The sequence below is a fragment of the Melospiza melodia genome, chromosome 14 (assembly GCF_035770615.1).
Source record: "Melospiza melodia melodia isolate bMelMel2 chromosome 14, bMelMel2.pri, whole genome shotgun sequence".
NCBI lineage: Eukaryota > Metazoa > Chordata > Aves > Passeriformes > Passerellidae > Melospiza > Melospiza melodia.
The window spans coordinates 5,922,329-6,994,043 of record NC_086207.1 but is presented as its reverse complement, the minus strand read 5'-3'; the positions used below and the strand labels follow the sequence as shown (position 1 = coordinate 6,994,043).

Below are 1,071,715 nucleotides of genomic sequence, written 5' to 3'. Positions count from 1 at the left end.
ACGTTCAAGCCACTGTGGACACACCTCTGTCAGATTTGGTTCTGCTTACGAGTCCAGCTGGGTAGCAGTCATCTGGAGTTTGTTCTACACCTGGAATTTGTCCCTGTGGCAACACCATCAGAAACAGGGCAAAGGTCTTGTGTGGATTCCCCTGGCAGGGGTGAACTGAATGAGCTCCCTTGGCAGCAGGAGCTCACACTGCCTTTGCTGGAGGCAAAACCCTCAAGTAAGCTTGGGATGAGCTGTTCAGGGCCTTTATCCTGTGCCCTCAAACTAAGCCACTGCTTACACCCTTTGCTAGATTGCTTGATAAACCAAGAGTTAATTTTGTAAGCTCATTTGAATTATAAGAAAATACAGCATTTTTTTGTATCATTGCAGACATTATAGAATAACTGTAATGGGTTATGCTAGAACAAATCCCCTGGAAAAGTAATAAGCAAAACAAATCAGTGACTTTGATTCTCTTTACAGATGAATTTCAGCTGCAGCCCAAAAATTGACAGCAGAAAAATGTCCAGACCCTTTTAGGGGACCCTTGCAACTTGTGCTAAGGGAAACTTTTAAAAGACAAAAGTGCCTTGAGTTCCTTTAAGTTGTGAGGTTTTTTAAATGTTCTTCTAGGACTTCAACTGAGAACTTAAACTTTTTTTTTTTTTTAATTAAATTATTTTTTAGAAATAAAAATTTGGAAGTCTGGTGTGTTTTTTTTTTTTTTTTTTCCTTGGAGGATTTCCCCCCCCTTGGATATCTTCATCTTCACACCCTTCCCTTTTTCCAAACTGCCACAACTTCACCTGGCCTGAGACTGCACCCTCCAAGCTTTAGCAACTTCTCTTGAGTGTGAAAAATACAGAATGAAAAAAACCTATTCCCAAATGCTCTAACTTACCCCCAATATACAATACAAAGATCATAAGTTTCCAGATGTAAAGGTGACACAAATATTTTTATTTAGAACTTATGTAAATCCTGTGATTTTAGGATGACATATCTTTAAATAGCTTCATCCTAACTATTTTCTGTGAGGTAGGGGATGTTGATTTTTCTTTTTATTGGGAAGTTTGAAAGGGTAGGCAAGCCTACAGGATCACACAAAGAAGATCAGCAGGGGTGAGGAGAGGACAAACTTTGCTTTAGGAGGTGCTAAGTTGCAAGGCACAAATTTGGATCTCCTACAGGTCTGTAAGACCAGGTCTGGTGTCCATTTCACAGTCTGGGAATGGGAAATTAGCCTTGACCTGGAGCTGTGGGACATGGAAGCCTGTTGGACCCCTGGAGTGTTTCAGTTGGCACAAACTCCAGCATTGTTAAGTTTGAGGTTGGACTCAATGATCCTAAAAGGCCTTTTCCAACCTGAATGGATGAATGCAGTTGGGACAAACCAAACATGGTTTTATTTATACATTTATTTATACATTTATTTATACAACCCTGGAGTTGTGCAGGGTGAACATGCAAAGGTCTGGGGCAGTTACCCCAGGTCTGTGCCACTCACAGGCACCACAGGATTCAGGGGCATGCAGAGAAGCCTATCAGCTGTGCTGACACCTGCACACTAACAGTGCCTTTTAAAAACTTCCACTTGTGTGGGGTGTCAGAGGCCTCACTATTTAAATGAGAATTCCAACTAAAAGGTTAAAGAGAAGAGAAACAAACTCATGACAGATTTCTTGTGCCAGCTCTAATCCAATTCATGACAGAGCAGAACACATCCATTTACCTTAACCTAATCAAGCAGCTCAGCTTTGTGGTTCATGTTGAAGTATCCTCTGGAGAGTGTCCAAAACCTTCTTCCTCTCCAAGGTCTCTGGCAGATTCCCTGGCAGGAAGGAACTGCTCAGGGTGGGAAGGGGATGGAGCCATGTTGGGTCTTGCTCATACTGCACAAGTATTTGAGGCTCATTATCAAAAATGAGCCCAAGAATTGACTGAAATCGAAAGGCAAGAGCCATTAAAAGAAGCAAGATGGAGAACAATTGTAACCACCTCTCTGAGGGAAAATAAATACAGTTAAATTGAATTGAGTACCCAGAATATTCCTAATAAAGTATTAATGCAGAGCCTTGAGTGTGCCTCTCTGGGAGAACTTTGGAGTGTGATTTGCTCAAAGAAATGATGCTGATGCAGGCATTGTAAACCTGCATTCCTCCAACATGAAGCAAGCAGATTTATTTATGACAAGCTCAACATTAAATTAGGAATTCAGAAGACAACAAATGATGTAATAGCCTGCATTTCTATAGTTCTTTCATCTCACTTCTGAATGTATTATGCATTTCTCAGTAGCTGGGCTCAGTGAGAGCCCTTGGCCAACATTTTTGTTGATTGGTTTTACATGTTTGAAAATCAGAGCTCAGGGCTGCAATCAAGGGGTTGCTGTTAGTGCTTTGATTACTGCAAAGGTTGAGGTGAATATTTAGAATAAATCTGGACACAAAGCATTTCAATACCTCAGTGTGTTGTCCATCCTCTGTGTGAGCTGTCTGCTGAGCATTCCCTGGGTCAGACTGTGGGCTTGGAGCACTGGCAGTGCTTCACCACCTCACAGAGGTGTTCGGGATTGGAGGCTTTTGCAGTCTTCCTCTTCACTGCTTATAATAGAGGAATTTTCCTGCAGCAGCTTCTGCCTCCCTTCTTGGGATTCTAGGAAGAATGGGCTGCTAGTCTAAGGAAATCCTGGAAATAACCAGGCTTGAAGACTTATATTGAGGTAGACTTACAATCCAGGGTCCTGCATCTGATTCAAGAGCCACAGGCACTTTGCCAACATACTTTTGATGCTGGAAATTAGAGAGCCCTAAGTCTCAGTTGCTGTTGACTGTCCAGGGAAACTGCATGTCTGGGAATATGGAGTAGCTCCCTGGGTAACACCAGACTTTCCCCTTGTGGTTCAGCTGTGGAGAAAGGGGTTACTTCATCTGGGTGTGGGTAATGGCTATCTGGAGAATGGGATTTGGGGGCAGGAATCGAGGCAGGAGCATGGGGACATCAGAGTCTTGCAGGTTCTGTGCCCTCCTGATCTTCCTATTGCTCCCTCCTGACCACAGTGCTGTCCATGAGGGCCCCTACACCTGGTACAAGCAGCTGCTTTTCCCTCATATTATTTTGGGGCAGTTTTTCAGGCCCAGCTTAGCTTTAATATTATATCAGCTGAAATATTTCTTCTTCTTGCAGGAGCTGTAAAGGTCCATTTAAATGCTTCTACAGACTATACGAGGTTTTTTGATGCATTTCGTGCCTTCTCCAAGTTTTGCCATGTAATTTGAAGTGCCATGTGCTCTTTTGGGTCTTGAGATATTGTTAGAAACAACTTACTGCTGGAGTAGCCAATTAATTTTCTCCTCAGCATGATCATGGACAGCTTGTGAGAAGGATTGAGTGTCCATCCCTTGGGTGAACCCTTTATTTCTAGTCTGCTGCTAAGAATATTGTCTAACTTCTCTTCCCCACATCCTGTGTACTGCTGTGTTAGTCTTATGCCTGACTCACTTAAGAGCTGCTCATACCTTCCACTCTGGCAGCTTTTACTAAATATTTAAAGAGGCTCTTAAGATATGCAGATTAGATTCCCACTGATAGTTTCAAGCAAGTCCTTTCTATTAATTATTCATTATGTGGTAACTAGGCATCCTTATTCAAGCATGTTAGTTTAGACAGTTCAGAGTACTTGGTCAACTAAGTATTGGAACCTGCTCCAAACAAGAACATGTAATAGCCTTGAAATAGAAATGAAAAATGTTTTGGGCACTTCTTCACAAAATAGAGACAAACACTGACAATAAATTTACCTCGTTAGTATTAGGACTAGCTGCATGTCTATGACCTTACCCCTTTTTCATGATTGGAAACCTGGACTGGATTGGTTGTGTTGGGGTAATGGAGATGGAAGTGCTGTAACTGCTGCATTCCCTTGTTACCCTAAACTCCACCTCCCATATTCTTCAGTCATTTACTGCTGTGCCTGCTTTCCCTAAAGGAAATGTTTTCTCCTCTCTGAGACTCTGTTAATATAATGTCATTTAAGATGCTTCCCCAAATCTGTGATTTAATCAGGCTTTATTTTTGCTTGCCTCTGGAATCTGAGTGAGCAGGTTTTCTTTCCCCCCTGCAATAAAAGCCATTTGGCAGCCAAAGAGGATGGGCAGAGTTGTAATTGCTTTCATGTTGTCAGGTGCAGTATAATGCAGTTATGTGGCAATGATATTTTCTATAAGTTTTATCGGTGAAATAGTAGAGCTATTTTATTAGTAATGTTATAAAGCAGTTGCAATAAAGATAAGTATAACAGTCAATGTCAGTATCTTACAACTGTATATGCATATTCTTGGGTGGATGTTTTTAAGAGCCAGAACCAGGGCAGCTTCAGCAGCAGAGGAGATGAAAAGTTATATGACAGTTTTGTTGCGAATTATTCGATTTGTTGTGAATTGTTCTATTCAGCATGGCAGAACTCATTGGAATTCATTATGGATTAACAGTCACCTCCTTAGAAAAAAAGGAAAATGTTTTCATTCAACTTTTTTATCACAGGGATGGGGCAAGAGACTGTTTTAAAATGTCATAAACAGTGGAGCTTTTCCAAGAAGCAGAACAAACCTGCATTCTGTTGATCCTGCTTTCTTCTGTTTTCTCTCCAAGAAACGACTCAGATCGAGGACCCTCGGGTGCAATGGAGGCGGGAGCAGGAGCACATGCTGAAGGATTACCTTGTCCTGGCCCAGGAGGCCATTGCTGCCCAGAAGGAGATCTACCAAGTGAAACAGCAGCGGCTTGAGCTGGCCCAGCAGGAGTATCAGCAGCTGCACGATGTTTGGGAGCACAAACTGGGCTCCCAGACCAGCTGTGAGTACTTTGTGAGCTCTGAACCTGCTCTTTGCTCAGCTGTGCACCCTGTAGGGCAGTAACAGGCACGAAGCTGGTCCTTGGATGGAGCACTGGCATGGTGTGCCACGGCACTCTTTGTTTCAGACACGGTGTCTGCCCAGCTCCTGTTGGGTAGAGGCTGATGGTTGTGAGACACTCCTGTGCGTGGCTCAGTCACTGCAGTCAGTGGGCAGATTTTCTGCATGGGCTTCAATAAATGCTAAAACTGTGGTGGTTGGCTCAGTGTGAAAAAGTTAACTTACATCAAGGTATTTTCCTTGATTTCCCTCTTTAAAGTACAGAAACACGGCAAGAAGGTCCATCTTGGATAGTATTTCCAAGCCCTTTTGTAGTTTTATATCCCAGGTAGTTGAGTGATGGTCTAGGGGAGCTGAGGGTCTGTATTTTATGCCATGTTCCAAGTCACCACTGCTGGATTGCCTCTCTGTGTGTGCAGAACAGCAGTTTGTGCTCCATATTCTGTGTCACAGCACATCAATACCAATGTCACTTCAAGATTTGGTACAGAAATCTTCATAGAATGCTGTATTTCCTCCTTACTGGTACTAATTAGGAGCTAGAAAATATCCAGAACAGGATTTATTTCCTGCATGTATTCCAGAATTTTTGTTATAATCCTCAGTATTGCAGATTTTCTGTGTTCTTGCCAGCCAAGAACCTCCCCCTGTTTCACTCTTGTGAGTTATGTTTGATGGTGGAGAATTCCACTGGCTAATCCTGTGCCTGGTGTTAACATTTTTTAAGTAGTTTTCTGTCAACTGAAGGATTCTTGTTTGACAAGGAGGCTGTCCCTCATCTCTAAAGAACTGGGTTTGCTCTTTTCTTAGGAGTTCTCTACCCAGAGCAATGCACTGACAACATGAGTTACATGGGCGAGATGGGATCTGCCTCGAAAAACACAACCAAACAGAAATAACTAGAAATGCTTTCCCATGTTTTATAGGGCATAAACTGATGGCTGCAAGGGGCAAAATATCTCCCTTGCCTACAGCTACCTCTAACAGCATTGCACATTGGGGAGCTTCTGTACCTTCTGAGGCAGAAGGGTTTAACTGCTGCTGAGAAGAGAGTTCTGCTCTTAATGGGACATTGATTTAATCTGGTGTGACACATTGTATGGTTGGTCATGTCCTCAAGGCTCTGAAAAGGCTTGCATCACATTTTTCAGTTTCTTCTGATTCTTTTCTTTCCTTTGTTTCTAAACATTCAGTGGATTGTTTGCTCAATGAGGAAGTCTGAAAAAAAAATTAAGTAAACCTTCCTGCAATGCCTGTCCCTTCAGTTCTGTTAAATACCTTTGGAAATGCAGGAAGCCACACCACTGAATGGAGTGAATGTGTTTGGGAGTTTGAGTTAAGTGTGTTAACCTGGAACAAATCCAGACTTTGGAGATGCAGGACATGCTTTGGCCCCTTCAGTCTGCACTTTTTGTGCAGTACTTGACTGCACTATTGCCTTGCCCTGCCTTTGAGCAGTGGAAATTGGGTAACAGACCCAATGTGTGGAGGTTTGGGTGTGCAGATGGGAGATCTCTGTCTGTGGTGGGGCTGGTAGAAGTGTAGGGAGGAAGGCAGAGCTGCTGAACTGGCTCTGTGTTTGTTCCAGTGCTCTCTGGCTCCTCGTCAAGTTCCAAGTATGACCCCGAGATCCTCAAAGCAGAGATTGCTACTACAAAATCCAGGGTGAGTAGTACAAATGGACCTTTGCCTGCCATGAGTAATGTTCAGGTATTTCCAGATCTCATGGCAAATACTGAAAGGAGATGCCAAAGCAGTTGGGAGAGTTAATGTTGTAATTTAGGAGGTCGTTTATCACAATTTTCTAACGTTGCAGTCTTAGGAATTTAAAACAGCTTTTTTTTTTTTTTCCTCCTTAGAGTTGAGCCTGGCTTGGCAGCTGGCAGTGCAGGATGGCTGTGGGATGTGGAGCTGCCTGCTGGAGAGCTGGGGTGCTCCCCAGGGCCTGGCAGCTGGTGTGTGCAGGGCTTAGTGCAGGCTGGCAGCAGGGGAGGGCGTGCTCTCATGCAGAGCTCACTTTGGGAGGAAGAAAGGACTAAAGCAAAGTAGGTCAGTGTGGCCTCTGTGGAGGAATGTAAAACAGCAAGCTGTAGGGTCAGTGCATTTACAGTATGGATTATCATCCTGCTGTGCCACTCCTGCAGCGGGGCCTTTTCTCTGGGGAGCTTGGACATGGCTTCAGGTGCTGCAGGGTAACTCCTGTCCTGATGCTGGGAATAACGACTGGAAAGGTTTTAAACATTTCTGAGCAAAGTTGTCATGTGTTTCATTGCTCTCTTTTTTGAATTTTTGTCAATTTTTCCACTTACATGGCTGGAACTTCCCTTGAGCCCCTTGTTAAGAGGTGTGATAGCAGCTACTGGATAAAGCTCTGGCCAGTGATAAAGTTCTGATGAGGAGGCAGTCAGGGCTGTTCCTGCTCCTGACATGAGCTGATTGCCTGGAAACTTTTTTTAGAGTACTGTCTACACTGAATAAGTTTTAAACTGAATAGGTAGCACTGTGCCTAAATACTCATATAAAATAGCATTCTAAAAATGTGACACCTTGCTGCAGGTTAATAAACTCAAGAGAGAAGTAGCTCACATGAAGCAGGAGCTCCAGTACAAAGAGCATGGATTTCAAACCCTGAAGAAGTAAGTGTGTTCTCAAGATCTTTTTTTTTTTTTTCACAACATCTCTGGCTTGCAATGCATCCCCCACTACATTTATAAATAGCTGCCTAATAACAAGCTGAAATATGCTGCTGATGATATCTTTAGGCTGAAGGCAGTACACAGCCATGGGGGAGTTCTCTCAAATCAGTGCCTGTGTGGGATTGACCACATTAGAACTGACTTCATGGCAAGAAGGTTTTGAACAGGATCTCATCAGTTAACTGATACTCTGTTTTACTCAGTACTGCTCAATATGGATGACACTACAGCTCATTGTGTTAATTATAAGAGCCACTGATTTAGGGCAATGAAGAAAAACTGGGGGTGGAGTGGAGGGGGAGGAAAAGTTTCAGGTATTTGCCTTTATGTCACTAGACATCTGGCATCTTTCAAATAAATATTTATTATAAGGGTCGACCCTGGTAGAATTCCTTTGAGGAGAGGGAAGGATGAAGTGGCTTGTAATTAAATTGTGCAAGCAAATACATCAGTGCATGTGAGTCTGTGCCTGGTTTTTGAAATCATGACTGAAAATAAGGTAATTCTCATAGATGGCTAAGCTGATTTTCTCTAGGTTAGAACCAAGGCAGCTAGCAGCAGTCTGCCCTAACACACTGTTTTGGGGATTTGTATGCACCTTTGTCCTCCCTAAGGAGTCAAAGAGATGATGATATTGCTGAAAGCAGAGTCCTGAAGCTTAATGTACTGCTGAGTAACTTAGGGAGTGGGGCCTTTAGTTCCTTCTGTTGTCCTTGTTACAGTTTGGAGTGTTTTTTGTTAAAAATCCATGACAAGACACATGCATCTAGGATCATTCAATTAACAGGATGTTATTAAGTGTTAGCTTACTGTTTTTTTAAATTTCTATACAGAATTGACATGAAAATGTCGGATACTCAAGGTGGCTACAAACTTGATGAGGCACAAGCCATTTTAAGTGAAATGAAAGCTCTCAAGAAGGCCATTACATCAGGGGAGAAGGAAAAACAAGACCTTATTCAGGTATTGAAACAAGATGACTTTATAGTATTTTGTGTCACCATTGCTAGAAGATTGAATTTCTGAGAAGTAATTTAAGTATTTTGTATTTCAGATACGTAATTGGGTTTTTTATTAAACTAGTTTTGTGTTGTGGTTGAACCACAGCCTCTGCAGTTCTTTCAGATGGTGGAAATGAGAAGTATAAAGTGCAGTCCAGCCATGCCTGACCTCGAGTTTGCAGAGTCTGAGTGGGCACAGCAGACATGGTCAGATCTGAGTCATGGGGTTGTTAGGCTGGAGTTACGTAGCTGCTGAGGTGCTTTGGGCAGAAATGAGCTCACCTCATGATTTTTTTTTTTTTTTGTGGTTTTAGAGCTTAGCCAGGTTAAAAGACAGCTTTGTGAATGACAGAGGATCCCAGTCAGACCTGTGGGCCAGCAGCGTGTCTGTGGAAAGCTCCAGCCCTCTGCTGCCCCGGCAGTACCTGGATGTCAGCTCCCAGACAGATGTGTCAGGAAATGTGAGTAATGTGTGAGAATGGAGACGTTCCTCTGAACTGTGTGTAGAGCTACCTCACCATGAGTTTCCAAGCATGGACAAGTTTCTGTGAAATCATAACTTCTGGTTTGAACTGCAGTGTGGCTTTGTTTCTGTGTGCAGTGTTAATGTGTCACTGAGGGCAGCCTGGTATTTCCCCACACTGTGTCTATCAGAGCAACCCAGGTAGCAATAAAAGGGAAGGAAGTTTGATTTTACCTGTAGGTGTAGCTTCTTGTGATACAAACACCCCTTCAGCTGTTTATAGCAATAATTTATGAGACAAGAAACATTGAGCAGCTCTGTATGGGCTAAGCTCCAATGAGGACACTTCCCCTAAGAGTGTTTGGCTTTCACTGGGTTACAAGTGAGTGACAGCAACAGCTTATTTTCAGCTATTTTGATGCCACCACCAAAGTTGTAGTGCTCATAAACCTTTAGTCCCACACGTGCCAGGAGATCAGAAGTGTCAGGTTGGTCCCAGCCTTGGTAAGGACTCAGTCAGTGCTGGGGATACATCTTATTTCTCACAGGACAGCACAGAGCCTCTCCTGTGAGCCTTTACTTAAAGGTTCACAGCCACTTGCAGTCAGGGCCACACATGTTGGTAAAGATCTGCAGATTTGGGCATGATGAAATGTCCCTTGTCTATAAGATTTTACAGCCAAAGCAAGATGTCATCCAATTCAAACTGCAGTGCAGCACTTAAGGATGAAAAGAGCATTTAAGATGAAGGATTGCAAAGGTATTTGTGTGTTCATAAAAATAGAAGCCAAAGACAGATGTGGTGGATTTTCTCTTTTTCTAGGCCAGAAAGGGCCTTTGAATCTTGTTGGAGTTTAAGTATTTGAAGAAATAATGCAAAATGTATTTAAGTGCGTCATGTTCCTGTGCTGTGATTGTTTTAACTAGGAAATTGCTAAGATCAAGTGTCACTTGTAAGAGTGTCGAGGAAATATCAAAGGAGGGGCGGTTGCTGAGTTGCTGATGTGGTGTTTTTGTCTCAGTTTGTGGGCAGCAGCAGTAACCAGCTGGCCGAGAAGGTGCGACTGCGGCTGCAGTATGAAGAGGCAAAGAGAAGGTAATCCTTTGGCCCATTGCCCTCCTTGGTTGTCACACAGCTCATTCTGAGGACAAGGTTCACTAGAGGAGGTACCACCAGACTGAAACCCAGCATTGCTGCTTAGCAAATGTGGTCATTTTTGAGCCAGTGACACAGTAGGCTTTTTGGGCCGGTGTTATCTTTCAAGAAATAAATAACCATCCTAGAAATTACTAAGGCCTGACTAATGCATGAAGAATTCAGTCTGGCCACACCTATGGGGACATAAGTGGTTCTGCTACCTGTTGCCAGTGCTTCCCCATTCCTAATAAGGAGACTGTACTGCAAGGATCTCCTTGCCTTGTTTGAAATGAATGAATGCTTGCGTGCCTAAGTGTGATAAGGAGAAATGTATATTGTGTTAACACCTTACATCAAAATATGGCCAATGCTGCAATTCCAGAGCTTATCTGTAAGAATAAGTTTGCACCTTTGCCCTCTGATCTCAAATGAATAAAGAATAAATAAAAAAAATACTCTATCTACTTAACAGGCCAATTTAAGCAAAAGCTTTCCAGGATTTACTTTTTAATAGATAATAGCTAACACAACTGCATAGTTAAATGAAAAACCACCAAGAATTATTACTTAGACTTTGGCTGGCCTAGTCTTTGTTCAGTGATGTAACCATTGCTGGTGGTGATCTTCTTCACTTTTAACTGCTCTAGAGGGACTTTGCAACTCCAGAATACCAAAGTTCAGATGCATGGTACAATCTGTGCTTGGGATATATGCAAAGAGAAGGCTTCTTCTCCAGCCTCTGGTTAGAAGTAAGAGCCTTCAGGCTGAGGTTACTCATACTGCTCTCATTTTGGTGTTTTGGAGTGGCCAGTAGACCATGCTTCTCAGTGGCATAAAATTTGGTCTGTGTCTGTGGCAGTTGTCAAAAACTGTGTGCCCAACTGCTTCTGACACAAATTTATATTTCTTTTCTTAGGTGGAGCAATTTTATCAGAACTGTTTATTTTGCCAGTCCAAGATCTGCCAAACCACCTTGACATTTAAATGATTCAGTGACTTTTAAAAGCAACATTAAAAATACCATTCCAGATGCAGTGGTTAATTTGGCATGCTAAAATTGCCTTTTACTTTTAAGCTTTGCTGAAAGCTTCAGTTTAATTCACACTGACTTTACACATTCAGATTGAAGAGGAATACTCTTTCTTTATCCTGTATCTTTTCCAAGGAGGGGCAAGTGAATAATGACAAGCCTGCTCTTTTAATATGCTCTTTATAAAGAAAGAGAACTTTATAAAGGCAGCACTCTGGTTCATTTGAGGTGGTGATGAGGAGCATACAACACACCTTGCAGTTAAAGAATACTTGCTGCTCATACCCCATATTTTTCTTAGTTTATCTATAGGTTTTCCTCAAAGTTTAAAAAACCTTTTCATGAGGAAAGATGGCTCTAAATGGACACGAATAGTTGATGCTAAAATGGAAAGATCTCCAGCTATCAACGTACCATGGCTTTGGCACAGTGTTACCAAGTATTGTACTTGTACAAGTACTAGTATTTAGTAGGAGCTGCAGAAACAAATACCTTGACTGGTTTAAAGCTGGAACAATACTATGGATATAGTGACTCACAAGGAACCTTCTGTTCCTGTGAAAATTCTTCCTTGTGATGTTTGAAGTGTTTCCTGTCCCCACAGCAGCATTAAAATGTTCCAAACACACAATAGAAGATTAAGTACTTTGCCCACGCACGAACTGTGAAGGAGCCAAGTGATGGAAATACATGGGTTTTATTAGCTCTGTGGTATCTGGAAAGCTAAAACTTAAGGTTTGAAATCAAGTTGGTCCTCATATTAATTAGTTTAGAAGTACTAGATCTGTAAGGGGCTGGTGCTTTAGAAAGGCTCTGGCAGACACTGTTTGCACCACTTCTGTGGACCAGACTAAAGGCTCAGCTGTGGGTGAATATCTGACTGAAGTTCACCACCAGAACTGCCAGGACCCAGTCCCCTTCCCCACCACTAATTCCTTTCCTGTCACAGCTCAGGCGGACAACAGACCCCTAGAGCAGGTAATATAAAACAAAAAAAAAAAGACACAGGGCAGCTACAGTGACAAACCTTTGGCTTAATCATATTCAAAACTGAGAATGGCATCATGTCAAAAAGCTTGTCATTGCTACATCTCAGCAAGGAGATGGCTGCTGCAGCACAAATGTAATCAGAGATGCAATTAAATTATGTTGTACAGCTTCAGACACGTAGCAGTAACTCAGTTGTGTAACACTTACACCCTGCACTGTTCTGATTTCTGCAGCAGTTAAACTTTCAGCTTGGGTTCTGTGTGACTGGTGGTAACTCGGGGATTTTAGAAGTACATTTTTTTTAATCTCCTAAAATGAAATACTTTAATGTCACATTAAGCAACATTACAACAATGGTGGGTATTTGACTGGTCAGTTTTTAAACCACACCTCCTACTTAGATTGTGGTTTTTTTCTCAAGAGCAGAAGCTTATCTGGTACAGGATTGTTAATTACTAGTTGTGGATACACATCTTGTGCTCCTGTGGAGATGCATGTGCTCTGAACAATCTCTGGAGACACTAAAAATGTTATGTGCTATGGCTGTGTTGTATAATAATAGAAAGTACTAACTTTCCCTAATTAACAAAAAAAGAGCCTTGTTATGACAATGAATAAATCATCTCACTGCCTTTACTTTGTAGAAAGAGAGCAATTAAATAAAACTTGAGCTTCCTGTTGTGTATATTCGGTCTGGTGGCCATTCAGAGAGGTGGTGTGACCTGAGGCCAGCACTGCAAGCCCAGCCAGGCTCAGCGCTGGTTCAGACTCAGGCTGGAGTGTTCAGCCAAGTGCAGACCTTCTGCAACGTGTTTCTTTTGTGATGGTGCTGTTTCATTGGAAAAATAAAATAATAAACCTCATTTTAGCTGAGAAGGGGGAAAATAATGATCATGTACCAAAGGTAGAACTGGAGGTTAGTTCAACAAAGCTTTTAGACTCGGAAATGCATAGAGAACAAATTCCAGTGGAAAAGCCATATGCATGCAAATGTATGCCAAAAGTGATCAGATTTATGCCAGCCAATCCTCTTAGACTCATATCCCTTCAAAATGCACTGAGGAATTCTTGGATTATTAATTAATGCCACTTAATTCTTCGTTGGAGCACAGTATTGCACTTAATCAGGCACTCAAAAACAAAGCAGCTCTTAAGACGACCTAAAAATAGTTGAGCTGAATATCTATCAATTATGGAACTTTATTAGAGTAAGCAACCTGCTGTGGGAAATGGGTTTACAGAAAGTGATGCTTCTCTTCAGAAGGGTGATCTCATGTCTGTCTCCTGTGGTGGTGCAGGCAGGTCAGTGTCTGTGAGCCTGATCCTTCACAGGCTCTCTTGGGCTCAGGTTCCTCTTGGCTTCTGGAGCTTGGAAGACAAAGCTTTATTCTTCAGGGCCATTCAGGAGCCTTGTAGCTGCTGCTGCCCAGATCTGCATCTTATTGCTTACTCCACACACTTTGTTTTTTGCTTTGTGGCTGCCTGTGCGCTGCTTGGCTGGAAGCACACACCAACCTCTGCACTTCTGCAGCATAAAGCAAATTCTACAGAGATGAATCCACAGCAGTACCTGCAACTATTTGCTGTGCCTGATTTAAGTCCAGTAAGTCTGTCACCAGATCACAAAGCCCTTTTCAAGGAGAGAAGCACGTTGGACATTCATGTTACACGTCACTTCCATTTCTTATGTATTTACTAAACCCAAGTGAGGGATTAACCTGACTTCCTTACATGAAGAGGCACATATGCCTTGCCTCTCTGATGTTCAGTCAGGTGATTTTTTTTTGCAAATATCTTGCAAAGTACTTTTTTCTCCTTGTTTGCCTTCTAAGTTTTTTCAAATTTTTTTCATCTCAGCCCATTCTGTCCTTCCAATTCCCTGCTTCCCATTTGATTTTTTGGATTGGGTGGGTTCAGAAACACAGATCCTTGGTAATTCTAATTCAGATTTATCTGTACTATTGTTTCTCAGCAAACTACCATGTTCAGCCTGTCAGGTCTTGAGCAGTTGCAGTTTAGTGAATACAAAGGAGGGAGCTTCCTTTGGGAGGACTGCCTTTGGTTCTGTATCCTGGCCTGCTGCTGGTTTTCTGCTTCTCTCTGTGTGTTGCATTGCAAAGCTGATCATTTGTGGACCTAACTGAGCAGGTCAGATATTTGGGAAGTTGAGAACAGGCAGATATTTGGAGTGAGCAGCCTCCTTACCTGCCACAAGCTGTGCTCTCCTCCTCTGTCAATCAAAGCTCTTGCTCAATTCTGCATCTGTATTGTTGCTGCTTTTAGTCATTATCTTCCTCCCTGAGCTGATGTGGTGCTGAAGGACTGATGATACAGGCTTTCACCTGAAATCTGGAATGATACCTGTAATGAAAATAGGCTTTGATTCTGATGCAGACAAGCAGCTCTGGATTTTGGTAGGATCACATTGCCTCTCCAGCTCCTCACAATATCAAGTGCAGATTGCACCAGAAGTAGCTCCTTAAAGTGTCCAGAGTGTTGAATCAACAGGTGGATTCTTGCAGTAGCAGCATGGAGATATGATTCACTTCCTCATTGCAAAGACAAAAAAGAGTTTCTAAGCTTTTGACTAAGCACTGATCTTTATCTGAATCGTACATGAGGAGAACACAGTTATTTCCATAAAAGTGATTAAAGACTAGGTAACTATCACATCACACCCTCCACACAAACTACTCTCAGGTCACAGCTGTAATGCATATAAAACACTTACAGTATATCTGATCACCTTTTCTGACATTCAGAACTTTTGTTGTATTATTCTCTGACTGGTGGACACTGCATATTTAGCCAGAAAGTTCATTTTCCATTGTGAACAAATGTGAGTTAAAATCCCATTCTCCATGTGCAATGATGCTATCACTTGGCACCATTCTGGGCAGGGGGACATGAGGGTGTTTGTCCTGGACTGAGAGCCTTCCTCAGGGCTCTGGAAGATGTGGTTGGTCATGGTGCCCCTCTGTGTGTCTGGAGCAGGAGGTCAGGCACTCCTCAGGGAATAACTCCCTTGCATTTTTTTCCCCCCTGCAGAATAGCAAACCTGAAAATCCAGCTGGCCAAGCTTGACAGCGAGGCCTGGCCTGGCGTGCTGGACTCTGAGCGGGACCGACTGATCCTGATTAACGAGAAGGAGGAGCTCTTGAAAGAAATGAGATTTATCAGCCCCAGGAAATGGACTCGAGGAGAGGTGGAGAGACTGGAGACGGAGAGGAGGCGCCTGGAGGAAGACCTTCAGGCTGCTAGAGACACTCAGAGCAAAGCTCTCACTGAGAGGTGGGTTAGTGGGCACAGGGCAGGGCCTTTTTGGACAAGAGGTGACTGGGAGCAAGCACGAGCATCCCCTGGCTGAGTGCCTGTCGCTGTCTCGGCTGTTTTAATGACCTGGAAAGGCCCGGGGTGGCCTTGGGCAGCCCGCGCTCCAAAGGACGAAAAGAGGCTTCAGGTGTTTTCTCGATCTTCAGTGTTTATTAGTTTTTTATCTAAAAGATTTTCTCTCGGCCCGACAGAGGTCTGCACAGCAGCCAGCCATGAGCACACTGAGAGCCCCCGGGGCGGTCACTTATCTTTATACTCAAAACTACATATACAATATTTACCTATTTCCCCCAATGCCTTTTACCCTTATTGACCAGTGCACTTTTAGTAATAACCAATCCCAAAGTGCCACCATCACCACAGAAGATGGAGGCCAAGAAGAAGAAGAAGAAGGAGAAGGACAGGACACGCCCCAATTCTTCCATCTTACTTCTTTAGACCCCCCTGTACAGAAATCCTAAACCCTGTGTCTCACACTCTAATTAACTTATCCCTTCACCATTTACCCCAGTGAAACCCTCCCATCCTCATACAGGTGTCGTCTCCTGTGTAGGATCAAAGTCCAGCCACCAGACACTTCTGGCAACATTCCAGGACTCCCGAGCCCCCCAAGGGTGGTCTCGCTGCACATCAGTCCTGAGGTGCTGAGATCCCACAAGTGCCCACAGCAGTGCCCTCACATTCCCAGCACACTCTACTCAGAGAGCTTCTCAGCTCATCTCCCAAATAACCCATCTGCAAGGCTTCCTGTGCCACTGGGGAAAGGTTGCTGTTCCTACAATGGATCCTTTATGGGAATGTAAAGAGTGCTGAAAATAGCCCAGTGTAGTGTTGGTGTAGTGTAACATTTCTGTATGCAGCCAGCACCTCACATCAGCTTCTACACTTGCTGTGCAGTCTGGGCCTTGGTAAATGTCAGCAGATGGAATTTTAAATTCCTTAAATTTGCTGTTTGTTCTGAGCATCCTTGTATGTGATTCCTGTAGGATCTGGTATTTGACAGGGCTGTGGGGCTTGCAGGGAATATCCTGTGAATCTAAACTAGCTGAAAAAAATGCCAACTTTCTTCCTTAATTTTACGTGTGTTGCAGGGGGAGATCTCAGGGGAACGTGCAGTGGGGATGAATACTGCATGAGGCATTGCTTACAGGTGTTTTACAGTCTGGATGCATTAATGAGGGTGCCTCAGCAGTGTTTCTGGTAGCTGCAGTCCCTTGAACATATATGGAATAGGCACACTGCATTCACTCTCTCTTTGGCTCCATCTTTTCATTTCTTCTACATGGTCATTGTCCAGCTGACACCAATTTTCTGCATAGGCTTTTCATAGTTTTATCATGCTGGAAAAAATGTAAATGTCTTGACCATGAGACTTTTACCTGCCTGAAATATCTGTGGTTTGACAATTGGTTCTTGTCTTGCCCTAAGTGAACCCCTTCATTTGGGATTTTTGGGATTATTACCACATTCTAGAGTGCCAAAGACATTACACCTGTATGGGGAAGGATTTTGTGTCCAAAGGACTGTTCACTTAGAGTGTGAGCACCCACATGCACGTGTGTTTGTCTCAAACAAGTTCAGGGGGAAAATAAAGCTGGGATACTGCTAAAGCCAATAATGTAAAGCTGTAATGAGATGGTTAATAACTAAATCAGGTAACCCTTAATCATCCATAGACTTTAGTGGAAGGAAATGAAGACATTTACACTTTTATTAGCACAGGAACTATAGGAATGCAATAGTGTATAGTGAGTAAAATCTGCCCAGCTCTTTTGAGGCCTGATCCTAGAAGCATTTGCTTCTATGGTACCAGCTGTAATTATTTTGTCTTGCTGTGAATGTTTTCAGGACCGAGTTCTGCATTTGAAAAGTTTCTTAAGTTGGTAAACACTTACACATCTTGACCAAATTCTGTCCTGGGAATTCCTATCAAATTTGTAGGATTTCACAGCAAAAAAAAAAAAGTAGATTTTTTCCTTTACTCCTTATTTAAAATAGTAAATGCTGCTTTAGCTTGTCTCTTTGTTTGACCTTCTCTTAGACTGAAGTTGAACAGCAAAAGAAATCAGCTTGTCCGAGAGCTGGAGGAAACCACGCGCCTGGTGGCCGTGCTGCACACCCAGCTCAAGAGGTAGGTGACCCTTGCCAGCAGCTGGGGCTGCTTTTGCTGCACATGGGGCCACTGCCTTCCTCTGCTGACAGCCCCAGCTCCCAGCTGAGGGCTGAAAGGCCTTTCAGGAGTGGCCTCAGGCCCCTGTGTAGTCAGGGGAAGGAGAAGCCTTGGGATCTTAGGTTAGTTTAGATGGGCGCTTTTCAACCTCCTGGTGGTGCCTCTGTCTCACAGCAGGACTTTGCTTCTATTTCAGTAATATTCAGGTGACCAGGGAGAGCTGAGATTTATTCACTAAAGTTTGAATTACTGAAGTATTTCATGAATAAAGTATATTAATGACAGCTTGACAGCAAGTGGAGTGAATCTCACTAATGCAATTACACATTAATGGATGAATGATCATATTTCTCTAATTCCAAGTGTGCTGTGGCTTGCAATGTGGACAATATATATGGAGATATTCCCAAATCTGTTGTGGTTCATATGGTGTAAAGAATGGCTTCTAGTTCAGGCTGTAGTTTTGGGAGAAAACAGGATTGTTATTTGCAGACTAATGCATGACTGCAGGCACTAAGGCCAAATCATTTTGCTAAAAGTATGTTTTTATCATTCTGACAGCAAGAAAGTTTGGTGGGGTTTTTGTTTGGTTGAGGTTTTTTCCTACCAGTGTGTACTGAATTTACTCTGTTTGTAGCTTCTGCTCCACTTGGATTCTGTTTCATTTTGTGAAGATGACACCGAAAAGACTGGAAAGAAATCATAGTGCAAGACTGACATGTAAATAAGCCAGCATGGAGAATAGCTATCTGTGAGGCTTTTATGCAGTGGAAATGCATCATATTTTCATTTCACCTAGCTGATTAGGGATCTTTTGAGGTGACCAAGAAGCATGTGAAACTAATTTCTTCCTAACCGTGTGCCCAGTGTTCTTGGCATGCTCCTTCATAAGAATAAGTGTTTGTTATTAACCCCTAATGCAAAATGTCTGGCATTCAAGGGCATGTACAAAAGGAAATTGAGCCCAGTTTTTTTGACAGGGAAAAGATTAATTTAAAACTCCTCCTTTTTCATAGTAAAGTACACTGAAAAGCTGTAAATTCATTAGGCTTCAACAGATGTGTATATACTGCCAATATGGAAAAACATCTATCAGAAGCTTTTTTGAGCAAATGTGCTGCAGTGCACATCTGTTAGACGACATTTTCTGCCAAAATTATACTAAATACAGCATACTTGCCTTTTCCTCATAAGGTCATGGATGTAATTATACAACTGTAGCTTCCAGCTTTTACCCTATAAATAATAAATAAGGGATTATTAGGCTTATTAATATCTCACTGTTTTTCAATGGGGCAACATAAGGCACTTATACATATTCAGAATTTTTTCAATAGCTAATCCCCATCTGAAGTGAGGGTCAATAATAACCAAGGTCTTCAATATGCGGAGCAGTAGTTTTGGTTTAAATGGAATTTCTGGAGATGGTACATGTTGTAGTCACTACTGGAATATTTGCTGGGTCTCCTGAGCAGAAAACTGTGCTGTGGTGTCTGGACTTTCTCATCTGGACAGACTTCTATTCAGCACCTGCTTAAAATTAATTTTGTTGTCAGTTATGTTCTGAACCTAGAACTCCAGGGATAAATAAGGCGTGTGAATTGATTTCACAGCCCAGCCCCAGCTTTTTCCCTTGCTCTCTTGGCCCTGGGTTCCATGCAGCAGCCTTTCACATGGAGAAATGCTGCCAGCTTCCTGGGAACTGCTGGCTGCTGTGATCTCTGAGGGCCAGCTCCAGGCAGCTGTGATATTGCCTTTTGGCTGCAGCTCCAAGATTGAGGCAAATGGAAGGAAATTTCCACATGGTCAGACAGTTCATTGCAATAACTTCATCTTCTTGCATGGGCCTTGCTGGTTTTTGCAGTCTGCTTTGGAGATTAACAGGAGCCATAGATACTTTCCAGAGAGATGTGGGAGGAGGGGGATGGCACTAATTTTAATTGGTTTGAAACTGTTCATTAGAGTTGTTTTGGCTAAACAAGGACTCTCAGGAGTCTGAGATGGTGAGTAGAGAAATGTGAATGATGGATACTGTGTCACTGAGCAGTGCCCCAGTGTTCCTGCTGTGCAGACTGTGGTTCTGGGTTGCTCTGGGGACTAATGCGTGTGGCCTGAGCTAACAAAGCAGCACCTGTGGGCTGAGACATGTGCTGACACTGCAGTGCTTTCATGAGAAATCACAAGTGTCATGGTTTTCTGACTTGTTTCCTTCAGTCTCTCCACCAGCATGCTTTCCCTCTCCTCGAGCAGCAGCCCTGGCTCTCTTGCATCCAGCAGAGGATCTCTTGCCACCTCCAGCCAGGACTCGTCCACCTCGGCCAGTTTCACTGATCTCTACTACGAGCACCTGGAGCAGCTGGAGCAGTTGGACTCAGAATATCAAAACAAGCTTGACTTGCTCTTGGAAGGAGCCACTGGGTTTAGGCCATCAGGCTGTATCACCACTATTCACGAGAATGAAGTGGCAAAAACTCAAAAAGCAGATAGCACGAGTCGCATGCAGGCTCTGAGGTCCTTGTCTGGTACTCCCAAATCCATGACATCACTGTCCCCAAGGTCATCTCTCTCTTCTCCATCCCCACCTTGCTCTCCACTGGTGATAGACCCACTCCTAACAGGTGATGCCTTTTCAAGCCATATGGATTTTGATGATGCAGAGATAAGTGCAAATCTGTCAGAACTCACCCTAAACTCTGGGAGTGGCAACTGCAGACTGGAAGAGCCTCGAGCAGGAGATAAACATCTAGGTCAAGGTATGGTAAGAAAAGATTTGCATGCACTGCATGCATTTATATTTAATGTAGTTCATAAAGCACTGAGAAGCAAGTGTTTCGGAAGCTGTCTGTCATCTTGTTATCTTTATGTTGAAAAATGTTTTCAGCTCTGTGTTCCGTCTTGTTTGGGAGGGAGGGCTGGTATTTTAATTTGTACACAAAAATACTGATCTAATGAGTCTTGCAGGAGGCTGATTTAGGTGTGTGTACACAAATCACTGGGATTTCATGTATGGTCATGGTGGGATTCCTGCTTTGATCTGGCACTGAGCTATTCAGAATGTCAAGTATTATTTTGGGTCTGGGAGACACACAGTGCCATACTGATATGCAAAGTTTTTGACCAAGCTTTTGAGGAGGGCTGGAAAAGCCATTTAGCCTAATAGTTAACAAATTTTAGTGATAATAATCCCTCCCCACCATCTTGGTATGCATAAAATCCTGCTCTGGTTCCCAGTAAATCAGTGGCAATGAATTTATTAATTTCAGCTGAGCAGACATGTCAAGGCTGCGCTCGAATTCTGCTGTTTTGGTCTCTTAGCAACAAAAACGTGTTTAGATTGTAAGCATGATAAAATAAGACATTTAGAGGTAGTGGATGTTCTCATATATGCATATGGCTTGTTGGTGGGTGGGAAGGGTTCATCCTTTTTTGGAATGGATGGGCTGAAGCAGTTGGCACAGGCAGGGCACAGTGCTAGGGCCTGTCTGAAGCCCTTGTGACTGTAGTTGGGTTAAATCCAACAAGGATTGAGTGAAAGGACAGGATTTGTAGCTGCAGTGAGGAAGAGCTTTAAAGGCAATATAAACTTGCAAGCTACAGTCCTGTGAAGCAGCAGAACAGTTTGTTTCTGCTTTTCGTGGGATTATTGAACAGCCTGTGTGAATAAAGGGAACCAGTACCATGTTATCACCACCTTCTGCATTAAGAAGCCCGACATTATTTAAAACACAATAAAAAACACAAGTGCAAATCTTTCCTTTGAGCTGCCATTTTCCTACAAGCAAGAGGTATTATGCATTTGAGTAGGAAACACTAATTATTCTTATTAGAACTGGATGCTGATTAGTTTTAACCTTTTTAGCTCTTCAAGATTTGCCAAGGCTGTTAAAGTGAAAGCTCAGGTGTTAAGCAGATTAAGTGATTACTGCTGTTAGCCAGTCAGCAGACAAAATAATCACCATAAGTAGTTTATTTCAGGGCAATAATGAGATGAGATTCCACTCCTGAGGCATTTTGGGGGTGGGGGCTCAGTGCAGCCCAAAATGCAGGGGCTGGCTCTGGGGTGGTCAGCCCTGGGCAAAGCACGCTCACGTGTTATGGAAGCAGAGCAGAGCACTGTGTCTGAGGGCTTTGCTGCTGCCTTCTGCTAGATCAGAACCTCCTCTGCTTTGAAACTGAAATAAGGTTGCCTTTCTCACCTGAAGAACACCTGAGTGATTTAAGGGAAGCTAATAGCAAAACCTGGGATCTGGCAGGTCCAGCGTTCTCTGATTAAATTATCTGGATGTGAGGACAGTGCATGGCCTGGGTCTTCAAGGCCCATTGCAGGAAAAGAGCAAACTTTAAATTCTTGATGTGATTGAAAAAATCCATGAAACACCACAGGTAGTGTTATCCACCTGCTTGGAAAAATGGAGGAGAGTTGGGTCAGTTCTGAACTCTTCCATAAACTTTCTTATTAGTGTGATATCTCTTCAGAGACTTAAAACTAAAAGCTGAAAGTCCAAATCTTTTGTTAATTAGCTGCACGAAAAGGCTGAGCTTTCCAAGTCTTTTGCAAAACCAGTAAGGAAAGGGGTGGCTGGAATTGTTGTCAGGGAACCATTCATCTTTATTCAGCTTTACACTGTAGCACCCTGCTGTACAGAGCTCACTGCACTGTTGTGCACTCTGTGTATTCACCCCTTGGCCTGAGGTGCTGGGGGAGGTGGTCAGGAATGAGGCTTTCTGTGCTGGAATGACTCCATGGCAGTGGGAACTGAGGGAGAAAGAACAGTTTGGTGTGTGGAGGCCAACCTGCAGTGCCTTTCCCAGGGAGCCAGTCCCATGGAAAGGGATTCCCAGAGCAGCATTGGGGTGTAAAACTCAAAGAATCAGATTTAGGAGCCAGCCAGTGGGGAAGAAGTGATTTTCCTATTAAAACCATGGGCTAGGAGGTATGAAGGAGAATTGAGGAAAGAAGTTTTGACCCTGCCCACGTACCTCTAGCACAGCCTGTGATGCACAGCACTGCAGGAGCCTGGCCCTGGCAGATGGCAGGATGGATTAAACTGGGAATGCCAGTGTCAAATGGATCCCTTGGTTTCAGTTAAGGACTGAAACATTGTGTTACAGGTGCTAACTTCTATTCATGTGGATTGGCCTATGGGGAAAAGCTCTGGACATTCCATTTCTGTCCAGTGGCTCCATGGGAGTACCAAATGAGAAATGCCATTTTTTGGTGTCAAAAAATCCATGGATAAATGGGCCCAAAATGGCACAGGTGTCTCAGAGGATTGGAGTTACCTGTAGCACCCTCTGCTGTTGGCTTCCAAGTCCTTATGTCCTTATGGTATACCATAAGCCTTGCACACTTTTCCACCAGTTTATTCAAAGCTGGATTTAATTCTTTAAGTGGCTTTGTGAGACTGTGAAGAAAACAACACAAAAAAAAAAAAAAAAAAAAAAAGAAAAAAGAAAAATACAAACTCAAACCCCAGAAAACCAACCAGAACCCAAACTTCCTTTGTAATAAAGAAAATAAGCATTGGAACCATATACTGGCTTGGGGGCATGTGCTTGTCTGAGTCTGTGGGAAAGAAGGATCACTTGTGAAAAACAAAAGCCCATTGGAGGGGAGTATGCTGCCCTGCTGCTGTGGGGCTCCAGCTGCTCCCATGCTCCACATGGCACTCCTCACTCTTGGAGCAGGTCTCCCACATCCCTGAGGATGAGCCAAGAGCTGGGTACAGCCCAGCACTCGTTAGCCACACTGGCAGATGGAGCTCTCCAGACTCTTGGCTGCAGCTCCACTCCACTGAAATGTTGAAAGATGCAGAGTCTGCAGGTTTCCAGGGAGAACCTTTCTGTGTTTTGAAGCACAAGAAATCTATGTGAGATAACACCTCTGTGCAAAACTTGCTTCACCTTCTTTGGTTTCTCTTCCCTATCTCCTTTTCCCTGTATTCCTACATATAACGATTCTTTTGAATCCCATAAATCTCTTTCTCTCCATGTTCAGCTAGTTAACCTGGTCTTTCTGGACCTGCCTTTTGTCCTGTGTACACAAACATTTGGATTTAGGTGGTGTTTTTTTGCTGTTCCCCTCTTGGTATGAGCTCTCCAGGTGGGAAATGCAGCTCCACATGATGCATGCCTAGCCAGAGCCAGCTCAGCAGTGCTTGCCCAGCCCCTGCTCTCTGGAGTCATTGCTGCCTGCCTAAGGGTGCCTTGCAGTAGGAGCTGCTTTGTTGGTCCATATTTATAAGTTCACTAGAATTTAGAAGTCCTGATGTTTCTGAAGGTTGCTCATCATGTCATGGGTACCTCCCTGCCTTTCCAGGGCTTTGGAAGCCTCTCCTGCCTCTCCCTCCTCTCCTGTGCCCAGAGAGGTGCCAGGGCAAGCAGCTGTAACACAGCCGTGTAATCTCAGCCCTCACACTGCTGCAGGGCCCAGGGAGTAACTGGGGACTCACTGTGCCATGAATCCCTCCCTCACCTCCACCACACAATCTATTCCTCCTGTTTTCCTGGCACTTTGTGTTCTTCAGGGCAGTTTGAAACATTCCCTCACTTCAAGGCCACCTTTGAGCCCAACCTGTGTCCCCTGAGTCTCCAGAAATGTGCTGTTGCTTAACAATACCTGGCAGGGGGGAAAAAATGCAATTCACGGGGAGGATAAGAAGAAAAGCTGCTGCTTATCCAGACAGTTTGTTTTCATTAACACCTGCTTTTGGTTTTCCTCTGTGCTTTCCTAGGTATTAACACAGCTGGAGGGACAGCTCTGAAGGTGGCAGGTGTGTCAGCTGCAGTGTCTGATGAATCTGTTGCTGGAGACAGCGGGGTGTACGAGGCATCTGTACAAAGGTAGACATCACATCTCTCTCCAGGACCAAGCCAATGACTCAGCCAAAAGTCACCTGCAATACTGCTGGTTATGACCTTTGTTTGTAATTTGATGGCTAAAGTTCTCAATCTCAGGTTTCTTAATACTTCTGAAAAAAACTGCAAGCAGGTTGAATTTGATTATCAAAATGACCTGTGCTTCCCATAAGAGAAGCAGCTGAAAGGAAGCTCACAGAGAGCTGGTTGAAGAGCTGGCCTGTTTGTGGAGGTGCTGCTCAGCCCTGGGTGCTGCCTTGGCAGGGGGAAGTGGAGCCATCTGGGGTAGGAGCAAAGCTCCTCTCCTCCCAGTCAGTGACACCCCTCAGCCAACTTTGGGATGTTTAAGGAAGCACCTTGAACTGCCTGATGATGTGATGCAGTTCCCAAGTGCATGGAGCCAGAGCAGGCTGTGATGCCCACTCCCACTAAGGGCACAGCAGGGAGTCACTGCTCTTGCTGGTTTTCTGGATTGTCTGTGGGGGCTTTGTCAAAATGTTCCCTGGAAGGGACTGATCTTACTGGTACCTGCATCTCATGTAGGTTTTCTTACTGCTTTTATTAGCATTCAGGTGAATTATAGGGTTGTTAGTTGCAAAACACAGCTGTAGAGGTGATATATCACTCATCTCAGATGCCCCCTGTTGATTAGTGATCTTCGTTAATTCTCTAGATAAATTAGTAATTTTTATGTTTCCAGCACAATTCACTTTGACAATGGAGTGCAGTGCTTCAGTAAATTGAGCTCCTGGGCCCAAGCAGTCAGGGTTGGGTGTCCCAGGGCCCTGTGTCCCTTCTGTGGGAGTGGAGAGGGGATTGGGACAGTCACAGGAGGCATCCCATGCACACTCACATCTCTGATGCTAGTTTTGTTTGGGTTATCAGCTTGCCAGCCCCTGTGGTGCCTGCAGTGTCATTTTGGTGCCTGTCCAAGTGGTGAGGGTGGGATGAGCCACCCTCTGCAGCTGAAATGTAACAAAATGCAAGAGGGTGCTGAGCAGTAATATGGAAAGCACTTAGAAGAGAAGAATGCTAATCCTGTTTTCATGTGCTACAGCATAGCCTCTCGAGGCAATTAGACAATGAATGTAGTTTTGGGGACTTTCAGTGCATAAAACTTGGGAGGAGGAATACATTGAGAGGGGAATGATGCAGAATAGCTGTTCCTGCAAGGCCAGTCAGTGTACTCTGTCACTTTTAATGTGCTTAAGAAAGTTTGATTTCTTAAAGAAACAAAGGAATTACTTAAATCTAATAAAAGTTGAGAATTTTTGCTGTCATGATGCAGGACAGGATTGCAGTTGTTAAGTCACATTTCTCTTGCTGGGCAGTCAGCCGTTTTTGCTAAAAACCAGTCAACGGAACCCTTTAAAAATCCCCCACTGCCTTAGTTTTGCAGTCTTTTGTGTGGCTTTTTTTTCTTTTGGCAGTGAAGAGGGAAGACATATGACTTTCTGCTGATAAGCACTGTAACACATACCTCTAAGGCTGATTGCACTTACTTCTTAAATGGGCTTTCTTTTAGCTGCTAATTTTACAAAATCCATATACCAAACCCCTGAATGGAAGGGAAGAGATCTTGTATCACCTAAATGCAAACACTTCAATAAGAGGCAAATCAAATCCTTAATTGTTGTTGGTTCCTTTCAGACCGTGTGTGTCAGAAGTGATGGTGTTTGACAGTGATGATGCAGAAGCAGCTGGAACAGCCAAAGTGCAAATTGCAATGAGGTATGTGCCACATATTTTATGGATTTGCCTTCCAGTGGGAAGGATGATAAATGGGATAGTGCTTTCTGTGCTGTTTTCTTCTTGTGTCCTATTGGTATTAACTAAGTGATGCCCTTTTTTAGTGAAATTAAGAATTACCCCACAGTAGTGGGTAAGGTGTAGGAGGGCAGGCACTGAGACATCCTCCTTAAATGACTTCTTGGTAGTTAAGTGGGATTTGAGAAAAAGAAGTAGTACAAAAGTCATTTGTCACAGCCATCCAAAGCAAAAGGTTACTCATTACATCCTCACTGTTGTACTGCAAGTATTTTTACTTATAACTTTTCCATATTGCAGCCATTAAGGCCTCTCAAAAAATTACAGCTACAATGCAGCAACTTAACTAGACCCCAAGAAAAGCAATGTGTGTTAGGTCAAATATACAGTCCATTGTATCTGAACCCTTAAGTTCTGGACTGTTCTATATTCTGGATGTTCTGATAGCAAAACTTGATGTCATAGGAAACTGGTTTTGTTCTAAACTGTGGGTGAGTCATAGTTACATTATATTGTTATTTGTAAATTTTTTGTATTGCTTGTGTGAAATACTCAGCCACAGAGTCCAAGGCAGAATTCTCTAATAATAATGCTTTTCTGTCTGTTTCTGATTCAGATATGATGACAAAAATAAACAATTTGCCATATTGGTCATCCAGCTGAGTAATGTTCCAGCACTGCTGTTACAACAAGATCAAAAAGTGTAAGTAGGTGAAACAAACACACTTGATATATTTGAGTTGGATCCCAATGAGAATGAAAGGAAGATTGGCTTATGAGTTTTCACACTCATAAAAATTTACCTTTCCTGAAATGTTTCCATACATCATGTGGTGACACTTACAAACTAATAAACCCGTAGGCTGAAATAAGGGGCAGTTTCTTCCTCAAAGGGTGAGGTTCTTAATTGTAGCAGTGCCTTGAGCACCTGGATTGAGTGAAGAGGGAGAGTTTGTCCTGCTGCAGAACTCCCTGGATACCTGTACAGGATTGGGAAAATGTGCAGCTACTGTTAGACTCATTCTAAACACAAGGTCTTTAAACTCAGCTGTGTGCTGAATAAGCTGACAAAAATTGGATTCGTTTTTGCTGTTCCTACCGACAGAAGGGTGTGAGCAGTGTGACAGGTTGCACAGATGTAAACAACCATGTAAAACAGGATCCATGATGTCTGAGGATGAGGTCCAGAAGGGTGAAGTCTGTGGCAGCTCCTGCCACTTCACATCTCTGACACTGTGACAAGATGTTCCTTTCTTCTCAGTTGACTGCAGCTCCAGAGAATAGGAAAGGACAGCTTTGGGTGTACCAGTTGTGGGTTTCTCTGGGCCTGGATTGAAGGCACTTGAGACAGTAGTTCATGTTTGGACTCAGGTGTTTATGATTTCTTATCAGTAAAACAGTCTCACTGCTGTGAGTTCGGCAGCTTTTCATTAGAAGGCACAAAATGGCCAACAATCTCTTGTTACAAGGTCTTTTAAGACTAAACTATCCAATTAAGAACTGACACCTGGATTATTTTCCCTTTTAACCCAATAACTGATCCCAGAGAGCTGCAATGTGAACTTTTCTGCCCAATTACAAAATGCCCCCCAAACCCATGAAGAAGCAGCATGAAGAAGAAACCCAGGACGACACCCTGTGCCCTCCATCTTGCTTCCATCCACAGCATCCTAAAATCCCAAAACCTAAATTTCTCACCAAGTGATACACCCACACTGCTCTCTATAATGTATTTTGTGGATTCTAGTTTATCTTGAAGTCTGGGAAACTTTCTCCATGAGTGAGGGGCAGAGTCAGTGCTCCCCTGGGGGTCAGGGCACCCCAGAGCAGACGCAGAAATATTGCCTGTGGTGCTCTGGGTTTGCACAGACAGCAGGCTGACTGTCAGTGAGGGTTGTGGGAGCCGCACAGGGGCAGGGAGGGCAGAGCTGAGCGCAGTGTGTCCCGCAGGAACATCCGCGTGGCCGTGCTGCCCTGCTCGGAGAGCACGAGCTGCCTGTTCCGCACGCGGCCCGCGGACGCTGCCGACAGCCTGCTGTACAACGAGCTCTTCTGCGTCTCCATCTCCTACCCAGCGCTGCGCCACAAGACACTGAGAGTTGATGTTTGCACTGTAGATAAGTCTCACCTTGAAGAATGTTTGGTGGGTATCCAGCTCTGTTTCAGTAAGTCTGTGTTTGTTTCCTCTTTTTAATTAGGCACGATGTTGCACTCCTGAGGTATGGCAATTTCTGTGAAAGCCTTCCTGATAATCTTTAGCTATGTGGTCTCTCCCCCACAGCGTTCTTTGCAATGACAATTTCCATCAGGAAAAACAATTATGAGATAAGTGTTATGTTACAGAACTACCTTGTCAGACCACTAGATATATCTCCTTCATGATCTAATGTCAAACTCTTAATTAGTTTTCTTCTGTCAAACTCTTTAACTAGTTTTCTTCCTTTTAAAAACATTTTTGGTATTGCAATTGAGAACCAATTACTTTGGTTTTGGATACATTAGTTTGTGTACTAAATGTAATTTAAAAAAAATGACAAGACAGATGAAGAGAAATGGGATATACAAAGCTAAAACATCCTGGGTTTGGGCAGTGATTTTTGTCAGCCTTGCAAATTTCTTGAAAGGGTGTCATACTCTCCTGTTCCTTTCTCTTTGAAACTCTGGCTGTAATTTCTCCTCCTGCAGTAGCACTGTTTTTACTTCTGGATTCCTGTTACAGTGAAGCTCTAGTGAAACACTTGCTACTTATATTGGAAGCCCTTGGCAATGCTAAAAATAACTGAACATAAAGCATTACTAGTGGTGTTGAAATGGGATAAACAGGCAGTTTTTCTTTTTGTTGAATTTGCCAAAATTAAGCAGTCCTAGATTTTCACCCTGATTTTTTTTCTGACTGGTGTGGTAGCTGTTCATTTTAGTATTACACTGAAACTGTGGTTTTGCTCTCAATAGGGTGGAGCACAAATTAGCCTTGCTGAAATCTGCAGATCCGGAGAGAAATCAACCCGTTGGTACAACCTCCTTAGTTATAAATATCAGCAGAAGCAAAACAGGAAAAGTAAACAAGGAAACAGCCACTCTGAAGTAGCCTGCACTGAAAAAACAGTAAGAACAGCTGCTTCAATTGAACAAATCTCTTCTAAACAGGACTAGCAAGAGGGTTTGTGTGGCTGTTACTATGGAGAAGTGAAGGCTGCTGTGTTTATGTTTACAACCTGAATGTGTTGTTAAGTGCAGCAAAATAATTAACTTGTTGATTCCAGAAATGCCCTTGTCCTGGGCTAAACACTTACTGAAATCTCTGCTCAGGAAGCTGAGGGATGAGTGAGTGATGTGTGGGCTCCAGCCTTCCTGCAGTGCTGCCATGAAGCTGCTGGGCAGGTCAGGGCAGAGTTGGCACATGCAGGGCACAGAGGGTGCTCAGCCTGGAGCTGCACGGGCTGGGGGAGCTGGGCCAGCTGTGCCCACGGGGCTGCTCTGGGGCTCTTCTCACCACACAGGCTGGGCACTCTGCACTCTCTGGTAGTCATTTCCTCACCAAATGCCTCCTTCTCTCCTCAGGACTCTGTCTCAGCACTCTTAGAGCAGACAGCTGTTGAACTGGAAGCTGTGGAGAAGAAACTGGAGGAAAGCAGAAGCACTTTAACTAGTGGAGAGAGCTGGTAGGTGCCATCCTACCATCTTCATGTTGTGGGGTTACCAGAGCATTTGGGTGCAGAAGAAAAAGCAGATTATACTGAGCTGTGGGAGGCTTCTTCTTTTGCTGTTTGGTGAAAAATCCTGTTTCTTCTGGAGGCCGTGCTTAGAAAATGAGAACAAAACTGATAAATGTTGAAAATTGTCAGTAGCACTATGCTAATTTTGTTATTTGTACAGTCTTCTATGGATGCCCTGAAAACTCCCCTCTGTGGTGCAAGGCTTTGGTTGAATTTTAATGTGGCTGTTCTTTATATGGTTCAGATTCAGATTTCCTTAGAGAAGTCCAACATTTGAAATAGAAAGCAAGCCTGACCAATGGGATTGATGGAGCAGCCTGCTGTGAGTTCAGTGCAGCTGAAAAGGGTGTTAAAATACTGCTTCAATTTTGTCCAGTAACACTTTTTCACTAAGATTAATGGCATCCTGAGAGCTCCCCTCGAGATGCACTTGCCTTAAACTCAGACCACATGGCTGAACCCTCATCTTGCTTCTGTTGAAGCCAGGTCAGGATGAAGTTTTTGGCAGTAATGTGGTCTCCTGGTGCAGCTTCTCTCCTTTCTGAGCCTGTGTTTGTGTAATCTCAGTGGCTGCAGGGCCTGTCAGGTACACCTGGCTGCCTTGGGGACGTGTTTCTGTCCAGCAGCTTACAGGAGGTACCTCCTGCTCCAGCACCAGAGTATTGTCCACAGCAGGCCAGTTCAATAACAGAGCTGGTCTTTTCAGGCAAGATGAAGAGGTTCCTGACCTGGAAGAACAGGATGAGATCAGTGAAAATGAAGCAGAGGAGGAGGAAGAATTCTGTGCTGGAAAATCGCTGTGGGATACAGAAGAAAGTCTGAATTCCCAGCTGCACACAGAGACAGCAGTGAAGGTACAGTCAAGGGCCTTTTGAGCAGAAAGATGATTTAAGCTTCCCATTACTCAGCTGACTGGGTTGTTGCTGAGCTGAGCAAGGCTACAGCAGTTATTTGGAAGTTCACCATTGATGATTAAATGTTTATCTACCTGAAATCTTTGTAAATAACTCTGTGTGACCATTTTGTCCCACAGTTAGTACAGCACCTTTTCATGCCTTGTCTTTGCTGCTCATGAAATCTGTTTTCATTAATGTGACAGTGGTTTGGAGTTTGTTTAATTCTGAGTGTAACTGTGTTCAAACAGGGGTGTGCTGTACACAGCTCTCTCTGTGCATTAGTTTGGGTCTTTGCTGCAGGTGCACAACAAGTAAGATAATGATCTTTAAAATCCTACCTGCTCTCTGTGGGATTGCCAGGTCACAGTGGTGTGTGGATGCACAGGCAAAGCCCATTGGAATCAGCTGTGTTGTACAGCAGTCAGTGGATGCAGAGCCCTTAGGGAGCAATCCAGTTAATGCAGCAGAGCTCCAGGAATGAAGTGTCAGGGAATGCTGCATGAGAGGGGCTGAAGAATGCAGCAAGCACAGATGTGGCACAGGTGGCTGTCACACAGCCCTGGGCGTGTCCTGGGCACATGGAAAGCTGGCATTGACACTGCTCTGTGTGTCTTTCAGGTGGATAAAGAGACCAACACAGAGAGCCCTGCACAGTCCTCGACTGTAGTTCGTCCAAAAGACAAAAGAGCAGCAAATCCACCCCAAAGTCAGTTTGTCAGGGGCAGCACCATCATCCGCTCCAAAACATTTTCCCCAGGACCACAGAGTCAGTACGTGTGTCGGGTAAGGAGAGTGCTTGCCTTCACTCACTCTGTATTCCTCACAGAAACCCAACAGGGCTTTCTTCTCTCCCCCTCTGACTTCAAAGTTGCTCTGTCCTCACCTCCTGGTCAGTATCTTGCCTTGGAACTAACAGCATTAAGCACAAATTTATCAGATATATATGTGCACATATATTTGTGGCACGTGCAGCTTGTTGAGATGCCCAGACCTACCTGGAAGGGCTGCTGTAAGACAGTGATGAATAAGCTGCATATTAAACAATTCCCTGCTGCTTGAAGTGTTCTGTGCTAACTCAGTTAGCTCTGTCCACCTGACTTCAGATGAGGTGAACATAAAACCTTGATAGAAATGGAAAGGTAAGTACCTGATATCATCAGCAAAAAAACTGTAAAGCCTGAAAGTCAGCAGTGTGCCTTGTGTGAAGGTAACTGAACAGGCCATGTGTTGGGTCGGATGTCACTTCCCCTGCTTTGAAATGTTTGTTCACAATTATTTCCTGAAATGAGGGTCAGAATAGACTATAAATATCTCATCTTGTCAGAATAGACTATAAATATCTCATCTTTTAAGTGGAATTGGCAAACAACCAAGCACTGTCTTTTGCCATGCATGATCTGTCCCAAGTGGGCAAGCTTTTAATACAGCTGGGCCAGATTTGCTGTGTGGGTTCTCCCTGGTTCAGCAGCAGGTGCTTCCAGAGGAACAAACCCTGCTCATTCTGCAGAAGTGGCCTGTGCTGGAGTGGTACAGTATGTGTAGATCTTGAGAAGGGACATGAGAATGGAATTAAAATCAAATCCTGCTTGAGCTGAGCTCTTTGTAAGGGTCTACAGACAACCAAAAAACAAGGCAGGCTGTGTGTAACATGGCAACTCTTCAGCTGATAATCTCAGGGGAAGAGCTTTCAGGTAAACTTGCCTCTTCCACCACTAGCTTAAAATACAGGTTATAGAAAGATACAGATTAGAGAAAGCAGAAATGTCTAATAAAATAGTCCCATGATTTACATATGCTAGGAAAGAGTATTATTATTGTTGTTATTACTACTTATAGTTTATTTTTCTGGGCTGTTTTGCCCAGCCTAGTTACTTGCACAGGTGGAGAGCAGTGTGGCAGTCCCATATCATAGCTTAACTTGATGTCTCTCTTTGCACACAGCCTATTCCCAAAAAGGGACAGAGTTCAAGGCGTGTGGCAGGGTCTGGCTGTGCCAGTGCATGTTGTGTATTGAGACAGGGGTGACAGCTCTCTGCTTTTCACAAAACTTCATAGTTCTGCTTACAGCAACCTCTGGTCTTGCTGGCAGTGTGTGTATGCACTGCTTGTGTTCCTTTCATGAAAGATTTGTGGTTTTCACCTTCCTTTTCAGCTGAATCGCAGTGATAGTGACAGTTCCACACTCTCCAAAAAGCCTCCCTTCGTGCGGAACGCGATGGAGAGACGAAGTGTCAGAGTGAAACGGGTAAGAACATCACCACTTTTATTTTCCTCTAACACAGGCACAAAAATAATAAAACTGTTTTGAAAGAAAAATTTGCAAACATAAATCAGTTGCCGCATGCTTTCATTCACAACCTTTTCTTTGTGTGTGAGAAGTTTCTCAAGGATTCTTTGAAATATCAGATTATGACAGGAACATTTAAGTTAGAACTCAATTAAAACATTTAATGTAGGAAAATGGTTCCTGGTATTTCCCATCTTGTCAGAGAAGTAGCACAAACAGTTTTGCTGTGTTTATTGTTGTGAGATTCTTAAGTATTGATAATAAATTTGAGGAGCTGGAAAAGCTGAGAATGATGTGACCCTGTTGTAGTGATGCCATGGCATGCAATAAACCCCTGTGCCCATCGTGATGGCAATCACTAAAATCCCCCCAGGATACTGACACTGAACTCCTAAGGAGATGGTTTTCTTGGGACAGCTTGTGTTTGAAACTAGCAGAAGGCAATATGTTACTGGAAAAAGGAATCACAGGTTTTTCTGCAGCACTGTGGATTCATCTGGAGATGAGACATTAAACTTAGGAGGAAGGTGTGCAAGCAAGACTTGTTCAATTTGGAAATGCTGCCAAGGGAGAACTTGAGTGGAAGCACAGAAATGAAAACACTTATCTATAAGAATTCCTTGAGTTTGTGGTATCTGTCTCAAGACAGACTGGAAAGCAGGATCAATAGAGATGGTTTGTGTGAAAAGAAGCTTTAGAAAGATGGGTCTCACAATGTGTTTGGCACTTTGTGTGTGGAGTGGTTGGGACAGTTCTCCTCAGTGTGCTCACACACCCCTTCTCTCCCAGCCTTCAATCAAGGCCTTCGGTACCGAGCGCCTGATCCGCACCTCGCTGGACCTGGAGCTGGACCTGCAGGCTTCCAAAACCTGGCACGACCAGCTGGTTCAGGAGATCTCAGTGCTGAGGGAACTGAAGGAACAGCTGGAACAAGCTCAAAGCCAGGGTGAAAAAGAGTTGCCACAGTGGGTGAAGGATGATGAGAGGTTTCGACTGCTGCTGAGGCTTGTGGAGAAACGAGTGAGTCATACCTGCCTTGGGGTTTCATTCCACTTGGTGGGGAAATTTTGGGAACAGGAGACTTTGGACAGTCTGTAAATGAAGCCTGAGCACTGTTAGTCACTCCTGTCTGCCACGTATGGCTCTATCAAGCTGTTAGTCCTGAGCCCTTTCATTCACCAGCAGAGAGATTTGCTGCCCTAGCAGAGGTGTGAATACAAGTCACAGATGCCATCTGTTGTGCCAAGTGTGTGCCCCCAGTCTGCAGGAGGTGTGCTGTGTGGTGGTTGGCACTTACCTTCCTCTGCATCACACCCTCCCCCATGCACAGGGCTCCTTCTCAGCTTCTGGGATTTCTCAGCACCTCTGCTGGCACCAGGCAGAGACCAGGCTATGCTGGCAGCAGGTGTAGGAGGCAGGTGGTGTGAGGTGCTCTGTGGGGTGCTGTGTGTGCTGATCTTCTGCCTTAAAAGATCTGTCAAGGTACAAAGAGAGAACTGACAGAAGCCATTATTCTTACCACAAGCAGGAAGGGCACCTTACAAAAAGCTCTCTCCCTTAGAATGGTTAGTTGTCAAGCTGCAGTTTAGCTTCTGTGGCTTCTGACTTCCAAAGTTTCCAGACCCCTCAGCCCTGCAGCTGAAATGGAGGTCAGTCAGGATAAGAAATTCCTCCTGGAAACACAAACAATTCTTCTCCATTATTCACTTAGGTGCAAAATCCAGAGCACAAGTGTGAGCTCAAGGCTGATAAAATGATGAGAGCTGCTGCCAAGGATGTGCACAGGCTGCGAGGGCAGAGTCGAAAGGAGCCTCTGGAAGTGCAGTCATTCAGGTAATCCTAGGTAAAGGGGAGGAAAAATTGACTACTACCATGATTTCTCTGTGGGTGACTGAGATGCTGATGAGGAAGACTGATCTCTGCAGAAGCAGTTAACTGTTGTGCTTAAATAAGAGCTTCTGTATTTTCATATCCAAGTATAAGGTCTGACTCGGGGGAATTAGTTGCAGCACTGCACATGATCAAAGCAAGCAGCATCCTCCAAGTCATTCCCTACCTGGCAACAAATTCTGTAACACACAAGCAGCCTTTTGCTTCCCTAAGTAACAGACCCAGAAAAGAAAAAGCCCTGAGCCTTTCTGAAATGGCTTTTGGTAAGGTCAGCATTGTGGCTTTAACTCATCCGATAAGTAAATAAAAGGTGTAGGTTGTGAGAGGATGTACATCTGCTCCCTGTGGGGACAGCTGGTGGGGTAAATTCTCCTGTGGACATTTCTGGCAGAATTTCTGTTGCATTAACAACTGATCATCTTCTTTCAGAGAGAAAATGGCATTTTTCACACGGCCAAGAATAAACATCCCAACGCTCTCTGCAGATGATGTGTGATCACCATAAAGTATTTGCTTTCTGGACAATTCTACAAATGCAGATTGGGTTTTGAAGTTATTTATGTGGTATTATGAAGGTACCAAGGCATTTGTATATTAGAGCTTTTGTCAGTATGTGGATGTTTTGAAGATTTTTAGGTTAAAGTTATATCATCACAGAAACCAGCATTAAAGTGACAAGATTGTATAGTTTGTATATTTAGGAATGTATTTTTGGGAAATAGAATTTTAAATAAGAACAAAATGCAGCGTAAGGTGCTGTTATTCTTAAATAATGCTGTTTAGACTTTTTGTACAGCTCTACCTTTTAGAGGTTTTACTGCAATAAAATAAATTTGAAGGAACCTCACCCCTACCTTCTATGATGTTCTGCATCGGACTCTCCTCTGAGTGATGTATTTTGTACCCTGTGGGGAATGCTGGGGGCCAGCTGGGACTCCCAAGTGCTGTGAACGAATTCTCTGTGAGCTGTGAAGCATTTTGTGTTTCCTGCCAGGTCATAAAAGTAGGTGTGAAGTTCAGAATACTTGCACTTTTAACGTTTGTACTACAGCTCATGTCTGTAATGGGTCTGTTAAGGTAACGTGGGGAGCCCATTGAAACCACTGCTGTGGGAGGAGGGCTGCAGGTTTAAAGTCCATTTTAGGTTTTTCCAATAAAGTGACCTTTCTGGACAAACCTGCCTTCTTGTTTTTTGTCTTGAGTGAATCTTCTCATCCCCCGGCACCTAAACTGGGGTTCTCTTGTGTTGCCAGCTGGAAGCATATAGCTTTTCACATCTTGTCACAGGAGATGCTATAATGGACACATTTCATATAATCATGGAATGTCCTGAGCTGGAAGGGACACACAGGGATCATCCAGCCCTGTCCCTGCACAGACACCCCAACAATCCCCCCTGGGCCATTCCCTGGGAGCCTGGGCAGTGCCAGCACCCTTTGGGGAACCAGAACCTTCCCTGATCTCTGGCCTCAAGCTCCCTGACATAGTCCAGCCGTTCCCTTGGGAAATCGCTGGTTTTCCTCCCTGCTGGACATTCCCTGTGCCCATTCTGTACCCACCTGCTGGGGAGGGGACACTCAAAGTGCTGGGTGGTGACACGGAATGGGGAGGGTGTGGGGGTGCTCTTCCCTCTTTCCTTCTGCCTTCTTTTCTCTTTCCCTTTCCCGTTCCCTTTCCATTCCCCCTTTCCCTTTCCCGTTCCCTTTCCTGTTTGTGAAAAACGCCAATCACTTGTTTTTAAAATTTTAAAAGTTTAATAGTAATAAAATGGTTATAAAAATAGTAATACAATTAGAGTAACAATAATTTGGACAATTTGAATTAGGACAATATGAGGCAATAGAGACAAAGAGTTATGGACGTCCAGGTACCTTCTTCTGGGCAGCACAAGCCCGAAAAAGACACCTGTGAACAAAAGACACCTTAAAAACAACAGCACAGTCATACACCTCGTACATGATGCATAAATTCCATTCAAATACAGGATTCTGTCTGGGCATCGCCAGCTTCTTCCTCTGAATACTAACAGCGCCTTCGAGGCGGGAAAAAGTTAGTTTCTTCTGATAAGAGGGCAATAAATTCTCTTTCTCTGAAAGATTCAGGTGTCCTGTGGCTGCTATCTCACTGCGAGTCCTTTCTTTAAAAAAAGTATCCTACATAGAATCGTTTCTATTTTAACAATTTTTATAACCTAAAACTATATTTAACACAGTACTTAAGAGAATTAATCCAGCATTACTTAAAACACAACACATATAATATTCATTTTAATATTTGCGAAAAGCCAATCATAAAATACATGCGTTTTTCACACCGTTCCCGTTCCCCTCACGCCGCAGGTGTCCAGGCCGCCCCTGTTCCCAGGGCAGCCGGGCCGTGCCGTGCCGTGCCGCGCCGTGCCGTGCCGCGCCGTGCCGTGCCGCGCCGTGCCGGGCCGGGCCGTGCCGGGCCGGGCCGTGCCGGGCCGGGCCGTGCCGGGCCGGGCCGTGCCGGGCCGGGCCGTGCCGGGCCGGGCCGTGCCGGGCCGGGCCGTGCCGTGCTGCCCCTCCGGGTTCCTCCCCGCCGCCCGGGGGCGCTGCAGGCGCGGCCGCGCCGCTCCGGCCGCTTTCCGGTTCCCGCGTTGCCGGTCCCGGTTCCGGCCGCCCGAGGATGGAGGCGCGCGTGGCGCAGTCCGCGGCGAGGCTGGCGCGGCAGGTGCGGGGCCGGACGGGACAGGACGGGACAGCCGGGCACGGCACCGCACGGACCGGGACAGCCCCGACCGGCACAGCCGCGGGGCGCAGGTGGCGGGCGAGCCCCGGGAGCGCTCCCCGGTACCGAAGCCCGCGCAGTGCCGGCAGCCCCGGCGGGTGGCTGGGCACCGCGGGAGCGGGAGCTCTGTCTGGGAAGGGAACGCGGAGAGCGGGCAGGGCTGAGGGGCTTCCTGGGCTGCTCCCGTCGGTGCCGGGCTGAGGGCTGGGCTCCATTGCTGCCCTGTCTCACACCCAGGGCGGGATCGCGGCAGCGTTCCGAAAATGCTTCCAGAGCCGTCGGCAGAACCGGGTGTCACCGCCCCGGTGCCGTGTGTGCCGTGCTCTGGCCGGGCAGGGATCGCCCGGCGGGTCCCGGGGCCCTGGGCAGCCGGGGAGGGATGCGCCTCCTGTGTGCTGGCACGCTGGTGAACAGCTTTGCTGCAGCCACAAGGTGCTTAGGGTTGGGAAAATGTGGTGACACCTCTGCCTTTTCAGTGACCATAGTAATAGAAAATAGAACTGCCAGGTCTGTCCTGGTCAATGACAGTGGGTGCAGAGGCAGCTTCAGGAAAGCTGTGACTCCTCCAGGGTCACTTCTCATGCCTTGCCCATTGCCTCAGGAGCATCCAGCTGAGAGCTCCTGGACTTTGGCCTTTGGGTTCTTGCCTGCCATACTTGTGTGCTCTTGAGCAACTTTGGAGTGTGCTTCCTGCTCACAAATATATGACAGGCAATGAGATCTTAAATCTGGCAGTTGAATCTGTGCAGCTCCTTGCCTTTGATTTTCCCTTTGTCCTTTGTTGCTGCTAGGAGAGGAAGGACATCTCAGGTATTCTGGCGAGGTGGTTCTCCCTTTGTTGTTGTCGCTGCTGCTTGATCAGCAGTCCCTAAGCAGGTTCCAGGCACTGGAAGCAGAGCAGGAGGGAGCAGGAGTGTTCGACTCCGGGAGGCCATGCAGAATTACTGAGCCTCACTCTGCCTGTCACTCCAAGCCACATGCTCCCTGTTTCCAGCTGCAGCATGCCCTGGAGCCTGTGGGGAGCCAGCCTGCAGGAAAATAACCCAACAAAGAGCAAGCAGTGTGTGCTTAGCCAGCTCAGCAGGGCTTGGCAGAGTAGGAGTAGAGATAAAATTGAGCAGGAGGCAAGGAGGGGAAGGAAGAGAGGTGTTCTGCTCCCTTTGCCATGCTCTCTCAGGCCATTTTCTCTCCTTTATGATTTTTTCTTTTGATGAGAAAAGTTCTATCATGTTAAAGCCCAGAGACAGAAGCCTGTGCAAGTTTCATGTTACCCACCTGCTCAAGTCGGGTTCTTGGAAGACAGTCTTATGTGCTAAGGAAAAATGTAAGGATGATTTTGGTCCTTTGAAAAAGCTGTAGTTTTTTTGTATTCACAGGTGAGGGGAAGATTTCTAGTACTGAGCTGAGCAAAGAGCCCTTGGAGATGTCAGCATGGCCTCATGTAATTCCCACAGCTCCTCATGAGGTGGTCATCAGGTATGACCCTTTACTGACAAGTTGTGCTAGAGAGTGCAGGTAGAATAAACCAGGAGGTGGCACCTCCTGACCTGAACAGCAGCTTTTCCCTTCCTTTTCTCAGTCACACATCTTCTAGATCAGAGGTGCATTGGCATTGTCTCTCTTCCTCACTTGGATGGTATCATGAGAGAGGAGTTGTTACAAGGCTTAGCTGAAGTTTTGTAGAGTGGTTTGTTTTTTAGGAAGAATGTAGGATTCATATCCTTTCAATAACATGTAGCATTCACAGATCTTTGGTAGAGAATTAACTTTATCACAGGGTGCTGTGGTGAGAGGCATTTCTGATGTAAACATCTGAAGACCTTTTTTCCAGGCAAGCTCAACAACATGGTTATGGGTGTAGGAGTCACAGACCCATGGCATACCTCAAGTTGGAAGAGACCCATGGATCATCAAGTCCACTTCCCCACTCCTCACAGGACTATCTAAAACTAAACCATATTGTTAAGAGCATATTCTAGATGCTCCTTGAACCTTGACAGGTTTGGTGCCACAACCACCTCCCAGGAGAGGCTGTTTCAGTGCACCAGCACCCTCCCAGCGAGGAACCCTTCTGAACCAGTCTGAACTTCCCTTGATACAGCTGCATTCCATTTTCCTGTCTCCTGTCACTGCTCACTGGAGAGAGGAGAGTGCTGAGTGGTGTTCCCAGAGCAGGGGTGCCCCCATTGCCGGTCTGGAAATGAAAGCTGTGCTCAGCTGTGTGGCTGTCCCAGCCCAGCTGCTGAGACCTCAGCCCGGTCAGTTCTGGAAGCATTGCTGAGTTCAGGCTTTTCTGCTGGGTCCTTTTGAATGAAGACTTCATTTCATCATCTTTATAAGCTGTTGATGAGCACAATATAAGGGAGACTGAAATGGCAGCAGCAGCACTGGGGTAGGCAGCTTGGCCACCATGGTGAAACCTTTTGCTCTCAGTTCACACTCAAGTAACAGCATAAGGACTCCTGATGGAAATTTCTGAAGAAGGGGAGCACTAAACAGGAGAGAAAAATGTGACAGTCTGGGCTTGGCCAATCTGAAATGGGGCCATCCTGAATGCCTCCAGGTGCCAGTGCTGGGAATTTGCTGGTTTGATGCAGTCATGGGAAAAAAGTACATGAGACTTGCTGAACTGTGGCAGTATTTTAGAGTTTTTCATCTCCTGGCCAAATCCAAGTGATGACAGTCACCCTGTAAAGGAGCTCTTTGGGCCACATGTCTGCCCAGGGGTGGGTGATTCCTGGGCACTGTGGTTCTGGCTTCTGACCCTGCACATGGATAAACCTCTTTCCTTGTCCTCACCTCTGGTGTAACAGGATGGAAAGAACATCTGGTGGGTTACTGGTCATGTCACCTCCTGTGAGTCCTCCCTTGGGTGGCCAGAGGTGTTTGTGATTATGTAGGAAAATCCAACTCAGATTCCTCTTTGGTAAAGCTTGTCAGTGGTACTGAAAAAACCCAGTTATAACTTGGGTGGAATCTTCTAATGCAGGAGGAGCATTGTGAGCTGCTGGTTGGCTTGGACCTGCAGAGATTTTAGTTTCAAAAGCAGAATGTGATTTTCTGGTTCTGGAGAATGTTTGCCTTCAATGCAGAACTGTCCTTGGGGACCTGGAGCCCTGTCCTGATGCTGGTGACTTCACTAGAGGGATGATAATATGTGTGGACACAGAATTTACAGATTATGTGATACTAGGGGCTGAAGATACCTTTGCACTTATGTTTAAAGCACATTCTAGGCTTGGGGGATGATTTATGTATGTCACTGTAATGGCACTGAAACTTAGAGTGACACAGCTGTAAAAACACAGTGAAATCTCCTGTGCTGTTTTTTAACTTGAAGTATAGAAGATTTTACAAATGGGTCTTTGTGAAATGCTACCAAATCAGGCCAGGAAGAAAAGTTGAAAATGAACAAATCTATTTGCTGTTGCTTATGGGGGAAAGTTTGTGTATGTATGTAAATGACAGAAAAATTGATTTTTGGGACACCTGCCTCGAGTTTTGTAAAGAAAAACTGAAATGGGACTATTTGAAGTGAGTTGCTTATAAGGTACAGCTGTGCTGTTCAGTGATTTTAGTTGTGTAAATGCCAAACCAGAGGATTTGTTATAGGTTTGTGGTTTTTTTCTCAAAGTCCTGTTTCTTCACATCCAAACTGCAGGAAGCAGCATTGTGTTCTCCTCTGTAGCAGAGGAGACCTTGAGGTTGTAACAGAAGTGTGCCATAAACTGAAGCACAACTGAAGACTGACCTCAAAGGTACTGATTTTCAGCTTGGCCCACAAATAGGCCAATCTTTAGATTGTGTTGCCTCAGCCTGGGTTTTTGAGCATGTGCAGTTACAGCAGCATTCCTGGGAGCTGTTGTTCAGGTGGATGTACAAGACCAAGAGATTCAATGGCCCATTTTTTTTCCTAATTAAATAGTCTGATTGTTTGGAGAGCAGCAAAGTAAATGAGTCCTTTTTGATAAGGTTTGGTGGCCTGCAATAATAGCCTGAGCTGCTTCCTGCTGTGGAAATGCTGGCAGAGGAGAGCCTGGCTGAGGGAGCCAAGGGGGTGACAAGCCAGGGTGGGCAGTGCTCACTGCCCCTCCATAGCAGCACCAAGGCCCTCAAACCTTGAGGAGCCTCCAGCATTGTGTCAGAGCCAGCCCTGTGTCTCAGGGCACAAAGCCTGTTATGGGGAGGACAAGAGATGGACAACAGAGATGAAACTTCAGCTGTTTGGTTTCTCTAGGGTGTGGGGTGAGGAAGATTCCTGCTCCTTGCAGCAGCTGCTGACAGATTGTTCTGAGTTGGAGCTGTGAAGTCTGGTGGGACACAGGGAAGTGTGTTTGGAACATAGAGGCCCTCCTGAAATTCCCAAGTGCTCCTGAATGCCTTGTGTCAGTTTTAAGGGAGAAGACATACATTTCCTTCCTGGACAGGGCAGGAAAGGTTGTGTAGCCAGGTGGAAGTGGGTGCACCCTGCAGAAATGCCCCTGTGGAGCAGCACACTACTTTGGCATTCCTGTCTCTGGGTGGGGTTTGAGCTTGTCTTTCCTCCTTTGAAGCTGTGGCCTGTGAGATGGTGAAACAGGCTAAAGGGAATTTTGAGTCAAATAATTTGATATCTTTGTTAAAGCTGGAGAAAGTGTTTATTTGGGGACTATCTCATTAGCCTATCTTGTTGTCATTCTTGTACTTCTTTCTTGATATTTTCTCACTGCCTTTTTAAAGAGTATTTCAGAATCCTTGGTTTTTCACACAACTAGAAACAAATCTTCAAATATTATTTGGAATTAATCACCTTACATATCATTGCTGTTACCTTTCCAAGGCAAACTAGCACTGTGCCTGAGATCTTGCAGCTCCTCACCTCCTGTCCCCTCTCCAGGAATTACTGTGTGACAACTCAAATTTCTTTTCAGGAAAACGAGATCAAGTTGTTAAGTGCAGAAATTGAGCGTCTGAAGAACTTTGGGTGCTTGGGAGTCTCCCCGAGTTTGGAAGGGCTGCGAGACGAAAACGCAAAACTCAAGTACCGGCTAAACTTCCTAAAGAAGGTAAGGGAATCAAAAATCATTGCTGGACCTTGTGGGTTTTTTTGTTGTCATTAGGACAAGCTAAATAAGTGGTGATGTGTGACAGCATGCTGGCTCTGCATTCTGACACGTTAATTGGTGACACGTCAGATATTTCTTGATTCTTTGAACAGGAATCTGTTTTATGGAAGATGTCAGTAGATCAGTAAGCCCACATGGTTATATCTTGGGCAGTTTTTGACCAGCTGGCCCAGCTGAGATCTGTCCCAGGCTCACTAGCACAGGTGTGAGAAGTAATGCAGCCCTGCAGTCAGGGGAAGGTTTGTGCTGGGAGGTTCAGCAGGAGAATCATGTGATTTTTATGTTGTATACATTGCTCCTGTGCCTAGAGGTGTCAGCCAAATCTGTCAGCTGTGCTTTGCCAGGCAGCCAAGGAGAAAAGTGGGATGTAACTTTTCTCAGATGTTGGGAAATTAGCCTTCTGGATTTTGGTGGTTTTCTTTTTCAGAGCCTTCAAGAGGAAAGAAGTAAATCAACCAAAAGCATGATTAATATCAACAGCTGTCTCCAGGAGATCTTTGGAGCTGCCATTCAGGCTGCCTACCCAGACTTAGAAAACCCTCCTCTGGTGGTGACACCCAGTCAGCAGCCCAAATTTGGGGATTACCAGTGTAACAGTGCCATGGGCATATCACAGGTAAATGATGTAAACATTTTCAACAAAGAAGCCAAAATGGGGATGTTGTCTGTTGGAAGCTAAGGGATAGTACAGTGAGAGTTGCAATATGAGACTTGTTCTGGGCTGAGAATTGAGTGAGTGTTGAATGGCATTTTAAAGGAAGCATTGGCCTTTACAGAGCTGGCCTTTAAATCTCTGTTCAGCTGCCTGGTATGAGGGAGTTAATGTGTGTGGCACAGAAAATCTGCTTGGTTCGTGGGATCTAAATCAAATCAGGATTTAAGTGCTGCATCGATTTACTAATGATGTGCAATTAACTACCAATTAGTGAGTTGTATGTTTGGAACTGAAAACAGCAAAACAATAAATCATGATTCTAGAGAATTGCAAAATCTTGAGAAACACCTGCATACCTCTAACTGCTCTTCTCTAGTGCCAGAAAAGTGTAATATATCCACATTTTTGTGTGCACATACCCCCTTCTCACAGGGCAGGTGACAAAGGGGCATCTCCAGCTGCCCCTCCGGGCTCACACCTCCCATTGCTGTGGGTGCTGTGGTTTCCTCCTGCCCACAGACACACACAGCAGAGCAAAGGGGCCCAGGTGCTGCCCTGTGTGCTCTGTTGAGTTTGGATCCATGTGTCTTACATCCCATAGTGCCCTCCCTGAGCTCCAGCCAGAAGGCTCTGGGCATTGTCAGGCCTGGGTGTGCTCAGGAAGTGCTTTCTCAGAGCCCAGCCAAGGTGTGGATTGCTGTTCAGGCACTACCCTTCACACTCCTCTGGCTCAGTCCTTTATTTAGCATCTCTTGCTAATTCCCTGGGTACAGGCAGCTTGACCAAAGAGAACCTAAATAGAATCAGAGACACTTCAGCAGTTGCTCAGCCAGCTCAGTGGGCCGGGACTGTGCTGAAGTAAATCCAGGAGGTGTGGGAGAAAGAAGGTGTAGTGTGTTCTAACTTGGGTGCTGAAACACCCAAACTTTCAGTGCACTGATGCCTTTGGGTGACTAAGTAGACACTTTGTAATTACAGATCTTTTATTTGGCAATCTAAACAGAAGCAACTCCTCTTTTTACACCTCCTGTTGTCAGTTAACCTTTATTAACCCATTAGACTGGCAGCTGTGACACTGAACTTGTCCTGCCACCGGTGGAGCTCTGCTGTCCCAAGCTGTCCCCGTGCAGTGAGCGTGGCTGGGGCAGCAGGGGCACCATACGTGCCAGGCAGCAGGCTCTGGGCTGCGGTGCCAGGCAGAACTGCCCTCCCAGGGCCCGTGTCTCCCCTCAGTCTCATTAGCATGTTGGCAGTGTGGTGCCACCCTGGGTGACTGCACTGCCGCTCCCTGACCGCTGCGTTACCCCAATTAACTCGCGGTCGGGATGCTCGGGCAGCCCAGGCTTCCCAGCACGGCGTGGCTCACATAACTGGGTGTCTGATCAGTCCCCTTCCAGCCAGGGCTCGAGTTCCAGGCTGTCAGCTGTGCTGGTGGAAAGAGTTCCTAGTGCTGGCCTTGGCTGAGGAGTTTGTTCCTGGGCAGGCAGGGAGTGCACGGGGCTGGGGCTGTGCTCACACAGGCAGTGTGTCAGCATGGCAGAGCCAGGGATGAGAGCAGCAGCTTGGGACTTTCTGTCAGCCTGTTTTAGGGGCTTGGCTGTGGTGCAGGTCTTCACAGGGTGTCCCCCAGGCAGAGCTGGAACACGGGTCAGGGTCACTGGGACTGCCAGCAGAGTGGGAAGTGCCCTGACTGGGGCAGCGCTGGTACGTGCCAAGCAGCAGCCTCTCCCTGCAGGCTGCTGATGTGGAAAGGACCCTCACAAATGCCTGTTGTTTTCCTGGCAGCTCATTAGCATATTAATGCTTGGGACTTCAGCCAGGAGCTCCAACAGGAGTGTGGTAGCCATTTCTGGAATGGTTCACATGACGTGCCTGTAATCTGGTGTAACATGCCCATAATCTGGGTTTGCATTTATTTTTCCTGTAGTTTACACTTTGAGTAACACTAAAGCTACTGAGGTTTGTTTTTCTTGCCCTTTTTTAAGCCTTTACCATCTTGTAAGGATCCTGTGTATGACAGGTTAAACAGAAAACTGAAACTTTAGTAGAAATACATTTTAAAGCAGACTGTAAATTAGCAAATACAAGCGGTGAGTGTAAATTCTGAGTTGACAAAGAGCTCCATCATCTTTGTGGCCTCAGTGGGATTGTTTTCAAACACATCACAGTAATACCAGAAAATCATGTGCTCAGAAACAAATACTTGTGTTAATTTTATACAAGTGTGAATGTAGTGTTTGGCATGGGATGGGTTGGGCTAGCTTACAGAATCCTCCTAAAGGGTGTTTATGTAAGATTTACAAAAAGCTATGTGAGAAGATGCTTTGGGAATGGACAGGGAAGTTGTGTAGTTGGACTAGGTGATCTTCAAAGGTCTGTTCCAACTCAAACCACTCTGATACTATCATTGTATGTAAACTTGTGTCCTGTTCTTTGAGTTCCTCACAGTGGGCTGCTCATGTCTCCAAGGGAAAAGGAAAACTACTTTAACAGCAGTTTTTCTGATGCTCTTTGAAGAAAATTGGGTAGTGCTGGGATTATCTTTGTTTGCTTGGGTTGTTGGATTTTGTTTATTTATTCACTTATTAATCTATTCACTTATTTATTTATTAAGCTTGAGACTAAGACAGGACTGAAGGCAGTTTGCTTTGGTTGTGTTTAATCATAAATAAACAGACCTGCTCTGAAACCACACTCAGCATCTGCTGGAGGCACAGTTCAGAACTTCAAATGTGAATGCTGGCAGAGCTGAGGACACCCATGAGACTGATCAACAGGATTGTGAAGCATTGAAGGACTGTGCCAGCTATGTTGCTTTTTAAAGGGTTTGTCCCTTTTTACTAGCTTAGAAAAACATAAATTTACCAAAGCACTTAGCAGGTTTTAGAAAAAAGGCTTGGAGATTTTCTTCTGACATAGAAAGAAGGAGGAGGTCTGAGCAGGAGGAGGTGAATGTTGGGTCCAGTCAGGTTTGTGCTGTGGAGAACTGATCTAATCTGTAAAACTGGCCAGAGATGTTTCTCTTTGTGTGCATCTCTGTATTATGAAGGACCATGAGGATGTTTCAGTGCTTCAGTATCTGTGATGTTTTGCTCAGAGGACTGAATTTTCCTTGATCTTTGTTGTGTTCCAGATACTGCTCAAAACCAGGGAACAGAAGGTTAGCCCACGAGAAATTGCAGAGAAAATAGTAAAAAACATTCCTGCCAATGAATGCATTGACAAGGTTGAAATTGCTGGTCCTGGTAAGATACTTTCATTTTACACACTTTGTATGTCTTAAAGCAAAAAGGGCAGTTGTATTGTGAGAGGGAAGCTGAGTTGAATTCCAGTGTTTTGTGCTTTAAAACTGCAGTTTCACAGTGGATTAGCTTCTTCTGTCTTGGTGAGCTTTGTAGCACTCAGACTTGTGCAGCAGCAGAGAATCTACTTCTGTATTAAAATTGGCAGGTATGATGATGAGCCCTTTAATTAGCAATTTGTCCACTGATCCTTAAGGGAGCAGCTTTTCCTCTTTCAGTATTGGTGATGGGAAGAAAGCCACAGTCAGGAAATCACAGCAAAAATGGACAGCCCTTCTTGCTGTTGCTTGCATGGTGAGGAGACCTTGTCCTCTCAGAACTGAGAAGCTGGAGTAGCATGGAGGTTATTAATTGCTGCATGTTTTGTCCCTGATATCCAGGGCTGTCCCTGATATTCCTTAGGGCTTCAGCACAAACACAAAAATCCCCTGGCACAGCCCTTTTAGAGCTAGAGCTTGTTCATTGGCTCTGTGAAGCAGGAGAAGTAAGACAGTGCCATACCATGAACATGAATTATCCCAGATGAAACTATATGTTTTAGGATATTAATTTTTAATAAAATATAAAGCAGGATTTGGTTTTGCATTCTGGAAACCAAATGACTTATTTTCTCACAAAAAATAGTTTCTGTAAATTGATTGTTGAGTGACAGTGTACAAAAGGAGTTATGTCAATGGTGTAGCTTGCAGCATCTGACTCCTGCAGTAAAGGCTGTAGTGATGTGAACAGACTCTTCTAATCTGGGAACAGAAATTGTCTTCAAGTGACAGCTTTGTTGTCCTGTGACTGAAAAATGTTTTGTCAAGCTGACTTGATGTGCTCTTGTGCTTGATGCATGAAAACAGAAATCCAGGGGGGGGAAAGAAACAAAAAACAATCTGAGGCACTTCTGCAGCCCCAGCACTCACTGCTGGTTTTTTTCTGCAAAGGTTTTATCAACGTCCACTTGAGAAAGGATTTTGTGTCGAAGCAGCTGAGCAGTTTATTGATCAATGGAGTTCAACCACCAGCTATTGGCAAAAGGAAAAAGGTACAGCAGTAAGCACATAGCCACCTTGCTACAGGGGAGATGTTCTGGACTGCAGTGTCTTTTAAATTCCCCCCTGAAGGGATGTGCTGGGCAGATGTCCATGTCAGCAGGGTGTTAGAGCAGAGTATGTGGGATGTGGCAGAGGAACTGGGGGCCATGGGGTGGATCACTTGTAGTTGCTGTGGTCTCTGGTGGCTGAGGGATGGGGCTCCCTCGGGGTGGTGCCCAGGTCACTCTGGGAGTGATCCCTGACCCTCAGCTGTGCTGCACAACGCTCACTCTGATGTTCCTGCTGAGGGTCAGCAGGGGTGATTCTCCTTCCCACTGCTCCCCCTAACAAAACCCAGATCAGACACATGAAGGTGTGGGAATGGCCTTTCATTCCTGTGTCCCTTTGGTTCTGTGCCCAAGGTGGTGGTGGATTTCTCCTCCCCCAACATTGCAAAGGAGATGCACGTTGGGCACCTGCGCTCCACCATCATCGGGGAGAGCATGTGCCGCCTCTTCGAGTTCGTGGGCTATGATGTTCTCAGGTGAGGCTCTGCCTGCTGTGCTGGGCTTGCTGGGCTCTTTGTGCCGTCCTGTCTCTCTCTTCTGCTCTGTATTTGTCTTAGTTCATAAGCACATAGCAAATAACCCTTTATGGGTAGTTGATACTAAGCAGAGCAAGTGTAGCAGGGTGAGGAATCAAGGTGAGCAGCAGCTTCAGTGCAGTGGAACTGGGGAGCGTGCCCGGGCTGGGTTTCTGGTATTATGTTTGTTTGGGTTTCTGGTATTATGTTTGGCATTATGCGTGTTTCCTTTAGAATATATATTTTTAAAATGTGTGTATTTTAAAGCATATATTTAAGAGATTATTATTACTATCTTCTTCAATTGTTCCAAGGTTGAACCATTTAGGAGATTGGGGCACCCAGTTTGGAATGCTCATTGCTCACCTCCAGGACAAATTTCCAGATTACTTAAGTGTTTCTCCTCCCATTGGGGATCTCCAAGCTTTTTACAAGGTATGTGTAGCAAAGCAGATTTAGGAGCTTTACAAATTGCAGCATAGTTTTGGAGAAATGAAAGAATTAAGTCACTGTTAGTAGATTATTGTGCTAACCAGCCATGGGGTGATGAATTGTGGTATCTGGTATTGAACTGTCTGTGTGGGGCATGATCAAAGGCCTTTCTAAGCACACACACAGCCTTTCTGTCAGAGATGAGCATATTGGAGAGCCTGTTCTGTGTGGTGGTTTGTTTCAGGGCAGAAAGCAGTGCTTTTCCATGTGTTTCCCTGCAGGAATCCAAGCAGAGGTTTGACACAGAGGAGGAGTTTAAGAAGAGAGCTTACCAATGTGTGGTGCTGCTGCAGAGCAAAAACCCTGACTTCATTAAAGCCTGGAATCTCATCTGTGATGTGTCACGCAGAGGTGACTTCACACATCTGGAATCATGTCTCAGCTGTACAGCAGTGTGGCTTTCCTCACTTTATGTCTGAGCACACCCTTCTGTTTTCCCTTGAAAATCACTGCCACACTGCTAAGAGCAGCTGAAAGCAAAAAGCCAGTACAACCAAAGTACTGGGCTGTCTTAAGTGGAGACTTGCAGCTAAATCTTTTTCTCTCCTGAGTCCTAGTCTGATGCCTTGACCAAGAAATGGATAATGCTTTTTGGGTCTTGCTGTACCCACTGCTTCTGGTGGAACATGCCACTGGTTCTCACTATGTGCCTTTAATGTAAGTATTATGTTCTGTTTCCCTCAAGAATTCCAGAAAATCTACAACTGTTTGGACATCACAATCATTGAGAGAGGGGAATCCTTCTACCATGACATGATGAAAGACATTGTGAAAGAATTTGAAGATAAAGGTGAGGCTTTTGGTCTTGGATCAGAAGTTCTGCAGCTGTGAGGATGGGCATGGTGACGTTAATCCTATTCAGCAGGGCTTAGGGCTGATGCTTTTCAAGTTGCATCTTCCCCATCTTTGCTTTTTTCCTCAGCCACATATCCTAAGAGGACATTTTGTGGCTTTTCCTCATTTCAGGAGGCCTAAATCTTTCTTGCTGATATCAAAAGCAGTTTGCCTGTGATATTTGTAGGCAGTAGCACAGGGTACTACTGGAATTTATTGTATTCTGAGTAAACAGTCAAGGAGCAATATATGACAGACTACCCAGTCTTAGTGTTGTGACTGTGGGGACTTTGTCTGAGAAGTCTCTGTGAAGACAGTGGGATTTTGGGATCATGTTGACTTTGAAACTGGCAAGAAGCCAAGTGCAGCATAAAAAGTCTCTGGTTTTATGTGTTCCTGTCTGTATTTGCAGTTCTTGAGTCTCACCATCTCAAGTGTTCTGACTGTCTCGCCTCAGAAAGACTCTGTGCAGAGTCCTCATCATACCTCTGTAGAGTTTCTGTTGCCTTTAATGCCATATTTTGTGATGGGTTTGTGGCTGTACAGGCAGATCTGGATGCAAATGATGGGAGTTTTTGAATTAGGTCCTTCCTGGTAAGGCCACATTTATGCAGATCTGGTCACTTGTGCATAGTTCTGGAAGTGCTGGACAAGTTGACAAGGGAGTTCTCATTTAGGTATTTTCATATCTTTGATTATGTGAGTGTGTGGCCTTTTCTTCCTGGGGAAGAGCAGCAGGGAGGGGAGGTGTTGCTGCTGGCCCAGAGGCTCCCTGCTGTGGTTCACCACAGAATGTTTTCCATGCTTTGGCAGGATTTGTGCAGGTTGATGATGGCAGGAAGGTCGTGTTCGTGCCGGGTTTCTCAGTCCCGCTGACAATCATGAAATCAGACGGGGGTTACACCTATGACACGTCAGACCTGGCTGCTCTGAAGCACAGGCTGTGTGAAGAGAAGGGTGACATCCTCATCTACGTTGTTGATAGTGGCCAGGTGAGTTCAGCACCCTCTGCTGTAACTGCTGGTGCTGGGCAGCACAAAGTGTGTGAAATGATGGATGCATCAGTAACACGGGTAGAACACCACGGGGTCTTCAGTGTGATTGGTGTATTTACTCCTTATCTGAGCAGTGATGGGAATCTGCCAGTTGCTGCTTCTGTAGAGCTGGAAAACTCTTGAAAAGGTCAAACTTTTCAAAGCAGAATTTGTCTGTGGAACTGGAAACACTTTAAGTCTTATTGTGAGAGCATCATTGTGGCTAGGATAAAGCTATGAAGAAACTGCACCCAGAGGAGTGGATTGAAAACCAGTTGTTGGTGTTTTATTTTCCTGCAGTCTGTGCATCTCCAAACAGTGTTTGCAGCTGGACAGATGATTGGCTGGTATGATCCCAAAGTCACCAGAGTGGCCCATGCTGCCTTTGGAGTGGTGTTGGGAGAAGACAAGTAAGTGTCTGGGTGTACTTTTTCCTCTGTCTGTACCTTGGAGAGAAAGTTTGAGTGAATGCAGGAGATTTGCTCTCATTCACTGACAAATATGTATGTGGCACACCAAAAGAAAGCACTGGTTCCTGTGCTGTTACCTGTAACTGTGTCATGGTGTTGTGTGTCATTGTCCTTGAGCCACACAGTCACTGCTGTGGTCACATTCCCTCTCAAGCTTGGCTCTTGCTGCCTGGCACTTGGATTGGGTGGTGGAAGCTCATGTGGCACTGGGAGATGATGGCAGTGGTAAAGGCCATGATTTTCATTACTCTCTACCTCCATGGTAGATAAAACAAAAAGTTGGGAGAAGTCTGGTACTGCTGTTGTGTGCTGCTTAATGCCTGGAACTGGACAGTTCTCACTGTTGAGTCCCTCGTGGCCATTCCTGCTGACCATGCTGTGGGTGCTCTCTCATTTTTGGAGCTGTCCATGTGATGGCAATTCCTTCAATACAAAAAGATTTGCCATGTGCTGTTTCCCTAAGCTTGCTGGGCACCAGGCAGAGGGTGGAAGTGTTTTGCCTGTTATGCAGGTGCTCATTTTGGCTGTGTGTTTTCAGGAAGAAGTTCAAGACTCGTTCAGGGGACACGGTGCGTCTCATAGACCTGCTGGAGGAGGGACTGAAACGAGCCATGGACAAGCTGAAGGACAAGGAACGGGACAAGGTACTTGTGACAGATTGCTTCTGTCCTGAGAACTTCCCAGATGTGTTCACAGACTTATGGTCTCTGCATTGCTTAGTGAGATTCCTGTCTTGCTGCCTGCAGAGAACTGGGTAGTGTGGGACATGGAATGTAACAGAAAGACCAAGCACAGTGTGGGGCAGTGGAATTGGGAAGGGTAGTGTAGGGGGAAGGGAAAAGTCCCTTTTTAAACAGGAACATGAGGAAGCAAGGAAAAAAAACAAAACCTTGAGAATCTCTAAAGGGCTCATAGGAGTCAGGCACAAAGTGCTTTGCCCTGCTGTCACTGTTCCAGCAGAGAGGTGTTTGTAAGTGTTTGGACTGACCAAAATGCTCCATAAGGGTAGGGCAACCAACATTTGTTCCATGTACATGTAAGAAGCAGGAGCAGAGCACATCACAACTGGCAGGCTGTGGGGCACAGAGGTCCTTGGGCTGTCAGGAGAGGGAGTCAGCCCTAACCTGGCAGGGCTGTGGTGCCAGTGGATTGCTGAAGAAGTGAGGGGTGTGTGTGGGGTTGTCTGGTGCCCTGAGGCAGAGAAGTGTGTGTGAACTGAGCACCAGGTGGGTGAATGCCCTCAGCAGCCTGGGCTCTCCTCCTGAGCCCTGCTGAGAGGCCAGGGCTGTGCACTGTGCTTCATTCTTCCTCTTGACTCTTGTCTGTTTGCAAATTGCACCAGGTCCTGACGCCAGAAGAGCTGAAAGCTGCCCAGACATCAGTGGCTTTTGGATGCATCAAATATGCAGATCTGTCCCACAACAGGCTCAATGATTACGTGTTCTCCTTTGACAAGATGCTGGATGACCGAGGGAACACAGCTGCCTATCTGCTCTATGCCTTCACACGCATCAGGTGAGAGGGGTGCTGGAGCTGCAGGAGCTGGTGCTCTCTGCAGCTGTGTCACAAAGGGACATGTGGGCCAAGGGGTGACAGTCACACCAGTGCTGTTGGGGGTGTTTGTAAGAGAAGCCAGCTACACTGGTATGCACCACGGACAAGGTTTTATTTGTCATTGCACACGATGTGTCCAGTGCCACCCAAACTGGCTCCTCTGTGTGACACACAGCCCAGGGAGGGAACTGTGGGAGTTCCTGGGAAGCAGAGGATTTAGGTGGTTGGAAAAGGATGTGTTCCAGCAGCTGCTTAGCTCAGGTATTGCCACACCCCAGTTTTTTGGCAGCCTGAGCCCTGGTTTGCTTGGCAGTATCAGCTGTCCTGGCTGATGCAGGTGCCTTGAGCCCATCCCTCCCTGTTCCTCTGCAGTGCCCTCCTGGATCCAGGGCTGACTGTCCTCTTTGGTCACCCAGGACTGGGCAGGGGAGGCCATCAGCCCTGAGGCAGGCTGGGCAGGCTGGGCAGTGGGACCCTCACAAGCAGCCTCTGCTCTGGACCCTTCCAGGGCCATTGCTCGCCTGGCCAACATCGATGAGCAGATGCTGCGGAAGGCAGCCAGGGAGGAGGTGCTTGTCCTCGACCATGAGAAGGAGTGGAAGCTGGGCAAGTGCATCCTGAGGTTTCCTGAGATCCTGCAGAAGATCCTGGAGGACTTGTTATTGCACACACTCTGTGACTATCTGTATGAGCTGGCCACCACCTTCACTGAGTTCTATGACAGCTGCTACTGCGTGGAGAAGGACAGGCAGACTGGTGAGTGCTGGCCAGGGGGTGCTGTGTGTGCCTGTGTCACATCCTGTGGTTACATCCAGCTCCAGGGTGTTACCCTGTGTTGGAAAGGCTGTTGTCACACTGCTGTGTCCATGTGGGAGGATTGACAGAGACTGTGTTATGACTGAGCAGGAAGGCTGAGCAGAGCTGGGAGCAGCCAGGCACCTGCAAACAGGAGGGGTGGTCAGTCTGCCTGGCTTGGGGAGAGCAGGAAGGGTTCCATGTGCCATCCAGGGCCTGGTTTTGGGCGCAGGGGCTTCCCCTGTGGAAGTGTACTGTTGTTCTGAGCAGCTTCTCCAGCTCCTGTGTCTGTGTTTTCCAGGCCAGATCGTGAAGGTGAACATGTGGAGGCTGCTGCTGTGCGAAGCCACTGCCACCGTCATGGCCAAAGGATTCGACATCCTGGGCATTAAGCCTGTGCAGAGGATGTAGCAGTTCCCTGTGGAATGACAATAAAGGGACTAAACAACTGCAGTTCTCTCTATCTGTTGGAGTGGGGTTGTGCTAAGGGAAAAAAAAAGCAGAGAGGGGAGGGAAAAGGAAAGAAAAGGAATGTGGCTTAAGTAGCTGCAGATACAGAGGCAGACAAGTGGCTGTGAGCACAGCTCAGAGCAATTCTCAGTGCAGGAGCCAAAGCCCTTGAACTCAGAACACCCAAAGGTACCTCCAGGGAACCCTCCACCCACCCACACTCCCAGAGCCAGCAATACTCTGATCCATACTCCCTCCATCCACTTTACCTTAGGTGCAGGTCACCCAGCCTTTGATGTCATCTGTGATGGTGCAGGGAGGCAGGCAGCAGCTTTACCTGGAGGAGCAGATCAGTTAAACTACATTCCCTCTGAGGAAAACACAAGGGAAATGCCTTTCCCCTCAGCAGCAATGTTTTGAATCCCTACAGAGTTGCAAACTCTTTGTGCAGTGCATATCAATGGTGGGCAGCTACAAGGAGCCACAGCTCCTGCCTTTGCCTTGGGGTTTGTTAGAGGCTCTGCTGTGAGCCTCCTGAGAAAACTTCCAGAGTCCTAAAGCAGCACAAAAATGCAGCTGTGGTACCACTGGAGAGAAGGTGCTGCATTGATGCAGGTGCTCACTGACATGCATGTGTACATATGTGTATGTATATATATATATATATATATATGTATATCTGTATATACAGAGAGCTGTATCAGGTTCTGCCATGTGCAGAGCGCTGGGGAGGGCTCAGCTTTCACAGCTGCTCAGTACCTGATGTGGTGGGCACCAGCTGGCACTTCACCAAGTGCAGACCCATGCAAACACACTCTCCCCGTGGCTGAGCACTGCCCGCAAACCCACCAGGCCCGGCGCTGCTGCCAGCAGGGTGACAGCCATGCATGTCACCAGCTGCCCAGCCGTGTGCTGTGCCCCCTGTGCCCTTCCCGTGCCATGGAGCTCTCCCTGCCCCCGGGGCTCAGAGCCAGGCCCTGTCCCACCCTACCTGTGCCAGCTGGCAGGCTGGGTGGCAGCGGTGCCAGCCGGGTCCTGCTCGCGGGGCCCCCTCAGGGGCAGAAGTCCAGCGGTGGCCACAGTGACCAGTCCAGCTCTGGGGCCAGAGCAGCAGACCCAGGTGTTCCTCCAGGCACGGGCATGGCAGGGGCTGCCACGCTGAGCTGTGGCCTCCAGCAGGAGGGGACAGCCCTCTGCAGGCAATCCCTGCGTCTCAGCACCCCGGGGCGAGGGGCAGCAGTGGTCACAGCAGGGCTGTGGGGTGTCCGTGTGTGCAGGGGTAGCCCAGAGCTCCCATGGGCTGTTCCATGGGGCCATGCAGCCAGGAACAGGGCTGTGCTGCCAGGGCTGACCTGAGCGTGCAGGGCAGGGCTGTCAGGGCACCCTGACACCTCAGAGCTCGGCACAGGGTTCAGGCCCCTGCTGGGCAAACAGGGGCAGTGGTTGGGCTGGGGGTGGAGGGGGCACTTAGGAGCCCTGTCTGGGCTGCAGACTGAGGCATGCAGGGATCAGAGCCCTGGGACCCTCAGCTGTGTCACTCAGAGGCCAGGCACTGGCTGTGGAGTCAGTGCTGGGGGAGCCCTGGGGCAGGGCCATGTGTCAGTGCAGGGGGCCGTGGGGCAGTGTCCCCTGCCCAGGCAAACAGCTGGAGCAGAGCATCAGAAGGTCTGAGCTGGCTGTTGGAGTGTGGACAGCACCCCTGAGGGAAAGGGGCCAGGGTCAGGTGGGATAACAGAGCTGGCAGGGCAGCTGCCCTGTCCCACACTGCTGGGGCTGAGCCAGAGGTGGCAGCCAGGGTCAGCCAAGAGTAAAAGATCATCAGACACATCCATCAGACACAGCCATCAGACACAGCCACGGCGATGAGGTCCCAGGTGGAGCCAGGAAGGTGAGCCAGCCAGGAAGGGAGGTCAGGATCAGGTCCAGGGACAGCAACCAGGGTCAGCCACAGTGTAAGGATCACCAGGCAAGTCCATAATGACAGCAAAGGCACGGTCAGGCTGGGAAGTCAGTCTGTGGGCCAAGGTCCAGGGTCAGATCACTGGGGTCAATGGCCAGGCACAGGCATGGCTGTTGCTCTGGCCAGGCCCCAGCAGCAGAACTTCAACCCACTCTCCAGCAGGGATGGCCAGGGCCTCCCTGCCAGGGCACGTGGCAGCCACTGCCCCACAGGTGCTCTCTAAGCTGTCCCCAAGCCCATGGAGTGAAGTCCCATCACGCTGAGGATGGAGGAGTGCAATCATGACACTCATTTTCCCTTTGGTGGCAGCAGCAGGGTGCCCATCTGTCACAGGCAGAGCTGGCAGGGACATTGCCCAGCTGCTGCTCCAAGCCAGCCTCCCCCCAGGATGGCCAGAGCTTTGCTGGGTGACAGTGAGGGATGTACCTGGAAGAGCCTGTTGCACTCCATGATCATGTGGGCCAAGCCCTGCGTTGCTGCCAGGTTCTCGTTCAGCTCCTTCTGGTCTGGCTTCCCCAGGCTGCACTTCCTCTGGCTGGACCTAGAGAGGGGAAGGTGAGAGGGAGGCTGAGTGAGCAAAGTGCTGGGAACCACACAAAACACTCTGCACTGAAGGATCTGCACTGTGCCATGCAGGGCTAATGGCTAATGCAGTGTGACCACTGAAGGTCAATTCCCTCCCAGCACATCCCAAAGGTGTCCAGGGCACTACTGGCCAGTAGTAATGGACACCCAAGAAGGGCAAGTCAAGGAATTTATTCCCCAAACACACCATCACACACTTGGCCAAGAACAACAATGACCCCAAGCTTATTTACAGCAATATCAAGCTCCTTTGATACCTGCAAAACCCATGCAGAACCTTTTAAATCCTTTAGCCCAAACCACACCCAACACATTTCAAAAACAGTCCCCTCTTTTAATTCATGCTAGTGGTATTACATCATTAGTCCTGGCTTCTGAAACTTTTATCTATGTACATTCCTGCCAAAGGGCTTGAAAATTGGGTGGAAGATAATAGTCCTGAGTGCTGCTCCTCAGAGTCAGACCTGTCAGCTGGAACCCTTTGAAGTGGGAACCCTGCACCAAGGCATTAATGCACAGTTACAGCAGAGCCACAGCTTCAAAGCATCCTGCCTTCTAAACACTGACAACAAAGAGAAAACCCCACTGCTATCTTTGGTGCCAACATTTCAGAGCAGCTCTGATGCAAAGCAAAGAGGAGCAAGCCCCAGAGTGTGGCTCCCAGGAGCTCAGACAGCCCAGCAATGCAGCAGGACCTGCTGCCCCCCCTGCACCCCCTCCCCAGGCGCCCTGGTGGTGGCCCCTGGCTCCCCTGTGTGCCAGCTCAGCACAGCAATGCCTGAGGTGTTTTCTGATGCTTTGTGACATTGAAAAGAAAATCCTCAGTGCTTTCTTTCCCTTCCCCTGTGCTATGCAGAGCCTGACAGCACATCTGACAGCTTTGCTTTGGGACTGTCCTCCCCTGCAGATCCCCAAGTGAGCGCTCAGCTCGCTGTGCTGTCGGGGGCACGATGCTCCCTGCTCAGCCAGCTGAGCTCTCCTGCCCTGTCTGTCTGTCCACAGCCCAGCAGCACCAGCACAGCACACAGCCCTGCCCCAGGAGCCAGATAAGGCACGAATGCTCTCAGAGATTATTTGTCTGCTTTGGCCCAAGGGCACCTTCCTCCCTGCACGTACAGACAGGGGGTGTTATGCAACCCAGATACTTTTACTTATTAAGATAAATTTACAGAATCCCCTGGCTCAATTTGGCAGGAATGATGCCCTTATCACCCAGCAGAACCAGCTGCCTCACCTGGACTCAGGTGGGCAGTGCAGTAGCACATTTCCAATGGCCAGCAGCACTTTAAGGCTAGCAATGAGCCACATGCTGGGGTCCTGGGCAGCCAGGGGTGAGGGAAACACACACAGAGAATGGTCAGGAGCACACAATGGGGCCTTAGCACAGCCTCTGCACTGGGCAGAGTGACCACACTGCTCCATGCACTGCAGGCAGCTCCTGCTGCACCTCAGCAACCAGACTGAAGGCAAACCCATGTCACACACAGCCCATTTCCCCCTCAAAATCAGACACTGAGCCCAGGCCAGCCACAGAAAGCACTGCTCCAGCAAGAGCACTGTGGACAGCAGCAGTGCCAATACCTGGTAGAGGAGGAGGAGCTGTCCCGCCTCAGGGTGTTGAGGTGAAACAAAGAAGGAGCCAGACAGACAGCAATGTTGGTTGGGGTCATCTGGTTCTCCTCAACAAAAGCCACCACGTCTCGCAGGAAGAACAGGAGGATTTTCAAAGCTTCTCTGTTTTCCTTTGGGAGGAGGAGAATAGCAGCCTGGACAGCCTGAAACTGCTCGTCCTTCGGCACGTCTGGAAACACAAAACATGACAAGAATCCTGAAAACACAAACCATGACAAAAACCCCTCGTGACCTGCAGAAGGAGCACCCATCACAGGGTCCCCAGCAGGGCCCTGAGCCTGTAGGTTCATCCATTTCCTTGTCCCGAGCTCACAGCAGACAAGGCAAGGCCATTATCCCACCAACCATGAACCATTTCTCCTGCTGCCTGTCAGGTGCATGTTCACACCCAGGGAGGCTGCTGCCTGACTTGCCATTTATCTTGAACACCATGCTAATGAACACATCCTGAACTGAGTTACAATCCAAATAAGGAGCTGTCTCCCCATAAAACATGACTCTGCAGTGATACTCTGGAGCTGCTCTACTGTCTTTTCCTTTCAGCTTCAAGCACGAAGAGAACAGATGCTCTCAGATAACTCAATTCAGAGACCAGTGTTTTGCCAACAGATTTTAATTCACACTAACCCCCATTGAGACTGTCTGGCCACACAGCTCTGGCAGGAGTGTGGGTCTGGTTCATCCTGCTGTACATCCCCAGCACAAGGATTTCTCCAATTAACAAACACCACTGCAAAGGGCACAAGATCACTTGTCCTTCCCTTCAGGTACATACATAGAACACACAAAACACACTACTTGGTGAAAACAGCATAATTCTTATCTCCAAAAGAGTAATTTGACCTGTGCACTTGCTCCAGAAGATGGGTGAGAGGGGTGAATAGAACTTGGGCATTTGCTGTTTCTCTCCCAAAACAAGAGACAGGAGGTAGACAGTGGCCAGATTACAATAATTGGAAGAAATCCTTTGGACATGGGAATTATAGATCTCCTTACAAAGGAGGATTTGTGAATGCAAGAAGAAAACTTATTTCAAACAGATAAATAATTTTCTGATAAAATTTTAAAACCCTGGCAGGTGATGAAATAAAACCCAACAGAAGTTCCATGAACCTACACTGTACACAGAACAGCAGCTGCTCACTGACTTAGGTCAATAAAAGCCACGTGGGTTAGGCTGCAAATCCAGTCCTCTCAGAAAGCTCACAATTTGTCTTTCAAAACCCTTTCTCAGAAGCAGAAGAAACTTGTCTGTCCCAACAACATTATCAGCCCTACTTCAAGCTCCTTCCCCAATCCATCTGCTTTTAGAAAGTGAATTCCTTGAGGGCAAAGTGCTGGAAATAGAACCTGTTCAAACTGTATTAAATGCAGTATTTCAGCTTTGAGTTTTCTCAGTCTTTTGGTTTGAGTCTCAAGGACAGTAACTGTGAGCACAGACAGAAAGCTGCTGGCATTTCCCAGCTGTTTCACAGCAGCTGTTCTTGGGCACCTTAATAAAGAAATAAATCAATATATCAGGTCTTCTTGCTCAAGCAGCTATGCCATGCCATGAACAAGGAGACCAGGTTATTTCTTAATTTTGCACAAGGCAATAACTGTTTAAAAGCACAGTTTAAAGAGGCTGCTGCAGCATTTCCTTACACTCATCCTTGAGAGAAGAGAACCAGCTGGTTCAGAGGATGCAGAAGGGAAGCTCCCGGGTCCAGAGCCACAGGAACTCATCTTGTCAGAAATGTCCTGCCTGCCTTGTCCCCTATGGCTGCAGGGAACTTGGCACAAGTCCTGTCTGGCCACTGCCTTATGGATATTAAGATATCCAAGGCACTGGAAAATGTCAGTGTTAGGTACAGGGGATAGCAAAGAAGATGACATATGGACTCTATCATTCAGAAGGCTAATTCCTTTTTATTAAGAAACCCATTGCTTTTTTTATACCCTAGATCACTACAGGTGGACTTTATTGGTCCTTTAATTAAAACACCATCACCATTGGCCAATTAAGAAACCACCCTTAGGTACACAAATCTCCATAACACATTCCACATGTTCACAACACCAGGTGCAGCAAGTTGGGCTAAGAATTGTTTATCATTCTTTCCTCTGATCTCCTCACAGCCTTTCCCAGGACAGTGCTGGGAAAGCTGTGTGTTATTCCCTGTGGCCAGAGAGCAGGGAAATGCCAGCCCTGGGTACCTACACTGGTAGATGTGCAGGAAGGATTCACAGAGCCTGCTGGTGAAGATGGGCTCGGGGAGGTCTCGGAAATACTGCTTCACCATGTCTGCCACGTCAAAGGCTGACTGCCCCTCGTAGCACACATTGTTTGGGCTGGTTTCATTCATTTCTCTTAAGGACAGGATCCTGGATTTAACGCCCGATTTTCGGAACAGGCCAACCTGTGGGTAAAAGGAATTATTAGAGGCAAAGAGAGGAGTCATTGGGAATCAAAATTTTGATAAATAAGTGATCCTTCACCTTCCTTCTAACAGCAAATATCCTGTGGCAGTGGGATTTAACACCAAAATACTTCGGTATCATTGACTGAACACCAAAATACTTTTGTATCAGAAGCCACATGGACATTTCTCTGAGGCAAGCCATGCCTGGTACCCACAGAATCAGCTGTGACATACCAATTTTCATCTTTGTTTGGCTTTTATTTCATACAAAAGTACTTATTTTGCCTTTTAGAATCACTACCATTGACACATATCCATTCTCTTGGGCAGGCTGTGTTTACACATGGGAACTCTAAGTTTCAAATTCACCACTGTGTGTCCACCAAACACAAACATATATCAGCTGCTGGCTTACACAAACTGACTCTGAGATCCACAAAGCTCCCTGTAACACCTGATACATCTAATTTTTCCACAGGCTGGCAAAGGACAGATGCCATTAGGAGGGAAAATTTGATGTTCTATTTAATGTGATTGTCAACTCAGCGAGATTTAGGAGTTTCCCATGAGCTCAACCCACCAAAATGTCTGGTGACAGTTTTACTCTGTGCCACTGTGGCAGTGTTTACACTCTCTGGTTTATTTATATGAACTGAATGGATACCATAACCTCAACATGAAAAACACTTGCACTGTCACTTTTGCACTTTGGCATCATATAACACTTCTAGACAATGGCAAAGCACAGGAAGAAAAGTCCTCTCTTTAACTAATATGCCTCATGTCACAAGGTCTTCATTTCTGCAGCTATGCTATGGAAATACCATATAGAGCACATACTTCCTCTGCCATCTCCGCTCAGGGGATAAATACTCAGCTGAGCTCCAGGAAAAGTTGTAACAGGCAGTGCTGTAATGTTTTCTCTCTGCTGAGTGGCGCATTTCAGCTGAAACAAGACTAATTCTCACATCAGCTCTGGCACTACCAGCAGCAGCCACAGAACAGAGGAACAGTGACATTGGCAGATTTGCCTCCCTGGGGAGCAGAGCCATGACACCTCCCCAGGCAAAGGCAGCCTGGAAACTGCCTGCACCAGGAGGGTTTCACTGGGGGAAGGCACAGAAACACAGCACAGGGCTAAAGGCATTCCCAGAGGGGATCAGCACTGGCATTTCCTCACAGGCCACCTGCTCAGAGCTACACCCTTCTGCCTATTCAGAGCCTCAGGGGTAAAAAACTCCTCCAAAAAAAGCATGAAAGAGAGTCTGCTCCCCTGGAGCTCCTCTGGGCTGCCTTGAGCTCATACCTGGTCGAGAAAGTGGCTTCTCAGGTACTCCAGGGCTTGCAGGATGCCATTGGGCAGGGGATGGCTTGTCCGCTGCATGTTCAGCAGTAAAGGAACCCCAAACACATTTTTGTCCTTGTAGTCTGAGGCTTTGGGCTTTTTTATGAACTTTGGTATGGTCCTGGAAATGAAAACCAAGTAGATGCAGCTTACCAGGTGTGCAGCACATTGCAGCTGCTGCTGTACACTCATCAGAAAGGGCTGGGCTGCACCTTGTCACAGCCCCAAATACACACAGCACCAGGAGGGACAGAAAATCAGCAATTACAGGGATGACTTCCTCATTTCATTGCTGAAATTAACTTTAATAAAGCATCCTCGTGGGAAATACATTCCATAGGACTGCAGGGTTTTTTCATTCTTTCTATATTGAAATGCAAGCTCCCTATCACAAAATGTATGTAAGTCCTCTGAGTGTCTGAATTTGTCACTGGTTTAGTTCAAACAGACAGTGCTGAAGGGCTGGATTCTCAGTCCCACAGTCCCTGGGATGGTCCTCTGAAAAAGCCCTGCAATTGGGCAAATTTAAAGAGACACTATGATGTGCCTTAAAATCAGTAAGAGCAGCAAGGGGCCAAAGTGCAGCCCACAGCAGAGGAAGTCCTGGAGCCATGGAAATAACCACAGAGCTGCTGGCAATTTAATAGGATGAAATTCTTCATCCTGAACACATGCAATGCAGGCAGACAAGGAAATTCACATGCTTACATCAACCCCTTTCTTTCCAGCTCAGGTTGTTTTAATATCACACAACTTACCAGTTCCAGCCCTGCTTACTGGACGGGGAATATCTGTCCATTAGAGCTGTGAGTTTCAGCAATGCCAGCTTTTGTGTGCGGGCCAGCTGGGCAGCTGACTGGCCATCAGTCTGCAGGGAAAGGCCTTCCAGGTTCTCTTCCACACACCAGTGCTGCTTCCCGTGCCTATGGGACAAATATTGCTTAACCTTAGGACCATTTCCCCATCCCTGTTTCCTAACTGCGTCTGTGAAGCACCCAAGACTCTAAATGACCGGCAGTTATTTGCACTTAAACAAGGTGCTTCCCACCCAGGAGGGGCTCTGGCAATACAAACTGTTTCCCGGGCTCCAATGCCTGAGTGCTCATGCAGATTATGAGTGTCCCTGTTCAGCAGAGGTCAGAATTGGCGCCTGTGGAGCAGTACCTGCCACCTGCAGGGCAGACCCTGCTACTTAGGACAGACTTTGTTCTGGTAAATCAATTCTATTTTGAGAGGACAGAATCAAAGGCAAACCCAAGGATGGCTGACCTGTTGGTGTTTTTAGAGTCTGTGATGTATGCCAGCTCTGCAGAACCAATCTCCTTGCCCAGGCCACTGCTGCTCTCTCCCCCAGCCTCCCCTGCTGCCTTATCTTCTGAGCCCTCTGCTTCAACAGAGCTTTCCTTAGGGGAGGGTGGACACAAAGAGGCCAAGTCACTGGCAAAGTCAGAATCCCCATCATCTGAGAACTTCTCAGTCCACTGATCCACCAGCTTTTTGAGGCCATTGACATCCGCAATGACACTGTTCAGCTCTGAGAAAACGTCGTCGTCGCCGAGCTGCTCCAGGCCCTGCAGCTCGGGGCTGGGCATGTTGTCATACACACTGAGCCTCTGATCCCTGCCCAGCACGGGGCTCCTGGCGCCCCTGGAGCTGCTCCTGCTCCTCCTGCACCCGTGGAAGCTCCCAGTCCTCCAGTTGACAGAGGAGCTGTCTGCAGACAGGGAGCTGTCTGTAAGCACTGTGGGGAAAGTGCCAGGCTTGTGGCCTTGTGGTATTTGAAACATCTGGCTCTTTGGTAATGTCATGTCATTTTTTAGGTTTTGCTGGGATAGATCGTTCCCCAGCAGCAGCTTGCTGGTGTCCATGTGTTCTGCATGCATCCTCCTTCCTTCACAGGGGCTGCCTGGTTTTGTAAGAGGCCTTGCAGTGCTCCCTGTGCTGCTGTTCACAGACTGATTGCTGCTATTGCTGCTCTGGGGAGAAAAGGGAGAATTGTTCTTTGTTCGGATGCCAGAGAGGTCAGAAATATTTACACAGTTCAGCATCTTCATCTTTTCTTCATTAAGTCCTTCCAGAAGAACAGGTTCACTTATTATGGGTTTGGCCTTTGACTGACCACTCCTTAAATTGCAGCTCCTTAAGTGCAGCTTCTCCATTTTCTTTAGAAGGCTCTTCCTCTTTTTAGATGGTGACTTGTCCAAAAGCTTCTCCTCACTGGTGATATTTAAAAATTCGCTGGGGGGAGGAGAACAACTAAAAGCAGAGTCCAGTGAAGGTACTTTAACTGAGGAACACCTTGAGGAGCTCGTGCTGGTTTCCACATCTTCAAAAGGTTTCTGGGAGTTAACAATGTCACTGTCAGCACTGCTGGTGCTGTGAACCGAGGACACATCGTGCTTGTCACCACGATCCAGACAGACACTGTCCTCATTGCTGGTGATTTTCAGCACTGGGGTGGGAGCTCCAGCCCCCTGCTCTGCTGGGAGAGCTGCCAGGCTCCCGACGCGAGACCAGCGCTGGCTGCACCTCTCGTAGGCCCACCTGTCACTGATGGCACAGGGCTCGTCATCCTCAGAGTCATCACTCTGGGAAGGAGGAAAAAAAAAACAACACAAATTCAAGGGCAACGTTTGGCAAATTTTAAATTACAAAAAGCGGTTTAATATAAAATGTAGACTTAAATTTTCTGCCGACTTCTGAAACCTCCACAACTAACACAGGGAAATGTGACCACTCAGACATTGAAGATCTGCCCTAAGTTAGTTGAAAAATAGGCTGACAAATGATGCCCAAGCATGCTGACATTCTGGGAAGTGACCACAGGAAAAAGTGACAGATTTGATCTAAGGGTGAAAAATCCTGTTTTGTGGCAAATCCAAGCATTTTGAAAGATAGTTGTATTGGGTTTACACTGCCTTTCCTAAAGTCAAACAAATCAAGCACTCTCACACTTCTATGACCAAAACCCATCCATTTTCAGGTAAAGAAGTGTTTAGCTGTGGGGCTGTGCAGCATCAGTACCTGTGCACCCTTCTGGAGCTCCCACCTGCACCAGGTGCCCTTTGCTGGATTGTCCCCACTCTGAGGGAACACTGGGACAGTGAAACATTGCAGAGATGGGAGCCACCTGCCTCTTCTCCTGCCCCATTCTGCCCCAAGAGAGAGCAGAACTCTCCAAAACCCAGACATTTCCCCAGAATTTGGCATTATTTTCTCTCTAGTCCTGTAGGTAATCCCCGGTGGCTCAGAGGTTTGGCAGAGCTGGGGCTGCCCAGCCAAGCTGTGGGCACCACTCTGATTTAGCTGCAGTGGCAGAGCACAAAGACAGCACAGCTAAAACCCACTCAGCTTGTATTGGCTGAACATTTGGATTCCCCTTTGGATTTCTTTAAGTCAACAGGAGTGAAATTTCCCTTTCAGCACTTACATAAGGTGGGAAACTACATAGGAAAGCAATGATAGCCATGATGGGGCTTTGGGGCAACTTCTCCCACCACAGTGAATTTTTGGACAGTAACCTGTGTCAAATCAAATTTTTTAAGTGTTTCAGAAGCCACACCTTCAGAAACCTGCCTTGCAAAGTTTCAAACATTACATAGCAGCAATCTCCATCCCTATGGTTTCTCAACATAACATGCAAACAGCAGAACTTTGTGGCATGGAAGAGAAAGGAAAGTTCAGGAATTGCTAATCCTTCATGCACTTTTGAACCCAGGTGTTTGAAACGACAGCTCAACACATGTTTAATCAGAACAGGAACTGTATGTTACAGACATACCCGATTCCTGTCACGGCTTATTTCCACTTTCATTGATGCATACTTGTTCAATGTGTTCAACCTTCTAGGGTTTGAGAAAAAACACAGGAGTTTTACATTTCAGCTATTTTATTGCTTGAAAACAAACATGCACCAAACTAGTTGTGATCTTCTACCAGGGAGTCTTCACTATTGTCAAAGATTGACATTCTGCTAGAGGCTCCCATACACTGGCCCCAAAACCAGCACAAATAACAACACCATGATGTTCACACTTCCAGTTCTGCCATCTTTAAACTAGAGAAGACAATAATCAATCTAATTAAAAAAAAAAATCATATTATTAGTGCTAATGATTGTGAAAAACTTCATATTGATTTAAGATTTTGAAAAGAAATTAAATTCTGTGTGGGCTCCTCAACAAAAAAATTTAAAATGAAGATGTTAACCTGTATCTCTGGAAGGACTCATTATCTATAATTTTAATTAAAGCTTGTGGAATCAGTAAGGTCCCCACATTAGTCAATCACTTAGATGTCAAACAATAGGTGGCATCAACACGAGGCACACGGTCTCTCCAAGGAGCAATCAGGACAGAAGTGACATCAAGAAACAAAATATACCCAAAGTTCTCTAACATCTGCTGTGCTTTAGAGATGTGAGTGTGAACAACTCCTCTTGGTCCCCAGGTAGAGCAGGAGCTCAGAAAAGGACCAGAACACCTCGCCAGCAGAGGAACTTTGCAGTGCCCTAAGTGTTAGAAATCATCATTTCTGCTGTAGAAACTCTGCTGACCAATCTCCTCATGAGGAGCTGCAGTAACTGCAGCACCAGCTGAAGCAGGAGCCTCACACTGTCCTGGCTCTGATCCTGGGGAAATTCCACAGGGCCCTGAGTCTGACTGGGCACTGCCAGTGCAGGTTCATTTGTTCCTTTGCTTCTCACCCAAAAAATATTCAGGAAAACAGAGCAGATCTCATGCAGGTAATTTTTTTCTGTCTATCTGCTGGAACAGGAGTTGGAGGAAATTCCTACACTCCATTGCACATGATCCTAGAGAGCAGCCTGCCATGCTTGCAGGGAGCTGGTTATTTTTAATCAGCTTGCAGCCATTTCTCATCACAAAAAAGATATTTAATGCTCAGTGTAACATCCCTGAGAGCTTGGCTAAAGAGGGAGTGCAGACATGTGCTTACTTTACCTTTTAATTCCTAAAATAACCAACTATATTGGCACTAAACTGTGGTGAAGTGATTTCCTCAGTCACAGATTTGGTGACTTTGTTCCTCTCTGACAAAAGCAGAGGCATGAAAAGATGAGTAACAAGTCACTGGGGGGCTGGGGGTATCAAAGATGATCCATGATTAATGTTTACCTGAACAGTGATTCAATTGCATCTCCATCTAAAAACTCATGATCTCTCCTCACAGTTTTTACATCAATGGGAAACTGCATATCTGTGAACAGAGAAGTTGAATCTGAAATCTGAGCTGCAATTGCAAAGACTTTCAGTTTTGCAGCTTATTTATCACAGGATGAAATGAAACTACTTCTATTTCTATAGCTGTGCACTCATGCAAACATCCTTCCAGCAAGTGAGGATCAGTTCCTTAGGGCACGGGGGGGAACAAACACAAGGATCTGCTTGCTGCTGTTGGTACAGGTGGACAAGCCCTTCTGCATTTCCAGGAGCTTGCAGTCACTGATGAGAAACACAAAATAACCTTTAGATTTGCTTTGGTTCTCTGCACCTTCTACAGGATAAAGCAGGGATTTATTATTTTTTTTTTTTTTTTGCCATGGTGAGGTGCAATGCAGCTCATGAGAAACACTCTCTGAGCTCCAGGGAGCCTGACACATCATGCTGGGCTGGGAGATGAAGAGTTCAGTGTTTCAGCTCCTGAGATTTAGCCTGGCACATGAGGGAACCACTGGGGTCCATATGTATTTTCTTAGCTTATTTTATAAGCTTTATTTTGCTAGCCAGGTCAGGAAAGAGCATAAGCAGCAAGGTAAGGCAGGGGATTCATTTTCCAGAAGGATGGCAATGCACATTTCCAACAAACAGCTTATGGAACACAATCTGCTGTGGGCAGACAGGAAGCATTTCCAGGTTTCATGATATACAGCTTTCAAACCCAGCTCTACTGGCTTTACTGCAAATTTTCAATTTTGCAGTGACTAGGAGAGGTGGGAATGAGAGCAGTTCATGTTGTGCTTTAACTGTGGGTCTTTGATAAAATCTTTCTTAAATTAGGTTAGATTTTGTTACTTTCAATGTTTGTAACAAAAACCATATTTTAAAGTACTACAAAAACCATATTTTAAAGAAGAACAGTTTTAAGGTATATGCACAAGTGTGGCCTGAAAAATTATACAAGCTCTCAACAAACCCATACCTCCTCCCAAGAAATAAGCACACTTAGTAGTTTTAACAACATAGAAACATGCTGAAATTGCATTTTTGACTGGCTGGCTGCTGCTGAATATTCCTCCTGAGCACTTATGATTGCAAGATGATTTTTTGCAACATTCTTTTTCAAAACACCAATAAAGCAATCTCACTCAGATCACAGGCTGCAGAGCCTCAGAGGAGTTTTGGATGCAATCAGTGGTTGGAAACATCACTTCCAGCACCCCAAGGAAAAGAGCCTGAAAAAATTATAAGCAACTAAAAATAACAAAAGCAGAAATTTGACTGAGTTACAGTCTAACAATAGGAAAAGAAAACCAGGGAAGATTTGGTCCTTTAAAGAATTGTACTGAGTCCCTGCTGAGATGTCCCTTCTGCAAGAAATCACACCAGGTCACTCCTTTCCTCCAGGTTGGCATGAAGATATAACAGAATTTGGAAGTGCTTCCATCAGAAGTGTCAGGTTCTAAAATATATTATTTATGTGAACAATTCCACTCAAATTCAGCATCAGCTGCTTGGCAAGTCTTTGTGATCATACCTTCAAACAGCTGAGCATACTGGGGAAATCCAGCAGCTCTCAGCCAGTCGCAGGCTTCTCTGGCTTCAATTTCTGCAAGGAGAACACACAGTTGTTCATGGACAGTGCTCAGCAGAGGCAGTGAGAAGCTAATTTCACCTGGCATACTCTCTGAAATCTTGTGTGTTAATGTTCTGCTAGGATATTGCTAAAAAGGAATAAATCCTTGTTCCGATGCACATACAAAGTTCTGCAATAGTCATTCATGCTATTGAGATAAGCAAATATAGGAGTGATAGATTTGAACACACACTTGGGATGTCACACAGCAGGGTAAATCAGCAGTGATAAGCTAATTTCACCTGGCACACTCTCTGAAATTTTGTGCATTAATGTTTTGCTAGGATATTGCTAAAAAGGAATAAATCTTTGTCTCCAATGCATGTAGCTCTGCAATAGTCACTCACACTATTGAGATAAGCAAATAAAGGATTGATAGATTGGAACACACACTTGGGATGTCACACAGGGTGGGTAAATCAGCTGTCCCTGAGCTGGGGGCAATGGAGCATCTACTGCCAGTAGAAACGAGTGACCAGAGCAGGGTGTGGGGCTCACATCTGTGCCCTCACATGGCAAAGCCTGCTCGTGCATTCCAGCGCTGAGAGATGGTGATAAGACTCAAACAAACCCTATAAATAAACTTAAAATGCTCTCACAACTTTAATAACACTGGCCACGGCCTAAGCATTCCCAGAACAAGAGTTCTCAGGAGTACCTGTTGCTAGGCTCTATCAATATTTATTTCCTTGCCAACTACCTCCAGCCCTTGGCAATGAGCACAGCAGATGTCAGGAACTCACTGCTCGCTCTGTGACAGCTGGGCAAGGCTGTGGCCAGCAATGCTGGAACACCCCACAGGGGCACAGCAGAGCCCAGCTCACAGAATCACACACATTCTGTGAGCCCAACCCCACAGAATCACACACATTCTGTGAGCACAGAATCACACACATTCTGTGAGCCCAGCCCCAGAGGATCACACACATTCTGTGAGCACAGAATCACACACATTCTGTGGCCCAGCCCCACAGGATCACACACATTCTGTGAGCACAGAATCACACACAATCTGTGAGCCCAGCCCCACAGGATCACACACAATCTGTGAGCCCAGCCCCACAGGATCACACACATTCTGTGAGCCCTGCCCCACAGAATCACACACATTCTGTGAGCCCTGCCCCACAGAATCACACACATTCTATAAACCCAGACCCACAGAATCACACACATTCTCTGAGCCCAGCCACACAGGATCACACACATTCTGTGAGCCCAGCCCCACAGAATCACACACATTCTGTGAGCACAGAATCACACACATTCTGTGACCACAGCCCCACAGAATCACACACATTCTGTGAGCACAGAATCACACACATTCTGTGAGCACAGCCCCACAGAATCACACACATTCTGTGAGCACAGCCCCACAGGATCACACACATTCTATAAACCCAGACCCACAGAATCACACACACTCTGTGAGCCCAGCCCCACAGGATCACACACATTCTGTGAGCCCATATTTAGTGCCATAATTTATCATAATCTTTACCACAACACAGCATTTACTGGAGACAAGAAAAGACAAGCATTGTATTCACAGGGAAGAAGGAAAGGAAAAGGGAAAGGGAAAGGGAAAGGGAAAGGGAAAGGGAAAGGAAAAGGAAAAGGAAAAGGAAAAGGAAAAGGAAAAGGAAAGCTATCTGTAGGAAAGAGCTAGGAGGATGACCAGCCTAACATTAAAAGTTTTCACAAAGTGATTTTCATATAAAACTCCAGTAGATCCACTCAGCCATCTCAGCTGTGGAGGAACTGTAGCTGTCCTCATTCAGACCTCAGCCTGAGCACAGCAATCCTGAGCTCAGACAGGGACTCTCGAGGGGCTGAAGCTTCCCCAGTTCCCAACACATTAAAAGCACAACTCCATTTTTAGACCAAACCAAACCATGAAAAGTGATGCAAAATAGAACAGAAAAAATAAGGCAGAAAAATATTTTGCACCTACTGAGCCTATTTTCAATGAATGTGACTGAAAATACACACTTACAGTTGGCTTCTTCCATAGAACAAGGACAGAGGAGCTGGGGGAATTTTCTTTGCTGATGGAAATCTCCAGGCCTTTTAACATACCTTTGCACAATCACAGGGCATGTTTGGATTAGATATTGGGAAGAAATTCCTCCCTGTGAGGGTGGTGAGGCCCTGGCACAGGGTGCCCAGAGCAGCTGTGGCTGCCCCACCCCTGGAAGTGTTCAAAATGTTCAAGGCCAGGCTGGACAGGGCTTGGAGTAACCTGGCCTAGACCAGAGGATGACAATTTTTAACATCTTTTGGGTGTTTTCTGCAAAACTGAAATAGCAGAGCGACCTAAATGTGTCACCTGCCTCTCCTGAACTGATTTCATAATTAAGCAGATGGGGAAAAAAAATCCTGCAAAACTTAATATTCCTAGTTTAGAGGCTGCCAGCAGCTCCTCCCTGCCAAGGCAGCTATTTCCCCAAGGCTAGGGGTGGTAGGTTACTACCAGATGTTTATGAGAAACAACACAGAGCACATGGGCTGTGCCACCCTTTGGCTGTGCTGTGTCCCACAGGTACATTCTGTGCCCAGGCCCCTGCACAGAGCATTCAGAGTGCTGCCTGTGCCCCAGCCCTGCCCCTTCCCCATGCACCCTCCTCCCTGCAGCCCCAGAGCCTCCACCAGGGCTGGGACACTGTCACAGACACATTTTATGGAAAATCCTTTCCTTAGGATTTTTTCCTCCTGAGAAGCTGTGAGGCCTCAGGAACAAAATGTGAACAATGGTTATCTGCTGCTGTGGAATGCAACAGGTGCATCTGGGATTGGTCTCATGTGGTTGTTTCTAATTAATGGCCAATCACAGTCAGCTGGCTCGGACTCTCAGCCCGAGCCACAAACCTTTGTTATTCATTCCTTTCTATTCTTAGCTTAGCTAGCCTTCTGAGATGAAACCTTTTCTTCTATTCTTTTAGTGTAGTTTTAATATAATATATATCATAAAATAATAAATCAAGCCTTCTGTAACACGGAGTCAGATCCTCGTCTCTTCCCTCATCTAAGACCCCTGTGAACACGGTCACGGGACACCTCTCCTGCCCCTGTCCTGGGTTTGGAAGCTGTGTGTCCCATCCTGAGAGCAGACTGCACTCTCCTGGGCTGAGCTGTGTCCCCATCTGAGCACTGTCCTGAGAGCAGCCTGCAGGACCCACACTCCTCACCAGGCACCTGCAAACCAGGTGCTGCAGTGTGAATTAAATCCCTGTCAGAATGAACAGCACTGCTAACCAGATTGTTTGCAGCAAAGGAAAGACATCTGTGCTGAGATTTGGGTATTTGGGCATTGTCTCTGAGATGTTTTCCTGACAAGAAGCACTTTCCTTAAAACGAGGCAGAGGCAGCAACCCAAACCAGTGACAGCAGTGTATCCAACAGGCCAGGCAGCCTTACTGTGAGGTGAGCAAACTTCAGCTAAAAAAGAATCAAACTGTACTTCAAATTTTAAAGTACTCTACATAAAATGGGACAATGTAAGTTTCATTTTGAAAGCACAGCACAGTGAACCTTGCTGCCAGGATGCAGTGTGACTTTGAGCCGCTGCCAAAGCAGGAGACCTCTTCCTTTGCCCAGCTGTGAGCTCCTACTCCTCACTGCCACCCCGAGCTGATGCCAGCAGGTCCTGTCAGCCAAACTGGCAGGAAATGAGTCACTCTTGTTTGCCAAGATGAGATTTAAGAAGTTTTAGCTTTCTGAATTGGCTACTACATGTTCTGATAGGTTCCAGTGGCAGGACAAGGGCAGTGGTGGGTCCAGGCCAGGGAGCTCAGCCTACTGTGAAACCTTTACATAAATGTATTGCTTTTCACAGAGGTGTCTCATTGGAGGTCTTTTTCAAAGCAGTTTTTAAACAGGTTTTAAAAACCAATGGTAGATGCATTGCTTCTATCTCCATCCAAAATAGTTTTCCAGTTTCAACAGGTAGGAATCACATGGTGATCAGGACTTCATGAATTAAAGGGATTTAAATCTGAACACCTTCCAAAACCATGGCAGAAATAAGAACAATTGGAGGGGTTTTCTTGCTGTTTGCAGCACTCCTGCATTAGCTACTGCAGGACCCTCCTTGTCCCCTTTCCTGTGGGATGCAAATGTGATGGCTGTGGCAAAGAAAAGATTTCTCAACATGCCCAGCAGTCAGGAGAACAGAGCAGAGGGTAGGACTGACTCCTCACTGACTGACATTGCACCACTCTGTAACGAAACAGAAACAATCCCAAAGGATATTGCTCTTTCCCAACCTCCCTCATTACACAGAGGACCTTTCTTTCCTCTCTAAATGGCAGCAATCCTCCTCAGCAGCCAGAGCCAAGCAGGTGCCCAGGGTGCCCAGCTCCCAGCCTGCCTGCTGTGCCAGCAGGGCAATGCTGCTGCCTCTCTCCTCATTTCTGACACCCCTCACTGCCATCCCCAGCCCCCAGCCTGCCTGCTGTGCCTCTCAGGGCAATGCTGCTGCCTCTCTCCTCTCTGACAGCCCTCACTGCCATCCTCAGCCCCCAGAACTGCCTGCTGTGCCAGCAGGGCAATGCTGCTGCCTCTCTCCTCATTTCTGACACCCCTCACTGCCATCCCCAGCCCCCAGAACTGCCTGCTGTGCCAGCAGGGCAATGCTGCTGCCTCTCTCCTCATTTCTGACACCCCTCACTGCCATCCTCAGCCCCCAGCCTGCCTGCTGTGCCTCTCAGGGCAATGCTGCTGCCTCTCTCCTCCCTGACAGCCCTCACTGCCATCCCCAGCCCCCAGAACTGCAGCCAGCACTGCAGGCTTGGCAGCCTCATGTCAAACTCTGCCCCACATCTTCCTGCAGCTCAGGAGCCCTGGGCTGGGGACTGGCAGGTCCTTCACACCCTGACTCAGATCCTGTCCTGGCTGCTGGTGCTGCTGGAAGTGACAAGGGGTTTTCAGTTCCCTTTGAACATCACAGGATGAGTTTCCCATCACATCTTTCTGTTTTGTGCATCTTCCTAGTGCTGTAAGAATTGATGTGACTTCCCTGTGACTTACAGCTGCTAATGAGGCATTTCATGTTACACTTTACACACACCCTGTGAAAAATGCATTTGCTGTGCTGGAACTCTGATTTCTGGACGTCAGAACTGCATTTTACCTGTGACAGGATTTTTAATAACTGTTTTTATTTACATTACATCCTTTTACTTGAAAAGAGAGTGGGAACATGATGTCTGCTCCATGCTGGAGGCTCAAAAGCAATGCTTTCAAAGGAGGGTGTTTGCACTGACCAAGATAAGCAGCCAGGGACTTGTAAAACTGTCCAACTCTCCAAGAGCTAAGATGGATCATAAATAAGTGGAAATGTTTATTCTGTTTTCTCTTGTGCAATGCAAAATATCAAAGCTTAATTGTACTTTACTAGCCCACTTGAGGAAGAAGGGGAAAAAAAAAACAGATTATAGCTTGGAATTTAGCCAGGATAATTTAGGCTCCATGCAGATAGTGAACATAAATGTCTGGAAAATGAAAAGGCCAAGATATTTGTCCTTTCATTCCTACTTTACTATCATGCTGGTGTTTTGGAACTGCAGCCAACTCTTCAGTTATCACAGCTGGGAACTGCAATGTATCCCAGAACTTTGTGGCAACCTTAATTGCATCTTTATCCAGCTCCTTGGCATCAGCTCCCAGGCTGATTACCAGGACTCCCAAGCTGATAGTAAAGCCTTTACTCAGGTCCTTGTCATTTTCCTCCCCTGGTTCCTGGGACCCAGACAAGTTTAAAGGCATTTTCTTTGTAAACCACATTAACTGGTTTGTCAGTGCTGCCTGATCTTTTAATTGCTTCTGAGTGTGTTAGAGAAGGCAGTGTTTGCTCTATGGCAATTTTGAAGGGCTCAAGGAAAGTTGGTACCTAATTCCCATCAGCTTCAGGAGAAATGAGACTGTAACTCTCTAATTTCCAATCCACACTGGAAAATCCTTATCCAAGTAAGTAAGGGATGTATCTCCCTGCAATCTCATCCCAGATATGTTGCTTCACTGTGCTCCAGCCCTGCTGGCTGTGAAGCAGGAACAGATCCCACATTTCTCTGAGGCAGAAGCTCCTTATGGATGTTTGTGCACAGGACCCTTGTACATGATTGAGAAAAATTTGATGCAAGATTTCTGGGAGGAACTGTAGCAGGGAGGGTACTGCTGGTTGCACTAGAGCCAATACCAATAAACATATATATATGTTTATAATAATATAATATAGCACAGAAGTAACAAACCCCAAAACAAGTGAACTGTCTGTGCTCTTTCACTGCATAGCACTAAGTTTTCCTTAATTATACAAAATGCCAATAACACCACAGGTCCAACCTACATGTAAGGAACTATTTAACCAACAGAGACTGCCCAGTAAGTGGTTGTAACTAAAAGCAAGCTGGATTATTGCCCCTGCTAAGTCGGTGCTGAGCCTGCTGAGGCCAGGGCAGTGGACAAACTTTTACTGGGTCACTCTGCCCTGATGGAGCTTGTTGATATTCGAAGATACGCAACAAAATCAGACAACCCACCTGGAACTTTCCACATGCATCCAAACAGTCAGTAAAGGCAGCAGCTACTGGAAGAGCATGATCCAAAGTGTTGACAGCCAGAGAGCTGCTGTCACACTAACAAGGCAGCGATGGAAACAGCAGCACACACTGGAGCCTCACCTGGGGATGTCACTGACCTGAATCTTCACCTGGGGATGTCATCTGCCCACTGCACCCACTGGATTCTCACCCAGGGAAGTCATCTGGCCACAGCACCCACGGCATCCTCACCTGGGGCTCTCATCTGCCATAGCACGCATAGGATCCTCACCTGGGGATGTCATCAGCACCCATGGGATCGTCACCCAGGGCTGTCACTGACCTGGATCTTCACCTGGGGATGTCATCTGCCCATAGCACCCACTGGATGCTCCCCCGGGGATGTCATCTGCCACAGCACCCACAAGATCCTCACCTGGGGATGTCATCTGCACCCACGGGATCCTCCCCCGGGGCTGTCACTGACGTGGATCCTCCCCGGGGCTGTCGCCTACCCACAGCCCCGTGTCCCGCCGGCGCTGCTCCGCTCTCTCCGCTCTCTCCGCTGTCTCCGCCCTTCCCGGCCGAGCCCCGCCCGGCCCCGCTCCCGACCCGTGCCCAGGGGGGCTGGCCCGGCTCCCTGCCGGTGTCCCGGCTCCCTGCCGGTGTCCCGGCTCCCTGCCGGTGTCCCGGCTCCCTGCCGGGTGTCCCTGCCCGTCCCTGCCCGTCCAGAGCCGCTGTCCCGCACCCGCGCCCCGCACTCGTTCACACCAAGGCAAATCGACATCCCCTGCTTCCCTCGCTGGCTTACCCCCATGTTTTCAAGTTTTGCCAATTCCTCAAAGTTTTACAAAATCATCTCCTTTTTTCCCTTCAGAACTGTGCTGCCTCTGCCCTGCCCAAGCGCACCGGCCCGACGCTGCATGCCGAAGGAGATGCGGTGCCCAGCGGTACAGGAGGAACAGAGCAGGGCTGGGGTTGGGATCCATCCCGAAACCCGACCCCTCATCCCCGGTACCCAGTGTGCCCCAGCTCACGGTGCTCTGCAGGGCAGGTCCCTCGCCACAGTGCTTTTCATGGATCAGACACAACCTGGGCTTTATTTGGCTTATATGGAATTAGTCTGGATTGTGATCTGAAAAGCTCCCGTGCAGTTGAGCAAGGAACCTGGGTGCTGAAATCATATTAGCATGGTTTTCAACCTCTGCAACAGACTCGACTTTTTTGCATTTGCTGTAGTTCATTGCTGCTGTGATTTGACTTTTTGCTTTTAATGATGCAGCACAAAATCAAATAAAAAACCCTGATCAGTCTTTGCAGGCTGAACAACCATCAACAGGTAGAGTGGAATGTAGGCAGGTCTCAGAAGAACATAGCAAAAGTTTAAAATTATTTCAGTAGAAGTTAACTTTAAATCCCTAATAATTTTATATCTGCTGGACTGTCAGGCATTACCTTTCAATAGGACAGTTGGAAGGGTGGGATGCTGTTAATTTACACAGGTTGAAAGGTAATTCAGACTGTGAACAACTCCAGGAAGCCAGACCAGACTCTAAATTTATGTAGAAAAACTTCATGCAGTGTTTAGGTTCTTAAGAGTTTGGAGTCCAAAACACAGCAGGGAAAATAAGAATTTGAATGAAATGGATAAACAAAAGTTTTTAATTAAAATAAGTATTCTTATAGATGAAGAAGTCCTCTTTTTCCCAATCTTATTTAGGAATATTATACCCTAATGAGGTTATAATTTATGGGTGTGTTTCATTATCACTAGTGTTCTGTATAACAACCAAATGCAAAATTTGCACAGACCTATGATTTATTTCTGTGCAATTGCTTCCTAAATGGCAATTTGTTCGGCACAATGAAGAAGATGTTTGATATTGGCCCTGGGTGACACAATACTAAAGAAATTAGGGTACTGTGATATATGGCATTAGACATGATTACCTAAGAAAATGCTTTTTGCCAGACCCACCCAAAGCCATATAAAAAGAACACACCCTGCTCTGATTAAATTTGCAGCTATGTGCTTGGATTAGGAAGACAGAATGTATCATTTAAATCTGGGGATAACATCAGCAGACTGCTCCCATCCATAGAAATGAAATGCTCCAACCAGAGCCTGCAGTTTCTCTTTCCCACCCATTTTCCTTTGGGCATTTCCCATGAGATGACAGTGCACAACCCTAAAATGCTCATTTGCTTCCTCTTTAACAGCAAACTACCATCAAGCTTCCTAGTTTTTTGTGGGTTACCAGCCATGGAAAGACCCACATAAAACCTTAGGGGTGAACTCCTTCAGTCCAACCCAGCACTGAGTGAGGAGTTCCTGAAGGCTGTGCAGGAAGGAAGCACATTCCTCCATTTTGATCATTTTATATATCCTAGAGGACAACAAACCCAGGGAATCCTGGCATCTGCCTCTCACTAGAGGAGGTCCAGCCCACACACAGAGGTTCCATGCTGGAGTGAAGGGTGTCTGCAATAAGGATGTCTCAGCTTCAGAAGGGGATTTGGGTATTTCACAGCCTCTCAAACCCTCCACATGCAGCTGCCTGGATGATGACTTGTGGGGCTGCTGCTGGAGGTTCCCAATCTGGAGGGAGAGACAAGAAAAAGTTTCCTGCTCACCTGGGTTCCCAGGTTTCTGCTCACCTTCTCAGTTCCCAGATCTGCAGCTCTCCAAGGACCACAATAACATCACTAGAGCCTCAAAGCTTTGTTTGTTTGGGACTGACACCTGGAAAATGGGATCATTTTCCCCACATGGTCCTTGTTGCTTGATTTCCTGTTTTCTGGACCCACCTACCCTCACTGAAGGCTCTCCAGAACCTTTCTGACCTTGGGCTTCCTTCCAAGCCTTGGCCAAACCCGACTGTAGTCAGCTCCTGCAGGGATTCTGCCCACAGCAGCTCCAAACCACTCACATTCCACCTCCATCAAATGTGGTGAAAACAATCCTAGAGAGGGTCCTTTTAAACAACTTCACAAAGTACTGCATGACCAAAATTAACTGTTTTTAGAAATGAGCCTGCTGTGCTGAATCCCTCACTCATGCTTTACCAAAACTCTGCAGAACCCCAAGTCACCAAAGGTGTTTCAGACACTCACTGTGCCAAGCACTGGGGTCGCCTCCCATTAAAGCCAAGCTCCCTGCATATTTCAATTCCTGCCACTGTAATATTTCCTTACATTTACAAGAGATCACCTCACTTCTTCCTTCCCCTCTCCCTCAACACTTTCCATGAATCCAAGATGAGTGACATTTCATTTCTAACTTTCTCCTGGTAAGATCCCAGAGTAATTGTTTTCTATGTCTTCTCTGATCATCTTGAGTTAACACAGGAGATCAAGGAACCTAACTTCAGCTGTGACTATACTAGGAGGCATCAAGAAAGATATTTCTATGGAAACAAGTTGTTCAGAGAGAAGCCAAATGATTAATTAACAAGTTAGACCAATTGGGAGGAAAAATGCAGAAAAAGATACAGGCAATACACTGAGACAGTTCAAAGAGGGGGATGTTAAAGGTGGTAGGGAATAACTGTCAGTTAGAAAGAAGAAAATTAATAAGCTCACTAGAAAAGGATTTAAAATTGAAAATAATTAGATGAAATTGAGGGGAAAAAAGGTTAACAAAACCAAAAATTCCTGAGAAGGAACTCCATTGGTTGAAAAGTATTTCTCCAGGGGCAAAGACTGAAACTTTATCATCTGTGATGCAAGAGAGGTTAGACAAACTGCACATACTTGTATTGCAGGGTGAAAGATCTATGGGCAGAAACACTGTGTCACTATTTTTCCTCTCTTGTGACAGGAGTAAGCTGAATAAAGTCTTAAACATTTATTAAAACGAGGAAAATAATATTGTTAAATGCAGACTCTTGGATATGCTGAAATGCTGTTGAGGTGAAGTCAAAACCTAAACCCATCACATTATAGCAGTGGCATTTGTTACCACTCTGGACTTCCTGTCAGAAGGCAGCTGTGTGAGAACATAAGTAGGAGAAAATAAGCACATTCAGTCGCCCTCTGAAATTAACAATGTTTTATTTTGCTGAAAGTCAAGATAAAATGGTTTGGGTCCAAATAATTCGAAAAGCTCTTGGAATCAAAACCATTTAGATGTGATTTTCCAGACTTCACCATCAAAATCTTAAAACATGATTAAAAACTTCCAAATGGTTTTCATGTTATTATCTCCACCTCCCAATGAACTTTGCTTGGCTGCTTGCACTGGGACATTCCAGTGAAACCTGCAGCATATAAAGCATTATCCCATTTCCAAGCTTATTTTCACAGAACCGAACTCTAGAAAATGCTGTTATGTATCCTAACAGGATCAGGTCATCATTAATTCTAATTTTTATATCTTCCTTTCTAAACCCAGCTTTCCATTATAAGGTCACAACAACACCAAATGGTTTTAGGAATTACCCATACCCTACCCACCCTTACCTCTTCTGGAAATTCCAACCCAGGGAGAATTCCCCTTCTAATACAAGAAAACAACTGAGATTCAAAGATAAGCCCTTTTTAAAATGGAAATGTAAAATTTCCTGGTTATTCCTATATCCCTAAGAAGTCAATGCCTTCATATGGCTGTTTACCTGCTCCTATGATAACCACAACTACTCCTGTTGTTATGAAAGGAAATATTGTGGAATTGTTGCTCCTGGAAAACAACACAATCTTGCCTCAGCCAGCAGGTGTCAATTGATTTGATCTTTCCTCCTTTAAGTTCTGATGCCCCAATTTCCATTAAAATTGTGTAATCTGTTTCTCATTAGAGCAGGTCAAATCTCAAGCTGGAATTAAGCTTTTGCCTTCTGTTGTTAAAAGTTAAGCATTTTTTAGAGAGGAAAACACTATGCTATCAGGATGAATTCCAGGGATTTTCTCAGGAACTTTTAGGGTTTGACTAAACAAATTGAAGAATATTTCAGAACTATTGAAATTCCTAAAATGTGGGTGAGAGAATGCTGGCAACAAAAACCATAACTTCTTGTTTCTTAGATGCACAGAGACCATTTAACATGAAAAATCTCAGGATAAATGGGTGCATGGAGCTGTAAATCCATGTCCAGCATCCATATCTAGGAACAGAGCATGGAGGAGTTTATTTAGTGCAGGGAATGGGGTACCCAGAGCAGAATCACAGCTCTGAGCCCCTGCCAGCCACAAAAACAAGCAGAGTAAGCACTTTGATTTTCTCATCACTGAACTACTTCTATCTCAAGAGCCACTTTAAGCAAAGGTGATATTGAAGGCAGAGCCACGGACACTTCTGAAGTCTCCAGATGAAAGTTTAAGCTGCAGAGCCTTGGCCAGGGCTCGGAAGGAGCAGAGCAGAATCTGTGCTCCAACCAGACCTGCACAAGGAGGGAAAGCCCTGATCAATAACACAGCCTTGGAGGCTTCTTTCAGCTCTTTCTTCCAAAATCTAGTCCACGATTTGCATAAATATAACTGGATTGAAAGCACACTGCAGAAAAAGTTTGAGTTAAAGTCAACATCTGACTGCCAAAGCTGAAAAAACCAGTTCTGCCTAGGTTGCAGAAAAAAAGAAAATGTTGCTTGTAATCTCTTACATTTCCTACTCCCAGTATTTTCACTAAAGGGTTTTGTCATCTCTGTTGTTTAAATGCATTTCTAGGATCATAACAGAACTTGGTCTTGGTTTATTTATGCTCCAGCAAGAGCAGACTCTTCATAGAGGAATGAATAAGCTGCTGAAATGGTCCTGAGGAAGCTTTTAGAGTGCACCTGCTTGTATTTGGCCCAGAGATATTTGGGAATAGATGCCTCTCACCGCTGTGCACCACACAGAAGCACTGTCAGCAATGCTTGTTTTTTAATCAAAGAAACATAATTTCAGACATGACAAAATGTTTTTTCAAGCAAAGCAGTCCAGCTAGAATCTGCTACTCTCCAGAGTAAATTTTTGAGACTAATGTTCCTTAGAAGGAAACTCTTGAGAGTTTTCATGTGAGGAACAAATCCAAAAGAGTGAGTCCCCACACAACCAGCACGTGTCCCAGGCATCAGTGAACACAGTGTCCTGCCTTGGACACTGGTGGTCATTGCCAAAAACATTACATGATGTGGGAGAGCCAGACAAACACATGGGAGCAGGCAGATCATCACAAAATGTGTGAAGTTCCTCTACATAATATGTGTGGAACTGTAGGGAAAAGAAAAGTATCTTCTTTCAACTGCTCCCACACACAGATTTGGATTCACAAAGCCTTGTTCCACAGCCAGCTGCTGGTGCCCTGGATGGGAGTTCCACCAGCCCTCACTGCTGCTGTCCAACAGGGATATTTACATGGAGGGAGAAGCTGGGGACAGAAGCAGCTCACCTGTGTCTCAGCCCTGAGACACAACCTGCAGTCAGTGATGTTCTCGGTCTCCTGGAAGGGTTCTGCAGGCTGGGCACACCTGAGAACCTCATTCCTGCTCAGAGGGACTGTCAGTTCAGCAGCTCATAGAGAACAAACTCACCAGGACATTTTCAGATGTTTAAATAAAGCCAGACTGCCCATTATATGTCTTACCAGGCATGAATGGGTGATCCATTCTAGAACAACACTTGAGAAATAAAACTCTTTTCATACAATAACCAACAGGAACCCCTTCTGTGCTGCTCTGTCCCTCTGAGCAGGTGTGGAGTTGTTCACCAACCCAGCCTGAGCTGTTCCCTTCTCCAGCAAGGGCAGTGTGAGCCAAATGCCTTGGCATAAACAGGAGCCCTCCCTGGTGCAGCTCCACCATCTCACCAGGGTTTGAGTTTGGTTTGCAGGGAAACAGTGTCACAGAGGGAAATTCCTCAAGAGACTGCAGTGTGCAGCATCCCTGGCTGAGGGGGTGATGTGGCACAGAGAGGGACAGCTCAGCCCTTCCCCTGGAGATCAGACACTGCTGTGACACTGCTGGGGACCAAGACTGAGCGAGATGGGATCTGTGTCCAAACCTGCATCCTCTTTCAGTCATGGCTCTTGAAAAACAGTGGTTTCTTCCTGACCAGAACAGCAGAACACTACTTTGTGCTTATCTCTCTTCCTATCTTCATTATATCTCAGCAAAGTGGTTGGACAGGGCATTCTTCAAAGGCCCAGTGGATGCTCATTCCAGCAACAAATCAAAACAGCTGGGCAGGTCCATTTTTTGCCCATCAGCCAAAGCCAGTACCTCCTAATTTTATCAGATTGATTTTGCACATGAAAATATAGTTTCTGTTTCTAACAACCTGTGTTAACAGCTCAGGAAGCAGCAACAGGCAAGTGCCATCTCAAAGATTGTCCTGAGTTTCTCTATCTGTGCCTGCAGTCAGACTTGGAAATCCCCTGAGAACAGGTTTGCTTGTGAGTGTTTCCAAGAACTCCTTGCTTTTGAGCTGAATAGGTGCCAGAGAAATAAAGAAATCTGAATGTCAGAGCTTGGGTCCTGAGTTATTACCAGTGGTGTGGCATTTCCATCAGTGTGAGCAATGGGAGGCAAAAGAACGTGGAGGCTTTTATTATCAAAGAGCAAAGAGCAATGTATGGTGACTTGTGTGTCTAAGAAGCACTAGAATGTATAAACTTTGGAAATTTTGGCAATTTATTGGTGAAATTGAAATTATAGAATAGTAAAAGCTGAAAGGTAATCAGGATTTTAATAAAATAATGATTAAAAAGATATAACTAATACTGACTTGAGTGCTCCACAGTTTGGCCATGGTCACATCCTTGCTTCATTATTTGCAAAGCCACAATTTTGTCCAGATGAATAATTGGAGACCAAAAGATCTTACCTGCAGTTTTGCTCTTTGTTATGAGCAGCAAACACCACAATGACCCTGTCCAGTTTGCATCCCCCCATAAGCTGAAACTGTTTTCAGAGGTACTTGTCAAGCATTAACCAATCTGTTTCCAGGAGTGTGACAATAACAGAGAAAGAAAAAGTAATGGTGGTCAATTTGAGCCAAATAAATGATTTTATGATACACTTGATCTCCTGGCTCAAATTTATCATCAGCAAATAATTCCTTGGAATCTTTGAGAAAATATCTCTTTTCTATTCCTGTGGGGTTTTATATGTGCTCATTTCTATGACAGATGCTTAAAATTTTCATTTGAATCACTAACGTTAGCCAATGGTAAACTTCTCAAAATGCAATGGTTGTTTGGGAGAAATAACAACAAAAAGATTTTGATAAATAGCCTCAACAGATTCCATAAATATATGTAGCATTTTCATCTGAAAAGCAGCACATATTTGGCTTTTTACTCCAGCACTTTCAATGAGAAGATGATGTCAAAGGGAGCAAGAATAAAGCAACCAATGAGGAGGGGAAAAAATAAAAAGAAAAGGAAACTGCAGATCAGTATCTGTAAGGCAAAGTATAAAATTGCAGTAGCAACTTTCAAATCCATTTTCTGAGTGTACAAGATGTGCTGTCTAGTCAGGGAGCTACAGAGGAGCTCCCCTTGCAGCCCCTCCATGGATCGTGACCAGAGCCAAGGAACAGGTCAATATTCTGAGTGCTTTAAAAATAATTTCCTTTGCAGCAGCTCTGAAAAGTGGAAATACCTTAGAAAGATGACAGTGCTGCTTTAATCATGTATCTCATTTTTACAATAGGCCTGGAATTGATGTCAAATCAATTTAAAGGCAACATAAAAGCAGATTCATAAGCTATAGTAGGCTTAGCCTCCTTAATAGACCACAGTGTATCTCAGCAATGCCTGGGAGCTTGTTTTATTCTCTGCATGGTAATTGTTTACTGAAAGATGAGAATAAAGTTGACATATAAAACCAGCTTTTAAAATATTTTAGGAGTATATTAGAGCTCTGGAGATAAATATTTAACATAATAAATAGACAATGTCCAGCTCTCTTGTCTATCACAGGAATTGATTTCCCCTCTTTCCAGCACCCACCTGTACTGACCTAAAATGCTCTGTCTACTGAAGTCTTTCAGTATATTCTCAGTATTATACTGAGAAGAAAATACTGAAAGACTTCATTCATGGCTGGATGGAAAATGCACTCCCCCTTCCTAAAATTTAGCTCTCTAAATACACAAAAGGGCACCAAGCAGGGGAGACAATACTGTCTCTACTATCAAGAGAACCTAACCAGCTCAGAGCGGGATGAGATGCTGGCACATTTTTCCTGTCCTCCAGGTCCCAGAAAGCATTTCTGCTTCCACACCCAGCTGTGCCAGCTGCTGGGAACCAGGGCAAGGCCAAAGCCCAGGTGGGGCAGCCCCTCCTGCCCCAGCCAAGGGGACCAGGGCTCCAGATTGACTGCAGGCCCTGAGCACACTGCCCTCCCTGTCAGGGCTTCAGGGGGGCTTCAGCAGGGTAAATATGATGAAATGTGTGCCATGGGTGCAGAGTGTCTCTCGTCAGAGCCTGACTTGTGTACATAACTGGTGCTGACCTCCCCTTCCCCAGCGAGGCACTCCTCGAGCCAGAGATCTGTCGGGCGTCACCAGGCCGCTCATTTGACGCACTATTTTTAAATAACTCACAAATATTTAAACTACATTTCTATCAGCATTACATGTTTAGAAGACATCCAGGAATGTCAAGAGTACCCGAGCTGGCTGGCCCACTTTGAGCAGAGCCCTGTAGCAGTGCTGAGCTGTGGAGTGGCCTGCAGCTCACACTGTGCACAGCCCTGGCAAGCGGCGCAGAGCTTTCAGCACCCAGCGAGAGGGCTGGTGAGACACGCTGGGAATGCGCTCTGGGACTGCCTCAGACACCCAGCCCTGGGGCTGGTTTACTTGTGATTTCATTTGGGGGATAACAAAGAGCTCAAAGGCACTGCTGAAGACATCAATATCCAATTTTTGGTCCTTTCATATCTGTGGCGTCCCTCGGCTGCTCGCAGATCCTCTCCTGGAGGAGCTGGCAGCACCATTCTGGCTAACAAAGCTTTGCTGGTCCTGACAAAGGCTGGCAGCACCCATTCTGGCTAACAAAGCTTTGCTGGTTCTGAGAAAGGCTGGCAGCACCCATTCTTGCTAACAAAGCTTTGCTGGTTCTGAGAGAGACCAACTTCACTTCAGATTTCAGCAGCACTCAGTCCTTGCCTAAGACTGGAGCAAAGCTGGATGCAGCCTCCCATCACAGGTGGACTGGCATCAATTCTCATGTGTGTCCAGGCACAACACAACCCTTTATGGAGCCTAACATTTTTTCCTTGGATGGCTTGGCTGTGTAGGTGGACATGGAGCTGACAGTCTGGAGACTAACTGAGCCAGTGCTCCTGTCACACAGCAGTGTGAAGACAAAAGCCAGGTGGATTTTAGTCCTAATTTAATGCACATTTAGGATACATGGCTGTATTTTCCATAACATCTCCACTATCAGGTGATGGGTGTAAAGGCATCCACTACCCAGGCAATACTGCAAACCAATTTAATAATCAATTTCTGCTTTGAAAAAAGAGCAAGGCCAGTAAAGCTTGGTTTTAAGACCTGAAAGCCTTTGTGTTGGTTATTTTACCGCTGTTATATCTGGCTACAACAGACTTTCAGAACTCACCAGAAGAGTATTTCACACATTCTAAATTTGAAGAAGATTGCTGCTAAGATGGTCAAAATAGAAACACTGACACTGAAGCACCCAAACCAATAAAACCTGTTCATAAAAGCACTCCACATCAAAAGACATTGATGTGCTTTGGCTCACTTCAGATTTCAGCAGCATTCAGTTCTTGCCTGAGACTGGAGAAAGCTTGGTGCCAGTAGGTTATCAGAGGACACGGAGCTGACAAATTTGTTGTCATCTTATTGCAGGGGTTCCATACTGTTGTCTCCTTATGACAAAAGTTCCACACCTTCTTGGTGTTCCTCACGGACAGCCCCTCAGAGCATTGCCTCTTTCTTCTTCACAAAGCAGCCACTGACTCCAGCTCCCATCTCAACACCATCCCACTCTTTTATAGCATCTTCTTCTCATTGCTCACAGCTGTGGCCTGTTAAAGTCAGGCCTGTTCCTAATCTTTGATAATTGGCCCAGCTGCAACTCCTTAGGGGTAAGATTACTTTCTGCACTATCTTTATTTTTCTTATAGTCTATCCCCTGCAACAAATTTGCATTCCCTATGTAAAAGGCTTTAGAAGGACCAAGAAAAAACCAAATTTTCCTGTCAATATTAGGATGCCAGCACATGTAAACACCTGTGAGTTGTGCCCTGCAGAAAAGCAATTTCTCACTTTCTGTTAAACATCTTCATCTAATATTTTGCATACTACATACCCGTCTCAGTAAGATCTAAATCTCTTTTGCAGAGAAGACACCGTCCCTGTGTCTGTCACTGGCAGAGAAGTGAAAGGATTCCAAACACCCTTCCCAACACGTTGCCAATACATACAAAGCAGGGACCCAGATCTCAGGCAGGCCAGAGGCTGGATGTGCCCTTTTCTGTGGGTGCAAACCCTCCAGAAATGCATGGGTAGGTGTGTGCTGCAGTTCATGTGTGCTAAGTTTAGGGACATTTACCTTTGCCCACAAAGCACTGGCACATATTTCTGTGACAGGAGGCTTTGCCTTGTCTCCCCACATTCAAGAATAACTATGGCTGTCAGGTTCCAGCTGGACACAGGAATGCTGTGCAGTTTGTGCTGTGGCATTCACACAGTCCTTACCTCTGATAATGGAGAGTGAGGGAGTGCCTGGGCTGACAGGACCTGATGGGTTGGTTTACATCAACACCACTCACTCAACTGCTCTATAACTTTTTGCAGTTCTTCTAAAGGAGGCAGTATAGAAAAAGAAAATATTCATACACAGCATCTTTGCTCCTCTCCACAGATGCCCCACTTCATCTTTAAGAAATAAAAAGAGCAAAAGGGAAAGAAAACAAAAAGGGAAGGACACTGCTCTGTTGCAACATCAAGCCAGCGTAAGCAGTGACAGCACCCACATGAAATATTTTACCATTAATGGCTCCAATAGAAATCTTTCTGGATGATCTATGGAAGCCCTGCAATCAGAAATAGTCCAAGCTTTGCTCAGCTCCATTTCAAAATCTCTGATGAGAGGGGAGTTGCCCTCACATGTACCATCAAATTTAGAAATCCATTTAAGTCCTTTTGATGTTATTTGAATGATCACTTCTGAAAGGTTATAAAACAAAATGCAGCTAAGCCATATTTGTTTTTTCTGCAAGGTTTGGAAAGTGTAAACACTTAAATCATCAACAAAGTGCATATCATTCATATTCACCATACCTTTTAAAAGCATACTTAGCATACCGCTGAGAAAGATTACTCTGCTGACAAAAATCAAGTGTCTGGATTAATTTAAAGGAGTGCATTTCACAATCCATCATTTCAGAATAAGAGAACAAGGAACTGCTCAGTTAAATTAAATTGTGAGTTACTCTGGAACAAATTAAAGGAAATTAATCTCTGCTCTGTGTCTAGTCCAGACGTGTAATTCGGGGCTGATGCCATTAAAAGCCAAATGGTCTAGCTGCGTTTCATAAAGACTGAATAATTTTACAACTTATATTTGTTTGCACTCTTGCACAACATGAGAAGCAGCAGGATTTGTGGCTTGTAAGATGAGCTGGCAGTTTCAGGCCAGTGCTCTTCAAGGACTTTTTGAAGGGGAGCAGGTGTGGGAAAGCAGCTTGGGAATGGTGGGGCAGAATAAAGAGGTCAGCAAAGAGAGAGGATGCTCCTGGCTCCCACCATGGCATGTTTGAACAGCAGGGCCCTCCCCAGGACACTCTGGTGGCCACCAGCGCTGGATTTGGTCCATGTGGGTCAGCTCAAGGGCTCTGTGCCACACCCTGCCAGCCCCAGCTGCTTCAGGGGGCCCTTCTGGGCTGCAAGGGGTTTGCTCTCTGAGAAAAGGATTTTATTTGATAACCCCAGAGCCCACATACAAAGTTCAGCTCAGCAGAACAGAGGATCTCCTGAGGAGACTCTAAAAACAACAGAGTGAATGAAGAAACTTAATAGAAGAGTGTAATAAATGGTGACAATCAGTTTTAGCTTTGCATGTGTTACCCAAAGCCCACTTCTTTAGCATACTTTTACTCTTTTCCTTTTCTCCTTCCCCCCTCCCCCAATCTTTAAATAACCATTTACTATAAACTGTCTCCTTAGTTTTCACTTAACATTTTCAGTTTCAGTTTCTTTTTTTTTTCTTTCCCCCACCCCCATCTTTAAATAACCATTTACTATCGACTGCCTCCTTAATTTTCACTTTAAATTTTCCATTTCTTTTCTCCTTGGCTTTATATACATATATTTAATCTGAACTTTTCATAGCAGAAGAAAGAGTAGTTTGAAAAACAATGTTCCAGTGGGATGAAAACCCAGTTACCCTTAAAAAGTAAATCAGAATATTATCCTTATATACCTGACAGTATTCCAGCAAAAGCATGGGCATATTTAATTTACATTATATTTATACATGGGCACATTTAATTTATTTTATATTTAATTGCCCCAACTAGGTTGTTTAGGCAGTGGTGGCTGTGGCCAGGTGAGCACTGAGAACCTGAAATGTTTAGTGACCTGGAAGGTTTAATGGCAGAGAGGACTTCACTCAGTGTGAAGCATTTCAGAAATCTCATTTTTCCAGGTGGGGCAGACTGGAGGGAGAGTGAAGCTGAGTCTTTGGGCTGGGGCTGCAAGGAAACCTGCAGAGAGGCAGCAGCGCTGCTCAGGCTCCTCACCTGCAGCCTGAGGTTGTGTAACTCTCCGAAATGCATTGCCTGCAGGCTGCTGTGCTGGGCCAGGCTCCTGTGAGCTGAGCAGTCAGCTTTGAGTCAGCCCCACAGCCCCACAGCCATGCAGGGACAGCCACAAGCTGGGACCTGAAGCTGGTTCAGCAAACAGGACAAGAGGATTTCACTTCTGGCAGCAGCAGCTCGTTCCTCTCTTGTGCCCAGCCTGATGTGGTTATCCCTGGTTGGTAAATCCACACACTAATCAGCTTGGGAGTTTATATCTCCATAAATTCTGATTTCCAACGTGCTGTACCTCTCCATTGCAGAAGAGGCATTTTGGTGCCCCAGGTTCTACCTACACACTCCAGAAAGGACCTCAGTACAGGGGAAGGTGTTCCTCTGAAGAGCTCTGCTGTCCCCAGCATGACTTGGGAGGAATCTTCACCTTCTCAAAGCAGTGAGTATGAAGCACACTGCAAATCTTCACCTTCTTCTCAAAGCAGTGGTGGCTAAAGGTGCTAAGTCAGACTGGTAGCAAACACACACGCATTTCCTCTGCTTGGCAAGTATCCCCAGCATTACTTGGGAGGAATGTCATGGGCTGGAGCAGAGTTAGGTTAGGAAGGAACAATGTGCATATCAGCTACATGGGCAAGGTGACAAGTCAAGTTTGCATTCCCTGTGTAAAAGGCTTTAGAAGGACCAAGAAAAAACCAAATTTTCCTGTCAATGTTAGGATGCCAGCACACATAAACACCTGTGAGTTGTGCCCTGCAGAAAAGCAATTTCTCACTTTCTGCAAAACATCTTGACCTGCTATTTTGCATACTACAAGCCCATCTCAGTAAGATCTAAATATCTTTTGCAGAGAAGACACCATCCTTGTGTCTGTCACCAGGAGAGGAGTGAAAGGACTCCAAACACCCTTCCCAACATGCTGCCTCTACAAAGTGGGAACCCAGATCTCAGCCAGGCCAGAGGCTGGATGTGCCCTTTTTTGTGGGTCTGAACCTACAGCAGGCAAAGTGAGAGAGGAGATATGCACAAGGTCATACATCAGGGGAATTAATGGGCTAATCCAAATTACAAAAGCCCTTCCAGGACCTCACCCTTCAGGCCAGCCCCACACTGTCTCTGCTGAAATGAGGAAAAATGAGTATGGGAGAAAATTTCCATCATCTCAGTGTGATTAATCCCACTGTGCTGTAACCGCTGAAATACCAACCATTTGTTTTTATACATTTGGCAAAACACCTTTTCCTTTCATTGCCTCGGCCAAATCAGCCCAATTTTTCAGGCTGATCGGGCATTTGGCAGTAATGCACCTCAATGTCTGCGCTGCTGCAGGATGGCCAAAGCCTGGCACGGGGAGATTGATAGCCCTGAGCCCCAGGTAAGGCTGCTCCATTTTCCTGCAGACTGATTAGCACTGTCTATTCCAGCCATTTGAGTGTTTTTTCAAAGAACACATTTGAAGAGCTGAAATGGATCCACACTGTCAGCTCCTGGCAGTTTAAGTGCAAACAGCTGCCCTGAAAGCTCTGTGCAGCACCACAAAGAGATGAGCCTCTATGAAAGCTAGTCAATCAAAGGAGATAAATCTTTGTGTCAGTTCCAATTATTGAGATACTCCAGTTAACTCAGGGAATCACAGACATTAGACTGGCTTTAAATGCCCACGTGGTTGAGACTGTACCATTGCTCCTGGGAGGCAATTTCACTGTCTGACAGATCAAGAGGCTTTTCTCAGCTAGTTAATTCCAATTAAGTTTTTTCCTCTCAATTTCATCCTACTATCCATCATCCTCAGTCAGCTCCCCTTCACAATTCCTCTCCTGCCGTGCTGCTCGTGCCAAGACTTCTGGAAATAGTGACATTATTACAAGTACCTGGTGATGACACCCATGAGGCCTCCCACTGCCTCCCAGGCCTTGGAAAAAAGATGGTTTCTGTCTTAAAGAGCTTTTTTCCAGCTTCCACAGCCTTTAAATAAAGCTCTACACTTTAATTTAGGCATGTCAGTAACCTCCCCTCCTTGTGCTTTGCCTCCTGCCCTCTGATAAACTTTGTTTCTCCTGGCTGCCCTGACTTCAGGTGGCAATCAGAGTGTAAAGGAGATGTGTTTAGATGGTGTAAATATCTAAACACTAAGAAAGAGCTGCTGCTGCAGAATTACCTCCCGGTATTTTTCTAGAAGTCCACAAGCACCGGTTAAAGGTGTTGTGAGAACAGATAAAACATAAAAGATTACACTGCTGCCTCATGAACTTTATATAAAACAAAATTACAGGGGATTCCGGTAAATAATTCCTTCCTTCCAAAAAGTAATGGGAATGGCTGTGCCCTTCAAAATGATGGGATTCATCAGTGGCTTGTCTCTGCTATCAAAAGAGGCTGCTCACACAGCACAGCTCCCCTTCCTCAGCCACACTCAGGAAGACAAATGGAATTAAACAATCTGTAAACATATTCTTCCAGCTCAGGAAGGTCAAGGGGTTTGCAAGTTTATTTCAAGAGACAAGAGGAATTTAGCCCTTTATTGAACACAGCATCAAAGGCTGGTGAGCTCCTCTGAGGAGCAGGTCCCTCACCCCAGGGCAGGGCTGCCAGGGGTGAAGAGTGTGCATGGCCAGGGCAGGCTGGAGCTCCAGCCCAGATTTACACCAGTGTAAAGAAAAGCACTCCCCATCCCAGTATTTACATTATTCAGACCAAGGAAAAAATGTAGTGGCAGCTGTGAACAGCCCTGGTAGGAGGACCTTCATGCAGGCGTTTCATTTGTTGTTGCAGCTGACTCTCTGCATCTCCTTTATCTTTTTTTTACCCCCCCTCCTTTCAGAGATAGTTGACCTTAAATGCAAAAGGATAACGTGGGTCAGGAGGAGTGTTTATTATCTATGAGTTATTTTCTTTCATGTTAGCAAAATCCTTTTGTAGAAGTTGGCAGAAGTCCCTGTTACAGCTAAATTTTGGACCCATGGGTGATCTGGAATTTAAGATTATTTATGTCTCAGTATAAAAAAAGCAGTGGAAAGGAAGCAAATTCAAAGAAAATAATCAGAGCACAGCTGAAGTCTGTAGCTTTACTTGTTTCAAGCATTCAGGTCCATCACTGATGTTGGGAGACTGTTTCAGTGGTTTCAGGCTTGTGTGTGGAAGCTGGAGCATGCGTAGAAATTACACACCACATTATTTCAGTGTTGGTGCACAAGACAAGGAGCACAAAGCACTTTACAGATTCCAAGAACTGACTTGCACAGCTCTGGGTACAGGTGTGCTGACAGTACCTGCAGCTCCTTTAACCTCCTTGCACTGCAGGAACAGAGAGGAACAGCAGCAGGGGAGCAGGTCCTGCTCTTGCTGCTGTCACTGCTGTCCCTGTCCCCAGGCCATGGGGGTGGCAGACAGCCAGACCCTGCTATGTTGGCCCTCAGCAAACCTCCCCTGGCTCCAGGGAGCTGTTTGCCCTGTAAAAAGGAGCTGCTCGGTGTGAACCAGAGCTGAAGCTCATCCCTGCTCTGCCAGTGCTCTCCAGGCTGGGGTCATTGCAGGCAAGATCATTCCTGAAGGGTGGGGCTGGAAAGAACATTTTTAGGAAAGGGTTATTTTTGTGTGCTCATTCCCAGAATGGTCCCAGGGTAAATCCACACTGGCTGTTTTTCCAAGCCTCATTTACTCCTAATCAACATTCACAGAAAACTGAGGCAAAAGTTCTTAAAATACTCAGAATGCAGCTTTGCTCCTTGACCATGCTGTTTCACAGCCATCTTCCAGCAAAGGCAAAGAGAAAACCACAGTTGCTCCTCATACAAACATGCACAAGAGAAAACTCTCCAAACCTTGAACTGTCAGAGTCAGGGGCAGGATAAGCTCTGCCCACACTTCTCTGCTCTCTGCAGACAGACAGACACCATTCCTTGATCCCACAGCCCACCCCTCCTGTGCTCTTCACGTCCAGGAGCATCCACAGAGCTCAGGGAAGGAGAGAAGTGGTGCCAAAGCCTCTCTCAAGCCCTGTGGCTGTGGGACAGGGAGGGAACCCCCCTGCAGCCCCTAGAGAGTGAAAATTCCCAACAAGTGAAAGCAAACTTGGGCCCCTGCATGTGTCTGTGCCCACAGATTGCTCCTGCAGGATGAAAGCAGCACCCCCAGCCCCTCCAAGCTGTGCCCAGCAGCCAGGGGTGGAACAGAGCTGTCTGAGCTTTGGAGAGCACATTGGAATGCACAGCAGCTTTCACTTTGAGGTGCTCTCCACCCACAGCACAGCAGCCATTCAATATGTGCATATTCAATGCTCTGCTTCATGGGCTGGAGCAGCAAGGGGAGCTCAGTGAGTGATTCAGGTGTCTGTGGATGTCAGAGCCTGCAGGTACAGCTGGGGTGACATTTTCAGAGCTCTCTACATTTCTTAGGCTCTTCAAGGTCCATTGAAACTTGCTTGAGGTGAATTTGAATGGAACATAAGCCCCCAGATCTCTTTTGTGTTTTAGGTTAGCTCCTGTCCTTAAATTTTGCAATAAATAACAGACAGACTCTGCTTGGAAAGTTGGGAGCAGAGTAGGAATTTGGAGAGCATGATCATGGGCAAAAATGAGCAAAATTCCTTTGAATATTGAAAGTATATTTAATGTGGTGCTCAAGGTGACACAGCAAATCACTGGGCAGAACTGAAGCACAGCCCTGAGGGAATATAACTTGCAATCAGATACAGGAGTAGCTGAGTAATTGCACAGACTCAGAAGCAGCATCACATCAACTCAACATCTGGCTGGAAAGGGGCTTGGGGAGCCTCAGTGATCTGCTGAAGGAGAGGGGCTGGCATTAGGTTCGAGCAGCTAGTTGCACACAGGTAACCTGGCACAGGGAAATCTGCTGCTATTTAAACTCCGTAAAATTCTCATTTTAGTGCCTTAGCTTTCAGTATATCCACTGCTGGAAACATGAGGAGTTCTCCACTTGAAGGACACATCTTGCTGGCTGCTGGCACTGTGTTGGGAGAGCCTGAGGTGTGAGACAGCCAATGGCTCTGGCTATGGCACCTGGCATGGCACTGCTGGGTACGAGTGTCCCATCGAGAACCTGTCCCTGGGCTGCTGAGCCTCCCCACCAGCCCTCCCTGGCAACCACTTGCCTCTCCTTTCAGCTGTCAAAATTCTATTTATTCCAGTGCAGCATTTCCTGTTTCCTAATTTGGATGGTTCCCTCAGTCATTTTTCCACTCAAATGCTTCAGCATTTTTTTGCAAACATCTAAACAGGAAGAGACCTGACCTCTCCTCCCTGGACATGGTGTGCTCCCTGCTCCTGGCAGCAGCACATCCCTCCTGTGCCAGCTGCTGTGGGGACTCCAGGGCAGGCTGAGGGTGGATCCCAGACCTTGGGGTGCACTCAGGGCTTGCCTCGAAGGGCTCAGCAGTTTTGGGATCCCACACTTGGGTCCTGTTCACACCCTGCTGGCCCCCAGTGCATCTCCCTGTCTGTGCAGAGGGGTCCCAGGCTCTGTCATCCCCCAAAAGAAACAATGTCCATTGACTCACAGGGGTGGATGGTGAGCCTGACACCTCAGACAGGCACTGGGCAGCTCCTCCCCTGTGCACTTTCCTTGGGGCAGGATGGCTGGGGGGGTTTTCCTCCTTGGGGCTTTGTAGGAGTGTCGGGGGGCAGGACAGTCGGGATGGAGATGAGAGATCTCTGCAGCCAGGTCAGGAACTTGGGGTTTATTGCAAAGGGCCTGGGGGCAGGGCCCTGCTGGGAGCTGCCAAACACAGCTCAGAGCAGCCTGAGAGAAGAGAGGGGGAGAGAGGGTGAGAGGGTAAGAGAATAAGAAGGGTAAGAGAGTAAAAGGGGTAAGAGAGTAAAATGCAAGAGAGTGAGGTTCCCGTTACAATACAATTAATCTTTTTCTGTGTTGAACATTCGGATTCTCACTAACCAATCTAGTACAAGTTACAAATCCCACAGCATTTACATATTGCCTGTAAGAATCATTACATTCCCATACTGTGTTACATTTTAAACCCTAAAAACTCCTCTTTGGGCCCCTTCTGGCAAGCTGGCAGGGTCTGCTCTGACCCTTGGGCCTGTCTGCAGGCAGAGGGTGTTGTTTCATCAAAAGGGGATTACCTTCAGCTGGCGATGCCGTTGTTTTCCCATTGTTGAGTAACTGAGGTATCTCAAAGCTTGCTTTCATTTCAATCTCGCTTACAGTTTCTATATTCTCAAAATCTTTTGCCAGGCAATCATATTTATAAGGCTTTCGTGTTTCATCTTCCCTAACAGGGCGTCCATCATCACAGCCCCTCAAATGGAAAATGCAGCCCTGGGGCAGAGCCATCCCAATCCTCACCTCCAGCTGCTTCCAGCAAAGGCCCCAGGGAGGAATTTCTCTTTCCCTGAGCTGGACAAGCTCTGCACCCCAGGATTTGGGTCTGTGCTTGCCCTCCCAGACAGAACAAGAGGACACAGTCTCAAGCTGCACCAAGGGAGATACAGGCTGTTGTGGTGTGCTGTAATGTCCCATTTTGGCCTTCCAGGTCATTCCCCCAGGTGTGCCTATGCTTCTCTCCTTTCCCCCTTGCCCCCATGCTGAGTGAGTCCTGTCAATCAGGCTTAACATTCCAGCAAGGCGTCGTGTGGTTGGTCAAGTTCAAAGGATGCCCCTATGCCCAGAGGTCATTGGCCTGTCTGGGTGTCATCTTCCCCTGAGACCCTGCCCCTCTCACCTGGTTGGTGCTCACCTGTACCTCCCCTCCCCCTGTCCCTGAGCTTAAAAAGGTGATCAGACCATGCGGCAGATGTTGTGTTGGAGCAGTTGCTAACGTTCAGACCTCTGTAACCATGGAATGAACCTCTGGACATTAAACCCTCCAGCAGAATCCTCTCCTTTTTCTCTTCACCATCGCCTGAAGCTATTCCTCCTGAGGTAAATGGGGTTCCTAACAGGCCTGGACTTGTTCAGTGCCCAGCTGCAATCTCCAGCAAGCCAAGGTATCTCTGGGGTGACACACCGCAGTTGCTGCCTTTGGCCCAGCAGCGAGGGTCAGACTGGCCCAGGCACAACCTAACTGGTAATATTGGGAGCCTTTTTTCCAATAACAGGCTAGAATTAAGGAGGAAGTTTTTCACAGAAAGAGTGGTCAAATACTGGAATCATCTACCCAGGGAGGTGGTGGAGTCACCATCCCTCGATGTGTTTAAAAAAAGACTGGATGTGGCACTTGGTGCCATGATCTAGTTGAGGTGTTAGAACATGGGTTGGACTCTATGATCTTAAAGATCTCTTCAACCTAGAAATTCTGTGATTCCCTTGGCATTGGGATGCTGGAGAATGCAGGTGCACCCAGCCCAGCCCCACTGCAGGACCCAGGGACATTTGGGGTGCTGGGATGGGCACCCAGGGCACTGCCAGGCTCCAGCTCCTCTCCTTGGGAGAGCAGCGCTGCCCTCAGCAGGGATCTCACCCCAGGGTGTGGACAGACAGACTCCCTGCAGATGGCTGATCTGAGTGGGGCAGCTGTGCAGCAGCCATCAAACCCTGGGGGTGTGGACAGACAGACTCCCTGATGCTGATGGGGCAGCTCTGCAGCAGGGCCCAGAGCAGTGGGGAGGTTCTTTCCTCACTGCTGGCAGTGCAGAGCTCCCTGGCACTGGCACATCCCAGCCCTGGGAGCCTGTGCTGCATTCCCAGCCAACAGGGGACTGGGATAAATGGGAAAAAGTTACTTCTGCCTTCAGGAGGTGGAGAAGCCAATGCACTTCATTTGCAGGAGTACCCACAGAGCTCAGGGAAGGAGAGAAGCGGTGCCAAAGCCTGTCAAGCCCTGTGGCTGTGGGACAGGAGGGAACCCCCCTGCAGCCCCTGCAGAGCCCCCCTGTCCTGGGCTCTGCCTCCAGGGCTCTCATGGCCAGGCTCCAGATCCAGCTCCTTGCTGGTGCAGATCAAAAGCTGACACACCTGAGGGTGAGAGGACAGAAAAGAGTGAAAAGACTCAACAAGTGAAAGCAAACTTGGGGCCCTGCATGTGTCTGTGCCCACAGATTGCTCTTTGGGCAGCTGCCTGCCTGCACACCCTTATCTGCACCCTCCTCCAGAAGCCCTCAGTGTCTGGAAATCACATTCAGTGCATGCACTGGGACATATTTAACATACTAGTGTGGGGCCTTGCAGCAGTTTGGTCATGCTGCAGAATTAATCTGAGATTGGTGATAACTGCAGAAAATTAGATTTATGTTAATTTTTTTTTAATGTTGGAGGTTTCTCTCAAAAAAGTTGCTGTTCCAAGTCCTAGCTCTGTCCTCCAGCAGTGAATCTGTAATGCCACCCTCCTGTGCCACAGGAAGGAGCACTCTGTGTGTCTCTGGGGCTTGGGCAGTGGCCTCATTGGCTGCTTGGAGCAAGAGTGTCACAGACATCTTTTATGAAAACTCTTTTCTTTAGGATTTTTCCTCCTGAGAAGCCGAGAGGCCTCAGGAACAAAATGTAAACAATGGTTATCTGCTGCTGTGGAATGCAACAGGTGCAGCTGTGATTGGTCTGTGTTGGTTGTTTCTAATTAATGGCCAATCACAGTCAGCTAGCTCAGACAGAGAGTCTGAGGCCACAAGCCTTTGTTATCATTCTTTCTTTTTCTATTCTTAGCCAGCCTTCTGATGAAATCTTTTCTTCTATTCTTTTAGTATAGTTTTAATGTAATATATATCATAAAATAATAAATCAAGCCCTCTGAAACATGGAGTCACAGCCTCGTCTATTCCCTCATCCTCAGATGTCTCTTCCCTCATCCTCAGACTCCTGTGAACACTGTCACACAGGAGCCAGGCTGTGGCTGTATTTTTGTGGAATTCTGTGAGGCTGCACCCCTTCCCCAGAGCTGGAATTGGGCTCCAGCCCCCCAGCACAGCAAATCCTTCTTCTCCCAGCTCTGCTCGGGGTCATGGGAATGGCTGTGCTCAGATCTTGTTCTCTGAGGACAGAGCAGCACATGGAGCATTTTAGGAGGCTCCTGGTACTGAGCCACAGTCACTGGCAGGACCCAGGACATCCCTCTGGCTGTCCTGGATTTCAGGACCCCTGCCAGGGGGCTCAGAGACCCTGGCACAGAGCCCAAGACATCTGTGGTTTTGATTATGACCCATGGAGCAAATTACCAACCTTAGATGAAGATCTACAAGCCATGACCGTTTAAGTAGGATGATGGTGAATTTACCACGGGGTGAAAAATGGATTTTTGGGCTTTTTAGAATGGGGGTTCAGGGGGCAAGATGGAGGAATCTAGGATGTCCAGCCTTTCTTCTTCTTCTTCTTGGCCTCCATCTTCTGCTGTGATGTTGGCAGTTTTAGATTGGTTCAGAGTACAAGCTCACTGTCTAACATAGGTGATAGGCATTGGGAAGTAATTGTAAATATTGTACATGCAGGTTTTAGTATAAAAAGATAACACTGCCCTGGGGACAGGCAGAGTGCCTTAGACTGTCTTGCTGAACAGGACAGGAGAAAGAATTTTATAGATAAGGAACAATAAACAACCTTGAGACTCAGAAATTAAGAGCTCTGACTCCTTCTTCAACCGCTGGGCTGGGAAAAGACACTTAAGGGTATCTTGGGGTCACTCTGAGCAGCAGAAGTCCTGAGAAGTCACTCACTGTGACTAAGCAAGATTGGGAGATATTCTGGACTGATGCCAAGGCAGGGGCAAAGGCATTCCCAGAGAAAGGAAAGCAAAGCTGTGTTAGTGCTCAGGAAGATTCATGTGCTGAGCATTAACAGCAGCAGCCCTGGCCCATCCATCCTGTCTGTGGCAGGGAGCTCACCCTGCTGGGTGCTGGGCAGCAGAGGGGCTGACAGCAGGGCACCAGCTCTATTTACAGCTCTCCAGTGCAGGGATGAAGGCACAGCCCTGCTCCCCTCCCTCAGTGTCCCCCCAGCCTCCCCGGGCACAGGGATGTAGGGGCCTGAGTAAATATATGTATTGTAAATATGTGTATGGCAGTAAAAGATCTCTGTATTGTATTAGTGACCCTGCCCTGGTTCTAGTTATTGTAAATGGGCTGCAGCTGTGATGTCCTTGATTGGGCAGCAGCTGTAGCCCATGGAGGTAGCTGGGATAAAAGGGGGTGGGGTGGTCAGGGAGAGCCTTGGAGAGGAGCCCTGACTGAGAAGCAACAACACCACTGCTGTGAAGATCTGCCGTGAGAAAACCACCCAGAAAGTATGAGACTCTGGAAATATGATATACAACAACATGAATACAACATCTGGTGATCCCGACGTGATAAAGAACACACAGCCAAACATTGAATGAAGGTATGGAATCCCCCGGACAGCCGAGAGCTGTGGCAGCCTGAGAGCTGGGACTATAGAATATAGTATGGCCTTTGAATCAAGGAGCTGTAACAGCAGAAAGCTATAAGACTATGGCTTTTCAGAGAGCTGTAAGACTATGGCCTTTGAGGAAAAGAGCCTGGGAACATCTAGGGATTTGTATGTATTCAAGACAGCCGAGAGCTGTGGCAGCCTGGGAGCTGGGACAGATATGTATATTGTAACTGTGTAATTGAAAAATTGTTAAAAGAAAAGGGGGAAATGTAGGGGCCTGAGTGAATGTGTGTCTGGGGGCCTGAGTAAATATATGTATTGTAAATATATGTATGGCAGTAAAAGATCTCTGTATTGTATTAGTGACCCTGCCCTGATTCTAGTTATTGTAAATGGGCTGCAGCTGTGATGTCCTTAATTGGGTGGCAGCTGTAGCCCGTGGAGAGCTAGGATAAAAGGGGGTGGGCAGGGAGAGCCTTGGAGAGGAGCCCTGACTGAGAAGCAACAACACTGCTGTGAAGATCTGCTGTGAGAAAACCACCCAGAAAGTATGAGACTCTGGAAATATGATATACAACAACATGAATACAACATCTGGTGACCCCGACGTGATAAAGAACACACAGCCAAACATCGAATGAAGGTATGGAACCCCTTGACAGGGAGAGCCTTGGAGAGGAGCCCTGACTGAGAAGCAACAACACCACTGCTGTGAAGATCTGCTGTGAGAAAACCACCCAGAAAGTATGAGACTCTGGAAATATGATATACAACAACATGAATACAACACAGGGAGCTGCAGGGCAGCTGCTCCCAGGCTGCACCAGCAGCAGAGCACAACATCCCTGCCCTGATCTCTCTGATCTCAGCAGCACAGAGAGCACAAGGAAAGCATCCCACTGGACATCCCTGGTGTGTTTGTTAATCTTAGATTGGGAAAGCTGTGCTTGATTTTTGTGGCAAATGAAAGCCACAGTGATGCCATCATTAATCCAACAGCTACACTTCACCCAAGAGCTGCAGTGGGTGGGGTGGCCTCACCAGTCTGGGTCAGTCCATAAAGCACTTCAAGCAGGAGCCTTTAAATGCTATCATTGCTTTAGTTACTCAGCAAATGCTTCTCACTCTTATACACTCCCAGTCTTTTAATAATATACCAAGTTTTTTACAGAGCTGTACTAAGTTCAGAAGGTGACTTGCCTGTGCCATCACCAGCCTGCCCAAAGCTGACCACACTCACATTCTACCCCTGCTCAGCACAATGCTCAGTGGAAAAACACCCACAATTAATGCTGCCTATTAAAGGGAGCCCATTAAAGATTCATCTTGGATGGGAGAGGAAGTGCAGGGTCCAGCACGGTTTCCTGTGTGCTATAAATAGCCATGGGATGCTTTAGGCAGAGGTCAGCCCCAGGCAGCTGCACAGGGCTGGCCTGCTTTGCCTTGTGCTGCTGGAGTGGCAAAACTTGTCCCCCTTAGAGCAAGAGAGAGCTGTGGGACACAGAGAGAGCTCCTGCTGCAGCCCCTGGTGTTAATCACAGTCTGGCATTGGCTGCAGGGGGAGCAGAGCCACTGATCCTGCCAGGGCAGGGTCCCACCAGGGTCACCCCCTGAGCTGGCACCTGGTAACCCCTCCAGTCACCTGCTGGTCTGTCAGGCTTTGCTGAGTGGCACATGAATGCTAGAAATGTTTCCAAAATACTCTAGAGGACAAGAACAGACAAAAAGATGCTGTTTGTGTGCTTTGCTCCAGCAAAGGGACTTCAGGGAGCAGTTTTTGGTGGGGGTCCCCAGCACAAGTGGCACTCCTGGTCCCTGCAAACCCAAGCCCACTGTGACATCTAGTGGCAGGTTACCCCAGAGCCCGGGAAAGCTGTGTGTGACAGGCCCTACCCAGAGCTCCAGGACAGCCAGCCCACACAGGTTTGCTTTGTCACAGGCTCCTGAGGTGCCTCTGTACCCCTAAACCTGTATTTCTGTATTTCTGTGTGACACTGAGAGCTGCATGCCTGTGTGAGAGTGTGACAACTCCTTGCTCAGGCTGAGTGTGCAGCTGACAGGGACCTGTTTGGTGAGCTTGGGCCATTTGTGACATGAATTTCAACCTGTGTCCCCCGGCAGTGACCAGTGCTGGTATTTGACAAGCTCAGGGGGCCTTAGAAGCCAGGGACACACAGATCAGGAGTGGAGCAGCAGACAGGGCACCCTGCTCCCTTCCTGCACACTCACCTCCACTCCTCCCCGTCCTTTGCAAGGTTTATTTAATATATCATTTAATATTTCACCCTTTTTTGCAGACTCTGTTCGATTTCCTGCACCACCATCAGTGACATATTCCATATTAGCTGAATAATGATACAGAAATTAAATCAATAGGCTTTTCCTAACAAGTAGAGAGGCCCCATGGTGCACGTCTGGGCAGCATGAGTCAGGGATGTCATCTGATTACTGGGCTGCTTTGTGAGAGAAGGGACAAACAGATTCCAAATATGGGGAGTAAAACTGAGAAAAAAGGTCACATTTCAAGAAGATCCTCATTCCTTGTGAGAGCTCAGAGCTGGGCAGCAAAGTGGGAAGCTGCTGTGCAGCACATGAGCAGCAGCAACACAAGCCCACAGCACAGACCTGTGTAGGGGGATAGAATATAGGTAAATAAAGGTAGTATAGAAAGTAATTTTACCCCCTAAAGAGTTGCAGCTGGGTTAATTATTAAAGATTAGGAGGACGCGTGATATTAAGAGGCCACATAAGAAGAGTGTTATAAAAGAGTGGATTGGTGGGAACTGGAGTTCAGTTGGTTACTGCAAGGACAAGGAAGAGTCAGTGCCCAGAGGAGCTGCCTACGAGAAACATCAAGGAGGTGTGAAACTCTGGCAACATGGAACCCTTGCAATGTAATGACCATAGAACTCTTGCACTATAATGACAACAGACCTGCCCCCCACAAACTCCCTGCCCTGGAGGATGATGGAAACAACATTAAAGTGTGCAGGGTCAGAGCACTGGGAGGTGACACCAGGCTGGGCAGCACCAGCCCTGCCTCAGGGGCTTCAGGTGTGTCTGAGCAGGTTGGGACCCACGAGTGGTGCCAGGCTGCAGTGCCAGAGCATGCCAGGCACCACAGCAAAACCTCCCCAGCCACCAGCCCCTCTGTTTTGTGTCTGCCTTTCATAAAGCTTTGTTTAATACACAGAACGGATCCTATATGATTTATTCACCAGAGCAGCCAAGTTCCCTTCCCACACAAGCATTCCTTCCAGCAGCTCCAGCTCCTGCCTTTTCCCAGGAGCACTGAGGGAAGCAGGATGGGGTGGAGGAGGGATGGGAACAGCAGGCAGTGTGTGTGCTCAGCCCCCTGCTGCACAAGGCTTGCTGGACCAGATTTTGGCAGGTGTCAGATTTTTCGGAGATCCAGATTTTTGGCAGATGTCAGATAATGTTAACCCTGGAAGTGTGAACCCTGGAAATGGTGAACTTCAGAAGCTGAAACAGCAAATTTATACCAAAAAGAACAGCAACCCATACAAAAACACTCCCAGAAACAGCTCCCCATTTCTTAATGGGGACAGGGGGGACCTTGCTGCCAGCCAGAAGTGCTGACCCCAGCACTGCACAGCCCCCCTGGGCACTGCTGGGCCTGGCTGCTCCCACCCTGCTGCCCACCCCAGGCTGGGCTCCATGCCTGCTGCTCCTGCTGGCTCTGTCCCCAGGGGATGAGCCCACAGATGGATGCTGGATGGTGGCTGCTCCCTGCCCAGCACCCCCATGGCACAGCAGCCATGACTAAAGGAGGGTTCCTGCCTGTGGCACAGCCCTCCCTGACCTCCAGTGACCCTCTGGTCACTTCCCACAGTGGTCACTGCAGCAGCACTCCAGGGCAGAATGCTCCTATGGGGGAATACCTGGCCACACAACCCATTCCTGTCTCATGGCTCTCAGCTTATATCAACAATTTATTCATTTCCAAAACACAAGTAATTTCCTACCTTAAAAAATTACACCTCTACTGCTGCCTGGGACCTGTGTGAAGCAGCAGATGGATGCTGAGGCCTGGCCTGAAAATGCAGCAGACTGATTTGTGTTTGTCCCCAGCTCTTGTGCTCGGCACATTGCCAGGGTGACGCAGAGCAACGAGGAATAAATTGACTCAAAACTTGGCCAGAGAGCATCAGCAAACAGAGGGTTGAAAACTCAGCTTGATTTATTTTATAGAGAAGCAAAGGACAAGAAATGCAGCGCTATTCCCAGTTGTGGTCCTGGCAGACAGATGCATGTAAGAGCAGAGCTGCTGGTGAGGCTGGGCAGCCCCAGCGGGGTCTGTCTGACAGGGGAGCATTGCTGGGAAGGGACATGACACTAATTCCCTTTCTGCAAACATTCACTGCCACCCTTGCCTCCCCTGCCCAGGGAATACAAAGTGTTTTACATGAAGCAATAAAGCAAAGGCCACGTTCTGACACGCAGATGCTTAATACCCTCCTACAGAGCTGTCGGAGCTGCTGTAGGATTTTTTGGGCATTACAAAGCAAGCCTTTGGCAAAGGCAGGAGCTGGGGCTGGCCCAGCTGATGGCCAGAGAAATGCCAGGGCTGCCCCAGCACAGGGCACCAGCTCCTGCTGTCAGGGAGCCCCAGCCCTGGCAAAGGGACCTGGGCACAGCAGGAATGGGGCAGGAGAGGATCTGAGGGTTGGGCCAGCTGAGACAGAAACCACCCTGGGGACACGGGAGGGACGTGGGAGCACAGCTGGGCATGGGGGCCTGGAGCAGCAGCACTGTCCCTCTGCAGCCCCAGGGTGACAGCTCACACTGCTGCAGGCTCAGGCACCCGCCCCAAAGCTCCCCTCTCACATTCCTTCCTCCAGAAAACAGAACAGAAAAAAACCCAAACAGATCCCTTCTGCTTTTCAGGAAAAATCCATGATTGCTCAGGGTGAGCTCCTCTGACGCTGGAGGCCTGACATGCTGTCCCCACAGAGTGTCCCTGCTGCTGCTGTGTCCCTAGCCCTGCCACCCCATTCAGTCCCTATGGGAAAGCCATTCCCATGCTCACACCTCAGAGATGAGCCTCCTGTGGGAGCACTGAGGGTCCTGGTGCTCCCTGGGGAGCAGCAGGATGGGTGGCTGGTCCCCTCCAGAGGACAAACCTTTGCCAGGCAGGGTCCTTGTGCCACTCTGCCTCTCTGCAGGGACAGCTGTGCTGTGCCACCAAATGCCCACTGCATTTAGGACTTGCAGATGCTGAAGTGTTAGGTCTCAAAATTCCTAGGAACTAAATCTTTTTTAAATGCTAAACAAAATATATAATGGAAAAAAACTTTCTGTTTTCTGTTAAGTGAGCCCAAATAAAAGCAGCACATCCCAGCAGGGAGCAGCCAGACCCACACCTTTGCCATTCCCTCCCGAGTTTGTGCCTTGTTTTCTGGTTTGATTGCTGGTTTAAAAACCTTACAGAAATAGAGTAACCAAGGAAAGAAAACAAACCTCTCCTACCTTCCATGGGGAGAGGCAGCTGCAGCGGGTCCCTGTCCTGTGCAGAGTAAATCCCGAGTCCCTGCAAGCTCTGCCTGGGGCAGCTGAGCTCCGAGCCCATCTGCTCGGCTTTAAGCAGGACAGACGAGATCCCACCCAGGACGGGGTGGAGAATCCTCCCTGGGAAAGAGCAGCTCGGTCACAGCTCCCAGAGCCGCTCCCGCATCCCGCCGGGGCTCTGGCACGGCCCTGCCTCCCTCTGCCCCTGGGATCCCGCACAGCCTCTCCCTCTGCCATCCCCCCGCAGCCTGGCCTGACACAGGGACCGTGCTGGGCACTGCCCGGGGTGTGGTGCCAGTGCCAGGGTGTGGGTGGCGTGGGTGACACCAAGGAATGCTGGCAGGATGAGTACAGGATGCACAGGGTTGGAATCTGTGCAGGATGGAAGGGATGAAGCACACACAGGTACTTGATGGAGGGGATGGAGCTCACAGAGGTGCTCCATGGAGGGGATGGAGCACACAGAGGTGCTCCATGGAGGGGATGGAGCACACAGAGGTGCTCCATGGAGGGGATGGAGCTCACAGAGGTGCTCCATGGAGGGGATGGAGCTCACAGAGGTGCTCCATGGAGGGGATGGAGCACACAGAGATGTTCGATGGAGGGGATGGAGCTCACAGAGGTGCTCGATGGAGGGGATGGAGCTCACAGAGGTGCTCCATGGAGGGGATGGAGCTCACACAGAGGTGCTCCATGGAGGGGATGGAGCACACACAGAGGTGCTCCATGGAGGGGATGGAGCTCACAGAGGTACTCGATGGAGGGGATGGAGCTCACAGAGATGTTCTATGGAGGGGATGGAGCTCACAGAGGTGCTCGAGGCACTGCAGTTATGTCAGTGAGGAACCCTCGAGGAACTGGAGCAGGGCCCAGCAGGGTGAGCTCCATGCAGAGCCCACTGCTGAGTGCTCCACTGCAGGCACCACCCTGACACTGCGATGGGAAAAACATGTTACAAATCCACTGCTTTTGCACCAGAAGTCCTCTAGGCTGAATCTCTTTGGCATAGAAAAGGTAATTTTCCTTAACACAAAGTCTCTGTGCAGTTCATTCTGCCTGGAGCAGAGGCAGCTGGGCATGGTTTGAGTTTCCCTTGCAGTGAGCAGTCCCTGGGTGCAGGGAAGGCAGCACCCACCTTCATGGCAGGTCTGTGCCTTGGGGCTCCCTTGGCTGGGGGCAGGCTGGTGCTGGGGCTGGGCTTTAAGGTGTTATTGCCCATCAGAGGCATTTAATCAGCCCTGCATGAATTCCCTCTTTGTGGCTGAACTGCCCAGCAGCAGCAGCTCCCACTGCCACAGCTCACACAGGGGACACAACTCACACAGGGGACACAGCTCACACAGGGGACACCTGCATTTACATTTCAGGACAGAGATGGAGAGAGCAGATAGGGTACAACAGCAGAGACACAGCTGTCATTGCTACCAGAGCAGTGCTGGGCCCTGCCATTGCTGCCAGAGCAGTGCTGGGCCCTGCCATTGCCACCAGGCCAGTGCTGGGCCCTGCCATTGCCACCAGGCCAATGCTGGGCTCTGCCATTGCTGCCAGAGCAGTGCTGGGCTCTGCCATTGCCACCAGGCCAATGCTGGGCCCTGCCATTGCCGCCAGAGCAGTGCTGGGCCCTGCCATTGCTGCCAGAGCAGTGCTGGGCCCTGCCATTGCCACCAGGCCAGTGCTGGGCCCTGCCATTGCCACCAGGCCAGTGCTGGACCCTGCTCTGTGTTTTCAGCACTCCCAGCACACAGAGGATGTCTGAGAGGTGCTCATTGCTGATTCCCCCTGTGAGGCCACACAGCCTCATACCATCTAACAGGGTTAAGCACTAATGAAGCAAAATATAAGAATATTCCAGGTGTTAATGCCTATAACACATATGATTCAAACTGAAATTTGCTACCACTGATGAGGTTTCTGGTTGGAACTGGCTTCTGTGTCACTGGAGGGGACATTCAGACTCAGGTCCTGGTCACTCTGACCAGGGTGTGGTTAGGATAGTCACATCCCTTGAGGAGGTACATGGGTGTGGTGAGAACAGAAATTAGCTTTTGATGCCTTCTGGAATGGGATGTCTGGAGGAATATGCTGTCCTGACTTCCTTTCCCAGAGGATGTGGAGACACAAGGCTCACACAGGGCACCCTCAGCAAAGGGGCCCAGCAGACTGGGTGGCAGAGCCTGGGGAAGCCATGACTCTGCAGGACACTGCATCACAACACCTAGCACAGAAACTGAGTAGAAAAGACAAAAAATTCCTCTTCAAAAGAGGAGCACGAAGCCCTGGAGCATTCCAAGTCACACCTTGCACACCATGAACTCTAATCTGAGGAGACTCACAGAGAGCACTGCTGGCTCACCCGGGCAGGACAGGAGAACAGGAGGACAGCAGGACAGGGGGACAGCAGGACAGGGGGACAGCAGTGCAGCAGGACAGCAGTGCAGCAGGGCAGCAGTGCAGCAGGGCAGCAGTGCAGCAGGGCAGCAGCAGTGCTGGCTGATGAGCTGTCTGTCTGTCTGTCCCTGCAGCCAGCCCCTCGTGGCTCTGTGCCTCGTGTGACGCCGCTCCCTGGGGCCGCCTGACCCCGGCTTCCTTCCCAGCCTCTCTGAACTCCCCGGCCCTCCGAGCAGCAGCACCAGGGTATTTTTAGCCTGTTTACAAAGACACAGCAGCACATTTGTGTGCAGCCTGCAGGGAGGGAGCACAGGCCATGCAGGCAGCTGGCAGCAGCGTGGAGGGGGCAAAGGATGGCTTCAGATATGGGGAGAGAACCAGAAGGAGCACCAGGAAAACATCACCCTTCTGCCTTGCCTTAGATTAGCATTTGATACATTTCCTTTAATAAAAATCTAGTAAATTTTAAAGCCTTTTTTCTGGGGTTCATTCAAGTGCTGAGAGTTTCTGCACCCACCTCAGTGGCAGCCCAGCGCAGAAGCACCACAGGCTCTGCTGCTCCCCTCTGTCACTGTTGGTCACCACGTGGCCAGAAGGAATCCCAGGGGTCCACCAGCTGATCTATTATGCAGCCTGCAGTGGAAGCATTATCCACTGTAGCAATTTCTTTCCTGAACTGTGGTGTTTGAGCTGAGGACAGCAGTCCAGCAGCAATGGCATCAATTGTTGTCATAAAAGCAGCCAACCTTTGCCAGCTCCTCCATGAAGCCACCTAGAGCTGGTGCACACAACTCACACCAGCATTGGGGTGTCCTGGCACCTCACAGAATGTGTGTTAAACCAAGAAGCAACTGTGTTACAGCTCCTGCACCTGGGGCAGGGTGGCAAATACCACCCACAGCTCTGCCCCTTCTATTTATAAAAATATGTCCACTCTGCTTTCTCACAGCTCAAAGGGCTCCCTGATGCTGCTGAACCTTCTCCACACCATCTAGAGAGAAGAGTTTTGGCTGCTGTTTTGCAGGAGAAAGAGAGCATCCCCCTGGCAGAACTTGTGAGACTCAGCTCCTCAGCTGTGGCCAGGCCTGACACTCCTCCTGACCAGCACATCCCCTACCAGCCTGTGATGAAACCCCCTCTGCTTGCAGGGGATCGTAGTGCTGCTCTGCTGGGATGGGCTCCAGCAGTGACTGGGTCTGTGCTGCTCTTCAGCCCAGCTCAAAAGCCCAGGGGCATGACCAGCACGCTCAGATTAAATTGAGGATTTTCAAAGTGGTTTGAGGACCTTGGAGGCACAAAAATCGTAGATCTTGTACACAAAAGCAATTCCCAACATCCTGTTCTCCCACGGAAAGTCCCCAGTTAATCTGACAGCCTCTTTGCTCCATCCTGGTTGTGAACTGAAAGAGCCTCAGCCCAAAGGGTAACTTGGCTCTTGCTTTGACAGAGGAACAGGGATGTTTACAATAACAATCCAGCCCCTTGGCACCTCTGAAAGGTCTGCTTATAACAAGTGAAGAGCTTGTGGGCTCAGGGAAAAGAGAAATACCTTTACTCATTTTGAGCTCTCTCTCAGGGATGAGGAGAGGGACACCCACCTGGCCAGAATCAAAATGCTACAACAATCCTCCTGTCTCTGTGAGATGAACACAAGCCCCAGGAGGAAAGATTTATACACAGCCCACCGAGCTGCTTGATAGAAAAAGAGCCTAGAAAGCCATTTTCAGTGACTGGAGCAGTTATTACTCCTGCCCTGGTGGGGATCTGCCAGATCCCTGCTGGGCATCCAGAGCAGGAACAGCCCTGTGTGCAGTGCTCAGATCCCTGCACAGCCCCTCACCTGCCCCCCAGCCCATCCCCATCCCCACACAGCCCCAGGGTATGCTCTGCCCTCCTCTGCATGTGCTAATAATGCACAGCTGGGGATGCAAGGCTTGGGGAAAGGTGGCTGGACACAGATATGGATTATTTCTGACACCCTGGAAAGGCTTCCTGAAAAACCACACAGGTTCAAGCTCACAAGTTGCTGTAGGCACCAACAATGAAATTTTAAAAGTGGCTCAGGTCAGTTTTGGGCACTGCAGCCCATCTCCATTCCCACACAGCCCCAGGCTCTGCTCTGTCCTCCTCTGCATGTGCTAATAATTCACAGCTGGACAACTCAGGGTGCAAGGCTTGGGGAAAGGTGGCTGGACACAGACACCCTGTGAAAGCCCTCCTGAAAAACCACACAGGTTCAAGCTCACAAGTTTCTGTAGGCACCAAAAATGAAGGTTTAAAAGTGGCTCAGGTCACTTTTGGGCACTGCACGGCTGACTGATCCTGTCATGTTTTAAAGAGTCTACAGAACTCCAGCCAAACAAAAAATATGAAATGTAATTCTATATAAATCTCAGTATTTCCAGCTCTGAGTACAAATCATCAGCTCACAATACCCACATGAACCCACCAGTGGAAGAGCAGCCTGGGCAAAGGCAGCTCTGTGGTGCGACAGAAAATGCAGCAGCGTTAAAGGAGCGCCAAACAAGTAAAGGTATTTTCCTTCCTTGATCAATGCCTGAATGACAGCAGTGTTGGACCACTGCTGCCCTTGGACTGACCTGCAAGGCGTTTTTCCCTGGCTGTTCTCCAGAAGCCATCCCAGGCCCAGCTGCTGGAGCCCCCGGGGTGCTCGCTGAGGCATCTCCTGAGCTGGGGCCTCGCTGCTGCCATCCTCATCCTCAGCACAGCCCTGGCACTGCTTCACAGCTCAGGACCAAGGCAAATCCATCGTCCCAGCTCCTGCCTCTGCAGGAGAAGGCTGCAGGTGGCTGCTGCCCATGGCTGTGGCAGGAGCAGGCAGGGCAGCAGCCCCAGCACAGCCCTGCCGAGGCTCAGCTCCCACCTCCTGTAAACACAGCTGTTCCTCCCACTGGGAGGATAAATAAGGAGCTAAGGAGAGAGGCCACGCACATCCTGGGAGCTCTGCACCTCTGCATTCCCAACCCCTGTGTCAGCTGTCTGCACACAGCTCTAATCACACAGGGTGGCAATGCTTGGGGTTCTTATTTTGGTTCATTTTGAACGGAGCAGCTTGGCCTAGAAGCAGAATAGGATGTTCCTCCTGTGTTAGGGGGTTTACCTGAGTGGTTGTTTTGTGCAGAGACCATTCTGTTTGCAAAGGACTTGGATTAAACATTCTCCAAAAACAAACTGCACTCCAAAGGTGCTTTTTTCCTGTGCTGTCCACTCTCTAAGCAACAATGGGAATATAAAAAATCCTCTGCCTCTTACCTGTCCACTTACATGCCTGGAAATAGGGCCCACACAAGTGTGTTCTTCCCAGCACATGCAACCATTAATTTAGGTTTCCTTCCCATTTGGGATGTGAGAATCTTTACATCTTTACAGTGCAAGAGTGTATGTATAAAAAGCAAATCCCTGGCTCCTAGCTCAGCACTGGTGAAGCCTCTTGGCAAAACCAGTCCTGGAGAAGAACAGCAATCAGTGGGGAGTTGACTTGGATGGCAGGTGGCTGCAGGTGGCACCTACTGGTACATGTCACACATCATGTCACACATCATCACTCCTAGTGCTGCAGCAGGTTTGGGTCAGTATCTCACAGGAATGGTTCCAGTGGGGTTCACTGAGGGGGTTCAGCACACAGGAGAGGGGACAGGCTGCTTCAGCACACACATCACTGACACACACACATCCCTGACACATACACACGTCATTGACACACACATCAGTGCCACACACATGTCCCTGCCACACACACATCCCTGACACACAGACATCACTGTCACCCACATATCCCTGACACACACATCACTGACACACAGCTGTCCCTGGCACACACACACACATTGCTGAAACACACATCACTGACACACACACATCCCTGACACACACATCCCTGACACACACATCAGTGCCACACACATCCCTGACACACACACATCCCTGACACACAGACATCACTGTCACCCACATATCCCTGACACACACATCATTGACACACAGCTGTCCCTGGCATACACACACACATTGCTGAAACACACATCACTGATACACACACATCCCTGACACACACATCAGTGCCACACACACGTCCCTGACACACACACATCCCTGACACACACATCAGTGCCACACTCCCCACTGCCCCAGCTGGTTGATCAGCAGCCCCCAGAGCTGCATGGATGCTCCTCACCGAGCACACCCTGCCCCCAGGAGAGCTCTGAGAGCACCCTGGGACTCCCTACAGCTGATTCCTTGATGCTGCAAGCCTGCATCCTGATTAAGATAACTCAATTAATCTCTCCCAGAGGAGGGAAACCCAGGGCTGCCAGGCACAGTGGCTGCTCTGAGCTGGGAGCTGCAGCACTGAGCATCCCCTCCTCAGAGCCCTGGGGGACAGGAGCCCTCCTCAGAGACCTGCAGAGCACACCTGGTGGCTCTCAGCCACACAGGATGCATTTCAGACAACAAACTGGCATGCAGGACTGTTTTTTTCCTGTAACGCCTGGAGTTAGTATCAGGATGAGGAGAAAGCATTAAGGATATGTTCCATTACAGAAAGTTCTCTGGGTTTGGACAAATGCAATGCCCAGCCATCCCTGCAGGAGTCCCCAGGCCATGCAAGCAGCCATTCCCACTCCTCCTTGGCTTGTCCCTTGGGATTGCTCAGGGCAGGAATTGCCCTGCACAGAGTGACACATCCATGGCCACGTCCAGGATGCATCACACAGAACTACACCTCCACAAGGATGAGACTTAACATGACCAAGGCATTTAGGGTTGAAAAATTACATAAATGTCCTCCTGAGCTCCAATGGCAGACACACATATGGAGGAGGCTGTTTTCCACCCCAGTGAGCCACATAGGGACAAGCTGAACCCCAAAAGGGCAAAGCAGAGCTCCTTGGCAGGGCCATGGCAGCTGGGGACATCTCACAGCCTTTGGACATGGCTGCTGCTCACGGGGAGGGAAAAGCACCAGGAGAAGCTGGGATTGAGACAGCAAAGTAACAATATTATGCTCATTTTTGCTCATTTTGGGACACATAATGCTAAATCCCTTTAGTGCCACCTCCCACTGTAGTTATGCTGACAGAACCCAGGGCATTTTGTTTCTAAGAGCAGTGAAATTAATTCTGTGCCTCCTGCAGGGCTGTGCTGTGAGCCTGGCCCCAGGGCAGTGCAGGTGCCCTTGTGCTGGTGAGGAAAGGGCAGGAAGGAGCCACCAAGGCACAGGGCTGACCTGGCTCCTCCCTGGCAGCTTTTCCCCAGCCTCTGCTCTCCCCTGGGCACTGGGCACTGCCTGTCCCAGCGGGCACCTTCCACGTGGGGACAGCGAGGGTGAGCTCCAGGTCTGGTGCCTCTCAGCACCAATTCTTCATTTCACTTTTTACCTGGTGACCCCAGTGAGTCTGTGGCCGTCACCTACAATTTCACCAAGCTGTAAAGAAGCAAATCTGTTTCATAAAGCCAAAAAAAACCAATGTACAGTCAGGCTGCTCATAGAAAGGAGTTAAAGTACCTCCTGTTGTTTCCCAGCCACGGCCCTTAAACATGAGGAGTGCTAAAAATAAAGCTGTGCTAGGAAAAAGCAGCAAAGAGCTCTACATTCCTAGAGGCTTCTCACACTCACATCTCTGCCCTGGGACTCCTGAGAGGCCCCAGACATTTCCCCAAACATCAGGCCATTGCAAGATGAAGCAAACATCCTCCCTCAGCAGATGTGCTTCAGTAATGTTGGCATTTTTAATTCTCCAGAATAGTAAAACAACATACTTAAAAAAAAAAAAAAAAAGAAAAAAAAGCTAGCAAATGGTCATTAGGGTTTCTGCAAAAATCATCTGAATGTGTCCATAGCATTAAAGGCCATAAAACAACTGGTTTTATGCACAACTTAGTTTTTCCCTTGTGGAGAACTCAAGTGTTTGAGCATCTGGATTTCATCTGCACCTGAAGAGACCATGGGTGTGATGCTTTCAGTGCTGGCTGCAGCTGGTGACCATGTGTTGGGACACTGCCACTCTCTCAGGAAGATTTAAAAGAGTGTGTGATCATGTGCATACTGTTAAAAAAAGATAAAGAACAACCTTAACAGCTGAGGTTGAACTCGAGTCATTCTTTTGCCCAAAAAGACATCTTTATTAGCTAGCACAGAGGAGTATTTATTCAGAGTAAAATAAAAATGGATGGGTTGAAGATAAGCAGCTTATCAGTGAGCCAAAGGCCTCTGGCAGCACTCATGGCTGTTTGAGCCAGCTCAGGGGTGCCCTGTGCCTCAGCCATGGCAGAATGTGCTGAAAGTCTGGGGGAAAAGGCAAATCTGATTTTTCTGTACATGCAGAATTTGGCCATTTCAGCTGCTAGAAACCAACACGAGAGATTTCCTTCCCCTCTAGTCATCATTTCCCAGGAGAGGCCATGCCAAGGGAGAGGTTCCCTGGCAGAGGGAGGCTGTCACTGGTCAGATATCCCCAGTTAATGCCCACTCAGAGCAAACCTGCTGTCTGCTGTCCAAACCCCAGTACAGCCCCACAGGGGTAAAGGCAGCCCAGGTCTCAGCCCCAGCCACATCCCTCTGTTACAAACAACACAGAGATCACTTCTTCCCTGCTCCAAAGGAGTTTTCAACCAAGATTTTAAGGTTATTTATACAAGGCAGGACGAGCAGCACTGTGGGACTGCAGACAGGTAAGGTACATTGGCAGTCATTCTCTTGGGCAAGTCCTCTGTCCCTTGTGAGGGACCAGCTCACACTGTCTCACTGGGACTGGCACTTCCACCCCCTGGGCAGGCTCTGGGTGCTGGGACAGGGCTGGGGAACTGCTCCCCATGGCACAGAATTCACAGAATCACAGCATCACTGGGTTGGAAGAGACCTTAAAGATTACTGAGTCTAACCCAGCCCCAGCAGCTCAACCAAACCCTGGCAGCCAGTGCCACATCCAGGCTTTGTTAAACACACCCAGGGATGGTGACTCCACCGCCTCCCTGGGCAGCCATTCCAGAACTTTATCACCCTTTCTGTGAAGAACTTTTCCCTGATATCCAACCTGATTTTCCCTTGGTGCAGCTTGAGGCTGTGTGCTCTGGTTCTGTCAGTGCTGCTGGAGACAGAGCCCAGCCTCACCTGGCTACAAACACCTGTCAGGAGCTGTAGAGGGTGCTAAGGTCAACCCTGAGTCTCCTTTTCTCCAGGCTAATCCTGTTTTGGATGCTTTGCTGCCCAGAACCCCCAGAGCAGAGGGTGGCAGCAGCAGCAGAGGGGCTGTGGGAGCTTTGGTAGCTCACAGGGTCCTGACAGGGCAGAGTAGGGCAGTGCTCACATATGTAGGGGGATGCAATATAAGAAAATGGAGGTAGTCTAGAAAGTTATCTTACCTAAAGAGTTGCAGCTGGGGTAATTATTAAAGATTAGGGGCAGGCCTGATGTTAACAGGCCACAGCTGTAGCCAATAAGAAGAGTGTTATAACAGAGTGGATTGGGTGGTTGAGGGGAACTGGAGTCAGTTGGCTGCAGTGAGGACAAGGAAGAGTCAGTGCCCAGAGGAGCTGCCTATGAGAAACATCAAGGGGGTACAAAACTCTGGCAATATGGAACCCTTGCAATGTAATGGCAACAGAACTCTTGCACTATAATGACAACACACACACAACCACTGCTTCCCTTGCTACCAAGCAGACACAGGCTCCTTCCTGGCAAGGATGAGACCTGCAGGGCTCAGGGAGTCCCAAGGGGTACCCAGGGATGCAAGCACAGCCTCCAGTTTGGTGCCTGAGCAGGGAGCAGCTCCTAGCAAGGACCTGCTGCAGCTTTACCCCAAGGAACACAGCCTGGAGCCCTGAACAAACCCAAGCCAGGGCTGATGAAATGAAGGGTGGGCTCAGCCTGACTGGGTGAGAAGCCTTTGCCAAAGCTCATCTCCCTGGCCCAGGATGAGCTGCCAGAGCTGAGCTGCAGGCAGCAGACACTCAGCTGCTCCTGTAACCCTGCTTCCCCCTTCCTTCACTCAGGAAAGTTTACATTGCACGTTACATTCCAGGAACATGCAGAACCTGGAAATAGTGCAGCTATTTGTAGTTTATACAAAAAGAGTGTCATTTAATACCTTTAAAAATTCTGGAAATCGATGGTGATCCTATCATGGAACACTCTGCAGCCAAGGTTCTCATTTATGGACACCTGCTTGGTCATCAATTCTGATTTTTAAATCAGCTTTTTGTTCTGACGCCCTTAAGCTATGGATTTCCTTTTAAATGATAACTGCCACATAGCCTTGCTCATTTAAAACTCTGGCCTTCCATAATTGTTCCCTGGAACATATGAAACTTCCACACCAGGAGAACAGCAGACAGCCTTCCAATGAGGCTGGGAGCCCGTGCCAGCACAGGGATTTTCATGCTATTTTAAGCATTTACAAGTTGTCTCAAGCCTTAAACGATAAAAACATCGAGTAGTGAGAGTGCACTGAACTCAGTATTTTGCTGTTGAGGCAGCCTAGTGGGAACGTGCTAGAGCAAACATTTGAATGCAAGCACCAGCTGGAGGCTCTCCCTGCAGCTCTGCCACCAGGAGCTGGTGAGAGAACAGGAGCCCTGGCCCTGAGCAGGAGCTGCTGCCCTAGAAGGGAAGGTATGAGCTCTGGGAGGTGCTGAGGGAGCACAGCCCCACCAGTGACAGCAACGGGCTGAAGGTGGCAATAGACGACTTAAAAGGAGCTGGTGGGAACAGCTTAGAGCCTTCAGGGAGATTCTGTTCAGGCTCAGTCATTCATGAAAACTGGTTGGAGCAGGTTGACTTCATCACCCTGCCAAGGGGGAGGTGCCCAGGGTTACCAAAGCCCAGCACATCTCCTCTGCTCTCTTCACACACATCCTGCAGGCTCACAATGGTTTTAATGAGTTACCAAAGCCCAGCATATCTCTATTCCCTCTACACACCTTCTGCAGGCTCACAAGAGCTTTGGTGACACAAAGAATTCCCTGTGTGTGACAGAAGCCCTGCCACACCAGGCACAGGGGGCACCCAGGGGTGTTTGGTGCCAGCTGGCCCAGGTACACACCACACCTGTGTATCACAGACACATTCTATGAAAAATCCTTTCATTCTCCTGAGAAGCTGGGAGGCCTCAGAAATGACATGTAACCAATAATTATCTGCTGCTGTGGAATGCAACAGGTGCATCTGTGATTGGTCTCATGTTGGTTGTTTCTAATTAATGGCCAATCACAGTCTGGCTGTCTTGCATTCTCTGGTCAGTCACAAGATTTTATTATGATTTATCTTTATTAAATATTTTATTGTATATATTATCTTTATGATATCTCTTCGTTATGACTCCATTCCTTTGTATTCTTAGCCAGCCTTTCTTCTATTCTTTTAGTATAGTTTTAATCTAGCACTTTCTTTTAATATATCATAAAATAATAAATCAGCCTTCTGAAACACAGAGCCAAGATTCTCATCTCTTCCCTCGTCCTGGGACCCCTGTGAACCCCACCACCACACCTGTGTGCCCAGCCTGGCTCTGGGGGCACCCTGGGGGCTGCTGAGAGGGGCTCTGGGCTCCAGCAGGGCCAGATCCGAGCTCAAAGCCCTGGTGAGCCCTGGCAAGCCAGAAATGCAGTGCTGCAGGCACTCAGGCTTTGCTGGCTTCCAGGAGCAGCTCCAGCTCTCGGAGTTTGGTTGTTAATTGCAGCCCCAAGATATGCAGGGTGTCTCTGTTTTGGCCCACGCGTCTGAAGAACGAGTCGGAACTCAGTTTTTCAATCTTGAAGTTGTTTGTTAATTCTTATCTATAAAATTTCTTTCTGTGCAGCTGAGGTCTGCTCAGCAGGGCAGCCACAGGCACTCTGTGTTGTCTTTTTATACTACAAACTACCTACAACATATTTACACTTAATTCCCAATACCTATCACCTGTGTTAGACAGTGCACTTCTACTCTAGACCAATCCCAAAGTGCCAACATCACTGCAGAAAATGGAGACCAAGAAGAAGAAAAGCTGGACATGCCCAAGTTCCTCCATCTTGTCCCCAAAACCCCCATTCCAAAAATCCTAAAATCTACATTTTCACCCTGTGATCATTTTATTATTATACTATTTAAACTTCTGTGACTTTCATGTCCTCATACAAAGCTGGTAACTTGCTCCAGGGGTCATAATCAAACCCACAGGTGCTCTGGGCTGTGTGCCAGGGTCTCTGAGCCCCCCAGCGGGGTCCTCAGCAACTCTGGACACCCAGAGGGATGCACTGAGCTCTGACATCCAGCCAGCAATGCTGAACTGGTGCAGTGCTCAGCAGCCCCAGAGCAGCAGCTCTGCCCTTCAGGAAGGGCTGGTGACACTGGGCAGAGCCTGTGCCCGGCAGAGCTGCTCCACCAAGCCATGAGGGAATCACCTGACAAACAAACACCAGCACCTGTTTAAAGAAAAGGGATTGGAAAACAATACTTTAAGAATGAAGGCATGTTTTCCAGTAATCTACACAAATACTATCCGTAGTCAAATAGCAGGGAAGAGTCCAGAGCTGAAGGAGTGATTTTATTTTTAAAATAAGATGCACTCAGTTTCCCATGAAATCCTCTGAAAGGAAAATATTGTGCAAAAAACCCCAACACACTTCAGTGTTCAGAGTCTCAGAACAATAAACTTACAAGCATATAGCAAGCTAAAAATTGGCAGCCCAAGAGGATCACGTCTCTGAGGACAGAGAACCAAGAGCCAAGCACACATTGTTAGAGACTGAAAGAGATCCTCCCTCTGAATGAAATTCTGTTCTTGTAGGCGTGGGAGCTGGAGGGGACAGGACTGCAGCCTCCTGTTTCTTCAGGGAACACAGGCATCTGAGTGAAATCATGAATGATACTCTGAATGAGAATCATATTTCAAACAAACATGTAAGTGACAAGTGTTACTTCAACATGTCTGGTTTCGTATCTGCTGAAAGGGCTGTTAGGAAATCTCTAAAAATGCTGAATTTTTTTTTACTCCACCAACACTTGCCATCAGCGTGAGCTGCAGCAACTGGGAAGGAGGCTCCAAGTGTGATGTTTATCTGAGAATTTTGTTGAAACACTCTGATTCAAAAAAATATGTTCCAATAATTACAGTGACTAGAGATTAGAGATGTGTTAGTTAAATATTGTGAGGAGTGACCCAAAGCTTTGCTGTGTCATTAAATCACATTGTAAGCTGTTTTTGAGGTTAAACAGCACATCCTAGGCCCAAGAGCCCACAACCTTAGAATGGCCCTGAGATAGGTTCAGTTCTTCAGTGGCTTCTGCCTTTCAGCAAAGCCCACCTGGAACAAACCAGAGGTGCAGAATTCAACATTAACTTACAGGTGAGCTCTGAGGTGGGGGTCAAGGCAAATTGGGGTTCCTTTGCTCCAGAAGAGCCTCAACAACCCCTGCAAGCCCAGCCAAGGGATGTGCCAGTTTTCAGGCACAACTCTAGAGCTGGGGCTGGAGCTGTGACTCCTTTTGTAAACACATTTGGATCAACACAATCCTGCTTATCAAGAAAGTTTGAGTATTTTTTCTGCACAAGGTATTTAAGAATTCTCCCTGAAAATTACAGGGGCATTTGTGGAGGAGCTGATGGCTCAAAGGGACCCCCTCAAGCAGGACCTGCAGCTGATCCAGCCTGGGTTCAATTTCAGTTGTCATCACACATTTGCAGGCCCATGTCCCCAGTATTGGTCACTACCTGCAAAGGTGATGAAAACTCTCAAAGCAAAAGCAAGAAAACTCCAGGAGAGCTAGGGGGATTATTAAGAGTCATGCATGTTTGCTGGGCTGGTTAAACCACCTTCCAGTTTTGATGTGAGAGTTTGCTTTCAAAAATGTGTTTTGGTCAAAGCTTAAATGCCTCTGATGGCTAGCACATGAAATTAATAATGGAGATGATGGTAAAGAGATGCAGACTTGGAAAAGGGCACCAAAGTGTAACAGGAAGGGGCATTTAGGTCTCACACAAAGCATCCTGGGTTGCAGGGGATCACTGTATATTTTTAACACCTATGGTGAGATTTCTTCTAGCAGATGTACTAGAGCTAAATTAGAAATACACAGCTGTTATCATCTTATTACAAAGTTCCATTCCCTCTCAGTGATGTCTCATGGGCAGCTCCCTATAGAACTGACTCCTCCTTCTTCACATCACAGCCAACAAACTCCAACTCTCTTCATAACACAGCCAACAAACTCCAACTCTCTTCATAACACAACCAACTAACTCCAACTCTCTCCTCACCAGGCTAACCCACTCTTTTGTAGCACTCTTCTTCTTATTGAACACAGCTGTGGCCTGTTGAGGCCAGGCCTGTTCCTAATCTTTGATAATTAGTACAGCTGCACCTCCTCAGGTGTGAGATTACCTCCTGCACTATCTTTTTCTCACATTCTATCCCCCCACACACAGCAGGTGTGCTAGAGCTAAATTAGAAATAAATGTGCCTCTGGATTAACAAGTCCAGCCACTGACCCAGCTCTGCCAAGCCCATCACTGGACCATGTCCCCAAGTGCCACCTCTGTGTGACACAAAACCATATGGGGGAGTGCCCAGTGTCACTGGCCTGGGCTACAGGGAGGAGGGGACTCCCACCCACCCAAACAGATCCCAGATAAAATATGGGGGAAATCATGGCACTGGGGCAGAGCCTATAGAGCCCTGGGGGGAAATGAGCAGTTATTTTCATATCAAGATTAATCTTGGGCTTGTTAGTTGTTACAGAGGAAATGGACACAGAGCTGAAGTGCAGCCACAGCCAGTGAACTGTCACCAGTCAGCCTAAAATAAATACCCCATTAATGTCTGAGGCTGGAACATGCTGTGGAGTGTTTTGTAACCATATCTGAGCTCAGGGAGCCTCCTGCACACTGCAATGTTTGCCTAAAGCTCCTCTCTTGGTCTGGCAGCAGAGCTGTTTGCATTGGCATCTCTGCCCCTCTTCAAGATCCCAGTGTGAGGGAGAAAAGCAGCTGAAAATGGAGAAGTTGAAATCACACCCCTCTTATGAGATCCCCAGAGGTCCCATTCTCACCCTTCAGAGCAAAGAGCAGCAGCACTTGGTGTGAAAGATGCTTATAACATCTCTAACACGTTCCTGCTAGGAGCTGGAACACATTTTTTGCAACTGCCCTGTAGCAGGACTGAGTATCTGTTTGTCTGAAGGCTTTTTCTCACTCTGTCCTTCACTATGTTGTCTCTTTTGCTGTGGTAGCAGAATCAAACCCTAATCCTCAAAGGATATGAGAACCAAAGTGTTGTCCTGTCTCATGCAGGTCTGTTTGAGCTGACAAACACCCCAAAATTACCAGAAACAGCTGGGGTGTTTACCCAGAGATAAAGAGATGAATTGGGAAAAGCTGAGAGCAGCCCCCAGTGTCAGCAACACCTCATGCAGAGGCTGGAAGGGATCAGCTGGTCCCTTCTATAAGCAAAAGGTCTCAGGCTCTTGGAATTTTCACCTTTCCTGATGCTGCCTCAGCCTCAAGCTGCACCTGTGGGTCACAGTGGGCTTGGGAAAGGCAGTGGTGGAAAGTGCTGGTTTCCAGAGGATGGAGAATGTCCTCAGAAGTGGCTGCCATTAAATACTCAGAAATGGCCAGAAAAGAGATCAGTTTATCAGGTGCTGCACACTTGCAATTACCCTGGTATCAATTTACAGAGCATGTGGGGGTGTCAGTGTTGGTCTGGGTTGTACCTTTCCCCCTTATCCTTCTGTGCTCTGCTCCCAGGTGTTTGTGCAGCTCAGCAATGTGCATTTCCTGGAGGGCAAATCCTCCCCTGAAGTCTCTGCTTGACCAGGGGACAGAGGAGAAACAGAAACTGGGGGGAAAGCAGGGAGGGTCCAAAGCATCAGCTCAGCACTGCCCACAGCCTGTGCAGCTCTCCACAGGGACCTGAAAGGAGATGCCCTTTCCTCAAATTACTGCTCGAAACCCTTGGGCACCCTACCAGGGAATTTTCCCTGGAAGTTTTGTTGTCTGCTATCAAATGGTATCAGTAACTCCCCACAAACCACCCCAAAGCCTGGGATATGGAAAGTGCATGAACAGATTTCATTAGAGGCAGTTCAGTGATTTACATATCTGGACTCATCTGGGTTATGAAAGACTCCACCTTTGATCCATTTACACAGCCCCTGCAGGAAAGTGAGAACACACATCAGTCAGGGATTGCACAGGCTCTCCAGGCTGACAGGCACCCACGAATCTGTGGATTTTGGTTGACATCTGCCTGCTCCCTCCAGCACAGCACAGCCAACCCTGGCACTCCTGTACCCCAAAATTGCACAAAGTGGATATATTTCTAGAACACCTCTAGATAGACAGACAGGCCTTTAGGGCAGGGGGTTCCACTCCAGGATTTAAGGGCAAACTTAATTTTTAATGTGCATTTCTAAAAATAGGGAAGTTACAAGTATAATTAAATTAGAGGTTTGCATTTTTTGAGTCCAGCAAAAATTCAAATACAGCTGGTTTGAGTAGTCATAGAGTAAGAGGAAGTCACTTGTTTCATACAAACTTCTTAAAAATAATAAAAATCAGATCACCAGCTAAGAAGGAATGAAGCTTAATCCTAGACCCTCAGCTTGCACATGGGCTGCACCAGAAGCAGTTAAGGACCCCAGCTGAAATTCAGACCAGCTTCCACAAAAGGCTACTGCAATTCCCTCCATGAGCTATTTCTGCATGTAGAAAAAGCACACTGAACAAATCAGAACTCCCTAAACGTGTGAAGAATTTTGCTTCCCCTAAAAATCATCACTGTGGTGCAGACCTCATTGGAAATGCAACACAGGAAGGAGCTTTCATTTCTGGTAGTTTACAGCAAATCTTTGTGGTTTGGATGGCTGAAATATTTGCAGAGAAGCCTGAAGGACCATCTGTGGCACAGCAAGCTTGTCCCAAGCTGCAGTGCCAGGATGCTGCTGTGGCTCACACTCCCCTGCTCTCAACTTCCTGCCCACTGGGACCCCGTTAGGACAACCTCAGGATGACAAAATTTGGCATTTCAAAACATAAGCAAAGGGCAATTGCAAGAGAGGAGCAGTTTATAGATACAGCCTGCACTTGGCACATGAAGGGTTTTATTCAGTAAAACGTGACACTGGGCTCCCCATGCCTGTGCAGGGAGCAGCAGGTGCTCCCAGGTGGATTTGGAAGGGGAAAAGCTTAGAATGCTTCCAGAGCACATTTCACTCTTCAACACTGCAAACCATCCAGTGTTTCTGAAAACGGCACCCGAATCCAAGAGCTGTGAATTATCAGCTGATGAAAGATAAGAGCATGAAACCACAGCAGTCACAGATATTCTGCCACAACCCCCAGTATCAAATGTTGCAGAAATTTACAATGCCAAAAGAAAAGAACACACCCAAAAATCCCTCCCACAAAACCCACAAATGCAGGCCAGCCATGAACAATCTCAAATTATTTATTAGGAAAAGACAAAGTACTGTTTCAACATTCGTACAGAACAAATGGCAATAAAACCAGGAAAATAAACTGTAAAAAGTAGGCCCATGACAGAGGAGTTGGTTTATGACAAAGCAAATGAAATCCAAACTTCACTCATGCAAACAAGCAGTAAAGAATTATTTACAGTTTTGATGGGATGAATTACAGCATTGTCCATATTTGGGCCCAAATCAAATTACTCAGTGACATATTAAAGGGATCTAATCTGTACATTCAATAATGAGAATCTCTAAAAAGAAAAATAATTTAAACAATTTACAAGAGCTGTATTACAGATGGCATAAAGGCATCATTTACAAGAGCTGTTTAACAGGTGACACAAAGGTATTCATGAGTAATTTATGATGAAAAATTTGTAGCACATATTTTTACAACACATCTTCAGTGTCTGAACAGTAAACAGGAAAGCAGAGACAAACCATGAGTGCAATGTAATAGAATAAGGCAACTTAACCAAATGGCTCTTCAGAGAACTTCCATCTTACCAGGGCTTACAAGTTACACATTTGCCTCTCTGCTTTGCTAACTAAAACAAATATTTGAAGACAGCATCTGCTGATTACAAGGCCTGCATATGATGAGACAGTAAATGGAAAATTAAATGTTTGTTTGGTAAAATGCCAAAACTCAAGAATGTAAAAGTGCAGGTTATCTAAAGCCCTCCATACCCTAACACAAACACATTAATTTTCATGTTCTAGCTGTTGTAATTTCATGTCTCAAAATACTAATTACTAGTCTTTCATAATGCACAATCTGAAACTAATACACCTCCTCCCAAAGCTTGTATGTACAATTTCTTAAACTGATGCCAGAAATATGAATTGTGAAATGTCAGCAATTTATAGCAAAGATTAGCAACCAGCACTCAATATTCCAGTTCATTTTATAGGTGACACTAATTAGCACGTACACATTTAAAAATACTTTAAATGAGTATTTCTGACTTTTCAACAGCTTTCCTAAACACTTTCAGTAGTGGCTGACATTCTTGGAAGTTTTAGCAGAGAAAAATGCCAATCGTGTTCTACTTGACACAAATTTGTGCAAAAAGCTACAGTAACAAAACAAGATGAAGATGAACATGGAAATGCAGCTATGAAAACCCATCTGTCTCCTGATGTGCCACGGGCCTCACATAAAGCAGCACAGGAAGCCACACCTGCCAATGACTTGCCACATTAACACACACAGTCAAAAAAACCAAACCCAAAAGGGAAACTCAAAATAAGGCCAAAAAGTATTGGCAAATGATAAAATTTAAGTCTGTCAAAAGGACCAGGCCATAAATATTTTATTTACAATTTCTATTGAGAATCTTTATTTTCAACAAATGATTTAGCACCAGCAGGAATATGCAAAGTAGCATTACTCTGTTCCCCAGGCAGAAGACCTTGAGGCCAAATCTTGCTCATTAGTTTAAAAGAATGATTTACTGAAGTAACTACAGAGTGAGCAGGATTTGACACTCAGTTATGCAAACTGAGATTGCTCAAACATATTCCATTAGCACATTAATAATTACAGACATATTACAGCATCATCTGAGATGTTTTCAAAAGTGTGTTTTTAAGAATACTTAATATGCTTTCCATGTGTGATGCAAATGAAACTAATAAAACAATCTTCTTTGCAGACTTTTGTTAACTTAGAGATTTACTGATTTTACCACAGTTGACAAAATACTGGTGATGTATTTTGGGATACATTGGTAAAACTTAAAAGAACTTTGAGCAGGAATTATTCTTCTACACTGTATTTTTTTTATCTCCCATGGTCATATCTGAGCACTAAATTCTCCCATTTTATTCACAGTGATTGTGAAACCCACCAGCTGTGACTGTGCATTAATGGGAAGTGAAAGAATTACCACACCCAAACAGAAACTGTGTGTCCCCAGCTCTGCACTGGGACCCACAGGCCTTGCTCAAACACTTCCAACCTGACCCACAGATGTTTGCTAACTTTTTAACCTCAGCAAAGCTCTGTCACATATTGTATGGTTTTTAAGCCCACATAAAGAGATGTAGATAAGAAAAAAAAGAAGTGACAAGGGAAAGAATTAGTCTTGTTCTAACCAGAACTGACCAGAAGTAGCTCAACAGAACCACACTGACCTTCACCTCTGCTCTGAAGTCACTTCCTCAGGATTGCAGTGGTATCCAGAATGCCCACAATGAAAGTGATATTTAAAAACAGGTTGACTGCAAATTTATTAATTAATGAAAATTATTGACTTGATGTGAAAGACACCATCTAATCTTTATCTAGCAGAGATCTATTCTAGATAAAAGACCCTTTAATTAGTTCCAAACATTAAAACCCCATTGCTATTTTGAAATACTTAGAAATAAGAAGTTATTTCAATGGATCTGGAAGCAGGTGTTTCCTGAAAACCTGTATTGGGTAGAGACAAAGAGTATTCCAGCCCCTACAGGCACCTGGCATCTATACTAACCCAAGTGCAAGCAGGAATGTCACAGTAGCACTGAAGGAGCAGATGATCCATCAGGAGAAGGCAGAGCTTTTGCAAATACAGCTGAGGCCAAGTGGGACAATGTGGGTGGTTTCTCTTCTTTCCACCCTGGAACTCTCAATTATGAGCACCTGTTGGCAGAATCACACAAGTGCTTGAGGGAGTTAAACACCTTCAAAAGGCAGGGCAGACACCTGAACACACTTTGGAACTCTTGAGCAAACTAAGACATAGGGTGCATCACTGCAGCTTCTCTCTTAACTCCTAAATGTATCAAGACTTTACTAAAAAGAATGAAAAACTGTTTGTATTTAAACCTCTGCTCAGTTCAGTAAAGAACACTAAGGATGTTTTAATTCCAGCCTGTTAAATATTCAAGATGTATTGTCAGAGTTCCTCTTTCATTCAAACTGCAATTACCCAAGTAGACTTAGAAAGGTCAAAGTGGTTATGTGTAATAGCTTGGAATAACTTCACCTAAGGTTGAACTTCTCTACCCAGAAATCAACAGTACTTATCTCATTATAAACTTGCATGATTTTTAGGGAGATAATGATACAATAAAACTGTGCATAATACTTGAAAGGACCAAGCTGGAGGGATAAGACCAAGAAATGCAAAATCCTTACCCCAAGACTAAGGGCTACAGGGATAGGAAGCCAGAAACCTGATGATTTTTTTCCTGGTATCTCCTGCTACACTGGATTAAAGGGATCATTTCCACAGTCAATAAAATTACCTTCCATTTCTCTGTTAAGTAGTATGGGTTAGGAAACCTCATGGATAAAGTCCCAGTACCATAAAATTGGCATTATATGAAAAACTCAAAAGGCACTCACATGGCTGACTGAGCTGCAGATGATTACATATTCAAAATGGATCTTACTTTTACTTCCAAGAACTATCACAGAACTTTCCTCTAGAAAGTGTTTCCACTTGAGAAGATCACAGTGGTCCTGAGAAAACCCCAAATTTTCTCTACTGCAATACATCACACTGAAACAATTCACCCTAAAGCTGCTTCAGCCAATTAGCTCTGAGGAAAAGAAATGGCAAGGGTGCAAGTAAAAACAGACTAGCAGGAAAAAGCAACTTACTTCAGTGACTTAAACAAAAGAAACAAGCATTTTCAACCTGTTTACAAGAGAATTTAGAAGAAAAGACATTAAGGCTTATGTTGCAATTATTTGTGATGCCTATCATTTCTCCTGGTGGTAGAGTCAATCTTTGGAGACTCTAGTAACAAGTTCTGAGCTGACAGAAAATGAGATGAAACCCAAAGATGTGGCTTAAACACAGGAGCCCTGGGCTTTACAGTAGGGCTTGACAACTGCTGTGGTTGCTCTTGTAATGAAGTAACAATTGTGCTGATAAAATTAGCAACAGAAAGCCAATTTTTTTTAGAAGCTCAAGGGAAATAAAACAGAGGTAGGGCATACTTTTTGATTCTCACAGTAGTTTCTATACAGTACAGCTATTCAAGAATTACTCCATTTGCTTATTTTATTTGTAACTCTGTACAGTTTACTTAAAAAAAATGTATGCTAGGTCACATCAACTTCAATTGGTTTAATGAACTATGGGTATTAGGTAATCATCTTCTATATGTGCTTTTGGTTAAATATACAAGTAGCTTCTAACTACTGCTTCAAGAGGACTGAGTATCACAACTGAAGTAGCAATAAACATGGGCTAAAGGAACTGTTTCTAATGGAGTGTAGTATGTCTCCTAAAGCACCCTTTGTGAGTAAAATATGCAGTTAGTTTGCAAAATTTTCAGCAGGCTGCCAGAACATTCAGAAAATTAAGTTCATACACAGTTTTATAACCAAAGAAAGGTTACTTTTGATAGTCAATCCTAACTCAAAAGGAACAGCTTACAGCATTTATAAAGACATTCTAGAAAACCTGTATTCACTTATTTTCTGAAGTGCTCTGATTTAGCATTAGATCAGCTGAACTGTGAGTGTAATTTTTAGTTGTTTATGTCTATAGTGGAACATCAAAGCAAGCACAATGCAAATGGAGTACAGGTACCAGGAAAAGCAACAATAAATGGAACTGCATTTGTGATTAGCATTGCACTTAATGAGTTGCCTACTCTAAGGTACTGTACTCTGAAAGGACCACAGAAAATTTTAAAAGCAAAACCCTATGATGTTAGTTTGGGGCTTTGAATTTTGAGAAAGAGTGAAAATAGCACAGGGGTTTCTAACACAAGGGGGATGTATCTGTAAATACAACACAGCCATGCTGTGGAATACTCGAGCAATCAGTTTTAAAAACCTTAAACCCCAAGATATGAACATGTCTGGGTCTGGTTGCTCCTCATGCACTTACAGGAAATAAATTTAACAGGAAAATATCACAAAATTGGGTAGCTTTAGTCCACAAAAAGTCATACAGCTACTGACTGTATGATAGTCCTGTAAGTTCAAGATCTCATGCCCTGGCTTCAGGACTGAAGTTATTATAATAACCATAACTGTAAATTTTAAAAGTCTACAGAAAACCCCAAAAATCAGTTCCAGAGCATGGATTTTATCCCAAGGCCACAATTTGATGAATGGTTCCATATTGCAAGTGCATTAAATATTGGTCCATTTGCTGCTGCAATACAAACTCTGATGTTGTCCTCAACTTCCAAAAACAAACTTCCAAATCCAAAAGTAACCTTTCAACTTCAACATCTGCTTGAATTCTGATCAACTCTTACAAAATTACAGGGAAATCACAACTTCAAATCAGTAGGATGGGGCAAAAATTTTCCCAAACCTCTACAGAAATAAGCCAAAGCATCAGAGTTATGAGATCCCATAATTAGTCTATTTTATAAGGATTTCCTCAATTCTCCCAGGCTTTAGGGTACCTTTACAAATGATGATTCATGATGGAAGAACTTATGAGACCAAAAAAAAAAAAAAAACAATCCAGAAGGCATTTTGGAATTCATGTCCTCAAAAAAAAAATTTAAAAAATCTTCCCCTAAAACCTGACTTCATTAATCACTGAACTCATTTCCAAATCCAAACAAAGAGAGAGGAATCTTCCCAAAATACCAGCTGAATCTTCCAATAAATTAAGGTATCTTCAGAAAACCTTCAAAATATCAACTGCTTAATCTGCTGCTTTGGCTGATTCTCTGTGTTTCTATTCTTCCCACTGGAAATTAAAGCATGAATATTACACATAAAAATAAAATAATTACTATGTTTACTGTGGGAAGCAATTGTCTACAGTTTCCTCATCTTGTAAATAGTACCTGGCTGTCTTTTGTTTTCTGTAAGAACACATAAATCTTGTGCTCACAATAACAGTATAACTAATGAAAATAATTTTTTAGTCATCAATTCTATATATAACTTTATGGGCCTAAAGCCTTGGGGTTAAACCTGCAATATTTGCATCCTGAGCACTTAAGGGTTTGGCATTCCTTCTTCTGGAATTTCTGGAAAGTTGTTTTCAGAGGATGTATTGCATATCAGAAGTTCACTACTGGCTATACGTACCAAAGAACATAAATTACAGCCACAAACAGTTCACTTGCCAATGCCCAGCAGAGTGAAACCCCGTTCCTTACAACAGCAATACTCAGTAGCTTCATCACTTCTTAAAAAGAGTTACAGAAAATCAGCTTTTTTCTCCTCCCCTCCCCAGATCTGATTCCCATCAACATAAACAAGTGTCATTCAGGTGGAAAAGAGTTCAGTGTAGTGACATCTGGGATCTCAACTGAAATTTGGCAGCCCAAGCAGAGCACCAACAGCTCCAAAGTATCCCTGTAAAAAAAAAAAATCAACTTTAAGTAGGGTAATAAATTCTGCAGTAATCACATTTTACTGACAACAATCATCGGCTACAGAAAGAACACGATACACTTTTAATGTATAATATTTCACAGTAATTATTCAAGGCTTTGTGAAACAAACATTCTATCCTTCTTATCTAGCTTGACTTTAGGAGGTTTCCTGCCTCACTATACACTGCAGGATCACTAGGACAGGTATCAGTGACTCCTCAAGCATGGAAAGCAGGTTTGGTTTTTTCTTCCTAGAGAAGCTGCATCTTTTGCTTGCTAAAACATCTTCAATACCCATAGCAACATTATTTCTAAAGTAAAAGTGAAAAATTCCTCAAATTATATCCACACATCACACTTTTGGACTGTCTATCTACCTGCATGCAAAGAACCACATTCTCATGTGGAATTATTTTTCCACTGTGGACTGAAATCTTCCCCCGCCCTATAACTAAGAAGTATTCAAGTGTTTAGAATATACACTTGACCAAATGTGAGTTTAAAATTTACCCAAGAAAAATCTGAAGAGGGCAGAGCTAACAAGGAACCATTCCAAGGAACCATTACTGTGGCCATCAGAACAGACTGTCAGTCTTGGGATAAGCAATAAAGGAAAAGAGTTGTGAAAATCAACTGAAGGGAATAGATGAATGCTGTAATATTTTCAGACCAAGAAACTGAGGACAAAAATTCACAACCCACTGCCCAGGAGCTGTAAGTCAGCAACTGTTGCACCTGTAATTAATACACACATTTTAACCAAACCAGGTCAAAGCTCTCAGTACTGCATACTGAGACAGCAGAAGCTGCCCAAAAGCAGGTTATTTTCAAAGCATAAAATCACTACAACAGCTCTGAGGGGCCTGTTGTGGAATGAAAACAGGCCTTGTCAAAGCAGTCTTGACTTTCAAGACATTGCTCAAGCTCAGCTGAGAACAATGCAAGTGTTTCAGAGGGCCAAGCTTTACATTTCTGCACTCTTTGAAACACAATGCTTACTGTTGTTTCCACCCAAACCCAAGGAAGACTGCTGACCCTTAGCACAGAGTTTAACATTTTGCTGTCCCTCTCCAGAAATCCACAGCATGAACTGAGAAACCCCAAAGTGACTGAAGTACTTCCCTGGCAGAAATCTGTTTCCAGAGAACCAATTCAGCAAGACAAACCTCCTGTTATTTCTAATATTTACTGAGCATTTGGTGCCTCAGGATATCACACATGAGAGCTACTCAATAGAGGCATTTCTGATTTATGGTGAAACAGTACACACAGATAAATGAGCCACAGCATACCTCATGTTCTAGGAACAAGGCCTTCAGCTGACCTTTTGACCAGTAATCCAGTGCATATGCAAGAAGCTTCATTGACAAAGTATTCACACGCAAAAAGTTGCCAACAAACACAACTCTGTTTATTTTCTAAAAAAAAAAGGAAAAAAAAAAAAGAAAAACAGCAAAGGATTAAGTCTTTTCACTGTTTAACACAGCTTTGAAAGAGAAGACTGTCTCAAGCAAGGAAAAAACCACAGAAAAACCAAACAACCCACAATTAAAACATGGTTCCAAAATTTAAAACATGGCACACTTGGGGAGAAAGAAAAATGGTGCAACCCTCAAGAATTAAAGGACTTAATTTACAGACAAGTAGCAATTTTGTTTCAAATTAAGTGAGCATTTTCAGCAATTACACCAAAGAAAGAAGCCAGCTAAGAAAGAAATGAAATGAAAGATACTTGTGTTTGGTGGAGAAGACTCAATGCCTTCATAGCCCTGTACAATGCTGCTTGATCCATATGCAACAAGGCAGCACTGTAAAGAAGCCGAAGGCAGTAAGACATGACAGATGCTCCTTTATCTCCAGCCCTCACTGTACCTCAGCCTGCCATCACACTAAGAGCACTTGAATACTACCAGTGAGCTGTGAATTTAATCCAGTCAAATGTAAAAAAGTGAAAATCACTTAATATTCCCCATTAACTGAAGTAAATCCAGCACTAAGTGAAAATATTAAACACTGGTTTAATGACCCGAGAGGAAGAGCCAAAGAAAATGTAATTGTGTTAGTCCTTAGCACAGTGCTTTAAAAAGCACTTAATTGCATTAAATAAATGGTCATTTCCAAGTTATTACAATAACTAATATGACAATTCAACCTGCAGTCAAATGTCTCATGTGCAACTGTTTTTTAACCATCCTGATTAGCTCCCAGTGAAGAAAAGTAGACACATAGTTAAGACACAAAAATGTAATTCTGCAAGAAATCAAAATAATTACATTTATTTCATCTTTAGGCATCAGTTCAAGATACTACTTTGTGTATCCCCATTAGCTATTTCTTATGGTTTGTAGTTCTGTGACATAGCTAGAGTTAAACCAAAACCCACTCGGAATAAAGGTAGTTTGTGCAGTTTACAAGTTCTGATTTGTCCTCATTTACTCCCACCCTTAAATATAAATTGCATAATTTGCCTAAGACATGTAGAATGTACATTCAATTTCATCTTCATTTTAACTCTTTTGTTATTAAGCTTTGCCATAAAGCAAAAAGCCAAAATTAACACTCACAAAAATACCTTCCTTTTCCAAGACAGACATGAGAAAGATAATGAAACTGAGGGAGAAGTTACAATATTAAAACCGGAAAATATAATTAATCTGGCTCCTAAACAAAAGGAGGATTACTGCAGCTAACAGGGCTGTTGGTACTTCTGAGACAATCACATGCAAAGATTTGAAGTAGAACTCGAAATTCAGTTACCCACAGTCTTCTCCAAGAATGCTATTGCTAAACCTCATTTTATCCCAAGTTTGTTGATAATGAAGGAAGAAATCCCTGCTGCTCAGACTGTCATGTCTTCTATGCTTAAATTCAGTATTCTTTCACAGCTTCTTGGCTGTCCACACTAATACTGAACACATACTGGTTCTTTTTTGAACTTTGAGAAACAGAAGATGGCAGGAAACCTTCTCTGTATCAACCAGCAAGATGAGAGGTGTCAAAGCAATTTTAAAGTCTCAAGAGCTAGAAAAAATTAAAAATAATGTTTATCTAGAAACAAGGCTTTGATCAGAGGATAATTTCAGCTTGGAGAAAGTGCTGGAGGCCATCATTATGCACTGCTTAAAGCAGGACTTTCAGCAGCTTAAATGCTGCAGTTGCTCAAGTCATGTATTTTGAAACCTCCAAGCACAGAGTTTGTCTCAGTCCATGTCTCAGGGCTGGATGCATTCTCTAGGTGACCCTGCCTTGGCAAGGAGCTGGACTACATCATCTGCAGGAGTACTTTGCACCCCTAGCTGTTCTGTGGTTAAAGCATTAGGAATTGCTTCAGAATATTTTGACTGTCTCTGGAGAAGTGGGACAAGGATATCTTTGCCAAAGGGGAGGGAACCTGATGAGGAGCTTTGGTAAAGAATGGAGCCCAAAGCCTGCAGGTAAGCACAGGATGTTCTGATAAAGGACTTGAAGTCCCCTTGCTCAAGCAGAGTGATTGTAGGCCCAGCTCAAAGCTACCACATGCATTTCTCATTTCATTTGAGAATGTATTAAAAGGTTTAAAATGATACACCATTTTAGCAGTCATTTCATGTGAAGACATGTAACAGAGCTGTAGACAGATCATTTCCTGGTCAGGTTTTACCTCATTCACTGCACACATCCGGGCAATAGAGCCAATGTTATTGGTGATGGTGACCAGTATGGCTCTGGCAAGATCTTCTTTACTGACAGACTCCCTCTTCTCTTTGTAGATCATATTCCCAAAACTAGAATAGGAGAAATGGCCATGAGTTACAAAGTGATTCATGTGCATTTGAAGTAATTTCAAAATGGATTTTTTTATGCTGTAACAAAACCTATGTCTCATGTTTCCACTTTGAGGAACTTGCTTTTAGTGTCTGTATTAAATACAGCAATTTGACACTACACATCTATTTATTCCTTCACAGGAATCAGTCAATTGTGTTACAGCAAATAATTTTTGTTCAGATTGTTGACTTCCATGAAGAACCACCTACAGTAAAACAATTTTATTCTTCACAGAAGACTACTCTGCAAATTTAGTCACTGTAAATTAAGTCACTGCTTGATTGGCAAATCTTCCACTTCTCATGCTTGCTTCCTCACAAACACCTATCTATTGTCACTGTTAATTTTATTTCAGAGGTCTTCTTCCAATAATTAAACCATTTTATGATGGAACACAACCCTCTGAAACAAAATGAACAGTTACAGAATGCAATTTAGGTTGCAGAAACGAAGAGTTCTGGATCAGGCCACTTCCCTTGCCATGCACAGCACAAAAGACAAGAATCCATAGCTACGTGTGACATTTAACCACCAAGGACTCTGAGCCAGTTTGGAGAGCAAGAATCCTGATTATTGTAGAGCTCAAAAAGCCATTAAAGCTCTTAAGGATCTTAAAAAGCAAATGAGAACAGAAAGTACCAACATAAAGCAAGGTAAAACATTATTGACTGAAGTGTAAAGTTCACACATATTAAAACCTCTCAGCACATGGGCTCTCAAGAGGCTTGGACTCAGGTGGCTGGAGAGGGAGAACAATTAAGTTGCCATGAATTATGATTCCCTATGGAGTAACAGCAAAGATTTAATGAACATTCTTATGTACATATTGCTTTCACTTGCAGAGTTTATTTTTCTTATCTTTTGTAAGCTGTATTATCATTGATGATATTCCCCAATGGAAATAATGTGTGCAGCTGTGACAGAAGTCCTCTGTTGATGACAATGACATTCTCATGGTGCAAACTGTTTGTGTTCAACAGCCCTCTTCAGTGAGAAAAGTACTTAAAACATTACATCAGGTGTCTGTAGTGACAACCACATTTCCCAAAAAAAAATTAGGAATTGCTCCACTGTAAGAGCAACATAAAAACCATCTCCCACTCACCTTCCCTCTAGACAATGGCTCTACTAAAAGACTCCTGGTAATATAAAAAGAAATTGGCACTATTTTCCCCCCTCTCTTGTACTGATTTTGACTGGGACAAAATTAATTTTCTTCCTAGTAGCTGTGTTTTAGCTGGGATAGTTAATTCTCTCATTGTAGCTACCATGGAGCTGTGTTTTGGATTTGTGCTGGAAACTGTTGATAACAGAGGGATGTTTTTGTTATTGCTGAGTAGTCAAGGCCTTTTCTGCTCCTCACTGCACCCCACCAGTGAGCATAATGGGGGTGCACAAAGAACGGGGAGGAGACCATTCTGTTCTGTTCCATTTCTGTCCTGTTCAACACTCTTTATCTAACACACCAGTTTTTTTTTTTCCCTCCCAGTTCTCTCCCCCATCTCACTGGGGGAGAGTGGCTGCGAGGTGTTTAAATGCCTGCTGGGTTACAGCACACCACCTCTGCACTCTGTTCCTGCAATCACCTCGTGTTCCCTCTGACTCACACAAAGCTGTGCATGAAATACCTCAGGAGGTTTCTTCAATATTGACCTAGCAGGCAACTGCACTTGCACATGGCTTTAAACCAGCAGGAAAGCTGAGGATACCCACTTTTAGGATAAAAATGTAACTGGACTACAATAAAACCATGCAGAAAAGCAGTTCTTTCTGCATGAATAGTTGAAGCCTTGTTTTTGAAGCTCCATAAACCAAGAGAAGAATCCACAAAGAGACTCCTGCTTACCTGGATGCTACAGCCCATCCTGGTAAACCAAATCTTTCATAGTCTCCTCCATAAATATCCCGAACCAACTTGTCAGCATGTGTGCTGTCTCCTTTGGATGCCATCTCCAGAGCTTCCTCAAAACTTTCACAGCCTGTCAGCAAACTGCATAACCCAAGGAAGGTCCCTCCACCTAGACTAAGGACAGAGAAAACCATTGCTTTCAAACAGCATTTCCTCACAAGAAATATCCTTGTTTCATTGCCCCAGAGAGTAAGAACCCCACTGCAGATTTTTAAAATTACCTTGTTCCAGTTACTCTTTTATAGTTGTCTTTGGAATGGACTGATAAAATACTGACTCCTGAACCAATGTTAACAACCAGCAATGGGTATGGATCATCCAGGTTAAAAGGCATCTTTTGGCATCTCTCGGGATCTGAGGCATTTTCAAAATAATAGCACTCTGCCTGGCCATTGAAGCTGACAGAGTCTATGTACAATAAGCCTTTGACAAGGCAGTCAAGCTCATCCAGTTTGTGCAGCTGGAGGTTTCCAATCTGTGTTAAGAAAGAAAAAAAGACTGTGGCAACATGTTCTAACATTGCACAAATGAGCTACAAATTTATGACAATATTTGTACTGCCCAACTTTAAGAAGCTATCTCATGTGACTAATTCAGGAATTCCAATGCCACTATAAAGCCAACAAAGAATTCAGACCTAAATTCTGAATACAAAAACTTAAACTAGCAAGTTAATCTGAGTGTAAATCCAGATCTCAGACCTGATTCAAGAAGAGAGATGCAGTATAAGTATTTGCTTCAGTAAGCTCAAAGAACACTATTGAATACTAAGACATGACTCCATTGAAAAATTAACATTTCTCATCAATTTAAATCAATACAAAGGTCATCAAATACCCTAAAGGCCCCACTAAGTGTCATCTTGGTGGAACTCATATCTGAAAATCTGTTCAAGGTTTGTTGGGCTCCTCCTCCATCTTGAAAGTCAAAACAGTAATTTCTAAGCTATCAGCATATAAAAAGCTCAATGACATTGTACTAACTATCCTTGCAATTTCATAAACACTCCAAGGATCCCAGGAAAACCACAGGTCAGAAATTCTGCAGGGCTTAAGGCTCTCTCCAGTTCAGCATGTGATATTTAAGCTGCCATTCTCTCATAAAGCACAAAGACAACTAACTGGTGCTGTGGATTCCAGGAAGGCTGTAACTCCTCACCACACTAAAATTAGTACTAAAATATATTAGAGTTCTCCAGTTTTTCAAACTACAGGTTGTTTTAACAGGTTATTTTCAAACTACAGGTTGTTTGAACCCATCAGCTTCAGGCAGAGGCAGGGCAGGCTACCTACTGTGCGAAAATCTTCCTCGAACTTGTAGGCGCCACCGCCGGTGGCACAGAGCACCGTGTGTAGTGTTGAGAAGTTTTTGTTTCTTCCCATTTGGATGAAGGTAGGCAAATCATGAGTTGGGAACCGAATAAAGTGCAAGTTTCCTCTTCGAGCAAAAATGGTTAAGTCCTTCAGCTCCAGGTGGACATCCCGAATGCCGGTGGATCCGTAGGCCACGTTGGAAGTCAGGTACTTGCGGATGCTCTTCAGGCTTTCCACCTCCTCCTGCTCCTCCTCTGCAGTGATGTCAATAGGTTCAAAATAGGCCAGTTTGACCAATGTTCCCCCAATGTCCATGCCAAACCATGGGAAAGCTGTGAAGATACAAGAATGAGCCATTAGGTCTGTGGAAGAGCAAAAGCCACGCATGGAGTTTAACACTAACCCGGGCTGTACTTCTCAACAAGGCAGACATTAACAACAAAGGAAAAAGGAACAGGAAAAAGAACTTTTTTCCTCACAGGAAAAAAGAACTAGTGCTCATTTCAATTACCTGACCTTAAATATCTCTCTGGCCTCACATAAAAATGGGAAAATGAGCAACTCTACACATTTAAATGCTCTAAGGTGCTCAGAAAGCTCAACTAAAAACTCCCCAACTATCCCCTATCTTTCAGACCAACTCATAAACAAAATTCAACCACTTTTTCTTATTGAGAACAAAGTATTAAAATAACCATCACTTCTAAAATAACAGCTCTGACATAGTTCAGCTCAAAGACTGCAATGCACACTTGAAGAAAGCGGGTTCCACATCACAGCTGACAACAGGGGCAGCCCAGGTACTCCTCTAACAGTCCCTCACATCATGTGGCTGTTGAGAGGAAATTTATTTGCATGCACTTTAAGACAAAGTGCACACTTTGACAAAGTTAAGATACCCAATTTCTATCTCTTGAAGTCAAAGGGATGACAAAATGTCCTATTAAAAAGTGCAAGCAAAGAGAAAATGAATATTACTGAATTTAGGTTCCATTTTCTGGTTTCTTTTCTTTTTTTATTTTGGTATCTTGGCTAGGAAGGGGGAATTTCTGTACTACAAATTAACAGCACTAAACCACAAGTACTTTGCCTTTGTCCCTTATGTGAGATGACTGCAGCTCCTAAAAGGGATTTTGTCTATGACATGCATGACCAAAGTTTGAACATGGATGTATCAATAAATATTCCTAACTAAGAGCAGTGAAAAAGATAGTTAAAAACCCTACAGCAAAGCCAACATGTTCAATTGAGAGCTTTCCCACTGTCACTTCCCAGAAACAGTTCAAAAAAGATCCCGGATATCCAGCTGGGAAGCTCATATTCTATTTCCTAATTGGCACAGTAACTTGCTTGGTTTTGCCTCCTCTTACTTTTTTAGAGTTCCAACTTATCTCTTCAGATGTAATTTATATCTTACAGAAGCATGAAACCCAAGAACAAAACCAGAAAGATATTAATATGCTTATCATGAGCAAGATGCAATTACACTGTATTTACATTACCAGTGGGATCTATGCTTGAGAAGAATGACCTACCAAAATATTGTAATGTATTTAGGCAAGGCTGGCTGTGTGTCAGTTTATTTATTGAGTGCTAAAGTTAGGAAGAAAAGAAACTCCAAGGATGCCTGAACTTTGAGAAATGGGCATCAAGAGAATATTGTCAGACATTAATGAAAAAAAATAATTTGTTGGTTATCTTACCTTGATAAACTAAATTTAAATACAAAGTTAAATACTGTGAAAAAAATGTAGTTTGAAGTGGAAATTAAGTTCTACAAATTTGGTATCTTTTCCATAAAACTGAGGGCTAAGCATAAGACTAAGCATAGAAATACACATGAATTGAGTTTGTGACTGCATGCCAGCCTTCTTCAACCTGAGACTCTGGACATAAGAAAATCTGACATCTTACTGTTTGACCACAATTAGCTGAGGATTTATTAATGACCTCACCAAGTTTCATCCCCTTGCCATGAATGGTGTCACAAGAACAAAAGTGAAGAAGGGCAGACCAGAAAGTGCCTGTAGGAGTCAATCCAAGCCATGCAGAATTTAACTAGAACACCTCAACCCAAGCACTACCTGGGGTTGGAGATCTTGTCCTAACTAAGACAAGATCTAACTGAGATCTTGTCCTCCAAAACAGGAAAGAGGGGGGGAACAGCTGGAAGTTCATGTGATGAGTTTAAGGATGATTTGGTGCAAGTCGTGCCTGTTTGTCAGAAGATCCACTCCATCCCATGTTAAATGATCCAAAAAGCTTTTGCAAATTCAGCATTAGTCTCGCCTCTGTAAGTCTCAAGGTTTAAGGATCTTGTACACCAAGTAAAAACAAGAACAGCTGAACTGTACATTTATTCCATAATTTAAATGAGAACACATTTTATGCTGAAAAATGGGATCATGCTGTATAAGATCAGTTTTCTGGGTTAACTGAATGATCTTAACAGCCATTTACAGACTTTGAAACTGAAGAAATAGGTCAGCTTTCACCTGTGACAAACCCTAGGAAGCTTTACATTTTTCTGCTGCATATTTGTGAATATTTGGCTGGCAATACATTGCTCAAGTTTCATTTGCAAGGTGGAGGAGTTCTGACAAGCAACTGGGCCCACGTACTGTTAACTTAGTATTTACAGCAGCAAGAAGGTGTTACACAAGGGTTCCTGTGCATGCAAGCCACTCTTGATTGATTTCTATGGATTTTATTACAGGTGCAGCCAGGAGAATGAAAGCCATTTTGTTTTCCAAACACAGAAGGGGATCTACATACACACAAATGGCAAGGGCACAAGCAATTGGGACTGCAAGGATGCAAGATTGATCTATGCCTGAGCTGTCTTTAAATAGAAATACACTGATTCTACTGAATTTGAATGTAACTGTACATGGACACAACATGGAAACCTTGTGAACCTTCCTCTCACTGCTGCAAGTTTGCTTAGGGTAGATCTTGGCTCAGGATCCATCACATCTGGATGCAGGAAAACATAAATGACTCTACAAAAGGTATTTTTATACTTATATTTGTGGGTCTGGCTTCTCTGAAAGATTTAAGAACAGAATGGCAGCAGCAAAACCTTTAGAAAAAAACATTCCCAGACATCAGCTAGATCCTTTCAGCAGTCACAGTTACAGAAGCATGTCTGGATGAGGCCAATGCCAATTACACAACCTTTTTATTCAAGCTTACACGTCTGCAGATAGCAGGTCTGAAGACCTGCACAACTGTAACCATCATTCCACAGCTTCAATCCATAAGGAGAGTCAATTCCCCTGCACTAAAGCTGGACTTTTCTCCACAGCTCTGTGGGGATTAGATAATTAAAAGATTTTTTTTAGCTCTTCCTCTTGACTGTTACTCCCAGGAATATTCTACAAAAAGTGATGCACAGCTCAGAGAAATTCCTTGCTGAGAATTTAACTGCTATCCACACAACAAATCCAGGGCCCAACTTTTCAAAGTTCACCTCCTCTGCAGTGGTCAGTAACCATTTGAAAAAAGGAAAAGTAAGAATCCAGCTTTTTATTTAACAAGCCCAACAGCCTAGCATAAACTACATAAAATTCTTTCATTTTGCTTTTAGGAAGTCAGGCCAGGCTCCACTTAAGAATACACAAAATACAGATCTATACTATCCAAGAAGAGACAGATACATGAAGCACAACACTAACTGGGAAGTCAAAACCCATATGGTGTTTAACGTGATACTTCACACCAAACTTAACTATCTTCAGGACACCAAGTGGAATACCATAACATACAACCTCCTTAATTACAAATCCAGATTTGCTTTCACTCCCCAGCTCTGCCAGGAGCCACTGTGGTCCCTACCTAGACACAGCAACCAGAAGCCCTTGCAATAAAGCAACAGATTGCTCAGTACATGCTGTGAAGACAGCTCTGAGGGGCAACCTGCTCAGAATTAAAAAAAAACCACGATCTTTAAAAGGATTCCCTAGAGCTGCTTCCTGCAATTAGAAAAGTACTTCCCGCAAGGGAAGAGTGCTGTGGTCATGTAATGATGGAGCAGTTGTGCTGAGTAAGAAAACCCATGCTGGGGTGGCTGCTGCTTGTTATTTAAACCTTAATCATCTTCAGAGATAGCACAGGGAAGCCTCATTCTCTTGTGTCTGCACTTCTCAAGTTCATGCTGTGCACAGTCACTGGCAGCAGTCTTAAGGTTACTTATATCTTATCATATAAGGTCTTTATATGCCAAATGAAATAATTACAGTACATGCCATGTTTGTGCCCACGCAAGCACAAAGGCTGAAGTGTCTTCCTTCTCCATGGGTTCTTCAGGGGACCTCTAAAGCTTTCCACCCAGGCCATACACTTGTATTCTGATTTGTACACCCATTGTGGATTCAAAGTTGTAGGAAGTACACACTCAAAGACTTAACTACACCTCCCTTATTCAGTCACGCTGAAGATTCCTCAGTTTAATGTTCTAGCTGTATTTTGCTTTTAAAAACTGAGAAACTGATTCCTGTCAACCTCTCTCCTATGAACGTAATGACATATTTGAAATGCAAACACCTTTGAAATATTTCATTTTCCCAGTAAGTTAAAGTAACACTCTGGGTCAATCCTGTATGAATTTAACAAGAACCAACCTTCAAAGAAGAGTAGCTAACTCCTAATTCAAGCTGGGAGCTTGGCACCACAGGGAAAAAAAATTCACAGCTGTCAGTGACAGCAAAGAACAGCCTACCACATTTTGTGTCATCTCTGTAAGAAAGCTTATGCATTATTAAGAAATAAGACTGTTGTACTCCAAGTACAAACACGGCTTGGGGAAGAGCTGCCAAAGGGTGCCAAGGTTCATGATGTTATACAGCCTTAAAATACAGCAAAGGAAAATGATCATGAAATCCACAAAAACTTGAACTTACTTCTGCCAGCACTGCAACAGTTCTTTATGCAACTAAGCAGTATCATCAGTTCTGATGCTCAAAACTTATCTAATTCAGCCTAGTACACAGCCTTTGGTACCAAAACTAACCTTGATCCCGTTCTTATCTGAATACTGACAAGGCAAACAACTATTTAAAAGTTCTACTGAACTATTACACAGTTAGCGTTTATAAACACTAACTAAATGCGTTTTGCAGTTTCTCCAAATACATTTTCTTATGTGCATCCATTCTTATACTTCCAGTATTTCCCTAAATCAGCATGCAGCAAAGTACAACCTGATGGCAAATTTAAACAGCTAAATCAGCTGGGGGGCTAAGGCAGCTAATGTGAGCTATGGGACAAGTTAAGAGAAAACACACCAAAGCTTGCTGAACTGTTAAATTAAATTAAATTAACCTGAGGGCTGGACAGCAAAACGCCTTTGCTGTGCCCATGGACACCAATCTACATGGCCTATGAGCCTCTACAGAGCAAAACTGCACTTAAGTGTCCTTAGTCCTTGGGACACTGGAGACTTTCTCTCCTTAACAAGCTGTGTAACAGGTTTTTGGTTCAAATATCCCAAGTCCAGCTCAAAATGCATTTGGGCTGGACAGAATTAACATGTAAATTAAATGTATTTGACACACCCTGGCACATCCTCCCATTTTCCTTGTGGGAAAACTCCATCACGCTCTGCAAACTCCCACTCAGGCAGCTCTGATCACGCTGCACAACAGCCCCGTTCGCGGTGGGAGGACAGGTGCTAATGGGCAATTACTGTAACTGCTCTTCATGGGCTCTGTCTTCTACAAGTGGGTACCACAGAAAGCTTAATACAAGGCAAAATATCGCTGCTTTCAGCCTCTCCCTCCTTGCTCATTCTGGTAATTTTGTTGACATTTCAGCAGCCATCTCTTTGGGGATAGGTGTTATTATGGTGAGATACAGAATGCAGAGGCATAATTTAACACTTAAAGATGCACTGTGTATAACACTTTTAGTATGTACTGTTCCTGGCAGTATTAATCCATTATTAGAAATACATTTTTCAACTGCAATCAAGTGAGAGCCTCTAACATCTGCTATGGGCTAATAATCAGCTTTCAAGGACCAGTAAGAAAATGCTAGGATACCAAAAACCTATGTAGTAAATTTCATGGGGGAAAAAAAATCCTTCTATTTATACAGTATTCTCCATCAATCCAAATGGATTTTTCATCAATTTTACTACACTAATCCTCCACGTGTCCACAATGATTACATGTGTCCATAGAAGCACAATGGAGAAAACAAACTTGCAATTTTCATCTTTCCTTTATATTGATGCAGAATTTTGCAAATCTCAGCAATGTACATTCCTATATTAGTGTGTCTCAATTCACCTCAAGGGAAATACAGGCATTTGTTCCCAAACTCTTTTCAATAAACAATCCAAAGGAACAGACTACAAAAAGTAACACACACCGAGCGTATCAAGTACTGGGAGTCTGTCTGTGCCTTTCTGCAGCACCGGGTCACACTCGGAGCCAGGGGAAGGCAGGGCTGCAGCTGCCCTGGAGAGCACAGCAGCTGGCACCGCGCTCTGCCTGCCCCGCCAACACGCACAGCTCCGAACGAGCTCCCGCTCCCTTCCCTTCGGGCAGAGCCCACACAGCAGCAGCTCCGCAACACTTGCTGCTCTCACATTTATCATCCCAACCCACAAATAACCTTTGGAAATCTCCTTGAAAACTGCCAGCCCTTCTTCCCCATGGGCATTTCCTCAGAAGAGCTATCACGCAATTGCTGCTTGGAAGGTTCCTCTGGAGGTCATCTGCTCTGACCTCTCTTACACCAGCAGGAAAACTGCCAACAACCAGATGAGGTCAGCTACAGCTCTGTCCAGTCAACACTTTGAGGCCTCAGAAGTTTTTCAAGAACCCTCCAAGAATGGAGACTCCACAACCTCTCCAGCTCCCACTGCTACATTGACTTTAGTAAAAGGTTTTCCTGATTTGAATTTTTCCTATCTTCCTTTAAAATGCTTGACTCCTCTCATCATCAGCAGATGAGATTTAAATGGCCCTTTACTAGCCTCTTTCAAGACAGCCCATCTCAGAAGCTGTGTTCCATAAATACTGCTGTGTTTCTCACAGCTTTTACTCCATCAAATTAGTGACAGCATTAGTCAGGTGAAGATCTGGAAGGGAGGACCACACAAGCATGTGCAGGCAGGGTACCCACATCAGGAACTCTGAACTGGTTTGATGTTTCCATTTTACCCTCACCTCTCTCATGCCAACCACTGCAATCAGCCCTTCCTTCCTGATGTTAAACATCACAGACAAAAGCACAGGTAGATTAAAGCAATCTGCTCAATTCTACTCTGCAGGTTCTTAAGTTAAGTTAACAATTATCTATTTTTCCCCAGAACCACATCAGGCTCCATCACAGATGATTAGGTACTCACTTGGTCTAAGGAACGAACACTCAACAATTGTGTTGAAAAGTGTCTACAAGTGTCTTAGCCAAATTATTTGTAAACAGTCTATACGTGGTATTGTGAGCCCAACTCAGCTTTCATGTCCATGTGAGAATTTAAGCCAAACTGACAGCAGTATTTGGGCACCAGAGACCCCTGAACATCAATTTCCACCTTCAGGGCTTCTGTGGACCTGGTCCTCTTCAAACATTCAGCTGCTCTCTCAGTGTGACTAACCATGGGCAGAAATCTGTAGACTGAGTCTAAAGTTCACTGCCTAAGAAACTCTGTGCTATTATCTTTTAAAAAGCCACCAGCTCCTAAGTGTGTTCAAGAGTCAAGAAGAAATAAACAACGTAGATTGACACTGTATCCTGCCCCTCCTGCTTGGGCAGTTCCAACTGTTTCTAATTCCCATATTCCCATCATGAAACCAACATCAAAGTTCAAATTCAAGACCTGGAAGAGTGCAACTACAACTGCAGCATATTTGAGCAGTTAAAACTTCTTGGTAACATTTGCACTGTTATTTAACCACGAGGCTTAAATCCACCACTACAGAAAACAAAAGCTTTGAGGTCCAGCAGAGACAGTCCTGAAATTAGCAGGTTTCTACAGCAGGAGCAGCCACAGTCTCCCCATTCCAATTCTCAAACCCCTGTAACATTTTACAGCCAGCTACTGCTGTCTTGATGAAATTTCTTAATAGTGTACCAGGGGAAAACAATGCTGCCTGAACTTTACTCTTCATAAACATCATTACAGTCAATTCAGCAATTTCCACAGACTGGCACTAAGAAGAGGTGATGGTTACTTGTGTGCTACAAGATATGTACGTATATAGGGTTTCCCCACCAGACCACAGGAAACAACCTACTTTCAAAGCCTTTATAGTTATTTCTAGAGCTATGCTAATACTTCCTGTGTTAAATACGTGTTTGGTGATTTTCTTCTTCTTGGGCTGCTCGAAAAATAAATTTAAGACATCAACTTCCAATATCCTGTCTTGGTTGTATGCTGTTCATTAGCCAGTCACGCTGTATGAACCACACGAGGCCTAGAAATTTGGGACTAGGCATTTTCTATACAGTAACTCATCCTGAAAGTAAGTCCTTAAGTATGATGGCAAAGAAAAAGATGCTAAACTCAGTGGAGCAAAACCTGCATGCCTTTCAGCTAAGGCACACCTGTATGAGCTTGACAGGTGTGGTGCCTGGCACAGCTGTGCATCTGTTACACTGAGAGCACATCAGCTGCATATAGATTAAACATATTCAACCCAAATCTCTCTTTTCAAGAAATAGCTGTAATCTTAAGACGTTTTGTTTATATTCACCTGAGTCTGAATCACGTTTACACCCTCCAAAACAAACATGGCACTCCAGAACAACACATAGCAAGAAATATTATAAGAGCTGTGATTATTAAAGGGGAGAATCCAGAATTTTAGTAAAAAGAGTTATATCCAAATATTAATAAATAGTCTAAAAAGAATTTAAATTGATTAAAAAAACAAAACTGTAGCATCAGCAGCCACCTGCGCAGATGCTCAGCACAGCAGTTAAGTGGTTCATCAAAAAGAGCACCCATCCCCAAGAAACTGATTATATCACTTTCTATTCTAGTCCTTCCGAAGCCAGCAGTGAGGATCACCTGAACCCCGACACCTCGCTCAGAGGGACGCACAGGAGCGATTCGCGTCTCTGCGGGCATCTCCCGGCTCCATGGATGGGCACCGCCCGCCGCGCGGCCCCGCGCCCCCTCCCCCGGCCCGGCCTTACACGGCTTCTTGGCATCCTTGATCTTCATGGCGCTGCGGCGGCGGCCCGGCTCGCTGCCGGCCGGGGCGGGTCTCCTGCCGCTCGCCTGATGGGGCGGGCAGCGGCGGCGGCGGCTCCGCGGGGCCGGGCCTCGCTCTCCTGATGCTCCTCGCCCGCCGGGCGCCCGCCTCCCGGGGAGCGGCGCTGGCCGCGCCCGCCGCTACGCCCGCGGCCCGGGCAGGGGCCGCTCCAGCGGCGGCATCGGCGCTCGGGCTGGGGCGGGGAGACGGGGCGGGGCGGCCGCGCTCCGCTCGCGAGGCGCCGAGCGGAGGGAGCCGAGCGGCAGCCGCGGGACGGGCCCCGGGCGGGGGAGCGCGGCGAGGCTCCGCTCGGCCGCTCCGTGCAGGAGCGCGGCCCCGGCGCTGCCCCGCGGAGCCCCGGCGGACACGGGCCCGGCCGGCACAAGATGGCGGCGGCGCCGGAGCCGCGGCCGCGCACACAAAGGGGCCGGGGCGGCTCCGCGCCCGCCCCGCCGCTGCCGCAGCGCTGCCCCCGCCCGGCGCGGGGCGCGCCGGGAGCCGCAGTCCGGCCGCGCCTACAGCTCCCGGCGGGCCCCGCGCCCTCACAGCAGGGCCGCTGCCAATGGCCGTGCCTGGGCCGCGGGCACCGGGACACGGGCGCGGACAGCGGCACTGCCAGGGCACGGGCAGCGGGCGCAGGCCCCGCGCCCCTGTGATAACCTCAGTTCCAGCCGAGGTTCGCGCTCTGGGAGTTGCCAGAGCCACACGAATGTTGTAAAGTAAAACGGGTAGTTGGCGTTTGCTTCATTTCCCCTCGCTCGGACTGAAGTGCTCTCACAATTAAGCACTGGAGCAGTTCAGGAAGTGGCTTCTTTCCTGTGCCTGGACTCCAATGATGGCACCAGTAACTTCATTGCCCTGGAAACTCTTCCTCACCTGGTGTAACAGGCTGATGTTTAATCACACAATCAGGTGGAAAGCTGCTCTGAGATCACTGAGTCCAGCCTAGCACCGGACACTGCTGTGTTACCTAGAGCAGAGCACCGAGTGCTGTGTCCAGTCTTCCCTTGAACACCGTCAGAGGCGGTGACTCCACCACCTCCTTGGACAGCCCATTCCAATATCTAATCATCCTTTCTGTGGAAAAATTCTTCCTGATACCCAACCTTCCCTGGCCCAGCCTGAGGCCGTTCCCTCTCCTCCTGTCCCTGTTCCTTGGGATCAGAGCATACCCCCATGTGGCTGTCCCCTCCTGTCAGGAGCTGGGCAGAGCCACAAGGTCCCCCTGAGCCTCCTTTTCTCCAGGCTGAGCCCTTTCCCAACTCCCTCAGCTGCTCCAGACCCATCCCCAGCTCCATTCCCTTCTCTAAACTCGCTCCAGCCTCTCCATGTCCTTCCTGAACTGAGGTGCCCCTGCCCAGTGCCCACACAGGGACAGTCACTGCCCTGGCCCTGTTGGTCACACTGATCCTGGCACAGGCCAGGGTGTCACTGGGCACTGCCAGTGGCACAACATGGTGAGGTGTCCCACCGACTGCTCACAACCCTGGATTGCAGCCAGAATTCATAATGGGCTTTTTCCACTTTCTCCCCTCTCCTTTGTGATAAAGTGGTCTGTAATTATAGATCAGTTACTGTGACCTAGGATGAACCTAAAAGCTCTGGTCTGGGAGGAGGATTTGGGCATAATCTCGGTCTTGGAAACTGAAGTTTCTTTGTGTCTGGAGTTTAGCTTTGGCAAAAGTTTCTTTCGAAATAACTGTTCACAAACCAAAGACTGAATGCTCAGCTTCCTGGGCATGAGGTTTACTCACAAACCTGTTGTGCAAGGACAGGAGCTTCGTCTTTTCACCCTCCATTCCCCCACTGCTCCTAAACATGTAAAACCTGTCATATATTTATTGTTCATTTTAATCCAGAATCTTTCATTAAAAAGCCAAAATTCTCTTGTGGATGTCCTTTCCCATGTATTATGTTTCCTTTCTGAAATATCTGTATTTGGAAAACTTACTCTGAAGCCTTCTAAGTGTTCTTTTTTCATCCTTTAAAGGAAGTTCTCAGTGTATTAGCAAGGCTGCAGAACTTCTCTCTTTCTGTAAGTGACGTGTAATTGTGGAAATTCTCGTGTGTTACTCGTAAAGGCAGGAAATTTTGGTGTGGTTTTGTGGTTTCTCACTGCAATGCAGTTTACTATTAAAACATTAAATATAAGCATTTGCATACATGTTAGGCAATACAAGAATATAGCTGCTACCTGGAAGTTAACTTGCTCATAAATATACAGAGTGATTGAAAAAGAGTCTTTAATTTCCTGCCTGTCACCAGACTGTGCAGTGTGGAATGTTTGGTGTAAAATGAGCTATCCGGTGTCTTGCAGACATCTCTGGTGGGGATGGGGAAAACAGATCTGCAGGGAGATTTTTTATTACCTTAATTCTGAGGCACTTTTTCCCCAGCACTGACACTCTGACTGTTTTCTACACACCTTCTAACTCTAGAGGAAATGAAATACCATCCCTGGGAAGTGCTGGTAATAAATATATACATGCAGACAAATAAGAAAAACCATAGTGTACAGCCTGACAGCTGTCTGATTCCTGCTGTCTTGAAACAGGCAGAGAAGTTCCTGACCCAGCTTTCACTGAGGAAATGGTACCTCTCACTTTCCAGCAATGCACATTCACTGACTGCTTTCCCAGTCTTGGACTCTGTCAGGGACAAAAATGCATATTTTGTGTATGGGTTTTAGGAGCAAGTTCTGAATTTTTATACACTGGATGCCCACTTTACTTATTGTGTCAAGCAAACCCTCTTAACTCATCTCTCCACATGAAAAATTGGATAGATAAAGGCTCTGTGATAATGAATGAGCTAAGGGCTGTTCAGTTAAAAACAAGGTCAGCAAATCTGACGTTTCAGTTTCTTCACAATAAGCTGCAGTGTTTTATCTGAATGTTACAGCTAAAACAGAATATGTGAAATAAAACCCCCAAAAATGAAACTGAGATCAATGCTCAGCTATCTTTAGTCCATCTCAGAGCTGAGGTTTAGCTCAAACTGGAAATTTAACAGAGGTCTGTGAGAGGTTCAGAATGTTCATTAATTTTCCGAGCAATTGATTTATTAGTTATGAACAATGTCAGATTGGAGTTATTGGTATGTCAGTCAACACATTGCTTGGAAAAGCCCCTAAGTAAGAATAAATAAATCTGAAGGTGAATATATGATCAGCTACATAAATACAAATGTGTGTGTGTATATATAAATATAAATATAAATATATATATATATATATACACACACACATACACACTTATATAACGACTGTCCTAAAATACTATGCAGCATCTTTGGGTAATGAAACCAGATGAGAGGATAGATGAGAGGATTCTATATAAATGATACACCCGAAGGCAAGGACTTTAAAAAAAATCAGTTATTACTGAGGTGAAATGAAAATTGTTTCATTGCTATATAAGAATTTCATTTATTTATTGATGTGACCAACTTCGTCTGTGTCTCGGTCCCATAAATTGTACTTTGGTGTTTACCTCAACATAGTAAATATATTAAGAAAATGTAAGAAAAATATTAAATCTCCCTCCCCCCCAATAGTTCGAGTGCTTTACTAGGAGAAACTAGGGCAGGTTAAGAGATGCAAAATATGCTGGTGTGTAATTAAGGAAGTGTAAGCTGCTTTGTAAGAACTGCCTGTTGTGCCTGCTCTTATCACATGCTAGGTGAAAGCCTGATCTTATCTCGTGTGCTGCAAAGTCCCCACCTAAATTACCTTGTGGTATTTGGTTCCTGTAACCTTGCCCTGCAAGAAGTGTCAAAGGCAGGGCTGAGGCTTTTGCCTGTCGAGGTTTAACCCCAGTCAGCAGTGAAACCCCTCCCAGCCACTCCCTCACCACCCTGTCAGCAGGATTGGGAAGAGAACTGGAAGGGTAAAAAGGAGAGAATTCTTGGAATGAGTTTAGTCGGGAAAGTAAAAGCTGTGCATGCAAGAAAAGCAAGGCGAGGAATGAATTCACAGCTTCCCATGGGGGGGTGGGTGTTCAGCATCTCCAGGGGACCAGGGCTCCATCACAGGTGACAGTGACTTGGGAAGATGAGCACCATCACTCTGAACATCCCTCCTTCCTCCAGCACAGGAGCTGGTTAAATGCTGCTGGTGAAAAATTAGCTGGACCACTCAAAATAGCCTGATTCCTGTCAGTTTTGAGCTATCCCCTGAACACTCATTTACCTGCTTTCCTCCCTCCCACACCTCAGAGGCAGGATGTGCACTTTTCCTCCCCAGAAAAGACACAGCCTTGTAAAAGGTTATTTTTACAGAAAAGGAGCGTTCCCTGTGCCGTGGGGACAAACCTCATAGACAATTCAGAGAAGGCACTGTCATCCCCAGACTACCTTGAGCATCTCTGTACTTTGAAAGCTCAGGAGCCCTGGGAAAGGAGAAGGTCAAGAGATCACACATGAACAAGATACAAAGCTCTGTCTGAGACTGCAGGGTGCCCCCTGCACCACGGGTAAGTGAAGCTCCTCACACTGGCAGCTACTGCTGCTTGTTCTGCCTCATGCTCTGTTCCATGCCCGAGGAGCCTCTTGCTGCCCGCAGGGCTCTTGGGGGGTGAGGGTGCTTGGAGGAGCAGCTGTGCTTTCTTCACAGACCAGAGGTGTCACAGGCTGTGCCAGCTCGGACACCCTGCTGGGTAATGAGCTCCTGCAGGTACACAGTGCTTTTATCTCGGTGTGTGTGAGCAAACAGCAGCAGAAATCGGGTAGGAACAGCAGAATCAATTGTTATTCCATAAGGTGCTAGCATGGAAATAATCAACACCAACAGCAGCCGTGTGACACTGATGTCAGACCTCTGTCCTGAGGCTGCCACAGTGAATGGGCACAAGCTGTCCCATATGCCAGCACATGGAGCCCTTGTCCTGCTGCCAGGAATGGTGTTGAAGAAGTGTTGGAGACCCCCAGGTCTCGCATGCTCTCCTGCTGCCAGTTCATGCAGTTTCCTGGGATATAGCCACAATGATCCGTGCCATGGCGAAGGGACAGCAGGGACGCCTGTCATCACAGCTGAACAACTCTAAGAGGTTGATGGCTCAGGATCAATAAAACCTGAGAAGTTATTATTTAAATCTTTCTAGAAAATCTGTGTATCACATATACATGTTACTCCTGTGATGAGCAGCTGAGAATTCTGGGCTTGTTCAGTTTGGAGGGAGGGAGACTGAAGGGTGACCTCACTGCACTCTGCACTTCCTGTGAGGAGGAGACATGGAGAGGGAGCTTTTCTCCCCAGGATCCAGACAGCAGGCATGGGAAAGATTCAGTGCTGCACCGTGGAGGTTTATACAGATCATCAGGGAGCGTTTTTTGTGGAAAGCCTTGAACAGGCTTCCTGGAGAGGCAGTGCTTGAGGCATTTGGACAGTGCCTTCAACAAAGGGCGTTGACTCTGTCAGCCTGAGTTGCTCAGATGGCTCTTATGGGTCCCTTTCCACTGAAATATTCCGTTCCATCCCATCCCGTCCCGTCCCGTTCCGTCCCCGTTCCCGTCCCCCACGGGCCGCCCTGTGGCGCCACCTGCTGGCGGACCCCGCTCACCTCCGCTGTCCTCCAAAGCTGCGGGGCCCGCTCTGAAAAACATCTGTAAAACATCTGGAAACATCAGGAAACATCCTCAGCACGCACACAGAATGATACCGGACTGGCACCCTGTGTGACATCTTAAACCAAGGCATCAGGAGTACCCGGGCAGAGCTGAGCCAACTCCGCCTGTCCAGCCTGCTGAACCGCAGGGCTGCCTGCAGTGAGCGGGAGCAGAAACTGGGAGCTGACTCCTAAAAGAGGTCACAGAGACCTGAAGTGACAGAGACCAGAAGTGACAGGACCCCAGCGAACAACCCAAACCCCGCAGCCAACCACCGTGCAGGCAGCAGCTCCATCCAGCCATTCCCTGCCAGCTGGAGGGCACAAAAATAAAGGAAGATGGGACAGACAATTTCCATCACTGTTTGCCTCGTACCACAGCTGGTAAACAGTACCTGGGCAGTGCAAGCAGAAGCACAAACAGGAGCTTTGCATCCTCAGGCTGCAGTTCCTTGAGCTCAGCAACCCCAAGCTGCATAACCATGAGCAATGCAAACAAACTGTTGAGCAGAGCATCCACTACCCAGCCATTTTTGAACACTTCCCTGCTAGCTTTTTTAGTGGGCTCAGCTGGGTTTGCTTTAGGTGAAAATGCTGCCATCTGCTACAATTATGTAATTAACCTTCATAGTTCAGATTTAATGATGCTCATTAAGGTTGAGTGTTTTTATTGGCTAACTGCTGCCACCATTTTTGCGTGGAACTGCAAAGGCAACTCTTAGGAGCCATAGTTTGAAGCATAATTAGCAATATGTGAGTGTTGCACAGGGGCATGGGTGAGGGAAGGCAGAGGACTAGCTGGGAGCTTTATTTTATTCTATGCTAAGGCTGGAATGCAGTGAAAAGCAGAAATCTGTTGCTGCTGGGGTCACTAATATTAAATAATCATCTACAGCAGTGTGGCAGCAGATATGGAGTGCAGGTGTGTCAGGACATCACAAGATCCCTTCCATCCACAGTTGGCTGTGGCTTCCATTTCCTCAGCCCTACCTCCTCCAGCTCCATTCCCAGCACTTCTTCATTTATTCTAACAGTAATTAATGAGTGTGGTTTTGCTGCAGGTCTTTATCAAACAGTCAAAAAATGTAGCAAATAAAGATTTTAATTAAAGAAAATGCCCAGGATCAAAAACTATGTGGCTTACTTTGCCTGTGCATTAAGACTCCTAAAATACTAGGCTGTGATGCCATTAAAATTGGTAACTAGTGTAAATACCACCTTTAACTACTTTAAGCTGTTCTTTCACTTTGTCCAAGAGGAATGTCTGTAGTTCCCCCATCATTTCCTGTGGACACTGAAGGCTGGACTCAATACCTCAAATACACAGAGAAATAAGCTGCATCACAAGGTGTTACAATCTTCCATAACCCAACAATTTATTTAAACTTACATCACAATGCGAATCTAATAATAAAATACATCAGTTCACACGAGTCTGCATTGCCATTTTTAAAGGGTAAGCATCTTTCTTCACTTTATATTAAAATTTTCTGGAGGTAAAAACTACTGCATTGTACCCACAGTTCTTGAAATCGATTGTAACATTAGGCAGGTTACAAAGGAACTTTCAGAGCTAATTACACTTCAGTTAACCACACATTTTTGGCACATCTGAATGCTTTTTTATTTTAAAATAATTCTATAGCAAGTCAGAGAATCATGGACATAAAGCATCACTCTCCAGTGGCAAGTGCTGCCTAAAAGCATACAAAATTTGCATCATTTGGTTACAAAATAGATATTTTCTTAGTTCTTTACCCTGACACTTAACACTGAAGTGCCAGGACAGAAAAAGGCCAGGAACAGGGCTGGCCTTGCTGAGTTGTGGCTGGTCCCTTTGCTGCAAGGCTTGGCTTGAGTAAATCCCAGAGTGATGTGTTAACAAGATGTTGATGGCTTTTGCCTTTGCTTTCAGAGCAGGTGTGAGGCCACCTGTGAATGTCACCCTGTTTGTCAGCGTGCTGCTGCTCAGGTGACAGAGTGAGCACAGCAGCTTTGGACAGGTTCAGGAGGGGCTGTGTTCCTGCAGTCCAGAGTGGCTACAAATCTGAGCCACTGCTAGGCTGGGTTTCTTCTGCCTGACACCCCAGCAGCTGCTTCTGCAGAAATTCAAATGTTTTTAAGCAGGAATGAATCATTAATGGTAGTAGTGTGCCCGCCATGTATTTGTACAAGTGTTTGCAGACACTCACATGAATTTTTAAAACATGTGGGTTGTGGTTTAGGTGATTTTTGTCGTACATCACAAACCCCAGCTGCTATGAGCTGCTGATGTTATATTAAAAATAAAAAGCAGTCCACAGTACTTGCAACCAAGGTTAGTTTTTCCCTGGCTTTTGAGCTGTATCAGAGTCTGGCACATTAAGTAGTGATTGTTTTATGTGTCACTGACTGCCAGCTCCATGTACTGATATTTATTGTGATGATTTCTTTGAGATGCCTGTTAAATTGGTTATGTCCCTCCTGCTCACATTGTTCTGGTCATAACAGAGAGATATGAATGAACTGCTGAGTTAAGGAGAGACTGACATAGCAGAAGGACAACAAGCATGTTACAGCTTTCTGGCTGTATTACAGCTAGATGGTCTCTCTGCTTTAGTGAAACAAACATTTCCACTTGTCATGGCAGGGTTGCATTCTGTGCATCCTTACAAAGCCCAGATCAAAGCTGTCCCATTTTCTTGATTCAGCTTTCCTACTCATCCTTTGCTGAATCTCCTGATCTGAAAGCCTTTTGGTGGGATCAGTAACTTTCCAGAAGGACTTTATGGCTGCTAGGAAGCATCTTTGACTACCTTTCTTGGAGAACTTGAAGAAAGGATCATAATACTTACTCCATTAGAGAAAGAAAGAAATGATACAGTGAATAGAACAGTTGTTGATGGGGAGGTTTGAAACTTACAGTAAGAGAAAATTCAAGGTATCCATGGTGCTCTTTGCATGTATGTCCTGACCCTGAAAGGCAGCCCTGACAAAAACCCTTCAAAAATCAAACTCACTCCCAGAGTTCATTTTCCCCTCACATCCACAGTGAGAATTCATCCCTGCATTGATTTCCAATTCCTGCTCAGCAGTTGCTCTGAACCCAGCTCAGGTGAGTGGGAGGCACGAGGGCAGGTGGAGGAGCTTTGGTGAGCAGCTCAGGCTGCACGGGCAGAGCTGTGACACCTCTCCCTGCAGGGCAGGTGCCAGCTGAACACCTTCACATGGATTTAGTGCAACTTGTGCTCGCCTGGAGAGCCGTGGGGAGGCAGGCAGCTGCTCAGAGCCAGCGAGAGGCTGAGCAGCAGCCACGGCCAGCTCACACCCTGGCTCGAGTGACAGTGGCAGTAACAGCTGATACGTTGCAGGTGCCTTCTGGCACCTGCGGTATTTTCATGCTCTTTACAACCTTTGCAAGTTAAAGTGTCAAGGTGTGATAAACTATGTAGCAGTGCATTCCTTACATTTCATATACAAAAAAGGGCTCAAGACTGGGAGCAAGAAGGCACAAACTTGGGAAATAACATAGCTGAGGAGTTTACACAAAAGTACTATGTCATTTATTAGGCATCACTTAGCACTTATTTCACATTTTTGCCCCCAAATTACCCAAAGCAACATAAATTTCTCCACTTCCTTTCCCTTTGCACCCTTCTTTTGGATAAAGCTGCCTGTGCTCTATAGATACAGTTGCCGCAGAATATAACATGAACACAGATAAATACAACATACACAGCAAAAAATGTATTATTATAGTATTACAATAGTCAAATAATGTAATTAGCCTCAAGCTATGGCAGTGCCTGTGTGCTCCAGGGAACCAGTTCATGGACAGCAAGCGGGGCGACTGTACAGGAGCAATGTTGGCAGTGTTGGGAAGAGAAGGGGCTGAGGAGGCTCTTGGGGTGCCTGGATGCAGTCAGTCACGGGGATCTGCTCACCTGGAACTCCCAGCCAGGGCCTCGGAGCTTTCTTCAGCCCAAATCAGTCTGGCAGTGGGTCCTTGGAACACCTTTACGTCTGTTCATTGTGCATACACATAAAGTCACCCCACATTTCTCCTGTTAGGCTATGTTTTCTTTATATATATAATTTTTTTTTTTAACCTTTTAGCTTTTGAAATTTTTTTTCTTACAACTGTTAAAAAAGTTTCATGGTAAAAATAGCTCACTATATGATACATATACCCAAAGTGGTGCGATACTTTATATAATAAAAGATGAAAATAGTCACTTTCCATAATAAAAATAAGTTCTATTTTTTGCTTATTTTACAATATACTTAATAATTCTTTTCTTCTTCTTCTTCACTCTGCAAGTAAACAGGTCCCGTTCCCATTAACGCTTCTGAGTCGATTAAAGTGGCGAGAAACCCCAGTGGCTTACGAGCACTTTGAGCAGCCGCACTCCACGTGTCTCTCCAGTTCCTCCGTGAAGGTGGAGCCATCCAGGCACTGGAAGAAGTATTTCCTCCTCTTGCTGCGCAGGGGCACGCAGCAGTGCCCGCCGCCGCCGCAGCCCCCGCGGCACTCCAGCCGCGGCACCTTGGAGGCCGTGGCGCACGAGGTGTAGCCCTGCTGCTTGCGCACCACCTCCCGGATGATGTCTCCTTGGCACAGGCTCTCTGCTGGGACAACAGGGGGGAAAAAGGAGTCAGAAAGGTGCTGACTTGTGGCAGCAGCTCAGCTTTCCCAAGGTGTTGTCCTGGGGAAGGCTGTGAGAAGATCAGAGAAAAGAATGATAGACAATTCTTATCCTAACTTGCTGCACCTGTTGTGAATGTGTGGGATGTGTTATGGAGATTTGTTTACCAAAGGGTGATTTGGTAAACAAAACTTTCTTAATTGGCCAATGGTGATGGTGTTTTAATTAAATGAGCAATTGTGTCATGACTGTCTGTAAGGACCACTTGTGCACCACTTCCCGAATGATGTCTCCTTGGCACAGGCTCTCTGCTGGGACAACTGGGGGGGGGATGGAAGGAGTCAGAAAGGTGGTGACTTTTCTGGTTGTGGTAATGTGGAAACTCATCTGGCCACAGAGGGCAATGCACAGCTTTCCCCAGGTATTGTCCTGGGAAAGGCTGTGAGAAGATCAGAGAGAAGAATGATAAGAATGATAATTCTATCCTCACTTGCCTCACCTGTTGTTATGAACATGTAGAATGGGTTATGGAGATTTGTTTACCAAGGGTGGTTTCTTAATTGACTAATGGTGATGGTGGTTTAATTAAATGACCAATTGTGTCATGACTGTCTGTAAGGACCACTTGTGCGCCACTTCCCGAATGATGTCTCGTTGGCACAGGCTCTCTGCTGGGACAACAGGGGTGGGAAGGAGTCAGAAATGTGGTGACTTTTCTGGTTGTGGTAATGTGGTAACTTGTCTGGTCACAGGGAGCCACACACAGCTTTCCCTAGGTATAGTCCTGGAGAAGGCTGTGAGAATATCAGAGAGAAGAATGATAATTCTTATCCTAACTTGCTGCACCTGTTGTTATGAACATGTAGAATGTGTTATGGAGATTTGTTTACCAAAGGGTGATTTGGTAAACAAAACTTTCTTAATTGGCCAATGGTGATGGTGTTTTAATTAAATGACCAATTGTGTCATGACTGTCTGTAAGGACCACTTGTGCACCACTTCCCGGATGATGTCTCCTTGGCACAGGCTCTCTGCTGGGACAACAGGGGTGGGAAGGAGTCAGAAAGGTGCTGACTTGTGGCAGCAGTTCTCTGGTCACAGAGAGCAACGCACAGCTTTCCCCTGGTATTGTCTGGGGAAGGCTGTGAGAAGATCACAGAAGAATGAGAAACAATTCTTATCCTCACTTGCTGCGCCTGGTGTTGTGAACATGTGGAATGGGTTATGGAGATTTGTTTACCAAAAGGTGGTTTCTTAATTGGCCAGTGGTGATGGTGTTATAATTAAAGGACCAATTGGGTCCACCTGTGTCGTGACTGTCTGTAAGGGAGAGAGGTTTCTCAATAAATATACTATAATAAAAAGATACATCAGTCTTCTGAGAATCATGGAGTCAATGCTAATTATTACCCAGCTGGGGACACCCAGCTATGACAGTAACTATTTTGCCAAATGTTATAGATACATATTATAATATTGGCTTTTCGCAAATATTGAAATGGATTTTATATGTGTAGTGTTAAAGTAACTTTGTTGTAAAGATATAGTTTTTATTTCTGTTGTTAATTAAGCTTAGTGAAATAGCTGATATAATTGTGCTTGTGTTAAAATGCCTGCTTGGATGTGATAACACCCAATGAACACAGGATGAGGACACCTGTACAGATCTGCCAAGCATCAGCACTCACTGTCTGAAGACAGTGTGGGCCAGGGCCCAAAAAGGTGATAAGAATGGACTAAAACCACAAACAGGGAATCTGCATGTTCTAAAAAGGAGGATCCAAGGAGGAGCTATGCTAAACAATTCTTGGAACATGTAAACTAGTTTGGGGAAAAGTTTGCTATGCATAAGGGTCTATGAATATGCAACAGGCTGATGTAAGGGAAAAGGTGTTTAAGGGGTATCCCCGAGGTGCTCTTAGCTGAGTGCCAAGATGCACCTGGTTGTAACAACCTTAGCTCTGTGGTCCTTGTCTCCTTTTGTCCTTTATTAAACTTTTTAAATGTTCACAGGACAGTGAACGTGTTTTTCACAGCAGATATTCCCCACACATTGGTGAGTGGCCCTGGGTTCATGATGTGATTCAACACAAACAGATGGCATGAGAAGAACCTTAATCTTTTACTGCTTTGTACCTGCCACCAAAACAGAGCATGTCTACACAAATGTGTAATATCCTGTGCAAGGCCAGGGCCAAGCAGGCCTGCTGGCTTTGATCAGCAGCCTGGAAGTGTTTTAATGAGTGCTGAGTGTTGAGTCCTGCAACACTCCTGCAAAATAAGAATTAGTTTTACCATGTCTGCTTCTCTGGAGCACACGTCAGCCTGCTCTGTGTGACACCAGTGGTCTGGGATACCTGAGTGTGTCTGTGCTGTTCTGCAGTCCCTGTGCAGCAGCCAGATACATTTTGGTGATGGGCATGTGTAAAATTTGGAAAGTCTGTGGTTCATGCACAGGAAAGGGACAATGGAAATAAAAATAATATAATCCAGCTCCTTCCTTCTGGACAAGAACAAAAAGGCAGAAAGGATGCAGTTAAAACTCTGAGTTTCCAGGGAGTCTTTTCAGGTCAGGCAGAAGAGTTGGGCCTCTGCCCTCATAGGAAAGTCCATCATGATCTGTGGGATTCCCCTGGAAACCTGCCCAAGCTGAAGGAGGAGAATCTTTGATGCCACTTCAGGTGAGTGGTTCCTCCTTGTAAATAAAAGCAGTGCAAATAACTGATCCCTGCTTGCTGAGGGGAAACATCACAACAAGCTCTTTAAACATCCCACCCAAATCCTGGGAGCTGCAAACCTTGATGATTCAGGAGATAAAGAATAAAACTCTTCACTCCATGTCCCCGTTTCTCTATGTGATAGCAGCTACCTACTGTTATGTGATTCTGTTCTTGTACTGCACTGTAAAGGCTGGCTTAGCTTTATCTCCTATTTGCCATTCCTCCCTAAGTCAGGGGAGGGACTGGGAAGAGAGGGGTAAAGCAGGTGTAAACGAGGTGTAAAGCAGGACTGCAGCAGCACAAGCCTACCTCTGTCACAGAGCTCTCCGCTGTAGCCAGGGTCACATTCGCAGTAGGGCTCCCCGTGCTCCGACACCTTGCACTGCCCGTGGCTGCATTTCAAAGTCCTGCAGGGGCTTGAGGAGTTGTTCTTCTTGTCACAGTAGGGGCCCGTGTAGCCCTCCATGCACTTACAGGTGTAAGCAGCACCGGCAGCCGCGCACTTGCCATGCAGGCACCTGGAGAAACAGCAGCATTTAGAGCTGGTCTTTGCTGGATGTGAAAGTTCCTTTTCCCAGAAATGTTTGATTTTGGCATTTCTGCCCATTTAATTCCAGGATACTAATCCAAAAACAGCAGCTCACACTCTGGAGAAAACCGTGTGGGTTTTCAGTGAATACTGGATAACGTTCAGAGAATACATTTAGAATTTGTGAACCTAAGTAGAAAACATTCGGCTCTTGGTGAGCACAGACCAAGGCTTGGCACCCACAGGAGACAGCTCACATTTACAGCAGCAGCACGTGCAACTAAGTGCCAACAATCAAACTGCATGCCCAGGCTTCCTGAGCAGAGCTGCTGTACAAATAATATCAGGTGATGAAAACCAGTGTGATAAATGAAGGTGCTGGTGGCAAAGCTATGCACAGACTTATCAGCAGGCAGCTGTACTTGAGGGTTCCCTGGCTCCTGGGGTTTGCAGCGAGCTTTGGCATTTCCAGGGAACACCACAGGGTGGGGTGGTGATCCTGAGCGAGTTCTCTGACACTGTCCCCACTTCTGGCACAGGGGCAGACTTGGTGTGGGCTCAGAACAGCAAGGAAAGCAACTCTCTCCAGCCAAGGAAAAACTTTGGCATAACCTAACTTGACATAAGCCCATTTCTCTCTTAATTCTATTTTCTTTCTAGTACTTCAAAATTATTACTCGTTTATCTTGAATTTTTGTACATTTAATTTTTAAGCTTTGAACTAAAAAAGACAGATTACAAGAGCAGTTTCAGTGAGCTCCAGACATGCAACATACTGTAATGAAGGGGGGTCACAGTCTGTATAGAGCAGCATTTTCTGCCCCACGAACCAGAAGTTACCTGATGGTTACAGGTGCATTTCCTCAGTGAGATTAACCTGTGAGTGTTGGAGCAGACACCTGCCAGCAGGGCTCCACACTCCCCTGGACACACCTGGCAGGGCTTTAGGGAACCAGCTCCAAAAGGCTGAACTGATTTAGGAAAGGTGGGACAGTGTGTGAGCATAAAAATACACACAGCTACTTCCCTTAGCAAGGAACTACGTTCATGATTGCCTCATCCTCCCTGGACTATGAGAGAAACAATCCCTCATCATGTAAACATCTGGAACTCCCTTATTTTTCTCTGCCCAACCACAACAGCTTTGTGTTGACACTGGAAATTCAAGGAAACATTTGGGTCTTCATACCTTTGGTTTGTAAACTGTCAGGTGCTTTTCAACACCTCCAGACTTCAGTACTTTGCAGAATTAGAACCAGAAGCAAGTTGAAAATGGTACCTTTGCCAGGTTAAATCTCTGAGAGTGATTATTCACTGCATCAATTTACCTGTCAAAAGTACGAGCTCGTGAAAAGCGCCTTCCAAGACAGCAACTGAAGGAACTTCTAAAACAAAAGTACTTCCATCTGCTTATGAAACAACACTGAAATATGCAGCCTGCTGCTCTGCACGAGACTGTTTCCTGTGTATTTGCCATAAGAAAGCTATTCATCCTGTGTTTCTGATGGAGATGTGGTTATTGAGCCTTTGAACTGTAAATACTTTACACTCATGCTCCCTTCACATGCAACACCACGCTATCCTTTAAACTTGCACTTTAAAGGGCTGTTTCAAAGTGTAATATTTAAGTCAGCTATTTGGGAAATTTAAAACTGCTCACACTGGAGTGCATAATGGTCTTCAGGGAGTAAGTTTGTAGACTGGGCTCAGTGCTGCAGGGAGAAAACCCCTGAAATGTGTACTTCTCCCTCACAGGCTGCTCTGGATCCGTGCAGGCTCTCAACTCCTGGGGTTAAGCCATGCCCATTAACAGGAGGTTCTGTATTTTAATGTGTAGAGTCACAGCTGAAGGTATGACCTGCAGCATTAACACCTGAGCTCCTGCAGGACCAGGGCTCCTTTGGTGAGTCTGCAACGTCTGAACAAGAAGTGGAAATTGAGAGCTGCCCCAGACACAGACTCACAACTGTCAATAACCTCCAGCACCTCCAAAACCAGTCAGATGTGGTTTTGCAAGATGAAATGTGAAATATGCATGAGCTGTAAAGCTTTTTCTCTCCAGTCAGTGTTGGTTTGAGCTTACTTGTGGTTAAGACAGGGATCTCCAATCTCCTGGTCACACAGAGGGCCCGTCCAGCCAGGGTGGCATTCACAAATCACACTCGTTTTCTCCAGGGACCGGCAGATCCCGTGCTTGCAGATGTTACAGGATTTGCAGCCAGGAAGGACTCCCAGGGACTGCTGGGGTAAATCCTTGAAATCCTGCAGCTCGTTGTTGATCCTGACGTCGTGAATGCAGCCATGAAAACCATTCGGAGTTTTGTCTGCACCCTGGCGCAGGGAGGATAAGCCAGTAGAGGTTGGGATCCCTTCAGATAAAAGGAAAGGGGGAAGGTTAAATTACACTTACAATTATAAATTATAATTGGTACAATTTATATAATTATAAATTATAATTGCTAAAGCTTCTTTTGTCACAGCCCCTTAAAATCTTTGAATAACTAATTTGCATAGGAACTTTGTAAAGTAGCACAATCTCACTGTCCTCATTCTGGAAATGGAAAGGGAAAAAAAATAAACTCACTTGCCCAATCTTCTGTAAGAAGTACATGACCAAAAAAAAAAAGAAAAAGGAAAAACAAACTATTTTGTTTTTGCCTCGTGGCTATGTGTTCCTATCCTTAGGTAATGTTCCTTCTCTACAGTTTAATAGCAATTATTCTTCTGAAAGGTTTGAGAATGCCTTCATTTGTCAGCAGGTAGCATCCACCTCTGGGATGCAACAAGACAGTTTGGCTTTACTGGGTCACAGTGTTAAGAGAGGGAGTGCTAAGAGGGCATTCCATGGAAATTAGTGCAGAAAAGCTCTAAAGACAGGCAAGAGCACTCAAAGGCCAGGCCAAGGCTTTGTGGCCAGCCCCTCCCATCTTGTTCAAGTGCTTGGAAGAGTTCACACAGTTGGATGGCCAGCAGGTTTTTTGGGATGTTGTTTTGTGCCTTCCCCCTGATTCCAGCTTGGATGTACAGCTGCATTAGCACAGGCAAGTGCTTCCATTTTCAGCCATGTGAGGCCTCTGAACTCAGTCTATAGGTAATGTCCTAAAACAAATCCAGCACCTGTTTCACTGTGTGTTAGGAGGAAAGTTGCTACAACAGGTGATGTGGTTGTGACATGGACAAAAACGTGAGCACCTGAAGGTTCGGGTTTGTGTTAAGCTTACTGTAGGAAATTTTTTAGGAAAAATTTCTTTGTCAGCTACTTCAGAGTAGTTTTATAATAATGTTTGTAACCTCTGGAAATTCTGTGCTCATGCTTCTCTGAATGTCTCTTGTTGCCTTCTGTCATTAAAAGGGTATACTATATTTTTGTTTTCATTTGTATTATTGTAGGTCAGGAACAATTGCTCTGGGGTAATTTAGGCAACTACTTGAGCTACACCACCTGCAGAGGAAGGGCAGCTGGCTCCATGCACACAAAGAGGTGGCACATGAAGAACAGGGAGGGTTTAGAAAGAAGCAAGAAGATTTTTAATAGGCAAAAGTCTTTACTGAGGCCATGGATCCTGGTATCCAACAATCCTTCATTCCACATCTCAGGTTTTTCCCGAGAATTTTTTAGGTACCTTTGGAGAATTAGTATTGATCCATAATGCTCATCCATTAACAAAACTTTTCCATGGGATTAGTTCCCAAGTTCCCTGTGTATAAACTGCTGCAGGATTGGTATCTTTTGTGCTGTGCTAAAGGGAGAAATTGAGATGGCCTCTGCACCACCAGATTATCTTTGATGCACAATGCTCTTTAATAGCCTGTGACATTCTTAATAGGAGCCAATTATAAAAGTTCAGCTCTGTACAAAGCAAGATCAGCCAGTTTTCTGTTTTACAAGGGCAATATTCAGGGCTCTTTTAGAAAAGTGTTATTAAAGAAAATTATTTAGAAAAGCCTCGACCAGCACCAACTGAATTCGGTAAGAGTTTCTACTATTGGCTTCAATTATCTCATTAGAAAAGGCTCAAAGACTTCCTATTACCATTCTGCTGACTTTTGTATTTGAAATAGGCTGACTAAAAATTCAAGAACTCCGTGTCACTGAGAGAGAGATTTCAACATTCAGTCCAGAATAGGACCAGGGGGGTTCTGGCAAAAACAATCCATTGGGCAGAGACCAGCCTTTGTTCTGTCTCTTGTAACCAGACACCTAATCAGTGGTATAGTCATTATTCTGGGCATTGTTCCCCATCCCATTTGGCCTCTTCCCTCCAGACTCAGTACTTAATGGGAAAAAATTTCTTAACTGAGGTTTGGGCAATTCTAATATCTGTCTAAAACTGTGCCTTCAGTTTCCAATGAGAAGACTATGAACCAAGGTGTTCTTAGCTTGTGTGTTAATATGTTTTTGAATCACACACCTTTTTCCCCACCATTTTTAGACCTCTATAAAACTTCCAGCAGAAATACTGCTCAGTTATGGTATATTTAAACCTCCTGACTATTGATTTGCTTTTTTGCCATGACAATTTGTGACGCTCCCACTGATACTTCCACTTCAGCCACCACAGCTTGGTGCCAGCCAGTTCTGGGAGTGCTGAAATGCCAAGCAGGCTGTTCCTGTGGTGGCTGTGTGAGAGCCCTCCCCACAGGAGGGAAGATTATTTGCTTCTGAGAAAACAGGTTAAAACTTCAGTTCTAGAGCAATCACAGTACCTCCAATGTAGAGGGGTGTGTTGAGGCTGACAGAAGATTGCTTCTGGAGCTTTCCCAGGCTCTTGGGAGCCCCCTTGTCCACCACCAGGTTCAGAGTTTGGTTCAGCATCACGAGTTCCACACTGTGAAACTGCCCATCATTTATTGTTTCCACGCTAAAAAGTAAGAGAAAAAGAAAATAATTAGAACATGAACAAGGAGCAGCCCCTGTGACATGCTGTGTCCCTGTGGTACACCTTGCCCAGCACAGCCCAGGGCTGCTCAGGGCCATGTGCAATGCTTCAGGGCCAGCTAATCAGGACAGCAGCTACTCCAGTTGCCTTTTCCAGGGCAGAAAAGCAAGAGTGTAGCTACACTGGCTTTGGGGACAAAACTACCAAAAAATCCCATTCTGAGCTCTCAGCCACAGCTGGCTGCCCTCTGCCACACTGCTTGGTGCTCATGCTGCAGGGTGGATCGCTGAAATAATTTCTTCTCCTATGGGTAGTTTAAACTCAAATTATCTCACAGGGGTCAGGAGAGATTGCAGTTTGGGGTGAGACAGCAGAGACCTCTGAAACCAGCACCTCCTCACAGCAGAAGTGTCCTGGACTATGTACTAAGGAATAAGGACAGACTGAGGTTCTCAAAGCCAGAGAAGGAATTCAGGAGGTTTTGGCTTGTAAATGACCAGAGTGCTTTGTTCAATATCAGACAATCCCACCTGAACACAAGGAAAAATGACAAATTGCTACTCCTTTAGGGAAACATTAAGGTGTAGATTGAAGCTTGAGGATAAAACAATAGGACTTGTCGGGTGGTGGGGCAGGGAGCAGGCAGCCATGTGAGCAGACACGATGGTAAAGTAGTGTGCATTTATTGCTTTGTTTTTAGCACTGATTTTTCAGATGCATGAAGCCTGCAGCAACCTCCTAGTCTGCACCTCAAACAATCTTCACCTTCATCTTCTGTTCACTCCCTCAGCCATTAAAAAGTGCAGTGATATCATTCCATTTGCATCACGCTATCATATTTTTATTTTCAGGGCAGCTTCAGCTCTCAAACCCTAATGCTGCATGGTGAAATTCCCCAAAACAACCTGAGGGTTTAATGCTCTCCTACAAGCAGGGAGGGGCAAGGGTTGATTACCTGCTCTTGAGCAAAGAGTTTCAAAGCAGGGTGGGAGTTAGATCTGATGGGGTTTTCCCACTGCTGTGGGTGTAATTACAAGGCACAGTATCTCATGTGCACTCAGATGCACATAGGAACACAGAAATAATGTGATGGCAGTAGTGGTTGTTCTGGAATCAGCCTGTGGGCTCTGTGAATTGCCCGCATGCCCTGATGCCCTTTCCCAGATTCCTCCCTTCAGCCTGGAGCTGCTGTTCTGTGTGGGTAATGACAGAACACACCAGCTTTGGGCATCCTGAGACACTGCTTGGACAGCAGCCTGGGTTTGGGATTGCTGCACACGTGGTGCACACCATAGCACAGTGTCAAAGTTTGGGTTTCTGCTCATTCCAAAGGCCCATAAGCTCAGCATCCTCTCACAGGAGGTTAAAAATTCACAGGCCAGATTCCTTTCAGGGGATTTGTAAACTGGCAAGGTGACTGTCTCTGAGCTATTTACCCACACTTTCTGCACAGGCAGTGGAGAGGAAGAGACACTCTCATCTCTGAGGGTGAATCACCTTTGAGATGTGACCAGCTCTCAGATGACATGCTGCCCATCCTTAGTGCCCAGCCCTGCAGAACTGATGTGTAAGGCTATTGCAGCAAGGAAACGGGGCCTCGACTCCACAAGCAAATTACATGCCTTGGAGATTACTGGAATTCAGCTGTTGCTGGAAGAAGTTTCATTTTTATAGTGTTTTATGGTAGACCTGACACAACCAATTGTACTTGAGCAATGTCAGGCAGCCAGTCAGCACTGCAGGCATTTCTGGGAATGTGCTGGTGGAGAAGAGCACACTGGTGCTCACGTGCCTCTGCAGAGCTGCTCTGCTCTCCCCACAGGTTTTTGGGATGAATCACCAACACATAGACCTTCAAAAGTTCATGTAAGGTTACACAGGCCATAAGGTAACAGAGAGCGGCGAATGAGCACCTTTACAGTGTGGCTTTACATAAATAAGCAAGATAGTTCTGCCATAGAAAGGCTCCTAGGAAAGCTCAGCTGGCTCAATCACTCATTCCTGACCTGCAGGGAAGCCCTGGGCTGTGGCTGCTGCCCCTGTGCAAGATGGTGACAGAGCCCTGGGGACAACTCAAGAACCTGGAGCTGATGGCACAGTTCAAAGTGTTTTAAAGAAAAAACATAAAGGCTTGACAGTGAACAGAAATGCAGGTCCAGCAGACACTGTGGGTCAGAGCTGTTACAGCAGGGCCCTGGCAGGGGCAGGGGGCTGTGTGGGGCAGGAGGAGAGGCAGAGGATGGATGTCTGTGGCCCTGGGAAGGGCGGGCCTGTCCCCGCTGCACCCCAGGGCACTGCAGCAACTCAAGTGAGTTTGGAAACAGCTGCTCTGAACTTTGTGTTTGGATACTCAGGAATTCTGCTAAGTGTCTGCTGCGTTACAAGGAGCAGCTGTGCTACAGCAAGGCCGACTGGGTGATCCCTCTGTGCTCCCTGCTTATCTCAGTGCTCTCTGCAGTGCCTGATTCCCAGGGAGAAGCACTTGGACTTCAGCTGGAAGGTGTGAGATAAATGGAAATGCACATGGGTAATTGTTGGTCTGTGCAGAAGTGCCAGTGAAAGGGAGAAGAGGAGCCAAACCCCACGGGCTGTGAGAGCTGAGCACTGTGGAGGTGGGAGGGATGGCTGCAGGATAGGGAGACCTTCCCCAGCAGGATCAATAGCTGAAGCTAGCACACAAACCCCATGGTTATCAGCAGAAGGCCAAGCTACGGCCATTTGTCAGAGGACAACATTATCACATCTGGCAGGACTGGCTCTTCCCAGAGCCAGGATTTCACAGGCATTCATCACCTACTCTCCACAGGGTGTGCTTTGTCCAGATTATGCCTTAACTAGCAGGCAAACAAAAATCTGTGAGTCCTGGGCATGGAAGCAGCCGTCCCACATGGTGCTCATGCCTTTCAGCATACCCAGTGCTGGTATTTTAGTTGGAAAGGGAGCGAGAGGTCCCAGTCTGCAGGAATACATGGATGGGCATTACTGCATTCTTATTCTTTCACTTTTTAACCCAGAATTAAAACAATCTTTGCCTGAACTTTGAGAAACAAAGTAACTCACAGCCATCACCCAACACTGCAGTTTTGTAAAGCAGATAAAGTTCGAACAAAGCACTCATTTGCTGTTTGAGAAGACACAGAGATATGATGGAGGGGCTGAACGTGGACAGGCAGGATGACAGGAAATCCCCAGGCAGCAGATACTCGTGCGAGAGAGAGCACGCACTCACTGCCGCTGCTGACGGAAAGGCATTCGGACGCCTTGGGCTTCTGAGATGGAGACAACCGCGGGGGAGAGACCCGTGGTGAGAGAAAAGCTGCAGGAACTCTGCTCAGCCGGGCCTTTAGGAGCCCCGGCAATCGTCGGAGACAGCTGGAGACAGTGGCTTGGCCGGGGATGAAGGGCGGCGGCCGCAGCGCCGAGCAGCGCTCGCTCCGCTCCCCGCCAGCCCCCCGCTCCCGTCAAAGGGTCCCGTTAAATCCCCCTGTGAATTCCCCGTTCCCTGAAACGGGGCACCAGGTGCTCCCACAGGGCTCTTCCTTCTGGAGCCGCCCGCGGATGGAGGTGCCCGCCTCCAGTCGGGATTGATGGGGTTCCTCTGGCAAACACCGCACCGAGCGCGGCGGGGGCAGGCCGGGAATGCGGGGTGTGGGAAAGCGGGATGGGAGCGGGGAATGCGGGATACGGGCAGGGAGAGCGGGAGGGGAGCGCGGAATGCGGGATACGGGCAGGGAGTGAGGGGTGAGAGCGGGGAATGCGGGCCGGGAATGCGGGGTGATAGGAGGGAAAACGGGATGAGAGCCGGGAATGTGGGATACGGGCCGAGAATGCGGGATATTGGCCGGGAACAGGACGAGAACCGGGAATGCGGGATACTGGCCGGGAATTCAGGGTGAGAGCCGGGAATGCGGGATACGAGCCCGGAATTCAGGAAGGGAACCGGGAATGCGGGATACTGGCCGGGAATTCAGGGTGAGAGCCGAAATGCGGGATGAGAGCCAGGAATGCGGGACACTAGCCAGGAATTCAGGAAGAGAATTGGGAATGCGGGATACCGGCCGGGAATTCAGGAAGAGAACCGGGAATGCGGGACGAGAGCTGGGAATTCAGGATGAGAGTCGGGAGTGCGGGATGAGAACCGGGAATGCGGGATACTGGCCGGGAATTCAGGGTGAGAGCCGGAATGCGGGATGAGAGCGGGGAATGCGGGCCGGGAGCGCGGTGCAGCGGCGCGGACGGGCAGCAGAGGGCGCCGTGGCACCGCGAGCCGAGCGGGGACGGCGCCGGTCCCGCTCCCGCTCCCGGGCCTGATCCCGTTCCCGGCCCCTGCTCCCTGATCCCGCTCTCGGCCTCGCTCCCTGCTCCCGGGCCTGATCCCGCTTCCTGCTCTCGGGCTTGATCCTCTGCCTGCTCCCGCTCCTGGCCCCTCCTGCCTGATCCCGCTCCAGCTCCCGCTCCCGGCGGGCCCTGCTCCCTGATCCCGCTTCGTGCTCCTGGATCCCGCTCTCGGCCTCGCTCCCTGCTCCCGGGCCTGATCTCGCTGCCCCGCGCCCCGGTGAAACCGAATCAAGCAGAGCGAGCCCAACGAGGGACACCCGAAAGGGGCGGCAGGGAGAGCCCCAGGGCCTTTCCCCAGGTGCTGACAAACCGTGTGCCGCTCCTGACATCTTTCCAAGCCCTCAATGCAGGCAGGGAATTTTAGCTGAGTTCCAGCCGCAGCACTTTGTGCCACTGCCATTGGATATTGTATAGTTTGGATATTGTATAGCTTTGTGCAAATTCTTGTTGAAAAAAACTGAGGAATTATGATTAAAGAGTAAACACTTAAAGTGTAAGCAAGGATTTCCTGGAATTTAATAATAAACTTTCTGAAAGGTAAGCAGCAAAAGGAATCAAAAGTTTCCCATGACACAAAGTGATTCCTGAGGATGCACTGCTGCTGGGGGCTGTGGTTGGCACCTGGTCAGGCATTCCCTCACTGTGCTCAGTCTGCACAGCATCCCTCCACTCTCTCTTCTCCATCACACTCCTCTCTTCACAGCCCACCTTACATGCCTTGCACAGTCCAGCACATTGCTCTCACTGAGGTTAGCCTCAGAGCTGGACATGGCATCTGGTCAAATTTGGCCAAAAAAAGAGGAAAATGCTGGGATGTGAGGAGACCTCAGCTTCCAAAGCTCTGGGTCCAGCACCTTCTGTTCCCTTGGAGCTGCCCTAACAGGGAAGGGAGGCCACTAGAGAGGGTTCTATGGGAGAGAAATTAAAATTTTCTGTGGGAGGGAGCTGGCCTCTTTAGCCAGAGCAGCTCCAGCAACGTGAGCCAGTGGAGCCATGCACAGGGCACTGCATACAGTGCACACGGCAGCTCAGGCTCCAAGACACAAAGAACTGAAGGGAAAGGGATGTGTATTAAACATAACACCTCAGGGAATATAGGAAAGAACTGATTTCCACTCTCGTTTTCCAGCTATTTCTCTTCTCCCTCATATATTTTCTTTCCCCTGTACTCCAGCCCCAAGCACACACAGATGTTTCAAGCACTGACTCCCCTTGCTCTAACACCCATGAGAGATTTAGAGCTGAGCCACTATAAATATGCCAGTGAACAGAAATGCATTAAAGGATTAAAGCATTCAGCTGGAACCTGTAAAATTTGGGCTTTGGGGTCAGATTTTTTTTCACTGTCTAGTAATACACCTTTGTTGTAGACAGCAGAGAACAGCAGGGCAGAGGAGTCAAAACCAAAAATAGCTTTAAGTATCACAGCAAACCATGTCACTGAGGAGATATATAACCATCAATTATGCAAATGAGAACATTAATTCATTAGCTACAGTCTCCAGATTTTCCTGACCTCTGTCTTAATGGGGACACGCCTCATTTGACACACAAAACAAAGGAAACACAAGGATGGGAAGAGACTGGGGGGTGAAGGCCATGGGGAACACTGAAATTAGATAATCTTTGAGAACATTTAAAGTAGAAGGGAATAAACAAAAATACATGTCCAAATGAGCTTAAGGAGCTTACAGAACCAGAAAAAAGGCACCAAAATAAAAAACTCAAGGTGAGAGCTGCAGGCAACTGCGCAGAGATGTCAGCAGTTTGGGAGCTGTGAAACTCACACTGTGCTGGGCTGACTGTGGCTATCAGCAGTGATGGGTTTTCACCTTTCCAAGCTACACTTACCTCCTACCCTTAGTTCCAGCTATAATCAGTCCTTGGCCTAAAATAGATTTAAACTTCTCCATGGCAACAAAGGCAAAATCATAATTGGAGTGGTGTTTGTGCTACCTCCACAATAACACATCACTTCAAGCACTATCATCTTCAGGAGCTGAATAAAAACCACATGTTGAGAAAAAAGCATGAAAAATGCTAATGAAACACAGGACTAGGGAAATAAGAGGTGAAAGGAATATTAAAGCACTCAAGTTCACTTTCAGCTTGAAATACACTCTTTTGTTATGTTCAATCCTGTGTTACATGACTTGAGTGTTAGGTCTGTTAGGCTGAGAGTACTCGACATTAGGAGTTTTTTCCTTGATACCTCCATTTTAATTTGCTTGGTTTTATACCTTTTCTCCTACTTACAACTTTGTAGACCACCCAAATAAACCATCTTTCCCTTCCTGGTGTTTACAGCCCTTGAACACTGGCAGCTGATTACCATATCTCCCCTAATGATCGTTTGGCCAGGCTATGCATATCTAATTTCCAGCCATAATTCAATTCCTGCAGCACCCCTGCCAGCAGTGAAAGTCATTGTGTTACAGACCTTCTAAGGCAAAGGCAAGGACCTTTTTTACACCCCTGCAACATGCAATTAACACAATCCTGACCCCTTTCCCTAGATGATTCATAAAGGGGTCAGACACCCAGCCAGGGCAAACATCGCTTGTTTGCAGTGGGTTCTCACAGAGCTGGGTGAGATCTTTCTCCAACCCCATTGCTGGGAGCAGAAATTGGTGGGAGCAGAAGCTGCTGGAAGCAGAAATTGGGGGGAGCAGAAGCTGCTGGAAGCAGAAATTGGTGGGAGCAGAAGCTGCTGGGAGCAGAAATTGCTGTCTCCTGCACTCGCACCAGCAGAGCTGACACCTCATTCTGCTGAGAATCTTTTAAAACAAGTGCCATGGCAGTTTTAAAAGCAGCTGGAATGCACTCCTCAAGTCCAAGGCCTCTCCTGAGTGACAGATGAGAGCATTGCTCCCTGCCCACCCTCCCCACCAGGATGCCTTGGCTCCTCACGGTGGTGTCACGAGCTGCCGTGTACTGGTGTCCTCTCAGTGACAAGCGTCAGACAAAATAACAAACCCACAAAATACAGATTACAGAAAGAGAATCGGTCAGAGATTCTGCAGTGCTGTTGGGTCGGTGTGAAATCTGGTGACCTTATGAAAATGACACTGCAAAAAGCAGAGGGGAAGGCAGGCCCTGGCACAGCAGCAGGGTGGTGGCAGATTGAGTGCCACATCCTCCCCAGCACTGTGTGGGTACAGCTGAGTGTCACACACCAGGACAGGCTGTGACACAGCCCCTGGCCACACCAGGGCTTGGAACAGAGCAGGATGCATGGGGTCACCTTCTAGAAAAACAGCTCTGCCATTCAGCTGATTATCAAATCACAGGTTCTGATGAGAAAATCCACCAGGTGCCTTCACAGAGTTGGCACATCAGGCAATGCTTTGCACCATCCATCCTCTTTTCAGCTCTGGAAAATATGCAGCTATCTGCCTGTTAGCAGCAGGGAGCAGGGCCACTGCAGAGTACACTTAACAGGCCATCCAGCCAGATTGACAGAGAATGATGGGCTTTACCTGAAATTGGAGGCTAAACCCCAAGAAAAAAGAAGTCATCTCTATTTAGAAATTGTTACAGCAACATACCTATAGCTGGATCCTCTCCTTCCACCAAACCCATTGTGTTTGACAGCCACCAGAGCAGCTGCCATGCCCAGCATCCCCCAGCACTGTGCTGAGCTGTGGTGCCATTCCATACTGGGAGGAAACACTGAAATAACCTGGCACAGACCCCTCCTGCCCCTCAGCTCCAGGCCTGTGTGTGCTGCTCCCAGCAGAGCCTGCCTCCATTGCATCAGAGCCAGCTCAGCACTTGGGATGGATGGGACACGAATCTATCACACATGGCACACATCTAAACTTTGTGTTACTCATCATGTTCACAAGAAATTTACAGGCAGGGAAAAATAAACATATTAGCTTGCTACATGTTGTTGTAAGGCAAAACCCCTCACAATTCAAGACATGAGCCAGTCATGAGTGCACAGGAAGTTTATAAAGTCATTTTGACTATGATTAGGTTTATTCCATCACTGTCTATTATGCAAACACTTCAACCTCCCTCTGATGCAATCAGAATTAACCAACTTTGGCAATGTACTACTGGACCAATGACCTATGGTATAGCAGGAAAATGCCTTTAAAACATATTTGCAACCTTTTTCCAGCCTGGCCTCTGCTGACAGGGGATGCCTGAGTGCAGCTTAGACCCACAGCTCCAGATTCTGGCCCCTGAACAAGGTGCCCTGGGGCTCAGAGAATGTAACCTTTATCATTACTTTTATCAAACTTTTATCATTTTGTCATTACCCAGAACAAGTGGCTTTAGATGACCCATTCCTAACCATACCTGGTACCACAGACAGGCCAGCACTGGCTCACTTCGTGAAAGGTTTTGCTTTCTTCTGGTGAAAAGCTCACCCTGAAACACCCTATAGATGTGTGAGACATGAACTGAGGGTCTGCAGCTTGGACATTGAACTGCAGAGAATGAGCTGGGCTCTCAGAGGGGGAGGAGATCAGAAATTGTCATTCTTGCAAGAGATACTGGACAGATTTGCAAAGAAAAAAAATTAATTCAGCTTAACAAGATTTTGCCTGCTAAGTCCTTCAGCAGCCTGAAGGACAAAACTTTACCTTTCCTAAGCTTCAGCTCAGCATGAAAAAGTTTCCGTATTTCATGAAAGCAAATATTTGATTCTGAACTTAATGATAAATGTTAAATGATACTTTAAGGTCTTGACCTTACATTTTCACTGTCCTACTGCAAAAAAAAAAAAAAAGAATCCAGGAAAACCTAGGGAAATGCAATGTTTGTAGCTTGACAAGTACTCACACACTTGTCATTTTTTTTCCCATTTAAGTACTCCAGAGCCCTTTATAAAAGTAAAAAAATAACTCAGCTATCCTTTGCCTTGGCTCATGCAAGATGTACAAGGACATTCAAATTTTACAATTTTTCTTATGCAGGTCAGAGACTAATGCCAGTTTCTTTCATTATATTTGATACAGAATCCCTAAGGGGTACCTGAAAAAATAAGAGTGCATGCTAGAATAAAATGAACTGCAAATATGCAGAATTGTAAAGAGCTCAGTGATGCCTCACAGAAATGACTGAAAAACATTCCATTTAGAGCCCATCCAGAGTATCAAACAGGCATCCCACCAGGGATGGGCACAGCATGGGCTGCAGACTGTGAAGGTGTTAGGAAGAACAGGAGCAGTCATGCAGTGCACCCTGCAAAGACACTTTTACCAAAAAACTGAGTTTGACAAGCTCTAATAATGATCCTAAGAATAATTAATGTTCTCACTCCTCCAGCACATTCCTCCCCAGAAGGCAGAGAATTAATGGTGAAGCCTCCCAGGCTTTTCTGCAGATAAGCAACTCCAGCAAAAGAGACAATGGCACAAACTCCCTCTCTGTGGAAGGTGTGGATGTTTCACCACCAAAGCACCGGCTCAGGACTAGCAGAAATTTGAGTAGAGGACAAAAGTTCCCTTCAGCAGTGGCCTGGCCAGGGACAGTGCTGGACATGGAATCCCAGCAGCTCCCAGGCTCCAGAGCCTGAAGAAACAGGACACAGAAGTTTCCAGATGCCACCAACATAAAGAACCTTGTGCTGTTCTACAACCAAGAGGGAACAGGAACCTCACCCTGCAGAGACCTGCAGCACATTTCTGAAACACCTTTTCTGTTATTCATGCCTTTCTCGACTTTTTACACAGGGAACCAGATTTAATTTGTCGTCTTGCAGTCATCACATGTGAAACAGATACAGCAGGAATGTGAGCTCCTTTATTTCAGGCCTTTTGCTTTAACCACAAGAACATCCATCTATGCTGTGTAAGAGTCAGCCAGACCATGAGAACTGCATGATACAATCTACAAGGAATATTTTTAATGATAGAGCATTTTTGAAAGCAGATTATGCAGGGATACTTTTAAAAGGAATTAAAATGTGATTTGGGTGTAGTCTCTACAGAAAGACAAATATAATTCATTCTTATCTTTTCCTAACTGCCTCCTTTTTCACTGCTGTCAGGAATCTTGCATGAAAACATATGATTTTACACCAACAACGCCTGCATCTTGCTCTTCACCAGATATGACAGTCTGTATGCAACATGGCAATCTGGGAACTCTGGAGGGAATTACATCAGCACTTTGTGTCAAAGTTCTGTTTTCCATTTGTATTAGGAAGGATTATTTCAGCATCCAAATCAATATGACTGTGTGGCAGCATAAAATCTATTGGAGAAAAGTTTACAAGTAAGGTCTTATCTCTGGCTCAAGGAACAGATGTGGGAAAAAAAGACTGAAAATAGGGAGTTCTCCCTATAGAATACAGTTAAACAGATAACAGTGTCATTGGCTGAATGCTGGAACTATGGAATTAACTGTTCTTTGTTAATTCAAACTTTTAACAATTGGATTGTGGTAGTAAGTAAAAGCAGCATGTTCCTTACCAGTTGGCATCTTTAAATTAAGGTAGAGTATCTATGTAAAAAATTTACTTCATTTCAAGAACTCACTGTTGGAGGGGCACCAAGCACTGTCATGGCATGGAGGAGTAACTCTGAGCAGTGCAGGAACCAGGGGGGCAATAAAGCATTCAGAAAAATATTCCTGTACCCATTTGTCCATTAAATAGAATAAAAGAAACAATAACTTGGAATCCTGTTTCAAATATGGATCTTACTCTGATGTCCAGGAAACCATTTTTCTGCAGCTCACAAGTGACAGGTTCCAGTAAAAGATCAGCCAGATTTTCTTTTAAAGGGTGAGTTCTGTCATTGCATTATATTATATTACTGCATTAACTTGTATTTCTCTCTAACTTGGTGAAAAATGACAGGGAATTGTAGGTAGTCATTTCCACTGGACACGTGCTGACCTTTACCTGACCAGAATGAAAGAGAAGCCCAATGTCAACTTTAACCTTTCTATCCAAACTACCACAGGGACAAACGCATGTTAAGCAAACCTGAATGTGCAGCCAATTATCTTGGGCTTTTCCAGACTGACTTTGTGAAGCAATTCTGGTTCAATCTGCTCAAAGGAGTGACTAAAATACAAGAACAGGTTCACTCTGATAGCCAGGGACACCTCTGCCTTCCCAGAGGAGTTAAACATCTCTTTCCTGGCAGTCCCATCCTGTGGCACATCCCTGCCCTGAAATGCCCACAGCAGCTCTGCAGCACAGCCACTCTCTGGAAAAATGGAAAAGTACCATCAAGTGTGACTGACCCACTGCTGGCTTCCCAGACAACAGCTTTTATCTCATCCCTACAGGATACCACCTGTATTAGCCAAGTACTTTGCTAATTTTACTGTTTGCAAGTACTATTAATAAATCTTATCGTGGAGACTCTGATGAGGAATTACAGATCATGTGGCTGGCCAATGACTTCCCACATCCCATCCTGGGAGTACCTGAAATAGCCAGCAAAACATCTCAGTTACAGCCCAGGACCAGGTCAGGGACAGATTTCCTGCAGCTGTAGCTGGCACAGCTCCCACCAGGCAGCATTTTAAGGCCTCCTCCTCTTCTGGCAGACTCTTCTGGGGAAAAACCAAGAGCCAAAGCCCTGCTCATCCAGTCCAAAAAGTGGACTGCTTTGGAGGGGAGCAGGACATGATATTGACTGTGAAAATTAACCTCACAGTCTTTCAACAGAGCTTTGCAAAGGCAAACAGTCCACTTTAGCTGAGATTGAAAATGAAATGAGGCATCTAAACAAGACAGCAGGGACAAAGCAATAGGGAAGACAAACTATTTTAGCAATGGTGAGGCCAGGATGTTACAGGTTCTCCTGGCAACCTTGTTTTTAATGACAAATGAAAATTGTAGAAGTTAAAGAAAGGAGTTTCCCAAATTCTTCAGGTTGTGATAAAATGCATCACACTGAACCAGCCATTCAATTCATCAAAATGCAGATTTAGGAGAAAACGCAAATAAAAGTCCAGATAAACTCATGGGAATCAGGTCCAGGTATAAGTAGACTTTAATTTCTCTTGAGAAAGCCTCTAAACAATCCAGAAGGTATTAGTGACACAACTTAGAAATGATGGCCAATGCCTGGATAATGGAAATAATTGACCATTGTCCAAGCTAAAAGGAAATGGGGGATTTTCTGTTATTTGGTGTTTTCCTGTCAAAACTCTGTGCCAAGCTGGAAGTCATGTGTTAGGCCAAACAGAGCACATGTCTTAGCTAAAAGTCAAACAGAGAGGTCAAACCTGATCCACTTATGCCTTCTACCCTTAAATCCTATGTTTGCAAGGGGACAAGCAGGTTTTCCTGCTCCTTCTTCAGCTTTTAAAGAAAACAAGACTTTAAATCTATTTAGAGGCCCTTTCTGACATTCTTTAGCTGCAGTTTTTCTCAATCAACCTAATCTTTTCCCATCGAGCTCCATGCTAATCCCATTTTGCTCCACTCCTTAAACTAATAAAAGATTAGAGTGACATTTCAGAAAGGGCACCGTATTAAGCAGCTTCTTTCCCATCTCAGCAGACCAGGGTGCACAAAACGTAGTGAACAGGCCATTAATCTCATGGTAATGAGGTGTCAGAGTGAATGGAGCCCTCCTCCCTGATCCCTGGGAAGGGTGGGGACAAGGAGGACACTGCACCCACCCAGAGGGCAGCAGCTCCATGGAGTGTTGTTTGTGTTGTGTGCTGGTGGCAGCAGCTCCTGTCCCACTCTGCCATGGTGACCTGGCCAGCAAACATCCACATCACCCCTGACACAAAACAACCTTTGCCTCTGTTCTAATGAGCAGCACTAAACTGTTTATCAGCCCCAGCTGATCAATTAGGATCAGCAGCCACACACAGAGATGTTTTTCACACCTATCCATCTAGCTGGTGAAATCCATGGGCAAACTACTCCCTTCATTCCTACAGGGGACAAGCCAGTGCTCTTCCTGGCAAGATGTCTGCATTGGTATTATCCACTTTGCTTTAATACAGAAAGAATGTTTTCATTTTCTTAAAAATGCCACCATTTCCCTAAAGAAAAAACCCTGGGAGGCTCAAATGTCAGCAAGTGCTGAGAAAACTTTCTGAGAGAAGTCTGAGGTGGGTGATGCGTGGTGACATCCATGCTGTCCCCTGCTCTCCCCACAGTGTGAGTGGGCTGGGAATTGCAGCTCTGCTGCACACACAGTGCCAGGAGCCTGTGCCCAGCCCAAAGTGCTCTGTGTGGTCACTGCTGCATCTGTGCTCACAGCAAACTGGAGCAACAGGGCTTGAAAATAACAACCAGGGAGAGGGATGCTGAAGGAACCATGGAGGAAAAGGGCAGCACGTCCCTCCTTCCTGCAGAAGTGTCTCCATGCATGGATTTCACTTGTACATTTGCTTTTCTTTCTTGTGAATAGTGAATTAAACCTGTGGATTTCATATCCTCAAAAGCCAAGTGTATGAAGGTCAAACTATTCTACAATTTACTTTTGTAATTTGTTCTTTTTTGTGGTTGTGTAGGTACTACTGATACAGGCAAGAATTTCCTTAAAATATTCATCCCATAGAAGAGTTCAGCCCTCCTCCTTCTATTTGAGGCAGTCTAACCGTTCAGTTGCACATTCACGGTTCTGTCTTGGTACAGTCACTTAATGCTAGATATCAACAAAGAAACTGATTAATTGGAACTATTTCAAGGACAAAATTCACCAGAAGCTGAAACTTTACAGTAGATTAGAAAATGCATTTTTCTACAATTACAGGAGGACACAGCATCACTGGTATTGCCAATAAATGTCAATTTTTACCTGTGCAGCCTCCAGCTAAGTCTTTATTCTGACTTTCTCATCTAATTACATGCATAAAAGAGATACCTTGAAGTAAAATAAAAGGTTTTTCTGCAAAGCACATTTCTTAGAAAAATCCCACCTCTGCTCACCAGTTTTGGAAGCCAACTGCCTTGGCAGAGCTCAGCCTCTTACCTGTACACTGTGGTGGGTGGGGAGCTCAGGGTGTCATAGATGAGCCTCACGTGTCCCTGGTACAGCTCCAGAGCCAAAGGGTCATTGTCTCCTTTGTACAGTAAGATGCCATTGTCCTTGTCCGTGGCTACCTGTGAAACGTTCATAACCACGTGAGGGTGCTTGGGAATGATTCATAAAAGGAATAAACCCGTATTTAACATCAAACCAAAATAATACATGCAATTCTAATATGCTTTAATACATCATATGTGTGAGCAGCAATGAGAGCAAAAGCCAGGAGGCACAGAAAGATCTTTGGGCTCACACACAAAGGTCAACTTCCCACTTCACATGAGAACCAATTTTCAGTTGTCTTCTGAACCTTGGACCAGTATCAAAACCCCAGGACTTCTGTCTGCTGAACAAGCAAAATATTGTCCAGGGAGGCCATCCTGTTTGAAGAAGCACCATGACATTGAACACCAAGTTGTACAGGATGAAACACTGTGCTGTAGGGAGAATCAGTAGGAAGACACAGAGCACTCCCGAGTCATCCCTGGCTGTGTTGCCAGTCTGGGAATCAGAGTCTGGGGGGATTCTGGAGGCAGCATGTGTGCCCACAAAGGTACACTGGTGCCTCAGTCCCTCCTTCACATTTCGCTGATTTTAGAGCAGACAGCTGGCTCACAATTTTTTCCAGGACTTTGGCCACCAGCCCCGGTTCCATCAGCATGAGATACATGCATGTTACAGGTGAAATGTCTCTATGCATGGATTTCGCTTGTACATTTGCTTTTCTTTCTTGTGAATAGTGAATTAAATCTGTGGATTTTGTATCCTCAAAAACCGAGTGTCTGAAGGTCAAACGACTCCTACAGCTTACCTTTGTCATTTGTGCTTTTTTGTGTGATACAGGCAAGAATTTCCTTAAAAATATTCACCCCATAGAAGAGTTCAGCCCTCCTCCTTCTATTTAAGGCAGTCTAAGCCTGCAGTTGCACATTTAGCACTGTTAAGTCACAAGTGACACAGAGACAGGCAGAAGTGGCATAAGCACTCCATCCTTACTGCAACTGCTTCTTTTCTACACTGCTCTGATACAGGTGGGCCTGATTGGTCATTTAATCAATACATTTCACCTGAATAGCTAATTAACAAGACACCCATTTGTAAACAATCTTATGAGAATAACAAGAAAACAAATATTAGAAAAATACCACCTATAGGTTGTTTTAATAATTTGTTATCATTGCTTATCTCCAGATTCCTAAAGTCTCCTGGGCTGATTCTTATCTACCTTTCTCTCTCTCTGGCCAGGCTGTCACATTCACTGTTCTGTCTTGATACAGTCACATAATGCTAGATATCAACAAAGAAACTGATTATTTGGAACAATTGCAAGGAGAAAATTCACCAGAAACTGACACTTTACAGTTGTGGGTGTACCAGTTGTGGCTTCCTCTGGGTCTGGATTGAAGGCACATGAGGCAGCAGTTCATGTTGGGATTCAAGTGTTTGTTATTTCTTATCAGTAAAACACTCCGAGTACTGAGTTTGGCAGCTTTTCATTAGAAGGCACAAAATGGCCAACAGTCTCTTGTTACAAGGTCTTTTAAGACTGAACTATCCAATTAAGAAAGGACATCTAGATTAAGAAAGAACAACCTTTTAACCCAATAACTGATCCTACAGAGCCCACAATGGGGACTTTTCTGCCCAATTACAAAATGCCACCAAAACCCATGAAGAAGAAGGAAGAAGAAGCATGAAGAAGAACGCCAGGACAACACTCTGTGCCCCTCCATCCTGCTTCCATCCACAAGTGTTTATTACTTCTTATCAGTAAAAGAGTTTGGCAGCTTTTCATTAGAAGGCACAAAATGGCCAACAATCTCTTGTTACAAGGTCTTTTAAGTCTAAGCTGTCCAATTAAGAAAGGACACCTAGATAATTTTCCCTTTTAACCCAATAACTGATCCCACAGAGCCCACAATGCAGACTTTCCTGCCCAATTACAAAATGCCACCATAACCCATGAAGAAGAAGGAAGGAGAAGCCCAGAACAACACCCGGTGCCCTCCATCTTGCTTCCATCCACAACGTCCTAAAAATCCCAAAACCTGAATTTCTCACCAAGTGATGCACCCACACTACTCTCTATAATCTATTTCACACTTTTGTGGATTCCAGGCTATCTTGAAGCCTGGGAAACTTTCTCCATGGATGAGGGTCAAAGTCAGTGCTCCCCTGGGGATCAGGGCACCCCAGAACAAACAGAGAAACATTCCCAGTGCTCTGGGTTTCCACAACAGCAGATTAGAAAACGCATTTTCCTCCAGCTACAGGAGGACACAGCATCACTGTCACCACCACCGAACATCAACTTTCACTCCTGTGACCAACCTGCAGGGAGATGTTGGCCTGGGGGCGGATTTTGGCGGGGGGCAGCTCCACGTAGGAGTCCTTGCCCACGAAGTTGACGGTGATGAGCTTCTCGCAGCGCTGCCCCGCGAAGCCGGCCAGGCAGCGGCACACGGGCTCGTGCTGCGCCACCACGCACTGCGCGCCGTGCTGGCACTCGTAGTTGTCACACGGGCTCGTCTGCAGCAGCACCATGGGCGGCGGCGTCTCGCAGAACAGCCCGCTGCAAAGGGAAGGGAAACTCAGCCTTGGGTCACCAGCACTTTGTTGTATTTGTTTCAGGTGCTGCTGGCGCCTCGGAGCGTCAGCATCACGCCTGAAACAGAGGCTGGGCAGAATTAAGAGAATAAAAGCAGAAGGTCTGAGACAGAGTAGAAATTCTACAGAGTAGAAATTCTCCAGGGTAGAAGTCCATTTTGATTTAGGTGAAATGTACATCTTTGAGTCTATGGTTAGAAAACATAGCTATGTAGCCTGACTGCAAAAGCCCAGGCTCAGAGAAACTGCTTTGGTGAAGGACAGAGATAAGGGGGGGAGACAGAGGGTGATAGAGAGAGGCAGAGACTGCTGTGAGAGCAGGTCAACTTGACCTAGGAATTCTTTCTGATAAAGAAGAACTAGCGGCAAATGTCACGCAGAATTCATAAAAATGAATATGTATGAACCTACTGTGAAATTGTATGCATATGTATTTGAGAGGGGGATAAAAAGGGACCTGAAGTTCTCAGAGGTACACGTCTTCTAAGGACAGTAATCTCCACATGTGTCCAGTGCTGGAATAAACATACCAGCATTACAACTTTCACAAAGTTGTGGAGTTTTGTTTATCTTTGCAAAACAGGTCTTTAATACTCGTGTTGCGTTGTGATTTCGGGGTATAGCTCAGAACCTCGGGTCCCTCCCCTGCTGATCCCTCCCAGGTGTGTCAGTCACTGCTCCTTTCCCCTCCCGGCACTGTCTGTCAGTCCTGGCACTCCAGGAGGGCGTTGAGTGATTGGCGGATTCAAAGGATGCCCTCTACCCCTGGGGGACATTGAGGCACTGAGAGCAGCCTGAACTGCCCTCTGCTCTGGTTCTTCAGCTCTGCAAGGCACTGCAGCCTGGCTGAAACAGCTTCCACCCATCTGTGCCCTGCAGAGCTTCCCAGTGAAGCCTGTGAGCCATTTAAACCCAAACCTGAGACCTCCCCCATCCTACATCTGTGATTTGAGTCTGCTCTGCAAACAGGGAATCCCTTTCCAGAGGTACCACAGAACAGAGCACTGCTAACCCAGCCTGTGAGCTCCCTTCCACCTAATGCCCATTGTTTTGTTTTGTCTTTGGCAGCAAGTAGGAAACAGAAGGAAAATCAGTGCATATAATTTTAATTTTTTGGAGGTTAAAAATAATCATAATAAAAAATCCACGTGACCCACAACAGCCTCCACTAACAGAAAGCAAATGTTGGAAGAAGCCAGATTGTCTGTGCTTAGTGCTGCTCTGAAAGATTCCCCAGGCTCCTGGTATGGCTCCTGCACACCCTTGCTTGCTGTGAAACCCCCCCTGGTGCATGGTTTTAGCAGGGCAGCTCTCCTAATACTGGCACCTAGAACTTACATTAGTGACAGGTCTGTGAAGGCCCTTTCCTTTTTAATTTTAAATATTTTTTATTAGTATATATTTAGAAATAATTAATAAGATTTATTTCCCCCAGCAGTGGAATGTGGAACACAGCCTGCCTTCCTTCCATAGCTTGTCCAAGTCCATTCTGCCTGGTACAATCTCATTTATTTAAATAATCACTGTGAGCTCCTTGCAGCAGTGTGTCCCAGTGGAGAGCCCAGGAGCATCTGCAGCACAGAGGAGCAGTGCTTCCATCAGGCTCTGCAGATAATGTGTGCTTCCCCACCAGAGCAGCATTTACCAGGCAGCACCACTGAGAGGCTGATTGCTGGAGGGAAGCTTGGAGAACTCAGGGTTTATTCAGCGGGGCTCACCAATTCTCTGAAACGTTTTCATCTGCAGGGGGCAAATGAGTGCTATTTTGGGAAGAAAACACTGAAAACTTTTCCAGAGGAAAGCAGATTCTGCAGCTGGGAGGAGTTGGTGAGTGCTAAGGAAAGGTGCTGCAAGGAGCACAGCTACACCTGACCAGTGAATGGGAAGGGGTGAAATGGGAGAGTGAGTGTGTGCATGGTGGCACTATTGATCTTTGGGGCTGTCATGAGAGCCTCACTGTGCATGAGGCCCTGCCTACCCTGCTCAGAATTACCCAATGCTCAGCTGTGTGAGGATGGAAGTTTTAACATCTTTTTAATGTGTGGCTCTGACACACAGCGTAGCGACAACCATAAAATCATTACAGGTCTGTGCTTTTATTACAACAGCATAAGCTCTGGATAATTGGGAGGGCCCTCTGCAAACTCACTGCTGGGAAATGATTCCTGATACTTCGCCAAAAAACTTTATTAATCATCATCTTAGGTCTCCTAGTTACCTTTGTTGGGCCACCCCTCATGTTTTCTCCTTTTCATCAACACTTGCAGCCTTCAAACACGTGCACAGTTATCTCCTTGTCACACATCCCCGTGCCCAAGGCAGCTGTGAGGATAGGGGAGTCTGTAACCCTGAACATCAGAAGGCTGAGCTCTGTCAATCACCATATTTGCATTTGTAATCTTAACAGGAAAAAAGCCCAAACCTCAGAACCCCCTTCAGAGCAGCACAGGCCTTTAAACTACAAAAGGCTTGAGTCATGGGAAGAATAATGAGATCATGTTTTGTTAGCAGAATTTTAATCCTGAAATCAAACAAGATCAGGGACTGTTCTGCATGGAGAACACATGGGACTCCATCTTGCTGTCTGCCTTGGCACAGGGAGTGTAGTAGTGCTCAGTGTGAGGTTTTCCTCCCCACAGACCCTTGTCTTCCTTGCATCTTGCGCAGGAAATTTAGGGAAGTGGCATGGACTAGTGGAAAAAAGAAAGCAAACAGGAGAACTCAAGTCAATCTGGCTGTGCTGTTGACAGGCAGTGGAATTACTTTACTTGCCCATGGTTTCCTTGGGCTGTGAAGTGCTGTCTAAGCTGGTAGTTGAGTTTTGGAGCTCAGTGTAGAAAGATTCCTCTCCTTGGAGGACTGTTAGTGGAATGAGAGCCCTCATTTGATCAAGGGAGAAGACTGGGCTGCTCCAGGTCCTGCTCTTGATGCCCCTGGTGTGAGACCAGACAACCTGGGGCACTGTTTAAATTGCCAGGAGAGCTCTTTGGTACATGGGAAGGGACCAGACCAACCTCCCACCTACCCCTGCTGCTCCACCCAGCTGTGTCAGCTCAGAACATCTCTGACCAACACTGTGACTCTGCTTTCCCAGAAAAACCCCTCACATTCATCACTGCCTAGTGCTTACAGGCCTTAAAAAATCAGGGGACTTGCAGCAAAAGTCAGCCCCATGTGATGACAGGCTGGAGTTGGCCTTGACTCCAGACGTGGCTTTGCAATCCATTTCTCAGCTCTAACAATTGGCTAACACTGAGGATTTACATCCCACAGTCACGTTAGTCTCACCAGTCACCAATCTGCAGCATCCCTCAGGCCACCAAATGGATTGCAGCAGAGAGTGAAACATGGAGAGAAGGGTGTGAATTTGAAATTCAGAGGATATCTGATACCTTGTAAATAACAAGCCTGATTCTGTGAAACCATGGGCTGACATCATGTTTTATATCAATGCCTGTTCAGGGAAGGCTGTCTGCTTTGCAACAGAAATGTGTGTTGGGAGAGAAGGAAAAAAACCCCAAACCAGCAAGGATGAAAGCAAGAAGAATGAAAACAGTTGCAGATACAAAGCAGAGAAGATGATTTATAAGTGTTCATGCAATTTCTGCTTTGTCAAGACTGATCTTTACAGGTACTCCTTCTTTGTCTCATGTGTGTATTTCAAACACAGAAAAGGTTTAGCTGGAAGGAAGCCAGTATCCAGCCCCAGGCAATGATTAGTGAATCCATTTGGAGGAGCACACTTATCTTTGACAGACAGAGATTTCCAGGAGTCAGATATATTGGCAGCTGTCAGAATGAGAGGCTGGAAATTTACAGCCTGCATCATTCTGAGCTCGTCCAAGAGACACAGAGACACTGCCACAAAATCCTCAGACTCACATTTTCCCTGCAGCCAGTTGGTAGGGTTCATAAACACAATTTTATTCTCCTTTGCTCACTCTGTGCATGCAGGTTTTATCTCTGTATAACTTAGGTGAGTGTGCTAGGTGGTGTGCTCTGTGTGTGAGCAGGGATGGCTGGGGCATTCACTCACACGGCACTGCCCCAAAATCACTGCTTTCCAAGCAAAAATATCCAATTAACTTGTTAGAACCTCCTTTTAATCAGGGACAGGCACCTGTTCACAGTGGGGATTTGTCAGATCAGTGCTGGAGAGGATGATGGGGATGGGAGATCAGGGCTGTGTTAGGGGCTGATGGGGATGGGAGATCAGTGCTGGGAGAGGCTGATGAGGATGGGAGAGGCTGATGAGGATGGGAGATCAGGCTGGGTTAGAGGCTGGTGGAGGTGTCAGATCAGGGCTGGGTTAGGGGCTGATGGGGATGGGAGATCAGGCTGGGTTAGGGGCTGATGAAGGTGTCAGATCAGGGCTGGGTTAGGGGCTGATGGGGATGTCAGGGCTGGGTTAGAGGCTGGTGAGGATGGGAGATCAGGCTGGGTTAGAGGATGAATGGGATGGGAGATCAGTGCTGGGTTAGGGGCTGATGGGGATGTTAGGGCTGGGTTCAGGGCTGATGGGGATGAGAGATCAGTGCTGGGTTAGAGGCTGGCGAGGATGGGAGATCAGTGCTAGGTTAGAGGCTGATGGGGATGAGAGATCAGTTGGTGAGGATGTCAGGGCTGGGTTAGGGGCTGATGGGGATGTCAGATCAGTGCTGTTAGAGGCTGGGGGGGCTCGGGGCGAGCCCTGCCGTACCTGAAGCCCTGCGGGCACACGCAGGTGTAGCCATTGACCGCGTCCACGCAGGCGGCGCCGTGCCGGCACTTGTGTCCCACGCAGTCATCATCATCCACTTCGCAGTGCTTGCCGCTGTAGCCCGGCAGGCACTCACACCTGAAAGGCACAACATCCCTGTTAATGGCTCCTTTCACACCGGCAGCCCAGCACCTGTTGGATTTGGGGTGGGGACACGTTTGCAATTATTGCTGGCAGCATCAGGCACAGCTCTTGCCCAGGTCCCTCCTGGCTGGCTGCATTTGAGGCTCTGCAGCCTGCTGAAATCCCACTGGAGCAAAGCACCAGCATCCTCCAGCTTCTCCTCAGCCGAGTCTGTGAGAGGGGTGCTCACCCTGCAGAGTCCCAGTTGTGCTAAAGGTGACAATCCCCTCCCTGACCTTACAAAATAAGGGGCAATATTATGCAAGGGCAGTGCCCCTGATGCCCCACAGTAGGATTTTGCCAGTGCCTGCGCACTGCTGGGTGGCTGAGCTTGCCTCTGTACACAGGAAGGGTCCACCTTCCAAAAGAGTCTGTAAACAAGCTATAAACCTCAGCAAATTCAGAGAGAAAGACCAAGTTTTGAGACCGCCACTGCTTTCCATTCATTGGCAAAATTCATTTCCATTCAAAATGCTGCTGCAGCAGTGCAAAGTTGTCTTTGCAGTGTGTCCTTTGCCATGGTGACACTGCACCTTCTGCTGTGGGGTGGGTGACACCGTGGGATGGAGCACAGTGGGATGCACCCAGACCTGCAGACATTGCCTGTTGGTTTCATTTGATACAACTCTCAAGTGTGCTATACAAAGGCTGCATCAGCATTTCTATTTATAAGTACTGCAGAAGTTTATAACCTGACAATAGAAAATGCATCTCAAAGTCTCTGACTTGGATCAGATCTTTTGGGATTGCTGAGCAGCCTTTTTTTTGAATCTATCCTGTAGGCAATGTTTAGTCATGAACACTCTTTAGTCCATAAAACACGTTTTAGTCCTCCCAGCTGGATGTTGCACATCTGGAAAACAAAAGGCACTTCAAGCAAATCAGGGGAAGAGCTGCAGAGAATTTCAGCACTAAAGGAGAGGCTTGTGCTCTTGCTAGAGCCTGTGGTTGGACACAGTGTGGTAGTCACTGGGAGCTGGAAGAGGAGAGACATTATAAAGCTGAGGATGTGGCATCAGGAGAGAGGCTACTGCTCCATCAGTCTCTTCATCTGGTCTCCTCCTCCCTGCCAGCAGCCTGGGGGGGTAAATGCAGGAGGAAACTTGGGGGAAACCTCTTCAGAGGAACCGGACACACAGGAGTGATGAGGAAACACCACTGCCACTCCCAGGCAGCCTCCTTGTGCTGTCCCCAGTGACAGCTCCTGGCTGCTCCAGGGCTGAGCCGGGTGGCACTGCAGCATCCACAGTGTCACCTGAGAGTGCCAGTGGCCAGAGAGGCTGCACGGTGACAGCAGCCACCCCACCCAGGGTCACTCACACCGAATGTGAGCTCCAGCTCCTTGCAGAGCACGGCCTGGCTGGCTGAAGGAGGAGATGGGGCACAGCCTGGTCTGTCCCTGGGCAGGGGTAGGGGCATGCAGAACCCTCCCTCCAGGACAGCCCCACCATCACCTGGCAGCCACAGCAGGGTCCATCTCCCACCTCTGCATGTGTGCATTGCCATTTTACACCTTGCTGCCTCAGGGAATACTGTGGTTAACATAATGGAGATGGCAGATCAGAGCAAAGAGCAAAAAACAAGAGGTGTTCCTGCCCCAAACCCTAAGAAATGGGCAGTGTTTTCTGGCAGCATTGCAGACACACCTGCAAGGAAACAGTGTCAATCAAAAGGCTTTGTGAGGGGAACTGGCAGCATTTAATCCTGTTGTTTTTTATTGATCCCCGCAGTCCTAATATAAAGTGATGTAATAATGAACAATGTGCAGTTCCTTATTCAGGGCTGCCATGCATCACTTTTATGATGTGTATTGGCTATCTCAGTAATGACAGAACCACCACTTTTCTCTGCGGGGCTGCATTAAATCAGCATTTTAAGCTGTCAGGTAATAATTCCAAGCTTTAGAATAATAAAGTATATTTATATCATGCTCCAACATCAATACAGTGAATGGAAAAACATGCTCCTTTCTTGAAGTTATTTTTTGGAAGTAATTTCATTGTGTTAAAGGCTGTTTTTTTTTGTTTTGTTTTCTGGCATATAGAAAGCTACTCTTCTTCTATACAGTAACAGCATACTAAAGATGTGGAGGCTGGAAGGGAGGAAAGCCACCTGCAAATTTAACTCCAAAAGCAAAGAGCTCTGTGCAGCCACAGACACCCTGAAATAGTCCAGTTTGCTTCCAAGCTTGGCTTTAGAAGCATGGAATTCCTTTTGGGTCAGTCTTCTCTGAGCTCTTGGAGTGTCACATCTAAGCTGAAGCTACCAAAAAATGCCTGCCTGAAGTCCAGGAGAGGAGAAATTCAGCCCCATGAGTTCCTCATCTCCTAGAAACTCAGGGTCTGTGCCCTCAGGGAATGGGGCATGGTAACTCCATCCTTATCCCACAGTCCCAACATACTGAGGGTCCATCAGTAAAATCTGATGTAGTAAAGGAGGTGGCAAAGAAACTTTGATGTTCTGATCCTGGCAAGAGAGTAATTTACATTATTAGATATGTCATTTCCCAATAACTATCTGATACCACTACAGTTGAAATCTTGTTTTCTCCTACAGCCTTGTAGTGATGGCAAGATTCCCAGTATCACAGAGAGCCTAAAACATGTCCAGTGGTATTTAAATTGTTGGCCTATCTGAGGGGATTTGCATCTGCATGCACTCAATGTCTGCTGTATTAAAGCCGTGAATCACAGCTCCTATGGCAGGGCCAGGATGGAATTTCCCTCCCCACATCAATAAATAACTTGGCCTCCTATCTTTTTTTTTCCTGTCTTTGTCATCTTTTCTTCCCTCTGCAGAGCTGCAGACTGACCAGAGCTGAGAGCAGGACAGACAGACTGGTGTGTCCTGCTCACATGCCCAGCGCACTCCTGCCATTGACACTCCCTGCCTCTGAAGCAGACAGACAGATGGACAGGAGCCAGATTCCTCCTTCAGGAGCCTCATCCTGCACCACAGGAGCACAGGCTGCTGTTTTCAGAGCCCCAGCAGCATCCACACATCACTGCACAACTGCCGAGGGCTCATTTCTGAATGGTCTGGTGCCACCAAAGTATGAAAGATATAGCAATGCTTGGACACCTCTACATTCAAGGCTCCTTCACTTCTCAAGTTTGGCTGCTAGAAAGCAAAATGGGACAGGAGAATAAAGAAATAATGGATTTTTCTGTAATGTTCTGTGACCGTGTTCACAGGGGTCTGAGGATGAGGGAAGAGACATAGATCTGACTCCATGTTTCAGAAGGCTGATTTATTATTTTATGATATATATTACATTAAAACTATACTAAAAGAATAGAAGAAAGGATTTAATCAGAAAAATGAATATAAGAATATAAAAGAAAGAGTATAAGAATAGAAAAAGAAAGAATCAATAACAAAGGTTTGTGTCTCAGAGTCTAGGCCTGTGATTGGCCATTAATTAGAAACAGCCACATGAGACCAATCCCAGATGCACCTGTTGCATTCCACAGCAGCAGATAATCATTGTTTACATTGTGTTTCTGAGGCCTCTCAGCTTCTCAGGAGGAAAAATCCTAAGGAAAGGATTTTTCATAAAAGATGTCTGTGACAGTGTTCTATGAATAGTGGGAAGAGTAACACAACAAAGAGTAGCAGAAAAATACTCAAAAGCAGTTATTTAGCTCCCCTCAAGGGCTAGTGGCCCTACTGTGAAGAACACTTTTCTAGCAAGCATGTGAGAAAAAGTATCTTGTTTACTCAAATTGTTTGGGTGGAAGGTATGACAATGCTTCCAGCAATGGGAAAACCATTCACAGCTGCCTGCACCCCTCCATGCTCTAAAAGAAGGCAATTTGAGTTACAAGCCTTCACCTCAAAACATGATGTAGCTACTGAATTACCCAAAAGTGCTGGATTAACCAAGTGATGGATTAATTGGGAACAAAACCTGGAAAGAACATCAGGAACTATTGATGCACTGGCACACACCTCCTTTTCTGGGGCCTACACATCAGTTCAGGAACCGTCCTCACCATTTAATAGCTTCATCTTCTTCAAGATTTGGAAACATTTCTGTCTGGAGGCTTTTCACCCAAAAGAAAGGCTGGTGCTGTACTGCCTGTCTAGCAGAGAGTCAGCTGAGATAGCCACCTTCTCTAAGATTTTGATTCATTTCCTTCTAACCCTCCTGAAATGTCCTGTGTGGCAGTTCGCGCTGTTCTGACATGCTGGTCACTTCACAGGACGCAATCTGACGCCAGCTGGAAGTTGCCAGGAGGAGCAAAGCCTGTCACCTTCCCTGTCCTGGCAGAGGACAGAGCCCCCGAGGGGATCAGTGAGCCCCCAGGGCTGCCCTGTCCAACAGCCTCAGGGAAGGGGCAGAGAGCAGCTCATTCTGCACTGACCTCTCCTGGATTTGTCTCCTGAGGTCTTTTCCTGACAAGGTTTTCACAGAGCTGGACTTTCCTGCTGTCTCTCTTTGCTAAATTGCTCTGCCAGTCCCTCTTGAGACAAGCCATGAACTTGCTGCCACTGCCACCTCTCCAAGTCCCCAGGCCCAAAGCTCCTGGTGCTTTGCTGCCATCCAGAACACGAGGCTTTCTCTCACCCCTGGGACACAGCCAGTGTCATTCCCAAGAGGAAAATGCAAACACAGACATCACCAAAGCCCAGATGAGCCAGGCAAAGCCAATGGAAAAGGCAGGTCCTGAGCTGGAGCCACCAGCTCTGATCTGTTCAGGCTCCTCTTACACAGCTTGAATTTATAAGTGCCCCAAGGATCACATAAGGAAACTCTCCTTGGTTTGTGATGTAGGACAAGGTGCTTTGCAGTGACTGCTCCATAAATTCTCCTATTGCCATGCTCTATTTCAGAATAATTCCTCTGCTCTGAGGGTACATCCATTATTTTCAGTAAACCACAGAAAGCTAGAAAAGTATTTATGTATGGATTAAAGTTAAAATGTGGCACAGAAAACTCAAATGTATATAGCCTTGCATTTTGTGTTAATTATGGAGATTTTTGCTCCCCACTCTTTGCCAGAACAACTCCAGTCAAGCCAATGGATGAATGTGCCCTCTGTGCAGAGACCAACACACACGCTCTCTTACCTGGTGCCTTTGTCCAGGGGAACACATTTGGACTCGTGCTGGCAGGGATTTAGCTCAGGAACACAGTGGTTAATCACCTCATCACACAGCTCACCTGAGGCAAAGGAAAAGCAAAAAAAGCTGTGACACAGCTTGAACAATGCTGAACACCCAAGATGTCCAGGGATGGCCAATCTCCCCACGTGCAGACAGCTCAGTAGTTCAGCAGGAAGTGACTAAATTGCTTGTTGAGGGCACGTGAGACTTCATTAAATCAGCTCCTTTGACCTGCAGTGACCACACTGTTCCTGTCACAGGGGTTTGAAAGCCTGCTGTAAAAGCACTGACTATCAACTCCACTTGCAGACAGACAAGGGATCAAATGGGCAGCTCCTGACCCAGAACCCCTCGTTTCAAAGCAAGAAAGTGACACAAAAGTGAAGTTGCTCATTGGACCCTAACGTTTTCACACGGGCACATATTTCAGCCATGGTTAATACACTGCCAAAGAAGCTGATTGGACATCATTCTGGGAAAGAACAACAAGCCACAAACCCTCCCCCCAGAACCTCTGTGACTCTCCATAATAGGAACCAGCTTTAGGACTGCATGCAATTATAAAACATCCACTATTTATAAGAGAAGTACTAGCTCTATTGTGCTCACAGGAGATGATGTCTTTTTAGAAAAAAAAATCTACCTCATGTAAGCCCAGCTCAGCTGTTTCTAGGTCTGGTGTATAACATGCCATGAACCTCCCTGGATTTGTATAAGTTTTAATAATTAATAGCTGTAGAACATTCAAGCCGTGATAGTTTATTTAAATACAATCCTTCTTTGAGTTCTAAATTATTAGGTCACACTTCAGTACCCCAGGATTTGAGATGCAGCCAAAGACCACAGAGATCTTTGCCTTCCCTAGAATCACACAGAAACCTATCCCACACCTCCCAAAGCCTTGCAGGGAAAGCAAAGGTCAGGCAATCCCAGCATGGAACCCCAAAAAATCTGCAGTCCCAAACCCCCTGTGCAGCTCCACCAGAGGACCACATCTGCAGGGTTTCAAGGTTACACACATTTTCTGTGCCTGTACATAGTACACACCATCACATAACCAACAGGCCATGGGAACGGTGGGGAAAAAGGATAATGTGGGAGGCACTGGTGGGCTGGCATTGTCCTGGAAGGTTTTCATGGAGCTGCAGCTCCACCTGTCCTGGGAGAAATGACATTCTCAAAAACCCTCACATTTCTCTACACTCTAGTGGTTACAGAGAAACACCTGAAAACACAAACCAAGCAAACCACAAAGATCAAAATTCAGATGGAAAATGCAAATCAGAACCATCCATCTTTTATCAGTTCTGTGATCTGGTGATCTGGCTGAGAGCACAGTTTTGAGGATTACTCTGGTGCTGATAGGTGTGGTTTGTTAACTCCCCCAGGTGCTACTGCTCTGTCAGGTTATCCCTCCCACGTGTCCAGCCTCCCTCCAGCACAAGATACACAGCTCTTGGTATGACTCTTCCTCTGAGAATGGAAGTATAATATGTGTTAGTCAATTGTTTTTGTGTGTTTCAAACATGAATGTGTCCTAGATCTGCTTTTGAGAGCTGTCAAGTGTAAATGAGAGCAGGAACACAACCCATGGGAGGGGGCACCTCCAGCACAAAGGCCATCCTTGTGGGCCATACAAACCCTACTGGCTTGGTGCTGGGCTGGCACTGCCAGGGGAGTCTGCCATGGCATCCTGCAGTTTATTGTGCACAGAAGTTACAGGACAAGCAATTCCACCTGGAGCCAAGGGATCCTAGGCAGCCACCACTGGTAAAGGCTACTGTCACAGACATGTTTTATGAAAAATCCTTTCCTTAGGATTTTTCCTCCTGAGAAGCTGAGAGGCCTCAGGAACAAAATGTAAACATTGGTTATCTGCTGCTGTGGAATGCAACAGGTGCATCTGTGATTGGTCTCATGTGGTTGTTTGTAATTAATGGCCAATCACAGTCAGCTGGCTTGAACAGAGAGTCCGAGACACAAGCCTTTGTTCATTCCTTCTTTTTCTATTCTTAGCCAGCCTTCTGATGAAATCCTTTCTTCTATTCTTTTAGTATAGTTTTAATATAATATATATATAATAAAATAATAAATCAAGCCTTCTGAAACATGGAGTCAGATCCTCGTCTCTTCCCTCATCCTCAGACCCCTGTGAACACAGTCACAGGCTACCAAATCTTTTCACAGCCCTGGACAAACCCTGTGCAAATACAATGAAAATATCCAGCTGAGGAAAGGGGATGTGCCAAGGAAACTGAACACTGCAGATCCATGGGAACCAGGGAACAGATCTGGGTTTGGGGCTGGCCACTGCACTTTGCTGCTCCTCAAAAGCAATGAGAGATGTTCAGTTCCTATAGCTGTGAACACTGGGGACAGCTGTTGACACCTGTTAACAGGCCTGTTAACATCAGGCCTGCTCCTAATCTTTCGTAATTGGTTCAGCTGCAACTCTTTAGGGGATAAGATTACATTCTGTACCACCTTCATTTACCCACACTGTATCCCCATACAGGACAGGTCTGTTCACTGCCATCCCCAAGCCCACAGGACACCAACCCTCCCAAAAACTAACAAAGGCACTCCCTCAGACCTGAACATGAGCAGGTCACACCTTGCTACAAAGCTTGGAGAGCTGCCAGTTTGTCATCTTGATATTCCCCGTGTCCCTCGTGTGCTATGGATCTCATGTGAAGATAAACATTAAAAGATTAACTGGCTGGTGACATGAAAAGAGCTCAAATGGGCTAAAGCTGGAAATAATTTTGGAAGGCCTTCTAATAACTGAAGAGAGTGTGGATAGATGCCTTCAACTGTCCTTGCACTATAAATGGTCAATACATACTTTTGAAGTTTCTATTTTTTCCTTTGTTTTGTTTTGAAGCAAAGGAAGCAGGCTTTAAAAAAATATGAACAGTATCAAAACTCTCAAAGGAAATCATAATTCTTCTTAAAGTATTCTTCTGAACAGTCTTGACAAGTGCTTAGAGATCCAGTAAAAATCTCCCCAAATGTCAAATATTATGACTCACTGTGTCATTCTGAAGACACCACTATCAAAATGTAAGAGAATTCTAGGCTAGGTACCAAACACAGCATCCAAAAAAAAAAGATATTTTTCATGCAAAACTTGGAACATTTAAGGATCCTTCCTGTTATTTTTCCCATTTATCACTCATTAGGGAGCTCACTTGGGTGCTCTAGAGCAACTGGAGCAGCCTCATCTCAGGAAGAAAATACCTCTTGGTCATTATTTCAGGCGCCACCAATGTTCAGTAGATGCTGCAGGAAGCATGCCAGGGAAATAAAACACTTTTTGAAAAGCAAAGCCCAAGGCACCAGCCACACAATGTCTTTCTCATATTTTATTCACTCAGAAAATTATCTGGGCCAAAAAATCTGCCCTCAGACCTGAGAGCTCAATATTCATTGGTCGCTTTAATGTCAGTATCAGAGGAAAAATGTGATCCTCTTTTTTTTTTTGGAGTGACACAGGGCTGCTTCTCTGTGCAGCAATTAAAGGTCTAGTCCAAATTTCTCACTGGATAGTTATGTGAACCTAAAAACAGACTGGACATTCATCTTGGGCCAGCTCCTAGCAGCACTGCTTCTCTTTGTGCAGGATATTTGATCATGCTAAAACAAGAGAGAACTTCAGTGCAAAGCTTTCTCAAGTGTAGAAAACCATCTAACCTCCCCATTTTCCTCTCTCCTACATGTTCTCAAATCACAGCTCCAGTTTGCGTTTCTGAAGGGCTTCTATAAAACAGAGAGGAAAACCACATCTACATTTATTTTATAAGAGTTAAGCAACTCTTTTAATCCCAAGTAATCTTTTGTTCCATCAAGGCACACTTATTCTCTTTAATCAAATCTGAAGAGAATAGGTAACATGCAAGCAAACAGAGAGCAGTCTGATAAACCACAAAATATTTCAGTTTTCAGATTACAACCAAGTTATAGTGACAGGTGGAACTTTAACAGGTGGATCTCCCTTTGCTCGTAACTCATGCAAGAAGAAAAAAATAGAAAAAAGGAAAAAAATAGAAAGAGAAAAAAATTCCCTGAACAACAGCCAAGGAATTCTGCTCCTTCAAAACCACCTCCCTTGTCACCTTTGCTGACATTGTCTTAAAGAAACACAGATTTTGTTTTGTTTTGTTTTTTTTTTTTTTTTGCCTCTTGCAACATTTTCCTGGCCTTATTTTTCAACAGAATCATGAATTTCATGGGGCTTTCCACAGGGCTCACTGCCTATGAAGAGCTGCCAAGAAACACGCTCAGGCTTTTCTGAGCCCTCCCCACGTCTCAGAGCGAAGCCAAAACAACAATAGGGCAATAAAGATGACTTTTACACACAGTTTAATAATCATCTATCTTTTTTCCGTTCTGTGCTGTCATGAGAGCTATTTATTTCATGCCCCATTAGACTTTTAAAACCAGGATCCAAGCTCTGCTATTCCTCCCTAATCAGTAAAAGAGAGGCTGGATGCAGTAAAAGTATTTTACTTATTTATCTTTAAGTGAAACTGCAGTTCTGAAAAGACAATGTAGAGCAGCGATTTGCAACCAATGAGTTCAACCATTTTTCTTTTGTTCCATGTGTCAGTTGGGTGATACTTTGTTGTAATATACTGACAAAACAACACAGAAAATATCCCCGTCCTTAATGCAAGAGAAGCTTTAGTAGGGCCTGCAGGACTGGCAGTAAATATGCTGCTGAGGATTTCACAATATTACTTGAGAAAAGGAACGTGCTTATGGCGAGGGAAGGATGGAGAAAGCCTGGCCTGCATCCACAGCATGGAAACTTTTCCAGTGCTCAAAGAGTGTGGTGCAACATTCTGAACTCTGCCAGGTGAGCCTGAGTGGAATTTGTCTCCTTGCTGCTAATAAAAAACACTCTGCTGTTCTTCTCATAGGAGATTACTCATTTTATATCTAATAAATTGCATTGGAAGAAATGTTTGCTGTTGTTTTGTTTCCCCCTTCTCTCTGTTCAGTCATTGAAAAGAAGTCAGTGCCAACTGGAAGTTTCAGAACACTGAACCTAAAAATGGTTGGGTGGAACAGACAGGGTGTTCCTCCAAGGAAGTAATTCAGTAAGGAATGTTGCTGATGTTTGATGAAAATGATTTGAGGCTCATCTAAGAAAATAATTTAAAAAAAAATTTTACTTCCAAACTATTTCAACTTGCAATGAACAAATGAGAAACTCTGTGAAAATCCTTCAGCAGCAAATGCTGTTATGTTAGATACAAAAACATAAAAGAGATCGCCTGAAACGCACTGTAACAGAGTAAATTCTGCATGATCACTGAAGTTTGCTCTTCCTTGACAAACACTGCCCACAATACTTAGCAGGCAAAAAGAGTTATTTATGCTTTTTATCCTGTCTTAATTGCTAAAAACTCCCAGGTTTTCCCTTTGGCCTGCTAAGTGTGAGCCCTTAAGTTTGATTCCATGCTGGGATTCCCACAGTGGCTTGTTTTTCAGATGCAAGGAGAAATTCTCCCTAAGCTTAAGGTTCAGCAAAGGGAGCATGGGTAAAACCAGCTCTGGGCAGGGAAATAATGATCCTTTCAGTGTTTCAGAATCTCAGAGAAGGAATGTGTTCTGTGCACTGCTGGAGTATGAAAAACCATATTCAACATGCCAAATGCCACACAATGCAGTGTGGGAAACATTGACTGAACCAGACAATTTCCAGTGCCCCTGCAAGGTGGTGACCTGCCTGAAGCACTGTTCCTCAGAACCACAGTGTCTGGGAAAGATCTTCTTTTGCTGGACACCATGCATTTTTGAGCTGTATTTATTCATATGGATGTTTTCCAGTTGTTTGGAATAATTTGAGGATCAGTTCAGCTATCCACACAATCTAGTGCAGAAGTGACACCTGAGATGCCACACATCTGAGATGTTCCTCCTGGGCTAACAGAGAGGACACCCTGTGGATTCCTGCTGATCTGAGCAGGGAATGGGGCTGGAGCCTGTTAAAAATGCTTTGTCTCCAGCACTCCTTGCTCCAGAACTCCCATGGGATTCTGTAGGAGCCTTCCCAGTCCTTCATAGACTCCTCCAAGGTGGCTCCATCCCAAGAGCTGCTCCAGCCTGGCTCCCCTGCACAGCACACAACTCTTCAGGAGCTGCCTGATTTCCTTGTTTCCCACTGTGTTTCCTGACAGACTGGATTTAATGACCCTCAGATCCCATTTGAGGATGAATTCACTCTGCTCATCCTACAGGACAGCAGTAGCTGACATTCCCCTTTCTTGCAGGCATGCTGTCCTGCTGAACAAGGAGGAATTCTCTGGTATATAATTCTCTGGTATATCTTATTGCACAAACATGACATTTTACATTTGGGAGAGGGCAGTTTGACCAGAGGAGATGCTGGAGCACTCCAGCACAGCAGGACACCCACACTGAGGCTGAGGACAGGCTGCAGCCCTGCCAGCTGCTGTGCTATTTCCTCCCAGAGGGTCAGATAAGAGTCCAATCTGATAGCAGTGATATGTGGTTCTCTCTTCATAAAACGGGGCTGGGAATGGGCTTAGGCTCTTGAACAAAGCCCAAACCTTCCGGGTCTTCCAGCACTTCTCACTCCCAGTAACACAACTGGGAAATGTGGGTGCCTTTTTGTGTTTCATGCAGAAAGTGAGTACACTTCACATCTGCCAAGTAACTAAAACGGAGAGACTTCCATGTAAGGCAGAACTCCTTCAAACAAAAAGGAAGAAAACACACTAAATTCTGACCACAATTTTCTCTGTCTTGAGGAAATTATGGCTGAAGTTCCAAAATGTAAGAGGAGTTGATAGCTAAGTACTTGTTTAAGCCTTCAGCATTTATTAGTCAGCCCAGGTCCCTGTGGAACCACAAGCTGAACCACACCACCTCAAACATCCTTGCTCCCGTAGCAAAAATTTGGGGGGAAAAAAGCAGCTTCAGTGCCATGATCCCTCTCAGCCTGCCCAGGGGTGGCTTGGGGACAGAGCCACACAGGTGCCACAGCAGCCAGCCATGGGGGGCTCCAGGACAGAGGGACAGCCACGAGCTCCACACAGCTGCAGCTCTCTGGCTGCATTGGTGCTGCTCTCTGGAACCATCTGGCTGCATCTTGCAGCTCTCCCTGCAGCTGTCTGCCTGCACTGGTGCTGCTCCCCCTGCAGCTGTCTGCCTGCATTGGTGCAGCTCTCCCTGCAGCTGTCTGGCTGCATTCTTGCTGCTCCCCCTGCAGCTGTCTGGCTGCATTGCTGCTGTTCCCTGCAGCTGTCTGCCTGCACTGGTGCAGCTCTCCCTGCAGCTGTCTGCCTGCATTGGTGCAGCTCTCCCTGCAGCTGTCTGCCTGCATTGGTGCAGCTCTCCCTGCACTGGTGCTGGGCTTTGGCCAGACAGAGTCACCACAGTGGGACACTCCAGGAAAAGAGCCCCAATCACTAACAGGGACCTGGGCTCTGAAAGAGCTCAGAGCTCTCAGAGACCACAGGATACCACAGGGTCCCCCTAAGGTAAAACAGATCACAGCCTTCTCTTCCAAACACATCAAACCAGAAATAGTTCCTAGCTTTATTTTATTACTATTTATTTTGAGAGGGATTTTTTTTTCAGTGATACAAACTGCTTGCAGCTTTTTCCCAGGCAAGCAAACTATTTTAAACATTTGCTCCTGCCCTCTCTTTGCCATGGGTTACTGGGTATTTTAGTAAAGACCTATTTTCAGTAGTGGAAGCCACTAATTATTTTTTTTTTAGGTTTCAGAACAAAGAAGCGAGGGCATTGTTGAGGCTTTTTAGGATCTTTGGCAAATAGGAATGCCTTTCCTGGGTTTTTGGTTTGGCTTTTTTTTTTTTGTGTGTGTGTAAGTGCTACATATTTTTCTTGTGCTAAAATCAGACAGGAGGAGGAAAAGTCACAGCAAACAACAAAACCAAATAAACCAGCAGGCAAAGCACCAAAGCACTGAAAGCACCCAGGGCATGTTTGGTGCAGCCCATTTGTTCCTCTGTGCATGTTTGGACCCCTCATCTCGTGGAGGCACAGAGGGCAGAGAGGCTGAGGACAGATCTCTTTGGAGGGATGAGACTCTGTGTTTGAGCCCAGGACTGTGAGCAAAGCAGTGACGGGCTGGAGGACAGCTGTAACAGAAGGGAACGGGAAAAAGGAAAGGAAGGGGAAATGTCACAGACGCATTTTATGAACAATCCTTTCCTTAGGATTTTTCCTCCTGAGAAGCTGAGACGCCTCAGGAACAAAATGTAACCAATGGTTATCTGCTGCTGTGGAATGCAACAGGTGCATCTGTGGTTGGTCTCATGTGGTTGTTTGTAATTAATGGCCAATCACAGTCAGCTGGCTCAGACTCTCTGTCCGAGACACAAGCCTTTGTTATCATTCCTTCTTTTCTATTCTTAGCCAGCCTTCTGATGAAATCCTTTCTTCTATTCTTTTAGTACAGTTTTAATGTAACATATATAATAAAATAATAAATCAAGCCTTCTGAAACATGGAGCCAGATCCTCATCTCTTCCTTCATCCTCAGACCCCTGTGAACATGGTCACAGGAAAACTCTGAATTTTGCCCCACATTCCCACACCACAAAGCTGAAGGGAAAACACAATGTTTGTATCAATGGCTGGGGACAGGCCGTGCTACAGCCAAAAAAGCAGAGATTAGGAAAACACAAGAAGGGCAAGAACCAGGTGACTGATCTAATGCCTATCCTGCTCTTTCAATGTTTCTTTCTGAAGGGAAGGAGAGCCTACAAAACTGCAAGGAGGAGCTGTAAACCACCAAAAGTCCCAGCAGGTAGTAAAGCAGCCCCACACTCCTCAGAGCTGGCTGGATTTGGGTATGTGATTGTCCTGGAGGAATTACATGTTTATAATTCAGCTTCAGGATTAAAATAACCAGTGGGGCAGAGGAAAAATAAGACATCGGCTGACAATTAAAGCCATCAGGATCTGCTACACAGCATGAGGATTGGTTTGGTTATTTAAATACAGGCAACAAATATTGAAAATATTGATTTTAAGAATGGTGGGGAAACCTGGTGATGGTGGGTACAGGTTTGAAGCTTTTTTATGGCATTCCGCTCTCTCCCTCCTCTCAGTCTTTTTTAACTTGCATTTAGTACTTCATGGAATCCATTTGTAATTCCACATTGTTTTAAAGTTAATAGATGGAAAAGAACTAGGAAGGAGGTTATTGTGTGAGCGTGGGCTGCTTTTTGGTGTGGTTTTTTTTCTTTTTTTAAATGAAAGTGAAATGGGGCTGGAGTGTGGGAAATTCCTTCCTCAGCAGTCACTTAACAAATTGGCCATTTTTCATCTGCTCTGAGTCGGGGGAAAGACTGTCAAAGAATTTTAAAAGAAAACACTGCAAAATCTTATTAATTGAAGAAAGATTTTTGGCCTTCATTTTTCCAACCAATGAATGCAAAATTCATGCATCATAATTTGGGATATTGTTCCCTAAAAAGGCTATAACCAGTAAAACCAGGCAGACAGCAGATAGAGCAGGAACACACTAAGGTATGGAAAAAAACCAAAGCCTGGATACTGTGACTCTGTCAATAGTCAAAAATTTCAACACATTCATTTTTAATTTGTATTTCATTTAGGAACATAAGATTTACTATCATGATTTAACCATTACTCAACTAAGCCAAGGGGGACCCTAACTGTTTCTTACAGAACAACACGCAGACACACTCTTGGATCTTCTTCCCTGCATTCAGACTGGTGGGGTTTTTTTGCATTACAGCATACATTTGTTCTATAAATGCAGAATTTACTGAAATATCACTGCAGTGTTACCAGCACTGTGGTATCCAAGAGCACAGGGGTGATGGGGGATCCAGGCTCCCTGCTTGGCAGGGGAGGAAAGCAGGAATCTGAATAACTGAGCTGGGCACCTCTGAGCTCAGGTTACTGCAAACATCCCAGGCTCCAGTGCCAGACAGACCCTCTGACTGAACATGGGGGTTAACTACAGCTGAGAAATCCCATTTGTACATAAAACCCACAACTCTTGCATAATCACACTGATAAAATGGATGGTATGGATTTCTCCAGCCACAAAATCCAGCCAGTCAACCTGTCAAAGAAATTTCTGTTTTCCATACAAGCGTTGATGAGCTCACTCTGTCTGTCTACTACTTGTTAACAACAGAACTAAGGAGAATATCTGGGTACAGCATAAAGAGATATCACCTACATTTTCTGTCCTGCTAGATACAGCCTGGCTGTGGATGTTTGTGCCCATTGAGAGCTCATTGTCCCCCCTATTACCTCACAGGAAAACTCCTTCCCTGGACTGTACACCTCTGCCTTTCTCTTCTCAAATAAAGAGATCAAATCCATACACCTGGCAAAGCTGGAGCACACAGAGTTTGGCAACTCAACATCTAGCACCAGAGAGAGGCAGGTACCTCAAAACACAGTTCTGGGCACAGGAATAAGCACTCCTGACCCCTGGAGTGAATGGCTTTGTCTCTGAACTCTTGGCCTTCACACACTGTGCAATACTGAACTCATCTGCACCTAGCTTTTTTTTGGTTGTTTTTAATAGATACTGATATTCCTTCAGTACAAAAAAGGTTCATCTAAAGAGAATATACCTAGAGACACCCTGGATGTCCAGCAGACTTCAGTCAAACTCTTTGGTTGCAGCTCCTTCTCTTTCAGGTCAGACACACAAACCATCCCCAGGTGTGCTGTCAGGGCTTCCCTCTGTGCTTCCATGGCATTTCCTCCACTTTTGTTAAGCCAGTTGAGCATTTCACATGATTCCCCATTTCTTGTTTGGATTCAACTGATAAGGACCCCCAAAACCATTGCTCAGGTTGGCTTGGCTTGTGGGTACTTTTGTTTGGTCGATGGCTTCAACTCTCCCAGCCATTCCATGCTGCTCCTTGTCCTGCTCTGAGGCCAGGGGCAGCTCTGAGGGACATTTCAGCCCAGCCAGCTGCACTGCAGTCAGTCCTGCCAGCGACTGGTCAGGTTTGATGAAATATCCCTCTCCAAAATGGAGGTAAAGCAGGTTAAGACAGTTCCGGTATCACAGTTCACCAAACTCTTCCTATTTTAAGCAACATGAGCTATTCTAATATAAGCAACACCCCTATTTTTGCAACCTTTTTCACCTATGATTCATATTGTATTTTCTGGAAGTATTTCCTTATTCTCTTATTGCCTGCACTATGATAGCACATTTTCTGTGGTTTTATATTACCCACATGGCAACAGTGAGCTCTGGTATTTGACAAACTCCTGCTAATCAGCAGAGGCACAGCACAGCAAACATTCAGATTAAAAAAAACCACACACACACAAAAAAAGAAAAAAAAACCCCAAAAAACCCAAAAAACCAAAAAAACCAAAAAGAAACAAAACAAAAAAAAAGCCAAAAATCAACAAAACAAAACCCACTAGAAGTCGAGTAAAAATTTTCCTAAAGTATCACACAAGTTCCCTAGCCATTATCCAGATGGCCATTTGAGAAGAAATCCCAATCTAGTTCTTTCCTACCTTTATTGTCTGGGAAAAAAAAAAGATTCTGCAATAATCCTGTGGAAAGGAAAGTGCATTTGCATATATGCTGGATTCAGTTCCTTTTCTTGGCTGGTCAAATCCATTTCCTGTTGTAAATGTAAAGACTCTGCCTCCTTGCATTGAGCTCTGTTAGAAACCACCCAAGAGTAGCTGACATAAATAGTGCACAAGTAAGCACAATGGGCTCAACATCCTACAAGCAAAACTCTTTACTCTGCTAAGCAGATTTTTTTTTTTAGGTTTTGGCAGAAATATCATTTTAGAGACCCAATAAATGTACATTTGAGTCATAAGGCTTTTCTCAGCTGAAGATTTACCATGGGCCTCCTTTGTATCAGCCACAAAAGTATTTTAAGAGTTTGGAAATTCTAGAAGCTTTCCTCCTGCCTTACTCAGCCACTCAAGCTTGATCCTCATTAAATCCCCTGACATGTAATATATTCCAGCATACAAGAAGCCCTTCATTGCTTCTCCATGCTCAGGAGGCAATAACCCCGTTTCAAAGGCTGGAGCAGGAACTCCTGCAGGTGTTTCCTCACCCTCCATGCTGAGCCAGGAGGGCTGGGCTGTGTCAATGAGTCCATGGAATGCTCCAGAAGGCCTTGAGCAAAACCATTTTTAGATTCCACTCAGGAGAGTCTCTGCTCTTGGTCTTAGGCTGGAAATGGGGGTGTGTATCCTATTCCTATCTGTGGAGCAGTTATCTCCTGTTCTTGGGGCAGTTTTCTTTATCTCTCCCACAGCCAATCCTCCCTCCAGGAGATCTCTTTGTTAATGGGCCATTAATTATTAATTATCTCCTGTCCATGGCCACTGAGTGTCCCTGCAGGGCTGAGCCAATCCCAGCATCCCATGGGGAGATGCTCCGCCCAGGGGAGGAGCCAAGCATTCCTGCCTGGATCCAATCTGAGCCTGGCCCAGCGCAGCAGCCTTTGCCCCCTGCACTGCCAGAGGAGCAGCTTTCTGCTGCCCTGCATGGCCAGAGGGAGCCCAGGCCCATCTGCAGCAGCCCTGGAGCTGCAGAGGAAAACTCCCCCCTTGTGCAGGATCCCTGCTGCAGCAGAGCCACAGCTGGCACTGCAGGAGGGCTGAGCCCCCATGGGATGGGGCTGGGACACCCCCTGACACACAGGGGACAGGGACTGCTCTCACTCTGGAAGTACTTTTTTTGTTGTTTGTACTATTACATCTGTATTTTTAGCTTTCCTAGTAAAGAACTGTTATTCCTATTCCCATATCTTTGCCTGAGAGCCCCTTAAATTCAAAATTATACCAATTCAGAGGGAGGGGGTTTACATTTTCCATTTCAAGGGAGGCTCCTGCCTTCCTTAACAGACATCTGGCTTTACAAACCCAGACACTCTTGCAGAAGGTTTAGGAGGGAATTTATCTGCAATGCAAGACATTTCTGACTCCATTTGACTCCACATCATCCCATTTCTAATTCCCATCCCCAAGCCCTGTGACCATGGACCCAGCAGCTGCCCGTGCTCCCTGACCTGGCTCACACTGAGGACAACACCAGAGCCTTCAGCTTCTTACAGAGCCTTTCCCCACCCACCTATGAAATGGAGATCAGGAATTCAGCAGGCTCACTGTATTTAACACATGCAGAGCCCTGAGACATCAGGTGAAAGCCAACCCCCCCTAAGCCAAGGTTTTCCAAGGTTCAGGACAGGTGTATGTCAGGCTCAGTACTGAGAATGTGCACACTGAAGTAGACACTTCTCTGATTCCTTCAAATACTATATTTCAATGTATTTTACAATGAGGCATCGGTATTTTGACTCAGAAAAGGGGCCATGTTTGTGAGCACATATATTGCAATATTAGTAAAATTAACATTTTGCCAGGAAGAGATTCAGATTATTTAGAAGGGGACTAGATTTTCAGTTAATCATATGCTCATGCACTAAGTAAACATTATTTAGTTTGGACCCTTCCCTTCAGGCACTCCTCATGGATTCCTTTCTTACCTGTGTAATTGGGAGGGCAGAGACACACATAGTTGTTGATCCCATCCACACATGTAGAGTTATTCTCACAATCATTGTCTTCACAGTCATCTGGGTTTATTTCACACCTCTCCCCCTCATACCCAAGAGGACAAGAGCAGCTTTGGAGAAAGAAAAAAAAAAAAAAAGTTAGCATGGATCTAAAGGGACAGGAGGTTTGAGGTATAGAACTGAAATTAAAACATGTAAAAGTTGGTTGGAGCCAAATTCACTGCTGCTGCGAGGCATAGAGCAATTTAACCCCAAGTGTTTGGTGAAAGATGCAGCCTGATGGTTCCTGGGGTCATGTAATTATTTACAGGAGACAAAACTCATCCTCAGGAGCCAGCCTCTGCCATGCTCCCTTTGCTGCTTTATTGGGACTCTGGCCCTTAGCCGAAGCGAGCAACTCCAGGGCAGGAGAGCAAACATTCATCACAATATTCAAATCCTTGTTGATGTTTTTGTGACAATGTGGACATCTGCCTGCTGAGGGCTGCCCAGTCCCAAGACATCTTGGCAGCTCTCAGATACCTCAGTCTCCTCAAAGAACAGCAGCTTGAGTTGAGTTTACAGACATGAGAATTTTCTACTCACTACTGCTTTGTCACTTGTCCAAACAAGAAATGTTTGGGGATGATTGCTTTTATAAGTGCTGTAAGATTTCAGCTCCCTCCACATCTATTTGGAGAAGAGCTGATGATGCCCAGATAATTCAGCTAAAACACAGAGCATGGCACAGCCAGTAATGGCCCTGTGAGGATATGGACACCAGTGAAGAATAATCGCACTACACATTTTATCTCACAGGAGTGTGATGTATGGTCCCTAGGGGCAAGATAGAAAACTAAATGGCTGAAGAATGGCTTGATTTTTCTTTTTTTCAATCTCCATTTCCTCTCTACATCTAGAAGCTACAGTTACAAATAGAACCTTTATATTTTAAACTGTCTGTAAGTGATGAAGAGGTGGAGGGCAGAGTTTCCTAAAAGAGAGTCCAGAAACAGGAGTTAAGTGCTCCAGTAATATCAGGGGTTTCTGAGAAGCCAGCAATGATATTTGAAATGTCAGTTTTGAAGTGCCAGCATTGCTGTTCAGTAGTCACAGAAAGGGCTGTTTGCAGTCCCAGTCCAAACTACACATTCCCTCTGCTGTTCATTTCCTTTCTTATGCAGGCTCTGGTGGCAGAAAAGAAACTGAGCAAATAAAAAGCACTCCTGATTGATGAGGATGAAAACCAGAAAGCACTGCAGCAGTCACACTAATTGCCATGCACTGCTTTTGGAATCCAGGAGGATTTCCAAGGCAGACATTGCTGCAGGGTGCTGTTTCCAGCTCTGACAGACAAAGAGGACCTGAGGTGGTTACCCTGCTTTATGCAGGAGATGGGGAAAGCCCTGGGGGAAAAGGAGCTCTTCAGAATCCAGGAGGAGCTGCAGGATTTTCCCTTCCCTTCCTGCTGTGTGCCGCACCCTGAGCAGAGTGCAGAGAGTCCCAAGGGAGGGATGGCTCAAAGCTCTGCATCCACCTTAGGAGTCCCAGGCTGGATCAGATTCCTCATAATGTGCAATCTCAGAAAGGAGTCATAAAGAGGAGAAAAAATGGGAAGGAAATGTGTCTTGAGCCACCACAACAGGAAGATCTCTCAGATGGGTCCAGAAGAGGGACACTGGTCTCATTCAGAAGTCATCTTCATTCTGCAGGGACCATCCACAGGTCATGAGGGTTAGAAAACCTTCACCATGAATAACCAAAACCAAGCTGCTCCAATAAATCCAATTTAGGGCACAATAAATCAATAAGGAATTTTCTTTTCCTGTCTCAAGCTCATTATTGCTAATAAAACATGTCCTCTTGCTGACCCAGAGCCAGAGGATCACAGGAGGCAGAAAGAAGAGCTGGCACACCATCTTCTGTGGCAATGCAAGTGTCAGGGAGGGGGTTAAAGATATCTAATTAAATATAGTGATACATTCATCATGTCTTGATTTTTGATTACAAAACCCCATTTTCAGGGGTTTATAACTCGCTCATACAAATCTGCTCCAGGCTGCAATTTGGAAGACAAAGTCTCAGTTTGGGAACAGAATTTTTTGTCTCCATTTAAAGAAAAGCAACAAGAGTGGCTTTGTGCTGGTGATTTTTTATGTGAACATAACACCATTTTCCTTTCACAAAAGGATTGGGACAGCTTGGGTGTGTGCAATTAAAAATGACATTATTAAACACTATCACAGTAATGGTTCACAGTGGAGATACCATTAGTAACAATTCATTTGGGATTGTTAACATAAATTGCTCAGTATTAGGACACATTCCATACTCAGGGAAATGTCAGAATAATTGATGGCATTTGGCTACTGGTCCTTATGTAGTATAGGGAGTCTTTACATTATTGCTTACGTACAATTCTTTATTTTGATTTGCTTTCAAATGTCCCAGATATGAGGCCTGAAATGAAAAGATAAAACATACAGCTTGGGACCTGGATTGAACCACATGTTGAAAGAATTGCAGCTTGGGACTGTTTGTATGTACTATCCCAGAAAAAGCTTAGAAGAAAAATGAAGTCTGCTGAGTGACTGGAAGGTCATCAAACTTGGGTTCCAGCTGACCGAGGGAGAAAATGAATTCCAGAGACAATGATGAGAACTTTGCAGTGACTCAGTAGTGAAGCAGTGTGAGACAGCATTTCTTGTGGATGCTGGAAACAATTGGGCCATGCAGGAAACAACAGTGTTTTAATAAAAGTCCAAATTCCCTATTCCTCCTGTTCAGGGATTTGTGTTGTGTTTTCCTATTAAGAATTACATAACATCCCATTATCCCCATGAAGTTTCAAGGCAACACTTTGGGGTAAACTTTTGGATCCAAAGCATTTTGTAAGTTTTTTTTTCAAGCTGGCAATTTTTAAAGTTTACTGTACTAGATTTTTAAAATAAACTATAATGAAAAAATGTAGCATCTGTTTGTTAAAAATAGATAGCCATACAGTGTGTCAAGTTTCAAAAAAGCTTTTAAATAGATATAGTAAATTCTTTCAGGAATATTACATGGTAAAGATGCCTTTTATGTCTAGATCCCAATGGAGTAGCCTGAAAGTCTGGAAGTGCAATGTTTTTCCTTGAACTAGGCAGAATTAACACTAGGCAGTTAATCAGTTCCAGGATTTTACATTTATGAGGGCACTTACAGTTTGTGGAAAATGCTAAAAAAAGCGATCTGGGAACCGGAGGGGGTTTTTATATGGAGAAAAGTTAAAATAACCCAGAGCCTTTGTGTCCCAGCACCGCAGGTTAGCAGGGATCAGATGCTGCCTGTGACAGCTCTGCTCCTGCCAAAGCCTCCCCTCCACATGTGCTGAACCACCAGGACATGTCTCACTGGCCATTTCTCTCATTAGCCTTTATAAGTGACCTTTTGGACAACCTGACAGGCACAGATTAGATTAGAATCAGCAATTCAAAGGGAGGAAGAATGTCACCATCATATTTTCTGAAAAATCCCCTTGCCCAGGATTCTCCTCTTGGGAAGCTGAGAAGCCTCAGAGAAAAAGGAAAACAATAATTATCTCATTTGCTTCTCCTGTATTTTGCTGCTTTGGAATGGGGTTTGGAGATTGTTTATCCAACAGGTGGCTGTTTGATTGGTTTCATGGGAATTGTTTTAACTTCCAATCACAGTCAGGCTGTGTCGGGAATCTGGAATGAGTCAGGAGTTTTTCATTATTATCTTTTAGCCTTCTGTAAGTATCCATTCTCTATTCTTTAGTATAGTTTTAGTATAGCATTCTAATAGAATAGAATAGAATAGAATAGAATAGAATAGAATAGAATAGAATAGAATAGAATAGAAGCCTTCTAAGAACATGGAGTCAGATTCATCTTTCCTTCCAACAACGGGGACCCCAGAAAATACCACAGAAGAACTTCACATTTCCACTCCTCTGAGCCACCCCGTGTCACTTATCTATTCCTCAACGAAGAGGTCACCCCTACTAGAAGGAGGGGAATATGAAAATGATTCAGGATTGAAAAAGTGCAAGGGTAGAAGAGGAGGGGGTAACTGCAGCTGAACCTTTGCCCTTGCTGTCCCACCAGGATCTGCCATTCCAGCAAACCTGAGTGCTCAGCCCCTGCTGCTGACAGCCCTTGTGGGCACCAGGCACAGCGGGGGCCTTGGGCTGGAATCTCAGTCATAACTAAGAGCTTCCTGTCTTTGGGGGGAACATCACCACCTTAGCATTATTTCAAATGGTAATTTTCTTGTCGAAGGCCACAGAAACTTGAGAGTTAAACGGCTTGGCATTTCACAGGGAGAGAACTTTGGCTTAAGTTTCCTTTTTACAAGAGTAAAGATTTGACAAGTTTGGCAGCGGGGCTTGTGTATGAATATATTTCCCTAGGGAAGAGAATATACAGAAGATATAATTTCTTTTACAGGCCACACAACAAAAAAAAATCCAAGGAGGCCTCTCATGAAAATGTTTCTGACATCCGCTTCCTCACAGCACATAATGCAGGGCAGCATTTTCCCATCCTGGTGAACACAATTTACAAAACTCTAACTGCTGCCATCCACTGGAGAGATTTCCCACCAAAAAACCCAACCCAACTAACCAAGTTCAATCTTAAATGTTTCTGCATCTTCCTTGTCACTCTGTTCCATCTCCACACCACATTTCCCAAAGCCATGCTAAAGCTCCACAGTCCTGCAGAGCCACAGAGGTTATGGACTGACTGAATTAAAAACAAGGAGAAAATGGAGCAGTGCATATGCTGAACATTCAATTTCATGCAGCAGGGTTTTGATGAGATATGGTTTTATGTGTCTTTTATTAGACCAACTGAAACTATATAAATAACTATAAAAAGCAGAATCCTTCCCTATAAAGCCTCGAATGTTGTTCAGCAACAAAACCACCCCTGCAGTTTTATAAAGGATCTCAAAAACAATGCTTATTTGGAACTGAGGCAAAGCCTCTGAAATTGTAAAATTCATTCAATTCATGAGAGAAATGCAGAAGTAGCTCTCAATTCAGGCCATTCAAAACTCTTTATCTGCTACCACAGAACAAAACATAAATGCTAAAGAAAAACCCAATCCAAAATACATGTGGAAGGCTCTCATTCTAGTATTATGGATATTATAAAATGTTTTACTACTGCATTTTTAGTATCAGCTATATTTTCGAAAAATGGGTACTGAGTGACAAACTCCAGATATTCTAATGTGGTGCAGTTTTACATTGGCACAAGCTGGAAAAAGCTGTGTACATCAGTGACCAGAAGCAGTGTCCTCTGTCCTGCCATGTGCTGCATCTGCTTCTGGAATCAGGGAATTATTGAGGGTGGGCACAGAGAGAAGCATTGGGGCACTTGTTCGGTTTACTGCTTCTTCTTTTGCAAGAAACAGCACAAATGTGGAGGAGCAAATCTATGAAAATTGTAGCAGCTCTTTTTTACAAAGAAACTTTCTATCAACTTGAATGACAACCAGTGACCAAAGCCTCAGACTTGTATTTTCTTAGCTGTGAAGTAGTGCCTGCAGCAGTGCAGATCTCCCAGCTATCTTATTAAAATTTCTGGACTTCTCTCAGAGCATCCCCACCTATGCTACATCTTTGTTATATGGGCAAACTGAAATCCACAATATCCAGCTGCAGAGGTTATTCTCTTGCAGCACAATGCTTAAGATGTGACAATCCCCCCGTGCTTTTTAATTGTTTCTTTAAAGCCTGTTTGTCTGCAAGATTCTTCAGTATGAAAACATTTTGGATCTGGCTGTCAAGCAACAGATGCTCACTTTACAAATACAAAAACAGCTTAGATGTGAGCCTGAAATGCCCCAAGGAAAATTAGGATACAGATAACACAATGCAGAACATAGAGACTGCTCAAAAGCTCTTAAATGTATATTGCATTATGAGGAAATCAGGAGGCCTGTTTCACAGGAAATGATATGTCACACCAAGGAAACCAAAGCAATAGTTTAGTATGGCAAATGGAAATGCCACATGCAGCAGTTTCTATAAAGCAGCCATTACAGTTCATTAATGCAAAGCAGAAACACATTAAATTTTATCATCTCGTTTTAAATGAACTTTGTGCTACTACCTGAATCCATCTTTATTTGCCTCTGTGAGGTGGCAGGTCCCTCCATTCTGACATGGATTCTGAATGCAGGAATTAATGGGCACACTGCAGTCTCGACCCTGTTTGGGAAAATTCAAAAGAAACAATGTTAGTAAGACTCAAGTTATCAGTGTCTCTTGTTCCTTCACTCTACTTGTGGCACCACTTACAAGAGGTCTGTGGTCTTCAGACCCACAACATCCCCTAATGTTCTTTATTGATGATCAGATTTATTCATTACTTCAGTGAGAATTTGGCAGGGCAGCTGCTTTATCCAATGGGACTGGTGGGTACCTCAGCATCACTTCAGGTTCAAGACTGTAATGAACTCTTTCACTGGAGTGTTTTAAGGAAACAGCTGAAAACCATCACTCCAACACACTTCAATGTTAGCTACAATGAAGAGAATGACTCAGGACCAGAGGTAAGCAGAAGGCCACACACAGTGAGCACAAGCCCACGTGGAGTCAGCACTCACCAAGTGCACTCACCAGGCTCTCAGTTAAACCCTGCAGCAGCACAGGCTGCTCGTTACCAGGGTCAGAACCACAGGGGAGAGGCCCTTGGTGTGCTCAGAGCTGAGCTTGAATTTCTGCACAAAGCACACCAAGAGTTCATCACTGACTCAGTTCCATTCTTTAAGATTTTGCTAGAACACGCCTCAGTTCTGACTGAATGTCACCAGCCTGAGCCACCTCCACTGCTACTGACCTTTTACTGACCCTTCAAGGCATAAACATATTTCTCTCCTCATTATATTCTGCTGATGAGTACAAGCTATTTGTAAAACTGGCAAATACATTGAAGAGCTTGGTTTTGCTTTTCAGTTGTTGACACAGTAGGGTGGAGTGGAGCCACCCAAAAACCTCAATACTCAAAGGATCTGAGCAATCACAAGAAGTTCAACGGATCACTGTGCTCTTCCTGCTGAAGGTCCTGCTAGCAGTGGACCTCTGCCAGCTGATCTGATGGAAAGTTGGTAGATTACTTTAGTTAAGAGGAGAAAAATATCTTGGGAGATACAATAATTCAGTCCAGGTAGCTGGTTTTTTGTCTTAATTTGTCTCTAGAGTGCTTATCTTGAAATTGGTGCATTTTTAAGCCAAACCAACGCATAAAAAACTCAAATCAGCTTATGAGTGTGAACTTTAGTAAAGGGTTCAATTGATGTGGTCTGTCCACTCCTGGTGCTTGGCTGTTCCTCACATGTCCTATGGGTCAGTCCTCCAAATACCACTGAAAGCTTCAGTACTTCAGCACAGAGCAGGCAGGACATGTGGCCATCATGTGAAGAACAGAGGAGTCTTTGTGAAGAAGTGAGGCACACTGATTATCACAGAATCACTAGGCTGGAAAAGACCTACAGGATCAAACCCAAACTTTGTCTGATCCTCACTGTGACAACCAGACCAGAGAAACCAAGTGCCACACCAGCTGTTTCTGGGATCATCAACCCCTTCTGAGGCAGTTCATTCCAATGCCTAGCAACCATTTCAGTGAAGATTTTCCTGATAATCCAACCTGAACCTTCCCTGGCACAGCTTGAGGCCATTTCCTCTTGTTCCATTGCCTGACCCCCACCTGGCTGCACCCTCCTGTCATCAGGGACTTGTGGAGAGTGAGCAGGTCCCCCCTGAGCCTCCTTTTTTCTAGGCTGGACACCCCAGATCCCTCAGCCACTCTTGGGGACTGTCCAGACCCTTTCCCAGCTCCATTCCCTTCTCTGGACACGCTCCAGCCCCTCAGTGTCTTGCAGTGATGGTGGCCAGAGCTGGACACAGCACTCGAGGTGTGGCCTCACCAGAGCTGAGTACAGGGAGACAATCTGTTTCTGGTACAGGCCCACCTGGGCACATGGGGTCATGTTCAGCCTCTGGAGACCAGCTCCTCCTGGTTCTTTCCTGCCTGGCAGCTTTCCATCCCCTCTGCCCCCAGCCTGGAGCTGCAGGGCGTGCTGTGCCCCAAGGACAGGCCCCAGCACTGGACCTTATTGAGCCTCATACTATTGGCCTCCAGCAATATGTAGATACATACATATATTATGCATTTTATATTATAATTTCATCCAACACCACAGAGGAGCTTTGTTAACAAAGCTGTATTTCCTGAGGCTCTGTCTCCAGCATTCCCCAGAGTGAGGAGATGCAGCTTTGCATTTTAAAATTCCTGCAAATACAGGAGGGACAGACTTCTCCATGGCTGTATCAGGAGAGAAACACTTCCAAAGGCCACCAGAGAGCCCTGGCCACCATGCCTGGCAGTGAGTTCATGTCCCAAAGGCCACCAGAGAGCCCTGGGCACCGTGGCTGGCAGTGAGTCCATCCCCACACAGCAGTGCCAGCAGCACGCACGGCGCTCGCCCAAGGCCTGGCACAGAAACTCAGCTCCATCCGTGCCCTGTGTGCCAAGCAGCCTGTCCTCCTCCATCTGAGATCCCAAATGTCTCAGGCAAGGATTGGGATGGAGCTGAGGGAAGCTCCTGCAGGTTTTATTTTGGCACCATGCGGCCCACGGCGCTTTGCGGATGCGACCGTGGAACGGTGACACTGATCCACCCTGCTCCAGCATTGCCCATCCCTCCTCCATCTGTGCCCTGAGTCCTGGCTGCTCACTGGGGTGTTGTGAGATCCCCAGGATGAAGTGAGAGATGAGAATCTGAATTCCAAGTTCTCAGAAGGCTGATTTAGTATTCTGCTCTGTTCTACTCTACTCTACTCTACTCTATCCTATTCTATTCAAAGAAATTATACACAAAAACTATACTACAGAAAGAGAAAGGATACTTCAGAAAGCTAAACAAGAATGATACTGAAAGCTCCTGACTCCTCAGTCTCACACAGCTGATGGTGATTGGTCATGAATTAAAAACAATTTACATGGAACCAATCAAGGATGCACCTCTTGGTAAACGATTTCCAGACCTCATTCCAAGCAATCACATAATTAATGATTTCATTCTTTTCTGAGGCTTCTCAGCTTCCCAGGAGAAGAAATCCTGGGGAAGGGATATTTCAGAAAATATCATGGTGACAGTTCATCACCTTCTTGTAGTGAAGCTGGAAGCTTCACTTTTATACTTTTCCTGTGTCCCTGGAGAATTGATTGTTATATAGGTACTTCACTAACATCAGCTACTTCTATTTCATGCAAACTCTTCACCCCTGTATCATTAAAATATTAAACCCCTGGCAGCCAAGCAGAGCAAGCAGCAAAGCATCTGTTTTTCTGAAGGTTTTTGTCACAGTTGAACACCATGTAAAACAGGCCCATCACTTCCACTATAATTACTCAGATTAATTTGAATGTTCTTGTAAAAATTTAATAGAGATAAATGTTAAAATGAGAGCAAGGCCCCTTCAGTCTCTTGCACTGGCACATGAAGTTTTGCATGACAAATTCTGCTCTCATTTCTGTACTGAACATGGCTGAATTATTGGCTTTTTGGGCCTCAGGCAGCATGGAAACCTATCAGAATGTGCTGCTGAATAAGGAAATTGCAACAATGAGTTGCTATGTGGCTTTAAGAAAATTAGAGTCTCTCTGACTCAGTTTACTCATTGTAATAAATGGGCAAACAATATTTAATCCTTCTCTGAGGGTCATCTTCTCAGAGCTGACTTTATCAATAGCAAGCCCACAAAACAAGCACAACTTCTCTAACAAGGAAGACTTTGGAAAACAAGGAACTCTGAGAGGAGAGAAACTGCAGAAAATAGTGGTACTAATAAATCTGCACAAAGCAAGGCCATTTCATTTCTGTATGAGGCTGTCACTACCCAGAAGAGCCTAAAGACATTCTAGAAACATCTTTCAAATGAATAACGCAATTCTCCAGTCTCAATTTACTGTAAGACTTCTTACTGGAAAAATGGAATTGCTGTCAAGCATCACTAAAATTAATTTATCTGCGAGTTGGGAAATACTCCTTGAGTTACATTGCCTGGAAATAACTATTGTTACAAAGGAGAATATTGTCTATTGCTTCAAGACTAAAGAGCCTTTTAATGAGGTCTGAAGCAGAAATAGAGGTGCAGACTTGTTTCAAGGACAGGCAAGAAGATAGGACTGTCTCAGCAATGCACAGAAAGAGGATGAAGGTCCCTGTGTGTGCCATATTTTACTTCTAGAGCTTTTTTAGGATACAATAAATTTTTGTCTAGTCTGATAGGAAGGCATCAGATCCAAAACACTTTTATATATTTTCTCTAATTTTCTGTAGGAGTGGAAAGGTTTAGGCATTGAAACAGGAAATTTCTGCAACTTATTACAAGATGTATATCAGAGTCCAGCTGTCCTTTTGAACCTGAAATACCTCAGCTGGTCCAGACTTAATCTGGGCTGCTCCAGCTCCATGTTTCAGTGAATGAGAACAGAACTAGTCACCATACCTAGAAAGAATAATTTTTTTGTTTGAAATTACCCATACTGGGCATTGCTGTATCTACAAGCTGTTCCTCAGCACTGCTGTGCCAAATTCCAGCTTTTACAAGGATCCAATACTGGGAACATTATATCATGATCAATAAAACACCCCGTAACAAGTAGCAAAACCTAATAAGAACTCTCAGCAGGAAGAACAAGGGATAATAGAGTAAAAAAGGCACTCACTTGCCTTGACACTGATTCAGCCACTGAAATAATTTTTTTTCAATTAATTTTCAAGAATCAGCATTGTCTGTGTAGACCAAGAGTTTCATTCACATCCACGTGGCAGAGGTTGGAACTCTGTCCATCCCAATGTGATCCTTCTCCTGTTTTATCAACAGCAGGGCACAGATAAGGGGTGGAAACCCCACCACAGCACAGGCAGAAGGTGGAAACCTCCTGGTGTGCAAAACCATCACTGCAGGAGAAACACGACCCAGGCAGGCAGGGAGGCACCTGCAGACAGGCAGGAATCTGTCCAGCCCCACTGGTTTGTGAAGAGGGAGAGCTCTTTGCAGCTAATTACAGCCCTGTTCAATGACTACACTGTTTCACAGCATGCTGGAAAAATGAGCTCTACAACAGAAATACCAAAGTTTATTCGACTTGTTAACAACATACAATGTGCTCATAATAAATTTTAGTTAGATGGTGTATGTGGAGAACAGATGGTGGCATTCATGTGTTTAGCAAAAATACTAAATGAAGACAAATATAGTTGATAGAGACTTTAAATTAAGAACCAGGAAATTTTCATAAACAACTTAATTATCAAGGTCTAAATACAGCTAAAGCTTTTAGGGAAAACAGACAAAATTACATCTACAAAGACACTGTGTTGCACACTCTGTCCTTTACATTCCTAATTGTGGGAGAAATGCATCCACATCCAAGTCTCAGTCTCACAAATATTTAAACACTTGTCTTATGGGTTTCCTGGTCAGAAGTTAATAAGAAACCATTACATTAAAGGAAAAGGCCTAGTAAATCTTCCAGTTCATGACAGGCTGGAAGGAAAATGCACAGGATGATAACTGAGAAGAACACTGTGTTCCATGAGCATCCCCAGGAATGTTATTCCAGCCTACAAGTATCTGCCAGCTTTAACATTTCAACATCCTCATCCTGGGAAATGGAGAATAAATGGATGCTTGCAGCCACTTTGTTGAGCTGTGCTCTGCTCCCACAGTGTGGCAAGGATTTTATCATTTTCTGAATTATTCTGATCTAGGTTGATACACACACCTGAGTGTTGCTACACCTGGATGTGCCAGTGGGACTTCCCCTTAAATTCAGACCTGCAAGGTCCAACAGCAGAGAGAAGGGATAAAAGTGGTGTGCAACAATAATTTCCTGATGCTTTGTGTGAAAAAAATGAGATGGGATAGGACAAGAGGTAAGGAGAGGGGAAAAATCCAGAAGAAACAAAAGACATAGACACCCAGCACAGAAAGAGAATTCAGTTTGAACTTCTGAATGCAGTTTTTTCCTTTGAGCTTTACTTCTTCCATGCTTAGTAAAGTGAGAATTTTGAATTTTGATCACAGGTTTTCCTGAAGGTGTGCCATGCAGCCATCCAATAAGGTATAGACTCATGCTAATTTTGACCTAAGAGCATTTTTACCAGTCACTTCTTTCACCACTTGAAATCTTTATCCCTCTGCCAAAAATAGTCAAAATGAGAGGGTAAATTGAAATTTTCCAGGGCATGAAGGGAATGTGATGTCTCATGAACAAAGTTTTAGCACATAAACTTCAATTCCACTAGAAAATTAAGCTGGGAAAAAAGAATGAGGCATTCAGCAGTTTTCCCTGTAATAAACACATTCAGCAGCAATAAATACAAAGAAGAAACAAGAAGAATTTTGCATAATTGACCGAGGAAACACGATACCATAAATTCAGCCTCACAGCCAACATGCTAAGTTACAAGTTTGGTAGGAAAAATTCTCTCAAGTTCTATTCATGGTTGTATATTTCAGAGCCTTTCAAGGCTGGGAAACCCAGTATTTGCTATAATGGGATCATAAAAAGAAGTTTTACATGTACTGCAAGGCTGACAGCAGCTATGGAAGCAAGCAGGGCATGTGGGGCTAACTGCAGCATGAAGGACTGGATGGATCCCTGCAAACACAGCTTGGGGAAGGGAATGCTACCAAATAATTGGAGATGTTGTAAGCTGTGTGAGGAATGGAACTGACTTCCAAATGTAAAGTTGACTTAAATTCTTTTAAAGGAAGGGCTAAACAGCACAGCATTGGGAAGGAGTGTTACTTTACCAGTGAGTTTCAAATATCATTTGCTACCAAATAATTAGAGGTGTAAACTGTGTGAAGAATGGAACTGACTTCCAAATGTAAAATTGACTTAAATTCTTTTAAAGGAAGGGCTAAACAGCACGGCATTGGGAAGGAGTGTTACTTTACCAGTGAAACTGATATTCAGACCCAGATATCTGATATTGAGATTCATGCAGACAGCTGACACCCTGCTAGCCACACACACAGGAGTGGGAAGCTCTTCAGCAGATCCAGGTGAAACTATTTTCCTTGTTTCGGCTCTTTCTGGCCATGGACACAGTGGCTAAGCCTCAATCTGGAAAAGTTGCATCTGATGCTCATTGGCAAGGTCAAACAAGCAGCAGAGCTGGCAGGGCCTGTGTTAGATCCATCTGCTCAGGCATATATACAAATTATTTGGCAAGGCACGGGAAATATCACAGCAATTTTGGATCAGACTGCTTTCAGATTGCCAGGTGGAAGTTGAGAGATTTTGATCATGTGCTGTTCACAAAAATCTTGTGACTCCTCCTTCTGAGCACAGACCTTGCTATAGAGACCCACACCTCGGGGATGAATCCTCACTCACACTGGGGATGGATTAATTCTTTCTCTTCAGTCTCCCATCCCAATGGGGTAATAAAAATGTGCCTTCTGAGGACTGCTGTTCAGAAGCCAATTAATTTAACCTGAAAAAACAATTAATTTCATCCACCTCTAGTTTGGAATAGAAGTTTTTTAATAGAAATCCGAGTTTACCTAGAACAATCTGAATTATTTTTTCAGTTCAGCATCTCTGTTTACTCAGGTGTACTTACACTGACACGTCCATACCGCAACAGAGTTGCCTGCTGCTCATAAACATGAGAAATACTATTTGTTAAATGGCACAGAAAGCAGGTTGTGAAAACAAGGGACCCTGATGTTGTTCTTGTGCTGCCCCTCCCAACACTCAGCTGATTTAGCTCCCTCTGCAAACTTTCTCAGTGTTACTATCAGAAGTAAAAATATAGACAATATTTAAAAGCCACTATATAGTTATGTCCTATGTCAGTCTAGCTTCATCTGGCATCTGATTAAACAATAATTGGCCATGGCAGCAGCACTTCTTCGTGACTTCCTTGTCCTTGTTAATAAATCACAATTGTCAATTTATAGCAAATTAGGCAAACTCTGCTCTCTTAAGCCTCATTTTATTTCAATCAGAAAGATTTATGACCCTCCAGGGTATAACACACCTTCCATTACCTCTCCAGCTAGTAATCAAGAATATACCTGTCAAAGTCAAAGTGCAAGGATTCATCATATTATATTTTTTAAAAACTCTGGTTCTTTTCCCTTGGGTGTGGAATTTAATTCTCAGTGGACATTTGAGGTTTATTTTGTAATTATATTAATTACCATGCAAATCCTGATTGCCCTTCCAAACCTCTCCCTACATGAGCACTTTGTGTTTCAATGGTCTTTTAGGCTTTTAATCAATGACAGGAGATATGTCATTAATCCATCAGCAGTCAATTCACACAGCACATGTCTGAAATGAGTCCAGAGGTGCCAAACTGGATGGGACAGGTGCTCTAGAGCTTCCAAGGTTACAACTGACTGATCCAGACCATTGTGTGAACATTTTGGGAGATGCAGAAGAAAATTAGGGATGCTGAAAAGAGTTAATTTTGCTGAGGGTTGTATATATACAATGCAATATATTTGATGCAAATCCAACACTGAATATTTCCTATGCAGTCTCTATTCATGAATGAGAACAGTGTTTTAAGTACCTTCAAAATACTTAAGTGCCTATTTATTTTAAAGTACATTTTGCAGTGACAATAAAACTTTCCCTTTCAGGCTATCCAAAGTCAGGGCCTCTTTTTCAATGTGAACTCTGTAGAGAAAGTTATAAAGACTGGACATTTGTATAGATAGCAAAAATACTGTCAATATGATTTAAGAAATAGAAATAACATATAATTGTTGTATTTTAGATTAACTATGCCTAATGCTTGAGCTACTGAACAGCCTGCCTGGAGAGGAGCACACATTACAAACAGAAACCCAATGAAGCCTAACATGAGGCAGAGATTATGTGATTAAAAAAATCTCTCCAAAAAGCTCGCTGGGTTTCTGAAATAAATAGAGCTGAGGATGCTGGAAGAGTCCCAGTCCCTTGGAAGAACCTTCTGCTGGCACATCCCTGTTTGTTAAGGATGCAGGCATTTGGTTTGCAACAGATAAAAGGTCTCTCACTGAAATACACACAATTTCAGCAGAAATGTCAGTGTAATCTGTTTGGCTTGTGGAAGATCTGCAAAGCTTCCCCTGCAAGGTTTCCCAGCTCAGAGACACCAGCAATCCTTTGTGAAATCCATCTGATAGGGGGCTGGACTGGCAGGTTCAGTGATTTCAGAATCAAACATGCACATGAATTTTACAGACTTCTAAACAAGTGAAGCATGTCCACTGTGTGAGGCAAGAGCACAATATTTATTTCAGAGGCTCTCAGAAGTATGAACCCACAGGGATCAGGGGGGCAGAGAGCTTTGGGACAACCTTACCTGCAGTGTTTATGCATTTACCCTACACACTAATCTAATCCCAATCTAATTCCCAAACGAGTCTGGCATTAGATCATTTCTATTAACAAGAGGGGCTTTACTCTTCTTTTCTTCTTAGCCTGCTTATTGCAACTTCATCAATTCCATCATCTCCCAAGGAAAGGAGAAAATAAGGCAATCAACCTCCCAGGACAATCTCTGCGCATGTTCTTGGACAACAAAAGAAACCCAAAAGCCATTTCATAGAGTGCATTCAGAGCCAAGAAAGCCTCAAGGATAACAGATGACAGAAAATCACAAGGAAATTTACAATAAGGATTTTCAGCTGGGGCCAACTACGTCAACTGCTTCAATCATGCAGAAATGGTGGGATGCAGAAAATTAAGATCTGGTTAAACAGAACTTGATTAAGCAGAGTTATAGGAACCAGCAATCACCTGAAAGGCAGAAAAACCACAGAGGAAGAAAGATTTTTATTTAGTGTAACAGGACCAGGCAAACATAAGAACCAGAGCCTGAAATTCAGAATAAATGCCAATAAAAACTTCTCCTTTACCCTGGGAAAACAAAGATTGGAAGTCTGGTCACTCATTTGGAACTAGAGCAGGAAAACAGTAGTAAAACCACAGTGAGGGGGAATAATCCACACTGACAAGAGAATGAATGTGGCAGTGCCCACCTGTGGGAATAATCCACACTGACAAGAGAATGGAGGTGTCAGTGCCCACCTGTGGGAATAATCCACACTGACAAGAGAATGGAGGTGGCAGTGCCCACCTGTGGGAATAATCCACACTGACAAGAGAATGGAGGTGTCAGTGCCCACCTGTGGGAATAATCCACACTGAGAAGAGAATGGAGGTGGCAGTGCCCACCTGTGGGAATAATCCACACTGACAAGAGAATGGAGGTGGCAGTGCCCACCTGTGGGAATAATCCACACTGACAAGAGAATGGAGGTGGCAGTGCCCACCTGTGGGTGCTGCTCCCCATCCCTGCACTGCTCAAACACAGGGGATGCCTGAAGCTGCTCAACATCTGCTTTCTTGCTGGCCCAACAAAAATCAAAATCCTTCTTCAGAGCTGGCTTTAGTGCTAAGAGCCCTCATTAGGGCCTGCCACAGTACATGAGTGGGTTTTTACAGGGCCTGTGGTGGGTGTGCTCCTGCCTTCAGCCAGCAACTGGGGCAGTAATCCCTCCCTAAGCCTCTCATTTTATGCTCTTCTACATGTAAATCTCTGTTTTCTTTACACCTACTACAACAGAAAGGACAAAAAGCAGGTAACACAAGTCTGACTGCTGCATGGTAGATTTTTACAGAATAAGCACGTTGAAGAAAATATTGTGATTTCTGCATTTTTTTTCCTGCCCTAGGAGCTCTATATGAAATTATAATCAATTACTGCTTACACTGGTGTTTGCCCTAAAAATCCACACATAAATAAAGATCTACTCATTTTATGTGGCCACCCATTACCTCTCATCCCTAAAGGCTTTCTCTTTTATTTTACGACGAGTGGAAAATGCTTCTTTGACACTCATTAATAGGCAATTTCAGTATGGCTAAAACAATCAAACAAAAAAAAAAAAAAAACAACACCCCAGATCACATTAACACACACTCCAGGAGAATTTATTAGAATGAAAGCGCAAGGCAGAACCACCTCACACAAACAGCATTTTGCTGCACTCATTTCTTCTACACCAAATCTTGGCATGGAGCTGACATTGCAGTGCCTGTCCCCTGATCCTGGGAGAGAAGGGACCCAGGGCAGAGAGAGGAGGATGCTTAGAGTCCCTTTAAATTCCTTCTCCCTTTATTTGTCTGCTGAGGGATGCACGTGGGGTATTGCAATGTATTCACGAGGGTGCACCAGCCAGCCTGCTTCTAAGTTTGTTAGCAAAGCCTCAAGAATTCATCAAGACTATTGAAAGATAAATTGTGCTAAATTAAGAAAAAAAGAGAATACCAAGATGGCAAGAACTGGATAACAGAGGACTGTGAAACACCTGGGCTGTAACCAATCATTACTCTGAGAAATGCAGGCAGAGAATGAGTGAGCAAGACAAAGGCACCAATCAAGAAGTGTGTACTTAGCAGTTTGTAGAATCTAGAAATATGGGTGTAACGTAAACAATGAACAGCTTCTGCTTAATCATATTAGCCAGTTCTTCAGGAGTCCTGAATTTCCCACAATAACGGGGACCCATGTGTGTTAACAGAGCCAAAACAAAAGCACAGAGCTACATCTGCACACAGGATCAGCCTGACAACCCAGGCACAGCAAAAGCCAAACCCTGCCCGGGGTTACAGCCACCCAACCCCACCCAAGTCAGCATCACTGAGACATTGCCCTGTTGGAACAGTCTGTGTCAGCCCCAGGGGAGCAAACACCCCACGGCCACGCTGAGCTCTGTGCTGAGTCCTCCCCAGGCTGCCCCTGCTGCAGGGCTCTCACAGATTATTGGTGTAAGGCTGCAAAAGCTCGCTGTGGTGAAGTGCAAATTTATCTAAACAAATAAATTTATTATCATATATCATTAATATATATTATATATTATATATTATATATAGTATATTATATATATACTATATATAATATTAATATATATTATATTATACAATCATATAATAATATAAATTAATATAATATAATAATATAATATATAACTATTATATTATTATATTATATTAATTTATATCAATTTATATTATATTATATTATATTATATTATATTATATTATATTATATTATATTATATTATATTATATTATATTATATTATATTATTAATTTATATCAATTTATATGATATCAATTTATATTAATTTATATCAATTTATATGATATCAATTTATATTATATTGATATATTATAATTATAATATTATATATTATTTATTTATTTATTTATTTAAATAAATAAATAAATAAATAAATAACCCCTGCTCCAAGCACAGGCAGGGCCAGTGCACCCCAGGAGCCAGGGGTACAGCCAGGGCAGCACCTGTGGCACGGGGACAGTGCTGAGAAAAATTCCTGTCAGCAGCCACAGCTCCTCCTCAGCTGCACTGACCCCCTCAAGGGCTGGCACTGAATTTTTTACCAATGCACAAAATGGGATTTGTATGAATCCCCCATTTCCCAGAGACATCCTGCTCTGGGACTTCTAAACTTGTTTCCAGGGACAAAAAGCAGGCGTGGGGGGTGGGGAGGGGGAAAGAGCCAGATTCCTAGCAGAAATTTGGAGCCAGCTTCCTCACTAAATATCATTCTGACTGCACTGTAATGCCTCCCACCTCATGAGTCTGGCTGCAAACAATGCTGTCTCTCCAAAGCCCAAGAGCTTTGCCCGGGATTTTTCCAATTGTGTCTGTCATTCTGGATGATTGGTGAAATTGCCTGAACCCTCAAGTCACTGCAGGTCTGCAGGAAAAGTCAGGACACTGGCTGAACTCAACAGGGAGGTGAAGAGATTTGGGTAAAATTTAGAGCAGCTCTAGCACAGACATGCAGCAGCATCTGGTGCCTGGAGTGAGGGATGTGAGCTGTGCCAAATTTATCCATCTTCACTTTCCATTTCAGACAGCTTTCAGTGCCAGCAGGACCCAGAGGTGACAAACATCTGCATGCCAGCAGCTCTGGCTCCTTTACCTGAGCTATCAGAGCACATTCCTAGGCAGGCACTGCACTTCCTGTTCTGGCTTGGCAATGTTCCTTCATTTCAGGCAAAACAAAAATGCATTTTAGACTATTTCCCCAGTTTCACAAGTAATTCTATTTGAAAGTAAGCAAATTATTCTTTATTTGTTGCTACTCAATTTTAAGAAAAAGAAAGTATAAATGACAAAAATCAGCCAAAAAACCCCCAAAAAGGCATTTTCAGAATAAAGCAATGACAAAATACACAGTGTGTTGGTTTCAAACACACTAGTTTTTGCTACAGTTATTCAAGTGAAGTTTTTTCCAATAGTTTATTGATTGCAAACATGATTAATCTCTTGAATTCCAACACCCATGAACTCAGTTTTGCAATATCAGTGGGAATAGTTACAAGCCACACACTCAACAGAATCAGTGAACTGGTGGGCTCCTGTTATCTATTTCCCAGCCCCAGCTGCACTCACACTCACTGCCTTTTGCAGGTGGCCAGCAGCATTTCCAGCAGGAGAAAGCTCCATCTCTCCACTTACAATCAGACTTTACAATCTAAACCACACATATTATTTAAATCACCATTCAAAGAATGCTGTAGAGAAGAGGAAAAAAAGCAACCCACTGGAAAATGACCCCTATGCCTGTGTTTAATATGAAAACATGATTTTTGTAACATGGAGAGCCAGCTCCTGCCAGCACTGGTGGCACCCTGGAGATCCTGCCAGATGCTGGAGGTGCCATACCCCATTCCTTGGGGCTCTTTCCCCAAAGTACAGCCACAACAGCACTGTGCCAGCCATGGTTTATCTCCAGCAAGCACTTTCATCACCCATTTTAAGGCAAGAGCAGCAGCAAAGATCATTATCAGCTCAGCCTTGCCCCTCGTGGCTCAGGTGTTCCATGACTTATCTCGCTTTGAGCTTACCCAAACCATCAAGGGCAGCACTGGAATTGCTAAAAGCCCCACAAAGTATACATTCATACATTCAACAGCCAAAACATCTCTGTGAGTATGAAAAGTGAGAGATGGAACCATCATCAGTGTGACAGCAAAAACCAGACCACAAGCTTGGAGAATGCAGAGAGTGTCCTGGTCCATCAGGCACCACTCTGGCAGCTGCTCACTGAGGTGACTTTCTGTGTTTTTCTGAAGGCTGGCACGAGCACAGGAGCCCCACAAAGCCTCTTGTAATGCCTGCCCCCTCACAGGGAACATTACAAAGCCGTCAGCTTGAATTTGGAAAAAGGGTGGGTTTTTCACTTTATTGATGCACTCTTCCACAGAGGATTTTTTTAAAATCTACATCAAACAAGGAAAAACAAATGCTGAGAGGGCAGATTTAGGGCAATTTATCAAGGTCTGGGAAATAGCTTCCAGATGGATGGAGCTGTTTGGTGCTGGCTGGTGAGAAGGAAGCAAGGTATTGTTATTGAATTAGCATGAATCTCTGGTGGAGAACTGCGTGGTAGATAGAGTGCTGCTTTCATATGGTTTGCATTTGGACCTTTCATATTTCATTTTTATTCAAAAACCTGTGGTAAAGACACACAGTTCTTTTTTTTTTTTGCTTATTCAATTCTGCCTGAACTGTTGGCCAGTGTTTTTAAACCCTGCTCCATGCCTGCTCTTTGCCACGCTTGGCTGGCAGCTTGGTGCTCACAGGCTCACAGTGGCTTTGGGTTTTGCATTCCCACACTGATGTCACCTGAGACAGTGTGTGAGAGAGGAGGGAGAAGAGCTGGATGCTCTGTGAGATGTTTAAACTGAGTCACATCAAGTGTTTACCAAAACCCCTCCAAGGAAAATGATGCGTCCTGACTACAATGTGCTGATAAACTGGGGGGTTATTCTGGATTTTTCTTTTTAATTAATCTTCCCTTCATAAACATGTCTTTCAGCAATATAAATGCATCTATCCCAGTAACTTTCTATCTAATCTATCCCAGTGAATAAGGAATACTGCAAAAAGCCAAAAGAACAACCAGCAAACAAAAATCTGAGGGCCAAAAGGAGAAGATATGGTCATAACACATTTTTACTTAGAATAACCTGGATACCTGCTCCATGATACATATCTTAGAGAGCAAAGATTTATGTGCTTGCCTTCTAGTTCTGAAATAATTCACTTTTCAAGTTCCCAACTGAAGAAGTCAACATAATTTATGTTAAAAATCAAATTTCAATGACCATTTTTAATTAACCTGAAGAGATAAATAGATTGTTATCAAGTAGTTTCAGGTAAACAGATTTTTAACAGTACATTCTTTTAAATCCTAGAAAAGTTTCTGGTTGATATGCCACTGGGTAGAAAGATTTCTAATGACAGAAAATTTCCAATGCCTCTTTCAATTATTTAGGAGAACTGTTATTATTCTTGAGTAGGGCGGTGAGGTGAAATAGAAGAAACAAGCTTTATATTTTCCCTTTCCCAATATTTCAGGGATCTGTCAATTACTCTGGGATGCATCAGAACAAAAAAACAGAGACAGGAAATGGTGATATCATCAGAACCAATTATTTCCTAAATCCTACCTGAAATGTAACACACAGATACTTGTGCTTTCTTCCCACATGCATGTCTGGTTTTGCCCTCCTTTTTTCCCCTATAATTCTTATTACTCTGTGTTTTATGAGCATCTGTTTCAGCTGACCAGGACTGTGAGAAGTATCCAGAGAGGCCAATAATAAAATCCCAATCTGCAGGATGCAGCCTATGCTGGCCATAGCACCTGAAACGCCCCAGGCTGAGAACAGATCATATGCCTCATTTATTACTTAATCCTTCAGCTACTGACTCCTGCGCTGGATTTCCAGCTACATCAGCTCTGGGACAGTGTCCTGGTGTCCTGAAGCTCTCGCAGTGAACAAGGGGAGTTATCCATCACTGCTGAAGAAACTGCTTTACTCAATGACCCTTTCCCCATTTCCCACTGTGTTATCAGGAAGCCCACAAAGACTGGAATCCACAGGATTCATACTTGCAGATTCCTCTGTGGACATAATAATGAATTCTCTCTGAATTCAGAGAGAGCTGATTTAGGGGTTGTGTCTGATCAGGGATCACCCTTCTGCTCATCAGTCAGTGGAAGGTAAATGTAAACTACCAGGTGTCAACATTCTGTCACCATGGACCAACCTGGCCCTGAATTGTCACCTGAACTGCCTTCCCTGTGGCTGGGAGCCTGTGAAATGGTGGTCTGGTTGCTGGCAGAAAACAAGAAATGAAAAGGAGGATAAAACCCACTTGGCATTTTATATGGATATCTACATCCAGAATCAGAGAATGCCCATGGTTGGAAGGGACCTCTGGAGATTGTACAGCCCAACCACCCTGCTCAAAACAGGAGCAACCAGAGCAAGTTTCTCAGGATGATCTGTGCAGTCACAGCACAAAACAAAGCCATTCCAACTGCACAGGATGAAATTGGTGGCAGGGCACAGTTGAAAAGTCACACACAGCCTGCTTGAGCGAGGAACTTTGGAGCCCAGTGCTTGTAAAATTAACTCCTCACAGCACAACCATTAAAGAACCACAAGTGATGGGGAGCAGCTCCTTGCTCCTCATGTGGTTCATTGGAGCCATACCTTGAAGCCAAAGGGGCAGGTGCACTGGAAGAGCTCCACGGGGTCACTGCTGCACGTCCCATTGTTCTTGCAGGGGCTGGAGAGGCAGGGGTTGCACTTGGACACCACACTGAGATCCACGGGCTCTGCAGAGGCAAACACAGAGTGAGTGACGGGGTCTCTGCTGTGGGGATGAACCTGAGGAGTCAGGAAGTCTCTTTTTCCCAGCCCTGAGACCGGAGAAGAGGCAGAATTCCTCAGCTCTGGTTCTCAAGGTTGTTTATTTGCTCTTATCCCATACATTGTCTTTCTTTCTCTGACCCACTGAGATCTGTCCAGCAGGTTGGGCTGTGGCACTCTGACTGCCCTGAGGGTGGTGTTATCTTTTTATACTAAAAACCACCTGTACTTTATTTACAATAATTTTCCAATACCTATCACCTATGTGAGACATTCTGTCTCTACTCTAAAACAATCCAAAAGTGTCATCGTCACCCATAGACGGAGGACAAGAAGAAAAGACAGAACATGCCCAGATTCCTCCACCTTGCCTCCTGAACCCCCATTCTAAAAACCCCAAAATTCTACTTTTTCACGCTGTGATAAATTCACTATCATTCTATTCACACCCTGGTGGCTTGTAACTCCTCACACAAAGTTGGTAATTGTTTCCATGGGCTAAAATCAAAGGCACAGGCGTTTTTGACTCTGTGCCAAGGTTTCTGAGCCCCCCTGCCAGGGTCTGGAGTCCTCCAGGGCAGACAGAGGGATGTCCTGGGTTCCAACATGTTAGCAGAGGGCTGGATTGCAGAATTAACACCTCCCATGCACACACCAACATCTTCCCCCAAGCACTGGCACAAATGCACAGGCTGCAGGTGCACTGGGGATTCCCAGGGATCAGAGAGGCTTTAAGCACTTAAATCAAGTGCTAGGCAAGTCTCAATGATGCTCATATTCTCCTGAAGATGCAAACATATGCTCTGAAAAAAGCATGTTGGGAACCTCCAGGGAGTGGGTTATATATATTTATATGGCTTTCAGCAATTTTTCCTGTTCTCAGTTCTGGAAATCCTGCAACAGCAACCCCAGGGAACTGTAACCTGACATTTCTATGGCTGATAACAAGAATGAAAGTGCAGATGCAACAACATAAATAAAAACCATGTACAAGGCAGATTTAGTTAGAGGCTTATGGGAATATTTAGGTGCAAAGTGCTCCACCATCCTTAATTTTAATATTAGAGTTTGAAACTTATTTTCTTCCCTTTCTGCCCAGAAGAATGATCAACACTGACCTATCTCAGCAAAGGGCAATAAAGCCAAATATGTAAATAGGTAAATGTATGCAAGTAAATAATATGGCCTTATTTAAACCATCTAAAAAAACCTCATATTTGTAGGTTATATCTTCCTCACATTGAAGATAGGAATCTTCTAGAGAAGTAGTGAAGTTTTAGATGAGCAGGAAAACAAACACAGACTAAAACAACACTAATTACATTTGGGGTCCCAACTCAATCAATATTTTATGGCTGAAATTTTACAGAAAGCTAATTTAGGCAGTTTTATTCACAGTTATGTTCACAGTTAAAACATGGTGATTTTTAAATGGCTACATTTTAAATAATAATAAGTATTAACTCGTTGGCTTTTATATGTAAAAAAATAAAACCTAGCACTTTAAAGTGGCTTGAATTATATCAGGCAGTAAAGATCTTAAAGTAATTTTATTTCATTTTCAAGGAAATATTTTTTAAAATAATTTAAAATTGGTACTGTACTAATCATAAGTGGGCATAGACCTTCTGTTACTGCATGATAAATGGTAAGGAGGACTAAATTGTGAAACATACTGAAAGTGAAGAAAAGAAGCTTAAATTTGATGTTCAAGAGAAGGTGGAGCAAGAGTTACCAAAACTAGGGATGAAAAAATCCCTTCCAGCCAGGGATTTGCTTTGAGTTGTCCTGCATGAGTTATAAATGTTCACTTTGAACACTTGCAGAGCACCAGCAGGGGTAGGAACATGGCACAGGTGGGACTGAAGGGTCTCAGGTGACAGCACTGGGCTGTGTCTGCTCCTGCAGTGATGGTGGTGCCATCAGGGACTGGCTGGGACTGCACAGGCAGCACCGAGGGAGAAATACAGGAAGGAAAAAAGCCAACAATTAAATGAAGGACTGCTGCCATCCTATTCTATCTTTGTCTTTATGTCTAACTGCACACCATACATATTTTTTACCTTGGAAGAGGAAATCACACCTGAATTCCTGGCACTGACAGGGGCTGGAACGTGACATACCTGAGTTACATTTGTCTTCATGGTAAAATAAACAAAGAATAAACAAAGGTGGCTCCTCTGAGAGCTCATGAGACAGGCAGCAGTGTTGCTCTTTTAGATTTAGAGGTCAGTAAGCCAGAATTTGTTCCACTATTTATTTCATAATAGGTGTACATTTTCCATTTATTTCTACGGCATAGATCAAAGCTAATCAATGTGGGAGCTAATAAGAACAGTGTTAGTTCCTAGCAGTTAAGTAGTTCATTACCTTGCCCTTGTGGATTTGATTTATAAATCCATACAGCAAAATGCCCTCAGCCCAGCACATTCCTTTCCTCTACTGCATAGCTGGGAGGGCAAGTTAATAAAAAGCAGAGCTGAGCTTGCATGACTTGCACATAACACACTTTTATTTCCTTGGCTCTGCTGAGACATAACCTCCTGCTCAGGCACAGGCTAAAAACATATTTTTAACAAGAATAAGTTAAACTACTTTTTACATTATTTACTGATGTAAAAGTTCCTGGAGGTCACAGAGGACATCTGAGCAGGACCTTCCCACAGCAGCTCAAGGTGCCCAGCCCAGCACGGGCCAAGCCTTGGTGGGGACCCAGGGTTTGGGGCCAGGGCTCAGCACTCCCTGAAATGGGAACAGGGTGCACTGAGACTGCCAAACCATGCCCTGGTTTGCAAAATATTTGTATTTTCGTGAGCAAAGGTGAATTTGGCAAGGGCCAAGAGCTTCTTGAACTTTACTGCCACTTGTCCAGACCATCAACTGTTTCTGCCTGTGCAAACACCGACTCCAAATCAACACATTATTTTCTCCTTTTCTGGTCAGATAAAGCAAGCTATGGGGACTTTGGGGTATTAGAAAGAACACGAGCTTTCTAGTGGACCAATCTAATATTTACATAGAAAGCATACGACTACATCCAATATCCTGGATCACAGATGTACTAATCTCTTGCCTAAGTGTTGCTTGTTTAGTTCAGAGAGAAAATGGGCACAACTCTTGATATATCACAGGTTCAGAATGAAGAAGACAGCCAGTCTCTTTCTGGTTTAGTTTTCAGATGCTGTGTAATATACAAAATCAATTATTTTCTTTGGTTCACTTCATGGGAGCAAGTGCATTATTTGGTATTTTTAGTACTTCTTATATTTTTACTTCACATTTGAGAGTCTATTGTAAAGTCTCTGCTTTGATAATTATGGTCAGAGTTCTGATAGTTTTGAGACTGACATTTCAAAGTAATTAAATTGTAAGGTTACAGTTATTAAAGATATATTTGAAAGGACATAAAATTCCACTCAGCCTGGGGAACCTGTGTTTTAAACTCACCCCAACACCACCATTTGTTTGTTCAGCAGTTTAATTCCATCACCTATAAAATCACCCTGCCAAGCAGTGCTGTAAATGGGCATGGCACTCTGAGAGACATAAAAACAGGCTTTATGCCCTCATTTCCATTTCTAAGAGAGGCTACTGATCCATCTTTTCCACTATAAATATAGCTCCATCTTCAAGTACTTGCTGGTAAGCAAAGCAAAACTCTGAAACTCCTTTTTTTACGAGAATATGCAGATATGTCTTAATCTCCACCACTCACTAATGAGCTACTTAATGCACAAAAAGTGGATAATTTGTCTGAGTGCTCTCTAAGCAGTACACTCCTGCCACTGAGCACCCCAAATTGTTCAGAGCTGCCCCTCAACTCTCTCCTGAATGAATGCACACTGAATTCAGGCATGACATGTTTTCTGTAATCTGCAGTTTCTGAATCACTGCTGATGGGAACAGTTTGCAGATCTGCAGATGAAAATGTACTTTTTGGTACATATTTGCTTCAAGAATTCTCTGTTTCTTGGTTTTCAAGCAAATGTACATAATAACTACAGTGTTTTTATAATGCCTCTTATTTTCTCAATTTTTTTGGGATAAGTCACAGGCCAAAACTAATTATTTATTCCAATAAGTTCTAACAACACCCTACGTGCTAATGTGTCATTGCATAACCTGGTGTGAGCATCAGGAGCACTCACTGCTCTCAGGCTCCCTGCTTCTCCTGCCTGAGTGGAGAGTGGAGTGCCTCTCCTCTCCTTGGTGGAGCAGCTAACTGCACTTTGGGGAATAACACAAGAAAACACAATTGTCAGAACCCAGGACATTCCTCTGACTGCCCTGGATGGCTCGAGACCCTGGCACGGAGTCAAAGACACCTGTGCCTTGGATTTTAGCCCATGGAAACAATTACCAACTTTGTGTGAAGTGTTACAAGCCACAAGAGTTTGAGTAGAATGATAGTTAATTTGTCACAGGGTGAAAAAGTAGAATTTTGGGGTTTTTAGAATGAGGGTTCAAGAGGCAAGATGGAGGAATCTGGGCGTGTCCTCTTTCTCCTTCTTCTTGTCCTCCATCTTCTGCTGTGATGGTAGCACTTCTGGATTGGTTTAGAATAGAGACAGACTGTCCAACATAGGTGATAGGTATTGGAAAATTATTGTGAATAAAGTACACGTAGTTCTTAGTATAAAAAGATACCACCACCCCAAGGGCAGTCAGTGTGCCTCAACCCAACCTGCTGGACAGATCTCAGCAGGTCAGAGGAAGAATGTAACAGATAAGATAAAATAAACAACCTTGAAAAGCAGAACTGACAAATCTCCACTTCTTCTTTGGTCACGGGGCTGGGAGAAAAAGACTTTCCAACACCTTGGGGCCCATTTCAGCACCAGAAACCCCGGATACAACTTGGCAGGAACGTGACGCTCCGAGAAACAAACCCCAACCCCAACTCCTGCACAAAACCGAGGGTACTGGAGCCCAGCCCAGCGGGCAGAGCCTCGGGCAGGGGTGCCAGCCCGTACCTTTGCACTGGAAGTGGTGCGTGGGCGTGGTGAGCAGCAGCCTGTCCGCCATGGCCTCGGGGCCGCGGCAGCGCGCGATGCCCGGCTCCTTGTAGCCCGCCTTGACCCACTCGGAGAGCCAGCGCAGGTGGCAGTCGCAGTGCAGGGGGTTGGTGCCCAGAGCCCTCGGGGAGCACAACAATTAAATTAGCACAGGGTATTTGGCAGGCAAAGACAGCAAACAGCTCTGATCTCGCCAAGGCACGGTTTATTCTGCATTTCTACGTTATTTTTTCCCAACGAGGCAAGGATCTGTTGAGTATTCAGGAAGGATTTTAGATTCATCTCCTGCTCTTCTCCTTTCTTCCCATCATTAGTTAGGGAAATTATATAAACACCTAAGAAGAAATCCCTTTTTCAAACAATTGTGCTTGAGCAATGTCACCAGACATATTGCTTTCATCAAATTCATCACATTGATTCCCTTTAATTCTGTGTCCTTCCTGAGAGTATTCTAACCCTGAATTGAGTAATTTAGTTTGGCTCTGATGACTCACATTAATGACTCCTCACCAGATGAAACACATATGCAGAAGATACCTCCATTTTCCAAACTGCAACCCAGTGCCTGCTAAGTTTATTTATGACTTTGAAAACACATTTGCTGCTTGACCCATCATTTGAGTTAGGTCAAATAGTTGTAGAAGATGCATTTATAAAGCGAAATTATAATGCTCAGAATTTTTCCTTTATTCATGGACATCTATCCAAAAGAAAACCAATCTTTTAAGCTTAAATTTAGGTGCTACCTTGACTAATTTGTACTTCTCTTTCTCTTAAAGAAAGTGTCTTTTTAGGCAATCAGTCAATTGCACACAATTGAAAAAAAACACACTTCAGAAAAATCAGTTTGAAGCCAACTAATTGTTTAAAATGTGAAGAGATGCATGTTGAAAGTCTGTATTTATTTTGCTTAAAGTCAGTGTAAGCCTTCAGCTGTACAACACCTGAATTGACAAGAAAGGAAAATAAACTAAATAAAGAATAGCACAAGGAAGAGATACTAAAGAAACCAATGATTCAAATCAGTTTTTAGACTTTAAAATTTCTGCATATGCTATAAACTATTTTTAAGATGGTACTGTAAACTCAAGCTTCTTTCAAATAAAAACACATCAGGCAGGATATTAAGATAGAAACCTCAGTAAATTTGTTGATACATTTCTATTGGAGTGACTAATGAACCCACTGTGCCCTAGACAGATTCATAATGAGAGTTCATGGGTTCAAACCCTGTCTGGGGCTCATTCATCAAAATTAAATGTGTACTGCAGCTCAGCATTAAAAAATACCCATCCACTCCTCTTGTAAATCCATTGCTTACAATGGAAAAAAACTACTGGGTTGACTTTTTGACCCTGGAACTGTGATCAACTGGCTCAGTTGTCCAAGGTCAAACAAAATGCAGCAGTGAAAGCTGAGAAATTTTTAGTGTTGAGAAACTTCCATATATAAAATGTGAGTGGGAGGACAACGGAAAGCTTGTTACCCTGTTAATTAATATTTATAAACTACATTAGAAATAAAGCTGCTCTACAGTCACTAAAATGATTACTCATAACATTGTTGACAACTTCAGAAATGTATCCTTCCACACTTCTGTTTGTGGTTTGTGCTTTGTTTAGGGGTTTTTGCCTTTTATTTATTTTTTTCCTTTTGCTTGGTTTGATTTGGTTTGGCTTGGGGTTATTTTTTGGATTTTTAAGAAATTTATTTCTAGGAACCAGAGATAATTCTCGTATTTTCATTCATGAGTTCTAATATACTTTCTCAATTTCTTTGCCTATTATAGCAAAATATTTCCAGAAGTTAAAAATATCTTCTGCTGTAAGGAAATACCACCAGAAGCATTTTCAAAATGTTGGGCAGATATTTCTGTTCAGACACTTATGTTGTTTACGGGCAACTCTGAATAAAGTCAATTAAAATAACTCTATCCATGACAATGATGAAAAAAAAAGGAGGGGACAACTTAATTTGAATTTAATAAAAATTTGAGTAAAGAGAAGATAATTCAACAGGATTAGAAATCTGAGCTGTTTATGGGAAATATGTTGGAAATACCTGCTGTACTCAACATCACCCATTGCTGAGGGTTTGTGGAATCCCTGGAGTGCCCCAGGGTGAGTTTGTGTGGGCAGAGTTTGGGACACTCACCAGTGAATGGTGAGGACAGCAACTGCAGGACCTGACCTAACTGGGAAGGTCCCAGTTCCACCCCAGCAGATTTTGGGCTCTTTTTAATTAATATTATACCCAATCCTACAGCAGTGCTGTAGCATTCTTATCATTGCCCTGGATTGAAACTGTCAGTAGAGTCATGGCTTAAATAGACAATTATGTGATTCAACTAAATAAAGTAATAAAGAGTGAACAAAAGCAGTGTACAGCACATACAAACCTACCTCCAAATTCAGTCAGCTAAAGCTATGTAGTTTGTTTTGATATTTCCATTGCAGTTAGATGATGTTCATGACATAAAGGAAATTTGGTGAAAATATTCCTGTAGGCTTTAAACAGCTATGGAGTGATTGGACCATCTGGATTTCACTTTTGTTCTTCCAATTACAGACCAACTCAAAACTGTAGCAAAAGACTCTGACTAAAATCCATGGCTTTGTCTGTGCCACACAAATATCTCTCTGCAATTCTAAAAGCCAGTTTGGGGTCCCCCTTGTCCTGCCACAGGCTGAGCATCCTTTCCACACCCTGCTACTCAGCTCTGCCCTGCCACAACACCAATCCCACCCTCAGCCACACACCTTGCACAAATAGGGCAAATTTTTGTCCTCCCATGCATTAAGAGTGTGATGGGCAGCAAATCCTTGTATGATTTCAAACTGACCCCAAGTGCCTGCTTTCTCCTTGTAGATCTGTGTATCAGGAGGGACTCAAAATACATTTATTTTCAATTATTATGACTCAATTTTGAGTAAGCACAGCTTTTTCGGGCATGTGAAGAAAAAATTCATTGTGGTTGCTAAAAGTTTCAGGATCCTCTTTAAGAAACTGGAGAGCACAATTGCACTGTAAAATTCAACTGCTCCGCTGTGCAAATTACACCCCAGACAGGTCTTATTTATTTTATGGATCCTATTTATTACTGTTCATTTGGGCTTTGTGTATTTTACATTTCTGGCAGCACATACATCTAAACAGAAAGGAGTGCAGAGATTGTATTGGGCCAAAGGGGATTTTATCACTCCCTAAGGTGAACAGTTTACCCAGGAAAATTGGATCTCCACTTCATTTAAACTAAACCCTGAGGGAAATTCAAACAAATGTAACATGCTGTGTTGATTCCTGGAATTCTGAAAATACCCCCAGCAGTCAGATTCCCAGTGTGGAAGGTGTCAGTGCCCTCCCAAAAGCAGGTACAGGGCTTCAGCTCAGCCAGACTTTCAATCCCAAACACACAAAAAGACTTGACTAAACTGGGAACAGGAAAAACAAATGTGCAAAACCAATGATACCAAGGTGCAAGCTGGAAACAGAGAAGATTATTTCATTATTTCTCTGCTCAAGTTGCCCAAGTTGCTCTCATGATTTCTGTCCCTATCTGAGATATTTTTATTTTTTACTGTCCATAGAGGACCAGAGACTGAAAGCTGCCAGGGATGTATCTGCTACCCAGAAAATATTCAGTACAATCTGAATCTGGTGTTCAGGGAAGTGTTCTGGAGGGCATGTTAAAGGTTAAAAAAAGAAAATAAATAGATAGAAACATATGTTAAATGCACACATATCTACTTGTGTGTACAGAAAACATCTGTATCAGCCTGTGAAAGCACTCACTTCACTGAGGGACCAACACATGCTCAGCCCTCTGATTAACTGAGGACAGTAATCAAGAAACCTGCTGCACAAAATTGCTTTTCCTACATCAATTATCTGATAGTGTGAGGTATCACACACTATCTCAGTGAAAAAGCATTTTCTGGTCACTCAAGTTTAGTTTGGAGCCATTGCAGCTCTTTGTCTGCTCTTTCATCAACTAAAGTGCATTTGAAAGTCTCCTGGCCCTCTACCAGTGTAATAGTGATTTCCTCAAAAAGCTGAAATGCCTAATAATTTTTGCAAACTATGGAATGAAGCATTAATGCTGTGAAATGACCAATTTCCATGTGATTAAATATATATGTCTGTAGTAGTGATTCATCAACAAGTCCATATACTGACAACATTCCAGCATGCAAAACATATGACACTTATTAAGCAAAGAATTCACATTTGCTTAATATTTGCTCTTTGTGGGAGGTTTCCTGCCTCACTCTTAAACCATAATAAGCTCTGCATTTCACATTGACAATGCTGAAAGAAAACCTTAAACACAAAGTCCACAGCAGAGAAAACTGTCACACTTGCTCATTTGGTTTTCTTTAAGAAAATATTTTCATAACTAATAACAACAGGTCCTAGAAATTTTTATTTCCTTTGAACAGATGCACTATGAATATCCAGAGCACATTATGAAAAGTGAGCAGGAAAACCAAAAAAGCCCGACAATCCTAGCAATGTGTGCTGTTTTACAAATCTGAAACCATCAATCCCAGAGATTCAGCCAGGCAGAAGTACTTACAGATGGGACAGGGACACCAGGTCATTGAAAGATCCCTCAGGAACACTGGAAATGTCATTTCCATGGAGTGTCCTACAAGGGGGAGAAGCAGGAATGTATCAAACCACAGCATTTTGTCTGCTCCCAACAACTGAAGGAATGGATGCTTAAAAAGGGTATTTAATTTTGATTCCTTGAGAGTTTCTGTGAGTTTCACAACTCATGAACTTCCATGGTTTGTCACTCCTGCCTCGAGGTGTTGGCATTTAAAATAATGATGCAATCAGGAGTGTTGGTGAGCGCTGCTGTAAATTAAAAAGGTGACATAACCAGTTATGCCATTAAAAGTGTATTGATGACAAGTGGACCCTCACATCCACACCTGAGTTCTCTTACAGAATCCCATTAGCCAGAAGCACAGCAAAAACAGAGCAGGGGAAATCAGAATTGTGAAAGTTAAATTAACTATTGACTTCAGAGAGATCCTGGGAGAGAGAGCAAGGGTCCCTGAGGGTAAATACAGCCACACTTTCCCATTCTTACAGTAAAAACCACCTCTCTGTGCTACCAAGGAAAGCACCTGAAATCAGTTGGTTTAGGACATTATTCACCCTGTGCAAAGAAATTATAATTTTAGCAGCATTTTCAGGACCCCTGAAAGGAGTGAAAGGGTTCTCCACTGTTTCCAGGACAATTTAAGCACCCAGTTTATCTCTTTTCTGAGAAAAGACCCACATTTGTACATGGGTTACATAGAGAAGCATAAATGGGAAATCCTGTCAGTGCTCCAGACATGGCAGAGGAGAGTGGAAAACAGAAACCTGCTGTGAGGTTTGGATCACTCTTGCCCTTAAGTCATTTATTTCCTAACTTACCTGGTGATTTGCTGACACAGCAATCACAATTTTTATTTGTGTGTGTACCAATTGTTGAAACACTGGGTTTAAAACAATCCAAATCTCAAAACAGACAACTGCCCTAAGTGAAAAAATAAAACCCATCTGTTTTATGCAACCTTTCCTCTCTAACAGCACTTTTAGCTGCGCCAGGATGTACCTGATGCCCTTCCAACTGAAATTTTCCTTTAAGCCTTCCTTGGTTCTGACTATTAATAATAACAACTTGCCATGTGTAAGGGTGCATCTCCAAGAAATGAATCTGCACAGGAACAGGAAGGATGTGAGCTCCCACACAGTAACTGCAGATAAAACACACTCACTAATTCTGTGCAGAATGACCCACTGAGTGAGACAAACCCACAGCTATTCAACAAGGAGTACTTTGGTGGTGTGAGGAGAGCTAGTCAACCACTTGTCATCAAAATGGTCAATGAAATGAGCACATTTAAATAAGCTCATGATGAGCTTATTGCTGATCTTTTAAACTGCAAGGCAATTCTCTGTAAACAGACATATTAATCTTCAGGTTGTATCAGTCCCATTTATCCTGTGAAAGAGTATATTTTCTCTTCTAGGTGTATTGGAAACATCCAAGAGAAGCTGAAGAATGACATGGCCATTTATCTGTAAGAAGTTAAACCCATCAAATAAAACCCTTAGAAGGATTTGCTTTACTACATGTCCCAAACACTGAGGTGTTTCATGGATGCAAGTGCCTGCATTTTAATAAAAAAATCATGTCAGCAACATCATCCCTCCTGCAACTAAAATGAAATGAAAAATGCTAAACCCCCCTTAAAACTCACAATAATAAATAGTGGCAAGAGAATTCAACAGTGCAACAAAATCTTTCCTCTTGGATCCACATCAGGAACACATTTTTATACCAAATCTCCTTACAAGCAAATGGTCAAATAAATCCTTTCACATTAGGACAGTAAAAGCACAGACACTGATGTGTGTATTCTCCCTCAAAAGCACAATTTGTAGGGATCCTCTTGTCTGAGCCCCAGCAAACAGCAGGGGTTTGGATTTAAGGTGATGTGGATCCCCTCTGGAGGACACAGTAACAGAACACTTGAGAATCCTTGAAATCAAAACTTCCTTCAACACAGAACCTCACTAACTTATTCCTTTGCCTTCAGGGAAGGAAATTAATTCAACAAATCCTTTTGGGCTGGGGTTTCCTGGTTGTTTTTCTTTCATGGACCCTTCCCACGTCCTGCCTGGCAGCCCACTGTCCCAGCCCTGGGCTCCTGCAGGCACAAGGGGGATGTGTTTTTTGGGAAGAGAGAAATGTGAGCTCTCAGAGCCCCCTCCCACTGGGGGCAAACACCACAGGGAGCCCCCAGGCTGCCAAAGCCCGCAGGAGCCAGCACAGCTCAGATGGCAGGGAAGCCACGGTGCCACTGCCCACAACAGCAGAGCTTTAAAAACATGACTGCATAAATACAAGGAATCATTCTCTGATAAAAGAAATGAAAAAAAAAAAAACCAAAAAACAAAACACCAAAAAAAACCCAACCCAAACATAAAAAAACCCCAGCCAGATGCTTCTGTTAGGTCAAATCAGTGCAGCACCCAACAGTGACAGTGTATTGCAAAAACTTTGTGCCCAAAAATTATGGGTGGCAGCTTTATCATCAGACATACTAGTGTTTTTCTGAGCTTTGAGTTGCAGGAAATATTCATCAGTTTTCAGTAAAACTGGAGTACCTCTTAATAGAATATTCAATTTTACCCCTTTTGCCCCTAACTATAACATGGACAATTATTTAGTGACCTTAGGAATGATTTAGATTTTTGGACTTTGCCTCTTAACTAAGTCACATATAAAAATATGTGATCACACAATGATCTTTAAAATAATCTGTTTGGGTCATTCAGAGAGCTCTAATACTTCTAATTTGTCTCAATCTCAGTTTCCCTAATCTGTTTATATTTAGTTTCTAAGAAGACTAGCTTTGGACAAATTAACTGAAAAACAAATCCACAACTTTTCACTGTAACAGCTTTGGCTCAAAAACCTACTTCTGCTTATTAAAAAAAAATCTCCAGACTTTATGTCCTGTGCTCTCCTGCACCCTTTGGCTGCTATTATGGATAAACCATGGGAATGCTGAGATTAAAGACCTGATTGTGTAAACACTGATAGATATTAAGGATTAAACATAAACATGTTGACTCTGCAGTTTTCTCAGAGCTTGGGTTGAAAAATCTAAGAAAGGGAGTTCAGAACGAAATATCTGTCAAAGACCAAGTGCATCATACAGCTATGATTATTCTGATTTTCAAAGCACTTTTTTACTGTATTTACTATAGAGGCAAAAATACAGAAAACAAAGGAATTTGGAAAACCTTCATGAGAAGGGTCTGCTACTTCCAAAGGCAGGCACAGCCAAAAGTAATGAGATCCCTATATTGTTTTTATTAAAAAAAAAAAAGTGAAAATTGTTTTGCTGATGTTTTCTCTTTTAAGTTCCCCTGAGAGCATGGATAATAAAAAACTGACAGTAACAGATTTCCTATTGTCTCTTGGAAACCATTTTCTCTTTGGAGAATTGATTTTTAGTAGCAACAGTGATGACACGTGGCAAAAGTTGTAGCTGATACCAGAGTTTTGTGGGCCATAATAAATCAAATCAATCTGGAGGCTTCCAAATGCAGGGAGCAGAGGCAGAGATTCCCATTTCCCTGCTCTGTGCAAGGCAATGGGAGGTTTCTCCCTTGAAGGAGGAAGAAACTTTTTGATTAACAGATCATTTAAAAAAGCCAAAAAACAACAGTTGCCATTAAAATACTGCCCTCTGTTCCTGCCCATATGTGGCCTGCAAGAACAGAAGTGAAAAGACAAATTGTGGCTATTGGAAAGAGGGAGGCATGTTTTATCCACACTGTAATTCAGGGTAGAGAGCCCCACAGCAGCTTTAATCAAGCTAGCTTGCATCTCAGGAGCAGGCCAGAAGACAGCTCCATATGGAATAATTTATTTGGCCATGAAAGAGAATATATTAATCTGTGGCTGAATTTCAGGATTCATGTAACAGCTCAAATGCGACCATCCCAGTGTGCTAGAAATCAGGGTCCCAAGCCAAACTTAAAGCAACAAATCCAAATCACGAATCTTTCTTGTTTTTGCTAATGAACAGTGGGAATCCAAAGCTGTCTTGTAATTTGGGAGGCTGAAACTGAGATATCTGTTTTACCACGGAAACCACAGTGAAAGGTCTCAGCCAAGCAGCTCTGCCTTATTGCTCCCACAGTCCCAGTACTGCCCATGCTGACACTTTGATTCCACACTTATAGAACCAACACACAACAACCACTGCTCTTTAAATTAACACAAACTTCTGCAGCTGAATGGCACCTAATTAAAAAAAAAAAAAAAGGAAAATATCAATGTGAAGTTTCAAAGCACTCAGAACAATCTTCAGCTCCTCTGTCCTGAGCTTTGAGTGTTCAGAGCTCTCTCTCCTTCACCACAGACAAGCCATTTAATTTATCCCCTTGGGCTACTGTGCAAGTCTTGGTGACCCACTCGTGTCTCTGGGCCATGGGAAGGTTCCTTCTCCACTTTCCTGACAGGCATGTGGGGCCAGGTGTCCACAGAACCAACCCAGGTTTGTTTCTGATCAGGCAGTGGATATGAGAAAAGCAGGAGCCAGTGCTGCAGATGCCTGACGAAAGCTGGGAGAGGCTCTTGCAGTGAGGAACAGCCCCACAGCCCACACTCTGAGACAATGTAAGGATGAATTTCACAAGAGATTGTAAACAAATGGTTCAATCCACAAAGCTGCTGAAAGCAGCCACACTGGAAAGAAAGGGGGAGTGCAGAAAAGGACCTCCCAAGAAATAAACCACACATGGATATCACCGAGCAGGCCCACAGACAATATGAGGTGTAATTTTATTCACAACTTAAGGAGATTTGAGACAGGCATCTCAGCATTACTGGTGCCCAGCCACTGGCCTGATTTATTCACTGATTTAGTGTGGGGGCTTCTAACTTCCCTTCAGATCCCATTCTAGCTTGCCTGCATAAATCTGCATCAATGGAAAATATTCTGGAAATGCACAGAAGTTTTCCATAAAGCATCCAATGGAAACTCACACTCTATAACCAAATGTATACAGACTAAGAGAAAAGCCTTTTCCTGTGGAGCACCCAAACATTGTTCAGGCAGCAGAAACAGATTCTGTGAGGTTTTTTGGAGATTGTTCCTCTGATGCAGGAGCTATCACCTGTTTTCATGACAGTTCCTGCACCTTTCAGAGAAAAGCTCCATAATGTAAACCCTGAGGGAAATTCAAACAAATGAATTTGCACTCCTCCTGCAAATACGTAATCGTGTCTTTAGCGCTCACCTGCTCTGGCCTCTACGCGACAAATTCCACCAGAGCACAAACACACTGACACCAATGATGTGAAAATTCATTGCCCCTGCCCATTGCCCCCTCCCTGCCCCAGGTGCAGCCTGCAGAGCTGCACTGGGGGGTTCACTTACAGCACTCGCAGCGAGCGGAGCCCGGTGAAGGCGTGGACGGGGATGCACCGGAGCCTGTTGTAACTCAGGATGCTGCAGAGGGGAGAGCACAGTCACTACTCTGGCCTGGCTTTGCTTATTTCACTGCTAATTCAACCACTGACAGGCATGGAGACACACAGGCTTAAGCAACAAGAGGCACACTAATTGCTCCACAGCTTAGATGGTGTTGGAAAGGCAATTAAAGCTGTTATCAGAACTTTGGGCTACTTACAGCGTGGATAACTGAGTCATGTTGCTGAAGGTGTGATTGGCCAAGACACCGATGCTGTTGTTGCTCAAATCACTGGAGAAACACACAGAGAAAATATCATTTACATGTATGAATTAAGGAAAATGCTTCTTTGAAAAGATTACATAATATCTGCACGGCAAAATGCTTGGAAGCAATTGAAAAATTGCGTATTATCAACTGGTGTATTTTCTGACCAACTTTGAATGAGCTCTAAAGGAAAAGCATATCAGACTCTCCTAAAAAGCCTCAGACTGAGAAACATTAAGGCATCTTTCCAGCACACAGCATTCAATGGAAAGAACAAATGAATAAATGATACAAGCACTGCTGAATGTTTACTGTTCCAACTTGCTTTGCAATGCATTCAAGGCACCCCACTTCCAAATACTTATCATATTGACAGCTACTGAAACAAAGTTTCATTTTTCATTTTAAAAAGTCTTTTAGGCTCAACCAGAACATTTTGTTTTGCTATTGATCTCCCTTGAAAAGCAAAATTAGAGATGTTTCTAAATAAAAAACACTCTTAAAGCAAAGCATTCCAGTTTTTCATCCGTGTTGTTTTTGTCTGAGGTTGCCCAGCCCATTGGACTGGAGTATCTGCACAGCTGATTCCAACAGCATTTGAAAATTCCTGATAAATAGTTCAGGCAGGGAATTTCACTCCTGTGTATTTCAGGGAACAATTTACAGAACAAAGTCTAGCTGTGTTTCTATCTGCAAGACCGTTCACTGAAGGAACAGCTATGCAAATTGTCATTGCCTTAGCGTTTTAAATACTGCCTCATCTAGCACAAATGAATGTGTCTCCTCTGCTAATGACCTTTACAGATAAATCTGCCAAGTGAAACTGCAGCAGCCTGTGTGAGAGCTTTGTCCTCTCGGGGTCCTGCAGAGCAAGGGGCTTCCCAGGCACCTCACTCTTTATGAACATTTACTGGCTGCAGTGTCCACTGTGAAATTCTTTCCAAATTCAAATTACAGAAGGTTTGGGGGTTTGGTGTTGGTTTTTTTTCCCCTCCACCCCACTCCAAATACCAATTATTTATGTTCCACCAACAGCACAGTGCAGAGAGAGTCCTGCAATTTCCCTGACATTGAAAGCACGTGTTTCTTACATCAGTGTCAGGTGTCTGAAGGCAGAGAGCCCCTTTGGCACAGCAGGCAGATGGTTTCCTTCCAAATACCTGAAAAAAGTCACATTTGACAATTACACAAACACATTAAGGAGAACTCACGTCACTCAATCTGCACCATGAATGAGGACAACATAAAGTCAGTCACTAATGAAATTACCTTTGATTCATTACTTTGAAACTCTAACAGCTTTTACTTTATAAATGAATTACCCCACATGCAAAGCACAACAGCAGCTTATTGACTTACTTTATTTGTTTTAAAACTTGGAAGTGCATAAAGGATCTCTGGCCTACAGCAAACAGAATTGACCATTTGGTTCTTCTGTGACAGCAGCTGAAGTAGGGGAGAAAAATTGCATGGCCTGTGCCCTGAACTTGGAGTTACCTTTCCCAAGTATCTCAAATTTGACAAATTCAGCAGGACAGTGCTGGCTGCTCCCTGACCCTGCCAATTGTCCTGGGCATGGAAGGTTTTTGTGCAGCCAGAAAGGGAAGAGGAGCTGCACTCCCAGATAGATCCCTGTGCTGCAAAAGGTCCCACTAATTCCAGCATCAGCACAAACATCCACAAGTTTGTGGCACATCCACCACAGCAATGCACCCTCCTCACCTCTCCTTTTCACAGCAGGCTGGTACAGGAGGAAAACTTGGTGTAAATTAAAGAGCAAAGACCAAACTCTCTTGGAACAGAGGTTCCTCCTATGTGCACTAAATATATTTAACAACCTACCTTGTGTTTCCAGTGTGGAAGATTCAGTGTTTGAGACACCACTGAACTTATTTCTTTGCAGACACAGGCATGGAAGAGCTAAAGCCTTTGGGGATAACCCTAAGTCCTCATAAAGGCAAAGAGAACCTCCATTTTGCACTTTTTCTCCACTTAACAAACATGATCACAGCAAAACCCCCTGAAAAAACACAATACTTTTAAAAAGCCTGCCTAAAAGATAGTGTGGGTACTCCAGTCTGCACAGCTGACTGTGGCAGCAGGGGGATGTGGGTGTTTCCCTGTTTATCACAATAAAACAGAGACAGAGCTGGAGGGTTTGTTCCTTAACCTTGGCTATTAGGTACCCCTGGGAGATGCCAAAGTCATAAAGCTCCAATGGAAAGTGACTACTGTGGTACCATGGCACTGCCAAGGTGTTTCTCCAGACATCTTCCAGAATCAACATCTGCCTGGGAAACCAACCCATCCTGCTCAGAGAGCTCCGTGCAGGAGGAATGCACTCCTCCCTCCACAGGTGGGATGAAAGAGAAAATGATATTTCCCTTCCTTACATGGTGCTGCAGGGATATTTCCTGAGGCAGACACGGGGCAAGGAAAGTGATATGGAATGTTTTGAAACACAATCAAGTGTAGCCAGGAAATGCAGCCCACAGACACCAGAACACTTCATGTGCTGCCTCTGCTGCTGAAAACAGAATCTGATAATCATGTTAGGAATTTTTATTCCACACATACAATTTCCTTGTCTTTGGCAACAGGCCTCCTTATTCTGCACTTACTATAGCAAACAGCAATAATAATAGATTATCCTTGTGCCCTGTGTTCCCTTCTACATTAACTGTAACAGCACAGAGATACTTGTGTAAACTAAATCCAAGAATATTTTCCCACAAACGTTATTTTTATATCATTCAAAAAACCAGAATCTATAAAAACCAACAGGATTTCTTACATAATATATTTTATAGCTGGTATTATTTCCCCCACCTCTTTTTTTTCAGCTTAATGACCTCTCAACATTTTCTGCTGCTTCAGATCTCTTTTGTACTGAACTCCAGCTGAACTGCTCCAGCCAGGCTCACAGTTATCCCTTCTGGATGTGCACAGGATCCCATCCTGGCAGAGTTCCCCTGGACATACATTGGAGATCCCCTCAATCCTCTCCAGGGTTAGGCTGCACAATGTGGGAACACCAGCTTATGACTTTTTAACCAAAAGAAATCATTTCCTCAATTAAAAACCCTACTGAACTAATTAATCTCTCCCCTCCAATGAGTGAGAGAGTTGCACAGGCAGCACAGCAGGGACAGAGTCTCACTAGCCACAGGACAGGTTGGCTGTGCCACCCTTACACCTCCCATGGAAATCCACATTTTCCACAAGTGGAAAGCCACTTGCTTCATTTTGGCTGAATCTGTTATAAATTATGGTGAAAATGGAGTTCCTTGCTAATTTCCCACTATAAACTGGAGATTCTCAGTGTTTAGACATGCATGACACATTTCTAACAGGGCAAACCACATCTCTTTCCCCCAGCCATGGTCTGCTGAGCATGCAGAAGGATGCTGGGAGTCTGTGCCTTCCCCTTCATCCCAGAAAATCACAAATCTCAAACCCATGCAAGAGGGCAGGGTAAGGTTCCAGTCTTCATTCCAAATGTAAAATTCTAAGGATTTCTAAAGGAAATCAAAAGCAGGTCATGTATTATGTATTTGGAGGTTATATATGATTTTCCTTTAGGAAAGGAGACTCTTGCAATATGTTGAATTCTTCAGGAACACATTTTCAGGATATTCTCTAGTTGATCTCAATATGAAACAGCCTGCAATTTAAACAAACTCATGGTAGTGAGCCAAAGTTTTTTTCCTCCTCATCTGCTTGCTGGGGCAATCAAAAGTCAAGAGTGCACATTTTAATTCAGTGCTTCATGACTCAGACTAACCCAGACATGCAGACCCCTGGAGTTAAACTCCTACAGAAGATCTGCTCTGAATAGCTATGGATTTGCTCTGCAGCAATTTGATGGTTATATAAATGTGCTAGCAGAAAACTGCAATACTCATACCAGTGCTACAGTTTCTGAATAAACACAATTTGACTCTGAAAAAGCACTGATAACACACTTTTCATGCGTCCATAAGAACAATTCACCACTGCTAAACCTCTCACCCCATTATCCAAAACGTGGCAGCATTTTCCAAGCTGAAGGCATTCATTCTGAAAGCACATTTAAGTGCAGGGAATTTGAAATAAGCAAGGCTTTTAGGGCAGAAGAGCTTGCCAAGAACCAGGAGGATGTGGGATGCAGAATTTGGGGCAAACAACTGCAGCAGGGACCTCGAGGTGCCTCTGTCAGGGCTGGGGGTGCAGGGCACCCCCTCCCCACCTTGCTGGGCTCAGGGGGCTGGAAGCTGGACACAGGGAATAAAGGAATTATTCCCGAGGGCAAATGGGCAGAGACACAAAACTTTGTGTATTTATGAATGCATCTATATAAATAAAAAACCACCAGAGATGAAGCTCCAGATGCTCTGCCAAAAAGCCCCTCAAAATGGCCATAAAAGAGTCAATGTGGAAGGAAGATCAAATTTTTAATTCTTTCCAGTCTTTAGCCAAAGGAATATCATGTCCATGGTGTCTGGTATGCAAAGAAATTCTGGTATGAATGAAGAAAAATACGTGTCTAATTTTAATTCTGGGAATCAAGTTATTAATATACAGAGTCAAGACTGAGTGTCAGCTGCCTTAAAATAGACACTGACTGCTATCCAAAACAACCTCATTTGCTTCCTGAGGTCTCTAGGCTCTGTTTAAATATCAGACTGGAGATTTTTGGTGTTTACCCTGTGAATGCTGCTGAGAATCCTCAAGTCTCACTAATGACTTGTAACCAACAAGCAATTACCAGAGCAAAAACTGAGAAAGAACCAAACCAGAAAATCCCAAAACACATGTTCAGCCCTCAAAGAAAGCCACCACCTTCCTACCTGGCCAGGTTTCTTCTAGAGCATGGCCAGGGGCGCTGGCAGGGTGGGACAGGGCTGCAGCAGACCCAGGGCTCATCCATATCCTTCACACACACCAACATTGCACAAAAAACATTAAAAACTGTGCATGAAAGATGACAGCTGCTCTTTTCCCAACTTGCCTATTTCTGTACTGAAACCACTTGGGTTGGAGGTGATATAACCAGCCCAAGGTGCCAGAGCATCGTGTAACAATCTGAATTACTTGGAATCCTTTTTGAGCTGAGGTGTCTATTCAGCCATGAAGTCAAACTTGCAGTGGTAATCCGTGCTAAGAGGAGAAACTGGAGAGACAAGTCTCTTCTCAGGCAGTAATTGAAATGGCACAAAACCTTTCCTTCAAATATTCCACAAAGAATGTTACATTACTAAATCCAAGATACTTGGCAGTTTTATGCAGCTCTAAAATTAAGTTACACTCCAAAACTATTCATGTCCATACCCACTATCCTAAAATTTTGAGTCAAATTTAATTTCCTAATGGTCTAAAAAAAGAATTGGACTGGGAAAGAGGAAACATCCACAAACAAGAATTTTAAGAGCTTCAATTAGAGTTTTTTGAGAAGAAACAAAAATTAAGTGTGGATCTAGGTTCAAATATGGATCTTGGATCATAAGCTGTGGCAAATTTGGACTCTGGGGTTTCCTGTATTTGCCATCAGAGCACAACCTCCATGTCTGACACACAAACATGGCTGTGTTGGAGAGAAAGTTAAATTTTAGTCTCTGCAAGTGCTAATGTCATCTTTCTGATATGGACCCAAACTTTACCAGTCACTGAACACATTATTTGATAATATTGATATTATTTACTTTTTCCAAACGATCAGGTTTGAAATGCAGTTTAATTCCTCTATTTCATGAGGAAATAGAAGGAAACCAAAGAAAGACTATTCTAGAGGTAATAAATGGACTGAAATTTTACATTTTGTTTCTTTACATTGTCATTGGTAAAGAAAATGTTGTAGGGAGAGAAGTGTCCCGAAGGTTTTGTTTTGATTCTTATTAATTTTTCTTTTAGTTAATAAATTTCTCTTTATACTCTTTTAAAGTTTTGAGCCTGCTCTGCCTTTCTCCTAATCCCATCTCACAGCAGAAAATAAGCAAGTGCACTAGTGAATAACCAACATGAACCCACCACACACCTGTAACTACAATATCCTCTCCAGAACTCTCCCTCCTCTCAATGGCAGAATCCCCCTCTGCAGAAAACGAGCAGGACCAAATAAACCTAATTGTTTTTCTCCTTTATTATCAAAGGCAAACCCCCTGATGCCTGTGCTGGGGGTCATTGTGTAGAGCAGTGTGAATTGCCAGACAAACAAGAGCATTTGCATTCTCAAGCAGATGATTTTCCTCAAATATCTCACTCCACAGTTTCCCTTTGATCAAGCTGAAAAATGGTGCTAAACTGTTACAATAATCCACAGCTATCCAAACTGCTGTGGGCATATTTGAGGCATTGATCAGCACAGCCCAGGTAAAAGCCACTGGTTTTAGTCACAAGGAAATCACAAGTGCCTTGGAAGCTGGAAAAAAAAGGGTTGGGATTGGTGGTAATAATAAATAAATAAATATGACAACTGATGTGTCAAACACACCAACCTACCAGGCAGAACAAGGAGCAGCAATAGGAGAGAGAAGGTTTGTGAGGAGAGAAAGAGAAATGGCAAAAGTAATGCAAATATTGGCCTGCATTGATATAAATGGAAGGGAAAACAATCCCTAACAGTGATGTATGAGTGCAGGTTTTTCTAACAATCCCACCAGTGCTATCCTATAGCTCAGTGTCATGACAACATTTGGAGTCTAGAGATGACATGATTGGTACATATTTATTCTAAAACACACCACACTCATTATGCTACAGCTTGTGCACACTGTCCACATAATTGCCTCCAATGATTTCCCCCAGTGCAAAATGTTATTTGCTGTAGGTCCATAAAAGCAGCTGGATGCTGTCAGATAAGACTTTATTAGAAATAGACTATACTTTTGTGAATAAAAGGCAAAAATCTAGTGTTCACACACTGAGGTAATACATTAAAGGAGAAAGAGCATGGGAAACTAAGTTCAAACAGATTTAGGGGAAAAAAGTAGAATTAAAAAAAAGCCTACAACACTAAGCAGCAGCAAGGCTGAGTTCCAAACTACTTCATTGCATGAACATTTTACTTCTGAACATCTGGAGCAGAAAACTGAATATGTTCAAAAAAACCAAGGTTTCTCTTCAGGGCAAACAAACAGTGGGAAAAAATGTAGGCAGTATGTAAATATACAGTGGAGGAATATACAGTGAAGGAATGTGCAAGAAACAACAGAATATTTTCCTACTCCCAAGAAATTGGAAGAGAGCTCGCCCATGATGACAGGGTTTTCCGAAGGAAAAACTGGGAAATAGAAGTTTCTTGCATCATCATTCCTCTAAGAAGCACTGAGTGATCTTTTCAGCTCTTTTCTAGATGGAAGCCTTCCCTGCCAAGGTAATCCCTGCTCCCAAGGGTGGCACAAACCAAACACAGGGATGTCTCCTATCATTCCCAGCTCTAAATGTGAAGGAGATAATGGTTTTCACATGTCTTGTCTAAATATACATTGAAACAGAAACTCAGAATGAGCACTGAAAGGAGTGAGCCTGTGTCTCCTGTCCACCCTGCAATAAAACTTTGCTGGGGATCCTCTCTGCTGAGTGTACAGTGAAATTTGACCCAGAAAGGGCAACATTTCCCCTGTGTGCCTGTATGCTTACATAAAGGTATGCTTATTTTTGCACAGTGCTATTTAATACCTGTTACAAGGAAAGGATTCCCCCTTTAAGACTATTTTAAGACCTCTAAGAGAATTTGAAGAAATTTATGAGAAGGCAACATTCAGCCACAAGAGAGTGGTTTAAGCAGACACCTGACAGCTCTTTTTCTTAAACCATGCTGCACAAAAGCACTGCAGTTTAATAAAAAGCACTGCAAGCAATGTGCCTGGCAGATGAGTACATCAGCAATGGAAGGTTATAAATGTCAGACTGGTGCATTCATAAAAACTGAATGCACCGAGATGCTCCTGTGCATCCTGTCCCTGCTCTGGGAGGGAGCTGTGGGACACAGGGACAGGAGTCCTGCATGTCCCTGTCACCTCCTTGGCACCTGAGACTCTGGGTTTGGGCAGCTGAACGAGGTAAATCTCATCCACCCTGTGCCCAGGAAGATTTTGGGTTCCCTCTGCCAGGTTCCAGCTGTCCTCAAGATGAGACAAGAGTCTGGGTCCCACTGGAGATGCTGCTTAACACAGCAACAATGGAAATTCTCAAACACAGACCAATAAAAATGTGTAACTTCACACTGGTAACCTGCATGATACAGCAGGTTATGGGCAATATCTCTGTCTCAATCTGGAAGCAGAAGAAAGGCAAGCAAGATTGATTATTTTTTATTTACTTACTTCATTCTTGTCACAGTTTCCACAAACACATGAAATTTCATGCCTCAGTACCTGCAACCCATCTTTTGGTTTAGAAACAAATAAGGAGCTCAGTTTATGTTAGTGGAGAGGAGAATGAGATCAGGATTGAATTTTGAGACAGCTGGGACAGATTCAAAGGTTATATTTGCAGAATATGAAATATTCAGAGCCAGGCAGTCCATGGCTGTCTGTGTTCTGCTGACACATTTCTGGATGGAAAGCAGAAAGCTGAACTAGAGCTTTGCACAGCCAAGAGGCTCCTGCTGAAGAAGACAGTCACGTAAACTCCTCTGAACTCAGACTGCTCACTTCCAGGCTATTGCCTCATTTGCCAAAAAATGGTTAAGAAATTTAGCAGTTTATAAGAATGTGAGATTAATTTTACTCTTTTTGTGAAAGCCATGTCATCAGGGTATCAGATAGTATCAGCAGAACTCAATATGCAAAATTTAAACATAAAAATTCCTCAGTGTGGCAGTGGAAATCAAAGTAACATCTGTGATACCTTACTGCTGGCAAGTTACATTTGAATGCAATGAAACCTGAACAAAAGCAGAGCAGAGATGACCTTGCAGACTTCTTAACACTGATGGCAATATATAAAGGAATCCAGGCCAGGAATTGCCTTTCAATGCAATTCAATTCACCATTAACCATGCCCTGGTCAACAGTGCTGCAAGGATGCATTCATTATTGCAAAGTTTCCATGTTGAGTTACCCCAGGCACTTCCAAGACCCTCATTCACCCACAAAGCCTTGTATTTGTCCACAGCACTGGTAAAAACAGTGTGAACCCCATTCTCCCCCCAGGAAGGGAGTAAAAAATAATAGTTGGTACTAGAAAATAGCAGAACCAGATTTTAGTTCATTATAAAATTCATCAAACATACCAACCAACTCAACCAATTATTTTCACATAGAAATGTTGATGAGATTGTAACAAGTTTCAGTAATGACTCACCTGGGATAGATTTGAATAAGGGCCTAAAGGGGAAAAGCTCAGTATTTCTACTGCCAACTGCTTAAGCCAAGCAGTTCCGCCAGGATATTTTCTTTCCATGGAAAGAAAATCCTCTATAAATTCCTACTGAAGCATGGATGAAAAGACAACTAGAAAGATGGTTCTAAACTAGGATGAATTTACTTTGCAATATAATCTAATTATCTGTTATTTTAGCCATTTCATGAGGTTTGGAGAAAAGAATTCCTTGTTTCCACCACCAGCTTCCTTTTTTCCCTTTTTTTTAATCTCCTCAGAGGATAATTAGCTCACAGCTGCGTAACTCAGGAACATATTTTCATCATCCCTTCAAACTGCCTGTTGTGAGCTTGGGCTCTCACAGAAGCACTACAGGATTATTTGATACTAATAAATGCATTTGTTCCTACACCCAGAATTAATGGCTACAAGGACAGATAAACTCTGTTCCCATTACAAAGCGATTTATTCAGTCAAGGGACAAATAAGAATAAGAATAACGGTCAGAACATACGGGAAGCACCAGAGCACAGATGATAAAGTCAAAGGCAAACCCCCCAGGGACGCACAAAGGCTCTCTAGGATGCAGTTTGATGAACTTGTCGAGAGAGGGGGTAGGTAAAGGGTAACTTACAGCTCAGTCACATCCTTGGGAATCCCCTTGGGCAGCATGCGCAGCCCCTTGTTGCTGCAGCGAACCACCGAGTCCACACAGGTACACTGGGCAGGACAAGGAGGGGACAGCAGGCAGCTGCTCTCATCATTACCTGCACAGGGACAGAGGCAGGGTGTGAGGAAATCAGCACTGCAGCCCAGGGCACCCACTGTGAACATAACTGGTGACAAGGACCAGGGAGGGGCAGCCTGAATCCAGGGTAACCATCACAGCATTTTACACGAGAGCTCTTTGGATCACCCGGCCCTCATGCAAGCTCTGTAGGCAACATGAACAGCTCATAAACTGAATAGAAATATTTTAAAACATTATTTAATATATTTAATTTTTTTTCCTAAGGAGAAGCTACTTCATAATTCTGCAAATTTTATAGTGCAGTCCAATGTACAAATCCCAAATCCTCTCCCCACCAGCTGAAATGGAGAGCTTAAACAGCAGATGGCCTTACATTCATCTAGAGAGATGATATTCACTATCTATTCTCTTTTTGGAAGACTTTTTAAAAATTCAGCTTTTAGATGTTTATTTTTTACTTTTCATCACTACCAAAGATATTTATTTTTTACTTCCCATTTTACACTAGATCCAGTGCTTTGGATCACCCTGCCCTCATGCAAGTTCTCTAGGCAACACTACCAGCTCATAAACTGAATAAAAATGTTTTAAAATATTATTTAATATATTTTAAATATTTCTTTTCCTAAGGAGAATCTACTTTGTAATTCTGCAAATTATAGTGCAATCCAATGTATGAATCCCAAATCTTCCCCCACCAGCTGATATGGAGAGCTTGACCAGCACATTGCCCTTAAGTTCATCTAGAGAGATGATATTCCCTATCTGCTCTCCTTTTGGAAGACTTTTTTAAAATTCAGATTTTAGATGTTTATTTTTACTTTTCAAAGTCAGCCTGGCACTTTGTTTATGATCTGAATTGTAAAGCCTCATTGTTTTCAACAACGATAACCAGGCAAACAACAAACTGAGGCAGCACAATTCCAACTGCTGGCAATCCATCTGCGCACACTTAAAAATATCAACTTTCTTCAAAAATGGTTTCAAAGGTCCATAAACAGCAGATTAAATCTTGTAATTGAAGAACAATAGGGTTTCTGCAGTAGAAAGCAACGCTTTGAAGCTCAGAACATTAAAGCATGGATTTTCCCCAAAAGCAACAGGCTTTGCAAAACATAAGGCACATGGCTGCTGCAGGATCACATGGATGTGAAAGGAAACACTTATGGCACATTCTGGGGATGACAGGGAGGGGAAGCACAAAACTGCGTGTGAGCACGGGCAGCCCGAGCTGAGACCCAGGGCTCCCAGCCTGCTCCTTCCTCCTAACTGATGCAAGGACTAATCGAGACAGATCTGCTTCTTCCTTCTCTCTGCTGGAAGCACCCATGAGCATTGAGATTAAAGAAAAAGACTGGAAGTCCTGGTAGAAGATAACAGAATTACCCCTGAATGTATGGGTAGGAATCATTTGCATTCAGAGGGCTGGGGAGGCACCACCAGACTACAGAAGAATTGGGAAGATTTTTTTTCTTTTCTTCCCTACTGAGTTTAATGACTGGAAACAAAATTCAAAGTCCTTCATAAACCTGCAGAAAGAGCATGTTTTTTCAGCATATTTAATTTTCCCCTGTGTTCTGTGTTTCACACCCTGCCACCACCTACTTTCCATTTGCCTCGACTCCAAGTTACTGCCTGACAGAGAAAGCTCCCAACTGTGGAATGACATTTCGTGCACCAGGATTCTTCTTTTCTCCCAAGTGGGGAATGTCAGTCTGTGGACCAGGATTCTGGTTGGTTTTGGGGCTTTTTTTCTCTCAAATTAAAAGTGAATTATTCTTTTATGACTAAACTTGGGTCTCTTGAGCTCTGAGCTCAAGAACCTGGGCCTGTTGCCAGATTGCTTGACTAGGACAGGAATTAATTTTTACTCTAAGTAGGGAACTTGTATCACTCTCATTGTCTCTTTAGAGGTATGACTAACTGCACCCTCAGCCTCTCTAGTCTCAACAAGCTGCAAGTCAAGTTAGCAGGGCATTCATCAAACAATGTTCTCCTTACTAGTTTCTTGACCAGAAGACAACAACTACCTGGAGAATGAAAGAAATCTCAGAGAATTTTCTTTTAAACTCACATAGACCCATCAAAGCATGAAGCATTTCAAATAATGGCTAAGGTTCTTTTTTATTTCCCTGTATTCACCTTTTACTGGTGACCTTGAACATTATCCAAATCTAAGAGACTTTCCAAGCAAGCCAAGACTCCCACTGGTTTCAGAGTGTTAATTAAGAGTAAGGAAGGCCCAGAATTGCACCAGGATTAGACAAAGCAGGGCACTTATCTACAATAAATTTAATGTATTGTATTAATAAATTAATTCTTATATTTAGGTGTAGATAGCAGAAATTCAGAAACTGGAAATCAAGAATAAAAATATATCATTGATAGAGAACAGTGATTTTCAGCTCTAGGTAGCTGCTTCTTCCACCACCAAACCAAAATGTTTACTGTGCAGCATGGCTTGGTAGGGAGGAGCTTTCTCAACATTACCACAAGTGCCAAATCAAACTGGAATTTCTTACCATCACAGGTGAAGTCCTGGACATCTACATCTTGGATTGGAATATCCTTCAAGAAAAAGGGTTTCAAGCAGCGTGGATTTCCACTGACAATTCTCTTCTTCCTCAGCCACTTCCCCAGCCAGGCCAAATGGCAGTTACAATTAAAGGAATTAGCCAGCAAATTACTGAAAGTGAACAAAACATGATTCCATTACACATGAACATACAGAAATACTGAAATAACCACAGAAAGATGAGGGGCTCCAAGTCCAGGCTCTTTCCTGTGTTCCTGTGAGATCCCTACTCCATCCTGCAGATGCAGGTTTTATGTAGGGCTGGAATTATAATTAAAATATATATAATTATGCATATATAAATATATGTTTATAAACCAAACTGCTTAAAATTATTATTTAAACATACTTACACCACTACCAGGGCTGGATTTATTGTGGAATTCAACCCAAGCTACAGCTTACACCCAAATCTAAACTCAACTCACAAACTGCACCCATGATCTTCACCATGACCATGTACCTGCCCCAGCACTCCCATTCCCTCTGTCCCACACAAACCAGAGCCAGGAGGGAGCCACTGGCAAGCTGAATTTGGGGCTCCTATTGAAACAGCAAGGATAGTGCTGTACAGATAGATAGATAGATAGATAGATAGATAGATAGATAGATAGATAGATAGATAGATAGATAGATAGATATCGCAGCACTGTCATCTTGAGCCACTTATGAAGATTTCTCAGGTCTGGGTACCTTTAGTGAAAAGCATCTGCTCTGCTGCCCTGTGAACTTTGTGGGGTCTGCTTCAAATCTTGCTGCAGCTCCTGAAATATCTTCCATCCAGAGCTGCGGGCCAGGCATGGTGCTGTGGTGTGCAGCCCCCAAAGCAACCATCTGATAATGCCTCCATGAGAGGGATGGAGCCTGAACAGAGCCTGGCTTAGCAGCTCCTTCCTAACTAAAGTGCAGCTGAAGGGAAGAGGCTGAGCTCCCTGGTAAAAAGGGAGAGCTGTCCATGCCATGTACAGAGAGGGAGAATCAACAGTCTCAGTCACAAAGAAGAATGAGCTGTCAGGGCCTCTGCTTTGAAAATGAAGTCTCTAAACTCATATTGATAGAATATTCACATCATGTTGAATGAGCCCAAGAGTTAGTATTTTGGTAGTACAGAAAGAAATATGATCAGAAATATGATCAGAAATATGAAATTTCTTTAAATCATAGCATATCTTTTAAGACAAGAAATCTGAAGGTAAGATAACAGGTACTTCAATTGCAGGTGTAGTAGCTGAAGTAGCTTTTAAGTCTTCACTTGCAAGATGCTTTCACAAACCTAAATACGCAGTCAAAATCACATTAGGACTTCAGCCAAACAATTCCTTCAGAAAACAATAGTACTGAAGACAAAAACATGTGGCACAATTGAGGTGGGGCAGTTAGAAAGCAAACCCAAAGCAACTCCTACATTCTCTAGGTTCTAGGCCAAAATCACAGAGCCACAATATGATTTACAGCTGCTCTGAGCACTGCAGCACAGCCTACTTCAATCACTGCTCTGCCCTGGAGCTCCGGGGTTAATCCCACGTGGATTTAACACAGGCTTATGGACATTGTGGAGAAAGGAGAGCTGGGGAGAGCACAAAACTCAGCATAATGCTATAAAAACACTCCACCTGCTTCACACTTAGACTCAAACGCTGCAGAAAGGTGAGAAACCCAACAGGTTACACAAGAGCTTTCATACAGAAGGTGCAAAAAAGCACTGAAAGCAATACTCTAATTCTAACTGCTTTCCTCCTGAATTGTTTTCCATTCTCTTTAATCCATAATGGGACCACATGCAGGATGCTTTGTATATTTTCCGCCCTGATAGACTCTGGCATGAGCAGAGTGCCTGAACCAAATGTCTGAACCTCTGAGCGAGGCCGTGCTTCAAAGGCCATTTGTTCCACTGGTGGGAGAGAGTGAGATCATGTTCACAGAGCTGCTCCCATCACACAAAGCCTCAGAACTGAGTAATCTACCACTGGGAACAAACAGCAGGTGTGCATAATCAGGTTTCTGGAAAAGCAGCAGCTCTGAGGGTAAAGGACATGTTGTACATCTAGAGAGCATCTTACCAAGACTTACCAAAAACTTTCACAAACATTCCATCTACAAAATGCTCTGTATCAAGAAATAGTAATTATCCCTGTCTAGAGAGGAGAGATTGTTTTGACTTAATGTAACTATCCACAAAGCCTCCTTTTCTTCTTGGCAAACACAGGTTAAGGTATGAGGTAAAATTTTTGGACTCTTTTAGTTTAGAAGTTGGATTATGCTTTTTCTTGGGAATTAAGAAAGAAATAGGTTGTTACAGATAAAATTAACAAATAAACAAGTCTCCCATTTAGAAATTCAAATCACTCCAGGCAAAAAAAGAAGAAATTTATCTTGTCAGTAATTCCATGTGATCTGCTACTTTAGCAACTTATAGATTTTATCCTTTTCCAAAATCAGAGTAGGGATTTTTAGCTTTAATGCAGCCTGAAGTTCATACATGTCCCCACATACACACATGTCCCTCTTTCCATGGCAAGGCTGTGATGCAACCTTTGATAGAAATGCAAGATGAAGTCCCTCCTTAAACTATCACATGGATAAAGAGATTTCCTACTTGACTCGAAATGGAATTGAAAGTCTGGAAAGGCTAATTGTATGTCAAAGCTTTACTGAGGAAACTGACTATTCAAGTGGAGTTCTCCAATCAGAAACAGTAATGTTGGGCAGAAAAACTGATGTGAAAACTCATCAGTAATAATCAGAGTTCCTACACATACAATAGTGATTTACCCACTCAGACAGAAATACAGCAATCAAACTTTTAGCAGAGATTTTGTACTAACATTAAATTCAGAAGTGTTTACTCAAGGACATGGACATATTTTAAAAATCAAGGGGAAATAGAAGTCTTGAGAAATGAAATATGTATATCCTACTACAAGTGCCTCTTCAAAATTACAAAGAAGCCATAGAATATTAACTATTTAAATGGATTCTAGTGACCTGTTAGAAAAACATGCTGGAAAACATCTGGATGGTTTTGAAATTAGATTGAAAATATATTCTGGAATTCAGGTTAAGTTTATACAAGAATAGTTTTATGTCATTCTGGCATTATGCAGTCATGCAGTTATTTTAATATAATTCAAGGAAAAGCAGTTCTGCTTGCAAATATCTCCCTTGACTGTGTAAGGACTAAAAGACATGACTGAATTTTCTCTGTGAAGAACTGCAAGGGCACTTCAAATTAAGATACTACAGTGCCTAGTTTGACCAACAACAAAATAAAAATTGCAACTTTTTCTACCAAATAGATGTTCTTCCTCTGTTGAAAATCATTAGATAGGGTATTACTTTTAGAGTTGACCATGTTTTTTTAGAATATCAATGAGACTGACTCACAAAGAGTAAGAACAAAAGGAACAATGTTCTTTAGTGCTGCAAGTATGCCAATATAAAAATGGAAATGGAACATTGCATGAATTTTTGTCTCCCATTGATAGATGTGAAAGTAAGGCATTACAGTACCCCATTAGCTCCCAAAGTGTGGGCTGAACAGGGAAAACAGTCACACCATCTAACTTCAGTGGTGTTTGTCATCCAATAAATCCACCTACAGCAGAGAGCTGCCATGAAATGAACAAAGCTGAATTCTGCATTTGTATGGCAAAAATCACCATGGCCTCAACTCAGGCTCTAAAGAAGTCAAAACCACACTTTTTCTGCCTGTAGATCAAACACAGAATGCAAATGTGTCAAAGAACAAACTCTTCCACCAAGACACAGCTAAGAACCAACAGGATTATAAATCAGTGCCTAAGCCATGCATTGCAATTAGCAAGAGCTTGAATTGCTCTTGCTAGAAAGTGCAACAATCTTTTCCCACAGAAAAGAAAATGGGCTATTCTCTAACAAAATATGACAAGGAAAATTCCATGAAAGCAAGGTAGGGGCTGCACAGACTGATTCAGAGAGCAGAGGAGCAGCAGGCACTGCCTGCAGCACAGTGACAACAGCTTTCAGCAAGTGTCTCTTGCTTTGACCAGAGACTTGAAAACAGTCAATAAAAATAATCTGCTTGTGTTTCTCTCTTTTTCCATCAATTCTGAGGAGATTCTTGGGACTGCACAATGTAAAAGGAAAGAAAATTCTGTGTTCCTTATGCTGCACAGAGCTAATGCCAAAATGATAACTGATTTGTTGGTGAAAAGTTGCCACAGCAAAGGGAAAGTGTCAGCAACAAAACAGCAGAGATTCAACACATCTTTCTCTGCCCAAACATGATGAAGAATGTTTTCCAGTCCTGAAATGCAATAGGATTGTGAGTTTATTTTGACTGGACAATTAGGCTGTACTTTCAAGACAGACAATTTCCATTAACAGCAACACCAGGGTCCCCTCTCACAGTTGGAAACAAAAGGCAGACTTTCTTTCCATATTTATCAGTCTGTACTTTATTAAAATGGACACACTAAAAAAGCATTTTAAAGTATTTAAGAAGCATGGGAAATATTTCAAAGAATGACTGAAGAGTGTAAGAGAATTAAAATAAAGCTTAGTTTGGTATTTTCACATTCACATTCAGTAAGATTTGACTATTTTATCTTCTTCAGATGCTCTGAAAATCTAAGAATTAGCTAGTAGACTTCTGATGTTTAACTACTTTAACTGAAATCCAAGAAAGCTGTTCTTACAAAATCAGACTCTTCTGACACTAAAGCAGCTTCAGGGAGCTGAGTGTGTGATAAGCTACACTCTTTGAATCTGCAGAAATTGTTTTACATGACCTTCTCCTGCACATTGCACTGGGCTGTGACACAGCAAAACACAGTCATTCTGTCTGAGACTGCGACCTGCAAGTTGCTGAAACTATTCAATTAAAAATAAATAAAATCACACCATGTATCCTCCAAACCTGTGATTTCAGTAGGATGGAGTTTTCTTTCCCTAGATGATGTTTTCCATATGAACTGAAACATGGTCTTTTTTAAAAGGAAAGCATGAAGAACATCACCATGCCATGTTCATCCCATAATAAAATCACTTACATTGTGGACAGAGAGACCAGGGTGCTGAAGGCCCCAGGGGTGATGGTGCTGATGTGGTTGTCATACAGAGACAGGAGCCTCACTGAGCTCAGGCCAGCAAAGGTGTCGTTGTTGATGCAGCTGATGGAGTTGCTCCTCAGCATCCTACAAGGATTAAAACAGGGAATTAGGAACCACTGGCTAATAATTCAGGATGGGAAGTGCTTCACCAAAGAGATGCTTTGGAAATCATTCTGGTTTTACTGATTGCTGAAGTAGAGCACAGCTAGAGGAGGGTTAGATTCATATAAACATGGTCTTGTGAATTTAAAATGCATCTCTTCCACTCAGCATTAGAGGCTGATGGGAGCTGCACATCTGAAAGCAATATGCAATTAAAATTATTACTAGTGACAAACCTGAAATAAAAACCTAAAGGCTCAATTTAATAAATATCTGAGAGTAGGCTGAGATGTATTTCAGACATCATTTGAGACTGCCAGAAGTGTGTGACAATAACAATACTGGCTGCATTACTTCTGCTCATGTCCTGGATGGTTTTTGTATTCCACAATGCAAAAGCATAGAAGAAAACAGAATCCTCATCAAAAATCAAGGAATATCGTAGGAAAGATTTCCAGACCTGGCACAAGCTCTGGAATGTCATTATCATCATCAATTTTAAAGACAAAACCCAGTAATCATTCTATAAAATGGTCTTTGCTTGGTGCTTGTAGCAGATGAATCAGTGCTGTGTTTTGGAAGAGCCATCTCTCTGAGTTGTTATGGTAACAATGAACTCGACAATAAAGCCTAATTAATCTGAAAGACTGGAGTATCTTGTTTCACTCCATTGCAGAAAAGGCTCATGTGTATTTGTTACACTGCATGCCAATCAATATCTGGGTCTGTAAACATCACTGCACTGCTGTGATATTCCTACTTAGGTGAAAAATCATTCAGTAATTAAAGCACACTACCAAAGACCCACAACATGCATGCAGCTCCTGCTGCTGCTGCAGTGAATTGATCCCCAAACTGAGGAGGGTGAACCCCTGGGTATCCAACTCCTGGGTATCCAGTGAACAATGGAAATTCAGACTCCCTCCGAAGTTTGAATTTACATCTCACATTGGTATCTGCTAGCTGGGCACTGAAATGCTACATCAATGCTACCTGAAAATCACCAGAGAGAGTCTAGATGTGGCTGGGAAAACACTGAGTGTCATCACAGACATTGCCTGTTTGAACACTCTGCTGCTTTTGGTCTCTGCGCAGTTACCAGCAGAGGCACCACAGTCTCTGTAATTTTGGGATTGCAGCTGGGGTGAAACTGTGTCAGGAGAGACCCACAGGGCACAGAGAAACACCTTTGCTCAGGTCAAGAGCACCAGCTCTAAAATGGACAAGCAGTAAATGGGAGAATAAGGCCCTTAGCAGCAGCAGGAAACATTTCTCCTGCCCTGCATGGAAGGTATCAGGCAGCAGAACTGCAGGATGGGATAATTTCAATGCCAATATGTCCTGCACAGTGATTTCTTGCATTGCAGGAACATACAGCCTTTTAAAAGCTGGACCATGACCCTGAAAAATGCAGCCCCTTTGCAAAAGATTACTATTTTAATGCTGAAAGAAAGTCAATTAATGGATAGCAATATGTGTCCCTCAAGCCAAAGCCTTTGGTTTCATATCATGGCTCACCATGCACTGTGTGCCCTTCCTGAAAGAACACTTAGACTCACAAATCCTCATATCATGCTGTGTATATTTAGACTGCTTTATCAGCTGGGGGAAATGTAGGTCAGGTCAGCAGGATAGCTTGAATGTTAAGCATCTTTTTATTAAAAAATGCTGAATTTTGTTTAGGAGCACTGCCACAGGCTGCTTTACAGTATAAAAATTAATTTAATATCTATGGGCAGTATTTTCAAATCCCTTAGTAAAGTGCATACATTAAATTTAAGAACAGATGGCTGTAACCACAAAAAATATTAATGGAACAGCAAAAGTTCCATATTTGTCATCACAGAACAAAGTCCTTGAAATGAAACTTGAATTTCTTTTTACAGTTGAGTAAGGTATCATTGTGTCATGATAACTTCCAACATAAGTAATATTTTTTTGCTAATGAAATTGCAGATTTTAATTGTATTTTGATTCCTAGAGTCTAGTTCTTGTCAGCCCCACCTAGTCAAGTGCTTTCTTTCTACAGCACAGCTCCAATTTGGGTGGAGGAACAGTGGGAGGATGGGCAAAGTGATAGCAAACATGTTCTTCAATGTCTTGTTTCCAGAGGAAATAACAAAATAATAAAAGCATTAAATGACTGGAAGTGACAAATTTGACACTTGACATGTTCCCCATCATGCCAGACCTGTGAAAATCTGTCCATTTTATAGAAATAGCCCATAAATCTCAAACCTGCCCAGGAGCAGAGATAGATTGAAACCCTCAAGGCCGAGCAGTAGCACTGTCTGTGTAATTACAGCTATTTTAGCAGCACTGCTGAGCCTGAGCAGTGCCCAGGGAGGAACAGAGGCAGGGCTCTCACTTACAGGGTCTTGAGCCCCGTGAGGCCCCTGAACATCCTGCCATGCACGGACTCCAGCTGGTTCTCTGTCAGGATCAGCTCCTGCACGCCCGCCGCGCCGTCGAACGCGCCCTCCCGGATCTCCTTGATCTTGTTGTTGCTCAGGTTTCTGGAAGGAAACACGCAGTGACAACAAGAAAATCAGCAGTGCTTTATTGTGGAGAGTCTGGTTCTAGCGTGGCTTAAAGAAAGAGGCCATGAAGGTATACAGTTGAGGGAAAAGTAAAAGGTAGTTGTAAAGCATTTCCCAGGCTTGATTCTATAAATAATTAGGCTCTCTCAAGCACCACTTTATAAACAATAAGATTCTCAGACAGTCTTCCCATAACAGGCAAAACACTCTGTCCTTGGGCTCTCTGGGAACAGATAGCTGCTCTGGGAACAGGTAGGAAGGTTTTGAGAACTTTTCATATCACAGTGAGAACGCTGGTCCTGTTTTCAATAAACAAAGCACAGGTATTGTAAAACGAAAGGAGGGGTTAGAGTTTTCTCTGTAACCTATCGTGAGCTTGGATTTTGCAATATGCATGAAGTTAATTAACACTGTTATATAAAGTGGCTGATTTAATCAATAAATTTGAGTCGATGCTCATCAACAACAAAGATGGGTCGTCTCCCTTCGCTTTCAACACTTTATTCCAAACATCACACTGGAGGCAGGGAGATAGGAAGAATTTGTTCCTTTGAGTGGTTATCTAGAGAGACCCATCCATCCATCCATCCAGCCAGCCAGCAAGGAGAGCATCCAGAAATTCCAAGTATTCCTATGTTCTCACAAATAGCTCCCTTGCACTCATCAAAACCACAGTTATTTCAGCTAAATCAAGATAATACCAGATTTTAATACCTCATGTAGTTGTTTCTTATCCATGCCTCTGGAAACAGTAATTGGGAGTTTCCAGCATCTGATTCATGTCCATGAAGTTATGGACAATGCTTGGCTGTGGGTGCTCATCTGGCAAGAGCCAGTTAATGTAACTGCCATTGAAATGGTGTCAAAAATTGAAATACGGGCCACTTTTATTCACTGTACCATGTATCTGATACCAACTTCAGTATGTGCACTTAAATAAAAAAAACACTCAAAATGAAACAAGTATCACTTAATTGTCAATTCACAGCCACCGCAATACACAGCATTATTTTCTAAATGTTTACTCTGCCTATACAGTCACAAGATGTTTGCTTATAGATCCATATAACAAAACTTTGATCTACAAAGTCAAATGAAGTTCTCCTGAAATGCAAAATTAATCTTTTGAATATTTCATATTTGTGAAAACCCCCATGAAAAGACAATTTCTAAATTATAAAAATGCCATCAGAGATGCATAAAAATAAATGGCATTTAATTATTTAGAACATTTATACAGAAGGCCTTAAGCACATTAAAACTTTGAGCCTGAGTCCTTCAAACATCTCCCATGATGTCCTGTATAGATTATGATGAATAATTCTATTTGTTGAGGTCTATGACAGGAAACACTGGTCTTTGTTTTACTATCTACAACAAAAAGGAGAAAGTACAAGATATATTTTTGCTCCCAAGAAGATGCTAAATTCCAACACCATTACTCATGCAGAATAACACATTATTCCAGAAATTATCCCAGCACAGACACAGCATGAGTAATAGTTCCAAAATCCAATTCCAGGTGATATAAAACAAATGACAAGGTATCAGATTAACACCTGGGTTACTCTGCTCAGAAGAGCTGGCAATCTTACTGGGATAAAAGTTGACAGAAGACATGGAAAGAGGACAGCTTGGCCTCAGATAGAAATAATGTGGGTCTTGCTCTTTTCAGAAGTCATCACTTAATAAAATAAAAATAAAAAAAGAGCCTTGGAAATATGTTTCATGTGGGAAACTGGAGTACACTGGTTTATGTCTGCTGAACAACTGTCAGAGAGTGGGCCCTACAGCATGTGGCCCATCACCTCTTGTGCTTTCTTGTGATCAGAAAGAATAGGAGCACGCCAGCAATCAGCCAAAAATAACATAAAAACATCTAGAAATACTTACAGGCAGATTTCTCTTTCCAGAAGTTTAGTGCTTTGTGCTAAGGCTCACATGAAGAGTTTATGTTCAGTGTCAAAGCAAGTCAAGGGAGGATATTCTGACATATGCATTTAATTTTGGGGCTCAGCTATTTCTTCAGTGGAAATGTTTATAGCTCAACATCTCTCCAGAATGCTGGCATAAATAAATGCTCCCAAAGATGCCCCTCCTGGTAAAGATCATGCCACGATGCATATTTGCACAGAATAAGTGAGTAAATGTTTGTGGTGGGAAGGGAGGGTGAGTTGCTATAACAGACAAAGACTTTGCAGATTGCAAACTGACCTACAGTTGTAGTTGTAAAGTTTTATTAGTTACTTTTTGCCATGTAAAAGATATTTAGGTACATGTATTAAAACAGGGGGGCAATTTTAATGGTCTATTAGATACTGAAGGCAGAAAAGAGCAAATATTGGAGACAAAAGCTGGTCACCATCTGCAAAGGAATTGGCACCTTTATACAGTGCTAACATCTGAATTTTAATTGCTGCCAAAGGACTTCAGCAGATAGGCAACTCTGCTCATTTGAGTTAATAATGCCTGATCTTTTCAGCAAGACAGAATTACCCATAAATATGCCAGCAGCCTCAGAAGAAGCCAATTATAAATACCTTTCCCATGCAAAAGATTTGCAAATCCAACATTATGCTGAAATCAAAGTTGCAAGGCAGAGAAAGGAGAAGCGCTGCAGTAATAAATAGGTAAAGATGTTACAGTCCTGCAATCCTGCCTGGAGTATTGACAAAGCAGATGCTCTGCCAACCTGGATTTTGTTATTTGTCTTCCTGAGTTAGAGTTTCCCATATCAGAATACAACAAAAAAAAAGTGGTAGATGACAACATTCAGTCACCAAAAGGAAAAAAAAAAAAAGTTTCCTCCTACAGTCTGAACAGCTAGAATAATAAACATGAAGAGTTACATACTTCTCAGTCTAAGAGTTACCAGGAAAAATAATCAGCTGGTATAAAGCTTAAAAAATGAAAGCACTGTAACCTTTTGCCTGGTCTGCAACTCTGAGACCTCTAACTCCATCCTTCCTAGCTGTAAAAGATTCTTTTATATGTGATCATCACACTTGACAAGGAAATTTTTTACCAGAAAAAAACCTACTGACATTTTATAGCAAACTCCCACTACTGAAAAGCCCCATCCTCTTGCAACACTGAGCTTCTACCAGGAATTCTTCTTGAAATGCTGGCAGACAGTGGAAAAGAAACTGAGTTTTGAGACTCCTCTGCCCTCTGGCAGGACCCAAATGCGAGCCAGCCTGACTCCTGAAGGCATTTTCCATAAGGACTTCCTGATTTACCCTGGTGATAACATTCAATTCTATTTCCAGATTTTATTTTGGGCAAGAGGTCAAAATAAATTTTCAGCAAGCCTGGGTCTGCTTTATGGGGGGCTGTGAATAAGAAATGAAGAGATCAAGAAGCTATCAAGGTGACATTGTTCACACAGCTCACTTTTCAGTCACTTTTTATTCACTTCATGGCTGAAGTTTATAATAATATTATTTCTGTTGATCTCATAACTGCAAGAGCAAGCTGGATTCTATTCAGAATTAACAGAAGCACTCACCCTGCTGTACCTGCTGGGGCAATGTCAGCAATGTAGCTCCCAAGCGCTGAGTTACTGATTCACCTTTTAATCTGGAAAACCCCTGAGAGAGATCTGCAGCCACAAGGGATCTGCTTGGTCTCACCTCCAACTCTGCAGTTTTGTCACAAACCCAGCCTGTTCTGAGTGGGGTTTCCCTAGAATATCTCTGTCTTCTGGAGATGTGCTTGGAATCTTTAAACACATATGAGGAGGAAAAGCCCAGAGCTGCTGCATTCCTCTGGAGGATGCTCAGGGGGTTTTACAATAGTCTGGCTGGGTTTGGTGGTGTGAGCTGTCCTCAGGAGCTGCATTTTGGCTCTTTGCTTGTGTATTTTTTGGGCAAAGTGCTGGATTAAAAACACTGTATTTCACCCCTTTTACATTGCTAAGTCTACGGAGCTAGACCCCTACAATAAATAGTGTATTGAGTATTAGAGTTGGGGGTGTTATGTTTTTGAAATTATCTTGTAGTAGTACCAAGGTAAAATTGCGCTGACAGCCTTAAATACTGCACACAGACAGTGAATTGCACCCAGTGCCACCCCTGCACTCATCCAGCACAGCAGACTGATGGCCCTGCTGTAAAAACCACACTGAGCCCAAATGGCACAAAGCACAACACACTCCTCAACCCCATTTCCAGAAAATAAAGTCTGTTTCTGTGTAACAAATGACTGCAGCCTCATTTGCCATGGCAAAATTCATGCTTAGGGGAAGGAACAACAGGTAACAGCTGTTTCCAAGGGCACAAACTACTTCTGCCTCCCCCAGAAACCTGATAGCCTGGGTTTGAAGCTGACTCCTAGTCCACAGACTTTATCATGATTCAATTTTATTTCTCATGTAAAATGTTCAGATCCTGGTCTGACACTCCATACAGTTCAATCTAGCAGGAATACTTACAGCCAAATTAAGCCTCCAAAGGCAATTACATGCTGGAGGTGGGTTGGCAGTACCAGCTATTGGCAAGCCAGCCTGACATTTCTTATAATAAAAACCATATTATATGTTCACTTTGTAACTTTGGCAAGGCTTAACTGAATGAACTGTTAGATGACCCTTTCAGGTTTTGAGGTAAACATTTTTCATTACTCTTGTTCTCAAGAGAAGAGGTCAGTCCCCTTTCTCCCCAGCAGTGCATGAAGTATGGCAGTTCACCTCTCTATTTTGAACGTGAGCTCATTGCTGAATTTTTTTGCCCTGCAGAAAGAGTGGGAATGATTTCCTGTAGGCACAGGGCAGTGGGCAAGCTCTAGAGATGGCATCTGGGGGCTCCAGCCTCTGCCTGTGGGTCAGCATCCCATTTCAGCAAGTCTTTCAGCGTCTCTCTGTGCTCCCTGAGCCAGATACCCAGGGGCTTTTGGACATTGAACCTGTCATGGCCAGGAGACCCCTCCAGGGGGTTTTGGACACTGAACCTGTCATGGCCAGGAGACCCCTCCAGGGGGTTTTGGACACTGAACCTGTCATGGCCAGGAGACCCCTCCAGGGGGTTTTGGACACTGAACCTGTCATGGCCAGGAGATCCCTCCAGGGGGTTTTGGACATTGAACTGTCATGGCCAGGAGACCCTCCAGGGGGTTTTGGACATTGAACTGTCATGGCCAGGAGACCCTCCAGGGGGTTTTGGACATTGAACTGTCATGGCCAGGAGACCCTCCAGGCTCCCACTGCCATGGGAGTCCCCAGGCACTGGGGATTTTTTGTTAAGTGCTCTGTTCCCTGTGTAAGTAGGCAGTAAACAGGAGTGAAAAATGCATGCTAGGTAAGAGTATACACAAATTGGAAAGCATCTGTCCTCATCAAACCTTCAGGATTTATGTTCTGAAAATTGGAATAATTTGTTTTTATTGAAATCTTACAGTAGGGAAGTACAGTGCACTGGGATTTTCTCTAATTAACAGCTGAGGCATTGCCAGGGAGTGGTGGGGCTCCCAGTGCTTGATTCATGCTGAATTTGCTGGCTGCTGCAAGAAAGGAACTGCTGGCTTCCACAGAAGTCAGAACTTCACTTCTGTGAATGGGGATGTCTCCCTTCTCCCTACCTGACATGAGACCTTGATGTGCTGAGTGGGAAGATCTCCCTGGAAACATTGGAAAGGTAATTCCCTGTTGTTTCTGCATTGGAAGCATAATTCCCTGTCAAAGGCAGCAGCTTCCAGCTCCCACGGCTGGAGGGAGCAGCTCCTGGAGCCCTTTTAGGACACCCCCAAAAATCCAAGTGCTGGAGCTGCTCCCACTCCTAAAGAGCTCAGAGATGCATCCTTGTATTTCTCCCGCACTCCAGGCAGATCCAAAGTGCTCTTTGCCAACACTGCAAAATATCAGCAGCACAGTCCTTGGAGCCTGAAGTTGGTGGGATGGGGATGGGACTTTCAGAGCCTTCAGCTTTCGCACAGGCAAGATCAGGTAAAGCCACACAGTAAAAGCACAATGAAAACAAAACAGAGGTCACTGGAGAACCCAGTGAATTACTTCTGGACTGGATTAGACCTGTCTAGAAGAATATACACCAATCTTGTCATTCTACTGTAAAAAGCATTAAACATAAAGAAAATTTAAATTTAGGTTGTGAAAACCACACTGTGTATATGGGATTTTGCAGCTAATTATTGAAGTTGATTAGTTTTTTCAAGGCACATTCAGATATGTTAACCTTTTAAAAACCAGTAGGGTAATCTTAGGTATTTAATTTCTAAGTAAAATGTGGCATCACATTGCGTTATGTATCTCTGACCTTTACATTTTTATATCAAGAATTCAATTTTGTTTTGCATTAAAATGTATTAAACCCTAGGCTGACACATTATACAATAAGGTTCAGCTTAGGAGGGCTATTTGCAGACAAATTACACAACTGCTAATTACATATTAGAGGTGGGGTTGGTGCTACCACATGTTGCAAAGGTGGTCTGATACTTCCCTTTTTTGCCCCATCATTTTGACTCTGTCTGGAATTCTGCTGGAGCTTCACAGCCACAGTGGAACTGTGGCTCTCTGAAATGAAGTTTATTTTCCAAGTTCCTTGGCATGGATCTGTCACTACTCCTAAACTCAAGTGAAAGACAATCAAAGGACAAGCATTCAAATACCCTTCAGATATCCATATTACAGATATTCAGATTTGTTTCAGAAAAAAATAGTATTTCAGAGAAAAAATAAAGGAAAAAAAAGATATTATTTAGGCTAATGCCCTGCCACTGCAAAGCTCTGAGCTGTTTTCTTAAGCCTAGGAAGCAATTCAATTTCCAGACAGATTCCTCCACCTGCTGTTTGCCTTTAACACTCAAGCAGACAAGGAATATATGATGAGACAGAGTCAGCAATGTCAATCAAATAATAGTTAGGTTTCTTGTCCCTTATACACACTAAAAAATGGGGATTGGACCAATGCTGTTCCTCTCTGACTCAGCACCAATGCCATCTGAGGCACTGCCCACATTTCCCTTCTTGCTGGGTGGAGAGGGGCCTTTCATTAGCAGAGGGCTTTGGCCTGGTAAAGGCCAAATAATAACTTGGGGGTTTGTTTGCTTGTTTCTTCCTCGTAACCCCTTTTTTCACAAAATGGAAGAAACATGAAAAGAAGTCTAATCTGGCTTTTTAGGGATCAGGCCACTGAGTAAAGCTGTGGTTGAAATGTTGCTGTCCTCATATGAAAAACCACTGTTTTCAGAAAATCCCTTTAATTAAAATGGAGAAACTTCTTTAGAGCATCAGGCAGAACAAAAGAAATGAGCTCAGCTACAAAGATTTCCTAAGGAGCCTCTGCTTGGAGGCTGCCAGTAAAACCCAGCAAGAGACCCTTTGTAGGGTGCAGTTTCCTTTTGCCATGAGTTTGACCTGCTCCTGCACACCTCTGATCTCAGCAGCTACCAAGGACAGATAAAAGAATCTTTGGTTTCACAGGAAATAAACTCCTAAAAATACCCTCACATTTCATGCTGGATTTATTCCCAAAATACAGCCCCTGTCGAGGCATCCCTCCCTCTGAGTGATCGATGAGGACAGGAGGGACAGCACTGTACTTCCCTACTGTAAGATTTAAATAAAAACAAATTATTCCAATTTTCTAAACATAAATCCTGAAGGTTTGATGAGGACAGATGCTTTCCAGTTTGTGTATACACTTACATAGCATGCATTTTTCATTCCTGTTTACCATCTACTTACACAGGGAACAGAGCACTTAACAATGTCAACATCATTTTGAGTGCACTGTAGCTACAAATTATTGATCATTCATAAAACATGAGGCAAATGTTTGTGATTAGTTCCCCAAGCCTGATGGGCTGTGCTTACACAAATACAGCCCCACCCCAGGCTGCAGTGCTGCATCTGAAACTCTTGCAGAATTAAAGAGAATCCCACTGCAGGTGCCTCCAAAGCCCCTGAGATCTCACAGGGACTCGAATGGGCAGGAAGCTCCAGATGGCAGAAACCACATGAAACAAATGCACAACAAATTGCCTGGGTTGGTTGGGTTCCCTAAATTAGCTTGATCCAGACAATAAAACCTTACTAAAAGCAAACAGTTAAATGAGACATTAGCAATGGGTCCATAGGGTTAAAACTTTAAATAACTTCGGAAGGATCCATTTTGAAGACTATCAGCAGGTATCTGACATATTATTCTCTTTCCAAAACACTGCTTTAATTAAATATATACAATGCACTGTGCCAGGACTGTCAGCAGAATTATACAGCTACATTTGAATGACTGATCTATATGTTTGCTAATTTATTCTCCTCTCTAAACCAATAATGATCACCAGAAGCTGCCATTGTCCATATCTCGTAATATTATTTTCCTTTGACTATCTGAAACAACCCCACCACAGCTGGAGGCACACAATACATTTGAGAGACAAAACCAAAATGCTAAATGTCATAATCAGCTCCAACAATGAGCATACAGTGGAATAAACTCTAGGACAGAATTCCTGTCAGTCTCTGAGTGAAAGACTAAGACACGTAGCCTGAAAAACCCACTGAAATGTCAGCCTAGGGGTCTTCATCTGTCACTGTGGTTTAACTTTGCCTGTCCATCCAACAGGGAACTCCTTCAGTTTTGTTAAACTCACATTAAAAAAGTGATTTCTACTACTGCAGTACATAAATACAAAAACTCATCCCTCCCTCCTTCCTCCCAATCCAAGGCTTCCAACTCAGACTTACATTTTCCTGAGGTTGGGCAATTTCTTGAAGAGTCCAACAGCTTCCAAAACAGAAATATCATTGTCATTGAGACGCCTGAGAGGAACAAACAGAGAGTTATTTAGTGCTTCCCAGATGTCTGTGGATACATCCCTGTGACATTCAGGGCTGCCACACAGAGATCCATGACCTTTGTGAAGCAAGGCTCTCCCTGCCATCTCCCCCAGACTCCTACAGGTAACAGAGTTTAGCTTTGAAGGAAAAGGGACACAGAGGAGTATCTACAGTGAAAGCTTAGGATGCCCTAAAGAGTGTAATGCCAAAGGACAGTGTCAGAGCCCCTTCATCTCCCAGTGCATGGGAAAAGGAATTATTGAGGTAATCCATTGCACACAAACCCCCTGTGCGTGACTGAACCTCTGTGGTGCACTCTGCTACACCAGGCACGCAACTGGAGATGGGGCCATGCAACCAGAAGGGCTCTGATTTCAGCTGCTTTCCTATAAAACTCTGCTGATCTTCAAAATGAATGTGAAGGCCACTGTCTTGGCAGGCTTGGGATGTAAAATTTGTTCTCTGATTGAACATAGCTCCATTTTGCTATGCAGTCTCTGCCGTGTTTCTGGATGTCTCTCATACTTTTTCTTAACTTCAGATCAATAATTTTTATGAGGTTTTAAAATAGAATAAGAACAATAAATACAACACTAACTCAAAAAAAGAAAATTCTGTTTGAATGGGCTACCAATGCAAGAAAAGAACCAGAATCTTCAGTTGCTAAGCAATAAAAATGTTTTCTCATACTCAAATGTCTTGAAGTTACATTAATTTAGTAAGACCTGCTCCACCCAAGTAGCAGGCCATGCTGAGATGCAATGAGCTCCCAATCACAGATTCACTCAAATGGGTAAAACCATTTCTTAAATGGTGCAAAGGCAGAGGACTCCAGAGTAGACTGGACAGGAAGGACAAAGCTTGGGCTTGGCCAGCATTGGAGGAGGACACAGGGCTGGTGCTAGAAAAATGAGAGTGATGGCGCAACTCTGAAATAAAATTTGCTTTCCCATTTCCACACCGGGATAAAACTAGAAGGTGCCTTTAACAATCTGAGTTGCTTTTACAGCCTTTAAAAATCAGAAAAGCCAACAAGTGCAGCTGCAGGGCCGTGTCGGAGGCACACTCACAGGTCGGTGGTGTACTCAGGGAGGTGCGTGGGCAGCCGGGTGAGCTTCTGGTTGGAGCAGTCCACCACTGTCCCCTCGCAGCGACACTTCTCGGGACACACAAGGTCCATGAAGCACTTCCCAGTGAATTTACTTCTGTAATCCTCTGAGCCTGCAATAAAAAGGAAATATATTCCAGCAAACAGTTGTTGAGAACAGCAGTGACCATGGGATCCACCCTCAGCATTGCCTCCTGTCATCCCCCAGCTCCTGCAAACACTTCTAATACTTGCCAAGGACTTGTGCTCAGCAATTTTTAAAATTACTCCCAAGGCTTGTCCCTGGTTTTTCACTCTCCCCTTAACAGAATAATTCCTTGTCTAACAAGCCTACCTGTTAAGGTATTTTCCAGCAAAGTCAGTTTTTTCCCATCTGGAATTTAGTCCAGCAACAAGGAAAAGGCATCTCATGAAAGAATTCAAATGACAAAAGACTTTTGAAGATATCATTTGAAAATCCCAAATGTAAAGACCTCAGCTATTAGAGCTGTTTTTCAGGGCAATCTTTTATTAGACAACCTTGTCAACTTTCCAACAATTAGATGTCTTTATTAACTATGTTAAACAAACAGCAAAGGAAAGTAATAGCAGTTTAAATAATTTTCATTTTAATTAAGGAATGGGTAGAGCATACTTAGTGAGAAGCACTCCCTGATGTACCATTACACAGTGATTGCCAGACCTCTTTGACTGGGTTTTTGACCCATTCTAATGAAATGCTTTTCCAATTAGGCTCAGAACTAATCTGTCCTTTTCAGGTTTGGTTTTTCTCATTTAATAGCAGCAGGTTGGAAACTCGATCTCAGTGCTTCAAGGAACCAGGAGGATTAATAAATGTGTGTGTGTGAGCAAAGTGCTGCCAAACCCCCACCATGCAATTCCTGCCCATTCACTTCATATTTCATAATGGAAGCACCAGAACCATTGCAGGAGCCCTGTGCAAGGCCCAGGGATTGTAATCACCAAGAAGCATTTCTCAAGGTTTCCAAATTTTTAAAAGTCAATTACAAGACCTTCTCAGAGAGAGGAGCTGAACAAATGTTTTAAGAACCCAAAAACATCAACAAAAACTTAAACCTAACCTGAAATTTGCTTATGGAGCCTTGATGACATTCATCACCTGCTCCCCCTTCCTGACTGATAAATGCACCACTGCCCAGTTTATGTCCATGCACTATTTTCTGAGAGAAAAATGACATTTCCTAAATCCACTATTGTTTTAATTTATGTTATGCATTATCTCCACAGGGTGATGCAGTGAAAAAAAGCAATTCTACAGGCAATCTAACACTCTGATCCCACAGCCACACTTTGGTTTAGTTTTGTAATTCCAGGTTGGATTATGAGAACACTGACATACAGATTTGTACCTTGCTAATTCAGTGGTGCTAAATTCTTTGCTGGTTTTTGTGCTTATTATAAATTATACATCTAAAGTGCAACTTTCCTGACAGCACAGCACTTAAAGCATTAGGACCAGTGGGCATTTTAAAGCATTATAAAAATACAGTCTAAGAGTTTCCCCACACCATTATCATTTACAGACTTATCCTTTAAAAAAAAATCTAACATTTTATTTCCAGTCCTAGACATTCCAAGCTGGGTAGTCAAAATGTTTGGTTGTTTATGATTCCTTGGAAACAATATCAAAGACAAACAGTTATCAGAGCCAGAGTTTATTAAAATTGCTACAATTACAGTACACATTGAATAACCCACCAACAATCAGTGATCAGAAAGCTGGAAATCTCCAACTTTAACATTGTTGAAGCACTACTAAGTTTCCTAGTAAAAGTGTTTGTTGAAAAAATAATCACAAACAACGTAAAGTTTCATAGGGTAGACATTTATTTAGTAAACTTTTTAGTCTACTGATGGATACAAGATTCACCTTCCCATGGGGAAAAGGGGATGGGAGAGTAGAATTCTATATGAAGGAGAAAAAGCAGTGTATAACATTGGAGGGTGAAAAATAAATGTTTGGTCCTCTCTCAAGCTTTCTGGCTGAACAAATAAAGAATTTTATCACACTTTGACTTGGCACCCACCCTCCTGCTGGTGAGGCACACAACCTTCCACACTGCAGCAGCTCTCAGAGGTTGATGCTGCCTGGGCATCTGTACCACAACTGAAACAGGGGGAAGGCTCAGCTCAGCAGGAGAGGAAGGGAGCAAACATCACCTCCACACTTTTTGTTCCTTCTCTCTCTTTCTCTTTTTTTTTTTTTTTTTTTTTTTCATTTTTCTTTTTGAGTTTAAACAAGAGTTACTCGGGTAATCACTCAGTCAAAAGGAATCAACAGCCTGTATGTGCTCAGCAAGTACTCAGCCATCTCTTAGCCTGAGAGACAGCAGGAATCACCTGCCAAAAACAAGATAAAATTTACTGTTTGACCTGAGCCTCGAGATCACTTGGACAGGTGGCTGCTCTATTAAGATATTCCCATCTGGGATAGCAATGTGAAATGCAGCCATCTGCTTGCAGAGCTGTTTAAGCACACATACATATCCATTCCTGCTGACTGCCAGGCTCTGAGAGAACACAACAGGACTCAGGAAGCACAGCTCACCCCACAGGCATGGAATACTCCTTGTGCACTGTAAAATCATCCATGGAAAGCACAGAGAGGAGATGCAGGACAGAACATGACCCAGGAGTCTCTAGCAATTCCCCAAATGAGGAAGAATTAAAGCTTGCTGTAAAACAAGTAGCCAAGGCAACAGCAAGGCCTGTGTGTGACTGAGGGCAGTTGTAGTTTTTTGATTTGTTGCTTACTCTGATAACATTCTTATTATTTCACAACCAATGTGACACTACTATCAGGTACTGTGATTTCTTCTTATCATAAAACAAACACACCATGGCATTCTACAGAACAGCAGCACTGAGATAAAGAAACATCACATTTCCAAGTGCTCAAACATTCTATGTGCCCTTCTGGTACCCACATGGAGAATCAGGCAACAGAGAGAAATATATTTTTGTTCTACACTTCTTAAAAAGCATTGTTTAGAAAACCTGATTTCAGTTTTTAAAACTTAGCCTTGTCCAAAGAACTTAAGAGGAGTTCTGGAGGATCTGTACTGCTACGAATCGGGCTGCCTCAAAAGTGACCTGACACATTCATCCTAGAAAATGATCCAGCTGCCTCAAATTTGGCACCAAAAGTATGACCATTGAGATCAGTTGGTCTAAAACTTGAATGAAAGACACAGGAATCTCAAAAGTTCTTCATACAACCACAAGATCACAATTCTCATAGGGAATAAAAAAGAAGTGCATTTTTTTGGTCATAATTTCACATTGCTAGTGTTAATTTTTATCAGTAACTACAGATAAAATCTAAGAATCCTGCATGTCCTTCTTTTGACAGTTCCACAATAGAGATGTGAGAAATTTGCAAGACAAGGAAATATTTCAATGTAAGAAAACTTCTGTATGAGACTCTCAAAGTCCTTTATGAAAAGGAGCCATTATCTCTGTGTAGGAGGGGAGTTAGGCAGAAGTATTTTGAAGATCTCGTGAAAGCTGTCAAAGCTAAAATGGCCCATTTGGATTTGCTGGCTCAGCTTTGCCCTCTGGAATTATTGGACAGTGGTGTTCCCAAACAGGCCATGTTAGCCATGTCATTTTCAAGAGATGAAAACAATGTTTTGCAGACTCTTCTGCAGACTCTTTTGCAGACTCTTCTGCAGACTCTTCAATTTTTTGCATTATATTTGTTCACAATGCAATGCCAGCACATTAAGAGCAGGTCCAAAGTTACACTGCATGGCAGGTGTCTTGCTGCAGAAATGGCAAGTGTACCTCAAATAGAAGGATTCACTGGACAGCTCAAACAGACAGATGCAGCTTACATTATGCACAGAGTATGGAGACAAAAGTGATTTTTAATCTCTGTAGGTATGGCTGGAATCACCCTTGAACATTATCAACCAACAGAACGCCTGACTCCTCCATTGTGAGAGCAGTTAAACAGATTAATTACTTAGGAATACATAGAAATGCAGTAATTCTAATTACTCAGAAATGGTTATTCTGCATGCAAGCCCTGTGGAAAGTCTGTGCAAACACCTCTGTGGCCCCCTGGGAGCCTGGTTAGCAACACTTCTCCAGTTCCACCGTGCCCAGAGGGAGAAAGGGAAAGGGAATCTCTCACCTTTTGATGCTTCTGCCCCAGCAGAAGTATCCAGGCATGCCATGCTGCAGGGAGTATGCAGCCTTCCATGGTGCTTGACAGAACCATGTTCCATTTGTATTGTTCTACCACATGGTTAGATCAAGCACAAAGGAAAACCCCATGGACAGCCAGAGTCAGAGTTAGGCAGCGCCAAAGAGAGAGGAGCGGTCAGAGGAAGCAGCATGGAGAAGCACAAGCTGAAGGTTCACGGAGAGCTGCTCTCCACTCCACCCATGCAAAAAGGTGCTGGATACAAGAGGTCATCCTTTATGCTACTGCAGGAACACCCTGGAGCACAATTGGGGTTAGTGAACACGAACAGAGCCCGGGCGAGTTCAGAGACACAGCTGGCACGACAGAAACACCACCAGAGGAGAGCTCACTGCTCCTTCAGAGAGCACCTGCAGCTCCCACCACACACTCAGTGCCCAATCCACTTTGCTTTTTATTACTTACTCTCTCCTGGTGTCTCCTTTCAGTAAAAATGCCATTTAGGTTTGCTCCATTTATTTAAATATAACCGTAGAAATACCGCAGCCCATGCTAATAGCAGCAGCTTCTGAGCTGATGGCCGAGCGCTGGCCTCAAATGCTCCCCGAGTGCCCTTTGAGCCTGATTTCAGCTCCCAGAGGCCCCTCATGCTGGTGGCACTTACACTGACAACCTGCAATTGCCACTGCTTTTCTTTTCTTCTTCTTTTGGTTTCCTCTGCGCTTTCCAGCAGAGCAGCACACACGCGCTACTGCAGACACAGACAGCGTTTTGTTATTCTGTTTCTGAGCACATTTGTTGGGTTTTATGCATCACTCTCTGATGGAAGCTGAGCGTTCTCTATTTCCGACATCCTGAATTATTTCAAACAGCTTTGCTCCTGTAACTCATCCCTGGAACTCTGACATATAAAGCAGAACATTCAGTTCAGGCTTGACTGCTCCCACTGGAATAAAGCTCTCCCTGACTCCACTGTCTGCAGAGCTGTGCCAGTGGACAACGATTTTGAAAGTCACATCTCAAATGCTTACAGGATTCCCAGATGAGAGAGAGAGTGTCTGTCCTCTGCAACTGCTCACAGAGTTCTGCTGGACCCCAGGGAAGGTCAGTGCTGGTGCTTTTAAATACAAATCACTTTCCTTAGTAAGGCGTTTGCCCAAAGAACAAAGTCAGCACCAGGCAGATTATTCATTACCTACACGGAGAACAAGGCAAGTGCTTGAGCAGAGATGACAGATAATGCAGCAGGGGTCTGTGCTTCCCACTCTGCCATGACCCAGCTCTGCTGTGCAGAAAAGCCAACTCTGAGTTACTTGGGAACTTCAGGAAATAAATCAGTACAGTGTTAACTTAGCCACCCCACAGTGAGGGTTTGGTTCAGCAATGAAAGTAAGGCAATTTGATTTTTTAGTCTAAGAAATAGACTGAAATAAATTGAAGCAGTTTTTTAGGGGAACCTAACACAAATCTTCAATCTCCACAGGCTGCCAAACTAGCCAGACTCTGAATTGATAAAAACATTAGATTATTAATTTTCTTCTGTGACTCATGCAATGTGGCACAAAACCACATTAATTTTCTCGCCCGATTAATTCAAAGTATGCATAACCCTGGAATCCACACCTCATTTGCTTAGAAATTATATCTATAACTAGCATTCCTGCCAATAATTTTGTATGGCTCCAGTGAAGAAGGATGTAGAATCCTATATCCTTATTCCTGCACTGCTTTAATAAAGCAGAAATTCTGGCCTGGGCTCTTCAAACAAATTAATCCACAGAATTCTGTTAAACAATGACAAGTAACAGTTCATATCTTCCAAAGACTTTTATATTATATACTGATTTACAGTATTAAGTGGGATATCTGTAATAAACTCAGCAATTTCAGTGTCAATGAACTCTTTCAGTCCTACTAGAATCAAATGCAGTCTGAGCTCTGCAAACACCTTCCTGAGAAACCCCAGGAGAATATTCTGAACAAGTCTCTATTCCTTTGCTGCACTAATTAAACACCACTTACAATAACTGCCTCAACTAATCATCAACTGCAATGAATGAGAGGTACCAGCACACAAAGAAATCTGTCAAAATCCTAATTTATGTCCCTAGAATGCAGGAGAGCAGAAATACCAGGAAAGCACACTATTTTATAAATTACATTTAAATAAATTCCATAAGCCTTTTGGATGTACATAAGATCATCCTGCATAAATGTCTGCAAAAAAGAAGTTGAAAAGTGAAATACATCTCCAGCTCTGTACCAGCTTCCATGAAAACCCCTCCCTTCAGATACTTTACACACAAGCAGCATTGTTTGGTTTGCTTTGGTGTTCATTCAATTCTTGTAATTCACATTGTGTTAATCAGTCACTGAACCTGCAGTTTGTAAAGAATTTGTACACAGGGCCCTGTTTTAACTGTCCCATCAGGGTGCAGCACCTCAGGGGAGCAGCAGTCTCAGAACAGTCAGATGAAATATTTGCTGTCCAGCTGCAGCACCAACACCCTTGCACTGGTTTTAGCTGATGATCTCTGTTCATGGCAGCACCCCCTCAGTTATTTTCTGTATCCCACTCAAGTGACACCACACACACAAAAAGTGCTGCCTTGGCACCCCTGGCGTGGCTCAGCTTAACCTCAGCACGTGGAATTGCAATGTCAGAGGAGAGCAAACTTTGTCCCAGTGTAATTTCTGAGGTTAGAAGAGCAGTCAATCACTCAGCTTTCTGACATGGGTAATTGTCACAGACGCATTTTATGAACAATCCTTTCCTTAGGATTTTTTCTTCTGAGAAGCTGGGAGGCCTCAGAAATGAAATGTAACCAATGGTTATCTGCTGCTGTGGAATGCAACAGGTGCATCTGTGATTGGCCTGTGTGGTTGTTTGTAATTAATGGCCAATCACAGTCAGCTGGCTCGGACTCTCTGGTCAGTCACAAGATTTTATTACCATTCCATTTTCCTCTCTATTCCTTGCTAGCCTTCTGATGAAATCCTTTTCTCTATTCTTTTAGCATAGTCTTAGTATAATAATTTTCTTTTAATATAATATATATCATAAAATATTAAATCAGCCTTCTGAAACATGGTCTCTTCCCTCATCCTGAGACCTCTGTGAACTCCACCACAATGAATTAAGAGGACAATTCAGATCTCAAGGGAGGAATCTGCACAGCCCTGCACTCTGCCTACATGGGGAATCCAGGATAACTGTGATATTTGGATGCCTGTGGATGCATCTGTGACTCAAGAGTCATCTTCCCTCTTCCCAGTGCCTTTACTGTAATTGCAAATAAGGATGGTGGGTAACAAAGCTGTTCAGGTATTTTGCTTTTTTGAAGACTACTTCAACTCAAAAATAAAATGAGGCAGAGCCTAAAATAAACTTCCTAACTGAAACACGTCAGTTTAATTTCTTATTAAGAACCATACTCCCTGTCAAACAGACCCACCTGGTTTATGTTAAGCTTTTGCTTCCTTGAGTGAAATGCTTTCCATTCTTTCCCCCACTGCAGAGCCAGAACCCTCCACCATTGTGTTCTGCACAGGCTAAGGGAGGCTCAGAGCAACTGACACAAACTTGAACACAAAGATCTGAACTGCTGTCAAAGATGTGTAGAAAAGAGAGGGATTTAACCAGTATCCAGTACAGTTAAATTAATTTACCAACAGCAACACTCCCACAGCACAAGGGAACCCAGCTCCATTACTGTTAGTCATAGCAGTTGGATTGTGTTCTCTAATGACTTCAGCTTCAGGAAGAATTCATGCAAACCAAAGCCCAAATACACTCAGTTTCAGTGGGCCATGAAAAATTCATATTCCTAATTACAAATTCAGTGCAGCATTTAATCTGCAGGTGATTTATTGGTGTTAAACAACCTTCCATTCAGATAAGAATAATTCTTATGCACCACAAACATATCCTCAGTTTTGACACATTCAGAGGGTTTCTGAAGGTAGTTCTGCAGACTCTTTCTGTCTTTTAGGGAGAAAAAAAGGGGTTCAACACACAGAATTTAACTGAATAAAACCAAAACATACAAAACATACAAAAAACCCCAAACTAAACCAAACCAAACCACAGAGAAATCTGAATGCAGTTTCTCCAATCATAACCAGTGTTTTCTATCCCTTTCCCTCACAGCAGGGCAAACCCATGGTGAGAAAAGTACTGGAGCTCTCATCTGAGCTCATCTCAGATGAGATTTCCCCCAAATATGAGCAATTCTGGAGCATCCAGAGCAAACCCAGAGGCTCTCAGGGCTTGGACCTTGCTCAGGAGCTGCTGGGGGATCATCACAGGGTCATCACATCCCCAAAAAGCATCTCCCTGCAGCACTGCAACAAGGCACTGGAGCAGGTGGAGACCTGTGCTTGCCATCAAACAGAAAATACGGAGGGCAGGAGCATGAGCCCATGGTCTGTAAATGACTATTTGCTTATTAAAAATGAAAGGAATTTGCAAAGTTGTCATCAGAGTGATTGGCAAATTATGGGAACAACTGCAGAGTGTTTCAATCAGATAAATTATGTAAGATCTGGGCTAAATTCACCTGCCTTTCATGACTTTTAAACACTGGTTGAGGAATAGCAAGCCACTGCAGCTTCCAGTTTGAGAGCTCAAAAATCTGAAATAGTGTTTACACACCACTAGGAGCAGAGAAGGGGGTAACCCAAGGAGTCCAAGGGACACAAAATGTGGGAATGGCCACAGACAAAAAGCCCTGACATGCAGCCTGTGCTCCCCTGACTCCATCCAGGGCAGTTCTGTGCTTCTAAATGTGCAACAATGCAGAGAAGAGAGGAGGAAATTTGAGGTGATTACAAGAAACAGCAAGTCTGTTCCAAAGGAGACAGGTAACCTGAGGAAGGTGAGTGTGTGTGAAGACAGAGACTGGAAAAGAACATAAAGAACATAAAGAGCACAAAGAATTAGGAGAAAAGCTGCAATTAGTGAGAAGAGGTTTTATCAAATGCCTTAAAAATTATGAGTGAACAAAAAGCAGCTACGTTTCCATGCAATAATTGTGAATAACACGAGAGAAATAACACTAGCCCTAAATATGCCATTTTTGGACCCAAATGTACCCAAAAAGGCTGCCTTTGCTTTGGGTTGGGTTAACAAGAAGTAGTGTCCAGAAAGGAGAGAATAATGCTGGCAGATGGTTCATTTTCCTCCTCCTGCTCTCCCCTGTCCTTTTGATTGTATGGCACTGTCTGGAACTGAAGGAACTAATTAAAGGCAGTTAGACACAATGTATGCAGGAGGAAGCAATAAGACAGGCTCACTTCAGAGTATTTCCAATAGCAATCTTCTTGATAAAAGTCTTATTTCTAAGAATTAGAAGATAAAGAGCTTTTGTGATGTGATGTTTGTAGAAACACATTGCTTTGATCATTATCAGAGATAGTTTGTGTCAGTACAGCAGGTGGAACTTTCATCGCTTTTGAAATGCACAATATACTGAAAAATGCAAACATATCACAGGGAGAAGTGGATATACAGCTGAATGCAAAGGCAATTCTTTCCAAAAGCTATTTCATACACAGTGTCACACAGCAATCAAGGAACCTGCCAAGTCTTGAAGTGACAATAAGCTACCACAGAGACAACACAATCTGCTCATGGATTCATTTCCCTTACTCCTAAAGCCCAGAACACAAAACTGCTCTGTAGTGAACTGAATCAAATGCTTCTGGGCAGGATATTTGTGTTGATCTTTTCCACCCTTTTTCATATTAAGAATAGGAGCCTCCAGTGACCTCAGGCTGCCAAGCACCATTGGATCCTTAGGTGGTCAGAGTGGGCAGATGCAGCCAAAAAGAAAATGATCATCAGAATTTCACTAAAGCTACTAAAAATGACAGCATTTCCCTTTTCTAAACAGAAGAGAGAGAGAATTAGACACAGCCTGTACTTATGATTTCTCTTTCAAGAAAACATCTCAGATTTTTTAGTCTCAGATTGTACAGCTGTGGGGACAGTTGGGCAAGGGGGAGATTTGTTATTGTTGTGGTGCACTGCATCAAATGGAAAGCTAAAAATCACAGAAAATAGTATCTATTGCAATCTGAAGTTTAAACATATTTGATGGCATATTCAAAAGCTTTGCCTGTCTCACAGCCCTGGGCAAAAATATGTCCTGTTCCCTGCTGTTCCTTCATTTCATGCTATAATGCTTCCAATTCTCCTTTTAGAAAGAATTATGTACATTATCTACCTGTTGCACAGAAGCTCCTTCCTATGGCCACTCATAACCTTTGCAGATGTTGCTCCATTGTCATCAGTAAAAGCTCGAGTCATTGGGTTCTGTGGGGAAATGGCATCTGGGAAAAGTGCCTCAATTGAAAGAACTGGTCAACTGAGAAAAGAAGGTGAGTACTTCAGGCTGGATGCTATTGAACAGGATGGTGGGGACCTGCAATGAAAACTGAAGGAAAGAGTGTGCAGAGGGAAGTTTTGTAGATGTGTCTTCACCGTTTCATTTAATTATCAAATACAGTTCTACTTAGCCCATCTGCTTCTGTGTCCTCTTGACATTTCCTTCTTGATGCTGCTCTGCCACTTCAGACTGATGAAACTTCAAACACCTCAGCTTTTCTCCTGCTAACCACTCCTCTCTTCTGTTCTTAGAGAAAAAGCACTTCCCTTTCTTCCCTTAATTTACTGAACAGACACTTTTTTTTTCTCATAAAAGGTCCTTTCTGACAGTCCCTTTTATGATCACAGAATCATGGAATGGTTTGGGTTGGAAGGGACCTTAAAGCTCATCCAGTCCCACCCCTGCCATGGCAGGGACACCTTCCACCATCCCAGGCTGCTCCAAGCCCCGTCCAGCCTGGCCTGGGACACTTCCAGGGATGGGGCACTGCCACAGCTGCTCTGGGCACCCTGTGCCAGGGCCTGCCCACCCTCACAGGGAAGAATTTCTCCCCAGTATCTAATCCAAACCAACCATCTTATGGTTTAAAGCCATTCCCCTTTTCTTGTCACTACGTGCCCTTGTCAAAAGGAATGTGGAAGACACACAGACCACTTCAGGACAACCTCAGAATTTTATGACTTTCAAACTGTCCTTCCCATGATATCAAAGCATTAAGCTCTCCTAGGCTTAACTACTCCTGGGTGTGATCCTGACACTGCCTGAGCGCTGCCTCTGCCTCCACAGAGCCCAAACTTTGTGTGCATGCTCATCTCTTCTCAAATGTCAAAGACTGTGTGAGGATAAAATCCCTCAAATTTCTTCCTTAACCAGCCCCTCATATTCCCTGTGTTTTCCCTTCGAAAAAAACAACTTTCTGACCATTGACATGTAGTAGATATATTACACAAACTGCATGAAAATATAAGGATCCTGAAAAAAGAACCCTTTGAGAAAGAAATGCACATTTACAAAAGAATTTTAAATGAATTTTTTTTTTTCTCATACACTGAGCAGGAGATGTAAAAACTAGAACAGAGAATTCCAAAGACAGTGAGGACACAGACAAGTTACTAAGCCTTGCCATCCCAGTGGGATTGTGTCATCCCTGGATGACACAAAGCTCTGCCCAATGCTCTAAAAGAAGATTCATACCTCATGGACATTTCTGCAGAGAGACGTGCTGGGTTAGATCCTGGGATGAAACACATTCCTCAAAATGAAAACATGGAAAATTCCTGCTAAATGCCAAGCCTGGAGCAGCCATGATTCAAAGGGACAAGTTGAGCAGAGCAGGTGCCAAGGATGTCTGTTCCCTGGATTGATTTACAAGCTAAGATTTTCTAAACCATTAGATGTTCTCTGTCTCATGTGAGCAGACAGCAAGTCGAGTTCAATGCATCTCATCACCATCTGGAAACTCTACAGGCAAAGATCTCTTCTCTACTGAGCTTTTGAACAGCATTAGTTTTCATCCAGCTGAAATCTTTGTTCTGAAGCTGCTCAATCCCTGCTCTCCTCCTTCATAAGTCAGGTTTACGCTTCTTCCATGTGGTTTTGATATAGATGTAGAGCTGGAGACCCAGGGAAAAACAGCCTAATGCCTCAAGGAAAGGACCCCCACGATAAGAACTCACACAAAATATTATTCTCAGCATCACCAGGCACCGAGTTCTGCACTTCTTAGCTATGACCTCTCCTAAATGGTGTCAGCTGGTGTTTGCCTTCTCCAATCTCCTGTACCTTTGTTCAAAGCATGCATGCACACACATAACATTAATTCCTCCAGCCCATTAATAAAAGCAGAAGAAAATAACAATGGCAAATTGGGTACAGGTTTATACAGATCTGTTTCTGCAGGCTTTCCTGCCTAAGTTATATTTATGCATTTTCATTTCCAGTTTATTTAAATATGAATATTACTGGCTAATTACATTGTTACTATGATGGACACAATCCAAAAACCTGGATAAAATATGTCATAATTTCAGGCCTGATTATAAATGTTGTGGCTTCAGTCACAAGGGATTGAAGACCTTAACAAGCCTGCCCAAGAGAAGCTGACTGCAAATGAAGTTATCTTTATTTTCTCTCCCCCATAAAGGGAAGGTTTAGCTCGGCATGTTGCTCACAGTGATGCACAAAGCACAATGGCTTGTTTTGGGCTGCTGCCACTCAGCTTCATGCTGCATCCCCATCTAGAGCCATTCATCTTGTACCACCAGGAACACAATTAATCATGTTGCTTTTCAGAGGAAAAAAAAGAAAAATCATAGTAATTTTCATAGAAAACACCGCAAGGTACTCCATCAATAACAGTCATTTTTCTCCTCAGTACACACTAATAGATTTGCTTACTGAAACCTGCTTGTCTTTACAGTACACAAAAATGCAGTAATCCAAAATAGATATAACCGATATAACCAGTAGGAAAAACACATGAAGAAGCTGTCATTGCTTAGTTGAGCTGTGTAAGGCAAGAAATATCCTTTTACTGACAGCTGAACCATAAATAAAGAACAGATAGGATTAAGAAAAAGCTGTTTATGTTACTTTGGAGGTTAATTTCATGTGGAAACATTTTTCTATTTCATTTACAACACAAAAACTTTTCCTAAATTTTTATGCACCCTTTGATTCAAAGCTTGCTGAAACCAAAAATCTTACCAAATTTGATGGCAATTTTACTGTAGTTAGTGAGTGTTACTTACGGATGTAAGGAAAATGAATGTATGAAAGCACGTGCATCAATGCCCTTCCCTCACCCCAGATTCACTCCCATCCCAGCTCAGAAATGCTCATTGCTACTTGTACAAAAACCTCTCATACTGTTCTTGTACTGTTCTCAGCCTTTTAGGTGTGGGAACTAAACTTGAGCTCAGCTCTCATTAGGTCAGTAAGAGCTCTGCTTGAATACAACTGACAACCCTGTCAAAATATAGCATTTCCCACATGAATTCATATATATTTTCATTGTTTTGCTTAAATATTTAATAATTTAGTATCTTTTTATGAATATGCGTCACAAGCTTTTATCTTTATTTTTGTTTTTAGGAGAAGACAGCTATAGACTCCTTTTTTTTATTCTTTTCTTTTCTTTTCTTTTCCTTTTTTTTTTTTTTTTCTTTTAATCCATAAGGTAATTGCCTTTCTGTCGAACTAACCGAATTTGCCCAAATTCAATTTCCAAAGCTGCTCCCTGATATCCATTAGAGCAAACGCTGTGGGGCAGATTGGATTAGCGGGCTCTCTGGGCCTGCTCCTCCCCGCGCGGGGAGCGCAGCAGAGCCCCGGATAAATGAATTATTACCTGAGCAGCGGAACTTCTTGCTCTTGATCTGGCTGATGCGTTTGTTGGCAAGGCGACGGGGATTGCTGCAGCGCGCGCCGCTGGTCTCGATGGGATTGTCCTGCAGGTAATCAGCCAGCCACTTCAGATGGCAGTCGCACACAAACGGGTTCTGAGCTAAATGGCTGCGGGAAGGATGGCATGTTTAATCACCACTGACCTGTGACACCCTGCTCCTGCATTGGGGGTTCTCTTTTTTTTTGTTTTTTTTTGGTTTTTTTTGGTTTTTTTTCTCCACCGAAGCTGAAGAGTGGAGTAATTGAATCGGCTCCTGGAAAAAGAAACCACCCCAGGCCTGGCAGAAGCTGCATAGGGCCACACATGAATGGGAGATTTCATCTGCAGCAAGTCCTCCACAGAAGAAACAAAAATTAAGACAGCAAAGCTCCCTTTAAGGGACACAGACCTGTCTCTCAAATGGGAGAATTCCTTGAGCCCTCACACTTTCAGCAAGTCCTCCACAGAGGAAACAAAAATTAAGATAGCAAAGCCCTCTTTAAGGGACACAGACCTGTCTACCAAATGGGAGAAATCTGTGAGTGCTCCCTTCTGCAGCAAATCCTCCTTGCAGAGGAAACAAAAATTAAGATAGCAAAGCCCCCTTTAAAGGACACAGACCTGTCTACCAATTGGAAGAATTCTGTGAGCTCTCACATCTTCATCAAGTCCTCCTTGCAGAGGAAACAAAAATTAAGATAGCAAAGCCCCCTTTGAGGGACACAGACCTACCACTGTCTCCCAAACAGGAGAATTCTGTGAGCGCTCATATCTGCGACAAGTCCTCCACAGAAGAAACAAAAATTAAGACAGTAAAGCTCCCTTTAAAAGACACAGATCTGTCTCCCAAATGGGAGAATTCCTTGAGTGCTCACACCTTAAGCAAGTCCTCCACAGAGGAAAAAAAAATTAAGACAGCAAAACCCCCTTTAAAGGACACAGACCTGCTGCTGTCTCCCAAATGGGAGAATTCCTTGAGCACACACATCTGCAGCAAGTCCTCCACAGAAGAAACAAAAATTAAGACAGCAAAGAACCCTTTAAGGGACACAGACCTGCTGCTGTCTTGCAGGTCCCACCGTTTCTCCTGAGAGCTTGACAAGTGCTGCCTCTTGAAATAAATGCACCTTACCTGAAGATCATTTTGTATACTGGTTTAAAAGATATTTGATCAGCAAGCTCAAAAATATGAATTAGTAAAGCACCTTGGATCTTTGGGCAAAGGCAAAGGCATTTTGTATCCTGGTTTAAAAGATATTTGATCAGCAAGCTCAAAAATATGAATTAGTAAAGCAGCACCTTGGATCTTTGGGCAAAGGCAGGAGTGGGCCAGAATCTTTTCACAAGAGTGAAATTAATATTTGCACACACTCATAATTTCTAACAGTACTTCCTTCATATGTATTTTTTCCTGAAGCAAAAGGTTTTAATTTAAAGACTGAAATGTTTAGGCAAGGTACAACTGCACTCTATCCTTCACCAAAATTTGCTCAACTTGTTCCCTATGAAATTGAAATAGGTATCATAGCACTGATTTTAACTGGGCATTTAGGCTTTGGTAACAGAAATCTGCTGGAGCATCTCAGAGAGAAAGTGTTTTTCTGCTGCTGCTCTGATTTATTTTGCTTGACAAAGCTGAGCACTGCATCAGAAGAGTTTGCCAGGTCTTTCCCAGAGCCAGGCTCTAATCTCAGCTCAGCTAACTTGCATCAGTCCCTCTGACCTCCAAGGGAGCAGGACTCAGCTCTCCAATAACTGCAAAGACAGGTTAAGAAAAGACAGATGTTTCAATTTGGTTTGGACAGAGGTATAAAGTTATAGCCTGACAAGAATTCCCTCCCTCTGTTGCTGTTTTCCACTTGTAGAAACTTCTTTTCTGTTTGCAGTTATATTTATGAACTGCCACTGAACAAAATACGTGTAAAATGCAACAGGGCAGTGGCTGTTCAGGACTGGGAAGGGAGAGCCCACAGAGCAGAAAGGGCCTGAAGAAACTCAAGATTCCTCTTGCAGTAGAGCCATTCCTGCTGTGAAATGTCCAAAGAACCACATGGAGACAGAATTTGGGGCTGGTTTTGCTGCTCTAGAAAAACACAGTAGATGGCAATCACTTGGAGTATTAAAAATGGGAAAATGAATCAAAACCTTGTGACAAAGTCTCAGTGTGAAGCAACAAGGCCATTCTAAGCAAGGGCCACCAGGAAAACCCTATGGAAACCAACAGGGGATGTTCACACCTTAGGGCTATAAACATTACAAAAGCCTGTTGATTAACCTGACAAACCTTACATACCTCTGTGAAAGAACCCTCTCTGTGGCCCCAGCTCGTGTGTGAACACACACAGCAAGCTGCAGCAGCAGAAACCATGGTGGAGCTGCTGGGGCAGAACTGGGGGTGCTGTACATGACTATTCCAATAATGGTTTGCAGCAATACATACTGGCCAAATATCTGTTGGAAATTCAGGTTATGTTTGTGGCTGCCTGAGGACATGACAGAAACTCTGCTGCAAGAAATCATTGCTGTCAGTTCATTTGTACATAATTTAAAACATTTCTACAACGAATTCAGCCAATGCATTCCCAGTATTAAAATATATACATGTGCATTTGCATACAAAAATTGCAGTACTATAGGGTGTGTGTGCACAGATACTGCAATATGTATATATATACACATATATATATATATATACACACACTCATTGATATTTTAATACTGGAATATCAGGCTGCCAACTCCAGCTCTGAAGGAGTACTATTTACCTTATTATCTTATTACTCACAGCTTTAGGATGAGACCTTCTTCTACAAAATATTAAATCATTTCTGAATTTTCGCTTCTGGTGCCTATTCTAATGCCTCCGAATTCAAAACAGTTTAGTGGATTTTCTTAATGGATCAAATAATACAACATATCATTCCCCTTAAGTGGGATGTCAGCTGAAATGTGGTTACAGAAGTCACGAACTGCACAGCAGGACTCAGACCCAGGCAGGAGAGATGCCAAATCATTGGCTCATTAAAAACTGCTAGGCAATGATCCTAATAGAAAGTGCTGTTCATATCTCATCCAGAGTCAAATGCACACATTATCTCCCCAACAAACAGCCTGAGCTTCACAGAGCCCTGACATTTCTGTCACTAAGGGCAGGCTGTGTTGATCCTGCCCTCGCTGAACTGATGCAACACTTCTTCTTCTTGCTCCTTGTCTCTCAGCGAGGAAAGGAGGGGCTGCTGCATGGATGTCTCTTCCAAATTGTCTAAATGTCAGATGAAAAGACAGGCAACATTTTGGTGGGGAAGGAGAGAGCTGTCATTTGTGCTCTGGCGGCATACTCACAGAGTCTGGATCGATCGCAGAGGTGCAAAGAGCCCCTTGCTGATGGTCTGCAGTTTGTTGTCATAAAGAGATAACAGTTTGAGATTATGCAGACCTTGGAACGTGTTCACCCTCAGGCAGTTGATCTTGTTGGCATTGAGAAGCCTGGAAACAGAGAAAAGGTTTAGAATTCATTAATCTTGTAATAATCGAATAAAGATAGACTGGACTTCGGGGTTAAATCTAAAAAAAATAATTAACCTAACCATCAAAGCTAAACCACATGGAAAAGTTTCATTTGCCTGTTACATTTCAAAGGTGAAAAACTCACAGTGGACAAGAGTGCTCTCATAGCTGGAGGATATAGAGACATATAACAGTGCTAGCCATCTTAAAATACTTAAAAGCTGGGGGTCTTGGGGGGTTTTATGCCTAGCCTTGTCCCAATTAACTAAAAATTGGGAAATTTTGAAACTCAAAATTCTACACAAATATTTAAGGAAGCCTTCAGTTTAATATACACAGGAATAAAAATTACTCCCCACCTTGCAACTCCATGCACACACAGCCCACAAGGAGAAGAACCCTTATTTTTCAATTTTCTCTACCAGCAGCTGTCTGAAGTCTAACCGAAATTCTGGGAGTTTAAAATCTTTTGATAAGAAGTGTAGAGTTAATTTGATAAGGGAAGATTAAAATGATGTTTCTGCAGAGAGGCAGAAAGAGGGAAGCGTAAGGTCAGGGCTAAAACTTAAAAAGGAAAACTCAGTTCACACCCAAGGACAGCCAGGCAGGGGCCCAGGCTGCCACAGGAGCTGTGCCCTCAGTCCCTGTCCTTGGAGGTTTTCAAAGTGACACCAAATAAACCCTGAGCAACCTGCCCTGACCTGATAAGGTGGCTCTGCTTTAAGCAAGGGCTCCCCAGACCATTGCCAAGTGATCACTCAAGGTCCCCTCCAGCCTCTACTGTCCCACAATTCTATAAATTCCAGTCACACCAGAGTCTTGTGCAGTTGAGGAAAAGCAGCACAAAGGCAATTTAAATACTATTTAGAAAAAACCCATATATTTTACATATAAAACAATAAATTTTACTTTTTTTTTATATTTTTTTAAAAAAGAACATATATTTTACTACACAGCAACCAGGTGGTGGGACTAATCAGTTCAGCAAGAAAATCTTGGACAGTACTTGTGCAAGTTTTCTTAGCTCATCCATGCAGAGTTCTGCCCCACGCCATAAGTATATAGAAACCCAACAACAAGCTGCATCTCCTGCTGAGACAATCAAACACAAGAACACTTAATTTGTCACTGTCATCTGCATAGCTGGTATCCTGCACTTAGAAGGGAAATAGGCAGGAAATTACCTATTTACTTAGCAAAGCCAAAATCCACATCTTTTCACTACTACCAAGAACTGCTGAGAAAAATGGTAAACTGCAAACAGTATATGTTGTTAACTCAGTTCTCTGAGCTCAAAATTCTTCCCTTGTCAATGAATTTAAAGGAGTAAATATTGCATCAATGTGGTTCTCTGTGAGGCAGCACACTAATGCAAAACCAGAAGACAAATAGGCAAAGAGGAAAATATATCCTCTATTCCTCAGCAAGCAAATGCATCATTTTAAGGACACCTCTAACAGCAGCACAGGGAGTTCCATTCTCAACAAACTGCACACACACCACTAAAGACAAGGGGGCAGCCACTCAGGAAGAAATACAAGCTTGCTAGCTGCATGTGATGCTGTTCTTTTCTCCAAAAAGTAATTCAGAAGATGCTTCCTCTGCCTTTACACTCCTGAAACCTCTGGAGCATCACAAGCTCATTACAGTTCTCTGCTGCCACTGTTGTTTTGGCAGAGCCATTGCTGCAGCCCAAAGTGACAGTGTTTGTGACACTCGGGCAGCCTTGGGCAGCATGGGGAGCTCCAGGAGAGCAGGAACACCTTGGAATGAGAGGGCTCCAAAGGAAAACTCCCCTCCCCAGCCTGCAGGAAAGTCAGTATCAATTTACCCCAATTTCCTCCTTTACATGTTGTGGAGAATGAAGTTTGACATTAGTTAAGAGAAAATCCCATAGAAGGCAACGATGGATAAATGAGGTTACATTTTTGCATGAACTAATAGCTAAAACAATTTTATGAAATCATAAGCAGCACTAGTATGACCCCTCTGGAATCTGTATTTCCATGACACCTAATCCACACTCCTGCTGGCTCCCCCAAAAGTAAGAGGGTAATTTTCCCATTGGGCCACAGGAACAGCTCCTCCTCCTTCACTCCAGCAGCAAATGCCATCTCCTGCTGCTGCTGCTGCTTCTGACAGCCCTTTGTAAACCAGAGCAGAGCAACCTCCTCCTCCCAGATCTCACACATCATGCATTTCTCTTTCCAGCTCACAGAGAATCTTATCCATAAAGAATGGCTTAGCAAGGCAGTGGGATGCAGAACCAGGTACTGAATTTTGAACAATATCTCTGAACATGCTCTTAGGCATTAAAATCCTTTGTTTTCTATCCTGTGTCCTTTTGCACTGGTGCCACCCTGATTTTAGGGAATGCACATCAGCTTGGTTTGGCTGTTCCTGTCTCATGACAAAAGTCATCATCTAACTCACAGTAAGTAGGAGGGAAACGACCCAGGAACAAAACTGAAAACAAGTATGTACTTCCATTTATTTTGCTAGGCGCTATTTTTTTCCCCACTATTACAGTTATGGTTTATGTTGCAAGAAGTACTTGTAACGAGGTATAAGGCAAAAATGAAAGCAATCTCAGCAAGAAGAGAATTTACAACTGAACTACAATTGTATTTCGGCGTGTGGGTAACCAGGATGTCTTCTTGGGGTGCCTCAGAAGGGCACAGCAGAGCTGCTCTGGGCAGATGCTGCTCAATCCTCTGCAAAGATCAGGCACAAAATCTACATTACTGATCCATCCCTCTGAGAAAACCCTCTGAGCAAAACTGACCTGAACTGCAGTGAATACACTAAATCCAGATCCACTCTCCCATTACTTTCAACGAAACATGAATACACCCCATGCTGAAAAACAGAATTTACAAAGTGACGAAGTTCCTGGCATGAGTTTTTGATGACTGACTATGTTCATGGTGATATAATCTGTGATGTTTATTTAGAGCCAAACACTGAAAATGAGAGCAATGATCCTCTACACAGCCACAAGTACAGAGGAACACGCTTTTCTTCAAGCACCAGAGTAATTTGGAGCAGAAAAGTGCATGTGCAGACTGTTTAGAAGTGGGAATTCAGGCCCTAAACAGCTTTTCTGAGGTGCCAACACCTATTCTGTGTATCACAGACAGTCTGCTCAGCAGGAACACAGGTGTGGCCATAGGAGGTGGATGGTGAGATACATCAGTGACTTATTTGTGCTCAGAATCAGTGAGAAACTGAGGATGCAGAATACATCATCCCTAAACATTTTCCCATCTGACTTACTGTGACTTAGATAATGACTTTTGGCCAGAATCATTCAGGTTCATATTCCTTTCAAAATTCCCAGTTATTTTAAAATATCTGCTGTGAATATTCCCCCCTATAAATCTCAGTCCTTTATTTAATCTTTCTTCATTATCCCAGCTCCACTAATGGCATCTAATTTTTAATTAAGTATACCAGGCAGGCCTCACATGGAGTTAAAAGTGGTTTTAAGAGGTTTTTTAAACTAACACAAAGGCAGATGAGAAAAGCATATTCCAGGAAGCAGAATCTTCCTTGAACACTGAACCAGGCCATAAAACATACACTAAGGGCTCCTTTATTGGACTTACACCAAGAGAAGGAACAACATTAAAAGTGGAGCTCTATTTTAGCAGGAATTACCCAGTATTTATTTTTGCAGCAATTCATGGTGAAAGTAAATTCCACTAATTCTCCTATTTTGTTATCAGCTTGATTGGATGAGATTTACACACGGCCTCCAGATGTGGGGCACCATTGAAAAGGAGGTTAAATATTCAAGCAGAAATAAAAAAACCGCCTGCTACCCAGAGGGATGATGGGTTATTAACTCAAGTCTCCATTTTCATCCCTCTGGATATGTAAAAAACATGAAGAAACCTCTCACAAGCCGTGGACCACCACAGATTGAGGGAGAATGGTTAAAAACCTTGTGGTTTGCACACCATTGGAACAACGAGCTGAGCAGAGCACTATTGCAATTCCATGAACCCATTTCCTGAAAAAAGTGGATTTGTCCACACACATTGAAATAATAACGCATTTCAGCGAAGCCCTTGAAATGAATGTGCACTGAATTGGCTCTGTAATTGTATCAGCTGCTCATAAGCACCATCTGCATAATTAAGATGGTCCCATAATTGAATTATATGCCCAAGCACAGCTTCAAGTGATTAACATTTAAATAACATTCTGAACTCCAAACCCAAAATGACTGAAAAAATTGTTTTTTAAGAGCAAATGGGAATGTTTATATGGCTTTTACCCTCAGCCATGTTTGCATTTTTATCTCAGTGAGGTCAAGTAATCAAACTATCAGGAAATAACCACAAAACTGGGAGAATCAGCAGCAGCCTGACAACCTTACACGTGCCAGAGACTGCAGGCTGGCCTCTGGCGCTCCAGGATAGAGCAGGAATCATCCTAAATACTAAAGGAAAGTGTCAGGGAGAAAAGCTGCACCAAGACACTGAAAAAGCTTCTCTTCCTTTTTCACCAGCTTTGTGTTTTGACAGCAACGACAACACGATGAGAATGAAAATGTTTGGCATCCCATGAACTGGCTGGCACATCCCACATGCCAGACTCCACTGGGGAAAATGAGAATTCACCAGAAAAAAACAGATGTAAGAGGCACAGGAGACTTGTAAGGGAGAGGAGAACTGGGTAACAGTTTTGCCTGGCTAACAGCAGAATACAAATTGAACAGGCATGACCTTTATAGAATATCAATAGTTGCAGGCTTCACCTACATTCAGAGGCACTACAAGGCAGCAAAGAAAAAATTTTCAGCAGAAAGCTTTCCTTAGAATATATAATATCTGTTACAAGAATTTAAAAAAAAATAGCATGAATTTTTCAGAATTTTCTCTTGAAATTTACAGGGAATCAAGTGTTATCCTTGGTTTAACACAATTTTTTACAGGAGAACAGCTGAAGTGTCACTACAGCAATATCCAGTCAAGCACTTGGTCATCCCAGCAGCCAATGAAAAGCAACATCTACACACAGAACTGTGTGTGCCCCTGCCTAGTTATTGGCAAAATAATCATATTAAGTTTCAGGAACATTTTAAGATGGCCTGGACTGTCAGGGAGCATTTTGATTGTCTCTCACTGTGTCGAGATATTTAAACATCTACTGAAATTTACATTTGCTAATGTGATGACTGACCACTGAAGAGCCTGTCAGTGCTTCAGTTGATAATAACCAGCATGAAATCATCATCATGCTTGCTTTGCCGGCTTCAAGTGCTTCTCCATGGTCAGGAAACTGGATGATGGTGATGACAAATTTATTCACAGTAAATTAAAATGGAAAAGTCACAAGCTGATAATGAGTCAAGAAGGAAGTGCGGAGCACACTCTGACAGTGTTGTTTTGGTGGGAATTTAGAATGGGATTTCAGAAATTCCTTTTCTGATCCAAAAATCTCCAGCTCTGGTTGAACACCACAAAACAACCCTGTGGTACTTCTGTTACTACCTGGAGGATTATAAACACGTGTTGTCACAGCACCCAGACTTGTGCTGTTTGAAATTCAACAGTGTCCAACTTCTGCCTGCAGAAGGTAAGATCACAGCTGGTTTGAGATAACCACATGATAACTCAGATGCACAATGGAACAAACACATTTTCCCAGCTTTCAGGGCTGGGTTTGTGCGCAATAACAGTGAGGAGAGCTGCTCAGAGCACCAGAGGCTGCTGCTCACACTGGCACAGGGATGGGCAGTGCTTTGGGAGCCTGCATGCAGCCAGGCCACACCAGCGACACAGGAAAGGCAGATGCTGCTGCTGCTGCTGCACTCTGTCATTAGTGCTTGACTGTAATTGCATTTCTGAGTCTGGCAGATGCTGCTCCCTCACTTTTAACAGCGGCTATTGAGTTTAGCAACATTATCACAATAGCAACCTAAATGCAGAAATCTGAAGGAAAAAAAGCTTGAGGCAAATGGCTGGAAAGCAATTCTAAAGCTATTAAACAGGTCTGTGCAGAGAGCATTCTGTGCTGGACTGGAAGGATGAGGGTGGCAGGGTCTCTATGCTGTAGCCAGAAATATTCTGAGTAATCAAGAGAATAATCAAGTAATCAATATGCCATTTTGTTAAGAATTTAGATTCCCAGATCCCAGAAATGACATAGGTTGCATAGAACCTCCAGGTCATCTGGTCTGAAACCCACTCAAAGCATGACTCACTCATGCACAGTTAATGCATTTCACCAGATCACAGGGTAATTCAGAATTCCAGGAAGCTCCAGTGGTTGTTTGTCCTGATAGGCTGCCAAAAGAGGATGAGCTACAAGGTCAGATTGGGTTTCATCCAGTCTGGATAAAGTCTGGTCTTTTAAACCTTGTAGGGACAGAGGATGCACAGGTTTCTGGGCAGCCTACTCCAAATGCCTGACATCATTGTGAGAATGTTTTCCCCTTACATCAGTCACAAGGGCTCTTTTTTTACTGCCTGTTGTCTATTCTCCATGGGAAAAAATTAGGAACTCCACAGAATAAGATTTTATGCATCACTTAAAGCCCAGATCACTATGGGGAAGAGACTAGGGGGCTATTAAAGACTTGTAAATGGAAAACTGCACTTTCTTTATTCTGACATTTCTGTACTGTTTACATAGCTGGTTAATATATTTATGTATACAACAGTGCAATGTATACAATGCTAAATATTGGAATTGATGTACATTCTGTTGTTTTTAAATACTCTGAATGACTTTGTACAAGACAGCATTCTCTTTGAGATTCTACCAAGTCCCAAAAGTGCACAATAAATAATTGGTAGATCCTGCTTTAAGCTCTTCAGTACTGGCATTCAGTTTAGAATTACACAAAACAACACAAGCACTTCAAACTTGGCAAATCCACCATGAAGATACTTTTCAAGCAACCTCACCAGAAAAGAGCTGGGGATACCAAGTATCTGCCTTATTCATCACAGAAAAAAAAAACAGCATAAAAATCAAGTTACAAAAAAATAAGAATCACTCAAACCAAAATTTGACCTGTTGAATTTTGGGAAGACTGATGATAGCAGTTTCTGAAAGTACACACATGACTTGTCACTTCGTACAAGTCTATTTTAGGGTCAGCTGGAGTTGTAAATATTATATCTAGTTCCAATTTTAACCCAGGTTAGATGACTGATAATTTGTCACCACTTTTGACATCACTTTATCTGTCAATATGTCAAACTCCAGGCACCAGTATGATTATTGGTCCTTTCCAACTGCAGCCTTGAGTTTTCCCCAGTGCCCAGATATTAGGTGAGGGAGGAGAAGGCTGTCAGCTTCTGGCTTCGTTTTTTGGGAGAGAAACACAACAAGCCTCTGATTCCAATATATATGTACCACAGGAGCAGATTTCCTGATGTTTAGCAACACCAAAACAGAGCCCACCATGGGGATTTTCCTTGCTCAGTAAAACATGGGGATCATGAGCAGATTTAGGATCAGCCCTCCTGAGCGCTTGTATGATTAGCAACTATGCAAAGTAAATTTCCTCAAGGAAAAGGATTTATTGAAAACTGATACTTGCCAGAAATTTGAAAAATGAGACTTCGTCCCTCATATTATTCTGCTCTGCAGCCTCTTTAAAGAGCAGAGATTTGATGGTAGCCCCTTGTTCCAGGAGCAGAGTGTCACAACGCGCACAGCTGCAACAAAAGGCTCCCAGAATGTTGGTTTTAATCTGGTTGCAGGGAGGGAAGTGTGCTGCTTAGAAATGACAAATATCACAAACTCAGTGCCTGTGGTGGTGCCTTGTGAAGGCTGGCCTAGAGCAGAGACTAGATGGAGCTAAAGAATAAAGCTGGGATTTATTAACAGGCCTCAATGGATCCACCTTGGGCAGCACAACCCAAACTGGCCACAAAAAAAGGGACAACAGGTCCTGGGGTCTCACACTTTTTAAAGTTTTGGTCTATTAGCATATTGGAGCTAATTGTCCAATTACAGCTGTAGCCCATGAAGTCCCATTCTTCTTGTTTTCTCTCTTCAGTTTACCATTTATGCTCTTGGGCCTGAGATTTGGATCATTTGTCCTTGGTCCCCAGCTGGAGCAGGAATTGCTTTGTCTCCCTGCTCTGTGCAGAGAGCTCACCATCCCCTCATATGAAGACTAGATTTACACACAAAAGCAGAATAGAATCCGGAAAATATAAAAGCCAAAACTTGAGTTATCAGGGGCTGCCTCAGGTTCATTTGTCCGTCCCAGGGCTGCCCCAAGGGAAGGAGCTGCAGGGTCTGGCTGAGCAAGCTCAGGGGCTCCTGCAAGAGCCTGCCCACACTCCAAGGGAACTCAAGGACAGCTGAGCAGGGCATTTAAATGCCTTTCAGCTTCTAGAAAGCCCAAGGTCAGCTGAAGTTCTCCTGGACTGACCATCCTCAGCTAATGGTTACTTGAAAACTTCCACCTTAAGCTGAAGCCTTTGCCATTCTTTTGGTATTTAAATGCAAGAAATGCAAACAATTAAATTAATCAAACACTGTTTCACAGCTTGGACACATCCTCCAATAAACCAAATTTTTTAATTCACTGTATTAAAAAAAACCAAAAACACGAAAGCTAAAAAAGCAGATATCCCTTTCTGGAAAACAACATAGATCTCTGAAACCCAAATTGACCTAAAACTCCCAGAAGACACTTGATAGAGCCTGCTGAAAAGAAGAATGTGTGAGGATAGGGTACAGTAGCTACAAAGCTTTCTATCATCCTGTCCTCTGGCACCTTCACACAGGATAAGGAAAACTCCATGGTCCAAGAAAAGCTTCTGCTGCACAGAACAGATGTGCAGCTGCACTTGAAGAATGATTTTGGCTGCTCTGTTGGTTACCATTGCATGCTTAAGAAACACATAAGATTTGTGAAATCAGCAATTTAACAAAAATCCAATTGCAAATATTTTTGTGGGGAATGTTAACTACTTAAGGTGGTTACTTATAATGAAAACTTCAGAAACAACATTTTGAATTAAACCCATAGGGTTTAAAAAAAAAGCCCAGCAAAACCACACCCTAATCCCTCAACAAAAATCCTCCAAACCCTTATTATCTAACCATGCCTAGTTACTTTCTTGCCAAATATAATATAATACTGGCTTACCATCTCTGCCTTATAGGGCAGGAATGTGGAAATACTGATGCCAGCCAGGTGGTGTAAAATATGTTCTGAATTCATTTCCTCTACACCAAAGTCAAACAGGACACTTGAGGATGTGGCTGTGCCTGAGATGAGAACTTCTCTATGGAGCTCCTGACACCACAGAGTGCTACTGTCTGCAGCTGCCAGGCCCTTACAGAGTAATTCAGCCAAAATACAGAATAATCCTGGCCTATAGTGTGACATTATATTTAAACTGAAGAATAATTACATGACTGATAAACTCTGATGAGTTATATCCAAACAATTAATAAAAATATTATCTGTTCTGAAATGTCACAGTAATCATTTTTTCTTTTTAAATAAAACATTTTCTTTCTAAATAATAGTTTTTTCCTTCTAAATAATACAGCACCCGCAAGGACTCCCTTTTTCTCATTGTGCCCTGCTTTATCATAAAGCCAGTACATTTTCTAAACTGCTCCTGCTCCATCTCAGGAAATCAGACAGGCTACCAGGATACCTTAATCAGAGCGCTCTTATCAGAGTGTCTCCAGACTAATAAGAAGAAATCCAATCTAGTGCCCACGGAACACTAAATTAGATCTAATCACAGGGCACTCTTCCAGTTCTTCAACAGCAGGTCTAAGACCAACAAATGCCATTTATTCTTTTTTTTTAGTAGCCATTAAAATACTACAAGCAATCCCAGAGCAGCTGCTTCAAAGCCACAACCCAAAAAGCTGCAGACACTTCTTTGCATTTAAAACATGATCATTCAATGCTCTCCTTGCCAAAAGATACTTTACATACAAACACTCTCAAGAAGAACCTGGAAGGCTCCAGGGTCATGGTATTTTGGGAATCCCAAAACAGGGCAACCTGCTTACATTGTCTCAGCTTGAGAATGTTTAAACAGTTGAAGCAAAACACCTTTCAGCAGTTCCCTGGCACACAGATTTTGTTTCCTTAATAACAAGGCGTCACTTGAGCCAATTCTGACTAAAAACAATTGTATCTTGTGTTAAATATGCACTTCACTAAAGGCCTGCTCTAAATGCACCCTAGGACTGTTCTATAAAGGAGTTAAAAATTGCTTAATGCCTTATGCAGAAGTTCTAGACCCATATTTTTATGGGACATGATGATCCATGTGTTGAGTGATTTTCTTATTTATATTTTCCTCCCGGGAAGGATTCTATCTGTAAAGTGTCCTGGATGAGACAGAACAAGTCTTGAAGAGTATCACTTCAAAGTTGCAACTGTAAAATATTTGGGCTGGGGAGGTTGGTTTTAAATCTCAGATTTTTTTAAAATACAGGTTTTTTTCTCAAAGTAGGATGAGTCCCAGCTCTTCTGCACTTTCATAATTATTGTCCTCACACCTGGCAAACCATCCCCAAAATTTCTCTTACTGCCCAGGCAGGGAAACACTGAAGTAGCAGAAAACTTGAAGTTTGGGGCAGGAGAGAGGAAAGGAGCTGCCAGAAAAAGGGTGAGGATGAAGTGATGGGCAGCTCCCCACTGCCCCAGCCTAGGGACTGTCACAGCCAAACTCAAGGAGCTCCTGCTTGCCCTGCTCTGCTCCATGCCTGCAATCAAGGCCTTACGGATAAATTACACATCTGAGTGGTCCCTCACTCAGCATAGAGAGTCATTTCAGTGACTCTATTTCACTTGTTTGGCTTTGCTCATGAATGCTGGTGTAAATCTAAACTTACTTTGATATCCCATATAAGGGCAGCACAGGCTGCAGTCACAGGGACACATCCAATGGCAAGGACAATCGTGGGGAAAGTCATTGCTGGCTACGTCAGGACTGTCAGAAAGGCTTCAAGTGACATGTCTAAAAGCTACTTCATATTCTATATTAAATATGATTTACTGTTTGGAGTGGAGTTCTGTATGTGACATAAACCAGAATTGACTCACTTTTGATACATCACCTTTATTTTTGGAGTGTACCATCCATGATGGTAATCACAACATTGGGAATACTCTGAACTCACTTCCCTGCTGCTCCCTCTACTGACTGGCTGATGATTCCCTTCCCTTTGAAGGAGTTACTGGTTCCTAATGTGATCATAGAGACCAGTGAGTGAAATTTGCAATTTCACATTTGGCTTAGGAAATCTTTTCTTCTCCATCAATGCACAATTAATATCTTTCTATATATCTTACCCTGATCACGACTGCAAGTTAAATCACACATGGCATAAAATACTTTAAATAACAATATACTGTAAAATCATTTTTCTTGCAGCTAAGCCCCATCTGACATCACAGGAATGTGGAACTGAGCAGGAGTTGCAGCAGTCAGAGCTCTCACATTGCCCTTTCACTTGCCCCAGCAGGTTCTTGCAGCACAGAAGCCCTCAAGGATCCAGACATTGAACCACAAGTGCTAAATGTGCAAAAGCAATCAGATGGCATCCCCACCCACGCATCAGCCAGTGACCAAATTTCCTTTCTTGGACAGAATCTTTCATTTCCTCCCCACACTTAAATCCTCCATGTCTATTATCCATTATACACACTCTGCTATAAAACTGTTGACACCTTCCCTTTTTAGTTTTTTCAGCCCTTGCCTCCCTCTTGCCTGACACAGAAACAACAGACTAGCACATCCCAGAGAGTTTTCAGTGGAAAAGGTGGTTCTATTAATGTCAGGAGCTGAAAAAACAGTAAATCTAGCTAGTCAGTAAAATAAAGAAGAGGAAGGGATCATACTCACAGCAGCTGCAGAGACACAAGATCATCAAAAAGGCCCTGGGGAATCTCCGTGATCTTGTTTCCATAGAGCACTCTGAAAGATTCAGGAAGACAAAATAAATCTTAAATAACAGCCCAGTTTAGTGTCCTCCCACATCTCTGCATTATCATCTTTATTGATCATGGTGCACCATGCCCAGGATCTGTGGGCATTTCATTTAACCACTGATCTCATTTTCCTTTCAGAGAGCACATGGCATTAAATGAGTCGTTATGATTCAGGCTTCGTCTGGTGTTGGAAGGCATTTTTAATGTAGAAACTGGACATCATCCAAAAACTGTATCTGAAATATTTTTCATTCTGTTAAAGGATTTTTTTTTCCCCCATCCTCTTTAGAAATATTTTAGCCACTGAAAGGCACATTGTCTGATGCAAAAACCTAGAATTCTGCTCAGTAATACTGAATGTAAAAGCCAGAGAGCACAAGCTGGTTGTCGATAAAATTTCATACAACTGAGTCTCTTAAGATACAGTAATTGGCATGAAATGTGACACAGGCATCATTGGATAAAATATTATGGCTTCACCAGCTGCTGTTACCATTTCAATGAACTAATATAAAGAAATTTATGCTGAACTGGAAATAGACACATATTTCAGGAACTCAAAAATAATTTAGGTATAGCTTAGTTATAAAAATCAGTAAATCTTTAATAACAAAAATGAGACTCACTGTGTATATTTAATCAACCATAAATATATGACCTGATATCCATGATTCAGTTTTAACATTAAAAATATTTCATTTTTTTTTTTTAATGGAGCAATGCACATATATTATCTTTAGAAATTGAACGAAGGGGGAAGAGAGACAGAGCCACCATTATGCTGAGATGTGTTACCCAGTGATCAGAGCAAAATCATGTATGACAGGAACAGCAGAAATTCAACCATGGCTGAAGCATGAGCTCATGTCATTTCTGCAGGTCAGTATCATTTGTAAAACCAGAGAGTGGCTGAGGAGCTTCTGTGAGTGCTGGTAAAAGGGCAGATGATGAGGCTCCCTCTCACAACATTTTTCCTTATCTAAACATTTTAAACTAGGAAAAAACCAAAATTTATGTAATTTCTATGCTCTACAAAGGACATGGCAAATGGTTATAAACCAGCAAATGCCAAAACTCTGCTGCTTATGTGTCACTAAATTTGTTGATTCCCTCACTTTTTAATGTGGAACAATAGGCTGGCAATGAATCAAAAGACCATGTGAGGCTTGGATGTTGGCTGAAATCCTGGCTTACCCTGCCTGACAACGTTTGAAATATTAGGGAGAGCTGAACATGCTGAAAACCAAACTCTTAGCACGGCAGACCATTTCCAATACCCCCTGGCCTTCCCAGAGCATCACCACTTCAGCTTGCTCTTCATCAGTCACGGGGAGTCCATCACCCCTGTGGGAGCCTTCCCAGAGCAGCTCATTTCTGAGCCCAAACACAGCAACACCATTTAAATACCAAAACCCAAACTGAAACCCAATTTTTCATTGCGTCTGCAGTTTAGCAGGAACTGAAGTGCTACTCAAGAAACTCAGGGTCATCCAGCATTCTATTTTCTCTAAACAAATTTAACAATTTCTCTATCTAGTACAGAGTCAGGAAGTGTTTGTAATGTGCTGCTCCCATTAGTGTTTCTTGTGAGCAATGAATGCTTCCAAATTTTTCTGATTGTTTCTTAACTTTAGCTTCAGAAAACACACACAATTTCTTATTTCAACAAAATGTAATGCAATACATGAAGATTTTTATAATCCATCCAAAGCTGGACAGAAATGGTGGCTGAACTTGGAAAGGTTTACAGGATTATTTAGACAGAACATTCAAGTCCCTGGATTTCCCTGGGCTCTAAACCAACATGTGAAAGGCTGACTCACAAATTTCCTTCTGCACAAAGATGTGTGCACCTGTATGAGGAAGCAGAAGCAAAACCTCTGCAAATAAAATATTTGTAAAAGGTTAAAACATCAATGCCCACAGAAGCCAGCATGCTTCCTCTTCACCTCCCAGTCTTTCTGAAAAACCTTTCTTTATCTTTAGTGTGTCATCTGTACACTGAGTTTAGACTGCAAACTCTGGGATGCCAGAGAAACATCTTCCTCAGTTTTGTGAAGGAGCAGGATCATCAGAGCTCATCAATAATGCACAGCACAACTGCAAAGAGGAATTGAGAGCTAAGTTTTACAAAATGCCCCTGGAAAGTAAAAACATCCCCACTCCACCCTAAGGGTTATTCTGTCTGTAGAGGTAAAACAAAACCTTAAAGAAATATCACCACTCATGTCCTATGGCACTACTGAATGCAAATATCAAAATAAGACCCGGAGCAATTTTTTTTAAATTTGAGAGTCAAAAGGTTATAGTGCAGTGTGCTACTGAACTTTAAACCTTGGATGTGTTTGTACATCTCCTTTATTATTTTGAGCAAAATAGATCAAAGTAACTTATAAAATAAAGCAAAGCTCTGATATTTAGAAGCCACCAAAAGGAAAATAAGCCTTTTCCAAGCTAATTTGGCTCATGTGCATGTGGCACATTAGCATTCAAACAGATTAGCAGCTAAACAAAAGTCAGTATGAGAGCTCAGGCACTTGTCTCTAATTCATATTCACGCTCAGCAGTGCTCGGAGCCAAAGGAGCTGATGCCATGTCTGCTGCCATGCCTGGGCTGCAGCACACAGGGCAGCACGGGGAGGGGGCTCTGCCCTGCCTGCAGCGCCCCAGTGCAGCTCCCACTGCAGGGAAAGCACAGAAACCCCGCTCTGCTCAGAGCTGCGTGTCTGCGGCAGCCAGGAGAGCACAGAGCCACCATGAGCATCACTGGGCTCTGCCCCACCAACACAAACCCCTGAAAAACTAAAATGAAAAAAGAACCCAACCAACCACAAAAAAAAACCCCAAAAACCAACAAACAACAAAAAAAAACAAGCCCAAACACTAAAAAAATCCTCAAAATTAAAAACGAATCCCAACCAACCACAAAAAAACCCCCAAAATAACCAAAACAAAAAAAAAAAAACTCAAGCACCCCAAAAAACCCCCACAAAACAAAAACCAACAAACCAGCAACAAAAATGCCATAAAGCAAACAAACAAAAAACAAATACCCCCGAAAAAACCCACTAAACAAAACTAAACAAAAAAACAGCCAACCACAAAAAAAAAACCCCAAAAACTAAAAAAGAAAGACCAAGAAAATCCCTCAAAAAAAAAAAAAAAAACCAAAACAAACAAAAACAACCGAACAAAAACCAAACAACCAAATGAAATAAAAACAACCAAAAAACTACCAACTTTATAAAGCCATATAACAGGGAACATGACCCATTCAATTCCAGAGCTTCATTTAAATCTCCAGTGCTTTTTCCAGCAGAGGTAAATTTTAGGAGATTTTCCCTTTGGCATAACAAGTTCTAAAAGTGGTGCTCACTTGCTTCCCCACACGTGTTGCAGGACATGCAGGTGTCCTGGCCAATGTGCAAGCTTGGCACAGGGACACAACCCTTCCTCTATCCCAAAGCACCTGAAATTTTAGACACAAAGCATTTTTTTTTTAAATTAAAAACACACTAACAAAGTTAACATGTAATAAGAATAAAAATATTTCAGCAATTGCTGCCAATAGACAGTGAATCAGTGAATTAGAACATTAATTAGAACACCAAAAAATTATTAAGCTTTTTTGTGTGGGGTCCTGATTCTTCATGGGCTCCTCATCTTTAGGAGAATAAGTCAGCCAAGGGTCTGACAAATAGCACATAAAGCACAAACCCCTGGCAGCACTGCAAGCTTTGGAAATCCCTGGGAGCAGCACCCTAAAGAGTCATTATGGATCTGCAACAAGAAGTTTTACAAATATAAAACAGCCACAAATGAGGCATTGTGTTTCTTTAGGCTGATTCTGGCATCATATTTTAATAGTCCCCTAACGACGTATCTATCCCAAGACATGTTAGATATTAAATTTCCAATTAAATAATTAATTGTTACTACTAAGCTTCGAGTTTTGCTGTTTAACCCATGATATTCTAAAATAAAGATTAAACAGTGAGAATAGTCCCTGCATAGATTGATCTGCACTTCTGGGACACACCACACACAAAGCAAGCACAGGAACCACACGGAGCCACAAATGTGCTGGGTGAGAATATAATCAGTGATGGACCAAACCTTCAGCAGAAGGGTCCTAAAACATGAAATTTACACTGATTCTTCACAGTCTCTATCCATTCTGGCCTCTTGCACCATTTCAAACAGAGGGAATTTGCACTGATTTACCAATACACGGCCATTCAGATGCACTGACGTTTAACACGCCACCTTCGAGGGGTGTGAAACAATAATTGCTGTGCTCTTTATTTTATGTCTCTGCTCCTCAGCTTCCTTACTTGCAGATGTAGCTGCAATTGAGCTGCTTCATTAAGTCAGATCACAGAATACAGAGATTTTTCCCTTGAAGGTGACACAGAGCTTTTTGAGGTATGAAAGCTGAGCACAGAATCCCTGACTTTAGACCATATGGTTTCCAGCTAAGTGTTCCTTTATTTTGGCTGGGCTGAAACATTCTTACTGAAGTGTCAAATTGTGACTTTATGCAATGTCTTTTTCAGTCCTCAGAACGCTTTTAACTTTCCTTCAGGCTGTGAAAACAATTCTTGCTAGGAAGAATTATATTTCCCAAGCTATGTACAATGGCACAGGCTCAACACGAATTCAGGTTTTCAGAAGAGGACAAATTGATAGGGATAAAAACAGCAATAAATATCTAATATCTAAAAGAAACTTAGACTTGTAATTTTTTTCCCCCCTGCACTATTTCATATTTCTTCAGAACAAGCTAAGCTAAATAAATCACAGTAAAACTATCCAAAGCAATTTGTTACCTTAAAATAAGTTTGTCAGCTATTGCAATAGACAGTGTTTTATTGCAGATTTCAAATCACCATGAATGACACCCCATACATCATCACCCAGGAGATGATGGTCTAAATGGGACTGCTATGTCAAAACCTAAGCTGTCTCTTGTCTTTGTGCCCAGGCTGATCTAAGCTTTTAAAGTGTTCACTAGCTTAATTCAGTACATGAACAAAACCAAAGGAATTCTCCCTCTGCAATGGTCTAAAACTTATTCATGCAGTTGAACACCCTGAAGGCTTAGACTGTTTTGTCATATCCCATAAAATGACCCCAGACAGTCTGGATATGGCCTTCCAAACCTGCATTGGTGGGACATTTACTGACCCCAGGAATCACATTTATCTCTGATACCATTAACAATAACCAAATGCTGATACAATTCTCTCACTGATACCAGACAGATTCAGAGTTGATTAAATGGAAAATTAATTTACTTTAGAAAGTGTGTGCAGCAATCTTGAAACATGAAGCTATTGCTACTGTCCCCCATGCCAGAGCATTATTAACCACTGCTGTTATTAACCATTAACCACCCAGCTCCTGCAGAGGCCCTGCTAACCACGGAACACAAACACCAGCTACGACAAACAATGTTTATCAAACTTTTCCTTCAAATTCAGGTAACACATTCCTTTGCAAACAACCAATTTTGCCACACTGCTCAATGCAAGGGCACTATTTGCTCTCATAATTATATGAAGGAACTATTGCATAGCAAGACTAATTCTCCTAGCACAAGAAGAAGAAAAGGAAAAGCCAGGAAATTCCAAGAAAAAGTTCTTAAATCATAATGATTCCAGTTCCTTATTCTGTAACATCCAGGAGAAAAAAGAAGTTATGTGCATCCCCAAATGTTTCTAAGTAGAAATTTATTGATCCAAAGAAAAAATATGAATAGGGAACAAAATCCACTGAAAAATGGGCATAGAGAAAATAACATTTCTTCCTGCATGTGAGGAATGGAGAAGTCTTGAGTACCCTACAGGAACAAATTTGTCTTTTTTTTTTTTTGCTAAATGCAGAGAAAACCCAAGGTAGAAATGGTTGCTTTCAAGTATAATCATTTTGTGTCCTGTTTGACCCCCATAGGTGAATTTCTTATTAGAGAAAATATATAGATTTACAATAAAAACTTATGGCCTGCCAGCACATGGATCACTTAGCACTTTTAAAAGATTTAAGTTTTAGACCTTTCAGAGGAAACAGCTTCTGTTATAAACATTCCCATGTTTTGAAAACTGCAATGCACTTTTTTTTCCTACCATCTCAACACAGGTACAAGAGGCAGAGCGCTCTGAGAAGCATTTCTGCCTGGAAACAGCAAGCCAAGCTGAGTCCAGGAGAAAGCAGAGCAGAGCCCACTGAATCCAGGCCTGCATTAGGCAGGCACACTAACAAGGCTGGCTGCCTTCCAGAGCAGCACTCTGGCTCCCCAGACCCATAGGGAGCACTGTGATTGCATGCAAGCAGGGAGCACAGGGAGGAGCACAAAATGGGGGTAAAAACAGACAAAAAAAAAAGCACAGGGATATTAGTTTGTACAGCAGCACTCCATTTTTAATGGAGACCGATTGCTTACTCTCATTTGTCCATTAATACTTTCTCCTCCTTTCTTCTGGGTGGAGCTCAGCTGGCTGCAAATCCTGCTCTGTGCAGAGAGTGAAACTCAGTGATGTGTCATTAAAAGGCAAGCACCAATCCCACCTGAGAGAGGTGCAGGAACAGAAAGAGCTGCTCGTCCTATGCAGGGCAGTGCTCCTCCAGGGCACACAGCTGAGTGAAGTTACTGGGCCTTGGGCACCCAAAAGAATGAGCTGCTAAGGGGGAAAACACTGCTAAGCCACTGTCTGACTTCATTCCTGCTTCCTTCTCTTTTCCCTTTGCAGTGACATTGGGAGGGAGGCACCTCCAAGGTGTCCTCACCTGGGGAAGCTTTCAGAGAAACCCAGGTTCTGCTGACCAGCAAATAATCTTGCTCCATAAACATATCTAGAACTCAGAAACTGAAAGAACTACAGGGAGGAACCTGCCAGGTCATGAAAGATGAGGGAACTAACCATGGCTTGGCAACTGGAGGGAAAACATTTTTAAGACCTACCTGCAACGAACAGCAATGGCAAAACCTTTCAAAAGGAAGTAAAACCCAGCTGATAACTGACCCTAGAGAAGGAGGCTGATAATTCCAAGACCAAAGTTGATACTGTCCTATAAACAAGGCTGCCAAGGAGAGGAGAAACTGCTTTACAGCTTTGTGTGTCTGTAGTGGAGGGAAACTGAGGAAAACAAAGGGAAGACTTGGAGGCAGTTCCCTTGCTACAGCCTTTGCTGTGCTGCATCTCATCTCCCTGCCACAACTCACTGGCATTAACTAAAAGCACTGTTTCACCCACTTGGATATGAACATATTCAAACATCATTTACTTAAAATATTGCCCTGGATGACTGGGCAGAGAATACACACTCATGTCACCGCTTCTGTCTGCAAGTCAAAGCACCATAAACTCCTGCCCAGTTTATATTCTCATTTCCTCCCTGCCCACTCTGATGTGTTTTGTCCCACACTCCTGTGGCCACCTGGGGGTATCTGAATTAACTGTGCTAAAGCTGAATAAATTCTGCCTTGGGAAAACAAGCCCAGTGGAAATGTCTTGCCCATCCTAGCCAGGAGGTTTGGCAGGAGCAGGAAGCTGCAGCACTGCAGCATCAGCAGCAGTTTCACACCAAGCCAGAACTGTAGCCTTCAGTGAATGTCACTCTCCTGCTGAATTGCTTCCAGACAGCAGTGAGGGATTTGACCATTTCCACAGCATGTTGAATAACACCGCCTGAACTATTTAACAAACAGCAGCAACACTTAATATATATTTCTGGCATTCTCCCAGCTGGATTCAGGGCACAAAAAAGGGCCAATCCTTCTGTATTCTGGCTCAGAGGTTTACTGCAACATGGAAGTTTAGTACTTAATAACCTTCTGATATTCTTCTAGCCAAAAAATTATTCAGTTTCTCAGAATTGCCCAGTATTCAGAAAATAAATTTATGTCAGCTTGTAGAAACAAACTACAGTTTTTAAAAACCAAGCTGGGTTATATGAATATTAATGAGATAATTGTTTCCATCCTGTTTTTAAAATTAATACAGGTAAATATCATTCTAGTTGTGCTTCTCTCTTCTCTCAACATTTCTACCACTCTGTTCTAGTTTATCCTCAATATGCAGCTCCTGATTTTTGCTCTTTTTACACATTAAAGCTCAACTGTTTTAATAGTGCTGTGGGTACCTAGGCTGAAATACAGCTGCATGTAAATTCAACTTTGTGCTAAATCAGTTTTCTGTGTTCTATAAAGAGAAACAAATGGCTGTCAAGAGATCCTACCTTCTTTTTATCTTCTGTATGAAATCATATCTTAGTCCCCTTCCAGCTTAATGAAGCAGTAATTATAGCTAAGGCATATAAACATTTTCTTATGATTAAGTCCTTCCCTAACTAGTTTGAAGAAAAAAAGACAAACCAAAACCCACCACCACAAAAAACCCTAAAACTAAAACAAAAACCAATCAGAAAAAATCCACAACACAAAGAAAACTCCAAAGAGAGTGTAATTTCATTACTATAGAAGAAAAATCCAGTATGGAAATATTTCCCCAACTCTTCCCTGATTAAGAGCTCTAGTCATGCCTAAGGTGAGGTTTTGGTGTGCCATGAGCAGTGTGGGGGCATGGAGCAGCCTGCAGGTGCAGGGGTACAGAGGACTGAATAATGTTTGAAGTGATTTGAAGTGCAGAATTCAGCAGCCTCATGAGAGACTTGCAGAGAGTCCTCCTTTCTGAACTTCATTTTTCATTTACAAAATTTTTCATTTACAAAAGATCAGATGCTTCACACAAGCTGGCAGTTGCACACAGAAACATATGTTCCCCCAGACAGCACATTATCATTTTTATTCCTCTTACATGCAAGCTCTCCCCAAATGCCCATTCAGTTCTATTTTCTACTTACAAGGAAATGAGAGATTTCAAGCCTTTGAATGCATCAGGTGCAATGTCAGTTATTTGATTCTTGCTGATGTCTCTGTGAAAAGAAAGATTTGAAAAAGTGTTAGTAAACAGGAATTTAATGAAAATATTTTAACTGTATTGGAAGAACACACTTGATATAAAACAGAAGTAAATGATCATATTATCTCAGAGAAATGATGAACATGTATTTCATGTACATCTTCAATGATATTTCCACTGGGGCACGTGCTATGGATCCAAGTAGACTCCATATAAAATATCACTTGAAAGAGAACTTACTAATGAGAAAATTAGGAGGTTTTCCATTCTCTACATCTTTTGAGTTACAAATAACGTTGGTTAAAACTATAATGAGGTCCTCAAACTCTTTTCAAATCTAGCTGTGTAAAGTGGGATTTTTTTGTTTGGATTTTTGGTAACTTTTCTAAGGTTTGATTCCTTTTTAAATGCATAAAGAATGGCTCTGCAATCTACTGATGTTTTCTGCTACAACATCTTGCCTAGCAGGACAGGATTCATGGAATGTTTCGGTTTTGCAGCTCAACTTACAGCAGCCAAACTTGTCACCTTGAAAGCAGGAACATTTGTTTTTATTTTTATACAGGTTTTTGTGAAACTTGTTTAGACTGAATGCTGCTTTTTGTCTAGTAAGCAGAAGTATGAAGTGGAGCAGTGCTATCTACTTATTGAGGAATGTTAAATATTGAGGAATGTTAAATATTGAGGAATTGAAATCAGACAAAATAACGGGAAAAGGCGAGTTTGCTGAACAACAGCAAGCACCTGAAAAGGGGGATCTGGATTTTGATTGAAGTATTTCAGCAGTGTTTTAGCATGCTGGGAATGCATCCCAGCATTGCCACCCTTGCTGTCTCCCATGGCTGGACCCCAAGGAGTGTGTGACTGATGGTGCTGAGCGACAGCAACGCCACGCTGGGCTCTGCTCTCTCACTTCATGCAGCTGCACTACAATCAGCATTAGAAGATAATTAGACACATTATTTCCCTTCCATTAGAGCCCAAGTTCCACTGCTGTCAGATAAGGAGGTTCCATCTCTTGAAAGAGAAAGGATTCAATTTTGTCCTGGTGTTTCTGTTCCCTGTGTTTGGCCTGCTTTGGTGAGATTGTCCTATTCTGTCTTTCATTTACATGAAAACATGTAAATGAGAGAGGCTTTCCTAAGCTGCACAACTGGGACAGTTTAGGTGACATGAGGCTCATTTTCTTAGTTTAGGCTGTCTCAGAATCACTCAGGGGCAGTGTGCCTCTTCAACTGGAAATGTAATAAAATTATCAGGACTGCGCTCAGGCAGGGATGATATCAGTCACCTCTCCCTCCCTCCCTGCACCTCTGACAGCGTGATGGAAACCTCTGAAAAGGTTGTTGCACACACCGTGGAGGGTGGCTGTGCTCAGTCACCAGCTGGGGACATAAATTGGTTTTGACTTTGCACCAGGGGAGCAAGGGTACCCTGCAAGATGCTGAGTAACACATGACTGTGTGGCTTGAATGTCTTCACTGTAAAAGGTTTTGAAACAAAACAGATTTATTTTTAGATGCAGCCAAATGCAAAACTATTAATAGCATTGGTTGAATACTCTCTTGTTGACTAACATTATTAAAAACAGATTACTTGATTATCTCCAATTTATAAAATGGACTGTTCTCATTTGACAAGAGTACTCAGCAAAATCCATGTCATATACAGTTTAGTTTGTGGAAGCTGCTTAAAAATGTCACAACTCCACAGAGCTACTGGCAAGCCTGTGAAATCTCAATGTGTTTTCTGCTAAAATGTGGTAAAATTAGTCTGACAACATGAAATGCCACTACAAGCATCAGAGCTAGAGAGGTGCAACCACAACCTTCAAAGTTATTCCATGTACTTGGCTCTTACTCGTGCTCTACAAACTTGTTAGGTAAAAACCTCAGAAGAGCAGAGGCAGGAAATGTGGGCAATTCTGATTAAGCCCAAGACAAAATAGGTTTCAGCTGCTTTACTAAACCTAATCACCAAAATAACTCTCCCATCCTGGAAGATGAAGAGATAATTCTAAACAGCAAAATGCAGCTATATGCAAGTGTAACACTTGAATTAATATACATTTTCTGCTATCATCTTGACCTAATAATATCAAGTCATATCTAGATTATGTTGGACAAGTGGATCTAATTTAATAATTAGTCTCAGTTATCCAATTAGCTAAGGAAAGGAAACTTCATTATCTTGCAGGAAATACTCAGTAAAGAATCAAAATACAGAGTGTACAGGGTTGCAAATGAGGACTATTATCACTAACATTCTTGCATATTTTTTCACCAGAAGAAGGAAAATACAATACAATTTACAGGGTTATGCTAATACCCTGAATGATATAAAATATTATTATAGTAGTTAATGGTAACAATAACAACAGTTATATTAATGTTCTGCATTTGTACCCCCAGTAGGGCATCCATTAATTACACTGAAAATCTTCCTGCTATGGCATTGTTCATTGAAATCAAAGTGACAGAAATGAAGAAAGGCTAACAAAACTTCAGTGATACTGAACTTATCCTTCCTCTAAAGGAAAAGGATGGATGATTCTTTTGTTTGAGGATATAATCTTTTCCATTATACTTACTTATACTTACCAAAGTATTTTTTTTTTATTAAAAGGACTGGGAATATTGAAAAGATGGTGTCAATAATCTCTATAAATACTGAAACAAATATCCTCAATAAAACCATGTGTAACAGAACTGTTGCTCAGTCCAGGGCCTCATTGTCCAGCAGGAACCAAACTTTAACAAGGAGACAGGAGGATAAACAAATGGCAAAACATCAGGTTTGTTATGGGACATTGTGCAGCCCAAATACCTGTCCCAGGTTCTCCCACAAGATCCTCTCACAGTAACTAAGCTTTGGCACAGATCATCTGCCACAATAACTTATTATTTCATGATGAGCTCAGATCTCAATGAGTATGCCAATTATACCCCAAAAAGCTGTTAGCACCACTTGCTAATGGAATTCTGCTGCAAAATTCTAACATTAATAATTTCACATAGCAAGTGCTGCGTTGGATAGGGCAGCTATCTACCTTAAAGAGTATTTTTTGGTCAACTTCCATAAAACTACACTTCCCCCATCAAAGAAATATGAAAAGACAGTAAAACATCACAAAAATCTAAAATTAGTCATACCTTAGAAAGAACTATGTAGTGATTTTAATAATAAAAAAGTTACAATTTAGGTCACTGAAAAGAGATCCATCATTATTCACTGAAATTACCATCTTACTATCCAATACAGTACTTCTTTAAAAATAGATACAGCTATATTGGAAGTGAGACAGAAGAATAGAGACCATCTAAGATTGATGACTTGACCTGTTAAATATTCAGATCCATATTTACAGCTCTTCAGCTCTAGGAACTTGCTAAGCTGGGACTGGAAAACAGAGCAATTTTGCCCTTAAATCAACGGTATGGTGCAAGCTGACTTCAGTTTCCCAAAGCTATCTGATAATCCAGTGTGTTCTCTGAAATGAGCTGACAGTGTCTCAATTCCAGCATTGTTCACATCAGAGGAGAGCTGCAGAGGCACTTTCCCAGCAGCATTAGTGCTCATCCACAAAGCCTGGATGTTTTCAGGAAGTTACTGCTCCAGTGCAGCAGCAAAATCTCCATTTCTGTGGGGAAGCAAGGCAGAGCTGCTTTACCATGATCTGTATCACCGTGGAACTGTCACATCATCTCTCACACATCACCCAAAAATGAAAGAAAAACCTGACTGGGGGGATGCCCCGTGTTATCTGCATGACAGCACCGCTACACATCAGGGTTATTATTTTTTTTTAATCCAGAGAGACAACAAAAGGGGCAATAAAAGGAAGAATTATCTGGGTATCTACTGGTGATTAAGTGACATGAAAACAAGCTGCAGCAGGTTTCTTTGTTTTCTTGTAAACAGTCAAAGCATTTCAACATCAGCCCGTCAAAGGCACTGCAAACTCCTCCTGCTCTAACTGGGGTCACCACCCTGACGTGCTGCAAACAGGGAGAAACGGATGAGAGGAGAAACAGGACTCCAAATCTATTCTGGGGAAGCAGGTCTGAAGTCTGAGCAGACTAACAACTAATTAAATCACTTCGTTTATAATAGGAAGTGAAATTAAGCATTATTAAGGATTTCATGCACTGTTAGGCATCCTGAACCAAATTCCATTGTTGCTTACACTCTGAAGAGATGATTTGTGCAATCCCCAGTGATTTCAACACAGAATTGCCAATATGTTTCTGAAATGAAGATACTGAACTTGAAGCTAGAAGATTCATGATTGCTCTTGCATGTTGGTCTTATTAAAACTTACATTCTCTTCAGCTTCTTGTACTGGGTGAAAGCTCCAGGGGGAATGATTTTGATGAGGTTTTGTTCCAAACGTCTGAAAACAAACAGAGCAATATACATGTTAACTGCACAGCTACAGGACAGGAATCACATTAATTATGACAGTACATTTTATAGAAATATAAAGCAATTTTACAGGGCCTTGTGCAAAATATGCTATTATTTTGAAGTCCACTAAATAGAAAAAATACTTAGAAAAATAAAATAATCTCTCTGGTTGCTAAATTGGTCTAGAAGAAATGCCACAAGCTGAGGAAATTGCACTTTTAAGGTTCATGGAATTAATAAATAATAGTAGGCACATTTTAAAGTTAAGGTAGAAAATAGAAAATACAGATGCTTTCCTTGACTAGCAGTTGTAAATAGAATGTAGCTGTTTAAATGGACAGCTAACCTAGGTTGTGACAGCTTAGTAAACAGATTAATTAACACAATCAGACCAATTCAGGGGCAACAACCTGGGAAGATGCTAGAAACAAAAGTGAATTCACTGCAAGATGAATTCATATTTTTAAGAGGGTTGGGAGCATTTTATGTTAAAAGTGTAAAAAAAGAGAACTGCATCTTCCTATTCCAACTACCAAATACTTTAATTTTTCTAAAATATGGTCCAGACTACATAAAAAGTCTGTTTTTATTTCTAGTATTTGACTTGAAAGAAGTATTCTTTATGAAGTACCATAAATGCATGTATCACTAACATAAAATGCAAGCAGCTTTAAGACACCGCCTACAGCAAACACTGAGATTAATTTCTGTTCCTTCCCCACAGTACTTTCAAGTATTTGTCAGCAAGTTCCCTGAATTCCTGCTAAAAGGAATGGCTTCTCCTCAGATGAACTTCAAATATTCATCTCCATTAGAAATGTAAAAGTGGATCCTCAAACAACAAATTCCACTGACCGTGGTAGCTAAATTTCTACTGAGCTGGGACTGAGACCAAAATGTGGTTTCACCTTGCTCTTATTTATTATTGAAATTTTGTGTATTTTTTTTTCCCTGAAGTGCCCTAAAAAGCAACAGTTTAAATAGTAAAAAAAATCTGTGGTTGAAAATGGCTTAGAATTGAAATACAAAAACATACTGGAATGATGGAATGAGGCACTCCAGTCATTTCAAGTTGCTGCAGCAATGCAGATGGGAGAGAAAAAACACTTTAGAACCAGGAATGACAATAAAGTGAAATGGGAGAAGGGAGAAGTAAATCAAGGTTTGCAAAGTACTAGGGAATAGTAGAGAGAAAATGTGTAAGCTCTCTATACCTCTGGTGATCTGTGCTTTCATAAGCAAAAGAAAAGAATCCCCTTGAAAACAAGATAATTTGCCAGCTCATTTGTACTCTAAGAAGCTGTTCAAGTACAAATATTTTGATATTTGCACAGGCAGCTTGTACAGCCAACGTGCTCGCCCTCTTTTATATCTGTAGCCATCTATTTTTTAAAGGTTGTGACCAGAGTTAATTCTATTCCTTGCTTTGTGATCCGAATTAGTGCCTGAGATTTCCCTCCCAGTCGGTGTAAATATAACACATCTCATTTCTGGCAAGTCCACAGTGAAATGCAAATTGCAGCGAGCTCCAGCACGCCACTATTGTTGGGTGTTTGTCACCAGAATTAGCAGCACACACTCTTCCCACAAAGGCTCTTTGTCAGCCTGCCAGCCGGGTGTTCCACTCCTCCCAAGGGTTTCTGTGCAGGCACTTCGAGGAACAAAAGAGGGTCATGCCTGCCCGATTTCCTGGCCCTGGGGATGGAAAATGGGGCTCAGCCACACCACACATGCAGCCCTTACAGAAAAACCCAAATACAGGGATGGGGGGGAAAGTGGAGCTCTTTACAAGCAGAATTCCCGGGTAATTTTAGTGACTCAAGGGTGGAAATATACACAGAGTTTTCTCCCCCCAGAGAGGGTGAAAAAATATCCCAAATTGGAATAGTTAGTCACAGGTCCCAAGTAATAAAAAAAAATGAAATTAAAAAAAAAAAATAAATAAAAAAAATAATAAATTTCTAGGAAAAGCGGAGAGCAAGACAGAAACTGTCACAGACATCTTTTAATGAAAAATCATTTCCTTAGGATTTCTCCTCTTGAGAAGCTGAGAGGCTTCAAGAACAAAATGTAAACAATGGTTATCTACTGCTGTGGAATGCAACAGGGGCATCTGTGATTGGTCTCATGTTGGTTTGTTTGTAATTAATGGCCAATCACAGTCAGCTGGCTCGGACTCTCTGTCTGAGACACAAGCTTTTGTTATTAATTTCATTCCTTTCTATTCTTAGCCAGCCTTCTGATGAAACCTTTTCTCCTATTCTTTTAGTATAGTTTTAATGTAATATATATCATAAAATAATAAATCAGCCTTCTGAATCATCGAGTCAGATCCTCATCTCTTCCCTCATCCCAGAACCCCTGTGAACACCGTCACAAGAAACAGGAGTTATCTGAGAGTTGCATTCTGAAGCTACATAATGAACTCCTCACCCTTTCCTACAACATCTGCAGCAGATGGCCTGTACAGAAATAGATGGACAAGGCTCTTGTCACCTGCTGCTGTATTTCCACCACAGCACCTGACATTGCTTTATTCCACGAAGCCCTCTGCAAATGAAGGACTAAGGAATGCTCCTGACGTGCTCTGCTCAGTGCATTCCACCTTGCAGGTGGCACCAGAGCAGCACCACGGGCCCCATCAGGGTGTGTGGGCAGGTGGGCTCCAACCTGGGCACAAACCAGGGCACCAAGTCCAGGGCTGCATTAAACAAGCCTGTGCTTTAACAGAATAAAGTGCTAACCTGACTTCTATTTAATTTTTACATAAATGCATGTTTTAAAATGGCAAACATAGCCTGAAAAGCACAATGCAGTTTCACAAGTAAAATAACAGAAAACACCTTGTTTGTATTAACACTTTACTCTTTCACCTTGTTTGGCTCATATATGACATGTTGAGTGCAGCAGACAATTAAAAATCTCAACAAATTCTAGGTTCTGCCAGGAGGGGAGCTGGAAATTTCAGGGTGACGAGGGCCTAATTAGAAACCATACAATGGGAAACTGCTGGAGATGCCATCTTTGAAATAAAGCGAAAAGCAGTATTCTTACCTAACATTGGCGTTTTTTCCTCCAAAAAGTGAAAAAGTGTAAATTTTACAGCCACATTTTATTTCAGAGAAGAATGCCTAGATTACCTAGAACATGACCTTTGGAAAAATGTGGTTTTTATGGTGTATCCCTACACTATGGAGTGCTATCATACACTATAAAACCATCTATGCTAGTGCAAAGCAACATCATTTTTTGGGGAGTATTACCAGAGTATACTATAAAATAATTTTACAATACATTTGAAAAAATCTGTACAGGACACACAATCCTTAAAAAACTAAATTTTGATGATTTAAATTACTACTTCCCCTCTCATTAAAGGTTTATTACAACTCAATAAATTTTTCCTTGATTCTCCTGTGATATTTCATACTCAGCTCTATTTAAGAGACTTGCCAAGCAGAATTCCCAAAACTGATAAAGTGAACTGGCCCTGTTCAAGCTCCCAGAGGTTTTTGTTGCCCGTCTGTTCCCCTGGGGCTGTGCCATGTCACCAGGTGAGTGCTGAGATGAGCTGAGGCACATCTCCCCCTCCCCACACACAGCATTGCTCTGTCTGCCTCTCCCAGCTTCATTTTAGAGGCTTTGACAACAACATCAAAGGGCAGGAACAATTTCCTTTCTCTTCTCTCATATATCATATGAGGGCCCACTGGATTCAGATCCATTTTTTCTTTTCATAGCATGATGCTAGACAGGATAAAGCCCTCCTTCTTCCTACTTTTTGTTTTTAAATGACTTTGCAGCAATGAGAGCAAAAAGCAAACATATCAGAGAAAAAACCAGGACAAAACAAACCCAGGGAAACCACGCAGTTAAAGATGAAAAACTATCCCAGGGTAAAGAACAAGCGCTCAAATTCCCATGCTAATCCATCTCAAAGTTCACTGAGGTGCAAATCTTTTCATCACCTCCTCCCGTGGCGCCTGCACTGCTCACGGCCAGGATGGCAAAGCACAAAGGGATAAAGAACTCTGCTAACAGGGACTCAGCAGAGCCAGCTCACACTCAGGAGTGATGGAGCCATTCGTCTTGAAGAGTGATTCCCCCTGCAGAGCTGGGCAGACAGACGTATTAATTTGGGCTTTAACTATCTCCCTTTCATTGAGGGAAAGAAAGAATTTGTTATTTGGGTCTCTAATGGAGCAGTTTGCTAGCAATTTTCCCATTTCAAACACTGTCTCAGCTGCTAATGTGCAATGTTTTGTCAAGCTTACCTACCCATAACATAGACAAATCACTACCTTGGAGAAAAAGAGCGGGAGGGAAGCATCAGTACTGATAATTCTCAGCTGTCAGACGAATAGAGCCTACAAATGAGCCAGCCACGCTCTATTAACAGTGCCAGGAGCTGTGTCACCAGCGTCCCTGGGCATGGGGCAGGCACTGGGGCCCTGCTGGGACACAGGGAGGATGAGACAGGAGGTGGCTCCTGGGCTCTTCGGGGCTGGCATGACCAAACAGCCTCGAGCCAAAGGCACCTCAGAGAGAGGGAAACAAACCTGTGGCACCTGGCAGGACACACACAGCCTGTGTGAAGAGTAAAATCCTCATTTTCCACCTCCCTATAAACAGGGGTTTGCAGGGAACTGGGCGGGGAAGGAAGGAGCATTGACATCCACTGTGGTGACCTGTGGTGGTGTTCACAGGGGTCTGAGGATGAGGGAAGAGATGAGAATGTTGGCTCCATGTTTCAGAAGGCTTGATTTAATATTTTATGATATATATTATATTAAAACTATACTAAAAAGAATAGAAGAAAGGATTTCATCAGAAGGCTGGCTAAGAATAGAAAAGGAACAACAACAAAACCTTGTGACTGACCAGAGAGTCCGAGCCAGCTGACTGTGATTGGCCATTAATTAGAAACAACCACATGAGAGCAATCACAGATGCACCTGTTGCATTCCACAGCAGCAGATAACCAGTGTTTACATTTTGTTCCTGAGGCCTCCAGCTTCTCCGGAGGAAAAATCCTAAGGAAAGGATTTTTCATAAAATGTGTCTGTGACAGTGACAGAAGCCAGGGATGGGGAGAACAGTTTGGGTTAGGAAGGAGGAAATTTCTAGGCAACACAGCAATCAACCCAGGGACTGAAACAACTGGATTATAAAAAGCTACTTGGACCATTATTCTACATTTATCTCATAATTTAGGCTCTCATATATTATCACGCATTTTGATCTCTGATGAAGAAAAGTCCACAGGTGTATTTTCAGTATGCAAGGTGAATAAATCATACTAAATAAATCACCATCATACATGGCCTTCTTATTCCAGGTATGAGCTGGACCTGATCCCTGCTCTCACACCCTTCATTGCCTCTTCCTCTGAAACACAATCTTTACTCCTAGCATGCACAGCAGGTTTGGGTAGCTGCACTGAATATTTACCCAGGATGGGAGAGAAGGGAGGAATCTGCCCTGCATTCACAGTCAGGACTTGCAGCTTATCCAGCAGCAAAACCACAAACAGCCACAGTGCAAGGTCTGCTGGTTCAGAAAGTGCTCATGGACAGATATCCCAGGGAACAGCTTTTTGTGTCTCTCACCCCTCAGTCCCCAGGAATAAAAAAAAAAAAAAGAAAAGCAAGTTTTGTAGAAAACAAAGTGCTTTGGGATGGCAGGACATATAGCATTTTAGATGTGTGTGTTACTGCTTGTTTTAACAGTTAAAGCCTTCACCCTCCACCCCAGCCAGACTCTACCACCACTATAAAACCCTTAAACAAATGGGGTCCTCCAAGAGTTTTACACTGCTGCCTTTCATCCCAGCACCTGAATGACTCCCAAATCAAATTAATATTACAATTATAAATGCCTCTTATGGAGTCTGCCTCTAGGAAATGGAGAGCTGAGAGCCAGGAAAGCATCCACCTGTATTAATAAAGGTGACAACTGGAGTTTCCCTTCATATTCCCTCTGCTGTTGATTTTCAGGTCTAGCTGTTGAGCTCCTGCTGTAGTTTTAGACAGAACTGCTTCCTAACAACTCACCCGAGGACAGATCTTCAAGAGACAAAATCCCATCAACAGTGAAGTGACTTGTCAACATAAATCTACCTGGGAAGTTACACAGGTAATTCTGCTCACCAAAAGACATCTCTGAGAATGAAAACAGATGTTTTGATATGTTCCTGATACCACGGTGTTATTCTAAAAGCAGTGCTGGTGACATTGGATCTTCTGACACACTGCAGTGAGTTTAGTTTCAGCTGTGTGAGACTAAGGTATCAGCTGGTAACCACTGAATTTGTGATGGCAGCCACATTAGAAATCCATTCCCTCTGTTGTAGCATGTTAATTTTGCATTAAATATAGCACAGACAACCAGGAAACACCAGAGAAATCCACAGACTGGTATTTCACAAAACATCTTTTGACAAAACACCAACGTCTCTCTAACCACAGTAACACCAGAATGAAGCATTGTTCTCCCAAACCTCAGAGTTTCTCCATCCACCACTGTGACAACTCCACATTTGTGGTGGGAAATTTTGGCCCTTGTCATCAGAATGTACACAGCTCATCATTGCCATGTCCCTGCCAGTCTAATCCATGTATTTTCCTTTCTTTACCCCTGGCTGAGGGTGCAGGCTCCCCCTGAGCTCCCTCCCACTGCTGCAGATGACCAAGCCCAGGTGAGCTCCCCTGAGCCAGCACCTGTGAGGGTGTTCAGGGTAAATCAGAAGCTGTTTTGGGGGTAGAATACACAATAATGCCTTGCTGCTCTGAGTCTAGACTAGACAGAGAGACCATCTCCAAAGAGACCCTCCCCAGGTGCTGCCCAGTTCTGGTATTCACTTCCAGCATCTGCTCTGAGCACTTTTCACTGATATTTTTAGAATTTTCTTTTGGGGTGGTGTTTTTAAGATTGGTGGTTTTTTTGTTCTGAAGGGAGACAGAGAGTTTCTCCAGCACCTCTGTGAAAGCAATCATCCACCAATGGTTGAACCTGATAAATATAAACCTGTAGGATCATTTTTAACACGCCAGACCCAGAATATTTGCTTCACTGAGAAGCTCTGTGAGGTCTCAGACAGACTAACCCCTAAATCACATTGATTTTAATTATTGCTTGAGGAGGTCAGTCCTGAGCACCCTCTATTGACTTCCAATTATTTCAAGAAACTTCCAGCCCTGATCACTCCCCATGTTTTCTCACAATGCTGACAATTTCAAGCTGATTTGCATTTAATTTGTCAAGTTGTGACACAAAACTATTCTTTTAGTGAAAATGGAAGTCAGCTGACAGAAAAAACCAAAAATTTATTTTTTTGATCTCTAATCTAGCTTATTATTAGGAGCTGTGTACATTCTGTACATCTGTTTTTACTGCACGTTTACAATACTGACAAGGAAAAGGCAGAACACCAGAAATTAGCAGGAAAATTAAGTAGCTGTTTGGTAGTTGAAATTCTGCCACCTGTAATATTTTCTCAACAGATTCTGTTATTTGACAATAGACATTCCTCAAATCCTTTCTTAGTTTCACAGTCTTTTGAAGCAAAATAAACAGAACATGTGTTAGCCAAAAGACAATTAGTATTTCATCCAGTAAAAATCTGATTAGTATATTTTATGTCAAAGTTGTGATTTTAGGCTCTCTATTTTATTTTCTGTAATTGTTTTTCCTCTTCATAATCAGCTTAAGAATGTATATGCTCATTATTTATTGCAATTTCTTTATTTTGCTTGGCAACACAGGAGCTTTGCATTGAAATTTGTATTAGATAAAATATATATGCCTTTTTGGTTATACCATTCATTTTTATTTGTAATTATTAATTTGTGTATATACTGGACTGAAGTGATATCTCTGGGAAAAAAAAGATTAGACTTACACACTTACACACACAAACCCCCAAAATCCTAAACCAAACTAAAAACCAAAACAATCTCAAACCTACAAACCTTTTAAGTTTAATCCTACACAGTTTGCCTGAGTAAATTAACCTGTACATAACTTTTTTTCTAAATCTCCCAATTATCAAAAGCAATGAAGAAGGTAAAAATTGATATGGCTGAAATGAAAATTACCATGTGTATGAGACCTAGAAATTTATCAAAACAAGCCCACCTTCCTGTGCCTGCAGATGACATTAGTTACACAACTTCAGAAATAAAAGTAAAGATGTAAGAAATAAATCTGCCTTGATCTTGCAGCAGAAACTCCCTGCTGTTTCTGCTTGTTTCTAAAACTGTGAAATGCAGCTTTCTGTTTTCTTTAATTTGTCTCAACACGGAAAACACTTTTATTCTTAAAATTTTCCATATATTTATATTTTCTTCACTGACTATCAATCTAAAATATTTATTATTTCTTTATGATTTTTGTATTTTGAACTCCACAAAAAATTTTCTACATATTTTTGGCCCGACAAAATAAACCTCTGTGGAATGCAAGACACAGTTTGCCTGGTGAGATCCAGAACAAAGTAGTCAGGTTAGACATGAGAAGCTGTCCAGAGCCAATTTTCAGCAGTGAATGAAAATCATATTATAGGATTCAGCTACAGGAGCCAACCTGGTTCCCCAGGCAGAGAATTTGCCACCAGAGGCAATTATGCAGCATTTACTGCAGGTTCCAAAATACTCTCCTGGCTTCAGCTGCACTATTTACTGGAAGCCTGGGAAAATTATTATAATTTTCTTTCAGGAGGAAGAGTAATGTTAAATTAAAAATTGTCATTCCTTTTCCCATGAAGTTTATAGTTCCTACACATTTATGTTCTTGATAAAACTCCTTGCCTCTGTGAAACTGAGAACTTCAAAGCCAATTGTTAATAAACATGAAAATGCTGTCGTGTAGTTAATTTATAATTTATATAACAAAAAATTATTCTTATTACAATGAATAGTCACTGATGCTCAATCTTTCTATAATAGCTTTTCTGACTTTATTTTAGTTGGAGGAAAATGAATTTTGAATATACCAGTAACTTAAAAACCCAGAAATTGTTCATCACTCTCTTCAAATCATAAAAGCTTCCTAAAGATTCCCAGCTGGAAATGCACATTCCTGCAGGTACTGAGGAACAGAGAAGGCAATTTCTTCCTGAGACAACTCCTGAAACAACAAACACAGCAAACCTGTCTGCCTCCAGCTCTGCAACACTGCCCAGCACACTGGCACCCTCCTGACATTGAATTTGTCAGGAAATCATTCATTAAAGGTAGAACAAGTAGAACATTACATTACAAACTGATCATCCTGCAGAAAATTAGGTTTGTGCTCATTTTGCCAGAACCAGGAGAAAACCAACATTTCATTTTTCCTTTGCTCCAACTCTAGAATTTTTCCTAAGAGTGGAAATTCTGCACCAAAATCACCTGCTATTTAGATGTACAAAAACATCAGCCAGCAATTCAGCTATCAAAAGTGAAAATGCTGAACTAAACCCATGTGGAACAAGTGACTCAAACCACCCTTAGGCCAAGCCTGGGTGCTGCTGGAAGGGCTGCCATCCGTGTTTGCTGTGCCCAGCTGCCAGAGGAAGCTGTGGCTATTATCTCAGCACACATGGTGCCTGAACTGCACTTCTCCCTCAGGAACTGGCAGCCTCTTTACTGTCTGGAGCAACTGCATCAGCATTCAAACAAATGCTTTGGGATTGTTTCTGAGTCAGGTACATCCCACCCAGCTTTACCTTGGCTCATTCAATTCTATTTCTCTTAATCTCACCAGACAAAGGACATGGTATAGGTAAATGTCAGTGGTGAAGCAAACTTGACATGGACAGATCTTAGATCTGTTTGAAAATTTAAGGATATACTTTACATTCTGGAGTTTGATTTATAAGTCTGCAGATAACTGAGACTTGGCTTTTCAGAGTAATTAACACTGCAGAGCACACAGTGTTCAAAGCACAGTGCCTGTTGACTTTTGCTGCAGCTGGGAGTCCTCAACACTGCTGAATGTCTCAGCTGAGTCAGCCAGAACTGAGATTACATCACCAGTGACCACCCAAGGAAAGCTTGTGCAAGTCACTTGCCCAGAATCAATTAATAAAACCAGTCAAGAAGAGGCACAACCCAATTCTCTGAACAGCATTCATGAGATTCTCTTCCTCACAGCCCCCATTTTGCAGTTTTCCTGTTTCTGCAACACGTGAACAGACCCTGTCTATACACACAGGCTCCCTCCCTACACATCCCTGATGCATCCCTAGGCAACAAGAAATGAATCCAAGCTGTCAACAGCAGCATGAGACTGTGCTGCTGTTGAAGTGAATACCACCACAAATACACACAGAAACTTCAAATGACAACTGCAGCTACAAACATTAACTTTGGCATTTTCTAGCATTTTCTAATTTATTTCTTTTTACTGAAAAAAAAAAAAAAAAAACAAAAACCAAAACCAAACATTTAATTCAGTGACCTCAAACCCCAAAGCTGAAATTACTGATTCCATCACAAGGAAACTCCAGTGTAACAAAGTCTGAATCCCAGACTCCTGTAGCGCTCTCTAACTGGAACAGCAACAGTGCAAACAGGAGCTCCCTGTGTAGTTTAAGAGTTAATCTGTGCCTAGACAGTCCCTAATGCACAGGGACAGACACTCAAATTGCTGTTGGGTTTCCCAAGAACGTGGTGAGGGGGCAGGAAGGCTCTCCAAGGTAAATGTGCTCCACCTTTCCCTGTGTCCCTCTGTCCTGCCCCAGTCTCCCAGCCCTCCTGCCAGCCTACACAGCTGGTGTCCACTGGCACCAATCTCAGGCCTTTTCACCAAATACTCCTCACTTTCTCAGACTCACAGCACTTTGCTCACCCTGTCTCGATTTCCTTTGTTCCCAATTCTTCTCCGCATGTGTTTGGTTGTTTCCTCATTTCAGTTCACCCTTCTTTTTCCATCACTTTCTGTACTGGGCTCAGCTTGTTTACAGTCTCTCAAGCATCCCAACCACAATCCAGCTTCCAGATTTATCAAATAATTAATTTCTTCTTTTAAGCAATCTGAAGATCCTTCAGAGAAGCAGCACCCAGTGCCAATGGTTGGTGCTCCAGCATCTGCCTCCAGGAGAGGGGCTGTGTCCTGCTTTTGGGGGGCTGTGTCCTGCCTTTGGGGGCTGTGCCCTGCTTTCACCCAGGAAAGTCTTGTACCAACTGCTATCAAACACAAAGGCACAAGTGGAAGTCCCTGCACCACTGTTTTAAGGTGTACAACATCCTCAGACAAGACCTGCCCAGAATTCACATCCTAAAACACTGCAAGTAATAAATAAAAAATGAGTGCATCAGTCTGAGGCAGACAAACAGCATGAAAACTTCCTTCTAAAGAAGGGGCAGAGGAAGAGTGTTGTGAGGTGGGAAAAGATCAATAGGGGGTTACTGCTCCTGCCCATGACTGGCAGGCACCAAACAAACGTGGCAGGCAGCTCGTGGAAGCAAATTCTGTTTGAAGCCCTGCAGCCAGGGCTGGCAGTGCCCTCAGCCCCTGAGCCCACATCTGCACAGGCAGGAACGCTGTCCTTTGGCTGATTGATGCCAGGGAATCACTACTGACAGAAAGGATCTGCCCAGCCCATGTCCTGAGCCCAGAGCAGCCCAAGCCATGTGTCACAGGTCTCTGCTATCCCCTGGCTGAGCTGTCACTCTGTTTGACAGGCACTGGCTGCAAGGCTGTGATCAAATCTGAGCAGAACAACAAATTCTTGGAGGCTTTGTCTCCTCTCTGTTGGTCATCTCTCCTTCCCTACACCTCTCCAGCATCAAGCCCCTTCTGCACTCACATAATGTTCTCTATTTACCTTTTATCTCACCCTTTCTAAATAACTGCAACCTCTCCTTTTATTGTAGATGCTGTCCCAACATACGGAATGACTGTTTTGTTCCACCACACCACAAGCATTTTGGTATTTCTTTTCATTAAATGCCTCCAGGTGCTTAATGACTTTTGTTTTCACCCAAGTAGTCATGCAAAACTTTTCTGTGTTTATTCTCATGTGCTTCTCTATGGCACAAACTGTTCATTTCTCCTCTGAAAAGCAGAACAGAACCACTTTGTAAGCAGAGATTCTTTTGTAACACTCAGCACACAGTCTGTATTCCTCAGCTTCAATTTCTCATAACTCATTTTTCCTCAGTCAATTTGGCTGCTGCTGTCAGCTCCCAACTGAACAAGAAGCTTTATAAAAAACCAAATTGCATTCTCTACATTCTTGCTACCTATTTTATGAAATTATGAAAAAGCAAGTCCGGGGTACAGATTTCTAGCTTTCCTAAATTGCTTACTTAGTAGCAAACATCCTTGCAATGAAGTCCTACACCTGGAGGAGTAATAGAGTAACACAACAGGCTTCTAAGTTATATGTGGGAGAAGGAAAATTAGCATCATATGATGCTTGTTTGATGTCCCATGACAAGTGAGTTTCCTGGTTTGTGATGGGTTTTCATCAACAAAAACAGGCTTAGGACTTTTTGGCAGCTTTGTCAGAGAAGGTTCTGCCTACCCATGCTAATGAAGAAAGGCAGGAAGGCTGAATAAAAGATCTTTAATTAATACTGAAACAGAGTGAAATGTAGGTCACCTTTAATAACTGTGTTAGAGCAACAGCTGTGTGTTTCATTTTTGTACAACAGTTTGTAAGTCAAGTGTTCTTACCAGAGCAATTTGGATTACAAGGGAATACTGAGTTGGGGGAAATACAAGAACAAGTTGAATTCAATGTTCCTTGGGGTTCTTATGCCCAGAGCATTGGAAGGACACACAGACAATGAGAGGGCTGGAGCTCTTCTGCTACTGAGAAAGGCTGGGAGAGCTGGGGGAAGAGAAGGCTCTGGGAAAACCTTAAAACCTTGTCCTAAAGGGAAAATACCTAAAGGGGCTCCAGGAGAGCTGGAGAGGGACTTTGGACAAGGGTCTGGAGAGACAGGACAAGGGGGAATGGCTTAAAACTGACAGAGGGCAGGGTTGGATGGGATATTGGGAAGAAATTTTTCCCTGTGAGGGTGGGGAGTCCCTGGTAGAGATTGCCCAGAGAAATTGTGGCTGCCCCATCCCTGGAAATGCCTAAGGCCAGGCTGGATGGAATTTGGAGAAACTTGGGATAGTGGAAAATGTCCCTGTCCAAATCTGGTAGGATTGCTTCCAACCCAGAACACTCCACAATCTTACAAATTTATGCTTTATCATGGTCAATTTTGCTGTGTAGCAGTATTTCTACAGCAACAAGAAGTGGATAAGTCCAGTGACCATGCAAATATTTGAATTTATACTCTGTAGACTCTAAAAGCTGTCTGGATGTCAGAAAACTCAGTATGACAAGAACCTAAAATAGAAAAGAATTGATCTGCATTCCCTGTGGACTAACCACAAGTAAAATGGTTTAATGTAACAGTATTTCAGGACCACGGTAGTATGAAGTCATGGACACAGAAATAGATGGTTCCAATTCCTAGAGGTAGTAAAGGCAAACAAGTCTATAAAACAAGCATCTGATTCCACAACACAAGTCACAAAACTGTTAAAGAACCAGAAATAACAATGTGGAAAACAAGATACAGAAGATACAGAAGGTAAAATCAGCAGAGACAATGAGCTCTGATGTTCTAATTTATTATAAATGCATCTTGCCAAGCTAAAAAGCTGTCCCTCCTTCTCATGGGGAAATCACTGACTACTAATAAGAAAGGACTGTGTATTTTCATCTACTGACTATAGAACTGCAATTCCGGGTTTGTGAAATGTAAACACAATCTGAACTTAAAGCCCTGAGAACTTTATCTTGCTTTCAGGTAGGACAGTACCAAACTATCTTAATTTACATTTTAAAAATGGTTTGAGCCCTTAGATCAAAAGAACAAATCAAAGAGGACAAGTACAATACACCTCACAGCTGCTTAGAAGACTTTTTGAAACGTGCACTTTTCTCACACACAGGAGGCCATGAAATGGATTAAAAATGGAGAGAAATGGAAAAGATTGGCGCATGAGAGTGGCACTTACATCTCCCAGATGTCCTCGGGGAGGTTGGCAGGGATCTCTGTCAGGCCCCTGCCCCTGCAGTCCACCACGTTGTTGCTGCAGGTGCAGGCGGAGGGGCAGGAGACGGAGCTGGCGCTGCACGACGGCGGCTCGGACTGGGGGCCTGCACACAAGGAACACATGCCAGGCTTTAAAAAGTGATTGTGAGGCTCTAACAACAAAATACATCAGGCTGTGGGTTTTGCAGATCATCTCATTATACAAGGTAATCATTTGTTTGCAAGTGAATATAATATTCCACAAATCAGCTGCAGAGAAAATATGCAAAAGTGTGTGTCGCAGACATCTTTTCATGAAAAATCCTTTCCTTAGGATTTTTCCTCCTGAGAAGCTGAGATGCCTCAGGAACAAAATGTAAACAATGGTTATCTGCTGCTGTGGACGGCAACAGTGGATCTGTGATTGGTCTCATGTTGGATGTTTGTAATTAATGGCCAATCACAGTCAGCTGGCTCCAGCTCTCTGTCCAAGCCACAATCATTCTTTTCTTTTGTTATCATTCTTTTCTATTCTTAGCTAGCCGACTGATGAGAACCTTTTCTTCCATTCTTTTAGTATAGTTTTAATGTAATATATATAATAAAATAATAAATCAGCCTTCTGAAACATGGAGTCAGATCCCTGTCTCTTCCCTCATTTTCAGATCCCTGTGAACACGCTCACAAGTGTGTTCTTATTCCTCTCAGCCTCCACCCTATCAATCTCTTCCCCTCATGAACACTTCCTTCATGCTCACCCATATCAATTCATTCAAAGATTTTAAAATTAAGCTTTAGAATCCAGTAGCATTTCCAAATTTCCAAAAGTTATCTTTCTCCAGAAGTTTCCATTACACAAACACGTCTTGAGTACTTTTACGTACTGAGAGAAGACTCGCATCAGAGACAACTTATGTTTTTGAAATAAGGAAACCTGTTATGGTGTGAAGACTGAGAACACAAATCCATTTTTTTTTTTTCAAGATTAGACAATGCAGTTAAAGGAAACATAAAAAGAATTTAGAAAAACATGAGTTCAAACTTTCAAACTCTTGCTTAAGCTAGACACAAAGACACAAAGCTACACACAGAGCAGAGGTGTAGCACGAGGACATTGCTCCATACAAATTCTACTCAATTCATTAGATTCAGGCTTAATTAAGTGTCATTACATTTTTTTGAAACTGTAGCAATTATGTCAATTTTACTCAAATGGTTATGATTCCTACATTTAAAGTTTTGATATATGCATACATTTAGCCATAGATAAAATGGGTTTGCTATGCTAATTGAGGTTATCAAGATGTAGCAGTTATTGGTTTATTTATAGTGAGTCATATTTCCAAAGTACATGGAACACAAGAAGCCTCAAGAATCTTTATGTTGAGATACAGATGGCTAAATGTGAAGGTTTGTAAGGCTGGTAAGAAGTGACAAAATTCGTAAGAGATTGGCCTTTTGGGTGGAAAATTAAACACATCATAGTTGTCAAAACACGAATACATACAAGAATGTGGAAATACTATTCACAAAGCTGTTCATTCTTGGGGTTTTTTGTCTTTGAAAAGACCCATGATGGATACTTTCGTGTTTTCCAACTACAGCTGACAAAAAGTTAAAAAAAAAAAGAAAAAAATATTTGCATCAACTCATAATTCAATGTTCATTAGGACAATTAGAGATTTTATAAAAATGCAACATTCCTATGAATTTCCCCTCTTGATTTATGCTTCCATACTTGCTTGGCTTAGCTCCTAACTGCACAGCAGTGTCAGCTTGTACAGAAATCTACACATGTCCCTGCTTTCACAACCCTGTAACCAGCACAGAAAAGTCAACATCCCAAAGAGATTCCAGTGGCATCTCTAAGGATCATTATTTTCAAAGGCAGACACAGTTTGAAAGGACATCAGCTGAAAACTTCTGCAGGTGACTTTACAAATGCAGAGTGACCCCCCCTGGAAAGCAAAACACAATTTCTGTGGAGTCATTCCTTTCATTGGAAAGGTGTTGAACTCTGAGGGGAATTAATTTCAATTTGTCTGAGTTTCCTTAAGTTCAAGCATGCTGTCATCCTCTTTAAATATTATTTTGTAATCAGGGATGACAGAACTGCCTTATATTAAAATATAATCTTGAGTTTCAGGATAAGATCACCATTTCAATTGTGGGCAAAACATTGCCAAATTTGAATACTGGGTTTGAAATATTTTTATTGGTTGACTACCCGGCTTTCTGTCAGGGCACCAGAAGAAAACTCTGGGTTTGATAGCACTGAGTTTTAAACACAGATAAACAAATTAACACTGATGTTAATCAGAGCCCTGAGTGGCCGCATTTTGGGAGCCCAGACCTCAGAGCTCCAACCAGAAGTTAGATTTTAAGAGGTAGTGACTGTGTAGAAATAAATGGATCTCACAGGAAATTTGTGCTTGGGCAGGGGTCAAATACATTCTTTATGAGAGTGGGCAGCTGCTTCCACCATGAGATGATCCTAATGAACCTTTCTCTCTCTGCTAAAATACCCTCTCATTTACAGTCCACTCTCCAGCCACCTTGACAGCTGCAGGTAAGGAGTTTTCCTTCATATTTCCATCATGAGTCTTTCATCTCATGACAGAGACCATTTTAGTGTCACCCTGAAGAATCATCTGGGCTGAAAACTACTGTAAAAATAATTCAATAATGCAATAAAAATCTAACTCCATATGCATATGGTCCAAAGAAACAAATTCATATTTATCAAGCAACATGAACTTTGATTTTTTCCAGTTTCAAAATCTGATTATTGGCTTAACACAGTCTGTAGACATGACCATGCATTTAACACAGAAGTGGTAGCTGTTTGAATTAAAGAGGAAAAACCAATGTCACTAATTAAACATGTACATGTATAACAGGCAGGACAAGCAGCTCTCCTGGGTTTGTTTTCTGGCCATAGAAATGCAGGGCACACGTAAAACCACTGTCTGTTATTAGAATTGCTGCAAAATTAACAGAAATCTGCACAACAGGACTGCCAGCTTTGCCTTTCGTGGAGTTTTTTTCATGGTTTCTGTAGGACTTTAACTGTGACTATTTCCAAAAGTGGTTTATATGGCCTCAAAATGCACACAGCCCTCTGCTGTGTCTGTGTAAGAACAAGAGGTTTGTTCTTGGCCCTGATTTTACCTACATTTTACACTTTCTCTTTGTCTGCCCACCCTCTGGTACAATGGCCAAAGCAAAATGAAGGATGGGTGAGTGCAAACGAGCTACTGCAAGCTTTCAGGGACAGGGAGAAATTATCAAATTAGGAACAAACTTCAGAGCAATCCTTGCTCTCTGGGAGATAAGGAGCTGGCAACAAGGCCAAATCTTCCACACAACCATCAACATCTCCATCTCTGATGTGCTTTCTGCAGAGGCTTTGTAGCAGGCGAAAAATCCATTTTGCACAGTTATAGGACCACAACATATCACTGTGGGTTGGAGAAGCACTAGCACAGCAAATTTTTGTTATGGCACAGCCTCGCAAAGCTGATGTAGTGCCAGGTGGGGCTCTCTGAGCCTGCTGCTGACACCTGTGCAGCTGAACCAGCAGCAGGAGGGACAGTGGGGCTGAGCCCAGCTCCTCCCCAGCTGGGTGATGCTGCAGAGCGCCAGGAAAGGCAGGGCATGCAAGGAGGGGTTGGATAAATCAGTCTGGAAAAGGGGAAAATATAGAAATAAGTCTTTGTGGAACAAAAAGCAGGTAGCAGCATTAGAATCAGAGAATCATTAAGGCTGGAAAAGCCCTCCAAGAGCACTGAGTCCAGCCATCAGCACAGCACTGCCAGAACCACCTCTAAACCATGTCCCCAAAGCACAAGAAGCACATTTCTATCTTCTTCATGAGCAAAAGCAGATCTAGACTGTAAGTTTATGAGATTTTTAATGATAAAAAGACTTTGTGTATAAATTGCTATTATCCTGGTGAAATGTTTCTTCTTTGCAAAGAACAAAATATTCTATTGCACATGCACACTCAACAGGCACCCAGCACATCAGCTCTCACACAAAAAATCATCTGTTTAGGTCAATGTTTCTTGAATAACATTAGAAACAGAATTTCAAATCTGATTTGGATTTAATGGCCTCACTTCAATGAGGATCCATTTTTTGCAGATCTATAGAATTAAAGCACAAAGAAATCCATGTTTGTATTGTTGTGGAGAACTGTTTAAAAAAAGACTGGTCAAGAAAACAAGTCTAAGTAGGCTATGGAATATAAAGGTATTAAAATTGGCTAGGACTTTCCTAGCTTTGCAGAGTATAAGCATACAGATGATTGAGGATCCTGATGCAACACAGCCTCTAAAGAAGGGTATCTGAAACCGAAAAATTTATTTTCCTTTTGCTGCCAATGCTTTTTCAAAAGCCAAGACACAGGCAAGGCAGAAATTCCAAGATTTCTCTTTGTGTCCTTCACAAGGCAGTAAACTCCTCACAGCATGGCTGCAGCAAAAGGAAATGCCCACAGACAAATCAGCTACATTTACATTATTCCCCTTCTGAAGTTGTTTTCACAATCTGTCATCATGCCATTGCAGATTTTTTTATAATAAACAGCAGCTCTAGTTCTCCACCACGTTAATTATATTTTTCTCTGAGATAAAAATCATCCACTCAATCATACATTTTGCTAAAAGAAAAACACTAACAAAATGTGGAAGCCAGGATAGGAGCATGATTAACAAAAATTACTATGCTTTTTTTTACCTGATGCAGAGGAATGACAGTGTCAATAATTATGGCAGTTAATATCTGGCACCACCTCAATTTACAGCCTCAGACTCTGGGTTAGGGGAAAAGAGAGGGGAGACTTAGGACCCAGATGTTTACAGAGAAATCAAATGCTTTTTTCAAGTAACTCCCTCATTGGCCTCTTTTAAGAGCAGCAAACAGACTAATATTACAATTATAATAGAATTGTTATGGTGTATAAATGAACAGTTTAAATGTCACAGGCATCGAAATAAATTTTGCAATTGCTAAATAAACGAAATAATCTCATTTGCACTGACACCCAATTACAGCACACTAAGCAGTGTGTTTTATTACCTCCTCACCTATCCAATCACCTCTGCAGCAGCTCCTTCCCACCAGTAAAATATTAGTTATTTGTAAAATATGTCAATGGATTTTAAGATAAATCTGACAGGACTTCCTGGTTAAAAACCTGTACTGACTTTGCATCATTTGAAGTAGATCAGACACAAAATTATTGATCAATAAACAAAACACTACAAGTATTGCAGATCCAAGGATATAGTATGACCTTTTTGGGTGTAATTAAATAACGCCTTGGAAGTTCTGACCATGCTGGGATATCTGAAATCAATTCCTACTGCATGAGCCATAGTTTGCACTAGATTGCCAGTGATATGAACTAATTTATTCCACAACACCTAAGGCAGATGTTGCTCCTGATTGATCCCAGTTTAAAGAGACATTTGAGCACAGAGTCCTGCAGAGAGAGATGGGCCAGGGAGCCACAACTGACCATATGCAAAATTAACATTCCTTACTGAGGGCAAATCTTCCTCTCATGGACAGAATTTGTACGAATTTGTTTATCCTACACAAATGTGCAGCAAATGGTTTAAGCAAATATTTCCATCTATGGCTGTTCAACAGTTATTTACTGAGCTTTAAGATTTATGATTAGTGACTAAAGCCCCTAATTGATGTTAATAGCATTGAGTTCATGGCATGCAAAAAGTTGCCAGTCATGAATGTTCATTATTTGATTCAAGTTGTCTGCTTTGCTGAACGTTCCCAAAGAGTAAATTTCTCTGTTAAAAATTCATGGCACGTAAGCACAACAGTTCTGTAAGGCAAGTCAACACTAATCAGTTTACAAATAAATATCAAAGAATAAAACTGGAAATATCCAACTGCACTGAAAGGAAGGTCTGGTTTAATGAATGAAGCCCACTTTATTCTACAAAATCCTGCTTAGTTTCACAATCTGTCAGTAAAGTAACACCACTGAAAATCAGACCTTACTTCACACTGCCTTATCCTAAAGCACTAATATTGCAATTATTTAATTAACAATAATAGCACCACAATTATATGGAATAAGAAAAATAAATTAGGAAAAATGAAAAAAAAAGTAGAACAAAGAAGCAGCCTTAACCATAACAACTGAGGCTGAACAGGTGAATTTGTTCTTCTGAAGAATTAATAAAACAGAACCTGTGAGACAACTGAAGTCTATAAAACTATGACAAAAGTGTTTTTCTCTCAGGGAAATTAATTCCACCTAAGCCTTCCAAAGGAGGGGTTGAAAATATCTCCTATGCCCTGTGCCCACTCTGAGCCTTTTTTTCAAGGTCTTTCTCCAACCCTGTCAGCACAGGCAAGTTCACTTTAAAGCAGGAAGAATTTACTTTCTGTAAAATTTACTTTCTGTACTTACTGCACCACAAGGAAGGCTGCCAGTGTGAATTTGGTTCTCTGGCTTTGGACACTGCCTGCTCTTCCAATGACTAAAAAAATTCTAAAAGAAAGTCTTAAAAGATGCAGTGCTCCTGCAGCTCAAATGGTGCCCATGCACAGTCATCTCATTAATCCCAACTCCACAATTTGTATCAGCACTCCTGAAGGTGCACATGGAGTGACATTTAAAAATAGGTCCAGAAATAATACAGCGAACTTATAAATATATTCAAGCATAAAAATGAAGAGGACCATAAATTATTTAAGTGAAAGGATGCCACCTGCACAAGGTTAAAAGACAGATAATGGCCATGATCAATGGTGAGCCAGTGAAGGGAGTTCAGTTCCAAACAGGTGATCCATCCTGGGCTGCTCCAGGATGAAGTTTGATGAAGTTATGGAAGGAACAGAAATAGTTTAAGACTTCTCAGTCCCTGGGCTTTGATTTAGTGCTGTTTGAAAAGGAGTTTTAAATACTGCATGCCTTTGTTTGCTCGCATGTTTGTCTTTGCTTCTGCATCCTGCTGCAGCAGCACGGGGCTGTCCCTGCCTTGGCACTGGAGCTGCTCTCTGCAGCAGCAGGAGGAGGAGGAGGGTGGGATCCTCCACAGCCAGAGGCATTGCAGATTGACACAGCCATTCAGAGATGGCACACACAGTGGGACTTGTCTCCTGATAATGACATCCAAGGGCTCCAGTCTGGTCATGAGCTTCCCCACGGACAGATCTGGAGGGAGGAAATGCTTTTTTCCAGGTCAGTGGGCAAGAACTGAAGAGTGAGTCACCATCCCCTTCCCTGGGCTGCCTTGGGATTCCACAGAGCAGATTCTTTGGCATTTGGAACATGCTAAGGAAGGCAGGGACAATAAAGACATTTCCTAGGACAGGCTGGGGTTGTTGCCTCTGGTCTTTTGCAAGAGGCCCCTGGTACATTTAATCTCTTTAAGGTGTCTGCAAATTATAGAATAAAATTCTTACAGATCTTCAGAGCTAAATACGTTAGCCTGCCATTCCAAGGGGTAAATTCAACAATCCAGGAGATCCCTTCAGTTTGGGTACAGGTGTTGGTGCCCAGCTCTGCCAGGGCAGTTCTGGCTGCTTCCATTGGGCTCCTGGTGCCCCTGTCACACCTGAGACAGGGCACAGAGGGAAAAGCTGTGAGCTGTGAACAGCCCTGGAGCAGCCAAGCCAGAGAATGAGATACGGAAGGAGGTGCTGGAGCAGATCCTGGTTTCACCTCAGTGCTGTGAGGAGGGGAATATGAGGAGCCAACCCACCACAGGTGTAATGCCTCTATTTAACATCACTAATTTCACTGCCAATAAAGCAGAAATTCACACAAACCCGGCGGTGACTCTGTGCAAATTTGCATCTGCCCACCATTAATTTCTAGAATTATTTTATAAGCAGCTCTATGCTTGCTTTCATTACTCTTATTAATTGTGAATTGATAAATGAGTTGCCAATCATCTACATGAATTAAATAGAAAAAATTACAGATTTCATGCACAGGCTCCTCCACACACTCAAAGCCAACCCTGTTGCTCTGTATTTACCATGACTGCTCTCTGTGAAACAGCTCCAAGCACAGCTGGGGTACTGCCATGAAGCATTTTTTTTTTTCTGTACCAAAATACTACCAACATAACTACTCATAAAATAAACCACCAGCTTTGGACATTAACATAAAAGCTAATCATGTTATTATTTTTACAGCAACAGTTCAAAAGCTCAGTGGCTGAATAATTACACCCCAACCTGCCATCATTAAATAAGCATTAAAGGGCTATACATACTGCTCTGGGGAAAAGAGAGTTCCAGAAAAAAGGGCTAATTATACTGAAAGGTAAGACATCATTTTCGGTAATAAAACTAAATTTACTGTAATTAAAAGCCAATTTTCAGCTTTGGTCTTTAAAGAAGTATTAAGTGCTGTAATAAATACATATTTATCCTTCAGATTCACAAGATGGTCCCCTAAATGAAAAACACCATATGTGGCATCTCACATGCTAAGCAAGTCAAGAAGCAAATTCCTACAGTATGAAACACCATCACTGCTAGTGCTGGAGTAAATTTAGATTTGTAATAAGAAACTTAATGAAAACTGAAAACAAACAAACTGATAAATTGTGATTAGCATCTCTTCAAATTTCCTATACGATTTCATTTGAAGAGCAACTAACAAATGCATAGTACTGAAATGTTTCTTCAGACTAAATGTTAATATAAGTTTGTGGCAGCAAATTGCAACAGGAAGTAAAAATTTTATCAGTGTTCCACAAAAATTTCCCAAGATCAAATTTAAACAGCTATTTCTACCAAAGGGCTTTAAAAGTCTTTAAATCCATCCTAGACTCCATTGTAAGAGCACTGACTGGGCCGGTGGATGATCACAAAAAGCAAGAGCAGTGAGAAAAGAGCTGCCACCATCTAAGGTGACTCAAAGGTCACTCTTTTGGAAGGGATCACGGTTGGATGAAGTGGTTAAGGTCCCTTCTAAAAGCAATAAAACAGCAGCACAACGAGGGAGCCCCACAAGGCAGAGAGTGACCATTCAAACACACAAAGAGCTCCTCCTCATCCTCCCCCGGATTGCTCATCCAGCTCTTTAGAAACAAGGGCCGCTGGCAGCTCACCTGCATCAACAGGGGTGGGCTGCAGGGCGAGGAACCCTCCTGGGGCACTGCCCTGCACCAGCACCAAAACCTGCATCCCAGGGAAACCTGCATCCCAGGGAAACCTGCATCCACAGGGAAACCTGCATCGCAGGGAAACCTGCATCCACAGGGAAACCTGCATCCACAGGGAAACCTGCATCCACAGGGAAATCTGCATCCCAGGGAAACCTGCATCCACAGGGAAACCTGCATCCATGCAAAACCTGCATCGCAGGGAAACCTGCATCCCCAGGGAAACCTGCATCCCCAGGGAAACCTGCATCCACAGGGAAACCTGCATCCACAGGGAAATCTGCATCCCAGGGAAACCTGCATCCACAGGGAAACCTGCATCCATGCAAAACCTGCATCCATGCAAAACCTGCATCCCAGGGAAACCTGCATCCCAGGGAAACCTGCATCCATGCAAAACCTGCATCCATGCAAAACCTGCATCCACAGGGAAACCTGCATCCATGCAAAACCTGCATCCCAGGGAAACCTGCATCCACAGGGAAACCTGCATCCCAGGGAAACCTGCATCCCAGGGAAACCTGCATCCCAGGGAAACCTGCATCCACAGGGAAACCTGCATCCATGCAAAACCTGCATCCCAGGGAAACCTGCATCCACAGGGAAACCTGCATCCACAGGGAAACCTGCATCCACAGGGAAACCTGCATCCACAGGGAAACCTGCATCCCTGCAAAACCTGCATCCCCAGGGAAACCTGCATCCACAGGGAAACCTGCATCCCTGGGAAACCTGCATCCACAGGGAAATCTGCATCCCAGGGAAACCTGCATCCATGAAAAACCTGCATCCCTGCAAAACCTGCATCCCTGGGAAACCTGCATCCACAGGGAAACCTGCATCCCTGGGAAACCTGCATCCATGCAAAACCTGCATCCCCAGAGAAACCTGCATCCCTGGGAAACCTGCATCCACAGGGAAACCTGCATCCATGCAAAACCTGCATCCCAGGGAAACCTGCATCCCCAGGGAAACCTGCATCCCCAGGGAAACCTGCATCCCTGGGAAACCTGCATCCACAAGGAAACCTGCATCCACAGGGAAACCTGCATCCATGCAAAACCTGCATCCACAGGGAAACCTGCATCCACAGGGAAACCTGCATCCATGCAAAACCTGCATCCCAGGGAAACCTGCATCCCAGGGAAACCTGCATCCACAGGGAAACCTGCATCCCAGGGAAACCTGCATCCACAGGGAAACCTGCATCCCAGGGAAACCTGCATCCATGCAAAACCTGCATCCCCAGGGAAACCTGCATCCCCAGGGAAACCTGCATCCATGCAAAACCTGCATCCCAGGGAAACCTGCATCCCAGGGAAACCTGCATCCACAGGGAAACCTGCATCCACAGGGAAACCTGCATCCACAGGGAAACCTGCATCCCTGCACAACCTGCATCCCCAGGGAAACCTGCATCCCCAGGGAAACCTGCATCCCCAGGGAAACCTGCATCCCTGCAAGACCTGCATCCCAGGGAAACCTGCATCCCTGCAAAACCTGCATCCCTGCAAAACCTGCATCCCTACCACAACCTGCATCCCCACCACAACCTGCATCCCAGCAAACAGTCCCTGCCCCAGTTTAGCTTCCAGGAGCACCCTGTGCTGGCAGTGCCCCCCGTGCCACTGCTGCCTGTGCACACACAGACTGCAGGGTGTTTTAACCAGCGGCAGATTGGGGGAGTTCCTATCCCCACACACTTTTCCTTTGGCATCTCCTGAACGCTCTCATTAGGATGCTAAGCCTGAGGAGTGCTATTTTATTTTATTAGCTACTCATTGTTGGTTGTCTCCTCAGCAGCGTGCTATGGAGTTATCAGGAAATGGAGCAAGACAATCTCCTGATTCCGTGGTCTGGCCAGAGTCACAGCTATGTTTGAAGACTGTTTGACCTCACCCAAACAAATAAATCTGCTTCCTTATTAGGGCTTCCAGTCTGCATGAAGCAGCAGGAAGCTAACAAATTTTCCTCTTTATTATACCTCAGCTGCAGTTTCACCACACGAATCAGAAAATCTAGATCTTCAACTGAGATTTGGGTCAATCCAGTGTTTTCTCAAAATCAGTATCAGTTTACTTAGCCAGAAAACACTTGGCTATGGTAATAATTTCTCTCGAGTCAATTTCAGACTGAAATTTAAGTTATTTAGTCCAAATTATACATCTTGATTTTCTTTACATTGTTTGACATTGTCGGAATCAAAGAAAATGGTTTCTAATATAAAAAGATAACACTGTATGGATCCACCTTCCTTCTCCTACAATTCATGTTTCATTATTAAAGAAAACTATCTTAGAAAAGCACTAATAATCACATATTGTGGACTTACAAATTTAATCAACTCTTATAAATATCAGTCTCTAGTCTAGCCTGAGAAATCTTACCCAATCTTCATACTCCAGTATAAATGCTGTCCACTATCAAGCTACTGGCCAGCAGCTGAAGTATGTGACAGATCACAGTACAAGACACAATGCTCCTCTTTAGATGCACAGATATTCTCACATATATACTCAGGAAAACCAGAGCAATTCATCACAGCAAAAAAAAATTCCATATGGGGTCAGTGGCTTCTGCACAGAGAGCCCTGAAAACACCAAGGTGCTGCTGATGGCACAACTTCATGAACGCACTGCTTTGTTTGCAAAGCTTTACAGCTGTTGCAGGTGAGAAAACACATTATAACTTGACATAACTGGTCAATACATAAGCTAATTTCATCTTCAATAAGTAAGGAGCAGGTAGAAGAAAAATCAAAGAGCCATAATAAAACTTATAAGAGAGGAAAATTAAATAAAATTGCTATCATGAGGAGGTCAGAGGAGGACAAGAGACAGACAAATAGGCAGAAAGAGAGAGAGAATGTGTTTGAGAGACACAGACAGAGAAGGAGAAGCCAGTCCAACAGTGAAACATCTGAGCACAGGAAGGAAGCTGGGTTTGATCCAGGCAAATATGAGAAAGCCCTAAGAGGTACTGAGCATAAGCCAGCACCCCCAGATGCTTCTCTGCTACCTGAGGGAATATAAAAATAAACATCTCTCCAAGACCAGAATACAGGTAGCATTTCAAGTGCGACTGTCTTTGCTTACTGCACTGATTTTTCGTCACAGCAGCATGGCAGTGAATGGCAAAGCTATGGTGGAGAGAGGAGAAATACATCATTCTACCTATGTAAAATACACCCTGCCATCCACGTGATTTGTATTTCACATGGATCCCATGATGCATGTGAAATAAACCCTTTATCCATGTGAACTACACTCTATTATCCATGTGAAATACAGCCCCTATCCATGTGAAATATACCCTGGTATCCATGTGAAATACAGCCCTTATCCATGTGAAATACACTCTATTATCCATGTGAAATACACTTTACTATCCAGGTGAAATACACCCCGCTATCCGTGATTTGTATTTCGCATGGATCCCATGATGCGTGTGAAATACACTCCTTATCCATGTGAAATACACCCTTTATCCATGTGAAATACACTCCTTATCCATGTGAAATACACCCTTTATCCATGTGAAATACATCCCTTATCCAGGTGATATACACCCCATGATCCATGTGAAATACACTCTGCTATCCATGTGAAATATATCCCATGATCCAGGTGAAATACAACCCTTACCCATGTGAAATACAACCCTTATCCAGGTGAAATACACCCCTTATCCAGGTGAAATACACCCCTTATCCAGGTGAAATACACCCCTTATCCAGGTGAAATACACTCCTTATCCATGTGAAATACATTCCTTATCCAGGTGAAATACACCCCTTATCCATGTGAAATACACCCTGCTACCTCTGTGCGGCACATCACCAAGGGGCTCATCCTCTGGTGCCGCAGAATTTCCCCTTCCTCACATCCCACCTTGCAGGGGCTGTCACCAAAGGCATCCCAGAGCTGCAGATCCCACTGTGCAGGAGGAAGAGACTGGAATTTTTTGGAGCAGATGGCCCTGAAGGCAGAGGCCCAGCAAGGCTGCTCTGGCCGAGGTGGCTCTGGAGGTGACATTGCCCTGCAGGGAGGGGACAGCTTGCTGGAGGAGCCAGCCTGGTGGGTGACAGCAGTGCCAGCAGCACCTGGCACTCTCCCTGATGGTGAGGAGCCATCTAGTCCCAGCCCCACTCTGCCCCTGACTTTCCCCTTCTCCTCAGTAACACAAACCCAAGCAGACTTATTTCCAAACAGCAACTATGCACTGCTGAATCCTGCACCTTCACCTCCAGCTCTGAGCCAAATGCCCAAACAAGAGAAACCTGGAACAGCTTCTCCACTGCTCTCAGGTGACCTAAATGCACCATCTGAATCAGCTTTTTAGTAATTTTTAATTAATACAAATAATGCTTTATATATTTATAATTTATATTATATATTTTTATAATAATTTATAATTTGTAAAACCCAAGCGGAACAATGTTTTTGAAAGACTGACATCCAGGTTACACGGGTATGACTCAGTTTACCTCAATATATCTGCACATAACTCTGATTTCAGCAATATTTTCTGGAGAGATTTTGTTCCTAATGCAAACACCATGGTGCAGGACACAGCCACAGGGAATCCAGCAACTTGGGTTCTATTTATGTCATTTTTCTATCATTGTTTCAGTTCCTCTTTTCCCACTTGGCACGTAGCATTTAAAATCTATTTCCAAAGAAATATTTCTTATAAAATTATAAAGCATCCATATTTTTGCATAGGGCTCAAAGAATTAAGAGGAGTCAAATTTCAGTGTTGTGTTTCTTCTTTATGCAAATTATGAATCTACTCTTTCCCTCTGAAGCATCTAGCAGCACCAGTTTTGAACTGGAATGCTCTGATGGAGCCCATTTCACAGTGAAGGAAAAGCTGAGGGGTTTTTTTGGCTGCTGTGATATTCCCACTGCCATAAAAACACAAGTGCTTGATGTCCTGAACCTGTACTTCAACAGAGCAGTTCACCAGTTTGAATTTCAGCTTTTCCTAACTAGAAGGGATGCCAAGGTGGCTCTCCCTGCCAGCTTGAGGCTGGTTACAGTAATTCACATAACCCTAATTTCTACAAAATTCTATTGCCCAGGGACAAGTTCAGTTCGCTCCTCACCGCCTGTCCTGGTTTGACTTCATATTCACACATTAACAAATTATGCTGTAAAATCAGATATAAGAGCTGTAATGGGGAGCAGGGAAGATTTATATCCTCTTTAAACTAGCTGTCCATGTAGGTTTTTATCGAACTAGCATGTACTAAGCTGAGTTCTCCGCTAAATCCACCACTAAAATGAGCTCTCCAAATGAATTTCTTTTTCAGTACATTTCATTTCATTTCCCAAATGAGAGTTACAGGGATACAGTTGATGGACTGTCTCACTGAAAATTTCTTTCCTTGAATTTTCATGATTTTGTATTTTTTACAAAAAGCAGCCAGATCATGAGAGAATGCCTATATCCTCTTGGTCCAACAGGGAACTGTTAAAAACCTTGTCACTTTTGGAAGTCTCAGTCTGCACAGACAACCCCATTTAAATGAGTTCTGTTCACATTACATTTCTCATTCAGCAATTATTATCTCTTCTCCTGACTTAAACAACTCATTTTCCTCCACTTCACTGTATCATAAATCCAAATAGCTGAACTCATGCTCCATCTGAAACTTCATTTCACAAGAGGAAAGGGGAAAAAAAAGCTGCGGTTGCCTCTTTGGTAAAATTAGCTTCTGCTAATAGCTTCATTCATTTATCCATTTGTTTTATCCTTCCTCTCCCAAGACTGTTACATTTCTAAACTTTTCCTTTAGTTAAACTTTTGATATAACTTATCAGATATTCTACCCATCCTTTCCACTACAGTGTAGAATTTGCTCAGCACTCCGAAATATCTGAACTATCATGTCTCAATGAGCACTATGCACAACTTCATTTTCCACCTGCCCATAACACTTCAGAACACCTTTGGATTGGACATTAATTAATCATGCTTGAGTTGGGTCAAAACTTTCTTCTTTCTCTAAATGCAACCATTTCTCTTAGTCACATGTAAGTGGAACAACAGAAAAAAGGCATTCCTACAACATTTCTGGCATGATAAGCTCTACTGTATTTCCATCAGCCAATCCGTGTACCCATAGGATAAAGCTTTGGGGCTCTCAGGCTGGGAGAGATAAGGAATAAAACAGCACAAGACTCACAGTCAATGTTCAGATTAATATCATCTCCATAACAAGCCCTCTGTGTCACCACTGGGGCTGCAAAACCACCTCCAAACTCATGTCTGGTATCTTTTTTTCCCACAGCATACACACTACCATGCTGCTCCTCCACCACATCCTTCCTTTCAACCCAACTCAGAGATTTCTTTTTCCACTTTTTGTCGTTTTTTTTCTTTTGTTCTTTTTCTCCTCCTTTTAGGAAAATGTATTTCAATCCTGCAAGAACCAAGTGCAGTTCCAGAGACTTGATGAATAGGCCAAACATACAGACACATGATTTGTGAGTTATCATCAGCCCCATTTATCAGTGTGGAAACTTGTACAACAGCAAAGTGCATTGGCTCCCTAAGAATCCCTGTTTCAGTCCCTGGGATAAAATCTGCTCCTCACGTTCTGAAGTCCAATCATTTGTCAACAGACTCAGATTTGCATTTTCTATTTCCTTTCCTTTGTATTCCAGTCAGCTGTAAAGCAATTCCCTTGAGAAATACCAAATTATCCACACATAATTGATTTCTTATGTTGATATCATTGGCAATGTTAAAGCAGAAGAAGTAATTTGAGAACCAAAATGTTAACTGGAATCCAATAATTCTCACAAAGCTGCAAAAACCCAGCAATTTGATCTCCTCCCATACAGTTTAGCAACAACAAAACCAAACAGGATCGCTGTGTTTGCGTTCGAACGCGACACAGCCATTTTACACGTCGCTTTTTTTTTAATGGGAACATAAAACCAGAGATAAATAAGGAGACATGAGACAGATATGAGACAAAGGAGGACTGGCAGCATTACCAGAGCAGACAAAGTCCTTCTTCTGCACCTCTGCCACGAGGAAGCCGCGCAGGCCGACGGGCGCCAGGCAGAAGGTGAACTGGCCGATGGTGCGGCGCTGGCGCAGCCAGTCCGACAGCCAGGCCAGGTGGCAGTCACAGTGCAGGAAGTTGGAGTGCAGCCGCCTGCAAAACACACCAAACACGCAGTTACTGGGGGGTTCTGGACAAAACACACAGCAGACCCACAGTTAGTGGGGCTTTCTAAACAAAACACACAAAGGGAGCCATCACCGCGAGCCCGCCCCTCTCTCTGCTGCCATCTCAGTGGGATCAGCCCCGGTTCTTGTTTACAGATGAGTCAGGGCTTGGCTGTCCTCATTATACAAAGGTCAGATATAAGTTTGTGCTGTTATTTGTAATGTTTTCAAAAAATTCACTTCAATGGTGATCCACCTACAGCTGGCCATTCTAGAGACAAAAAAATACGCAGAATTTAGGATTGCTCCACGTAATTGCTTTGTCTGTGATTTCACATCAGAAAGAGCTGCATCAGTGTGATATCTCTGAGTGAATTCAAAGAATGGCTTGTCTAAACATGAGGACCAGGCTCAAGAACAGGATGATGAATGATTGTCCCCTCTTCTCCATCCTTTGGGGAGAACCTCTCCACATTAGCTCCGCTGGTTGGAGTATGGTGCTAATAACACCAGGGTTGCATGATCCCTGTATGGGCCATTCACTGAAGACTTGTATTGATGATTCTTATGGATCCCTTCCAACTCAGAATACTCTGGGAAATGACACGTAAATGAAAACTTCAGAGACTATTGATGTCATTTCTGTGTCTGTGTTGCCTGTACAAGTCCATCAATGCTCTTTTTCCTGTAGTAATTTAACACAAGTATAAAGGATCTACAAAGAATTTTCAGCTTATGAAAGATCCAGTCATTGGATCTGCCAGGATTTGCAGACCCATTATCACATCTGCAAAATGATGATGGGTTCAGGGAACAAATCTGGTCATTTAAATAGCCACCAAACTTAAGGTCAAAACAAAAGTCCAGGACATGAATTACTTCATTCCTGTAATGACTCATGCATTTGGAGTGTTGCACCAAATGAAATCATGAACCAGATTAAAAATCCTGTCAGAAATGGTTAGACAAAGCATTATTCACTAATATTACAGGCACACAATTGGTGTGCACCAGATTTAGCCTTGTCCATGCTCCAAAGCAATGCACAGTCTGTCTGTGAGCTGTCCCTGCAGCTCAGCCCTGCAGCGGCGCCCGGGCTGACAGTCCCAGATTTGTATGTCTGGGGTGGACAGCCACAATAAAGGAAAAGGAAAAAGAACCCCACAAATCGGAAGCTGGGAGTTTATCCTGTAGAGATGGAAAGCACTAATCTCCTGGGAGTACTGTAAAATGTAATTGTTCTACAAGGATGGCTAGAAGACCTTGAGTCTAGAGATTGTGAAGCTATTTAATTGGAGCTGCAGCAAGTTAGATTTCTAGTAAAATGTTCAGCTGTTATGAACCATTAATTTGCCTTTTTGTTGCAGAACAAAAAAATACATAAATATGATCTAGCCAGAAATCATCGTAAGTCAGAATTTGTTGTAACCTGAGAGAGTCATTGTTTTATTTAAGCCCTCAGAGTCTCATCCTTCCCACCACAGCAATCAACAATGATACTCAGGATCTGCTTCCTTCTGGAACTGAGCTCATCCCATGCCATTCCCTGCACCCCTGCACACAGGCATCAGTGAGAAAAGCACTATTTCACACAAAGGGTTAGGTTAGGCAGTTCTCCAGTTCTGTGAGCTGGTTTTTCCCCCTCAATAAATTGATTTATCTGGGTTTTGGGGGTTCCTGTTTCAGCAGTGCAAACCAACCAGCTCTCTGCCTCAGCAGAGCCCTCCTTGTCTTTTGGCACAGCTACTCCACTTGGAGAGGAGATCATTTAGAGACCCTATCTAAACAAAGCAGCCTATCAGAATATATTTTTGATAATTATACTAATAAATATAGCCTCAAGAAGACTTTTCACAGTACTTCAAAAATATTATAAACCAATTCCCTGGGAACACATAAAACACTGAAGTGCTTTCACATATTTTCAGTTTACCCTTAAATAAAAAAAAATGAAAATAAATAATGTAATTACCTGTCTCAGCAGTAATTCACAGATGCAGAGACAACAGGACACTTACCATTAAGCAAATAGGTAGAAGGAACATGCTTTATCATAAATAAAGGTGTTTCAAGCAAAGGAAAGCAGATCAATAAAAACTAATTCCTGTCACTTCCAATCTAGGCTAAAAATCAATGAAACTTAAGAACAGAAGAGACAGTTAGCTAAAAAATCTTAGCACAGAAGAGCTGATTTTAGCAAAGAATTCTTCAAATGCTTCAAAACTTCCTGGCATTTTACCCTTTTTCTTCTTTCCCCTGAGTGCTCATGTTGAAGGTTAATATACTTTTTATATTTCCTCTCTGTTCTGCCATAGGCAGATTGTTTTGAGAGCCACAAAGAAGAAAAGCTGTTTATTCACAGAACCACCAGAGCACACTAGCTGCAGCAGGAGCATCCCAAATATCCTGCTAATGGATCTCACCAGAGTGTAAAAGAGGCACAAAGGAAAACACTGTCCACACTGCACTGGGCCTCAGCTGACTGGGAAAAGGGCTCATCCCTACTTAAGGAACATTCAGAGCAGGCATTTCCTACAAAAAACTTCCCAAAAAAAAAGCACATCTAAGGGTTAGGCTGTTTGAGAAGGTGGACACAGTGATGACCATTTTTTAAGGAAACAGCGAACTCACCAAACTGTGAGGAGCATCATTCATTATACATTCCAACAAGAAACTTGAGAAAATATTACCACCTTCCCCCAAAGAGTATCTTTATACAAATTCCTACATTGCCCTGCTAGGTGTGCTGTGTGCCATTTGTCAGTCTGTGGAGACTGGAACCTGTCATTTGATATTGATGAAACTGGCTTAGCAGAACATCAGGTGAATGAATACAAATGCAAGTTTGCCTAAGTTGCCCTTTTATCCATAGTCCCAAAATTAAATTTCCAGCAAATCCTTTTAGAGTGGGGCAGCATTCATGTTCTGTAAAATGTGTCTCTCAGAATTCAATAGAAAAGCTTCCCTTTATAAATCCTATTTATGACTTCTTTCCTTTTTTTTCTTTTCTTTTTTTCCCCTTAATTACAGCAGAGGGGGATTAGTCAGTGTAAGTCTCCAGGGAGCTATATACAAAGCCATCTCTGAAATTAAACTAAAGGGAAAATGGCAGAAGACACTGAAGGCACAGAGCTCTGCTAACAGACAAGAGTGGCTAATCTGGAAAAGCCAGGCAAATTTTCTGAATAAGAAAAGGCAAAATTCCAGGAACCTTAACTCTACACCTTTATCTTCTTTAGCCATTCTCTTCTAAAAGACAAATATCTCATTTCCATTTAATTACTTACATTAAGATCTAATAATGTCATCATTTGATGAAGAATGCAAATTTAAGTCAGAGGTTATCTTAGAGAGATTGACATAAGTAAGAGCCATTTTCCTTCAGTTCTGTTAATTTATTTAATATGGTTTTACACATGCATGCATAGCATCCCTGAAGTATTGTATTTTCTCAGTGGCACATAAAATTTTCAGGCTAGCTACTATTTCCCTTTCTTTGCCCCTAGAATTAAATACATCTTGGATGAGTTTGAGAATCTGGAGGAAAAACAGGGGTGCTTTGTTTAGACGTGACTTTTCCTGAAGCTGTGTATTCCCTAAAGGAATTTAAAGAAATAATTTACTTAAGGAAATGGTTTTGGTAGGCTATGGCTAAATTATACAAATGCTTAGTCTAATTTCACAGTCTTTGTATTTTGAGCTACTAAAGAACAGTGCAATGGCATGCAGCTCAAAAACAAATGGATTTGATATAAGAGAAGCTTTTATAAAAAAAAAATCCATCAGAATAAGTGACATTTTGTTTCAGAAAGTATCTGGAAAGATGCTTTTTCATCTTCTTTAAAAATGCCTTGTTTCAGAAATTAGCATTCTGAATTTGAAAAGAATAAATGGGATTTAAACACAGGATATTAACAAAATTCAATAATTTGATCCATCTGAGCAGATTTTACGATCTTGCTAATGCTCCAGCTTGGAACACATTTCAGATTATGGATTTTCCCATGGGAAAAAAAGTAAAAGCTAGTTTATTTTCTGGGCAAATTCAAAATCTTGATAAAACTGACTTTTAATTAATGCTGGGCAGATCCAGCACAGAGGCTCTCAGGGCTCTGTGGGCACCAGCCCTTTCACAGCCCTACCTGGGCTCCCCAGCCCTGCAGCCACCCAGCTCCTGAGGGACTGAAATGAGATTACCACAAATGACAAATAGCCAAAAAATTGGTTTACAGCATCAGGATTGTATTATAATATAAAATCCTACTCACAGAGTCCTGATCTTTGGCATGTGGTTGAAGCTGGTAACAGGAATGCGGGTGATGTTGTTGTTGTTGAGGGTACTGTTAGGAGAGAAAAAAAAGAGAGAAAAAATAGCCTGGTCAATAATTTGCATCTCTTCACCAACGCACCATTTACAGAAACAACCTGTTAAAATTCTTGGCAAGCAGCAAGGCACACTCCCTGATAGCTGTGACAATTTGTGACATACCATGAAAGATGCTGCTCAGGGAAAGCAACCAACAGCAGCATCAGGATGGCTGCAGTCACTGTTTGCCATGTCTGGGTATCGGGGGGTACAGAAAATGAGATTTTATCAACCACTGGAACAGATCCAGACCTGTCTGTCCAGCTGCCACTTTGAAAACCTGGCGCAGCCTGAGTGTGTGGCATTCACATTCTCTGAAAAAATCCTGGGAAGCTGAGAAGCCTCAGAGAAAAGGAAAACAATTCTTAGCTCATTTGCTTCTCCTGTGTTGTGCTCATGTGGAATGTGCTTGGAGATTGTTTACCCACAGGTGATTGTTCCATTGGATTCTGCTGTGAGTTGTTTTCACTCTTTGGCCAATCAGGGCCAAGCTGTGTTGGGACTCTGCAAAGAGTCACAAGTTTTCATTATTATCTTTTTAGCCTTCTGTAAGTATCCTTTCTGTATTCTTTAGTATAGTCAGTATAGTATTTTTTAATATAATATAGTGCCTTAAAGTAATAAATTTGCCTTCTGAGAACATGGAGTCAGATTCATCATCCCTGCCTTCATTGGGGCATTTCCCAGCAAATACAATGTGAGTGGGGGGACATCACACTTGGGCACAGCATTTAAGGGCAGTTTGAAGGATTTGGAAATACTTTGACCAAAAGAGAGCTGTTGGCTCTGCCAGGCTTGTTAGCACAGCCTGCTGCCATGGGCAGACAGCCCCCATTGCTCCTCAGAAACACAAGGATGGATGGGCTCCCAATCCTCCCCTTCCTCAGGGAAAAATAGATGGGGAGTGGAGCAGCCAGTAATAAAGCATGTCCTGACCCAGGCACAGAAGGATTGCTGCTGCTCTGTCAAAGCTGAGCCTAAAGAGAAAATCTGGGCTGCTGGAGGGACCCCCTTAGAGCTTCTCAGGAAGAATGAACTGAGATTACCATCAGCTGAGTGTGCTGCTCCCATTTGTGTAGCTCCTAATTATATCAATGACTCTCCAGCAAATTAGAAGCTATAAAGTTTATCAGGATAGCACAGGAAATGGAAAGCACTTCAACGGGGCATAATTGCCATGCTGCAAGAGCACCAGATCTGCAAATACAGTTTGTCATGAGAATGGACAGGGCTGGTGTCACTCAGTGTCCCAGCGTGGCCAGTCCTGCCCCTGCCTGTTTGAAACATGCAGCAGGGCAGGAAGCAGCCTCTACTTTCTACACAGGGCACAGAATGCCACAGGGCCACTCTGGCAGCAGACAGTGCTTTTGTGTGCTTATGTATGTACTGAAGAATACCTCAATACATGCCTGCTGAAGCAGGAACAGCACCTCATCCTTCCCTGAACTACTCAGCTATTCCAATGTCATCTATTTGTGTAGGACATTTAATCAAAAGCTCTAGAAAAGTCTTCCAGGAGTTAACTCTCTTTCTTGGTCATCTGCCAACTCAAAAACCATTTTTACAATTCTGCCTAGAAATCCCTTGGCAGAGCCATCATCTAAAACATCAGCAGATTACAGCTAATTAGATTTTACCCTATGAAGGCTGGGTTTTGGGTACACAGGAAGACACACACACACACTTTGGCAAGGCCAGGAGGTTGCAGGGTACCCTGGCCCTGCACAGGCACTCTCAGGAGCAGGGTGGGAGCAGCTCTGACACTGGCAGCTTGTTTTGCTGCTGCTGCTGTGCTGCATGCTGGCAGGACAGCACCCAAGCAGTCTCCAGAGCTGCTATTCCAGCAGAGTGCTGCACCAGATGGATGCACTGGCAATCTGGAGCCAGCTTGGGGGCTGACATTGCCATGACAGCAATCTGCACCAACACAGCAAAGTTACCCTTCCTTTCCAAATCTGTGAGCAGAGTTATGTCAGTAAAAGCAGAGTTTTGGAAATCTGAGGTCCGCTGCCAGAGATCTGTATCAGTCAAGTCACACACGTTCACACACCAGGCTGATAAGAGCTGTCTTAGCACATGATAACTTAGAGTATCACATGTAGCATTCATTCCAGATCCTCTGGAAAACTCAGAGATATTAAAAATTGGACGAGGAACACACAGCCAAGTATTGGGTGTACAAACCACTGGGTTTGTGGATTCAGGTTCTCAATGCCCAAGGACTCAAAGGCAGCCTACTAAAAATGTAAAGGGCAAGATGAAGAGGGAAACACTGTCAGCTCCAGCAGGAGAGCTGGGAGTCAGCATTGGAGCTGCCAGCTGTGCCAGCTGTGCCTGCAGGGCTGTGCTGTGCTGTGGCACCCTGAGCACAGGGCTAGGGCTGCAAGCCCTGCCTCAGTCCCTGCTGAGGTCACAGGGACAACTCACACCCCACTGGGGCAAAATGAACCCCTCTGTCACACAGTGCGAGTGCTCCATTACCTTATTTACCCAGTGATGGAACCAAAGTCTTTTGTGGTCAATGAGCCAAAAACAAGCCTGAACAACAATTTCAGAAAGGGAACAAACCCGCTGAGAGTGCATGAATAAACACATCAACACACCCACCCTTCAGAATCTGTATGTGTTTGCTCTTTACATGTTGGGAAGTTCAAACAGGGCTCAGAAATGGAATTTATAATTGCATCACCATTTTTTTTCTCTGTAAGCATAAAAATATAATTCTGAGACAACCCTGTGCTTTTGCTGCTTGTTACTTTAAAATGAGTAATGCAGTGGGATGGAAGATTTTAGGTATGCAGTGATAAATAAAAGCCACATGTGGAGTCAGCTCACAAAGATTAAATCACAGAGGTAGCTGATGTCTGAATCAGTCTCATATGGCACTACAGGAGTCAATGGGGGCCATAGGAATTCAAGAGGGATTTTTCTGTTGATTTCTAAAGGATGTGGATTGGATTCAGGCAGAGCAGGCTGCGACAGTGAGCTTCCTTCTGCACAGAGAGCACATCCCTGTCCCTCACTGCAATCCATCTGCATGCAGAAAGGTCACCTGTTATGACTTGATGATTCAAAAATATTTTACTGGTTCTTAAAATATTTATATTCAACAGACTAAGCATTATTCCAATCACACAGCATTTCTGCTCACAAGATACCAAATGAGAGTGGCTCAGGTTTTGCAAGGGTTTCAAATACTTGCTTATTTTCAAATAAGCAAAGGTTCCCCATAGTTCATTGACAAATATACAACCCTCCTTCTAAGAATCCTAAATCAGCACTGAATTAATATTCTCTTTACACACAAATTTCAGGGATAACTCTAGCAGACAGCTACTGCACAGATAACTTAGTAGAATACTATTTCATTGATATTTAAATGTTAACCATAATGAAGGCAATAAAACATCTATGATAACAGCAATTATTTCAGAAGAGAGGAGGCCAAACACTGCAAAGGGCACTAATTGCCAGTGAACTGCCTGCACCAGAGCCCAGCTGGAGCTGCAGGGATTGAACCCTCTCAGCTCCCAGGCAGTGGAACCTTGGCATGGCAACGTGTTCAGGTAGAGATGTGCTCTAGAGACATCCTGCAAGGTTTTCCATCAAGCACATCATTCCCAGAAATGATTTTTTAAGAGATGTGCCCTGGCAGGGGTGAACACACAACACAAGCAGGGATTTAACCCTGCTGCTGTGGCTGCACAGCTCTCAGCTCCCAGCAGTGGGAACGTGTTCAGGTACAGATGTGCTCTAGAGACATCCTGCAAGGCTTTCTATCAAGCACATTCCTTCCCAGAAATGATTTTTTAAGAGATGTGCCCTGGCAGGGGTGAACACACAACACAAGCAGCATTTTTAGTATATGAAGGGAAAAAATAAATGATGCTCCAGTTGTTTGCTGGATGTTTCAAGGTCCCAGCCTCAGACTGATCCGCCCAAAATTCAAATCCATAGAAAGAGATCTGTAAATACCAGGAAGCTGTGAGAAATAGGAATTCCAGAATCTTCTGACTCCTCCAGCACCATAAGGGGACACATATCCTGCTGAGTGGTCCTCAGCCCCTTAAACCTTCCACCTCTTCCAGACCCTTGACAAAGCACTGTCCTCTCATTGAGAAGTCCTCTCCCTGTAAACTATTCACACCCAAAGTGCTGACTCAGGAAACTGGGGTTACAGACAATGTTATTTATGCCAGCCAACTTCCCACCTTGGGCTGTGATCCTTGTCACATCCTGCAGGGTAAGCAGAAGCAGACTGCAGCAGCCCTAAGGATCCTCCAAGGACTGCTTGGGAGATGCAGGAGGTGAGCTCAGCACTCTCTGGGGTGGCCCAGCCCCCAGCACTGAGAGCTGGCAGAGCCCCACTGACTCCAATTTACAGCCCCAGAGGAGCTGCTCTCCCAGCCCACCGCCCTGCCACTCGCCCAGACTGGCTGCAGGCGCTCGGGGAGCTGCCTCCCTCCCTCCCTCCCTCTGAAACAGAAAACTGATTTATAGCCCCCACTAATCAGAATTTTCCTAAAGGAAAGAGTGCTCAGTCTGCAATGCTGTCACGATTTGAAAACAATTACTTATCTCCTTCCTCAAACTTCTGGTGCAATTTTAATTCCATGCAGTTGCATTTTTTTCTCTACTGACTTGCTCCAAATTCATGAACACCACTGCAGCTCCCTGACACAGACACAATGTAAATACATTTAAATGTAAATACACTAGCCTGCAGAAATGACTGTGTTGTCTCTGGTTTTTTCAATAATATTTATGCATTATCCTTTACACCTTTCTCCACCCTGCATAGGACTGATTAGAGTCAGAAAAAAACAATACTCCTAGTTCTAGAAGAAATCACACAACTTTTATGGCAGAAGCCTTGAGAAAAAGGAAACTACTTAAATTTTCAACCCTGCTAATAGTACAAATATTTTATTTTAAATACTCAGAAACTCTAAGCACCCTTTCAGGTCCCTTGGATGAATTCAGAGAGCAGAAATCCCAGGCAGTCAGGTCAATATTCAATCTCATTTCTGTATATCACAGATCACACAGAGATTTTGCTTCCATTACTTAGAATTCAATTATTGTAATTAAGAGCATATAATAAACATCAGAATGCCTGTCAGCTTTTTCATCTGAAATCAGATACTTTCATGACAACATGTCCACATGCTCTAATCTGATTTAGTACCAAAAGGATCTCCTCTGACAGAAAAAGGTATACAACTGAACAGAAATATCTACTAAGATATTACTTACATAATATCTTAGTAAAGGTATTACAATATAATATCTTAGTAAAGTAAATATCTTTTTACACTTAGTAAAAAATGACTGTCCTAATGTTTTCCAGTCACACTTAAGCAGGACAATGTATAGGAGGGTTGTTTTTTTTTTTTTGTTTAACACACAACACTGATGACAATACCACCTGCTATTGTCCAGATTAAAAAAAAATTCTGGTATCCTAGTTGATCATTGACAAAAGGAAAAAAAAAAACAACGCAGATTTCCATTTTTCTAAGTTCAAGGCATTTTCAGAATGTGCATCAGTCCAGTGCAATAGCCACAGTGAGGCTTCCTTCTTGTTTCAACCTGAACTGATTCAAGTGAAGGGGCAGGGGAGAACCTGCTGGATGCTGAAGATGCCCTTTGCTACTTGTCAGTAACAGGGACTGGTTTCCTCCCCATTCCACATCTGCAGCTGATTAGCAAGACAGCTAATCAAACGGAGACATTTGAATTCAAACTCAATTCCAGTTGGGAAAACACTTTTCCCCAAGGCTTAATAAGCATCTCCCATGGTTACTAGAGAGTTTTGGTCCACACCAGCCTGCTTCTGTGTCACATTTGGCTGACCATGAGACACCACAGCTTTTGCAAAATTCTCAGTTAGAAAGAAATATTCAGACCCATTTACTGGCTCCTTGGGCAATTCCAGTGGTGTCTTAAAAGGGCTGGGTCCATCTCGTCTGTGAGACATCCCATAAATGAAGGAAGGGATCTGAAAGGGCACCATCTCATGTACTAGATTATTTCTGGGTTCGAGTGGATTTTATGTTTAAGCAGTGCAGACTTTTTACAGGTTTCTAACACAGGATGTGATATCAGGAATCCTACAAACTCCAGCCCTTCCTTGGCAGCACAGGCTTCCATGTGTCTGTGGGCTTCACTCTAAGTTAAACAACGATGTTCAGCTCCTTTTCCTAATCAAAACTCTCTCAACACTTTGTGAAAAGGTGGTGCTGGGTTACTCCCTCTATATAAACCTGGATTTTGAGAGTGAGGCACTGAAAGGGAGCAGCAGAGGCAAGGGGAGCAGGCTGGTGGGGCTGAGCTGTGCCAGGCCCTGCAGCACTGGGAGCACTAACAACCAACATTTCCTTCTGTCTCCTCCAATTACCCCCCTGCTCTGTCACTGGGCGCTCCTGGCTGGGTGTGTAATCCCCCTGTTGTGTGTCCACAACACCATGTAATTGGGCCTAATGCAAGATTATTATCCATGTGCATGCAATGGAGAGCTACAAATGGTGTGTCTGCAGCTGGGAGTGCTCCCAGGAGTGAATTACTGTCATACTCCCAGATTACTGCCATGGCTCCCAGCTCCCATCCCCAGTGCAACTATACATCCACTAAATGAGACCAGGAAATCCATTCAGACTTAACCAAGGCATCTCCAAGCATAATTAAGCCTCTCGTGCTAATAGTTTTTTTTGATAATGTTACATCTACTCAGAAGTGGGTGAAGTGAGGCAAAAAAAGAGGAAAAAAAAAAAAAAGAAAAGGCTGAACAGCTCTGCCTAAGTTGCCAATGGAGCTCAAATACAACACTACTCTGTCCCTGGCAGTGCCAGAAACATGATTTATCCAAGACCCCAAAGATTTGGGGGCTGTCTGTGTGTGTAGTGCTGGTAAATAAAAGTGAAGGAACCTTTTTTCCCAGTGCACATGTGGAGTGAAACAGTTGAGTCTGTGCAAGATTAGACATCACTATCAGTATTTATGCAGATAAAAGGAGAATCTCAGGGTCTGTCTGAAATGCAGAGATGAAACATGAATCTGGGAGCTGACCAGCAGCATAATTTAGCACTAACAGTGCCATTTCCTTAGACCTCTGTGTTAGCAGTTTCACATCACTTTTAAAGCTCCATTCAGCTACACAAAATGTCACTGCAAAGGATAAAGACACCCTCCGTTCCTTGTATGCACACAGGCAGGGGGTAAGCAAAGCAGTAACAGGTTTACATTTCAGAAAGAGGGATTTTCATTAGATATACGGAAAATGTTTCTTACAATAAGAACAGGAAAAATAGAGAAAAGAGCAGTTACAGAGTGTGCAGCCATTGGGAGGGAAGCCTGTAATAAAATAGTAAATGAATCCTTGTCAGGAATGGCATTGGATGGGCCTGGCCCAGGGACGGACAGGGGATGACAACTTCTGACCCTCTCCAGCCCTGATATAAGACCCAATAAAACTAACAGCAACAATTCCAAAAAGTGAATCTAAATCTATATTTAGTAAATCTAAATCTATATTTAGTAATAAACACAAGACTTGAGTTTCAAACACTGCCATAATTAATGTTTGTAATTAACTTACAGATTGCAGGGCAAAAGGAGCTGTATTTCCAATAGTTGTACAGAGCTATTTTTCACACAGGTCAGGAGGAATTTGTATTGAATTCAATATTTACTGTTTCTCATGGCCTCTGATGAAAAAGCAAAGTGGCTTTAGCCCTCCATCCCTCAGCAGTGAGCGCAGCCACCCTCAGTTTTCAAGGTTTGCTTGTCAGGCAATGCCCAAAACTCAACTGCATCTCCTGTGGGCTGTGGTGAGCCCCGAGTGCCTCTTGTACTCAATTCCTTGATCTCACCACAGACTGTTTAAGTTAAAGCCCACATCTACCATGTGGGCAGATAATGAAAGCAACTGATGCCGCACTGATTAATCTGTTCCTCAGCACTGTTAGGAAACATAATGATCTCACAAGGGGCCTCATTCACTGCCACAGAGCAGCAGAGCTCTGAGCTGACACCTCAAATTAGCAGCACAAGCAATAACAGCTGGGGGTTTGTCTCAATATTTGTACCCAACTCTAAAATGAGTTGGCACCAGAAAAGCGCTATTTTTAAACACAACGTTAGCCCAGGCAAATAATGGACTAAATAGCCTCCAGGTGACACCAAGAAGCCACTGAAATAAAAATAACTGGTTGCCAATTTGTGGTTTCTGTTCTGGTATTAGGCTTTTGACAATGTGTTCGCAAATATTCTCGTCACAGCAACGTGAGAGGCTCCAGCACTATTAACTTGGGAAGCTGGCATCAGAAATATGAACATCTCAGGGATACAGAGGGAAGAAAATCTTCATTTTAGAAATGTATGGAAAAAATAAAGTAAATAAGCTTAGCACAGAATTATACACAAAACTGCCGACAGTGTTTACTGCTGCAATTGCCTGGTTCTTCCCATTCTGTGGCTAATTTTAATTTGCATATAACTGTCAGATTTTAGCTATTTAAGTTTATTATAAAGGCCAGATGTTTAAGGAAGATTTTTTTTTTCCTCCTTGAAGGAGTGAGATTACTTTCAAAAACATCAGGCTTTAGGGAATTTGAGTTATTATAATAACAGATTCTACGTTTAACTTGCCTGTTTTGTCACCTGGCAAGAACCAGGATGCTCACAGTGATAACTTTAGGGTATATAAACTGAATTCCTGCAATTACTGCATTAATTCTCCCTGGAGTCTGGCTGTGCCTTGGCTGGAGTCTCTGGGATGGGCAAGCTCAGGAGCTGAGGTTAAGAACAGGGGACAGGGAAAAAAAGAGAACTTGCAGCAAGAAAATGTTGGGCAAGTTACCCAGATAAAGAGATTGGGAGTCAGCGGAAATGGACAAAAGGCCAAAAAAAACCAAGCATGAGCAAAATTAAGGATTTTGGTAACATATTGCCGAACCTTTCTGGTGTTACCTTTAGCCATGAATCTATAGGTAAATTATAGATAATTATAGATCATTTATAGATATTTTTAGATATTCACATACATATAATTATGCCTGAATTTACTTACTTACACCAACACCTAAATAAATAAAATATTCCAGAACAAGATAAAGCAGAGAACAGGATAAGGTAAAATAAAACATAATAAAGTTTATACAGAGAAAGTGGGTACAAATTTAATTGTGTACTTTGTTAGATGTTAAATCAAGAATGTCATTCACGTGGTCTGACATGAAATGTCTTATTGCTTCTCCTAGAGGAAGTTGCTCTTTCTGTGCACTGAAAGACATTGCTATTTTCCCACACAATCAAATCACCTCTATCAGCTGTACAAAATACATATACCAGTTGCATCTCCCAATTCTTTCTAACATCTATGCCTAGTGAGAGTTGAAAAAGCTTTTTAGAGAAGTTTCAATCAGCTTTTCAATCTCTTACATGGCACTTTAATTCTAGGCAGAAAATACAAATTCCATTCAGCCTGAATTAAAATATAAAAGCAGTGGTGCAAAGACAAGAGAATGCAGGCTGAAATTATTCTGCCACTGCTTTATTTTTGAATGAAGGATTCTCCAATGAGTTTTTCTTCTACACTCAAAAACTGCAAATGAAACATTGGCTTTCCTTTTTATTTTTGAATCAAGAAATTTTCTCAGGTCTTTGCCCAAAGGATACACAATTTTCAGTACACTGTATTGGGAATGCCTGCTGTGGCTCTAAGTCCCAATTACACCCACAATTTTGATTTGGACTAAGAGAAATAAAAGTATTTATGTGAACACTGAGTAAATCTTTTGCATCATTAGGGTGGTTTTGATGTTTCTCTATGGTACCAAATTTCAGGGCTGACATTATTGCCTAAAACCACTGGGAACAACTCCAATTGTCATTATACCCAGACCAATGTCTGCTAAGTCAGAGCAAATCCCATTGCTGATTTCAGCAGGGAGTGAATCTAGTCCCTGCAATCCATTTATTTAGGCACAGATTTTTGCAGGAGCCACCAAAATCAAAAATATAATTGCATTCCCTTTAAACTCCCCTAAATTTTGTTTTGTAGATTCATTTGAAAAGCTCTTGTTCAATGAATTAATACAATAATCTTACAATACAATTATTTCACTTTAATATCAATTCATTGTTAAGTAGAGTTGGTTTTGGGGTTTTGGGTTTTTTTTAGGCTATACAGAGATACCAAGCAGGGCTCTTGGTGTCCCCCAACTGCATGCATGTCAAGAACTCTGGTTTATGGATTCTGTGCTGCTCCTGACAAAAATCAATGGAAACAGGATTGAGTTCTCAATGCACACAGAGGTCTGAAAGCCTACCAGAGTGAATTTATGGAAAAGATGAAAAAGAATCAACAACATGAAGTGAAATTATACAAACCTTATATTTGTTGCATCAGCTCCTCAGCAAAATAAAGCAGTTTCTCAGGTCCCTGCCTAAAGAGTTCTTTCAGATTAGTCCTTTCTGAAGCTGAAACAGCTTTATAAACACAATCCAATTCAAACTAACACAGTTCAACTCCAAAATTTGAAAGGAGCAAGCAACTTTGATAATTTGTTCAGGCTGAAGGCTTTTAATGATGGAGATTTCCAAGGTAAAATGTTTCAGCATTCAGTCAGCCGAGCGTTACTATTTCCTTACAGGACTTCACCAAAAGACATTCTAAAGAAATTGATTAACATTGGATCAGAAAGGAACGGTATCATTCTTCAAAGCTGTGTTTTAATTTGTCCTGTCCTGAGTACACTGCAGGCTTATTGCTACAGCTTTATGGTAAAAAAATTCTATAATATTCTCTATTCTTACAGCCTTCCCCTACAATGAACATCACCTCCATGCTCCTCCGAGTAACACACACCAACAGAAAAGCCATTGTGAGCGGCAGGCAGAAACTAGTTGCCTTTTCTGAGGTAGGGAAAATGATAAAAATGCTGTTCTGCACCCACTGTGGGCGCTCTGCGGCCACGCTCAGTCTCCTTGGGATGGTGGCAGCCCATGAACACCTCAGTGCCGCAATGCGGCAGCGCCTGCAGGGCTGCAGGGCTCGTGCTGCCCTCTGGGAACAAAGAGGGACGAGCCACCAGCCCCACAGTGACACGGCACTGAGGCAGCTCAGCCAAACGTAAAAGGTTCTACCAACGCTTTGTAAGAGGAGGCAATGGGAATCCACAGAGCAGGGACTGCCAGAATCCCTGGGTGCAATTTTTCTCCCAACAGCAGAACCAGCGGGTCCTGCAGGCAAAATAATGCCCCTTATTGCTCTGGCCAGAGCCCACTGCGATCTCAGTGCCTCAGCTGCCCCTCAGCTCCCAAGGCCACTGGCATTCCCACTGGGAGAGAGCAGCAGGAAGAGATCTTCCATAGCTCCAGTGAGAGGACAATGGCCATGGTGCGGCAAAGAACCGCAAAGGCACTTCCTGACTTTGGACAGCAGAGGAACGAAAACAAGAAAATCTTTTAAAGAGGGAACAATTCACCTTAACTGCTGAAATTGTCTCCCCAAGGTGCAAGAGACTGAGAAGGTATTTGTGGAATAGTTTTATATTCTAACGGTATGTCATGCACCTATATGCAACTCATCCATGCTGGAAATTAAGGCTAAAATATAGGCTAGCATAAATCCCCATGAATGAAATAGGGAATGGGTGATACACACATTCTGTGAATTTAAACTTGCATATATGGGCAGTTGTTAAGGAAAAGTTACACGTTTTTAGAGGAAAGAAATGCTATGGAAGAACAAAGACTACATGTAGTTTCTAGACAAGGGCAATTACGTTTCTTGGTAAAGCTGGAAAGGGATCTGCTTTCCATCAGGATTTTATTTTAATAAGGCATTAGACAGTGCTTGTGTGTACCACCCAAGAAAAAGGTCAATATGTTTAAAAATGCCTATCTTTCCAATTTTTACGTTTCTCCCAAACTCCACCTACCCATGAGAAGCAGCAATACCTGCTTCTCATATCCATGCAATACAGGTAAGAAATCATAAGAATCTGAATAGCAAATACTCACAGTGTTTCATTTGCCTCCAGTCCACAGAGAAAAAGCACAAAATAAAATATACACAGAAAAAATTCGACGCGCCCATGATCTGCTCAGGAATATTCTACAAGCTCAAGCTGTAGCTAAATAAAAGGAGTCTATTGCTCTCCATACACGACCATTTCTCTGCATGCACCCAAAATAAGATATACCTGCCATCGTGGAGGGTCTGTTTCGGCTGGAGCGGCTCACCTGGCTCCTAACGCCCTTCCCGCGGACGGGAAGACGGGATGTCTCACGGACGGGATGGACCCAACCCTTTTAAGACACCACTGGAATTGCCCAAGGAGCCAGTAGGAAGCGTGGGTGCTGCGGGGTGGGCTCCCCCTCCCCAGAGCCCGCCCAGCCCGCAGCCGCCTCCTGCACTAGCGGGGGCTCCTGGCGGCCTCCAAGGCGGCGTCGCAGCGGTGCTGCATTGCGGCAATCCATCCATCCATCCATCCACGTCCTGCAACGGGGGCCAAAACCAGGCACCTGCCCCACACTCCTTCTCCAGCAAAGCCCTGCTGCTCCCAGACACAACCCAACGGAGACCTTGCCCACTCTGTGCTGCTTCACCCCTCCAGCACAGCCATCAGCCTGGCTTCCAAGTATTCTCATCTCTTTACCCTCAAATAAAGCCCACTCCAAGTGACAGTCTGGTGCTTGCAGACCAAGAAGCCTTAACCCACCCAGCACTGAGAAGACAAGGGGGATTGTCTTCCCCTTGCAAACAATTTTAAAAAGTTAACGGCACAACTGAACGTCGTTTCCATAAATGGCTTTATGTAGCCATTGATGCTTTTTCAGCTGGCCAAGCTATTTTCTCTAGAACACTCCAGCAATATGGTACATCATAACAAAGGTTTCTGGATGGTCTTACAGCATTTTTAGATTTGTTTCTAAGGATGTGCAGATGTCCCAAGCATGGCCATTCATTGCTTGTAAATATTAAATCCAGTGCAGTCAGATTATTCACCTCAAAATAGAAATGTAATGGACGCTTTCTAAACGTAAAGAAACGTAATGCTTCTTCAAAAATATTGAACCAGTTAATAAGAAATGGGTTCATTTATGATAACTTAATAAACGTAAAAATAGTGATTATTTGTCTTCCTATGACTTTGACATTATTTTTTATTTCTGTCCTAGAAGCAGCTCTTAAATTTTCTTCATTCCTAAGCCCAGGACTAGATAAGCTACATAAATAAAATCTAACTATATTTATCTTATTCCTACCTTTTAAGTTTTAAAAATATTTTTCTTGATTTAACCTTAACTTTAACATGCTCTCATCATCACATATACACAGATATGTACCTACATTACATGCATAACTTTTTGAACAGCAAGAAAAAAGATACTATTTGATCTTCAGATCAAAAGCAGGCTTTACCAATGCATTTTTTTCCAGTGCAGATATAGTTATCTACTTCACTTCCAAGAAGTTCCAAACTATCTACATATTACTGATTTAATTTCTAATTTATTAGAGACACAATATTATTGTCCAAGCTAAAAATATTGCATAATGCCAGTAATATGCAATGCATAGTACCCTGGTCCCTGCAGCTACGGTTTAAGGTAAAATCTCTGACATCTTGCTTCAATTGGGAGCTCAACAATCCTTGTATTCAGAGCTACCACAACAGTTTTACTCTCTCTTTCCAGGCTTCTGAGTCCTCCCTTGAACAAAGACTGGCTACAGCTCAGAGCCTTTGTCTCTGTTGTACTTAGCACAGCAGAGGGACAAAAGCAACCTCTGAGAAAGACAAACCATCTACCCCCCTACTGGTCACAAACAATGCCTTTAGCTGCACACAGAAAAGAAGAAGGGAAACAGTTATGTGTTTTGAAATGTTTTTGCATCGATCATTTTTTGCTGTTGCGACTGAGCCCGGAGGAAGCAGGAGTTCCCACACACACCACCAGCTCCGGACCCTGGTGTCGCAGGAGGGCTGAGGACACCCCGGGATATCTGACAGTGATATCACAGGAACCTGTGGTGCACACACATGCAGCCTCTCCCCAGCCACAGAGGCTGCAGCGGTGCCAACAGAACCACATCCAGCTCCTGGAGCATCGTCATCCTGCTGCCTTGGGGAGTCATAGAAACAATGAACTGCAGAGTATGGCATAAAATGACTGCTCATCCACCTTGAGCTCGTCATGTTCCCTCAGAAGTGTGCCATCGCCTCAACTTTATCAGCAAGGAGTTCTATTCCATCCTAGCCTTCAGCTCAGCTCTTGGTTAAGGTGTTGAGCTGCACATCAGCATGAAACACACAGCTGAGTGTCCTCTGGATTAAGTCGTTCACATTCATTTGACTTTCAACAGTCAAAATGCTTGTTCTACATCTTTTGTATTACTGACGAGGAAACTGTATTAGTCAAAGGGGAGGGAGGGCAGGTCACAAGATGAGCAGAGCATGCAAATGAAACAATTAATATCATGGGAGAGAAGGTGTGCCAGAAATCTCAGTATCTCCTGGGGTTTTGACTTTGGAATCTCTCGGAGCAGCGACTGCAGCACCAGGTTTAAATGACACAACCCATAAAACTGGGCTCCCTCAAAAAGCATACTGGTCAGTGATTCATGAAACTAATAATTCTAACCTGCCACTGCTCTTATCTTGGTAAATTCTGCAGCCTGCATGGCTCCAGGCTATTCTTAAAGGGAAAAAACCCTCCAACCTAATGGGGCAGGGAAGGAGAATGAGCACAGCATTCAACTACTACATATGCTACAGGAAGGGAAAAATCCATCTTTCTAAATATGTAACATAATTAGGCATCCGGACCAAGGGCTGATAGTAATGTTCATCAATTTGCAAGGACATGCCTGAAATACGGCAGGATTAGCAAAATCATTGATCAATGAATTTATGCAAATATATTCTCCCCATAAAGAGAGAGTTACATTACATCTGTAACAGGCATCAGTGATTTTCAGAGACCCTCTCTTAGCCACTCTTATTTTGTCTCGGCTGGTCTTTGATATAAAGCCTGTCACCATGGTGCCATCTGGACAGTGTTCCTTTCACCATGCCGTACTTCCAACCTCCCATTTGTAATCTGCTGTACAACAGGGGTTATCTCAGATTTCATTTCCCCATCTTGAGCAGGGACACCAGATCTTCCACGGACATGCATCACCAAATAAAAACATTTCTTATCAAGCAACCATGTATGCAGCCCATCGTCCCTCCATCAACTCATCAGGCTGATTATGCATCTCCTTTCCCTGGGGTGCACTGGGGGGGCACTCCACTTTCTACAAGTTCACCCAAAAAAGGCATTTCTGCAGTTAATCTTATTTCTGACTATTTATGTAACTGAAACCTTGTAGTAACCACAGCCAGGTTCTCTGGGAGCCTCTCTCCTTCCCTTGCAGACAGGGATACAGGAGGCAGGAAGAATGGGAAGAGAAGAAACTAAGGGACAGTCTAACAAATAACGGAGTGAAAAGAAGGGGAAATTCCCATCTGTCTACTGATACCTCTGTACTCTGGGCACACAATTTCTCTATTGCCAAACCAACTGTTGACCTCCTCTGGCATAACTTGATTGTCTGTGAGACAAGCTCAACACAGAAAGCTGTTGATACTCCTAGACATGCCAAACTCCTTGTTTTTCACCTAATTTCACCAAGCAGGTACATACTTCAATTAACAGCCAATGGTTACTCCCTTCCATTACTTTTTATTACAAGTATAATTTTTCCATGTTGGCTGATGAAATAAGTAAAGATTTTAAATTGCTTTTATTTATTTATTAATTTGCATACATTTGAGCTAATACACACCCTCAGGTAAAAACCAACCCCAAAGACACCAACAACAAAAAAACCAAAACTTAAAAACCCCAAAACCCAAACCACAAAAAACATAAATCAAAAACTGCAATAATTTAAATTTCACTGTACTCAAGTATAAGTAAGTTAGTTATGCACATAATTTGACAAAAAAATTCTCATTTTCATTATTGTATTTTGGCATTTTGGTATCAGTTATAGGGACATGATTTACAGAGTTCAAATTTGATCCTGATTGCCTCCACCAATTGCAATTTGCAGCAAAATAGAGGAGGAAATCACATTTGTGTGGCATTTTCAGGCTTTCATTAAGCAGTGACATCTCATATATTTAGAATTATGTCATGACTTTCGCTCCCTGTCTCTCCAGGTTGTGAAAGCAAATAAAAATCTTCTATCTAGTTAAGACATGCCCAGAATAGCATTTTGCAAATAAGTAAAACTGACTATATAACTGAGTGTTCAGCATACAGAGGCAGCCCTAGGAACAATTAAACCCTGGCTGCGGCACAAAATATTGATTAATGTTCAGAAAAGTTCTTAAAAGTTTGCCATGACAAAAGGCAGTGCGCATTATAATCACACTCATACGACATCTCTATTAGGAACTGCACAGACTAAACCTTTTATCAAAGAATTGTTTATAACAGGAATATATTGAATCCCACTCTTTGTGGGTTTGCCATGGAGCAGGAAGAAGAGTGTGGCAGAAATATCTGGAGAGAAAAGATTCTGCATTCACGACAGAAGGATTTAAATTTCTCTCATTACTTTAAGATATTAGGAAAGGAAAGGTGGTGCAGCTTTATTTACCTTCATTACATTTTGCAATCAGAAGAAATGATCTTTTTAATATAATACATTTAGGGCCTATTTGGAACTGAAGTCACAAATATTTGGATGACTATACTTGCACTTTTTCATCATTACTTGTGGATGAATTGGCATGATGTTTCACACTCAGGGACCCAAAGTGGACTGTTGGATCCCTGAGCGCGTGTGGCTGCGGGATCAGCGGCAGCCAGCGCTCATTCATTCCAAAAGCAGGTGAAACTCAGGAGGCAGGATTTTAAACTCAGCCATATGATATGAAAGACCTACAATGAATGTGGCTAACAAGAAACAAACCCCCAAATCTTTCTGTACTAGCTCTGTACAGCAAGAACCCATTTGCCTTCTTTAACAGACCTCCTAGGATTAGCTCTTGCCATGATAAAATCTTATGCAACAAACAGAATGTGTTCAAGCTATGGACCCTCTGGCTATCATTACAAAGCAGGAGAAAAACAGCTTTTACAATATAATAAAAAAAAGGAAACACTCCACCTAAGTTGTCAACAGTGACTTGTAATTCTTTCTGGGCTGTCCACACAGTACAACTCCCATGCCACCGCACAGTTTTCCCATTATTCCAGAGAGACAAAACACTGACAAATAAATTAATGGGCTTTTTGCTAAACTGAGTTCTGTCTCTTACTGAGAAAAATGCTTCAGCCCTCCCAGTTTAATGACAATAGTATGCTCAGGCACTCAATATTACCAGTTTATCCAGTTTGAGCTGGTTGAACCATTTTGAAATCAATTTCTTTTATTCATGTGTCCCAAGAGACTGGAGGTGAAATTCTGAACCCTAGACATGTTTTATTTCATGTCCTTAATAATTTTGGGCATGTGGAAATAAAACGATGGACTAATTTCTAACATACAAAATATATGAACAGCATACTGCCACAGCACAAGGAATAGTGTCTGATTATTTTGAAGACTACACTGGGTTTTTGGTTTGGTCTTGAGGTTTTTTTAATAACCTTGAATCATACTTACAGCTAGAGTAAAAGATATTTCTCAATAATACTGTTATTGCCAGACATTGCCACAGGACGTAAGTAAAAATTAAGCAGAGCAGAGACCTTCCCCTACTAAAAAATCTTTAATTAGCAAAGGTTTCCCACCAATTTTCTTCAACATTTCTGTGCATTTCTATGCTAACAAGTCATAAGACAGTACCTTTTGCCACTCATTTAGGGACACATGCCCATTTTCCATTTTATCGCTGTTTCAGCTGTTGCACACACTTTTCTACATCTTGGAATGCAAGACCAAACCCATTGAAATATGTTTTATAAAAAGGGGGACACAGGAATTATGTCAACAAAGAAATATTTCCTATTTCATCAACAGATAAAAACCAAACCCTTCATGAGGATCTGTTCAGAAAATCTAAGACAAGAAGGAAAAAGCCAGCCCCAACACAGAACTACCAGATGTAGGTAAGATGTTTAAGGACGTTTAACTCCAACAGTTCTGCAGGTCATTTCTCAGACATTATTTTTAAATTGCTGCACAGGCAAAGACAGTCAAGCGAAGGCACCAATACACCCTATACTCAACATTTTTGCATCTTTTAACCCCAAACTCAGCATCAGCAGTAGTGCTCAGCACCTGCTTTGCGGTCTAGGTAGGTGAGGCCATGAAACCAGTGGCACTTTTTGTGCCACGGGGACACAGAGGCGCCCAAGAACAGAGGCGACCGAGAGCGCGAAGTCGTTGGCGGATGGAGATGGAGTTCCCAGCTCCCTGCACCTCGCCAAGTTCTCATCTTGGGCACAAATTTCAGCCTTGTTTTCACCTCTGCCTCTGTGCTGCTAGCTGGTACGGGAAGATATTTATAACGCAAAACAAGAAAATGAGGTTACTAATGAAAACAACTTGTTGGTGAGAAGAAATAAGCCACACGGGTCGCGGCGTGCTCTGCGTTTTGAAGGGCAGCTGCACAAAAATTCCTTTCTTTCTACTGAAGGGCTACTGAATCACCAAGCTCCTTGAAGTCATGTTTTTTTGAGGAGCTCAAGGTGAATGAAACGTGCAATCCAGAAACCACAGTGGTTCTAAAGAAAGTATTCTTAGTTTGCTTTTTGAGCACGGCTCTGCCTTGAGTAATAGACAAAATTTAGAATTCTGTAGACAGGCTGTGTTTGAGGAGAAAAGTACAGGAATGGAAACACTGATTATCAAAAAATCACAAGATTTCACTAAGATAAAGGAGAAACGTTATTTGGTACCCTGGCAAACTGTTCAAACAGATAATTGGATTTATTTTTGCAAGAATCATTGAATATTTTCTACATACCGCATTATATGTTAAAATATATCTGCGTAAAATACACAGTGGGTCTGAAAGATTGAAATTTGGTTTCATTTGGTTAATGTTCTTTGATGGTTCAGATTGTTGTAAATTTTAACATTTATGACTGTTTTACAACTAAAGATATTATATTCTCTGGGGCATTTAGCAAATTTATTTTGACAGAATAAATGCTCAGACTTTCTTTGAAGATAAACATGGGAAAAAATTCAGATAATGTTGGAAGTATAAAACACACATTTTGTGACTGCAAGAAAAATAAGCTTAGAAATAGATATTATCAATGTGTTTTCTCATCTTTTAGAATTAATATTATTTTTCCTGTAGCAGTGTATCTGTGCTGAAAATTAAAAATGCACTAAATAACTGATTATGATCTATTTTATATATTCTCATTGCCTCATCTTTTCTCACCCATAAATAACTGGCATAGAAGCAACCAATTGAAAACAGAGAGGTAAATAAACTAATTCAGCATTTACTACAACGTGGGGAGAAGGAATGCATTCCCAGCAACTTCTGCAGAGCCTGCAGAACTCAGTATATTGCAAAAAAGAGCTCCATTTATTGTCCAGTCTATTTAGTGAAAGTTATAGCACAGTCTGCTGTCAGGGGAGGACTGATTCACTCTCTGCAGATACAGACAACCAGTCCATCAAAAGGAAAAAAAAAAATAAAAAAGCCGATTTTAGAGGAGTTCTTTTTTTTCCTGTCTTCCTTTCTTTCACCACACAGTAGACTTTTCAATCTGACAGACAGGTAGAATTTTGTAGTGGTAACACATTACTTTTCCTGAAAAGTGCTATTACTAGAGAATTCAAAGAATACTGTTGTTAACATAAGTTGCCAGGTAAGAAACTCCGCAGAAACCTTCTGCTAGCTCAACATGAACAACACCTACTACGTGATCCACATCAGGGTCCCAGCCTGGGGGACACAGGGGCTGTGACAGACACGGCCACCACCAGGTGCCTCAGACAGCTGAGCCTGTGCTGACACAGAGGGCAGAGCTCCTTGGAGCATCAGCCTGAGCTGGACCCAGCCCTTGGGGACAGCCCTGTGCATCACCAGAGCGTTCAGACCCCCGTGGAGTGGCACAGGGCTGCCCACCCAGCCCTGCCTCCTCTCGGGACACGTCGCGACTCTGCTGAGTCTCCAGGTGCCAGCAGTGTCTGAGGCAGGCGCTTATTTGATGCACCTGCCATTTGCTGTTTCATCCCATGCAATTTAAGGGTGAGCTCTGCAGCAGCCAGGCAGGCCTCCCCTGCTGTAGGAAGGTGTGCACTGGGTCAGGGCTGCTCTCCCATTAACTCACGGTGGATGGGGAGGGTTTGAATTTTGGAGAGGTCGCGTGTCCTTCCTGCCCCCCTCCATTTCGGCTCAGAATGATGTGCTTTCACGAGTACTGACACTCAGCTTTGCAGGATTAACTTTGGGGTGACAGGGAAAGCTTTACAGCAGTTCATATTGTGAAAACCTATTCTAGAAAAAGTCTTTAAGTGAACAAGTTACAATTAGTAATAAGCAAATTATCTGCACAGATACCAAGTTCAGGATAATATTGGATTTACATTACAATGACAGCGCTCTAAATCTAATGTGCTGCGTCTCTGGTAGAGTCAGCTTTCACTGTCAAAACCTTTTATTCAGTCTGTGCTGCAGCTTTAACAGCCTCTGTGTAAAGTTTGTGGTACATGAAGAGCACAACGTGGTGTTATTTCAGCCCTCAGAGAAGGATCCTCCCCAAAAGCCAATGACTGCACTGAACAAGCCTGCCAAGCGCCCGTCTCTCCTCCCTCTTACACACCAAACACCTTTGAAACAGCTTTTGTCTAGGGCAGCGGTCACCTATCTCGTAATGTTGCTCCCCATGAACCTGCTCCCCGCGCTGTGCTCGCCATCAGGGCAGGATTCTGGCTGCGGATCACGCACCGGGAACGCTGCTGAACCCATCTGCTCCGGGCAGCGGCCAGCGCTGCGATCTCCGCGCTCCTCGGAGCGCACACGGCGCCTATTGTGGTTTAATCAGCAGCCCTGCCGGCCCGGGGGAGGCTGAGGTTGCACCTGCTGAGGTGGGCAGCGGGGCTGCGGAGCCCCCAGCCCCGGCAGCACTGCAGCACACAGCGCTGTGGGCACAGGCACCCCCCCACCGCCCCGGCACCAAGTCAACTCACAGGATCTCCAGGTCGCGCAGCGCTCGGAAGGCTCCATCTTCGATGCAGCTGATCTGGTTGTTGTCCAGTTGCCTGCGGAAAGGAAGGGAGAGGATGAAGGCTGGCTCGGAGCGCCAGGTTGGGGCTTCCCTGTCAGCGAGGTGTCCCTCCACCCCCTCGCAGCGCCTGCTCAGCTGCCACGCTGCTCGGGGCTGCTCAGGCTGTCTGACAGCGCTGCACGCTCCCGCACACTGAAGCCTGTCAGGTCTCAGTAAATATTAATTGCGCCTCTTTTTTTTTTTTTTTTTGCCTTTTTTTTTTTTTTTTTTTTTTTTTTTAAGGCAGAAGGGAGTAATTTCATTACATTAGGGCATCCAATCCATTATGAGCTTTTACCGTCATGTCACTGAAACAATTTCATTAAGCTAAAGGCCTGTAAATCATTGGAGGTCACTGGGCTGCCCTCCGTGACCTCACAGAATGCCGTTTTTTCTTTTACTGGAAGTTGGAGTCCTCTGTCCTGACAGTACTAAATCTTCAGGCTTTATCTACCCAAGAGCTGTGAGAGTGCATAGGGAATATACCAACTCCAAATTAGACTCAACTAATCTAATTTTATAGTCTTTTTATTATTCTAAGCACCAAATGTCTGTGGTGGTTCGATGCCTCTCTGCATTGTTACTGGTCCCATCTGGTAGCCCTTTCTATTGAAAGATTTCTGACTAAATACAGATTCTGTCTAACTGCATCAGGGAGAGCAGTCCAGTGACAAAAAGCATTATACACATGTACACTTAAAACACTATTTTGCTTCAAAACATGTAATTTAATATTTGGGTGGCGGAGTTCTCTCATTTGTCTCCCTCTATGCGCACGATTTAAATGTATTTTGCAATACATGTGGATGCAGCAAGACAGCTACATCTGTCTCCTCTGCTTAAAAGAATTAAAGTTGCAATTTAAAATTCAGTGATTACATTTTCTGACATCTGATCCCTTAAATTTTACACTTAAAGAAATAAAATTACATATCCAGTCACATGGAAGTAAAATATCTGCATTTCATGAAAAAGTAGATGCAAGCTCCTGACTGTCTGTTACTGCCCTTTGCACAGCATAAACTTTGGATTCAATGAGGCGGAGACCTTTTGTACTATGTGGGTAAAGTATCTTGAATAAAGATACAAAGATTACACTGTAGTTTCTGATTTTTATGAAATATATATATATATATATATATATAGGAAATATATTACACCCATGTATAGTATGGTTATATAGCTTCACCAACTACTTTCCAATTATTCGCTCTATCTAATTTTTGGCCTAAATAGACATTTGCTGCTATTTTCTTATTATACAACAATAAAGCAGAAATAGAGCAAATACAGTCCTTATGAGCCCCTCTAAAGACTGAGTTTGATCTGCTAACATTGAGCATCCTGGACATGTACATCTTTGAGAACCATGGGACACTTACCCTTTGTGATGCAGTTTGTATCAATTAACATGGTATTTTTTTATGAGTTAAAGTACAGAAAAACCCACTCACACTCTAAGGTCTACTAAAAACCTTAGGAACCATAAAGCCCCAACTAAGACTTCTCATAGCATTTGCTAACTTTGGAGAACTTTGTGAATTTGGCAAAACTTCAGCAGAGTCTCCAATACTGGCAGACAGTGGGATGTACAATCCTCCAAAAGGGATTTTTCTGTGTGTAGGAGTTCATGCACAGCATATATACATATCTGGAAAAATGTATACATACATATTTATGTTCTCTCTGTTTCTCTGACCATCTGTGAAAGATCCTAAAACCTCTCTATTTCTGACTGCTGAGAAGACTTGTCCTGATATCCCTGTTTAATTGACAAAAATTCGTGGCTCCAACAGAAGGGATGGTGCATTTTGGAGAGGAATAAACTTCAAATGAGTTAAATACAGTGCTGTCTGCATGATTAAGTATTTTACACTTAGCTTTATTAAGCAGGAGTTTGGCAGATATTAACACGATGAGGAGAATGGAACCTCAACTTGAGAATCACCTCTCCCTCTCCTTCTATGGGACGTACTAGATATTGCACAATTTTTATTGGAGTTATACTATGATATTGATTTTTCTGCCAAATGCACTAAAATAAGCAAATAAACCCACAGTGTGCTACTCTCAAAGCCTTCTGATTAAAGGGATTCCTTGGTGGGTATTGTATTTTTTAAAAAACTGCTGCTCTCATAGATTGATTTTTGTTGAAAAAGCGTAATGACCATTTTAATCATATTTCCACAGGTCCAGTCATGCCACTGCCAACAGCCAGGTTTAGTCTGTGTGATCGATGCTCAGGATCACAGCAAGGGAAACCTCTCAATGCTCACAAGACACACACTTAGCAGGGCTATCAGTAAATAGGGAACATATTCATTAGTGATACGCCCTGATTCTCTGGCCCATAACCAATTCTTCACAGTCTCGGGGGTGAAACTCACATGTTTAATGCTCCTTTGTCACAGAGCTCGTGTCTCCTGGCATCTATCACCCCAACGCATTTACATCTGCATTGAAACATGAGAATTTCTTCTCAAAAGGAAAAGAACTGCTGGTTGTGTTAAAATTAGGTTTTAAGAACCTCTGCCTCCCTATTTATTTCTCTGTGTGTAAAGATGGAAATCCTATTTCTGTGCCTCTGTACAGCACCCTGGTGAGCCATTCAGTCAAGACTAGAAATCTGAGAGTTTAGATCTAAATGTCTACCTTGCACAACAAAGTGATAGGTTTAAAGTTTTGGGCAAAGTTTAAGTGAACTCTTACAGAAAGCCAAGGTGTCCAGCACATCTTTTTATGCTTATGGAGATGTGGACAAACCCCTGTGATGTGGACTAGCAGTCAGCTCACATACTCAGTGTGGGCAGGCTGTGCATGCAGCTCCTCCAGGGGCCAAACAGACATCCCTAACATTTGTTGAGAATATCTTACTTGAATAAAATTACATATGCAGAGAAGGTAAAATTTCAACTTAAAAAAAAAAAAAAAGGAAAAGAGGAAAAAAAGCCCAATATTTGAGAACTGGTGGAATCTATATTTCCCTGAGGAACCTTGTGATATTGCTCCCATCTCCCCATTGCTGCACCCTGAGCAGAGCACTCAGGCACACAGAGCACAGGCCAGCTTCCTGAGACACACCTCACCTGCTCCAGGCTTACAGGGGAATTTGTAAAAATGGCCTTGGGCTGCAGAAGCCTTGGTTCAGGTTTAAATGGCACTCACAGCCTTTCTAGAAAATCTTTTCCTTGAGATTGCAAACGGGTTTTTATGCACGTAGTGGTGCAACATGCTGGTGCTAAAAGGTCAGACAACACAAACTCACATTAAAGAGGCAATTTTAAAAACACTTAGTCAAAATCATTTTTCATACCTGTATTCACTCTGCCTTTTGAAGGAATACAGCACTGGGCACAGACTTGATCTAAACCTACCAAGTGATTTGACTTCCTCTGACCAAAAAACATCCTCGTGGAGAAACACTGAGCTGCTGAAGGATGAATGAAACCACAGTTAACTGAGCTGTGTGGCACTTCCAAATTTTGCTGGGTTGCACAGAGAGCTAACTTTGATTTGGGCTGAAATGCTGAATGTCTCACGCATCGGACACAAAGCAGCGAAGCTGAGCAGACCCAGGTCCCAGAGCTGGGCTGGGTGATGCTGCCGGAGCAGGGCAGCTGAGATCCCAGCTGGGACAGCCAGCAGCTCCCCCGGGATTGAATTATCCCCCCCGAGCCACCCTGGGGGCTGCAGGGATCCCTGAGCTCCGTGACAGGCAATTAGCAAGCAGACAATGCCGGCAGAGAACGACGGCAGCACCACAGACCCCCGAGAGCAGAGCAAAGCACTCGAGCAAGGAAAATATTGAATGGGCAAATGGGATTTAGGCGGAGTGTGACACAGACAAATGCTTATAAACAATCCAAGAATTTATAAAAGTCTTTGGAGGAAAAGACATCTTTCATGTGGCAGAGATGTAATACGTGAAGCCATATGTATTACTGCAATTTGGCTCTAATGTGGACTCAATAACTACTCTCAATTCTTATTGAAAAGCAGGAAAATTATGTGAGTACATTATATGCAACTGATGGATAAAACTTAAAATTGATGTTTTAAAGGAAAAAAAAATCCTTACACACAAATCACCTTTCTAAGAAATGAGAAATAACACCGCATCCTAACAGATTTATATCACAGGAGAATCTATGGCTTGGCTAAAATGCCACTTTAAATGTTTAAAACACTTTTTCCCTGACAGTGTAACTCTGGCTTATCCACTTAGACTGGTGCATTACCTATCATAAATAAGAGTAAAATTTCAAATACTATTTAGAAGGAATAGAGTTTTACAAGGTTGATATTCTTTTGCCATTTGAAATAATCCATTACATCCCAAGCCTTGAAGGTTTTGCTCACAACAATAAGGAATATTTAATTTTCAAATGCATTTAAGAGATAAAAATCCCCAGCAAGAAAGCTGACAAAATTTTATCATGTAACTAGTTTTAAGATGTTTTTTTAAAGCCACAGAAATATTCTAAAATATAAAAGAATTAAATTCATGTAGGGTGAAATTTACCAAAACTGAAATAATTTATTTTTTTATTATTAAAAAATTTCTGTGTAAAACCCAACATTGTATTACTAGAAAGATTTCTTCACAGCTCACCAACTATATAATAGATTTCAGCATTTTTTCTGCAATTTGCCACACTCACATTCACAAAGAAGAGGCCCTTCAAGCATCAACATTTAACAATAATGGACTTTATAACCAGTGTTTTGTACTTTATTCAGTAAGGGATTTTTTTTTTCCATTTTCAAACACTACCAAGGCCACTGCAGAGCTCAAGTGCTAATCTATTTTTTAATTATCCTGTGACAGTAGTTAAATTACTATAACCTCTTTCTATATTTTGCCCAAAGTCTAGTTAAATATTTAAATAAAAGCCAGTATTAATGACTACTGCAATATATACTGTTCAAATTTCTTTCTCATCTTTCACATTTAGAATAAAAAAGCAGTGTCATCATAGTTGCATATTTAAGGTTTACTGTTACTGATATAAAATTACTGTTATAGCTTGTATCTACACTTGCAGATAAAAAACAGGCAGGTGCTATTTCCTCATTGAGGAAAGACTTGCATTTTTAACCAGATATATGCATGTTAGGAATTGTAATATATATTTATTTAAAGGAATTTTAAATATATTTAAAGGAACATTTAAAGGAAATTCAATCGTGATTTCACAGGAAGGTAAATGCACCATAAATTATTTTTATGAAACATATATATATATATTACAGAATCATTTTTAGAATGAATTCATTTTGCTAATTATATCTTCAAAAGAATCCCTGTTTGGACAACATTTTCCTTTCCATTTCCTTTTTTATTTTGTTTCTAATACAGACTTGCTGGTTCTACGTCATCACTTTCCTGTAAAGTTTGCACTCTAGTATTGAAGTTCTTCTATAACATGTAAGAATCAGAAAGACACTCTATAACATTTATTTTGCCCTTATGTGACTTAAAGAATATTAAAATATCTGAGGAAAGTGACACCAACACATCTATTTAAAATTTCTCACATAACAAACTAAAGTCCTTATCCTTGTATTAATTGATGAGGAAGCCCCAATAAATGGGGAAAGATGGTGCTTTGAGGTAATGTTAAATTCAATTAAATTGAAATTATGTGAAGTTCTTTCAAAGTAGCTTTTAATGCATTTTTTCTCAATTTTTAATTTTTATTTTTTCTTCACTGAAGTCACTCTATAAGAGATTGCTTATATTAGAAAATATAAAAGATTGATACAGCTGTTGTGATCAAGCTGCAATCTCACTATGAGATTTTTACAAGTATTTGAAAATTCCCATCTTTTTTTTTTTTGATTCCCAAGGATGCAGTTTTGCCAAAAGCTGTGGTTGATGCTTTGTGCAGAAACAGCTGATCTGCCTGAGATAATTGGGCAGACTCATATTCTCTCCCTTCAGTTTTCTTACCCAACCTGTGCTGCCAGGTTGTTAAATGCAAGGAGGGAGGAATATCTGATTTGAAGGGGAAGAATTGCTTATGAATAATTATTCTGCAGACTATTCAAAATTACTAAGTATTTACTCTGAGTGTTTGTACTACATTAACTCACAAATCAAAATGCTGCTGTCACAAAATAACCAAAATATCAGCTTAAAGCAAAACTTGAGTGACAAACAAACATGGAGACTCCTCCTGCTACAAGGACAAACATACACAAACACAAGATTTCCTTTCAATATCAGGTGCTTTAGAACATTTTTTTTCTTTTTTTAACTCTCTCTGGTTGCTGATGTAACAAATAGTGCATACCAAGCACAGAAATGGCTGTCTCCATAGCAATTGGGGCAGGTTTTGCTGTTTCCCTAGTTACTCTTGACTGATAACCATCTGTTGTTCTCCTCTGCCACAGCCCCAAAGGGGAAAAGGGGAAGAAAAGAGAAAGATAAAATGGGTGTTTGAGAAAATGAAAGTTACTTACTGTGGTGTTGTTTACAGTTTTTGAAGGTTTGCACTTGTTTAAATTATTGATTGTTATGTTGACAAGTGTCAAACACCACACAAAAAGGAAAGTTCTAGTTCACAATGTTACCAACAAGTGACCTTATTAACCAGAAATCATACCCAGGAATCAGATTAGGAATATTAATAGGAAATCATATCATTAGGGACAGTATTATGAAACTGGAAAATCTGAAAGCGAGGCGCAGAAAAATACGCAGTTGCTAAAAGGAAATGAAGAGCAGACATTTGTCATGTGCACAGAGCACACGGAGGAGGAGGTGCAGGTGGCTCCATCCCCCCAGCTGCTGCAGGTGGAGCAGGAGCTGTGCATTCCAGCCCTGGGCTCTGCTCATCTGGGGCTGTGGTTCCAGCCCACCTGAGCCCCTGCTCCTCTCGGGTGTTTCTGCCAGGGAAGGGGGCACAGCACGGGGAGGCTGCAGCTGCCCCTGCCCCATCCTGAGCCCAGCACTGAAACTCACCCAGAATCTGTGCCCTGTGCTTACACAGGCTCCTGCAGCATCGTGGCATCCCTTCTGTGCAGCTAACAGCACAGAAATCCCATTCACTCCCAAGGCAAAACAAACAAACCCCACAGGGGAGCTGGTACCGCCCATCAGTGCGGCAGCATCTGTAGCGGTGATATTTTCTGAAAAAGCCTTTCCTTAGGATTTTTCCTCCTGAGAAGCTGAGATGCCTCAGGAACAAAATGTAAACAATGGTTATCTGCTGCTGTGGAATGCAACAGGTGCATCTGTGATTGGTCTCATGTGGTTGTTTCTAATTAATGGCCAATCACAGTCAGCTGGCTCAGACTCTCTGTCCGAGACACAAGCTTTTGTTATCATTCTTTCTTTTTCTATTCTTGGCTAGCCTTCTGATGAAATCCTTTCTTCTATTCTTTTAGTATAGTTTTAATATAATATATATCATAAAATAACAAATCAAGCCTTCTGAAACATGGAGTCAGATCCTCGTCTCTTCCCTCATCCTCAGGCCCCTGTGAACACAGTCACAAGCATCAGCTGGGATCGGGGTTTTCTCCTTAAAGTCATTCTGTACTGCAACAGATTCATTACAGAACGAAAACTTAAAAAAAAAAAAAAAAAAAAGACCCAAAATACTCCATCCCTTCCTATTAAAAAGTGTATCAATTGTCAAAGACAGACAAAATTTGTTTGGAGCCTTTGGCATTTTTAGAATGGGCTCAGCAGGACAGAGGGCTGCAAGAAACTCTCCAGTGTGACACAACAAGGCTGGGCTGGTGCTCTGCTGGCTGCTGGACAGATGTTCTGGGCATGGGTGACATCCCTGCTGCCCTGGGGACACCACGGCAGGTGGAGCTGCCCCTGAGCCCAGCCCGTGCCAGGGGCACTGAGCTCACTGTGAGATGGTTTAACAGGGACACCGAGCAAAAAACCTGGTAATTCTGTAGGTGCTCCTTGCTGACACATTTTTATGTTAAAAAACCTGCAAAACTCAGGTTTGAGAGGAGAATGAAGGCTCTCCTGCCTTTGAGAAGCTTGGACTTGATCAGCAAACATGAAAACATTGTGGGGCACAGAGGCTGTGGCAGAGCAGGCAAGTGCCTGGTGTTTACATGGTTAGGGGGATGACAGAGCAAAAGGAAATCTGGACATTCAATCTCCAGACATCTGTGCCCTCTGAAATCCCATATCACATTAGATTAATGCTATCACCTGCAGTCATACAATCACTTGGGATATGTTCCTGTAGCTCTCAGGATAAAAATTAGGAGGAAGCAATACCACTAAATATTGCAATACCAAACCACTAAATATTGGGAGTGTCTGCCTTGCTGCACAGCTGATAAATTTAGGCAAAACAGTTGATTTTTTGTTTGTTTTGGTAATTTTTTTGCTTTTGTAATTATAAAATTAATACTAAAAACTCATGGATACTATCCAATTAACATCTTGCAGTTGTAAATGGTAGTTTCCTAGTACAACACACACAGTAAGTTTTCAGTCAAAGCCTGTTTTATCAGACTATTTTTAAAAAGGAACAAAAATGGCCAGTTAAAGCTGGAGAAGGAATCACAGTTCTAAATATCTTCACATCCCATTTTGGATTGGGGGACTTTTCTCGACATGGTCCTGCTCAGTTCCTCAACCAACTCCCACAGCCACTGGAGAACAGTTCACAAATCACGTATTTCAAGATGCTGCATTAATTTTAAATCATCCTGATAGGGATTTCCAGCACTGACCGTGCTTAACACAGGCTCAGAAGTTTTCTAAGGGGTTCCAAATCAGGACATTTCATCTTTAACACAACTGTGGGTTCCTATGAACCACACAGATGAATATAAGTGGCGCCTCCAGATGAAAAGCAGGGTTGGAGGATGTGCTTCCAGGATTTTGCTTTGTTCTACCCTTTTTCTTCTATACTGATCGGACAACAGCAGCTTGATTTTGAGACATGGAATTTATCCCCTTCTAGTAATTTCTGTTGTAAAATCAGCCACTGACAAACTCACCAACAAAAATAAAAAGTGTTTTAAATTACTTTAAGACAAAGAGGCATTAGGCTTAGTTACAGTTCTGTGCTGTTCACTGATGACCTGCCTGGGTATTATCAGAGGTTTTGTTTTTAACACAAAAATGCTTCTAATGACGTGCAGCTGCAGATCCTGACTCCCAACCCTTTCTCTGCTTTGCTGGTTGGTTTCTCAGGCCAGCTGAGGAAGAGCAGCACCACAAGTACCCCACATAACTACAGACCTGTTGCCTCTTACTGACACAAAACAGGGCTGGCAATGGCTGTAAAAACCATTGAAATTTGTTTTCCAGTGGTTGCTTCAATGCAAAGCCCTGATCCTGTGATTTCAAGTCTTTATGTTTGTCATTTCTTAGCATCACGTCCCATTTTGCAAGTCAGAGCTGTGGCTGACTTGCAACCAGTTCTAGATAAGATTATGGGTGAGTTTAGATGAATTGGTGCTAAGGGTGAGAGAGACTCTGGAATTCAGCCTGGACCTCACAAGCCTTTACAGCACTTACATCAAATTTCATTCTCACTTCTCAAGGCAATGAATTCAGGTTCCCCATCCAGAGTCTCACAGGAATTACTTCTACAGTCTGACTGTATACCTCATTGCCCCAAATTTGCTTGTTCTGCATGATTTCAAACAAATAAGTTAACTCAATACCTGATTTGGGTCAGTGCATTACCTGCTTATGCTACAAAAACGGTAATTAAAGGGTGAAATCTTGCTGTGTGCTTTTATATGATGATTTATATTTGTACTAAGTTTATAAAAATAGCACTCTGCACTTTTTCTGAGCACTCTGTGTGCTTATATAAGTAACTTAGGTAGTTACATATACATGTACTTATATATGAATAAGCAAATAACACTTCCCTTAGACTAAGTGGCAAAGGGTTCCTATAAGCAGTAAAATCTGCTATTCTGTCACAGACAAGTCGTGAGCAGTCGAGCCTGCAGCTGATTCTTCATTTTCTCCATTCCTGAGGTCCACTCGTAGACATGGGGTGTTTGTTGGGCAGCGGGACATGAACTTGAAGACCTATTCCTCTTCCCTGAGTAGCTGTCCAGATCCAAATTAATAATTTATGACATATTTCTGAAGTTGTCACACCAGCTCTGCCTCTGTGACTTGTTTTCCACTCTGCCACCATACTAATTTGTGCACACCAGGTCTAGAACCCTTCCCAAACTCATCTATGCTGTCAGTGAAACACCTGCACCTAATAAAGGCCTAAAACCCTTAAAAAGAACTAACTAGAACAAGAAGTGTTTGGAAAGATAACCAGTTTCTAGAATAAAAAAATAGGACATCTTTAAGAAAAGTTAAAAAAAAACCCCAAAAAATATTGTAGGAACCAAAATAAGTAAGATACCTGATAGATTAAGTGGGAATCAAAACCAATTTTCTTCTTGGTTATCTAGGCACCTAGTAATTGCATCAGTTTTTAAATGCTTTGGAAATGCTCTGGAATTAACACCAAACTGGATCAGAGCTGACAAAAAAGCCCTTTCCATTTTGCTTTCCTGTTTTCAAGGCAGCCAAATTCACATCATCTGTGAATGTTTGTCACCCGAGGTAAGGACAGCAATCCACCCTGCAGATTGTTGTTTACAAGCACTTTGCAACAAATGTTCCATTTGAACACCCATATGAACCAGAAGCACCCAATATGTTTGGATGACTACATTCAGTTTTTCTTAGCAGATCTGCAGCTTCCCCAACAATGTTTTACCAAATCAATGTGGCACTGCCACTTATCCTTCAGAATCATGGCGTGGAGCATATGTGACAGCTCTTGTGCATGTGCACCAGGGAGTTTCTTTCCACCTACGTGTAACCATAGGTCTGCTTCTTTTGATTCATAAAAACAAATGGTATCCATCTATTTTTGGCATTCATGGGATGGCTGTAGCATTTGGGTCCCTCACCCTTTAACATATTTATTCCTCCTCCCCAGAGCTGTCAGCAGCACCATGAGGTTTTACAGAATTTTAGGAACTGAACTCATCTCTTCCAGTTCCACTAATCTACAAATTTCCAAATGAAAATGTTCTTCTCTAGCCTTGGGACAGGTGTAATACTAATATAAAACATGGAGCAATGACATGATAGAAATTGATACGTTTTGTTGATTGCAATCTGTTTTTATGTGTTTTATCCCATGTCTAATAGATAACCAGTGATAACCATAATGAAATAATACTCTCACAAGAACCAACAGCTTTCACATCAGAATGCATGGGCTTTTCCTTTTTTTAAAATAAACAAAAACCAGGAGATACTGCAGTAAGGTGGAAAAACCATAAAGAAAGGCTTCCTAAAACCAAGCCTGCTCCCCCAAAACAGTGCCTGGGAAAGTTTATCTGAATTTCTCTCTGACCAGACTGTCAGCATCCACATGCAGAAGGGAAATTTTATATCAGTGCAGGAGATCATTATTGATGTTATTACTGCCACAAAGTACCTTTAAAATATACAGGTAAAGGATGTATAACAGCACTGGTGTTTTACTGGGCTTGAAAGGAAAAGTCATCAAATCCCTGCTGGTATATCCTCACATGAGCTTAATTCTTGGGGAGAGCTGAAAAGCAGATTGCAGGTGCTGAGGTCTCCCAGCTCTCCTTGTGAATTGCCAAAATCCTGGAGGGAAAAACTGCTGGGCAAGGAAAAACTCAACCTGGGAGCTGAAACATCACAGAGCTGAGACCCCAGTACCAAGGGACAACCCTAATCTCCAAAACAACACGCAGTGCAAGAGCAGGGGGACAGGTCACCTCCAAAGGGATTTATTGCATCTTGCAGGAGATTTCAGCGACTTAAAACTCTCTACTTTATCTATAAATGCAGGACTTGTAATGAATCTAAGTGTGAAAGAATTATTTCATCAGAAACTGGTAAAAACAGCATCCCGAGATAACTGCATGCCCAATTTGAAAAGAAAAATATGGATAGAAGATGGCTTACTGTTAGACATAAGGTTAGTATTATTAAATATTTTTTGCACTTTGATATCAACAGAAAATACTGTAGAGGTAGGTTTATGTACAGAATTTCCTTGAAGGTACAGACTTCAATATTTTTCTCTGCAACTTTTACTTTTAAATTTTTTTTAAGAAAAGTATTGCCTTTTGAAATCATTAAAACAACTTTCAAGTAATCCTAGACATTGTCATTTCTTAAATATAAATGCTTACATTCTGAAATGTTCATTCACACTTAATCACTAGTCACTGAATAAGGATACAAGCCTTACAAACCTGAAGCCACTATCAAAGAATCTTAAAAATTAATCTATCCAGATGGATTTGAAATTTCCTTGCTAGGTGATGTATATTTATGGGTATTTTGTCCTGACATTAGTCCATAAATACATTCATAAAGAGACACCTGCTTCCTCTGCCAGTGCTGTTGTGACAAAAAGGAGCCACATGCAAGAAAAGTTGGACTCCCAAGCAAGAGCAGGCAGCAGGTTCGGATCACAAGATCACACCAGTTACCTCACCTGACCCTTCAGACAAAACCTCAAAAACCTCATTCATACTGAGACGTGGCAGCACTGAAATAAAACAGCCAGAAAAAAGCCCTGCCCCTTTTTTTTTTTTTTTTTTTTTTTTTTGTAAGTAGGTAAAGAGGATACCTGAACAATTGGCTTCACAGGACATTTCTCCCATCCTTCTCAGTCCCTGTCCTGAGAGCTCTGCTTGCTGCCCAGCTTATTGTGAAGGGCTGGCTGCTCCCCCCCTGCCTGATCATTAACCCTTAATTATGTTTTCAGCTGCTCCTCAGCAAGGGAGAGCTCCACATCTCTGAAAATCAGTGAGAGCTGCAGGCACAGAGCTAAAACCAAACCAAAAATCCACCCCCAACAACAACCCCCTGCTCAAATGGCTCAGATAATTGTGAGTCCCTCTTACTCAGTGAATTATTCCAGGCAAACCACTTGACCTCTTTGCAGCAGTCATCTTCCCTCTAAGACTGGGCTTAAAAGCAGGACCTAATCAATAGCTGTTGCTGCATATGACCCGAGTTTAAGCATATAAATTAAATACTAAATAAAGTAAGTTCAAGGGTGAAACTCACATATAAGGCTACTGAAGGGTCACACAAAAAAAAGGGGGAAAAAGTCAATCTCATTTCTAAAGGTAATTTTCACAGCAGAAAGCTCCATTTCCCACCCCATGCCACAAAATGCCATTTTTGATGTGTATGAGAGAGCCCTGTTCTGCAGGATGCTTTATGCTGGGATCATGGAAATGCAGCAAGAACTGCTTATGGGCATCTTAATGTAAATCATTTGCCTTAAGATTTCTTGTGCACCACACCACAGTTTTATACAGGCCATTACCTCTTTAAATGAGTTAAATTCTAGGGTTGGGAGGTTTGGTTTTGGGTTGGGGCTTTTCTGAGGGTTTTTTTATACACCACTCTATATTCCAGTATTCAGGTATCATGACTGCCTTATAAGCAACTTGTGATTGACAGGATATTGATGCAGAATTTATATAGGGAAATAATATTGATTGTTCATTCGTGAAACTCTGCTGTTCCTTCAAATGAACAATTCCAAACCCCCTTGTTTTCCCTAGTCGAACAAGAGAAAGGAAGAAGAATCCTAAGTGTGAAAATGCACCTTGGACAAGCTGTGTATGCACATTACCACAGTGCTACTGTGCTGCTCAATGGGTTGGAAAAATAACTCCAAAAAGAGCTTTAAAAAAACCCACAAAAGACTGGAGCAGAGGTTACTTCCTCATGAAGATGGAATTCTCTCATTTGTTTCTTTGACATTTATGGGACTACCAAAGGGTAAACAAAAGCAAAATTAGATCCCACAGGCCTTTGGTAGGAAAAAAAAGAGTGGAGGGAAATGATATTCAGCAGCAGAAATCAGCTGTACAAATGAGACCATCATCTCCCAGCCTTTTGCACTGCTGCTGCCTCCGCTCCCCCTGTGTCATCTGGTCTTAAACAAAAGGGGTTTTATTCTTGCCTACCTCAAAGCTATTATACTAAAGCCATTCTCAGATTTGCACCTAGATAATCAACTTTATTTCTGTTAATCTCATAGCAGATATCTGAGTGCCTGAGAATTCCCCCTGTGCTTTGCTCAGATTTAGATCCTTATTTTATACAGGAAGAAAACACTGCAGATGCAAGCAAAAACACTGGTGTTTTTTTTTTAATAAAATGAAGATCCTCCAAAGGATTTTCTTAATGTCCATGCAGGATTTACATGACCTGAGCTTCTTTTGAGGACATTTTCAAGTGATGCAGCAATTGAGCTGTTTAAAAGGACTGTGTAACATCCCTTGCTGTACAAACACAGTGAGCATATGTTCATATAAAAACAATTTGTGTAAAAACTCTACACTACAGTTATACCATGACAGTTTAATATTTTCCTTTCAAGGCATATCAATTTTGTATTGAATTGAATTGCAGGTGGCTTTGTTTTTCTACACTTTATCTCATGGAGCCACCAAACTGCAGGATAGCAAAGTCATGGAGCAGAGTGAATCACTGAATGAGAAATGCAATCATTCCCTTCTGGGCTCTAAATGTGGCAAGAAGCTGCACAGGCTTGTTTGAAATAGAGAGCTCTGCTCTCACTCAGAAAGCTGCAGCTGAGGTGAGAGTTGGGGTCAAAAGCAGGGGGACATCCATCTCATTTTGTGGTCAAGGAAGAGTGGTGCAGGAAATCTGGTCCCCCAATCAATTACTGAAATTAATTTTTGAGCCTAAGGCATTGCCTTCTGGGAAAACAAGGGTCCATTTACTCACCTGTTTTGCATAGTGTTTGTACCACTTTTAAAAATTAAGTTAGATCAAAAAGAATAATTGTGTTATCTGGAGAAAGTGATGCAGTATGAATTACGAAATCAAGAGGTTTTATTCATACAATCACACAATGGCTTGGGTTGGAAAGGACCTTGGAGATCACTGAGATTCATCTCCCCTCCTTTTTTAAGGGACTCCTTAAAAAGCACAGCAAATCAGGCACAGTTACCTCTTCACAAAATCAAATATCAGAATTTAATCCCAGTGAGATGGGAAAACACCTGGAGACCCTGGGGTGTCTCTGCCTTGAAAGGAAACAGCAAGTGGCTCTCGAGAAGAGCTGCTGAGCAGGAGATCAGCTCTGCTGCAAACCATCTCCCTCTCCCTTGGGAATCCCCATGGGCACAGAACTGGAGCTGCCCTGGCATTCCCAGCACAGCTTGGCACCTCCGGGCTCTGCCCAAACCCACCCCAAACTCCTTTTCCTCCCCAGTGACAGGCGTTTGTCACACTGACCAAAGAGCTGAAGCCAAGCACAGGGGGAGAGAAAAGAAGAGTGGAAAAAAAAGACAACTCAAGCTGTGGTTTTAACTTCGTCCAGCTGGGAAGGTCAAGTGGAAAAGGCAAACTTTGTTCTGCTGGTGGACAGTATTTACAACCCCCCTTTGTCCATGGAGTCTGCACTGAAATGATATTGCTGTGCTGTTTTGGCTAGAGACTGCACACGCTGACCTCTCCCTGGCCAGCACAGCACCAGAATAATTTCATACAAAAGGTTTGCATTAAATGTAATGAAGAAAATGACAAAATCAATAAACCTGGAATGGTGTGGCTATCATAAAAATGATGTAAATTCAGAGTTCACTCTGGTTATGAAGCTATTTATATTCATAATTAAAACCAGTACTATCTCTTTTTTTAGAATAAAACTTCCTTTTGACAATCGTAGATGAATGCTACAGGAAATCTTCAACAAATGTATTCAAAATTAAGGCATGGCACAAAGACAGCATAAATTACACAAAGATAAACTGTAGGCATAGGTTAGCCTAAACACGTACGTAATAAAGAAAATTTGATTTCATACTTTTTCAACCGATGTCACATCCCATTTTAATCAAGTTTTATATCAAAAGGACAGTAAGGATACCACATAGCCTGTTTTTAAATCAAGGTATTTTCTGGAGTTTGTTTCTGTCAGAGAGACTCTTGTAAGTCTATTAAAACAGAAAAGAGCCAAATCTGCTATTCATTACTCTTCATACAAAGGCAGTGCTGCAGCAATGGGTGCTGCATCAGAATGTATCTGTGCTTCATTAGGATAAAAGAATAACCAGCCCAGAAAGCAGCAAGCAGAGCTCAGTGAAATAAGTAAGCAGATAAGTAATCTCTGGAAATAGCAGTAGTCACCCTGACTTTTTGTAGCAGATTTCAAACCCCAGATAATGGGGCCCATTCAGGATTTGGGATGAGGTTTTCTTTTATCAAACTCTGGGCCTGGAGCTTGTGATCTTGTTTAAAAAATTCCACCAATGTCCCATTTAGGTAAGTGAGTTATATACAATTTAAACTTCCAGACTCTCATATTTTACCTAATGGAAGAGAAATTGTAAAAGTGACCACCAAGCCTGAGGTTCTGACACACAAAGGCTGGACTTCTTCAGTCTCCTGAAAAATCCTTTGGATTCCCATCCCTGTGCCAGTTGTGTCGTGTTCCTGATGGGACACAGCACATCCAATTCACTCCTCAAACCTCACCAATGACCACTGACAGAGCTCATTGCTGATGGCTGCAGGAGGAGCCCCTCCAAGGCTGGACAAGGCAATAAATTATGCAAGACACAAAGCATAGGGAAGATCAGAACAGAATTTGAAGTAGATGGAAAAGATTACTTAGGCCTGTGTGGGATACTTCATCTTTCCTGTCATCAGCATTAGGACTTTACCATATAAACAATTAAAGTGCAGGCTTTCAATAATGTTTGAAATACATTTCCAGAAAAGGAGAAAACAATTGGTATTGATGTTGTCTTACTTCTACAAGAAATATGAAAAAAATCTGTGGTTTGCCCAAAAATTAATACTAAACCCAATATATACTGCAGTGGATATCCAGGATACAGGAATTGAGTAAATCAGAATTATGAATAACTTTATTATGGAGGCAGTCAGCTCTGATTAGCTCAGAAAAATGAAAAATTTTAAAAATATTAAATGCCACCAAACATACATCCTCCACTACTACATTGGCTTATGTACTTCTATTTTATAAGTGGAACACACTTAAGAGATATTTCAGCTTTTTATTTATCTGACATTTTACTCAAGGGGAAACAACCTTTACAGTGAGGAAATCTGTTCCCCAGGAGTGATGGTTCAGCTTTTAATAAGTTGTCAGTGACAGATCCCTTGTGGCCAGTTGAGCCCACAACTGCAGACATCCATGAAAACAAACACTTCCTGAAATGCAAGTGGACAAGAGAGCAGAGCAGACACCCACCCTACTTACTGCAGATGTTTTCATTTAAAAAATAAAAAAAAAATTAATCAGTGGTGCATTTCCAATCTGCGCAATCAATCTCACATGAAGTCCAAGTCATGGTTTAGCACATTCAACAGATTTAAGATCGTGCTGTGCTGGTTTGTCCACCTGGTGTTTCCTTTATTAGCAAGGGAGAAGAGATAGGGGATTACACAAACCCAAATGTGTTTAAAAATTACTAGTAGGGACTGATCACACTAACAAATATGGCCCACGTTTAAACATTTCATGGGGTGGTTTTGGGGTGAGCAGTGTTTCTCAGGTGTGCTGCAGCCTTTGCTGGGTTTCAGTGTGCACACGTCTCCCTGAGGCCCAGGGGGCCATCCAGGCTGTTGGGAATAATGCAGACAGCAGCGTTCCCATTTACACTCCTGTCCTAAAGCACAGGAACCTCCTGCAGGCTGGGCCAAACCCTCCAGAGGACCACGTGAAGCAAAGGATCACAGAGTTACAGCACAGTTTGGGTGGGAAGGGACATCTCATTCATCTCATTCCACCCCTGCCATGGCAGGGACACCTCCCACCATCCCAGGCTGCTCCAAGCCCTGTCCAGCCTGGCCTTGGGCACTGCCACAGCTGCTCTGGGCACCCTGTGCCAGGGCCTGCCCACCCTCACAGGGAACAATCTCTTCTGTTGGGAAGGGTGAAAGTTTGACAAGAAAGTCTCACAGATACTGGATGCTTAGCAGAAAGATTTTTAAATGTGGAGTTTGATGAAGGAATAGAGATGGAAGCAAGTTTTGATATAGAAGAAAAGAATTGCTGAGCCAGTCTTACTGGATAACCAAGGAGGCAAAGGGTGTGTTAGTTAGAAGGGGGTTTTATGGCTTAGAGTGAAGGATAAACACACCTCAGACAGGAAGATGTCTTTACCAAGCAGAAAGAGAGCACAGGCAAACAAGGCAGCAAAGTTACAAGTAGGAAAAAGGTCTCAGAATTTTCCCCTGCAAGAAAAATGAAAAACAACTTCTAGCTTAAACTGTAATGTACTGACTTTTAGTGATTGGTGAATACTAACAAAAATATAGTAATTATAGTAGTTATGATAGGCTATAGATAATAGTTAAGGTATAGATTGGTTCTACTGTATTAAGATGCTCAGCAAAGAAAAGTTTATAATGCATTGTAACCAAAACCAAAGGGTCTCCAGGCCTGCCTGCAGCTGGAGCTGACAGCTGTGAGCACAGGCTCTGTCACCCACAACCCTGGGCTGATGGAACACCTTGGATGGAATAAACTGCATTTTGGAGAGCTCCTGAAATCCCACATCCCTCATTTCAGCTCTTACACTCTTCCTAATTTCCAACCTAAACCTGCTCTCTGTCATTTAAAGCCTTTCCCCATTGTCCTATCACTTCACACCCTTCTAAAACACCCCCTGAAAACTGACACACCCCTAATGCCAAGCATTTACACAAATACACTATCAAGACTCAAACTGGCTCACTCACTAGCAACATCACTGCTGAGCTGGTATCTCTTAGCATCCATACACGTTGCAAAAATCCTATGAAACTTTCTTCTCAAGATGGTAATTCTGAATAATGACTATTCCTTATGATGTCAAAAAGAGACACACAGAAGTTTCAGGGCTGTAAAAACACTTAAACCCCCCAGTATTTTATGGGAATTCCAATAAACTGCCTGGAAGCACCATTATTCAGCACAGCTCCTCGGAAGACACTGGCTCTGTGCAGCATATCCTAGAAAAATGCAGAATTAGCTTTTTGTTCCAGAGCCCTTGCCCACCCTCAGCCATCCTGCACGAAACTCTTCTGCAAGGGGAGGGACCCAAGGACAGGACACAGGCAGGGCACGGACCCTGTGCTCCCACAGACCATGAGGAAGATGCTGATGATGATGAACACATCATCTCTCCAATGCAGCACAGAGAGAAAAAAGCCTCTGCTGATTCACTGGAGGCAGAGAAAAAAGCTGTGATTAAAATAATGCAGTTTCTGAATTAAACTTCTAGTTTTCATCCTCATCTTCCTAACAGGCTTTCCCTTGGCTGTGGCTGCAGAACCTGTGACATTCCTGATGGAACCAGGGTGAGCAGGAAAGGGACAAAACCCCCACAATTCATTTATTAGCAAGGGACAAGACAAAGGGGATTACACAAACCCAAATGTGTTTAAAAAATACAAGTAGGGACTGATCACACTACCAAATATGGCCCAGGTTTAAACCTTTCATGGGATGGTTTTGGGGTGAGCAGTGGTTATCAGTGTTATCAGTGTTAATCAGTGTTATCCTCCCTCCACCTTCCTGCCTGCACAAAGCCAGCCTGCACACCATTTCAGCTTTCTTGCTTTTTTCTCTTATTGCTACTATAAGACAGAAAAGGGAAGATATTTAGAAAGATCAGGGCAGGTAGATTTTAGAGGTTAGTGAGAAGGGGAGGGGAGGGGAGGGGAGGGGAGGGGAGGGGAGGGGAAGGGAAGGGAAGGGAAGGGAAGGGAAGGGAAGAGAAGAGAGAAGAGAAGAGAAGAGAAGAGAAGAGAAGAGAAGAGAAGAGAAGAGAAGAGAAGAGAAGAGAAGAGAAGAGAAGAGAAGAGAAGAGAAGAGAAGAGAAGAGAAGAGAAGAGAAGAGAAGAGAAGAGAAGAGAAGAGAAGAGAAGAGAAGAGAAGAGAAGAGAAGAGAAGAGAAGAGAAGAGAAGAGAAGAGAAGAGAAGAGAAGAGAAGAGAAGAGAAGAGAAGAGAAGAGAGAAGAGAGACGAGACCAAGGGTTAGTGTACACCTCAGCCTGAGCAGAACCACAAGGGAGCCCCTGTTGGGCTGGGCCACAACTCTCAGGAGAACAATGAAGCAATCAGTGTCACCCCTCTGTGTCACCCCTCTGTGTCACCTGATGTGCTGGCCCTGTGTGTGTGGCTGAGGGTGTCAAGAGAGAAGCTCTTCTGCCTCACAAAATGTCCTCTGCTACGACTCTGAGTGCTTGGTTGGTTCTGCCCATCTCACCTTAACCGTGGTGCGGGGAACATGTGTGTGCATTCCAATCAATCATATCCTTTTAATGAGTTAATTGTGAAATATATGCTCCTTGCATTTCTTATAAGGGCTAGAACAGATGGCAAAAGCTCAAACTAATGTATTCATAAAATTAACTGACGCTGCAGGTGGTGTTTCTCCATAGAAGGTGGTAAGTTGGGAACTTGTTATTTTATTGTTATAATAATGCTGCGTGACAATGACATTTCTAGCAAATGTGATGGCCACAGAGATCTCTCTTGAATTCATTATGGTCACTATCACAATGAAGACCAATTACAGGAAATAGAAAGGAATACACTGTTGGAATACATTGAGTGCAGGGTGAATTTATGGACAAGGAGCAGGAAAATTATTTACAAATTTATACAGTTGAAGTAATGTGATCTATTTGCCCCCTAAAGAGTGCAAAAGGCTTGTCTCCAATGAGTATTCAAAATACCTCTTTCCATGCCTCTGACCTGTTTAGCCAGCTCTTTGTCAAAACAACCTGAAATCTGTTCCATAATAGAAACGTATCCTTTCCTTAAAATTTTCATGTATTCCTATTTAAAATATACTTTTAATGCACACCATCAAATAAAAATACATACTTTTCAAGTTTTCATCTCCATGTTCCTAACAGGCTTTCCCTTGGCTGTGGCTGCAGCAGCTGTGACATTCCTGATGGAAACAGAGCGAGCAGGAAAGGGACAAAAACCCCCAAATTCCTCACAATAGTATTCCTATTTAAAACATACTCAGCTGTTAATGCACACCATCAAATATAGATACATATTGTTCAGCCCATTGGGAGACACAAAAGCAAATACATAACCCAATACAAGATAATCAATTCTCCTCTAGGCAGTTCTTTGCTTTTATTTGAGGCCAACCACTGGCTTCAGAAGGCTCATTCCAGATTTTACACCAAAAGAATGGAAAATCTGGCCAACTGTTTATCTTCCTCCTTTAGTTTTATTTTACTGCAAACAGCAAGAGAAATACTGAATACTGTACACAAATGTCAAGCAACTACAGCCAGGAATTTCAGAGGGCTCTGGATAATAGCTTCCCTGGAGAACCCAGACTAAAGGAGTTATGTTTTGTAGTGTAACATTTCATTAAGATCTACTGCATATTTATGTATGGCAAATAACTCACAATCACTTGCTTTCTTCTAGTGAAATGGCTACACACAAATCAACCATTATTTCCTTTATTCATTAGTTTATTCATTAGTTTAACTTGACAGGTATGTTTAATTTTTCCTATGGCTGAATGGCAGAAGCTACAAATATACTCTGCAGAGCTGGCTGTGACAGTTAAAAAAAATTACATTGGAACATTTTAATATTTTGTGTAGGTGAATGCAAAATACCTCTCAATGTAAAGAGCAAGTTCAGCTTTTTCCAAAACCTGAATGTGCAATCAAGATGTTTAATTTTTGTAAAAGTTCTGTAGATTGATGCTAATAGTAGATGTATGCAGAAAAAGTAACAGAATCTTCCAGGAAAAGCCATTTAACAAATAAGGAACTGAAACTAATGGGTACAACAATATTTTACAGTACTCACAGAGCTCTGATTCTCCCCACTGCAGAGGTAATTTAACCACTAGGAAAATAAATGTGTACTGACTTGCAGAAGTGTTAAACGTTACATATGTGCTGATGTATTTCTGTATTTTTAAAAACATAAATCTAAATGCTTCATTTCTCCCTCCACAAGAACCTTTAGGGCTATCAAGGAGGATATTACCCACAATGTGCTAAGTGACCCCAGGATGCAGGGAAAGCCTCTTGCAGGTCCAGTGATAGGAGCTGTTATCTCAGGTGAGGCTGAGGAGTGTTCAGACAGAAATGCAATGAGCCTGTATTATCACGACACATGAACCTGTTAACTTCTTTTTTATTTTTCCCTAAATCCCAGTGCTACAGAACCTTACAGCCAAAGCCTGTGAGAGATAAAAGGCAGGAGCTGAATATGGGAATATGGATGGAAGCGAATTCCAGTGACTCAAGCACAAGAAACTGCAGGAACCCCGATGGATAAAGCAGTGCCTGTGTTGTTCTGTGTGGCTCCAGCTCTGAGTGATGCTCACACAGGGTGGCTCCCCCTCTGCCCTGCTGCTCTGGCATTCTGCCCTGCATCCACACTGCACATGGATTTCTGTTTTCCATTCCCTGGCTGGGAGATATTCATGGACTCATTGAGTGGTTTGGGGTGGAAAGAACCATAAAGATTCTCTTGTTGCACCCCCTGCCATGGCAGGGACACTGTCCACCATCCCAGGCTGCTCCAAGCCCCGTCCAACCTGGCCTTGGGCACTGCCAGGGATCCAGGAGCAGCCACAGCTGCTCTGGGCACCTGTGCCAGGGCTGCCCACCCTCCCAGGGAGGAATTTCTGCCTAACATCAAGCCCTGTATATCCCTGTGCTGGGATCCTGGCTGCCCTCAGTGAGGTGGGCTGAGCATCTGCAGGAATGCCTCAGCAGAGGAACACTCCATCCCCTGCATGCCAAGATGAGATAGGAGCAGGGGAAACGTGCAGAAACCCAAGAAGCAGCTCTATATATTTTTATGATGGAAGGCCACGGCTGACAGCGCTGAGTTAGCCCAAAGCTCAATGAGACCCAAACCCATAGACTTTAATTCTTGAAATAAATGTGCTTACTTGAGGCTAGATTCCTGCAAGAAACATTTCCTGTTCTCTGAGTAATAAGTAACAGAAATTGAACACAGGTGTGCTCTGCAGGCTGGCCCTCTCTTGCCCTCTCCTGTTCAGCTCTTAGGGCCACTGAGCTGAGTTCATGCACATTCTCCACAATGTGTTCAAAGTGTCAGTTTATGCCAAATTCCCAAATAAATTCACTACTGGTAATGGGCATTATGTGCTCATGAAACTTTCTAAAAGCTGTATAATTATTTCTACATTTCAGTTAGAAATAGACTCACTAATTTATTTGTGTGCAGATTCTTTGATTTTCGTACTCAAACAGCAGAAAACACTTCATATGAAAATAATTCACACAAGGAAACTTCCCCCACTTAGGAGTTTGAGAAACTCCAGCCTCTGCTTTGGCTTTGTCTTGTGCAAAAACACTGGCCTCCTTGACATTTAAAATTCTTCAGCACAGCCCTAATCCAAGCCCATTTTCCTGGGCTCACTGTTCTGCTAAGAGAATGATAAAAGATAGAAAGCTTTTACCGTTTAAAAAGAAAGACAGTGAAAAACATCTTGGAACAATGCTTTTTATAACACTTTTTTCACCCTCTATCATTTAAATTTTTTTTTTTTAAATATTTTTTCCCCTGCATCAAGCCAGCTCTGCAGCCCTGGTGCTTAGGGGACGTCACCAAAGACTCTCCTTGCTTCACACATGCAGCAGCACCTTCCCCTTTGGAAGAATATTTTTAACACCATTTTGCTGCAGCTGGACACAACCTGTGCCTCTGTGTCCCTCCCTGCCATGGCCATGCTGGGACAGGGCAATTCTCACACTGTAATTCCTACTGAGCCCTCAGGCTGCCTGTTTCAGAGCTGGAGTCCAAAAGGAATTCATGCCCTGCCTCAGTCCATTGCATCAACTCTGCATTTTGTCCTGAGGGAAGCTTTCCCAGCTGCTGTTAAACAGCATTAATCTGGAGACTTTCCTCTGGTCTAGCACTTGCTATGTCTCTATTATGGTATCTCCAGAGTTGTTATTTTTGCCATAATATTGGGACACTTTTGGAAGAACCTGGAAGAATCTGAGGCCATGTTAAAGGTCAAGCCATGAAAATAGAGACCATTCCATGCCAGCCTTTCCCTATACAAATTCTAAATATAAAATGGAAAGGGCTGGGGAGTATATGACAGTTTGTAGCTTTATTTCTTGTGCCCCAAAGCCTCCAAGCTCCCTCACAAACACACTTTATAATGTGGAAGAACACTGAGACAGCACAATAAATCTGCAAAGTGATAAGCACAGGAACAGCCCACCCTGCTGCTGTGCCATCAGCACCTTTGTGTCACAGTCACCAGGCAGGTGCTGGCACCCCAAGGCACAGGATCGTTCCCCTGCTCACTGCCATGGTCACTGCTGGGACCCAGAGGGGACAGACCTGGCTGCCAAACACAGGCTGACAATGGGAATCAGCATCTTTGAGCTCACTGCTGAAAGAGCTTTGACTATTGACTTTTTGACTATTGACTTGGTTCAGCTTGCATCACACCTTTACAGCTATTTCTGGAAAAAAATTTAATGTATTTCCAGCCCAAGCTGGCTCAAGACTGTGCCATGTTTTTCCCTGCAAGTCCCAATCCACTTGTCTGTGTCTGGAAGCACCAGTCCCATGGACCACTCTGGGCACGGGATTTGTGCATTTCCTATCAAGAAAGAATGTCTAGATGTGAGTGAACAGTCTGCTTCCCCTGCTATTTATCTAAATAACCAGTACTTGTGGCTCCCAACAGCAATCTGTTAGAGCACCAAGCTTTGTGCTCCTGCTGAGCTGCAGGCTGGACTGGATGACCACTCCAGACCAGAATTATTTTATGACTCTGTGATAACTTCAGTGCTCACAGAAGTCAGAAACTGGAGCTACAGGGAAGTACTTCTGATACTGTGTCTTTTACAGCAAAACAATCAATACTGCCCAAGTTGACAGATACAAGATTTTGTTAAAGCTTGAAATCCCAACATTTACACAGTTCCTGTAAGCACTCCAGCCACTTGGTACCAGCCCATGGAGAGGAGAAACCCTGGATCCTTCTGCACTGAGAGTGGATGCATAAATCAGAACACCTGTTCTGGGTGTGACACCTTCTCAGAGGTGACCCAAACTCTGAATGCAAACTTTGTTATTTGAAATCAAGTCAGAAAACAACAGTGAATTACAGCTGGCAAAGTTTGATTTCCTGAAACAAAACACCATCTATTGTTCCTATAGATCACACAATGCAAGTAAAACCCATGGTAACAGGATTAAAGGGATGGATCCCATCAGGATCATCAAGTCCAACTCCTGGCCCTTTCTCAGGGTGCCCCAGGGATCACATCACATGCCTGACAGCATTTCACTGGGGCAAGATCTGAAAACAGAACTATGCTGCAAGACTGTTTGTAGAAGAGGTTTTCTTTTCAGATCTCCTTTAGCTGTTCCTTCCACTCAATTTTAAGACATCCACAGCATTTATGCTGTGCTTCCAATATTTAACACAGTGGGGATCAGTTTTCAGCTCCTGCTGTGGTAACACAGTGCCAACCCTAATGAAATGCTCTGAGAAGCTTCTGAGGGTGGCTGCAGGCTGTCCCAGGGAATCCTGAGCCTGCTGAGCCCGGGGCTGTTGTTTCCTTGCTCAGCTCACCCCGTGCTGACTCCAACAAAGCCAAGGGTGGGTTACAGTGTGGGTGAGCACAAAAAGGGGTTTCTGTTACATAACCTGTGAGAGCCTCCAGCAGCTCTGGAAATTCACAGCTCAAAGTCTTTACACATATTTGAGGCTACCTTACAGCAAAAGGCTAGGACAGACTGGCTTCATTAGCACAAAAACCACAGGCCTGTCTTCTCTCTTAAAAGGCTTTTATAAATTATTTTAATTTTAAATACAAGCTGTCAAAGCCTGTGCAGTCAACTGCTCCCATTACATTTTTCATTTTCTGATATTTGTGCTCAACCACCATGCCTGAGTGCCACAGTTTGTCATTTATTTCTGACAGAAGTGATGGGACAGAAAACTTAAACTAAGCAAAACATTTCAATTCCATCCCCAAACTCCACCAGCAATTTTCCCTGTGCACACCTTGCTCTAGGGCAGTCCTGCAGGAAGGGGTGAGTCTGTTCTTTTTCCTCAGCTCAACACCTGCCCATGTGTGTTCACAGGCATGAGGACCAAATCAGCCCTGCCAAAAACCTGCAGGGTCCCTTTGGTGCTGCACAGAGCTGGGCACAAGGTACCCAAACTGAGAGCAACAGCCAGATATAATGAGGAGAAAGGTTTTCAGCACAGATATTAATGAAGTTGTCACTTACAAGTTCTTCACATCAATGATTCCTCGAAAGGCCTTTCTAGGGATTCCTTTGATCTGGTTTTCACTCAGGTCTCTGAATAAGAGAACAGAAAAAAAAAAACCATTGTGTTAACGAAGAGAACACATTTCTCAAATCTGCATCAGCCAGTGGAACATCCACGTGCTTGGAAAAGGAGATGTTGCTGGATTTGTTACACCCACACGGTGTTTTCAATTTTCCCTCCTCCAGAGGTCTGTGGAATGAGCTGAAATGACTCTCCAACAAAAACCTCCAGAATTCCTGATACAAATGACAGAACTTCAAGCAAACATCACTCAAATGTGATGGTGATGCTGGCACAATGCCATAGTTCATTGTCAGAGTACCTGCAGCCAAATCTCATGCCTTGGAATCACAACCCTGTAGTGTAAATGTAATTTTCTCTGCATGCTTCTATTTGTTTACAGACTGCAAAAATTCTTGGCTGCCCCTACTCAGATTACAACTTCTTATTTGAAGTTAATATTCAGGCAAAACATGACAATCATTCTCTTGTGAGCCTTTTAAATTTAAACTGAAAAGATCTTAATCTACTGCATTAAAATTCCACTGCATTATGTATCAATGGGAAAAACTGAATTCATAACCTTGTTTAAAAACCACCAACAGAAAACTAAACAACCAACAAGCAATTAAAAAAGTCTTTCTAGTACTGAAAGCACGTTAAAAATGGTTAGATCTGCGTTGTGAGTGCAGGTAACGTTTTCCTGATGCCCAGCCTGCATTTGAGAACTTTTCCCCTTGATGAACTATAAATAGTTCCAGGTTCACAGCCCTCCAGCAGTGCAGTGGAGGTGGGAAGGAGAGCACCAGGAATGGACATGAAAGCAGAAAGCTGGGATGTTTTCATGGTGAGGAAAAGCAGCATTTACCCTGATTTTCCTGTGGGTGCCCCATCAGCACAGAGAAGGGGGAGAGGTTTCAGTCTGGTTTAAAGGACAAAGGGTGGGGCAAGACAAGAAGGGAGGAAGAAAAAAGGAAGGCAGAGAAATGGGAAAGAAAAATATAAGAAAGAAGCAAATGGAGGAAAGGGAAGGCTCAGTGATGACAAAGGGACCAATAAAGGTGATCCTGCAGAACTGCACAGGGCATTGTTTGGGTGAGAGCATCACCAAGGGTCTGCCCCATTTTCAGAGAGAAACTCTGCCTCTGTGATGATGCTTAGGAGGGGCTGGCAGCCCTCTGTACTCACCCCAGCCACCCTCTTCTGTAAGTACATTTACTGCTCAGCGAGCTCCTTTCTAGCCTCCACCAAATTGGTTTTATCAAATGAGAGGCCAGAAATCAGAGCCTGTCACAAAAGCCCACACTGACACTGCGGGTCAAGACGTGTCACACGGGGCTTTCTTCTGCTTTCCATCAGGCAGATAAGGAAAAAAGGGGACTATGTCCTTGTCACGAGACTAATTCAATTTCTACCAGTCATGCAGTCTACACCAAATTCTCAAAGTAGCCACAATTGTCCATTCAGAGGAGCGCAAACAAAAATGTGCTGCTGGGTACAAGTCTCTTTTTCAAGTCAGATTAAAATTCTTTGTGACCTTCACAATTTGTTTAACACTGATCCACACTCTGACCCTGCCTTCACCTTCCCTTTATTTTGCCAGCAACAAAATATTAGTTCTTTAAAGACAGGCCTTCAACCCAGACAAATGATCAGGGAACTGGGACAGAGAGCAGACAAAGCACAGGGTATTTCAGACCCAGAAGGAGGAAGTTTTAAGTTGTCACTTTGGTGTGACACTGAGGCACAGCAGAGCTGTGGCAAAAGTGTGACAAAATGGCTTAGCAAGGCAAAAATTAGTTAAGATCTGAAAGGAAGACACACGCAAAGCAGAACAAAAAGGGCTTGGAAAAGTGGAATTGTGTGGTCAAATAAAACCACACTTAATCCACCATCTCAAGTTGCATTTGTCTGGTATTTTATTGTGCATTTCCAGTCATGTGTAAAAGTAAATCAGGTTTTCAAGTGATATTTCATAGCATTGTTGTGTTGTACAAGGGCTAATTTATATATTTGATCTCTGCTTTGTCTTTATGCTCAAATTTTAACCTGCAGCCAGGCCAAACCAGGGGACTGCAGGAAGTTCATCTGTTTTCTATGAAAACCTTCTTGTAAAGTGTATTGTTTTTATTCTCTATAAGGCTCTCTTTTCCAGCTAACAAACCTGCCTCTTTCAATCTCCTGGATCATGGACTGATTCCATAAATCTTAGCCTGAGTGGCATTAGTGAGACAGCATGGAGGAAAAGTCACCAATGTTTCTTTTTCTGCCTTCTCACAATTATAATCACCCTATTTTGAGATGGTCAAGAGGAGTGTTTCTCTGTGCTTCCTGACATTGTGACAGTTTTGTTAAGCATGTTTAATAAGCAAGCAAACCTCAACCAGGCTCAGCCTGTGCACTTCACAAAATTTGCTCTGAGGTAGCAGAAGGCTTTAACAAGAAACTTCTCTGCTGAGTTTATCCTAAAGTTCCAGCTTTTTATTCCCTGCTTCTCATGGCAGACATGATGGGAAGCTTACAACAATGGTGTGCAAAATAAATATTAGTTATTAATAGTAACTGCTGAAAACAAGATAAATCAATGTGAGGCCAAAACAAAAACCTAAAAAGCAGATGGAAAAATAAGGCAGTAATTAAGAAAAATAAACAGAAAAAAAAAAAAAAAAAGAGTGATGATTACTAATAGATTTCCTACGTAGACAGAAGCTTCAAGTCCCCCATTTCTGTAATGGAAGACAAGCCTAGTGCCTGGGGGGAACATGATGGGAAAGGGGAAATCTGAAAAATTCCAGACTTAGGGAATAATAAACTTCCCAACACCCTTCCCAAAACAGGCAGTGTTAGAGAGCTGAAATCACTTGACCTGAGGACAAACCATGATGTGCCAGTCCATCTGCAGCACCCTCCTTGCGAGAGTCCCTCTGGTGCTGGGGGAAAGCACCAACAGAACCAGAATGTGCTCATCTGCATCCTGGTCAAACAGATGAGCTGAGCTAAGGAAACATTTCCTTAGATTGAACTGTCTTTGTTTTGATATCAATTGTTTTGATAAATGCAGGCAGGTTCTGTGCGGTTTGACCTGGCACAGAGCTCTGCAGCAGGGCACAGAGCACACCCAACCTGGTGCACTGCACTGCTGGGCACAGGCAGCAGAACCCAGAGGAGCTCAGGGGAGAACAGCAGAACAAATTTTAAATTCTAAAATATTGAAATTGATTGAGATTGTGAAATAAGTATATTACTTAGTCCTCTGTGCATTAAAATTAATTTTTCCAACTCATCCAACAGCTTCCACAGTAAAAAATACCCCAGAGGAAACAGCACCCTCATTTCTGAGCTGGGGGAACGGAGCCACAGGGATGTTAAAGAGCTTGGGCTGGCATTTTGCACAGGGGAGAGAGGCAGGAGCTGACAGACCCAGCAGCTGTGGCTCAGCTCGTGTTAGCCCAGCCCAGACTCCTGCAAGAGTTGGCACAAGCCAATACCTTTCTTGGATTTTATTTTAATTTAGCTAAAATGCTTTGGACACAGATGAACTCCCTCTGCAAGTCTAATATTGTTTTCTTGATCTTCCAATGTGAATTGTAAGTGCCTCACTGACAAAAGGATTGGAAAGGGAAAAAAAAACCCATCCAAAAGTGCTGACGTTTCCTAAGTGCCTCTGCAGTCTTTCTGTAGTGCTGGTTTCAGCTTCTGCTCTAAAGCTGCCTATTGCATCCTGAGTGGAAATTCGGCTATCTAACAGAGCAACAGAATACATTAAGACGTTTTTATTATTATTATTTTCCCGGTAAGAGAACATAAATCACTTAATTGGAACACAGACCCTACGAACACCCACAGAATGAATCTTCATTTGGACTACAGATCTAAAACATTAAAACAACAACTTAAATACAACTTGCAAAATTAAAAAGGTACTGGAAATAACATATATTATATGAAAATCAAAAATTCAGCAGTGATGGCATTATGCTTAGCTTTTCTTCCTTTTCAAACAAAGAAAAAACCAAACCCACCCTTTGAGGATTTACCAGTTATTTTCTCAACCTTTTTTAACACACAGATTTGCAAATTTAAAAATACTTTTTTTTTTTTTTTTTTTTTTTTTTTACATCTGCCTGAAAAACAGCTTGATTAAGAAGTATTTAATGTCATTGAACACTAATCTTTAATTATTTCCCCCGCTCAAATTGGCTGGGAGATCACCATGAAGCATTATCCAATAAAGAACTCAGCTTGCCTTTAATGTGTAAAGAGTTTAAGGCAAAGACTTAAAGAACAAGTCACCCAGAGCAAATTCTGCACAGCCAAACCTGTATCTTCCCCAGCATTTTACTCTATGTTTATTCCACAGTAAAACTGCAAACTCACAGAATTAATTATTAACACATGGAACCAATGGTTTACTTAAAATGAAGGGAAAATCCAGCCTAACAAACCTGATTCCTTTCTTCAGGAGCATTTCAGTTTATCCACAACTTAATTGCATCTTGGAGTAAGTCAGGGGAGCTCACACACAGCTCTCTGAAGCAGCTGGTACAAAACCATAAGACAAACATTGGTTCCTTTGACTGGATATGAGACTTGAGTGCAAAATAAAACCGTTTCCTATCCTCTCTTCTTGCCAGAATAATACTGGAAAGTTAATATTGTTCACCTGCTCTGCAAAACAGAACTAATGGAAGATACTACTCCTGATTTTAAGAAAGGGCCAGGTGCCACCAATGCCAAGAAATCAGCACTGTGCCCACCAGCTTTCCTCTGGCTACAGAATGTGCAGCTGAGAGAAATGAGAATTAATTCATCCCTCTTGGTGGCTTGTTTACATTCTTTCACAAATTAAGATTCCTGGATTTAAAACATTTCAGTCCAATGAACTGATTAAAATTAAATAAAATAAAACCTTCCTGAGGTTTTTGTGCACTTTTCAAGTTTAATGACTACTCTTCAATCTAATTTTTCTTTACAACTGGACTAAAACTAAACTGAACTGCTCCACTAAAGGTCACATGCTTAACACAATCTGGTCACTGCAATTTGTCTCATTAGAATTAGTTTTAATTTGTACAACATGTTACACATAAACTCTATCCTGCAATGTTTTACTGAATTAAGTAGAACAATTAAGGAGTTAAAGAATAACAGATGGGGAAAATTAGAGAGTATAATCCAAAGATAATAGGTATCTCTAAGTAATGTGCAATAAAAGATAAGCAAGTCAATAAAGTGAGGAATTATACAATTCAGCTTTGTCATAGAACAAAACTTGAGGGAAGAGAACTCCTACACCCAGAGAAGGGACCAGTGCTATCTACAGGAAGAGTCTGCAAGAGAAAATGAGGGAGAAAGACCAAAAAATCCATGGTGGGGGGGGGGGGGGGGGAAGGAGTTTAATTGTATCTGTAAAAATTCCAGCACACAATATTATGCATTTCATTTACAGCAAGGAACAAAAGGATTTTTCCTGCTCTGCCAAAATTATATGGTAGCTTTTAAATTTTTTTAATCAAAACTAATATTTAGCATTTTCTAATGCAACAACTAAATATTATTTTTACCTAGGAGATAACGTCCTAGTATTTCCAAAGCTGTTAGGTATTAGAGTTTTTCCTATTCTACACTCAGATTAAAAAATAACTGATTTAACAGTTAAGGATGATTCAGAAACTTTGAGTCTCTTAAATATGGAAGTTAAACTCAAGATATTTATCATCTTCCAGGTGGGAAATGCATTGCCCAAATCAGGTTCCTCCTCCAGTAATTAGAACAAGCTGTGGCAAGTCTGACACTCATCAGCACCTGTGCCCTGAGTGCAGGAATGGCTTCTCCCTCTCAGCAGGGCCAGTGTAAAAATGGTATTTACTGTAAGCAGCACTTGTAGCTCTGTGTCTGATGGAAAAATGGAAAAGTGTTGCTGCTGATGGGCTACAAGGCAAGAGCTTAACAACAGCAGTGTTGTAAAGCATTACTCTGTGGAAACTTGGCATCACTGCTGATTTTCTAAAAGGAAAAAAAATCCTCCTCCCAGTGCACGAAAAGTAAAGAGGGTGAGAAGGATCTGAGCTCTGCAAACAGAGCGGGTCCTGCACCCTGAACAAGGTGACTGTGTTTCACTAAACACAATACAGCTGCCTCTCAGCTCCTGCCCTGGGAGGCTGCAGGGGAAACACGGGTTTGGTTTTGTCTTGTTTGTTTTGAGGAGGGAGTTTAGCTCCAAAATTCCAATTAAAGCAGCGCTCGGCGCTTTCACGCAGTCACGCACTGCTGCACGAGCACTGTGCTAAGCCTGCACAAGGTAAACACCACGGTTTCTCTGCTGACCCAGCGGCACTGTGAAGTGAGAGATGTTAATTCTGTACTTCTGGGTCTCGGCACTTGCCCACAGCCCCATTACCCAGGCACGCACACCTGCATTGTGAGAGCAGGACACTGAGCAGAGCCAGAGCCTCAGGATCTGGGAGAGGTGCTCACTAAGGAGTCAGGGGAAAAAGATCTCAGCAGAAAATGATTATTTTATCATCATCTCCCACCTTCTCCAAGGACAATTTAAAAACCATCTGTTAATAAAGGTCCTTCAAAGGATCCAAGCTCTGTGGAGTTGTGCAGTTCCATGACTTCTGTCCTGACACAACCACAGGGATCACACAGCACATGCTGAAGTCTTTTTAAATGTTTAAAAGAACAGAGAATACTCATTTGTGATTACCTGATTCTTCAGTAGAGGTTTTTTAAATTCTTGGTTGCTTAAAAAAAACCCAAAATAACCCAAAACTCAAACCCCACCTTGTTTCACTGAGACAGAGCAACACTTGTCTGTTAATGCACTCAACAAATAGAAAAAAAATCTATCAGAACATCTCTGAGAAGATGAGTAAATATTTTTATATAATTTTAAATAAACTGTAAAACTAATCGATATTTTTATATAATTTAAAATATTTTATATAATTTTCAATAAATTGTTTAAAATATTTTAAATTATATTTTTATATAATTTTAAATAAATGTTTTTTATATCATTTTAAATAAACTGTAAAACTAATCAATGCCAATGTCCAACCAAAATCAACATTTATCTTTATGACTTTTATAGTTCTCCCTCCTCCTGCCATTTCCAAAAAGCTCAGCAAATAGTGATCAGACAGCATTTAGGAGACTCTTATTTTAAAACCACCCATCTTGAGACTGATGGTGAGCTTTCATTTTAGGAAGCAGCATCTGTTTTGTCTTTTGGAACATACACACAAAAGTAAAATCTTTCCTCAAAGTATTTACACTCAGTTTTGGGTATGTCAGGGAGTAGGACCTGGAAAGTAACAGCCAGCGGAACTCAGAGGAAACTCTTGAGGAGAAGCAGCTCACTGGAAATGGGATAGGGTTCTGGCTAATAAATGACAAGAAGATGTCTTTGTTAGCAGGGTTTTAGTGCTTTAGAAAATGTACCAATATAATTAATCCTTCCTTTTGGTCAGGGCGACAAAGGAACACAAAGGGAGGCAGCGCGGGGCTCCAGGGAGTGTGGGCAGAGACACAGAAACCCTTCCCAGGGAGCCCCAGAGATCAGGAATCCACCCTGTGCCATCCATCCACTGTGTGGGGAGGGTGCCCTGCCAGCAGAGACAGCTCTGAACCCCTGGGATCCATCTGGACAGGAAAACCTTCCCTCTGGAGCTCTCCTGCCCCACTGGACCTCTGACAAAACAGAGGCTCCCAGGGCCATGATGCTCCCAAATCCTCCAGCTGCACTGGAAGTGAGATTGGAACACAGAGGCACTCCTGTGAGTTACTGGGGACACCACACACCTCAGACAGGGGGGAATGAAGCCCTGAAATCAGAAGAAAGGAATGATTCTCCCCATCATTTTCTATTTTTGTCAATATTTTCTTGCTGCTAAACCAATGTGAATTCAAAAGCTCTCTCACTGCTTATTAATGTTAATACTTTCTAAAATAGAAAAGCAGCTATATGGAGGTGCCTTTATTTTAAGCTAATTTTAAAAAGCACTGGTTTTATACTGCTGACCTGTTTGGGGGTTATACTTTTGTCTGTTGAACCACACAGGAAAGAAATTCTATGCATTTGCAAATTCTAGACATCAGTAGGCAACATCATCCTCCTCTGATCTCCCCACAGACACAGGAGCCTCCACAGCCCTGCCTGACCATTAAAAAAATATATATTTGCAGTTGATTGGTCATATATTTTTTAATTATGATGATTTTTTATTTTAGAAGATAAACATGTGAAATCATAAAGAATAAAACATGCACTGTCTTTGGATAACTGATCAGCATCTGGAGCAAGACTCTCTTTTGGCTGATCTGTCTTAACCTTGTTAAAGATGAACATTTTTATACTAAAGATTTTTTTCTGCACTTTACTACTTCACTACTTTACTAATATATTAAAGGAAAAAAATTCCCTGCCAGTTAATATTTTTGTGTACCTAATCATCACATTGTACAATGAAAACAATAACCACAACAGTATTTATTTAATTCAGGCTGTGATCCTGTACTTTAGCTAAGAAAATAAGATTTTTCCTAGGATTAAGTAGCAATTACATGTGTAAAGATCTAGGATTTATTTTTTTACCAAGTTCTCCTGAAAAAGGCCAATTATATAATTTGTTTGTATGATCACTGCAGACATTCCTGTGGTTGTATAAAAAGTAATAAAAATTATAGAGAATCTGTGGATAGTAAAACCAACTTGAATTTCCATCCATTCCAGTGAGTTGCAAAGTATTTGAATGCAGTGCAGTGAGAAAAACAACATTGTTTATAGCTCAGGCCCAGTTATCAGAGGGCCTTTATTCTGTTCTGTGCTAAAAAGTGCACCTGTGCAAGAGGGGCACACTGGTACTGGAGCTGTAAACAAAGTTTTAAAAATAAATTATAATATTGTACCAGCAATATCTATCCTGCTGATACTCAGCAGACTGCAGGAACAGGTACTGAAGCTCAAGACAAAGGACAGAGGAGTTCCATGCACCTTTTCTCTTTTGTTTGATATTTTAGCTTCTCTTTTCCTCCCACAGCTTCCCCTTTATGTATCTTCCCTGCTATGGATGGTTTAGCCCTGAGAGTCCCAGTGAAACACTGCAGATGTAAGGAGATCCACTTCAGGCTGGTTTGCAGCCATAACTCGTTTTTCTGTGTGGATGTGACATCCAGATTTATTAGACCAAGATGTAATACCACAAAGTGGTTCTCTGGAATGGGGATATTCATTTATGTGTTGAGGTAACAGCAGCTCTCTGGTTTTTGGGAGGATCCACAAACCCAGCAGCTCTTCAGGTCACCCTGACCATTACAGCTGCATCACACCACACCCTTACAAACCTCATTCTTCTGCTTTATCCACACCAAAAAAGGTTCACTGAAACACAATCAATAATTTCTTCTTTTCCATGATTTTTCAGGTAGGTAAAGCACCTTCAGAATCCACTCCATGCACAGGAAGTTTATCATTTAATAATTCCATGCTTTAGAAAAAGGCATTTAAATGGAATGTAGAGAAAATAAAACTCAAGTATACTAGTAGAACAAACATGCTAATGTGACACAAATCTACACCAAAATTATCTTTCAGCTAAAGTGCACATAAAGTGGTGAATTCTTCCAAAAGAGAAGTTAAACTCACAACGATTCGGCTCAGCTTACTGAGGGTTTTATTTGAGTGTTTACGTAAATCAACTACCAAAGACCTAAACCTTTACTGAAAACAGCTAAAATCAGGACAATTCACGAGAATTACCAGTGTTCCCAGGACTTCATTGCCACTTTCAAACCACTCTGGCCTGAACAAGTTACAAACGGAATTAATTTCCTCGAATCCACCCAAACACTGCAAAACAAAATCCTCCAGATTCTACTTTGAAAACACTCATTTTTAATCCTAAAACACCCAAAAACACTCATAGGGAGACCTGGGTGTGTGGGAATGGTTTACAGCACCTCTCCAAGGTGTTTGTGGTGTTTTTTGAGCTTTATTCCCCAAGCTGAGGAGGGAACAAGGGCACTCCAGATTCATCAGCAGCTGCCTCCTTACAGAGACCACACGAGTTCATCTGCATAAAGCCACTTCCAGAAATGAACTTGGCATTCCCCTGACTCCCTGTCAAGCACTGCTGAATCCCAGATTGACAATGTCAGCACACAAAATTGAATTAAATGTAAAAGAGCTGACCAGGAGAGAGGGAGGAGTGGCTCCTGCACAACAGACCCCAGTGTGTCCACGCTTTGCTGTTTCATTGTTGAGGCACTCTCAAATCAAAGAACATCAAATTCCAGCATGATTTGATTTCATCACTGCTGGGAATGATGATGACTTGCTCCAAAGTCCAACACAGCTATGTGAGGAGAAAATATGCCTGATGGTAAAACTTGACTTATTACCCCAAAAGTTTTTTCAATTTATGACACCTCCTTAGCAAGCTTTTGAAAAAACCAATTAGCTAAAAGGGTGTCATGGGTCATATGAAAAAACAGTCTTATCAGAAAAGGAAATTTAACTTCATTATAAGACTTGGAAAGTTTACATCCTGATATTATTCACATCATTACTTCCAGATGTCATGTGGAAAGCCAACAATCAAGAGACAGAAACTAAGAGTCGGTCAAAAAATACACAAGAATCACAAGAATATCTTCATCCCAGTTCCAAACACAAAGGTTTTTGTTTGGTTCCAGAAAGGAATTCATAATGGAACCTGTTTTTATCCCAGCTCAGATGCAATCACTCTTCCTTTCTTTGAACATTAAATTTGTGGAAAGACAACTTTAAATACCAGGGAACTGTGGCTAACACAGAAAGTGGTTTTCTTGCTAAACTTATCCCACTCTGTTAAGTTTATGCAATTATGATATAGATTATATACAACTATAACACATATGGTTCCAATGCTCTTTCTAGCTTGCACTCTTTGTTCAGTCTTTCTGAATCATAGAATGATGTAAAGGAAAAAAGGAAAAAACAAACACTAAATGTTAGAGCTGGGATGCATTACCAACACTTTACCAAGGACAATAACAGTACAGAAGTAGTTTTACATATATTAAATATTTTCAACTGTCAGCTGTAACCTACATGTGCTTTGATTAGCAATATTAAATAAGAGTCTACATTTATTTCTTCATGGATGAAGAGTATTTGGAAGTATTAGACACACCATACATCTGTCTTCTTCAGAAGGTTCTACATAATTAGAAATATAGGATCTAAACCAAGTATTTTCAGTAAATGCTGAACTGGAAGACAATTCACTCCAAGACAAAGGAGATTATTTCATCAGCTTGTCCCTAGTGCCTGGTAATTAGAAGCATTTTAACCAGGTCAAAATCCCAACCCACAAGACAATGTCAATGTTCTCTTCCTGCAATAGCCCAGAAGTATTACTACTGATTATTTTATTAAATTCTGTACATTATTCCATAAGCTACCTCCCTGTGGGTTTACATTCTGATTTTGTCACTTCCATGGCAGTGTCTGTCTCACAGAAGCCAGGCAATAATCCCCTCACTGAGATTTCTGACCTCTGGCTATGGTCAGGGGATGCTCAGCAAGGACCAGAGCCCAGCCCACACATGGGAGATTTGAAAGAGAAGGCCCAAATGAACACATTCCAATTCCCTCAGCTGTAACTCAGCTCCTTTAAACCCCAAAAAGGAGGGAGCCCCGTGCCCTTGGGTAAAGAAGGAATGCAGGAACTGAGGGCTCTAGCACACAACCACTCCCTCTGGACCAGAAATATCAGTGTTTTCAGCAATGTCATGGTGCCCTGGCTAAGGAGATGGAAGCATATTTACACAGGACAAGTTCTGAACTGACTGAACAAATTATTAATAATGAATTAATATTTCCTTGTCCTTTCAAGCATCTTCTTTGGTTATTGAAGTGAGGCATTCATTAAAGCCACAGGATTAAAAAGCACGTTTTTCACTTTATTGTACTGAAACTTTATAATGTAGATAAAAAGTAGGATGAAGTGGAAGCTGTGGATTGCAACAGTACCTGAGGGAACTTGCTTCCTTCAAAGGCCATCTGCATGTCATAGAAATACACCAGTGCCACAGGGACAGCAGGGTTTGCTTATCAGGGCACGGTGGTGACGTGAATCTGGGACTGGAGACTGCATCTTGAGCAGGGGTAGGATCCCACAGTGGCCAAAGGTCACCCACTCATGTAGAAATCTCTCTCCCAGCTCTGTCTGTGGGGACAGAGTGTTGTATTTGATTCCAATAACAGAGCCTGTGGGGATGGGAAAGGCTGAAGGACAGATGAGCTTTGGGCTGAAACGTGCAATGCACCAGAACCAGACACGCTCATGAATGGCCAACACATTTCAAAGGCAGTTTTTTAAATGTCTTTGTAGGGCTCCTATGACTCTTCACCATCACTGATAAACCCTGACATGCCAAGTGTGTCACACGTGCCCCTTCTCTGGCACCACTGTAACAACTGGGAGAACACCCATTTTATTGTGTTCAGTCCTAATCCAGAACAAAGGATTCCCAATGTGACTGCAGGAATGAAGTCACAGAAGCCAAACTGACCCAGGCTTTTTGTTTGCTGGTTTCTTTTCTACCTTGATAAACAAATGCTGCCCAGGCTGCTTAGCAGATCCCTGCCTGGGGCTTTCTGTGCATCCAAGACTCCAACACTGCAAGCATCTTTGCTAAGGTAGCATAAGATTTCAGAGCACATAGTTAATGTTCAAATGGCAGAGTATATTGATTCGCTGCCCATCCCCTAGTATCTTAAGTTTACCCAGAAGACTATTTTATTTAATTAACTTGGTGCTTTATTAATATAAATATTCCACTATTGATCATAAGAGAAGCTGACGCATGTTTGAGTCAGACATACATCAGATCCATTTAATGGAGCTCCACTTAGAAGAGTAGTTGGCTCTAAATCAAGGTAAATGGCAGCAAGTGCTCCTTTGGGATGACAGGGCTTAGCTGAATCTATAACATTTTTACGGAGCTAGTTTTCTTAAAAGCAGAAAACGTATGGAAATTAGAAATGAAAATGGTCTCTCCTTGCACGTATCAATTAAGCATGTCAATACCTTAATTAAATTGCTCAACTTAATGAGATTTATACCAATGAATATGTTTTATAGTTATAATAGCTTTTTTGGCTACTGTTCAAGATGTCAAATAAATCGTGAAAAGAGGATTAAAAAAAGTAGTAATTGACATTCTGAACTGAAGCCAGTATTTTTTCTCCTAATTTTTTCCCTTCATTCATGTGATTTTGGAGAACATATAAATAAAGTAATGAACCCTGTAATAGCTTTGCTTTTAAAAATGCCTTTCTTTTCCAGTTCTAATCCTTCTTATCAAGTTCTCTAAGTAGCACACCATTTGAATTAAGAAGCACTTCAGCCTAAATGATTATAGGGTTTTTCCCCTTTGAGGCTCACTGCCATGCCTTTCCTCCAAGCAAAAAGAAAGAAAAACTTTTCTCTGCAGACATGCAGTTACTACAAAGACTTCTTGTCAGACTAGGGCAGCATAAATGCCTGGAAGCACAAGGATCTTACACCACAAGCAATGGGGACTTCTACTCCCATCCTGGCCTGCTTCCAATCTTGTATCCACCTTCTCTGGGGTAAAAAATAATTTTTAAAAAAGCACTGGATGCTGCATTTCCTGGCATAATTCCTGCCTCCATCCTAAATGGACTCTGCAACCTTGAGAAAGCCATCAGCTTTGTCAGTACAGTAAATGAGTTGGACTTTGGATTTCCTTGTGGGTCCCGTCCAGCTCAGGATATTCTAAGACAAGGATTTATATGTAAGAAATGCCTGACTTTCATGTAAAAATGAAATACCTTCTCAAGTGGGAAGTGTTGCAAAAGTGCCTTCCCTGCAATTGCTGCAGACATCCCCAGCAGGACTGAAGGTGAGCGAACAAAAATCACCTTTTCTCTGCCAAAAGCAAACTAAGGAGAAAGTTCTGCTCATGTGTGATTCTCTCTCATTGCCTAGTAAAAAATACAGAAAAACTGAAGATAACAAAAACTATCACAGGGAGCTTCAAGCACAAAACACCTAACTGAAGTGAACATTTTTTATTCCTTCACCTTTCCTCTCAGCTGAACAATCTATTGAGTTTTATTTGGAAAGTAATCTGCTCAAGCCTTTTTATAATTTAAATTTCAGGTTCCTATTTAAGTGAAGAGATTCTGACTGTAAATACTTCAAGAAAGTATTTCTTTTAGCTATTCTATGGACTGCACCAGGTTTTGTAAGATCTTTAACTAAACTATAGGTAAAACCAAATACAACTTGACAGTGGTCCTTCAGAACCAAGAAATGGAGCAGCTATGTGCTTTTTCATGTCTTATTTCTGGTCAGTAAGAGACAAACCTTGTGTTTGACTTTATTTCTTATCCTTATTAAATGTTTTCTCTGTAAAGCCAACCTAATTTTTCTCCTTGATCAAAACATTAAATCGATTTCTTTAGCTGAATTCCATGCCAGAATCTGTGACAGTGAAGGATAAACTCCTTGATATAAAGGAGTTTGTTAGGTTAAAAAAAAAACAAAAAAAAACTTAAGAACAAGGGCTGAAATGTCAGGAAAGAAGAAGAAGAATTTTCACCAGCCTCATCCTACCTCTCCCCATTATTTTTACAAATATCTAACACGTGAGCTGATTTTTCAGTTAACACAAGCAGAATTTGCTGTATTTATGGCAATGATTTTTATGTACTGAAGTGCTATTATTTAAATAAAATATAAAGTAACTTCTGATTTGATTCTGATACCCGCTATTTTTTCCACATAGGTGAACAACAACAAAATAATTTTACTTAGAGTGTTTGGTTACATCCTGAATATTCCAGTGGAGCTTTCCATCCCTTTACTGCAGCAGTGGCTAGGTTGTGCTAAAGAAATACCAAACACTTATTCATTACATATTGCTAAATTTATAACTAATAAACTACACTTCAGGAAAAAATTACCCATTCCAGCCAGCTGATGGCCTAAAAAAGGTTATAAACCAAAAAAGTCAAAGCTTTCCCAGTTTGTCTGCTGTGACCTCTCCACAGCAGAGTTTCTTCTTTGCAGAGAGGGTGGATGTGAACTTTTTTCTTCTCTCAACATTCAGAACTGCATTTTTCCCCCTTTTTCTGCACTGACATTAAATTGGTTTGTTACCTCACAGTACATTCTCAGAATATCTCCCCTTTCCCTTTAATGCCTAAATTTTCATTCTCACATTCATTTGTGAAATTGCAGATGAAAAAGCAATATTTTTAATTTAAATAAAAACTATTAAACTTTACTTTTGACATCATTTAACACTAAATATTTTATATAAAAAAATTGCTGACAGGTGTGACATCTCAATACATCACTATTAGAGACAGCCGTATCTACACGATAACTTTAAATCTTAGTTTTCCTAGGGAATGTCAGAATCCATGAAGCAAAGAAACTGTATAACAAATTGCTAGGTTATATGTTATTTCTTAAAAGGCATTTATTTTCCAAGTTTTTCATCTACTAAAAATGAAAAGCAGGACTAGTTTCCGCTCAGGCAATAATGCAAAGCAAAGCTGAAGCCCTTACAACTGCTTGAGTGTTCTACATTTATGAATAATGGGAGGATTTGATTGGTAAAGAGAGAATAAATTTAATTTTTCTTCTTGATACTTGTCCCAAACCAGGTACACAACTTTGTTATAAAATGTGCTGTGGTCTTCCTGGAAAAGGATGAACAGAGATGTTCACAGATTTAAAAAAAATAATTTAATCAGAAGACTTTATGCAGAACCAAACCAAAAGTAATTCTTAACAGGGAAGTGATATTAGGCTATTTAAATGTTTGGCTGATTAGAGCCAATCACTTGAGAAAAAGATTGTTTTTTCCTCAGTGTTAATGAGACTGAAGTTTTTGGTATCTGACTCCAAATCACAGAAACTACAGAGTCAAAGCTGGAACAACCTAATGATCAGATTTTCTCATTACTGAAGAAGTTGCTCAGGATTTTTTTTATTTTTAATTAAAAAAAAAAAAAAAAAAGTTACAGGGTTCTTTTGACAATTTCAATGGAAACATGAAACCCAGCTGCTTGGATGCTCTCATATGTTAAGCAGTATCTCAAAGGAAGAATTTCTAAGAATGACAAGCTCCAGAAAACCCAGTTTTCCTGTAGCACCACTGTTCTGCAGAAGTGTCAGAAAATATTTTCTAGAAAAGTTTCTCCAGATTTTGGTGCTTTACAGTACTCCGACTTGCAATTGAAGGCATCAGCAATATATTTAATTTTAAAAAAACCCCAAATTTAATCCTCTCACAGGAGCCTCCCTGGGTATCCCTGGGCCCTTGGAGCACCATTGCTCACACCACACCCCAACAGCTGCAGTGGCCTTCAAATTAGGACCTCAAATGCAACACTTCCATTTTATAAGCAGAAAACACTGCTCAACTGCTCATTTACTTTAAACCAAGGCTTGCAACACATTCCAAAAGAAATAACTGTCCTTCAAATAAAACAGAACTACTGCTTTAATTAGTTGTTGCTTTAAGTTTTACAAGATGAAGAGGTACTTTTCACTTAAATGTCATATTATTATTAAAAACACACATGTCAAGAGCAAATAATTAGAGAGTATCTATTTTGTGAATATATTTAAAAGAGAAAAGATGTTTCTTCAAATCTAAGTATACAATTATGCAGAAAATACAGTAAAAAACTGATTTTTAGTAGGTCATGCTAGAAGTTTCACTTAAGTACTGTTCTGTAGGCTAAAAGAGAAAATATGTTACAAATATTGTCTAAAAGAAATAAAATATTTTTTATCTGAAACTAATACTAAATATTTTACTTTTAATGAAATCAGCTAAGATGAAGTGAGCGAAGGATGCATACAGCTAATGTCTGTTGGATAAGGGGTTGATTAATCTTTGGTAATACTGAAAAAAAGCAGAGTACCCAGTATGCTCCACCTTCCTGGAAGGTTTGGTGAGACAAAAAACCAGAGTTTCTCTGTGAATAACATGGTAATGGCTCTTCCCTACCTGTGCCAAAGTGAATCCATTCTGCCTCACACCCCAACACCAGCGCAGCACAGCTAAACCTTGGGGGCATTTATTATTTTCCATTTTGAATGGGAACTTTTAGCACTTGATGCAGAGGCAGAAGCGCCAGCCCAGAAGTACCCAGCTTGCATTAGAGCACTGGGGAGCTTGCATTAGATCAGGGGATCTTAAAGTTAAATGTTTTTTTGCAATATGTGTTGAAGAAGTTACGAAGTACTAAACAGATACATCAAGTAGTTTCTAGAGTGTTCTCTACAGAAATTTGTTTATGAGTAGAAAAGGTTTCTTTAGATACCTTCAGCAGGCTCGAATTTGAAAAGGTTCAGCTAAGAGGGAGAGAAGACATTAAAAAACTTGCACCTAATTTAGAGCAAGGCTTTTATAGATGGTTGAGGCGCCATGCTCTGGTGTAGTGAGGAAGAAGAGGTCAATATTTGCCTTTTTTCCTGTCTCCTCACCCTTCCATCCATGGATGTCCTCAGTGACCCCTCACTAGGGCAGCTGAGCTCGTCCTAAGGCAAGGCTGGCTCCACACTGTGCTCAGGGCACCCCAAACCCCACGGAGATGCTGCTCCACAGGATCCCAGCCCTGCCATGGGACAATCCAGCAACAGCTGGCTGGGAGCAAAGCCCATCCACCAGCAGTGCTCCAGAGCCTCCCAAAAAAAGAAGAAATTATCCTTCTGACTCAGGAAAAGGGGTTTTTTGGTGGCAGCCAGTGGATAACAGACCATGGATGAAGTTTGCTGCTTGGGTGGTGGCAGCTTCTCCATTCTCTCCCTCTGTTGTTTTGAAAAGGAAAATGTGAGTCTGTAGGGGTTCCAAATTGCTTTTTCAGCTTGGTACAATGACAAAGGTTGGCAAGCTTCATTTCCAAAGCCAAACTTTCTTTTCCCAAGGAAATGTATGATTTTCAGGTGAGTTTGCATTTAAAAATAAGATTTATCCAATACGACCTTTAAAACCTCCATCCTTCTGCCAACATTGCCACGGCTCGGTGGTCAACTTTATTGTTTTTATTTTCAACCTATTCTAGTAAGAAAACAATGTACTTTCTAAAGCCTGAAGGCCTGCTATCTTTATGGGTTTAATTTGCTGACAATGCCAATTGTTTGGGTCTTCTAGTGATGTATCAAAAATTTGTGATTTCATAAACAACTTGCATAATAAGGATGGAAAGAAAGGCAAGAAAAATCAGTGGTTTAAGATTAACCTGATAGAATTATGCAATTTATTAGTATTTTAGGCTAAACAAAATTTTGCTGAGCTATTTTCTCTAGGCAAATATCCAAGTGTAGACAGGAGAGACAAACAATTAATAAAAGTCACTCAAATGTGAAACTCATAACTTAACTTCATTTGTTCTTCACAATTCAAGAGTAGCTCACAATCTCATACTTAAGCTAGGTACTTCTTTTTGTCCTTCCAAGGAAGATGAGACTAAAGTATTATCTAGAGAATATTCTTTGAAGTATATGCAGTTATACATATTTTTACTAAGCCTATGTTCAATAAGTGAAATTTCATGTTCTGGGACATATTGAAAATATTTGATTCTATGAGAAATCAACAAGAAAAAAAACCACCACACCCATGCCCTAAAAAAATACAAAAACTCTCACATTATTAATAAATAAATTAGAAATAGGGAAGAAAATACAGAGAATAAGAAATTGTCTCAAATCCAAATCTAATGACAAATAAGGAGTGCAATATTCTGTTCTCAGTGACCACTACCAAAAGCTCAGAATATGATTTAGTTTTTTTCTCTTGCACTTTCATCATATATGAACCAGCCTGATTATTGCTAATACTGTGTTTAACTTGGAACTTCTCATTATCAGAAACTAAACAACATCACAGGGATGGGGAAGTCATGGAATTAGGACGTTGATTTCACTTCCTTCTGACGTTCTTTGGGCTCTAACCAGTCTCAAGTCCCACCAAAGAGGAACAGGAACAATGAGAGCCACAAGGATGATTTCCTCAGTCCCATCCCACACACACAGACAATATCTGTGTATTTTTCTCTGGTCTCCTTTCCCTGCTTCCACCTCCTGCACACTTTCTATTTCAGTTGAGTTCCTCCTTGGCACCTTCACTTGAATTCCTGCTCACCGGTGCAGACTGGCTGAGCTTGGAGATGTCCCTGCCTATGGCAGAAGGTTTGAACTACAGGATCTTTAATTCCCTTCCAGCACAAATCATTCTGTGATTGTTGATCCTTCAGCACTTGTGCTTCTGCTACAATGAATGTCACCCAGAGCCAGTTAGAAACTCTACAAATAAATGGAGTTTAAAACATTTTCATGTAAGGGCACTCTGGAAATATTTTGTTGTACTTGGTAATACATCTTTCTGACAGCTCTCAACTGAACTCATGTGTGAGTAGGCAAACAGAGTTTGTCCTCGTTTCTGTAGAGAATTAGAAACTCTGTCTTATGTTTTCCAAAGAGAGGAGGCAGAAAAGGGAGAGAGGGGAAGAAGGGAAACAAAAAAAGCACAACTCCAACACATTGTAAACTAAAAATATTTCCAAAGCAGTGCCACTGTTCTAAGTGTCACCAAGCGCTTCCTTTTATCCTCCTGGAGCCAGGAAAGCAGGGACAGCACCGTGGGACAGCCCAGCCCAGCATGGAGCTCTCATCTGTGCATTATGCATCATTTGCTGTGCTGGGCTCAAGGCATTACTGCTGCCCTTCATTACTGCTAATGGAATCCCAAGGTCAACGACCAGTCATAAATGTCCATTCTAAATAAAATGTATTGAAGACACCCTCCCCAATGTCTTTTACAAAGGTTCCTGGTCAGACCAGGAGTGTCAAATACCCAGTTGACCTTTCAAGATAAAAAACATTATCAGCTGCATGGATTTAGATTTTAATCTGTCTCAGTTAAGCACACCCACCGAGATTAGATATTTCCTGTGGGCTGTTCACAGTTTGTGACATGTTTTATCAATATTCATTTTCTCTCCCCCCTGCTCATATTGCTTCTCCCACGTGGTGGTCTCACATCATGCATATGCATGAGGTCTGTGGTGGGAGTACTGGTATTGTAAGAGTGCTCTAACACTCCTTGGAGTTTTGTTTTAAAAAATATATCTTTTGTATATTTAGTTTGCATGTCTGTCCCTTCTCCCACAGAACAGCTGTAAATCATTAAGGAAAACCCCAAACCCCTCACTGGGCAGGATAATAACGATAGAATTCATAGATAAAAAAGAAAAAAAAAAAAAACAAACAGCAATGTGATAGAGAAAGTAAAAAAACTCCAACCTAATCAACCTAAAAACCACAGACAAAAACATGTAGAATTTTCTATGCTCTGACCGTAGGATAAAGATAGTACTGATATATTTCAGTTGCATAGGGATTTATAACTTCCCCTAAAACATTTGTTATAGTACAGGGATTTACAACTTTCCAAACAAGACTGAAATGCTTTATTTATATTGCAGCTTTGCAGATCTCTTTTTAGTTTGGGTTTTTTTCCCTCTCGTTAAGAGGCACTGCTTTTGACAGCAGATGTAATCTTCTAGATGTACTAGAAGATGTAAATAGTAAATTCTAAAAATGTTTTGGAAATGCTGTTAAATGTTCCATTGGATGGAAACAAGAAGAGAGCACAAAGGTGTTTTACTTTCACTAAATAAGTTTTATAGAGCAAGTATTTTGGTCACACTATACATGCACCTGTCTGCTTAGATCAAAAGGGTTAATTTTATATGGGTTTGGAGCACATTGTTTGTTTCAAAGGAGCTACACTAGCCAGATGCCACGATGATACAATAAACAGCCATGCCAAATCTAATGAATTAAGAAAAAGAGAACCGCATGAAGAAATTTTCACATGAAACTATGTAATGACAGAAAAGAAAGATGAGGATACATTGAAATAAATAAGAAAAAGTCTAATATTCAAATTGTAGAAAGGTTCTGAATGTGAAGACTGATATATAACTGCCTTTACATCACACCTAAGTGTTTTACTTAGTAAGTAAAAATTTATTCATTTTAACACAGAAGCACTGGAACTTCAAATAAATCCATACACTAGTGAATCCTGCAGAGAAAGGATTCATTTTCTGTTGAGGGATCAGAATAAACAACAAGATTAATTAAAATTTTACCATACCATTTCTTAGAACAAAATTTTGCATTTAACTACACTGCTGTGTTGTTAAGGCTCCCATCAAACAGGCCGACAGAGGCTTCTTGAAGACAGGCAAGGAAAAAAAGCTGAAAAGGGATGATGGGCTCATTGCAGATGCTAATGCAGTTTAATGACCAATTAGATTTCTTTTTTAAACAAGGTAAAAGCAGTGTAGGAGTCCAGCTGTGCTGCTAACAGAAGCCAAAGGAACTGCCAGGCGCTGGGAGTGTTGTGATGTGCGTTATTAACCCAGTGCCAGATAAGCCTCTGTGCAGAACAGTATTAATGGCTCAGAAAACTCCCCGCTCTTTCAGCCTGAGCTGTCTGAAGCTATTTGCATTTTCAATCCTTTTTCATACAGATTAGTCAGAAGGTGGTAAAACCCCAATAGCCAGTGGAACAATATATCCTGGCTATATTGCAGGGAGCAGCAATGTGAATTCTTTCAGACATTTTCAGCACTGCCATGCTTCTCTTCACGTGCTGAATGTCACGCCCAGGTGTTCTCCTGGCTTGGGCTGGGGCATTCCACCTTTCTGGAATCAGCAGCCCTGTTGCTACTGCAGGCAGGCTGAAGGGGACCATGGCTGGCACTGCAGGGAGCAGGGCTGAGCAAAGCCCTCAGCAGCAGCACAAATGTCACCACAAACACAGAACCTCCTGCTGATGCACAAAACACCCCCAGAGCACCAAAACTCAGTAACAGGAGCCCTCATGGTGTGGTACAGCATTATTGGGTGGTGACAAGAGTATTAAAATGCAGGTCAGGATTGGATCAGCTTGGTGACACTGGCTCCCACATCTCCCCCTCCACCTGTAACACACCTGCATGTGTGGTTATAAATAAATATCCTATTACCTCCGAGATTGCATTTATAAACTGGATATATTTCAAATGCTATCACACACCCCATTTGATCAATTAGTGGCAGAGGCTCTAAAACACAGCTATGACACCCAAACACAGAACAGCTACATTTCATGAAGATGCAACCATTATTTATGAAAATTAATAATTTTGCAGGTCTAAGCCTACACTTGTTATGAGTATTTAAATTCAGAATCACAGAAGTATTTAGGTTGGAAAAGACTTCAGAGACCACCAAGTCCAAGCTTTGAGTGATCACCAGTCAACCAGGCCACAGCCCTAAGTGCCACATCCAGCCAGTTCTTGAACACTTATCACTGGAGAATATTTTTTAAATCAAGAATATTCATACCACATTATTTTAAGGTTTCAGAATAAATAAAACTCCATCTGTGGAAAAAATTCAGTTCTAATATACCGGAACCCCTGAGTTATCCAGAATTTGGATTCCTGAACCATGCATGCTGTGATCAGGTTTCATGCATATAAAAATTCAGGTTTTTTAATATTTCATATTTTATAATTGTAAGCAACTAAAATAGTGTGGGTTCGAAGGATATCTGTGGCTGTAGTGAAACAGATATGTGTTTCTGTTTGCCTTATACACTATACAGATATACCCAAAATGCTTTTAAAATGCATGTGCATTTTTTTAACTTTCAAGCTTAGAAATAAAATAAAATACATTTTTTTGCCTGAAGGAAGCTTCTTTTCTACAGAGTCATTGATGTCTCAGCCTTCAATATTGTCAAAGAAAGTGTGAAGTTCAGCAATGGTTGCACAGTGCTGTAGTTGGAAGAAAGAATCCCTTCTCTGCATTTAAGTGAATGTAGAAATCTCTCGTGGAAAGCAGAAATCTCAGCATTAATTCCATGGTGTCTATAGCAAAAACTGTTTTAAAAGCCAACACAAGGTCTGTATGAAGTTACTCTGTTAAAGATCACACAACTAACAAGATGCTATCCTTATAAATTCATGTCCCCAATGTCAGCCACTGATCCTGTAAAATGTTACCTGGATTTCTGCAAGGGAGGCAGCCAAGCTACCAACACACCACGCAGAAATCACTGCTCTGAAATACCTTCTGGATCTGCTGTTTTATCACCACTCTGATAAAAAAGTGCATCAGCTGTTGGTTTGATAGCAGATGGAAGAGAATAAAAAGTAAACTGCAGCACACACAAAGGGAAAAAAAGTTATCTTGCCAAGGAGTGGGTGATGTCAAAATTCAATACAGTAATAAAGGGTGCTTGTGTAGTAAGCAGGCAAATCCCTAGTAAGTATAACAAATGAATCCTGACACCAGTCCATTTAATACACTCTCTCACACAGCTCTTTATGAATGTTCCTTCCACTAAAGCTCCATTGAGCCAATCTACTTCAATATTACCTTGTACTGAAACTACTGCACTCAGCTCTGTCTCCCAGATAATTCTTAGGAACTGGGCACTTCGCTCAGCTGCCTCTTTGCTACCAAGGAATAAACCAGAAAACATTGTTAAAAGCTGATCCTGGAAATATTAAGGTTTCAGCATAATCAAAATTGCACCTTTAGTGTTTGAGGAGGCTGGCTGGGGCTGTTATGAAGGAAAATACAGACACAGCTTGCAGACCAAAGGTGTTTGAGAAATGCATTAACCTCCTTTAAAAAATGAAAGGGTAAAAGTCCTAAAATAAATGGCCACTTCTCCCTTGCAAAAGAAGATGTAAGTATTATATAGCAGCTACCTTACAAAGAGCTCTGCTGCTGTAGAAACAGCCCCCTTGCACAAACCATGTTCTTACCCATCCTGTGCCCCACAACCTTTCTGCTCCCAGAACGTGGAGAAACCCCTGAATGCAAATAAGATGAATAGAACAAAATGACCCCAGGTTCAAATCCTATAAAATACCTCTAGCTAGGTTTTTACAAGCTCTTCTTTGAGATCTGTTTAATTAAAATAAAAGCATGATATATGCTGCTGTGCAGAGCCTTTCTGATAACCAGAGTGGCTAAGAAATAACGACATAAAAGTTCCCCTTAAGACAGTTATTTTAGAAAGGCACACAGATTTCTGCATCTGCTGCTCATGGGCCATATATCATATGCCTACTAATTTTTCCAGTGCTTCAAGCATGTTTCAGGAGGAGTTTATGGATAAAAAGAAAGATAGGGCTTTTTTCTTCTAATCTCTGCTTCACTTGGAAACACAAAGAATGTATTTTTCATGATATCTTTTTGTTCTGAGGAAAATTTAAAAGGAGAAGATTTCGAGCCTGCTGGACTTAAGCTGATGTTTAGTGTGCCTTCAGTTAGAAAATGAACATTTCTTATGCGCTTGTTGTGAGTTTGCCAGAACATGACAAATATTTATTTTTTTGCAGAGAATTAGTACATGCCACATCAGACGTACCAGTCCCTCTCTGCTCTGGATAATCTCCAAAGCTGTGACAATACAAAGCACATGAGAAAGCAGAAGGATCCTCAGCCTCCTTGTGGTGATAGCAAACTACTTCACTGCCTGGATCCAAAACAATTTCAAGACAGCTTTTAAAATATTTTTTTTATTGAGAAGAAAATGGATTATGTTACCTATGTAAACCCTTACAGAGATGCCATTTTTGTTGACAAAAAATAAATTAAAAACCAAATAATTTTCATCTAAACCCTTCAACTTACTGAGACTCTGCTGTGGCTCTGGTTGGTGGGATGGGAAGAGAGCAGAGCCATGGTCAATGCAAACCACCAGATTTTCCTCCAGGAGGGTTTGCAGGCTACAAAGTTCTGCTCCATTGTCTCTCCCTGCAGCATATTTTCAAATCCCAACTTGGCCTGAACTTTCCAAATTCTGCATTCTCTGGAGGGGAGAGTTTATTCCTTGCTGCCACCAGATTATTGCAGTCCCATCTGCAGCATGCCTTCAGGAACTCAGGCTGCAAATAGCAGTCCCTGCCAGAAGGATTGCCTTAGGAGACTATTTTGGATTGCCAGCCCTTAGGCACAGCTTTCTAAAGTGGGGTGAGCCCTGACCCTGCCAGCCCTGGCCACTCCAGCACTGTCTCGGGTCTCTGCTGCTCACAGTGACCCCAAGATGTGTCACAAAGTCTCTTTTCCCAGCCCAGTGCTCAAAGAAGGAGTCAGGGCTCTTCAGTTCTGGGTCTCAAGGTGTTTATTGTTTCTTATCTATAAAATTCAATCTCCTGTCCAGCCCAGGTCTGCTCAGCAGGTCAGACAGAGGCACTCTGCCTGCCCCAGGGCAGTGTTATGTCTTTATACTACCAACTACATGTACAATATTTACAATTACTTCCCAATGCCTATCACCTATGTTAGACAGTGAGCTTCTACTCTAAACCAATCTAAAAGTGCCAACATCACAGCAGAAGATGGAGGCCAAGAAGCAGAAGAAGGAGAAAGGCTGGACACACCCAGATCCATCCTTCTTGCCCCCCTGAACCTCCATTGTAAAAACTCCAAAATCTATTTTTCACCCCGTGATCAATTCATTATCATTCTACCTAATTTGTTGTGGCTTGCAGATCTTCATCTAAGGTTGGTAACTTGCTCCATCATCAAACCCACAGGGCCATTTTGGGCTCTGTGCCAGGGTCCCTGAGCCCCTGGCAGGGTCTGGGCTGCTCAGACAGCCAGAGGGATGTCCTGGGTTCTGACACAGCACCTCTCCAGGGCTGTCACCACCTCGGTCAGTAACTCCCTGCAGAGGTGACACCTGGAGGTGTGACAGCCACCACAGCAGTGTCCCACATCAGCACAGGGATGTTTGCCCAGAGCACTGCCTTCTGCCCCTATGAGAGATCACTGCAAGGGCAAAGGTCTGAGCAGCTCACACAAACTTCACAACTGCTTGGTACTAACAAACAGCAAAGCCAGCACTGCCCAGTGTGAAATTCAGCACCAAGAATCCTTCCCCTGGGCTCTGCCAAGGCTTCCACCACACTGTGTGACAGTTCTGACCCTCAGGAATTTGCCAGGAGCGCTGCACCTGGCTGTGGGACAGGGCAGCAGTGATTCCTGCAGTGACCACAGCGTGGTGGAAGGACACAGGGTAAGGTTTGTTCTCCCACCAGCTGCATCACTGCTCACCAGTGCAGTCCCATAGGGATCAGGGCCCACTGGGACAGCCCAGCTGGCTCTGCCCACTGAAATGAGCCAACACTGCCCTCATTTATACAGGGTAAGGTAATGGTGCTGATTGAGGCAACAGACACATTCCAGCTCAGCCACTGGACCTGAGTCCAGGCATCTGGAAACCAACACCGAGGTGAAGAGTAAGTAAGGGTCACAGAAAATTGCTGCAAAATTGGGATTTATTTTTTTTACCGAAATCTTAGGTAATCAGCAGCAGTTATACAGCTGGTGCCTGTCTGAATACAGAAGAGCCATTCTTGAACTGTCAGGCCAAGCTTCCCTCTCTTCATCAAGGCTATAAAGCAATAAAAATGTTTAGAGGAGGGCTCTTAAGAAAAAAGCAACTCATGGAGCAGGAGGCATAAATGACCCCTAATTAACAGCTTGGTTCTACAGTCTTAGGTCAGAACACAACCTTGGTATTTTTCTGTCTAAAATCAGCACTGAAAGGTGGAAAAACAAACAGGTGTAAAGAGACTCAAAATACCACTAAATATCTTTGCGCTGATAGACAATCATCAGATAAAGCCATCTCAGTCACAGGAGAGTTTGGAAGGAACCTTGTGCATCTCCCTTCTCAAAGCACGGCCACCTGGAATGGGTTACTCCATTTCCAAATTGCTTAATTTTCTGTACTCCAGTTTGTGCCCATTGCACTGGGCACCACTGAGAGGAGCCTGAGCCCCTCATCACAGCCCTCACCCATCTGGGCTATTCACAGACAGAGATAAAACCTCCCTCAGGGCCTGCTGTCCCCCAGGATGAACAGCCCCAGACCTCAGCTTCTCTTCTAAAGTCAGAGCTGCCGTTCCTTCTCTCTTTTTCTGGTTTTGTTTGCTTTTTTGTTTTGGTGGTTTTTTGTTTTGGTGGGGTTTTTTTTTGAGTTATATTCTTAGTAATTTGAATTTTTTTTCTTCCACCACTTCTGTTGGAGACAAGTCTTGATCTCCAGCTATGCCAGTGCCCCTACTCTAAAGGTTTTGGAAAATAACTCATCTCCTGCAAAATTATAAAACTTAAATGCTGTAAATATAAATATACATCTATACATCAATAAAAAATACATAAGGGCTTTATGACATCAATTATCTCAAAAAAATTGTCTTCAAAAGGTGCCAAGTATCCTTAGGGAAATAATGGCTCCTAACACAGGTTCTCTAATACTGTTGGTCTTCAAGGCTGGCAGGTTATTGATATAAATTACAAGTAATTAGCCTTATTAAAGCCTAACAGTACAATAACAGTGCTCTATGAAGGAACTCCCTATGTTAATTAGCACTCCAGTTATAACCCATTCTTTTGCAGATTTCCTGGTCTGATGCAGCCACTGGACTCTGTACAGCACACATCTCACAGGAAGACAAGAATCTGCCACAGAGAGTTTTATGTCAGCTCCTTTCTGCTCCCAGGCACAACACGTGGGTTAGACAGGATGCAGACTATTCCAGCATGATTAAGTTGGGTTTTAAGCACCTTCCATGCACAATGAGATCTGAGAGGAGCCAGGAATGTATGGAAGAAAATTTTAGATTTAACGGACAATGCGCATTATCAGAAATTAGGATACAGAAAGATTTTTCCTGAGGAAAGGAATGCTGTCTCTCCCTCCTACATTTTGACAAATGAGGATCATTAGCTAGCAAGAAATCAAGAGAAACCTCTGTTGTTCTAATTATTTTCTTTGCTCCCATGGGTATGACAGCTTCACACAGAACATCTCCAACAGAGCAGTAAGTTTTCCAATCCCCCATAGCTAAACCTTTCACTATTTCCAAGACCACATGTGAGCTTACTTGCAAGTAACCTGTGCCTTTTTATGGTTATTGATTACAAATGTAAAGAGCAAGATGACAAAGGGTTCAAAGACCGGGTGAGCACCACCTTCCCTGTCTTTTCCATTTACCCTCCAATTCCTCCCTCTCAGACAGGAGAAGCAGCCTTTCAGCCAAAGGAGAAGGACTTTCCTTCTGTAAGACAGCCTGGAAAGCAGGCAGTGAGCATCAGAAATTGTCTCCTGTTGGAGTGGGTTCAAAACCTGCCACTCCCTGACAGAACAGGGAGTCCCCAACAGCAACGAGTGGCTCTGCTGGCAGAGCCCTTTGGCCTCCCTGTTGAAGCTGTGCCATTGACAGGAAGAAAATTAAACCTAGAAAGTCAGAAATAGAAAGTAGACAGTAAAAAGAGTTGCCTGGAGGAAGGAAAAGTTGAGTTGTCAATCCTGGCTGTAAAGCTATTTATACACTTTACCCAGTGACATACATGTGAGTGTGATCTCCTGGAGCAGGGAGGAGAGGTGATCTCACAGGCACTGGTTTAGCCCTCATCTTCCAGGATAATGACTGCACACAACTGACCCCAGAGATGAATTGCTTCTGATTCATGCCTGTGGGAAGCCATGGTAAACCACTTAATTAGATTAACAGATCTAATAAGCAGGGAGCTGTGTAAAGATCTTAAAGCTCCAGCTTCCCCCCTGAGGGACATCCTTCACACACCTACCCAAAGAGTTCTGGGGTTTTTTTACCAAACAATAATAGCAATCAAAATCTCCAAAAGATGCACCCAAACTGCCCCAGCAATAACCTTTCTAGAGATCTTAAAATCCTTTAGCCTCTGTATTCAGGGGTAAAAAGTAAAAACATGCAGACAATTACGTGCATTAAAACATCAGATGGGTTTCACTGTAGGTGAAATACACAGTCCATTCCTTTAAATCAAACGAAAAGACATTTCCTTCCCCTCCTTTGCCTGCTCCCTCTCCCTCTCATCTGTAGGATGGGTCATGCTGCTTTTTCCTTAAGAAGCACACCAGATTTCCTGTCTTAAACACGCTCTATAATTAACAACCAGCAAATAATGAGTACCCAGGATATATAAGTCTATTAGAGTGCTGGCAGTGCTAAAGACTCATGCTGTTTCACTGTGAGCTCCACTTGAAGAGGTGATTTATGGAGGACATTTTTTCATTAAGTAATAGCAAATGGTTTCCACCCTCGCAGTACCCAGCAATCTTCAGGGAACAGCACAGCGATATTGAGTCCCTTTCTGGAGAGGAACATTTCAAGGACTTTGGCTGGAACATAAAATGACAATCATTTACTCAAGGTCAGGAAAAAATAAGGGGAAATACAACCAGAGGTTAAGCATAAGGTGCTCGATTGCATAAGATCCGTCAGTTAGAGGAATAATACAGTTGCTGAGAAACTACCAGGAGCTCTAACTACACCCTTGCAGAAATAAAGAGGGCCATATTGTCACCATGTGTTTCAAAATACCATTGCTATTGCTACTTCTGGAGCTGTTACCCCTAAAGAGCTAAGCTCTTATTCCCCTTAATTACTCTAAATACTCCTACCTTGAGTAAATCATATACAAAGCTCCACTATGAAGTGACACAGCCCTGAGCACTGCCTGGGTGCCAGCTAATACCACAACAATATTGGTACCTAATCACTTTAATCACCAACTTCCTTCTCCCCTAGGAGGAACCACACAGAAGAACAAAATATAATTACATTGGCACTCCTGCTACTGCACATCCACTTTCTCTGCAGCCCTCCAGTGCTATTTACTATGAGGCTGAAGAGGGATTTCTTCAGTGTACAGACATGCAAAAATCAAAACATCATAATTATAATACTTTGTCTTCCAGGCAACTAATGTAAGGCATTTAAATATTGTAATAATATTAAAATAAACTTTGCAACATTCATGGGTATTTTTTTTTCCACACATCATGAATGCTGACACTGAATTCCCAGCGGCAGCAAACCAAAGTACTGACAGAGCTAGGAAAAGTCCACGGGAGTCTTCACTCCCCAAGATCCAACATTGATTTTCTGAAATGTTTTCTCCCCCTTGTAATAATTAAAGCCTATTGCCTACTTTGAAATAACTCAGGGGTCCAACTCAGCACACACAGCTACTAACACAGCCTAATCTTCTGCCATGCCAAGAAGAGATTTTGCTCTGACCTGTTCCCACAAGACAGAAATACCAGGCCAAAAAAAACCACCTCCATATACAAAATTTATGCAACACCTCTTTTGCGTTAAAACAAAATGGGATTTTTTTCCTGATGAATCATTGCATTCTTACAGGAAAGAACAACAGGATAGAAAACCTTAAGTCCCAATGTAATTCGAGGAGTGAGCTGAGTACTGGAAAAGCAGTTTATTTCAAACACCCACCTGAGCCTGAAAGAACCTCCCTGCCTGTAATAGCCCTGTGCCCAGGAATGAAGGCAGCATGAGGTAACACCAACACACAGAAATACAATTCCATGGCTGCTCCCTGGCCAAGGCCATGGCACCCCCACAGCTCTCACTGCAAACACAAAGGCACAGATTCACCCCACTCCTGAAAACTCCATCAGCTGGAGCACACAATTTCCTCTCAACACACACAGCAGTTGCTACGTGCTCACTTTTCCATTTAAATTGACTCTGTTATAGCCTGAAGATGAGAGGAAAGCAAGAACAGAGCCCAACAATTTGTTCAGTGATCACGACTTTACTACTTCTCTTAATTCCTTTCTTTAGTACCTCATGTAATGGGGGAGATTTTGCAAGAACTGCAGCTCCACTCAAGAACAAAAAGCTGTTTTCTCAGAGTTAAAACGAGCATGAATGTTAAGTTGTCATAAAAAAGGAGCCTTGCTTTCTGAGCTCAGTGGAGCCCCATATCTGCTCTCAGGTTGAGGATGAGCAGCAGTCCCTGGGGACTCAGAACCCCACATGGGCAGGATGGATTTTGCAATTTGTGGCGGTTCTGTGGCTGATTCTTCAGCCAGCTCCACACACTGAGTGTCACCCCTGCCTCTGGACATGATAACATCTCCCCCTCCTGTCACTGCCACAGACAGGGGTTGCTGTTGAAATCCAACAGGCCCCAGTCGTACCAAACACTTAGAGGGTTATTATAAATCTCACATGGCAAAACATGCTTTCCTTAATGCCTCTGTGAAAACACTCTCAGACTCCTCAGAAAATCTTAATCTGTTGCTCTGGAAAACACAAAAACTGCTGTGTGTGCTCCCTTGGGGGAAAAAAAAAGATTGTAATTATCTTCTGCTCATTTTACCACTTGAAAGCAGCCATGTTTTCAAAAACCCAGTGGATTTTTGAATCCTCCAGGAGCCAGAAGATGTGCAAGGGACTATTTTTATGTTCTTAACAGCACTGGGCCTCCTAAGGTCACATGTTTCAATGTGCTTTCCACACAAGTGCCCTCCCAGAGCAGCATCAACAACAAAATAAAACCATACTGCAGCAACAGACACAAAGAGGTAAGACACAACAATGTCTCACAAACAACTCTTCAATTATTAACTAAAACTTCTTAATTTAATGGGGTTTAATTTAGTGGGGTTTAATGCCACCCCACTTTTCTGTCATCTCTTCACTCATAATGTTTTCTAGGAATTTAATTTGCCACAACCTGTACTCTTCCATGCACAACAAGGGATACATTCTGGCTAACAAGCAATGAATAGACCTTCTACCTGCCCAAATTTCTCCTTGACAATGCAAAAAGCTCATGGTAGGAGACATTTGGCAGCTTGCTAAAGAGAAAGATATGTATTTTTAAAGATATAAAAACTGTCCTGTGAAATAATCAGTTTTCAAAAGCAATTCTTAATACATCTGTTAACATCCTGCCCTTCACAGTAATTTCTGTTATCAAAAGTAGTTTGTGCTGCTTAGAAAATTCCTTAAAAAGAAGCAAAAAATAGTAGTTAGTACAACTACACACATTTATTTCATGGGAATCCATTCAGTACCCCTAATATCCCTTACACAGTTCAATGAAAGACACAAGCAAGAGTTCAGAGCCTGCATGCTTGTCTTGCTCAGAACTGGATTCTATTAATCTTAATTACTTTAATTCATGACATTTAAAGCTGAAGTGTAGATTAGAGTGAAAGCTCAAATGTTTCAGCAGGCCTGTATTGTAACGCTGTCCTTGGGTTTTAAAAAGGAAGGAAGGATTTGGAGAATTCACTTTGGTCTGAGTTTTCAAATACTCATGAAGCCTGGATTTCATCCTGCCAGAAGAGTCTGCAAGACTCATTTCACTTACTCAAACAGGGATATTCTGGCTCACAAAAGACAAAGCATTTCAAGATGAACATTTCCATTTAGTATAACACAAATACTATTTGTATTATTTAGCATAAATACTGTAACTAGGAGCAGAGTTAGTAAGTGAAATTTGTTATTTTAATTATTAAAAAATGCAGCTCAACTAAAGTCTGGTGGAAAGTGTATTTCCATTGAGTTCCAATCCACAGCCTGTATTCCAACACCCACAGCTTCAGACTTTTCCTAATATTTAGCAGTACTGTAAAGGGCAGAAGGGGACACAAAACATCATTTTGCAAGTGCCACATAATTCTTCAGAGCTATCACTCCCTTTCCCTCAACTAATGTTAAAGGTGAAAAGAGCAAAATCATCTATTATTGAGGGCTTGGTTCAGCATTTCTGTAATTTTAAATACTTTTATGTGACACAAGTGCATGCAGGAAAGTTGGGTTTGTCTTCACTTATGCTAATAAATAAACATTCCGGGTTTTTTTCTCGCTTGTTTGATTGGGATATATCTTTAGTTGAGAAATCACCCAACTATATTTGATTATTCCCTCAGGATGTAGCAGGAGGGCTGCAGGTCCCTTCAGAGTGGGACACTTGCCCTGGGCAGTGGGACAAGTGATGTGGGGTTTGCTCAGCCAAAGGGATGCTGGATGTGACACTCCCTGCATCACTGCCCAGCCACTTGGCCAAAAAGAAAGAACTTAGCTGAAAAATTCTCCTGAAGTTGAATTGTGAAGGATTCTCAACGGCCTGAGTAACTCTGGTGAGTGCAAAGGCCCTATGTGGTGGTTTATAGGTGGTTGACACCACTGTACACTGAAAGTGCTGGACCTGATCCAGGGAAGCTCTGCTTCACTGACCAGTGTCAGCTTCCTAAAGTGAACATCCCCCAGCCCACAGAGATGTTCCTCCACAGAGCTGAAAGATCAACATGACTACAGATGACTGATATATTTAGCAAAAAGTAAACATCAAATTATAAAATAATTATATTATTTAGCACCTCCATGAATGACCCATTCTGCTGCAATGATCTATTCAGTTTTTTAGATAGAGTTTCTGAGCAAATAAATAATATACACAATGCTACCTAAATCAAAGACTCTGCTCAAGCAGAAGGTACTGGAAGTACTAAATTTAATACATACCAGGTAAACAGACCTTAGTACAATTTGGGATGGACTGGATTTGTCAGGAAGGGAATCCAGCTCAGCTTGGAGCAACTTTGGGCTCAGATATTCACATTTTAGAGAAAGGGAATGATAGCAGGTGCCAGGAGGAGCATGGCAAAGCAAATCAGAAATTCTGTCACAGAGCCAAGAAACAACATTGGAAATGTCACAATTTCTTGTTGTCTCTTCTTTCGTATTCACAGGAGTATTTACTGACCTGAGGAAGATGAGGTGGGAAAAGCAGGGACCAAAAGAAAGCTGTGGGTAGAGCACAGAGTGATGCAAACACTGCATTTGAGCTACAGGAAACCAAGAGACTGGCCACAGAAAAAGGCTGAAGATGGGAGATTTTCCTGATAACAAAACTGGCTTACGAAAGTCACCAAAAAAAGGTTTTATTACTGTAATGGAACTTGATATTCAGCATGGGCTACACCTGATCACCTGCACTGCATTTACAGGATGCTTAACAAGAGAGAGAAAATAGATATTGTGAGTGCCAGACATTTAGCTGGAGGTACAGGAAAGGGCTGGTAAACTTGGAAAGATTTGAACTGACCCTGAACAAGGGACAGCAGAACAAATGGTATCATTACACACAGTAAAACATGATCTGCAGCCTGGCAGCTCCTGTATTAAAACCTAAATTGTTACAGTGAGAAAATCAAATAAATATGAGTATAATAATTTGGTTTATCCTCTTAAAATCCACTGTGGCTTGGCCATTAACTACCAATGGTCACATTATTTACTGGTGTTGCTTTGCCTATTTGTCATGAATAATAGCATTTCTTTTGGTTCATTTCCTCTCTGCTGCCTTTGGGAAGGGACACAATAAACTACTTAATAGTTTATGTCATTCTTTAAAAAATTGTTTATAGTTTAAGAACTAAAATCATGGTATTTAATCTATGCTGGATGCTGAAACATTATTCTCATTATACATAAAGTTTAAAATTATTTTAAATTAAACTTCTTGGCATAAAAAATACAAACTAATGTCTCAAAGAAGTCTTAGTCTTGATCAAATTTATTACTCTTGATTAAATCTATCAGATTTTGTTTGTTAGTTGAATCAAAATGTGCCTTAAAGCACTTAAGAGCTTCTGGGATCTTCAAGCTCCCCAGATGTTTTAGATGCTTCAAAAGCCTGTATTGTGCAGGAAAATTGCCACAAAACAGATAAACAGACTGGAAATACCACTGACACCTCACAATCAATATACTTCCTCTTTCAAAAATAGCCCTAAAGTCCCTCATGGAAAGCAAAATTATGGAATGACCAAATTCAGTCCTTAGGTAGAAAGAAAAAGTTTTATGAAAATGAAACTGCTGAGACATCAAAAAGTATTAAGTAAAATTTTCAGTAATAAGAGGTTATTTGATTAACTTCTTTGATTTCAGCATTTCAAGTTGAAAGTCTTTAACTCCTCAAAGCTGTTTTGATTCCATACAAACAGTAGATTGTTCAATTTCCCCTGAGCTTCATTTCCTTCTACCACTCTAACTTCCAGTGAGACCTCATTGGGGTGGATTATCCAGCAGCACAATCTGGTTCAAAGGTTCAGCCCTGCAGGTATTTAATACAAGAGCCACCCCATTAAGGCAGATTAAAAATTGTACATATCCACCAGATTTTATGGCAAAGCTGCTTTAAGATCTGCAAAAAGGGAATGAGAGCCCTTTTAAACCATGTTTTAAACCTTCCAAGATAATTATGAAATTACTTCATTATGAATTTAAAGAAGAAAAAGAGGTGAAAGAAACCATCAAGGATTTCAAATGCACACAATTATACTTATTTTAGACAAGTATAAGCTGAAGAAAAAGCTCCAGGAAAATAACAGGTCATTTTGCAGTGGTAAATACTGCAGTGATGTTATACTGGGGACCTGTGAAGTTGAGAGGCACATCAGAAAAGACCTGCTCACTAAATCCTAAAAAGCCTTTTTCACACATTTCCAGACTGATCACACACCTTAACAACAACTGCTGTCCAGCTTGCCTATTTAATAGCTTTTTAAATTAAATTTTTTTAAAAAGGCTGATTTCTAATGGAAATGGAAGTTCCTCGTGGAGATGGAAAATTTATCCAGAAGTAGAGAGGAAATTAACTGAGAGCTAAGTGTTGAAATTCTGCAGCAGTATCCACTAGGGATGACCACCTCTTCCTTGCAGAGTCCTGGACATAAAGGGAATTCAGATTTCCTGATGTTTGGGGGAGCAGGAAAGTATAGTGGCTCCAATAAATAAAATCCATCAAGTACATGTTTGAACAAAAGCACTCCTGAAAACACTGCTCCCTTCATAAGCATAAGGCAATACTTTGTTTTTCCATGCAGAACTGATATTTCCTTTTGGCAAAAACACTGCAGTAGGCATTTAAGTAATTTTTTTAAAGTATTTTCAAAGGGGGTGTTTTTTAAAAAGTTACTTTCTAAGAAGTCAAAGGTGTTATCTGTTCATATTTAAATTACAACTAAGTCAAAATAAATTCAGAAGAATACGAAGACTAAAGGATAGTAAGAGCTCATTCTGTTTCTAATTATGTTTTGTGATATAGCTAAAACTTAATTCACCAGATGATGCAAATCACACTTATAATCAAGGAGCTCCTTTAAACAGAAGGATAATCCTTAGCATTTGGCAAAAGATTAGAACAAAATTAATTGTCTCTATCAACTACAAAGATTCACAATATAACTATGTGGATCAGTTGATCAATGTAGACCTCATAATGAAAATCCTTATAAAAAGCCAGGTGTATCCACATGGATTTTTTTATATTTTCATCTAAAAAGAAATCTGAGTATTAATCATGATGCAAATAAAGTGATCCCACTGGATAACTTTTATCTTTCTCCCACTCTAGTGGAGCATTTCAAAGTTTTCTTTCGTAATTTTAAAAGAAAAAAAAAAAGCAAACATTTTTTCATTACATTGAACATACTGAAATTGAAGCAGTGCACAAACAGGGGAAAAAAGGAAAACTATTTTATTTTCATGTCACTGGAGTAAGGTTGATCTAGAATGCTTTGAAGATTGCTTTGCAATGCTTTTGCAAACTTAAAAAGCATCATTGCTTTGAGAAATAACTTGTGCTGCACAGGGGAGGAATGCAATGTGCATGGGGGCCTGGTGCAGCTCTTCAGGGCTGGAAGACACTGAGAGTAACTGAAAAGAAAAGAACTTTTTTATAAAAAGTTTCTCTAAACTTCAGAGCAAACATAAATAAATGACAGATCAGAAGGACAAGAAGAGAATGTGGGCCACTGTTCCTTTAAAACAAAAGGAGATGTGCTACTTGAAGCCCATAATTTCAATATGAATATTAATGTATGTTTTGAGAAACATAAAATAAAAAACCAAAACAAATCAAAAGGAGCTCCAAAATGACAGATTTCTATCCCTACCTACTAGAATAGGAAACTTGTTTGTATATAGAAAGCATTTATGTAAGCCTTAAATAACAAGTTTTGCACATATTGTTGGGGAAAACAATAAAAATACATCATGTTATAAACAATACTGCTGAAGTCTTAATTTTGCAGCAGCCAGGAAGGGCTCTGAGCATCCTGCCTGGAGCAGTTTGCTGTCGTTTTGAACTGGAATTTAAATACCAAGAGGAAAAAGATTTTTCAATTTTTTTTCACATTTTTTTCATGTGCAGCCTCACTGCAGATGGAATCACCAACACCCAGCCAGGTTCATAATCCTGAAGAGCTCAAATGCCATTTTTAAATGCTTAATATAATTTGTAGGAAGTTAGTACAGCCCTTTAATTTCACTGCATTACGACTATCCAGTATTTTTGTTAGACAGATTGTAGCCTAAAGGTGTGAATCAGAAGATGCACTACTCATATTGCAAATTAAATCAGCCCTAGAATGCAGCTTGGGAGTTTCAGCAGAAATTAACTTTTAGAGCAAAGTTTGTGAGTAATCCTAATTAACTCCAAAACATTAACATCACATATGGCCCAGCACAAGCACCCAACCCAGCAGCAGCTAAAATATTGCACAAAATAATGGCAGCACATTCACATCCTCATACAAATATTTTAACATCAAGTCCATACTGCTGAAAAACTGAACTTAGGAAAACTGAGCACAGGAATCACGAAGATGTGATCTTATACTTTAAAACTGAACTTCTTTTTTATGTTGCCTTGGAGAAAAATCATACCACCTTTGCCTTAGTTTAATCCTGCACTAATAATGACCACATATGTCCCTCATAAATACTGTATCTATTTATATAGTGTATATATTTATATACTGTATATATCTATATTTATGAATATATTTTTATATCATAAATACATAGCAACAATTTACAACATACATCATGAAACACAAAAGTGCCATCAGCTTATGTAAAATATTAACACTACAGTAGCAGGGCAAGAAATTATCATCTTTATTTCAAAGAGAAAATATTCAGTTTTGAGATGCAAAATGCTCATTCTAGAGATATAAAATCTGAGTACAGGTGTAAAAATACCTGGAAGTCTGAGACCTCATGGATATTTTTGTTGCTTAGATTCACTCTTTAATTTATATCTACCTATGCTAACCTTCTCAATTTCAATGAAGAAAGAATTATACTTCAAGTTTTCCTCCTGTGAAATAAGAGACTTGCAGAACTGAATGACAACCCCCTGAAAACAGAGATTTAATAGAACCATCAAAGAGCACAGCTGCACTATTGGATACCACTCTAATTAATATTACATAATCCATACAACACATGTGATCAATTTCGAGGTCCCAGGCGGTTCTTAAATGAATGAATGCAATTTGTAAGCTCTGATCTGTCACTTCCACTTAGAGCAGAAGTGTCTACATTTCATATTACATTGTAATGCATGCTGCAAGCCTGTATCAGAACTCCAATTACTCATATCATGATCAAGTTCCACGGACATAATTAGGAAATGGGGAAGCCAGGACCCATGAAACCACGAGATGATGGCAGAGGAAAAGTAGGGAGAGAAGTAGGGAAAAAGTTACCCAAGGGTCAAGTGTAACCTGCTTGGAAATCAGGAAAACCTGATTGTCCATTGGCTGGCACTGGGAGGAGGAATTTCCCCAGATCTGCTTTACTTTAGGGTTATTTTGCATGAAGTGGAAAAATGAGCAGTTTAAGCTGTATACTTTAAAGGAAAATTAGGTGCTGAATCTGGGAAAACTTCAACAGAAATCATTCTGCATGTCTTATTTCCTACGCCTATTCCATTACAGTTAAAAGGAAGTACAGCTTCAATCCCTTAGCAAGTCACCCAGCAAAAAGAAATCTGCACACAGTCAGTGCTGATTGCCTTTGATCAGGGAAGGGACTTGCCTTGCTGAAGCACAAGCAAGAGCTGCAGTTTTCACAGCAAATTCCATGAATTTCTAGATTTGAACTGCTGAACTACAGCCCTGTTTAGAAAGACTGAAAGGTTACACTTAGTTAAGCTCAAAACCTGTGTCCACAGCAGAACCTGGAACACCAAAATGAAATAGATCTGAGATCTTCCTAATAGATTTAACATCTCATTTAGAAAATGTCGGCAGGAACACTCCATTTTAGCAAACTTTTTAATTAAACAACAATGCTGAAGCATTTTTACTTCAAATTTTTCCAAATAATTCTATGGAACGAAATATTTGGAAATGTACAAATTCCACAGACAAGACATCTAACAAGCCATTAGTGGTAGTGAATCAAATCCAAACGCTTCCACCAAGGAAATCCAAGACAATTAGATTTTTTTCCACAGCCAGGCTTCACATCCAAGTGACACTGTGTAGAACTAAAGCTGGTGACAGCGCAGGTCTGGGAAGGAAATCTCTGGGCTGGCAGCCTCTGCTCCAATGCACTCAAAGCCACCTCATTCACAGCCATTAACCTTTTTTTTTTTTCCTCCTCACAGAGTATAATACTTACTTCATAAGATGCTGAAACAATTAATGTAATTTAAAAACATCATCTAGTACTGCCTACGGAATGGCAAATCTTTTCCAGAACGAAAATAAATCAGATTTAATGTTTTAGAGTAAATACATGCATGAAAAAAGATACTATAATTACACTCACTAAATATGGCTCCAGATAATTATTATGCTGGCTTTCATTGAAAGAAAAAAAAAAAAAAAAGAAATGAAAGAAGGGAAGAAAACCATTTTAGGAAGGGGAGGGGAAAGCCAGGGGACTGACGTTAGCAATGTTCCATTATGTCCTTATTTAATTCTATGGCAAAGTTCCCATTGACTTCAATGAGAGTACGATTTGGCAGGAGAGAGACAAGCAGAACGAAATAGTTTCAAAGCAATTTTAATGCACTGTTTTCCTTTCTCAACTCTGACAAACTAATTTCCTCTTTTTTTTTTTTCTTTCCCTACTCTTTTCTTTATTGTTGTTGATGCAGTTCTTGTACTCCAATAGAAAGCAGCTCTTCAGCAGCCTCGGAAATGCTGTACACAGAAAATGCACCAAAGGCCCATCATGCATGGAAGATGATAATAATCAAACTAGAACTGCATTTAGTGACAGAGTGGTTAGTGTGAGTGAAGTGCAAGGCTGGAAATTGAAATCTGCACAGTCTGACTGGTTAATAACAACCATCACTCAGTGTTTATACCAATCCAAATCGGAGCGAAAGAAGCGAGAGACAAAGGAGAAGAAAATGCAAGTGAAAAGCCATGGAGCTGGGAAATATTGAACCTGCTGTGAACTTACTGAAGTGATTGTTAATCAGTCTAATGTTTTTTTCAGAGAAAAGGCATAGCGTCATCACACAAACTATTACATATAAAATGAACTCCAACATTTCAAATACAGAAATATTTGGGATATTTTGCCACTCCGGAAAATGCACATCAGCTCCTATAGCAATGCAGATGGCAACAGGCAGCATTTACGAGAGAAGAGCCAGATAAATGCACTACCCTGAATTATTTATTAGAAAAATCCGTTTCAAGGGCGCAGAGGATTTCCACGCGGGTGTGACAGATTTTGAACACGTTGTGTTATTGTGCGTAATGAGTCGCTTCCCCCGCGGCCGTGCGGGCAGCGCCGTGCCCAGCGCCGGCGCCTCGCTCGTTCCGCCGGGCTCTGCTGCACAGCTAATCCTTTCACAATGGCCCTAATCCAGTTAGCGGGCAGCGATGGTGAAATGTCAGCCTAATTGGATAACAGCCTGCCATTCTGGGATTATTCCATTAGGGCAGCAGGCCCCGCTGGAGGGGACGCCCAGCAGCGCTGCGGGGCCCTCGGCCGCTCCCGGCCCTCTCCTCAGGGCGGCCGCACCGACACCAGCGGCCTCTCCCGAATTAAAACCATCTTTAGGAAAATATTCATTTGCGCTGTGTTTTTGGTGACTAGAAGCTAAGTAACTTCCAGCTTTAGGGTACTGCAGAATGGATCTGCTCTGTCGCCTCATCTCCCCTTCCCTCCTTGGCGTTCCCTCAGCTGCAGTGCCAGGTGGGCTGGGAGCGGGGTGACAACAGGGCCACCCCAGAGAGCTGCAGCTTGGAGTGGGGACCATGGGGCACTGGCAGAGTTGGTGACAACGCCTTTGTGTCCTGCTTCCCTCACATCCCTGTGGAGCCAGGGAAGCACTCAGCCTGCTGAGGACAGGACAGGGACACAGTCCCACCTCCAGCTCATGTCCTGCTCCAGGCCCCCTGATCCTCCTGAGCTCTGTCCGCAGCTCAGCTCTGGGATTGATGGAAAACACTGCTTGAATCGAGCAGAAAATGTACAATACATGTTCACATGAACAATAAAACAGCCCGCAGTATTTCCATGGCTGTCACCAAATGCTGCCCACACTCTAACAGGACATGCCCTGCATCAGGTCCCCATGCCACAGGTACCCCACAGGTGATGGAGCGTGGGGACCCACAGCGTGGACCAACAGTGACACCTGGGGGAGAGAGAGGTGGGATGAGCACAGCTCCCTCCCTCTCCTCAGGTACCCAGCACGGCTGAGCCCTCACCTGGAGCCAAACCCTCACCCACACTCACACCCTCACCTGGGGCCAAACCCTCACTCACACCTAAACCCTCACCAACACCTGGGGCCAAACCCTCACCAACACTTGGGGCCAAACCCTCACCAACACCTGGGGCCAAACCCTCGCCCACACCTGGGGCCAAACCCTCACCAACACCTGGGGCCAAACCCTCACCCACACCTGGGGCCAAACCCTCGCCCACACCTGGGGCCAAACCCTCGCCCACACCTGGGGCCAAACCCTCGCCTACACCTGGGCCTTCCACCTGCATGGAGACATCACCGCTGAAACTTTAACCTCTGGCAATCACTCACTGCCAGTGGACCTGAGCCTGGAGTGGCATTGATTTGCTGTGAGGAGCCAGTGCAGTCACCATTTCATACACCAAACAAGAAAAGCACATAGATATTTATGTTTTTATTGATGGTAATGCAAATTTTAAACTTTGTTTACTCCAGGTGGAAGATTCCTCTCACAAAAACATTTATATTCCCCTAAGAGAAAATAAGAGGCTATGAGAGGGATTATAGTATTATTCAAAGAAAAATTTTGGCTAAACCCCCACATTTTTGAAAGAAAGAATGAGGATTTTTAAGGTGTTTTATATAGATACATACATATTTAAAACTCCCTGTGAAAAACTGTAGCTTGTCTTCACTACAGACTGAAACTGAATGATGCACTCAAAAAAAGAATCAATGACCTCCCACGCTTTCTTCTTACCCTCCTCCCAGTCTGCACCAGCTTCACAACTCCCACACTTGACTTCTTGCCTCCCTTCTGAACTACCTGCCTCCCTGACCACAGTGTCACTATTTATTTATTCATTCTTATCTCCAGGGCAAAGGGCTGGTGGGGGCTCTTGCCTGCACTCAATTACCCACACCAGCATTTTCCTCTGCTGTGATGGAGGAACCAAAGCCCCTTCAGCAGGAGATGGGATCTCCACAGCCTCCTGTGTGCCAGGGCTGCTGTGGGGCAGGAGCAGCGCTGGCAGCCTGGCACAGAATGGAGACAAGAGATTAAAGCAGCACTTCCAGGGAGTCACTGCAATTCTCTGCTCGCTGGGTGGCCCTAATGGGAAAGTTGACTTCTCTGAAAATAAAGTCTGCATCCTGAACAACTATTTCAGTGTTCCAAGGAACTGCAGAGGTACCTGTGAGAACACAGCGTCCTCTCAAATGTTTGTACTGAGTTACTACAAATTTGATCAACAAAAATCACAGCGAATTGCTCAGTGCTCTAAGTTAACTTGACAACAGCAGTTTTCCTCTCTGACTCCATTTGTTGTCCCTAGCTCAGAGCTGTGTTTTTTGACAGGGATTGCATAAAGCTTTTTCTTGTTTTGTTTTGTTTTTTTCTATTTTTAAGTCAGTACCAAACAACTCCCAGAAGCCATTACTTTTATCACCTTGAAGTCTTCTGGAGAATATTTTTGTACAAGCATTTGGAAAAAGTGGCTCATTACAATCCTATAACAGGGTTTGTTTTTTTTCCTCCAACACCTATTTCTTCTCCCTTAAATGACTATTTTACTGTTTCTTCTTTGCGGAAATACTCTGTTTTGCAACTCCAGATCACTGATTTCTAGACAAACTCATGGGGCTGTCACTGCAGGGCAGCTGATGCTGCAATGACAGCAGAAGGGATTTGACTAGAGCATCCCCCCAAAACCAACCAGAGCTCCAGGCAGTGCTGCAGCTCTTCCTCCTCACAGCCACGTGGGCAGAAGGGAGGTGAGAGCCTGACCACATGGGAATTACAGCACTCAGGGCTTGGTGTGGGATCAAACAGGAGCAAAAGGGGCACCAAGAGGACACTGCTCATAGATGGATGCTCCATCCAGTAGGAAGCACCTGCCAGGTTGTAGGTTGTGCTCTCAGGGCCATAACAGCAATGTACAAAAGCTTTGGTTCCTCCTGAAGAGAATTTCCCTGTTTTAAGGCTTCCTCTTCCACATAGCTCAAGTTTGGAAACAGGATAGAGGTGGGTGAGGGATGTCCCAGACAGAATCAGTGATTCTATTGTGCATGAAGCAATAATAGGAAGGAAACTTCAATCACTAATAAGACAATTCACTCTTTCCAAAGCATGACTCAAAAACTTGAATTATTGAAGACATTTCATGCAGTCAGTACTGAGGAGACAGCATACAGAAATATCCTTGAATGAATGGATTGATGCACCTGTAGAAGACATAAATTTCAGATCTCATGTCATCTTAGGAAAAGGGTAAGCCTCAGAAACGGTGACCATGTGAGTAAAAATCAAAGTGTCACACTCAAAACCAGCATCTAACATACAGACAAGCAAGCAGACAATGTTGCTGCTCTCTACAGCAGCACTTCTCCTGCACTGCAGGCGTGAAATCCTGCTGCAGTCATGAAATCCTGCTGCAGTCATGCCAACAGTGCAGAGTCTCCCAGCTGAGCCAAAACCGAGTCCTTCCTGATAGGAACAATCCTAAGGGTTCCCCTGGGCATTAGGATATTCCCCACTTCAATGCAGATAAGGGATGCAGTCAAAAATCAGAACAAAAGAAGACAGAAGAATTTATGCCATGATAAGGACTGTGAGAATATGTGAATGAAATGCTCAGGCTGAGTGGAACAACATCTAACAGATAATCTGAAAAACTTTCTGACTAAATAAGGAAAGGACTGAGCAACTCTGTATAATAACTAGGACTGGAAATTCCAAGCACTATGAAAATGTATCCACTCCCTGCAAGCCCAGAGTGTAGTTTTACAAAACTGCTTATTAAAAATATTTCCTTTAATCATATGTACAAGAGCCCATAAAATGAGAGGAGTGTGGCACAAACTTAGTGATTCAAGACCACAAACCATAAAAGGTTGTACTTTTTTGCACAGTTACATTCAAAATTTACAGCTCTTAAAACAGCCACGTGATTTTTTATTCATTCACACTCAGGATGCATTAGGACTGCACTAACTCACCAGGCTGATGTGATCCAATTATTAGGGAGTCCCAGAAAGCTGGGAACAACTGAAAGTCCTGAAAGTTTTCATCATTATTATTAAATGATCCAAGAGCTATTGCATTATTAAAACTAGGAGGAATCATGAGATCAGTAAAAAACACCTTAATTATCAAATATTCAGTCACTAAGCTCATAAACAGGGAAAAACAAAGCTTTCTGCAGGCATGGATTACTTGACTGTAGGAATACACAAACTTTGTGGCCTTTTGAAAATTTATGTATGTTATATAGATCTGATATGAATATATCAGATAGATATATATCAGATATCTATATATCTTATATAGATATTTTTAAAAGTTAAGAAAGTATAAGAACTCCTGGATCTTATAACTGATGAGAATATATGGTGTGCCCTTAAAATGGTCACCCAGCTCTCAGCAGGTTTTAAGGTGCTCTGGGGCAGAGTCCTGTGTGTCTGGAACAGGAGGCAGGAGATTTAAACTCCTGGTCAGGTACACCATGGGAGCGACAAATCCAAAGGAAGCAGATTCCTGGGCAGACCTGTGGCCTCCTGGGTGGCCTCACCTCTCTTGTGCCAGCATCAGGGGACACCCCAGCTCAGGCACTGTGATCCAGGAGAGGAGGACAGACAGCACACACACATGTGTGGCTCCAGCGGTGCACAGGGCTTGTCTGAACCCTCACACTTTGTGATTTAATGGGATCAATTTTCACATGCTTCCACACACTTAGAAATTTAATTGGTTGTGAAATATGCTGAAGAGTTCAAAAGTGTTCTTTGATATAAATAGAACCGTTCATTGTAAAAGATGTTGGCAGCGTTGCATTTTATTTTTATACAAAACATTGGAAATGGTCTCTACCAAATTTCCATGAAGATGGATCACAGGTTTAACAGGATAGAGTGGATGAGGGGAAAACCAAGATTCAGGAGAGGGCAGAGCCTGATAGAGCTGAAGATAAAAAGAGAGACCTCATTTTTCTTTCCATCCTGAACATTACAGCTGTAACAGCTTTATTACTACAGCTTTATGTATGTTTACATTTTTTTGCTGATTGTTGGCATTACAGCCACATCTGGTATCATTTTTCTTAACTTACCTTATTACCATTTGTAACATGTTGCCCCCCACTCCCTGAGCCTCTCAAGGATCAATCTTGCCTTGCCATTCCACCCCGTCCTGCCCTCCTACCTCTTCTCTAAGTGTCAGACTTTCTAAGACCTTCTTGAGAGAGGTAAGCAGAACATGAACAAATCTTTTTCACCCCCATTTCTTTTTATTTTTCTTTCCTTTTAAATAAGGAAGAATGCAACAAGCAGGGCTGATTTGCACCCTGCCTGTTTGGCTGTGCTAGCACTGCTCTCATACCCTAATTCCAGCTCCCACTCTGATCTGCTGGCCAAACAACATATTTAATTATATCATGCTGGTGGTACCAGGCCCAGAGAACTGCTCTGCTGGCAGAGTTTTCCTAAACTGACCCTATGGCCAGGATTCAGCTTCCAATAAATCTCAGGCTGCACAGTGCAAATTTATCACCTGGGAGACACCCCCTCCTTCATTCAACACTGAGTTATGGGGGACCATGAAATTTCATTTCATCAAAGGAAAACTAGAGCCCCTCCTGTCCTCCTTCCAGGTTCCTAGCTTCAAGTAATTAACAACCTGTGACATTTGCACATTTTCACACTAATTGAGAACATACAAAATACATTTTTATCTTAAGCACTGTTCTACAACCTGAGGGATTACTGCTGCTATTAATGAAAAACAAAATTCCAGACTTTTTTTAGGATTGGGGGAATTAAATTTTTCATTACAATTCAGTTATTGAGAAGAAAAAAAAATATTTTTAAGCCATCTCATTTAATCAGAAAATACTTATTTCACACTAGCATTTATCCATGAACCTGAAATAAAAACTTAGAGAGCAAAAGAAAAGTTACATAACTACCAAAGGAATGATCATTCACAGACCATAGGGAATGCTGCTAGCAAGAAGGTAAAACATCTAAATTTAGAAAATGTTACTCTTTTGTCATCTTTATAGAAATTGAAAAGAAAATTATTTTTTAAAGTAGGAAGATATTGTTAAAGCCATTATTTGGAAAAAAACCCTACTACTCTCTAGCAAGACTACAGAAAATGAGAACTTTCTTCCTGGGTGGTTGTGGTGCTCTCCAAAGAGATCTGTCCCTTTGGGGTGGGTTTGTAACTGTTGGATTTGGTGGTAATGGGTGAAATCACAGCAGCAGCACACAAAAATCAATATATCCCATCAAAAATGAAGTGTCTGTATCAGAGGGGAGTTTGGAGCTGTGGCAGAGGGGAAGGGCTCCCCTGGCAGAAGGAGCCTGTTCCAAAAGCATTCTGGTACAAAGATGTGCCCCAAGGGAGCAGCTGCTGAGCCCACAGAGCTTTTCAAGGGCCTGACTCCACTGCCAGCCACCCAAATGTACTGTAGGCACTGTCAGGACATTAATTAAGAAACAAACCCTAACTATTATTGCACTTTGTTCTAGTTAATCTCAATGATTGAAGAATAAATAACAACTCTAGAGGCAGTGAAAAACACAAGTGTGGTTTTTACATGGATTAGTTAAAAATGGGTATCTTTTGAGGGAGTTTTGAAAGATGGAGAGAAACTCCACCCAGGGAAGCCACAGCATCTCCTCAGGTACAAGTCACACCATATCTGCATTTTGGTTTTTCCCCGCAGAGTGTGGTAATTCCCATGCAGGAAATGGCAAAGGGGGAGACCCTTTCAGCATGGATTTGTTGGCGTTTAATCCCATTTGGAAGATTTAACTCCGCCACTCTTATTTACTCCTGCCACTTAGAGGCACTCAAGGTCTTTGAAAAGGCGCCTCAGAACAGGCAGGTGGGTTTTATCCTGCGGGCTCCTTGAACATCTTCGGTTCCCTGTGCCTTTTCTTGCCCCTTCCACCCAAGCAGCACTGAAATGGGTGCAGGCTCAGCCTGTTGGTCCTGCACTGTTTGAAGCCACTTCAACTCTGGCTGTGTTCATTTCCCACTGAGGCATTTTGCCAGGAAATTGCATATTCAGAGGTCTCTTGTATGGATTCTGGATCTGAGTATAATATGTATATTTATAGACAGATATGGAGTGCATGCTACATATAATACACGTTATATCCTTTTAAAATGATTAAAGCCCAAGCAGAAGCCTTGCACGAACAGCTATTCCACAGAGCATCCAAAACCTTTCAGTGAATAAACCACTTTCAGTGGTTCTTTCTAGAACAAAACTAATTTAGTTTAAGAGTTTTAAGAGCCTTTTTCTCCAAAATGTATTTTGTCTTTTCTAACTTTTAATAAATGTTGTTTACATGCAGAAATGAGAAATCACTGGCTGTTCTACAAGAAAGTAATTATTTCAAATTAGGATAAATACATGCGTACAGCTGTATGCATATAGAGGCTGTATTTTCATTTCTCCTTTCTGTCCTGTACCTGTGTAGCTGTAAATAAACCTAGAGACCAATCAATTCTCACAAAATTATATATATTTTTTTAAATAGCACAGAAAATCACCTAACTGGGAACTCAAGTGCAGAATTTTTCACCTCTGTTAATACAGGTAGCAAAGCAGCCATACCACACAGCAGACACTGTAGTCCATTGTAGAAGCTGGAACTGGATGCTAAGACCATATATATATGAAATATATGGCTTTTTATATATATAGTATCTATGTACCTACATACATTTGGAAGAAATACATTCCATTTTTCAGGCTTTGAGTTTATGGCTTTCCCATTACAGAAGAGAACTAATAGTAATTTTTTTTAATTACTATAATTAATTGTGCTTTAGAGAGGTATTGGATCTTCAGAGCCTAAATTACTCTAGAGTTTTAATTGATTTTGTTAGACACTTTAGTCCTCTTTCTACTTTTCTAAATTTCACCACATAAAACTGATGTGAAATCAGGTTAAACAAGATGTAATTTTCGTGACAGTTTAAAGACAAAAGTAACTCAAGGTTTCTGGACAGATAAAATACTATTCATTACATTAATTAGCTAATTCAACTAATCGGTTGAAAGGGAGATAATTTATCTGACCTGCACAAGGGGCTGTGTCCTCCAAAGCATATCTTCCACCAGTTCCTCTAAAAATAACAAACTTAGGTGCTTTAAAAACTCACATTGGGGCTCTCTTTCCAGCTGACACCCAAGGAGGCACAGCTGTGCGTGGCTGTGTGGAGCTGCTCTGGGTCATTGCAACCTCACCCAACAAGGACCAGGTGCCCCAAACACCTGGCCAGGCAGCAGCCCCATCACTGGATCACTGAGCACTCAAACTCTGCCTTTGTCTTTTGTTCAAAAACATCTCAGCTTCAACTGACGTGGTTTCAGGAGGAACAGGAGGAAGAAATAATTAAGAAAAAAGTTTAAAGTTTGGAAACATCTGAGGAAATGGGAAGAGAGGTACTTCCCCCCCTCCCCTTTCTTTTCCTCCCCACAGCGAAAACATACTGCACTTTGAAAATTCACATGAGAAAATCCAGAGGTTCATAAAGAGAACTGCAGTGAGCATACACACTGGTAAAGAAAAAAAAATTACTAAAGAGGAGGAGGACAGGAGAGCTTTCTCTCTGAGGTGTTCCATGTCCCCTGCCCCAGCAGCACTACAGCTGAACACAATCTGTGTATCACAGGGTGAAAATAGGCACAGTTCCACCTGATGTGAGGTGTTATTTTGGATTTTAAACTAGTAATTAAAATAAAAATGAAGAGTTACATAAAAAATAAAACAAACCTGCAACGACACTTCTCATGCAGTCCAGTTAGGAATGCCAGAAAGCTGCTGTGGCTCAGACTGACTGTGCCAACCCTCCAAAAGGCAACAGGTGTTGTAAATAAAAAACACTTGGCCCTAGTTCCACATGCCTTGATTATTTATTCTGATTTTCTGAATTAGTGTCTGGAGTTGGACAGATAAAGGACTGGGACAGCAGACAATAAAACTGGCTGGTGGTAATGACAGCTGTTACCCATATGCTGACAGAAGGAGGACTTTATTTCTAGCAACTGGGACCAAAAATGTGTTTTTCTGAGAGTACCTGAGGATGGGCAGGTGAGCTTTAGAGTACCTAAGGATGCATAGGTGAGCTTTAGTGCTCCATTGAACAGGGAGCTTCTGAAAGTGCCCGTGGCAAAATGAGATGTTAAATGAGATACCGCACATATTTTCATCAGGAATGTAAAGGTTCTCTCTTTTTGTTTTTGGGGGGGAATCATTCCTCTTATCAACTAAATGCTTTAAATATTTTAATATTCATGCACCAAGGGGAATATGAATATTTTCCTGACACAGTCCAAAGCAATCACACAACCTAAATAGCAGGCCAAGTCTGGAAGGCATATTGAGCATGTTCTCTGCTGATGATATCATAAAGGTTCCCACAATGGGAAACACATGGCACCAATTCCTCTCATTCCCCAACCTGTACACATGAAAATTCATTCAGCTCTAATCACTGCAGTGACAGAAATCAAAAGACATCATGACCTAAAATTGAGAAAATAACAAACAGGAGGTGCCTGAATTTCAAACACTAATCCCATGTTTAGATAAAATTGGGGTGCCTGAATTTCCCATACTAACCCTGTACTGAGATTCACATATTTTATCAAAGACCCAGGTGTATTCTCAAGTGATGAATAGTTTTAGTCTGAAATTCAGCTTAACATTTTGAGTTCACTCCTGATAAAAAATGTAAGGTGTGATTTGGAGTTGTTTATTACCAAGTGTGTCTCAGAAGGGATGACATTAAAGCAAACTCCTTTCTCCAATATAAACATACACATGTTCACTGAAATACTGAAAAATCTGGCAAAAGCATTCCATAAAAGTGCAGTTACCAGATGGAAGTGCTATTGTAGCTGCTGCAGCTCCATGGAAGCACTTCATCATCACACTGCGAAATGCTGCCTCTTCCCTGGGAGCTGCAGTGCTCTCTCCTTTGTCTTGTGCAGGCTGCTCACCCTGAGGAGCCGTTCATCTTGTCCTCTGCTGCTCACACTCTGCAGCTCCTCTGTCTGCACATCCATCCCTGCCTGAACATCCATCCCTGCCTGCACACCCATCCCTGCACATCCATCCCTGCCTCCACATGCACCTCTGACTGCACATCCATCCATCCCTGCACATCCATCCTGCCTGCACATCCATCCTGCCTGCACATCTATCCCTTCCTGCACATCCATCCCTGCCTGAACATCCATCCCTGCCTGCACATCCATCCCATCCTTGCACATCCATCGCTCACATCCATCCCTGCCTGCACATCCATCCCTGTACATCCATCCTTGCACATCCATCCCTGCCTGAACATCCATCCCTGCCTGCACATCCATCCCTGTACATCCATCCTTGCACATCCATCCCTGCCTGAACATCCATCCCTGCCTGCACATCCATCCTTGCACATCCATCCTTGCACATCCATCCCTGCCTGAACATCCATCCCTGCACATCCATCCCTGCACATCCATCCCTGCACATCCATCCTTGCACATCCATCCCTGCCTGAACATCCATCCCTGCCTGCACATCCATCCTTGCACATCCATCCTTGCACATCCATCCCTGCCTGCACATCCATCCCTGCACATCCATCCCTGCACATCCATCCCTGCACATCCATCCTTGCACATCCATCCCTGCCTGAACATCCATCCCTGCCTGCACATCCACCCTTGCACATCCATCCCTGCACATCCATCCCTGCCTGCAAATCCATGCCTGAACATCCACCTCTGCCTCCCCATCCATCCCTGTATATCCACCTCTGCCTTCACACCCATCCCTGCCAGAGGCCAGGCAACTCTGCTGCCAGGAGGGACCCAGCAGAGATGGAGAGGGACACATTTGAAATGGCAGAGAATGAATTTCTGACCCCAACCTTTCTGTACCAAGGGCTTGCTACATCTTGGTTTTTTAGAAAAGCTTACTAAGAAAACGCCACCAGTGTCTGTGAGATGCAGAATTAGGGAATATGGGGTGGGGGGAAGTGTCTGTGGGCAAAAATTATGTTTGAAAACTACTTCCATTAATGCGGGTAGAGAATAAAATTCTGTCTTCTCTTCCTACAAAGTGAAACCACACATCTCTCAGAAAACTTTTTAAATAATTTTGTTTTGTCTCTGCAGTTGACAAAATATCTCCACTTCAGGCAAAATTTTTTACTGTTTTGACAAGACACTTCCACAGGCATCTTGTCCAAGCTGAGAAGCAAATTCTCAAGACATCTTATTTAGAGTGAGAAAACAAGGACTGCATCTCAACAGAGATTTTACTTATTGATTTCCAGAAAGAAATTCCTACTTTATTTCCAAAGAAGTCAGAATATTGTTATTCTCACTTTATACATGAGATGAGCAGAAACACAGACAGATAAAATGAGTTAATGAGGAGAAATTCAGTAAAATAGACGTGGAATAAAACCCAAGAATTCAGACTGCTGGTTCTGGTGCAGTCCCCAGAGAACACAGCAGCTTCTTACAGAGAGAAGAGAGGAATAAACACCATTGGGGGAGAATAAAGCAAGCCTTCATATTACACACTGATACATGAAACCTTCCTTTAGCAAAGAAAAAGCAAAGATAGATGAAAGTTTTCCTTGAGATTGAACTACAACTGATTAGCGTGTATAAACTACTGCCACATGATGTATCAGAACGTGCTATTCTAAATAAAAACTCACTTGATACTTTTAGACAAAATGTAAGCCAAGCACAGGAAAATCACAGAGCTCCTGTTGTGGTAGCTCAGAACAGTAAGTAATTTTACAAGTGCCATTCCATCTCATCTCCCCATATGTCCTTTCCACAGAAGGTCCAGGTGAGAATTCAGCCCCTCTTTCCTGAGTGCTGAACAAGCTCTGCAGACACACAGTCTGTCACAAAATAATGGGCTTTTCTTCAGTGACTATTATCATCCTGAAGAGTAACATTTTTTCTTCACAGACACAAAGAGTGAGCACAAGAAGGGACTGACAGAACCACCCAGCACAGGGAGCCGAGCTGCAGAGCCAACAGATTGCAGTGAGAGAGCTGCTATCTGCAACAAGTAAAAATCAAACAAGTGATCTCATGAAAACCTTCAAAACACCCTCAGATCACTCAGAAACCTCTGAGATATGCATCAAATCTGGATTCTTTACTAATCTGAATGCATGTGCATGGATTCATGTTGCTCCATCTGGCAGGAGGAGCAGGAGAGCATGTGTGGGTCCAGAGAGGCACAGGGGGATCTCACCTCTGCCTTCAAGATTGGCTCTAGCCAGAGCTGTAAAGATACTTAGATCCAAATGCATATAAAATAACAAAACACATATAAAATAACCCCAGCATGCTTTTATACAGATACATTTGAAAAGCTGTCTTTAGAAAAGAAATTTAAAAACTTTTTTTCCCAATAGCTTGGTTTTTTTTTAAAAAAAAAACAACCCAATCTCTTTGCTTTTGTTTGCTGTTAAGCAATACATAAAGAAAAGAAGTATACAAGTTTCCTCAAAGTATTTTAACAACCCCTCTTGTACCTTCTTTTTTTTTTTTTCTTCAGTGGTTTACGTATAGTTTCCCATAAAAAATAAATTACTGTGAGACAAATGCTCCCCTTCCTATCTGGAAGCACAGCAAGAGGATGCTGTGGTGCTCTCCTGGCTGTGCCCCACGCTGGAAGCTGCAGCTCCAAGAGTGTTATCACTATAGTTACAGCATTTATCCCAACAAGGAGCTTCCTCGTGGGCAAATCAGAGTGCTGCGTAAATAATAAATTCTGGAGACTTCATCTTCTGCAGACACAGTGATTTATGACCTGTGTTCATGCCTTTCACTTTAGAAACTTGGCATGTGGTTTTACATAACCTGAGGTTTTCTCAGGACTCTGTTTAACCCTTGCTTTGGCTGCTAGTACCTTACAAATAAAGCATAACTCAGGGCTTTCTCCTTTGAGTAGACATAGAAAATTGAGTCAAATATACACCTTAAAAACCACTAAAAAGCATCTAACAGGAAAATAAAAACACCAGCTCAGAGAATTTTCCTGTTCTACAGCTGAGTTTTATAAGATGAGGTAGTTTTGAGAATTTTATCTTAATAAGAAAGACCAAGATATTTCTTTAGTTCCTAAATAAACAAGAAAGATAAACAGCACACATAATGTTTCTCCTTTTAGCAGACAGTTTCACAGAATTAAAAAGGAAGTCCAGCCTGTGGATGTAAACCCAAAACTGCAGGAATCATAGCTGTGACACAGGAGGCATCCAGGGCTTCAGCCAGGACAGCACGAAGTGACCCTGGATGCTCTTCCTGAGCCACCTGGCACCACTTCCTAATGCACAGAGACAGAATATCTGCTCCATTTCTCTTTAAAATCCCTTTATGACATGGCCCTGGTTACCCATTGATCAGAAAAGCATTTGAAACCCTCCTTTTTATATAATAACTACTTATCAAAATTGCCCAGTAATTTTAGCAATTTTAGCCATGTGGAGGTATTGCAGGAAGCTCATCTCTATCTCTAAGTGTTTCCTTTTGCTAGTTAGAGACAAAACCCAAATAACCCTAAGGCAAGAGAGTTTTTTAATCATTAATAAAATTATTTTGTTTTCTAGTGAATGACCATCCCTCAAAAAAATCCCACCTGAAATATATTTCAAACAAAAGTAATTCATCAGGTACATAAGATTTTCTTTCCTGTATGTGATGCTTAAGAAGATACACAGGCTAAACTTTGAACTGCTTCAGTATCAAGAGTGAAATTTGCCTGTTACTGATCAAGTTCAGTACTACTGAGAAGACAAATGTATGGTATGAAATAAAAATGAGGCTTCTACTTTTTCACAAACTCTTCACTGATCATAAATCAGAAATTTTAGGAAAATTAGTGAGGCACAAGTCAATACAGTATTTAAAAGACACAAAAAACATCTCCAAGTTGTTTTCCTGACACATTTTAAATGCGAGCAGAATTGTTTTGAAAACTCTCAACCTAATGATGTCCTAAACATAGCTCCATTTGTTTATTTCATCCAGCACAATTAAAATTTAGGTGAGGAAGTCCCACAAGGAAACACAATCACAGCTAAAACCTCCCACTGGACACCCTTGTGCTGAATGAAACCTCTGGAGGTTCTGCAGGTGCAAGAGGAGGATGGATGACACGAGCCCTTGTAAAGCCTGACCTGTTCCTCATGAAACACAAGGACTTCAGGCACTGGTAGAGACCTGGATCAAAGCAAAGCAGACCAAAAGTGTGGCCCAGGTATCTTGGGAAGATATAATTGTCCTAAAAACCCCAAGTTGAGATACAGAAAAGATTCCACAGTCATGAGCCTCTGATCCACAACAGCAGAGGAAAATGCAGGGTCAGGATCTAGGAAAGGCTGGTTGAGATGCAAACATCCCTCATGGTATCATGCTGGCAGCTCAGCATAAGTTGATATATCTGACCATTATAGAAAATAATCAGGTTTCATTGTCAACATATTCAGTCTAAAATGTTCCAATCAATCCCAATTCCAAGATGTCATTCCATAATGCTGGAATGCAATAGAATTAAACAATGCTTTATTTCCTTAATGGCTTGTCTAGATTTCATTTTGGGTTTACTTAGCATGGGGAAGTCACACAATTTACAGTCATCATAATAGCTTCCCATGGCAAATTAAAGGGTTGTTTCAAGACATGTTTACACCTTGACATTCACATTATCTGTTGGGAGCATGCTTGATGAAACTGTCTACAGAAAAACAATCAGAAGCAAAGTATTTCTTTAAGGATTCAATTTATGTGTTTCTATGAATGATTGCCTTTTATATTACATTTGCTCCTTTTAATACTGTGAGTACTGTATAGGCAATAGTTTCCATTCTGTAACCCTTAATATTAAATTAATATTTGTTTAGTAAAATGTCTTAGAGGTGTAAGAATTCTCAAGTTTATAGTTCAAGTCAGCAATCTAAAGAAAGAGGAGAACTGCAGAATAGTAGTTAGTAAATTACTTAACTAGCACAATTTTAATTCCATGTCTGGCCTATTGCTCTCATGACAGTCATCAGTGGGTGTAACAGAAGGAAAATAAAATTCCAATTGCACACTTTTCACCATTAACTTTTAAATTAAACCAAGATTTTTAAATGGATGTTTTCTGTCCTCCTCTTAAATTTGCTGACATCTTTAACCATGACTGGCACTTTCCAAAGCAACAGTAATGATTTTTGAAAAATAATGGTGCAGTATTAGTTCTGTATACTTTAGAGCCACCTGATTGATCAAAATTGTCTCTATCACTATGCTATAGAACATTCCATAAACAATTAACTGCATTTAGCATTGTCACAGATTAAAAATTTAATTTGATGGGAACAATTTGCAAGGAGTTAAGAGACTGAATCAGACAAATGATTATAACCAACAGTAACAGGACACAAACAAGACAAATTCTCTTAAAATGGTTCACTGCATTAGTAAGTGAATGATCATTTGCTGATGGCAAAAACCCAACTGCTTAGTAATCACAACTCTGTTTGGAACTGCAGCCTATTCTCAGAATGTTTCCAGATAGTTCTTCTGTAAGAAAAAAGTAAAAAAAACACCTTAGTAATATGGGCAAGTTGTTCAAACACCAAGAAAAATGAGCAGGGCACTAATCTAGGTGGTTAGATCCGAACATCAAAGCAAAGTCAAGCTGATGGAATTGTAAATCTGGAAAAACCCAGCCACAGCTTCACTGAGTTGGGCCAGAGAGTGAAAAGGGCTAAAGAGATGCAGGACAAGGGGATGCACAAGTCCTGGAATTACTGCCCAGCTTCTGGCTCCAGGAAAGGATAGCAGAACATGCCAGTGTGACCAACCAAATATCACAGTCAAAGCATGGTGTTCCTCCTCCTGGAAACACCATGTGGACATTCCTGGGATAAAATTCTGACTGACACCTTCAAAAAAAGTTGTTCTTCTTTAGAGACAGCTAAAGCAGCCCCATTAGACTACGGGGAGGATTAAAGACTGTCTGTAGGAAGGACTAACCTCAGAGATGTCAATATAACTGGAGGGAAGAAAATACCCTGGAATCACCAGCTGGAAGCATTGGGACTAGGATTTTTAAAAGATGAATGGATATTGATTCCCTCAGAGTCCTGGGGAAACGATTACTTTTGAAAATTATAGAGGAATTTGAACTGGTAAATAAAAATCTAGAGCAGAAGCCACAGAAACAGAGATGTAAAACCAGTCTGAGCTGAAGCACCTGGCACCAACAGTGGCCACAGCCAAAATCAGAGAGGAGTGGACAAACATGATCCAGCTAACACACATCTGCCAGCAACAAACACATCACATGAACAGTCCATTGCTATCAACACTGCATTTAATTAGATTTGAGAATAAAAAGGAATTAACTGAAACAATGTGGAATATTTGGAAAGAATTCTAAAGAGAAAGCTGTCATGAAGACCCCTAAACATTCCCTGTTCAAGTCTTTTCCTTGCTCTTATTTCATTTTCTGAAATCCTAAAAACAAGCAGTGAAGATCAGTATGTGTGATGTACAGCTAAAATTTGCTTTAAAACCCACTAAAAACCTACAAGCTGGACTCATTGTTCATTTAAAGGTGGATTTTCAGTTTATTTGTATCCAGTTATTAACCACAGTACCATACCAAAACCAAAGGGAAATGGCAGGAGCCTTGGCTTTGAAGCATCTATGGCAACATGCAACAGCTGAAGCCATGCCAAAGGTGTAACATTGCTTGGATAATTAATTCTGCTTGCCACACAGCCAAAATGAATTACCATCCATTCACCCAGTGCAGAATATTTTCCTCTTCCTTTTTTTGCACTGGTACAAGTCATAAATTTATTTCCAAGGGGATCCAGATGAAAACCCTCAGCATTTCTGTAGGCAAAATAAACCACGACGTATGTTCTTCTTGGCAAAGCCACCATTCAAGAGGTGCCTGGAGATATTCTATATTGATTATGAGATATTATTGTGAGGTTTTATTATCCTTTTAAACAATAAAACAAGAAAAGAAACCAACATAAAAGCAAGCAGCTCTGTGCCAGATGTAAGAATTTAATGCTTTCCATTCCTGACGAGGGTTTAGAACATGTGCTTCAAATATGAAACTTTTCTAAGTCTCCCCAGGTGAGCAGTTGATCTTATCTTGCAATTTCTGCCTCTTTTCAAACACTGCACAGCCCAATCTAGCAGCTAAATGATCCTAACAATGTCACAGCTAAATAAAGGGTTTTTTTACTTTAACACCATCTTCCCCAAGTAAACATTACACTCCAAAGAAAAATTCCCTTGCAATATCAACGCAGAATTTTAGAAGGGAACAAGGGAGCATGGAACATTTTGGGATTTGTGCTCCCCCCACCTCTTTCATATTTAACAGACCTTTCCTTCTTGTACTTAGCCTAAAATCTCCACTTACTCTGAAAATCTCAGAATTTAAAAATACTTTTTGGTCATTTATGGTGTAAAAAGGTTTTGAAGGTACAGTAGAACTGTCAATCCAAAAGATTGTGACCAAGCTCCTCTTCTTCCATAGCCCTGAATACAACTATTGCACACATCTAGTTCTAAAGCAGTTGGTTTGAAATCTCTGAAGGAGACAGTAAAAACCTCCATTGCTCTTATGGTGGCTTTAACATAAATAAAATCATACACAAATTAAAGAAAAAAGAGCATTTCCTGGAAAAGCTTTGCAGATGGACAATGTTTTATTGGATTCTCTTGACTAAGATCTGCCTTGAGGGAAGCTTCAAAAAAATAAGTCATTTTAGAATCTCACCTTATCATTTGCTTTGAAGTGGACACGATGGAGACAGAAAAATGAAAGTAATATCTAGATGAACAAGTAGAAAAATCAACATTCACTTCTGATAAATAAATTATGAAGATGTTTGTTCTCCTCTGCTGACATCTGTAAAGGCTTAACTGCTAAAAGGAGCATTTAGCTTACTTCAGAGACAGTTGAGGTATCTTCCTACTACATTCTATTTTTCCAACTGGATCTTATTTACAGTAGAATTATTAAATAGTTACTGTAACAGAAAGCAATTGATTGTCTTAACTCAAAGTCTTTCAGTGAAGTGATAACTTGCTCAGATTTTGTACATGAACCTACAATGTCACTGCCAAGAAAAGACACAAATGGGCCTCCACCACTTGTCAAGGACTTTTTGTACACAAAAATACATTTGCCTGATTTTCTGTCAATTTAGTTGTTGACAACTTGCTAAACAAGGAAGAACAACACTACAATAATAGCTGACAGATGCTGTTTCTACTAACTTTCAAATTCCTTAAACCTGTCCAAAATCTCATGCAGAAAGTGATCTCCTTGTGTCGACGTGTGACTGCAGGCAGAGATGTTCTGATACCACGGCCCAGCAGCTCACTTGGGATATTTCTGCATTATCCAAATGCACACAAACCACAAATGACAGGAAATCACTCAGCAGAACTGCTTGACTTTCCACTTACAAAACAAACAATTGCAAAGTGGCACCTGTACAAGGTTTCTAAATCTAAATGTAGAATTTGAGCTCAGGGTTAAAAGACACTTGAGCCTGTTCCATTTTCTGGCACCTGGTTATGAGGAGGACTGGGCCATCCCCTTGTCATCCTGTGCTGCTTTGGAGTTTGTTCATGGTGATTTTTTTGTTGTACATGGGGTAGAAATATTAGAACAAAGAATTATACAATATTCTACTGTTGAAGAACACCTAACCTGACCAATAGGTCTAAAACATTGGTGCTGATTTTGTATAGAATGAAATGTTTTGCCTATTTGTTTCAATGACTTAAATGCTCTGTGACAAAATTCATGCTCTTCATAATTAATGCCATTTGCACAAGCTTCTTGGCAAAACCTAGTAAGTTTGCTTTTAGCAAAGATTTTTTTCACTACTGACATTTTCTACCCTGGGAATTGAAATAATGGTTGATTTTTCACTGTTTATTAGGAGCCATAAGCAAGAATGGATCCTGGACTGTCCACACAAGCTCACAGCTTGTCAGAGTAATTTCTTTCTAATAAATCACCAGAATTCAGTACAGAGATATGATTAATCTCATGTCAACTACCTCAATGCTGGGCACTCAGTAAATAGCAATTTTTGGCATCTTAAACAAAACAAATAGAAAAAAAACAACACACACACATACACATTTTGAACAACATCTTTGAGGAATTTCCTGGTTTGAGAGCGCAGGTCTGTGGAGATCTCAGTTATCTGATAGAGAAAGAGAAGATGCCAGACTGACTAAACCAAACTTAGGATGGCCAAGGAGCTGAACTGCCCTGAGGAGGCTCTGCTTGAATGCAGCCCATCATTTTCCTGCACCTCCCTCACTGACCTGACCTTTCCTTCCACGTTCTCACCACATGTAAAATCTCAGGAATACACAAAACTCACAGTCAGGGACAGGCAATTGTACCCCAGAGTGGTGGTGGTGAAAAATCCTGTAGGAAAAACACACAGCATTGATGCTCAGGTATTTATAGGAAAACAGCTGACTTGTACATAGATGTTCTCTGCTGAACATAAATGAGGATGTGGGTTAGCAAAAAAAGTAAAAATGTACTGGAAATATGTACAAATCTGACTGTTATTGTTATTCCCCACTGAAAATCGCAGTTTGAATATTTTCTCATCCCATCCATTATTAGTTAAGTGGCAAACAAAAAAGTCAAATGGGAAATCACAGAAACAGAAATATTTTTCCTTGTTTACTCTTCTCACATTGATACTACAAGCACATATATCACTGCTGTGTCTTTCCTTTTTGGACTATCCAAAATCCCTTCTTATGGGGAATTGTTAATCACAGCCCAAAGTTAAACAAGGTTTATAGGTAATGCAGTTCCTTTGGGAAGGCAGGAAATAGGGAATTTTATTTGATTTCTGGTATTCAGAGGTGGTGTTCAGGCTACAGCAGAAAATACCTCTGTGCTTTCTTAAACAAGTAGTTAATAAAAAAAGTCTGCAAGACTTCATGCTCTCTAGCTGCTCCCCAAACTCTTTTGAAGAGAAACACTCAGCACCTGATCTGCTCCCTGTGGCCCTGCTGGCGGCTGATGAGAGACCCTGAAGGAAAATGTGGATACTGTGGATATTGTGGATATTGTGGATATTGTGGATACTGTGGATATTGTGGATATTGTGGATATTGTGGATACTGTGGATATTGTGGACACTGTGGATATTGTGGATATTGTGGATACTGTGGATATTGTGGATATTGTGGATACTGTGGATATTGTGGATATTGTGGTCCCCCAGTCACTCCAATCATTGCTCCCTTTCCCCAGGCAGTGACTGAACAGCCTGACTGCTGTAGGCAGGCAAAGAGTCATTTTTAAACATTATATCATGAGGGTGGGGGAGATTAGGGACTGGTGCCCTAAGAAATACATGGATTTCAGTCACTGACTTGTTTCACTTCAAATCAGTGAGGAAGGAACAAATAAAATTGCTTTAGGATTGGTTTCTCAGCCCCAGTGCTGAGAGCATGTGCTGCTTACAACCAAGCATACAATTTATTAAAAACAACTAGTTTACAGGGGGATTTTTAATTCTTGAGACATTAAACATCTGAAAAATATTTTGAGAAGACAAAGAGGCAGAGCAGAAGCTAACCTATGTAAAAAAGGCTGATCTAGGACTGAAAACAGGTTTTCTTATTTACTGGAAGGAACAGGTGGATGAATTACACAAATAATCCATGTCTCTATTTCCTTTGATCCATCTCTTCTGCCTATATTCAGCTTTATGAAAAACATAGCGTGCAGTTTAAATTATTAATTTTCTTTTCAGTTCCCTCTAGCATCAGTTTCAGTTCATTGATCTGTATCACTCATTGATTAAACTAATGTATTATCTACAATATTATGTATTATTAACTATTTGTGGTCTCTTAAAACATTTCCATGACAACATATCACAATAACATATATTATACTCACATTTTCCAGCTAGAAAATCATTTCTTCCTTTTCATATCATTCTCAGAAAAAGTAAATTAAATGTAGATTGCTCTAGTGCTGTAGCAGTAGACAGATTAGCAACTGATACCCTAATCCTGCTCTCCCCAAATAATTTGCAACTCTCTCAAGCCCTGTATTTCCCCTGCCATAGGTATTATTAATCAAAATTTTCTGCCAAATTGACATTCACTAGTAAAAAATGTAAAATCTCTGAGGATATAAAATGCTCTCAACTTTCACTAATTCCAAAAGAAAGGCAAGAGGCATTTCATAAACAGACTAAATAAAAGGCTTTTTTTGAGTCACAATAAATATAGAACTGCACTGAACCACTGCCAGGAAAAACTGCAAACTCTGCCCTCCTCACCTAACTCAAATGTCTCGTACCTCCAGGGAAGGGAAATCCTGCCAACACCATAATCTGTGTTTTCTGCAAAGTCATCACTGAATCTAATGTGTAGGACTGCAACAGATTACAGAAGAAATGAGAACATCATTAGCACAGCTATAAAAAAATGGAGAAATTATGTGGGGTGATGCACTCTGGAGAAAACATTAAAGTGAAGTTGAATAGCTTGAAAAATACAGTTGATGTCTGCAGCTTTACCTACTCTGCTTTTCCTTTCTTATTTTAAAAAAGTCCCAACATTTTATCCCCCTAAACAGAGCTTTATGTTAGTTAAACATTGGCACGGCCTTTAGGAAAAGTGAGCAGGAGCTGAGGATATTTTGCTGTATTGAGATAGGGAAGGAAGGACTGGGGCACTGCAGGGCTGGCACTTTCCAGTGCAACATGTGAGCCCTTCACTAAATAAATACTTGGGGTTTTTTTCTTGTTCTTTCAGGTGTTCATCTTGAAAAACTTAAATATCTTTGCAACTCTTAAAGAAAAACAATCCAGAAGCTGGAGGGGCTTTTAGAAAAGCTTAGCTCATTCATTTTCTGATACCCTTCTTCATGCAGCAGCTCTGGCAGTGTGAAATTAATGTCGTACTACCTCTCCAAAGTCATGTCATGTTAGGCTCTTTGGAGTTTTGTTTAAAAAAAGAGAGAAAAAAGCTCTTTTTTTTTTTTTCAAGTGTTAAGTCATGACTGAAAAATTTTAATCTCTGAAATGACAGAACAGCTCATCTGAGCTTCCAGCAGCTGTGACTATGTAGTTTGGCATCCCACAGCCTTTGGAAATGCAATACTGGAGCAGCTCGCTCACATGAGATTTTCTTTTTAACAAAACAGTCTAAGATGGAAATAATGTTAATGAGCCCAAAGGCTTCCAGGAAAGCAGGCACAGTGAGGGGCTGTGCTGGAGATGAAAGCCTGGCTGCATCCCCGGCTGCATCCCCGCTGCATCCCGGCCAACCTGCGCCATCCCGGCAGGTGCAGCTGTGTTGATCTGGTGCCCTCTGCTGATCAGTGCCTCAGCCCACCAGGAGCCACAGCTGGGCCCTCTCCACAGCTGCTCAGAGCCCAGGGCATGCACTGGTGTCCTCTGCAAGGAGTCTACAGGGCCCCATGGATGTGGGGACATCCTACACCCATGGTGGGACAGCCGACTCAGACTCTGTGGTGCCACCACTGCTCCGCATCTTCAGATGATGCTTTGCACAAGATTAAAGCAGCAAGGAGAAAAAACCCTTGTAAATAAGTATTTGAGATGTATATACCTGGTAGATAAACCAACAGCCTGCTCTCCCCTTCCTTTTTGCAGCTTCCACCTGGGACAGAGCAGTGCCAGCCTCCTGCAGCTGCTTTGAGAAGAGCACCCCGAGTTCCTCTGGCACTGCCCCTCTTTCCAGTGAATAGGGTGTCTACTTAGCTGTGCTAAGGTGGTTTTACAGCACAATAAAATGGTTGGGGCTTCTGCCCCATGAGGAACTGGAAGGAAATACCCTGCAGAACAGCTCTGCAGGCTCCTGGGATAGGTGTCAAGGCAGGGCTCACAGCTCTGGGAGATGAAATCTGGACTCGTCACCCACAGCCACTGCGGGCACCCAGGCTGTGCATTAAACACAGCAAAACCCAAAAGCCATAAACCAATGTATTTTAAAGTTCTTACTCTGCCTAAGTACTCTAATGAGTATTCTATCTCCTGAGGTTAAGAAATCAAAATGCAAACCAATATTTACAGAACTAAATCAGCAACTTCAGAGCTCAGGATCTACCATCACTGAGCTCTCATTCTCAAGAACAAAAGATTCCATCGCAGAAAAGGTTCCTGATTGCCCTGACAAGAAATATTTTTTTAAAATATATTTTATCCTATATGTCCAGTTTATCAAATGGAAGAACAAGCCAATTAGACTCCACAAATAATAGTTTTGACACTGACACAGTTAAATGTTGGAATTATTTCCTTAAGGGCTTCAAATACTATAAATTGAATCCATATATCATTGAGGTTGGAGGCTGTGAATGACTCCATGGTCAAAAATTAAAACCTCTCCTTTAAAATTAGGTTATCACAACAAATAATCATATTTATAATTCTTTAGTACTTGTCTTCAGGCGCTGTGGAATTTGAATTAACATCTGCGCTTCACACAGATTTTAGTCTAAGAATACATGTGTAAAGTGAACATCTCTTTTTGTAACTGTCGGATTAGGGATACAACATCTTGCTTGTGGTCAATAAAAGTATTCTACATTAATCTTTTGTCATAGCAGTTAAAAAAGAAACCCAACTTGTCTTGGCTATTGACAGGAGTGAAAAGTAAGATTCATTTGGGGTTGCTTCTGTAACTAGAAGTTTCAATATACAAGATTACTGTATAACTATCTGTGATTCATAGCAAATATACAATTTTCTATTAGAAATCTCACTGTGAACAAAACACAATATTTACCTACCTACACTGCCCAAAAATATTGACAGTGGGTGGAATTTCACAGATAATGAGTTGCCTTGCTGTGCCAAGGAGAAAAAACCCTTGTAAATAAGTATATGAGATGCACATACCTGGCAGATAAAACCAACCCCCTGCCCTCCCTTTCCTTTTTCCAGCTTCCACCAAGACACCACAACTCATGAGGGATTCAGATGTAGAAATGCCTTCACCAAACCATCCCAACCCAACTTTGAGCGCTGGGGCCTTTGTTTTCTGCTGGATAAATGTCACCCCCTTCCTTGCAGCAGGGCCAGGAGCTCAGCCCAGCACCCCTGGGACATCAGCCCTGGAGAAGGGACCAGGCACAGCTGGGGCTCAACACGTCCGAACCCCTTCTGTGAGTCAGTGGCCACACACCTCCAGCCCATCCGTCACACATTTTGGGGAAAGCTGGGCCCAAGGTGCCATCATTCAAGTGTAATTTGATATTTTCGCCACCCAGTTTGTTGAAGAAAGGCTCTGGGATAAATGAAAGGTAAAATCCTTGGAAAAATAAACTCGAGTCTGTAAAATATTAGCTGGTGTTTTCATAACTTTTGCAGCAACCAAAGTTTCTGATAGATCAAGTGTGACTGTACAAAGCTGCCTGGAGCAGTCAGAGTGACAGAGATGGACACATTACACCTTTGCCTATAATGCAGATATCACATCCTCCAAACTTGCTGAAAGTAACTACTTTGGTTATAATTTATATTTTATACACTTGAAGGTGAACCACAATGGGAAACTCAATATCAGGGTTTTCAGCTGTGTTATTTCAGGGAAGTTTATCCACTCCTGTAGCTGTGAAGGTATGAAACAAATGGATGTTGTTCCCACATTAAAGCAAATAAAAGCATCTTTTTCATAGTAGTGACTGAAATGCAGAGCTACAGCTGAAATATTTCTCAGGAAGTTCTCAGAGAGCACAGGTTCACTGCTGACTATATATTCACTGTAGAAATAATGTAATATCTACAGCAAGTACACTAAGTTATGTTCCATTTGTGTTTACTTATCTCCTTTCCATAAATCACATTTTCTTGCACCAAGAGAGTGTTTATTGTCTGCCTGCTTGCACTGTTGCTATAGCTTCATCTTTTCCTTCCCCTCCCGAGCTGGTATTTACACTCTGCACTGTTTCCCATGATTACCAGAAATGTAGAAGACATTTTTAACAAAAAATAATTTAAATCAAAGAAAGATTCAATTGAGAAAACTAAGACCTTCTGGATGGACAAGAATATTTGCAACAAGCAGGTCAGTCTCTCTCTGTCTACAAAATTCACAGTTCCTGTTTCCATCCCAGGTGTCCAGAGAGCTCTTCAGCTTGCAAGCAGCTCAAGGCAGGTACGACAAGGTTTGAAGAAGTTTTTGCATTCAGCCATCATTGTAAACACAGGTAATTGTGTTCTTTAGTTATTGAAAAGATCCACAAACCATTATTCTGTAACTGAAATAGAATTTAACATGGTTTCACATCATCTTCTACTCATTACACCCTGATGAAGCTGAAGGAACCTCCAAAGAAGCCCAGCTCTAGAGTTATGATCTTGCTCAGACTTTAAGATTTATTTCCACCTTTAGACATAGAGATCAAAATGTTAAAACCCCTTCATTTGTAACACACCCAGAATACAGCAAATATAAACTTCAGAAGAAAATGCTCATAAAGATATGCAAAATATTTTATCATTCCAGTACTCACAGTTTAGCCCATGAACTCTAATTTCTGGCCAGCCTGAAGAATGATTTATTGCAATTTAAACAGTTCCACTAACTTAAAAATTCAGAAAAGCACAGCCCAAAATTGTGTCTTACAGAGAAAAACTGGCACCAGTGACATCTGTCAGATGTCACAATGACAGATATGCCATCCAGCACCAGGCAGCCATCAGCCCTCCCTGGCTTCTGCTCCTCCCTAGGCAGGGAAATCAGACAGCAGAAACCCTTGGCTCTCCTCTCCTGCTACAGAATCACTCAAGTCAACTTGATGCTAGGATGACATTCAAGATGATTAAAATACACTGAAAATGACATTTTTTTAGCCCTCCATAGTATTTGTAGGGCACACCAGGAACGCTGAGTCACATGCAATATTTTCACTCTTAAAAAACCCTCATGTGTTATCCAGTTAATTCCAGAAAACCAAGCCAGGGAGCTGAACAAAGTCTGCTTGAAGATCTTAATATTTTAGGCAATTTTACCTGGCTTCTTTTGCCTTAAAAGAATCTGAGAAAGGAAAAAAAAAAAAGAAACAAAAGACCTGCTTTTTCTACCAGAAATAAGTTTCGATTTTGTCTGGATAATAAGAATTTATAGTGTTGTTGAAAGGCCCTGGAGACAGTCCTGGAGACTGAAGTAATTTATTTACTCGTAGAACAAGCACAAACCATACGAGCACCTGCCCCAGGAGCCCAGTTAAAATCCTCTTGGGCCTGACCTGGAGAGACACCCTGCAGAGGTGAAACAGGGTGCTGTGCTTCCCCTTCCTCTGGGGATATTTGTTTTCCCTTCCTTTCATCTCTTTAAACTTTATTTTTATTTTTTTTTAAGAAAGAGAGTGTGTGAAAAGTTCTTCCATCCAGCAACAGCTCAGAGAATTCATCATAAATATGATTTGAAATTCTGCCTGCTTTGAATGAAGCATCAGACCCCCCTGAGGTCACTGATGTGGATTTAGGTCTTTGTTACTAAGCAAACAGCTAAGCTTGGAACCTTCAAAAAAGTGAGGAAAAAAATAGGATATGAATGCACACAGACAGCACATGCAGAAATAACAGCCACATTCAGGAGAATTGGAGTTCCTGTCTGGATTTATGGAGTGTGATGTACTAATGTGTAAAATGAAGCAGACAATCTAATGACTCAGAGTGCTAAAAAGGAGGGAAAATAGAAATCCACAGAAGTCACAAGATAGACTTTCAAGATTAATGGGGATAAGCCAAACATTCCAGATGTTCTAGTCCTGGGTTCTTGTCTCTATGCTACAGAAAATCACCTTTCCCAAGGAAAAAAACATCATTTGTCTTTCAATCTGCACTTCTGTCCCCAGTACCACTCATGAATAGTCAATTCTCATCTATCTGCTCTTTCTTCCACTTAAAATCAAAATGAAAGAGCAAATGTCCTTTCTATAGAAAGCATTTTAATATTTGTCTCTGAAGACAAAGTACTATAGAGGCATCCATAATATGTCATTTATCAAGATGAAGCAAAACTATTATTTTTTTTTTCCATAACTGCTGTTTAAATTATACAAAAATACTGGTATCAGTTCTAAAGCTGCCACTGCCACCATTTTTCTTCTGCTGTAAAACCACATTAGCACAGCTAAGTACATACCCTATTTACTGGACAAAATTTACTGCTCTAATTACTGGACCTGTCACAGCTAGTGGAAAATAAGAGTTACTGGGTTTTGCTCTGAAGAGGAAAGCTGCTCAACAACAAGGTAACAGTGGGATACAAGAGACCAGGAATCTGATGAGTCTATAACTTGCTGTTACTATGGAAACCAGAGATTATAACAAAATATTCCCATTTTAATTGCTATCCCTAGAGGACTGCCATCTCCAAATTGATCCTATTTTGAAATTCAAGCATTTTTAAATTTACTAATCCTACACCAGCCACAAAAGGTCACCTAGAAAGTCTCAGAAGTGCCACATTTTTTCACATGTCCCCAGCACTAGGACTGAGTGGGAAGTATCAAGCAGCACAGCTCCACTTCAGTTGTTGCAAACCCATCATTCCCTTCACCAAGAACTGGACTCCAGCATCTGAATATGCAAAATTCTGAGTTTCTGTGCTCAAAAACATAGGGCTGTCCTCCGTGTTAATGCTAGGAACCCAAACTCTCAGAAGAACACGCTGGATTAGCTGTATTTATATTTTCTAAAGCCTTTTTTTTGGCAAGGACGGAATAACACAGGAATGTGCAATCACACTGCAAGATGGTTGAGCCCCCACACCTCAGCAGCATTTGTAAATCAAAAGTGTTCAGAACATGAACTGAGCACAGGACACAGCAACCTGCAAGATTAAAAAGAAAGGAACTTCAGCACTGAGTTTCAGGAGCTGCCTGCTTAGACTGGAATTTCTGGAAAGTGTGAAAATAAGTTCTTAATCACTGTCAAGACTACACTTTTATTTTAGACAGAAATTCAAGCAATTTTTTTTTAATGGCCTGCACTACCCCTTCTAATTCAGCCTCTAGAATTCTCTGCGGCAAATATGAAAATCCTCCCTGTCACGCTTGGTCCTTTTGTAAAAGGAAAAAAAGAAAAAAGTAAAAACTCAGAAGCTGAAGTAAGTTTATGAAAAGCCTTTTATAGAAAGGTGGAGTAAACAGGGTTCTGTAGGAAGCAAAATCTCAGAAGTGCCTTGAATGGCACAGACACAGGGCTGTGGTGAGGAGCCTGACTGGTGCCAGAGACATCCTTGGTACAGGAGCCCTGAGGGGACACCAGCCCTTAATTTAAGTGACTTACACTGCAGACAAACCTTTAGGAAAGGGCTTAATTATTTTCCCCTTTTGTAGTGTATTTCTAACTGTGCAGTGGGCAGGCAGCCTTGCTCCTTGCTGTATTTTCCTGACTCCTCCTTCATCAGGCAGAGCAAGAGGAGAGCTCTCGGCGTGACCTGCCACCACATTCCTTGGGAGCAGGAGCTTTCAGCAGGCCCAGGGAGTGATTTATAATCTCAGCATGTCTGGGGGCTGCCCCAGGGTGAGGAGAGCTTTGCCTAACAAATTGCAGAGGACTGAGGGTCTTGGCAAAGCTGCTGTGTCAGGGCAGTGGTGTGGCACCTCCAGAGCAGTGGCAGCCCCTGGCACACCAGGAGCAGCCTTTGGAGGGGGAGCATTGTGATTTTGCAGCTATTTCTGCATGTGGTTGCCACATTTGAAGCTCAGCTTCCCACACAGTGATCACTCACTGCTACACTGAGTCCCACGCCAGCTCTAGGTCTCCCATCCCTGCCTGCCCCAGTGGGATGGAATCCGGTGAGGATGTGGAGCCAAGAATGTGCAAACAGTGTGCCTGACTCTGCTTCCCAGCCCTGATTGCAGCTGAGATGCTGAGACACAAACATGCTCTGAATCCAGGCCCATAACAAATATTTTGCAAGTACATCGTTTTTCTCCATGAAAGAAAACCCCAATTTCATTTTTAAAAACCCGAAAACGCAAAATCCTGAACTGTGTTTTTCAGAGGAGCAGTTAAGAAGAAGTTTAATAAGTTAGCTTCCAAATAAAATAAAGAAACCAGCCTTTATTAAATTATATGGAAGGGGGTCAGAGATTAAAAATCCTCTGCCTCTCATTATTAGACTTGAGATGACAGATTCATTCCAGAGCACAGAAGGAAATATATTATCCCAAAACAGGATATGAAGTTCAGTCCCAGTAGATTAGTCTCTGTTAAGTAAATTTATTGTCTGATCTTTTAACTCTCCACCAAACTGCTACCCAAGATTCTGTTCCCTAACTCTATTAAAACCTTTTTTCTTCTGTTCCTTTCCCTTCCCTACCCCCAGAGCTCCCCAAAATCCAGCTCCTGGTCTTGTTCCCATCAGGGCTCTCTCTGATGGTGCATGAACCTCACAGGAAAACAAGAGGGCAAGGGAGGAGGAGGGAAAGGACTGACACCCTCTAATAAAAGCAGGCTGTGCTCTGGAGTGCTGGGCAGGGGAGAAAAGCAGGATAAATGCTCCCCTTGGTTCAGAGAGCAGCAGCAGCAGGCCTGTGGTGCCTCTGCTGTGTATCTGTGTGTGTGTGTGTGCCTGGTAACCACTCTGTAATTTGGGTACAGGCATTGAGGGAAACCTTCAAAAGAGCCCTGCTCGCACTGGTACGTTCTGGGAAGAATTAAATGTTCTGTGTGAGGTTAGAAATCACATCAAACAAAGAGCAACTCTATCCCTGCTCTGTTTACCACGGCAGAAGCAATCTTCCATACAATGATACATTTCTAATACGCTGTTTAGTCTGACTTTAGACTCCATGAAATTATTTGCAAAGACAAAGATTCCTAAAACATTCCAGGAGAAAAAGACACTTTCCCTCATCCCTCCCTTTCATTCCCTTCATTGCATTAAATTTAATTGTATTAATTTAATTGCATTAAAGAGCCACATTGTGACAAAGCCAAAATAGCAAGGAGTTATTTCTAAGTGCTGCAGTTAGAAATGTTTCTGTATGGGCTCTATGATGCTTCTGTCACCTGGGAGGACAAATATTTCACAAAGATCACAGGTACAACATGCAATACCCCTACTGCTTGATTCCCTCTGCTAGACTCTGCTAGACTACTTGTGTTTTCTTGCTCTAAGAGTGAATTATAAAAATATTCCTATCGGGTACTGAAGCTCAGCACTCTGCATGTTTTCATGCAGAAGAGCTGTGATGTACCATCTTTATGCATGGAAAAATTGCAGACAGCTTGCTCTCACCAACAGAGTGTGCTGTCAGTTCGTTATTAGATTGAGGGCAACACCATTAACAGAGAACTTTTTTTTTCTTATTATTTTATCTGGTGATCTATTGCAATTACCCCGTGCTATAATAAGATGTTTAAATAGCTATCTCCACTTAAAACAATTGATTTTCACAGCATCTGCTGCAAAATGCTGTTCTTGGCTCCGTCCTGCCTGGCTGATGATGCACAGTGCTGAGCTGCACAACTGTTTCTGTGCAAACCCAGCTCTTATTTACTTTGGGGGTTTCTGTTTCTCTTTAGACTCTGCGTGGGGAAGGCATGGGAATCACAAACAACACATTTGGCAACTCTTCACATCACTGATGGTTAAAACAACCAGTCCCAGCCACAAAAGCACCCTTGTGTAGACTATTTTCTCCTCAAATTGAATAATTCTAAGATGGTTACTTGCTCAACTTGCACCCTACCATTTCAGCTCATTGTATTTTCACCATGTACGACATGCATATATTTATTACTGAAATTTTTTTCTAAAGCAATCACTGTGGAACAAATCCAGGATAAAAGATATTCAAGGAAAGAATCCTGCTATTTTCTGTATACCTTTGATTCTGCTTTAATCCAGAACTGCTTTTTAATATTTGAAGAGCTCTTGAATAGATTTGATGTTACTGCAGTGACAAAGTGTTCCTGAGATTCATTTTCAGCGAACTCTTAACACCACAGTCCAGCAAAAAAAAAAAAAAAGCTCTGTACTCTTCTCATTGCACATGAATGCAAACAAGACACACATAAAACAAACCCTGAAGTTCTCCAGCCAGAAGCCTGCATAACCCATTATCCTTATATTCCAACTCCCCTTTCCTTGGAAATTCATTCTTCAAGCAGTCACACATTTGTAAGTAACCAAAAATACATTTGTTTCTCTTGATGTAAGGCACTCAGCAAGAGGCTTCCCCCTGCTCTGTGTGTTCACCACGGCTTTGAGAGCAGCTCCAGTCATCTGCTGAAAGAGTCAGAGGAAACTGATCCACCAGACATCTGTACCTTGCTCCTGACACACAGGAGACACTGACATCTGCACAGAAATATTTATGGGCACGCTCAGGAAAGGCTCTCACACACTGGGAGAGCTCTGGGGCGATCAGCTGAGCTACTGCACCCAGATCCTCTTAGCACAGCTCTAACTGCCTCTGATAAACCTTTGCTCAGTGGAATAGGCCACACAGGCTCCATCCCAAGAAATTCATGGCTCTGTCCAAGGAAATTCATCCAGAGAACTAAAGGAATTGAATACATCCACTGCTAATGGAAACGAGATGACATTAACAGAAAGTTAAAGCAAGATACACAACAGGGATTTCTGGGGAAAGCATGCTATGGGCAGGCTCTGTCCCTCTCCAGATGTATCCAACAGCACCACACTGTTTGCCCAGCTAGGAAAAACATCTGAAATACTTCTTTTTGCCAGTTAAAGGGGATTACTAATACTCATGTACAAAAATGATTTAAAAGGAAAACGCAAATGAGGACAGCAGTCCTCGTGCTTGCCTGACTCCCTCTGCACCTCCCAGAACCAAGTCCCCCAGTCCTATTTCATGTCAGAACCTATGAAACAAATCAGAATTTCCATTAAATGCATGCAAATTAAATTAATCTTTCATCAGATTATAAATATTTGCTGAAACTGATCATTTAATGCAAAGACTCTCCAATTACCAGGGCAGGAGAACAAACACTGATGCTATTTAAGTAAAAATTCAGATGCACAACATTCTGTATTAAACCCTGAACAATCATTCACTCCTGCAGGACAAACAGTGCATGATCACTGATACTTTTATGCTCTATTAAACTATATTCTCCAATGAGCATTGCACCACGGTTCAGAGGTGGCCAGAAATATTAACAGCTGAACTATGGAATGCTTCAGCCTAACCAAGCTGAAAGGTCTCCCTCCTGGGACTGGCTGCTTTCAAAGGTGATATTGATATCAGCAATGGCAATGCTATCACTGAACCTCACTGCTGGAGTAACTCCAGCTCTTGGAGACATCTGAACACCACTAAAACTCAAATTGCATTTTCTGCGCGACTGTCATTGTCACTCCAAGCAAAAATGAACAAAGAGAACAAGACAAACCCCCACCAACCTAACCAAACCAAACCAAACCAAACCAAACCACAAGTCCCGTGAATTTTCATTTTAAATCACTAATTCTACCCATTTCTTTTTCAAAACTTGATTTTACTACCTATTGTACCAGACTGCAACATACTGAATAACAAAACATTGTACAATTGCAATTAGGGCAAAAGCACTCAAGGTGACTCATTAACACAGGTATGTGGCCTGAGCATCACAAATTCTCACATCTCTCCATTTAATCCCACTGGAAATGATGAGTGTACAAACAAAGAAAGAAATTCTTCAGTTCTTTGCCTGCAGTTATTTGCCTCCCTGCACAATTAATCACAGAATTAGGTACCTGCTGGAATTCCAAGTGGCTGCTGTGACACAGGGAGCGTGGTGTGAGGTTCACAGCCTGCACAGGGTCAGAGATGCCATTGCAGTGCTGTAATTGCAGAGCAGGGCTCCTGCCTGTGCATTCCTCACCCTGACTCAGGCAGAGCAGATAACCATCGGGCACTGGACTCCTTCTTTAAACAACGTCTCCCAAAACAGATGGAGACAGCTTATGGAAAAAGTGAAAGATGGATTGGAAGCCTACTCCAAAAAAACAAAAAAAAAAATAGTTATCATCCTACTAGGTTTGGATTAAAAAGTTGTATTTCATAATGAAAGCCAAATGCGCTGAGAAGGCAAGACAGTAATCCTGCCTGAGAAGGATTGCTTCGGAAATCAGTTTCTGAGTTCAGAAATTAATTAGTTCAGAAACTAATTGAAATCCCAGCACATTACAAACCCAGATTGACTGGCCATTTCTGTTTCTCTCCAAATGAAAATGTGTCATTTCACGAGGGTCACAACAAAGCCAGCGAAGGAAAATGTAAGGAAATCTCTTCATATGATAAAAATGGAGTGACTAATGTGGATGACTCAGTTTAATTGCATGACTTTCAACTAAGTGTATTCACAGGGACAGAAATAACACTAAATTAAAAGGAATATCTGGGAAAAATTATTTTGGATCAGTAAAACACTTATGCCAGAAAAAAATGTCTGGGTTTCCAGAGCAGTATCTTGTTCCCAAGTGCATCCAAAACCAGCAGAAATTGGGTTTGTGTCTCCTCCCACTCATCACCCAGGGCCCTCCAGCCCCAGGGCAATGCAGGATGCAAGGGAAGCCTGGATTGTCCCTTGTGTAACACAGGGCCAGCTCCAAGGTCAGATGTGGCTGCCCGTGGCTTTATCCTGTGTGATCCCCAAACCCCCTGAGGATGGAGACTGCACAGTCTGGGCACTCTGGGGTCCACAGCTCACCTGCCTGAAGATTATTCTGGTTTTGTAGTGAAATTCAGAAGCTGGTTTTTCACATAACATCTAACAGTATTTATTATGTTCCACTACTCACAGAGCTTTGCTGTTATCTGCCTCCTGTAGAGGAGAAGAAAAGCAGCTTGTGTGAGTCTTCAGGTGCCAGATCTGAAGCAGTTCGGGATGGAGAAAAGTTGGTGGAGCAATAAAAGCTCAATTAGCACTAATTTGGGTCTACTTAACCTCTTCATATGGTTAAATAAGGAGTAGAAACCCCAGATCTGTTATCTCTGGCCATCCCTAAGCATGTGAAAAAGAAATATCCATCATGTAGCCAAGAGATTTCAGTGCCATCAGGAATGGCAGAATTCCCTGGTGAATTCCAGATCAGCCTCAGTCATTCAGAACCACACACAATTCTACACCACAACCAAGAATGAGGAAAGGGAAGAAATCACCCTATTATTCTATGGAATTCAGGAGTATGTGGTTATTGCCATAATATTATGCATTTATTTATGATTTTATTTAATAAATATCACTTATGTATTTATATATAATAAGTAATACCAAACTGCATTTCAGTTTTCTTTCAAATTCTTTTGAGATGCTAAAATATCTGATATTATTCGACTGAATTATGAAGCAGCTCTATTTTTCCCCTCTTAAAAGCTACCAAAACTTGGAAACGCTCACCATTTCAGAATGAATAATTAAAATAATTTGAATGCAGCAACATACTAGAAATCCACAACCATAAACTCACAATCCTCATAGCTATCACATTTGGCTGTGTGTACTGAAATGTAAAATAATGAAATTGTGAATGAGATCATAAATTCAGTAACAAGTATAATTGCTAGTCTTACAGAAAACTATTAAAGTGGTAGGTTGATGTTCTTGTCATTCCCATTCTGCATTAAGCAAAAGGAAGAAAAAATAAAATGCAATCAATGTAATGATTTTTGCAACAAGCATCTAATTGATTTTCCTGCCACTACTATAATTTACAAATAGTCCTGTTGTAATTGTTTGGTTTAACTGGATATATCAAACAAGCGTTCTGATAGTGATATTAATTATGACACATTTTACCCATGGAGAAATTATTTAAAGACAAACAATGAACTCCATAAATGAAACACATCTTACAATAAAAAAATTAACACACACTAATAATACAATAGGAAAACAATGCCTGTTAGTCTATTCTAATTTTTCATGTCACTCTCATCTCACTGGAATTTCAGGAAGCATCAGCAGGCACTCGTACAGCAGGACAAATCAAGCAGTTTACAGGTCAGCACACTTTCAGGAAACACCATTTCAGGTTTTAAAAATTATTTTCCTTTTTAATGCGAGCACACATGATCCGTGACTCTCGATCCATTTTATTGCTCTTCCAAGAAAAGCCAAAGGATTGCAGCATCATTCATTCCTCCATTCCTGACTGGGAAATCTGCACAAGCAGTTGGGGCAGCCCTGCCTGCACCCATCTCTGCAGGACACACGGAGATGTGTGGAGATGACAAATACATAAACCCCTGAAAGCTGCCACTTCCTGGGGTCACTGCTTCCAGTGCAGCCCTGTCCCCATCAGCTGTGCTGCCCCACAGAGCTCCCACAGCCAAAGCTCTCCTGAGGGAACAACCTGGCTCTCCCACCACCGCTGGCCATCCTCTGAAGGAGATCTTCTGTGCCCTGAGCCTGAAAAGGAGCAATGCTCATGAACAATGGAAATACAGCAGTGACTGAAATGCAGAGAGACTTGGACCACCACCACATGAAGGAATTCTTTTTCTTAACAGACTGAGAATTATTTATTAATTCTGAGCTGAAGCAATGAAATTTTAAGTCTTCACGCAGCAAAGTACTGGTGTCTGGTTTCTCTCAATATTTATTTAGTGAGGTTATTGCCACCACTGAAAGCAAAAAAAATGATACATTTCTGTTGGTTTTACCTCCTTTCTCTAGCACCTGGTGGTCTGGGACACAACATGGGCAGTGCACCCTCTGATCAGCAGGGATGTCAAATGTTGGGGGCCACCTGTTAATTAGGAACATTTATCATTTCAGAGCTCCAGATCTCTCCCTGCTGGAGCCCCTCTGCAAGGATAATCAAGCTTGCTCCCAATAACTGCAATGTTCTGCAAGGAAAGGACAGATGCTGTCTTTTCCATCAGAATCAGAAGCTGGTGGTTATTTAGTTCTGCTATTCTGGATTTCAAGCCCCTCCATTGCTACCTCTCTGCTAGGATCTGAAGACACCTGACCCAGGGGCTCACACTGTGGCTAGAGCAGGTGTACACATTCAAAAGAAAGATTTAAATAGATACTTTTGCTCCAAAAATCCTTGAAATGGTGAGAGTGAGGTGTTTATGCTCACATAAGTACGAAGTTAAAAACCAGACCCTGGTATTTGATGCTGACCAGTAAAACAACCAAAGAACTGCCTGCAAGTCCAACCAATTTTAATTACATGAGCAGACTTGCTATCTGAGCTGGCCTCAGCCTTGGAGTTATATCATCCATTATGTCAAGAACATCAACATCTTTCTAGTTTCACATTTCTCAACTTTCCAATTCAGCCAGTAACATGAAAGAACATTGAATTTACCAAACAACTGGGGCAATCCCAAGGAAAAATGATGACTCTGAGCTACAGGCTAACCTCAGAGATCAGTTTTGTTTGTTTACCTTCAATGCATCTAAGATGCTTCTCATGATACTTTGCTATAAACAAATAACTTTTCCAGTTGCATGATGTTTATACCCAAACCTTGACCCCTTGTAGCCCATAATAATTACAGTGCCCAGTGATCATTACAGAACTGCAATAATCATAGACTGCCTCTTAGCTTCTCAAAAGGGTAAGGAATTATCATCCAAGTATAGACCACATTTGTGGAAAACACTTGAGAGAAAACACATCCAGCTCTAGTTCCACGAGTTGTTTTTTTTTTTTTTTTTTTTTTTTTTTTTTTTTTTTTTTAAAGAACCCTGGGGTTTTGCATCCCAGATCTATTCCTTGAATATATAAATACATGAATACACTGGCAATGGCTGCATAGCCAACCCAGGGCAACACTGAGCCAAATGCTGCACCAGCAGCAATGCCACAGAACCTGAAATCACTGTCAGAATGACTCTCATGGTTCAAATGACCCTTTTTAAAATTTAATTCTCAACCACATTTTACTTTTTCTTCAGGAAAAAACATGCAATTTTAAAAACATATTCTTGAAAGAAACCATTTTGGCAAACCACAGCTTTCCTGACTCAGTTTTGTAAAGCCCAAGCATTGACTATCACACCTTTTTTCAGACAGTGAGACAGATATAAAAATGCAAGAAAAGAATAAAAATTGTTTGTGAAAACAGCTCCACTTCTCTCAGGGAAAACCCTTCCAACACATTTGCCAGTCTACTTACACAGGATGAGAATGAAATCTTCAACTGGTGCAGAGAAAAACATGTCATGAGATTATTCTGCCCAAATAAAATGCCTTCAGAGATTCTTGAACAGAGGAAGGTAAAGAAGTGTCCCTGAGCCCACTTTGAGACCCAACCTTTGGTTGCTTTGGCAGCCTGGTCACTGACAGCAACTGAGACAAAAAGTTCTGAACTTTATAGCAACAGCCAAGTGTGCTACAGCCAGTGCTCACCCTAAATGCTATTGAGAAATCCTTGAGAAAACTACATGGATTCTGCAACGTGGGAAACACCTGATAGGAAACACATTCAGCTCCGGCTCCACAAGGTTTTTTTAAAAGAACTCTGGGGTTTTGTATTCCAGGTCCATTCCTTGATAGCCACAAGCAATGGATACACATAGCGCCAACCAAATTTGTCCAAATTTGGACATTCTAACATTTTTTACTGACTGTTTCTTCCCAGTAAGAACACACAATTTCCCTCTTTTTAGAAAACATTCCTCATCAATACAAAGAATTTATTTTGGCAAACATGGAGCTTAAGCAAAAGTTTTTCCTTTTGCACAGGAATAACTAACTTGGTTCTTTAATCAGTTCCCTGGAAAGTGAGTGTTACTGACTGACTGCAGCAGTTGACAAGGGAAATACAGCAAACAGGCCCATCAATAGAGGACAATCAATACAATTACATTTTCCCAATATTTTCCTGAAAATGTACCACGGAAGGGAAGGAAATTTTATTTGTTAAGAAGGAGGCTTGCTGAAATACTTATTGAACCAACAACTGTTCTTGTTTTCTAAGCTAAATGACTCCTTCACATATGTTTTAACAAAGTCTAGCTGCATGCTAATTACACCTATCTGGTTTGCATTACCCAGTTAGCATTTCTTCCATGCACATCAGCAGAGCTGGCCTTTGTTAATTCACAATACTTCACCCACAAATATTAGCAATCACATCAAAAACCCCTATTAAAACTATCTGACATGTACCATTTCACTGCTCACTGAATGTCTGAGCGTCTTCATCCCCTGTGCCTGATGAACAGCCAACTCAGCAGAGTCTGGACATGCTCACAGCAGCTGCAGTGCTGAGAAGATGCCCTACAGCAACACTCTGGGGTCCCCATTCCCTTTGATAGCAGCATGGCACCACAAGTTATCCCACCAAAGATCAACTTATTGTATTTATATAGTCTTTCCCTTTTCAAGCCAAAGTTAAATGAAGTTGAAGGCAGCATCTACAGGACAACCCGTAGTCACAGCCTTAAAGGATTAGAAGAATCCATTGTTTTCATGTCAGACATGTTTTGATAATACAGACCCTGTCTGTTCTTGTTATTTCATTTTCATCATCACACCAGCTTTTCAGCAGTCAGCCGACCCTTTCCAACACCACAGTTTTAAAGGCTCATAAACATTATCTTTATTATATTAAGAGAGATTCAAAAATTGTAAAACAGATGTGAAGTTGCTGCTGCCAAGAGCCTACACAGTGTGATTCAATAGGATGTGGGTGCTGTAATGCGCTCAAGAAAAGTCATTCTAAAACTCTGAGTTCAACTCGCCGAACAATCATTTTCATCTAGGAAAACAAAAGCTTAAAATAAACTAAGAACTCCCATCTGCACAGGACTAAGAGTGATCCAATGACCTGACTGCAGACCCTGAAAAGATGCTTCCATTGACAGGATCTGCAGACAAAGAAGTGATGAAAAAACAAGGATGGATTTTTGTCTTTGCTGCTAAGGAGGTTGTGTAATGGAACAGCATCTATCAGATGTCTCTGGGTGAAGAGAGAGCACACAAATCCCACCATTCACTGTGTGTAGTAGCTACAAGTTGGCCAAGTTTTCCCTTCACCCCACTGGCAGGCTCGTGGGGGCTAAAATTCCTGCCTGCCCTGAGCCCCCTGCAGCAGATCAGCCTTTCTGATCCCTGTGCTGCTGACATCTCCCTGCCTCCCTCCCTGGGCTCTGCAGAAGCTCCTTCCTTCCTGGAGCACTCGTGGCTTTTTCTGCTCACCATTTGGAGCCAAGTCAATGGTTTTCCCACAGCACAGAACCCATCCATGTGGCATCAGGATTTCTTTTTCCATGTCCTCTCAGCAGCCAGTAGCTTTCTGTTTCTAACTTCTCAAGCAAAATCCCTTTGTGGTGATATCTGCAGGAGCTTTTCTGCATGTGTCTCTTGGAATTAACCACATTCACCTGTAGGTGGTCGGCTTAACTTCTGAAACAGTTGAGAACTTTATACAAAACAAATACAAGATAGTCTCAAGCAGCAGGCTTTCCCCAGATAACAAAAAGGTTGGTCTTGGTTATTGGGTTGGGGATTTTTATTTTCCAAGACATTCCTGTGCATCTTCCAGTGTGTGTTCAGAGACAGGGAATATTTTCAGTGTGTGTCCAGGAGGACAGATGGTCTGTGCTCTGTGGAGCATCCTCCAGACACTCTGTGACACCAAAGGCAGCTTTCATTTCTTATTTAAAACCAAAGTAAGCAGCAACATAAAATCCTGATATAACAAACTCACTGTGCAAGTAGGGATGTGCCTGAAGCAAAATTTCCTGATTTCCCTGAAAACATGCATTTTGCTCTTTGGACTGAAGCCATCTCTTTTTCTGTTGGCTCTGCCCCCTCAGGGCCATGCAACATTCAGCTGAATAACTGTAAGGTTCTCACTTGCAGGCAAGTAGGAAGGAGTTTAATGAATCACAACATTTTGTTCATATTTTGCTTGGAGGAATCATTTTCCACATTTTCTCCTTCTTACTGGAGTTCAGAGAAATTCCACCCAAACTCAGTACAACTGCTTTATTGAGACCAAAAGTTCACTGTCAGATCCCTAGGTTTCCCTACCAACCAAAAGGAAAGAGAAAAGGGGGCAGGGAAAAGAAATGTTTCTGTGGAATGAATTAACTAATGAGCTTGCTGAGGCTCACTCAGGTTCCTCCAGAGGCCTATGAAGAGCAAGGCTGTGAATGGTGCTCATGCTCATGGACAATCACAGCTCACATGCTCTGGAATGCTCTTTCACCTATTAAAAAACCCCTTTGAAATCCCTCCTCAGTGATTCAGGATTCCCTGGAACTCCAAATTCCATTGCTCTTCAATGACAAAGAGGGAGACTTGTGGGAGAGAAGAGCAGTGAGCTGCAGCCCCACATTCCTCTTCACTGAGAAAATCAAGGCACAATTCTTCCCAAAAATATTTCTGGTTTTCACATTCTCGGAACCTCAGAGACAGGGAAAAAAACAATTCTTATCATTTGCTGTGCCTGTGTTTGTGCAAAACCAGAATGCAATATGGAGTTTGTTTACCCAGAGTGATGGTGTTTTGTTTCCTTGGCCTGTCAGGGCCTGGAGTGTGTGTGGGGACTGTTGGGGGACAGTCACGAGATTCAGGGCAGCGTGAGCAGAGTGAGCGCTTGGCAGATGCAGTTTAGATAAAATGTAATATAGTGTAATATAATACAGAATAAAGTAATTAATTAGCCTTCTGATAAGATGGAGTCAGATGCATCCTTCACTCTCTCCCCTCATCGGGCTTGCCTACAAATTCAATAGTGAGTGACCCAGCCCTTGCCAGTTGCTTTTGTCACCTCAAGCAAAGGCTGGCAAACCACAAATCCAAGGCTGGCTCCTCACAGTCGTTGCTTTGAGTCCTGCATTGCTCCTCCTTGGTTCAAAGAGGGGCAGGGGGAGAGCCGGTATTTTGAGCCCCCCAAATGGGTATTTGAGGCAAACATGGCCAGTGAGGAGCAAAACTCCAGTTTGACTGCAAAACATTCCAGTTTGACTGCTAAACTGGGAACTGGAATTATGGAAATAACTTCACAAAACAACAGAATCACTTCAACAGTAAGAAGTCCCTTACTGTGGCTCCAAGGAGCTGGAGAAAAGCCAAATGTGGCACAAATTCACTGAAGAACTGTGCTAACCCTACTGAAACAGAATGGAAAGGATGCAGAGACGTGTATGGCTTAGACATATACCTTTCCATAAAGAAATGTATTCACTTATTTTATTTCTTTCAAAATTTAATTAAAAGTTCAGAAATGTGGAGCTTTAAACAGAGGAAATTAGCTCGAAGGCATGTTCATTTGTCATATAAAAGGGTCTTTCATTAATCCCTAATTAAATATTTCTCCACACTTAAACCAATTAGACATACAAATAAAAATGAAAACACAAATATTTTCCACGGAAATGCTATATGCAGCTCAAAGGGAAATAAAAAAGTGTCCAGTTCTACTTTTCCTTCATTTTTCCTTCACTAATGCCTTTCCATCCAGGCAACAGTTCCTGAATGCCCTGATGAACAATTTACTCCTCACTTCCAAAAGACATTAAAAATAAACCAAGGAGGTATTTGATACCTTAGAAATAGCTCTTCTTTCCAAAATTACTGATATATTTTCAGAAAAAGAAAGGACTATGATAGATGTATGTGAAAAAAAATATAAAACCAAAGCTAAAGATGGGTGGAACAAAAGCTGCTGATGTTTACACATAATTCCTATATTACTTTTTTTTTTTTTTAACAGTGAAAATAATGAGCCTTAAAGAAGCAGAGAAGCTTCCAGGAAATTTGTGTCACTAGCAATTTTTTAAGCTTTTCTTAATAAAAGCACAGTAAGAGCAAAGTGCATTCACTAGAAAAGAAGATTAAAATACCAAGCCTTATTTCACATTTTTCCATCTTGTTTTTACCTCAACAGATCAAACAAACTACATTAAAAGCATTATGAAGTTACCCAACAAACAAAATGCATGAAAAAACATGTTACAAAGAAACATATTTTATACTTAGAGAACAGCTTAGCATATGAGTGGGGTAAAGGAAAATTTCTGCAATAAATTTGATGCAAAGAAAATTCACAAGTATAAACCAGTTTCATATTATAAAAAATAATGAGATGAACAGACATCTCCAGCAAGAGGCTCAACTCTCAACTTCTTTTCTTGCTTGTGGGTTGGTTTTTTTTTTCCCCTTTACAAAACTTTCATCTTAAAATTGAAATTCATGACATGGATTTTATTAATTGGCAAAGCAATCTGTGGCTGCTGCTCCTCCCATTCTCATGTCAGGGATCATAGACAGGGGTGCTGGCATGGAGCATCTGGTGTCACAGGGCACTCAAGGGTATCAGGCCTCTTGTGTCACCCTCGAAAATCAGTTTAAAGTGTTTTATAGGAAAATAAAATTTTTGATTCTTCTTTTTAAGGAAACATTTTTAATTTAAATACAAAGCTGAACTCATCAGGAACTGGAAGTGTAAATTTGTTCTGGTTTTAATTGTAAATTACATTCCTCAGTTCCTTCATCTGTCCATAAAAGAAAATCCATGTTCAGAAACACAGCTTTCCTAGTCTGTCCCTCCTGACATTTTCCCAACTTCAGAAGGAGTTGCAAACAGCAGAGAAAAGTCAAATTACTGCTCCTCTCTGTGCAGGGACACAGGGCAGGGCAGCAGATACCTGTGAGCAACCAGGACTGGCCATGATTGCATGTGCTAACAAGCCAGAATAAACTCAACCTTTTTTCCTGAAATTGCAGCATTTAAAAATGAAATCACATGTTGCTGTAAAGAAAACCAAGCCTTTAGTGTATATATATATATATATATGGTATGTATATATATGTCCTTATTCTGGTCAGCTGAGAAGCCTGACTCTGTTCCAGCTCCTTCTGTGCTCTCAGGCTCTTTTAGAGATGGGCAGAATCTCACACCAGAGGAGGTGGCAGGGCAAGCCACAGAAATCCAATCAAAACCCATCCACAGCATGACACAAGCAGCATTTCCGCCAGACAAGGGAACAGCAGTTTTATCAAATGATGTGCCAGCCTGCCCATCCATCCTGCACACACAGCCAGGGCTCCACAGCTCTGCACCACAGCTGGGGCAATTCTCCTCCTGCACTCATCTCCCTCCCCATCCTCATTTTTCCCGTATCACATTTTTATTCACTTCCCCATGGACGTGCAGTGTCCCTCATGGGTGGCTCATCCCCAGCTCACAAGGGCTGAGCTCCCCCAGCCCCTCTGCAGAGTCCTGTTCCAGAAACCCTTCCTGGCACTGCTGGTGCTGGGTGGTGCTGACTGACAGCAATGACAGCTCCTGGCAGAGTTTGGCACACACGGGCATGCAACAAAAGCAGAGGGAGGCTGGGGAAGCACAGCAGCAATCAGTATTTAGACATGAGTTAGCAGATAATTCTATTTCCTGTGTTAGGGAGAATGTAGGGGTGTGTCCTGCAATCTGCCTAGCAGGAACCATCTCTTACTTACATTTAAACCTTTTGAAAGCTCCTTGAAATGTAACCAGAGATTCCACCAGAGGTTCAAGCCAGACAAGGCTTCTTCTGGATATTTTTAATGATTTCTGGCATTGCTGTGCCATTGGTAGCAACAGCAAGCCCAGAAATAGAAGCATCTAAGTAGATATAAGAGAGCAGAAATGCTGCAGAGGATGAAAAACACACAACAGCAATGGGAGCCTTCCATGGAAACTGCAAAATATCACACCAGGAGTCAGGGCAGAGCCACAGCCAAGGGTGCTGATGCCTTGGAGTGGGTATCTAGAACAGAGCTGGATAAGGTTAAGGGAATAAAAGCAGGGATTTATTAAAGGCCTTCAGCAGATATACCTTCAGCAGTTAAAAGTCTCCAAGAGGGGCTACACCCAGGATGGAAGATGGTCATGAGTTTTTCAGACATTTTAAGTTTGGTCCATTTACATCTCAGTGGCTCATCCTCCAATTACAGCTTCAGGTATTGAAGTCATATTCCCCCAGTTTGCTCCCCTCCAATTCACTTTTGTTTATATTTTTGGGGGCCTGAGGCAGTAGGGTGTCCTTGAATCTCACGCCTAGAGGGATTGTTTCATCTGACCAAAATGTGAAGACAGTTATGTCTATGTAACACTATATGGAATTTAGAGTTATACTTTAAACCAGTACAGGATTTGAAGCATAAAAAGCTCAAATCCTAAGGCATCAGTGTGACCACAGAAGATCTGCAGAGCTGGGCAGGGAACCCTCAAAGAGAGGAGCACCAGCTCCCCCTGAGCAGAGTGTGGCACCTGGGGAAGGGTCAGCCCCAGGGTTGCTCTGCAGCACTGACCACAGCAGCCTCAAATACAACGGCCTTGCAGGGACTGTAAGAATGTGCCTCAGTGGATTTTTTGTTTAACTTCAGAAGCAGAAACTGCAGGAATGTAAGAAAAAGAGCACCTTGAATTCTCAAAAAGGAGTTCAAAGAGGCAGTTGACACACAAAGTCCATAGTGGGCAGCACAGAAACTATTTAAAGACACTGCACTGAAGGTTCAAGAAAATATCAGAAACAACTTCAGAAGGACCAAGAGAAAGCCAAGCTTTGGTTAATGACACCCCAAGGAAAGCAAACATTTTACAAAAAGCATCAAAAGATCCAAATGGCACAGGAAGGACTACAAAGCCCAACAGGTTTAGTGCAGAAGCACAGCTAGGTGGGGGTAAATAAACCCCACAAAACCCACACTTGCAAAAGAACTCACAGAAATCCTCAAAAGCAGTGAAATACTCATTTACCAAAAACAAGAAGCTTCCAGAAAGCCTAAAGGACCACACGATAAGCAAAGCATACAAGCGGCATTCAGAGATAGCACCAGAACAAAACCAGAAAAAAATTTCCATTTTCATCTCAGGACACCTCTGCGAAGGGAAGAAACAGCCTCCACACTGAAATGATGAGGTGTGGCTCTGAATTAAACCCCAGCAGAGCTGCCCAAATACTGAGAGGAGATTGAGGGAAAAGCATGACTCAAAAATTCATTCTCACTTGCTCAGAATTCGGTGTCACCTCTCTGTGTCCCCACTGTGACTGTGGGGACAGAGCCAGCAGCACAAGTCCAAATTCACACACATTGTCCAAACTCCATGAAAGCTCAGCCCAGCTCAGAGCTTCTGGTGCAAACAGAGCTCCCATCTGCCATCCTCTGATGCCCCAGCAGTGCCTTCCCACCACATTTAAAGGCAAATGGGAGGAGGGACATCCACTCAAAGTGGTGGCTAAAGAAGGAGATTCACCAAGCAGGGCAATATTTCACAGAGAACACATCAGCCATGCACAGAAAATGGTAGGACTGGCAAAGAATATGATTTGGTAGCCAAGTTTACATTATTTTTTAATATGTGTTCCTCAGTTGCATCTGAAAATCCTGTCCAGGGAGAATATGAAATACAGAAACAGAGGTGAAACTGAAAGATTCTGGGAAGAAAAACTAAAAAATTTTGGTGACAACCAAATAAAGATTTTAAGTTCAAAGGAAGGATATTTAGCTTGACAATGATTGAGATACTTAGAGCAACTGGAACTGATGAGAATTAACTGAAAAGAATTTGTTGAATTTTATATTTGACTTCAGAAAAAGATTGTCAAAAAACATTTAACAATTAGTTACAAGCTGACTCAGAGATAATTTGTCATACTAAAAAAAAGAAAAAGCCAAAACCCAAGAAATCAAACTTCCTATTTACACAGAGAAGTTGACCTCAGTCAACCCAATCCAGCTGGCTGGACTTTGACTGACAATATGATTTGAATGACATATTCCTGCAGGTCCTGGTACCCAGAATTGCCAACTTATTCTATTTCCAAAATAACACTACTAATACTTGAGTTTCACTGCCCAAAACTGAAAAGTGAAATGACGACACAGAAATATTTGACTGCTGTGAATGAGGACTGTGAGTTTTGGAAGCATTTCCTCTCCTGTATAAAGCAGCCTGGCATGTTTTCCCCTCCCTGCAAGTCATTTTTTTCCAAGCCATACATGAAACAGGGGTGACACCATTTCTCTGTGGACACCCTCACAGCAGCCAGAGATTCAGGTGCAAATCAATCAGCAACTCATCTTACAAGCCAATATGTACAAAAACCTTAGCACAGGAAAATGCACGGCTGCCAAGCAGCCACGAGGTACATGAGAACCATGTGTGCCATTCATTCCTCCTTTCTTTTGCAATTTAATTCCCTCAGTTGTGTGAATTGCATCAAAGGAAGTGCCAAGAAACCTTACCCGCCTTTTAGGCAGAGAACATGGAAAAATAATAACACAAATTTATTTTTTTCTACAGGAATTATTAAATGCCCAAATCACAATCCAGGATTTTCCACAGATCATCTTGAAACCATTTCATCATTCCAAAGCAAGAGTGTAATCTTTGTGCCACTTGCAAAGATTTAGGAAATGTTAGGAGAGAACATTTGTTTGATTTCCATTCCAGGGGGACTTACACCACCCCTGTGTGTTCAGTGCACACCAATTTGCACATTAACATACAGTGACTACAGAGAAAGCAAGCAGAACTGAAAAGCTGCCTGGATTCTTTTCCTGCTCTCGTGTTTTGCTGCTGAGAAAATTTCTGGGTCTGGCTTTGGGCCTGGCAATGGTCTGTCAAATTAATCAAAGCAACAACAAAGGTGCTGGAGTTGAGCAACACCAACAGGGCAACCCCTGAGGCCTCCTGCCAGATACAACAGGAGTAAATATGAAGAGTTAATATTCCATAATATGCTAAGTTTGCACCCAGTGAAGAGCCAATACCCTGCCAGCTCCAGCCCTGCCATCTCCATTGCAGTCATCACATCACGTGCCTGGGGAGGTTTCTCAGTCAAAAAACCACAGCAGCCTCTAACCACTCCTGGCTCTAACAAAACACCATAAGGACTGACTCCTTTTTGCACTGAAAATTTCCCTTTTTCTCATTTGTTTCTTTCTTTCACACAATACCTATAACATGCTACTTTGAGCACAGCCTTGGTATTAAGGCTGTCACCAATAAGACATCTAATTATGGCCTGCAACAACCTTTCATTGAGACCATGTCAATAGAAAATACAATTTTTTACTCAGTAACTGACACAACAGAGGAAAAAACCAAAACTATTTGTGTTCTTCCCAGTGGCATTAAGCCTCCTAGCTAATATTTTTAGCTTTTGCAGTTATAGCACAGGAACACTTAGCTAGGGTAACATTAATATTTGCTTTGAGACATTTAAAAGATATTCTCATTACTTTTCTAGTAGGAATACAAACATCACATAGAACTATGAGACAAAAATATTTAATATGTTATGCAGTCGCTGGTGCAGAAACACGACCAATAATGCAAGAACAGCAAAGATCAATCTCTTTCCACACAACATTCCAGTTTCAGAAAGTGCCCTAATCATTATCCAAATAAGGCTGTAGGAGTACAAAAGTGAGATTAGAAAGGATGTCTACAAACTAGTTTTACATTTTGGTCAAAAATAGGCTGAAATATCTGCCATAAAAACAGTAACCATCAATTAAGATTTACCACAAATGTCAAACATATGTTTAAGCCAAACCAAATCCTATCACAACTGTGTTAAAACTCATGAGCAAACCAGTCCAGTTTCATGTAGAACTTCATTCACACAACTTGTGATGCTTGCCTGAAGGAGCTCAGTAAATGAATAAGAACAGTTTATAGCAAGTTAATGGGAAGCACAGCAAATTCTCCCAATCCAGCTTTCAAGGCTGTCTCCACAGAGGGATTTCAAAGCTCTGTGTTTTCTCAGGCAGAAGTTGGGTGTGCTGGTGCCCTGGTGCTGGCAGGGCTTTTGCTCTGGGTCATTTGACAGAAATGCAGCACAGCTCATGAGGAGCAGCTCTGTCAATCCAGAACACAAAGTGGGTATATACTCAGACACGCTGGTGCTGTTAGAGCCACTCACACACCATGCCCAAGCACAGCCAAATTTTACCTGTGCTTTTTTACTCTCTGTGGAAAAGTGAAGCATGCAGGTGATGTGTTATTCCAACCTAAAGCTACTGCAAAAATGGCTGACAAAATACATAAGCACTTTAATGACTTATTTGAGATAAAAGTTTGGAAGTTGCAAGTCCTCAGCATCAGCTGCTCATTTTTCTTCTTTTAGGAAGCATTAGAAATATTTGGTTTCCATACCATTCCCACTGCAAACCAACTATTTTCTCAGTGCCAGATCCAACATTCCTCGCAGCTTTTGAGGATTAAGTCACTTTTGCTCTTTATCCCACACATGAAAAATAAAACCAAAATTAGCATGGCAAGCCAAGAAATCAATATTTTAGATAAAGCCTTATGAATGATGCACAGAAAAAATGAAGTGCAAAGTAGAGTTCAATAATATATCAAAATTACATGTAAATGTTCTGATAATTGCACATTCATGCTTAGCAAAACATTTCTCCTAGATACTCTTCCAACCCCGTTTTGGAAACAGTTGTGGCCTAACAATCCCCAAAGTCCCACAAATGGGGACTTGGCTTTGTGCATTGTTTATGAAAGATAATGATAGTCAGCTAATCGTTCAACAGGATCAAACACAGAACTGAAATTAAATTTTTAGTTAGAACTCTAAGAAAAGGTCCTATTATTGATTTTATACCACCTTATTCACCAATTTTTTTTTTCATCCTGGGCACTTGTAAGCATTTGGGCTTTCTAAGGTTCTTACATCCATTAGAGCTTTAAAGCTTCTCCTCTTCCACATGAAAGCTTTATTCATAGGTAATGCTTTGATGCTAGGGACAAGAATTTTATGAATGTTACTTCAGTGAGATTACAATTAACATCACTGGATGGCTTTTAGCAATAGTTATCCTTTTCTGCCCTAGCGCAGAGAGAGCTGTGGCTGAAGCTGATGGAGCTGATCCTGTCCCACAGCCAGAATTCACAGCAGGATGGGTTTGGGACCACGGGGACACAGCCCCTCAGCACTTGGGAGCTCCTGGTTGGGTTCTGTCCTTCCTTCCTTCCTTCTGGGGCCAAGAATGGGGGATGAGCTGTCTCTGCTGCATTCCTGGCAAGCCAAAGGGAATTCTGTCTGAAGCCAAGGTAAGGGGATGTGATAACGTGGTGACATCTGCCTGCACTGAGGGACTGTCACACCAGGAGCTCTGACTCTGCTTCTGTCACTCAGCATCACAGACTCTTTCTCTGGTTTTACCCAGGCATAGTTACAACTTCATATTGAACTATGAGACTGTTTCAACCACACACAAGCCTATGAGGTGAACATGGGATTCTGCATTTCTAAGGGGTAATTAAAGTGATTATCAGGGTACCAGCCATGTCTTGCAGCTCATCACCTATGGCTCACTATTAAAAAGCTACAATAAATATTAATAAAATAAAGAAAAACTCCCTCAAAACCCTGCAATTCAGAGGGACCACCTGTTACTAATAATACTTAAATTCCAATACCTCACCTGGTGTTTTGCTGTTATTATTCTAAAACCCAGACCCCAGAAGCAAACACGAGCTACATTTCACATAAACAGCTGGCCTTTGCCAGCTGAAGGCCTCAAGAACAGGCTGCACAGGAGATAATTAAACAGATACTGCCAGAAAGATACTGAAGATGATACTGCCAGGAAAAACCACCCTGGCAGCTGGAAGACACCTCTGCTTCAGCTGGGATGTGTAAAGGAGCTGATGAGCAAGGTGCACAGTGTGATCATCAGGGATCCACAGCACAGTCACTGCCCAGCTGTGTCCATCACTGCCACTTGGGGAGGGCTGATTTCCACAGCAAATCACACACAGATTCTTGTTTCTCTTTTACCTGAGGAGGAGAGGCTGCTAGCCTTTCCCAGCACCAAACTGAGCAACCTGCTCAAAAATGGGAAGGAAAAACCTCCAGTGTTTGACAGAGGAGCATGTGGGAGAGCAGCTTAAGCCAAATGCTGACCTTTGCCTGCTGTGGGTGAGGGATAACACATTTTCACTGCAGCAACTGTCTGATGCATGAGCACACTGCTCAGCTCCAAGCCACTTTGTGCTGCCAGAGCCAATTCATGTTCCACGTGCTGCTCCAGCACTGGGAGAAGACAGGCTTGAAATGTTCCAGATGAAACAAAGCCTTCTTGTACAAGAGAGGGTTTGATGTGAGCATCAGGGGAAAGGCAGAAAGCAACACCCTTGCTCATAAATCAGGGAACCTAACTTTTGGAAATTGCCTCTGCTTTAACTGGGATTACCAGCTCCACAGAGTTGTTGCCACATGCTCAGTGAGTCACTGATCTCTTGAATAAGGCAAAGGACCTACTGGAAGCAGGACAAGAAAGGAAGAGGAAATTTAGTATTATTTTTCTCTCTCTATGCTCATACTGAAAACTTTTATTATTGCTGATGAGACTGAGGTTTCAAATTTAATAATGACCATTTTTCACTAGGACATCTGAAGAGCACTAAGTCTTCATCACGATCACTGCTGTCAAAGAAATTACCAACAAATGAAAGTGAGATTCTCTTCTTCCAAAAGTGTTTGCATCTGACCACTGGAAAGACTAAAGCAGTACAAACAATCAGATAAACAGAGGCCACTTTTTATAGGATGCACAAAAATAGGATGGACTAATCTACGATCAGCTATAAACCTTCAGTCTTCACACCTCAGACAAAGGGGGAAAAGTCACTAAAACTGCCTTGTCTAGAAGTTATAAAGAGGGTACCAGGGGGTCATCTGGCCATGGGAAAAAGCACAGCATGGAATCCTTGTCCAGGGTTACCAGCACAGCCCAGGTGGTGCAGGTGTTTTACAGGCCAAAGGAGGTAGAAAACAATGATGCAGAAAATATAAGGGGCGTAGCAGAGGGAGTAATACTTAGATTCTCAAAAATTAAGAAATAAGGGTAAACCAGAAATTAAGAAAGAAGAGAACCAGCTGATGGAACTGTCTTGGGGCACTGCTACACACAACTGCTCTGTCTGCAGGGGCTGAGTTTGGGCACAAGGACAGGGCAGCCACCCAGGCCAGCTTCACCTGGGCATGGCCAGAGGGGTTTTCCACACCTTGGGGATGGGGCTGGACAGACATTTCCACACCCTGAGCATGGGGCTGGACAGACATTGCCACACCCTGAGCATGGGGCTGGACAGACATTTCCACACTCTGGACATGGGGCTGGACAGACATTGCCACACCCTGAGCATGGGGCTGGACAGACATTTCCATACCCTGGCCATGGGGCTGGACAGACATTTCCACACCTGGGGATAGGGCTGGACAGACATTGCCACACCCTGAGCATGGGGCTGGACAGACATTTCCACACCTTGGGGATGGGGCTGGACAGACATTTCCACACCCTGGACATGGGGCTGGACAGACATTTCCACACCCTGGCCATGGGGCTGGACAGACATTTCCATACCCTGGCCATGGGGTTGGGCAGCCCAAACATCACTGGCCCAAGGTGTTCTACTGCCTGTGAGCCACTGCACACAAAAGCAGCTCCATAAACCAGCACCTGCCCATGAACTCACAGGGAATATTCTGGAATTTACCTGGTTTAATGGTCTCAAAGCAAAGCTGTTCCCTGCCATCACTGCCATTTCAGACACCCCGTTCTGGAGTCATTTAAGGCAGTAGATGTAGTCCTTTCTAGAAACTTCACAGTGCATATCCTTGTTTAAGACTGAAAGGTTAATTTGTTTGCCAGAACTTCTGCATTTAAAAAACCTAAAAATAATCTCTTTTTCACCTCAGCAGAAATGCTCTGAGATGACTTAAAAACTGCATTAGGAAAAAAGTGCATTGCTCATGAAGTAACTACCATTGCCTGAAAGTGTTCTGTAGGTGCATCCATTAAGACATCCAGATTCCTCTGGCTGTGGCAACAGTCTTGGAGGATATTTAGAAAAATAGTTCCCTGAAGGCACAGGTGCAAATAGCCAAAACAAAGGGCTGCAGCCTACATATTTAATAAATACAAAGCCACAGAAAAGGAGACTTCATTCACCATATTTTTTCTAATGATTTTACAAAGGAGAATAAATTTAAAAAACCCTTCCAATATTTAAGTATCAAATGCTGAATCATCCAGAAAATGAACAGCAATTTACAGGATAAATTTATAAGTCACACAGATATTCTCATTTTGCATCAAGTAAAGTGAGGGCTGCTTTTGCTAATATGGATTCCTCTCATTATTTCTATTTCCTCTCAGCATTTTCTTTCCCCCATCTCACTCAACGAAATTTTACATACTGAAAACTTCTAAACTGATTTTTAATCCAAAAGAATATGAATCTTTAAAGTTGATGTGAGATGCAAACTGCTCACCTACTCCCATAAGTGGAAGAAGGAGGAAACAAACACTCACCACTTAGAGAAATAACACTCCTTTAGCATTAATTATTTACTATTGGCAGTCTAGGAGCCTTGCAGTGAAAGGTCTTCTTAATTACTGACTAGACAATGAAATATTCTTGTTGACAAGAATAAGATGCAATACTTCCCATTAGATATTTGTGCTGCAATGTTAAAAATAGATGGGTTTTTTTACAGGAATACATGTTTTTTACAGGAATATATATACAGGAATATATATATTCTTTGCTGATATTTTGGGGTGTTTTTTTGGTTTTGCACTTTTCCCCCTCCTTTTTTCCCTTTCTCTATTGTAAACTTTTTTAATTTGCTATTTTGGTTTGGGGGTTCTGCTTTGGCTGTGCAGTGTCCCTTGTTTGCTCACTGGCCCCAGCCTTGTGAGGGCTCCTGGGGGCTTTAGAGCAGCCCCACAACCCCTCCCTGCCCCAGACCTGTGTGGCCCTGATTTTTTAAGATTTTCTAAGCCTTCTGATGTTTACATTCATGCAACGAACTTCCTCACACACTTTCTGTAAATAACTTATTGTTTTGCATTCTTTTGTAGAAGAAGAGAAATTTGATGGACTGTTGGTTTGTCCAGTGTCATTGGAGAGGTGGCACTTTCACCCTCCAACCCACTGTCACTTTTGGAAAACTATAAACGTTAAAATCAATAAATAAACTTCCATTTTTACCTTGAAAACAGCAGTGTGTCCGTGTTGTGTTGTTTCATGCCTTACAGTGACAGAGCTGTGCACTGTGCTGGGCAGGGCTCACCCCTTCCCAGGGAGGGCAAACTCTGCTCTTCCTTTTCTCTTTCCTACTTAATGAGAACCCTCCACTCACCACCCCCACACAAGCTGCCCTCCTCATCGTTTCCTTGGCATCACAGCTCTGCCTCTCCCAGCACATTTCATGCTGAGGAATCAAGCAGTTGCAGCCCCACACCTCATGCAGGCCAGGGGGAACTGAGTTCTTCTCCCCATCTGACCACAAGGACTTAAATCCAGGACGTTTTTGATTTAGGAAACCTGGAATCTGGGGATGCTCCACAAAGCTCAGTGTTCCACTGTGCAAGGCTGGTGAGTGAACCAGAAACACAAAGAAACCTCAAAGTCACAAGATCCCCAGAATGCCTTTATTTCTTGTTGTTTCTGGAGGAAGCATGACTTGTTGGACTATTTTTGGCTCATCTTTTCTGTGCCATGGACACCCGCTAAGACACGACAAGCTCGGTGGGTTGACAGGCCCCTGAGTCAAATTGCTGACACTGATTTATGAGGCAGCAAAGCCCTGCAAAGAGTCAGACTGTCCCCTTGTGAATTTTTAAGCCATGGAAAATATAATTATAAGGAATATATGTTAGTAGGAAACTGTGGTCTGATGGTTGAATTACTGCTTTTACTGCAGCGTGCTACCAGAGCACATCATCATATGTTACAATTTCAGCTAGAGAATCAAAGGCATGTGACAAGTCTTATTTATACATTCTAATTACGCAATTAATAATCTTGATAGAACTGTTTCAGCAATCACAGCAGATATTTGCTATTTGCACACCAGGGGACCACACGGAGAAACCTGCAATCCTGTAGGAAGCAGAAAACACCTTTGCCCTCTATAAGGAAAATGCAGGGATGTGTGCTGAGACCACCTCATGTGGTCTGTGCAGGGGGTGGCTGCAGTAAAAATATCACATCCCCTTACAGGCAATGGCCACCTGAGCCCCAGGGGAAATGCCTGGTGCTCCTCCACAGCTCTGTGACAGAGCTTCCAGTTATTGCCTAAAAAACATGAATATACGAGGCAAAACCTTCTATTTTTAAATGCTGCTTGAAGCTTGTTTTGAACACTAATGGGAGAACACACTGAGCTCAGCAAGCAAAAGGGGCAGTTGTAACTCTACTGCCTATGAAAATCAGCTGCTGACTGGAGTTATTTGATAGGCAAGCAACCACTCTGTGCCCAGCTGAAAACAAATGTTGACACAGCAATGAAACTTTACCTGTGGATTACACAAATATCACCTCCAGCACAGGAGATATAAAGCTCAAAGTAATCTGACCTTAGCAAAGGTCAGCAGGTAATAACCTCACACTGGAATGAGGAGCTGCAGCTGGAGGCCAAGACAGCAACAGGTAACTTGGAAAAGAAGAGCCATAACAAAACCTGAGTATTCTTTTAATAAAAAGTTCATTAAAATCAACATCAGCCACACAGGAGAAAGGTACAGGCAGCTGAAAATTCCTTTCTGCGGGTAATTTTTAAGCTCAAAGTATCTGCAAGATGCACTTAACCAAGCAGTGGCACCTGATTCAAATTTGCTTTAAAATATTTTCTCTTGGTATAAAGGTCATCAGCAGAATAACAAAAGCTGATCCTGGCAGCTGGATTCTCCAGAGGCTTTGCAACTCTCAGGTAGCAGGGTGCAGTCACTTGTGTGCATGTGATCCCCAAATCTCCATGTGCTGTATGATAGAGCCCATCAAAGTGTTATTTTAGGTACACTGCCAGGTTGCACAGGGATATTAAGATAATTCTGCTTAGTGAAATGACATGAAATTAAATAATTATACACTCTTCCATTGATTCTAAATTGATAGGTCCTGAAATTCCAACCACTGAAACAATTTGGTTGACCAAAGGACACTCCAGGTAGTAATTTTGCAGCATCCTAATTTAATGTAGAGTCAGAATTGAACATGCAGCAGAGAAGACTGGAGGCAAGTGCCAACTAATCACTAATTTAAGAAGAGCAAAATCACAAGCAACCACACCAAAATCAAAAAAGCATGTTTATATGTGCACAGGCAGTAGAAATTTTCCCACTACAGATCAGTTACATTTTGTGATTAGAAGTAATTTCAGATGCTATAAAGTTTAAGATATCATATTTTTTTTAAAGTGTGTTTCAAGTAGCATAAAGACTGATTAAATGCATATAAAGATCTCAGAGAAGAGAAATACCAGCTTTCCAATAAATAAAAACTGAAGAGATCCAATCCAGGCAGATTCTGACAAAAAACCTGCTAAAGGTATAAAAAGTACCACTATATATGTTTTGATAGATTTCAAAGGCAAGAAAACAGCCGTACAGTAGTAGCAGAGGGGCAAAAAGATGATAAAGATGCAACAGATATTCCTCTGAGACTGAAGGCCAGGGGAGAAATGTGGAAATAATTACACTGGAGTTCAGTAGGTTCCCACTCTGAAGCTTTCCCTTAAATCAGGTGGGAACCAGAGGAAAAGTCAGCAATGAAAAGGCAGGGGAAGAGACTCTACAACCCTGATAAAAATCACAGAGAGATCACCTGCAATAGCTGCCATTCAAAGAGCAGCTCTGACTCAGAATGACAAACACCTTGGCATATTTCTTGTTTTCCACTACCTCAGGGTAAGCTTCACATGTTACTCTACCTAACTGCTTTCAGCTCTTTAAAACGAGCACAACATTTCTGCATTGACAGCTCCAGAGCTCAAGTGGCTTCAGCAGGAACAACCAGAGGGTGACACAGGCAAAGACAATATTTAGAAGCAATTCAAAGAAAAAAAAGTAAATAGATCCTGAAATCTTGGTATTTAATTGGGATTAACATGAATCAGGATTAAGACACATATTGACCTAGTACAGTGAAAACCTGCTGGCGTGGTGTCTATGAAATTCAGTCTTAACCACAAAATAAAAAAATGCATTTGAAGTAGCCAGTAAGTCTATTACTCAAGGTGACCTTGCAGTTAGAGTGTGTTTTAATTTCTGAAAAGCTTTTTGCACAGTCCTTCACCAAAGACACTTGCAAAGCTAGGCAGTCACAGGATGAAAGGGAAGGGTCTCTGTGTGCATTAACAATATTAAAAGTGAGGTTCAGAAGCTGGGAATAAATGGGCAGCTCCCCACTGATGGGGGAACAGGGCACTGGTGCTGATCAGCAGGTCCGTGGAATGAAGGGACAAGGCTGGTGGATGATTCAGATTTTTTTTCAATGTTGTAAAAATCCATTTAATTGCTCAGAGCAGCAGGCAGCCTCCCCATACAGAGGGACTGTGATAAAGTGAAAGTGCCTTTATCAATGTTGAGAAGCTCTGTGTGACACGACTCCAAACCCAAGAAAACAACAAGAAAGCTCAAGAAAGGTGGAACGCTCTCTGAACAAGGGCAGAGCCAGCTGTGGACAGTGGATACACTGAGATTGCATGAAATACTAAGCAGAAAACAAAAACTATTTTTGTACTGCTTCTCACATGTGGAGAATTAGAATACATCACCTAAAATCACCAGCGCATCTAAAGAAAAAAAAAAAAAAAAAAAGAATTTTTGATAAAGCACATAGTAGCATAAAACTTCTTGGTAGAAGACCCTGTGAAGATAAAATTAAAAAAAAAAAAAAAAAAAAAAAAAAAAAAAAAAAAAACTTGTTCTCAAAACCAGGATGTAAATATTTGTGGATAAAAAACTACACAGATGGAATCAAAACCCAAACCCAATGAAACTTGCATCTCCTATTTGTGTGTGTGGCACCCCTGCAGTATCGTGTCTGTGGGTGCCAGCAGAGCCCCAGGGAGGTGTAACCAGAGCTCCTGAGCCCCATCCTGACACACCAAACACCTCTGGTCTGACCAGTTGGACAGTGCTCACTGCTCAGCCCTACCCACACAAATCACCCCTGGGAGCAGCATTTTAACAGGATCAATTCAGCAAAACAAAATAAAGTTCAAATCACTTGCTGATTACTGCACACTTTGAATGATAATTAAGGGTAATACTTCAAAGTCAGCACTCTAAACAGATTTTCTAAGTGTGGATAAGTGTGTTTTGAATGGTTTATTCTTTGAAAGAGCTAGTCTTGAGATGCCATAATGGTTTTACTAACAAACCAAAATACATGAAGATTTAACCAAGCTAACAACTTTTCTGCCTATATTTTGTATGTAACTCAAAGTAGAGACAAATCTCTGATTTTTCTTACTTGCACATCACCTACACAGTGAATCTACAAGCAGAAGAACTTCAACAGGGGGAACTTCAAATGCAAATTTTTAATTTTTTTTTCCACAGTGGAATGAGTTATCCTAAATATTCTGGAGCTGAATAAAACATAGCTTCAAGGTTGAACTATGAACCAAAGGAGACTCACTTCCAGCTGAAGGTCACGTGGGGCAGATGCTGTTACACCTGGGAAGCTTCCATAAATCTCACCATGTGCGAGAAAATGAAAATAAATTATTTTCCAATCAGTTTTTATTACAGCAGTATTGTGATCTCCTGGATCTGAGGTGCAAGGCTATCCATCGTCACTGTAGCCTAAAAATTGCAAATTACACACCGGGACTGCAAGCAGCTAAAGATAAAAAGAGAGACCAAGATGATATAAAGGATAATATATCACAGGGGAGAGGCAAGGCAGACCAAAGGCACAGGAGGAAGGCATTGGAGGGACTTCTGAGGGAACAGCCCCTGCCCATGTCGGTGGGACAGGAAGGGATTCAGCACCTTGAGCTCATCAGGAGACACCACAAGGGATAATGGAAGGGGCAGATGTTCACAGGGAGCTCAGCCCCTTCCAGGCTCTGCAGGTGTTCACAGGGAGCTCAGCCCCTTCCAGGGTAAGGGCACTGTCCAAGGGGTGATCCTGTTTAAAAACTCCCAAACCGAGGGCAGCTAAGCCTTGTTTCACAAGCCGGGTGGGTGATGGATGGCACCCTCGCTCCTGCAAGTGAAGACAAACAGCTTCTGCTCCACACACACGCCCAGGGACTGCAGCTCCTGTCACGGCAGACAAATTGTCACAGGATGGCACCTCCTGTCACAGCAGACAAACTGTCCCAGCCCAGAGGCAGCAGAGTGACAGTGACCTCTGCAGCAGCATCCTGGGGGACACCAGAGAGCCAAACCATGGTCCTCAACCCGACAAAAGGGAATGATGCAAAGTAAACATGGAAATATGGATTCCAATCAGTACTTATTCATATGAATGTAAATAAAAGGGTGAATTTAAAAATGATACACACAGTAATCAGGCTAAAGGATATCACGGACACAGCACCCAAGTCTTGTTTGCTCTTTTTTTTAACTTGGTAATGCAGACAGTCTATAAATCCTGAACATGTACTACACTGCAGGCTCTTTCCAGAAGTAGGTAGGTAGCCTCCAAAACAATTTTAAACATATTTTTAGATATTTGTCTTTTTAATCTGTAGCTGAAGGATATTCTCACATACAGAATCAAAGCAGAACACAGTTTATTATACCTTCCTACAGCTTGCAGGACTCGAGGATAGAGGTCTCTTTGGTTTCATAATTAAAACTGAAAGATGAACCCTTTCTTTCTGGAGTCTCAAATCCCAGCTCCAATTTCAAACCATTTACCTTGATGTTTATTAAAATCTCAACATGTCCAAAGTATAGAATTACTCAACACTCAGCAGCTGCTTGACCTCTCTCATTTAATCTCCTCCCTAGGTGAATACCCAAATTGAATTAAATGTTTACTAAATACATGACTCAGGGTGGAAACCTACGCCAGGTCTGAGCCTTTTGCTACGAGGGATGTTGCTGGTGACCAGCAAAGAAGGAATTTGGTTTTCTCTACACCACCAGGCAGGTCTGTGGTAAGAAATATAAAGCTGCCAAATTTATGGCAGAACAAGCAGAAAGAAAAATACTTCTAAGAAGCTTAACAGATTCTCTTGGAATGTATTTAACTACAATACTTCTATGCTTTGTTATTTTGGCTTTATATTAGCACTCTTTAGTGCAGAAACACCTACAACTCCAATAGCAAACCTTCCAGAATGTAACAGCATCTGTATTTAGCCTGCTCCTATTACAGCGGCTCTGCCCCGCTCCAGGTCTTTGACACAGTTACTCATCCAATTAAATCTCAAGACTTCTGCTACAGCTTCTCTGATTTTCTTTTAACCTTTGAAATGAAGAAATACCAGCTCTGTGAGCTTGTGATTCTTGAGTTCACCAGCCAATTTGCTTCATTTAATCTAAATCTGCAGCTTTAAACAGAAAACTTCAGAGGTGATCTCAGCCATACTTCCTTCCCACACATGCAGCAACTCATGGAGATGAAAGGAACACAAAGAGTTACTTTGCACTGACAAAGTCCCCATAGCATATTTGTTATAGAGCAAAAATAAGACAGAAGAATTTCCTTTTGGTTTAATTCACTTTGCTGTTTGCAAGATCACCTGCTACGTGCTGTGTTCAGGAAGGGTTGGGCTGTGCACATGATCATTTTTTATTTATTTTATCAGTGGAAATGTGTTACTCCACTAGCATTTTTTTTTCCTCAGAGTGGCACTTGAAATCATAGAAATGCAAACACTCACAGCTATCCTACCATAGCCTTATTCATTCCTCAGTTGCTATTAAAAAGGAACCAGTAGCTACATCAAAAACAGGCAGAAAGTAATCTGATAGCACAGAAGCAGACCAAAATCCTGCCCAGCCTGCAACTCCTGTGGCAGGTAACAGTGATCCACATGCTGCATGTATTAGGTCCTTTACTCTCTGCAGAGGCCAACAGCTATCCTCAAATAAAAACCATGGTAGTGCCCAAATTTCACCCTCAAAACAAATTAAATAACTGCTCTGTCCTTTGGTTTTTGAGCATTTGCCACTCATGGCTACAAAAGCCACACTCACAGCTTTTAGCCAAGTTAACAAGCAGAATTCCTTTGCCCAAACCAAATGACAAGCTGGGTTGTACTCAAAGGTAGATTTATTTATAATATTGACAACAGCCATGACAAAAAAATAGAATAGAAAATACTAGAATATAATAAAATACATGGACTCTAACTAAATCAAGTTTAACTGAAAGAGGATCAGACTTCAGAGATTTTATATGACAGCACCTCCCAGCCAAATATTAAGCATCCATTTCTTACACAGCACCCCAAAATTCTTTAAGAAAGAAAATTCCTGTCTCCACTCAGAGACCTGCTGAGCTCTTCTGTGTTCCTGCTGCAGCACATTACCTATTGATTAAATTTAAATTAACACAGCAATGCCATTTGCCTGACATTTAACTTGCCAAGGAAGTTACATGCCACATGAATTTTGAAATAAGATTAGGAAGATAATAAATCAAGCTAACAAAAAGTCCAGTAAAACATGGGCAAGAAGAAAAATCTTGAAATCATTATACAGAAGTGCAGATGTTCAAGTGCTTCTATTAGATGAGGAAAAGCTAAACACATTGGCAATTCTAATAAACAAAATAGACTTAATTCACAGAATTAGGAGTCATTTACTGGAAGCATCCAGGATATCAGGGCATGTTTCTAATCCCGTTCTCTGCTCAGGTATTGAAGCTATCCAAACATGAATAAAAGGATTTCTCCACTACAAAATGGGGGAAGAAAGAAGAATATATGTACTCTTTTTCTAGCTATAATATTTATTGAACTTCTGTTTCACTATCAAGCTTCTGGGTACATAAGCAAGCACAAGCACTGAGGAAAACCCAGCTGGCTTCCAGAATTTTTAAATCATGGGGATTCTGGTACAGGGTGCTGCTCTGCCAGCCCTGGCAAGGCTCCTGTTCCTGTGACCTTGCAAAGTAGAGAAAAACCCACCCTCTCAGTCTCCCTGCATCTGGAAAACAAAATATTCAAATCTGAGGCAAAGCTGGTCATGAACTTGAAAGAAACCAGGACTATTATATGTAAAGTTGAACAAACACATCTGTATTAGTTAAATATTAGTTAAATATTAGTATCTGTATTAGTTAAAGCTTCAGTCTTCCAACCACATTGATAAGTTTGTGAAAATGGTGCAAGACATAATAAAACACTGAATTTCAGCTGCTTTCATTTCAGAGGACACAGTAATTTAATGCACGGGGAATAACCAGATCAGAAACCGAGACACCAAACCCCTGTGTATCAACGAGTAATTAATCTTAGCATAAATCACTGCAACAGAAACTCTGTGTTTAATGTGCTATTGTGATACTTATGGAAGTAATATCACTAATGTGATATTGTGATACTTAAAGGAAGCAATAATGCACAGAAAGAGAATTCAGCAGTGTAAACTGGGCTGATGGCAAGGTCAGTCCTGCACAGCAGCGCTCGCTAAGGAGGTGCAAACACATCTGCCCTCCTCCCAGATTGCATCCAAGGAACAACTTCTGCAAAACCAGCTCCCTGTCCACCTCCCTCAACCTCTGCAAAGGTAAAACCTGGCAAAGCAAGACCTGCTGGCAGTGGGGAGGGACACAGAGCACACCCAGGGCAGGCCAGAAACAAGGAGCACAAGGCAGTGATGCCATCCCTGACCTCAGGCTCCTCCAGTGCAGGGACAAGGGGCAGCAGGACAGCAGGGCCAGGTCCCCACTGGCACTACAGGACCAGACTGAACAGCAAAGCTGCCCCAGACATTGTCTGAGCAGAGCAGAAGAGCAGGGCTCACTGTGGTGTGAGAGTGAGCCCAGAGCTCACACCCAGCCCAGCACCCACAGACACCAAAATCCTGACAGGAGACATCCAGCACCAGTCCAACAGCAATCCACGTTCCACAGCAAAACAAAGTGACCACCAGGTACCTCCCTCCTTTCTGCAGCCACAGCAAACCTAAGAACATGCTGCACCTCACAAGGCAACATTATCTAAGCTGTCTGCAAAAGACATTAGGTACCAAAGCTGAAATACATCTCCATTTGAAGCAGTGACTAACTAAGCATGTGCTAGATTATCCCACAATGCCTAAAACAGAGCAACAGACAGGGAGGCTTTAAACTTGCTAAATCCTCTGCTTTTTTCATCATAAATTATGCTCCAGGACACAGGCTGTTATAAATTGCCATTACCAACAGTCACTTTTCAAGCTGTAACTTTTAAATCTAGTGGAGAACGGGCAAGAAGAAATCTCACATACTTCAAACTAAAGTACACATCCGAGATAAGCCCACAAACCATTGCAGATTTGTACAAGCCTTCTAGCAGTTCTCTGAAGTATGTTTAAGAATAACAAGGCTGAGACTGAAGTGTGAGCCAGAGGAAAAGCAAGCAACACCACTTCAAGTTTCCTTTTCAAGACAAGCAGCAGGCACAGTAGTAAAAGGCACCCTGTGAGCTGAGAGATAAACAAGTCCAGCCTGGGTCTGGAGCAGGAGTGCTATCTGAGGTCAGCAGCACTGGCAAGGCCCAGGGCTGCCCAAATGACACTGGCATTTGTCTAAGCAGGAATCTTCACCCAAGTCTGGTACCAACTCGTCACTGCCAAGGAGCAGAACAGCCCCACGGGCCATGCCTGGCTCTGGCTGCAAACACATCATCTGTTACTGGTGACTGCACTAAACAACACTGGGGATACATTTCCCAAGCTGGAGGAATAACAGGAAAGCTTTACAAAGAAAACAGAGCTTTTGAGGCTTGTGCTACTCGGGATGTTTAACAGCCCTTCCATCTGGCCCGGCTTCACTTTCCATGCAGGCTCCATTTCCCCCTGAGCACACGTGCAAGCCTGGCCACTGCTCCTCTCCAGGCATCAGAGCCTCCTCCTGCACCAGCTGCGGCAGAAACTGCTGCTGTGCAAGGGAGCACAGAGCTGAACCTAAAAATCCACGTGGAATTAACCTAAGGTGAACTTATCCATAAGGGATGAAGAACATTTTTTGTCACGGGGAGCAGGTGACATAACACAGATGTAACGTGTGCCTTGATCACTCAATGAATGTCTACATGAACATCCTTTCTACTTCTGCAATCCTATAGCCTGGAGGCCTCTGGGGACAACCCCCTGCCCCTGAAAGTACCTGTGGCATAGGAAATAATATTTGCTATGTAAAAACAGCACAGAAATGCTGTCCATCTGACCGGTCCAAAACAACATCTTAAGTTGAATTTTTTCTCTTAGTCTGGCCACACACAGATGGATCAGGAGCAGACAAAAGTAGAGCAAAGGAAGTCAGAATAAAGTCTAATTTAGAACAAAGTCAAAGATTAGAAGAGGCTATGAAGAACTATCATACACAAAGTGGTGCAAAGATCAGAGTCACAAAGCTAACAACAAAATTTCAACAGAGAGTGGCATGGCACCAAAGTGTTAGCAATCATGAAATAATTACAAAGTAAATTACTCCAACAAATTGCCAAGTGCAAATTAAAAGCTATCAATGCATTAAATCTGTACACACTGTAAATAAGATGTTAGAAATTACTAGCTTTTAATTAAATTTATTCTGTAAATTTAATAAAATTCTACTCCAACAAAATCCCCACCTCTGCAAACAGGGCTGCTGGCTGGAATTCTGCAGCTCTGTTTAGCAGTGCATATCATAACAGACCCAGCACCTTTGCCAAGCCCAAGTCAAGCTGCTTTAAAGCAGAGAGAACCATTTTCAACAGCAGGAAACCCAGGAAGAGTTAAAATTCACATGCCTCAGTGTTAGACCACCCAGTGTTATACAACGCCCTAGTTTTGGGAAATGCTTGTAAAAAATCCCATCACTATGAACACAGAGAAGGCAGCAAACAAGCCTTTATGAATTCATTCTGATGGCAGCAGATCAGAACTGCATTTCCCAGGTTTGCACCAAGGCAAGGACATTGCAGCAGCCCATGGCTGGAAAGGGCCCTGGGTACCACTCAGGCTCAAACCCTGCCCTTGCTTCAGCTCTGCTTCCACACAACATGAACTACTTTTTGTTCCAGAAATCTTTAACAACCACAGAATGACCTGCTCCCTTCCCAACAAACCTACAGTCACTGAAAACAGGATCTACTAAAGTTCCCTAAAATGGGATGTACTGTATTAAGGATTTTGCCACCTGTGTATCCTCCATTGCTGAGTACAGGGAGAAGAAATTAAAATAAGAAGAACTAGAATTAAAAGATTAGAAGATCAGAAATTAAGTGCTGGCCCAGGATGTGAATTGAGGTGCACAGGTAACAAACCATCATCAAAGATGCCACAGTCCAGTCCTGCTGTGGGGATCCTGGGATGGTCCAGGGAACTGCTCCATGGGCACCATATCAGGGCAGTGCCACAGAGGATGAGGATGGGCAGGACATGAGCACAGGGTGCAGTGTGAGCAGGCAAAGGGAAGGGAATAACCTGTTCACAAACATCCTTCCCATTTCTGCAGCAGCCCTGGTGTTTGGAGCCTGTACAATGCAGCAGGAGTTCAATGGTACTCGATACCCACATCTGGACACATCATTATTGCTGTGGCAGATTACAAATACATTTTCCAATCAACTCATCAAGAACATGACTGCACTTTATGCTCAAATGCTCCATATGAAAGCATATAATCCTAAACCCAGTGAAAACACAATGGTTAAAATACAACACCCAAATATTTAGGTTGTTGCATAAGTTCAAACACAGACAGTGGATTAAACAGGGAATTCAGAGGCAGTTGGGGATTCCTAGAGGCATATCTAGGTACATCAAAGCTCAACTGCTTGCTATTTACTCATTTCAGCTCCTGTGCTGTGTAGTGTTGGCTCCATGGCACATGTTGGAGCTGTTTGCTTTTTAACAGTTCTAATGAACCTGGTTGATTCATCCAGGGCGAGAACCCACAGTCAGATTGCTCCAAGACCTGCTGGCTACAGACAGACACTCCAGAGCAAGCCTTGGTGGCCGATGGCTGAAAATCTCAGTTTCAGGAGTTGTGAATTCACATGAAATTGATGGCTTTCATTCTCATAAAGACTCTAGGAGTGGTTGCTTTTTACAAGGAAAAGCTGAACACTGAGCTGTATCATGAAAAACTAAAAGGAATAAGAAATAAAGGAAAAACACATTTTATTTTCAGTGCTTGACAAGCCAATTTTATGTCAGTTTGATGAAATGGTAATTTTTCATTTTTAAAATGAGTGCTTGTACACGAAGTGCTGGGAGATTCTGCAGCTGTTTTTCCTATTATTCTCCTTGAGATTCAAAATTCAGCTCCCTGCCATTGGGATCCAAAGGCATTGTGGTCATGAGCATCCAGCGTGGCCACAGGGGTTCCAGAGGTGGTGCCCTGTGGCTCAGGGAACACCAAGCACCAGGAGCAGCTCCAGGGTCTTCTCTGAGTCTGAGAGGGGGAAATCTTCCAACACACCAGGCTGGCAAGAGGAGAGCTTTCCAAGCAAGTGCAACACACAAAGACCTAATCAAGGCAGGAAGGATTGGATTTCAAGAGGTGCCCTGCAGTAGCCTGGCTGCTGAGAAGCTTTGCTGACAGCCAGTGACTCAGAGAGGGGCTTGTTTGCTCTGCATGGAGCCCAAAATCACAATTCTGTTCTAAACATCTGGAGCTCCATGTTAAGGGCTGCTTTCCAGGCACACTGGGAGAGGCAGCACAGAAAACTGGCTGAACAGCAGGCTCCCAGGGCAGCATGAGCAGGAACACACTGGGATTGCTCCTGTAAGGATTTGGGGGTTAAGCTGTGAACTGGAAGTGCTGAGGGGTCAGATCTGACCCCTGCTCCTCTGGACCCTCCTTTGCTTTTGTGTTTTGTCACATATGAGTGCAGGGGATTTCTCTCTCTGCCCTGGCAGCTGCTCCACCCCTGACACAGCCATCCCCATCCCATCTCATGCCCATCCTCATCCCAATTCCCATCCCATTTCCACCCTAATTCCCATCCCCATCCCCATTCCATTTCCAACCCCATCCCCATCCCACCCCAATTCCCATCTCATCCCAACTCCCATCCCCATCCCAATTACCATCTCATCCCATCCCCATCCCATCTCAATTCCCATCCCATCCCCACTCTCATCCCATCCCCATCCCATCTCAATTCCCATCCCATCCAATTCCTCATCCCCATCCCAATTCCAACCCCATCCTCATCCCATCCAATTCCCACCCCAATTCCCATCCCTTTGCACCCCACAGGTGCAGAGCCCAGCTCCTCCCTCACCCTGCTGCAGCAGGGGAATGTCCCAGCCCTCACTTTCTCACAAGTATTCAGAGCACAATGGCACAATTCTGACTAAAATAACCCTGTAAGTTCAGCACTTTTCCAAACTGCGTTCTAATATCAATATTATTACCAAAGTAGAAAGCAAAAAAGGTAAATATTCAGCATTTGTTTAAATGGCTGTCCACATAAGGAAAAGTTTCCATTGTTGTCAGTAGGGATTTTGATTAAAGGAATAAAATCATTAGTGGAGAAAATTTCTAATGATTTTCAATAATTAAATATTTTTTAAAGTAGGAAAGTTGTTTGTTTGTTTTAATGGGCAAAAGGCTTAAAAAACTTTAATTTATGACCTTTAATGAAAGCTACTAAATGAAAAAATTACCCTCTCATAATAACAAAAACAAAAAGTGATGCTGAAAAATATTCATACTTCTAATGTGAAAAACATATTTTTGAAAATTGTGTGGCACAAGCAGGCCCAAGGGCCACCTGCAAAAATGGAGAACAGCCTTTCCCAGTAGTTCCCAGGACCAAACATTGGATTTGGGAGTTTAGCTCCTTCTTAATACCAGTAATTTTAATTTCTATTTATAAATTCAATAGGCAACCATGGGAAAAAAAAATTCTTACACAAATGCCAGCAGCCATTCCTGACCCAGACAGGTTAGAACACTGAAACATGGGGATGTACTTCAGAGTGAGGGAAGATCTCTCTTCACCACTGCCAAGACTTTCCATAAGAGATGGAGGAGAAAAAATGAAATGCAGACATTTTTTACTATGCATTTAAGACCTCCTGGTCTTTCCAAGTTAAGTGGAGTTTAATATTTTCCCTGGACTGCCAAGTAACTCGTGTGAGAAAACCACATGCACTTTGACATAACAAGCAGCCTCTGCTCGAGATCCCCGCTCCAAGAAAGAATTATACACCTCACCCACGGGCAGGGTGGTCTGTCACATTAATGCTGAAGCCTTTTGGCAGGGCAGAGAGCATGGACCAGTGCCTGGTGCAGATAAAAATAAGTAAAAATAAAAAGAATTCTGCAGCACTTCCAGCACTTCACAGCCCAAGGCTAAAAACATTAAAAAGCTCCTCCCAAATAAACCACCCTCATCTTTTCTGTGTGCAAATCCCTCTCTCACCCTATTGAGTATCTCAAAAATGAAACATCTTTATGAAGCTACATAAACCTGAATGAAGGCTGAACTCGAGATATTATTTTTGAATGTAAAGAGAATATGCAAAGCTGTAAAAAGCCATCCAGCTGTGGAACACATCCCAGAGTGATGCAGGGTGGGATCCTGGCTCAGTTGCCTTGCCCTGGGAGAGGCTCTGTTGGGAAGCTGCTCCCTTTGGTTCTCCTGGAGGCTCTTTGGGGCTGCAGATCCCCTGTGCAGGTGCTGCTGGGTCTCTTGGCTCTGTCCCTGCTGGTAGCACCCAGCTCTGATGGGCACAGACACAGCAATCCCTGCTGTTATGGATGCTAATTAAAATATTGGTTTTTTGCAGATATTAAAATGGATTTTATATGTGTGTGGCATTAAAGTAACTCTGTTATAAAGATATAGTTTTTATTTCTATTGTTAATTAAGCTTGGTGAAATAGCTGATATAAGTTTGCTTGTGTAGAAATACCTGCTTGGATGTGATAACATCCAGTGAACACAGGACACCTGTACAGATCTGCCAACCATCAGCACTCACTGTCTGAAAGCAGAGTGGGCCAAGGCCCAAAACTGAAGGTGATGATAAAAAAGGACTAAAACCACAAACAAGGAATCTGCATGCTCTAAAAAGGTGGACTCAAGGAGGAACTATGCTAAACAATTCTTGGAACGTGGGAAATAGTTTGGGGAAAAGTTTGCTATGCATAAGGGTCGATGAATATGCAACAGGCTGATGTAAGGGAAAAGGTGTTTAAGGGGTATCCCCGAGGTGCTCTTAGCTGAGTGACAAGATGCACCTGGCTGTAACAACCCTTGCTCTATGGTCCTTGTCTCCTATTGTCCTCTATTAAACTCTTTAAATGTTCACAGGACAGTGAATGTGTTTTTCACACCTGTCCTCCACATATCCCAACAAACCCCAGCATCCTCCTGCTGTCCTGCACCTCTGCCAGCCCCATGGGCAGGCTGAACTCAGCTTCTTCCCTGAAATTAATGGATACTAGATAATACTCTGCTTAAAAAAAAAAAAAAAACCCATCTTGTTCTCTTAAAGATAAAATTAACACAAAATCTCTCAGCCCTAAGTGATGACATGATTGAGGATACAGGGGCTTGGATCCAACTGGGGCCTACAACATCAGGCTGCCTCAGAGAGAAATTGCTATTTACAGACTCTCAATTATAAGTTGTGCAATTTGGATTTAAGGTTGTTTCAACCAAAGTGTGGTTGTTTGTGTGTTTGTATCCCACCACAGAAACCAGGTAAACTCATCCAGCAAATGACTACAGCTGCTGTGTGGATTCCCCACGTGGCACAAGAGCAAAAGTGCTGCTGTAGAGAAGGCTGGTTTTCTGTAAAACACTGCTTCCAGTTCCTGTCCCCACACTGCTCAGGGAAGGGCAGACATGCTTAAAGAGAGAAAGCTGGAAAACAAGTTGTTGTTGCATAAGAGAAAACGAAATTATCATGGCCTGGATAAGCAACCAGGGTTACATGAATTCAACAGCAGAGGGTTTAAGATCAGAACATCTATCCTAAATTCTGTGGAATGATTAAAGGAAAATTAAAAGGGAAAGAGGAGGAGAATTTCAAAGCCCCCAGAAGGAGGGAGCACAGTCTATCACTGCTCTGGAAACCACAGCCCTGCCCAACATTGCTTTTCTCCATCATCTCATGGTGCTCAACCTCTTGCAATTTTCCCTTGCTCTGAACACTCACTTTTCCAGTCTCCTGCCATGGATTCACAGGGATGCAATAATCCACAGCATTACCTGAATGATGAGAAAATTCCTCACAGAAAACCAAATCTTTTTACACTTTTACACTTCCAGGCAACCAAATCAGAAACTTTGAGCGTCTTCCAGTCATTTACATCTCTTCACTCAGACTCAACACTTACTTCTTGCATTTTTCAGTCCAGAGCATATAGAATTACATATTCTAATGCATCATTCACAAGTGCTGATTGGAGGAAGAAGCAGCAGGCAATCACTTACTGGGAAACAAAACAGTTACGCCTTTGCAAGCATCAGTGGCTGTTCTTTGGCACTTTTACAAGTAATGGAAAGACACATAAGATTTTAATTAATCACATTCTACTTACAGCTAAGAAGAAAGTACATTCTAGCCTACTTCACACAAACTTCTAGAATTTCATAAAATATCCTCCAACATCACAGCAGTTAACTTTTATCAGCCTTGTGGCCTTATTGATCAAATAAAGCTGTAGTTTCCATTTCAAATGTTCCATCACAATTATTACATTCTGATGTAAATCCTCATTTATATATGTATATGCAATTAATTATGTTGCATATATACTATTATTATTATATTCATATAGTCATACAATTATAATGGGACTGGGAGAAAGGAAATTAAAACTTTTATCATTGTGTCTCACAAGTGATTTAAGAATCTCATGGAAATCTCCACAGTTTGTAAAATTCTAATGAGCACTGAAATTTCCTCAAGTACTCCAGGAAATAAGTAGTCCAAGTTAGTGCTCCACACTATTTCATCAGAAAAAAAAATTCACAGTAATATTTTCTCCCTTCATATATTTTTCCTTCTCATTCTGTTCAAAGCCCAATATCAAGAAGGGATCAGAAGTGAAATCTCTATCAGCTTGGTTATAATGTCATCAGCATTTCCAGCTTCTGTGCCACGCAAATATTCCCATCCAGGCAAAGACAGAGCTTGTTGTTCAGCTAAATTCCTGCCTATTCTGCATTTAACTTTTTCTGGCAGGCAGCCTCTGCCATGGCCACAAGCTATGAAAATAAGCAGAGCTCCAAAGCCAACAAGCAGGTGTGTGTTTCAGCTGCTGCCTGGTGTGGTAAACACACACAGCTCGCAGCTGCTTTCATGCTGGTTGGGCTTGGGGCATCCCTAACCAGTGATCAACATCCTCCAAGGGACAGAGACACCTCAGCTGCTTCTGCACACACGCCTGGCACACAACACCATCACCACTCACTCCAAATGCCAGTGATAATATTGAATTTTTCATATTGGTTTCATGCTGGTTGGGCTTGGAGCATCCCTTACCACTGATCAACATCCTCCAAGGGACAGAGACACCTCAGCTATTTCTGCACACACTCCTGGAACACAACACCATCACCACTCACTCAAATGCCAGCGTTAATATTGAATCTTTCTGTTCTATTTCTGCACGAGAGCTCTATAAAAATGCCTGACCACACAAACCTGCTTGGTGGAAACAGGATTCATGCCACAGAACCCCTTCTGCTGGCTGTTTTTACCATATTAACACTTTGAAGATCAGTTAATTATATCTAAAGCAGTGTCAATGCATTCAGGCTTTCTCCAAGTGTGTGAGTTCAGGGGGATGGAGCATCCCTGCATAACCCAAACAAGGGATACAGCAGCAGAGATTCTGCACTCAATTCTGACTACATTTCACAGCACCTAGTTTTAGAAAAGAAAACAGATACAACCCTTCTCCTAGTGTGTGAATACTGTTTTTAAAATTCACTCCTTTTTTTTTGTGCTTCTAAGAAAACCTCTTCAGATTTAGTTTATGTAATTTCTAAAAATAGGGCAATTGTAACTTTCTGCAATAGAAACAATAATAAAATTATTCTGCAGAGATGAATTATTTGCTGTGCCTAGAAGTCCTCCACAGAGACTAAAAATATTATGTTCCTGGCTCACCAGAGAAAATGACAATAAAATACCCTGAAATCATCTGAAATCATTTATGAGAACAGCTTGCTGAAGCTCCTGTGAAGACAGCAAACATGAAGATGAAATAAATCAGAAGCAAGGAAACCTCCCTTTTAAAACACAATTTATGAAATAACAACAACAGCTCCTATCCAAATTCCAGGCTGGGGACATAGGCAGGAATAAAATCAAGTTGTTTAAAGCTGGCCTCTGGCAGTGACAGTGTAGGTTCAGTGCTGCTGAGAACCCTCAATACTCATTTGTGTCAACAGGCATTAGCAGTTCTCAGGGCAGGATTTAGTGCTTTCACTCCTGGCCTCTGCCAGCCAAACACCAACTGCAGCGACTTACAGCCTGAGTGCAGCTCCAGAAATCACACACTGAGCTCTGAGTGCACCCCCAGATATCACACACACCCAGCTCTGAGTGCACTCCAGGAATCACACACCCAGCTCTGAGTGCACCCCCAGAAATCACACACTGAGCTCTGAGTGCACCTCCAGAACTCACACACTGAGCTCTGAGTGCACACCAGAAATCACACACTGAGCTCTGAGTGCACACCCAGAAATCACACACTGAGCTCTGAGTGCACACCCAGAAATCACACATTGAGCTCTGAGTGCACCTCCAGGAATCACACACTGAGCTCTGAGTGCACCCCCAGAAATCACACACTGAGCTCTGAGTGCACCTCCAGAAATCACACACTGAGCTCTGAGTGCACCCCCAGAAATCACACACTGAGCTCTGAGTGCACTCCAGAAATCACACACTGAGCTCTGAGTGCACTCCAGAAATCACACACTGAGCTCTGAGTGCACCACCAGAAATCACACACCCAGCTCTGAGTGCACAACCAGAAATCACACACTGAGCTCTGAGTGCACCCCCAGAAATCACACACCCAGCTCTGAGTGCACTCCAGAAATCACACACTGAGCTCTGAGTGCACCTCCAGAAATCACACACTCAGCTCTGAGTGCACTCCAGGAATCACACACCCAGCTCTGAGTGCACCCCCAGAAATCACACACTGAGCTCTGAGTGCACCCCCAGAAATCACACACTGAGCTCTGAGTGCACTCCAGAAATCACACACTGAGCTCTGAGTGCACTCCAGAAATCACACACTGAGCTCTGAGTGCACTCCAGAAATCACACACTGAGCTCTGAGTGCACCTCCAGAAATCACACACTGAGCTCTGAGTGCACCCCCAGAAATCACACACCCAGCTCTGAGTGCACCCCCAGAAATCACACACTGAGCTCTGAGTGCACTCCAGAAATCACACACCCAGCTCTGAGTGCACCTCCAGGAATCACACACTGAGCTCTGAGTGCACTCCAGAAATCACACACTGAGCTCTGAGTGCACCTCCAGAAATCACACACTGAGCTCTGAGTGCACTCCAGAAATCACACACCCAGCTCTGAGGGCACCCCCAGAAATCACATACTCATCTCTGAGGGCACCCCCAGAAATCACACACCCAGCTCTGAGTGCACCTCCAGAAATCACACACCCAGCTCTGAGTGCACCTCCAGAAATCACACACTGAGCTCTGAGTGCACACCAGAAATCACACACTGAGCTCTGAGTGCAACTCCAGAAATCACACACTGAGCTCTGAGTGCACTCCAGAAATCACACACTGAGCTCTGAGTGCACCCCCAGAAATCACACACTGAGCTCTGAGTGCACTCCAGAAATCACACACTGAGCTCTGAGTGCACTCCAGAAATCACACACTGAGCTCTGAGTGCACCTCCAGGAATCACACACTGAGCTCTGAGTGCACTCCAGGAATCACACACTGAGCTCTGAGTGCAACTCCAGAAATCACACACTGAGCTCTGAGTGCACTCCAGAAATCACACACTGAGCTCTGAGTGCACCCCCAGAAATCACACACTGAGCTCTGAGTGCACTCCAGAAATCACACACTGAGCTCTGAGTGCACCCCCAGAAATCACACACTGAGCTCTGAGTGCACCTCCAGGAATCACACACTGAGCTCTGAGTGCACCTCCAGGAATCACACACTGAGCTCTGAGTGCACTCCAGAAATCACACACCCAGCTCTGAGTGCACCCCCAGAAATCACACACTGAGCTCTGAGTGCACCCCCAGAAATCACACACCCAGCTCTGAGTGCACTCCAGAAATCACAGACTGAGCTCTGAGTGCACACCAGAAATCACACACTGAGCTCTGAGTGCACACCAGAAATCACAGACTGAGCTCTGAGTGCACCCCCAGAAATCACACACTGAGCTCTGAGTGCACTCCCAGAAATCACAGACTGAGCTCTGACTTCACACCAGAAATCACATACCCAGCTCTGAGTGCACTCCAGGAATCACACACTGAGCTCTGAGTGCACACCAGAAATCACACACCCAGCTCTGAGTGCACACCAGAAATCACACACTGAGCTCTGAGTGCACTCCAGAAATCACACACTGAGCTCTGAGTGCACCTCCAGGAATCACAGACTGAGCTCTGAGTGCACACCAGAAATCACACACTGAGCTCTGAGTGCACCTCCAGAAATCACACACTGAGCTCTGAGTGCACCTCCAGGAATCACAGACTGATCTCTGAGTGCACTCCAGAAATCACACACTGAGCTCTGAGTGCACTCCAGGAATCACACACCCAGCTCTGAGTGCACCTCCAGATATCACACACTCAGCTCTGAGTGCACTCCAGAAATCACACACTGAGCTCTGAGTGCACCTCCAGAAATCACACACTGATCTCTGAGTGCACCTCCAGATATCACACACTGAGCTCTGAGTGCACTCCCAGAAATCACAGACTGAGCTCTGAGTTCACACCAGAAATCACACACTGAGCTCTGAGTGCACTCCAGGAATCACACACTGAGCTCTGAGTGCACACCAGAAATCACACACTGAGCTCTGAGTGCACTCCAGAAATCACACACTGAGCTCTGAGTGCGCTCCCAGAAATCACACATTGAGCTCTGAGTGCACCTCCAGGAATCACAGACTGAGCTCTGAGTGCACACCAGAAATCACACACTGAGCTCTGAGTGCACCTCCAGAAATCACACACTGAGCTCTGAGTGCACCTTCATAAATCACACACTGAGCTCTGAGTGCACTCCAGAAATCACACACTGATCTCTGAGTGCACCTCCAGATATCACACACTCAGCTCTGAGTGCACTCCAGAAATCACACACTGAGCTCTGAGTGCACCTCCAGAAATCACACACTGATCTCTGAGTGCACCTCCAGATATCACACACTCAGCTCTGAGTGCACTCCAGAAATCACACACTGAGCTCTGAGTGCACTCCAGAAATCACACACCCAGCTCTGAGTGCACCTCCAGGAATCACACACTGAGCTCTGAGTGCACCCCCAGAAATCACATACTGAGCTCTGAGTGCACCCCCAGAAATCACACATTGAGCTCTGAGTGCACTCCAGAAATCACACACCCAGCTCTGAGTGCACCTCCAGAAATCACACATTGAGCTCTGAGTGCACCTCCAGAAATCACACACCCAGCTGTGAGTGCACCTTCATAAATCACACACTCAGCTCTGACCTGCAGCACTAGAGAGCTTGGCTCTTTGAAAAAACAAAACAAACAAACAAACAAAGCCCTCTGAAGCATAAATTCGGGCTCTGCACTGTCCTGCCCCAGCTCGGGCAGTGCTGAGCAAAGGCAAGTAGGTGAAAAATCTCCACAACACAAGGTCAAACTGAGAATATTTCACTAGTGAGAAGGAAAAAGAAAAGCTAAAAAGAACTGGGCGGGCTTTCCCAGCTTCAAATGCAGTTGTTTCCCAGATTCTGATGCTTGAAGTGTCAGGCAGAACTTGAAACTATTTCTAAGCTATGTGTCCAGGTCCTTTTTGAGACCTTGCCTAGGTCACCACCACCAAATTTCTTGGTATAATAGAGATCAAAGTGCTTTATGTAATCTGCTTCTGCTCCCTTTGTGCTCCAATGATTTAAGGATGGCAGTCTCAGCTGCTCTCAAAAATTCTGTGCAGTTCAGGGCAACTTTAGAATCTATGAAAGTAAGAAAAACCCCTAAAAAAATAAAAAATCGTGTCTGAAGAGTCTGTAACATAAAAAAAATTAAAATAAATTAAAAAGGAAAAAAAAATAAATAAATCCATCAACCCTTGGCTGAAGACCCAAAGGAAGCAACAGTTTTTAATTATGCAAGGGAAAACAAATATCATTTTTTATGGAAAGTACAACTCCAGTCAACTAAAAAGTGTGAAATCAAATGTCAGTCAAGCAAAAGAGAATGTAGTGCAATGACTTCACTCCTCATTTCATAAAGAAAATGTAAATACAGAGCATTTTATTTCTCAATAGAGATATGTTCTTTTTATTCAAAAGGAATTTCTCTTTCAAGCAGCAATTAAAGATACAATAGGTTATAATTCAATCCTTGGTTATGTTTTGTTTTCTTGAAGCATCATGGGATATTTTGGCATGAGCAGGTTTTTCTTGGTTATTTCCCCAAATTCAGGTTCCTTTCACACAGTTTTTGTCATTCAAAGTAAAATCAGTTTATTATTGAATAATACCACCTTTTTTTACTACCACTTGAAGCACAGTTAAAGAGTGCTCAGAAAGAGCAAAAACGGCAGCTCTGAACTGGTAAAGGACCTGTTCACACAAGACTGGAGAGGGCCACACACTCTAAGGCTCAAGATGGACATTTTACTCCAAGCAGTCTTGTCACTGTTTATTTTTCCGTCTCTGAGATCACACTGAGAGGATGATGAAGCAAAGTTATCCCCACTGCAACACGAAATATTAAAGTTATGCCCACTGCAACATGAAATACAGCATGAGCTGTTTGTGCACCAGCCAGAGCAGCCCAGCAGGATCTGCTGTCTGCAGTGTGTGTGCTGCTCACACCCAAAGCCCCCAGTGTCAGGAACAGCATCCTCCCCAAAGTGCCATCAGCCACAGACACCAGAGAAGTTCAGAACCTTCAGGGTCATCCCTCCAAAAGCTGTCAGCATCTTCTCCTCTGAGCAGACACTTTTAATAAGCTGTCTCTCCTGTGTTTATCAGGTGGGTGGTGAGGGTACACCCTGGATCCCACAGGCTTTGCCCCCTTTGCATCCCAGACCCCCAGCACCACTTTCAGCACACCAGAGGGACGGCAGCTGATCTGAGGCTGCTGATCTGTGGCTGCACCCACACCTGGGGGCAGAGGGGCTCTCTGGGAAGCTGAAGCCCCTCCTGGATGAGCCCTTGGCACGTGGCAGGAGAGGGACAGGGCTGTGCCAGGGGTCCCAGCCTGGTGCATCCCCACAGCTGCCTGCCAAAATATCTGCTGTGAATTCCATCTTCTGGCACTTATTACTGTTATTGTGGTGTACAAAATCAAATAAATCTCCTGTAAGATCCTAGCAAAGGACTGGAGCTGCACAATCTGCATTATTTGCAGATGATTTTCTCTGAAAATTAACCACACTAACAGTGAAAATGCTCAACAGCAAATTGGTGAATCATTACAAGCACCCAATTTTGTGATCAGAAGTCAGATGGTTCTCAAGAGTTAAATGACTTTATTATTCCACTCTATAGAGCAAAAGATGAGAGATAGCAAAGGAGCAGTGGAACAGTTGGTTAATCTGAGTAAAGCCTCAGTAAGGAGCTGGAAAATCCATACATCCCCAAATGTGTACAAAGCAAACAAGAAATAGATTACAATGGTTCTCTGACAGCATTTCTATCAGACACAGACACCCAGGAGGAAAAGCAAAGCCCCATCTGCCTCAGCAATGTGTCTCCTCAAGTGGCCAGGAACACTTGCCTCAGGTATTGTCCTGGAACTAAGAAAAATATGGAACTTTCCTGTCTCTGTGCTAGAGGTTAAATATAAACTACTGTGATTAACAGCCTCTGGCAAAGAGAACAGAACCAGCAAGCAAACATTTAGAAGGTAATAAATAGACATAAAGACCTAGAAATACTTGAACAGCATATGACCTATTACATCACCTATCAAAGACAAGCAATTGAATACCCAAAGAGAACAGCAAGGTCAACTTAGACACGTTTCAGGTGTTGAAAACCCAAAGCAATGCTTTGGCTGTAAGCACAGTCCAAACACACTGTTCTAGGGACAATACTTAAAAAAAAATCTTCAGATTTACTAGCCATGGATTGTGAAATGCTGGGAATTATGCACAGAGTTGATAGGGGCACCATACAATATTTTGAAGATGACAATGCTATTCCCAGCTGCTTTTTGGTTTTGCAAAGCAAGCAAAAACCTTCAGCAGAAGTGATTGCACCATTTCCCCAAAGGTTGTTAGAAGGAGCTAGCTTGCCCATATAATACATTCTCCTGCAGCTCTCTTGGCCTGTGCAGCCAAAAGCCCTGAGCTCCCCCAGCAGTGCCAGCTGTTGTGGTGTGAAGTCATGGTTGGCCTCAGATACTCCAGGTTCCTCCCTGATAATTCCCTGCCAGGTGTGTCAGTCATCCCTCCTTTCCCCATCCTGACCCTTCCCAGCACTGTCTGTCAGTCCTGGCATTCCAGAATGGCATTGAGTGATTGGCAGAATTCAAAATGTCCCTGAGGGGCATTGGGCCATCCAGGTGTCCTTTGTCCCTTTGTCCCTCCCCTCCTGTCCCTGCTTGGTGGCTCCCTACCCCTTCCCTCCCCAGGGTTAAAAGGAGCAGCAACCACGGGCTCAGGGAGTTCTGTTGGAGCTGGTCCTGGACTCAGAGACCTGAGAGCCAGAATAAAGCTCTGGATCCAAACCCTCCATCAGAACCGACTCCTTTCCTTCACCATCGCCTTAAAGCTTCTCCAGCAGAGGGAAACCTGAGGAGCAGCCCCTGTTATGGGGGGAAGCTCCATCCCAGCACCACCAGAGCTCCTGCAGGCCTGGACTTGTCCCCACGTGCTCAGCTGCAGCACCCAGCCAGCCCAAAGTGTCTGTGGGGTGAAACACCACACACCCAGCCAGCCCAAAGTGTCTGTGGGGTGAAACACCACACACCCAGCCAGCCCAAAGTGTCTGTGGGGTGAAACAACACACACCCAGCCGGCCCAAAGTGTCTGTGGGGTGAAACACCACACATCCAGCCAGCCAAAAGTGTCTGTGGGGTGAAACACCACACATCTGGCCAGCCAAAGGTGTCTGTGGGGTGAAATCACCACAGTTGCCACCTTTTGGTCAAGCAGCAAGGGCCAGAAAAGCTCAGGCATGTCCCATCCAGCTATATTGGTAATAATTCCAATATCCAGCCCCTCGTGAAGACCAAGCACCCCATCAGTCAGTAACAGTGCCCACATCCTGCCTCCCTCACACCAGCCAGGCTCATCCTCACACTGAATCCAGAGCATAAAGCCAGGGAATCCCCAGCCCAGCACCAGCTTTTGCTCTTGGCCTTCAAGCTTAGCTGAGCCTCTGAAGGATCTCCCCATGCTCACACATCCCTTGGGAGTTTTCTGAGCAATGTTCTAGGATTGTTTGCACTGGGCAGCTCTTGGCCAAAGGCTGGTTAGATGTATTTTATTTCTCCTGTGGCTGGTGCTCAGCTACCAGGAGCCTGCTCTCTGTCCACCCTGCCAGTGCCTGGACAGGCAGGTGACAGCGACAAAAATGGAGCACACTCAGGTCCTCTTATTCCAGGTCACCTCTCCCTGAGTTTGAAACTCCGCCAGATTCAAAAGAAATGTACAGAACCCAAAGCCTGGTTTTGAGAGAGTTTCTGCATTTTTGGCAGAAATATCCCAACCTGCCTTTCTGCGTATGTGACAGAGTTTCCTAACTAGGCCACTCATCTTAATATGTTTTCACATAACTAACACTAACCAGAAATTATGTAAAGCTCAGCTCTTCTGAATGCATGTAACATCAAAAAAATGTGTCAGGTATCTCAACAACAATCTGTTAGGAATAGCAGAATCTATATATAGTTTAATATCTCCTGAGCTCAGATGCATATTAGCAGCCTGTTTTAGCTGTAACTACCACAGGATTTATCATACTGTCATCAAAGTTTGCCCACTCTTTACATATTTGGAATTGTGTCTGTTATCTGATCTGATATTTAGGGAACACTGGATTTTATACACAGTGTACATTCCATCACACTCAACAATTAATGCAAGCTGCTGTGGTATTCCCTATCTCAAAGCTAAAATTCTAAAGAGCAAAAAACGTTACTCTCAGAAATGAATACTAAGTTGGACTGTTTTCACAGGACAACACTGAATAAATCTTGGAGCTGATTTACAGACAGCCCTACCACACAGCTCCTATCAAAAACAAGCAAAACATAAGTCTGGTTTGGTCCACACTGTTTATATTCATTTCCAGTTTGCATCACAAAAATAGATGATCTGTAATCATGGCCTGTCAACTTGGTTCAACAAAATGAGTATTTCTTTTAGCTTGTGTATACCTCCAGCATCTCTGTATATTGGTTTAATAAAACAGTAGTTAATCTGCCTTCTGTCTCAAAATAATACACCCAAATTTAAGTAATGCTTAATTTTAGTATCTATATGGATGATGAATGACTGAAATATTTACAAGTTTCAAAATAAATTCAACTGCAAGAAAAGAAAAATACTTTGTGTAGTGCTGCTCCCACTGCCACAGTCTGTGTTTGTGTAGACACACTTCAGTCCATGCAAGCCTCCTATGCCTTGGCACAGGATTCATGAAAAATTCATGAAATTAATGAAAAATTTCCTGCACACGGAGTCAGGAGAGGGATGTTTAGGGCAGAGCATGGCTGGGACTGAGCTCCCAGGGGTTTCTTCATCTGTGGTCCAGCTGGAAGAGCCCTCTCCTGCTCCTCCCTCTGCCTCTAAAGGATGCACAGAGCTTCACAGAAAGGTGCTAGATTAAAAATCTCAAAAGACCCCACAAAACTTATGATCTCAATATGTTACCTCTTATTAAGGGATAAAAAGTGAAAAGTGTGATGGCTCTGCTCACCTTCAGGAATTATCTTAGAGAAAAATACATTAAGAAGGAATTTAAACTTTTGCCTGTTTGTTCTGTTTTGATATTTAATTCATAGTTGAAAGAGCTCTTTCTCTGAACTTCAGGAAAAAGTAAAAATCTGATTTTATGAAGATGAAAAATACCTACATTTTTTACCTTCTCTCATTAAAGTCCTCTGAAACAGGCACTACAGTCACATCCCTCAACAAAACTCAACAGCAACACAGCCAAGCACAAGGAAACTGTTTCCTTTGATGCCAGGATTTACCAGGATAAACCTTTTAGATACTTTTATACCACGATTTACCCTACCAGACCATAAACGTTTTCATGCTGGTACCACCCAAGCCTCTCACATCCCATTCCAGGTGCGAGTGAGCAGCACTCAGGATGGACCTATGGAATTATTGCAAGAAGCACAGGACAAAAAACTCCCAGTTAATTTCTCAGCCAGAAACCAGCTCTAACAATCTCCAACTATCTCCCCCCTTGCTGGATCACTCCAGCATCCCTGTCTGGGGCTGTGAGCCCAGCCCTGCCCAGGTGTGTCCCACCCTGCTCACAGAGGGCCAGGCCCCCTCCCCAGCCCAGGGTGATGCTCCACCTGTGGCAGCCTTGTCCCAAGGGCACAGTTTTATGTTTTATGGTCATCTCATGCTTCCAGGCCCCTCATGCCAGGCTGGTCCCCAGCAGGGCATGTCCTGGTGCAGGGCATGGGTGCTCCCCAGGAACAGGAACCTGCTGAGCTCCATTAACACCTTGGCCTTTCCCTCCAGGCTGGGTCCCTCTGAATGGTAGCAAACCCATCTGAGGGATCAACAACCCCCCTGAATTCCAATTCTGAACCCGGATGCTAAAGCAAAGTTAGCTGAACAAATTAAAGGGAAGTTCTGGATTCACTAAGTTAAAGTGAATCTGCAGTCTGCAGTGCAACATATTTCCCTTCCACACCACCAGAATGTCTTTCACAGAAATCAAAGATTTCCTTAAACTGAAATTCACTCATACAAGCACTCCCACACCGCAGTGTAATCACTAGAACAAGATTTTGCTGAGAAGTTTCCCTTCAGGTCTTCCATCTGGGATTTTTGTTTAACATTTTCCAGTTGTCTGCAGAAGGAATATCTGTTATAGACACAGAAGAGCTACATCTAGCAACACCCAGTTATTTAATTAACAGACTTCTGCTCAGCAGGGAAAGAGGTTAATCTAGATAGCATTTATTTTATGGCTGGCTACAGTCTGCTCTATGCAGAACACAGACTATCAGATGCATATTCCTACTCCCCAATTAGGCTCCATGAACTACCTACTCCTTTAAAAAACAAGCAACTTAAAATTTTACCCATCCAGCCTTGATTTTCCCTCCCCCTCACTCCTTCTCTGTTGCTAGTATCTGTTAAAGCTGTCAAATATTCCCTGTCCTGATGCTTCCTAACTTCACAAACTCCTACTGCCTCATCTCCAGCCACTCCCCTTGCTTTCACAGACATGCATTGCTGTACACACATTTTAAGCTCTCATTTCTGCATGGATGATTTGCAGAAAATCTTCCCCCTTTGCACCTGTGTGCTAAAGGTTCTGCATTTCCCCACCTGGAAGTTTTCCAGTACAGCAACACTGCAGCTCAACCAAAATTCAGGAATGGAGGCTGGGGCAGCCCAAATCCCACTCCACAGCAGAGAATCTCCTATTTAATAAGCCACATTAAAAAAAAAAAAATAAAAATTCTCCTTCAATTGATCCATTAGTGACAGCCAGCTCACCAAATCACACATTTCCAGCAATACAGTATACCATGCAGCAGGAGAAAACCACTCCTGCTAGAATGCAGCTGACTTTTCAAAAATACTATTTGCTATGAAGTTCCTTCTCTTTTTTTCACACTGTCTTGTGTGGTTGCATAAAATCTTTCTGTGAAACTGAATCTAACACTCCTTCCATCCGCCTGTTAATTAAGGAAAAACAGAAAATGTGGAAAGATTGCATTATGTTAAAGCAGAATGTGCCAGTTGTATAAGAGCCTTTGGAGAATTTCCAACTCTTTTGAAACTTCCCTCTTCAGAGGGATGGGGGGGAAAAAGGGGGTCAGGAAAGGCCTAAATTACCTTTCTGATTATGGAAAGGCTTTACACAATTCACATCACACATTGAAAAAAAAAAATCCTCAGAAGCTGAGCAAGGTTTCACAGGAGCCTGAAGCACTGTGAATTCATGAAAAATGAATTTAATCGTCAAAGCTGAGACCAGGAAGAACTGTTCTACATAACAAAAAAGTTCTTAGCTACATTATTAAATCATTGCTTAAAAGATCAATTTATTTCAAAGGGTTGACTCCCTGCATTAGAAGTTATCAAAGACACATGATCTAAAAAGAGTCTTTATCAAGCACAGTGCCTGCCTGCTGTAGCTGCAACTGTCTTACAAGTGCAATGCTTACAAACATTTTATGTATTTCTGGTCTTATTTTTATCTAAATGTAGTCATAAGATGGCTGCAAAGCTTGTTATAGGCAGAAAATGGCAGGACTGATAATATTGACAAATGAACTGCCTAATAAAAATTATTATATATATTTAAAAATGCTGATATTTCTTTAAACTTTTGATATAAAATTTGGATTCCATTTAGTCCCCTTTCAAAGCCAAAAACTGTAACCTGAAGCACACAAAATAAACTTCACATACCCAACAGCTTTAAGCAAAATACACTCTTCAAAGCTCTCCCATCAGTTCCAAAGACCAACACCAAACACAGAGGCAGGGCTGGAAGGCAGAAATCTCTCCTGCCCTTACAGCAACAGCTTCTCCCACTCAGGGAAGGAAGCCTGGGCTGCATTTGCCACGGGTTCTGCTCGTGTGGGAATGAGAATAATTAAAGACTGAAGCCAATTCCTACCCCAATTCTCAGAAAGCACCTACAAAAAGACCAAAGAATCACAAGATGCAAGAGATTTGCTTCTCAGTGCCACACTCCTCTCCCTCCACTTCTCATGTTCTCCTGACAACAGGTCAAATTAAAAAAAAAAAAATTTAAAAGGAGCCAAATTTAAACAATTATATCCAACAGGAGGAAAAAATAAAGAAGACACACAAGGAAAGGATTATTCCCTCTTCCTCTCCTCTGACTGAACTATATAAGATTAAGGTAGACATTTGGCCTATAGATGCTGTTTATGTGTAATCTACATGACCAGGAAATGCAACTTGAATGTATAAGATCATACTCATAAGATCACAGTATCTACCATGTATCTACACAGTATCTACATGACCAGCAACTTTAACTTATAAGATCATACTGCCTCACAGCACCTACCATGTTTTCTGACTCAGCTTTATAAGACATCACTCAACAGGATTTATGTCTCTCCAGTATCCTGTGTCCATTTGAAAGCACATCTTGGCACCAAGACATCCAGTGATGGATTGCCCATCAGCTGGATGCCCAGCTCCTTTAACATCCCACCACCTGTACTTGCCTCTGCTCAGAAGATGGAATTTTGAGAGACTATTTGTGCAATACTCTGATAGAAATCTTTATGATGAGGTTTTGGACTTATAAATAGCAGAGGACCCCCCTTGGTGCTTTGCTAACTGTGCTATTGCTTCCCAGTAACCATGGGAAACCAGATAAAATCTGAAGCCATTCATCAAAATAGAAAATACTCCTCCTGTCAGTTCAGGAGGTTGTGCTTGTAGTATCTAAGCCGGTGAACAGAAGGTCATTTCCTACTGTTCCAATGTTACATCATTTATTACATCAGCCCAGAGCAAGCAGAGAAGAAAAACAGTCAGCCATCCAAAATAATAACAGCGATCATAAAAAATAAATCTCTTTCTCCTTCTGTTTAGGGAACACTGGCATTTCTGAAACAGAATCACAAGTGTTTGTCATGACAAGCCCTTCACTCTGTGCTGTCCCACAGGCAGCAACTATGAAGATTAAGTTTTCCAATACAATACAATGTGCAATAGTCTGTTTTTAAAATAGAGCAGGCTTATACTCACAGTGGCAGCTGTAGCTTGATAAAATTAGCCTAATTTGGAGATGTGTGCACAAACCTGTTTCCTTTGGTGATTTGATTTCTTAATAATCAGCTACAAGGGAAATGCCTGGAATGCAGCACTCACAGGACACTGCAGAGCTTTCACAAAAGGTGGGTTTAGTGCAATATAAACTCTCAATTCAGTGTGCAAAGACTGCACACAACAGTGTGTTACCATCTACCAAATATAAAGAAATCTTCTCCTAAGTTTGTGCTAAACATCATCTCCTTCTCCAAGCCTGTTTCTCCTGGTTCTCTCATAGCCCCTCTGAATTGGGAAGCTCCAATACAGGCTGCCTTTATTTTAACATCTGCTGTCAAAGTTTGCTAGCCATAATAACTGCAGTCATGCTCCAAGAGGAGGAATAGGGAGAGGGAAAATAGAGGCTCACTCCCCATCCTCAGCTTGCCACCCCTAAGGAATCCATTGCTTGGATAAGCTGCCAGGGCAGTGCCTGCTGTTGTGACATAGCAGGCATAAGCTGGAAACTAAAATAAACAGGGGGACTATAAAAATTTCCAGTTAAACATACAAAGTTCTGGAATGCTTCAAGACCCACATCTTCACTGCTCAGTGGCTGAAGGTTACCAGGGGTATTTTCTGCAGGACTGGCTTTCAGTATCCAGGTATTGAGATGTACTTTCAGGAAGAAGGAAAGCTTTTTATCTCCCATCACAGTGTTTAATTCACAAATGTTGATGTAACAATCATTCAGTGTTAAACATAAATCTTGTTTCAAGAAAAATGATGTCTTTGTTCAGTATAACTTCAGTTTTTAACTGGAAATAACAAAATTTAAATTTATGCATGACCACATTTAGTCCAAGTAAACAATTCACCTTGAATTAAGCAGTTCTGGAATCACAGGAGACCATTCCACAGCCTAAATATTCTGCAAGTTGTTGTGTGGAATTGGAGACAAATTGTAATAAATTTTTCATCATATATATCAACTTTTTGGAAATACTGGGAGACAGAGCAGAGGAATTAGTTTGCAAGACACAGCTGTGTGGCTGGCTGTGTAATATGCTCCTAATAATATTTATACAAAAGTTTATATCATGATAGTTTACAGTATACCTGTTACACACACTAAGTCTGCTCAAGAAGAAAAGCAATCCAAGTAAAATCACTGTGCTTGTATGTATTATTGATGTCATGGTGTGGTGGGAACACAAAACCATACCGGCCATAGCCAAATGCATAACACCACACCAAGGTAACTGGGCTGCTGAATTTTTACTTGCTGAATTTTTCTCCCTCTTGGTCAAATTTACCAAAATTATTCAGTCAAGACTAAAAACATCACTTGAAAGCAGCATTTCCATTGACAGATGAGATCCTACAGTAGCAAGCATCATTCCTACATGAGTACACTGGAGCTATGCAGTTAGAAAAACAAACAGTGCAGAGCTGTAGTTTATACAAAGAGCTGAGCTTTTGAAGTGTTTAACTAGGAAATAATTAAAACCTAGCAATTTTTTTCCTCCAGAGGGGAGTATCAGCCTTATCTGTGGGCTCAGCAGGGTTTTCAATTTATTTGCTGCTTGTCAGAGTTACAAACTTTCAGTAGGAACTGGACCAGTCCTGGTAATTTAGTAGGAGATAGAGATCTGTGCAGCCAGATGGTAGCTCACATTCTAACAGCTACAAATTGCTAAATTGGCACAGGAAAAACAGATAGTTATCAATTCTTTATGATTATTCCAGGTCTCCCATTCCTTCTCCACTCGATTCTTAACTCTTTAAGCCAGCCCAGACAGACATTTTAGGCCAGAGAGGGTCATTTCCATGCTCCAGGTAGGGCCAGGGGCAGTGATGAAGGAGGGATGGTTGTTGCACACAATCTGAACATGTGCCTGGTTGGTGTGCAGGGGGATATTCAGTCCTTCCAGCTACAACTTCACTCTATAAATGTAAACATTTTATCCATCATAAATCTTAACAACTTAAGAATGTCTCTACTCCAGTAACCTTTATTTTTCTACTACCCTAAAAAATTCCAGGTTCCAAAAACTGTTCATGTTTCACCATCCAAAGCACAAATATAAAAATTGATGCCGCCACCACCACCAACAAAACCTCCCATTGTTCCATCTGAGTCACTGCTAGGCTGAAAAACATATTTGCTGAAATTTGACCAAGTTTGATGACCTTTTCCAGCAATCAATAATCAAGATAGAAGGAAAAGGCGGTTTGCTTGACCTTTCAGAAGTGTATCAACTTTATTTGGCCAGCACAGCTTGTAAAAAGCTATTTTAGCTTCCAGGGCTCAGACTTGTTGCCCAGACTGGACGTTTCTGTGCAGTGTCTGCTTTAGTCTCTTTAAATGCTCAACTGCACAGGACAAGCTCAGAGGAGGAAATGAATTCACAACAGGAGATCCTCTGGCTGATTAACTTCACCCTCAGTGGTGGATGTCAGTCATGTTAATTGGAATCAATACCCAGCAGTTAAGGGGGCACAGGGATAATCAGGCAGGGCAGGGACAGCCCCATCAGTTCTTAAAATGAGCTATCTGTTAACAACTTCCAGTGGCATGTGACAAACCTTCCCTGCACAGGAATGCAAGGCATCTCTAAAATTCCAATTTAACACACAAATAAAGTTAATTTGGCAACACTTATCTTGCAATCTAGCAATAAAGGAAACAGTCATTACAAATTAAATCAATGCTAAACTGATCAAAGTAGAAAAATGAGAAATTAGGCTTCCACAAAAGCTTATAGGAAATCCTTGATCCGAGTTGTACACAGAATAAAAAGAGAAGCTGGAGTCTTAAAATCTGAACACAGATAATTTTAATTATACCAGGCAGCAATTTTATTATACACCTAAGGCTGAAATTCAATGCACAGTTTCAAAAGCAGTAATATGACAGAAGATGAAAAAAGGAATAAAAGCTGAAGGTTTTTCCTACTCCTCAGATGAGAAATCACTTGAGAAACCCACTAGAAGAGTCACATCCTAAGCATCTCTGGCATCTGCAGTTTAGCACCAGGCTTCCCCAATCCCTCTGCAATCCAGCCTTACCCTGGTCTGTGCTCTGCTGTGCGCAGAAAACCCTCTGGAATGGATCCCACCAAAGAATTCCTGTAGAAAAACTCACTCCTGTCCACCACACCGTTCATTACCTTCCCCAACACCTCACCTGGCATGGGCACAGGGTGTGACACACTTGGAGTGTGACACGTCTGATTTGTGACACACCTGATGTGTGACACACCTGATGTGTGACACCCCTGTCAGCCCCTGCTGCATCCCCTCACATGGGCAGTGGGAAACTCATTTCACCACAACAGCAGGACAAGTAACACACAAATACTACACAAAAAGGAACAAATTAACCTTTGCTCAAAGGCCTCTCTATCTTTGCTCCTTTAGGGAGTGAAATGAATGCCAGATGTTTCATTGCAACATCTTCATACTCTCAACTACAGAAAATACCTCCAAGACAAGATCAGGTTGTTTTATTAGTTATTACAAAGGAATCAAGTCATATTTAACAGATTTATGAAATCTAGAGCCATCTACATATTACCATTCTCCCCATTAAATTTACCTCAGCCTAACCAATTAAGATTAAGATCACAAGTCTCTCCTCCTCAGACCTACCCATGGACTTTGTGGAGTCTGGTTAAGCACTTCAAGGTGGGAGGTTTTCCCTTGGCCTCCCCAGTCATTAGAAAGTGTAACAAGAGTGAAGAAAATAAGGGCATCCTCTTTTTTACTCTCATTACCAACTGATGGTCCCTAGTGCAAACACAGACATTTGACAGAGTTCAGCTGTCAAAAGAGAGCTTGAGTGACCAAAAAGCAATGATTTCCCCTTCAGAAATACAGCCCTGCCTCCTGATTTTGTACATCTGCCAGTGCTCAAACACCAGCTCCTCACCAAGCAGGCCAGCCCTGCTGCTGAGGATGGCAGAGCCATTCCATCCACTCGGGTATGATGGCAAAGGGAGACATTCAGTCTGCTGAGGCAGGGAAAGGGGCTTTTTCCAGCTGCCAAGGTCAAAGCCACGTGCACAGTGCAAGGAGACCTTGTTTTAAGGCAATTACAAAGAAAGATGCCTGGTTTTACCACACCTTGAGAGCTCTGAAATCACAACTCACTGGGGTTACACATCCAGGTGTCATCTGCTCCTCTGAAACCATGTACCAGACCAGCAGGCTTAGGAGATGAGCTCAAAGTGTGTGGAAGGCATTCCAACCAAATATTGGAGTATTTAGGGTCATCAAGGCATTTCTTAGAAGTGACCTTTCATCACCACCTGATGCAAAGCTGCAGTTGTGGTGTCAAGCTTTTATTTAAGCATACTGTTTGCCCAATTTAAGATGGTTTTCTGAAATGGGTTCTACCTTGAGTAAGAACATGCACATGGAGCGTGGCAGAGCTCACCCAGGCCCAGCACCCTTCAGGAATTACAGCACATCTTCCTCAGAGAAAGCTCCCAGGCCTCATGTCAAGCTGCTGAGTGCTCTGGCCAGAATAACCCACTGCATGATGCAGTGAAAGTCCGTGCTACCTCTTGGCTTTCAGCTTCTTTGTATACAAAAACACTAAAACTACCACACACAACCAAATACATTTTGAAGTCTACGATCTTCAAAAGAAATGTTGTACTTAATGCACATCTTATAAAAAAGGATCTGTCCACACAACAGCCATATCTGATTGCAAACCAGGCATTAAATCTTTGTGATTCTTTGGGCATTTAGATAATTTTATCCACATTCCCACATCAACTATCTCAACAACAGACAGAATCATCACTTGCCAAGGGAGGACTCAGATGTCAACCCAAGGGACTTGCCTACACAGGCTCTGTAATAGCCCTGAATGTTCAGGGTAGGATGTAACAATGCTAACTGCATTTCATCACCTCACTGCAGCCTTCAACTCCCAGCAAACAAAGCAGATAGCTGGGCACTTCTCACAATTACTGTTAAGTGTTGGTGCAGCTGGTATGATATTTTCACTGGTTAAATGCAATATAAATGAAGATGCATTGGCTTCAGCAAATACTTTGCTTTCAGACAAAATTCATATGGGAGAGTTTTAACATTCACACTACTTATGCTATCCTTTTTATTTAATAACTGTTTTCATCAACTAATGGAAGTGATCTGGCAAGGTACAGCAGCCAGGCTGATACTTTTAGCACTGTGCTTGAAAAGAGCAGCAAAATTATCCTTTCCTCATAGAGAAATCCAATTTATTTTGCTGTGTTTGCCCAACTGAGTTGAAATCTTTGGGCATTTCACTGTAACAGGACCACATGTGAAGCACCCTCCTGTCCCCTACACTCTCCCTTTATCCCAGGGATGAGCACAGCAAAGCAGAAATCCAGCCCAGCATGAAATCACCCAGTGGATGCTCTATGGCAGCATCTGGGGGATCCTGGATGGTGCTCTCTGTGCTGCTGAGAGTCAAATGCCTTCACTTGAGAACATCTGCCAGCCCCTCTGCTTGCTGGGGGCCACACTTGGCTCTTCCAGCTGCAGAACCCACTGAATTCCCATTTACACCTTGGGGCACTCCAGGGCAGCCCTCCTGGCCATCCCATGCTGCTTCCTGATTAATTCTGGCACTGAGTGATGCTCGCTCACTTCCAAAGGGCAGCCACTGCAAATACAAGGCAATCCAACTAAATACAAACTGGGAAAGTCAACAGTATCTGCAGGAGTCCCATTAAATCACCAGTGTTAGATCTGCAGCAATCCAAGCATTTCATCAACCAAAGAAATATATAAAATATTTTTTTTTCAAATTACCTAATAGTTTCTAACAATATCAAAGCAACTAGAAATAGAAAAGAGACCAAGGAAGTCATCTTGACCCAGCACTGCAGTACAAAAGAGCAGAATGTCAAATTATATAGCTTCAGAAATAACAAGTTAGAGGTGTGATGGAATTCCAGCCAGCTTCTGAAGCAAGGAACTTCTCTTCTAAACTAATTCAAGACTAGGGGAATGTTCTGGGATTTCAGTCCTCAACTTGGAATGCTTTCTTAAAAGTACACACAGGTAAAGCCAAAAATGAAACCTAATAGTTGTATGCTATGAGATACTTTTTTTATTATTATTTCTTACTGAAGCTATTAAAAAGCTACAATTAATTTCTAAAATAAATATTTGAACCGAAGGGACATTTGTCAACTTAGAGAAAACAGTAAGGATTCTTGTTCCCCCATCCCAAACTGTGTCTTGTTTTGTTATGGCAGCTGTATCATACCTAGACTTTTATATCTAAATCTTAGAGCTATTTCTATGTTTGGCTTCATTAACTGGAAAGGATTAATAGAAAGCATTTTGGTATTAGTGCAGGTTCAAGTATGAATGTTTTCTGCACACTGAGGAGCAGCTGCTACTAACTAAAGAGTGGAAGTGCTCAGAAACATCTTGGCATGGGTCTGAGCCTGCCTGGGTCAGCACCAGGGCCTCGACCACCTGGAGAGATGTGAGGAGATTTGGGGGAGGCAGTGCCAGGGCTCCTTTGGGCTGGAAGGCTGAGAATTAGCTCTCCTTGCTGGCTGAAAACATTTCAATTACCTTGGGAACGGTTAAATGCCTCTGTAATTGATGGATGAAACCTGTTTCTCCCAAGGCAAGGGGCATTTGCACCTCTGGCCTGTAATTGCATTGATGTTTGGTTCATCAGCAATCACACAAAAGCAGTTAACTGTGGAATTCCTAAACTCAAAAAGAAAAAAAAGAAAAGCTTGAACAGCAGCAGATTAGACGAGACACGTTTCCTATTAAGTGAATCCACACAGTATGAGCAGTCACGAAGGTAAAGTAAATTAAGCCACGTAAAGTAAAATATTTAAACATTTAGTTAAAAATTGGCAAAGTTATTGGAAGCCATTTCACATCCACAAAAGGCTGTAATCATGACCAAGGGCAGACTCTCCTAGCATACCTGAGCATGGTATTTCCTGGAATAACATTAGGGAGACTGGTCCAGCATCATGTGAGCAAACTGCAATTGGGAGCCAGCCCAAGGCTGCTGCTGTTGAACACTCAGTGCTGCTTCTTGAGGGGTTCCACGTTACAGAAGATGACATTTAATTCAAATTGAGCAACTTAGAAAAGGTAACATCATGATTGTTCATCCATAAAATAAACACAGGATTGAGGTATGAAACTGAAAGGAACATGAGCCTTCTCTTCAGAGTAGTTGAGTCAGGGCTTACTTGAGAACTTTGGGGTCTTTTCCCAATTTACATCCTTTAAACACAAACCATATTTTTATTGAACACATGTGGTACTCCATTCTTCACTGGAGTCTCTAAATATTATCTTAATAAAAGCAATATAACTAAACCCAAATATGATTTTTGTATTGCTTCTGAAATATATAACAAATCATCTGAAGTATGAAGAGCTGCAAATTACAGGATTATCTGGGATTTAAGTGTATACAATTTACATTCTGACAGATTACAGTGAATCAGCATTACAAAGATCACGTTCTAAATCGGTTTTTTAAACGTTTCTTTTATCTCAGCATTAGTATGTCAGCTATATGTTTTACAAGCAAAGTTAATCAATCAACAGTGAAGCATTGTCGGGATTTCAGGGCTTGTCTGTTGCCTGTTCATTGAATCCCATCCTTCATTCTTCTTTGGGGATTACAAAATTTCTCTGAATGATTTTTGCCTCACCCTATCCTGACTGAAACTAAACAGAAACAACATGAAGTGCCAGGCTACAACAGGCTCAGCCACACAACATGAAGATCAGGATTCCTACTCCACTGTCAGCACTACAAACCTGGATTTACAGAAAGGAAACGCAAGAGTGGCCTGAAGAGGAAAAACACACTGAGAAATTCACTCTGACAGGGGGGTAACAGGAGTTAAACAAAGCTGCAGGGAAGAACCAAGTACCTCAAAGTAAAAGTCAGACAGGATGCTGCAGCAGGGAGTCCAGCAGGAAGGAAAGAGGAGCAGCAGCAATGTTCTGCAGGACATCCCCAGAGAGTGCCTGCTCACCTCTCTGCAGCTCCCAGCTGGCTTCTCCATGCTCAGAAAGGCTCCAGCACACCCAGTGAGCCCCCAGATGCCACAGGGTCAGGACTGGATCAGCCACCCCACCCCACACCCAGAGATGTCTACAGACACTGCCAGGGCTGGGGGTGTCGAGCAGTACCTGGAATGAGGGAGGGAGAGAAGCCACTGCCTGGAAATGCAGACTGGAGAACTGTCAGGCAGAAGGGAATCCTGTGCATGTGGCAAATCCAGCTCCTGCACGCTTTTGGTCTGACAAATCCTAGCTTAGACACTGTTTTATGTCCTGTGGATTAGTAAATCAGACAAATGCCTGCCCTATGACAATGGGATCGAGTTCTGTTATCTCTAAATATTCTCCAGTCAGCCTGAAATAATATGCACAGGGGTTGTGTCCCCTTTAACATGCTCATTTACCCTATGAAAGATGGATAGATGGCAAAAATTTATCTAGAGCATCCTAGGAATACTGCTGAAAGGTGCTTAACTCCAATGCTAGGGTTAGAATACCCCTCAGAGCCAGGACATGAATGTCATGTAGAGGCTGCCTGGCCCAAACCACAGTAATTACCTTTTGTGCTTAAAGGAGAAATAAAAGAGAAGAATGGTGCTATCAGGTAACTGACACACCCATCATTCAGCCAAAAGCAGATGATACCTCCTTTCCTAGATGCAAAGGCCTGAAAGAAGGGTAAAAAACCAAAATATTTTTCTGTGTGGGTCTAGTAGTCACAGAATTCCTGGATGCACAGCATGATTTTATCAGCTACAGCTCAACTTCGTGTCTCTACCTGGTTCTTCATGACAATGTGGAACTAAATACTAGATTTTACTCACTGTCTACCCTCATTTTTGTACTCTTCTCCCACCAATTTAACAAGGTAAAAAGCAAGACAGAGCAGGCTGAGCTGGTCACGAAACAATAATGCTCTGAAACCATAGCAGAGGAAAATGTCCAACTTAGACAAAGATAAGTGTCATTAAAGCAGCACAAAGAGCTGTTTTACCACTTTGAGTCAGCTTGTGACTCTAAAAGCACAGAAATTTGTCTGACAAATATAGAATACATACAAATATGGAATACATACTCTCAAGTGATTAGCTAATTTGACCAACTAAATAGAGATACCACTCAACAGCTGAATTCATGCACATGCCAAATCTTCTAAGAGTGGCACCCACTGCACTGGAAAAAATATTAAACCACTGTCACATCTAAGAGCCCACTGACAAAGCAGCTTGTGAAATCCAGTGCTTTGAGGCTTTAAATAACTTTTTTATCAAACTGAAGCGTTTTAAATCAAACAAGTGTTGGGTTTTCTTGGTGGAGAGGGGCTATTTTCTTGGTGGGTAGGGGCTATTTTGGTTTTGTTTTTTTTGTTGTCTTTTTTTAATGAGCCTACATTTCTATTCAAGCACTTCATATATTTCTCATTCTTTAAAGGTTAAACCCCTTATACTCACAGTATATTTGCTTAAGAGTAACAAGCACTTGATTGGGAAAGATCACCAGTGTCAGCTGCAAGGATGAGGAGACAATGGAACTTTGGACGGGGCTGAGCCTTACTACTCCCTGGAGTTCTTGAAATAGTTTTCTTGTTCCTACAGTCCCTTTCCTGGGGCAAGCAGGGGTGGAATTTCTCATGCCACTGCAGCCTTTCATTATTGATAACTTTAGGGGAAGGGTTCTTTCCGCTCCACTTGGTGCCCAACCCTATTCCCAGCACCTCAGCACAATCCCCTTGCAGCCACCCTGGAACACAGAGCGTGCAGGGGCTGGTTGGGGCAGGGCACTGCAAGCTCCCTGTGATGCCTTGCCCTGTAAATCTGGATCCCTGTCAGGGTTTAAACCTGTGAAATGCAGTGGGAATTCAAACAATGATTCAGTTATGGGAGCAGGTGCTCGTTCAACTTGCTGAATGTTCATCCTGCTGTTAACAGCTTACACATTTATACTACAGTGCATGAAACAGGCGAGTCCTAGAAAGAGTATAAGGTGTTAACAACCACTACAAAATATTTCTGTAAGGGTACATTTCCTCCATTTCCCATCAACATAAATTCTGACAACAAAACCCAATATTAATCCATGCATTCATTCATCTTCAGCATCTGCTTTTAATTTACACATTAATAGAAGGCTACATTTCATTATTCAGTTTTTCTTATTAGTGATTGAATCAATATTTCTGCCCCTTTGGAAGTGTCAGTTCATTAGTTTTCTGAAGCTGATTAAGTTTATTCTGCTGCTTCAAAAGGAGCCCATATTCTGTTTACACAAACAAACAGCACAGAACATGCTGCTTCACAGACACTTCATGGCACATCTGCATCTCCTTAAGGGGAATCACTTCTTCATTAGCAGCAGTTCCCCTCTCACAGGCTGAGCCAAGGCTAATCCACAAGGAACCACACCAGCCTGGTGGGCACTCAGCACACTCATGTAACCAAAGACCATTTAATTAATTGGCAAAACCACACAATGCCCATGGCAATGCAATGGTTTGTATTCTGTCACCCCAAATTATTTTTTTCTACCCCTTTACTGAAATGAACTCTACACTTATGACTTGCTCCAAATTCTCCATAGTTACAAAGTCTTTGGTAACACCAAACACCACAAACTGTGGAGCAAATCCCAGAGAGCAGCACTTAATAATGTTCAACTCTATTGTCAAAATCCAGTGCAGTTATTTTTGCAGGCAGAAAGCAGCTTCTCACTGAGGGGCACACAGAGCTCTGCTGACATGTTTCATGGACCACAGAAATTTTTAGGCTACCCCTAAAATTCCTCTGCAGTTCTAGGAGCTAGGAAGGAAGCTGAAATACAAATTCATGATGATGGAACAGTTGAGTACCTGATCCCTTTGGAAATTATTCACAGCAGATATACTGTCCTTTTCCCCTGCCAGAGATCAGAGCTCTGACAGCACAAATTCTCATGTGAGCACTCCATAATCCCCTCCACTGCACAGACACTGGGCTTGGCCCAGTCCTCTTCACTGGCTGACTTTTCCCAGCAGGGAACACACACACAAAGTGCTGCCTCTACCCAGCCTGGCGTGGAAAAAAGAACTTGAAATATCTTAATCAGGATGGATGAATTTTAAGGGGAAGCTGTAATAGAAGGGCAAGACCAACAGCTGGCATGGTATGCAGTCATTTTTCATTTTTTCCTTTCATCACAAGGTCTGCTATGAGGACATCACAAAGAAAGCAATCAGAGGCACACTGCAATGCATTTGGGAACACACCTACCTCAGAGTGCTGGACTGAGATTATTCACTCATCTCTTGCAAGGCACATTCTCAACTGGCAGTGCATTTTCAGGATTTCTCAGAGTTTGGAATGGCGGGTTTTACTTTGGGGATTTTATTGTTATTGTTTTTTAAAGAACGTTCATGGCTCTCTAAATGAAAGTTTAGCTGAATTAATGCAGTTATCAAGCAAATAGCGTAAATGATGAACAGTATTCTTCAGTAACTTTGAAAACTGAGAAATATGTGAAAGTCAGTTTACACAAACAACAGCTTCTGTAGCTGCATAAAGGGAGGCAAACAGCTGACAAAAACACATCACTTCTGTGCTTTCAAATAATCTGTTTTGACAGTGTCACAGCAGAGCACATACATTAGTGATTTCTCGTTTGTATCAGCCTCACTCGCGGAGAATCCAAATTAATTTCCCAACTAAAGCAAACCACATGTGTGTTTTACCACTTCCTGGCTTTTGGAAAAGCCCAAGTCCACCTATGATTCCCAGCTCATGAACCAGCTTCACTGTTTCCTTTGGAAGATGACAGGAATCCACTAATGATGTTAATGACTACAGAGTTTTCAAAATTGAGACAATTACTTCTTTCAGTCTCTAAACAGGTAATCAGTTGTGACCAACTTTTCTCAATTTGCTAACAATCAGTAAGTCTTAACTAAACATTTAAAAGCATAAGGACTTCATTTAAAAGTTTAAGTAGAATCAGTATAAAACTTAAATGACACCATCTGTTCTTAGCAGACCACATTCTTTAAGTGTTGGAAGTAGAACAGGGCCATATAGCTCATCAAAAAATAGCAAACTGCATGCTAAAATTAAGACATTTCCTTGAGATTCAACTCTAGAAATATTCTGAGGCACCTCCTTAATTATTATCTGAGGCACCTCCTTAATTATTATCTACTAGCAAAAGGCAACGTGTTCATTCATTTAGGGTTTATTACATAAGCCACTGAAGGGCACAGGAAAAAAATCCCACTGGGATTATAGAGTGAGAAAAAGAACTATAAAAATGATGTACAGTAACAAGAAAACACACTTTAATTTGTTCAGTAAAATCAGAAAATGTGTACAAGGATTTAAGTGTATGAAAATATAGACAGTGTTTTAATAAGCTACAGAGAAAAGAAACAATAAAACTAAGTTTTACTCTGAAAGTCAGCACTATTAAATTGGTAACTTGAACATAATTATATTCAAGTTGCAGAAAAAAAGGCATTTTTTAAAAGTATTGAACAGCTGACATTACCCTCCATGCGGCTGCAAGAAGGGGCAAAGGAGTTTTTCACAAAATGGAGGCAACATTACAGCATCAACCACAGGGAGATGGATCCACTAAAAATGAAAGTTGGGCACGTCTCTACTACAACTGCAATACAAAAACACGTGGCCTGTTCTATAACATTGCAATTTGGTGTTTTGAAAAATAGCCCTGTATAAACCACAGGGCAAATGAACTGCAGTGTGCGTCCCACATGAAGAGTCAGGAGCTTGCCTTCCCCTGTGAGATGGTGGAACCTCACAGGCACACACCGCAAACCATTCTGCTTCTCCCCATGGAGATTCCACTCAAATGGAGATGCAAGTTTGAGTTCTAGCACCAGTTACAGCCTTGTTGTTTGCTCTCTAGTCAGACCTTGCACTACCCAAAGCACTTGCAGCAGAATACCTGAATTCCTTTTGCTTCAAGTATTTGTTTTGTTATTTACCAGCTTTGTTCAAGCACGGTTCAGAGGGGGCGAAATCCCAAGCATTCTCTGCTAAAAGTTTGTTAGAATGGCTGCCAAGCAGGGGAGTTAAACCCATCCTCCCTCACCTGAAATCATCCCAGTCCACACCTGAACTCAGGAGAATGTGCAGCCCTTGAGAACAAGCAATGTCCTTCTCAATAACACCACCCCCTGTGCTGTTCTTTCTGTGTTTAGTGAGACTTTCTGAACAAAGCAAACCCTGTAAATCACAATTGAGAAGGCAGGGGTGAGCAGGGTGAAGGTCCAACACTCCCACTGGAGCACCAAAGCATTCCAGGGTAGTTTGGGGTGACAGCAGGGGCAGGGGGCTGCAGGTGCAGCCCAGCTCTGGCAGCTCAGGAGACAAGTCACTTTATAAACCTTTGCTCCCCCTCTGTCATCTGCACAATTTGTACAAAAGCATTTCCAGTGAAAGGATCCACAGCACATCCCAGCTCCAGCAACTGTTCTTTCTGCATAAATGGAAAGTGACCTGCAGACACGTCTGCAACCTAGAAATGGCTTGGTTTAGATTTATGGACCTGCCTTCCTCACTCCACTGCACTCACACACAGAAAGCCTTCCAAGAGCACAAAGACACAAAGTAAATTAACAGTACAAATGTTTGTGCTATAAATGTGTATTTAATATTACAGTTTTAATACAGACTCAGCCACATCACAGTTTGCAAAGCTTTGGGTTTTTCCAAGTTAAGCCTTCTGAGTTTTCACTATATGCTCGTGCTGGAAAACCTCCCATACCAAAATTATGGAGAACACAAAATAGACTTGAGTCTATTTTAAATCACTGTCACATCCATGGTCATAAAGATCTACACACTTAAAATGCACCAAGCCCAGCACTCAATGTCCTGATTTCCTCAATATTCCAATGACCAGCACACCATATCCCCCTGAAAGCACTACCTTGAGGCACATCAGGGGAGCTGGAATAGGCACAACAAGCATCAAATCCCCACCCAACCAGATCTTCAGACTACAAAATGTCAGGAGGAAAGCATTCTCAGAAAATCTGCAGATTCCACAAAGTTGGCACCAGTGTTTGAGAACCCAGTCCCACCCCAGAGAGCAAGGCTGCATTTCCACACACAGAAACAGAGCAGGAACAGAGGGGCAGGAACAGCCCCTCCATGGCTGAGATCACCCCCATTTCAGCCCCTCCATGGCTGAGATCACCCCCATTTCCTGCTCTCACAACTCACCTATGCAGCATCAATTTACTCCCCACACCAACAAATATCCTCCTTGCAACCTCAGACTTGTCTTTTCCACTGGACAGGAAAGGAGTCCCTGCTTAGTTACTCTGTTTTCTACACAACAGGATAATCCATTGCTAGCTCTTAGTAACCATCATACCAAGAGAAAACATTACCTGTTCCACTTTTGAAATAATTTTGATTTATCTTCAGCCCACTATGTAAAATAAAGTCATTTAACCTCTGCCTGATTTGTCAGTCTGTACCCTACAAGGCTTTGGGACTGAAATTCCACCAGGTAGTTTTGTTTGTTGGTTTTCACTACAGTAAATCTGAAGATACCAACTGCTATTGAAGAATATTATATTCCCATTCAGAAGTGGACAAGAAGCATTTCATACTCATTATATCATTTTCATTGCTGGTACACTTACATTCTTTATAGACGACATTATTGATTTTCCCTTTTGTTTTATAGAAACAAAGACATTTATGTTACCACCACTTTATTTGTAAAAAGGCCATAAACGAGACACAAGTGAAATGCATTGCCTAGAAACTGCTAATATGAGAATCAAAACATGCTGAAATACCTGAATACAATTATTTAGCTATGATTGTAATTAGCTGGGTTTAAATCATAGTAATGAACCAATGGAGTAGTTCTCATGCAGAGGAAGTCAAAGGAAATCCATTACAAAGCTAATTAAACTACAATCTTAAAGAAGAATAATGGTATAATGGTTTTTTTCTCCCTATTAGGTCACACCAAGTAGTGAACTGTGTGCTTGGAACATTCCTGCCAGCAAGGCTGGGAAGCACCACTCCCCTGTGCCTGTAAATCCACAATAAATCGGCTCTAGGAGAACCTTTTACTTCAACAAGAGACAGGAAAGAAATTTGTTCTATTTTATGTGTGGACTAAATAATAAAGAATAAAAATAGGAGGGGTGTAATTATTATTATAAAGACAAAGCCCAGAGCACTGGGTCAGTGAGACAGGAGACAGCCCTGTCCCTGCTCCAGCCCCAGAGGCCCCCTCACACCACCCTGCCAGCCTCAAGGAAAACCTCAGGAAAGAAAACAACCTCCAGTTGTTCATAATTTAACCATATTAACTTTACTGAAGCCTATAATGAATTATTTGAGTAATGACTTGTAATTGACCCAACAGATAAAGATTTATGGAAGATTCAACAAGGGAAGCAGAAGCAAATATCTGAGCAAAATTCCACTGCCATTTTTTTTGGATGGGGGTGGGGGAAAGAAGAAGGAAAAAAGGGAAAAGATGCCTAGGAGGGAAACACAGCTCCTCACACATTGGTTCCAGCAAGGAGCAGAATGATGAATGACTGCGCTGTGCTGAAAGGGCACATGACAAGAATATATTGTTCTCACCTGTGGACCTCTACTTTTCTCAGATTTTAATGAATCATGGTCCTTTCAGTCCACTTGCAAGCCTCAGCTCTTTACTCTCTGTACAAGACTAACATTTCTGTTCCCAGCATTTGTAGAACTGCTGTTGACTGAAGAATTTATGACTCAGCCCAGCTGACAGCATGCTGGAAACAGAAGAGATTTAGTCTGTCTTTCTCTACATTCCCAACAACATCTCATTTTTACTCAGGAAATATTCATCATTTTGGAAAATGTTCCCCCTGTTCCTTTAGCTGCAGCATGGCTAAGGAGTCAAAGAATAAAACTGTGCTACACATATAAAAACATACACTTACTGAGAGATTTTATTTAAAACTTTCATTATAACCATAGTCACAGCATGAAAAGTAAGTTCAGTGCACCATCACCAATGCAAAAATTCAATTTCAGGCTGCAATAAACACTTTACATGTCTCTCCTTTAAACTGAGTTTAACAGACACATCTTTCTGCATCTGTCCAAGTCCTGACATCTAAAGGGGATTGTTAATGTCTCACCATCCCACTGCACTTGATAAATAAGCAACTGTCAACCCAAAAAAAAACCCAGAGGTGTTCAACCACCCTCCGAGGTTAATTAAAGAGTAAAGGGTGCAAAGCAAAACTTGGGGTTTTTGAAAAGCTTTTCCTTAATTTTTTATAAAAGAAGAACATGGCAACTACTGTATCTTGATGCACGAAAACCATCAAGATTTTCTTTTAAAATCTGTGCAGAGGTGAGCACAGTCAATTCTGTGCTGTTCCCAGCAGCCAATCCCTGCCTCCAGGTAATTCCCTGTATTGCAGTGGGAAAGCTGCAGCCTTGCAGCACTTGGAGCATTTCAGGTTTGGTTTTTGCTGCCAGAGGTCACCATTTCCATCACACCAAGGGCAGAGACTGCAGGTGAGGTTGGTGTGAGCCAAGGAGATGCTCCACACTGAGCTACTGATGGAAGAAAAGTAAATCATGGCACAGGAGCAATTATAAGTAATAGACTTCTGCCCATGACCACACAGTTGAACACCAGCAAATCTGTAAATAAGCCAAGTTTTCTGAATCCCAGTGCAAAGTCTTGTATTGATTTAAGTGGCTTCTCTTCTATTTTAAGACTTATAACTAAAATAATACCTCTTTTACAGTAATTATGGAAGGCATAACTAAAATTTCCTAGTGGAAGCCTGGCATTTTCCATGATAAAACACTGCTTTTATGAGGTTAAAACTTCATTAAACCTAAAATTTTAGGTTCAGACTCAAGAAATTAAAGTTTAGACAAAAAAAAAAAAAAAATCAGACTGAAAATTTTAGTTTGAGAACACACAGCACATCTAATTATGATGCAGGTGCTAACGTGCAACTTGAAGTGATTCTTAGAATGTAGCTTTAACATTTTGAACACAAAATAAAGATTAAATCACCAAATGAGTAATCTTTCCTCTCATCTGGAAACAACACAGTCACTTAATTAAAAGTGTGTGTGGTGGTGGGGGGTCTCCAAGCATTATACTCCTAGTTTTATGGGTTTGTATTTTAAAGCTAGAGCCATTTGTTTAATTCTAACTGAGGTTTTGGGGCAGGGAGTGGGGGATGCAGTAGAAAGGCCAAGCTCTCAGTAATGGGGATGTTAAAATACTGGCACATCACTGAGAAAAGGAGATTTCCAAAACTTCACAGACAACTAGAATTACTCGCAGTCTGAACTGCCCTTTGCACTGATCCCTCAGCCAGAGGTGATTTCAGTGCCTGCTCCTCATCTAATACCAATAAATCCTCAGGGGAAAACCTACATGGAGCAGCTTTCAAGTCACAGGCCACTCATACAAAATGTTTGTGCTCTCACACTGTGGATTCTCAGGAGATAACAACGATCAGTATTAGATAATTCTACATAAATACTGCTGTAATTTTCTACTTCATTTTTATAGCCCACAGGCCCTAACTCAACATTACAGAGGGTAGCAACGCTAACAGCCTTGCATCCTTCAAAGGGACAAAAAACCCTAGAGCACAGGGGGAAAGAAAACCCCAAAGGGCAAGTGAAAGAAAATCTTTGGATAAACCTACCCGGAAAGAAAAGGAAAACACATGGTGGTGAAAAACCTTTTCCCATAAGACTCCACAAAAGGGTCCTTGCACTACAGTCATGGCCTAGATTCCCATCAATCATCCCATAACTCATGTTTGACTTTTTCTTGAACCATAAATCCAGAATGGCTCTTTGGTTCCAAAGCTCTGTAACAAAATCTGATAATCCTCCTTTCTGATTTTTCATTTTTAGATAATATTTACAAACACTTCTACCTATCCTAGCTTATAAACTGATGGATTTTGAATTCAAACCATACTAAATATTTGCCTGTCACCAAAATAATGCCATTCAAAGACTTCATATGTCAGTTCACACATTAAATGTATAATATATTTTTACGCTGCTACTGACCCCTTAAATCAATAATCTGAATTTAAGTCGACTGGAATCACTGCTTTGTCTGTTTGACACTTCTGGCATCTGGAATAGCTTTAGCAATTGCAAAATAAACCACAGGGCAAAAACTATCAGAAGCAAGACCATGCTCAAGATGAATATATCACTTAAACACATTTAAAGGCAGGATCAGGTATCAGATTTTATTCTTAACTGAGATTTATCTCCCTTTTTCTTTCCAGCCTACTTGCAGCAGCACATGAAACTACTTTGATTCAAATCAGACAGTCTGATAATTCCAAGGCAGTGTTTTTAATTCCTCTTACATAATTAAATTCCAAAAACTGAAATAGAATTACATATTCCATTTTCTATGTCCTAGAATTTCTTAGCACTCCTATGAACCAAAAGGAAATGTGACAGGATATCACTCACTTCTTCCATTGAAAAATTTCTTAAGAGAATGAGGAAAGTCAAAATTACTTTGTTCATAATTAATCTTGATATAAATTGTAGAATTAAAAGTTACAGTTTGAAAATACTGACCTCACCCTGAAATAAAGCTCATGTGATCATGCAGTCACTTACAACAGCCATCTTATTTCCAATTTATAAAATGCTTTTAAACACAGCAAAGCTTTCCCCATTCTGAGCAACCAGCACCTCAATCCTGTACATCAGCTCCATTCTGAGCTAAATCCTCTACAGAGCCTAAATCCCCTACAGCATCACTGAGACTGGCCTGGGCTGAAATCAAACTCTGGCACCAGTAAAGCCAATGAAGCAACCTCAGGAGCAACCCCAAAAAGCCAGGAACTCACCCATGTACAAAGCCATTCCAGAGCTTTTCCAGATATTTAATCACTGAAGCAACTGACTGCACTTTTACTGCAGAACAGTGCTATTTAGGGGGGGGAAAAAAAGAAAAAAAAAAAGAAAAATAATTTTAAAAATTAAAAATGATATCTTTCTATCAATCTGGTATTTCAAGCAAATTTTTTTCTGAAAACAGTCTCAAAAGTAATTATATATGCCTTCCTAGCACAACTTGGAAACACTTCTTTATACTCAACCTCATAAAACTCTTTTCATGTTACTAAACCTGAATAACTGCTCTGTTCTGAAACCACAGGGTTACAGCTCACTACAAAGCATTTCAGAAACTCAACGGTATGAACTTAAAAATATCCTGACCTTTGTATTCTGTTGAGTTGAAAAATTAGTGCTTTTCTTTTGGAGCTCTCCAGGTTGCACAGTGTGTTGAAAGGGCCAGCGCTTTGGTCTGGTTAATCAAAGGTGAGCAGCTGCTTCTCTGGGACTGAAATCTCTCCTTTCTCCAGTTCCACCAAACCAAAGCCATGGCTCCAAAGCACATTCCCACCTCCAACATGTGCAAATGAAGGATTATTTCTCTGCTATCCCCACCTGTGCCTGATGAGGGGCTATGTTTATTTCCTAGAAGTGTTTTTCTGTCACATGGAGGGAAGAACTGGGAGCAGCCAGCAGAAACCAGGATTGCTCATGTCCCTGGTCTGGGCATGTTCTGGTTCAGCTGGAACCTTCTGTATAAAGCACTGAGCCTTCTGCAGGCAAAGGTGGCACAGCAAGACATCAATCTGGAGCTGGACACCACAAAAATCCTGAAAGGACCATCTAAATCCTTCCCAACACCCCTGCCAAGAAGTGGAAATATTCTGCTGGAGCTGATGAAGAGCAAAGGTTTAAAACTCCATGGCATTTGTGGAGAGGCAGGAGGTCACTGACACAGCTGCTGCAGAAAAAGATCCACTCAGCCAGGAATGAGTAGTGACAGGAGGAAAATGCCTTGGTCTCAAAGCTAAATGGAGCTCTGGAAATAAGATTCCAAGGTGTATTACTGGTTATGCCAGTGGATTTTTGTGTGACCTTTATGACATTTAAGCCCAAGCACTCAGTTCTCCTGATGGAGTGCCAAAAAGAGTAGTTTGAGAAGAGTAGAAGGTCACACTGTAGATATGAAAGCTGGGCTGCTGTTCTTCATTTGTCAACTGAAGGACACTCACCTCAGATATTTTCTATCTTCCGTTCTTGGAAACACCACTGCTGTGAAGTGTAACTGGTTATGTTTGCTACAACTACTTAGGTACCTCAATGAAGTTACTAAATATGCTCCTTGAATATCAAAAGTAACCATGAATTAAACCTAAGTTTTTTGGTTTTTTTTAAATCTGCTTTTCACAGTGAACCTGGATGATATTTGCCATGCTGAGCTTCAGAGGGAGGCTTGTGTCACGGCGAAGCATTGGTGATGTGAGTGACAATGCCACCCTTGCTAACCCCTGACACAGCACAGAAAGGTTTCAGGGTTGTTACCAACACAGGGCACAGCAGGCCAGGATGTCCCCCAGCAGGGAATTTCCAGGATGGCATCAGGAGGGGCATCCCCAGCCCCGGGTGAGCAGGACAGCAGGGCTGCCAGCCCTTCCTGCAGGGAAAGCACTCCGAGCTGCAGGGGCTGCGGGAGCTGCTCATGGACAGGCTGCACATCGTAAATTCTTTCACCCTTGTGGAAATTCCTACTGCTGTGTGTTCCACAGACCGAATATGATCCCTTTTCAAAGGCCCTTCTTCTGAGTTTCCAGCTCTGGCTTTTTCCTACCTTCTCTCCCTGCTTTCCTGAGCTTTGCAGAGCTGCAGGACTGGAGGATGGGGTGAGGTAAAAAGGGAAGGAGCTCTCCCAGAGCAGTGCATTCCACACATTGCTGGGGTAATGGTGCTGAAGGTTGTGTTGGGGTTTAATTCCCTTCCACCCCATTTCAAATATCAATTCTTAGCCATATTCCTGCCGAAAACTTGCAATGTTTCATTGTCAATTCCCTCAACTCCCATTTCTCTGAGCACCAAAGGGAAAAACCTTAACAGGCTGGGTTTAGTCACAGCTTTAACATTTTGTGAATTCCTTCAGCTGTGTAATGCAAACCTAATATTTTATAAACAGCTTGGGAGTGAGATCTCAGGTAGTAAAAACCACGGAGTGAATTTAAACTTCTTTCTGCCCTCCCACCACTATTTTCCTCTTGTTCTCTCTGTTAGGAGGGTCATTAGTCATTTAAAAGACCTGTAGGTCCATTATTACCTTCAGACCCCATTTGTGCAGCAGAGATGATGCCAAAGTGATTTTAAGAATAAAACTCCAGAGCAGATGAGGAGCACTGAGCACACCCTCAGTTCTGTGTCCTACAAACCCTGGGCCTGACTTCAGCCTGTTAAACAGCTGATCTTTTGAAACCTAAGATGCTGCTTCACAAATCTCTATACTTTGATTTTTTTTCCCTTCTAAGACAATCTTCTTATGCTCAAAGCAAGGTTGAGGATGTTATATTAGTTCCTCTGAAGACTTAGTAATAGGCTTTGAAAATCTTGGGTGTTAAAAATTTATTCTCTTTATGGCATTTGTCATCCCTGGTAAGTAACAGCATCTTTGTCCTCTGTTCATAAGCACAACATTTAGATTGCACTAACAAACTGTCCCTGAAACATTACACAGGATAGAAATATCACAAATAAGGTACAAACAAAAACCTGAATAACCCCAAACTTTTATCCAATGTCCATCACCTTCTTAAAGGAGTAAAATTGTGTTTAAGACCAGCAAAAAGTTTACCTTTCAAAACACCACTGCTCTAATGAAGTTTTCTTACTTAGATCTTTGAAAATATTAATTTCAAATTAACTCTGTTGATATTTTTCTACTAATATATTCAAATGCCACAGAAGATACCTCGGCAGTTTTATTAATTTGACCCATATACTGAGATACAATGAAACCCAAAGATGTGTTTCCCTTCAGGTTAATTACTGTTTGCCACTAAATTGCTTTTGAGCTGAAAAAGTGCTCAGAGGTTAAAAAGGCATTAGAAGGTCACACTTTGCCTTGAAGTTAAAAAGAAAACAACAAAAAAAAAAAAAACAACTCCCCACTCATTGTGCTATGAAATGCCCTCACTCCATCCCAGACACCAGACACTTATCTCAGCCAGGCAGTGAGAAAATTGATATTTTCTGTTGGATCAAGGTGCAGCAAGGCACAAAACATTTGAGAGGGTTCAATCTTCACCCTGTTCATGTCCCTGTCCCTGCTGGATGCAGCTGTGCCCCCTCCTAACAGGGACAGTGCTGGGGGCACTTGCAGCCACCACCACCACTTGCTCCTTTTCTGACACCGAAAATCCCCAGCTCTGTGCTGACTTGCTGATTGCCAGAGGGCAATGGAGCCAAAGGTTTCACACCCCAACCACAAAGAATTTCAGGCCACATTCAAGCAGCAAAGGGTCAGCCAGGTGCTGTCCCATACAAGAAAATTTTCTGGTGCTGAACTTTACCTTCTGCTCTCAAGCCCTCCCCAGGGATATTGTTTCTTTTGGACTCATTAAAAAAAACACCAATGGGAGGCAGAGAAAATAATACAAGCCAACAGAGCCATGTTAAAACAATGAGATTATTCTTATCAATACACAATAAATGTAAGCCAGGAAACCATAAATTCTTAATAAAAGTTTACTATATGCCCTCAAATTCTTTTACAAAGTCAGCAAGAAACATGTATTAATCTAAAAAGACACTTTTCTCCTACAGGATATTTCTAAGGTAGGTAAGAAGTTTTCTGGCAGGTCTATTTATTATTTGGAGAATGAGCTTCCTGACAGTGAATAACACATACAAGCTCAATATGTAACAATAGTAAACAAATATTCTCCACTTGCATCCAAAAAGAATTAAAAGTTCATTTGCACAGGGCAGGCTGACCTTCAGTACTGACATTTTCAGTTAAGAGTTGCTATAAAGACTGTGCATACATGTGTGTATAGATATAATTATGTGTATGTTTGAGAGTATTTCAGTATTTGTTGAGTATTTCAGTCTGTACAGTCACTGCTGGGCTGTCACTCTGTCAGCAGGACAGAATTACAGAAATTCTGGAGGTGATGGGGTTGGAATGGCAGAGTCTCCATGGACAGAGACCACGGTGCTCCCTGCTGAGGGACTGTCAGAGCTTCATTTGCAGCATTAAAGTGTTTACATCAGCATCAAAAGGGAAGACTGAATTGCAATATTTTTAGTCCGTTTTGCCCCCAGTTTTGCCCGAAGATAAAATATTGAAGGAGTGTAGGTTCTTCTAACTATATGAGTTTAGCAATGATGTAATAAAGGCAAATTTCATTTTGGAATTGTTGCTACAACAAAAACCAAAGAGCTTTGGAAGAGGAAGCAGATGACACTGCAGTACAAATCACTCATTCAATTTAGGAAAAGCCCTTAATGAGCTGGACTGAGGCTGCAGAGGGATGAGGCTCCCGTGCCACATTTGCTGGTGCCAGGAGGGGCTGACGCTGGGGCTGAGCTCCACATGAAGCTGCATCCCAGGCAAAGCAAGCCACAGGAAATTGTCCTTGTGATCTCCTGCTCTTCAAAGCCCTGGCCCCTCCAACTCTGTTTACTGGTTCAAAGTTTAATTATCCACCTCCGTGCCCTCCACCCGTGCACAGCAGGGAAGGCAAAGCACTGTCAGGATGGCATGGAAATGTCACAGGCTGCTGCAGAACTCAGCACTGCCTGCTGGAGCCTCCTCCCTCCTGCAGGACCGCATTCCTCAGCTGCTCCAAGGGCTCTGTGCACCCCTCAGCCCAGGCACAAACCCCTCAGCTTGAATCCATCCAAACCACAATGCCAACTGGTTATGCAGCAACATGAGGTCATGCCAAAAAGAGACACTATGAACTTAGAAAAATTGTGTCAGGCCAGCAAAAAAAATTATACAGATTAATTTGGTGATAGGCTACACTACTCTAATAGCACAGATGTATTTTAGTGCATAAAAATATATAAAACTATTGGGAAAACCCCTCAAGTACAGTCCTAAAAGATTTTTTCAAGGTCTGTGAAAGTCACATAATTGAACTGAATGCCACAGATCAGAAGTGTGTTCAAATCTATGGAGAAATTAAAAAGCAGCAGTAAAAGAATTAAATTTAGTAAAAGTTTTAAAAGATATTTCCGGTATGAAAATGGTGAAAAAGGTGAAAGAAAGAAACCTACAGATTCAAGCTCCATAAAATTAGTCCATGGAAATGTAATTACTACTTTGATGGCACCACCTCAGATTAATAAAAAATGAAGAGCATGTCCCATATCTTATCAGCTGCTATTTTTAGGATTTTGATCGATCTGCAGACAATTACCCAGAACAAAGATAATGACAACTCCAAGCCAAGCCCATATTTATGGAGCCATAAACCCAAATTTCCAGGTCAAGACTGACAGAATTATTGCTGAGAGTTCATTCATTGTAAAACTGCACAGGGGACACCAGGGCTGCTGCAGCAGCTTCTCTGCAGAGATGTTTCCCTCTCCTACATCCATCATCTGTCTTTGAGAAAAACCACTCATAGATGACTGCAGGAATAATTTGCAGAGCTAGGTGTGTAACAGCAGAGTTTAATTTAGTGCCAAGCCTCGCTACTGAGAGGAAAGTCACTGCTGTCTAGTTGATCTAGTCAAGAGAGGAAATGAAACCAATTAATTGCAGATCTCCCAGAGGCTCTGCTGCACCCTCCAGCATCCACCCTCAACCAGATCCCACCTATACAACACTTATGCACACCATCATTCAGGCAAAATGGTTTTTTTTTTTCAAAAATCTACTTGAAGTCCAACACCTAAGTCCTCTATTCAGGGAGCTCAGCCAATTCTTTGCACAAATGACAAACATAAAATGTGCAGGGAAGGAAAATTCCTGAACAGCCACCTGTGAACCTATCAAGTGACAGATCCAGAAAGCTTCTTCTCCCCAGAATCTAGTACAATGAGAGATCTTGGGATATCGAATAAGCTCAGGATGTGAGGGAAGCTGCTCAGCCTGCTGCTCCAAGGGGGGATGGATTTGCACCCCACAGAGGTGAACAGGTTGGCTCCCAAAGAGGAAAAGGGAACAAAGCCTTGGGTCACATGCTGCAGCACTCACATGGCTTCTCTTCCCATTTCTCTTTCATGTTAAGATTAGAGACTGTTCAAATGTTTTACTTCAGGATTTAATTTTAACAGAAGTGATTTCTGATTGGCCAGCATGGCTCCCATTGAACAAAAACATGTAAAAATCACAAACCTCTTTTTTTTTATCAATATATAAGTTATATTTATATATAAATATTTAAATTTTATATATAAAATATATTTTATATAAATATATAAATCTAAATATATGACATATCAATATATAATAATATAATTATCAATTAATAAGCTCTCAGGAGTAACAGGAAAAAAATCAAAATAGAGAAAACTCATACTTTTGAATGCAAAGGGAGCCAAGCAGGAGTTTTACAAACTGATATCCCAGAAATGCCTCATTTTTCCCTTAAAGAGCACACCTGTGCTACTGCTCTGCTGTGCAAGAGCAATTTGGTACAGAAAAGGTCAAAAGCAAGCCTGATGAGCATGCAAACACTGGAGGTAAAGCAGAAAGCAATTTGCCACCTCCAGGGCTGTAGATGTTCTAAATTTATAGCACATTTTGTCATCAATACAGCCTGGAATAAAGACCAGACACCAGAGTGAGTCAGTGCAGGGAACATTCTTTCCTTACACATTTCTAATTTATAATCTAAACTTGGCACCCTAGAAAAAAAAACTTGCTACTGCCCAGGGAAAGCAGAAAAAAGAGACTGAAAGATATTATGAAGCATAACTTATGATTTCACTTAATCACCACTAAATTTACACTTGCCAGTGTCTGAGCACATTTACATATTTTTAAGTAACTTGTTATAAAGATAACTGCTTTGCAAAAGAACTGCCATCCAACGTCTGGCTACCTTCTCACTGCTTTTTTGGAAAGAGAAAAGTGTTTTACAGCACCATTTTATTTAGTCCAGCTATCCAAAACTGCCATGGCAGTCCTACAATTTAAAACTTGCCAATGTCAAACACAACCTTGGTATGATTTCAAGAAGCTTAAGAAATTGTGAAATTACAAAAGGAGCATCTGCATTACAGAGCAGTTATTAAAAAAGAAACAAACTTCCAGCAGCAAGAGCTCTCTAGAACAATCCATCAGCTCTATTAATAATTAATAAACCTACTAACATATTGATACAACAGGAAAACATCAGGGTAATAAAGGGACCAACAGAAGTAACACTTGGGCATGGAACCAGCCACCTGCACTGCACACACATCCCCAGCCTGAAATGCAATCCTGGGCTCCACTTTACCAGGATATTTCCCTTTTGTTCCAATATAAAACCACAGGCTTCTGCCAGCAGGAAGCTGAGAGTCCTTCTGCAGGAATCCCAACAAAACCAGGGAGCCTCATAACCCCCAGGCTGTGCCCAGGCTCCTGGTTCATTTCTGAAGAGCACACTGCCAAAGAGCTGGTCATTTTTAAGGCTACTATTCCTCAGTTTCACAGCACATAAATCTTCCTGAGGTACACAGCTGTGAAAACAGAAATACATCTGATATAAGAATGAAATTTCTGGAAGTGTCATTCCTCTCCCACTATCCCACCTACCAAAAAGCAGAGAGGAAGGTTTCTGTGATGGACTCAGTGGTTTGGCACTTGTTTACATCTGTTTTTCCAGGCAGAAAACCCATCATGCCCATCTCATTCTAACAGCAGTGCTTTCCAAACGCAGGCAGCAGCTTGGACAGGGCAGAGTGGCTGCTGGATTTTGCTTTCTCCAGCTGCAGCTCTCAGCAGCCAGCTGTGCCCTCTGAGCACAGGGACCTCCCCTCCTGCAGGGGACGTGGCTCCAGCTCTGTTCGGGATGGGGATGCTCAGGTCACACCCATCAGAAACATTCCATGGGCTTTTTGTGGCTGGTTTAGCTCGGCCAGGTGTGAGCAGGGGAAGGGAGGCGAGGAGAAGGCAGAGCTGAGCCCTGTGAGCCCTGTGCCCAACCCTGGGAGCAGGACAAGACACAGCACTGCAGAGGTTTCACAGCACCCTGGGCTCTGGCTGAACCATGGCAGCACAGACTCCAGAACTGGCCACACATCCTGTTTCTCCAAGACACTGTTCCAAAAATAACACCAGTCTCACTATAGAACCTATATAACTAACTATATAACCTATATAACTAACTGTATAGCCTATATAGCTCACTACACAACCTATATTACATATATAACAAACTATATAATGTACATATCTACCTAATAACCTATAGAACCTATATAACTATATAACCTATAGAACCCATATAAATAACTATAAAATCTATAGAACCTCTCTATAACTAACTGTATAACATATATAACTACCTATAGAACCTATATAACTAGCTGTATAACCTATATAACTAACTACATAACCTATATAACAACTATATAACCTATAGAACCTATATAACAACTATATAACCTACAGAACCCAATAACTAACTACATAACCTATATAACTAACTGTATAACTAGCTATATTTCCTATAATATTAACTACATAACCTATATAATGCATGTAACTAACTATAAAACCTATAGAACCTATATAACTAACTACATAACCTATAGAACCCATATAACTTGCTATATAACCTACATAACTAACTGTATAACCTATATAACTAACTCCATGCATGGTGCTTAATTCAGTCATTATACAAGACGCCTCCATTTTCCACCATTCATTCTGCAGCCTTTAGCATCCAATTTGCTAAATGACTGTTCTATACAGAAGAGTTTTGCTGCAGCACCAGACACACTATTGAGGGGAAAAATACACAATATATAAGAGGTTTTTACAATTATTTTCATTTCCAAGGGAACTCAGATTAAAAGAAATAATTCAAAATATTTATACTAACTTTAACACTTACATATTAGCTTATTATCTTCAAAGCTAAGTACTGCTAGCTAATTGTTATTTATTTATTCATGCTTCACATCAAGGTCAAGTTGGATGGGCCCCTGAGCAATCTGTTCTAGTGAATTGCATCCCTGTCCACTGCAAAGAGGTTAAACTAGAAAACCTTTAAGGTCCCTTCCAACCCAAACCATTCTATGATTCACATAACTTTATTTTTTTAAATCTTTTTTTAAAGCTGCATAGGCTATACTTCCATTAATCTTCAAGCGTTTATTAAGTTAATTCATTTTGGACTAAGAACATTTTGCATCAAGTTTTCAATTCCACAGATAAATACAAACATCTGTTTTCATTGTAATTAGTTCATTTAAAAGGGACAGAATTTTTACTAAGCTGTATTTCATAATAAAGTTGCCAAAAAGTCTGGTCTACAAGCTTTTTGTTATCCTAAATAAACCAGCAATTAAGCAAGTAAGCTGCTGTCTGCAACAACAAACAGCTGCAGTAGGTATTTCATAAACAAAGTTGCCCAGGGAGGTGATGGAATTCCATCCTTGGAGATGCTCAAAATCTGTTTGGCCACAACTTCAGGCAGGTTGGATTGGCTCTCCCTGCCAGCCCCGTCTGGGCTGATTCTCAGCTGCTGGATTTCCTCATGTGGTGTTTGCCTCCCCATTCTTCCATATAATACCAGTTTTGCCCACTGCAAAAGCATTGAGGACATGGAGAAAACACACATTTCTTTTCCCTAATTTTATACGCCAAAAGAGCAGTTTTGAAAAGTCAATTCAAACTTTTAATGCTCTTGCAATCTGCAAAGGGAAAATGAAGAGATCATGAAGAAAAAGAAGGAAGGGTATAGAAAGAGCATAGAACTACTCTGCAAAAAAAAAACCCACAAAACCAATTCCAGCTGCTAGGAAACATGATGTATATCAGACATTTGTGCTAGCACAAATCTCAAAGTTCTGTTATTTTCAAGCATTCCTCTTCTGTTCCTGCTGGAGAAGCTCCCTGAACTACCATGGCAATATGTCCCTCAGAAAATGGAGATTTTTAGTAAGCAGAACCACACTGGGTGTGTCCAAACAGGGCGCTTCATCCTTCCTCAAAGCACAGGCCCACACAAGAAATGATCCAGTAGCACACTTGGAAAATACTTTGTCTTCTTTTCTTGCTCTTAGCATATCAAGGCAACGTAAGGCTGGGAGAAAGCAATATTCAATCCTCACTGGTCCTACCACTGGTTTGATTAAACCCAAAAAAACATATAAAAAAAACCAAACAAAAAGCCCAAAACAACTTAGAACACCCTACAGATAATTTCCTCCAAAGAGAGGGAATGGAACTCAGAACCTTGACCCCGTGTCTCAGAAACTAATGCTGTGTAACCCAAAGTGAATATTGCAGTGAACGCCCTCACCACTGCAGCAATGGAAACCCTCTGGAAACTGGGAAAAAGAGGATCCTTGACCATGGAAGAGCCCCAGAACTGCAGCCACTGCTGAATACAAAGCAGTCTATGTGTAACATACAATTCTCTTGTTTAAAATACTCCTCACAGACACCTGTGCTGCACTGCTTGAAGACAGATGTTGGCAAATCCACAACTCAAAGTATGATCTCTGTTTTCTCAATAGAAAAGTGAAGATAAGAATTGGGAAAGACTGACAGTTCAGATAAGATTTGCCCTTTAATTTATTCCAGTAAAGGTCTTGACATGACTATGAATTCTAAAAAAGAAAATAAATCACTAATTTAATTTATTTCATAAGTTTGGCCCTTCAACTTGATTTCAGAACCTATGAGCCAAGAAACTGTTACTTCATTCCAGGAGGATTTTGGTCCAAACCTTTCTTAACTTCCCTTTTAAATGGAGTATCTCAGCATAGGAAATTCTGTAACTGAATTCTCAGCAGAAGGATTCACTTTGGGAGGCAAAAATGGAGTGCTGAATGCTCGGCTGGACAACTCAGGCTCCAGAGCCTTGTGAAGCACAAGAGAGTAAATGGGAAAAGAACAAACCTATCCACACCTTTCAATGTTGTGTTCTCATTAAGAGTTTGGGATTTTGACAATAACATACTGGATCTTTTTTCTTCTTCATTGCTACAAGCTACCTTAAGCATCACTGCCTTAAATGTTTGCTACATTATGAGCATGAAATGCAGTGATTACAGATCATTTCTTTTTTGCATTAGTAGCAAGAAAGATGTCAGGAATCTTTCACTGGAAGATATTTTTCACTTCCTACTCTGTACATTTGCTTGCTATGAAATTTTTGGGAGGAAATCCGAGCGTTACCACATCCGGGGATGCATATGTATCTGATGTTGTTTAGGAGAATATAGTATTCATCTCCTGCCAGAGCTAAAGATCTCATGGCATATTTAAGGGAAACATCCAATTGCATTTAAAAAATGGCTAGAACATAGAGCACAAGTTTATTCCTCCAAATTATACCCTTGTTGTGCCAGAAATAGTCTTCTCCTCTAACTACCCTTGCTTGGTGAGTGAGAAGGCAGGGAACAAACGCTCGGCGTCTGCAGCGCTTTGTGCACGTGTGGTTTGTGCTCACAGGGAGCTGGTTCCCTGCCTGACCACCTGGAACGGGCACTGCAAACAAACCAATGTGTCCCAGATGCACAGAGATGCAAAGCTCTGATTAAGGCCCTGACAGCATGACTGGCTCCTGGCACTCTTGAAAAGAGCAATATGGCAATTCTACAGCCAAACTCTCCCAACTGAGCCCTTAGGGGAACTCCATCCATCCCAAAATACCACTGCTAAAATAGGCAGGGAGATTATTCCACCAGACTGGGAGTCATCTTTGTCCTGTCCAAAGCATCTCCAACAGCTCCAGGAGCACATTGAAGAGCTCATGGTGCAATGGGCACAATGATGGAAGAACAGGAGCCTGTAACAGCACCTTGGGGGTGCACTGCACACACCTGCATCTCTCCCTCAGACACTGATGCCAAATACCGAAACAGTCAACAGAAAATCAGTAATTTATTTTCTCCCTAAAGCCAGCTGCATAATTTATCCTCCTTCATTAGTGCAGCTCGAGAGTCACCATTCCCTCACAGTACAACCAACATGGGTGCAAGGTGTGCAGGGAGGAATTCATATCCAAAGTAGCATCTCCAAATCCTTCAAGATGTTTCTCAGCACTCACTATAGATGTTTCTAAAAGCACTGTGTTGATGCCTGAGCATTGCTCACAGCCATGAGAGCATTGCTTTATTTCCTCAATGAGGACTTCACACAACCGGTGAAATAACCAGAGCACAAAGTTACAAACAGCACAACTGGTCATGGATTACAGCACCAAGTAACAAACTTGGTGGTTTTATGTTATAAAGCACTGGGGGAGAAAAAAGAGTTCTTACAAAAAACATCTGTCTCCTCCTTTACAATAAACAAAACCCCTTTACAAAAGCCTGAGTTGCACAATGATTACACAAACTGAGGAATCATTTTATCAAAAGCAGCACAACAAAATCCTCAAAGAATCCTCTCTTGTAGGAAAACAAGCATGGAGATTCCAGATTTTTTCATGCCCTGCACAAGCTGTTTGTTTAAGCCAACAGTGACCCCAGCGATCCTCAGCACAAGGGAGGCTGCCCTCCATGGGATCTGTCCCCTCCTGCTATCCCAGCATGGATTTCCAGGGATACCCCTCCTTTTCTACACCTGGGACATGCTGACAGACACAAGCTGCATTCTGTGTCCATGCTTACACTGAAATATTGCACCTTTTTTAAATAGAATTGGAACAGGAGCAGCCCAGCAGACCCAGTGATGGAGTCACAGCTGAGTCACGGCAGGAGAAAATCTCCAACTTCAAGCATCAGGGGAAGAGCTAATGAAAAATCAAGAGACTTTTGCTGATCCACTGTCTTTTCCTCCTAGAGTTGAAGAACCCCCCAAAAAGAACCCATTAAAAAAAAAAAACAACATTATTTTAATAAACCACATTTGTGAGCGCCCCACTCTGGTTCACCTTTTGTTGCATCCTGCCAAAAGTTCGATTTTATGGAAGTAAAATGCAATATCCACATTAGTTACAAAGTATTAATCTATTGAGCTATTGTCTTTCTTTCTTTTTTTTTTTCTTTTTTTTTTTAAATATATTTTCACTGGGGAGTGCAGAACTAGCCAGTCCATTGGCATGGATTTGAGATTGGAGTTCGTGGGGGTTTCTTTGGTTAGGCTTTTTTGTGGGATTTTGTTTGTTCATTTCAACAGGATTAAATGCCATTTTGAGCAAGATTTCCATGTATTTGTAAGACTGAATTTCCACATTACTTGATTTACAAGTTTCAGGCTCCAATGAGTCTTAATATTTGTCCTTTTTGTGGTACAGCTGAATTGTTGGAGGACTTAAGTGCCCTACACACATTCCATTGGGATGTGTCTGACATTCAGCATCAGTAAAGATAAAATTCAGACACTAATGTGTTTCACAGATACTCTCTCATATCACGTGGTGCTGTCACCTCACAAAAACATGAGATAAGTATAAATAAAATGTCCACTCTTTTCAAAGTCAAAAATCCTCCGGCACACAGCTAAAAGAGAAATGACATACTTGCAACTGAACTTAATAAAAGGAGAAAAAAAAGGGAAATTACACTCTAAAATTATCCCATATCTTACAAAACTTTCTGCTTCTCCTAAAGCTTGCTCTTTCCACAAAATCCATTAATTTAACAGATTTTTTTTCGTCATATGCAGCAATTTTTATATGCAGATTGCACATATTCATTCTTGTGAAGCAACTCAGAAGACTTATGAAGCGACTCAGCAAGAATGTGCATCAGAATAGCAGTTTATATGCAAGTATCTCAACTGGAAAGACATAAATTGTGCTTAGAAAGTGAAAGACTAGAAAATATTTCCTTCAGGGATCACCCCTGCAGCCGTGCATGTCAAAAGTCCTCATTAACAGCTGGGCGCAGACACCAGAATACCACAGAATAACACAATTTAAATTAAATAACGGTTGTGAAAGAAAAAGAATGTTTATTTCGTAGCTTTTTCAATATTAGATTCATATTTGGCATCCACAAAGTCTTTGCATGCTTTCACACACAGAACTGGAGCAGGTATTTGGGACTCCATCCTGTGTGCTGCAGAGCTCAACTCGAGGGGACCTTTCCACTTTCAAAAAAACTTGGCAGGCATGAAACTAAAATATGCTTATTTGATAAGAGGTACTATACACTGAGGAATTCACACATGTGTGAAATACAGACTGGAGCTGGCTGAACCACAACATGCACCGATCAACCTTCTGCCAAATTTTATTTACCAAGAGCTTGTTAGATTGCCTTGGCAATGACATTTGGCTAAACAGGATTCTGACATTGAGGGCCAAATTTGACAGCCATTAAATTGCAAAACAAATCAGCTAATAGAAATCAGATAGGATTAGATTTATCCCAGAGACACTTCTACAAACATTTGATTTCAGTTAGTGATACGTTGGTTTACTCCAGTTAGACACAAATCTCATTCCATTTACATAAATTTTCTTCTGAAAAAACAGATCTGTCTTTTACGCACTGAAGTCAAAAAGATGCCTTCAACAAGTGGGGGAGTTTTTGGCACAGATCTCCGCTGAAAAACACATTGGTACAATTTTCTACTGACTAATTAGTGGCATGTCCTATTTGCCTATTGATTTATGGCTTCTGATTAGGCTGCCTGGGGAATGCATTACAAAGCAGCATCCTCTCTGAAGTTGTTTTATTTTGGGCAAGCCTGCTACCCATTTCCAGATACAGAGGTCCTCTTAAATAGAATGTCAAATGAAGGCTGTCTTAAGTATAAATTTGTGTACAATCGAGCTCTATTACACGCTTTGATTACACAAATGGAGGTCTTACCCCACAATTTTCCCTGCTCAACACAGACTGCCTATTTTATGCTCCTTACGTGGTTATTATTGCAACCACTGAAATTAAAACAAGACTGCCTTACATTCAGGGTAGTATTTTTGGGAGCTTCTTTTCTTCACACACAAACACATCTTCCTTTCTTTGATAAGTAATCTTTTAATCTTTGCAAAATGGCACCACCTGGGTAATGCCTTCCTGTCCACTTTTGCAAATAAACCAGAGTTCCCAGAGATTCCTCTGAAATTCTGATTATTCTAGTGAGATCTTGGTTATCATCAGATCTTGGGATGACCAAGACAAATCTAAGAGAATTCAAAGCACACACAAACATTCCATCAACACAACAAGCCAGGAGCATCAGGCATCAAGCACCACTGAATATATTAATATCTGCAAGCAAATAACTTCCCCCAGTATTAATCATAAAGGAAAAATGAGAAGTGCAGAAACATTTTAAAAAAGGAAAAAAAGCATCCTCTGACTGTATAATCCTCATGAGGTTTCCAGGCCACAGAATGCAGGATAACAGCATTCCTCCCATACCAATCCTTTGCTTGAAGAAATCAGGCCTGGAATCAGTTTCTGAAACTCATTTAGCAGACCTGTTTTTCCCAAAGTTGAGAGAATAGACTAAAATCCAAAGAAATCTGCACATGTGAAAAACAATGGATGCTCCTAATTAATCAATCACTCCCCCAAATAAAGTTTTAACATCTCCCTATTTTAGAAGTAATTTTTAAGCTTTTGTAAATGTTAAGATATGATAATTTCACGTGCATAATACTAAAGGAGCTTAGAAGTAATTAACTGTTAAAGAGTTTATAGAAGTTTAGCTGGAAAAAGAATTATTGTGCACAAATAAAATTAATGTGCATCTCAGAAATTTCAATTCTGGAACATTACATTTTGCCCAAATCTGTGCAATGTGATATTGTCAGTCACACAGGAAAAGCAGAGTGGCCACCCATATTATACCCATATTCAGGGGAAGATACATTGTAAAATTTTGTGTCAGAGGAAAATTTAGAAAAGGACTTAAATATCTCAAAATTAAGTTCTGTTTGAATACAAACAAAACCTGTGTATTTTGAGATCCTCCCTACAAAAATCCCTACAAACCAAAAAATTCAAATACAAGTACATGTAGATGAGAAAAACCTCCAAAAAGCAACTCCATTTGAAAGCAAACAACCCTGCAAATAGCACATAGCTGATGGGAATGTCAAAACATGGGCAAGTGGTGATACTGAAGCAATGTCTATCAACATTCCTTCCTGGAGCAAAAAATGTTGGTGAAATAAAGCCCATTTCACAGGGTACACGCTGCCAAATCTGACAAAAGTGGTCTCGCAGTGCTTGTCCATCCCTTCATAGCAGCCATTTCCAGAACTATCTGGAATCTGAGCTGCACTGCTCTCCACATTGCTAAATATTCTCTGCTGACAAAAAATAATTCTTTTCAGAAGTGAAAAGCTGCTTGTCATGTTTGGGGAGAGCTCTGATGTGCAGGGTGCTGTAGCTGTGCGCATTCCTGGGAGGCTGCAGGTCATGCTTGGCTGCAGATGCAATCGTGCAGCAATGCATGCTGCAGCTGCAGAGGCACAAACCAACAAGTTTACTCATTTAGGGTTAAAGGTTGTAAATTAACAAAGCATTGGTCACCCAAGCCTCTCCTGATTACTCTGTAATTAATAGTGCCTGCCATTGAGAGGGTACAAACTCAACTCAGGGAAACAAGCTTTAATTCACCTGACAGATGTGAGATTTGTTAACTGTGATTTAGCTTAAAATGACATAAACCATGCTGGTTTCTACACAGCCATCCACACATTACTCTTTTCAATCCAGATTGTTCATTGATGATGCTCGTGCTTCACCTTGGCTTAGGGCTGATCCTCCCAGGAAGCTTAGCTAGCAGCACTTGCACTTCCATGCATCTCTAAGAATCTCCATTTTTTCCCATATAAAACACACAGTTTAAAGCTTTATAAAACAGAATAATTCGATATTTTGTTAAATATTAATTCAAAGAAACAATGTTGCCTTTTACCCTAAACATTTTTTAATGTCCCTAAGATTTTGTTCCTTAAAATGTACTTTATTTAATTGGTAAGAACTGCTGCAAGCAGAGCCTGAGAAGCTGCTGCTCTTGTTTCTTTTTTTGCTGTGCTCTCTCGCTACACCTGGGAGCCTCTCCCCCTGCACCATGCTCTCAGATGGAGCCAAAGTCTCAGGGAACTGCAGCCTTTGGCACAAGCTGATCAGTCATCAAATAAACCTGCAGGAAATCTTTCTCCTGCGGCTCAAAGAATGACCCAAAATTTCAAGGATCTAATCTCTGAGCTTCCCTTCCACAGCGTGCAGATTTCCATCTGTGCTGTGCACAGGATGACTCCACAAGTGTTTCATGCACAAATAAACCAGAGCTATGTTTTGGAGGGAGTTTTATATCACCAGGTGTCAAACTCCCTGGTAGAAAAGGTGGTGTAACCCACAGGCCATTGTATTTTCCTTGAAATGTAAAAAACATTTGCCAGTGGACGCTGTTTTGTTGAAGAGATTGTGATGCAGGGAAAAAGAAACAGGAGAGGAGGATATTCACTGTAACTTGTCAAATCACACAGAACATATGGACCTGTGGGCACAGAGCCAACCCTGGAGCCACTCAGGCCACTCACATCCAAAGCCTTGAGCTGGCAAACCCAACATGGATAAACTTACATGACCCAAAATCAGAGGAAATTCTTCACAGAAGGATCCACAAAGAGCCCAAATAAAGAACCAATACCAGTTTGGGGCTAACTTCCTAGGGTTTAGCAAAAAATATCTTATTCTCAAACTCTTATTGCTGAACACTGATTTTCTATAAAACAGCATCATTTTACCTAACGTGACAGAAACACTGAAATTCATTTTTCTCCCTCAGTCCCTGTGCTAATGACACACTTATCCTGAACAGGAATTAACCATCCTGTTCTTTTGGATTGGCTTTAAAAAACAAGGCAGTCACATCACACCTCGCCAGATCTGAGCTTTCCCACTGCCCCATCACTGATGACATCCACAATGGTGCCTCTCACCAGGCATCTGTGAATACCTTAAATATATCACTAGCAGATCCAAAGAAAGGTGCAATATCTGCAAAAGCAGATGGTGTAATAGGCCTGGCCAGTTGGATAAAAGCCCAGGTTTTCATACCTTAAAATCAATTGAAAGCTTGAGTAAAATGAATCCAACAGCTCTCTGAATACGTCCAGATTTGCACTTCAGCATAGTTTTTGCATGAGCAACCTCTTTTTAAAGAGTCTGGAGCAGTGCTTACCAAGAGAAATGGAGAAAGCATGTGCCATGTAATGAAAGTAAAACCTGAATCTAGAATACAAACTGATGACTGGAATACAGCACATAAAATTAATGAGAAATTGAAAAGACAGAGACAATGAGGCAAACAGTTTCAAAGGATAAAATATTCCCCCAAAATCTCACAGTTATATCCATGGCAGAGAGCATTCATCAAAGGAACTCTCCCATAGCATGCTACTTGTCCTCCTACAACCTGAAATTTGGATTTGTATGTTTTCTTCCACCACTTCACACTCAAAAGCCTCAAAGGAGCATCTAAAGTAAACAGAGACCGCATGAGAGAACCCTCATGACCCCAAATGTTATAATGGACTTTAATGTTCACCTTTTGAGCTGTGAGCCTACAGCAGGGGCCCTTCGGGTATATCAGTGCTCCAATATTTCCAGCAGGAAGAGCCTCTCAAAAGCATGAAAGAACTTAACAGAAACTGGATTTTTTTAATGATTTGCCTTAACATTTGCAGTGGGACTGCTATCTACAGTTAGCTATTTCAACAAAAACACCTGCTTGCTTGAGAAAAAAAGGGACTCTGGGATGTGTTGATATAAACAGATTAAATGAAAGAAGACTCCTTTAAATCCTTGATTTCTTCAGAAAGAAACTTAATCTTCCATTAGATCAGAAAGACAAAAATGTAAAACTTGTATACTAAAAGCTGCTACAAAATTTACACAGGAACAGAAATTTGTAGCACCCAGAGGCAAACATTTAACATTCAACAGTCAAAGGGAAGGAATTCAGGATGATTAAATGTTCAACATTACAACTCACTAGCAACACTTATTTACCTACACTCACACCATGGCTAAAACCAATCTCATGCCCTGAAGCTTCCCTTGCTCACCTGGGAGAAAAGTGAGTTTTCTTTTCCCTCCTCTTGAATCCCAGTTAGAACTAACTAAAAAAAAAACCCAAAAACTTTCCTATTAGTTGAGCTTAATATAATAATTTTTAATTCCTATTATTTCTTCTTAATTATTAGCCACCACACATGGCAGGGTAAGGGGGAGGACAAATCTCTGCTTTGAGACCACATGGGTGACAATTTGGTTTTTCATCAGAGTAACCTTAGTCCATAAAGAGAACAGTCATTGATTCTGAATAATGTTCTCTGCTTGTAAAACAGAGCTGGGCTTTTCACTCTAATTCTTTCTGCAACTGAAGAACATCTACCTCGAGGAGGGTGTAGCATTTTTGGTCTCTCAGGTCCTACAAACTGGTGCTCTAAAGGTCTTTGCCTACTTGGCAACAGCTCCCCTGTCATGATCAATAAAACACCGAGGACCTGCAGCAGCTTTGGGTTCAGTGAAGTGGGATCCAGGTGAATTGGAGAGCTTGGAATATACAGAAATTGAAATAGAGGTGCTTAAACAGCACCTCAGGGTCTCAGGCACCATAAACTACAAAGCATTCAGCCACTGAATGCTGTCTCTTGGGAGATTATATTTCTTATGCAGGACTAGATTTATTCTGATTTTTTATCTCTCAGAATCCTCTAGCTGAGCTTTTAAAAAGCCAGCCTGAAAGATGTATTCTCTTCTGCACAGAAAGATGCCCTCTGAATCCCATTCCCATATTTTGATACTCCCTTCAGCTGTCAAATACTTCAAACATTTGCAAGCTAAAACCTTGATGTTTTTAAAAAGCACAATTTTATCCATCCAAAATAAAAACCACTTGAGCAAAAAGTATCAATGCTTGGTTTTGCAGCTAATGTTTCTTTATAACATCATTTCAACTTAGATTTCCTTCTTCAGAGCAGCATTCTTAAATTTCTGAAACTTAAGGAACCATAAAAATGTATAATGAGAAGAAAAATACATGTTGCATTCAACAAAAATACTTTGGAAATTGGATATTTGAAAGATACCAAATTAAATTAGCTGATGGTCTCAGCGCTCTAAAGAAAAAGCTCAAGACTTCTTGGAGTGGTGGCAAAAAAGGAGATAGGGAGCCCTGCAGTCTATTTTTTAACCAATTTGATGTATGTTCACATGCAATTTACAAACCCAAATACCAAAAAAGCCCACATTATTTGGTTCACACAAATTATTTCCTAACAAATACAACAACAAAAGAAGAGATCATATTTTACACTGCAAATTTCTGAGCTAATTTAAAATTGAAAAAGGGAAGCAAATACTCAGCTGTGGCCAGGCCCTCTCACCAGAGCTCTGTCCCTTCCTTGCTGTGCTCCCGCACACTCGGTAATTCCTCTCCATTTCCCCTTTGGTTTCCTTTGCCTTTCCTGCCCTCCTCACCCACCTCTCTCTGCACTCCAGAATTAACAATTTTGTGACTGCAATCCTTGGCTCTGCCTCTGCCCTGCACCTGCCACTCAGGGCACTGCTGGGTATTCACACCAACAGGGTACTGAGCACTTTTATATCAGACCAAAATGTTTAACCTAGAAATTCTTGATGTTATAACAACATATATTAAGTATTTCTTCAAAATCCTTCTGCCCAAAGGCATTTCTTTTTCAGCCAAAGCAACTTTAGTTGGGATTTTCACCTACTGTTGAAAGATTTCTATCAATCTGAACCTATCTAAATAACCTGGTTTTGTTTTTAAATTAAAGAAGCATCACTGCTAAAGCAGTATCTATAATATTTTCAGATTTGTAATTACATTCATTGAGAAACCTGACACAAAGAAAATAAACCCATATATTGCAAAAATTATTTCTTTTTAAGTCACTGGAAATGCTTAAAGCACAACTTTCTGACAGAACCTTACTTCAATATTACCCTCAGAGTTGGGATATTCTGTGCACAGAAGCAATGTCCTACATGATAATAATCACACAAACCTGTGCTATATCAACTTAGGGCCCTGCCATAATGTCATTATCTCTCTTGAGTGCCACAGCCCCACTGTGAGAAGCTTTTAGCATTAATTAGAAAAATATTCTTGTAGCATTGATTAATTAATTTCTGACCTAGAAAGGTCATGATCCTTTCAAACCAAAACCAAGATTTTGTAACTGTGTGGGTACTTTTCCTTTAAAACAAAGTATAACCATTGTATCTCTAGAACAGACTTAATTTTCTGCCTTTCAAGGCACTGAATTGCCACATTTTCAAGATACTGGTGTTCAAGAGTCCTTCCCACTCTACACCAACCTCTGCATCAAGTGCAGGCAGCAGCTCCAGGAAATGTAATTACTGAACAGCCTTGTATATTTTGTAACTTGAACTGGAGAGCTCTATTCTTCTGAATTCCCCCTAATCAATCTTTAGCACAAGAAAACCTTTTCCTTGGAGCCACCAGGAAAAAAAAAAAAAAGTCCCTTATTAAAAGACCACACAACAGAAAGGAAAAGGACATAAGTTTTGGGTTTGTTTATTTTAAATAAATTTCAGGAATTTGTAATCCCGTCCAGGAGATTCAAAGCAGTTTGGTAAACATATGCCATTTCTCTGCTAGCCAGTATTTCTGTCATCATTTACCTTCTGCTTTAACTTAAAAAGGTAGTCCATGCTTTGCTCCTCAAGCAACAGGCACACCTGGGTAACAAAATAAACTGAACACAACACAATTGTCTTGCTAGCAATGGGACCCCAAACAACATGAAACTCCAGCTTAAATATATTAATTTGTTGCTAAGAAAGGATTAACCAGTTGGTCCCTAGTACTGGTAAGAGCAGGATAAAGACCCAGGTGTGTGACACTCACAGATGCAGCTGCAGGCACTCAGTATTTGTCCCTGTTTGCACAATTTATTATTTACACAACTCCACTGCAGGAGTTGTGCAGTCACTGCAATGCTCAGGTCAACAAACATGCTGTGCAACTCATAGTAAACCCGCCTGAACATTCTCATCTGAATAGAAACTTTTTTCCTTATCTTAGCACATTTTTGTCCTGCAGAATTCCAGGAGCCACATGAAACATCCTTGACATCAGAAGGGGAGCTGTGAAGGCTTCACACCCACAAGCACCTCAGTGACTTCACAAATTCATGCATCTCCAAAAGTGCTCCTGCCATGAGACTGAAGTTCAATTTACAGTGCAGCTCTTCATGAACACACAGTGCCATCTTCCCTTCCCAGCTTTTCCCCCAATTTCACCCAACCTCTGGAAACCTGTGGCACAGGGAATATTTCTGTGTCTGCTCTGGGGTGCCCTGACCCCAGGGGAGCACTGACTCTGACCCTCACTCATGGAGAAAGTTTCCCAGACTTCAAGATAGACTGGAATCCACAAAAGTGTGAAATGGATTATGGAGAGCAGTGTGGGTGTATCACTTGGTGAGAAATTCAGGTTTTGGGATTTTTAGTATTTTCTGGATGGAAGCAAGATGGAGGGCACAGGGTGTCACCCTTGGTTTCTTCTTCATGCTTCTTCTTACTTCTTCTCCATGGGTTTGGGTGGCATTTTGTAAAAAGTCCCCACTGCAGCTCTTTGGGATCAGCTATTGGGTTAAAAGGGGAAATAATCTACTGGACATCTCACATCCAGCACCCTAAGCACCTCCTGGTGTTCTGTGTCCCACAGAAAGTTAATCTTACATGAACTTTAATGAGCAAAGTGAAAAAGGCTTCGTGGTCTTGCACCCTGTGTCAGCCATGGGAGGTCACCTGCAGGTGCTGAGGAGATCCATTCATCACGTTACAAATTAACCCCACCGTGCCCACAATGTTCTCTGCTTTTGCTGTCCCTCTCTGTGCTCCAGGTTATTCTCTAACTTGCTAAAGCCTAATGACAACAGACCTGACACAAGTGCTTCCCAGGCTTCTCACTTCTGAGAGTGCAACAGTCCTTCCAAAAAGGTTAAAGATCTTGAGTCTACAAAAAAAAGGCTTGAAGAACCCTCTATTTTGTACACTCCAAAGAGCAACATTTGGACATGATATGGTACAGTCTTTTAAAACTACATTTGGACAAAGTACTCTGTGACATGACACTAATTTTTTTTTTATTAGATCCCAGAACACTTCATTTTCTCTGACATTCACAGCAAAATGGAAAAAGCTGTTAATTCTACAGCAGCATTTAAAAAAAAAAGAAACAAAAAAACCAAAACAAAACCAAACCCACTCTGGTGTTTTGTCTCAGATGGCCATAATTAGAATGCTTTTGAACTGAAGAGATTGTGTGTAAAATCTTCTCTGAAGCAAAAGAACATTGAGAAGGGACTAAAATGCTTCAGCTGTTCTCCAAATTGCAGGTACTGCTTTCAATATTCTCCAGCAGCTACAGCTCTGCTTTGGAGCATCTTACACTAATGATAAGTTGACTGCCAACCAAATAAAGCTGATGATGCTGTAGATGAATCAATCAAATTGTCACAAACTAACAGCTGGGTGGTTGATTAGACCAACAGCTCAGTCCTTGTTTGTCTCTTTCACCCTGCAATGGCACCTTGGGACAATACCTGCTCATCCTGGAACTGAACTGTTCCCTCCTGAACATCACTTTCAGAATTCCCCAGACACTGCTCCAAAAAACCAAATTATCTTTTTTGCATGATTACAGATGAGGGTAGTTTAAAGTCTGCATCAGAGTCCAAAGCAACTCAAAAGTGCAAAACATCACCCAGAAAAACAAAGAAAGCTAATTATGATGTCAGAAAACTTATCTGACAAGATCATGATCCCCCTTTAAAATGGCTCCAGGTAGAACCAGAGGACGTCATGTGTCACACTGATCTCCAGATACACTTCACAGCTTAATTCTAGCTCCAATATTTAATTGAAAGTTAATCCTGCAAGCAAAGTGCAACATAATAACAAAGATTGAGTGTTAATTTTCTGAAAGATTTTTCAGAGAGTACCACAGCACAAAACTTGTACTGAACACAACATATAATGATTTAAGTGCTTAAATTTCACTCCTAGTGATCTGCTTGTATTTTAGCGTATTTATAGGAAACAAATTTATTTCTTTCCTATGCTGTGAGCCAATGCAAATGCATTTTAAACAGTTGTACCCTGCCCTAATTCCATTGCAGGGACACCCTGGAATATTCCTCCTCCTTGGATGCTCCTTGCAGGGGCGAATCCAGGTTTCCCAACAGGAGCAATCCCTTGGGAACTGACTGCTCCATTCTGCCATACCAGTCCACAGTGGTTTTAGCTGATGTATTTACCATTTTGTCCAATGCTTCATCCAAATTTTCATCCCTGAAAATGCAATTTAAAATAAATGGTGTTCTTTAGCAGGGGTGAAGGGAGTGTTGGTGTGGAATTATTCTCCTTTAATATCTGCTTACAGATCCAGATACATCACAAAAGCTGCTGGAGAACAGTAGCATTAATAAAAGGCTGGTTTCCATGGAGAACAAAAAAGGTCAAATCATAATTTATTGAAAAGAGTTCAACTCCATCAGTTAAGACTGATACACACTTTTGAAAATAATTCAAAAATGGCCCCTATGCCAATTGCTTACATGGCTTATGATCTGCAGCTTGAAGGCAACATCTCAGGTGAAAGCTCTCATGAAAATACATTCCTGCTGCAAATGAGAAGTTGATGGGAAGATAAAGCAGGTGAAAGAGCTGCAGGAAAGGGAGCTGCACGTCATGCACTCCTGGGGTGAGGTGTGCACAGAGAATTTAATTTCTGTAATTAAATGTCAGGCTACATAAAGCAAGAATATAATTAGTTCAGCATAATTTAGTGCCATTCAGATGGAACTGGAGCCTTGTGTACTCACCAAACAATTTGTACTAAAACAACACAAGCTGTTCAAACAAATTGACATTTTTAATTCCTACTCTTAACAGACCTTTATTATCAGTTTTTGAGAGAAGATGTTTATTCCAAATACAAAATCTTTCAAAATAGTTTGGAAGGATGAGACTAGAAAATGCCAAAGCCATCTATCACAAAATAATCAATTCAAAATAACACTGCAATAGTGTGAATTCTCTTGTTAGAAACACCTTAGGAGAGATAAAACTATAGGGGAAAAAAAAGGCAAAATCCTGAACTTGAAAAATTAATAATTTAATCAAGTTACTCAAAACCCTTTGTACTGTTAAGGGATCTGGGCATGAAAAAGAGAAAATATAAGGGAAATCTGCTGGTCTTGATATTGTTCAATATACCCCCCCTTCTTCTATTATGAAAACTCTTTATGCCAAGCATAAAGAACTTTTTAAAGATCCAAGATGAACTTATTTCATACCAACACCTTTAATTAATAGGAAATACTTCTATAAAGACCCTTGTGCTCAGAGAAGATGCATTAAATACCAATGATCCTGAATTTAATCCATATCTCAAATTCTTACTCAAGGAAAAAAACTTCAAGGGATAAAGCCAAGAAACAAACAAACAAACCAAACCAAACCAACCACAACCCTAAAGGAATTTAAATTTTGGTAACTAATGCAAAATGCAATCTAATTAGCAGTTTCCTGGTTTTAACTTTACTCATTACTGGATCAGCTTATGTTCCAAAATTGCATTGATGCTGCTTTCAAAAAAAAAAAAAAAAAAACCGAAAAAAATCATCTTCATCCCAGTGAAAGCAAGTAATTGTGGGTTTTATGCATTTATTGCTAATTATATTTGGAATGTGAATCATGTTGCTCCCTAGCCTTAATCTCATTTAAGAAAAGATTAACCTCTCTTGACTTTTCACCGCAGAATCAACTCCTGAGAATGGACACAGGACACTCACACATCCCCTCAAAGCTCCCAGCACATTTCCAATTACTCTCTGCATCAGAGTACACAGTCTGTTTACAGGGGAGAATTCTGCATTTCATGAAGTTCTAATTAGAAAACACTGAAGGGTGTGTCAGATCAGTCCCTTTCTGTACAAGACAGAAAATGTTTTGGTTCTGAACACAAATTACTGCAGCTCCACAGCACTGGAAGCTGCATAAAGACCCTCACAGCTGAAATTCTAAGGTAAAACCTGGCCAAAACATTAAAATAACCTGAAACACACCTCCAGCAAATGAGCAATGCTGACAGTGAACATGACTGAGCTGGATCAAGCAGAGCACTGTTCCCCTGCAGAATGACATTCCCAAAGGACTCATTGGAAATTAAGCTTCCTATCTGACCAATACTCAGCCCCAGATATATTCACGTAGCTGGAATAACCCACAAAGGTTCTTATGCTTCCCACTTCGAGACTGAGTTCATTTTTATTTTTAAATATCTACATGGGGGCAGGGTGTGAAGGAGTGTTGATAGCTTGAAACTGGTTACACAAGCATACTAATAAAGGGAAAGAATTCTTCCAGCAAACAGTTCATGCACAGATGCCACAGCCTTGAATTTACAGGAAGCCCACAATCATCAGAGAGGAGTGGCACAGGGAGCCAGAATGTGAGATGGTGCACCACGGGTGACACACTCGCTCAGGCATTCTGTATTTGAGGAAGGAACTGGTAAACCATGGCTGTGAAACGCTGCCAGCAGCTTCCTGCTCACCCAGCCAGACACACTTCCAGGGCAGGACAGAGCTCTGCTCCACCTGTGCCTCGCTGAACACCAGGGCTCGGCAGAAATAATGGCAAACTAAGCTCGGAGCTGAGCAGAGTGAGGGGATTAAGATGTATCCTTTTGCTCCAAAGTGGCTTTGTGACAGCCAGGGCAAGGCACAGCAAAGCACACAGTGTAAGGTAACCAGTTGTGTTCTGGACCCTCTCCCTGCCAAATACTTGCTTAAGCTAATATTGATACTTTAACCACAGCTCAAATTCTCTGACTGAAGTAAATATGCCTTTATAGTGGATTGCTTTTTCTGGACTTTTGCCACTCCAGACATTATCCTTCTTTAATGACAGAAATGGGACTGGCCCTTGTCGAGGAACTGCTTAAGAACACACATTCTGCTTTTTCTTTTTGTGAGCACAGAATATGGAAAGCATTAACTTGTTGAACTATACACAGCAAATATGCCTTTTAAAATTAAACATTTTAGCTTCTTTTGGTACATTTAATTCTCATCCCCAGGTATTTTCTAAAGTATTATTCTCACATGCCCTTGAATTTAGACCTCATTTCATCTCTGCAGAGCTCCCAAGCAGCAGATCTTGTCAGACAGGGATTTGATTGGTCACACTACAGTGGGTGAGATGGATTATGCCCCTGATCCTGCAGCACCAAGTGAAATGACAGGTTTCCTGCACATTATGGAACCATACATCAACACTGAGCACAGCTCTGTGTAGCCTCCATGAACAGCCCCAGGATTCCTTCAGCCTCTCTCTTCTCAACTTGAGCATCTCCCTTAAAAATTATTACAAATAAAACCTGATTAGCTTAACTCTAAATATAAAGATTCAGTGTTTGTTTTGTTTTGTTGCTGGGGTATTTTTATTTAACGATAGCTTTTTTCCATTAACAAGAGTCTGTCAGCTTTGCTAACTGGACACAGACCATGATGCCAATGCCATAATTTCATCTCCAATAATTCAGTCTAAGAAAGATACAATCATTTTTCCTCTGAGGTGTCATCCTAACAATGAGTCAGCAAAGAAAGTCAGAGATCATGGCTACAGTGAGTCCTGGTGATGCCAAACCCATCACCACAGCTGTCAGAAAAACCTCACAGCACCATTTATCTGCAGTACCTGCTATTACATATCAGCATTACAAAGCCTATGAGTCAATAACCATGTTTCCTTTAGAAACAGCACAAAATACTCCATTCCTATTTTTTTTCAGTAGGTAGACATTAAGGAGTCAATTGTTATTTCTTTAAAGACAATTTTGCAACATCATGTTCTAAAAACTCCTTTAGTATATTTTTATTATTAAAAACTGGTTACCAAATATCAGAAGCAGCTCCCATGAAAGTCACTACAAATTAGCAGAGTCTTGAAGAGCATAAATTAAATTTGCAAGGAAGAAAAGCTCTTCTTCCAAATCTGCCATGCCTCTAAGACACACAGGCAACACTGCTCGTTTTAATCACTCAATGTTTATATTTTCTCCTATATACAGTGCCTTGCTGTGAGTTTGTGATACCTGGCAAGAAAATAAGCCATGTACAACAAATGCAGAGTTTTAGAGAGAGCAGGGAGATCTCCCCCCTGTCAGCATTTCCCTGTCACTGTGTTTGAACAGGTTTGCACAGCTTTAGGTGGCTGAATTTAGGTTAATTGCTGAAGGGAACCAAAGCCCACATGCACAAAGTTCACAGTGTTCTCAAGATTTAGTTGCAAATAGTCACAAACACTGAATTTCCATTCATTTTAAAACTCCATCGACATTCAGGCTCCTCATGGAGGGTTATGTAGCTCCTTGAGGAGGAAGGAGAATAAAGACAAAACTCTGGAATCCACATGTACTCTTCTCATAGCTAATTTCCCAGTTTTGCATTGGATATTTAAAGGACCAACCAATGCACAGATTTTCAGCAGTGTTCTTCAATTGCAGCATCCACAACTATAACAAAGAAGATTAAAAAGTCACAAATCATTAGGAAAATCCATTACTTAATTAAAAGAGAGTGATGCAGAGATGATTTTCTGCTCTTGGATTTGGGTTTTGAGGGAGGTTGTTTTGATTTATACTGCTTTTCTATTTTTTTAAATTTATTTATTTGAATAGAAGGTTGCAAAAACAATTGTGTAACACAAGTCACCAGCCACTTCTGCTCCTGTTTCTGATGACTCAGAGTAGCCTTTTGCAAATCACTATAATTTAAAAAATAATAGGAATGAACCAAAACATCTCCTCCATGCATTTGTTTCTCCCAAACCTCTTATTGCTTTCTACTTTTCCACACACAACCAGAAGTGCAAAAACCTCAAAGTGTGATTTTGTTAATTTGGTTAGAATTTGAATTTCAAAGACAGCAAATGACAGCACTGCATTCATAGTCCTCTGAGGAAAGAAAATGCAGGTTTTTTATTGAAGCCAGTCATACACAGCATACAGAACATCATTACTCACAGCAAGCAGCTAAAAGCACAGCAATTTCTTAAATTCAAGTCCTGTCCTGCACATCAGGTGCCAGAACTTCCACTCCGGGGGAAAAGTGCCATTATCCAACCTGCTGCTGTAAGAAAGCATCATCTTCTGTGTACCCAAACTTACAAAACCCTGGGATGGCTTTCTTGTTCTCACTGCCTGGAAAAAGCTGGTCTTCATCTAAAGACTGAAATATTGAATTAAATAGCCATTAATAGCATAGGGAAAAAATGTGGTTTACCCACAAGAGGAACTGAAAAAAATTCTTCATTTTCAGAAAAGTTTAAATAAAGATTCTACAGAAGACCAAAGTAGGATCAAAGTGTTATCAAATGGTTCTATATGTGAAAACAAAAAAAAAAAAAAACCAAAAAAAAAAAAACAAAAACAACAAAACAAAACAAAAAAACAAACAAACAAAAAAAAACAAAACAAACCAGTCAACAATTGGTCTTCCATGGAATTACAAATATATTTACAAACAAGGGCTGGATTCAGATAATGGCCTGTTAACCAGCCTGACCTATTTCCTAAATGCAAGAGTTAATTTCCTATTTAGAGCCATGAGCTCATTAGCTCATTTCCAAGGCAACTTTCCCTCACCCCAAACCCACACATCAGCTCCTCTTGGAATTACTGCCACATTTTGAATTTCACTAGTAACTTATACAAAAGGAAGATTTTTCATTACAGTTGAACTGACTCTGCAAAATCTTTTGGTGTATCTGAGAATTGATATTATTACTGATTAAACTGAATCCTATAACAATTGTGACTATAGACAGAAAGACAGGTAGCTTCATATAAATGTTGATAAATATTTAGAAATGCAAAAATTTGCTCTGTGCTATTTGTGACACATATCTGGCTTTACAATTCAGATCTGTCAAATAGCACAGACGTGGCTTTGGAAACAACACAAAACCCTCACCATGCAAAAATGTCAATAAAATGCAGCCTCAATAAATATATAAATAGACAAGTTGCCTGATAACAGTAAACAAAGTTTGCTGGAGCAATCAGATATTATTTTTCTTTGTGCTTAACCCAAGGAGGTTTTATACATCAGTGCTGCAGGTGTCATATCACCCAGCAACAAATGTAAATTGAATGCAATCAACTCAAGTGGCTGGTTTCCATTTCAGCTCCTGTAAGGTTATACAGAAAGGCCCCAATCTTCCTAATGGGGTTTGCCTAGCTCTGGGTGTCACACTAGGACAGCAAACAGAAAAGGGAATTTCACTCACAAAAAGAAACAAATAATAGGAACAGGAAGAAATAAAAACCCAGAGGAACCAGCTGGTTTATTACAGCAAATTCTGTAATAAATAGTGATCTCCCAACTTTGCTTATACTCCAGAATTCACTGATTCAACTGTGCTTGCCTAAACACCAGCAGCTAATGCAAGTTTTAAAGATTGCAAAGAGCCTTCACACTTAAAACCATCAAATACACTCAAGTTTATAACTCTGCTACTGGAAACAAACAAGCCAAGCTGCATTTCCCCATCCTGCTTCTCATCTTCTGCATGCAGTCCCTGTTGCGTGCAGGGATCTGGAATGCCCTTGGCAGCACCAGGCACTGAGCTCCTGCTCAGGGCGTGAGAGCTGGGCAACACCCTCATCTGGGCATGCCCTGGGTACCAAACATGCAGCAGGAACAGCCTCCCATGGCTCAGAGAGAGGTGGAACTGTGCAAAGGACAGCATCCCCTCTTTAGTGCTCTTTATCTGCACTAATTACCCAGACTGAAACAAAGAAGCTTCATTTCACTTAAGTATTATTTCACAAATTTCTTTCAACTACTTTTCTGTTCACCTAATAAACCTTTGAGAGCTAAGATCTGTTGCATCCCCAGTATCTGCAGTCTATATTCTGTTGTTTCCTCTGTCTGGAGCAGGATTTCTGGTGTGCCTGTGTTCTGTGGTTATGTTCATCTCAGAGGATTTTCTGACCCACTCACACAGCTGGCTGTGGGATCAAACAGGTCCCTGCAGTTATTATTAAGCTGGGCTTAGGCAGCCAAAAGTATCAGCTCTGACTTGGTGGGTTTGATGCCTCAGGTTTTAGCTTTTTTATTTTTCAGATTCTGTGCTGCTTTAGTGTGTGGGTCTGGGTGTCGTATGAGAGGATGGGGAGCTCTGTGCACAGAGCAGGAACACAAAACAATTCCTTCTCTAGGTGGGGACCAAGGACAAATGATCCAAACCTCAGGCCCAAGAGCACAAACAACGTGGGCTGAAGAGAGAAAAACAAGCAGGATGGGACTTGATAACCTAAAGCTGAAACTGGACAATGAACTGCAAGATGCAAATGGAGCAGAACTGATCAAAGCGAGAGACTCCATGACCAGTTGTCCATTTTGGAAACATTTTAGTTCATCTTGGGTGCAGCCCTGGCTGGGCTCTTGTGCTGCCCAAGGTGGATCTATGGAGGCCTTTTAATAAATCCCTACTTTATTCTTTAACTCTGTCCAGCCTCTGTTCTAGGCCAGCCTTCCATCAGGTCCAGCCACCCCTTTCCAGCAGTTCTGCCAGGACTGAGCCCTTGTGATGACTCCTAAACACCAAAGCCAGGCTTCCAGGAGCTCCTTTCCTCCTCAAACACCAAAGCTAGGCTTCCAGGAGCTCCTTTCCTCCTCAAACACCAAAGCTAGGCTTCCAGGAGCTCCTTTCCTCCTCAAACACCACAGCCAGGCCTCAGGAGCTCCTTTTCTCCTCCAACACCACAGCCAGGCCTCAGGAGCTCCTTTTCTCCTCCAACACCAAAGCCAGGCCTCCTCAAGAGCTCCTTTCCTCCTCCCAGGCCTCAGGAGCTCCTTTCCCCCTCCAACACCAAAGGATGTGTTGGAGGAGCCAGGCTCCAGGAGCTCCTTTCCCCCTCAAACACCAAAGCCAGGCTCCAGGAGCTCCTTTCCCCCTCAAACACCAAAGCCAGGCTCCAGGAGCTCCTTTCCTCCTCCCCTCCCTAAGCACCAAGAGGAGGCACAAACACATCCTGTCCTCAGACAAAAAAAATAAACATTTACCTTCCAAATAAACACTGCTACTTTATTAAGGAAACTTTTATGAAGTCAAAAGGTGACAGAAGTAGCAGCTTTTTTACAGGAAAGGGAGATGCACTAAATGAAGAGCTTTTAAAAATAATTTCGGGAAAATAAACTGACTTTTTTTTTTCCTACTTTATAATCAACAGAAGTCTGTGAATCTTTGCACACAAAATACTTATGACTAATCAGACCCTTTTGTCCATAGATTACATTTACCATTAATTTGCTGTGAGCTGCTAAATTAATTGTACTGAAATGAAGCAGTTTTTCGGTGAGAAATTGTTGGTCTGTAGACTGAAGTAAGGTGGAAATTTACAGGGAAGGTTTTTAACATACTTTATACTTCAGGAGAATGAAAAATACATAGAATATTTATTCTTCTAAATTCTCAGATAGTTAATATGGACAAATTGAGCAGCTGGCTTCCTGCCTAAATAAATACAAGAAAATTGTTTGGGTTATTTGGCTAACTGGATTTTAAAAAGCCCAGAAGAAAAACACACATGGGTTTCCAAAAGCAACTATTCTGAATATTTACATTACAAGGCTCTGCATCCCTGCTCACCTCTGAGGAATGGCCATTAACTTGCCACCCTTCTCCACCTGAACCACCCTGGGTTCCACCACTTTACACCAACCCCAGCCTTGGAACAGCAGCTGCTTTTCTGTGCAGATGGGTTTGTTCATCACTGAGCAGGACAAGCTCACTCAGCTTAGATGGCTGGGGCAGCACAGGCAAGAATTCCCTGCCCCAGGCACCTGCAGCAGTGTTTTGTGACTGTGCTTGTACTCAATACTTCCCCTTCTAATTGCAGCAGGAAAATCGTCTGACAGCTCTTACAGGGGGCAGATCAGCTGAGGGAGGGTCACTGATAACGAGCACGGACAAAATTATCTTATCTCTCCCTCTGATAATTCTGCAAACAAGGGAGAAGCTGCAGAAATGGGCTTTCAAGTCTGTCTGCCTTTTTAGGATGAGAAAAAAAACCCAAACAGCTGTGCACTCTTTTCTATTTAAAGACTGACTGAAGCTTTCTGCATCACAAGTTCACTAATAGCAAAAATCCATTCTGAAGTGAAGCTGATGAGCAGGCCTCCTCCTAAAATGCCTAAGGATAAGTCAGAGATGTAATCTCATCTCCTTTTTAAGTTTATATTTACTTTTCTATTTCTCTGCATAATCTCTTTTTACAGCAAGCTAAGAGGGTTATTTTTAACATACAGACTGTATCTAAAAATGCAGTGATTACCTTCTATCAGATGAAATTACAATTTAAAAAATAAATGGGGAAAAAATCTAGCAGCACTTGTATATAGAATCTGTTTGATACAGATCTATAAATAGGCTGTAAATTTCATAAAATAGACAAGGGAAAATAAATTTACATTAAGGTATATGAAGGGAAATGTTAGGTTTATCTGGCCTTATATTACTTACAAATGAAGCAGCAAAGTAAAATTTGCACACTGCCTAACCCAGAAGAGAGATGCCATGGTAACTACACCTGTGGTTTTTCATTTCTATGGTACAGCCATTGTACATTTCATATCAAGAGTCAAACCTAACATCAGAAAACAAATAGTAAATAAATATTACAACCAAGTCAAAGTTAGGCTAAACAACACTCACAATGGAAATAGCAGAGAGAATATTATAAATATAACCCAGTTGTGAGAATAGATGAATTTCTTATTTCTGAAAGACAAATTCTTACAGCTTACACCTTAACAGGCAAAACAGGCTCCATGGGAGAACAGCACTTTTTTTATCACCTAAATATTTTCCCATTTTCACATTTATATTGGAGAACATTTCCAAAACCAGTTTAGGTTTAAACCATTAATCAATATTCTACTATAGAAGTGATTCTTCATTTTAATGTTGCAGTTTTAAAAAGATGCTAAACTTAATTTAAATTTCTAAAGCCATAGAGGTTAATGCTTTGATCAGCCTGCTAAAACAAATGCACATCTATTGATGATTTTGAAAAGATCAATATTTAATGTTCTTGCAAGACTCCAGGAGAACTTCCACCTCCAGGAATGCTGACAGCTCCAGGCAGTCCCCACTGAGCAGTCACCACCTCATTCCTCTCTCAGGTTGTGGAGCTGAAGAAATACCATGTACCACTGAAGGAATACCATGTATTCAGAGGAAAATCCTACCTCTAAACCCTGCAACCACCACCAAGAGGAGCCAGAACTCAAGATGGAAATGCTCACAAATTCTCCCTAACCACCTGCATGGAGTCTCCCCACAACCCCACCCAGCAAGGGAGGCTCTACACAAAACCTCTCCTCCTCCCTGTCACTCCCCTCCAAACTCCTCATGTGTTCCCAAAGATTCTTCCCCACACTTGAACCAGTATTTCAAGTCAACTTCTCTCTGATTTTACACCTACTGACAAATATTTTCTCATCTGCCACAACAGTTCTGCTTGGCAGGATTTCCCAGTGCAGACTGAGGAACAGCATCACACAGCTCATTCCCATCACCCAAACACACTGGAATGGACAAAGAAAACCATGAGCTTACAGAACTCTAATTTCACACAACATTTACTGAGACATATAGGCTTGTGAGACAATCTTTGCTAGCAAGAAGTCAAATGAGGGAAAAAAAAAACCAAAACCAAACCAAAGTTACAAGGAATTGACAACTCAATCATTTTATACAAAGGAGGCCAAAAGGTTTCCACAGGTTGAAATTAAGATCTTGGCTCACCTTGGTTTTGCTCAGGAAAAGCAGAGATGGTCAAGCTGTGGAGTAAATTTTCTGCTTACAAGACATTTACTGAATACAAGTAATAATCTGAATACAAGACTAAACCCATAAGTGCACTCCACCACTAGACCCAGCCTAGCTGATGTTAATGCTCAACATCAAACAAAAATTCAAATTTATCCTCAAAAAATTCACACCTGGATTAGTACAGCCTGGTTCTCTTCCTGTGGCCCAAATATCACTCAGAAAACATCCTTGTGAATTAAACACTACATTCAATTATGTCTCATGGCTACAGAAGCAGCAGACTCTTCTCTGAATCCAACATTCACAGTCCCTACTCTAGGGAGATTTATTTAATCACCAGAGAGAGAGAATTCTGCTCAGAATTTCCTGGGACAGCTTAGAGCCATCTGAGTGCTAAATTCTCCTCCTGATTTGTCTGTCAAAGACATCCCCAGAATTTTTATGAAACACCTTAGTAAAGCTCCATCTGCTTTGTGGCAAAACAGCAGAACTTCACCAGAAGCACTGTAGCTAAGAACCATTTAAGCTCTAAATCTGCATGTCTACCAGCTCACCTTAATTCAGAATAAAGTCACTGGAAATGCACACAACTGACTTGCAGCTCATGATATAAAAGTCTAGGCAAATGCTTTTAGATACCACCCACACAGAGAACCCAATTTGTCCTTTATCACCAGCTCTCCCCCTTTCTGCTGGTTGTTACTTGGAGAGCAGCTCTCACCTGGCATCCTCAGGGACTTTATTTCAGAAGAAATGCAGAAAACCTACACAGAAATCCAAATAGGGATGTGAGGTGCAAAGAAAACCCCAGCAACAAACCAGCCCCAAGGAAATCAAGATGAGGCTGGAAGAGCTTGAAGTAATATTAAAATAAATAAGTGTTCAAAAAGTAAATCTAGTGCATCCTGTTCACAAAACCACAATTCCCCGACTAAGGGGTTGATTTGCCCAATGAAAATCACCCACTCTCACAATTGTGGAGCTTTTTTCCATGGTCACCCAACAGCCCTGCTCCACCTGCCTCAGAATGGAAGCTGATTCTGGCCTTTTTAATGTCCTTTTTTTCCCTTTATCGTGCAGGAGAGCGGAGGAATCTCTCATTTTGCCACACACTGCGTCTGTTCTCAGAGAATATCCTCAAAGCCACAAAAATAAAGTATTTCCTGGGATTTGCAGCAATTGCTATTGAAAATTAATTACCTTAATCAAGTTTGATATGGAGGTGGGCCATAAACAGCATCATGCAGCTCTATATGTGTCCAGAATTGATTAAAAACTGTGGCTATTTGGGATCAGTCTGTCATCAACCAGAAGGGTTTGCAGGAGGAATCTGGAGGACAGAGCTGAGCAATGGGGAGATGCTGCAGGGTGCAACTACAAATTCAGCAAGGTGCATACAGGGGAAAAAGACTGTATTGAAACAGAAGCAGATTTTTCTTACCTTTAAGGGGTACACAATCTGTTTTCTATAGGTCTAGTTCTGAGCCCAGCATGGAATTCCATTCAAGGTGCAATTTATAGTCTCTCTCTGAACTCCAGTTACTCTTTCACATTCTCCCTTTAGAAATTTTCATGATTTTCAAGCCATGTATTTTCACATCAAATAACTCCTTGAGCTTACCTTTCCCTCCAGCAACTGAAGCTCAGCAGTCTCAGTGCTTGGAAGGCACATTAATCTGGAAATTATCCTGACTTGAACAAGGCAGCAAACAGGAACAAGATGGATGGTTTGCTATCAGAACAACACGATCTGATCTCTGACAACACAAACCTTGCCCATCAGGAGCTCAGACAGCTCCTTGCAGATAAGTTTCTGGAACATTAACTTCTACACTTCAGAATGTTGACTGCCAGGAGCCAGACCACACAGATCACAGCTGGACAGAGCTTTCTAACTGTGCTCAGCTTTGACAGAGACAATAACTTACCATATTTATGCATTTGTGATTTGCTTTGTGCTGTTAAACTGCTGCCAAACACAAGCCTGCTACACTCATTCCTCCCTAATACCTTCAGGAATCCCAAGAACCAAGTCATCTTCCAAACATGCATGAATACCTCCCATATGGAGATCTTCAAAGACAGAAGATTCCTCAGCAGTTTCTTTGCACAACTTTCAGCAGTTGTACATTTCCTTTTCGCATCTTGAGCTGATGACAGGGAACAAGATGCCAGTTTTTCCAGGCACAGGAACACACTGCACAGCACTCTCACACCATTCATGAGGTTGTTACAGACCTAACTCTTCCTCCTATGTGAGATCAAAACATTTCACACGCAGCACTACATGAAAACAACATAATTAAAAACATACTTCAAAGTGACTGTGTCAATCATTGTGGTATTCATGCACTCACACTGCAAATCTCTTCTACAGATCTGGGCATTTTCAGGCATTCATCTGGTTTTAAGAATGCTGAAAACTTTGAGAAATTCCTGTATGTTTCTAGGTAGCTCTGTTACCTCTCCATCCTTTGACGACTGTCCCACAATTCATACCTGTTCCTGCCTCCACTTCATCCCCAAATTTGTGAAGAGCACCAGTAATATTTTGTCACTGGTTGCAATGGAACATGCCCAGCACTGCCTCAGCCTGTGACTCCAGGATTATGTGCCCAGAAGAGGTTCTTTGGTGACCTCTCAATCCCTCAACTAAGAGGTTGGAATTTCCTCAGAATTACCTTTGAGGCCCTCCATGTCACTGTGCAAACAGAGTTCACATTTCATACCTGTTCCTCTCTCCATTTCATCCCCAAATTTACCAAAAGCAGCAGGAACATTTTCTCACTGGTTTCACTGGAACACACCCAGCACCACAGCATAGCCCTGCCTCAGCCTCTGCCTCCAGGATTATGTGCCCAGAGGTTCTTTGGTGACCTCTTAATCCCTGAGCTAAGAGTTTGGGATTTCCTCAGAGCTGCCTTTGAGGCCCTGCATGTCCCTCTGTGCAAACAGAGTCTTCAGTGGAGCCACTGGTGACAGCACCGAACAGACACACACTTTGTGCTTATCCATTCCATTTATCCTTTAGGAATCAAACACACCTAAAGCCCAAAGTCTCAGGCCAAACCAGACTCAGAAGTCACCTCAAGTGAACAGCTTTCTTTCTGGGAAAAACCTGGCTACTGCTTCTGAGTGAATGAATTCTCATTTAGGAAACCGAGGTTTTTTTAAGAGACAACCCATCAATCTTAAGCACTAACAAGAGCCTACTTGACTGCTGACATTCAACTGCTAACATTGCAAAGAAATGTACCAAAATCAACCCTGATTCACACTGGATACTTCATAGATACTACTTACACCTTCTTAGGCTTGGGTTTTAGGCAACCCAAATGCCTCAGTGTTATCACCATGAAGACTTAGAATGCTGTCCTCCATCTATATAAACACTCAACAGATCAGCAAACGGTCCCACATTTACATGTGGGGCTAAGGCAGACACAATCCCCAGCTTCCACAGCAGATATCAAGCTCTGTGCCATGAGTCATGGGTGATGCTTCTGATTGCCTCTGCTGCAGAGGAGTGGGGGAAGGACAGCTCTGTGTGGGAAAGAACTCTCCACCTAGACAGCACTTGGCATAGAAGTCTGCAAAGCTCTGCTCATTTACAGTGTTATTCTTGAAACACTAACCTGTAACTGTTCTGCATTTACTGAAGAAATAGGCTGGATGGATTAATTCAAACAATCAGATTAATACAGCAAAATATAATTACTGACATGTAAATTGCAGGGACTCACTTTTAGCGTAAGTTTTCTGTTACTCAAAAGAATGTGGGGTTGTATTTACTGAAAGGTGAAACGTGTAAGGAAATGAAAAATCAGAAAGATCAACTGGAAATGTCATTAGAATTGTGAGGGAACAAGAAATAAATAAAAGCCTAGAGATCAGAAAGTAAATTGGAGCACCATGTAAGGCCTGATCCACAGGCTCCTTGGAGTGCTGCACAAATGGGGTGAGCACAAAATGAAAGGGTGTCACTATAGGACACGGAACAACTCAACACAGACTCACTGCCCTTCCCAAGGTAAAAAAAGGAACTTTGTATTTTCTGACTCCAACATTTACAGATTTCCAAAAGTGACAGTAGAGTGGAGGATGACAATGCCACCTCTCCAATGACACTGGACATACCAACAGTCCATCAAATTTCTCCTCCTCCAGAAAAGAATACAAAACAATAAGTTACTTACAGAAAGTGTGTGAGAAAGTTTGCTACAAGAACATAAACATCAGAAGGCTTAGAAAATCTTAAGCAATCAGAGTGACAAAAGGGTTTGCCTGTGGTCAGCACCACCTGTCTCGGGTGGCACAAGCTCCTCCACTCTCTGGCCCAAGAGCTGATCAAGAGCCCTGGCCCTGTGGTTTGGGGAGCAACCACAGAAGGGCAAAACAAAACAGCTCTGTTTACTCACCTGAGGTGAATGAATAAAGAGGTTTAGCTTGGAAAGCTGCAAGGTCCCAGAACCAGGAAACTCCTGCTTGAGTGCCCTCACAAATCACACTCAGCAGGTCTGACCAATACAGCAGGTATTTACAACAGCTTGCCTCACACCAGAAAAAACCAATGGATTTCAGTACACTGAGAGTACTTGCAGTTGTCCACTTTGCTTTTGGCTCTAATTAGTGTCCTTTCAGAATATACTGTCATCATTTGTTAAAAAAAGGGTAAAATACTTTTTCATACTCCCTCAATATGCCACATGATATCTTTGCATTTAAGATACAGAAAAATCAGCTTTAAGTCATTTTGGGATCAGTAATATATAAACACCCTTAATGCAGGTAGATTTTATAAGAAGAAAAAAATCAGTGCAATTTCTGAGAAGATTCTTTTAATCCAAAGAGAAAAATCCCAAACAAATGAGTAGCTATTAACTTTTCAGATTTCCTCAGCACCTTCAATATTTGAATGCACTTGGTCCAGCCCTTGTCTGTTCTCAGGATGTCCACGTCAGCAGCACTAAAATGATGGCACATTTGACACCCAACAAAATCATCTGCTTCTTTGTTAGGTTGTTTTTCTTTTTCCCCACTTATATTTCCCCTCCCTTCCTTCTTTAAACAAAGTATGGCAACAATTTGATAGCCCAGCAGTGTTTTGCCCTCCTGAACCCTGGCAATGACCCAGAGGATTTGCTCTCTGCTGCTAATCACAAGTCTGGCTGTGGCCATTTCCCATGACATAGCTGAAATTCTCCTAAACTGGCCCTCTCAGCCTCACCACCCAGCCCAGACTGAAACCATTTAAACCATTTTCTGCCTCCTGGCTGCCATTCCCTGGAGCCATTCCCTGGCCACCTTGGGGCTTCCAGACCTGCCACCAGCAGCAGTAGCAGGTGCTCTTATCTGACACACACTTTAAAAGGAAACCAAACTTAAATGTGAGAAATGCACCCTGCACGTAGTGAAATGGCATTTTTAAATATTTATCTCAAGCTCATAAACTCAAGGCCTGTTTCTGTTCCAGCCTGGCTGCTGTTGCAGGCTCACAATCACACATTCTCTTCAGTGGTTCATAAAAACGGCTCCAATTTATTTTATTCCTTTCTATTAATATCAGGAACCATTTTGTCAGGAGCCATAACTCAATTTCTGATCTGTGTCCTTCTATTATGCCACAAAAATTGGGCATTGTAAGTGTTGAAGAAAATTGCAACAAAATTACTTAGATCACTCACTCAGATTTCACCATTTCAAGTTCATTGTGTTTAACCAAAAAATTCCATCACTTTTCAAGGCAAGGCACAGTTGAACCCTTTGTGTCCCTGCTCTATACCAAGAGACTATTTAATCACTGATTTACAACTGCTGAAAAAACATCACTGCTTCAGGAACAGGAACGATCACAATGCAGTCTTTTTAGAATTTACTTATTCTGTAATGGCCTCAGACAGTTCAAGTAGTGTCTGATTTTCCCAATATTCCCATTAAAATCCAAACCCAGCGATTTTTAAATCTACAAAAGCTTTCATTCAAAAATTCCCAAGTATCTCAAGAGCTGGCTATTTATATAATATGCCAATAGTACAGCAGGCTGAAGGCAAAGAGCAGCATTACTGTAACACTTTTATGGAATACATAATAGTACGCACATTGGTAATCATTTGGGCTGTTGCATTACATGCTGTTTTTATTAAGCACTGCATTTCCCTGAAGAACAGTCCCAATGTCCATACTAAGAAATGGTTTCCAAGAGCAACTCAGCAGCAGCACAACATATGCAAGAGCAGGGATGGAAAAAAGTACCTACCAAGAGGGTGAGTAAAATGTATGTGTATGTGGAACAACCAGCACACAAAGATGCTTGGCTACCTACAATAAAATAAATCACCAGCTCTTAACACCAGTGCTGTCTAACAGTAAACTAACCCACACAAAGTCACTTAATTCAGAACGCCATCCAATCCTCATGAATCCAAGCTGTTTAAATAATACACTTAATTCAACAACTGAAAATCCAATCAGGACACCGAGTCTTGCCCACCACATTCCAAAATTCCTTGCCCTTAACAGGTATTTTTTTTTTGCCTTATTATTTAATAATTAATATTTTCTGGCAGGACTTCTAAAAAAATCATTTCACAGACTCAACTTACAGCCCCTGAAGCAATGTTCTTCCATGCAGGATTTTTATTCCCTAACACAGTTTGAAATGCTGAGCAGAACAATGTCAGATTTCCAGGAGAGGGACTCTGCACACACCTGAGCAAGTTCAGTGCAAAGAGACACAACCAGAAACACCAGCAATGCAGAATTTAAGCCCCAGCTGCTCTCCTGACTCTCTGTAACTTTATATTTATATACATATATATCTGTGGTCCATAGAACATGCACTCTGCTGTGCAAAAACATAAGACAGAGCTGTATTTTTTCTTTTAATTGTCTGATTTTAGCTCTTTTTTTGGTTGGGTGGGGTTTGTTTCAACAGCCAGCAGAAGTTCAAAAGGACTGCATTTCTTCCCAGGGGTTTGTAATGACGGCCTCTGGTGCCAGTTGTGATTTCAGGCCGTTCAGCAATGTGTGCTTGCAGAGCTGCAGGAGATGGGCAGGCCTGGGATAACTCACCCTGACCACTGCAGGACCAGGACCTGGATCAGGAATCCCCACCCAGCTCCTCTGGCCATGACTTCGCCTGGAAAAACCCAAAGTGCCACAGCAGAACACAAAACTGCCACCAAATCCTCCTCCAGGCTGGCAGATGCCAGTTCTGGCTCCTCTCTCAGTACATGGATCACTCTTCTGTGCTCTAATATTTTTACAAGTGAAATAAATACTACCAAGCTTTTCACACCTACACAAAATTCTGCAGAAAAGAGCCATAAGTCCCATAAAAATCTCTAAATGTGTTTTAGCAAGGGATGATAGTTGACAATAAGCAAAAAAACCCACATTATCCATCCTTTCATTCAAATACTCAGGTGCCTTGGGGTAATTCAAAGGAATAAGAGCACTGCACAGCAACTGTAATTTCTGCATTTTCTCATAGGAATTATAAAGTGCATAACCCTATGAAATGTTAATCAATAATGTGCTAGTCTCAATAAGCACCATCATTACATGGTAAGGAGTGGGATGTATGGGCTCATGAGAAGTTACTGTGTGAAGTGTGTACTCAATTATTTGCAACGCTTTCAGAATGACAAAGTAGAGAATAATTTAATAATTGAGTAATTAAAGATAATTATGCTATCTGGAATTATTTAAGATGCAGGACTATGAGGTGATGTCTGTCTTTAGTCTGTGAAAATATAAAATGAGGAACCACTAAATAATATTATATGGTTCTAATCAACTCACAAACTGAATTTGTCTTTTATTACAGAAATAAAATTAAATCAGAAAAACATTTTAAATATCTCATTTTTTCTTCAAAAATAAATCTTCCTAGAATTGAAGTACTTGTCTCATCCACATATTTAACAGTTACTTCACATATTACCTGTCCCTGGCATGGCAGTCTCCACAGCATAAATCATTCCTTTGGCCAAATAGCCAAGAACTCCAAACTAATTAATCTGCATAACACAAATGTGAGATTTTGGAATTTTTGTTTTAATATTTTGTATACAGATGGCTGCCAGAAAAACTCACAAAAAACCCCCCACTTTTGGGGGAGAAAAAAATCCCCACTACTTGAAAAAACCCTTTTGGTTTACACATTTAAGTAACAGTTTGTAATTCAGTAACTTAAATAAATGAGTCAAGTTGAGCCTTCCTGAAGACACTTTTAAGAAATCCTTCCTTTCATTGTCAGAGGGAAGTATCACCAGTATCATCATGCAAGAATTGGTGTTGTATTTTTCTTAGCTGGAGCTTCACCACAAGTTGCAAAATCATGAAATAATTGGTTGGGCCCATTTGAATCTTCACACACAAACCCCATTTGTGGCATGGGCACAGTGCTGCAGCAGCTTAAAAAATGCCTGAAATTCAGCATAACCCAGTGGACACTCAGACATCATTTCCTTTTAACCACTTTTTTTAAAAATAATTAGGATTTTTCTGTAATTTAAATAGATTGCTGATGTTGTAGTAACATTACCTTAGAGACTGTTTGGAAATAAATTCAAAAATTAAATCAAGATCATCAGATTAAGATGAGAAAGAGACCCAACCTTTTCCTGTAGCCGCAACCTGAAACTAAGTTAATAACATTTAAATTCAAAGGCTATGTTCTCAGATAATGAGAGGTTGAGCCCAACGTGCCCTTCTGCCAGATTTTACCCCTGGATGTGAACACAGAGCAGCCAGTCCTGAAATCCCTCCTGTAGGAAAACCTGGATTCTCCATCCATGCCAAGTCCATTTCACAGGATCTTGGGAAGGAAAACCCTGAGCACAGGAGCCATTTCCACTATCCTCCCTTTTTCTTTTTTATCCGATTTTCAAACAGAATCTCTTTGCCTGTGTTACACAATGGCCCCAGCACAGCCACTCTGCTTTTACAGGCTGGCTCTAAGCAAAGCAGAAACCAGACACATTCACAAAAGGGATTAAGAGAATAAGTTCCTCCCACAATAAGATGCAAGAAGATAAAATTAAAAAACACTGAGCAGTAAGGCACATCCTACCTCTGAAAAGGACACCAAAGTCAACATTAAAAGTAGATTCAAACAGCACAATTTAGGGTGGGACACAGCTAAAATTTCCTTTCCTCAGCAGCAGTTCATCAGTTCTGGCTCCTGATGGCTTTCCAGGGTTGTGGGAGTTGAAAACCAACATCTCCTACTCCAACATCCTGATGATGAGCACAGCCTTGCACCTCTTGGGCACAGGCTCTTCCAGCACCCACAAAAATACTGTCTGCTACATTTAATCTTTCATTCTGAATAGAAGAGGGGCAAAAAAAGAAAAACTCCATAGTCTGGTATCCCATCCACAGTACCTGCCAAACCTTGAACCAACTAAAAGCTTCCAAGCCCAAGCATTAAATACTGAAAATAACATATTTAACCACAGAATCCTTCAGGTTGTAGGGGACCTCTGTGGTCATATGGTTCAACTTTCCACTCACAACACAGCCAGTTAAATGCTGATGAGGTTAATATGCTCCATTCTTTCTTATATTGTGTTGTATATATATATTCTTATATTTCTGGCAAGAAAACCAGGAAAATCTCCTTCTACAGGAGAAAGAAACAAATGGGTTGGCTAACATAATGCTAAATATGAAAACCCTAAAAAGCAGGCACATTAGTGGGGAAAAAACTCCTGACAACCCAGTGACTGCTGATCCAAGACAAGCCACTGATTATTTCTTCAACTAATCCCCCCCCAACCTGTGCAGATGAAGTCAATTGTGGAAATTTACTTAAATAATAACTTAAGTGAAGTATCTAAGCACTGCATAATTAAAAAAGTGCAGTTTAAAGTTACACAGAAGCATTATCACTGGCCATTCAGCACACCGGCATCCCCAGCAACCCTCTGAATATTCACTAGGAGCTGCCAGAGCTTGTTTCTTTATGAACACTGGACATTTTCATACATAAAAATTGCTTCCCCTCAGTTTTTAACTGTGTTAATCTTTTAGGTCGCTGTACATAAGGGAGAGGCCAGGCTGAAAGCCCAGAGTGCAGCTCACTCTGGAATTCTTGCTGCCAGTCTGACACTCAAACACTAGGGCACACACACAGAAATGCCTCAGAAAGTCTCTGCTCACTGAATTCCCTCCTCATTTTCAGGGCAAGGCTACAGAGTCAAGCCAGAGTGACAAATCTTCACTTTTCCATATTCCGTGGCATGTTTAATGTGCCCTGCAGGAAGAGGGGAATCCTTTCCCCCTTTTCATTTCATTCTTTAGAATGCAAGGACTTTCTCCAGTGAATTTACAGAGGTGGAAAAAACAGACTGGTAATAAAGAAGTCTCAACTTTTAAAGGTATATCATTTACACTTTCCATAGAGCTGTATTTATTTACAAACCTTGAGTACAAAGTGAAAAACAGCCTAGCTGATATTTTTGCCAAGTTTGACACCCGACACATGGCCTGCTGTAAGCCACAGCTATCCACAGGCCAGCCCAGCAACTGGCCCTTTGTTCGTGTGCTTATTTAAACACAATGAAATGGGTTTACCTCATTAAAGAGGAGTTGGAATAAGCTCCAGCTGCATGAGAGTGAGGTGGTCCTCATTTTTAAAAACCAGCAATGCCATTTGGGAAAAATAGAGTAACAAGCAGCGAAGGAAAATAATTCCCTTCAAGCAATTGAAATGCCAGTTTTGAAGATAAAATAGTGCAAAACCCGAGGGCAGTAAAAAGGAAACATTGTTTTCCTTTGAAGTTCACCACCAACTGGGGCAAGTGGCATGTTGCATTCCCCAGGCTTATGGGAAATTTGTTTTCTGTCCTGTCAGGAAAAAAATAACCATGGTCCCTCTGGAGCCTGCAATTACTGATGCATGTAAATTACACTTTATCAAAATACCCCACAAATGTTGCCTTGGGAGCCCAAAGTGAGCAGCCCACCTTAGCAACGTGAGCTCCTGTCAGAGGCAGGGACACTCTGGAGCACAGCTGGGCATTTCCCATCCCATGGCAGCACCAGAAGAGCCTCACTGAGATCCCTGGCTCACACCGGGGTGTGCCATCGTGTCCTCCCCACAAACCCAGCAAAGGACACGGATTTGGGGTTTATTGCAGTGGCAGGCACTCTCCCAGGGTGGTGTTTGCAGTGCAGCCCTTCCTACAGCAGGAGCCAAGGAAGGGGAGGTGTTTAAGAGAAAAACCTCCTGCAGACCAGCGAGTTCTGGGATCAGATAACACCAAGGCACTGCAAAGGCTGCTACTTCTGCAGAAAAGGTCCTAGTGAAAAACCCAGCACAACAACCACCAGCTCTGCTCCCAGTGAGGGATTCTAAGGTATGGGGTTAATCAAGGAGTTACTGGGAGAAAGGAGAGCAGGGTAGCACAAACTCAAGGTGAAAAAGCAAATATTCCATCCAGTGCTTTTGAAGATGCAGTCACTTTGTACATATGCTTGTTGTGAAGAAATCAGTTTGGGGCTCAGAGACTGTGTGTCCCAGGGCACTCAGCAGCCCTCTTCAGTCCCAGCAAGGACAGTGAGGCAGGGCTGACTGATTTTTCATCTGATTCTGATGATTATCAGAACTTACAGGCAGGTCTGTTCCTGTGGCTGTGTGGTAGGACACAGGATTATTCTCCCAACAAAAGGAGCTAACTCTACAAGCACAATATTTGGTTTCATATCGGATGCTTTTCTTGTCAGCATTTTTCCCCTCACAGTTCACTGAGCACTGATGTTGTACCATGCATGGAAACCATTCAAAACATTAAACTTAACATTCCTTTGTAGATCAATAGGAATGGACTAAATTCATATCAGCTGTTTCCTGAGGAAAACATTTCATAGATGTCTTTAGCAACAGCCCATCAGGGAGTTTAACAGAGCAGAGCAAAAGGCAGGTACTTAATTTCAAATATGCTTCAGTCCATTTTCTCACTAATATTTGCATTTTCATTGTAGAAAATCTCAACATTCAACAGTGGCAATTAGGGTATATTTGAATAATCTCACTAAGTTCCAAAGTATTATATAAGGGAAACATTAAAAATCAGCTCATGAACTTTGTATAACACATGGTGCTGTGACCTTTTGTTTTCAGTGTGTTACACTGAGTGAAGAAATAAAATCAGCTCAAAGGCCCACCTTGTACAACATCCTTGTCTTAGCCATGAGAGCAAGATGATGATAAACCACCCTTGCCAATTTACTCCCATAGCCCTGTAACATTTAATGACTTGCACGGGTTATTTTAATTTTGTTTCATGAATATTTTCTGCCCTTGTAAGTTTTACAGTGCAGTCTGCTCTGGGGACGTGGGGCTGTGTCAGGCTCCAGATCAAATCCCCTGGTTCAGCTCCTGACCCTTCTCACAGGCACACACAGCCCCAGGCTACAATCCCACAGCTCTCCCAACTGCAGGCACTGGAATCAAAATGAAATCCTGGAGCATTTATGACTGTATTTCAAAAGCAAACCCAGTGCATTTAAAAGTAATAGCAGCTTTCATTTTCAGGACCTTTAAGTGTCTGAAATACTTTAAACAGGCATGGCCTGTTACCCCTGTGAAACACATGGAAAAGCTCCAGAAAGCCTCACTTAAGCTTCCCCTTGTACACACTGCAGATTTCAAGAAGAAAATCAAATGATAATTAAAACAAGGATGTATTTGGCCTTGCATCATTTTATCCACCAAACCCTTAACTCATGGGGCACTCTGACTGGGCCATAAATGTCTGTAGGTAAATCAGGGTTCTGCTGCCATGGAACAACCAGGAGAGCTGCAGCCAGCAAACTACTGATGGGGAATGGCCTTTTCTTTTGAAAGACACTGATGAAAATCAAGATTTCCCATGCAGCACTTGTAATTTAACACTCATTAGCATCTCTGCACCAGTGATCATGCCCCCTACTTCCACTATCCACACACACCAAAAGAAATTCTCATTATCTGCAACATATTTCCAAAGTATTTGAAAGGACTTTTACAAGAGGATGAATGTAAACTCCTCTTTGGCCTCAGGATGACAGTCTATTATGGAAAGTAGCAGAAATATTTACATTATCATTATGATATTTTTCCTGTTGCGTAGATGAGATGTCTGCACTTCAGGTCATCAGTTCAATCTGTTCCTACATTTGCTTTGTGTGAGGAAACTGCCTCAGTGTGAAAATAATGCCAAATGCATTCTAATCTCTGTTCTCCAGAAGGAAAAGACAATCATATTCACCCTGCATTGTCTCCTAGTTGCAGCAATGACAATTTACAAGTGAATTTACCGCTGCTCATGGACCAGCCTCCAGCAGCTCTGAAGCACTGAACACTCAGGAAAACACTTTTCAGCTTTTTCAGGCTGAAGGGGAAAGGCAAAAATTTTCACATAACAACTAATTGATTCAAATGAAGTTTTCAAACAAGAAAAGCATACAGCAATATGGATAGTATATATAATATACTATATAATATATAGAGTATATATATATTATATAGAATATTATATATATGCTATATATATAGTATATATAATATAACATACACCGTGATGTGCTGACATTTGCTGACTAGCTCTAATGGCAAGGCAAAAAAAAGGCACATGAACAAAGCAAATGCAGTAAATCTGAGCCTGACAAACTTAGAGCTGCACAGACTACCAGGGTTATCCAGTTTCCGGAAAAGAAACTGCCTATAAACCATCAGAATCCCCCAGTAATAATATACCTGTGATACAACCTAATTCATCTCCAGCTGCAAACCCACAGCTGCTCAATCCTCGGTCAGGCTCCAAAGCAGCCCCTGAGTGCCACAGACAAACCCACCCTGCAGGGGCCACCAACCCTGCCACCACCACAACTCAAACCTCAAACCCCAGGAACCAGAACCCAGCAAGCACTGCAGGAGCTGCAGAACTTGGACTGCTGCTCACAGAAGCAAAAAAAAAAAAAATAAAATAAATAAAAAAAAAGAGCCCAAATTGTGAGGCCTAAGCTAAAGCAGCAAGCCAATAATGCCCACCCACAACTGCTGTGTTTTGAGACATAACAGCTCAGTCATGTGGAAGCCCTGGTAACCAGAAGCTGTCACTGTTTTTCCCCCATTTAAACTCATCACTCTGACGACAGGAGCTGGAGGCAGTTAATAAGGACACATTTCAGAGCTGGCAGAGCACACAGAGCCACCCCCAGAACCCTCAGCATGTGCAGCTCTCAGTCAGGGGCTGACTGACCATGCAGCCCCCATCCAGCTGCCCTTGCTGGGACTCACTCAAACCACAGCAAATCCTGCACAAGTTTTCACAAAAGCCTGATTTTGCTAAGCACCTCCAGGATGTTCTCAAAAAGAATGAACTCTGATGGGAATTGATGTCTAATTGTGAGCACACACTGAATTTTTCAGTATTCCTTGTTTGATACTAAGAATAAGGCAAATTTTAAGCAGCATCAGAAACTACTTACAAGGGCTCTGTTGATGCAAAATCATGGTCTGTACTTGGTGAGCTCACAGGGCTGCTCTTGGTGTGAGCATTTTGCTATTCAGGATTGCTTTGAGAAACCAGTTACAGTATTTTTAATGTTTTATATCCAAGCCATGTGATTTGAAACTTGAATATATCTCAGAGTGCTTTGAAAACCCCAACATTCAGGAAAAGGGACACCAAGCAGCATGGCTAAAGCTAGCAAATAATTATCAAATAATTAAATGGCAAATTGATCCCACTAATTTGGAGCCTCCTGATTTCTTGAGCTTATCAATGAAAAGATGTCACCCTTCAAAATTTATTCTCATAGCACTGGAACATTTAATGCAAAGGAAGTAATAGCAAAGGAAAAAACATTGGAAATGCAATTGAGGAGTTACCCAGCTAACAGAGTAAAACAACTTATTTCCAAAGCAGACTTATGCTTAATCTGCATGTGTGGCATTTCTTCTGGAAATGTATAATCCTTTGCCACAAACTCCCTTAAATAGCTTTGTAATAAGATGACCTGATCACAAGTTGGCAATAGGAGCCTCCTTAGAAGGGAGACGCCACTAAAACCCAGCAGCAATTTTCACAAAAACACCCTTTCCTCCCCAGTGGTGTCTGTTTCCCTTAAGAGGGGAAAAAAGACATCTGCACACTATCATTTCAAAGAACCAATTTCACACGGGGAAAAAAAGCAGCCCTGAGGAGGAAGCCTTCTGGCTTTTAAACATGTTTTCCTTTGTTTTCTATTTTCAGTAATAATAAGTTTAAAATATTTTATATTTTTAATTATTTTTCTGCACTGATTTAGACAGAAGAAGATCCTTATACTCTCCAAATTAAATTGGTGTCTACTTGTATAAAAAAAAATAAATATATTATTTACAAGCAGAGCCCAAAAGAAGATGTACAATGACTTCAGCTTGATAAATGGTGTAAATGTCATCCAGTTATCTGCAGCACAAGCCCCTGACCTAATGCACATCTTTCCCAAGCCAGAAGTGCACCCCAGAGACCAGCAAACACTTACTGTAATTATTTACTGTCTTCTGAAAAGAGCTGCTGTGATCTATACACAGTAAAACTACAATTATTGGATGTGGATGAAACCACAAAAACACCCTGTTACAAACCCATGCTCTTTTGTCATGGCAACACCCTAACTCAAACCCCTGCAACAATTGAATTGTCAGCATCCTGCTTTAATGGGAAATGATAATGGAGCAATCTGGGAGAGCTTTCTCTCTAGAAAGAGAACAAACAGAGGAATAAAGAGGACACTAAGAAAATGTATGATCTGGTTGCTTTTCCAAGCACAGCTTGTAATGACACCCACAAGATGAAAGAGTTTGAGCAGGAGCTGTGGTTTGGGGCTCTGAGCTGGCTGAGGATGGGGCTGCACAGGAGGGGTCACCAGTGACACTTCCCAGAGAGCTTCCAGCAGCAAATCCTGGAAAAATCAGCCATGTGCAACAAACCCCTGGCTACAATAAACATCTGAGCTGCACAGGAACCAGAGGAAAGCAAACACTGGGAAAATGTGACACACACTGCACTCACCCAGTGCCAGGCAGGAGGCACAGACTCACCTGGGCCCTGCAGCACAGCAGTGTCCTCAGGGAAGGTGACAACACCTTCATATTTACATGGTATTTACAGCTTCCTAACTAGAGCAATAACTAAACAAATCCAGCTGCTCCTACCAGGAATCATCCAAGGAAAGTACTTACACAAAATCACATACACACACTGCACACATAAGGAAGTGAACAAGTCAAGGAAAGAGATGGCAAATAGCAATTTCTAAACATAAAACACTGCCCTGCTGTGATTTCACTGTCAGTAAAGTGAATTCCCCAAGTCAGCTTTGCCTGTGACAGACACTGGTCAGGCATCTCTCCCTGCTCTGATCTCACCCCTCAAGCCTCTCATTTTGTTTTCTCTCCCTGCCCAGCCGAGAGGAGCAGTGACAGAGCAGCTTTGGGCACAAGTGTCCCACCAGGGTCAGCCCAGCACACAGCCTCACCATTCTGGGACTCTGCTAAAACCAAATATTGCCTCTTTTTAAGGCTACTCACAGAATTTGTGTTGTGTGCTGCAAGTACCTACTCACTGTTTTATCCATCTATCAATCTACTTTCCAAATATTCCACTAGAGGAGAAATAAGCATCCCACTGATCCAGCTCTGACAAATCTCACAGTGCTGCAAATACTGACACCATGTTAACAGCGAGCAGCTCATTACTGAATGGCTGCTCCTGATACTGAGAGAAAATGTCATTTCATTAAAAAAAAAACTTGTTTTATAATGTTTCCATGCTACTTAAGCCTACTTTAGAAATAACTGTAAATGAAGATGATAAAACATTGGGACAATATGATAAAACAATATGATAAAATATTTAGAAATATGACAAACCAATATGATAAAACACTTAGAAATAACTGTAAGTGAATATGATTAAACATTGGGACACCACAACTAGAAAATTTAAACACAAAGGTATTGGGCACACTCAGCCATGGACCCAAAATGTCCCCATTCAGGATCACAGGGCTCTGCTCCCACACTAAAACACTCATTTTTGGAATAAAATCTAATTCTGATAGTACTCAAAAAGTAAAAAAAAATCATTTCAGAGTCTAATGGATGCTTCCACTATCCTGATATTTTGGTGTCAGGTTTCAGTATCTAAGTTTCCAGAGCCTGGTTTGCCCAGTCAAGAAGCAACTAAGGCAGTTCATTAAAAGTAAATAGACCCAACCCAAATAGTCCAGGGCTATAAATTTGCTAGAGGCAATAATTCTCACTGCAAGACTTGAGTTTAGAGCCCTTCTAAGAGGTTTTTTTCACACACACAAAGGAGCTTTCCCATGACTACTTAGCAGCTAGCCTGAGGTATAGAGGCTTCAACAATGAAACAAATATATTCTTACATGACAGGGTGTTTGTGGGAAAACGAGCTTGTTCCCCCCTTTTGTTTCCAAAGATAAATAAGTATCTCATGGACCCCAAGAATACTTGCTTTTTAGTGAAAAGCAGATGCACTACAGTCATTTTACACACAAGCTTTGCACACAAAGGAAACAGGATTCCAGCAGGCTCAAATCTTTGCTTACAACCTTTACAGATAAATTTCACAAGTTGTTTTGGATATAAGGAAATAATTTACTTAGAATCAAAACCTAGTTTCATAGCTGTTAAATTACATGTTTCATTTTATTATACTTTTTCTATGCATTTCATTACCTGTATTAAAATACCTGTTCCTTTATGGATAGATATTAGTAAGTACCTGAAACTACTAAAAAAAATCTTTCATGCTTTTATTTCTCAATTCATTAAAAAGGTCTTTTCCTTGATTCAGTTTTCTCATTAAAAGTGCCTGCATTTTGAATTATTAGATAATTATCCCAGATAAAACAGTTGAGAAGCTTTAAAACCTAGGCAGTAAAAGCAACAGAGCAATGAGAAACATTTCCACCAGAGAATCCAATCATTCACCATCCAACTTAAACTTAAAACCCTTATCTAAACCAAAGCAAACAAAATCCATGAGTCTCAAAGCCACTCTTTCTAGAAGAAAAGGCTCAAAGCTTTATGAGAAACTCACTTTGTGGGACGCCTCACATTCCATTTTAGGTTTATTTCACTATATATGTTCCTGCTGGTAATACCAACCAGATGTGACAACGAAGCCCAGCCAGCCCTGTAAAAGATTCAAGGATATCCTGAAGCTCAGAATTCAGGAGAGGCTCGGAGAAAAAAGCCAAAGGTACCTGGAGTTGAAGTGAGGGTTGAGGTTATAATCTGGGAAACACTGTGAATTCCATTTCAGTGGTTATCAGAAAGGGGATTGCAGTGGGAATGCACTGAGCACGACCTGGTGACACACACGGGGACATCAGGGACAGCAGCACTGCTGTCCCAAGCCATGTGCACATGGAGAACCCCCCGGTTTGTCCTGCAGCTTTTCAAGCACATCATTGACATGAAACCAGGTCCTGCATTCTGACTGCCAGCAGCAGCAGGGCTGAAGAGACTCTGCTGATACCAACCTACAGAAACAAAGCTGGTGCCTCCAGTAAAGCCCCAGGTTTCAGCCCGGCTGGCAGAACACACAGAAAAGCCTTCAGTTGCTTTTTCAGCCTTTAACTACTCCTGAAACATTAACAAGTCTTCCCTGAAACCCCCCAGCACACAAAATTCCTGCATGTTCAAGCAGCTCCATCACTCCATCTCCACCAAATTTTAGCCATGATAATAAATATGCTCCATTTTCACACTTAGAATGTCACCAAACTTAGAATGTCATCTTTCTATTTAGCTTTATCTTACAGAAAAGTCCCACTCCTACCTTCATTAACAAAGCCATGGGCTGTTACATTCACTGCATGCCTGCTGGGGAGGGCAGCTTCAGAATCACAGAATTCATCTTTATTTCCTCCATGAACAAGACTAGGAGCTCTTCAGTCCAATGAATAAACCCAAATTTTACAACCTGGGCATACTGCACAGAAATGTTTAGTTCTTGGAAATTTTGCATTGTTGGAGATGTAGCAAGCTTACAAAATTAAAATACTTGAGTTGTGGACTTTTTATTTTATGAGGATTATAATTATTAAGAAGAAAATAACAGAGTAATGTCTGAGTAACTCAGAGTCAAGAGCTGGAAAATATGGCAGCAGAAGTACTATACTATACCGTGGAAAATTAAAATTAAGACCAGCCTTATCTACACTTTTTAATGTTCATTTAAATTCACTGCTCGTAAATTCCACAGAATCTACCTCACCCCTGCATCAGCCTGTCTTATAGATTTTTGTTTCACTGCTTTTATGCCCTTTCATCACTTTCTCAGCTCTGCTTTTTTCTGGAGAGGCCGGGTGAGAGCAGCTGCAGGGAGGAATGCAGCATCACTGCCCCTGCACTCAGGCAGCGAGAGCAGAGGGGCACTGCTGGATTCACACAAGGCAGGGCAGAAATGAGAAACAACAGCTCTGAATCTACCAGCAGTGGGACCAAGACAGCAAAGTGAAACAATAGAGAGCAACCATATAGATATATATGTGTGGGTGTATTTTTATAAATTCTAGTAGGAAGCAAATTTTTCATTCTTCTCCCATGACGGAAAAACACACAACCAAACTACCCTTGGAACTGTAACTGTTCACTTGAGCTAAGATTTATTTGCTTATAATACACACTGTATTTATATAACACTTGTATCTTCAAAAGAAAAAGCGAGTTTCTTCTGACAAACAGAGTTAAAGTGATCTATCTAATGCTCTGCTCAACAGTAAGCAAGACTGAAAGGATGTCAGTGAATAAAGACAAATGTTCCAACAGCACCCGTTGGGAGGCATTACAGAACACAGCTTTCAGATTAATCACTCCATTCTATGGAACTTTATTACAATCTTTATATTCTAAAAGCAAAATTATTGCCTTTGCTGTTAAGGGCTATAATGCATCATGATTACATGACCTACTGAAAAACACACTGTGGTACTGAACAGCCTCAGCTACTTTGGCTTCAGTTCTTTGTGCAAGGACAGATGCACACAAGTTATCAACACACACAGCATTCCATTGAAACCACAAATTACCAGAGAGCTCCTCTCCTCACATCCAGGTACAATGAAACCACACTCAGAGCAATTTCCAACATGTTAAACTGGAATTTGTAGGGATCCAGGTAAACTCTGTGAAAGTTTTTCTCTGGAAAGCATCATCTTGTCCTTAGAAAACCAACCCACGTCAAGCAACTCTTCTAACAAATAAATACAACTGGCACCTTCCAGAGACCAGATAATGGTATCTGCAACCATGTCCCAGCTCACACTTTATACTCAAGTGGAGTTTCAAGATGTAAAATTTCAAAACCATGCAAAGGACATTGGGAAATGCAACCAAATTGTTCAGCTCAAGCAGATCCATTCAGCAGACATGTCCTAGTGAATTCAAAAGCCATGACAAAGCTTGCAAAACAAGTCCGACAAAGATTTTTCCAAGCAGATTTTAAGACTAAAACACATCTATAGCTTATATTTTTTAATATATTTTTTATATCTGCAGAAAAATGGCAGTGACCTGTACAGTTTTTCATGTCAAGTTTGGGCAACACCAGAAGTTCATTAGAGAATTTCTCCAAAATGTCAATATCACTTGTTGCACAGCACTTTTCACCTTGCCTCTTTTAAACACAAACCAAGATCCTACTTCTTTAAAGTCATCTGATTCCAAAATTAATCTGCCCTATCACCATGTGGTTTGTATTTCCACTGGAAGAAAAATTTACTGTCTAAATAGTTTGGTTGCACATAGATGCATTAAAACAATTATAAAAACCCCACATAAATGGACAATTTTTTCAGCCACCCTGTAATAACTTCACAATTTCACTGACCAAATCACAAGTCTTAGGATCTAATTTTCCATAAACAGCCTCAAGCATTAAAAGAACAGTTTGACCAAATTTCAAAAAGGCAGTGTGGATCATGAGTTAAACTTTGGCAGGATGAGAAAATTATTTCAAACAGTTTTTGACTACTCCTTTGGAAAGGCAGGTGACCCTTTTTTGATAGTAACTATGCAGGCACCTTCTCATCCATTTTATTTTTATACACTTAAAAAAATATATATTTTGAAAATCGTCCAGTTATTGTTCTAACACCACCCTCTCCCTCCTCCCACCAAAAACAAATGTCAAGTTCATTATATCTTTCTCTTGCTGTTGAAGTGAGTCTTGATGCCATCTAAACATTTTATAACACAGTTTTTATATTTCAAATTAAAAAATATTTACTTGTCCATAATTTCTCCTCTTTCTGCCTGATGAAGCAGCAGCCATAACTTTGCTGGTCTATCTGGCAAAGCCTGACTCACTTGAAAAGATAATTTTCCAAACTAAAGAATTTGTAGCCACCTCCATTATTTTAAAATAAGTATAAGTACTTATTTTTAAAATAAAATCAGTATATGCACTTTGTGGACCTCTAGCCTGAACCAGATATGTGAACCTGACACTTTCTATGGTTTCTGTAGCTCTACAGAGAGAATTCAAAATAAGTCACCTTGACGTCATCCTGGTGAATGGATGAGGAACACAAAAATTCTGTGGTTTCTCTTCCCTCTGATATTTATGCTCTACCAAATTACAGCTACACACAAGCAAACATAACACATCCCCTAAAAAACCCTCACTAAGTGGCAGTTTAATATCACAGAAATTAAACCTCTCGCCGCAGTCAAAACACAAACATGTGAATCTGCACAATAAGGAACAGAAAATAGAAACACACCACAGGAAAGTAAATCAGGTTATACTTACAGCCTAGTTAACTTCTGTGTGTTCTGGAAAAGCAGCTCGGGAAGAACTTGCAGTTTATTCTTGTTCAGACGCCTAAAGAGTTATAATCAGAATAAAAAAAAAAAAAAGATTAGATTATCTTCCAATTGAAGAAGTTTATTCTATTGTGCATAAACACATGAAGCTCCCATTGCATTAAACCTCATGCTATGAATTTGCCATTGGATTCCTTGAGCATTTTATTCATACAGGAGCCAAACTGTGTCACTTGTAGACCACCTGCCCACGTGCACGAGGTGGGGAGTCAAGGACAGGCACCACAAAGTTTTAATATGGATGAGTACAAAAACATAACTTTTAAATTTTCCTCTGGATGCCTACTGAGAATCATACACTGCTTCAGGAACAGCTACTGGCAGGAATCTGGATTTTCATTCTTCTTCAATAAATGTAGGCACAGTAAATTCAGTAACTTGACCAACCAAGATTATTCCCAGATTAGCTATTATTTCTGTAGTATACATAATTGCTTTTTTAAAAGAATTTTCTTGAAACTTCACTTGGAAAACCTGAGCACTGTTGTAGAAAATATGAACATATGGGTAACCAGATGACTACATGGTGATTTGAAATAGAATATTAATCCTGAAGATTCTTCCAGGAACATTTTAGAGAACAGATTAGTGTTTATACATTAGTCCCTTTTACTCACTCACTACACAAGTTTTTACTCTGGTGACAACTTGCCAGTTTTTAGCAAACAACTATTCCAAGCTATTCCAGCCCTGTAACTATAAAAAGCATGAGCCTCCTCTCCATAAAATGTGTGACAGCCCTGCAAAATCTGCAAGAACTTCTGCTTCAAGACACAATCCTGTTCTTCAATTCTTTTTCAATGGACACACTCACCTGCTCTCACAGCCCTAACGAATGCTATTTGCAAAATGAGTTCACCTGAGCTAATTACAATCAATCTCCACTGCATAAAGGGGAAGCTGAGCTGTTCTCGAAATTCATATCAGAGCTTTGTGCCCCCTTTGTTCCCAATCCACCTTCAGGTTAACTTTGATAGCAGCTCCATTTCTGCTGAAGTTTTGATCTCCAAAGACTCCTGGAGCTTTTATAAACCCTCTGCTGCTTAGCACCCCATATCTGCTTTTCACTTCTCTGGCATGCTGAGTAATCTCACTATCAGAATTCAAGAATTTTTGGAATTGAAAGGCTTTCCTGAGATCAAACTAACATTGTGGGGTTTCATATGGCAGAGTTTTCACATGGCCACCATATGAACGTGTCTTGTGAGACAAAGGGGTGATGGAGGAGAGGGGAATTTCAACTTCTCTTTCTGACACCTAGAACAGATCAAAGGCTGCGTCTGCAGGCTCCCAGAGCCCGAGCACTGTGCATTACACACACCACATGAGAACCAGTATTTGGATCTGCTGAAGTTACATCCTGCAGCTTCTACCAAATACTCAATGACATTTATGAGATAAATGGACAAAACAGCAAATAAACCTCTAAAGAATATGAGAGATGCTAGTTTTGCATCTGAGAAAATACATGGGAAGATTTGAAACTGGTTTCCCTTACACCCATGTGACATTTTACAATTTCATACTTAAGTAAACCATCTTATTTAATTCAAGGTTGATGGCAATGTGCTACTTAGCCCTCATCAGAATCATTGCTTTGGTTAATCATGTTTATCTTTTAGAATAACAGAATGAAATATAAGAAAGAAAAATACTTATTCAGGGCTTAGCACTCCTCATCCATCCTCCTTCACCAAGGCCAGCACGAGTCATTGAGACATACTGAACAAAACCAACTTATTTATCATCCAAAATGTGAGAGTGCCAGTGAAATATACGTCTCTTACACACGGTGTGAAATGTTTATTCCTGTGTCTGATTATCATTTCAGATCTTACAATGTACACATAATTATGCACTGTCAACCCAAAGTCATCTGACTCATCTCAAAGAAACATCCCAGGAATATGTTCAAGGTTATTCTTTTCTCTACTTGCAAGGATTTCACAAATGCTGAGCTTATGTTTATTGTTCTAAACCAAAGAAGCTAATCAAAATCAGATTCAATTTATAGAGCAGGAGGTTTCACAACAACAAGCAGACACAAAAATATATGTAGTAACAAGAAATTGTATTTCCAGGTTAGTAAACGTTTCACTGAGAAGTGAAACATTTACAACTTCCAGTGACACAAACAACCCAGAGGGGGAAAAAAGCCTAACATCAAGGGTTTTTCTTTCATTTACTATCAAATTAATCCAGAAGATTGAGCATTTTATATTATTTCCTATTATTTATATGGGCCAACACTCTCCTAACTGTGATAGCAAATGGACCAAGTTCTCAGCTGCCCTTTTTAACTCTCTTAATTTTAATATCTCAACTTCCATACTGACTTTCTTTCAAACATTATATGAAGTAACATCCACACAAGGACCCTTGCAGAGCTCACACTGTGAGCTGCCCTTCACTAGCACTAAACATTTTGTATGGGTCTAAATGTACTTAATATTTTTAATATTGTATTGTATTAAATGAAATGCTTTTTACACTGCAGTAGAAAGCAAACTGAATTTGTGTATCAAGGCCAAGAACTCAATGAAATTCTGCCTTTAACTTATGTAAACTGGATTTTCAAAGTTCCCCAGCACTGCTGGTCAGTGCTCTTGCACAGATTCCATCCTCCAGAAGCTCCAGGTGAGGAATTTTTGTGTTCATCATCTATTTCTGCCACAAACCAGAATTTGCAGCTCTCTAATCCCGGGTTATGTTACTAATTGATAATGAAGCACATTAATGTAGCACCAAGCACCTGAAGACAAGTGTCTGTGCATGTCTTGTTTCAAGCTATGGGACTCTCCAAACCTTCCACCACTTCCTAAGATTTATTTCAAGTTTAAACTTCCTCCAAAAGTCATTTTATTCATAGTTGGGTTCTCAGGGGAGCTGTGGGAGTGAACAGGGAGTTGTTTCTGTTGAACATCACCTACTGTATTATAACTTCTACTGCAATACCTACTGAAATATAAGACAAGATCACCTCATAGAAACTTAGACATATTTGATGTAGGATACATTTAACATGCTCCTATTTATTATGTGCCAGAAAGCCACCAATAGCCTAGGAAAAAATCCCAATTACACCTCTTATTTCTCTTCCTGGACTTGGGAGAAAGGCCATTAAGAAACTCCTCAATACAGAAGTATCAAAGTACCAGACAGGATGTTTTTAAATTCCAAAGAAAGAGACAGAGACATGTTTAAAGATTATTTAATGTAAAGACCAAATGTTCTGGACGGCCATTTGTAAGCAGCGTTTCCTCTGGTTTGACAAAGAGGTGCCAAACACGGATGAAATGCAGTGGAAGATTCCTAACACATCATTTGACAAGAACTGGGGTTTATCCTCACCTTTCAGTGTCAGTTCTAGGACAGAGAGGGAAAATTCCAGTGCAAGGTGGAGCAAACCTTGGCAATGCCAGCACAGGGATGGAGGTGTGCTGGGCACACTGGGGGTCTGCAGCCCCTCCACACCCAATGATCCCAGAGAGGAACAGAAACACCCCTGCTTGCCCAGAGCTGTCCCCATCCCATTACTGCATTGATCTAAATCCTGCTACCTGTCCAGATTTAATCACAGCACCAATTTTGTGTCACTGACACACTTTATGAAAAATCCTTTCCTTAGGATTTTTCCTCCTGACAAGCTGAGAGGCCTCAAGAACAAAATGTAAACAATGGTTATCTGCTGCTGTGGAATGCAACAGGTGCATCTGGGATTGGTCTCATGTGGCTGTTTGTAATTAATGGCCAATCACAGTCAGCTGGCTCAGGCTCTCTGTCCAAGCCACAAACCTTTGTTATCATTCCTTCTTTTCTATTCTTAGCCAGCCTTCTGATGAAATCCTGTCTTCTATTCTTTTAGTATAGTTTTAATGTAATATATATCATAAAATAATAAATCAAGCCTTCTGAAACATGGAGTCAGATCCTCATCTCTTCCCTCACCCTAAGACCCCTGTGAACACCGTCACACTTTTGATTTTGTAACAAGTATCTTGGAAATGGTGAAGCAATACAACAGTGAAGTAAAAATAGTCTGCAAAAAGTTCACAAACAAAATGAGTCAGAGTTTTGTAAAATGATTCTGTGGATGCTGTTCCTGGGACTGTGCGTTATTAACAAATATAGATATTCCTGATTTTAAATTAGTGACTTAAAATAGAAACAACATCAGGTCATACCTGGAAAATGAATTTAAATCCAAGCCAGTTTTGCAGCTGTAACTGGCTACATCATGGAGCAATGTCAGATCAGCTCTGTGAATCTGAACAGTAGACTGTAATTTAAAAAAAAATGTAATTATCAAACAAAATTCTTGGGACTGTTCAGACTAGGAACGCCATTTGGGATGCAGCACAAAAAGAAACCCTTGGAACTGGGCTCTTCCCTCAGGCTGGGAGCACAGCAGCCCTGAGCCAGGATGTGTGTGCACACACAGCACCATCCAGCACCCAGGGCAGGGAGGAACCTGGGGCAGAGCCAGCCAGGATCTGCTCCACATTATGTGACCTGGGACTGCTGGATGGGAAAGCAGCTGCTCAGCCTCCAGTGTATCCCAAACTGGATGCTTTACAGCTCATAAGACCTGCAAAGTATTCGGGGAATTTGGAGCACTGGGCAGGATGATGCATAATCATTGGATGAAGGAACAGACTGGCTGCAGTGCTGGATCAGAGGCAGCTCTGGATGTGCACAGCATGGAGCCCAGACTAATAAACCTCCTGGAAGCTGAAGAACTGTGCAGAGAGGCTCTCCAGGAGTCATATCAGCTCTGGCAATACCTGCATTGAGTCAAATTTATTAACTCTGATTAGACACATGCTGGCTGTGCAGTCAACAATCTCCACACACCACAGCTCCTCCATCTTCCAGGCTCCTTTAACCACTGCTATGCACAGGAAACAGAACTTGGCATGTTCTGTTACGTTAGTCTGCTCCTCAGGTCCCCAAAAGTGACCCAACAGAGCTGACCAGGCACCAAAAGCACACACAAAGCTCTCGATGTGCAAGCCAAGGGTGTCCAGGAGCCATCCATCCCCTCCATGGAGCCACCACAGCAGGACTCTGCTCTATCACAGGGCTCAGAGCCACCCTGGTGCTGCTGGAACATGTTTAGGGAGCTGTAAAGGGTAAAAGCTAAAAGCCCATACTTCTGTCTGCAGGAATTCGGTGCAAAAGTCAAATATTGCTGCTTCTGAAATTATTGTGTATCACTGGCACACTCTTAAGAATGGCTGCTTACTAATTCTTGATACTGGATGTTGACTTCTCACATAAAATTAGTACATAAATGTCTGTACTTCACAGCCTTATCCTGTTACAAACTGCATTTTCTTTCTTTAGAACTCCAATGGCCTAAAATGCAGACTTACAGAATTTGTGACCTTTTTAAGTCCATCCATGCAATGCTGCCCTCTGGTTTATTCTGTTTTCTTTAGAGCAGCCCCACACAGCATCAAACAGTGTTCCAACACTTCCTCTCACCTCCCCAAGCCATTTTGCTCGCATATATAATAAACAAGTGCCAGGTTCTGCCCTGCTGCCCACCTGGGGGTTCCTGTGTCCTGAAGGCAAAGGGGGAGAGGGAAACAACCCCAGTGTCAATCACAGAATATCAAGGGCCCTTAAAAAAACAATGGAGAAGTTATTAACTGTGAAATTCCTGCCTTCCTGGCTCCAACCAGGCTAATCATATTCCTTCCTCTGTCTGAAGCTGGGATAGGAGAGAAACTTAACTATTAAGATTCCCCTGATTATTAAAAACACAGAGTGAAAAACAACCATTGAAGCCTGGAAAGAATGCTACCAGATTGAAGATGTTTCTCAGGATCATTCTCTGAAACAAATGGAGAAAAAGACCTACACTTTTTAATATTAATTATATTTGTGGCTTATTAGTTTTCTTCTGGATAACTTCTGGGTAAGTAAAAAGCCTCAAAATTGGAAAAAAAGTCTATTTTTTCTGAAGGCAGAGGTCATCATTTCCTGCAGGAGAAACTTTCTGTGGGGACTGATTTCAGCTGCATCCCTCACACTCACACCACTGGAAGGGTCACATCCAATCCTGGTTCTGTTGTCTCGCAGAGCTCCACTCACAATAAGAGCAGAGAGGAGCTAAATTTAATCTCTACTGAAGGCATGATCAGCGTAGATGGAATAGAACAAAATGCATATGGAAGCAGAACGAGAGCATTGCTCAACTTGCAGCTATTTTAATCTTTTTGCAAGAAGAATCTAAACCAGATTCTTTGCTACTGCAAAAGAAGGAGAAGACATTCCAAGAATCCTGCAGTGTTCCACCCCTCACAGCAGAACCTCCTTTCCTTCTCAGGGCTAATATCACCAGAGCAAAGATTTAGAAGGTTCAGAAGAATTTCAGGGCTCAGAAATCAAATAAACAGATAAAAAGAACATCTAAAATATCATACTTATGCATTTCTTATACAATTAGTTGGGATAATATGAAAAAGCTTCAGTGCAATCACAATCCTTGACTTCTCACTCGTTTATATCCAAGTTGTACAAGGAGAGGGTCTGAGAAGCAACATTTACAGATCACACCAAATATAATTGTAGATTATACAGTTTAAGATATTTTTGAGATATATTGAGATACTTCTAAGACATTTTGAGACTGAGTATTATCAGCTTCATGCTCTGTTCTCCCAGCTTCAGGACAGTTTTACTCTGAGTAAGAAACAAATCAGAGAAAACCCAAACCTCCTTTTCTGCAAAGTTTCAGTGAGCTGATGCCCATTCACTCCACAAGAAATTTCCTCCTTCAAAGTGAGACTTGCCTGCTTCCCAGGGACAATGGAATCAAGATGAAAGCCCAAAGTAAAAGCAATGCAAGTATCATTTATTCAAACTGGGCAAACTGTGCAGTTTTCCAATGCAATTTGATTTCTCATTATGCCACTGACTCGGTTTGAAAATTTTGAATACCGTAACATGAGTTAGCTCAGGCAAACTGCAAATATTCAGGGCCTGAGCAGAAATCACCACATTTACACAGCTATGGAGGAAAAAGCAAAGGGTCTGACTCTGCTAGATAATCTCACAGCAAAAATCTCTTCGGCACATCTTTGTTTTTCATTTAAAATATCTTGCAGTACTATACTAGCATTAGTGAACATATTTCACCCAGAAGTTTAAGGTGATACATAGGCTCTGACTTAAACCTGACAGTTTTATTATTGTCTCCAAATAGAGCAATTACTTGCTTGTAACCCCACAAATGTGTGATACCCATCAGCCTCCAAATCCTGTCTGCCTTTCTGCTGAGCATTGCCAGCTTTGACCCAGATCAAAGCACTTAATATTTTTCATGAAGTGAGGAGCACTCAGTTCCTTTCCACACAAGTTCAACAACTTTCAAGTTTAACATCCATATTCACACTGCTGTCTATTACACAGTTCATTCTCCAACAGAAAAATAAAAACTACAGTGGTTTTACATTTTTAATGGGTAGCTTTAAAGCAACAGTCCTGCTACTTCAGCCTTTCATATCCAGAAATTATCCAAGTAACTTTGGGTTCACTCCCCAGCTTGGCCATTTATTTTATTTCACACTCAGCACATCTGGGTCTCCCTTTTGGCACTAAGCAAGGTCCCTTTTTCTCCTTTGTTGTCAAGAGATGTATGGCTCCATCATCCTTGGAGATGTGGCTCAGGGAACAGGATGCAGTTAAAAGAGTTCCTACAAGTTACTTAAGGAAGAAGTGGTTACATCACAAGCTTGGGCAGAACCAATAAGCAATAAAAATGACTTAATGCATAAAAGACTGAAATAGAAAGACAGGAGTTACTGAACTCCAAGGAGTAACTAAGTTTTTCTTTGGAAGCACTGGCTTGGGAAGCAGGAACAGGAGCACAGCCAACTGCCTGCAATGGTTTCACCAGAAAATCCTATTAGAGTCAAGAAATCCGTAGTGATCGTTAATGTAACTTCTCCTTTGCTCCATATCACTTCCTCTTGGTAAGGAAAAACAGTCAAGATGCAGCACCCAGTAAAAAAAGTCAACCTTATCCATTACTTTCTGTCATCACCTCTTTATATTACTGCCCTAGGAAATAAAGCCAGACGATCTATAATGGAATTTCAATAAGGGCACTCTGAGGAAGCCCAGAACAACCATATTACAGGATTATGGTGTGGGATAAATGAACTTCTTCATCCACATGATGTGTTATTTCAGAAGCTTTTACAAAAAACCTGGGAGAGATACCACTGCAAGTTGCTAAGGGACCATTTTTTGAAGGAAAACTGTTTATAATAGTTATAACTTTGAGATCCCTTATTACAAATTTAGCAGGCTGGGTGGTCCTGGCTCACATTTTCAAAGCTGTCACAAGTAATAACCTTTATTACCAACTTCTCATTAGACTGAGAAAGATTAGCTCCCCTCCTCAGAAGTGCAGAGTACATGTCTGTGCATTTCAGCAGCACAGGAACTGTGCCTCTGTAACACTTCATAGCTTTCAATACTAGAATCCATCTTTTCTTTTTTTTTCTTTCCAAAGTATCTCCTCATATGAAAATATCCTGACATTAGGAGAGAGGACAGAACTACACAGATGGTCCCTGGCTAGGAGCAAACTACCAACACTGGCAAGGGAAGCAGGAGGAACAGATTTAAATTTCAACTTGTCCGAAAACCAACGTGAAGAAACAAAAACATCCTAACTGCATTCTTGTGATCATCAAAAACTGCCATCAATGCCCTAAAGTGATACAGAAATGGAGAGAAACCTTATTATCAACCTAAGTGAAGATAAGAATAAAGACATGTGTCAGAATGTTCATTAATGAAAACAGCAACAGCAAGAAAATCCTCTAAATGCAGAAGAGGCAAGCAGAGGTGCATGCCCAGTCTCTCAACACAGCAGCAAGTTTACACAACTACTGAGCCACAAACATGCACTATAGTAGCTTATACTTATCTGCAGAAGACTAATGTACAAAAATCAACAATTTCTTTTAACTATCATTCAAAGAAGCCAAAAAAGATTGATCCATAAACCCTCAAGCAGAGAGGGTCTCTGCTGAAGTTGCTTCTCAATTTCTGACAAGTTTTAGAAAGTTTCCTATTTCAAATCAGAAAAAAATTAGGAACTCACACTGTGTAACTTTAAGCACTCATACAGAATGATAGAAACAGGGTTACTTTTTCATTACTCCACTGATTATTGTGAAAAGAACAGGAACATAATCCAAGAAACATAATCTGCTGGAGTACCCCTAAATGTCCATAACTTTTAATATTCATCAAAGTATCATAGACATGACTAAACCATTTTTTAACACTAGTGAGTAATCTCTGCAGCTCAGAGCTGAAAGTCTATGAAGAAAGGAAAAAAAAATTTTAGCATTCACATCTCCAAGCTACACTGTCCCTATTAACAAGCCTTAAAAGTTTATATTATTTCTAGAAGTCAGAAATTGCTGTGAAAACTTCTAAGTACAACTCTTCTTGTCCTTTCTAGCAGAAGGAACAGAACCCTGTTCCTGTTTGGATAAGGCAGCACCAGCCCTGCTCCCCACACCACCCATATATAGTAAGGAATGCTCAGGGCACTCTGGAGCTCCTTCTCCCAGGGATCTGTGCCAAGCAGAACCAGGCGAAAATGAAGAATTGCAGGATCATCTCACACTGGATGCTTTAAAAAGGCTCCATCCTCCCAAGCCAATTGAATGGAATGAGGAAAGGATGGAGTGACACCAAGAGCACGCTGCACACTTGAGTCCAACATGACAAGCAAAAAGCCAATACCAATAAGGTATTGCCCTACTCAAAGAGCTCAAACAGAAACAGCCCCCAACTGCTCTGCCAGCCCTGGAATCACCTGTCACAACTCAGCATCTCCTGAGGAAGACACAAAGGTTATCAGGCACAAAATCTACCTTGCCTAAAAGCTGAGAGCTCCGAGTTTCTGTGATAATTCCTCTGATCCACTTCTGCTTTCCCAGAAGGTTTTCAAATGCAGGGGTCAGCTGTTCTGAGGTGTATCAGCATCCAGCAGCTCCCATTTCTCTCCTGCATTCCTGACACACTACAGGACATCTATTCCACTCAGTCATGAAATACAAATATGAAAATGTACATGGAACATCCACAACACCTGCTTGAACCCTCAATTCCTCTCTTTTTTTTGGGATCCTCATACTAGAACACCTTGACCCAAGCAGAAAGATCCAGAGAAGAGATTATCTCCAAAGACTGAGAGCATGACACCAACATGAAGATAACTATAAACCAGCATGGATTGATTTGTTGTGTTCCATGTGGAAGGGAGGTGCAGCTTGAGGGGAGCTCCAGTTCAACAGACACAGCCAAAATGGAGTTGTGCCACAAAAAATCAAAGTCAAGACTGTACTGATCTGCTCCATGGCAGAGAGACCTCAAGACCTACATATTCATGTATTCTCCAAGAACAAAAGGAGGTTAAGTGCTTTGAATTCATCATGTTTCACTCAGGAGCAGGATTATTTAAGGATTGCTGTGCTCCACAGCATGAAATTCAGCCAACACTTATGGTATTTCTGGGACAGCAAGCAGCATAATCCTTCTAATATGAGGAAGCTCAAAGCAGCAAAACCCTTTTGATGAAATTATTTAAGCTAAATAAAGTTCACCCAAATAATTCCAGACCACTGATGCAGCAGTTCTTACCCAACAGTAACACAGACACTTAAGCATTTCCTACAGATCTGGAAGAAATGACTGCTAAATCCTGAAGTGTTTTGCTTAAACAAATACCCTCATAAATCTTCACCAAGTATAAAAAAAACTGCTAAAATCAGACAAACAAGGCACAGAAAAGAATAATTTTAAAAGCTGTGATGCAATGTCCAGGGCTGATCAGCTTTTCCAAGGGAGTTCTGGCTCAGGGCAGTGGAGGTGTCCTTGTCCCCCTTGCTCTGTCACCACTGCTTTAGGAAGCCCAGGATTCCTGTGGTTACAGAACCTCTTGTCTGCATAAATGAGACCCAAATTTGTTTTTCCATGAGTACTTGTGGGTCAGTGACCTATTACAAAAACGTTTTTGATGAAATCAGGTTCATTTATTTTCATGTTGTTAAAATAAACCTGCTTGTTTTGTGGCCCTGGCCAGAGGCACTAATGCAAACCAAACCCTCTCACTGAAGCATTGCATCCTGCTCCTGCCCTCACCTCCCCTGCACTTTTCCTGTGTTTGGATTCCTCCTGTGCTGGCCTACTGACAGAGCTGCTAATGGCTTCCCTTGGAAAAGAGGGGAGAAATTTTAATTTTTCTTTTTTTTTTTTTTTTTTTTAAATAATGTTTGCAAAAGAAATAAACGGTTTGCTCTTGGACCAGCCATAACCAAGAGCTTGGCTGTCCAGCAGTGGCTGAGTAATGTGTAACTGTGTAATTATGTGCCACAGACAGAGCAAGCCATGAAATTTGATGGTATTAGTGCCCTCTAGGAGCCCACAGGACATAAACACAGTAACCAGGAACTGCCATTTTTCCAACTGCACATACCCTAGTAGAAAATATCACCTCCACACACGTTCAAAGAAGTGGTTTCCTAAAATTATTTCATTCACTGAATAGTCACCAAAGGGTAAGGAAGTGACAGCTACTGCACCACTTCAAAATTTATTTCACAGGAGTCTCATGACAAACACAGAAATAGGGTTCTTGACAAAACCCATGGACAAGAAACAGTGGCAGGGATTTATCTTGGAGCTAATTTATAACTAACACAAGCTTAACTTTTTTTTTTTGGTGGTGATATTATTTTGGCGTGTTTTATTTGTTGGTTGGATTTGGGATTTTTTTTGTTTTGCTAAATAAAGATGGTCCAGCAGAAACCCAAAGCAGCAGGCAGTGTACAAAGCATCAGCTCATCAAGGTTTTCTGGTTCTCTTTTACCTTTTTTTTTTTTTCCATTTTACCTCCAGGTTGTGTGGACAAGCCCTACCCCTTGCAAGGCACTCATCAATAGTAGGAGGATGAAATTTTGACCATTTCAGATAAGTCTGTGCCCCTCACATCAAGCACAATTCCAATAAAAGGGTCTGGGGTGCAGGAACCCACATTATCACACAGCTGAACACATGGAGAAAGTTTTGCCAGGCTGACTGGGGGATTGATTTCCACAATTCATCTGCACCTATTATCAGTCCTGAAACTACAAGTGCAGCAAATTAAGAATTTTTTTGGCATTGACAGCTCGCTATAACTTCAACAGGGTCAAAGAAAAAGGCAATTTTTAGGTTTTTCTAACTGGATGGTAAGAAACACAAAATATTTTAAAGCACATAAAATTTTTCAAGCACAAAATATTTTCAAGCACATATTTTCAAGCAGGTTCTCACACCACAGCAGCTCACCTGTGCAGAAAAGATTGGTATTTCAAAAAGACAGATATTTCAATGCTTGCAATAATGCTTGATTAATTTCAATAAAAAATGAAGTTATGAGCGTTAATATAAGGGAAAAAAACCCCAACATCAATATCCAAGCCACAGATGCCTCTCATTTCAGGTGCCACCCTGCTCAGACCACACTACCCAGCTGAGCACTGCTCTTTTCCAAGTACCCAGCACCCACAGAATGACCAAGTCTGCCTCCAAAAAAAGCCCCAGATCTATTTTTTTTTCATGTTTCAGCTTTTCTTTATGCTTCTGTAAGTAATGTTGTTCCCAGTGATGCTTCTAAAAACCAGCTGACCTTTTCACATTGTGGTTTAAACTACTGAAATACTTAGAATAAACCACAGCCAGCTTTATGAAGACACTGAACAGGACAGTGGTTTCTGTATGAACCAAACACAGACTGGGGGCATCTGAAAATGACCCAGGTTTTGCTTCTAGAAGTCATTTCAAGCTTTTTTTTTTTTTTTTTTTTTGTTTCACCACAGTCTTACTCCATGAGTGATCTATACTTACACTTGAACCACTGTGTCTCCCAAAAAATAAACAAGTTCTACCTGCAAGCCCCTATTGGCAGGAGAAAGTAAACACTAATTAATCTTGAGATACTGAGGCATGGACATTACAGAAGTGTCTCTGTGTGAATACAGACTACTTGGTTATTCTGGTGTCCATTCATATTACACAATTTCAGTTTTAACCATGAACAGAATTCGTATTATTAGAGTTTCAGTTTTAAAAAATCCATTTTTATTTGTTTTTTCTAAAAAATACCATGAATTCTCTAGTTTCAAGGTTCCAGTTACCTCAGCCCTTTGGCAGATCTTTTGAAGAAAATTCAGAGAGTTGCTAGGTATAATTCCTGACAAAACTGGTGGCTATGAGATCAACATATGAAATCAACAAAATTCAAAGGGAAATTCTAATATTTCAGACTATAAAAATATTGAGACAGTCTTAAGCTTTAAGTGTGCTTCATTTTCAGATGTGTGCTTATTGCTCACAGTATATAAAAAGTTATTTATTATTCCTGGTCACTACCAGTGTACTACAGCCAAAATAAGGGAACATTTCCTTCTGAAAAATTAATACAAATGATAGAATACTTTATTCCCCATATGAACTGGGATGAACTAGGCCTTACACAAGTATTTTGTCCCATCCTGAGCTCTTGTGAGAATCTTGACTCTATATGGCAATGTATGTACCAGACATCTTGCAACATTCCCTTGCAGAAAAAATGACTTTTTGTACTAATAGCTGCAAATCCCCCTCCTGCCCCAGTTTTATATTGATTGCATCTCTGAAGTGTGGGAACAGCAAAAAGAGAGTTCCTTTAAACAAAAAAGAACAATAATCATTCCTGACCATATCTGATCCATCACTCACACAATGGACTGACATCTCTCTCAATTACTGGCACTTAAAGAGTGCAAGAAAAATCCATCTCCGTGAAATCTTCCAGAGCAGCCAGTGCACAGCATTGACAGATAAGGGAAGCATGTGAGCCATTCACTGGGAACATTTATTCTGGCTGTTTGAGCCAAGAGCAGCACATCATGCTGAATCAAAAGCAATACCCAATTAATTAACTTCCTTCTTCCTTCCAAGAATCAGCAAAGGTGAGACTGGATGCAATACCTGCATCCTTCCCATGTGGCTGGCTCAATTGCCCTGCTCACATTCCATCTGTCAATATCTATTTCATCCTTTTTTCCCCATACAGATCAACAAGAGCTGCCCTGTCCTCACTCCTGGTTTTGTCCTGAGTGATTCTAAAGGTAAAATATCAACCACACATCTCAGCAATTCACCACCTTGCACAGTTCCATCATATCTCATGAATAAAATTTGTATTTATCATTTTATCTTGTTGTTGCAATTCACATTCCTCAGGGAAGCTGCTGATCTTGCCTGGGTTTTGTTAAGCAAGTCTTACAAGAAACAGGAATTCCTTACTGGTGACTTCCTCTAGAGTCAGATATCCAGTGTGAGCTCCTGCAGGGGTGAAGGGCAGCTGGGAAACCATTAAATTCCTCTGCTCCAGGCATGATAAAACATGATTTATTTTAAATTTTGATTTGGGATTGCCAAAGCACCTCAGCCTCTCCAGGGAGAGGACAGCACATCCCTGACACTTAAGATCAGCTAGGTCAGCAGGGCAGAATTAGATTTGGGAAAGAGAGGCAATTCAGTTTCTTGCAACAGGTGAAAATCAGCAAATCTCCATTTCTGGGGCTGACTTCCAGCCCAGCCAGCTGCACACCCCATTCCCAGAAATGCCAATGGGCAGGGCAAGCATGGACCACCCTCCTCTCCCTCTGTGCCAGCCTCCCACCTTTCCCAGCTGGTTCCCCAGCTGTCTGGGGGTTGGTGCACTCAGGGGAGGTGCCTTTGGTCAGTCTGATTTGGGCACTCTGCAGGAAGGGTGAGTGAACATCCCCAGGGCACAGCTGAGAGGGGAACCGGGGGATCAGACAGCACCAGCCTCCCCCCAGAGCATCAAACTGGGCAGCTCTGGGCAATAATGACATGAGGAAGGAACTTGTGGGCATGGAAAGCTGCTACAGGAGGGTGCTGCCACTACTCTATTGCCATCAGGGTCAGAAAACAGCAGATGCAGCAGTGATGATGACATGGCTCACCCTTAAGCAGTAAAAGGTGCATTACAGCCCCTGGAAACTGCAGAGCCACACTCCAAATCAACACAATTCTTGAACAAAGTAGTCAGATTCCACCCATGCAAGTTAAAACAATTAGTCTCTACAAATAAACTCATTAATTTACCATGTATTTTTCAGAGATGTTGTCTGAGAGGGAAGCCCTGAACAAACCCCAGCCTCGAGAGTAAAAATGAAGGAAAGGGACTCAAATAATACTGTAAAAATTCTGCAGCACCAAGTGCTCCATTCTCCATCATTGTCCCACCAGCATCCAGGAATAAAACCAGTAACACCCTGTCAGATACTCCCACCCAAAACATTCTGGCTCTTCATGTTGGACTTCTCACAATGTAAACAGTCACACAGACACTCATTTGAAAAGCAATGCTAAATTGGCTTTCAAATGCAAGGTAAGAGATTGCTGTGTCAGATATGGGTTACAGGACTCTTTTTTTTTGACTGGAATAATTTCTCAGAGGATGTAAGGAAAAAGTTATCAACAATATTAATTAAATATTAACCAATATCAATAAATATTACTTAAATTTGCAGGCATCAACCAATGCAATAAAGAGTTTTATACTGCTTAGCTCACAGCTGCAGGCAGCACAAGAACTAAGTGTTAATCTGTCCTAACCAGATCAGGACTCATCTCCAGGTGTCACAACCTGAGTTTCTATGTTTATTCTTTGCCAGCTCCCACAAGGGGTGGCTCATTTTACCAGTGGTCTCTGAAGGAAACAGTTTTCCCTCATTTACAAAAGAGGCACCACTGACCCCCAGACTGTGACCTGGGATCAGACACCTCAGGGCTGTTTTTCCCCTTGAAGGCAGCTCCTGCAGCTGTAGGAAAGTGCAGCTCAGGTTCTGACATATCCCACAGCAAGTTCCTCAGGAGCCAGGGGGATGCTGCTGTCTTTGGGGGGAAAGCAGAGAAATCCATCACTGCAGTGTGCAGAAACACCTGCAGCAGTGGGAACCCAGAGCATCCCTCTGGCTGTCCTGAGCAGCCCAGACCCCTGCCAGGGGGCTCAGAGACCCTGGCACAGAGCCCAAGGTGCCCCTGTGGGTTTGATTATGACCCATGGAGCAAGTTACCAACCTTGTATGAAGATCTACAAGCCATGACAGTTTAGGTAGAATAATAGTGAAGTTATCACAGGGTGGAAAAGTAGATTTTGGGGGTTTTGGTATGGGGGTTCAGGGGGCAAGATGGAGGGATCTGGGCATGTCCAGCCTTTCTCCTTCTTCTTCTTGGCCTCCATCTTCTGCTGTGATGTTGGCACTTTTGGATTGGTTTAGAGTAGAAGCTCACTGTCTAACACAGGTGATAGGTATTGGGAAGAAATTGTAAATATTGTACATATAGTTTTTAGTATAAAGACATAACACTGCCCCAGGGGCAGGCAGAGTGCCTGGAACTGTCCTGCTGGATGGACCTCAGCAGGGCAGGAGAAAGAATTTTATAGATAAGGAACAATAAACAACCTTGAGACTGAGAACTGAAGAGCTCTGACTCCTTCTTCAAGCACTGGGCAGGGAAAAGAGACTTTCTAACACATCTTGGGGTCACTCTGACAAGTCAGAGATCCCCACACAGCAGCCTTGGGCAGGCTGGCAGCACACCTGGTACTAAACCAACTCACCTGGAGCAGCAAGAGGGAAACACACAATTGCTAAAACCAATTAAATACCCAGTCACAGCTCTAAATCCCCTTTAGGGTGTCTTTGTTCTCCTGCATTTCCAGATAAGCATTTCATGAGCACAAATTTCCAATAGGATGTGTTCCCCACCATACCACAGCAAAATGGGCACTGAAAACAAGAAGGATTTTTTTTTCTGAAAGGTTAAAATTGACCAGTGTAACATCTTCACAGCTCCTTGTGGCCTCTGAAACGTGCATGCAGCTCCAGCAGGAACACCCAAACTGCTCACCCTTGTGTAAGCACCAGGGTCTGCTCCATGCTGCCAAGGATTGCCTTTGTTTACAGCAGCAAAAAGCTGACCAAAGCTTTTATTTCTTCCCCAGCTACTCTGAAGCACCTACCAACCTCTCCACTCAGCGTGGTAATTGTGGAAGATGCTTTTTGTATTACATGATTTATTTAAAGCATGTCCAATCTCAATTTATGAAATCCAGATTGTGAAGCACCACATAACAATTTATTCTTTCCCTTAGCATCTTTGGTCACTAATAGCAATTTTACACCACACTGTGCCAAATAAATACACTTTAATACCCCAATCAAGCATTTGGGAAGCTGCTTACAAAGACTCAATGCACAGTAGCATCAGTGCAGCTAAAAATTAAACCTAATTTCCATTTTGACCTGTCTCTTCACACACACCAAACCAAAACCATACCAGGGTTAAAATCTGGATTCTAGCTTTTTTGCCATTTTCTTAGAGCTAATTACTTTTCCCAACTTTGAGAAGATTTGATTTGGCCGCACTTATACATTTTTCCCCCCCTCCCCTAAACAACAAAAACACAGTTTTAGTGTTTTCAGATGTTGAGATCTTTTATGCTTGCTAAAGACACTAATTTGAGTAGAAAGAAGCAGCCATCAGCCAAAGTCCATTCTTTTGAAGATTACAGAGCTACGTGACAATTTCTGGCAGCTGGCCGTGGAAAAGTCAGGATCTGTTGGTGTCTTATATCCTGCCTCATTTTTCACAGAAATGTGTGACATACATCTGGCTCTGGGAGAAATGTCAGTTCATCTTTCAGGCCCACCAATTCACTTCTTGATCCCCCTGGCACGTGAAATTTCATCATCGTTTATCTTAAAATCCTACACTGTGTTAATAGCAAAGCATAAAAGTGAAATGGTAAAATCCAAAATAGGGGTCAGCTACCTCACCACTAATCTTTATGTTCTGGAATAAAGCTCTACAACCTTGCTGCAATAAAAGCACTGGAAACATTTTGGCTTTTCCACTGTGGTGAGTATCACTGGTCTTTCTCAGGATTCTGGATCTTGGGATTCAACAGAACTTACACTGAATTTTGGGTTAGAGTCCTTCATTTTCCAAGTGCTGAGTACAAACATGCCAAAAAAAGAAGTGGTTTCTACCTTCCACTTCCACAATTCTTCATTTCTCAGCTTTGTGCTGTCAATTCAAGATACCTTGCATGATGTTCTCTCTTCAACTGATATGGCCAAATTTTATTCAGCCAATACAATAAAATTTGTATTTTGAACAAAGTAGTCAGACTCTACCCATGCAAGTTAAAACAATTATTCCCTGCAAATAAATACTGACCATATCCTCCTTCATTTGCATTTTAAGCATTAATGTCCCACCAAACACAAAAAAATCAGAGTAAATCCAAATAACTGGAGGGCCACCCCCATGGCAGATTTGGCAGCAGTGGATAACAGCTCTTTTTTATTTAAAGCTTACTTTACATAACGTGTCAAACAAAATTTTGCTGATTTGCTCAGGTAATAATGATGGAAGTGCTTCAATGTCCAGACAAGTGAAAATAAAATGAACTCCAATATTCACCTGAGCCCTTTGGAAGCTCACCATGAGGAGAGGAGTGGAACATACTTCCCCTGTTACTTTGAATGAAAACCTTTATATGTGGTATTTTGCCAGGAATAGAAATTACTCCTGTTCTTTAAAGTTTGACCCAGTACAGCTGCTTTGTTTAAAAATAAGGTAATGATTACTTTTGCATCCACTTCCATAGATCAAAAAAGAACACTATTCCAAAAATCGAAGCAATGTAAGGGATTTTTATTTGTTATTTGAAAGAAATTAAATGGAAAAAAGCCAGGGTTTTTTTAATGCAACCAACATACTTTCTTCATTAACATTTTGCAATGTTTGACAATACTTAATAAAATAGCTTTAATATTACCTAAAATGTTGCAATTTAGCCTTTGTGAGTTACGCCAAACTTTCCACAGTCCATTCTCCAAAGCCTACTCATAGCAAAAAGCCCAGATTTATAGTTTTGTCCTAAAAATGATTTAAGCTAAAATACCAAAAATTTGCAAGTTTCCAGACCTCCCTTTCATACTACATTAATTTAGGAAATATTTTTAATGACAGGCAATGCTAAAAGGGAAGCAGAGATGCAGTATGGTGAACAGGCCAAGTTAAGAGTTCGTACAGGGAAGGAAAAAAAAAAAAAAAAAGCTGAGACTTTCAAAGATCACAGGCTTAAAGAGACACTATTAAAGGTATCATATTTCCTGCCTTCTGCTTTCACAATGTATATTGTTCTCATTTGCTGGCAGAGCAGGCTCTGCAGAAACACACAGATGACATTTGAGTTTTGTTTCTGGCTACCAACAGCCAGCCTTCCTCCTGGAAGTTCTTCAAAACTCTTTCAAAATTTAACTACCTGAACCTTTATCTAAATATAGGTATGAGAAAACGAAAGGAATCTTTATCTAAATATAGGTATGAGGAAGATTTATTTATATATGTATACACATGTATATAAAATGAGCTCAAAACTAGGACTTGGTAGTTAGGATACTGACTCTTCACAATGATAGATAATGTGAAAAAAACTATTCTACAATGTCAGGCTATGTTTAATTTTAGAAAATGAAGCTAGGGTCGGTTTTTTCCTGAAATAAATCAGCCACAGCAAAACTCTGCACCTGAAAGTACTTTTTAATTGAATATAGGTGCAAATCTGTTGGAATTTAAAACTCATCTCCCTTATTGCCATAGATGGAGCTCTCTGACTCATGACAAAAGTACTGGGTAAATTAATTTTAAATGTTCAGCACACTCATTAAACAACTCCAATGCAAATCTAATCCTGAGATCATCTGAAACAGCTTTAGCACAGCATTAGCTCAATACTCCAGACTTCTCTTGAATAATTGCTGGTGGGCACTTAACTCTTGAAAGCTGCTTTAGAAAATATCAATGGGAAAATAACAAGTCCTACAAGAAATGCCTTGCAGATAACAGTTACCAACCAAGCATAAAAAGGCTGCATTCCAAACCAGCTTGTGATATTGTTCTGGTCACCTACCTCTAACAAAGAATAATTCTCCAAGGTATTTCAGTTTTATAGAGATTTTGTTCTGCTCTCACCATAAACAGAATTAATGATGATAAAAAGGAGCACACTCAGCTAAGAGCAGCAATTGGGTGCAGAATTAACTTTGTCCTTTTTAATATTTAAATTTATATTCCTGCAGGGCCAGGAGTTTCCTATAAACTGATTCCAGATTAAGAGACATCTTATATTCACCTTCTCCAAAAAAGAAAATAATTCCTCTGCAGTTCATTTCTTAACTTAAAAAGCAAAAATAATTTAAAAAGCAGAGGAACTCTACAATCCATCCTCCACAAGTCTTCCTTGATACCCTGGCATTCACTGCTATCACTGGCATTGTGCTACTTCAGAGGAAATTAAGGGAATCAGAAAACTAAATATAAAGGCAGTTTTAGAAATACTGTGGTTCTCAAAGGAAACAAATTAAATTTCCATCAGCACAGACATATATAAAATACAAAAATACACAATGATATGAAATTATTATTTTAAAAAAAATCTTTCCCCAACAGACCAATTTTAAGACTCGCCCAGATTATGTTCTTTTGGTAATGTTATTGAGACTCTGGTTTCACTTCCAGTTCTATTTTCTTGGCAGTCACTCTACACTTAATTTCAAGTATTAGCTATCATGTAATGTAAATTCAGCTGTCTCTAAGAGCATGTTTTAATTTAGGCAGGTACTCATCTCTCTCTTTCTTTAAGAAAGTTAATTTTATTATCATTATATATTATGGATGACCATTAAGAGTGAGGTAGAAATGTGCAGCTTTTCCACAGGTATAAATACAGATACTTACAGCCTTTCAAGTTGTTTCAGGTCCTGAAAAGCTCCACGTTCTATCACACTGATCTGATTTTCTTCCAAGTGTCTGCAATTCCAGAAATACCAGTTAATTTTAACAAAACAGAAAAGCATCCCCACTTCTCTTCAAACATTATCAAAATGCTTCTCACCTAAGCATCAATATCAGTTTTAATTGGAGATTACCAAAATAATCAGGGTGGAGGAGCACTGTTTCTCTTGGTCACTAACAGGAAATTGATTCCAAATTTTCCTCCTGACCTCCACATTTGGTAAATATTTTTGTTTCTAAACCTCTGTAACCACATTTTGCTCAGCAAGGTGCTGGTCTGGAGGCTGGTGCTTACAGCCCTGGGACATTATTCATCTTTCTAGGAGATTTGTGTGCCATAATTGAGATAACTGACTGAAAACTAAAAGTTTTCTCCTTTCCATCTATTTTGAATGTGTGAGACTGGAGGAGTTTTTTCTGCTGTACAGGGCTATGAGTTTCCAGGTGACTTTGCTCCTAGTCCTTATTCTGATGTGTGCAAACACAATTATGCTACATTTCTAGGAGCACTGAGACAGGCTGCAGATTTCTGTATTCCCACTGTGCCCTCCAGCAAACAGGGAGGGGAAAAAAGGAAAAATAGGGGTTTAGTAACAGAACTATGAAGAGATGATAAGAGAAACCAAAGAAAAGTTAAGAAAAATCTGAAGGATGCTTTATTCCAATGACATCTGTGGCAGACACCACACTACTCGAAATCTGATCAAATGAATTACACAAACCTGAAATGAACACAGGACAAAAGCACAAAAAAGCTCTAAAGATGACAATTGTACATTTTGGCTATTCCTGAAGGCATAAAAGACCGCAGCATGATTAAGCAATGCCTGACACTATGAAAACCCAACCAAACTGAAACAACTATTGGCATTAATATAGTATAGAACATGTATTTTAATAGACTCTCAAAATGGTATTGACAGCTGGGATGGGAGCCAAGGAAATCTAAACAACTCCTCTGCTAGAGATGAGAGAAACACCACAAGAACAAAAAGTCTTCCCATAGATTTAAGGTGTTTCCTTAGTATTTGACAACTTGTTCATAAGTGTTAAGGTAGCAGGAGCAAATCTCACCTTTTCCTTAGCAGGACTTAAATATTACTTTAATTTTCACTAAAGAACTATAACAGTTCTTTAGTTGCAGCTTTAAGGGTTTGTTTTAGAAGGTACTCAGAGGAAAACTATTCCTCACTAACTCAGTAGTGCTGTTTGAGGTTCATGCAGAGAAAACAGGAATGACAAAGTCTGCAGCCTGATGTTCAAGGCCTATCTACAGGTATGGTTAGCTCTTGACAGATACTGAACTCCTGAGACAGCACCAACTGAAATCTTTGTATTTATGACTATATACTAGACCAAAAAACTTCATCAGTTTCCTTGTGTTCAAGCTCTACAGCTATTCTTGATCAGCTTCTCCTTAATACTATGCAAAATGCTGTTCATGGGACTGTACCTCACAGTGGCCAAAATCTGAAAGTCCCATTTACTAATGTCTCAGTAGAAGTGATTTCTACATGAGTGATTGCAAAGCAGACCACAATCTTTAGCACATGACTCATTCAAAGCCAGTAAGAAACAACTGAAAGCTCTGAAACTGCAGTCACTTTAGTATAGAACTAAAATTTACTGTTTCACATAGCAAACTGTTCAGGTTGCCTGGTTAAAAACAATACCAACAACTGAATAATGTGCCAAAATTACTGGAGTTTGATGCCTGGAATTAAGGAAATTCTAAGCAATAGCACCCTAAAATAGTCTCATAAAAACCAGACAAGTTTTGTGTTGTACTCACAAGACACGAAGATTCTTCAGCCCCGTGAAGTCTGTCTTTGTGATTCTTGTGATGTTGTTTTTTTCTAGATCCCTGCAGAGGAAACAGAAAGCAGCATTCAGACACCATAACTGACACCCAAAATCCCATTAGCAGAAAGTATTTCCATCACTGGAGCACCCACCAGCTGCTCAAACTGTACAAACAAACATTAAAAGCATCAAGATCTCAAATAGCAAGTCATCAATCCCGATGCATTTTGCCTCCTCCTCTAAGTTGTTCTCACAGATTAAATTTCCCCTAAAAATGGGTTTCTCCCATTCTTAGTTCTAGTGTCAGTGCTCACTATATGCTTCTTTCCCCCTGAGATTACAATTCTGTAAGAGGCTGTGCATACCCAAGACCCAATTAATACAAAACAGCTGAAAGAAGTGTACAAGGTCCCAAAATTATTATTCTAAAGCCAAGTGAGTCCAACCTGCTGCAGAAACTTTGGCCACACAGAGTCTGAAAAGAGGACAAAGTTCAATGACTCCTTGTGTGCTCCCGCCCAGCAGACTGGAACACCCACTGGTGCCACAGGACCTGGTTTGCCATTTTCTCCCCTCTAGACCTGCCTTTGCCAAGAACCCATGAAGTTCTGCCAGCTGAGCACATCCTGTTGCTTGGCTGTAGATATTTCATGGTTTTCAGTCCTGTCCACACTGTTCTTCCTGACCTAGTGCTATCCAACAAGGACAAGACAAACAGCTGGTCTTCCTTTCTTCATCAAAAATATGGCATGTGGACACAAAATGTATAATATTTTTGGCATAACTTTTTAGAACATTTGACATCAGTCTTTCTATGAGTCTAACATACAAGCAAGACCTTAACTGGATTGGAGCAGTATGTAATGCACCAGAGCACAGAAATAAGTGTTGAAGAATATTGGAATCTACTTCTAATGGTTATTGACAGACATCAAAATAATACTAATAAAATCCTTAAGTCATAAAATGGATTATAAACAGATTTCACAAACTATAGGCCTTAGTTCATGTCTCTTAGCACGAGACATTTCTATAATTCAAGAAACATTCTCCTGTCAGGAAAGTAAGGATAAAGATCAGGAAATGAGGGGGGAAAAGTCCCTATGTTTCAGCTCTATGAACAAGACAGCCTGTATCCCTACCTGACTTATCAGCTGTATTTTAAAAGGCTCACTGAAGAAAAGAAACCACCAAGGCTGTCCAGGGCACTTTCACTGCCTGTACCAGCCATTCTCTTCCATTTGTCTTCATCCTCTCAACTGACTCACGCTTTTCCTTAAGAACACCTTTGAATCACTGCCTGCATCTTTCAGATTTTCCAGCCTAATTTTCTCTTCTGTTCTGAGTTCAGTTCTTCTACCCTGGTGCATCATTAACTACTCACTGGTGTGCCAGTGAGCTGATTGCAAGAATCACTGGAAAGAATTACGTCTGGAGTAAGCAGCGAGTAAATAGCTGGTGCTTGACTTGCACGTTGTTCCCCATCTGCTTTTCATGGCATTCCATCACAAGCTTTCCCTTTATCTCAGAGAAGCTCTAGCAAAACACAGCATTGAGGTGGTTGGAATCCCCCAAGGCAGAGAGGAGCCAGCCAAGGGACATGGAGCAACACGGTGTCCATGGCCCTGTTTTTGTGTATTTTGGTAAGACTTGATCCCAGCACAGCTTTGCTTGGCTTCAGTGCACGCAGAACCATCACTCCTGCCATGCACACAGCAACCTCCCCACCACACCCAGCCTGAGACAGCAATCCCACACACGAGCACAATTCCCCAGGAACACTCAGCATTCATCCCCCGGGGAAATCTGCAGCTCTCTGTTCTGAAAGACTGCAGCATTCCTTGATCAGCACATATCTCGAGATCGCTTTTTCCTCTGCCCCTGCAGATTGGCACAGCCTGTCCTGTATACACAATATCAATCATCCTATTAATCACCTACAGAGTTTAGTGTCTAAGTGAAAGGTTTCCATTTCTGTTATTCCAATTACTTGCACCATGCCCTAACCTTAAGAGAAACATTCCTCATGAAGTTCACTCTGCTCAAACCATAACTGCAGCCTCTGTCTGTTTTAAAAAGCAGTGTTTACCTTCTGAACATTTGCTTTTTCCAGCATGCTCTGCCTCAAGGCTTATCTGCCATTTGAAGAAAAACAGACTGAAACTGTGATGAACTATGTAAAATTTCCTCCTCCTGTTCACAGTAGGTCTAACACTGCTGCAGAGCAGCAGATTGCCACAGGTTACCCCATTAGTCAATTAAACTTTGTGACTCTGAAGTTACTGAACTAATGCAGACATTAGTGGTTTACAGCTGGTATTTGTGGGCAACATAATATTTTATGTTTCCTTTATAAAGTTTGGCAGCTGATTATGGGCTCACTAGTGGGTTTCAACTACAAAGAGCTAAACCTTAACATGTAATCTTGGTTGGCTTTCAAACACATCAGTGTTCAAAAGGACTCTTGGAACCAAACAGATTTCTTGGAAAAGAAATCATCTGGGTCTAAGATATGAAGAAAATAATACCATGCAGGCAAATTTATTTATATTTCACTTCAACACGTATCTATGTCCAGATGAAATAATATTCTTATTATGCAGAATTCCTGCATTTTGGGTAGTATGAGAGGCCAAGAAGATCCTGAATCCTACTCAACACATCTCTCCCACAGCATCAGTTACTACTCTTGATTATTTCACATTCAAATAAGATAGTCTAATCAATTAAAAACCATCTAAGAAATCTCCATTACGGAATACAAGTCTCTTCTGGAGTATCAGCAGCAAAGTTGATTATCACTCCATTAAAAAGAAATCAGAAATTACATCTATACCAGCTTTGGTAAAGCTCTTGACATTAGGTCTGCCTTGTCAATTTATTAATTTATTTTAGCATAATTTTTAGGAGTAAGCATGCTAAGAACAGTGCAGCTACAGTGGTAGCTTTAAGAAAACAGACGTGGAAGGAATTATTTCAGTGAGAATAGAAACATGAATTGGACTAGAATGGTACAAGACATCATGAAAGTGAGTTCAGATGAGCTATTAAGGGAGCTTTACTCATAAACATGTCCTGCTATGTTCTAATAACAATTTAATTCAACACATATTTTGTAGATGCTGAAGACTGAGTCACACAACACACACACTTATTACAAACAGGGATGCTTGGAGCAACTGGAGCAAATCCTGCTTCATTGCAACAATTCCTCTGAATTGCTTCATCTTTCATTCTTCTCTAAAGACAATCAAGTGAATTCAAGACAGATTTTCAATGTCTTAAAGCACCAGCATTCCCAGGAGTGCACAGATTTCCTCTGCTACATCACTTGAATTTCAGTTGATAATTACTCTGCTCAGCCACTCAACTCTTCCAAAACATCCGGACGCTGTCTCAGCCCCCACCCTCTTCCTTGGGCTGGCTGAAGTTCATGCCTGGAGAAGTCAATCCACTTGTCTCCTCACACTTTCTGCCTCTGCCTTCCAGGCTCTGCAGCCTTGGCAATCACAGCTGCTCATTCCGGACAGCCTGGAGCCTCCCTGCCCTCCCTGGGGCTGATCTGACACCCCAGCACCCCACAATGAGCAGAGCAGCTCTCACAGGGGAGCCAATAACAACAGCAATCAGATGCTGCAGTCTTGCACAATCTTCAGCTCAATAATTCAGAAGGTATAGATAAACAAAATACCTTATACAATGTTCAAATCCTCTTATGTACAAGGATGCAAAAATCCAAAGCAACACTACAAGATTGCAGCAAGTTCCTATTGTAGTCAGAGGTTGTTCTGCTACCATCTGAACCCTCTCTCTATTATAATATCCAAGATAATTGGATAATAAAGTTTGGGCCCTTATCATAGTTGTGAATCTTAAACACACCCAGGTCAATCCCTAACTTAATTCTTCAACATCTTCAAGACTATAGGTTTGGGGTCCCTTAATCAGCTGCTCATTTCAGAGCTCTGGTTGCCCAGTTGTTCTTCTCCAGGCACAGAGAAGCCAAAAGACTCTTCCTAAAGCACAAACCAGTTCTCTCTCCACAGCTCTGTAATGGTTTGGTTCTGCAGCTTCTGATACAAAGGCACAAGCTCATGGGCACACAAAACACACTCATTCTGATGTTCTTTCTGCAAATCTTGTGATTGATTTAAGACAAGGCTCTATTTTGTGCTTAAAAAAAATTCTTTTCTTTTATATTTTTCTTATCTGAAAAACTGCCAGACTTCAGGCCTAATTCTGTTACCTTTTGGTCAAAAAATAAATGGCCTCAATTTAGTTCCCTTTCTAGAAGGAACACAGTTGTTGCATTTGGTTAAAGCCATTAATTATCAATAACTGCTCAAAACCAGTACATTTGCCTCTATTTCAGAGACTTCTCAGGTGCTCATCTAGCAAACAGTGACATTCCTAACAACAAAACTGAAGATCTTTGATGCTCAATAATTTCATGGCAGTAGCTGATTTTGCATTTCAGTGACAAGCACAAATCCTAGATAGCCAAGATTCTGAAAAACATTTATTGTCTAATTAATATTATTTGTCTTTAACCCAAGACAACATTACACAAAATGAAAACCCATGGAAAACAAAAATAACCTGCTATCTAAGGAGAAGGAGCACCAGACTTAATTGCAGTTTTTCTTCATTTGCATCAATAAAGAATTCAATAAGAGCAGTAGGGAAACTGTATTTAAGGAAAAATGAACTGCCATACACTTCAAAAAACAGCTCTTACCCAAGTTAAACAGCTCCAGGATTCTTTCCTGTCCAGCTGCTTCCTAAGTTAGGTAAATATTCATTTCTAGGCACAGAACCTCAAACACAAAGTTGAGTTTCTGTTCCTGCTACGTTTTCAAAGTGGTTACCACACACCAGTTCAAAGAAGGGACAAACAAATCAGCCCAGAACCCAACACTGTGAAAGGAATCTTGAGTCAACCAACACCCCACAATCTACAGGGAAGATGAATTTCTCTTCACCTCATTTTTTTTGTATTTTCCAAGAAGGAATGCATAAAATTTGTGTGTCACAGAACAAAGTTAGGAACTAATAAAAACCTCTCTTGTTCTCCCTAAAAACAGGTCGGGATCCAACACACCATCTAGAATTCCCATCAAAACAAACCTCACCAGGGACACAACTCACACAACTTCCAAATGTTCATGAAGAACAGAAGAAAAATAATTTCCCAAGAAACTTAAGAGCACCTGTTTTGAAGTGACAGCACACATCCTTTGCTATGATTAATCTGTACCTCATTCCAAAGGGTTTATTTTAAATGGCAAATCCACATTGAAAACATGGGAGCCAAAACCCAAGTGATAATGAATTAATCCAGATTCCTGGATCTAAGGAGCTGCTGATGTTTTTCATTAGCCCAATTCCTCCAAGTACCTGAAGCAGCCCTCACTCCTGAGAAAAAAAAAGGCTTTTTCTGTGCCACTGCACTGCTAAAGGACTTGGTCAGCCCAAAGCATCCTGAGTGGCAGCCGAGTCATCCCCTGCAAGTTTTTCTGTGCTTTGTTTTCCCCTTACTCAGGTAACAGCACCTGAGCTGAACAAACCTGCATTTTCCACAGCAATGCATTTTCCACCCGTGACCTGGCTATCTCTTGCACTCCAGAAACTTAAAGCCATGAGGAAAACCTCCTTGATTTTTAGCACGGTTAAAAGCTGGAGGCAAAGCTGGAGTTTCAGTAAAGCCTCCCCCCTCTAGGAGTGCTTTGGTTCTTGGTTTGGGATCATGCTAAAACCAGCACCAGGAAAGGGACAAAAATGCACTCCCATGTGTGAATGTACCCACAGAGCAGATTCTGGCTGCCCTTTCCAGTCCTCACACATGCAATGTCTGTTTTATTATTTTAACCATTTTCCAGGATTTCTGCTGTGTAGCTAATTTTCTTTAATGGGTATGAACTGCCACCAGCCTCTTAACCTTAAATGACCATAATTCCCAACAGAAAGCACTTGGCAATTCTCTCTTTTGCCTTCAATCCAAGAACTTCAAAGTTCCTGTGATAAACTACTCAATTATAACACTATCCTGAAGCCCTCTGGCAGCACAATCTGCATATCTTCACATTGAACATATTTTCATCTTCAGTTTTGCAATGCAGGAAATGAATTCCTGGGACTGGGTTTTATGAAATACACAAATCCCACTAGTTTCCAAATCACATGGGCAAGTAGGAACATCACTTCTAAGGAAGGACAAAAAACTTCAAGATCATATTCAGCTGAGGTAATTCCATTTCTTAAAAAATAGTACATTTCACATCTATAAGAGATGAAATGTACTATTATTGTTATATAATTGCATATATAAATATATATATATACAATATATATAAATATATATACAATATTATATATATATACTATATAAATATATATATTCTTGTTGTATAATGACTTATTTTTTCTTATAATCAGCTGACTTTGCAAAGGAGCATGAGAATATATTTTTATTTCTACTGAGCTCTCTGAGACTGGCACTCTCTGAACCTTTCACATCATTTTGTTCAATAGAAGAAAAGCATTCAAAGCCCTCCACCTGAGAGAGAATAAACCCATGCAACCAGCCCAGGTGGGGAAGGGCATGAGCAGGAAGATGCTTTGCAGCAAATCATCCTGGAGCCCCACTGTGCCCCAAAACTCCAGCAGGGGCCCTTGGAGCAGCAAAGGGCACCTCAACCACAGACTGAGGGGTTGATTATTTGGAATAATCCACTGCTGTCTTGCCCTGTGGGTTTTTGACAGCCCATCTGCAATGCTGGGTCAGTGCAGGCTCTCAGGACAGGAATGAAACTCTCAGGAATCTGTCTGGTGATGTTTGAATAGAGACACCTGTGTTAATTACATTAAATTAAAGAGAGGTTAAGGGGAGATCCTACTGCAAACCAGCAGCTTGGAGACCACAGATCCCCTTCCCTGATCTGCAGTAAGAACAAGGCAGAGGTGGAGAAACACTAAGAGAGAAAAAAACAATCTCTGCCACAACCACCAGTGCTTTCCAAATATTCTGCACAGTTTCAGCAACAAAAACTGCACAGATCCACACAGCAACACTGGGATCCAGCAATGTGGACATCTTGTACCAGAGTAACAACCAACTCACTAGTCAACATTTCTGAATTTTTGCTGCAGTTGTTGGAGACCATGTGTGTGACCCTGGATAGTTTCAGTCCTCAGGAAAATTTAAATAGCAATTAAACAGCCACACAATAGTTGGAGTGTGCAAACCCCATGCTGCAGTCCATCATAGTTTTGTAACACACCTACACGACAGCTTTTAATTCAAAAAAGGTTAGATGCTCTGTTCTGATTAGAGAAAACTTTCAGGTATGAGTCAGACTGTTTTCTTTCTGTCTGAACAATGAGAAAAAGGGACCTTGGAGGTTAAGTGCCCTAATTTAGTGAATAAGCTGTCCATTCTTAAACCCATTACAGCAGTGCTGGGTTAATAACACACATTAAACGTCCAAATGATCTGGAACTGCTTACAGACAACACACTTCTGCCCTCATCCTTTTAAAAATACAAAAAAAAAAAAAAACTTGGCAAACTACAAACGTTAAGAAATATCCAGGAGAAAAACAAACCCTTCACTTTTTGCAACTTGTGCAGTTGAATTCCAGGCTGAATTACCCACAGCAGACTGCAGTGGAAGTCACACCAAGGCCCACAGAAAGCAGCATAATGGATTGAGTAATTCAAGTATTCTGCTTCTTCCAAGGAAATACATGTTTGTCTCAGCCTGCAGGAATTCCTGTCTAATAATCAGAGTGTACAGGTTTCATTACCCACATCAAGGAATGGTTATGCTGACAGCATAATGTTTAACAGTGCATTTTACACTCTGTGTCCTTCACCTCTGTCCCCAGAGTCTGAACTTGCTCTTGATGCGCTCCAGATCTGCTCTGGCAGCGTCACCTGTGCCTGATGAAAGTCAGGGACACTGCAATGAGAGGGGTGAGGCTGGGCTGGCACTTTGAGTGCCAGAGCACACCTGGGCTGAGGAGGGAGAGACATGGAGCCCCAGCACAGGAGGGAGAGGACAAACAGCACCCAGGGGCGCAGGAAACCTCTCTTTAATTTAATTCAACACTGCCCAAACCTCCAGTGATGGTCTAAGCAAAGTCAGAGCTCATCTGGAGCTCAAGCTGGCAAGGGTCACCAAGAAAAGCTCCCAGCATTGCATCAGTGAGACCGTGTTCACAGGGGTCTCAGGATGAGGGAAGAGACAGAGATCTGACTTCATGTTACAGAAGGCTTTATTTATTATTTTATGATATATAGTATATTAAAACTACACTAAAAGAATAGAAGAAAAAGTTTCATCTCAGAAGGCTAGCTAAGCTAAGAATAGAAAAAAAAGAATGATAACAAAGGCAGCTGCCTCAGACTCTGTCCGAGCCAGCTGACTGTGATTGGCCATTAATTAGAAACAACCACATGAGACCAATCACAGATGCACCTGTTGCATTCCACAGCAGCAGATAACCATTGTTTATATTTTGTTCCTGAGGTCTCTCAGCTTCTCAGGAGGAAAAAATCTTAAGGAAAGGATTTTTCATAAAATGCGTCCATGACACATCAGCTATAAAATAATTCATAGAATGACTGGGTTGGAAGAGACCTCCAAGATCATCAAGCCCAACCCATGCCCTAACTCCTCAACTAAAGTAATAAAATAATAAACAAGATTTGATGGTTCAGGGACAGACTGAGGTGCTCAGACTCTTCACCAGAACAGCCTCCCATGTTCTGGTGTCCAAGGGGAGAGGAACAGCCAGAAGGGGCAGAGGATCAGGTCAAACATCCCTCGAGAGCTCCTGACCAAGCCTGCAGGAACACAGGACACAGCTGCAGGGACAGAGATCAGGCTGATACAGCCCAGCCTTGCCCTGACACCTCCAACACAGGCAAATGCCACCCCTGCCTTGGAAAGGTTAAAAAGCACAAAATGGCAAAGGACAGGCTGCTCAGCAGCAGCCTCAGTTTGGCACTGGAAAAGTCACTGAAAATACCACAGGAGGCAATTTCTGCTTTTCAAGACCCAAACAGACATTTTCTGTCTGAATTCCATGTTCTAGATGGAATGTTCTGAATTCTGTGTGAATTCCATGTTCTGCTTTGAGCAGAGCCTGAACCAGGAGACCTCATGAAGTCCCTTTCAACCTTAGTGATTCCATGATTCCACATTTTCTGCAAAGGAAAAGGTAAAACAAGTATTTGTTGTCTTTTGTTTCAGGGGAGTTCAGGGAATGGCAGAAAACTTTAAATATGAAGCATAAAAAATAGAAAATGCTTTAAAATACAGCTGCTACAGAAATATGGTTTAATATGAAGAAGGCAGGATGTGCACATCACAAAGAGCAGCAAGTACAGTTCTGTGCCAGATTAGCTCAAGCGTCATTTTAATTCATACTAAAAATTAAACCCCAAGGTTAACAACTGCACACACAAAAGGTCACTTCTTTACTTCTTTTCAATTCTTGATCTTGTTTAGCCATTCCTACTTAACTCCTCCAACTGCAGCTCTTCTCCCATGTCCTTGTTGCAGGGATTTCAGTGGCCAGCCCAGCCCAGGGCTGCTCCAAAGCTCAGGCAGAAATCAGACCAGGTCAAACATTCCCTGGGCCACATTTTCACTCAGTTACCACATGGACAACCTCATCAGGATATCAACAGAGATGTGCTTCAGTGTTTGACACTTCTGGACTGATCTGGGCAAAAAGCATCGCTGCAAAGTTCAGCAAAACACACTTTGCTTTAATTTTGTGTTTCACTTAAGTGTGGTGTGTGACTGAACAGATCACAGTGAATAAACTGCAGTGTCTGGGTGTTCTCCACTAATGCAGACAACCTGATATTTCAGACTTGCAATATTTCACACCTGCTCCTCACTGCTGTAAATACTTGATAATTTGGAAAGACATCCCACGAACAAACAAATTATTTTAGTGAAGCCTGGCATGAAAACCAAGCCTTGATTTCATCACCCTGCTCACTTTCAGACATGCACAGACTAGAAACCCTTCCCAGATCTTTTCCTGGAAAGGTAAGAGAGATCTCTGTTTATGTTTGGGGTTTTTCTTTTTGTTGCTGTTCAGGGCTTTGGGTTTTTTAATGTAAAAAGCATCCAGTTTCACCAAGTCTATTCATTCCTAGCACCAGCACACTGAGTGTAACATGTCTGCAGAGGCCACTGAGGAGCAGAGGAAGCCAAAATGCTGCAATAAAATGTGTAGGACAGTTTTAATATGTAAAATGAATTTTGAAGGAAGGGTTGTATTGACTTGATGTTAGCAACCAGATGTTGCAACCAATTTACAAGCAACTTTCTTCACTCTTGAGTGGATTCCCACCTTCCTTGTCCCCCATCCTCATCCCACTTTTGGTTTTTTGCATGCTGCAGTAAAGCTGAATTGATTTCACAGTGTTTGCTAAATGAACACAAAACTCAAGTTTTCCTACAGCCTTTGCAGAGAAATCTGATGTTTCAAGTTACTGAAACTCCTTGTGCTTATAAAACCACTTTGTACAAACCCTGCTGCACACATGAGGGCTGTGGAAGAACCAGCTTGGAAATTATCTATTCTATAAAATGAAGTTAACATTAACTGGGATTAACTGGGAAAAATCCATTTTCATCATCTTCTAGAAAATTTCATAAGCAATTAGCTAAAAAACTTTCCAGAGGGAAAAAATGAACATAAAACTAAACCAATGCCAAGCAAACCCCCAAAAAATCCATAAAACCCTTCTGACTGCTCCTTATCTTCTGCTGCCTTTTCACATGTTATCTATTAAAACTCAAAGCTCCAAAGGATCATTGGGCTGTTTCCTACACTTTCACATTCTTATCTGAGAAATTTATATCCAGATGTGTGTTTTCATCTCTCTGAAGAGCCAGCCCTTCCCTTAGGGCCTTATTTCTCAGTATCTATTTCCACTTCTGGAAAACAAGCTCACTTTGCTCAAGAATTTCCCTTCCATCATTTTTTTTTTTTACTTTTTTTTTTTTCTGGTTTCCAGCAAACCTCCCTGCTGCATTTACCTAGGCATGTCAGAAATGCACAATTGCCTCACAGTGAGCTCTCCTGTGCCCAGCTGTGCTCTCCACACCCCACCTCCAACCAGCTCCACCACTTCAAGAGGATGAGGCTGATTTCTCACCACTCTACAACAATTTCACACGAGTTTGTGACCCAGAGGCTCCCACGTTGCTCAGGGATGCTGCAACCAGCGCTGCCCTCCCCAAAGAAAGATGTTTCATCCAGGTTTTGCCAAAATCAGCATTTCAAAAAAACCTCCCTAACATAATGCCTCCCCAGTCCAAACAAAACCATCACACAGACAAAAGACAAAACTGGAGGAAATCCATAATTTAAGTTCCCACTGAAGCCCAGGCAAAACGTGCTCCGGGACAAACAGGAAGGCACAAGACACAAACTGGACTCATCTTCTCCTTGCTGAAATTTCTCAGAGTCATATTTAAACAACACAACTGCTTTAATTAAACATTGCTGTCTCCATAGCTGTGGACAAGCAGTGCATACATTTGCAGGATTACTTTAATGGGCTGGATGTCCTCTGGTCACATCTGCTATGTGAACTTTTAATGCTACACACTCTGTCCTAACCCAGAGAGGATGGGAAAACTGCTGTTTGCTGTTTCCTTATTGGGAAAAATCATTAATGTAAAGTTAAATTTTATTCTTACATAGGGAATGGGTAACAAGGCAGGATTTCTTTGTTCTTTCACCTTGGATAAGACAGCACATCCCAAGGAACACAATTTAAAATTCTAAGGAAGACTCTTCCATTTTTGGACAAAACTTTTGTGATTTTTAAAGGAAAACCAGAGTTAGGAATTGGAATATTTTGTATTTTGGGGCAAATTGTGAAAAAAATTCTTCCAAGTCAAGTCAATTTTTTTCTTTAGGGAAATCTCTTGTAACATATGACACTGCAACATATGACACTGGTGTTGCATTTAATGTTAACACCCAAAACCTTCTTAGGCAGACAGAAAACCAACTATTTCAACTTAAAAAGCTGCTAAAACATTTGAAGAAGTGCTCAATATTGCCCAGTGCACACCCAGAGAAAATGGCAGAGATGACAATTCAATAGGACAGTTTTGCTAAACTGCCTTAAAATACTTGGTTTTACTCTGAGCTGAGAAAATGAGGAAGGCTCACAACTCATGGCAACCTTTGGAACTTTCAGGATTATTTATTAGGTACACCAGTAATAGCTCACAGTCTATTAACACTTGTATTCTGCACCAGTTAATTATCACATTCTTACCTGCCACAGGAGAAAAAGAAAAGATCAACAGAAAAAAAAAGCCCAAGGATTCAGGAATAGTCCCCTAAATATTTGCATGCACTTGCTTCTGCTATCAAACTGTTATCTTCCTAAGAGTAAAATACTTGTCTTCTGACACATTTCACAAGAAAGTTGATTTCCACACTCTTCCCCTCCATTCTGTGCCTCTCTCCCCTCACAGTGAAATCGCCAACCTTGGCAGAATCCAGCCCTTGAAATAAAGTTTGGAGACACACATTAAAAGCTGCATTTGATTGTGCTGTGATTTTGGAGATCAGAACCTCAGCTCCACTAATGTGAAATTTATCACCATTTCTGTTATCATGCCTAAAAGTGCCCTCACAACAGCTCGAGATCCCTTCACATTGAGCACTGTGCAAACAAAGATTTCCCAAGGGATTTTCTGCAAAGAAAAAAGAGCAAAGGGAAGAGACAGAAGTGGTGAGTACAGCAGGCACTGCCCTCCATCCAACACAGCCCAACTCGCACTCTTGGTTTTTAACTGATGGAATTAAAATTACAGGAAATTTTTAGCTTTGTAAAACAAACTGTTGGCTTTGGGGCTTTTTTTTGGGTTGGTTTTTTGGTGATATTTTTGGGGTTTTTGGGGGGTTTCTTTGGTTTTGGGTATTTTTTTTTTTTGGTTGGTTTTTTTGTTTGTATGGGGTTTTCGTTGTTGTTTTGGGGGGGGTTTTGTTTGGTTTTTTTTGGGTTTTTTTTTTTTTTTTTTTTTTGTTGTTGTTGTTTTTGCTGTTTTGTTGTTTTATTTTTAAAAGGACTGTTCCTATCAAGAAAGAGCATCAGAATGGAAGGAAAAAAAAGAATAAATCTATCAGAAATGGAGCTCAGCACCATCCTCCCTGCATTTTCTACAGGCATGTTGACAGGCTGTTAAAAATGGGTTTCTGATCCCCAAATCTTTGACCAACAGAGCAGCCTGTCCTCCCCTCCCAAGGAGCCCTGGCTGACACAGAATCACCAATCTGTGTCTCTGCAGAACCAAAGGTGCTGAGGAAACACCCTGAGAAAGTGCAGGCAGCTCCTGTGTGCTGTGCCGTGGGGGACTGCAGGGCTGCAGAGACAGCACAACATCCCCACACCACAGAACAGGGGTAATTAATTCCTAAACACAACAATTAATTCCCATAATACAACATTAATTCCAATTAATTCCCATAATACAACATTAATTCCAATTAATTCCCAAATAAAACATTAATTCAAATTAATTCCCAAATCCAGCACTGCTGCCACAAACTGCACTGACCAGGGCAGCCAGTGAGGCACTACCAGGGACAAAAATCTATAAATTATATATATATTATAATATATATAATCTGCTATACATTTTTGTGTCCCAAAATCCCCAGTGCTGCTGCACTCCAACAGCATTTACAGATGTTTGAGAGCTGTATCAGAACCCTGGCACTAATTCCACCAGGCTGACCCCTCTGCAGGCAGCTGGAGCAGGAATAAAGGCAGGCACAGCATCATTCTTGTTGAGGAAAACAGGTAAAAATGAACTGATGGGAACACCAATTCTATAATTACTTTAGAAGCAAATTTCAGATAGATTTGAAGGCCCATCAATGGAAATTCAAGACAAGATCAGCTTTAAAACTGAGCTTTCTGCCTCATTTTAACCACACTCATCTTTCCTGTAAATGCTCCTTCAGCAGTGGCAGAAATGGAGACTTAAACCAATGGCTACAGTCTCATTTCTACCTGAGAGACAAAATTAGGGACTTAGAAGAAGTAGATCACAAATAGAAAGGTAAAAATCTAATTAAAAGCTCCAGAAATCTATCAATCATAAGATTAAAATCATATATTGCAGCCATCAAACAGATGGTGTAAAAGCAAAATACAAAAATTTATTCTGACAGAGACAACTGACAGACCAGATTCAGTTTCAGGGGGAAAAAAAAAGCTGAAAATAACTGGCAGAGGTGAGAATCAGCCTCTTAAATTCCCTTTTCTGTGGAGATGGCCTTCAACTCAATCTCAGATTTACTGAGTACAGAGCACAGACCTGCTGCCCTATCTCTGATGTGTTTAATGCCATTAGACAAACTGTCAGGTGCTCACAAGGCATCTGCTAATGGGGAAGAAGCAGTTCTTGCTATTGACAGGATCCATTCAAGATCTTAAATGATGATATGCCTGACTAGAAAACACTGAAAACAGACTTGGAAATAAAGCATTACAGATCTCTGGAGAAAAGACTTGAAAAATACTGAAAACAGAGCCTGGGCCATATTGCAACCCAAACATGACTGGAACCCAGCCTTTTCTTACCCTAAATATAACTTACACAACAAACAAAAAAGTAGAATTGATATTGCTTTGATATTGGCAAATTGTTGGAGAACATAAGAGAGACGGGAGCCACCAGAGCAGCGCTAGATCAAAATCCACACTGTGTCATGATAAAGCAATGAGAATAAAGAGTCAATGAGAACTTCTGGAAGCTTCCTGTGACCCCAGAGCAGAAAGGAGCCAAGGACAGGAGGCACATTTCCACCAGCCTGACCCTCAGACCTCACAAGAGGACAGGGAATAAAACTATTATAAGCTAGTATTAAACTATACATAAAACTATTGTAACATTTTCTGAACGCCGCTGCTCCAGCTACACCCCTGTAACAGGACGGACAGACAGACAGTCCCCTGAAGGAACCTCTACCCCATATCCCTTGCAGTCAGCCATCCTCCATCATGCTGCCAGCATCATTCTTCTCAGAAAAGCTTTGCCCTTTGAGGTTCACTTAGGATTTGCTGCCCAAACTTATCTTCATTCCTCACCTGAAGTTAGGAACTTCTGTGTCTCCTCCTCCCTGTTTTGCCCTGCAGGATGGACAATAAGCCCAACAGGAAAAGAGAAATCCCTTTAGAGAGCTGTGAGATCTCAAGATGTGTGAGGGGATTCCTACAGGTGCTCCACACTGTGGGAAATCCAGCAACACAACCTTTATCAAGGGTTTTGGGAAAACGAAGCTCCAAGTCATTTGAGGTGTGAGCTCCTGGGAAGGAACACATCCTGGTTGCACAAACTCACTTCTTTACATGCAATCACTGAAATTATTCACTGAATACCCTCATTAGAGCCAAGTCCTTTCCCCCTATTATCATTATCCCCAAACATCTTGTGAGACTTCTGTGAAAAAATCATTTTTCTCTCTCTATGGAGGTTGAGGAGTAGCCTAAACACTCTTGAAAACACAGACAACAAATATACAACAAATACAGCCAATGTCCATGCAGGACAAGCTACTTTTGCTTTAAACATGCCTGGAAATGTTTGTACCTGGCAGTGACATGGCAAAAGATGACAGGTAGTTCTCACTGTAAAGGTCAAATGACAGTGTAAAACACAAGGAGTTTTATACAACTGCGGTGCCAATAAAGGATTATCAGGATTTACTTTTTTTATTGGCCTCTCATCCCTACAGGTAAGCTGCACCTGCATTTTTGGCCACATGCTTCCCCAAACCCATACAGTGCACAAATTCCAGGGGTATAAAAAAAATCATCATCTGGATTTCAGGACTTCCAAAAAGACAACAGCTGCCCTTCAGAGGGGCAATTTTCCTTTCGCCTAATTCCTTTGCATGAATCAATACTCAGCTGCAAAAGTAAGAATATGAATAAAAGTAAATAGTCTCAGAGAAGCTCATTAAAAGGTCCTGCAGGAAGTAGCCAGGTCTCTTTCATCTCAAAATCTAATCCAAATTTGTGCAAATAAATACAGGCAACATGACAATGGCCACTGCTTGCTTCTACAGCTACCAATTTACAGCAGCTAATTCCATCCTCCTTCCTGCTCCCATCACTTCAAAACCATGTCACAGATTTAATAGCAGCAGACTGATCCTACCCAGGTCTGTGCCAACATCTATTCAAGCACTGCTAGTCACAGTTACATTAGGAAAGGGAATTATCCCCATAAAATCAGAGAATTCAGTGGGGTTTTCCCAGGATCAGTCCCTCCAAGAGCAAATTTTCCAAGTTAAAGCCATGTACATCCACTTACTGACAAATGACCTAAGGAAAAAAATATCTGAAAAATGCTCCATGCAAGGTTTTGGAGACAATTACTACAAACAAATGAGTGGTAATCCCCAGTGGGAAGAACTCTAGAAAAGCAGAATGTCAGTGTAAGAGTCACATAATTATATTTGCATGTGTTTAACATCTCCTTTTGCAGGGATATGGAAGCGTTCAAGACAGGAGCTTAGATTTAATTTGGAGACAGAATTGAGGAAGTTGAAGACTTATTACAAGCCAGTGCAGCTTCAGCAGCCCCATGCACCTAGGCCAAAACCACCATAATAATATATTTGTGTAACAGAAACCCCAGACCACATGAAAACTCAGGAGTAAGCAGATGACTAAGCTTCTAAATTGCACCTAAATGTGGACACACTCAATTTAGCTGCTCAGACAAAGCACAGAACAGATTAGTCCTGCAAGCTTTATCACTTTAGCAAGGTAAAGAATCCTTCAAACGAAAGGCAAAACAAAGCAATGACTAACACAGGAGAGCCATCAATTAAACAAGAGCCTAAGCCACCAAACAAACTCATCAAGAGCTCAAACACGGTTAAATTCCCCAAATAAGCTTTTATACATATGTAATGTGCTGCTAGCAGACAGGGAGATAACCAGGCATGAATGGGAGGAAAATCACAAAGGCTCAAGCTTCACATTCAAGCAGGAGGCAGACACTGACCCAGAAGACTTCTGAGCACTTTCTCAGAATCACTGGTTCCCTTCAGAGCTGAAACACTCAACTCAGCTGTCAGGCTTTGATCTGCTCACTGCATTTAGGCATCATCTCAAATTAAACCTGGCTATCAGCATTACTAAGCGTTATAAGGAGCTACATGTATGATATTGTACATATATAGAAAGCATTCCAATGAAGGAAATCATGTAAATAATCACATCTGAGAAGTGAAGCACCACTAAGGAAACTCTGATCATGGGAGTTTGATGGAGCAATCCAAAGGAACATTTCAGAAAGGTAAAATATTTGGAATTCTCATGGATATCCTTAAATTTTGTTCCTTTATTAGGTCAAAATGTCTCATCAGTTGCCCAGCTCAAGTATAAGAATTGCTGTGCCCACTCCAGAATTTATCTAATGAATTACCAGCTTCTCTCCAAAACACAAAAATTCTGTCAACTTCTATTTTTGGTGAGGTGCTGAGCTGCTCACAAGTGTGGAAGGGATCAGTAAATACCAAAAACAACCCCGAGGGCAGCTCTGCCATCCTGCTCAAGGACCCCTGCAGAGCATCACACTCTGCAATATGAGGAAATATTGTAAATATGGAATATGATGCCTATCCTGAGCATCGTTTCTCCAGAAAAAGCATAATTGGAAGTTGCTCCTGTAAGTGACAAGCATTTGCTTCACCGTTTATTTTCTCCAGATTGAGTAATTTCACTGTGCAGCAGGACAGTTTTCACCTCTTTTTAGCTCTTCATGAGAGGTGAACCAAAGCTTCCATCTCAACCACACAATTAGAAGACTTTCATAAAATGTAATCACAAGGTAAAAACTGCAGCACAAACCTAACACTACTAGATATATTTGCAAAGTTACTATTAGAGATCAGTCTGCGTAAAAGTTAAAAATAGAAGTATAGGATTGCTTTATAACTCTGTTTCTGTGATCAGTGTTAATCTGTGGATTTCCTTCAAGGTAGAAATCACAGGTATAAACCTTCAGACCTTCAAAGTGTTCATGGAAAAAAAAAAGAAATCAAGCATGCAGCTCATTCCTCATGAAAAATCAGTAATCAAAGCTAGTCCATTTAATAGAACTACTCAATAAGAAATTCTTTTCCCCCTAAAGATATTTCCCATTGTTCCCTTAATGTCATATTTTCAGTTTTCCTGGGTTTCATATTAACACAAATTTGAATAATATTTAACTTGGCTCCATTAGCCCAAACAATCTGTAACATTTCTCCAAACATAACTCTACAAGCTCGGTGGCAAAATATTTTAAGTGCTGCCATTAGATCTTTTACTAATTAAAGCAAAAAGTTTCCGACTTGAACAGGTATGTGGAATTTTTAGCTCATGAGAATGCAGAGAGAAATAAATGCCTTTCCAGAGCACAACAGTTTAAAAAGGAACTTCGTGTGTGGCCACCAAGAAACTTGTTAAAATTATTTTCCCAACATATAAACAGTTCTCCGAGATTAAAAATATTTTTGTGATTTCAGATATGATCAATTTGGTCTTATTTACATGCTAAACATACAAGTAAGAAGATTAGACATCAACCCACTGTTATGTCATAAATAGTTACAGGTTGCTGGGGAGCACAGGGCAGAATGAGATACTCCGATATATCCTGTGGCTGACTGACATTTCACCTATGAGCAGAATTTACACTCAGTCTTTTTCTCGCTACTGCTTACATCAGAAAGCCCAAGTTGGTGCAATTAGTAGGAATCTAGATTTGAAGAAACTGATACAAGCTTTAAAACGGTTGTAATGAAGATGCTGGTGAACGCCACAAAAGCAGTGAGAGGCTGACAATGGACTGACAGAAATGAAAACTGAAAACAGTATTTAAAATACAGATTAAAGTGTTACCACATGACCTTCTGTATCCTATTTCCACAAGGTTTCAGCCACTAAGTGATCCAACAATACACTATTTATATATGTAAAAAAACCCCAAACAAACCATCCAACACAGCTACATTTCACATTTATCAGTGGTGGTATCTCTGAGGTTAAATGTTCAAACTGAATATTGTGAAATCGCTACTATTGTTCTTTTCGCAGCCATTAATCTAAAATTTAAATCTGTAAATAACACCAAAAAGAACAAGACCAAGACAATGATTATGCTCTCTTTCATTCTTTTTAACACTTAGCCTGGCAAGGCCAAGAGCCTCCTTCTTCTGGCTCAGCTTCCTGCAGCAGGCAAGGGAAGTGAACCTCACAGAGATGTTCATTCTCACAAATGAAACCCAGCAACAACACGAATCCAGCCCCCCTGAAACTCCAGCTACAACAAATTACCATTTATGAAATGGTTCTCAGGTGGCCAACTAACCTTGTGCTTGTGAATCACTTTAACCTGCAATTTAAAAGTTTAATTCCAGCCTTTAACTCTTTAAGCCATTCACACGCCTCACCAGCGAAGCGCACACACCACCCGTGTTATCACACATTCTTGGCATGCTCCCCCGGTTCTGCCTTGTTGTGGGGTTTGTTGTTCCAGATTTGGGGTTTTTTTGGCTCTGAAATGCCAGCTTGCTACCCACCAATTTTAGAGCACACAGTTTCAGGCACAGAATTCAGGTTTCTCCAGCAATGACATCTGAAAGCTATTGCTCACACAGCTGAGGTTAAAGGAGAGCTGATATGGCCACAAAACATTAAAGGTTGTAGAATAGTGTAGTAAGAAAGCTGCACATTGCTATCATTTAAGAGCTCTCAGCACTATAAAATGCATTTAGAAACAGCCAAGCATTCTATAAAACTTCATTCTGGGACAGAACTTAGCCTTTAGGAGTGCTCTTTGCACACAAACTTTGTTTGCTTAGTAACCTCATCCCGCTTTCTTCCTCGGAGGAAAAGCTGCCTGAGAATTTGAAGTTTCCCCAAGTCTATGACCCAGAAGGAAATAAAACAGGAAGTCAGGCCATACAATCTACAGCATTTGCTTACAAGTTCAAAAACATTCGAAGTCAGGGCTAACCCACAGGAGGCACAGCCGAGTGCGCTCTCCTGGGCTCACCCCGGAGCAGAGCGCTGCGGAGCCCGGCCGGGGCTCGCATTAACATCTCCCGGGACACGGAGCCTTAACATCCCTCCTTGAACGTGTTCCTTTAACATTCTCCACACAGACATGTCCCTTTAACATTCCCCGCTGGAATGAACGTCTCCCTCTAACATGCCCTCCCAGACGTGTCCCTTAAACACCCCTCCCTGGTTAACATTCCCCCCCATAGACATGTCCCTTCAACATTCCCCTCTGGATGTGTCCCTTTAACATTCTGCCCCCACCATAGACATGTCCCTTCAACATTCCCCCCTGGAATGAACGTATCCTTTAACATTTGCCCCCGGACGTGTCCCTCTAACACCCCTCCCTGGACCTGTCCCTCTGACTTTCCCCCCCATAGACATGTCCCCTCAACATTGCCCTCTGGATGTGGCCCTTTAGCATTCCCCCCCACAGATATGTCCCTTTAACACCCCTCTCCCTGGACATGTCCCCTTAATATTCCCCCCTGGAATAAACGTGTGTGTCCCTTTAACATTTTCCCCCTGGACGTGTCCCTTTAACATCGCTCCCTGGACCTGTCCCTCTGACATTCCCCCACTGGACATGTCCCTTTAACATTCCCCCCTGGAATGAACGTGTCCCTTTAACACTCCCCCCTGGACCTGTCCCTCTAACATTAATGAACGTGTCCCTTTAACAATCCCCCCTGGACGTGTCCCTTTAAAATTCCCTCCAAGACGTTCCCCTTTAACATCCCCCCCACAGACATGTCCCTCTAACACCCCTCCCTGGACGTGTCCCTTTAACTCTCCCCTCTGGATATGTCCCTCTAACACCCCTCCCTGGACTTGTCCTTTTAACATCCCCCTCCCTGGATGTGTCCCTCTAACACTCCCCCCCAGAATTAAGGTGCCCCTTTAACATCCCTCCCTGGATATGTCCCTTTAACATTCCCCCCTGGATGTGTCCCTCTGACACCCCCCCTGCAATGAATGTGTCCCTCTAACATTTCCCCCTAGACCTGTCCCTCTAGCATCCCCCTCCCTGGACGTGTCCCTCTAGCATCCCCCCCATAGACATATCCCTCTAACACCCCTCCCTAGATGTCTCCCTCTAACATTTTCCCCCTCCCCGGCCGTGTCCCTATCTCGCACCGGGCACTCCGAGCTGTGCCATCTGCTATGCATTAAGGCACGTCAGAGACGCCCGTCCCCTGCACCGAGCGAGTGCCAGAACTCTATCAGAAAACTCAACTTTGCTTTCAGCTTTCTCCCTAGGAACTTACTGAGCGAGTAAAAAAAAAAAAAAAAAAAAAAAAAAAAAAAAAAAAAAAAAAAGTCAGCTAAAAAACTCCCGAGAACTTGCAATACGGGGGATTTGCTACGAGCACATTCATTATTCTCCGTGCTCCCCACAGCGTTACGTTGCTATCATAAACCCTGAGGCAGATTAAAAATTGAATACCCCGCTTCCCCGCAGCAGTTTAAAATAGAAATTAGAGGCTGTTTAATGTGACTTCTCCGTTTGAATTAGTTTATGGAAGCAGCCGCTTTGCCATGGTGATGAAATCACCATGCTGAGAAAGTAAGGAGAAACTGCTACCAGCCGCCAGGTGAAAACATCCAGGTTTCTAATTGCATATTAAACCGGTGTTTGCACTGACAGCGATTACAGCCGGGAGCACTCCAGGTACAGCTCCGAACTCCATTTCAAGCAAGTCACTGCACAACCCGATCAGGCGGCAGCTGAAAGTTCCCGAGAAACTCTGGAACCCATCGTCTGTACAAAGGCACAGCGGCAGGAGCGCTGCGAGTCCCGAAAAGCTCCTCCCCTTCCCTCCTGAAAACATTAATCCGTGCTGGATTGCTGAAACTCCTGTTACCGAGCGCTCTGCACTGATAGGCAGGTGTTGGGAAACTCGTCCCAGGTGTTGCTACAAGCGCTCGAGAAGCCCTTAGCGGTTTTACTTACAGTCTCTCCGCGTTCCTGGGAATATCCCTCGGCACAGTTTTGAGTCCCAGTCCATGACAATCCACGTTGGAAGCGATACACGTACACTTATGCGGGCATCCTCCAACAGGCATCCAACTCGCGGAGCTCCAAAAGCTCAGGATGGTTCCAAGGCACAGAAACGCACTTCTCCCACCAGACAACATGGTGCTCGATGGCTTCGGTGGGTATAAAAAGTGAGCGAGAGCAGCCGGCCCTTAAAGATGAAATGCCTCTAAGAAAAAAGGGAAAAGAAAACAAGAGGCTCTTAGTACAGCCCAAGGGAACCCACCACGGCCATCATCGCCGGAGCACCAGCAAAGCTTCAAAGGCTCCCGAGAAGGTCACGTTAGGTGGAAGAAGGTGGGGAATTGCCTTTCGGGCTCAGGTTTCTTTCTGTTATCTACGAACGGTACCAGAAGGCAGATAGTTTAACAGAGCTCGAGCCAGATGCGTCCTCAGATGAAAGAGAACCCGGGAGCGGAGGCAAACACACACAAAACATCCATCAGGAGCGGCGGCAACCTCCAAAACAGCCTCCTCCGCTCTGCACCGCCCCACCTGGGCCGGGCAGGTAACCCGCGGAGGGCACGGCCGGGGCTTCGCAGCGACCCCTCCGCCGCGGGCCCGCCCCCGCCGCGGGCAGTGCCGGGGCCGTGCGGGGCTGTGCCGAGCCGTGCCGGGCTGTGCTGTAGCTGTGCCGAGCCGAGCCGTGCCGGAGCAGCGCTGCCGCCGCTGCCGAGCGCGGAGCGGGGATGGAGCGGGGCGCGCCCCCCCCGCCGCGCCATTGGCCGCCGCGCCTGACGTCACCGCCCGCCCGGCCCGGGCCCGCCGGCCGCGAGTTCGGGACCCACGGGGACCGGGACAGGACCGGGATAGCGCGGAGCGGGGCCGGCTCCAGGACAGCGCGGAGGGCACTCCGCACCGCCTCGCAGCCCCTTCTTCCCTTCCCCGCCCGGCGCCGCGGCGGGGGAACGCAGCTCCCGGAGCGGGGGCGAGCCCCCCTCCCCAGCCCCGGTTCGGGTTTCGGGAAGGAATGTGCGGGCTGGAGCACGGGAACGGGCGCTGCGGCTCCGCGCTGCCCCTGCGGCCGGGGAGGCTGCGCTGCCTTTGTTGGCCGCGTTCGCTCTCGCCGAGTACCCCCTGGCGGCGGCTGCTCGGCCGGGGACACCGGGACACCCGGGCTGGGCTCCCTGCACACCGCTCCGGGGACATCGGGACACCCGGGCTGTGCTTCCCGCACACCGCTCCGGGGACATCGGGACACCCGGGCTGGGCTCCCTGCACACCGCTCCGGGGACACCGGGACACCCGGGCTGTACTTCCCGCACACGGCTCCAGGGACACCGGGACACCCGGGCTGAGCTCCCTGCACACTGCCGGGGACACCGGGACACCCGGGCTGAGCTCCCTGCACAGCGCTCCGGGGACATCAGGACACCCGGGCTGTGCTTCCCGCACACCGCTCCAGGGACACCGGGACACCCGGGCTGTGCTTCCCGCACACCTCCGGGGACACCGGGGCTGCTATCATGGCACAGTGCTCCGGGGACACGGGGACACCGGGCTGTGCTCCCTGCGCACCGACGGGGACACCAGGGCTGCTGCTATAGCACAGCGCTCCGGGGACACCCGGGCTGTGCTCCCCGCACACCGGCCCCGTCCCTGTCCCACCCCAGCCCGAGTCCTTCCCGTCCCGGGACTCCTCTGGGGTCACCGCTCGGCTTCAAGGGATGAAGTTCAGCACCAAAAGTCGGAACTTGGAAAAATTTGCTTAATAAGACAAAAGCAGGGTCCCTGTGCGTGGTCATCCTGTTCTGATTTGGTGCGGTTTAAGGCTCAGATGTTTTACCTAAAGAGGGCCAAAAAAGGCAGCACACCCCAAAAGTCCCAGAGCACTAGGAAAATGGCAAGTCCTGCCACAAGGCATTTTTTTTAAGGTAACTCTTGGCCCCTCAGCAGGTAGGGTTGCCCTGTAGTACACAGCACACAGTGACCTACTGACCCAAAATAAAGCTCGTGTATGTATGCAGATCATAAACATCGGCCTGTTTCAATAAACCTTGTTTCTTATTTCACAGACTTAAAAATAGTTCAAAAGACAGGTTTATGACTAACTTACTTGGGAACACAGATAATCTGTTCTTTATCTGCATCACCAACTTGTGGTCCCTGACTATGGAGTCTAGGCTCTGATCCTGTGGGTAAGGAAGTTTTCAACAAGGATCATGGCCAGCATTGCCACAAAACCCTCACAGCACTCCAAAGATTTGACATGAGTAAGTTACATTAGGACTCAGGTTCCCAGATTGTGCCCAAAACATGCTCTCATCTTTTTTTCTACAAAAATTAAGTATTTTAAGTGAAGGACTAGTAGGAAAACTGCTGTAAGATGTTCTCCACAAGCTATAAATATGGCCTTCAAGTTTGCAGTAGCAAATCCTAAATAACTTGTTAATTTCTGGCAATGTTTTCTTCATGTTTTGATTATTGAAATTTGGAATTATCTGAGTCATCCCTGCCCTCCTGGATGGCTATTTTTGCTCAAACCAGTGAATTGTTCCCCTTCACAGCCAGCAAAGCTTCTTGTCTACTGCCTTCTGTAACAAGCAAACATTTGACACTCAAGTGTTTCTCAGTGAAGGCAAATTTGTCAAAGAGCACAAGCAAGACCATAAGTTAACCTTCAGCTCTCCTGGCCCTTGTCTGAAAAAGCAAGAAAGTTGGTTTTCTCATATAAAAGTGAATTATTTACATGAAAAATTGTATTTGTTTATAGAAACCACCTTAATCAAGCCTTGAGATTGAACCCCTCACACGAGAACCCAAAGCTCAGTGCAGTGGCTCTTATACAGCCATATCCAGCTCTAGAGGCTCAGTGGCAAGTGACACAAGGTTGGAAAATGCCCAGAGGGACTCAGCTCTCACCCCTTGAGCTTTTTGCTGCTTCAGAAAAGATCATCCCAAATCCACAGAAATCAAAGGTTTGGGAAGGCGTGCATCACCCTGCCTGGATTCCCAAATTAACCTCTCCTTTCCTGGATCAGAAGGCAGAAGGGAATGACTCTGACCAGCAGTGTGAGCAGAAGAAAGGGGCAAAGCCCCAGAGCCCTGTCCATCCTCACAGAGCCCGAAGCAGCAGAGATAACCAGGGGGGCCAGAGCCGTGTCCCTCTCCTTTCCCTCTCCAGAGCCAAGGCACGGCCAGCCCCAGGCATGTCACCAACACTCAGCACTATCTATTCTGAGGCCAGCACCCTCTGTCAAGTGTGAGCCTACAAGAGATCAGCTCTTGAACAAGGAACAGCTGGCTCAGACCAGGCAAGACAGAAATTACACTGCTTAGGAAGACAAAGTGCTCGCAAAGCTCCGAAGTCTCCTCTGCACAGACGGACGGTGCACGCCCTTAGCTCATTCCGACAGCGAAAATACTTTTGTTGGAACCTGACTTCCCTTGGCAGCCAGGCCACCATTCCAAGGAAAGGCTCTTTTCCTGTTCTAGGTCACCAGCAATCATCTTCCCAGCCCTGAAGATAGCCCTAAGGAGAGGCACACACCCCTCGCCTCAGGATGGGGGTACAGGAGCAGTTGGATGCTCAGTAAATAAGATTAGAGGTAATGCAGACATCATAGCAAAAAACGATATCCCTAAAGCCTCTTCAACACTGTCATCCAAAGCAGCTGACATATTCCATGCTTCAGTGGTAATCCCTCACAATAAAATTTCCCTGAAAGACAAGTGAACCTGATTAAATGGCAGGAAAACGGATGAGCCAAAAGCCGAGCCTATCCCTGAAACATATTTAATTTTATAAAAGCTGAGAGGCACATTCTCCTGCATTCCAGTTCAAACAGCTCTTAAAGGGAGATGGCCACATCATCTCAGGACACACCACAGTGGAGCAGGGTGTTAGCTCTGTTGGTTTTCCTTCACACACATCCCATGGCTCCTGGGCCACAGCAATTGCCACAGGCTGGCAGACAAGTCACTCCTCATTCTCTTTCTGGGGCACTGGCAGAGGTCAGGAAAGCAAGTGTAACACAAAACTGCACAAAGCTACAAATTATTGGATAATTTGAATAAATAAAGTGTTTCTTCCTAATATAAATACAAATTTAGGCAAGTTATTTTTAGGAGCCATCTAAAGCTGGACAGCTTTTATCTGTACTATTTCCTCGAGTATTAGACACTACCAACATTTCCATATATGTAAAACCCCTTACAAACAAGATTACTATCAAAGGTGTGCTGTCTGCTCAGCAGGGATTTAAATCTTGCCTGCTGCTTCTGCAATACGAAATATACTACAGAGAAATATAGTTTCACTTAGTAAATTAGTAGTTCACTACTTAGAACATCTTTGAAAACTGACTAATATGTAAATATTTGTTTTCAAGTAAGGAAAAAAAAAAATAGCTTTGTTTTTTTCCCCCTTAGCAAGAGATCACATTTACTAAGACGATTGTCAGAGTATATCTACATTCAAGCTGCCACCTAAGTACTTCTGTAGGTGCTTTCTCTTTAGAATCCACCATCAACATTTCCTTGGAATAGCACCCTCCATACCAGCCTAGGAAAGCTGAGTTCTGGAGCAGGGTGGGCAGAAACAGACAGAAAAAAAAAAAAAATCAAAATAGAAATCTGGACAATTTTGAGCCTCCAACACATTCTTTGCGAAACACGCAAGCACAAGTGTTTAGAGGTAATTTCAAGATAAATGGCATGGTGTGTCACACATAACGTCACCATGTCCCTTGCTGGGGACATCCTGGGCAGTCGTGCACAGGCTTGTCTGAGAAGCACAGGGCTCGCTGCACTGGTGCTGTGCATGTGGCCTGCACATGTGCAGGGCAGCTGATGGCTCCCAAATGCTCATTTTTTAGCATGCACAATAGTCAGTTGTCTAGAGGCCTAATGGGAACTGGTCAGCTGGATGAAGTCCTGAAATCTCAAAGTTTATGGGCAAAAAGTAAGAGCCATGAAAGGAATCCAAGCATGTGGCACTTTGGTTGAAGTGCAAAAGAGCATCAGTGCTGCAGGACTACCTGCACAGCAGAGCAGCCATGAGGGTGGAGAAGAAATGACTAATTTTGATCACTTCAAAGGAACCAAGCCTTGAATCTTATCACAAGTCACAGGGCTCTCTGAACAGCTCAAAGAGAAGCTCTCAATCACATCAGACATCCCTCGGCGCTTCCTCACACGACCAGCCTGATGCGCGCATCCCAAACCCCGCCTGATTTTAAACCCCCTGATGCCAGCGGCGGGGCGGCAGCGAGAAACAGCGAGTTAAATGAAGTCTGCGAGCACATTGCCTAAAAAGGACGCACAGCAAAGGCTCGGGCACGCTGTCCAGGCCGAGGAACCGGAGCTGGGATTTCCCAGGAGCCGGGACCAGGCTGGGTTCGGTGCGCGCTGCCCCGGTGCCGCTGCCTCGGGGTCGCGGTGCCCTCTCGCGGCCGCAGCGCTGTCCCCGAGCCCTCTCCATCCTTCCTCTGTTAGCCGAGAAAACAGCGATTTGCGTTCCTTGTTAAGGGCGAGTTAAGCTAAACAAATAATATTTGCACCCGTGCCTCCGTTGTCAAATGTTGTGTCTATTGAAATAAGCACGTACTGCTCTTCAAATACTGTAAAATGAAAGCAGTCATCGGATCCAAGACACTACTGAAGGTTACTGCTTCCTCTGAAATAGAGGAAATATAATCTCAGAAATATATATTTAATATATATTATATTTATTTAATATAAATGTATTAATTTAAATATATTTATAATATAATGTAATATATATAATATAATGTAATATATATAATATAATGTAATATATATAATATAATGTAATATATATAATATAATGTAATATATATAATATAATGTAATATATATAATATAATGTAATATATATAATATAATGTAATATATATAATATAATGTAATATATATAATATAATGTAATATATATAATATAATGTAATATATATAATATAATGTAATATATATAATAGATATAATCTGTAATCTATGTAATCTATGTAATCTATGTAATCTATGTAATCTATGTAATCTATGTAATATAATGTATAAAATATACATTATCCATTATAAAAATATTTATTATTGTATACATCTATATATTATTATATACATATATATTATATACATAGTATACTATACATATTAAATATATTATAAATGTATTTAATATATTACATATAGTATACTATATATATTATATAATATATAACATATATTGTATACTATAAGTATTATCTACTGTATATTGTATAGAATATATATAGTATATTAAACACATTTACTATGTTTAATATAATAGATTATATTAAATATAATTGGAAATATATTAAATATGATCTCTGAAAGAGATTACAAAAGTCCAGGCAAGGAAAGAAGCTTTGTACGTCCTTCAAACAGGTTAAAATATCAGCAACCTGTGCTAGGAAAGCTGAGTTATAGAGCAGGGTGGGCAGAATCAGACAGAACCATCACAGCAGCTGCTTGGGGAGAGAAGGGGGGAAAAAACAAGCACCAAAATAGAAATCTGAAAAATTTTGAGCTTCCAACACATTCTTTGTGAAACACACAAGCATAAGTGTTTAATTCAAGTTAAATTTCAAGTTAAATTCAAGTTAAATTATATGGTGCACATGGATAAATTATATAAATGCACTCCCACTGGGATACATGGGAAAGGGGAAGATGGCTCCATGGCAGAAGGGTTCTGCCACTTTGTCTCCTGGCACACCTGGGATTCACAGAGGACACACAAAGTGTGGTAACTTTAAGCAACAAGGAATTTAAATGGGATTTCTTCCACTTAAAACACAGCTCTCATGCAGAGTAATTATGTAAGAGATCATGAATGAAACTTAAACCATCTATTTTGTCTCTTGCTTACATTCAGATACTGAATTGCAATTGTCCTTGAAATTTGGAATTGGTTTATTCTGTCAGTTTAATTCTAATAATGGATGGTATTGAATTCACTTGCTCCTTATTATGGTTTCTAATCTGCTATTGCTTCAGGAGTCAGTAGGAAGTACCAGAAAGCCAACACTAAGATGGGATCATGCACCTTCACAGCTGCTGAAAACGCTTTAAATGTGTTAAAGAATTTTAAATTACAGCTTATGAAGTAAACAAAAAGCAGTTCCACTAAAAGCTTAGTAAATTGAATTAGGTTTTTCTGTATTAGATTTGTATCCTATATGAGAAACAAGCCTTCCACATTACATCCCCTCTGCTGCTCACCCTGCCATATATTCCATCAGCTCTAGAGCATTAACTCTTGAGTTTCCTGTCTCATGCACACACAACCTGCTACAGCTTTTTCTGCTTCATGCTCAGCATTTAAGTAAATAAATGACAAAAAGGAGGAAAGGACAGGAAGCAAAACCTATTATTATTTGCTTCTACCATGGAAAAGACTCCTAATAAATGAGAATTTTCTTCTTAAATCTGCAATCAATAAGAACATGGCTTGCATGAGCAGCCAATACTCAAGACATTTTGTTCTGTTTACAGGGAGGGTAATAATCCTGCAAGGAAGTACCAAATTAGTTGGAAAATCTAAATTTCAATACTTATGAAACATATAAAAGGGCAAGGAGGTCACAAGCATAGCATCCTTTCAGGCTTGAGGGTGTTACTTTGGATACAGAACATTGCAGGCTTGGCCATGGTTACAGGAGAGATTGGAGAGTCAGAACATAACCCATGACCCTCACTGCCACATCAAGGAGTGAGTGTTTCCTTGGCTTCAGCTTCTTCTGTCTCTCTGCTAGAAATTGTCACTAAGCAATTCTGAGAGATTTTGCACCAGAGGACATTTAGAGTTTGTTTTGTTTTTCTAATTCAAGGCATAGTTCATTATTCAAGGCAATAATTCATTATTCATGGCTGTCTACACCAGCAGTTGTTAAAACTCCCAAACAGTTAGAGGGGCACAAATCATGGCTAGAAATTTAAATACAGGCTGCTTGCTCCACCATTGAAGTGTGCTAAATGCAGAAGTTTTCAAATCTGCAGGCCCAGAAGTGAACACTTCTCCTGGACAAGAGCTAACAACTCCAAGAGACTATCAACTTTATAACCTAAATGCTTAAAGTTTTAAATATTTGACTACTTCCTCTGTTTGGAACCCAAATCAGAAAGATGGGCAGGATTTGCCCTAAATAAGGCCTTCTCACAGGGAAAAAGCGTTTATTACCTTGCATTGTCTTAGAGGACAAAACTAAGCTGCCAGATTTGGCATCTTTGGAGAAAATAAAGCACTCAAAGCTGTTGTAAATCACATGTGTATTGTGATTGAATGTTATTAGCACTTGCACTTAGAGCAGTGCCACTGCCACAGTGGGAAAGTGTTCCATTACCTCACCCTGGATGCTTCACATGACCAATGTGTCAAGCTGAATTGTCTGGTTTTGAAGCATAAGTGCCTTCCTAGAATTCTTCCTTCAAAAGATGCAGCAAGAGAAGCTAAAATGTCATTTAGCATGTGCTGGCATCAGAGATATGGGTCTTCACCTACTCACAACAGAGTGATTTCCTGCCATTGACTCAAAGTTCAGTAACGTCAGGAGTTAAAAAATATGTTCAGTGCAAAGCTAAGGCAGCTAAATCCCCATTTTGCCAACACACTCACATTAAAAATTCTTCTGAGCACAGAGAGGAAATATCTAGAGCTTAAAGCAGGAACAGAAAACCTGGATTTTGTTTTTGTGTTACTTAGGGGCTATGACCTTGGCAAGTCAGACCTTCTGGCCCCCATTTAGTAGTTTGTAAAGATTTATAATATACACCAGGTTATAGAGCAGTCTGAGCTTTTCAAAGCATGTTTCAAGAATTATTTTTTCTAAGTTGAAGTCTACAGTAAATATAAAGAACTAAAAGTATTTTGTAAATATGCAATGTTTTATTAATGTGAACATTTTGTGGTCTTTGACAGTAGAAATATTTTTTCCCCTTATGGATGTCTTTAATGGATATGGTAATTGAAAGCAAAGTACTGTAAAAAATTCCAAGTTTTCCCTGTAAGTGCTTACATATGTATGTACATTGATCTGGAAGGCTGTAGAACAGTATTTTTAACAGTGCTCTTCAATATCTGCTCTGCATGCAAGGCATGGAACACCACAGAATGAGGGATCTGAGAGCATTTTATGGAATTTTCCACTTCAAAAGATTTGCATATCTAGTTAATTCATTTCGTAGATTTCTGCATGTCTGGGCTTACTAATTTCTCATCCTCAACCCCCAGGGGGAAAAAAAGGACAAGAAATTTCCCAATGAAACCAAAACCATCGGGACAATACTGTGACCAGCCACAGAACAAAAAGGATTTGGCTGATCTCTGGGCTGCACAGCCTCCCTCACATCATTTATTCCAAGGCAATACTTGGAAATAAACTCCATAATGATTATTCTAAGGCATTGGAATTGAAGATTTCAAGCTCAATATTGCACTTGCTGTAGAAAATTCATAAAACCCATTGGAATGAGAGCAGCCTGTATTCAATGTGGTTCCTAATTGGAAACCAGAAGCTGTTGGTTTAATGAGGTTGATGGGCACAAAAGACTCCAAAGTGCTACTTCCAATCTTGTTTCTACTTTCAGGCACAAAAAAAATGATTTGCTCAGACTTTTGAAGTATTAAGAGAGTTTAAACATGTTTAAAGTACAAATGAAAGCCTTAAATGCTAACATTCCTTGTTTAAACGATCAGCAAATAATGTGCTGGGCCTTGAAATAAAACTTCCTTGTGATCATGCTTGTCTCTTCTCAAGAGAAAACGTTTAGAAATGTTGGGATTAAAAGAGCAACTATGCTTCCTTTAATGGATATACAAAATATAGAAACAAAAAAACTGAATTGGAAAATAAAGCTTCTCTTGCTGGTGCCAAGCAGTAAGGCCCAATTTCAAACAGTTTAATTTTATGACATCATTCACTGTCACTGTGGAAGAAATGGGAGAAAAATCCTGAAATTATGTAACTCTATATGTGAACTCTCAGGATTCCATAACCTAATTGCTTTTCTATCATTTTCTCTTCAAGAAGAACTGAAGCATTTTATGATTCACCCTCAGCAACCCTCTTCACAGAGAATACAATTGACAAAAGAAAAGGCCTTATGCTATTAACCTTTTACTTCTTGAAAAAGGTCTCTGAATGTCAAAGTGCCAATTTACCCTATAGTGACTCTAAACCCTGCCTTCATAGCCAGAATGATTTCTAAGCCTGAGGTTTTATGCCTTAGAAATCCACTCTATACCACTAAAATTGTTCTAATGCTATTGTAGATTACTGTCTCATCATGAGTAGTCTAAAAGATTTAACTTTATTATTCCCTTTCTTTAAAATGTTTTTTACTGGAATTTGTACCTTCTTTACTGTCTGTCAAATACTATCATTTACCATTCAGCATGGAGAAAATCAAAATTCACATCACAGATAGAATTCTTTTCCAAGATGCTGTGCAGAACACATATTTCAAGTTTCAATACAACAGCTAAATATCTGGCAGCAGCCTTTTCCCTCCATAACCACTGTCAAACATAATTACTTGCAACTTCCAATCATTATTTTCACTTGCATCATTAATCTGATTTTTTAACGTCTCCTCTTTCTCATTGTAGCATGGAATTTTGGTGCCACTCTGCAGGATGCTTTCCCCCTGCCTCCCACACCACCCCAACAGTTCTGTGTTTCAGGGAGCACAGCTCAGCAGCACTGAGCCTTTTGCCTTTTTTCCTAATCTAGAAATGAAACCTGACATAATTTCAGCAAGGAGGGAATAGAAAAGTGGATCTTTATTTGAAGGCTTTTGTGGACAGCTTTCCATAACTGCCCCTGAAGGCCTTCAAATACAGATCCACTTTTATATTACCCTCATTACTAAAATTCTCTGGAGTTTCCAGGCAGGCTGGGATGGGACACAGCTCCCAGGCTGGGGCTGTTTGTGCTGTGACAGCTTTGCCTTCATTCTGCACCAGCTGGTGAACACAAAATACCAGCTGGGCCACTTGGGCTTGGGATTTAGCTCTCTTGAAATACATGGAACAGGAGACAGTAACCAAGAAAGTGACTAAACAAGCATTAAAGCAGTTGAAGATTTGAAGGAATTAAATCCAAAATATATGAGCACAAAAAAGAAGCAATAGAGTTATTCTGTTAATGGACATTCCAATAAACTAAAAAAGTGGAAAGTAATTGCTGTAGGAAGCCTGGATTCCTGGTCACTCATGATTTGTTTGAACTTAGGATGAACATTTCTCCACCATTTTATTGTCATACAACTGCTCCCCTGTGCCAAAATGTAAGCAGTAATTCCAGAAATAGGACGGAATTTGTCTTCTGTAAACAGGCGACCTGGAACAGGTTCAAGTGCATCAAGTGCAAATTTATGTGGTTAGTGGGAATTTTTGTGGCAATCTAATTATTGAAGTAGCATTTTTAGAGCCTAAAACAGCCAGGAGACAGATTTAGAAAATGTCAAACAAAGGCTTTGAAGTTTCAATTGTAAGTCTAAGCTCTTCACGTCTCCATTTCACACAAACAAGATCTTTTTTTTTTTTTTTGACCCAGCATTTTGAATTGAAAATCTTTCCAGTGTAATTAGGCAGAATAAATATGCAGGGGCAAAGGTCAACTCCTGGAACAGAAAAGGGTGTTGGGTTGGATTTGAGATTTTTTTTTTTAATAAGAACAACATATCCAGTGGGAATATAGCGAAATATTTTGACTACACTTAATAACATGACTGTCTCTTCCTCAGGACATAAATTACTGTCCAAGTGTGAAAGGCCAACAACTCTGGCTGGTTCCATGTTATGGCATTAACTTCCATTATTCAAACTCAACATTAGCTTCACTTCTCTCTCACGTCACTTTCCAGTGTTCAGCTAAACATCAACTCCTGGAGTTTGTACAAAATACATCCTGAATTCAAAATTACACTTGAGGCTGGACACATTCAAGTCTGGTGGGTATTGAGGCAGTAGCTCTGTCTCAATGCAGTTTTAGGCAAACCAGCTTGAGTCATTGCTATCACAAACCCTTCTGTGGAGCCTGGCATTGGGATTTAACACCATCACCTTTCAGTGATGTCAAATTTACCATGCCCACATAAAGACAACAGGAAATGTGCCTTTGTACTTTGTGTATATTGAGGCAGCACTCAGCCAAATCAGACTGCAAGGTTTCCTTCCAGGCGCTCACCTTGATCCTCACTGCTAATCCTTACTTTGCTGGCATTTCAGAAAGACATTGCCAGCAATGCCAGAGCATCTCTGTGCCCTCACTCACCAAACTCTTGGTCAGTCTGCTCCTGCAGCTGGGTCAATCTCTGCTGTCACTGCCACCCTGCTGGAATTTCAGGGTCTTTCTTGCTCCACGTGAGTGAATAAAACTCAGGAGACATCAATGTCTCACTCAGAAGTTTATTATCCTTATCTATTACAAACTCATGAGATGTGAGCTCTCTCTAACAAGTCCTCTCCTTAAACCTGGGCAACACTACAAAAATTAAATTCAGTGTTTGGAAGCACACTCAACCATCTTATTGCTGCCTCAAAAAGCTTTGTGGAAAGAGACCTTTAACTGTGCAAAATAACCTTCTGAAATAACTCATCTAAATAAGTACATATTAGAATTATAGGGATTTTTCTTCCTCAATCCTTAAGTTCTGTGATTATACACCAGGAAAAGATTTGTTCTTCCTGCTGAAGTTTATTACACATAAAGTCTCATTTAAAATCCTCAATTACCCTGACAATAAGAGAGCTATTCCAAGAAATGACAGGGAATGGTTTTAGAGAGCAGCAGTTACAAAATGCAGACTAAGAAGAAATGCAACCAGGATGAAATATGTTAAGCTGTATACTTTGGGTATTACTTGTGTATACAGACACAGAAACACCCAGATTTTCTAGCAGGCCTCTTGACCCATTCCATAGAATTATTGCCAAAATCTTTAAGTGTTCTGGATCTGCTTAATGCAAATATTTTGGTTGTAATTATTGATTACTTCACTCTTTCTTCAGATCTTGAAGACATATTTTGCTTCAAATTCTTTAAAATTAAGAACTCTAACATCTGTAAGACTACCTTTATTCCACCGCAAATACTTTCAGGAACAAAAAAAAATAGTTCATAAAAATCATGAGGAACTTTGTGGCTTTCTGGAGATCTTTTTTTTAGTGGCAATTTTTTGCTTTACTTTTTAACTATTAAAGCTGTATTTTACTTTGTTAAAGTTCCATTATCATAATTTTACTACCAGTTCAACATTCATCTGTCAAATTGAATGCATTGCTACAAATTGCTTTTCAGATAATGGATATCTAAAGCTGTCCTTGAACAAGATATTCAAAGTGCATTGCATCTAAATTACCTGCTTTGTAACTGTGTCAACTTGGGAAATTTTAGACTCAAACTAATGAGTACCTGTATGTGCACATTATTTATCTTTACACACAAAAAGAATAAATCTTGAACCATTACTCATCTGAAAGTGGTTTCCAAAATTGCAGCACAATCACTTCAGGGTGCTCCTGAACTGCAGAGGAAGCTCAACCCATTTAATGCACTGACCAATAAATTCTGCAGAGTTATTTCAGCACCCATCTGGATTAGCTTTTGATGCTTTCCTGGGTAAAAAATTTAATTTTCACTACCTTTTGCTTAACTACCTCTTAGATATATTTTTTCTTTTATATATTCCCTGTAAAAACAAAGCCCTCATGCAATGTAAAAATAAAAACAATGCATCACCTATGAGAATAAAAATCAATATCTTAACTAGATCTTTTCACACTTTCCACCAAGTTATTTCCATCCAATGAGGAGGGGAAAATGCAGAAATTGCAACTTGTTCCTGAATTTATATACTCACTGCCCTGACAATGATCATTTTCACTCTGTATTGTATTCAGTACAGAGTGTTTGTGATCAGTGCTCATCACATTAGTACAATATAAGAAATTTAAGATTATTTTTCTTTACCAAAATATTCAGAATACTATAGAGGGTAAATGGAAACATGCAATTTAGCCTTTAAACGTTTATGGAAGGAATGACAAGGTTCACTAATAGCGAAGATCCCCTTTTCACAGATCTTTACTAATCTATCACAGGTTATCAACAAAGCTCACTGAGCTTTAGAAAAAGATAGGAATTGAAAGGGACTTTGAAAAATTCTCTCCAACAGCTACTCTGACCACCACAAAGGGCCCTTCCAGCCCAGGGCTGTTCTTCCCTTTGGGGCATTTTGATGAGCACAAAGTCCAGAATGAATTCAGCATTTGGTATGCTGCCAACAGCAGCTCTCTGCCTACATTTGCTATTTTTTTAGTCTCATGCCACAAACCTCCTTAAGACTCAGTTCCCTGTAGCTGACTCTCCATTCTGAATTTAGAAATGCCAAGGTTGGGCAGAGCTGGGAGTTTTCAGTTGCTGCGCCCTGTTCTCAGTGTGAGCACACACCCAAATCTCATCTGCCTGAATGTGGAACCCTTGAACAGACAGCAGCACACATTCCTCAGCTGCATGCCAGGAATTCAGATTTTACAGACCCACTCTGCACCAGGATATTTCTAGGAATGAGCTGTAACAGCTCAATGTGCTCCAAGAGAGGTGAAGTCCTTTCCATGTGTGACTCAGTATTTCCTGACAAAAGTGCAGGGTAGGATTGGTGCTGCTGGGCGCATCCCTGTCACAGATATCTCTTATGAAAAATCCTTTAAAATTTTTCCTCCTCAGAAGCTGAGAGACCTCAGGAACAAAATGTAAACAATGGTTATCTGCTGCTGTAGAATGCAACAGGTGCATCTGGGATTGGCCCAGGTTGTTTGTTTGTAATTAGTGGCCAGGTTGTTTGTTTGTAATTAGTGGTCAGCTGGCTCAGACTGTCTCAGTCAGTCACAAAACTCAAAACTTTATCATTCCTTTTCTATTCTTAGCCAGCCTTCTGATGAAATCCTTTCTTCTATTCTTTTAGTATAGTTTTAATATAATATATATCATAAAATATTAAATCAAGCCTTCTGAAACATGGAGTCAGATCCTCGTCTCTTCCCTCATCCTCAGACCCCTGTGAACACGGTCACACATCCTCTGTGGAGCTCCAGGCTGCTCCCAGAACAATGTCACAGCTCCAAGTGCAGGGGGGGTAGGATTGGTGCTGCTGTGTGCATCCTCTGTGGAGTTTCAGCTGCTCCCAGAACAATGTCCCAGCTCCAGCAGCCCCAGCTGTGGGATTGATGCCTCCTCACCTCAGCCCAGCCTCTCCTTGAGCAGCTGCACATGGTACAGAGCACAGAGATCTTCCACAGCCCCACAGGAGCTCATGTTCAGGGGACAACTGCTGCAGAAAAACCCTAATTCCTTGTATATAAACACTGCTTAAGCTAAAATGCCCTGTCCTGATCACAGCTGCACAACAGCCCAAAGAGAAGCCTTTTCACTTCTCACCTGAGCAGCCCTGCAGTAAGGTGCAACCCAAGAAGCAGAGGGGAAGCAAATTTCTGCATTTTTCCCCTCTTCATATTGGATGGAAATAACTTGGTGGAAAGTGTGGAAAGGTCTAGTTAAGATATTGATTTTTATTCTCATAGGTGATGCATTGTTTTTATTTTTACATTGTGTCTGAGGGCTTTGTTTTTACAGGGAATATATACCTCAAGGTGAAAGAGCAGAAGAGCAAAATGAAGGATGACAAATCCTTTAACAGTGATGCTGAGGGACAAATTCAGGAAACACACAGCAGTTCCCTGGTCCAACACCCATGGAAAGAAAATCTATTATAAAAGAAAGACTCTCAGAACAGCACAATTCTCACAGTGCAAGAACAAAACAGCCACTGAAAGACTCATCTTCAGCACTAAATCCTGCCCCAAGGTAAAATTAATTTATTATATTACTAGAGACCACATCTTGTGTAATAGCAACCCCACCAAAACCAAATAACGATGAGGACAGTCTGAGCGAGAACATTTGTATGGTTACATATTGCCACGAGGTAACTACTTTTGGCAGAAAAATTAAACCCCAACCTGTTGTGGTAAAGTGATTTCTTTCAAAATACTCAATTCAAACTAGATCAGATGCATGCTTTGCTTTCATTATTCACACACATCTTTCAGCTGAGGGTCTGATGTCTTCAGATGTATTGACCTACCCACAGGAAAAACCTACTTGAGAAGGAATCAGGTATTAGTAGACTTTCATTGAACGGCATTGAATTTGCAGAACAGGTGTTGGAAATTTCAAGCTAAAACCAGAACTCTCTTGTGATTATTTTAGTCCACGTTTTCTCCTGTCAGTTTAAGACATTTCTGCATGAATCTTAAACTGAATGAACTAATCAGAGTTGAGAGTCCTGGTTCTCTGCTCTCCTGGTGTACAAGGAGCCCCATACTGATTCTGGCCACCAGAAATTAGATCTGTTAATTATCTGTTAATAATCCCTGTTACTCTCCAGGACCCGGCCAAGGTCTGTCAGCCTATCTTCATGGACTTCCTGACTTGACAATTTTTTACCTCCAACTTCAAATGGGAATTTCTTGCAGTTATAAACAAGTATTTGGTATCATAAAAGCACAACTTCTGATAAGACTTAAATACCTACATAAAATCTCAAACAATTGTTATTAACAATGCACAAACACAGCAGAAAGACTGGGAAATATTCCAGCAACACCCTCACTGGACCAGACAGGAAACATTCACTACCAGGATGAACAAGGTCCACACATTTACTGTGGAGAGGACAGACTTGTCAGAATATTCTGAGTTTCCTTTTGAAGGCAGTTATTAAGTCACTAAGGTATCCAGCCTCACCCCCTAAACCAGCCACTTCCAAAGCAGTCAGAAAAAGGAATCTCTAAATAGGAACTATGTTTGTGTGGTCTTGGGGTTTGTTATTAAAAAGAAATAAGGAGAGAAAACTTGGCTTGTCTTTCACATGTCTTAGCCTTAAACTGCTTCCAAAGACCAAGATAACTATCTGAAATTGTAAACATCATACACTTAACAGATAATGCAGAATTCTCATTTTGGGAAAAAACCCTAACAAATAAAACAACCACAACAATGCTCAGACTACTCTCATTTTTTTCTTGTTTACAAATAATAACTCTTGTGTTACTGAAAAAAAAGACTCATTAATGATGCTTTTGAAAAACACACAAGGTAAAACTGTGCTAAGTGTTCCTTATAAATATCTGCCTTCCTTCCTTCCTGCACTGAAAGCCTCTCAGTGTGCTTATCAAATTTCAGGATGAATGATAATGCTTTATGGAATCTAAATATTTAATAGAAACACTAGTGGTTTTTATGGAGACACAATGCATATGGAATTACTTCTCACATGAACTCTTAAAATGACTCCTAAAGCCACACTTCAAAGTTGAAATAAAGTGAAATTTCAACTTCACATTAAAACCAGTTGGATTACCATGGACTGAAAAATGCTGGTAAAGTCCATACTGCCACATCCCATTGCAGGACATGCACCAACTTCAACAAAGTTCCAATGGTTTAAGATTTAAGGAGATTCTAATTAATTACTAGGATAAATAGCTTGCCTTTTTTTTTTTTTTTTTTTTTTTTTTGTCTAGTGACACCTAAAAGAGCAATGAGTGATGGATGCTCCCATCAGAAATGTTTATACAGTACTCTGGGCATGAGAAATTATCCCAGCAGATTGCAGAGGAAAGTGACAGCAAGAGCTATTGCCTCAAGTGTCATTCAGTCCCTACCAGTGACATTATAAATCAGTGTCTCCAATATTCCATCTAAGCAATGCTGCTCCAGCCACGAAAGCAGCGGCAGAAATGCCAGAGGTGGTGGAACAGTGGGCGCTGCAGGTGGTGACAGTGTCCCAAGTGGGACAGTGGAAGGGACGCTGAAAACTTCAATTCCAGTCGTTGATCATAGGTATTGCAGTAAGATAAAATTATAGAATGAGTTACAGAATTAATATAGAATTAAAGAATGGCCTCAAAATCAAGCCTGCTCTCCTAAAATCAGTGGCCGGCCTTGTCAGGCTAGCCCTTTGCAAAAATGTGAAAGCAATCCTGGCGAGCAGTTCTTTAGCATAACAATCCATTCCTGGGTGAAAAACAAGCAGCACCTCTATAAACTGTTTTTACACTGGTTTATATAGAAAAATTAAAACTATCTCCCACAAGCAACTTTTCCTGCAGGTACACACCGGGGGTTTGAGTGACCAATGAATACAGAATAACAACTTGTACTAACCAATAAGGAATTGACAAGAAAGCAATTGACCAAAGTCACCAACAGGTCTGTAAAATTGTATAAAAAGGAATTACATTCATAAGGGCTTTTTTTTTTTCCTCCATGAAAAAAGTGAGTCCCATGTGATTTATTCCCATGATAGGCATTTTAAAAGGTGTGATTGAGGCAAGACTTATCTTTTCTGAAAACTTGGTTGGCAGCTACATATATAGCTAAAGCAGCTAATATGTAGCTACATATTATCTTTTGAGAAAAAAATTAGAGTTCACACAACTGCTATAAGCAGGTAACCCAGCACTGCCAATTTCAGACTCCCTGATCCCAACGTGACCCTGCAGTTGCTGGTTTGGCACTGCTGGCTTTGCTCTGAACATTGGTTTGTGTCTGTGCCTCACTCAGGGCTGGCACTGCCCCAGCAGAGCCCCCACCCTGTGCCTGCTTGGAAGGAAGGAGGGAAATTGGTCTCTCACCCAGCAAATCTGAATTTCCTGCTACCAAAGCACATCCCTGCACCCACTGCACACGGAGCGGAGTGCTGGGTGCCACGGGCAGGTGAGGGGCACCAATTGTTGCAGCATTATTGAGGGTCCCCAGGACGAGGTGAGAGATGAGAATTGACTCCAAGTTCTCAGAAAGCTGATATTTTATATATTATATTAATTCTATTATACCATATCCATCCTATCCATCCCATCCTATCTATCCCATCTATCGTATCATATTAGATTAAAAGAAAATGACATACTAAAACTATACTAAAAGAGAAAGGAGACATTAGAAGGCTCAACAAGAATGATAATAAAAACCCATGAGTGACCAGAGAGTCCAACACAGCTGGAATGGGATTGGTCATTAATAAAAACAATTTACATGGAACCAACCAAAGATGCAGCTGTTGGTAAACAACCTCCAAACCTCATTTCAAGCAATCAGATAATTATTGTTTACATTTCTTTTGTGAGGTTTCTCAGCTTCTCAGGAGAAAAATCCTGTTGAAGGGATTTTCCAGAAATTATCGTGGTGACACCCAGGTGTGGGCACACACAGGTGAGGCTGCCCTTGTCACTTGGCTCAAACCCTTTTGTTCCCAATCCCAGGTGCTGCAGCTGCCTGGGGACAGGCTGCCCTCGCTCCACATCCCTCTGACAGATCTGCAGAGGAGTTCTCAGCTGAGGAACTTTCCATGAGCAGCCTGGCAGGACGGCTCCTGCTCTCTGGGGAGCACAAGTTCCCTCATTTTTCATGTGGAGCGAAACCACACTCAGGGAGTGGGGAAATGTGAATTGGTAACAGTCACAAATTCAGACACTGTAGGTAGCACGAGGGATCTGTAGCTCTTCCAAGCACCTCTACTCTCTCCTTTCTCCACATATTTTGGTCAATGACCCAAAATCTTCCAACACAGACAGCTGAGCATCTCCTGCACCAAATGTTTGTGTAATTGATAAGTTTTCTTTTTAACTCTTTCAGCATTTACATGTCAATATAACTGGCCAATATATTCCTGCTTCCACAACCAGGGGATAAATCTGAGATATCTCACATGCTTGTCAGCTTGAGCAGTCAGGGAAAGTAGCAAAGTTCTCAGATCATTGCATTCCTCTAATTACTGATGGATGTGTTACTGGTACATGTTAGGTAAAGAGAAATAAATAAAAAAAATCATTTGTTTCTTTCAAGCTCCCTTTTCTTTCTGAGGAATGCCCAGGAGAGCCAGCTGGCACTCACAAACTCTCACTACTTATTGCAAGACAAATGTTTACTTCCTTTATGAAGTGCTAAAGTAGCACATCACTGACAGTTTAATACCAGGACCAAAAGCAATTTCCTGCAGAAATCAAAAAAGTAACCTTGATTAAAACTATCAAAAAGCAATTTTGAGACACTGAGATATCAGCTGAAACAAGAAAGACAAAAATTGAGCTCAAATTTACTTCTCTTCTATGGTAGCATCCTAGATTTCACTGAACAGGAAAATAAAGTTTGTTCATTAACTGCTTGGGAGTTTAGTGCACTGCTGCTAAATAACACCCAGTGCTGATTCAGAGGGTGGTGGGGCTTTTCTAACATTATGCTGTGAACAATCAATCAATTTCACATCCTGATAGATGTAGGACTTCCTTGTGTTTCTTAAGTCATGAATACTCATCACCTAGTGCTGCAAAGCTTTCTATTGCCCTGTTGTTTGCTGTAATTGTCAGCCTAATTTTGAGAACACTTTTGCCCAGTTTTAAACTCATAAGCTGCTACACCAAGCCTGATAAAGGAAATTTGTGTTCCATGGGGATGGAAAAAACCAAATCTACCGAAACAAAACCCAAACAAAACCCATCCAACATAAAAGGACAATCTTTTCTAAGACATGAACAAGAACAGAGCTCTACCAAGGTACACCCAGTTTATCTGTGGTCTCTCAGAACTGATGCACACACACTGCAGCCCATTTCCCCAAGTCTGCACCAGACCTAGAAGAAGATCAGATTCAAAGGTAGCTGTAAAACAGCACAGTTTGAAAATTTATTATCTTAGAAAAGACATTAAATCAAAGTCAGCAAAGAAGAAAGCACCCCAAAATATTAAACCCTGAAAGTATTCCCACTCACTATTTCTTCTGTGGTTTTTTGACAGTTTAACAGTTTCTGAGAAACTTTGATCCCTTGCCAATTGCTTCCTTTTCCCTGGATCCAGGGCAGCTTGTGCAGCCATTTCCTTGGTCTTCCAACACCTACCCTTTCCCTAACTTCCTTCACCTTTTTGCTTTGAGGCTCACTTGGGGATATGGAGAACCTGTAAATACATATTTATGCTCCTGCTGTTGTTCTGTAGCAGTATTAAGCCATCTTTTCCATAATAAGTCCATTCTATGATACATTTCATAATTTGAAATGTGCTAATGAAACAAAGGCATCTGAAAATATTCCTTGCATTGTTATTACGAAGTTGCCACTGTAACTAAAACTAAAATTCTTCTTGAGTTTCTATAAATTGATAGAAGCAAACCAAAGTAACAGATTCAGGGTGTTTGGTTGTTCAGGTTTCATAAATAAACTGAAAGGATGCCCAGGGAGCTCAAGACAGTAAGGGCTGCATTAAACTTTTTTTCTCAGGTGATCTTAAACCAGAAATAATTTTGTTCTGCTGAACAGAGATCCTGAGAATCAAGAATTCAGAGCTGACAGGATTATTTTTATGTTTACACTTCCATTTCAGATAATTAGAATGTTAGAGGAAAAATCCACCAGGGAGAGTTGAAAGCTTCAAAACAGTTTTTCTTTAAATGGTGATTTATCTGTGCAGACTGAATTACAGCCACTTCACAGAAATGTGGCCAAGGTTGGCAGATGTGTCTCAGCCAAAACCAAACAGTGACACAGGGCTGGCAGAAAAACTGAGGGTCAGTGGCTGACACACACTGAGGGCACAGAAAATGGCAAACACAGGCTAACAGGGAAAACATGTTGGTCTAAACTGAAAATAATGCCCAAAGATAGGAAACATCCATTCTTCCAAAAGTCATCTTAGCAGGATCACAAGGATATGAACCACGGTCTCAGAATTCAGGAGGAAGAAAAGAAAACTCACCTAAATGCTCAAACAGAAATAAGAAAGAAAAAAAAGGGGGGGGAAAGGAAAGAAAAAAAAAGGGGGGGAAAAAGGAAAGGAAAAAAAAAGGGGGGGAAAAAGGAAAGGAAAAAAAAAAAGGGGGGGAAAAAGGAAAGGAAAAAAAAAGGGGGGGGAAAAGGAAAGGAAAAAAAAAAGGGGGGGAAAAAGGAAAGAAAAAAAAAGGGAGGAAACAGGAAAGAAAAAAAGGGGGAAAAAAGGGAAAAAAAAAGGGGGGAAAAGGAAAGAAAAAAAAGGGGGGAAAAGGAAAGAAAAAAAAGGAGGGGGAAAAGGACAGAAAAAAAAAGGGGGAAAAGGAAAGAAAAAAAGGGGGGAAAAGGAAAGAAAAAAAGGGGGGAAAAGGAAAGAAAAAAAGGGGGGAAAAAGGGAAAGAAAAAGGGGGGAAAAAGGGAAAGAAAAAGGGGGGAAAAAGGGAAAAAAAAAAGGGGGGGAAAAGGGAAAGAAAAAAAAAGGGGGGAAAAGGAAAGAAAAAAAAAGGGGGGAAAAGGAAAGAAAAAAAAAGGGGGGAAAAGGAAAGAAAAAAAAAAGGGGGGGAAAAAGGAAAGAAAAAAGAAAAAAGTGGAAAAAGGAGGAAAAATCCATGGGGGGGCAGAAAGAGAAGAGGGAAGAAAAAAGGGAAGAAAAGAAAATAAAGAAAAAAGGAAAAGGGGAAAAAAAGGAAAAAAGTGGGAAAAGGAAGAATAATTGGATACAGGCTAACTTGCTAAGTAACTAACATGCAAATAGGTGAACTTTGCTTACACTTGAGGGTGTGGGCTAATCAGCAACCAATAAATTGATTTCTAAGCACTTCTTCCTGTGCCCTCAGGACATGAACTAAACCAGGCTGAAAAGAATTTTAAAGATCTAATTAGCTTATTAGCTTGAAGTAAAAAAACAAAGTCTCTTCCTCATCACAAGCAGCTGGAGAAGCCACAACAAAGCAAGCGTGGATGTTTTTCAGAACTCTAGAAATCCTGTCAGAGGGAAAAGCTGTCAGGGAGGCAGAGACTCAGAACCCAGTGTCACACTCAATAGTGACAATTCACCCCTCAGGGATGGCAGGTAAATTACAGAACACTGAGAAACACCTACTGCACATCCTTTAGTAAGAATATGTGGAATAGAGCTTCAAAACCATAAAAAACTCTGCCAACTACAAGAAGTGAGTTTTCTTGCAATACCATTTCATTTAGAGTATTTTTAGAGATAAAGAAATTGTAAGAAGATAGTAGAGAATCTTAGTAGATTCTTACCTAAGATTCTAATATATGACTTAGACAACACTCACTAAGTGGGAATGTAGCCTAAGGGGAGGTAAACCTTAGTACACAAAATCTACAAGCTGCCAACGCATAAGATATCTTTGAGAAATTCACCTTAGATAGGAATTCCTATGGATTCTTTATATCATTTAAAGGCTTTGTCTTTGTGCTATTAAATCCAAGACCCCCTGAAACTCCCCTGGCTCCCTCTTGCTCCACTAACACCCTATCTTTAGCAACTCCACATAGCTCCAATATTATTTAGGCAGTAATTATTTTTATTGTCATTCAACCAAATTATATGCAAACAAACTTCATAAGCACGCTGCTGGCAGTATCTGGAATTAATGAAAAGAACAATACTAAAATGCAAAACTAACCAGATAGCCTGGGTGAATATGGTGGTTATTTCGAAATGATGAGTCCAGATTCCTGCAAACAATTAATCAGGAACTCAGGCAAAATGAGGGAACAATAGTTAGGGGCAGCAGTGGATCACAAACCCTGAGATAATACTCTTGAGAGAGCAGCGAGGGAAGCAGCTCATTGCTGAGCACACTCACCCACCCTAACCTGGATACAGCCAGCCAAGCTCATGAGAGCAATGAGAACCACTCCAAAGAGGAGAACAAGCACCAAAATGTGACTTGGACAACACTCAGTGAGTGGGAGTGGAGCCTAAGGGGAGGCAAACCTGAGCACACAAAGAGGTAACAGAGATAAACCCAGCAGGGCTTATTTCAGGAGAGATCAGAAGAGCTCCTCCTCTGCCTGGTGGAGGATCAGCACTGCACCAGGAGTTACCTTCTACCACTACCATGAGAGACTCTTGGCTCATGTTAGGGAACATCAGCCCAATATTGGTAGGGAAATACCATTTACAGCAGTTGTTTACCACTAGGGAACAGCATTTAGGCTCACAGTTAACACCTCTGGGAGGGTTCAGGTATAGAAAATCAAAAAAAGGCACACTATCATTTTATTATTAAAGTTATTATTAGCTTTGAGAACATGACACAACATCCTAACTTGTAGCTATTAGATATATATATATAAATAGATATATACATTATATATATATACACACACACTACTACAACCTTTGGGGTTCTGGTTTGGAGCTTGGGATTTTTGCTTTGGGTATTTAGAGGGGTTTTTATCAGTACAGCATAAGGGCAGATTAATTGAATTATTTAATTTAGATTTTTTTGTCTATAGATTGTTCCAGTTTGAAAGTTAAAGAGAAAGTTAAAGACCACAATCTTCAAGAATTTACAGTTTTACCACTATGAATTCAGTAGAAATAAAATCTTAATCATTTTTATTTCAACCCTTTATTTCAAATACTGATTTGCCTCTCCTGATAACACTTCTTTATTTATTGTTAACGTGTAATAAGTGTTCAATAATTTCTCTTTACTCCCTCTGTATTCAGCAGACAGATTATACTATCAAAGAGAAAATGATAAAAATGGGCCAGTATTTGAAGTGGCCATGTATTTTTATGATTTGTTTTTTGTGTTTGCATTTAAAGGTCAAAGTCCTACCTAAACTTTGAGAGGCAGGAGGTGGAAGCAGACCTCCCAAGTGGCACTGTACCCTTAGAGCCCACTGAAAAAGGGGAATAGAAATCGGATAAAACAAAGTCCAAAACCACAGCTGCCCCATGTAGATTTTACCTATGTGTTATACAAACCAATTTTGTGTTTTCCTGGCCCAGCTTCAAAGTTACTTTTCATCTTTGGAGGATAAGAAGACCTTAGAGAAGGAGTTAGTTCTTCTGTGATTCTGTATTGTTAAACACTGGAATTATGAAAGATGAAAAAAATATCTGTTCTCCCTTAAGCAGAGCCTGCTTTTGCCATCAGAAATATTGAGTTTGGGTGTTCTTTAGGAATATTTTACATGCTCATGTTCTTTAGGAATATTTTACATTGCCATGCTCATCTCACAAAGTTTCTTAGTGACCACTGACATCTGTTATGATCTCAGTGAAGTCTGAGACTGAAGCTTGATATGGAATTGTGGCTCTCCATTTGTTTGAAGCTTTAAGGCTCAGAATCTGAGGAAATATTTCCAAACCTTTGGCATTGCCCAGAGCCAAAATCTCCTCTCCAAAACAAGAGAATGAGTAAAACCTTTGGGTAATAAACACAGTGACACTGATGTATTTTTTAATAACTTAAACACTTCATTTAGTACTTTGTTGGGCCTGACAATGAAATTGCCAGCTACTTATTCACACAGTCCACCAAATCCCAAGATAAAGGCTTCTGTTAATGCTCTGAAACTTCGATACTACATTTTATAATCCATTCACTACACTAACTTGCTAAATGGCAATAATTTTCTAGTTTGGAGTATTTCTGTCTCAGCTGGAATGACACTCTGCCCATCATGCTTGTGAGGAGGCTCACACAAAGCACAGCTATCCTGACATGGCAGAATGAAACCATCAACTCCAGCCTTCAAAAGGGGGTAAAAACGCTGGAAAGTGATCCATAACAGGGAAAACCTCAGAAAAATCCTGCCAATCTCTATAAAATCACTCCAGTGCTTGCATTATTTATAGCGCTTACATATTTAATAAGAATGTATAATAGCACTGGAATAACCACTTTTAATAAGCACCTATTAAAATGAAATTGAAATTAATACCAATAAGGAAGCATTGCAAATTAGTTGTTACTTCTCACATAACAGGTGGTAAAAAGAAACGAAGTTTTTCTCTCTGTCCCTTGGCACACACACCAGTTAGAGCTGAGGATGGTTTTAAGAAACACCTTAACCTCCATCCAGGTGAATATTCTGAGCTCCCAGTTTGGCCAGCAGCAGTGTTACATATGAAATAAAGCAGCAAGAGCCATTGAACCTCTGCACAGGAGGCTCCAAAGCGCATCTGAGCCTCCTCCAAGGCAGGCAGCACCTCCCGTGCAGCTCAGGGAGGGATCAGGGTCTGGCACAGTCCTGCCTTAGGGAATGGATGGAAAGTTAAGTTTTTCTCCTTTGTTTTTCCTTTCCCAAAGATAAGCTTCATTTTCACCTTGCAGCCAATGAGAGCTTTTCAGTTGTAACTAAAAAACTCTCATTTCACTCATTTAACCCTTCAGTGCTTTCCATACTCACAGGTCTGTGTTAAATTTAATTTAATCAAGTGCTGCCTTGACTGTTTCACACTGTTTGACCTCAGTTGAGGCACAGAAATTGGCCATACTTCAGGTTTTCCAATCATCACAAATACATCTCATAAAAGAATTTTTGCTTTCTATTTATCTTAAATGGATTATAAAATTGAATGGGCAAGCACACATGCACTGAACTATTTGACTTAAAGACAATTTAAAAGAGATGAAAATTAGATAATAATGCTTTTTCTGTTGCACAACGCAAGATTAAATGGTTTGTCACTTTCTACTTCAATAAAGTGAATTATTTAAAATAATGCTACTACATCAATATTCAGTGGAGTACTAAATTGGCTTTTCAAAATATTGCTCACATATTTACAAAAACCATAAAAGCTCATAATTCTCCCTGTTCTCTGTTTGCTGTTACATTCCATTCATTAAGTCCCTGAGACATCCATTCCACAGCAAGACAGAGTTGATGTCACTCATACACAGCCATTTTTCTAAAATGAATTTGCTCCCTGCGTAGCCACTGTGTCAGCTCTCATAAAAGGCAATTACACCACACAAGAGTTGGCAGATATGGGTTTTTTGAAAGCTACCAAGGATTTAACTCTCTATTTGGGAAATTTTACTTAACTTTATAATACCAGAAAGATTAACTCCCTCTGGACATCTTTGTACCTTTGCTGATCTGTTTAAAGGTTGAAACCTTGGAGCTGTTATCTGTTTGTACCTGAAAAATCACAATTCCTGACACCCAAAAGCCAACTTTTCGTGATTTTCTTGACCTCCAAGTTATCCCAAAGTAATTTCCTAACCTACCTACCCTCTCTGTCGTATTTGAGCCACAGCCTCCATGCCTTTGTATTTACTGGCAATTTTATACCCTGAAGGTGGATGGAGAAATGAACTCCAACCTCAGCATCCACATCCACTGAGACTTCAGCTTTGTTTGTAACAGTGCTGATGCCCATTTAAATTGCTTAAAGCAGTTGTTCACTTTGTTCTTATGCTCTAAGATGGATCAAACTTTGATTTAAACATACAAAAAGAAAACCAGTAAAGTGTCTTTTGTGAAAGCTGAATCAAAGACAGTTGTGAGGAAGCACAGCACAAAGAGATCAGTGAAATCTAGGATCTTCCTAACTTCCCAACATTATTTTAAATCAATCCAGGTGTTTTGGTGTTTCACCTGCCCCATGTTCTGGGCAAGAATGTACCTGGTTACCTCCAGTGTGACTGGTTTAAATACACTTTCCCAGAAATAACCAAAGAGAAAGTTGAGCTCTCAATGCCCCTGCCCAGGTCCTGGTAGCTGTTCAGTTCTCTCCTCTGTTCAATTCTCAGCTGTGTTTGTTTTAGAATCTGCTCAAGTTCATTCTTCAATTTTCATTTTCAGTTCTCTCATGCTGTATTTTTCTTCCTGACATTTCTGTTATTTTATTAACTGCTATGCATTAAAGTGACAGACTGCAAGAAAACAAATGGACACTGAGATGAAGCACAGCCAAAATTCTGGAACACTGGTGAGATTGTTGAAGGTGATGAAGGAAGAGAGAATTGCAAATGACTCCTCTGCAGAGGAGCAGAGCCAGAGCTCAGTGCAGGAATCCAAGGACACTGCCCAGAGCCATCAGCAGCACACTCCTTGGAGGATCATCTGATCAGATCCTTCCATGCAATGGGAGCTGCCAGCACTGCAATCATCACTAGAGTGCATGTGGCAGGCAGCTCCTAAATGCTTTCTTTAAATTAACTTGTGCATATTTTGGTCTGAGTGAGAAAATTTCAGAAAGAAATATTTTCATAGACTATACATTAAAATTATCTTTTCTGTTTTACCCAATTGCTTGAACTCTGGAGCTGTTGGGATTCAGTTTCTTGTGCCTTTCAATATGAAAACTAAGTTTAATAACAGTTCATAAATTATACTGTTAGTTACAGAGGAGAACGTCCTGTGACAGCATTTTCAAGCTCCAGATCACACCAACTAAACCTTAAAAGCTTCTGGATCAACACCATTTTTCACAGAAATAAAATCTATGGGGTTTTGACATAGATATTGCAATATCTTTGACATGAAGATATTGCAAAAGCTAAACCAAGTTCCTCTGTTAAATGTTGTGTAGAAGCCTAAAAGCAGAGGGGGCAGATGGAGCTGGTGTCCAGGCTGGGAAGGGGATCAGGGCAGGGACAGCCTGACCAGGGAAGTGATGAAAGAGCTCAGCTGTGCCTCCTGTCCCTCCCACTGTGATGTTTCAGTTATGTGGGTACAATGGAAGTCATCAATAAAGCCCATTTCAGCTGCAGGGAGCATCAGAAAGGCCCTGCACTGTCACTCTGTACACTGATCCATGTGCAAACAGAAAAGGGACATCTTCCTATTGCAGTGAAAGCTCTGCACCTCAGTCAGTGCCACACCTGGGTGTAAGAGCTGAAATGAGAGATGTGGGACTCCAGGGGCTCTCCAAAATGCAGTTTATTCTATTCAAGAGGTCACAGCAGCCCAGGGTGGTGGATGACAGAGCTGTGCTCACAGCTGTCAGCTCCAGCTGCAGGCAGGCCTGGAGACTCTTTGGTTTTGGTTACAGTGCATTATAGACTTTTCTTTTTGTTACAATGCATTATAGACTTTCATTTGCTGAGCATCTCAATACAGCAGAACCAATCTATACCTTAACTGTTACCTATAGCCTATCATAACTACTCCAATTACCATAATCATGTTACTATTCTCCAGTCACTAAAAGTCAGTACATTACAGTTTAAGCTAGAAGCTGTTTTTCAGTTTTCTTGCAGTGGAAAATTGAGACCTTTTTTCTACTTGCAATATCAGCTATCTTCCTGCTTGGTAAAAACATCTTCATGTTTGAGGTGGGTTTATCCTTTGCTCTAAGTCATAAAAACCCCTTCTAACTAACACACCTTTTGCTTCCTAGGTTAGCCAGCAAGACTGGCTCAGCAATTCTTTTCCTCTGTATCAAAACTTGCTTTCATTTATACTCCTTCTTCAGATTCTACATTCAAAAATCTTTCTGCTAAGCACACATCTGTGAGACTTTCTTGTCAAACTTCCATCCTTCCCAACACTTGGGGGCACAAGGACATCCAGGAGCCTACAGGGTGCATGGGATAAGTCATGTAAATGTTCTGATTTTTCTCAGTCAAGTTTCTCAACGTGAGCTGCAATATTCAGCTACTGTAAACAGCAGGAAAAAGGTGATAACAAAGTGCCCAGAATTCACAGCACTGGGGCCAAGGGATCCATGTCTGGTTTTTGAGTTAATAGGCATTTATTTTATCATGGTCATTCCAAGAACCACTGAAGGAATTTCTGACTTCTGAAAATTAGGTTTCATATCAACTTTTCAGTGTTAAATTATAACAAGTAAATTATCTATTTAGCTCAGAATTAACTGGAAAAGCATAGTTATCCAGTAATATTATGAAATATAATGTCCCCTAGACTTGCTATGAATTATTTACGGACCCCTTACTAAGGGGGGAGAAGGGGAAGGCATTGAAATCACCAAGTCCCATGGAGTTCCAAGCAGCTCTGGGTTTTTCCTGTCCATTTGACCTGACCTCTCCAAACTTCCTCAGCCCAAGCTCAAATTCCAGCAGTTAAAAGCTCCATCTTGACTGTTGTTAGAGAGTTTTACTGTGACATTAAAACCCGCCTCTCCTGCACCATTCCTGATCAACAAGCTATAAATGATCATCCTAAGGAGGATTTTGGCAGCTTATTCCCATACTTGCAGTTCTTAGAAACTGGAAATACCTTGGGATAAGTGACTTGGGGGGTTAAGGGCACTAAAGGAGGACCCTGTGTCATGATCTATCCTGAGGCTCACACCTTCAGTGTTTACGTGCATTTTTGTTCCCTTTGACTTTCCTGCTGAAATGACATATCCTCCTCACCCCAAAGGCTCTGACTCAGAAAAAAGCACTCAAAATACATTTGACAACTCAACATGCTGTCATTCCACCTCCTTGAAAGCTACACACAACCTCTGAAACCTATATATTGAAGACAAAGATAATAACCACTGCTGTCATTCTATTCATCTAAAAATAAATCAGTTTCTTGTAGAAAGCGATAAGCATTGATAACAACTGAAAAACAAAAAAACCCTTACTAGAGAACACAACATTTCTGCATTGATGAATTTTTTTCCCACACTACTGTTTTCCATCAGCTCATGTTCTTATCTGCAGCATCTATCCCAGGGTAACTGTTGTTTGCAGGAGAAAAAAAAGTCTCTATCAGTACTTGCACAGAGGATCAATACATACAAAATTTATCTTGGTAATAGCACAGGAGAGAAAAGGAGAACATTTTGCTCAGTCAATATCTGGTACAATAATTTGATAACAGGGGCCAAGCCCGAGCTTATTGTACTTCCAAACAAGATAGGCAATAAAAAATGAAGGGCACTGGAGCCAGGGACTGTTCCCTAACACTTCAGCAAATGAATTCTGAACATTAGTATTCTGGCAGGGCTGCAGCTGATGGATCCACACAGGAGATGACATTTTGCTATCTGCTAAACTAACTGAAGTGATGGCTGTTGTACATTTTGCAGGACCTCAGAAGAAACAACTGCAAATAATGCTTGAAAAACCCACGTCATGTGTGCAGTTCTGACTCTGCACCAGAGCTGGCACACTTCCCAAGCCATGCTAATGGCCAAAGAAGGGCTAATGGAAGGGAAGTGTGATGGGATTCTTGGGGCTCTCCTGTGCAGGAGCTGGACTTTGATGTTCCCAGTGTGTCCCTTCCAACCCAGGATACTCTGTAATTACACTATTCATTTAAGAGATGGAATATTTCCCTACTATGCTGTGTACTTTCCTCAGCTGCAGAACAGCAGCCACAAAGGTTGCAGACACCAAAATGTTTTAAGGCCAATTTGTCTGTCTTGTACTTTTATATCAGTGCAAAGTGACAGAAGCAGCAGCAAAGAGCATTAGAAGAGATGTCACTTTATTATTCCTGTGAGTAAGTGATTTTCACTGTTCCTTTTCGCCACATCATTTAATGCTTACTCCATTTCCATACTAAAAGGATTTTTTGATTTTTTTTGGTCAGGGTTAGGTGGGACAAACTCCTCAAAATGCATCTTAACACTTTGTACAGACTTGCTATGTATTTGATCTATCTTAAATGCTTAATAGAGGTTAAAAAAGTGGGGATTTAAGAAAAAACAATCTCATGCTAAGATCAGCCAACAACCAATTCTCATGTAAAAAGCACCTACCAGAGCCAGTGTGGTGATTTCAAACTCTGTGATATCATCTGTCTAGGTTTTCTTATGCTTAATACTTCTGAAAAAACACATCTCCTGAACAATTATTCTTATTTTAAAGATGCCTATCACACCCAAAGTAGAAACCTTGTAGCTCTCTTTCCATAGTTAAGCATTACATTTAGAGATGGGGGAATACAGCTCAGCATCAAAAACTTGCAATGGAGCAGCTTTAAAATAAAACTAAATTAAGGGGAACCTCTAATTTATAATTAATTTGGTGACAGCAGCAATTCAAATTGAGTCTTCCACATCAAAACCTGATACCACCCTCTACTACTATTAGTTTCATCAGAAACTGATAATTTCCAGGAAATAAGTCGACAGCCGGCACATGGAAGAATTCAGTTCTGGGAATGAGCAGCTGATAAATGTGCCTGGTCAGTTGTTGACCATTTTCAGGTGAACTGCCACAAAAGCCCACTCTATCCATGAGTCATACACAGATTAAAGCAAAAGAAAACAGGTGGATTATCAATTTCTCTCACTATTATCAGTGGGTAAGTTTTTGGACTGTTATCTGTTAACAGTCCCATAATTACTCTAAGTGATCACCTTCCCTGAAAGCACAGCTCAGCCTGTTGCATCTTGCAGGGCAGCTGATTAATCCTGCTCCTACTCAAGGAGAGTCAGTTACAGGAGTGGTAAATCAAATACAGTTCTGTTTGCTTTTCATTAGTTTTCAGAGATTTGCATTAATTAAGTTACTGATTATCAGAATGAACAAGCCTCCTTAGGCTAAGATTTTACATGAGTCATCTCACTTTCAACTCAGGGAGCCAAAACCTGCAGTGCCTACATATTGTTCCATAGGAAGATAATGGAACCTGGCATCTGATGCCACCCTTCCCTTTATAGTTACATCACACTATTGTATTTCCCTCAACACAGCAGAAATCAAAAAAAGGCAATCTTTGTTTATAGCTCCAAACCACTTCTAATAAAGCCCTGAACCAGAAAGCTCTTTTATTTTTGGCAGTGAGAAGCGGTGGGAGGGTGGGGGTGGAATGTCACACTGAAAAGCTTTGCTCAAGGTACATCCACAGGTTGCTTGATCCATCCTTGGGGCCCTTTGCTGGAGCAGCCCTTCCTGTTGATCTCACACCCCTTCTGTGGGCACAATACCTCCCAGAAGGCAAGGCTGCCTCCCTCACACCCCTCCAGGGCTCTGCTCTTGGAGTGAAGTGTCCCAGCTGAGCATTTGGGGAGAGAGGCACCCTAACAGCAAATACACAAGTGAATATAAAACTAGGCAGGATCAGAGTTTCCCTCCTGTGCAGGAAAAAACAGCTCATTTAAGGAGGGATTTTTTACACACACAGGACTTTCTGCAAAGATGAAAATTCCTGGTGCTGTAATAACAAGTATATTGTACAGACACTATGGAAAGCAAGACAATTTCATGGGTTTTTCCCAGGTGTGTGTAACTTTCAAAAAGAAGTAACCCAAGGAGCCATGCACCTAAATTAGCCAAACAGCCTGTTTGTCTTAAACCTGTATCTCCCCAAGAAGCAAAACCGGTGAGAACACCTTAGACAGTCCTCTCAAGAGCATGGATGAGTGGTGGCTTAAATGCTATCATGATAACAGATATGTAGGATAAAAGGCAAAACTCCCCTCCTCTCCCTCAACACGGCTGGCCCCAGGGAAAGCTATCAATTCTGCAAATCCCTCAAACCAAGGAGGTGACAAAACCCTACCAGACCCCTACAGGCAGTAAAAAATGAACTGCAAGGCTCTCATGGCTGATGGTCATGGAGCGGCCACATGCTGCTCAGCAGCCTCCAAAGAGCCTGACATGCTGCAGCCACACTTGCTGGAATAGAAGCTAAAGAACTGTTCAAAGCATTTGAGAACTTTAAATGAACCCTTTGCACAGGGTTTCTTTAATTCCAGCAAGCTAAATCCACATCAGTCATGTTACATTACTGCACAAGGAATGCACAGAGAGGAGCCAGGTTCCAGGGATGTTTTGGTCTTCATATTTGCAATTAGCATTCTAAGAGATTCAATTCTTTTTACAATCACTTGCTGTTCAAAACTGGAAAAGATGTTTTCACTTGAACTACAAAACCTATAGGAAACAACAGGGTAAATTCCAGGGTGTTCATTTGGCAAACTAAGGTCACTACACCTCTCGTGCACCAAGTGACAGCATCACATCCTTCTCTGGAGAAGAGAGGCCATGGTGAAATGGCTTATCTTTCTTTTGCAATGGTCTTGTGATAACCTTTTAACTGTAGCAGTTAAACTAGGGGTTATTTCTGTGTTTTCACATTATTTGTACTTTGTACATTATAGACATTTATAAAAACATGAATTTGTATTAATGGGGACTGCATTAGGAAGCCCTTCAAGGCCTAGAATTAGAATGTCAGTTCATTTACAGCTCAAAGCACAGATTTAGGAGTTCACCTGCCCTGGCACCCTGAATGTCAGTGCCTTACACCCTGAGGTGATGATGGTAAAGTGGCAGCACCTTCAAGTTGTACCAGAGCAGGGCTCCAGAGCTCTGCAGAGAATTCTCCTGCACTCGAAGGCTGTGAAGCACAAAACCCAATGCAGGCTGTGGCTCAGCCTGGCTTGCTGTCCCTGGGGAGGGGATTGCTCACTGCTCACCCTCTCCTCCACCATTTCTCCAGGCACTGCATTGTCCTGGAGAGCCTCACCTGACCCCAGGTCTTTTCTAGAAGTTATTTCTTTTCATGTGACCCAACACTCCCACAAGATACAGGGAAGTCTCCAGAAGTGACACACTCAACAGGTCACAAATGCTGATTTTCAAGCAAATTATTGTAATATAAAGTAACAAAGCCTCTGTCCTCCAAGCATTCCACAAAGCCAAATGATGTCTCATGGCTAGACAAGACAGGAAAATTATAATCCCAGCCCAAATGAGAACCTTGAATTTTCCCCAATATGTGAGCAACTCATGTATTAAAGCCTTTCAAGAATGCAAACTGGGAAGAGAAACAATCACCTCATCACTTCAATTTCATATCTTCTGTTTTATTTTAAGGCTTACTAGTAAGGGCTTTCATGTATCTGGGGAACTTCATTTTGTTTAACTTTCCAGTCTTAATGTTTGTTTAATAGATACTATTTGTAAACTTATAGTGTTTCTATATCCAAACTCTATTTGTGTTTGTTTCTCCAGCATTTTTCCTCCCTCCTGTGTTTATTTCTCTACTGACACATCAAGGGAGGGCTTGCTTTTGGCACACACTCTTGCCAAAACAAATTGTTTTATGTACTATTTCCTTTCATCAGAACTTCAACATATTAACAACTTAGGATATTGCATATAAGTCTATATCAGGATTTAAAAAATGATGGGAGGAAGAACAGGACACATGTTGAGGCAAGAAAGATTAAAGGAAAATATTTCTCTGAATTAAAGCCCTCTTAACAGTGCAGTTGAAACTATGCCCCAAGTTTTGTTTTGTCATTAGACAAGTTCAGCCCTTGATGAAATCATGTTTAGAAGTAGTTTGGGATCAATCTTCCCTTCCTGGAAACAATCAACAGAAAGTTAAACTCAGAAGACTTTCTCTTTTTGTTGGGGGAGTGAGACAGCAAGGTGGCAGCTAGGTAAAAAATAAAAATAAATAGAAGGGTAGAACTAAGATAATTAGCTATTAACTGTCTCAAATTTGCTTATGAAATGGGAAGTAAAACTTATGGCAGCTGAAGTTATATTACATAATGTTGTTCTAAGTCAAAACCCTCCTCAGAGCCAGTTAAACATGTACATTAATTTCTGCGATTTTCCACATACAGATTTACAGATGTTGGCTAGAATAAAGAAAATAAGCACATTCATAAATGAGACCTAATACAGCACATTAAGTAATCTCTACTATCCCATTTAGACCACACTTGGCGAAAAGAGCTTTGATAATGGAGAACTGTCTAACACATTTTCTTGTGGATCCTGATTTAAGACACTGATTCGTTCAAAATCCTGTTCACAGTCAAAAAGTTCAGTAAAGATGACAAACTCTGTGTCACTTAGATTAATTTGAAAGACATATTTCTCCATTAGCAATGCCATGTCAAATAAGCTGTGACAGCACTGATTTATCATGGGACTCAGAAGATTATCATACATTCAAGGAGGCAGAATCTGTCCTCAGAGTTACTTGCTTTCATCTCCAGTAATTCCAAAGGGATCCATGGGCTCTACGAGCCAGGTGATGCCAAACAGAGACCTGGGGAGTTTGTGTGTGACAAGTGCACTGAGCACCACGAGCACCTTGTACATTATAGGCATTTATAAAAACATGAATTCTTATTTCACCAATCTACCCTTGGAGACAAAGTCACAGCACATCAGTCACATCACAGCCTTAGACATGTGTGTGCTCAGGATATGCAGCACAACATTCATTGCTGTGGTGGGTGCCTGGGGCTGGGGACATCCTGCACTGCTGGGAATTTTAGGAGGCCCACAAGGCCCTGGACATGAACCCCAGCCCTCTTCCCTACGAAACAAAACTCAGCACCCCAGGTAGCTGATGTCAGTTTGCAGGAGGTGCTTGGCACTGCCAGGGCAGCACCAGCCATAGGTGTGGCAGGTTGGCTCTGGGAGCATTTTGTGCCTTTTAGAATTGTAAGAGGCCATTGCAGCACATGTCACAGTTGAGACAGCCACCATACACAGAGTATCACCAGGCAATTTCAGAGGGCTTTAAGCATTCACCCATACACAGTAACCTCCTCAGAAGGCTTCAAGCATCTGCCCTTTGTTCTCCAGCCCAACCCTTTATCCCCTCCTGTTGATGCCCTGCCCCTGTGTGCCCTCTGCTCCCTTTGGTGGGTGCTCAGTGCCCCTGGGCACTCCAGGGCTCATTGCTGTCAGTGCTGCTCACAGCTGTGCCCATGGGGACGGGACTGGGCCAGCCCCACTCCAATCACCACAAACTCTGTGCCCACAGGAGGTGGCAGCCCCCTTGGGGCCAAAAGCCCCTGGACATGAGCCCCAGCCATTTTCCCTATGAAACAAAACTCACCACCCAGTTTGCAGGAGGTGCTTGGCACTGCCAGGGCAGCCTGAATTGTAGGTGGTGGAAGCTTGGGTCTGGGAGCATTCTGTGCATTTCAGAATTTTAGAGGCAAACTTTCCATGGTTGCACAAAGGAAGGGGATCAGGACAGCAAAGCCATGACATGTTGCCAGCAAAGCTGGCATTTAGGCTGCTTCAATACAACTGAAGGGCTTGTTTTCCTTTTGGTAAGCAATACATTTATGGATTATCACTTTCAGATCAGTTAGTGGTGAGGAGATCTGTTTCTCCCCTTCACATTTCCATTAGAACCTGGTAGGTGCAACCTGACCAGTGTCAAAGTTGTTTCAGAGACTCTAATGAAAAAAAAAAAACAAACAAAACCACCACAACAAAACCAAGCATCACATCAGTGAAATCTTGAAAGCAAAGAAATTCATATGTAAAGTGAGAGAAGTCAGTGATAAAAGTACCTGATGTTGGGAAGGCTAGTAGGCTAGACATGGTCCAGATTTAAGATTTTAAACTCACTGTACAGATATTGAACAGGTGAAAAGTGGTTACAGTCCCTTCACAGGGTTCAATAGTTGCAAAAGAACTGCAGGTTATCTACTGCAGAACTTGGAGCAGGGGAGCAGGGAAAGTCTTTGAGGGGCTATGTTGTTGTTGAAATTTGGCTAAACAGCCTATCTGTAAAACTGATGACAGCAAAACCTGCCAGGCTTAAAGCAGTTATAACACACAATTATTTTCTCATCCAGTTACATATTTTCAAGTACTTGCTCCATGCAAAAGTCCACTCCTGAAACATGGAATACAAACCAGAAAAACTGCTGTGAACAAATATGATTAAAACTCACTGATTTTCATGTTTTGTTTTGGGGTTTTTTCCCTTTTTTTTTTTTTTTTAAGTTATTGCCCTGTGGTACATGCAGTGTTTTTGACACTATGTGTTATACACCCAATTTGGGACAAAACTGAAGAACTCATGATAAATTTTTAATACAGCTCCATAGTAAATAACTTGTTGTGATGTTAATACAATCCATGCTATCCTCTTACATGATCTTTTTATTTTTATCTTCATTTTTCTCCACCCTACTATGTCTAGTCTAGCTCACCAGGCTCATCCTTTTTTGTGCCACTGCCCTGCCCATGGCATTCCTTTTGTGCATGGTCAAGGCTTCAGTCTCATCAAACACAGCCAGTACCTACCTACCAACCCTGATGAAAAGATCATTCCACAGACACACAAAGGCAAATGGCTTTGGACCCCCCACTAACATTAAAGAAAACCCAAGGAAGGAAAATTCAGGAGTTGGCAGAGCTAATTACATTTTCATAAGATGGATAAGATCTTAAAAATTCATAAGCATTGGAACACTTCTGTATTATGTGTTTGAGACCTCAGTCACACTTGCTATGATTAAAGAGTTCTGTGAAGAAAACAAAAACAGCAAAAAAAAAAGAGACAAAACCCACTCAGCCCCCTGAAGGATCAGGAGACATCTGCCAGTCAGGGCATCTGGCATGGAAAAAACATTTTCATCTTTCCTGGATTTTGATTAAGCAAGATAAAGCTTCAAAAGCACAAGTAGTGTTATCTATTGGGCCTTGTCTTAAAACAAAGCTTTAGAGGCAGCCCTGTTGTCTCCAGATTGCTACACAACAATTGTTCCAGTCCCATGGGAACTGATGAGTTAAAAAGTGACAAGAAAGCAAGGACACACTGAAAAACAGAAAAGCGGAACTTGAAAATATGTTTAACATTTCTGGCAACAGTTACAGGTGCTGTAACTTTTTGATTTGGGGAGCTGGCAAATAAAGCTTGTTAAACACGAGAGCAGAACAATATCTGATTTACCAGGTACTCTGACTTTTTCTTTGAATTACACATCTCAATGAAAAGAGCCAGTTGTGAAATTTAGCACAGAGGCACAGAATAAGGGGCAAGCATAGTGATAATTGGTGGTGCACCACCACTAATTACTCAACATGAATGTATACCAAGAATTCCTTTAAAACACAGCCACTACTTTAGTATCCCACACAAATACCCCAGAGGAACAGGGATGAATAACACAGGTGTTCTGTTTCTCCCCATTTATCTGCTCTAAGCCCCATGACCACAATGTTTGCAGATGAGCCAGCTACAGAATCAGCTGAACATTTTGACTTGGTTCAAACTGCTTGATCAGGTCTCACACTTTAATTTTGCTATGCCAGCTTTTCAGCAACTTAGCATACTACTGAGCATTGCTTTCAGAACCTGGAAGAGGTGATTTTTGCTGGAGGATAGCACCATGACTTCACTGCTGGAAGAAAAGCTTTCATTGTTCAAGTTACTGGCACAATTTCATAGAGGTGAAGGCAGAAGATAAGCTCTCAGCAGAATTTTCATTCAGGCACACATCCATATCTTTATCTGCCTTTGTCTTAGCAATTGCACTTTGTGATTCACTTTTCAGCTCTTGGAGTTTGGATTGCTTGAAAAGAATTCAAATAGTTGAAAGCTCCTATGTGAAAAGATTTCAACCCTTTAAGATCAGCACCAGATCTGCAACACACTCAACATTATACTTGAAATAGTGTGGTGAACTGCCAAGAACAGAGAGCCAGTCCTCTTGGGTAAAAATTTGGATTTCTCTATCCTGAGAAAAAGAGCTTAATGATTCTAGAACGCAGATCCACAGGAACTAGTGAATCTAAGTGGTACAGGAACAATTATGCAGAATAATAACCCTGTTTGGCTACCTTGTGTAGCAGTAGCAGGGCCAGCCTACACCCTTCTGATTTAGGTAAGTTCTCTCTAGTCCAGGAAATGAGGCTGGTCCTGAAGCAGACACCACTATAGAAAGCAGAGTCAGTGGAACAATGCTGGGAGAGTTTTATTTCAGCAGCTACAAAGGATCAACAATTTTCTTTGAGCTCAGAAATTTTAATCTACCAATAAAGAAGAAAATCGACACTTGAAAGTCTTATTCCAGTAACAAAAAGTGACTGAGACACACAAGCTAAATTCTGCCATATACCCTGGCAAATAATTCACCCTGACTTGGAGATGTAAATCAACTAAATTTAACTATTTACTGAAATACACAGACTTAGTAGAAGAATCAGGCTGTAGAAAGAGATCTGCTCTTCTATCAGTAACAGCCAAACTTCCAGAAGTAATGCAAGACTTAGGATTTACTAACATTCTTATGGCATTATCATTACAAAAGGATTATCCTCCAACAAAACTTCAAGCTAAATTTGACAGCAACAGGGTCTAGATTTCAAGTGTTTCCAGCTATCAAACTTTAGTGAAATCCCCATATTGAAGTGTGGGAAAGCTGATAGAAGATACAGGATTCTGAGTGAACTAATTTCCTTAATGGCAATTGATAAGTTGATTGATTTAATAAAACAGAATATCATCAGAAAGGAAACTATCAGGACAAAACGAAGCATGTTAAAAAAAATCTTGCCTTTATAATTCTCAGATTCCTTTTCATTCTGCACAGACAGCTGCTTGAGTCCCAGCCCCTCCTCATGCACAAGGGAGCACATGTGAATTACCTGTGCTGTGAGCCTGCCCTTTACTCTTCCATTCTTACCCTTTCTTCCTACTGGATATTAATTTCTCTTCCTTCCACCACTTATCCCAGGGATCCACCCAAAAGAAGCTGCTTTTTTCTTTGGGGTTCAGCCATCAAGTCCTTTTGACAGGTGTTTACCAACTCCTGAAAGAAAAATGGCTGTGTTCTGTACGTGTTTAGCCCACTTCTCTTGCCTAGAACATTCTTGAGGACTGCATAAAAGTCACTCAACAAATGGGATGGCAATATGCAGCAGTTTGAGCAGTGATGATTAAGCACAGCTGAGTGGCACTCACAGTGCAATGCCTACTGGTGCAATTTGGCTTTTGTGATCCTTCCCTGGATCTGGCCAGAAGAAATATTGAGTAACTCCAGAACATACAGACAAATTCAACACAAATTCAAGACTTGTTCTTACTTTCCTTGCTTAACCCATTAAAACAGGACATTCCAAAGCATCAGTATCCAAATAAAACAGTCAGTTTACAGCATCACCCCAGAGAGCCCAGCACACATCCTGAAAAACCAGACAGTGACCCAAGGCACAAAACCCTCATAACAGGTTTGAAGCCTGATAATTCAAGCCATAAACACATGCTGCAGCAATGAAGTCACTACTACAGCTGTCGAAAACAGAAATATAACTGTATCCTTCAGGAGGGACCAGATGACAACATCAAGCTAAAGTAACTCTTAATTCCAAACAGTAAAAACTCACAAACATACAACAATAAAATTCACTTATTTTATCCAAATTCTAAATCTTTGGTTCCCAGCTCAAGTCCAGGTGCTTTGTTTAGGTACATTAATGTGGTATTTTGTTGCTTGATCATTCAGAACCCTATTCTGCTGCCAGGAGTAGAGATCAGGCCCTGGAACCCACTGATTCTGCATCCAGGATGTACCAAAGGATCTCACTGCAGCCAAAGAGCCAAGGGTTTTGTACAGCCAAGGACATGACAGCAGTGCCTTTCCACAGTAAAAATCAGTGTATAGGTAGTGAGGACCATTTAATCACCAACACAAACTCCAGAGTTCACAGCCCACCAGAGAGCCATTAAAGGAAAAGGAATCATTACATTTCCTTTTGAGACTATTTCCAGACACAGAGGTTAGAAAGTTGTAACAGAGCCTAGAAAAGATTATTGGTCAATACTACAAATGGCAGGCTTCTTGATGTGTTTCCATCAAGGCTAACTTTAATAGAGCTCTTCACCTCTAGCCTTATCACAGATATTGCTCCAGTAAACAACCCTGATTTGCAATGTTGCTTTTTCATTGTAAAATACATCTATATAAGGGTTTGGGAAAGAAATGCGTCTTCCCTACACATTACAGAGATGGCAAATACTGCAACAGGTTCTGTGTGCATCTGATTAAATGTGCAATATTCAATAACTACTTGATGCTGTATCCATGTAACAATCATTACAATTGATTAGATGTGAGCAATATAAACTTGTGCAAGTATTTTCATTTTTCTAACAGTTTTGGTGGCCAAATTGGTGAGCAAATATACTCAAAACAGGTTGAATCCTTAACACAAAAATCTCTAATTTGTAAGCAACAGCTCTAACAACTACTTAAAAGCTGCATTTGTTTTCCAAGGTATTTTCCAACTGGCAAGAGGAGTTACCACAACCTTCTCAGGCATCAATACTGGCACAGCCAAACAACACATCTAAGTCCTGCCACTGTTTAGAAAGGACAGAAAATGTTAAATGCTGTCAGGACCCCAAAGGTCCCATCCATGTACACTAACAGGCTCTCAGTTAAGCAACTTTTACTGCAATTAACCTTGATATTTAGAAAATTTAGGTTGTTCAGGATTTTGGGAATGTCTGCTCTTCATCTGCTGCTTTAGTGGCAACTGTACATCCTCTCTACTCTTGTAAAACTTAATTACAGGACTCTCCTGCTTCCCTGAGGAAACTTTAATGACGTTTTTCATAAAGACAGCATTCTGCAACAAAAGCTTTTCCAAACACAGGAGAATTTTAGCCCTAACTTGACAGGTAAACTTACCTGTTTTTATCAGGAATCTTACAGCCTACATGGTGACAGCCAAAATGGACTCATTACACACTAAAAAAAAAAATAAAATCAAGACTTATAGGGCAAAGTAGTAGGAAATTGATCAGTAAATAGAGTGTGAATAAAGTAACTGATTCAAGATTAAACTTCTGCTTGCTTGCTCTCATCATCAAGATCTCATTCTGAGGATAGATCCCAAGTCTTGTTGCAAAGTCATGCTCCAGTTGCTAAGATTAATTATGTATATCCAAACAACAAATGATGAGTTGTACAGCATTCAGGAAGATTAATTAGTTACAAGCAGAACTTTTTACCTCCACAGAACTTACAACAGAAATAGTTTGAGCTGTTTGGAGCCCGAATGTGGCAGACAGCTCATTGCCTAAATGAAAGAGTATTTTCAGCTGTTAGCAAAGTAGATACAACAAAAAAATTAAGATTAAGTTACATTTCAGCTTCAAAAGGAGTCAAAGGGCCTTCAGCACAAATGTTGGAGTGGCATCATTTCTCAATGTAAGTACCAGAGAACTTTTCACTGGAAACAAGTTATAATCCATATTCTCCAGGAAAGATCTGTGAATCAGTGAAATCCTTATCTAGCACTATTTGACAATAGCTGTAAGGCAGATTACTAAAGGCAACAATTTCCAGATGAAACAGTCCTCCAATCAGAAATAAAGCACTTTTTTCTTCCTTTTTCAGAAAAGACTGCTGTGAGGCAAAACAATAGAAACGGCACCATCTGCTAATAATCCAATTAGAGAATTTCAAAGCACCAGCTAAAAAAGCTAGCTAGTAGGGATTTATTCTTCTAAACATATTTCTCAATTACACCACATGGACATCCACATGCTTTCTAATTACACTCTATTTGGAAACTGCAAGAGTTCACAGGATCAAGGAGAAGTCATATCGTGGAGAATGCAAAATATGACCTTTTCCCAGTTATATTTGTCTGCCCTTGTGACAGAACTTCAGCACTTTCTCATATTCCCCCATGATAGGTGTTAGTCAGACATGTCTCAGACAAGACTTTTCACAGAATATTCTCCAGAATGACCTAGGATATGCCCTCTCTTCCCACTTGGTTTATGGTTAGAATAATCAAGAGATGCCAAAGAAACAGTAACTGCGACTAAATATTCTAAAATGCTGTATTTAGGCAGCAGTTTCTGCCTATCATTCAGGATTATTTGCAGAGAGACGGAAATTCAGCTAACACTGTGAAGTTGGGACAGGTTTACCAATGGCAAACCTCTCACTGTTTCTAGGCAATAACAAAAAAACCTCAAAAAACAACCACCACTAATATTTGAATATGTCTTCAGAAGATACTGACAGGTTCAGTAAAGCAGCTGAAAATTCCACATGAAATCCAATGTTCAGTTTCTGTCCTTCAGTAAAAACACTACTTCAGCTTTATTGCTGAAGGCAGACAAGAGCTTCTTCCAAGCTGTAAAGTTCTGAATCCAAAGGTGAATTTATGGCAAAAAGAGATCTGTTTAAAGTAGCATTTGCTAGGAAACACTTCAACAGCAGCTGAGGTGTAAAATCATATGTCCACCATAACTGCACTAGGCCCAAATATTTTTCTTTCACTTCCCAATCTCCAGATTAACTTCCAGACAAAAGTGCAAAATATTATCATCAAAAGTCTGAGCTAACAAGCTTAACGTGATTTTACTGGGCCTTCAGAGGAACAAAGTGCTAAACATTTTACTCAGGGCCAATACTTCACTGAACAGCAGCTCTTGGAGAAACACTGAAGGTTGCACATGGATTATGGGGTGTACAAGGAATATCCAAATGTCCAGATGTGTGAGGACAACAGAAAAACCTTACAGAATTTGTGCTCCTACCCCAAGAACAAACTCCTTTCTGTTGTTCAGTATAAAAAACTAAAATGCAGCGTTTTGGGGAGTGATTAGTTCCCTAATACTGCCCACTACATAGAGTCCATGAAAAGTTCTGGTTTCTTCTTCACCTGTCTCTAGTACTCCTGCAGTGTGGTAGAGCACAACTTGTTGGTAGATTTTAAAAAGTTTAGAAGGTTTAAAAAGTTTAAAAGGTCTCTGGCTGCTTTTTAACCCCCTTGAGTGTGTGCAGTGAGACCACTCATGTGTTTGAACTTGTGGGGATCTTCCCAACTCACCCCTAAACTGGTTCCTTTACAACAGCAGCACAAAGATCAGTGCAAGATAAAATGCGAACTGACCTGAGTTTCATCAGCTCCTTGCTGATAATGTAACTCCACTGACTAACATACAACAAAAATATTCTGCAATTACACCCAAAGATTCCCGAGTTCCTAATAAATGCAATAATTCAGTCACAATCTCAAGCAATCTGTAGATCTAATGAGCAACCCCTTTGCCAATATCTGAGGTCATAATGAAATTTCAGGATCAAGAGCCATCTCCATGGCATGTCACCAAGGTCACTTTTGATGGACAGCTATCATTTCTGTTTCTAGCATGCAGTTGAAAGAACAACATCTTTCTGAGTAGTTCCATTTCAGCTTTATTCACTGAGAAAATGAAATGGTGCCACAGCACATTTCAATGCAATTCATCTATTTAGTGATAAGCAAATGGGTATTCCGTGAAATGTGATCTCGTAACACTTAATTCAGGATTTGACTGCTGTTTTCCACACTGAGCTATATAAATAAGGAAAAGCACAGCACACGCATTTCTGACAAAACTGTACCTCAACTGGAAAAATAAGAACAAAAAAACACCTGCAGCACAAAGCCACTGGATATTTAATATGGTTTCTTCAGTCCTGTTTGCATATGTAATATTGAAAAATAAGTTGTGGGGGTTTTTTAATGAGGTATGTCAATGCTTGATCAAAAGATCCATTCCACAAGAGTTTTACTTCCATATTTAGTAACTAGAGACACATCCCTTTCTGCAGGATAAACATAGAATCTGAGGCAGAAGACAGCTGAGATGCTGCTTCAGTTGGTGATCACTCCCATGTTGACTGGCAAACCCATGCACTTCATTTGTGAAAGTCACTGCAAACATCACTGGAACTGAGTGAACCCTTCAAACAGACTGGGATACCAACCTCAGCTTCCATTCAGCATCCTTCATTTTACAGCTCTTGAAAAGTAGAAGTTTCATTTTCAACTTTAGTCCCTACATTCAACAAAGTACTGTACTGAAAACTGGAGTGGACAGTCAGGATAAACTGATCCCTTACTTCAGAATTGCATAAATATAAATATCATGTTTACACATCCAGCAACATCACTGAAGAGATCTCCAGCCTGTGCATAAGCACAGCTGTCCATTAACTTTTGCTAACACAACATGCTGGAGTAAAAATACACAGCAACAAGTTACTAAAAGTATAAACAAGTAGGTTTGCTAATTCAGGCTCTGTACTCAGTATTAACACATTTCCCAGCTTGGTGCTAAAGTTAATCCAGACTTACACATGCATTCTACTCATTCCAAGTTGTTGGAACCCTGGATGCTGAGAATTTTAGACTATGTTGAAAGGCACAGACCCTCAAGAGAACACTGCATTTGACCTGGGGCCATGGAGAAGGCTTCCAAAATGGAATGATAGTACTGAGATTATGGGTGTGCAGTTTGAATAGAAGTGTATAATATCACATGGTGGAAAATTTAGAGTTTAAGGTTTTAGAATATAGCAATACATACAAAGCTAAGATGGAGGTTTTAGGGTGGTGGCTGGTCCTTCTTCACCTTCTTGGATTTAGATGGTATTTTGTGATTGGACAGAAAAGCCCACATTGTGGGACATGAGTGATTAGTTATCAGATTAAAAGTAAAAATAATTTAGGTGTCATTTCTAAATGTCTTGGACAGTTTTTCCTTAAAATACCTTGTATAGATAGATATGAGACCATTTTGTAGCTTGTTAGTGAAATGCTGTAGAGCTCACATCTGGAAAGACTGGGATATAGATAAGAAATAATAAACACCTGAGTCCAAACACAAAACACCAATCCTTTCAATCCCAACCCTGACAGAGGCAGAAAAAGAAGATAAAGAATCAACACCAAGTTGTCTTAAATGCCTACAAAATAAAGCATATAGTCATGATTCCAAACAGCTTTGAGAACGGTTTCAGAGACAGTTTCTTTACTTAAAATGTACCAAATGATGAATGGTAACTTAAATACAAATTCTCCTCTCATTAATTCTCCACTATAATCTAATTGTTAATAATCTGAATGCCTTCCCCTGACAAGTCTGCTATATTAAATACCTTTTAGGTCCTTCTAATCTTCAATCCTAAAGAACAAAACCATGTTTCTAACAAAGTTAAAATCCAGCTGCTTTCCATTTTGAACTTTTTAACCTGCTTTACTCACCTGAAAATCCAGAAGCAAGATGACTACATGCAGAGACAGAGGAGGAGGCAGCTCTAAGAGATAACACAAGCTCTGTGCTGGGTATTAGCTGCCCATAATGGGCTAAAAAAACTTTAAAAAATCAGCAAACAAGAAATTGTCTGGCAGCCATCTTCCATCAGGATGTGACTCTGCTAAAGGCTGAGATCTTCAGGAGTCCTGAGGAGAGGCAGGTGCTCAACATGTAACTGTCTCAAACACTTCATTTGTTTGAAGATGTCAGCCAAGAAGATTAAACCCAATGTGCTCCAATTCATTTTAATACATATTCTGTTGGAAGGAGCATTAATTGCATCAACTTTTGCCAGTTTTCTGCCTAAAACTTGAGCTCATTTTGTTCTACTCCCCTGAAGGAAAAGCAGAAACAAGTAGCTATCATTACAAAGGTGTATAAGGAGTCAGCACAAGTGCTCTCCAATAAAGGAAAACTTGTGATAAACAACTGACTCAGGGGATCAGGCTTCCTGCTCCGCCCAGCACATGAAAAGTTTGCCTAAGGAAAAGCCTTAATTTGGGTTTGCTTCCTCAAACTGGGAAGCAACTGCCAAAACTGCTTCTGCTAGATATTTTTTAAAAAATTTGCTTTATGTAAGTGACCTAAGATCACAGCAGCTGCTAAATTTAAGGTGGGGCCTAAGTGCTATCTAAGAGTGAGATAATCTGTGTTATCCTTCTGGGGGTTTACTGTACTTGTGCAGTACAGGAGGACAGAAGTGAGAATAATCTACCCAATACCAACTTCACTGAAGTATTCCAGTGGAAGTGTAGATCCATCCCATTCTCTCACTATAGGAAACAAAGCAATATTCAGAGAGCTGAGATCTGATAAGTGTATTTCCAGAGCCATCCATCTCCCACAGTTCAAGCCAGCTTTAAGCAGAGTGATTTTTCTAGTTCAGGTTTCTAATATACTGAACTAGAGCTAAAAGCTTTGCTAACTTCATAAATACAACATTCATAGATTTTCTTTTATTAACATTTCATGCTTTGTGCTGAAACATTTCTGAATTTAAGCTTCATTATACTTTTCATTAATTTTCCAGCTAATCAGCAGCATTAGAAAACCTTGAAACCATAAGAATACACTGAATTAAGAGTAAGCACAAAACAGAAAAGTATCATTTAATATTCATATAGATCATATATAGTGATGTGGTTGAATTCAGAAAGCTCAGATTTGGCTGTCCTTCTTCCAGAATTATGGCAATAGCAGGGAGATATAACTCCAAATCTAGTGCAAAAGCATCTGAAATAATAAATAAATCCCTAGACTGAATTAGTCTGTTAGAAATTTCAGTATAAAGAACTTTTTTGGAGTGTCTGCTCCTTCAGGCCCCAAATTTCTTGCAGATACTGAGTATCAATACATTTCAAATAGTACACTGGAACAGCAGAGATTCAGATAGGAAACGCATAGAGTTTCTAAACGAACTTTAATTCTCAAATACAGGTGTTGAAAAACCTGTAGTCAAAACTGAAAAGGGAAGAGGATCTAACTAGATGAGGCATTGCAATACTCCAAGATCACAATGTCTGGAGAGCGAATTGCTTAAGCAAATTCATCTTGTCAACTGCACAGAATCTACACCTCAAGAGTTAAAATCTGCTAAGTGTGTAAAAACCAGCCTCAGCAGAAGACATTAGGTAATGAATGTCTGCTGGAATTAATTACAGGACTTGCACACTTTTCCCCCCCAGAAGTGATGGGAGTTTTCTGATGAGCAGCTTCCAGGCTGGGCACTGGAAGCAGCCAAATGAATCATCTCTTCCCCTAAACCTGGCAATTGATGACTCTTCTTTTACATCAGGGTTTAATTAGGTTTTGCTTTCAAAGCCAGTGCACAGCACAGCATTCACTGCCACAGAAACCCAAAGAAGCAATGAGGACTTAAATTCCTAATTTCAGCAGCTGTCACTGCCTGGTACAAATAAGTCTTTTAGATGTACCTCTTGGAAGCATCCTCACACACCAATAAAGTCACAATATCAGAAGTGACTTTATTGGTGTGCGAGGATGCTTCCAAGAGGTACATCTTTTTGTATAATAACAGCTTTTGGGAATAGCTTTCATGGTAAATCCAAATAAAACCTGTTTCAGTCTAGCTTTTGTCACAAGGCTATGATACTTCATGAAACTTTAGGATCAAGCAAACATCTTAAAAAAACCAGCTGCAGTTAAAGTTCACAAGAGATGGATACTAAAGGCCCAGCTTATGTCTGTAAAGATTAAAGCTTTACATCTTTGATTTTGAAAACCTTGCCTTTTAATTAATTATGCAACTAAAAAAATACTTTGCATCACTGAACAGACCTCAAGGCAACAGAAGGGCTTTAATTCCTGTTAAAGTCAGCTTTAATATCCAGAACTCTTCATAAAATAACAGTAAAAAGTAGCAATTTTTTGTGTTATACAAGATGTATTTTTTCTTTCTTCTCTCTCCTCTTTTTCATATATTTTTGCAACCCCAAGGCAGATCAGAAAAGATCAGATTAGTCCGTGAATATGTTTTGGAGCAAGTGAAAGGTTGATAAACTATTGTCTGATTACACATGTGAACGCTGAGCACAAAACAAAGCATTACTCAGCTCACATAAAATATTTACACATCACAACTCTCAAAACCTCTGAGCTGCTATTGCTGAAGCCTGAATTCACTTAAAACATCATTAGAACATAAAACCCAAGGGAAAAATTTCTACTAACTTTATGTGGTATATAATTATTTACAGGGGAAAAAACCTACCTGCCCTGCATTGTGATTTAGAGTTGATTAAATGACTTGTGGGAAATGATACAGCAGTGAAGTAAAGCTCAGAAAGATGTGATAGGAAAAATAAAACATTACCTTCATATTCAGCCATTCAATCAGCAAGGAATTGTTCCAGTTGCACAGAACATGACCCAGTATCATGATTAAAGCTAATCGTGGTTAGTAGTAAATTAAATTACATCACTGAGCAGCTACAGAAATTTCTCACTAAAATTGTTGAAGGGGCAACCAGGCAGGAAAAGGAAAGAGCCAACACAACAGCCAAGCCCTTCAGCTGCAGCAGGACTGAAATTTCACTGAGAAATTAAATATACAATTGAATTGGTACAAGAAAAGAAACAGTATCAGTTCTGATCCACCCTGCCTTAGCAGAGTGGGGGAAATATTTTCACAGCATGAGGGACAAACAGAGCCTTCAGCCTGAGGTCCAAACCATGCTGAACTTCAGTTACCTGGGGAAAGCACACCTGTCTCACCATCTTGGACAGATGATGCACTGTGCAGCTAGAAAGGGCACATTGAATGTTTTCTTCATGATTTCAGCAACATTTAAACTGCAGTAAGACTTCAGCTGGGAATTCTTTTGCATGAGTTAACAGGATTTTTTTTACGCATCTTTTCGAAAAGAAACCTGATTTAACTTCATTCACATTAGTGGTCTCTCCATGAAAAACTATTAGAAGAATTTCCTTCTGAAGTTACTGAAAACTGAGTAACACAGAACTACACAGCCAGAGCAGTCTTACCCCACTCAAACCTGAATAATAAAAAACAATAAATTAAAGTCTAAAGGTGAAGGACAAACCTGTTATAAAAACACCTTATCTAAATAATTCTCCAAATACAACAAACGCCAAGGTATTAGAAGGGACTACAACTGTAACTAAATATCATTAATGCAAACCTCACAATCAGCAGATACAAAAATCCATGTTAATGACAAAATAAAGAGTTTTGATGAGACACAGAAGTCCAGAGGAACTTGTATTCTAATTTTACATTACCCAGAAGGTATGGGGACAGACAAGGCCCAGCTGAGCAGGCAGCCTTCCTGTAGGAATCCATTCCTCTCTCTCCTACTCCCTCACTTCCTAACAAGTTCCCTGTATTGCGCACATCAGATCATAGAACAGATCTCTGCTATTTTACCAGTCAAAATACCTTGCCTGAATTAACCTTAATCCATAAGCCTTCTTCATAACCCCTTTGAATGAAGCCATGTCCATGAGAAGCCAAGATCAGTAATTGCCAACATTTATCACAGTATAAAAGAAAATCTGACCTTTTCACTTGGATAGAGACAGTGTCATCCCATGGTTCATTACTTAAATCAGCAATGTGTTTTAAAATTGCCATTTTCAGAAGTATTTCTGAAGTCCTATTACTCATCTAAACATGATAATTTAAACAAAAGCCAGATCCCAGCTGCTCAAATCAGCACACACAATTTAAACCAGATCCTGAGACTACAAAGGCATTCTGCATACCACAGGAAAAGAAGAGGCTTATTGTCATTTTAATATTACCACTCTTTGATATAATCAGTGTGAAAAAATCTGTTAACAATTAAAATATAAAGAGCCTTCGACCTCAAATGCCTAACAGAAGTTAACTGTGTTCTCATTGCTGTGATCATGAATAAACAATTATTTAATGAAGACATGCATAAGCATCCTAATCTGTAGTTCAGGGTTTGGATGCATATTTAGTATGGGAATATTGCTGCTAAAGATCAAATAACCAAAAGGTTTTCACTGTGCTGCTTAACTACCCTTGAAAAGGCACCTTCAGTGCTCTGTTTTGAGCACGTGAAAAAGGCTGCAGTGCCTGGCACAGGACTATTACACACTTAGGGTTTGCCAAGACTATTAAAAGTTCAACAAATACCTTCAAAACACATAAATATGTAAGGTTTTTTAATTTGGTACTAACCAAGACAAAAACATAGTAAAAGCAATAAGTAAATATTTTAAAAGCTATAAAGACATAAGGAAATAAAGTGGAAAATAATCTTTTGATAGTATCATTGCCCAGCTACCCAGAGTACACCATCATTTATAAGGAGCTTGGGAGAAGCCAGGTAAAGCCCTGCATTCTCATTTCATTTTTCTATTGCACCCATTTATTTTTGAACTACTCTCTCACCTTACTCATCATTAGTGAGACTCTAACAAGAGCTGCTTCCCTTCACACTGGACTAATTAGCAGAAAGTGGCACCCCAGCAATTTATCTCAAGCCATTCTATAATGGGGGAGACTCAGCCCACCAGAAATTGGCCCAGAGTGCTGAACAATGTGGTTATTTTGCTGCTCTCCTAAATCTGAATCAATGCTTAGAAGCAATATTTTAAAAAGAGTGTTTTAATGCTCAGAAACATTCACTTTTCTCCTTAATTTAAGGAAACATCTACAAACCATTGCTGCTGAGATTTTCTATGAGAATTTGCTCAAATTCACACTGGCCTTTTTTAGTTAACATTGCCCAAGCTAAGACTTAAACAAGAATATGTGTGTAATTTGATATTTTACTAGGATTGGTATAGAGTGATGTTTTCTCAAGAGATACTTTTAAACCTAAAAATTTCAGGTGAATCCACCTAAGTCTGAGTAGATTATCCAGGCTGAGTTTGGCTAAAGCAAGGCTTTGTAAAGTTTGACATACTGCTTCTCACCAAATGCCACAGTGAGTTCCCTAACTGAGAAATTTTTTGAAGCACATATTTTAGGTCACTCAATAGCACAATTTTTCTGTGGAAACAGATAAATTCTATTAGTAAGTACCAAAATCAGACAAAGCAGTAAATATGGTTCCAGGCCATCTTCACTGAGGCATTTTGTGAGATCTTGCACTTGAGATGAAATAGTTTTATATTTTGAGATACAGCATGAATATTTGACAATGAAATAAAAGCCAATTGTGTTTGGAATTAAAACTAGGCTCTAAGCTGTTGATCTGCCAGTAAAGCTATTAATTAGTATAATTACATAGAAAATGAATCTGGGATTCTCAATGTCAGAATATTTTACCATGCTAAGCAAATAGAAAGAACAAGGAACATCTTTAAGTGATTAGACCCTTCTGTTTCATCTCTCCAGATTGCCCCATTTTACTCAATCATGCTCACTTCATTGCTTTTATTTTTTATTTTGCATTCAAAAGTAAGTATAAGGGGAAAACAATTACACCAAGGAAAAAAATATCTAAATTACCACAAAAAGGCTGGGGGTTGTTTGGCTTTTAACAAACATTTTCCAGAAGCTTTGGAAAAATCTATCTGCTTTGTGGTGAGACTTAACAGGTCAGATCATTTAGCCCAGCAGCCCCAAAATGAGAAGGGCCAGTGTTGTGGGTAAAGAGGCAGCTGAAGATAAAACTGGTGCCTACAGGCCTGAAAACTCCCTGAGAGCCATCAAAATCTGCATTGCTACTTCTTTATAGAACCAGATATCAATACTGTTAATTTAGTTAGCTTCTAAAGCAGCAATTTCCACCTGATTTAGGTGGCTTCATTATATATTATACAGCTCTACAGGCAGAGCAGGACTGTTTAGCCACAAACGCGATCAGCCAAGTTCCCTCAAGAATAAGAAATAATCTTCCAGGTTTAGCTAAATAAAGGGTTGGAGTTCACCCTTTAAGGGAGATGGAGTAGGACAGGGTTTGGGGTGAAATTAAAAACCAAGAGTTTTGAGAAAACAAAAAAAAAACACCTGTAAAAGCAGTCTTAAAAACTGAAAGCCTAAAATAGAGACAAAGCTAAACCACTGCAATTCAATTAATTACTTTCTTATCACAACTTACAATAAATATACTCAACAACAGAATAATACCTCAAAAACACAATAGTAGCTAAGTATTCTACAGGCTAACCTTTTAGTTTCTGCAGAGCAACAAACACCAACCAACAAAAACATAACTGATGATTTTTCACATATTTTTATATGACTAGCCCTAGAGGCTCTAAATTAAGCTATAAATATGATCCCTATCATTAATAAAACCAGTGTTATAAACAACATTAGGCACAGATAATGTATAATAACTTTAGTTTGAACATTTCATAACACCATCTTCTAGTAAAAGCTGACCTCAAAAGTAAAATACACATTTTAAACCATTAAATATTTTTGCAGCAAACTACAGTGCTTTTAACTTAATACATTTCACTTTTTTTTTGCTTTGAATTCTTATTTACTGTTGTAAGCATTAAATATATATATCAATAACTAGCACTTTGAAAGCCAAATAACAGATTTTTAAAAAAATCAATGGAACACAGGCTTACAAGAAATCCAATACAGTCAATCACACCATCTCAAAATTCAAAATGCTGCTTAAGAAAAGCTAAGCAAAGAAAAGGCCTTAATATATTTCACACAAAAAAACCACTATCTACTTTAACAAAAAACATATTAAAAAAAAATACAAATTAAAAATTACCTTGCTTCCCAGGTACCAAAACAGCACACCCAAACTAAACTACCACGTTTTTAGGCGAAATCAGGCTCTTTTATAGCAAGCCTGAAACGAGCTCCAGGTGAAAGCTATTGATGGTGAAATACTTAATGACCTTCAGCTGGCAAAGCTGATTAAACTTTTTACTCAATTTGATTAGAAATTGACAGTGACTGTGCTAAAATTATCATCCAAAATGCAGCTGTGAAGTTATCATCCAGAATGATGATCTGGATGAAATTTAATTCAATTAAAATTCAAGGCAATCCCTTTGTCCAACTGTTTAGAGGGAAGGAATGGGGGACAGGGGAGGGAAGTGCAGCCATGACAATTAATTTGAGCAATATCTTTGCTCCAAAGGAACTGTATTAATTGATGAGAGAATTTTTCCAGTTAATATTTTCTGCTTTGGAAAATTTTCTGCCTTGGAAAATTCCCGTTAATATTTTCTGCCAGTGCTCGGCTCCCGGGACGGGAAGCGGCAGCTGCAATGGCGCAGAATGGCCGCCAGGTGGCGCTGGAGACCGCGGAGCCGCGGCACCGCCTCGGCATTGCCGGGAATAAAAATCTGAAATAAAAACCTGGAATAAAAAAATCGGGAGTAAAAACCTGGAGTACAAATCTGGAATAAAAACCTGGAATAAAAACCTGGAATAAAAGTCTGGAATAAAAACCTGCCTCAAAGGGAACTCCGCGTGTGTCACTGACTGACAAAGATAAAATAACAATGCAAGTTTTATGATAACCTCAAGGAGGTTAAAATTTGGTGCATCTTTAATATTTTTCAAATACCCAGGGTTAAGGCCACAATTGCATGATGTTGCTAAAAATGAAATAACAATGCAAGTTTTATGATAACCTCAGGGAGTTGATTTTTTTGTTGGTTCATATCTGGTAATTCAAGTGATCAGTCAAGCCCAGAACATGGGGACAGGATGCAAAAAACCCACACATAAACTGCAGCAATTTATAAGGTTTTTCAGAGAATGGTAGTTTTTGGGGTTGGTTCATGTTTGTGCAATTAGAAGTGTTGATGATGGGGCCTATATGAATATTTTTATATCACGAAATATGGGGTTTAAGTATTAATTTGTTGCTGCTGCCAGAGGAGAGCAGCATTTAAACACTGAATTAGCTCTATATCAGTGCAACAAATTGAATGTGAACTTGTATCAAGCAAATTCAAAATATAAGGAAAAAAGGAGTGTGTGTTCTGACCCTCCATTGTGGTAATATTGGATATCTGCATTTACGCTGGGTGTGAAGTTCAGGTGGCTGAGATACTGCTAAAAGAAAAGTTAAAATAACTTTGAGTCACCCCACACTCTGGGTTCTATCACATGTGGATCTGACAACCTTGTTCTGGGATTGACTGATCACTTGAGTTACCAGATATGAACCAACAAAAAATTCAACTCCCTGAGGTTATCATAAAACTGGCACTATTGTTTTATTTTTAGCAACATCTTTCAATTGTGACTTCAACCCTGGGTATCTGGAAAATATTAAAGATGCATCAAATTTTACCCATTCTTGTAAGAATGTATTGCACACTGAAGAAAGTATATTTTCATAACTAAGTTCCTCGATTACACAAATCCAGGAAGCTCATTGTGAGGCTCCTGTCCCATTCAAAGCAGTAAAAATGTGGCCAATCTAAATAAAAGTAATGGAAAGGTTTCATGAGGGAGTTACAAATCTGAGAGTTTGTTTTTGTAACTCTCACACCCGCTTGATAGATTCTGCAGTGATCACACGTGGCCATGGAAGGCTATTTAAGGTCAGACTGGTGAGAAAAATGCTAAGTAAAGACATGTTTTGCTAAGATGACTGAAATAGTGAGATGGAGTGATTTGGATGCGGTCGGTGTCTAATAGTTTAGAGAGGATTAGAAACAGTCACTGGCCCTCAATCTGTTGCTGTAATTACTGAGCTACTCGAGTTCCTTAAAGCACAACTCAGGTATTGGTAGAACTGCTCTTGATATTCATGGTAATTAATTAGAACATATTAATATTCTGGCTTCTGCTTAATGGAAGGTGAAAGTGTCCCATCTCAAAAAAACAAAAAACAAACAAAAAAAAACAAAAAAAACCAGAACATTTTCATATTTCCCTGCTGAAAAATCTGGATAGAGTGGAACCTGTATTTTTAGCAAATAACACGGCTTTAAGTTATGCAGCTTTAAGTGTTATTAAATAATGAAAAGCAAGAACCGAACAAATAAATAAACCACACTCTAATGCTCCAGTAAGTTTTTATTGTGGTGAAGCCTGGGTCAAAGTGAGGGGCAGCAATCAGCACTTCTCAGCAGACTCCGTGGGGCGTTTGGCATCTCAGGCACACTCGCTGAAACATTTGTCAGCTCATATGTTACCCTGAGCAATTAGCAGGAAAGACCAAGAGGGCTTTTTAAACTCATCAGTTTTATGCAGATAAAGGTAACAAGCCTCCCCTTCCTCAGAGGAAAAAATAACCCACCAACACATTTACTTGCTGCAATTAATCCCCTACTTATGTGGAGTTCTTGTCTGCTGGTAGAGATCACAAACCATGGATTTCCATTTTACACAGGGTCAGCAGGGCACAGGTTTAATTAACAGTGTTGATACAAAATGTCAGTAAACAAAAGTATACAAACTCCACACTTTGGAAACATCAAGCTTCAGCAGCTGCTGGATTTGTAGAATCTCTAAAGGGCGGTGGCTGTTGTTGGGGCTGGAAGCAGGGAGAAAGTTCCTAACAGTAAATTTATGGTTACAGTAGCAATCTAGGGACTAAAATATAACCTAAACTGAAAAGAAACATGAGAAGTGACAGTCCTGTCATGGATAAGTAGGACTGAAGTATGTGTTTCCATAAAGCCATATTTACCACAAGCACTGGACACAATGACCTTGTCATTTATGTTCTTACAGCCTCTGAAGTGAAGTCCAGCTTCACAGCCAAGGAATGCTGGGGTACATCAGAATTAGATGTTGTAACCCAGGGGATGCTCCTGCAGCTCTCTGGCAAGATGCTCACTCCACCTGACAGATTGCTAGCAGCTTGTTAGTGACCCCTGCCTGTATGTTCCATTCACAAGTTGTGAACATGGTCTGTAAAACTGTCCTTGTGATTGCCATTTCAGCAAGGGGAAGAGAACAGCTCTGAAGATAATGGATTGTTTAAATAGTGAATTAGCTACTTGTAGGGGGATAGAATATAAGAAAATAAAGATAGTGCAGAAAGCAATCTCACCCCTAAGGATTTGCAGCTGGGCTAATTAACAAAGATTGGGGACAGGCCTGACTTTAACAGGCCACAGCTGTAAGCAATGAGAAGAAGATGCTATAAAAGAGAGGGGAACGGGCATTAGTTGGTTATTTAGTAAAGAAGAAAGGCAGTGCTCTGATGAGCTGCCTCCAAGAAAACACCAAGAAGGCATGAGGCTTTTGTGATAAGGAGACAATAGTCTGGAACCCCTGCAATAAAATGACAACAGTTATTTTGTATCTAAGCTCCTAATTCTGCTTTAAAGCATAAATGTAAAGTCTAAGCTGAGGAAAATATTATGGAATTTGCTAAAATACTCCATATATTAAATATCAGCTATTATAGATGGCTGTGGAACCAAAGATGGGGAAGCAGCAGCAATTTTAACTCTTGGAATTTAGCAGGCTACAAGAGTGGAGTATTATGCTAATACTCAAAATTTACAACTTATTTAGTTTTTTCCTGAGATGTACTCACTCCCTGTCAGTGGAGTTACATGGAGTTCTTAATTAAGTCACTCTTATCCTTATTTTAAAACAAGGAGGTTTAGCTGTGGGTATTTGGAGTGGTTAATCACAGTGAACACAGCAGAATCAGGATTAGAACAGGATTGTCTCATTTCCTGTCCCTGTTTTAATCAACTTGGTATTCTTGCCTGTCTAGACTGTTCTGTATTTAATTTTTAATCCTATTTCTTCTGACAAAAGCTAGACTCCTATTTTAATGAAAAGGAAAGTAGAAGTAGCATAATTTTGATAGTAAGAGTGTTTTATTTACTCTCTCTGTCAATTTACCTGTGAATTCTGCCTATTTTCCAAGCCTCTGTTTTCTTAGGGCATCTATTTTTGTTCCAGTTGCTCCAAATAGGATTGTTATCCTTGCACCTACTTACAGCCTATTGCTTGAATTTAACCTTTTAATCATTTACCATTTAACCATTACTTGATGTTTCACCAAAGGTAGAATTTGCTATCACATGTTTGCGTGCTGTAGCTTCAGTTAGGGATATCACATCAAGTAGAATAATAAGTACACAAACATACTAATTTTGCAGAACAGATTAAGAATTTAATTATTGCTTAAAAGGTAACAATTACTAAGGTTTTCTTTTGGGGTAAAAAGAAAAATAAAAAAAGTGTAGGCACTTGTGCTTGGATTCCAAAACAGCCATAGTGAAACACTCCTGCTGATGGATTTTGGTCTTTGTGGATATCACTCAGGTCTTCAATGCTTAGGAAATCTGTGAATATAAAATCCCTCCCTGGTATGGAAGTGAGGATGAGTAGAAAATAAAGCAAGCTAGAGAGAAAATCAGAAGGTTATTGACGGCTGTGCTGTAAGGGCTTCACCTGCCGTGCAGCTTGGACGGTGAAGCTGCACAGGAATGAGGGAAGGCTCGGCTGAGCAGGAGGAGGCGCCGTCCATCCCCTCAGGATTGGGGAGCTGAGGATCGCCATGAGGAGCCAGAGGCGTGACAGCAAACAGCGGTTTGAGAACTCACGAAAAGAAAAGTTATGGGATTCGTAACCAATGAGTGCTGGTGGCTTTGCTGAAACGCATAAAAAGTGTCAAGTTCTGCTGGTCGGTGAGCCAGGCTTTCGCGTGCTACCACCTAGCTCCTACTTCGGGCAAAATCAATAAAACACAGAAATCGCTCTCCTCGCTGTGCGAATTTGCTACCGCGGTCAGGACAACGTTGTATTTAACACCAATAAGTGGGGCGGCCACGACCCTGCGGCAATGAGGAGACAGAATCACCGCGGGCGCTCCGGGAGCCGCGGGCAGGACCCGCCCTCACGGGGCCCCTCGGGGCCGCCCTGCGCGGGAGGCGGGGCCGGAGCGGGCTCGGGAGGATCTCGCGAGACTTGGGCAGCGCCGCGGAGCCCGGTTTGAACGGCAGCAACGGCGGGTGCGGGGAGCCGGCAGCGAGCGAGCCAGGGCGGGCAGTGAAGGGGAGCGGGGATTGCTCTGTGTGGGGCCGCTGTAGTGCCGGCTGCCGGTTCCTGCCGCGGGTGGGGCCGTTGGCTGCCTCGCAGCCCGCGGAGGAGCGAGGCGAGCCCGTTCGGGCCGTGCCGGGTGTGGGGGTCAGACCCTCCCCCGGCTGGAGGGGACAGCGGGGACGTGGCGCTGGTGACACACAGCGCTGCCAGAGCCGGCTCTGTGCTGGCCCAGCCATGAGGCTGTGGTGTGATATTTGTTATTCTCTGTAGTACCGGCCCTCCCCGGAGCCTGTTGGTGGAAGGTGATCGGCTCCGGAAAGCTTGCAGCCTGAGTGTGCAGCGTGGGAGGTGCAGGTACGGGCTTGAGTAAGTAACTGGGCGGAGGGGTCGTGGGAATGCCTGGGCTAGGGGAGAAAAACCACCCTGGAGATGGTGCTTCTGATCACAAAATGCACTGGGTGCTTCTGATCACAAAATGTACAGGCGCTCCTGATCACAAAATGCGCTGGGTGCTTCTGATAGGATCAGAGGACAGGCAGCTCTTACAGGATCAGAGGACAGCCAGTTGTTAACGTGTGGCCCTGGGGAATAGGACTAAAAGAGAGAACTGTGCTAGAGTGGGAGAAGAAAGCTGGCCTGCCAACAGATTGCCTTTTATCTCCCACCCTGTTATTTTATTAAGGAGACTTTGAATGGTTGAATAATCGAGGTAGACTCTCTCATTAAATCTTTGAAGATACTTAGCCAGAAGTGAGTAACTCTTGTAACTCAGCAGAATAAATGAAGACTGGCTGTTATTTCCTCCCTCCTGCCTACTCACCTTGCTCCCCATTCAATTGATCTTAAAATGTTGTTTTCAGAGTAATTTATTTGGCCTCATGTATAATATTAAATTGCTGGTAATTAGTTCAGTGTACAGCTTCTTGAACAAAACTACCTGGCCTTGTTTGATTCATCCAGAATTGACAAGGAGAAATTGAGGTTGGCTGTGCTCCAAAAGGCATACTTGTTATTTTCCCTAAATAGTCAGCAGGAGTGTGTGAATAGGAAAGCTATTTCTCTTTTCCTTCCTACTTCAACTGTAAAGTTAAGAAAAAAAATACCTTTTCTATTTTCTGTTGTCTAGTAGATAATTTATTAGGAGCTTAAAGTTCTTGTATGTGAAACTGGAAGAGAAATGCAAAAGAGATTGAAGAACTAGGAGAGAGTGGGACAAAAATCCCCCCCAAAAAACCCATTAAAAATTACAAGTGTACCAGAAGAAAATGACCCTGGCCAAATTGCAGAGCATCCATCCTTTGACAGCATTGCCTGGTCTGACTGTTTCTAATCTGTCTGACAGCTGCCTAACTGAAATTTGAATAAGATTTGCATTTATGTGGGGGCTTAGCCTGTGATCTGCATGTTCATGAGGCAGCCAGCAGGGTTAAGCCTGTTCTGAAAAGGGACTGCTCTGAAGGGCTGTGCTGGCAGCTCAGACTCATCCAGACTAGACAACTGTTGCCTTTTTTTTTTTTTTCCTTTAAAGGTGGAGAGGAAGAATAAGGTCAAGAGATACTTCAATGGGCTTCTGGAGGTGAGTTAAACATGTTATTTAAGTTAGTAAACTAGGAGCTGCCAAATGGCTGTGTTGCTTCTATACTATTGTCTGATCAGAAAATAAAGTTATTTTTAAAGTTCTGTTTATGTAATGAACAACGATTCATTCATCCTCTTTACCAGTGGAAATACATGCTAGAAGTTGTTGCCTATGTTCTTGTATTGCTACTCCTTGTGTTAAAGACTTATTTATTAGTTTCTATGTGGAGTCCCTGTATTAGTATAATACTGATGAGTCTCAAGTATTGGTATGCAAAATTCCTGTGTTTCCCTGGCTTATTTTAGTATAAGTGCAAAACTAGTAATTCAGGCATTGCAGTGGTTAGAAGTGAAAGCTGAGGTTTCAAAGCCTGGCTGTAAAAAGTCTCTTTGTATGTGTTAAACCTGGACAGCAACAAGTGAGGAGAAAATGCAAAAATCAGAATGTGATTGTTTCTGTCTTGTGCCTTGGAAAGGAATTGGCACAGTATGGGCACAATTACTTCTGCATGTTAATTCAATTCTTTTCTAGTAGGAGAAGCTGGGTAACTCCACTGGGGGTTATTCATGTTGAATAAAAGTTAGCAAAAAAAAGAAGTGAAGGATGGATATTACAGCATTCTTAAGAATTATATATGTGCCAGTAAGAAATGGTAACAAAAAAATTGCTTCTGTGAGAACAAAAAGCAAGAGTCAGAGGTCTTCAATACAGAAGCACTTTAATTCTGAAATTTACGTAAAAGTTGTGGGTCCTGGCTTTGAAAAATCAACTGCGGGATTTTTTTGTCTCCTTCTGTTATTTCCTCCTCTTGGCATATGTTGTTCAGAAGCCCAAGTTACTTAGCATTTTCTGTCTTAATAGGATCTTTTTGCAGCAGCCTGATTTAGCAGATTTGGGAGCAAGCAGTCATACAAGCTTATGGTATTAATTTAACTTGATTTCTATTTTTTCAAATATTTAGTTTGTTGGGTTTACTTTGGCTAACTTTTTTGCAAAATTCACTTTCTGTCTTCTGTTTTACTCTACAGTCAGAAAAGGATGAATTTTCTGAAATGTGACAAGGGGATTGTTATATACCAACAAGTAAACTAATTTTTGCAAGACTCCATTAAGCACTTAAATAAATGCAAAGCCCTGTGTTCAACTCTGTATATTTTAACAGGGCTTCTATTTTTGACTCTCCCCTTGCTTACCTTTTATCTGTTTCTCTATCCCACATAATGTTATTAGGAGTGCCCTGTCCTGCTAAGGCAGCTGCCTATGCCAATCTAAAGTGTTATTTGTGTACACAAGAAATGCTGGACTTACTGGGGCTTGGTTTGTAATACAGAGAAAATAGTGGCAGCCAAGTGCATGGAAGTGTTTTCCTGAGGTTATTGAATTGTCTTGTACTTGGCAGGAGAGCTCTATCCTAAATTAACTCTGGTTGTGCTGTACAAAGAAAGCAGGCTGGGTGCACAGGAGTGTGCTCTTGCTGCATGTTAGATATAATCAAAAATAAGGCAGTAACCAAGTTTATGAAGAAATAACTATTTCAGTTATTTTACTGTTCACAAGTCTGCTTGTGAGCTTTTTTTTTTAGTCTTGTATTGCAAAAATATACGGTTCTGTCCTGGTTAAAAAGGAAATCCAATAACTTCTTTCAGATAACTACTCTTATCTGTAAAATGAGTTTACTCCAATATATTCTTAAGTAATATTTTTTCTTTGCAGTGTTGAATAAAAAAAGAAAAATGGAGGCAGAGACCATTTTAAGTCTTAAACAGCAACTCAAGGAAGCAGAGAACGAGCGGAGGAAGGCAGCACAGTATGGTTTGCATTTACTGGAGTCCCAGAGTGAGATTCAGAATCAGCTGGATCAAACACGCTCTGAATTGACTGAGAAAACTGAGGTGATGACTGCCTTTTCTTCTCCAAGTTCAAAACCAGAACTTTGTTTTATTTTAACTGTTTTCTGAAAGGTACAGGTGTTTTACATGCCTTCCAGCATCTAGATTCATTTTAATAAACCTCTAAGTAGTTGTAGAGAGGACTTTTTTCTCAGCTGTAAGACATTGAGCATAATTGTATCTAACTAGGAGAGGGTTTCATAGCTAATTATGCACCAAGTGTTCAGTATCATGTAGGACTAATTGCCTTTAATGTAAAATGAGTGCTAAATGCTAAAGTAAATTTGCTTCAGAGCATTTTTTCCTCTGTTTAGCAGTCCATTTATGTGTGCTCTCCCAGTCAACTTTATATCACTTAAAAGCTCTGCATAGAATGCTAGCAGCAAGACTGTAAAATTGATTTCTTCTCTAGTAAAGGTTTCAAATTTTCCAAATACCCAGAGGTTCTGAACTTTTTAGCACATTTCTTTGCAGCTCAGAAAAAGGAGTAGTATAGTGCTAAGCTATTAGAGGTATTATTTAGTTTTCTTTTTAGTAATTGTTTAAGAAAATTTCAGTTGGGAAAATCTCTTCCTCTTTTCATAAAGGCTTTAATAGTCATCTTTGTGTTCAGCCAGCTCATGTTTCAGATAAATAATTTATCTTCAATTAGTCTCTTTCTGGTTGTGCATCATCCCTTCTCCTGGGATAGAGCTGAAAGGTTTGTTTTGTTGCAGCACCCTGCTGTTCTGAATGGACAGAATTTTTATTCTGGTCAGTTCACCATTAGTAGGTTTGGTGTGAGAGGCAGCTGAAGGCACAGGTTCCAAGGAAGGCAGGGCAGGATCATCCTGTCCTGCACACAGGGCAGGTACTGAGCTGTCAAGCTGCTCCCATGGGTTGTGATCCTGTGTGGGAGGCTGGAGCCACCTTCTGAGCCTGGCTGGTAACTGGGATTCCAGGGGTGGAGGGTAGGGATTGTGAGCCTTCATACAGTAGAATAACATTTTGTGTGGGAGCTGTGCTTACCCAAGAGATTCTTTAGAGCTTTTGAAAATCTCTCTGTCTCTCCTCTGTGCACTCTGAGTCCAGTAACTCAAGGCAGTTCCTGTGAACACGAGTGTGGGTTCTATCAGCAGGCACAAAGCCTCTCAGGAACATCTGTGTGCTCTTCTGTAGCAGTGTGCAGGCAGGTTCTTGCTGGGGTTTTGTTGTTTTTGGCTCTGGCCATGCAGTGCACTCCCAAACCTGTCCTGTGGCCAGTCTTTATCTTGGTGTTAAAGCTCCTGCCCTGGGTGTTTGAGAGCTAAGTCTGTCCTTGAAAAGCTGTGTCTGTGCCACAGAGGTCACTTTGATACCTGACAGCTTTCAGTTTTTTATTTAATTCTGTTTTGTGTCTCAAGAGTTAGGTTATTTTGAAAAGGAAAAAAAAACATCTGCATGTTTGGCTTCCTTCTTACCTTTGGCTTCCTTCTTACCTTTTTTCCTTTCAAGATTCTCTTTTTCTTCTCCTTAATTGCTGCCTGAATGGAACAGTAAAATGAAGCTGCCCTTCATAATTAACAAACATGCAATCAAGCGTAGAGAGAAGCTGTTTAAAAAATTATTCTTCAGTCTGGAAGAGTTGATGGGACTTATTATGAAACAGACAATTTAGCTGTCTTAAAAGAACTATTGAACTCGGCTCTTCTGCTTGATGGACTGTAGTAATTTTTAACGTAATTGGGTTCTGTAGTGGTAGAAGGGGCATATAAACTCTGGCTAAATTTATGGCACTTGCAGAAAAGGTACCCACACCTTTCATGTTGGGTGCAAAGAAATACAGAGTTTCCGTGAAGAAGAGAATATTTCACAATGCAATTATAAACACAGCATTTATAAATCATAACACTTTAGAACAGTTTGTACTTTTTTAAAACATGGATGTTACAGCTCTCTAATTGGCACTCCCAACAAAAGACTAAATGAGCTACAAGGATCTTGGTTCTGAGCCTGTGCTTTTTCATAAATGCTTAAGGAACAGTGTGCAATTACATCTAGACATTGGTGTGTCATTTCTTTCAGAAATTTGAACAAGAGAAATACACACTTCAGAGAGAAATTGAACTCAAGAATCGAATGTTGGAAAGTTTGAATTTTGAGTGTGAGTCACTTAAGCAACAGCAAATTGTGCAACTGGATAAACAGAAAGAGCAGCTTGACAGAGCCTATGGACAAGAAATCAGTGGCCTTAAAAACAAGGTTTGGATGCTAATATATAGCTAAAAAGTTGTTAATACCACTTTAGATACTATTTGCTTAACTTATAATTGCACTCTTACCTAACAGAAGAAATAATAAATAGTTACAATGTATAGTAGCTTGTTTGGTTGGTTTTTAAAAAATATCTGTGTAGTCACTTATGAATTACATTGAATTCCAATGTTTATTTTTAAAAGCTACTCATATGTTTCCAAGACATTTTCTGTAATTGGAGCAGTCAGAAATATTGTGCTTTTGAAGAATTTACCATGAAATGATACTATGTAGTTATCAACTGTTTTTAAGTTGGAGAACCTGAAAGCAGAACTGGATGAAACCCGACTCTCAGAGAAACAACTGAGACAAAAAGTGGAGCATCAGAAGGAAATCATTGCTGCCAAATCAGAAGAACTGCACATGATGTCTGAGCGTGTCCATGAGACCATGTCCTCAGAAATGCTCAGCCTGCAGATAGAGCTCACTGAGCTCCAGAGTCAGAAGGTGTGTGAGTAGCTCTGCATTTGCACTGTAGCCTAGTTGAAGATGAAATTCTGCTTTTTTGCTCATTCCATTTTTAGGTGTGCTGTCTACAGTGCCATGTTAGGATTGGCTTTTATTCAGACATTGTGCACAGCAAAAAATGACAGCCTTAATAAATAGGCTTTAATACCTTATCTTCAAGATAATATTTTGTATTAAAACTAATTACTACTAACAAATGGCTTTGGTTTACTTAGGCCTGCTTGTCTTCCAGTTGCTTTAAATATTTTTCATTTCATGCTTTGTTTGTTTAGGCCAGTGATGAGGAAAAGCTGAATGAGCTGCAGTGCAGTAAGGAGCAGTTGGAGCTTGTGAACAGCAACCTACGGAACCAGCTGGAGCGGCTGCAGGGGGAGAAAGAAGAGAGGGAAAAAGAAGTTGTCTTTTACTGCAATGCATTAGAGGTATTCTCTTTATTTTTATTCACAGTGCTAGATAATCCCAAATTGCACAAGCTGTGTTGCCAGATTTTGGTGAAGGAGGAGATGTGAGAGAGAGGGGAAGGAGAAGGATAATGGTTGATCACATCTGGCGCTGCCTGGTGGTAAAAGCTCTGTTGGCCTTGTTTTGTGGCAGCTGTGAAGGGAGAGCTGTTGCATGGCACTGTTCTGCCTCTTGGGGACCTTCTCACAGGTCACTGGCAGAATTCTTCTTTTTATTTCATGTTCCTGCTGAATGCCTTGGGCAATCTTCTACTGGGAAGTAGAGCTTTTGTCACTGATGAACACAGCTGAGAGAGTGGTCTGAATATCATGAATCCAGTTCACAAACATCAGAGTTTACCCTTAAAGGCTTTTAGTTGTGCTCTTTTTCTGAAGAACAAGTGGAATATTAAGTGTTCTAGTGAAAAGAAATGAATTTGTCTCTTAGTTACTAGAACTGAGAGCTGTATGTACAGTTAAGGACTAGAATTTTATGGCACATACTTTGTTACTAGAACTGTATGTACAGTTAAGGACTTCAGTACAATAGAATCTCTGCTAAAGTATTGGAAATAAAAAAGAGTTAGTTATCTGATTAAATTTGTGTATGTGGTACATCAGATGCTTAAATGACTAATATCCTCTTTGCTTTAATCTAGAAAGCTCATGAGGCTAATCAGGAGCTTCAGGTTCAGCTGGATCATGCAGTGCAGCAATCTTTGGATCCTACAAGTAAAGGCAATTCTCTCTTTGCTGAGGTACAACTATGCAACAGATGCCTGAGAAGTATTTTTAGTTTTCTTTCTTATTGTGTTGAAAATATGGGAGTATCTGCACCTGATCTGGCCAGCATGTGTCTCTATTCCTCAAATATGACTTCAGTGTTGATCTGACATGTGGAAAACCATTTCATGCTCTCTGAAGATAAGGAGTTAATAAATTTAATGGCATCACTTCCAGTTATCTGACTATCAAGTCAAAAGTTGTGACTGAGGGTTCTTCATGGTTCTCTCTGCAGCTCTTGGTTTTAAGCTGTGCTAGCTGATAAGTCCATCTTTTTTGTAGAAGACAGCCTGTGAAATATTAACAGTTGCTGATAAATGCTGCCTTACACACTTCCTCAAAATGTCTGGATGATTGGGCTTTTGGGAGGGTTTTGGAATTAGCTTTTGAGTAAGAGTTAAATGCAGAGGGAGCATTATGTTTCATGTCAGCATCCAGGGGATGGGTGAACTTGGGAAGAAGCTCAGATTGTTTTGAACTGTTTGTTTTGTTTCCAGTGGACAAAACTATTCTACAGCAACACTGAAGCATGTGCAATGTTACTTTATTTTGATAGCAAAAGAACAAAAGAAAAATCTGCTACATTTCACTGATTGGGTTTCAGTGGCACTGTCTACTCACTTCTATCACAGGGCTAAGACAGTAGCCTGTATTTTCAAGTACTGTTGCTGGAAAAGCAGTGTTTGCAGACTAAACAGCAATTCCTAGGCAGCATGTCCTTATCAAACTGATCATCCAAGTGACAGCAAGTGTTGTGATTTCCCAGTAATAATTGTTCACAATGTTCTGTAGGTGGAGGACCGTAGGGCAGAAATGGAACGGCAGCTGATCAGTGTGAAAGTAAAATATCAGTCCCTACAAAAACAGCATGCATTCAGTAGAGAACAATTGCAAAGAATGAAGGTAGGATGATTCCTGTAATACTCCAGGGTGTCCTTGGGTCTGATAAGGCACTGCTTTAATGCACAGGCCAGGGGATTTGTTATCTCTAAAATATGGGGCAGTAGTGTGGGGGGAGGGAAATGGGAGAAAAAACAAGTGAGATGATGTTGTGCTGTTTGACTCCTACAGTCCAACAGCATCCACCTTACAGTGAAGGCACCATGTTTGCTCACTTTGGCAATAGTTGTTTAATGGATAAAAGTAAAACACAACTCCTGTCAGTCAAACTAGCATTCAGTTTGTCTTGGTAATTGTTTTTTCTTTTCTTCTCCAATCCTTGTACTACACGAATCAAGCATTTGTACATTAACTGTGGTTGTTAGGAAGGAGAGTACAGAAAAAGACAGACAGGCTTTTACCATCATCACACTGCAGGGGTTTGGGTTTTTCTACCTCTGTGTTGCTTTCTTGTCTTTGTCCATTTTTTTTTTCTTCTTGCTTTTCTCTGTTTTTGTGTGAGAATAAATCATAACTTTCATAACTCTTAAGTTAAATAGGATGAGGGCCTGTTGGTTAATGTTGAGGACTAGTTAGCAGAAGCTGATTTACAAGATAATGTCAAGGGGATGCTGCAGAGCTGCCAACTCTTTTCATGTTGGTCTCAAGATTTTTCTAATACTAAAGTGGATCCTTTCACTTTGATCAACTGCTTGGTCATGCAGTTTGAGGAGAGTGCTTAAACATCAAGGGTGATTATGATGAGTTGCACTGCAGGTTTGTATTAGCTAGATTTTGTGGAGTAGGTTGAAAATAGTTTAAACAATGGTCTTAAAGCAGAAGAAGAACCCTACTGATACAGCAAAGATTTGAATGAGGACAGTCTGGGTAGGATCAGTTGCTTTGGAAATTTTCTTTGTGATATGGGGTGAGTCAGTCATACTGATTGAATGGTGTGAGAAACACAGCTAATACTAAAAGTACCAAAAATGGAGACAAACTGGTAGCCTTGTACTCAATGCTTTCATTTGGAATTTCCTAATTTTTTTTTGATAGTACAGGAGATGAGTGGTTTGTTAGGACAGCTGTTTTGCTTAAGCTGCTGTCTTAAATCCCTGTTAGCCTCCTCTCTGTGTTGTGCTGCACTGAGATGCTGCCAGTTAAAGCTCAATCTGAGTTTAGCTGATCTCTCCACTCAAAGCTGCTTACCCCACAGGAGAGGTAACTGCTGTTGCATCTTTAGTTGAAGAATCTCACTTTGTGGTAATTACTGGTAAATCCTGAGGATTTGACTCGTGAACAGAATGTACACAGCACTCCTGGGAAAGCTTTCCCACCTCTAGTGTATTTTTCCTAGTCCAGAGCATCCTTTGCAGTTTCTTGAAGTTCTTTGTTGTGTAGATCAGCTGCAATTTGCAATTCTGACAGTTAGCAGGAGGGCTTTTAAGGGAAAAGGGAAAAAGGTTGGGAGCTGTGAGGATAGTTTTAGTCAGCCAGTGAGGTGGAGTTTACAATTTTGCCTCCCTTACATCCTGTGGAAGCTCTGAGGAGATAATAGAATCTTTAATTAGCTCTACTTTGTGCACAGAATCATCAACACCCTTTGACATAAGAGATTCTATAGGGTAAATGCTCTCTGTAATCTCATTTTTTCACTTGATCCTTTCCCTGTGATTTCTCCCAGTGTTACCTTATCCATACTGACTAGACTGATAAAAATGCCTCAGTTTTCACTAACACCTTGTGAAGTCTTTCATTTATTCTGTTTCTTGTTTAAATGTCTGATGTATCACCTGTAACTAAATGTACTAAGATCCTTGCACTTCAATATTAACACCAACAGAAATATTGCTGTAAATGTAAGATTTTTATAACTTCTCCTGTATAATGACAGAGGGTGTTCTTTTGCCTCAAAGGAGGTATTCCATTAGAGAAGCAGAAAGAAAAAACTGAAATTCTTGGGTTAATATTGTGAAAGGCAAACATGGTGGAGTTATAACTGAAAAAAAATGGGAGGTTAAGCTTGTGGGTTTTCCTGAGAGAGTTCTCAAGGTGCATTTCAGCTCTGACAAATCAGCCTGGACTGACACTGGCTTCTGGCTGGTTTGGTGCTGATGGTAAATGCTGTGTGTGTCCTTGGCAGAGTGTTTGTGTGCTCCTCAGCCAGCACAGAGGTGAGTGGGACACCCCAGGGCTGCACTGCTCACTGAGATCTCAGCTCTCCTCTGCCTTGAGCTGTCTGTGCTGATAATTGCTGGGATTGTGTCGTGGAGACTGACTTCAAGCACCCAGTACCCTTCTGTATTCAGGTTTAGAATTACAAGGCTAGAGTAACCAATTTTGTGTAAAAGGCTGGGATTTTCAGTCACTAATCCCAGTATTTGTTGTAAATAGTTTTTTCCTTTTTTCCAGCTGCAGATGGCTACACTGCTGCAGCTGAAAGGCTCCCAGGCAGAATTTGATCAGCTGGAACGCTTACAGTCCATGGTAGAGCAAAAGAATGGTGAAATAGAAGATCTTCTTATGAAAGTGAGGCAGCTAGAAAAATTTAAGGTATGTGGTTTTTAATTAAGTAGAAAATTATAATTGGAAGCTAAAACATGAAAAATAAGAATTATGAGAACTATCTCAAGTCCATGCTCAGGTTTAAAAAGGTATCCAAAAGCTGACTTGTATCTTTATTTGACCTGAATTGCATTTTGCAGCTGGAGAATATTGGACTCTTCAAGTGCAGAGAAGCAGAAAATTATACCCCACTCAACACCTGGGTTGAAGAAACAATTTTTGTTCTGTGTGAAGCACCTTCAGATCGTTTATAGTTACTTGGTCAGGGCTCACTGAGCTGTGCCATCCAATTTTTCCCTGGGAAGGTGCACTCATTTGGCACTTGTACTTAGTGTGCTTAGGCTTCAGCCTTTAGTGCCTCAGCTCTCTTGAATTTCCTGGATATTTATTTTCTTGATGTCTCAACTTTGCAGCTGAAGCATGCTCTTTTCTAGCAAAACTGAAGTGCTTAATTATCCCTGTAAAGCAGTTTTTTCAGTCCTCTTATGCAACTTGAAAAAAATCCTGTCAGTATTTTGAAAAGTGAGAAACACATGAGGATTTCTGTATACACCAGTGTAATGCTGCTGATGTTTGTGTGTTCCCAGAATGGAAAACTGCACCCTTTCTTAATTCTGGCATGTTTCTGGACTTGTTTGGCTCTTCTTTATCAGAGCTTTGGAATGCAAACTGAGATGTATTGGCTTGTGCAGTAGGACTGTGCTTTCCAGGGTAGCCTCCTGTATTCTGTATTTAACCCAATAACCTGGTGTAAAGCCAGGTTTAACCCATTTTAGCAATAATTGAGGAAGCCTGATTGTTTAACCAGTTTTGTCATGTTTAAGCTTGATCTCTACTTAATTTTTCTCTAGGCCTTAAATAAGTAGTGTTGGCAAATGGAATGATTCCAATAACCACCAAAAGTATCTGTAGGCAGTGACTGAGAGAGGCCTGGGAGGTCTCTGGGACAGGATTAAATTTGAATACTGCTTGTTCAGGAAAAAATCACCAAGCAAAACCCCCAGTGTCACATTTTATAACATGTTGCTTTTTACTATAAAGCAACTTCCACATCTGAGATACATATTTGATTTTGAGATTTTGACTGTTGATGAGCATGGCTGATATTCCTCTGGGGTCCAGCTGCTGAGCCTAGAAATAAATGCTGAGGAAAATTCCCTGTGGATTAACTAAATACCCTCTATTATATTATCAAGTAAAAAAACAGCACAGCTTTCTTCTTGCAAACCTTCTGGAGTTGAGATAACTCACTTTTTTCCCTTTTGTTCAGTGAATGAGAGAGAGCTGTCAGTTTTAGTGCTATTTGACATTTGTAACAAATGAGAAAGTACTCAGAGCAGCTCAGTTTTATCATCTGTGTTTAAATCCCTCTATGATGAGGCTTCACCATCAAAATGCATAGAAAATGTCTCCTAAGAACTAAGCTAATGTGCTTCTGAAAGGTCACTGCCTGACAAGCTGACACTTGTTCTTTATCAGAGTTTATATGAGAATATGGAGGAGTCCAGACCCGCTAATGGAGCGAAAGGAAGTGACTCTGAAAATGGTTACTATGCAGACTTACTGCAAATTAAACTTGACAACTCAAAGTAAGTGATTCCAGCCTGAGGCTGTGGCAGAGTTATCTTCTAGGTACTTGCTTTTATCCTCCCTTTTTTTGTTACTGTTGTATTTTACACCCATGTGTAAATGGGTTTTGTTCCTGTTGCATTTTCTAATGCTGTGGAACCAACCTGACTTCATTTATAGGACTGAGAGTTGTTTTTTTGTAGTTTCATTTGCTTTAAAAGATAACAGCAGAAATACTGTTTATGATTATTGCTTTCTTCCAGAAATATCATTAATACTCCTAGATACAGGGCAGTTGAGACCTTGAATAAATTGCAAGTTAATCTCTAAGGAAACTGTATGAAAAGTCTTAATCTTTAGACTATGTATGTTTATTCCTCTTATAAAAAGTGAGATAATAACAGTCAAAATGTTTCATAGGACAAAAAAGCTTGATTTTTTACTACTGATGTAGAAATACCAATTTAAGGTGAAGTTCAGTGCTTACTTGTTTCTTTACTAAAAGAAAAACTCAAACTAATCCAAGTGTGGCTGATTTTTATAATTTTCCTCCCATCCCAGCAAGGAAACTGAAACACTGAAAAATGAGCTATCCCTGCAGAGAATGAAAGCTCTGTATGAGAGCCAGAGGGTCCTGGAATTTGAAAGGAAGCTCTTCACAAATGAGAGGCATTTGCAAGCTTGTCAGAGTGAGAATATGAACCTGAGGGTTATGCTGGATGAGCTGAAAATGAAATATGAACCTGAAGGTAACAATTTCTTTTCTGTCAGGGAAAATGTAAATTTCTGGATTTCTCAGCCTTTAGAAATGGAGTGACATTAAACAGGAAGACATTGTTTTAGTTCCAGAATTTAATGCTTAAATAGTTGCTGACTTTCTGAAGTAACCTCTTCCAAAATCTGCTGAGATGAAGTAGAAAAGCCCTGCCTTGCTCAAGACCTCACTTGAATATGTGAACACTGACGGGAGGAGACTAAGGAATGAAATTTTACTGTTAAAAATGGCAGTTCAGGGGCTTTGTAGAGCACAGGTAGATAACCAGACTCCAGTGGGTGGGATCAAATCTCAGATGTTTCCCATAATAACAGCAGTGTCTGTGGTGGTGAGAAGCCTCAGCTCTCTGGGTGTAGGCAGCTGATGGGAGCTTTGGAATGAGGTGCAAAGCTTTTACAGGAAAGCAGTTTAGCAGCTCAAGTTAATATGGATTAAATTTTGGCTAGAAAGATGCACCTGACAAACAGCTGATACCTGAGTATGGGCAAAGCAAGGGAGCTGTGGAGGAAGAGGATTCCATTAAAATTGAGAGCAAGTTTAGGTGAGATATTAGGAAGAAACTTCCTTGTGAGGATGGTGAGGGCCTCACAGGGTGCCCAGAGCAGCTGTGGCTGCTCCATCCCTGGCAGTGTCCAGGCCAGGTTGGATGGGGCTCGGAGCAGCCTGGGATAGTGGAAGGTGTCCCTGCCCATGGCAGGGGGTAGGAATGAGATGGCCTTTAAGATCCTTCCAACTTAAACCATTCTGGGATTCCATGAACAGGGAACCAGATAGGAAAGTTGGTTTTGTCCACACCCAAAGGATTTACCTTTAAAATGTTACTTGTGGAAGCTTGCCTCAGCAACCTGCAGTTCAGAGCATTTAATTTAAAGCCTTGGTGAAAAGACAGAGTGGATGAGGAGAAAGATGTCTTTTATTTGAGTTATAATCTGATCATCCCAACAGAAGTTAGGAAGAAACATTCTTTTAAGGGTATTAAAATTGTCTAAGTTACATGTGTGTGTACATATGCGCATACATACACATACGTGTACATACATATGTGTATGTATATACATATATCAAATTATAAATTGTCTATTAAGAATTATTCCAAGCCCTTTAGTCATGTGAAATATTCTTACTTTTATTGTGAACATGTTGGGGGACAAGTTATCTCCAGCTTCTTGTTTGTACAAAAAGCATATTCCATTTTTTCCTTTAGAATTGCTTAAAGGTTCTAAAATTAAAAAGAAGAGGGAGAGGATTGCAGTGAATGCGACTTGTGAATACTTTGACAGCCAAAATACTCCAGTGAAAGAAACTGCTCTCACTCAATTGTCAAGTAAGGAAGGGAAAATGACAACTACCAAGACCCTGGAGAAAAGTGATGCTTCTCCAAAAAAACAGCCTGTCCAAGCATCCCCACTGCACACAGCTCTGCAGGCAATAAGAAACATTGTTGAACCTGAAAGAGAAAGAAAAAAAGTTAAAATTCAGGATGAGAATCACGTCACCTTTACTTCGAGTAGCAGAAGTGGAAACAATTCCTCAGCTCCAGCTGTCCCCAGGTCAGTGTCAGCTTCTGTCTCTGCTCCAGGCCCTCAGCACAGAGCTGCATCTCTTTTCTTTCGCTGCATGAACTGTGCTCTGCACTGCTTTGTCTATCTCCTCAGTGTTGCATGCAGTGTCATCCCTCAGCTCCGGCTGCCCACGCTCAGCCTCTCACTCCCTTTTAGAAGGACTAAAGCACTGACTAATAGAAAAGACTCTTGAAACAGTCTCTGAAGTAACTTTCCCATTGAAGACATTTAAGGTGTGCAGGTAGCATGACAGCTCACTTGGTTTGCTCCAGCATCAGAAGCTTTGTGTTCTTGGTGCCCTCAAAACTGCCCCTCAGCTGTGTTACAGCTCAAGGTAATAAAGGCAGCTGGAAGCATGCTTCACTTTCATGCCTAATTTCAGCCCCCAGCAACTTCCAGATTTAGCTGAAAGCCTAAAAATTATTTAAGTAATTCTTCACTTGAATTGTGTTAACTTTCATTGTACAAGATAATAGAGAATTAATGAGCTGTCTGTGTTGTCAGACAAATCAAATGCATGGTCTGGATGCACAATAGCTGGAAACGCAACTGCCAAATTAAGATGAGATTTTTCTCCTGAACTGAGAATTGAAGTTACTTTTTGCTACATGTTAAAGTAACTGACAACAGTCATTATCTCCACCTTTTTTATTCTGGTGAAAACAATGCTGACTTTGATTTTCTACTTTTTCAACTAATGCTTTTTGTATTCTCTTCATACTCTTTGTAAACTCGAGTGTTTGGGTGTAGAAAAAAGTCTAGGCTAGTCCAGAGGTTTTGGGCTTGCAACTTGCTAATATCTGCTGGAAGAAGCAGCCAATGTTAATGGCATTCAGGGTAATTGGATTGATGCTTTGGCTCTTAGGTTGCATGGATGTAATTAACAGTTTTAAAGTAGCCAAACACTGCAGTCTTCTTAAACTGTGGAGAAAATATGGCAGAAACAGCAGTTTTAGTAGCTGTGTTAAAATGTGGGATTGTTAGTGAGGAGGGAAGATCAGGAAGGTCAGATATGGATGAAATGGAGAGGAAGGATTTGGAATAATTCAGTAATGGTGTTGGGGTTTGATAATGTTCTCTACACATAATGGAACAGGCAGAATGTAACCTGATATCAAAAGGTTAACTTACCTCTTCAAATTGCTTTGGGAAAAGAAGATATAATGGCTGCTTACAGGAAACTGTTGGAAATAGTTAATGGGACCTGAAGGGGGAACCTACTGGAGAGAGGGTGAGGAGTGGAAATTGTTTATAGAGTTGATGCTGGAAAGCAGAGAGAGTAGAAAAAGTGGAAGAGGAAGGTGAAACCATAGTTCAGAGGGAGGTTTCTAATCTTGTACCCGTTGCCGTTGGTTCAAATAAGGAACAAAAGATGGAAAATATTAGAAAAATAAAAACCACAAACACACTTAAGCTGCCACAAAATTTCATAGAGGCTGTTATGCTTTTTTTGGTGATAGTGTGAGCCTGTAAAAGGCAAATCCAGGCAGAAAGTTGTTTGTTTCTAATTATGTTAATGAACTACTAAAACCTCAGGTTGTGATATTAAGCTAGCATCACGGATTTATTTACCCCTGATCTGCTATGATGTGCTATAAAATAGGAAGTCATGTTGAAATCTGAGTAGTTGAGAAGCTGGATTTCTAAACACTGAAAGAATCTCTGGACTGTTCTGTGATGGATGTGGCTGAACCTTGGGCACAGAAAATAGTGGCAAATTGATCAGGAGTGGGGACCTGAACAGGGAGAGTTTGTGGGAGGAAAATACAACAGTGGATAATTGTCAGTGTTTGACCTTGTGTCAACTAAAATGTGATGCTGCAGCTGAAAGGCTGTTGTGCTCTCTGGGGGTTGGTTTTGTGCCTGGAATAGTTTGTCTGCAGTAATTAGTGGAGCTCTGACATTGGCCCATGAATTGTGAGAGAGCAGAGCCACTTTAGCTGTGAAAGGGCTGCAAACTGAATTTCTAGAAAGTGGGGTTGAATTTGTCATCTCAGCCCAGGAGGCAATGAGGAAGTGGTCAGAAGTGATCTGGGTGTGCTTGTGGAGGTGACAAACTCCCTTGTGTGAAGAGACTTCCTTGCTGAGGAGGTTTCAGCAGGTACAGCTGGATAATCTCAGCCAACAGCTGTGTGTGCAGGGCACCTCTGCCCTTCCAGAGGGCTCCAGCCAGCTCTGGAGTAGCTCATTAGGGGGTGACACTGATCAGGTTATGATATGAGAGTGTTGAGACTACAGATTTAAATATTCAGGTGGTGATTATTACTTCTCAATGCATACTGGAGTTCTGGCAATGCAAAGGTTCTGTGTAGTGATATCTTTTGTTTGGCCAACTAACTGGTCAATAGAAAGATTCATTTCTCTATTGAAATGCTTTTCTTCCCTTCCTAAACTGAAATAGCAAACTCTAGCCCTTTCTGCCCAGTTTATATTGCATTGAGATTTGAGGTTGTTTGCCTGAGTTTGATCTAAAGAAGACCTTGGATGTCCAAGAGCTTATTTGCTCCCTTAAATTATTTAGTTGGATTACATACACCAAATCTACTTCGCTTGGGCTTTGTCCTATTGCCTGTACTGCTCAGCAGGAGATCTGGATACACTAATAATACTCTTTGGGGTTTTAGGCACAGCCCTCAGCCTTGGGAAGTAAAGCTCCACCTGACGAAACAAGTTCATCTTTCTTAAGCTGGTAGGAGCCCCAGTTATATCTCACTTTGAGTCTGTAGAGTGAAAGCTCAAATAATGTCATAATTTCACCAGCATTTGCTTGAAGTATTTAACCATTGTCTGTTCTTTCTGGTCCATTCCCTGTGCTGACAGCTGCTGAGCCAGGACAGGACTCTAAGGGCTGTGGGGTGAACCTCAGCTGCTCCTCCCTCTCTTCCATAGGACAAATGAGAGCATTGGGTGGGTCAGGTTTGTGGGTGAAGATGGCAGAGGTCATGGGCAAACCAGACTTGGGGAAGATTAACTCCCTTCCAGTTAAAGATAATGGGGCAGTGAGAAAGAAAGAAAGAAGCCAGGACTGAGAGAGTGAAGCTGAGCCTGAGAAGGATAGGGGCAGTTTTCTATCTCCTCCTCCCCAAGAGGCTCAGGGTGAATGTGGTTGCCAGAGTTGTTACATTACAGGCTAAGAGAATTATCTAATACCATGAAAGGGCAATATTGTGTCTAAATCCACTTGTGCTGCTTTGGGATGTAGCTTACGTGAATGTGGTTTTTATTCTTCTGGTTTGAGTTCTCTCTGCTTGTTTATAGGCATTCTATTGGCAATTTTGGCCACTAGAGTGGTGGTTTTGGGGGCCTTGGGCAGGGGTTGTTTAAGGCAGAAGAATGGGAGGGACTAATGAAGGGAATCTACCATAGGAGCAGATTCATGGGCAGAAACTCCAACCCCACCTGCAGCTGCTGATGGCTACTGAGAGCACATTTCTTTCTTCCCTGAATAATTCCTTGTAGCTGTAACCCCATGAGGATTTGTTCAGCTCAAAGTGAAAGTGACCATGGACAGAAGGTGCTCAGCCCTCAGAGTTGCAGATGTGGCCTTAAAACAAAGCACGTGGTGGAGCAAACCCTGATCTAGAGGAGGTGCCCAGCAGAGCCTGGTGTTCTTCAGCCTGTTGAGACAGTGCTTATAGGGATTAACATGAACAGGGCCTGCAATGCATCATAGTTTGACAGCAGTCTGAATCTGTAGCTGAATTTCCCCAATTTTTTTTGTTACAGCTTCTTTCAGTCCTCATGTTCAGCTGCACCTTTCTGTATTGCAAATAAATCTCTAACAACTGAGTAGCAGCTATTTGTTTTGGGAGAAACATCACTGAAAGCAGCTGTCCATGCTCACTGAGGGCTCCTGAGACCACTAAAAACCCACAAGGCCACCAGGGAATTGCTTTAATGTATGTGCTGATAACCAAGTGTAGAGTTTGTGTTATTATATAAAGTGATGTTTCATTTGGAACTTCATTTTCCTTAATTTCTGTCTTTGTGGAAATAATCATGTGTAACAGTCAATGGGCTGTGGGTAATTTGATTGGGTAAAATATCACTCTTCATCAATTGTTCTAATGGCATGTTTGCATGTTCATTAAATTAAAACCAAGATTTAGACATCTGAGCGCAATCTGATGTTTTGATTTCAAAATTATCTTTTTAACAGCAATGAGACAGTTCTATCTCCACTTACATTCATAGCAGAATTAAAACATGTCAGTAGGCAAATTATATCATTTAGAGCCTGAAAATAAATCTTCCCCCAACTGAAGATATTCAAGCCCTAAGCTGAAGGCCACAGTAGTGTAGAATGAGGTTGAAAGGAGCACGTTATTTTAAGGGTAGGTTTTTGGTGGTGTAGAAGCAAGAAGCTTGACTTCATCCCATTTGTTTGATGTTGCTCAGACTTTTCACCTGGAGTTGTTCTTTTGGGGACTGGATCTCCTTTCTGTGCATGACAGTCACTGGTGTTTCTGAAGGCTGATCTCAGCCACTTCACACATTCAATAACCTTTCTTACCAAACATTTCAGCAGCTGAGGTGTGGAGGGAAAGCTTTAAGTGATGAAATGTGATTAGGGCTAATAAAAATGGTTTGGTCTCATTTTCTTCTTAAACTATGCTTGCTCTGTCTCTGTATATGGATGATCTTGTTTACCAGCTGGCTTGTTGATTTTGCCTAAAATTCTTCTTTTATTCCTGGTTTATATTAACTAAATATGTATTTAGAATGGTTGCTTTGCCTATAGGTTAACAGCTGAATCCAGATTTGAAACTACAGAAGAAGATAAGAAGGAAACTAAAATCTCAACAGAGAAGAAAACCCAGAAGAAAAAACATTCCACACTGTATGTATCTTCCAAGGCAAGTTGTGAAACTCAGTGTGCTCAGCAGTGAGTGACTCCTCAGGGACCATGGGCACTCTGGGGTCCTGCAGCAGCAGGAGCTGCTCTGGGAGCTCTGTCCCATCAGTGCACAGGTTGTTAACTTGAATATTGATCTGCCTGCTGTGATTGCCTGGCAGAGCTGCACTTCTGATGCCTTCCCTGAGGGCACCTCTGGTGTTCCCTTGACCCAAAGTGTGGCCTGTTCTCCACTCCTGGCAGAGTCTCCAAACACATTCATTGCTTTCTTTGAAGCACAGGGCTGTTGTGGAGGAGAAGTTCTGGCTAACAGAGGTTTTATTATATGGTAAGACAGACTAGACAGGGTTGATGGAGAACTCAACTAAGTGATGTTCTCCTAAATTTCTTCCACTTTACAGATTCAGATTTCTTAATATTTTTCCTCCTAAAGTATTACTTCTCCACCTTAAGGCTGACCTATTTACAAAGTGCATGTGAATCACTCCATGTGTTTTGGTCAGTGTTTGAAATTCTATGGATTCTTGTATTTGTACTATTAAATAAAATAAAGGTTTATTTCTTTCTTTATGAAATGTAGCCTGTATTGTGTTTGAGAAGAAACATGTATCCATTTTTTAAATGAAGGTGATGTCTTTTGTAGAACTTTTTGTTAAAAAAAAAGTACCTCAATAAATGATAAGAATGTGTAATGCAGGTGCTGTGTGTCATGTTTTTAGGAGAAAACTGTAACTTCCTGAAGTTCATGAAGCAAAATTCTGAGGAGACCTTTTAAGTTAGGTATTTGTATGGAAGTTGGATTACTCCATTTGGGTCATGGTACTATACTTTGAGCTCTATCTGGTGAATGGATTAGCCAGTCTCTAAGTAAAAGACTCAGTAATTAATGTGGAAGTTCTATAAGAATTTTTCTTTTTAATCCATCATGTAAAAAAGTACATTTGGGAGTAATCTTGTAACTCTTTGGTTTGTTTACAGTTCTGCCAGGTCTGAAGTGGTGCTGGGGTTTTGTTAACTGTGGTTGTGCATGTGGGTGGCTTTAGCTCATCAGTCACATCAGCAAAAACTGAATTATGATCACAGCAGAAGTGACTAAAAAGTTACTTTAATGACCCCATCTTCTCCCTTTCCAGGCAGCTCCATCTCATTATCAGAGCATTTCTGCGCAGTTCTGTTTAGGCACTGCCCAGTGGCTGCTGCCTCTTGAACAAAATAATCAGGAATCTGTGTCATGGAATCAGATTTTGTCACTTCACTGGTGTAAGACATTTGCTATGTAACTGAGTGTTTCAGTCTGTTGTTAATGAAGCTACATAAACAGAATATCTTCTTGTTAACTTTTACTGACAGCAAATGTGTAGCCATGAAATAGTTCTTGCTCTTCTTGACTTTGGTATGTGAACTTAAATGATGTCATGTTGAAGAAATCCTGGCTTTTATGCTACAAAATGTTAGAAAAATCCTTTTTTATGTAAATGATGAAAGCTACATTTGTTTACTGTCACTACTGTGAGACACAAATAGCCTAAAACAACTGAGGTACATGATTGTTCTACTTAGAGGAAAACCTGTGGTAAGTTGACATTGGATAATGTGTTTAAATGGCAGTACTGAGACAGTTAATTATGTTAATTGTGTGTTGATTTATGTTATAGTTAATTTTATGTTGAGCTACTTGGCATGTGGCATTTCTAAAGCTTTTTCTAGGTTGAAATAACTAATTTCTGTGACAAACAAAACTGGGATGTCATTTCAACAAACAAATGCAACTGATTAGGATTATCTCATTACCCCCAGGGGCTGCTTTACAGTCTGTGCTGCTGGAGCCCACTTGGAGTGCCCAGGTTTTACCATCTTATGCAGTGGATTTGTGTTTGCACATCCTCCTGCAGGAGTGCAGGGGGTGTAATGAGTCTGGGGCCCGGGGTTTGGGTTTGCTGTGACACACCTGAGCTACTGTGCATGGGAGTTCTTGTCTATTTTCTGATTTGGTTCTGGTTTGTCTCACCACTTGCTTTTCTGCAACTGTGCTCACAGATCTTGGCATAGAATAGAATTTAGATGCAACTTCTGTGTTCTGCTCAAATTTTTTATAATGGAAATTAGCTTAGCTGAAAAATGGGTAGCTAGCTACTCATCATCTTACAAGGTCTTGTTTTCTGGAACTGATAGCAATATTGAAGGAAGCAAGCACTGTCTCTCTTCTGCTTGTCCCCAGCCCCCAAAAAGTAAGCTAAGTTTTTATTGTGAACTTCTTCCACAGAAAGTTTAATCTTTTGGGGAGGAAACAAGGAATTTTCTGTTTTCCTTGGAAAACTTTCTGTCCTGAAAAAGACTTAAGGAAGAAATGGTGAGGTATGTGAGGGTGATGACTCTGCTCACTGTTTTCTGTGGAATATCAGTGTGGAAATAACTGCACAAATAAACCAACTTGGAATAAAAACCTCCATGGACAAGGGGTGTAACTATTGCCCACCTTAATTCCTTAGACCTGTGCTGGGGTTTATCTGCTGTAAGAACAGGATTTTGGGGTTCCTGTGTGTCCTTTGCTCTGATGTCCTTTCCTCCTGCAGCTAAGGAAGGATTTGGCTGCCCCATCCATTCTTTAGGAGTTAGAGGCAGGAATTTTGCAGGCACAGCCAGACAAGGTGGGAGCTGAGTGAGATGAAGTGGCAGTGGATCCCAGGGGCTGGGGGGCTGCAAAAGCATCATGATGGGAATCTGCCCAGGAGGAAGCTCCAGCAGCTGTGCAGAGCTGAGACCTGAGTGGGGAAGGGGATGGCAGTGGGAGGCAGCAATTCCTGTGGGAGTTTTGGCCTTTGAGTTGACTTTTGGGGTGAATCCAGAGGGTACAAGAAGGGATGTGAGCTCTGGCCAGAGCCCAGTCCTGCAGAATCCCATCAGGCCATCAGAAAAGTGTTGCAAATTGGATCCCAGTTTGCAGGTGAAATGTCTTTATTTCAGATAATTTACTTTCAAAAGAAAATAGTATTAACTAGGTATATTAGAGAAGCAGATTTGTAAATGAGTGCTAGAAAGGAGCAGTTTTTCCTCTGGGCTGTTGCTTTACAGGGAAACATAATAAGGGAGAGCCAGGCAGAACAAGAAAATAAAAACAAGGCAACCTTTAGGCCAAGTAGTGAATGGGAAGAAGGGATTTGCTGCAACAGGGATTGGGAGGAGTGAGGAAGATAATTACCACTGGTTAGGAAGTTAGTACTCAACCCAGAATAATCTGAAAGGAATTGTTCTGCCTCAAGATCTGTTTTTGACAGAATAACAATATAAAGTGGATTTTCCAGGGACAAAAAAGATTAAGAACTTTTAGATGAGGCTTGTCTGTAAACGGAGATAATGGAGCTGCTGGGAATTTAGCTGACTTTAGTAAACATAACATGACTTTCAATGTTATTTCAGGGGAGAGTAAAGAGCTAAATCCTTTTCTAAGCTAGTATGGTTAAGATTAGACCAATTCAAGCAAATCTGTGGTAAAGGTTAAAGTGATTTTCCTGTAGAAATATATATCAGAATTCCACATGCAAGGAGAGAGACTGGCAGTCTGTGCTCCATATGATTGCTAGTTAAAATTGAGAAATAAGATGTCATGTTGCAAAACCAGAGGAGATGGTTATCAAAAATCAGGAGATGGATATAGCATGGCAGTGTTAAACAGTTTGCATAAACAGTGATTGCTAAACTACAGTGGAATATCCAGAGGACAGGACTGTCAACTGCATTTGTTGTACTAAGCAGAAGATCAAACATGCAGTAAATCTTGCAAGGATTTCATTTGAGTTTTTTTAACTTGAAATTATGAGTAAATCACTTTGTGCTTTAAGGTGACATAGTGCCTTCAATTTGGTATATTGCCCTTCATTCATGTTCTAAAAGGCTTGGCTTGGTCTTTTGCACATCCAAGATGTCCTCGCCCAAGCAGCCTATGGAAATATACTAAAAATTACTTTTGGGAATTTTGAATTGACAATAAGTCTTCAAGAAAGTACTGCATTGTTTAGAGAAGGGTCTCCTGCTTCTTCCTCCAAACATAAAATGATAGTAATTTAAAAGAATGGGTGTGGTTGAAATGTGGCTTTGTCTTCGTGGTTTCTTTTTGGAGAGGTGACATGAAAAGTTCAAATCCAAGTTTGAGGACCGGTTAGAAGAGCAGAATTTTTAAGAGGTAGCATCTCTGAAGTCAAACCTTTCCAGCCTGGTGCTGGTTTGGTGTCCAACACTGACCTAAGCTGTGGTCAGAGATGGTCACTGAAGCCAACCTGAAGACATCCAAGATGTCCTCACCCAAATTGGCTCCCACAGCAGCCTATGGAAATATAATTAAAATATTATAAAAAACTGCTTTTGGCAGTTTTTTATTGACAATAATTCTTTAAGAAGAGCAGAGTTTTTATCAAGTAGCATCTCTGAAGTCAAACCTTTCCAGCCCGGTGCTGGTCTGGTGTCCAGCAGCCAACCTGAAGGCCAGGGGTGGTGCCACAAGGTCCTGGCGTGGGTTTGGTCCTTTTGTGCTTGTGTGCTCACAGCTGCCACGGTGCAAGAGAAGCAGCCAGGCTGGGATTCCCCTCCCCCATGACAGGGCAGGGTATCAGAGCTGAGAAAAGAGGAAGGAAGCTCGGAGAGGCAGCAGATCTCACAGAGCCCTCGCCGCCGCCTGCTCGTCCCGGGCCCGCTGCGCTTCCGGGGCCTGCCTGGTCCCCCCTGGGCTCTGAACCCCAGACGGGCTCTGCCCATCCCTGGCAGCCCCTGGATTCACTGCCATGGCAAGGTGGCACAGGACAGACAAGAGTGGCGTGGGTAAGTAGCTCTGGGAGCTGCCATGTCAGTGTTGTCTTGGTGTCCTCCAGGCAGGATGTGGGCAGGTGTTGTCTCTGCTGTGATGGATTAGCACCGTCCCCTTCACCAGCAGGCAGTAACTAAAGGATCAAAATTTTACTAAGTTTTGATCTGTCCAACAGAATGAAGAACACCAGAGTCAGCTTTCCACTTTGACAGCAATGCAGCTTTTCCCACCTTGGTGTGTTAGAAGCAGACTGAGTAATTAATGTGCTGTATAATGTACAATGGCCAGAATTATGGGGAACAAATGTAGGGGAAGGGGAATCCTACAGCTGCTTCTGCAAAATTGTCACTTATGGTCAGTGCTACAGAAAAAATCTGGGTCTGAGCTGCTAAGTTGTACTTTTTGGAAGGAAAGTAATCTTAAAATGAATTATGTTAATTTGTATTAAGGATGGAATTGCTGCTTTTAAAAAGCCTTAAACAAGTAGGAATCTAAGCAAAAGGACTTGAAAGATGCATGTTACTACTTAGTTATTAACCTTCTAAATGCTTCCAAAAGAATTATATTTTATGTAGGCCATAGTTTTTTCTGATATGCATTAACAACCTAACTGGCTTCATGAAATAAAATGCAACACCAAGTAATTAACAAGAAGAAAATAACGTGGTGTTCAATGTCCATGTCCAGCAGTAGCAGAACTGCGAAATGGAAGTGGCCTGTTCTTGCGGCAGTTTACGTTACGAAATAAAAGGTGTCAATTTTCCAATTTTCTGTTTCAATTTTACAAATAGTAGAAAGCATATAACTTTTGCACTTGTAGTAGTCTCTGTGGTATTTGAAAGGTACAGCAAACCTCACACAGCAAAAAACCACCTTGTGAAACACAATCTTTCAAAAACTAATGGCAGTCCAGCAATGTTTGTTTTCATGTCCAAAACAGTACAATTTACTCTAGAGTGGGTCACTGGGAAGAACTGGCACTGCAGCCCTGCTGCTGTTTCCTTTCCCCTCTGTAGCTGCCCTGCTGCTCTCACTGTAGCAGAGTTGGGTGTAAGAGACAATCTGGGCACCTGCAGTGTGTGAGAATGCTGGCCCCAAATCCATGTCCTGGGCTAAAGAAAGGTTTTCCATCAAACACCTTATAAAACTCCTTATATTTGTATGCAAACATCACAGTTGTAGCGGTGTCTGTGGTTTAGTGTGTCACAAATCAAAATAAACAAAAATCAAAATGGACTTCCCCACAAGATTAGAATAGTAATGGAAGTGCACATACATGTCGTTTATGGTAGGTTTTCTTCAGTTAGAGCATTCTGTCTCTGTTTTTCAACAATTGCTAGAATTTCATAGGTGAGTACAAATTCAACAACCTTTAGCTTATACTCAGAAGTTCCTTTTCTTAGCCAAACTGCTGGCTCTCAGTTTATTTTGCTCTATCTTGGAAACCAAATGTATTTCATTATAAATGTTGGTGAGAAAAAATGGGAGACTCTTGCACTCAGAGTAATTAAGACAATCAAACAAACCCAAACAAGCATGTACCACCATCGCTGGCTCTCCTGTCCCAGAAATTATATTCTTAGAAATTGTCAGGAAAATAGTGTGGTTGCCAAATTTTAAGTAAATGAAACTCATGGAATAGTGAGGATTGAACAAGGGCTATTGAAAACTATGGTCTCAAATGAAGAGAACAGTCTGTTGTAAGCATGCCTCCTGTGTCTGAGGGAAATATGAAAAATGGGCAAACTGAGTGTTCTGAGTCATAAATTCTGTGAAAATTGATGAGCTTTTGGAATAATTCACACCAGAAGCTTTTTGAACATACAGGGTGATTTTTGTCTTCTGTGTTTTTGAAAATCTTTGGGTTTAAGTCTCTGATTACAAACCTCACGTTGAATTTTCAAGTCTCTTTTTAGAAGAGTGCCTGATGCCTTCAGTTTCTGCTGATGAGCAGAGTTTCAGTTTGAGAATATTGGGCCCATCATGCTCTGGATGAACAGAGCACACTGCAGGGTGGATCTGGAGGATCTCACCATCCCTTGGTCATGGTAAATTGCAGTCTCTTGTGCCCACTTTTGTGCTTTACTTAACTAAAATGGAGTACTCCAGGTAGCAGTTACTCAGCTTTGTACCAGAAAAATACAATCCTGATTTTACACATGAAACCTGCTCTTAGTCTTGCAGAATTCCCAGCATAAATTTGTGTTATTCCTATGGACAGGACAAGATGGAATAGTCATGGCAGGCTGGTGGCTTTGGGTGGCAATTTCCTGATGGAAAGTCTTTGCCAGTTATCAGACTTTGAGCAAAGTTACAAACTGGTGAAACGTTGGCATTCTAAACTCAAGAATCAGATTTACTCCTGTTCTGCTGAATCTGAAAATGAATGTTTCTCCTTTTGAAGCAAAATTATGGGAAAGAGTGGCTGACTTCTTTGAAGGTGTAGAAAAGCACCTGCTCAGCCTGAGTACACAGGGCTAAGACTGGCTTGTCTGATTTCTTCTGCTGAAATCCTCTGAAATTATTCTACATCTCTGAAATCTGAATATATTGAGGTGTAAGGGGGCAGAGAGCAGAGCTTTGTTCAGGGCAGGTTTCCTCCAAGAAATGCTCCCTCTGCGTCCCATAAACTGTTCTAGCTCCTTAGGAAGCAGCAAAAGCTGGGGAAATAATATTTTTATCCATGGTCCTTCATAAAAAGGAAAAAGCACAGCTAAATACTCTGTTCTTCATGAAGAGTTCTAAGAAAAATGGCTGTGCTGCAATTTTATCTGAGGAGATAAAGAGTCAGAGACAATGACTAGTTTGGTATGTTAGAGCTTCCAGGTTCTTGTAATCCATCCTGGTTTTATTGTGTTTAAGGAAAATAAGTAGCTCAGGTCAGCTAAAACCTCCATCTGGCCCATGGGTGAGCAGGGAAGGAAATCTGTATTCAGCTGTTTTCTCTCATTACCTGGGAACTGCAGAGTTGCCCTTTGAGCACGATTTGCAATGAATTAATCAGCTTCTAACCCCCCCAGATGTTTAGGACAAGTTTCTGGCCTGTCTTAGAGCTGTGTCCACATTCTGAACATTCAGGCATACTTACTCTGTGAGGTTTTAGGGGGACATCCTTAACTTGGAATACTGAAACACATTTTTTCTAGAAGTCAAGAAATCCCATTAGGACTGTGTAATATTTTCACCTGTGGTTTATCTGTCTCCTTGCTGAATAATTTCACCCTGTTCTCATGGGAAGAAAATGGTGACTGAACACTAAAAACTGTTCTTTTATGAATACCTGACTACTCATAGAAGTGGAGCTTTTATGGATACTTAAAAAATAAGAGGATTCTTGCTGCACCTATTAATTAGAAATTGTTTGAATGTGCAGAACACATCATGAGTTATTGCATCAGAATCATACCAAATTGTCCTTCTGTTGTGGTAAAGTGAAATTAGGAGCTGGTTCTGCAATACCTGAGAAGTTTTTTGTTTTCAAATTCTGTGTAAGAGTGGGAAAATAGCCAAGGAAAACAACTTGTAACACAGCTTGTGACAGAGAGGTGAGTCTCAAAATGAAACAATGTAGTGCTTGTATTCTTCATTAAGGTCAGGACAGGGACTGCACATGATAATAAATGGCTTCAGTGTTGCGGGTTGTGGGATTTTCCTCATTTACCATTCCCATCTTGCAGTAGCTTAGAGGTTAATCATGTAAATGGAAAAAAATATGGGTCTTTAACTCTGAGGAAATGTATTTTCTTGAGGAAGGGGTTCTGTTACCTGGGATTTTGTGACTTCTACAGTGTTTTGTGTGTGAAAACTCCCTAACAAGGTCCACAGCGTTTTTGGGATTTTTTTCTGCTGGCCATTTTCTAATTTGAGGAGGACATGTAATTTAAATAGGGCAGGTTAATTGTTTTCTCTGTCCACAGCCATGTGTACAGGAGTGCACTGACACATCTGGTGAGGATTATCAGACTCAGCAGCTCTGGCTGCAGTAGATGAGGAGGAGTTCAATGGGGACAGAAGGATTTCCCTCAGTGTTTCCTGCTGAGATGGACACTGGTCAATGTCTTTGGGTGTGAGGCTGACACAAAACCCCCAGAAGTGCTGAGGGTGTTTGCACAGGTTGTGTTTGGCTGGGCAGGAAAGGATCCTCTGGGAACTTCTGGACACGATGGGAGCTGCTCCTACTCCTGAGGGACCATTCAAAGCCACCTGCGCTGGAACAGGGCTCCCTGTGGAAGGCTGGCTCTGTCAGCACTCTGAGCTGGCATTTCCCCCTGCTCTCTGAGCAATATGGGTGTTGTGGTGTGCTGGCCTTCAGCTCTGCTTCCCAGGGAGCTCAGAATCCCAGCGGCTTGCACTGGGCTGTTTGCTGACTGAGTTGTGTGTGTGTGCCATCAAATCACCACAGAGGTTATGGCGAGCTCTGGAGATGGTTTTCCTTCTTTGCTTTTCCAGGGAAAAATCTTCCAACTGTGTTGTCAGTGTTGTCATGTCCCTGCTAAGAACGCTGCTGTAAAATTAGAGTTTCTGGGCATTCTCTGCCATTCTGGGGGGATCCTGCAGCACCTGTGTGCAGATCCACCGCTGCTGGGCACACCTCAGCCTGGGCTGGGGAGGGCAGCTGCCACCCAAATCTCCCTCTAATCTTATTGCCATGGCTTCAGCAGCTCCTGAGGTCACTGATTGCTGTTGGGATTTGATGTGAATGCTGGGTGCCTCCTGTGCCTGAGGGATGCTGACTCATTTTGTATTTATGGTTGGGATGCAGGATGCCAAGGAGAGAAGTAGTAGGAGAGGTCTTCAGAGTGATTTCAAAGGGCTTTTATTTCCACTCACTGAAGAGTTTATTTTTAAAAAAGCCAACAACCCGTTGTATCCCACCAAAAATATTTAATTCCTCATGGGGTTTTCATATATTGTTTTTGAAGAGAATAATGAGTTAAATGTGTTTGTGCACACAACAACCCTGAGGATCCTGTAAGAGGGGGGAGGAAAGGGAACCCTGCTTTTGGCTGGTGAGCTCTGAGGTGACACTCACAAATAGTTTGTAAGGGAAATTACATCATTGACACCTGACAGAAAACATAATAACTGGATAGAATAGTCAAACTTTTATTCACAGTTAACAGCAAAAAGAAAAGCAGGTGTGATGATCAAGCTGTTTGGTGCTGTAGATAAGATGGATGCAGCTGCTGGTGTTATTTGTTACTTTTTTTTTTTGCAAAGTGGTTTGGGATGTGGTTTATCATAAAATGTGTAGCTAGGCTTATGGCCCAAAACTTTGTACAGGGATTTTTTAAAACTCATCCTACCAAACAATCCAAGTTCTGCAGTAAAATATCTCTTGTTAACTTTCCACTTACTCATTTAGAAATCTCTAAGCTGATGCAGCCACTTCCTTTGCCAGCTTGTTGCTGCACCTTTCAAAACATTCAGGGCTATTAATGAAGTCTTAGGAGAGCAAAACTGAAATGCAGTGTAAATAAATGACTCAGTCATTTGCATCTGTATTTTGAGACAGCTACAACTAAGTAGAGCAGCGCATATTTTGAAATCTAAAGTATTTACTGGTCAACAGCAATCTTAGTCTCCATGGACTTTTCAGGAAGATGGGACAAGAGCATGGGAATGCCCCCACATCCCCCCACATCCCAAACACTCCAGGGAAATGTATCCTCAAATGTCATCACAACTTTGCAGGGTTGTTTGTCACCCTCCCCTTTAGGAACACAGACCAGTCAGAATAGAATTACACATGTACTACACCATGTAAACTCAATTTTGTGTTGGGCTAAGGCAGCTCTGAGGAACTGTTTTCAATGTTCTTTTGAATAAATGGCTGAATCTGAGCAGCAGTGTCTCACTTCAAAGTTATAATTCTCTTATTTCTCCCCATATGTTGAATGATTCAAGCCTTGCTTTCCTCTCTCAGGAGAAGGAGCTGCTGGGAACTTCTTTATGTCAAAAAAACCAAGAATTTATTCTTGGTTCAATAAGCCTCCTCAATCTGAAATTCCTTCTAATTTCTATTCCAGAAAGATAACAAAATTATGGCAAAAGAAACAAGACACATAATTTATGGAGTACTTGTAAAATGAGGGGATGAATCTATTTAGCTCTACACTCCCACTGCAGGCATTTTCCTGGAAGGCAATTTATTTTGAGGCTTTAATAATTTAAATAAAATAAGTAAAATGTTTAAATAACATGTATCATTATACATGTTGGACTAGCAAAAATGAATATCCTGCTTTAGAAACCTGAAGAGGGAAGCAAAAGGCATGCAGGAAGATGATGAAGGAAAACTCTGATTTATAGATCAGCTTTCCCTCATCCAAAATCCCTCAGGTGTGGCTGCTGGGGGCACTGTTGGGCTCTGCTCCCCAAAACCTTTCCTGCACACCTGGGCTCACCTTCAGCAGCTGTTCCCCTCTGCACACCTGAATTGGGGCTTCAGTATTTGTATTTCAGTCAGTTTCCCTCTGTGACTGCAGCTTCAATCATCTCTCCTGCTCTAATGCTGTTGTAGGAGTTTTTTACCAAGCCTGTGAAGAAAAAAGCTTACAGAGGCATGGTTACCATAGGAGCCCACATCCTGTAGCTCTGGAACATGACTGGTGAAGAGCTCATTTTCTTCAGCTCTCTCTGAAATGATGGTGTTTCTTAACCACATGTAGATAAGTTTCTGATTAGGACATTTTCAAAATCCACAGCTCCTGTGTTCCTTTCAGAGTCATACAGAGAATACAGAAAATTATGAACCTCAGTTCTGTTTCCATACGAAACACAGTTTTATGTTAAATTAAAGCATCTAAACCCGGGAAAGAATTCAGTAAATTCAGTTTTCACAGGCATCTCTGTGACCTTTCCTACCAGTGTAGCAATAAATTTCTATAAACTGTGTGCTTAAATCCTTGGCCCAGTAGATAAACAATTCCCCAGCACTGTGCCTGTGTATTTATCAAAGACCTGCATCTAAACAGGGCTCCTAAATCCTGTGCACAGCAGTGCTGATCAATAGCTGGTGTTCCAGTGCTTGCTGACTTTTCTGGGGGGTTCTTTTGTTTGGTTTTTGCTTTCACCACTGGTCCCTTGCATCAACTTTCCATTCTCATGAGAAAAGAGATTATTTAATGCTGACAAATGGAGCTCCTTGATAGAATTATTGTTCTGTTTGTCTAGCCTGGTGTATTGATCCCAGTATCCAAACCTTAATAACCACGTGTGGATCTCAGTTTCACTGTGCTGTGTGGCTGTATTGAAAAATGTTGTTTTCATCTTTAATTTTCCAGCTATATACAATTTTAAAGGCACAGGGGTACCACAGCTATCTCTACAGATTGGTGATGTGGTGCATATCCTGGAGTCCTGTGAAGGTAAGTCACATTTTCCATCTCTTTGTGAATAACACAATCCTTTCGCCTCACAGCAGTTCCCTGTATTACATCACTACCTTTCTAATGCCCTTATTTTTGGTGGTGTGCTGCATTTTGAGGAAGAACCTAATCTTTTCTGAAGAGCCAAAATTAGACATATTACAGTAGATGTGGTTTTTAGGGATGCCTTTACCAAATGAGGAAGTCGTCAAGGTGAATATAGAGTTTGTCAAGTTTCTGCCAGCTTGTGATACACCTCAGGGAAGTTACATTAAATTTGATTCAAGATTTAAAGGAGTACACTTTTAGCCTCTAAACTAAATATTTGTTGCTAGGAGATATTGAGCACCCTCATCATCCTGTTGTATAATGAGGAAACCCAGTTAAAGAAATCTGAGTGTCAGCATGATAGAAACTGTTCTGAAAGCCATCCAAAATATTGAACATGTTAAGCAGCAGAAGTCCATGATGGACAAGCACAAGTTGTGCATGATGGACAGTCAATACCTTCCAATCCCATTGGTTCTCTGTAAATCTGACAGAGCTGCTGAGGTTCCATTAGTAAAATGGGAACCTCATAATTAAAGCAAGGAGAGTGGAGTTATTATTACTAATTCAGCAGTTATGTACCTGCAAATGGCACTGCAAGAGTGATTTGCTATTTGACCACATCAAGAGTTTTTTAAAAAATTGCAAATTGGTCAAAGCTTTGAAAAATATATTGTAAAATTATCTTCTTCAACCCACTTCTGTTGATAGAACATGTGTTTTACTGACTGCAGTTGTGTTAGAGAGAGGCCAATGGCAGCATGGCACAGTGGCAGAGGCAGCTCAGTGCTGAGACCCCTGGTGTGCTGTGGGCACGAGGCTGCAAAGGCTTTGGGGCTGTTTGAACCCTTCCTGTTCCACCCCACAGAGCTCTAGGTTGTTTTGTCAGGAAACAACAAAGGATTTGAGGGAGCAGCACCTGAAAAACCATGTTAACAAAATACTGGAGCACAAAAACATAATTGTTCTCTTCTGTTTGTAAGATTAGTTCAATATCTTTAAGCATCAGTGGAAACATCGGTGTCATTCAGAAGTCAACAGAGTCACCATGATTCATGTCCTCTCCTAAAAAAAGTAATCTTCAAGCCTCCATTCTAAACATTTTGACCAAGAACAAAACACACACACGAACCAGGAACCTCCTCATCCCTGTGTTGTGTGTTAGTTGCAGAAATAGCAGTTCAGGCTTTGGATTCCTGGGGTCCATTTTTTGTCAGCCCAGCCTAGTGAGTGGAGTGCTGATTTTATGGGATTATTTTTTATCTAAAAGTCTTTTCTGAACCTCCTGCCCTTGATATGCTCTGTCATGCCTTGCTTTATGAAATATGTTTGTCAATGAAGAAGTGGAATCCTTCTCAGTGTGGGAGTGAAGATAATTTTTATCAGATATCTGTAAATTTGCAGCTTGCTGCAGCTAGTGAGTAACCAACAGTGACATGATTCTTCCTGTGCTCCTTTTATGTCCTGTTTTAGTTGGTTTTGCATGCACAAAATTTATGCACAGAACACATATGTGCTGTCACAGCAAATGGGATGAAACCAATTTTACACACTTGGTTGTACGTTGAGTCTATGTGCAAATAATTCAGTTTCAGCAGTTAGATGGAATTTTATTGTTGATAAAACACCGAGGGAAAATAATCCCACTGCAGAACAACCTAAAAAATCTGTCCTAAGTCTTTCCTTGAGGTAAGCAATCATCCTGTGTCTTTAAGCATTGCCTTTCTGACTGTGCTTTTTGGCATTTGGGATTTATTTTTATTCCTTTATGCTTTGCTTGCATGGCAGCAATACCTGTGAGAGAAAAGGTGATAGCAAAGACATCATATCTGCTCATGAAATTACAATTAGGAAATGTCTGATTTGGTCACAAATTCTTTCTGTGGATGAAAAATGTAGTATTCAACAGAGTTAAACTTTGTTTCTGGGCAGGTGATTTTTCATGATGGGGTGTGTGTACAGTGGGTGTGGCCCCTGATCTTATTTAGTAAGGCTGAACTCTGCTTTTTGTGGTTTTTGTAGTTTATTGAGGCTGAACTGTGAAATAGCAGGAAGAAAGCCTGAATGAATTTTAACTTGCCCCTGCTGCAGTTCTGCCCTCCTGCCTTTCAGAAGGGTTTTCTAGTTACCAATGCAGCACGAGCCCAGCAATGGCTCTGAGTTCTCTTGACATTCCAATTTGCATTTACACCAAGAAGCTGCTTATTATGGTTGTGTCCAAAAGCCACATGGCACAAAAATGACTTAATCTGATAACATTGAAGGAAATTGGATCTGTAACAACCATGTGCTGCACTGAATTAATGCTGGGCCTGGAACAGTTAGAGCTCCATGGGCTCCCCAGGACCATGGGCGATTTTGGCTAATGCAATTTAAGGGTGTGCATATATCACTTTGCAAAACAAATCTCTTATTCTACCTTTTTAATGTGAACATGGATGTTAAATTCTGTGTACAATTATCTGTACTTACTGTGCAAGGCTTGAAAGCAGACAATACAATCACATTTGATAATATGCAAGTCATGTTCAATATAATCCCTGCTACTCACTTGAAGCTCTGTATGTTTGAAGTAACTATTCATTTTTACAAATACCATGCTAAGTATTTTTTATGTGAAATAAACCCCATTACTTTATTGTGTGCTTTGTAATGCGTGGGTATTTTGTCATACCAAGTGATTTTTTCTTCCTTTTAGATTGGTACAGGGGATACCTAGTGAGGTACAAAGGAGCAGAGGTAAGATCACGTTGTCCTTTCCTGTGAGACTGTTCTGAAGGGGCAGCCCTTGAAGTGGGTTGTTGAAATTTCTGCCTAGATAGTCCTGATCTCTCTGTGCTGATCTCTCAAGTCAGCTCTTTCCACTCTTTCCTCTCAAGATGAGTAAAATGATCAGCATTCATCCTGGACAATGTTGGTAAATAGAAGTGGGGGCTGGGAAAAGCAGATCAATGAAGAAGAAATGACTGTGCCTTCAGGTTAACAACTCTTGAAGCCACCATTTCAATTGAATTTTGACTCAATTTCCTGCTGGATGTGCTTGTTTCTGTACTTTCTCCAAGGATTTTTTAGGTCACACAATATAAACAACTTGTATGAGGCTTAAGTTCTTAAATATCTCCTATGTACAAAAATCATATTAGTTTCTTTTAAAGTCAGTACTCTCAGACCTGAAAATGGAAAGTTCCACAGAGGAAAAGTTTTTACCCTGGGTATGATGACTCCTGAGCTAAGTAGCAAGAAAATTACTTCTAGTTTCAACTGCACTTTTCTAGAAGAAAAGCATTTTTGTTTGTAACTTCTTCTTGATATAAGATCTTCTAGGGTGTTGCAATGCAAATGTATTCAAGCACTGCACCTGTGTTTTAATTACTTTGGCATTTCTTGTGACTGAAAATGTTATAACCATTTATTCTACATAACATTACTATTTTTATCAATTAAAATTTAGCCTAAAAATAAGAATGGAAATATTTACCGGAACTAACCACTTCTTTTAAACTAATTCTTGATTAATTCCTAATATTGCTAAAGGGCTTCAAGATCATCATGCATAACATGCTTTAAAAAGTATTATTAATTTCATGTACTAAGATATCACTAAAATTACCATTACTGGGACCTTCTTCTTTTGCTTTGCTTCTTCATGGACTTTTTTGAACTTTAATCTTAATGAAAAAGAAGGGGAAGTGATAAGACAATTGTGTTTTGATTAAGATCCAGTGCTTAAAAGAAAATGGTTATAAAAGCTGCAATTTGATTCAGAGAAAAGCTTTGTAAAGTAGCACATATGGTATTGAATTATTGTGGTACTTGAGGTACCATATGTGAGTTATTGAATTGAGAGTCCAGAAAGGATCTAGTGAATTACCAAGGTGAGATTTGCCAGTGCAGGGGAGGACTCTCATGGACAGAGTGAATGTCAAACTTTCCTTTAGGATGACTTGAGACATTTCAGCTTTTGTAGAGCAAGGACAATCACATTAGAACTTCTGGTTTGGTGCCCATTTATCTTCTACAGAGGTCAGTTAAAATAGATATGAGATGATGCACAGACACAATGTTTCTTTACTGAATTTAAATTGTATTTAATTAAATGGTATTTCATTGAACTGTTTTCTGGAATGGAAAATGGTGTTACTTAGGAAGAAAGATGCCTATGCACTCTACATTTGAAGAGAAACGAAAAACTTCAATTATTTGTCTGTCAAATAGAAATCATCCATCTGAGCAGAAAGCTAAATAACCAGGAGTTAGTTTGGATATTAAAGTTTGTCATTACAGCTTATGTTCACAGCCATGGTTGTTACCTAAATGTTTTTGGAGAATAAGTGTGGATTTATAATTTTTTTCTCCTTCATCAGGGAATATTTCCTAAATCCTTCATCCACATCAAGGAAGCTGCTGCTGAAAAGAAAAGGTATGGAATTTATCTGTTTTATTACATTATTGAGCTTGTCTGCTAAAGCATGAGTTTTAAGGCATTTCTGAAACTCACCCACAGTGAGTATAAGATACACCCATGAAACCAGACACTCTTTGTGATCTTTCCTTCTCTTTCCCAGACATACAGAAAATGTCATACCTGCTGAGATTCCCTTAGTCCAAGAAGTTACCACCACTCTCTGGGAATGGGGAAGCATCTGGAAGCAGCTCTATGTGGTAGGATCTTTTACATGATGTTTGTTACCTCTTAGTCCTATTAATGCACACTGGGGCCTTGTTCAAATTAATGTCTCTTCCTAGATTCAGGGCTGAGTCTGGGTGGACTTAGAAAATTGCTTTCTCACCAGTAAGAGTTTCTTCAGTGGCTTTGAATACCTAGTGACTTGAAATCCAGCCTTGGACTGGATCATGCTGAAGGTCTCTCCCAGCCTGAGTGGTTCTGTGGTTCTGTAAAGGGAAAGATGGCATTGCTGGGGAGTGGTGTAACTTACGCCCATTTGTATCCTGTGCATGATAAATTCTTCATAATTTTGGTTTGTAGCATTGAAAAGTTTCCAGATAGGAGAAAAAAAGATAATTGGGATGATTTTGAAAAAGATTCATGGTGCTCATGGACTGCTAGAACAGAAGTTGTTCAAGGGTTACTGGGTGCAAGTAGCCATTAACAATTGGCAATTTCAAGAATTGTGCTGACTGTTCCAGGATCCCAGCTGCCACTTGTATTTTTCTTTATCTATCTTGGGGCAAACGGATCTTGAATGTGCTGTAGTTTTCCAAAAAATGCCACTTTTTTCATCTTCTTGATTAAGTCAGCAATGAAAACCCTACTTTATTTTCATTGGATGACACTAGAACTGCTTTAGTCACTTCTGTGTATTCTATTTATCTCTTAAATGTGTTAATACCAAAATCAAGTGTTGTTGTTCCCATCAGTATCTCATGCAGAAGTTAATAGTTTTTGTAATGTTTTCTCTTAATAAGAATTTGTTCAAGAGATTTAAAACAACGCAATTAATACAATAAACAACACAATAAAACACAAATAACATAATTCCCTATCCTGATACAAAATTTCATGTTATTTCTTTATGATCATGTGGGATATTCTGTCCTTAACAATTTGTGGGATGAGACATGATTATTTTGCCTACTTCTTGTTCCTGCTATCATTTAGCACTAAATATGACATGTAGCTTTTAATTGTCAAGCCCAGTGTTTCACTTCAACTCGAAGCCTGAACCTCACTGATGTTTTTTCTCTCTCAGACAAACAAGAAAGCCAGGTTCCAGCAGGTGCAGTCCATGATGTGTGACTTGATGGAGTGGCGGTCGCAGCTTCTGTCTGGGACTTTGCCAAAAGATGAGCTCAAAGAACTCAAGCAGAAAGTCACATCCAAAATTGACTATGGGAACAAGTAAGTGGCTTCTGGAAAGCATGACTTAGTTGAAAGCACAGCACCAAAGAGATGATGAAGTTTTCATGTTTACTGGTTGGAATTCAAAGTGTGGTTCATATAGAATCTTCCTTTTCACACTTCTCCCTGTAAGTCCTGTGCTGATAGTGGACACCATGATGAGGCTTTTCATAGCAAAATGTTTTTTCAAAATTTTGATTTGATTCTTCATTATAAATACATGAGGCTGTGAATGGGGAAGATTTGAGGTTAGATAACCAGCCTCTATGTACATATCACTAGCATACTTGTGATCCAAAACTTTTCCATCTGTCACAAACATGGCCTATGTCCAGTAAGTGACCATTAAAAGTGATGCTGGCAAACTGCACCAAGTGTGCAAACAAACACATCCACACCCAATTCACCAGGGAATTTCCAGGCAGAACTCTGGTAATAGAAGTGAAACTCCCCGGGACAGAATAGTTACTTGACAAAGAGTCTTGTCTGCTCCTCGCAAATAAAAAGTCACTGCAACTGCAACACAACATGCTTTTTAGCAAAACTTTTGGGGTTGTGTGAGGTTAATGGTGTCCCACCATCTGATGAAGTGTGGGGAGAGAGAGCTTGGTAAGAAAATCTTCACAGTACTGTTTTTACAGGCATTAGAATCTGCTTACAATCTGTGATTTGCTGTTTTAAGTGACTGTGGTTGTTGTGGCCTGAAGGCCTCTGTGCAGTTGAAAATCTACCATTACCTGTGGCTGCACATAAAATGACCACAAGGTGTTATGAAATTCTTAACTTGTTCACTGTGATCTGGATGCAAATTTGTAATAAATTGTATTCATACAGAGCACACTATGAAATATACATATCCTACTGCACTGTGTGGAGCTGAGCGCTCACTCAAAACCAGAATCCACTTTGAAGATCTCAAATCAAAGAAGCCCGCTGAGATTAAGACAACATTAAAATTCATTTGCTTTCAGATTTCTGTTTTGTCAGCCTTATAGTCTTTCTGTATTATGAGACAATAAAGTGCTTCCTTTGGAAGAGTAGGGGTGAAGGGGATATTTAAAATTATTTGGATTGCAAGCTGTAAAGTGTTTGTAAGCTCCTGAAAGGGTGGGATTAAGTTGTGTAGTGTGAAGGAAACTTGCCAAACTGTGGAGAAGGAATAAAGAGGAAATGACAGCGGGGGCTGAGGGGATTTTTGTGGGAAAGGGAAAAAGAGTGGCAGAAAAAAAGGAAAATTAGGCAAAAAAGGCACAATTAGTGTGAGAGCAGAGTTAAATTTTGGGACAGAAAGGGTGAGTGAGCAACATAAAAGCAGAGGATAACAAGAAGATCTTGATTACAAGATCTGAACATCTTGATTATAAACACTGGGTGTTAAAAGTTAAAAGCTATGAAGACTGCTAGAAATCATTAAACAGGGTGGATCTGTTTTATGTGAGACATTTCAATGCTTTGGTGACAATTCTAAAAATCCCTAAATATTGGACAGCAGCTTAAATCATGGGAAATAGTTAAATTTTTCTCCGTTAAATATTGTTGCATTTATTTAAATTTTACAACTTTAAATCTTGAAGAGTCTCCTTGTTTGTTACATTTCTAAGCTTTCTTTATTTGGAAGGAAATAACCCTACTATTATGCCTTTTGTATTTTCACAGAGTACTTGAGCTCGACCTGATAGTTAGAGATGAGGATGGAAATATCTTGGATCCAGATAAAACCAGTGTTATCAGCCTGTTTCATGCACATGAAGAAGCAACCAATAAAATCACTGAGAGAATTAAGGAGGAAATGGTAGGAATGGCTGGCTAAACTTGATGCTTCCTTTGCTAAAATCCAAACAAAAACTCATCTAATTGTTGAAGGATGGAACCATAAAATTTGGTGGAAACTTTTTCTTCTGACTTAAGAGTAGATCTACAGTCTTATGTTATAAATATGGCTAAGCCTCAAATTGAATTGAATTTGTGCACTGGGTTTGGGCTGTGGGCTGGGCTGAAAGTTCATGTCTAAAGCTGGTTCTAAATCCATTCTTGAGCTCCTAAATTGAAATATGTCTCCACTCCATCCCTGGACTTCTCAATACTCTGAATTGCACAGGGAATAGCCACACACTTGGAGCTCAGGCTGCAAAGCAGCACTGGCCACAACTTGTTTTCACAAGCTCTTGTGACTACACTGGTTATTTGCTAAGTATTGCTGCTTGCTGGTTATTCTGATGGAGCTGAAGAATTTAAGCTCACTGAAGAGGAGCTAGGGTGAATTCAGCATAATCTTCTGGACACCAGAAGTTCATGTGCCAAAGCAAAGCTGACAAGTGCATGAATTAAATCTTCTTAAATGCAAAGCAGGTGACTACACTTCCTTGACCTTTTGCAATATTAAACCTCTGCAAGGATCTGTAAGCCTCTTTGGTTCTTTTCTCCATTTATGAGAAAGTGAACTGTAAAAAAGCAAGTAAATCACTAAAGAGAAAATAGTTGGTTTGTCATGACACTTCAATAACACCCATGACAAATCACTGGAAAGCACCCAGTAATTAACTGACAATATAAGGAAAATGAAACTTGGGAGTTTGTGATAGACTGTGGTGACTTATTTTTAAAATAGAGACAAACAATAGGTTTAGAAGTGTTAAGAAGCTGCTTCTTGATGGTTAAGATGGGAGGTAAGAAGAATTCAGGAGCCTATTTTTGAGTCAGTGAACCTGCTCAGCTCTGTCCTGATCTCAGCATGTTATTTGTCTCTTCTTCAAAGAGACTGACTTCCTCTTGCTACTGCTCCAGCACACTGCAACCCCTCTGTGATGTGGATCATAGGCCTTCTGCTACATCCTACTGTGTTCAAAAATAAATTCCTTCAGGCTTGTAGGCTTGTCCCTGTACTGACATCTTGATACTTGCTCTTTTCTTTAAGAGTGGGGGGAATATGCCCCCTTTACATCATTGCCTACTGGCTGAAGAACTGGCCTAAGACATGGGAGTCATTGTATAGCTCAAGGTGGAAAAAAATTATGATAATTACTGAGTCCAGCTCCCTGCTCTCCTTTTCAATTTTAACTATTACATATACCTAATGTAAAACTGCTTGTAGTATAGCAGCATTTTAATTCCTGGGTTATTATTAACTGATTTTCCTTCTCCTGATTAGTCAAAGGACCAGCCAGATTATGCATCGTACTCCCGGATGTCTTCATCCCCCACCCACAGCCTGTATGTGTTTGTGAGGAATTTTGTCTGCAGAATTGGAGAGGATGCAGAGCTCTTTATGTCCTTATATGACCCCCAGAAGTCAACAATTATAAGGTAAAGCTTCCTCCTCTGACTGCAGAAGAGTAGCAAATGGAACTGACCAAAATGAACTAAAATAATTGCCAATGTGCTGTAATTATATAATAATGAAAAGAATATGTAAATAAAAGAAATGAAACCAAAAGTAAAGCAAAACTTAGACAGATCTTGTTGCTGTCTGCTGCTGAAGAATTCTTAGTTTCCAAATATTTTCATAGGTAATTCCTGGATTGAACATTTCAGAAATTTGGAAAAGCCTGAGCTCATTTCAAGTTTTAGAGATTGTTCTAGATGGGCAATATTGTGGCGTTTGGAGTAGAGTACTGGAGGGGGAGGAGTGGAAAAAGAATTAAATTTATAAATTTCTGGGTAGATTAAGATTCTGTTGAGTGTTCCCATCAAATAGACTATGACAATGGTAAAGTTGCCTCAAAAAAAAGGTGTCCATTTGTGTTGTGTTCAAGTTACTTTTTTAAAACTTACTGTTGGTACTTGTATAGTGTTTTTCTTGTCTTTTTAGTCTGGTCTTAGATTGGAATCATCACCACAGACTGTCTGTTATGCAACTTTTGTACTGTGTAAAGGGAGAATTTTTAAATCCCTTGACAGTGAGATATTTATCTTCCAAACAGTGAGAACTACTTGGTGAGATGGGGGAGTCGAGGCTTTCCAAAGGAAATTGATATGCTCAACAATCTTAAAGTGGTGTTCACAGTAAGTGTTTTCTAGCTTGCTTCCATTTGTATTTGCAAATGAAATTCTCTTCTCTGTGGTCACTGTCAGATCTCATGAAGAGTTGTCAAGATGATGAAGGAAGCAGAGGTAATCCCACACACAGAGCAAGGTGACAAGTCACTAAGTTCTTCAGGGCAGTGACAATGCTTCAGTGGCCTTTCTTCAGATCACTTTGCTGCCTCTTGGATTTCTTGATGGCTTGATTTATTTAGTTTTATCTGCTGTATCTCTTGATTGTTATTATTCTCTCTATCTTACCTTATATTTTTTCAAACTTTAAACTGTCAGTTTTTTCATCCTTTTGATGTGCTCAGATTTTTTCATTTGTTGAGTTTTTGGAGGTGTGTTTGGTTTGGGAGTCTTTTGTTTTTTTGGTTTTTTTTCCCAGTGATTGTTAAGATTAAGTTTATTGCTGCAGGTCCTGTTTCGATTTCACAACTTGCTTTTTACCCAAGTGACACCATGATTCTTTCTTGTTTGTATCTTAGGATCTTGGAAATAAAGACCTCAGCAGAGACAAAATTTATTTAGTTTGCCAGATAGTGCGAGTGGGCAGGATGGACCTGAGGGACAGCAACTCCAAGAAATACACACAAGGACTGCGGCGGCCCTTCGGCGTGGCAGGTACTGCTGTCTCCTGTGCCAAGGCTGAACCAGCATATCAGTGAATTTTGCAGCCCTGGACTACTAAAATCTCTACCAAAACATGTCAGAATACCCATCAGCTCTATCCATTGGTTTCTGTACTTTTTGAAGTCTGTAAAGACTGCACCTGCATTGACATTTTAGTTAAAGTCCAAAATCCATTTTTGAATTTCATTTCCTAATTATTCATAGAGTGCCAAGCTGTGGGAGTGAAAGCACAGAAGCAATTTAATGACAGATTCCCTTGCAGATGAAATAAAGTCAGTGCTTATGTCCCCAAAGCTCTGGTACTTGTATTCCCAAGTTAGTCTGAGTTCTCCCTCTCTCTCTCCACAGCAGCATATTTGTAGTGTGGACTCTGCAAAATGCTCTGCCCCACAAACCCAGCCCTGCTGCTGAAAAATCCACATTTACCTTGAGGCACAGTGTTCATAGATAAGAGAAGCTATTCTGAAACGCTCTTCTATGTTCTGATGATTTTTCTTTTATTCTTCTAGTCATGGATATTACAGATATCATAAAAGGAAAATCTGAAAGTGATGAAGAGAAACAGCACTTCATTCCCTTTCATCCGTAAGAGTGTCATAGATATCTTTTTTATGTGTGAAGGAAAATATTTATTTCTCTATCTCTGTTCCTGTAACATCCTGTGAAATGGTTAAAGAATAAGAAAGTTTTCCTTTAAAAATTTTATGTTGTAATAGTGCTAATTATTTAGGTGTGACTTTAAATGGCATTTAAGGCTTGCAGAGGTACCACAGCACTTTAAATTAAAGAATAATTCCATGAATGTGCTCCTTCAGACAGCTGGTACCATGTCTGAGTTCACAAACCCAAGTCAAATAGTTACAAGTGAGATTTAGAAGGATAACTACTATTTTATGAGTTTGGTTCTGTTTAGAACTTGGGAAAAATCTAAAAGCTGTGACTAAAAACTGTGTTTCCTTTAAAAAGTAATAGAATTATCATATACTATCTTCAGAAGGAATGCCAGAGCAGCTGCCTAAAAATGTGATGCTCACAGATCAAATACCAGTGAAAACACTGGAAATAACTCTGTGTGCCCTATATAGCACTGATGCTATGTACTATGGAGGGTAAATTTAATTCTGAAAGACTCAGGTATGACACACTGGTTTATTTTTTCACTTGTTTCTAATTTAAGAATTAATGTTTCTAATTTGTTTCTAAATTCAAAAGTAGCTGATAAAAATTCCAAGTTCATTTACTTGGCTGTTTGTCAGGGAGAGTGGACTGAGCTGGAGTGGCACCTTGGTGAGTGCACTCACATTGTCCCTGTCACAAAACACCTTTCTTGGTGGCTGAATCTTTCTTACTTCAATGTACACACAACTGAATGTGAGTGGGCTGCAACTTGAGTGAGAGATAATAAAAATACCCAATATATCACAATCAAGCAATACTGCAAAGACTGAGGCTGTTAGTCTCTTATGTTCTAAATGGTGTCTGATATATTTAGCACCCAATTCCTGAGCAGACATTGCTGCTTCTCTTGCAGGGTAGTGGCAGAGAATGACTTTTTGCACAGTCTCCTAAGCAAAATCACTGCATCAAAAGGAGACAGTGGTGGACAAGGTGAAGTACATTTTTATTATTTTCTTTTAAGTAAGTCAATATTTTTGTGAAACTTCATATTATGTTGGAGCTGGAGTACCACCATAGAGGTAGGTCAGCTTTGAAGCTGGAATTGAGGAACCATGAGTTTGTTAAAGAATCTTAGGGGCTATTTAAATTAGTAGTCATAATTTTGCATTATCGAGCTCTTACTTTCACCTACAGGAAGTGGGAAAGCAAATTCTTATGTGTGCTTTGGTGGGTAGAAGAAGCAATCATCTGAAGACAGATTTAATTTTTTTCCTACCAAAAGTGTAAATTTTTTTTCTTTTTTTTTTTTTTTGCACTTCATAGGTCTGTGGGTAACAGTGAAAATGCTGGTTGGAGATGTGATTCAGACCAGAAAGGATTACCCACACCTTGTGGACAGAACCACAGTTGTTGCTCGAAAGCTGGGATTCCCTGAAATAATCATGCCAGGTAGGAGGTGCTTTGTTCTCTGATAGGAAGGGATTTCTTCTCATTCCCTATGTTAATGAGCATCAGCTGCTGCCTTAATGATTTTTGTAATGGCTAACTTAGAGGATCTTTAGAATTCACTCATGGTAAGTTTTATTCCCATATTATTTCACTGTTACATGAAATAGTGAACTCCTTGGAAAGTAGTTTCTAATACTTAAAAAGGAAAAATAAAATCCAAACAGTGAGGGATAATTCTATCTCCTTGTACATAACTTATAGATTATGGTGGATGTAACTTTAATTTTAAATGAATCTTGTTTGTATTGAAAGTTATTGCTGTCCTTTAATAACAACAAACAAAATAATGTGAAATATCTTGATTTCATTTGTATGTATGACAACATGTTTTCCAGTCCAAAGCACTCACTGTCTCCTGGGCTCCTTTTTAAAAAACAAGCTACAAAAGCCTCCCTCATCCCAACTCGAGTAAAATCTTGATCCTTTTAAAAGTCATATGAATTCATTCAGAGGAGAGAATTAAAATATGAAGCTCCCTCCAGAGAGAGCTGGATATTTGGGGGAAATTCCTGATGGGAATTATAAGGCAAAGCTTCTTCCTCCTCTGACTGCCGAAGAGTAGCATATAGAATCAGCCAAACCAAACTAAAATAATTGCCAATGTGCTGTAATAATATAATAATGCAAAGAATATTTAATAAATACTTTATTAAATAAAATAAATGTAACCAACAGCAAAGTGAAGCGTGGGCAGATCTTGTTGCTGTCTGCTGCTAAAGAATTCTAAGTTTCCAAATATTTCATAGGTAATTCCTGGATTGAACATTTCAGTAGTTTGGAAAAGCCTGAGCCCATTTCAGATTTTAGAGATTGTTCTAGATAGGCAATTGTGGTTTAGTTTTAAAGTTTGCCACCTCACCAGCAGGTGTCGGGGCAGGACGAGAATTGCATCGAGTCACTCCGAGCTCCCGTTTGCTTCTCCTCACATCCTAGTTTTGCCTTAGTAAAGATAAAGAACTGAAAAATTAAGTTCAGATGGAAAATAATAAAACTTTTATCTGTTTCACAGCTAACAGTGAGGTACTTATGTGCAGTTCAGCTGATCCTATGCTCTCAGAGCATTTTAATTGCTTTTTAACCTTTCAATTTCTCTCTTAGGAGACATAAGAAATGACATATATATTACATTGCTGTATGGAGATTTTGATAAATACAATAAAACAACTCAGAGAAATGTGGAAGTGATAATGTGTGTCTGTGATGAAGAAGGAAAAGTGTTGCCAGTAAGTTTTTCTTTTTTTCTGCAATGAGGGGCATAGAAACATGAGCTGAATTTTTGATGTAAGCCTTAACTTACACATTTAATAAAACCCCACTATTCAAAACCTCAATTTCCTTGTGTCATCCTGTGACATTTTGTGACAAATAAGCTTTATGATTTTTAAAAAATTAAAATCTATTTAAGCCCTATAAAAGTCTTGCATAAAAATGTAACAAGGAATAACATTGAATGACCTATTTTAGCTGTGCCAAGGAACAAGTGCTGATTCTGACAATTACTGCATTCTTACTCTAGGGTTTTTCTTGAGGAAATTCCCAGAGGAATGCAATTTGCACACTGAAATGTTAGAAGTACCATTTCTGCTACATAACAAACGCTTGATTTGTGCCAGGAAGTCTGTGTCACTGCCACTGAATTAAGTACATGGCAAAGAATGAAATTAGTGACAACAATTACGTATGCACCATAAATATTTACAGTGTCTTTTTGCTTGTCTGTTCCCATTTTGAAGATCCTTTGTCTTTTCCTTAGGGTTTATCACCAGTTTGGTATTCAGGGGGATTTTTGACCTGTCATTTTCTGAGCCTTATAGTGTTGGGATCACGAGGGTGAAATCATAAAGACATTCTTGAGATAAAATAAAGATGAAATAGAACACTGTGGTTCATGACTTGTTTATGAACTGCAGCTAACTGCTTAAAATGTAAGTTGAAAGCTTGAGTAAAGAAAATTCTAATCCCACATAATGTTTAAGGTCTACACAACAAAACACTGATTACAAAACACTGCCTGTACCCATGACAGCACCTGACCATGACTTGCATGCACAGAAGTTAACTCTATTCTGTATTCTGTCTAATCACATATAAACAAAAATATTCCTTAGAGAAATAAACCTATTACCATGCATTAAATCCTGCATTCTAATATTATGCATTGAATTTCTGCAAGTCTTAGGAGAAAGTGAATTTGTCTTGTTGTCTTTGAGATGAAATGCCATGAAAGATGAAAATGCTTTCTGTGGGTAATATGCCTTAATGGATATATTTAAGCAACAATTTTGAGGAGGTAATTGAAATGCTGCTGAATACAAGAAATAGCAAAAGTGACTGGTTTTTCTTTTTAGCTTATAAAGATACCCCAAACCAACAGACTTCAAAACCCATGAATTTATATTAATATTTCTCATAACAGGAATATGTTTACTACACAGGAAACTGGCTGGTTCTGTTCAGGTATCAAACTAGCTCCAGTTGCAGAGCTAGCCCTTGATTTACTGTTACAAGGAACAGGACTTTTGTTCCAAGTGAATGTCATGGAGGTGGCAAACAAGTAGGGGCATAAACCTTGAAAAATCTCTGCTCAGGCAGATGAGACAATGCTTTCTGCAGTTAAATCCCTCTGACCATACAAATAATCTTCAGGTACCATCTTCACACCCTTCTGGTCACAGGGGACCCTGGTGTTTGAAGCAGACTTTTAAGGTTCACTGGATTTTCAGCAGGATTATTGCACCTTTGCAGCAGTCAATGCAGCCTGACTGGATTAGTTGAATCTTAGCCTTCAGTAGAGAATTTATTGTTTGCTTCCTTCAGGCACTTGGGTTTCATGTCTGGCAGGTACCAGCATCTTGGTGCCTCCCTGTCCAGCAGTAACTTTTACTCTCCATGTACAGCCCAGCTGCAGTCAGCCAGAGCAGACAGATGCAGGCTAAATCTTCATAGACTCACTAAGGAAAACCACAAGTTTTGAAGCTGATCAAATCTTTCACTTGGCTCTGTCCTAGTTCAGATAGTCTTTAAAGAATGGGAAATTCTAACTGTTTATTGTTGGTACCTCTACAACATCCAGTTTGGAAGTCACCTCTGGTGTGTGGCCTAGAGCTTCCGAGACTCTACTGGAAGAAAGTATTTTAAAATAAATGGAGAAAATAAACAGAACAATGAAACCAGATTTTAATTTTTTTTCCTTTTGTATTTGTTCTACTAATTGAGATGACATGTTGGTTTCTTAAATTCATCAGATGGAGAAATCAAGTAAATGTTATGTTCTTCACACATCTCCTAGAGCCCACTGTGTGTGACCCCTGCAAAATGCAATTACGCTGTCTGTACCCATAGATTATGGTAAATGTTTATTTCCATTGTGTTCAGAGGCTTGGAAAATGCAGTGTCTTCACGTTAGTGCTTCCCCTCTGTTGGTGCTGTCATTATTATTTAACTTTGGATGATGCCATACCCAAATCAAACCCGCCGTGAGGGGAGCGCAGCCCGTGAGGGGAGGCCGCGTCCCAGGGCCGGGGTGAAACTCCCGGCTCGGGATTCTGAGGGGAGGCTCTCTGGGGACTTTTTGGTTTTCCTCAAGTTAATTTAACCAAAACTACTCCAAAATGTACCCAAATGAGTGAGACACTAAGCAGTGTTTGTTCCCTCCTTTTGTAAGAATACTGTGTGCCTGGGAGCAGGGGACAAGCCTGTGAGCGAGTACAGATCCGTTGTTTATTACCAGGTCAAGCAGCCACGATGGATGGAAACACTGAAGGTATGGCGTGGAAACTTCCCACTTTATTTTTTCATTTCTTAATGCCTCACACAGAAAAGTTGCACAGCATCAGCTTCCTCCAAAAACCATCTTGTGCCTGACTACAGCTGAAGCATGAAGCCTTAGTCATACATCAGTTATTAGAGATACATGGTCACTGAAGCTTGAAATTTGGCCTAGAAAGTGATGTGTAGGTTTGGTTCAGCAAAACAAATGAGATCATCTTAGATAACCTTATGTCCTAACAGGGCTCATCAAAATTGAAATACTGCATTTGTTCTATTTTAGTGAAACAATGGAGATGAGGAGCTTCAATTAAAAAAAAAACAAGATCAAACCAAAACTCAAATGAAAACACCGACCCCTCTTCGGATTTCTGAAAGAAAAACTGTCTTGCTTCTCTTTAGAGACACACTAATAATTACCTAATCAAGCTTCAATATCCATGATTGGAATATGCCCAGAAGCTGCCAGAAACAGTTCTTATAAACTATGACAGGCTTGCATACTTTTTTAAAGACAAAATATCCACATATGACAAGCTTGTAATTATTACCTTAAGGTGTGTTACCTGTAGTGGTAAAGAATAGGGAGGGAAGGGATGTAGGATTTCAAACAGAAGCTTATTTATTGTTTTGAAAACATTGACCCATTCTGTTTATTGCTTATTGTACTAGTTCATTTAAAAAATTATTGCATAATTAAATTCCATATTTAAATCTTAATTATTCCATAATTAAATCAGGATCACTCACAGCAGATACTGTTGAAAACCATCATTAGTATTAAGGCATCTTTCAGTAAGATTTGTAAAGCTGTGATTGCTCACAAAGGTGTTCAAGTCCTTAAATTTTTAGAATGATGAACTTTATAATATGAAAAAATGTGCTTTCCTTTACACAGTTGGCCTTTTTTGTTGCATGTTTGACCTAAAGTATGCTGCTTTAAGAATAAAGTACTTGCAAGTTCCTGTGGTTCTTCTCAAGGCTTTACACTAAATTTAATCACTAAAAGATCATAAATTTATTTTGCTGGAATTTTCATACCCTTTTCAGCTGTTTAAAAAATTGGTTGTCAATTTCTGTATGTGAAATGTGGGAGTTGCGTTACACAGAGGTGTTTAATTTTCTGTGGTTAAAAGGGTGAGCAGGAGGACTGCCCTCTGTGATTGTTTTCTAGCACCTGTGTGCATTAACTCTGGGTTCTGTGCTTCATTTCTTTGCTAGTGCCAGACTTTGAGCAAAGTCTAACAGATCATTGCTTATCAGCCCTCACTTCACTTCTGTGATCAGGCTCAACAGTTTGAAATGGCCTGTAAAAGGCACTGTGGAAACAGAACAAGTGGGTCTTATTTATTCTAAAATAGGGCTCGTTACATGTGAAACCACCCCTCATAACTCTCCTCACTGCTTTCTGATTTTACCAAAGGTAGCAGTCCCCATTGAGGACATGCAGAGGATCCATCTGCGCTTCACGTTCAGGCACAGGTCGACTCAGGAGTGTAAGTAGGGAATTCTTACTTTAGTGAATTTTAATTCACTGATGGGCAGTCAACCCCAAGTCTTTTGCTTTGCAGCTAAAGATAAGGGAGAGAAGAATTTTGCAATGGCCTATGTAAGGCTAATGAAGGAGGATGGCACAACTCTCCATGATGGCATCCATGATTTGTTAGTCCTAAAGGTATGGTCTCAGATCTCTGTCTCTCTCTCTCTCTCTCTTTTTCTCTCTTCCTCTCTTTCTCTCATACTGTTGCCTTTCACTGCATTGTGTATTTGCTCAGTGCTAGATTGATTTTATTATTCTATCAAAGTTGATACTGTGTTTTCCATCTGAACAAAATGAAAAGGTGTACCCTGTTCCATTGTCAGTAAATATTGCTCTGAATTTTAATGACAAAATCATATTATCCAAGCACAGTGAGAGATTATTTCTTTTTACTGGTATTTGTGCTTTTGGCCTTCTGTAGCATAGAGAAAGTTGTGCTGCAGCTCTGTACTTGGGTAGGTGCCATTCCTCTTGCTGGATATAGGAATCCACTTGCAATCTTTATCTCACGAATAATCTGGGAATGCAGTCTTAGGAAAATGCTTGTTTTAAACTGCTGTGTGGTTGCTCAGGTACAATATTGAAAGTTGCAGCAATTTGGTTTTGGGTGTGAAGAAAAGCTTTAGTTGGCCCTAGCTGGAAACAGCATCTTTAACTTTGTAAAGGAAACAGGGAAGAGATGTTTTGACTTTTGTTTTATTTGCCCTCTTGGAGAATGGTGTCTAGCAGGAACTAAGAACCAGAAATCACTTCCAGTACAAAGGAAACTTAAGTAATTTCTCAGCACTCTTCTCAGTAAAGAAGTTTACTGTATCATTAATACCAAGTCAGATGCATGCAACTAAATCAAGTTGCTTAGGCAAGCCAAAAAGATTAATGGCAGCATATAGTTATTTATCTTCTCTTCATTGAAACTATCATTTAAAATATTGAGACTAGAAGGAAAATTGTGGACTGTGTGGTTAATGTTAGTTGTGAAATTCCACCTAATTCATTTCTGCATCAGCTCAGTAATTTTTTTGAAGTGACAGCATGGATGAAAAATGCTAAATGGAGTTGACCTACTTTGTGGTTGTGAGAAACAGACAGATTTTCTGACATATGCTTGCCTATTCTAGTATTAAAAACAGTAATTGTAAGCTGCAAGTGTTTAAAGCAGTCGTACACCTGGCCTTTCAGAATAAGTAATTTGAATACTGCTAAGATTAACAGTCTTTAGGCATTGCATCCTTTTGAGAGACTTTTGGATCAAAACCTCATCTTTTTCCCATTGTCTGTCTCACTGGTCCCAAAAGAAGGAAGTCAAGAGTTTATTTTGCTTCCAGAAATTTGGGAAGTAAATTATTTGGCAAGCTTGATACAATCATAGATGTTGTTGCTGCTGTGTGTTTTGCTGTATAAAGATTTTGCTTCTTGTCTGTCTAGGTCTGTAACAGTCAATTCTTAGCCTTGCCTCTTTGATATGAAGTAGAAACTGCACCTCTGCAGTCACTGAACCAGATAAAATTGCAAAACTTGAAAATGTCTTTCCAGATCATGGTTTTTGCAGCTCCTTGTTCATCCACATTTGTAGACTAAAGGTCTGCAATTGAGTAGTATCTTGTCACAGTGTTGTAGCTTTAAGTGACATCATCACCAGGGAAATTTTCTGGAGTTTTATTAAAGAAACACTGTGTTCTTTAAACAGTGAGGGGCATAATTTCTATTGTCTTTGTCTAAAACTTTTTTCCTGTCTGGGGAATCCTAAGATAAGACCCAGAAAATCTGTGGGGTTGTGGCACAGAACTTGATGAAAGAGAGGAGGGGGAAATCTCTGTTGGCTCTCTGTTTTTGTGCTGTTCATTCTACTGAAAAGCACATATTCTATGTCATTTAACCACTGCAGCAAACTGTCTGATTTAAAATGTAATCTTACCATGCCTTGATCTCTTATGTTCAAGGTCCAGGTATAAAGTTATAATGAAGATATCAAAACAGTGCTGCTATTCTTTCCTTATTTAGTCAGGCTTTCTGCTTTTAACTTGTGTGCAGAAAATATAATCATGTTGTCTATATCCTGTGCACAGACTTCAAGATGATACTCAATATTCTGCAGTGTTCCACACCCACTGACATTTCCATGAGAGATTGGCTCTCTCTTCTACTCTGCATGGGGTGTCACCCCTGAAAGTCCCGTCCTGCCCCTCAGTTTTATTTACTTCTCTAGTACAAAACTACAAAATAAGCTTAATTTTAAATCCAGTGGTGTGAAATATGTAATGAATGGTGTGTTGTTTTTCAGGGGGACAGTAAAAAAATGGAGGATGCCGGTGCTTATTTGACATTGCCTTCTACACGTCTGCACACAGAAAACAAGGGAGCAACCTTAGCCAGGAGCTCAAGCATTGTTGGGGGGCTTTCAGTCAGCTCAAGAGATTCATTTTACATTTCAACTCTTGTTTGTTCTACAAAGTTAACTCAGAATGGTATGTGCCTTCTAAACAGCTGGGAGTTTAGAAAGAAAAGCTTTGCACAAATTGATAGATCAGATGTTAAATTTAATGTCTGTCCATTCATTTTCCATTAGTGGGCTTGCTGGGTCTCCTGAAGTGGCGCATGAAGCCAGAGTTGCTCCAGGAGAACCTGGAAAAGCTGAAGATTGTGGATGGAGAGGAAGTAGTGAAGGTAAATCATTAAAACCTTATTTTAATAATAGTTATTCTTCAGGCCCCTTCAAGCATAATGCCTTTGTTACTTTGCAAAGGGCATGAGCAAAGCTCTTCATTAGAGGAAGCAAGCAGGACAACACCTGGGCAGGATCCTTCCCAGGGCTGGCCAGCTTTCCTATAACTTTTTAATTTCAGATCTCTGGTATTGCCTATTGTTAGGCTGGGAGATTTCCAGGATTATTACTGGGACATGAAGATAGTAATGATAAAATATTTTCCACAATCTCTATTCATCTGTTTGGTTTTGTCTATCTGAAGAATCACAAACAATTCCCACTGCTTTCTTTGCAGTTCTTAATATTAATTTACACGTTGATATTAAATCCAAGAAGTGCTATGTGCCAAATAAAGCACTTTCTTAACTTAATGAGTATATCAATAAAAGTTGTTAGTATTTTGGAAAATCGCATAGACTACTACCTTTGTGTCTTTAAGCATAAACATTAGATGTCTCTGGAGAGAAGGAATAAGAATTAAATAAATAAAAGAGGAAGAAAGAGGAGCAGATTTTTTTAACCAAAGATTTTTGTCCCAAGTCACTGAGATACTTTTCTTTGATTTACAGCAGAATTTGAATCAGACGACAGAAGCAGGAAAAGTCTTTTTAATCAACATGTATATTGAAAATAGCAACCACTAATCTGTGTCACTAAGTAACCTTGTTTTAACAAGTTTTGTAATTTATATAATATTTTTATCTTTTCCATAATCTTTGAGCTAAGCATGTATTATTGATTGCTCATGTGTCTGAGGAGGCAGGTTTTTAAAACTAAAGCAACCAGAGCCTAAACCCTTAGAAATGTTTTCTCAATTTAAGTGATGCTTGAGTAAACGTAGTAAAATTTTAACTTGAGGGAAACCAGGTTTGCTATCAGAAAATTTTCCTGTGAGGTTTTCAAGTTGAATTGGTTATCAGTTTGTCTTTTCGTGTTCTGTAGTTTCTCCAGGATACATTGGATGCCCTGTTCAACATCATGATGGAACATTCCCACAGTAACGAGTATGACATCCTTGTCTTTGATGCACTGGTAAGAATCAGCACCAACGAATTTATTTGTCTAAGAAAAGAACCTTAGAATTTTGAACAAACTATCAAGTTTTGTGGCTCAAAGAATTAGTCTTAAAGTTTCTTTAGAGCAGAGGAATATTACTCATTGACTGAAAAATCAAATTAATTTAAAAACTTAAATAGAAAATTACCAGAAATATTTTCAGAAAGTGAATATTTAAGTGTGCAGTGTGACTCAATGTGTCTCTGTCTGTTCAGATCTATATCATAGGGCTCATTGCAGACCGTAAGTTTCAGCACTTTAACACTGTTTTGGAAGCATACATCCAGCAGCACTTTAGTGCAACCTTGGCATACAAGTAAGTTTTTTTTTCTCTTCTTTCTCTTCTTTCCTAAACCTCCACCATCACATAAAAGAAGTAAATCTTGCTTGTGACTTTTCTGATGTAATTTATGGTGACTGTTGTTTGATGCTGCTGCTTGCTTATCTCCCTCTGAGACATATTTGATTATAAGTGGAATTAATGAACCCATAGCAAATGATTTGGGATTAAATGATGCTTTGGCATTTGTTTTCTGTCACCTGAATTTTGCTGTGGCTGAGCATTTCACCTGTATCCTGTCAAATTTATCAAAAGATGCTTTGCTGTGAAGCCTCTCCATTTGTATCCCTGGCCCTAAGTAGAAATGCCTCAGGTGAGGACTTGAGGCTCTCCTTAGCCTATTTACATAAGTTTCCATATTTTTTTCCACATCAAGCAAACTCAAAGGAAAAAGAATTGTTCGGGAGCTGTCAAGTCTTCATATGCATTTTAGCCTGATGTTGTGTCAGGAGGAGTTCAGTGCACTGAACTGGAATTTTGGTATTTGTTACTCGTCCTGCTGTGAAATGGAGTTTTAGTATTTGTTACATGATCACACCAATGGATGAACTTGTTGTGGATTTTTTATTTATTTATTGGTTTTCAACTTTTGGAGCTTCTACACCACACCCAGATGGGAAGACATGGACTCATAGAAAGGAGTAAAAAATTGTGCAGAAATGTTATACACCAAATTTAATCCTGGATTTCTACTTTATTTAGAATAGGCTTTTGCAGAAGATGGTAGGATAAAATGAGTGAACTATGAAGGAAGGTAACATCTTCAGCTGGTGCACATCTCTGGGATGTGCTCTAAGAGGATGGATGTGGGTTTTTAATCTACCTGATGTCTCGTTCTGGCAGCTTAATGGAGTGGCAGATTGAAGCAGAACTTTAATTTGGAATATGAATAGTACAGGGAAGACCAGAACTGGAGGTTTGGAATAGCTGGGGCTATCTTCCAGTGACTGTGTTGAATTTCAGTTCTAACTCAACACTAAATGTCACAAAAATCATGCACTAGACCATGAGTTTCCTAAAGCTGAAAGGCAGCAGTGCAAAATCAGCCCTTTGTCACACCTCAGTCAAGTTAAAGTGGGCTCAGAAAGCTCAAACACCAGCTATGTGCTCTTCTTCAATCCTCCCTCATTCCACCAGTAATAAGAACATGTAATTTACTGCTTTACAGTACTGTGAAAGAAGAAAAGGAAGGGTACAGAACCTCTCAGGACAGTCTTATTTGCATAAAATATTTCTAAGACTTACCTGGCTGGGAGTTTTGGGAGACTTAATCAATGTGATAAAGGCAAAATAATAATGTTTATTATTTCTCCCCACATAATTTGTTTTCTTGGCATTATTGATTCAATGCACATCATGGAAGACTTATTCTGATTCCAGAATCATTTATGAAGTAAACAAGTGTGTGTAGCCTAACCCCTCACTGGCAAGGAAAGGCTGTGTCCCAGATATATTACACCTATATTATGGTATGGTTGGTTGGCCAAACTGTTACCTATTTATTCAGTTCCTGTTGAGTCATCCTCTCTCCTGGATTTTAGAGAGCTCTGAGAGGGCTTAACATTCACTACCCCCACATACAAGTTGGATCAATATTGTTCCAACTCAGAGAAGCAGTAAAAGGGAGCGAATGAAAACACACAATGGATGTCATGCCCAGGAGGCTGAGAGGCTGAAAGCATTTTGGTTCTGAATTGTGGGTTAGGCTGGGGATGTGTATTAGTTACACAGAGAGATGGTTGTTGGCTTGGTTTATTTAGGGCAGGGGACAGCAGATCTCCATTTTTGTAGAGACATAGGAAAAAAACCCCAACCACTCTTATCTTAGTTCTTATGGCTGCATTAAGATCAAAATTGCAAAATTAGTATTTCTTTAATAACTTTAAATGATTCTATAACTACAAATTAAGGGACTTAATTTAAGATGAAGTTCTGCTCTTTTGTAGCCAGCTGTGTCTCTAGCAAAAAGTTGCTTTTAGATACAGAGTAAGGAAGTGTTAAAATAAATAATGTAAGCAGATGTTCTTGTGTACTGCTTTATTTACATGTAATATTTACATGCTGTTAATTAGAGCATGCAGTGGTGTTTAATCCCTGCTCAGTGGAGGTAGGCAGAAGGAATATTTTGTGATACCTTGTGCTTGTGTATTACAAACTGCTGGAAAGGTGCTTCCAGAATTGTGTAAAGTTATGCTGCTCTTCTGGGATTTCACATTTCTCTCTTGCTTGTGCAGCTAAGAATTTGTTCCTCATTTGTTTTTACTGACAGAATTTGTGCAATGTAAATCCAGAAATACACACAGTCTGTTTTCTTGTATGTGCTTGACCAAGCACAAACATATATTTAGAGTTGCCAAAGAAGCTCAAGAAGGTAATTAAAAAATAATAATGAAAATTATTTTTAAAAATGTTTTTAAACTTCAGGAAATTAATGAGTGTACTGAAGACCTACTTGGATACTTCCAGCCGAGGGGAGCAATGTGAACCCATCCTCAGAACTCTGAAAGCACTGGAATATGTTTTCAAGTTCATTGTTAGATCAAGGACATTATTTTCCCAGTAAGTACTCAGATATTGCCCTTTAATTAGCTGTCTAATATCAGACATAAGGTACCTGAGAAGTAGAAAAAGTTGATTCTAGAACAGAGCTGGGTTTTCATTTTTACAAATAAAACTGGAAACTGCTTCAAAATACAGATAATGCTGATATGTTTTGTAGAGGGAATATTCAAAAATCTGCTGATTCTCAGTGTAAGTTCTAGAGATGTATTTAGTAATAGCAGCAGGTTTCAAAGGGTGATTATTCTTTGTGTCAGGTGGCTTGGCCTAAGACCAGTGCACGGCCAAACACCTCAACAGATGGCTGGAGGCTGGAGACTTGTCCTTGAGAACACTGTGTCCAGCCCCTCAGACTGTGCAGTGTCATTGCAGCAGCCATGGCCACTCTGAATTTAGAGTTTTGCACCTTCTCTTGGGGAATTTACAGGCAGGACTCCATGGACTGGATGTGCGCAGCTCAGGCAAACTGAGGTGTAGTGTTTAAAAGTGGTGTTCAGGTGAAGGGGAAAGGCAGAGGGGAGAGCAGAGGAAAATAAAAGTGGAAAGGGAAAAATTACACACTGCTAACTGTACTCTCCTCATATACCACAGACCCTCAATTGCTTTCTGCTTCACCTTTCTCCATTTACCCTGAGCTGCTTTGCCCCTCCAGCTGGTTCTGATTTCCCTTTGCTCTGTGGCTGAAGGATGGCAGGGGCAGAGGTCAGGCAGGGCAGACTCAGACCTGCAGGGAGAGGTTGGGTGCTGTGTTTGTGGCTGCCATTCACCACAACAGGAAGGTTCTGTTCTAGCTGTCTTATCCTCAGTGGGTGCTCTAATACAATTTTGCTCTGATATTCCACTGTCCCTTAAAAAAAAAAATCCATGTAGATTTATAGTTTTTTAAAATTAAGTTTACTCACTGGATTATGATGTTTTGGTTGAATTACCAGATTCAGAGGGAATTTGCTGCTGTGGATAGTACCTTAGAAATATATTGTCGCTAGGAACTTACTAATTATAGATGGGTACAGGTAAACAAGGTGTAAAGCTGTATAAGGAGGGAGATGATGCTCAGGAGAGCAGAATACAACTTCATCTTATATTTTTGTCATGGGTATCATGGCAGAAGGGTATATTAGGGTTTTGGAGTAGGAAGCATTGTGTAGAGGATTATGGAAAATTTCTTTTTTGGATGAAGGTCAAAAGCAGAAAGGGTTTGTTTCAGGGAGAATTTTGGTCCTCACTTTAATCCCTTGTGTTATCTTGCAGCTTAAAGTGTTCATTGGACAGTCTGTCATAAAGTAGGTTATTGCAATGTGTTGCACATTCAGGTGATCAACTACACATTATCTACTCCCACTTAACTGGAGGTCTGGAACTCTAAATTCAATGGACAATTATTATTATTGTGGGCAGTCTTACATTTCAAATTGAAAAGAACATCAAATGACACTGCAATGCATAACTTTAAAAAGAGATTTTTCTCTTCTGATGGAGCAGAAGAGGCAACACTCAGCTCACAGTATTCCACTCTCATTTCAGGATTCTCTTGTCATCTTGGCTTTTTCCTTAGCTTGTTTTTCTTTAACTCTTGACAGCTGTTTCACATAATTAATTTCACATGTCACCAGTGTTTTTACTTTTTATGTAGGCAGTGTTTAGTACTAAGAGCCAGTATGAACAATAGAGGAGAGATAATCTGAGGGATTCAATCTTTAGAGCAGGGAATGGAGAAATAATGGAGTGAGCTCCATTTAAATGCACTTTTAAACTTTTAAGTGTCAAGTAGGGACTTTTTTCAAAAAGCAGACTGGTTAATGGGGCCAGTAAAAATAGCTCTTGGAAAAAGTGGCAACAGCAGCAGAAGACAGAAATTGTCATAATTTGTGAAAAATATTGTGGAGTAGCTCAGTTGTAGTGGGGAAAAAAAAAGAAATTTTTTTTTTTTTTTGCATATAAGTTACTTTGAAAATAAAATGATTTATATAAGCTGCAATCTGGGAGGTGTCATGGTTTAGAGGCTTTTAAAACAATTGAAAGTGTTTACTGTAGTGTTCAAACTGAAGAATTCCCACATGAAATAGTGAATAGCAGTTATAACCCATTGGGGAAATATCTATGTACATAATATTGGATCAGCTTCTGAAATATATATTTAATGTTAAATCTGTTGCATTTGGGAGAATGAAACCTGAAAGGATAACCTAATGCATCTCTCAACAGGTTATATGAAGGCAAAGAACAAACAGAATTTGAAGAATCAATGAGGAGACTCTTTGAATCCATCAACAACCTGATGAAAAGCCAGCATAAAACTGCCATTTTGTTGCAGGTTGGTGTTCTTGGAAACCAGTTGGATTTGGTTTTTTTATATGGTTTTTGTACATGGGCTTTTTTTTTTTTTCTGCTTTTTAAATCAAGGAAAAGACACTCAGGAAATGTATCCAATATGTCTCTTTTGTAATTTCCCTCTGTTGGAAGAGCAGGTTATCTGATAAATTGGAGCCTAGTTTGAAAAGGTCAGGACAAGATACATTTACAGAAATTCTGTGAATGTAGGCAAGGAAAGAACCAAGGCACAGATGTTGGAATATTTCAAGCAATCTAATGACATGAAGCCTCCTGGGACCTGAATGTTTAATTCTTGAGTTTCTCCAAATCATGCTAAACAGGAATTTCACCATCTTAGTTGGGAAAATAAATTTTATTGTCTCAATCTTTGGAAGTTACATTGCTAAAAATTTTTTTTTTTTTTTTTGCCATTCATGCCAATCTCAGTTATTCCAACACTTCAGAATCTATTCATTTTAAAGAAAATGAGAAAAAAAAAAAGGAACTATTAACATCACTAATATCAAATAATTTGCAGCTCTATATTAAGATGAAAAACTATCAAGATTTCCTGTAAAATATAGAAGATTTATTAGACAGCTGTGATATTGATGCTTCATACATTCTTTATTAAAAACTCATTGTACGAATTGGGCTTGAATTTTCCTCTGGTTTTGTGTTTTGATTCCTTTTGATATGACTTGGATTAGAAGTGGAAACCCATGAAAAAGCCTGTGTTGAATAAAATCTCAGGTGGCTGATGATGAGAGGTGGTGAGATTTGTTCAGCTGACACTTTGCATGGAGTGTTTAATGTGCAACTGCAAAAGAGCTGAGAAAGTAAATACCAAGTTAATTATATAATGCCATGGTTACAGTAATATTCTAAATGCATTGAAAAATCAATCAAATACTCTGTTACTTGATAATTCTGTAGAGGCCTTCCTGGGAATAGTTTATACATTTGAATACTGCATCAGAAGCAGGAGAATCTTCTGAAGAAAAAAAAAAGGCATCTTTAAATAACACTGAAAGAGTTTATATAATAACGTTTGCTCTTATGGTACTTGTACTAATTAAGAGCTCTTGTAGGATTTGGTGCTCTCTGGGGAGAGTGTGTCACTCTGCATTCTGCCCTGCCTGATCTCAGAGGGGCTGCGTGGGATTGTCCAGCTGGGTCTCCTCTGATGAGCAGGACACTTTCTTCTTGAGAGTGACAGGAAGGGCTCTCAGAAAACTTCTTAAGAGTTTCTGGGTGTGCAAGGAGCAATGGTGCCCCTGAAAGGCTGCTGGGAGTGTTTCAGAGCAGGTTGTAGTGCCAGTGGCAGCACAGCATGGCATGGACTGAGGAGAGTGATTGTGCCTACCCTCATTTCCCTCTTCCCATGTTTAATGCCAGCTCCAGTGTTGTACCTGACTGGCAAACATTCATGGCATCTTGGTTGGTGTTCCTCAGAAACAGCAGGACCTTGAAAACAGAGCTGAGCATCTCTGAGGAGCACTAAAGGAAAGAAATCCTCACTAATTTTAAAGAACACATTAGTGTGTTTAATAAACAGACTAGTTATTAAACAGTTGTGCTTTGATCAATACCATACTGAAAATCAACATTTTTGATTTCTGACTGCCATCAGTTGTACAAAATGGGCCCTATTTATTCATAACCCTGAAGCACTGGTGGGCTTTTGGGTCTCTAAATCTGCATAAGGTACTGAAATTTTTCTTTTTAGCAGGAACTTTTCATGGCAGATGTGAAATACTGGTTTATAGCATAACTTTGCTCTTGTTCCAAATACTAATGACTCATCCAGCTGTGTCTCTGAGAGAAGCCTACGAAGAGATCTTTACATGCAGTAAATAAAAACTACTGTTTCAATGTTACAAAACTCTGATAGGAGAGGCATAGAATGAGCAGTGTCCAGCTGCTCAGTAGTTTAGTACTGGCTGCTGGAAATAAATGGGGGCAAAAAATATAAAATTAACACTCCCACTTGAGCATGAACTCCATAAGCTGCCCCAGCTTTCACAGGGAACAGTATTTCTGTGCCTGCTTAGAGGAGACTTCAGTGCTGACACTGGAGACTCCTGCTCTGGTAGGTGGATGCAGGCCAGAAAATAGAGATAATTTCTGCTGAGAGGAAGGAGAAAGTAGTAGAGAGAAATCCATAAATCTGTCTCTGCCGAAATCCAACACTGATTTCCCTTGGGGAATTTGAGATGACAGTGATGGATGTTGTAGTAGTACAAATTAACTTTGCAGAGTAAGGGACAGGTGGTTATTCAGTGATTCTACAGACACACGGGACTCCATGGATGTTACAGTTTGTGTGCCCAGAGAGGGAAGTTCAGAGAGTCTGTTGGAAAAATACAGGAACAATCAGAATACTAAAACTGGCTTAAATCTGTCACACTTGGAATTATCATTGATAACTGGAACATAGATTGGTAGGATCAGTTGAATGTCTTCAAGTAGATTATGGTCTGAAGATATCAGAGAAGAAAGTTTTAGGAGCCCTGAAGAAACTTAAATTGGGTTTTTCAGGATATTGAAACTTGAACTAGTATGCAGAGGCTTTGAATGTGAATTTTTAACTCTTATTTCATGCTTGTTTGTCCACATGCCTATCAGGTTTAACTGTAGATGATTTAAAGAATTATTTTGAAACCTGAAGTTGCTTGCTCTCTACTACTTTTTTTTTTTTTAATTTGAAACTCAGTATTTTAGCCAGTAGTAATTTCCCAGTTGTTTTTACTGATAGAATCACACTCAGACTTGTGTGGAAAATTAATTCACTCAGGAAAGGATTTTTATAAAATAATGTGTTATATGGAACAGCCTCATCTGTGCCAGAAGCACTTTATTGTTTCAATTTAACTTTATCTACTGAGTGATATCTTACTTCCTGATCTGTTAAATGCTGTATACATTTACAAAAAGTAAAAAATCTCTTTTCAGTCCTTGTTCTAAGGCTGACTGAAGTGGATTAAGGCTTTGACTTAGTGTAGTGCCTGAGCTTTAGGAAAGGCAGATATCTGGTTCTGTTTTGAGTACTGTTTATATAAGCTTTGAACAGCCTAATTTATTGTTTGCAAACTGGAAATGTACATATTCATCCACGTTAGCCTTTTTATAAAAAAACTTCTGGAGTTGGTCAAGTTATCTTTTTTGTTTAAAGATGCAGACAGAATGCTTCTCAACTTCAGCATTGCATGAAGTAAATAAACTCCAATTAGGATTATAATTTCAATATTCCTACTGTGCTGATGTTTAAGAGCAGCCATCTGAGCTGCAGGGTGGCCTGGGTGCAGGTCCTGCCATGGTGCTTTGTAAGGCTCCCTCCTCCTGGAGGCTGGAGTGGTTTCATTTCACCAGTACAAGAATCAAGGTGCAGATGGATCCTTAAAAGGATTCCTCCTTTTAAACGTTTTTTTTTTTTTTCCAGATTTTTCTTGTAATTACTTAAAACAAATTATTAATAATTACACTGTCCTTACAGTGGTAGGGCTTTCTAGGCACTAGATGTAAACCTTTCTTTAATTTCTTTTGGCAGGGATGATGTTACATCTTGGTTGCATTTATCAGTTGCTCTTCTGTAGCTATTACTGATGACTTTGGTAGATTTTAGAGAGATTTTTTTCATGAAGACTACTTCTGGGGGAGAGAATCCTTGATATTTTGAAACCTGGAAATCAGTTTCCAGAGACTGCAATGAGTTTGGTGAAGGAATAGGGGAGGTATCAGTACCTTCTATCCTTTGCCTGAGCACTCAGGGAAAAAACCCCATCATTTTTAGTGGATGTGTTTTGTGTCTGTTTAAATCACCCTCTATTTCTGGGGAATAAAATTGAATGAATGATTTTTAAATTTCAGATTATATGTTGTTTAGATTGTCCTACTGTTGACTGCTGATTTGTAATCTGTGAGCGTGCCCTTTCATTGACCAGCTTGTGCTCTCAACCTTAATTTACAAATCAAGCCCCTGCTCCTTTCCCAACTGTTGTGTTCCCCAGCTGACACACCACGTTTGACCTACAGATGGTCCTGTCTGCTGCAAATGTCAGCTCTCCCCAGCCTGCTCCTAGGCACTGATTTGAGAAAACACAACTCCCTGTGCTGTGCGTGCTTTCAGAAACCTTAGATGGCATGTTCTCAAGGTCACTGAAACATAGAAAACGAAATTGTCTGTGGCATTGAAAAATATGAAAAATAATGGAATAAGAAGCTGCTGCCTTTCTCTCATTCTTCCCTACACAATTTTGACCCACCCTACTGCTGCAGTAGATTCTAAGGACTTTATGCATCTCAGTACATTTTTCTTATGAGAGAATAAGCCTAGAAAGGCACTGATAGTGATGCTTTGCTTGTGGTGCACAAAGGGGGATGGCACAGTAACTTCTTAAAGTTGCCTTGATGGCAAGTAAAATTAGATTAAGAAACAGAGCACCAATGATTTCTTCGAATGTACTTTTTATCTCATGGGTACTGGAATTTCATGAATATGTATAATGTAATGCTGCAAAAAGAGGGCAGCTAAAAATAAGCTTGGTCATGAGTAAAGGTTAAAATAAATTTAACTGTACATTGTATATGTAAGAAATAATTTTCTGCAGTGCTGTGGGTTTATCTGTATCCTGCTTAAAAAACTAATCTCTTAAGGTTTGAAGAATGCAGAGCATCTTGTACTGCTGACTAAGAGATTTTTATGACTTCATTAAGGGCAGTGCTCAATTGTGTCCATAGTGCATCATTTGAAGCAATTATTGTAAATGAAACTTAGGAGTCTAAAATAGTGCAGGGCACATACCCATTATTGTACTTCAGCTGGAACTGTGGATCTGCAGAGAGGCTGCATCTCTATCGTCCCCTCCTATGCAAGTGTAGAACAGACAATACATGAAAGTCAGCACAATAGTCCAGGTGTCAGTGAAGTACTGGTTGAAATATTTTGTAGCCACTGGTGGCTCTGTCTTTCATCAAACACCCTTTACAGTACCTGTGAACTTCTGTAAAATGAAATTCAGATGCTGCTGTGCAGTCTCTTCATGCACTATCTGTTGTTTGAAAAGAAGGAGCAGCACCTGTTTGAATTAAAGCTGAAGGCAGTTTCCAGCCAATACAGGTGTTTGTTTGGGTGCTTTAAATAGCCCAGGGACTCCCCAAGATCAGCAGAAGATACAATCTCTTTGTTGAAGCTGCAACAGGTTTTAAACACTCCTTTGACCTTTCTAGGTTTGTGTTTGAGTGTGGGATGAGATCTGCAGGAGAATGACTTTATCTGAAGGTATCATAAACCAGCATTGAGTCTCTGAAATATTGTATTCACTCATGCTGCAGACTAAGCTCTCTTTTTCAATCAAGATGTAATTTGTTTCTTCATTGTTTGGTTTTGTTTTTTTTAATTGGCTACTGCAGTGGAAGCTCATACAAATAAAATTATAGCTTTATTGTGTTTAAAAGGTCTAAAAGAGAGCCAAAGAGAGCTGCCCTCTAATTTTCTTCATTCTAAGCCCCCTACTCTCAAGAGACTAAGTTTTTAACAGGGAGCTTGCTGTGTACAGGTAAGAGAAATATTGAACCTAGATAGGCTTCTATCAGATAGATCAGTACTAGAAGGCTGATCATCACTGTAATTTAGTTTTTAGCAAGATGTTAGTAGGAATTTACAAACTAAAGCTGCACAGTGAAACAAAGTACTTCAAGTTAGTTTTTAAGCATATTAGCCTTAAGTTAGTGGTGATTTTGAGCCTGAAATTGCCTGTTGAAGTTTTCTTGTCCATGTAGTAGTAACTTGTCTCTTAACCTTGTCAGTGTAAGGTTTGATTATCCCACTATGCTGTCAAAACAGGAACTGATAGGAGGAGATAAACCATCCCACAGCTTGGCTGCAGATGGTTGGGTAGGGACATGGCCACCCCTTTCATCTATTCTGGAAGGGTGGCATCGGGGTGGGTGGGTGACTGCTACCTCAACTTCTGCCTCCTGCATGGCACATTTCTGGCATGAAATTGGTACAGCTCCTGCTTTGATCTGTGCCTGGTTTATTTATTTGCATCATAGTGACACCTTTAGTGGTCTGCAAGGAGATAATCTACAAAGCCTGGACCCTCTCACTGCTTGGGTTGGTCTAACTCTCACAGAGTCAGATCCACTCGGAACTATGGCAGTTGAGTTCCTCTGTAGATCCTCAGCATATGCAGCTCTGTGATGAAATTTATTCAAATGTGATGTAAAATTTCAGTCTAGGGAAAGAAGTCTGAGTTTATCAGTTAATTTTGTATCTCAGTGGTGTGCTCTGTGCTGTGCATGTACAAACACACAGGATTAACATGATCTGTCTGTCAATGCAGGTTGCTGCCTTGAAGTACATCCCATCAGTTCTTCATGATGTTGAAACTGTTTTTGATGCCAAGTTACTGAGGTGAGTCACTCTTGAACACTTCCTAGTTGTCAGCAATTAATTTTTTTAGATCAGTTTAGTTCCACAAAGCTACACCAGTTCCTATTGATCAAGACACTGGTGGGTTCCTGGACATGTTTGTTACTGGTCTCTTGTCAATGTTCATGATATATAAATAAATTTAAGTCTTAAAATGTGATAAATGTTTAGAAATATGTGATTTTCTGCTCTTTCTTTCTGTCCTTATTAACACCTGATGAATTCATCTGTATGGTATTTGTGACATTTTTCCTTCTCATGCAGCCAACTTCTATATGAATTTTACACTTGCATTCCACCAGTGAAACTACAGAAGCAGAAAGTGCAGTCCATGAAGGAAATCGTACGCAGCAACCTTTTTAAAAAACAAGGTAAATACAAAATGCCTCTGAGGCTTCAAATAAATGTGTGAAAATTTTCAGTGACTTACATGGTGTACAATTCACGTTTGAAATGGAGTGCAACAAATAGTGAAAGAGTGTGAATGCCAGGAGCCTGGGCTCTGGAGGGGCTTCAGCTCTTTCCACATGATGTACTAAGTGTGATTGCTGGCCTGGAGCAAGGAACAGGTGGGGCTCAGAGGAACAGTTTTGTGTGGTTTTCTTGTGTTATAGTAGTTATGTGGGTGAGCTGTACACCCTTTCAACCCATTTTAAGGTCTATAGTGGAATAGGAACAGGAAGTGAGACCTGTGAATAATAAGGCTGCTGCCTAGGAAGAGGGCGAAAAAATATCTGTGCTGTGGTACACTGAGCTGCAGTGCAGCATTTCCACTTACAGGAATTACAATGCTTCTCACCCTCTACCAGAACTTAGTGTCTTTCTCAGCTCTCAGGATTGTTAATGATACTGAAATGCCCTTATCATCATTGTGCTCAGTTTTCCTTCATATTATCATGACAAATGAATTTTTGCTGAAGAAATCCTATCAGAATAGCCAAGTTTTACATTATTAGTTCCATCTCAGTGTCAAGTGTTCTCTCTCCTCTCCTGTGGACTGGATGGTTGCTTCTCTCTCTGCACCTTTTTGCTGTGTAGATAACCTTCAGTACCTGAAAGGCACAAGGACTCCTCAGATGAGTTCCAATTTCTGACAGCTCAGAGATAATGATTCCAGGAACTTGACAGTACAACAGTGGGTTGCAAATAGTGCTGTGTGTGAGTAGATTGAGAGAGGATTGCTTTGCTCACCTCATTCTGAGTTGCCAGGAGAGTGATGCAGTTCTAACTAGCCAGGACAGATAAAAATGACACTTTATTTTCAGACCTGTGTTGTATTCCATTGAGACTGAATTGTATATTGTAAGCTTTAACAATGACTAGCAGTGTCTGCTGTGTTTTAAGACCATTGTAGATTTCCTGGGAACAAAAGTCAAGAAAATAATGTAGGTGGTTTTAATGTTTAGATTAGATTAAGAAATATTTTAACCTATCTTTATGCTAATAGATTCATGGTCAACAGCTGTGATTCTTTTGAAACTATGTGTGAATTCACATTTGCTTTTTTTAAACTATGTGTAAATTCACTTTGAATTGGTGAAACACAAGTCGCTGCAGCTTAGGTATCTCCAGACACTGACCTAAAATGTTAAGAGGAGATTCTAATTAATTTTGAAACAGTTCTAGTCCTGCATTCCCAGTTTGCTCTGGTAGTTGACTGTATTTCTGTTTTACAAGCAGAGTCTTGTACATCATTGCAGTATGAGGTGCCTTTACTGCTGCTGCTTCTAAAATCAGAAGTGCCAGACTCAGTTTTATCTGTGGTGCTTGTGATGAGCAGAATTCAGACCAGGAGAAATACCCTTTCAAAAGAGTGAAAGATTTGGGTACAAATAAGGCACTCACCTGAACTCTTGATCTTGCTAGAGTTCAGTCAGCTACTCTGTGTTTAATACTCAGAAATTAGGTGTAAGCTATAAACTTTTTTTTGATTCAATAATTCTTCTTTAAAGAAACTCAGTTGTTATTGGTTCACAGATCAGGACTGATAGTCAAAACAGCAGATCCTAGGCTTGCATAATAAGGAATAAACCCTAACAAATATTCAGAAGGAAAACATTTGAGTAAACAATAACTGTGTGCTTCACAGTTCTATTCAGTAGTGTTCATCCTACAGCTCCTTTCTTCCACCCCTCTGTGTGTTCCAGAAGAGAAAAGAGTGAGGTTTGGATTCCCAAGAATCTTTCATTATAGTCTGCTTAGTGTGGTGCTGGTTTCATGTGTTTAACAGGCCCGCCCTTTAGCTGAGGTCTGCTAATGCAAAATACTCTCTAAAGCTTTTACTACTGCAGATAAATAATAATAATAGATTGCTGGTTGCTTGTAAATGCAGCTTGTCTGATGTCTTGAAATAAAATAGCTGCTCTGTCATGGGATATGTCTACCTCAGGATGCATTGTGAATTCTAAAAAGAGGACACGGTTTTCTTTCTGTATTTTTTAGGTAATAATGAATAAGAAATTTTGCTAGGAGGATTTCTAATTCTGGAGACCTTTTATAAAACCAATAAATGGTGGGTTTTACATAATGCTGACCAGATAATTAATACATTTTAATTTTTCCCCGACGGGTAGTTAGTGGATTCATTTAGTCTTAAACTTGTAGATTAAAAAAAATAAAAACGTATTGCCCAAAAGCTCTCCACCAGTTTTTGCTAACAGACACTTGACTGCAGGACCAAGCAGCTGAGAGCAGCAAATCACACTGGATTGATTTGCCAGCCCTGCTGTTTCACCTGTATCTTGCATATCTGGGTATTGTGATCCAAGCTTGCACTGGTAATTGGCAGCTAAAGTGTATCCACTACATAATATGTAAAAATTAACTGCTTGTTTATGTGCTTGTGGGGATTGCATGTGCAAGATCTACCTTAAAATGTTTATAGTGTGATAGTTAATATAGTATTACTTTGTATATAATTTATAATAATACTTAGCTGTTCTCCTTTTGGAGGAGTCTGGAGAAAGGGATTGATTTTTTTTCCATGTATTAGATTAAAATCTAATTTTAATAGGGCTTCAAGAGAAGTCCTCTGAAGAGGCATTTGCCCAAAATAGAGAAATCAAGTTGCTGTCATTTTAAAATAAAACTAAAATATACCCTGTTTGTTTAGCTTAATCATGACATATTGTTTTAGCAATATCATGACTTATGATAGTACTAACGAGAGAATATTTTTTCTAACTAGAAAATATTCATTTAAACATTTTGTGTGCCAGTAGTTTGATGGAGTGACAGAATAAAACAGCTCCTTGCTGGTAATGTAGGATTTAGAATTGTCATTATTTCAGAATTTAAAATGCTTGAAACTGACAACTTTGCTTTTTTATTTATTTTTTTCTTACTGAAGTAGCAGGCATACCTTTACACCACCCTTGGTGCAACGTGGTCAGGGCCAAATAGACTCTTGCAAATATATTTTCCTTTTCTTGAGACCATTCCATAAAGCTGCCATTCCTCTAACACAGAATGGCCAGCTAACAATGCTCCTATTGCCTCAGTGATGTCACTCAAGTATCCTTTAGGGTATTTAACACTGGAGTTTCTCTGTTTGGTAATGATCTTTACACCTTTCCTTTCACCCAACTGCCCCTACATTACTAACAGCAGAAAATTATCCTTTAAATAATTACAAGGTGTTGACTTAGTCTAAATGCTATTTTTGATTATTTGCATTTATGTTTTGTTTTCAACCTTAACATTGTAATTACCACAGGGATAATATAGTATATATTGTGTGTGTGTATATATATATGTATATATTCTCTATCTCTCTATCTATATATATATTATATATACAGAGAGAGTGTGTGTACATATGTATAATATATATATCTCTGTCTCTATATATACTATATATAATACCATAGTCCACATCATGTTTAAGTGCAGGCACTGAAGAATGTGAAAAGGCCAATACACAATTATCTATATCATTACATAATATAAAATTTAATATCATTACATTATTATTAGATCTATTACTATATAATATAATAGTGGTATGGAAACATTTCTGTACTGTGCTATTGTAATACTGTGCACAGTAAATAGCAAACAACTCTTTTTTCATTTACATTGCCGTGGCTTAAAATAGAAGATTCTAAAGGTGGTTTTTTTTGCTGTACATTAAATACAATTGATTTTCAAATTAATTGGGTAGAGAACCAAGTGTGTGTGGGGTGTAGACACCGCCTGATTCATTACTGCACTCAATGAGCTGGAAGGTCATTAACAAGAATGAAAGCACATGTAGGCTATCTCAGAATAGGATGCAGCATGATAATTAAGGTAAGATTGCCAGCAGTATCATTAACTAAAGTTCACATTTATCTAGAACAGGTAGTATTTTTTTCTGCCATGAATACGGAATATATTTAACTACACTGCTAATTACAGTGAAGTCTATTAATTTGGTATGTTTCAGATTATCCATTTTTCCTCCAGACTTTAGTCTCTTTACAGGTAGTTCATTGCAATTGTTCAATTAATTTACATCCGTTCCCAGAGGTGTTATCTTTATAATTCAATTGGACTGCATATATTGGCATTTCTGTTCTTTGACCCATTGATATTCTCAGCATTTTCCAAAGAAGCAGACTTGTGAAAACATGGGAAAGTGTTTTAGAAAAAAAAATTTAAAGTCAGTGAAATTTGCCTTTATTAAATAAGTCACACATGAACCTGAAGTTGGAAGCCCTGAGGATAAACTGAATTTATTGCTAGGTATTCCCAGGCATTCAAAATTTCCACTGTAGACCATGGAGTGCTTTCATCAGATAGGAAATGGTCCCGTGCACCTCTGCTGTAATTGATCTTCAAAGGCCTTGCAGCACTAAAGCACTTTTAGAAGCCTTTAAATTACATTGCCATTTTTTGTAGAGGCATTGATTTCTTGTTCCCACTCTGCAACTGTAACACAGCTTGGAGAGGTTATGGGGGTGCAGGTGTTTGAGGGGCTGAGTGCAGGATGATGGATGTTTCCACTGCTTGTGCACTTTCACCGTGGCATTTAGGAATGTTCTAACAGGATGTGTGAGCAGACTTTTATACAGTTTTGTCTTTAGAAAATAATAAGTCCTTTTTGGTCAAAGGGCAAGAAATCTGCTAAATTTTTGACACTTTGCTTTTAGATTACTTGATATTTTATTTTAAAAAGTCAGAGTGACAGAAATGCTTGCCTTGTCTCATATAAACACCTCTAATGGGATTTTAGAGTCTCTTTTATGATGTAAGAAACTGTATCCTGTCATATCTGTCACTCTGTTTAGTAGCATGTAATGGATTATTCTCTCTCCCTGTTGTGAAGAGGTTATGTTAGAATTGTTTAATTTCTATGTAAAACTACTTTTCAGGAGTTACTGTTTCATTTGTTTATTTTAAGGAAACTTACTGCCAAAATTCTCCCACCATCTTTCTGTTTCTGAGAAAATAACAAATGAAGATATAGCTGTTCATAAATCACATGGAGTTTTTATTGTAGTTAGTGTTGCTGAGTTTACAGTATTTGGAGCTGGGAGATGTTTATTCTAAGCTGGGTCTGGAATATTTATGACATTATATTGTACGCAGGGAGCCCCCAGCACAGGGAATGATTGGCACCTGACTCCATGATTCAGAAATTTGAACAATTGCTTTATTAAAACCATACTATATTACACTAATACTACATTATAACTATACTAAAGAGATACTATACTATAAGGATACTAAAGAAAACCCCTGAGTGTCTGAGTCAGCCAGGACACAACTTTGAGTGACTGGCTAATCACTCAAAACAACTTTCACCTAAATCACTGTCTGTAAACAATCTCTATAACACATTCCACATGTGCAAAAACAACAGGAGCAGTGAGTAGAGATAAGAATTGTTTTCCTTTCTTCTCTGAGGTTCTCACTGCCTTTCCCAGGAAAAATCCTTGGGAAAATTGTGCCTGCTGCTCTCTGTGAAGAGATCTGAGGCCACAACATCATGCTATGCTTGTAAATGAATAGCCTTGAGAGAACAGGTTTTTATTGGTGAGAAATGAATATAAAGTGCTTCAACACACAGTGAAATGTGTATGTTTGATAGTGGTGCTTTGGATGTTGCATTGCCTCCTGGTCCAGCCCTGCAGAGGGGTTTGTGCTGCAGCAGAGCTGAGATCACCCCAAAGAGCAGGAGCTCTAAGTAGGGCACACAGATGGTCACTGGCAGGGTGGGAATTGGGTTTGTCTTGGCTGGAAATGCAGGCCCTGTGCTCACTGTGGCTCCAGACACGGCTGCTGCATGTTCAGCATATGCAAACCACTTGCTGATTTTGGAAGAACAGCAGCAACAGACATATGTTAGCACCAGGGGTTAATTTGCCAGATGCCAAAAGAAATGCTGAGACTGTAGCAAATTTTTTTCCTCACTGAAGAACTCTTTTCATTCAATTACTGTTTAAACATAAGTATTGCACACACCCCTAACCACACTGATTTCCTAACTTGTGTACATTACTGAGTTTTACCTGTGAAACACTTGGTTTCATTTCACAAATTGAATATTGTTCCTAGTTTGTGTTGATATAGTGTATCATTTTTACCTTTAGGATTAGTAAGTAAAAGTTTTGAAAAAAAAAAGTAGTAGTAGGAGTAATTTCTGGTTAAGCATCTTTCAGTTTAATTATTATGGCCAGGACTGAGTTACAGGTAATGGTTTTTACTATTATGATCTTACAATCTGGTTCCTACTGACAAGACTTCCTGAGCCTAAATTTTTGGGGTTTTGCGGGGGTTTTCTATGATTTTTTCCCCTTCCCTGTGTTCAACACAACTGTGAAACATTTTTCAAATACTTGAATTTGGAGATTGTTCATGCACATGACTCTGCTGTTTTTTAGCTACTGGGGAAAATGGAAATTAGTCACTGATCATATATTCCTTTAAAAAGGTTCTGAAACCCAGTCTATCCTGTAGATTCAGTCTCGAATTTTGCATTTAGCTTATTTATTTATTGGGGCATTTTTCAGGCATACATTACCTCTAAAACATCACTTTGAGTCCTATATTTCAAGCATTCATCTTTTGCCAGTTCTATTGCAGCAATGTTTTGATATAGATGAATATGGCATAAACATATCTGTAGGTATTTATCTGCACACATTTGTGATGAACATATGTGGATTAAAGCCATTACTTGTGTTTATGGATGAGTAGGAGACATGCTTGATATTGCAACCGATAACTTTTTGTTAGACTTGACCGATTATGGCATTTTGGTAGTTACATTTTTAAAAAATCCTGTTATGTGGAGGGAAATCAAGTTAGGTGAACTAGTTTTAACAATGAACTTTGAAATGTATGCGTAAAATGTGGTTTACAATTACTTCAACTAGAAGAGAGAGATCAAAAACATATTATAGCACTTGATAACGGCAGATATTTGGGTGTCAGTAAAATGAAATGAGGAAATGTGAAAATTCACAGAATCATAGGATGGCCTGGGTTGGAAAGGACCTAAAGGATGTGAATGTGCCAGAGAGGATGTGCTGACAAGGCTGTGTGTCTGCCTGGCAGCCTGCAATGCCTGCGAGCTGGAAAAGGCACCAAGTGCTGGGAATGCTCTCTTGGCTAGAGCAGGGCTGTGCTGGAAGTCCTGGCTGCCCTGGAGTGCCTGGCACTGCTCAGCCCTCACAAGGGGGACACTTCAACACACACCTGGAAGCTGGCAGGGGCAGAGCAGCTGCTCCTGGGGTCAGTGCTGTGCCCTGGGTGCTGGACTTGCTCTGTGTCCTGCCTCACCTGCTGACACTGAGCTGCCAGCAGCTGCTGAGTGCTGGCCTCACAGGATCCTGTGCTTCTCCTTCCTTCATGTTCCTATTAGAGTCCAGGGCACAAAGAGAATTTGCATCTTGCAGAGCTGTCAGAATCTGTAGGTCACCTGCTGTGGTATTTTCAAGGTCCCCAGGACAAAGAAGGAAATGATTGAATCTGACTCCATGTTCTTAGAAGACTAATTTATTGCTATATTATGCTATATTATATTATGCTATACTAAATAGAGAGGATCCTTATAGAAGACTACAAAGAATGATAATGAAAAACTCATGACTCTCCAGAGTCCCGACACAGCTGGATGGTGACTGTTCATCCAACATGTGAATGGTTTTTACTGAATCTCCAGCCACATTCCAAAGCAGCAAAACACAGGAGAAGCAAATCAGACAATTCTTGTTTTCATTTTTCTCTGAGGCTTCTCAGCTTCCCAGGAGAAGAAATCCTGGTGAAGGGAATTTTCAGAAAATATGACAGTGACAACCTGAGCTACCTTCTTTTCTGTGGTTCTTATCTAAGCTGTGAAATTTTAACTGAGATTCAACAATGAATGAAAAATATATAATTTTTAAATCATTATTCTGGGCCTTCCCGGTAAACCAAAGAGTTAAATTGCAAATAACAAAGAGGGAAGACTTGTAACAGGAAGATTGCTGCAGTTGTGAACAGATGTCCTTTGTGAAGAAGCACAAAGCTTTAATTGAGCACTGGCTGCCATCAGAAGTCTCACCTCATTGAAAGAATGTTGTTCACTGGCTTTATTTTTAAGGCTTTGTTCTAAATCTGTATTCAGATGACACCTATGTCCTTATTAAATTGGCATGCCAGTTTTTAAGTGGGCATGAAGCCATCCTAACAGATGGATATGACTACAGGCATGCCAGGGAATCAAGAGAAGTGTTTCCTAAGGGAGACAAAAGTGGTGTTAAATCTTTATTACCATTTTGGCTGCACGTATGAGGCAGTCAGGAATGAAACCCGTCTGTGATTTTTGCTGAAGGAGACCCAAATGTCTTTTTTAATGACATGATTGCATTAATGACTTAAGAGTTTGAATTTCATTTACCTGGTACATAAAAAATCATTAGGTATCTTCCAAAGGGCATAAGGTGAATAGAGGGGTTAAAAAACCCGACCAAACCCAAAATAGAAAACACATAACTCCTTAATCTTGGACAACAATGGATCTATCTGTTCTTATGCAGGAAGGTGCTGCCAGGAAACCTCTCCAAGAAATGGGTTGGAATTTGGGATTGATGACTATGCATAATACTAAATCTTTTCACAGACCTTGATGAAGAAAATGCAAGATGCTCAAACTGTATGCTGATGTTTTATGTGTTCACATAAAAGTTGGGGCAGCTAGACTAAAACCAGACAGAACAGTTGGGATTTTTCATGCTTTTGAACGTTAAAGAATAGATTGCTGGCAATGTTCTTACATTATTTATCAAGCAGAAAAGAAAGCAGCTAGTATTTAAATAGACATCTTCTCCTCTCCATGTCTCTCCCTTGTCTGTCTTGATCTTTCCTGGAGCATGGAAGGAGGTGTGAGAATATGAATTGCTTCATCACAGACTAAGAGATTTGTTTAGGTTGGAAAAGACCCTTAAGAATGAGTCCAACTATAAACCTAACCCTACCAAGTCTGCCACTAAACCATGTCCCCACATCCACCCATCTTTTAAATCTTCCAGGGATGGGGACTCCATCCGTGCCCTCGGCAGCCTGGGCCAGGGCTGGACAACCCCTGAGGAAGTTTCTGCTACTTGAGAGAGCAACTCGGGGAGTTGTAGAGGAGGAAGGTCCCCCTTGAGCCCCCCAGCTCCCTCAGCCCCTCCCCATCAGACTCCCAGGCCCTTCCCAGCTCCATTCCCTTCTCCTGCCTGGCTCCAGCCCCTCTGGGCCTTTCTTGTTGAGAGCCCCAGGACTGGGCAGAGCCCTCAAGGTGTGCCCAGAGCAGTGCCCAGCACAGGGACAGTCCCTGCCCTGCTCCTGCTGCCACACCCTGGCTGGGACAGGCCAGGTGCCCACCTAGGCAGACCTGGGCCATATTCAGGTGTCCCCAGCACCCCCAGGTCCCTCCTGCCTGGAGCACAGCACCTGGCACCTCACCCTGCTGGCCTTGGCCCATCCATCCAGCCTGGCCAGGTCCCTCTGCAGAGCCCTTCTGCCCAGCTCAGTGCCATCTGCAGCCTTGCTGTGTGTGCATCCAGTGATGAGCCTAAGTCATCAACTATGACATAAAGTTTTCTTTTAGCTATATTTTTAATTACAGTCTTCCACCATTTTCTTAATTTTTCCTCCTTTTCCCAGGCCAGTGAATTGTTGATGTTAAACAAGCACTTGGCTCATTTTCCTTATGTAACTTGTGCAATGACACCTTAGTATTAGAATCAGAAATTTATATACTGGTTCAACAACCTTTTCTTTGTCCCAAGATAGTACAAGAATTTCATATTTTATGTCATGTCCTAGTGAAATAGTTTTAGCTGGTTTTTCAAAGTTACAAGGAAGCAACTACATGTTTATATTTACTTTAGTCCATCTGCAGGCTCAGGCTGAGATCAGGCCTACCTTGCTACAAATACTGGTTTTTTTCCGTTTTTGGAAATGGATTTTGATTCTATGTGTTTTTCAGAATATTTTGGAAGTTCATCCTCATATAGGATGATTTTAACTGGTAGGGGTCTTCTAAAACCTAATTAGTTTTTCCTTTTCTTCTATTTATGAATAATGTCCTTAAAGTGCATTACAAAATTAAGTAATTCTCCTGTATAATCAACAAGCTGAGTTTAGCTTGCAGCCAGTCAAAAAATATAGACATAAAGCATTAATATTAACCAAACTAATTTACACAAAAAACCAAATTTTCTTACTAAAATCTATTGATTCTTTTCATATTAGTATTAATGGAAAGTTTGACCTTTTTTAAAGGAAACAATATAGCTAAAAGTTAAATAACCTCTGAATTTCCATGTAGCTTGACACTTCAACATTGTTCACATCTGAAAATACCCTGTAAATAATTGATCAGCTGCATATGTTTTAGGAGATTCTGTATGTATCAAATATGGATCCAATCTTAATTTATATTACCAAGTACAACAGGGATTACTGAAGCTTGCAGAGTAATTAGCTCTAAAAACTGGAGGAAACCGATTGTACCTTCTGCCTCAGCGGTTCCCTCAGTACAATAAGAAAATTTGGTCTATGCAAGAAGCCCTGCCTTCTTCATGTTTAAAGACTATGGAATGGCTCTATATGGGAGAAAAATTATGTCAAAGACTTGATTCTTTCACTAAAATATGTGTCTGTGGGCTTTAAATTAATTATAGACAGCAGCAGGCATTTTGCTTCCTGGGAGGAAGCTTTAAGTGACCTCTGAAGGCTGGTATGCTCCCACTCCTCTTTAAGGTGTTTGGTGCAAGTTACTTGTGATCTCATTTATGTTTCCTGATTATTGATCAAATGTGCATCCCTGGCATGTGAAGTCAGGTGTAATTTGGTGGTTAACACTTACCTTGAATCCTAGGCATTTTTTTTCTATATGAGGACAAATTAAAAATGTACTTTATCTAGAAGAGAGGATTCCTCTTTGCAATGATTTTCTCAATTTAGTCTCTTACTTTGCTTTTGAAATAAAGCTCATTAGATATAGGTTTTATTATTCAGTTGCTCCTGGAAACTTTGAAAGCTACCCCAAAGGAATTTTTGTATTTGCTAACTGTCAGACAGTTCAAAGGGACATCTAATAGCTTAAAATTGAGCTGGATATTATTTTGAAGGAGTGAGGGCAATAAGTATGTTTATCCTGGCAGATGTGAGACTGGAATGTGCAAAGTACCTTCCATCTCTTTTGTGAGAGGTGAAAAGTGGCTGAGATGTCACATAATGTGATGTGACTTTGAACTTTGCTGTTATGAGCAGCCTGTTAGCACAGTACTCCCTACTGATGCCTTTTGAAGTGCAAGTGTTTTCAAGCATTATTTTTAAGAATGGAAGTTATGGGAAAGAGTTGCCAGCTGAATTTCTCACATGCTGCTGATTTGGAATCTGTATTTCTACATGTCATTGCAGATTAGTAAAGGTTGAATGTGTTTGCCTAAATATGTTCATCTTCATGTTGAATTAATTGTAACTGTTACTGTGTCTGTTGCAGATTGTTAAAGTTATGCATCCTTCTTCAAAGTGTAATTTATACAGAACAGATTGAGAGCAGAGAACTTGTGGCACAAAGTGTTGCCATCGGTAGAACTCTGCTGTAACTGCAGAGTTCAGGTAGGGAGAGGGATGCAGGTGAGTTTTACTGCCAAGAGTTTGCTTGGTGTATGGGATCCACAATGCTATAGAGAAATGTGGTGTTTAGCTGATGCTGAATCATTCTTTCAGCATGTCCTGCACACAGTCAGAGAATCTGCAAAGGAACACAGGGATGGAGCAGACCAGAAAAGAGAAATTTTACTCTATGTGTATTTCTATACAGGTTAAATATATGTGAAACAGTTTTTATGTCTCACTACAGATGCTGTGCGTGTTCTAGGGATTAAAATGACAAGAAATGGGTTTCACCTGTCTTGAGAGTGATGAGTTTGATATCCTCTCCTCTGATATAGGACACCTTGATGTTTGAGTACACAAATAAAAAAATGACAAGCACCAAAAATGTCATTGTTTATGTATACAGGCATATATGTAGCTTGGTTCCTAAATTTCTGACAGTCTCTGTCCATTTTGCAGAGATTCAGGATCTGCTGTAAATTTCTTCTGTGTTGTGGCACTTGCTATCCTTGTCTTCTCTGTTCAGTTGCTGAGTTTTCATTGTAGTTTCTTTATATGTAGTTTATATATAGTTTATATTCTTTATCTGTAGTTTATATGTAGTTTACATACATATATATATCTTTATATATAGTTTCTTCCTATATGTAGTTTCTTTATAAGCTGGTCATTTGCAGTGCACCAAGCTCCTGTCACACTACCTCTGATTAGCAGTTTTGGCAATCAAGGATCCTAGAATAGTTGAAGAATACTTGGAAAGAATCTGGGAATGTGTCCAGTCCAACCTCCAGCTCAGCATGAGGTCAGCTCTGAGGTCAGAGCAGGTTGTTCCAGGACAGACTGTGCAACCTGTTAATTCTGCTGTTTGACTGTCCATGGGAGGGAGAGGCTTTTCCCTACATCCAGCCTGAGCTGCTTTCTTGGCTTGTGATTCCATTTTTTCACTTGATCTGATTCCCTTTAAAATCTGTTAAACCTCTGCCATCTTTCAGGAGGACTCTTACACTTATGGTTCTTCTGCTAAGCACCATTAAATGGAACTTGGTTAGCATTAAGTGCTATATCCAAAATACACCTTAAATATTTTTGGAGTGGTGAAAATCTGAAAGAATAAATTCTGAACTGATCATACTGGGAACTGTTTCCCCCCAGGATAACTTTAGCCTGTCGAAGGACAGTTTCCACAGATAACAGTGAAAACAGAACTTAAGTTTGTTTACTAGTTTTTTCAAGAGTAATGAGCTAATAAACTCTTATATAACTAGCGCTTATTTGTTGACTGAATGTATAAACCCTTGATTTAAAAGGTCCTATCACATTTCAGCAAGTTTTTAGGTATTGCATGTAACTTTTTTGTTGCTAATGATGTTTCTTTGGTTTAGTTTTGGCTTCAGCTAATAGCAGTGCATTTGTTGCAGTCACAATTAGTTAGAAGTGGTTCATATGAGCAAATCAAGAGTATTTGTTAGGTATTGAATTACATTTCAATTTCAGAAAACTGATAACATTTCCTGTCTGTAGTTGGTTACCACAAAGCTGCCATTCCTGACTTCTGGTGGTTCTCTGTGCCCATGAACACAAACCCACCCAGAAGTGCTTCAGGAGGGCTGGAATCCCCTGCTGCTGGGCTCCACTCTGTGGTCTGTGAGAGCAGCCCCTTGGTTTCTGCTGCAGAGGGGAGTCTGTGGCCTGCAGGAAGTGCAGGCAGCATGTCTGTGCAGAATTGGGCACATAAAGGAGCTGTAGGCTCTGTGAAATTCATTTTTATGCTGCTGTTCAAGCAGGTCCTGTGTTGATATGTGTTCTTTAACTGCTGTCTCACTGGTGAGTTTGTAATTTAGTTATTGGGTTAGATTTGTCTTGCAGCTTGCAACAAATGTTGTAGAAATAGTTACCAATAGTAGAGATACTTTCTGAGGCAAGAAATTATGCTGCTCTCCAGTCATGATTAAAAGCTCTTGGCTTCATGTAGCTTGGAGCTGTTACTTCAAATAAGAATAATCTGCAGAGACTGCTTCTGTTGCCTCATCTGCAAAATTCAGTTATCATCTACTTTCCATTCCTTTCCATTCCTTTCCCTCCTTCCCTCCTTCCCTCTTTCTTTCCCTTTTTCTTTCTCGCTTCTCTTTTTGTCTCTTTCTTTTCTTCCTTCTCTCACCCTTCTGTCTTCCTGTACTGATGCCCTTATTCTGGGGAGATTATGACCCCCTGGCTTGTTTTAAATCACATGTTATAAAGTTTCACCATATCTCACCCTGTCCTTGTTCATCAGGGAGTGCACTGTGTGTCCAGGTGCTCTAAATCATTCTTTAAAAAAGGTTTATGTTATTTTATTCCCGGATAGATACTGTTCTCATTAAAGTCATTTCAGCTGTGTGTATTTTGTACTCCTGACATTTCCTATAGGCACCTCTCTTTTAAAAACTCAATGTACATGTGAGACTGGAATGTAAAACCATATTTGTGTCAGCTTCCTTAAATTTAAATAAAGATGAATGTATGCACAGCTCTCACTATCTCAGGTTCAATAGGCCTTTCACTAGAGTCTTTTCTTTGTCTGCATTCTTTTATGTACCTTCAGAAGAAATGTTTCAAAAATTATGCACATAGTTCTATTCTGCTGTTTGAATCTTACTTTCAGAAATAAGATAATAAATACAGTAATTTTCTTACATTAAAATACACCATTACTAAAACAATTAATTTCAGGATGCTTTGTATTTAAGTGAGTAATTTGTCCCCAAATGTTTGATATAAGCTGAACAGTGCTCAGAATTTAACTGAAGAAAATTATTTTGATCAGGAACTTTTGGTTTTGATATATGAAAATACTGTAGACTTCTGAAAATACCACACAAGTTTGGAATATTCCCAAGGCACGATTGGAAAATCAGCAATTCCACATTGGGACCGTGGCTGTTAAAGCATATTTTGTTTCACTGTTTGAGGGACGGTTTCTTTGCATTAGTATTTCATTTATATTTGTAGCTAAGACAATTTGCTTTCTTTCAGAATGCAGGGACATTCTGCTTCCTGTGATTACAAAAGAGCTGAGGGAATTACTGGAACAGAAGGAGGATCAGCAGCTCCAGGTGCAGGAGAGGAAGTACTGTGTTGAATTACTTAATAGCATCCTGGAGGTTCTGAGCTGTCAAGACCCTGTAAGTATTGATGATGATGTAGAGCCCAAGTCTGTAGAAAGCCTGAGCTGATTAGGAAGTAAATTATTGATGATGATTAATCTCTTTCAAATATTTATTACAAGTCAGTGGCAAATTGAACTTTTCTCCTATTTTTCATAAACTCAACCCAAAGGGCAGTTGAGGTGTTGAAGATGAATGCTGACTTCTGAGTAACCTCATTCAGCTGAAGATGTCTCTGCTCACTGCAGGGGGTTACATGACCTTGTAAGGTCCCTTCCAACCTCAACTTTTCAATTATTCTGTAATTATTTTAATTATACAGAATAAATTTCAAATTTCATCGTGCTCCTCTTGTAAAAACCCCTGTAGTTTCCGCAACAATGCTTTTCAGTGTTCAAATGTTGTAGGGTGTGGTTTCTGCTTTCAGCAATGTTTGGGTAAAACAGATTACTCTTTACTATATTTCACTTGGAAATTGTAGTTTCTTTATCAGATTTCTGACATTTTGGAACACTGAAATTTTCATCTGGGTGGTTCTTTTTTTTCCTCATTTGAGAAAATGTTGAATTGACTTTTAACTCCCTTTCTTTTTAATGAGCAGTAGGTTATTCAGTGAAACTTTTCAATAATTTGAGGGATTTATTCTGAGAAAACATCATAATTAATTGCTTTAAGAAAGCTGTAATTTCCTTAACCTGTGAATATGTGCTGATTTTTCCTCAACTATAGTTTTCTGATACATATGTTCAAACTTTGCAGACTTTGGATTAAGGCAAGCTGTCATTTTGGGAGTTTTTCACTGTGGCTCCCTGGATCATTTCCTAGTAAATGAAATCATTACAGCATATATATTAATTTCATAAAAATCTTTGATACTGCTGAGGCTTTTCAGTTTGCACAGGGCAATCTTTCCATGTGTATTATGAGCTACTTGCCTCATTGGTTTAGACTTAAGCAGTTCAGGAGGGATTCATCCAAGGGGATGCAAAAGAAATATTGGAACATATAAATTTTGAAATGTAATTCTTAAGATAAATGGTGAAGGCATGATAGGGCAAAAACTGAAGCTATCATCTCATAAGGCTTATAATGCAAAGTAACCAGTTTTGTTACCCTTTAAAAGGTAAAACACAGTTGTAAAGCAAGATGGAGTAATACTTTCTCTGTGTGTACCACTTAACTGAAGTTTATTTTTGAATTTAACAGTTGCTGTCCATAGCAGCAGTTGCTGACATGTAAGACTCATTAAAGCCTACTGAAAATATGGGTTTGTAGCTCATCTTTGTGAGAGTGAGAGCATTATGCAGAACAGCAGAATTGCTGAGAATTTAAAACACATACATTAAAAAATATATACTGAAATTTGTTCAACAGAAGTGGCATTTCTGCAAGAGTTTCTTTCAAGGAAAGTAGACTGGAGATTCTCTGTGAGATGTTTGGGTCACCATTACCCACAGATTGTGCTTGCAGCAAATACTGATGCATTTCTGATATAAGAAGAAAAGCCCCTGGGGGTAAGTTTAAGTCCAGCAGTGGTATCAGAACATGCTGAGCCCTCCACAGGCATCATATTTCATAGAAATATTGTAGAATAGTTGGGATATCAACAAAAGAACCAGATGCTTCTGTTGCAGAAAGTCCATGCCCTGGCCTGCCTCTGGCAATACAACTGCTGGTTGGAGAAAATATGGATTTTAGAATATATTAATCGTGTGTCATTAACTAACACTGGGCTCTGTAACCACAACAGCAAGTGTGTAGCTTTTTCCTTCCTTGACAGAGGAATGCATGGATTATTATCTCATTTTTTTAACCAAGCAGTGATCCTGCTTCAGTACTGAAAATCTTCTATTAAGATGACTTAGCTGAAGGAGGAAAAAGGAGTAAAGGAAGGGAACCCAGCAGCATCCAAGGATCACACAGTCATTTCTCTTAAAGAGTCACTACAGATTTCTCTGGAGTGTAACACACATGTTTATTTTCCAGCTAAAGTGAGAACTCTTGTTTCAAGGCTGTGTTTGCCTTGCAGCAGTAAATACTTTGTAACCTGTAAGCAAATGAAAGAGTTCACATATGGCCAAGTTATTGTTTGGCAGTGTCCTTCAGGATGCCTTTATTGATTGTGATCTAGATACAGACATTGGTTTGGGAATTAACCAAATTATTTCAGCTGGGTACACTTGAACCCTAAGATGAAGGCGGTTTTCTATTCAACAATTCATTCCCTACCATTTCTTAGCCCCCTCCTAAGAAAATTTGACCTGCAGGAGGAGAAAGCTGCAGCCTTTAGTAGCAGAATCATGTTACAATATTAATAACACCAATGTCTTGTCCTTATTTCTTCTGTTTTTTCTATCTCAGTAGAGAAACCTTGTTTCAGACTAGTATTCAAAACTTTTTGGAAACTTAACTTTGATAATTTTGCATTGCATGTATTCTGTGGAAGTCACCAGAAATAGAAGGCACACAAAGGACAGGGAAGAAAAAACAGCAGTAATTGCTCTGTTTCATGTGGTGAAAATTTATACTGTGAGGTGATCTTTGAAGTAGTTACTGAATTTTTGAAGAATGTGTTTTCTTTGTCAAAGGAAAGGATATTTTGATATTACCAGCTCTGTTCTACTGTTGTGCTTCACATTGTTTAGCAAGTGGGAACATGGGAATCATCAGATCCTTGTGCTCAAATGCTGTTTTCTTCAGCTGCTGCCTCACTGCTGGGTTCTGCAGGTAGCCAGCATGTTGTTAAAAATCTCTGGTTTGTCTTGTTTTTGTATTTGGTTTTATGACTAGACAGTCACTGTTGGGTATCTCAGTGAAATGCCTGGGTTTGATTTTAAGATTCCTCTCCAGCGAGGAACTTTTGGACATAAATGGCATTGTTTTGATTTAATCATGTCTGAAATTAGCCTTGTAGCTCGAGATTGTGCTTCAAGCACCTGTGAAATGCAGTTCAATATCAGAACTTCAAGTAAGTCATTGATGAAGGTCATGGTGAAATCAGTGATTTTTTGTTTCTGTTTTAATTGAAAACACTTCCTTTTGCCTCTTTACAACACTTTGTTTCATGCAGTATGGCAGTCCTCCATGAGGTGACTTTGTCTCTAATCTGATATATATGTTGTTTTTTAATATTTCCTGAATCAGAACAATTTTTTATTTATAGTGCTTACAAAATTAAATGCAATGGTAAATGCCTTCTCTTGGAATCTACAGTGAAATCTTGGTTGACTATAAGTGCAAGAGAGATGAAGAATCTTTTCCTGTTCTGTGCATTGTCAGTAATTGGTAGCAGTTGCATTTTAAGCTGTTTAGCAAACAAGCCTGGAAGCATTTTCAGTAATTGTAAAGAAATGTTTAAGCATTTCCCTAACTTATTGCAGATCTTAAGGCTTTAGCAAAAGAGAATTTCAAAGGAATGTTGTCAGGAATTCTGCATGTTCTTTCAGGGCCAATTACCTTAAGGTCTTCTGCGGAGACTTTTCAGCCAGAGCAATGCAGAATTATGAGTTCTGGTTTAAAAAAGAAATTGTTATCCTTTTATATGTGCCTTTATTTGTGGGTGTGTCAAAGAAGGAATACAAGTTACAGAAGTGGGTGCACCAGAGAGTGAGCACACAGGATCTGGCTGGTGCAGAGCTCATTTCCTCTGTGGCTGCCCACACAGTGCCATGGTTTAGATTTGTGACCAGAACATTAATATATGATACAAGTCCTTAATTTAGCTCCTAAAAAAATCTTATGCTTAATCAGTGGACTGAAGCCAAATGATGGTGGGTTTTCCCATGTCATCCTTGCAAAGAGAAGTATGATCTGAAAAAGCAAACCAATGTTGTAGTTTGTTGTTAGACTGTCTTCTGAAGCTAGAAGCTGTAAGATAAAAGACAAAATTTTGTGTATTGACAAATGTGTGAAAACAATTTTTGTTAATTTCTCTATGTCAGTATTGAATGCCTAGTTGTTTCTTAGATTGTCAAGAAGAAAGGAAGTCCCAGTTCCATAGAGAAACCATTTTATTTCATTTTATTTCATTTGCTAATGTTTCTCTGAAAATTCAAAGGTCTAACAGAAAACAACCTTTGTGTGCTTGAGCATATGTAACAGTCTTTCCAGGAAGGGTTTGTTATGTGCTACTTGTGAATTAAGAATAGAGCTCATCTTTAATGATGGAGTCAGGGCTAAATGTTAAAGCTCATTATGCTATGTTCTGAACTGTTACTAATTATGGTATAGCACATACTGAAATGCAAAAGTGAACTTGCATTATATGAGCCCTCATCTTTGAATTTAAAAAAACGGGAAACTAATCAACAAATTATATCCCTCTGCTAAGTGCTCCTACATAGTTTATCAGTCTTGGCTGTTGATAATATTTTTTTAAATTCTAGTGGTACACAGTGTTATAAGAACAGCAAATGTGTCTTCACTGCAGGCACTCTCAAGCATAGTTTTGTTATAAACATTGGACTGTACCAGAGAAAGTGAAATTTTAAAGAAGGAAACACCAAATACAAATTATTCTGTGACTACGTTGTTCATTTATGGAATATAACAACTTCTGAAATGCTGTGACAGGCGAGGAGATCACTTGTGTGATTGTCATTGTCAAATGTAGGCACAGAGTTTGTGGTGATTGGAGTGGGGCTGGCCCAGCCCCGTCCCCATGGGCACAGCTGTGAGCAGCACTGACAGCAATGAGCCCTGGAGTGCCCAGGGGCACTGAGCAACCACCAAAGGGAGCAGAGGGCACACAGGGGCAGGGCATCAACAGGAGGGGATAAAAGGTTGGGCTAAAGAACAAGAAGGGCAAATGCTTGAAGCCTTCTGAGGTGGCCTGATGTTACTCTGTGTGGATTAAAGCTTTCTGAAATTGTATGGGGACACTCTCACTATACTCTTTATTGTGGCCGTCTCAACTGTGACATGTGCTGCAACAGTCAAAGGATACAGGAGCACTCAATGGTAACAGTGGATAAATTGCCAGGTGTGAGGAAAGTCCCTCTTTCAAGGTGGGTGGCTGATCCAGAGCAATCAGAATAGGAGAAAGAAAAAGGAGATGTTGGCTGACTCAGGTGGAAAACAGGACCTGAAGCAGTTTCTCCTGGGATAGTACTGGGGCTCAGCTGCCTAAAATGTCATCAAGAGCTCACCATGGCTTCTGTGATTGTGGTGCTCTTTCCATGCTATTTCTGACATTAAATAAGGGTCTTGGTGTAAGGTAAACATCCTTTTCTAGAAATTTGCTTAGGCTTTTCTTTCTTGTTGCATGCTGGTTTCCCAAGTTGTCTAGTGATCAGAGTAAAGTCAATGAAACTGGTGAACAGAATGTCATTCCCATTTGCTCAGAGTTTTAGAATAAACAATCAAACCTCCTTCAGCCTACAAGAGCAGAACTGGGGCCAACTGTGTCCAGTTTGTGCCCTCCCAGAGCAACTCAGGTAAATGAAGACAACTTTCTCCTTTAATGACTCTGTATGTCTGACTGCCAGCTATTTATTTGTGACATTCCTGAGCTCCAGCCTGCCCTGAGAGCACCGACAGACGTGGGGAGCTGTGAGAGAATTTGCTTTAACTGTTCCAGGGTTAAGCTACAGACTGCTCAGTTATGGGGACAACAGGAGTCCTCTGAGAGATGGGAAGTGAAACAAAAGACAGCTGTGAATTAGATTGGGCTGAAATTGGACACAAGTATTCCACTGAAATTGCTGGAATTAAGGAGCAGTGCGAGCAAGAAGAATTAGTGTTACTCTTTCAATAGGACTATTACATTGTACAACTTGAACTGTCAAAATGGAAATAATTGGTTTCTTCTTACTTTTCAAAGAGATATGATTTTAATATCAAAACTCTGATTTTTTCATTTGCAGGCTTCAACTTATCACCACATTCAAGAAATAATGGTGCAGCTACTACGCACAGTGAACAGAACTGTTATTACCATGGGACGAGATCCATTAAGTGTGAGTAATATTTTAATGCATTTTCAATGCTTTGAAACTCATTTTATAGTTATCCTGGAAAAAAATGCAAATATAGCATTTGTGAATTATTGAAAAATATAGCATATTGTGAATATATTTGTGAATATATTATTCCTTGTGAATTATTTTTTTAATTTAAAAAGTCTCAAGCTTTACTTTTTGTTTTCATTCAGCTGTGACACTGTAGTCACAGTGTTTTGAAGCGTAGTTGAAAGATTTGAGCATTCTTTAAGAGAACAAATGATAAATAGATAGTTAGTTGATAATTGCAAAAAAGCAGAAAGTTTTACCTTTCCTGCATAAAGGACATGGTTTAAGACATTGAAAAGAGAATTTCTACAAATCTAAAGTGAAATGGTTTAAGAAAAACTGAAAAAAAGTATTTGGGCATGTGATGGCACTCACCTGAGGATTTTTTGGTGAACATTCTATGATTTTAGAGTTATATTTGAGAACAGATTCTGCAATTTATTCAGATTTAAGTACACATCTTCTGAGTGCTGCTCTGGATTTAGACTATTTGTGAGAATGCAAAGAATTCATTGGGAATGTAGAGCTTGCCCTTCAGACTGTTCACTTATGGCAAGATGCTTTTTAATGATTTGTCTTTGGAGATTTATTTTATTCTACAAAATCATAGCATCATTTACTTGATGATTTTTGGCCACAAGAGACACATTTTATGCCTTTTAAAATGTCCTGTGTTTCTCTGTTTGCTTCTATTGGAAAATAACAGTTTTAGATCATTGCCAGCCAGAGCATGTGTGCCTCCTAATGATTAGGCTCCTAATAATTGAGGAGACTAATTGAGTTCCTCAGAGGAAATATTTGCCAATGGGTGCTTTGAACTCCCTGGTGGTACATCAGCAGGTTTGAGCCATCTCTGTAGCTGTTTATGTGAACTCTGTAGCTGTTTATCTGAACTCCAGGCTGCTGCTGTTCATGTGGAACCCTTGGGCACATTCATGGGCACAACAGGAAATGGTTTGAAACTGAGACCAGTGACCCTTACAGCTCTCTAGAGTGTTGGAAAATGTTTTCTGTACAAGGAAGGCATGATATGAGTGTTGTGCATGACCTAACCAGTCTGTTAAGGAGTACTTCTGGATACCATAAACAGCGCATGAAAAAGCAAAATGAAGCTGTTTTAATCCTGCATAAAAGATCCATTAGGAAACCAGTAGGAAATAAGCTGGTTACAGTAAATTGAAATGGCTTGGAAAATCTGTTTCTTTTTTCCCCCTTCCATTTACTGTAATTTCTTCAGCTGTTTTAACCTGAAAAAAAAAATTCAGTGTGAATTTTGAAATGTCATTCCCTTTCTTCTAATTATACTCATGAGCACCTCTGCATATGCGTGTATTGGGCATTTTAGAGGGTTTTCAAAGGGGTATTCCAATAAATTGCTACATTTTCTATAGCTGAAGCAACACTTAACAAAATAGCCTTTCACATGCAAATAAATTGTTTTTAATGAACAAAAGTCTTTGGTATTCAGAAAGAACTGGCAAAAGAAGCTTTTACTATGCTCTGCATGCTACTTTAGTCACCAAGTTAATTTTCAGGTTTGCTTTAACACTTTTGAGAGGGTCAATCTTGCTATGAAAGCCTGAATGCTTGATCTTTTCAAAATTCAGCACTAGTCAAGAATTATGTCCTGGAGAATGCTTAGATGAGCTCAACTTGCTGAAATTGTGGGGAGGTCTGCAAGGACAGGGGGGACATGTGGAGTTTCTGCAGGTGGACTGTGTAGCTGAGGTTATACAGGTACAAGTGACATTTCAAATGGGGACAAATCTATCACTTCTGGGAGGACAGGAGGTTATTCTTTAGGTTTTAAATCTGTTACTGTGTTTGTGAACGTTACAAGTGTTTTTATCAATTTCTGCAGTGTCATTTACTGTAACTTGAAAATGCTGTGGAAAGTAATGCAAACACTGATTTACACTGATAAGAAACAATGGTTACAATTTACAGTACCTGTAATTCCTTACAAGTTTAAATGCCTTGCACCTGACAGATAACTGGATTTAGTTTACCTGAGGGGTTTTTTGATTTCTGACAGGGATAAGCAGGTTAATTTTCATATTCAGGTGGTTTTTTCACAATCCTCTAGCTTGTTGGCAGAGATGTGGGTTTACAGTTGCCTGGATCTTTTTGTGCTGCGATACCAGTTGAAGGGAAAGGGAAAGGGAGGTTCTGCCTTGGGCTTAGCTGGTAAGTGCCTGCTGGGAGCTGTGTTAGTGTAATTACTGAGAAGAGTCAGGCTCAGAACGAAATAATCTCCCCAGGAGAAGGAGGTGGCGGTGGAAAGGTAATTTGGCTCTCTGCAGCTACTGCAGGGAAGACTTAGTTAAATGCCATTCTTGCCTTCAGTGTGGTGCTTTAGCAGCTGAAGGCTTTAACAGCTGCTTGGTTGTTTTCACTCTTAAAACCCCAGAAAACCTTGACTGTTTGTAGTCATAGAAGTGCATCTACACTTTCATGAAGAGCTTATTGTCTGAAACTGGCTATTCAAGCTTTACCTTGAATAGTATTTCATGAGATTTAGACTTGTAAATAAAGGTCATTGTCATGCAGTGAAGTCCTCCTACAGGAATTATAGAAGTCAAATTTATAAACCATGTAGAACACAGAAATACTTGTTTTCAGTCTTGGCCTGGTTAGGTAAATAGAAATATCATAAATCCACCATATGCAGCTTAACGGTTTCCTTTTGTACTTCCAAACTTGATTTTGCTCACAATATCAGTTTAACGTTATGAAGTCAGTGTAGCTAAGCTATGCAGAGATGGTTTTAGACAATATTTATATATAATATTGTACAAATAAAACTTTGCCCAAAAGAAATCTGTGAATTCTGTTAAGCAGAGCTACTCTAGAGCAAAGGACCACAGAAACTATTTGCAGAGCTGCCATGGTTGGAGAATTTGATATGTTCAAATATACTTATGGTCTAACTAAAAGCTACAGCTTTTTTGTTTGGTATTCAAATTGACATCCTTGCTCTACCTGGAAATGCTGCAGAATGATTCCATGACATGCCTGTTAGCTTTCCATTAATTTTTCTTCTCCCAAAGAACAGCTGTTCCCTTCCTTTGTAATCTAAACATTATTTATTATTAATTGACTCCTGAAACCTAATAAAAATATCTCAATTTATTGCAAAGGATAACGTCACATTTAAAGGGCCAAGAAATATACAAAACATACATTAGAGATCAAGTTCCATTAGGAAGGTGTGTGTGTATGCTGGCAGGATTATTATAGTGCACAGAACCATCATGAACTGCTGTTGCAGGAGACAAATCAGTATTTTATTCATACATTTTTAATTTTTAAAGAAGGTTAGTTTGACTCCATAAAACAATAATTTCAAATACAGTAATTTTGGGATATACTGTATTCTGTGCAATGCTTTATATATAGCATATATCAAATAAATATTTCTCAGAAACTCACAATATTTTTGTAATCAAGCACTATCAAGTAGCTGTGGTTTGGGTTTTTTGGTGGAATTTTTTTGACAACTTATGGGGGGTTAGTGTATTTTATTTTTATTTAGGAATGTGTTTGTATTTCTAACATTTCTTTCCTGCTCTGTGAGCTGGTTTTAGGAATTATGCTGTAATTTTGTAAACTAGGGAAGTTTTTTGTAGCCAGTACTTTTATCTTTGAACAGTCTACCAATTTGTACTGCTCTTCCAATCCTCACACTATAAATTTTGTAGTGTGTATCTGGTACTTTTTTATTTCCTATAGGAATGAATAATTAGTTAATAAAAAGATTTTTAAATGTTTTTAAACAATTTTTGAAAATATTTTAAATATTTTAAAATCATTAAATTTTAAAATATTTTAATAATAAAAAACCCCAATGCTTTCCTATCGTATTTTCATATAGCAAAGATTCTTCATTTAGGTGTTACAAAGTTTTAATTATTTTATGTTGCTAACATATGCACATTTGAAAACCTAAACAAAACAGCATCTAAGCAGCATTACCCTGTTCCTGCATCCACCACTGACATCTCCTCACCACCTTTTAGTGAGACAAAAACCTTTTGTCCCAATATTCTCTCTTATGTTTGATGTAGAACACCTTTTGAGTGTCAAGCACTGTAGGAATGGCTGGGGGTAAAAACTCCTTGCAGCCTTCCTGAAGGAAAACACTGAAATTGCATATTTCTGTCCAGGAAACAGATGTCTTGGGGGGGTGAGCTTGAAAACTCTGGGAAGGCTGAGAGAGAAGTGGATGTTCCTGCAGGGCTGAGGCTTGGCTGGCCTGGAAACCTCCTGAGCTTCCCTGCTGCCCTGGGGGCACAGCTCACAAACAGAATTTCACATCCACACCTCATGGTCCAGACTTTACTGACTGAGAGAAACCAAAAACCACCAACTCAGGAATCTGGAAAACAAAAGCTAATTGTGACTGGGAGTTAAGGATTGAAGATTGGTTATGGTTCTGAATCCCATCAAGCTCAGATGTTAAAAAATGAAACCTGTAAGCACTTAAATCAGAGTATTTCAGATTCAGCACTTAGATCAGTGTATTTCAGATTCAGCACTTAGATCAGTGTATTTCAAATTTAGCACATAGATCAGTGTATTTCAGATTTTTATGAGTATTGATGTTTCTCGAGGTCATAAGAAAGACTTAGAGCCTTCCTTGTAACCACCTTTGGTTGGACTTTGTTAAACTAAAAAGAGTGTTTCTGTTTTGCATAGTTCTCCTCACCCCAGGAATTGATTGGCGCTATGTGGTGAACCAAAGGGGTGTGGTTTGTTTAAATTAAATGATCTGAATCCTTTGAAAATAAATTGAAAGCATCATATGCATTATGTAGGCAAACCCAAAATCAGATAGCTTAAAATGAGCACTTTTTGTGCTTGTCAACAAAAAGAAAGGCAAAAGGATGGCTTTTGTATCATAAATTAGTAAAAATGGGTTCAATACAGAGAAAAAACTTGCTAGTTTTACTTGTGTTAGAGCTCTTGGTGTTGCTTATTATTATACTTTACCACAGGGGATATTGGTCTTAAAGTATTATTTTAATGCACAAGAATAATTTATACACTAATAAATCCTTCCCTGCATCAATTATAAATACTAAAGCAACAAAGAAATGCTGTTGGCACAGCAGCACAAGCAGAGCTTGAGTGTAACACAGTGATGTATTCTGGTGGAGTCATTTAATTCTTACCTTTTTTATAGCCACAACCTATTATTGAAGAGCTTTTCTGTCTCACTAAAGGCATCTAAAGACATTAGTAAAAAAATAATTTCCTTCTGAAAAGCCTCTAAAGTAACAACAGTTTTGTTCTTGTCATTTCTGTACTAACTGAAATTAACATGAAAATGGTTTTCAAGCATCAGTCCTTTAGAATTTTGATAAATTAAGCCATGGCATAGTGCAAATTTTCTTCTTAAAGATTTGTTTTATAAAGAAATTAGTTCCTCCAGACAAAATTTTTCTGTGCAAAATTCTTTTTAATGTATTTTCAAATATGTAATTAACCTTAGGAATTCAAGGAACACAGAAGTGTACAAAAAGTGTACGGACATTTAAAACTAACATTGCACAATTAATACAGGATTACTTAGAAAAATAAGATGCAGGGATTAATCTATGAATACCCTGAACCAGGGCCACTTCTAAGAAAAGGTCTGCAGTACATTCCACTCAACTTGCTTTGGAAAACCTTTTCCCCCCTGCCCCCATATGAAAGGTGACCGTGTTTTGATGAGTAAAATAATGGGATCACCAATCATAAATTGGGTTCCATTGGCACACCCTGTGCTAATGGTACCTTGAGTGTTTTTGGAGGAAAGAAGTAGCTGCATTGACATTTGATAAAATCTTTTCAGCATATATATATATATATATAATTTTTTGTGCAATACAGATCAGTTCACTAAATATTATTTTTATGTTCCATTTTTTATCATATATTAATTTACATCTTAAGGCAAAAAAAAAAATCTCGGGATATTTTGGTACAGCAATACAGGTTTTAAATGGATAGAGTGGGCAAATGATTCAGTAAGACAGTAGCCAAAATAGTAATTCCTCTTTTTCCAGCAATTGGGTGATGACATCTGAGGGATCATGTCCACTTTTAGGCTTCCAGGTGGATGAAAGACATCAACTCACACCACAGGATGGCTGTGGCTGCAGCATGGGACATGAGAGGCAATTGAAAATTGGGTTTGTTCAGTCTTTTAGAAGTGAAGATGTAGGAGAGAGGTCTCATGATCCATGTAGCTCTTCTTGCAGGTGTGCTTGGACAAAACAAGATGTAATGGGCACAATCAGAATGCAGGAAATTCAGATCAGATGTACGTAAACCTGGAACAGCCTTCCCCAAGGAGCTGAGGATTCTTGTCCTTGGAGATATTCAGAACTCAAATTCACTGAACTGGACCTTGCTTGAGCAGGGGTTTAAGACAAGAGTTACAGGGACATTCTCTGGCTTTGCAACTCCCCAGTTCTTTTCAGAGAAGTCCATTAAATGACTTCTAAATGGTGGCTTTTTATAACAAACAAAGAAAAAGAGTTAAAACTTAACCTGAAATTCTTTTGTTTGTAGTTTAATATTAGATGACAGCAACAAAAATATTTCATTTGGGGATGTGAAATAATTATAATTGTCTCCTCTGAGGAGAGATTTGTTTGAACAATTTAGGTTTCCCTGAATTTGTTCTTGATAATGTGGCTTGTTCAAAGCTTGATGAAGATTTTTCCTTTTAGTCAATGTTACTTATAAATGGGAAATAAAGGCTGGGTGACATGCTCAGCTTTGTCTACCATTGCTTTTTAAAGTAGAGATTTGAACCTTGTTATTTTTGTAAAGTTGAAAAAAAGATCTTTACAAAGCATATGGAAGTGTCCTTGGGAATAAAAGAGAACTTCCTTTTCAAAGAATCCATTTCTTTTCCTGAAAATAGTATCTTCATGCACCTTTGTTCAGTGAGCTAATTTAATTAAATTCAATTATTTTGATTTTTCAGATACTCTAATTAACCATTCTTAACCTTTGTGATTTCATAATAGCACATTTTCAGGTGTGTGCTCTCAAGCTCTTTCTGTTTTATTGTCTTTTGAAAATTAAAAGGATGCATGAGGAAGTCAAATCCACCAGAAGCATTTTCTTTTCACCTTTTTTGTCTTTCTCCTTAACTCCTTTTTCTCGGGAGCTGGAGGATCAGGTGGTGGCTTCTGAGGAGAAGCTGAAGCTGCATTTTGCTCTGCATTGTCCAGTGTTTTCAAAATCTGATGAAATCTTCCTTCTTGTTGTCTGAAGTCATATTCTACACTATGGAAAAAGAATTAGAGACCTATGCTAGTGAGTGAGAAATTCCCCCCTTAAAGAACATGTCAAAGGCTGCTTCCCTCATCAGAATAATTGGTGTTATTCAGTGATACAGCCTGGGGTAAACACAAGGGGTTAAAGGGTTGCTCTTTTGAAAATAAGTTCACCTCTTTTTTTTTTTTTTTTTTCTTGGAGTGAAAAATGTTACTTTAAGTGAATTAAGAATTCCAACATTGTGCCCAAAGCAATAGGACAAAAATGAAAATGTACCACCATAACCTTTCAATACATTTCATTCAAAGGTCAGATTTTGATCCCATAATCTAACAGTCATGTGCTCATAATTAAAAACTCTCACATGCTTAACTTTGCTAAATGTGAATGTCTCCCACTAGGACACAGGCTATGAACAAAAATACATGAAATGAAACAGTATGTAAGTCTTTGAGATAAGTGGTGTTAGTTAAGAGGAAAGTAGAGCTCATTTCCTCAATTGAAAACCCTAATTATTATTGATGTCAAAAAAGAGCCAAGATGTTAATTAGATAAGAGCAGATGAGTGCATTGAAATAAATTTAAGGTTCAAAAATGTCAGTGTGGACGGGTTTAAGCAGTATTGTGTGTATTTTCCTTATTTCAGTCACCTCTTCTGGGCAGGAGAGTGAGTTGTATCAGCTTTGTCTGCTGTGAAGGCTTTAGGAGAGAGTGGAAAGGTTGTATTTGCTATGACAGGAAGAAAAGAGCCTTATTTAAGGGAGTTGGGATGTCACTTCAAGGCCCTGAAGCTGATTTTGGCACAGATCAGATGAAATCTGTAAAGTTAGCAAAAACTTTGAATTGTATTTTTATATAAAATTCATAAACATCACAACATAGTATGTTGAAATTAACTAGAAGATTGTTTCCCTTAATTCATGTGTCTTGGGATTTTTCATGAAATAATATAACTCAATGGGTAAAAAGAAAGCAGGAGGATAATTTTCATTTAGAAAATGAACAGGAAGTAATGCATAATAAATATTAAAAAAGCAGAAAGAAGTGATATAAAATCAGCGCCTCTTGCATTTTATCAGCTTATTATGAAAACTGTAACTTAATACCTTTCAGTATTCACAGACCAAGGGTGCTGGAGAATGAAATGCTGGGTTTATAGAACATGAAAGGATAGCATCTGCTCATGTGCCTTTTCTCCAGCCTTCTTCAGAGTTTTTAATTTAATGTTGGAGATATCATCTCCGGAGGCAAGAGGTCAATTCAGTCTTCATTTAATACTGCCCATGATAACTGGCTTGGGTTGCTACTTGCATTTGCTTATTACAATACAAAAATTTCTATTATACAACCTGGATGGAAAATCCCAAGCCTGGAATCCCTGCTGGGTAGTTAATAAAGGCAAATTTACAGTCACTGTTAGGCTGAAAAGCTCTTTATGACTTTAGTGATCAGTGTAATCCACAGGGGGATTTCTGTGAGATTCATGCATTGTTTGACTGAGGGATTGTGTGATAAAGATGGTTCAGTGACTGCAACCCAGCACTGTGCATGTGCAGGGCTTGCAGCACTGAGTGAGGCTCCTTAGGAGCAGGAAAACTGGGGGCAAGAAAAAAAATCTTGATTTTAATCACAACTGTGATGCTGTCTTAGGGGAAAATACTTGCATGGACATTTCAGGCCACGTAAAACACAGAAACTGCACATGTTTGTCTGGAGCAAACACTGACAACAATTGCTTCTTTCAGAATATTGTCTAAAGAACTTCAAATATTAGTCACTCAGAATGCTTTTTCATAACCACATCCTGTGGAACACCTCTGTAAATCAAAAATTATTGTTTCTTTACTATTTCCTCTGTCTCTAAAAAGTAGGAACTTTTTAGATCACCTGTGTTCTGCACATGTTCTATTAATCATTGCAGTGTGAGCCTCCAGGCACCATTACTGCTGCAAACTACCTGTAAATCAAAAAGGCCCCTGAGTTTTTTCTTACTTCCTCTGTTCTTTCCTTTGAATGATGGTGCTTGTTGCTCAAGATCTATCCTGCCCTGAAACCATGTAAACCTAAAAACACAGGGTGTTATTGCAAAGAGAGAAGGCATCCTGTGCTCAAGGGAGGTCTGTATATAAATTCTGGGGAGTGACCTGTTCATGTCTAGTCCATAAAATACACAGAGATGGTTTGTTCAGAGACCATGATCAAGTGAAGAAAATCTGTTTTTTCTTTTTTTTATGGATACAGTCTGTGCTCTTGGATAAGTCATGTAACTTCCCAGGGTATCCAAGGGGCTGTGAAGACCTCCAGCTTTGTCTCAGAGGACTTGTGGTGTTTAATTTGTGACATGTTAATTACTTGGAAATTTCATTACCAGAGGTTTAGGACATCAGTGTGGGACTGAGCTGCATGTTGAACAATAGGTTCCAGGGCTGTGTCTAGTTTGTTAAGCTCTTTACTAAATTTGGTTCATGCAGAATGTGCAGTGTGAAAACACTTCCATGTAAGTATTTTCTATTAATTATTTCCTTTAAAAAATTAAAGTTATAGTGATTACAAACTGTTGAAGATAATAGTCTGCCATGTTCTTTGAAATGAAGGAAAAGCTTCCAGCCTCAAAGAGAAATTCTGTAACTCTTTATTTTTGTAAATGGAATCAAGTAACCCAAGGTGTGGGGTTTCTGCCTTGTAACTGAGCTTGCAGAGATTGGATATTGTCTTTATAAATTCCCTTGCTGAGTGGACAAGGTACACGTGCAGCACAAGCAAGACTTTGTACCTGCTGGCTTTGGGCTTGATGTCTGGACAGCTGAAGGCCCTTAGAGTGTGTTTGTACAGACATAGCATTTGAAACATGTGCAGTTCCCAGAACACAGCCCTGAAATCTGTCTGGCCATAAGAGTTTAGATAAACTGCACTTTAAATCTGAAGTAGCCTACACTCAAATTGTGCTTTCTGATATTAATAACAGCTGAGGTGAAAATGTGGGAATTTTGGGTTTGTTTTGCAGGTTAGCATGAACTGTAGCTGTAGCCCACTGGCATTCAGAGAACTGAGAATATATCTTTTCCAAGATCTAAAATTACTACAGAAACCCTAGTTTTAAAAATGTACCACATAAAGGAATTCCATCATCAGAAATGGTATCAGCTCTTCAAAGCATGCCAGTAATAACACTGTGAAACTTTAGAGGGAAATTTCTGTTTGAATTCTCCCAAGTCCAGTTCGCCTTTCCTTTCAGCTACCACCACTGTGAATTGTTTTCTATTTGGGGAACAAACCAAGCACCTCATACAAACCACTTTTAGTTTTTTCTTAAAAACTGTTTTTTAAAAACAGTTGTGACATTTGACAGGTGTGAGCAAAGCGGTGTTTTGTGCAGCTGGGCTGTGCAGGCAGGACAGGACTGGGGGAAGCAGGGTACCTGTAGATGATGCACGCCGTGTTCTGGCAGGTGCTGCAGTTGTTGAGGTCCTGCCCAGTGTGGTAGAAGTTCCTCCTGGAACAGACAGCAGTCCATGAGATGTGGAGTTACAGACACAATAACAGAGCTCTGAGGCCTTTATGAACAAAAGCCACTCTGTTCACCACTTCTGTTAGTTCTACTAAAAATTCTAGTACCAAATTCTAAGCTGGAAGGTTTCTTTAAACACACACAAACCCTGTGAGCCTTGTCCTGACCTCTCCCACCTCATGCTGTTAAGAGTTCTGGTTGTTGGTTCTGGTATGAATACTTGTTATGAAAATACTTAGACATGGGACTGCTTCTAAAAAACACATTTTCAAGTATTTGAAAATCCATGCAATTTGCTGAATCGGCCTGATCTCTTGTCCTTATGCTTTCCAGTCTTCCGTTTTCATGTTTCCTTATTTGACTATAACCAAGTCAGATTTTTACTGCTGATAAGTTACAAATTTGTAGTGTTGAGGGAAAAAAAAGTGAGTTTTCATGCTTAACACCAACCAGAGCTGAAGTATTTTTATGATGGAGAGACCTGTGATAGAAACAGGTTGAGATTGGTGGCTCGTTACATCCAAAGTGTGACACTTATAGTTAACAAGTTTTATTTGAATTAGGGGAGATCAGTTGGTAGCAAAATAATTTTCTGATTATTTTGGGGAAAATCGGAGTTCTTCATGTATCTTGTTGTGCTGTCAAAAGTGCTTGGAATATTCGTTGTTACTGTGAGGTAAATCTGCCAAGGTGTATTGAAGCTTCTCACTGAATCTCAGAGAGACACTTCAAAATATTTGATATTTTTTTTTCAACCATGTGGTAACTGAACAGAAATGGATTATAACTATTGCTGGATAATGTGACCATGCTTCACTGCAAATTAGTCTTTGCAATGGGCAGATTCACAAACATAATTGAAATTTAGGTTCTCCCCTAGAGAGCTGCATGCAGGGGACAAGGAGTGGCTGTTCTTTTCTGTCCCCTCCTGTGGAACCACACTCAGGTGGTGACTGGATGAAGGTTACAACAGAGAAATGACTGCTGAGCTTGAGACATATTTGGATCCCTACCTCCAATCTTGCCTCTTACCTGAATTTTCGGTTTGGAGTGTTGTAAATAGTTTTTGCATTTTTGCTGTTAGTCTCTCTATGTGGATTTTGTCTCTTGTGTTTGGGCTGTTACAAATTTGGTGCTGGAAAATCAAATGGAACAAGCCTCTGAGAGAGGGTATGTAACACTGAGGGAGGAGCTGAATTGTATGGGGAAAATGTTAGATAGAATTTATGTGGTCACAGTGGAAACTAAGGAAAGTATTTTCAATTATAACAACCAGATGGACATTACTAGTTAATGTTTCCAGATAAAAAAAGGTAATATGTATGGAGTAAAATCACATGCTAAACTGATTTATATTGTTTGAAGTTTTTTTTAATGAGTGTAAATTCTTATTTGAATTTTGAGTTGGAATGTTATTCAACAAAAATACAAGTTAACTTCAATTCCAAGCTAAAATACTTGGGAAAAGAAAGAATTCTTCATTATTTTTTCTCTTTTTTTCCTTCAGAAATTGTAAGAAAATTGGAGTATATAAAGCTGTGGCCTCTGTTAGTTCTATCCTGAGAGTTCTGCCCACATAGGCCAAGGGCAGACCCTGATGCTGGGTGGTGTAAGCACTGCAATGTTGTGATCTGGGCTCTTTCTGCAGCTGCACCTGCACAAAACCCTCAGTGCAGCCTCCTTGTTGTGGTGTCTGCACAGTTTGTGGAAATGTGGAATATTACCTGATTTGGTCATTATTGTACCAGTAAATACAGCTGATACACAGGATCTAATTTTAGAATTGAGTGCAGTTTTGCATGCATAAGTGATTTATCTACATGCATGAGATGCCTGTGCTGAAAACTAAATTTATGGTAGCATAATCTCTTCATGTTCTTTTTTCTTTAAAAAATGAAATGGAACCTTTATTCCCTTGATTTGTTTCTGAGTTTTTCAAAGATAAGTTGCTTGAAGGATATACTACTTTACAACAAAACAGGACTTTAAAGTGTGTCCTAGATGCAATTACTAAAGGATGCTTTTGATAGCTTGGGAAGCTTTATTAGGATATTCTGAAACCTGTTTTGAGCATAAAAATATTTAAAATTCTATTTTAACTTTGTCCTGTCTTTAGATCTTAGTTGCATTTATGGTATTATTATTATTTATAACACATAATAATGCATGAATAGTGCTTGTAGCCTTGGCACAGTCTGTGTCACCATAGTGACAATAATACAGGGCTTTTGCATTGTATGGGGATGAGAAGGGAGCCACTCTGAAACCTGAGAGTCTGAAGTGAGTTCTTGCTGACAGCCTCCACATGCTCTGTCCTTAGCTCTCAGTCTGGCACTCCTTGTGTGTCTGACCCTGCCATGCTCTGAACACCCTAAATCTAAATAAAAAAGGGAGGTGTTAAGCTGGGTCTTGCACTGGATTTTGTAAAGGCAGTGTCAGCTAAAGCCAAGCTCTAAAGGGACTTTCTTCTCTGCTGAGGCCCAAACATCACAAAAAGGGTGTATGATACATTTTTGCAAACTCATCTTTAAATATCACAACAGCTGTGTTTTTCAGTAGCAAAGGTTAAAAGAATGCTAACATCTACTTTTCACTTCTGATGAATTACTAATATTAAAAATGAACCATACCCTTCACTGAGGGCTCTGGATTTTTCCAGGTCTTGGATTACATTCAAAAGGACTTTAATCTTCTCCTGGTTGGACTGCAAGGATTCCTCTACAGACTGCAGCCTGCCTTGTAGGGCAGAGAGTTCTCCATGTGCCAAGTGAATTTGATTGATTTCATTAATCTCTTTGTTGCTTTGTGGGTTTATTTCATTCCTTGGCGGATAAGACTTTGTGTGAAATCCTTCTGCACAGCTGTTACACTGGGAAACATCTGACTGGGTGGAATTGTTCTGGATTTCAGTGTTACATGGATTTGATGCATTGGTGCTGGGCACTGACACTGGTGGGTGATCATCACTTGGGAGTGTCACACAGCTGGAACCTGGCTTGTGCTCTCCTGCCTGGTGACAGTCTCTGAGGAAACAAGGAGATGAGCTGTGGTTTGATGGGGGTGACAGTGGAGTAGCTTCCTTACTGCTGGCATCTCTGCTGGCTGCAGGCAGCTCAGAATCAATTTTCTGCTCTTCAGGAGCAGAAGAGTGGGGGTTACATTCACTGCAGTTCCCAGAGTTGCTCAGGCAAGGCTCTGCTCTGTCAGAATCAGATGACAGTGTGCTGTTTTCATGACTTTCATGGCTGTTGATGACAGTAGAAGAATGCAGTGAATTACTTGAAGCTGTGGCTGTGTCTGGTGCATCCAGGGGAACGTTTCTGTCCTGTGGGAAACTCACATGAATGTATTCAGGCACCTGTGTGGACGCAGTTGTCTTGTCTGACTCTGAGAAATCCCCCGAGTACCTCGGTCCATTGCTTTGTGCTTTTGATGATCTCTGACCCAAGCCCACCTCACTGTTCCTGCATCCATCCTCCAAGTGATGACTTATCCTCAGGTAGCAGAGCTCTGAGGACAGAGTGTCTGGTTCACAAAGGTTGCCATTTACCTGGATAGAGTTTGCAGGCTCTGCTGGCATTTCTGTCAGTGATTTGCTTACTGTCAGCTTTTTCCTTTTAAAAACAGGGAAGTGTTTCCTGAGGCTGGGAGAAGTTTGTATGGCAATATTCCGAAGCCCCTTGTGAGCCCTTGGAAAAGTTGGAGACTGAGTTAGCAAAAAATTGTGATCCCTAAATATTTCAGTTTTGCCAGTAGTGAGTGCTGTGTGTGGGGCAGGATTGGCCTCCAGCTCTGCCTTGCTGCTGACACCATCATCCTTGAAGCGCACCTGCTGGGATTTGGTCCTGCGGTGCTGGGGGTGCCTCAGAAAATCTGCTGAGTCCAGACTGTTCCTTTTCAGGAGCACTGGTCTCATTTTCATGTTTTGCTGGGCCATTGAATCACAATTTAAAGTCTGTAAGTAACGTGTTTCTTTGCGACCCATTTCATTTGACATTTGACCTGTATGTTAATATTGTTCCTAAGATACAAATTAACACCTTACTCCTGGAGCTTAGCATTCTTCTCCTTGTTATTATGTATATTTTCAACTGGCATGTTCTCTTTAGGGATTCTCTTTCAAATTTAATTGCTGATTAGACCAAAACTAAGATAAATTAAATATAAAATTTAAGGAAATATTTCTTGTAGCTTGGGAATGCAGAAATCCTTTTACCTGCAGCTAACATGGTCTTTGTATTACAAAATTGCAACAGGCTGTTTCAGTGAGCTAATTTAAAGGTAAGGTTGAGTCTATGGCTTTCCTGGAGGCTCTCATTTGACAGCAGCTCTCCATTAGGGATGCAGCTCTTTTTTTTTCTGATTGACCAGTCACATGTGTTTTATTTGCATGTTGTCTAAACAAGCATAATAACTTCTGGGGGCATTTTCATTTCTGATGCATAGTTGTACTGATGGAATATATCCATTAATACCAAACTGAATTGTTTTCTTTAGAGATAGCTTTTCTTCCTCAGCCATCTTTTTAATGTCCTGTTGAAACTAATCTTCCCAAAGAGGTAAGGAAAATGACCACTTATGACCAGGGTAAAATACACCATCCAGAGGGATTCAGTGAGAAAAGTTACTGATGTGTAGTTGTTACTGCCATTCTTACAAACACAAGGCAGATCATTTCCAAGGGCTTGCCTCAGCTCTGTAAACAGGACAGAGGTCCAGGCTGAATAACCAGAAAAAGCAGAAGAGCAGAAAATGTTTCCTGAAAATAAAAAGACAAGAGTTGTAGCTGAGCACAGTGGCAAACAGTGGTTTCCTGCTGCTGTTTCCTAGGCACTTTGCATCATCTCTGCTTCTGAAACTTTGGCAATGACATACAGAAACTGAAAAATGGTTTACAATTTGCAAGTGGCTTAAGTTTTTTTCATATGAAATACACTGCTCAAAAAATGGTTGTATATATTTATATGGAACAGATACAAAATATCATAAGCTTGAATCTGGTCAAATGCAGATCTTAAAACTTAAGCAGTTAGATTTGAGAATGGCTATTAAATCCTGTTATGGATGAAATATCCAAAACTGAACAGTACAAATGTGAGTTCTAAATTTGGAGGAAAGTTAAGATTTCAACAAAAATCAATTTTTTTTGTTGTTGTTGTTAAAGTTATTATTTTCAAGCATTCAGATTTGAGTACAAGACTGCAGCTAAATTCCCAGTACAGTGGTAGTTTACTATTAATCCTGTTCCCTGTTAATTCACTGGTCATTTCATTAGCCTTACTACTTCCATTAGCTCAGAACCTTTTATTTAAGCATTGCACAGATTTTACCATATTTAATTTACAAGAATTGAGGAGATGGGTGCAGTGGGAAAGATCTTGTTACAGAATACAGCAAATTGTTATGCAGCATCATGTAACATTTAGGCACTGTAATATAATTTAAGCAAAGTAATAATATGATATTACTCTATTATAAAGTTTTAGAAGAAAATGAATGTTGGATTATTTCACTGCAGAGAGAAATGTCACATAAAATATTGAGAAAATAAATATGTGCATTAATACCAAATTTTACTTTTGTGATATTCATGAAGTCATAGGAATATCTGTGCTGATTGTGCACTGGAAACAAGAATCACAGTAAACAAGTCCAACAGTTTCTGCAAATAACATTCCAGTGCCAAGTTCTGAGTTCTCATTTCACCCACTAATTACCAGAGACTTTTAACGGTTCTGTTTGAGAATTTATCCAAATATTGCAGCAACATTCTCCCCATCACAGCTGCTGTGCTCCAGGCAGATGGACTACTTTAAAAGTTATACTTGCCCAATTAAATTCCGAAAGAAGCTTTAGAAAGCTAATCCTTTGTGTTTTAAATAAAAGGAAAAAGCCCTTAAGGGTTTTATAAGAGCTCTCCTTGGGCTGTAGAAGCATTTGAGCTACATTCCTGCATTCTTAATTTGAAAATTGCTATTTTAACTCTGTTGATTTTTAGCTACCTTGTCATCCAATACTCTGGGTTTACTATGAATTCTAATGAACATTTTGGTGCTGTTGTTTATATTAAATCAAGCTGAAAGGAAAAAATGTATAGCTAGGAATGTTCAAATATTTGGATTGAAAACCCAGACTAGTGAATTTCAATGAGTTATAGGTGTCTGTTCTTGAGTTAACAAATCAGTTCAACATTGCCAATTACTAAGTTTAAATAACATTTTCCCTTGCCCAGCATCTAATTCTTTATTCTTTCCTGACACAGCAATTTAAAGTTCTTGTTTTGCTCGTTATTTGACATTGACTGAAGTAGGAAAAATCCTACGGATCCATTTCATAGAAGTGCTTTCAATGTATTAATTTAACTTATTTCACTCATAAAGAAAAGATTAATTCAGTTTTAAAATAATGTCTGGTAGTAATACTAACAGTTTTATTAGAAGAAATTTACTGGGGTTTAATGTTCCGTGGCTCCAGCTCTGCAGCCTCTTCCTTGTTCCTTGGCTGCTCTGCTCCATGAACTCCCTGGGTTTTTCCAGTCCCTCCATACTCTGTTGGATAAGTGCCCCATGAGGTGCTGGATGTTATTTTTAAAATGTACACATTTCATGCTCCTCTTTTCAATGTTTTGAGTATGTCAATCTGACTGATGTTACATTCTTTCTTCTGTTTGGCTTGGCTGGTACTGTGAAAGGAAATCTTGACTTTTAAGGTCTCTGCATGCTTTGCACACACAATTCTTAGTGGTGGTAGTTCCTCTGCAGTGTAAACTTGCTCCACTAAAATTGTATCCCATAAAAAACACCCAGGTGCAAAGCCTGCCCCTCCAAACAGCAATAAAGCTGCTTCTCCAGTCTGGGATTGTGGGTTTGAGTTCTCAGAAATGCACACACAGCTTAATCAGAGTGCCAGGCAGGGGAAGTTTGACAAGACATAGATATTTTTCTATATAATTTTTCTTCCATCTTTCCTGCCTCTGCCTTACCAGTTTCTTCAACAGAGTTAAAAGTATTTTTTTGTTCATATTTCAGTTTAATGGCTGAAGCTGTGGGTAGAGAAGTGCAGTGGTAAGGATAAATGGAGATTACAGGAATTGCATGGAGTGAAAAACCATGCAGCAACAGACAGCGGGGATTTTGGAAGAGTGCAGATGTGTGAGAGTTGTGATTCTGGGGGTTTTCTGCAGGTTATGGCAAAAGTTACGTATTTCACATGGTTTTCAAACTTCCAGCTGCAGTTGGAAACTTACATTTTCATCTGACAAGTTGGTTCAAAAAATAAATATTTTTCTTATAGTAAAAATGTGACATATTTTAGAATTTTGATTTTCCCTTGTGCATGATTTAAAAACAATATTTCTTGAAACTAAATGTTTGAGCAGAACTTTTCCAATAAATAAACTAGGTAGAAGCTTGTGGGAGCTCTCAACAGGAGGATGATTAATCTAATTTGCCTTCCACTTTTGAGCATCCACACTTTAAATTTCCCAACTCAGCCTATGGCAGTGGATTGGAACAAGGTGATTTTTAAGGTGCTGTCCAACATAAACTGTTCTGATTCTGTGACAGGTGACAGCTGTAATAACTGCAAGGTAATTTATTCTGACTGGACAGTTTTCTGTCATGTCTGATTTGTGGTTTGTCCTGTAGAAAACAGATTTTCCATGGTGCACATTTGATGGACATTTTCAGTTTAGAGAGGCAGCTTGCTGAATTTAATTATGGTTTGTGCTTGATAATAAGCTGCTTTCTAGGTGGGAGATTCTCAGATTCTAAGAAATTTGTGTGACTCTCACTTTCCCTTCATGTTGCAAATCTTTCCAGGGTTCCTAAACTTGCTGGGATCAGAGGCTGCATGTGGGGGCTGCTGTGAACTCTGTGCTTGTCAGTGGCTGCAAACAGCCTGGCCACTGCAGAGATCTCCTGCTATGCAGGTTCAATTTTCAAAACAAAAAAATAATATCTGAAATGCTCCACTTTTAGTTAACAACTCTGAATTAAGGCTTTAATTGTGTTGGTTTGGATGTTGCTTTTGTTCCACTTCATTTTCTGTCTCCATCAGAAACTCCAGCAATAGCTGTTGGCCAAGCTGCTTAATTCAGTCGTAACTCTTCTTTGCATAAAAGTCATGTTGGGTTTTTTTCCTCAAAATAATGAGAGATGTTGAGGATAAGTTTAGATATGCTTCTGAAATCCCTGGAGACTGCAGTGAAGCATACATCACCAGCTAGCACAGAGAGCTAGAGATGGATTTGAAACCATTGGAATTGGATGATGCTGGAAATTACCTCTTTTTCCTGTCCTTTCTTGCAGAGGGAAATGGATGGAAATGTGCTCAGAGTTCCAGAGGAACTGCATGCAAGGAGGCCTCTGAAGGGAATATTTTCAGATGAAAATGGGTGACAGATGCAGAGCCTATAAAGCAGAAACAGTCCCCCAGAAGTGCAAATTTGCAGCTTATTGTGATACACAGGAAAAGCTGGCAGGGAACAGGAGAGATGAAACTGCTGAGAGAGATTTTTAAATGGCCTCTGTGTACAGGGGCCTGTTGTTGATCACAACAAGGAGTCTTATTGCTTTGGGTCCCACAGAATGAAGCACAAAGCTATTTATGAAAGTAAATGTGTTTATTATAAGAGTGGTGTAATTTGTGGAATATAGTTTTGTACCTGCAGTTTTCTCCAGTGCACAGCTTGTCTAGTGTAATATTCTGCTATTTCTTACTCTAATTGGGCAGTACACAGAGTATCTGTTTCTGTTGGTGTGCATGGCCACAGAGGAGCTCTCTGATGTTCCTGGGTGTGCTCAGTTTTCCCCTCCAGCAGTGGTTTGGTAATGCTGAGGGAACTTTGCTTGAGCAAAAAGGACTGAAGAAGGCCAGAACTTTTTTATAAATTCTGCTGGTGGGTTTTGTAAACCACATCTAGGTGGGATCAAGGTGAGTGGAGAAGAGTATCTAACAGAGATAAGGAATACATGGTGGGATGGAAGCTTCTGTCCTCAGAAATGGAACATTTCTGTAATGGAAGAGATTACAGGATTTTGTCTCCAACTAATTTTACAGCAAGGTCTGGAAATTACTTCAGGTTGGTGAGACTGGGTAGAGAAGATGCTGTGATACTTACTGCAGCAGAAAATGGACTTAGCTAAGCAAGTTCTAGGGATGAAAATTGAGTGTGGTTTGCCTATGATTTGATTGAGATGATGCAATGCCATTGCACATGAAGTGCTGAAGATGCACTGAGATAGAACCATGATGATCTCATTTCTGAAATAACTTTCAGAACCATGGTACTTGAAATTCCTTTATTCTACTTTAATAAAAATAAAAGTTCTTTTCCTTTGAAAAGATGATAGATTCCATTTTCTCTGTCAGAAAAAAAATCTTCACGGATTAGAAAACATTTTTATCTCAGTATTTCTTCTGGAGCATATGCTGGAAATTGTTCATGCAAGGTTTAGTGTCAGGAGGTAAGATACAACTCTTTGTTCACTTTAGAGGGAAGCATTTCAGTCACATATTTATATAGAGACACAAGCTGGATTTTTTTCAGTGTTAGTTTGCAAAGATGAGTGTACTTAAAACTGAGAAATTTCTCTTGAAGAACTGCTTGAATGCCTACAGGGAGAGGGAAGTTATCCAATGTGACAGGCTGGTGAGCTGGAAAGTGTCCAAATAGCTGGTTCACAGCACAAAATTTCAGTGCTCTTCCTTGTAGAAATCTTATCAGTTGAAAAAATATTGCTAAGTACTTGATGTTTGCATCAAAGTGTGCATGCATTTTACACTTTAGATTATTGTAGGGTTTTATTCAGGCTTTATAAAATGTTAACAGAGCTGTATGAAGATCTAGAGGTAACCTGTGAAAGGCAGGTTTGCACCCTGTGCTGCCTTGCAGGCATCAGCACTTGGTTAGAAACAGATTAGTTCGTAAAAATGAACTAATTTTAGTTCATAAAAATGAATGAAAACCTTTTCAACTTTCTCTTTGGTTGTTAATTATATTGACTATGCCTGTTAAAACAGAAAATCTTACTATTTTTCCTGAAGTAACAAACTTAAAAGCTGCATTTGCATGGTTCCTGTGTGACAGGTTGCCACTGCCCAACACCTTTCTCCTGTTGAGACACTGCTACAAGAAACACTATTTAAAAGAGCTTGCTAAAGACTGTGACTTCTGCACTGGACTTGTTTTCATCATATCTGCATTTATTTAATACTAAAAAACAAGTTTTAAGTGTATTTTCTGCAGCCCCTTAGCTTTCAGTTGGTTTCTGGGGTTTTTTTCCAATGAATTTATCACTTCAGATCAAGAATGACATGGCAAAGCTGCATCCAAGAGCATTTAGCAGTGTGCTGTGCTGCAGCTGTGTGGGATGCCTTGTAAGCACTGGGTGTTCAGTGATGATTCTTTAGGAGCTCCAGAACTTTTTTTGCCACTTCAGTAAGTGGGAGTTTCAGTAAATGTAAGGAGTCAACTGTTACTCTCACTTGTGTCACAAACCTGGGTACTTGGGGAAGCAGTGAGAGAAGAAACCTGATTGTATTTGCTGGAGGGCAGGAATGATGTATCTGACTCTGTGGAAACCCAGGGCACTGGGAATATTTCTCTGTCTGCTCTGGGGTGCCCTGGCCCCAAGGGCAGCACTGACTTTGGCCCTCACTCATGGAGAAAGTTTTCAAGATAGCCTGGAATCCACAAAAGTGTGAAACAGATTATAGATAGTAGTGTGGGTGTATCACTTGGTGAGAAATTCAGGTTTTGGGATTTTTAGTACGTTGTGGATGGAAGCAAGATAGAGGGCACAGGGTGTCGTCCTGGGTTTCTTCTTCATGCTTCTTCTTCATGGGTTTGGGGGGCATTTTGTAATTGGGCAGCAAAGTCCCCATTGCAGCTCTCTGGGATCAATTATTGGGTAAAAAGGGGAAATAATCCAGGTGTCAGTTCTTAATTGGACAATTTAGTCTTGAAAGACCTTGTACCAAGAGACTGTTGGCCACTTTGTGCCTTCTAATGAAAAGCTGCCAAACTCACACTAGTGAGACTCTTTCACTGATGAGAAATCATAAACACCTGAGTCCAAACATGAACTACTGTCTCAAGTGTCTTCAATCCAGACCCAGAGAAACTCACAACTGGTACCCATGCATGACTCCATGTTCTCAGAAGGCTAATTTATTACTTTATGGTACTATATTACATTAAAGAATACTATACTATACTAAAGAATACAGAAAGGATACTTACAGAATGCTAAAAAGATAATAAAGAAAACTTGTGATTCTCTCCAGAGTCCCAACACAGCTTGGCCTTGATTGGCCAATGAGTCAAAACAACTCACACCAGATTCCAATGAAACAATCACCTCTGGGTAAACAATCCCCAAATACATTCCACACACGAGAATCAAATGAGATAAGAATTTTCCTTTTTCTCTGAGGCTTCTCAGCTTCCCAGGAGAAAATCCTAGGTGAAGGAATTTTTTCAGAGAATGTGAATGCCACAGAAACCATGCCAAGCTCTCACTGAAATCCACTGTCCCATGGCTTCCGTTCTCTGTGGAAGCACTGGAACCTGGGCAGGAACAATGAGCCAGCTCTCAGTGGGGTAACAGGGCAGGAATTTAAAATTGCATCCTGAGGCTTTTTTACCTGTGTTCCTCCAGAGCATCAGGAATGTGAGTAACTGGATATTTCATCCTCTAGAGATGTGTTTTGTGTACTCAGCTGAATGCACCTGGCTGTGCCTTTTCCCAGATGTCGGTTTTGAAATATATTTTTGGTGTGGGGGGATTGAATTAGGGCAGCTCAGACTGGGTTAGCAGCCACTGGCTGGCAGTAAGTGCAGGAGAGACTGGAATTGTGCTTATTGGCTTTGGCAGGGTGTCTGCAGAGACTGGCACTTCCCACAGGCTCCAAATTCTGGCACAAAAAGCTACAGGTGGAGGAGAAAGGGAGTTTGGGATACAGGGAGCTGAGGACTCCTCTGGGAAAATCTCTGCTCAGTGATGGCCATGGCTGTTTGCAGTGTCAGAGGAAGATTTCTCGGGCTGTATCACCCTGCAGTGCAGTCTGCTCAGCCAGGCTGATGCCTTGGCACATCTCCTTTGGAATGTTTGCAAAATGGAGCTGTGGTTTGATTGGCAATAAGGTTGGTAGTTCAGGTTCTTGTGTGGGTTCTGTTGCATTCCATCCTAAACCTGTCAGGAGCCAGAATTATCCTTTCTGGAGGGGAATTAGTAAGAAGTAGAGCAAGAGAGAAACCTCTGCTTATTTTCAGTCTCTGCTATAAGTAAAATAACAGAGCCTCAAAATAAATTTTATATCAAAATTTTATATCACAATATACCAGCCTGCTGATGTTGTAGAGTTCAGTCACATGTATTTTGAGGGGTTACAATTAAATAGAGGAGAACTGCATGATAAATCTTTGAATGTTTGTTCTCTTCTTCTGACTTTGCAGTTGAAATTTTAGTTCTGTTTCATATCACCAACAGTGAAGGCATTAAGGAAATTCAGAAATTCACAGTTCAGATTTATAAGAGTTACAAGTCTTTGGTAAGAACACAACTTTTAGTTTCATGACTGTTTATTTAACAACTCAGTAGCTTCATGTTGCAATAGAATAATGGGAAAGGACCACACAGGTATGTTTTACTTGTGTCTGCTCTCTTGTGCAGTACTTCTCTTTAAATCCATGAGAAAGGTTTATTCTCTTTTATGAGCATTGTAAACGTGGTTTTTAGAGTTTTAAGTCTGCCTCACCAACTTATCCATAATTCTCTGTGACTTTATTCTGTCAATCTATACACTTCTCTCCTGTATATTTAAACAGTCTGCAGCTTAATGCTGTTTGAGAGGTGCACAGATTGTTATTATGCAGGGCAGGTGCCTTTACTTTTGAATTGTAGCATCATTATTGCCTGACTACCTTTTCTAAAGGTGGAGAAAACTTGCTTTTGAAAAGCCTTGCTTTTTGTGAGGAGAGGATTTGAAAGAATCCCACTTCAGTTAATTATTTATAGCCTGAAAAATAATGTAGCCTTACAATTGCTCTCCAAGCTTGGCACCACTCCCCACATAAGGAGCACCAGGAAAATGAAAGTTTCTCTGCAGCTCATGCTTTGACAGAGACACCCATGCTAAGTTACAGCATTATTGCCATGTGTAGCATTATTTTATGTTATTAAAATATTTATGGCTAGATACTGATTTTTCTTCAAAGCAATAGAATAAAAATTCAGTCAAAACTTCTCCCACTGGGGTAAGACAAACAACTGGCTAATTTGTTCTTCACACTTTATTTGAATAATATTCTTTTATTTTTACTTTTTTTGGTGGTTACTGCTGGCTTGGGGCAGATTATGAAAGCTAAAATTGTCTCAGTACTAACAGGTGCTGAGGAATGCTGGAAGATGGAACATTCAAAAAAATGCCTAGCAACTTTTTCTCCTGATATTTAAAAGAAAATGTGTATTTCTTCTTTATCCAAAGCTTGTATAGTTTATCATGAAGTTGGAAACAGTCTGAGTTACAAAGGGACCAGACTCTTGGCTGGAACTGAAATGCCCCTGATGACTGAAGGGCTTAGGTGACATCTTAGAAAATCTTTAAAACTAAAAGAATAAATTTATAGGTTTTTTTATAACTTTGTAACTAATTGTTTCTCTCTAATCAGCACTTAATCTTAATATCAGCACTTAATCTTGATAATATTTGTTATTTCTTAATATCCAAGAAATATTAATGTAAATAATTTCTTAAATCTCTAAACTCTCCATGTAGAGACTCTGCAGTTTGAGTTATTTTTGGAGAAGCCACAACACCCCCAGTTAAGGACTGAGATTCAGTAGCTGGGGGTCTTCGGCACAGAGCAGAACTACAGAAACAGAGGATGAAGGAAATTCTGTGAAACTGTGGGGGCTTAGGAGGAGGAACCAGTGCATGTAGCGAGACAACACTTGTATTTGAAAGGAATCCAATCCCATGGCAGAAAAAGTGAGATGGTGACACTTGATTTGGTATTGAGACGGGAAGAGTGATCTGGTACCATGCTAAAGCATCCCACAGATATATTTCTGTCCTGCTGGGCACATTTAGAATCATGGATCTTGTGTCTGGTTTGTCCTGGAACGTGGCCAAAGAGCAAAGGTGCAACTGAGGTTTACAAAAACAAATCACAAAGTGTAGATAAACATTTCACTCTCCTCTTGGCAAAGGTGATGCTTCACCTTGTGGAGTTTCTAAGATGGCACCACAGAGGGAGGGAGGGAGGTGACCCTCTGGTGACCTCCTGATGGTCACTAAGGGAAGATGAACATCTCTGGACACTCCAAGGGCTCTGAACCTTGCTGAACAAATGAACAGCTTCTCTGGGCAGCACAAGCTCATGTCCCAGTGATGTCAAGGGCAAAACAAAAACCTGTTTGTTTCCCTGCCTTTGCCATTTCAGGATTTCTCAATATTGGCACCTTATAACTGATTTTATATCTTGTATAAATTCAAATTTTATTTTTAGCTTACAAAGTTATACTTAGATAGTCAGAGAAGTTAATAATTGATGATTTGTCTAATAAATCTGCAGTGTCCTGAGCTGTGGGACACCTGCTTGTCACTAAGGGTTGGGGTTTTTGTTATTCAGTCTTTATGAGGCTGGCAGTTTAAACAAGTCCAGAAGTTCTATGTGGGAACTGCAATGAGCCTAAACTAAAAGGCTGCATGGAAATAACTATCTTTAAGAAATTTTTGTATGCTCAAATTATTTTTCCACCAGTGAGGGCAATTAATTTCAAAGAAGACAGGAGCCAGAAGACATGCAGTATTCTGTACAAATTAATAGCAACTTCCTCAGATGTTTTGAAATATGTGAAGTCCTTTGAAAGTAATATGTAAGTTAATTGCATAAGCAGATGAATATTTGCTTAAAGTCACTTTCCCTGTACTTTCTGATCCTCTTCTAAGCATAAGAATGCAGATTGGCCCAAGTAATTGAGTATTTTACGTGATTGTATCTCTCTAGTTGGAGAAGAAAAGAGCAGTCTCTGAAGTAGTTACATAATATGGAATATGGCCTGCCCTGTCTCAAGAACAAAGATGACCTTTCTTCTTTTTTGTATCCCTGGGATGGTCTCCCAGGGCCTGTTAGTGAAATATCAGCAATTTTTTAAAAGTTACTTCCTTCCTTCATTATTCCATGTGAGCACTGTGCTGCCTTAATGGCCCTGCAATGAGGTTATTTTCAGAAAACTGTGGTGTTTTTTATTTTAAAGAATAATTTCAATGTAAAAGGTCTCCTTGGGAATAGCTTCAGGTTTAATTTGGCTAAGTAGCAGTGTTATTCGAGCAAAATACTGCAATGCAAACCTGTATTATTAAGAAGGCAAGTAAAACATGAAGCATGTAGGTGTGGCTGTGTATCACATCAGACATGACTGGACATGCAGTTTTTCCAATGTTTTCTAGAAAAAGTTAAACAAGAAACCAAATGAATACTTTACAACAAAGCTGAGCCAGGCAGACAACCCAGAAGCTGTTAGAGAGGCTTGGGTTAGGGTTATTATATAATGTGTTAGCTGCATAAAATGAGGTGTGTGTTTCAGGTTTTGGTTGGTTGATTTGTCTTGTAAAAATAAAAATAAAAAACAAAAACAATAAGAAAACCAAACTAACAACTAAGCACCTTAAAAAAATTGCTAGAACCCACAGAAATGTTGCCATGTGTAATCTGTCAAGATTGCTTTGTTATTCCCCTAAGTCCAGGAAAAGAGTTATGAGGCAGGAGTGTCTAACTGGCAGCCTGAGGGCATGTGTATCCTTGTATAATAGGAATCGACCTCATTCAGTGGGAACACCTTTCCTTTTTATAAACAATAAGTTTCATATGTTGATAGAGATGTTTGTAATCCTGGTGTCACTTGTTTTGTGAAGAGCTTCCAGAAAATCACAGCATTCTCAGAGCTATTTCTGCAATAATTAAGATTTTGTTAGCAGCCTAACAAGGCTTATTTTGATACCCTTTGCGTGTCCCCAGGGTGTCACATAGGTTTGCACATCAGGCTGTTTCCCTGTTAGCCTGTATGGGAACACTGGGGTGCCCAAACCTCTGGGGCCACCACTGATGCAGGGAAATTATCTGAACAAGGGCTACCTTTGGCTTTTTCCAGCTGCTGCCAGCCCATGCCCACATCCTGCACATTTACATTCCCAGTTTCTTTGCCACCAAAGGACCTGCTCCCCACACACAGCTGTAAAATCCTGGATGGTGCTCTTCAACTCAGCAGAGTGTAAATTCCTTTTTCTCTCTTCTCCCAAATCCCTGGGACCACATTACTGGTTTCCTGTTTTCATGCTTGGATGCTCTGTTCTTGCAGAGCATCTGTGCCTTGAGCTCACAACCTGCTAGGGCCGACCTAATGTCCTGGAACTCCCTGACTGCAGCACAGGCAGAATTCTGGGATCATCTGGAAGGGCTAAAGGAGCTCCTGTGTTCCAAATCCCTCCTTCTCTACTGCCTTATTCATTCAGAATCAACTTATGAACAATATTAGTTCTCATCATATTTGGTTGTAACTATTTTTTAATATATATAATTTTATATATTTTTAATTATTTGCTAAATATTACTAAAATATTTTAATGTTTGTTGTGTTTAACAGTCTTGGAGGTCAAGATCTTGTTACAAGATGAGATCAAACAAAAGACACTTTTACCTTATGTGACTATAGAGCCATTTCAAAAAGCACAAACGGCCTTCATCTAGTAGTAAATGCTTTATTTTCATATTTTCTAAATATGAGAAAGACATCTTTATTTTAAGGAAAATACTTAGGATAATAATCCTCTCCATTACTGAATTCCTGACACTGAGCTCTGCAGTCTAGGAAATCTTGTTTTAAGATTTAAAATATTAGCAACTTCCTTCAAAACAAAACCAGAGCAGAACAAGTTACTTTTTTTTTTCTTCTTAATGAACATGCCTTGAAAACTGATAATAATCTAAATGGAAAATTTGATTCCAGTCCCTCCAGCTTCCCAGACTCTTGCCTTAATATGATAATGTTGCAGCCATAGTTTGGAGAGTCCTTGACCAGGAACCACACAATAGATCACAAGATGCAGGTCTAGGAAGCTGGAAAGGAACATCCAGCTCAATGGCTTTATGTTAAGAATTTGTTTATAAGACATGCCATAATGATGTTGTCAAGATATATCTCCTGAAATATCTTGGAAGCTCTTTAGGCTGTGTGATGGCACAGCATCCACCAAGTGCTGGTTCTGTCCTCACTCTCTAGAACTAAAAGGACAGAAAATAACCTGCCTCCCAACAGGTCCTTTGGTGGCACTTCAGGGAGGACTAGAACAAAGATGACACCACCAACCATGGTCTAAAGAGGCTTCTCTGCACAGCTTCAGTAGCTTAGTCCTGAGGCTGCTATTAAACCCAACAGCACTAATATGGAAAATACAGTGGAGGTGTGGGATGTAATGCTTCTAATCATCACCTTTTCCCTGTGTGTGTTGCTAGATATGTACTGATGCTCCCACACACTCTGTATTGCAGTGACTAATCACAAAAATAAGAGACTATAAGACTGCTCAGGTGATGCAAACTCTGAATATCAGAGGCATAACAGATTATATTTCTCTGGCAGTCTCATTGATCACGTTTGCTTTTATATGCATGTGATTCTGCTTTTTGTTTGTTTCCTGCTAGAACTGAAATTCCCTAACGTATCTACACTCATTATTTCTGTTTGCCCTGTCCAGGAGAAGGTGTTGGTACCCTGGCTTCTTAGCAAGGCAATCTATTTGAATGAAATCCTACCTTGGATATGAGGAAAAATAAATCTCTGCAGATAGCCTTGAATATTTTGGCAGTAAAGCAGCACAAAGAAGTGTCCTTTTGGCACACAGTCATCATCCTCAGGAGTTAAGATGGTCAGATGACATAGCACCACAAAATATTTTCATAATCATGTTTGGGAACTTGTTGAAAACTCTTTGAAGCCCAGTTTGTGTTTGGGAAGGACCTGTTGTAGCCCAGTGCTGTTTCATCAATACTCACCCATTTTTCTGAGGATGGATTGTGTTTGGGGTTTTTTGGGGAGAGCAAGTTTTAATTTCAGAATAAGAATATCATTTTTTTGTCTCAGGGATTTAATGCCTGGGGAGAAGAGGTGCTGGCTTTTACCATCCTGGTGCATTTTCCAAACAGCCAAGAACAGGAGTTTATCTTGTCCCATGGTGGTTTTAGGATTCAGAGGCTCCTGGATTGCAGTGACTGAGCAACCAAGGGACAGTCACACCCCTGATGGAGCCTAAGCCAGGGCACTCTGGAATTATTTACCTTTTATGGGCTTTTGACTGGTTTTTCTTTCTCTCATTAAAAAAAAAAAAAAATGGAAGAAAAAACAAGAACTCAAATAATCCCTGATTTAGTTATTCAAAGAAATTTCAACATCTCATCTCCTCATATTCTACTTATATTGTAAGTATTTAATGAATCCAGCCCTTGGGCTGGTGCTAAGTTATTAAAGGAATATTCCTTATTCCTTATTCTGCCAGAGCCCAGGGATAATGTGTTAGAATCTCCCTGAAAAATACAGATTAGCATATGCACAAATAATTGATGCAGACAATGCTGTTTGGGAAATTTCTATCTGTACATTATTAGAGTATCACGATTCCCTGTTTATGTTACACTATAATTGAAATTCAACCGACTGGGCCATAAGTGACATCCCTTGAAGAGACCCACACCTGAGAGAATGCATCATTTGCTAAAGGTTGTGAATTGTGTCCATTACCAGGTCATTCTGTAATATTTGGAGTTTTACCCTTTCATCTTTATACATGTATTTCCACAGAGTTTTCTTTCATGGAGAATTCCCTATGCATTCCATTAAGCAACCTGCCCAAGATTCAGTGTGAAAAGCTCTCTTTAGAAAGATTTTGGGGTTTGCTATGAATTTTTTGGTTTTGCCCATTACTCTGCTCCAGACTCCAAGATTTTTTTTCAAGCTTAAAAGTGGAGCCCACTGTTACAAAACAATTTTAAAACTTAATAAAAGCCCTACTGGATATCATCTAAATATGAAAAATATTTCAGAAGCAAATTAAAACTGTTCTAACAGTTGGTAGTTGCTATAAATCAATCCTAAACAAACACTGTGGGTAGACTGATTAGTGCAATGGATGTAATTAGTGGGAAAATTATTTTTATTGGGCCCTATTTTCTCCAAAAGATCAATTTAAAAGAAGGAAGTTTCTGCAGTGAAATGACTTTCAACAGTTTTAAGCAGACCTATTGTGATAAAGTTTTGTTTTAGCCATTCACAAATATATTTCATTAGTCTCATCTCCGATCAAGTAGTTGAAATCTAATTTAATTTTTCTGTCTTCAGTAAGTGCAGCTGAAAAAGAACAAAATCAAATAGAGTGGTATAGTTCTGGGAATACAGGAGGTGGCTCTGTTTTAAGGAAGTGAATCATCATCCAAGGCATTCGTCTTCACATTGTGTAAATTTAAAGTACATGGCTTAGCAATAAAAGCTGCTGCTACACTTTGAGGAGCTTGGATTGCTCAGTTCTGCTCTTTTTGACCCCAGGGTTGCTCTCCCTTGCTCTGTTCTGCTCTGCAGTCTCCTGTTGCAGCCTGGCTGGGTTGGTTCCTGCTGCTATATATTGTACCTCAGGGCAGGGAACCCTTCCCCCAGCCCCTCTGTCACCTCCTGCAAGTTCCCGAGCTGGTTTCCAGTCCTTTCAAATGGGAGAGATTGGCTAATTTTGTACAGTAAATAAACCATGGGTGGTAGTTTTAATCTCATTCCTTGGTGTGTAGTTCCAGTGTTTCTCATCCTCTTTAACTGGGAATGAGCTCACTGGGACACTGGGCATGCTCTGCCCATCTGCTTTAGTGGCACCAGGGCAGTGCAGCAGCACTGGGATAAGAAATCAGGGAAATGGGCAGCCTGAGAGCCCCAGGACACTGCAGTGTCTCAGTGCACATCCCATGGGCCAGGACAGGAGGGTCCTTCTGGCCTGAGGGACCAGGCTCAGGTGACTGTGGGGAGGCAATCAGTGGGATGCAGAGGGGGAGGGAAAAGCTGCACAGATCCCTGCAGGCAAAGCATGGGAGATTTCATCTGCTAGAGCAGAGCTGAGGTCAGGAGTGAGGCAGCAGTGCTGTGTGAGGAGGTGAAACAGATCCTTTTTTTTTTTTTTTTTTTTTTTTGTCTTTGATACCTGTGCTCTGAACTAGTTCAGTTTCCAAGCAATGATTGCTCATTCCAGATCACAGCACTATAGAAGAATCACAGAATATTCTGGGTTGGAAGGGACTCACAGGGATCATTGGGTTCAACCCTTTAGGGAATGGCCCATACAGTTACTAAACCCACAACCTGGGCATTATTAGCACCATGCCCTGACAAGCTGAGCTCAACTCAGTGCTTTCTGACCTCACTGATTATCGTTATTCATAATTTATTTGTAAACACACTTTGAAGATTAACATAAAGTTATCATTACAGGAAAAGTAGTAAATTACACAGCTGTGTTTGAACACAGATTTCAGCAGAAGTTAAATCAATTACAGGGGAGTGTTCATATCAACCAGAGACAGTAGCAGAAATTCTGGAGTGGATTTATGACACAATACCAGCCAAACAACAAAACCAAGCAGTAGAAAAAACATTGCAAAGAATGAAGTTTTCTTTTTTGGAATATTGCTGTAAAATTACAAGGTAAAAAAAAAAAATACAAGGTGAAAAAAAAAAACCTGTAAAAAACCCAAGGATGGCAAAGGACATACTCCATGAAAATCAAGCTACTTTTATGTCCTGCCGTGAACCATTATTTTATCTATTTATTGCTTTTATCTATGTATGGAAAAGTCTTGAATGAAATAATACTGAAATTGTTGTGTTTGTCTAACTTGCAACAAATCTTAAAATCACACAGAGCAGCTACAGTTACTCTCTTATTGTGCTACAAAATTTTCAGTATTATTCTTCCTGGTAGTCTGCTGCTTTTATAGCTGTGCATCCTTTTAGCTAAATCTTGTGACTGTAAAGGAAATAGTAGGACAAGCTAAAAGAGCCCAACATGTTTTCAGTCAGAAATCCAAGGCTGTCAGTGAGATGCTGAAGCAGGATGCTGTTCAGTCAGCTATAAAACACAAGGAGACAGAACCAATGAAAGTAAAACTGGAAAATTAAAATCTCAGACCCACCAAGAGTAGATGAATGTTACTGTAAGTGAATTATTAGCACCATGTGCTCATTGGCAGGCTCCAAGTCTGCATGGATTGGGAGCTATTCCCCATTTCACACGTGATGGATACTCAGGGTTGTTGCATAGCAGCCTGTCCTAATGTTTATGCATTTGTGCCTTTCCAGCTCCAAACACTACATTTTAGGACTGCACATGCATTGGCGGGGACATCTATTTCTGGAGAGAAACAGAACTACTGCATTAGCAATTCACTTGAAATTCTGCTTATTTTTCCTTTCAGACTGGTATTGTTTAGTATTTGCATAATATGATCAAGATGTTTGTCTCAACCTCTACATATGCCACAGTTCCCAAAGTTTAATGGGGTTTTCTGAGGAACTGTGGCTTCAAGCTACTGTGGTTCTTTGTGGCATCACTGAGCATCTTCCATACTTGTTTCCATGTTGCTCTTTAGCTGATGACAAGGAACAGCTGTGACGACTCAATGATTCTCCTTTGAAGGCAGTATTTTTGGAGATATTCTCAATAAAAGACTTGTGGTACAACATAAATATTGATGATTTTTAACACTAGATTAAAATAGATGATTGGTTAGTTTTTCTTTGATTACATTCAAAGTGACATATTTCTCACTTTTCCTCCAGAAAGGTATTTGTACTTATTTCTCAACAAAAAAAAACCCAAACCAAAACAGAACTCTTTGGCCCAATGCAATTCTTGGTCACTCTATTTGGGCATTATTTTTACAATTACTGTTTCTAACATGCAACAAAGTTTGATAGTTCTGGCTTATCCTAAAAGGGAGTTCAGAATTAAATCTAATCTATGATTGCTGCAAACACCACACCAATGCTGGGTTGTTTGAATCAGTTTCTTTGCCCCATACAGAAAGCCACGTGTTAATCAAACATGAACCATCATTAGTGTGGGGTCACAGGTTGTGAGGATTCTGCAGAGCCCCCTTACCTCCCCCTGCTTTTGGGGCTGAGCAAAATGAGCCTGTCCATGTGGTTTTGTGTTTACACTCAGGCTCTGTGTTGGTAAAGTGCTCTATTAATGAGGGTAAATGCTACTTAAGTGCCTACATTAAATAAATATCCCCCTGAGTCCTTCCAGAAGTGCATCTGCATGAGGATTGCCTACCCTGCAGCCACTGAAATCCTTCTACTAGATTAGATCAAAATGTAGCCTCATTCCATGTTATTTCTGTTGTTTTCTCAGTGCTTTTGCCTCATCCTTGTGCTGCTGCTCTATTTGAAGTTACTACGGCAACCTGTCACCATCTGCTATTATAAAGTGTGCTGGGCTTAGTTGCTAGGTGTTGAAGTTTGTCATCTTACTCATATGATCCTGATGTTCCTCAGCTGTTTCTTTTCCTGTACATGTTGCATCCACAGTTAATCTGCACTTTTTCAGCAGTGCAAGAGATTCCACCTCTTCCTGCTTGACCTTAGGAAGCCCTGTTTGTTTTACAGAATAAGTGTGCAATTCCTTTTGGTGTACTTTGTGTATACTCAAGTAAAACAGCATCTCTTTCACCTTACCTACTACTTTGCAGTGTTTATACTAAAGCCAGCACTTCATTTCATTTATATATGGTACTAATTATGGGGGGGGTTAAGTGGACAGAGAATTTGAATGTTTCCTGGACATTTTCTCCTCTGTTTCATTTTTATCTGACACTTCTTTACTCATGTTCCTACTCCTTACAGCAGTGCAGCATTCATACTATCAATTGCCCTATTTCTTTACACGTTTTTTTAAAGTCCGACAAGAAATTGTATCATTTTAAAAATAGAATTCAGTGTTGTTTGTGTTTTGGATTCTTTTGTGTTCATAAGGAAATTAATATATTAAAGTTGGGAAATATTTCATTAGAGCTCTTTACAGTCATGCAGAGTTGTTTCTGGGGTTTTTTCTGTTCATATTCTCTCAGCATCAAAGTGTTTGCTTTGATACATTTATTTTTTATATATTTGACCTAGTTCTAATCAATTTTTCTGCTGTAATTCACTGGCTAAATCCTAACAAGCTTGAGCTCAGCTAAAATGATTTGCTAGGATTCTGCCTGAACTTCACCCTGTGTGCCACAACCTTTTCTATCCAATTCTATTCTAACCTATTCTGTCTAACTATGCAATCCCTGTGAACAACATTTGACCTAATGAAATCAGTTTATTAATAGATTATTGTGTGATTCTGAATTTCTTCTGCCCATCCTGTGAACACACAGGCTGTGGCCAGGCACAAGAGCTGGTTTTGTGCAGAACTTGCTGTTCACAGGCAGTTCATGCTCTTTGCACACTCCAGTAAGAGGCATTTAAACCCCAGAGGAGAATTTCAGCGAATGCAGAGCGGTGTTTGCAGCTTTGATCAGAGCTGTGGAGAGCCCTGAGTTACCCTTCAGTCCTGCCAGGGAGAGTGGCAGTGCTGGGGGTGCAGGGGCACCTCCCAGACCTGAGGCTGTCTCTGAGAAGTGAATATTCATCGCTGCCATTTGGGGATTAGGAGGGAGGGGCAAGCTTTAAACCTATAAAGATGCTAGCAGATGATTTCTGATAGTTGAGATTGCTGGCTAGAAAATGATTAAAGATCAAACAGTATTTGTATTTCCCTGCTTTACAGTTACATGGAAAGGATGGAGGAAGTTTTTGCAGCAAACCGTCTTTACTGACACCTTTTTTTATTATCATTCAGTCCAAATGATGTGAATTTGACAGGTTTGATGCGAGGTCCTGGCTAGCAAGATGTGATCTTTCCTTATGGCTCTTTTCAAGGCACATCATCTGTTAAATTTAAAATCCCCATACCCAGTCACTAAGGCATTTGTGCTGTACCACAATCACAGACATAGCTAGACACATTTTTTGAAGTTGGTTTTAACAAAAGAAATAACCTTCTTAAAGTCTTTTTTGCCCTTAAGCATCATAATACATCTATGCAATGCTTGTGAAGAAATGCTGCTTATTTCAAGCAGCGATTATTTAACTTGAGTCACATTCAGTGGTGAATGTGTAACTACTAAAAATACGAGCTGCTTTTCGTGTCAATTCTCTAACTTCTGCTGCTAATCTTTTTTCAAAATCAAGACATGAGAAAAAAAACCCCCACACAATTTCAGTACCAAATCCTTTGCAATTCATTATTCCTTTCAGCTATGCATTTAACACCACAGCAAAGATTTTTCTGCTCCAGAACTGTAAAAGTGAAGTACTACTGCAGGAAATCCAGCATTTCTTTTAGAAGAGCATCAGTACCCGAGAACACACGATTTCTTACCTGAAAGCTTTTGGTTTACCTGCAGAAAATGAGTCTTCTTAGCCTTAAAAAGTAGCCAAGGCTCTCACTAGCACTGAGGTTACTCCAAAAGAAGGTACGATAGGTCCTTTAGGTTGTAATTTCACTCTTTGTATGCAAGAGGTGCGCTGGGTCTGCTCGCGTAGGAATAAATAAATAAAGCCCAGCAGCTCGGAGCGGAGAGCAGCTCGTGGAGGGAAGCACAAGACCTCTAGTGGTGACAGGCAGAGCTGAGCAGGGACTGCTCCTGCCCTGGAATGGGGACAAAATGGTTGGGTGCCACTCTGATGTGGGCACACAGCGAGCCCGAGTGGCACCGGGTGGCACCAGCGCTGGGCAGCCCCGGGCCGGCGCAGTGAAAGGATCCAGGGACGTCTAGGAAATTATTCTGCCTGCTCAGCAATTCTGTAGTTAGAATGAAATCAAAGCATTGGAAGCAGGCTTGGTTTCAAGCCAAGAATTAAAACTTGAACAAATTAAAAGGAATCAATAAGGAGGAATCATCACAGTCTTAAAGGAAAAGTGCAAATTATTAAACTCACTATTGTTGCTTGGGAAAGAAATGTCTTTGTGATTTTCAGTAACTTACATGATTTCCAGTCCTGAGTTTTCACTGTATCTTTCAGCATCTTGACTTTAGGAATTGAGAAAGACTAAATTCTTCTTTTTGAGGAGGTTTGAAAGAAGTTTTGAGATGTCAAGGTCATAATGTTCTATAGAGGTTTGAGACATCTCTAATAGCTGTTTAAACACTTGCAGAATGTGAAAAATGGCATTTCTTGCACTATTTCTTCCTGTGAACAATAGAATTATGAGAAATTTTTGATTCTAACATATTTTCTTCCCATGAACTCCTAACAGAAGAATCCTAGTGGACATCCCATGCCTTTTACGAGTCTTAAGGTGATAGTGAGTTGTATTTTATAGAAGAACTCTCCTTGTCACAATGTGTGTTTCCATGTGGTGTCTCATTAATGATGCAGCTTTCTCACAAGAGCCTGTCCCTTGCCAAGGCAGCTTCTGAATAATCCTTTTGGAGTTCTTAGTTTGTTTCTTTCATCTGGGCTGGCAAAAGCTTGAATATTATTTATTTTTACATACATAAAGGGATTTTTCAGGCGCTTCACATGCTTCAACTTTAGAAAGAGTACAATCCAATATCTTCAGTAATCCACATGTGTTGATTCTGACTGGTTTCTTTCAGAGTCATTTTGTGGCGTGCATGACAGCGATCCTAAACCAGATGAGCGACCAGCATTATTCAGTGTACATTGAAACTTTCCAGACAAATTCAGAACTAGTGGTGAGTACTGTGTGTTCACAGAGTTGATAGTTATAGTATTTGATTTTCTGTGAAAAATCAGTATATTTTTTTGGAGTTTCTTGTCTGACTCTTCCTAGAATGAGTTCTGTTGCTGTGCATTTTTTGCCTCAGTGTTATTGCACTGCCTCCCTCTTCTAATGGTGGCACTGGACAACACTGTAATCAGAAATTTGGAAGGAAACAAATTTCTGTCTTGAGAAATTTGTCACCTATCACTGAGGTGGTGATGTAATGATCCAGAATAAGTAATCTTTGTGCTGTACTCTTTTGAGAAAGGGGAAAATAAAAAGAATAAACTCACAACAAAACAACAACAAAACTTACCCTCAACTAGTTGCACATTCCCTCCACACTTCACACCCAGTGATCCATTTCCATTTTCACAATTGAGTCTACTCCTGGTGCAAATAACATTGTAAGTTAAATGCAATAAATGCCCTATTCTTGCAGTGCATCCTTTTATTGCAATTTTTTCTGCAATCATTTAATGGTACCAGAGGGTTTCCATAGTCCTATGTGTGTCCTTTCACATGGCTGCTGTAGCTGTCAGGTAAGTCAGGGTAGTGGCACAGCTTTGCATTATATCTACTGTTAGTCCATGGAGGCAATATCTGCATTTGTCAAGAACTGATCACTTTCCTTCCTTCCTTAAAGTCAGATTGGTGCCATAACTGAAATTTTAAATACGGACTAAATGGAGTTAAAAATGAAAAGATCCCGTATTTTTCAAGCCTATTCGTTCTTATGCATAGTGAGACTAATTAATAAAAAATATCAAATTTTACTCAGAAGTACTACAACTTTTTCTTCACGTTCACTTATGCCTTCTGTTTTCTGAAGAACCCTGTATGATGACTTTAATGTAATGGCTTTTAGCTTCTATTTGGAATCTGAGACTGCTGTTCTACAGGACTTTGGCTCCAATCTCAGATTTACTGAGATATCATCAGGAGTTCTTCTCTTTACTTCACTGAGAGCAAAGTGGAACTCTCCATCTTGGCTCCTTAATCCCACAGAAACACTTCCAAGGGTGTGTTCCACAGCCCCTGCCTGACTGCACTTTGTTGTTCCAGGACTTCTTGATGGAAACATTCATAATGTTCAAAGATCTCATTGGGAAGAACGTGTACCCCTCGGACTGGATGGCCATGAGCATGGTGCAGAACAGGTAAGGAGGGAGGGGCACAGAGCTCCTGCTCTCTGTGCTGCTGGACAGTGACTCCCTTCACACCCTACAGAACATTTTCAGTGCAGTCTAGGATTACTTTATCATTCCAGTCTGAGAAATGCCAAGGTCATCTGAAACAATCCATTCAATAGTTTGTTGCCTGTGCTTTAAGTCCACTTAAAATGGAAAGGGAAAATTGCCTGTCCACTTAAAATGCAAAGGGAAAATTGCCTGTACACTTAAAATGGAAAGGGAAAATTACTTACTTTTTTGTCTATTTGGATGTTACCTTTACTGCTGAACTTATTTTGGCTTCTTGTTTTCAAAGAAACACTTTGAGTTTAGATGCTGGATTGTGTTATGAAGTGAATACACTTTTTAAGCAAGACTTCTGTTGGCAGTCACCTGTACTATCTTTATTTTAGTTTTGTAGAGATGGTGGTAACACTGAGTTTTCTAGAAGTTGCAGAGGGACAGGTCTAAGAGTTGAGTGTCAAAATTGTAAAGGTTTGAATGAACTTAGACCACAGATGCTGTTTACTGAATGTCACAGTTACACAATTCTTTCACTTATATAGAAAGAGAGTACTGAGGATACTCAATAAAGTTGATCATCTCCTGTGAGTGCTCAGTCTTGAGGAAAAGATTTGTCAAAAAAATTTACAGTTTTGTGATATCATATTTTGATATTGGTTACATTTAATCTAGGATTTGAATGGAATTATGTTAAATGAAAGGTTGATTGGGGCTTTTTTTACATTCTGTGATTCAAAAGTGAAGATTATGTTCCAGATGGTTCTAGTCAGGTGTCCAAACCTCTCTTTGTCACTCGTGGGCATTAATGACCATGCAGAGGGATCCCTGACCCCTCCTCTGAGGTAAGCAAGTACAGATGTGCTGGTGGATGTGTAAATTCAGGTAATATTTTGTACATTATATCCTGTACATTACAGGAGTTGTTTTAGTTTTTTTTGTCTGAGCCAGTCTTTGGCCTCTCAGGTAAACTCTAACTCCTTGGACATTCTTATGTGGTTGCTGCTGTGATTGCAATTAGTTTTGATGTAGCAAGAGTTGCTCTAAAAGAAGCCAGTTTAGTACTAAACTGCCTAAAATCCTCTGGCCCACGTCAGCACATCAAACATTTAATATGTAAAACTGGTTTTCTTATCTAGAAAATGCTGTTGACACCTGCATTATCCACAAGTATAAGATTATTTTATTCTGTGAGGGTGGGAAGTGTCTGTCCTTGGTCAAAGAATGTCTTTGGGGCTTGGGGCTTCACCTGGTGGTGTCTGCATTGTGTCAGGTCTTGACAGGAAAAATTGCTTTGAGGGACTGTATTTGTGTTCATGTGCCTCCTAATTACTCTGAACTCTGTGGACAAGTAGTTCCAGGCAGGTTTTGTTGCTCTAAGCTTTATCCTGTGTGAAGAAATAAGTCAGCATTAAAAAAATATTGTTTAGAAGCTATTTAATAGTTTTCTTGTAAACATATTGCTTACTTAAAATGGCTTGGCACTGTTTATACTCCTTGATTGTGTTGCTGTTCTCTGGAATGCATAAGGAAATGAGTTATTGATCTTACTTTATGTCTTAATTTTATGTTATATCAACAACTGAGAGGGGGATTTTTATCAGTCTGTATAGAATTTTGGTTTTGTTTTTTTCTTTGTTTGGGTTTTGAGGTGGTTTTTATGAGGGAATGGATGTTCTACAAAATAAATTGAAGACTAATTTAGTTTTTTAGATTTGTCTTGTTAACGTTGTTTACCACAAACCAGAGGAGTAGCTGAGAAAGAGTCACAGGGGATCAGGTTTAGGTCTCCTGTAATAACACCAAGAGAAGAAAAGACAATTAAAACGCTAACAAACCAAACACAAAAAATACCAGCAGAGTGCAAGCTTTGCATTCTCTATTGCTCTGTTAAGAACAGGAGGCTCCATGCAGCCTTTTTCACTCCCTGAGGAGATGTTTTAGCCTCAAGTCTCCCATTTCTGCACTTGCAAAGAGCCTGGTGGGGGCTGTGGGGCACATCTGTGGTGTCACCTGGGCAGTGGCAGGTGCAGCTGGTGGCACTTGTGCCCTCAGGGAGTGCAGCACAGCCAGGCAGCTCCCCTGCATGATCCTGTGTGTTTTGTGGCTTGCAAGGAAAGTGGGAATTGGAGGAGTTTTGCTGTAGGAGGGACTGCAGCACAGAGATGTGAAATCTGTACATTTACAGAGAGCAGAGCAGAGGGAAGAGCATCACCAGCACTGCAGGTCTGGTCCTCTTTGCTGATATCTGGATATGCTGATATCCAATTCCTACAATCTGGAAGTAAAAACAGGCAGTGCCTGAATGATATCAGGGAGATTTCAGCTAAAAGTTTGGTGTCTTGCATAGGTGGGGGTGCACAATGAGAGAATGGCTTCTTACAGGGTCCAAAGGAAGGGAGAATGGGCACATTCTCATCCATGGGAAATTCTGGTGGGGGAGTTGAAAGAATTGGAGTAGAAACTCAACTGACTAAACTTGCTGATAGAGCTTTGTCTGTGTCAGGATGGAATGATTTAGCTCAAATTACTTTAAATCACTGTGATAAACAAAGTGGTCTTTGCTTCCCAAGCATGCTCAGCCCAAAGCACTTCTGAGGGAGGCAGAGGCTGTGTGTGACAGGCAGTATTCAATAAGCAACAGAGAATGCAAAGGGGGATAGAAATAATGAAATAATTTAATACCTTTTCTTTTTTCTGTTTTCCCCCCTTCCACTAAGAGCAAGATGGAAAGAACTCTTTTTTTATGGCATGCTAGGTAGGGCAGAACACTTTGGGAAACAGTAACATCATCATTGAGGTCATGAGGATATAATATCTGAGTTGTTTTTGTGATCCTCCATGGTGGATTTAATTAACTTTTGTTCTAATTAAAGTTGCTTACTGTGTTCTTCTTATTAGTTACTACTGCTTGTATGTGCACTTTATTCCACTCATGACACTTAGATATTGGCTATTAACTTATTAAAAGCAGTAATTCCTAAGTACATGGCATTTGTGGGGAAATGCTTGGCTGGTTTAGGCAATACCATATAGTCTGTTTATCTTCCAGCTGTTCATAATTTTAATTTAGAGAGATATAATTTCTCCCAGGAAATTCATGTACATTATTGTCAACATGAAGTGCATGGGGAGTGAGATTCGCTGAGTAAAAGGAACAGTGAGCAGGGTTAGCAACTACAGGGAAAGTGTTCACATCCCTTCCCTTGTCCTCTGGGCTTTGAAATTGTAATTCCTCACAGGGAGTCTGAAAGAATTTGATCTTATCATAATTAGTGCCTAGGATCAGTTTGGTTGGTGTCAGGTCTGCAGTGGCTTAGTGAGCACTTTGATTGTTTGCATGTCCATTTGGGTTGATTTTTGAGCCTTGCCCACATTATTTTAAGGTACTTAAAAATAAATGGAAACAGGGTTTCACCAGCATATTTCAAGGTCAGATCCTACTCTCTGAAAAAAGTCCTGCAAGATAACATTGAAGAGCATTTTCTAATACCAGTAGTTTGGCTTTTTCTAAAATATGTTTTCATTACCTGTGTATCTGAGTGTTTTCAGACATCTGTCAGAGTCAAGTCTTCCCCAGTGCTTTTTAAGTCTAACTTGAAAGGTTTAGCACTGCAGGTATTTGGCAAAAGAGCTGGAATTGTTGTCAATTTTCTTTCATTATACATACTAAAAATAGCTGCTTTCTTGCTGATGAACTGCTTTGGAACAGCCTCCAGACGTGGCTCTCATGGAGCCCACCCTTGGAGCTCTGTTATTAATTCAGGAAAAGCTCCCTGTGCCTCCACATCAGTGTCACCTGCAGCCCCAGGCACTGAGCATCCTCAGCCTGCCAGGGCTGGGCTCTCTCAGGTATCTGCTCCTGGCCAGGCAGCAAAGGGAGGCAGAAGAAATTCCTCCTTGGTGCCCAGAGAGTGACTGCTGGGACTTCTGCTCAAGAGAGGACAGTAGGGATTCCAGGCCTGGGTTTTGTTGGGGTTTTTTTTTTTTTTTTTTTGTGTGTGTTTTTCTATTCACAGATGATCAGAAAATGGCTCTGTGGCTCCTGAAAAACTTGTTTTCCACTTATGTGTGCATGGTCCTAGACACAACCTTGGAATAAGTGTTCAAGGCCAGGCTGGACAGGGCTTGGAGCAGCCTGCCCCAAGGAAAGGTGTCCCTGCCATGGCATGGGGTGGAATGAAATGAGCTTTAACACCCCTCCAACCCAAACCAGTCTGGGATTCAGTGAACTCAAGCTGAAAGGGAGAAAAAATCTCAAATTAATTAAAATATTTGAGCTGTTTCTCAGCCTTCCATTTATCTGTTGATGGGAATAAAACTTATATATTTAAAAAACAAACAAACAAACAACTCATATCAACCCCCAAATGAATAGTTTAGGTTAGTTTTACCCTGGAAGCTGACTCATTTATGTATCTAAGGTTGGATGACAGTGTTATGGTTTATTTTGTGCAAATAAGGCAGAATTTAGAAGGCAGATCTGCTGCATACAAGTAACTCTTTTCTTTGATCTTGTTTTCCTCTGCAACTTTTGACTGATTTAAACATTTTCTTATAGAAATGCTGTTGTTTTATAAGGGCTTGAATTTTCAGGGGAGCAGAATACATTTATACACAGGCTTATGGCATATTGCAGAACTTTGTAATTTCAATGTATGAAAACATATTTTAAGCAACAAGTATAAATGTCTAACAAAAATATTCTTTTATGCACAGTTACAGAAAAGGGTAAACAACATGTGCAAAGGCTATTATAACATGTGCAAACAAATGTCACTGTTTAGTCATTGATTTAATTGTGTACAGTCATAGGATGTGTCCTTGGACAGTTTGGCTTTGTTATGAGACTAAAAATGTCCTTGTTGAAATGCAGTTTACCTGTTAATATAAAGTTCCTTTCAGAGGGAATTTTTTTTGTTGTTGTCTCCCATGCTGAGGTATTTGGTACCTAATGCCTCAGTGTTCTCAAATTTGCATCTCCTAAGTCCATTTGTCATGGTTTGATGCTGGCACAATGCCAGTGCCCCCATGAAAATATATTCTCCCTAGTGGTTGCTGTGAGATGGGATCAGAAATTGAGTAAAGCAGGCTCCAATTTAGGAATAAAGGAAAGAACTTTATTAACTTACAATATGAAAAAAAGAACACCTAGAACTCAGAATGAAAATCTTCCAGAAACACTCCTCCTCCCCCCAATTTCCACCACCACATGAAATAGAACCTTAGATTCTCAATCCAGTCACCACCCCTCAGATAATTGACTCTTAGTCCATCAACAACCTTCAGATGATCAATTCTCAGTTCAACAAGGGGAGAGGAGTCCCTCTTGTGCCATAAGCTTCCCCAGGAAACACAGTTGAGGCCTGTTGTGCTTCCCTGTCACACGTGGCACCACCCAGAGTACATCTGCCATCGTGACATCTTCCTTCCGTGCCAGTGCTCTCACCACTGCACACGGACCAGGGCTGGTCTTCTGGGGTTCCTCTTTTAAGGATGCTTTGCCCAGTTCCAAAAACGTTTCTCACTTTTAAGACACCTGTCCTCCCCAAATTCACCCCCTGGGGCCAAGGGTTCTCGAGAACAGAGATTTTTATTGACACCATTACACCATTAAATTCAGCTTCTTCTGTTTCCTTACTGTCTTTCTCAGTCTCTACAAAAGTCAATGTCTGTAATCAGGGAAATGGCATTAAACAGTCCTGGGGCAGCAGGTGAGAGCAGAGGCAGCAGTTCTGCTTTCCCTGTGGGCTGTGCTTTGCTCCCATGGAGAATTTCCCTTCCTGCTGGGGCTGATGCCCCTATGCTCTGCCGGCAGCTCCCAGCCTGGCACAGAGTCACTGCCACCTGCCTGTGCCAATGTCACCCTGCCTTGCCATCACCTGCATGCTCCTAGCACAAAGATGCTCATTCTGCACCAGCTCTGTGTGTTGCTGGTTGTTCTCTGTGTCCTGGAATTATCTGCTCACCAGGAATGAAACACTTCATTGCGTGCTGGCTGCAGCAGATCCTCTGCTCAGCAAGGGAGGCAGCTGCCCATGGTGGTCATGGAACAGAGTGAGTGCCTGGTGGGTTTAACTGCAGTCATTTATTTAATCTTTTATCTGAATGCAGAGAGAAAACGTGCAGGGAGATATCCCATTCCCACTCCCACTGCAGTGTCTCATCTTTCCTAATATCAGCTGCTGGGATGCTCACACTCCCAGACTAAGAGGTCTCCGAGCTAAAAGAAAAGTCCTCAGTGAAGAGAATAACTCAACACAAAGCAAAATCCCAAAAACCAAACAAACAAAAAAAAAAACCTACCTACCTATCTATCTATCTATCTATCTATCTATCTATCTATCTATCTATCTATCTATCTATCTCTCTCTCTCTCTCTCTCTCTCTCTCTATCTCTCTATCTCTCTATCTCTCTATCATCTCTCTATATTACATAATAATATATAATAATTCTACAATATAAAATATATATTGTAATGATAATATATAATATATCTGTTATATATATATTTATGTATTTATATATATCTTGGTAATTTGATGTTCTCAGGAAGTCAGTGAAATAAACTGTTACTTTCCTAGATACAGCTTCCACTTGCAGATAGAAACCCCTAAGGTTCTTTGCTATGTGGCATATATCCTGCTATAAAACGTTTTCAAGTATTTTAATTTTACTAGAACATCTGGGGATTAAGACAACGAGGAGTATTTTGCCCTCTGTAGAATATATGTGCAAATGAGTAAAAGACATTGAAGAGATTACCCACACAAACTGTTCTTTGTCACTGCAGAAAAGACTAAAAATTCAATACTCATAATTTTCATTAGTTGTAAGTGCAACTGAGCAATCCTTCTGTATTCCCCATTCTGAGTAACTTTGACCAGAATTCATCTAATTAGAAATTTTCAGGAAATAAAATCTATGCAAATTCCTTGTATTTAACATTATTTTGAAGAGTTAATTTTCATAATTTTTTTACCAGAAGCATCACAAAATAACCCTGCTGGTGTATTATGTATTTGCTGCATAATCATCTCTTTTAAAATTCCTAGTCTGCTGCTTCAATGCAATGAAAATCAGTGGAAGAACTGAGAAATAATTCTGCAATATCAACTCAAACTTCTTTCAAAAGTGAAGGCTGTGGGAGTTAATTACTGTGTGACATCCTGACACAACCATGTTAAGACATTGCATTTCATCTTTAAGAACAGGGTTTCAGCTTTGTGTCTGATTCCCATTCTTGATTAGCACTAAAGACAGCATGCGATTGTTAATTTTTTCATTAATTCAGAATATTTCTACTATGCAAAAACTTGTCTGGAGTGCACAGAAAAGCAGAGGAGACCAGAAGTGAGAAAGAAGTCACAATATAAGCAAAATTAGTGAAAGTAATGAAATACTGAAAGCTCTCAAGCTGATTTACTTCAAGCCTATTCTGGCAGCTCCTTGTAGACTTCATTTTCAAGCCATGAAGTTCCTTAAAGCATTCAAAACATCCCATTTCCAGGAGTTTAGCATAAAATGTGCACCTAATATGCAGACTTGAAAATCTATTTTGGCTCCTAAATGAGAGCTCCCCAATGTTTAAAGCATGTTTTGGGGAGGTGCTGAAGGAAAGGTCACATACAAAGAGCCTGCTGAAGGCCCTCACATGGAAACTTGGCTTTTCTGGCACAAAACCACTGCACATTCCTGCCTTCCTCTGGGAGTTCATTGTGCTGCTGTCAGAGTGACTCTGACACATTACAGCATGCAGTGTTCTGGATGCTTGGCATAGCTGTTTAATGCACATTTTCTAATAATGCTAATAAGGAAAACCATGATTGAGACAAGCCCCAATATTATCATTGAGACAGGAGCAGCTGGGGCACAGCCATTTTGAAGCTGTTGCTTTCTGACCATGTTGTTTAGTTACAGTCTAGGTGTACATTGGAAAAGAATTTAGGAATATGGCAGTTGCTCTAGCATTAGAATTCAATATGAATGATTCAAGAAGTTATTCTTCAGTCTGTAGCGAAGCTGAGTTGACACAACGGAGAAATATGATGAAATTATTCTTCTTTCTTTGAGCCACTGGCCATATTTTTCCAGTTACCATGGAAGTGGATTTCTTCCCAAGTGTTGCCATTATTGTGCTCTTCATAATTAGGTTTCATGTAGCCACAAGGTTTTTAAATATTCTTTCCATCCTGCATTACCCTTCATTTCTAAATCAATGATTACTAAGTTATTAGGACATAATTTCTGCTGTTGCTTTGTGGGGAATTTTGTTATTTCACCTGTAGTACCTGTGTGGTTCGATCTCTCCTGTCACACTGATTGCTTGTCTGGTCTCTCTTCTGTGTATTTGGTACCTTCCAGCTTTGTTTTATAGTTGTCATTCACTGTTGCAGTCCATGACAATGGCCAGCATTGGGGTTTGGGTCTGACCCACACTTTCAATCTTCTCATTCTGTAACGTGCCTTCTTCTGCATGTTCTGTACACAGCAAGGAAGAGAAACGGTGACAGAAGCCCACAGAGAATAATTTGACTTCAGCTGCTTTTCCCTGGTGTTTCCCTTATGTTACAATACCCATCAGGTGTCTTCTGCACAACATTTTAGGAGGATGATAGTAAGAAGTTGATATAAATTATGGATGAGTATTATTTTGCCTCTGCTATTCCCTGCTCCACATCTCACAGAATTGGCATAATGGCCAAACTTTCTATCCAAACTCAGGAAAGTTCTTTAAAAATAATAGTCAGTACATCCTCCAGGGTTTGCAAAAACTTCCCTCGTATTCCTCATCTGTTCAAGTAGAGGATGATCAGTTTTGGGGATTAAAAAACACTGAAGTTAGTATAACTCCTTCTGGTTTGGATTTTGGACCAAACTCTCTGAAGGAAAAGCACTTTGGGTTTGTGGAACGAAGTTCTGAATTTTAAAAACTATCCATGCCTTCACTGGCTTTCAGATGTGACTTAAAGATCCCATAAATGCCATCATTTTAATGATTTCTTCGAATAAGTTTTCACAACACAGACTCTTTTAAACTTTATTTTTCTGTGTCTGATTATCCAGTAGAAGTTTGCACTTGATTCATTTTTTGCACCTGTCATTCCATCAGTGCAGTCACAGTGAGGAGCCACAGCAAGCTGGAGCTGATGTTCATAAATTCCTGAGTGAATTCATTCAGCCTTCACCTCAGCATCTGGGTTACTCAGCTCAGAGCTGAGGCAGTGAACTCCCAGATTTTAGACTCATGTGAACCTGAAAAGACGTTGAAGAGCATCTCAGAGCTTTAAAAGAATTCACTTGAAGAGTCTGAGGCAAGGGCTTTTCATTATTTTGGAAATGTTTCTGTGCTGGATCTGATTTGTGCACTTTTCCCAAAATGATGTTGTGGACCCAAGGTGCAGAAAAAGGCCAGGTTTTGCACCTGAGAACAGTCAATGTGAATTTAAGGTTTTGTTTGTTTGGGGTTTTTGGAGGGGGGTCTGTCTGTTTGTTTCTTTTATTAAATTCTCCCTTTGTTTTTTGTTGCAAAAAGCTGATGTAACAATTCTAACTAGCTTGCTAAAAATAACTTGGAGTTGCAGATCTGAATTTTAGGTTTATTACCTATTTACACTTCAAAAGCAAGGACAACATGCAGACCTATTTTACTGTTAGACAAAATCATCATCTTCTGAGGAATAGCCTTGAAATCCTATTTTGATTAATATGTTGTTTATGAATACAGAATTCTTTCCTTGGTCCATCTCAACCCCTCTGTTTTCTTTTGAGGGAGAATCAGCTTGAAATCAAATTTTTATCTTAGAGCGACATGAATTTTCAGAATTTTCTACCTTAAATTATTTCTCTGTGTTACTTAAGGTACTGTTCTCCCCTGTTTAGAACAGATATCTGTGTGTGTGAAATTGAGTACAGCTGCACAGGTTTCTATTCTTTGGGCTCTCTTTCCAGCCAAAAGTTTTAACAAATATCTCTGACAATACAATAAAGTAAAGCAGAAGCAGCAGGAAATTCAGAGTGAGAGAGGAAACAGGAGCAGTTGAACCATGACAATTTTGTTGCTGTCCTAAGCCAAAACCCTGCATTTTTATTCCCAGATTTAGCCCAGAGACTTTGGACTTTGAAGATCTTCCATAAATCTTCAGGCCCAAGAGTTTTATATGAGCTGTGCATTAGAAGCATCAATCCTCATAAACTCAGGAAATATCATTGAAGTTATTGTGGGTAAAGGAATTTCAGCAGTTTTAGATCACAATTATTTAAACTGATGAGAAATTAATTCTGTTGTGACTGTAGAAAATTTATTGTTTCATTAAAATTAATTGAAAATGTGACAGTTCAATTTATGTCTTTAAAATTTAGTGTTTGAAATTATATTTTCTTCTTTTTTTTCATCAAAATCTCACATTATTTTACAAGTACCATTATTTTCATACTTGTGGCTACTTAATTAAAGCCCCTTTGTGGTGAAAGTGGAGACTGAGGAAATCATTGAGGCATTGGCAGGAGGCAGGAATAGCATTCAAACCTTCTGCCTAAGTGACTCCCAGTGACAGGAATAGATCCACCCTTTAGGCAAAACACAAATGAATGAAAATATTTGCAACTTGACAGCCTGGAAATATTGCATGCTCCCTGAAAATGTGTCCTTCCTGTCTGTCAGATAAAAATATTTGTGAGAGTGAAAGGGATATTTACAGAAGACAGCTTACATATAATGATACTGTATAGAAACTTGTAAATATTTTTATTACTTTCCGTGATTTCTACTTGACATTAAATACCTCAGTACTTCTTAGGTGTCCTTGAGGGATTTTTATATGGCTAAAAGTAAAACCTAAAAAAGCTCTTCACAAAAATTTTTGTTACATGTAATATAATGTAATATGTCCATACTAGGAAATAGATTTCCACTAATAAATTTCCTGTGTGTTTAAGGTAAGATTATTTCTACTCTATCTTGCATGATATATCTGTTTAAAAAGTACTGAAAATGTGGGATTTTTTTTTATTGCAAGAGAAGTTATTAGCACCAGATTATACCAGAGGCTGCCTAAACTGGATATTTAGGTGATGTGATTTGTCATGGTGTTGGAGCAGTGTGGAAATGCACAGAATTTGGGAATTATAAAAGCCTCAGAAATGGAAGACACCCCCTACTGCTCCAGCCAAAAACTCTGAGTGAAGGGAAATGCTCTCCCTGAGCAGCTGGAGCTCAAGAACTTGCTTCTGTGAGCTGGCAAGAAATAAACTTAGTAAATCCAAGGGTCTAGAGCAATGCAGAAAACTGAACACTGAAAAGGCCTTGACCTAAAATTCCTGTTCAGAAGAATAATGATGATGATGAAACAGAATAACCTGTCTTGATTCTGCCAAGCTGCGTGGGGTTTTATGCTGCCTAAAATAAATCACTCTCCTAGAATCCCCTTATTTGCAGCATCTTAAACTGTTAGTGTCAAGTATCAGGCAGCTTGAAGGAGATAAATGTCCCCTTGTGAGTGGAGCTTTAGGGAAGAATGTGTTTATTTGCTTGTGGGCAGTGTGGGACAGTGTGGCAGTCATATTTTCTGAAAAATGCCTTTGCCCAGGATTTTTTCTCCTGGGAAGATGAGAGGCCTCAGAGATAAAGGAAAACAATAATTATCTCATTTGCTTCTCCTGTGTTTTACTGCTTTGGAATGTGTTTGGAGATTGTTTACCCACAGGTGATTGTTTCATTTCATTCTGCTGTGAATTATTTTGACTCATTGGCCAACCAGGGCCAAGCTGTGTTGGGACTCTGGAAAGAGTCACAAGTTTTCATTATTATCTTGTTAGCCTGCTGTAAGTATCCTTTCTGTATTCTTTAGTATAGTTTAGTATTCTTTAATATAATATATTATCATAAAATAATAAGTTAGCCTTCTGAGAACATGGAGTCAGATTCATTCCTTTCTCCATCTGGGGGCAACCCAAATCCAATTGGACAGCTCCCAGCAGGAATCCCATTTAGGAGTTGGTCACATAAAGGTGGCAGAGCTTGGGAGGTGGCACTGGGGGCACAGGGCAGCCCTGTGAACGAGCACAAGGTGTTCAGCAGAGCAAGGGCAGCACTGAGCAAAGCTAGATTTCTGGAACTGGAAGAGATTTGATGCCACTTGGCTTGTCACAAACCAGCCCCTTAATTCAGCTGGCAAGATTAGCTGAGCCAGTCTGGAGGATGGGATCAGAGGATGCCCTGGACCATGGGGAGGAAGCTCAGCTGAGTGTGTGGGGGTGACACAGCACCACCAGAAATCTGCTCCCTCCCCCTGTCCCAGCTCCTGCAGTGTCCCTCTGGTCACCTTAATAAAAAGGACTTGGCAGGATGTGAGAACGTGCATAATTACTGAATTTCCTTGATCCCATCAGCAATACAGGGGACTGCTACACAGATGAAAAGAAATTCTCCTGTAGGTTTTCACAAAGAACATTTTCCTCCTGCAGAACCTCACCCCCAACAAGGGATCTCACTCCATCCAGTCACTGCTCTAATGAAGCAGGGAGCTCCTGTGGGTGGTTGCTCAGTGGTTAGATGGGATTCCCTGTTGTAAGCTTGCCAAAAGCTGAACTTCTGCTTTACCTCCCTCATTAAGAAACTGAACTTAGACCTTCTGATTTATCTCTTTTTTTGTGATGAGACTAAAACTCCTTTCCCTGTTTCTCCAGTGGCTCATAGAGGGCTGCCAGGGGAGCAGTGTAACAGCAGAGCTTATTTGCTGTGTTCCACCAGCCCCCAGTGACCAATGGCATTTAATGGTGTTCCCTTCAGTTTAGTCTTTGATGTGTCTGATCACTTCTGAGCAGTGTAAAATCCAGGCATTTGCAGCACCCTGTACCAAAGAGCTGCAGAGTTAACACAGAACCTGGGTTTGTTTATTTTGAGTGCACACCCTGGCTGTGTTCAGGGCTCTCTGGTGCTTCCCTGTGAGCTTTCAGTCTCTCATCTCCACATTACTTTGGGTTTTATGGGTCCTGTCAGCTCCCTCCTGTGTCACACTGTCCCTGACTGAGGGTCATTTCTGTGTCACAATTATTTGCGTGTTTTCTTCTCTTTTCTTTCTTTTTCTATTTGTTTATCCTTTTGAGATGGGACACCAAAACACCACAGAGAGCCCAGCACAAGGACACAGCATTCCTTGGACAGTAACATATGGATATCCTGTGGTTTCTTAATCTTTTGCTGATAATCCTAATTATTGAATTATTGCTTTCTCTGATGTTGCTAATCACTGAGATGGTGAGGATTTCTGGACCTGGCTGTTGTAATATTAGATTTTTTTCCTGACTGGGAGTATCTAGTTGACAGCCAATCATTATATTTGAACAATTAGGATTGGTTTTCCCTTGTGTTCACTGTTTTGTTTGCCCTTACAGTTTTTTCCATAGAAATATTTCCACTTATTAGCATTAAAAAAATTGCCTATGAAGCAGAGGCAAATGATCACTTTCAGTCAATTTCCAATTTTGAAAACAACTGAATTATTAAAATAAACTTTATAAATATTTAAAGATACAATTGATTTTTGTTTTACAAATGTCCCATGCTGGGAAGTCAGAAATTAGCTTTACAAACATGACTTAATCATATTGCATTAATCAAGATCTTAAATAGGTGCTGCTTTTCAGGCTGGAGGGGTAATGCTCATGTTCTTACTCTTGGAAGGAGTAACTGTACAGTATTTTGAATGTGAATTTTCACTGTTTGGAATGGTTTTATAATCCATCTGGGGAAGGAAGGTGGCCAGAGGTGTTGTCCTGCCCTCCCTACCTGTAAGAAAACAGAGAAGTTGGATTTTATATCTGTGAAGTGCAACTCCTAAGCAATGATGTGAGCACAGGAGCTGTTTCAGGTGTCAGACTGAGAGGAGGTGATGCCACCCTTGTGAACCACCTGGGGCTGGCACAAGGTGACACTGGATCTGAAAGGATTGCTCTGTTTTCTCAGGAGTGCAACAGAGGAAACAAAATTCTATTGTCTGACTTTTCCAGCAGAGGTGGAGAAAGCTTTTTGACAATTGTGTAATTTTTTTCATGTGTAACACCATAAATCCTGTGCCACTGTCCAGATTGTCACCTGCTGTGTTCAGTGCCAAACGTGCTGCCACCAGTATCACACACAGTGGGTATGGACTGCCAGAGGTTACATTCATTTATCTCTATCACTGCTTTTTTTGGTTTTTTTAGAGTCTTCTTGAGAGCCATCAACAAATTTGCAGAGACAATGAACCAGAAATTTTTGGAGAACATGAATTTTGAAGTCCAAGTAAGTATTTGGGGTTTTTGGCTGAGCCAAAGCAGCATGTGCATGTCTCCAGAGCCCCTCCTGGTGCTGTGCCAGTATCAGTTTCAGACTGATATTTACAGTTTCAGATGGGCTATGGATTTGGGTGGGGCAGGATTGGACCATCTTCCATGTGACATCAGAGGTGGGCTTTGATTATTTATGATAAGGCACCCAACCAGGGTATTTTCTTCTGTAACTCTGCTCAGGATAGCAAGCAGAAAACTCTTTTTTTTTCTTAGTTAGCCAAGTGAATTCAGCAAGTCAATCTCAGACATAACACACAGAGTCCTTACAGTGTCAGTGCTGTGGATGTGGGACAGAAAGAGCTTAACTTTGCTGATTCCTAGAGTATTTAGCACTTAAAATTTATTTTTGACTTCTAGTCTTCCCTGACAAGTCTATCTTCATCTATTTGTTTGTATTAGTTCTTTCTGCAATCATTATTAATTAGGGTTAGTTGGGTTTTTTCTTTGTTCAATATCATTCTGTGCAACTGAACTGTTTCATTATGCATTTTACCACGTTTGGCTTCCTTTAGATAAAAATGAAAATGTCTGTAGTTTTCACATTCATTAAATTGGTATTAAAATGTAAATACACTTTTAGATTCAGGATTTGTCACTAAGCGCTGCCTGATCATGGTGTGTGAAGTTATTCTGTTTCAAAGTTCAGGGCTTTATATTTCATGGTTCATCTCACAGCTTTCAATCTGTTTTTAATGATTCCACTTGTGCTAAAAACTGTTTGGGAATTGGTCTCTTGGTCCTCAACACAAAACCCCTTGGTCCCAAATAGCTGCAGAGGAGCCACAGTGATTAAACAGGAAGAGTTGGAAAGACAGTACTGAGAAGAAAGGTGAAAGATTCACACTCAGTTACAGTGGCCCCAAGTAGGAAATGTAGAGCTTTTCCCTGCTTTATTTCACTAAAAATGTTTTACCTTCAAAATGTGTGATTATACAAATGTATATATATATGATGTTAATTAAGATTTTTGAATCACAATGAAAGATGTTTCTTCCAACAAACTTAAAATATATATTTTTAGTGAATATCCCTGTTAGAAACTGTCAGGCCCTTGACATATTCATGATATAATCTGTCCTAGGCTCTGTCAGTTTATTAACAAGCAGTTTATAAATTATTGTTTCTGTAGCACTTGATCAACTTTACTGCATAATGTGTCAGTAATTTTTAAAAGCAGATAACAAAGGCCTGAAAGACATCCTCACGTGCGGGGTACCAAAATCACACAGACAATAAAGACTGGATCTGTCAAAGCTTTATTAAGGTGTACATTGCCTTTTTCAAAGTGAAAAGCAGCAGTTTGATCTGGAGCCTTTATTTCAGCTCCTTCCTGTGGCAATTCTGTGCCTCTCAAAGGGTTATCAAACAACCAGGGATGTTGTGGTTCAACACCGCACCTTGCAGTTCAAGGGGATGCATTAATGCTCTTTTATTCTTGACTTGTCAAATATCTGGAGGCTCTGAGTAAGGTAAACAATGTTACAATAAATAAGTGGTGCCCTGTAAAGCATTGTGATACCCTTATAGTCTGCATAAGAGACTCTAAAGTACAAATCAAGGTGTTACCTTCCTTTTCTTTTATGAATAAAAGTCTGCAAACCTTCTAAGAGTTCCCTAAATATACTTATTCAAAAAGTTGCTACTGGACTTTAAAAGGTCTGAATAGTGCAAAGCATATTGTCTAATATCCTTAATTATAAATTTAAATTTGATTTCTCACAGAATATTTTTTGTATTAATATATCTTAGCAGTAAGCAAACCTGAGCAGTGGTTAACTCAAAGTAAATGAGAAACTGCTATACTTAATAAAATAGTTCACCTTACAGTACAGCTATTATGTAGCTGTATTTCTATTTTTATTTACATTCCTATTTTAAAAAAATGAGAACGAGACAAAGAAACTTGCTTTCTCTATTTTGATTTGAGAGAAAATTTGGAAGAGTGTAACTTTGATGTTTGTTAAGAGCTGCAGCTTGATAACATGGGTTGTTCATCCCCATCTCAGGCAGCCCCACCCATCCCAACCCTCAGTGGGGTTTGGAGCAGGTCCCTGAGCCCGCTGCAGGCGGAGCTGAGTGGGCTGGGGAGAATGGAGATGCAAATCAGTCAGAGTGTTATTTAAAATAAAAATATGCTTTGTTTACACCTTTGTAAACAAGTGCATGATTTTTACTGTTTGCAGGATGGTGTTCTCAGATCAGATTATTAAGAGCTGGAGCAAAGTCTTAATTAAAAGGAAAATTTGAAAAGCTGTTTAAAGCACAGGGAAACAGATCTGAGGATTTTCACTTGGCTGGGTGGTTGCATGGCAATAAATAGTAGACAACCAAAGCAAACAAAGCAAGTCAGCTGTGAAGCAGTTGTGCATCTAAGAAAGTGTGATTTAAATCTATAGAGATGCAAAGAGGAAATTTTTTGCTACTCTAGTTGAGCTTGTTAAATGGAGGAAAAAAAAAAGGTTCCTGGCCTCTTTCTTGTTTGCAAAGTAAATTGCTTTTTTTCATTTATTATGTGATTCAGATAGGAGGGAAAGAGGTGTTACCATTCAGGGCCATTTAGGGAAAGGATGTGCTCTGTCTGATCAAGAGTGGGTCCAGTCCTTCAGTTTAGAGCTCAGCATTGCCTTAAAGCGAAAAGTTCAATGCTGAGGCTGTTGGACAGAGAGGAAAATCCCAAACCCCTGCCCAGCACAGCAGTGAAGGGCTGTTATATTTCCTGCCTTAGCACAGTTATCACTCAGATCCACCCTCCCTTTTGGCAAGGAGCCCTTCCCCAACCCCAGAGCTCTGACCCTGAGGTTGTCATGGCACTGGGCAGGCAGCAAGGGCCACAATGGGCCTTTGGCTTGGGGATCTTTGGGTTTGGAGGTAAAAAAATCAGCTGATAGCTGAGGTTTTGTGCCTGCTGGGTGGGGGGTGGTTCTCCTTGGTTTGTATTCTTTTCTGGGTTTGTACACAGAGTGCATAAGGGGTGGATTCAGTACATCAGTGGCACTCAGAGGTCGTGTCCTACAGAGATTCTCCAGTGTCAGCATGCAGCAAAACCTAACACAACAAAACCAGGTCTGCCTGGAGGGCTTCTGTTATGGAATATTTACTGTTGTGCTGATAAAACAAAGCTGTTAGCTCCAGAGGAAATCATTTTACAGGAGAGAATAGAGTGAAATTTCATTAAGTGATTGACCAAAAATAAACCATGAAGTAGGAGTGAAGGAGAGTTCCCAATATTCATGGTGCCTACAGTACAAACAGGGACAGGATCTTGCATAATGCATGACTCTGCATTCTTCTGTACTGAACATAAACTGGAACATGAGGATTTAATGCACAGAAATCTGGAGTTTCAGCAGGAATTATTGGAGTAGGTGAAAGCCCTCAATATTTAACAGTTTCTATTCTATTCATGTCCCTGGATTTGAAACAAGTTATTTTCTTGTATTTATGTTAGCTATAAAGAGGTTATGTTAAATATTGAAACAGGTTATCTAGAAAGGCAGGGAATATTTTCTCACTCCAGGATTCTGAAGAATGAATTCAGCTGTTGACCTGTCTGAAGCAGTTTAGCAGCTCCTGCCTTGGCACATGGAGCTGGAGCAGCTGAGCTGGCACAGGGACAGAAGAGCTTGTAAGGACAAGTCTGAAGGCTTGCAACTGTGGAAAGTATTCTAGCTTAAGACCCTGTATTCATGTCTTGGTTTGAAAAGCCAGGTGTCTGTTAAGGAAGGCAGGAGCGTCCCTTGAAATGGAAAATGTAACCCCCTTCCCTCACAATTGCTGTAATTTTGAAATTAAGGAGCTCTCAGGCAAAGATATAGGATCAGGAATAAAAGTTCTTTATTAGGGAAGAAAATAAAAAATAAAATAAACAATGCAGTAACACAAACTACCAGAGTGAGATCATGCCCTGCCCCCTGTGTGTCAGGGGGTGTCCCAGCCCCATCCCATGGGGGCTCAGCCCTCCTGCAGTGCCAGCTGTGGCTCTGCTGCAGCAGGGATCCTGCACAAGGGGGGAGTTTTCCTCTGCAGCTCCAGGGCTGCTGCAGATGGGCCTGGGCTCCCTCTGGCCATGCAGGGCAGCAGAAAGCTGCTCCTCTGGCAGTGCAGGGGGCAAAGGCTGCTGTGCTGTGCCAGGCTCAGATTGGATCCAGGCAGGAATGCTTGGCTCCTCCCCTGGGCGGGGCATCTCCCCGTGGGATGGTGGGATTGGATCAGCCCTGCAGGGACACTCAGTGGCCGTGGACAGCAGATAATTAATAATTAATGGCCCATGAACAGCAGAAATCTCCTGGAGGGAGGATTAGGTGTGGGAGAGATAAAGAAAACTGCCCCAAATGAACAGCAGAGAACTGCCCCAGCTCTGACAGATAGGAATAGAACACACACTCCCATTTCCAACCTAAGACAATTCCGGATGACCCTGTCGAGAAAACAGGAGATATATTGATGGCATACAGGGAAAAAAGGGAATCACTGAGGTTAGACTTTCCCCTGAAGACCATGACAATCAATGTCTTATTGCTGATTTGACTTCTTTGTTGCATTTCATGTCATCAAAAAGTGTGATTGCAAATTGCTTTTTTTTTCTCTTCTCCATCTTTATGTTTGTTTGCTCCCAATATTATTTAAAATATTCCCCAGGATTCTCTTAGCTGATTGCAGATCTGTTTCAGGCAGTGTCTGCACACTGGCTCCCCCAGCCAGGACCACATAAGGATTTGTTATGGTCTGCCTTTGATGTTTCCTTTCCTCTGGAGGTGGGGAGTGCTGGTGGTGTAGGGCTCATTATCAGCTTCTCCTGGGAAAGACAAAGGAAATCCAGCCATTGGCATAACATCCAGTCTTGAAAGACATTGCAGTGTTGGGATTTCTGCTGCTTTGTATCAGTAACAGCTCTTTAGGGATTTGCCAATTTCAGATGTGAAGATTGGACACCATGTCCAGACTCCACTTTGCAGCTGGGCTTTTGTCAGGCAGCAGAACAGCTACACCACCAAAAGGTGTAAATTCTCGATTTCTGGATTTAGGGTGCAGGAGTTGAGATGGGCTCTTCAAAAGAGGCTTAACAAAGCAACAAAAATCTTAAAAAGTGTGGAATATATTTTTGAAGAATTGTTCCCTGAAGGTCACCCTGGTGTCTTTGGTTTAATTGTAACAAAAACTGTGTGATTTTCTGTACTTATGCAACACATTCATGGCATCCTCAACAGCTGTCTGAGAAGATGCCATCTGTGGTAAATAGGACAATTCCAGGACATTTTTGTTTCTGTTGGCAGCTGATGTCATTGCAAGGTGTTACTCTGTCCAGGACAGAGAATTTTCACTCTGCTGTCCCTGTCACCTCCTGGCTCCATCACCTTTGCTTTGGAGTCTTGCTCTGGCCAAGAGGGGTTTCCACGCAGGAGGGAACACACCTGCCCTGTGACCATCCCACCCTTGGTGCCACTGGATTCCTGGGTGGCTTTTGAGCAGGATTCCCTCAGGAATGGCCCTGCTTGGAGATGGCAGGGTCTGACACCCCGGGACAGGGCAGGGTGACCAAACCCAAACCATTTTGTTGTGCTCACACAGCTGCTTAGAGCCTCTGCTCTGGAAATGCAGTTATTGATTCCTGCTCCTCCCTCCCTCCCTCCATTAGCACTACATTTACAGGGCATTAGAAAGGATTATAATTCTATATCTGTGCTGGTAGAGTGATTGTAATTCATATATTAATCACCTATGCTACAGAGTTCTATTATAAAAGGCATAATCCACAATCTAATGTCAGTCTACTTTGAAAGAAAATGCTTATTTTTGTGTTTTCCTACCCTTCTTGCATGAGCTATGCTCCATTAATAACTCAGCAGTAATGAAATGTATTTCAACAAACACAATTCACAAACAGAATTGTGCAGCTGATTTTTTATGTTAAAAACCCCAAAATCAAAACCCTCAGGGCATTACAAATACAAAGGGGGAATATGCACACTGCAAAAATCTATATATGACAGTGACAGACATTGCAGAAACAGTGCAGAGGTTAATAGGGAATGAAACCATTGGGAAATTTAGCTAGAACTATACTGGAAATACGAAAGTGTTATATTTTTATATGTTATATATCATACTCTGCATTTGAATATTATCAAATTACAGAGTTTGAAGTTCATATTTGATCCTTCCACCAGCAAATAGCAGCTTTCAGAGGTGTGTGAAGGAGGAGACTGCAGCCTTTACTCCTGGATGATTTTTTAGGATAACTAACAAATCTTATCTTTGTGAGATGGCTGGAAATTTCCTGCTAAATTAATTCCACCTTTTCCAATTTGACAGATGTTCAAAACACCTTGGAATGTTATTATGGGGTTAAGAGAAAACAAAACATGTCTCATAAGAATAATTTTGGCATTTTAAAAATCTGTTTCCATATTATTTTACTTCAGAGAGAGACTACTTTGTCTCATAGAGTTTTAAAGTTACTTTTGGTGCTTAAACTTGTGAGCCCTTAATTTGAATATGCAATTGAAAGGAAAAGGAACCCAGTTTCCAGCCATTTTGGGGTACTCTGGGGATGGAAGGAAAAGTTTTTTATAAATAAGGAGATTGAGTCTGTGGGGTGTGCCTCTGACAAAGGTGGCACTGAACTTGGAGCTATTAAATGAAATAAGAGACCATTTGGGAATAAGCCTTCATTTTCTGCCCCACAATCTAGAACAATTGGAGGAATTTTCCATTGCACTGCTATAATTGACATACACAGAGTGTGCTCCCTGCACATCAATAAACACAACTTCTCAAGGAGCTGAGAACTCCACACTGGCCAAAATAACCTCTTAAAAGATTTGGTGAGAGAGTAAAACAGGCCTTTCAGGGCATAAACAACATCTGTGCTGCAGAGCTGGGCTGGTGTGTGCAGGACAGCAGCTCTGCTGGGCACAGCCTCCAAGGGAGGGAGAAATCAACAGCAGGAGCATCCTCAAATTATAGAGGACATCTGAGAATTGTATTTATTATGGGAAATGTCTGTGGTTCTGCGTGTGGGATCTGGTTTTCCTGGTTCTTTGCACACCGGAGAGTTCCAGGTTAAAAAGGGCAGAGGCCACTAAAGTTTTTCATGGAATATTTTGTTTCCAGGCTGTTTGTGTGGGTTCCCAGCCCAGGCTTGTATTGCACCACACAAAATGAGGAGCTCTGTTCCATGTTTTGTTCCATCCTTTGAACCACCACTGAATATATTCCCCATTGCCTTCTGCTCTCTCACTGAGCCCTATCACTGATTTTAGCAACAGCTGCATTTTTAAGTGTTTAAAGCTGCTGCTGCTGACTGCCTAAAAGCTTCTGAAAATTGTATTTCCTTCCTTAAATTTGTGTTTCCTAGGGAAGTTTCTCTTTTCCCTTTCTAGTGTGAGAAGTGCTTGTTTTTAATTGTCTGTAGAACAAATAGTTTGCTTTCAGGAGTGAAGGGTTGTGCACTGTAAGCACAGAGACTTTTTGTCTACTTCAAGTACAGCCTCAGTACTATCAGCTGTTATTTAGGGATGTATTTTGTCCTTCTTTCATGTGGAGAGCTCTTCACAAATTACACTGGAATTTCATAGAAATGGCTGTTGAATTAGTATCTGAAGAGGAGGCAGGAGATGCCTTTTGAAGTGGTGCTCAGATGCAGTGTAATTACATAGGTGCCTTAGCTCCAGTTTGCCAAGCTCCACCAGCATGTAGCATGTTCCCCCAGTCCTGCTTTGGTTCAGGGTTTAATATTGTTGGCCAATGAATCTCATGTGAATCTTTTTTTTAGCAATATTTATTCAGCTGCTCTGTTATTAAGAGCAAATGTGTAGTAGTGGTTATTAAAATTCATCTTTCTTGCTTTTCTGCTAATTGCATAGTACTAATGATGTACATCTCTGCATAATATAAAAATATCATATTGCTTCCATGGTTTGGTTTCATAAATTATTCTGCATTATGCATCATTTAATGTTATTCCTGCTTTCCTCAGAATTATTGTAATTTCCTTATATTCAATTTACAGCTGTGGAACAACTATTTTCATTTGGCTGTGGCTTTTATTACCCAAGATTCACTACAGCTAGAAAACTTTTCCCATGCAAAATACAACAAAATCCAGAACAAGTAAGTAAAATATATCCTTTAGCTTATATCTTAAATTTTCTGGTAAAATGATAAAAAAGATAATGATAAAAATATCTTTCATATTCCTTTCCTCCCAGATATGGAGATATGAGACGTTTAATTGGCTTTGCTATCCGTGACATGTGGTACAAACTTGGTGAGTAGCAAACTGAGCTTCACTGCAACTGAATCTGTCACAAAATGTTTGTTCCATTGAAAAATATCTGACGTGAAGTGCTTTTGTAAATATTTCTGCTATTTGAACTTAAAATATGTTTTCACTCCTGTGATTAAGCCAACATGAGATACAGTTGGACCACTGCCAGCATTGTATTTAAAAGAGAACTCAAAACCTTCTCTCAGATTTCAAGCATGACTGAAATCAGACTTCAGAACGTTATTTTGCAGGACTAAGACTGGATGAATTTTCCCTGAGAGGGTTACTGCTCAACCTGAACCTATGATTCTGCAAATTAGGAGACTCAGATTTGGAATGTGCTTGGATTAAAATTCCAAAAATGTTTTTACATTGGTCATCCAGCCAGGTTCTGCTGCTCGTTCTTTGAGAGTTTCTCATTAACTCCTTTGGGATCATTTCTAATTAACTGAACTTAGGTAGAATATTCATTTTATCTGGCAAAATTTTGGTGTGGCATTCGCACTGACAGTTCACATGGCACACACCTGGGAGGAACATCAGACTCAGGCACTCCTTAGTGTGGAACAAGTCTCAGCTGTGTTTTTGAGAAGGTTTTTGTCTCCTCACAAGGTTCAGGCAGCACTGACACTCTCACAGCTCCTGGGTTTGCTGCTCTGCTCCATTTACCAGGGCAGAGTTTGAGCCACACTTGGGGCCTGGCTGAGCCCTGCATATTTGGGTGTTTGTTACAGCTGATGTAACCCAGATAATTCAGTGTGGGCTTAGCAGCTGAGTTCTGGGGATGGTGTTTCTGTTAGTGCTGCTGATTTTGGTGCATTGGTTGGTGATTCATTGTTGCAATGTCTAATTTAATTCTAGAAGTCAGTCATGGTTTTCTCTTTCATGGAAAGGTTACTCCACATTACTGCGCCCTGATGATAGAATTTGGGAGGTTCTTAGGGTAATTTATTACTTTCTACTCTAAACATTTATAAGGATATGTTAAAAACTTTTATAATTGAGTTCTTCACTGAAAATATCAACTCCTCTGGCATTCCTGCTAATTCCTGGCACTGCATTCTGGCACCTTAGAAGGAGACAGTGTCCATTCACATGCCCCCAGCTTTTGAGAAGAAATGAAGTGACTGAGTTGTAAGGCTTGACCAACACAGATGGATTCAGCACTACTTTAAATGATTGCAGCTCCTAGATGTCTTCCTAAAAATATGCAGTTTGCTCTTCAAATATTTAATTTTTGGTTTTGTTTCAGGCCAGAATAAAATCTGCTTTATCCCGGGGATGGTTGGGCCCATCTTGGAAATGACTCTTATTCCAGAAGTCGAGCTGCGAAAAGCCACGATCCCAATTTTCTTTGACATGATGCTGTGTGAATATCAGAGAACAGGAGAATTCAAAAAGGTAATTACAAATGCTCTGTGTGAAAATGCATTTAAATGTCATGGGCTCAGTGTTTCTGGTACATGTTTGTCAAGTGAGCTTTTCTGTTTATACAAAGTGAAATCCCAGATATTAAGAACCAAAGAAACAGCAAGTGCAGGATCTCCAGAGTGACTTAGCTTGACTTAGGCAAAACTTGTTGCATTGACAGCAAGAAATAGATGGAATAGCAAAGAGATCCAGGGAGATTTCAGGATCTTAATCCAAATTTTCAGGGTTTTACTGGAAAAGGTTCTGAGCAGCAAGACTTGCATTGAATTCAGGCTTTCATTAAGTAGGAGATAGAATTAAATGACCTCTAGGGATCCTCTATAATCTAAATATTTCCTTATACCCCCTCCTTGTGACATAGATATTGGTAAGCCAAAACTTCCAGATTTTAATATCTGACAGGAGTAGCAATGAATAGTTAATTATATGTTATCAGATTTATCAGGAAACTGTACCATTTAAAATGTTTATTGTGAGAAAAAAAAAATCACTGTGGAGAACTGAAATTCCTGGAGTGTTTTTGGCAGTCACTTTGAAAAGGAAAAAGGATTTTTAAGTCACTTCCCTGAAATATTTTTGATTGATGGAATAGAACTGGGGATGGTGGGGCAGGGCACTAGGGATTGTAATCTAAATTTCCTGCCACTGCTTGCTGTGTCTGCCTGGGCAGTGGAATATCCATCCTTGTCTGACATCTCCATTCTCCTCAAGCTCTTTGGGCATGCAATCACCTTGTTCTATGTTTGCACACTGCCTCCCACAGTAAATTATAAACTGGATATTCAGCTCTGCAGTTACACAAATAATTAATTCAGAGCAATCTGTGTAAGGGAAAATGACAAACAAAAAGGCATCATTTTAGACACATGTAAATATAAATATCTCATATACACAGCTATGTTTAATACTTTAAATCGTTTGGGGCATTTCTGTGTCAATGAAGTGTGGAACAAATGAGCAGATGGAATTTCCATTTTGGTCTGTATTCCACGGTGCAAAGCTTTTGGTTCAAGGCCAAGATTAAAAGCCACTTTGTTTCTGTGCATCTGTTCCCTCTGTGTCCTGATAGTCCTATATTTGCCTTCTTAAAAATGTTTTCCTGCTCGTGGCTTATGCCTCATCTCCTGGGAGGGACACAGAGATCTGTGCAGCCCAGGAATCCTGAAAAGCCATCCCTCATCTGCCTGATGAACAGCAGCAGCAGCCTGGGAGCCTGGCAGAGAGAGGCCAGGCCCTCCAGTGCCCACTGAATCACTTCTCCTGCCACGAAAAGAAGTTTCAGGTGGTATTTTACAGTGCCAAGGAACAAGGACATTTGGTTTATTGCAGCTTAAGGAAAAGAGAGAGTTTTCATCAGATGGTGGAAAAACTATTTCATAATTGAGCAGCTGAGTCTCATTGGGCTCTAATGTTCTGCTTTAGGAATTGTGATCGTTTGCTCATCAAGAATCATGGGGTTTATCCTCTCCTTTGCTATGGATGAGGTAATTAAGATAAAAAACTTGTCTCTGTAAGTTTAGCCATTCTGGTAATTTTTTTTTAATAAGCATTTTAAAGGAAAAGGCACATTAAGGTCTATGTTTTAAAATTGTTACCACCTTGATTTAAAGGAGCAAATAAGTAATAATAATGGATAGTTACTGGGTGCACAGACACATAAACTCCAGGTTTTAGTCGTGGGCAATTTTAATTTGCAAATTGACATTTAGTAGTATAAAGGATGGTTTTTTTAAAGCTTTAGTATAAAATTTTGAGAATGACAACATGTTATTTCAAGAGTGCCTGGGGCACTCATGAGCCCAGAATGACATTCACTTAAAACATAATTTTGTGGAACTTTAAAAATAAATAATTTATTTCTAATCTAATCTTCTCTAATGAGAGAAGAGGGATAAAAAGCACAAACAGAAAGATCTTTATGAGCTGAGCCTGTACCAGCACAGGACCCAGAGCTTGCCTGGTACCTCCAACATGATTTAATAACTTTTCCCAAAAATCCTGTCTGTGTTAACATCCCTGGTGCTGTGCTGGGACAGGGCTCTGTTCTGGGGGCACAGGGGGTGTGCTGGGGCTGGGGTCTGTGTCCTGCTCTATGCACACAACATGCAGGCAGGAAGGATATAAAGTCATTTAAATTTATCCAGCAAGAATTTTATTTTATTTTATTTAGCTGTTTCTAGGAAATCATCTAATTCCAGAGAAAAGAAAATTCCATCTGTGGTTATCTCAAGAATGAATTGCTCTACAAATGCATTTAATGGCTTGGAATCTGTATGTAGGTGTAGGACAGAGTAAGACATTTTCTTGCAATCCTTTCTTCTTCTTTGCACATGTATTTTCCATTCAGCCAGAGCAGTGTTACATAAGATCGTAATTTTAACTCTAATTGAAGATGTAGAGAGGGAGCCATTAATATCTCCTAATTTTAGCTATGGAGGCTCTGCCTATCATGAGCTCAGAGAGCTGGGAATCTTGGAAAGCCAATTTATTCATCTCTCAGTGTCTGTGGATAGACTCAGTCCTCTAAATGTATTCCTTTCTCCTTCAAATAAAAAGAGAAGCTCATTGCTTATGTGAGACAAGCTCATTGCTCATGTGTTAAAAAAGTCCCACTCTCCAAATGCTGATAACCCACCCTTCCTTTCCTTGAAAGATCAGGTTGTGCATTTGATTGAGACTTCCCAAAGGAAGGCACATCATCAAGAGACCCTGTCCTTCTTCTTCTAACTGTGATCTGAGCCAGGAGATAGAAAATGCTTGCTTTAAGAAACAAATAAACAAACAAACAAGGAAAATTAGCTCTTTGCAGAGTAAATGAAAATATCGTTTAGATAAACATGGATTTGAGTTACATTGAGGATTTAACTTGGCTTAGGAAAGATTAATTCATCTGTGTTTATATTTTTGCTCAAATAAATCATTCTGTTTGTGTTTAGCATTTGCAGTTTAGTATCTCTCGTGGGTTCTGCCAACTGCTGGAGCCATCTGGGGAAGTTTTGTGTGTTTGCTTTCCTTCCTGGCTGCTGTGGGGCCGTGTCAGAAATCAGTGCTGGCTGCTGCCGTGTGCTTGGGTTTCCAGGCTCACTGTTAGAGGACAAACATTGACTCCAGGGCAGTGTCCTGCTGTTCTGAGCTCCCACAGGGGACTGAGGGGGTGACTGAGGTGTCCTCAGCACAGGAGATTCCTGTCCTGTCCTCTGGCACAGGACATTCAGCTGTAAACAGCTATACTTCTGTCTCTCAGCTCTGAAAATCTTGTCATGATTAAGGTTTCAGAAGGATGTGAGATCAGCAGCAGGGCTGAGTTTGTGCAGCCTGATGCTTCAGAGAGATCCATGGACATGTTCTCCAAGGGGAGATTCCCTGGGTCTATTAGAGAAGCAGGAGGGTTTTAAAGCTAAATTGGTGCCAGTGACAATTAGGCACACTCTGTTTAAGTGAGAGGAGAAAAACACTTTCCAGAGCTTAATGTTGGCACAGAAACTTTAAAACGTTATAATCCTGCCAACTTTTTCATTTGGTCCAAGTAACTGATGTTTTCACTTCTTGCAGGTTGTTGAGGAAACTGCAGGAAAGATGCTTAGGAAGAGATTTTTTGTTCAGATCCAGAAATGCGAAATTATTGCCTCTTTGAGAAGTAATCAATTCTCTACCTGCTGAATAAGTACTAGGAAGGATTTAAGAGCTGGATTTAGCTGCTGCTTGACCTGCACTATATTCACAGATTTGTCTTACTGCAGTAAGCCCACAGAAAATGGCTGGATTGGATGTTTTTGCTCAATATTTCCTTGTCCTGAAACTGCCATGCACCTGTGTTACCCACATTAAATACTAATACACATCCTGCTTGTGCATAAAAATGAACTCAGAGCCCTTTAAACTTCTATTTCAACCAGGATGAGACAGAGCATTTTATTTTTTTTTTCTGTTAAGCTATTTTTTCAATGATAGCTCTTTATTCTCCAATATTAGTATAGAATGTACTGTTCAACAAGCAGTCTTTCATTTTTATTCTAATTACAGAGAAAAAATTAATATTAGAGCAGCAAAACCTGCAAGTAACAAAGTGGTGGAGATGGCTCCTTCCTCCCTACCCCTTTCCAGAGCAGAGGGTACCCACACTGCCACTGCTCTGGGCCCACGTTTTGCTCTTGCTGTGAGTACTGGAGAAGTTTGGCTGCTCCAGATGCTGTTTCAAAGATCCTTGAAAGAAGCAGAAACCACTTCAGTTTCTGCCTCATGAGCAGTTTTGCAGGACCAGGGTGGCCAATAGATCTGGGTTGGACACTGGAGGAAAGAAGGGAAAGTTTGGCCTTTGTTCTTGAAAAATGATGAATCATTTTTCTGGGTGGAGAGTTTGAATCATGACCTACTTGAAGGAAGTACAGCTAGTAACATATTTTCCTTTAGAATGTCATGTTCTTTAAAACTGAAGAAATTCTAAAAACACTTCTGAAGAGATCCATGACCTGCCTGGTGCTCTAAGAGGAGGGATTGTTTTCCTCTGTGTAACCCTGGCTTGGCTTCTTCAGCTCAGAGCTGAATGTTTTGATGAGGATATATTGAAATAAGGTAAAATATTTTGCATTGCAGTTATCTGAAAGAACCATATCTGAAATACTACAATAATTCTCTGTACCATGAGAGGCTTCCAGTTCTCTGATGGGATGATCTGGATCCCAGCCTGCCGAAGCTCTCAATTACACAGAAACACTCCAGGGAGAAACAGAATTATTCATGTACTGACAATTGTGTGAAATTTTGTATCAAAGAAGAACGTGAAAACTTGCTGCATTAGCGCAGTAATGAATTCTGTCATTTTTACAGTAGTTTTAATAATTAGATCTATGCAAAGCAACTGAGCTTTATTTCAATGTAGGTCTCCACTAATGCTCTCGGTGTGCCTCTTGATGTGTTAATGACTTGTCAAGAACTCTGAGGTAGATCTTTCCTACCTTCTGAGCAGGATGCAGCTGTTTGCACGAGGGCAAAGATTGTCTGTAACTGCAACAGACTGAGCTTGGTGCTCAGTGCAGGGGAAACTTGTGAAAATCTGTGTCCAGGCTTTCAGCCGTGCCAAAAGCCCAGACCAGAATATGCCCAAGCATTTCACCTTTGGGAATATGAGACATAATCATACAAAGGTACATTTTTGATGCCATCTTGAAGTGTATTGACCTCCGGATAGCTGCTCAGTGTTTTGGTTTTTCTTTCTTAGTTTGAAAATGAAATCATTTTGAAGTTGGACCATGAGGTGGAAGGAGGACGAGGGGATGAACACTACATGCAGTTGTTTGAGTCCATGTAAGTAGTACATGAGAATAAATAGAACAAATGCCTTCAGGATGTGTTTCTGTTTTATTGTTCCCAGCTCTCAGGTTGGTAACCTAACCTAAAATAGAATCTTAGCAACTTTTTCCATGAAGGGACTGGAAATACCATAATGCTTCACTACACCTGGTTTGCATTGCAGTTTTTCTCACTGAAATTATTTTCCTGGCTGTTTTTCATCGTTTTGTGCTTCAGCTAAATTATGAAGAAGTTATACCTAGCCTGCATTTTTACATGTCTAGGTTGGCATCCAAGAGATTATTCAGACAGGTCTGAATTTAAATGAGGCTTTGTGATGTTGTGTGCATGTTTTACTTCCTCAAAGCCTGCTACCCTGTATGGGTTGTATTTCTGGGTAGGGGTAGCAATCTTTGCAAAGTCACATCTCTCATCAGATGAACCAAGAAAGCTTTGGGTACACACACAGGGGACATAAAGAATCATTTATTCTGTTTATTTTTCCAGCAGCTTTTATCAAATTTGAATGTTGCTCTCTAATTTCCTTCAGGATTCCCCTTAGGGTAAACAACCCCAGTATTTCAGTTTATCATATGTTTTCTGGACCTTCCTACAATGCTCCATCTAGTTTGAAATACTACATTGCCTTACAGCTGGAGAGAGTGTTCAAACTGAGACTTTATCTATGCAAAAAGCAAACCTTCCTTCAGATCTTGTGTATGTGACCCTTTGAAGTTCACCCTTTCTGAGCTGTGGAACATTATTTGCTTACCTTGTTTGCTCTTTGCTCTTTATTCCAGAGCTTTTCTTGGAAAGTGGCACTATCCAGTTAAACCCCCTCTTTCAGCAGTGCCATCAAACACAGCACAGAGCTTTTGATCTCCTGCCTTTGCAAGGCCCCTTTCTTGCTCTGACATATCTGCCTTTCCCCTTGCTACTGTCCCAGTTTCCAGAAGGCCTCAAGTTCAAAGTTTCCACATTTCTAAAGATGACAATTCATCTTATCTCCACATTTTGTTGAATGACTCCTGTAGATGGAGTGTTGGAGCAGAGGCTGGTGACCTACCTGTAGTAGCACCTGTTCTCTCAGGTGGTTTGGTTTAATTCTCCTCCATTTACACCTTTCAAAGCAGGGGTTTCAAGCCTCTGTTCCAACTGGAGTGACCCCCACTTAAATTTGCCTCCAAATATATTCATTTGGTCATTTTTTCATCAGCTGATCTCCTGTAGCTGTCTGCACCCTTGCACAGTTCCAGGTGTCACCTGAAGGCAGATATTAACAGCACTCAGTGACTGCTATGCTACTCCTCACCTCTGCAACCAACATCTGCCCATGCTGCTGGTTGCTGGGAACTTCCCCATGCCCGTAAATAATATTATTATTTATTATAATAACAAACTAAACCGGTTCAGCAGAAGTTTAATTAAGCCCTGCCTTGCATTTGTCCCTAGACCTAAATGTGGGTGAGGTCCATGAGGGGTTGTGACCTGTCCTGGCCAGAGCCCAGGGGAAGCTGGGGTGGTGTGGGACAGATGAGAGGTGGTTCTCCAAGGCAGAGTAGACAAGGCTGCTCTGCCTGGGGAAATGCAGGAGAATCAATGCACAAGTTGTGCCAAGCCACTTGTCCTCAGGCTCAGAAAATGACTTCTGGCGTGTTTTAGTTCCCAATACAGGCACAACAGGAAATGGCACTTGGCAGATTTCCAGTTCCCCATCATTGCAGGGGCCCATGCTATGCAGTTGTTTTTCTCGAGCTTTATTGCAAATATTTTTTTTATTTAGAATTTTCTATTTTTTTCAAGCTCTGTTTAAAAATTCAAAGGTTTCTTCTTCCCTCCTGGGGGTAAAAAAATCTTCTGAAGTTTTGTGATCCTTTTTATTGGGATTATTGTATAAAGCTGAGCAATACAACTTTTTGAACCTTCCCTCAAGAGACAGGCATTCTTCACTCCTGGTCCTTTTGTAGTTCTTTATGTGGACTCTGGTTCACCTTTCTTTAGTGACTGGAGTTATGTACTTCGTGCTGGGTGAGACCCAGCAATAGCTTGTGCTTTATGTCAATGTTGTTCAGCTTGTACTGGGAAGAAATGTGATGTCTTGGTGCCTTGTGTTCATTGTGCAGTCAGGGAATGTTCACAGCTCTGCCTTGTTTGCTGTTACTCCCAGGGAACCTGTGGCAGAAATCCATAATAGTCACTTGAATGGTGGCTGTACCTTCCTTCATTAGTGACTCACACTGTTTCTGATACTTGTGGATATAAAACACCATTTTTTCTGTGTAATATTCCGGTCTCCTCTGTGTTTCTGAGGCTTTCTTACTTTCTTTCCCTCCTGCGTTTCTGAGGCTTTCTTACTTTCTTTCCCCAAAATATCTTTTAATGTGCTCCAACCTTTCTGTCAGTTGTCAGCTCTTAGCCCCTTTAGTGTTTCCATTCCACTTGCAGTGTATTTTATAAGCCATGTGTCAGTTATTGATTTAAATATTTCAGTTTCAGACCAGTCAGACAAGAGCAATTGGAGTATTCTGGTTTTATCTGCTGGCCCCTGTCCCTCCTATCTTACACAACATAAATATTCTTTCAGACATCCATGTACACATTCCCTCTGTGTCAGGACAGTGACTCCACTGGAGCTGCACAATCCAAGGAATAACTTTAGATGCTGCTTTTACTTTGCTTGAGTTGGAACTTTATTCCTGGGTATTCTGCAGAGGTTCCATTCTAGGCCAGAGCTTTGAGGATTTCTTTGCAATTGAAGTCAATATGAATATGCATTTTTCTGAAAAAGGTTGAAATAATTATGAGGAGTAAAAAAAAATTGGTTCACTATTAATTAAAATAGTATTCTTAGTAATTAGAGTTTAAAAAATATTGTGTCTAAAGATTACTAACCTTTTATTTTACCTGGGTAAAAAACAAATTTATTTTTTTTTTACCTGGTCTGGAAAACAATGATGTAGAGCTGAATTAATAATTGAGCACTAAGAGGTCAGAACCTTCCCAGCTACCAACACAAAGCAGGACTGCCTTGGAAAAAGTTAACTGCATCTCTGTCTGACCCATTGCTTATATCTATAATTATATATGTGAAAACACATGTATGTGTATATCAATATATATATATATATTATAGATAAAAAATGCAGTTTGTCAGAGAGGATCCCAATGGAAAACCAGAATGTTAAGTGGAGGAAACAAAAGAAAAGCAATAAAATAAATAATTTCTCTTAAGCAAAGAAAGAAAATACTTCTTAACAAGACGTAGGTAATCACTTAATGATGTTTAAACAGTTAAATGTTAAAAACAAAACTCTGACAGTAAAGTGAAAACTCTACTCCTAAATCACTTTAGCACTTTATAGAGGCAGTATATGCTAATGTTTGTTAATGTAAATTGAAACTGATGATGCCAAAATATAAAATTCCCTTTCTTGTATTTTTATCAGAAGAGATCAAGCTGCTCTTTTCAATCTGCAGAAAGTTGATTGGTTTTGCTTATTTCTCAAAGTAAAATTACTCTGGTGATGTCTTTTTTGAGCTAAAATTGTAATTTTTGTTTATTTGAACTTTTACTCGCATGTACCCCTTACAAGAAGAAGGAAAACATTTTTGCATTTTCTGCTGAGAAAAGGAAGAGGCCGTTATTACTTTTATATATATATATATATATAAAATCAAATAAATTTAAAAATATTATATATATATATTGCCATTGCCATTATTACTTATTGCAATAGTGTGACATTCCAGAGACTTGAGTTTGTGATAGCACAGATGCAGATTTCTCTGTCCAGAAGCTGTGGGTACACCCTTGAGTTCAAAGTTAATTTCAGAGAGGAAAAGTAAATGTTTCTTTTATTTTTTTTCCATTTGATTTATATTTGCCATTTGTCTTCTGAATATCTAAATTACCAGCTCACAGAGGGAATTTCCAGCACATTCTGCAGTTGATTTAGGCCTAATTCAGTACTTGCCATCAGAATTATACCAATATTTCTGCATTTGCAGCCTTACAGAGTGTGCCAAGCAGCACCCTGGCATTTGCAGCCTGGTGGAAAGCTTTGTGAGCCTGGTGAGGGGGCTCCTGGAGAGGCTGCTGGATTATCGCGCCGTGATGAGCGACGAGAGCAAGGACAACCGCATGAGCTGCACCGTCAACCTGCTGGTACGGCCCCTCCTGCTTCTGGAGAGCCCAGGAGGAACCCCTGGGGAGGGACAGCACCAGAGCCCATTTACTGAGTAGGAGGGGAAATCTTCCTGGGGGCAGCAGTGGGTGACAATGTTCTGTAGTGGTTTAAACTCTGCAGCAGGAGATTTTATGTCTCTTTGCACAAATATGTGTGTGAGTCTGAAAGCAGCGTTCACCCATGTGCTTTGTTTGCTTTGTGGGCTTTATCCACCTTGATTCTGTGGATAAACAGGAAAGTTTGCTGCTCATATGCCCATTGACAGGCTTGATGGGACAGTGGCTTCTTGACAGAGTGATGAGGAGCTGACCCACTTGCTGCTTCAGCATCTCCATAGTTACAGTTCTCAAATGCGGGCAGGAAACCTGCAAGGCACCTTTGCAGCTGGGTGCCAAGAGATTTGAGGCTCTGCTCTTGTCATAGGCCACTCTGTCTTCTTTTCTATTCCTGTTTTATAATTGCATAGAAAGATTCTTCCTCCAGGAAATTCCTAAAGCTGAAGAGGAACCTCTGCCACCTTTGAAGTGTTACACTCATACTCTCTTTGTCCCTCAATAATCGCTGTGCAATAGGGTGTCCAGTTCTGCAGCTCTTCAAGAGACCATTCTTGTCAGACCATTTTGCACAGCCTCAGCAACTTGCATCCCTGCAAACATATTATGGTGACAAAAAATGAGCTTTATTCCTGGAACTGGCCCCTTTAGAGATATTGCACAACAATGCTCCATAACTACAGTGTTGCACATCTGGTTCAATACTTACAAGCTTCCACCAAGTGTAGCTGGAACATGTGGTTTATTCTGTTAATTCATTTGAATAACCATATTTTCCTCTTCTCCAATAGAAAATCCTTCAGTAATAATCCCATTATGAAGCAGGAAAAGTATATGTATGTGTAAAACCATACATATAACTAATAAAAATATTAATTGAAGAAGTAGTTCCAGTAGTTTAAACTTCAGATAGTCTGTAAATAATCTACTTTTCATACTATCTATGCTTTCTAACTACCAAGGAAAGCAAAACCTCAGTCTGTGTGTGTGTATAGATATAATTTTATTAAAGGACATTAAGAGGTAACTTTAAATGTTTGTGTCCCTAGAATTTCTACAAGAACATTAACCGTGAAGAGATGTACATCAGGTATGGCAACCATTCTATTGGATCTCTTTTGGAGAGGGCAGTTAATATTGTGAGTTTTGGTTTTATCATTGTGCTTGGATTTCTGTCACCCAAATGACTCTATGACACCCCAGCCTCATCTGCATTCTCACTCTGTTGTTAGCTTAGCCTTCAGCAACAGGGAATCTGTGATATGTATCCAGCAGAAGCAATTTTTTTCCACAAGAATTAACTATTAATTGATCTAATCACTCAACATTCATTGTCTATTGTTTAAAATTAGGAAAGTGCAGATAGATTTGAGGTTTGAGGGAGAATGTATCACGCATTTAGTATGGCAGAGAAAACATTCTGGTTTTGTAAAGTGGCCCAATCTGCTGATATCCTTCAACCCTGATATCTGTTGCATATCCTTCAATATGCAACACTCCATGGGCAAGGTTACAGCTGAGACATTTTCTGTGGGAACTGTAAATTCCTGCAGATGTGCCGTGGCCTCTTGCTGTCTCCAAGAGTTCTGCACGTGGGCTGCAGCAGATCTTGCTGCTTCTAAAGCTCCCTGTTTCCTGCGTGTCCTCTCCTGCAAAATCTGCTGAAGAAAGTCCAGAGTCCCAGCTGAAATGAGCCCTGGAGGTGATTCAGAGCTCACCCTGGAGCTGAGCCAGAGAGGCCGGGAGGAACAACGCTCCCTCAGCTGTCATTTCTCAGGGTGATGCCTTGTGAAGGCTGACCTAAAACAGAAACTAGACAGAGCTAAAGAATAAAATAGGGATTTATTAAGAGGCCTCAATGGATCCACCTTGGGCAGCACAACCCAAAATGGCCACAAAAATGGATGACCAGTCCTGGGGTCTCTCAATTTTATCAGTTCTGCATATTGCAGTTCGTTGTCCAGTTACAGCTCCAGCCCATGAAATCACATCTTGTTTTCTCTCTTCATTCCACCATTGTTTATGCTCTTGGGGCTGAGATTTGGATCATTTGTCCTTGGGTCCCCAGCTAGAGAAGGAATTTTTTGTCTCCCTGCTCTGTGCAGAGAGCTCACCATGCCCTAATATGAAGCCCAGACTTACACACTAAAGCAGAATAGAATCTGAAAAATATAAAAACTAAAATCTAGGGCATCAAGGGGGAAACTTTCTGTTGGGCTGGCAACTGGGAATGGGAATGGCTTGGACTGCCACAGGAAGATGTCAGAGCTCCTTTGTCTCAAAACCCCTGCTGGGAGTTAGAGGGAGGGATGCAATTTTCTCCTGGCTCCTGTAGATGCAGGTTGAGCCCCATGGTGGGCAGTGGCCATGCTGGAAGCAGCAATGCTGCCATAGGGATCAAGGAGAAATTCAACTTAGAACAACTCTTCTGCCCCCACTACCTCCAGGGACTGCTTTGCCTTTCTGGGCTGGTATTTTCCACTTTCTGCTTCCTCCTGTGATGCGCTGTGGTTGCATCTGTGCACATGAAGGTGGTGTGCCTGGAAGGGTGCTCTGAGGAACCCTGCAGGAATCTTGGCCTTGGGGGTGTCCCAGACCCTGTGAGCAGCCATCCCTCCTCGCTGAAGAGGAGCTGAGCGCAGCTCACAAGGAGAGGACAGCTCCTTCTCCTCCTTTCCTGCACAGAGGTTCAGCACACAGAACGATCACAGCAGAGTGTGAACAGAGCTTCAGCCCCATCAGTGTCCTTGAAGAGTCTTTGGGGAGCCACAGTGTGACATCCATGGAGTTTCTGTTATCTGGAACATTCTGACACTCAGTATTCCACTCATGCCAGTCTCCAGTCTAATCCTTGCTCTCTCCTCTATCAGGTATTTGTACAAATTGCGAGATCTTCATTTAGATTGTGAGAATTACACAGAAGCAGCATACACCCTTCTACTCCATACGTGGCTCCTGAAGGTTAGATTTTCTAAACTCAATATATAATTAAGCATTTGCAGTGTTCAATTTGATATTCTAAAGTGAATATCTTAATCTCTGAGTTATTTTCCACTAGGGTATTCAACTTTTCAGTTAGAAATACTGCAGTAGGTTGTATAAAATTAACATTAATTGTTGAAATTATATTTTCAGTAGGTGATTAAAAGCCACCATATATTGCTGAAACTAAATATGGTAGAAAAAATAGTTTTCCTTTACAGTAAGAACATTGTGTACAAATGTGACTTTCATTTTGGCAATTTCTTACTACCCTAAACATAAGAGTTATGAAAATTAAACACAGTTCCAGCTATCACAAGAGGACACACATTTTAATTTTAAATAATATGGATTACATAAACAAGTTATGTTGGCTTTCTTTTGTAGCTGGTGATTAATTATCTTTCACTATAACTATTGTTCATTACCAATGTAATGAACAGTATCAATTAAAATGGTCAGTAAGATCAATTTCCATTACAAGGGGACATTCCAAATTTACATGTTATTCAGCAAAAATCTGATATCTCTTATGGAATTTACTTTAGTGCAGAACTATATAAATTTGTGCTATTTTGCTTAAACAATTTTGATTTTTTTTTGATCATACAAATACAAGATATATTGTCTGTATTGTTATGGACAAAGAACAATATATGAAATATTTTCATGTAAAAAATCTAAATCAAGTCGATCAGGATGATAGCATTGGGGGAAAAAAAAATTTTCTCATGTAGATTCTTATATAAAATTTGTAAGTGGGGCAAGGATAGGCAGGTATAACATTTTAAAATACTTTAAATGTTTGGTGTAGTGCTGGTTATCACATAAAATACAGCACTTACTTGACGAGGCAGTGAATGCAATCCCTGTGCCTTTCCCAGTTTGTCTGTGAATGGGTAAAAAAGACTTGGGAAGAAAACACTTGGAAGAGCCCAGGGGACCTCGTGGGAGGGGAGCCTTTGATGTGAAACACTGAACTTGAAAATTCTTTTTGCTGTGTTCTCTTCCTCAGTGGTCGGATGAGCAGTGTGCACCCCAAGTCATGTCAACAGAGTTCCAGTGCTCCCAGACCTACAGACACCTGAAAGAGAATCTGTATGAAAAGATCATAGAATACTTCGACAAAGGAAAGGTAAGTCTGGAGAATTTTTCCCCTCCAAATCTCTCTGCTGTGCTACTCTGAACAGTTGTGTTTAATGTGTATAAAATATTTGTGAGGAAAAGCTTCTTTGAAATGTGGGTCAAGTAAAAATTGTGTCCTGGAGGCTTATTCCCAGAGATATCTCTTCCATAGGAAAATGTTCTTTCCTTGACCTCATTCACAGAGAAAGGGCTAATGTCTCAGCACATTGTTACAAGCATCTCTGTCAGGCACCAACAAAATACAATAAAAAATGTTGAATCTACTTCCCCTTACAAAGAAAAGAGCATGGACTACACAGATTCCATTTCTAAACCACTCAGCCCTTATCTCAAAAAAATCCAGATGGTTCAAAATAGACATATTTGTTTAAGAGAGGACAGAGAATTGTATCCTAAACTTAAAATGTAGTAGATTGATTCTCAGTACCACAGTTTAGTTCAATTTAAGACAAAAAAGATGTTAATAAAATTACCTGTCAGTGCAATGGCTTTAGAGCTGAGAATTTTGGAAATAAAGCAAGGCACTAGAAAGCAGAAGAAACTCTGCAGTGCCAGATAATTAATCCCATGACCCAATAGGATCTTTAAGGCATTATGTCTTGTTCAGCTGCAGCCAAAGGTAGGAAGGGGAAGGCAATTCATTTCTGCCTCTGTAAAAGAAGCCCTTCCTATAATTCACAAGGTAGAACATTTCAGCTTCAGCCCCTCAGGTTTCCTGTTGGCATCTGCAGGAGCTGCACTGCAGCAGCGCCCACCCCCTGTCCCAGGAGAATTAAACCCTCCAATTCCTGATCTGCAGCACCCAGCACTTAGCCCAGGCCAGGGGTAGCTGGCCAAGGAGCCCCTGGCAGCAGGTGACAATGGCCTGATGTGTCACTGGCAGTGTTCTCTCAGCAGCAGCAGACAGCTCTGCTCAGGGCCCCCTTTGTCTCTTCTCTTCTGAGCAGCTGAGGAGACAGAATTTGAGAAATATCCTCACAAGAGGGAGCTTCTTCCTGCTTTGAGATCACTTCTGTGAAGTGTCCACAGCAGATGAGAAAAGCAGTCCTGGTGTTTCAGTGTCAGTCACTGTCACAGGCAGCTGTAAAGTTGTGTGGACAGAAAAGCTGCTACCCTGGGCAGGTGGAAATTTAACACCTGTGGTTATTTAGCTGTCCTAGACAAGGCTCCCTGTGATTATGGATGCTGCAGGACATTCTGTTAAATGGTGTGTGTTTTAAGGACAGGCAGGTGTCAGTCCCCCCATAAACTGCTCTGTGCTTGGGTATGTTCTGAATGTTATCCCCTCAGTGATTTACTCTTTTTTTTTTTCTTTAATGTATCTGAAAGGTTAGATGATTTTTTTAAAATGTTACTCTAATAATAAAGTAGGTTTACTTATTCCTTCCTGTAATGAATCATAAAACACTTTTATTTTTTAACATTAATCTGCTTTCCTTAAATTTATGATTGCCCTGAGTCTTCCACTCTAAATGTGCAGTTAATAAATGAGTGCACTTTAAAGACAGCATAATCAATAAAAGTGCAGTTAAACTCTGATGTGTTGAAAACTTGTTTGTTGGTACAGGATTTGCTTTTTAAATGTGTGGTTGCATTGCAGATGTGGGAAGAAGCCATATCTTTATGCAAGGAACTTGCAGAGCAATATGAAAAGGAGGTTTTTGACTATGAACTTCTAAGTCAAAACTTGGTAAGATTATATACAGACCTTCAAATTATTGCAGTCACAGAAATTAGTGCTTTTCAGCTATCAAACAGAGCTGCCTATGAGCTTGTCGTCTAAAATAGATTTTTAATTCATTTGTTGAAGAGTTCCTATTTCACTGTAGCAATCCAGTGGTAAAGGTTCATAAGTAACTGCTGGTTAAAGTTGCATGAACATCTGTTTATTGAGGTATTCTGAAATGTCTGCATATGAAATAAACATGTTCTCACCTAGGGAAATTTAAAGGCCACATTTTGAAGCCTCTGTACTGCCCTAGGGTAGAAAGAACACCTGGATGAACTTTTCCCCCTAAATTTTTCTTTCCATTTTAGCAGCTTGGATTTTGACAAGGCTGAATAATTGTGTCCTAATCAGGACTGTGGAAGTATTACAGCTCAAGGAATTAGAACTAGGTCCAAAGGATAGAAGGAGAATTTTAAAGGAAAATAAAATATTCAGTTACTTGTTTTCATGAAAATTGAATTAATCCTAAAAGGATCCCACCCCCCACCCAAACCTTTTTTTCTACTCCCAATATTTCAATTGGGCTCCCAATAATTCAATAGGGCTCATTCGATAGATATCTCTGAATCTTCCTCAAAAAAAATGGTGGGAATCAAGACATGATGTTCTTGAATGGTGCTGTGTATAAAGAAAGTTTCTTTTGCTCTGTTTTTATCATGATTTAAAAGACATTTTTGCCAATTTAAGTTGCTGTGCTGTGTTCTCACAGACATAACACCTAAATGACACTTGGTACTTTATGGAAGAACTTGTTCTAAGCCCTTTACATGGTATGTGCCCTTAAAATGAGCCTAGAGTAAAAACTGGAGTTGATCCTACACCTCAGGAAACATTTGAGGCAGGGAGTTTTTCCAAATGTCTTATTTCAGTAATGCTATCAGTAGCCAGGGATCCCTTTGGTGGCTGCTTTTCTCCTAAGTTAAGGGTAAGCCAATTCTGAGGTCAAATATTAAAGCTGAAACCATACCCAATTTGCTGTGTATTATATTTGCATATAAATGTAAACAGTTTTTAATGTCCCCCTGCAGCCTCCTGTGTGAAAACTGATTATTGCTGTAGCTCATCAGCTGCTGGCTCTTGCATGTGTAGTAGAGGTTAAAAATGCATAGATAAAACCCCCAAACACAAGTAATTACAGTTGGTTTTGCTTTCAGATCCAGCAAGCAAAATTCTATGAAAACATCATGAAAATTCTGAGGCCTAAACCAGACTATTTTGCTGTTGGATATTATGGCCAAGGATTCCCAACATTTCTCAGGGTAAACTTGATTAAATCTTACTTTTTCATCTGTTTTGTTTTCCTCATGATTAATGACCAGATTCCTTTTTGACCTGTAAGTATGCTTTGAGCTGAATTGTTCAACACCAACTGTCTTGTACTGCTCTAAGATTTTCCTGAACGGCACAAAAATTCCTACTTTAGGACAATTGCGGTAAGTTTGAACTGGTTTTATTCAAATATGCCGAATTTACACTCTTTTCTTTACTTTCCCTTTGTTTTGACTACCATGAGGGAAATCCAGGCTCCAAAGGGGTTTTTTAAAGAAACCAGATGAACTTCGGAAGTGGTGCACAACTGGATTGTTTTTTAAAAGATCATTGTTTTAACCACAGTTTTAACAGTTGTAACCACAGTTTTAACCACAGTAGTTTTATGAGTTCAGACTATAAAAACAACCTAAATATTTGATATTGAAATTATTTAGTAGTTTCTTACTACTAAAAGCCTCTCTTACATACAACAATTAATAGGGAGTCTTTCTTCACACTTGGAAAGCAATGAGAAGCCCTGCTACCCAAGTTTAAAGGCCAAAGCTGCCTTGAAAACTTTGGGAAAAAAGTGAAATGATAGGCTGGTGAATATCCTTGAAAACTTTGGGAAGACAGTGAAATGATAGGCTGGGGTTAAACCACTGTTACTGTTTCTGAATAATCAATCTTTGAGTCCGGAGTCTCTGGAGAGTCAGTGCTGCTTTCCAGCCCCTGGTCAGAATGGTGTTTGGCTGTAGAGCTGGTTGATATTCAGAAAACAGAAACCCTCATTCCAAAACCTGGCCACTGCTGTGCCTTTGTGTGGATTACCATGAAACTGCAGCTTCTGCCTCAGCCCCACCCTGCCCAGTCACTGCCTCCTCATTCCTGCAGAACAAAGTGTTCATCTACCGTGGCAAGGAGTACGAGAGGAGGGAGGATTTCCAGGCCCAGCTGATGAGCCAGTTCCCCAGTGCTGAGAAGATGAACACCACTGCAGCACCTGGAGAGGATGTCAGGAACTCTCCTGGGCAATGTATCCTTGCACATGGGGGAGATTGAGAGGGAAGGAGGGGTGGGAACCTTGTTGTTAGCACAAGTTTATCCGTGTGTCTTGGTCTGGAAAGACAAGTGCCTGCTAAGGAAGGCAGGAGCATTCCCTGAAATGGAAAATGTAAACCCCCCTTCACTTCCAAATTGCTGTAAATTTTAAATTAAGGGGCTTTCAGACAAAAAAAAAAAAAATGGGAGCAGGAAATAACAGTTCTTTATTAGAGAAGAAAATAAAAAGCTAAAATAAACAATGCAGTACACTAGAAAAACACTGACAGAGTCAGAACCCAACCTGACACCTGTGGGTCAGGGTGTTGGTGGCAGTCCCATTGGAGTTGTGGCTGCAGCCCTCCTGCAGTGTCAGGGGTGGTTCTGCTGGAGCAGGGATCCTGTAGAGAAGGATGTATTCTTCCTCTGAAGATCCAGTAGAAGGAGAGGCAGCTGCTGTTCCTCTGGGGAATCCAGTGGAGAATCCGTGCTGGTGTTCCAGAGTCTCCAGATTATATCCAGGCAGGAATGCTTGGCTCCTCCCTCTGGGCTCACGTCTCCCAATGGGATGCTGTAGTTCTTATCAGTCATGCAGTGACATTCAATGGCCTGTTATCAGCAGATGTGTCCACAGAGGGAGGAATATTGTGGAAGAGATAAGGAAAACTGTCCACTGAACAGAAAACAACTGCCACACAGATGGTAAATAGAATACAATTTGCTTGGCAGTCCAGGACACTGTGTGAAACAATAATATCCTGAAGAGGTTGAAAGATTACCAACGTGGCAGCTCAGTTTGCACTTTTGCCTGCACATCCTCCATGTCTTTTCTGGTTTGCTCCTAAGAGAGCTCCTGTTTTTCTGCCAGTTCTGAGGAGTCTGTCTCTTTCATTCGTCATAGAAACATTTAGGCTGGAAAAAACCTTTAAGGTTGAGTCCAACCATAAACCTTGTTCACCCATGTTCCCAAGTGCCACATCTACATGTCTTTTAAACCCCTCCAGGGATGGTGACTCAACCCCTTCCCTGGGCAGCCTGTGCTAGGGCTTGACAGCCCTTCAGGGAAGAAAATTCATTGTAGCTCATACATGGTTTAGCTTTATTTTCTTCAAATGGCAAAACCAGTGTCACACACTTGAAGAGACCCAGTTTAAAGCAGCAAATTTTCTGTTACCTCACATTCATAGCTGTTATGTCTTGATGTTTAATTCATGTCTTCTTTGAGCACTGCTCTGAGTGGCACAACACTTCAGTATCACCTCCATTTCTTGGCAACATAAACGTCCCAGGTCCCTCAGAAATTTTCTTAGGAAAATTAAATTACAAACCTTATTAACCAACTTCTACAATGGCCTCAATTTTTCTTGATTAGAATAACTCTGATTATCTTTTTCTTCTGATTTGAGTCATTACTGACTGAGCAGACATGAGATCACCTCATTGTGTGCTGATTTTCCTTTATTAATTTTCAAGGTAATGTTGTAACACTCCACATACTCTCTTGAGTCTGTTCTGATGGAACTTTCTGGAGGAAAAAAAGGAATACTTTCTTTTCACACTGTTGGGACTGAAGTGGGAGTATTACAGGCTTGTCTAAAATAGCACATTAAGCTTGAAAGCCAGGCTCTCCCAAGTCTGTCTTGTCTCTTAACTAATTATTTTTTTTTTTTTTTTTGGAGAACACATGTTTCAGTCCTTAAGGTAGAATTTGCTCATCTATTTGCAAGGAGCAGGAGATAGGAACTACTTCTGCACTTATGCAAAAGGATCTAACCAGAGGGCATGAGTTTCAAACATACTGAAATATGTAAGGATGTGATATATTTACTTACAAATACAGGATTCAGATTTTAAAAACAGCACTTCTATAGAAAAAGGAAATCTCAAGTAAAAGGGCTATTCAGTTACAGATTTCAAAATAAAATGTTAAGCATCATGACTTTATGCATGCCTAAAGCTACACAGTGAAACTGTTAACATCAGACATGGTTGATGTTATTTTTGTAAGTTGCCTGCGCTTAAAAATTTAATGAATGAGTCAGTGTGATAAATTCAGCTGCAGATATTCCAGCTCAGGAAATAATAAAAATATGCAGTTTAGAATTAATATGTATTCACTGGTTACTACTGGCAGTTTTCTCCTTTTTTGGCCAAGGAAACTCCAGAAATGAAACCCTGAACACTTCAGTTTTTTCACCAGAAAATGTCTTTTTTATTATTACTAATTTTTTTACTTCTCCTGCAGCCTACAGTATTTCATACTAATAGTTAATAACATGCCCTTAACTTTCACACTTTCAGATATCCAATGTTTTACAGTACAGCCAGTCCTGGAGGAGCAGCCTAGATTCAAAAATAAGGCAGTGCCTGATCAAATCATAAAGTAAGTGAATTTCTGTAGTAGACAGTATAATGAAAATCAGTCTATGTTCCTAAATTGACTACCATTATTTTGTGAATTCAGTCATTTGCCAATGAATCTTGGAGTTTTTGTTGTATTAACTAACTGACTTATGTACTCCTAGAATCAGAGAACAGTTTGTGAGGGACACTGCTCAGAGCTCCATCCAACCTGTCCTGGATGTTCCCCAGGAACTCCATGGGAGAGCTTGTGCCCATGTACCACTGAAGAAATAACTCATGGATGCAGGGCAGGGAGGTGGAATCTGTGCTTTGGGTTGAAGTTATTGAGTTTTCAACTCAGCTTCTCAGACAAGGGGTGGGGAGAGGGCTCTTGGAGGTGACTGGCAGTGTGAGAATGGTTGAATGAAGGCTCTTGAATGAAAGAATCTTTTTATATCTTGTCTGAATACATGGTGGCAAAATGGTTTCTGCTGGTGCAATGGAATATGGATTTTCTAAAGGAATAAAGGAAATTAATTGAGCAAAGTATTTTGAGAAGAGACTGGCCAAGAGCTGCTTCCAAACCAGTTTTGCCCTTGGTCTGCAGCCTTCTCTATGGAATCTTTACTGAAGTAGCAACTGACTCAGAGTGGAAAAATAAGAATCACCTCCCCATGTACACCAAAGTAAATAAAGCAGATCCAAGCACAGGTCTGGTGTGACAGGATTTTAAAATAAACAAAGACAGACCAAAAAACAACCCAACCCAAAAAGCCACAAAAAATTGTGGCTCTTATTTCAACTACTGATTCCTTTTAAAATCAGTAACTGAAAGGCAGATTATAAATGTGGTCCTGTTGGACCAGATTTAGGTGTAGAGCCAGCCACACTTCAAACTGCTTCAGTTTATGTAGCAAAGTGTTCCTTGTAAAGTACAATCTCTGCTCATAGGGGAGATTTTGTAATGGTTTGTCTCAGCTGCAGAATTCAACCAAACTGCTGATTACATCTGGGCTCAAAGATTTACTTTTATGAGTTTACTTTATTGGGCATTTAATTGTTCATTACATTAGGTGTTGACAATGAATTTATTCTATCAAAGAGCTTCAATATATTCCTTTCAGCTGGAACTGCATAAAGGGATCTGACTCAGTGTGGCAGTATTTTCCAGTTATATTTCTTTTCTGATGAAGAAAATCTTAGCAGTTTGGATCAGAAATCATAGTTTCCTATGAACTAGCATACCATGGTTTGCTTAAATCAGATGTTTGGAGCTGCTCTGTTTGGTTTTTTTTTTTTGGGGCTTTCAAAACATGGTTCAGTTTTACTGGAAGAGATTTCTGAGATTATTTTTTTTTCTGCAAAATGAGCTTTTACTTAACAGGGGTTTAAATTTAATTCATCTTTAAAAGGAATACTAAAAACACAAACTAGAGATTTTTCTCTGGAAAGCAAAATATTTAGCAGCAGCACAAAAAACTCTGCAGTGCCAGTGCTAAAAGCCAAGTGGTTGCAAGTTTAGTGGAAAGATGTGCTCACAATGATGGAGAATGAAACATTAGCTGAATAGAACAGAATTTAATATGAATAACATGAATTTTACATGAATTTGCAAAGGATTCTTTACATTGGTGTACCCCTCTAGAAGCACTTAAATACATTCCATTATCTATCCCACAAAATTGTTATTAATGGCTTCAGTTGTTGAATTTGTTGAATGTTGCTCAGCATTGAGAGCAGGATTGTTAGACAAGATTAAATTGCTTTTTCATGAAGTGCCATGTTCCACTCCAGGTGAAAATAGCTGCTCTTCTCAGTCAGTTCTTTGGAATGAAAGAGACTCCTTTCATAAACCAGGATAAAGTGGCAAACAGGGCATGTGCCACAGCAAGACAGGAGAGGAAAAATCTCTTCTAGTCCTCCTGTAGATTTGAACATTAATCTGGAAGTTCTGGAATTTTTATACCTGGGAAATACACTCAGTAACAGGCTGAAGCTTAATACTTATAAAATACTGTGTGTTGACTCTGATTTATAGATAAAGTAGTTGCCTTCTGAGTTTCCAGTAAAGTCCTTTTTTTCTGAGCAGTAAATTTACTTTTAATTAAAAACTCAACTACTCAAAATGAAATATTTCTCTGTGATAAAAAGATCTATTAATTTCTGGTTTCTGGATTTTACAATAGTAATTTTAAAATCTTTCAGCTTTTATAAGTCAAACAACGTGCAGAGGTTCCACTATTCAAGACCAGTCAGAAGAGGATCTGTTGACCCTGAAAATGAATTTGCTGTAAGTAAATTAACCACAAGGTGATGGATGTAGTTCTGGTAACTGAATTTTGATCCTAGCTCCTTTCTTAGACTCAGATTACTCTTTATATACACCTTAAGATCTGGTTCAAAAACCCAAATGCAAGACTTCTCTGTTTCAGCACTACCCCTGTGTACTTAATTATACATCACTGTTCCAGTTGCAGGTAAATATGCAGGTAAATTATGCAGTTAAACATGTTCAACGTGTTTGTGTTAAGCAGGAACATTTTCTGATACAGGTTTTCATTAGGAAACAAGGTGACATGTAAATAAATATCAAATGCTTTGCTGCTTGTAGTTTACAACATTTCCATCAGCTGCCAGGCTGGCAATGGGGCGAGTGCTGTCTGCTTTCATGGGTCCTGTGAAATCTCAACTTGTGAGAGAACTGCCTATGTCATTTTTACTCCCATGCCTAATTGTGGAATGCTGAGGAATGGCCTTCACTCTTCAAATATTCTGAGAAATCTACACCACCATAAATTACTTTTCAGTGTTAAGAATAAAAATGTGGTGTCTGTATTTTTTATTTTACAGGTATCTGGTATTTTATGGTTTGTTTTGAAAAACATCCCATTCAAGCCTTATGGCTAAAGCTGTGCTCTTGGCATACTGCTGGAAAAAGCCATTTCTTACAAAATGTACAGTTTCTGTTATGTGTGTGCTGATTAGCAGAGTCAACCCTTTCATGTAAGAGCTTCCTACCTGCAGTTAAATCAGCACCTCAGACACAAACTCTACTCTGGCAACCCAGAATGTGCTGTCAATACTCAGCAGCACCTTGGCTTCCTTTGCAAATGAGAGAGTTTGGGCCCATTTATGAAAATACCCTGAAATGGTTTTAGGAGAGCTAAATTGTTGATGTTTTCATTGCTGAGGACAACAGATAAGGTGCATATTTCCTTCAAAGAGGTGGAAACATGGACAGCTGGAGTGTCTTCATTACATCTATTATGGTATTTCTCCATGAGCTGATTCTGAAACAAGGAGCAGCAGGGTAAATGAAACAGTGGCTATTCCAAATACCAACAGGCAGCCTTGTTCAGAAAAGAAAAATGAGAGAAACAAAAAAAGGTCAGAATTCTGGCAAGTTGTTATAGGGCTATTACTGGTTTTAATTGCCGAAATGCCTTTTGAATGTGGAGGGAGGAAATATAATCTGGGTAGAGGGGAGAGCAGGTCATTTAATGACAGCTCTTCCATCTGTAATGGCAAAACTAGGGACACAGACTAAAAGATTCAAAGGTAATTTTCTTTTTCCTCTGCTTTGTGCAGGCTTTGTGCCTGAAGATGACCTAATCTGAAATCAGGAAAACTATTTGCTCAATCACTGTGCTAGATTCAGTTTGCAGTGTCTTTTTATTCAAAAAATATGCATATATTTTCCATTTACCTCTATTTCCCTTTGATATCTCAGAAGGCAGAAAAGATGAAAGTATCAATCCTGAAATATCATTTTCTCCTGCTATGTCTTTTAATAGTCTATGTGGATTGAGAGGACCTCCTTTGTCACAGCCTACAAACTCCCAGGGATCCTGCGCTGGTTTGAGGTGGTCTCCATCTCCCACGTGAGTATTGATGGGCTCAGGGTCTGCCCAGCTTGCAGGTGTTCAAACAAGTCTGCAAAATTATCAACAAGGCTACAGTTCTCTCTTTTTATACATTCAAAACCATTATTATTTACATTTAATCTTTCTATTGCTCAATACAGGATGAATATATCTTATGCCTGATTTATAGTTTCGGAACTGAACAGGTCTGTGTGGGTTTGCTGAATTGCAAAACTGTTGTTAATGTACATGAATTTTATAAAACCAAAATGATCTGTTTATATCTTTATGAACCTTTGAACTCTTTTGTTTCTTTATAGTGCACAATTAGTCCTTTAGAGAATGCTATTGAGACAATGTCCACGACAAATGAAAAGATTTTGATGATGATTAACCAGTACCAGAGTGATGAGAACCTCCCTATTAATCCACTTTCCATGCTGCTGAACGGAATTGTTGATCCAGCTGTTATGGGTGGCTTTGCTAAATATGAGAAGGTAGGAGCTTTGGAGTCACTGCAAAGAACATTTTCAGGTGCACCATTTCATAATCCTCCTACATCCTTGTTAAAGTGGCAGTGCAGTGGGGATGGGGAATAGGAAAGCAATCATTCCATCATTTAAGGGATCCTCATATCCTCTTTTCCTGGTCACCTCTGTCTTTGAAGTCAAACCAGAATAACTGAATTTGTCAGTTGATGTAAAGCATGATACTCCAAACCTGAGCCTTTTTAGTTTCACTGTAAACTTAATAAAAAAAATAATAATTTGGTTTCATAATAAGGGTCTCAAAGTCAGAAGTGCTGGATAAAGACCAAATATATCTTTTTAAAAAGTGCACCTCAGTTCCCAGCTGATAGAGGGAGAAATTATCACCAGCAGCATCTGGCTGAGGACCATGCATGTGCCTCTCCTCTTTGATGACCAATATTATGATCACCAGCTGGGCTCTGTGGATTAATGCTTGATTTCTTTACATGTCAAAATGATGGACTGTAATTTTTTTTCTCCTAAGGCTTTCTTTACAGAAGAATATATCAAACACCATCCAGAGGATACCGAGAAGCTGAACAGACTCAAAGATCTGATTGCTTGGCAGGTAATTTCTCACTGACAGCCACCACTGAGGCTTCACCAGGGTTCCTTTGTTCCATTCCTGTCTAGCAGGAGAACACAGCATTGAGCTGATTGTGTCATTTCCACTTCTTTTTAACCCTTGAAAGGTATTTTGTACAACACATCATCTGGAATGGTTTATCAAATGCCACATATATCAGGCCACATTTATAATTAAAAGGGATGGGATTTCCAGCTTGGGTTGTATTCCTGAAGAGAAAACTGAGAGCATGACAAAAGTCATAATGATTTCATGAATTTCTGGGGTTGGCAAATGTCAGAAACTCTCTTGGGAAATAACTCTTTCCTAGAGTATTTAGGGTTTTTTGTGGGGGTTGGTTTGGTTTTTTGTCCACTAGAAACATTGATGAAGTATTTGCTGCTCTCAGGATTTATTTTCATGCTCAGTGGCCCTTCAGGATTTCTGCTGTGTTTCTTCTGTGTGGTAAACAGCATGGAAGACTATAAGCAAACATTCTTATCTGTATTTCCAGAGGGGAACTGAATATTCTCCCTATACTGGCAGCACTGAGGTTATTTGGCTTTACTATTTATTATTTTATATACTGTGTATGTAAAATGAGACAACCAGCCTGCAGAACCCTTTTGTCCTCAAGAACAAAAATGCACCTGTGGAAGATAGTAGCAGAAAAAATTCTGGTTTTGCTGAGATTCAAGAGAAAATGGCTCTTTCTGTTGACCTGATAATGATAATGAAGCAGAAAAATCATGACCTCAGAAATTATCCATTCTCTTTCCATTAACCAAATACAAACCATTGCTATCAATAGACAGATAGAGGGATGGTAAGAAATAGTGGGAGTTCATCTGGGATTTTACTATCAGAAATGAATGGCTCAAGGTGTTTCTCCTCATGTTCCACATCTCATTTTTTGTACTTACTAGAAACATCCCTGGAAACGTCCAAGGTCAGGTTGGCTCTGAGCAACCTGATGGAATTGTCCCTGTCTATGGCAAGGGGTTGGACTGGATGACCTTTAAAGATCCCTTCCAACCCAAACTAGTCAATGATTCCATGATTCTGTCTCTCTTTCATAGATGAGAAACAGCACAAATTTACTGTTCATTCCTCTCCCAGCCTTGAAATGAATCTTCCAAATAGTTTCAGTGGAATAGTTTGTACTATTTTCTTAATGTTTTTGAAGTTTCTTCCTTTTTCATTTTGATTCATCCCAGTTTGGTTATTATTTGAGTTGTACATTTACAGTTTCTCCTGTGTCATTGCCCACCACAGCTCTGTGTGTGATTGTTTTCTGGCCATCAGAATCTCTCCATGAATTCAGTGGGGTTGACTGACCTGGCATTAGAAAATAAGGGGAATTTCTGCCTATCCCTCCAAATCCCTCTAAGGAATTTCTACCTATCCCTCCAAATCCAAACAGATCTGTCAGTAACAGATGGGCTTTAATACCACAATTTTAAAAGTTATTTTGGAATTTCACTTCCATAAAATATGATCAATGTGACGGGTGGATCAGTGTTCACAATGTTTACTGAGTCAGAACACAAAAAGGAAGTGTGGAATCTAAGTGGATTTTACAAAAATATCCCAGATATTAATGCAAAAGAGTTAAAAGCTGAAGTAAAGCAGTTAGAAAAGGTTAGCGGCAGCAGGGGAGCTAAAATCTCGTAACATTAAATATATAGAAGAGAGAAAACAGTTTCTGTGAAGCAACTAACATTTTTCAGAAATTTACTGGGAAAACCCATTTTCCATGAGCCTTTTCCATCTTGTGTCTGCTGCTCCAAGCTGACATCAATGGGCAAATCCACCTGCCAGTCACAGGAAGAAATTTGCAGTTGATTTCCAAGATAATTTAAACACAGCCAGAGAGGTTGTTGGACACAAATGAAAAGTCTCACCTTTTTTCTTCTTTTGTTCCTCCTAAGATACCTTTCCTTGGGGCTGGAATTAAAATTCATGGAAGAAGAGTTTCTGATAATCTTCGTCCTTTCCATGACCGGATGGAGGAATGTTTCATGCATTTAAAAGTTAAAGTGGAAAAACAATATGGAGCCAGAGAATTGGTATTACTCTCCTTTTAACCTCTACCCAATTTCTCTTTATTTAACACACATCTTCTTCTAAACAAAAACATGCTATTTTGTTTTGCATATGGATTTTCTTGTGATATAAAAATAGTAAGATCTGAGTTGTGTCATCCAAGAGCTGATTCAATTCTCTGACACAGTAGATATTCCTCACTCTGGAAGATTTTTTGTATATTTTATTACGACTTAAAATTGCAAATCTTTTCAGTCTTATTGAGGAAGTAAAAGCAAGTTCTTATGTTTGTTCTCTTTGTAATTTTTCTTAGTGGTTTAGGGCTTTGATCTGCAATTGATGTCTCCCTGTGCCAGCCATTTCCAACTGTGTTGTGAAGTAAAACCTGTCATGTGTATAATACTATAAATATTAGTTGAGAACAAACTGAAATATCTGGCAATTGAAGGATAACTTCTGAATACAAACTCCCCAGATAATTCTTGAATAAAATATTCTATCTGAGTTGTGCAGGGTAGCAAGAATGACATTGCCTGCTTTTTGTGATTAAATGCCAGTTGCTTTGGAAATTATTTTATATTTTTGCTTTCAGCATTGGTGATTTTATAATAGAATGTTATAAGGGGAAAAGTAGCAAGTTTCTAATTTAAATTTTGGATATGTGCTGTATTATATACCAGTATGATGAAAATTCTATATATCTATCTGAATATTGCTTTTATTTTGCAATAATAGAGGCAGCAATTGCAATGATTTACTTGAAATTGTGTAATATTATATCTATTATATATATTATATTATAATATCATTACTATGTATTATATATAATATATAGTATACAATATATAACATACTATAATGCAAAAATATATAATACATCATATATTATAATATATATTTACATCTAATATATTATAATTATATGATATTGTTAAAATATTAAGTTGTATAATTATAATTATATTATAATATATTATTATAATAATATTATAGCAATAATAATTGCAAAAACAGAGGCTGTAATCCACAATCAGAGATACTGCCTCTTGCTTGAACCCTCCAACACTCTTAGGACCAGCACTTAAAAAACCCAACCTATTTAAAATTTTGCAGAGAATGAGCTTTGTGAATTGTGTTTAGGATTGGTTTGGGCAGGTTTGGGTTAAGAAACCCAGCCTATTTATAATTTTGTGGAGAATGTACTTTGTGAATTGAGTTTGGAAGTTTTGAAGAGTAAGAGCTCATCCAGATCCAGGACAAATCGCAGTAATTAATGGGAGCAGACAACTTCTTTAATGCCAGGTGTTAAACACCTGCACAGTGTTGAAGCCCTGTGTTAGGAGGATGAATTAAGAGCCAGGAGTTTGACAGGATGTGTTTCTGTTTCCCTGCTGTAGCCAGAGTTTGATGAGAAGAGGGTGGGGCGGCCGAGGTCGATGCTGAAATCCTACCGCCAGTTATCCTTTATCTCCATGCGCTCCATCAGCTCCGACTGCAGCACTCCCAGGAAACCTGCCTCTGAAAGGTTGGTTGCAAATGCACTTGGTTATAAATAATTCCTCTTTTTCAGTCCTGTTTTTTAATCAGTTTTATGAGATGAAACAGTAAGATTTTATAAACGCAAGGAAAATCACCAGCAGCCTTTTTAGACTACACCAACATTGTTTTAAATTGTAGCTATCACTTCCTCTATGCTGAAAACTACAGTGTTTCAAACTTAATAGACAAAATGTGTTCAACTCTCATAAAAAAAAAAAAAGTGGTATTTCATTTTCAGAAAATAAGTAGTTTAAAAATTAAATCACTTTTCAAACACCAAGATCTGTGGTTTTTTACAAGTTTCTTTTTAAACAGCTTTTAACTTAATTAGGATATTTTGTTTGTAAAGGTTGTTCCTTATGTAATTACATTTTACAAACTTGAAAAGGAGGTGGAAGATTTTAGTAAAGTCTGAAGTCTAGTTTTAGTAAAGTCTATAATAATGTAAAATGCTTTGCCTAATGGAAAACAAAGAGACTTTTAAATTTGAGAGAACAATTATAGGTATAGCTTTGTCATCCACAAATTGTTTAGTTCCCTTTATAAATTATCTTTCAGGCACACAAAACTTCCTCCCAAACAAGGTACATGTAAAACTGAACCTGTTGAGCAGTGTTTGATTATTTTTTCAACATCTGATCTCCCTTTCTGAGTAGCTCACTTTGAAAAATTCCAGTGGTGTATGACCCTAATGTGGAAGGGTTGGTTTTTAAGACAGGCCTTGTTCTTCTTTGAGATTCCTGAGGCTGCTCCTGCTGCCCTCCAGAAGGGTGGAGCAGACCAACATCATTTGTGTGCTGCAGCACACCAGGACACCTCTGACACAGCCAGACAAGGCATCCTGCACCTGCTTTTGGTTCTTAGGATGCTAATTTGTTTCTAGGTCAACAGATTGACCACACTTCTTGGTTTATCAATTTTATGTTGTAACATAAGTTCAGTCCCATGCTCCAAAGGTTGAGAAGGGAGTAAAGCAAGCACCAATTTCATGGTTTGGTTTGGTTTTTTTTAATGAGAAGTAGCCCAATTTTTAAACTGTAAAAATTAGAGGAAGAAAGAAGGTGGAAGGGGGGGTTAATCTCTGGATGTGTGCAGTCTTGTCCAACATGGTGAAATAAATAGGAGAATGCATTTAAAACATGGCAACAGACTAAAATACTCTGTTCCCCTTTGGTCCTTGTACAACCAGAACAGCCTGCCTCACTTTCAGCACCACCATCACCAGACATCAACTTGCCATGTGAGCTCTGCTCTGTTTAGTTAAGCTGATGCACAAATCTATAAAGAGGGATTTGAGCTCATTTTAATATTTTACGTTCTTCACTACATTTTAAGATGGTGTCACACTGCCTGAAGGCATCTTATTTGTATCTCCAGTTGCCAGCTGCTAAAGCACATCAGATACTTTTTGCCAGCAGTTTGCAAGGCTGCCTAGAAAGTAGAAGGAGAGAATGACCTGCATTTATATTTCATGGGGAAATGACATCAGAATACCAGCAGCTTTTAAAATATCACTAAGAAACTTGTACTTTTCTTTCTTTTGCTCCTGCAGCTTTGATCTGGAAGCAGTGCTACCAAAGCAAGGAAAGGCAGAAGCAGAGGAGACTGCTCCTCAAAATAATCCTCATCCTGAAGTCAAGATGAGAAGGTCCAAAAAAAGAACAAAAAGAAGCAGTGTGGTGTTTGCTGATGAGAAGGCAGCAGCTGATATTTCTATCTCTGACATGAAATGTGTATGTCACTGATTTAGTGTTTTATAATCCATGAAAAAGAGGACATTGCCCCTTTCCTTAAAAAAGGAAAATATATCCCAGAGAACTGCAGCTGTCATAAAGGGAAGGATGCAGAGATGATCTGCCCTGCCATGAAAGAAACATGCGAGATGCTGCAGAGAAAACAAATCAGTGAGAAAATCAGATCATCCCTCCTGGCTTCTGGTGACAGATACCAGAGCTGTGAGGCTCTGGCAGATTCTGGTTAGCTGAAAAAGGAGCACTGTGTGGGGAGGGTTAAGCTGCTTTCCTGTGGAGAGGCAATTGACTGTGCTGACATTTCACGGCAGCTCCTCGCGGTCAGGGCTGATTCAGAAGTGATGAGCCCTGGACGTTTTGTACCTTGTTATGGAACATGCAGCTGTTAGGAAACTGCAAGATTGCAAACACTGCTCCTTCAATGGTGCCAGACTGAAGTTTGGAAGCACTCCATAGATCATCCAAGGGCTTTTATTGCCCTGCTGGATCATTCCAGTGACTTATGTCACTTACACTGGGCCTTTTTTATACACACAGTTTAATCCTGAAGAGAATTTGATTTTAGTGTATGTCCTTTAGATACACAGGCCCCATCTAAATTAAAAAGCCAGGCAGTAACAGATTGCTGAAATACATGGAGGGAGCATAAATAATTTGATCAAAACTGTTTGAAGGAATCATCAAAGGTAAAATGAATGGAGGAGAAAGCCAAGGCTGTTTGGGGAAGCACAGAGAAACTCATGGATGATTATGACTGTCTTACACTGCATGTCCTTGTGCAAAAGAGAGATAAAGCACAGTCATCCTTTGAGGAGCCCTGATATAGAAAACCAAGTAACACCTTTGGCTTTTGATGAAATTAGATAACACATACACCAAACTGTGGGGATCCCACTGTGAATTGAGTTAGAGGATTTTCTTCTGCTTCAAAAACTCAGTGACAAAGCTTTGCAGCAGCCAAGCTGGGCATGTTAATGCAATAGGAATTAAAATGAAATGTTTTCAAAACTTCATTTTTCTTTGCAGATCACACCCAGAGTTGTTTGATGGTATTATGCCAAAAATAGGGTAGGAATTCAGATTTCAGGTCACAGATTACTTCTGTAACTTTTTTAGAATTCTTTTTTTCTACGTAGAATGAGAAGTTTTTATCTAACTATAAATTGTCTGCAAAATTGTTACATATTTTTAGACTGTACTTCATATGATACATGAACCAAAGTCTCAGTCCATCATTAACATTTGGGCTTTTTTTATTTAACAGCTATCAAGGAAATACGAGTTCATGAGTGACACCAACCTCTCAGACCACGTGGTGGCACCTCAGAAAACTTCTGTCCTCAAGCAGATGAGCACTGTCAGTCGTTCTATGCCTACTATTGCAGGTAAGGTGCTTACCCCAGGGTGAGAATTCTGAATTTTATTAGGATGTTAAGAAAACAGCAATGAAGGGTTTGCTCCTAGCAGGGCTGGCAGCTCTCTCCACCCTTGTGAAATCCACTGGGACAAAGATTATAATTGAAGAGTGTTCTGTGCATGTGAGGCTGTACTGCTCCAAGTGCTGGGTAACACCATAGTACCTTGTGCCAAAATGCCAATTCTGTTACCCCTGGAGCTCTGATTTCACTTCCTTGCACAGTGTGAGCATTCCTACTGCCTACAAAGAGGCAAGGTTTATTCAGCTTCCCTGCTCTGTAGGGCCTCAGGAGCACAAACAAGGCTTACAGCCAAGGGCAGTGTGAGAAACTGGGAGAAATGCTCTGTGCTGTGCTCTGGGGGATGAATATCCCCAGAGCTTGCCCCATAACAGGATTTTGACTTCTGTTTTTGAAGGCAGAGAGGAATCCCATAGATTGCCTTACCAGGGAGGCAGGGGAAGCAAGATAACACAGCTGCCCCCAGAGAGATGTGAGAAAGAAAAGGGAAAGTGAGACTGAAGTTGGAGCTCATCTCTAGGCTGGGGCACACAGACAAACAGGCCCAGTTTCAGTCTCTTTCACCCCCTTGCTCCACAGGACATCCCATTTCTTAGCCTGCATTTCCTCTATTCCTCTCACTGCCCCTCTTTTCCAGATGCCTGTAACAGATGTTCAGCACAACACAACAGCCTGCCATGGCCCACTTCTTTGGCATGTGTTTATCTATTTTTAATTCTTTGGCCAGATTGGTTCTTTTTTTTCACTGTTCAGTTTCAATGTAATGGAGTTTGTTGTTTACCTATCATTTAATTTTTTATTCTAGGCTTATAGTTGGATTAAAAATGTCTCTATTTTCTCTAATCATTGCAGTACTTCACAATTTTGAGTTCTGCTTTGTCTTACAGTCTGACTCTCCGTTTTTGGTTTTGTTTTGTGTAACCAATATTGTTTCCATCCTAAGGAGTAACTCTGTCTGTCAGCACTGTGGCATCTGATGAAACAATTGCCTCACACAGGCTGAGCCATCCAGTGTTCCCTTCCACCTCAGATGGTGACAAGAAAACCTTCAAAAGAAAGAAAGTGAACCAGTTATTTAAAACAATGGTAGGTCCTGTGTGTTTGGGGGAAGGGGGGGAAAGGGAAAGGTTACATATTGCTAAGTTCTGTGCTATGAAAATTAAGTATTTTTGAGACAAATGGGCTCATAAGGGAAACTCTTTGCTTTTGTCAGAGAGAGGGGTGGAATCAAAGCTGGCTGGGGCAGCATTTCCAGTGGGGGGGGATGGATGGATGGATGGATGGATGGATGGATGGATGGATGGATGGATGGATGGATGGATGGATGGATGGATGGATGGATTGATTCTGGGATGGATTCAGGGATGGATTCTGGGATAGAGGAATGAAGAGATGCAGGAATGGAGGGCTGGAAGGACTGAGAGATGCAGGTGTAGGGGGATGCAGGGGTGGAAGGATGAAGGAAGGCAGAGATGCAGGAATGGAGGGATGAAGGGGGATGCAGGGAATCGGGGATGGAGAACTGGAAGGATGCAGGAATGGGAAGGATGCAGGGATGGAGGGATGGAGGATGCAGGGTTGGAAGGATGAAGGGATGCAGGGATGGAAGGATGCACGGATGGAAGCATGCAGGGATGGAGGGATGCAGAGATGGAAGGATGCAGGGGTGGAAGAATGCAGAACTGGAAGGATGCAGGGATGGAAGGATGCCAGGATGCAGTAGTGGAAGAAAGTGGAAGAATGGAAGGATGCCGGGATGGAAGGATGGAGGGATGGAGGGATGCAGGACAGGAAGGATGCAGGGATGCAGGACTGGAAGCATGCAGGGATGGAAGCATGCAGGACTGGAAGGATGCAGGCAGGGATGGAAGGATGCCCCCGTGTGCAGCTCCGCTCCCGCACCGCCAGAGGGCGCGGGCTGCCCGCCGAGAGCGGAGCCGCAGGGCGGGAGGGGAGCGGCGGGACCGGGCCGGGATGGGAGCGCCGGGATGGGAGCGCCGGGATGGGACCGGGCCGGGATGGGAACGCCGGGATGGGACCGGGCCGGGATGGGAGCGGGCACCGCCCGGGGATGCTGTGGGGAAATGATGAGCGCGAAGGGGAAATCGGCTTCTGCTGGAGCTGTCACTGGTTTAAAGCCGGCTGCCTTCCTCTAAAGTGAGGAACGTTTCACTGATGTCTGAGATTTTCACAAAATTAAAACTATTTCATTTAGTGTAGTGTTTGACAGGAAAAAAAATTAAATAAAAAAGAAAGGGAAAAAAAAGAAAAACGAGAAAGTAATATCCAGGTTAACTATTCAGACACAGAATGTGAGGGTTTTCCTACTTTGAAGGTAATGGGAGGGTGACATTTAATGCAGATGTGGGTAGCTACCAACGAAAGTATTCTGGAATATTTTACATGCCAGCTTTTCTGATCTTTCAATGCAAAGGGTTTGTTGTTTTGGTTTCTTTTTTCCTGGGTAATGAGTTTAATTTATATTCATTACTTTCTGCAGTGTTTTGGGATTTTCTTAAAAAAAAAAAAAAAGGATTATGCCTTCAGGGACCACATAGTAACATTTAGGAAAGCCTTCAGTTAAATGTGCTCATAATCACATTTTTTCTCATAGGAACAAGAATAACCTATTAATGTGAAGTCTGTAGTATTTCACTTATATGCAATTTATCACACAGTTGTTCATTTCAGACCCAGGAGCTGCAGATTTTCGGCACTATCTCGTCCACTCATTTAAATTTAAATAGCATATAGAAGACAGAGGATTGAATGTTCTCTCTTACATGGCAGAAAAAAGGACTAACTAGTGATGAAAATCCACTTGTGAAGTGCTTCATAACATGTTTGGAATCATGTGCATGGGTTTAAGTCCATGTTTAAGGTTTTGCAGAATAGAGAAATTAATTCAAAATATGCAGAATTTGGTTAATGTATTTTTTCTCTAGCTACAGCTTAAAGGCACAAGTAATTAGTAAACTTACTACTGAATCCAGCACATATTCATTTTAACATATGAAATCTGTTTTGGTGTTTTTTCAGCGCATTTCCAGAGTTCTGGAAGATGGAAAGCAGTCTGTGGAGCAGCATTTCAAACCCTCACCAACAGATCTGTGATCAAGTTTTACAAGATCACTTCTCAACTGAAAACAATTATATCTACACACAAATATTCTATTTTAGAGCACCATCTACTCTGAAGAAAGGCGCTGATGGAGAACAACACCTCCCATGAGCTTTGCTAAGTTACTTGTGATACAGATACAGGAATTACATTTGAGGGAAACACTGCAGGATGTGTCCCCTGGGATGTGGGACAGAAAGCTCTGGCTGTACAGGTCAGAGGGAGCTGGGTGTTGAACACTGCTTGTTCCTGAGCAGTGACATGTGTGCCCAGGCCAGCAGCTCACTGTGTGATGCAGCTCAGGGCTGCTCTTGGCAAACAGCAGAGTTTGGGTTTTCTGGAGCTTGTACAGACATCCAGATACCCTTAAATCCTTGCTGGCACTGTAGCCAAGGCAACAGATGGCTCAGCACAAAATAGCCACTGACAATTTACAGTGTGGCTGTAGCTGGATTTACAGCCACAGATCCTCTGCTGCTCCCAGCCCTGTGCTCTGTACCTCAATCTCCCTGGATGGTTCTGTGGCTGTCACTGCCTGAGCTGTTCTCAGAGCAGCAGCTTTGAAAACATGGAAAAGTTTATTTACACATGTGCAAATTGACCTTACATCCAGCAGTATGATGAACAAACGATGCATTTCCTGCTGTTCAATAAAATGTTACAAATCTGTTTTATTTGCCCTGACCCTTTCTCCCTGACATCTCCAGGAATCGTTATATGAAAGGTAATAGCTTTTACTGACGGCAAACAGAATTCTACAAGCCCAAGTTTGCTGGGTTCAGATTGATTTTCTGAGTCTGAGGTGGGTTGGGAGGTGATGCCTCACTGGTGTGAGGCTCCACAGCACTGCAGGTCAGCACCTCAGAGCCTTCATAACCTGGCAGCTCTTTCTCTAAGTGTGTTCTCCAGATAGAGGGGGGTCTAAAGGTGAATAATTGATTTCCTCCACTCACCCCTTTACATCTCAGACACTGACATAGGTTTATACAAGGTAAATAAAATATGTTCATGTACAATGTTGTGGATGAGGGGACTGGCCTTGTTGTCATTTCTACAGATTTGGGAAAGATAAAGAGGTTGAAGTTATTTCTTGCTGTGGAGTTCAATCTATGGAAAGACACATGCAGTTTGTTTAAACCTAAGTTTTTCTATCAACACTTTAACACACAGCGTGAGTAAATTAGTTTTATGAATTTAGGCTCTTTTTGCAAGTTGTCAGAGTGAAGCTGTTTTCTACTGGAGTAGTTAGTGATTGTTTTCTGTGAGAGGGTAGAAATATTTGCCATTGGAATTAATGCTGCACCTTCACCAGAATAACCAGACAGCAAAACAGAATGGGCCCAGGTTTAACACTAACTACAGTGTTGGCATGAATTCTGTTAGAATTTGGGTTTCATTTTATTTCATTTGCTTTTCACAAAAATTTGATAGTACTTCTGAAGAGGCACAAAGGAAGAAAATAGTTTTCCATGAAAAAAGTCTTCTGTTTAATAGAGAAGGTAGAAAAATCAAAGGTTGAAGGGTTCACGTTTAACATCTTGCAAACCTGGGGGAAGAGGAGGGAGGGTGTCAAAGCTGTCCTTCAATATTATCTGAAGGTACCCTGAATATAGCAGAAAATAAACAAGTACTTTAAAAGAAAATTTTTGATTCTAGTGGAAATGAGTAAGAATGATGATTTAGAAACTGTTTATTCTTTGTAAAAATACTGTTAAAGGTTTTATTTATTGAATCTTGCAGAGATGTTTTCAGGTGGGTGGAAAAATTGAGTTTTACTTCTAGCTGTTATTATAAATTGTTATTGAAATACTGTGACTCAAAATAAAGAAGTAGTAAGAATGGAAGTGAAGGAAGTGCCCAGAAACAAATACCAGGAAGGAGGGAGCACAATGTCCAAGGGATATTTGGTGTTGTGTGTTAAGACAGGGGTTCAGGATTTCTGCTTGTGTTTTGCTCAGGTTTTAGTTCAGTTTTTGGGGAAGGTTTTAGGTTCACATTTAGTTTACTACAAATCAGTGATAATTTTTTTCATTGTCCCACTCCATAGATTGTCCTTCCCTTGCCAGCCCAAGTTCCAAGCCTGAAATCGTGTCAATCAACCCTGAGGAGAAAAGCAAAATTACAAATAAAAAAATAGCTGCCAAGAAGAGGGCATTCACAAAACTGGAATTTTAAGGATGTTTGGACAAGCTCCAGCTTTTCACAAGTTTCCAGTAACTGTGGATACTGACATTTAGTCCAAACAAGCAACATAGGATGAAGGACAATTGATGCCCTGGGACAATAAAGTGCCGGCATGGCAACATCTGTTTAAAAATGTGAATTATCAGTGGTTACTGCCTTGTGTGTCATGAGCTCAACAGGCTTTTAGTTCATGTGTGCAGAGGTGAGGGACAGAACCTGTATTTGACATTCTTTGAGGTGAAGCACAGAGGGCAGAAATTTCCTCTAGGACAGGGTGAGGCTTTGGCTGCTGTGAATTAGTGCAGCAGGAATGGCTCCACTCAGCTCTGGAATGGCTTCAGGAACCCCACCACGTTCTCCTGTGCTTTTCTGTAGCAGTTATTTCCCCTCTCTGTGACCTTTCCAGTTGTCTGGCTGGTGGCAGTCTGGTTTGCTCTCACATGCACTGAGATAAGGATGGGGCTGTGTGATCTGTAATTAATGAGCTGTTTGCAGGGCAGGGAAGCTGCACATGCAGCTGAATTTGATGAGCTGACCTGTACTGAGCTGTTACACTGCAATGACCTGAGATGCATTCAGGCTGCACACTGCAGTTCAGTTAAGGCAGAAATCTCATTTTTACCCAGACACAGGAACCTGGGTGTCTCTGTGGACTGTAAAACCGTGTTGGAGGTGCTGTCCAGCCCCAGGAGCCGCTGTGTCAGTGCAGCACAAGGTCTGCACAGCAAATGTTGGCATTTACCCAGTCAGGGCGCTCAGGAGTACCCTCACCTGACCTGGGTATCCAGCCTGCCCTTGTTTGTGCCATGAAATTATACCAAGTTCTTATTATGAAATTATGACTTAAATATTCATTCTGGGGGGAAATTATTGCCCTTAAAATCTCATTTAAAATTAGCTGGTGGGAGCTATAGGAAAATGGTCAGAGTCTAAGTCAATAAGGATCAAGTTTCTGAGGAGGAAGGAGAGTTTTATTAAAGATTTTACAGACCTTAGGAACACATTGTTCTGGAACTTGAATATGTGATAGTCCTGTGTACCTGCCTGACATTGAACTTTTATCTCTATCACACACAGCCTGTAACCTTCTTTATTAGACAGTAGCAATTGTGGGTGAGGAGAATCATGGAACGGTTTGAGTTGCAAAAGACCTTAAAAACCAACAATTTCCAGTGCCCAGTGGGGGTCCTGGTTATTCTGTGAGGACTCCACTGACACATGAGACATCACTGGATCTCTGCTTTCATTTGTTCCACCCTGACCATGGCATGAGGGCACTGTCAGAAAGAAGAGGTGTTAAATACATTTTTAAAATAGCATGATAGGAAAGAGAAAGTGGTTTTATTTTTTATTAAATCTGCTTTCTGTTTAAGTCAGTCACTGTACAGGAGTTGTGTTTGAAGGCACCCAACCATATAATTCTCTTGCTCACTTCCTCTGCTACTTTCAAGGATTTTACCTTAAGTATCATAAAAATACCAGAGGATCCTTTTTTCTTTTTTTTTTTTCTAGCTTCAGAACAAAACTATTCAAATGATGGAGAATTTATCCCAGAGACTGGTTCCATACATGCCAATGTCAATGAGAATCATCCAGAATTAGGGCATTCTGTTTAAAACAAAAGCAGAGGTCAATTCTCCAGAGTGAAGGAAGATAAAAGGAATAACTTAACCAAATACAGCATTTTTCTCATTTAGAAATCAAGAGAAATCAGTGAATTTAAAGCCAACTTCTGTTTTCCAGACTCTTTTTTTTTTTTTAACTGTTTCTGAGGAGGGAAGAAAATGAAACAGTTTAAGGATTCTTTCTGTCAGTATTTTTTGGATGAAGAGATGTCCATCTTTTTAGATGCATCTCTCTATTTTTTTTTTTTTTAGGAATATGGAAGCCTCTATGACAAAAAGCTTGCGGCCATCTCCTATCCTGGGTGCCTTGGAGAAATCCCTGCATAGAATTTATATTTCCCTCCCAGAACTGAGTCCCTACTCACTCTTAGGCATTCCAGGTCCTTCTGAGGGGGAGCATTGAGCAACACTCCAGGGCTGCCCTCAGCTGTAAGGACTTCAGCACTGGCAGTGTTTACTGCTCTGGGGTGAGGAGAGGACTTGTTCTTTATTGACTCTGTGTAATTATCTGTTCTGATTTGCTCTTATGATGCAGAGGGTGCTAAAGATTAACACTGTAAATGAAGAATTGCACTGCAAACAAACCTCGGGTAGGCCACGGATTTCATAAACTTTTAAATGTTAGATAAATTTAATCACGGCTTTAAAGCAAGGCCAGTTTGATCTGATTGGGTTTTGCACAGAATTGTCCTTTTTCAATGCAGTTTTTTGTCTTTCAGGGATAGCTGACAGCTTCTGTGTGCCATGAGGGATCTTTCCTGTGGCTGAGCCTGTGATGAGACAGCCCCTGTGAGTGTCTGAGCTGGAACAAACAGAGTGTCTGTGAAAATGATTTTTTCATGTCTATTAATGCATCCTGCAGCCCCAGATGCCCCACTCTGTGTGCGGGTACTCAGCCTGCATTTAGCACCAGGTTCATGTGGCTGGCATGACTGATCTCCCATCCTCAGTTAACCCTTGAGACACCTTGCCAGTGCTGGGATCAGTTCAGCTCATGGCAGGTGGCTGCTGAAGGTGTCACCATGGGTTTAAATGGCACAGCACAGGTGCTGGGCATCAGAAAACACTCATTTAAGGGATCTGTGCCCTGGCAAACAAGCATCAAAAAAAGCTCATGTAGGTGAGGTAGCAGGAATCTTGTGCTGCTGTAACTAGAAAAAGTCTAAACAACTCTCCATGTTCAACAGATATTTTGAGGGAAGGCTTCCTGTGGAATGTTTATTTATATGTTTTTAGATATAAAAAACCAGCACCTGATAGAGTAGCTTTAGATGCAGACCTTTTAAGCTTGTATTTTGTATGGGATTTGATTGTACAAGAAAGTATGTTATGATTGTATACCAGGATTCTACAAATAATGAGGAATCCAAAACCTTTCTTCAGTTGCTTTGACATGGATGGTAGTACTAGTGCACAGTCCTTGAATTCAAAGACAGTTTCTTTATGGCTGCATTTGGTCTAATTTCACAAGGCAGGAAAAGATGAATAGTAGAAATCAGGATGGGGAAGCAGAAAAGAAAAGAAAAAAAGAAAAAAGGAAACTAATCTAAACCAAAGACATCTCTAAATCCACCAGAATTTCCACGGAGAATTCCAAAGCAAATGAAGGATTCTAATAGGAAAAGGTTTACACTGTTTCCACATGGAATGGGTTATTTTTGTAGATCCGGGCGACCCAGTATCAGCAGGACAGCGCCGGAGGCTCCCGGGCAGCCGTGCATTCCCAGGCAGTGTCACCGGGTGGCGATAGGATGTCGCGATACCCTGCCCGTGTCGCGGCTGGCCTGTGGGGCTCGGTGATAATCCTGGAAGCGCCGGGATTAGCAGAGCCCTGAATCCCTGCTCACAGGTCAGGTTATCTCAGATCCAGCGCTCCAACCCGGCTGCAATAAAACTCCCGGAGTTCATCTGGGTTCGGGTGTGGCCGCAGAGAAGTTCCCGGCGCTTGATTCGCGTTCCAGCTTCAGTTTCTATTTAATTCCTCCCAAGTGTTTGTGTGGTGTGCGTACTAAAGGGTGCAGAATACTGAAAAAAACTTCTTTCCTTAAAAAAATGAAGTTATGCTTTCTGAAAAATTCTGTGGTTCTAAAATGTCTTTTCAACGAAATCTCCAATTGAATAGTGGAGAGGGAGGAGCTGATTTATCCTCACCAGCAAATACCTTAATGTTGAAATGTGACTGAAACAAAAGCAGTAGTATGTTACTTTTTCTTTCTATAAATATTTGAAATTAATGAATTCATTTCATTGAAATGCACAAGAATTTAAACTTCGAAGGGTTTTGGAAGTGTGTACAGATTAATTTCTCTGGTACCCATGTTGATGTTCATACAAGACCTCATTTAATTTTAGCACCACTGGTTTCTCATATAAACACACATTTAGTGGTGGGAGTAGAAGCAGATGATCTGAAAGAGGGAACCCTGTTGGGTTTTGCACAGAATTATCCTTTTTCAATGTAGTTTTTTGTTTTCCAGGATAGCTACAGCTTCTGTGTGCCATGAGGACTGTCAAAGTAGGATTGATTGAAGGGTCTGTATCTGTATTAACTCCTATAAATGGGAGGGACGCCTCGGATGCTACCATGAGAAGGATTTGTCACAGGGTGATTCTGCCCCTCTGTGGCAGATGTGACCGTGTCTGTGTCCCTCAGCAGAGCAGATCCCAGGGGAAATCCCATCCACAGCATCCCAGCCAGGGGAAGCTGTAGATTCCTTGCCAGCCTGTGGCCTGTCACAACCGATACACGAGTCAGGGGACACCTAATCCCCTCTACCATATTTATTATATGCTAAGAGATGGTAGAAGGCCTTTTTGTAGGTAGGAGTTATGACTGCTTTTATTATCATCATTCTCATGTCAGAGAGCAGCTATGAGACTTTACAAGGTTTCACAACCTTCTAAAAACCCAGTTCTAAAGTTGCTTCAAAAATCCACAGTGATTTTGTTCTGGAAGGCTTGATAAGTCTAAGGGCATTCTAGCATTGCAGCACTTATGGCACAGATCCAAATGATATTGCCTTTTCCATTAATTTAATGTTCAACCTGCCTTTCTAGAAATAAAGCTCAGTTTCCTTGGTTTGCAGTGCTGTATTTTAAATTTCTTGTTCTTTTGTAATGCCCTTGAGATGACATTGCTTTGCTGCTACAGCCTGTTGGTGTGGATCATTTTGTGGATATGCTGGGCAGATGATTAGTGGAATAAGACATGAAGACTTGTAAAAGTAATCTACTGGACAACTGGGAACATAGGGAATTTTTCACTGTGTGAAAATGTCTTATTGATGGATACTGACCTGTTTCTGAATTCAGGGTGTCAATTGTTTCAAACAAGGTGGGTTGCTTGGTGTATTGACTTACATATGGACCCTTTTTTTTTAAAAAAACAATTTTTCATTCTTTTTTGTGACCATAGGAATTGTTTGTATGACCCATGTGCTGGTGTGTGCACACCTTTCCCCAGTCACTGCATTTCAGACACACTGCCATGTGTAGGTTACTGTGGAGTGGAAATCCTGAGTTATCTGAGTTTAAAGGAAACTAATCAGAACCTTTCTTACCCCAAGATTTCAGATATTTTCTTTTATAGAAGGGTAGTCAGCGTGAGGAAATACTACTGTTGGCTGGAGTAGAGGGGTACATGGAGCTGATCTAAAAACCTAAGGAAAACAATGGCTCAGCCTCAACCCTGCAGATTTTGGAGCTTCATTCAAGAAATTGAGAGGAGCAAATATTTGTATAACACAAGAGTTGTCAGCAGTCTTTGGTTTGACAACAACCTGTGGCTGACCAGGTTTCCAGCTGGTAGAGACAGGCACCCAGGGCCATGCAGGACTGGACTGCAATAAAGACATTTTTAAAATGTGATGCATCCTGCCTAGTCAGACCTTACTGACCCAATGCACTTGGAAATAATGATTATTAAACTTTCTCCAGCAGCAGCCTCCAATTTATTTGCAGAGATTTTAATCCCTAACCAACATCTGTTAGTATAGCTTGCCACATCTTTCCAGCTCACCAATTTTCCTTCTCTTTTCTCCACTTCTGGGATTGCTGCCTTCTTCCAGCCCTGCCAAAAGCAAGACTGTCAGTGAAGACCTGAGGACAATATTCCTGGTTAGACTCAGTTTCCTTCAGTTCTGACTCTGCCACCACAGCTTGAGCAGAGCAGATTCTCTCCTTGGCTGCAGAGGAGCATCTGCAGCAGAGGGGCTGCCCAGGAGCGTGTGCTGCAGTGACCCTGCAGCACCAAGGTGTGCCCAGAGCACTCACAAAGTGCCTTTTCCTGGCACTGTTTATAGTCTGCCCTGAGTAAATCAGGCCCAGCCAGCTGAAGGGAAATGCTGCTGATGGGATTGTGTCCTGTGCCAGCCCAGCCATGCCAGGGAGGGATCAGACTTTGTCCCCCTTTCACAGCTCCGTGGGCAGCAGCCCAGAGGTGTCTCTGCGCCTCCCTGCTGTAAAAGCAGCGCTTGCCATGCTCACCCTGCTTTTCTGTGGGAGCTCAGGAGGGAGAGCTGGCAGGGCTGGGTGTCCCCTGGCACAGCACAGCTCGGGCTCACCCTGCTCCGTGCCCTGCACAGAACCTCACGGGAGCCCTTGGCAGAGGGAATTTTACACACCAGTCTGGCTGCAGCACTAATGTGTTTGCCCTTTGTAAAGCCTGGGCTTTTTTCAAAGCCTGTATTCACTCAGCACCCACTTGAGTGTATTTTTATTTAACTATGCATGCAGTGCACCTCAGGGAATAAGTATTAAATGTCACTCATCAAAGTCCATGATGCAGTTAGTTGAATTTTTACTTGGAATAAATTTACAAGTTTTTCTTGTTTTCAAGGGTTTTTTGGCAAAAAGTCTAATTTGTTGAGCAGGTCAAAATGTATTATGTTTACTTTTCTCACTATATTCTGGCTCTTTAGTTAATTGTAAATATGGTTTTATTTGTGTTTCTTAAATGTTTTATTCTATTGACTCTTCTGTAAATGAGGGGGGGTTATTAGCAAAATACCAGTATTTTCAGGAATATACATATAATTTTAAAATACATCTATGTGTTAAAAAGTTAACTAGGAAGGTGTAGGAGATGTTGCTCAAATAGCATTTTGCATGTTTGTAACTCAGATTCTTATGGTGAAAAAGATTATTGCAGATTAGTTGCTTGAGGAGGGAGGCACTCACATTATGAGTTCCTGAAAAATAATTCATTTTCTTTCTTTTTTTTTGTCCAAGTCACCTTTTGCACTGCAGTTGTCACTAAGAAAATAAGCCAGTCCCAGCACTTAACTGTTGACTGCTTTATGTGTGTCTCTGAACAGGTTATTTAGCATTTACATATTCTGAGCTCTCAGCCATTCAAATTAAAGTAACAGCTTGTTTGTTGTGGTAGAAATGATTTTCTGTGAGGGTGAAAGCATGGATTTTTAAAGTAACAGCTGTGGAGCTGCACTTCTGAGCTGGCAGATTGGCTTGCTTTGTCATTCTGTGCTCAATATTTCAGCAGCATTCCCAGTGGATTTTTTTTCATACCTTTCAAAGTACCAATATGGACATGACATTAGTGAATCACTGATTCTTGGGGAGTAGGGAGTCTGGCTGGTTGTGCTACAGCACAAAGGATTAGGGTGAATGTGTGACAAAGCAAAAGGCCTTTGGTACAGCCAGGAACTCAAATCCATGGGTCAAAACTGTTGTTTCTGCAGAAATTACAGGACAAGAGCTATCTGGAAGGCTCTGTCATATCTTGACCTTTAATTGCATGGATATTTAGGCTGAGGCAAGTTTTAAATGATGTGTGTGTTTAATCACAAGAAAAATATGACTGTGAAGGGAATTGCAGCTCTGCCCTAGCTTCAGTGCAGGGTTCATGCAGTGAAGAGCTGCCATCCTGAGCCAGGGGTGGTGAGATTGCAGCTCTGCTCTCTCCCCATGCAAAGCACCAAGGATTTGTCCAAATCATAAAAGGGCTGGAGGTTTTTCCTTATTACTTAATTTTAAGGAATCAGCTCTTTTCTGTATAGATACAGATGAAGTTATTGGAACTTGGCTAAGAAGAGCTGTGCTGAACACTATTGCTGCTTTCCTGTTTGGAAGTTGTGCTGAGAGGTTTTATGAGCTCTCTGCACCAATCCTGAAGCAAAGAGGAAGCAACACATAATGATTTCCCATCTCAGTCCACCACTTTAAACTCTAAAGAAAGGTTTGATTATTAAGCTTGAAATTTTTTCCTCACAAGATTAATCCTTACTTTAGGGAGTTAATTCCATTTATATCAGTAAGATTACTCACGTGAATAACCAGCCACAGAATTTGCCTGTAGTACTGTGATTGCCTAGGGGGAAGTACAAGCAAGTCTGCAATTAAAGTTACAAAAGGAAAAGGTTTGACCTTTTCTTTTCTTTTTTCTTTTCTTCTTCTTTTTTGTTTTTTAAGTATATATCTCTACTGTTTCATTGACTAGTGACAATGGCTTTTGCATTCTGAGGTATTACTAAGAGCAGCACAAAATGCCTTTTCTTTAAGAAGAAAAAAATAGGAAATGCTAAAGCTTCACTGTAGAAAGGTAGAAAGAGGAGGATCTCTGAGTTTTAACTTCAAGAAGCCCTAGGCTTTCTCCATGTGCATCACATTAATGGAAAATTCCTTCATTCATTTAAGAAGATAAACAGCTGTAACTTTCACGTTTGGTTGATGTGACATCAATGACTGAGTGGGACTGCCAGCATTCCAAAAAGGATATCGTCCTCATCTGCAGCCACTCAGGGCTGCGGGGTGGAGCCTGCAGCCCGGGCTGAAACATTTACAGGTGCATAAGTACCTAGGGAAGGGCACAGGTGATGCACCTGTCCCGGGAAAGGAGCACGAGCACAGGTGTGTCACAGCTCAGCAGCTGCCTGGCTCAGAGCATGAGCTTCTTTGAGCCCCCATCGCACTCCCCTCCACGCTGCAGCCCTCAGTTCCCCAACATCGGCCAGGAGCCTCCGGAGATGAACATCTACTACGAGAACTTCTTCCACCCTCAGAACGTCCCCAGCCCCCAGAGGCCAAGCACCTTTGAGACAGCAGATTACAGCAGCACTCCCAACCCTTACCTCTGGCTGAATGGACCTTCCATCACCCCCCCGCCGTACCTGCCAGGCTCCAACAGCAGCCCCTTCATCCCGCAGTCCTACGGGATGCAGAGGCAGCTCCTGCCCAACGTGCACGGCTTGGGAGGAACTGACCTTGGCTGGCTTCCCCTCCCGTCCCAAGAGGAGCTCATGAAGTTGGTGAGACCTCCTTACTCCTACTCTGCCCTCATTGCCATGGCCATCCACGGGGCGCCTGACAAGAGGCTGACTCTGAGCCAGATCTACCAGTACGTGGCTGACAACTTCCCGTTCTACAACAAAAGCAAGGCTGGCTGGCAGAATTCCATCCGGCACAACTTGTCTCTCAACGACTGCTTCAAGAAGGTGCCTCGAGATGAAGATGATCCAGGTATAGCCCTCTCCCCCTTTTCCCCCACCTCTCAATGAACTTGATGAATTTTAAAATACCTAGTGAGACATAGTAGCCCAGATACTGGACATAGACACAGCAGCACTTTGTTTTCAAAAGGCTGAAGTAGACAGCAGCTGTGCACAGGTGAGGTGTGAATCAGTGCTGTGTGAGGTCTCTGCAGGGAAGGGAATTCTGTCCTGCCCTGGGTCCTCCTGAGAAAGAATCAATGAGCTGAGCATGAGACTCAGCACACACAGGAACATTTAACTGGGCAAGGCACACTCATGACTCATTTGGTGTAATGCATGACTTGTGTCAAACTTAACTGGGAATCCAAGGGAGGGGGATTTGTCAAAGAAATCCGATGGCTTTGGGGAGTCAGCATTAATTCTCAAGAGGAGAGCAGGGTGCTTTTATTTTGTTTGTTTCAATTAGTGTTTTCCTTGGAATGACACCTCTGCCATTACCAACCCCTTGGCTGGTAGGCTGTCAGATATTCCTTCATTCATGGTTTCCTATCAATAGCTGTTAAGAACCATGGAGAACATTAAAAACTCATTGAAATTATTCTGCAGTAGAGAACCAAAAGTCTAGTTCTATCTTGTTAGAAACCTATGCTATCCCACTGAATCTGGAGTGGGATCCTAGTGTGGGATTTGATTACTCTCTGCCATAAATTCAGAAGACCAGCTGTATACTGAAAACCTCCTTCCCTCACCAAGAAAACAAAACAAAAAGCCCTCCCAGTGACTCCACATGTATTTTTGCCTCTGTGAACAGTCAGGACTAAAGGGTAGAACCCAAACTTTAAACTTTTTTTCTGAATTCAACACACTTGTACTTTTGAGTGACTAAAAATCCATGTATATTGCTCATGCAATTGTTCTGTTTCTGGGAAATGAGAGAAGCACGGTAAAGACCTAAATGACTGGGGGGTTTGCTTGTTTATGTGTTTATTTTTAAACTAAAAGTGTGGGTTTCCTTGGACAGGAAAAGGGAATTACTGGACTCTGGACCCGAACTGTGAGAAGATGTTTGACAATGGAAACTTTCGGAGGAAACGGAAGAGAAAGTCTGACATTGAGGCCAGTGCTGCTGCTCTTGCATCAGAGAAATCCGAGGACAGTACCCTGAGTGGCAGCCCCAAAGCTGCAGAGCATCAGGATATCTTGGAAAACTCATCACCTGGGGCTGACAATTCACCTGAGAAGGGATCTCCTCCTCCCTCCTCCAGCAGCCCATGCCTCAATAACTTCCTCTCCAGCATGACCGCCTATGTCCACAGCTCCAGCTCGGGGAGCCGCTCGGGGCCCGTGGGACTCAGCTCTGACCCCATTGACAAAATGGGGCAGAACATGGTAGGCTTCAATTCCTACTCCCCACTCTCCAGTATTCCCAGCCATGGTGTGGGAGACTGGTCCAATTCCATGCCTTCCAGTCACCTTGGCCACAGCAACTCGGTGCTAAACCAGTTTAACAGCCATTTTTACAGCAGCCTCAGCACAAACAACACCCTGTACTCCAGGGAAGGGACAGAGGTTTAAATGAAGGATTCTAGGACACTAAAGGATAGTTATTTATGAGAGGAAATGATCCATGGGCAGGTGATTAGCATTAGCCTCTTGTCTCTAGGGCCACACTGTATCCATCTTCCTCCTGACAGCCACAAACTCGTTACCCATTACACTGAAACCAGAAACACTCCACGTTCAGCAGCTGCACGTGGAAAATCAGGGATGCCAAGAGGAAGAATAGTAAAAAGGTCTCCTTAGACACTGCTTGTACTGCTGCCAACCAGGCAGGCTCCTCTACAGAAGGCCTTGAGAAGTTACAGTTTGCCTTAGGCAGGAGGCTCTTTCTGGTGTGGCATTAGCATTGCTGTGCTTTTTAAAGTGATAACAGAAATGTGGTGGTACCTTTAATATCCTATCTTCAGGTATAGGCTTCCTCTACTAAATACTCATCAAATTCTTATTTGGCCAAAGCTCTCCTGAACACTGCAGAATCCATCATAAAAACCACTGTATAGTAAAACCAACACCTGAATGGTGAGTGCTGCCTTTGGCTTTCTCTCCTGCCAGCGCAGATCTGTTCTAAAGATTGACCCCCTTCCAGTCCCAGGGGGAATGTGGCTGAGCAGCAAACTGACAGCATCATGCACACAACAGAAATTTTGAAGCTGCAGGGAAGCATGACAAAATACTGGAATTGTCTTCTGCTGTTGGATCTTTGTGTTTTCAATTCTAATTACAGGGTCAATTTTATTCCTTACACATGTAAATCTAGCCACATGAGGGAAACAAAATCTGTCCTGAACATATAAATATATATGTTTAAGACATGTTTTTTTCTAAGAAGAAAACACATTTGTTATATCTTTACGTTCTATGTGAATTATTTTTACTGAATAAAGGGTTTGAATACTGGGGTGGGAGGTGAGGGAAGAAGAAAAGGGAGGTAAGAAGTTTAACTGTCTCTGAATTTCAGTTTCAAAGGCTGGATCTTTCAGATTATCAACTGCAGATATTGTAAAAAGTTTCTGTACTGTATTTTTTCATTTTGTAAACATCCATGTTGTTCGTCTGTGTGTAAATACTAGAAATCATTCTTATTTTTCCTACACTCTACTGTAGCAACAAACATTTCAAAATATAGATGAAGTTTTTTTAAACCAAGACTTGACTCAAGTTCCACATTCATGTAGAGTAATATCTCAAAATGAATAACCCCAGAAGCATTTTTAATAAAGCATTTGTATAGAAGAGTGTGTACTTGTGTTTGTTTCTACTGCACTACTCAAGACTTTAAAAGTCCCCTTACCTGTGTGACTTGGGCAATTCCTGTAAGGAAGAGCAGGGTAATGGAGCAGAAGGTCAGATGCTGAGATGACATGGCCAGGCCATCAGCATTTGCATGCCTGGCAAGTATAACTGGCTGCTATTATGCAAAATACTATCACTGAATAAAAATCACCCTTGGAGTTTCTCTGCTGGAGTAAAGTGGTGCCAATCATTTAAATTTCAGAAAGCAGACCGTTTTCACCTGTCAATTAGCCAATATGACTGCAATTTTCTTGTTTTCTTATTTATTATTGAATTTCTTTTATGTTTCAAGTTTTCCACTATCAAGGTTGCTCTGACTTTTCCTAGTTTTAGGTCCACTATAATAAATTGCCACTTGGGAGCTGAAGCCTACCTATACTATAACAACTTTGTTCAATAGAAAAAGAAAATGCCCTTCTGGTGGTGTCCTTGTGCCATCACTGCAAGTTTCTCTCAAGGCAAGCATGTGCTGAGACCTGAGCTGCAACTCCTGCCCTCAGAATATTCCAATCCTTGCAGAATCTCAGCCTGATGGGTAGGCTGCAAGATTTGTCATGTTTCAACTGAGAAATGTTTCAACTGAGAAATGTCTTCAGTCACTGTGCTTATGCCTTGGATTCAGCAGACATGCCACAAATTGGCCAGAAATACAGTTCCTGTAGAATATATGGTCCACAAAATCAGAGGACTTCTATTTAGTGCTGAAATAGAAAATGTTCCATTATGAACTTAGAGACCAAAAGTGTGGGGGGAAAAAAGGTGGAAAATAAAGTCATAAGAATGACATTGCTAAGGGACAGCAGAGAGTAAAAAGCAACTCCTTTGTCACTCAGCACTTTGTTTGATTCTCCCAGTGCCCAATCCCAGAAAATAACAGGAACTCCACAGAGATGTGCACAAAACCAAGCTTGTGCCTCATTGCTTCCCAGATGCTGTCAACCCAATGCCACGTTTGGCTTCTGCATGCTGAGCAAGTGCTGCCAAAATTCCAACTCACAAAGGTTTGTTCTCCAGTGTCCTCCCTGAACACCAAGGAATTGGTTCCCCTGCAGCCACCGAGCTGGCTTGGCACACCAGCTCACCTGGTGGAGCTGCTCCTCAAGGAGGAGTGCAAAGATGATTGCAAGCATTGTAATCCTATTTCTCCTCCAAACAGTACTACTTTGCAATGAAACAAATCTTTGTCTGTATTTTGTGTTTTTCAGAGAGAACTGGTTTAGGTAAGCAGCCATGTCAATGCATTCCTGGAGCTCCTGCACATCTCTGAAGCAGTTGCAGGGAAACTTAGCAGTGATTCTGGTATGAGCAGCACTGCTCTGTCACAGGTAATGCTTCCCTTCCTGAATTTCACCAATATGATCAGTGTAAGAGTTTTGGATGGAAGAGCATCTGGGTTTTAAGGATTTTTTTTGCCTATTATTTTGTTTGTTTGGTTTTAAGTATGCAATTAAAGAAGCCACTAATGTTGGATCCACAAATAAAATCTATTTAAAATATCACTGATATTTATAGACCTATAGTGTGATTAATAAATATGTTTGCTAAACTGCTCAAGAAGAGAGTCTAGGCTCCAAGTACTCTGAATAGTTTTCCCTGTTAAGATTCTTATTGATTATTTCATTCTCAGTGTGTTTTATGTTGAGATACAGCTGTCTTCACATACCACCGTGTTTCATGACTCTGCAATTATTTGTCCCTGGTTTAAATGTTAACCCTTACAGGCTGCTCCTATCTCCCCACAAACACATCCAGCCCTAAAATGCCTGTGTAGGTTACCACTTGCTTTCCTTCTGTACCACAGCAGAACTGCAAATAGAAGCTTTCAGGGCAGGCAGCGTGTCTTGACTAATGATTAATGAGTAACAAGGTCCTACGTAAATCTGAGGTATATTGCTGCAGAATCCCTGGGGCAGCCTCACTGTCACTGACCCATTAGAAACACTTTCCTTGGGCTCTCACTCCCCATTTTCCCCCATCTGTGTCCTGGCTCTGCAGCCCTGGAGTGTGTGACTCTGCAGCCCTGGCTCTAGTGCCAGGCAGAGGAGAGATTTGGTGTTCACAGCAGAGGTCTGGGCACACAGATCCCTTGTACACTGCCAGGGCTGTTCCACCTCGTTATGGCATCAGCCTGCAGTCCTGCACTAACAGGCTCTGTTTAGCTGTGGTCCTTTGTGCCCCAGCAGTCCTGTTGGAGCCCTATCTACAATTCAAGATATTTAAGCCACAAGGTTTAAAGATTTGGGTTTAACTGCAAGGTTCCAAATGCCTGAGCTTACAGATGATAAACTGATGAGAGCTTAAATGTTACAAATGTCATCTTTGAACCAGTTCTCATCAGATGATAAACTGATGAGAGCTGGTACAAAGATGACACCAAGGGGTGTGGTACAGGTATCCCCTGGACAGGAAAATCACATTTCAGGCCTCAGAGTATTTACTTCTCCCATAAACAGCAGTGGGGACTTTGCCAGATTGACTCTGAATTACAATGCACTAACTTTCTCTCATGAGGGGATACTTTATGAAACTCTTCACTGTTCAGTGGTGTCAATAGTTCCTTTGTTGCTTCATGTGAAAGCATCCCCAGGGGAGGAAAACAACGAACTTCTTCCCAGTAGGTTTGCCAATTCCTAACACTTCCACTTTGTAGCACTTTGCAGCAATCCTTACAACTCTTTCTAAAGGATTTTAGAAAGAGCTGCCCTGGACCTGTGAGATTGCTTTCCTAAGTAGCACACCTCTGGATCTGTGAGCTATGAACCAAAAGCCTGCTGTACACTTGGAACCTGCAGCTCTCCCTGCTTTAAGTGCTGACAGCTGCAAACTGTGCTGCTGTAGTCCTGGAGGTATTGCTGTTGAATACATTTCTTGCCATGGGCTAGAAACCTGCACAGCTGTCATGCCCTGGACAGAAAGACATTTCAGTTTTTCTCATTTATGCTGAAAGTCTAGTTCTAAGGGGGTGAAGACTGTGATCTACCAAAACAACCCTTCCAAAGTGTATTTGCCCGATATCCTGCCTGCTGATATTCTGTGCAAATTCATTTTCAAAATACCTCTCCAAAATGAATTTTTACATGTCTTGTGTTAGCTAAATTGCAATGCAAATTGTGTTTTACCTCAGCATGGCATTGATTCTTTTTAAATCCTAAAAGTGTTTCTCTGTTAATGTCATTGCACTGTGGCTTTACTCATGTGCAGCACATGATATGCTTTGCTCTTTAAGAAGGAAGTTGAAGCAACTCTAAAAGTGGCCATTCCAGTCTTCTAAGAAGTGCTTTCACTAAGTGACAGCCAGCAGTATTCTTCATGTTAGAGATATTTTGATTCTGTAACTGCCCTGAACTACTCCAGCTCCTCTCCTTCAATCCTTTGCAGATCTGTCCCGCTGCCTCCTCGTTACTAGTGATGAGTTCCACTAATTATTTCCTCTTGCTTCTGTTCCTCTGGCAGATTCCAGAAGGTAAGTAAGGCAGGCAGTAAGGCATCAAACTCTGCATGAGGAGCTGTCAGAAGCTCTGCTGTAACTCCATGACACATCAGGAGAGATTTTGCCAGGTCTGAAATTGTGCGTGGGTGACCAATGACAGCTGGATCAGTAACACACTTCATGCATCCCTGCAGAGCCCCCAGCTGCAGGAGCAACCTGCCCATAGTGAAATGCTGATACTTTCATGGCAGCATGACACAAACTGGTTGTGGCCAGTACCTGAATGATGGAAGCTTCCAGGCATCACATGGAAAATTGACTTGTGTCATCAGGGAAACTTTTTTATACATCCTGCACACAGGTTCATCAGGGCCTCAGAACTTCCCTGGAGTCAGGATGTCCCACACAGCAGTGGAGGTTATTTGGGATGCAGCACAATGACAGGCACAAAGCTGCTCAATTTATCCCCTCTGATGCCTTTGCAGAACTCTAGATTTGTGTGGGAAGTCTCAGTAGCACAGCAGAGCAGGGTAATAATACAGCTCAGTAGCTATTTGATGCTGTTATTTGTACAATGTGTTCTGACATGAGCAGCTTATTGTTTGCTAGTTCATGACAAGAGCTTTGTGTATGCAAACTTGCATGCAAATCAGGCATAATTTATTATGCTTCTCTCCAATGAGAGTGGAAGGAGAAAAACCACTGTTTAACTTCAGCAATGCATTTTCCTATGAATAGGGCATCTATTAAATGATTTATGGAAGGAATGTTAAGAATGCAAGAAGTTCAAAGAAGGTGGAGGGATATCTTTTTTCCCTTGTCAGCTGGGAACCTGGCTATTTAATGCTGATAAAGCCATCATCTAACTTGACTTCAGCTCTTGTGCCCATATGCTGTACCTGCACTTCTCTGCATCACAAGCAGGGAGATCTCTAATTAGTCTTACTGTTATTTAAAACACCCAAACCACTTTAACGTAATTCTTGCACAGAAGAATAAATGATCAGGGGGTTGATATTTATTCACTCTTGTTGCCTGTTGCTTTGTAGGGGTCCCCTGGGCCTGCCACAGCTGTGAACAGCCTTGTTTAGCTCAGGTGTGAGGAATTCTCCTGGACCTGCCCCTTAGTTTTGCCAGACTGGAGATATCATTTGGCATGCTCAGACTTCTTTAACCCCAGGAACTTGCATGACGATTTCTCCTTCTGCAGTGAAATAAGTATCATTTTCACAGAGGTGAGAATTTTAGACTTTTTTCTAATGATATTATACATTTTAATAGGAAATATCTTAATGAAAAATTATACCCAGATGACTTAACATTAATATTAATAAGCTGGCCTTATCACATATCTTTAATTTAAATTGAGTAGACATACTTTAATGAGTGGTAAAGGTACCATAAAATAGATATTATTTTTCATTTAATTTTATTGGATTTATTTCTGTGCAATCCATCTGGCAGGCAATGCAAACATGCATGCTAAAAGAGAAATAAATATCCTCATGTGGACTAAATACTACTTAGAATGATGGTGAACAAACATGTATCCTGCATGCAAAGGCAAGCATTGAAAACTATTGTTTCCTGGGATGCTACTAATCCTTACTAATTCCTATTGAATATTTAATCTCTCTCCCTCTCCATAACAGGAAATTCTAGAGTAACATTTATCTGGCACTTTTTTTGTCACCTACAGAAAAGTTGCTGGGGTGTTACAGGGTGAGTCTTGTGTGCTGTAAAATCACAGGCTCTCAGAAATTGCACACTCAGGTCATTGTTTTTCCCTTGGCACTGAAGCCTCCCCATTCATGCACCACAGCAGACAGACACAGAATTGTGCTTTGCACTGAGACTGTTTCATCATTTCTGCCACTGACATGTGGCCTCCTTAGTGGTCAGGCAATGGTCACTTCTTATTTGGTGTAAGCATTAAATTTCATTGATCCCAGATTTGATCTGAGGAAAAATGTAAAGCTTACAGAAGCTGAACTTTTTCCCAGGAGTACAAAGTCATCGCCTGTTCTGTCTGGAAATGGTAAATTTGAATTAACTCTGGCTAGTTATAGAGCAAGATTGTTTTTACATTTGGATTTATCCCACCTTGTCTCCATGCACTTTCAGTACACATGTGATATGCTCTGCAGTCACTGTTTTCCTGTTATGTGTATCCTTCAAGATCTTTATGTGTATCTTCAAGATCTGTTATCTCTTATATGTTTATGTGTATCCTTCAAGATCTGTTATGTGTATCTTCAAGATCCATTTTGATAGGAAATAGATGCAGCCAAAAAACATATAATTGCCTCCCCTCAAGTAAGGATAAGACAAAGTAAGTCTCCTGCAGGTTTACTTGTAATATGCTTTTTCTAGTTTTCATATAGTGTGTTGTTTAAAGCAAATATTGTAAATTCAATTGATTTTTTGATCTTAGCATTGATTCAAATATTGTAACTTTATGCAATTTTTGAAGACAGTATTTATGCAAATAAATATGCAAAGAGGCCAGGTCTTTTATCCTCTGGCAAGTTAGTAAGGTAGCCCCTAAAGGCTGAAAGTCCTCAGACCACTGCCAATCAGGACATGTTTTCCCTCTATCAAAGTATTTAACATTTCTAGCCCTGCACAGAAGGGAAAAATAAAGTCATAGCTGTGGAAAAATCTGTTGATCGTAACTGATAATATGAAAATGAAGCAGTCAAGCAGGCTGTGGATAGCACAGGTCAGGTCTACTTACACAAAAGCAAAGTTAGAAGTGCAGTGATAGAAACGTGAACGTTCTGGAACATGAATGAAACAGAAGCCAGCAGTTGTGGTCAGGTTAATTCTTTAATGCTGCTGGTATTTCCTTGTTGCCATGTGGGACAGGTGGTGGCTGGAGTGTCCTGTTATCCCAAACACAGGGGAGTGACACCAACAAATGGGACAGAGAAAGGGCTGACCTAAACCCTGCAGGGTGGACAGCAAACAAAAACTCTGCACCTTGAGAGTTTTCCAAGTTTAGGGGGTTGTGACACAAGTGAAAGCAGAAGTATTAATTACCCCCTGCAAATTTTGAACTTCAGTGTCACAGGGGTTTCTGCACAACTGTGAGAGCTCCTGGGGTGCTTGGGATATCATTGTCCTTATCTATGTGATCCAACAATGAAGCTGTCAGCTTAATCACACATTTTTACTATATATTTCTTGAGATTATTCATCTGCTAACTAGTTTGAGTTTGCAGATTATATTTGTGAAGGAAATTTTCATCTGAACTTTATTTTAAAAGTTTTATGTTAGATTTCAGTGGACAGTTGTATGGACAAAACACACAGGTCTGTGTACTATGTGCAAATAATTCTGGAGATATGTACTGGCTGGATTTTAATAATATCACGTAAATCAAGTGCTAACCTTTAAATACTCCTTAAGTTTTTGAAAATTAAATTTTAAGCCCTGCTGTATTGCCTCCAAATTGTGCTTGTTGAACTTAATGTTTTTCCAGTAAGGAAGAAACAACCCAAAACAAAAAGCAAGGGTGGTCTGTATTTTATCCTGAATGCACTGACTGCTTCACATACTCCTATAATGAGTTGGAGGGTTTAATGGCAGAAGCAGTACTCTGTGGAGCAAGCATGAAACTAAACAGACAGGGACTGGGAAATCACTCTGGAATTACTTAAACTAAAATTGCCACCAAGGTTTCTGTCACAAACCTTCATCCGTGGTCTCACATAATTTCAGATTAATTCTGTATTTGGGTAACTGCTCTATGGGACACTTCCATCACATCTTCCAAGGGAAAAAAACATGGAAATTTCAAGCAGTTTCAAATCATCAGATGTTTTAAAAATAAGTGCGTGTTGGGAGGAGGGAAATGTGCTTTGTTATATAAATTTCAATGGTGCTTCTTGCTCACTGTTTTTTCCACAGTTGAACTGACACTGAATCAGGGTTCACACCTGAAATGAGAGCAGTGAGCACTCGAGATTCCCTCTGACCCCTGGGTCTTTGCAAGCTTTAACCTCACGCTGCAGATGCACACTGGGGCTGGAAAGGAGACACAGGCACTTTGGACCTGACAGTTATTTTACAAGAATGGGATAATTACATTGATAGAACAGAGAAATTGAGCCCTGCACAAATTAACAATCAAAATTAAATGCACGTGTAATTAAACATAAACAAGGGAACAGCCCAGTTTTAAAGGTTGCTTATAAAACTGCACCAAAGTTCGTGTAAAGGGCCAGAATTTACTGCTTTTGCCAATTGCTGGCAATTAACTCTCAGTGTAGCTAAAGCTGCATTACAATTTTCAAGTCAATGTATCTGCTTGTAGCCTGTAGTGAAATAATGACATCCACTTCTGCTGGTTGGAGTTTCTGCAGGGCTCCAGAGCCTGGGGAGCTGCAGTGTTTCACTGATTGTATTTGTTGTAGGTTAAACTCAGGTGGAGAATGTCTGCTCCTGCTGCAATCATTCAAATGGCACTCAGCTGTGCCTCCAGATGGATGGAACCCATTGTCATAACTACAGCACCTAACTGAAAGCCCCCTCTGATCAATAATATGATTCCTTTACTTCCACCCTTCAAAAGAAAATGAGATACTCCTTCTTTAAATTACTCTTTAAAAGGAAAATGTACCTGAAAATCAGTTTTTCATCACAGGGTTCTTGAACTACTTTTTGCTCACACTTACAGCATAGGAGAAATTTGTCTGATACTGCAAAATGACCTCCTGAAAAATCTGCCAGAAGTTCCGGGTTTTCAGCTGCTTTTCCCAGTTATTTAATTCTGAAACACTGAAAAAGCCACTCTTCACTTTTGAAATCTATCATCAGTCTGTACTTTCCTGCCAGGAGAGAGTGGGAAAAGATATCACGAGACCATAACAGCCATTTCCTGTGCTCTCACAATGCCCTGACCACAACAGAAGAGAGGATTTATACATCCTACGTGTCTTGCCCAAGTTTAAAAGCTTATGGATTCTGTCTGAGACAAGGAGCAAACAAATGCCAGTAACTCAGGGGAAGATTGAATCTATTTTCCACACACAGTGAAAAAACAAAGGCCATTTAATAAAGCCCAACATTCAGCTCTTTTGCCCAGGCACACAAGCTTTTTCTTAGCATCTTACTAAATTATTTGTTTGCTTGTTTTCCAGGGGAACCTGCCTGGCTGGAACTGAGGGGGACTGAAGCAAGAGGTGTTCTGAATGTGGCAGCACAGCTCAATTAAGGTAAGGAAATCCACAGAAGTCCATTTGCCTGATAAAGCTGCAGTGGGAACAATTAATCTCTCACAGAAATTATAGTTACAGGAATTGGCTTTACAAACTTGGGGCTCTGTCTGCTTTATGCTTACATTTGAACACTGCTAATATGTGGCAGAGAATAATTTTGTGTGTATTAAATGCAGACTGATGTTTTCCTTTGTGCCAGTGTATGTTTGGCTTCCAAAGGAAGGAAAATGCATTATAAAACTGTCTTCATTATGCTTTCCTGTAAAGTGCCAGCTTCCTGAAAATCCTGCATGTATTTGCATTTAGTTCATTTGGAAACTGAGGTTTGGAATGAATGGACACATCTGAGGTTAGACAGTAAGCTGGTGTTACAAACGAGAGTGTTTGAGATCACTTCAAAAATAATCTGAGAAGGGTATGAGCAGAAGTCATATTTGTCCCTTTTAAGAGACTTTAAAATCCCCTCCCCTTTATCCTGCATAGCAGGGTTACCATGACAGCTGACAGTCACTGAGAGGACAAGGACACAGCACACCTGGGTTATTGTCAGCCTGGCTAGAAATTGTAACTCTGCAGTTCCCTGTCCTGCAATCAAAGGTACTGGTGGAAACACCATCATCCCTCTTTGCCCTGCACCCCATACCCTGTCCATGTGATTACATCTCACAGCTTGTAATTATCTCCTTGGTGCAGCCCCCAAGGAACAATAAGCTCTCCTTACCTTCCTGCACAAAGGAGTTAACACACATTGCCACTGAACGGACCTAGTTCAGCTGAATTGCTGTGGCTCTTTAAAGAATTACAATAGCAGGACTTGATGATAAAAATATGTGTGCATTATATATATTTTATCCTCATTATCCAGATTTTTTGACTCAGCAGGAGCTGTCTTCTCTTTAACTTCATGCATCTGTCATTATTTAGGCAGAAAAAGCTCTCAGAATGGACCAAAATTTTAAGAGCCCTGATCATTCTGCAGTTTCTTCTGATTAGTGCTGGTAACCAGGTGCACCCTACACCTGCCATGGTATAAACGGTGATCTTTACAAGAAATATAGTTCTTAATTCAGCATGCATCACCTAGTAGTTGTAAGGTAAACCCAGAAGAGCTATATGGAATAGTTAAACCCTGTTAGGACATTACTCATATGTTCATGATGCACATTTACAAAGAGGTTTTCCAGTGCTGAGCTGGTGATACAAATGTAAATGCATTTCCCATTGTCTGAGGCATTTAGTTTGTGACTGCACTAACTCTGTTACCCTGCTGTTTGTGACACTTCTGCAAGAGATGATCATGTGAGTACCAGCAAGTGATGACACTGTAAATACAAACAAAATAACTTTATATACCACTTCAGACATAGACGCACATGAAACCTAAGAATCCAAATAAAAAGATAGGATCATGCATATTAATGGTCTTAGAATGCTGAAAATTACAGTGAAGCATGCAGAACTACACAGTATGCATTATTTTCATTTTGAAAACCTCTTTCTAAATTTGTAAAGCTGTCTGCTTAGAATCTTTTAATCAGTTTGATATTGACGGAACCACCAAAAAACATTCTGAAGTTAGTATTTGTTATGCTCCATTTTACTTTGTTTCCTTTTGTCTCCAGAAGGCATATTTGAATTGAAATTATTTTGGGGATTTAAACTTCTGACCAACTCAGAATAGTGTGCAAAGAAGCACCTGATATCCCAATCCCATATATCCTGGTAATGGAAAGGGAGCATGTATGGAAAGGGGTTTCATGGTGTCCAAAGACATGAACAGAGGAGCAAACTCTTGCACACCTATGAAATATTTTAGATATTTTGTTTCAAGGGTGATGTGACAGTCCTGAAATTACCTCATAAAAATCCTGAGCAGTTTGAGACAATGTGGAGCAGGAGCAGTAGAATGCAGCAGTAGCTGGTCTCTGTGGTGGTAAATTCTCACTCTAGAAGGGAAAACAAGGGGAAGAAATATGTGTAAATAGTAATTTAGATAGAGAGATTTTCTGGTAAAAGACGTGACCCAGTAATGTAAAGAATAGAGAAAAACAGAAATACTTTTTTTCATAAAACCATCAGAAAAATGTCGTGTTCCATATTCTGTAGGGATATATAAAATAAGGAATTAACTAGAAAATCATAGGAAAAAGTATTATTTTAATCATTGTCATTTGCATCTTGAAAAATAGCCCAGTTTTTCTTTTAATTGCTTATATTTTGTTAAACAGTACCCACAAGAAATGTCAGTGCTGTTGAAAAGCAGCCCATAAAGTTTTGCTCTAATGTCACACATGGGTAAATGATTGGTAAATCAGTTAAAAAATTGGCAAAAGTGAGATCAGAATCCAACTCAAACCACAATTCTTGGGGGGAAAAAAATCATAGATCTATGTTTATAATATTTAACAATAAAATTTACAGCCCTGTTATCTGCCAGTTATGCAAAAACAAACACTTGTGCAGGAGGAGTGTGCCATGTGTTTATACATAAACAAATGGCCTAATCCTGCCCTAGGGCACTGCAGTGCTGCAGCACACACAGATAGCGTGGGCTGAGAGAAACCAGCCAGGCCAGGAGAGAGCTGATTTGTCCCAAGCACCTAAAGGGAATGCAAGGTGAAGTTCCAGGCACAGCTCGAGTTCAATCTAGGAGCAGACTGCTGCCTGGGCACGGAGCAGAGCCCATGAGCCAGGACAGCAGAGCTCTGAGCCTGCCCAAGCCAGGAGAGCAGAGCTCTGAGCCTGCCCAAGCCAGGACAGCAGAGCTCTGAGCCTGCCCAAGCCAGGACAGCAGAGCTCTGAGCCTGCCCAAGCCAGGACAGCAGAGCTCTGAGCTTGCCCCAAGCCAGGACAGCAGAGCCCTGAGCCTGCCCAAGCCAGGACAGCAGAGCTCTGAGCCTGCCCAAGCCAGGAGAGCAGAGCTCTGAGCCTGCCCAAGCCAGGACAGCAGAGCCCTGAGCCTGCCCAAGCCAGGACAGCAGAGCTCTGAGCCTGCCCAAGCCAGGACAGCAGAGCTCTGAGCTTGCCCCAAGCCAGGACAGCAGAGCTCTGAGCCTGCCCAAGCCAGGACAGCAGAGCTCTGAGCCTGCCCAAGCCAGGACAGCAGAGCTCTGAGCCTGCCCAAGCCAGGACAGCAGAATCCTGAGCTTGCCCAAACCAGGACAGCAGAATCCTGAGCTTGCCCCAAGCCATGGCAGCTCTGTCTCAGGAGAGCTCCATGACACCTGCACAGCCTCCAGCCGGCAGCAGTGCAGACATTGGCTCTGTGCACCTCCCCTGGCTGTCACTGCTGTGGCAGGGACTTTTTGTGTCACGTTCCAGCACTGAGGGGAGCTCACTCATCAGGCATGCTACTCTGATCCAGGCAATACTGTCTCTGGGATCTCCCATAAATTAGAAAGAGGCATAGGTCATATGAGTTTCTGTGTTACTGATAGTCCTCTGGAAAGTTGTTTCATGTCATTCATTAAATGTGGAACATAATTTATACTCTGCATACTATCCTCAAGCTGCATTTTTCAACATAATAGATGATTCTTCTAGTTTCCTTTTCTGGTCATATCTAGTGAGTCTGATAATGAAATATAAACTATTGCTGTCATGTTGCTTTTCTTTCTTCATCTGGTACAGAGGAAACTGCTTCCAATGAATGTAACTGTTCTGTAAAAGCTTGACACAGTCTCAGCAGTCTGAGTTTGCCTTCACTAGAGAGGAGGCTGTCTCTGACATGAATTTTGAGGTTTGGGGTGGGCCAGGTGAGTTTTGCCATACAAGAAGCTGTAAGGGGACAAGGCAGCAGTAAAGAACTAGGAAGTTGCATCCTTCCTGCAGAGCAAACCCACAGATTTGCTTCCTGTGCTGATCAAAGAGGCTGATGGCCTTACCCTGCACACAGGAGGAGGCAGCCAGTAATCCTCATAAAGATTATATCACAAGCTTCTTCTGCAGGGTGTAGAAAACTTTGATTAAAAGCCCATCTTTATTGTGAAAATTAGCCCCTTGGTAGAAGTTATCAGACAGGCCAAGGTAATCTAGGCCTTAATCAAAACAGTAGTCCGTTGCATTAAGGCACATCAAAGATTATTTCAGTGCTATAAAAAGTGACTCATTTGGGTCATTATGTATCTGAGATACGTTGTGCCCATGCAACAAGGTACACTATAAGTTTGCTATAAAGAAAGACACGATTTTATTATGTGGCAGAACTCGATGCATTTTTTTGGTTGGGTGTGGGAGGGTTTTTTAGTGGTGGTCTTTTCACCTTGTGTCATTGCCATCCTTGATGTGGCAACATGATGGACACACCATCTTTAGCTCTAAAAGCTTTTTTCCAGCTAGTACCAGAAGGGATCTTTACCCAAAACCAGGACTAAAGAGGAGAAATGGGTCACTAATTGTACTTGAAAAAAATTTCATGACGCTCACTAAGGCAGTGGCTCTACTTTAAATGAGGTCACAATAGCAGTTCCATATTGTGGAATTTAATGAAAAGACAAAGTGCTTTTCTTTATTGTGATACTGTTTGGAGGACTGATTTTTCTGCTCTTGTTCAGCATGCATGGTTTTTTAGTGGGTTGACTTCTTCAAGGGAAATCAAAACTGGCCCAATGTATGTCCAATTTCCCAAAGTATTGATAACTCCTCTCAAGTTAGTTTTAACCCAGCCAATCTTTGGAACCTCCACCACCAGTTACACTAGGGCGCAGAGTGACAGTCAGTAAGAATTTTATTTAGAAGCTACAGATTTTTATTTTAAAGCCACAGTCAATAAGAATTTCCTTTAGAAAATTTTTAAGTAGAATTCTAAGAATATGGAAATGGTAGACATGTTGACAATTGCTAAACAGTTGGGGTTTTTCTAATACATTGTTCAATTTAGGTAGGGCAGGAACAGCTGTTTCTCTCGGCAAATGCTTGAATTTTGTGGAGGAATGCTGAAGGAAGACATTCATTTAAATTATAAATAAATCAGTATTTCAGGAAAGGATAGTGTGACTTCAAAATGTTTAGACCAAAGCAACAGATGGTGAGGCTGCTGCAGATCAGGTGTCACAAGAGAAATCACTGGCTGATGTCTTCCTCCTGGTCCTTTTCACTGATTTGCCTTAAGCCCAAGCTCTTGCTGGTTTTATTTTAACTCTCATTTATTTCAATCTTCCAGCCTTGAAACTCCAGTTTTTAACCCATGGTTTTAATTCTACTACTGATATTATCAGTCAATAAACAAAACACAGTTGTCTCCTGAAAAAAGGAGATTCCTCACTTGCCATTCTGAAGAATGTAAAAGTAAATTGCTTCCCCCTGAAGCTAAGCAGATACTTGGAAGACAATTCTGCATCAAAAAGCTGGAATTGCAAGCTAGAATTAAGCTCATCACAGTCTCTTCTTTCTGTCTTTTCTAAATATCACTTTAGAAATATATCCTGAGAGTTGTTACAGACAGATGCCACCTCTAATCTTCTTTTAGCCAGATTACTAAAATATAAGCTCTTCTTCTTTCTGCCATGCATAGGGACAACTTATGGGAGCTCAAACACTGACTTTCTCAGGAATGAGTTTGGATAATTTACAGAGCAGTAGAGTAAGGACAATAAAATACTAAAACAATATTTTAACAAAAGGTTGGCATCAAGTTTTAAGTAGGTATGTTGTGCTCCATACTTTTAAAACAAGACAAAACATAAAATTAAATAATGTAGGGAAGATAGGGGAGCTAGATAAATGTTGAAAAGCGAGTGGTAATGTGATGGACAGGGATAGCAAGCAAAGGATGTAGGATGAAGTGTATAACTTCAATTGCTGCCTACTTAGGAACTGAAATAGGCAGTTAAACCTGTAATACCTATATAAGGATTTGTACTGAGTGTGTCATGTAATGAAAAGCAATATTTTAATTGTTTCTTCATTATTAACATTTTTAATCTGTCATTCATACACACTGTACACTTAGTCATTGTCTGCTAGTTATTGTAAACAGCAAACTTAGCTGGCTTTAAATTAAAATTGCTTCCTAATTACTGTTTATTGCACAGGAACAAAATGCTACATTTTATGTTACTCTCAATGGGACCTCTAAAGCTCAGTTGGAGATAAGCAGTAAACACAGAAGCATTGTCATAAATCACATTTTTGCATATAATTACAATATGCCTGTAAAAGTGAAATTTCAGCTATTCCCCTGTTACCAACCAGCTCTGGTCTAGGAATTGATTCAGCTCTACTGCAGAGTCTCCACACACCATTTGCTTCAGCAGCTCAGATTTCCTTCATTTCCATACCATGAACAATTCACACCATTTTACATATTAAGTCTGCCTATATTTTTCTGTATTTGACATTATGTGATGAAGAAAGTCCAGTCCCTGCCTTCTAGCCTAGATCACACTTGCTGCCCTTCATAATGTCCTCTCTGGAAAAACTCCCTTTTCCAGCAGGATCCCTGTATTCATTTTTAATCTGTTTGTTCTCCACTCAGTATTTCTACTCCAGCAAACTGGATTACAGCTGCTGAGTTAGTGAATTTTGTTTGCATGAAGCCAAAATGATGAGGTTGTGCTAAAGAACACCAGTATAACAAAACTAATGGATGTTTGTATATATGAAATTGACATTTATGTATTTATGAAGGGACATGTGTCTATTTACGAAATTGACAAGTGTGTGAAAAAGACCTGATCTTGAAGAAGGTTCTTTTTCAAAGCCTACCAGTCTGATCTGTGTATTTGAGATCAAAAGCATAGAAATTTTTTTCTTAGGTCAAATATGAGAAACTAAAAAGAGCAACCTATGTACTAAGATGAATCATTAATTTTATAAAACCTGACACAGCTCATTCTTGGTTATAACAGAAAATGGATGAAGCACTGCATAGGCTGGAAAGTACACACTTTTTTCCCCTTTTTTTTTTTTTTTTTAAGAGAGAGAGATATAAGAAATTGACTTCCAAGAAAAACCCTTCAACCATGCTAGTAAACATGTATCTTTCAAATGGCAATAAACTTCGGGGTGAAAGTCACAGTTAACCTGAATTTGCCAGGAAAAAAAAAGCCGTGCCAAATCAGTCTAACAGATTCCCTTGGCAGGGCAGCATTGCCACAGCACAGGGCAGGAGTGACAGGGCCAGGACAGGGCTGTGGGACAACAGGGGCCGGGAGGGACATCGGAGGATGGAGATGGGAATGAAGGAGGACAGGTAATGCGGGGCACTGCAAAGAGAGGCTGAACCCTCAGAACAAATAACCTCTCATATATGTGTGTGGGGGTAAAATAAGAGTAGGAAACACCTCGAAGGAATTTCAAGGAAGGTTCTGGTATCTCTGTCACGGTAGCTTTAAAGTAAAGTCAGACCAAGAGCTGAGGGTGACACTGAGCTGTGTCCCCCTTTCCCGGTGTGTTCCCCATTCCCGGTGTGTGTCCCCTTTCCCGGTGTGTGCCCCATTCCCGGTGTGTGTCCCATTCCCGGTGTGTGCCCCATTCCCGGTGTGTGCCCCATTCCCGGTGTGTGTCCCCATTCCCGGTGTGTGTCCCCATTCCCGGTGTGTGTCCCCATTCCCGGTGTGTGCCCCATTCCCGGTGTGTGTCCCCTGCCGCCGCCGGAGCTCTGAGAGCCCCCAGAGGAGCCGCAGCCCCAGAGCCGCCATGGGCCCGGCCCTGCCCTCAGCGCTGCCGCTGAGCCCCCACAGCCCTCCCGCCTTCCCGCCCGTTCCGGCCCCGAGCCGCGGCGGTGCCCGGGCCCTCAATGTCCCCAGTGTCCCCGCTGTCCCTTATCCTGTGTCCGGAGCAGGAGGAGAAGCCCCAGCCTATGCCGAGGTACAGACCCGGTCCTGCCCCTCAGCAGCTCCCGGGCGCTCCCCTAGCGCACAGACAATGGCTCGCTGAGGGAACGCGGCGGTTCTGGCTGCCGGGTAAAAGAGCAGCCTGGAGGAGGGGAAGGAAAGGATGGCTGTGCCGGTGGGCAGGTGATGAGCAGCACAACACTGGGCTGTTGAAAAATCTAGATTTTTCTAGATATGCCCAATCTGCTTCTGCCTTGCCCTGCTGCTCCTTCAGGGCCGGTGTTTCCCCGCAGGTGGGGAGTACAGTTCCTGCTCCCCTCACAAACCCAAGGGTGAATTCCAGCCCCGGCCGAGCCCTCAGCTCTTCCCCTGCACCGAGCATTTCACGCTATAGCTTTGTACTCTTTTAACATTATCCCGTTCCTACAAAATTAATGAAACGTTTGAATTATTCACTGTTCAGTTTTAGAGAACAAGAGTGAGCAAAACTGGGGCTTTACTCTGAGGGAGTTTACGTGGAGTTGAGTTGTGCTTTTCAGGTGCAGAATTTAATGTTCTTTTTAAACAAAAGCATAGCTAATCTTGGCTTTTTGGAGCTTGACTGCATCCCTCTGCTTTTCAGAGCTCCTGGTTTGAATTTAGATCACAAATCTTGGTACAAAACAGCTTCACAGGCTGCAGTGACAGCTCTCAAACCTGAGAAACCAGAAATAATTTAAACTGAAATTCATTATCCAAACCATTGTTTTATAGGAATCTCAGTACTCTCAGTCTGCACAAGCCAGATAGTTTGAAAACTAAACAAGAAAAAACCAAACCAAACTAGCAAAAATTCAAATCAAAACAAACAAAATGTGACCAACCAACCAATCAAAACCGAAGCAAAAAAACAAGCAACAAGAATTCCTCATATTTTACAGCCTTGTCACCCACAGCACTGTGGTAAGGGTAAGATAGCAGAGAGAGTTCAGCATTTTATAACATGGGAAAATGAATAGTAAGGTATATTTCCCTCTCTTACATCTTGTGCTGTTTCAATATTAATTACTAGCAAGTAAAGCAGTCATTACTTGAGCTATATTGTTAGATCTTAATATACCTACTAAAAAAGCATAACAATGCACTAGACCTTTTTCATTTTGATGCAAGGACATCTTTTGTAATGCCACACTCCCGTAAGGTAAAGCAATTTTTACATTGGAAGGACCATGTCAGTGTCTGTGAAAGGGCAGTGCTGCAGACCATTTTCTGCTGAGGGGATGAGCAGCAAGTTCCAGGGTGTTCCTCTGTCTTACACAGCTCTGAGATATGGTGTCTAACATAAATTAAGTACTTCAGCCTCCTTTTTCATTGCCAGGGCCAGTCTCTGAGAGTCTGGAAGGATGATTGTCCGGATTTAAAAAAAAAAAAAAAAAAAGCTTAAATTCCGTTAAGCTTTTGTAAAACTTTGGATTGCAAATGAGGAGATGATGTTGCAGCCCTGGAAGTCTGCTGTATTTCATTTCAAAAACTGTTAAATGAGAGCATTTGAAACATTTTTGAAATGAGACGCAGTTTCTGAGCTCCAGGCTTAGTTATTTCACAAACCCTTTCCCTTCTGTGAAATCTTAAAGCCAAACAAGCTTGGAGAAGCCTTGAGAATTGAAACTTCTGTGGCAATCCGCAGAACTGAAGAATTCAGATATGGCTGTATTGATCAATTTCTTTTCCTCTACAGCCACCCTTTGTGTTCAGAAAGGCATAAAATTAATGCATGGTGCCCATAAGCAGTGACAAGTGCTTCAATACAAGATTGAGGGAACAAATGTAGTATTTCATATAGTGATCAAATACTGTAAGTGTGATTTAATCTCAGTTTTGATGGGGTATTCAGGGAAATGGGGTTTTATGTAATAAGTTTTTTCCTCTAACATTAATAATGAGGCTTAGATTTGTGAATTGAGGAGGCAGGTTTCCTGAAATATTTATGTGTAGATGTTGTGCCCACGTTTGTTTCTCAGCATGAATGCAGCAGCATTTTCACTGCTGGTAGCCAAAAGGATTTCTTGATTTCCTTCCTGTACTGGGGTGCTAAACAGAATTCCAGATCAGAGCCTTTGTGTATGACAACTCCCAGAGAACAAATCTGAGCTTCAGTTTTCATCTGTCTGTCCAGGAAAATAGAAAATCATAGCAAAAATTGTGCATTTCAAGTAGGTGAAGTGTGTGGGAGCTATTCTTGATGGTTTTTCTCCATTTTTTCGGCCACTGACACATTTTTCTTGCCCTAAGAGAACATTATTTCCAGCAATTCATTTCATCCACCTCTACCTTTATGATTTCTTCCCTTCTCCTTTTCTCTCCCTTGTGATAAACACAGGTATAGCCACTCTCTAAAAGCCACCCAGCAAGCAGAGAACAAACTCTTGAGACCAAAACTTGGAAACTGGGCTTTGTAAGTTATGAATGAATAATAATACAGTTTCATGATTGTGATGGAGTAATTATTGGGAAAGAGTGATAAAAGAGAAAAAAAGGACTGAAACATCATCTAGAAAATAAAAAACTGTAATAATTTGGTTTGAAAAGGAGTTTTTGTGTGTAAGAATTAAGATTTGCAGCAGAATTCTTTCAGAACAAGTATTTCGTTTTAATTATCAGGATGGTATCTTGGTTAATGGCATTCTTTGAATTCTTCAGTGGCTGTGAAATGCTGAGGCCTTATGAAGGAAGAACATAGAGAACAAGAAGCCACGGGAGATGAGCACGCTTTCCCAGTTTCCCAAATTAAATGTTGCAGGCGTGCACATTGCTGGTTTTCAGCTCTGAGGTGTGCTGCTCGTTGAAGGAGCACAGTGGGTGTTTCTGGAGATGCAGGGGGGCATTCAGGGGTGTAGCAAATCCCCTCGGGCTGGGGCTGTGCTGATCCAGCACCCCCTGAGCCTGCTCCTCGTGCCCTCTCCTGCTGCTCTGGGAGTGCTTCTCCTGGCATTGCCTTGGCTACAACTTCTTTATGCTTTTGTGAGTTTAGCAAAAAAATAAGCAGAAGGTATTTCTAAGCCTACATAAAAAGTGCTGTGCTTGGAGAGGCAGCAGTGATTCACTTCATATTTTCAACTAATTTGGCTCTTTAAAAATTTGTGTCTAATTCCAGTCTTGGTTCAGAGAATGGAGGACATTCAGTGTGAAGCAAAGTCCTGCTAATACAGGGTGTAAATACCTTTTGTCTGCTCTTTCTACATAAAACACCTGTGTAATTTATAATAACCTCCATGGAGTCAGACTGGGGATCCATCCAGCTCAGGATCCTGCCTCCAGCAGTGGCCAGAAGTGGCCAAGGGAAGAACAGACAGTCAGCAGTCACCCTAGAGATCCTAAAGGACTCCACATTCAATATGCAAAACTAAACTCCTTCTAATAGCCCCCCATAAAACTGAACCAGTACGTGCTTAGCTGACTCCAGTTAGTGGTAATGCAAATATTGATAGAATTCAAAACTACAGTCTTCTGGTATTAGCAGATTCATCTGATTAAATGAATAATAAATCATCTCATGTTACTCCTAACAGTAACACATTTAGTATTTGCATATGGTGTGAATGAAAGTTGTCAAAGACATGCAAAGTAGAGGTTGAGAAATTTGGTTTCCAAAGAAATAGAGATCGTGACATAGAAAAGGCAATACAGAGTTGGTCTTTGCTGAACCCAAAATGCATTTACACATTTCCCTGTTTAGCTCCCCCCACAAAAAACCCTTTGGGGAAAACCTTTTAGGATAGCTTGTGGAGAACTTCAAAATCACATTTCCTCAGTCCTCAGAACAAAGTTGTATCCCTCATGAGATCTACTCCTCATGTTATACACATTGTAAACTGAATAAATAACTCTATAATCTCTAAGAGATCACAAATGCCACTGAGGTCTTAAAAGGGGTCATGTCTAATCTTTTTTTATTTTCCTAGATAAATACTATATTCTATGGTTTATCATTTTGAGATGGTTCAAAATAATTCAATCATAGAGGATTCCAGTGAGAGATAACAGCCTAAATGCTCAAAAATACCACTCTACACAACTAGATTTTTATATCCTCCAGGGCTATTTGGAATTTGGAAGTCTCTGTAATGTGTTCAAATTGGAATCTAGTCCTAGGAACAGAATCTTTAAATTAATTTTGATACTTGAAAAATGCCTTGAGCTGTGCTCAGGGAGGAAAACAGAACAATTGAAAGATTTGGAAATTTCTGTCAGTTGATAGTAAGGCTATAAAGAGGAGATAAAAAGAGGGAAATAAGTAAGGATGGACTTCCCAAAGACACTGAGTGTGTGGCCAGAGCAGTCCTGAGAAAGGAGCTGTGGTCTCGTGCTGCCAGGTGAATGCATCTCTACTTTTCCCTTCTATAAGTAGCAGGCTGCACTAGATCTTTATCAAGGAGACTGAACAGAGCTCTGCAAGAAAACAGGCTCTGTAGATTCTTGAACTGTGTAAAATTGTTACAGGATTCTGATATTTTGCCAATCAGCAGCTCATCTAAAAGCAGTGTCTAGAGGGAGCCATGCGTGTTTGCAGTCTCAGCTTGGAGCGGGGCTGGCTGCTGATTCTATCACTCCTGGCACATTCCAGCAGGTTTAGTGTGCTCTGAAGCAGGAGCACAGGAATAGGCACGAGCCAGTTCAGGTGATGGTCTATTTTCTTGTGTAATTCACCAAGCTCTTGCTAAGGTCCCTGTAGGAAACTGAGAGATGCAGGGAGAGAAACACTCCTTTACTCAGAGCTCAGTAATTAAGACCAAAATTGCAGATTTCCTTGTCTAAGTTTTAAGGGTGCAGCAGGAAAAAATTGTTGGAGATCATGACACATGTGGGAACCCAGAAGGCTCCAGTGGCTTTGACGTTGCAAAGAAATCTAAAAATTTGAATTTTGCTCCCTGACTTAGTAGATGATTTTCTTTCAGTGAGTCACTTCATGACTCTGTTTTCTCACATTAATATGTTAGTGCTGGGCATTGTTTTCACTGTTTTCATCTATCACAACACTTTCCTGGTATTTTCAGTGGATTGTGGATTGTGCTACAATTCATACAAAATAAATTAAGAGATGCAGAATAAGCCCAGCCTTTGGGCACCAAAGTGTAAAGTAAGATTGCTTGAACTTCTGGGTGCACATTCTTAGGAATTAGGTTTCAGGATGAATGAAGCTATTCATGTTTCACAGCTTTTAAGACTCTACTTACCTATGGAACTTTCCAGTATCCTCTGAGACTAGCAGGCTGCTGTTGATTAAGATGAAGTAATTTTTTTGTGAATAGAGCATATGTTTTTTTAGTGCATGCTAAATATTGCTATGGTTAAGTTGAAATGAGGAACAGGCATGCTGCACCATATTGTTATTTGCTGTGAAGTGATTTAACAAATGTTTGAACAGCTGTGCTGAGTAGGCCCTGTTGATATAAGTAGTGGAATCATGAGAGCTGCTGTTTTGGTTGTTTACAGTGGAAAAGGATCAATCAAATAATTGTCTGCTGGGGTAAAGGACTCTAGATGAATGTAATAGAAAGTTAAGGTAATTCATGATAAACTCTGTCAAATCCAGCTTTGCATGTAGTGAGTTTTAGCAAAGATGCACATTTCTAATCTTCCAGAAAAGGTGATAGAGTTTTGGCTACTTCAACAATCAAGGAAAATTGCTTGGAGAAGAGTCAGGACAGTTGCTGGTCTTTATATTACTTAACAAAAACTTTTTCAGTTCCAGAAATGAGCAGTCTCTGAACCACATTTCTAGGTGGCCCAGCAAAGTTCCTGCCACCCAGATTGATGATTTGTAGCAGGAAACCAAAGCTTCTGTGGCCAGCACCCCGTGCACTACCCTCAGCTCGCCAACTTTTCAGTACTGAGGTAGTGAAAGAAATATCGTCCTATACAGTCATGAGAGGTATTAAATGAACAGCTGGCATTCCTGGCATACCACAAACTCACCAAACAGGAAAAGAAAATCTGGGTAGAATATTTTAATGAGTTTTACTCCTAAAAATGGAAACCAGCTATCCAGATCACAAAGACCCCACTTGAACTTTCTGCCTGTGGTCTGGCTTCTGATAAGAATTAATTTGTAAGGACAGATTTGACAGTGGGCAGCCACTGTGACTGTGGGTGTTACACTGGAGCTTGGGTTTTTACCTTCCAGCAAAATGCATCAAATGAAGACCTCGAATTTTAGTATGGTGGTAAAACTTTTTGGAAGTTTGAACACAAATTTTGGTTCCAGAATTGATCCTCTGTGAGTATCTGATTGCCAGGGCTCAGGATTGCTGGAAAAGGTTTAGTGGTGGTAAGCACAGTGAATTGTTCTGAGGGCACACTTGTGGTCTGGGAGCCTGGAAGTCCTGGGGGGTGTGTAGGGACAGTGGCAGTGCGGTGACCCCACCCTTGTCCCTCTAGTATGTTCCACCCTCCTGCTTTCCTGCTTTCAGTGCAGAGTACTGCACTGCCCAGGCCTCTGAGCACTTCCTTGGGCTTTTTATAAGGGAGAAAACATGTAAGGAAACATAAAAAGGACTTTATTAAACTAAGGGGAATTACAAACTGAGATATGCTTATTGCTAGCCTGACCTTACAGCAGATCAATCCTTTCCAGGAGCATTCAGAGTGACTGAGGTGCGTTTATTGCCAGGAATGCTGTGTGACAGTAAAACATTCAGTAAAGTTTATATTGCTGCTGCTGTAACTGAGACATTCTAGTTAAATAAAATAGCACTCCTTTTATGAGTGCATACTGTAATATGAGTTCTCAACCAAAAGGAAGACTTAAACTGGAATTTATTTTTTCTGAAGGATAAAAGCTGTCAGATTCTGTGCTGATAGCTGCAGGTAGCTGAGTACTGGAGAGTAACCTCAGTCATGACTATGGGTGCAGAGGTGTTGTGCTGCAGCTCCATTACATACAATGTGTCTTCATAGTTATTCTGCTTTGCAGGGAAGCCCATCAGAACTTCATTCTTTGAATTAATTGTGTTTATGGCGGCTCTGAGAGACATAATCAAGACATCCCCAAGTCTACTGCCATCAGGGCAAAGCCTTGGTGCATCTCAGGGTGGGCTTAAATTCAGCCAGTGAGGAAGCTTGTGCTGCATCTCCTACCAGAGTCCCACTGGGCTAGTTAAAAGTGTCTGTGAGCTCTTTTGTTCCTCTTTTTTGTATTCTAAATAAATTCCGATTTGGAAACATAGTGAGATTTGACTTCATGGCTTTGACCACTAGTTTAATACACTTTCCATCTGTGTTAAAGATTTCTGTACTTTTAGTTTTGCTAGTACAGCCTTTTCTCTTTCAATTTTTTTTTTCTTTTCAATTAATAGTTGGTCTTCCTAATGAGCCACAAAATTGTTCACCTTGGCAATCAGGGTAGAAATCAGTAATATCAAGGTAAGTGGTGATGTACATGTCTTGATGAACATTAATGGTACCAATTTCAATAATGCTTTCACTGTTAGATAAAAGCTGGCCTGAAGATAATGAATCTGCCTTCAGGAAAAGCTAAGACATAATAGACTGGGAAGAGCATTTGTCCTAATTATGGTAATTATGTTAATTTAGGCTTTAAATAATAAGAGGGTGGCACTTTATATATTTAATATTTCAGTTAACTGTGAGCATTAAGGAAAATGAGACATCTCAGAGATCCAGATTTACTCCAGCATTTCATATAAGCAATGCTAAGAAGCTTCCTGGGAAAAGCAGCAGTGTGAAGCAATAAGGTGTTGCTGGGCTGTTCCATGTGCCTCTCTCAGAACACAGAATGTTCAGCCAGGCCTCAGATCTGCAGGTAGAGCACTGCAGCCTGTTTGGAGTAGCTGAGGTCCTGACCCATAAATCCCCTGGAGACTTTTACTTCCACTGCTTTGGCTGTCTCAGCTGCTTTCTGTCCGGTGGTGTGATCTGAGACTTATTGTACTGAATCTCCCTGGCAGGATTAGAACAACCTCAAGGCCATTTCCTTCAAAATCAGTCTATGAAGAGAGCTTTCTTTGCAGTGAAATGTCATCTTTATGAATTCAGAAAAGAAATTCATAATCCCCTGTGACTCTATACCCACATGTGCCTCAGAATCCTGGAAATTACTGTTTTTCCTGCTCCATTCATAGTAGTTATATTTGCTTAGCTACTTCTGCATGTTTTCCAAAACTTCGTTATCAAACCAAGCCAAAGAATCTTCACATCCACGTTGTTTGCCCATGCAGGATATGTCCTGTCCTGGTGCTATTGTGCCATATTTCCAGTTAGGCTGGGTCAGCTCTCTAGCAGACAGGCAGCAACTTGCATTCTTTTTTCTTGTCTGTAAATGTAGTTCATGTTGCTCTTCTCTGGAGACAGATCAGTTTGGGTCTGGCTCTTTTCTTGGTGGAGACAGGAGGAATTACACACTGCAGTTTGTGCAGGCTCTCAGCTGCCTTTGGGCTGGGTACTTCAGCACTCAGCAGTACAGCTGCACAGCAAACAGCTGGGACCTGCCTTCAGATCCACCCCCAAGAGTGCCTGTGGTGGTCTGGGCTCTCCTCGATGAGCTGCAGTTCCTGTAACTTGCATAAAAATTTCCAGAAAGGGAGCTGAAGCACCAGCAAATACAGGATCAGCTGTGGGCAAGCAGGAAGGAAGGTTTGTGCAGGGAATGAGCAGCTGCACAGCTTTGATGGTAGCAGAGAATGCCACTGCTGCAATTCTGTACCCATCCTGCAACCTTCAGCTACCACTGACGCTTGACGTCTCTGTGCACCAAGTGCTGCCTGCTTCCCTGGCACATTCCTCCCCAAGTGAACCCTGCAGTTCCCCTCAGAGGGCTTCTCCATCCCAGCCAGCTGCTCTCTATCTATCTGTCTATCTTAGTCTCTAATCTGGGCTATAAAGCAGGCCCATTTTCCAGGCAGTGTTTACTGAAAACACAGGAGCGTGCCTGGCTCCCTCGGCCATCCCTCCTCCTGCCCTCCCACTCCTGGCAGGCTCTGGAGGTCAGGCTGCTGCAGGACTCTCCTGCTGCCTCTGGGAGAGCGTGCAGTGAAACCAGCAGCCCGTGAGCCCATTACCCCGGACAGCTTTGCAGTGCCTTCCTCTGGGGTTAAGGGAGTTCATTATGCTCACAGCCAGTCAAGGTGGTTGACAGTAAAGCAAACAGTGATTGAAATCTTCATTAGAGAGAAAACCAGAGTGCTAACGTAAAGATTTGGGATGGGAGAACACAGTGAAACATCAAGGCTTTCAGTGGGATCAGTAATTTTAAAATGGATTTTCTAAAGAAGCAGAGAAGAGATAATGAAAAGGGTCAACAACAAATAATAAGGGATAATTATGAGGTTGGTGTCATTCACAAATGGCACTGGAGGGTCAGTAAGAAAAAACTGGAACTTGCTGTAGTGCTTAAATTAGGAAATATTAAAGTCTTTAATGAAAAAATACATTTAAAATGCTAACTTCCTTGAATTCTGATTAATACCCATATATTCTGTAGTTATGCTCCTATTTCTGTAGGTATACACTAACTTTTGGGAAGGAGTAACCATCTGGAGCTGCATCTTTGTCCCTGCTTCCTGACAACTGGGATTATGACAAGATAATTAGGGCCTGTGCTTGAATAAAGTATTTCTAGATTTCTTTGCAGCTGCTTCTGAACTAATCTACCCATTCATATCTACCTTGAAAAGATGACTTGCATTATTCTAGGAATGAGAGGAGCTGGATTCTTTGTCTTGCCCTTACTGCATAATTTTTTTAATATTTTTCTTTTTTACCTTGGACTTAAAGGCAATAGCAGGAAGTGAGCTGGGTGATTTTTTCCCCTGATAACAGCTCATTTTCTTGCCTGGTGTTGTCACTAAAACTCCACAGGCTGTTGAAACAGTGTTGGAATGGGGCAATACTGAGCCTGTAGGATGCAGACTGAGCATTGATGTTTTAAAAGAGAGACTTTTAGGAGCCTTCCCCGCTCTTGTTAAAGCCAGGACACATCCCTGCATGTCAATGGAAGCAAGATAAGATTTCAAGTCCCATCTTGTGTCCTACACATTTTCTGGTGTGTCCGGAAATTTCAGTTATCTCCACTCACGGCTGGAGATCAGGAGGGCAGTTTGAATTTTTAGTCAAATAAGCCAAATAAACCTCTATCTTCTCTAGCTATATATTTATTCAGTAATTAACTCAACTTTCAAGCTCACAAACTAGTTCTTTGTCTCTTTAAATATTTGTCCTTGGGGTTAGGAGCAGAGATCTCCAGGGAAGATGAAGAGTGACCAGAGGGGTTGGTGTCTGAGCCAGAGTGGCCAGGAGCTCCTCCATGGTCCCACATGAATGCCCAGGCTCTTTTGCATTACAGCCTCATCTGATGTCTGCAGTTTTGGCATCCTTGGACACTAGCAGGTTATTTTTGCACATGGTAGTGTGTTTGTATTTCCTACCTATTTTCATTTCTGGGTAAACAACAAGGAGAAAACATCTTTTCCTCTCAGTTTTTTGATTTTTGTTTGGGGTGTTTTTTTGGTGGGATTTTTTGTTTTGTTTTGTTTTTGTTTTTTGTTTTTTTTAGCAGTTTAGAACAAGGAAGAACTCTTGTTCAAAAAATAATCTTAAAAGGAAAAATCTGATTTTTGTTCTAGATGTTAGCAAAAGGCTCAGAGAAATCCTGGCTGCAGTTGGTATGAAATTCCAGAATGTGGGCCCTTTTGGTAGAGAGTAACTAGAATAATTAAATATCGATGAAAAAATATATCAGAAGAACTAAGAAGCCTGTTTTTCTGTAATTATCTATTAAAAAGAAGATATTTCAAAGTAATATTGAGAAAAAGTACAATTTTAAAATGTAATTACCTACAAAACAAGATCAGTGATCTGGAAAGAAACCAGTTTTACTTAACTAGAAAGCAGTTGCCAAGAGGTTTATTCCATGAATTAAATTTTATGGATTCTCTATTAAAAACTTCTGCACTGTAGCTGAACAATTTGTTCCTGTCTTGACGGGAGCTATGATCATAAATGCCAAGAGGTTGGATGTGTAGGTTTTCATCCTCACTAGGGGTCTTCATTAATTAAAAACTTTTGGCAGCCATTCTTTCTTTACTGTTTGAATTGTTTTTAGTAAAATGAAAGGGTAACATTTCACTTGAAGAATAAAAGAAATTTATTTCACTCTTATTACTGAAATGATCTTAAGCAGAGTGTTGGGAGAAAATTCATTTAACTTTCCTGTCAACCTTGATGGTGTTTGCTTCTCCTGCTGGTCTTTTCTATTTCCTCTTTCTCTGATTTACAGCATAATGAGCTAATAGAGTCAGAACTGCATCTTACTTTAGGCAGAAGAAATAATTGGGCAAGCAAAGCTACAAACTGCCTGACACCTCTGAAAATCAATTAACTCATTAAATAGTCCAAAGTTTGCTATTTTGACTTGTTACAGTTAAACATTTGCATGTAATGTCTATGGAAGCCTTGGGAATGAAAACATATATATTATAAATTATAATATGTACCCAATCTAATATTTATGAAATATGGAAAAAGATGTTTTGTAGTTTGGCTTTTTGTTGCATGCAAGTTCAGGTGTATTTAAGGATTTTCTGTGCTCTTTAAAGTAGTTACTTTCCCCTTCTCACTCTATTCCTCATTCAAGTGGAGCAAGAATCACAGGGTTTGCCTGGGCTGGAAGGTGATGAATACACTGCAGGCTGCTGACAGAAATTGAATACAAATTGGGAAATCAAGTGTTATGAGGCATTGCAAACATTAAATATTTTCTTGTTTACTCTTTAGAGACCACTGCATGCTGTGAAACCTTCCTGACACATGAAGGCCTTTTGAAGCTGAGTGCTGCTGGGCTGGCCAAGGGGCCTTCTCTGAAATCCCTTCTTGACACAGGAAGAGAAACATTTGCTCAACTGATGGTGCACCTGCAACAAAGTTGCATGGTCTGTTGATATTTATTAGTGCAGGTAAGTGAGGAAGAGTTTTAACGACTTTTCATTTCAACTTCTTTGAATTATGCATTAGGGTGAGGATGCTCAGAGCCTTCTGTATGTGCATTTTATTGTCCAGTTTGTGTTTTCTCCTGAGATGTTCATTAGTTCAATTTCAAGCTTTCTGATAAGCTCCAAGGAGAGAGGGGTTTTTTTTCAGAGGAATGAAAAAGACAAAAGAATTTGCTTTATATCTTTGCTGCCCAAAATCACACTTAAAAGATCCAGCTGTGAAAAATGCAGGTAATAGATTCTCTGCTGTGTTAGTCAGAGGTAAAAGATGAAAGATAAGCCTGCTGGCAACCAGAACTCTATTTCAGCTGCTTCTCAAGTTTGTCACAGGCAAGTCTACAAAGACATTTCACCATATCTCTGATAAAGATTGTGCTGTATTGAACTGATCTGCAAACATGCAAACAGACTAAACCTGTGTGTGCATTGTGCCTGTGTGTGCATCTGGATTTATGGGCAAGTGGAAGGACAGCTTTTCAAGAGCTTTGTAGTAAAGTAAGAGAAGTTCATTGCTTATTAACTGCTTTCCAATTGTTCTTTTATTTTGGCTCTGTTTAGCATTTTTTGTGTATGGCAATTCTAGCTCAGCAGTACAGCCATGTCATGACAGAGTAGCAAAGAGTATTTCCAGCTTTAAGGGCTAGGGCTTTATGAAGGTAAGGGGATAAAAGGAGTTTACAGCAACTGTGCTTGACTTCCTTTTCACTGTCACTGCCTTCTGGAAGTGTTTTGTTCTGGCTGCTGATTAACTTCTTCAGTGGTTATTTGAAAGTCAGCAAACAAGGATTGTTTTTGAAGCTGAAAACAATTATCAATAATATAGGACTGGAACATTTGAACAGTAGCTCCCATCTCCAAGAGCACACATTTAATCCTCCCCAATGTTTTTAACATTAGAAATATGGTGACTTTCCACAGTTTTGTTGATATTACCTGGATATAAATCTCCTTCCTAAACTCTGGATATGTTTTGACAAAGTTTCTCTTTGCTAGGACAGACTCAAGTTTCACAGGAGAGAAAAGTAAGATCATAAGGAAACAGGATACAGCAGGACAATAAATGAGTGGTTTGCCAAGAAAATATACATAAAGTTTTAAAGGCTGAAAATAGCACGTTCTCCTTTTTCCCTCCCTGAGACCCTTGTGAAGGATCCTATTCATGATGCCATTTAGTCTGTGACTATTGGTGAAGTCCGTGCCATCATCACCAAGAATAACAAAGATGTTGAGCTAGTTTTAATTAAATCTATGTGGCAGATAATGAAGTATGGGATAATTGGGATGCTGTTTGTCAGGCAGAATTGGGTAAATCTGACAACACCCAACTAAGCTTTGTATAGGAATGTAAATCCTGTTGTCTGCATGGGATGGTGCTGTGATTTGTGGAAAGAGGAACCCTGGTACAAAAAGGGCATCTGGGTGGTGCCTTTACCATGAGCTCAGAAGGGGTTGGTTTTTCCAGCCTCCTGCAAAAGTCCCATCTCTGCACCAATTTCAACTACTAGGTCTTTATTCAAAAATATTAGTGGAACAAATAATAGCTAAGTTCCACTCTTGAAGTCAGATCTGAGATGCTAAATATGTCTGTCAGAACCTTCCTGGAAGAATGGAAATTTACAGTAAATGCAGCACTGAAAGCAGAAGTATTATTCTCTATTACAGTTCTGCACAGCTCAGCAGATAAAGCAGATACTTTGTGCAAGCCTGGCAGCAGAGATAGACTGTCTCAGAGGCATTTTATTAATTTTTCAAGAGTATAAATCAAGACAATTTCATGTTGAATAAAGAATTAAATACTTTTTGCTCTCATTTCCGGACTCTCAGTAATCATTAAGGAGACAGTAAAAGGACTGCAAGGGAATTAGCTTTTTGACCCAGTATTCACCAACAGTAGATTCTGCTAACAGTGGGAATAGCCTTAATGAGAAGTTTGCAAGTGGAAGATTTATATACTTTCATTATAGGCAGATTTTGTGAGATTTTAAACTTTGTGGCCTGAATGGAAGCTTTGAGGCAATTACTAAGAAAATAGTAAGAGTGGCTATGGTGCATGAGAAGATATCCTGCCTTGGGAAAAAGGAGATGTGATTAACTTCCAGGTCCTGGTGCTGAGATTCTGCTGAATGGCACATGGTCCTGCACTTCCATGCATTTCACAGGATCCCTTCTCCTCCTGTGAGGTCAGTGCAGAGGAGATAAGCAGCAGCCTTTCAGAGTTGAGACAGGAGGCAGATGGAAATGTAGGTTATTATATATATTCAACACATTCTAACTCCTCTTCATAGTTCCTCAGTTCCAGACTACTGAGTCTTCAGAGCACACATTTGCTGTACAATTGTTGGATTTGTTACCTTGCTGTGGGTGCCAGCAGGAAATAATCTGTTTAGCTTGATCCCTGATCTGTCTTTGTGTGGGAAAAGTAGGAAAGGGAAGGTAAAAAGGGGATAATACTCTGCTGCTGTTCTGCAGTGTGCCTCTGGCAGGGGCCTAATCCCAAGGGTCAAAGGCTGAGAACATCAAGCTACTTTAAGCTAACAAAATAAATGCTTGGCAGTCCTTCTCCATCAGGAGCCAGAAGCCTCAAGATTTAACACATGGATGTGCCTCTTCTGCATAATCTTGTGTCATCCACCACTGAGTGAAAATGTCCCATTCTGGAAAAATTCTCTGTTCTGGTTCAGCAGGGGCTTCTCCTTGTCCTGGCTAGTGGGAGGAACAACTGCGTTTATTTGCTTGAGCAGGTGCCCATGGAGCCATCCCATGCCCCATATGCTGTGTTACCTCAGTGTTGATCATGTTTCCTATGGGACTATTCCTGTGAGATTTTGGTAAGGCCAGACATGTGCCACTTAGAAGTAGATAAATTGATCTTCAATAAGGGATTTTTTTTTTTAATCTACTAGAGTAACACTGGTTTGCAAAGGTAAAATATATTCTGTTGAAGAATCTTCAGTCTACTTCACTGAAATTCCAAGCTGTGTCCATTTTACAAAACCTACCTTATAGCAGTGCTTTCTTTATCAGGATACTCTGTTAACATTGCCAGCATGGGCTCAATAAGTTAATAGGAAATTAATTTCATTCAGATTAAAAAAGCCATGAAATCTAAAGGTGAGCTTTATAAAGGCCATGTTGCCCCTGAGCCCTGGGAAGATGGCTGCATCTGCTTGACCTGATGGGAAATGGGAAATGGGAAATGTAGGAGTTTCTCCTGAGACTTAGCAAATTCCTGAATTTGAAGGATACTGCAAGAGAAAATGCAGGAAATGATAGGAACTGAATCAAGGACGTGACTAAATCACTTCACCAACATTCCTCTTTCATGTTAGAGCAAAACAATGTTGCAGCCTGACTTATAATAAATTGCTGCTTAATAAGGCCACAAGTAAGTCAGCTCTTCTCAGCTAATTCCTGTTCAGCTTCCCCAGCTATAAAACCCTGATTAAAGAAGATTTAGCAGCTGTACTGTTCTCTGAGGCATGAAAAAATCTTGATTAAAGCCACTATACTGGAGTCAATGAAGCTTAAACCTTGATATAGTGGGACACAGGGAGGGCCCAAGCCAGCTTTATGCTCCCCAGTGTCCTGCTGGCCAATCCACAGTGGACTGCTTGTTTTTGAGTCTGCCCAGCACCTTGCCAGACCTCCTGCCTGTCAGATAAGCATCGTGTTATCTGTGCCTATCTGCAAGGTTAAGAGCAGCCAGCAGAAGGCCGTGGTCACCAAAGAAAAGATGTTTAAGCAGCTTGGAGGCTGAGCTACTGGCATTCCCGCTTTTGACAAAGTGGAGGGTTTGGGGGGAAAGATCATGGCTTTTACACTTCAGGTGTTGGGTTTGAGGAGTAAAATTGAACTGCTAGTGCAGTTTTCTTAATAGCTCTAAGGAAAGCTGTGCCTCACAGTGTTATTTAAATCACCACACGACTGTAACTTCATTAACAGTGTTAATGTATGGTGATTAGTGATTGATACAAATCAATTATGTTAATAAGTCAGGTTCTGCTCTGAATAATATCATGTGACTGCAAGGAATGAAACCTAGCACAGAATTGGAATGGTGGCTACTGATACAATGGTACTGCAGTCACAGGATTAACATTGAATCAATCAGTTTTGATTCCTGCATTTTTAATATTAATATTTTTTCAATTTATTCTGGCTGTGATGTAAATTACTTTGAATTAGGTCTGAAAAGTAGAGAAACAGCTTTATGTAGAAATTGGTTTTTGGTTTTGTTCAGTTTTGTTTTTCAGTCCTTGCAACAAATGAAATATATTTAATTAGTTTTACATTTGTTTTCATTTTATATTTGCCCCAGAGAATATTATAAGATATACTTCCCCAGGTAATGAACTGCTGAAATATTCTGATGGTAAGTATATAAAAGACATTTTGATTTCTTAATTAGTAAATGAAAAATTTTCTCATAAAGTTTAAAAAGCTCTAGAAACATCGAGATTGTACTGCAAGAGATTTCATCTGTAAACTAAGCTGGAACCTCCAACTCATCAGTTGCTATTGCAAAATATCTTAGCCAGAAAAGAAGGGGTAGTAGCTGGACCAAGGCCACCTGAGCAAAACTCTGATTGGGACATTGCAGTTATAGAATCAAGAATCGTATAAAACCATTTTTTATGATTAATGAAGATTGGTTAACGAGTAACTGGCAAAGAACAGATCGCACCTCTCTATCTGGTTATTTAGGTGTCATTGGCTTTAGTGATATCACAGAGCTATTGTGTTCTATTTGGATAACCTTGTCTGATACACTAAAAATCACAGTTTTTACAAGTTTGTTTCTTTTTGAGTTAAAGCAGAAAGGCTGAGTCATTGCTCTTAACCCATCTGCACTCAGGCAGCCTCTGAAGTCCATGCTTGGGGAAAGGCTCAGGAAAAGTGAGAATGTATGGTTCTGTGTGTGCAGTGGCAGAAATTCAGGCCTTTGGTATCATCCTGTGCATAAAAAATAACTCTATCTATGTTCTAATTGCAAATTGAGAGATGTTTCAATTTGTTTTCTTGGGGTTATGGTACAGAAGGTTCAAGGTACTATTGCTTCTAAATATCACTCAGAAGTTGGGTGTTACTGCTGAGGCAACATCACAGAGTGATATTACAGAATTAAAGACTGAGGATAAATTCTGTTGGCTAGAATAGATTTATTTGTTCCCTCTGTGTAAAATATATCTTCTGTGCTCACAGGCTCACAAACGTGTCATGGTAGGTCATTAAATACATCGCAGATAATTTTATTTTCCTTTTTGCATTTTATCTTCTCTCTTTGTAGTCTGCTATTTCTTCTCTGTCAAGAGTTTGTATCTATTTAGGTGAGAAAAAAAGGTTATTGCTTCAAAAATGTTATTCTTAATCCTTTTCTACTAGTATAGTTGAGCATTTTAGCTTACAATTTAGGCAAATAATAACAGATTTTTTGGTGATCTAATTTGAAGGAATTTCTTTAGTACAGTAAACCATGAACAGCTTGGTTTCTGTGGGAAATGAGACAAAATGAGTTTAACAATTGTTAAGGAAATGGTTTCTAGTTATTCTAACTATTTTCTTGTGCTAGAGACCAGAGGAACTAAAAAAAAAGAGAATCAGTATTCTGTCAATATCAATCAGGGATATTTTCTTTGCAGTCAGACAAATCATAAAACACTCATGTCAAAAGGAGAAATAAAGCAAAATAATTCTTATTCTAAGGGCTTCAACTGTTACTATCTTTCATATTATAAATACAGTTAATAATAAACTTACACCTTTAGGGTGAACCTGCAGGACAGAGGAAAACTAAAAGATAACTTGAAGGATAATGAACTTGGAGATTGCACACAAATTCAGGGAAACATCAAGCTGGATTAGTCTAGCTCTTACTAGGAAACACCAGTTTCATGCTGAAAAATGCAGTGTCTGCTGAAGAGATAATGACCAAGCACATAATTAACTGCATTTTCCATCTGTCAGGAACTCTATTGCCAAGGTGTCCAACCTGAGGAACTGAAATGTGTGCAGGTACTGTAGGAAGTGCAATGTTCCCTCTGGCCCTGCTCTGTCCTGTGCTGTTCTGGGACAGCCCACTGCCCTTTTGCAGCCCAGGATATTCTCTGCTACTGTACTCAAGTGGGCAAAGACCAAATTGGGAATAAATGTGAATAAAACTGCTCCCAAGTAGGCCAGAGTAAAATTCATTTACCTGTCATAATTATAATTTTCATTAAATTCATTCCAGAGACTAATGAAGATGTGCAATCAAATGATTTCTCCTAGGACTGATTTAAGGGAGCAATTTGAAAGTGAGGCTTAGAGGGGCAAAAAAAAGTTATACATAATTCAAGAGACTAAAATATTCTGTATTATAGACACTTTGGTGGTACTTTGTTGTTTGCAGTCTAGTACATGCAAACCCCCCACCAAGGACTGCCTTTCCCCTCTTTAGTTATGCTCAACTGTTAACAGTAATTGTCCATAATTCTGCAGCACAATTGATTTGGTCACCAAGCAGGTACATCCTTCTGTGTAAGCTGGAGTATAAATAATAGAAATAAGAGGATGATTACAGTCATCATCAATGTCTCCACTGCATTTAATCGACCTCAGGGATTTTTTCCATCACAGGAGATAAAGTAACTATATGTGAATAGTGGGTTATTTGAACAGTGAAGTGGTTTTTAAATAGCCTGTACTTGATTACTCCCTCAGCCTTGGATTGGTGCCTCCACAGGTGCATGAACTGCATTTCTCTGATTTCCTCTTTGTGCTTGGAAACCTGGTCAAAGCCTTGAATGTGGGGATATGACAGTACAAATGTTGTGATTATCATCTGCAATAATGCAGCTTTGCTGTAGAGGATAGATGATTTATTAATGCTGGATTAAGACCCATTGCCTCACTGAAACAGGTCCATCCTCCCTTCTGGGGAGGTCCCCACAAGCAGAGTGCCATGTGCTGCATGGCACAAATTAGTACTGCAATGAAACTAAATTTCTGGAGCTTTCAGGTCCAGTATTGAGCTGTAAGCAGTTTCTCTCAGGGCAATGTGTGCAGGGTACCTTGCTCTCAAGGGAGAAAGTTGCCTCAAGAGAACCATTAGGAACAAAACCCATAGACTAGGGGTAAGGAGAAGAAAAGGCCTGTTTGAGAGCTAATTCTGTCTCTGGTAGGCTCTGCTCTTAGACCCCTCTCATGTTACCCTACAACGAAATGAAAAGTGACAGTGCTAGAGCCTATGGAGGGCATTTGTGGCATGAGGAATTCCCTGGTGCCATACAGGCATTCAGCACACACTGGGAGTGCTGGAGGTAGCTGTAAATGACAGGAATCTGTTGTGTTGAGCTGATGTTTCTCTTTCTCTGTTCTGAGAAAATGAGCAGCTGCACCAGAATTGCATTCTTATTTCTCAAAAGCATCCAAGCACCAGGCACACAGTGTTTGTGCTTTTTGCCACAAGTGGAGTTCTGAATCAGGAGCCACGTGGATGTTTTCAGATCTTAATTGACTCCACAGCAGGCATCCAGGCTTAGAGCAGAAATCCACCACTGCAAAGAAACCAAATGCTTTAGGGGATCCTACATTGTGTACAGGGTTAACAGGGAAGCAGGAGGCCTTATTTATGTGGAGTACAGGAATCGCCAAAGCTGAAGAAATACTGTTTTCTTTCAATGATTAATATGCTCAGTAGAAGTGTAGCATTTGCTGCCAGCTTTCATTAGCAAATCAATGGAAAACAAACCCATGTGGTAAGGGAGTGTGTCAGGGAACAGCTTAAACAGGACTGAGCTGCTTTAGATTTCAGCTGTTTTCTTTAGCACAACAGTGTAGAGCACTTTCTTGTTTATAGGATAAACACAAGGGATTGAGGTGATCTGTGTAGCACGCAGGAGAGGTTGCCAACCCATAACATTCTACAGAATGCAAAAATTCCATAGCTGCTCCCTTGGGAGTCACAGGCTGCAATCTTCTTGCATGTTGGTTTCAGTGTAAATAGCAGTTAAATCATCAGGACAGACAACCTGCCAGGAAAACTTTGAAAAAAGTATTAGTTCATTTTCCTTCTTTCAAAACACAGGTTCAGCAGACTCAGAGCTCAGCCAGCTATTGGTTCAGAAGTGGCATTTCACACCAAATTAATATAAGTAATGCATAAAAGTGAGGCCGTAAATGTGTGCTTTTTTAGCTCACTCACAACAAAGAAGACTGAAATACAATAGATACCTTTATTTTTAATCTTATTTTCACTTGAGAGGGATCACACAAAGAATCCCAGTTTGGACATGAGTTTGATCTGTGACAAGAATTTCACTGAATCAGCCTCAGGATGTGCAGTGATTGGAGTATTACTTTCAGCATTTTCAGTTGCTCGAGGCTTTTTTTATTTTTTATGTAGAAATTAGAGTCTTTTAAACAAATGAGCAGAGACTATTCTAAGCACTAATGTGACTGTCCTTCAGACACATTGAAGCATAACAATCTTCAGAGCCATCTGTTTGAATATTTTTGCAAAATTATACATTCATGGTGAAAATACCTCACAGAGTGGCAAAAATATTTCAGGAGTAAAAATAATATATATAAGCTCATCAAATAATTCAGGAGTAAAACCAATAGATACAAAACACAAAACATGAAGGAGGTAAGGCAGGCATCCCTGCAGTTACAGATTTAGGACAAGGATGGCTTTGGGAATCCAAGGTATTTGTTGTAAAGCCAAGTACTCTAAGCTGAATGACAATACTGAGAAATAAGCTGTACCTTCAACTGTATCTGTGAGCTGTGCTGAAACCAGGGAAACCTTCCCTGTAAATGTTAGATAGGAGACCAGTCCACGTGTCCTGCTGTTTCCATAAAATCAGCCTCTCCCAATTATCTTCTCTGAAAAGTACTAAATCCCTCCAGACAGAAGAGAATAAGATAGATCCCAACAGCTTAGAATAGAATAAACCCAGATTTCACAAAGGCTAAGCTAACATGCATCAAAAAATGTTTCTATTTATCAAATAGATGCAATTAGATTTACAGTTTTCCTGCACAGGATTTTGGTGTTTAATTCAGACTTGGTGCTCATGTGGCTGACATGGTCATGCACTGAAGAGAACTTTAAATTTCCAAGAACAGAACCTGGTCTTCAGTCACAACACACTGTAACTATTTTCAGCATGCAAATGTGATTATTTGCTAATGATCACACACATCCCTCTGTATGTAATTGCATCACACTTTTCAGATTTGTGCTCTCTCTATAGAGATTATGTTCTCTCTGTCTCCTGTGAGTCATCAGACTCCTCAGGTATATCCAGAGTGTGCTGTGCAGATTGATGCACTCCGCAGGTGTGGCAAAGGACAGGGCGGTTCAAGTAAAAGGAAATTGAAATGTATTTTCAAAGAGAATGTACAAATAGCTTAGTGTTTGATTTCCAGGGTGGTGATTAATTGCAAACTGTGAGATAAGAACATCCAGGACAAATAACAGTGATAGCAGTGTGTTGTATCATGAAGTAGATTCACCTCTGGTTTGAGCTTGCTTTTGGTGGTATGAACTAGAAAGCAGGGACTCTGGCAGGGTAAAGATAAGAAAAAGTGATTTCCCTCTCTGTGGTGAATTCTGGGGGCTGGAAAGCTGCACTCAGAGGACACTGACCCCATGGGCTGGGATTTTCTGGCACCCTGTGAGGACTCTTATCAGATATGATAGTGAAAATTAAAATATGGCCTGCCCACACAATCACACCGCTCATGCCCATGATGCCTTAAGTTTTAGATTTCATATTTTTCAGATTCTGTACTGCATTGGTATATAACTCTGAACTGTGAGGAGAACTTGCAAACATAAAGTGTTATCAAGTTCTCCTCACAGTTCAGTCAGACAAAACAATCCTTTTCCAGCCCCAGGACCAAGGATGCTGTTGCAGCTTCAGGCCCAAAAGTGCAAACAACAGCAAAATGAACAGAGCAATCTGGGAGGATGGGACTTCATAACCTGGAGCTGTAATTGGACAGTTAACCCCAATATTTAAATGGACCAAAACTTATAAAAGTGGGAAAAATCATGACCCATCATCCATCTTGGGTGTAGTCACAGCCAGGCTCTTGTACTGCCCAAGGTGCATCCTTTGAAGGCCTTTTGATAAATCCCTACTTTATTCCTTTTGCACTCTGTTCCAGGGAGCCTCTTAAGGCATCACCCATGCTCAGGATGATCCTAGTCATTTATTTGTACTTGCTTGTGCTAGAAAGCTCATCTTGGCCTCCATATACATTCTGAGCTCAGAAAATATGCAGTGACTGAATTTAAACCCTGAACTCAGATAGCAGCAGTGTGATCTGCAGAGTCTGGAGGTGCAGTGTGTCATCAGAATGTGTCCAGCTTATACTTGGGCTAGGTGAAGGAGCAAAAGGAATTTGGAGCTTTTATCTCTTTCCCTTGTATTTATAAAATCATTGTATGCTTTTGGTACAACTTGCAGTTCCAGCTAAAAGCTGTAAAAGTTGCTGTGTTCCAGATCATAAATTGGGGTGAGATGGCAGTGCTGTGTGATGAGGTTTGCACAATACCCATGCAGCTTAGATCTGACTTAAGGCTTTGCTATTAATTCCTCACTTTCATGAACACAAAATTAACTTCCTGTTCTTTGTAGTCCTCTGAAGAACACATCCTCTTGCATGACACAAACAGGAATCTTTTTCTAGACAGAAGAAAGTTCCTCAAGGTTTAATTCAGTGAAGATCATCTCTGACATGGTTGTGCATTTCCCCATTACCCAGTGCCTCACACCACTGGAAAATGAAAATAGTCCTGGCCTGAACGTTCCTGCTGTTATCTAACTCCCACTGTACTTCATGTCAATTATTAACATCAGTGATGATAGAAATCTTAACACATGTTAAGAAACAGGACTCCTACAGAATTTTTGTTAATCTGTATTTTTTTCCCCTATGATCTTTCTTTCAGAGCCTACTTTTCTCCATCTCCTTTTCCAATGTGCTCTCCCAATTGCAATATTTTGGGCTGACGTATTCCTTTCCAAATTTGGAGGACAGAGTGCAAAAACCATTGATTATCTCTTTCACACTCCAGCCTGAGGTCTTTTTCATCATATAGAAACCTTCTGTTTTTATTTTATCCAATAATAATACCAGAAGACTTTAACAAAAGTCAGTAGGCACCACTAAACTACTTAGCTGAGCTCTCATATCAGAATATATATATATATATATATAAAGGAAGTCATATCTGTTTTAAGTGTAGAATTTTTTTTTTTTGCTGTTTGTTGCTGGCTTACTTAATGTTTTTCAATGAAGATCCTTTGACTTTTCTCAAGGTAATAAATAATGCAGTGTAAAACCTGCTAACTGCCAGGAAAGGGAAGATTCCAGTCATGTAGAACTTGGGGTTGGGAGCAGGATGGGGGCAGCTGGATGTAGAGTCCAGGCACTTGGATTGAAGCATGAAAACAAGGGGCTGGGCTGGCTTTGCTCAACCTCCAGTGCAGGTTTGGGGCAGCACATACTGAGGAGAAGGAGCTTTGTGTTCTGCAGCTGGGGAGGCTGAGAGTGTCTCCAGTCAGGAAACAGTGACCTCACTACAGCACATGTTTGGGGATGGAGGGAAAGATGGGGATGGAGGGAAAGATGACTGAGCCGTACCTTTCTGCCATTTCTTTCCAGAGGATACTGTTTTAAACTTTGCCACCTGGCAAGTGGCAAAACAAAAAAATGGTTCCACGCTGAATCTGACTCAGGAGGAGTTTGGGGAGTGTAGGACTAAGCTCGTGGTGTGCAGCTTCTCAACAGGATAAATGATGACAGTGCCTGCTACTGAGTAATGCCACCCTCATGGTTTTTCATTGCCATAACCTAACTGCACATATGCAAATGGCACAATTTTTACCTCCCTTGTGTAACTGAATAATGCTGTGTACAAGGGACAATGAAACACAGAGATCAGCTAATAAGAGAATCTTTTCTAGCTGAAATTTCCCCACCTGCACGGAGCCATATCAAAAGAACTGTTCTAGTATTGCAGGTCAGAGTTGGGGATTTATTCTGAAGAGTCACAGTCTGTCACTTTTTCTCTTTTCGTTTCTCAAATAGATAAAAAAGCTGTGAGAACTAATCCATAGATGGGAGTGTGCTCATCCTTCCCTGCAAGGAAACTGATCTCAGAATCTGAGAGGAGCCAGCTAAATGTCAACAAGGCTCTTGACATCTGCACAGTCCATACCTTACAAGAAGCAGGAGCATTAAACAGTACCAGAATGAATGAATGGTCCAGGCATGTAGAAGGGCTACCTATAAATTCCCAGAATTGCAGAGCCCAGTTGTGTAGGTCAGTCATGAAAACATTGTTCCTTTTTTAAGTCAGGTGTCCTTTATCTTTTTTCAGCTCTGAAGTGATTCATTCTTAAAGCTTTTTAGTATTCACTTTATTTCTCATCAAATCACTCATTAAATTTAGAAACCTTATAAAATAAAGAGTATCTGATTGGATTATTATTTGAAATGCAGAAGTTTTACAACAGCTTTCTGCAATAAACTTTAGGAGAGCAGGACAAATTCCTACTTAGAGAAGAAGTAATGATAGATTCCGAGATTAAATGAGTCTGCAAACAGTCTGGTGAACAAGGAACAGGAGAAAGGAACTTGTTATTGCATTTTCCTTTGTGTTAACTGTGTTAGCTGCTGAACTGCACCACGTGCACAAAATAGAATGTCTTTCACCTTGAGTCCTTGCTCAAATTCTGTGTTTTCTCAAACTCTCTGTGTGTCAAGATAGCTGGAATTGGTATCCAGCCTCACTGTGCTCCTGAGCCAAGGACTGGATGAAATGTTAACTGTTTAGGCTGCTGTGCAATGCCAGATGCTGTGGATGTTGTGTTGTTTCACAGGGTGTTATTTCATGTTCTCAGGGAGAGGGAAAATTGATTGCTAGATGTGAGCACAAGACCAATGAGTGTGGAGTCAGCTCCTCTTCCCCTGTAGCACTGCTCATCTCCCCCAGACCACAAAAATGTTGTGTGTAGCAGGATTGAGGCTGGCAGGGCAGCAAGCCCAGCTCGCCCCGGGCTGGGGATGCACACAGGAGCAGGCATTGCTCTCGGGGAGGGGTTTAGCCCCTGCCCAGCTCCTGCTGAGCCAGCACTGCAGGGGTTTGATGCCATCTCAATGTCCCCCATCTGGGGTGGCTTGGTCAGCCCACAGATAATTCCCTGCCTATAGATAATTCCCTGCTCACCATGCTGAGCACAAATAATCTGGGAAGATTTGATGCATGTGGGATGGGTGTCATGTATAATATCCTGACTATATGAAAAATGTTGCTGATTACTCCATTGTGCAATCACTGGGCACTTGACTGATGACAGGAGTAGTTCTTTGTGTTTCAGGTCAAATGCTTTCTCAGAAACTAACCCAAAAATAACAACAAAAAAAACACTGCAGAAAATCAGGAAGAAATTAATTTTTATTTTGCAATACACTACATTTGGGTGGTAGAAGGGTGTTAAGTAGCAGTAGTTATAGAAATGCTGTTAGAAATTTCCTCCTTAGTACACAGGATTTATGATGAAATTAATCACACCAATTTAAGGAATATTCAAGTAAGGATTCTTCTGGAATGAGAGAAGTTTTGTTTTGGAAAATTCAATTGGGTAAAGAAATTCTCCTAATACATGACATGCTATGGGTTATATAGCGATATACCAGTATCAAAGCACTTAAGAAAACAGGACTCCTACAGAATCTTTGTTAATCTGTATTATTAGAGATAATAATATGGGTTATATGATAATATGATAATAACTATGGGTTATATAGTGATACACCAGTATCAAAGCACTTATCTGACCTTGGACATTTCTGAGGGAATTACAGCAGAGGCACTAATTTAGTGAGCTGAAAAGTATCCAGTTAAGATATATGGTATTATGTTTCTATATAATTTTATAGCTGTGGTACTAGTTAGTAATAGTAGTAGTTACTAGTTAGTAATAGCATGGTAGATATTATCATCACTCCAAATGAGGTATGGGAGATACAATCTTGTTTGTCTTGGCCTGTGATGGCAAAATCTGAGCCTGGACCTGCAGTTAATTCCCAAGTTTGTTCCTTCTCCAAGCCTTCCAAATACATGCAACCATTACCATCCCTAAGCCATCCATGCTCAAAAAAGCACATTTGGTGACATGATGAATTTCCAATAGAAATACTTGAAGAAATATTAAGGACAGTGACAGGGATTGTTCAACTGGAATGCAGTTATTATCTTTGCTCAGGCAAGATTTACATGGGAACAGGCACAGAGAATTTTTACTAAAATGGTCATGGTCAAGGAATTGGGAGATTTTTTCATAGTAGGAAAGACAGAAACAACAATTAAACAAAACATAAGCAGTGTAAGGGCTAGCTGATAATGTTGATACAAGAATCAGAGGATATAAATTGGTGAAGAATAGATCCACACTGGAATTTTTATATAAGGAGAGAGGGGGAAAAGGTCTTCTGTGATGAAACAATGCTTTTATGGAAGGATAAAATGATGCAGTGCCATGAAACTCAACCATACTCAGTTACTCATGGGATCACCTTGTAGTCAACATTCCTTTAATCCTTAATTTCTCTGTACTATTGGAAAGCATGAACAGAGTTATTACCAGTCACAGACACAAATGTCATTATCACAGAGCTTGGCTGTTCCTTGCCCTGCACACAATGCCACCACAGCTTTGAATTGACTGCTCACAGTTGGGATTGGTTAAGCAAGAACTGGCCTGGAAACTGCAGTGCTGCATCAGCTGCTGCTGTAATCCCTGTGGTGCTACATGAACAGCAGCAATGGACAGGTGAGCTAATGGCCCTGCCATAGACTTACCTTCTTTTTTGCCTATTTTTTCTATAATTAATGTTTATAACAACATTAAGTTCATGCTCTCATTAGAGCCTGCTCTTATGCCAAGGCATTATTCCCTTTGTAAGGTGAATTTTCAAATACCATGCTGCCCTCTTTGAGGGTATGTAACATGCTTGGAGGGGTTTATGCAGTTACTGGAGAGAAAATAACATTTTAATGAAAATTCATTTCTTATGGAAATAAACAGCTTAGACATGAGCATTTCAAAGCCATCTTCATGTTTTGAATGTTCCAAAAGAAATTGGAACATCCTGCAAGTCCTTGCAAATGACTTAATTACTTAACCTTAACTTCACAAAAGATTTAGAGGATCATGTGCAGAAGAGCCAATGGCTGGGAGTAGAATAGAGTAGCTTTCTTACAAACATTGTTCTGTTTAGATATGAGCAGAGCTTTGATTTTCAGAATGGGAAGAATCCTGTTTCCAGTTTTGCTCTGGTATTGACCAGCTGTCTTGCATGACCCAGTCGTGGTCCTTCTGCTGCAGAGTGGTGAGTACACAGTGACTGATCCAACCTGTACTGCAGAGCTCTGCCTGCCTCGTGATTTCTCCCGTCTGCAGTGTCTCATTTGAAATGTTTGCTTTAAGAGAACTAAATGTGTCTGTGTTGGCAAGGTAGGAATGCAGGTGGTTAGAACAAGTGCTGTGAAGGACATGCAAAGTATAAGCACAGAGGAGGGAGACAGTGACAGAAATTGCCTCTGATAGCTGGGGAGGGAAGTAATATCAAAAAGGAAAGTTACTGGAGTGGCTGTGTGCAAGAGTCCCTCTTAAATGGATTGTTTAGCATGAGACCAGATGGACAGTGGTGGGAATACAGCTAGGTGAAGTAGGTTGCCTAATTGCTCATTTTTTATTCATTGTTCTGGGAATCAGTTTAAAGTACAGTGTGTTCATCAGAGACAAATAGAGTGGAACAAAAGAAGAGGGAGCTGGTTAGGCCTCATGTGGTGTTGTGCCACTGTAAGGCTCAGATTGACAGGATACGAGAAGACATTTTAGCCATCTGTCCTCTCTCCTGCTCCCCATGCCTGTGCTATTCCAAGGGCATCCTAGAGAAGCAGAGGTATGCTGGGAGTGATTTCTGGTGCTGGAAAGTTTAACAGAGCTTCTACTGCCTGGACCAGAGGCAAAGGTTTCCATTTTTTCATGTAGTTTTTGAATATGTGCTGTCTGTCCTCAAGGGTCTGTTTCAAGCCCCAGCTGTACAGTCAGGAGTGGCTCCAGAGCCAGTGGCTGGTGAAGCTTCTGTCCCACTGGTGCTGAGGCTGGCAGAGAGCTCCTGGCTGGCACTGAGATGGGAGCCACTGGCACCTGGCATAGCAAGGCCACAGTCAGGGCTCCCTTTGCAGGAGAACTTGAGAACTTCCATTCCAGCTGCTCCAACAGGAGTCGTGGGCCCCTGAAGCGATCTCCAGTCTGCCTGCCTTAACTGGAAACTGGGACTTGTACTGCACTGAGCTAATGTCCATGGAGTGGACATTATGAACCTCCAATGAACCTCCAATGACATTATGAATGCCAATGAACCTCCAAACCATCTCCATTGCAGGGAGTAGTGTTACTAAATACAGAAGAAAAATGTATTCTTAATATATATAAAAAGGAAACTGTGGCTGCAGCTCTCTTCACAGAGAGCAGCACGCACAGCCTCCCAGGGATATTTCCTGGGAAGGCAGTGAGAAGCACAAAGAGAAGAAGAGAAAAAATTCTTATCTCTATTCACTGCTCCCAGTTTTGCACATGTGGAATGTGTTATAAAGATTGTTAACCAAAAGTAATTTGGTTAATTGGACACTGCTGAAAGTTGTTTTGAATGATTAGGCAATCACTTAAAGCTGTGTCCTGGCTGTCTCAGACAGTCACAGGTTTTCTTTAGTGCAATATAGTGTAGTATCTCTTTAGTATAGTTTTAATATAGTATTAGTGTAATATAGTTTTAATAAAACAATTGTTCAGCATTCTGAATCGTGAAGTCAGAGCACATTATTCCCTGTACTGGGGACTCCCAGCATCAATAGAAAACCAATGTACCTTTCTGGTACCTTCTAAAATTCCTAAAAAATAGGCAATGGCCCATGTATTTATTTTTTTCAAGAGTAGATATCTATACTCCTTGGCCTATCTTTTTGTATACAACATTTCCAGGCCCCCCCATATGGTACTTCTTTATACATATTTTGAAGTATTCTTGTGTTCCTTCTATAAAAATAGGCACATGGAATGAATAAACACCACTGAATATCAGCAAAAATCCAAGTAAAAAGGAATTAGAAGTGTCTATAAGTGACTGTGAAAAACAACTCCCTTTTTCATTGATTTTCTGATGGAAAGCTGAACATTTACTTTACTTTTAAATTATGAAATGCTTGTTCCCTAGAGATCAACCTATACCTGATAAGGCCTTGAGCAAGAGAAAAGCCCCACCAAAAAAAAAAAACCAAACCCAAAAGACCTCAAGAGCTTCACTGAGTTTGATTTCAAGTATAGAATAATTTATTTTAAATAGTTTTAAAAGCAGGTCTGCTGGAACAAAAATCATAAGCTTCTTCTTGAAAATTAATCCTGTTTACTGACAATGTTATTTTTCACAAACTTTTTTTTTTTTTTTTTTTTTTTGTGGCAAGAATTTAACTGAGTTCAACCTCTTTCCTTTCCCTAACGCGGAATAGCTTTGCCTTGCTCCTCAAGGCCATGTGACTCTTCAGCAGCTCTCCTGCCTTTCAGCTTTTGCTCACTAGATTGGAAAGACCTTTTCACTTGTGTTGTTTCAAACTTCTTAGAGACCTGCAAATTGAAAATATTGACATATGTCCTTGTACCTTAGGATATTGGTGCATAATTGTAGTAAAATAAATCCTGAATAGAGAATTGTGATCAGCTGCTGCCCATCTCTCCTGTGATGTTGCTCTCATTTATTCCCTCTTTAAAGGTCTGTTTACTAGAGAGAGGAGTAATAGATAAAAAGAGTCATAGAATACTTTATGTTGGAAAAGTCCTCCGAGTTCACTGAGTCTAGCAATTAACCCAGCATTGCCAAGGCCACCACTAAATCCTGTTCCCAATTGCCACATCCATGTGTCTGTTACATCCCTCCATTAAAGGGATGCCAGCACTGCCTGGGGCAGCCTGTGCCAGGGCTCAACACTCCTTTCCATGAAGAAATCAGCAAAATTTCTGTGGGGACTCTCAGAACATGATGACAGCTGGTAACAAACAGGCATTTTTAGAAGTATCTGCTCTTTATTTTATATCTCAGGGGCAGCTCAGTTCTCCAGGGATTTCTTTGAGGCAATGTATACACAGACATTTTGATGTGTGACTTTGTAAGCCAAGCATACTCTTGCTGGAATTTTTCCATAATCTGTGGAGCAGTGTAGAGCAGTGCTTTTCAGATTTTCTGTGGACACCAAGGAAAAACTTGCTCAGACACCTCATATGCAAAAGCTGTTGTAGAGGTGCTGTTGAGATCCACTTTTCATACGAGCTTTATTGGTTTTCAGAAATTCATACAAAGTTCTTGGTTTTCCTTTCTTGACAAATTAACATGAAATGGGAACATTGCTCATGCACACTGAATTTCAATATCTGCTGATGTCCTGGTGAAACATGTCAGGCATGTTTCACCAGGATATCAGCAGATATTGCTCATATACATGAGTCTAAGCACTGATTTAGGAGGAGCTGTAGAGTATCTGTTTATTTGTGTGTTACATTTCAGCTCTTCTATTCAAACGTCCCCTGTTCTTATTTCCCCAAACCAGTGTGTTGCAGTCTTAAGACAGGAAAGCTCAAATTTTTATGTGCAGCAGGACAATGCATCTATTAACAAAAGCTGCAGCTGTGAACTCATATCTGCAAACTGAGCTGTTTTACTTATTATCATTCTTTTTAAACTGCAATTACACAAAACATTCAGCTTAATGACTTGGGCCATTCATTTTGTTTGAAGCCATATGACCCTGAACTCCAGCACTGTCTGATTTCAGGCTAAACAAGGTTGGTCTGGGTTGGTACCAAACTGTGAAGAAGCAGGAAATGACCTTCAGTAACAACACTCACTGCTGGTTCAGGGTGAGCACATGGACAATGTCAGGACACTCCTTTTCCTGAGCTAACACTGAATAGGACACCAGGCAAAATGTTATTATCCAAAAAAGTTCTCACTAAAGTACAATTTAATCAAAAACGTGTAAATTCACACTTGGATGACAGAGTGAGGATCTAATATCTCTTTCTGTGCTTGCAGTTTTATACCTAAACTAGAGAAACCTATCAGAATAGCAATCAAATTATATGCAGTATTGATGCATTATTAACTAGTAACCAGTTGTTTCTGTCACAGAATATGATAAGAGTAAACAGAAAGAGATTTCATTTTAACAGAGCCAAATACGTTTTTGCAGAAATGTTATATAGTGATTTTGTAAAAGCAAAATTCTAGTTTTCAGTGCTAGCTCTGCAAAGATGTAAATTTGTGATGTGACTTGAGCAGATTATCTGGGCTCGTCACATATTTGGGTGATCTAATTGGTAGAAATGTCTGTAGACATTGTAGGCTTGAAAGCAGCCAGTATTGCATTACTGAAACTTCTCATGCAACAGTTTCTATGGCTTTGTTTAAGATAAGATTTTTTTGCTGGTACAATAATCCTTAGATAAGCCTAATTAGCAATAGTAAGTTATACAATTTGTCATCTCAGTTTGTTTTTCTTGGCAATGGAGCATTTTGTTTACTTGTTCTTGTTCTCTTACTGCATATTCAGTGCTTCTGAAGTGGCACAACTCTGACCCTTTCAGATATCAGACACAGAGCTAAGTTCTGTTCGTTTAGACATAGGCCTGGAACCCCAACTTTTGAAGTAGCTGAGGCAAAAATGAGAAAAGACAGTGTACATAGCAAATAACAGGTGCTGGATGCTCTCCCTTAAGTTCTCATGGGCACCTTCCTAGTGGAAGTTCCTGAGGACCTTAATCACAGGCAAAAGGTAGGAAAAAACCAAAGACATTTGCACAATCCAAGAAAATCTGTCTTGGAAAGAACTTTATATCTATAGAGGTAATTAAAGTAGTTACTGAGATCTTGAAGACAGAACTTGCTCTATGACTTCCTACTCATCCCTGCTGCACTGAGGCATGAGAGCAGTAGTGAGCTTCCATATAATAAATATTCTGTACATGTGTAATGCTGAGAAATTTGAAAGTGTTGCTTTATTCTGAAATTACTAAAAATTGTACTTCCCTGTCCATCAGATCTTGCTGATGTGCACATTCAGTTATAACTTCTTACTTGAGGTGAAGGAGGATTAAAGGAACATTGCTACAAATGTTTCCCCCTGACACTGCTCAGCTAAGGACTGAGGAGCTGGGTTGATTTTTCATTGCAGCATTCCAGTCAGGTCCCAGATGGTGACACATGAGCAGAGACCCCCTTGTCAGTACAGAGGGGATGGAATCTCTGCAGCCTGGAGTGTCAGGATTACACTGAGTTCAGTTAAACTGAGAGGCTGCAAGCCTAGAAATTAATGTGTGTGACAGGATCATAGTCACAATTTAAGCACTGTAAAAATAGTTTGAAATGGAAAGTGTGTTGAGTGTAAAAAGAGTATTAACAAACCTTGACAAAAGAAGTTATTCAGGCTGCAGAGATTTTTCTCTTTCCTTCTAATTTATACATAAAGTTTTTCCTCTGTGATTGTCAGCCTTAGGTCAAGTGTCCTGAAGGACATGTATTGATCCTTATGTTAACAAATATGGATGCTCATCTAACCATAATGTTAAGTAGACATTTGCAGTCATATAGATAACCCACCATATGACTTGACATATTCATTATTTAGATGAAATGGATTTTACTTACAGATCAGATGATGAGCTAAAAGCTTTCTGCAGTATCGAGTTGTCCAAGCTTTGTTATAAGATAAAAACTAAAATTTTAAATTCAGGGAGGTGTTTTAACAGCATGGGGAATTTCTCTTTAAAAATGTGTTTCAAACATCATCTTTATGTGACCTTCAGAAGGTTATGATGAAGAAAAGACTTTTAGGCTGTTTTGGTAACAAGAGTATCACCAGCAATGGCAAAACAGGACAGACTGAACTTATAAACATTACATGAGCCCTGTGCTAGTGATAACATGTTTACTAAACTTCTCAAAATGAGCTGAGACCACGAGTCATCTCATTGTGATCAGCACTAGGACTGTTTCCTGCTAAGACTGGCTGACAGAGTGGTATATTACTGCTTGCCCAAAATATTAAACTTACAAAGGGAAGCTCTCTTTATTTTGTGTAAATAAGTACAAGTGTTCTCTCCTGTAAGGACAAAAGGGTTGCCAGCACATACAAGTACTGGAAAATACCAGCATGCTCATGATAAGGACATTTCAAGTTCATCTGTTTTTAAGGAAATCTTATTATCACATTGAGATATGAAAAAATTATACCTTTTAGTTTTTCCAAACAGCTATGTTTATGTTTTTAATTCAGCAAAACTGGTCTTTGATATTTAAATAGGTTCTCCTATGCCACAGGATGTTTAACTTTCAGAAGTTCAAAATGCACTTGACTTAATACTCTATGAAATGGGATAGAAATGTGTTCAGGTTTTGCTGTGCTCTTCATTGTCTTCTCAGAGATCAGTTTATGTTTTGGCATTTTCCAAGTCCACTGAATTGGGAGGGCTGGGATAAAAAAAATAATGGAGAAATAAATGTGTAAAATTAGGTCAGAGCACTTGCCTGCATTTCCAGAAAGGAAAAGCTTGAATTGTTTAATGGTATTTTTGGAAATATTTCTAAGTATTAAAATATTCCATAGATATTTAGGCTCATTTTCAGAGGACACCTCTGTGGTAACACAAGTGACATTTTGAATGTGCCTTTCCCTTGCTAAGCCTTCTTAGCAAAACCAAATGTCATTTGTTGTCTCAAAAGCTGAAGACATTATTTCACATGCCAGATGTACAAAGATGCTACTGAACAAAATTACAGGCAAGACATTTAAATTCTGCTGCTGCTGGAATTTCTGTCATCTCTCTTTCTGATGCAGTGCACAGCAGCTCTCTGTGGTGACAGCAGAACTGGTTCCATTATGCTGCAAGGTAAATTAATACTTTGTATGAAGGCTCAGGTCAAAATAAAAATAGTTGATGGCTTGTTGTGTGCAGAAGTGACACTGCTGTGTGATTAGAAAGTACTGCAGCATATAAGTGGAAACCTGAACACATTATTTTCAAATTTCAATTGTGTCATTTTTGAAACTATTTCTTTTTAGGATCAGAACTATTAGCATTTCTTGGGTTACAAGAGACCCCCATCTACCCAAAGAGAAGATGGTCTTTTCTAGTGGTGTATGCTGAATATGTTAAATATTATAATTAATTTCAAATAAAGAAATGGGTCATATTATTTATCTGCAACATTAAAATTTTTATGACCTTCAAAGAAAATCATGTCTAGTTTTGCATGACGTAATCCTTGACAGTTATCAGTATTTTATCTATCTTTGGGGCTGCAAATTTATCCCAAGTTTTTTTATCTAAATTTATCCAAAGTATTTCAAAGATAAATATCTTTCAAAGACAAGAGAGGTTGCCTTTATATCCCACAGCAGAACTCTTCAGCACTTTTGGAAATGTCACTGATATTTAGGAAGTTTTCAAATTAATTTAAAGTGTTGTGAGGAGAATCTTACCTTCCTCTGTGAGTCAGTTTTGATTTTGGTATCTATTTCTAATTGGGAAGAAGCATTAAAGAAAATACATTACTTAGAAGAAAGAGAAGCTAAATTCAAAGGTTTGGATTTGCACTTAAATCCAAGTATGTGGACGCCTCTCCTTGAGTTTAAATTAGAGGAGAGCAGTATTTAGTCATGACCTGTTGTTATGGATTCTGGAAATGTCGAGCAATTATATTTTTGTCTCCAATTCTCCTGTGGCTGTGGCAAATGGAGGCAGGTACTGCTCCTGTGCAATCCCAGCAACTCAAAACTGCCTGCACTCACTTCCTTTGGATAGCAGTGAAACAAAGGGATTCACATGGAAGAAACATTTCCCTCCTGTTCCTTTACTTCCTAGTTGCTACAAATACTTCACTTAAGAAAAGTAAATAGTTTGAATTGTATAGCCTTATAAAATGCCTTTTAAAGCATTCTATTGCCAAAATCTTGTTCAGCAAATGTTGTCAAGTTTTCAAGAAAGTTGTTTGGCATAATGAAAATGGGACACTTGTTTCCTCAGGGGTACATTTTCTGTATCTATGGGATTTATTTACTTGCAATGAAAAGAAATCACAATGGTCTTCCATGTTTCTTAACACCCATTAATTATTTGAATTCCCCTGTGTATGTACAAAGTAGTATTTCTCACAAAAAGCAAACAAAACAAACAAAAAACCACAAACAACTAAACAAAACAAAAATCCCTTTCTCCATTAAAAGAATAGGAAAATAGCAACATCACCTTTTTCCCTGCAACTAAGAATCATGAACAAGCAGAAATGTAGGAATATTGCCCGGGGTTTGTAGCCCAACTCCTTTGTGTGTTACTCTGATCCACATTAGCACAAAGGACTGTACAGCCATAAAGCTTTACAATTGTTCCACATCAATATTGCAATTAAGATTGTACTTATCTGGCTGCTGACATGATTTGAAATCTGTTCTTCTTCTGTTTTGAAGTTCAAAGAAATAATGCAATAGTCCTGTGGTAAATCTGTTCTGGAGAAAGACTTCACAATTTCAATCACAAAGTTAAATATTTGTGGCATCAAAACCAGCATTGCTGACTCTGAAAAAAGGACATCTCTCTTCCGCAGATGTTGATTATTTGTCCAAAATTAAGCAAAAAATAAATGTTGTGTGTTGCTTCCAAAGGCACCAGTGTGTAATCTTCACACTGTTCTCACAGTGCACACGTTTAATCAGTCACAGATACAATGCTAGCTTGAATGGCAATCCTTATAATATTCATTTATTTAATTAAATTTTATATTTAATGCAATATATTTATATTGCAAATCCTATCATACCACTAAATCCATTTTTCTGCTGCTAGATTTGCATTTAATTCAGGATTTGAATCATGCTCAACCTCATTGTTCCAAGTAATGGAATTCATTAGAATGGATCCACACAATGCTGCACATAATGAAAACAGGAGAATCAGAAAGCTGAATTACAAAGCCAAAAATGGAGGGAAATAAGACTGGCAGTTTTGGATGACTCTATTTTGGAAGGCCAATGTGTTTCCAAGGCCTTCTTTTCAAAAATTGCCACTGACCTTTCCCACAGTGCTGAGCAGGTCTGTTGCAATTTCTAATTAATCAGAAAAAGTAAAAAAAACCCCATGCTCTGTACATTTACAGAACTGGTATCAAACTCCTTCAGTAATTGAAAAATAAATTAAAATCTTCCATTCTCAGAACTGTTGTGGCTTCCTTTTCATATTTCCTACATTAAATGAGGCAAACTGTCCCAGAATTTACATTCAGTTACACTCAGTGCTTTCAAAAAACCCTCTCACATAATTACAACTCTAATAATCCTTCACCTGCCACCTCAGTTCCTTCATGTGAGAGATTTTTGCCATTTGATGTTACAAACAGCTTCATAAAGTAGGAAGAGGAAGAAAAAAATCTTTAAAAATCATCTAGAAATCGATTCTTTCACTTAGTGAAAAAAGAGACTAAAAAATGAATTGAATGATCTTTTAAGGCGTTCTTAAACCAAGAGGATGTAATTTAAGAACAAATTAAATAGCAAGCAGATATTTTCCTTTAACTAAAAATTACTTTCTTATTTCCAGGTACGTGATTTAAGGTTGAAGAGCATTTTCCAACTATTTGTCTCGTGCATTACTGAAACATAAATGTAAGTAAAAACAACTTAATTATACATATTTTTTCATAGATTAGAAAATATCTATTCGATAGAACACAATATATGCATAATTTAAAAACAATGTTTACTAGTAATTCCTTTTTCTACCCCCAAATGCCATAGTGGTTTTGTTATACCCCAGAATTTCAAGTACTGATAAAATTATTTTCTTTCTTCGCCTTCCCAACTTTCCCACGATAATCTAATAGTTTAATGCACGAATTGGACTAAAATATATGAAGATTATTTTGCATTATGAATATTTACCCTTGAAAATCATTCATATGAAATCATTCCATTTTAAAAGCCACTTAAAATTAACCTTCCTGACTTGTACTCCGAACTCCTACCCAGGATTCTGGTTGAAATAAGGTCCCCACGGAGCCAGCCAGCAACCCCCAGGGAAATCCCACCTGATCACCTGTGTCACTGCATGATGCTATCCCAAGAAACGAGGCTTTCTCAGTGAGCTTAGTGGGTCTTTGCTCTGGGATTTATAAAATGCAATAAAAAATGACAAAAAACACAAATGCAAATATATTTTAAAATATAATATTAGCATTGTCAACACCAAAGACTTTATTTACTGCACAGAGGAGAAAATATTCAGAATAGTGTAGTTTGTTTCGGGGAATGCATGAAAAAGTTTCAACAACTAACACACAGTGTTTCTTTGCAAAATAGCCCCGTGCATGATGCTGAAGTGAAATGGGTTTTGCTCATTCTTGTAAAAGAAGGTCATTACCTGTTATTGTGACTGCTCCTTTTGGATTACCTGTCTCTGTCTCAGCACAAGTCAAACAATAAATAAAGGTAGTCTGTTAATATAGATTAGAGGTTAAGCTGTTATTTATTGTCACCTTTTATGGAGAGATTCTATGAAGGTTGTTATTGACCTTCCCTGCCTACAGACTGAGAGTCAGGTATTTATCCCGGGCTATCCATTTGCAATGAAAAAAAATTACAGTCTTCCTGAGGAGCACAGGTAGCAACTGAGCTGCAACGATAAATCCTGATGAGTGAGAGTTCCCCAACTGAAATAGATCATAAATTCACATCAGGTTATGTCTCTGAGCATACGAGATGAAGAAATAGCTGAGAAACAACAGATACCCCCCTGCAATTTTTGAAGTTTTTCTTTAAACATCTTGTGGGATTTGATAGAGTTGAGCATGAGAAAAGTATACAGCACATTTTCATTCCTTGAGCTTATGTAGTACTGAGAGTTATGAAGCAAACTACAGCAACAACAAAATTAGCATTCTCTTTCATGTGTTCCTTGAAATTGAAATGGTGGAAGAAAAATCAATGTAACAGCCACCCACTTACTGTCCCTTAATCACATTACCAGCATTCCCTTAAACTGGTTTGTGATGGTACTTCTGCAGTGCACCCTGGATCAGAACACACCTCAGAAATCAGCCTGCAAAGGTTGCTGTAACCTTGGAGCCATGGAAAACTTCCTGAGAGCAGAGTATGGAAGGTTCCTTCTGCAGTGAATAGAAATTCCTTATGTGAACATCCCAAATTGTGAGAGTGTTCACATGGGAGGTTATTCAGCAATCCAGAGTAAACCTCCCATATTGCTAAGAATGGAGAGGATAGAAAGGAAAAGAAGATCTCATATTTTCTTTTCTTTTATGAAGCACCCACAGTCTTCTGCTTCCTCACCCAGTCTGTCTTACAGGCTGAGTCCTGTGAAATTGTGATTATTTGAAAAGATTTAAAAGCCCCTTCCTCCTGCAGTCCTCCAATTCTGCCTTGTTGTCACTTCACTTGTGACCACACCACAAGGTTACAGCAGAAGGAAATGAACCATAATGGCATTGGAAGAAGAAATTATATTCATCCAAGACATGGCCATTTTTCCTATCCCAGCTTGTCAAAGTGTTGGCAGAGTAGGCAGCAAAGGAATCTTATGGGATCCAGCTGGCTAAATCCTGGTGATATTTCATCACCACAGCAAAGTCAGAGTGGGGAAGGGAGAACTCTGCAGCCAGGTGTGTTAGAGCTGTGGCAGAGGCTGTGGCAAAGAAACTGTCTGACACTGCTTCTGCATTGTCATTGCAAAGGGTCACACCACTGCCTGGTCCTAAACAATCTGCTCAGACTGACACAGACAAAAGCACATCTTATTCTCTCTATTTTCTTTCTTCCTTGTTGAAATATTGCATCTTCCTGATTTCAATAGCAAAAAGGTTAGAAAAAATCCAATATTTTAAATGCTTGAAGAAGTAAGGTCATGATTCGTTTTCCAGCTGATGTCTGGGCAAATTGTCTCTGAATTCTGCTGTGTGTAACTACTGAAGTTCTGCTCTGGTTAGTTTAAAATATTCATTTATTCTTCAGAGCAAACCCCAAATTCTCAATTTCATTAAATAAGACAGAGAAGTCCTCATCAAGTGCTTCCTTACAGAAACCATAGGAAAACTAGCCAGGAAGCATCATAAGGAAAGGAAGAAATTGTAGCAGAAAAATAAAATTACCGCATTTTCCAGAAACTTCTGAAGTTTGAGGAATACATTTTTCCCTGAGAGGGTGGTGAGACCCTGGCACAGGGTGCCCAGAGAAGCTCTGCTGTCCCTGGATCCCTGGCAGTGCCCAAGGCCAGGTGGGACAGGACTTGAAGCAGCCTGGGGTGGTGGAAGGTGTCCCTGCCCATGGCAGGGGTGTGGAACAAGATGACCTTTAAGGTCTCTTCCAAACCATTCAGTGATTCACTCTAAGTTCTCAGGAGAGTGTTAATCTGGAAAAAATACAGTCAGTAGCCTAGGTCTGATTGTACTAGCCACAATCCTGGAGATAATAAAAGGTGGGGGAAATGTGAGATAAGACTTCAGCTCCTCACAGCATTTTACTGGTATGTTCCTGCTAACAACCCTGCTCCACCTCAAAGTTACTGAAGGTCGATGGTGCTGCTCTCCTTGCAGCACACACTCCTATTTGTAAAAAATGTCCACGCATTGGTTTCAGTAGTCACCAATTTTTGAGACAAAGTGTTTTGTTTGCATACATGTTGTTGTGAAATGTGCCTTGTTCTAACTGCCTGCTTGGGAAATCTGTCATTTTAATGACCAAAACTTTTCTTTTTCACTTCCTAGTCTAGGAAAATCCCAAAATCTCATTGCTTGCACTGCTATCCTCATGAAAGAGTTGGAGTGAATGCAGTCCAGTGAGCACTTAAACAATCTGGTCCAAAGTGCTTTCATTTACTGGTGACACCATCAAGGCCCAGACAAACCAATAGAAGCACTGGAACTGCTAATTGTTAATAATCAGATGTCACTGAGATTTGATTCCTTCTGAAAGCAATTGAATGGCTTGTTCCTAGGCCTATTAACCTGGTTGTCCTTCACATCATGAACTGTTTGCACTGTCCAAAAATTTTAACTATGTGACAGGTGTACAGAGCTCTATTTAAAGTGACTTTATGTCACTTCCCAGCTGCTGTATCCCATAGCCCCAGGGTTACCTGTGACAGACTCATTAATCGGGCAGCTCTACAGAAACAAGGTGGGAATGCTCCAGTGACTCACAATTGAGCTTCACCTTAGACTGAAGTGCTTTAGTAGGTGGAAATTTAAATTTTTTTCTGCATCAGCTATAATATTTTACTTGCTCATTTTCATGTTGCCTATTTGCAGCCAAGTAAAATCAAATTTAGGGAGCTTTTAAACCAAAATTTGAACTTATGTATTCAAAGACCTCTAGAGGTGGGCTACACAGAATATTAAAAATGCTTTGTTGCTGCCAATTCTGCTTCCCAGCAGCAAGGAAAGAGGGATTTAATCAAACAGGAGTGCCTGGGCTAAGTGGTAAATCATGCAACACTTTTGAAAAGTGAGCAAAGCCAGCATGGTTAGGCACAGCAGACTCTACACCCAAAGCATTTAAAATGTATTTTATTACACCAGCAGTTGCCAATAAATCCTTGCTAATGTGATCAGTGTTAATGAACAATGACATGAAAGTTGCTTCTGGCAGTTTTTTCAAAAAGTGACTGAGGCCAGGCTGCCCAGTAATGTTCAACAGCCTTTGTGTCAGAGAAACTGGTAAGAAAAAGGTAATAAAACAACTTTACATGAATCATTTTGGTCAAGAATTTTGACCTTCTTATTTTGGAATGACTGCATACATATATTTTTCAGCGGTACAGTAATCAAAACCAAACTTGTAACAGTTAAAAGAGTACCCAATTAAAAGTACCCAGTTAAAAGCTACCCAATGAGTAGCTTATAAAACACTAAATATCAGAGAACTAATGAATTTTTGCTTCACCAAATGTTGATTTGCAAGAGAGGCTAGGATTTGTTACATTTGTTACATGTACCAAATGCATGCTCCCCTGATGAGATATGATGATTAAAGTCAGGATTTTACACTTCCAGACTCCTCTCTTTGTGATTCTTTAGCAACATTTCTTACATATTTCCACTGCAAGTTCTTGCTAGAGGAGAAAGCTATAAAAAACAGGCACTGAAGCAACATAACCTAGGTGTCATAAAAAGCTTGGGCAGTAAAATGTTATAATTTCTCCAGAAAATAAATTCTGTCATGACGTTCAATGGAGCCCCATTGCTTCCTTTAATGCTAAGGTGGGGTCAGGATGAGAACAGAGCAGCAACACCAAAATGATGCTAAAGTTCAGTGATCAGTTGTGGGTATCAACCAAGACACTGAAGACCCCAAGTTATGATCAGATGATAAGGTGTAAAAGCCATTTATGTAAATTACTGAGGGATATGTATCAGACCAAAGTCATTATTAAAGCAGAGCCCTTTCATTCTGTGATCTTATTCTCTCTATTTTCTTTCTTCCTTGATTTTAGAGCCACACACAGATCTTTACTGTTCAGTAGCTGAAATAACAATGTGCTTTAACCCTCCAAGGCCAAACTTCTGGCTGCATTCAGATCATCACTAAGAAAACTTTTGTACTTCTGACTGAATAACATTTTTGTGCTCTCATGGATTTAGTTCAGAGACTCCTTAGGATCCCTCTAGGTCTCTTTCTGAGGCACAGTAACCTCTGCATTTCTGTTACAAAAACTTGCAGTTTCATTACAGCCATGAACAAGGCACCTGACCAGCAGTGAACAGTTTCTTTTGCAGCTGCCCATTTTTCTTATCATCTCCATAGCAAGAGTGTAAATTCAAAGTAAATACTTCGAGGAATTTTAATTCAAATGAAAATTACAGGAGTGATTTTGTGAATAAAATATTGAGGCAAGTGCACTCAGAAAAGGTGAATATTTACACAGGTAAAGTTTTCAATTTCATAGATTTAGATTTCAATTTCTTTATTTAGAGCTATCTCTTACAATTGTCAGCAACAAAAAACCTGCACTCTTATGCATAAATTGGCAATTGATGTCAGAACATTTCCACTTTACTTAATTTTGGTATATCTCATTTAACTTTGGAAGGAAATTTATAGTGATTTACATGTCCCAGATATATTAAGCATGTCAAAAATATATTAAGCAGTATTAAGCTTTAAGAAATAATCCTGCTTTATTTTGTTCCTTCTGAGGGCTGTGCAGAGGAATAGTGGGAATGGATTAGGAAATTGGTGTAATACCTGTCAAGTAATGTTATCTGTGAATGTGCATGAATTCTCCAAAGTTAAACCAACTGTTCTATATCAAATTCCTCAGGTTCCTGAGTAAGGTAGGAACAAAAATAACCTATTAAATTAGCTTGTAAAGCTCTACTTTCAATGGGCCATTTTTATTTTCTTGGTGTGTTCAGAGCCTAATCTGCTGCTTTGTAAATGTGTTGTCTCTGGCTGACCCCACAGCTCTGTGCTGCAGGGATATTTCTGCACCTTCAGTAGGAGCCAAGCAGAAAAGGGGGTGACTTTGGCCAGGTAATTTCAGTCCTTGCAGCCACATCAGAGTGCCTCCATCTGCAAATATTTGGGGTGCACTCTCCCCATCCACTGCTTTGGGATGTGCTCTCAGCACAGCTGACTGCCCCTGTCAGGGAGTTCATGCCTGCTGCTGCTCAGGGTTGGAACTGAGTAAACTAATTTTGGGAAGCAAGTATTGCCTGGCTGCCAAATACAGCAAACAGAGCATCCTTTTATTTAAATATTTTGCCACACTTCCAGAAAGTACACCTGAGATGTCAGGGGAGAAAGCCTCACAGTGTAAGTTTATAAAAGTCCAGGAAATTATCTTGTCTGCTGTTGAGGGGCAAATAAAGCATCTGCTGGGCTGGAATAGGATATTTTGATTGCAAACACTTATATAATATGCAGTTCTGCCCAGGGTCCAGACAATCTGGATTTTAGGCTGTGATGAGGTTAGAAGGTACAGTGTGTAAATATTAATTAGCTCTAGGTTTGAAACTGAAGAAAAATACTTTATTTAACCTCTTATTGATGTCAGCTGTGTAGTGCCTCCAGCAAAGGCACTGTGAGTTTAGTGGTGTCAGCACAGAGCTGTGATGGGCACAGAAAGCAGAGAGGCAGCTGGCATGGCAAACATGCCTTACCTTGTACCTGGTGATGTCTGGAGTTCATTTCTCACTCTGCTGGAGGGATCACAGGTCCATCATGTATAGTGAAACAGGGACGTGAGGACACCGAAAAGGTGCCTGGAATGATAAGGCAAATACAGTGTCAGCTGTTATTAACTCTTGACAGCCACACTGCACTTCATGAAATTCACACCTGCTGCTGTTTCTTGTCCAGGCAGTTTGAAAATGTTAGGACTGTGTTCCTTCATTTACTGCTAAATCCAGCTCCTGTGTTTTTTGTGGAAAGGGGATGCACCTCCCATTTCTTTGTGCTGTGGTGCTGTTCCAGTGTGTCTGCAGCATCAGTCTGATAACCAAATCCTTCCCGTGATTTATCTGGCTCCCAAACTTGTTGAAAAATGAGCACAATAAAATAGGGTTGTGAAATATTTCTCTGGTAAATGTCCTTGTTAATATATCAGAATGCACAGAAATGGGGATTACGTATAACTATAGACATTTTGCTGCATTTAAATGTGCCTAATTTGTCATAAAATTATTCCTCTGTGGTTCCAGAGAGATCTAGTAATGTCATAAGAGATTTCACCCATTTAGAGTTTACAAGAGAAATTATCAACTGTCAGACCTGTTCCTGGCACTGTCTTCCAAATTCTCATTTTTCTCTTTTTGAGGAGTTTTGGGTTACTTTTTCTGATACAGTTTCATTGCACATTTAAAATTATTTTTATTAGATAAAAAATGAAAGCAATGGCATATATGTAAAATTTATCTGAACAGGACAGACCCTGAAAAGAAGCATAATTTTGGCATTAATTTCTATTGAGTTTCTTAGCTATTAATCAAGTTCGGTGAAGCAACAGGGAGAAGGGCCTGATTCCCAATTTTGAAAACATAAAACCATAGAATTGTTAAGGAGGGAAAAATTTCTAAGAAAAATTTCACTGCCAAAGCCATCACTAAACTGTGTCCCCAAGTGCTACATCTGTGTGTCTATTAAATCCCTCCAGGGACAGTGACAGGTCTTAGTCTTTGAGGCTAAGTAGCTGCCACAAAATGATCACAGCTAGTAACTATTAACTTCTGTCACAGCTATTTCAGAGCAGTCTTGCTCCTAGATGGAAAACTGTTAAATTCCAGTTGAAATAATTGATTTCACACATTCTCCCTGCTGCTAAAAGAATCTGAACATACTCCAGTATTGTAGTTTGCTTGTTTGATTTAGAACATAGAGTAACTTTTCCATGACTGCATGTGCAGCATGGCAGCTCATCCAGGTGCACACCTGGTGGGTTTTGCGCAGACACTGCCAGGACATGCAGACATGAGGTTTCCCACAAGATAAATGCACAGAGAGGAACTGAAGACCGGTGAATTTCAGTAAGAGGAGGTTCAGCCCTCTCAGCTCTCTCTGTCATCATCAGAAGGGAAGAGGCTTCCTTTGGAGCTGTTTGGAAATGCCTGAATCCCCCGCTGAGGGTGGCACTGCGAGGGACAATCACTGCCAGTACAGAATGGGAGTGCCTGGATTGCCTTCCCCTGCCACAGCTTCCCCAGGATCACAGCATCCCTGGCTGGCCAGCTGACACAATGTGCTTTCAAGGCAGTGGCATCAATTTTCTGCCATCTCTTAGGTATTTTTCATTCTCACATTTGGGCTGAATCACCAGCCTTTGAGGGCAAGCACATTGTGCTTTCTGCTTCCATTGCCAAACACGCTTTGATTGTGGGAACGAGGGCACCTAGTGGCTTCTCTCTTGCTGCTCTCCAGTTCCATCTTGCAGAGAGACTGCAATACTGTGTGTGTTAGGTGGAATTCCTGACACAGCTGTATTTGTAGAGTATGAACAGTGTTGCAAGAGTGACGTCTTTATTTATGAAATAATGCAAAAAATCCTCAGTTACAGGGAAATGCCCATTCAAACAGCCGAGACAGGAATTGCTTCAGGATGTTTTGTTGTGCCTCCTCCTGGCCATGTCATGAGTTAATCACAAAGAAATCTTCTGATAAAGCAACGAAAGTAATCAAACCTGTGATTTCAAAATGATAATACCATTTCCCTGAGCAGAATTAAATTCTTTTGTTCAGTTCTCATTTCTGTACCTCTAATGTTTAGACGGCATTTCATGTAGTAATGTATGCAAGCTGGCAAATGAAAAATAGTGTGGACAATTACCATAGAAGCAGCTAATAGAAGCTTTAATATCTACATTGTGCCTCTGACCATTACATTGGATGGTATTAAATTCATTTAAATGAAGAAGGGCTAACTTGCAGTGTAGCAAATTATAAACTTGACTTACTGCCATTAGCACTCTCCTTTATTTCTCTCTGCTTTATTTCAGGCACTATGTTATTGCTGTAAAAATCTATGAGCAGTGGTGAAATATCTGTAAAAACAGAGCTGCTAAGCAATGACATCTCAGTCAAAAGGACTCAGCACTTTCCAAAAGACAAACTAGATTCACTGCTTTCTTAGGATCTGGAGACAATTCCACAACTCTCTGCTTTATAAACTTACTTTCCCTGGGTGGATGAAAAAAAAAAATCTTTTTAAAGGGCATCTGGTGAGAAAGGTTGTAGAGAAGCAGATGTGAGTGTCTCTGAGAACTAGAAGCAGAAGCAGTTCTTTGGCTCTAGACAGCTGCTTTTAAACAGGTAAAGGTTCAGAATTGCTGTCAAGTCCTGTGTCATTTCAATGGTTTATGATGAGCTGGGAAAATATTTGATAGCATCAGAAATCACTTATCTTGTGAAATCCAGAAAGCATCAGGAATTTCTAGATGCTTCTTGAAATTCTTCCACTCAACTCATGAATGTATCTGAATTTCACTTTAAAAAACACTGCAAGATCAGTTGTGCCTCCAAATTCCAGTGGCTCAGAGCTTGCATGCCAAGCCTTCACCAGTAGCTCTCCCTTTCCATGATATGTGGACTATGAAGAAAGCAAAAAAAAAATTTTTGAATCTCCCCAAATTCCACTAAAACTAGAATTCATTATTAATTGTTCAAATTATCCCACCAGAACTTAATTGATATTTACTGTTCATCATTTAAGAAACTCCACACCTATTTACCTGCAGGAAATAGCTGCAGGAAATGTACCTTTATTTTTGTATAAAAGATATTTATACTAACTAAGCAGCTTCAGCACACAATTCTGTCTGTATTAGCATTAGATGTGCACTTGTCTTCAGTTACTGAATATTCCAATCTTTAACAGGCCATATAATTACCTTGAATATTACATTTCAGAACCACTTAAAAGCTATAGTTCAGAACCTATTACACATATTTTATATACATATTACCACACATAAAAAAACTTTCCAGATCACCAAGTGAACACCTTCCAGACTATCTACAAGGCATAAGCTTATGCTGTTTATTGTTAAAAAATAATTACATTTCTTCTGTGAAAGGCTGCAGTAGTTTTCATTCTGTAGGTGCAACTTTTTGGTTTAATATTTTTTTAATGCGTTATTATTAAAACAGTCTCAGAAAATTGTATTGTGTGTTATATCATGTAACATTGTGTGCTACATAATTTCTTGAAGTTTTCTGGCTGAAAACTCAAGCAAACAGGTTTCACCTATTACAATGTAACATTATACTTCATATATTCTATAACGTTATACTTCACCTATTAACTATAGCAGGTTTCACCTATTATACAATGGCAAAAATATACTATGCCACTATATTTGTGGCATATAATATATGCCACACATATGTATTTTAAATCAAAGTTTACTCTTCCTATTTCATGAGCGTGTTCTTAGGCAAGGCCATTTGCTTAGCACTCTTTTCTTCCTACCACTTTTTGCCTCAAATACTTGGACTGTAACTTTTAAGATCAAAGTCTGGCTTTTTCTTGTACCATGATCTAGTCAGGCTTTTCTTGGTGTTCAGCATTTAGCAGTTTTCATCACTTCAAATTTGCATCTGCTCCAGAGCCTATGAAATATATTATTGTATCAGAAAATACTGTCATTTGTCAAGGTTGCATTGTATTTTGTGTGTGTTGGTTTGGTTTCTATTTGACTCTCCTTGCAATCTGGATTAAAAATTTTTATACCTAGGCAATGGTAAAAAATCAGTTTCTCTTTTGTCAGGGCTTTTCATGTGAAAGTTTAATAGCATGCATTGAAACTTTAAACACTCGTCTTAGACCCACTAGGGAATTTTTTATGAAAGCTAAAGCCTTCACAGTAAGAGCAAATGGTAATACTTTCAGTAAAAGTTTATCAGGCTCTTGGGGATATGGTTTAAGGATGATTATGGTGGTAGATGGCAGGATTAGATGAACCTGAAGGTCTCTTTCAACCTTGGTGACTGTGATTTCCTTATGTCTCATCTGTTACTGCAGTGGCAGAAATACGACTTCCTTAAAAGACAGACTCTCTAAATGTTTATTAAGCTGCTCACTAAAATATTATTTTGAAGTCAATACATTTATTTCTACTTCCCACTAGAACAATTTCTTTAAAACATCTTTGTAACCATAAGATACAAGATCGTGGTTTCTCTCTAGAAAATAATTTTGTATATCCTTTGTTTTCAGACTCCCCTGTCCAGTGGTTCTGTATTTAACTGCTTTATTTTGTCTGAAGTTATATTTAGGGTAATTTCACTGCAGAGGTGAGGAAGGCAGTGCTGTAGAGTGATCTCCCTGTTTTAGCTGCCTGCAGAGCTTGCTCATTCCCATCATAATCCTAATTCTGCATCCTGAAATCTATTTCTAGTCTTCCTGATCTTTTCCTCTCCTTAGAGAACTGGTTTGGTAATAATTCTATCTTTATCAGGGTTTCATAAAAATGTCTGTACTGCCACAAGTGAATGTGTTCTCTGAAAGCCCCTGGGTCCAGAGGGGTTTTGTGTTCAAAGTACCACCCATGGTCAGACCAGCCCATGATTAAAGAGCTTCAGCTCTGGGAATCTTTGCACATAAACCTGTGGGTTTACTTCAGGCAAAGAGAAACTGCGGCTCATAAACTGAAACATTGGTGTGAAACTGCCAGCAACACCTACGAGAATGCTCCTCACAGAGGTATAACTTAATAATTTAAAGCTCTAATTTCAGTGTTTCAGTTTGAAATATTGCCTTATAAAGAAAATCCAGAAAGTGTTTCCGTTCCAAGTAAATTCAGGCGTAGAAATTAAATATCTCATACTCTCTTTTTCTAAAAAAATGCTACATACAGCCAGTCTCCTGCAATGTTGGTCACCTTGCTAGTTAATATCTCACATTGTTGAGGATTATTTTCAGAAAAGCCCTGCATTTAAGAATCACTCTATTTGGTTTGTCCAATTAGTTCTGGCAACTCAGTTTATTGTACATATTTTGAATCTAATTTTTCTGGTCATTACAATAACCTATTTTTCCTTATACAGAGAAATTTAAGTGCCATGGGAATGATTATTTATACAATGTCAAAAAACATCCAAATGTAGAAAGTAAACTGACAGAAACAGGGTTTATCAGTTGAAGCATTCTGCTTTACAGGTTAGTGAAGGAAATAACTGCTCCTTCTACTGACATGAATATTTTCAGGACCTTGCTAGGATACCATTGTGCTTTTTTGTATCTATATTTATATAAACTTTTGTTGGTTCTTTTGTATTTAGATAATATATAAAACTACCTTGTATTTTCTTTTGTACACAGCTCTATGTTGTATTCCACCAGCAAAATCAGCAGCTTCAGCTGGACTTTTTCCTTAGAGGCCACAGAAGGGGCACAGTTAACTTGTTTGCACTGGGGTGCTGGCAGGAGGTTGTAAACTGAAAGGCTGTAGTACAGGAATTAGTGCATGTGAGAAGGGTTTCCTGCTCTGCATTTCTCATCTCCAGAAAGCCCCACAATGTATGCAGCACACCATGTTTTCTCTTTGAATCACAGTTTAATTGTGCCATACCAGAAAATGCTGTTCTGAGTTCCAATTCAGTCATAAACCAATACATTTAGAGGGCTTTGTTTTAAATAAGAAATAGCATGAAAGCACATCCCAAGCACACCCTGTCCATCTGTTCTCTACTGCACATCCAAGTAATTCCACTCTCCTCTGAGGTGCTGGTTATTCCTTCTCCACTGGTGCCAAAAAAACAAGTTCAAAATACAGATGAATGCTGAGCAGCAGGAAAAGTGGTTCCAGTAAATTAAAGAAAAGTGCTGACAGCCATTCCCCTGCTTGCTGTCCCTGGCTTTAAGTACTACAGCACAGACTGGGCAAGAAATTAGCAGCTCCCAAGCCCAGGTCATTAGTTAGTAGCTTTTGTTGATTCCAACTCAAGTCAGGTATGTGCTTCTGAGGGCAGTGGTCATTGCTAAATTAACACTGAGCATGGTCTAAATGGATAAATCTGTCTAGCAAAGTGCCTCTCCTGGCTTCCTTCAATTCAGGTTCACTATTAAGCTTTGCTCAAATAGTATAACTTACTTTACTCCATGTGAACTTGAATTGATGACCAAAAGGAACTGACGTGTATAAATTAGTTGTTGCACATGCAGTAAGCTCTCCACAGGCAGGGCCTCAAAGAAATTCTTTCCCTATCAGGAAATTCATTCCCCATCCACCAACCCCTGTTGACACCTCAGTCCTCTCCTCTCCATTTCTTCTTCAGCTCTTGCACATTTGCAATTACTTTTTACCACCCACTCTTAAAATTGTGAATCCTCCCAGGCACTTGCCACCCACTGACCTCTGATGTGCTGGGAGAGGGACACACACGGGGCTTTCCTTGCTGAGAGGAGCCCTGGGGCTGCCCCTGGGGGGTCTGCAGGGAGAGACCAGCCCAGCCTGGCTGTGCTAGCAGCCTGTGCTCACTGCTGGGGAAAGGGCTGTGCTCCTTCTCCCTGCAAGTGTCCCAGGCCAGCTTGGCCAGGGCTTGGAGCAACCTGGGCCACTGGAAGGTGTTCCTGCCATGGCAGGGAGCAGAACCAGGTTACATCTATGGTGCCTTCCAACATAAACCATATTGCAGCTCAATTTGGAGTTTTGGGGGACTGGCTCCTGTGCAGGGCAGTGACCCACAGGAGCCCGAAGGAGCTGTGCCCTCCCTGAGACCTTTTTGGAGGACACTCAAAGGGGACACACTGCCCCAGAGCTGAGCACTGTCTGCCTCGTGTCATTGCACCCCTTCTGAAAACACACCCCTCTGAGGGTGAAATAACTGTCCTCCCCTTTTTTCTCCCCCTTTTTTAGGGTTGAAGCAGCTCTCCAGTGACTGTCACACACTTCAGTTTGCCCAGAGGTGTCCTGACGTGTGAGGAAAGACGAGCAGGAGGAATGGGGGAAGAACAAACCCAGGGATCTGGTATTTAATCTCAGCTCTGTTACTGACCAGCAGACAGTGCCAGAAGAGTGTTTGAGAGTCTCTTAAAAAACCTCAGATCATAGTGTGGCTAGGGGAAGACACACCACCATAGGCAGTCTACGCATTTTTGTGTTTGCTTTAGATTTTTCCTTCCATAAGTTGGTGTCAGAAACCAATTGCAATGCCTTTTTAGATCTCTCAGAAAGTTTCCAGTTAAAAAAGTACAGGAATATGTTGAAGGAACTCTTCATCACCATTACTCATACACTTACTCACTGTTAGTAATTCCACCTTGAACTCCTGAAAAAATTCTGAAACACTGCCCCTAAAAGAAAGTAAAATAAACAAAATTCAAGTTTTTGATTCTTCCTCAGAAGAATTAAAACCATTTGAGCTCTTAGGCTCTACTTTTAAACAACACTAATGAAACTAATATCTAGCTGTTATATTTTAAAATGTATTATATATTTTATGTGAGATATTTCCATTTATGTTTTTTATACTTCCTAATCCTTAGTAATTTGGAGTTGTCTTTTTAGAAGCCTCAGCCATGACTGATGAACTCAACATAAAGCCACTGACTGAAGGGAAAAGAGACTCAGACAAAGAATCTATGTTAAATGTACGTTAATATTTTTGGTCATGCTTCTTAATGTGCGTTATTTATTAATCACCCAGAGTTTTTTATTCACCCAAATGTTAGAATTTCTGAATGATAAGTAGTGAGCTTATAACTAGGCCAGAAATTGTGCTGTGTACACTTATCTTTGAAATTTTTCATAAGGAAAAAATTCCTTAAGAGGAGTGTCGTACACATTTGAAATTTCAAATTATTCTTCATTTCAAATGGTTAATAGTCTTAATTGTGTCGAGATTTTGATTGGTTTCTAATTAAATGTTAAAAGCAGGGAAAATTATTTCTAAAGTAGACAAGCAGATATTGATTATAAACTAATTACAAATGTTTCTGGGCATGTTTTGGCAGGCTCATTAACACTCAGTGTTAATGGTGACCAGGTGAGTTGGTCACGTTGTGTCACTGCAGCACCATCTTGTGGCTGAATGATTATTCTCGGTTAATTTTTGATTCTTTAGGAAAAGCTTGGTCAAAAACAAACATGAAAAATGATGAGGAGAGGAATTCATAAACATGATTAATTTCACTGTGGTTGTTTCTATAAGAAAAACGTGACAGGAAAAAAACCCCAGCCCTGAGTGTTTAGTTCTCACCTTCCATAGCTGTAATTTGCTATGTCTAAGTGGATACTTATAAACTGGGGGAAGTTTTAGTGAAATATTATTTAAGAAAATGAAACAAAAAATGTCATGAGTATTATGATTATCTGTATCAATGAGTTCATAATCATATTTCATAGTCATATTTTGTTCCTATTTCATACAGGTGATCAAAAATTCTGATGGGCAGTTTAACCTTGAGGCTGCAATTAAAAATGTTGACACAATGTCCAACGAGTTGAAGAAAATAAATGGTAATTCTGACTTCACCATCCAGTTAAACACAAAACTGTGTAAGACACTCTTAGAAGAGTCCGCAGTTGGAATGGCCTGGTTTTCTGTGTCACATAACTGGGTTTTAATGTAATGAAGCAATAGCTTTGCTCTTGTGTTTTGAAAAATTAATGGAACAGCAGTTAGAGAGCAATAGAATCGTGTTAGTTCAGCATGGAAAACACCTGCTAGGTGATCAGTCATTCCTTTCTAGGAACACTGAGAGCCTTCTATATGCAAATATTGCTGACATGCTAACACCAACTGAATTTAACCATCTTGAGGCAAGTGAAACAGGCAACCCTGAGTGAGTTGATAGATGAACACTAAAACAGTGCTGTCTGTAGATTAACACTCCCTGTCATTCAATAAATACCATGCTGATACACTGCCCTTTGTCTTTCAGTGGAAAGCCAGCTACTGCTTTGTGACCTGATTTTGAATTTCAACCATCCAATGAAGGCCAAAGATTTAAGAGAAGCTGAAGAAAAGACTTGGAGTTTAACTGATTAAGTAACATCCATTTTCATGTCTTGTCTTCTGTTAATACTGTGAAGTTGCTTCTTTCTTCTTTCTTCTTCCTTCTTTCTTCTTTCTTTTCTTCTTTCTTCTCTCTTCTAATTAAGTTTGAACTGTACAATGATAGCATGGTTTCTTGAAGGTAGACTATTTTTGTTTTAAGCTAAACCTGTGGAATGGAAAAAAAACTAGGTTATTGGTTCTGAGAGTGGTTTTTTCAACCCACATTTCCCAAATTAAGCCCACTAGGGCTGGAAAGACTGATGTAATGAATTAAAAAGGTCAGGAAACTGGGCATGAAGTTTCTCATGTGGTTTTCTCCTTTTAAACAAAAATGTGTTGGAACAGTAGCAAATACTTGAAATTTACTTCAAGTCACTGTCTGCTGTCTCATTTGTGCCTGGGGAAGCGGGATAAGAAACTGCCTTTGAAGGAGGAACTGCAGTTTGTGTTTTAAGCTTCCTTCCTCGTCTTAAAAATGTTGCTGAGGATGGGGTCAAAAAGCAGATTACTTCTGGAAAACCAAAAATGCTTTCCATTCCAGTTTCTGTAATGACACTCTAATGCAACTAGCTACAAGAATAGGAGGAGGAGGAGTTTGTGGTTTTAGTGCTCTATCCTGAAATCTTCTTAGCCCAACATTTTCACAGCTAATTTCACGTAGTTCATTACAATACATATTCAATCATACTTTACTTGTGGACATGTTTGAATGTTGAGATGTAGCTTTATTCTTACACCAAATATATTTCTCTGAATAATCAAATAGAGATTTATTCTACTTTTTAAAAAATATGCAGTGTTAGAATTTGTCATGCTGTTTGATTTCTCTTTTGCTGGTGAGATGATTTACAATCAATAAAACACAATTCCATAGGAGGTGTTTCTGGGTTGTCAGATTTTTCAAGGCAAGGCAATGGAATAGAATTACATTCACAAGAGTCGGTGGTGATATGGGGGATGTTGTTCTTAAATTTAACAGTTGTTGAAAAAGACAGATTAGAACTGATTTTTCTTTCACCAGATTAGTAATCCATTTTTAAAAATATTGGGTTAGAAGCAGCTTTTGTCAGCTAAAGAATTTTTTAATTTTATTTTCCACCTTTATTTTTGGACTCATAATTGCACGGAAATGAACTTTGCTAACTTTGAATTCCAGCTCTTACCTAAACATCTTAGAAAGGACAACTTACAAAACATATCTCTATAAGGAAAACTGTCTATGAAATCTGATTATGTTATCTGGGAAGCTTTACAGATTCTGTGAAGGTATTTTCTACCTTGAATTTTGGTTCCAGTGTTTTAACAGATATAGACACCATGGCTTTAAAGGAGAAAAAATGTGACAAAAGTCATAATTATCAGACCAAGATGTTGTCAGACCACAAGGGACATTGAAACCCAAGGCAAATTATTGGATAAATCCCGCTTAACAAAGGGGCCTCAGTGTTCCTCAGCTACAACTTCTATTTTTGAATTGTGAGTATTCCTTTTTTTCTTTAAAATATACAGTAAAACAGAAAGCAGTTGTGCAAGAGGAACTAAGTTTGGCCTGACTGTGCTTTCTAAGAGATCTGGGGGATTCTGCCACGCAAGGGTCACAAGGTGATAATTTTGTTGATGTGTAAAAATGCAGTCCCTTGATTCAGCCAGAAAGACACAGCTGAAGAGAGATGTGTGTGGAGAAAATCTTCTTTCTGAGAGAGGTTAGGGAATTGTAGGAAATACAAAATTCCAGTTGAGGGCTGAGGCATGGGATCCCCAGTGCTGTGGCAGACAGGATGTGCTCTGTGGCTGTGGTGTTTTCCTGGAAAAGTGGGAACAAGCAGTTCACAGCTGAATAACCCATACACAGATCCTGACAGGAATCTGCATTTCCAGGGCTGGAGGGTTTTTGGTGCCACTGAAACCTGTGTGTCTTTCAGATCTGAGTTATCTTTTCATAGAAATGAGGAGAGTTAGATTTATTGAGGAAAAAATTGGTTTTTGTCTGCTTCATAGCTTTGACAATGTTTGGGTCTACTCTGCATCACTCCAAATAACAAAATTGCTGCTGCAATCCTGATACAAAAAAAGATCTCCTATGAAAGTAGAGGCTTGTATGGATATTTATTTATGGTTCATCAAATTTGGTGTGGAAATAATTTCAAGAGGATATACATATCTTGGAAGTTAAGAAATTCTCATGTGCTGTATGATTAATGGACACTTTGTAGGAAAATTATATTTGTAGAGTACTGTATTTAAGGCATAATTTAAAAATAACATAGTCTTTTTTCTTTGAAACTGTGAATTTTAATGACTTCATTACTTTCGTTTGCTGAAAAGGAAAGTATCTTGAAGTTTATAAACTTCAGAAGGCTTCAGTACTATATGGGTTCTTCTCTAAAGTTTCATTTAAATATGTCCTGCAGCATATTTTAACATGCACTGGTTTCTTGAGCCTCTGTCTTTTCCATCAATCAGAAGAAGGGGTGTTCTTTGGAAGTGGTCAATGATATCTGCTACAGAAGAAAATTCCTGTGGGATGGAAAAAATGAGAAGACTAAGGCCAAAATGTCAGAATTATTAGTAACCAGTTGAAACAAAAGGTTTATTTAATAGTCTAAACATTTATCAATATTATAAATATATATAAGGTCCAGCTCAACTGTTCTCATTCCTGTCACAATCTGTAGCTCAGTAACTCTGTGTACAAACTGCTGCAATGTTTGATAATTAATTTACATACTCTTGGTCTGTTTAACACGTGCTTGATGTACTTGAGAGTTGAGAGGTGGCTGATGAGTTTAGGGTTCTGTCTGGATCAGAGCTGCCAGGAATGTGCTGAGCAAACCCACAGCCCTGCAGGCTGGGGCTGAGCCACCAGCCTGGGAGCAAAGCTGGAACTTGGCAGGTATGGATTAGCTCTCAGCTCTGCATTTCCCTTATCTGCTATCTCAGTGGGAAACAAACATTCCCTAACCAGGCACGTGGATTTCTAATGGCTGTGTCCTAAGGCCACCCCTTCATTCCCTGAGTGCAAACAGCATAACCTGATTCTGCTTCCAGCAATAACAATATTCTCTGAGACAAGAAGCACAATTCCAGCCAGGAAAATGGTCACCTGGCATTGAGGAATGAGGCAGGAGATGCTTTGAAATGAAATAGTGTGAAAAACACAGATTACCTCTTTTCCTTTTAAGCCAGTTCCTAACAAGTACAAGTGCTCCTGCTCCTGGTAGCGGATCTGGATGTTGTACACTTTGTCTCTGTACAGCACCATCAGGACGTAGGGGTGAGTCACTGTTTTCCTTGAGCTGTCTCTCACCAAAAATGTTCCATCCTGAAACAGGAAAAAATGAAAGATGACAAAGAGCAGACACTCCTGGGTTTGATCAGTGTAACACCTCTCACTGGAGCACTTGTGCTTCTAAGTGTTTCTTCTTTGTGAAGTCTTTGTCCTTTCTGATAAGAGACACTGCACCATTAAAGCATTTAGGTCTTTGGACAAATGTGTTGTCTTTCAGTTTGCTACTTCAAACTTTCCTCTGTTACAAAAGCAGATTCTAAAGGGAGGCAGGAATGGTGTTATATGAGGGAGATATTCCATTAAAGGAGGAAGTGAAATATCAAAGACCAAACCTCATATCACTTTAACCAGAAGAGAAGTTCATTTCCACTAAGTGCCAATCACATTTCCTACATGATGGATTTATAGACAGCTTAAAATAAGAGCAGTGTCTGTGTAATTTAGGTAGAGGCAGTGATGCTGTACCACTCTCTCTGCTTTTCCTAATTTCAGATGTATTTTGACAATTCTTCCATTGAAATCTCTTTCTTAAAGGCACTGAATGGGACCTCATAAATTGGACTTTGGTACAAGTCACTGGAATGGTGCACATGCCATCTTCAGCTCATGCCAAGTGCTGTGAGGCAGCAGAGGGTAACCACAACTCCCACAGCAATAATTATTTTTATCTTTATGATATTAAAGAAAAAAAAAATATATATATATATATGTGTGTGTATATATATATATATATAATATTACACATTTAATATATGTAATATATTATTCTCTAATGTTTATTTATTTATTATTTTAATAACATATTATTATCATAAATATATAAAGATTTCTTTTTAAATTATTTATTTTTAAATTAAATTAATTTATTTAAACTATAATAAATATTTATTATATTTTAAATGTATTCATTTCTAATTTATATATTTAATGTTAAATATTAAATTTTCTATATTTAATTTATTTCCACATGTACAGATGAGCCTTGTTTGAAGCTGCAGTTCATTTTGTTGAGCTCAGTGGCCCAGACAGGGGTGGGGTTGCAGTACCTTGTTTATCCTGCGCAGCGCTGCCTCTGCCTCGGGCCGGCTGACAAAAGCCACGTACCACTCATCCTTCAGAGAGCCCTGGGGCTGGGACAGGACAAGGACAAGGACAAGGACAAGGTCAGCTGCCAGGGAATGGCAACATGCAAATAAGTACAGAGAAGTTGCAGTGTGAGGGATGTGTGGGTCTGTGTGCAGAACCTCTGTGTGTCACAGATCATGCTGCTATTTATTGTGGTATGGAAAGTGCTGCTAAGTTGTTTTAAATTACCTGCTCACTTTGGTAAACTTGAAAATATTACAGTTATAGACATTATGTCCCTGCAATGTAGCTAAGGTAAGCTAAGAAAACAGGTATTTCCAAATACTTTCAGTAAAAGATTTCTTTTATGTTCTTTTTATGTTCTCTTTTGTCTACCTGGACACTAGGCACAAAGGAATCCTTTGCCTTCATCTGTTTGTTTTTTAGCTATCGTCTGAGACAACTGTGCAGACTTCCTGTAAATGCACTCTTTATGATTGCCCACCAGTGTTACCACCATGAGTGGTTTGCTCTAAACTTGTTTTATTTAAGGAAATGTGAAGCAAAAATGCACTTAAAAGAGTGAGTCCTTTACTCATCAAAGTTTTATGGAAGGAGAACTGAAAGTTTGATACTACTTGAAGGCAGTTGTGCAAAACAAGTAATCCAGAAAACAAGTATTTTTCTTATTTTGCTCTTTTGGGGTTCAACTATTGTTGTTTTTCTTGCTGAGGACAAAATAAGGCACTACAGTTTGACACAGAAAAGGAAACTGAAAGCACTCAGTAGTGTCCTGACAGTGACTGGAAAAACAACTTTGAAAGGTGTTGTCTTTCAAAACCAGAAAACTTGGTGTCTTTACAGTTATGGTTCATGTTTTGTACCTCATCTTGCTCTGTGTTTGCCTGGTGAACAGTCTGTCTGCTGGGAATTGGCAACGGAGGTCTCATGTCAGCTGGGCCTCTGGAAGGAGATCTGCTGCCTTCAGAGGTACAAAAGTAGAAAAACAATGTTAAAACCAGGAAAATCATTTCATCTGAGCACCCAGAGTGTAGGATCTTGATTTTATGGAGCATAAAGTATTTGTATCACCCTGGTGTAAATAAAAATAATGTGAACAGTGCAAATTACCAAATACCCAGTGCAAACAACTAAATAACTGTTTAGTGCAATCCAACACCCTGGTACTGAGACATCTAAAAATCATTTGAAATCAGATTTAGGGTTCTCTATGAGAACCAGGTTCTTTACATCATTCCATCCTTCATGCAGAGGGAATTTAACTGAGCTCTTGTGGTTCAGATTTCCATAAAAATAAATGAACTTGAAATCGGGATGACATTTTATCAGTTTCTGTACCACAGTTACTCACTTGAGAGCATCTTGGTTTCTTTAGAGACAGAAGTAACATTGTCTCTTTGCAATCCTTGCCTTCTCAGCAATTAGAAAGTAAAAAATGTCACTGTAGGACAGCGTTACCATGTGCAAAAAAATGACTTGTAAAGCAATTGATGTCTCAGTTTTCTTTTTTTTTTTTTTTTTCCTTACAAGATAAATATGGAGTGTATTTCACATGAAAAGCATTTGCTAACCTTTTTAGGGAGTATTAGCATACCACAGTGATTTGCATAGGTCAGCTCTCAGTACTGCACAGAAAAGGATGGTTTAATGAAGGTTTGACACTGGTTGAACTGGGCAGGAAGCCCAAATTTCATGGGGAAAAAAAGCCCAAAGTCTTTGACTCAGACTAAGTAAGATACACAAGATGCCTTTCAGGAACTTGATAGTTTTCTGCTCCCAGTCCAAGAAGAAACATCCATAGGAAAAAAAGCTTTTCTATTGACTTCACTGAAACTATCTTTCAACTTTCATCCACTTAAACAAGAAAAACAATGTAAGGATGTAGGATACAAACCTGGATGGAAGCGTGGTGGTAGAGAGCCAGTTGCAGACAGGTTTCTAGCACTGTTTAAAAAAAAAAAGAGTGGTCAGTATAAATACAACATTTCTGTGCTCTGATCACCTGATCTGGACTTGGTGCCTGTTTTACAGAATGTGAGAGCCCCTTGAGATCTATGCAGGGTGAGGAGAGCCTTTTCTTTTCTTCTTTTTATTTTCCTTTCCTTCTTTTTGTGTAAGTGGATCCACCTTTAAGTTTACCTGGAGCTCAGTATCTGGCAATAAGGCAATCAGTAAAGGCCACAGAGACTTCTGCAGCAGGATCAAAGCAGGAGAGCATTGAGCTTGAGGAGTTTTCACAGGGAATGGTCTGTCCTTCCCCAGAGCAGCAAGCACAGGGAGCAGCTCTCCACCCCTTTCTCGCTGCGGGGTTCCACTTACAGAGTTATTATCCTTGCAGCTTCTGTAACATTGTTGATAAAAATGCAGCTTCACATTTATGTTGCAAGCTGGGAAGGGCCAGCAACACCAGGGACTGGGGCATCTCCCACATGAGGAAAGGCTAACAGAGCTGGAAGCTGAAAAAGCTCAGGAGAGATCTTTTAAAGCACATAAATATCTGAAGGAAGAGCCAGGATCTTTTCACTGGTGCCCAGTGACAAGACCAGAGGTTCCCTCTGAACATCAGGAAACCTTTTTTTATTGTGAGGGCAAGCAAGCACTGGAGCAGGTTGCCAAGAGTGTTGTGGAATCTCTCTTTTTCCTTGGAGACATTCAGATGCTATCTGGATGTGGTACCAGGCAGCCTGTTCAAGGTGACCTTGCCTGGGTAGGGGGTTGGACCAGAAGACATCCAGAGATCTCTGCCAACCTCAACCAACATCCAAAACTGCTGAAAATGGAGTCCCACTCTTCAATTTCTGTTTCTTCACCTAATTGAGAACAAATTGCCTGCACTCCTTACCTTTACTCTTCATATTTCTCTTCTGCTTAAATGAGCTGTTAAAAAGGCTCTGAGATAAATATGCTAATTTTGTTTGCACAACAAAAACACCCTATCATGATTTGATTTATGGGAGAGAATCAGTCAGCCCGGGGGCCTCTGCTACAGCAAAATTTGGCAATGCTCTTTGAGTATAAGCAGAAATGTTCATCATAGGAATAGTTCAATTTGCATATGACCTTGCTATTGCTACTGCAGTATTTGTTTTGGTGTCAGCACTTCCAGAGAATGATGGTAAATGTGAGGAATTCATCAAAGAGCCATTAAAAAAATACAGATATTAGAAAATGTGCATCAGACATGGACTCAAAGAGCCCACTCTAAGTCATCTAAGTCTAAGTCTGTTGCATGGTACATCAGAAATCAAAATTTAATTAGGGGCTCTTCTGTCTAGCAATTGAAGCATAACAATCAAATATTTGTGAGTTGAAGTTGGGAAAAAATTGCAGCAAAGTTTACAATTTTAAATAGGAATTATCAACCATTCCAGTAATGATTTAGTAAAAGGGACATGAAATTCTTTCTGATTCAACTCCAGACAATGGAGTTTATGGAGTTTTTTTACTTTTGGAGTGTGAGGAGTTGCAGCTCTAACACTTGAGGGGTCCTAGAGTGTGCAGGACCCCTTTGTCCTGAATCCTGCCTTGTTCTGTAGGAAATGATCCCTTCCCAGAAGGACTGGTCATTCTTATGGACCCTGCAAGCAATGGGAGAGCAATGAATGGAAGCCTTGTACCGTGTAGGGTCTTGATGCCTTTGAATTTAGCTTTTCTATTTTTGAGATCCTGCACTGCTTTGGTGTATAGCTCTGAAACTCCATGGCCTGTCAGCTGCTGTTCTCCCATTTCACTGAGATAAAACAATTCCTCTTTAGTCCTGGAACTCAAGGACACCTCACTGTCTCAGGGCCCAGAGATGTAAACAACAGTGAATTGGGGGGGATAACTTGGAGTAAATGACTTCATTACCTGAAGCTGTAATTGGAGAATTAACTCCTGATATGTAAATGAGAAAAACTTCAGATTGTCTGAAAAAATCATGACCATGTTTTATCCTGGGTGTAGCCCCTCAGAGGCTTTTGACTGCCCAAGGTGACCCTATTGAAGGCCTTCAATAAATACCTGCTTTTGTTCTCTTAAGTTTGTCTAGCCTCTGGTTTAGGTGGCCACTCCTGGGCATCAGTTTAAAAAACTTCCTTGCCATAAAACAGAGGGATTCATGGTTTTTTCTTGGTTGCCTGATACAGAGCTTCAATTCTATAGAAGATTCTCCTGGATAGTAGGAACAGCACTAATTACCATTTTGTAGAGGCACAGGCTCAGTAATGAACTACCAAGAGACTGAGATTCAAAAGGAATGACCCATAATGGTGAAACAAACCTTTCTGCAGCAGGAATGCTGTTGGATCCTGGCTTAGGTGGAGGCTTGAGAGATTTGGGGGGGAATGCATTGGAGCTGTATGGGGGCAAAGACAGCTGTGGCACTGGTCTTTGTGGGGCAGCTGTGGAGAAGAAGAGAAGGAAACTTAAATCCTACATGAGATATTCTTAAATGAAGTAGAATGAAGAAATTCTGTCACCTTACTGCTGTTTAATTAGATAAATAAAATGCAATAAAGAGTCCTTGATGTGTTAGTTACAGTCTGGAAACTTATATGGTCAGCAGAGAACTTAAAAGTAGGTATTAAAATTAAAAATAAACTGGAAGTGGCTTGAGCAACATTTACATTTTCTAGGTTCTGTTTTGGATAAACCACAATTCAGGTACCTTAACTGCAGAAGGTGGTACATGTTTTCTGTCACATTGCTTCTAAATAGCAGAGTTGATATCTTTTTGAGCTCATTCTGAGATTTCTCCCAGTATGAAATAAAACATTTTCCTTCTGCAGTGTCCTCAGACCTGAACTAGCAGGAGTGGAACAGGTGAACTGTGCTGTGCACAGCTTAAATAACCTTATTCTTTATGGAGGCTTAGGGCAGTAATAATTCACAGAGACTTGTCCAAATGACCTGCTTCTGTTATGGAGTCACTTTACCAACTCAATTGCAGAAATCAGCATTCTGCAGTAGTTTATAAACACTGGTGGCACATGGAAGAATTTCTGCTTCTGTTCATAAAAGTGACTAACATTGCACAGAGCCAGCAGGGTCTGCTGAGGACTGGGAGACACCAGGTTTCTGTTTCCAGCTGTTTGAGGCTGTGTGCAGAACACAAATCTCTCTAATGTAATGTATTTCAAAATAAGAAATCCTGCTGGCTGGTAACTGGCTGTCTGAAGGAAGCTATTAGCTATTGATTTCCTGGGGTTTGTGGCTTTCAGATGTCAATGTGCATCAGGCACTTTAAAATAATTGTACTGCCTATCAGGGAACCACCTGACTTCAAAAATGGCTCTAAGGAAACAACTGAAGTCATTTCCTTTTTTTTTTTTTTTTTTTAAGAACTAAGACAAAGAAAGATTTCAAGTTTGAAAAATCCCTCTAGAAATACTTACTGTCTTCTTCATCCTGGGGAGCAAAAAAAAAAAAAAAAAGTTAGCAACATATTATAGCACAGTTCTTAGGAATGTTTTACAAAACAAAATCTGAACATTGGTGAATTTTGAGTATACATGGATTCTAATATCTACAACTTTACTTCCCTCTCTAAAATGTTGGGAGTTTTGTCTTTATGCAACACCAAATAATTTTTTAAGTTTTTAAAGCTTTAAAGTTTTAAATAAAGATGTGTGGTAGATGTCCCATAATGCATATTGACATAAAATAGTCAGAAACTCTCAGGAGATGGAAACTTTCCTTAATCCTTCTTGTAAGTGTAGACTCTCCGAGTTATCTGAAAGTGAAACTTTTAGATCAGCTTAAGCTTAAAAAATCCCCAGAAGGCCAAATCTTTTTGAAGCAAAACCACTTCTCCCATGTCATAGAAGAAATTCTGGCTTTATTCTTCCTGTTATCCAAGATAGAGTTCTCAGGGAACAAACTGAGCTTGACACAGAAGAACTGTTCAAAAACACCCCATGTGCCATGAAAGATCCATGAGTATTCCTTACAATTTACAGAAGAAACAAGTTTACCTTTCCAGCATTATTAGTTTGTACAGGTATTTAATTTTACTGTAACCCCTATACTTTTAAACATATGCTTTATACTTACTTCATTTTTCTTGTGTGGTGGCCAACTGTGCCTGAAATGAAAACAAAACATTCATCATAGGTGGAATAAAACTCATTCACTTCATGTGCATTAGGCCAAATTTTCACTAGAACATGAATTTATAGCAAGTTTTAAAGACCAGTGGATGCAGAAACATATTTTTTGTCATAAAAATATCTAAGGTTCTAATTTTCAGCCATAATCTAATGCATTATTCTAGTTCTTAGCCCATCTTGATTTTATCAACAAGGAAAATGTCTGATTAATTGATGTAAGATTAGAGCTTAAAACAAGCTTGTACAATGATGAAACATTAGTCTTCAAGTCTTGAACTCATTTATAATATTTGACAACACTGCTGGAGCACATAAGGATATCCGGCTTTCTTTGTTTCTCTGATCAATTATCCTGGCTGGTTAGTAGATCTCGATTATTTCTTCTCTTGTTTGAAGTACAGTCAGTGTTCAGCCCCAGGTGGTCTAGAAAATGCTGGGGAATGATGCAGCTCTGCTAGAAAATGCTGGGGAATGATGCAGCTCTGCTAGAAAATGCTGGGGAATGATGCAGCTCTGCTAGAAAATGCTGGGGAATGATCAGCTCTGCTAGAAAATGCTGCTGGCTGTTCAGAAGGAGTTTTGCAGGCTAATAAAATCAATGGGATGAAAGTACAGCTTTCCTTTTCTAACACCCAACACAATAGCAATAGAACTCATGTAAAAATGTTCCCTAGAGCAAGAACTTGCTCTGCTGGAAAAAACATGGATCATCTGTATCTTTGTACAACTGGGGAGTGAGTCATGCCCCACGTAATGGCTCTTCCAGATATGACTGGAGAGAGTTTTTCTGCCTTCACACCTTTCTGCAGCTTCAAGCACATCCTGTGCATATTTATGAACCAAACCTTTGGTAGCCACAGACCCTGCTGTCATGCAGTACCAGTAAATCAGACCATCCCGTGTTGCTTGTCCATATTTTTGTTAACTTTCATTTCTCCTTTATTGAATTTCAGTGAAATGAGCACTTACTTTCCAGGGCTTTGCTTCCTTAGGGGAGGTGGGTTGCCTCTTTCATATCTCTCACTTGATGGGACAGGAGGTTTTGGCATCATTGCTAACTGTTCTCCCAGGGATCTAAAGCAGGAGTGAGATGATGAAATGCAGGCAAAAAGCTGCTTATTAAGAAATAACTGGGGAATAATGGCAATGAGAGGATCATTTGCAGAGGATAAATCTTACCTTAGCTGTGAAACCAGAGGCTGCAAAACAACAAGGAATAGTTATGAGAATGTGTAAGTGTATCAAAACAGGCAAAAACTCTCAATAAACACAGAAAAATTACCTTCTCAGGAATGACTGGCTTCTTCCCTGAAAGCAGAAAAAGCTTACATTTAGAAAAAAATGGAAGTTAATTAATTAATCTTCCTATGAAATAATTGAGTTTTGAATAAAATTGAAAGTTAATCTTGCTGGTTGAAGAACTCATATCCTGAGATGTAAGCCAGAAAAATGTTTTGTCTTTGCAAGTGATGGTAAAATTCAATCTCTCTTATTGAAGGGAAATTTAAACATTTTCAACGTGGCACGTGTCATAATCACACTATCTAAGGTTCAGCTTTGAACTACTGGATACTTTCTTGCCATTATATAACAGATAAGGGTTTAGATAATAAATAAAATTGTAGAGTCATATCTGTAGATGCTTTATATAATGTGGTTTTCAGCTCTGAAGGAAATGCCATTTTTTTCTGTGTCTTATTAATTCTCAGCCTTCTTTTAAGTCTGTTGCCACATTACCTACAGCAGGGTATGCAGAGTTTCATTACCTTTGTATGCAAAGGTGATTTCCTCCTTTAACCTACTAAATATTTCCTTGTTCAATCACTTAGGTGTGCATCAAACCTTTATTGCACACGCTTCTCATAATGTATTTCTGTTCACCTGTGTGACCCAGGGTTGCTGTTTTCTGTATGAAATTTCTCTCCCACTTTGTAAGCTCTGCTCACACCGTTTATTCACAAACAGATTACTTTAATTACATTTGGTTGAGCCTTGTTCTTTTGCATTAATTATATACAAACTGATGATTTTCAGTAATTAAAGCAACCCCAGTGATATTAATGTGAGCAAATACTGACCTGATCCTGGGCTTTCTCTTTCATATGGGGGAGCAAGGCGATCCAGAGAGGGTTTGGTGCTTCTGTCTATAGAAGGAGCTGGGGCTAAACACAACAACTGTGTAAGATCATTTGCTGATATAAGTCAATATATCTTTATTTTGCATAGATTAGAACTGGTGTAACTTCTTAAAACAGCAATTCAGACTTGTATGAGTACAATTGTATCAGTACAGTTGTACAGACAGTTGTTCTTACAACAGCAATTCAGACTCCTGGTGAGTACAATTGTATCAGTACAGTTGTTCTTAAAACAACAATTCAGATCCCTGTATGAGCAGCAGAAGAGAGTGGAACTGAGGGAAAAGAGGAAGAGTGTTGTAGTCTGTGGGAAAGCTTTACAAACAGAACAGCAGCTGTACTCACGTTTCAAAGGCTTCATGTTTCTGTCTCTACTCAAGTCGTTGTTGCTTGGTGGAGGAGGGAAAGCTGGCAGCTAGAACAGATATTTCACAAGTGGTTAAAATGTGCCTTCACCTTTCTGTTTGGAGTGTATGAACCCCACCACACTCATCTGCCAGTCTTGTGTGGCACAGCACAAGGAGCAGGTCTCTGCTCACTGCAGGAAGGACAGGAGCCAGGCACCCTCCTGGAGCATGACCAAAATAATTGCTTTTTGTAGATGCAGAATTGCCTCCATCTGCTGTGCCTCCCCACACTCCAGTGGGATGGATGTCTCCTCAGGAAGGGGAGGTGTGTTGTCAAAGGAAAGGAACAGGAGCTCCAACAACCCTGCTGTGTCTCTGTGGCACTGCATCAGTCCCTCCATCACATCCTAAACCTTTTCTTGTGGAAACATTGGTATGTTTAGTGTACATCTGTTCTGACAAACACTGAACCTGTAGTGCTAGCTGCCAACAGCACAAGAGCTTTCAGTTTTGAAGTATTTACAGCAGGAAAAAAAAGGAATCAAATCTTGGTCATCAACGTTCTGATTACCCAGTCTCTTACACTTTTATGTGGTCCTAATTCAATTGGGCAAGCGCTAGAAGTATTGCTTGGAAAAACATAACCTTGTTTTCAAAACAGAGGCATCCCTTAAAAATATTTCATTTATGTGGGAGAGGCATTCACAAGTAGGTGTATATCCCCAATGTAAGAATTAATGAAGGAATATAAAATAATTAAATATATTTCTCCCATGAAATTGAATTATTCCTTGAACAATGGCCACCTTGTAACAGAGTTCAAATCTATTTTGATGGCTTCCTCTTCATACACTAGGTGAATAAAAATGGCCCTACTCTTGGACTCCTAAAAAGGTCCTGGGATAGGAAATAGGTGAGATATGAAGACAGGAACATACAGTAGCACTTCTTCCCCCAAATGAGGCTGGGCCAGGTCTCTGGGGCGGTACTGGAGGCTGATGTGGAGGCTGATGTGCTGATCTGGTTGTTGTAGGTCTGTCTAAAGAAAACAAAAATCCCAAATTAAACAACTACCCAGAGCTTGGTTATTTAATACTCATTCAATCTTTATGACAAAGAACCCTTACAAGAACCTGGCTACTGAAGTTAATAAATCATCAAGACATTGCTGTAGGATTTGCCTGGCAGTTGCTGTAGGATCAGTGTGTTGTGTTGGGAGTTCCAGGCTGCTCTGTCCCTGTGGGGGTGACTCCCCTGCCAGGCTCTGAGCCACAGGATTGATTTCATTCCCTGCAGCACAGTGTGTGAAACACCAGCCAATCTGAATGGCAGCACTCCCCACCTCCAGGCTGCTGAGAATTCAGACACAACACAGAAATGACAGGTAGGGAGAGCTGATTGTTCTTTTCCCAGCATTCACTAGAGTTTTTTGCCATCGTTGTGACAACCTGCTCTGTCCAAGGTTGCACTGCTAAAGCCACTGCAGCAGGTACATGTGTGTGATTTCATACAGGTTCAGATCAAAGGCCAAATAATGCACACATCACACAAAACTAATCTTTATTCCAGCAGAGCGTAGAAAATGTAACCTTAAAAGTCACAACTTTAAATCTTGCTTATGAACTACACTGCTACCTTCAAGGAAAAACCTTCTATATTCCATTATCAGCCACCTAAAATGTGGTAGTAAAACCTTATTAATAGCACTTCATTTCTAGTAATTACCTATATAATCAGTGCTGCTTGGAAGTGATTTGGCAGGAAATATGACACTGTGATGTGCTTCTTCATTATTGGATGGAGGTGGCTCGTAGCCATCACTGTCATGTTCTGCTTCCTCAGGCTCCTCTGTTGGTGATTCATAGTCAGCCTCATCTTCCTTTTCCTGGTCTTCATCAGGGCTTTCATAGTCATCATCGTCATCATCATCCTGGCAAATGAGCATAAAAAGTGGATGCTGGAAGAGAACACTAAACCCTGCAGAGCAGTTCCTGGTGGCCTTTCACTGTGGGATTTTTCACTCTGGAAAACACCAAACTTTTACAACCAGTTTGAGGGGGAAAAATCTGTTGAAATAATAGAGAGAAAGGAAGAAACTTTCCACTAATGCATTAGTGGGGCTTAAGAAAGGAAACAAATATTATGTGATGAAAGTGAGCGCAGTGGGAGGTCAAAATAAGGGGCAAGTTTGCTGAAATGCATGAAGTGTTTTAGGGAACAGCCAAGGCACCAGCAAACAAGTCAGTGTTCCCAGGAACACAGGAGCAGCAGTTGAGGCTGCTGATATTCATTCTTGCTTTCTAACATCTCCTCTACAGCATTCAACCCAGCTTGTGAAAATTATTCATAAATACTGAGGTCTTTGATTTGGGTCTTGGTGTTGTCCTGACCCAAACCAGCCTCGTTTGCAGGACCTCATAAGGGGACAGTGTCAATATGGTCACTGCACATCTGTGCAATCTGCCAAGGCTTGAGAGAAAAAGAGCCCTCCATTTGTCACTGGTACCACAGCTGGAGTTTCCAGAGTCCTGTGCACTGGCCCAGAGCCCATGTGCTCTGTAGGTGGTTACTTTTATCTCCTGTGCTCCCGGAATAGCAGCCAATCTCCTGTGAACTTAGTAACAAGTGGCTTCTAAAAATGCCTCTCCCTCTTATTTTTGGAGAAAAGCAAAAGGCTAACCATTAGCACTGGTTAGCCTCAGAGATCTTCATAAGCTCAGGCTGTGCATCAGCAGCTGGGGTGGGTGTTTCGCCTAAACACCTTGTTGAGGCATTTCCTATGCCAAAAGGCAGAAGGAACTTCTGCGGGCTAAATGGCTTTTTAAAAATAATACTGTTCAACACGTTGGCTCTAGAAAATAAAATGGCAAGAATTTGCCACTGAATAACACAGCAACCTCTAGGCACCTCTTTTAAGAGAATGAAACAGGCATGTAAAACTCAGCTGTGGTTCTGTGGGGAGCTGGTTGTAGGCTGGGAGCTACAGGAAGGCAGTAGTAAGGCAATACTGAATTTCTGGGGAGAGCCTTTTCTCAGTAAGGAAATCTGTGTGCAGCCACTCCCATCATTCCTGCTCCTGCTTTTCCTGCCCCAGCTGTGCTGTCCAAGCAGCCAGGGCAGGAGCAGAGAGCCCCCCTGAGCCAGGGGGGTTTCTTCACCCAAATACTCACAAAGGAAGACCAGCCACCATCATCCTGGGCATACCCTGTGGGAAGAAACACAACTCTGAGCATGGACACCTTTGTCAGAGATGTAACAACTTGACAGAAAGTGTGGGAAAGGTTTTACAGAGACTTCTGTGAGCCAGAGAGAAGATTGATAAGAGAATAATAAGAATTTCCTACCAAGGTCACTGACACAGAAACCAAGAAAGAAAGAAGGATAAATAAGAGAAACCTGCAACTGCCTGTTCCAATGAGCACTTGGTTTGTCTCCTGACCAATGAGTAAAGTGTAAACTTAGGAGGTTTGTAAGAATGTATAAAAAGCATGCATGCTATAAGAAAAACAGGTCTGAAGCCTTCTGAAAATGGAGTGTTGATTTGTATCGTGACCATCAGAACTAGAACAAGAAAGAACCCAACAAATGCCAGGTGAGTTCTGGACCTCAGGGCTGTGCCACAGGCAGGAGCTGTTCTTTCAGAGGCAGGCTGGCACTGATGAGGGCACATCCTGATTAAAACCAAGACAAAGCTGCCCTGCTGTGACACAGTCTGGGTGCTGGCACTTCAAGTTTGTTCCACTTCCAATTTAAATTATATAATTTGAAATAAAATGCTTTCAGAATGAGCCCAGACTTATCTCCTTGTTTAAGGCTATTTTAGCTTTCATAAAAGAAGTATTTGGGTTTTTTTAAACCTCAGTTCCCTCTCTAATACAGTGCTGCTAGGAGGAAAGGCAGGGGTGAAGATGTTGGAACAGAAATATATAAACACTGATACAATTTATTGGGTTAAATAAAGACGTTTTGACTATTCTCAGGTAAAAGTCTCTGCTCTTGCCTTCCTTCACCATCTTTTCTCTTTAAAAACACTTTTTCTTACTAATTGTCCTGAATCTACGTCTTTAATTTTTGAAACTTCTTTATACTCCCATATTTTTATTTATTGTTTTGGGTTTTTGGTTCCTAACCCTGCTCCCCTCTGTTGACTCTGCTCCGCAAGTATTTATTTAAAATTTTAATATTTTTAAACACTTTTTGTTTTTAAGGTCTGCCAGTATTCACTCACCTGTGTTTTCTGGAGATTTTTGTGTTTGGGCCCTGTAGCAAAGATACAAAAAATAAATTCTTTCTATTAAATGTTTGATGCTTCTATTGCAAATAAAGGCAATAGTTAACTGTCACAGCAGAAAGAAGTTTACATAGATGAGTTTAACTCTGCCCAAAATGCCAAATACATTAGCTGATATTTACATAGAGGATCCTAATAAAATCTAATCTGTTTCAAGAGGAATTGAAGTGTGAGAAGTCAGGTTTGAAGCAAGGGGACCCAGTAAATACATTTACCAGTCCTGAAAACAGAAACTTCAAAGTCCATAAATGGAAGGTCAAATAAGGTTTTTATGGTTTTCAGTTCTAGTTTTGGATTCTAGTGAATGGAAATGAGTAAAATCATGTTATCAGCTGATGCAAAACCATGTTTTTTAGAGTGGACTTGGTTTTCATTGGGTAGGATCATAAATTGTTCTTTTCTCATAGAATGTTCTTGCAATTTTTGCTCTTCTTCTATTGTGAAGGTTATATTCAGTGACAAATATTAAGAATTAAAGAGTATAATGATGTATAGATCTGTGGAATGCATTAATGATGATTTATTAATAATATATGTCTGGGCTTCATGGCCTTCTTAAGGGCTGTGTGCTCAGCTGGAAAATTGCAAGAAATGTGCAAATGTTACTTGGTTCTGGACATGGCAGAAGTGTCTGGGGTGTTTATGGGCTTAGCATTTGGTATTTGATATCAGATGGCATTAATGAAACAGAGCTTTATTTTACAGAATTTCCAGGCTGCACTTCTGCTCAGGCATTATTGATCAAATTCAAACCAGTCCAGGAAAGATCTGAAAGCTTTGAAGAAGAAAGCTGAGTTGTCTTACTCACCATTTTGGAAGGAAAGAGAGCCTCCCTTCATTTTTGTTTATTTCTTGGCTTAATTTACTTACAATTCTATTGGAAAAAAGAAGAAAAATAATTTTAAAAAAACCCTTGAAACCTATCACTTGTCAAAGCACAGAAATTATTTTCTTCACCATTATCCCTCAGAATTTGCTAAATTTGATCTGGTAACTCATGATTGTTATTTACTATGTGATAAAAACACTGAATTTACCATTGTATTGCTAAGTTGTGCTGCAGCATATCCAGCTACAAACTAGACTGTTTTTCCCTTGGTAAAACCTCATGTTGTTGGATTGTGATTGAAAATAAACATTAAATCCAGCAAGCCTTAGGATCTTTGGGTGTTGAAGACATCACACTGCTTCAAATAATGGCCATGGCATTTGTATGATTTTGCATGGAAAAAGCAAATAATGCTTCAGGAAAACAGAGCTTATGGCTGCAAAACCAGGGATTAAATGTTCCCTAAAACTCTTCTCTATTCTTTTTGTGTTCCTTCCTCTGCAGCCAAGCAATCCCTCCAGCAGAGAAGGGGAAAGGCTGATCTAATTCCATGTTTTAAGACATTTTCAGGGCATGGCAGAAATATTAATGGAATATCAAGAGGCTGTAATTTTATGCCTGGAGAGATCTTTCCAAGTGGAGGACAGTCAGTACTGAGATTCACAGGGTTAATTCTACTGAGAGACCAGAATTTTGCTCTGCTACTAATGAAGTTTGCCTCTATGACTATTTTGTTTCAAATAAAGCTTGGGATGAGCCAGGATCTGATTCTGAATTGTCATTATTTCTTATTGAGGAACACTCAGCTTCAATGTTGTTTCCTTTTGCTGCAGGGGACAAGGAAGTTGCTGTGTGAATAATAAATTCCATGTGAGACATCAGGAGATGTCCTGGCGTGAGCAGTGCCCTGCCCACATCAGTGCTTTGGTCAAAAAGTGAGTTATGGAATTTGTCTGTGGCTTTTTCCCTGCTGTAGAAGAGGCAGAGGAACTTTCAGAATATCTCAGGTTTTATTCAGCTAAAAAAGTAAAATGAAGTTCACTGTTTTTTGGAGCTAATAGTTCTTAGAGTTCAGACTTCCCTTCCAAACAGTCAGGTCTCATTCCTGCTCACTCAGAAATGAGACCTGAGTGTTTTGAAGCTTTCTGGATTAAACCTGGGCTATGAGCATTTACACCAACTGGTTTTTGAGGAAAAACTGAAAGGAAGAAGTTGATCATCTTATCTTGCTGCCAAAAAAATTAATCATATCATGCTTAAAATACAGTGTCTAACCTTTACTTCTAGTTTATTTGAAATGCTTCAAACCATTGGCTCAGAGGGTTTATTAGAAGAAAGCAAATTCTAGGAAGGTCAGGCTTTACAAGCAGCGTTCTCAGGGAAGATTGGTGCACTGAGCAGCTGAGCCTGTCACCCTGTGAGGAAGGAAGTACCAAAACCACACTGCTCTCTGAGCTGTGGGAGTGGATGATGGGAGAGGATAAGGCAACAGCACTTGCAGAAAATGTTACTCAGACTTCTCATTCTCTTTCTACCTCCTCCACCAGTTGCTAAACTTAAAACTGGCAGGAAGTTGAAATTTTTGAAAAAAACCCCACACAACCAGCCCCCAAAGCAGGACTCCAAAACTGGCTTTAGTTCACTCAGCTGCAGATACTGCTCACATGAGTAGAACCCACTCTACATGTATTGGGACAAAGGGCTTAAGATGGGTAAGAGAGGTGGAATACAAATCCTCTGGGGCCAGGAATTTGTTGACAGTTGCATATTGAGCACTGCCAAAAGCATAATTGGTGATCCAAGTCTTTGGTTTGGTTTTTGAGAAGACTCAGCTGGGCAGATGCAGTGCTGTGTTATTGACCTCAAAACAGACTGAGCACCAGTTCTGTTCTAAACCTTGCCACAGCCTTTGCACCCCAGCTGAGAGCATGAGTGCACAGGCACTGACATCTTTTACCTTTTTAATAAAGAAAGTGCAGATTTCTCAATTTTTATGTTTGCACTTTTACTCTTCTGAAAGTGGAATGACTTTCAGACTGTGCCATGTTTGCAGGCTCTGGCTGTGTCACACTGAGCTGGCAGAGGCCAGGAGTGCAACCATGAGCTTTCTGCTGCTGGAAATTTCTGGAGTGCTGTGGGGTATGCCTTAAGACTTTTCCACAAGCCTGGAAATTCCAGATCTCAGGTTTGCCATGAACCTGCCACTGCAATAGCCAGAGGGATCAACAGCATCTTGAAAATTTGGAATCCTTTTTTCTCAAAATAGTAAACAATAGGAGTGACAGACTAATTCCAGTGTTTATATCATTGTTGAGGTGTCAACCAACCACCAGTGTTGTTTTTAATGAAATCTTTGCTTTTTCTGTTTATGACTTCTGACCACAATAAGTAAGGCACATTCTGTTGAATGGGCTTTAAAATATTTTGCAAGACTCAAATTTGTTCTCCACAAATATAAAACTTCATTAATTTCTCTGACTGGCAGTACTGCTAAGAAACAATAGAAAAATTCTATTTTTCTTTTAAGCTGTAGATTGGACTCTTGTTTCACTAGATTTATTATCAAAATGTTAGCAACACCTTCATGATTAGGTTAGGACCGATGGTCAGTGTCTGCTCTGTGTAAAATCCACCAAATCCCTTCCCTGTCTCTCCAGTGTTTCTCTTTCACGACTGCTGTTTGTGAGGATTCAGGTGTGTATATAAACATAGTGGCATTAATATTAACTTTTTTAGCAAAGTTTTCCAGAAAGAGTTCAGCCCTTTCAGTAGAGAGTGCTAAAGATTTTAAGAAGTTATTTTCATTTTCAAAATAGTGCTTAAATGTGTGGTTTTTTTGGTTTTTATAAAGAAGCCAGAAGTTTTTTGAAGACGTGCACTGGTAACAGGGCTGGTAGAGATGAAATTTCAAAATAATAATTCATTAGTAATAACAGAAGGTTGTAGAGTTTTACTATTAGATTCAGGAAATGACCTGTCATACCTTGTAATGACACCTGTGACCTACTTTTGATTCTTGAAAAGTCACAGAATCGTCCCCAAGTAATGACACAGTTCTGTTCAAACCCTGAGCACCTTTAGCAAGCCCACACACCCAGCTCAGGAATTCTGTACAGATGCAGTCTGGGCCTTGCAAACCTTGTGTGATTCCAGGTGCTGGCTCCACTTAGGTCAGAATATTCCTGCAAAATTTACTGAGGAACAATCTCTCTCGTTAATTTATCCTTTATTAATTTGGTCACTGGCCAGGGCTGTAACACCTGCTGTTTCTATTGAGCTTTTTGCAGGCTATGCTCAGGTTTTAGCACTGCTATTAAGTATCAGGTAGTGTAACTATAATATGATACTGCCTCTTTCAGCTTGTAGAAGAACTCTTGCTACAGGCAGTTGAGGTTTGCATTATGATACAAAAGAAAAGTGTGAATGCGTTCTAGCAGAAGTCACCACTTTGTGTTGCAATGAGGGTGTGGAGGTTCTGAAGTAAAGAAATTAATGTTTAACAAAATGGCAGATTCTTCTGCCCTTTAATTCTATCCAGGAGGGTTGTTTTGGGGTTAAGTGGATTTTTGGTTTAATGTTGTTGTTGAGGGTTTTTTTTGGTGGTTGGTAGGTTGATTGTTTTTAGTGAGAATTAGTTCTCTTCCCTAGTAAAGCTCTAAATTCTTGTTTTAAACAGTGCCATTACATGGAGGACCTTTCTGCATGTATAATCACCATATTCCAGTGAATATTTTGCTTGTTTGTAAGTATGAAAAAGTTCCAGAGCTTTCCTTCAGATTTAAATATCTACTTATTTATTCAATTCCTCAAGCTGTGCACCAAGCTTCGCTCTTCTTTCAAAGCTCTTGATTTCAAATTCTTTTCTTGTTGAGAAATTCAAAAGCTCTGAGTGAAAAGATTGTTCAGTTTCTGCTGGGGTGTAACACATGAGAAACCCAAAATACCTGTCTGAAAAGGGCAGTTCACTTTTTCAGGAGTGGGAAAATCAAACTTTGAGGTACCAATGGGTTTGATGAGGAGGTAGGAGCACCTCCATATGGTTATAATTTCATTTTAGTGCTTCACCTATGGCATCAATATTTCTGGTATGTCTGAGTTTCTTAGACCATCCACTGACCCTACTTTTCTCTCACAAATTTAAAGGGAAATCACCAGAAGTTCTCAATTTTAAAAGCTCAGACAATGGGACCAAGAGGTAATTCTGCCAAAGGACTGCTAAGGTGGGACAAATTATCAGAGAATTACAAGTTCTACACTATGGTTAGATGAGTCTGTCACAATGGTCTGTCATCAACACTGTTAAATGTTTCTTTTAATTGAAAGTGAGTTCAGAAATTCTGAGACATCAGAATTTAAAGAGACATCTTCTTTAAATAATATCTGGACCTCCTTACTAACATATTGTACACCTCTAACCCCTATTATCAGGATATTTATTGTGTGAAAATAGAAATGTGATTTTAAGAAATATGTCACATCCAAGGAAATTTCAAATTCAGTCCTTCATATCTGTGCTGAACAAGGGTGTCCTGCTGGGTTCAGCTCTTCCCACCAGCTCACCCATGAACACAAAATTTTTCAATATTCATGTCTTCCCCAAAACACCTTCCACAAGCTCTGATACAGCTGAAAAAGCAAAGCAATTTGTATCTTGTGTAGCAAAATCAAGATATCCATGAAGGGAGGGAGTCTGGAACTGGGAAATGAGCAACAAAGACACAGCCATGCTGGAACAGCTCGAATTCCCTTTTTTCCCCCCTCCTTTGATTGAAGAGCTCCATGTGAGCTCCAAGGTTAGAAACCTTCTAACTTCCAGCTTAAATAGGGAGCAGAGAACTCATAGCAAAATAAAATCCTTCATTTTTCACCATGAAATATTAGAAGAAGTAAATTTATCCTACTCAATATTGACTTAATGGGATTATTTTTCTTCATTAAGTAACTTCTATGAAATGATGCAAACTGTTGAGATGAATTGGAAACTTTTTCAAGGCCTAAATCCACAGAGGCTGAGAAAGCTACTGAACATTGAATCACATGGTCCAGACTGATTTCTCTTGAACACCCACCTAAAGCACATGAAAATAATTTCAAATTCTCAGCTGTTGTGGACATAACTGACTTTTTCCCCCCTTTAAGTTAAAGTCAACAGTTAAGCAGTGAACAGTTAAGTCATACTTCAAAGGTAATACTTGCACAAAAGTTTAACCTTTGTGGAGCTGCTGTCACTCAAAGGATTTATGCACAAGTTCTTTTGAACATCCCCCAGACAAACTCCTTGTATTGTATCATTTTGCTTGAGCAGTCATGACAATATTCATTTTATTTTGGAATATTCTTCTTTTTCTCTCAGTGCACTCCAATAAACAAGTCTCTACCCAATCATTCACAAATCATTTGCCTGATATTTCCTATGAGACTTCAGTGCAAAACAGCTTAAATAATTTTTAACAATAAAGCAGTTTGACTTTACTTACGGCACTCTGAGCTTTGGGAATTTCTGAATATCATTTTCAGACATGTTCTGGAAATGAAACACAGGGGACATGTGACAAAACTGTCCATGGAACACCCTGTGACTGATCCAAGTCAGTCATACACATATATTCAGAATGTGACATGAATTCATGTGGTATTGATGTGACTTCAGAAGCCAGGTACATGGAATTCCTTCCTGTCTGCACAGTGAAATTAGGCAAGGTTGTGCATGATTGCCAAATTTCAGGGGAGAACTTCAGATTTTAAAATACAGAACCTTTGGCTGGAGTGTTGTTCTAAGAACCTTATCTGTAACACAGTACATGAAAAATCAAATGTTCTAGGGGACGCTGAGCTAGAAAACTCCTTGGACTTAAAAACAGCCTTGGCAACCTAAAAAATCCCACCAGAAGGGATGGGGGAGGATGTTTGTTCCCCCTGACCATAACACAGCCTCTGGGCTGAGGCTCCCCTGACTGAGATGTGCTCTCTGGAAACCTTTGTTTGTCTGGAAACCTTTCCTGATGCTCCTGCAGAACATCCCTTCTCTTCCTCCAGCATGTGCAAGCCCACAGTTAGGACAGATTCAGGCATTATGAAGAGTTTGGATTTTGCTGATTTAGTGTTTTGTTTAGTTAATCACAAGCTTAATTAATTATCTTTGGAATAGGGATGATAGTCTGGTTCTTTTTGTCTTTTTTACTGGTTACAATAATAGGTTTCTAAGTAGACATTGGTTCACAAAGCTGTCAGTGTCAAAGGACAGAATAAATCTTATCTGTGTTTTTCCGCACTATTTTGCCTCTGGGAGGAGTGAAACACAGGCTAAATGTGCTGCTTTTATGGAAATGTACTGCAGTACTTCCTGAAGAATCATATTTTTTCTAAAGGCTTTTTAAGCTTCTCTCTGGAGTTCTATTCTGGTGATAAACCTGACAAATATTAGAGGTATAACCTCTTTTATAAGGGCCACATTTCTGTTTTAAATAATAGAGAATTTTATTAGAATAAGTTACAGGGAACCCCTTTGGTTTTATTCCCACTGCATCTCAATAGGGTTTTCCTTGTGGTAGCCAGAAAGGTGACTCTGAAATCAGGGTGTTATTCTGATTAATTTTACAGCCACATTTTTACACCAGGTTTATCAGGTAGATCTGACAACAGCTACAAACCCAGCAGACACTCAGCCTGAGCAGCTGCTTCTGTGCAAATGTAATTTGGCATTTTCCAGCCACTCACAAAATGCATAAAAGATGTTTCTTAGGAAAACCATTCATAGAGAGAAGCAATTTTTTTTCAGATTGCTTTGTAGTCTGGAATATTTTACTCGACATCTTCCTCTGTTTAACAAGTGAACCTTTTCCTTTTTTTTCCATTATACAATTGCCAAGTAATTCAAAAGCTTTAAAAGAGTCTGAGCAGAGGTGAGCAGCTGCTTGGCTTGCTCAGTAGAAAACATCCTTCAAATCTGCTGGGATGCCTCTGAAGAGCTGCTGCACCCTGAGCTCATTCCAGAAACACTCTGGAAATAATAGAAAATCACAAAAATCGCTTAGAAATCACTGAGTTATTGCACTTTCTATTTGCACCTCACAAACTGCCAGAATGTCATTGTGCTTGCAGAGGCAGAAGTCCCACTCCAGCCACAGATCCTCAGTGCCTGAGCTGAGCTCTCCTAGGGCTGGGAGGATAAATCCCATCTGAATAATGCTGATTGCACCCTCCAGCAGCAGAGAGGTGTCAAATCCTGTTCCTACAACAGGGCCTTGAAAAATTTCATGTTTTGTTTCAATGAAATGTCAAAAAAATGAATATTAGGACAAGTAAATGAAAAATACAAAACTTTAGAAGAGGTATGCAGAGATCTCCCCACTATGACTAATTAAATGGAATAAAATTACTACTTCTGGGGAAATAGAATGGTGTATATTTGAAAATTAAAGCAAAAAGCAGTAATACTAAAAGCTCCTACACATCTTCATGGATGTGTATTTAAGACCTGGAAACAGCTGCTGTGTCAGTGGAAGTTATCAGCTTTTTTTTCTAAAATTAAGCCAAGCCTAGAGCAATGATGATTTAAAGCCACTGAGACTTTGCTTACTAGTTTTGATGCTCTTAAATTTTACTGCTTTTTTGTATTGCTACAGTAGAAATCTATATCTAATTTTATCTATAGAGGAATGAAGGAGTTATTCCAATGAAAGGCCAGTCATTCTGAGCAGGGCTGTGTCTTTAGTATGAGAGGATAATAAATAAATGTGGGTTTTCTATAGTTAATATTTCAAAACAAAAACTTTCTACATTCAATAATTCAAGACAAGATTATTGGTTTATAGAACTTCCCTGTCAGTTTAAAAAATACTAAAAAATATTCATATTGAACAAGATGCTTGGGCTCCCAGCATTCCACATTTAAAGCAAGTTGTCTGGCTGATTTTAGCAAAAGCATTTACCTCCCATATTTTTACCCCAGTAACCACCTGGGAGGTGCCTCTGCATCTGCCAGTGCAAAATAAGGAGTCAGAAACATCACTTGGGTGGAATTTTACAGGAAGGGATTTTACAGCTCCACTTACCAAAAACCTCTGTCCATTTATGCTGTGCTTCCTCACGACTTTCTCACAGTCCTTGTACTTTAGCTGCCAATGAGAAGATGATTATTGCACCCTTAACTATAAGAATCAATTAAGACACTTAAACATATGTCTGGCTTTGAGCAGATGTTTTCAAGATACCTTTTTGTATGCTGTGGCCTGCCTAAATGGCTCATTTTGTCCCATAAACATGGATTTTTATGACAGAAATCCTTCAGTAAACTTAAAGGTTTTCATCCATTTAGGAACACATTTCTCACATTCACAAAGCACCTCACAGTTGCCTGGCCCAAAGAAATATCTGAAAAAATGGATTATTGTGGTACTGCCTGGGATGAGCAGCTGCAGAAGTAGAGCAAAAACCCTATTATCCAGGAATACTAAAACTGACTGATCCCAGGCACAGAATTCATTGTTGGGATCAAAAGGTTTCACTTCTGCATGGAAATCTCACTTGTTAATCCTGGAAATTATCTACAATATTTGTAAAGCTTTCCCACAGTATTATGATTTCTAGTAGCATTTAGGACAAGGACATGAGCTCTTTAGAAGCTGCCACAAAGCAAGACATGACTTTTAAACATTTCCAACAGTTGTCCTAAGTTTGGTTTTGGGGTTTTTTTCTGGGTTTTTTTGGGTTTGGTTGTTTTTTGGATTTTTTTGGTTTTGTTTGGTTTTTTGTTTGTTTTTGTTTGTTTGTTTGTTTTAATTTAAGCAGTAATAGCATAATGTAAGAACACAATTCATATTTCTGGTCTGTGTCAAGTTGGTCAGGTCCATATCAGAAGGAGTCCAAAGAGCAGGCAGACAAAGTGACTTTTGGAGACTTCAAGACAAAAGAATGATTTTTATTCTGTCTGGAACTTCTGTCAGTGAAAATTCTGCAGACAAATGACTCTGTGCTGCTGGGATAGCTCCCCTAAAGCAGAAAAATTACAGAGATTTTTATGTCCTTTGCAGTCCTATCCCATTTTTCATGTTAAGGTGTAACATTGTAACTTGGTGTCCAGATCCTGGAAACAACCCAACAGCAGAGAGGAAAATTTTAGGAGCCACCTTCAGTTATTCATATGAAGAAACAGACCTAACTCTGGTAAATATTTTAGGATAGAGATTAAAACTTTTGTGCAGGCTGAGGATGACTTAAACCTGTAAACAATTTTCTTTTCTACAGTGAATGCTATTGTGATGTTACCAGCACAAGTCTGTATACAGAGGGAAGAAACACATCACTGTGATTGAGACCTAATCTCAATTTTGAAGTAGTTGATAAAAAATGCTGTTTAGTTACTAAAAATAAACCTTGGATTATCCCAAATATGAACATCTTTGCTTTTTCTAAACAAAAAGATCAGAAATTATTTGAAAACTTGGTTCATTCATTCTCTGAGTTTATCTCAGAGATAATATCTCTGAGTTATATATAACTCTGAGTGTACAATATTCTCTGAGTTTATCTCAGGGATAAGATCTGGTCACTTGTGACAGGTGCCCAGAGCTGGCTGACTTGGGCTGACATTCTTGTCTTACCCAGATATTTTAGATTACTTAAACAGCTTTTGCCCTGATTTAGCTCCCCAGGAGTGGAATGCCATTATCTCCATTCTGGAGAGTGTCTTGATCACTAGAAGGGAGGCACTACAGATAAATGTGCATTCAGTTATGGCAGAACTTACAGTTTTATCACTATTCAGAACATTATTATCAGATCTTTCAGAAAGCCGTTTTTTCCTTCCTAGTTTCTTGGAAATGATGGTCCAGCTTCCCTCTGCACCACTGTTGTGATGTTTTTTGTACTTGTCTGAAGTTACCTGTTGATAATGATCTCATCTGTTCCATCTCCAGTTTTTGGTTTCACTTTCCTGTGCCACCAACTCCCGCACCCTAAAATTAGGGGCTTGTAAGTAGTTGGCAGTTTCACTTCTCTGGAGATTTGGTAGACACAGATTCTGTGTTTGATCTGCTCATCTTTATTAAGTAGTTCTGCATTCTACTACCAAACTTGCCTCAACTCCCCAGATTAGACTCTGACAGAGTTATAGGAAAAAAAATAAACTTCACATTATTTCAAAATTAGGCCCGAGGTGTGCCAAGTTTTACAGGTCTAGCCATGGATGTGATTAACGAAGACATTCAGAGGCTCATTTGTTACACCCAGCAATTTGGAAAAAATATCACTTCTGAAAATCATTGAAGATGAAACAGAAAACTTGTAATCTTCACACCTGAGTGCCCTCCACAGCTGTTAGTGTGTGTTACACCAACAAGCATTGTAGCAACTGTTTATTTTCTCTAACTAAGCCGCAAGTTTCTCTTATACCCAATTTAAAAACCCCTTTCAAGATTCATTTTCGCTGACCAGTTGAGCTCAGCTCCTCATTCGACAGCGGTTTTGCTTTTAGTTCTGCAGCGAGCTTTGCCTATTATAAAATACCTGAATTTAGCCCAACCAATGTTCCAGCAGTTTGCTCCTCCGTCAGATGAAGACAAAACAGAGCCAAACTCACCATCCTGAAATATTCTGCTAAGTCATCTGGGTCCCAGGTGAGCACGTCGGAGCGGTAGGGGAGGTTCCGCAGGTCCATGGTTGATTTTCTCCCCAGAGCACCCAGGAGTGTTCACAGCCCTGCTGCCAATGACACAGCCATGGATTCCCTCTCTGTGGCCACTCCAAGGAATTCCTCGCCCAATCTCCAGATTTCAATCTCCTTTCTGTCAAGGAACTGTTCTGGTCAATTGAAATTATGCTGTGAGTTGGTTCCAGAGAGACACAGCTTCCTCTGGTACAAAATGGTCTCTGCTCTGAGAGGTTTCAGCTAGTCAGCCTCACCACTTCCTTTCTCTGGGTATAAATAAGTAAACAAGGAAGCACAGCAGAGGCTTGAAAATGCTCTGCCTGCTACATAGAAGTAAACGCCTCTGGACCCTAATTGCTTTTAATTACATACATAAATATTTATGTAATTAATTATATTATACATGCATTAAAATATTGTTCATATTATCTGCATAGGTGTGGGTTACTCTTCTGGTGAGTCTCCCCCCCAAAGAAGAAAACATTCACTTAAGAGAAACTGCTTTAATTTACCTCAGTACCTGAAATATCCTTCTTTGCACAATTAAAGGTTATTGTCAGAGCTGTACATAATGAGGAACTCATGAATTAATGATGGAATTACAGTCAGCATCCTTTCAAATAAAGAATCACTCAGTGAAACTTAAAAAAATGTACAAGTTTAGAGGAAAAATTATTATGTTGCCATTGTATCAATAGTTCATTTTTTGGCTACTTCTTATGAGGATTTTTGTATCTGAAAATGAATCCACAAAACCATATTATTACCACAGGGACATGATAGACTTTCACGTGTCCTGCACAGCCAATTCAGGCACCCTCCTATCAGTAGGTGCCTTTGCTGAGATTACATTGAGTAATTCAATCTGAGTCAGTTTTTTAACAGACACACTTTTTTTGTCCATTCTTCCTTTTCTTGTTGTGGAGCTTCTTCCAAAGCTGTTTTGCTGTGAATCCTTGGGCTCACTCCTCCATCAGACTGCACTAAAGGTGGCAATTCCTGAGCTTCCTGGGCTGGTAAGAATGGGGGCACAGTTCTGAAGCACGGGAAGGAAATTTCCTCTTCTTTTTATGGAGAAATGAAATCAATCCCTCTTGTCCCCAGTCACTGAGGGCCTCCTAACCTCGTGCCTGCAATCTGCAGGTGCTGCACACCAGTGCATATATTTGAGATCAAACCTACAAGTTTTCACAGTAAGAGCTTTCCTTTTGAAATTCAGAGTCTGATTTAGAGTGGCTTTGTTTTTTCTGGAGAAATTCTGGTCAATGATGGCAGCATGATGTTCAAAACTCCCTGAAATTAAATTGCTGATCAGAGCTGTTCTAAACACAGTAGCATTTATCAAATACATGCTACAGCTGTGTTTTCTGGTTTCTTATTTGAAATTACCTGTGTGAATCATCTGAGGCATGTCCTGACAATATCACAGAAATATTATCACCTCTAGGACCGGGGATGAAACAGGACTGAATGAACGGGTGCCAAAGAAAGGAAAAGTTGCTTTGCTGGTGTATTGTGAGCAGTGGTAAAGGGGAGGTTACAAAACTCCACCTCAGACATCCCATCACAGCCCCTGATTTCACAGGGAGACAGGAAGAAGCCTGTGTTAAATTTCTAATTGTTTATTCTAAGATGTGTTTCATTACCTTCTAATCTGGTTTCCATCCCGAACCCAGTGTAGCAGATCTAATTGCAATTGTGTTACTCCTTATTTGTACTAATATAAAAATAATTAGTCTGGTCAAAATTTATGCTGGAGATGCAATAGGAGAATTCCAGCATTGTTTATCCTGATGCTGAGGAAGGAGGAAAGCTGTTACCTCTGAATCTCCCAGGCTCAGAGCAGATAACACAGAAATTCTAACACATTGCTTTATTATTATTTGCTTGTATCCTGTGTGTGGCACTGTGTATATCATAGCTATGTGCAGATTTCATGCATTTCTTGCAAAACCCAGCTGCACACAAGCTTGAGCTCTGTCTTTCTCTACAACTCCTTTTGTAACATCATAAACACATCAGATGTGGTGCCCCAGTAAGGCTTGCTGAGGAAACACCACTTTGTATTTTCTATATTTGAATTTTCAGATATACTCCAGCAGTTGGCAATCTCATGAGATGGATTTTAAGCTCTTAGATTTTGGAAAGCTAAGGAACACTGACTTTACTGCTATTATCAGGTGCATATCTTTTTATTGAGACTTTTTCCCCTCTTTTTAAAGATCAAGGTGTTTCAGAGGTATTTTATAGCCTGCAGTGACACAACCTTCACACAAAAAAGTGTCTCCTCAGTAACAGCTGCCAATGGTAAGTTCTTTCTGATGCAGAGATGGTGTGGTGATTGATGTTTGAAAATGTGAGACTCAAACCATTTCAGGCAACAGAGGGGGGAAATTCACACTGCCAACATTCTGCTGCCTTCAAAGAGCTGCAACATTTTCCATTTTCTCTCTGTCTTCTGTCCCTGCTTTAAGTGGAGTTCGAACCACTTTCAGAAGGGTTTATTTTTCTAGAATAACTCAGGTTAGTTGTCCATATCCTTAGAGCCAAACAAAAAGAAGTTCAAACCTTGGAAGAATTTTGTCTTCATGTTAATCTCCCTCCCAAAGCAAAGTGGATCTTTATGAAGTGGTTTTCTTTTGTCCTGCCCAAATTTGTTTTTAAATTTTGGGGGTAGATTCTGCAGTAGATTCTTCCTTTTACCCTGGAAATGTTTACCCTGGACAGCCTAGAGCTGCCCTTTTAACATGGCATGCCCAATGCCAGGCTGAATTACCGACCTGTAACTGTGAGAGACTGCAATATCAGCATTCATTTGGCGCTTTGCTGAGGCCAGGCCAAAGGGAAGGAGAGGCTTTGGATGTGTGGTGGACAAACCTCTGATCATAAGAACAGCCCTGGGGCCGAGGGAGTTCAGATATTTTCTGAAATTTCAGATATTTTATTATTTTATCCACCCACCTCGGGAGGATGAGCACAACAAACTGCCCTTTGCTTAGCTCTGGGTTCAGAGCAGATAAGAGAGATAAGAGAAGCAGACCCTGTGAGGTGGGATAATGGTTTTCACCACCTCAGTGTCCTCCCTTCCACACCTGGCTCAGGTGTGAGTTAAACTCTCCGTGGGGAAAATATCAGGATATTCACCTTCACAATGAGGCCAATTTGAAAAAGCCATTTGTAGGAATGGAACTTTGAAGCTTCCTCCCCACACTGGTGACTGCCAGGGCAAGAGATGGACCCTGAATATGAGACTTTAATGGGAACAGCAGCTGAGGTAAATGCAACCAATCTACCTGCCTCTGCAAGGAATGGCTTGAATAAAACTCTGTCTGAGACACTGGCTTCAAATCCAAGTTCACATGGAGCAAACAAAAAAAAAAAAAACAGTGCTCTCTATAGGAACTCAATCCTCAGCAAAGATTTTTCTGGATGGAAAAAAAATATGAATACTTGAAGAAGTGTCTTTTCCCTTGCCAGTGAATTGTGTTCCTCTGAGCAGGTGTCAAGCTGAAGTTTGAGCAATTCCAAAAGGTCTGAAATCCTAAAATACAGCCACTGCAGAGTGCAGCTGGACTCTATTCAGAAACCAAAGAGAATCAAATATCTACTAAATTCCTGTAAAAAATAAGGCAAGTACTTAGAGATATTCTAGCAAGAGCAGTTTGCTCAGGAACATGTTTTATTCCTCTCTGTTTGAGTCATAAGTGACATAATTTGTCTCGTTTGTCCAGAAATGCTGCAAACAAATGCAGAGAACACTTAGGAGACTTCAACAGAGCTGTCTGCTCAGGAAAGACTGAAAAAAATGCTTGCTAAGCCTGAGAAAGGGAAGTTGGAGATGAGGGAAGGAAAAAAAGGAGATAAACTTTGTGACACTAGCAGACACTAGTTCTCATGAGCTGTGAAGGGCTCTGCTGACCAGAAAAGCTGCTGCAAGCTTGAGAAGGAGGAATTGGGGACTGAAGAACTCTCCTGCAGCACTTGGGCTGCTCAGGGCAGCTCAGTTCACAGGGTCAGCTGTCCTGGGACACAGAGGGGGCCAAAAGGACACCTGGAAATGTCCTGGTTTGGACATGACCCTCCTGAACTAACAGACCTTCAGGTACAGAGCTCTGCCAGTGAGCACACTGGGTTTGTACCTGAGCTCACCGCTTTGATGGAGACATTGGAGCCTAAGGCAAAGATGAAGCACGTTAAAAACACACCCTTTTGTTACCATGATATTTTAAGAAAAATCCCTTTGCCAGGATTTCTTCTCCTGGGAAGATGAGAAGCCTCAGCTTCTCCATGTTTTGCTCCTCTGGAATGTGATTTGGAGAATTGTTTACCCAGCATGTGAAGTGGTTTTAATTAATGACTAAGACCAGTCCAGCTGTGTCAGATTCTCTGAGACAGCTAAAGATATGATGATTATTGTAACTCAACCTATTTTGCTATTTCAATCAAATGAACTATTGACACCCATGAGCAGCTCTGACCCTGTTTCTAAGTGATCTCCTTTTATCCAGTCAGGCAGTTGTTTTATAACCTAAACAAAGCTACTTTGTAACTTCAGTTCTATAGAAACTTGCAGAGTTTATACCGTAAACTGCTTGCCAACCTTGGATTTTGGTCATTGTTGCAGTTGCAATGTTCCTGTCCATACACAAACTCAGAACTGGATTCCAATCCAATAGATTTCCAATTCTCTAAATATTTCAATAGCTTGCTGACCAGTAAGAAAAGCACTTGTGATTTTGCAATGCTGTGAAAAATAAAAAAAGTTTCTATAGCTTTTCCACTAACATATACTCATTTCAGACCTTCTCAGGAAAAGATTTTGTCAGTCCTGAAAGTTTTCAAGAGTGAATTTCACAAACCAGAAAATACACAGGTGACTGGGAGAAAAAAAAGCTGCTGCTAGCCAACATCATCTTGGGTATAGTTTTGGTTTTAATGTTCGTTTTGTTTTCAATCTTTATGTTCCTCTCTATGACTGGCTTAGAGTTTCCAAGGAGCTGAACTGTTGAACATCCCGTGCTGTTCAACTTTTCATTGTTATGTTCAAAATAACATGAATAAGAGGCTTTTCTTTCTTATAAAGAAGCATTTTGCATATATTTTAAACTGTACACATGTATTGTACTATAAATGGATGTAAGACAATTATTTTTATCCTCTGGCTCATTATGAAGGAGGGCCAGCACAGGCCAAAAGTCTTTGTCCATTGGAGAAGTCCTGCTCTGTCAGGGCTCTTCTCTGAGATGTGGATTAAAGTGGCAGCAGAGTAGGATCTCACCTTGATCACATAACACACCTTCCCATTCACATATTGAATACCTGCAACCACTGTTTTCCAGACAAATGGCAGAGGGTTAAAACGGATAAAAATATATTAATGTTTTTCTTTTTTATCTCCGTCCAATGAACAAAATTTGAGATTGTGTAGGAGAGAAGATTCAGTCTCACTTTGCCATCTAGTGGCAGCACCTTGGCTTGCTGAGATGTATCCCGGAAAAGCGAGCTGACGTTAGCTGGAGGTGGGAATGAGTTCCTAATTCTTTGGAAAAATCAGTCATTTTTCTACTCAAAATACTAAGAAGCCTAGTTACATTTTACAGCAGCACTGCACAAATAGCCACATTGCTAAAGTGAGTTTCCATTTGCAGGTACTTGGGTGAGCAGAGCCTATTTTAGCTGTGTTTCATCATTTTATGAACCTGGATCACTAGCAATTTTTTTTTCCTTGTGGATATGATTCATTAACTTCCCTTTCTACTTGCTCTTGGATTTTTACCAAGACAGTGGTATAGCCAAGCAGTTTATCTTTAGAAATATAAAGGACAACTCAAGGCAGACTGGCTGGATAAGCTACTTCTTCCTTCTTAAGGCGAAAACCCAAAAACTTTTAAACATTTTTAAAATCATTACAATTTTGTATTCAATTTATATTTCTTTGCTATGATTTTTTGTGCATGTCTGTATTTCAAGGTTTATAGTATTTTTTTTTTTCCTTTTTCCACAATTTTGTGAGATATTGGTCATAATCTGGACCTGCAAGATCCTATTTGTGGCTTTATGGAATAAGTGAGTGTAGCCTGGCAAGTGACAATGCTGTGCAGGGCTGGAATTGTTCTTTGGGGTCTGGAACAGTGGGGCTGCATCCCTGTGCCAGAAATGCTGAGCTGCCACAGCAGGAGGAACCAGAATTCTAGTTAATGGATCCACTGGGAAGCATTGGAGGTGAAATGACACTGGATGAGTGGTGTTTGTAGATAAAAATATGTAGGGTCTATTTTAGATCTGTTTAGAAGCAGTGGAAAGCAGAGATGTGGCCACTGCGGTTGTTGTCTATAGTAAAGCAACAATATAAAAGCATAGGAATAACAGGTGAGAAAAAGTGTAAGAAAGAAAGTGGAGGGAAGGATAAGAGTGGAAAGATCTCATAACTGTGGATCAGTAACTAGACTTGACTGAAGGGACTTGATTGTTGCAATTTTGGCGTCTGGTGGTCTGAGTGGCGCTCACAGTCTTGATCCATCAGGGTGGGGGATAGCCCAAGAACACCAGGGTCAGTGGGTAAATACAATTTAGGTTTAGATGGAACCTGTGGGTACCTGCCCTGGGGAGGGGAATTTTACACTGTCTGAAGGGTCTTTGGTGGTTTATGACCCCTTTTAAGGCACGACCCTGCCTCTCACTTCAGCAAAGTTAAGCCAGTTATGTGACAGAAAGGACAAAAGCCTTCAGCCCCAAGTGGGTGAATGTTCCTCACCCTTCTTTGTGGCCAGGGGAGGACATTGGCACAAAAACAAACACCACGGTCTGTATGGCCTTCTCCCTAACCTGGCTCAACCCCCAGAGCCTCCGGTGCTGGGTGTGCACCCCTCTGGCTCGAGCAGATCAGGTTTCACCACCACGGCCCCAGAAGGTCTGATCCTCACCCCGGAGCTGGTACAGCAGAGCACGGGGTGCCTCCAAAACGGAGCCAAGAACCAAGAACAGCTCAGACTCTCTCACACAGATGCACTTCATAACACAGTGGAGATTTAGGCTAATGCACTCTCCTGGGCATCATTGTTTGAAGGATTTCTTTCAGTAGATGTTTCTGAACCCCCCAAAATTCGCCTTTGTGAGCAGGTATTGGAACAAGCAGCAAGAAGTACGAATAGGTTCAAACCCGGCCGTTGTTATCTGAGGTCTAATGACACTGAATGACACTGATGATTGGACTGGGTGGTCTTGAAGGTCTCTTCTAACCCTGACGCTTCTGTTAGGAGAGTTTGGTGGTGCTGCTGTACCTCTTACAGCAGGAGAGTTTGGTGGTGCTGCTGCCCCTCTTACAGCAACTCCTTGCCTTCCCTTGTGCACAAGTGAACAAGTACACGAAGGAAAGGCAAACCAGGGCAAGGCAGAGCAGGGCGCGACCCCCGCGGGTGCTGCCGGGGTCCATCCGGGGAGGGGCGGCGCGGAGCGGGGGCGGCGCTGCCTCCCTTCCTACCCCGGGCCGGACCGCAGGAGCGGCCAGAACGGCGGGAAAGCACGGCAGGAGCGGCGGGATGGACGAGAAGGTGAGCGCTGCCGGGGCGGCAGGGAGCGAGCTCGGCGGGGATCCGAGCCCCGGCCCCGGCCCCGGCTGGGAGCGCAGGCAGGGCTGCTCCCGAGCCCAGCCCCAGAGCGGAGCCGCCGCGCCCGGGGCCAGCCCCGTTAGCCCCGGGGCTGTGCCAGCAGAGCCCGTCCTGCCTCCCCACACAGCCCAGGCACCCTCGGGCCGGTTCCCCGAGCTGGGATCCGCCGCGGGACCGGGCCACGAGGCTCCGAGGAGGAACGCGGCTGGGTTTATCCCGCTCTGAGCACGTGTTCCCCCAGCGGGGATTCCCACCCGCGTCCGAAGTTGGTTTTTATTCTTCATAAAAGGTGAAATCCCTTGGAGGTGGAGAGGTGCCACCATCTCGTGGCATTCACTATTAGCTGGTGATCTTTTATCATTGTTTATCGCTATTTATCACTATTTGTTGATCTTTTATCTCCATCCTTTCCCGTTGAGGTATCCGAAAAGGGCCGGTTCCTAATGCTGATAAGGAAGGTCGAAACGGATGTTTTCGATTCGTATAAATCACTTGTCACTGAGTTTATTTTGTTTGCTAGGACAGCCACGGTGCTCAGTGCACCCAGCTCTGTCCCCACGACAGCTCCTACCCCGATGGGTTTGGAGGATCGGGATCCGGCCATGCCCCCGTGCCGGCCACATGGACCAGACAGAAATGGCCGGTTTAATTGCAGAGATATTAACCTCCGTTGATAATTCCGCTGCTTTGAGGACCATGAAGGATTGAATAGGACTTGTTTTGGCTGGTGTATTTGACGGCATAGCGTCCAATTTTAAAAATTTGTGGAGATCAGATTTCCCAGGAGCCTGGGAGGTAGTGGAATGCATTGAGGTTTAAATTCGTTTTTGTTGTGGCAGTATGCATTACTCACTGACAGCTGTGGATACATATCTCCACCAAAACTTCCCTTTCCTATTTTGTGTCAGTATTGGAAGCTGAGTAAATAAATTTCTCCCTTTTTGGCTGAAAGTTGTGCTTCACATATTACGGCTGTATTTCCCTCTGCCAAATTCATGTTATTCGGCTGAGCTCCTAAATTCGTACAATTATCAATGCTCATTGTTCAAATTTAGGAGAATCATTAGAATTGCTAATTATTCATTAGCAATGATCATCGAAATGCATTCAGGCTTAGCATGGTTACAGCCATTAGCACAGTGACTATTACAGATGGAGAAAGTGAAGGTTTCCATCCGGGGGGTCAGGTTTGGTGATTTGTGTGCTCAGTCTGGTTCATTCTGGTGCTGATTCCTTCTGTGAGGAGAATAAGCGTTCCTTCAATGGATAACTTGATTTTCAGTGGAGACATGCTGGCGTCATTTCCAGTATCATTTTCTGAAAAAGTAAAATAATACAAGTCTCGTCGGGGTTTGCCCGGACAGGTTATTATCCCGTTAAAAACAGGGAAAAGCCACGGTGCACTAATTGTTTTGTACTTTTTGGAGACACTGCTATCCATAGATTCCCAAGTGAGTGTGCCCCGAGGTTTAGTTAGTCTCAGGCATTGTTCTGTGCTACTTTTACCGTAACACTTTGTCCTGATCGATTGTAAAGCTGTCAGATTCCCCTTGAATGGAAGGTGGAGCACCTCATTAAGGTTTGCATAAAATGCACACTGAGGTCACAGCGATTATTTACCTTGAGTTTTTCCCTCAGCCTTGTGTGGCTTCAGGCTCTTTTTCAATAGGCCATTAACCCATTCTGTGCCTCCATTTGACTGGGGTAATATGGACTATGAAAAACCCATTGAATTCTGCCTTTTTGGCCCATTGTACCACTTGGAAAATGTGAGTTCGTTTCACTGCTCAGACTAGAGATAAGTCCCTTTTCCCATTTAGAACATCTGTGTTCTGTCTCCTGAAATGCAATCCAGCTAAGCAGTGAAGATGTTCAAGACCATGTAATCACAGAATGATTCTATGCAGGTGCTTTTATTGAAGAGCTCTGGGTGTCAGGGGCACAGACCCAAATCTGACTCCAATATGGGTTCGGGATGAACACGTTTTTATACCCTTATCGTTATATAACTACATATTAATTATTACACTTATATTGTTCTTTTGTATACATTGATTTCATCCAAGCATGGATTTTGTAATTTCCATCAACCCCCCCAAACATCGTTTCTCATGATTCTTGTTATGATTAAACAATAATTATATCCAATTACCAAACAATCATCGCATCTAACAATCATGCAATTTATCATAGTCATCAAATGATTATACAGGTGCAGCCTAACATTTTCCCAGGGCTTACCAGGCCTACCCCTCCTTTCCAACTCCCCTGAATATTCCATGATTTTGGAAACATTTTATCCCTATACTATCACAGGTACCCTTGGTCAGTGCCAGTTTGAAGCAAGTTACCTTTAGGTGCCATGCTGGGAAAAGCCCCATCCTGCTGTGACAGGATTGTGGGGTGTACTGCTCCTGTTGGAAATCATACTGCTTTTACATTTTCTTGCTAACTTTAGTCAGGAGTTTCTTTCACCTCTGCCCCAGGGGAGGATAATTGCAATGTTTGGAATTCTTGAAAATAACACTTTATTAGATAATTCTTTCCACCTCTGTTTTCTCAATGGACGAACTGTAATCCTAGTTCTTGGGAATGGTCAATTAGTCTGACATTACATTTAGAATTCTTGGTATCACCATGAAAATTACTCCATCCCACGTCTCACCCATATTACTGAGTTGTGGGATGGAGTGAATTTCGTGGTGAAACCAGAAATGCATGCAGTTAGTGTTCCACAGGTGGGCATTTCCCTGTGTTATAAAATTTCAGTAGCACTCCTGGATAATTGTTCATTAAAAGCTGTGTCTTTTGTAATTTCATCTCGTTTTGTAACAAGGCCAAGGATTTGGCCCATCTTCAGGAGATGCAGTTAATTTTCTAATCTGTGCAATGTCAGGAGCACTTGGAGCCCGTGTAAGCATTAGCTAAACTTTTTCCTCCAACTTTTGTTTTCCTTTCTGTCCTCCTGTAACTGTCTCTGCAGCTGTTCCATTTTCAAGAACAGTAATAATAATTCAGCTGCTTTCCAGTTCAGTGGTCAGTTCTTGTTTCTCTTTAATATTATATCTTCTGTGCTGGCAGGCAACCTTCCACCAGCCCAGGTTGCTCCAAGGCCCATCCAACCTGGCCTTGAACACTTCCAGGGGTGGGGCAGCCACAGCTTCCCTGGGCAACCTGTGCCAGGGCCTCACCACCCTCACAGGGATGATTTTCTTCCCAATATTCAATGTAACCCAGTGTCTTTCCCTTTAAAGCTGTCATGATGGAGTGGGTCACCTTGGCTCTGTGCTCCAGCTCCCTCTTGCAGCACCAGGCAACTGGTCCCTGTGTTTTGGCTTTCCAAGCCCTTGCAGAGCTGTAGGAAATTGGTTTTGGGGCTCTAACAGAGTTGCTGGGCTTTGTGTCAGGTGGAGCAGGCTTGGACAGTCCTTGGGATGGGAGTGTTGGGAGGCTCCTCAGGTTCCCTGAGAGCAGAGGAGTTTGTTTGCCCCTCCACATGTGGGCCAGCACTGGATCTTGTGGTTCCCTCATGGGGTTGGGATGCTCCCAGCTGGGAGGCTGAAAGCTCTTTGCTCACAAATCACCAGCACCATCTCTTCCTTCAGACATGGAAGAACAAAATCAACGAGGCCAACAAGATGGCCCTGCTGGCCTGGGAGAAGGAGACGGGCATCGAGCTGGTGCAGATCAATGGGCAGAGGCGCTACGGGGGCCCTCCCCCAGGTACAGCAGAGTGGGGCCGGGAGGGGACTCACCCTTGTTAAAAATAGGTCAGAAACTGCTGTAAAATAGTTGATAATTGTTAAGCATGTACTATAGTTTGGTTATGGTAAAAGGAGTTAAAGAGTAATTATAAGAAAAACGGTACTCAAGATACCATAACACACCTCAGTGAAGTGCATCACAAGCCAGCCTGGACAGAACTGTCATGGCCAATCACGCACCTTAAACCTTCGTGCAAATGAAGGATCCCAATAGAAACCAATCCAAAGGGACAAAAAACAGGATTAAAAAGGGGCTTCTAACCCAGGGAGGGAGGGTGCTGCTGAACCTGTGTCACACACACACATTTTATGAAAAATCCTTTCCTTAGGATTTTTTCTCCTGAGAAGCCTCAGGAACAAAATGTAAACAATGGTTATCTGCTGTTGTAGAATGCAACAGGTGCATCTGTGATTGGTGTCATGTGGTTGTTTCTAATTAATGGCCAATCACAATCAGCTGGCTTGGACTCTCTGTCCAAGCCACAAGCCTTCATTATCATTCCTTCTTTTCTATTCTTAGCCAGCCTTCTGATGAAATCCTTTCTTCTATTCTTTTAGTATATTTTCAATATTATATATATATATCATAAAATAATAAATCAAGCCTTCTGAAACATGGAGTCAGGATGAGGGAAGAGACAAGGATCTAAGACCCCTGTGAACACGGTTGCACACCTGAAACATCAGGGCCATTGCTGCCAGCACTGCAGCATCCTCAAGGGAATGCTCCTGCTTGACCCATGGGCCCCCACGCTTTAGGCCTTTACTTTTTATTATAATAAATGCTGAAATCACCGTAGTACTGGGAGTGAGGTCCCGTTTTTACAGCTACGGTCACGGTGTCCCCGTGTCCCCGCAGGCTGGGTGGGCGGCCCGCCGCCGGCCGGCACCGAGGTGTACATCGCCAGGCTGCCGCAGGACATCTACGAGGACACGCTGCTGCCGCTGTTCGGGAGCGTGGGGCGGCTCTACGAGTTCCGCCTGATGATGACGTTCAGCGGCATGAACCGCGGCTTCGCCTACGCCCGCTACGCGTCCCGGCAGGACGCGCGCAGCGCCATCGCCACCTTCCACCGCTTCCAGCTGCGCCGCGGCTGCGCCATCGTCGTCTGCTGGAGCACGCAGAAGCGCGAGCTGCTCGTCAGCGGCCTGGGCGCCTCAGTGAGCCGGCGGGAGCTGGAGGCCACGCTGCAGAGGGTCACCGAGGGCATCTGTAGTGTCACCGTGCACGCCAGCCCCTCGCAGAAACAGGCCAAGCTCGCAGTGCTGAAGTACAGGTCGCACCAGGCTGCTGCCCTGGCCAAGAAAACTCTGATGGAAGGTGAGTGGTGCTCAGGGATGCTGGTTGGGCTGGGCTTCCCACTCCTAGATTTGGCTGCAAGGTGACTTCAGCCTTGACACACCCCGTGCTCTCTCCCTGTGTCCTGTGGGATGCCAGCTGCCCGTGGTGCAGTTGATTTTCAGCAGTCCTGGTGGTGGGGTGAAGGGGCTGCTCAGAGCAGGAGCATCACCAGGTCAGGGCACCCAGAACATTAACCAAGTCATTGAACCTTTCCAGTGGAGCTGCCCAGCCCCTCAGTGTCCCTTAAACACTCCTGATAGAGCTGCTCAGTCCCTCTGAGCCCTGTCCCATGGCTGCAATGCCCTGATGGGACACACTTCCCAAACATCCAACCAGCACCTCCAAAGTCTTAGTTTGTATCCATTCCTGCCCCAGCTGAGGAGCATTTGGCTTTGAAAGCTATTCACCTTGACTCTAAAATCAAGCTGCCCCTAAAATCCTGGAGAGGGATGGGATGGGATGGGATGGGATGGGATGGGATGGGATGGGATGGGATGGGATGGGATGGGATGGGATGGGATGGGATGGGATGGGATGATGCTGGAGGGTAGGTGAGCATCTCCTGTCTCCTAGGGACCCTGAGGCTCGGCAAAGCAAAGATGATGGTGGAATGGCTGAATCCCCAGCTGAAGCAGAAGCTGCAGCTCTGTGAGGAGGAGCCACCATCCAGCTGGGTGCAGGGAGGTGAGAGCCCAGCAGTGCCCCCGCCTCTGTCGCTGCAGAACGTGCTGCACTGCCTGAACACGCTGTGCTGGAAGCATCACCTGAGGACACCCCTGATCAGGACCAAGTGTGTCCAGGTGAACCCCAACGGGTGGCAGCACTTCTGGTACCAGGTGGCCATCCCAGGGTCCCACGTGCCCGTCAGTGGCTTCATGTGGATCTCACCAGACAGGCAGGGCCAGAGCGAGCACGAGAAGGCCAAGGTGGTGGCAGCCCTGCACCTTCTGCGGGTGTTGGCTGAGTCCTTGGTGAGTCCTTGCACAGCCTTTCCCAAAGTCCTGAAGGGTCCCCTGGGAAGGTGGAGCTGTGGCACTTCTGGGCAGGGTGGGATGGGGCAGGGAGGGGACCCAGGCTGGCTGGCAGGGCTGAACACTGTCAGCTCTGAGCTGAGGATCTCTGATTTAAGCACAGGATACAAGGCGGGGTTTGGGGCTTAGGGCAGAGCCTGACCTTTCTCTCTCCCCTGCAGGGTGCCAGCTGAAGTAGCAGCTGCTCTACCACAGCCACGACTGAGCCCCAGCCCTGCTGGGCTCCTGGCCCTGTTCCAGCATTCCTTGGAGTTGTTTGCATCAGTTTTGAGAGCTGGCTCTGGAGGATAAGGGCTGCTGTCCTGTTCCATGGCAGCCACCACGTCCCCGGGCAGCCCTCGAGTTGGTTCTAGTTTTGGGTTGTTGGTTTTCCTGTTGCCAAGTTTGGTTCTGTTGAGCTGGTTGGTGTGGTGTTGGAGGGCAGATCCTGGAGAAGCAGCAGCAGCTCTTGGAGGGGCTGTGCCAGGCCTGGATGCCAGTGTGATGGAGGGAATTCCTCCACTGGCATTCCTGAGGAGCAGCCTCAGGGGAGAACAAGGCCAGCACAGAGAGTGTCCCAGGGGTCACAGATGTTCTGTGAGCTGGTGGAGCTGCTGTGTGGGGAGAGGAGTGCCCTTAACCTGTTTGCATAGTGAGGAAGCAGCTGTGGAGTTGGCAGCTGTCCATGAATGATTCCTCAGCCGTGGCACATCTGGCCACGTGCTGTTCTTTTGGCATTAAAGAGTTCTGGAGAGCACCAGCTCAGTCATGTCATCTTTTCCTCCTGCAGCCTCAGCTCCCTGCCTGTCCACTGCATCTCAGTGCTCTCCCCACACCAGGAAAGGGACAGGGTGAGATCTGGAGCCTTCAGAGCCTGGTGGGCCCAGAGTGTGGGAAGCAGCATTCCCTATCACCTTGATCTTTGTTGTCTTCGACTCACTGGGCTCTTTCTCACCAGCTTTTGATACTCCTCAGGCTCCTCCAAGTGCCTCCTGATGTCCTCCATGGTTTTTTGTGGTCCTCTGGGATATCTGGGAGCACCTTGTTGGAGGTTTTTCCTTTTGTTTTTCTCTGTCTTAGGGAATTTCCCCCCGTTTTTGTTGCTAAGGAGCAATAACCATTCCAAGGGAGGCTCCTGCCTTCCTTAGCAGACACCTGCCTTTCAAACCAGGACACCCCTCTATGCTCTCCAGGAACTTCGGGTCTCAGTGTTGTTGATTGCTCACCCCCAGCTCCAGGAATGAACCCCTGGGGGCTGCAGCTGGTGCTCCAAGGGCAGTGCTGGGAATCCACTGGGGGATGTGAGCCACAGCCAGGAGTAGAAATGCTGGAACTGCACCAGATCCTCCCCATTCCCCAGCAGGTGCAGGCCATGGCTGACACTGTTCCAGGCCCTGCTGCCCACTCTGCCCATCCCAGGGAGGGATCCCTGTCCCTCTCCCTGTCCCTGCTCATGGCACTCTGTGACCCACCAAGTCCCTTTGGCAGCACCCAAGTCCCATCCCTCTTCTTTTGGAGATCCCCAGGATCCTCCAAGAGCCTTGGGGTGCACTCTTCAGGTTATTCCTTGCACTCCCTGGAAGTCTGTCTGTCCCTCCTGGGCACACCAGGACTCCTTGCCTTATGAGGATGAACCACCAGCACAAGAAGCTGGGAAGTGAAAGGCACTGAGTTTATTTCTAACAGAGCTAAAGTCTTAATTAATTAATTAACAAAGGGTAATTGACCTGCTGGGACAGGGATCCTTCAGAGCCTGGTGGGCCCAAGCCTGGGAGGCTCTGGCCTCCCCCCCCCCATCCCAAAACAACCTAAAGGACCCCCAAATTCATCCACAAACCCCAGCATTACACCCTCACCACAGACCCCAACCCTGTTCCCCCATAGCTCAGAGTCCCCCCCTCATCCACCAGAGCCCCCCAGCCCTGTTCCCCCATACCTGAGTGTCCTCCCCCCCCGCCCCATCCAGAGCCCGCCAGCCCTGTTCCCCACCTCAGGGCCCCTCCCCATCCCTCACGGACCCGTCACGGACCGTTCCCAGTCCCTCTGGCCCCAGCCATGCGCCCCCACCCCCAAAGGCCTCCTCTGCTCCAGGACCCTCAGCCGCCCATCCCCAGCCTGTCCCCCCATCCTGGGGCTCCTCCCGCGGGGCCCCCTGCCCCCCATAACCGCTGTCCCCTGCGGGACCCCCGCTGCCCCTTTAAGACCGTGCCTACAGCCCAGCTTGAGTGGCAGCCATAGGAGCCAATCAGAACGCCAGCGTCCTGCCCACCGACGGTGGCAGCAATCCGGTGAGGCCACGCCCCGTAGGCGGGCACTCCCAGGGGCTGCGGCTCTGATTGGCCGCGCCCCGCGAGAATGACGGGCACAGCCCGCCTCCGCGCCAGGCGGGGCGGCAGCGCTGAGGGGGAGGCGCCCCGGCCCCGGGCGGCCGCTCAGTCGCTGTCGCTGTCGCTGCTGTCACCGCCCTCCGCCGCCGCCGCCTCCGGCTCGGCCTCGTCCCGCAGGTCGGCGAAGAAATCCTCCCCGCTGCCCAGCGCCTTGCTGCTGAGGGCGCGCAGCGGCCCGCCCTTCTTCTTCTTCCGCCGGTAATCATCGACCACCATGGAGCCGAGCGCCGACACGTCCCAGAACTTCACCTTCTGGTCGTGGCCGCTGCTGGCCAGGAGCTTCCCGTCCGCCGCCACGGCCAGCTGCTCGATGGGCTCGCCCAGGTGCTGCCCCACGCAGCCCAGCACGCGGTTCGGCAGCACGTTCACCGCCCTGGGCACGGCACGGGGCACTGAGGGCCCTGCAGAGCCCGGGGACGCCGCCTGCCCGCCTGTCCTGTGAGCTGGGCAAGGCTGATCCCGTCCGACACCCTCCTCCTTACACCCCAGCCCATCCCACACCTCTGCTTCCACATCCCATCCTCCACAATTCCCTGTCACCCCATCTCCAGCCCATCTCCCCCTTCCTATCCCACCACCCTCCACTCTCTCTTCCATCTCACCCCCCACACTCCCTCCCGATCCCACGCCCTCTCCACTCCCCATCCCACAGCTCCCCATCCCTCCCCAGTTCTCCCCCTGACCTGATGACTCCGTCCAGGGACCCCACGCACACGATGCTGTCCGTGATGGGCACCATGCAGTCAATGGTCTCTGCCCTGAGCGCAAAGCGGTCGCTGGCAGCCCCAAAGCCGTCCCAGTTGAAGAGGTAGATGGTGCCTTCGCTGGAGCCACACGCCACCTTCCTCCCCCTCTAGGCAAAAGGGAGGGCAGTGAGGCAGAGGCAGAACAACAGCGAGGACAGGGAGCTGTGGGATGCTGCTCCATGCTGGGGAGCAGTGCCAACCTTCATCAGCACCACAGATGTCAGGTCGCCGTTCTGCGGCTCCGAGAGCAGCTCAAAGCGCCGTCTCTTCACGTTGAAGACACCCAAGGTGCCATCACCACTGTGGGACGTGGAAAGGACACGCTGTGAGCACAGGACATGGCACAGGGCACTCCTGCCATGGAGCCCGACCCCACGAAGCCCCTCCGGTACCTGGCTGTCAGCAGGATCTTCCCGTTGCCATCCACAGCCATGGCACTGATGTACTCCTCCTGCTGCCGTGCCTCCAGGATGGCGCTGCCCCTGCGCAGGTCCCACACCTTCACTGCCCCGCCGTCGTCACCCGTGGCGAAGATGTGGTTGTCGATGGGCAGCACGCAGTTGAGAGCTGCTCTGCAGAGACCCCGGCCCACCGTCACGGCTCCCGGGGCAGCGCTGCGGGCTCTCCCTACGGCCCGGGGCTGCGTGGCCGTGCCGCGGGACGGAAGGGGACTATGGGACAATGCCCCACCGTTGTGCCCGGACTGAGCACGGACTTACTCGTGGGCCTTGGGGAAGCGCGTTTCCAGCCGTCCCTCCTCCGTTGTCAGAATGTGGATGGACTTATCCTTGGACACAGTGAAAAGCTCTGGAGAGCCGCGTTAGTGCCCCCCGCCCGGCGGCCCCCGGTGCCGCCCCACAGCCCCCGCACTCACTCTGCCCGTCCTGGGAGAACACCGCGTCCCGGCACGACTTGAGGTGATGTCCCGAGGACCAGAGCTGCCGGTTCTCCCCCTCGGTGCAGGAGTACGAGTACCTGCCGGCACGGGAGTGCTCGCCGGGACCCGCGGCAGCCGGGGAGCCCCGCTCAGCGTGTCCCAGCCCCCCCTGCACTCACAGGTACACATCGCCGTCCACGTCCCCCGCGGCCAGCAGCGGCCGCTCCGGGTGCAGCGCGATGGCGTTGGCCGTGGCCTCCAGACAGATGTCCTCGGGCGTGTCCCGCACCCGCGGCTCCCGCGCCGCCGCCTCCGGGGACTCCTGGGGCTCCTGGGGACAGCGGGGCCGTGGGACCGGGCCCGGGGGCTCCGGGCTCCCGCAGCCCCACGCGTGCTCACCTCCTCCATGGCGGCCGCCATAGCGCCCTGCTCATTTGCATGGCCACGCCTTTCCTCATTTACATATACCCGCCCCTTGTTTACATGGCACCGCCCGCCCGCGCCTCTCAGCGCTGCGGGACCGGCCCGGCTGTGGGATGGCCCCGCCTCGGGGCTCCACCGCCTCGGGGCTCCACCGCCTCGGGGCTCCGGCTCCTTGGGGCTCCAGGATCTCGGCGCCTCGGGGCTCCGGCTTACCGGCGCCCCCGGCCCCATTTCACCAGGTCCCTCCCCGCCCGCCTCACGTGTTCCTGTTCTGTAGCGCTTCACCACTGGGAGCTCCACAGCTCCTTAATTCGCACCACAGGCTCCCCAGTTCACATCATCATCTCCTCTCTCTGACCCCAGGGGAGGGGGCGGCCAGGGACCAGGTGCCACTTCGGCCCCTTGCAGGGTCTGGGGGCTGTAGGGCCCCCCTAGAGACCCCAGCCCAGCCAGGGACCACCAGCAGCGCCCCTGCCCGAGAGGCCATCCCAGCTCCCCGCTGGCCCTGCCCTGAGGGAACGAGCTTTGCCTGGTGCTAGCCCCATCCTACCCTTTGCCAGCGCTTAGAGCAGCTTGCACATCCCTCTGCTCAGGGTCCCATCTCTTCCTCCCACCCTGAGGCACATAATGCTCAGCTGGGATTATTACCCTCAAATTTGTTAATTTTATCCAGGGATGCTGCCCCAGCCCAAAAGGCTCCCACAATAAATACACTGAGCAACGGTTTGCCCTGTGAGCCCCAACAGTGCCTGGTAAGTAGAAGAGTCCTGGCACCACTGCTGCTCCAAAGGAGGCCAGAATGTGGAGGCCCTCCTCCCCTCCTACGCCCCTTCTCTCTGCACACACAAACAGATACTCACACACAAATTTAATGAGGTTTTATTAAGGCTACAACATTTACACAGCACAGGCTCTACAGCAAAGAACAGAGGGAGGGAAGAGCCCCCAGCCCTGAGCAGAGAGTGGAGGTGTGTGGAGCAAGGACAGCACACCAGCAGGCTCTAGGAAGGCAGCTCCCAGTGGGCCAGGATTCCAGGAGAGGGAGGAAGAAAGGCAGGAGAAATCAGTACTTGGGACGTTTCACCTCAACCCTGGAACAGAGAGAGGGGCAGGAGAGTGGTGAGGATGCAGGGCAGGCAGCTCCACCCCCTCTACATCCAGAGCTCAGCACTGACATCCACACTTTGATATCACAGAAGGTGGGGGGGGGCCCAGTAGGGACCTCTACTTACCCATCAGCCTCCAACTTCTTCCTTTTCTCGATGATCTGCAGAGACAGCACAAAGTCCTGTCACCCTCAGGGGATCTGGCTGCTCACAGCTAGCAGAGGGGCTGGAGGGTGCCAGATACCCCTGGGGAGAGCTGCAGCCAGGCCAGAGCGAGCTGAGCTGAGCTACAGCTGGAGAAGCTTGGCCTGTTTGCCCTTTGCTCCTTTCTGGCCACCACAGACCATTTGTTCTCACGTTCCCCAGCGTGTCCCATACTGTTCACCCTGCCAGGACAACCCCCAGCTCTGCCAGCTGGCAAACAGGGAGCCACGAAGCATGTCCTGTCCCCTACAATCTCCTATGCATGGCTCCAAACTAATGGTTTTGGGCACATTCATCATCAGAGCAGAAAGCCCCAGCCTGGGGCTGCTCCCAGGACAGGGCTCCCAGACAAAGCTCCAGCCACCTCTGCAATACTGAAACCCCAAATATTTGGCTGATGTTCTTTCAAGGAGCAAACCCAGCTGGCAGAGAGCCAGCCCTGGTGCTCACACAGCCACTGGGCATGGCAGGGTGGCAGCCAGGCCGGGCACTCACCGCGCTGATCTTCTTCCACTGGCGGTCCAGCTCCGCCTTGTCGTTGGTCTCCTTGAAGCGGCGCGTCTTGCGCCCCTCTGACATCTTGATGCCGTACTGGAACGCTGCCCTGGAGAGGGAGCAGGACACGGCTCAGCACTCACAGGGCACGCACAGCCTGCCATGGCTCAGCACTCACAGGGGATGCACAGCCTGCCATGGCTCAGCACTCACAGGGCATGCACAGCCTGACATGGCTCAGCACTCACAGGGCATGCACAGCCTGACATGGCTCAGCACTCACAGGGGATGCACAGCCTGCCATGGCTCAGCACTCACAGGGCATGCACAGCCTGACATGGCTCAGCACACACAGGGGACGCACAGCCTGCCACAGGAAGGGACAGTCTCCCCAGCCACAAGCACGTGCTCCAGAGTTGGCCTGAGCCCCCAAAGCAGCGCCTGGGTCAGAGTCTGCCACAGACACATTTTATGAAAAATCATTTCCTTAGGATTTTTCCTCCTGAGAAGCTGAGAGGCCTCAGGAACAAAATGTAAACAATGGTTATCTGCTGCTGTGGAAGGCAACAGGTGCATCTGGGATTGGTCTCATGTAGTTGTTTCTAATTAATGGCCAATCACAGTCAGCTGGCTCAGTTCTTTGTCCGAAACACGAGCTTTAGCTCTCATTTCATTCCTTTTCTATTCTTAGCTAGCCTTCTGATGAAATCCTTTCTTCTATTCTTTTAGTATAGTTTTAATATAATATATATCATAAAATAATGAATCAAGCCTTCTGAAACATGGAGTCAGTATTCTCATCTCTTCCCTCATCCTCAGACCCCTGCGAGCACCATCACATGAGTCCTCAAGAGTGACACTACAAGCAAACACAAACCACCAGGCCCAGGACCCACAGCTCCTCCTCAGGTTCTCACAAGGGAGCCCCCAGCTTGCTTTAAGCTGCCCCAGCACCCAGGCTTGGCCAGCATGGCCATCCCACCCAGAACCCTCGCCTGGTCCTTCCTGAGGGCTGCACTCACTTGGGCAGAGCCTCTTTGTTGTTCATGTACTCGCTGTACTCCTCCTGTGTGTCAAAGTCCCAGCGGCCCAGAGGCCCCTTCTTGTTACCCTGCAGGGAGAGAACGACTCAGAGCAGCTCCTCAGTTGCTGGGAGGGCTTCTCACACAGCCCTGCACACCCAGCCACGAGGCTCCATCTCCCACCAACCCCAGATCAAGGGCCTTGGCTCCAGATCCCCTCCCCAAGAAGTTCCAGACAGATTTTGTGGAAGAGGAAGTCAGAATGAGTAGCATGCCTGTCAACACCTCTGGGTCAAGTGCCAGTGACACCTGTTTGCACCCTGACACAACAGGGAGCAGATCAGCAAACCCCAAAGCTCACTCAGCACCCAGCTCCAGTGCTGCTTCTTTCCCATGGCATCCTCTCAGCTGGCATTGGTGCCAACTTTGCTGGCTGCTCCTCAAGGCTGGTGCCAACATACCTGATCCATTTTGCTGTAGTCCACCTCCTCATCACTGTCCACAGCCATATCATCCATTCTGGGGAGAAAAAAGCAAGGAAAGGGGTCAGAGTGGGTCCATGAGATGGATCAGGACCTTGGAGCAGGTGGGAGTCATGTCTCATGGTCTCAGACCAAACACAGTTCCTGGGCCAGAGGGAAATGGTCCTAGCTGCAAGCCCTGCAGGTGATGCACAGGGCATCCAAGGTTGGAAATGCTTCCAGGATGACTCTGCAGGCTGAAAGATGTTCCTCTCCCACTGAGGGAGGCCACAGCTTCACAACCACATGGATTAACTGGGAATGCAGCAGATTCCCAGCCTCCCCCTGGCTCTGAGGGGCAGCAGGCTCCAGGCAGCCACCCACAGCAGAGAGCAGCTAAGAAGAGCCTGAAGCAAAGGCTTGGGATGGTTTTCCCAGTCAGGTGTTGCCACAGACAAGGCCAGGCCTGCTCCCCAACAAGCAGTGGGGCTGATGTTCAAGTCCTTACTGCCAGAGAACAGCAGCCCCTCAGCACAGCCTGCTCCCACCCCACAGCTCCTTACGTGGCAGGGTAGCACTCAGCATAGCTGTTGGACATGCCAAAGAAGTCTCCCAGCTGCTTCTTGTCTTCTGGCTTCTTCAAAGTGGCAGCAGTTAAGGAAAGCACCACAAGAGCTGAGCCTTAGAGCTGCAGGCTGGGCACAGCCAGCTGAAAACCCCCTCCTGCCCCAACACAACCAAACTGGGGGGTGCAGAGCTTTTGTTTGGTGTGAGAGAAGCATTTCCCTGATACCAAGTGAGGCAGGACAGCCCCCCAGATGTGCTTGTGCCTGCAAGGGCTGCCCAGCCCCACAGCCAGGCAGGCAGGCACAGACAGTAAAGGATATGCCTCTGTCCCCTCCCAGCCAGCAGCTCCAGCAAACTTCTCATTGATGGACTTGATGAGCTCCTTGGCTGAGCCAGGTCCTGGGGTAGAGAAAGCAGCAGGTTACATCTGGGGGGAGACCAGCTCGCTGCAGAACACAGGCTGGGCAGACCCCTTTGGGACACAGTAACAGGCAGGATAAGCTGCCTCACATTAGGTACAAGAGGAGCAAACCAGTTTGGCACTGATGGGAGGGGCTGATCCCAGGAGACCTGGAATCTTTACAACAGTTTGTGTTGGAAGGGATCTTGAAGCCCATCTTGTTCCAACTCTCTGCCATGGTCAGGGACACCTTCCACTATCCCAGGGTGCTCCAAGCCCTGTCCAACCTGGCCTTTAACACTTGCAGGGATGGGGCAGCCACAGCTTCTCTGGGCAACCTCTGCCAGGGCCTGCCCACCCTCACAGGGAAGAATTCCTTCTAATATCTAATCTACACCTCTCCTCTTTTAGCTTAAATCCATTCTCCCTTGTCCCACCCCTCTCAGGTACCCACCACACTTGACTCACCTTTGTCGATGTCCGTGGGCTGCAAAGAAGAGGGAGAGACAGTGTCAATGACACAGAGCTGAAGCACAAACCCAGCAGGCTGGTGCCAGGGCTGCTCACTTGCTGAGGGACAGGACAAGCACCCAGCCACCCAGCAAGCTCTGGGGACAGGCAAAGCTCAGCGGGAGCTGGCACTGGCACGTGCAGGGGCACAACCAGAGATACCCAAACCCCACGGTCCTCATGAAGGACTGTCCCACCTGAGATCTGCCCTTTGTGGGAAATCTCAGGCAGGACAGCCCCACAAAGGGCAGATCTCAGGTGGGACAGTCCTTCATGAGCACTCACCTCATCGTCAGCCTTGGGCTTCTCAAAGTAGCTGTGCCTCTTCTTCTCCTCCTCGCGCTCCCGGTCCCGCTCCCTGTCCCTCTCCCGGTCCCTCTCCCGATCTCGCTCCCGGTCCCGGTCCCGCTCTCTCTCCCGGTACCGCTCCCGTTCCTTGTCCCGGGGCATCTTGGCAGTGGAGGGCACATAATCCCCAATGTCCTCAAAGATGCTACAAGTGGAAAAGAGCCTGGAGTTACATGTGCTGCAGGAAGAGGCCATACCTCCTCCTTGTCACCTGGAGCACACGGGACCAGCACCAAGAGCTAAGGACACCAGATATGGAAATGGTTTCCACCTCTGCTACCTTCTGCTGCAGGACCTGACTTGTGTGGTCCAGGGCAACAGTGAGCCCTCACCTGCCTCAAGCCTGAAATCCAAACCAGAGCTTGCCTCCAGCCTTGTCCTACAAACTGCAGGTCCAGCAGCTCCAAACTCAGCCCTCTCTAAATGTGGTGGGCCAAAAAGCCATTCCCTAAGGGACAGAGCTGTGACCCCACAGCCAGAGAGCAGGGAGGCACTTACTTCATATCAGCTTCAGGAGGCTTCTTCTCATCCAGCTTCCCTGCAAGGACACAACGGCAGTGAGAGGCACATCATCCACTCTGCCCCCCTGTGCTGCCCCTCTGTCCCTGTCAGTTCCAAGATGCAGGAGTGGCAAGCCTGGAGGACGTCACATCATACCCAGCCCCCCCAGGAAGCCATTGTGTCCCTCCCCAGGAGGAGGCATTTCCCCAAGGAACTGGGCCTTCATCAGGAAGAGCAGAGCACCACGAGGTACCCTCCCTCACAGCTCTCATTTCCCAGCAGCCTGTCCAGTGTGCTCTGGCCTTCAGGACTCAGCACTCAGGAAATCACTGTTCTCCAAGCCCACTGTCTTATGGCACAGGGGAATACCACAAACCAAAACACATCCCATTCCCTTGGGATATGCTCCAAGCACTAAAATCCTATTACTTGGTTCCTTTCACCTCCTACCTTTGTCCTTCTTCTTGAGCTTCTTGTTGCGGGTGCCTTGCCTGAGATAGGAGAGGATCTGCGTGAGCTTGCTGATGACGATGTCGTTGGTGGTCAGCGTGGTCTGGGCCTGAAAGGGAAATCCACAAGGAAGCATCCTGGGAACCCCTCCCAGAACAACCTGCTGTGGCCGGCTCAGAGCAGTGAGGGGGAGCAGGAGCAGGCCAGCTGGGTACCTCCATGGTGGGGCAGTCAGCCTTGCTGCGGATCAGCGTGGTGGGGATGTCGGTGTCGGCGTACTCATCATCCAGATCCACCACGTAGGCCATCCTGCCCGGCAGGAACAGCTCGTTCCGCTCGTAGGTCTTGTTCTTGAACAGGATGCGGTAAATGTTGCGGCCTGGCCAGAAGGAAAAGTGTGGGAAAGCAGAGGATAAGCCCACAGTGAACCAGCTTTAGTTTATCAGCAATATGAGATCACGTCCTAAGTACACACTTCCTTCAGTCCTCAAATTCAGGTATATCCCCCTCCAATGGTTTTCATTCCTACATTCACCTTCCAGGACTTCTCCCACATTCACAGCACACACAAGGTGGGGAACAGCCACATCAACACAGTCTTACCCAGCCGGGTCTTAAATTCAATTTTGTTCTCAGGATCTTCATCTTTCCTAAACGGAAAGAGAAACCAGAAGTATTAGAGCCAAGTGAATGGCTCCTCTGCATCTTCCTCTCTGGCAAGCAGCTGCACTCAGGAATGCCAAATACTCAATCACTCACTTCGTTTCTTTCTGGGGCTTCTCCATCATTTCCTCCTCTTCCTTCTCCTTGCTGGCAATCTCAGCTCGTACCTGGATGCAGTGTAAATCCACACATTACAGCCCAACCCATGCCACTGCTGCCCATCTGTGAGCCCCAACAGACCTCCAGCCCTGCAATAATCCTCCCCAGGAAAAGAAATCCACGCTGCCAGGACCAACACACAGCCTGTGTGTCTGAGAGAGAGGACAGACCAAGAGCAGCACTGTGGTATCTGCACTCACCTTCTGCAACAGGGCGAAGTCCAGACCCTTCACCAAGTGAGTGTGCTCCATGTCACCACCCAAGAACTTGGACTCCTGGATCAACTGTCTCCTCTTCTCTGCAGCAGATTTATCCCTGTGCAATGAGAGCAGAGGCAGGTGAGGGCCAGCCCCCCAGCCCAGCCTGGCCAGCCCAGCCCCCAGCACAGCCCACGTACGCCTCGGCCGTGGGCCCCACAGCCCTGTAGTTGGCCGTGGTGCTGATCAGCTCTGTCTCCTCGTAGTCCTTGTTCACTCCATCCCTCCTCTCCTTGGCTCGGTCCCGGTACTTCTCGGCCAGCTCCCTCTCACGCTCGATCTCCTGCTGCCGCAGCTTGGCGTAGTAACTGTGGGTGGGACACAGCTGGGGGTTAACAGCGACCTGCTCGTGTCTTTGGGGTCAGCTCGGGGTTAACAGTGACCTGCTCGTGTCTTTGGGGTCAGCTTGGGGTTAACAGTGACCTGCTCGTGTCTTTGGGGTCAGCTTGGGGTTAACAGTGACCTGCTCGTGTCTTTGGGGTCAGCTGGGGGTTAACAGTGACCTGCTCGGGTTTTTGGGGTCAGCTCAGGGTTAACAGTGACCTGCTCATGGTTTTGGGGTCACCTAACAGCCCCTGAGGCCTCTCACACACCCACTCTGCTCCCAATCCCCTCCCAGAAATGCACTACAGCACCATGGGACACAACAGGCCTGCAGCAAACTGCTGAACTGAGGAGCTCCATCCTCCCTTCCCAAGGGAAGGGCTCCAGTGCAGTCCTGCTGTGCAGACATGTCCCAAAGCACACAGGGATCACTGCAAGATCCCACCACTGCCCTGCTCTCCCAGACACCCACAGGGCCTCTCCTGCTTCTTCTGCAGGTGAAGCTTCAGCCCCATCCTACTGCTGCCCTCCCACAGCTGTTCCCACAAGCAGTGACAGTTCCTCGGCCTGAGCTCTTCTCCAAAGCTCTTGAATAATCCACTCGAGGCCCTCTTTGGGAGCACAAGAGATGAGAACTGCTTCCACTGGCAGGACATGATGTATAATGACAAGTCCTGCTGCATCTCTTTCCCCACTTACCTTTTCTTCTTCCTCCTGCGAGCAGCTGGATCTTCATCCTCATTGTACTCCCGGGGCATCCTGGAAAAGGGTGAAAAAACACATGTACAATCTGAGAGCCACGTGGTGACAGGTGGACAGAACAGTCCCTCACACACAGCAGAGCACTGAGGTGCTCAGAGATGGAACAGAACAGGCTCTCACCCTTAATTTCCCCCTAATTCTACACTGTCAACAGGGACAGGAAAATACTGATTTTCACTGAACCAAATCTGCCTCCTGCACACAGCGTCTTAACAGCCACAAAGCCTCACTCTTTTCTTTACAGCAGCCCTGATCCACCTGCTTCCCCTCTTCCCACACTCACTGGTAAAAGCCCCTGTAGATATTTCCCTGCAGAGTACAGAGGAGAGGGCCAGCTGGGCCCAGAGCCCCAGAGGGAAAGGGGGCACGGATTGTCCCACGGAGCTGTGACACAGAGCCCTACTCACTCATGGTGGCGAGATTTGGAGGGTGGCGCAGATGTTGGCGCAGCCCGCGGGGTCATGAGAAGCTTCCTGAAGTCTTCATTGGTCAGCTTGGATCTGCAAGGCAGGGAAGGAACAGCAACCATCACTCCCACAGAGCTCTGGAGGAGGAGCAGGTCCAGTGTGACCGAGAAGGGCACCAGGTACCCCTGGAGGGAGCCCAAAGGTTGCAGTGCACCAGTGACTTCCATGGAAATCAGCCTGGGGTCCCTCAGCGCTGCTCCAGCCCCAGCCCAGGGCCCCAGGGCTGTACTCACTGGTGGAAGGAGTGCGAGTCGTCCACATCGTGGCCCTCGGGGGCCAGGGGGTTGGAGAACGGCTCATCTGGGGAACAGGAGAGAGAGAGAGAGAGAGCTCAGGCACTGCTTGCACCGCTTCACATCCTCCCAGGAGCCACAGAGGGAGCAGTGTCCGCCTGTGGCTCCGAGCTGGATCCCAGCCCGAGCTCACCCGGGCCGGCCTGCACAGGACACGGGGTCCCGGTGCCACTGCCAGACGCCAAGCCCGGCGGCTCTGCGCCTTCTAGGGGGTGTCCCGTCCCCTGCACCCTGCGACTGTCCCTGCATCCTCTCCAGCGCCCGAAACACCCACGGCCCCACTCCCGGGGCGCGCCGGGTGCCAATCCCCGCGCTGAGGCCCAGCCCCGCCGCACCCCGCCTGGCTCCTCACCCTGAGCTGCCCAAGGCTCCCATGGGGTCCCTGCCCGGCCCCGCGGGCTGTGGCCGCAGCCCGTCCCCCTCAGAGCCGCCCCTCGCACCGGCCCGGCGAGCCCGGGGGCACCCTGGGCCTACACCGCCCCCCAGCGGGCCGCTGCCGCCCGCCCCGCCACAAGCGCCGCGCAGGCCAAATGCCCCGGCCCCAGGGATGTGCCCCACGGCCCGGGAGTGCCCCCTGTCCCTGTCCCCGAACTCACTGTCGCGGTCCGGCATCGCTGCGCTCCCAGCTCCGCTGTGCGACCCTTCCGCTCTGCGCGGCCCTCCCAGCGCACCCCGCGGCCGCCGCTCCCATTGGTGGGTGTGATCACAGCGAGCGCGCCCATTGGCGGGTGCTATCACGGCCGGCGCTCCCATTGGTGGAAGGGCCACAGCGGGCGCTGCGATTGGCGGAGGCGCCGCAGTCCCACCCCCGCTGTTGTCCGGGCAGGGAAGATGGCGGCGGTCTCTGTGAAGAGCATCGGGGGCAGGCTGGGCCTGGCGCTGAGGGAGCTCCGCATCCACCTGTGCCAGCGCTCCCCCAGCAGCCGCGGCGTCAGGTCAGCGCGGGGATGGGCCGGGCCGGGGGTGCTCCTCCAGGGGAGCGAGCCACCCCCGGGCTGAGCCAGAGGGACCCGCCGCTCCTCCTTCCCTCCGCAGGGAATTCATCGAGCAGCACTACGTGACCCTGAAGAAGGCGAATCCCGATTTCCCCATCCTGATCCGCGAGTGCTCCGGTATCCAGCCCAAGCTGTGGGCGCGGTACGGTGAGTAGGGGGTGCCCGCCGGGAAACAGCACGGAATTATCCGGGCATGGCTGGGGTTGGAAAGGGAGCTCTGGGAAGGATCGAGGGAGGTACGTGGGGAAAGGACAGGCACGGGAGGACGGGGATGGGACAATCACAGAGTGATTGGGTTAGAAGCGATTTTAAAGCTTCTCCATGGGCACCTCCTGCCATGGGCAAGGACACCTTCCACCGACCCGGCTGCTGCCAGCCCTGTCCGGCCTGGGCACTGCGGGGCGGGGGCACCCACAGCCGCTCCGGGCACCCACGGCCGCTCCGGGCACCCACAGCCGCTCCGGGCATCCACAGCCGCTCCGGGCACCCACGGCCGCTCCGGGCACCCACAGCCGCTCCGGGCACCCACAGCCGCTCCGGGCACTCACAGCCGCTCCGGGCACTCACAGCCGCTCCGGGCACCCACAGCCGCTCCGGGCACTCACGGCCGCTCCGGGCACTCACAGCCGCTCCGGGCATCCACGGCCGCTCCGGGCACCCACGGCCGCTCCGGGCACCCACGGCCGCTCCGGGCACTCACGGCCGCTCCGGGCATCCACGGCCGCTCCGTGCCAGCCCTGCCACCCTCAGGCAGGCAGTGCCGCTGCAGCACGGCAGCGCAGGGGTTACAGAGGGAGGGTGGTGGGGAGAGAGCAGCTGCCCTCAGCACAGGCTCTGGGGTTATTTCAGGGAAGTGACCCAGGGGAAGCACAGCAGGGAGGGCTCAGTGCTCAGCAGGGCCTTCCCAGCCTCTGCATCTGGCTCATCTCCTACAGTCACTACATGTCACAAACATCTTTTATGAAAAATCCTTTCCTTGGGATTTTTTTCTCCTGAGAAGCTGAGAGGCCTCAGGAACAAAACGTAAACAAGGATTATCTGCTGCTGTGGATTGCAACAGGTGCATCTGTGGTTGTTTCTAATTAATGGCCAATCACAGTCAGCTGGCTCGGACTCTCTGAGACACAAGCCTTTGTTATCATTTCATTCCTTTTCTATTCTTAGCTAGCCTTCTGATTAAATCCTTTCTTTTAGTATAGTTTTAATATAATAAATATCATAAAATAATAAATCAAGCCTTCTGAAACATGGAGTCAGATCCTCATCTCTTCCCTCATCCTCAGACCCCTGTGAACACTGTCACTACACAAACGTGTGGCTGTTCCTCCTTTATTTTCACTGCCTTTTCAGTGAAACAGCAAGAAGAAAGCAGAAAAGCCCCTTTGGAAATGATTTGTTTTCCTCAAAGGTCATGCAGGCTGGAAAAACTAATTTAGGACCTGTTGAAAAGAGGCAGTGACTCTTTGAGCACAGAGCAGGGGAGTCTCGTGTGTCTGGGTGGGACTGGCAGGGAAATTGAGCCTGGGGTCAGCCCAGGTTGGGGCAGCTGTAGGAACAGTTTTCAGGCTGCTTCCTGAGGGGAACACCTTGCTGGGATGAGGCTGAAGGGCACAGGGTTGCTCTTGGCTGTGTCTCTGCCCAGGCAGAGCTAACAAAAGGAGACTGGGAAAGGTGATGAGCTGCTTTGAGCTCTTTCCAAGGGAAAGGAGGACAATAAGGAGGTGGAAATGATTAACTTGGGCAGATGGAGGAACACTGGGATGTGGTGATGGGAGCCTGGGCTGTGACATCAGTGCCTTGCAGCAGGAAAGGACCCCACACCTGCCCCCTCTCACCCTGCCTGTTTTCCCACAGAGTTTGGGAAAGAGAAGAGCATCCCACTGAGCAACCTGAGCGTGGATGAAGTGGCCAAGGCCCTGGAGAGCGTTGTGAAAAGCCATGCATGACAACAGACAGGAAGTACACACCTGCTGGACACCTGACTGATTATCTTTAATGTCCAAGATGTATCTTTAATTTATCAGTTCATAAACACAATGTGCTTACCTTGAGCTTGGTGGTGGCTGAGAGCCCAAGGAATGGCTGAGGCAGCCATTCAGCCCTCCCTGGCACAGGAGAGTCTGCCTGGGCTGCAGCTCAGCTCTGCCCCTGCTCCAGGCTCTGGGGGCACTGGGTGGTGACAAGGACCAGCCCCATGCAGCCAGCCCTGAGCAGCCCTTGGGAAGCTGGGCACTGGGGTGAGGAGTTTATTCCTCCCCTGGCAGTTCAGGAGAGGGAAGGGAGAGGGTGAGGCCTAGGAGGAGGCAGCCAGTGTGGCCTGGCAGGCACTGGGGGCTCCTGGGGGCTGCCTGACCATGTCCAGCAGTGCCTGTGCCCGCTCCTGCAGCTCTGGAGTGCCCTGGTGCTGCTCCAGGGCCTGGTGCCCACCTTGCCTGGTGAACTCAGCAGCAGCCTGTGTGAGAGGAGAGGGTGAGAGCTGGATGGATGCTGCAGCTGATCATGTCTGCCCAAGCCACCACATCCCAGGGAACAGGGCTGAAGGAATTCCCCAGAGCTGCATTCCCAATCCAGGTAAACCCCACCATGCTGGTGCTTGGCTGGGAAGGACTTTAAAGTCCCTCTCATTCCCACCCCCCTGCCATGGCAGGGACACCTTCCACCAGGTGCTCCAGGCCTCCTCCAGCCTGGCCTTGGACAGCCAGGGATGGGGCAGCCACAGCTGCTCTGGGCACCCTGTGCCAGGGCCTGCCCACCTCACAGAATTCATTCCTGTGGGCTGCAGCAAGCAGAGCAACCTCAGCAGGAGCAAAAGAAAACTTGGGGTAGAAACAACCTGCCCCAACACCAGTCCTTGCCAATAAGAAAGGAACTCTGCAGGCACAACAAGGGCTTCCACCCACCCTGTGCACCACAGTGTCCCTTTGGGCAGGGGCCTGGCTGCTGGGGGGTGGAGGGTGGTGTGGCAGTCACTGTGACTCAGATCATGACAATTATCCCCCTCCACAACAACAACAACCCCCACAGTAATGATTGCCCATCCCCTCTACAGTCCTGCCCCCTGAGCTCTCACCTCTGGGCAGTGCAGGAAGAGGAGGTGCAGCAGCTCCAGGCACTGCCCCACAGCCTCAGGGTCAGGCAGTGTGAGCAGGGGCAGGAGCTGGGCCAGGAGGGGCTGCTGGAGCAGCTGCTGGCACTGGAACTGTCCCTTCTGTGCCACATTGCACAGCACAGTCAGGACCTGTGGGAGGGACAGGAGGGAGCAGTGAATGCTCCATGGGCACATTCCTGACAGCTTGGGAGGGCTCCCAACCACTGCCCATGCCATGGAGCTGTGCCATGGTTTGGGTTAGAAGGGACCTTAAAGCTCACCCAGCCCAACCCTGCCCTGGCCAGGAACACCTTCCACTATCCCAGGCTGCTCCAAGCCCCATCCCCTCTCTGGGCAGCCTGTGCCAGGGCCCCACCATCTAACAGGAAAGAGTTCTTCCCAATATTCCATCTAACCCTGCCCTCTCAGGGTGAAACCATTCCCTGTTGTTTTGTCACTGGTGCCCTTGCCCAAAGTCCCTCTCCACCTTTTTTCTTGTCCTCCCAGGTGCTTGCCCACAGCCAATTGCCCACCAAACCACTGGATTTGGGAAGCCTTCTCCACATTCATCCCTGTGCCAGGCAGGCCCAGCCTTGCCACCCACTCCTGGCAGAGCCCCCAATCTCCTAAAGCTTTGGGGCATTCCAAAGCAAAGGCAGGAGCCTTGCCAGGCCTGCTCTGAGGTGGGCCCAAGCTAACACCTCCCTTGGGACCACCCTTATGCTGGGACAAGGCTCCCACAGCTGGGGTGGCTCCAGGGGAGGTGGCTGCCACCACAGGACACCCATTGCCAAGCTGTCACTGCTGCCCCATCCACCCCCAGCTCCAGCACTGCCAGTGTGGGATTCATGTTCCTGAAACTCCAGTGCCCCCAGTGCCTGGGGCAGGGTTTACCAGCACTGTGCCCATCTGGGAACACGTCAGGAGCTGCAGCAGGGCTGGCAGCAGGTCCAGGGAGAGCAGAGCAGAGCAGCAGGAGGGATCATCCGCTGGGTGGGCACAGAAGGAACGGGTGAACAAAACCAGGGCAACGCCAGCTGTGCCCAGCTGTGCCAGCACCCGACACTGACCTGTGAGGTTGTTGAGCAGCCAGAGGCACTCGTGGATGAGGAAGGGGTGCTGCTGCAGGAAGCACTGCAGGATGAGGAACAGGGCGATGAGCAGCCGTGTGTCCGGGCCCTGGCTGTCTGTCTGTGCCAGCAGGTTACTGAGACACCGCAGCACGGGGCACACCAGCTGTGACACAGGGACAGGGCTGGGGCTGAGCAGTGTCCCCACAGGCAGCCTGAGACCAGCCAGCCCCCTGCCCACCTCTCACCAGCTCCAGGCCCTCGGGAGCCTCCAGGGGGATTTGTGCAGCCAGGTCGAGCAGCAGCGAGGTGAGCGCGGGCACAGCCCCCAGGGCCAGCAGCAGCTCGTTGTCCTTGTGCCTGCACAGGGGGGGACAGGGCAGTGCCTTTGGAGCTTGGAGAGGGGAAACTGCCACATCCCCTCACCAAGCAGGGCCTGGGAATGCAGAGTGCTCTCCTGAACCACCACAAGGCTTGTTTCATGTTGGAGCAGTGACTTGTTTCACATTGGAATAGCAGATTTTTTTCCTGAGTTTATGAGGAAATTTAAAAGCCCATGAAGAACAGATTCACTGGAATTATCTGTGTGGGTCTGGGAACAACAGCCCTGACCCTTGAATATCCACTCATTCCCTGGCTCCAGTGGCAGGCAGGGATTGCTGGCACAGCACAGCCCACATGGGGGGCCCTGGGCCAGCCCCACAAGTGTGAGGATTCAGGGACCTCACCTTGGGAAGGGTGGGGGACAACTCCAGGCATGGGGAAGCAATGTGGGGGCATTTCAGAGGACTAGAAACAGCCTCCTCAGGTTCATCCCCCTTTACCACTCTGTAAAAGAGCTCAGTGATCCTGCAAATAGCACCTGTTCTCACACAGGAGAGCTGGGACACACAGGCTGGCTGGGGAATTCTTTCCCAAGGGAAAAGGGGAGGCAATCCAGATCCAATCCTTCATGCCTCTGGCTGCCCCCAGGGAACTCAAAATGAGGAGAAAACTGCATTTACCTACAAATGATGTAGTGGAGACACCAGGCAAACTCCACAGCTGCTCCCATGGCAGCCTTGAGGCCGGAGCAGACCAGCTGGAGCATGTGCTGGGGCAGAGCTGAGTCCAGGACCAGCCTGGGGACAGAGAGCAGAATTAACGGAGGCACAGGCAGGACACCAACAGGGAGACACAAACCCTGAGCAGGAGGGTTTGTAGCAGCTGTACCCATCCTGGAAGAGACTCAGAGCCAAGGGCTACAGCCTTGGGCTCTCCCTGTGCATGGCAGGGCCTGGGGACACTCAGGACACTCTGACTGGGGTCACATTTTTGGCACTGGGGGCTGTCAAGTTGATCTTTTCCCTTGCAAGAGGAACAGAGCCAGAATTCCCTGCAAGCCTTCCCTGCTCCATGCTGGCCTTTATGAAATACCAGAGCTGTCTGCTCAGATGAGGCTGAGGGAAAGGAGCCAAGCTGTGCTCCCTGATCTGCATCAAAACCTGCACAGTTCTGGCAGGATGGTGCCCTGAACTATGAATGTCACTGGGATGGGGAAGGCCTCGTGTCCCCAGCACACAAATACCACTGGAGGCCCCAGGGCCCGTCCTGGTGCAGGGTTCAGAGGCTCAGACTCACGGGATGATCTCTGTGGGTGCTTCCTTGGCTTGGAGGAGCTGTGAGAGGACATAGCCCACACCTTCCAGCACTGCCTCGTGATGGGACTGCAACAGAGAGAAGAGAGCTGTGAGAGGACACAGCCCACACCTTCCAGCACTGCCTCGTGAGGGGACTGCAACAGAGAGAAGAGAGCTGATCCCTCCTGGCAGAGCTGAATCCCCCTGGCAGAGCCAGGGCCCCAGGGTGCCAGCCAAACGCAGCTCAGTGGCACAGCCCCGCTGTGCTTGGAGAAGAGGGGGCACACAGGGGACCAGGAGGGACACAGGAACCTGTGGCCACACCAGAGCTGAGCTCTTCCCCTCCCCACATTCACTGGGCTTGGCCCAAATGCAGGAGAAGTTCTGCTTTGAGCATTTGGACCTGCAAAGCACAGCCCTGCTGGACCCAGGCCAGGCAGAGGGGACAGCTGTGCTACAGGACCCAGGCAGCCACTGCAGCTCCAGCTCTTCAGCTGGAGAAGAGCACAAAGTGCTGAGCTGAGCCCTGAGAATGAGCACAGGGAGCCCACAAGTGACCCTCAGGTTCATGGGAACAGCTCCCTGGAGTTTCCCCACAGCTGGAAGGAGGGCTGGTGACTCAGGGCTGTCAGCCAGAAAAGCCTCTCCAGGGCACAGCAGAAATGTGGCTGAGCTGTTTCACCCACCTGGATGCAGGATGCCAGCACTGGAATAATGCCCTGAGGCAGCAGCTGCTTCCTCACAGCCTCACTTTCTACCACGAGGTTCCCCAGGGTGTACAAACACAGCTCCTGCAAGGACACAGCAGAGCAGGAGGTGACCCTGGGCAGCCAGCACAGCCCAGGCCCCACACAGTTTGTTCTTCTTCTGTCTGGCTGAAGCTGGGATCTGATCACTCCCACTGTGAAGGTTTTTCAGGGTGACATTTCCCTGAGCCCCCTCTGGCTCTCCTGGAGCCTGCCTGTGTGCTGCACTCAAATGGGATCAGCAGTGGGGTCACTCCTCACCTCCCTCCTCAGCTCTGAGCCTGTCTGCTTCCCCATGGAGCAGCTGGAAACACCTGGCCATCCCAGAGCTACTGCAGCTGTTTGCTCCTTCCCAGATCAAGCTGCACAGTGTGGAACCCCAGCCACTCTATCTACTCTTATCCTTTCTTTCTTTTCCTTATATATTTTCTTAAGTGACATCTTTGTACTTTTATATTGTGCCATTTCTACAGATAACAACCCAAATGATTCCTTTCTATTGCATATTGTTCTAAAATAAATCTACCATAGATATAGATATATATATACATACACACACACACACACATATATATATGTACATAAACATGGGTCACTCAGTGTGGTTCCACTCTACTCCAACCCAAGGGATCTGTGACTAACAAGAACTCAGTTACCCCAGCTCAGGGCAGGCTGTAACACCTGGGCACTGGGAACAATCCTGCTCTGAGGGCAAGGCTGTGATGCCAAAAAATTTTTGCTTCCAGTGGGCCCCTCCTGAGCAGCTCCCACATGAGCCACGTGTGACCAGCAGAGATCAACACCCAGCACCCCAAAGGGTTCCCAGGTGGGAATGGATCTCACCGTGAGCTCCAGGCTGTGTCCCGACAGGTAGGTGAGCAGGTAGGAGGTGACAGGCAGGCAGGCCTCGGCCACAGCAGGGACGCTGGAGTGGGACAGCTCGTGCAGACAGCGGGCAGCCTCCAGCTGCAGCTCAGCCAGGCTGCTGGTGAAGAGCCCGGTGAGCGTTCGGATGCTGCCGTCCAACCTGGGGACCAAAGGCTGCTGTCACCTCCCCGCTCAGCCACGGGGCCCTGGGGACAAGGCCCTGCTAAGAGGCACAGCAGGCCTGGCTGACCTGACAAACTTCTGCTGAGTGTCCTCGTTCTGCAGAGCCCAGCGGAGGCGGCCGAGCCATCGCCTCCTGTCCTCCGAACCCCTCTGCACACCCCTGAGCAGCTCCAGAACCTGCCCAGGGAATTCAGAGGTGGCTGAGCTGCCAGCACTGCCAGCACTAAGACTGCACCCCATTAATCCTTGAGGCAAAGGAGCCTTAAATGTGCCTGGCAGTGACCCAGAACCATTCCCGAACCCAGCCCTGCCTCCTTCACATGCTGAGTCTGGGGAAGACCCCCAGGACCCCCACTGCCACGGAGAACGTCAGGTTCTTCACCTCATCCTCTGAGAGCGGGTCTGGCACGGTGTCTGCTCCATCCTGTGTCCCCTCCTGGGCGGCGCTGTCCTCCCGCAGGAGCCGCTTGCTGACCAGCTGCTGCTGCCGCCGGGCCCTGCGCAGAGCTGCAGGGCAGGGCACAGTCACAGCTGCCCGGCACGGCCACACCTGCCCGGGCACACGTTCCTCCAGCCCCCCAAGGGCATCACTCCTCCCTTAATCCAGGGAGGAACTCCCTGTGCAAGCCTGGAAGGGATGCACGGGCAGGGCTGTGCGTGGAGTAGGGCTGAGGGTTGGGCACACAAAGTGTGAAACCACTGCTGGGATAAGGGGACAGGTGGAGGGACATGAGGCTGGATTTCACACAGGATCAGAAAATCATTAAAGTTGGAAAATACGTACAGGATCATCAACTCCAGCCTTCAACTGAACACCGCCACGGCCACTAAGCCCCAAGTGCCCCATCTACTTCTTTGGAAAACACCTCCAGAAAAGGTGACTCCACCTGTTCCAATACCTGACCATCTTCTGATGAAGAAATTTTCCTTAATATCCAACCTAAACCTCCTCTGAGGTCGTTCCTCTCCTCCTGTCCCTATTCCCTGGGAGCAGGACCGACCCCCCCGGCTGTCCCCATCTGTCAGGAGCTGTGCAGAGCCACAAGGTCCCCCTGAGCCTCCTCTGCTCCAGGCTAAGACCTTGGAAAACCCAAACAGTGGGGGGATGTGGAAAAAATCATGGCAGGAACGGGGGATTCACGGCAGGAACGGGGGATTCACGGCAGGAACGGGGGATTCACGGCAGGAACGGGGGACTCACGGCAGGAACGGGGGACTCACGGCAGGAACGGGGGACTCACGGCAGGAACGGGGGACTCACGGCAGGAACGGGGGACTCACGGCAGGAACGGGGGACTCACGGCAGGAACGGGGGACTCACGGCAGGAACGGGGGATTCACGGCAGGAACGGGGGATTCACGGCAGGAACGGGGAATTCACGGCAGGAACGGGGGATTCACGGCAGGAACCCCGAGGGTTAAAGCCCGAAGCTGTCAAACGCTTCCCCAGGCGGGCAGCGGGGCAGGGCGGGGATGGGGATGGCAAGGGCTGATCTGGGGGGTCCCTCCCACCCATGGGGACCCCGCACAGCCCCGGCTGTGCCCGCTGTGCCCGCAGTGCCCGGCCGGACCTGCCTCTCGCTCCCGCCGCCGCACCCGCAGCTCCTCGGCGCTGTGCCCGCCGCGCCGGGCCCGCCGCCGGGCCCACATGGCGGAGCCGGGGGAGGAGAAAAAGGAGGAGGAGGAGGAGGAAAAGGCCGAGGAAAAGGCCGTCCTGGGCGGTCCCGGGGCGGGGAAAACAAGATGCCGGCCCCTTTTCGTATCCGGAGCGTGCAGCCCGCTCCGAGTTTGGGCGGCTGTGCCCCGCCGGGATGGGATGCGGTGGGATGGGCGCTGGTTGTGCTGAGGGCAAGAAAAGCTCCCAAAGGTTCGCCAGAAATGCAGAACAAGGCGGGTCTCTGCCCAGGGACCGAGGGCAGAGCAGTTCCCCAGCGAGTGTTTGGGGAATTTGCGGCTGAGGGCAGAAATTGAGGTGCCAGCCCGGGCAGAGCTGGGGGCTCGTCAGAAGGGGCCGGGAGGAGAGCTCAGAGGGCGGCTGGGGCGGCCATCGTCACTCAGCAGCAATTTCAGGGAATTCCAGACCCTTTTTGGATAGAAGAGACCTTAAAGCTCATCCAGTTCTGGGGGCCAGGTGTGACAGTCCTGTCCCCTTCTGCATTGCCTGCAGGGTGCCCAGCACCGCGGGAGCCCCGAGGTGTCACAGACATATTTTATGAAAAATCCTTTTGCTAGGATCTTTTCTCCTGAGAAGCTGAGATGCCTCAGAAACAAAATGTAAACGATAATTATCTGCTGCTGTGGAATGCAACAGGTGGATCTGTGATTGGTCTCATGTAGTTGTTTCTAATTAATGGCCAATCACAGTCAGCTGGCTTGGACTCTCGGGTCAGTCACAAGATTTTGTTGTCATTCCATTCCACTTCTTTCCTTTCAAGCCTTCTGATGAAATCCTTTCTTCTATTCTTTAGCGTAGTTTTAATATATAATTTTCTTCTAATATAATATCTATCATAAAATAATAAATCAACCTTCTGAAACACGGAGTCAAGATTCTCATCTCTTCCCTCATCCTGGGACCCCTGCGACCACCACCACACTGAGGCACGGCAGCACCAGAGCCTCTGGAAGGGCCGGTCCCGAAGATGCGTTTGGGGAACCTTGGCCAGGCTCTGTTCCTTCCCCCTTCCTAGGAAAGGCAGCTGCGCTGGCGCTGCGGCCGCAGGGAAGCCAAGCAGAAGCGGCCGGGGTGGCTCTGTCCTCTCAGGAAGCCACTGCGGGAGCGAGGGCGGTGCCCGAGGGGTCTGCTAGCCTACACAGCTGGAGCACAGCTGGAGCACAGCTGGAGTACAGCCGAACACACCTGGACACAGCTGAACACAGCTGAGCACACCTGGAGCCTAGTCTGGAGCACACCTGGAGCCTGAGCACAGTCTGCTAGCCCACACAGCTGGAGCACACCTGGGCACAGCTGGAGCGCATCTGGAGCAGCGAGGGCTCCCCCGGCGGGCCCGGGCAGCAGTAGCGGTGCCGGACAGGGCTGAGCTGTGCTGAGCCGAGCTGTGCTGAGCCGAGCCGAGCCGAGCTGTGCTGAGCCGAGCCGAGCGCTCGGAGCCTTTGGCAGCTCCCGCGGGGTTTGGCAGCGGCTGGAGGAAGGAGCGGAGCAAGGAGGCGTTGGGGTGTGAGCTGGCCGTGAGTCACCGCACAGACACACGGACACACGGACACACGGACACACAAACGCAGCCCGGTGCTGCCCGCAGGTGCCGGGCACAGCGGCGGGGCAGGGCGGTGCGGCCCGGGATGGCACGGACAGGTAAGGACAGCTCCGGCCTGGGGGGCTCTGGGACGTGGCCAAGGAAAGCTGTGCCTGCTCAGGGCTGGTGGCGCCAGCCGCAGAACTGCTCGGGGCAGGAGGCTGCGCTGGGGACCCCCAAAACCCCCTCTGAGCTGAGTCAGCACGTGGTCAGGAGTCTTTAATCTGTGCTTGCTGCTTCTTTTGCAAATCTGGCGATCAGAGATCAGACTGTGTCGGCTCACCAGCGTCCGGTGCTGGCAGGGATGTGTTCACACCTTCAGGGCTCATTTTCTAGCACCCTCTGGGGGCTAGGGATGAATCAAATCGCTGGGTGAGGAAGGAGAAAACACGAAGCCGCCTGTTGCAATTTCCTGCCCCAGATTAGAGAGGAACAAACAGAGCTGGGGCTCTCCCCGGTCACACTGATACATCTGGCTTCACTGTCTGCAACTCCGCGTTTCCAGTTCCTGCAGGCATTTCCTGCTCGGTCAGGGCAGGCAAAGCCTCGGGAGGCTCCCGGGGCGGGCAGGGTGGCACGGGTGGTACAGGGGGCACAGGGTGGCATGGGTGGCACAGGTGCATTCCTGGTGTTTGGCTGCTGGCCCGAGCGCTGTCCCAGCCGTGGCTCAGCAGCCAGGCAGGTGCAGGAGGGACAAAGGCAGTGCCCTGTCCCCAAGGGATGGCTCTGCAGGGCTCAGCCTGCCCCAGCCACCCCTCCAGTCTGGGTCTGTAAGAGCTGAAAGGAGGGATGAGGGGCTCTCCAAAATGCAGTTAATTCTATTCAAGAGGTCACAGCAGCCCAGGGTGGTGGGTGACAGAGCTGTGCCTACAGCTGTCAGCTCCAGCTGCAGGCAGGCCTGGAGACTCTTTGGTTTTGGTTACAATGCATTATAGGCTTTTCTTTTTGTTACAATGCATTATAGACTTTCGTTTGCTGAGCATCTCAATACAGCAGAACCAATCTATACCTTAACTGTTATCTATAGCCTATCATAACTACTATAATTACCATGTTCATGTTACTGTTCTCCAATCACTAAAAGTCAGTACATTACAGTTTAAGCTAGAAGCTGTTTTTCAGTTTTCTTGCAGGGGAAAATTCTGAGACCTTTTTCCTACTTGCAACTTTGCTGCCTTGTTTGCCTGTGCTCTCTTTCTGCTTGGTAAAGACATCTTCCTGTCTGAGGTGTGTTTATCCTTCACTCTAAGCCATAAAACCCCCTTCTAACTAACACACCCTTTGCCTCCTTGGTTGTCCAGTAAGACTGGCTCAGCAATTCTTTTCTTTTATATCAAAACTTGCTTCTATCTCTATTTGTTCATCAGACTCTACATTTAAAAATCTTTTTGCTAAGCACACATCTGTGAGACTTTCTTGCCAAACTTCCATCCTTCCCAGCATGGGTCACAGTGCTCCCCTCAGCTGCCATTCCCTGTTTCTCCTCCAGTTTTCAGGTTGCTCTCCGTGAGTGTGGCTGTGCTGCTGCTCCTGCTGCTGGTTCTGGGGCTGCAGGAGGCTGCAGAGCGCAGGAGGAACAGGAACAGATGTTTCTTCAACCGCACCCAGGAGTTCTGTATGTGCTACAACCTGTCTGAGGAGACGGCTGGGAGCATCATCCAGTGCCTGGCAGCTACTGTGGTGGAGTTTTGGGGTGGAGATCTGGAGAAATACACAGACTTCCCCATCAGGGACCTGGACGACTCCACCATTGAAACTCTGGGCTCCCTTATCGTCCAGAAAATCATCATTGGAAATGTGCTGGTGCCTGAGGTGCTCCTGGCCCGTGTGCTGAGGTTCTTCTCCTACACCCACGTGCGGGAGCTGGCCTTTGACAGCTGCATTTTCCAGGGCACGGGGGACTGGAGTGGCATGGAGGGGCAGAGCTTGCCCATCCTGTCCCTGAGCTTCCACAACGTGAGCTGTGCCCCTCTGACGGGCCATGAGCCGGCCTTCTCCAGCCTGGGCAGGTGGCTGGGGACACTGCAGGAGCTGGCTGTCACCGGCTCCCGTGTCACCAGCCTGCCCTGTGCCATCGGGAGGCTGCTCAGGGCCCTGCACTCCCTGAGCCTGGCACACAACAGCCTCGGGGACGGCAGCCTGGCCCCTGCCTTCTGCCAGGGAGCTTTCCCTCAGCTCCAGCAGCTGAGCCTGCAGCACAACAACCTGAGCTCCTACCACGGTGTGTGTGAGGGCGTGGGGCTGCTGCCACAGCTCCAGCACCTGGATCTCAGCCACAACGAGCTCAGGGCAGAGCCATCCTCCTCCTGCCAGTGGCCACCATCCCTCCAGCACTTCAACTTGTCCTACACTGCCTTGGCTGAAGTGCCAGCCCCGCTGCCTCCCCACCTCCAGGTGCTGGACATGAGCCACAACCACCTCCACGCCGTCGACATCTCCCTCAGCTCCATGAGGAAACTCTTCCTGAACCAAAACCTGCTGCAGGCCATGCCCTCCATCAGGAATTGCCCCGTGCTGGACACCCTCCACCTGGACAACAACTCCATTTCAGAGCTGCCCAGGGCTGAGGTGAAGCTCCTGGGGCGCCTGCAGGACGTGGCTGTGGCTGGGAACCCCTTCAGCTGCTCCTGCTCCGGGGCCGGGGGCCTGCAGGCCTTGGCGGCCATGGGGCTCCTGGGGCTGGGCTGGCCTGGGGACTACAGGTGCCACTCCCCAGAGCAGTACCAGGGCTGGCAGGTGGCACAGGTGCCCGTGTCCGTGATGCACTGTGACCCTGCTGCTGTGGTGGCCCCGATTTGCGTGGCCCTGGCCCTGATGGCCGGGGCTGGGGCCATGTACGTGGCCAGGACAAGGCCCTGCCGCAGAGCCTGAGGGGCACCGGGACCCTGCCCAGCAGTGCTGTGCCCACAGGGGCTCCTGGGCACCCCACAGCTCCTGTTCTGCTCTTGCTGTGCCCATAGGGGCTCCTGGGCACCCCACAGCTCCTGTTCTGCCCTTACTGTGCCCACAGCTCCTGTTCTGTCCTTGCTGTGCCCACAGGGGCTCCAGGGCACCCCACAGCTCCTGTTCTGTCCTTGCTGTGCCCACAGGGGCTCCTGGGCACCCCACAGCTCCTGTTCTGCCCTTACTGCGCCCACAGGGGCTCCAGGGCACCCCACAGCTCCTGTTCTGCCCTTACTGTGCCCACAGCTCCTGTTCTGTCCTTGCTGTGCCCACAGGGGCTCCTGGGCACCCCACAGCTCCTGTTCTGCCCTTACTGTGCCCACAGGGGCTCCAGGGCACCCCACAGCTCCTGTTCTGCCCTTACTGTGCCCACAGGGGCTCCAGGGCACCCCACAGCTCCTGTTCTGTCCTTGCTGTGCCCACAGGGGCTCCTGGGCACCCCACAGCTCCTGTTCTGCCCTTGCTGTGCCCACAGGGCCTCCTGGGCACCCCACAGCTCCTGTTCTGCCCTTGCTGTGCCCACAGGGGCTCCTGGGCACCCCACAGCTCCTGTTCTGCCCTTGCTGTGCCCACAGGGCCTCCTGGGCACCCCACAGCTCCTGTTCTGCTCTTGCTGTGCCCACAGGGGCTTCTGGGCACCCCACAGCTCCTGTTCTGTCCTTGCTGTGCCCACAGGGGCTCCTGGGCACCCCACAGCTCCTGTTCTGTCCTTGCTGTGCCCACAGCTCCTGTTCTGCCCTTACTGTGCCCACAGGGCCTCCTGGGCACCCCGCAGCTCCTTTTCTGTCCTTGCTGTGCCCACAGGGGCTCCTGGTGGAGCAGGGCTGTCCACAGGGTTTTCCTGCTGTGCCTCTGTCATAGCAGAGAGCCCCTGAATAATGGGGAATAATGAGCATTGACTGCATGATTGCAGAAGGCTGATCAATCACTTTATTCTACTGTATTAAACTATACTAATAAGAAAAACCCCATTGCCCTTGCAGATAGTCTGATACAGCTTTGGTTAATTAATCCAAACACCATCAGTGGCCAATTAAGGGTTGGTAAACAATTTGTTGTTTACCAATTTGTTTGTTTACCAAACTATTAAGGATTGGTGAACAATCTCTGTAACACATTCCACATGTGCACAACAACAGGTGCAGCAAGTGGAGACAAGGATTGGTTCTCATTCTTTTCTCTGAGCTTTCTCACAGCTTCCCAGGAACATCCTGAGAGCTGTGTGTGTCTCTGTTCAGAGGATGTGTGATCAGCACATGCCTGTGCCCAGCAGGTCCTGGGGCACCCCTCCCTGCAGCCCTGTGCCATCTCCCACTGGGGATGTCCCTGTGGCCAGGTGCAGCTCCCCAAGCCCTGCTGTCCCTGTCCTGTCACCTGTCCTGGACAAGCTCAGCTCCATCAGGTCCCACTGGCAGCACTCAGGTGTCCCCAGCCTTGCTGGGCTCTGCTGGTGCCCCCCCAGAGCCCCCCACTCCTTTCAGCCCCTTCAGTCCAGGCATCCTTGGAGCCTCCTGTGCTGATCCTCCCTCTCCTCACCCTGGATGTCAGGTTGGGCAGGATGCTGCTTGAGAGAAAAACCAAAAACCCATGAAAAACAGGAAAATTACTAAATTAAACACCCTGCACACAAATGCTGATGGGCTGGAGCAGCTCCTTACACCTCGACCTGAGGCTCTGGAGGATGATGGGTCCAAGTGGGACCTTGAGGAAGTGCAACCAGAAACTTTTTAAGTGATTAAAAAGAAAATTAATTTGTTCTGGTTATTCAGAGAATCTCTCACTGTAAGGAGGAAATGGATTATTGGGATGCAGGACTGGGGAATGTTCAAAGGGAAGGGGTGGGTGGGGAAGGGACAGGCTTGGGAAAATGGGGCTGGGGGAGAATCACAGAGTCACAGGGCAGTCTCAGCTGAAAGATACTGGAATCATTTACCCAGTGAGGTGGTGGAGTCATCATCCCTTGAAGAATTCATAAAAAGACTGGATGTGGCACTTGCTGCCATGATCTAGTTGAACTGTTAGAACATCGGCTGGACTTGATGATCTTATAGGTCTCTTCCAGTCTTGAACTTCTGTGATTCTGTGATTCTGTACCTAAAGCTCATCTCATTTCACCCCTGCCATGGCAGGGACACCTCCCACCGTCCCAGGGTGCTCCCAGCCCTGTCCAGCCTGGCCTTGGGCACTGCCAGGATCCAGGGGCAGCCACAGCTGCTCTGGGCACCCTGCCCACCCTCCCAGGGAGGAATTCCTCCCCAGTATCCCATCCAGCCCTGCCTCTGGCAGTGTGAAGCCATCCCCCTGTCCTGTCACTCTGTGTCCTGGGGCTGGTGGCAGGCACTGCTCACCTGGCCAGCCCTGCTCCTCTCCCCAGGGCCTGTCCTGTCCCCCACACTAAACTCTGTGCCTGGGTGTTCCCTGTGTCCCTCCCTGTCTCTGTTTGGGCACAGGCACACCTGACCTGAGGGCAAACATGGCCTGGGGGTGGGGGAAGCACCAAGGCTGGAGCTGGGGAGCTGCTGAACAGGGCAGGGGGTGCAGGAGTGGGTCGGGAGGGACTCAGGGTGTGCCCTGCCCGGGTGGAGGAGCTGTGGGGCTGTGCCAGCAGCCCTGGGCAGCCCCGGGGAGGCTGGGCAGTGCCCTGGGCTGTGGCAGTGCCCTGGGCTGTGGGAGGCTGGGCAGTGCCCTGGGCTGTGGGAGGATGGGCAGTGCCCTGGGTAGCCCCAGGGAGGATGGGCAGTGCCCTGGGCAGCCCCGGGGAGGCTGGGCAGTGCCCTGGGCTGTGGGAGGCTGGGCAGTGCCCTGGGCTGTGGGAGGCTGGGCAGTGCCCTGGGCAGCACCGGGGAGGCTGGGCAGTGCCCTGGGCTATGGCAGTGCCCTGGGCTGTGGGAGGATGGGCAGTGCCCTGGGCAGCGCCGGGGAGGCTGGGCAGTGCCCTGGGCTATGGCAGTGCCCTGGGCTGTGGGAGGATGGGCAGTGCCCTGGGCAGCGCCGGGGAGGCTGGGCAGTGCCCTGGGCTGTGGCAGTGCCCTGGGCTGTGGCAGTGCCCTGGGCAGCCCCAGGGAGGCTGGGCAGTGCCCTGGGCTGTGGGAGGCTGGGCAGTGCCCTGGGCTGTGGGAGGCTGGGCAGTGCCCTGGGCAGCCCCAGGGAGGATGGGCAGTGCCCTGGGCAGCCCCAGGGAGGATGGGCAGTGCCCTGGGCTGTGGCAGTGCCCTGGGCTGTGGGAGGATGGGCAGTGCCCTGGGCAGCCCCAGGGAGGCTGGGCAGTGCCCTGGGCTGTGGGAGGAGGGCTCAGGGAGCTGGGGAAGGCTCTGCTGGTGTTAACCAGGGTGCACAACAGGGTGTTCCTGCACCTGGGGAGTGCTGGGCTGGCTGACATGGAGCAGGGAGCAGCAGCTGCTGCTGATGGATGAGGAAAGAGAAATCAATCCCTTTCCTGTGGCTTTGCTGTGCCTTGGGAACACCCACACGGGGCCAGGCCCTGCCCCAGAGCAGGAGGGGGTGTGAGACCCTTCCCACCAGTGCTGGGGACACTCACAGGACCCCCAAGGGCTCTTGGAGTCCCCAGCCTGGGCTCCCCTCTGGAGTAGGGCTCTCCCCCAGCATCATCCCACTGTGGCTGTGCCCAGCCAAGGGCAGGGGAGCCCCTCACAGCCCTGTGCCCCGCTCTGTCCCAAGGCTCCACCCTGCCAAGGGCTTTCCTTCTGGCCTCCTGCAACTGCCCAGGGCCCAGCACGTCCCTGGTGTCCCTGCCATGTCCCTGGTGTCCCTGCCATGTGAGCTGCCTGCTGCTGATGGAGTCCCCAGTGCTGCTCCACCTGTGCCCAGCTGGCATCAGGCTCACACCTGGGCACACCTGAGGGATTTTGGGGGACAGGGACATTGGTCTTGTGGGTAGAGGGACTCGTGTGCATCTGCTCCTCCTGGGCCTGCCCACAGCAGGGCAGGGGCTACCCTGGGCCCTGTCTCCTGGTGCCCACCTGTGTTGGTGTTCACAGGGGTCTGAGGGTGAGGGGAAGAGATGAGGATCTGACTCCATGTTTCAGAAGGCTTGATTTGTTATTTTATTATATATATTATATTAAAACTATACTAAAAGAATAGAAGAAAGGATTTCATCAGAAAGCTAGCTGAGAATAGAATAAGGAAAGCTTGTGGCTCGGACTCTCTGTCTGAGCCAGCTGACTGTGATTGGCCATTAATTAGAAACAACCAACACAGACCAATCCCACATGCACCTGTTGCATTCCACAGCAGCAGATAACCATTGTTTGCATTTTGTTCCTGAGGCCTCACAGCTTCTCAGGAGGAAAAATGCTAAGGAAAGGATTGTCCATAAAAGATGTCTGTGACATCTCGGAGCTGGGAGCAGCCCACGGGTGTGAGTGGCCCCAGGCACCCCCTGCTCTCTGTGGCCCCACTGGTCCTTGCCCATCAGGCTCAGCCCTGCAGCAGGGTGCCTCCAGGCTGCTCTGGCTCTGCCCACATCCATCAATAATGCAGGAGAACCAGATCCCCAGGTAACCCCATCCCTGCCCTGGCCAGACTGCAGCTCAGGGGCTCTGCTGCCACTCTGCCCATGGAGCAGGTGAGTGCTGTGCTGGGGGACAGCCCGGCTTGGCTTGCAGGGACCTGCCAGGGCTCTCCTCCAGCTCCTGCTGCTGCTCAGTGTGTGGCTGCTTCCCCTCTGTGCCTGCAGGCTGAGCAGGATGTCAGCGTGAGAGCAGCCCTGGGACTGCAGCAGGCAGCAGGTAGAGCTCAGGGCACCCCAGAGCCCTCACCTGGACACCAGGGAACAGGGGACAGGCTGGCGCCATGGCTGTGGTGGCACTGGGACACCAGGGAGCAATTGACAGGCTGCGGTGGCATCATGGCTGTGGTGGCACTGGCACCACTGGTGTGCGCAGTGCTGACAGGACAGGGTGTCATCCCCATCCTGGTGGCTCTGAGTCATACCAGAAGGGCTCAGGAATGAGGGGAAGCCCTGGGATATGGGAGGTGAAGCCCTGGGATGTGGCAGGAGAAGTTCTGGGATGTGGGAGGTGAAAGAAGCCCTGGGATGTGGCAGGGGAAGCTCTGGGATGTGGCAGGGGAAGCTCTGGGATGTGGGAGGTGAAGGAAGCTCTGGGATGTGGCAAGGGAAGCTCTGGGATGTGGCAGGGGAAGCTCTGGGATGTGGCAAGGGAAGCTCTGGGATGTGGCAGGGGAAGCTCTGGGATGTGGGACATGAAGGAAGCTCTGGGGTGTGGGGGGTGAAGGAAGCTCTGGGATGTGGGGGGTGAAGGAAGCTCTGGGATGTGGGGGGTGAAGGAAGCTCTGGGATGTGGCAGGGGAAGCTCTGGGGTGTGGGAGGTGAAGGAAGCTCTGGGATGTGGCAGGGGAAGCTCTGGGGTGTGGGAGGTGAAGCTCTGGGATGTGGCTCCAGGCGCAGGGGCGGCAGGACAGGGCTGGGACAGGGGTGTGACCCCACAGCACCCACACTCGGTGTTTGCAGGGCCAGCAGGAGGCTGCCTGCAGGGCAGCAAGGAGCCCCTAGAGCTGCTGCTGGCCGGGAAGGAGCCCCAGGTGAGAGCTGCAGGCAGGGACAGCCGGGCTCTGAGGGTCCCTGGGGCACCAGGAGGGCTCTGGGACACCCCCGGGACACCCCTGATGGGAGCAGGGGCCCTGGGCTGACCCTGCCCTACCCCCCTATGGGCCCCTCCCAGGGAAAGGGGGGCTCTCCTCAGCCCTGCCCATGCCAGGCCCTCTGTGCCAGCCCTGCCATCTCCATCCCAGCATGCCCGGTCCCCCCTCTGCCCTGCCCTGTCGTGCTGGGATGGGGGAAAGCTGAAATCATCCCTCTGCCTGCACCAGCAGAGCTCCCTGACTGTCGATGGCGTGTTCCACATGGATGCAGGACAGGTACCCGAGCCCCAAGTCCTTCCCTGTGCCCCAACCCAGCCACATGGGCCAGGGACATCTGCGCCATGCTGGCTGTGCCAGCCTGTGCCAGTCTGTGCCATGGCTGTGCCACACTGGCTGTGCCATGGCTGTGCCATGCTGTGCTATGCTGTGCCATGGCTGTACCATGCTGGCCATGCCATGTTGTGCCATGCTGTGCCATGGTGCACCATGCTGGCTGTGCCATGTTGTGCCATGCTGGCTGTACCATGCTAGCTGTGCCATGCTGTGCCATGGCTTTGCCATGCTGTGCCATGCTCTGCCATGGCTGTGCCACACTAGCTGTGCCATGCCATGCCATGGTGGCTGTACCATGCTGTGCCATGCTGGCTGTGCCATGCTGTGCCATGGCTATGCCATGCTGGCTGTGCCATGCTGTGCCATGGCTGTACCATGCTGTGCTGTGGTTGTGCCATGGTGTGCCAGTCTGTGCCATGCTGTGCCATGCTGGCTGTGCTATGCTGTGCCAATCTGTGCCATGCTGTGCCAGTCTGTGCCATGCTGTGTCATGGCTGTACCATGCTGTGCTGTGGCTGTGCCATGGTGTGCCAGTCTGTGCCATGCTGTGCCATGCTGGCTGTGCTATGCTGTGTCATGGCTGTACCATGCTGTGCTGTGGCTGTGCCATGGTGTGCCAGTCTGTGCCATGCTGTGCCATGCTGGATGTGCCTCTCCTACAGGAGAAGGTTCTGGAGCTGGCCAGGCCCCAGCTGGCCCTGGTTCCCCTTGGCTACAGCGTGTCCCTGCTGCTGTGGGACCCCCGTGGCCCTGGGACACAGCTGCCCTTCCCGAGTGTCATCTGGCAGGTGAGGGCACAGGGACGGCTGGCAGGGACAGGGGACAGCACGACTGTGCAGTGCTGGGCTCCTGGGTCACCCAGCAGAGCCCAGTCCCACCGGGGCAGGGCTGGGATCCCGCCATGGGTCTGGCAACAGCAGCTCCCAGCTTGTCCACAGGTGATTGACACCGTCTTCCAGGAGCTGGAGGCCTTGGGGGACGACACTCAGAGCCTGCAGATGGTCAGCCTGGTGCAGGTAGGGCAGGAGCAGGGCAGGATGGCCTGGCAGGAGGGTGCCATTCCCTTTGTGCCACTGCCCAGCCCCTGCTGTGCCACGAGCACATCTTGCCCTGTGCTGGCATGCAGTGCCCTCATCCAGACCAGGGACTGGGGACCTTTGGCTCCCAGGTGTTCTCACCTCTTTCCAGGACTGCCCACAGAGCAGCTCCTGGGCTCCAGCGGCATGGTGGGACCAGGATCACCCTCTAACCCCTTCCTGCTGCCCCCACAGCTGGGCTCTCCGGGCCAGTCACTGCTCCAGTGTGGCCTTGAGTGGCACAGCAGTGCTGCCAGCTCCTGGCCCTGGGCTGGCTCCTGCCCTTTGGCTCTGGGATGCTGCCAGGGCCTGATAAGCTCCACAGAGGGCTCGGGCGTTCCCAGGGCTCTGCCCTTCCCTGGTGCCAGGGAAAGCTGGGAGTTACCCCAAAATGAGCTTTCTCAACCCTCACCTGGGCATGGCCACAAGCACTCCGGGCCCCTGGTGAGTGTGGGGTGCCAGCAGCCCCTTTTCCTGCCCCTGCCTGATGCAGCTCCCTCATTCCAGGTCAGCAGCCAGGACAAAGCCTGGGACCTGCTCCATCCTGACGGCCGAGCCCTGCAGGTGCTGGATGTGGCACCCCTGGGCCTGTAGGTACCAGGGCTGGGCATGGCTCCTGAGGGCTGGGCAGGGAGCATGGTGCCAGCCTCAGCATGGCAGGGGTGTTTCTCAGAGAGTGCAGGGTGTGGGTGTGACCCTCCCTGCTTGGTCCTGTCTCCCTCTGCTTCCAGGATGGTGGAGGAGGTGACAGAAGTAGCTGTGCCCGATGCCCAGGCTGCCATCAGTGCCTATGCCAGGGGGCTGGGTGCCCTGCCAGCCCTGTTCCAGGGGTGTGCTCAGCATTCCCCCACAGATGGGCACTCAGCTGTGCAGGGGTGAGGATTTGGGGCAGATCCCACAGGCTGGCAAGGGCTGGGCCATGGGGTGCTGGGCTGGCTCTGCTGCAGCCCCAGTCCCACCCCTCACACAGCCCCGGTCCCACCCTCACTCAGCCCCGGTCCCACCCTCACTCAGCCCCGGTCCCACCCCTCACACAGCCCCGATCCCACCCTCACACAGCCCCAGTCCCACCCCTCACACAGCCCAGTCCCACCCCTCACACAGCCCCAATCCCACCCTCACACAGCCCCAGTCCCACCCCTCACACAGCCCAATCCCACCCCTCACACAGCCCCGGTCCCACCCTCACTCAGCCCCAGTCCCACCCCTCACACAGCCCCAGTCCCACCCCTCACACAGCCCCAATCCCACCCCTCACACAGCCCCAGTCCCACCCCTCACACAGCCCCAATCCCACCCTCACACAGCCCCAATCCCACCCTCACACAGCCCCAGTCCCACCCCTCACACAGCCCCAATCCCACCCTCACACAGCCCCAGTCCCACCCCTCACACAGCCCCAGTCCCACCCCTCACACAGCCCCAATCCCACCCTCACACAGCCCCAATCCCACCCTCACACAGCCCCAGTCCCACCCCTCACACAGCCCAGTCCCACCCCTCACACAGCCCCAATCCCACCCTCACACAGCCCCAATCCCACCCTCACACAGCCCCAGTCCCATCCCTCACACAGCCCCAATCCCACCCTCACACAGCCCCAATCCCACCCTCACACAGCCCCAGTCCCACCCCTCACACAGCCCAGTCCCACCCCTCACACAGCCCCAATCCGACCCTCACACAGCCCCAATCCCACCCTCACACAGCCCCAGTCCCATCCCTCACACAGCCCCAATCCCACCCTCACACAGCCCCAGTCCCACCCCTCACACAGCCCAATCCCACCCCTCACACAGCCCCGGTCCCACCCTCACTCAGCCCCGGTTCCACCCCTCACACAGTCCCGGTCCCACCCCTCACACAGCCCCAATCCCACCCTCACACAGCCCCAATCCCACCCCTCACACAGCCCCGGTCCCATCCCTCACACAGCCCCAATCCCACCCCTCACACAGCCCCGGTCCCACCCTCACACAGCCCCGGTCCCACCCTCACTCAGCCCCGGTCCCACCCCTCACACAGCCCCAGTCCCGCCCCTCACACAGCCCCAATCCCATCCTCACACAGCCCCGATCCCACCCTCACACAGCCCCAGTCCCACCCTCACACAGCCCCAGTCCCACCCCTCACACAGCCCCAATCCCACCCTCACACAGCCCCAATCCCACCCTCACACAGCCCCAATCCCATCCCTCACACAGCCCCGGTCCCACCCCTCACACAGCCCCGGTCCCACCCCTCACACAGCCCCAATCCCACCCCTCACACAGCCCCAATCCCACCCCTCACACAGCCCCAATCCCACCCCTCACACAGCCCCAGTCCCACCCCTCACACAGCCCCAATCCCACCCCTCACACAGCCCCAATCCCACCCCTCACACAGCCCCAATCCCATCCCTCACACAGCCCAATCCCATCCTCACACAGCCCCAATCCCACCCTCACACAGCCCCAATCCCACCCTCACACAGCCCCGGTCCCACCCCTCACACAGCCCCAGTCCCACCCTCACACAGCCCCAGTCCCATCCTCACACAGCCCCGATCCCATCCTCACACAGCCCCAATCCCACCCCTCACCCAGCCCCAATCCCACCCCTCACTCAGCCCCAATCCCACCCTCACACAGCCCCAGTCCCACCCTCACACAGCCCCAGTCCCACCCTCACACAGCCCCAATCCCACCCTCACACAGCCCCAGTCCCACCCTCACACAGCCCCGATCCCACCCCTCACACAGCCCCGATCCCACCCTCACACAGCCCCAGTCCCACCCCTCACACAGCCCCAGTCCCACCCCTCACACAGCCCCAGTCCCACCCCTCACACAGCCCCAATCCCACCCTCACACAGCCCCAGTCCCACCCCTCACACAGCCCCGATCCCACCCTCACACAGCCCCAGTCCCACCCCTCACACAGCCCCGGTCCCACCCCTCACACAGCCCCGGTCCCACCCCTCACACAGCCCCAATCCCACCCCTCACACAGCCCCGGTCCCACCCCTCACACAGCCCCAATCCCACCCCTCACACAGCCCCAGTCCCACCCCTCACACAGCCCCAATCCCACCCCTCACACAGCCCCGATCCCACCCTCACACAGCCCCAGTCCCACCCCTCACACAGCCCCGGTCCCACCCCTCACACAGCCCCGGTCCCACCCCTCACACAGCCCCAATCCCACCCCTCACACAGCCCCGGTCCCACCCCTCACACAGCCTCTCTCCCCAGGGCTGGCAGCCTGTTCACTCTCACCGTGGAGCGGGAGCTGGGGGGTGGCAGGCGCCAGCGCTCGGCCCTCAGGATCCTGCTGTCCCCAGGGGCCAGCGGGCCCTGCCCCAGGCCGTACGTACAGGGCTGAGCTCTGCTCCCCCTCCAGCACTCCCTGTGCCTGCTGAGGGCCAGGGAATTCCATCCTTGCAGGTGAAGCAAGGGGACACCCCAGTGGGAGCCATGGCTGGGGCTGCCAAGGGGGTGTCACTGCTCCCTGGGGATATGTGGGGCCAAACCATCCCTGGGTCCCTGCCGGGCCTGGTAAGAGCCAGCCCTCTCCTGGGGTGTCTCCCCACGTGCAGGGAACCTGGAGCTGTCTGCCTGCCCTGGATCGTGGAGCGGCTGCTGGAGGGGAACAGCCTGACGTTCCTGCTGCTGTGTGTGTCACTGCCAGGTACCCCTGGGACTGGGACACTCTCTGGGTGCCCCCTCCCTGAGGATTCCCCCATCCTGCCCCACACCTGGCACTCAGTCCCTGCTGCCTGGGACACCTGCAGTCACTGGAAGCTGACACAGCTCCACTCCTCTCCATGGCACCCCCTGTGCTGGGGGTCCCCATGGCCCCTGCCCAGGGCTCGCTGTTCTCCCAGACACCTCCAGAGAGGAGATCCTGGGAGCTCTGGGACTGGCTCAGAGGGTGAAGGGGCTGGCCAAGACCATCTCTGCCACGCTCTGGGCCCCTGAGGAGGAGATTGCAGCACGCCGCAGGGAGATCCGAGCGCTGCGCGTGGAGCTGCTGGCTGGGCCTGGCCACCCCGAGCACAGAGCAGCTGTGGCCCAGCTGAGGAGAGCCCTGAGGGAGCTGCAGGTGGGGAATGCCCCTGGATCCACAGGACTGGCATGGCACTCGTTCCCTGGGCTGGGTAAGGTGCAGGCTCCTGACCCATCCTGGGGTCAAGGCCCTTGTCCAGCACTGAGGGCAGGGCTGAGGGTGAGATGCATCCCTGGAGCCACACCAGGCCTGGAGCTCTGAAACATCACAATGAGTTCCCCTTTTCCAGGTGCTGAAGAGTCAGAGGTGGGAGAAAAAGCAGGCCAAGGTGCTTGGGACAAGTGAGATGCACCAGCCCAGCGCAGAGGTGGGCAGGGGTCAGGCCAGGCCCCCTCAGCCAGGGACAGTCTGGGAAAGCCCTGATTCAGGGAAAGCTCTGAATCCCAGCTGTGTCCCTGGAACATCTCCTTCTCTGCCAGGAGCAGGTCTCTGCAGGGAATGCAGCTCCAGGCCAGCAGCCTGGGAGCCAGACACCCCTGGAGCCAGCAGAGCCGGAGCGTGGGGCCAGGCACGCATCCCGCAGATGGGTGGAGGACATGTGGGCACAGAGCATGGCTGGACACGGTGGGAAAGGCCTCACTGTCCATCTGAACGTCCTTCATCAGCTTCCCGTGTCACACTCATCCTCCTCCCCTGTCCCCACACTGCAGGATGGGCTGACAGCAGAAGCCAGGGAGGGGACAGCCGAGCTCTGGCCAGCACAGGGCTGCTGGAGGAGCCATCCCAGAGCAAAGTGTCACAGCCACACCCCGGGTGTGACAGCGTGAGTGGGAGCCCGCAGGGTCCCTGCACAGGGCCAGCTCTGCTGCCAGCACTGGTGCCACCGAGCCCCTCTGCTCTCCTGCAGGCAGGGAGGCGGTGCCAGCCGTGCCCACCCCCGGAGGTGCAGCGGGCCCTGGCCAGGGCACGGCGGCAGCGGCTGCGGGCTCAGCACTGCCGGCAGCGCCAGCGGGAGCTCGGGGACAGCTCTGTGCCAGCCCGGGAGCACAGCGGGGAGGTGAGCACAGGCAGAGCCCAGCGCTGCGAGCTCCTAGTGCGGCCCAAGGGAGCAGGGACGCCCCGGAGCTGCCCTGACCGTGTCCCTGCCCCGCAGCGGGACACAGAGCGCTGGCAGCGGGAGGTGACCGCGCTGGGCCTGAGCCTGGAGGCAGCACTGCGGGAGCGGGAGGCGGCCGAGTGGGAGCTGGAGGCTCTGCTGCTCAACCACCACCGGGAGATGCAGGGCTGCAGACAGCACCTGCTGCAGGTGGGCAGGCCGGGCTGGGGACACCTCTCCCGGCTGTGCAGGGCTGCGCCAGGGCTGTGCCAGGGCTGTGCCAGACCGCCCCGGGCACCCCCAGGTGCTCCGGGACCAGCAGCGCCTGGCGGAGGAGCAGCGGGCGGGCCTGGAGCGCCGGTACCGGGAGCGGCTGCAGGAGGCGCTGCGGGAACTCGCCGAGCACAAGCAGCGACTGAGGGACACCCCACGGGACATCCCACCCCGTGGCACCTCACAGAGACCCTGAGGCACGGCCGGGCGTGGGGACAGCTGGCCTGGCACGACTGGGTCCCTGCAGCGAGCCAGCAGCCATGGCAGGGCAGCAGGCAGCCCCAGGCACAGGAGTTATCCCAGACCTCTCTGGCTGTGCTCCCGAGGGAAAGCCTGCTCTGTGCTGGGAACCCGCCTGTGGGAGCACAGCTCAGCCTGCGGGGAGGCAGGCTCTATTCTCCACACTGAATAAAGTGGGTGCTCCTCAGCTGTGAGTGTTGTCAGGCTCAGACACACCCTGGACCCCAAACCTGTCCCAGGGGCACAGCCACCATCCCTCAGGGCGGGCAGACACAGGACAGACACACGGACGCTGTTGAACCGCAGCTTTAATACCCTGGGTGGCCTCTGCCTGCCAGGAACTTGGTACAAATTTGGGGGGGTGTCCCCCTTTTGGGGAGCAGGTGAAGGTTCCCACGTGCCCCAGCCCCTGGCTGTTGTGCAGACACTGTGCCAGGAAGGGGAAATGGGGCCCGAGGACAGCAGGGCTCCAGGCAGGGCCAGCCTGGAAAACCGTGGAGGTGGGAGAGACCCAGGGAAGCAGCACCAGGAATGGCAGGGATCGAGCAGCATCCATGGGAGCTGAAACAGCACCAGTGCCATGCTGGGCTGGCAGGAGGCACTGCCAGGACATTCCCAGGCCACTGTGGTGTGGGGAAGCAGCTTGAGGACAAGGGACACAGAGTCCCAGAATCATTTATGTGGGAAAAGACCTCTGGGATCATGGAGTCAAACCTGTAACCCAACATCACCCTGTCACCTGGATCATGGCATTGAGTGCCATGTCCTGTCCCTAAACACCTCCAGTGATGGTGACTGCACCACCTCACTGGGCAGCCCCTGCCAGTGTTTAATCAACCCTTCTGTGAAGAAATCACTGCTAAGGTCCAACCTGAACCTCCCCTGGCACAAGGGGTTCAGGACCCCCCTAAAGCTGGGCATGGCTGATGCCATGGGAGCCCCATGGCACAGAGCCTGGCTGGACTGAAGCAGGGCAGTTTCCCTGTGGAAACAGGGGCAGGGTGCTCTCTCCCTCAGCACTCCTTGGGGGATCCTTGGAGCTGTGCACCAGGAATGATTCCAGCCCTGAGGAAGGGCTGGGGGAGGAAGGCAGTGACTATGTGACTCCATAGTACAGGTGCACAGCCAGGCCAATGCACGCCACAGCCACGAAGAAGAGGAGGGTGAGCTGCAGGTTGAAGAGGGCAACAGAGAGGAGAGCATTGACCAGGATGGAGCAGGAGATGATGAAGAGCCTGGTGATGTTGCTGCTGTGCTTCATCACCAGGGACATGATGAGGCCATTCAGAGCCTGGCTGAACACAACCAGCAGCACCCACGGGGAGAAGCCCTCCAGGAACCCACCCTCCATGCCAGTCCACAGGGATCCCATCAGGTTGAGCAGCACCCCAAAGAAGTACAGGAAGATGTTCTGCAGGCCGAGGGGCAGCGCCTGGCTCTTCAGGATGGCTTCAGTGTAGACAGCAGAGAGGCCCGAGATGAGGCAGTACACGGAGAGCAGCAGCAGCCCCACGGGGGTGACGTGCAGGCGCGTCCCCGCGGTGTCCCCGTGTCCCCGCAGCCCACCGCAGCTGTAGGCGACACCGGCGGCCAGCAGCAGCAGCAGGGCCAGCCAGCGGCGCGGGCCCAGGCGCCGCCGCAAGAGGAGGCTGTAGAGCAGCGCCGTGCTGACGATCTTCAGGTTACTGAGCACCTGGAAGGTGCTGGGGTCCATGAAGAGCTGCATGTGCACCACCAGGTTGTTGTTGGCGGCGTAGAGCAGGGCGGAGAGGGCGAAGGGCGCGGCGTGGCGCCACGACAGCGCCGCCGGCAGCGGCTCCCGCGCCCCCGGCAGCAGCGACAGCACCGACAGCAACAGCTTGGTCAGCTCCACCAGCACCACCACGGACGTGGAGCTGAAGGGGATGGCCCCATCCACCTTGCACAGGGTCAGCAGGGGGGCGTGGGAGCCGTAGATGGCCACAGAGAGCAGCAGCAGCAGAGCCCACAGCCCCCTGTGGAGCAGCCTGTCAGCAGAGCCAGCAGCGTTCCCAAACGCCCCCATGGCGGGTGGGAGGCAGGGAGTGAGCTGCTGCCAGCAGAGAGGCCACACAGACTCTCACCCTGCAACAAGGAACAGATCAAATACCGAGAATTTAATGAGCCTGATTCAAGCAGGATGTTCCCTGCAACACTGGTGATGCAGCAGGTGAGCAGGGTGCTGTCTCTGGTTAGGAGGAGAACTACAGGCCTTCCTGAGAAGCCACACAAAGCACAGGGCACACGGGTGACCAGGCACAGCAGCCCCTCAGTCCACAGGGAAAGGTCAGGGGAAAAGGCAGCTGGCAGCCCCTCAGTGCTCTCAAGCTGCTGTGGGTTAGTGCAGTGATCACTGCTGCCATGGTGCCCAACAAACACCCATCACCAGCCCCCTGATGTGTGGCAGTGGTGTGGTTCCAGGGAAAAGAAGGGTGCAGGTTCTGTGCCTCCCAGAGCCCTAGGGGTGCTCTGTGCCTGCTACCTAAGGAGCACGGTTCCTGCAGTCCCTGCTGCCTCCGGGCTCCTCCTCGCTAGTCCCGACCTTTTTTCAGTGAATTCACATAGTCCCGAATCGTCTTCTCAACGTTGGGCACGGCATAGTTCTGGGCGGCGTAAATCCCGGTGCAGGTGCCGGCCACGAAGCCCAGGACGGCGGAGAAGCGGAGCTTGGCCACCAGGTATCCCGCCAGGAAACCTTTGAGCAAGGGCGACGCCAGCAGCGATCCGTCCTGAAGGGAGAGCGCAGTGAGGCACCGGGGAGGGGGCGACACAGGACATGCCCCAGGGATGAGTTTTTACCCTGGGATGAGTTTTTACCCTGGGATTTGTTTTTCCCCCCACCAGTCCCTCTCAGAGGGCGCGGCGCGCCCGCCCTCACCCCGCACGTTACCTGCCCCACGCCGGCCTGCACCTCGTCCTCCACCCTGCGCTGCAGGCTCTCCAGCTGCCCCTTCAGGAAGGCGAGGTCCTTCAGCTTAGGCAGCGAGTCCTGCGGGAGACACGGAGGTGATTCCCGCCCCCCGTCCCGCGGGAGGAACCGGCGCGGCCTCCCCGCAGCCCCGGCGGCCCCTCAGCCCCGGCCCGGCCCGCTCACCTTATCGTCCGCCATCTTGGCGCCGCCGCCGCCCGCCGCTGATTGGCTGGCGGGGAGGCACGTGACACCTCCGCCGCTGATTGGTTGTAATGGGGGCAGTGACTCCTCCCGCGCGTCCCTTCCCGCCATGGAGGCGGAACCCGGCGCTGATTGGCTGGAGCGGAGTCACGTGACACCCCCCGTTCACTCACACCGCCCGGCCGGCGCCATCTTGTGGGGGCGGTGGTGGGTCTTGAGGCGCTGCCTGGCTTCAGCTCGGTACCGGCCCCGCCGGGCACCCGCACCTCCGGGCCGGGCTGACAGAGCTCATGGCCGCCCCTAAGCTCCGTCAGGGCTTCCAGGACCCAGCCACCCTGGGGGCAGCATGGATGGAGGTCCCAAGTTCTGCAGTTTCCCTGGGCTGTTACTCCGTGAGGAGTCTGGTCCAGTCCCGCGCTTGGCCAGTGGTTTATGTCTGAAGCTGTGCAACTGAGCCTTTATATGGCTTTGTCCTTCAGGATTAAGAATGGCAACTCAAAAATATTTCTATAAATAAAATAATGATTGAAAGGATTATGCTAAAAGATCTTATTCTGGATTCTTTACCACACAGTGTAGTTAGCTCTAGCTACTAGAGCAGTGCAACACATCTGAAGCAATACTAATAGTAAAGGATATTAAAGGTAGTAAAGTGATTACTGAACAGACATTGATGCTTTTCACCAATCTCAGTGCCTGTGGGAGTCCCTCTGATGGGCACGCCTCAGCTCCTGGGCAGAGTTTCCACATACCCTCCTAGAAATAACAGAATAAGGAAAGAACAAGAATTACTTCAGAGTTCTTTTCCAACGCAGATGATTCTGTGATCATCCAATCCACCCAACAACATAGCCCTGCCAATCCAAAAAATGATTAAAAAGCTGGCAGCTCCCACAAGCCACACCCAGATATGTTTGGAACACTTCAGGGATGGTGACTCCAGCATGGCCTGGGCACCCTGGCACAGTGCTCGACCCTTTCAGCGAAGAACCTTTCCTCAATACCCAGTCCCTGGCACAGTGCTCGACCCTTTCAGTGAAGAACTTCTCCTCAGTATCCAGTCCCTGGCACCCTGGCACAGTGTTTGCCCCCCTCTCAGTGAAGAACTTCTCAATATCCAGTCACTGGCACAGTACTCGACTGTCACTATAGGACATGAAACAGCACGAGAGCACACACTGCTGGTCTCAAGTTGAAGAAAAGGGAAGTTTTTCTGACTCTAACATTTGTAGTTTTCCAAAAGTGACAATGGATTGGAGGGTGAAAGTGCCACCTCTTCAATGACACTGGACAAACCAACAGTCCATCAAATTTCTCCTCCTCCATAAAAGAATGCAACACAATAAGTTATTTACAGAAAGTGTGTGAGAAAGTTCGTTACAAGAATGTAAACATCAGAAAGCTTAGAAAATCTTAAAAAATCAGGGTGACACTCGACCCTTTCAGTGAAGAACTTCTCCTCAATATCCAGTCCCTGGCACAGTGCTCAACCCTCTCAGTGAAGAACTTCTCAATACCCAGTCCCTGGCACAACCTGGGGCTGTCGCACCTCTGGTGAGAGCCCAGAGCCCCTTGGAGCTGTGGTGGGGCCACGCTCCAGCTGACACAGCTGCTGAAGGTTCCAGTGAAACCCTGACTGCAGCATGGAAAACAGGCCCTGCAGAACTGCAGGCCCAGCTGAGCGACTGTGGGGAATGTTGGTTTCAGAGGCTTGGCACAGTTTAATTAAAGCCTGTGGTGCTGGGGGTTATGTGTGTGATACTCTCGAGGCAGCTCCGTGAAGCCTTCTGGGCTGCTGCTCTCCGAGTTAATTTTGATACATTCCCAGTGTATGTTACACTGCTCCCCCTGAGCTCTGGGAAAAGGAAAAAAAGGGACTCGGAAGCAATGCCAGGTGCAGCCCAAAGAAGCAGCATTAATATTGTTATTAATATTAATAGCCAGCTTAAATCCAACCATTGCTGAAGGCTGAGCTGCTGTTTCCTTGCTTTGCAGGATTCCAAACTTTACCCAGAGGCAGGGGTGCATTTAGTGACATTTTCCTCAGCCACCTCAAACCAGCTGCTTTTCAAGCAGGATTTTTACTTCATGAAAGGATGAAATTAAATGAAATCATAAAATAAAATAAAATAAAATAAAATAAAAAAAAATAAAGCGGTGTGAGTGAGGGCAAGGGCCTTTCTTGCAACACAATCACAGCACTTGAAAAGTGCCACTTAGTGCAAGGCTGACTTGGAAAATGTGGGTGTTGGTAAAAAACATGTGAGGGCAGCAGAGCCCTGTGATCAGTCACTGCTGTCACCTCCAGAGAGGTGATCCCATGGCCAGCCTCGCCAGCTGTAATACAACATGGCAGAGAGGAGGTTTATATTGGCTGCTGAGAAGGAATTGCTCCCTGTGAGGGTGGGCAGGCCCGGGCACAGGGTGCCCAGAGCAGCTGGGGCTGCCCCTGGATCCCTGGCAGTGCCCAAGGCCAGGCTGGACAGGGCTTGGAGCAGCCTGGGGTGGTGGAAAGTGTCCCAGCCATGGCAGGGGTGGAATGAAATGAGCTTTAAGGTCCCTTCCACCCCAACCCATTCTGGGATCCCTTGAAGATGAGTTTTTCTAGGTCAGGGTGGGAGCTGAGCCCTCAGGTCACACACCAAGGCTCAGTGCTGTGTGGGGCAGCGTGGATGGGTCACTGCTGCTGGTTCCTGGGATTTCTGGTGGGAAACAGCTGGGATGTGAGGGAGGGCTGGGAGAAGCTCTGTCCTTGCTGTGTCTAAGCTGAGCCAGGCCCCAGCCCTGGCCAGAGGGAGGATGCAGCCATTCTGTGCCTTGCTCAGCAGGATCCTGGCTGTGAACCTCCCTCCCTGCTGCACCTGGGACCTGCTGGGTTGTGGTGGGCCCTGGACCTGCTCAGAACCCCTTGCTGAGGCATTGCTGCTCCCCATGGACCAGGATGGGTCTGCCTCCAAGCTGAGAGCCCTGAGTCAGAGTCAGACCTGCTGTGGGATGCTGTGATTAGCACTAAAACTGAGCTATGGTGCTGTTGGAGAGCTCAAGGGGAAGCTGGTTAGCCTGTGTTGGCCAGCTTAGCAGCAAGCTGCCACTTCTGAGGTTTGATTTTCCTGCCTGTGATCCAGCCCTGCCTCCAGTTCCTGCTGCCAGCAAAGGCTTTCACCTTGGCCCTGGCTGTGCCCTTGAGCTGAGCCTTTGGCTGGCAGCACGGCTGCTGCTGGAACGAGGTTGTGCTGGCAGATTTCCTCTGGGCTTGTGACTGCCTTTCAACCTGTCCCCTTCTAGTATGGCCTGAGCTTATCAGCATCTCCAGCCCAGCTTGGCTGCAGTGATGGGCGAGATAAGAAGTTTCCACGTGAGGAGGGAGCAGGCGATCAAGGAGGGCACAGAGCTGTGCCCCACAGGGAGGGGTTTGAAGGTGTGAGCCCTGGGGGGCTGCAGTGGCTTTGCTGCTCCTGGCTGTTCCTGTATTGCTGAGCTCGACCCTGACACATTTCCTTTGCATCTCAGCAGGTGCCCACAGCATTTGCTCTGTGCCCTTGGGAACGCTGCTCAGGTGACCAGGACCCACGTCCTGCCCACATCCCAGGGCCAGACCCCCACTCAGCTCCCTGCTCTCTACCAGGTCCCTCACCTGCTGTCTTCCTCTCCAGTCAGTCCAGCACCAGAACTTGGCACATCCTGGAGGGCTCAGCAATGATTTCTCATTCCTCTGCAAACCAGCTGCCTCTGTGCAGTGGCCTTTGCTGTCCCAACCCTCCCTTCACAGCCCTTTCATCTGTTTTTGCCATTTTTGCACAGATGCAGTACCCAGAGATTAGGCTGCAGATTAAGGTTTTACTGCATCCCGAAATGGGTTCCAATTCCCAGTCCCAGCAGGACCAACATGCAGCCAAATCTCTCCTAAAGCTCACTGAGAGATCTCCCACCATGTTCTCCCATGTCCATGAAAGGTGGAGTCCTATATATACAGCCCAGGGGAGGCACCTGGAATTCTGTGTCCATTTCTGGCCCCTCTTGACAAGAAAGACAATGAGGGGCTGCAGCATGTCCAGAGAATGGAGCTGGGGAAAGATCTGGGGCACAAGATGAGGAGCAGCTGAGGGGGGACTCAGCCTGGAGAAAAGGAGAATCAGGCAGCACCATCTCCCTCTCTACAACTCCTTAACAGCCAGGTGGGGCTCTGCTCCCAGAGAACAAGGCACAGCACCAGAGGAAAAGGCCTCACACTGCCCCAGGGGAGGTTCACTTTGCACATCAGGAAGAATTTATTCACTGAAAACGTGATCAGGTGTTGGAATGGGCTGTGCAGGACAGTCACTGTCCCCTGGAAATACTAAAAAGCACATGGATGTGGCACCTGGGGACACAGGTTAGTGGTGGCCTTGGCAGTGCTGGGTTAATGGCTGGATTTGATGACCTTAGAGGGCCTTGCCAGCCTTAGTGATTCCAGGGTTCTGTGATTCTAAAAGGAGCTGGGCAGCCCAGGGCAGGAGCAAGGCTGTTGTGTCAGCTCCAGCCTGTGCCTGCCCATCATCTCCCCATCCTGGGTGAGCCTGCTCTGCCACCAACACTTGTGGTCAGGCTGGAGCTCCCCTGCAAGTCCTGCCCAGGCTCCCCGTGCCTGCAGAACTGCCCCATCACTCTGGCCACTGGGGCTGGGTGTGTTTGTGCCAGCATACACAGGCACACTTGTGGCTGGCATTTCCAAAGCCCCATCCAACACCACAACCTATCACAGAATCATGGAATATCCTGGGCTGGAAGGGACCCACATCATCCAGGCCATCTCCTGGCCCTGCAGACACCCCACAATCCCACCCTGTCCCTGATAGCATCACCCAAGTGCTCCTGGAGCTCTGGCAGCCTTAGACCCATGACCATTCCCTGTTCAGTGCCCAACCACCCTCTGAGGGAAAAACCTTTTCCCATCCCACATGGGGCTGCAAATTGTGTCCAAAATTTAAGATACCGCAACTTGTCCCAGAGAGAAAAGTGCTTTATATGGCACAAATTAAAACAGATAAAAAAAACAATACACCCACAGAAGAACATCAGAGCTGTACATAACAAAGAAAATGGGAAGCATGTCACAGGGCTGTGGGCTGAGTCAGCTGCTCCAGTAACCGTGGTGCACAGGAGGCTGGGATGGGAGCTGGGGCTTGCAGCCATGGGTAGCTCCAGGAGGAAGGGGGCTGGGGAAGGGTGAGCCAGGCCCCGGGGGCACTGAGGGGCTGTGTCAGAAGCCATCAGTGCGCAGGGGCTGGGGCAGGTCTGACACACTGATCTGCAGGTTGAGCTCTGCCGAGTCCAGGGCCGTGGATGGGCTGGGTGGGTGGCTCTGCTCCTGCACGGAGATCTCCTCGTGGTGCTCCTGCCGCAGGTGCCACACGATCTCTCGGGACAAAAAGTGGGACTCTGCTTCTTCTGGCTCTGGAACAGAAGAAAGACAAACCTTCCTTCACTGCTTGTCCTCAGGCAGAGCTCTGGGCAGGGAGCAAAGTCTCTGTGAGATGCCCCCAAATGTGCACTATTTCCTGCACAATCAAAATACAGCTTTTACTTCCCACTTTCTGCCTGGCAGAGGGGAAAAGTTCAAACACAAAGTGAGGGGAGGAGTGTAAAATTACAGGCACTATGTGCTGCATTCCCCGTAGTGCTTGTGATGGGAACTGCATCGCTGCACGGAAATGCTTCTCCCCATCAGGGAGAGTTTCCTCTGAAAAAACCGACATTCATTAAAGCAAGATGCTGATTTCATCTGCTGGAGGTGAGGAGATGGGAGATGAAAAGATGATGGGAATGAGGGAGAGCCTCACCCCCTCCCATCCCCTGTCAGCAGGAATGGCACAGAGCCAGCACACACTCATCCCTCTGCTGGGGAGGGCGTGACAGCCCCAGCAACTTCCAGGAACATCAACAGCGAGGGAGCGGCTGCCCTGGAGCCTCTGTTACACTGTTATACCCGGGATCCTCTGTTACACTCCATGCTGGCGGCACACAGCTTGTCTCAGGTCCCCTTGGGGGCTTCAGCTGGGACAACCAGTGCTGCCACCACCTCCCCTGCTCCTCAGACCCACAGCAAGAAGTCCTTAGAATTATGGAATCATGGAATACCCTGAGCTGGAAGAGATCCACAAGGATCATCCAGTCCAGCTCCTGGCCCTGCACAGACACCGTGTCCCAGAGCTTTGTCCAAAGCCCCCTGGAGCTCTGGCAGCCCTGGGGCTGGGCCCATTCCCCGGGGAGCCTGGGCAGTGCCTGACCACCTGCTGGGGCTAGAACCTTTTCCTGATACCCACACTAAATCCCCCTGTTACAGCTCCACTTGTTCCCTCGGCTCCTGTCCCTGGTCCCAGGGAGAAGAGATTGGAGCTGTCCCTCAGCAGGAGCTGCAGCCTCCAGTGAGGTCTGACCTCAGTGTCAGAGCAGCTCAGCAGTTCCTCAGCAGCTCCTCTGGGCCCTTCATCATCCCCATGTCCATCTTTTGGACACTCCCTAACAGCTTTAGATCTTTCTCATATTGTGGTGCCCAGACCTGCCCCAGGCCTCCAGGTGAGGCTGCCCCAGCCCAGAACAGAGTGTGACAATGCCCTCCCTCACCCATCCAGGGATGCCAGGCTCAGTGACATTCCTATTTCATGGGGTATTGGAATAAGGCTCCCAATATTACCAGTTAGATTGTGCCTGGGCCAGTCTGACCCTCGCTGCTGGGCCAAAGGCAGCAACTGCGGTGTATCACCCCAGAGATACCTTGGCTTGCTGGAGATTGCAGCTGGGCACTGAACAAGTCCAGGCTTGTTAGGAACCCCGTTTACCTCAGGAGGAATGGCTTCAGGCGATGGTGAAGAGAAAAAGGAGAGGATTCTGCTGGAGGGTTTAATGTCCAGAGGTTCATTCCATGGTTACAGAGGTCTGAACGTGAGCAACTGCTCCAACAGAATCCCGGCCGCATGGTCTGATCACCTTTTAAGCTCAGGGACAGGGGGAGGGCAGGTACAGGTGAGCCCCAACCAGGTGAGAGGGGCAGGGTCTCAGGGGAAGATGACACCCAGACAGGCCAATGACCTCTGGGCATAGGGGCATCCTTTGAACTTGACCAACCACACGACGCCTTGCTGGAATGTTCAGCCTGATTGACAGGACTCACTCAGCATGGGGGCGAGGGGGAAGGGAGAGAGGCATGGGCACACCTGGGGGAATGACCTGGAAGGCCAAAATGGGACATTACAGCACACCACAACAATGGGGGAATGCAGCCCCTCCCTTCCTCCCATGGCAGCAGAGGCCACCATGGCCCCTGGCTGGGGACATCAGCCGAGCCCTGCTCAGACACTGATCCCTTCGCTCAGGGCTACAGGAGCACAGCCACTGTCCTGGGCACCCCAGCCCCTCTGCCCTCACTCACCCTCGTAGGCAATGAGCCTGTATGTGTCTGCACACTCCTTGGAGCCTCTCAGGATCTCCTCCAGGGTCCTGTAGAACAGCTTGGCCTGCTCCAGGCGCTCCTCCCGGCTGAAGGCAGCACACTCATCCTGGGACATGGCGTACAGGGTCTGCAGGGGGGTGGCGTATTCCACAGCACAGTGCCAGAGCTGCAGGGGTGGGAGGACAAGATATGGGGACAGGAGGACTGGCAAAGGGCTGCTGGGAGACCCTGGCACTGGGCACAGCACTCAGGACCTCTCAGCTCCTTGGCCTGCCTTGCACTGGGAACACTGGGACAGTGTTCTGCCTCATGCAGAGCAGAAAAAGAGTAGCTGGCCTGACAGGTCCAGGTGTCCCCTCTGCCAGGTGGACTCAGGGAGCTGCCTTTGCCCATGGGGGGCAGCCACAGTGCTCCCAAGAGCAGCCTGGAGGGTGATCTTCCCCATGGAATTTGGTCCCTAGGGAGACATCCCTTCCCTGTGATCACACCTTCTTGTGGCTTTCTGCTACACAAAGGAAAGTGGAAGGACAGCAATCTTTGCTCTGTGTGACCAGTGACCAATCTTTGCTCTCTGTGACCAGTGACAGGACCCAGGGAAGGGCTGGAGCTGTGTCAGGGCAGGGTTAGGTTGGATTTCAGGACAAGGTTCTTCCCCCAGAGGGTACTGGGGGCACTGAACGGGGAATGGTCACAGCCCTCAGGCTGCCAGAGCTCCAGGAGCTCTTGGACAATGCTCCCAGGCACAGGGGGGGATTGTTGGTGTGTCTGTGCAGAACCAGGCATTGGACTTGATAATCTTTGTGGGTCCCGTCCGACCCAGCATATTTTGTGATTCCATTATTCTAAGTCTGAGCATCCTAACAGAGAGATGGAGGGCACAGCACAAACATTGGAAAGGTGCAGGCACAGCTGGAAGGAGGCTGAGCAAAGAAACCCAGAGAAATCTGATAAAGCCATAAACATGCCAAGGAGGAGTGGTGTTACCAGTGAGTCTTACACTGGGTAAACTGGAAAGTTGAATGGAGTGAATTAGAAGGAAGAGGGATGTGATCCCAGGTGAATGCAGAGGAGCAGGAAGTTCCCAGCCTTGGCAGGCAGTTCCTGCCCTGGGGCAGGTGCCTTCCATGGGCCCTGCTCACTGTGAGGGACTGAGCAGGAAGCTGAGGAGCAAATATTACTGGAAGGCCAGGTGCAGGCTCAGAGCTGCTGGAGCTCCCAGGGAGCAGAGTGACTCAGCAGCAGCCTGGCAGAAGGAACACAGCATCAGTGTGTGCAGCACAGCAGGAAAAACCCTGGCTGACTGTGCTTCCCCCAGAGCAGGGCACAGAAGCTCAGGGTCCCTGCAGGCTGGGCTTTAAAAACTGCAGCTCAGAGCTCAGCCACTGCCAAAGGGCAAAGCAGGGCACCCAGGTGAGGAGCAGAGCTCTGCCAATGTCTCCATGCACAGCACCAGGGTGTTCCCTCCTCCTGGGGGAAGGGACAGGGGCCAGTCTGCCCAGAGGTGTGGGAGGAGATGAATGCAATGTGAGCTGGAGAGATTTAGGGCTCACCAGCCTAGAAAAGGGTGACTGGGGAAAGGAGGGAGTCAAATAATCACACATACAGATATCTTGGAGCACCCTTCACAACACAAGGAAACATTCACCTGTAGGAAGTGATGCTCTGTAGCCCATGTCTGCTTTTCCCTGCTCAGTTTTCTGCTGTTTTCTGGGCTTCACTCAGCTCCAGGAGGGGCTAAGCTTGCCCACCATCCCTGCAGCTGAGCCTGGGGGAGGCAGCCAGCAGGAAGGGCTACAGGAATGGGATCTCTCCATCTCATAGAAGCCTGGTGAAAGCTGGGAGTTTCTAACAGGAGAGGTGACAGTCTCCTGTGTTGCAGACATCTTTTTGTGAAAGATTTAGGATTTTCCTGCTGAAGCTGAGAAGTTTCAGCAACAAATGTAAACAATGATTATCTGCTGCTGTGGAATGCAACAGGTCCACCTGTGATTGGCCCCTCTTGGATGTTTATAATTAATGGCCAATAAAGAGCTATCTCAGACAGAGTCCGAGAGAGCTGCCTTTGTTATTTATTCTTTTCTATTCTATTTTTGGCTTAGCTAGCCTTCTGAAGAAACCTCTTCCTTTCTATTTCTTTTTAGTGTAGTTATAATGTAATATATATATCATAAAATAATAAATCAAGCCTTCTGAACATGGAGTCAACATTCTTGTCTCTTGCCTCATCCAAAAACCCCTGTGAACACAGTCACACTCCTGTCCTTAGGGCCACTTCTGGGGCCAGCAAAGCTTTTGGGATGATGCTCCCAATGCTGCTCTCAGCATACCTGGTTTTCTTCATCTGTGATTGCATAGAGGCTGTGTTTGTAGACCCTCTTTTTGATGCCAGCCCGGGCCAGGGTGGTTTCAGTAAGTTCTGTCACATACTGGATATTGCTGTCAGCTTTCTCCAGGTCATCATAGGTATCACAGCTCAGGGGGATCAAGATGTGGAGCTTCCAGGTCTTCCTGCACGCTGGCAGGTTGGGATTGGCTCTGCTGAATTCCTCCATGGACTTTTTCACCCCTGGTGGAAGAGAGCATCAGGCAGAGGTGCCTGGTGTGAGTACAGCTGCATTCTGCCTGGCTCCCCATTCCCTGCTAACACTGTAAAAGTGGGAGGATTGTTATTAGCAGCTATTTCTATCTGTAGGCATGGGAATGCAGGGAAACAGCTACGTACGTGGCAGGACTATTTTTAGGTACCCAACATAAAAGGACCAGGCAAGGCCATGAGCAACGTTCTGCTTGGACCTCTCGGACATCTCAGACATCTCCACTGCTGAGGGCTTCTGTGGAGGGAAGGACAGACAGACCAGGGATGACGGCTGCCACCTGGGCCCTGCCACAGTCAGTTCTCCACAGGATTGGAGAACTCCAAAGAGATCTGGAGAGTGAACAGCCCCAGCAGCCCCTTCCCCCACCGTGCAGGGCAGAGCCCCCACACAGCCCCCACAGAGGAGGGAAGTGGGGCTGGAGTGAGCCAGGCATTTCCCTGGCTGCACCTTCCCCTGGGATCCTGTGTCCCAGTGCAACTTGTGCATCTGCCTTGTGTCACAGACATCTTTTCTTAAAAATCCTTTCTTTAGGATTTTTCCCCCTCCTGAGGAGCTGTGGCCTCAGGAACAAAATGTAAACAATGGTTATCTGCTGCTGTGGAATGTAACAGGTGCATCTGTGATTGGTTGTGTGGATGTTTGGATTTACTGACCACTCATGGCAGAGCTGGTCTCGCTCTCTGCTGAGACACAGACCTTTGTTATTCACTCCTTTTCTATTCTTAGCTTAGCCAGCCTTCTGAGAACTTCTCCTTTTATTTCTTTTAGTATAGTTGTAATGTAATATATATATCATAAAATAATAAATCAAGCCTTCTGAACGTGAGGTCAACATTCTCATCTCTCTCTTCACCCTGAAAACCCCTGTGACCACTGTGACAGCCCTGTGCTTCCAGCATGGGAGAGGAGACACCCCAGGGCCTGGTGGTGGGGTTCCCAATGGCCTCTGCCAGCTCTGTCTGTGCATTTGGGTGGAGATGGGTGTCCTGTCCCACAGGCACCTGACAGAAGCACCCTCTGCACCCTGTGTGACCCTTCCAGCAGCGCTGGGGCACAGCAGAGCCCTCCCACTGCTGCAGAGGCACCTGGGGCTTGGCTCTGCTCCCACACCACACTGAGAATTGAGAACACACAGGCTCTGCTTTTCCCTCAAGCACCAGTTTGACTGGCAGATTTAAAATACGCCGTTTTTTTGTGTCAGGGGGGCCATGCCATTCCCTGGAATGGTTGTGCTCATTAGGAGACAGCCTTGCCCTCCTAATGCCAACACTCCTGGCAGCACAGGGCCAGGGAGATCAGCTCTGCAGGGCTGGGCTGAGAGGCTGGACATGCAGAGGCCATGTAGAGCTGGCTGTGTGCCCCCATGGCTGCTCAGGGCTGAAGGGTTCCCCAGGCAGCCAGGGGAAGGGTTCCCAGGGCAGGCTGAGGGTGTGGGAGCCTTACCCGGAGCCCCAGGGCGAGGATGAGGAGCTGGCACAGACTGGCCAGGATGAGGTGGAGGCCAAGTTGCTGCCCATCACCAAAGAGTGCCACGTAGGCTGAGCCACAGACGAGCAGCATGGGCCCATGCCAGTGTGGGGGGAAGCAGGAGCTCAGGGCCCTCCAGAAGCTGCCATGGTGCCTGGGGAGGACAGGGAGACAGGATTCAGGCTGTGGCCACCTACCCACCCTCAGCAGCCATGGCTGGGGCTGCTCCCATCTCCTGGGGGCCACCAACCTTCCAGAGCACTACAGAGCTGTGCGGGACCCTGCTCAGCACACCCCAGTGCCCCCAGGCAGGAGAGAGCTTGGGTGTCCTGGAGCACCCGTGGGACTCAGAGGGAGCAGATGGATGGAATGTCACCCTGGGCAGCAAAGGGAGACAAGAGCCCCTGCCCTCCAGCACTGGGGGGTGGGGAAAGGCTGGAGGACAAGATCTGTTCCACAGGGAAAGGGCACAAGGAGAGGAGACATCCATGGACAGCTGGGAGAACTGGGCAGGTGGGAGAGGGAGCAGGAGATGAGAGGGACGGGAGGGTGACAGAGGGCAGCACGTGCTGCCGGGCACAGCACATCATTGCCGCAGAGGGCACGTGTGGGCACGGAGACAGGAGCAAACCCTGGCACATCCCCAGGGTGCAATGCCCTTGTCCAGGGCGGTCCCAGGAGCGCCGCAGGCGGGCAGCCAGCCCCGCTGCCTCACCTGGACTCCAGGTGGAAGATCTCCTCGGCCAGGTAGCAGGCGCCCTTGAGCAGCTCGCCGGCCTGCAGGGTGGCGAAGTGGAGGGCGAGGCTGCGGGCGGTGGGCACGAGGGGCTGCCCTGCCAGGAGCAGAGCCCCGGCACAGAGCGCCAGCAGCACCAGCACGGCGCGCTGCGCCCGCCCGGCCCGGGCCCGCGGGATCAGCGGGGCACAGCGCGGCCGCCGCGGCTCCCGGGACATCTGCGGGGGTCGGCGGGGTCAGCAGCGGCCCGTCCCCGGTGCCCAGAGCTGCAGCTCGTCCTCAGCGCCCGCGGCAGCACTGTGGGAGCGGATAAGAGCACGTCAGGGATGTGTGCGCCCGGCGCTCGCTGAGCATCCCAAAGCCACAACTCTTCGGGGAGGCTCCCCTGCGCTTCCCGCCTTGGGGCTGTGCCCTGTGCCCACAGGGGCTCGGCAGGACACAGCCCGGCTGTCTCCCCGCTCCCGGACGGTGCCGGCCCGCCCTGCTCCGCAGCCACTCTCTGGCCGCACTCACCGGAGCGGTCTCCAGCCGCCAGCCCCGGATTCCTGCGCTGCGGCTCCGGGCTCTGCGCTCCCGCCGGGGGCTCCTCCAGAGGCTGCTGCGGACACACCGCCGGAATCTCTGCCACGGACGGGCTTCTGGAGCGCGCGTGGAGCTGCCCACAAAAGCGCGCAGAAAAGTGAAAATGAAAGGAGCTCTGGCAGCAGCGGGCAGCCTGCAGAGTGCCAGAGCTCTCCCACGCAGGGCATCCATGAGATCTCCCAGCCCACAGGAAATCCAGGCACTGGTGGCGGTACCGGGTTTCGATATCCATGAGCTTGCACATCCTGGAAAGCCCCAAGGCTGCCAGGACATGGTCTGAGAGGAACTGGAAAGAGGAAGGAAACCAGAATTTATTGAGATCTCATCTTCAAGGGCAGATTTCAAAGATTGCATTGATTCAGCTCAGCAGATTGCCAGGGGCAAAACAGACTCAAGTTCTGTCTGGCAGAAGGTGACTCACAGTGCCCTGGATGCTCCCACCCCACACATTTCCAGGAGATGCCAGGCTGGGAAGCAGTGCCCAGGAGTGCTGGCAACACAGCAGGGGCTTCCTTGGTGGCCAGGGAGGCCCTCAAGACTCCCAGTTCCTTGTTCCAAGCAGTGGAGAGGTGTTTCCATCCTGGAAGAACATGGATTAGGGGACACATATACAAGCCCATAGGAGCAGGTGGGATGCACTCAAGGATGCTGAGGGAGATGGATGATGCCCTGGCAAGGTTCCTCTCTGGTGTCTTTGGAATGTTGTAGCAATCAGGAGGTTCCTGGAGAGTGGGACAAGGAAATCTCACACCCAGCTTTGAGGAGGTGAACTACAGCCTGCTCAATATCACCTCTGACCCTGGGAAAGTGATGGAACAAATCAACAAATCTTCCCAGCAATCTCTAACAAATGCCTGAAGGATGGGACAGGAACAGCCATCAGGGATTTCACACCACATCTGATGGACCCAACTACCTGGAATGGCAAGAAAACTGTCTGTAGGGATGAGAGGAGAACCTCCACTTCAGCCAAGCCCTCAGCATGGTCACCCATGGCCTCTGTGGAGCCAAACTAGGTGGATACAGCTGGGAAAGCGAGTGAGTGTCCAGAACACACTCAGGGTCCCATTGCTTTCTGTCCAGGGACGCCCCTGGGTTCCAGGAGACCCTGACAGTTCCCACAGACCCACATTGCCAGGGTCTCTGGAGCCTGTCACAGGCTTACAGCACAAGGACCTTGATTCAGACATGCCCATGGTTCACATTCAATTAAAATCATAGAATTAAATAATTCTTTTGGTTGGAAGAGACCCTTGAGACCACCAAGTCCAACTTTTTCCCCAGAACTGCCAAGTCCACCACTAACCCATGTCCCCAAGTCTTTTAAATCCCTCCAAGGATGGAGACTCCACCACTGCCCTGGACAGCCTGGGGCCAGTACTTGACAGCCCTTTTGGGTGAAGAAATTTTCCCTAATATCCAGCATAAATTCCTCTAGTAGTGCTGGCTTGAGGCCATTTCTCTTGGTCCTGTCCTCTGTTCCCTGGGAGCAGAGCCCACCTGTCAGGGACCTGTGCAGAGAGAAGGTCCCCCCGAGTCCCCTTTCCTCCAGGCTGAGGCCCCCAAGCTCCCTGAGCTGCTCCTCCTCAGACCTGTGCTCTGCTGCCCTTCTGTGGACACAGCCCCAGCATCCTCAAACCCAGAGAGGGGAGGGAGGGCTGGCAGGGAGCTGCTTGTTTGGGTGGTGCCTTAGAAACCCCAGCAAACCATTTGGCCAGAGTCCCAGCCCTGGGAGGGCCTGTGGGTACAGCCAACATGGTGTTTGCTCCATCAGCACAAAAGCTGGCTAAAACATCAAGTGAATCTCTTCCTTCTCCAGTGCTGGGATAGAGCTTGTCCCATTCCAGCCAGGCTTCACTGACCTTGGCCCTTCAGGGTGGTGGAGGGGCTGCCTGGCTCCCCAGACATCTTCCTGCAGGTCCCCCAGCAGTTGGGGGCTCTCCTGCCCTCAAAGCCTGGCCTGGCTTTCAGTTCTACCCTTAGCACACCAACACCTGCAGTATTTCTGTCTCACTTCTGTTCAGAGCAGAGCTGTGATACCGGTCCAAGAAGTGAGTCTAAACTCCAGGAATGAGCTTTCAGAGAATTTTGGAACCATGCAATGGTTGGGGTGGAAATGGACCTTAAAGTTCATCTCATTCCCAACACATGCTGTGGGCAGGGACAATTTTCCATAGACCAGGTTGCTCCAAGCCCCATCCAACCTGGCCTTGAGCATTTCCAGGGATGGGGCAGGCACAGCTTCTCTGGGCAGCCTGTGCCAGGGCCTCCCCACCCTCACAGGGAAGAATCTCTTCCCAATATCCCATCCAAGACTGATCTCTGGCAGTAGGAAGTCATTTCCCCTTGTCCTGTCACTCCAGGCCCTTGTCCAAAGTCTCCTCCTGCACCAAGCAGGGGCTCTGAGGTCTCCCCTGAGCCTTCTCTTTTCCAGGCTGAGCACTCCCAGCTCTCCCAGCCTGGCTCCAGAGCAGAGGGGCCCCAGCCCTCAAAACATCTCTGTGGCCTCCTGTGGACACCAGGAACATCTGAGCTTGCCTGGGAACAGAGAGCCCAGAGCTGCCCAGTGCCACCCAGTGCCTCTGCACAGCCAACAAGAAGTGGCAGGATTGAAACTGCCCCCATTGTCCTGCCTGGCCTTCCTCTGGCCAACAATTTGCTTTTCCACATCGTGTCTGGATTGACATTCTCTCTGTCCCTGTTTGCTGTTATTTGTGGGATCTCAGCACCTCAGGACTGAGGTGCAGAGTGACCGAGACCACCCTTGGGGGGCTCAGGAGTCCTGGAATGTTGCCAGAAGTGTCTGGTGGCTGGACTTTGATCCTGCACGGGAGACGACACCTGTATGAGGATGGGAGGATTTCACTGGGGTAAATGGTGAAGGGATAAGTCAATTAGAGTGTAAGACACAGGGTTTAGGATTTCTGTACAGGGGGGTCTAAAGAAGTAAGATGGAGGAATTGGGGCGTGTCCTGTCCTTCTTCTCCTTCTTCTTGGCCTCCATCTTCTGTGGTGATGTTGGCACTTTGGGATTGGTTATTACTAGAAGTGCACCGGTTAATAAGGGTAGAAGGTATTGGGGAAAAATTATAAATATTGCATACGTAACTTCGGGTATAAAGATAGGTGACCGCCCCGGGGGCTCTCAGTGTGCTCATGGCTGGCTGCTGAGCAGACCTCTGTCAGGCTGAGAGAAAATCTTTTAGATAAACAATTAATAAACACGGAGACTGAGAAAAGATCAGAAGTCTCTCCTCGTCCTTTGAAGCGCCGGGCTGTCCAAGGCCACCCTGGGCCTTTCCAAGCCACCTAAACAGCCGAGAAACCAACAGTTATTCTCTCAAGCAGAGGGAACAAGAAGTCACACATGATGCTGGAAGATTTTAGATGCATAAAAACCCCACAAGGTACCTCTGTGGAGCAGCACCATGGCACCTCCAACCAGGCTGCTGCGGACACCTGTGTGAGACTGAGTGGGGCACAGAAATCAACTGTGTCCACAGCAACCCCCACACACTGCAGGCCTTGCTGAGATCAGGAGAACCAAGGAGTCCTGGAATATCCTGGGCTGGAAGGAACCCACAAGGATCATCCAGTCCAACTCCTGGCCCTGCACAGACAGCCCAACAATCCTATCCCATCCCTGAGAGCATTGTCCAAACACTCCTGCAGCTCTGGCAGCTTTGGGGTGGGGACCATTCCCTGGGGAGCCTGGGCAGTGTCCCACCACCCTTTTCCTGATATCCACACTAAATCCTCCTAACACAGCTCCAGACATTCCTTTGGGTCCTGTCCCTGGTCCCAGGGAGCAGAGATGAGAGCTGCAGCCCCTGGGGAGGTCTGACCTCAGTGTCCTGTGCTCCAGCTGGGCAGGCCAAGTGCCCTCAGCTGCTCCTGGGGGCCCTTCACCACCTCGTGTCCCTCTCTGGATGCTGTTTCTCACACTGTGGTGCCCAGCTAGAGGCTGGATCCATGTGGCATGTCCCCTGGCAAAAGGCAGGCCAGGAGCAGGGTGTTCTCCCTGGCACCCCCTGGGTGAAGGGCTGCGAGCAGGCAGCAGCAGCAGTGTGACAGAGCTGGCTCTGCCTCAGGATGGGCACAGCAGCAGCACTTCCTTCCTTCAATTCCCTTGTTTTCCATTGCCTGGGAAGCAGGTAGAGCTGCTGGCTTCGTGCTGAGGGCAGGCTGCCCAGTGACAGCTTGCACTGGGGATACCTGCAGGGATGGGGCTCCAGTGCCAGGCTGGTGTCAAAAGTGGCTTTGGTGCCTTGACTAAAGTGCTGCAGTCGGTGCTTTTAGTGCTGCAGTTGCACCAGCAGTGTCCCTCAGAGGTCCCGTGTGACAGGGCTGCTGTAGTGA

General features: G+C 42.6%; 20 protein-coding genes across 49 annotated transcripts in view; 9 read left to right on the top strand and 11 right to left on the bottom strand.

Moving 5' to 3' along the window:
- The window catches only part of WWC1 (WW and C2 domain containing 1), a 68,894-nt gene extending 32,579 nt beyond the window's left edge, over positions 1-36,315 (top strand). For both annotated transcript variants that reach the window (XM_063168593.1, XM_063168594.1), the window contains exons 3-23: positions 4,642-4,845; positions 6,493-6,569; positions 7,461-7,540; positions 8,434-8,563; positions 8,916-9,062; positions 10,087-10,160; positions 15,271-15,513; positions 17,597-17,686; positions 19,940-20,478; positions 24,460-24,568; positions 26,234-26,314; positions 26,967-27,053; positions 28,301-28,493; positions 29,303-29,455; positions 29,912-30,012; positions 30,773-30,920; positions 31,581-31,745; positions 33,115-33,207; positions 34,039-34,269; positions 34,961-35,082; positions 35,569-36,315. In XM_063168593.1, the coding sequence (XP_063024663.1) occupies positions 4,642-4,845; positions 6,493-6,569; positions 7,461-7,540; positions 8,434-8,563; positions 8,916-9,062; positions 10,087-10,160; positions 15,271-15,513; positions 17,597-17,686; positions 19,940-20,478; positions 24,460-24,568; positions 26,234-26,314; positions 26,967-27,053; positions 28,301-28,493; positions 29,303-29,455; positions 29,912-30,012; positions 30,773-30,920; positions 31,581-31,745; positions 33,115-33,207; positions 34,039-34,269; positions 34,961-35,082; positions 35,569-35,635 (3,134 nt within the window). In that variant the 3' untranslated portion in view covers positions 35,636-36,315. The remainder of the gene's footprint in view (positions 1-4,641; positions 4,846-6,492; positions 6,570-7,460; positions 7,541-8,433; positions 8,564-8,915; positions 9,063-10,086; positions 10,161-15,270; positions 15,514-17,596; positions 17,687-19,939; positions 20,479-24,459; positions 24,569-26,233; positions 26,315-26,966; positions 27,054-28,300; positions 28,494-29,302; positions 29,456-29,911; positions 30,013-30,772; positions 30,921-31,580; positions 31,746-33,114; positions 33,208-34,038; positions 34,270-34,960; positions 35,083-35,568) is intronic.
- A 1,456-nt stretch (positions 36,316-37,771) lies between these two features.
- On the top strand, positions 37,772-54,182 carry RARS1 (arginyl-tRNA synthetase 1). 3 transcript variants are annotated; one of them, XM_063168591.1, is made up of 15 exons: positions 37,772-37,833; positions 42,801-42,935; positions 43,423-43,611; positions 46,784-46,895; positions 47,882-47,982; positions 48,394-48,515; positions 48,869-48,989; positions 49,268-49,397; positions 49,732-49,836; positions 50,694-50,872; positions 51,215-51,324; positions 51,923-52,028; positions 52,727-52,899; positions 53,447-53,694; positions 54,035-54,182. In XM_063168591.1, exons 1-15 carry the CDS (start codon positions 37,789-37,791, stop codon positions 54,142-54,144), a joined length of 1,986 nt encoding a protein of 661 aa, XP_063024661.1. In that variant the 5' UTR covers positions 37,772-37,788; the 3' UTR covers positions 54,145-54,182. The 3 variants fall into 3 exon arrangements, with proteins under 3 accessions (XP_063024661.1, XP_063024660.1, XP_063024662.1); XM_063168592.1 differs by adding an exon at positions 39,267-39,366 and having other exon boundaries at positions 37,783-37,833; positions 53,447-54,182; XM_063168590.1 differs by having other exon boundaries at positions 53,447-54,182.
- Positions 53,032-110,236, bottom strand: LOC134424662 (rho GTPase-activating protein 7-like). 18 transcript variants are annotated; one of them, XM_063168571.1, is made up of 13 exons: positions 109,977-110,236; positions 68,822-68,893; positions 67,243-67,324; positions 65,889-65,952; positions 63,377-64,695; positions 62,866-63,030; positions 62,069-62,228; positions 60,561-60,759; positions 58,310-58,529; positions 56,570-56,684; positions 55,175-56,196; positions 54,453-54,520; positions 53,032-54,151 (listed from the first exon to the last, which is right to left on the bottom strand). In XM_063168571.1, the coding sequence occupies exons 1-11, from the start codon at positions 110,092-110,094 to the stop codon at positions 56,179-56,181; spliced, it is 2,532 nt and encodes an 843-aa protein (XP_063024641.1). In that variant the 5' UTR covers positions 110,095-110,236; the 3' UTR covers positions 53,032-54,151; positions 54,453-54,520; positions 55,175-56,178. The 18 variants fall into 18 exon arrangements, with proteins under 18 accessions (XP_063024641.1, XP_063024640.1, XP_063024648.1 ...); XM_063168570.1 differs by lacking the exon at positions 55,175-56,196; XM_063168578.1 differs by lacking the exons at positions 55,175-56,196; positions 109,977-110,236 and adding an exon at positions 104,950-104,971.
- Positions 110,237-122,805: 12,569 nt separating this feature from the next.
- On the bottom strand, positions 122,806-145,410 carry PANK3 (pantothenate kinase 3). 3 transcript variants are annotated; one of them, XM_063168568.1, is made up of 7 exons: positions 145,322-145,410; positions 136,151-136,503; positions 135,080-135,333; positions 134,796-134,972; positions 132,783-132,906; positions 130,435-130,560; positions 122,806-129,122 (listed from the first exon to the last, which is right to left on the bottom strand). In XM_063168568.1, exons 1-7 carry the CDS (start codon positions 145,347-145,349, stop codon positions 129,072-129,074), a joined length of 1,113 nt encoding a protein of 370 aa, XP_063024638.1. In that variant the 5' UTR covers positions 145,350-145,410; the 3' UTR covers positions 122,806-129,071. The 3 variants fall into 3 exon arrangements, with proteins under 3 accessions (XP_063024638.1, XP_063024637.1, XP_063024639.1); XM_063168567.1 differs by lacking the exon at positions 145,322-145,410 and adding an exon at positions 145,227-145,300; XM_063168569.1 differs by lacking the exon at positions 145,322-145,410 and adding an exon at positions 145,194-145,286.
- A 6,924-nt stretch (positions 145,411-152,334) lies between these two features.
- On the bottom strand, positions 152,335-643,419 carry SLIT3 (slit guidance ligand 3). Of its 4 annotated transcripts, XM_063168564.1 has the most exons (37): positions 643,235-643,419; positions 642,801-643,053; positions 620,715-620,786; positions 618,866-618,937; positions 597,885-597,956; positions 397,538-397,609; positions 371,155-371,226; positions 349,888-349,959; positions 345,442-345,605; positions 329,260-329,401; positions 315,167-315,238; positions 310,787-310,858; positions 301,839-301,910; positions 289,816-289,959; positions 286,438-286,601; positions 272,491-272,641; positions 271,328-271,402; positions 262,456-262,599; positions 259,922-260,065; positions 254,839-255,002; positions 252,200-252,332; positions 243,354-243,422; positions 242,215-242,286; positions 241,962-242,033; positions 236,579-236,650; positions 231,961-232,124; positions 226,829-226,953; positions 210,308-210,405; positions 204,174-204,313; positions 190,606-190,699; positions 185,350-185,487; positions 180,375-180,615; positions 177,990-178,120; positions 163,565-163,719; positions 160,941-161,226; positions 158,638-158,846; positions 152,335-155,591 (listed from the first exon to the last, which is right to left on the bottom strand). In XM_063168564.1, exons 2-37 carry the CDS (start codon positions 642,983-642,985, stop codon positions 155,347-155,349), a joined length of 4,569 nt encoding a protein of 1,522 aa, XP_063024634.1. In that variant the 5' UTR covers positions 642,986-643,053; positions 643,235-643,419; the 3' UTR covers positions 152,335-155,346. The 4 variants fall into 4 exon arrangements, with proteins under 4 accessions (XP_063024634.1, XP_063024633.1, XP_063024635.1 ...); XM_063168563.1 differs by having other exon boundaries at positions 642,801-643,419; XM_063168565.1 differs by having other exon boundaries at positions 152,335-155,588; positions 642,801-643,419.
- A 58,344-nt stretch (positions 643,420-701,763) lies between these two features.
- Positions 701,764-722,166, top strand: SPDL1 (spindle apparatus coiled-coil protein 1). Of its 3 annotated transcripts, XM_063168562.1 has the most exons (14): positions 701,770-701,805; positions 702,107-702,202; positions 703,365-703,412; positions 705,129-705,307; positions 707,348-707,524; positions 707,831-708,025; positions 708,319-708,468; positions 709,146-709,244; positions 710,062-710,172; positions 712,561-712,701; positions 714,193-714,302; positions 714,844-715,031; positions 716,262-716,607; positions 721,361-722,166. In XM_063168562.1, the coding sequence occupies exons 4-14, from the start codon at positions 705,149-705,151 to the stop codon at positions 721,506-721,508; spliced, it is 1,824 nt and encodes a 607-aa protein (XP_063024632.1). In that variant the 5' UTR covers positions 701,770-701,805; positions 702,107-702,202; positions 703,365-703,412; positions 705,129-705,148; the 3' UTR covers positions 721,509-722,166. The 3 variants fall into 3 exon arrangements, with proteins under 3 accessions (XP_063024629.1, XP_063024630.1, XP_063024632.1); XM_063168559.1 differs by lacking the exon at positions 721,361-722,166 and having other exon boundaries at positions 701,764-701,805; positions 702,107-702,190; positions 716,262-720,031; XM_063168560.1 differs by lacking the exon at positions 721,361-722,166 and having other exon boundaries at positions 701,769-701,805; positions 716,262-720,031.
- A 3,989-nt stretch (positions 722,167-726,155) lies between these two features.
- DOCK2 (dedicator of cytokinesis 2) lies at positions 726,156-885,693 on the top strand. Its single transcript, XM_063168555.1, has 52 exons — positions 726,156-726,286; positions 733,559-733,642; positions 736,389-736,429; positions 738,055-738,110; positions 738,256-738,352; positions 739,402-739,550; positions 741,207-741,342; positions 742,699-742,853; positions 743,471-743,552; positions 744,062-744,197; positions 744,716-744,791; positions 745,738-745,814; positions 746,148-746,273; positions 747,432-747,556; positions 749,998-750,096; positions 751,525-751,597; positions 751,673-751,776; positions 753,923-754,106; positions 754,208-754,305; positions 755,288-755,377; positions 755,617-755,717; positions 758,166-758,300; positions 760,506-760,614; positions 766,961-767,031; positions 767,314-767,420; positions 782,143-782,291; positions 788,138-788,230; positions 824,800-824,898; positions 825,993-826,087; positions 840,327-840,405; positions 848,464-848,564; positions 848,663-848,721; positions 849,974-850,122; positions 855,371-855,456; positions 859,450-859,606; positions 860,731-860,771; positions 862,552-862,642; positions 863,679-863,798; positions 865,410-865,499; positions 866,693-866,797; positions 867,684-867,825; positions 870,132-870,213; positions 872,379-872,463; positions 873,968-874,054; positions 874,357-874,533; positions 875,051-875,134; positions 877,063-877,200; positions 878,575-878,702; positions 880,269-880,449; positions 881,732-881,852; positions 882,847-882,989; positions 884,943-885,693. The coding sequence occupies exons 1-52, from the start codon at positions 726,250-726,252 to the stop codon at positions 885,015-885,017; spliced, it is 5,505 nt and encodes a 1,834-aa protein (XP_063024625.1). The 5' UTR covers positions 726,156-726,249; the 3' UTR covers positions 885,018-885,693.
- Positions 792,132-823,775, bottom strand: INSYN2B (inhibitory synaptic factor family member 2B). 3 transcript variants are annotated; one of them, XM_063168556.1, is made up of 4 exons: positions 823,578-823,774; positions 801,698-803,826; positions 798,978-799,052; positions 792,132-795,568 (listed from the first exon to the last, which is right to left on the bottom strand). In XM_063168556.1, exons 2-4 carry the CDS (start codon positions 803,062-803,064, stop codon positions 795,382-795,384), a joined length of 1,629 nt encoding a protein of 542 aa, XP_063024626.1. In that variant the 5' UTR covers positions 803,065-803,826; positions 823,578-823,774; the 3' UTR covers positions 792,132-795,381. The 3 variants fall into 3 exon arrangements, with proteins under 3 accessions (XP_063024626.1, XP_063024627.1, XP_063024628.1); XM_063168557.1 differs by having other exon boundaries at positions 823,597-823,774; XM_063168558.1 differs by having other exon boundaries at positions 795,513-795,590; positions 823,578-823,775.
- A 9,958-nt stretch (positions 885,694-895,651) lies between the features above and the next one.
- On the top strand, positions 895,652-899,074 carry FOXI1 (forkhead box I1). Its single transcript, XM_063168554.1, has 2 exons — positions 895,652-896,309; positions 897,303-899,074. Exons 1-2 carry the CDS (start codon positions 895,667-895,669, stop codon positions 897,854-897,856), a joined length of 1,197 nt encoding a protein of 398 aa, XP_063024624.1. The 5' UTR covers positions 895,652-895,666; the 3' UTR covers positions 897,857-899,074.
- A 66,944-nt stretch (positions 899,075-966,018) lies between these two features.
- On the top strand, positions 966,019-968,589 carry C14H5orf58 (chromosome 14 C5orf58 homolog). Its single transcript, XM_063168356.1, has 4 exons — positions 966,019-966,124; positions 966,664-966,746; positions 967,527-967,614; positions 968,040-968,589. Exons 1-4 carry the CDS (start codon positions 966,097-966,099, stop codon positions 968,144-968,146), a joined length of 306 nt encoding a protein of 101 aa, XP_063024426.1. The 5' UTR covers positions 966,019-966,096; the 3' UTR covers positions 968,147-968,589.
- Positions 968,590-970,300: 1,711 nt separating this feature from the next.
- Positions 970,301-997,118, bottom strand: LCP2 (lymphocyte cytosolic protein 2). The gene is made up of 21 exons (XM_063168553.1): positions 996,804-997,118; positions 994,279-994,341; positions 991,702-991,748; positions 986,204-986,269; positions 985,333-985,364; positions 984,275-984,309; positions 982,830-983,034; positions 982,043-982,143; positions 981,103-981,172; positions 980,698-980,781; positions 979,902-979,927; positions 979,799-979,818; positions 979,589-979,693; positions 978,564-978,594; positions 977,906-977,918; positions 976,792-976,912; positions 974,425-974,474; positions 973,394-973,491; positions 972,491-972,574; positions 971,322-971,477; positions 970,301-970,672 (listed from the first exon to the last, which is right to left on the bottom strand). Exons 1-21 carry the CDS (start codon positions 996,879-996,881, stop codon positions 970,550-970,552), a joined length of 1,608 nt encoding a protein of 535 aa, XP_063024623.1. The 5' UTR covers positions 996,882-997,118; the 3' UTR covers positions 970,301-970,549.
- A 7,292-nt stretch (positions 997,119-1,004,410) lies between these two features.
- Positions 1,004,411-1,011,260, top strand: DND1 (DND microRNA-mediated repression inhibitor 1). Its single transcript, XM_063168355.1, has 5 exons — positions 1,004,411-1,004,422; positions 1,008,085-1,008,202; positions 1,009,103-1,009,564; positions 1,010,159-1,010,556; positions 1,010,778-1,011,260. The coding sequence occupies exons 1-5, from the start codon at positions 1,004,411-1,004,413 to the stop codon at positions 1,010,787-1,010,789; spliced, it is 1,002 nt and encodes a 333-aa protein (XP_063024425.1). The 3' UTR covers positions 1,010,790-1,011,260.
- A 1,513-nt stretch (positions 1,011,261-1,012,773) lies between these two features.
- WDR55 (WD repeat domain 55) lies at positions 1,012,774-1,015,048 on the bottom strand. The gene is made up of 8 exons (XM_063168353.1): positions 1,015,005-1,015,048; positions 1,014,785-1,014,936; positions 1,014,603-1,014,703; positions 1,014,448-1,014,535; positions 1,014,121-1,014,300; positions 1,013,929-1,014,028; positions 1,013,666-1,013,835; positions 1,012,774-1,013,355 (listed from the first exon to the last, which is right to left on the bottom strand). Exons 1-8 carry the CDS (start codon positions 1,015,023-1,015,025, stop codon positions 1,013,028-1,013,030), a joined length of 1,140 nt encoding a protein of 379 aa, XP_063024423.1. The 5' UTR covers positions 1,015,026-1,015,048; the 3' UTR covers positions 1,012,774-1,013,027.
- An 843-nt stretch (positions 1,015,049-1,015,891) lies between these two features.
- IK (IK cytokine) lies at positions 1,015,892-1,024,697 on the bottom strand. Its single transcript, XM_063168552.1, has 20 exons — positions 1,024,614-1,024,697; positions 1,023,958-1,024,024; positions 1,023,665-1,023,757; positions 1,023,195-1,023,254; positions 1,022,312-1,022,479; positions 1,022,115-1,022,229; positions 1,021,852-1,021,922; positions 1,021,696-1,021,742; positions 1,021,308-1,021,471; positions 1,021,093-1,021,201; positions 1,020,640-1,020,679; positions 1,020,079-1,020,286; positions 1,019,752-1,019,770; positions 1,019,205-1,019,282; positions 1,018,880-1,018,961; positions 1,018,317-1,018,374; positions 1,017,856-1,017,944; positions 1,016,834-1,016,942; positions 1,016,261-1,016,295; positions 1,015,892-1,016,119 (listed from the first exon to the last, which is right to left on the bottom strand). The coding sequence occupies exons 1-20, from the start codon at positions 1,024,627-1,024,629 to the stop codon at positions 1,016,092-1,016,094; spliced, it is 1,656 nt and encodes a 551-aa protein (XP_063024622.1). The 5' UTR covers positions 1,024,630-1,024,697; the 3' UTR covers positions 1,015,892-1,016,091.
- Positions 1,024,698-1,024,819: 122 nt separating this feature from the next.
- NDUFA2 (NADH:ubiquinone oxidoreductase subunit A2) lies at positions 1,024,820-1,027,063 on the top strand. Its single transcript, XM_063168551.1, has 3 exons — positions 1,024,820-1,024,952; positions 1,025,053-1,025,159; positions 1,026,867-1,027,063. Exons 1-3 carry the CDS (start codon positions 1,024,849-1,024,851, stop codon positions 1,026,956-1,026,958), a joined length of 303 nt encoding a protein of 100 aa, XP_063024621.1. The 5' UTR covers positions 1,024,820-1,024,848; the 3' UTR covers positions 1,026,959-1,027,063.
- On the bottom strand, positions 1,026,984-1,034,235 carry TMCO6 (transmembrane and coiled-coil domains 6). Its single transcript, XM_063168550.1, has 12 exons — positions 1,034,157-1,034,235; positions 1,032,968-1,033,092; positions 1,032,653-1,032,762; positions 1,032,379-1,032,562; positions 1,031,476-1,031,580; positions 1,030,791-1,030,876; positions 1,030,175-1,030,291; positions 1,029,419-1,029,530; positions 1,029,171-1,029,336; positions 1,028,995-1,029,089; positions 1,028,083-1,028,250; positions 1,026,984-1,027,464 (listed from the first exon to the last, which is right to left on the bottom strand). The coding sequence occupies exons 1-12, from the start codon at positions 1,034,233-1,034,235 to the stop codon at positions 1,027,306-1,027,308; spliced, it is 1,506 nt and encodes a 501-aa protein (XP_063024620.1). The 3' UTR covers positions 1,026,984-1,027,305.
- A 1,422-nt stretch (positions 1,034,236-1,035,657) lies between these two features.
- Positions 1,035,658-1,040,546, top strand: LOC134424650 (toll-like receptor 2). Its single transcript, XM_063168548.1, has 2 exons — positions 1,035,658-1,035,898; positions 1,037,329-1,040,546. The coding sequence occupies exons 1-2, from the start codon at positions 1,035,886-1,035,888 to the stop codon at positions 1,038,708-1,038,710; spliced, it is 1,395 nt and encodes a 464-aa protein (XP_063024618.1). The 5' UTR covers positions 1,035,658-1,035,885; the 3' UTR covers positions 1,038,711-1,040,546.
- Positions 1,040,547-1,051,705: 11,159 nt separating this feature from the next.
- Positions 1,051,706-1,053,459, bottom strand: SLC35A4 (solute carrier family 35 member A4). Its single transcript, XM_063168546.1, has one exon. It carries the CDS (start codon positions 1,053,457-1,053,459, stop codon positions 1,052,512-1,052,514), a length of 948 nt encoding a protein of 315 aa, XP_063024616.1. The 3' UTR covers positions 1,051,706-1,052,511.
- Positions 1,053,460-1,053,529: 70 nt separating this feature from the next.
- On the bottom strand, positions 1,053,530-1,054,604 carry LOC134424649 (SLC35A4 upstream open reading frame protein). The gene is made up of 3 exons (XM_063168547.1): positions 1,054,528-1,054,604; positions 1,054,324-1,054,422; positions 1,053,530-1,054,162 (listed from the first exon to the last, which is right to left on the bottom strand). The coding sequence occupies exons 1-3, from the start codon at positions 1,054,540-1,054,542 to the stop codon at positions 1,053,965-1,053,967; spliced, it is 312 nt and encodes a 103-aa protein (XP_063024617.1). The 5' UTR covers positions 1,054,543-1,054,604; the 3' UTR covers positions 1,053,530-1,053,964.
- Positions 1,054,605-1,059,523: 4,919 nt separating this feature from the next.
- Positions 1,059,524-1,067,018, bottom strand: STING1 (stimulator of interferon response cGAMP interactor 1). The gene is made up of 6 exons (XM_063168352.1): positions 1,066,754-1,067,018; positions 1,066,015-1,066,192; positions 1,064,697-1,064,805; positions 1,064,302-1,064,540; positions 1,061,954-1,062,140; positions 1,059,524-1,059,978 (listed from the first exon to the last, which is right to left on the bottom strand). Exons 1-6 carry the CDS (start codon positions 1,066,990-1,066,992, stop codon positions 1,059,785-1,059,787), a joined length of 1,146 nt encoding a protein of 381 aa, XP_063024422.1. The 5' UTR covers positions 1,066,993-1,067,018; the 3' UTR covers positions 1,059,524-1,059,784.
- Between the last annotated feature and the right edge of the window lie 4,697 nt (positions 1,067,019-1,071,715).

What these genes read in the sequence shown, in the direction of transcription:
- RARS1 (XM_063168590.1), top strand. Translation starts at nt 37,789, where the DNA reads ATGGAGGCGCGCGTGGCGCAGTCCGCGGCGAGGCTGGCGCGGCAG. An exon ending in ATCTCCAAGCTTTTTACAAG is followed by an intron (nt 48,990 to 49,267) that starts GTATGTGTAGCA and finishes GTTTCCCTGCAG; the next exon opens with GAATCCAAGCAGAGGTTTGA. An exon ending in CTGTGATGTGTCACGCAGAG is followed by an intron (nt 49,398 to 49,731) that starts GTGACTTCACAC and finishes GTTTCCCTCAAG; the next exon opens with AATTCCAGAAAATCTACAAC.
- LOC134424662 (XM_063168570.1), bottom strand. Translation starts at nt 110,094, where the DNA reads ATGAGGATGGCAGCAGCGAGGCCCCAGCTCAGGAGATGCCTCAGCGAG. An exon ending in CAGGGAAAAACGCCTTGCAG is followed by an intron (nt 68,894 to 109,976) that starts GTCAGTCCAAGG and finishes TTCTCCTTGCAG; the next exon opens with AAATTGAAGCCAGAGAAGCC. An exon ending in GAAGCCACTTTCTCGACCAG is followed by an intron (nt 60,760 to 62,068) that starts GTATGAGCTCAA and finishes TTTTACCCACAG; the next exon opens with GTTGGCCTGTTCCGAAAATC.
- PANK3 (XM_063168567.1), bottom strand. Translation starts at nt 145,266, where the DNA reads ATGGAGCCGGGAGATGCCCGCAGAGACGCGAATCGCTCCT. An exon ending in GGATGGGCTGTAGCATCCAG is followed by an intron (nt 132,907 to 134,795) that starts GTAAGCAGGAGT and finishes CTCCTATTCTAG; the next exon opens with TTTTGGGAATATGATCTACA. An exon ending in CCTTGTTCCTAGAACATGAG is followed by an intron (nt 129,123 to 130,434) that starts GTATGCTGTGGC and finishes TTTTTTTTACAG; the next exon opens with GGATACTTTGGAGCTGTTGG.
- SLIT3 (XM_063168563.1), bottom strand. Translation starts at nt 642,985, where the DNA reads ATGTTGTCTGGTGGGAGAAGTGCGTTTCTGTGCCTTGGAACCATCCTG. An exon ending in CTGGTCTCTCTGTCCACAAT is followed by an intron (nt 255,003 to 259,921) that starts GTAAGTGATTTT and finishes GTTCACTTTCAG; the next exon opens with TAATTTGCTGGCTAATTCCT. An exon ending in CCCAAGGATGTGACTGAGCT is followed by an intron (nt 243,423 to 252,199) that starts GTAAGTTACCCT and finishes GACTTTTTTCAG; the next exon opens with GTATTTGGAAGGAAACCATC.
- SPDL1 (XM_063168559.1), top strand. Translation starts at nt 705,149, where the DNA reads ATGGAGGCAGAGACCATTTTAAGTCTTAAACAGCAACTCAAGGAAGCA. An exon ending in AATTGACTGAGAAAACTGAG is followed by an intron (nt 705,308 to 707,347) that starts GTGATGACTGCC and finishes CATTTCTTTCAG; the next exon opens with AAATTTGAACAAGAGAAATA. An exon ending in ATTAAACTTGACAACTCAAA is followed by an intron (nt 714,303 to 714,843) that starts GTAAGTGATTCC and finishes CTCCCATCCCAG; the next exon opens with CAAGGAAACTGAAACACTGA.
- DOCK2 (XM_063168555.1), top strand. Translation starts at nt 726,250, where the DNA reads ATGGCAAGGTGGCACAGGACAGACAAGAGTGGCGTGG. An exon ending in TATCCTGGAGTCCTGTGAAG is followed by an intron (nt 733,643 to 736,388) that starts GTAAGTCACATT and finishes TCTTCCTTTTAG; the next exon opens with ATTGGTACAGGGGATACCTA. An exon ending in CAGGAACTCTCCTGGGCAAT is followed by an intron (nt 867,826 to 870,131) that starts GTATCCTTGCAC and finishes TCACACTTTCAG; the next exon opens with ATATCCAATGTTTTACAGTA.
- INSYN2B (XM_063168556.1), bottom strand. Translation starts at nt 803,064, where the DNA reads ATGTCAAATGAAATGGGTCGCAAAGAAACACGTTACTTACAGACTTTA. An exon ending in TCCAGAGCCCTCAGTGAAGG is followed by an intron (nt 799,053 to 801,697) that starts GTATGGTTCATT and finishes TGTCTGTTCCAG; the next exon opens with GAGGAACTTCTACCACACTG. An exon ending in ACGGCGTGCATCATCTACAG is followed by an intron (nt 795,569 to 798,977) that starts GTACCCTGCTTC and finishes CTTTTTCCATAG; the next exon opens with TGTAGAATATGACTTCAGAC.
- FOXI1 (XM_063168554.1), top strand. Translation starts at nt 895,667, where the DNA reads ATGCACCTGTCCCGGGAAAGGAGCACGAGCACAGGTGTGTCACAGCTC. An exon ending in TCGAGATGAAGATGATCCAG is followed by an intron (nt 896,310 to 897,302) that starts GTATAGCCCTCT and finishes TTCCTTGGACAG; the next exon opens with GAAAAGGGAATTACTGGACT.
- C14H5orf58 (XM_063168356.1), top strand. Translation starts at nt 966,097, where the DNA reads ATGGGGGAAGAACAAACCCAGGGATCTG. An exon ending in ACAAAGAATCTATGTTAAAT is followed by an intron (nt 966,747 to 967,526) that starts GTACGTTAATAT and finishes TATTTCATACAG; the next exon opens with GTGATCAAAAATTCTGATGG. An exon ending in CGAGTTGAAGAAAATAAATG is followed by an intron (nt 967,615 to 968,039) that starts GTAATTCTGACT and finishes TTTGTCTTTCAG; the next exon opens with TGGAAAGCCAGCTACTGCTT.
- LCP2 (XM_063168553.1), bottom strand. Translation starts at nt 996,881, where the DNA reads ATGGACCTGCGGAACCTCCCCTACCGCTCCGACGTGCTCACCTGGGAC. An exon ending in AAAATCTCCAGAAAACACAG is followed by an intron (nt 984,310 to 985,332) that starts GTGAGTGAATAC and finishes TTCTTCCCACAG; the next exon opens with GGTATGCCCAGGATGATGGT. An exon ending in CCTCTGGTTTCACAGCTAAG is followed by an intron (nt 979,694 to 979,798) that starts GTAAGATTTATC and finishes CTCCTGCTTTAG; the next exon opens with ATCCCTGGGAGAACAGTTAG.
- DND1 (XM_063168355.1), top strand. An exon ending in CTACGGGGGCCCTCCCCCAG is followed by an intron (nt 1,008,203 to 1,009,102) that starts GTACAGCAGAGT and finishes GTGTCCCCGCAG; the next exon opens with GCTGGGTGGGCGGCCCGCCG. An exon ending in CAAGAAAACTCTGATGGAAG is followed by an intron (nt 1,009,565 to 1,010,158) that starts GTGAGTGGTGCT and finishes CCTGTCTCCTAG; the next exon opens with GGACCCTGAGGCTCGGCAAA.
- WDR55 (XM_063168353.1), bottom strand. Translation starts at nt 1,015,025, where the DNA reads ATGGCGGCCGCCATGGAGGAG. An exon ending in GTTCTCCCAGGACGGGCAGA is followed by an intron (nt 1,014,536 to 1,014,602) that starts GTGAGTGCGGGG and finishes GCGGCTCTCCAG; the next exon opens with AGCTTTTCACTGTGTCCAAG. An exon ending in AAGATCCTGCTGACAGCCAG is followed by an intron (nt 1,014,029 to 1,014,120) that starts GTACCGGAGGGG and finishes CACGTCCCACAG; the next exon opens with TGGTGATGGCACCTTGGGTG.
- IK (XM_063168552.1), bottom strand. An exon ending in GCTCAAGAAGAAGGACAAAG is followed by an intron (nt 1,020,680 to 1,021,092) that starts GTAGGAGGTGAA and finishes GTGTCCTTGCAG; the next exon opens with GGAAGCTGGATGAGAAGAAG. An exon ending in CCTCCTGAAGCTGATATGAA is followed by an intron (nt 1,020,287 to 1,020,639) that starts GTAAGTGCCTCC and finishes TTCCACTTGTAG; the next exon opens with CATCTTTGAGGACATTGGGG.
- NDUFA2 (XM_063168551.1), top strand. Translation starts at nt 1,024,849, where the DNA reads ATGGCGGCGGTCTCTGTGAAGAGCATCGGGGGCAGGCTGGGCCTGGCG. An exon ending in CCCAGCAGCCGCGGCGTCAG is followed by an intron (nt 1,024,953 to 1,025,052) that starts GTCAGCGCGGGG and finishes TTCCCTCCGCAG; the next exon opens with GGAATTCATCGAGCAGCACT. An exon ending in CAAGCTGTGGGCGCGGTACG is followed by an intron (nt 1,025,160 to 1,026,866) that starts GTGAGTAGGGGG and finishes GTTTTCCCACAG; the next exon opens with AGTTTGGGAAAGAGAAGAGC.
- TMCO6 (XM_063168550.1), bottom strand. Translation starts at nt 1,034,235, where the DNA reads ATGTGGGCCCGGCGGCGGGCCCGGCGCGGCGGGCACAGCGCCGAGGAG. An exon ending in ACCCGCTCTCAGAGGATGAG is followed by an intron (nt 1,032,763 to 1,032,967) that starts GTGAAGAACCTG and finishes TTCCCTGGGCAG; the next exon opens with GTTCTGGAGCTGCTCAGGGG. An exon ending in GACACAGCCTGGAGCTCACG is followed by an intron (nt 1,031,581 to 1,032,378) that starts GTGAGATCCATT and finishes GTGTCCTTGCAG; the next exon opens with GAGCTGTGTTTGTACACCCT.
- SLC35A4 (XM_063168546.1), bottom strand. Translation starts at nt 1,053,459, where the DNA reads ATGGGGGCGTTTGGGAACGCTGCTGGCTCTGCTGACAGGCTGCTCCAC.
- LOC134424649 (XM_063168547.1), bottom strand. An exon ending in TGCAGGCCGGCGTGGGGCAG is followed by an intron (nt 1,054,163 to 1,054,323) that starts GTAACGTGCGGG and finishes CTCTCCCTTCAG; the next exon opens with GACGGATCGCTGCTGGCGTC.
- STING1 (XM_063168352.1), bottom strand. Translation starts at nt 1,066,992, where the DNA reads ATGTCCCGGGAGCCGCGGCGGCCGCGCTGTGCCCCGCTGATCCCGCGG. An exon ending in TCCTCGCCCTGGGGCTCCGG is followed by an intron (nt 1,064,806 to 1,066,014) that starts GTAAGGCTCCCA and finishes TTCCCTCCACAG; the next exon opens with AAGCCCTCAGCAGTGGAGAT. An exon ending in CAGGCTCATTGCCTACGAGG is followed by an intron (nt 1,059,979 to 1,061,953) that starts GTGAGTGAGGGC and finishes CTTCTGTTCCAG; the next exon opens with AGCCAGAAGAAGCAGAGTCC.